The sequence below is a fragment of the Hemiscyllium ocellatum genome, chromosome 18 (genome assembly GCF_020745735.1).
Source record: "Hemiscyllium ocellatum isolate sHemOce1 chromosome 18, sHemOce1.pat.X.cur, whole genome shotgun sequence".
Taxonomy (NCBI): domain Eukaryota; kingdom Metazoa; phylum Chordata; class Chondrichthyes; order Orectolobiformes; family Hemiscylliidae; genus Hemiscyllium; species Hemiscyllium ocellatum.
The window spans coordinates 23,895,406-25,029,607 of NC_083418.1; the positions used below are offsets into that span (position 1 = coordinate 23,895,406).

Here is a 1,134,202-nt window from a genome sequence, read left to right on the forward strand (position 1 = left end):
ACCCTTCAGTTCTGGACTCCCCCACGCCAGGGAAAAGACTTTTTCTATTTATCCTATTCATGCCCCTCATAATTTTGCAAACCTCTATAAGGTCACCCTTCAGCCTCTGACGCTCCAGGGAAAACAGCCCCAGCCTGTTCATCCTCTCCCTATAGCTCAAATCCTCCAACCCTGGCAACATCCTTGTAAATCTTTTCAGAACCCGTTCAAGTTTCACAACATCTTTCCAATAGGAAGGATACCAGAATTGCATGCAATATTCCAACAGCGGTCTAACCAATGTCCTGTACAGCCGCAACATGACCTCCCAACTTCTGTACTCAATACTCTGACCAATAAAAGAAAGCATACCAATGCCTTCTTCACTATCCTATCTACTGGTGACTCCACTTTCAAGGAGCTATGAATCTGCACTCCAAAGTCTCTTTGTTCAGCAACACCCCCTAAGACCTTACCATTAAGTGTATAAGTCCTGCTAAGATTTGCTTTCCGAAAACGCAGTACCTCACATTTATCTAAATTAAACTCCATCTGCCACTTCTTAGCCCATTGGCCCATCTGATCAAGATCCTGTTGTAATCCGAGGTAACCCTCTTCGTTGTCCACTACACCTCCAATTTTGGTGTCATCTGCAAACTTACAAACTATACCTCTTATGCTCACATTCAAATCATTTATGCAAATGATGAAAAGTAATGGACCCAGCACCTATCCTTGTGGCACTCCACTGGTCACAGGCCACCAGTCTGAAAAACAACCCTCCACCACCACCCTCTGTCTTCTAACTTTGAACCAGTTCCGTATCCAAATGGCTACTTCCCCCTGTATTCAGTGAGATCTAATCTTGCTCACCAGTCTCCCATGGGGAATCTTGTCAAACGCGTTACTGAAGTCCATATAGATCACATCTACCGCTCTGTCCTCATCAATCCTCTTTGTTACTTCTTTAAAAAAAATCAATCAAGTTTGTGAGACATGATTTTCCCATGCACAAAGCCATGTTGACTATCCATAATCAGTCCTTACCTTTCCAAATACATGTACATTCTGTCCTTCAGGATTCTGTCCAACAACTTGCCCATCACCAATGTCAGGCTCACTGGTCTATAATTCCCTTGTCCTTACCACCCTTCTGAAACAGCGGCACCACGTTAGCCAACCTCCAGTCTTCAGGCACCTAACCTGTGACTATTGATGATACAAATATCTCAGCAAGAGGCCCAGTAAAAATTCTCTCTCTAGCTTCCCACAGAGTTCTATGGTACACCTGATCAGGTCCTGAGGATTTATCCACCTTTATGCATTTCAAGACATCCAGCAAAAAATGGAAATATGGACATTTTTCAAGATGCCGCCATCTATTTCCCTACATTCTATATCTTCCATATCCTTTTCCCCAGTAAGTACTGATGTAAAATACTCGTTTAGTATCTCTCCCATTTTCTGCAGCTCCACACAAAGGCTGCCTTGCTGATCTTTGACTGGCCCTATTCTCTCCATTGTTACCCTTTTATCCTTAATGTATTTGTAAAATCCCTTTGGATTCTCCTTAGTTCTAATTGCCAAAGCTATCTCATGTCCCTTTTTTGCCCTCCTGACTTCCGTCTTAAGTGTACTCCAACTGCCTTTATACTCTTCTAAGGATTCACTCGATCTGTCCTATGTATATATGACATATGCTTCCTTCTTTTTCTTAACCAAACCCTCAATTTCTTTAGTCATTCAGCATTCCCTATACCTACCAGCCTTTCCTTTCATCCTAACAGGAATATACTTTCGCTGGGCTCTCGTTATCTCATTTCTGAAGGCTTCCCATTTTCCAGCCATCCCTTTACCTGCAAACATTTGCCCCCAGTCAGCTTTTGAAAGTTCTTGCCTAATACTGTCGAAATTGGTCTTTCTCAAATTTAGAACTTCAACTTTTGAATCTGGTCTGTCCTTTTTCATCACTATTTTAAATCTAAAAGAATTATGGTCGCTGGCCCCCTATCTCACCACTTGGACTACAGTGGCCCAAGAAAGTTGCTCATTGCCTACTCTCATTGCCTTCTGAGATAGTAATGAATGCTTGCCGCGACACTTCCCATGAACAAATTAAAGTGGAACTTTTGATTAAATAAAAAAACTTTATTTGTTTTTTGAGCTGATGATAATGCAAGCATCAGAACAGTTTTTTAAAAGCGAACTAAGTTGGCGCTTAACAGATAAAATCAGGGCAACCACAGTTTCTTTATAAAAATACTGACATTTACAGAGAATAAAATTATTCACCCAATCATCTATGGTATTAGAATTGTTCACTTCTTGTCTTATCACCGTCTCTCATTTAGATGGTCATTTTCTGGCCATCTGGAAAATATGCACAATTGACAAATGTTTCTGCTAGTAATCTGCTTAGTCTATAGGAATCATATAACTTGTCACAATTACTACAGACCAAGCCCTGTTATACCACTCCCCAGCCTGATTGTAAACAATCCTAGGCTGAAGTGGGTACTGCAGATGCTGGAGATTAGAGTCAAGATTAGAATGGAAAAGGACAGCAGGTCAGGCAGCATCCGAGGAGCAGGAAAATCAACGTTTCGGGCAAAAGCCTTTCATCAAGAATTTGATGAAGGGCTTTTGCCCAAAATGTCGATTTTTCTGCTCCTTGGATGCTGGCTGACCTGCTGTGCCCTTCCAGCACCACTCTAATGTAAACACGCCTGCTGACTGTTCCAGTCCTCATTGTCTAACTCCACAGTCCGCACCAGTTTCCACTCACATCCATTTTCCTCCAGATCTGGTTTCACTCTACCAGGCCCTGGCCTACCTTTGCTACCTTGTGCTCAGTTGGTGTCTCGTCATTTCCCAGCCTCAGTGTTAGGTCCTGCTGTGCCTGACAGAAGATGTGGAACATCTGTCACTGGCAAAGCAGACTTGGGTTCTCCTGCAAGCCAATGACCTTTTTGGAAAGTTGCAAGTCACTTTGGGATTATGTATTTCAAGTTTTTGCTGCAGTTGTTAGACTACAAAAAACCTAGAAAGTTTTCCATGGACTTTCTGGAAGGCAGTGGGAGGGAGACATTATTACACAGATATACATTCCATGTACAGATTGTACATACTAAAATAAACAAACACTCTTTCAGAAGCTTATTTTTAATTGTTTGTGATTTACTATACTCAAAGTGATAATAAACAATTACATTTAAAATCCCATTCCCAGAATATTATATCTAAACATCATGTACATTGGAAAACCACCACCAAACCTTCTACAACATCCCAATTTTTTTGTTTCTCTGTTCCAATATGTGATCACACTATTTCAGACCCAAAGATTCTTTGTTCAGCAACTGCAAGGGGAATACTTTCAGTTCATAAGATCTGAAAAGTGTTCTGCTGCTCTCCTGTAATCTCCTAGTTAAAGACCAGTGTCAGAATTGATATAATTGAAATCCTGCCAATTTGCTCTGTTTTTTAAAAAAAACACTCATGGTCTGTGGGTGTTGCTGGTTGGACCAGGATTTATTACCCATCTTATCTAAATCAATTGTAAATTAATTCATACAGATTGCTCCAAGAATTTATCATTACCCTTTATTATGTTAACACATGAACCTGGTTAATATTGGCCTTTTAGGCATTTTAACATTGCTTCTTCTCATTAACCCTAGCTTGCTGACTCCATTAGGGCCCATTCCACATTACCTAATTTCTTAGATATATCATAAATCTATTTTTTAAACAAACAGGTGGGAGGAAGAGAGCACAGCAAAGAAATTTATCAACAGAAAACCCGCTGACTGCATAGTTGTATAATCAAATGTAGTTTATGTAGATTGGACACCTCGGAAGTTATAAGATTTTATATCTTTTAGGTATGCTCATTTCAATTCAGTTGCTAAACAATTTGGCCCACATCAATCAAGATCTTTTCAAATCGCACAGCTTATTGCAGTATCAGACTGCTAGGAGTTGAAACAGGAACTTGAGATTACAATTACAAAAATTTTAATATTTTATTACTTTGAAAAGTTAAAATCTGGATTGCTGCTACATTTTGAAGGACAGTATAGACACAAAAAAAAAATCTTTAGTATTATACAAACTTTTGGTAGCACATACAAGTTTCACAGAGTCATTGAACATCTACGCTCCTTGTGGTGATGGTCCGTCCTAACGTAGTTTTAGTAGATCCACACATAGGGAGGCAGGTCTCCATCAACCCGAGAGCAGTTTACAACAAATACAAAAGGAAAATGGAATAGATAGAGATTAAATTATCCTTCCTGGGGGAGGAGCATTCAGTAGGATCCAGCTGTCTGTAGTTTTGATTGTAGCGTGTAGGAGCAGATTTGACCTTAGTTGGACATAAAATCATCTTTATGGTAACCTCGCTGCAGAAAGAAAAAAGGAAATCATACTGAGTTCAGCAGATCTAAAATCTTCTGTGAATAAACTGTTTTGACTTTTAAAACAAAAAACAGTAAACCATCCAAGTACCTCTAAGAACATGCTATAAGGTCCTGTGAAGTGATATAATTGAGCTAAAATGGGACACCGAGCTAAAGTAGTCTCATTTTAAAGACAGCTTTAAAGGAGATGCAGCAGAGAGGTTATAAGAATTCCATTTCACATGGTAGGGTGTATATTGGCCAACAACAGTGGGTTGGAAGGGTGCATGTGTCTGTGTGCATGAGGAGTGCGAGAATAACAGGAGGATGCCAATGTTAAATGTGAAGGGAACACCAGGAAGAGAAGCTGTGATGGGTGAGGGCAACTTGCAACTCAATGGGATATAAACAGCAGGAGTTTGGGCATTAATGGAATGGGTATTAATTCAATATTAATTTTGGATGTTAATTTTGACAGTTAACTGGAAAACATAGGATTGGTGGGCTCAGTATTGATTCTATTCCACTTTACACAGATGGTAACCTCGATCTTCCAGAAAGAATTCACAAAATAAACAAGATAAAATACACACTGAATTGAAAGGTCATTCCAACATTTCACCAAAGCCAGGATTCCACAGGAGATTTCTATGCCTTTGACTATGATGAACTGTTCAATGCAATCTGTTCAGCTTTTAGTTTTGAATGGCATACTTCAGAGTACTGCCTCCCTACTGCATGTGTTAAGACGGTTAAATTGTCTTCAAATTTCAGATGACACGTTTTCACCTGCAGGCTTACAAATTTTCAGAGAATATCTATTCTCTTCCCAGTTCAAACCTTTTCATTTCTATTGGATAAGTGTCACTGTTTTGAAAAGAAAGTGCTCAGATCAAAAATCTGCCAAATTAAACAAACAGAGGAGGACTTGCTCGACAGAAATGCTAATTTTGTTGTCACGCAAGGAATCTGGTAAAAGTTCAGACTTGTTCAGCACAGAAACATATCCTCTCCACAGCGCTCTGGAAACCTGAATAAACATGTTTTCCAAGCTGTTGCGATTCCCTTGTTCTAACTGCAAGATGACAAAGTCCAAAAATGTTCTATTTTCCCAACTTGCAAATAGGAGTAAGAATAATATTCAAATGTTCAGAAGAACTAACAAAGAGCTCACCAGCTGGAAGTAAGTTGAGGTATTCTGTCAGGAGGACAACACAGGAGAAGAGGTTATATGAGATTAGAGTAGGCCGGATGGATTGGAGGTCAGACATATAGCAGGTAGAGTAAGTCCCTTGTTCAATGAGATTATGGGCCCCTGAAGCACTGCAAAAGTATTTAAGACCATTTTCTGACTGTTAATTATGTCATTCTTCCCCATTTTTGTGTGGGCTACCCTGCTTTCTGATCTACAATTTACACCGTCTCTTTGTGTCAAATCCTCTTTCCTCTTTTCTGACCATCTCGCCAAATCTTATTCTTCCTGCTGCTTCCTTCTCTTGGACCTATGTTCCTATTCAAGATCTGGATCTGACCAGATGCTGGAGCTCAAGCTTTGTGGAAGTTCCAATGGCTACAAAAGCAGGTCAAAAAACTGGCAATACTGCAGCATGCAACTCATCTTCAGACTCCCCACGCTTAGTCCAGCAATCTTAAAAAGGTACAAGTCAAGAGTGTGATTGAATACACTCCACTTGTCTAGATGTCTGAATCTCCAGCAGGCAGGAAACTCAACATCCTCTGCATGAAAGAAGCTTGTGTGACTGGTAACCCATCCACCATCTTCAACATCCACGGTGTCTACCAATGGTGCACTGTTAGCAATGTATACCATCTACAAAAGTTATCATAACAACAAAGTTTCTTCAACAACAAATTTCCAAACTTGTGACCTCTAGAGACATAGGGATGGGAACACTACCATCACCTGCAAGCTTCCCTCCAACTCATCCATCATTCGACCTTCACAATCATTGTGAAGGGAATTATGCATTTACCCAACACAGAGTTCATGTGTGAAAAGACCTGTGTCATGGAGACATCAGATCACATGGGACTGATACATCCACACAGGTGGTCCTTTCTTACCATCCTCTGCATATAATTATATTAAATAAAGCCGGTTGCTGTTTGCTCATAAGGGTGTAGATCTCACATCATGATGGTTGCTTGGTCAAAAAGCCTCTCTCCCAACAGCACTGTGGTCTTACCCACAATGCAGCAATTCAAGATAACAGATCATCACCATTTTCTCAAGGGCAATAAGGGATGGGTCATAAATGCTGGTTTAACTAGCAAGACCCATGTCCCAGTAATAAATAAAAGAAAATATGCAGATTGGAGATGTACGGAGCATACACTCACTGAACCACATTTATTCTCCAAAAGTTTCAGATTCCTAATACTTACAGATTTTACTTACAAATCCACATTCGAAGAAAAAGGTTGAACCAACAAAGATTCTCACCAATTATTTAAGGAACTAGTTAGCAAACAACAAATGTTTCGATAAGTTGATATAATGAAACAAATCTACAGCAGTATTAAAACAAACAAATAACTCTCAACTCGGTGATATTGCCACATGCCTTTCCAATTTCCCTCTCAATTAAAGCTTATGTTTTGTGGTACTCTCAGAATGATATATTAGGATTCTCCTTCTTGGGTGTGAACAGTAAACCAGTCCAGTCAAACATTCAACATTAATAGCTGAACGGTACAAGGTAAAAGGAGGTCTCATTGTTTGAGGTGGTGTTTTGTGGCTTTAAAAGCTTTAAAATGGTTTTAACCTGTAACATACAACCACTGACTGCTGCATAGATGGCAGGAAAAGTGAAGCCATTATTTCAGGTGCTACATATTTTTGCATTCTAATAGCTTACATGCTAATGAACATCAAGCTGTCCTCCTAATTCCCTGGATACTGTTCTTATTTAAACCCAAGCAATCTACTACCATATTATGAACTGACTGGCAACTGAATTCATGGACTTTAAAAACAGCGTTAAGAATTAAATGAAACATTTCAAAATCATCCGAGCAAAATGCTTGCTGAATCCATTGACAATGCTCTGGCACTTTCAGGAATTAGATTAGATTACTTACAGTGTGTAAACAGGCCCTTCGTCCCAACAAGTCCACACCAACCCGCTGAAGCGCAACCCACCCAGACCCATTCCCCCACATTTACCTAACAATACGGGCAATTTAGCATGGCCACTTCACCTAACCTGCATATTTTTGGACTGAGAGAGGAAACTGGAGCACCCGGAGGAAACCCACGCAGATACGGGCAGAATGTGCAAACTCCACACAGTCAGTCGCCTGAGGCGGGAATTGAACTCAGGTCTGTGGCGCTGTGAGGCAGCAGTGCTAACCACTGTGCCACCGACAAATTGAACATTTTATTTTACTAAGTCAGTTACAAAAGTGACATTACTTGCACCCTGAAGAGTCTCTCATGGCGTGTTGAAAGGTAAAGTAGTGCTGACCACCAATTTAGTCATTCTGCTATTCAGGCAGCAAGGCGCCTTTGAACAAATAAACTTCCTCACAACTTCTATACACACATACTAAAATACTGTCTGAGACATTCATTCTCGACAGGGTTCTTAATCTTTTAAACACCACATCCACCATACGAAGACAATTAATACGAGGAACTGTGGCATTGACAGCAATATCGTTGATGATCAGCATATAAAGCAACTGGAAGGAAAGACCACTTGAAAAATTCTTTAGTGGATTTATAGATCACTGGTTAAGAACCCCTGTTCCAGTGCCACCTAGATGAAGGGCTTTTGTCCGAAACATCGGTTTTCCTGCTACTCGGATGCTGCCTGACCTGTTGTGCTTTTCCAGCACCATTCTAATCTTGATTCTGGTCTCCAGCATCTGCAGTCCTCACTTTCGCCCAGCTCCGAGGAATGGAAGCCACTGCATCTCCCCATAGGGACGGAGAATAAAGGAAAACTATTGAAACTCGTTATGCTTCAAGGGACACAAACCGCTCCCAATTTACTTCGTACAATAATCGATGGGTTTTGATCAGAAAATATTTAACTATGTTTGTGGAGACGCTAATAATCCCATTTATGTCCCAAGGTGAATGTAGGACTTGTGGCGAGAGAGATAGGAATCAATTGCTAAATTGAAATTCGAATCCTTATATGAGCCTGTCACTCAGCCTCGAGAGGTTTACTGTAATTTCTGGGCTCCATTACATCAGGCTGCTAGAAATTTTGCCTCTGGTCAACATCACAGACGGATAAGGATCTAGTTTACTTGTTAACATTGAAATTGCCTGCAAGACCCTCGTAGGAAATCATTCTCCAGGCTGAGCTAGATCAAAACAGAAATTACTGGAGAAACTCAGCAGCTCTGGAGCATTTATGAAAGGCTAAGAGAAACAGAGTTAATGTTGAGACAGAGATTTTATTGGACTCAAACTGTTAATGGGTGGTTTTCTCTCCATTGATGCTGCCAGACCTGCTGAGTTTCTCCAGCACGTTGCTTCTTTTGATTTCAGATTGCCAGCATTTGCAGTATTTTGCATTTATCGAGATTGAGCTTCAAGTCAATACTGTTTCAAAGCCTAGTGCTCTAGAAGATCCTGTTATCACTATCATTTTGCTGCACACTCCACAACCCTGAGCAGCTGCATCATTGCTTGGATCAGGAATTGCACTGTCTCAGATCGTGAGGACAGCTAAGATGTCTCTCTGCCCTCCATAATAGACATCAACAGCACATGCTGCATCTGAAAGGCTAACAGCATTGTGGAAGACGCTACACACACCTCACTCAAACTTTTCTCCCTCCTGCCATCTGGCAGATAATACCAGAAAAATTGGTCTCTCTCAGCCAGACCGTGTGACCATTTCTTCCTCCAAGCCATCAGGCTCCTTAACACGGTATGATAGGACTCTTTTTCTACCCAAAATTCTTTGCATGACTTCGAATTGCTGCTACAGTGTCTATTAATTATGCACTTCTTACCACCCTTTGTATGATCATGTAGTTTGTGCTGTCCATGTAGCACCTTGGTCCTGGAGGAATGCTGTCTCATTTTTAACTGTATCAGTTGTATATGTTAGAAATGACAAATAAAATCTACTCTATCAAAAGGAATTGTGTAATTTCAGCCAATTACACCCACCTGAACCCAAGCTCCCACAGAAACAAGTGCCCTTCACTGGACACTCACTTTCTGCACTTAAGACACAAATCAAAGAATGTATCTTTGATGTACAAGTTAGTCTTAATATTAACCTCTTTCCTCTCCTTTTCTTTCGCATGTGAGAAATCGAGTGAGAGGGAGAGAGATTATAGTCATCCCTGGGTTCGAATGCACGAATAAACCAAAGTTCTGCCTTAAACCCCAAAGAGAGTTTGTTGAGTGTCATTTGAAAAAAAAACTCAAAAGTGACACAACACCAGGATATAGTCCAACAGGTTTAATTGCAAGCACACTAGCTTTCGGAGTACTGCTCCTTCATCGGGTGATAGTCACCTGATTAAGGAGCGGCATTCCGAAAGCTAGTGTGCTTGCAATTAAACCTGTTGGACTATAACCTGGTGTTGTGTCATTTTTAACTTTGTACACCCCAGTCCAACACCGGCATCTCCAAATCATGAAAAAAGATGGATTTCACAGAACAGTGTTTGGGGAAAGCAAGCCACACTATTTCAAAGGGAAGAGAAGGAAATTTGAAAATCATCTTTGCCTACAGACAAGAGGGCAGGAAAATGAAAGGAACTCAAATTGCCTCTCTCTCTACCGTTAGATAAATGACATTGCTATCAGGTAATCTTGAATAGGGAGGGAAATGGGAGGTGGAGGATTATGAATAGCCCATTTTTATTCCATTTACAGTAAAGAACCTCAGTACTGCCTCAAAACAAAAATAAAAATATTTTTGGGAGCTGCCCGTTGCACAAACTTGGGACATTTTGTGATTTATTGTTAAGCAAGTGCTGTGACACACAGCTCAAAGTTCTGTGCCATGGAGAAGTGCTCACGCTTGCCAATTAGCATTTGCAACCCACAGTCACTGCGTTGTGCCAAATCTCAAAGCCCCCAGGAGGCAGTACTGAGCACACGGCTGGGAGCTTGCTGGCAGGAAATTCCGAGCGAGCTTTCATTTAAATTTGTAAATCTCAACAACTGAGCAGAGGTTCACAGAAAATTAAGATGCTGAAGTTAATGGGAAAAAAAGGCTTAAAGTTTGGGGAATTAAAAAAGAAATCAACATATTGCAGCACGGAATTGCATTCAGAAGCTTCCAAATACCCCACTCTGTCGGATCAGCGTATAATAGGCCTTGCTGGGTGGATAGGTCAGCTCGACAGGCTGGAACTCCTCACTGCAACATATTGCAGAATGCCTCACGGATTTATCTTTCTAATTTTCCTCTATGCTCTTTGAGGTGCTGTCTGGAATCCACTCTGTGATTAGATTGTTCACCAGTCCATTGTGCTTCTTGCTACATTTCACAAACGCTGAGCAGCTTTATAGCTCCCCTGGTCACTGACGTTTTGGATAACTTGTGAGTTTATGCTCCAATAATGCCTTTGACAACTTCTGAATTGAACAAGTAAATGCCATTCCTTGTGTTTATTGTTGAAAATAAACAGTGTTAGGAATTACAAATAGTCTTATTTCTCCCGCCAATTTTCTCACCTTTAATTCCTCTCCTGACTTACACTGAAATATGCATGGTCACTCTGAAGCTCTGTCCATCTGTATGTTTGTCGCTGACTAGTGAGTATCATTATGCCATTTGATCAAGGGACCCAAAAATGTAAATATCATCTCACTTATTTTATTTTCCTTCATATTAAGGCAATCTACAGCATCCCTACATCTACTTGAATTCATCTTGACAGCAGAAGCCTAAGACCTGTGTAGACTGCATCATTCAGTACTACAGCATACCAAGAAGCAAGTACACCACACCGAGGGGAAGGACCTAAATCAATAGCAAAGTTGTGTGAGAGACCATGCTTCAACTTTTCTTCCCCACACCCCCCACTCAATGAGTTGATGAGCAAATCTCAAAAATGTTTAGCATTAATATGACTTTCAAAAAAAACACAATACATTGACAATTTGAAAAGGTGAGGAACTGATAAAAATGACCATTTAAACATGCCAAGCAGCAGAGCTAGGAGATCGTGAGGACTGCAGATGCTGAAAAGTCAGAGTCGATAAAGTGTGGAACTGGAAAAAAAAACACAGCAGGTCAAGCATCATCAGGAGAATTGACGTTTCAAGTCAGGACCTTTCATCAGGACGGGCGAAAGTTGTGTGTGTGGGGGGGGGGAACTGAGAAACAAATGGGGTGGTGGGACTGGAGGAAAGGGGGATGGGATGGTGCTACTTGGATGTAGGTAGGTGGTGATTGGGATTGGTCAGTGGGAAGGGTAGAGCGGAAAGGTGGGAAAGAAGATGGACAGGTTAGGTCAGGTCAATGGGGTGGGGTGGAGGGGGAGAGCTAGAATTGGGATGGGGTGAGGGGTGGTGAGGTTTGGAAGCTGGTGAATTCTATGTTGAGGCCGTATGGTTCCCAAGGCGAAGGTGTACTTCCTTCAGTTTGCATGTAGCCTTATTTTGATTGTGGTGGTGGCTCAGCGTGGACATGTCGTCAGGGGAGTTGAAAAAGTTGGCCAGGGGAAGATGGAGTTGATTGGAGCGTACAAACCAGATTTGTTCCCTGAAGCGGTCCCCAGTGTAGAATAGACCAAACTGGGAGCCACGTATGCAATAAGTCAGGTTACAGGAAATGCAGGTAAATCTCTGCTGGACCTGGAATGATTGTTTGGGGCCTTGGATGGAGGTGGAGGGGAGCTGAGAGGGCACGGTTTGCACCTCCTGCAGCCACAGGGAAAGGTGCCAGGTGTGGAGGAGAGGTTGGTGGGGAGTCTGGACCTAATGAGGGAGTCGCAGAGGGAACGGTCCCTGCGGAAAGTGGATAGGGGTGAGGAAGGAAATATCTTTTTGGAGTGGGGTCACACTGCAGCTGGTAGAAATTTAGTTATTATACTGTTCTTAGACAACAAAAACACTTATTGCAAGATAGCAATAAGTACAACTCCATTTGGCCAGATGTCATTACTGGAACCTTATGAGAGCTGGTACAAATCCATCTGCTCCCTCTGAAAGCAAGAGTAAAACTATTCTAAGCATTCTAATTTATTTGAGCAACTACAGTGAGACACCAGCAGAACAGGTTGAATTTTGTACAACACTGATCACCAGGCAGACAGGGACTGAGGAAAAGCTTAGATTTTGGGTTTAACTAACACCGAATTTCCCATTTGCCTCCAGTGGTTCATCTGCTGAGGTGGCCTCAGCAGAAACTACATGAAAATGGACTTTCAGCCCGAGCTGTTCTTGGGTTAGGTTGTGTATGTGCGTGCGTGTGCATGTGTGTCTGTGTGCGTGTCTCTCTCATACAGTCTCAGGATTACACGTAGCCTCCCAACTTTCCACATTGATGCACTCCTGCCCTACCTCACTGCTGGGGCTCGAGATCTGGACACTTTACCACCTTTGGGTTGGTGTGAAGGCACAAGGATGCATTGTGTACATAGTTCAACCCACAAGCTACCCATCCTGAGTGGGTATTACGAGTTGCCAGAGGAAGTGGTGGAGGCTGGTACAATTACAACATGCAAAAGGCCTCTAGATGAGTTTATGAATTAGAGGGATAAAGGGCCAAATGCTGGGAAATGGGACTAGATCAGATTTGCTTATCTGATTGGCATGAACGATTTGGACTGAAGAGTCTGTTTCCGTGCTGAACAACTCTATGACTCTACAAGTGTTTGCGGCCATTGCTCATCCCAGTAGCTTCCCTAGGTAGGCTGCCATCTCAGGGAGCTGTGCCTACACTGGATAAAAAGCATGACCCACGGTGGAAAGACTAAGGGCTCTACAGAAACTCACGAGAAGTCACGGATCTTCTCTGTTCGCTGCTCTTCCAACCACTTGGAGCAAATAAGCAGCTAATACAAGACAGAAATGGCCAGTGTTTGTGTGGGCAGCTGTTCAGCAAAATCTCCAATCCATTTGCCAGCTCTGTATGTGTGTCCTGGATGAGGCTTGGTGAGCCACGTTCTGACCCCTGGGCCACCATGGTCATCAGCCATGATCTAATAACCTCAACTGCACTCAGATTACTCTTTACTGGATCAAGAAGTGCAAGAGGCTGTGCACCAGGAGGACAGTTTCAAAATGCATTCGACCAGATGCAGTGTTCTTTCTGATGCTCAGAGCTACAAAATGGCAGACAGACATTTAAAATTATTGCACGCATTTGATTCGTCTTGCTCAGTGGATCGTTGTCGGTGGGCCATTAACGGGTCTGTGGATGCATTCACAAGGTTCGGCTCTTTAATTAGTGCTCCTCCGTCACCACAAAAACCTTCCTTTGTGCATTTTGAACTTCCAGTGAAACCAAAATAAATAATTCATTCCGGAAAAAATAAAGCAGCCAATAGGCTAAAAGTCTCTTGTTCAACACGGCTTTAAAGGAGACTCTCAGCATCTGTTGGCAACCTGCATTCATGGAGGAACACTAAAGCAGTAAAGTGCCGGAAGGTACATCACGGGGACGTAATCAAAACTGATGACACACAAAGGAGGAAAATATTAGAACAAATGACGATAAGCTTTGGCTACAAAGTTTTAGAGCGTAAGTAGGAAGCAGAAGAGAAGAGCATTAGCTGGATAATTAGAGATGTAAAAAGGTCAAATAGTAGAGTGAAGAAGTTGATGCACAAAAAGCCAGAATTAGTTTGAAAAAAAAAGCAAGGAGTTGTCAGAGGGTTGTACGACTTGGGGAGGGCCCAATTTGACAAAAATGAAGCCTGCAGCAGACTTGGAGTAGATTTATCATCTTTGATCTCAAGTGAATAGGGTCAGTAGCCCTTTTAAGACCAATTGGAAATCATTACACATGGGCACATGACACTGTTTCAAAACAAAGATCTACCATTAACTCACTGATTGTTGTTGTCAGCAAATACTTAGTGAAGTAACAGAGCTGGTCGAACTGGTCTGGGTGGAGTTGTTAGTTTTAATCGCATAAATACTTACCGACTTGTAGTCGCGATGCAAGGACTTGTAATACCACATATTTCCCAGAAGACTGGAGGCAGCTTTTACTGCTTTCTCAGCTTCACTGAAAACAAAAAGTGGGCAGACATGAACTGGGCTAGCCAAAATTCATATTTGTTTCTATTACTCTTATCATTGGGCACTTACACAAAATAAGTTTGCACAATGAAATAAATGCTGACCACAGAATACCCTCTCAATCAATGAGTCATCAAAGCATGGAAACAAAAGGATTTCAGTTTGCACTTGTCTTCAGGTTCCCCAATTACCTCAAGGAAGTTCTTGAGCCAGTAGCTATGTGTGGGGGCCGAACCCCTCTCGTCATCTTAATGAGTCACTCGAGACGTGATTTTCCATGCACAAAGCCACGTTGACTATCCCTTATCAGTCCTTGCCTACCCAAATACATGTACATCCTGTCCCTCAGGGTTCCCTCCAACAACTTGCCATCGATGTCAGGCTCACCCGTCAATAGCTCCCAGTCTTTTCCTTACCACCTTTCTTAAGTAGGGGTACCACGTTAGCCAACCTCCAGTCTTCTGGTACCTCACCTGTGACTATTGATGATACAAGTATCTCAGCAAGAGGCCCAGCAATCACTTCTCTAGCTTCCCACAGAGTTAGAGGGTACAAGGCTGAATAGGTTGGGGCTGTTTTCCCTGGAGCGTTAAAGGCTGAGGGGTGACCTTATAGAGGTTTATAAAATCATGAGGGGTGTGGATAGAGTAAATAGACAAGGTCTTTTCCCTGGAGTGGGGGAAAATCCAGAACTAGAGGGTATAGGTTGCGGGTGAGAGGTGAAAAATTTAAAAGGCACCTAAGGGGCAATTATTCCACACAGATGGCGATGTGTGTATGGAATGAGCTACCAGAGGCTGGTACAATTGCAACTTTTAAAAAGGCATCTGCATGGGTACATGAATAGGAAGGGTTAAGAGGGATATGGGAAAATGCTGGCAAATGGGACTAGATTAATTTAGGATATCTGGTCAGCATGGGCAATTTGGACCGAAGGGTCTGTTTCCGTGCTGTACAGCTCTATGTGCATGCAAAACTGTGCGCCCTGAAGAGATTAGATTAGATTAGATACAGTGTGGAAACAGGCCCTTCGGCCCAACAAGTCCACACCGACCCGCCAAAGCGCAATCCACCCATTCCCCTACATTTACCCCTTTACCTAACACTATGGGCAATTTAGCATGGCCAATTCACCTGACCCGCACATCTTTGGACTGTGGGAGGAAACCGGAGCACCCGGAGGAACCTCCACACAGTCAGTCGCTTGAGTCGGGAACTGAACCCGGGTCTCTGGCGCTGTGAGGCTGCAGTTCTAACCACTGTGCCACCGCACTGCCCATAAAAGTAGGACAATTGGGCTTGTTTAAAATGAGATTGAGAAATTTAATGTAATCTCACCTTTAATCTGCATATCTTTCAAACTGATGATTACTAACAGATCAGGAGGTTCTGATTTAAGGTTGATTCACTCATGGGAAAATTGAAGTATATGCACTGGTTGGTATTCTCAAAATAAAGAGGAACTCAACAAATAAAACTAAAACTAGAGTAGATTATTTGGTCCTTGCAGTCTGCTACACCCCCCTCTATCTCTTGGTATCCAAAAATCTGTTTTGTTTTGGTCTTAAACACACTCAACTGAGCATCCACAACTATGAGGGCAACAACTCCAAAAATCTTTGACTGAAGAAATTTCATATCTCGGTTCCAGTCAGCCAATACCTTTCAGAAGCTGAACATTCTAGATTCCCCAGCCTAGAGAAGCAACTTAAGAATAAAAGAACTCTGAACAGGAGTAGGCCATTTGGTTCCTCAAGCCCACTTTGCCATTCAGCAAGGTCATGGCTGATCCAACCCAAGCCTCAACTCCTCTTCTATGTTATCTCATAGATAAGCCATCAAGTTCCCAATATTTCCTCCTCTTTAAATATATTCAGTGATTGTGCCTCCATGACTTTATGGAGTAGACAATTTCAGATATTCATTACCTTCTGAGAAGAAATTCTTCTCATTTCAGTTTTAATGAAGTGTCCCCTTCTTCTGCCTCCTAGTTCCAGAGTTCCCCCACTAACAGATATATCTTCTCAACATCTGCCCGGCATGGTCTTTTGTCATATGTTTTTATGCCACACCATAAGTTTTCACTGATCCATCTTTGAATGTTGATCCATGTGCTTTCTGGGAATCTTCCAAACAGTCAAACTCTAGTGTGCCTTACAGAACATGATTGCCAGTATGTGCTAACCCTTCCCACATTTTGGTATTTATACCCAGCAATATGCAAGTCTGTGACATCATTGCAAAGTTAATATAGGGTCGTTGCACAATACCACCTCCTTAACAAATTGGTGTCTCATTTGTATCACCTCTTGTTCTTCTAAATTCAAGGGAATGTTGAAATTGAGGTCTATTCATTCAATTTGTCCCTGTAATACAGCCCTGTGTTAGAAAGCTGTCCTGAAAATGATTCATATTGGACGTGAAACATTAACTCGGTTTCTTTCTCCACAGAAGCTGCCAATCTGCTGAGTGTGAACCAGCACTTTGTTTTTTTTATTGCAGAGCTTCAACATCTGCAGTAATTTAGTTTTATTATGGGTAACTTTAGTTTATTGCATTCCATCCGCAGTGGTGCTCCCACAGCCTCAAAAGAGCTGTTTGTATCATCCTCAGTGCTTTGTATCATCCTCACTGTTTACTTTCCAAACTAACTTCATATCATCAGCAAACTCAGTTAAGGGGACTGAGTGCATATTGGTAATACAGCTTATAAAGTAATGAGGTCAAAGTACGTGATTCTTATCCCACTAGTTACATGCTGGCAACCCAAAAATGTCCCATTTGTTCCTACTCTGTGCTTCTTTGGCTCATTAGCCAAACTTTAATCCATGCAAATTTATTACTTCCAATCCCCAAACCTCCTAACTTTGTGTTGTCAACTCCTGCATGGGACTGAATCGAATGTTTTTTGGAAGTCCAGTTATGCTCAATCCCCTGGCTCACCCTCATCAGTAGCATCCTCAAAATATATTCATTATATCTTCAATTCATCAAAAATAATATCCCCCCATAAACCTGTGCTGACTCTGCTCAATCTTACCATGATTTTCTACATGCCTTATAATGAGATTAGGTTAACCGGCCTACCTGTCCCCAGGTTCCCCTCTCCCTACTTTGTTAAACAGCTGGATTATAGGTTTACTACCTTCCAATTCAGAATTCTCGAAGATGAAAACCAATAACACCCACTATCTCTACATGTCTCTCTTTTAAAACCCCAGGATGTCAGTCGTCAGGTTCATTGGATTTAGCGTCACTTCATCTCGATAATTTCTCCCATACTATTTTTTCCTTACACTAACATTTTCATTCTCACCAGACCCTTGACTCTCCATTATTTCATGATTGTCTGAGTTCACAGTTTAAGACAAAAGCAAAGTACCTTTCTAAAGGTCCCTGCTACTTTCTTATTCTCCATGTAAATTCTTCTGGCTTGGCCACTAATGGGCTCAGGTTCACTTTCACCAATCTCTTCTTGAGCATATACATATAGAAAGTACATTCATCTTATGTTCTTATGAAAGGTTGAGATTAGATTAGCTACATTTTGGAAATAGGCCCTTGGCCCAACCAGTCCACACCGACCCTCTGAAGAGTAACCCACCCAGACTCATTTCCCTCTGACTAATGCACCTAACACTATGGGCAATTTAGCACAGCTAATTCACCATAACCTACACATCTTTGGAGTGTGGGAGGAAACCCACACAGACACAGGGAGAATGTGCAAACTCCATACGGACAATCGCCTGAGGCTGGAATCAAACCTGGGACCCTGGTGCTGTGAGGCAGCAGTGCTAACCACTGAGCCACCATTTACGCTTGCATATTATCTTTCTTCTTGCCTTGCCAAAACAAGCTTCCTATCCTTGGACATACTATTCTTTTTGACAACATTATTAGCCTTTCTGTTTGATCTATACAATCTTTAACTCCTCTCATTAACATCAATTGACTTATGCTTACCATACAGTCTTTGCATCTTAAATGAATACATGTTCATAGCAAATTATTAACTCTTTAAATGCTAACCATTGCTTGCCTTTTCTTACATAGTTTTAATATAGTCTTAATATAGTTTCCCAATATATCAACTTGCATCTCGTTGAGTTAAATTTTTTTTGTTTGGAGCGAAGGCCCAAAGTTTGGATGTAAAAGTCATTGTAAAACGCAACAGTAAATTATTATATAAACTCTTCCATAGAATCCCTACGGAGCAGAAAGAGGCCATTTGGCCCACTGACTCTGCACTGGCCCTCCAAAGAACATCCCACCCAGACTCATCTCCCCCCACCCCATCTCGGTGACCCCTCATGGAGCTGTAATTGTGATCCACCCAACCTGCACACTTTTGGTCTGTGAGAGGAAACCCACACAGACACAAAATGGAAGTGCAAACGCCACACAGACAGTCGCCCAAGGCTGGAATTGAACCCAGGTGCCTGCACCACTGAGCCACCGTGCCACCCATAGCATCTTATACAACAAGAATGTAAATGAACTCTTAGTACATAATAATACATCCAAAATAGTTTGTTCACTAGTCAATTCAGGAGAGGCAATGACCTAGTGGTATGACTGCTGGGCTGTTAATCCAGAGACTCCGGCAACGTTACGGGAACCCGGGTTCGAATTCCGGTCAGATGGTGGAATTTGAATTCAGTGAAAAATACCAGAATTAAGAGCCTAATGATGACCAGTCAATTATTCGAAAAACCCATCTGGGGCACTAATACCCTTCAGGGAAGGGAACTACCATCCTTATACTTTGTCTGATCTACATGCGACTCCAGGCTCACAGCAATATGGTTGACTCTTAACTGCCCTCTGGCCAACTAGGGATGGACAATAAATGCTGGGCTAGCCAGCGATGTCCTCATCCCCTGAAGGAATGAAGAAAAATTCTTCATACTTACCAAGGGCTCCTTTGAAGCATCCCACAACCACTACTACCTTGAATGTGAAGGGCAGCAAATACTTGGAAACACCATAACCTGCAAGCTCCTCTTAGAGTCACAGAGATGTACAGCACAGAGAGAAACCCTTCGGTCCAACTTGTCCATGACGACCAGATATCACAACCCAATCTAGTCCCACCTGCCAGCACCCGGCCCATATCCCTCCAAACCCTTCCTATTCATATACCCATCCAAGTGCGTTTTAAATGGTGCAATTGTACTTGCCTCCACCACTTCCTCTAGCAGCTTATTCCATACACGTACAACCCTCTATGTGAAAACATTGCCCCTTAGGTCTGTTTTATATCTTTCTGCTCTCACCCTAAACTTACGCTGGATTCTCCCATCCCAGGGAAAATACCTTGTCTATTTATCATGCCCCTCATGATTTTATAAACCTCCATAATGTCACCCCTCAGCCTCCTACGCTCCAGGGCCTATTCAACCTCTCCCTAAAGCTCAGATCCTCCAACCCTGGCAACATCCTTGTAAATCTTTTGCAAGGAAGCAGATCAGAATTCACGCAATATTCCAAAAGTGGCCTAACCAATATCCGTACAGCTGCAACATGACCTCCTAGCCCCTGTACTCAATACACTGACCAATAATGGAAAGCATAGCAAATGCCTTCTTCACAATCCTTGAAAGTAGAGTTGCAGGTAGTTAGGAGCTATGAACCTACACTCCAAGGTCCCTTTGTTCAGCAACACTCCCTAGGGCCTTACCATTATGTGTACAAGTCCTGCTAAGATTTGCTTTCCCAAAATGCTGCAACTCACATTTATCTAAATTAAACTCCACCTGCCAATCCTCGGCCCATCTGATCAAGATTCAAGCCACTCATCACTTGAAAACATACCAACTTGACTGTCATTGGTCAAAACCTTGCAACTCCACCTCGAACAGCACTGTATCAACACCAAGTGGACTGCAGCAGTTCAAGAGAGCACGACTCTCTACAACCTTCATGGGTAATTAGAGATGGACAGTAAATGCTGGCTGAGCCAGTACCAGTACATTCCCGTATAAATAAATAAATATTAACTGATCTATAAAAATATCTTGCACGTGTTCCACAAACTCATTCTTCACGTTTTCACAGCAAGTGACCCACTTACATATCTCTTCTGTGCTTGATGTTCATGAGTTTCCTTAATCCATTATGGTTTACAATTTGTCTTGGAGCTTCAATGGTCTCTACCACCAGATTGTTAAATATTGTGCAAATGTTAGCTGCCACCTCGTTTGATGGTGAAGAGGGACTGCTTTCGTCTGGCAACTTTTGCAGGAGAGGTCCAATGATCTTGATTGCTATGGAGAGGAAAAGGCATAAAACTTGAAAGTTCTTTTTAAAATCAATTTATAATTGCAATGATCCATCATACAGAGTAATGGAAACTGAAGATGCATTTGAATTGCACTTGAGGCACAGATAGCCTACACATCTCATGGGGGTGGTCACTGGAAACTATGTTCTGCACACAGAGAGATATTATAAAACAATATAATGGGAGGGAGTGGGGTGGGTGAAAAGATTTGATCCCTTGCAACATTCTCAGATAAATCTTCCAAATGATAACCTACCATATTTCTAATCAGGAAAAGGTTCATATAGCTGACATAACTTGTCATGTTTGCCTCAGTCTGCCTTTCATTCATCTTGAGTAAGAGTAACATTTATCTTCCTTTCTCCTGCTGGCTCCAAACCACTTTCAGCAAACAGAAACCAATCTGCTGAAGCTCAGGCACAGTATCAAAATTGATAATTTGGGCCAATGCCTTGTTCATTGATATTGGAGCTATTGGATAGATTGTCAAATGCTCTTATTTATCCAAATGAACAATGATTTCCATTGGCGGTTATGTGGTTACTCACCAATATCTTCCTTGTTCCTTGCATGGACTGTAAGATTTCGAAGCAGACCAGTCAATGACTTTAGCACATTGTCATTGTTGCTCTTCAAATAACTCATGAGAGTGTACCATGTTCTGTCCTGATCCATTGCTATTCGACTGATCACAGAGGCCCACTGAATAAAAGATAGGGACACAATCATAATCACACTCTGGAGGCTGAAGGAGCCATGGTCTATTCAAATTAGGCAAAATAACTCTCCAAACTCAGAAAAGAATCTTTCATCTGTTTCTTTTCAAATCTTGTAACACACGATTAACAGTTCGGACAAAGGTACATTAACAGCTTAGGAAGAAGGAAGTAAAGAAAGCCATAAAAAAGAATGAAGTAGCAAAAGGCACATTAATGTTCAGCATCAAATTAACCTCTAAAATGATACATTTAGCCAGCATTGTTGGATGGAGCACAGGACAAGACAAGAAAACAGTTATGCATTTCAAGCACCTACAACAGAGAAGAAAAATGGCCTTTATAGATCATGAAAAATTTATGAGTGAGCATACTCAGATGTTCAAATCAATGTTCAGGCAATAAAGTCACTTCAAAATTAACTGGTGAAGTTCACATAGTCTCAGAGGACCATAGGGCTGCTCTCTCATTCGAGAGAAGATGAGAGGGGAGTTTACTCAGAAAGTCAACAGAACTCAGGTAAGGGGCAAGTTTGAGAAGGTTGAACCTTCATAGTAACCTCAGCCAGTGTGGGAATTGAACCAGTCAACTGAGCTAAAAGCCAACAGAAACATTGAGAAGGTCACATCTCAACTAGAGACTAGCATTTTGTAGAGAACTCGTATCATGCACATCAAATTGTGAACTGCTGGAAAGAATTACAAACTGTATCTGGGCGGAACAGTGGCACAGTGGTCAGCACTGCTGCCTCACAGTGCCAGAGATCCGGGTTCAATTCCCACCTCAGGCAACTGTCTGTGTGGAGTTTGCACGTTCTCCCAGTGTCTGCGTGGGTTTTCTCCGGGTGCTCAGGTTTCCTCCCACAGTCCAAAAATATGCAGGTTAGGTCAATTGGCTATGCTAACTTGCTCATAGTGTTAGATGTAGGGGAATGGGTCTGGGTGGGTTTCTCTTCAGAGAGTTGGTGTGGACTTGTTTCCACAGTAAGTAATCTAATCAAAAAGTATTCTTATGTTCTAAAGGAAAATCTACTATGCAATTGATAAATATGTACCTTTGTCTGACAGTGTATACTGGTACTCATGGGGACTATTAGCAGTTCAATAACTTTAGGGCCTAAGCACCCTCTTCCATGTCCTTCCCCCAACCTCACACACCAGGCAGTGTCATCACTTGGGCTGCTACCATAAACCACCCATTGTCAGCCACTAATGGTCTCCATTAGCAGCTGTTTATTTACCCAGGCTGACCTTTATGCATTCCTCTGTCTGCTCATCTGCTGTTCTCTCTCTCTCTCTCTCTCTCTCTTTGGGCTCCAGCACCACCTATTGTTTATCCCTTCCGCTTGCTCCCACCCAATCTTCAGCATATTCACCTACCTTTTCCCGGCTTCAATAAGCTCTGCTTTCTCCCCACTGATGCTGCCAGACTTGCTGAATTTCTTCAGCAACTCCTGTTTTTGTTCCACCAAATTATTGATGATTGACGTAATGCAAACTAATCTGTTTTACTAATACTCTTTGGAGAAGTAACTCTGCCATTTTGACCAGATTGAGCCTTAACTGCACTCTGACATGGTCTGGCAAGGTAATCAACTCAAGGGAAATTAGATAATTTATGATGAACAACAAATGCTGGCCTTGCCACGTAGACATCCAAGGAAGAATAAATATTTTCTTAAAAGATTAGAATGGTATATTTCCATTGGTCATGCTCCAATATACGCAACATTCAATTAACAGGAATGTGGTTACATGGGGGAAAGTGATGGACTGACCACAATATGACACACCAAATGAAAATAGTTACATGTTTCAATTTTTCTAAAAACAAACTGATGTCTGTGTCAGGAGCAGCGCCATTTTTTAAAATCTTGATATCTGTAGAATCAGATTTCAACTCCCCCAGTTATAGCGATGCAAGAGGTTTGGAAGACTGCCAATGCTGTACTATTTTAAAAAGGAGGAAGAACTCATCGGAGTAATCATAGGCCAGTGAGCTTAACTCTTGCTGTGAGCAAATGATTGGCATGAATGCCCAGGCATAGTACAAAACTTCACTTAGAAAGGCATAGATAAATCAAGGAAAGTCAACATGGATTTCTTAAAGGCAGAACATATCCGACTAACTTGATCTGTGTTTTCTGGAAATTTGGATTGGTGAGGGCAGGGACAGTGGATGTGATCTACGTAGATTTTAGTCAGGCCTTTGACAAGGTTCCATATGCTGGGAGAATGGATACTTGGATCTAAATTGGGCTCAGAGTTGGAATATAGCAGCAGGAATAGACCATTCAGCCCCTCAAGCTTCCTCTACCATCTTGGATCATGGCTAATCACCTAACTCAACTCTAATCCCACACTACCCCATATCCCTTAACATCACCAGCAACTAGAAATCTACTATCGCAGCTTTGAAACTGAATGAGTTTACACAGCCCTCTGCAGTAGAGAATTCTAATGATTCAACCCTTTCTCAGGGTTTAAGTTCCTCCTCATCTCTGTTGTAAATGTTTTAGAGACCACAGCCCCCGCTTCAAGGCCCCATGGGGAGAAGAAATGACCTTTGAGTATAATATCAACCATAATAAGAATTTTGTAGGTTTCTAGGAGGCTTTCTTCAAAACTCTAGAGAATACAGGCCTAGTCTCCTCAATCTCTCCTCATGGGACAGTCCCATCCTCTCAGGAATGTGTTTGTGAGCCTCTACAACGCTCCCTCTATGACAAGAATATTTTTTCTTTGGTAAGGTGGTCAGAACTGCACACAATACTCCAGGTGCAATCTCACCAATGGTCTATGCAATTAAAGCAAGACTTATTTGCATGTGTACTCAAATTCTCTTGCAATAAAGGCCATCATACAGCTTGGTTTCTGACTGACTTGCTGCAAACTTTACAAAGTAAACATTAATAGTTGACAGGTTGTTTTTTGCTGTTAACAATTGGCTCCATTGGGCTCAATATTCAGTTCCTTGTTTTGTGTGCAGTTTGTATCCCTGTCAGCCTCAGGCTTTTGTTGGAGTAGCCAATTTCCTGGGCCACAAGACAGCAGACAGTGTGTCCAATTCACCCATCTCCTGGTCTTCCGGTCTAGTCAGTGCCCTCACACTAAGACCGATGCCCAGTATGTGGCCTGATTTTCTGCTTTTTCTGGCCATATTAGACTTGGCTACTGACATTCCAATTGAGATGAGGTGTCAGTGCTGAAGACATGAAATTGAGGAAGTGTTTCAAAATACCACTACTATAGCTTGGAGAGTACAAAGATGACAGTCAGGACATTGACTGACAAACCTTGTTTGTAACCAGCAGTACGACCAGTTAGTGCTGTCTTTATAAATTGAATGTCAATATTGACTTGTAGACAGGGGGAATGCCTTAAACCTGAACTACCGTGGCTACCAGACCACAATGGCTGCTGGACTGCACACAGAATGCTGGATAAGAGAGGTAAATCTGTAGTTTATATTAATCATTTAGATGAAAATACAGGGCCACCTTGAAAAAAATGCGTGAATACAACACGGTTGACAGTGAAGAGGGCAGTTTTAGACTTCAAGATGGAAAAAGGCTTGATCAGGTCAGCAGAAGAATGAAAAATGGAGAAGTGAGAGGTAATGCATTTTGGATAGCACAAGGCCAGAAAATATAGGACAAATGGGAGTCATGTAGGGGAATAGAAGGTCCTTGGATTTTATGACTGCAGGTCCTTAAGGGTAAGACAGGTCAATAAATATATTTTTTTAAACTAAATCAGGTTTGATTGTTAAACCAAAGTTGTGGCACTGAAATGTATAAGGAAACAGTAAAAATGATTCATTTATTAGCTGAGGCACAGCATACAGGATGAGGGATGTTTGGCTAGAACCGCATACACCGGTTGTGCTTTTCCAGCACTACACTCTCGACTCTGATCTGCAGTCCTCACTTACTCCTGCATATAACAATAATTAAACCACAGCTCAAACACTACGTATATTCCTGGTCACTGGATTACAGGAAAGCCATGACTGCACTGGCGAGGGCGCACAGGAGATTTATGAGGCTGTTGCCTGACTGAAATTGCAAAAGATTTGATAAGATGGCTTTGTTTTCCTTGGACAAAGGAAATAGAGAAGTGTCTAAATTAGAGACTTAGGGATGTACAGCATGGGAACAGACACTTCGGTCCATGCCGTCCAGATATCCTACCCAATCTAGTCCCACCTGCCAGCACCCAGCCCGTATCCCTCCAAACCCTTCCTATTCATGTACCCATCCAAATGCCTCTTAAATGTTGCAATTAAAAAGTTGACATCCATAAAGTAATGAGGGTCCATAGATTGTTTTCTTATTTACTCTATTTACTTTAGCACAGGGGATGTAATTTGTAGAAGCATTAAAGGAGGAATGAGGAAATATTTTGTTAACCAGAACGTGGTAGCAATATAATGTTACTGCCTGAAAAAAAATGGTAGAGGCTGAAATTTGCACCATTTTTCAAAGGCACTTGAAAGTCCACTTGAAGGACTGTGACCTGTAGAACCACAGACTTAACATAGGAAGGCAACATTGGGCTGGGAAGATTTCACTTAACTGGCACAGATGTGACAGACTGAATGGCCTGCTACCATGCAGTAGATTTTCTAAAATTCTATGAGTACCAACCGAGGTTACGAAACAGGACCAAATGTATATTCAGCAGCATATTAGTAAGTCATAACAGAGCCAAGCAATCCTGCAAGCAAACACTCAGATCAAAGCTCTGCTGTCCTGTCATGTCTTGTTGGGAATGGTGGTGAACAATTAAAGGAGGAAGCAGTGGCTCCACAGAATCTTCATTCTCAGTCATGGGAACCCAACACATCACTGCACAAGGCAAGGTTGGAGCACTTGTACGTGTTTTTTCAGCCAACAGCACAGAGATGGAGATCTACTTCAGCCTCCTTCTGAATTCCCCTGCACCTCAAGTCCCAGCCTTGAGCCAAATTCGATTCACTCCACATGGTATCATGAAGGGGTTGAATGTCAATCAAATACATGACTACAAGACCAGATCAGAGGTAAATTCTGAAGTAAGGATCTCTCCTGCTGAGTCTTTGCAGCCTGTTCCACCATTTACAAAGTACTAGTCACCACTCTGTGGTGGAATACTATCCACTTTGGGTGAGTGCAGCTCCAAAACATTCAAGTAGCTCATGCAGGATAAATTCAACCTGCTTTATCAATCCATCCACCACCTTAAATGTTCACTACTTTCGCCAGTGCATAGCAACAAGAGTATCTACCATTTACAAAATGCATTGGAGCAACTCACTAATGGCTCCTTTGACAACACCTTCTGAACCACTGGCTTCTACCACTTACAATGGTAGAACAAAGCTAGAGAGGCGTGAGAACATCACTGGCTGCATGTTCTTCTCCAAGTCCTTCCTCGTTCTGACAGTGACAATGAAGGAGAGCCAATATGGTTCTAAGTCAGAAAACCAAAAGGCCCTACATTATAGCACGACATTACATGGACTGCAGCGGTTCAAGACGACCACACCATTAGCAACAGTCAAATAAATGATGGCCACACCAAAGAACAAATGGCTTGCTGCTAAATGGGAACGCCATGGATGTAACTTACCCTGAAGTCCCCTGCTGTAACATTTTGTAGTGCCCCCAAGGCAGCTTCAGCGGTTTGCTGATTGGCCTCACTCTTGTCCAGGAGCCCGCTGTAGACTCGGACAATAGCGGGATTCCATAGCCACTCAATTCCTTTGGGATCTTTTGTAACTTCTGAAAATATTGTTGAATCTGTATTGATCTAAGAAAACAAGATTACATCGTTTATGAGTAACTGGGGGCATGCTTCAGTTTAACATTTAGCTCGTTTTTTTTTGTTTTAAAAACCATAACAGTAAAACTTAGCAGAAGTTACTCTTGGTGTGGGTGGGGGAGCTCTCTGCTCACCATTATACAAATAAAAATATGGAGGCAACAAATATATGACATCCTCCTGCTAATATAGTCCAGATGAATCCAGGTTCCTCTTGTGTGCTAAGTGAAACAAAAATGGCTTTTGATAAACTTGTTAGTATTTTGTGTACTGTGCAGCAACTGAAAATAAAAGATTGTGAATAATACCCCTGCCCACTCCAACCTCTCTGCCACCACCAGGTCTTGTGGGAAGCAAATAGTTCTGAAGGAGAGAGTATTGAATTATATTTTAGTGAAAGACTGTGTACACCAGACAATGTCTGTTGACCTCTACGATATAGGAAATGCAATTCCCTCACCTCTTTAACCTTCCGACTCTGAGGAGTGAAGCATCCCACAACATCATCTTTCTTCACATTTCTGTCATTCCTGCCAGGGCCCTCCAATCGGTTCTGATAAAAGGATGGTATTTCTTCGTACAGTCGGTAGGACAAGTTGCGCAGGACGCAGGCTGAATTCTCTACACTCTGTTGAGATAGAGGAGGAACAGCAGAAATGTTAAGTCAAATGGGATTTATGTCTATATAGTGATACAGCTTTCAGATATTTGCTTAAATGACAAATGCAACTTACCATGAAGGGCTGGAAACAATGCTGCCTGTTGTATAGTTAACATCTGTTCTTTCTCAGCTCCTCAACTAGTTATCTATGTTTACAAACAGAGGGAAAGGTCTTTCATAATATTATTAGCTCCCTGTCTGAAGACAGTCACTGTCTTCCAGAGAGAACTGAAAAACCTCAGTTTGTAACCCCACCAGGTGCCTCTCTCAGAATGAGACAAGACCCTGGTCATCATCATGCTTACCGAGTGACAGCAAGAAATTCAGCCGAGAGATTTCACCCAGGGAAAGGATACTGACTACCACTAACGTCTTCAGACCCCCAACTACATACACACATCAAGCAGTTGGACTCCCAATCAAACTTAGTTTCTAATGAGTTGGATCATCAACAGATAAAATAGATTGAATCCAATCGTGTCTCTCTCCAAGCTAATCTAAAACTCAATCTGTATAAGATGACGTGCTGTATTCCTATTTCCCATCATGTGCATGGGCTAGTGTATAGGGTAAATGCTCATTTGTATAATCCTTCTCCAAAAGATGATATTGTCTTCCTAAAAACTCCTAATACATTCTATGACTTACAATATGGGTATCAGTGCAATTCAGGGCAATGTTAGCGAAGGAGGATGAGAGGTGACTTTACAGAGATGTACAAGATGGCGAGAGGCATAGATAGAGTGGATAGCCAGAGACCTTTCCCCAGGGCGGCAATGACTATCACGAGGGGACATAATTTTAAGCTGATTGGAGGAAGGTTTATGGGAGAGGTCAGAGGTCAGTTCTTTTACACAGAAAGTGGTGGATGTGGGGAATGCACTGCCAACGGTGATAGTAGAGTCAGAGACATTAGGGACAGTTAAACATCTCTTGGATAGAAACATGGATGATAGCAAAATGAAGAGTATGTAGGTTAGTTAGATCTTAGAGTAGGATAAACGGTCGGCACATCATCAAGGTCCCAAGGGCCTGTGCTGTGCTGTACTCTTGTGTGTTAAATACTAATGTTGCAATTTGAAGGAATGAAACTCGTATGCATGTTTTCAAAAACTAAAAATACCTCAGAGGCATGGATAAGGTAGAGAGTCAGAGACTCTTTTCCAGGGTGGAAATAGGGGTCACTGGTGAGAGGAGTAAAAGTCTAAAATGGGATATGAGCGGAAAGCTTTGTTTTTACAAAGCCGGTGGTAGATGCCTGGAATGCACTGCCAGGAGGATGTGGTAAAAGCAGAAATATGGGCAAAGTTTAAAGGCATTTGGACAGACGTGTAAACAGGCAGATAATTGAGGCATATTGATCAAGGGCAGGCAGATGGCAGCCCAGTCATGGAGGGGTCAGCTCCTATGCTGTACTGTTTTATTTAAGGCAAGATTTCCCAATCGTATTATTCCAGTTAATGTTTGACAGTGCTTCAGTACTTGACTGGGGAGAAACTAGTTTCAGTAGGAATCATGGGAAGCACAGCTTTCTCAGAAAAGCCTGTCGTTTTCAATTACGTGATCAACACAGCATTCATTATCCAAGGTCAAAGAATACAGTTTGTTTTTCAATAAATTGGAACTTTATAGGTGCACAATGTTTTACAGATGGCAATTTAATAAATTCATTAGTTTGGGAATTTTTAAAACAATCTTTTCTTGCTACAAATTCACACCCTAACAATCCACCAGTTTTGCAGCTGGGCTAGGAATTACAAGTTAAACAAAAACTACACTTCTTCAGTTCAGATTTGTAGATCTCTGTATTTCTGAAAAAAGTCATGCCTCTCAGTTTTTTAAACCTAGTTACTCATCAACAGGGATGTAGTTACTAATTAATACCGTAAACTGAGCAGTGGGATAATGTTCCAACCGGCTAATCACTCAAAGCAGGCAGCTCCTTCAGACCTGATTGCTATTATCACACAAAGCCCACTTGAACACTGAGTAGTCACACTGGAAAGAAGAAATACCACAAATAGCTCCAGCAAGTACAAAATGTACATCCAGCAAATATCTAACAACTACAATACACAGCAATTCCACAAAATACAGGGAAAGGTGGAATGGAAGTGCTGAAACAGAAAACCGGATACACGCAGTTTGTTCAATAGTAATGGCAGTAGCTGCACTTCACCCCCACCAAGAAGTATTAATTGGCTGGAGACTGGACTTAGAGGGCGGCACGGTGGCACAGTGGTTAGCACTGCTGCCTCACAGCGCCAGAGACCTGGGTTCAATTCCCAACTCAGGCGACTGACTGTGTGGAGTTTGCACGTTCTCCCCGTGTCTGCGTGGGTTTCCTCCGGGTGCTCCGGTTTCCTCCCACAGTCCAAAGATGTGCGGGTCAGGTGAATTGGCCACGTAAATTGCCCGTAGTGTTAGGTAAGGGGTAAATGTAGGGGTATGGGTGGGTTTCGCTTCGGCGGGTCGGTGTGGACTTGTTGGGCCAAAGGGCCTGTTTCCACACTGTAAGTAATCTAAACCTCACACATGGAAGCCCTGCCTCAGGAAACATTATCTGACTGGCCAGCGATAGGAATATTGGGGAACACTGGGACTAGTGGCCTGGATCAGCCAAGTGGGTTGGCAGGTAATGAGCCTCACAGTGGGTCTTGCTATTCAGGCGGTAAAGGTCCTGCAAGGGTCACACCTTTGGAGGTGTCTAAAGGGGGAAAAGTGACCTTTCTGAGAGGTGCCTCACCACCTCCTTGCCTGAGGCTCAAGAAGGACAATCTGCTCAGAAAGTGGGCAGAATCCAGTCATTAAGTGGCCGATTGGAGCGAGTGCAGACACCTCTCCCCAGGGCTCTCCCACTCCATGTAACTTGTGAGCAGGTTGGGATTGATGGCCAGCCTGGAAATTTGAGAAAGTCTTCATCCTTCCATTCTCTGGGAAACTCTCTCATGGGGATGGTTTCATTTATATTGTTACTCTCAATTTCTCAACCACAAACATGAAGAGTTGACAAGTACCTCAATTTACAACAGTGAAGCGGGTTTGAATTCACTAGAAAAGGGGACTTTCAAGTTTGGCCCCAATTAGATACATCCTAAAGATAGCTCCTGCTTCTGTTTATTGTATTCTTGCCTAACTGCAATCAAGAAGATCCTTACCTTGCTGGCTGCATTATGATCCAGAGATTGCTGGATGTAGTAGACCAGAGAGTCCACTAAACCTTTACATTCCCGCATTTTCTGACGTGTTTCTTCTTTTCCTGAGCTCAGATTTCTGTACAAAATAGGAGATGAACAATAAGAGCATCGTTCACATTAAAGTGAATAATGGGAGAGAAACAATATTGAAAAAAGTGCATCGGCTGAACTAGTCCTTGGGAAGGCCATTATTGCCACAGTATTCCTCCAGATACCACATCGTGTAATATTTTTCTTTAAAAAAAAACTCAGTAGCTCATTGTTCTTATTATAATACAGAAGTATTTTTTGCAAAATGGTAGCTTGGCAGTGAAGTTATCATTTTTATTTCTCCATAACTGTTCTCAATGGAATTCCCGTAATCATTTGTAGTACAGGACTGTTCACCTTAAGCTGTTTAATTCATCCATTGATTGTGTTGTAATGGTAAATCAATCCAAGTTCATTGAATTCTTATAATGTGGGAGCAGGCCATTCAGCCCATCAAGCCCATACCAATTCTCGACTTCACATCCCTGGACACTATGGGATTTAGCACAGCCAATCCACCTAACCTGCTTATCTTTCAACTGTGGGAGGAAACTGGAGCACCCGGAGGAAACCCACAGAGACATAGGCAGAATGTGCAAACTCTTCACAATCACCTGACAGTGGAATCAAACCAGGGTCCCTGGTACTGTGAGGCAACAGTGCTACCCATGGCATGTTGACCCCATCTTATCCATTACTAAAGGTACATGTCCTCCTGATCCATGCAACTTGGCTTCGGTTCTTCAACAAGTTGTCAGAAAGACTCTAACCTCAATAGCAGGAAGGACAGTGGGATTTAAATTCTGCATTGGCAATGCTTTTAACTCATTCAGTTTATTTTTCAAAGTGCTATAGAAACTCAGGTGGTCTGGCCGCATCTTTGGAGAGTCAAAGAGTTAACATTTCAAGTCTGGTAATGACTCCTCTTCTGAAACGTTAACTGTTTCTGACTTCACTTGCAGTGATGTAAAAGTGTTCAAATTTAAGTGATTGATTTACACATAAAAATGACTTATGCTAGCAGTGAAAGTTGTAACAAAATTACAGAAAATATTCAAGCAGAAATGCAAAAGATGAAGCAGTACCGAATGTAGCCAGTGGCATTGTAGAAGACCTCATCCTCTGAACCTAATGGCTTGACATTCACACTACTACTCCAGCCCGAGGATGGGGCAAGGATCTCTTCAGTGATTCTCTCTAGTGTATCGTGGGCAAGAGTGTTCTTCAGATTCTCATTGGAAGACAGATTCCACAGGATTCCTAAAGAGAGACGAAAGCAGAGTTCATTGCATTAGTCCTCACAAAGTGCCTCAGTTCATACTCCCTACATTGAGTTCCACTTCCACGTTTGACAATCCCCTGTGTGCTACCCTGAAGTCACAACTAGCCTCATCATTATCTACAATAATGCCAAGACTCATAACATCTGCTTAACTTGTGCCCAATCAAACAGCTTTCCAGTTTTCTGATCATTCTCCAAACATTCCAAATTGGCCTGACAGAATATGTTTGACATCCAGAGATTCTTTCTACAAAGGGTTTGGATGTCAGGTAAAGGAGGTAAACACACTGCATGGTTAGTTAACAATGGGATAGTCTAACAGGATACTGCAGAGATGGGTAAATTAAGGTAAGTGAAATAGCCTTCCTAAGGTAAGGATATGAATCAATAGCTACTAAGTACAGGAGTTACAATGGAAGACCTTTTTAAGAATTTGATGGGAAGGTTGTCCCGTGGTTAGCATTGTTGCCTAACACCACTACGGACCACCCCAGGGCTGTGTGGAGTCTGCACAATCTTCCAGTGTCTGCATGGGTTTCCTCTGGGTGCTCCAGTTTCCTCCCATAGTCTAAATCCTGCAGGGTATAGGCATAGGGTAGGGGGATGGGCCAGGTTGGGATGTTCTTCGGAAGGTCGGTGCAGACTTGATGAGCTGAATGGCCTGCTTCCACACTTGGGGATTCTATTTTTAATGAGCATTTTTGTTCTGAGTTTTAGAAGTGGAACTTCAGTTGCCCATTAGACAAGTCAGCTCATACCTTTGTTGCAAAAAACAAAGCGTTCTGTACGGGTCAGCACGAGTTAGATTAGATTCCCTACAGTGTAGAAACAGGCCCTTCGGCCCAACCAGTCCACACCGACCCTCCAAAGAGGAACCCACCCAGACCCATTTCTCTCTGACTAATGCACCTAGCACTATGGGCAATTTAGCATGGCCAATTCACCTGACCAGCACATCTTTGGACTGTGGGGAGGAAACCCAGGCAGACACTGGGAGAATGTGCAAACTCCACACAGAAAGTCACCCAAGGCTAGAACCGAACCTGGGACCCTGGTGCTGTGAGGCAGCAGTGTTAACCACTGAGTCACCGTACGAGTTGCTCAGGAATTTCAAACAATCACAGGAAATAAAAGAATTGCGGACTCAAATTTTACAAGCAGTCTCTGAACCTTGATTTGAGACTCCGATTAGAAGTCTGATGTTCTACAGAGTAAGCCACATGGGCTTCAAATCCTAGTCATAATTCTTTTGTCGTACCTGTAACAGGTTAAGCAGGCATTTTTGTATCTAGATTACAAAACAACCTGAAAGGTCAAAGGAATTGAATAAGTTGACATTGACAGGATTGTTAACGCATTCCAGTCCTCCCTGGTGTCCACTGGTTCCAGAAGGCCTCGACTGGACTGATAGACACCATCTGTCTCTCTGGGGATATCCCGGCACTGTTGTGGCAACTCAACTTATACCTCAACCCATCAAATGACCTGGGCTGATTTTTGTGGACTGAAGTACTATTCTACCCCCAGGTTGATCATTGTAACAAATGCAACAATATGTAAGCATTACACAAATGACAAAAGTGGACACACAGCATTGGTATCTGTTCCTGAATTGTGAATGATTAATGTTGACATTCATATCCGAAATCTATAAACACAATGTGACAGAGAAATGTTAAAAGAGGCATCAGATGACTAGTTCATATTGAAATTAATATCAAATGGTAGCTTGTGTTTAACCCAGCTCCCTTCAAAACAAACCACACTAATATAACTAGGTTTATTGACATAAGTTCCTTGTAAAGATTCTTGTGAAACACTGCACTAATAATGTAGTACCCCTTCCTGCTGGGATTCTATGAGTTGGTCCTATTCATGCTGTATAGTGGATCCTAGCAGCAATAACTCCACATTAAACTACATATTTAAAACAGCACAGGAGATATCGAGTCACACACACCCTTTGGTGCTTTGGAAACCATTATGTGAACCACACCTTGCTCATATTATGACATTGAGGTTACCTTTTTTTAAAAAAAATGACACAGTAATGCAGGAGCATTATAAAACAACACAGGATTTGTCCTGAACAACTCTGAGTTAGAGGTTTAAAGGCAAAATAGAATGCAACTGTGTCTAGTCAAGACCTGCCTCCTGCAAAGGTGTGTAATAAACATCTCTAAGCTGGTTGATTAGAAGATATGTATTATCTCTGTTCACTTCCTCATGAAACAATCAGAAGGAATGTACCATTTGAGCAACTGACTATAAAAAGGAAAACACTGCAGGTGCTGGGAGTCTGAAACAGAAATGTTAAAATGCTGAAAATACTCAGCAGATCAGTCAGTATTTGCAGAGAGGAACAGATTTAACATTTCGCTTCAAGATGACATCAGAGTCAGAAATGCAATCAATAAGACATAGGAGGAGAAAGTAGGCCATTCAACCTAACAAGTCTGCCCTACCATTCAATCAAGGATGATAAGGTTCTCAACCCCATTCTCTCACTCTCTCCCCTTAACCCTTTATTCTCTTTACAATCAAGAACCTATCTATCTATCTATCTCCATCTTAAATATACTCAATAATTGCAGTCTAATCTATGAGTCCTAGATGGTGCATTGAGAAAAGGTTACATTTTGAAGGTCACAGGAGGTAACCTCTTCATGTCAGTGCCAAAGGACATTTTTATATTTGAACTTATCCTAGCATCCGTACTTCCACCTCAAAATGTTTGCCTCTACCAACAGCTTTTCGAAATGGAAAATATAAAATGGGAGAACAAAATATCAAACCATGATTGAGTAGTCAATATGGGTATGTGCAAATTATGAATTATCTTCACGTTACAGTTTATGTTTTTAATTGGCACTAATCCTTTATTTCCAGTAGATTTCTCAGAAAAATCCAAACCTACTATGAACTGACAATTTCTGGCAACATATGGATTTAATTAAAACAATTAAAGCACACACTGGAGAGTAAGTGGGATACTGAGAAACACTTGTAATAAAACAGCTGCCTTGACAGTTAGAAAATATATTGAATCAAGCACTGCTGTTTCACAGCACCAGGGACCTGGGTTTGATTCCATCCTCGGGCGACTGACTGTGTGAAGTTTGTACATTCTCCCAGTGCCTCCATGGGTTTCGTCCCAGTGCTCTGGTTTCCTCCCACAGTCCAAAGATGTGCAGGACAGGGTGGATTGGCTATAGTCAAGGAGCGTGGTGCTGGAGGGGTGCAGCCAGTCGGGCAGCGTCCAGGTCGGTGGGGGGGTGCAGAAGGGTCGATGTTTCAAGCATGGGTTCTTCATCAGGAATGAGTTCATTCCTGACTGGTGGGGAGGAGGGGGGCTCATGCCCAGGGCGTTGACTCTCCTGCTACTTGGATGCTGCCTGACCGGCTGTGCTTTTCCAGCATCACACTCTTCGACTCTGATCTCCAGCATCTGCAGTCCTCACTTTCTCCTCCAGATTGACTGTAGTGTGCAGGGGTGTGCAGTTGAGGGTAGATTGGTTATGCCAAATTGCACATAGTGTTCAGGGATGTGAAGGTGAGATGTATTAGTCAGGAGATCAAAGTCGAAGAGTGTGGTGCTGGAAAAGCACAGCAGGTCAGACGGCATCTGAGCAGCAGGAGAGTTGATGTTAGCTTCTCCCAGCCTCTGGAACTGCCCGGACACAGCTGACTGCTGGAGCAGCCACATGGCTGGTGGTGTCCGGGTAGGTCCAGAGACCAGGAGAAGCTAACGTTGACTCTCCTGCTCTTCAGATGCTGTCTGACTGGCTGTGCTTTTCCAGCATCACACTCTTTGACCCGGTCCAAAGGTGTGCAGGTTAGGTGAACTGGCCATGCTAAATTGCCCGTAGTGTTTGAGGGATGTACAGGCTAGGTAGGTTAGCCATGGGAAATACAGGGCAAAGATTGGGTCAGAGTGAAATGCTCTTCAGAGGGTCGGTGTGGGCCAGTTGGCCTGTTTCCACACTGTTGGGATGCTATGATTTCTACGAAATAAAGCAGAGGATTTTCAGAACTTTAATGTGCCATTTGGAGGGAGGTTAAGATCAAGGGGAGTCGGAATAGGAGGGATTAAAGGTATGGAGGCAACTCCAGCAAAGGGTCAACTTTTGGGTGGGTATCTATTGTGATCGAATTTTCACAATCCATTCATAGAACCAAAGGAGAATGGCAGCTGAACTTGGCTCTTTAGCAGGATCGTCCCACCTCAAGTCTACCATCCAAGACAACAGACCTACCCCTGGCAAAAGTGGTTTCTTCTCCTAAGGAGATCCCACTTCCCAACAACCTTGTGATGGGCTGCTGAAGACTGGATGAGCCTACACTGCTTTAATCCCTACCTCTGACATGAAAATCTAGTCCTTAGTGGCCAACTGACAACAGATTAATTAATGAAGGTTGGGGGAGAGGAAAAATGGAGTAAGAACACTCCCTAACATAAATCCAATGCTATTCCATTTTGTTTGCTTTTTTATTAATTTGTGGGAATTAGGGCAGCATTTCCTGCTCATATTGTTAATTGCTTTGGGTTTGGAGTCACATATAGGCCAGACCAGATAAATGGCAGTTTCCTTCCCTAAAGGATATTAGTGAATCAAATGGGCTTTTCCTGACAATTGACAATTGACAATGGATTCACAGTCATCACTAGACTCCTAATTCCAGATACTCATTTGACTTCAAATTCCACCATCTGCCATAGTGGGATTTGAACTCAGCTTCCCAGAGTCTCTGGATTAACAGTCCAGTGATAATACCACTAAGCTGTCACCTCCCCCATTATACTGGACTGATAATGCAAATCCCTAATACCATTCATACAATTAGAGCAAGGTCCACAGGTTACTATGATGTCTCAGTAGGCAAGAAGCTTGCAGGGTGATACCAAATCCAGTAGATTGAAAGTGTTAAACTTGGATCCCTGATCTGTAGAATTAGCTGCTCAGCAGCAGAGGTGTTACTTGAAAGCTCGAGATAACATATGGTGGGAGGATAAAAAGAAGAGCTGATATAACTTAACCAGAGACAACCTGAGAAGGATGAGTTGATGCAGAATTGTGATGACAAAGCAGTAATGTAAATTCAGTTATAAAAACCAGAAGAGGGAAACTACAGCAGATTTTCTCTCCATCTTAAGCTTAGATGGAGCTCTTAAATCTCCAAACCTCAACGCTGACTCATTTTTCTGCTCAACCTGGTTTCTCCCTTCCAGTTTCAAAGCCTTATAAATTATGTCTTACAATGAGGCACGAACCATCCCCACAATCAGGCATTTCTCTCTTTCAGATGCAGCCTAAGATTATTGGTGACTCACCTGGCATTAAACCGATGAGGAGATTAAAATCAAATTCGCCTTTCTTTTTGACACCCCACCCAGGGACGAAGGAGATGAATGTAATTTCAGTGTTGTGTGTTCAAAGTCTACTAATATATCCTCAGTGAGCAATTTTACAGAAGGATTTGAGCTATAGGGAGAGGCTGAATAGGCTGGGGCAGTTTTCCCTGGAGCGTCGGAGGCTGAGGGGTGACCTTATAGAGGTTTACAAAATTATGAGGGGCGTGGATAGGATAAATAAACAAAGTCACTTCCCCGGGGTTGGGGGGGTTGGGGGGTGGAGTCCAGAACTAAAGGGCATAGGTTTAGGGTGAGAAGGGAAAGATTTAAAAGGGGCCTAAGGGGCAACTTTTTCACACATGTACATGTATGGAATGAGCTGCGAGAGGAAGTGGAGGAGGCTGGTACAATTACAACATTTAAAAGGCATCTGGATGGGTATATGAATAGGAAGGGTTTAGAGCAGAGCTGGGCATTTTATGGACCACGGGCCATATCTGGCCCTTTGGTCGTTCCTGTCCGGCCTGCATGAGGTCAATCTTAAATTACAATAAACAAATTCCTGTCCACGTTCAGTATTTCTGAACCTCACCGGTATAGATGGTTCCTGTCTGCTCTGAGCATGGTTTAATTCCAGTCTAGACATTTTATCAGATCTAGATTAATAACAACTAGATGATAGGTAACTCAGGTATTTCTGAGTCAGGATTTGGGATAGATAAAACTCTGCCTTTTTTTGTGTCAAAAAGGAGGGTCAACATGTCAAAAGTCTGACTTAGTCCTGCTGATGTCTGGCCTTGGTTGGGCACATTCAGAAATGCACAGGAAGCCCTAGTGAATCTGCAAGATCTCTAATTCAATTATTCTAAGATACAGTCAATTCAGACTTTAAACACAGCGTATGGGTTTCACAAACTGTGCGTAACATGCCAGGATTTGTGTGTGTGTGTGGGCGGGGGGGAACCATGAGAGCAGAGTGGGAAATCATTGCTCTATCAAAGTCAGGCTGGAAGGAGGTTAAAGACCAACTCTGCAATGTTCCTTGTACCTAGAATCCCTACTGTGTGGAAACAGGCCCTTCAGCCCAACAAAGCCACACTGACCCTCTGAAGAGTAATCCACCCAGACCCATTTCCCTACATTTCCCCTGACTAAGCGAACCTAACCGACACATCCATGGGCACTACGGGCAATTTAGCATGTCCAATTCACCTAACCTGCACATCTTTGGACTGTAGGGGGAAACAGGAGCAATCCCATGCAGACACAGGAAAAAAAGTGCAAACTCCATGCAGACACCTGTCCGAGGCTAGTATTGAACCTGGGTCCCTGGCACTGTGAGGTAGCAATGTTAACCACTGAGCCACCACTACCTAGGTGACAGGCTGTTACTCAGAGGACATGTTTGGAGCTTTCAATACTTTGGATGTTATGATTGTTACATTGGATATCACTAAGATTGATATGAACGTTCCAATTATCAGTCTCCATTTCATCATGGGAACTATGTAACACTCCCTTGAAGCTTTGGTGAGGACCAAGATATTCAGAAACATACCACTCCACACTGCAAAAAGGCTGGAAACAACTCCAACTCAAGGGGAGGGAGACACTGAACTGGAGGTCACAAAGCAAAATTGTTGGAGAAGCTCAGCAGGTTAGGCAGCAGAGAGAGAATCAGAGTCATCCTCCTCAGGAAGCTGAGGAAGTTTGGTATGTCCATAAGGACCCTCACCAACTTCTTCAGGTGCACCATAGAAAACACACTGCCTGGTGCATCCTGGCCTGGTATGGAAACTGCTCTGCCCAGGACTGTAAGAAACTACAGAAGGTGGTGTGCACAGCCCAGATCATCATGGAAGCCAATGTCCCGTCCATGCACTCCACTTACATGGCTTGCTACTGCAGAAAGGCTGCCATCATCATCATCAAAGGCCCATTGTTCTTCTATAACCTCTTCCATCAGGTAGAAGATAATGAAGCCTGAACGAACACACACACACAGAGTTCAGGAACAGCTTCTTCCAGCCATTATTAGACTGATGAATGGATTCTCTAGCCTCAAATAATGCTGACCTTGCTAATGTGGATCACATTGCGTGCACACCTGTATGCCTCAGTTTAAGATTTTTTGGTTTGCAAATCCTTGCTTACTATGGTCTGCCTGTACTGCTTGTAAACAAAGTTTTTCACTGTACTTTGATACACGTCACAATCGATCAATCAACCAATCAATCTTCAGAGTCAGGTTCTGAAGAGGTCATATCGAACTCAAAATGTTAACTCAGTATCTCTCTCCACATAACGCTGAGCTCTCCAGCATCTTCTATTTAATTTCAGATTGCCAGGATCAATTTATTGGGCTTTTATAATGGGGGGATGGGGGGGTGGTTGGGGGGGCGGGGGGGGGGAGTTGATAGGAATCAGCTTTCTCAAGATAATGGACGAGCAATGTGTCATGTCTGAGGCTTTCAGGGAAGATCAAGGGCAACGTTTGGGTTCTTTTAAAACTAGGTCTCTATCCTACTGCACTTAGAGGACACATCTTGCCATTGGCTGCCAAGATCGCAACAGTCGTGATTTTCATCTGAAGGGATTGATAGCTGTCAGATTTCAATCTGCTGTGCACAAGTGTCTCTCTAAGGTAACTGTTAATGTCAAGGCCGGGCAGAGCAGACAGGGCTTGGAATGGTTGAATTCCCATCAGGTTCAGAGTCATAGACTGAACACATGATAATCCAAGTGACTTTTGATCAACCAGCAGTCTTTGTCAAGACAAAAGAATCTCCTTCCATCTTCAGTTGGAATGTGACCACAGGAAGGATCTTTGCAACTCCTAGCAGAGTCAGTTTCTTAAAGTCAAGGGCTATTGTCCAACTACATGCCTCTTGACACCTGTAAGAAGCCGCATCACTAATGGAGAGCTACAATAAAACAGAATCCACATTGGTGCAAAGTGACTGAAGGTGTGATTCAGGGTCAGAGACGCCCATCACTCCATACAGCATAGGTCCCCAGAGGGTAGGGATCTCCTGAGAAGATTGGAAGTGCAGGATGGGAGGGCCTTTTAGCAGCATGCCCACTCCCATAGGCCCTTTCACCACCTTCCCTCTCAAGGCCTCACTGACAATCCCATGCCAGCGAGAAGCTGGACAGCATTTCAGTGAGCCACTGAACAGCCACAGAGAGGGTCGTCTCCACCCTGTGCAGGGTGGGTCAAAGCAAACGTGGCCTCTGTTTTCTGTCTGATCTGTGGTGGCTCACTCTTTCCATGGGAACTGAGCATCAGAGTATAGGCCCAAGGCTTCTCATGTTTGAGATGCAAATCTCCAATATCTTGCTCTCTCTCTCTCTCTTCAAAAGGCACACATCACCTCTGGAAGTAAGGGCAGAACCTTATGCTCCTTCTGTTGCCGCTCCAGATTGACCACCTTTCTGGAGGTCTCTGATGGCTCAGGATTAGCGACACGCTGAGCAGAGTTTGCCAAGCTCTGCACCCAGGTCTCTCCATTGCTGCTATGACCTCCTCAAAAGGTCTTCCCATCTCATGTGAGATGCAGTGGTCAAATGTAACACATTAAATTCAGGCCCAGCTGAAACCAGCTCTGACCAGACTCAGGTTGTCCGTTTAGTAGCGGCTCTGACAGAGAGTGTTGTTTGAAATTAGAGCACGGTGAGGGTGCTCAGATTCCGTCAGCTTGGTAAGTCTGCAAACTCTGGTATCAATAAGGAGGTTATTTTTTGGACTGTTCTTTCATTTGACATCATCGCTCAGACAGAAGCTTCCTCAAGTTACATATTTGGTTCTTTTAACATTCCACTTGAACGTTAAGCAATCCTGGATTCTTTTCATTTGCTCCAACCCCCAGCAATACATTCTCTCTGGTATTTTACACACCAGAACACTCCAAGGTATGACTGCATTAACTGGTCTGAAGCCAAATCCATCCAGCGTTTGGTCGGTTATCTTGCTAACACTCCACATGACCTTCAAAAAGCATTGCCGTGTTGTGACTGCAGCACGTTGTAGCAGGAATCTTAGCTGTGTCCATCTGTTTTCTTTGAACCTGCTTTCTCAGCCAGTCCAAAAGATCCCCCACAGAACAAATGGATAGGGTGAGGCTGCCACTTTTGCGCTAACATGCCTTCAAGCAGAAGCAGCAGTACTCCTCACCAGACTACAAGAACCCTCAATGAAGCAGTCAGGCATCAGGGCACTGCTTCAAGAAGCAATGCCAGTGAAAGTTCAGAGCTTATCCAGTACAACTCCAGCCCAAGGCATAATTGCTGAACTCAGGATATTTGTCATACACACAAAGCATTGTTGTTTTAGCTTTGAAGAAATTTAATCCATTGTTGGCAAAAGGTACACTTCTAACAGTATGATACTGAACACTGCTGTTACTATCACCACAATTAACAATTAAGGTGGTTACGGTCACATTACATAAAGAGAGAGACAGAGACAGGGAAAGAGAGAGAGACACACACACACACACACACACACACAGGGGGACAGAGAGACAGACACACAGAGACAGAAAGAGATACAGAGACACAGAGAGAGAGAGAGAGAGAGAGACTGAGACAAAGACAGACAGACAGACACATACACACACACACAAACACACACACAGGGATATATACAGAGAGACAAACACAGAGAGAGACAGGGACGGAGACGGAGACAGAGAGGGAGGGAGACAGAGAGAGAGAGAGACAAACACACACATGGATATATACAGAGACACAGAGAGAGAAACGCACACACAGTCACAGAGGGATATATAGAGAGAGAGACAGAAACACAGAGATACAGAGACACAGATAGAGATAGAGAGAGAGAGAGACACACACACACACACACAGAGGGAGAAAGGGAGAGAGAGAGAGAGAGAGAGAGAGACACTGGCAGATACTGAGACACAGACAAATACAGAGACAGACAGACACAGAGGGAGAGACCGGGAGGGAGAGAGAGGCAAAAGTGAGGAGTGTAGATGCTGGAGATCAGAGTCTAGATAAGAGCGGTGCTGGAAAAGCACAGTAGGTCAGGCAGCAACCCAGGAGCAGGAAAATCGACGTTTCAGGCAAAAGCCCTTCATCAGGAATGAAGGCAGGGAGCCTGCGGAGTGCAGAGATAAATGAGAGGGAGGGTGGGCTGGGGAGAAGGTAGCCAAGAGTATAATAGGTGGATCGAGGTGGGGATGAAGGTGATAGGTCAGAGAGAAGGATGGAACGGATAGGTGGGAAGGAAGATTGGCAGGTAGAGCAGATCATGAGGATGGTGCTGAGCTGGAAGATAAGGTGGGGGGGGGGGGGGGGGGGGGGGGAGAGGGAGAGGGGAAATGAGGAAACTGGGGAAGTCCACATTGATGCCCTGGGGTTGAAGTGTTCTGAGGAGGAAGATGAGGCGTTCTTCCTTCAGGCGTTAGGTGGTGAGGGAGTGGCAGTGGAGGAGGCCCAGGACCTGCATGTCTTCGGCGGAGTGGGAGGGGGAGTTGAAACGTTGGGCCATGGGGCAGTGGGGTTGATTGGTGGTCCAGAGATGTTCCCTAAAGCGCTCTGTGAGAAGGCGTCCAGTCTCCCCAATGTAGAGGAGACCGCATCGGGAGCAACGGATACAATAAATGATATTGGTGGATGTGCAGGTGAAACTTTGATGGCTGTTGAAGGCTCCTTTAGGGCCTTGGATGAAGATGAGGGGGAGGTGTGGGCGCAGGTTTTATGGTTCCTGCGGTGGCAGGGGAAGGTGCCAGAACGGGAAGGTGGGTTGTTGGAGGGCGTGGACCTGACCAGGTAGTCATGGAGGGAATGGTTTTTGTGGAAAGCGGAAAGGGGTGGGGAGGAAAATATATCCCTGGTGGTGGGTCCATTTGGAGGTGGTGGAAATGTCGGCGGATGATGCTGTTTATGCGAAGGTTGGTAGGGTGGAAGGTGAGGACTGGGGTCTCTGGAGGGGTGGGGTCTGAGAGCGGAGGTGCAGGATGTTGATGAGATGCGTTGGAGGGCATCTTCAACCACATGGGAAGGGAAATTGTGGTCCTTAAAGAAGGGGGCCATCTGGTGTGGAACTGGTCCTCCTGGGAGCAGATACGGTGGAGGCGGAGGAATTGGGAATACGGGATGGCATTTTTGCAGGAGATAGGGTGGGAAGAGGTGTAATCCAGGTAGCTGTGGGAGTCGGTGGGTTTGTAAAAAATGTCAGTGTCAAGTCGGTTGTCATTGATAGAGATGGAGAGGTCCAGAAAGGGGAGGGAGGTGTCAGAGATGGTCCAGGTGAATTTAAGGTCAGGGTTGAATGTACTGATGAAGTTGATGAACTGCTCACAAGGAGCATGGGTGGCACCGATGCAGTCATCAATGTAGCGGAGGAAGAGGTGGGGAGTGGTGCCAGTGTAACTCCGGAAGATGGACGTAGCCAACAAAGAGACAGGCATAGCTGGGGCCCATACAGGTGTCCATGACTACCCCTTTTGTCTGGAGGAAGTAGGAGGATTTGAAGGAGAAATTGTTAAGGGTGAGGACCAGTTCAGATAAACAAATGAGAGTGTCAGTGGAAGGGTACTGGTGGGGACGTCGGGAGGGGAAGAAAGAGAGGCCCTGGTCACGGCAGATGGAGGTGTAGAGGGATTGGATATCCATGGCGAAGATGAGGCATTGGGGTCCTGGACAATGGAAGTCTTGGAGGAGGTAGATGGCTTGGATGGTGTGTTGAACGTATGTGGGGAGTCCCTGGTCTGGGGGGGGGAGGTGGACAGGACAGTGTCAAGGCAGGTGGGGATGAGTTCAGTGGGGCAGGAGCAGGCTGAAACAATGGGTCGGCCAGGGAGAGTGTGTGAGAGAGAGAGAGAGAGAGCGCGAGTGAGAGAGACCGCCCGGGGAAAAGAGACAGTGAAAAGGGGAGGAGAGAGAGAGCGAGAGAGAGCGAGAGAGAGCGAGAGAGAGCGCGCGTGAATGAGGTGGGTGGGGAAGAGAGACAAGCGGGGTGGGGAAAGAGAGAGCGCAAGGGGGAGGGGAGGAGAGAGAGCGAGACGAGGGGGGAGAGAGAGAGCGAGACAGCGAGGGGGGGAAAGAGAGAGAGAGAGAAAACGAAAGAAAGAAAAAGAAAGAAAAGAAAGAAAGAAAAGAAAGACATGATGAAGGTTCGAAGGGGAAATAATGAAAGGAAAGTTACACATCACAGAGGTAAGTAGAGATTTAACTAGCTGTAAAGAAGGGGAGACTGTAAGAATACAAACTAGAGAGATGAGTATTTGGCAGAGATATAGTTACACTCAAGAGGACACTAATTGCGGTTTGGGTAAAAGGCTGGAGTAGATGGGCAATTGCAGTTACAAATAGATTAGATTAGATTACTTAAAGTGTGGAAACAGGCTCTTCGGCCCAACAAGTCCACACCGATCCGCCGAAGCGCAACCCACCCAGACCCATTGCCCTACATTTACCCCTTCACCTAACACTATGGGAAATTTAGCATGGCCAATTCGCCAAACCTGCACATTTTTGGACCGTGGGAGAGCAGAGGGATTGATGGTAAGTACTTACTGGCTGAGAGGGGGATTGGTTGGGGTGAAGTTATAGATACAAACAAGGGGGAGGATTGGAGTTACAGACTTGAGGGGCTATAGTTAGTGATGAGGGAAGAGATTGGGAGATGGAAAAGTGCATTTACATGTTAAGTAAGGAACACTGGTGCAGTACTGTTATAGTCTGGAATGTAGTTGTTGAATAAAAGCAAAGAACTGCAGGTGCTAGAAGTCTGAAACAAACAGAGGATGCTGGAGAAACTCAACAGGTCTGGCAGCTACAGTGGAGAAAGAAAATTAATATTTCAAGTCTGCATATGACTCTTCTTCAGAAGTAGTTGTTGAAGATGAAGTTACAGTTAATGTCAGTGGGGACAGCAACAGATTGGAGATGGTGGTGGTGCTGGAAGTTGGTTGGGGGGGGGGGAGAAGGAGTGTTTATTATGGTGTGGTCACACATTACAGACTAAGGGATGACGGGTTCTGACACGCAGAACTGTAAACTAAGTAAAGCGCACAATTTATCCACATAAAATACAAGGTTTAAAAGGAAAGCACTCAGAAGAGGTTATCTAGTCATTTTCAGCATTCCCAGTTTGTATTCCTGAAGTCAAAAAAAGGTACATAACACCATAAACTGTAATAAATTAGGCTGGTTTACAGGTTTGCAAATTGACACAGCAGGACCACGAGATAACATGCAAATTTAATTACTAGTTAATTAATGTGAATGCAATTTTGATTAATGGCTCTAGCATCACAGCCAGAGGAAAAAACACATGAAATAGGAGGGTTTTTTTTCATAAAGCTATTTTCAATCCTTGGATTGGTTCACAATTGCTATCTAATGACATCTGAAGATGGATAAAGAGTAAATACCCAAATAAATTTAATGTCCTTCCAAGTAGGTTTGTTCAGACCCGTGATGGGTTTAGATGGAAATACAAATTTGTACTTTGGTCTTTGTTGCAATGTACTCAACAAGTTACCATACCATCACTCACAGGCCCAAGGATTGAACTAATTTATAAAAGGGTGGAATTAAACTTACCGGTGATGTTGGCCTTCAGTTCTTCATCAATGCTTTTGACTGCCTGCATCATCTTGGGGATTCCATTCTGCTTGACCAGCTCCTGTTTGTTTGTGGTGTTGTTATAGATCAGGTTGCGCATTGCTGCTGTCGCACTCTGTTGCACTTCCAACGCATCATGATTGAAGAGGTTTGCAAGCTTCGAGATGGCCTTCAAATTATAAGCCTAATAAGGGAAAACTATCCAATGTTAGCACTTGTAATACCGGGCTTGGTCATTACAACCCTCTAACTCATCTTTACCAACTAAAGGGCTCGAGAAAAGTCTTATTGGACTCAAAATGTTAAGTCTGTTTCTCTCCCTGAAGATGCTGTCAGAGCTGCTGAGTTTCTCTCATTTTTATTTAAGCTTTGGTAACATTCTGCCATAGATCTATAACAATAAGCAATGTTCTAACCTGTCTGCTAATTCTTCTGGGCACTGAGGTCTTCTAGCCTGGCTCTGAATATCAGATGATTAAGACCAAAGGCAGTCAGTCAGGATCAGCAAAAATCATAACATAAAGTTGGGCTTTTTTTGACAAAAAAGGTTTAGCTAAGAACTCTGGCCAGACTCAGAAATTTAGGAGATGCTGAAGGAGATAAAGATTATTTTGTTTTGTAAAGCATGACTTATCGGCATGGAGGTGTGACGTTTTCATAATTATTATAGTATAGAAACAATGTAAAATAATGTTGTTCTGCAAGTTCACTTGTTACGAAACTTACACCAACTTATATCTGGACATGTCTTGCCAGGTACTTTCTCAACACACCTTTGAGGATAGTTGCAAATATCCTCTTGTTATTTGAACAGGCTATGTGAATGTTACACCGCTGAAAATGTGTTGCTGGAAAAGCGCAGCAGGTCAGGCAGCATCCAAAGAACAGGAAATTCGACGTATGCCCGAAACGTCGAATTTCCTGTTCCTTGGATGCTGCCTGACCTGCTGCGCTTTTCCAGCAACACATTTTCAGCTCTGATCTCCAGCATCTGCAGACCTCACTTTCTCCTATGTGAATGTTACACCCAACAATTCATTCCCATATACTGTCTCTAAAAAAGCAACATATCACAAGGGTTTTCACATAAGCGTTATCAAATATATCCTGATACTGAGCCTCACTGGAGATATGTGGGAAGATAGTTAAAAGCTTGATCAGAGAGGAAGATTTAAAAGGAATATCTTTAAGAAGCAAGGTGAATTGCAGAAGTTCAGGGACAAATTCCAGAGCTTAGGGCCTTGGCAGCTGATGACTTATGGTGGAGCAATTAAAAATCAAGGATGTGCAAGAGGCTAGAATAGCACTCACACTATGAAACTAAGTGACTTTATTTGTGACATATTGCTACATGTAACAGAATGTCTACAGCAATACTTCAATTTAAAAGAATTTCAGAATAAAGAGTGATAAGCGACAGGAACTTAAAGGAAAATACTCAAAGCATTTCACTGATTCGCCATAGTCACCAACTCTTACTTGCTCTTTCGCACCCGCATCATGGTAACATTCATGTTGGATATATCCAGCTCCAATCACTTGATTCTTAACGTCAGAAGAGCTCAGAAGGCTGACAGCAGTCGGCAGGTCCAAACTATCAGATCTAGAGAGAACGATATTGAGTTCAAGTTTCTCAACACATCTGCCAAAACATATTAGCGCCAAACAAGGAGTTACAGGCTAGATTTTGAAAGGTTGCACTTGAGTGGGCGGAATGAGATCCTGGGCATCAATGGTTGTAGAAAACTTTCAACTCATTAAAATAATGAGCGGATGGGAAAATTCCGTGAGGTGGATTGTCTACATTTCCAAGCTGGGGCGCTAGGCCGGGAGCAAGAGTGCAAAGTTCAACCATTCCATAAAACTTACAAAACTACTACAATAACTGAGGAAGCCGGACTGGAAAGGAACATCACTTATTGTAGAACATACAAAGGCTAGTCCCGGCCTGGGACAGATGGTTTTTTTGCACACTGGGTATTTTCCTAATCAACCTATTCAGCGATGTTATCTGGACACTTCTGGAGTAGGTGGGAATTGAACCCAAGTCTCCTGTCCCAGAGGCCTGGACTTTACCACTGCGGTACAAGAACAAATACAGTGTGTGGCAAGAATGGAAAGTGAAATGTGCCATGCATTCGCTGGGATTTGAACCTGCCCCTCCTGCGTGGTCTCCAGGTGCGAGTCCAAACGATGCAGGTTACAAAGCTATTTTTCGTGGAGAGGATCATAGCAAAGCTTGATTCTCTCCTCACAGAGCATTCACACAAGAGTGCTTTCTCCCAGAGAATGTCTACCAGTCATGGCCCTTTCATAGGCTATGGGCGATGTGGCTAATTGCAAAAAAAACGTTTGCTCAGCACAGCTCAATTAAAGCCAGGACTGACCAGCTTGCTATGTAACTGAGCAGTTAAATAAGTTGTTTTATTAATGACCATTCAGTTTTAGAGAGCCAAATGGCCTCTCTGTGTTGTGACTTTATTTGTGGGTGTGCTGTATAATGGCATCACTAACTCAAAAATGGCTTTAGGAGGTAGATGGCAACACAATACATTGGGATTCGGAAACACGTTGAAATTAAACACAATCCCTTTCTTCTCGGTGAATAACACTCTTGAAAATTCTGAACAATCTGAATGCATTCTCTCGCATCCTAAGTCTAACACCCTGTTCTTCTTACTGGTTTCACAGTAGATACATAGGTAGTACAGAACTATGTAATCTGTTCACGTTTCTTGTCCAACTTTATGAACACTTTGGAAAGAAGATTTCCAGATCCCTTTGTTCCTTCAAGGCTTTTTTTCCTGTTTTTTTCCAAAATAAATTACAAAGGTCTTAGTTCTAAGAAATGATTTATTGTGCTTCATTTTTAAAAAATATTTTTACTGAGGATTAGCATCTAGGCTTGTTAAAATGAAGGAATACTCTGACTGTATTAAGAAAAATTGAAACATTCAGTGATAAAGGTAACAGACAGTGACAATGATTGGACTGTGAAATCAATCAAATTAAAAAGCTTTGATAGGGCCACTTAAAAGAACTAAAATCCCCAAAATGCCATGCAAGCAACCTAAAAGCTTTAAAAGGTCTATTTATAGAATCTGGGAAATTCTAAATAATAGATTCCCCTTCCAATTTACGAATATTATAACTAATGGGCCAACTAGAAATTTGTTCTGATGAAACAATATCAATCTCTAAAATCAAGCCTTTCTCTCCCTCTCTCTAGAGATTCTATCCAGAGTTTTTCCGAGTTTCTTGCGAGTCAACAACAAAGATTAAAAATGCCCCACTCGAGCACAAAGTGAATTGAAAACCTTGCTAATACAGCTTCGCTTACAAGATCAATTGCAGACTTACTGCGTCAGCTGCGCCATTTGAAGTCCATCAAGCCTCGTCGCTTCTAATTCCTGCGCTTGGAGGTCTCCCAATTCCCGCATATTGCCCTCCAGTCTGCCCAAACTGCGAAGCGAGGGAGTGCGTGCCATTTGCACTGTTGAGTAGGAACCTGAAGCGGTTCTTCCTCGAGCGACTTTGCTACTTTGCTGGACTCTCTGCAAGGTGCGCTGAGCTGGGGGTCTGATTTGTCGACGGTCAGACATCTCCTCCACCCTTTCCACTGCGTAACCAGCCATGCCCATTGATCCACTTAAGGATCTGGGCAGGCTCAGGTTACCCACTTGCTTGACTGGAGATTTACTGGTCACGTAGCTCATATTGTAGGTGTTGGTGCTATAGTTATTGCGGCCACGTGAGGATGAATAGCCATTATCTACCTGATCTGACATCATGCTGGTCTCTCCATCGTCTACTCTTTGGTAAATGGCCTGTCCATTCATTTGTGCTCCAGACCAAGACTTCTTCCTCATGATCTCAGCATGTTTACCAGGCAGCTGCACTGAGTGTAGTGACAAGTTGTCAATGTCCTGCTGATCCATTAGTCCTTGCTTGACATATCTGTACGTTGCGGACTGATGGAAGGACTGCGGTCTTGAAGCCGTCTGATGAATCGAAATGGGTCTGTAGTGAGAGATCATCTCCTCCTTTTGCCTGACATATTGATCTCCTGTGGTTGCCCCTTTGAAGGAGTAATCCCCTATGGCTGAACGAGACGACCAGTTTCGACTCGTCCCCTGTTTGTACATTGATGGCTTGGCAGTCTGGGGAGAAAACCAACAACTCTGAAACCTATTAATCACAGCAGCACGAAAGGAAACTCGAAACAGTTCAATTATCAAGTCTAGATGTTTAATTCGTTCCTCAACTCCACTGACTTCAATTGCTCAACATAAGTACTGAATCATGTAGGGCTTTGGTTTTACAGTTGTTGGCAAATCTAAGAAGTTGGAAGCAATTTTTCAGCCAGTGAATGTTGGCAGCTACTTGACTGCAGTATGCATCACAGTACTGCCCTGTCCTATTCTCTGCCAGTGGTCCACCTGCACAATATCAGGACCACTGACTAGCAATTGTATCTCATTTGTTAAGCACAAAAACATGCTCTTTGATTCATCACATTTACACTAAGTAGTTCTCTAAAAAATAATCTCACTCATTCACTTGTCTGCCACATCCTTCAATATTTCCCTTTTCCAACAAGCAACTTAATTCCCTTTTTCTAAAAAAACACAATAGTTTGAGGCAGAGGATGTACATAGAGGATGGTTTAAATTTTAAAGAAACTTTTCAAATCTCCTGTCCAATTTTGAGATTATTTGTCACAAATTTGCCACCAACAGTAAGATCAATCTATCATGGGTCCTTACAATGACAACTAGTTTATTGTTTATCTTTCCCAGCCTCTGGGAAAAAAAAGTAGTTACTTTTCAGATTGTCCTCAGAACTGTCAACTTTAATCTCTGGCAAAAGCTCAATGGATTTGGGTTTATATTCTTCCCATATTTAGTGTTCAGAAATCACAAGCTTTAGTGCAGATCATCAAATTGCACCTTCAGTCAAGGGGCAATATTTCCAGAAAGACTTCTCATTGTCAAGCCATATATGAAAAAGTTAGTTACTCCAGCTTTTGATTTCCGAATCAGTGCACTCTGAGCATTGTTTCTTGCTGCAAGTGACTAATTAACGAACATAGGAACAGGACAAAGTTGCTTGAAATCATTCAACCATTCAACTAGATCATGGTTGATCTTCACTTCGTTTCAATACATTTCAAATTCATTTTCAACTTCTGAAGTGCAGAAAACTCCTACATCCATAATTGTTCTAACATTTTGGAATCCATAACATATTAGAATGCTGCAATGTTCTACAACGAACACTAACTCTACTCTTTATTAAGCTCAAATCTGAAAATACAAATTAAACTTCAAACATTTTTTGGAGCACAAAGTATTTCCTATTATGTAAACGTGTTGAATGCAAATAGAGTCGTATTCGAATAGCATGGAAACAGACCCTTTGGTCGAACTCATCCATGCCAACCAGATTTCCTAAACAAATCTAGTCCCATTTACCAACGTTTGGCCCATATCCCTCCAAACCCTTCCTATTCATATACCCATCCAGATACCTTTTAAATGTTGTAAGTGTACCAGCCTCCACCACTTCCTCTGGCAGCTCATTCCAGCCACACACCACCCTCCGCAAGAAAAAGTTGCCCCTTAAGTCCCTTATAAATGTTTCCCTTCTCACCTTAAACTTATGCCCTCTAGTTTCGGACTCCCACACCCTGGGAAAGGGACCTTGACTATTCACTCTAACAACGCCCCTCATTTATTATATAAATCTCCATAAGGTCAGCCCTCACCCTCTAACACTCCACAGAAAATAACCCCAGCCTATTCAGCCTCTCCCTACAGCTCAAACCTTCAAACCCTGGCAACATCCTTGTAAATTTGCATTATACAAAAGTGCTATGATACCTGAAGGGACTGCAGTGTCTGGTGTCCAAATGAGTGAAGGGCAGTGTTTAGAATTATGTATTCCAAGATCCTTGCTTTTATTGCCATGGATATGTTTTACTGCAGGAAATAAAACCCTACCCAAATGAGGAAGCAGAAACATGACTGCTACCTCCCCCCACAACCTCCGCGAAGGAACATTACACCCACATAATGGCTCAGTTGCGATCCTAGTCATGTTTGAGCTGTTTGTGAAACTATAACAGCAGAGATAAACTACAACACTGGGGGCCGTATACTCACAGAGTACTTTCTCTCAGTTACAAAGGCTTGAGACTTGGAGGCGAAGCTTGGCATAGTTGCCACTGGATATCTCACTCCAAAAGAATCTGTGGTAACACACAAAAAGGGAAAATTCTTAATTGCATTAAGAAAATATTCCTTCCCAATTTCTCATCCCTTGCTGGGTTATTGATATGATTATCGAGTGAAAGCGCCGGGTACTTGGCTGAAATAACCACTCTTCGACAAAAGCAATCAGACACTGAGGCCAATGGCTTGCACATTGATCCCAATCTCCTGCTGAAAAACTTCAGCAGGAATGATCTAAACAGCTGTTGCATAACATCTGTAAATTCCCGACAGGAGATCGGGACAGTGCATAGAAATTCAAGATATTATCTAATTTGCCTGTGCCGACATGTTATGACACAGGCTTGAAGCGGGTGGGATCTGGCTCAGAAATAGTGACACTACCACCATACCACAAGTATCTGAACATCTGTGGACCATTCTACAACAAGCAGCATCTCATTAGATGCTAAGACTGTCCTTGCCCATAATGACATACATTGCAACAACTAGAAGCACAATGCCTGAATCTTATGTTTTCTTTCCTCACCTTAGGGCAGGACAATCACCCAACATTCGCTAACTGCAAGACAGATCAGATTTCCAAACCATGGATCCCCTTGTCTATACGTCAATCCCTTCAACACCAATTTATGGAATTTCAAAGCCAATTACTGCTCACTCAGTATCTCTTCCATACCATGCTCCTCCAAAATTAAAGATTACAACAGAACACAAAAAGTAGTTACAATGAATATTTAACATTTACGAAATTTAGTTGCAGTCTATGTCAAACCAGCATAACTTTAATGGGTCCACATCCATGCTAAGTGCATAGTATTCATATACGGGAATGCAATTATGATTACCATTACAAAAAAGCTGTAGCAATCTTGTAAATGAATCAAAGCACAGCAGGGATCATTGTTCAGTTTGTGCCTTCCTAATCTGGCAGCCTCAAGACTGGGCCTTGCCAGAAACATTTCAGGGTCAACAATGGAGTTTTAAAAACAATCCCATTCTCTTATTCTGCTTCTCTTCACTGAACGGGCTGACTCAGACAACAGCATTCCCGTTAAGAGAGTTCCTGGGGACACTCAATGTACTTGGAGTTAGAGCAGTTGGACAGGCACTTCATACAACGGCTGAGGATCATCTGCCTGAACCAAACTTGCAACCTGGTGTTTGTCTTTCTTTAGCGAGTCTCCCTTGTGTCATATGCACAGATCTGACCTCTTTCTCAGAAAGAGATTTTCTTTGCTCCAATACATATCAGATCTGCGGCCAACTAAGTGCATTTATTGATGAAACTTTTGTACTGTAACTTTGGTTTTACCATGAATGTCTCTTCATTTTTATTTCACTGTGCAGTATCATTGGCACAAACTCTTCATCAGTTAGTTGATTCACAATTGGTGCATCTTTGTCAACACTTGTCCAGACCTACAAGCTTTCCTTTCTCAAGTCTTTAGTCACCTCAAGCACTGCAGGGGATCGACATACTTTTGGCATTATCTAGCAACTCAAGAATACATATGTTTGTCTTGAGCCTGTCTGAGGTCCATTTCCTGAGCTACATATGGACGGGTTGGACCAAAGGGTCTGTTTGCATGCTGCATATCTCTATGATTCTATGAAAGCTGGTCACAGACTGCGCTATATATTCTTCAGAGTGGACAGAGCTACTTTTTCCAGGAATGAGGTGGTAAACAAACCATTACTCGAAAGTTAAATTCTTTCCAAAATACTAATCAAGGACCTCTTGACAGTAATTGTCGATAACAAATGCCCAAAAATAGTTCAGCATCTAAATATCATCTTTGTTGCACTGCAAAATGCGTCTTCTTCAGAAATTTGGAATAATAATGGCGCAGATCACAGGGAGTGCTGGATTAGAAAAGTACACCTTGTACTGACCTGCAGACAAACTAAATCTTAGTTTCATTATTAGACTTGGAAATGATGCTCAAGCACAAACTAAAAGGAAAAAAATGTTGTCATAGAAGCAACAAGTGTGAAACTGTTGTTGCATTTCTATAGCTTGACCTCATCTACACCAATGAGACTTAGTACAGTTTGAACTAAACTCCAACCAACTGAGCTTAACATTATTATTTTTTAAAAGTACACTCTGTTGTGGCACTCCCATGCAAACTCAAACATCATAGTAGATTTTTTTTTAAAAAGATGATTAAGCAAATATTCGTGAAATGGTTCATCACCTGTCCAACTTATTAAACTGTGAACTGATGCATGGCTGGAAAAAGTGTCTTGCTTATTTGCTGCCTACTTTATCCCTCAAATTAAATTTAGTGCCACCATTGCGCAAATTCCCAGTGCTAAACTATGAGCTCTTTCCTTTCTTTTCCAAAGCAAGTACTGTAGATTGTTGGAGGAAGGGTAGCGAGAACAGTTTAGATTTGCCAGAGATACGTTAGAATTAGAATTAGAAAGCATTTAAATATAACAGGGATTGAGAGAGGAGAAATTGTATATAATCCACAGAATTACACCCGAAGGAGGAAAATATAGAGCAAAGATTGAATAAGAATGAAAGCTAAATTGAATACATGGATCATATATGAGATGGCAAGATTTCTATTGTACTTTTTGACTAGAAATTCAAGTGGGATAGGGAACAGTATTGATGTTCTTGATAAATCTGAGTTTTATAGTGACTTACAAGCTACTGAAATTAACAGTTATTTTTACTAGCTTCAGCACAAATAGCAAGAAAAGTCAATCTTATAAGATCAATAAAAAGTAATTTGTTTTACTCGTATGTGGAATATGGATATCACTGACAAGGACACCATTTGCAATCTATCCCAAGTTGCCTTTGAATCAATTGGCTTTCCAGGTTTTTAAGAGTTGCTCTGGGTCAGGAGTCACATATAGGCCAGATTGGATAATGACAACAGATTCCCTTCACCGAACGACGTTACTGAACTAGATGAATTTTCACGACAAACAGATGGTGGTTACATGGTCACCATTGGTTAACTAAACATTGACTTGTACTCACATGAAGAAACTGAACAGTGCAACTTCTAAATTGCAAAACGCATTTTAACATTAGAAAGTCCTGAAATTTCACAGGAATTCACACTGTGACCATGGACTTTGAACTTTTGAATCAATCAACCACTGTATCAAAACACTAAGCTATGGGAAACATTCTTCCATTGCTGTCACAGAAAGCATCTTTTGCTTCAAAGTTGCAGTTCGAACTCAGCTTGGAGAGAACTGTTCTCATATTTCCTTTTTGAAAGTCATGAATAATGCAGATATAAACCTTGTAATAAGAAAAGGACGTTAAGGTAATGAAGGCCATACAAAGCGCTGATGTATTTGAGACAGATCTTGAACTGCTAACTAAGGATCTGAGAACATTTGCAGTGAGTGAAGCCAAACTGGAGTCGCTACACAGCAAAAAAATCTGAATGAGGGAGCTAAACGTTCAGCAGGCATTGTTGGGTAGGGAACTAATTTAAAGCTATTAAGTGTGGAATGTTTCTTCAAGTATTAACACCTCAGATATTCAGGAACTGTCTTCTAATGAACTGTAATAAAATATTTTTCAAATAATGTGGAAGGAGTGGTAATGTGTGAGCTTACAGTTTAGCACTGGGAATTTGTGCAATGGGGGCACTAAATCTAATTTGATGGATAAAGTAGGCAGCAAGTAAGCAAGACACTTTTTCCAGCCATGCTTCAGATTGCAGTTAATAAATTGGACAAGTAACTGAACCATTTCATGAATATTTGTCACTTATTCAATCGAAATAAAATGGAGCTAGACATTTTATTCAGAAAGTGAGATTCTAAAACTTGAACTCTGAACTTGAACATAGGCCCATTGACATTAAGACTGCCGAAAAAGATGCCACAGTTTTTGGAAGTGACAGAAAATTTAGAGAACATCAGCAATATTACACCATTAGTAGAATAATCCCTGATAGAGATGTTAACACACTCTACTCTATGAGAGTGCTCTGTTTGAAAAGAAAAGCTCATCTCCACATACTTAAACCTAAAATACATAATCATAATGAAACCAAACTTTCTGATATTTTTTGAGTTCTCAAGTAATTTGTTTTTGTTTCAAAAAGTTATTTACTATATTCTTCTAAGTATCTCCAACAAATTTTAAAGGAAACTGGAGATGTGAGTATTGCATCACAACCAGAACAGCTCACCAGTCTTCACATGAAGAAAACAAATGGTTATATCATGAAAACTTTAGAGATTCTGACAGGAACTGAATAATGAGGTTACACAAACATTGCATGAAAAGCCATCTGTAATTATTGATTCCACATGAGTTTTGAGAAAAATCTTTTCCCATACTTTATACATAAATGCGTCAAAAACTTTAAAATTTTAGGAGCTTCAAATTACATCATAAAGTTACAGCAAATCTCAAGCGTATGGGATTCATCAGAATTCCAAAATGCTCTTTGACAAATGGCATGTTATACAATTTTCAACACTTAAATGGCTTACCGCAAGTTTAATTTTGCACGATTGAGATCGTAATAGGTATTTAAGGTCTTTAGCGCGAACTGGAGAGAATGAAAATTTCATGGCCAGGAGCATAACCTTGACATGGTAGCTATCGTTTGATCACATATTTAATTATTTTAATATTTGATGTCAGTTGTTGATCTAGACAATTCATAAGTTCCTCTCTGACTATAATGGAACAGCCCTCACTGTTCTCTTCCAGCTCTTCGTTTCTATTCATTCATAAGTTGAAACGTGCCTCACACCATAAATGCTCTGCATTTTACCAATTGTAATTTCAAATTGAGTTCACACTGTCAAGAAAAGGTCAAGGCATTTGCTCCCTTCGCAGAAGTGACAGAAAATTTACAGGGACCTATTGTTTTCATCATTATAAAAAGGAGATTAACAAAACTGATCAAAGAAAACTAGTCTATTGAATTAACAAATATAAAAATGTCTAAGGGGCCATTTCTGTTTGAGAGGGAACTGGTGAACAAGGTTAGACAAACATGACTGATCTATATAAATGAGGACTCAAGTTTAGCACCTCCTATTCAGTTCTGCAATGTTCTCCCACATATGTAAAGTAAATGGTGTCCATACAGTGGTTATCATGCAGAAGTCAGAAAGCAGTTCAGATCATATGAAAAGTAGAAAGAAAATTGAATGTAGTAACCATATGTATTTCAAACAGAGTATCTAGAACAAGTAGTTATGACTAAATGTTTGCCAACAAAAGGTTAAGTTGGACAACCTGCAAGTGACACCTCTGTGTACAAGATGAGATCTGCCCACAATCCTGAACTTTACACAGCCAGGCACACCCAAAATTTCCCTGCAGTCAGTATACAGATCATGCACGGTTTGAGGGGATTTACTGAGCTCGGTTTCAGATAAAAGAGAGCATTCCCTTGGGATATAGTGTGTTAATATATTTATTGAAAAAAAATTAAACCCAGAGATCCAAATATTCTCTACAACTCAGTACGTGTAAGCAAGGACGCACATTGCAAATGCAACACCATCGGAGCATCAAACTCTCTTTTTAAGACCATGACTGGAAAGAAACGGTTGTGGGACGAATACTTAAGTATCTAAGGGTGACAGCAGAGAAAGATGCCGATCACAAGTTTTATGTTTGCAAACAATTAAACAAGCACACAGATACTGAGAGTGTGTGTTTACCTCCACAGACTGAACCGGCCCGGCTACTGCTGCTACTCTTGAGCATAGTGCGGACCTGCTCCTGGACCCTCATGCTCTTCTGCTGGGAGCCGTCTCTGTGGTCGAGCTGGGTGTCCGAGGGCATGGCCAAGGTGGACACCGGGGCGTCCGTGGGCAAGGCCGACTTGAGAAAATAACTCTCCTGCGTCATGTTCATCTCCACAACTTACTCCTGCTCCTTCGTTAACTCTCAGAAGTGAGCCAGAGAGGTGTGCGTGTGTGTGTTAAATTAGTCCATGCGATCCGAAAGTAAGATTCTCCCTCACCTACACACACTCACCCACTCCCCCCACAGCGAGTCGCTCTCACTCTGTCACTCGGCAACTCTTCGTGGGGCGAGGCCAAGGTGACATCAGGAAAAGGGAAATAAAAAGGGCAGGAGCAAACCCGCCCTAACCCCACCTTCCTCAGGTGAGTCACTCTCAGCCTTGCGGGGGAAGGTACTCACAGTAGCCTCTTCACATTCAGTGCGTTAGGCTGTTTTTTTGCTTTTAATGTGTAATGTAATGGAATGCAAAGGTCAGGCTTTTATTGCCCATCCTGGGACCGGAGTGGTTTGCTTGTGAGGAGAGTCAGCACAGTTTGATGGGAGACTACGTAAGAATATCCTTCCCGACAGGAAGTTCATAAATCGATTTATAAACAATAAGCTGTCTAGTTTTCATGTCCATTTTTCTTTTTTTAAATATCGAATTTCCATTCCACCAGCTGCCTTGGTGAGATTTGAACTTACGTTTCCCACGGCATTAATTTGTTTCTTTGAAGGGCTAATCCAATGATATTACCACTCCACCGCCACCTCCTGAATTTATTGGCCTGAAAAGTTTTAATTCTGTTTCTCTTTTCCACAGCTGCTGTTAAACTTATTGATTTTAAATTTCAAATTTCCGAAAACTGCAGCATTTTGCTTTCTGTAGTGTTATTTCATCACCCTCTTTGGAGGACTGAAGGAAGAATTATCTGTTAGGTCCAAGGGTAATACAAGATCACAGCTCTTGGGCAGTATTTCAGGTGCTGTCATTAACCAGCTTTCATCCTTTCCAGAAGTGTTTAGCACTCGGTAGCTCTTATTCCAGATATCTCTTTCCAATTTTCTTAGTTTTTGCCTCAGTGAGCCTATATACTGTGAGCAACAAACTACATAACAATCGACACACGAATTGTCGAGTAACAGTTATTTGCACAGTAGTTCTCTTTCTAAGTGAAAGTGCAAATTTTATGTACCTAAAAAATTGCAAAATTGGTGCCACAATTCTCCCATTACAACCACAATAATTCCATTATACTCATGGTTTAAAAAGTAGGACGGATTGATTTCAAGCACCTTTTCTAAACCTTAGGAAGAATGATAACTACTTTGAAAGATTGATTTCAGTACGCTGTTCAATATTGTTCACAAAGAAAAATAGTAATGATTATCAAAAAGAAAATGTATAAGTAAAAGTTGAAATTGTAATGTACGTTACTGAAAGGGCCAGTTTTTAAAATTGGTATTGCTAACTTTTAACCTTTTCATGTCATTAACTTCAAACGTTCTGGTGAAAAAGGTTGCTGCAACTTAAAATGACAATATTGCATTAACAATTTATACTGTTAATTCTTAGCTTCCTGAAAAATGTGTCTAAATTATTATATCTGTATGTTTGTTGTACAATTTGTGTCTGAGTGTAATGAATGGTTAGCTGTATTTAAATCATGCACACTACAGTCTGGATATAGATCAATTCACTTGCAATTTTTTTGCAAAGCAACAGGGTAACTGCGGCCTTAACAAATGGCAGAATCAATGTCGGTCTCCTTACGAGATGTGGGATCTCTTGTGGGATGTGGCTATCAATAGCAGGACTAGCATTTGTTGTACATCTGTAATTGCCCTTTAACAATCTGGCTTACTAGGTCATTTCAGAGGGCAGTTAAGAGTAATTCACATTGCTGAGGGTCTGGAGTTACATATAGGGCAGACCAGAAAATGACGGCAGATATTCTTTCCTAAAGGGCATTATTAAACCATATGGGTCTTATGACAAATTATTTTACTTGTCTTGTTTGCCATAACTGAAATTAGCATTCAATTTCAGAATTATTAATTAAATAATAATTAATTACCCTGGTGGGGTTCAAACTTTGTTCTCAAACCAATGGTCTGGGTCATGAGTCCAGTAGCATTTGCCACTGTGCAATCACAGCAGAGAAGGTGAATTAGTTAGACCAGGGAATTAAACAGAACAAATCAGATCCAAAATGACAAATACTAAGGAAGCAAATATTTAATTAAGAAAGCAAGAAATAGACAGAGAGGGAAAGTAAGCAGAAAATGTGACATGTTTGAACTCTTTAGAAGAATTTACTTCATGCAGGAATAGAAACTAATGGGAAAATGTTAGTCTATTATAAAGGATGCAAGAGCAGAACATTTAGAAATGCATAATATGATGAAGCAGAAAAGAAAGGGAAATCATGTCTGATAATTTTACTAGAATATATCTGGAATATTTGGGGAAAAACTAGGTTTGCCCTGAGAGGAAGAAGTTAAGAGGAATTTGATCAAAGTGTTGGAAATTGTGCAGGCTGTAGAACAGAATAGCTGAGGAGAAACCGTTCTCATTGGTGGATGGTCAAGCTCCAGAGGATACCAATTTATGATTAGACTAGATTCCCTACAAGTATGGAAGCCTGACAAGTCCACACCGTCCCTCTAAAGAGCAACTCATCCAGACCCGTTCCCTTACCCTACATTTACCCCTGACTATTGCACCTGACCTAAACATCCCTGAACACTATGGGCTATTTAGCACAGCCAATTCACTTGATCTGCACATCTTTGAATTGTGGGAGGTAACCAGAGCACCTGGAGGAAACCCACACAGATATGGGGGAAATGTATCAACTCCGCACAGACAGTCACCCTAGGCAGGAATGGAACCAGGGTCCCTGGTATTGTGAGGCAGCAGTGCTAACCACTGAACCACCGTGCCACAAAGGGTTTGCGAATAGATCCAAGAGCAACATAGGAAAAACCTTTGTACATGGTGAATGGTTGGGATCTGGAATGCACGGACTGTAGATCTGTGAAGGTAGATATGATCATGGTTTGAATAAGGAATTGGGTAAGCTCCTGGAGAGAAAAAAAATGAGGGCTTCAAGGGAGCGATGGAGGAAGGGGACAAACTATTGCAGAGAGACTGCACAACCATAATGGGTTGGGTGGTCTCCTTCTGTGTTCAAATCATTCTATGACAGGAGGCAAACTGTAGATGTATAGTTCCAGATTGCTGAAAACAACTTAATGAGTTAACCAGGGCAGGAATGCTGAAGGCAGTAGCACATTCAACTATGTCCCACTGTAGTGCCCCTCATATTGTCGTCTCAAGCCCATTCCTATACAGCACTCATGGACTTGTACAGCATGGAAACAGACCCTTCAGTCCAACTCGTTCTTGCCGACCAGATATCCCAACTCAAACTAGTCCCACCTGCCAGCACCCAGCCCATATCCCTCCAAACCCTGCCTATTCATATACCCCTCCAGATGCGTTTTAAATGTTGCAACTGGACTAGCCTCCACCACTTCCTCTAGCAGCTCATTCCATACATGTACCACCCTCTGCATGAAAACATTGCCCCTTAGGTCTCTTTTATATCTCTCCTCTCTCGCCCTAAACCTATGCCCTCTAGTTCTAGACTCTTCCTCCATCCCGCACCACCCCACCCCCCCTCCCCCCAGGGGAAAAACTTTGTCTATCTATCCTATCCATTCCCTCATGATTTTCTAAACCTCTGTAAGGTCACCCCTTAGCTTCCGACGCTCCAGGGAAAACAGCCTAGCCTATTCAACCTCTCCCTATAGCTCAAATCCTCTAAACCCTGGCAACATCCTTGTAAATTATTTCTGAACCCTTTCAAGTTTCACAACATCTTTCTGATAGAAGGAGACCGGAATCGCATGCAATATTCCAACAGTGGCCTAATCAGTGTCCTGTACAGCTGCAACATGACCTCCCAACTCCTGTACTCAATACTCTGACCAATAACGGAAAACATACCAAATGCCTTCTTCACTATCCTATCTCCCTGTGACTCTACTTTCAAGGAGATATGAACCTGCACTCCAAAGTCACTTTGTTCAACAACACTCGTATAAGTCCTGTTAAGATTTGCTTTTCCAAAATGCAGCACCGCACATTTATCTAAAGAACTCCTCTCAAGTTCTTATTATGCAATTGCACCCATTTCTCTGTTTGAATTTCTTCACTTCCACATCAGCATATGAATCGCTAACATTTACCCTCATCCCAATGCAAAATCAGTCCTCTTCTTCATAGTCACCCTCAGCACTATCCATGCATCTGTTCAACACATTTCCTTCCTCTCACTCCGAGATCTCTCCTTTTCCTCTTTTCAGGAAAGACAGGAGTGTACCAGGAAGAGACATAGAACAGGAAGTACTCATAGAAATAAGAAATAAATTACAGCCTAGTACCTATTTCACCCATTCTCTGTCGAGAAACTCTAAACTGTAACAGCAGAGGAAGAAGCGCTGTAGCTCAAGAGAGTTCTGGTTTGCCTGACCACTTGTTGAAAGATTCAAATATCACGCAACCACATATATCTTTGGTCCCTCAAACCTGCTTTGCCATTCACTAAGATCGAGGCTTTCACCTGATATCTCATACTTCCCAAATGAACAAGAACAAATGAAGGAGAAAGGGACACTCCAATATCTTCTCAGTGAACCTTATTGACTATTGATGATATGGAAATTTCTGAAGCTTCAGCAAAGAATATTCAATGCACTGACAGGTTTTCCAGGTGCACTGTGCACTGTTGCAGAGAAAATCAAGGCGTAGGGTCAATCATCATGGTCAGATTGTAAGCTTTTGCAATAATGTCTTCTTCAGGTCTTTGAGCCCTGACAGTATCCCAGATGTACCTTTTCAGAATAAGTTGGTTCTCCTAGTCAACTGGCTACAGTACATCTGCAATATTGGCATCCACCCAATAATGTGGAAAATTGCCTAAGTTTGACGTCCCAACAAGGAGGGCAAATCCAATTTCTCCGATTCCTGCCCTATCAGCCTACACTGAATCATCACAAAGTGATGGAAGATTCTGTCAACAGTGCTATCAACCCACATTAATGAGGTAACAACCTGCTCGTTGATCCTCGATTTGAGTTCAAACAGAGCCACTTAGCTCCTGACCTCATTGCAGTCTTGATCTGTGGACAAGCAAACTGAACTTAAGGTAATAGGAAAGTAACTGCTTTCATTGTCAAGATAATATTTGACTGGTTGTGGAATCAAGGAGCTCCCCCAGAATTTAAGTCTCACTTAACTAGTTAAAACTATACCTAGTAGAAAAACAGTCGACCCGATATGTTTCCCATCTCTTGGAAATTTTTGCAGGAGATTGCTTAAACATTCAACACAATTCATGACTCTTTGGATATTGAAGAAGTCACTGTCCACAAATAGCATAACATGTCCAGACTTGGACTGGTAAGTGTCAAGTAACATTTGTACCAGACAATTGCCAGGTTATAACCGTCTCCAGTAAGCTGGGAAATGTATTGGGCAGACTGTACATCCTTGGGCATGTTGACCTGCAGTAGTATGTTACCAGAATGATGAGAGGTCCATTGTCATGCAGAAAGCCCAACCACTTGACATTCAATGGCATTGCCTCAGCAGCGACATGCTGAGAGTCACCATTGATTAGAAACAATGCAAATACTGTGGCTTCGAGAGCAGCTTGGATGGTGGGAATTCTGCAATGAGTAACTTGGCTCCCCAAAGCCTGATGACCATCCTCCAAGTACAAGTCAGGACCGTTATGGAAAACCTTCCAAATGCCTGGATGATTGGATCTCCAACAACATTCAAAAAGTTTGACACCATCCAGAACAAATAAGCTAGACTCCATGAAGGGCAGAGCAGCCTACTTCATCACTGCTGTATCCACCAGCTTCAACATTCACTCTGTTCAACTCTGACACACATTGACAGTCAGCCCCATCTGCAAGATTTAATGCAATGACTCACCAATGTTCTTTTGATAGCACCTTCTAAACCCATAATCTCTTCCACTTCAGCACAAGGGCATCAGATGCATGGAAATACCATGATCTCTTACAAGTTCCCCAATAGATCAAACACTATCCTGAATGGAATTCCTCATCATTCCTTCATTGTTGCTCGGTTAATAACCTGGAGCTTCTTTGAGAGCACCATGATGATGCAGTAGTTCATCATCACCTTCTCAAGGGTGGCCAGGGATGGCTATTGAAAGATAATTAAGATAACCATTGAGCCTGAATGTCTCTGTACATTTTTGATGAGGTACAGTCTCTACTCCTGCACCAATTACATGTAACCAGCTCACGCTCTGCAAAAATAAGGCAGGATTTTGCAGTCTCCCAAAGGCGCATAGAATTCACTACCTTCGATCCGCCTGAAAGAAAAAGGATGCGGCACAGACTAGAGCTGGGCAGCAAAAACACTAGGATTCAGTCATGATTTTGGACTTTTGTGCAATGACTTTTGGAATTGGAGAGTATGGGCTTGGTTTTACAGGACCCATATGATAACTACCTAGCCAGCTAGAGAGCTAAAGAAAGTTGACAACCTCTCCTCTCCTCCCCCCCCCCCCCCCCCCCCCCCCCCCCCCCCACACACACACACACACACACACACACAGTAAATGAATGCTGGGCGCAGTGTTGTTTGCTTTAAGGTGAGGCTGTCAAGAGGAAGGCCAGCCTTAAAGAGCAGGTAGCCGCAAGAATGGCAGGGAATTCTGTAATCCCAGCAGCGTCATTGTTCATGGTGGTCACGTCTGCCTCTACAGGCAGTGCCACCATGCTGACAACCTAAAGTACACCTGCAATTGGAGAGGAAACATCCAATAATCCTGGAGGCTGGAAAGGCATCTCCCAATTTTGCCTGACACCAGCACATGCAGCTAAAGTGGTTGGGCTTTCTGCATGACAATGGACCTCCCATCATTCTGGTAACATACTACTGCAGGTCAACATGCCCAAGGTGGAACAGTCAGCCCAATATATTTCCCACCTCCTGGAAACTTTTTCAGGCAAACCGAGAGCAGTGAGGTTAACGTGCCTTTGGGGGAGAGCAAAATCCTGCCTGCTTTTGGCCGGGCATGAGCAAGTTGAATAGAATGGATGCAGGGGAAGAATCAGTGCCTCATCAAAAATGTACACTGAGAAGCAGCCACAATGTCGCACCAGAGCAACCTTATAGTCCAAGGTGCACTGAACTTTCAAACTCAATGGGACATAACTCAAGAAAAAGTTGTCTAGAATTTTTTTTATGACGTTGCACCTTTGTCTCAGTATTACAGAAAGCAACTGTAGCAGCCTTAAAATTGCCAGAGCTCAGAAACAGTCAGTTTATCAGATAGGAAATGAAATGGCATTTTACAAAATGCACTAAGAAACTAAATCTGCCTAACAATATCATAAATGCTTTAGCCGCAAGGAAACATGCAGTGTAATTAAAATGGTCCTACTTCGATAAATAAATTGTCTTCAAACTCCCTCTACTGACAAGTGAAGTTCCAACAAATGTTACGTGCTTGGAAAACAGATCGCCTGCATTCTTTGCATGCCTCTGACATTTTTATGAGATGTTCTGCTATTGAAAGCACAATCCCTAACACTATGTTAGGCAGAAGCCTCATCAGTACTCGGTCAGAGCTCATCAGCTCATTGATCCTTCAATTTGTACATGGTTAGTTGATGCTTTTGACTGCTCCTTGAGAAAACATGTAAAGGGCACGCAGTGTTGATGTGACAAATGAAAAACATGTGATTGCGGTGAAGGGAAATAAAATAGGAATACAGCGGTGTGAAATCCTTAAATGGAGATTAACAAGACCATGAGGTGATACAATGGCAGGGGGAATGGAAAAAGAAACACAACATTCAATCACTTGCGTTCTCCTTGAACTGCCAATGAATTCATTGATTTGATTAGATTCCCTACAGTGTAGAAACAGGCCCTTCGGCCCAACAAGTCCGCACCGACCCCCCGAAGAGTAACCCACCCAGTCCCATCTCCCTTTGGCTAATACACCTAACACTATGGGCAATTTAGCATGGCCAATTCATCTGACCTGCACATATTTGGGAGGAAATCGGAGAACCCAGAGGAAACCCACGCAGACACGGGGAGAATGTGCAAACTCCACACAGACAGTTGCCTGAGGCTGGAATCAAACCTGGGACCCTGGTGCTGTGAGGCAGCAGTGCTAACTGCTGAGTCACCGTGCCACCCCAAGAATTTTGGGATCGTCTGTTGCAGCAGTAATGATAGCAGAATTCAGTGTTTTCTACCACAACTATTTGATATTGACAGCATCTTGTAGAGTCCACTCGCATCATGAACTGCAGTTCAAGAGGATCAGCTTTGCCTTTGAGGTAATCATCTGCCGAATCTTGACGTATTATCCAACTTTGGGGTATATTTCATCAACCTACATTATAGCTACATACCACCTGTTGATTAATTGAATGAAATACAACTCTATTTATAAATACCAACATGAATGGTTAAAGAATCCCACATAACCTTTTGGATTCCATTGATAATCATATTCACAAGGAAAAATCCCTTTGAAATTTCACAGCCTTGTCCTGCAGCTGAGAGCTTATAGTTTTCCATCAAAAATAGTCATGGTCATTAAAGAAAGATTATGCTTATACTGTGTATTTTATACAGGAATTTCCAGAAAATAAAATAATGTTCAATAATTTCTGTTGTACAGCAAGTGAATGCCGCACTGAAATTTCACAAATAACAATGAAATAACTGGGCAGTTAAAGTTTTTTGTTATTAAGTATGTTGGTTTGAAAATAAATTTGATACTTGGATCTTAATTACGGTGATGTAGTGCTTAAATTAATGGACTCCTAATCTTGGAATATAGTTGAAGTCAGGATATGTGGTTTGAAGGGGAAGTTGGAGGGAATTTGGTAATATCATAATGTTTCTGCTGCCCTTGTCAATGTAGGTGGTAGAGATTGCTGGTTTGGATGGTGCTACTGAAGAAATCTTGATGAAGTGGATGTTCTGGATAGTACACTATGCTGCTGCCATGGTGTTTCATTGGTGGAAGGAGTAAATGCTTAGGGTGGTAGATAAAGTTCCAATTAAGTGGCTACTTTGACCTGGAAGGTATCAAGCTTTTTGAGTGTTGTTGGAGGCAAGAGGAAAGTATTCCATCACTCTCCTAATTTGTGCCTTGCGGATAGTGGACAGGTTTTGGGAAGTTAGGAGGTGAGTTGCTTGCCACGCAATTCCTAGCTTCTGGCCTGTTCAGTTCAAAGACCACTATGAGAGTTTTAAGAAACAGGAGTGATTAAAATGACAAACTTTCAATAAGATCTAAAAATTCTGGAAATATCCAACAGATTGGGCAGCATCTAGGCTGTCTATCTATCTTTCTATTTTCATTCCCAATGACATCTCATAGGGAAGAAAACCTATCTATTTGACCGGCCTATATGTGGCACCAGTCCTGCATCATCCATCCTCTGAAATGGCCCATCCAGCCCCTCAGTTGTTCAAGGTATCTAGGAAATGGTGGTAAAAGCTGACCACACCAATGATACCCACATTTGCAAGAATGACTAGTCAATATAAAATTTAACTGAGATCGCAGACAGGGCCATCTGAGAGGTGGGAAGATAGGATTAACACGGCACTCCCTAAATTACATAAAGTAGATAATACCCTCAAGAATCTGAAGTAAGGCTTGAACAGGCATTTGAGTGTCAAGTGGAAGAATTACTTCAACCAAGTAAATTTATTGGAGGCAGTAAACTGCAAACTGGTTAATTTGATAGATGCCACTTGGGATCATTTGGAAAGGAGTCAGTAAAAAAAGTTAAAGATAGAAATTACTTATACCAAGACAACCAGAACCATCTTCAGCCTTGCACTGGTCAGTCTGCAGGCGATAGTAAAGTTGCAAGAGTTTTTCTGAATGAAGACAAGGGATAACCTCCTTGGATGTCTCCTAATATTTGTGGTGGTACCTGTTAACCTAATAACTTGGTGATCTAGACCAGGGACAATAGATTAACTGGCAGTAACCTGCCCCCTTGGTATTCTGTAGGGCTCCTCTGCATCCTGTAACAATTGGCAGAACTTAATACCTTCTTCCAAAGTAGATTTGGTGACAACAAGGCATTTAATCAAATAGGGGAATGGCAAATAGAGTCTCAATAAAAGGAGACCACTTCACCTTTCCATTTCTGCTCCAATTAAGTCGATGTGGAAAATTCATGACAGCCTATGACCCCTGTCGGCTACTTTAAATTCCATCCACCTAATAGATCATAATAAAAACAAAGATGGTATTGAATGATGAGAAGAGCAATGAGATATACACGTTTAAAATTAAAAATGAGATTTTTGAACAAATGAAACAATTGCAAAGGGTTTTAAACCCCTCATCTAGATGGATTGCACTTATGTTTTTCAAAAGGATCTAGGGAAGATACAGCAGATGCATTGCTACATATAATTCAATAGTAAAAGGTGCATATGCATATAAAATATGTTCAGGGAATTGTACACCTAGCATAGATAGTAGGATAGGAGAGACTAGAAGAACATCTGGAAACTACAAATATACGAATTAATAGTCAGCATATAATAATAAAGGAGAAAAAACCTCTTCAACCAACCTTATTGATTTTTCTTTTGAGGAGATAACAAAGAGCGTAGACTACGGTAATGCAATAGATGTAATTGATCTACATTTTTAAAAGGCCTTCATTAAGGTGCGCCCTGTTAGAACAAAGAATAGGATCAGAGAATGTTGAGCGAGGAGGTGTATGGATTAGTACCTGGCTTCAGGACAGAAAGCTGAGTGTGGAGTAAACAGCATCTGTTTGAGAGTGGTGTAAGACAGAAAGGTGATCTGCAGGTATTGATGCAGGGACCTCTGCTGCTCAATACTTACATTAAAGATTTGACTTTGGAATCAAAGACTCAAAATGTATCTATTTGAAAAAACACCAAATAGGAGATAACAACATTGAGGAGTTCTGCAACATTTATGTTTGCAAATTTGCAGAATGGGCCAATATTTGGTAAATGAAGTTCAACGCAAGTGTAAAGTTTGAGTATATTTTGTTTGGAAGAATAGGAAAGGGCTCTTATTATTAAATGATGCAAGTCTAGGTGAGGTGAGGGAACAAACCGAGTACAAATTCAACAGTAATTAAAAATTATCTCACAGATTAGCAAAGCAATAATTTAAACTTAGTCAAGAACTAGGCCTTGTTACCAAAAGATTAATGTTGGAAAATAGGAATCTTATCCTGAACTTGTAATAAAACTTGTTGAACCCCATTCAAAAGCACTGCATTTAGTTGATTTCTATACCACAAAGGGAATAAAGAGGAACTAGAGGGGATACAGCACACACTACAGTGTTAATATCCAAAATATCTGGGTACATGTATCAGGAAAGTATTGAAAGGCTAGTTTTTTAAAAAGAAAATGCTGAGGGGTAACCTCATAGGGATCTTTGAAAATGCAAATAAAACTCCAAGTAAGTGGATACAGGGAGATTATTTCTTACTGTGAAGAGCATAACTGGAGTCCATCAGTATGACATCAGTTCCCAAGGAATGTGATCCCCCACTCCCTCCACCACTGACATTCATTAGCAGCTATCAACAAGATGCACTATAGAAATTCACCAAGGAATATCAGACAGCACCTTTGAACACACAACCACTTCCATCTCGAAGAACAGGCACAGCAGATACATGAGCAACCACCACTTGTAAGTTGTCCTCCAAGCCACTCACTATCCTGACTTGGAAATATATCACTGCTCCTTCACTGTTGCTTGGTCAAAATCCTGGAATTCCCTCCTGAACAGGTCAACCCACAACAGGTGGACTGCAGCAGTCCAAGAAGGCAGTGCACCACCACCTTCTCAAAGGCAACTAATGACAGGCAACATATGTTGGCTGGTCAGTGATGGCCACATCCCATGAATGAATGAAAAAACAGGAAGTTGAGAAGACACTTATTCACCCAAAGACGGATGGGTATACTACTGGGAGTGATTAAAGCAAATAAAGGGAAGTTGTGAAGAGTTTAAAGCAGAATGGGATAGAGTTACAATGATAGACCCAGATGAAGAAGGATGGAAGGAGATTCATGAGGAATATAAACACAAGCATGGATTGTTTGGACCTTTTGGGCTGTTTTACACTGTGTTTCCTTTGTAATGCTATGTGCAAATATATTGCAAACAAATTCTCTCGAAAACTGAAAATAAATGTGAAATATTTTTGACAAGGCGAATTAAAGAAAAAAGCCATTTTAACCTCCAATCCTGAGCATGGTTAAAACCAAACAATTATTCGCATCTGCCAGTAATTGTTCACTGACTGCAAACCATATATAAAGCAACTTCAAAGTCTTTATGGGTGTACAAATTTGTATGCTTGTTCAATGTTTTACAGGCGCTATTTCTTTAGGGACCACTCTGTCTTATAACATGAATTTAGCAAACTTTTTAAACAAATGGTGAGACTTGAGACTGACACCAGAACGTTTATCTGCAACAGCACAATGCTGCCTGCACACAATGACATTGGGTAGAAACTTTTAGTTTCTTTCGGGCTAATTCTGGGTTGCGTCAAGATTTTTTGAGGGATTGCTGTCACGAGGCCCAACAAGTTTTCTGACCACATCCGACCAAACTTGTGTTATTAACTGTCTATCCCCCCCCTCCCCGCCATGGTGGGCTTCTATGACATTCTAATTCTGCATTCCCTCTGTGCTGTCTATTCAATCACTCGTGACACATCTCCAACAATAATACCAAGCAACCAATTTCCATCTCCTGTAATAGCTTTGTCTCTCTCATTCCATGAGGAAAGCAGTTTACCATAGACAGACTCCAGATGTATTGAGGAAAGAGTTCCTGACCATCCCAAACATCTAACTAACCATGTCCAAGACCTTGGACTGCTAACTGAGGCTGTCCTTGAGTTACTCTGGCAGGAACCACTGAGTAAAGTCAGGCCTATTGACAACTATGACAAGCTTTCTGGCTTTTATCAGCTCGAGGCAGCATGACAAGACAGCCTGGGTAGCTCTGGTTGAAGGGGCAAGAAAGGGGTTGTTCTGAGTAAGCGGTGAACTGAATCCACCAGGTACACCCTTTGGTTTCCTTGTTGAGTTTTCCCGATAGCTAGTGAGTTTGATGAGATGGGAAGCTGAACATTAGTGAAGTGATTTGTGACATTAACAAGGCATTTAGCAAGCGTTAATCCTAGTGAATTGGTGCCTCGCTGATCCTGAGCGAGAATCTTGCCACACTGCTTGTGAAAATTGTAAATGTTGGACTGAGATGAGCTGGGACTCACTGCACTTGTCACTGGATTCCAACCCATTCTGCTCAGATTCTCCTTATTGTGACAAAAGGTTGGATGTTCAGTCTCTGCACAGTGCATTATATTGTTGACCACTCTGCTTTCCAGCATCTGCAGTCATTGTTTTTACCTATGCCAACTCTATCCCTTGTCTCCCTCCAACGTTCTGCACCCAGCATTGCCTCTCCTTCTCTTATCTGCTTGGAGTCCCTCAGTGACATCCACTACAGTGTATTTTTAGCCCACTGACAATTGTAGCTTCCTTCACTTTCCTCAGCTGTATGATCACTAAGTGAATAAACATTTCCTCCAGTTGTGTAATGGGGAGATCAACATTATTATTTTTTTCAAGCCTAATCATAAAATCTAATCATGTTGAACCGCACCATGCAAAATATTGGCATTGCAAACTCCACATTCTAGACATAACATGAACACCAATGCTTACTTCTCACTGTGTCACTGAATGCATACTGATAATAAGATTGAACCCAATTGACATAATCCAACATGCTTGAATAGACTGCTCCCATTGTTGTCAAATGATACAGAATTCAGCATTGCCTTGCAATTAAGCCCACATAATTATACTACAGAACCCTTTCAGTAGTGGATTCTGTGGTTCTACCTCCATGCAATGAGAAGTCACCCTATTTATATTGTGGCAGCTGTCTTTACAGTAGCTGGTTCCAGGTAATGAATTTAGACTTTATTTTCAGTCTGACAGTTTGAATGGCAAGAACAATGCTACACTGCAATGAGTTTAAAACTGCTTTGTTGGTCTGTTTGAGCAGGTTCCCTTGCTCTGTTTACTTGCAAATGAAGGCATGGGAGTCGTGCACTCCAGTTTCTACTACCCCACCCTTGTGCTCACACATTGCCTGCTGGACACAAAAGTGCAACACTTTCTCAATGCACTGGGGAAGGGAACAGACTGTCCATTACCTGATTATATTTTCCTGACTGTCACCCTAACAGCCTTTTATTCCCAAGCATACTTGAGATAAATAAATATGTTAGTGCAAATGGAACAATTAGTTGCATCAATGATTTTTGACCTTGGATACTACAGTGGCCAGGAGATTTCTGTAGACTCCAGGCCAATCTAGCATGGATTGGGAACTCTAATGACAACACTGTTCCTGATACGTCCATTCAACTCTCACACCTCGATTCCAATGGTGTGAAGTTACTGCATGCAGCCACACCGTCTCAGTCACAGCAGGACTTTTTTTTTAATCCATTGGATCGTGGTTGCAGCTGGAGTTATTGTCCATCTATAATTCAGAGAAAAGTTGAGAATCAACCATGTTGGGGGTATGGGAATCACAAGTAGGCCAGACCAGGAAAGGATGGCAGATTTCCTTTCCTAAAGAGTATTTAGTGAACCAGATGTGTTGTTACAACAATCTGCATTGTTGTTATTGGGTGAATTTCTTTTATTCCAGATTTTTATGAAATTGAATTCCGATTTCACCATCTGCCAGGTAGGATTCAGCTCTCAAATCCTGTCATCTCAATTACTAATCCAGTGACTTTCTCATTATACCACTACTTCCCCTGCTCATGGAACAAAAAGTCCATTGGTTTTACTTCTGGGGTGGGGGGAGGTTGGAATATCATAAACCGAAAACGGCACTTGATCAAGTGTTCAGTGGAAAGCCCAGTGAAGAAATTCGGTATCTCAAGCCAGATACCAGTTCAGCTGCCCTCACCCAGCATCAGCATTTGTGGCCACCACATTGCAAGTGGAAATCACTGTCAGAGCTTTTGCAGCAAGGGTAATCTTCGGACTGTAATCCTCTATCAAGTGGAGGCATCAGCCTTGATCAAGCCCGAAGTCACAGTTCCTTACAGGCAGGGTGAGGCTAATCATTTCGCCAGTGACATAGCAGGGAAGGGCCCTTGTTAGGTGGTGTCATTGATATATCCCTTTTTCCTCTAAAATGGTGAGTCACGGACGCACCCTCTTGTTACAAATTTTATCCTTTCCAAAGAGAAATGTCACTTTTCAAAGCTTTAACTTATTGCTTTATAAAGATGGAGTTTCACTATCAAAGCTTTCGGTTTTTAAGCCATCAAATAGTTCAAAACATTAAACTGTAATCCTCTTTATCATGTGTTGGTTTAGCACTGTTCATTTCCAAACTCTTTCTCCCATCCCCAACCCCAACCATATTTCTTTCCTTTCCTGTTGCAGTATAATTACAAATGTGCTAGTTATCCTGCAGTATTCCAATCCCTGCTGCATCCCACATCCATTCATGTACAGTAAATCATGTCAGGGTCAGAGAGTAGGTTGATTCTTCCACACCTTCACTCATTGTGACACTCAAACAGCTGCACTTGGAGAGAACAGCTATGTCAACACATGCCAGCCCGCTATACGAAACCAACAGCATAAAGCAATCTGCCACTATGCATATTGACAGAACTGCACTGAGTCTGTGTGACTGGTCATGGTGGGTACGACACATTGAAGGTATAATGCACAAACTGGATTGTGCTATGCTCACTGAGGTACGGGATTGTTGCTGCCGGGAAGCAAACTCTGATGCAGACATTATGTGAGCAGTGCGCAAATCCTGTCCTCAATAACAAACCCCAAGGTAAATCTTAAAAGCAGAAAATGCTGGAAAAGCTCAGCTCCTGTGGAGAGAAATTAGAGTTAACGTTTTGGGGTCCAGTGACCTTTCCTCAGAATATTGTCATTTATAAATCTAGAGGGCACATCTGCTCTGCTACTGTAATAAAGAGAATTCATTTGTTTTGCATGTGGACTATGGTCATAAGAGTTTCCCATAGTCAAATAAGGCAGCATAGTATCAAAGTAACTATCTGGCATCACCTCACCCTAAAGTACCAGAAAACAGTTCACACTATGAACCATCTTTGAAATTCAGTGATGTATTTACATAAGGTTTTCCAGTCAAATCTCCATAACAACATTATCTTAAAAAATATCTGATTTACTTACTCATGGAGCTGTGGAAAGTCTGGTAGCTGTGACCTGCTTTTCCTTACGCTTTTAAAGTACAGAAAATTGTGTTGTTTGAGTTCATGTCTTTTATAGGTGTGTGCTGTTTCATTGGTATAATGGGCGTGTGATTTGTACAATTTGTCACCATGTATAACAGAGCCTTGCAACACTGCAACTTATTTATGTCATATATCGAGAACCAGCCCATAGAAACAGCTTGGATTAGTTCCAGTCCATAATGTGCAGAATCGGAAGGCAAAGGGTGGGATACAGGCGTGACAGGGAGTGGGATCATAGCTTGAGTTCTGGCGTGTGGATTGTTGCTGACAAAGCTAATGGAAATGATCAGCAAAACAAAAAATGTAGTGGTAAGTCTCTTAATGTCTTAAGTTACAGAAACATGGGGAGAAACAACAAGGTCATGAAACTTGACAGCTCCTCAAAACAGGGGTATGGGGTGGGGGAAAGGATCGCAATGTGAGATGGGCCTTGGTCCCTACATTGGTCTGCCTACAGTTTTAAGTGATTGTAGAGCTAAGTGCACAGTTTACTGCCTGTACCCTTGAGCTGGGCGCATGCAATGATGAAAGATTAACCATGAAGTGCTTCAACTGTCCAGCCCCTCTTGGAGGTGAGACACATTTTGGCTAGAGCAGCTGCTGGAAGAAATCCCCCAGAAGTGAGCTCCCAAGTTTCCCCGATGCTGCACCTGAAGGGAAGTGGCATCTATCCCATCTGCAGGATGCCAGACAGATTCCACGGTAAATCTAGTGAAAACAGTGGAATGAGAGCCATCAAGGCTGCAAACCTAGCCTGAATATTAAAAAAAAGTGGTCTCATGCAAGCCGTCACGTTCGGGGAGTTTTAAGCTTTAGCCAATCTCACTGTTGTAGTAGTGGCACAAAAACAGATGGTGTATCAGGTTGCAAGACATCAACCACGCAGACACATAAAGGCTCATAATTTCCTAATAATGCTGCCTTCGCCCTGCTCTGAGGATGCATTGGGAGCTGCACCAGCTACAGATTTCAGTGAAAGCAGAGAGAAGTAAAAGGGCCTGCCACACTGCTGCTAGCTGAGGTTTGGTGAAGAGAATTGCTTCCTTAACACCCTAAACATTTACCCCCTCAAACCTCCCACAGCTTGCTTGGTTCTGAGCCATCTCTGTTCATCCCTTGCCTGTGAGCAAGTGGTTGCCGTAGAAATCTTGAAGACAGATCCTTCAGCATATGACATCTCGCTCCTTTTTTGCAAATTCAAAGAGCCTGATGTTTTTTAACAAAAGGGATCTGAATTTCCCAGTGGCTGTCGCAAAGGATTTCACGAAGTTAAGTATTTTCAGAAATGCAAGATGAGTAGAGCACGAGGGAACCCAAACATGGTCAGCGATAGATACTCAGGGAGTTGTTATCCCAAACTTGCTTCCTTCACTCAGACACTTTCAATTCCTGCACCCCCCTCAACCCGCTCCAATAACTGCTGAAAATGTGTTGCTGGAAAGGCGCAGCAGGTCAGGCAGCATCCAAAGAGCAGAAGAATCGACATTTCGGGCATGAGCCCTTCTTCTCATGCCTGAAACGTCGATTCACCTGCTCTTTGGATGCTGCCTGACCTGCTGCGCTTTTCCAGCAACACATTTTCAGCTCTGATCTCCAGCATCTGCAGTCCTCACTTTCTCCTGTCCAATAACCCACAACCTCACCAACATTGTCAATGGACCAAATTGTTCGTCAACTCAATGACTGTTTGTTCATAAATGAGCAACAAATACTGGCTTCACCAGCCACATCCACCTCCAGCCATGAATAGTTTTTAAAAATCTCATTATGCCCCAGCTGCTTAACTGCATTAGCCTCTTCAATGTGGTGTTTTCATTTATTAAGGTCTGATGTCAAATTTGGGCTGAAAATGTGTTGCTGGTTAAAGCGCAGCAGGTCAGGCAGCATCCAAGGAACAGGAAATTCGATGTTTCGGGCAAAAGCCCTTCATCATTCCTGATACCACAGGGAATTGCTTTAGCTCAGTTGGCTGGATTGTTGGCTTGTAGAGAAGTTGATGCTAGCAGTGTGGGTTCAATTCCCATCACTAGTTTGAGGTTACAATGAAGGTCTCAACCTCTTCCCTTGCCTGAGGTCTGGTGGCCCTCAGGTAAAATCACCACCAGTTGCTTCTCACTAATAAGAGTACAGCCCCCTATGGTTGGGCAAGACAACAACAGTTGCCAAAATTGAGGCTGATACTCTGGTACGTTGCAGCAGCAGTGCTCTACTGTTGGATGCCAACTTTCACATCATGTATCAAACCAAGACCCCACCTGCCTGCTTCAGGGGAGAGAAGGGGCATTTTCTTGAAGGAGTGTATTAAAGTATCCCAGGTATCATGGCCATATACTTATCTCTCCCTGAACAGCACACAAACATTTGATCAGATCATAATCATATTGCTGTTAATGAGATTTTGTAGTGTGCATATTTAGTGCTGTGTCTCATACATAACAATGGTGCAGCCTCCCTCAAAAGCAAGCACACATCGGAGACAGGGAGGCAACCCTGAGCCAGCAGATATTTTGGATACTAAACAAAGTCCTCTTTGCCTCAAAAGATGAACAAAGAACACTTTTAAAAGTACTTCATTAATGTACACCACTTGGAGATACCTGGTGGTTGCAAAGATAGCTGGATAAATTCGAGGCTTTTTTTCTCGACAGCTGACTCCCAAAACCGAATGGCATATTCTTCCACCAACTGGGTGAATGCTACATTTGAGTTTGAGTGTGTGTGTGGCTGAAAATGTTCGCACTTCTGCCTGTTTGCTTCTCTCTCTCTCTTTGTTTTTTTTTGTAAGCTAAACTTTTATTTGTTATTGTATCTTCAACAATTGCTGTTTTCCATTATCTGATTGTGGTGAAATGATTTCTGTCAGATGTCAATCATGGATCAGTGGGATGGCACCTCTGTATTAGAGAGTTATGAATTTGAGCCCCACTCCAGGAGAGATTTGCATGGCTATCACGTTTGGTGTTCTATAATTATGAAGAACTACTGTATTGCAGGATGTGCCATGAGGCATTAAATTGACAGTTTCACAGATGAATGTGAAAAAAGCATGGAACTAATTTATAGAATGGCAGGGATATTGTGCAAAATGTCAATATTGACATCACTAAACCATATTCCTGCCTTACCTCGTTTCTAGATACATAAAGATGGATCATACATTTTCTGAATAAATCTGAATTATGCTGAGTTTTTTGGAGAGTTTTCTTTCGCTACAGGCTCCACTGAGTTTTCTTGCCATATCATACAAGATAGTCTCATTAATTGCCCGCAGCGCCCCCATCAGGCCTCTCATGTCCCATCTCAGCCTCGTCCTAGCATGCGACATTCCTAGACAACTCGCCACTCAGTGGCTACCGATCGAAATTCAGCATTCCTTCTGCCGGCGCCATCTTTAAAAGTCCATTGTGCATAAGTGCTATCAGTCGGGAGCTGCCCTCAATGCTTCCTGATATCTGCCTCAGACATAGCAGACAGAAGGAAATCATAGAGTCACTGAGATGTACAGCATGGAGGCAGACCCTTCGGTCCAACTTGTCCCACTCTCTGTAACTGGATCTTCAGTTTCCTGACCCACAGACCACAATCAGTGAAGGTTGGGGACAATATTTCATCCTCCCGAACACTCAAGATTTGAACCCCCAGGGGAACTTACTCAGCCCCCTACTATACTCACTGCATACCCATGACTGTGTCGCCAAATACCAGATTAATTCCATTTACAAGTTTGCTGACGACATCACCATAGTCGGTCGAATCTCAGGTGGCAGCAAAACAGACTATAGATGGGAGGTGGAAGACCTGGAAAAATGGTGCACTGAGAACAACCTAGCTCTCAATGCCGGCAAAACCAAGGAACTCATTATTGACTTTCAGCGGGATGTTACTTATGAACCCTACACATCAACAGCACAGAGGTGGAATGAGTGGAGAATGTCAAGCTTCTGGGGTGGTCATCCACAACAAGCTTTCTTGAACTCTTCATGTTGATGCACTGGTTACAAAGGCCTAACAACGTCTCTTCTTCCTCAGGCAGCTGAGGAAATTTGGCATGACGGCGAATACCCTTACCAACTTTTATAGGTGTGCAATCAAGAGCATTCTGTCTGGATGTATCACTACCTGGTATGGCAACTGTACCATTCAAGATCGGAGACGGTTACAGAGAGTGGTGAACTCTGGCCAGACAATCACAAAGGCCAACCTCCCATCTATAGAATCCATCTACCAGGCCCGCTGTTGAGGAAAGGCCATCAGCATTCTCAAAGATCCATCCCACCCTAGCAATGTTTTTCTACGACCTCTACCATCAGGGAGAAGGTACAGAAGCCTGAACACACACACCATTCGGTTTTGAAACAGTTTCTACCCTACTGTTGTTAGAATACTGAATGGACTCACAAACCCTTAGCATTTGCCTCTATCTGTGTTTTTGTTTTTGCTGCTGTTTACCTATTATTTACTTATCTATGCTACTGTGATCTGCCTGTATTGCTCGCAAGACAAAGCTTTGTACTGTGCCTCGATAAATGTGACAATAAATTCAATTCAATTCAATTCAATTTATGCCAACCAGATATCCTAAATAAATCTAGTCCCATTTGTCAGCATTTGGCCTATATCCCTCTAAATCCTTTTTATTCAAGTACCCATCCAGGTGCTTGTTAAATGTTGTAACCGTACCAGCATCCACCATTTCCTCAGGCAGCTCATTCCATCGGTGCCCTGTTGTGTGAGCAGGCGGTCCTGCTGGATGGGGTGGTGCTAATGTGGACTTCCTCCTCCCCCAGCAGTGGGGGCTGTGCCAGCCTTCTCCGAGATTGCCATCTGGGGTCAATGAGTCCCAGCCAGCTGGAGGAATACCTGACAAATGTAATGTCCTTCTCCACACCTCCAATGTAAGTGCCAACTTCTTGCCCCTGATTGCTCACTACCCCTCTATCTCTGCTCCTGTCCCCACCTCCTACCAAAACTCATGCTCATCTACTCTCACTTTTGCCTGCAATATGTTACCTCACGTGCTCACAGCCATCCCAAGGCCAGACTCTGTATTCCCTCTGCACTGCCCGCTCTCTTGCTCAAGACACATCCAGTGTAACTTGGGTAGGTTTTCATCAGACTACCCAAGCTATTCACTAGATTTGGATTTCCAGTTCTGATGTCCATTTTAATACCATACCATCATTTGACAGCTGTACACCAGTATGTTTATCACAGAATGTTTAAATAATAAGCTGGATAATCAAGAATTACAGTGAAGTCTCTGGGGAATATGTAGTTTCTTAATTATATAATGGGCTCAATGGTGGGGCTGGGGTTGGGTAGTTTGGGCAGTTATAGTGATCATCTTCAGCTCATGAGATGAAGCTAATGTAATGATACTGCTTTACTTTTACACCTGATGAAATTAATTGATCGCTTGTTTAAAAATTAATACAATATTCGTAATGCAACTCCCTTTGCAGTGAATTTGTCATTGAACATGCAGGATGTTATGTTGAATTGAATATAGTTAAAAATCACACAACACCAAGTTATAATCCAACAGGTTAATTTGGAAGCACTTACTTTCGAACTACTGCCCCTTCATCAGGTGATCCAAATCATGAATACGGTAGGTTTTCCTCTCCAGTTGTATTTTTTAAGATAACTGGGGACACTGCGCCCACTGCTGGTGAATTGGAAAATAGCAGGAAGGTGGCATTTTCTTGGGTTGCATGGTTCGGGGTAAGTGCCTGGAAAGTTGCAGTTTTAAGTACAGGCACTTGCATGGCTCATGATGGAGGCTCATTACAATGTGGAAGCGAGAGAGAGAGACCCATACCATACAGAAGAACTTGCTGCAATTTCATGGTATAGCTGGCTGATGAACAGGGAAGTTTCAACCCCCCCTCCAAAACAAATTGGTCTGAAACAATTGAAATAAGTAGTAATTGCATAATCATACATGTTTAGAATTTTTATAATCATTTTTAAAATCTTTAAAACTTGGACCTAAAGATCCTCAAACCAGACACCATCTAGTTTTAATAAGCAGAACGAATGGTAAACAACTCACTGCCATGAGGTGAATTACAGAAAATCAAAAGATCAAAAAAAAATAAAAAACCCTAAAGATATAAATAAGCCAGTCCAAAGATAACCCCAGAAACCATTGTCTGCTGTTGTAAACATAGACCTGGTTCAAGAATTCCCTTTACAGGGGAAGTCTGCCACTCTTATTTGGTCTGGCAGGCATTAACAGCAGACCCACACCAATGACGTTGACGACTAACTGTTCCTGAATTGGTCTCGCAAGCCAATAAGTTTAAAAGTGATTGGCAATAAGTGACTAATGCTGGCCCTGCTAACAATGTCCACAATCTATGGAAGAAAAAATCAATAAAGTACTAAGATTTGAAGGAGGCCCCATGTGGCAGATTTTGTCTATCTTCTGTGTTTACTGATCTGTTTCTGGGGTACCTGACAGCTAAAGGGAGATGAGGAATGTTGTATGGCAAGTGCTCTCCTAGCACTATGTGGGGGACAGGAGGAAAAAGGACTGCTTCCTCCCAGACTCCAAAGCTAACCTACTTCAGTCCCCTCGATTAGGCTCTCCTTTGCATTTGGACTTTCTGCCGCCCCCTGGTGTCCAGCTAAAGTTCACAGGTGGAGTGCAAAACAAAGCCCCACCTCCAGCAGGATCAGGGGAACTGGCTACTGTATCTGTTGTCTATCTGCAAGCTACAACTTGCCCGTTGTTCATTTTCCTTCAGGAACAAGCTATTATCTCTCCCACTGCATGTGCACCATCAACAGGGAGAATGGGAGGGAGAGCTGCTGAATGATGATTGGCAGTGAAGCCCATACTTCTTTGCCTCAGGGGTGATTACCACAATCCCAACCTAAGTTGAACTGAATACAGGGGCCAAATTCAGCACCTCTGGTACATTCTGGCTGAGACATTGGTGGACCTAACAAGCATGGCAATAACATGAAAGAAAAAACTTGCATTGATGTCTGAGAACAATTCAAGGCGCTTCAGAGCCAAGGAAGTACTTTTGCTATAGTCACTGCTGTAATCATAGGAAACATAGCAGCCATTTTGATTAGATTAGATTACTTACAATATGAAAACAGGCCCTGCGGCCCAACAAGTCCACACCGACCCGCCGAAGCGCAACCCACCCATACCCCTACATTTACCTCACATTATGGGCAATTTAGCATGGCCAATTCACCTGACCCGCACATCTTTGGACTATGGGAGGAAACCGGAGCACCCACAGGAAACCCAGGGACACAGTAAGTTCTTAAAAACAGCAATGTGATAATGTCCAGGCATTTTTGTATGTAGTTTTGGTAGGTGGATATGTTTGGGTTTGAATCCTGCCATGACAGATTGTGGAAACTGGATTCAAGTTAAAAAAAGCTGGAATTAAGAATCTACTGATAAGCATGAAATCATTGTCAATTGTTGGAAAAACCCATCTGGTTCACTAATGTCCTTCAGGGAAGAAGATCTGCCATCTTCACCTGATATGGTCTACAAGTGTTGGTGGTTGACTCCCAATTGCCCTCTGAAATTGCCTAGCAAGCCATTCAGTTGTACCACTCATTACAAACGCTCAAAGAAATGAAACTGGATGGATCACTGGTATCAAGCTAGGCACTGGAAAAGACAATGGCAGAAACAGCTCTGTCGACACTGCAAAGTCTTCCTCACTAACGCTTAGGGGGGCTAGTGCCCAGATTGGGAGAGCTGTCTCACAGGAGAAAGTGCTCATGCCCGAAACGTCAATTCTCCTGCTCCTTGGATGCTGCCTGACCTGCTGTGCTTTTCCAGCAACACATTTTCAGAGCTGTCTCACAGACTAGACAAAATGTGGACTGTAGATGCTGGAAAGCAGAGTCTGGATTACAGTGGTGCTGGAAAAGCACAGCAGGTCAGGCAGCATCCGAGGAGCAGGAAAATCGACGTTTCGGGTAAAAGCCCTTCACTGTCTCACAGACTAGTCAAGCAACAGCCTGATGATTGTCATACTCATGGAATTGTACCTTACAGCACACCATCATCGCCATCCGCGGATATGTCCTGTCCCACTGGCAAGACAGAACCAGCAGAGGTGGAGGCACAGTGGTATGCAGTCAGGATGGAGTTGCCCTGGTAATACTCAACATTCGCTCTGGACCCCTTGAAGCCTCATGGTTTCAGGTTAAACATGAGCAAGGAAACCTCATGCTCATCATCACACACTGTCCTCCCTCAGCTGATGAATCAGTACTCCTCCAAGTTGAACAACAATTGAAGGAAGCACTGAGGATGGAAAGGGCACAAACTGTACTCTGGATGGGGGATTTCAATGTCCACCACCAAGAGTGGCTCAGCAGCAACATTACTGATCGAGCTGTTAAGTCCTAAAGGGTATCTGTAGGGAGGTCAAGACTTCTTGCTAAACCAGTGAACAAATACATTGATGGCTAAAGTGGTGGAATGAAATTCCGAGCACATATCCAGAAGAGCCTGATTGTTTGCAGGACCTGAATCTCCATAGTGGAGCCTCTCTCAGACATTCCACTGCTTATCTATACATCTCTATCACCTCATTAAAGACCAAGTCCAGAAATTGCTCGTCTGTACTGGGATCAACAAGAACCTGTTCTCTACTGAGAGTCAGAGATTTTATCCCTGTCTTGTAGCACTATTTTTCAGTGCAGTTTCCTTTTAAGAGGCGTTGATTGGCTACAGAACATTATTTCTGAACAATGCTTGAGTGCAGAGTCCACAGACAATGCTATATCAAAGACAACAGGGTGGCGAGCTGACTCAGTGGTTAGCAATGCTGCCTCACAGTGGCAGAGAGTCAGGTTCAAATCATCCCTCAGGCATGAAGTTTGTACATTCTCCCCGTGTCTGCGTGGGTTTCCACCGGGTGTTCCAGTTTCCTCCCACAGTCCAAAGATGTGCAGGTCAGGTGGATTGGCCATGCTAAATTGCCCCATAGTGTTCAAGGGATGTGAGGCTAGGTGGATTAGCCATGGGCAATGTCAGGACACGGGCTTGGGTTTGGGTGAAACGCTCTCCAGAGGGTTAATGTGGATCTGTTTGGCGGAATGGTCAGTTTCCATATTGTTGGAATTCTATGGTAACAGAATGGAACCTAATTGGGATGAAGTTAGGATCAAGTTGGCAGAATAGCTGCACCGAAATCGTATGCTGTCCACCTCAACCTGAACAGGTATTGCCAGACCATGCGTAGAATATCGGCTTATTAGCAAACCCGAAGTCTGTGCAATTAAAGACGCATTGGCTGCTTAGCTATAAAACTGTCTAAGAGCAGAAAGCATCAGTGAATTGCTGCTTTTTAAACTAGCATGAAATGTAACATGGTGACCCTCAGGAGTCCATCTAGAGACCACTGCTCATTTTGATGTGTTTTAATGAACTGGGCATCACTATACAGGGCGTAATTTCAAATTTTCAAGATTTTGAAATATTTGGGATGCAATGAAGAGGATGGTAACAGTTCTAAGGGCAACATTGACAAACTGATAAATTGGCAGACACATACGAACATGAAGAGCAGGAGTAGGCCATCAGGCCCCTCGAGCCTGCTCCACCATTCAGAAAGATCATGGCTGATCTTTTCCTGGCCTCAGCTCCACTTATCCGCCCTCTCACCATAAACCTTAATTCCTTTACTGTTCAAAAAATTATCTATCTTAGCTTAAAAACATTTACTGAGAAAGCCTCAACTACTTCACTGGGCAGGGTATTCCACAGGTTCACAACCCTCTGGGTGAAGACATTCCTTCTCAATTCAGTCCTAAAACAGTTCCCCCTCATTTTGAGGCGATGCCCTATTGTCCTAGTTTCATCCGCCAGTGGAAACATCCTCTCTACTTCTATCTTATCTATTCCCTTCATAATTTTATATGTTTCTTGTAGATCCCCCCTCATTCTTGTAAATTCCAATGAATATAATCCCAGTCTAATTAAGACATATAAGATAATTGGAGGGTTAGATGGGGAGGACACTGAGAGCCTTTTTCCTTGGATGGCGATGGTGAGCATGAAGGGTCATAGCTTTAAAGTGAGGGGTGATAGATATAGGACAGATGTCAGAGGTAGTTTCTTTACTCAGAGAATAGTAGGGGTGTGGAATGCACTGCCTGCAACAGTACTGGACTCGCCAACTTTAAGGGCATTTAAATGGTCATTGAATAAATATATGGATGAAAATGGAACAGTGTAGGTTCAGTGGGCTTCAGATTGGTTCCATAGGTTGGCACAACACCAAGGGCCAAAGGGCCTGTGCTCCGCTGTAATGTTCTATGTTCTACATCAACCCCCTGAACTCTGGAATCAACCTGGTGAACCTCCTCTATACCCCCTTCTAGTGTCAGTACATCCTTTCTCAATAAGGAGACCAAAACTGCATGCAGTACTCCAGATGTGGCCTCACCAGGACCCTACATAGCTGCAACATAACCTCTACTTTGAAACTCAATCCCTTTAGAAATAAAGGACAAAATTTGATTTGCCTTCTTCATTACCTGTTGCACTTGCAGACCAACCTTCTGTGATTCATGTACAAGGACACCCAGGTCCCTCTGCATAGCAGCATGCTGCAATTTCTTACCATTCAAGTAATAATCCTTTTTACTGTTACTCCTACTGAAATGGATGACTTCCCATTTATTAACATTGTACTCCATCTGCCTGACTTTTGTTCCCTCACTTAAACTATCCATGTCCCTCTGCAAAGTTTCATAGTCCTCTTCACACTTTGCTCTGCTACTCATCTTAGTGTCATCCACAAACTTTAGACACACTACACGTGGTCCCCAACTCCAAACCATCCATGCAAATTGTGAATAATTGCGGACCTAACACTGATCCCTGAGGCACACCACTAGAAACTGATTGACAACCAGAATAGCACTCATTTATTCACACCCTATGCTTCCTATTTGTTAACCAATCCTGTATCCATGCTCATACATTGCCCATAATGCCTTGAATCTTTATCTTATGCAGCAGCGTCTTGTGCGGTACCTTGTTGAATGCCTTTTAGAAATCTAGATACACCACATCTACTGGGTCCCCATTGTCCATCGTGTTCATAATGTCTTCATAGAATTCCAGTAGATTAGTTAAACGTGACCTACCTTTCATGAACCCAGGCTGCATTTGCCCAATTTCTATCTAGATGCCTTGCTATTTCTTCTTTGATAGTAGACTCAAGCCTGACAGATGGCATTTAATGCAGACATGTGTGACATGAATAGATAAAAGCAGTATAAACTAAATAACACAACTCTAAAGGATGTGCAGGCACAGAGAGGCCACAGGATGCACCAACGCAAGTATTTAAAGGAACTGATCAAGTTGATAAGGGTATTAAAAGGCAGATATGATCCGTGGTTTTGTAAATATAGGCATAAAGTAAAGCGAGGTAGGTATGTCAAACTTTTATAAATGTCAGATATGTGGTACAGTCCATCTTCCGCAGCTACACTGACACCACCCCCCACCTTTTCCTCCGTTACATCGATGACTGTATTGGCGCTACCTTGTGCTCCCACAAGGAGGTTGAACATTTCATCCACTTTACTAACACCTTCCACCCTGACCTCAAATTTACCTGGACCATCTCAGACTCCTCCCTCCCCTTCCTAGACCTCTCCATTTTTATCTCGGGTGACCGACTCAACACGGACATTTACTATAAACCGACCGATTTCCACAGCTACCTAGATTACACCTCCTCCACCCTGCCCCCTGTAAAAACGCTATCCCATATTCCCAATTCCTTCTCCTCCATCGCATCTGCTCCCAGGAGGACCAATTTCAATACCGAACAACCCAGATGGCCTTCTTCTTCAAAGACCGCAATTTCCCCTCAGACGTGGTTGACGATGCTCTCCACCACATCTCCTCCACTTCCCGCTCCTCTGCCCTAGAACCCCGCCCCTCCAATCGCCACCAGGACAGAACCCCACTGGTCCTCACCTACCACCCCATCAACCTCCAGATACATCATATCATCCTTCGTCATTTCTGCCACCTTCAAACAGACCCCACCACCAAGGATATACTTCCCTCCCATCTCCTATCAGCGTTCCGGAAAGTCCACTCCTTCCATGACTCCCTCGTCAGGTCCACAACCCCCACCAACCCAACATCCACTCCCAGCACCTTCCCCTGCAATCGCAAGAAATGCAAAACTTGCGCCCACACCTCCCCCCTCATTTCCCTCCAAGGCCCCAAGGGATCCTTCCATATCCCATCACAAATTCACCTGCACCTCCACACACATCATTTACTGCATCCGCTGCACCCAATGTGGCCTCCTCTACATTGGGGAGACAGGCCACTTACTTGCGGAATATTTCAGAGAACAACTCTGGGCCGCCCGGACCAACCAACCCAACCCCCGTGGCTGAACACTTTAACTCCCTCTCCCACTCCGCCAAGGACATGCAGGTCCTTGGCCTTCTCCATCACCAGACCATGGCAACATGACGCCTGGAGGAAGAGCGCCTCATCTTCCGCCTAGGAACCCTTCAACCACAAGGGATGAATGCAGATTTCTCCAGCTTCCTCATTTCCCCTCCCCTCACCTTATCTCAGTCCCAACCCCTGCAATTAGCATCGCCCTCTTGACCTGCAATCTTCTTCCTGACCTCTCCGCCCCCACACCCTCTCCGGCCTATCACCCTCACTTAACCTCCTTCCACCTATCGTATTCCCAACGCCCCTCCCCCGAGTCCCTCCTCCCTACCTTTTATCTTAGATTGCTTGGCACACCTTCCTCATTCCTGAAGAAGGGCTTATGTCCGAAACATTGATTCTCCTGCTCCTTGGATGCTGCCTGACCTGCTGCACTTTTCCAGCGATACATTTTTCAGCTTTTATAAAACGCCGGTTAGGTGTCCATTCTGGCCAATAGTGAGAACACCCTTTCTTCACAGATTTATTTATTTTATTTGTTCATGAGTGGCTAGGCCAGCATTTACTCCCCATCCCTAATTGCTCAGAAGGCAGTTAACTGTCAACAACATTGCTGTAGGTTTGGTGTCACATGTACACCAGACCAGGTAATGATTGCAGATTTCCTTCCCTCGTGGGCAGTAGTGAATTAGATGGCCTTTTTATGACAAGCAGTTACATGGTGACCATTAGAATAGGTTTTTTTTTAAATTCCAGATTTTTAAAATTAAATTCTAAAGGTGAAGTTGCTAAGGAGATTTACTGGAATAGTACCGAGGATGAAGAACTTCTGTGAGACACTACAAAAACCAGGATTGCTCCTCTTAGACCAGAACTGTTTAACGTTTTCGTCAGGGACTGTGGTGGGTATAATGATAGAACTCTTCAAAATAATGTAGGATTTTGATGGGGTATGCAAGAAGAATTCAAATTTGCTTTAGTTTTATTATCAAGAAGTAGAATTAGCTTTTTTTTTATCTCATACGCTCAATGTGTACAGTGAAAGTTGATTTGTCACCAATGTCAGCACCATCTTAGGTACAAGGCACCTAGGCACAGCTTCCTTAGAAAATAGAGAAATAAAATGTGCAGCATTGCAGAAATGAAAGTCAGAACAGTAGTTTTCCAACCCCTACCAAGCTTGGTGCCTAGCCACCAGTCTGTCCTGGCTCTAGACCGCTCAGGGCTTCACCTCAAGGATCATGGGAGACTGCTGCAGATCGCCGCCCTGGGCTGAGAGGACGCCACACAGGGATGGTGCCGTGACAGATTGCTACACCAGGCTGGGAGGCCCCCACACCAGAAACCCCTTCTGTTGGAAGAATAGTTGGTTCCAGAGGATACATCTTTAAAGCTATTGGTAAAGCAAACAGAGACAGGAAGTTGTTTTTTTTCCCAATGGCATTGAATAGCCTGGAATGCAATGTCGAGAATTTTAAAGAAAGTAGTTGCAATGAAAAAGGATACACTACTAGTTGCCTTCCAAAAATCCATAGATTCTGGAAAAGTCCCAAAGGATTCAAAAATACCTGCTGGAACTGCCTTCTTCAAAAAGGGAGGGAGACAAATAAACTATAACTTCACACCTGTCATTGTGGAAAATGTAGGTGTTTATTATATAAAGGATTTAATAGCAGAGTATTTAAAAGCTTGTACTATAATTGTGCACTGTCAACATGGTTTATGTATGGAAAATCATGCCTTATAAAGTTATTACAAATCTTAGTGAGTTAACAAGCAAGCTTGATAAAGATGTATTGTTTCCAAAAGGTACTTGATAAAATATTACACATAAGGCTCTTTAATAAGATAGCAGCTCAAATTGTTGATCCAGCAGAGAGAGAGCATTTGCTAACTAAGAGTAGAACAGATAGTACAGATAAAGTACCATTTTAAGGGAGGCATCCTTTAACTAGTAGAGTGCCGTAGGGATCAGTGCTGAGATCACAATTAATACAATACATATTAATGACAGAAGTGAATGTTGTACTGCCATGTTTGCACTTAGATGGGAAGGCAAGAGTAAGGATGACCGAAGAAAGGATATAGGCAGATCAGGTGAGCAGTCAGAAATTTGGCAGGTGGCGTATAATGTCAGAACATGTGAAGCTATGCACCTCATAAAATAGAAGAGCTGAATATTACTGAAATGGGGAAAGACTGCAGAAAGCTGTAGCACAATGGGATTTGGGGGGTCGTCGTGCATGAATCACAAAAGTTCAATGGGTAATAGGGAAGGCAAATGGAAATTTAGCCTTTATTTTGAAAGAAGTTGAGTAGAAAATTTGGGAAGTCTTGCTAAAACTATACAAAACACTAGTCAGAGCACACCTGGAATAATGTGAAGTTTTAGTCCCCTTATCAAAGGAAACATATATTTACATCGGAGGCTTTCCAGAGAAGGTCCACAAGGTTGATCCTATGTTTGGAGGGATTTTCTTATGAGGGAAGGTCAAGTAGGCAGGCTTGTACTCATTGGAGAGAGACCTTATTGAAACATGTAAGATTCTTAGAGGACTTGATGAGGTTGATATGAAGAGGTTGTTTCCCCTTGACAAAGTGTCTAGGACCAGAGGGCATAAACACAACATAAGGGGCCACCCATTTAAGATTGAGATGAGAATTTTTTCTTCTCTCTGTGAATCTGTGGACTTTTTCTTTTAACCACAGAGGGCTGTCACGACTGGGTCATTCAGTATATACAAGACTGAGATAGAATTCTATTTTGTAAGGGATCAAAGGTATAGTTGACAAGGCAGGAAAATGGAGTTGATTTCATTGAATGGTGGAGCAGACACCTTGGGCTAAATGGCCTACTTCTGTCCTACATCTAATTGTCTTAAAGGGCATTGGAAGGGTATTCAATAATAACTTTCAAAGGGAATTGGATGGGTCATTTTAAGGACAAAGTTTTGTGGTCTGTGTAGAAAGAGTAGAGATGTGGGATTAATTGTGCTATTTCAAATCGACAAAACAAACCCCATGGTCCTATCATCGTCTTTTCTATGTTTCGATTACTGGAGTAAATTTAACTCGTTGATATTTCTCTGCCATGGGTTAAAGACATATCACCAGATGATGGCGCTGTGACATTGCATGGTCATCAAAAATGCTGCTTCGACTTGAGTTTTCTTAGTTGCCTTGAACTTGTTTTCAAAAAAATTGTGTAAGTTGGCAAAAAATGCGAGAAGGATTAAAAATTATTTTATCTTCATTGATCTATATTCCAAACTTTCTTGCTGCTTTCCTCATTAAAGCTGAAATGAAGGTTTTGGCACCGTTTAACTGAATCCACTACACCACCTTCTTCATTGCCTATGAAACTGTTCCAGAATTCTTGGAAGTGATTTTCCAGAGAGAGAGAGAGTAGAGTTTTATTGAGAATATACTGGAAATTATTACATGAACCATGATTTTCAGAAACATTGTTTTTGTGCATATCAAGAAATGCATGTTCCGTCAATCCTGCTATAGAAGCATTCTTGATTGAGGAAAGGTCATAGAATCATGGGTGTTGCAGGACTTTATAATCACTGATTCTAACGTAATTCTTTGTAAATTTTAAAAAACTTTTTTCATTAAGAAATTGCAGCCTCATATACAATGCACAATTGAATACTAACAAAAACAAAGGGGTGTGGCATCCTTGCCAGGGCAATTTTAATAGATTGTGATGAATCACACAATAGGACTTGGTGATTTGCCAAATGTTAAACCAAATTTTAGTGCTGGGCAAATAATTCACTCACATAGGATTGAGTCACTCTGCATTTACTTATCATTAAACCAATCAGTTTCACTGTGTGCTGTGGATATAATGCACACTGAATGAATTCCTTGTTTTTTTAGTTTTTCTAAAATATTCCAGTCAAGATATGGAATAATGAACACCCTAAGCAGGATACAGGCTGGGATGTAATTTGAATGATTCCAACAGAGCGTAAGGAATATACAAGGAGTGATTTACAGGTTGGAATCTAATCAAGGAGTTCAGATGGTTTGCACATAGAATAGCAATACCTGAGAGTGATTTGAATGCCAGAATGCATTGAAGGAGTTCAATGGAGGTTTATAAATGGAGGAGCAGATATCTCTGAGTGAAATACTGGCTGCAATTTAATTGAGACAGTCACTTATTTTAAATATAAATAATGGACTAAACAGTGAGTCGCAGACATGCATCAAATGGGGAAGTTCAAATATAATAAAAACTTGTATTTGCATAGTGGCTTTAACAAAAGAAAATTCTTAGGTTTTTCACAGAATCAAATAGAAATTAAAATTAGACAAAAATTAATGCTCAGCCAAAAGTAGACTTAAAATGGGATGAAGAAAAACTTGGTAAAAGAAACAGGAAGATTTGAAAGGAAGCTGGATGGATAAAGAGACATTTTGAAGAAATGCCTGACCTTTAACCTTTGACCCCAAGATGAGCTTCCAAACAGATATGCACACAACCATCAAGATTGCTGACTTTCACACCCGTAACTCTGCCCCCTGACTCCCCATGGACAGCTCAGGCTGTGGTGCTGACATTGCAGAGGCTTCACTGTTGGCGATGGAGGAGCCCAGAGCCAGGACCCTGGGTGACTGAAGACCAGCGGCAGCATCTGGAGGAGTGTTAGAAAGGGAAAGGGAGGCATGAGACCAGGCCCATGGCTCCAGCTCGGATCTGGTGGTTGAGGGAATGACGGTGTCAGTGGAGGCAGGGCCGGTAACAGAGACCTCGGAACCCATTACAGAGACCCTGGCCGATGTCAAGCTGTGAACGGAGGAGTAGCGGAGGGTAACAAGAAGAAGAGGGGAAGACAAGCTCTGTTGCAGTAAAATCTTACATCATATTCAGCATTTGAAAATGGCATTGGAGCATGGCAACAATTTGTGTTTTGCACACGACAAAACACTTCCTGCTATATTTTTATATACAGGTGCCAATAAATCTAAACCTAAAAATCTAATACCTGCACAATTAGGGATGCTGGCATCAAAAATGGAGCCAAAGGATGACTTTGATATAAGCATAGAGAGGCTCTGGCCATGAAGGGATTTGAACGCAAGAATGAAAATGTTGAGGCAATGTGGGGAGATTTCAGTGAGCACGGGATAATGCAAGTTGGGTCATCAGAGTTTTAGATGATCTGAGGTTCTTTTCTTGGAGAGTAACAGATTGGAGACTGCCCTGGAAAGCTTGAAACAGTCAGGTCTGGAGCTGGCCAAGGGTTTCAGCTCTCACAGTCAATATTTATTGGCCAAAGTGTTGGAGTTGACACATGGGGAAAGGTTGGACAATATATTGACTCTCAGCAAACCAGTTGCAAATGTGTTGCTGGTCAAAGCACAGCAGGCCAGGCAGCATCTGCAGATGCTGGAGATCACAGCTGCAACCAGCAACACATTTGCAGCTGTGATCTCCAGCATCTGCAGACCTCATTTTTTACTCTCAGCAAACCAGTGCCATCTTTATCAACTAAATGAAAAGAGGAATGCAAAGCTGTTCCTTCCTGGCAAAGTTCGTATTGATAAAAAGAGGTGAGTGCAATTTCAAACAGGGTTGCAAAGAACAATCGTGCCTGATATTCAGCAACAGTAATAACGCTCCCAAAGTGGTAGTCAGGTGCAGTTAAAGAGGCAGAGAGATGTTGCTGGATTTTCCTGAGAGGAAGCAAAGCAAAGAAACAAGTGGGAAAGAAAGAGAGAATGATAGCAATGTAATAAGGAGGTTCAGGACAGGAAGGGTGAGGAATTTCATAACAGATAAAGCTGCACTGGAAACAGATGATGTTGCAAAGATGGAAATCCTCAGATGCCCTCTCAGTGATTGCGATGGAAACTTAGCTCAGAGTCATAGTCATACCCTTCGGTCCAACCCGTCCACGCCAACCAGATATCCAACCCACTCTAGTCCCAACTGCCAGCACCTGGCCCATATCCCTCCAAACCCTTCCTATTCATAATCCCATCCAAATGCCTCTTAAATGTTGCAATTGTAATAGCCTCCACCACATTCTCTGGCAGCTCATTCCATACTTGTACCACCTTCTGCGTGAAAATGTTGTCCCTTAGGTCTCTTTTATATCTTTCCCCTCTCACCCTAACCTATGCCCTCTAGTTCTGGACTCCCCCACCCCAGGGAAAAGACTTTGTCTATTTATCCTATCCATGCCCCTCATGATTTTCTAAACCTCTGCAATGTCACCCCTCAGCCTCCAACACTCCAGTGAAAATATCCTAGCCTAATCAACCTCTCCCTATAGCTCAAATGCTCCAATCCTGACAACATCCTTGCAAATCTTTTCTGAACCCTTTCAAGTTTCACAACATCTTTCCAATTGGAAGGAGACCAGAATTACACGCAATATTCCAACAATAGCCTAACCAATTTCCTGTACAGCCACAACATGACCTCCCAACTCCTGTACTCAATGCTCTGACCAATAAAGGAGTCAATAAGATCAGAGGATCTAAATAGTCTAGCTCAGCCTAAAACCATATCAAGGGAAACAGTGGAATTTGCTGGAAATACTAAGGCTTCATTCCTCAATCAAGTGGAGGAAGTTGTCCTGTCAAGGGCTGTTGGAAAAGAGTCCGACTACATGGAGAATGAGGACTGTGTGCTGTTATTTTTGTTTGTGTGGAACCTCGCTTGTGTATTCATGGTCACTGTGTAGATGAGAAGACTAGGAGCAGGAGTAGGCCATTTGGCCCTTCAAGCCTGCTCCTTATTTCCATATGATCTTCCATCTCAATGTCATATTCCCTCTTTCTCTCCATACCCCATTCTGAAAATATCAACCTCTTTCTTGAAAAGATTCACTGAGTTGGCCTGCAAAGCCTTCTGTGGTAGCAAATTCCACAAGTTGACCATCCTCTGAGTGAAGAAGTGTTTCTTCATCTTCATGGCCTATCCTCTGTCCTGAGACTATGACTTCTGGTTCTAGACTCCATAACTAGGGGAAACATCCATCATGTATCTAGTCTGTTGAGCTCTGGTGAACACAGGCCCAATCAAATTCATCTCTCCTCATAAGACAGTCCTGCCATCCCTATATTAGGTTGTGTCCTTTTGCTGCACTCCCTGTATGGCAAGTGTATTTTGTCTTAGGTAGGGAGGTCAAAACTGTGCATAATACTCCAGGTGTGGTCTCACCAAGACCCAGAGTAATTGCAATAAGACATTCCTACTTCTGAACTCAAATCCTTCTAGCAGTAATGGCCAACATATCATTTTAGGGAGGGTTTCACTGCAGAACACTGAATGGATGGGAGTGAGTTGCAGGTGATTGGTTGTTTTACATGTATAACGTAGAATTGTTTTAGACTATGTCTCCCATCTCCATTGTATATCAGAAAATCTCATGCAGTACCATTTTGATTTTTCAAGCTGAAATGATAGTATGTTTTCCAATTACCCAGTAAATGTTCATAAATTCATAAAATTACTGCCACTTAGTGAAGAATTTTTGAATCAGTTACATATTGAAATTTAGTCAATGGGATCCAATAGGCTACACAGTGAACAATGGATGCATGGGAATGATTTGTAGGTCAAGACATAATAAAGTTATGCAAATAGGTTTATAAATATAGAACTCCCTGCTACAGGAATGAGGTTGTTAAACTTGAAAAGGTTCAGAAAAGATTTACAAGGATGTTGCCAGGGCTAGAGGGTTTGAGCTATGAGGAGAGGCTGAAAAGGCTGGGCCTATTTTCCCTGGAACGTCGGAGGCGTATCCTTATAGAGGTTTATAAAATCATGAGGGGCATGGATAGGGTGAATAGGCAAGGTCTTTTCCCTAGAGAAGGGGAGTCCAAAACTAGAGGCATCAGATTAAAGTGGGAGGAGAAAGATTGAAAAGGGGCAACTTTTTCATGCAGAGGGTGGTGTGTGTTTGGAATGAGCTGCCAGAGGAAGTGCTGGAGGCTGGTACAATTACAGCATTTAAAAGACATCTGGAGAGGTATGAATTGGAAGGGGTAAGAAGGATATGGGCCAAACATGGGCAAATGGGACTAGATTAATTTAGGATATCTGGTCAGCATGGACGAGTTGGAGCAAAGGGTCTGTTTCCTTGCTGTGCACCTCTATGACTCTAGAAGAAACACAGAGAATGCTGGAGAAACTCAGCATGTCTGGCAGTTCCTGATGAAAGATAAACAGGGTTAATGTTTTGACTCTGGTATGACTTCTTCAGAACCATCTTGAAGTGAGCCAAAGACTGTAATCTAATGAAATGTTTCCACCACTGCCATATTGTCAAAGGCAATAGAGATGTTAACCCAGACACAGGTCAGGGGGCAGGGCAGTGTTTAAATACTGAAATGCCCACACCTCATGAATGAATAAAAGTTTCTGTACAAAGCTTACAGGCTGACATTAGTTTGTCAAAAGAAAGACATATTTGGATGAAGGAAAGAAACCAAGAAAGGAGCAAAATGAAATGCAGGTTTTGCGTAATCCACATAATGTACTAATATATATTAGTTAAGACCTGCATATGAAATATATTTGGAGCTCCATTTCACCACTCTCTAGATGCAGAACTAATTGCCATTGTTGGTATATTTTGAACTGGACCAATAACCCTGTTGTTGATGCCACCTTTAAATAGATGCACTGTCAGTCCAGAGCCGCCCTACACAGTTTTATGATCTTTGCCCTGGGCATGACAGAGATGGGAACATTGGTGTCCGAATTTACAGGCAGGGACCCAGAGACTCTGGTGGATGGGGTGATACAGAGGCGGGACCTCCACTAACCCCAGGATCAGCAGTGGAGGTCATGACATCAGACCATGGTCCAAGGTTGCCACCCCATCTGGTGCAATCTCAGTCCTCGAGAGGAATGCACAGCAAAGGAGGAAGAGAGCCAATGACCTTCTCCACATAGTGGAACCATCTTCTCAGTGTTAATTCACAATCTCTCCATTTATGCTACTGAACCCATCTCCAACCAAGGCTTATGCTCTGCTGTTCTGACTATTATTTGTAACAATATTCCTCATCTTCTCTCACTGACCCCAATCCCAGGGTCTACTGACCCTTCATACCCTTTCTGATGCCTCCTCACTTGCCTGGGCCATCTCCCCTCCTGTGCCAAAAAATAGCAGCTGTGCAACCCACTTCCACATCCCTTAGTAGCTCCCTGTCTCTCATTCCAGGGGGAAATAACCCAAGTAGGACAGAATGAGTCCTCAACCTCTTGTGTAGTGAGAACACTGACTGCCGCTGAAGAGCTGACTGACTATATCCAAGCCTCTGAACTGTTACAGGAGGCTGTCCATTATTCTCTTTGTGGGGAATCCATGACTGAAGGCAATCTCCCTTGGTAGTCGGAGGATTGCGGACAACTAAGACAAGATTCCTGGCTTTACCTCTATTCTACACAGCAAGGCTGATAGATCAACCCTGAATCTTCTGACTGAGAGGTGAAAACGCTCCAGCACAGCTGACACCTTGGACAGCAGCCTTCACACTGTAATGCCCTCTCTCTCAATATTGGCACAATTTAGGTCATCCTCTCCTTTACATGCAATATAGTTTCCCCATTAAACACAAGAAGTCTCATAAGTCTGTGCTTTATAAAGCTGAGACTTCAGTCTAAAATTAATTTTAAATCTGTAATTTCTTCTGTTAGACCATTGTATGTCATTTATATCGACTCGCCCACCAACTAGATCTGGGCGACGCGAAACCTAAAATGCATATTTTCAGGCTGAGATGCTGTTATAATGGAAAGACTTGTTACCTATGAATGATGTTTCTGAATGTACTCCGTGTGCATTTTCGTAGCGTGGGGCAGACTCCGGTATTACAAAAACGACTGGAATGCGATGTGGTCTCTGGCATTTACATAACTATTATCAAACCTTTATCAAAGCATTCCCCATCAATCCATTCCTGTTGTCAAACAGCAGCCACTCTGGACAAATGCTGTACTTTGAGAAATGGTTTATTCCATATTCGGTATCTGAATTCTTGGAGCAAAGGTTGTCTTTTTAAGAAATAACTTGTAGCCTACACTGGTCGCCCCCACACTACATGAATAAAATATTTCCGCGTTTTTATTAATGAATGACTGAACACTTTTCTTTGTATTTGTATGATCACGTTTCATACCCATTTAAAACGTTTAAATTCCAGCCACAGCTTTAAACAGTGTATGAGTTTGTTAAACTCATGTATGAGGTAAAGACTTACACCCACACCTTTCTGTCTGGCTAGTTTAACCAGTGTGCCATTTTCACTGAACCCTGATCGTAGTAGTCATGAGAAACCAGACATGAGATTACCCTTTAGAAAATCTCAAGTCCAAACCTAAGGCAGAATTCAACTCACTGGCGATGACATAAAACTAGGAGGACCCATTTGAATTGGCGAGTGATCGTCTACCTTCCAGAAAAAGTAAATTATATTTTCAAAAGTACTCCAAAGGCGAGAGAAGGTAGCTTTTAATGTTGAAAGGAGTGTTTAATCCGCTTTCGCCTCCACCCACCTAGAACCGTTGTTATGTTCTACTTTCATGTTAGGAGTGATGTGTGAATCACGCTTTTGAAATCGGGAAAAAATATTTCCATGTCTGCGAGTGTATTTTCTTTGGAGAGGGGTTGGGGGGGAGGCAAGTCATGTTTATTAACAGGGAGTAGTCAGGTATTTTTCGAGCAATTACTATTAACGTTTGCAAGGGTTTGCTGAGTGACAACGTGAACTTTGTTACAAGAGCGCTGGAGATATTGCGGCTTTCAATGACACAATGATTAAGCAACGATTTCACTGCATTTGAGCCGAACCCTATGGACTAGTAATGAAGTCTAACCGTGCGAACGTGTGCGGTCTGTTTGTTTTTATGTGAATTAGATACTCTGGCTGGAGTTGCTGTTTCCAAACCCCAGTCGGTCAGACCTGTCACGAACAATATTCCACGTTATGTTTTTATCTTTCTAAATAATGAGTCGCCCGGTGATTGGGTGTGCTTTGTAAAATAACATATGCAAATTTCCAAACCCCTGTTCCTTTATTTCCGGATTCTGTGGAGTTGTTGGGAATATTGCATCAGACAATGTGGTTGTATTTGCGAACGAAGGTGGGGTTAGGTTCGGTGTCTTGCCTCCTGGATACAGGGCAGAGACTCGATTGTTACGGGATTGGGTTAGAGAAAGTTCTCTCCCTTTCTCTCGCCCAGAACGCTACATCACGAACGTCTGTATTTTTCAAGATTCTGTTTTGTGAGCGCAAGGGTCTTAAAACACACACACAATCAGTCGGCGTTTGGGTTTCTTTGTAGTCAGGACGACCCTGAAACCGTGATGCGAAACTGCATTCTCCACAGGGGGCAGACAAGCCGAGATGGCTAATCTGTCAAGCTTCCCCAGTCCGGCTGAAATGAACTTCTCCATGTTGAGGTGTTAGACCTCAGAAAGTCGCCAGTTCATGGGACTGAACGTTCCCCAGCGGGAAGGTGCGGTACGTTGTAAATAACTCTTGGAAGTTTGTTGACAAAATAAGCACACGACAGGATGAAGAAATCGACCCCAACAGCTGAATGTATGCAATCTGTGCGTGTGTGTTTTACAGTTAAAAATTACACAACAGCAGGTTATAGTCCAACAGGTTTAATTGGAAGCACTAGCTTTCGAAGCAACGCTCCTTCATCAGGTAGTTGTCCAACCTGATGTCCAACCAGCTGGGACAACCACCTGATGAAGGAGCAGCGCTCCGAAAGCTAGTGCTTCCAATTAAACCTGTTGGACTGTAACCTGGGTGTTGTGTGATTTTTAACTTTGTGCACCTCAGTCCAACACCGGCAGCTCCAAATCATGTTTTACAGTTGGAACATTAGAACAGAGGAACATGTTTTCCTAAATCTCTGTTTACTTTAGCTGAAGGTCCCATTTGCATAGCAAACAGACCCCACAAGAACATGTTTTGTCGGTCGAAACTAAAACTATAATTAAGCAGAACACTCTAAAATATGTTTTGAAGAGCAACGAATTTGGTAAACAGTCTTTAAAAGTCCGTGTGCACCTCTCTGCAGGCTCCACCCAACGCAGGCGATGTAAGGGTTAAAAACATTCCTGCGCGTTATAATACATTACCAAGTAACTTTTGGGAGACTACGTTAGATATGCACAGGATTCGAGTGCGGGGTGGATTTTCTGTGCATCTTTACTGCGAGATTTTAAAGGTAAAAAGAAAAAAAAACAACCTGCTTTTAATGGGTTTGCAGCTGCGGGGTTGTTATTATTGTGTGTGTGAGAGAGACAGAGGAGTTTAAAAGCCAGCTCGCTGTCTTGCCTCCTTCCTCTCTGTGCACACACTCAGCGGACTCTCTCTGCCATAGTGTTGTAGATCCCCGGGCGTAAACAAAGAAGGGGCGGGCGAGCTGCCAATCACTCTGAGCGACGGCCGGGCCGGTCCAATGGGGCTGCTGGGGGAGCGGGGACACCCCGCGCGTGAGCAATAGGGGCGCGGCCCGCCGGCGAGTGAATGAAGGCATTGGGCGAGGGCGAGCGGGGGGCGGGGTTATCGCTGGGCACGCTCGACGTGAATGGACCAGCCCACCCCCGGAGAGCTGCTTAAATAACATCGGGGAGGCGCCGGGCAAAAACATTGCAAACGCGGCGCTGTAGTAATTAGCTGCATCCGAGTAAAAGAGGAAGGGGGTGGGTTAAAAAAAAAGACAATCCTGCTCCAGAGCTTTGCTTTTCTTCATTGCCTACCTCTTCCCTACAGTTTGCAGAACTGCCTCCTCCACTCCCTACCTTTCCCTCCCACCCCTTTCTTGTTGCAATTGCTACTTTTTCCTCTCTCGCACAGAGAGAGAGAGAGAGGGTCATGTCTAGCGTGCAGCAACAGCAGCTCCCCGGCGGCTGCCTGGAGAGGATGGCGGCGAGGAGGACCTACCCCCTGCACGCCAGGACGGCGGTGTGCCGCAGCCTCTTCGGCCCCATCGACCACGACGAGCTGCGGCGGGAGACGAAGAGCAAGCTGCGGGAGATCAGCGAGCGGGACCGCAGGCGGTGGAACTTCAACTTCGCCGCCGACACCCCGCTGCTGGGGGGCGACTACGAGTGGGAGGAGGAAGGCGGCGAGGACGTGCCCGCTTTCTACCGCGAGAGCGTCCACCGGGGCAGGCTGCGGCTCCCGTGCCCCGTCCCGGAGTCCTGTCACTCGGGCTGTGGCGGCCCCAGCGATCCTGCCGCTGCCCTGGGCGGCGGTGCGGACTCACCCGGCCTGGCCCACCGCTTGTCGGGGCTGGAAGGCAGCGAGACCAACCAGGAGAACCGCTCGGATAACTTGCACTCAGGAATCAAAGCGGGCAGAGCGCCTTGTTCGCGCAAAAGGAGCTCCACGGCACGAATCACAGGTGAGGCAAGTGGCATACTGCCCCCTGCAACTGTTCTCTCATCAAAACTAAAACTCCTTTCTTTTAAAAAAAAGAAAAGCGTGGTGTTTTTTTTTGTTTGCAATGTCTTGCGATTGCAATCGTTCCTAGTGGTTGCTGTTGCATTGGTTTGTCGTGTAGTAGTGATCTCCCCCTCTCAGAAATGCTTGCACAGCAACTCTCCCCTTTTGGGACAAAACAATGCAATCCAGCAAGACCGACTAGAGAGACTTTTACCATCTCATGAAAAACTTTTACTGCTATTTATCCTCCCTTTTTATGAAGAGGTTATCCCTACTTTTGAAGTTGGTGCGCACGGGTTTCGTAACTTTAAAGACATTTTTTAATGTTTTTTTGATTTTGAAAGTATATTTTGTTTGGCTAGACTTTTTCGCCAAGCGAAAGAAGACAGTCGGATCGAAAGCTTCCAGTGAGAACGCGTGTCTCTCGGGGGTGCCCGGGGAACAGACTCCGCGGAAGAGAATAAGATAAAAGAAGGAAGGAGCAAAACCCAGAAGGACAAAACAAAGTGAGTTGAAATGCTGGAATTTGGGGGGGGGGGGGGGGGGGAAGACGAGGAGAGAGGACAGCGACCGTGTTGGGGCATGAGTAACGACTCATAGTAGATTTGAGTAGTAAACAACTCGCTCCGTGGTTTACGTCAGGGTTTTGGGGCGAGGTTAGAGCTGTCATTATCCCGTGACTAATATTTGGAGAACTGGAGCGAGCAGGCGGGGTCATCACCATTCCCCCCCCTTTTTTTTGTTCAACACTGACTTTTTTTGTGTTGTAAAACTACTGCAGAACTGTTTTTGAGGATTGGACTAAGCAACATGGAATGAGTTCGGAGCTTTTTTTTGATTTTTTAGCTTAGTTACCTGAATGCCCTCGGTCAATCACACTCGGGATTTTACCAACTTTTTGTTGAAAGCTGGTAATTTCTCCCCGGGACACGGTGACGTCAGTCTGCGGGGGGAGGGGGGCTAGACGTCACGCTGTGGTCAGATTTGAGCTGACTCACTGCTGGGAGGGTGGAGGATGGGGTTTGATGGCTTTGATTTACTTGTGTCATTAACAAATGCTATAGTTTGTTTCACAATCTGACTACTGACTGACCTTTTTTTCCTCCTCTCTCTCACATTTCACCCGCCCCAATCTTGTAGATATTTGCACTCTTTCTTATTTTAAACACACTTTTCAATGAAAGAAGCGGCTGACAACGACGATCACCATCGTGACTACTCCAACTGAGCAAAAAGCAAAGGACACTGATTCCGGAGAGCGAAGGGGACTCGCCGTCTTTTCGATTTTGTTTTTCTTAATATATGTATACGAAATGAATACACAGTACATGTAGCAACCCAACCTCCAGTGGCGCTCCCACTGCAGCAGAACACAGCGTGCAATTTCAATTTTTTTTTTGCATTGTGTGTCTTACACTTTCCAAAGTGTAATCGTTTCACAATGAGTATGTTACGGGCGAAAAAAGTTCTAAAGTAGTTCTGATATATTTCAGTACGACTCCAGATGTATATTTGTAAAATACAAAGGCTTATACTAACTTATATTTCCTATTTATGTTAAGAATGGTTTGGACCAGTTGTGACACCCAATTGTCCCCTAACAAAGGGAGCTAAAAGAGTAATCTTGACTCGCTTTATTTACAAAATATGTAAATATTTTTTATTTTTTTAGTGCGTGCCTTGCGTTCACATTTTTGTTTGTATCTAAAATATTTAGGTTACTTGAAGGTGAGCATAGATCCCATGTTTTGTTTTCTTTGGTTCTGAGCCGTTTAATGTACCACTGCCACGTTTGTGTTGGTAAAAGTTTTGGATTACAAAAAGTGCATTTCTTGTTTCCGCTGAATAAACGAATATCGTTTTAATTAATTCAGTTTTGAGTCTCCTTTTATCTTCTACCCTGATTCTGAATGGTGACAATAAGCCAAGGTTGTGCGTGGAAACTCTCTAACTGGTTTCCCAACAAATATTGACCCTCTGTCTACCTCATCTCTCTCTCTCCTCTTGAAGTGATAGTGTATACCACAACTTTTAGCACCTGCGCATTCTTGGTTAAGGTATTTGGCTGCCCTAGTGACCCAAATATGGCAAAGTAAACGCTAATTCGGATGCAAGTCGCATTTTTTTTCTAAATGTGACATGACTTGGTTCGAGGAGGGTGGGGTGGGGATGGAGTAAATTGAGTAAGGTAGGACAAGATGGTCAAACATCGTAATGAATCCTGCTGACCAAATACGGAATGAGGTGGAGGTTACTGACGCCTGGCCTGGCCATCACGCAGTCACCGTTACACTAAACATGCCTGGGGTTCTTCTAAACACCTGCTCCTCATCGATGCTATTCAAAAGCCAACCGAATTCCCGCCGCCTTCATTTCATTCTTTCAACAATAACACAAGGGGTGGTGGGGGTGCCTTTCGGATTGATGGCCTCTGTGTAACTTTCACTCCAACCAGAAAGGCAGTGCGTCCATTGTATCTCGATGGATTAGCTACGAAACGTGTGTCTTGGACGAGAATGCTCGCTAGTAAGTGATGCATTTCAATTTAATCCAGTCCATCAACGAAGGAAATAAGATTCAATGCCAATCTACGTGCTTTTTAAAAAAAAATGGGAGCAATATTCCTTTTTTAAAAAAAAAATTACAGCTGACCCTTATTCTTTCTGGGATGTGTTGAGAGGGGGATGGGTTGTTTTCTGTCCAGGCTCAGTTGCCAGTAATACAAAATAACAGATTGGCTTTCATCAGCCCAGTGTTCAGTACGACACAATTTAATTAATTGGAAGGATTGGGATTTGGAAAGTCGGTTTGGAGAAAGGGGACTCATGCAAATTATTTAAAGTCTCAGCTTCGAATCATTGGACTTGTAACCATCCTCCCATGAAATAGCGGGCATTGCAGCCCTGCCTTTCTTGATTTCTGGTCTCCGCCCGAGACGGGCAGTGTGGGGGTGGTGGGGTCTGGATGCATACAAACGATTGATTGATCCCGTTATCACGAACTGTATGGGTTCTGGTGAGACTCACTGCATCTGAGCGCTGTGATTTACAGATTGGAGGGTTTTCCCCGGTGCGCGCTGTGATCGATGCGTTTCGGTGAAACAGAAAGTGTAAATCCGAAAACATATGCCGTTTCTGTAAATCTCTCATCTCGGCGCAAATAACGACCACTGCCTCGAAAGCAAGCAGAACCAAAAACGCATATAGTCGGAAGCTGTAGTTCACACACAAAAAAAAACATGATGGTAAAACCAAAGTCAAAAACACTGCAGAGAGGCGCCCAGCTGAAATGAAAGCGGAAAATGTTGGGCAACAGACCAGCGGGTCAGGTAGCGTTAACATGGAAGTTCATATTCCAAAGAATAAACGGCTCGCCAATTTCAACACTGGTGACATTGAATGACAGAATAATGGCTTGTCAACTTATTGAGCATTTGAGAGACTGAAACCCGCACAATGCGACGTGCTATAGCAATATTTCCCGAGGAGGGGCGGGGGATGGGCTTTGTACTTCAGTGACCATGTTAAACAATAATAACAATGGCCCCAGGAAAGGCAGCTGTATGGAGGCCGATTTATAGGCTCACTCCTGCGAGAATGGAAGCAGGTGTCTTACGCACCATTGTGTAGCAGCCTGCAACTAAAATAGCCTGGTCGAAATCACAATGACTCGCTCATCGACTGCCCTGCCCAAAATCTAAATTCTATATGATTAACATATACATATTTTTATATATGTGTGCGCGACTGTGTAACATGAACTGATGTATCCCCTTGATTCGTCGTGGTCCAGGTTGTAGATGGTTGTTGCAGTTTTTTTTGTGTTTTGGCTACTTTTTTTTGCAGTAACAGTACAGGAGTCTTGTTCTCATTACAAACACAAAGCACACTGGGCCTCTATTATTCACGAGGTTTGTAGCCATATGGCAAATCCGTGTAGACATAGTCGAGATCCATTTATTCGGGGCGATAATGTCTTGCATCAAGGACAATTGGAACTTTGTTTGGCTGCTTTATATAGAAGCGAATAAGAGAGAGAGAGGGAGGGGAAATAATCTAACCAGGAGAGATACCCAGCTAATTATAAACCGAGCCCATATGTGCCTATAATTTTAGGGTAATTGAATGAAGTGCATGAGGTAAATAACGTCACACACCGCACCGAACAAAATACAAAGGTTTGATTAAGGTATTTTAAAACGTTACATGATCGATTGGACATAAGCCATATAAGTTCCAATCAATGCTCCAAAAACCCTGACCAACCCTCAATGGAGTCAAAGCTATGGAACATGACCAGGATGGCTTTCCCCGAATTAATTCGCTTCAAATATACTCGACTGAAACAGATTCTGCCATCGTCTGTCAGCACATCTCTGAAAATCCCAATTATCATTCCGTTATATCACGTACAAAGCACAGCCACGCATGTATATTTATAGTGTGTGTAAATAACTTAAAACCGATCAGTCTAAAGTATTATTTTTAAAAAATACTTTAGCAACATCTTTATTTTCCAGATACACTCGGTTGGGTATAGGGGAACTTCTACGATACTGTATTTGATTTTGAGGTTATAGTAATGGCTGATGTCAGCAGACTTGTGTACTAATCAGCCGCATGATGCAACTTGCTTTTGTAGACAGCTTTATAAACAGAATAGATAGCTTTATAGACGGAATGAACAGATTTATTAACAATATAGACAGCTTTATGAACAATATAGACAGCTTTATAGACAATGGGTCTGATTTTAAGGGGTTGTAAGTGAATCTTGCTACTTGACCAATGCATTTTAATCAGTACGAGAGGATTAAGAAAATCCACTGGGACTCTATCAACTGGGGGATTTACATAAAGTGCCCAAATATTGATTGTAACACGAGAACCTATGATTCTGGTGCATTTCATACACAAGGCAATGGATGAAGTTAAATCTATTGAGATGACGCCCTTTGATGGGTTGGGTGGGTGGTTTCAGAATCCATACATCAGACGGATCAAAAAACAACAACCACACCAGATACATTGGGTAAGCGACTGCCGAAGCAACAGAACTGTGTATCATGCATGTATCACTAGCCGATGCTTCCGTTTGCTTATTACTCATTGACCTGTGCTGTGTCACCCAGGCAAGTTCCGCGTGTGCATTTCGATTTAACGCGGAGGCAAAACTTGAGTCTGGGCATGTTGTTCGGCATGCCTGATCCTCAAAGAGAGGCCTTCGTATTGCTCATCAAACATATCAAGAGAAATCGCACCCATTTAATAAAGTGGCGGCAGTCTTTGTGTCTAGACCAACAGCCAGCATACTGGGCCGCTTTATCCAAGGCCGTGTGACTTAGCGGTTGCTAAAAAGTTGATATGTTTGTGTTCTACTTATTACCCACCAGGCGTACATCACCCTTAAGCTGCTTGGTTGGTATAAAGGCAAAATCTCGAAATAAATGTGTGGTCTGCGTAACCCAATCTGCTGCCATTGTGCGGGTAAAGGTTTCAGCTCTTCCATAAGAAGATTATCACCGCTGTTTTATAATACTTATTGCGGTTGCAGTTCTGAAATAAATCCCTTGCTGTAAAAGAAAATGTTGCTTCTTGCACCATTCATTCATACCGTTTTTTTTTCGGGAAAATGAACTGGAATCCGAAACTAAACCGACTCATTCGTGTTTTCGCGCGAAAACGGTATATTTCTGTAGTCGGTGTAATGTCAACATCTCTGGGCACCGTTAAATGAGAACTCGTTGGATCAACTAAAATCTGTGCCTTTTCCCTGAGAAGCAGCGTAAGAGGGGTAATCAACTGACTTAACCAATGTAGGGATATGTTTTGGTGTTGATTTTTGTTTTCACAGGGAGCTGGGTTACAGCTCATTTTTGGTATGTACAGAAACGAGATCTTCATTTTTTTCCCCCCTGATGCCAGCAAGCCTTCTTTTGAGAGAAAAAAATCCTGTTAATCTCACTGAGGAGCTGGACGGGTCTTGTTACAACGACGCATTGCCAGAAATGGAAAACCTAAAAAGCCCCCTGCACGTCTCTCTCACCATCCTCCCCCCACACACGCCCCTGTATGCTGTAGATATGAGTCAGATCCCTTTGAGATAAGGGGCAATTGTGAGGTACGCCGCGCCCTTCCATTGAATGTATTGTAAACAATGCCATTGCTATCCGGACTCGGGTCTCATTCAAAGTACTGAAAACGCTAAACCGTTAATTTGAATCTTGTCCCGTTTCACTTCATAATCCTGGTCCTGTTCAAAATCGTATCATCTTGGGCCATTCCATCTACTGCTCACAGCACGGGTCCATTGTAACGCGGATTATTGATGTCTGCCCAGAGAATTATTATTTTTCTAAAATGACACCTATACCCAGCAAACATCAGAGCCCAAATATCGTCTTTTGTGGTTTCACTAAAGATGACCCTTGCATGAACCTACAGACAATTTTTTTTCGATACCCATAACGCGACGAATATTACTACTGACTCAGCCGGGGTGGCGAAATCAGATCCACACTAATCATGACAAAAGTTGATTCATCATATTTAACACTGTGGACCTCGCCTCAGCTTAGAACGACACACACACACACGCTCCTCGTCCCATCTGCAAAGCAATACAATTTAATTCCAGAGAGGGAGAAAAAAACTAAGACAATTAGCATTTTTACAGGGCATCTGGTACCAGGGTTTGTTTCGAAGCAGGCGACGTTTGCGGGTGAATAACAAAAGGGAGCTTCATGGCGCGTTTAGACTGAGGAGTGGAGTGAGCGTGCCACACTATTGACCTGTAAATAAGCCATTGTCCCCGAATTAAAGCGCTACCGTCCCGGGGCTCGCAATCAGCCCGATCGGCCTCCATCTGAACGCGAGCACTAATGAGTGCCGTCTGCCTTCTCACATACTCCCATTATGTAGCCCAGGGTCCCGACAACCACACGAAGGAAGTTAGGAAGCAGTAGCCACGGCCGCTCAGCGCCTGCCTTGCGACGCATCCCCCTCACCCCGAACACAGTCGCAGCTGTTTCCTGAGGGACAGCGGGGAGGTGGGAGTCACGGTGTTAAATCACCTCTTTCAATAAATAATATCAGCCAAAACTCAACTCAGTCGCCGTGTCTTTACATCGTTATAGGTATCATTGCAATCATGCAATATTTGGGAGGGCGAGAAAATGCAACATTACCCCTCCCCCGCAACAGAATAAAAGCAGACTTGCAGATTCTCCCAATAGTCCCGTCAACTGCTGACTTGAATCAAACCATTAGCTGATTTCAAACATATCAGAGACCTTGGCGGTGGATTGAAACAGAGGTTTGTTCAAAGACCTGACGAATTGCCCGGACAGTCGGCACCAACCTGTGGACATTGTTTATTTTTCATTTCATGTTTTTTGTGTGTGTGGCAGATCCCACCTGCCTCTCTCATTTGGAAGGACTGGGAATTTGGTTAACGTTGACGGGCCACGCCTCAGCTTTGCGCGGGAAAACTCTCCCCCCCGCCCCCAACGCCTGTTCAGGTCTTCCAGTAGAGCGCGGAAGGTGGGACGGACAGTGTAGAAAGAGTTATAAACCCCCCAGCATCTCCTCACCACACAGGAGAAGCGCCGCGGGGTGGAGAGAAGTTGGGACACTAACCGGCACCACCGATCAATCAAATCCCTCCCCACCCCCAAGGCAAGGCAGAATCAAGCTCGCTCAACCAGGAAAGAATTTAATACATATTAACCAGCTCGCCGGTAAGCTGTACCTAACATCTTAGAAAACATTTTCCTCTCCATCTTTCCTTTTCAGTGAAAAATCACGCAACATCAGGTTGTAATCCAACAGGCTTATTTTGAAGCACTAGCTTTCGGAGCGCTGCCCCTTCGTCATGGAACTGAGAGGTGGTACTTCCAAGTAAACCTGTTGGACTATAACCTAGTGTTGTGTGATTTATTTTAAAAAAAACTTTGTCCACCTCAGTGCAACACTGGCACCAGCTAAATATATGGGCATATGAGCGAGAAATGCACAGACCTGTATATAACAATGATAATTCTGAGCTGTGTATGTAAATGTTGGTATATGTATGGCATGAACAAATGTACAGACAATCAAATTATTTTATGATGATTTTATGAATAAAGTGTATTTTTGAAATAAAAAAAAACACTGGCACCTACACATCACCTCCTTTTGGATACACTTTAAAAGATTATTCATCACAGACCCGAAATGTTAACTCTTGATTTTCTCTCTCCACAAATCTGCTGAGTTTCTCCAGCAATTTCTCCCTCTTTATTTCGGAACCACCTTGTTCCAATGCGCCCTTCTAACCAAATTTCCTCACATTTACGGCCGATGACCTTTGGAAGTTATGGTGAGGAACAGCTGCATTTCATTAATGGCGGAGCACCAATATTCTCTCGGCATAACTGCAGAGAAAAGCGAAGAAAGTCCTCTTGTGGGGAGAGAGGGAAGTTGAGTAATCAGTAAGGACAACACAAAGTCATGTTCTGCTACTAGTATATTCCACAGTTCTCCTCTATATTCACAGAATTGTGAAGAAGGGTCAATGGGCATGAAATGTTAACGCTTGATTTCTCTCCGCAGATGCTGTCAGACCTGCTGAGCTTTTCCAACAAATTCTGTTTTGTTTCACAGAACTGTTGCTGTGCAGGAGACCACTTGGTCCATCACGTCTGGCCTGCTTTCCAAATAAGCTCACCTTATGATATTCTTCCACCCCCAACCCTGCACACTGTTTCAACCATCAAACCTCTCCCGTCTTGAAAGTCCTGATTGAACCTGCCCTTACTATCCTTGAGAACTGCATTCCAAACCTTAACCATGTACAAATAAGTTTTTTCTGATGTCACTTTTGTTTATTTTGCCAATTACGTCAAATCCGTGTCCTTTTCCCCCAATTTACCGGACCTCTCCTGATTTTGAATACTTCAAACAGATCGGCTCTTAACCTTCTCAGGAAGAACAGTCTCAGCTTTTCCAGTCTGTCTTCACTGAAGTTCCTCATCATTTTAACCAATCTTGCAAACCTTATTTTGTATTCCTTGCGTGCTTCCTAGATCTAGCTGACATCTAATTAGCATGTTACACAAGTTCAACATCACCTCCTTGCGGTTGTATGGTATGGTATGAGTGCCAAATGCTTTACTGTTCTCTGCTAACCCATGTGCTCATATAAACCAGGCCTTTCTGTCACTGGAAATCTTTGGTTTCTACCGTTTGTTTCTAACCCTGTTTTCTTACCAAAATTTATCACCCCTCATTTCTTCAAATTGAACTTCACCTATCACCTATCTGACAACTTTAGAGTTTCTTTTTGAGGTTTTAATACTGTCCTCACAGCTTACAACAATTCCAGAATTTTGAGTATTCGACCAGAAATAAAACATTTGCCTACTTTGAAGTTTCGACTCCCTCCCTACCTAACCATTCGGCCTCCATTCCTCTCTGGACTTTCAAGATGCGCCTTCAATCTACATTTTTTTGAACGGATATTAGGTCACCTTTTACATATTTGTTAAGGAGCCGGGTGGTCCTGAGTCATTTTACACTTGCAAGGCACTATATAAATGCAAGTTGCTGTTGCAATGTTCTTGCTCTGGCCACACACTAGGACAAACCCTCAAAAGAGCCTTCGAGCCCTGGTGAGTACAATGTAAAGCGACAGTTTAGCCGCTGCTATCCTGAAAATGGTTGGGCTTGATTTTGTTTTGAATTGGTTAGTTGCTTCCAGATATAAGGAGTTTGTTGATTGTTCTCTGCAAGCGTTCCCAGCACCAACAGTGAAGGCCCATTCAGTCAAAGCGCCCAGGCAGAAGGCTGAGTGACAAGAAACACGTGGCTGCTTTCTTTCCCAACAGCCAACGAGGACCTGACTCGTGAAACCTTGATCCAAAGATTTTTTCAAACACACTCCCTTCCCTTTCCTCCCCATCCGGGGAGCCTTTCAACCTGAGCTCAATACTCGAGGAGAACATCAGTGAGAAGTGGCGAGGGAGACTTTGTTTTAGCAAATTAATACAATTTGCTTCGATAATCTGTTTCACTAATACTCGCTTTTCAGGTCATCTCTGTATGGCTTCTTGAAGCAATTAGTTCAAACTGAGAGCACCATCTCTTTCCAAGGAACCTGTGGAGGCTGAATTTTAAGGTTAGATCTATAACAGAAACTGAAACACCTGATCAGCGGATCCAGACACTCTATACAGTCAACGCAGGAATTCTTGGACATCATCAGAAATATACACATAGACAAGGAAGAAACTATGGTCTTATTCGACGTAACAGCACTGTTCACCTCTATCGACAAAACCCTAGCCAGAGAAACAATAGCCAACCTGCTGGACATACAGAACAGACAACAAGATGGGGAACCTATCAACAAAGACGGCATACTCAAACTACTGGACCTGTGCCTCACAACACACTTCACTTTCAAAAACCAAATATATGAACAAATCAACGGCACACCCATGGGCTCACCCATCTCTGGACTCATAGCAGAAGCTCTAATGCAAAGATTAGAACAAACAGTCTTACCGCAAATTCAACCCAAACTCTGAGTCAGATATGTGGATGACACCTTTGTAATCATTAAAAACACAGAAATAGAAAACACACACCGGATCATCAACTCCACACTCACAGGAATCAGATTCATTAGAGAGGAAGAAATGGACAACCAACTCCCATTCCTAGACATGATGGTACAGAGAACACCGCACGGAGAGTTCACCACAAAGGTATACAGGAAAGCCTCACATACAGACCAAGTCCTCAACTACAAAAGCAACCATCCCAACACACACAAAAGAAGTTGCATCAAGACACTGTTCAAAAGGGCCACAACACACTGCAGCACACCAGAACTGCAAAAAGAGGAAGAAGAACACCTCTACAATGTATTCGCCAAAAATGGATACCCCCGCAATTTCATCAACAGATGCCTAAGGGAAAGACAACAGAATGAGGACATGCCACAACCCAAAGGACTAGTCACGTAACCATACATCAAGAATATTTCTAAACTGACAGCCAGACTACTACAACCACTAGGACTCATAACAGCACACAAACCAACAGCCACTCTCAGACAACTCACCCGGAAAACGGACCCGATACCCTGCATGAGCAAAACCAACATAGTGTACAAAATCCCATGCAAGGACTGCACAAAACACTACATTGGACAAACAGGAAGACAGCTAACGATCCGTATCCATGAACACCAACTAGCCACGAAACGATATGACCAGCTATCCTTAGTAGCCACACACGCAGATGACAAGCAACATGAGTTCGACTGGGACAACACTACTATTATAGGACAAGCCAAATAGAGAACAGCCAGGGAATTCCTAGAGGCATGGCACTCATCCACAGATTCTATCAACAAACACATCGACCTGGACCCAATATACCGGCCACTGCAGCGGACAGCTGGAACTGACAAGAACTGACAACCGGAAGCGGCAGAGACAAACCACTATAAATGCTGGAGGAAACAACACAGAAGTGCTTCACAGGAGGCTCCCAAGCACTGAGGATGTCACCTAGAGGGGATGAAACGTCTGCAACACAAATTCCCAGTTCGGCGAACCAAAGCACAACAATGAGCACCTGAGCTACAAATCTTTTCACAAACTTAGATTGATTATCTATAGTATGGAAACAGGCCTTCCGCCCAACAAGTCGGCATTGACCCGCCGATGATTGACCCACCCAGACCCATTCCCCACATTTACCCCTGAATAATGCATCCCACATTAGCATGGCCAATTAATCTAACCTGCACATTTTTGGATTGTGGGAGGAAACCAGAGCAACCAGTGGAAATCCACACAGACACAGGGAGAATGTGCAAACTCCACACAGACAGTCGCCCAAGGCAGGAATTGAACCCATGTTCCTGGTGCTGTGAGGCAGCAGTGCTAACCACTGTGCCACCATGCCACCCCATAATGTGGCCCACAGAACAGCTCCCATGTAGAATTGCCAGGGAAGACTTTGTCAACCATATACATGGCTGAACGTCTGAGGATGTTCAGCTGCTGTGGCAAGTGTACATCTGGCATGTGGTTTTACCCTGCCTGCACATATAATTTCAGACGGGTAGTTGTTGGTACCAGGGTACAGCATGCACACCACTCAAAGCAGATACAGAAGCAGATACTTCTAAAATTGAAGTCAGCAGTAAAGTACTTGTAATTATTTCAATGGCACTATTTGCACGTTTTATGATTATGATGCTCATGAGGGGCAGATGGGAATAATAATACATTGGAGCAGAAGTAGGCCATTCAGCCCATCATGTTTACTGTGCCATTCAGTGAGATCATGGTTGATCTGATAATCCTTAACTGCACTTTCTTGCCCTTTCCCCATGATTCACTTACTGATTACAATTCTGTCAATCTCAGCTTGCAATGTACTCAATGTCCTCGCCTCAGCAGCCCTCTGCAGTAAAGAAATTTTCAGCTTCACTACTCTATGAGAGAAGAAATTCCTTCTGTGGTAGATGGATCAAGTCTTATTCTGTGATCATGCCATCTGGTCATATACTTTCCCACAAAGGAAAACAACCTTTCCACGTCATCCTGTCAAATCCCATAAGAATCTGGTATATTGCAATAAGTTTGTCTTTCATTTTTCTAAATTTTAATGATTGCAGGCCTGAACTACTCAACCTCTCATACCTGACTGAGGTTCCTTCATTCCAGCTCTCTCCATACCTGATATCAGTCTAGTGAACCCTCTCTTGACTGCCTCCAATATCAGTTTATCTATTCTAAGATAAGGGCCAAGAACTGTTCATAGTATTCTCGCTTGTTGCATAATCTATTCCCTTTGAATTAAAGGCCAACATTCCATTTGCCTTGCCTATTTCCCAATGAATTTGGATGCTCATGTTTTGTGATTCATGGACACAGATTCCCAAATCTCTCTGTTGGCTTTCTGCAGTCTTTCTCCATTTAAATAAAATTCAACTCCTCATGCTAAGGGTCACTGAAGTTGAAATGAGGGCTGAGGTTAAGAAGATAGCACATTCATCATGACCTCAACCAGTGTGGGAATTGACACTGCTCTGCATCACTAACCAATTGTGCAGCCAGCTGAGCTGAACAGCCCCCCCCAAGCATGCATTATACATTGGGTGAAGTGATTTATTTAAGGTGTGAAAGGTGACTCCAGCAGCCCACGATCTCCTCCCCCCCATAATAAAATGCTCCAAATTGCATCTACAATCAGTCCTCACTGAAAAGTGTTGATTACCTTAATGAGAATTGTAACTTTAAGTAAGAGGGCTGTTTCAATGAATCATCAGTCCTCATAAGAATCAATGGTAAAGGTGGGCTTAGGTGGCTTTTGACATGGAATCATAGAGATGTACAGCATGGAAACAAACCCTTTGGTCCAACTAGTACATGTTCACCAGCTATTCCAACCTAGTCTAGTCAGCACTTGGCCCATATCCCTCTAAATTCTTCCTATTCATATACCCATCCAGATGCCTCTTAAATGTTGTAATTGTACCAGCCTTCACCACTTTCTCTGGCAGCTCATTCCATACCACCCTCTGCTGAAAAGCTGCCCCTTACGTCCCTTTTAATTTTTTCCTCTCTCACCCTAAACCTGTGCACTCTAGTTCTGGACTCCCTCACCCCAGGGAAAAGACCTTGTCCTTATTCATGTCCCGCATGATCTATAAGTTCACCCCTCAGCCTCTGATACTCCAGAGAAAACAGCCCCATCCTATTCAGCTTCTCCCCATAGCTCAAACCTTCCAACCCTGGCAACAGGGAGAAAGTGAGAACTGCAGATGCTGGAGATCAGAGATGAGCATGCGTTGCTGGAAAAGCACAGCAGGTCAGGCAGCATCCGAGGAGCAGGAGAATTGATGTTTCAGGCATAAGCCCTTCATCAGAAAATTTGATTCTCCTTCTCCTCGGATGCTGCCTGACCTGCTGTGCTTTCCCAGCAACACACTCTCAATCATGGCAACATCCCTATGAATCTTTTCTGAACCATTTTGAGTTTCAACCATCCTTCCTACAGGAGGGAGACCATAATTGCACACAATATTTCAAGAGTGGCCTAACCAATGTCCTGTACTGCTGCAAAATGACCTCCCAACTCCCACACATAATGCTATAACCAAAAAAGAAAACACAATTACAAGTTGAAGTACTGCACCAAATATGCACTGTGCATTCCTGTCTGTAAGAATGAGCAAAATAATATAAATCATTCAATTTCTAAATAAATTCTGTACAAATTCAATTTCCATTATATTCTCTGGCAAAATTATGCTGTCCCAGAGGTCTAGGATGCCTTGCTTGCACTGCAATTCAATGGGTTCTCAGATGTGTGATAAATCCGACGTGTAGCCTCCAGACTATTATATATGGGCAGGTGTTGCTTGGGGAGGGAACGCCAGTTTGTTGAGTTGCTTGGAGGTTTTTGCAATTCTGAGTCAAAGAGTGTGGTCCTGGAAAAGCACAGCTGGTTAGGCTGCATCCAAAGAGCAGGAGAATCGAAGTTTTGGGCATAAGCCCTTCATCAGGTTTTTGCATTCTGCCTACCACTTTGATTGAGTATTTGTATGTTCCCAGCAAAGTCTGTGTTTGGTGTCTTCCTAAATCAAATTTCTCCCATTATGGTCAGGCGGTGGAAATATTTGACCACTGCAGAGATTCTTAAAGTCTTTCAGTTTCAATGGCTTTATGGCATCAACACCTGGTACCTTGGTTGAGATTCCACAGTCTTTCTTGCAATTGGATTTGGAGGATCTTTTGCTCCTTCTGCCTAACCTGCTGCAGGCTTCAGTGAGGGCTACGCTTGAGCTCCAGACTGAATCCAATGTTTATGGAAGGCCTTCAATGAGCAGGTCAGCCTTCAATGCTTTGCTTGCAGTCAACAAAACCCAGCCTTATTTTAATAACAACTTTGCTTCAGGCCTTTTTCACACACAAAAGAAAATTCCCTTGAATACTGCACAATGGAACTGATTGGATCGTAAGACCTAGAGAGTGGTGAGCCTTTGGAATTAACTACCACAAAAAGCAGTTGGTCAAACATTGTATGATTTCAAGAAGAAATTGGATGGAGATGGTGGTGTGGTGGCAGTGCCACTGCACTGGCAATTCAGAAGTCCAAGTTGATGCTGTGGATGCATGGGTTCATATACCGATGTAATGTGCTGGAATCTGAATATGATTTAAAAATCTGGAATATAAAGCCAAGTTCAGCAATGATGAACATGATGCCTTAATTCATTGTGGTAAAAGCTCATCTGATTCATCAATGGGGAAGGAAATTTGCCATCCTTACCCATTCTGACCAGATCCACATCAATGTATCTGACCTTCTAATGAATCACAAAAAAAGTTGGTTTGCAGGTACAGCAGAATGAAATATTGTCCTTCATTGCTAGAGGATGGAGTTCAAAAACAGGGAGGTTATCTTGCAGCTATATAGGACACTGGTGAGGCCACACCTGGAGTACTATGTACAGATTTAGTCTCCTTACTTGAGAAGGGATTTACTGGCACTGGAGGGGTTCACTAGGTTGATTCCAGAGTTGAGGGGGTTGGCTAATGAGGAGAGATTGAGTAGACTGGGACTATACTCATTGGGATTTGTAAGAATGAGGGGGGAATCTTATAGAAACATATAAAATTATGAAGGGAATAGATAAGATAGAAACAGAGAGGTTGTTTCCATTTGTGGGTGAAACTAAAAGTGGGGGCATAGCCTCAAAATAAGGGGGAGTAGGTTTAGGACTGAGGTAAGGAAAAAGCTCTTCACACAAAGGGTGGAAATCTGTGAAATTCCCTGTCTAGTGAAGCAGTTGAATGTTTTAAATGCAAAGATAGATAGATTTTTGAACAGTAGCAGAATTAAGGGTTATAGTGAGTGAGTGGGTAAGTGGAGCTGAATCCACAAAAAGATCAGCCATGACCTTTTGAATGGTGGAGCAAGCTAGAATGGCCAGATAGCCTACTCCACTTTGATGTCTTATGTTCTTGGGGTTAAAGGAATTAAAGGATAGGGGAGAAGCAGGAACCAGCTATTCAATTGGTTGATCAGCCATGCTTGTCATGTTTTGTGGAAAAGGCTCATCAAAAGACCAAATGACCTACTCCAGCTCCTATTTTCTACGTTTTGATGACCTGACATTCAATCAACTTTAAATAAGTTGCTGCACAGTGGAGTACAGAAAGCAGTATGATGCCAATGTGATGATTCTCAATGGTGTGAAAAGGGAAACGTAACTCAGCAAAACAGACCATAAAAAAAATGACTTTAAAACAAGACAACATTAAGCAGGCTGACTTAAAAGAAGGATATGTGTATTTTTTTATGAGATGTGTGTATTGCCAGCATTAATTGCTCATACTTAATTGTCCTTGGGAAGGTAGTGGTGAGCTGCTGTTTGAACTGCACCAGTTGGCGTGGTGTTGGTGCACTCACACTGTTGTCACAAAGGATGTTCTAGGGTTTTGACCTAGCACCAGTGAAGGGACAGCAATACAGCTTGGTGGGTGGCCTTGGAGGGGAACTTGCAGGCATGGTGTTCCCATGCATCTGCTGTTCTTGTCCTTCAAAGTGATAGAGGTCACAGTTTTGGATGTTTGTCAGTGTGTCTTACTTTGTTGTGTGGTTTTGGTCTCAGCTCTTGTTCAGTGGTAGTCCTCAGCAGTGAACCTGAGGCACTTTTTTAATGAAGAGCAGCAAATGTCTCAGAACGTCCTGGTCAATTGTTGACCTTTTACAAATATTTAAAAACAGATTGTCTGTTAATCCATGTTGTATGATTTGTGGGATCTTTCTGTGTAGAAAGTAGCAGGCTACACTATAATAAAAATATTTAATTGGCTGCAAAGTGCATCGGATGCCCTAAGGTTGTGAAAATGTCTTCTGAATGAGTGTTTCTTTCTTTTCACATGGTATAGTTGGAAATAATCCAAGACTTCGGCAGACAGCCTGCTTAATGTAGTCCAACATCTCCAATATTCAGTTTGAATCTTCCCACTGATATCTGTTGATAAAAGTCAGCATGGAATTAAATGTAAAAAAATTCCAAGCAGCAAGAGGTGTGTGCACTGGAAGGTGACATATTCACAATCTGAGCAATTTGGCAAATTAGTATGAGTTCTGATCATTGATATTGAGTGTTACTGAGAAAACTACTTTGTTTCAGTGCATGATGTAAAGCATAATTTATTTCCAATTACGACCACGAGTTTCTTTAGAGAACAGTACAGGCTTTTAGTAAGCTACAAAGTTGTTGTCTGAAGGAGCAGGATTGAGTTATGGGAAGGAACCAAAAGATGATCTTTTGATTTATCTAAATCTAGAAACTGCTCCATAATTATTCTGCCTCGACCATACTTTTGATTCCTTGCTTCTTGGTTTAATTTGTTACTGCTGCAATCAAACTGATTCAAGAAAGCAAAAGCTGCTTTGGGTGCATGAGATAAAAACGAAATAAATAAAGATGAGTGATATCAGAATTCATGTGACTAGTTGGGTAAGGATCACAAATTTCCTTCTCCAAAGAACACTAGATGTGTTTTCATGATAATTGATGATAGCAATAGTCATCATTGTCGAGACTAGCTTTCAATTCCAGATTTTTATTAACAGAATTTAAATGCCACCAGTTAAGATAGTTGAATTGGAACCCAAGTCTGAAGAAGAGCCACACTGGATTCGAAAATTAACTCTCTCTCTCTCTCCACAAATGCTGCCAGCCTGCCAAATTTTCCAGTTTTGTTTTGTATTTATCATCAGAGCATTTGCCTGGACCTCTGGATTACTCAATCTAATGACATTTCCACTGAGACACTTTATTAGCTTAAATGGAGTGGCAGATATCTTTCTTTGACATGTCAAGTGAACCTTGTCTTGTAGTTACACTCCATTCAAGTCTGGGACATATAGGCTCTGGAGTGAACTCGCTTTTGAACTTCAAAACCCACTTACACAACAATAGGTTTAACCCATTTTGTTCCCTGCAACTCCCCATCTCTGTTTCAGTAATTACGACAATGCCTTTGGATCTAGCATGACAATAGTAAGGAGACTATTTGTTCTTGGGAAGAGGTCATTACAGCTCAGGACCAGGCACTCTGTTGCACTCGCTGCTCCATCTCAGCCCTTTACTCTCGCCCACACCCTCCCAGACACCTTTGGTCTATTGCTACTTTCCATGACATGACTGAAATATTTGCATGGAGGTCAGACTTTAGAGCGGCTAGTTTGTAGATTAGGAAGCTGGCTGAGGTGACAGATGTGGCTATATGCTGAGGAGAAATGTCCTTAGTTACTTGATAGTCTGATTCTGTTTTAATTCTTACTGAAAAGCAGAGTTATACAGAGAGAAAGGAAATGTGAGAGACTTATGGGTAATAAATCGAAATACATAGAATTTGGAATACAAAATGGAAACCATGAGAGAAGGCTGACTTAAATCAACAGAATGAATGAGAAAAAAGGAGAGAGAGATACAGACATTGAGGTGCCAGCCAAACTGGGAGACTGAGTGGAACAGGACAAGTAGGAGACAAGTAGAAAAATAGGATAGAAAACCAAATGAAGTACTGTAATGAGAAATATTGAACAAGCAGGCCTAGGAAGACATTTTTAAAAATGTTCATGAGAAGCGTCACCAAAGATTCATAGCTGCACGAAAAGGTTTACTTATGATTTATGTTTTTTTTTCAACTAGCTAATACAGAAAGGAAGCTAGGTACAAATTAACTGAATACTTTTTTAAACCGTGCACCTCTCTTCAGTGAGAAAATAAACCTCAAAATGTAGAAAATCTATTGCACTAATGGTGAATTCAATCATAGATATTATAATTCAGAGTTTTGAAATGGTTTCACCTGATAATGGCAATAATATGCTCCTTACTAGCTATTCTTGTCTCCTCCTAATGCAAGTCTTTGCTGCATATCCCAGGATGTGCAATTACTTTAATTACAATAAAACTGCCAACTGAACAGTCATTAGCCTCCAGTCAGTACTAAAAGCGGAAATACTGCATGGAAGACAAGACTAATATGGGTTACAATTATAATATTTATTTACAAATTACAGAACATATTAAAATTTACTGCAGCCTATTGTACTAAGATAAGGCAAAATACTATACTAACACAAGGCAATGCTGTTGTGAATACAACATTTTAAGTTCATCAAAGCGTCAATCTATTTGGGTCACTCCCCTGTTGAAAACAGACATAACTTGTCAATTCAAAACCCAATTTGATTAAAAGAAGAACTGGTCAAGAAGCGAGTTGATTTTACAGATGGTCACCAAAGCTTTCTGCTCATGCATCAGTTCCAAAATACACTTCTTTGATCTCCAGTAGCATCAGACTAACAGGAGAAAATTCCTTTAATGAGGATGTGACATAGTGAGATAATGATACAAAGTGCAGGACATCCTTGGCAATAGATCAGTGCATGCTTCGGCTGTTGCAAGGAACTAACTGCTCTGAACTTCAAACAGTTAATGGAAGAACACTAACCTACAAATGTACCAGATGGTACTATTAAAATTCAGTGCAGAAGCTCAGACTCCACAACATCATCTGCAAGAATACACATAATGTTTCAACACAGATGTCAAACCAGCATGACTTTAGATAAATGAATGCACACATTTACATTTCAAACCAAGACAGAGGTCTATTCTCAGAACATCATGACATGTCTACATGTCAAATGCAGTTTTTGTTAAGTTCACTGAAGTACCTGGAAGTTATAATGTCTAGCACAATGATGCACTTCAGCAGAGATATTTAGGAACACCATTTAATCCAGACTAAATTTAAATTTCTAGCTCAGGAGAATATCTCCATTTCCTATAAAGCTCATGGCTATAAAGTAAAGGGATTTTGGAAGGGGATACACATTTGGAATTTTGATTTAAATCTGGTCCAAACTGAGAACGTGAATCACATTCCACATTGAGCCACTACAGAAACTTATTTGGCTACGCTGCATACTGAAACATTAATACAGAGTTCTTCGCAGTGTTCTGTACCTATTTATCCCTGAATCAATATTACTTAAAAACAAATTGGATGGTCCTATCCACCACTCTTTGTCAGAAATGGCCGAGCACAACTTGATTGCCAGTTTCCTATATTAACATAGTACTTCATCATTTGAAAAGCGTTTCAAAACATCCTGAGGTCATGAAAAGCATTATAAAAATGTGGAGAGCCCAAACAGACTGAGTGGTTGCTTTGCTGAACACTCTATTTAATCTGCAAGTATGATGCTCAACTTCTGATCATTTGCTAAATCAAGTCTCTGAGCCACTCTGACTTCTCTGTCCTTGGGCCTCTACATCTTGTAATGATGAAGCTCAATAGAAACTTGCATAACAGCAACTCAGCTTTCAATTTGTCATTTTGCAGTCTCTTGAGGTGTACAGACTCTCAACATCAAATTCAACAATTTCAGATCATAATCATTGCCCCTATTTTTACAAATAGCAGGTACAATCTTTGATTTATATCTCCACCAGATCCATTTAATTTCTTTGCTTGCAGTGTTGGTACAGATTGACTACCCTTCCAAGTTTGCTCTGTTCACTAACAGATTAAGCACCTCTCTGCTGCAGTTGTGAGTTGCAAATTGATCCCCATGGAAGATTGGCAGGATCCTAAAGCATGTAAGGTCAGAATAGTGATGCCATACAGCCACGAGCAGTGCTGTCCCTGTGACAATGATTGCCTGAACATTAAGTTCCAAGATATTACACCATTCTACTTTTTTTTTGATCAAATATATAATGGTAGCATGCCTCTGACTGAAATTCAGTGCTTGTGGTTACAATCAGCTGTCTGTAATCCATCTCAATTATCTGATGAGATTCCCTTCTTCCTCTACTGTTTTTGGAAATAACACAAAAACAATGGTTTTCCTGAGTGAACAACAATGAAGTAAAATTTGAGTGCGGCGATGTTTCAAGCAGAATTGTCACAAAATGCGCAAAAATAGTGACTGGATGGAAAAAAAAACAAAAAAAAACCATGAATCCCTTAATAATATTCATTTCCTTTTCAGTTTTGACTCCCTGCCAGCACCCGGCTAGGGATGAGTTTTGATGTTTGAAAGTACTATAATACTTAGCAAATTCCCAGGAAAACTCAAGAAATTGCTAACATGCTGATAAGCATATATTGTTAAATTGTTAAAATGATGCAATGGGGTGCTCACTCTCTAGTGCAGGGTGCATTACGGATAAGATGCCTGCAGTTGGGATCTACGCCTGATTTCTCAACGTATCCATAGGCAGGCTAACTCTATATTACTGTCACCAGCAATGATGATACACTCTAAATTAGGCTCTGACAGAAACTGCAAATTCACAAAATGTGCTTTGTTGCCGTATCAGCACCTTGTTCTCTTACATTGAGGCAGTAGGTTTTAGCAATTCAACTGTTCTATTAATTACTGATGAAATGAAAGTGTGTGAGTAGCCCTTTAATCATTATTACATGGCTATGATCATACCAAAGAAAAACAATTTACTAATTGCACAAAGATAAAGATGGAGGAGGAAAACATTCGCAGGTCATTAATAGAATTGATTAAAAGAAAGACAAAGAGCCAACGGATGCTCATTCTGAACCAACTTTGCAAAGAGCTTCAGAACATACAGTCTGCTGTCCCACCCCACATTTCTGAGGGGATTGGTCTGCGCTGTTTTGCCACTGCTTTCTGCAGGATAGCTGACCAGGGAATTCTCCTAATCTTGCCGTGAAGCATATTTGGAAGGATTTACAACAGTCAACTTGTTTAGCCATGCTATGAGAGCACATTTTAAAAATCTTCACTGTGTGCATTGCTGACTTGGGCCATCATTTATTGCCCATCGCTAGCAGTAATGAGAGAATGAGGCCCGCACAGTCTGGCCGATGCAGGGTGCCTTTTGGGGAAGATGACCTTCTTGGAGGGAAACCCCAACCCGAAGTTTCCGACTGTGCCACAAAACTCTCCTCTCACTGACAATGAATCAATGGAGAAGGAAAACCAGGACTGATATATAATGGGCGGCAGATTCTATACTGCCTATTTAACACTATCATCAGAACTTTAAACTTCCAGCACAGTCGAGGGATGATTTCATGCATCTGTATCAAATTCCTTTGCCTGCTAATTTGAGAGAAGCATTAACTCAATGAGTGCACTAACACCGCATGGCGTCATTTCAGAGTTAAAGTGTTTTAAGGACTTTTCTGTTCAATCATTACTTGGAGTTTATTTTCTTAGTTACTGCAGACATGCTGCTGGAACAGGTGTCTCCCCGAAATAAGGAGCCTGGGGACATTATTGTGACAGCCAAGTGCAGAAGAGGTCATTAATTTCTTTTAGTGAAGATACGCGGGCTTTCACCTGCTAAAACAGGCTACGTTTTCCTTTTGAAGCTTAAAGACCTCATGCAGACGGATAGATGAGGACTTGTAATTTGATCCTTAACTCACAACTCAAGGTCACGCTGAGGTCACTGTCCATACAAGCAAAGCCATTGAAAGCTTTGTTGCTGGTCAGGGCTGTTTAGTTAGGCAAAGATGCTGTTAGGACAAAGCATGACTGCATCTACCCAGGTGCATAAGGGAAAGCCAAACAGCAATAACAGGAGCTTATTATAACACAAAGAGGGAACAGAACTTGAGTTTAGACTGATTCGTTCTTTAGCGTGGGGAGCTACAAAAAAAATCAAACCAAACATTTCTAATTTACTTCAAATAGCCACTTTGCAGGTCTCTCTTGCTTCCTGGCGGCGGGAAAACTGTAAGTGATTAAGTTAGAAGCAGGAAGCTAACAAAAGGGGGAACTCACCCATTGTCAGTGGGCAGTTCATATGTTTAATTGCCCATCCGCATATAATTTAACTCGAATTCAATGAATTTAATCCCCAGCCACCGCCTACATGATCTGGGCAACATCATTCATTATTGGCATTAGTGCATGCAACTGCATTTTTTCTTATTTTCACAGAGACACATTGAATAGGAGTTCTCCTTATAACTTACATAATGTACAGCGTCAGAAAGTGCTGTCTGGTCTTTTTTCTTGCCCTTTGCATCCTCACATCAAGAGTAGAGGTGCAGGCAACATGTCTTCCCAAAGATTGCAAGTGGCACGGCAGCAAGGGTGGCAGTGCCTTTGAACCTGTGGCACACAGGGCAATGGAGCAGAGCTACGGAGAAGGTTAGCTCTGCACAGTATCCTCTGACAATTTGGAGCCCCACTGTTCCTTGCCTTGGCTTAGTCATGTGCCAATCCATTTGATACCCTTGCCATGTGATGCCATGTCACGGGTTGGGTTTTGTGGATTATTGCACAGTGGATAAGATGGCGGTCAGGCAAGTTGAATTATGTGGGAGGCTGCCAGTCAGACTTCCAACAGAGGGGAAACTAAGTGATGAAGTCGGAGAAGAGACGGTACCAAAGTGGTGATCTCACCCATTAGCATTGGGGGAGCACACATATTTAACTGTTCCTCCACTTGCATATAATTGCAATTCAGTGCAATTTAATTCTGTATCCCTGATTCATTGAAACTCACACATGTCCTTTGTGCTTTAATAACTCACCTCATGAATGCTGGTGACTTAACATGCCATTTTATTGAATCAGTGTGAGACACCTAATTTGCAGGAGTGACAGGGCACAGGATCAAACTTGGAACCATGCGCTCTGTGTAAAATCTGGCTGAGCTGACACTGCACAAGGCAGAGCATCAGGCTGGAAATTCAGAATCCAGAATTTAAAGGGGCAGTGACCAACTGAGCTGCAATGTGGTCTTGCAGATCTGGGTTTCCATTGGGAGAAGACTTAGGAACCCACAATGAAAGGGAGTGGGAGTAGTAGTATGGGAAATGTCCATCCTGTCATCCTATATTCTCAAGCACAGAGGGACTGGAATCTCAGACCTCAGCTTCCACTGATGTGTGATGGTAGAGGGATCTTCTCCATGGAGTTTGAAATGTCTTTTATTTTTGTGCAAGAGTGACAGAAACTCAAATGCTTTCTTAAAGAGGTCTGCAAGTTGACTTCCAACCTGAGCACAGGAATTGTTCTCCATTACATTTGGAGCCAGTTTCTGTCACGTCATTTGGGTATGCAGTCCTGTCACCCAGATTGCCAGTTCAGTTAACACCTTGGTTCTGTGCCAGATCCATGACAACCCCTAGGGCCTGGGGTGTGACCCCAAAATTCAGCCCCTCTTTGGAATCTTGGGCAAATTGACTATCCCTTAGCCTCAGCCCATTTGCAGTTCAGTCACGCCTGGTGACTCATCATCTGTACATCAAAAATCGGTGCAGTATGAGAATGGTGCAGCATGGTGGCTCAGTGGTTAGCACTACTCCCTCACAGCACTAGGGACCCACGTTCAATGCCAGACTCGGGTGACTGTCTGTGTGGAGTTTGCACATTCTCCCCATGTCTGCATGGATTTGCTCCAGTTTCCTCCCAAAATCCAAAGATGTGCAGGTCAGGTGAATTGACCATGCTAAATTGCCCACAGTGTTCAGGGATGTATCAGTTAGGGGTAAATGTAGAGGAATCGGTTTGGGTGGAATATTCTTTGGAGGGTTGGTGTGGACGTTTTGGGCTGAAGGGCCTGTTTCCACACTGTAGGGATTCTGCGATTCTAATTGGAGGTATCAACATGAATGGCAGATCAGGCAAGGGGCTTTCTGAAACACTGCCGTGTTATTGCTGTCTTCACTGCCTCTTTGAGTAGCTGTGGCCGGGCAGAAGGCAGGTTTTCCTTTGGTACCTGAAAGCAGGACTCTCGAAGATGAAGGTTTTTCTGCGGGATGTATATTGGGTTAAAAAGGAAGAAGTCGACAGCCACACATTTCAGCAGCTTGTCCCTCGCAGTAGAATGAAGGTGAGCTTGGATTCAACAAGAGGTCAATTGCAGAAACGTACAGCGAGCTCCAATTTTCTCACAATATTGAATGCTGCGGGCACTGTTAAAGTTGCCCACATGATGGTTGGAAACTGTTTCTGTTATCGGACATAGGTGATACAGATGTCCATGTTCCCTACAACTTTTTCATGTTGTATGCCCTGTTGTCCAGTACTTGTGCCTGGCCATGTTTAGGTGAATAGCAAAAGCTGAATAGCTGGATACAGAAAGAGGGAACACCAGCTGTTGTGGTCATTTTAAAATCTAGGATTTTAGAAACTGCTGAGACAATACCTCAGAGTGTTCACACTCAGTCCCTCCCTTACCTGTAATGACAGGCTGCATCTCCTTATAGGCTGCATCTCCTTCTATTGTCCCACCAGCTTTGAGACACCACCTGACATCCCTAATTGGACATGAGCATCTCTTCAGGCCACTAATTGTCCAATTCACTCCTCAGATACTGTAGCAGGCCATGTCCGAATGCAGCAAGCCATGGACAATATCCAAGTTTGGGTTGACAAGTGGCAAGTAACATTCACACCACACAAGTGCCAGGCAATAACTATCTCCAACAAGAGTGAATCCAAACATCGTTCCTTTACATCCAGTGGCATCACCAACACTGAATCTCCCACTAGCCATATCCTGGGGTTGCCACTGACCAGAAACTAGACTAGCCATATAAATACCGTGGCTACCAAACTGATCAGAAGCTAGGAATCTAGCACTAAGTAACTCATCTCCTGATTCCTAAAGGCCTGTTCACCATCTACAAGACACAACTCAGAGGTGCGATAGGACATTTCCCACTTGCCTGGCTGAGCGCAACCTCAACAACACTCAACAAACTTGACGACATTCTGAACACAGCAGCATGCTTGATTAGCACCACATCCATAAACATTCATGCCCTCCACTACCGACAAACAGTAGCAGCAGTGTGTACCATCTACAAAACGCACTGCAGAAATTCACCAGGGCTCCTTAGACACCACCTTCCAATTCTACAGCCACTACTATCAATGAGCACAAAGGCAGTACCAGCACTTGCAAGTTGTCCTCCAAGGCACTCCCCAACCTGATTTGAAAATATACCAACATTCCTTCAGTGGTCAAAATGCTGGATCTCACTCCCAAACAGCATTGTAGGAGAACCAAATGGACTGTAGTGGTTCAAGAAGACAACTCATCACCTTCTCTACAGTAACCAGGGATGGGGCAATAAATGCTGGCCTCGTCAGCAATGCCCACATCCCTCAAATGAATTACAAAATGGTGATTATTCCTGACACAATTTGAGGTAAGGGCCATCACAGGCTCTGACCCTGAGACTCCGAGTAGGCACCAAAAATCCCATCCCTGATGTCCAGCCGCACTGCTGACACCTCCGAGTGTGGATGCACAGGAATAATGTGCCACAACCATTGGGGTGAGGTTGGCTGATCAATTTTCCATTTTAGTGATCTACCCCTCGATGGGCACAAGCTTGTTATGAATCATCACCCCTGCAGCCGCAAAACAAATTTGATTTGTATCTTACAAGATTTCCCAGTTTTAATTTTACCCCAAATGTGGGGTGTAATTTGGGGCAATCTGACCAATTTCTATTCCATTCGATTAACATCAGACACGTTAACCTGGGAGTGGGTGGAGGATGGGCTCCTCCTTCAGTCACACCCATAATAAGCTGCCATTTCTCCTTCCCAGGATAAACTAGTAATTTTAATAATTGTGCTTCTCTTTGGCCTGCTGAATCTGTTAGAACTGACCTGGTACTATTGTGGGTCTAGTAAAGACTCTGAATATGCTGTATCTGAAGGCAAGCAAGGAATTTTAAAAGGAGGTCCCTGAGGGTAGTAATATCTGGATTACTCGCAGTGCTACAAGCTAGTGAGGGTCAGAATAGGAGGATAGAGCAGATGAATGCATGGCTGAGGAGCTGGTGCAGGGGAGAAGGGTTCACATTTTTGGATCATTGGAATTTGTTCTGGGTCGAAGTGAACTGTACAGGAAAGAGAGATTTCATCCAAATTAGAAGGGGACTAATATACTGGGAGCGAGATTTGCTTCAGCTGCTTGGGAGGATTGACTGAACTGGTCCTCACCCTGAATAACTTCTCTTTTCAATCCTCCCACTTCCTCCAAACTAAAGGAGTTGCCATGGGCACCCGCATGGGCCCCAGCTATGTCTGCCCCTTCGTAGGATATGTGGAACAGTCCATCTTCCGCAACTACACTGGCACCACCCCCCACCTTTTCCTCCGCTACATCGATGACTGTATCGGCGCTGCCTCGTGCTCCCACGAGGAGGTTGAACAGTTCATCAACTTTACTAACACTTTCCATCCCGACCTGAAATTCACCTGGACTGTCTCAGACTCCTCCCTCCCCTTCCTAGACCTTTCCATCTCTATCACGGGCGACCGACTCAACACAGACATCTACTATAAACCGACTGACTCCCACAGCTACCTGGACTACACCTCCTCCCACCCTGCCCCCTGCAAAAACTCCATCCCATATTCCCAATTCCTTCGTCTCCACCGCATCTGCTCCCAGGAGGACCAGTTCCAACACCGCACAGCCCAGATGGCCTCCTTCTTCAAGGACCGCAGATTCCCCCCAGACGTGATCGACGATGCCCTCCACCGCATCTCCTCCACTTCCCGCTCCTCCACCCTTGAGCCCCGCTCCTCCAACCGCCACCAAGACAGAAACCCACTGGTTCTCACCTACCACCCCACCAACCTCCGTATACAGCGTATCATCCGCCGTCATTTCCGCCACCTCCAAACGGACCCCACCACCAAGGATATATTTCCCTCCCCTCCTCTATCAGCGTTCCGCAAGGACCACTCCCTTCGTGACTCCCTCATCAGATCCACACCCCCCACCAACCCAACCTCCACCCCCGGCACCTTCCCCTGCAACCGCAGGAAATGTAAAACTTGCGCCCACACCTCCACACTCACTTCCCTCCAAGGCCCCAAGGGATCCTTCCATATCCGCCACAAGTTCACCTGTACCTCCACACACATCATCTATTGCATCCGCTGCACCCGATGTGGCCTCCTCTATATTGGGGAGACAGGCTGCTTACTTGCGGAACGCTTCAGAGAACACCTCTGGGCCGCCCGGACCAACCAACCCAACCACCCCGTGGCTCAACACTTTAACTCTCCCTCCCACTCCACCGAGGACATGCAGGTCCTTGGACTCCTCCACCGGCAGAACATAACAACACGACGGTTGGAGGAGGAGAGCCTCATCTTTCGCCTGGGAACCCTCCAACCACAAGGTATGAATTCAGATTTCTCCAGTTTCCTCATTTCCCCTCCCCCCACCTTGTCTTAGTCGGTTCCCTCAACTCAGCACCACCCTCCTAACCTGCAATCTCCTTACTGACCTCTCCGCCCCCACCCCACTCCGGCCTATCACCCTCACCTTGACCTCCTTCCACCTATCCCACCTCATCGCCCCTCCCCCAAGTCCCTCCTCCCTACCTTTTATCTTAGCCTGCTTGGCTACTCTCTCTCATTCCTGATGAAGGGCTTATGCTCGAAACGTTGAATTCCCTATTCCTGAGATGCTGCCTAACCTGCTGTGCTTTAACCAGCAACACATTTTCAGCAGGATTTAAATGAGTAAGGTGGGAGGGGCAGAGTGGGAGTCAGGGTGATAGTGAGGGAAGAGATCAGATTGAGACTGGTACAGTTGGGAAAAGAAGCAAGTGAAACAGTCAGGATAGGCAGGAACAAAGCAGAGAATGAAGTAAATTAAATGGCATTTATTTCAATGCATGAGGCCTAACAGGGAAGTCAGATGAACTCAGGGCATGGTTAGGAACATGGGACTGGGATATCATAGCAATTATAGAGACGTGGGATAGGACTGACACTTAATATTCCAGGATAAAAATGCTACAGGAAGGATGGAAAGGGGGCAAGAGAGTAGGGAAGTAGCATTTTGTTAAGGGATAACATTACATGGGGTGGCACAGTGGAACAGTGTTAGCGCTGCTGCCTCACAACGCCAGCGACCCAGGTTTGATTACAGCCTCGGGCGACTGTCTGTGTGGAGTTTGCGCATTCTCCCTATGTCTTCATGGGTTTCCTCCATGTGCTCCAGTTTTTTCCCACAATCCAAAGATGCGTAGGTTTGGGTGGATTGACCATGCTAAATTGTCCATAGTTTTCACTGATGTGTAGGTTGGGTGCATTAGTCAGGGGTAAATGTATAGTGTAGTGAAATAGGTCTGGGTGGGTTACTCTTTGGAGGGTCAGTGTGGACTTGGGTTGAAGGGCCTGTTTCCACACTGTAGGGATTCTATGATTCAATGATTATGGCTGTACTTAAGGAAATTATTTGGGTGGAACTGAGAAATAAGAAAGGGATGATCACCTTATTGGGATTGTATTATAGACTCCCCAAATTCAGTGAGAAATTGAGAAACAAATTTATAAGGAGATCTCTTTATAAGAATAATAGGGTGGAGATGGTAGGGGATTTTAACCTTCCAAACATAGACTGGGATTGCCATAGTGTTAATGGTTTAGATGGAGAGTAATTTATTAAGAGTGTACAAGAAAATTTTCTTATTCAGTTTGTGGATGTACCTACAAGAGAAGGTGCAAAACATGACCTACTCTTGGGAAATAAGGCAGGGCAAGCGACTGGGGGTGTCAATGGGGAAGTACTTTGGGACCAGTGACCATAATTCTATTAGTATCAAGATAGTGGAGGAAAAGGATAGTAAGGATCGAAAAGTTTAAGCTCTAAATTGGAGAAAGGCCAATTTTGATGTATTAGGCAAGAACTTTCAAAAATTGATTGGATGCGAATGTTCACAGGTTAAGGGATGACTGGAAAATGGGAAGTCTTCAAAAGTGAGATAACAAGAGTCCAGAGACAATATGTTCCTGTTAGGGTGGAAGGCAAGGCTGGTAGGTGTAGGGAATGCTGAATGACTAAAGAAATTGAGGTTTTGGTCAAGAAGAAGAAAGGATATGTTAGGTATAGACAACAGAGATCTAGTGAATCCTTAGAAGAGTATAAAGACAGTTGGAGTATTCTTAAGAGGGAAAACAGGAGGGTAAAAAAAGGGACATGAGATAGCTTGAGCAAATAAGGTTAAGGAGAAAACAAAAGAATTTTGTAATACATTACAGACAAAAGCGTAACTAGGGAGAGAATAGGACCCCTCAAAGATCATCAAGGCAGCCTATGTGTGGAACCGCAGGAGATGGGGAGATACTAAGTGAACATTTTGCATCATAATTTACTGTGAAGGAGGATATGGAAGGTACAGAATGTGGGGAAAAAGATGGTGACATCTTGATAAATGTCCATATTAGAGTGGAGAGGGTGCTGGATGTCTTGAAATGAATAAGAAGTGGATAAATCTCAGGGACCTGATCAGGTGTACCCGAGAACTCTGCAGGAAGCTAGGGAAGTGATTGCTGGGTCCCTTGCTGACATATTTGTATCATTGATAGCCAAAGGTGATGTGCCAGAAGGCTGGAGGTTGGCCAATGTAGTGCCACTATTTAAGAAAGATGATAAGGAAAATCCAGGGAACTATAGACAAGTGAGCCTGACATTGGTGATGGACAAATTATTGGAAAGAATACTGAGGGACAAGATTTACATATATTTGGTTAGTTAAGGACTGATTAGGGATAGTAACATGGCTTTGTGTGTGGGAAGTCATGTTTCACTAACTTGATTGAGTTTTTTGAAGAAGTAACAAACAGCAACGATGAGGTCAGAGTGGTAGACGTGATCTATATAGACTTCAGTAAGGTGTTCAACAAGGTTCCTCGTGGCAGACTGGTTACCAAGGTTAGATCTTATGGAATTCAGGTGAGAACTAGCCATTTGGATACAGAATCTGCTCTAAGGTAAAAACATAGGGGTGGTGGGGGAGGGTTGCTTTTCAGACTAGAGGCCTGTGATCAGCAATGGGGCACAAGGATGGGTGCTGGGTCCACTGCTTTTTTTTCATTTATGTAAATGATTTGGATGTGAACATAGAAGATATAGTTAGTAAGTTTGCAGATGACACCAAAAAAGGTGTAGTGAACAGTGAAGGAGGTTCAGAGGGGCCAATGGGCCAAGGAGTGGCAGATGGAGTTTAATTTAGATAAATGTGAGGTGCTACATTTTGGAAAGGCAAGTCAGGGTAGGACCTCTACACTTCATGGTAAGGATCTGTGGAGTGTTGCTGAACTAAGAGACCTTGGGTGCAGCTCCATAGTTACTTGAAAATAGAGTCTCAGGTTGATAGGATTGTGAAGAAGGCGGTTAGTATGCTTTCCATTATTGGTCAGAACACTGAGTACAGGAGTTGGAAGGTCATGTTGCAGCTGTACAGGACTTTGGTTAGACTACATTTGGAATATTGTGTGTAATTCTGGTTTCCCTCCTAGAGGAAGGATGTTGAGAAACTTGAAAGGGTTCAGAAGAGATTTACAAGGATGTTGCTAGGGTTAGATGGTTTAAGCTACAGAGAGAGGATGAATAGCCTGGGGCTGGTTTGCCTGGATTGTTGGAGGCTGAGGGGTGATGTTATAGAGGTTTATAAAATCATGAGTGACATGGATAGTGTGAACAGCCCAGGTTTTTTGCCCAGGGTTGGGTGAGTCCATAACTAGAGGGCATAGGCTAAGAGTGAGAGGGGAAAGACTTAAAAGGGACATAAGAGGTAACTTTTTAATGCAAAGAGTGGTGCGTGTATGGAATGAGCTGCCAGAGGAAATGGTGGAGGCTGGTACAATTACAACATTTAAATGGCATCTGGATGTGTACATGAATAGGAAGGATTTACAGGGATATAGGCTAAGTGCTGGCAAATAGGACTAGTTTAATTTAGGATATCTGGTCAACATGGACAAGTTGAACCAAAGGGTCTGCTTCTGTGTTGTACCACTCTATGACTCTAAGATTCAAGTCTTCAGTTTCTGACAATTTTGAAGAGAGGGTGTAAGTACATAGTTTTGAAGTTGGCATGATAAGTTGTAAAGTTGTTTGAAACCAAGAGCCTTACTTTTATAACTAGAGAGTACAAAAACAAATAAGTGATGCTGAACCTTTCTACAACTCTAGTTAGATCTAGATGGTATAATTCTGCACAATTCAGGGCATCTCCTTATCAAGATCAAGATGGTGCAGTAGAAATGTTGCTAGATCAATTGCACAAAGAGTCTAAAGAAGATGGGATTGTTCTCCCTACAGTGGGCCCAATTAAGAGGGAATTCATTCGTTTTTCAAAAAGATGAAGGGGTTTCATTGAGTAAGTGTATTATATTTTGTACCATTCTATGATCTTCTCTTTAAGTACCATGGCCTATGGCACATTGGAAACCAAAGACTTCCATTAGATGGGTCCATACTTAATGGTAAGCACTCTATTGGTTTGCTAGTGCCTTTTGCAGGATGACTAACAAGGACAATTCGTTTGCTCCTACAAATACCACAAGAGGTACTAGAAGGGTATTAGAAGGCTGATTGTTGAACTGTTTGGCCATGTTATGAAAGCATCCAGAGACCATAACATCAAGTCTTGACATGGGACTTGAACCCAGAGCTTCGGGCTCAGAGGTCTGCAACAAGACTCATTTAATGGCACTACGTATGCAAGTTTCACAAGTAAATTTCAGGTTGCCTTTATTTGAAGGGTCAGGTGACACTTCTCAAGTTATCTCTACAAATATTGATAACCCCTCCCCTCTCTGAACCCTCCGCCGCCCCCCCCCCACCTTCACTTCTCTGCTTCATGGGCACCTTCAGATCTGTGGGAAACATTCCCAGGGAGAAAGATAGCTCATTCCCATAAGGCTACTAGTGCAGCCTTGCGTGCTTAGTCAGAATGCTAGATCTTGACTTCTCCTATAGTTTTCTAAAATCTCCTTCATATTTTGGAAACGCAATCATTGACTCCCCCGAAACTCACTTCTTGAGTAAATGACATACCACAGCCATGCAGCCCTGGGAGCTCACAATTCCCCGGACAAAAAACAGAGGAAGAAAAGTGGGATGAATCTTGTTATCCTAGAATATCCATCTGAGGGATAACTGGGGCTATGGAATGACGAGGGACATATCAGTTCTAAGCAGGGTCTTCCAATGCTTCTGTTTTATGATAGATTGCCACAATTGGAGGAGTACTAGGTAGAAGTGGGCTCTGAACTGGCTACCCAGTGCCACCCAGAAGATATGAGCAGGATCAAGCTGCCCCTATTGGAGCCATGGGCACCTACTTATGAAGCTGAGGAGGAAGAGGGTCAGGGTTGGATGATGGGAGGTAGCTGCTTTCAGCCTGAAGGTACTGCTATTGGGGGCTTAAACAGACCCACATGGCCCACTATGAATTGTTTGATCCAAATGGGCCAGCAGGTGAGGTGCATCTGGCCTTTGTGTGAAAAGCTTGCAAATACAAATGGGTTTGGGTAATGTAGTGCAGAGGGCATGAGGTTGTGACATAGAGTCGTAGTCATACAGCCATACAACATGGAAACACCCCTTCGGTCCAACCAGTCCATGCTGAACATAATCCCAAACCAAACTAGTCCCACCTGCCTCCTCTTGGCCCATATCCCTCCAAACCTTTCCTATTAATGTACTTATCCAAATGTATTTTAAATGTTGTAATTTTGCATCACTTCCTTAGGAAGCTCATTCCAGACATGAACCACCCTTTATATAAACAAATTGCACCTTATGTCTTTTAAATCTCTCTCCTCTCACCTTAAAAATGTGCTCCTTAATCTCAAAATCATCCATCCTAGGGAAAGGACAACTACTACCAACTCTGTCTATACCCTTCATTATTTTATAACCTTCTATCAGGTCACCTCTGAACCTCCCATTCGCCAATGAAAAAGTTCCAGTCTGTCCAGCCTTACTTTATAACTCAAACCTTCCGCACTAGGAATATCCTGGTAAATCACTTCGGAACCCTGTCCAGAATAATAATATCCTTCCTATAACTGGGTGACCAGAAGTGGCACAGTATTCTAGTAGAGGCCTCACCAACGTCCTGTACAGCCTCAACATGACTTCCCGACTCCTATACTCAAAGGACTGAGCAATAAAAGGCACATGATAAACATCAGATGTAATTTCAGTGGGTGGAGAAGGGCAAAGGTGGGTGGAGTAGAAATCTGCCCAGATTATGTGCTCACATTCATTGTTGATCTATGAAAATGTATCACTCCTTTTGCATTTTCTTTAGATAAGTTAAGATTCCATGTTGTTGATAAAAATATATTTAGTTAAGCCAGGCACAGTTTGATGACTGAGAAAACATCAATAACCAAGTATAGCATGCTTGGCATACCACCAGTAAGTAGATTAAATACATAGTTCAGCTCAGAATTTACCCTAACTTGAGGTTATTTCTGGTTGTTTACTTTTTGCCCTCTTGGGTCAATAATGTCCCTCATCTGTATGCATCAGTACCATCACTTTCTGTAAAGCACTCAGACATACAGTTCCAATACAATGATTCACCTCTTCTGAAACAGCTGCAAAAATACTTGATTCAGGAACACACAAGGCTTAGTATCGGTGATCAGTGCAGAACTCAACCTCATGCTCGGACTAGGTTTTATAATAGGGTTGTAGAATTTTATTTGGTTTCCAGCAGTTTCAATTTCCCCTTTCCTCCAAGTGCTTGGGGAACATTTAATGTCAGTACATCTCATTTACTATTTATTAACTAGGTATCAGAACCACTTGGGAGGGAAACAAATGTTTGTTTTTATGACTTCGGAATACCTCGATGTGCATTAGAGCCACTTTTAAGTTACAGTCACTGGAAACATAGCCATTTCAGGCACAGCAAACTCCCACCAGCTGCAATGTGACAACGGTCAGACATTTTAGTGACCTTTGGTTACAGGGTAAATAATGACTGGGGCTCCACGTATGATTTGAATGACATCCACATGTATTGGCCCTTCTGACAGTGCAGCACTCCCTTAATGCTGTGCTGAAGTGTCAGCTGAGACTTTGTGCTCAGGTTTCCTGACCGAGCTGTAAACCCACAGCTTTCGACTCAGAAGTGGGAGTCTCAGCTCTGAAACACCGCTAACAGGAAGGAAAACGAAATGATAAATATTTTATGAAATTGAAAAAATTCCGAAATTTCTTTCACAGAATCCCCATATTTGTACCACTCCAGGTCTTGTATTTGACTGGTTTTGGGCAATTTTCTGAAAAGAAAACTGCATGCCTAGACTGGAACTATTTTGGCGTAAATTCCTCCTCAGACTGAGGTACATGTGAATCGGGAATGAAATAAATGCGTCAATTGACTGCTGTAGAATAGCCAAATGTGGAGTGTAGCTGCTGCAGAGCACTTTGATCGTAATCGTACAGCGCTCACGCTCCATAATCTCAGCCAGCAGATGGGCAGATACATTTGTTCCCTGAACGACAGCCTTCCAGCAGCCAAGAATAACAGAAGGAGCTTAAATGAAACTGGTTCATTAAAATGCAATTAATGCAATTCTAAAGAGCTATAAAGAAGTGTTCATGGTATGCAGAGGCTGTGTTGACATAAGTGTACAGTACATTAAGAGTAAGTGGAGTAAATTACCTGATCCTTAGGCTCATTTTAAGGTAAATGCTTCAGATAGTTTAGGCATTCAGGACTTCGATGAGAATGTTTAGCTAACCTGCAAAACTTTATCTTAATTTGCCAGTGACAGAGAGAGGAAATAACTGAAGATTTTAAAATACTGTGGTTCCTTTTGATGAACGTACAGAATTGTGTTCACCTGCTGTTTTTACTAAACCGGTGATATTTAACAGATTTGATCTGGTTAATTTTACAAGGTACACAGCAATCGTCTGAGGCACCAATTGCAAGTATATAATATTACCCAGAACGAGATTGTCGGATTACACTTGCTAATCGATTCCATCCCCAACCGGTACATCTGAGGCAAATTAGCTGGAACACTCTCAGCTTACTCTGTAGACTGAAGTTCTGAAGTGTGAATCACTATTGGAAGCACAGGTCCGCGTGCCAGCCTGCATTCTGTGCACTCACTTACTTTCTGGGTTAATTATTTCGACTTATTTCCTCAGTGCATTCTCCCTGGAATAGTCTCCCTTTGCCTCCAGGGGAGCATTAGGAGCTCAGGTTTTCTGGAGATATTTTCTTAGGTTCATCAGCTTCAACCATTCCTGGAAGCAGTCTGTGCATTCACTTTTTCTGGGAGCTGGAAAATGTTGCTCCATATTAATTTGGCATTTGGATCTGTAGTTGTAACATAAAGACCCATTGCGATTTGGTGTGTGTGTGTCCACAGTAAGGTAAGTGAACAGAGAGACATTGGTCAGATTCAGTAATTCAATCAATGTAACATTTCTCTATAAAAATAATAAGTGCACGGTGTTATACTTCAACAGACTGGCTTGTGTCCATCAAAGCCTTAGCAGCACAAAATACAAAATCAATGGAAACTAAAATTTGTTCGGTGTGTTACATTGTTGATCGATCTGATAGGACAAAAATTGCAATATCAGTCAATGTGACTTTATACTCCATGAACGTCTTCAGACCATTGTTTTTGGAAGCTATCTCTCACTAAGCCTTTCTGTCTCAGGAGCATCCAAAATATAACGGCAGGTATCATATTAGACATAGGAGCAGAATTAGATCATTCAGCCCATCAAGTCTGCTCCACCACTCGATCATGGCTGAGATGCTTCTCAACCTCATTCTCCTGCCTTCTCCCCATAGATCTTTGATCCTCTCACTAATCAAGAACCTATCTATCTCTGTCTTAAATACACTCAAGGACTTGGCCTCCACAACCATCGGTGGCGATAAATTCCACATATTCACCACCCTCTAGCTGAAGAAATTCCTCCTGCTGTCAGTATTCTCAGTGTTCACAAACAGAGCAGGATTTTTTAAAAACAAAACCTTACAATAAAGTGGGCCTGTTTATCAATTGACTTGATTTTAAACAATTTGCAAATCAGAGGTAACACTCTTACCTCAAAGTCCAAATATTGTGGATTCATGTTCCTTCGTTGGGAAATGTCCAATCTAAGCTGAAACTCTTTGCAGTACTGTGTGACTAAAGGTAAAGTCACCGTAGTCCCACTCTGTCATTAGAGAGAGAGGCAATTGGCAGTGGTTTAACCTGGGAGTCACCACATCATAGCTGAATGGAGAGTTTGAGAAGGAGAATGCTTCATGGTCATCTCAGCCCGTGCAGGAATTGAGTGTGTCCTGTTGTTGACACCAGACATTACAAACCAGCCAACCAAGCTAACCAACACATACTGTATGAGCACTACATTATCACCAACAATGTTTTCAAGATAAGATGTCAAACAAAAAACAAAGTGTCCTTTCAGAGATAAAGTTTCCCATGGCACTATTTTGAAGAACAGTGGGAAGGGTTGGTTCTCCAGGCTAACACATACAACTCAACCAGCTGCACTGCAAGAGACTTTCTAGTCAATATTACATTGTTCTTTTTGGGACCTTGCTGTATGCAAATTACCTGCAACAATTCCTTTGTTTATAATGACTTCAATTGAATTTTAATTTGAGAGTCTTTGGGACATTATAAGTTTTTTAAGTTACCAGATAAATGTCAGTACTTATTGATGAATTGCTTATTAGTGATGAATTACATATAACCTAAGGAAATTTTTAAAAATTATTGTTCATATCATAATTCTTTACTGTCTTCGATCTTCTTATTTTGTAGTCAAGTGATCATGGGCCTAAATTGGACATTCTAAATTGACCCACAACTGGAGAAATTGGACCTGACAGAAAAAAAGTGGCCAAACTAAGACAGCAGTCACCAGCTATTGGGGACAGAGAACAGTGGAAACCAAGATCATAGAGATCATAAGTGTTCAGAAGAGCCGGTTACAACTAGCCCTAGTGTCTTGTACTGTAGAAGTATCGATCAGACTTTCTGGCAACATTTCTTCAAGGTTGTGTCTGAGGCCGTGCACCTTACCCCTCCCCAGCATGGTAACAGTGAATGATGTTTGCCTGACCCCATTGGATACTTTGAACCCAGCTCATGACCTCATTGGCCAAAGACCATAGAGCATTCTGAAAAGTCTGGAGTAGGGAGGAGGGTGGGGGCGGACAAAAACCCACAGCTGGATATCAACCCCTTAGTGAAGGCTCACAGTAAAAGTCATGGCAGAAGACTGTGTGGCAAACAAGAAAACCCAGGAGGAGATCAGCCCTGATCTGAGACTCACCATCTTTGTGGAAGAGAGCCAGCCTTTGTCAGAGAGGAAGGAGATTCCAATGGCCCAGCTCAACGTGGATCATTGTGGGTAACATCCTTTCTCAGGTGGATAGAGCTACATAGAGAGTAAATAGTGTGGGAACTTGGGAAATGCTCACATGGTGCTTATAAAAAGGAATATCTAGTTAATAAAATGGAGTTGAACGACAATTTGAATTCTGCATCCCTTTGTCTGTCTGAGCTCAAAGTGCCCAAAACACAGACAACATTGGTGTCCCTGGGTGGGCTTTGATTAGGCTGTATGTATAACCTTCAAAGTTGAACCCCACCAACCTGGAACTCTTGGGCATCCAACCTGAGACTGACTTAAGAGGGCAGCTTCCCTATGTGACAGCCAGGATTCAAGTGGGTGAAAGAGGGTGAAGGTTTCTGGCCAGTGATTGGACCATAAACCAAATACTTGGAACATGAGGAGGAGAAAACAGCCAGCGTTAGTGCAGGTTAGACACCCACAGAAAAGGAACCCTAACAGAAACTAGTAGAGGGTCAGAGACCCACAGAAAACAGGAGCAAGGTACAGGATCTGAGCTCCCACGAGATAATGAGGTGCCAGGTATTGACTTTGGGGCCCCATAGTGATACAGGGTGCCAGATTAGAGTCGATGACCCATGAGGTAAGAGAGAATGAAAAGGTTCAGGGACCTAGGCTCTCAGAGAAGTGAAAAATCAGCTAACATTTGGTCAGTGACTCAACGAGAGAGAAAGAGAAAAGAGAGAGAATGAGAGAGCAGTAAATTGAAAAGAAATAATAGGAAAAATGGCACAGTATCAAGAGTAGGAGGAGAATGGTCAAGTTGGGTACAGTTACAACATTTAAAAGGCATATGGACGGGTACAATATAGGAAAGGTTTAACATGATATGGGCCAAATGCAGGCAAATGGGACTAGTTCAGTTTGAGAAACAAGCAGCATGGATGAGTTGGGCCAAAGGGTCTTTTCCATGCTGTACGTCCCTATGACTCTGAGTTATTGAGAAAGTACCTAAATAAGAAGTGGCCCACGTGGGTCGACCAGTGCAGTGAACAAAGCCAGGACTGACGAGACAGAAATGTTGTCAGGTGGTGTGGAAAGCTAAAGGGAAGTGTGCTTTAACACGCAGCAAGGCTATTGCCATAGACAACTGCATGGAGCAGCTGAGAGGTAGAGAATAGGAGATAGTGAAGCTCAGTAAGGAGTTGGAGGAAGTGAAGCAGGAACTGGAGAAAGAAAGAGTCAAAGCAGCAGATCAGGTGCAGAGGAAGCAGGTGAGCAAGGTACACTTGGGACAGTTTCAGACCCAGTGCGATAGAGCATACCAGAAAGTACAGTGCAAGGACAGTGAACGGTGCAAGCTTTGTGGACGAGCTGACTGAGAAATACAAAAACCTCCATGTTGTGTTCAGTGTCCTGCCCCAGTGGAAGAGAGAGCACACAACTGCATTTTGCCAGCCACCTGCAGACACAGTTCACAGGTGTCTTCAGTAGCCTAACTACACTAAAACTGCAAAATAAGGCAAAGAAAACAGAGCTCATGCTGTGAACCATTTAAAATGTTAACATGAAATTGGAAAATTAAAGTCCCAACTTTTTGTGCAAATGGGAACGATATGTACATATGGAGCAATCGAATCAGATAGGGACAATGATTATGGGATAGGCTGGGGAGAATGGAAGAATAATCCTGGAGATACACTGAGGGCAACAAGGACTGGGGACTTCCACCTTCCTCTCCAAAGGGAATAGATCTTTCCGTACCCCCAGGATCTTACCCTGCCCCAATGAGCCATTGACCACAACCCATCAGGAAGGCCAGTACAATAATCCAGTCATTTACACAACCCTGTCAACAGTGGCACAATTGATGGAAGTAACAAGACAGATTGTTGCATTTGAATGTACAGCTGACCCCTCATATGTTCCTCAACAGCACCCACCAACAGAGGATTTCCCAAGGTCTTGATGACATCGGGAAGGTAAAATTAATGTTAATGTGCTTGAGCCCTGCGATCCATTCTGCCTTCCCCAACCCTGTGAATGTAGAGGAGTGGAGCTGCAGGCCACGAAAACAGCAAACCTAGATGCTATAGGATACAGCAGGGTAGATCACATGGCGGGAATTAAATAAGCGTAGGCAGTGAAAGGGAGAGCACATAGACAGCATGTATATCCCCCACCAGCAGATATACACCCAAACAACATGTATGTTTGTAATGGTTTAACTGACTTCCTTAGCCACTATGGGAAGCTAAAAGGATTCATCTCCTCAGTCGGGCAACCATTACCCGTCTGCTCCCTGATCAAAATCTATTCACTAAACCATCTAAGACTGCAAGTATGGCATCATTAAGGTTAGATCCCACCACTAAACGACTCCAACTGTGAACAGAAGGACAGATGAATTAACTGGGTAGGATGGCGACAAGGACAATCATGGTGGCCCCCTCCCCCAATTCCAGAATAAAGAGATGCCATTACTGTGAACCAAAGAGGTCTGGCACAGGCTTAAAACAGTGGTGCTGAGTTAAAGCAAGTACAGGAGGGAACAAATCCTGCCTTGTATAGCAAAGTGGGAAGACAGGTTAAATACTAAGGACAAACTTATTATTGGTTCCTGGTATCAGTCCAGGACTGAAATCAAGTGATTTATCAATGTCATAATTTCCAGGGTCATCAAGGGACAGAAGCCATGACTGACAGATTAACATTGGGCGGCACGGTGGCACAGTGGTTAGCACTGCTGCCTCACAGCGCCTGAGGCCCAGGTTCAATTCCCGACTCAGGTGACTGACTGTGTGGAATTTGCACGTTCTCCCCGTGTCAGCGTGGGTTTCCTCCGGGTGCTCCGGTTTCCTCCCACAGTCCAAAGATGTGCGGGTCAGGTGAATTGGCCATGCTAAATTGCCCGTAGTGTTAGGTAAGGGGTAAATGTAGGGGTATGGGTGGGTTTCGCTTCGGCGGGTCGGTGTGGACTTGTTGGGCCGAAGGGCCTGTTTCCACACTAAGTCTAATCTAATCTAAAATTATTAAGTTAGCCTATCTGTCTGACTCAACATGTGCCTGCATGAGAGTCTCGTCCGAGCCTGTGATCTCATTTCCACAAGGGATCAACAAGGTCAAGTGACCACCATCCCAAAATTGGACATTTTAAATTAATTCACAACTGGAGAAATCAAGCCTTGCTGAAAATTGGCCAGACTAAATTAAGCAGCAAGACAGGACAGTGGAAACCAAGGTCAAAGATGTCATAAAGGTTGAGTGTTGGAGAAGTGTTGATCAGACTTCCTGGCACCTTGACATCCAGCAAGTGTCTGAGGCCATGCATTTTAAACCTCCCCACCATGGTAACTGTAAGGGATGTTGGCGCATCCCCATAGGATGTTTTGAACTCGACTCATGACCTTATTAGCTAAAGGCCACAGAACATTCTGGAACACACCTAGAAGCTACCCCTTCAGCAAAGACTCACAACAAGACTTGTGGCAGAAAACCATGTGGCAACCCAAGACGTTCCACTCTGATCTAAGAGTTTTCAATGTGCAGAACAGTCAAAGTGTCCAGAACACAGACAACATTTTTAGTTGCAACTATAAACTTTTTTTGAAGTTGTTCTGTTCAAAAATGAGATAGTACATTTCAGATAAGTGCTTCCATACTAAATCAGAGAACGTAGGCAAATTGTCAGTCGTCAAAAATATCAGAGAAAAGTCTGATTCTTCTTTCATCCAATGTACAGAACAAATTAATTTATGGGGTGGGGGAATTCTTGGATCACTGCCATGATTGTTGATGTTTTGGTCTCTCATCCAGGCTCCACTGAGACCAATTGTAATCCTTGTTGTTATCCTGGCTGACATTAATGAACTCAGTACAGATCATAATGTTCCAGAACCTTGTTTGAGGAAGTTGCTTGCTGAGGTGTCAGGAAAGAGCATGTCGTTTTACTTTACTAAAGAGCTAGTGCTGGAACATTGAGTCAAAATGCTCAGATGTAGAGGTATGTTTACAGCCTTTTAATCAGAATAGAAATCATCCAGAGTGACTGGGGAGTGAATTAAGGATGACCTCACTGGATCATTCTCATGGAGCAGAGGACTAACAGAAGGCAACGGATCATCGTTTTGGGTAAGGATGGAGGGCATGGGAGGTTAGTAGGGGATGTTATGAAGATGTAGGATTGACAGAAATAATAGAAAAACACTCTTAAAATTGCAAGCAAGTTATGAGGCTGGGTGTTCCCATTACCACTCTAATCTTTAAACATTGATACTTAGATTTACAGTTGGAATACCTATTTAAAATATGAACTTCTCCCATAGTGCATCCATTGAGTAAGGGCAGAGGTAGAGCTGTGAAATCCCGTGCCTACAAGTCATGATGCACTGGTTGTTAAGATGAGACATTTTGGTTCAGAAAACAATTTACCAGGGTATTGCTGGGAATGGAGGGTTTGAGATATAAAAATAGATTGGAGAGACTGAGACATTTTTCACTGGACTGCAGGAATTGTGGGGTGACCTTCTTGAGGTTTATAAAATCATGAGAGGCACAAATAAGGTGAATGACAAGGGTCTTCTCCCTATGGTAGGAAAGTTCAAAAGTTTAAAGGTGAGAGGAGAACGATTTAAAAAAGGACAGGAGGGGCCACGTTTTTACACACTTTCTCAGGCAGTTCATTCCACACATTTTCATGTGTGGCCAGGGAAAATGATGGATGTAAGTACAGATACAATATTTAAAAGGACATTTGAATAAGTTTGTGAATAGGAAAGGTTTGGAGGCATATGGGCCAAATGCAGGCAGGTGGGACTAGTCTGGTTCGGGTACATGGTTGATGTGGACTGGTGGACTGAAGGGTCTGTTTCAGTGCTGAGTGACGTTATGATTCAATGAGATGTCACAGTAATATTGTAAATGGGGTTCCCATTAGAAGGTAACTCGAGGTAGATGACTGCAATGGCTTACTTTGTAAACGACCCATCACATAATTAACTGACTAGTTGCAGAATCTGGGAAAAACATATTTCCCTGAAAATCATCTTGACACTTGAATAACACTCAGTTAACAGACTTGTAGGTTTGAAATGGGAAGATCTGTGTCTTGTTGACCTGCATTGGCACTTATGTAGCTCTGAACACTCTCAGCTGGCAGGACTAGCTTATCATCCCAGAACTGGATAGGTCTGCAGCCGAGGCTTCATGCCACTGATCACAGGGAGAACATAAATATAATGGGCTTCAACATACGGTTGCTACCCATTTATCTTACTGGAAAGCTCACCCCCTGCTGGATGAAGACATGTCCAGGTTTGGTTCTGATCCACCCTGTAGTCACACAACCTGGGAGCTGGCTCCGACTGACCAGGCTTCAATTGTTTGTGATGCAGGAGGAACTACACTCCAGCGACCTCCAAGGGAAGATGATGGGGGAAGAGCTGAAACGAAGGAAAGATTTTTCCCTCTGATTAGATTAGATTAGATTCCCTAAAGTATGGAGATAGGCCATTTGGCCCAACAAGACCACACCGACCCTCCGAAGTGTAACCCACCCATTCCCCTACCCTACATTTACCCCCGACTAATGCATTTAACACGATGGGCAATTTAGCATGGCCAGTTCACCTGAAGAAGGGCTCATGCCCGAAACGTCGATTCTCCTGCTCTTTGGATACTGCCTGACCTGCTGCGCTTTTCCAGCAACACATTTTCAACTCTGATCTCCAGCATCTGCAGTCCTCACTTTCTCCTCAGTTCACCTGACCTGCACATCTCTGGATTGTGGGAGGAAACTGGAGCACTCAGAGGACACCTACGCAGACACGGGGAGAACATGCAAACTCCACACAGACAGTCACCCTAGGCAGGGATCAAAACCAGGTCCCTGGCGCTGTGAGGCAGCAGTGCTAAACACCGAGCCACCATCCCACCCCGGGATATGCGACTTGCTGGAGTGAGTGGAAGGTCTTGAAGAAATCTGGCAAGAACAGTGGGAGCAGTAAATGCTTGGTAATTCTCAATTAAAATAGCTTGGAACAATGTGATTTTGACCATTCTCTCACTGATACCTGACTGTGAAGTGTTCGGCTGATGGATGCGGTTTGTTTGGTCAGCTCATTTGCTGTATGCCTTGTTTTGGGCCACCTCTAAAGTCCACAGCCCCCTCACTAATCCAGTTCACTTTCTCAGCAGACCTTTGATGCAGCATAAGGTTTGTGAGATGAAAGGGGGAAGAGAAAACATCAAGAGAAAGCGGGGAAGCTAAAGAGGAGCAGAGGGATTAAAGTCACGGAGTGAGTGTGTACGTTGCTGTCAGCAGTCTGGAGCCCTTGAAAAGTGCTGGGGCGGCAGGAAATTGAAAAACACATTCGAGTTCTCGTTACTGCAGAACTCTGAAGGAAGCCCAAAGCTGCAGGGTTTGGAAGGATCCTCCTTTCCGTACCATCAGCAAAACACCCTGAGTGATATTGTTTCTGCTTCTCCATTATTCGCAAAGCCTGGCCAAAAAAAAAAGGAGAACGGACCGAACCCTGACACAAACAGAGTCATTCAGCAGACTCACTGAAGCATGTCAATGAGCAAGAGTAGTCAAGGCCCAGGAGCTAAAGTGAACTTGCTGCGTCAAGCCAGAGCAGATGCTCCAGTCAGCCATTGGATATTGAAAGTACAAATAATGGAGTAAAGTTTGCAGACAATGGCAACTAGACCAAGGACAAAACCTTTGCGGATATTGTCAGCAGCTGAGTAGCCATGCAGCTAAGAACCTACCGACAACAATGGCAGAGGAAGAAAAGGGAAGAAGCGAGGAGGCTTGTGCCTGAATAAGGCCTGGAGCTGCACATGCTGCCGTCGCCATAGAGACTAACCTCTCCCCTGAGAAGGTTTGATGGAGTATTGTCTGGAAGACATAAGATGTGTCATACACCAGATGGTCGTGTGCTGTATAACTCAGTTATCTGTCAGCATCAAGTGATGGAATGTAGGTTGCAAATCGCTTCAGAAGACAGAACAGGACACCATCTGTTCCTTTAGACTGAAGGCACTCATAAAATATATGGGGAGGATTTACACGAACAATACCTGATCACGAACAAAATGGAAAGTGTGCAAGAGTTTGGCGGGAGTATGGGAGGTGGGGTGTTGGGCAGTGGAGAGAGAATATATGTTGTACAGGGAAAGACAATAAATATGATGTGGTGCATTGATGTATAAGTTAAATACTTATACTAATTAAAAATAAACACCTAATGTATTGTACTGTAATGAATGATGTACTTGATAAACAAAGGTCAATATTTCACTGTAAAGCATTAACATTAAACCATGCAGTGAATTCCAGCAGATTCCCACTGTGTGAAGACACAGGTTTAATGCTAAACTTCTTAAGATGAAGAAATTAATAATGTCCATAAATGTGTAGAGACTGCAACCGTGACAAAGTTTGTGAGTAACTTTGATGCAGTCTACAACATTAACTGCAACAATAATTTGACGGTAATTGTGATAAGGACTGTGACTGTGACATTACTGTTACAGAGACTACAATAGTACTGTCAGCGACTGCAATAGGGATGCCACAATGTTGAAGGTAACTGTAACTTAAATTGTAAAAATGATGACAGGGTTACAATAGTGACGGAGACAACGACTATAAAAACAACTATGAAAGACAGTGACTGCAAATGTGACCATTAATCCCCCTGTGACTAAGACAGAGATATGGCAATGATTGTAATAATGACCTCAAATATGATTGTGCTAACTGTGACTGTGACAAGGACTGTGACAGCAACTGTGACAGTTATGGCAAAACAACTGCAACAAAGACTGTGAAGGCGCATGCAACAATGTCAATGATTATACCAATGACAGTAACTGTGACAGTGATAGTGACTATGTCAGTGATTGTGACAGTGATTGTCAGAGTGAATGTCACAGTAATGGTGACAGTGACTCTGAAAATACATGGACCAGTGACTATGAAAAAGATGTGAAAGTGACTGTGACAGTGATGGCAGTGGCTACAACAGTGACTGTAACAATGAAAATGGCAAATATTTATAAGTAGTCAGGGGTAAGTGTAAAGGAATGGGTCTGGGTGTGGGTAGGTTACATTTTGGTGGGTCAGTGTGGGCATGTTGGGCTGAAGGGCCTGTTTCCAAACTGTAGGGATTCTATTCTAATATGCAATAGTGACTGATACAAAAATTACAATAGTGTAATGACCAAATCGTTTAATTTTTCTATATTTTTGATTGTGCATTGGAATGGGAAAAGAATTGTTTCAAACTGAAGAATAATTGAAGAATTACTTCACTTTCTAAAAGCAAGTTACCAGCCACCAACTGTAAGTGCTGTTTGCACAGCTGTTGGATCAATAGACAATAGGTGCAGGAGTAGACCATTCTGCCCTTCGAGCCTGCATCACCATTCAATATGATCATGGCTGATCATCCTTAATCAGTATCCTGTTCCTGTCTTATCTCCATAACCCTTGATTCCACTATCCTTGAGAGCTCTATCCAACTCTTTCTTAAATGAACCCAGAGACTGGGCCTCCACTGCCCTCTGGGGCAGAGCATTCCACACAGCCACCACTCTCTGGGTGAAGAAGTTTCTCCTCATCTCTGTCCTAAATGGTGTACCCTGTATTTTTAAGCTGTATCCTCTGGTTCAGCACTCCCCATCAGTGGAAACATGTTTCCTGCCTCCAGAGTGTCCAATCCTTTAATAATCTTATATGTCTCAGTCAAATCCCCTCTCGGTCTTCTAAACTCAAGGGTATACAAGCCCAGTCGCTCCAGTCTTTCAGCGTAAGGTAGTCTCGCCATTCCAGGAATTGACCTCGTGAACCTATGCTGCACTCCCTCAATAGCCAGAATGTCTTTCCTCAAATTTGGAGACCAGAACTGCACACTGTACTCCAGGTGTGGTCTCACCAGGGCCCTGTACAGCTGCAGAAGAACCTCTTTGCTTCTATACTCAATCCCTCTTGTTATGAAGGCCAGCATGCTATTAGCCTTCTTCACTACCTGCTGTACCTGCATGCTTACCTTCATTGACTGGTGTACCAGAACACCTAGAGCTCTTTATACTACCTCTTTACCGAAATTGATTCCATTGAGGTAGTAATCTGCCTTCCTGTTCTTGCCACCAAAGTGGATAACCATACATTTATCCACATTAAACTGCATTTGCCATGCATCTGACCACTCACCCAACCTGTCCAGGTCACCCTGTAATCTCCTAACATCCTCCTCACATTTCACCCTGCCACCCAGCTTAGTATCATCAGCAAATATGCTAATGTTATTACTAATACCATCTTCTATATCACTAATATATATTGTAAAAAGCTGTGGTCCCAGCACTGATCCCTGCGGTACCCCACTGGTCACTGCCTGCCATTCCGAAATGGAGCCGTTGATCACTACTCTTTGTTTCCTATCAGCCAACCAACTTTCAATCCAAGTTAGTACTTTGCCCCAATACCATGCGCCCTAAGTTTGCTCACTAACCTCCTATGTGGGACTTTATCAAAAGCTTTCTGAAAGTCCAGGTACATTACATCTACTGGATCTCCCTTGTCCATCTTCAGAGCTACATCCTCAAAAAATTCAAGAAGATTAGTCAAGCATGATTTCCCCTTCATAAATCCATGCTGATTCTGACCTATCCAGTTACCACTATCCAGATGTGTCGTAATTTCATCCTTTATAATAGACTCCAGCATCTTTCCCAACACTGAGGTCAGACTAACTGGTCTATAATTTCCTGCTTTCTCTCTCCCACCTTTCTTAAAAAGTGGTACAACATTAGTGACCCTCCAATCTGCAGGAACTGATCCCGAATCTATCGAACTCTGGAAAATAATCACCAACGCACCCATGATTTCTCAAGCCATCTCCTTCAGTACCTTGGGCTGTAGACCATCATGCCCTGGGGACTTATCAACATTCAGACCTAACAGTCTCTCCAACATTAATTCCTGGCAAATATAAATTCCCTTAAGTTCAGGTCCTTCAGCCACCATTACCTCAGGGAGATTGCCTGTGACTTCTCCAGTGAACACAGATCTGAAGTACCAATTCAATTTTTCTGCCATTTCTTTGTTCCCCATAATATATTCCACTGTTTCTGTCCTCAAGGGCCCAATTTTAGTCTTAACCATTTTTTTGCCTTTCACATACCTAAAAAGTAGCAGGGAAAGTCTGGTTAGCTGAAGTGAGGGGAGCTGAAGCCAGGGGGCTATGTAGAATGGAGATTGGGCTGGCAACAGTAGATGATTGACCTTTGAAATGGTAACTAGTACTTAATGACAAAGGTCTTCCATTCTGCAGTGAAAGGCTTCACAATCTTGAACGTTTATTTCTCCTCAACAGATGCTGCAAACCATGACTTTGAATGAAAAAGTCAGAGATTTTTACAAATATGAACCTGTCACCCTGCACCTCCTTCAATCAAGCAAAAGTATCTGGAAAAGGAAGATCAAGTAGCGGTGTTCTGATCAACAAAAGAATCATCTCAGTAAACCCTGTGAATAGGGACCACAGAATTGCCTTCCCAGTCTTTCCCCTGACCCATCACATCCATGTGTTTGTCTGTATGTGTTTTTGGGGGTGGGGGGGGGGGGAGGGAGTTCTATACCTGGGTTAGAGTTTTAACTAATAATTTTTTTTCGAAGTTGTTGATTTCGAATTATTATTATACAAATTTGGCTTGTGTTTCATATGGGTCTAAAAGACAGAGGACGTAGGTCTTTGACAAGGCCCCATATAGGAAAATGATGAAGAAGGTAAAAACACATGGAATCCAGGGTAACTTAGCAAAATGGATCCGAAACTGGCTTAGTGACAGAAGACAGAGGGTGGTGGTAGAAGGCTGATTGTGTGACTGGAGCCCCGGTGTGCAGTGGTGTACCACAGGGATGAGTGCTGGGTGCCTTATTGTTTGTAATATTGATGAATGATGTGGATGAGAATGTACGAAGGATGTTAAGTAAATTTGCGGATAACACAAAGATTGGCCTGGTGGTAGGCAGTGAGGAGAAAGTGTTAGGTTACAGGAGGATTTGAACTGCGTGGTCAGATAGAGTCATACAGCACAGAAAAAGACCCTCAGGTCTAACTTATCCAAGATGAATTTAACCCTGATAAATGTGAGGTGGTCACTTTGGAAGAAGGAACAAGGCAAGACAAAGAATGGCAGGATACTAGGAAGCATGGAGGAGGCTTGGGATGCTTGTCCCTGAAAATGGCAGGACAGCTTAATATGATAGTTAAGATGACAAATGGGTCACTTGATTAGATCAGATTAGACTACTTACAGTGTGGAAACAGGCCCTTCGGCCCAACAAGTCCACACCGACCCGCCACCCACCCATTCGCCTACATTTATCTAACACTACGGCCAATTTAGCATGGCCAATTCACCTGAACTGCACATCTTTGGACTGTGGGAGGAAACCGGAGCACGTACAGGAAACCCACGCAGACACGGGGAGAATGTGCAAACTCCACATAGACAGTCACCTGAGTCAGGAATTGAACCTGGGTCTCTGGCGCTGTGAGGCAGCAGTGCTAACCACTGTGCCACCGTACCACCCACTTACCATTATCAATCATGGGATAGATTATAAGAGTAGGGATGTCACATTAGAGCTGTACAGGACTTTGTTTAGGCCACAGCTGGAATACTGTCTGAAATTTTGGTCATCACACAACACTAAAGATGTGATTGTACTGGGCTGGTTGCAAAGGAGGTTCACCAGGATGTTGCCTGAGATGGAAGGTTTCAGCTATGAAGAGAGACTGGATAAGCTCAGGTCATTTTCCTTGAGCTGACCTGATAGAGTCTATAAGATTATGAGAGGCATGTTCAGGATGAATAGAAAACAACTGTCCCCTTTACTTGAAGGGTCAATAACAAAGGGGCATAATTTAAAGTGAAAGTCAGGAGATGTAGAGGGTATATGAGGAAAAACATCTTTTACCCAGAGGGTGGCAGAGGTTTGAAATGTGCTGCTAGTGAGGCAGGAAACCTCACAAACTTTAAAAATGTATTTGGATGAGCACTTGAAGTTCAAGTCAATCAAGGCTATAGGCCTGATATAGGAAAATGGGACTAGTTTAGGGAGTAGTATACTTTTGGTGGCACAGATTTGATGGGCTGATAAACCTAATCTTTACATACAATTCTATGATTCATAAGCCTATTGTGTGGTACTGTATCAAACTTCTTCTTGAAAGGCATGTACACCACATCAACAACAATACCCTCAGGAAGCCTTCCTGTTACCGCCTCTAAAAGCTCCAGTAAGTTGTGTAATGGAATAGACCAGACCCCTTAAAATATTTTAAGAATGTAGACCAAACCCTAACTTTCCTTATTTTAAAGGCAGATATGAAGTGGATATTCCAAGTGTGGTGCAACTGGTCAAACCATTCAGCTTTAAGCAAAACAGAATCTACTAATAAAAACCATGGTGCTTACACCGTGGGTGGCACAGTGGCTCAGTAGTTAGCACTCCTGCCTCATAGCACCAGAGATCCAGGTTCGATTCTAGCCTCAGGTAACTGTCTGTGTGGAGTTTGCACATTCTCCCCATGGTGCAGCTAGTCAAATTGCTGCAAGGGTTTCCTCCCACAGTCACAAAGATGTGCAGGTTAGGTGAATTGGACATGCTAAATTACCCATAGTGTTCAAGGACCTATAGGTTAGGTGAATTAGCCAGGGGTAAATATAGGGTAATGGGGAGAGGAATGGGGCTAGGTGGGCTATTCTTCAGAGGGTCGGTGTAACGGCCTATTTCCACACTGTAGGGATTCTACGATTCTATGACTACAGTTGAAACATGAACAAAAAGAAAACAGAACTTAGAATAACTTAAGTTTTCCAATAATGACCCACCATAGCAACTTAACTAAGGAGCTATTTCAATTCCCGTAACATCCCATAAACAAAACTCTTTGCAATAGGTAAATTCAAACACTGGTTCCTGCAGGCAGGAGAGATTTCAGAGACAAATGTCAGCTAGGAATCATCTGCTGAAGTTTGGAACCTTTCTCTATTGCAGCAGTTTCTGCTACAGCTAAACAAGCAGCTTCTCACTGTTGCAACTAAACCAAACTAGAGGAAACCTTAACTGGAAGAACTGGCCACTCCCCTGTCATTGTTAAAGTAGACATTTTGGTGCCTCTGCCCTTCCAACCTCTCTTGAAAAAACCCAAGGACAAAATTATCTTTTTAAAGTGACAACATCGTTTAGTCGATGAAACATGATTTCCTCTTTAGAAATCCATGATGCATCTTCCCTTGTTTCTAGGAGATTCTCCAAAGTTAAATGGAGTGGACTGTTGCTGGGATTAACCTTACTACCTTTCTTAAACAAGGCTGTAATATTTGCAATTCACCAGTCTTCCTACACCTGGATCTAGTGAAGATTGAAAGCTTATGGCCAGTGCCCTCCCAATTTCTACAAAATTCTCATGAATCTCATCTGATCCTAGTTTCTTGTCAACTTTTAGTGCCAATAATCCATCCAAGACTTCTTCCTTATTAATGTTGAGCACTTCTAGTGATGGAATTTCCTCCTTTGTCACCATGGGTTGGGCAGCATCCTCCAGTTTTGTTAAAACAAATGCAAACTGTTCATTTAAAATTTAGACTCAAAAGTTCCATTAAATTGAAAAATTACAAATTTAACTCTTTCATTCACAAAGGGAGGGAGTGCAAAGGCAGTAAATGTCAGGCCTTTATTTTATTTATTTGTGTCTTGTGAGCATTGTTAGCTGGACAGCATTTATTGCCCATCCCTAAGTATCTTAGTGATGGTGAGCTACCTTCTTGAACTGCTGTAGTTCATGTGATGTAGGTAGATCCATAATGCGCTTAGGGAAGGGAGTTCCAGGATTTTGACTCAGCAACACTGAAGGAACAGTGACATATTACCAAGTCAGGATGGTGAGTGGTTTGGATGGGATCTCGCAGGTGGTGGTATTCCCATGTATCTTCTGCACTTGTCCTCCTAGTTGGAAGTGGTTGCCTGTTTTGAAGGTGATAACTGAGCAGACTATGATAGTGAATATGACAGCAACTGTGACAATGTTAGGGATGGCAATTGCAGCAAATTGTGTCAGTAAATGTGACAGTGACTATGACTGTAAGTATGACAATGAAAATGACTATAACAATAATTGCAACAGCAATGTCAGTCGCTGTCAGACTGAACATATTGGTGTCTGCAATAGGTACTGTGACTACGATTGTAACGGTGTCTATGACATTGTCAGTGAAACTAACTACTACAGTGATGACAAATTTAACTGCGACATTGTTAGTCTCTGAAAATCAATGACAGTAAACATGACTATAACACTAACAATCTATAACAGTGACTACAACAGTGATTAAGATATTAACTTTGTCAGTGATGATAGTGACCGCTACATTGACAGCAGTGTGTGTGACTTTAGCAATACAATGACTCTTGTAAGTGACCAACTATGACTAAGAAAGAGATTACAACAAAGGCAGTGACATTGACAATGAATCTTACAGCACCTCTGACTATGGCAGCTGTGATTTGACAGTAATTAAAATATACACAGTGACTACAGTGACAGTGACAGTGGCTGCAATAGTACTTATGGCAGGGACTATGACAGAGACTGTCTCAGTTACTATGATAGGGATTGTAACACTGACTGTGAGTGTGTCTAAAGAGTCACTGAGCACTTACAATAACTGCTACAATGAGTAGGTCAGTGACTATAACCATGTCAGTGAGTAGGACAATTACCGTGTCTATGACAGTGACTGTCACTGTCTCTGCCATGGTCAATGACCTCCAAAAACAAACAAAAGCAGAAAATGCTGGAGAAACTCAGCTGGCCTGGTAGCATCTGTGGAGAGAGAAACAGAGTTAATATTTCAAGTTCAGTGACCATTCATCAGAACATAATTACTCCAACAATATCAATGATATGTCTATGAACGTGGTAAGGACTGCTACAGTAATTATGACAACTGTAGTGCCTGTGACTGCAACAGCGACAATGATAGGGATGGCAACAGTGCCTGTGACAATGATGGTAGCATGGTAAATGGGACTAGATCAGTTTAGGATGTCTGGTCAATGTGCACAAGTTGGACCAAAGGATCTGCTTTCTAATGTCTAATTCTATGGCCGTCATTGCGACTGTTACAATGTCTACAATGGTGACTTTGACAGTAACTATAACAGTGATAGTTAATGTGATAGCAACTGTGATTGTGGCAGTAATTGTAACATTTACTGGGTCTGCGACAGTGATGTAAGGATGACTGCGGTAATGCTGACAATGACTAAGATAATGAGTGTGTCTGTGACAATGACTGTGACAAAAAACAGGAGCTGAAGCACTGCTAATATCATATGTGAAACCACGAGGAAGAGCCTTCTTACCCTTAACTACAAGTGTAAGAGGGAGAGAGCGGAGGTTAGGAACAGGCAACTAATCTCACTGCTGAAAGTAGACGGCAAAACTTTGGCCAAGGTCATCACTCACTGGGTCATGTCTGTTCTGGGGCCAGCGATTCACTTCAGACCCGTGCTGTACTGAGCAGGAAGACCTCGGAGAGTCTCACACCACTCAGGATAATGGTGAGAATCCACAACTGGATCTGACTGCTCTATACAAACATCAGTAGTGCAGTCTCAACTGATGTTTGGGAATGAGAAAGCTTTGTCAATCAAACCTGGAGTCATACAGTCATAGAGATCCATAGCACAGAAAAAGATTGTCTGTTGCACAGAGTCTTTTGCTGACTCCACCTGGAAGGTTGTGAACTTGAGAAGCGTCACTATTTCTGGCAGTGGGGGCCTGCAAGTCAAAGCCTCCCTGGACATGGATGATGGCATTGCTTTTCAGCTTGGATCTACTGTCAGTGCACAGACTCACGAACATCTGTAACCAGTTCAAGCTGGCCGTGGGAGCTGAAGTAAATCGAGGCAAGACTAAGGCTCTCTCTTTGGGGACTGGGCTGACCTCTCTTTTATCCCCTTCACCATCAGGACAGATGACCTGAAGGCACCAGGCACATGGTTTAGAGGGGCAGGGGCATGCACTACAATGTGGGAGGAGCATCTTGTCGAGGTGACACAGAATCTGGGCATGTGGGAGCTCTGCCCCTACTCTAAAGTCCTGGTTGTCAGGTGCTCTTGGTGCCGCTACATGCAGCATTGGGCTCGCCCATTCCCTAAGCCTGTACCTCAGCGGGCACCCAAGGATCTGCCACTTCAAATGTCCACAGGGACACCATGTACAACTCTTCAGATAGAGAATGTACTCAACACTGCCCTCATCCAGATGGTCCACTTTGTATTCAGTAGCATTAGGCTCTGTGTAGACCCTTGATATGCAACTATCAAGTGTTATTACATCCTGACCTTGGTGATACAGAGGGTGAGCCTGGCCATGCTGCGTGTAAGACTCGATGGGGTTGGACTGTTTTGTACTATCCATCCCTTGTGGAAATGCTTTTCAAGTAAAAAAACATCTTTGACCATAAGTTCAGCAGCCAGTGGTGAGCGTCTTTTTTTGAAAAATCGCTTGTGGGATGTGAGCATCGCTGGCTAAGTCAGCATTTATTGTCCAGCGCTAGTTGCCTTTGAGAAGGTGGTGATGAGCTGTCTTCTTGAACTGCTACAGTCCATGTGTTGCTAGGTTGACCCACAATGCCCTGAGGGAGGAAATTCCAGGAATTTGACCCAACAATAGTGAAGGAATAGTGATGTAGTTCCAAGTCAGGATAGTGAGTGGCTTGTAGGGGAACCTGCAGGTGGTGGTGTTTCATATATCAGCTATCCTAGTCCTTCTAGATGTAAGTGGTTATGGGTTGGGAAGATGCTGTCAAAGGATCTTTGGTGAATTTCTCCATATTATGTATTTGAAGTCTTGGAGGAAACAGAGAAGGGTTATCCTGTTGCTTGGTTCCATGAGCAGACTGTAAAAATCATTTGGCAGAATGCCTCATGACCAGAACTTTCCAGTAAGCACCAAGGTGTGGCTTGGCTGGTGGTAAAAAGGCACTGCCTGTTAGATACTTCATGCAATTACTGCTCTTTCTATGTCACAGCATGCTGGCCTCAAAGCAGCTGATGGGTGGGTGAGGAGACGGTCACACAGCTCCTACTGGAACAAACATTTGCAAAGAATATCTTGAGAGAGATGCAGTGGTTTTGTTGAGATTCATCCTGAGCAGTTCCATGATTCTGGACCCTGTTCATTGGGACAAACGGAGACAAACATCAACTGATGAAAGATGTTCTTCGGCCTGCCCGAATCTTGCCAGTCTTCTAGTGTAAAGAGCTGTTATCCACTGAGTGTCACAGACTGGCACATTCCAAAACCAGGACCATGTGCTGAGGGACAGACTGAACCTTGGGGCAGCTACTACTAAGGCTCACTGGGGAAAGGCCAGCATCTAAATAATTTTGCCCATAACATACAGAGGGGCTGTTAACTTATAAAAACTCTCAGTTTTCATTGGAAAATAAATAATTTCTGATCGTATTTAGTAAACGTTCTGTTTTTGTGTTTGCACACTAACTGTGACTATGCGCAAATGAAAAATGTGACTTAAAAATTGTATTTTCTGTAATATCCAAATTGAACTGTGTTGAAATATACTAATAGATAATTTATGACTACAATATACTTTTGCAAATAAAGTGACAGTGGCAGTGATTATTACAGTAACTGTGATTATGAGTGATTTTGACAGAGGTTGTGAAAGTAACTTCAGGAGTTGTAACTATAATTCTGACAAATATTATTACTTTGATAGTAACTAAGTGTGGCAGTTACTTTGACAATGATTAGAACAGTGACTGTGACAGCAACAATAACAGTAATCTCAATAGAGCCTATGACAATAGCTATGATAGATGATTGAAATAATGACTAAGACAGTTTGCAACAATGATTGTGGCAGTGATTAGGAGAGTGAATATTTTTAGGATAATTACTGGAATTGTGACTCTGATAAGGACTAGGCCAATTACTGTGGTGGTGGCTGTGACTGCACCAGTGGTGGCTGCAGTGAGTGTGACAACAGTTGTTTTGTTTACTGTGGATTTCACATTGTCTATGATTGTGACTGTTACAGTAAATATAACAGTGACTACAACAATGGCAGTGATTGGAACATCAGTGTGACTGTGGCAGTGATGATACTGACTGTCATAGCAACTGTGATTAAAATGCTGTCTGGGATATTGAGAGGGACCATGACTTTGACAGTGACTGTAGTAGTGACCATAGGAATGAATATGACAGTAGCCATGAAGGTGACTGTGACAATGTCTAAGACAATGACTGTCAGGGACTGTGATAGTCACTGTGACTGGGACAGTGACTATGACAATGTCTGTGATAGTAACTGTTACAGGGACTGCAGTAGAGACATTGACTGCAACCCCTGAGTGCGACAGTGATTGTAGTTGCACGGACATGAATGCTAAGTGCCTCAGTGGGGAGCTCATGGCCAACCTACCGTCTGGTTGTAATGCTTTTTGAATGTGTAACTCAATAAAACAGAATTGATATTGTTAGCTATGCAAGAAGACTCAGACAGTACGGTCTGAATTTATTGCAAGCTACAGGATTGCAAAGCCAAGGTGATGAGTGGCTCTTGAGCCCCAACAAACTGATAGTGGGACCCAATCTGAGAAATAACTGCAATACATTCATTATCAGCTGTCTGAGGGTCACCAACCAATTAGGAAAAGTGGGCAGATTCCTGATGTTGGAGATGTGGGCACTGAGAGAGGTGGGCACTGCTGAGTTTGGTCCAAAAAAATCAGGGCACTTCGCTAGGGACTGGTATCGAGAAGTTAACATTTAGGAGGCTTTAGGCGGTGTGTTCTGTGGGCTGGGGGAGAAAACCACCTGCCATTGATAAAAATGCAAAATAGCATCTAATTGGGCACTTAATTGTGCAGGTTCCACCTCTCAACCCACATCCTGCCACTTGGGAACTTCCAGGCAGTGGGACAGTGCCTTGGAGATAATTTCAGCATAGCTCCCTGCTATTTTACTGGTCTCTCCTCCTCCATCCCTGTAGTATCAGGCCCAGTAATATATGGCTGACAGAACAAAAACAGAGCATTGAAACAAACAGGTCATTGTACCATTGTCAGGCTGTGATGAATGGGATATCATGAGAATTGATAATTGTGCCCCAGTTGCTCACAAAATATATCAATGATTGGATGTGGAATCTAATTTAATATTTCTAACTATATGAATGACACAAAACTGGATGGAAATATACTGTGTCAGGATAGAGTGGGTTCAAGAGGGGCAAGAACATGACAGAAAGAATATGTTATGATGGTGTAGAGGTATACTGTACCTTTAAAGAGAGTTGAAAAGCTAGCAAAGACTGAAAGCTCAGTGACCTGAACAAGGTAAAAATGTAACACCTGGCTGAAACAAATAGCAGCAGATGGGTTGCCATGAAACAAATACAAATTCAAGTTCGGCCAGGTTAAAATTATGCCCCAAGATACGAAAATCCAATTGTATTTTAATTTAGTATTTTGATAATATTAAAACCAAATGAAGTTTTGGGGGGTAAAACTGGACATTTTGAACAGCTGGTGGGAGAACTGCCAAAGACCAACAAATGTATTCTGCTAGCTGAAGAGGTCTCTGAAAGGTACAGGTCTGTGGGAAGTCTGCATAGCAGAACATTGAGGCCAACCTGGGGAGAATCTACAGAGGAAAATCTACAAAAGGAGAATCAGCAAAGTTGACTGGTTTTGAAACGTGTTTGTTTTGTAAATCTTGATTTAAAAAAAAATTGGACTAGTATTGTAGAGTGGGAGGTAAAAAATAGGTTTAAGAGAAAGGAGTTGTAAATAGCTGTTGGTTTTAATATTCTCTGTTGGACTTAAGAATGAAGTTATTTTTACATTACATAGTGACCTCTGAGATAGTTCCTTGCCTTTAAATTTTAACAGATTACAGTTTGAGGTGAATCTTTTCTATGTTGCTGGCTTAAATTAGCAGAGGGATTTATCCCATGTCTTAACAGGTCTAAAAATGAGAGTTAATCTATTTTGGTTGAAGAAAAAGATGCACAGAACATTTATTAAATGGTATGAGATTAGAAAGCATAGATATACAAAAAATATCCTTGATAAAACGTCACTGTATTCTCCCATGCAGATGCAGCAAGTGGGTAAGAAGACTAATGGGATGTGGTTCTTGGAAATGGTACATTGCTGCTGCTGAGTGTCCATGTTAGAATGACTGAATGTACATGGATGTGAGACAATTAAGCAACTGCTTTGTCCTGGATGATATCCAGCTTCTTCAGTGTTGTTGGAGCTTTACCCATCCAAGCAAATGTTTCATCAAATTCCTGACTTGCGCATTGTGCAGACTTTGGAGGACCAGAAAGGGAGTTATTCACTGCAACATTCCAAGTATCTCTCCTACTCGTGGAACCATAGTATTTATATGGTGAGTCAAGTTGAGTATCTGGTCAATGGCAAAGGGAGGCCACTCATTAATGGCAATTCTATTTAAATTCAAGGGATAATGGTTAAATTCTCTCTTGAAGGTGGTTATTGCCTTATGGGATGTATGTTTTGTCAGTCCATGTGTGGATGTTGTCCATTTCCGGCTGAATTTGGACATTGACTGCTGTGGGAGGAGTTGCGAATGATCCTGAACATTACACAACTATCAGTAAGCATCCCCATGACTGACCTAATGCTGGAGGTAAGACCATTGATAAGACAATTGTAAATGTCTCTGCCTAGGACACAACCCTTAAACACTAGAGGCCCTTATGATGCAATGGTAATGTTCCCATTTCTGGACCAGGAGTCTCTTGGTCAAATTCCAACTGCTCCAGGTACGCCATTGTGTTTATTGGGAAAATATCCACCCTTAGGAAACACCTGCAGAGACATCCTGGAGCCAAGATGAATGGCCTCACACAACCACAGCCATCTTCCTTTGTTCCAGTGGAGAAGTTTCACTCGATTCCCATTGACTCCGGTTCTGCTTGAGCACCATGTTGCTACACTTGCTCGAATGCAGCCTTGATGTCAAAGGTAATCACTCTCACCTCACCTCTGGAATTCAGCTCTTTTGTGCATGTTTGAGCCAAGGCTGTAATGAGGTCAGGAGCTGAGTGACCCTGGCGGAACCCAAACTGGGCATCACTGAGCCGATTGTCACTTGATAGCCTTGCTCATGACACCTTCCATCACATTACTGATGGTTGAAGTAGACTGATGGGGAGGCAATTAACTGAGTTGGATTTGTACTACCTTTTATATACAAATCATATACAGGCAAATTTCCACATTGTTGGGTTGATGCCAGTGTTGTGACTGTACTGGAACAGTTTGCAAAGTAGGTGTGGCAAGTTCCTCAGTACCATTGATGGAATATTTTTGTAGCCATGAACCTTTGCAGTATCCAGTGCTTTCAGTCATTTCTTCTTATGAGCTAGAACTGGTGTTAAAGAGAAGGCAGTGCATCACAGCACAATGGAGTTTTCTAGATTGATTTCCCATTCTGCATCATTGCACGAAGCATTGTGCTTTCGTCCAGTTAATTTGAGAATCATCTCTTCAAACAGAGTGAGGTCAGGAAGAGAAAAACTGCCCTTCTATCCAACCAGACTGCCAGATCCTGTCCTGAAAGCAGGGATTGAGGTTGTCTTCACTTTGAGATTGTCACTGTCAAGCTTTGCAGTTTGAGAGGTGGTTCCTGGCGGGAAGTGTCTGAAGTGATGTGCAGCTGAGCTTTAGACAGGGCACAAGGGAGGAGTAAACCAGTGGTGAGCACTTCCACCTCTCTGGCCACGCAATCACCCGAGAATTGTACCTCACATCTCAGTTACGGTGAAGAGGGATGATTGTGAGAGAGTTCATGGCTCCTGATGAACTGAATGCTGCAAAACTCACTCTCCAACTCATTGCAACATTGAAAAGTCAGTTGAAAGTGTTTGGACAGTGACTACAAGTCATGGTCGGAATTTTGTGGAGGATACAGCTTCCTGCTGGAATGATGGGTTTAGTTGTATGTTAAGAAGGCTCAGCTCCACCTGATCACTTTGCCTGAGCCAAGACATTAATATCCTATCTCCTGTCTCCCTGTGTTATCCAGGAGGATGGATGGGATGAAATGCCCACTCTATCAAAGGAATGGTTTTCAAGCTAAAAGGTCAATCTCAGGAGGGCATTAAAGGACGTGGCTGAAGAAGTGCATAGTAGGAATGTAGCCATTGCAGTCTGTGCACCAGGACTCCATGAGAGCAGGGTAGGTTACATTCAGTAACTGAGCCTATCAAACTGGCTTGCTGAGCATTCTGTAGGTGGTCCTCCTCAGAAGACCACACTTTATAATCTTCTCATTGCACTCTGCAAGCGTGGACTCCTATCCCCATCTGAACAGCCACACTCGCCATCAGCATATTGCCCTCCCATGCCTCACAGTGACAATTCATTAATAGTGTCCTGCTCCCTTCGTCACACAACCCATTGTGGATACATACTTTTCTAACTTCCTCTCTTTGGCTTCAAATCTTGTTCAAATTCTCCTCCCCACCTCGTGGTCTCCTATTCGTCCCTCTATTGACTGCAAACAAGCCTCCCTCCAGGTTTAACAATCTATCAGAACATTCTTTGAATCAAAAAGTCAGAAGAGAATCATCTGTCTTCAGTCTCCCAGTAACTCGTCCCTGCCTCATTTGGAGTGAGTGTTAATTATTTTTATGATTTTAGCGAGTTTTGAGAAGATTTGTAGCTCAGGTTGAGGTTTTGGATGTAGGTTTGCTCGCGGAGCTGGAAGGTTTGTTTCCAGACGTTTCGTTACCCTACTAGGTAGCATCGTCAGTGGGCCTCAAGGGAAGCAATGCTGAAAATTCCAGCTTTCTATTAATATGTTTGGGTTGGTAATGTCATTTCCTGTGGTGAAGTCACTTCCTGTTCCTTTTCTCAGGGGGTGTAGATGGGGTCTAATTCGATATGTTTGGTGATAGCATTCCAACCGGAACGCTATGCTTCTAGCAAGTCTCTGTTTGGCTTGTCCTAGGGTGGATGTGTTGTCCCAGTCAAAGTGGTGTCTTTCCTTATCTGTATGTAAGGAGGGTCATGTCTTTTTGATCCGTGCATCAAGTACTTTGTGTTTTAGCTGTTTCTGGTTTATGAATAAAATATTTCCCAAATGGGCAATGAAATTTTGGGTTGGAAACACATCTAATATTACACCATTTAAATGGTAAAAGCTGCTTTGATGCAGGACTATTTTGTACTAAGTAATAGTTTTCAAGAATGTAGCTACTCTTTAGAATGCGATTGTCCCTGTCCTTAACAGAGGCATAAACCCTGGGGAGAGGAGGAACAGGAATGACTCACTGTTAATACATGCCCACCTGGTGGACTATGGAGGAAGCTACAGCTGGGAGTCCAGTTGCTTTGACAGGTTTAGGAAGTCCTGTGAAGGTTTATGTGACTGAAGAGAAGCTGCTGCTTTTGATGGTGGTGTTCCTCTTGCCCCTTGGTCGAGATGCAAGGGGGTGCCTGTACAATTGGCCATGACTCCAGAGATGTAGCAGCAGATAAGTACAGCTGAAGGTGAGTGAAGTGGTGGTAATGTTGTAGTTTAAAAGAAATCTACCATATCTGCATTCATCAAAAACTACTATAACTATGTTAATCCCATTTTCCAGATTTCGCCCATAGCCCTGCATACCTTTACAGTCACAACAGCACAGCTAAATACTTATGAGCGTTTCTGCCTCTATTACCCTTATAAGTAAGTTCCAGCTTCCCACCGCTGTCTGGGTAAAGATGACTTTCCTCATATCTCCTCTAAACTTCCTGCCCCTTATCTTAACTCTATGACCCCCAGGTCATGGATACCGCCATCAGGGAAAAAGTCTCTTCTGCACACCTGATCTATGCCCCTCATAATTTTATACATATCCATCATGTTCTCCTTCAAATATCTTCTCATCCAGCCCAGGCAATATCCTGGTAAATCTGCTCTGCACCCTCTTCAGTGTTCCCACATTCCTACTACAATATGGATTGCAGAGCTACACACAATACTCTAGCTGTAGTTCAACCAACACTTTATAGAGTTCCAGATAACCTCCCTGCTCTTAGACTATGCCTCAGTTAACCATGGCAAGTATGGGAGATCCAAGATGGCGGCGACTCAGCAAGTCTGAGTTTACAGTGCTCTTCCCAAAACCTGGGTAAAGTGAGTTACTCACCCCCACCCCACTTACCAAACCACCCAAAAAAATTTTCTAACCTTAATTAGCTGCTTACTATTATATTTAAGCAGTTTAATATTAAGTGGATAATGAGTAAACCAAAGGGATCCCGCAGCTCTCAGAAAACAAAGACCCTCCCCCACCCTCCTCTCCTCCTCAGGCTGCAGCTGATGTAAAAACAGGCCTTGAAGAGATGATTGCCAGGCTGGAAACGACACTCGTCATTTCATCGCAGAATCCAGACAGAGATGGAATGCATTCGAAGAAAAGTTACAAAAGTACAGCCAGGCTCTCGAGGAACTGCAGGGCCGAGTGAAGGGGGCGGAGCTAAAGGCCACGACCTCCGAGGCTGCAGCACAAACAGCTGCAGAACAGGTGCCAGCTCTGGAGCAGAGAGTCCGGGCCTTTGAAATCTACATGGATGACCTGGATAATAGAAATCGGAGAAAGAATATCCGTCTTCTGGCCTCCCTGAACAAGAAGAGAAGGGACAGTTAGCAGTATTTCTGGAGCGATGGCTGCCCCAGCTTTTAAACCTGGGGGCTGAAACTGACCGGGTAAGGGTGGAGTGGGCCTACCGGGTCACTGTACGCGGATCTGGCCCAAACCAGCGCCCACGCCGGTCCTGTTCCGGCTGCAGAGTTATAGGGAGAGGCAGATACTCCTGGATGCCTCCAGAAATCTTGGAAAGGATCCTAAAGCTATGATTCATGAAGGATCCAAGATTATGTTATTTCAGGACTTCTCCCCGGCTTTGGCACGAAGGAGGAAGGCGTTTGATGAGGTGAAGAAATGTCTAAGGAACTTAAATATTCAATACACCTTACGCTACCAGCGACGTTATGCTTTACCACGAAGGATCCGAGTATAATTTTAGATCACCAGAAGAGGCTAAGGAACTTTTAGACTCGTTTAAATAAATCGTAAGAGACAATTTATGTTGGCTTGCCTCTTCCACACTCCGTGGGGAGAAATGGATACTTTACTCTACTTTACTTTTGCTTCTGGGAGCAGGGTTGTCTTCTCTTGCTATTTTATGTTATTATACTTAATTGTAATTTGTTGGAGTTGTAATTTTATAGTTATGTGTGTTTGTACGTGGCATTGATGCTATCAGATATACTCAGGTATGGGTGGGGAGGGGTGGGGGTGGGGCGCTCACTGTCAATTCTAGCTCGGTATTATATCTAAATCCTATTAAGGAGCGCCCAGGTCAAGGGTGGGACACTGTTTGGGAGAGGATATGGTGGACCTTTAGAAAGGAAGTAAGGCCCCCTGAGAACAAGGGGGAGGATCTCCATTCAAACATGTTTTATTTTTTTTGTTCTTATTGTTTGGAAATAGTTTCCTTTTTATTATACTGTTATGAGTGTATTAGAGAACATTTTCTCTTGTTTGAAGGACGTAAGTGACTCAACTATACACTCTGGATAATTGTGGATTAGATTAGTAGTTAACTGAGTTTCATTGTTTTTCTTTCTTCTTTAGTATCATTCCTTTGAATTTTGATGATTATATATTTAAGATCTATTTTTATATTAATGTTTGTGCTTGAAAGTTCTGTTTATTTTTGTAAATCTGTCAAAATATTAAATTTCTAATAAAAATATCTTTAAAAAAAAACCATGGCAAGTATATCCACCTACCTCGATAGCTTAAGGGTCCATGCATACCAGGGTCCCTCTGATGGCGCTGCGCTAACAAGTCCAGATTCCATTCTTGAGGGACAGAGGTTCAAATCCCACCATAGCAGCTGGGAGAGTTTAAATTCAATGAATAAGGTTTGTAATTGAAAATTAGTCTCATTAATGGTGACAATGAAACTACTGTGGATTATCATTAAAACCCATCTGGTTCAATTGTGTCTTTACAGAAAAAATTGGAAGTCCTTACCCACATCTAGCAATGTGGAGTTTTAATTGATCTACAAAATCACCCACAAACCCTTCAATTCAAAGGCAATTAGCAATAAGCAGCAAATGCTGCCCTCGCCAGCAATTCTCTCAATCTGTGGAAAAATAAATAAAAGATTTAGACAGTTCAAGTGCTTTCCAAGAAGTTGGAAATTATCTGTTGGCCAACGGTGACACTTCCTGAGAGCAAATACTTTGAACAGCAGTTTTTCAAACACTATGGTTCAAGCTCTTCATTTTCACTGATCAAAGTTTTCCCAGGTTGTTAGATTAGATTAGATTAGACTTACAGTGTGGAAACAGGCGCTTTGGCCCAACAAGTCCACACTGACCCACCGAAGCGCAACCCACCTATACCCCTACATTTACCCCCCACCCAACACTATGGGTAGTTTAGCATATTCAATTCACCTGACCCGCACATCTTTGGACTGTGGGAGGAAACCAGAGCACCTGGAGGAAACCCACGCAGACACGGGGAGAACGTGCAAACTCCACACAGTCTGTCGCCCCACTGAAAAATCTCTTCCCACTGTGAATTCACTTTGGTGACCCTGTTGAGTTTTTAACAGGTTGGGAAACAAGTGTACTGGCCACGATAGCCAGAATTAAAAGTTAAACAGTTGACTTTTAAAGTATCTTAAACACTTACCTCGCAGATCCAAAATGGCTTCCAGCTCACCTTCAGTCTTGCCACAGTGTAATCTGGAAGTGCATTGGATGACGTTGACACCCTGGTTCAACTTTAGCTTGCCTGCATCGTGTCCACATGCACTTCCCTGAGAAAATTCTCTCCATAGTGTCTGTACAGTTACACTGAGTAAATATTCTGTCTCTACTGTGATGTTGAGTGTTACATTTTGCTATTAATAATAAAAAACAGAGTTTTTTTTGAATAGATTAGATTAGATTAGACTTACAGTGTGGAAACAGGCCCTTCGGAACAAGTCCACACAGACCCGCCGAAGCGAAACCCACCCATACCCCTACATTACCCCTTACCTAACACTACGGGCAATTTAGCATGGCCAATTCACCTGACCCGCACATCTTTGGACTGTGGAGGAAACCGGAGCACCGAGGAAACCCACGCAGACACAGAACGTGCAAACTCCACACAGTCAGTCGCCTGAGTCGGGAATTGAACCCGGGTCTTCAGGCGCTGTGAGGCAGCAGTGCTAACCACTGTGCCACCGTGCCGCCCACTAATGAGTTTAATGAGTTGTTGAAAAAAATACATTTTGTTATAGTTGCTGTTTACCACTTATTAGATCTATTCTTGAGACATAGCGATGTAAAGAGAAAACAACATTTATGCTCTATTAGAAGAGCAATGATTGGTTGGTAGAAGGACTTTGAATAGTGGAAATGTTGCCATGGGTAATACACCAGTTACACAATGGCTGACAACTAACTGTCAAACTTGTTTAAATTTTAAACCAAGCAGGTTAACTCTGTTTGATTAAGATATTGTCCTGAGAAATGAGTCTTAAATAACTGTTCTCTGTGTCTTTGAGATGAACCAGGTGAAATATGTCTACATGTTCTTTCTGGTCTGCAAACAACAGGGTCTTGCTTACTAATATTCTTAATTTCTAGCACATGCAAGTACTCCACACTGTGACACATCTGACAATCCTAAATTGGTTGTTAGCATAATTCTCTCCACATTCAGGATTATGTAGCAAATGCTGTCCAATTTCAGAGTCACATTTATTGTTGAACATTCTAATATGACTTTTGCAAGTTTGGCTGATTGGCTATTGTAAATACCTTGCTTGTTGTGAACAGCCCAAGAGATGTGCTGTTTGATATGATCTGTCAGTCATTCACCTACATACCTGGCATCACACTGGCACTGAAATTCATATAACATGCTACTAACTTGTGTGATAGGCAGGTTGTATTTGATGGCAGCCTCTAATTAGCACTGAAAAGTGCTAATGAAGGAATACACGTCAAGGGCTTAATAACATAATATGCCATATGGGCATCGTCTTAGTACACGGTGAATGTGTTGAGGAACATGACCTGGAAGTTAGAGAGATTTTGAATCATTTTCAGGAAGAGAGCCTGACATTTAATGAGAAATGTGAATTCTTCAAAACGTCAGTTTGCTTCTTAGGCATAATATCAGACCCTTAAAAGACAAGGGCAATGAATTTCTAATTCGACCCCAAGATATTCAATGATTCCTCAGAATGGCTAACCATTCTGACATTGGTCTTTAAGGCAGCTCCTGAGGAAAGCTGAAGAATGGTGCTGGAATAAACATCAGAAATAGCCTTATCAAACCATCAAGGAAATGCTGATTTCACCAGATGTCTTAGAACATCATAATCCTTCATTACCACTGGCAGCATATGTCTCAACTATAGGCTCAGCAGGAATGCTTTTCAAGAACTGCCAGATGATTGGTTTATTATGGGTTGACTGCACCAGGACCACATTGTGCAGTCAAAGCAAAATGAGGCTGCCTCAGTAAAATGGGCTGATGGAAATCTCTCAGACTGGACCATTGGTCTGACATTGTCTACAGAGACAGACCACAAATGTTTAGATTTCCTTCCATAATGAGGAGGAAGTTGCCAAGAATACAGAAATGGTGGTGAAGGTTGATGAGATTTGCTTATGAGTGGTATATGTACAGGATAAGTTACAAACAGCAGCAGTTCCATTCTCAAGACTGGTGGCACAACACCATGCTAACTCATTTGAAACGATTGAGCTTTTCTCACAGTCTACTGCAGGACAACGTGCAGGTACAAGACTAGGAATGCATCTGATGTTTGACAACATTGTGGAGTTTGCACATTCTCCCAATGCCTGCGTGGGTTTCCTCCTACAGTCCAAAGATGTGCACATCAAATGAATTTGCTATGCTAAATTGCCCATAGTGTTAGGCACATTAGTCAGAGGGAAATGGGTGGGTTACTCTTAGGAGGGTCGTTGTGGACTTGTTGGGCCAAATGGCTTGTTTCCACACTGTCGGTAATCTAATCTAAACAAAACACTGCATAAATGTTTGGCCAGAATAATTTCTCAGTGGTTTAGTCATGAAAACTTCCTCCGAACATTGAATGACGTTACTATTATTGACAATATTATGCCAAAAAAGGGAATTACCCTTGTTTCTCTCCTAGTTTCATCTAGGCCACAAGAGGGTCACAAAATTCAGAGCAGATGCAGAATCATCCATGTAGTGGCCAGAAACTTCAAAGAACATTGAAAAAATGATTTCTAAATTGCAAAATATGTGGAGTACATTAACCACACAATTACATTTCCAACTAGACGACTGGGAGTTTAGGGGATGGATGTAGTTATCTTCAATGGTAACTCATATTTGATTGCGATCAGATACATTTCAAGAGGGATTGAAGTCATTCAGTTGTATATTCTGACTACAGAACCAATGACATAGGCATTGGTATTTTTTACAAATTGGCCTGATGAGTGCAAGACCATACGCTGTGATAAAATAGTCTTTTTGCCATTAAGTTCTCATGATGTTTCAGATGGGTTGGCTTTCCCAGCATTTATATTCGAGAATCTGTTTTTATATTTGTAAGCATATGAGTACTCATTAATATCCTAGTCCACTGGAATTATCTCCATGGATCAATCTTCTTATCTAAAAATGAGGAATTTGTATTCTCAAACTTAACTATTTACTGTATATAAGCTGTGTATCTGGTGGATAGGCCCCTTCTTTCAAGACTCAGTCAGTACAAACTTTTTCAGTGACTTGGATCCTTCATAACTAAGTTTTTCTTTGCACAAATATTTTACTTTGAAACCCATAATATTCACAATCTGTAATCATGACTGAGAAGAGGGAATTCAGTATCATCTCTCCAAGTTTGCAATTAACACTAAGTTGGGTGGGATGGTGAGCTGTGAGGAGGATGTAAGGAGATTTCAGTATGATTTCAACATTCTAAAATACAGATACATAGAAGATAGGAGCAGGAGAAGGTCATTCAGCCCTTTGAGCCTGCTCCATCGTCATCATGACAATGGCTAATCGTCCAACTCAAAAGCCTAATCCTGCTTTCTCCCCTAACTTATGATCCCATTTGCCCTGCATGCTATATCTTGCCATCAACTACTTCCTGTGGTCATGAATTCACAGGCTCACTGCTCTTTGGTGTCTCCTCATCTCCATCCTAAATGGTCTACCCTGAATCCTCAGACTGTGACTCTTGGTTCTGGATACAACCACTATCATGAACACCTTCCTGTGTCTACCCTGTGCAGTCCTGTTAGAATTTAATAAGTTTCTCTGAGAATTCCCCCCTCATTTGTCTGGATTTCAGCAAAAACAATCCTAACCTAGTCAATCTCTCCTCATATGAATCGGCCTGATAAACCTTTGCTGCAATCCCTTGAGAGCAACAGTATCCTTCCTCAGGAAAGGAGACCACATCTGCATGCAGAGGTATGGCCTCACCCAGGCTATGTATAACTGCAACAACACATCCCTGCTCCTGTTCAAATGCATGGTAGAAGTATATTGTGGATAAATGTGAGGTCATCCACTTGGTCAACAAAACAGGAATGGCTATAGATGGGGAGAGTGCTACAAGATCTGGTGTCCTTGTGCACCAATCGCTGAAAGAAAGCATGAAGCTGCAGCAGATGGTGAAGAAGGCAAATGGTATGTTAGCCTTCATAGCAAGAGGATTCGAATAGTGGAGCAGAAATATCTTGCTGTAATTGTACAGAGACTTGGTGAGACCACAGCTGGAGTATTGTGTGCAATTTTGGTCTCCTTGTCTTATGAAGGATGTTCTGGGGGGCTATGGACAGAGTACAACAAACCAAATTGATTCTTGGTATGGCAGGTTTAGTGTAGGAAGAGAGACTGGATGGGTTAGGTCACATGGAGTTTGAAAGAATAAGGGGAAATGTCATAAAAAGCTATCAAATTCAGGGTAAATTCAGATTTTCTCGAATACTACGGAGGCCAGAACCTGTGCTCATTGTGTATGGATATAGGGTAGACCATTTATAACTAAGTTGAGGAGAAATATCTTCACTCAGGGAGTAGTGAGCCTATGGAATTCTCTGCCTCAGAGATTGCTTCGAGACAAAACACTGAATGTTTTCAAGAGGAGTTAGATATAGTTCTTAAGGCTAATGGGATAAAGTGGTGTGGGAGTAAGTAGGAACAGGATTCTGAGCAGGATAATCATATTGAATGGCAGACCAGGCTCTAAAGCCAAATGGTCTATTCCTATGTTCTATGTCTCCATATTATTTTGGGGTAAAAATCTCTTTGTGTGTTGATTAGCTTATGCAAAGACTCAATCACATGCAGTCTGGCTTGTTGTTAAACATAGTGTTCATGCTGGGGCAAGCCTGCCCAAATGAGATAGCAACACCGAATGACACCAACAAACCTGACTGCAAGTGGGGTTCAACTCAACAGCTGCTCAACTCAAAAGGACAGCATTTGTGGCCTTGTGCTTATCCCATGAGAAATGTTGGTGAAATGCTGGATGTGCGCAGTTTCCTACTTATAATGAAAAGTCTATGTACTGACGGTATAAGAGTTGTTGGATGATGCAACTCCTGTGTGTGTTTAGCTCCTTTTATGTTTTAACTGCGGATGCTGACGGATATGTCAAAGGCAATACCACAGCAGCAACATTGGTAGTGTCAACAAAGTGCCAAGACATTGACTGCACACAAGGCATCTGTGGAGAATCCTAATACCCAACCTTCTGTGTGGCAGTCCTCTGGAAGGGCATCCTTAGCAGTTGACTCTGGTACACACCCTGGTATTCTCTTGCAGCATTGGAGCCAGATTTCCTTGAGTGCACATGGGCACTGATCTCTGCCACCACCCCTGCCTGGGTAGGTTGGACTGATCCCTTATTGCCATCCATTAGGAAAATAAATTCCTTTCTCTCATGGACAACTTTCAGGAGAAACTTGAGGGAGATTTGCCTGGTCTCTGACAGGCAGTGTGGGTGATGAGCAGAGACTGAGTGATGATCCTCACTTGCAGAAAGTTGGGGTATCTTTTATGTAAATAGCACAAAATTCTCATGGACTTCAGGACTTCCTGAAGAGCGAATAAGGCATTTTACGTAATGATCTGAGAAGGACATAATCACACAGGAAAGGCCAACCCACTCCTAAGCAGAACTATCTCCCAGTTTTATACTTACATTCACACTTAGTCTCAAAGAGGATGAAAATTCCACCCACTTCAATGACAAAAAGGACAGATGGGGTAAAGCGTAAGATTGATCAACTGAGTCAAACAATTAAGTGGGAGTTTTTTTTTATTTAAAGCAAACAAGCTTTAATTTGGGGATGACTGTGCTGAACAATATTTTGCAAATTAAGTATAAAAATAATTCTCTGCAGTTAATAATTTAGTGTGACATTGACAGAATGTAAGTCAAGTAAGTGGATGCTTTGTGACAGAGTGATTTCATGTGATCTATTGTGAAAAATCAGGCTACACATCTCTGAGATTTTTGGTTTTATTGAGGCATGATACCAAACTGGCATCTTCAAATTTACATAATATCTGAGTTAAAAAAGGTACCATTATAAAATTGACCTTATAAATCACAGCATGAGTCCCAGCTGATTTGTTTCATAGTTGTATTGGAATATTGCTGAGCAGCCCATTCGAACTGGATTGAAATGAAGAAAGCAAATAAAAAAATGTCTAACAAATCGCTGTTACAGTGCCCCATTACAAGACAGAAAAGTCACAAGAGATCCAAAGAAGAGTGAAGAGGAAAGGTGGGAATTGTAAAGCAAGGAGGTGAAAAGCGAGAGAGGCTAATGTGAAAAAGAGACAGGAAGGAGAAAAGAAAGCGAGGGGAAACAGAAAACTGCTACAAGGATGGAAAGAAAGAGGACAATGTAGAGAGGAGGGAATAATAGATAGAATGGGAAATGAGGATGGGAACAGAGGGGAAGATAAAAGGAGATAAAGAGCTGTGAGGGAGAAAGAAAATATTTACATGATTAGACAAAGGAGAGAGCGAGAAGGAGAAAGTTTGTTGAGGAGGAAATGATCTATCAACCCATTCTACATTATTACAGCAATGTTTTTAATTGAATCAACCTCATTTGAGAAGGAAAATTTATAAAATTTATATGAAACCCCAGGTTGTAAATATCAGTAGAAAATCTACTATATATAATCTATGTCTTTATATATACAGATAAAAGAATTCTTCATTTTGTTGATTGACATGTTGGTTTTCCTATTATCCAACTGTAAATAGATCTTTGTACATAGAATTGTACCCCTGGCAGGCACCAAGTGACTTCATTCTTAAAAAGAAAACTATTAGGTATAGTGCTTTGTGCAATTGTCATGGCATCGCTTACAATTTTGAGATGAACTGGACTTCACTGAAATTCCCTAGCATTTTACGATATCATTAGTTTCTTGGATGGCTGATCCTTTGAACAATATTAGTATTTGACATAGTGGCTTCAACTTGACTTGGCTCCTTTCCCATCCCTTAAAATGGGAGCAAACCTGGGCTGGCACTACAGAAGGTTTTCGTTGAGATCTGCCCTGTATTCGATCTCAACGCTAGTTTATTTGAATCTTTTTATTACCAAGTGGAGATTTCAAGTCTCTCCATTGCTGCCAGATTGGGAGGGGAAGGGTGAGCAAGTGATGAGGGGCAGTGGGTCAATGGCATGCATCCTTGTTTCAATGGCTACAGTACAATTAAAACTTTTGACTAGGTCTATCAACTGGCAAACAAAACCAATGAGTGTCAACACATCCGGCAAGTGTCAAACAAACATAACAATAAAGTGGCTATGTGCAAGGTCCCACGAGGAAAAGACGAAGGGAGAGCAGGAAGTTAGGATAGAATAAAATATGCATGGCTTCTTCTGAAAACGGAAGACAACAAAAATTCTGAGTAACAGAAGATCACAGTAATCCGTCCACTAGACTTTGTCCAAACTCCCTGCACTCACCACCTCCCGATCCAGCACTGCTGGGTGTGTTAAACTGGTAGAGTTCCGGTGATAAATGTGAACAAGTGTGGAGAGAGAGGGGTCAGATTTTCCACTTTTCTGGAATTCCGGTATTGCACAATGATGCTCGACCGATCAGGAATGTGGTGCTTGCTCGCCCGAGACGGGAGTGACTCGGCTGGGTGCAACCCAAAGCATGTTTTCCTCCAAACCTTAATCTTATTCACAAAGTGCCTCAAGTTTAAATTGTCAACTCCTTACCTGTTTCTTATAGAATGCATAGCATGTCCCAGAGCCTAATGTCATAAAGGCACAATTGGTGATAAGTGCATTGGATGACATGATGTCATGATGCATATAATTATCAAATGTCTGCCAATGTGGGTCAAGGTGTTATATATATATGACTGCTGCCCAAAGTGGCAAGGTCAACAGGTACCAGAGGAGTAGCTCCATACCACTGGGGTAAGCAGCAAACTTTGTCTTAACTCTTAACTGGGAATTGAGTGCATTGCAATTCAGATCAATCCTGATTTCACAGAGCCCTTCCCAGAACAGGTTAAACAATCACCATTGACTCTCCTCCCAAACCTCTTTCTAACTCTGGGGTTTGGAAGCAAGTGGTCACACTACCTCCTAACTGCTGGCCTCAGTTCAGGGTCAACGCAGACTGAGCACTGAGTTTTACAGCCAAAAAGAAAAAATAGAATTTGCTGGAAAAGCTCAGCTGGTCTGGCAGCACCTGTGGAGGGAAATCAGAGTTAATGCTTTAGGGTGAATGACCCTTCCTCGGAACTGATTTCTTTGCACAGATGCTGCCAGACCTGCTGAGTTTTTCCAGCAAATTCTATTTTTTTTACAGCATTAGGAGTGCCTTTGGGTTTTTATTGACCAAGTTTTATATCTTCCTGCGTTGTCTGATCCAGTACCATATGACCATTAGGATAAACTTCAGTGGGGAAGGAGGCACAAAATGGGTAGCAGCAAAGTGGTCACCCATTACACATCCTGCTCAATCTTTCTTGCCACGGACACAAAAGGGACAGAGAGTCGGTGTTTTGCTGGCAGAAAAGCTTTGTGTCTCTTTCTCTACCGATGGTGTCAGCTTTGCTGAGTATTTCTAGCATTTTCTGTTTTTATTTATTTCAAGTTTAGGATTTATAGCAGGTCATCTCCATTTCACATCTCACGCCTCTCCTCCTCCCATTGTCCCCACCACTTGAGATCCTGGCTGGAATGATTGGGGTCGGCACCCGACAGATTAGTGATTGCCTTTTGATGAATAAATCCGTGGGCCTTTGGCTTATCTCGGATGTTGGTCAGTGATACAAGTCACTCATTTGGACAGCCAGTAAACCGGGAAGGTGATTTGAAATTCCAACACATTGAGTGGAATTGATGCGTCGGAATTGCCAACTCCATCTATGTTGGAACTTTCTCACATCCCCTCCCCTGGCAGTGAGCTGGCAGAGATTATGGAGAATGCTTCTGCCTGCTTTTCACTTAAAAGTGAAGAAGGTGAAATCGATCCCTGAGGTTTGAAGCTCAGCTGGTCCTTGCCTCCATTCCATCGAATTGCGTAATGACTGACGCACATTAAAACCGCACGCGCTAGTTGTGGAAAAGAATGTTGACCGAAGGTTGGGAGGGACTGGGGAAATATAATCAGCTGATAAACCAATGAATCATTCCCAGTTGTTCACCCAAGAGCGCCGTAAAAAATTGGGATGTAAAATCCTACTCTCTTGCGGCTTCACACTATTGCCACAGTCAAAATTTCCCAAGCAATTTTCTTTTAAATCCTGCAAAGAGTCATCAGTTAAACCCCTAGCCGCACTTTGCTTCGTTTGTAGAGGGAAGTCAAACATTGTTTGCAGTAGTATGTTGGCCTGCCAACTCCTGAGAATCATTGGAAAGGGGAAGTTAGGGGAAAACAAACAAGTCAGTGGCTGCCCCGAGCTCACTTGTCAATCACCAAGTCATACTGACAGTGACAGGGGAAGTCATGGCCATCCCCATTGTTCCAGTTAAAAGGAGAAGTGTAGCTGAGGCTGTATCAGCCCCACTCGCCTGAAGGCATTCAAAAATAAAATGGGGAAGGAAAACCCAAGTGTAGTAATTTGAGTGAACCCAAGTGTGGAGGACTTCAGCTAATGAGGAAGTATGCACATTCCAGTCCTGAAGAAAACACTAATCCTGGAACAAACTGGGATAAAAGACTAGTTGGTGGACACTGACCCATTGTGCCGTGGGCAACTGACCCCAGATTGATTTTTCCTGGATGTCACCCTTATGCTTAGTATGCTGCCCAGATCAGATGTGAAAGAGAGACAGGAGAGGTCCCTTTGTTTATAATTAAATACATCTTAGGCTGCCACTGAGAAGGTGGGAGAAGAGTGCGTGCAATACACTGACTTTGAGCTTCAAATGGTTCTCAATCATACACCATAGTGAGTTTTGCAATTTAAAACATCACGTCTACTCTAAAAAGGATTACAATTGTGTGCTATTGGTCTTATCCTCTTATCTATCAGGTAGTCCAAGCACAATCGTCACATTTGCCTGAACGAAAACAACCAGAGGAGAGTTGAAATGTAATCAGGAGATTTCTGAAGCTTGGCAGAGTGGTATGACGTACTCTTCCTTTGCAAAACTGGTGAGATCCGCAAACCGGAATGGGAAGGGATGCCTGGGCTGCGAAAACATACACAGTCTAATGGTGGGTGCTTTCAAGTTTCACAGACTTCTTCAGTAAATGTTCAGCCCTTCCTGTGGTTTGTGCCAGTTGTGCATGCGACCTTGAGGGCTATCTTACAATATTGAACAGGTCTCTTCCAATCTCTTCAACGCTACTAAATTTCAGAAAGTAGAGGATCAGAGATCAGGCCACGTTGTCTTGGTCTTTCCTATGCACGGTCAACTGCTCGTAGCTGGGCAAGGAGATGTGAGTTGATGCAACAGCTTGTATCGTGGATCTCTCTGCCTGAGGGTCAGCCTGAGGGTGGGGCTGTTCCTGCTGGTTGGCAACCAAAAGCTGCAACATACCCGTAATGGTATTTAACTTCTGATCCATGTCCACGACCTGTTGGAGAGAGGAGACACAATCGATCAGTAGGAACTTTGCAAATTGAAACACAAAGTATGCTTTGGAAGTTAGCTGGCATTTTTAATATCAGTCAGTGTTGGCATATCTCAAAAAGAGCGAGATGTGCATTTACGCAGCACCTCTTCCAACCTCAGGATGTCACAATGCTCTTTAAACACAAGTGAACTATTTTTTTGAAGTGCCATGTTGTTGCGTAGGAAGCACAGCGGCCAATTTACACACAGTGAGCTCCCACAAATAGCCATGTGATCACCGCAGAGGACACATAGTGTATAGAAACTCGGAGGCCTTAAATTAAGGCCTGATAAATGTTGCAATGCTAATAGACTGACATTATGTGTTTCTGGTCTTCCTTTCTCTCATCTGACTAGTAGATGACCGAGAAAAGGTGGGATGGGTGGTCAGGGTGGCGGAGAAGATATTGGCTGTAGAAACCTGGGTCTTTAGGCTTTGGTCAGGATCCTTGGACCAGCCAAACCTGAATCTTATGATCAGAGGGTGGGAAATGCAGAATATCACTGTCACTCTCCAAAAGAAAACACTCTCCAGTCTCAGAAGTGAGCTTGGGACAGCACTGTGGTCTGTGGTCTTGCTTATTCACTCTTGGCTGAACTAGAGCTCAGTGCACCGAGAGTTCACTGATAGGTATGTTTTGTGCTCAGTGAGAGAGGGAGACCTGCCTTGTGTGGCCACTGCACCAAATCCCTTTGCAAAATCAGCTCAGGTTCCAGACCCAATTGTAACCTAGTCCACCTGGTTTGACTTCAGGAGTATGAAAGACTGTAAAAGGGGCGCCCCAACTGAACACTCTCTGCTTCAAACAGGCAGAGTAGGTTAAAGTTGAGGCTCCTCCTTCTTATTCAAGGCAGTCTGGGCTGTCATTCTACCAGAATCCCAATGATTCCTACTTGTGCACAATCCTCTCAAGAGCTATTTTGATTCATGACTGTTGGAAGTAAGGGTGAAATACTGCCTTTATTTTCACACGACCAAAAGATAAATCTGTTTGGGCACAGTCAGTTTAATATTGTACAGACACAACAATTTTACATTACCTGCACCAATTATTCAATGCACCACTGGGGGGTACAATGCTGGCAAATGCTATTTGGTTGAGATGTTATACTGAGGCTAATTCCCATAGGTTTAAAATTGGGGTGGCACAAGACTATTCAGACTTAATTCAAATAGTGTCACGGGATTGTTCATCCAACCACAATGACTGACTTTGACGAAGTTAAAAGTATTCTTCCAGTGTCCAAGTTAAGACATTGCCATCAATCAACATCTCTGAACCAATTTCCTGTGTTATTAACCCCATTGCAATTTTTTGGACATGCTGTACATAAATTGGCTGCCATGTTTGCCTACATTATGATAGCAGTTGATATAGCAGTGGGGCTGGAAAAGCACAACAGGTCAGGCAGCATCCGAGGAGCAGGAGAATCAATGTTTCGGGCATAAGCCCTTCACCAGGAATATGATGATATCACATTATGAAAGCAATCATACTTTAAAAGTACATAGATGGCTGGAAAGCACTTAGTTATGCTCCTGTGGATAGATCCTTTCTTCAATGGCTCTCAGTAGCTGCTTAAATATGTCTCATGCAGCGATGCACTGATATTGCCACAGAAGTGGGAGAAGTAGTAAGCAACATTCCAGAGTGATATCAAATCAGTGAAGCTCAGATAAGAATCCCCAATGAAAGGAAGTGTCTCAGCAGCTCTTCTGGCATTATGTACGGAGAGTTAAAAATAGCCAGAGTCAGATCCTCAAGATCGCACTGTTCAGGTGCAGGACGAGGCACACAGAAAGGGAAAATAAACCAAAAAGGCAGCTGCTATATGTTTGTTTAGATGCAGACACTGCAGGATGACAAGCAGTTAAAGATATTAGACCGAGGCAAAGAGTCAATTAATTACAGGCAGCATGTTATAACCGACACAAAACTCAAGGTACAGAGTGGGATAAGACGTTGAAATCAGCCATTTCGCACAGACATGTGAACGGCTCTTAGCTGGTTAGGTTTTAATTTCTCAAATTTCCTTGCCCTTTGTATCACTAACGAAACCCTCTTTCAATCCTATTTCTTTCTCTAAGCTTTTGGTCACCTCTTCTAATACCTCTTTATATAGCTGTGTTACAATCTGTTTACTAACACTGCTGTGAAACACCTTGAGATGTTTTACTGAGTGATAGTGGTGTATAAAAGGCCAGTTATTCTTCATACATTGAGCAGTGAAATAAACTTTCAATGGAAACATCGTTTTTTTACCCTTACTACGGCCAAACACTTTTCTGCTAAATCTTCCCTAGCTATGTACAGATTACATCTGGCAACACATTTTACCTCATGACCCAGTCTTTTCCCCCCTGTAACCTGCCCAGGTAATTTATTTCACTTTGAGAAAATAGGTTTCTATGCAATCAAGGGAGTCAATAGGCAGCTAATTTTGCAATGATGGAGGTGGGGGAAGTCAGCATTGTTTGGCCAGGTGTGCCCAGAGGATTAGCATTCTGCCTCTGCTACAGGCCGATGCTTGCAAGCAACTTTAATTACCAGCTAAACCGAGGCCTGGAACCAGGTGCAAATCCTTACTCCTGCTGCTTTCTTTTGAATAACAGGCTGTCATGTATGAACTGTCAACAGTTTAATGGTGATATTCTATGTCAACGTTGCAATGGGAATTGTGTGAAAATGGGACTTCTAACTTTACTGGACAGGAATTGTTGCTTCAATAAGTGACAATTTTATAGGGAATCTTGCTAACTGCGCAAATGAATAGGGCCGGAAGAGCCTACCTGCAGCTTTCAGGCTGTTCAATTCAATGGCCGAGTGTACCTGCAATTACCCAATAAGAGGTGTCGAACAGTATGGCTTATCACTGGAACTGCAGACTTGGAAAACTGAACCTATTTGGTAGGCAGCATTCCCGAAAGACTCTTATTCTTTCCTTCTTGGCAAGCCCGGCTCTGCAGCTGTCATTCATGGAATGATATGACTGACTTCAACAACTCTTGCATGGGGAAAAGGAAAAACTGTCCAAAGCCTTCTGGTCCTCATCGCTATCCGTCCAATGCACTGACAAATCAATGGCCGAGTGTACCTGCAATTATCCACAGGAGGTGTCGAAGGATGTTGTCCCATCAGAAGGATATTGTGAAACTTGAAAGGTTTCACAAAAGATTTACAAGGATGTTGCTAGGCTTGGAGGATTGCAGCTAGAGGGATAGGCTGAGTAGGCTGGGGCTGTTTTCCCTGAAGCGTTGGAGGCTGAGGGGTGACCTTATAGAGGTTTATAAAATCATGAGAGGCATGGATAGGATGAATAGCCAAAGTCTTTTCCCTGGGGTGGGTGAGTCCAAAACTAGATGGCATAAGTTTATGGTGAGAGGGGAAGGATATAAAACAGACCTTCAGGGCAACTTTTTCACACAGAGAGTCTGTGTGTTTGGAATGAGTTGCCAGAGGAAGTGGTGGAGGCTGGTACAAAAATACAGCATTTAAAAGGCATCTGGATGACTATATGAATAGGAAGGGTTTAGAGGGATATGGGCTAAGTGCTGGCAAATGTGACTAGATTAGGTTAGGATGTTTGGTTGACCTGGAGGGTCTGTTCCTGCACTGTATATCTCTATGACTCATGTGCCCGTCAGGTGAGGGCAATACTGGACAAGGCTTCAGTGCCTCCGTTGTCGAATTTATGGTTAACAATGTCAGGAACAGCTGATCATGGCATTTAGTGGCCAGTTGGTGTTCGTGGATGTGGATTGCTAGTTGTCTGCCTGTTTGTCCTATACAGTGTTGTGTGCAGTTTTTGCATGGAATCATGTAAATTACATTAGTGTTGCACATGATGGATACAGGGTCTTTTGTTCCGGTGAGTTTTTGTCTGAACGTGGCTGCTGGTTTATGGGCTGTGATTAATCCCAGTGGTTTAAGAAGTCTTTACACAAACCTTGAACTTGGCCTGTGCTCGCTGCACTCTGCCATGGGGCATGGTCCACCATCCTCTCGCTCCCCTCCTCGACTCCACTCTCCAGATAGGGGAGTGGGGGTGGGTGGGGGGATGGGGGGGGGAGGGAAGGGGAGGGCAAGGAAAAGAAAAGCTACAAAGAGGAGAATAAAAAGAAGGAAAAGGGAAAGACACTGGTGAGCAGAAGAGCTCTGACAGGAGTGTTCTACTCTGTCACCATTTTGGAGTGGTCAAGTGTTGAGCTAGACAGCGTGGTTGGGTCACGTAGGATTGATGTGGAATCAAGAATTGGTGGATAGTTGGGAGCTCAAGGAGGGAGTTGTTGGAGCGAGAGTGATTGGGAAGGAGGCAGTTAAACAGTTACCTGAGAGTTAAGCAAGGACTTTGTCTTACATTTCCTGGATTGTGTTCCAGTTAGGTAATTTGGAACTGTCCAATATTTCTGACTTCAATCCAATGATATTTTCAGAGGTCTGGGTAACAGGGGAATTGTCCACTGGTAGTTTACACTTGCCAGATAGTCACCACAATGGTCAGCACAGCAAGGCTTCAAATGTTGACAGGACACTGGCAAAATCCTCTAGGCTCTTCTTCAAACAGTTGATTCCCTGAGTAAGTGACTTTGTGACAGGCAGCATTGCTAACTTCCGGGCACACCTTTTACATCCACCTGACAGAATAGACTGATGCTCAGGTTGAACAATGCATATCAGAATTGTAGTTCTGATAATACGTCATCCCCTCAGTAAAGTCGCCATCGTCCTAGCAGACCAAAGGGCTGCTCTCTCATTACAGAGAGACAACTAATCATCGTTTACCCCTGTGGGGGTGGTAGAGAAGGAGAATCTTTCACGGTATCCTCAGCTGATGTAGGAATTGAACCAACTTGAATGCCACTCTAGATTCCATACTCAAATCTCTGGAGTGGGACCTAAGACCTTCTGACTCTGATGCAAGGATGCTTGCCCTCAGCGGTAGGTAACACCCAACAACCAAATAATAACCCACTGTGAAACAAGTAATATTATTTAGCAAAATGGTACTGCATTTGTAATGTTTCTACACTTTCCAAGGCCGTGGTTAGTTTTCAACAGTAGAAATGAAAAGTACACCAGATAAATGTTTAGGCATTGGATTTTTACCGAAACATTTCTGTTTGGAGTTTGGGAACTCTGTCTTTTCATTGAATGTTTTAAGTTTTTTTTTTCTCCTCCCAAACTGAGCAGAAGCTCCATTGTAGTCAATGATGGAGCTTGGATTTCAATCAGAGCAAGCCCTGAAAAGCAACATTCAGTCTGTGCCCACAAGTCTGACTCTGCACTTTCCCAAGTTTGTTCTCGTATTTCACTAGTCTATCCTATATGGCAGGTCACTGCACTGGAATGTTCGAACATTACAGATGCAGATTCTCCTGTTATTGAATTTTGTGCTCATTGGTAACCTCTTTGTCTACCCAGAGCAACTTCACGTGATACCTGCTTATCACACTCACCCGGGTATGTTATTCACATTAGACATACAATTACTCTAACATATTCATTCCAGATATGCTATCATGGGGCCAATATTCCTGCCCCTAATCTTAATTTGTGGGGTGTCACAGAAAGGAAAGCAGGACTGGGGTCAATTATGTCTCGAAACATTAACTCTGTCTCTCTCCACGGATGCTGCCAGACCTGCTGAGTTACTCCAGCACTTTCTGAATCTGTTTCTGATTTCCAGCATCCACAGTATTCTGCTTCCATAGAGCACATTAGTGATTGCTATTAAATCCTCCAGTTGTGCCCCCCCACTTTGTCGATTTGCTGCAGATAATCATTGTGTTTGACTGAGTCCACACCAAGATGCAAGTGGAGACAAACTAAACAATGCTGTTGAAAGAGTTGGAAGCTAGAGTGCAAAGTATTTTAAAGACATTTTAATTTAAATTTAGACATTTTAAAGCACTGTGAATTAAAAAATGCTACACACATAGGAACATATGTTCTTTCTGCATTCATTTGACATACAAAATACTCAACAGACTCAACACCTTCCTTGATACTTAGACAGCCAAATTGAGTTAAAAATCACACAACATCAGGTTAGAGTCCAACAGGTATATTTGGAAGCACTACTTCCAGAGCGCTGCTCCTTCATCAGGTGATTCATCAGGTGACAACCACCTGATGAAGGAGCGGCGGTCCAAAAGCTAAGGCTTCCAATTAAACCTATTGGATTATAACCTGGTGTTACGTGATTTTTAACTTTGTACACCCTGGCGTCTCCAAATCAGCAAAACTGAGAGCAGTATTATATTAGGAGTCTCACTGAGGAGACAGACAACTTTCAAATCACCTCCATGAACAGAATGGCATCACAAAAATGACTATACCTTCAATTTCAATAGGAGGTAGACAAGCAGGGGGCTGGAAGCCAGGGAGCATCACGAGGCGGAGAAGTCCACGTTTCGGGTGTAACCCTTCTTCCGAACTGGGTGTGGGTGTGGGGGTAGCTACAGATAAAGAGGAGTGGGGGGTGGGGGAAGGATTTGGGTGGGGAGAGAGGCGGAGTGGTGAGGTAGGGATCAGTGAACACGGGCAGAGGATATGCCCTGGTTGGTCGGTGGCAGGAATGAATCAGATTGGTAGCTGGGAGGATGGGTTGGTCAGAGAGAAGAACCCGCGATTTTCTGATCATTCTCTCAACTCTGCTGTCTTTTTTGGTGATCAAAATAATCAAAAAGTGGTAACTTAATAAAGTCACCAGTTTCCAGTCCTGAGGGAAATGAAAGACTTTCAGAATTCAGAGGAAGGCTTTTAGCAAAGCCTGGGTCTGCTTACTCTTTTGCTCCTCCAAGCAGAATGATCAATAAAAGACAAAACTGTATAGTTAAAGGCAATTTAAAAAACCCAGTAATTTCAGCTTTGTGGCTAGGGCTTTGGGCAGAGAGACTTAGCTAACAAGATGGATTTGGTGGCCTCGCTAAGACTACGTTTTGGGACAGAGGAGTGTGGAGTAATTTGCACCAAGTCAAGACAGAATAGATTTTGATTAGAAAATTGCAATTTTGTTCAGAACTCGTTGAGGTAGACATCTCATCAACCAATACTTGGTGATGGCTTGACTGGAATGTTCTTTCAATGCAAGGAACACCACCATCCAGGAAGACGTTGTAAGCTTCTGTCCTGTGGCTACTGCTGGACAGAACTTTGCAGAAATTGTGGTCAACTGGTATCATGTCATCAGCGGCATTCACGTTACCAGTTCAGAGAAGTGTTAATTTTGAAGGAAATTTAAGCAAGAGAATATAGCTCCAAACACAACTTAAGACCTCTCCTCACACCCTCTGAAGAGAGAACCCTGTCTATGGCAGGCAAAAATGGGACCAGTCCTGTGGAGATGCTGACATCCTCATATCCTGGCAACTGAGTAAGAAGCATTGACCATTGCTGCACTACTTTCCAACTACCACTACTGCGAATGTATTGTTAATATTTCCAAGCCTCTACCCCTCACTGACAAGTCCTTTTGACTCCTGTAGATATTAGTGGAATCAGTATGGTCAAGAGGTTACTCATGGGCACACAGCACTACCGCATCTCCATAGCTGGTCCAAGGGGAAATGCCTTAGGTCATTGGCATTCAGAGGAATACCAGAGATCAGGCACCTGCTCAGCCCCAGGCAGGAGAGGAGCCTTTGGTATCAGCAATTAACAACTTTGCACAAACAGACACAGGAGCAACAGGCAGATTTGGCAGCGGCACTGGCCCAATGAATACAAAGGTTACAGCAACATTGTTGGCGTCATACTGTCTCTGGCAATGTCACCATCTGTCTGACCTCACTGAGAGGTTGGCGGTGCCATGAAGAGTTGGCACATCCAGAGTCAGCCATGGAGGTGAACAGACCTGAAATCCATCCATCCCGTTGTCGGTGACAGGAGAAAGAGTGCCCAAGTGCCTCTTCCTTATGAGGAGGCAGGATGGTATGAGGGGGCACCCACTTTAGGAGGAACTACATACAGGCCCCTCTAAAATCTCCTCTTCGTAGGCTCCAGCAGCGGCCTGACCTTTCACCTGCATGTTGCCTATCACCCTCCGGCCTGTGGGAGTTCAATCTAAGGAGGGTGTAGACCTGCCTCTGGGCAGTACACATTCACAATGTCTGGGACCTCTGGATATAGATACCCTCAAGGTCACCAGACGATAACTTCAAGGTGAAAATACATCGCTTCTGCATTATAGCTATTACTGACATAGATTCCTGATGCTGCATGATGTGTTCAGGGGGAGTGTTTGGGACCAGGATTTATATTCCACAAAGTTGGTTAATGCCTAAGGTTCGCATACAGCATGTAGTGCCCACTGTTGTCTGTCACCAGAACTGTAAAGGTGTCTGTGCATGATGGTATTTTCTTTGTTGGGCTTCAGCTTGCTGGAGAGTGAGGATCCCTCCCTCACTTACCCTGCCCACTTCCCATGTGGTGGCAGCCATTTTCAGCTCCATTTGTGTGCTTGCTACTTGCAGCACATCGACTGGAAACTGTGGTCCTACTTTATTCTCAGTCGCAGGTTCAGCCTCTTTACTTGATGACTATCTCCCCTTCCATCTCTCTTCCAACGTACACATTCCCTTCATGGTAGCCTTCCTCATCAACTTCATCAGATACAAACTTCCTCATGATCTCACCCAACTCGTCTCTCTAAATTTTTATCTCCCTGCTTTGCCCTTCACCAATCCCCAGGCTTATGGAGTCACGATGCCAGATATACTAGTTCGTTGTCTCCACCTCCCCCATCCAATCATAATACTGATTGTCAATAAATCCCTGCCCCCATCCCCACATTACCCCTATCCCATCAATGCTTCACCAACTGCCCCCCCCCCCCCCCCCCACCCCCCCCATGGTCCCTCCCTTATTATCACTATACCTCCTGAATAATGTTATTCTAAGCTGTGCAGCCACTGATGGTCTCCGTGCACGTTGATTGTCATGCTGCTGCATAACTTTCACTTCTAAAAGCCCTGAACCAGCCTCAGAGCTCCACAGGTGGAAACATTAGAGGGAACATTGATCCCAGCGAGCAGCTTCTAAACCTCACAATCGAGTTCCCCGGCTTCTCTCCACAGCAGCAATAACCTTGATAACCCCAACCTAAAAGGACAAACCTCAGGAATGACCATGGCCCATCTCGTTGGCTCACTTAGATGGACATCCCTGATTGATAAGTGTCCAAACCTTCAACTGATCTCTGTTCAGTTCTCAGACTAACTTACCTTTGCTCCCCAGACAGGTCATCAGAATCTAGGGATGATTGTGGTTCATTCCTCTGACTGTATAAGTAAAGACACCTTGATTCTGATCACCTGTACTGCTAGATGGATCATGGCCAAGGCACTGAATTGATATTGGAGGCTGCCCTTGACTTACTGTGCTGGGACTCCCCCCACTAACAAAAGATTTTGGAGACTTGATTTATTGTAGTCACATGCACCTAAGTACAGTGACAAGCTTTGTTTTGCGAGCTGTACAGGTAAATCATAGCAAACAAGGACATACAGATCATAGGGTGCTTAGACAGTGTGAGGCATACGTTACACTGCACAGGAGGTAGGCAAAGCAAAACCAGCATTAACAAGATCAACATTATTTGAAGTTAGAGCGTCCATTCATCAGTCTAATAATGGCAGGGAAGAAACTGTTCTTAAACCTGTTGGTGCATGTGTTCAAGCATCTGTATCCTCTGCCTGACGGAAGAGGTTAGAAGAGGGTATTCCCAGGCTGGGAGGGGGATTTGATAGTGTGAGCTGTCTTTCTGCAGCAATGAGAAATGTAAATGGAGCCTATGGCTGGAAGGTTGACTTCCACGATGGTCTGGGCTGTGCACATCACCTTCTGTGGTTTCTTACAGTCCTGGGCAGAGCAGTTGTGTTAGAGACTGTTGTGCTTTCAGTGGTGCATCTGCAGAAGTGGGTGAAGGTCTGTCTCCCTTGACCTAACTATGAACTACTCCCCTTGAACTTCAAGGCATGGCTTTTTGGTTGAAGCACATGTAGTGTGTTTTCCATGGATGTGGTTGGCACATAGTGCAGGTGCAATATTGACATAGTACAGTGATGTACAACACCAGGTCCAAACCCTTGACCGACCATTGCAACCATGACAAGTTGCCACACTTTGTGACTGCACAAGATGGCAAGCCACAATATACATACTGTGGGTCTTTAAACTCAGGCTGAGGGGTCCAACTGCAAAAATGCACACTAAGGCATGCCATCCCTGAAGTGCAGCTCGGCCCAATCCAGGAAATGTGTACCTGTCCTTGTGTGCAAGGTATCCTGACAGCAGCATTTCAATGAAAGATATATGTGCTCCAAAGAACATCATTCACAGGTAGAAACTTACTGCAAATGGAATATAGTTGTGCCATGATGAAGTGAGTGAAGCAGGCACATATGGTCTGTGAACGAGGGATGCAATGGGTGACTGTCCATGAAGAGTGCCCAGGGATATTGGTGCCCAACCTCACACCCTCCCCCCCCCCCTGCCCCCAACCCCGTCTCCAAGATGGAGGCCAGGGGAGCAAGCAGCGAGCTGGTGTTGCTAGGCTTTCATGTTGGGAACTGTTGCCAGCAGACAGGAAAATGGGAAACTGCATGTCAATGTGGTGGAATCGACTAATAAAGAGATGTTAATGTATGCACTAGCAAGTTTACTCCGGCATTCAACCTTTGAGTGGAAAGTGGGACTTTCTGCTGATAGGTTCTGTGTTAGCCATCTCACACACATTTTCCAACTTTCTCACTGTGGTATACTTACTTCAGGGACTGGGAAGATTTCACCCTACATATTATTACTTATGCAGTTTGAGTGATCATCCCGATGAATATAATTACTGAACACAGTTTAAAAACACACACAGTGCAATTAAAATCTCTGTTCTGTGCTTACTTTGACCCATGTATTCTGACGTGAGATCAGGAAAGGTTTTTGATCCGTAGCTTGGAGGGGAGGAACTAGGTTACCTGGATATGTAACACATACAGATTGCCCTCATAAGTCTTTTCTAAGTCCAAAAGATTGTAATTAGAACTGAAACCTCATCTTGTGATTTTCGTACTCCTATAACCGCTGCACTTAATTTGGTGGGCCACTATAGTGTACTATGACTAACTTTGTTTCCTTTATCTTCCAGATAAGAAAAAAAGACATGTTTGGTAGGAACCCTTCCCAAGGAAATACATTTTCTTCCTTTCTTTTCTGAATCAAACACAGTCTTGTAGATTTGTCTGCTTGGCCTTCATAAGGCAGATTTTGCTTGCCTTTATAATATTAGATCTTTTTAAAAATCACTTCTAATTCATTCATAGAGTCATAGAGATGTACGGCATGGACAAGACTCTTCAGTCCAACCCGTCCATGCTGACCAGCTATCCCAACCAAATCTAGTCCCACCTGCCAGCACCCAGCCCATATCCCTCCAAACCCTTCCTAATTCAAATACCCATCCAGATGCCTCTTAAATGTTGCAATTGTACTAGCCTCCACCACTTTCTCTAGCAGCTCATTCAAAACACACACCACCCTCTGTGTGAAAATGTTGCCCTGTAGGTCTCTTTTATATTTTCCCCTCTCACCCTCAACCTATGCCCTCTAGTTCTGAACTCCTGTTTTCCCATTCATGTCAATACACATGATAGCATTCCTTGCTTTTTCTTACTTTATCACCCTGACTCCATTCTAATAATTGGTTCATTCTAGTATCTCTTCCACCTCTAGACTAAATCCAGCCTAAATTTTATATCAGAGTAGGCAAAGGCTGCTCTCATAGTAGGTTTGGATTCCTCAGAAGTAGTCAATTAGGACTCACTGTTACAAATGAAGTCACCACCTCCTACAGGACCATAGGGCTGCTCTTCAATTAGAGAGATATCTGGTGGTATTTTATTCTGAGGGTCACCATGCCTGAAGTGAGGGGAGAGGTTGAGAAGGAAGGTCCTTCATGGTAACATTGGCCGGTGTGGGAATTGAACCCATGCTGTTGGCATCACTCTGCATTGCGATCCAGCCTTCTGGCCAACCCTTCTGATAAATATATTTACCCACTGGATCTATCTTCCCTTTATGTATACAACATATGGCTTTGGCAATAAGTCCTGCGATTACCAATCTATTAGTCCTTCACTCTTTTGTTTAGCGTCTGAAGTCCATTTTAGGACCTTTGTTGCTCATTACCTACATCTGGCCCCAATACAAACGGAGTTCCTCCCTTACTGGTGTAGCATGTGTGTTAGGAGCATAAATAGGCCCTTTGGTCCCTTGAGACTGCTCCACCATTCAATTAGATGATGACTGGTTTGATTGTGGTCTCAACTCCACACTCCTATCTGGCCTTGATTTAACAATATTAAATGAGCACCACTGTCTGGAGAAGAGAGTGCCACTGATTCATGACATCTCTTCATTACTGTCTTAAAAGGGAGATCCTTTATTTTTAAACTGTGTCCTTTAGTTCTAGTCTATCCCACAAGGGAAAACCTCCTTTCAGGATCCATGTTATCAAGTCCCCTCAGCACCTTATATGTTTCATTAAAACTGCCTCTCATTCTTCTAAACTCTAATTGAGACAGCCCCAACATGTTCAGTTTTTCATCAGAAGATAAACCCCTCAATCCAGAAATGGTTTGAGTGAACCTTCGCTGAACTTTTCAAAAACAAATAGAATACATATGGCTCTGATATGAGCCAAAATCCTCTCGTGCATTTTATCCACCCAACAGACGAGTTCCAGAGCTTGGCACATGGGAAACAACGTACAAAGGGGGATTACCGATGGTCCTTGCAGTAAATTCTATCGTTCCCTCATAGTCTGGATAACTTCTCTGTTCTCCTTAATGCAAACACTTGCTGCCCTAAAACATTGTCTTGCTTATACTGCTCAATTCTTGCCTACTTCCAATGTGGAAAATCTGTCAGGAATTTTAGTTCCCTCTGTACCTACCTCCTCTTTTTATGAACTCTCAGGGCTTCCATGCCATACTGACTCCCATTGCTACACTACCAACACTATGCGTTTCACTCAGTTTGGCTCCTCACACATAGCTGATTTGACTGGTTCTTGAACCTGATCAGTATTTCAAAAAGGATCCAATTACAGTTCGTTCTGCTATAGCATGGTGGCTCCATTCTAGTGCAATCCCATTTTACAAGAAAACTGCCTAATGGCAGCACCATTAAAACTAATGGGGCAGAATCACGTTACCAATGCACACTTTAAAACTTCACGCTTTAGAAACAGTGTCCAAAGTGCATAACACAATTTGTCAATTGTGTTAGAGCGAATTCGTGTTAACAAAATGTGTGTTATAATTGGTACCTCATACAATATTTTTTTCACCCTCACCGTCAAAGATCTTGAGAACCCAGCATGGCTAGTTCATGCACTCTGGTGCACAATATGCTTCTCTTAAACTATCATTACAGTTGAGCTAATAACAATCAAAAGCTAACAGAATTCCCTATTTCAAAGTTTCAGGTTTGGCTAAGATTCTGCACTTACCAAACAGCATGGCTGAATGGCTTCAATTAAGGGACTTCTGAAGACCTAGTGAACAGCAAACAGCTCCTGTCATCAACTGGAACAACATAAGACATCCATTTGTTTTTCAATTAATATAACCACACAACGTCCTAACAAAACATCTGTGTTTACCATTTGTTCACACTGAACAAGAAAATTTATTTTTGACATACTTTGTTCACATGCAAAGTTCCAAGGGTTTTATTTGAGATGTTAACTGCTCTCTCAGAGAATACTGGAAACTGAAGGTTGTCTGCTGTTGCTGCATCATGGACTGTTTCAGCATAGAGGAAATTGCAATAGAACTGAATACTACAATCATCAGTGAATGTCCCCACTTCTGACTTTAAGTTGGAGGCCATTGATGATACAGCTAAAGGTTGTGCCTGGGACACTACATTAAGAACTCCTGCAGCATTGTACTGGCACTGAGATGATTGACTTCAAACAACCACATCTTCCTTTGTACTGGCTGTGATTCATGCAGTGGAGGGCTTTCCTCAACTCCCTTTGAGTTCAATTTCCACGAGCCCTTTAATGCCACACTCAGTCAAATGCTGTCTTGATGTTAAAGGCAAAGGCATTCACTCTTACCACACATTGGGACTTCAGTTCTTTTGTGCATGTTTGGATTAAGGTTTGAAATGAGGTTTGGATCCAGGCAGAACTCAAAGTAACAAAGGTATGGTAACATTACTGTCAATGACAATGTCCAACATTTTATTAATAATTCAGAGCAGATTAATGGGGTTGTAATAGTTCATAACAGACTTGTCCTACTTCTAATGGACTGCATAGAAAACAATTCAATGATATCAAACAACTATTAACACTTCAAGATTGAGGTTTCCATCACTTTCTTGGGGCAACTAAATGCCAAGCTGGCTCATAACACATTGCCAAAACATGTTTAATAAATAGACTGTGGGTCTTATCTAGACCCTGATCTAAAGCTGTTGAACTGGGTAACATCTGAAGATGAAAACGAGATATTCTTTCTTTGGAACTTAAGCTGATTTCATCAGCAAAACACTAAATACTAATTGCACTGATACTTTTGCGTTTAATATATGAAAACACACCATTTATTAAACTTACATGCACTTTTAAATAAACATAGTCATCAAGAGAACCACTTGAAAATAAAATTTATGTACAGAGAGTGACTTTATGACCTCAAGATGGCCAAGGGTTTTACAGCCAATTTTAAAGCGTAGTCACTGTTGTAAAGTGACAATATACAGTATGCCTTTGAGTTTTGTATGGATATAATATTAACAACATGATATACAGCATGTGACAGCTTTATTAAAACTAGCAAGAGTTTATGCTGAATTAAATTTTATGGTTATTATTAAACAGTGAACCTTAAAAATTAAGCTGAATTCATTGGCTAATAAACAGAGTAGCCTTCACCTTCACTGAATAGAGCATTCTTTCATTTGAAGAACATTGCATGTCCCTGCAGTTTTGTAAACAGACCATTTGTGATAAATTTGTATGTAAGCATACAGGGTGAAGCTGCATTGATCTTTACAGACTGTTTTTGGTTAGAGGATTCCTTCCAGCAAAAAGCATCTTCTAAATAATGATAAAAACTGCATTATACTGTTTGCAAAAACATGGCAATCATATGCTGTTTATGAGTGCAAAGAACCAGACTGAGCCGGTTTCTGTTGAATACAGTGGCAAAAGTTCAGACTTGCCATAATAACTGGTCTTTTTCTCCCACAATGCAGCGCCAAAGTTCTGAATTGGTAAACAGAGTTGCCTGCAGTAAATTTGATGCCCAAACTATTGGATGCTTCACATCCTACAAGTTTGTATTCTGGCTTTATTAGAGCCCCCCTTTAACACTAGATTAAATAAGTATGTACAGTATATATATATGCTGAAAATGTTTTGCTGGTTAAAGCGCAGCAGGTCAGGCAGCATCCAAGGAACAGGAGATTCGACGTTTCGGGCACAAGCCCTTCATCAGGAATTCCTGATGAAGGGCTTGTGCCCGAAACGTCAAATTTCCTGTTCCTTGGATGCTGCCTGACCTGCTGCGCTTTAACCAGCAACACATTTTCAGCTCTGATCTCCAGCATTTGCAGACCTCACTTTTTACCTATATATATATATATAAAATATGGTTTGTTCAACTTCTGGCTACATCCTGCAGTGTTAGTTTTGATTAATTTTCTATGGAAGAAAAATCTGTTGATGACTTAGTTGTTTAATTACCTTGCTGCTGTAATGCAGTTATATTCAACATGGTGTTGCTTTAAATTAGAAGAAATAAAAGCTTTGTTTTCCTGAGATCGATTAAAAATTAATTGCTGTCAGGTAAAGAACAAGTACATTCAACTATTTATATAGTGGGGTGGATTTTGAGTCCTTATGGATATGGAAATAGGTTCAGGACAAAATGTAGTGGTTTTCTTTTGGGAAATGTAAGTTCTTCCTGACCCTGCACCATTTCTATGCAGCTTTTTCATGGACTGTGATCCTCCACATTTGAACTTCTCTCGCCGCCCTGCTATTTTTGTATACTGGTATAATGTTTTGGAGTGGAGGTGCTGGCATTGGATTGGGGCGGACAAAGTCACCAGGTTCAAAGGAGCAGCACTTTGAAAGCTTGTGATTTCAATAAATCTGTTGGACTATAACCTGGTGTTGTGTGGCTTCTGATTAAAGTTTTGAAAGCCACAAAACCCCTGCCTCAGTTGAGGTTTGTGACCCCTAGGGAAAACCAATTGAAGAATTAAAAAGTGTCTTGCTGTTAAGTATTTTGATAATAGAAAATATCACTAATGGATGCTGTATTGTTATGCAGATGTGTTTTAACAGCAGTCACTAATGATAGTGCATCTTCCTGGGAAGGAAGTTCATAAATAAATTGACCAGTATTGAATGAATATTGAGGGGCACAGATTATATTTCATCCTAATGCACTCATGCATTTTAAATAGAAGAGAATGTAACTTGCGATCTCTAGTGTACTAATTTAAAATAATTTCCAAGAAACCTTTTAAATTGAAACAAAACATAATCAGCAGCTTTCATCTCGAAGGAAAAAGTCTTTGGAATGGTTGTCTGGTGTAACCGAAAATAAAAATCACTTCTTTGTCCCTACAGTTTCAGCATTTTTTAACAATCCTCATAGTTTGCTTTTGCAGCACAATCTATAATGAATGCTTGGCTGAGTCTCAAAATCTACATAATGACTTATTTCAGCAGGGGACTACATTCACATTTGCTTGTGAATTTTTAAGAAGCTATTAAAGAGTGACATGACTTTAACGTAATTACTGGCTGTTAGTTTAGTTTTACAACAGATTGATGACTTAAATGGCTTTGTGAAATTATTTTTTTTGAAGTGATCCTTTTCCTCCACAGTAGTATGTTTGAATGCCAACTTTATTAAACTCTTAGCAATTTTTATCTTTTTAATGTCCATTTCCAAGGTATTTTGAATTATGCTCATAACTGATAGTAACGAGGTATCTAAATGGGTTATGCAGGCACTGGTGGGGTGCATGAAGAGTCATAGAGAGTAAATCAGCTGGCATGGGGAGGGTATATGAGACTAGGGGAATGGGTGGGTGCGAACAGGATGAGCAGGGAGGAGTGGTATTCAGAGGATGTAGGAATTATGTTGTGGGCTACATTAATTATTCCATTCTATGTAGCATGTGCTTAGGCAGATATTGGAAAGACAATAATTAGTTTCAATAGTACTACTCGCAATCGCAGAAACTCTGAAAGCATTTTAATCAAATGATATACTCTTGAAAATGATCACTATTTTTGTAGGAGCAGTGTTGCACACAGCAAAGTTCGATAGACAGCCAATGGCCAGAGTCAGTTGACAAATATTTATTGTAAAGTGTAGCTATCATTCAATGTTCCGGATTATCAAATGGCCTGGTCAATACATAACTTTTCCTCTTGAATAATTGGTTGGAAATACTTGTAACAATCAAGCAGTCCACTGCAGGATAATGTTCTTTAGACTTCTTTCCAATTCATTCAAATCATTTAGGGCGGCACGGTGGCACAGTGGTTAGCACTGCTGCCTGACAGCGCCAGGGACCTGGGTTCGATTCCCGCCTCAGGCGACTGACTGTGTGGAGTTTGCACGTTCTCCCCGTGTCTGCGTGGGTTTCCTCCGGGTGCTCCGGTTTCCTCCCACAGTCCAAAGATGTGTGGGTCAGGTGAATTGGCCATGCTAAATTGCCCGTAGTGTTAGGTAAGGGGTATATGTAGGGGTATTGGGTGGGTTGCGCTTCGGCGGGTCAGTGTGGACTTGTTGGGCCGAAGGGCCTGTTTCCACACTGTAAGTAATCTAATTTGGAAAAGGGTTGCATGAAGCAAATATTTTGATGCTATATGAATAAAGTACTTCTGTGTTTCTTTCATGATTTATGTGGTGTTTGTCCTGCTCAGCTGGCTTCTGTTTTGCGAACTTTACAAACTGGGGTATTTCACACCACATGAATTGTCCTCTTCAAAAGCCTGGCCACAATTTACCCACGTTCACTTGACATCTTGACAGACAGGGGCACATGCAGCAGTGATAAAGGGATGTTGATAAACTTTGACGTGTGAATTCAGGGTTAGCCGGGTCCCATTTAATGTTTGGCTAATCTATTGGCACTGGGTAGCATTACTCATCAGTAATGCAACCAAATCCAGCTATGTAACAATAGTCAACAGTGCCTAGGTATGCATTCTTACAGAAAGGCCAATTCACCCATTCAACAATACAGGTTAGAATGGAACCTAATTTCTGCTGTTAAATTCATCCCTTGTTGAAATCTTTGTAGGTTTGTGGAAACCAAATTCTTAATAAAGACAAAACCTTCAGAGTGAGTTTGACAATCAGCAGGGCTTAGAGAATTTGAGTAGACAGAGGCTCTCTTCAACCTTCCTGTTGTCATAGAGAGGAGCTGATGTGCTGCATATTAGCTTGAGGATCAAATTTAAGACTTTCTTTGATACTGATTAATGTTTCTGACTGGGTCACTCCACAACGGACAAAAAAACAAAATTGAATAATGTCTAACCAAGAGGGTTTACCCTCACATATCAGAGAGTACAAGGGATGCTGTGGTTCATTCATTCCACCCCTTCTCCTCCACCAGCCCAACTAACCACCACCTCACAAGCTTTGACAAAGAAAAGATGGAGGGAAATGGTGAGGGAGATAAACAAATAGGGACAGTAAAGTGAAAAATGAAGAGAGGAAACAGATGAAGTTGCAGGGAGAAAGAGGACAGAGAAGAGAGGTAGACCTGTCCCTTGTATATCGTTTTGTGACTATTACATATTTACAAATGATTCAAACATAAAAAATAGGTTGGATTTGAACTTGGGCCTTCGATCAAGAAAGAACACAGTTTATGTTTTTAGTTTCTGATAACACTTCAGTACACCCACTTTCCTTTTAATTTTCACAGAGAAAAATATAACCTCACTCGAAGCCCATTTCTTTTCTTTTTGTCTTCTCAATTCCTTCTCTGTGCTTGAAAGTACACACACCAATCTTTCACCAACAGGATAAACAAGTGACCTGCTCTTGAGCCTGTTGCACACTCTTGCCTCTGCGGCATTAAACAGAGGCTAGAGTGTATAGGCAATTGGCCTATTTGGATTACTTAAAGTAGTACCTTAAAAAACATGGTTAAAATAACCGTGCGTTTTATTAGAGAGAGGCGCAGCTTTTCAGTGTTTTCCATGACCTTGCTGGTGTTTTAATTACTTGACATTGAGTAGAACACTTTAACTGTGTGTTAGTGAAATATAAGCTGGTGGTGTTAAGCTCCCCCCAATGCAAAAACACGCACTCTTCTATTCACACTGAGTCCATACACTTTAACAGCCAGAGTCAGTCCTTAGGATTTACTTTAGGAGGAATATCCCAAGTGTGTTGTTTTTTATCCCAACTGACAGAGCACCAGTGCCAGGCCTCCATAAATCAGTGTCCAACCTCTGCATGGAACAGTCTGTAATAGATCCCACTACTGAGTGAGGCAAGGAACAGATTCCCAACAGTATGGAGGGTGCCCAAGAGCTATCTTGCAATACTGATTTCAAACCAGTGCCTGGCACAACAGCTTGTCACATGCATCAAAATATATTATTGACTGCAATGTGAATTTAACTAATACCATTAACAGAGAAAAGGCTTGTATCATTCAGATGCCCAATCGATTCAATTGAGGAATAAAATTCAGGCTGAATGTCGACAAAGAGATTGATCTTAGACCCACGCACCCAGATCATAGACGGGCTGGGTTTACCATGCCAGCCTCACATCTGGGAAGAAATAAATAGTGCACGCTGACATTGGATCAGCAATCTGATGTCATTACACCAGATTCCTAAAATATAGAAGGCAACTAGCTGCTGAAATGGAAAGTCCACCCGACATTTTGGAAAAAGAAATAAAGATTCAATTGACTGCAATTTCTCATTGCTCATGCTATTTTTCAGTAATCACATGGGAAAAGTATTGGGATTGAGATATGGAGAAGGCTGGAGTGAAAGGATCAAACACTTCCATTCTGCTTCCCTTCCACCACTCTACCAGAATATGTAAAATCCAGCCTGTGCTGGGCAGTTTTAACGAACAGGTCCTTACATCTTGATGTCACACATTACTATCTCAACACTTTTGGAACAACTGATGTAGCTACCCACAGCAAGCGAATGTTTTGTGACTTTAAGCACTTGGGTTCATAATACATCAATAACTGCAATTAAATTGAGTCCTGAATGGCAAGAATAGAACAGAAGTAAGCTAATGAGCCACTTGTCTCTATTCTGCTACTTAATTAGATAACAGCTAATCTGTGTCTTAACTCCATTGACCTACCCTGGTTCCACATCCCTTAATGCCCTTAGTTAACAAATCAAAAGGTTAGTTTTGACATTTTCAATTGACTGAGCCTCATCAAATGATTTGGAAGAAGAGTAATTCGATTTATATTATTCTTTGTGTGGCGATGTATTTTCTGACATAAATATTGAAATGGCTGAGCTGTAATTATAAGAGTCACTTACAGCATGGAAGATTGACCATTTAGTCTATCGGGTTTGTGCCGGCTCTCCGTGGAGTGCTCATCTCATCGTCATAGCTCCACAAGTTAACTTATTTCAATTGTCCATCTAACGTCCTTTTAAAATCATTCATTGTTTCTGCTTTCATTACCTTTGGAAGCGCTGATTCCAAGTCATTATCAGCCACCACACAATATGATATCCTTGGATGGGTTTCTTGTTGGGTTCAAGTTGGACTATGCAGGGAAGAGGTTCTCAGAGTGAAATCTAGAAATTCCTTTTCTGGGCTCCAACAAAGCAGGAGATTTCCTCCAGGCTTCATGGGCAACGTCATGATCTTTCACTTGAACTGCTCTTCTTCCCTCTAACAAGACTGACACAAAACCTTAGCTTCTTACTTGCTGTCTGGTGGAAGCCCAACTTCTTTCTCTTATCCATCTGCAATTTTCCACCAGTTTTGTTGGCAATTAACTAGCAGCATGTAGCTATAGCAGAGTGATGGGTAACTCCAGGCCTTAAGTTTCAGCCAAGTACAATTGAATTCATATTTGTACTTCTTGGCCCTGCACATTTTACCAAAACCTCATGTTATAGAGAGATAGACAGATGATGGGAAAACGTATAACCATATATCACCACTAAGACAGTCAATTTTTATCTTGAATCATAGAATCCCTGCAGTGCAGAGGGTGTCCATTCAGTCCACTGAGTTTCCACTTAACCTCTGAAGACCAACCCACCCAGTACTTTCTCATCCCCATAACCCTACATTTATCATGGCTGATCCACTTAGCCTATACATCCCTGGACATTACAAGGCAATTTAGCATGCCCAGTCCACCTAACCTGCACATCTTTGAACTATAAGAAGGAACAGGAGCACCTGACGGAAACCCATGCAGACACAGGGAGAACACGCAAGTTCCACTTGGACAGTTACACAAGGCTGGGATCGAACCGGGGTCCCTAATGCTGTGAAGCAGCAATGCTAACCACTGAGCCACCGTGCTGCCCTTGCTGTATTCCCATTTCAGCTTATCTATTGCTGAAACAAGTACTCATATCCTTTTTATCCAATCTCTAGACTTGCCTATTCCAACATATCTTGGCAGACCAACCACATCTCAGTAAACTTGAGGTCATCCAAAACCCCAACACACCATAACTTGCACAAAGACCTGATCATCTATCACTTCTGTTTTGGCCAACCTATTCCCAACTCTCTCCACTGGCTTTGTCCACTCTGTCTCTGAAATCTCCTCCAGCCCCTTAATCAGTGCTCTTTAATCCTGGCTTTCATGAGCATTCCAAATTTTCTACCATTGCTGGCCATAACTTCAGTGGCTCTGAAATTCTCTCTCGACTCCTCTCTCCCTTTTTACCTTACTTTCCTCCTTTGAGAGGCTCTAAAAACCCCTCTCTTTGACTAAGCTGTGCGTCATCTGACTGAATATCTTGCGACTCAGCATCCCATTTTATTTCATTGTGCTCCTGTGAAGTGCAATGGAATATTTTATGATGTTGAAAGCGCTCTATTAATAAGTTATCGACAAAACCACAGACACTTTACTGTATCCTGCTTCCTTCGTATGATCTGAGGCTACATCTGGCATGCAAATGGGGTTGGAGTAAATTTGCATTAACCAATATTTATAGCACCTTTTATATTGCCTTTGTTGAACATGATGAGGTTAACATCTGGCATTAATGTTTACCTAACCTGTGCTCCTGATGAAGAATAATGATTTGAATAAATACGTTTCACTCTGATCTGTTTCCTATGCCATTGCACTATACATTTCCTTAACCTTTTTTCAATTCAAAAACATACTTTATGTATAAAATGTCTTTATATACACACATAGTCCCTAGTCCCCAGTAGCAAATGGAGAAACATTACATTTCCTTAACCATTGATCATCATGATTTCTCGACAGAAATATAAAGCTTGCACTTCTGTACAATCTACCAGAATGTCTCAAAGTTACTCCTCATACTTTTGATGTGTGGTTAATGATGCAATGCGGCAGCCAATTCGCATACCACAAGTTCTTACAAGCATCACTGAACTAATGACCATCTTTCTGTTTTTGTGATATTGCTTGAGGGATGATAATTGACCAGGATGCCACTTGAAAGTGCCACTTGAAAGGGATGAAAGTTTATAATTCTCAGAACTTCGACGAGTCTCCTGATGGTAAAAGGTGGAGAGCTCTTTTGCATGTGTTTGTATGTCACAGGTGCTCATTAAAATGCCGGCTTGCCAGAATCAGGATTCACTTATCAACTGTGTTCTCAAAGAGAGTAAAATATGGGCCTTCAGACACCCTTTGCCATTGAAGAGGCACAATGCAGGTGAGATGTTCGACTTGCTGGACTTTACAGTGAGTGGCCTCTTCAGGTAGTATTCACCTCGTGACACCCTGTGGTGGTGAGCCCTCCAGTCATGGAGGACAAGTGAGGGAAGGAGGCTGACATGTCACGAGAACAGGCCTCCCCTCACCCAGTTCATGACAGACTGTCACCATACGTTTCCTGTGCAGGTTCCTGTATAATCACACAAATTGTTATTTATGGCATGAGGGAGCCTGGCAGTAAAGCGAAAGAGAAGATTTGTTGAGCTGCCGAGATGGGTCGGTGTACTCCTCAAGTCTTGGCTGCTTCACTGGTGACATGCTCAGACCATATCCAGCTGTGTGGAAGTTAAAAGCATGCAATCGCTGTAACTGGTGGCTGGTCACACCCAGGCAATAGCTTCTGGTCCATGCACTGGATGGAGACTTTCACTCTTTGAAGTGGCATGTCAGACTTGTCTCAAAATCCTTTGCTGAATTGATCATCTTCACATCATGAGGTTTTAGAAAAGAACTGCTCTTTAGCTCCAGTGTCTCCTTAGCATCAAGAGTTGTTTCCAACTTGATAACTGACTGGATATGAAAAATGTTTATTTGCCAGAGGAGGGCTCTTTCTCCTCCCTGTGACTTCTTTCTGAGTGGCTCTGTTGAAAGCTGGTTGTTTTCCCACTCATTAGTAGCACTCCTGCCTTTGAGTTAGAAAGTTACAGGGGACATGACTGACTCTGACAACTTGAATCCAGGTACATGAATAGAGAAGGTTTCAAAAGGATCTAAGCCAAATGCTGAAAAATGGGACTAGTTTAGTTTGGTCAAGTTTGGAAACTTGGTCAGCATTGATACGTTGGACTTGAAGGGTCTATTTGTGTGCTGTACGACTCTATTACTTTATATTAATTGCGGTTGTTTGGGCTTGCCTTGTTTCTAACTGCTTGGCCTTTCCAAGGTATGCCTGCACAGAACCACAGATCCAATGCCACGGATCCACAGATCACTTAATGAAGCCAACTGAAAACCAATCTAATTCAAATTGTATAGCCTTGTTTTGAAGTGCACCATCATCTCTTTCAGAGTCAGTGGTATGAATCTAACCCACAATTTGATTCATTCAGTTTATTTAATGAATGAAACTGACCCGGCCTACATTTGTGTATTAAAGGTCTCTTCTGTTTCAGATAGCAATGTGAAATAGACCACATTCTCACTGGATGCATGCTCATTGCACAAGGCCTCATATAATGCAAGGCAAATTGGTATTCCCACTCAGAGATGCCAAAACAATGGCTGGAGTGGAACATGGAGAGACACACACACACACACACACACACACACACACACATACACACACAATGGTTCATTTGGACATGTTTTTCTCAAATTGCATCTAAGGCACATGGTTGACAATTGCATAGGAAAATATTAAGATTTTACTCCTCATGCAGAGGAGTGATTAATACAAATAAACTATACCCAAAGTGAAAAATAAAATCATGTTTGTGTATGTGGATCTCTCAATTTAGTAAGGTCAAAACTTTAGTCAAGGAGATTTCAATCATAAAGGGCAGACAAATAACAATATTTCTTTGAATACAAGTAGGTTATAAAGAAATATTGTCTTCTATTTATAAATTTCAAGCATGTGGTACTCTATCTGGATACGAACAGCTGAGGTAAAATGGAACCCAGAATTAACATGCATTGTAATACTTCCCTCCCTCCTTCAGTATATGAACAATGCTCAAGCTAATCCTGCACTGTTCAACATTTAGTTGTCCATTCACATGTTATCTCTTTATTGTTCCTCTGTACTGAAGAACTACACAAAGTGTAGGACTATGGGAATAAAGTGCAGACGAAACTGAACTTGCAACCTCTGCAATGTTAGAAGCCACTCGTCGGTAATTAGCAATTAGATTTAGACACATGGATATGGATGTTGAAAGACAACTTAACAGGAATGGTCAGGCTCTGTCACTTGACCCAGAACTGAGCACTGATCCTGCTGTCTGCAATTTGCTCTGACTTGGGGAAAATACTTTTCAGATGTTCAAAACTGTGCTCCAGCGTTGGAACTTGTCATTTGTCTCTTTATAGAATGGGGTAGAGGCTAGATGTTGAAGCCAGGGAGCATTCTAGCAATCGCACAGGATACTTACTAATCTGGGATTACTGTTACAAAGAAGGCTCAGGATTCATCAAATCTGAAATGTTTACAGACTCAGTGTAAAGTAGTGATGTAGATCAGATTGAGCCAAGTTTGAAATTTGGAAGTTAGTCCATTATAAAGGAAAAGCATGGCTGAGAAGCATAGAGGTGTTGTAAAGCAAAATATGCCATATGTCACACCCTTAGGACATATAAGGTGACATGCTTTTTTAATAAGTAATCTCACTGAGTGCCAGATTATATTGATGCTTTTGGCTTAATCCAATTTCTTTTTCCTATTCAAAAATTGACCTCATGTTTGTCCATACTGAAGACAACCTCTCTGTGGGTCCCATTTACACTTTCTCCAATCAACAAACTGGATTACAGCCAGTTTATCGGTGGGGCCATTTGTAGTTTCCCTCTCTTTTCTGTGAATAAATTAACAAAGTACCAGTCTACAATCTCTTTGAGTTCCAGTTCCAGTTTTCTCCCTTTACCTAATTGAATGAGGTAACATCAGGTCACGGTGGTCTCTGTTCTATTGTGGTAGTCTGAATAAAATGTATAAAAAGTGGACAAAAAGTAAAATATATAACAAAAATATTTGAATGAAAGATTTAAGAAGTTAATTAAGAAAAATAAACATACGGTAGGGACAGGGTGGCAGCACGGGTGCTGTGCTGCAGCTCCAACATGTGGGGGCTCCTGGATGCCTGAAAGATTCTGAGGAAACACGACTGTACTAAGTGTTTATTGCACAAATTGTTTCAGTTCAGAGCTAGTGAGCTGGATACTGCCAAGCAAAGGGAAGTGGAAGTTTCCCTGGATATTTTGTACCAGGGAGCCATCACATCACTTAAGATAAAGTCTTCTAGTTTGATCAGTGGTCAGAGGTGTGACTGCAAGTGGATCCAGAGAGCAGGATCCTTCGCCTTTGCAATTGTCCAGCAGATGTAAGGTACTTTCTGCTTGTTTGGATGAGAGTGAGGGTAGATGAGCTGATTTACCATAGCACTGTGATGCTGAAACTATTCAAGTGGGTGTGTGTGTGTGTGTGTGTGTGTGTGTGTAGAAAAAAGAATGTAGTGATTATAGGGGATAAAATAAGAAGTACACAGACATTCTTCCATCCAACCAAGTTTTTAACTCAAGAAGACGCGTGCCAGGATTCAGAAACAAAAACAGAAATTACTGGAGAAACTCAGGACACTCATCAGCAGATGTGGAGAGCAATCTGAATTAATGTTTCGAATCCAGTGACCTTTCTACAGAAGTGTCCTGAAACATCTGCTTTCTCTCCACAGATACTGTCAGAGTTTCTCCAGCAAGTTCTGGTTTTGTTTCAAATTTCCTGCATGTGCAGTTCTTTTTTTTAATCTAAGTGATCAAACGTCTGTTCGGGGGCTGGACCGGAGCTTAGAGTGGGAGGGCGAGGATCCAGTTGTGGTTCATGTTGACACATATAGCATCGAGATGGTACACAGACAGGCAACAGTGCTTATGTTCTGTTTCAGAAGAAAGCATTGTTGAATTGGATGTCTAAAAGGGACGTAGTCATTTAATTCAGCTTTCACAGGAGTCTCCACATGTTGGAGCTGTGACACAGCACCTGTCCTGCCACCCTGTCCCTGCCATATGTTATTTTTCTTAAAACAGCAGTTTCAATGGAATGAAACATCTCAAGGTGCTGCACGGCGGTATTATGAAACAAACTGACACAAATGTGGAGATATTCAGTGATCTGGCCAAAAAAGCTCGTTCAAGTCGATAGGTTTTAAGAAGCATCTTGAAGGAGCAAAGCATTCCTGAGGCAAGTGAAACTGAAACCGCAGCACCCAATGGTGGAGTTTCACAATTTGGGCCTGTACACATGGCCAGGATGAGACAAAAGCAGTTATCTCAGAGAGCTGGTGGAGTTGGAGGAAATTACAGCTCCATGAAGGCCTGAGAGTGGATGTGAAAAGGAGGACGAGAATTTTAAAATCAGTGGGTTGCTTCACCAGTAACCAATGTCAGCCATTGAGGATTGGGTGACAGGAGATTGTGACTTGCTGCAAGTTCAGACTTAGTCGATGAGGTTCCATGGAACATGAGATATTCCACAGTGATGTAATTAAGAGAAGACACAATGAATGTTAGATTTTTAAAAAAGTCGATGTACAGTCTTCGCCAAGAGCTGCCCAGTCCTGGTGTTGTCAGTATGGCATTGACACAGAGTGGAACCCATAAAAGAAAGCTGCCAGTGTCCTATGAAGCAGTTACAAATTGTGGGTAACTTTCCTTGGATAATAGAACACTGGTCATTTGGTCAATGGCACTGAGGCCCATTGGAAGACCATTTCAGGTGATTCAATCCAAGGTTTTCTGAAAGTGGATTAACACGACTTTCACGTTATCTGCCCTTGGAACACAACACAACTGCTCGTTGATGAAAGAATTCAAAATACACTGTGGGAAAAGTGCAGGGCAGTTCTGTAAGGATTACAATAGTGTGAAATGAAATGATCTGAGGAATAGCTGGTTCCTGAAATTTGACAGCAAGGAATATGACTAAAAGTACCTGACTATCAGTAAAGTGATTCAGGATATCCTGAGCTATTGAAAGAGCTATATGAACATAAGCCACCTTATTTCCTCTCACTGTTCAAGCTAACAATTCCAGTTATAAATCAGCAGAAAAATCTGAAGGGTAGTCATCCTGACTGTACTTTCCTAGATACATTGATATCTGCCTGGTATAGGACCTTGGTGGTCGATGATGGGGTTCGGGGTTAATTTTAAGGCTGAATTTAATTAGGCACTGCAGTTCATGCCCCAAAGCCCACGCTAAATAGTCAAGGGGGAGCCTGGCTCTCCTTCAGTTGCCTGCCCCCAACCATTTAACACATGATGGGCCATTGATTGGCTTGAAGCAGCATTGTCAATGAACACAGCTCTCCTGTTCTGACAGTGGAACCAGGAGCAGTGGCCAGGTTCCCAGGTTCTGGTTAGGGGTTTGGGAAGGTCGGGAGACCAGGGTAGAAAGACTGGAGTGGGAAGGGGGTCTGGAGATGGCTATGCCTTTGCAGAGCTCTCCATAGGGCTTGGGGACGGTGGTGGAGGGGAGAGATTCGTTGTGCAGACACTCCCCAAAAGTCCCCTCCACTTCCCATGAAGCTGCCAGGCTTGGTGTGGAGCCCTTCTGCAGTGCAACTTCAGCAGCAATGACATGAGGTTCTTAGTGCGCACCTAAGGGTCTCAATTGCCTCACAGGTGAATAAGCCACCTCACATCCATGCTCCCCTCCACCATCCCACACCCCTCCAATTGTGGGGTGGTGGAGGGGAGTGTGTATATTAGGTGGCTTATTCACCTGTAGAGTGCAGGTGCCTAGGATGTAGGCCAATGGACCTGTTGAGAGATAGTTAAGCCATCTCTGACAGGAAGACCATGTCTCTGGTCATTTGATCGACTAAGGATTTGGAGCTAGACCAACATGCAATCACTGCAATAACCTGCAAGTGGGTGTCTGCTGTTCTGGTTTGTGATGAGTGATCATGTTCAGTAATGCTCGTGACTCAGACACACCTTGCAAATGAGTGATGATTATATTACTTAATTGATCTCAAATGTAATGATGGAGACAGCAGCAAATCCATTCATGGGATGTTGGCGTTGCTGGCTAGGCCTGCAATTATTGCCCATCCCTAATTACGTGGAAGGCAATTAAGCATCAACCACATTGCTGTGGGTTTGGAGTCACATAGAGACCAGACAAGATTTAGACAGCAGTTTTCTTCGCTAAAGTAAATTAATGAACCAGATGGATTTTACCAGATAATTGATAACAGTTTCACGGTCATTATTAGACACTTTATTTTCGATGTTGTTGCTGAATTCAAATTCCACCGTCTGCCATTCGAACCCAGGTTCCCAGATCTCTGGATTAATAGTCCAGCAATAATACCATTAAGCCATCACCTTCCTTAAGCACCAATTATGGAAACCACTCAAATCTCATTTTCACATAAAAATATTCGACTTTGAAATATTACTCATTGTCATATTCTGCACTCTCACAACCAGACAGTGTTGCTGAGTCATCGAGCTGAAGAAGTTGCTGAGTCAAACCCTGGCCTCTGGGTGAGTCAGCCCAACTCAGCCAAGCCACTGTAAAAAAGTGGCACAATTGGCTGCAGCAGCAGGATTTTGTGGAAGGCAATAAGTTGGAATAAAAGCTGTGAAAGCATTTATTATTCCTATCACGTGTCCATGACTCCTGCTTATGTAGATGTCAGGCCCAGCTCTGCCAATCTGTAGTCAAGTCGTGCGTCAAAACTCAAATGATGGTAAGAAACAGAAGACCTTTCAGGACGGGTAGGGTGGGGAAAGGCGAGTGTGTGGTCCAGATCTTCCCATCCTGAGGACAGAGGCAGGACCTCAAAATTTAATGAGGCCTGTGCACTCACCGGCCAACTCCATTCCCCACTGTACTGAGGTTGGAGCAAGGCAATGAGTGGCAAAATGAAGTCATCTGCATGGCTACGTGGGTGTGTTGAGGTCACTGAGGAGCTCATGAACAGCTTGTGTTAGGACTTCCTGTCATTTTCATGGGAATGGGTGGTTATTGGGAGCTCTTTGAAGCTGACCAGCTCCAACTTGGCCCAGGGACAGGGGTGGCAGCAACAAAATAATTTCATTTGATGACCAAAGAAAAGCTCCTGCGCTGTCATGAAACTAACTCACTTCTAATCCAATCCCAGGACCTGGATCTCCAGTTGCTCTGTCAATCAAGATCAGCTCAGGTTTTTTTGAAGACCACACTCTGAAGTATTTTGTGAGCTCCAGAATGTGGTCACTTCGCTGGTGTCCTGTCTCCATTCTTACTCCCCCAAATGCCAACTCATTGGATGGGCAAGTCTATCTCCAGGTTAATTATGCCTGTTCCTGCCTAGATAGTGCAGGATTGTACTTCACAGCTGGCTGGACACAGAGACACTTTGAGGGATTGGTTGTGCCTTGCCTCTGATGAAAAGGTTCTGTCCTCGACATTTTCACAGCATCTTCCACAGCCTCAAACATCTCCATCGCGGTACAACCAATGATGCACTCTTGCAGCGTTGCCCTGTTACAAAGTAGGAAACACCAAAGCCAGCGAGTACATAGCAGGCTCCTAACCATGAGGTTGGAAGCTGATCCTCTGACGTTTGCTGTTGTCAGTTTTAACGTGAATGTAAATGAGCAGGGAGAAATTCCATTACTCTTTTTCAAATTTGTGGCTTGGGATCTACCAATATTGCAGCCTTCCCTCCGCTTGGTTGCAACCTGGGTTCATGAACCTCTCCAAATGTTTTATAAATGTTGTAACTGTCCCTGCATCTACCATCTCCTCAGGCAGTTCATTCCACATATGAACCAACCTCTGTGTGAAAACGCTGACCCTCAGGTCCCTTTTAAATCTTTCTGAAAATTATGCTCTCTGGAATCATAAAAATCCTACAGTGCATAAGCAGGCCATTCGGCCTATCATGTCCACACCCAACCTGACCTATCAGTCTACCCCTGTAGTCTTCCATGGCTAATCCATTTGGTCTGCCTGGACACTATGGACTGTGGGAAGAAACTCACACAGACATGGGAAGAATGTACAAAATCCACACAAACAGTAACTGGAATTGAACCTGGATCCTCAGTGCTGTAAAGCAGCAGTGTGAACCAATGAGCAACCACGGCACCTCTAATTTTTGAATTTTCCTACCCTGGGGAAGAGATCTTTGCTATTCACCTTATCTATGCCCCTCAATGATTTTATAAACCTCTATAAGGTCACCCTTCAACCTCCAGTGAAAAAAGCCCCAGCCTATCCAGCCTCTCCTTATAACACAAGCCTCCCCAGTCCTGGTAACATCCTTGTAAATCTTTTCTGCATCCTCTGCAATTTAATAATGTCCTTCCTATAACAGTGCTCCAAAAGTGGCTTCACCAACATCTCGTACAAACTCAACATGGCATCCCAAACAAGCCTGAAAGATGTGCAAAGTTAGAGATCACATAACACCAGGTTATAGTCCAACAGCTTTACGTGGAAGCACTGGCTTTCGGAGCGCTGCTCCTTCCTCAGGTGATTGACCACCAGCGCTCCGAAAGCCAGCGCTTCCAAATAAACCTGTTGGACTACAACCTGGTGAAGTGTGATTTTTAACTTTGTACACCCAGGTCCAACATCGGCATCTCCAAACCAAGACAGAAAGATGTCACCAGAAGTGCTGATGAGGTTACTGTGTGTGTGTTGTGCACATATGCACTTTAGAGGTGTCAGCAGACATTCTCGACTGGAAAGGAACCTTCTCTCCTATTGCCAATCCAGCAATTCCAGTTCAGTGATTATGGATCAGGAAGTTTTGATAGTCAGTGCCCTATGGGTTCATATCTTTCGAGAGTGTCATAAACAGTGTGTCGATGTAACATCACATTCTTACTTTATCAGAGAAAAGCAAACTGCCTCTGTGAGTCCATTGGAAGTCTCATTTCCTCTTTTCCCTTTCCATCGACTTTAAATGGATTGAATCTGATTTAGGCCTGGGGAACGCTTTGCAGATTCTGCAGATTTATGAAGTCTTTAAAACTTTTTGATGAGCTATAATTAGCACTTTCTCAGGCTTTCGTCCAGTATGTGTTAAATGGAGCTGTACTGCAGGCCAGTTTTGCATTCAGTTCGAAACTGCATTAAAAATGAAGCCTTGTTTATTTTTTGTTTTAAAGGCATTGTGCTAATCAAATGGAATTACAGGGAAATGTTCCCAAGTCAAACAATGTGTGTGGAATTATCCAGAAGCACCTGAAGTGGATGTGAGGTGTTTGACCACACTTTGAAAGCTGGCAGAGGTGTCAACAACAACTTGCACTTGCATAGCTCCTTTTAACACAGTAAAACATGCTTCAAAGATAATTGGACATCAAGCCACGCAAGATGATATACAATGACTGAATAGAACCTCGGTTAAGGGAATCGGTTCTGGTGAGCAACTTAAAGCAGAGAGAGTGTCAGAGACACGGTGAGATTTAGCAAGGCAATTATAGAATCTAGGGCACAAGCAGCTGAAGAGATGGACACAGCGGGAGCTTGTTTTAAAATTACTGTTGCTAACTGGGTTTCTCAGGGGAAAAAGGGAATCCAGAGCCTTTTCCAGCACCATTTGTGAGCCATGAGGAGCAGGAATACACTTCCCAAGTCCATCAAAGTAGCCTTTGCCATTGTGCATCCTAAATGTATCCCAATATGCATCAGGCTCTATGATACTGTTTGTTTTACAGGATTCTCAGAAAATCACTTTCAGCCTCCAATAAAGAAAGTTCTATTTATGTCGCACATTTTTAAAGACATAGTGTCAGAGTAAATCCTTTCTGCCTGGATTTTCACCACCATGGGGAGCTTAGTCATCATGGTAAAACTGGTGGAACAACTGGATATCTCCTACAGGTATGAAGCTGGAAAGGCACAGCAGGTCAGACAGTATCCAAGGAGCAGGAATGTTAACGTTTCGGCTCAAAGCATTGACTTTCCTGCTCCTTGGATGCTGTCTGACCTGTTGTGCTTTTCCAGCTTCACATCGATTGACTTTGGCTTCCAGCATCTGCAGTCCTTACTGTCTTTTGGGAAATCTCTGACATTCTGACCCCAGGCACAAGCACTTCCCATTTTCACGGAATGGTTCATGCATGCACAATCCATTGAGGCAGCTTGCCATTTAAATAATCAGCTGCCGCTAGTTAATTTAGAGTTCAGTAGTCCATGAGTGTGAAATTCAAAGCATGCAACTTATGAACTTTATGCATTGCTTTGGATAGTCAGCATGGGTATCATGCAGAGAGAGTGTCAGAGACACTGTGAGATTTAGCAAGGCAAATACAGAATCTAGGGCACAAGCAGTTGAAGAGATGCCATTTCAATGTTCGAAGAATCGTGTACGTTTTAATAATATATTCTTCCAAACTTCAATAAGTGTACGCCTAACCTACTCATCCTCCCCTCATAAGACAGTCCCTCCATAACTGGTATTTGTGCAGCAAACCCTCTGGACTGCCTCCAATGACTTTATATCTAATTTAGATAAGGGTCCCAACATTGTTTAAGGTGTGTTCGATGAGTACCTTGGATCGGTTTTGCAAAACCTCCCTACTTTTATACTCCATCCCCTTTAATATACAGGCCAACATTCCAGTCACCTTCTTGTTTACGGGCTGACCTTTAGCTACTAGAATTTTATAAGTCTTGGACAATGACTTCCAAGTCCCTCTACTCTGTAGCTTTAAGTGAAGGAGGAAAGATGAGGAGGCAGACAGGACAGCTTTGGCTTGAGGCGTGCGGCTGATGGAGGAGTGATGGTGACCGGAAATGCCCAGAAGGCCAGAATGATCCCTTACTTGAATAATTTGTACTGTGCATTCCCTGCTTTCCAGGTAATCATTACATCAGTAAAGTCTATGCCAGGTACCTTTTTGAAATTGGCTGTATTCTAGTTGGCTATCTCATCTTTGCTGTTTCTTTGTTTCTTCCTCAACCACTTCAAATTCAATTAGATTGTTTATAATTGGGGCCAGGTGGAGCTCATTGACTATGAGTTCCTGATTGGGGTTGTTATCCCAGGCCAATCAGGGAGCCCTGACTGACAGATATAAACAGGAGATTCAGAGTCTCCTCATTCTCGGGACTGGCTCTGGGCTCACTGGTCAGAGCCCATGTACTGTGCGCATGTAAATAAGGGTGACTTGGTGATGACCTTCGTGCAGTTATTTCAATTATAATCACTCGCATGGCCTCCATTTGTAACACACTCCAAGGGACCCCAGACTTCATTGCCTGGAACAAAATTTGGCTCAACTCCCCTTCTAATAAATACATTTAATAAGAGTGTTCTTCCATATGTGGTTTAGGAATTATTTACACTCCTGATTAACTTTATTTTCCCCAATCTATATCAGGGTAATTTACACTATTTGATGCTTCTATTATTTTTACATTTCTCATAGAATTGATTACATATTTGCTCCTCTACCCCACAATATTTGGGAGTCCACATTAAGCTGCCAGCAAAATAATGGCTCCTTTTCTACAACTTAACACAAACCAACCAGATTCATTCTTTGGACCCTCTAGCCTCTTGTTCTTCTGTAATGCTGTAATATTATCCTTGATCAATACCTTGCTTTTTTTTCTTCCTTATCCCTCCTGAATACATTGTAGCCAGGAATGTTTAGTTCCTATTCCTGAACATGTTTAAGCCAAGTCTTCATAATAACCTCTGCATTATAATGAAAGCATATCATATATCGGCTTGTGTCTGCAGCTCAGAAACCTTGGGCTGGAGTTTTAGCCCAATGAGTGGTCAAGAATGGAGGGATGGGGGTGGGGGCCGTAAAAACAGCAGACCTGGCCTGCAAGGTGTTTCCCTTGGCCTGACCTGTCCAAATTCCCAGAGGTGCCAGTGGTCAGTTTAGATGCCAACAGACATCTGCTGTTGACCAGAGCAAGGTGGGCAGGCTTCTCAGTTATCCCTGGGTACAGTGCCAGCTGTAGGCTGCCCTGTAAAGCTGTTGTAACCCTTCCAACTTCTCCACTGCAAATTCTACTGTGCTTATTGGATTATGCGGTGTATGCATGTAATGTAACTCTGCAAATAAATATAGTCGTGTGTAAGGATTGGCTCATATTTTATCCTTCATCTGGATGACAGTTTGCAACCTGGTTTTCCTTGGGTCTCAAATCTGACATGAACAGGTAGCCCCACAAAGTCTAGCATGGCGGGCACACTTTCAAGTCATTTTTAGTCAGAGTCCTTGCTGTGAATGAGCATGGGTTGGAGGAACTGAAGGGGTTTGTGTTTGATTTGGTGCATTCCTGATTTTCCCCACCCAAGGTTATGAATTTGGGAACATTGACTAACTCCACTGTGTTATGAGCAAGTGATAATAGCCACTTGCCACTGACATGGTCACCTACAACCCAGTCAATCTCCGTGGTGCCCTGCGAATTAGTTTGCAATGAGCCAGAGCATTGTTTTAAAAATGTGTGGCTCAGGCGTTCCTCTCATCAGCAAAACCTGAGAGCCAGCCTATTTTAGCTAAGTGGCAAACTTTTTTTTCAAAAAAGAAAACTCCTGCCCAATTGTTCTGTGTTGCAGTCCTGCCTCTGATGCCGAAACTGCACGTAAAGTTGAGACAGAGATGATTCAGGGTTTGAACGTTTATTTTACATCCTCTTGTTTACAGCTGCACAGGGCCAGCAGAAAGGAGTCTGGCCAGAGAAAAGATCACACAGCGTACTACAGTCTGGCAACATTGGGACAGTGTAATCCACCCTGCCCCCACCCTTGTCTTTGTATGTGGCAGACCACTGAGAGCAATCGACTGAGACAGCAGTTCCCAGTGTACAGACCACTCGACACTGTAGCCCAGAGGCTCCATTTATCATTTCCTGTAAGAGAGTTTCTTGGCTTTTCTCCTTTCAAAACAGAATTTTAACAACAACTCAGCATTCCAACAGACTCAGAATACCAAAATATATATTCTTCTCCTTGGCTTTTTGGCTGTTTTTCCTCGCCAAGCAATAAAACTCTCTGCTTTTGTGTTTAAAGTCAAAATGCCTCATTCCTTGTAGGCAAAGCTTGCAGTATGAGTTGTCACAACTGTAAACACAAAACTTTTTTTTTTATTTTAGCACCTTCATGCCTTTGGGAGTTTGTAGAGTTTCTCATACCCCACCCCCCAACCTCCTGTTTTCAGTCATCCCTGACTGTGACCCAATTAAGCAAAGGGCATTTCTTTGCACCGACCAATGCCTCTTTCTCTTGTAAAAGAAAAACAAAATGTATATTTAGAATTTTAAAAAAAATCAATCTTAGGATGTTTCTGTCACTGGCTGGGCCAGCTTTTATTGTCCATCCCTAGTTGCCCATGAGAAGGTGGCATTGAGCTGCCTACTTGAACTGCTGCAATCCATTAGCTATGTTATTATGGAGGGATGTCCACGATTTTGACTGAGTAACACTAATGGATGGTGAGTCTGGAGGGACATTTACAGGTGGCTGTATTCCCAATGTATTGGATCCCCTTGTCCTTCTCGATTGGAGGGTCCAGGTTTGGAAGGGGCCATGCAATCCATGCTAAAGGTGGCAAATACTGCTACCACTGAGCATCAGTGATGGAGGGAAAGGATGCTTGTGAATGTGGTGCCAATCAAATGAGTTGTTTTGTCCTGGATGGTGTCAAGCTTCTTGAGTGTTGTTGAAGTTGCACAAATCCAGACAAGTGGGGAATGTTCCATCCCACTCCAGTCTTGTGCCTTCTTGATAGTGGACAGGTTAGTCTAGTTCAGTTTCTAGTCAATGGTGACCTTCAGGTTGATGGAAGCTTCAGTGATGATAATGCAATTATATATCTGTGGTAATGGTTAGATCCTCTTGTGTTGGAGATGGTCATTGCCGGGCATTTGTGTGGCACAAATGTTATTTGCTACTTTTCAAACCTGAATACTTTCCAAGTCTTGCTGTGTTTGGAGAGAGACATTTCAGTATCCGAGAAGTCACAAGTATTGCTAAACATTGTGCAGTCATCAGTAAACATCTTCACTCCTAACCTTATGAAGGAAATGAAGGTCATTGCTGAAGCAGCTAAGATGGTTAGGTCGAGGACACTGTCTTGAGGATTCCCTGCACAGATGTTCTGAAGCTAAAATGACCAACTTCTAACAACTACTTTCATTTTCCTTTGTGCCAGGTATGATTCAAACTAGTGGAGAGTTGTCCCTTGATTTCCATTGACTCCAGGTTTTGCTGGAGCTCTTTGATGCTGCACTAAGTCAAATGTGGCTCCTGGGTTCTCACTTTCACTTCATTACTGGAATTTTGCTCCTTTGTCAAGCTTTGAACCAAGGTGTAGTCAAGTTAGGAGCTGAGTAGTCCTGGCAGGACCTAAACTATGTGTCAGTGAGCAGATTATTGATCAGGAAGTGTTACTTGATGGACATTTGCCATCACTGATGATTGAGAGTAGACTAATGAATAGTCATTAATTGGGCTAGATTTGTCTTTTTAATTTGTCTAAAGAAAATACCTGGGCAATTTTTCACATTGTCAGATAGATGTCAATGTTGTTGCTGTAGTGGAGCAGCTTGGTGAGGGATGTCGGCAGGTTCAGGAACACAAGTCTTCAGTGCTACCTCAGCAATATTGTCAGGGCCCACAGCCTTTGCAATATCCAGTGCCTTCAATCATTTCTTGCTATCAAATGGAATGACTTGAAATTGGCTGCAGTCTGCCGTCTGTGGCATTTAGGCTAGGGATCTTTGGAGATGGATGATCCACTTGGTGTTTCTGGCTGAAGATTGCTGTGAATGCTTCAACCTTGTCTTTTGCACTGTTGAGCTGGGGACTCCCTTCACTGAGATGGGGATATTTGTGGAGCCCCCTTCAGTTTGCTGTTTAATTGTCCACCACCATTCGAGACTGGATGTAGAAGTACTGCAGAGTTTAGATCTGATCTAATGTTTGTGTGACAGATAGCTCTGTCTGTCACTTGCTGCATATGCTGTTTGGCATGCAAGCAGTCTTGTTTGGTAGGTGCAACAGGCTGACACCTCATTTTTCCACATGCCTAGTGCAGCTCCTGGACTATTTATTGAATCACGGTTGATTCTCTGACCTGACAGTAATGGCAGATTGGGGGATTTGCTGGGCAACAAGGTTGCTGGTTGTGTTGGAGTGTGATTTGGCTGCTGCTACTGATGGCCCACAGCATCTCATGGATGCCCACTCTTGAGTTGCTGGACCTTTTCAGGGTTTATCCCGTGTAACAAGCTGACAGTGCCACACAACACAATGGAGGGTATTCTCAACTTGAAGACGGGACAGATGCAGCTGGCAGACTGGCAAGGATGAGATCAAGTATGTTTGCCTCTTGTTGCTTCCCTCACCAGCCGTTATGTCCTTGAGGACCTGGCCAACCCTGCCAGTCATGGCGCTGTTGAGCCACTCTTGGTGATGGACATTGAGGTTCTGCACCCTCAGTGCTTCCTCCAAGTACTATTCAACATGGAGGAGCACCGACTCATCACCCGAAATGGGGTGGAGAGAGCAACTGCTGATTGTGTGTGTGGTATTCAACTGATATCCTTGCCCACATTTGACCTAAACTCCTGAGACTTCCAGAATCAATGTTGAGGACTGCGAGGGTTGCTCTCTCCTGACAGTCTACCATTGTGCTGTCACCTCTGCTGTATCTTTACTGCTGGTGGAACAGGGCCTAAACAGGGATGTTGATGGAGTTGTCTTGGATGTCAAGTGTTGGGATGCATTCCATGAATTTGCGAATATAACTACATCAGGCTATTGCTCAACTGGACTGTGAAACAGCTCTCCAAATTCAAATGTTAGCAAAGAGAACTTTGCAGGATTGACATTGTCATTTCCTGTTGATGCCAAATGGTCTATCCAGTTTCAATCATTTTTTTCCCCCTTTCTAGTGATTTCCTGAGTTGCTTGCTGGGGACATTTCACGGGGCAGTTAATAGTCAACTACTCTTCTGTGAGTCTGCTGGTAGGCCAGACCAGGTAAAGATGAGTTTTTATGATGGGCTTTTATGACAATCATCATTAAATTTTCAATTCTAGATTTTTATTGGATTCAAATGCCACCGTCTGTAATGGTTGGATTCAAACCTGAGTCCCCAAGACATTAACTGAATTGCTTGTCTTGTGATGATACCACTAGCAATATCATTTCATAATGTCAGGATTTCTCAAAGTATTTTTCACTTCAAGGTCTTTTGGCACTCATTGTTGAAATGGGGTAAAAATACCAGCAACTATACATACAGCAAGCTCCCCCAGTAAAGGGATAATGACCAGCTAATTTGTTTTAAGTCTAACGGGTGGAGGGTAAATGTAAGTCAAGGACATCTAGGAGACACTGCCTACTCTTCTGTAAATAGCACCATGTTATCTTTCCATCCACTAGACGGAGGCTTGTTTTAATCTCTGATCTGAGGAATGACACCTTTGAGAGTGTAGCATACCCTCAGTGCTTCTTTGGGTTGTCAACTTAGTTCTGATGCTCAAGCGTAGGGGGTGAGGCCCAGGGTTTTTTAACTCATGGACCAGGGTGTTACTACTTGGCCAAGGGCCATTGGTCTAAATAGCTTCACTAACACTTGGGTTGTTAGGTGCCAAAGGTGTTAAGTGGGTCTAGAATATTCTTTCTGGCAAACTGATCGTCTCAGTTCAACACCTCCCTCAGATTATTCGGTCTAGAATCTTATTATGTTGAGGGCCCGTGGTGAATCTGCTCCTGAGAGATGTGCTCAAACCTCCCTTATGCCTTTCAGTTGATTCTTAATGCTTATTTCTCAGCTACTTGCATGGGTTCAGGTATGTTCTTCCAGCAGTGACCTTATCTCCCACCCACTCAACCAATAGCTTTTCTGGTGAGCTGAATGAGGTTCATGGTATCTATTTTTATTTGCTCTTGTGTGTTTTTGCACTTATCAAAGCAAAGGTTATCAGTCATAGGAATGGAACATTTCTCTTACTCACACCCACTCAAAACATAAAGCACTTTCAGTCCAAATTCTGCTTAGAACAGTTCCTATTCAATGCAGAATGATTTCTATCTTCTTTTAGCTCCTCATCTACATTTATTGTAATCCCATTCTTGGAAAAACATTTTTTTTCCCTCTCAGAAGGATCTCTCCTTGGGGATTTTCACAGATTGTGTCTGTTCAGTGCCAATTGCGCCATCTATCAGCCAGTTTTACACTGGTGCATTGGCAAAGGGCCATGTGTTTTATTCTGGGCGCCATACAAAGAAAATGAAGCCTTTGTCGGATTTCAAGGGTGAAAGGGCAGTGCTGTATAGTAGGTTGCACCGACCAGCTCCTCCATCAGAAGGCTGGGCTTCATTTCCTATGTTTGAGCTGGAATCAAAGCCATGGTCTGATGAAGAAAGGTCAGTGCTTGATCTCACAATACATCCAGTCCCAAGTTTTTCTTTCTCTAGACAAGTACAGGGGACACATTGTTGCGAGGGCATAATGGATTGTAATGAGGGTGTTGTACCATTTTCTCTTTTGATTGCTTTGGAAAGCAGCCCTGAGTTTGTCAAAGGGGTTCCACCTGCAGCTTTCTCTTGAATATAAGAATTGGTTATATTTTCATGAAATGTGAAATCTATGTTAACGTCCGCCAGTCCGCAGTCTACTGGGCACAGACTTTCTCATGAGAATTTGTGCAACAAACAAACAATGAAAGCAGCGATGGACATTAGTGTGCTCCACAACAGTCAACACTGAAGTAATTGGATAATTGATTTCTATAAACATGGCACGTCAATCAACAAGTTCAGACATCACATGGGACTTGGACAATATCCAAACGTTGTATGCCTGGGAAGGAGGTCTGTTCTCTTCCCAAAACGGGTGCGAGCCTAACAAAACACAACGTGTTCTGTCTCGAAAGTTGGATAGAAAGGGAAGTGAAATGTGGGTCAGCAAAATAATAGTAGAATCTGTGTTTACTGCCCACTGAGCCATAGGATAATACTCCCCTACGGGACTGGTGCGCAACCACAACTCTTGCCCAGGTTTCATGATTCATTTCTAACCCACAACCATCACAGTAACCCATTATTCCTTCAAATGCCTACCACATTTATATATAAAAAAGGAAAATCCACTGCCTAATTCATTCCCTTCAGTTTTTCTACCCTCTTTTTCGCTTTCTTCAGTCCCAGTTTTGGACAGCGTGAAGCTCATTCAAAACTCCACTGGCTCTACGGCATCTTAAACCGTGCAGTGCAACCTCTGCTCACACTGACCAACGCTGACTCTTTGTCTAGCAGCACCTCGGCTTAAAATTTCTCATTCGTGCGCTCAAAGCCCTCACAATTCCCATGGGCTCACATTATTTGTAATGGCTTGGGTGGTGCAGTACCACCCTTTTGAGCAGCTGCATTTCCGACACTGTTGCTCGGAAGAGACTTCCAGGGTCTTAACTCTGTGACAACATAAGGTCAGCAAGACCTTTCCAAGTCAGGCTGGAGTGTGGGGATCTTGCAGATAGTTCCCCTATATGGCCCAGCCTTGCACTTTGAATGGTAGAGCTTAGGAAGTTCTCGAAGGTAACTCAGCATGTTGGCTAGAGATGCACAAATTGGGGGTTTGTGTTATGCCTAGAACATTGTGGATTTCAAGGATGTTATTCCAGCAGGAACCTATTCAGAATGAGAGATTCACAGGCCTCTCTCGCATCATGGACTCGGTATTTGAGACAGAAGCCTTAATACCGATGCATTCCGGCTCATCTATATCTACCTCATCATTCTCAACCAATGAGAATTTTGCCTCCTCCATTTAGTAACTGACAGATCTACACTCCTCAGCTGCACAAAGTTGCAACTTACATAACAGATTGACAATCTCTGGTCCAGGCATGGCTACCTCATCATTAACACGCCTGCTCAATTGCTGTTCTTGTAGAGCCATGGCAAGCACTGTACTCCTCCTCAGCTTGGGATCACGGGTTCCAGACTGGACCAGACCAGGTGTCGGTGACCATAGTTTTGGGGGATAACCCCTATGGCCAGGATTCATCATGATTGTCATGCTCGGGCCTTGAATGTGGGAATAGTGAGAACTTCATGAGAAGCCTTTCTGTGGTCCAAAGTGAACAAAACATTGATGGGAATGGAACTGGTTGATGAATGTTGCAAGCTGATCCCAGGGAGCTCTAAGCATATAACCACTGATATGGGACAACCTGGGAGACAGCACATGTCCCCATTCAGGGCCTGGAGGGAGCCACTGCAATGGAGTTGAACTTCAGTCCATGGGATTGTATGTCGTCCTGAGGGACAGCACACAGTGTGAGGTGTTGCATTGTGGTAAGGCAAATGTGGGCAGTTAATGTTAGGTCCTTGGGGAATGTTGCTGGATGAAGAGACCTTGGAGTTCAGATGCATAGTTCCTTGAATGTGGAGTCGCAGGCAGACTGGGTTATGGAGAAGGTGTTTGTCTTTATTAGTCAGTGCATTGAGTATAGGAGTTGAGTGCGTGTGTGTGTGTGCATGTGCATGTGTGTGTATGTGTGAGAAAGGGAGAGGGAGAGAGATAGAGACAGACAGACAGACAGACACACAACCCAATAGGAGTTGGATGTTATTTTGTAGCTGCACAGGGCATTGGTGAGGCCACGTTTAGAGTACTGTGTACAGTTCTGGTCTCCTGCTGTAGAAACTATATTGTTAAACATGAAAGGGTTCAGAAAAGATGTTCCTGAAATTAGAAGATTTGAGTTATATAGAAGATCTGAATTGGCTGGGGCTCTTTTCCCTGGAGCATCAGAGGCTGAGGGGTGACCTTATAGAGGTTTATAAAATCATGAGGGGCATGGATAGGGTAAATAGACAAGGTCTTTTTCCCAGAATAGGGGAGTCTGGAACAAGAGGGCATAGGTTTAGAGTGGGACAGATTTAAAAGCGACCTAAAGGGCAAATATTTCACTCAGAGGGTGGTACATGCATAAACTATGCTGTGAGAGGAAGTGAAGGCTAGTACAATTACAGCATTTAAAAGTAATCTGGATGGGTACATGAATAGGAAGGGTTTAGAGGGATATGGGCCAAATGCTGGCAAATGGGACTAGATTAATTTAGGATGATTGGTCAGAGCAGATGAGTTGGACTGAAGGGTCTGTTCCCATGACTGCCTCTCTGATGCCTGTCCATCAGCTGCAGGTAGTAAATGTGCATATGGAGCCTTTATATTGTGCTACTACTCAAGTTAGAATCTGTAATAAATGATGCATTAACAGGACACTTAGTAAATAACAGGGAGATTGAGCAGAGCCAAAATGGAATCATGACAGGGAAATCATGGTTGATGAGTATATAGAAGGTTTCGAGGATGGAACTAGCAGAATAGATAAAGAGGAACTGCTGGGTGTGGTTAGTTAGATTTTCAGAAGGCTTTTCATAAAGGTCACACACGAAGGTGATAAACAAATTAGAGTACATGTGATGGTGGGGGAAATATACTGGAATGGAGAAAACTCGTTAGTGAAAAGAAATCGAGAATAAGAATGAAGGAGTTGTTTTCAGTTGTCAGGCAGCAGAGTACTTACTGTAAGGATCAGTGCGGGGTCCAACCTATTCAAAATCTATACCAACAACTTGGACATGGAGATTAAATGTAAAACTCCCAAGTTTGCAGAAGACAGGAAACTAGATGGAAATTGGAGCAGGCTGCAAAGATGACTCAAAGGAATTTGGGCAGGTTAGGTCAGGGGCAAACGTTTGTCAGGTAGAATAGTTGGAGAATAGGGTGAAGTTTATCCATGTTGGCATGTGAACTACAGAAGGACATCATGCTACTTATATGGTGAGATATTGGCCAGTGTTGGACTTCAAAGGGACTTGAATCATGTATCACTGCAAGTTAACATATAGGTACAGTAGCAATTAAAAAGACAACAGCTATTATTATAAGAGGATTCAAGTATAGGTGCAAAGATCCGATCTGCTCCACGGCTATAAACATTCCCATGACATTATTCAAAAAGCAGGGGAATTCACCCTGGTCTCTCAGCCAATATTCATCCTTTATTGGCTGGAAAGCACTTTGTGACATCCTGTGGCTTTGAAAGGCAGTATGTAAATACAAATGCAATATACAAATGTTGGAATCTGCGTCCTGATTAGTTTTCCAAAGGGTCCAAACATAAGCCACATCATTGAAAAACACCACAATTCAATAAGATGATTCCTTGCTATAGATCCACCTCCAAAACCTTCATATCTGCTGCTGTGACAGAAATTCAGATTACCCACCGAATCGGGGCCATCACAATCTGATTGATAAAAGCACTTGGTGAATATTGGAGGAAAGGTCTGAGTAGCAGAAAAACAAGAGCTCACTTAGCAAAGTCTACTGTCCGCTGATAAACTAAGCCCCAAGGATTAGGTGGTTTCAAAATATATCACAGCCTCTGCTGAGTCAGCTAGACACACTTGGAGAACAATTGGAACGTGACTGCGGATGCAGTGGCCTAGAGGTATTATCGCTGGACTGTTAAACTGGAGAACCAGGTAATATTCTGGGGACTTAGGTTCAAATCCCACCACAGCAGATTTCTCAATGAGAAATCTGGAATTAAGAGTTTAATGATGACCATGAATCCATTCCTGATTGTTGGGGAAGAACCCATCTGGTCCATTAATGCGTGCCTTTGGGGAAGGAAAGTGCCATCCTTACCTGGTCTGGCCTGCATGTGATACCAGACACACTGCAATGTGGTTGACTCTTAATTGCCCTCTGGGCAATAAATGCCAGTATAGTCAATGGCACCCTCATCCCATGAATGAATTAAAAAATATATAAATGACAATAAGAATGGTCCAAAATGATGACAATAGTATCTTGAGTTAAGGAATAGGGAGAAAAATTCAGTCGGATTAGGACCCTACTCATTATTCAATGATTCCTATACAAGTATGTATGCATTGGAACAAAGGGCAAATGGAGGATTGACCTTGACTGTGATGCTAAAACAACTTGATAAAGTCCCTCTCACACAGGAAGAATGGATGGTACATATAAACTGTAACTCATAACAAGGCAAAAGGAGGTGAAGTCTGCTAGAATGGATTGGAGAAGGTTTTCTGTAAAACACCTTCCTAATGAGCAATTGCAGCAGCACATGAGCTGAAAATGTGGAGTAGGTTACATACCCCTGGACAATCGTGCTGCAACTTAAGGGGATCTCGAGTTTCATTTTTTATTGCAGAAATATGTGAATTCAACAAGTTGCATATCCACTGCACCCAATCACCAATCAGTGCCTTCCTCTTTCTCTTGAGGCACTGCAACTTTAGTCAGCTTTCACTTGTCATTTTCTGCAGACACAACTTTCACATTCGTGCACGCCCACATTCACTTGGTACCAATTGTTACTGTAAAAACGAGGTCTAGCTTTGTTAAAGAGGTTATCTCAGGCTCATCCGTACTTGAGACCCAACACAGAAAGAAGTACCTTCCACTTCACTTGACCATCTAAACAGATTATAAATAACAGCACTGTTCCACAGAGAGATGGGCTAGCCTCACTTCAAATGAACTGCATTCTGACAGTCTCTTGGCACTGTGTGTTAAACACGAGAAATAGGCCAGTTCATCAGTCTCCACCTGGCCAGACCCTACTCTTGGAAAAGTTCCCATCACAATTGGCTGAAACTGTGCCAACATCGTACAGAAAATACTGGGAGTCAGCTCAGGGTGTAGATGGCAGTGATTCAATCTTCGAGTAAAAAATGAGGTCTGCAGATGCTGGAGATCACAGCTGCAAATGTGTTGCTGGTCAAAGCACAGCAGGCCAGGCAGCATCTCAGGAATAGAGAATTCGACGTTTCGAGCATAAGCCCTTCATCAGGAATATGAAGGGCTTATGCTCGAAACGTCGAATTCTCTATTCCTGAGATGCTGCCTGGCCTGCTGTGCTTTGACCAGCAACACATTTGCAGCGGCAGTGATTCAATGGCAGGAAGTTCATTTTGGGGGAAACCGGGAAAGCAGAATATAACGTGTGCAATAATGTGAGGCAATGTGAACAGATTATCATCTGAGGGGAAAGAAAGTATTCAGAATTAAGCCACTTCTCTCATGTCCTGGAATGGCACACAAGTTCCCAAACATTGATAGTCCAACCCCCTGCTGTTAATTCAGCAGAAGTCTTAACTAGTGCCTTATTCTGATTTTTGGCATGAATTAGAATAAGTGGCTAACATAGGTTAAACTCAAAATTTTAACTTTTAGGACATGGTTAGTTTTACTGTTGATAAAGAGAGGGAGATAAAGATATGTGTCAGAACCTATGCTTGCCATGGGGAGTTTAATTTTCCAAGGATTTTCGGATTTACTTCCCAAGCACTGAAAAATGTATATTCCAAATCAAAAACACACCATTAGGATAGTAAAGGTGTGTCAAAGTTGAGTCAAAATGCATGTTTACTTTCTTTAGTGAGGAACTGAGAGCCACTAGTCGAGATTTTCGTCTGCGGATTATAGCCAAATTGGCGGTGATGGACTTTAAAACTGTTCCAACAGAAATTTACTCACAATTTTCTGAGGTAAGTACATTTGACCAACTATTGAAGCAGCTTACAATAAGTGTGTGCATTCTCCAACAGCAGGAATGTAAAATTACACGCAGGCAAACTTTCACAACAAGGCAACAATTAAGCGAGATTATCAAAATCTGGGGAGGACGATGGGTGCAAAAGTAAGAAAAAAATTCTCAGTAGACATTTCAATCCATTGGTCAAAGTTCAATATTAATATTATATGTGCCTATGTTTCTCTGTGACCTCTATTTAAAAGCAGCTGATTGAGGTTAGTGTTGGGTCAGTGTTGGGACTACAACTTTTCAGTTTATATATTAACGATCTAGGTGAAGCAACTGAGAGGATTCTGGCTAAGTTTGCAAATGATACAAAGATAGATAGAGGGACTGATAGTATTAAGGAGGTGGGGAGGCTGTGGAAGGATTTGGACAGGTTAGGAGACTGGGCAAGGAAGTGACAACGGAGTACAATGTGGGAAAGTGTGAGGTCATGTACTTTAGTAATAAGAATAGAAGCATAGACTATTTTCTAGATGGGGAGAAAATTCAGAAGTCTGAAGTGCAAAGAGAGTTGGGAGTTCTAGTCCAGGATTCTCTCAAATTAAACTTGCAGGTTGAGTCAGTAGTTAGGAAGGGAAATGCAATGTTGACATTTATTTTGAGAGGACTTGAATATAAAAGCAGGGATGTGCTTCTGAGGCTCTACAAGACTCTGGTCAAGCCACATTTAGAGTACCATGTACAGTTTTGGGCCCCATATCTCAGGAAAGATGTACTGGTCCTGCAGTGGGTTCAGAGGAGGTTCACGGGAATGGTCCCAGGAATGAAAGGTTTAAAAATGAGGAACATTTGAGGACTCTGGGCTATACTTGATGGAGTTTAGAAGGATGAGGAGAGATCTGATTGAAACTCACAGGCCTGGATAGAGTTAATGTTGGGAAGATGGGAAGAAGACAAGCAAAGTGGACTTGATGGGCCGAATGGCCTTACTTTCACTCCTGTCATATGGTCTTATGTTTCCATTGGTAAGAGAGCCTAGGACCCAAGGGCATAGCCTTAGAGTAAAGGGGAAGATCTTTTAGAATGGAGATAAGGAGAAATGTCTTCAGCCAGAGAGTGGTGAACCTATGGAATTCATTGCCACAGACGGCTGTGGAGACCAAGTCATTGATTATATTTAAGAGTGAGATAGATAGGTTTTTGAGTACCAAGGCTTACAGGGAGAAAGCGGGAAAATAGGGTGAGAAACTTATCAGCCATGATTAAATGGCAGAGCAGACTCAATGGGCTGAATGGCCTAATTTTGGCTCCCATGTCTTATGGTGTTATGGATGAGGTATTTGCAAAAGGGGCTGGTTCTTCATCCTGTTCCATGGTTATAGGTTCTAGGTCTAGGATGGCTCCAATTGTTATCGATGATTGCCTCTGTATTGCTGAAACTGAAGGCACAGCACATTGAGCGGTCAGCTTCTATATCCTGTGCCATGTCTCATGGCCTATGGAGAAAGACATTGGCTGTGTGTTATCAATCACACCATATGCTTTCTTGGAAAAACCTCTGAAAGCATTGCACAGCCATGATTGGAACAAAGCTGAGGAACATGTCAGTTAATCAGCCGCCCACAAATCTGCACAACACCATCAGGGAAGAGGTGTCACCACAGGCACTGGACTGAACCACCTTTCCGCATTACCTTTGCAGAAACTATGTCATGACACACAGCATACAGATTTTCTGCTCACGCTGCCTGAGTATTTGGAGTGCATAAGTTATAGTTAGGCCATACAACTAGATAAAACCAAGAACTGCAGATGCTGGGAATCTGAAACAAAAACAGAAACAACTGGAGAAACTCGGCAGGTCTGTCAACATCTATGGAGAGAAAGCAGAGTTAACGTTAATGCTGTTTCTCTCTGCTCAGATGCTGCCAGATCTGTTGAGTTTCTCCAACAATTTCTGCTTTCATCAAGCAATTCAGAGTTGATGCCAGGAATTGGTTCTTCATTTAAAGAACAGTGATGAGTCTGATACATTCTCCTGATAACCTTTAGAGACAAAGTCAGTCCACCATTTCAACATTGTGAATGCTAGAATATTTTTAGGTAAAGGTTATCAAGCGATGTGAAATTGGAGTGGGGTGAATGGAGATGAAATGCATGATTAAGTGAATATAGGAAAAGGTTTGAAGAGTTGAATTTCCTACTGTTATAGAACATAGAACAGTACAGCACAGTACAGGTCCTTTGGCCCACAGTGTTGTGCCAAGGTTTAATCCTAATGTAAAAAATAATAACTTAACCTACGCACCCCTCAACTCACTGCTATTCATTTGCATGTCCAGCAGTCGCCTAAAGTTCCTAATGACTCTGCTTCCATCACACCGCTGGCAACGCATTTCATGCACTCACAACTCTTTGCATAAAGAACCTATCTCTGATGTCTCCTTTATACCTTTCCCCTAATATCTTAAAAGTATGACCCCTCGCAACCATCAATCCTGCCCTGGGGAAAAGTCTCTGGCTATTGACTCTACCTATTCCTCTCATTATTTTGTGTACCTGTTCAGGTCTCCTCTCTTCCTCCTTCTCTCTAGAGAGAAATGTCTGAGCTTAGTTAATCTCTCTTCATAAGTCAAGCCCTCCAGTCTAGGCAGCATCCTGGTAAACCTTCTTTGCACCCTCTCTAAAGACTCTGTATCTTTCCTACAGTAGGGCGACCAGAACTAGACACAATATTCCAAGTGTGGTCTCACCAGGGACTTGTAGAGCTGTAGCAAAGCCTCGCGGTTCTTAAACTCATTTCCCCCTGTTGTTTCTACAAACTTTGGCTCTGATAAGACAGTTGATTGGGAGCCAATAACATTTAAGTTCCCTAGAATCACTGGGATCCAATTAAATAAAAGAAGGAAAGAATTTATAGTTGCACTGAACATGCTTCTGGCCTAAAATCCCCACATTCTGTTTAGGTCAAGATACTTCAGGTTTAAACAGTGCCTGTGATTCATCATATCCCTACTGAAAGGAATTTTCTGGATGGTGAGTGAGGAGCCCTGAGATTGGAAAGTATCTCAGGGAATGTTGAACAGAGATGCACAGATTGTAAGGAAGATACTGGACAGAGGAAGCGATCCCAGAACAAAATGTTTCAGTTGGGCATAGGTCAAGGGATAAAAGATTTCAGGTTCAGGGGTTATAAAAGGCAACTTTGGAACAGGTGTCAGGAAACACTTCAATATTCAGAGTAGTCAGCAGCTCGATTGAGTTGTTAGGTAATGTATTCGAGACAAGGAGGCTGCATTTATTTCACCAGCAGCCGGATCCTAAAATGGAAAGGCAGTAAGGTGTTCACTGTGGAAGGATACCATCAAACGAATTGGAGGCTCAACCTGAATTTACCTTCTTACCCACATGAGGGAATGTGGTACCACACACAGTTATTTTAAAATAATCCCAGGTTGGAAAGCTCAACTCCAAGAGGGCACAGATCCGAGGTGAGAGGGGGAAAGTTTAAAGGAGAAGTGTGGAGAAAATGTTTCACACAGAGGGTGGTGAGTGCCTGGAACACACTGCCAGTACAAGTGGGGGAAGCAGCTATGCTAGCAACATTTAAGGCATATCTTGACAGACACACAAATGGGAGGTGAACAGAAGATTAGAAACCACTCATGGGCAATAAGTAGTTGGTCTAAATAAGGTTTAAAAGTTGGTGGGCTGAAGGGTCTATCCCTGTGCTGCATTGAATTGAATTGTACTGTAATCCTTCAATAATCCCCATTGTTGTGGATAATGATCGATTTACAACGGCAACTAGATAAAGTTTGACTTTTGTGTCGCATGTTATACTTCTGTTCCCTGTGATATGCCACACTTATAAGAAAATGCTGTAATTATTCTCTTGAAAGATCTGTCAAAAGACAGAACTCCAGTGACTTTTAAGCACTGGATCCAAGCTCCTCTCATGAAGTAGTCAGAGACGTATTGCCAGCAGTTTTCCAAGTCTCACTCCAAGCTTGGGAATCTGCATCCTTCATGTGGAACCCAGACAACAGCCATGGCTCAGTGACGTTCTAGCCTTTCAAACTGACTTGCATTCTTACGGCACTTTTCATTACCACTGGACATTTCAAAACATTTCACAACCAATGATGTCCTGCTGAAGTGTAGTCATTGTTGTAGCAGAGAAAGCCCACCATCACACAAAATAAATAACGCAGAGGATGGTGGGTACCTGGAATGCATTGCCAGTGGAGGTGGTCAAGACAGAGCATGATATTAAGCACTGGATCCAACCTTCTCTCATGAAGTAGCCAGGGACATATTGCCAGCAGTTTTCCAAGTCATTTAAGATGTATCTAGGCAGATAGGTGAATACATAGGGAGCAGAGGGATACAGACCCTTGAAAAATAGGTGACAGGTTTAGACAGAGGATCTAGATCAGCGCAGGCTTGGAGGGCCGAAAGACCTGTTCCTGTGCTGTAACTTTTTTTATCCTTTGTTCTGTGTTCAATGAGACAATAATGAAATAGCCCGCTTCTGTGATGTTGATTAAAGGATAAATATTGCCAAAAACAGGAGGGACAATCTCTTAGCTCTTCTTTAACATAAGGCTACAGTATTCTTTTACATCCACCTGAACAGACAGATGGACCATTAGCTTAACATCTCATCCAAAACACAGTATTTCCAACAGTGCAGCACTCACTCAGAACTTCAGTCTTTCAATCGGAATTAGACCTAGAGCCATGAGACTCAGAAGCAGAGAGCTGCCAACCGAGCCAAGCTTGACACACCAGCGCCTGGTGGATGTGAATTTGGGTCTTCCTGTTTGCCACAAATCTAGCAATGCAGTACTGAGGAAGTGCTGCTGTGTTGGAAGTGGAGTCTTTCAAATGGGATGTCAAACCTTGTTCCTATGTGCCATCTTAAGGAAAGGTAGAGAATGACACAGATTATTTTGAAAAGGAGGAGAGCTCTTTCTACTGTCCTTGTCAATATTTATTCCTTAACCAAAGTTACAGGAAAACAGCTAATCTGGTCATGACCATATCGCTTTTTCTGAAAGTTCGCTATGTGCACTTTGGCTACAATGATGACACGTCTAATGATTTGGAGGAACCAGTGTTGGGCTGGAGTGGACAAAGTTAAAAATCATATAACACCAGGTTATAGTCCAATAGATTTACTTGGAAGCACGAGCTTTCAAAGCTCTGCTCCTTCATCAGGTGGTTGTGAATCAATACCATAAGACACAGAATTTATAGCAAAAGATTACAGAGTCATGCAGCTGAAATGATATATTGAACAAACCTAGATTGCTGTTAAGTCTTTCATCTTTTTGAAAGGGTTTACTGGTTTTTGTTCTTTAATATGTACATCTCAGAATTTCTTTTAAGTCACATTCTCAAGATAACTTAAGGTTTTATAACAAAAGGTGACATCTCAGCTCAGACAATGCATTAAAGGTGTGAGGCTAGAGACAGACTCTGCATGACACTGTAATCTTTTACCATAAATTCTGTGTCTTATGGTCCTGCTTCACAACCACCTGGTGAAGGAGCAGTGCTCCGAAAGCTAGTGCTTCCAAATAAACCTGTTGGACTATAACCTGGTGTTGTGTGATTTTTAACTTTGGACACTTCGAATGTATTTCATTATCTATATAGTTATTTACAATATTATAAGAAGCATTTGTCCATAGGATCAAGAAGAAGTGATTGCTCATTCTCTGACATGCTCTTCCAGGTTAATCTCACGTATGGGAAAACAAGACCTGAGTCAACATTCACAGGCTGGGCAGTAATCACTCAGCAGATTACTGCTAATGGAGAAGGATAGGTTAGAGAAGAAGAGAAACCCCTCCTTAAACTTTTAAGAGACAGAGTAAGTAATTAACCTTTAAACAGTGTATAGCGGATGAGAACAATACCAAATAATGTTATATTAAATGAGCATTACAACTTTGTTTGCTCATAATGGATCCAAGAACTTTTACATGAATAGTCTTCCCTTGTTTCCCATGGCATGCAAGTTCTGTCACCTTCACACAGTACTCTTTGTGCTACTATGTTACATTGTAACTTTCTTCCATGTGACATTCTTCACTAGCCTCCCATTTGTACAAGCACAGCTATCTTCTCCCAGTATCCTTTATTATTCTGTCTCCTCTTATCACTGTTTGTATCTGGACCCTTTTTACAAAAATGATCCAGACAATAAGAGTCAAATTCCACTTGGGCAGGTTGAGAATTTGAATTCAGTTTTAAATATAATCTGAAACTTGACGTCCAAAGAAATTATGATGGAACTGTCAGGTTGCCATAAAAAACCCAACTGATTCCTTAAGGTGCTTGAGGCAAGGAAAGCTACTCAGAATGACTAAGCGAGACTGCAGGCCATGCTAATCTGATTGACTCTTAACTTCCCATGATTCAATTGCATCAAATATTGTACATAGCTGTATACAAGGAGAAAGTGAGGTCTGCAGATGCTGGAGATCAGAGCTGAAAATGTGTTGCTGGAAAAGCACAGCAGATCAGGCAGCATCCAAGGAACAGGAAATTCTACATTTCAGGCATAAGCCCTTCATCAGTGTTGCTGAACAAAAAGACCTTGGAATGCAGGTTCATAATCGTTGAAAATAGAGTCACAGGTAGATAGGAAAGCATTTGGTATGCTTTTCTTTATTGGTCAGAGTATTGAGTACAGGAGTTGGGAGGTCATGTTGCACTGTACAGCACATTGGTTCGGCCACTTTTGGAACATTGCGTACCTATCAGAAGGATGTTGTGAAACTTGAAAAAGTTCAGAAAGGATTTACAAGGATGTTGCCAGAGTTGGAGGATTTAAGCAATAGGAAGAGGCTGAAAATGACTGAGGCTATTTTCCAGGAGAAAGTGAGGTCTGCAGATGCTGGAGATCAGAGCTGAAAATTCAGATTTCTCCAGTTTCCTCATTTCCCCACCCCCCACCTTGTCTCAGTCAAATCCCTCGAACTCAGCACCGCCTTCCTAACCTGCAATCTTCTTCCTGACCTCTCCGCCCCCACCCCACTCCGGCCTATCACCCTCACCTTGACCTCCTTCCACCTATCATATCTCCATCGCCCCCTCCCCCAAGTCCCTCCTCCCTACCTTTTATCTTAGCCTTCTGGACACACTTTCCTCATTCCTGAAGAAGGGCTTATGCCCGAAACGTCGAATCTCCTGTTCCTTGGATGCTGCCTGACCTGCTGCGCTTTTCCAGCAACACATTTTCAGCTCTGAGGCTATTTTCCCCAGAGTGTCAGAGGTTGAGGGGTGACCTGATAGAGGTTTATAAAATCATGACAGGCATGGATAGGATAAATATACAAGGTCTTTTCCCTAGGGTGGGGGAGTCCAGAACTAGAGGGCCTGGGTTTAGGGTGAGAGGGGAAAAATATAAAAGGGACCGAAGGGGTAACTTTTTCACGCAGAGGGGTACGTGTATGGAATGAGCTGCCAGAGGAAGTGGTAGAGGCTAATACAATTGCAACATTTAAAAGGCATCTGGATGGTATATGAATAGGAAGGGTTTGGAGGGATATGGGCTGGGTGCTGGCATGTGGGACTAGATTAGGTTGGGATATCTGGTCAGCATGGAAGAGTTGGACCGAAGGGTCTGTTTCTGTGCTGTAAATCTCTGTGACTCTATGACAGTAATTGAAATTAGCAGCAGGATCATGATATTTATCACACCATTAGTTGGTTTAGAATTGAGGTAACGTTTGCTGTTGTTTCGCTGGTATCCTGCTTGAATAGATTCACAATGGATAGTATTTCTCATCTCAAATAGCTACATTAGAAACATTATGGAATACCAGAGGATAACCAACATGTGGAGGTGATTTAATCGCATTGGTACTATAATTAATACAGCAGGAAATTATAATTACTGATTGCAACTCATTTTTACATTATTTTGTTGTGCACCAAAAGCATGAAGAAACACACTGTTCTTCCATCCTTGGGTCAATTTGTACAAAATGCTTTCAGAAATTTAAGACTTTTTGTCCTATTATCAGAGAGGACTTCTACATGTGATTAAATATTATTCAAGGATACATGGTATACACATAAGAGCAAAAACAATTGAAAGCTTAAATTGTTATTTTGATAGGAGACCAGTCCATTTCTGTGGCACCTGGTACAGTTGTGTGGTTTGCAGTTTGGGAATTTACTTTTATAAAGAGCTGATGCTGCTTCGCTGTTCGATGTCACATGTGGCTCGAAACTGATTTGTTTGGCATCAGAATGTACCTGACCCATAAATAAGTGTGCTAGCCTGACTGTAATCTCTTTTCCTGGGTAAGTATTAGTAACACAGCACAGAATTTGCTCTTGCAGGCCCTTGTGTTTTCTTGAATCTTGGTCTCTCCAACTTTGAGTATTACATAGAAATTATTGAGGTAGTGAGCAGAGGTGTATTTAAGGGGAAGCTAGATAAGTATCTGTGGAGAAATGGTTATGTTCAGAAGGTGAGATGAAATAGGGTGAAGGAGCAGGCTGGAATATAAAAGCCAGTACAGACCAGATGATCCAAAAGTCATCTTTCTGTACTGTAATTTCTAAGGTTCATCACCATTTTAGGATCTTTAGGAACAGTATTACTTGCACCTAACAATACTTCAGAAATTCTGATCATCTTTAACTTTCCATTTTCAGTCCAGCTCCAGGGGTTCCATATTTGAAAAGTGTTAGTCCTGATAACCATCAAAGCTACTCTGCTACAGTACATGAGTCAGTCCTCCTGTTGGACAAGCTTATCCTTACATCAAGGAATTGCATCCTGCAACTTGATTAATGCAACTTCAGAAGCATTAGCTCACATTTCATAATGCTATTGCAATAGATGTGTATCGGAATTTCATGCTAACGAAAGAAACCCTTTGAAACGTTGAATGATTAGCTGAGATTATAGTGATAAAGTTAAGCAAAAGTGATTGAATAGTTTATGGAGTGTTGGAGATGCATTATCCAGTCAACAGTAAGGATTTTTTTTTAATCTTTGAATGTATCTGGTTTATCTTACCTCATCAGAAATATTTAAATTGGGTGAGATGGAAGCACTGATCATGCATTTGATGGGAATGGTCTACCTAGCTTTCTCCCATTTGAGGACTGCTAATAACCATTGAGTTTGTTCACAGGGCATAACCCCAATGTCTCAGACATTCTGATGATCAGAGAGTTACTGCGATAGAGAATTTTAAATTAAATAATCTAATTTCAATCACATTGAGGAACAACAGAAAGAAAAGTTAAAAGAGTCGGGAGGTATGATTACACATATTTGACCTGTTTATTCTAGAATTTTAAAGGTTAAGGGGTGATCTAATTGAAATCTTCAAGGTATTAACAAGAAAAGACGGGTATATAAATATAAACCATTTCCACTACTTGGGGATTCTAGAACTAGAGGGCATAGATTTAGGGTAAAAAGTGAGGTCTGCAGATGCTGGAGATCACAGTTGAAAATGTGTTGCTGGTTAAAGCACAGTAGGTCAGGCAGCATCCAAGGATGAAGCACAGTGCTCTGCAATCCCCAAAGCAAATAGAAACAAGTTTGGCAACCAATATTCCCCCTCCAAAACAGTGCCCCTTGTAAAGACAGGGTTGACATTTAAGTGACTGCTGACATGCACATGGATAGCAGTGAGTTGAGGGGTGCGTAGGTTAAGTTACTATATTTCACATTAGGATTAAACCTCGGCACAACATCGTGGGCCAAAGGGCCTGTTCTGTGCTGTACTTTTCTATGTTCTATGTTCTCAACTAATGGTGTTGGATGGGATTCTATGCTTGTGAGTGTGTGTGCACATGTGAGATTGTGTATGTGTGTATGTAATTCCATTTGTGTCTGTGATTGTATTTGAGATGATGCATGTGTGAGATTTTGTGTGTGTGGGTGCATATGACTGAAAGTGTGTGTAAGGGAGTCAGAGCGAGGGAGAGGGAGAGTGTGAGGGTGTGAGAAAGAATGGGAGAGTGTGTGTGAGAGAGTGGCAGTGTGTGTGTATGTGTGCCTGTGTGAGAGAGTGAGAGTGTGAGAGAGTGGGAAAATGTGTATGTGTGTGTGTGTGTGTGTGGGATAGTGTGTGAGAGTGGGACAGTGTGTGTTTGAGATAGAAAGAGTGGCAGCGTGTGAGAGTGGGAGAGTATGTGAGACTGTGTGTGTGGGTGGGTGTATGTGTGTGGGTGTGAGTGTGAGAGAAAGAGAGTAGCAGATTGTGAGAGAGTGGAAGAGTATGTGTGCATGAGAGAGAGTGGGAGAGTGTGTGAATGTGTGTGAGAGAGTGGCAGAGTGTGAGAGTGTGGGAGTGTGTGTGTGAGAGAGTGGGAGAGTGTGTGAGAGGGTGGGAGAGTGTGTATGTGTGTGAGAAAGTGGCAGAGTGGGAAAGTGTGTGTGAGAGTGGGAGAGTGTGCAAAAGTGGGGGAATGTGTGAGAGTGGCAGAGTATATGTGTGTCTGTGTGAGAGAGTGGGCGAGTGTGTGCTTGTGGGAGAGTGTGAGAGAATGTGAGTGTGTGTGAGTGTGGGAGAGTGTGTGAGAGTGGGAGAATGTGTGAGAGTGGCAGTGTGTATGTGCATCTGTGCGAGGGAGAGTGGGCGAGTGTGAGAGAGTGGGAGAGTGAGTGTGGGAAAGTGTGTGAGAGCGTCAGAATGTGACTGTGTGAGAGTGGGAGAGTGTGAGAGAATGGTAGAGTATGTGTGTGTGTGTGAGAGAAAGTTGCAGTGTGTGTGAGAGTGTGCGTGTGTGTGTGTATATGTGTGTGAGTGTGAGTGAGAGAGAGAGAGTAGCAGAACGTGAGAGAGTGGGAAAGTGTGTTTACGTGCGTGTGAGAGAGAGAGACAGTGGGAGAATGGGAGAGTGTGTGAATGTGTGTGAGAGAGTGGGAGTGTGTGTGTGAGAGAGAATGGGAGAGTATATGAGAATGGGTGAATGTGTGTGTGTGAGAAAGTGGGAGAGTGAGAGAGAGTGTGTGTGTGAGAGAGAGAGCAGGAGAGCGTATGAGAGTGGGTGAGTGTTTGTGTGTGTGTGAGAGTGGCAGAGTGGGAGAGTATGTGAGAATGGGAGAGTGGGAGAGTGTGTGAGAGTGTGGTGCTGGAAAAACACAATAGGCCAGGCAGCATCCAAGGAGCAGCAGAATCGACGTTTCGGGCATAAACCCTTCTTCAGGAATGAGGCTGGTGTGCCAAGCAGGCTGAGATAAAAGGTAGGGGGGAGGGAATTTGGGGGAGGGGCGCTGGGAATACTTTAACTCCCCCTCCCACTCCGCCAATGACATGCAGGTCCTTGGCCTCCTCCATCACCAGATGCTGGCCACACAACGCCTGGAGGAAGAGTGCTTCATCTTCCGCCTAGGAACCCTCCAACCACACAGGATGAATGTAGATTTCTCCAGCTTCCTCATTTCCCCTCCCCCCCACCTTATCTCAGTCCCAACCCTCGGATTCAGCACCACCCTCTTGACCTGCAATCTTCTTCCCGACCTCTCCGCCCCCACCCCCTCTCCGGCCTATTACCATTACCCTCACCTCCTTCCACCTATCGTATTCCCATCGTCCTTCCCCCAAATTCCCTCCCCCCTACCTTTTATGTCAGCTCGCTTGGCACACCAGCCTCATTCCTGAAGAAGGGCTTATGCCCGAAACGTCGATTCTCCTGCTCCTCGGATGCTGCCTGGCCTGTTGTGTTTTTCCAGCAACACATTTTTCAACTCTGGTACTCCAACATCTGCAGTCCTCACTTTCTCCTAGTGTGTGAGAGTGGCAGAGTGTTTGTGTGTGAAAGTGGGAGAGTGTGTGAGAGTGGGTTAGTGTGTGTGTGTGCGTGTGTGAGAGAGAGTGGCAAAGTGTGAGTATGTGAGAGTGGCAGAGTAGGTGAGAATGAGAGAGGGTTTGTGTGTGAGAGATTGTGGGTGTGAGAGACATTGTGTGTGTGTGAGACATGGTGTGCGTGTGCAGGATTGCGTGAGTATGGCATCGTGAGAGATTTTGTGTGTGTGTGTGTGTGTGTGTGTGTGTGTGTGTGTGTGTGTGTGTGTGTGTGTGTGTGTGTGTGTGTGTGTGTGTGTGTGTGTGTGTGTGTACACTGCATGATTGTGTACATGCTGTGAACTCTAATATTCCTGAGACTGAAGACTGCTTTTTGCTCTTTGCCACTCAATTGAAAATGCCCCACCTGAATATGATTCTCTTCAGTTCACTCACTCATGCTCTAAAGCCATGTAAACACAGGAAGCAGACGAGAGATGCCGTAGAGATGGAACATTATGTGCTCTGTGCAGCCCTGACAGTAACGGCATACAGGCCCTTTCACAGCGTCTGCACTGTCAGTCAGCCAGTATACAAACCATTTACTGCAAACAATACAAACCATTGCATCCAATGGGCAAATCTGAAAGACCAGAATAGTTTGAATGTAAACAGTAATCTGCTGACTATATATTTGTGAGGCTTTTAATAGTTTAATTACATGCCAGGAAAACACATTTCCAAAATGCCCAGTTCAGTTTGTCTGAGCTTTTACATACAGCTGGAATTATTATTGACATTGTAGTACAAAAACAGCAGCAGATCCTTGCGTTTCCCCCACCCAGTGACCAAGCCATTCAGACCAGAGTTTGCTTGTTCAGGTGAAGCTGGTACCCCGCTCTCTGGTGGGGGCACTGGAGAAGTCTTTAAAGGGCCATTGTCTTCATGGGAAAGGGCTTAGCAAACTTCTTTCTATGTTTGCAAACAAAACCATCTAATGAATTAATTTGCATAATTACAGTGTCATTATGGCATCATGTTACACCCTGCGCTCTCATGCATTGACATTATGCAAATTACACCAGATTGTTTGCAAATTCAGGGAAAAGACGAAACCCGCTAAAGCTTTTCTACAATGAACCATGTCCCTTTAATTAAAGATACAAGTTGATTAAAAGCGCACAGTTTTTGTTTTAGCATCTCAATGGGACATTTTGGAACATTTTTCAATGCACAAAGATCCACGTAAGTGCAAGATTTTATCGATTATTGAGCTTCTTGAACAAAAGCAGGCTAAACCAAGCCTTTCCAAATAAAAGAGGGCACAACTCAGAGCAGTTATCCTTTTTGCTTGTGTAAAAGTCCATTTTTCTCGGCTCAACTATTTTAGAAAATAGGGGGCTGACTTATACATATGTGTGTACAGTAAGTAATGAAATAACACACACAGTTAGGCATCCTTATATGAGCAGAGTGTGAAGGAGGAGGTTGAGGGAAGGTCACTGTCACACGACACAAAAAGAGGTTAACAAGTTTTACCCCTTTAACCCTCTCTAATCCGACAATACCAAAATCGTCTTTTCGATTCCCTACAAACTGGACGTGTGCTAATGAAGCACGAATCTGGCCAGTTCTGGATTTGCTGTGAATGGTGTTTTCCTCTTTCTAGCTTGTAGAGTTGGGAAATGGGATACAGTATTGTAGGAGGAATGAGAAGTGGAAGGACCCCCTGGAGTAACTAATATTTTGGTGTGGGGAGGGGTTGAAAGTCAAGCATATTCATGGGCGCAATGATGCACTGTAGGACTTCCATTTCACGACTGCTTTGCGTTGGAGTCAACAGAGCACAAGTGACCTGACTGGCACCACTTTGGAGCGTGGGGTGGTGCTGGAAATGCACAGCAGGTCAGGCAGCATCCGAGGAGCAGGAAAATCGATGTTTCGGGCAAAAGTCAATTTTCCTGCTCCTTAGATGCTGCCTGACCTGCTGCGCTTTTCCAGCACCACTCTAGTCTAGACTCTGGTTTCCAGCATCTGCAGTCCTTGTTTTTACCACTTTGGAGTGACCTACTCCACAATCAGAGCCTTGCTCCCATCTCCTGCTTCCACTCTCCACTCTCCCAACAGCAGCTCCTCTTACTGGCTTCTCCCTTCTCACTACCCCATGTCCTGGGCCACTGCTTACAGCAAAGGTTTTGTGGGTGAAGGCGGGGAGTGGGTGAGCAGTGAGCAGGTGCATCAGGACAAGGGAGGAGATCTGTCTCAGTCTGATCGAGGCTGGAGAGAGTTGGCTGGCTGACAGGAGTGGGAAGGAGAAAGACTGAGGATTTGTCTTGCACAAAGCGAGGAATCAATTTATCAACGAAATTGGCAAATATATATCAGATGTGGAGAAAACTCACTAGATGAAAGCTGTAACATGCCTATGAACAGTGCTGGAATGACTATACTTCAATGTCTAAGATGCTCCTTCACTTCCTCCCTCAACCACTTGGTATTTATTCACATACAAGATTGGTGGAGATGCATTTTGACTGGGTAGTGCATTTTGAGGATTTTACTTCTCTCTCTCTCTCTCTCTCTGTCCCTGGTATCCCGGAGTGTTATCAGACCCCAGCACAAACAAACCTTTCTTGTCTCTTTCAAATGCTTGGTTACGTGATCTAAGCGACGGGAGCTTATTTTTTCTCTCTCGCCGCAGTCACAACGAAAGAACATTGTGCAGCTTCCTGTTTGAAGGGGAGGACTGTGTGTTCTTGATCTGCTAAAACCACATCCTACTTTGCACATGTCCTGCGCATGCCAATACCATCACGCCAGCTGCTCACTGAATTCTGGCAAATTTCTTTGCAGAGAAATAAAATAAATATGGCTGGGCATTCTGATATGAGTAGAGTGTGATATAGGGGTTAAGGGAAGGTCACGGCCACATAACACAAGAAAGGGTTAACACGTTTTACCCCTTCAGCTCTCTCCAACCACACTGTGAAACAAATTGGCTATTAATCCCAAGGAGTGGCATGAACTAGGCAAGTGATAATGAAGCACTAAGTTGGCTGGCTATCTAGTGTCCCCTGTATTTAATGTGTAGAGTTGGGAGGTGGGATTCGGTAGGCAGAATGTGAGGCGGAAGGACAGACTTGTAACTACAGCAAGGAGGGATGGGATGAGGGGGACATCAGAATCAATTCTGATAAAAAATTCAGGCTAATGATACCTGGGAAAGCATCACGCCATTCCCCACTTTAACTGTTCCACTGTTGGAGTGACCCATCAGCCATCTGATGTGTCTCCCAACACCTCTCTATTCATTCTTGGTTCAGTGTTAAATTACTTCATAAAGCTCTTGGGAAATTCCTCAGGGCATTTTACTGCATCAGAAGGTGCTAAATAAATGCAGGTTTATATTGTGGTGCTGGTTTTCCCTCTCCAGCATGTGTCTACCTACGTGCGTGAAGAGTTTCTCTATAAAGACAAAAAGAAGGGGAAGGCTATCTGGATTCCTTCAACCTAATGGTTAGGGTTCCAGGTGATAACTGAATTCCTCCCAATGGACTAATGAAGAGTGCAGGAGGGCATGTCAGGAACAGCATGAGGTAGACCTAAAGATGAGGTGTCAACCTGGTGAAGCTACAACACAGACTTCGTGTATACTCAGCAGGTAGTGACAGACAGATCTAAGAAATCCCATTATCAATGGATCATGTCTGAGTGCTTCAGTCTTAGTTTTGTAGAGTCATAGAGATGTATAGCATGGATTCAGATCCTTCGGTCCAACCTGACTCACAAATATCTTCAGCCCCCAAGAATTTGCAATGCTCTTCAGCCAGAAGATTGACGTTGACGTTCCATTTCAGCCTCCTCCAGTGCTCCCCAGCATAAACAGATGCCAGTCTTCAGCCAATTCGATTCACTCCACATGATATGAAGAACTGATTGAAGGCGCTGGATACTGCGAAGAGTTTGGGCCCTCACAATATGCTTTTTGCAATACTGAAGACAAGATGTGTGTTCCAGAACTAGTCAAGCTGCTCTAGTGCAGCTACAACATTGGTATCTCCCCAATAACGTGGAAAATTATTCAGGTATTCCTCGCACACAAAAAGCCGTACAAATCCAACACACCCAATTATAATCCCATCAGTCTACTCCAACCAGCCAAGTGATGAAAGGTATTGTCAACACTCCAACGAGTGACTCTTGTTTAATAATAACTTGCTCACTTGTGCGCAGTTTGGGTTTTGCCAGGCTCACTTAGTTCCTGATCTTGTTAGAGTCCTGATCCAACTATGGACAAGAGAACTGAATTCAAGAGAGGAAACGAGAGCGGCTGCCCTTGACGTCAAAGCTGCATTTGATAGGCTGCAGCATTTGTGGAGCTCCAGCTAAACCAGAGTCAATGGGAATCAGTGGCAAAACCCTCTGCTGGTTGGAAATGATACTTAGCACAAAGAAAGATGGCTGTGGTTGTTGGAGGTCAAATGTCTCACAGTCGGACATCACTGCAAGAGTTCTTCAGTATACTATTTCAGACCCAACCATCTTCAGCTGCTTTATCAAGTAAACTGTGGGAAGTGGAGATGGTCACTGACTATTACATAATGTTCAGCATTGTTCGCACATAATGAGGCAGTTCATGTTCAAATGTGGCAAGACCTGAGCATCATATGGGCCTGTGCAGATAAGTGTCATGTAACATTTGTTCCACATAAATGGTATGATCATCCAACAGGTTGGACGAAATCCTGGTGTTGTCTGACTTTATCCATCCCGTTCCAACATCAGCACATCCACATCATCTCTGACAAGAGAGAGAATCTATCTGTAACCCCTTGACTTTCAATGGTGTGACCATTGCTGAAATCCCCCCACTATCAACATCCTGGAGGTTATCACTGCCTAGCAACCGAGCTGGCCCAGACACATACATACTGTGGCTGAGAATTCTGTGACTCACTTCCTGACTTCTCAAAGGAGTTACCAGGGGATAGGCAATAAATACTAACAGTGACCCTGCTTAAAGTGAGGTTTTACTATGTTTGTGAAATGTGAAATTATTGTTATGTACTGCCCTCCACAAGGGTGTAGTGAGCCACCTTCTTTACTTACTGATGTTGGCACATACACAATGCTTTTAAGAAGGGACTGAATTGAATTGATTAGATTAGATTCCCTACAGTGTGGAAACAGGCCCTTCGGCTCAACAAGTCCAGACCAACCCTCCGAAGAGTATCCCACCCAGACCCATTTCCCTCTGACTAATGTACCTGAAACTATGGGCAATTTAGCACGGCTAATTCACCTGACCTGCACATCTTTGGACAGTGGGAGGAAACCGGAGCACCCAGAGGAACCCATGCAGACATGGGGAGAACATGCACACTCCACACAGACAGTTGCCTGAGGCTGGAATTGAAACGTGGGACCCTGGTGCTGTGAGGCAGCAGTGCTAACCACTGAGCCACCGTGCCACTCCACGGTGAATTGACTTCCAAGATTTTGACTCAGACTCAGTGAAGAAAGAGTGATACAGTCCCTGTGTCAGGGTTGTATGTGATTTTGAGAGGAACTTGCAAACCTCCAACGCATTTGTTGCTCTTATCATTCATGGTGGTAGAATAATTCCTCATATAAATGTGCAGTGCAGGCTACTCTGTATCTCCCCAGCCGCCTGCCTCAGTCCTCTCCTATTTTATTCAGCTCTAATAGGCCTGCCACTGGAGACGATTTATGTAATCAACTAACCTGGCAACTTCCCTCTGATCATGGCAGACACATTTAAATCCACCCATCAAGCCTTTTGCAGACCCAAATATCCTACAGAATTGCCAGCCCTTCAGAACACTTATCAAATCTGTGCCAGTGTTAGTGCTGCACTCACTATGACTTGTCTCACTTTATTTCAGCTCACCCAATAGCCACCTCATGTACTGTCTAGCTTCCCTGTCAACACTACAATAACAAACCTTTCAAAACATTTTAATTCTTCGCAATTAGGTACAGGAAATAACTAATACCATCGGAGTTTGTACAAGGAAAAAGCATCGATAACATTTTGAGTATTATCCATGACCAGAATCATGCTATTCAATGTCAGGGTGACAAAGAATCTGAAACTGGCCTGTTAACCTGCTGTGCCTCCTTACATCTGCACTATATGTTCAGCATTTGCAATGCTTTGTTTTGTGAACATGTATGTGGTCTGCAGTCAGTGAAGCAGAATGTTAATTCTCAGCCATTCCAGATTACTTAGCTCACTTCACTTCCAAGGGCCAGGTAGAAGGTCAGATGTGCCGGTGAATCCTCAGAAACAGGACCAAACAACAGCTGGGCAGGGAGACAGAGCTTAAAGTAATTGGGCCAGGAAACCATATCCTGATACAGGAGGTAAATATAACAGGAGGTGGTTATGGAGCTGCCAGTTGTGTGGACTGGGAGGCTCAGACGATAGTAGTTCTGCTGGAAGATGAAACTGATGGCAGCTCAGCCAAGATGTTTTAGTCATTAGCTGTTGGGCAAAGAGGATACAGTAACAGGGTCAAGATGATAGCCAATCACAGCTGGGCCAAAAGCACTGAGACAATCGCAACTAGCCAAGGGCACTCAGCCAGTCGTAGCCGGCCAAAAACACTCAGCCAATCACAGCCAGGCCAAAAGCACTCAGCCAATTGCAGCTGGCCAAAGGCACTCAGCCAATCGTAGCCAGGCCATGAGCTCTCAGCCAATCTCGGCTGGATCAACATGGGAGGTAATCCTAGCTGGGCATGGCTATACAACTACAACTCCTGGTTCCAGAAAAATAGCTACACTTCCGTGTACACTTCCCGCTGCCTTGGGAGAGCAGCCAACATAACCACAGACCCCTCCCACCCCGGTTATACTCTTCCACCTGCTTCCATTGGGCAGAAGATACAAAAGTTTGAAAACACGTACCAACAGATTAAAGGACAGCTTCTTCCATGCTGTTAACAGACATTTGTACATTAGAGTTGATCTTTCTCTGCACCTTCTCTGGAGCTGGAACACCATATTCTGCATTCTGTTCTATTACCTTGATGTATTTATGTAAGGTATGATTTGTCTGGAAAGCACAACTTCACTGTATCTCAGTACAGGCGACAATAATAAATCAAATCAAAATGCTAGCCAAGTAAATTGGTTTTAAGTAATGTATTGAGAGGGGAAAGAGACGAAAAGGGTTAGGGAAGGAGTAGCAAAGCTCAGGGACTAGGCAGCTGAAGGCTTGGCATTATAGACAGCTGCTAGGACAGGCATGCAAGATTCTGCAAACATCTATAATAAATAAAGACCAGTCTCAGAGAAGGGTATACAGCACAAGAAGTGTGCAGGAAAATCAGCTTATGCTTGGTTTGCTTTATCCAGTGTGCAGTGCAACAGCCGAGTTCAGCATTTAAACTAAGAGCTACTGTCAATGTGACAGCTGTAACCACGTAGTGCAGTAACAGTGAGTGCCGTCTGTGTTTAGAATGTCTACTCTAGAAGCCAATATCAGGGAGTGTTGATAGGGCACGAGCAGACTTGTTGGCTCAGTGATGACTGATAGATTTTACTACCACGCAAGGTCCCCAAGTATGTCAGATTCCACTCTTTTACAACAGATTCACAATGCAGGAAAAGAGTGCTTACTCAGCATTCTCAATCCTGTCATACCAGGCAGATGATTAAAAGCAGTTCCATGTTTGGCAGAAAGAAATAACATCCAGTTCATTATTACAGAAAGAAAGGGAAGTGGGAAGGGGAGGAAAGGTAATTGCGAATCCTCTAAAATTGGCCTAAAATATCCAGGAATTGACGATTGATCACCAGATTAGCATTGGGAACAGCCAGGGGAAAAAATAATCACACAAGTAAAGAAATTGCGTGCGTTCTTAGGACGCTTCCATTTGTATGTATTTGCTGAAGTACACTGACTCCCAGTGAAACTGACTCTGCATTTAAACTCTTATCCTTCTTTTCCAATCCCTCTACGACTTTGCCAATTGTTGTTACCCCTTCCTATTTCTGAAATCTTCTCCTTTCCCACAACCACGGCCTCTTGAGCATTTCCAACTTGACCTGCTCGACATCAGTGGCCATGCTTTTAGCTGCTGAGGCACCAAGGGCTGGAATTATCTCCTACCGCTGCTCTATCTTGTTTTCTTGCAATAAAACACTCCTTAAAACACAGACCGAACATTTTATCATCTGGCTTAACATCGCTTTTTGTGACTTGGTGCCTTAATTTGTTTCATAATGTCCCTGTGAAGTGGTTTGGGGCGTTTCATTCGCTGTGGTATTACCCTGGTGAATTGGCATAAATTCTCCACAATGCCACTCAAAACAGTGATGTGGAGGAGCCGGCGTTGGATTGGGGTGGACAAGGTTAAAAGTCATACAACACCGAGTTATCGTTCAACAGGTTTATTTGGAACCACTAGCTTTTGGAGTGCTGCTCCTTCATCAGGTAGCTGTGGAATAGGATCATAAGACACAGAATTTATAGCAAAAGATTACAGAGTCATGCAGCTGAAATGATATATTGAACAAACATAGATTGCTGTTAAGTCTTTCATCTTTTAGAATGAGTTGCAGGTTTTGGTTCAAATGTTATGGACAAATCTTAACTCTTTAATCTGGTTAGTGGATCACAGAACTCAAATTTCGCTCAATCCAAATCATGTTTTGCAAGTGAGGGTCTTAACATGGCAAATCAATAGGCAAAATTGCATAGGCGCTTGGGCAGAGCAACAGAGCCAAATGACTGGGTTGATTAGTAAGTCTGTTACAGCATAATTTGATGGTCATTTTGAGGGCCCAGTCCATTGAACAAGACTATTGGACATACAGCTAGCTCCAATCTTTCTGTGGTGTTTGTGCAAGATTCAATATTGTTCTGCCTGATATGGTCAAAGTGAGCAACTCGATGAATAAACCATGGTGCCCACCATAATGGATCTTCTTCTGCCAGCTGTAGATGTATCCTTCGCTGCATATACTGTTGCCACTAAACAAGAAATCAGAGGGCCTTGTGCTGCACGCCAGGTCTCTTAAGCTTTTAATCATAAGGGCAAAGTATTGGAAATGTTCCTGAAAAATGTCATTGCCCTTTGGAACCCAAATCAGGGTTGAATGTGATATAGAAACATATTTTGAGAGCCAGTCTTTCCCTCTTTGATCTTTAGCTGGGTAACTACTAAAATTAATTAGTGTGTAACACACAGGAATATTTACATAACATGCCCAGAATCTATGCTAATCTCCATATCCACACCAGCCTCATAAAGCGCTGGATAGTGAGTTTACCACACAGATTTTCACACTTAAATATTGCTGAAAAGAAAGTCATTTCCTGAAACCTGTCACCTTGCCCTCATCAGGACAAATGCAAAAATTTTAAAACCATCACACCTTTTTAAGTAGATGAGAAAAAGATGCTGATTGGTTGGAAAGTCAACTCAACTGAGGTATTGCAATAAAAACAACAATGGTAAAACTGTAGGCTCCACAAGTTCCTAACTGAGGGAGAGGCTAAATAGGTTGAGGCTGTTTTCCCTGGATTGTCAGAGGCTGAGGGGTGACCTTATAGAGGTTATAAAATCATGAGGAGCATGGATAGGATAAATAGACAAGGTCATTTCCCAGGGTGGGGGAGTCTAGAACTAGAGAGCATAGGTTTAGGGTGAGAGGGGTAAAATTTAAAAAGGACCTAAGGGATAACTTTTTCATACAGAGAGTAGTGTGTGTATGGAATGAGCTGCCAGAGGAAGTGGTGGAGGCTGGTACAATTGCAACATTTAAAGGCATCTGGATGGGTATATGAATAGAAATGACTTAGAGGGATATGGGTCAAATGCTGTCAAATGGGACTTGATCAGGTTAGGATATCTGGTCGGCATGGATGAGTTGGACTGAAGGGTCTGTTTCTCTATTGTACATCCCTCAGACCCCATGACTCTAACTGAAAAAAGATGCAAGGCTTGAACATATTTTTGTTTCATTTGCAGAATGTTGCAGAGAATAGGTGCCAGTCAAACAAATGTATTTGACTGCTAACAATTATCAAAGAACTTCACTGTTTCTAACTGAGTAACTCAAACTGGTTCTTAAGGTAACTATAAAACATTAGCTATTAATGTCTTAGCAGCTCTGAGAGGAACTAAGAAATGTAGAGATAAAGATCACTAAAAATAGTTAGAAAGGATTTCAAAGGCAGTTTATAAAAAAAAGTAAAACAAACCTGGCATCCACTTTAAGTTGTGTAGAACTGAAAAGAAGTTATTTCATATTCCTAATTGATTTTAATTAGACTGTACTTGGAGTAGTGGGCTCTGTTCTGGTCTCTATGTTACAAAATGAGACATTGATTAGGGTAAAAGAAAATCATAAGAATGAGACAACAATTGAGAGGTATACTTATCAGGAAAATCTGAAAAAGATAAGCTGCTTTTCCTTCGATCACAAGGATGACATATGACAGGCTCTTAAGATAATAAGCAAATTTGTCAGTGTAGTTGCCAAGAAAATATTTCCAGTTCTGTAGAAGACCAAAGTTAAAGATTGTCCACACAACAGAATCATATCAATCCAATTAGGACATCAGAAGGATCTTTTCGCATTTAAATTAGTAAGAATGGTAAAGTCATCACCAGAAGGAGCAGTCGTGATGATTGGCATTTAAGGGAAAGCCAGTTAAACACATGAAGCAGAAAGCAATAGAAGAATGTGCTGCTGGCGGAGACGAAGTAAAATAGGAAGAGGTTTGTGTGAGGTGTACTTACTGTGGAATGGCCTGTTTTTGTCCATCTGGTGAGGGGAGAGATACAGACACAGAAGACATGAAAGGATTGACAGATAAATAGCTTTCAAAAGTGAGAGAGAAGTTAAAAGGCTGTGGGCAAAGAATGAGAATTAAAATGTGTATGAATGAGAAAAGCCTACCAGCAAAGCAGCCATTAGAAGTATAGTGACCAGCAACAGAGAAGAAAAGAACTGAGACATGCCAGGAAGAAAGGATTTCGATGAAGTCACGACTCTAAGAAGGCACCACAAGATTATAGAGAGGAGGCCCAAAAAATCACATCTGGGCTACTCCTGGCAAAGTATATGGCTAAGTGAAAGTGAGGACTGCAGATGCTGGAGATTAGAGTCAAGATTAAAGTGGTGCTGGAAAAGCACAGCAGATCAGGCAGTATTTGAGAAGCAGGAAAATTGACATTTCGGGCAAAAGCCCTTCATCAGGAAAGACTGTCATCCTTGATAAAGGACTCCTGCCCGAAACATCGATTTTCCTGCTCCTCGGATGTTACCTGACCTATTGTGCTTTTCCAGCACCACTCTAATCTTGAAAAGTATATGGCTAATCCTCTCCTTCAATCATCAGGAGTCTTTAAAGATCAGTACTGGGTGCACTGTTGTTTGTCGTTTATATGAACGATTTGGATGAGAATATAGGATGCATGGTTAGTGAGTTTATGGATGACACCAAAATTGGTGATGTAGTGGACAGTGAAGAAAGTTATATAAGATTACAAAAATTGGAAATGGCTTGAGGATTGGCAAATGGAGATTAATTTGGATAAATGCAAAATATTATATTTTGGTAAAACAAACAGGGACGGCCCTTATACAGTTAATGGTAATGCTCCCTGGATGGTGTTGTAGAACAGAGAGACCTAAGGATTCAGGTACATTATAGGTAGATAGGGTGGTTAGGAAGGCATTTAGCACACTTGCCTTTATTGCACAGACCTTTAAGTGCAGGAGTTGGGACATTAAGATGAAGTTGTATAGAATACTGATGAGATCTCTTCTGGTCTATTGTGTCCAGTTCTGGTCACCCTGTTGCAAGAAGGCTTATTTTAAATTGGAGAGGGTTCAGAAAAGATTTACCAGGTTATTTCCAGAAAAGGAGAGTTTGATTTATAAAAGTAGGATGGATAGACTGGGACTTTGTTCACCGGAGTGTAGAAAGTTGAGGGGTGGCCTTGTAGAGTTTTACAAAATCATGAGGGGCATAAATAAGGTGAGTAGCAAGGGTCTTTTCCCTGGGATGGGGAAGTTCAAGACTTGGGTGTATACTTTTAAGATGAGAGGAGAGAGATTTTAAAAAAGATACGAGGCCAACGTTTTGAGGATCATTCGCTTGTGGAATGAACTTCCTCAGGAAGTGGCGGATGTGAGCATCATTACAATGTTTGAAAGACACTTACATAAGTACATGAATAGGAAAGGTTTGGATGGATTCTGGGCCAGGAGAGGCCGATGGGACTAGTTTAGATTACGGGATTATGTTTGGCTTGGACTGATTGGACCAAAGGGTCTGTTTCTGTGCTTCATGACCCTATGACTATGACTCTAAGAAAGAGCATGGTGGTGAGACCTCTTTAAAATGTCTTGGTATTGGCATGATGAACTGACTGGCTTCTGGTCCTGTGCTAAAAATAAACTTGAAAGAACTGTGGATGCTGGAAATCTGAATCCAAAACAGAAATTGCTGGAAAACCTCAGCAGCTCTGGCAGCATCTGTGTAGAGAAAACAGAGTTAACGTTTCAGGTCCAGTGACCCTTCTTCAGAAGCTCTGTGCTGTTTGATTATATTAACCAGAATGTCAGTGTTGTGGCTCTGAATCTACACTGCAGCAACTTCCCTGTGTGAGATTGGTGCTGTACATAACCTTGCAACCCAGCATTCAAATTCAATTATCATTACATGGCCATGATTTAATATGATTTTTAACATTCCAATGAAACACTGACCTGCCTGGGCTGTAATACTGGCTGTGATACTGCTGTAACAATGATATTGAGGAAAGAGCTCTGGTCAGAATGTCACTGCCTGTACTGAACTCCCACTGCACAATCTCTGCGCATGAGTGGTAGGGTTGAAAATCAACCTTCAGGTTTCCTTGTGTCTTATTGCAAGACACTGACCTTACTCTCGGCCTCAAGAAATGGAGAGACACAAGAGAGGTCCCTGACAAAAGGGGAAGGGTAAATTAAGGAAGATCCATGGTTTAGACTCTTCAAAACTGTTCTCAAGCACACCTTTTGGTTTCTAGTTACAGAGTGGTATTTGCTTCCTCTTATTCACTTTTACAGCATTGTGAGCAAGTTTGGGCCCCAGGAAGGATGTACTGGCCCTGGAGCAGGTCCAGAGCAGGTTCACAAGGATTATCCCAGGAATGAAAGGCTGAACATATGAGGAACGTTTGAAGACTCTGGGACTATACTCGATGGAATTTAGAAGGTTGGGGTGGGGGGAATCTAATTGAAACTTACAGAATATTGAAAGGCCTGGATAGAGTGGATGTTGGATGATGTTTCCATTAGCAGGAGAGACTAGGACCTGAGGGCACAGCCTTAGAGTAGAGGGAAGACTCTTTGGAATGGAGGTAAGGAGAAACATCTTAAGCCAGAGGGTGGTGAACCTATGGAATTTGTTGTCACCGAAGGCTGTGGAGACCAGCTCATTGAGTATATTTAAGACTGAGATAGATGGGTTCTTGATTGTTAAATGGATCAAAGATTATGGAGAAACGGCAGGAGAATGGGGTTGAGAGAAGTATCAGCCATGATTGAATGGTAGAGCAGACTCAATGGGCCAAATGTCCTAATTCCTGCTCCTAAGTCTTATGGTCTTATGCATAGGGATGGTCTGAGGGATGGAATATCTGATTTGAATGGTGGTGTGGATGGAAGTGCAACCAAGATAAATTTGTTAGTTTGTAGGAATAGCTCATATTATGAACTGATGCTCTGTAGCCGTGATTCACAGAGGTGAATTAATTTACTACTGGATTTGCCATGTTGACAAAAGCTTTATTTAGTGTAAGTTCACTTGTGGTGTGCATATGACACAGATCCTGAAAACACAACATATCAGTTTTATCTTATGTCGCAATGAGAAAGTGCATATAGATGGACTTAATGCCATTGATTCTTTAGTATTTAATTAGTAATCAGTGTTTTCAAACAGCAAGATGAGATTATCTGTTCTTTACTATATTACTGCTTGTGGGATCTTGGCCTGCACAGATTAGCTGTAAATTACATATGGTCATAGTTTGACTATTTATAAATAAACAAACCCCTTTGCAACATGGTGCCCGATATGGTCAACTCCTTGCGAGCTCCTGCATGCAGATCTAGGTTTCCTATATCCTACAATCGTTCTACACTCTTTAAACTTAATAGAACATTCGCCTGTACTTGTGTTTTTGTTTTTGCTGCTGTTTACCTATTATTTACTTATCTATTTTATTTAACTCTGTGATCTGCCTGTGTTGCTTGCAAGACAAAGCTTATCACTGTGCCTCGGTATACGTGACAATAAATTCAATTCAATTCAACTATAGAAAAGTTAGTGTTAAAGGCACTTGCTGTAATTAAAGGGACATTGAGTCCATTTTATATGTAGCTGAGAAATAAAGTGGGGTGGGGGAAGGCGGCGATGGCCTACTGGTATTATCACTGGATGATTAATCCAGAGACCCAGGATATGTTCTGGGACCTGGATTCAAATCCCACCATAGCAGGTAATGGAATTTGAATTGAATAAAAGAAAAAAAGACATGGAATTACAAGTCTAATGATGACCACAAATCCATTGTCGATTGATGTGAAAACTCAGCCAGGGAAGGAAACTGTTATGGAGGAGAAAGTGAGGTCTGCAGATGTTGGAGATCAGAGCTGAAAATGTGTTGCTGGAAAAGCGCAGCACGTCAGGCAGCATCCAAGTAACAGGAGATTCGATGTTTCGGGCATAAGCCCTTCTTCAGGAAACTGTTATCCCTATCAGGTTGAACTGACACGTGTCTACAAACCCATGATAATGTGGTGGACTCTTAACTGCCCTCTGGACAGTAAATGCTGGTCCAGCCAGTGACATCCTCATCCTGTGAATGAATTGAAAAAGAGCGCACTGATTGTAAAGTACTTTGGGTATCCTAAAATCAGGAAAGGTGTCACAGAAATGCAAGCTCTTTCTTTCTTGCTTGCTTTCTATATAAACTGCTCATGGTGAACATTTATTTTTGAAAGGGTCCTGTTCTAATTCCACTGCATCAGTGTTGGAGACCACTCAGCTATGAAAGGGCATGGCTATAACACAGCCGATCACTGCAGTCTTGCAGAAGGTTTTCAGGCTGAGTTGGTGGATTGGAGATTGACGGCAGCCAAATCTCTGGTCCAGTGAAGCCTGCTTAGAATTCTTTCACTTTGCTCAGATTGAAATTCCTTGGCATGCCCCTACTCTAGGGCAAGCACACCAGCAGCCTGTGCGTCTAGTGAGCAATGGCACAGCTGCTGTAGGTCCCAAGGCCCTGTCTGAAGCCAAAATGCTTTCCGTCAAAACACTACATGAAACAAACATCCCCACAAATAACACCGTGCCTGATTTCCAGCTGGGAAACTTACCCCGCCAAAAATAGAGTGTGTTTCTCAGGAATATCACTCAAAAACAAAACACACAAATGTCTGCAGGAATTTAAAGCTGGGCACTCTTCAATTAGTCAAGCCACTGTTGAAACTGAAGTGGCCTTGAGTTCTTAAGAGCAGCCTTTCATGGACAAAGTCAACACCATTCAAGTCAGTGTGGAGTTCACTGAACTTATTCAATTGTTCCCTGTCAGTTTCATTTTTTTAATTAGCTCCTCGTGGGTCTGGAGTGAAACATGGAACACAAGTTCCAACATGTTTGTAAGACAAAATCTGCCGTGCTTATTGGTCCCTGTCACAATGTCGTGTAATATTCCTGGTTTTCTCTCACCTTTTTCCTAACACTGCCCCTTCTCTCCAGCCCCCTTCCTCACACAAACACAACTGGTAACAGTTGTCGATTTTTTTTAAACCTGCTGAGCTTCACTGTAGAAACCCATTACGTCAGAGAGGTCACTCAGTAACAGACCCTGATGAAAGCCTGTGCAACATTGCCTGTGTCTGAATGAACAGTCTACAGTACCAACTGTCAGACAGTAGGACTGGCCTCCTGCCACAGAGTCCTAGTAAAAGTAGCCTGCATAGACATCTAGAACAGGTCACTTGTGTAATGGCTCCTCACAAGTCAAGAGGAATGTCGTGAAAGAGAGAAGAGGAGGAATACTCAATCAGAAAACCTTTCCTACTCAATTATTCTGTTAGATGGATGAATGTGGTGTTAAGCAAGGTACAAGAGGTTACTGTGTGGAGTGGGATCACTTGTAGACTTTTTTATACTGACTGCACTCAGCCAAAGCTCCCCGGGTTGCATTGCTTTAACTCCTTCTATTTCTTTGAATCATTCCGTGGGATCATTTACATTCACCTGAGCAGTTAATGGGACCTCAATTTAGCATCCCTGAACATTTCTGTCACTCCATCAGTCTAGCATTACGAGTTCAAATCTCTGGAGAGGGGACTTTAACCGATAAACATCTGACTCAGATTTCCTGGCTGAGCAGATATTTTGAGCTAATTCTGATCATTCCTTCCTATTCCTTTTTATAAGGATGTCTTCTTTAACAGGAGGAGCTCTGTAGAAATTTGTTGTCTGCCTTTGCTGCTTCCTGAGCGCACATGCAGATTTCTCACTATTTTTTGGAACATAATTCTGAAATTCCAACGCCCCTGTCTCAATGGGGTTCACAACGCCTCACTTTGTTCAAAGGACTTATTTAAAACTGTTGTGCTACCTCACCACCTCTTAATCCTTCTGCATAACCGTTGTGACAAGTAATTATAATCAATATTTTGCCTTTGAGTTAATTTAACTAATAACGATGCTGGGCACATTCTTTTTAATGAACTTTATGGTTAATTTCAGTTTTTTAATGAGGTGTTGGGCCTGTCCCATTTTGTGGATCATTTGCAGAACAGGTTTAAAAAAGAGCACTGTTCGTACATGTTGCACTGACCACAAGCAGCCTGGGGAGTGATCTCAGTTAAGATCAAAATCTCCCATTCAGTCGCTTCCCTTCCCCCAGCACATGAAAACCCCTTTAGAGGAGGAGAGCACGTGCAAATTGGAACAAACCCCAGGCCCTTCTACAGCCAGTTCTGCAAGCACCAACTGTGCGCTGTCTCAAGCTCACTTGAAGCTACAACCACAGAGCCAAAAGAAGCCCCACTGCGACTGAACGCCGAGCTGCTTCCTTCTGTGTGGAAGATGTTTTTATCTGCACATTTTTGTATAAGTTAATATCGACAAAGGGCTTGAAGGATTTACTCCTGTTTAACAGGGTGTAGCTGAAAGGTTTGCAAGAAAAGTCAATTTATACAGCCCCTTTCATGACTGACGGGTAACCCACTGAACTTTACAGCAACAAAGTACTTTTGAATTGTAGTCACTTGTTGAAGTGTAGGAACCATGGCATCCAACTTGTACATAGCAGGTTTGCACTAATAGCTAGATAATGCGCTAAAAATGGCCTTGTCCCGGTTTCAAGTGTGCGGTTGTGATTCACAGTCTGCACGTTCTGGTTCTATTGAGGAGGGTGGGTGGCCCCCATGAACGTAATGTAGGGCAGAGCATTGCTGCACTGCTGGCTGCCTCTGAATGCTGTGAGCTCCACCTAGTCAGCAAGGCTCTGAACAACGTTCCACTGAGAGGTTGTGGTGTAGCTAACCTCCTGCACTTAAAGGCGGTCCACTCGTCTTCTTGAGGGTTAATGTTGCTGCAGTTTAAGACACAGAAAATGCGGAATTAGGACAGAGAGTCCATTCCCGAGTGAAAGGTAATACGCTGGAAGCATTAGTGGTGGAGGTAGTGAGGAGAAGAGATGAAATGGATTCATAAGCACCAGGAGTCTCTCAAAGCCCACTCTTTGAAAGGGGTGGATACAGGTGGCCAGTAAGTTTACTTTCTCGGGTCTCACCTCAACCATCTGAGTGTAGCCCGATGACATCATGTCAGTGGTCAAGATTAATGAATTTGTCTTCACATGATATCTTCGACTCAGCCTGCTCACCTTTCCCAATTCCCAGACCTCCATCATTCACTTGTCAGCAATCCCTGGCAATCAGTACACATGCCTAACATCCAGGTGGTTTCTCATTCACACACATAATGCTCCCAAGGTTGCTAGCCTCAGACTCACTATTCCCTACCTCCAGCTATTTATCCAGCAAATCCTTTAAACATTGTGCTACACAGTCACTGATGCTTGCCCTCTGGTCTTACAGAACAAGGTGGCACTCAATAGAAGCATACCAGGGGACTGAGGGGAGAGAGGTAACTTCTTGATTCTGAGTCAAGGTATGGCTTACTTCTACAGGGTAAGCCAGAGACTCTCTGTTGACAAGTGGACAAATTTATTAATCGGCAAAATGATCAGTGGGTGTTCGATAAAGAAGTGAACAGGTTTCAGAATCCAGAAACGGAAGAAGCGAAAACTCAACCTGCTAAAAAAGAAGACAGTCACAAACAACAAAGAAAATAAAGGTAACATAAAAACAAAAACATACAAACATGAAACAAAAACATAAAAAGCACAGTATCTGCAGAATGGTAAGATACAATGAACAATAATGGATGACTAAACAAGTACAAAGTGGGGAAATATGAAATGGAATTCGCAAGTGATAGCAAAATCTACATTAAAAATTGAGAAATAGTTAACAGACAGGAAACAAGGAGCAGGAATAATTCACAGCTCTGCAGGCTGTGATTAGTGGGGTACCACAAGGATTGGTGATTGGGCCTTGGCTATGCACAATCATTCAAAATTATTTGAATATGGGAATTACATGTTATATTTCCATATTTGCAGATAGCACACAGCTCAATGGGACTCAGTCGTGAGGAGTCTTCCAAAAGGCTTCAAGGGGATTTGGAAATTGTCACAAGAGTGGGAAAGAACATGGCAAAAGGAACACAGCTAGGAAAAGTATGAGGTTATCCATTTTGGTATGTAAAAAATAACAGAAAGACAGCATATTTCTTTGATGGTGAGCAGCTGGGAAGTGTTGAACGCCAGAAGGTTCAAAGCATTCTCGTGCACTTGGAGTCTCTGAAAGTTACCATGTAGTTAAGAGGACTGATAAGTTTGCAGATGACACCAGATTTGGACAAGTGGTGGAGAGCAAAGAAGGTTACCTCAATGTACAACGGGATCTTGATCAGATGGGCCAATGGGCTGAGGAGTTTAATTTAGATAAATGTAAAGTGCTGCATTTTGGAAAGGAAATCAGAGCAGGATTTATACACAAAATGGGGAGTGTTGCTGAACAAAGAGATCTTGGGGAGTGCAGGTTCATAGTTTCTTGAAAGTGGAGTCGCAGGTAGATAGGATGGTGAAGAAGGCATTTGGTACGCTTTCCTTTATTGGTCAGAGTATTGAGTACAGGAGTTGGGATGTCATGTTGCAGCTGTACAGGACATTGTTTAAGCCACTGTTAGAATATTGTGTGCAATTCTGGTCTCCTTCCTATCAGAAGGATGTTGTGAAACTCAGAAAAGACATACAAGGATGTTGCCAGGGTTGGAGGATTTGAGTGATAGGGAGAGGCTGAACAGGCTGAGGCTGTTTTTCCTGGAGCATTGGAGGCTGAGGTATGACCTTATAAAGGTTTATAAAATCATGAGGGGCATGGATAGGATAAATAGGCAAGTTTTTTTTACCCTGGGCTGGGGGAGTCAAAAACTAGAAGGCATAAGTTTAGGACGAGAGGGGAAAGATATAAAAGGGACCTAGGGGCAACTTTTCATGCAGAGGGTGGTGTGTGTATGGAATGAGTTGCCAGAGGAAGTGATGAAGGCTGGTACAAGTTCAGCATTTAAAAGGCATCTGGATGGGTATATGAATAGAAAGGGTTTAGAGGGATATGGGCCAAGTGCTAGCAAAAGGGATTGGAATAGGTTAGAATATCTAGTCAGGATTGACGAGTTGGACGGAACGGTGTGTTTCCGTGCTGTATATCTCTATGACTCTCGATGACTGTCTGATATTGTGTTGGCTTTACACGAGGGCTTGAATATGGAGGCAACCAAACTTGGCTATACTGTGTGCAATTTTGGTCTCCTTACTCCAGAGGAAAGGTATACTGCACTGGAAGGAATGCAAAAAAGGCTCACCTAGCCAATTTCTGGGCTGGAGGGATTGTCCTGTGTGGAAGGATAAAACAAACTGAGTGTATACTGTCTAGAGTATCACCAGGGTAGGTGCAGGAATGATCTAGTTGTGGGGTCAAGAACCAGGGGACACTGACCCAAATTAAGGGTCAAGCCATTTCAGACTGGAGGAGGAATTTCTTCACTTAAAGGGCATCAAACCTTTGAAATTCTCTGCCCCTGTGGAGGGCAGTTGTTGAGTATGTTCAAGATTGAGATCAATACATTTCCATATTTTATCAGCATCAAGGGACAGGAGGATATGCAGGAAAATGACATTCAAGAGATCTGCCATGATCTCGTGGAATGGTGGAGTGGGCTCAAGGTGTTAATGATTTAATCCTGCTCCTAGATATATCAACACTCCAAAATAACAATTATAACAGGAGAGTGGCCATATACAACGTGCATCCCTTGAAAACTCCATATGTTAATAATGAAAAGAAGGTGAGGAATTGACAATGGAGGAAGAGAACAATTTGCTGATGTGTCATGAAAATTATTACTGAAACAGGAATAAGGCCTCAGCAAATTTAACGGAAGCAAAATAATTAAGAAAATAATGCCAAAACTCCTGTGCCAGGTGGATTTTATCCCAGAAGGAAATTGTGGTTGATGTTGCAAATGCCCTACGACAATCTTCCAAGGTTCTCACAATTTGAAAACATCCATTTAGGTTAGAAAATTGCATACTCCATTTGCAATTTAAGAAAGGTGAGAAGGGGAGACCAGATAATTCGAAACCAGTTAGCTTCATATCTGATGTTGAGAAATTGCTGGGCCCCTTGGTCACTCAGGAACACGTGAATGATTCCCTGAAATTTCAGGACTTTTCTTGAATAATGATAAGTAACCTTTCACATCCACCTGAGCGAGAGCGAGAGGGCTGTCTACACAATGTCTCACCCGAAAGATAGTAATTCTAACAGAGGAGACTTGTGGGAAGGTTGGAGGGCAAGGCTGAGATTGATTTCCATTAAAATGTGCAGAACAGAAGGAACCACTTGGAGGAAGTTTCTCTGGATGCAGGTTAGGAGACAGGACTAGCAGCAAAATTGGAAGCTAGCATGTCGACTGAACGACCTGACGCATTCTTGTCTACCACCAAGCATGCCAAATACTGTGGTAAATACTTTGGAAGCTACCTGCCTGGCAACAATTGATAGTTCAAGATGCCCAGTGCTTGGCATCTCTCCCTCAGTTGGCCTATGTCAGGATCTTCCAAATGACATTCGAATTGTCTACTGTGACAAGGGGTGGTGAACTTGGAGGCAGGAAGGGCAATTTAAAGGCAAGGTGGTGTCATACCCAAAGGCCACTGCCTTCCTGAATCCATCAGAATTAAATTCTTGTGAAGTTCCTGATTGATGGACTGGATATTTTTTTTTAAATGAAAATGTTCAAAGGATGTGAGCATTGTTGGTGAGACCAGCATTTATTGCCCATCCCTAATTGCCTAGATAAGTGTTAAGAGTCAACCACATTGCTGTGGATCAGGAGTCATGTAGGCTAGACTAGGTCAGGATGGTAGTTGCCTTCATCATAGAATCCCTACAGTGTGGAAGCAGGCCTTTTGGCCCTTGGGGTCCACACCAACCTTCCCCACATAATCCTGAATTTATCATGGTTGATCCACCTAGCCTGCACTTGTTTGGACTGTTGGAGACAACCCACACAGACACAGGAAGAATGTGCAAAGTCCACACAGACAGTAACCCAAGGATGGAATTGAACCTGGGACCCTGACACCGTGACACAACAATGCCCCATGGCATCCTTAATAAGAAACAATCTAACCACCACCCCTTGATATTCAATCAAGTTACCATCACTGAATCCCTCACGAGATCGGCCTGGAGGTTACTATTAACCAGAAACTCAACATGACATACCACCAGACTACAGTGCTGTCTATCTCATCAGAGAAACGATTGGTGGTGATATATCCTGAGGGTCACTATGCCTCAGGCAAGGGGAGAGGTTGAGAAGAAGAGTCCTACATGGTAACCTCTGTCAGTGATGGGATTTGAACACACATTGTTGGCATCATGTTGCTTCACAAACCAACCATCTAGCCATCTAATCTAAACCAACCTCCCTGAAGGGCATTAGTGAACCAGATGGGGTTTTCCAAACAAAAAAAATGAATTCATAGCCATCATTAGACTCTTAGTTCCAGATTTTTATTGAATTGAAACTTCACCATCTGCTAGCATAGTGGGATTTATACGCAATTGCTCACAATATTACTTGGATCTTTAGATTAATAGCCTGGTGATATTACCACTAGGCTGGGAGCAATATCTTTGCCCACACTGCACCCCTCCAGTTCTCCTCTTGACATCTAACATGAGTAACCTCCCAACCCTTCCTCCACAAATCACTTCCTTCTTTTGTGCGTTCTCAGTGACTCTAGGGGCCCTTGGAGTGCTCTTCTGCCAGTAGCCACAACTTCCTCTGTGGCGCTGCTGAGCTTAACCTGCTGTCCTGTGGTCAGTCAGTAGCTCTTGACAGGTGAGGCCCCTGCTACCACACCCTTATCCCCCCGATAGGCTTGGAAAATGCCTCTTCAAATCCTTCTGTGGCTGCTGGAGAATTTGTGAACTGACTTTAAAGGAAAATCTGGAGTGGAAAGCAAAACTAATCTCCACTATTTTGCAACTGAACCAAATAAAAACAAAATCACAGCTAAACCGACATGATCCATCTGCCTCATGTATTGTCACTGAGCTCAGTTTTCACAGCTTCCACCACAACTATTATGGAATTAGAATTTGCCTCCATTGTTTCCAAAATCGTCATGAATAGGACCATCCATCACTTCCTTTACCATGTGATCAGAGGATCTGTTCTGTGCTGTACAGCTCTATGACTCAAAATACACCTCATCGGTTTTTTTAAGTGACTGGAGAATTTCCCCATCAATCAGACTTGGAGACTGCTCACTGGGATCGGTTTTCCAATCATAATTTGTACATAGCTGTTTTCCATTCAGTGCATTTTCATGGAGAATTCTGTCAGGAGGATTGGCTTTAGTTTCAGTCATGTTATTTACTGTTGCTTCTTGAAACTCTTTTTAAAAGGATCTGTTTTAAAGGGACTGTTTGTGACAAAATAGCTTTTTTATTTACTGCAAAACAGCCTGCTTGAAGTGAGACTTTCTGTAGTTTCCACTCCACCACAGTCACCAACACAATGGTGTCACTGGATACTTCAAGATAGCTGATGCTGATCACTTTCAGTGCATTATACTACTTCAGAATGATGAATAATCTACTTGATGACCAAGTCTGCCTCTCAGCGCCTGAGACCCGGGTTCATTTCCCGACTCAGGCGACTGACTGTGTGGAGTTTGCATGTTCTCCCCGTGTCTGCGTGGGTTTCCTCCGGGTGCTCCGGTTTCCTCCCACAGTCCAAAGATGTGCGGGTCAGGTGAATTGGCCATGCTAAATTGCCCGTAGTGTTAGGTAAGGGGTAAATGTAGGGGTATGGGTGGGTTGCGCTTCGGCGGGTCGGTGTGGACTTGTTGGACCGAAGGGCCTGTTTCCACACTGTAAGTATTCTAATCTAATCTATGTATGTTGTGCAAATTAGAAGACAGACATCATCAGATACATGCTCCTGGCAATACTAGATGTGAGGGCCATAAGCTGGGAAGTCAGATTATATGTTTAAAGCCTGGCTTCATGATGAAACTCGGTGAGATTGTTGGGCAACTCAGGAGCAAGGTTTTGCCTGTTGAAGAAATGGGCTTGCATTTATCTAGCTCCTTTCACTGCCTCAGGATTTGCAACATCACTTTGCAACCAACGTTTTGTTTCTTTTGGAGAGTAATCACTATTGTAACACAAACAAGACGGCAGTCATTGTTTGCACAGCAAGATCCCACAAACAGCAACAAAGTAAATGACCGTCCTTTGGCAAAGTTGGTTGAGGAATTAGTGTTGGCTAGGGTGCTAGAGAGAACACCCCTGCTCTTCTTTGAGTGGTACCAGGCGATCTTTTATATTCTCACCGACATCTACTGCCAACTTTTCATTAAGGGTGTCAGACATCTTTCTCCCAGTCACAGTAAAAGCCATGGACCAACGCCGCGTGGCATTTGTATGAGCGTAATAGGGTGGGGTTGAGGGTCCTCCTCTCCCAGCCTTGGTTTTGGTGGAATGTCATGGGTACAAGGGGGGTTAATAGATGTGAAGCTGGAAGAGCACAGCAAGTCAGATGGCATCCAAGGGGCAGGAAAGTCAACATTTCAGGCCAAAACCTTTCATCAGGCCAAAATTACTCTTTTCAGCCAGAAATGTTGACTTTCTTGTCCCTTGGATGCCGCCTGACTCGCTCTTCCAGCTTCACATCTATTGACTCTCAATTCTACTATCTGCAGTCCTTACTATCTCCTAACTACGGGTGCAATGTGTGCAGTCTTGTATTCAAGCCCAGTGTATACTTTATCCTGATGCAGTTAGTCTATACTCAGGTCACCATTGTATTTAAAGCCATTTTTTACACACTGCTGGTCACAATGGTCCCAGTAACAATGTTATTGCTATCTGTAAGCAGTTCTTCCCATACATGGTACACTGATTATTTACATGTCTGTACAGGCACAGCAGTATTTAACATGGAACAAGGTCTGTCACCAGCTAACTGGTGCATTCACTTCAGCAGGAGCATATATGACAGGGTAGAATGATCCTAGTCTATGCCACAATACTTGGAAGCAGTTTACTTGATTAGCTGTAAAGCATGTGGTGATGTCCCAAAGTTCTGAAAGGTGCTATAAAAATACCAAGAAGCTCCTTCTTTCCTTTAGTGTAAGTCAGGGAGAGTAACTGTACAAACCTGCCATCTGTCCGAACCAAACTATGCTTTCCTCACAGAATAGTAATGAAAGTGAAATGACTTTAAACATCGAAGATATTGTTTCAAATCACAGATGATGCTGGCTGCAGTGATAGACCACAAACCCTTTGGGGATGAGCTGGTGATAGGGGCTAGCATGGTGATGCAGGAAGCTGTCCATCCTTTCCCACTGCCTGGCCATTCACCTTTGATAGCCCACCCTGGACAGAACCCAACTGAGTCGCGTAAATGGCCACCTAAAGGCTACTTCCTATCTCTGTTGCAGAGTGTGAAAGTGCATTTGGGAGCATGTTTCTAGGTACTTATTGGCTCACGGAGGCCGTGCCACCCCGCTCCCAGTGCCAACGATCACCTCAGCACACTGGCAACACCAGCTGGCAATGATTACTACACCTTTTGCCAGGATCGGCCCCACTGCCCCAAAGATCCCATTTCAAAGAATTTGAGAGCATACACTCATCAATCTGCCAGGTGCAGTGCCAGCAATGGCTAGGGTTGGTGGTGGCGCTGCTGGCCATCAGATTGGGCCACAGCTGTTGGAGGAGAGACCACTCTCCTGACTAGGAAAAGCAGCCATTTAATTGCCTGCTGCTGGCAGGATGTTGCTGAGGTCCTGCTGCCCACAAGCACCTCCTCTTTCGGCCATGGCAGTGGGACCCCCAGCCTCCCACCCACCTCCCCCCCCTCCCCACCCCGCTCAGAATTCAGACTAAGTTTTGTGGTTTCATAGCATCTCAAAGATGTCACTGTATTGCAGCGCACGCCTATGTTTTACTCCACATGAAGCTCACACAGCAGTACGCTGGTTGAATGATTCATGAGATAGCTTGACATCAACTTAAAATGAGGAAATTGAAAGCTCCAATTGTTCCAAACTGTCAGAAAATCTCCATGCCCCCGAAACCCTCTGCTGCCAAGGGGGACTAGCTCCCCAAGAGCTCTGTCATACCCAGCAAAGCAAAAGGATCACTGCACAACAGTGCGCTGTTCATTTGAATGCGTACATTGCCAAAAGTAAATGGCAACAAATGAAAAACAGCCGCCTCTGCTGATTTCATCATATGTCTGTTTTAGAAAAGTTTAATTAATTCTTTAAATATCAAGAAAGCGTTGTCAGCATCCAACTGCCAGAGTGCATCACACGGCCTTGAGGTGAGGAAGCTAGAATTCTAGCTGTGTTTTATTCAAGTGTCAGGCTGGAGAAGGGATAATAGAAAATAAAGATAAATCTTGCTTCATGTGCACCTCAACATTCTGCCATATTTTCAGTCATCTTGAAGCCATGCTCTGAAAGTTCAGTGGTTAGCATTGCTGTCTCATAGTATCAAGGATCCGGCTTTGATCCCACTTCACACTATTTGTGTGAAGTCAGTGCATTCTCCCAGTGTCTGCGTTAGTTTTCTTTGGGCGCTCCTGCTTCTTCCAAAGCCGTGCGGGTTAGGTGCATTGACCATGCTAAATTGCCCTTAGTGTGCAGGGAGGTGTAGGCTGGGTTGGTTAGCCATGGGAAATGCAGGGATGGAGTGGGCCTGGGTGGAATGTTCATCAAAGGGTTAGTGTGGACTCACTGGGCTGAAGGGCCTACTTCCAGACTGTAGGGATTCTATCTCTTTCTTCCATTTTAAGACCTCTCTTAAAATCCACGGCTTTGGTCAAGCTTTCAGTAACCTTCCCCATCATTTCTTCTTTGGCTGTAGGTTTGTGTTTTGCTTGATTATGATCATTGGTCGCTTTTGCACGTTGTATAGAAACACAAGAAAGGCACGGTCTGTAATTGTATGAGGCGTAAGCTGCCAGTTGTCTGCAAATGACCTGGCAACAGTTGACAACACTGCACCTGACCACCTGTTGAAACTGTGGAGACTGCGCCCCATGTTTTTTTGCCAGGTTCGTGTGCCAAAGGCTGCAGATATAGTCCGCGGCAGTTTGCAAAGTGTGTGGGAGCCAAGTAAACTGTATTGATTGCTTCTGTCACGCATGGCCATTTGAAGTAATTGAACCCTTCAGCATTATCATGTTATGACATTTCTGATTCATTAGTTCTGCTGTCACTGGGGAACTGGACTGTTTTCCAAAAGGAAAGTCCTTGCACTGCTGTTGGGAGACGAGGAGCTGAGGATCCGGGCAATGGATGGAATGTGGGAGCACAACAAAGTTGTAGGAGGATGAAAAGAGGCAGAGGTGAAAAAGAAACTTATTAAAAATGAAGAGTGCAACAGTTTTAAGACCACTGAATAACCTTTCCACTTATATAATGGCTATTATCCCATGTATGAAAATTTGTCTTGAATTATGAACGATATGAAACAACATGAAAGACATATCTATCAAAATATAAGCAAGGTTTTTTCAGACAGGCATTCGTGCCACAGTTTGCTTGATCAAGTTGAATCAAAGTTCTGTCCATGCATCGGACAAACCAATGCACAAACGCTGTTTTACAAGGCTGGTTTTCGTGAAGAAATTAGGAAGGGTGTTCAGAAAATCAAAGCACCAGTCTCCACCTCAACCGTTTCAAATATGTATTGATGATCAACCCAGCTCACCATTGAAAGGAAAATGGAGTCATGTGAGAGGAAGTTGCTAAGGAAGTTTTGTTTTTTTTTGTAGATATTTTTATTGAAATTTAACATTTTTGCAAATTTACAAAAATAAACAAAACTCTCAAATACAAACATTGATGTACAATTAAATCATATATACAATAGTCATAATTTAACAAAGAAAAGAGAAAGAAAGAAAACAAAAAAAGAAAAAAAAAAGAAACGAGAAAAGACAGAAAAAAAAACTCAACTTTCTACTAATCTAACCTATAACTAACCAGAGTGTATACCTAAGTCTCTTACATGCTCGGAATGTATAAACATCAAATATAATAAAACCCGTATTCGCGCAGGATTCCTCTCCCAAGGGGCCCCGGAGCAGCCCGGTCTGAAATCTTCACTAAATAAAAGCCCTTGTTAGGATAGCCGAAATATCTGCATTTATATAATTCAAAAAGGGCTGCCATATTTTATAAAATAATTCAGTCTTTCGGTGCACCATATTTGTGAGGAAGTCAAGGGGGATATATTCCATAATTAATCTGTGCCAATTTGAAAGTCCAGGGGGGCCCTCAGCCACCCAGTTCACCAAAATATTTTTCCTTGCACAGAAAGAGAGAATAGAAAATAGTCTCTTCCCATGCATATCCAGAGATGAGAGGTTCGAAAAGCCCAAAAGGAGAGATACAGGGTCCACCCTAATTTCCGTTCCTAAAATTTCTGTCAGGGTATTTGCCACTTTAGTCCAGTATCTGCGGATTTTCTGACAAGTCCACAGACAATGTACAAGAGTACCCACCTCTATTTTGCATTTAGGACACATTGGAGATGCTCCTGCCTTAAATTTTGCCAGTCGAGCCGGAGCTATATGGGCCCTATGAAGTATCTTTAGTTGGATAGCCTGAGTTCTGTTACAGATAGCAATTCTTCTAGCATTTTCCCAAATGTCATTCCACATATCCTCAGAGATTTCTAGCCCCAAGTCCTGCTCCCATGTTTTAAGCAGGTCATCCATGTCTCCTGAGACTCCATCATGTAGCAAATGGTATATAGTACTAACGGAGGATGCCCCCGCTGGTCGTAAGACATTACGTTCTCTGTCTGATTTATAAAGACTATCTATTAATGTAGTCTTCCTCTGTATATAATCTCGAACTTGGAAGTATCGAAAGAGATCCCCATTAGGTATTCCGAATTTCAGACGCAGCTGCTCAAAGGACATCAGGATCCCATCTTTAAATAGGTCCCCTAAGCATGAGATGCCCCTGGATCTCCAGAGTTTAAAGGTGGCATCTGTAATCCCCGGTTGGAATCCCCATGCGCCTACTATTGGTGCATGGGGGGATGTTTTATGTGAGTTACCCTCATTTTGCCGCATTATATTCCAGGCCTTAATTGTGTTTAATATTATGGGATTTTTACAGTGGTCTGTAATGATTTTCCTCTTATCTGAAAATAAAAGGTTAATAAGTGGGTATTTTACTTGGGAGGCTTCGATATCCAGCCAAATTGATTGTGGATCAGATGAAACCCAATCAGCTATGTAACTTAGTAGGGAGCTTAACTGATATTTCCTAAAGTCTGGGAAGTCCAGTCCTCCCCTTGCCTGTGGAAGCTGTAGCTTCTTCAGCTTAATAAGGGGCCGTCTATGGTTCCAAATAAAGGAGCCCAACCAGCCATATAATTTACGTAGGGCTAGCCTTGGCAGCATCAGCGGGAGCATTCTCATAGGATATAAGAGACGGGGCAGAACATTCATTTTAATTAATGCTATTCTCCCTAGCCAGGAAATCGGAAGGTCTCTCCATCGCTGGAGGTCCTGCCTTATCCTTTCCATTAATTGTACAAAATTAGCCCTATACAGCTGATCAAATACTGGCGTGATAAAAATACCTAAATATAAGAAGCCCTCCAGGGACCAACGGAAGGGAAAAGGGGATCCGTCCATTAAGTGGGGTATCATAGCCAGACCACCCATTGGCATGGCTTCCGATTTTGAAAAATTAATTTTATAGCCTGAGAATGCACTAAATGTATTAATAACTTGAATTAGACGAGGCACTGACATTAAAGGATTACTGAGGAATAAGAGAATGTCATCTGCATAGAGGGTAATTTTGTGTTTACCTGTACCAATCCTCGGGGCCATTATATTAGGATCAGTCCGGATGGCTTCTGCTAGTGGTTCGATTATCAGTGTAAACAACAATGGTGAGAGAGGACATCCTTGACGGCAGCCCCTACCCACACTGAAGCCATCCGATCTTAACCCATTAGTAATAACAGCTGCTTTGGGGTCATTATACAATGTTGAAACCCATTTGGTAAACACCTGTCCAACGCCAAACCTTTCCAATGTGTAAAATAAATATGACCATTCAACCCTATCAAATGCCTTTTCCGCATCCAATGAAATTACTACTCCTGGTATCTTTCCCTGATGACAGGCTTGGATCATATTCAAGACCCTTCTGATATTATTGGATGATCTGCGGCCCTTAATAAATCCCGTCTGGTCCTCCTTTATAATATATGGCAGTACCCTTTCTAGTCTTAGTGCTAACATTTTTGAGAGAATTTTAAAGTCTACATTTAGTAAGGATATTGGTCTGTAAGATGCACAATCTTCTGGGTCTTTTCCTTTTTTGAGGATAAGAGAAATATTTGCTTCTTTCAGCGTGGGCGGGAGACAGACCTGACTATGCGCAAAATTATACATATCCATAAGTGGGTCAACCAATATTCCTGTAAATTCTTTATAGAATTCAGCTTGAAAACCATCCGGGCCCGGTGCTTTTCCGCTCTGAAGTTGCCTAATTGCCTCAAGTATTTCTTGGACTGTTAAAGGGGTATTTAGGGCCGACACCTGTTCCGGAGTCAGGCCCGGGAAGGTCAAATTTTTAAAAAATGACTGCATCCTCCTAATCCTATCTTCACAATCCTGCGATCTATATAGTTCAGAATAAAATTCTTTAAAGGTCGCATTGATCTTTTTATGATCATGAGTCAGGGTACCTGTACTTTCCTTGATGGTCGGAATAGTTTGAGGGGCTTTCTTTTTCTTTGCAAGAAATGCTAAGTATCTACCCGGTTTGTCGCCATATTCATATAATCTTTGTTTCGCAAATAATATTTCCCTTTTAGCCGTTTGAGTAAGCGCAGTGTTTAAAGCTGTCCTAAGAGCTGTAATCCTCTGCAATTTTGTGATAGAAGGTCTATCAGCGTATGCTGTTTCGGCTGCTTTTAGGCGAGCTTCGAGCAGACGTTGTTGCTCTCCCTTCATTTTCCTCTGGGTCGCTGAATAGGAGATGATCAAACCTCGTGCATAAGCTTTGATGGTCTCCCACATCATTGACGGATTGCTAGCCGTACCAGTATTAATTTCTAAAAAAGTTTTAAGTTCTTGGGAGAAGTACTTTAAAAATTTGCTATCTTTTATCAGGAAGGGGTCCATACGCCAATGCCGAGCAGATGTCCCATTGTTCTTTACCTTAGTTTCCATGTATACAGCGGCATGGTCAGAGATTGCTATAGTACCTATTTTACAGGTTGCTATAGAGTTTAGAAAAATCGATGGGGCAAAAAACATATCAATTCTTGTGTGACATTTATGTGGATTAGAGTAGAAAGAAAAATCTCTACCCTGTGGATGGAGACATCTCCATACATCTACCAATCCTAATTCTTTATTCAGGTCCGCCAGTTGTCTAGATCTGGGAGATACTCCAGCGGCACTCTTGGGAATCCTGTCTATTTCCGGATCCATAATACAATTAAAGTCTCCCCCTATAATTGTATGACGGGCACCAAAGGCCATCAGTTTTGAAAAAGCTTCCGTTATGAATTTAAAGGGGTGTGCCGGGGGGCAGTATACATTTAAGATCCCATATTCCTCTCCATTTATGAGGGCTTTAATCAAAATATATCGTCCAGATTCGTCTTTTATCTGATTTAGAATTTTCAAAGGGAAGTTCTTCCTGACAAGGATAACCACTCCCCTGCTTTTTGAATTAAAAGAGGAAAAAAAGGCCTGATCAAATCCGCCCTGTCGTAATTTTAAGTGTTCTTTATCCGACAGGTGTGTCTCCTGTAGGAGAGCTATATCAACTCTCTCCTTCTTAAGATTTGATAATATTTTCTTCCTTTTAACTGGCGAATTACTCCCCCTGACATTCCAGGTGCACCACTTAACCGACTGTTCAGCCATAATCATCTGGACAGATCCGAGACCCCTCGGGAGGGGAAACCCTATCTAGAACATCCCGAGCATGGAGCATACAAGATTTACAAAAGTAAAGATTCTCTGATACACTCAAAACAATATAACAAAAAACTCTTTCTAAGTATAAAAAATGTAAAACATTCCGAATTGGAGATTTTCTCCCTTGTTCCCAGGGAGCGTCACTTCCTCTCCCACAGTCCATCTTACCCTCTTCCAACCAGTGCCCCACCCTTGACCCAGGTGTTCCTCAATAAAATGAGGAGAATTCAAATATAATATAAAGCTAGAGTTAACAGTGAACACCCTACCCCCACCCACACCCACATCTAAATATATTTGGGAATATTAATACCATATATAACTATAAGATTACAATCTCAACACGTAATACTTAAATATAATACCACAGAATAACAGGGGAAAGAAAAACAACCCCGCTCCTAAAAACAGAAGTCAAATAGAATAAGGTAACCACCTCCCCCCATCAACATTAACCAAACGCCCCAACATATATATATATACATACACACATAGGGGGAAAGATAAGAAAAGATGAAGGGATGTAAACCAAAATAATGGGAAAGGCAGACCAGCGTCCACAATCTCTTACAGCTTATTTAAGAGAGTCCAAGAATTCCTTAGCCTTCTCCGGTGATCCGAAGTTATATATGGATCCTTCGTGGCTAAGGCGTAGCGTCGCTGGATATCGTAAGGAGTACTGGATATTTAAGTCCCTTAAACGCTTCTTCACCTCATCGAATGCCTTCCTCTTTCGGACCAAAGCTGGGGAGAAGTCCTGGAACAGCATGATCCTGGATCCTTTGTGGGTCATAGCTTGGGGATCTTTTCCCAGATTTCTTGAGGCTTCCAGGAGCATCTGCCTCTCCCTATAGCTCTGCAGCTGGAACAGGACCGGGCGTGGGCGCTGGGTTGAGCCGGGCCCACGTACTGTGACCCGGTAGGCCCATTCTACCCTTACCTGGCCTGATCCAGCCTGCAGATTTAAAAGTTGTGGCAGCCAATGCTCTAAGAATGCTGTCAGCTGGCCTCCCTCTTCCTGCTCGGGAAGGCCCAACAACCGAATATTTTTTCTACGACATCGATTTTCGAGGTCATCAATGTGGTTTTCTAGGTTCTGGACTCGATTCTCGAGAAAACGGATGTGGTCGGCTGTTGATTTTATCCCAGTCTCTGAGGCTGCGGCCTTCGACTCCACCTCTCTGACTCGGCACTCCAGTTCCTGAATGTCTCTGCCCTGCTTCTGCAGCTCGGCTGATAGTGCTTCTCTGCTCTGCCGAGACTCATCGATAAAAGCATCAATCTTCGCCTCCCACCTGGCAAACATCTCCCCAAAGCTCATCTTCATTGGTAAATCTCCTGAAGTAGCTGAAGACACCTTTGTTGCAGCTGAAGAGGGAGAGGGTGGGGGAGGGGTCCCTGCTTTCTTAGAGCCGCCTGTTCCCTTCCCTTTACTCATTTTCCAGCTAGTATTAGACTATTTAAATGTACTAATAGGTAACTATTTAAGGTTAACAACTATTATAAATGGTTTAGTGAGTGTGGTGGGGGTGGATAGCCCACTTTTCCCAAGTTTTGGGTAGAGCACTGTGGACTCAGTCTTGCTGGGTCGCCGCCATCTTGGATCCCCTCAAGGAAGTTTTGTTAAAGAAAGAACTTGTATAAATAGCACACCTATCCAGCTCTGACATCATCCCAAAACGCTTTGCAGCCACGGGTCAGTAATGATTTGGAGATGCCGGTGTTAGACTGGAGTGTACAAAGTTAAAAATCACACAACACCAGGTTATAGTCCAACCAGTTTATTTGGAAGCACTAGCTTTCAGAGCGCTGCTCCTTCATCAGGTAGTTGTCAACCACCTGATGAGGGAGCAGTGCTCTGAAAGCTAGTGCTTCCAAATAAACCTGTTGAACTGTAACCTGGTGTTGTGTGATTTTTAACAATGGGTCAGTAAAGCAGAGGCGACTTACTGCATCAGTTGTTTCTGGGAGTGCCAGTTGGATTTAATGGTGCATAAAGCAATTTGCTGCCTACTGTCAAGGTTCCTATCCCTTTAAGAGACAAGGAATGGAAATCTTGTGTTTAGAGGGGACCCACATCTCAATCATTGCAACCCAGGAGCATCTCTTAACTCATTCGTCCAACGCAGCACCTCACAAGTGCAGACGAGGCCAGGGGTCACAGCAGTGTCATAGGCTCACATCTGCAGGAGGAAGAAACAACCAAGGTCTCATAGACCCGGAATGCTGATGGACATCAGGCTTCTACTGAGGCCAGTACACTTGAGGAGTCTCTGTTCAGCTGTTAATGAGCTGATGGAGATGGAGAGGCAAGCAGGGGAACGTCTAGCAGCAGTGCCAGAGATCATGTGGAGAACACAGTCAAGGCAGAGGAGTCTGCCCAAGTTCTCTCTGATGTCCTGGCTCCAGCAGCAACAGGAGGCAGCCATCTTGGAAAGCTCGAATATCAGAACCTGCTGCTTTTGATATGGGCCCTTCACTCCATCACTGGACCAATGGATGGTAAGTGAGAAGGGACCCAAGGGGCTTTGGTCTCCCTCCCCTCAGGGGTGGGGAGTGGAGGGAGGTTGCCATTACTCACCAATAGGCAAGAAGAGGGTTTGTCATCCCTGACCTTATCCAGTAGGGACACAAACAACCCCATCAGGTTAGGCTGAGCAGGTTGCATTTGTGACTGTACAGGAGACCCTCGCTAGATTGATGCCTTTTATATGGTAGACCGTGCAAAGACATCGGAGGGGAGCTGGCAAGGCAGTCAGCAGGTCTCCTTAGGGTCAGTTGCAACAGCTATTAGCTTAGATTTGATTTATTGCTGTCACATGTACCGAGTTACAGTGAAAAGTGTTTTCAGGGAGATCATAATATGCACATTCATCTGGGTAACAGAGCAGAGTGCAGGATGGAGTGTTATCGCTGGTGAGAAGGTGCAGAGAGAGGTGCTGATGTGGGTCGACCAGGGTGGATTGTTGGTGATTGTCACTCCCAGAAACTTGACGCTGTCGACCATCTCGACCTCAGCACCAGTGATGCAGACAGGGACATGCGCTCCATTCTGCTTCCTCAAGTCAATGACCAGCTCCTTTGCTTTGCTACATTGATTGAGAGACTGTAGCCTTTACACCATGCGGTTCAGTACTCTATCTCCTTGCTATATTCTGTTTTGTTGTTGTTCGAGATCCGACTGACAACTGTGGCATTGTCAGTGAACTTGTAAGTGGAGGTGGGGTGGAATGTGGCCACACAGTTGTATGTGTATAAGGAATGTAGTGGGAGAGTGGGGGTGCTGACTCTGCAGCCTTGTGGGGCACTGGTGTTGAGGATTATCCTGGAGGAGGTGTGTTGCCTACTTTTACCAACTGACCCTCTTGAAATGCTCTGAGAGCTTAACATCAAATCTTTCATTTTTCATCTCGTATTTTTGTCCCCAGTTACTTAAGTTCCTTCTGAACACCCCAGGTCGGGCTCAGCAGTGCCACTGGGGTCAGTGGCCACTGTTGGGACTGCACCATGCCTGGAGAAACCCTTCTCTATGCCCTTGAGCTGAAATAAGCAAGATCACGGTCACTGGGGCCAGTCAGGTCCACTCCAGGGAGGAAATGGGGCAGTGGCTGGAGAGAGCAAAGCCTGTGTCAGGGGATGAGGGTTGCTCTTAGCACTTGGACTTCCTCATCCTTAGCTAAAGGTTGATTGCAATTCCTCCTTTCCTGAATCTGCATGGTTTCCCCTATGTGGCAGAGTGCCCCAGCCACCACTGTGTGCCAAAGCAATGCCACTTAAGGACCTCAGATGGTCTCTGGGTTGTTGAACCATCCACCGGTTTTCAGCATTGCTACTAAATTGCTAACGGTGATGGGAGAGCAACGCAAATGATAATAACTACCCACCCTCAACATCTCGCACAAACTTCCTTGGCCCTCCCTCAGCCTGGTTCATACATTACAGCCTCAGTCTTTGCCAATCTGCATGATAGATCTGGCGGGGGGGGGGGGGGGGGGCGCGGGGACTCACAGAACCATACATCACAGAAGGGGTTTGGCTCATCAGACTCTTTGAAAGTGCTACTTATTTAATCCCATTCCTCTCATTATTTCTCCGTTGTCCTGTAATTTATTTTCTGTTTGAATGTTGCTATTTTTGAATCTACAGTATACGCCAGATCCCAATAACAACAACTATAACAATTTATACTTATACCACACCTTTGCCATAGTTAAACTACACTTGAGAGCAGCTTTCAAAATTTGACACCAAAAGTCAAGTGATCAGCGCTTTATTGAAGTAGTTTTTCGGGAATCTTAGCAGACAAGAGAAGGGTGGGATTATGGAAAAGTTCAGGGATGGGATTCCTGCTTGGGTGGCCCAGAACCAAAAATTCTGAATGTGCAGCAGCCCAGAGTTGGCAGAGTGCAGATATCTGGGTGGGTTGCAGGACTGGTGGTTGGGAGAGTTCCCCTGCGGGGTTTGAAAATATTGATAGGAGCTTTAAAACCAGGGTTATTCACAAGCCAGTGTAGGGGTAATGTGTAAATGGGACTTGGTACCAGTTAGAACATGAGCATTAAAGTTTTAGATGACTTCAAAAACCAACATGTTACATATAAAGAGTTCTTCTCCAACCACCCCTGCTTCTTTTATTAATTTTCTGAAGGATTAACCTCACAAGTTGCTGACTCAGAGCAAAATTCTTACCACAAAGCCAAACTGATGCTATAGATAAAAAAAAGGCATTTGAATAATTGGCAAGCTGCATTGGGTTTTCAGAACTTACACATGCACAGACCCAGAGAGATATTAGAACATGTCACAGTCTGAAAATCGTCTGGGGGACACATTACTGAACATGGATTTGGAACACACCCAGATGGTGCTTTGCAGCTGACAAATATTAGCGTTAGAAAAAATTGCCCCAAATCAATAGTTGACCTTCACACTGAATTCCTATGAGACGAAGAGTGGAGCTTTATAGTTTAATCAGCAGGCAATGACAGGTAACATCCACTGTCAGAAGCTGATTGAGGTGGCACAGTGGCTCAGGGGTTAGCGCTGCTGCCTCACAGCGCCTGGGGCCCGGGTTTGATTCCAGCCTCAGGTGACTCTCTGTGTGGAGTTTGCACATTCTTCCCATGTCTGCATGGGTTTTCTCCAGGTGCTCTGGTTTCCTTCAATAGTCCAAAGATGTGCAGTTTAGGTGGTTTACCCATGGGAAATGGAGGGTTGTGGTCCTGCTCCTCCGATGCTGCCTGACCTGCTGTGTTTTTCCAGCACTGCTCTAATCTAGACTCTCGTTTCCAGCATCTGCAGCCCTTGTTTTTACCTTGTGGGGATAGGGTAGCGTGCCCATTAAGAGAGCTGGTCCAAATGTGATTGGCTAAATAGCCTCTCGCTGCATTGCAGGGAATTCTGCAAATTGGAGGTTTGTTTCAATGAATAGGCAAACTGTACATTTGCAATGGAAACCACATTTTGAATTTAAATGTTGCAGCCATCTATTGAATTCAAATTATTTCACTCCTTCCAAAGTATTTTGGAATGAAAGGTGCAGTGGAACTGCATCACTTCAAACTTTTTTTTAAAATAAGTGCACGTTTGTTATCATCCTGAAAGCAGCTTGAAGGGTCTCTAACCTATGATTTAAGGTGGGTTTTTTTCCCTCCTCTATCAATGGGATGAGGAAGGTAGGTTGGCACTTGGGATTTACCAGCCCCCTTCCTGCCACCTCAGGAATGACATTCTGGGAGGGCAAGCGACCTTTTCAACCCACGACCAAGTCATGGCCATTCACAATCACTTAAAAGCTTCATCCTACCCATCAGGCCGAATGAACCAATTTTGCGCAGACACACATACAAAATACAAATGCGTGCACTCATCCACAAATTGATTGTTTCTGACATTGAGTGGTATGGCATCTCTCAGAAGTGTCCCACATGCAATTAATGCCTTTGAAGTGTAGTTATGTCTCTTGTGTCAGTGATGCAGTCATTTCGAGCACAGCAAGAAGTAGCTTGTGGATACAAACAGTGACAAAATGAACAGCTGGTCAATCGGTTTTTGGTGTTGTCGAACGAATGAGGGAGCAATGTCACCCAGGTTACCAGAAGAAGTCTCTGCTGCCGGCTATATAGGATCATGGGACCTTTAATGTCCATGAATCCAGCGTAAACAGGTGGGTCAAACATTCGTTCCAATGGGTTTTCTCCTTTTTGGATGTGGTAGGGAAGGTAGGTTGGCCCCTCCCTACGAATAAAATGGAGTGGTTGAGATATGGTGTAAAGTGATCCGACGCCACAATATGGTGCCATTTTGTTGTCCAAGAGAGTGAAAAGAAAGTACTGAAACAGAGTTCATCCTCATTCGTTGGGCCCCAAAGATAGCTCTAGGAATTTGCAAGGTCCTCACTCCGGGCCTACCGCTGCTGGGAGTCCTCAATCCTTTGTCACTGCAGCTGGCACATTGTCGCCAATTCCAGGAGATCCATGCATTAGGCCTACAATGTCAGGAGAGCCCACCGACACCGTTCTAGCTTCGCGTGTCATCAGGAAGATGAAGAAGAAGTCACTCATCTTCCCTGGGCTGACAACCTCAAGCAGCCTAGGCCTCTGAGGTGATTGTGAGCCAACGTCTGACTGTGGTTGGTACCTTTGGGAGAGCGTTGGGAGGGGCGGATGGGGAAAGAATGACATTGCTACCCCCGGGAATGTGACTGATAAAACACAAAGGGGTTTCTCACTGGTGAGGTGAGGTTGTGTTGCTTTTAAAGCAGTTTGTTACCACACTTTAATTAAATAAAAAAGCTGGGGGGTGGAAGTAGGTGGTGTGGGGTGGCAGGGGCGGGAAGTGGGGGGGGGGGGGGGGGTGTGGTGGGGGGAGGGTGACAATTTGTAACAGGATGAATAGTGCATGGCAACTAAACAGACAACCTGGACTGGGATGCCATGCACATAGAGTGCTGACCTACCTTGGGGTTGTGGGAGTTTTGGTTGGGGGGAGTGGTTGATAGAATCCTCTCTTAAGTGAGAGAGGTTAAGACAAAAAGAAACGATGAAACTTTCTCTTCCTGTCCCTTCCCCCACTCCCTCTGCATTCTCTTGACAGTCAGCACATGTTGTTTTGGTCAGCTGAACTGCAGCTGACTATAAGGCTGTAACCCCAGCTCTGTGGTTTCACTTGTGGTGTGAGGGTTGGCTGTGTGTTTTTCTGTCTCTGAGAGCTTAGGCTGGAAAGAGCAGCTTGCACGCAGGGTCTGGATCACAGTGTTTAAGACGAGGCTGTCCACAACATTTTTTCCATTACAACACCAGTCTGCAGATAATTTCTCTCTCTCTCGTTTTTTTTCTCTCTCTTCTGTCTTTTTCCATTGCTCTTCGCCAGACTCATGGGTGGGGGGATGGGTGGAGGTACTCAACAGGTTTATTTTGTTATGTGTGCACTTGCATTTGCATTCTGCCAGTGCAGTGTCTGCAGCATTGAGGGCAACAACTTATGTCGAACTGTTTCAACAAACTTTACTCCAGCACCATCTATTTTTGTTCATCTCCACCCACACAAATCACATCTCAAATTCTTCCTTTCTTTCCTTCCAAGAATGGCTTACTTCCATTTGAGTTCAACGTCTTTTTTTTCAGAAAATTGGTTCAGTGCTCAATTGCTCAGTCAGACGTTGGAACGAGAGGGAGAGGGACACAAAAGTCCCAGGCATGGACAGGGGCAGGGAGGCTCAGAGTTTTTTTAAATTTATCTCGGGGATGTGAACATCACTGGCGAGGCCAGCAGTTATTGCCCATCCCTACATTTCCCCTCTATTTAAAACAGAGATAGACAAGTTCTTGATTGCCAAGGCGCGGGGAATCAAGGGTCACAGGGAGAAAGCTGGAGAATGGGTTTGAAAAACCTATCAGCCAAGATTGAATGGTGGAACAGACTCGATGGACCAAGTGGCCTAATTTCTGCTCCTATGTCTTATGGTCTAATTGCCCAGAGGATAATGAAGTGTAATTACATTTGCTGTGGGCCTGGAGTCACGCGTAGGCCAGACCGGGCAGGAATGGCAGTTTCCTTCCCTAAAGTACAGTAGCAAACCGGAAGGGTTTCTCCTGACAATTGAAAATGGATTCATGGTCATTGCTGATCTCTTCAACTCTAGATTTTGACTTGGGATTGACTGGGGATTGAGTGTTGCAGGAGCTCATCTGCCCATCGTGGGGCAGGAGCATTTTGAGGGGGGGGGTGGTGGAGGGGGATGTGGAAGCCCTGAGGATGACTACCTTAAGAACCATTAACTAATTGGGTCAACACCCCTGACTTAGGGTGACCTTTGAGACTGATGGCTAATTTCACTGGACTGAGTGAGGCAGTAATTTAAATGAAGGTCTGTCTGGGAACTAAGGCTGGAGAATGCGAGTGACGTTGATTAAATGCCATAATTTATTGCTACTTAGAGCGCAGAAGCAAAACAAAGTCTCCTTGAACATCCTCTAGCCCAATTAAAATTTAAATAAACAGCATTTCTCAGATTCTGTCTCACTCCCTCCTAATTTTCCCTGCACTATCCCAAACCACAATTATTTGGAGGTTTTCCAGTAAGTGGGCTCATTTTTCTTCCTCTACTAGTGAGTGCATATTCTTACTTTAGTGCAACAATCACTATTTATTAAGGCTTATCAGTTATGATTGATGTGATCAGGACAATCACTAACCAGTCTTGGCTCCACTACAAGGATCTCACAATGGGACAGTGAACCTTCAAAGCATTTTAAACAACAAATCAGTTTGCAAATATTAGGCCTTTAATACTCCCTGTAACTTCAATGTGTACAGATAATCTGGTCAAGCAGTGAAAGAGACTCTAATTCATGAACTATTAGAATGTGTACAGCTTATCTTGTAAATGAAACAGCATGAAAATAACACTCAGAAAGAGGGGGGGAGGAAAGAAAATCAAGATTGTACTTCAAAACAGTCTTATTCAGAAAAGCAAAGCACGCGATACAGTGATAACGTGGGTACATAATTGGTTGAGAAATAGGAGGCAGAGATTAGCGGAGAATGGATGTTTTCCTAACTGGAGTAAAAGATGCAGGTAGGTCACCCAGGGACATTTCTTTTTGTTGTACTAAAATAGCTTAGAATTTAGTTTTCCTGGGAAATAGGCATTCTGGCATGGCAGCATTTTTGTCCATTTCTAATCGCCGTTGAGGTGGGTGTCTTGCCAAGCCATTACAGAGAGCAGTTATGACTCAATCACATCGGTGTGGACCTGCAATCACATGTAGATTGTATTTTCTTCCCTGAAGAACATTAGTGAACTGGAGGGAATTTTTCCAAAGGGTGAAGGGTTTCAACAGAGGAACTATTTATTATGACAAGAGTGCATAGGAAACCAGAGATCAGAAATTTAAAATAATTAGCAAATGGACTAGAGGGGAAATGGAGGAGAAATTGCTTCACACCGTGGGATGTGAAGATCTGGAAGCCATTACTTGAAACAATGGGGACATTAAATTTCACAGGAACTCTTAAAAGGCAAATTTATGCTTCAAGAGATATGCAGTGGAATTGGGAAAAAGTGTGGAGTGTGGAATTAAATGGGACTGCTCTTTCAAAGACCTAGTAAAGTTGTGACCGACTGAACATTCTTCTGTGATGTAAGTATCTATGATTGTCAACGTCATTCTGCGAACATATAGCAACTTTAACAATGAGACAACGCAACCAACAAATGAGTTTTGAGTAGAGTCATTGAGTTGTACACCATGGAAACAGACCCTTTGATCCAACTCATCTATGCCAACCAGATATCCTAAATTCATCAAGTCCTATTTGTCAACATTTGGCTCATATCCCTCTAAACCTTTCCTATTCATGTACCCATCCAGATGCTTTTTAAATGTTGTAATTATACTAGCCTCCAACACTTCCTCTGGCAGCTCATTCCATACACACTCCATCCTCTGTATGAAAAACTTGCCCCTCAGATCCCTTTTATATCTGTTCCCTCTCACCTTAAACCTATGCCCTCTAGTCTTGGACTAGCTTCGCTATTCATTCTATCTATGCACCTCATGATTTATAAACCTCTATAAGGCCACCCCTCAGCTTCTGATGCTCCAGGGAAAACAGCCCCAGCCTATTCAGCCTCTCCTAGAGCTGAAACCCTTCAACCCTGGCAACATCCTTGTAAATCTTTTCTGCACCCTTTCAAGTTTCACAACATCTTTCCGATAGGAGGAAGACCAGAACTGAACGCAGTGTTCCAATAGTGGCTGAACCAATGTCCTGTACAGCCACAAAATGACCTCCCAACTCCTGTACTCCAGTAAAAGTAGAAAATATTAAAATTGGGTGGACCATTGTATTTAAAAGGTCTTAAAGAAGGGAGTGGTTCGATTTACAAAGAACATTTTGGAAATTAGCACCTCTATATGCAAGCTGAAGGCAGACTCACCATAGTTGGGATGAAGAGAGGAGAATGTAGAAGAGATCAATATTCGAGGATTGGAAAGATTGTCTGTCTTAGGAAAGGAGAATATGAAATGGGCATCAGAGTCTTGTTTATGTTGAAGGATACAGAGGAAACAGGATGACATGAGCTTACCCAGAAGAGCAGGAATCATTAACTTTGAAGACAACAAGGGTGTGGATGTCAAGACTATGAGAATCTTTACAAATGCTACATTTTTGTTCTTAAAAATAAAATGATGTCCTTGGAAGTGCAGCTTCTGATCTTTTAAATGGGCTTTAGAACTATGTTAAAGCCTGCAATTTTCATGGGAAGGAAAGGACAACACACATGCTATCAATTTCTGTGTGGGAAGGCAGAGACGACTGTTCATCTGAGCCTTCCTAAAATTACTAGTCAGTGCACACGAGAAGTTCAGACAAAGTGTGGTGTGCAGGTGAAATGGGATTAGACAGCAGGGGACAAATAGACCAAAACTGCAGCATAATGCAACATCCATTTAAAAAATTATATACTCTATTCTTATTTTGAGAAAATACTTAAATGGATGTTATTATAATTAAATTGCAAAATAATTTGGGATCCCGGAAAGTAGAGTTGATATATCAACTTTACAAACCTGATTCTCAAATTGCTGCATGTTTTGCTGTTTAATATATGTGTGTTGTAAACATAATATTATTTGCTGTAACATATGGGTATTCTCTTGGGACAGCCGCATAAAGTGATATAAAGATTCATGGCTCACTTACAGCTTGACACACTGTTGCATGAAAACTTATACCGTAACCAGAACTATTATTATAGAATCAACATGGTGATTTGTCCTGTAAGACAGGAGGGTTCAATACATTCTACACACCCCTGTAATTAGTGAGTGACTAACATCCGCAAGACACAAATATCTGCACTGCATAACTTCCTGGAATTAAGATCAGAAACCTCCACTCACTGGGACTGTCATGAGCGATATTTCAACCCTGACTTAGAATTGAGAATCTGGATTAGTGGTGCTGGAAGAGCACAGCAGTTCAGGCAGCATCCAAGGAACAGCGAAATCGACGTTTTGGGCAAAAGCCCTTTATTCCTGATGAAGGGCTTTTGCCCGAAACGTCGATTTCGCTGCTCCTTGGATGCTGCCTGAACTGCTGTGCTCTTCCAGCACCACTGATCCAGAATCTGATTTTCGAGCATCTGCAGTCATTGTTTTTACCTTTTAGAATTGAGAATGCCACCATTAAGAACTGGTGGAGCATTAGAGTAGGAAGAGTTGGAGGGACAAAAACAAACAAGGCACTACAGGACCACTAGTGGCAGGAATATGTAATTACAATCTGGCAAAAGTAATCATGATTTGGAGATGCCAGTGTTGGACTGGGGTGTACAAAGTTAAAAATCACACAACACCAGGTTATAGTCCAACAGGTTTAATTGGAAGCACACTAGCTTTTGGAGCGTCGCTCCGAAAGCTAGTGTGCTTCCAATTAAACCTGTTGGACTATAACCTGGTGTTGTGTGATTTTTAACTTGGCAAAAGTAAGATAGTTTTCATTCCAAACATGGAGGTATGCAATTATCACAAAAAGGAGTTGAAGGAAGTGCTCAGGGATGTAATACCAGTCAAATAAAAAAAAGATGGTCACTCAAAGTTTTGTAGTTTTTCCTACATTGAAATTCCAAAGTCTGGCTGAAAACTGGCTCAAAGATGCTAAATGTAGGATAGCTCCAACATGTATCACTGTTCAACCTACAGTCCAACCTCTCTGTTGGTAAAATAAGATATCTCCATTGCTCCTGGTGTTTACTCACACAAGGCTTACTCAGACCAGCAGAAAATCAAGGATTTATCAATCCCTATTTGAACTGACCAGTGGGACAAAATCTAGAGGAAGAGAAAGGGGTAAGGAGTATTCAAACCAGACTCACGGTACGTCAGTTATTGCAAGACTGTAATACTAGATCTATTCACTATAATAAATACTGAGGGGCAATTGGGATGTTGGAAAACGTTTAATCGTGCTGCAAGTAAATTTTTACAGATTCATTCCAACTTATTCCTGCAGTTCTCACGTTACCAGTCAGCTACCCTTCCCTGTGACCACACTGTCATTCACCTGTAGACAGGGCACCTCATGACCTTGGGTCTCTGAGAACCCATTGCCAGCAGATACCAACCTTCTTATGGTGGTGCTGATGGTAATGAGCGACTGCCAGTCTGTAATTTGCTGGCAGTTCTCAGAGACCAGAATTTCTGCCCCTAAAGTCCATTCCAGAGAAGATCTGCAGTTGGTCACTTAGGTGTTGGTTTGGCACTTAATATGGTGGGCATGGACACAAAGTAGGGCTTTTTTTTAATTCTTCAATTAATGGGTGAGGCCATGGCACCTACATTATGTTTGCTCCTCCTTCTTCTTCTGACTGACAGGAAGGCCAAGTGTAAACTACATTGTGAATAACACTGTTGCATTCTCAGCGTGCGGATTATCTAAGTGTGGTTGTGTGTCCCTTCCAGCACAGCCCTCAATATAATTGGTGCACTCTGCATAGTTTGGGATGGCCAAGAGTCTGAAAAGGTTATTGAAACAGATGCACATAATTTTCAACAGAGGAATTACATGTATACCTGTACACATTCAGCCCCTTGAGTCTGTTCCATTATTCCAAGAAAATCATGGCTGCTCTGACTGTCACCTCATTCCTGCCTATCCGGATGACCTTTCTCTGCTTTGGTCAGCAAGAATTAATGTACCTCTGCCTTTACATTCTTCAAGGACTCAGCTGCCACTATCACAAAGAGCATTCGAAAGACTCGCAACCTCTAAGAAAAAAAATATTTCACCTCAGCTCTTGCATAGCACATAGAACATAGAAAAGTACAGCACAGAACAGGTCCTTCGGCCCACAATGTTGTGCCGAGGATTAATCCTAATGTAAAATAAAATAACCTAACCTACACGCCCTCAATTCACTGCTGTCCATGTGCATGTCCTGCAGTTGCTTAAATGTCTCTCATGACTCTGCTTCCATCACCACCACTGGCAACACATTCCATGCGTTCACAACTCTCTGTGTAAAGAACCTTCCTCTGACGTCCCCTCTACCTTTCTCCTAATATCTTAAAACTATGATCCCTCATGCCAGTCAATCCTGCCCTGGGGAAAAGTCTCTGGTAATTGACTCTATCCATGCCTCTCAGTACCTTATATACCTCAATCAGGTCACCTCTCTTCCCCCTCTCCAGAGAGAAAAGTCTGAGCTTAGTCAACCTTTCTTCATAAGGCAAGCCCTCCAGTTCAGGCAGTATCCTGGTAAGCCTTCTTTGCATCCTCTCCAAAGCCTCTGTATCTTTCCTATAGTAGGACGACCAGAACTGGACAAAATATTCCAAGTGTGGTCTCACCAGGGACTTGTAGAGCTGTAGCAAAACCTCTTGGCTATAAGCAAAATTGATTCCCCTGTTAATGAAAGCAAAAACACCATATGCTTTCTGAACAACCCTATCCAGTTGGGTGGCAACTTTGCGAGGTCTACATACTTGAACACCAAGATTACTCTGTTCTTCCACACTGCCAAGAATTCTGTCTTTAATCTTATATTCAGGATTTGAGTTTGACCTTCCAAAATGCATCACTTCCCATTTATTCAGGTTGAACTCCATCTGCCATTTCTCAGCTCAGCTCTGCATCCTGTCTATGTCGCACTGCAGTCTGCAATAGTCCTCAATACTATCAACGGCACCTCCACCCTTTGAGTCCTCTGCAAACCCACCCCTCAACCTCCTCATCCAAGTCATTTATAAAAACTCCAAAGAGCAGAGGCCCAAGAACAGAGCCCTGCAGGACACCACTCACCACTCACCACTGACCTCCAGGTAGAATACTTTCCATCTACAACCACTCTCTGCCTTCTGTCAGCCAAACAATTCTGAATCCGTACAACCAAATCTCCCTGTATCCCATACTTCCTGACTTTATGAATGAGCCTACCATGAGGAACCTTATCAAATGCCTTGCTGAGGTCCATATATACCACATACATTGCTTGACCTTCGTCGACCTGTCTTGTCACCTCCTCAAAGAACTCAATAAGACTAGTGAGGCATGACCTGCCCCTCACCAAGCCATGCTGACGGCCTTTAATCACGCTATGCTTTTCCAATTAGTCAGAATTCTTCCCAAAAGTTTGCTGACCACAGACGTAAGACTGTCTGGTCTGTAATTGCCAGGGATTTCTATAATACCTTTCTTGAAAAGAGGAACAACATTCGCCTCCCTCCAATCCTCCTGTACGACTCCCGTGGAGAGTGAGGAGGCAAATATTCTCGCCAGTGGCTTAACAACCTCCTTTCTCGCTTCCTGGAGCAACCAAGGATAAGTCTGGTCTGGCCCTGGGGACTTATCAATCTTAATGTTTCCAAAATTTCCAGCACATCAACTTCATCAATCTTGGTCTGTTCAAGCCTGTTTCCCAGCTCCTCAAAGTTCTCATTCACAGCAAGGTCCCTTTCTTTAGTGAAAACCAAAGCAAAAAACTCATTTAGGGCTTCCCCTATCAGCTCAGACTCCCTGCACAAGCTCCCTTTGCTATCCCTGACCAGCTCAACCTTCTCCCTGATCATTCTCTTATTCCTCACGTATAAATAAAATGTCCTTGGGTTCTCCCTCATCCTTCTTGCCAAACCTTTTCTGTGCCCCCTCTTGGCTCTCCTCAGTGCATTTCTGAGTTCCTTTCTAGCAAGCGTGTAATCCTCCAAAGCTGTGCTGGCCCTTGCTTCCTCTACCTTACGTAACCTGCCTCTTTCCTTTTGATGAGAATCTCCTCTATTCTCATCATCCAATGCTCCTTAATCTTACCCCTTCTTACCTGTCTCAGAGGAACAAATCTGTGCATCACTTACAACAACAGCTCCTTAAACAGTCTCCGCATGTCTGCTGTGCCCTTTCTGTGGAACAATTGCTCCCAGTCTGTACTTCCCTGTCTGATAGCATCATAATTTCCTTTTCCCCAATTAAATATCTTCCCTTGGTAACTGCTCCTTTCTCTCTCCAAGGCTATGGTAAATGTGAGGCAGTTGTGGTCACTGTCACCAAAGTGTTCTCCCACCACGAGATCTCACACCTGTAACTGTCAGCTTAAACCAACTTAAAAAGACCCATGTAGGCCCACTCTCTGTCAGCCAGCTAATCTTCCATCTATGTCAATATGCTACCCTCTACTCAATGAAATTTTGGCATGCCACCTTATCAATCTGTAAAGAAAGCTTGCAGGGCAAAGGAATAAATCTCTCAAACAGCTGGCATTAACACCACAAAACAAATGATGCCCCTGTGTTGTATTAGTAGCCATTCTGCCTGGAGAAAGGTAGAGTTTGATGATGGAAAACATCAATTCTGTAATTGTTTCTTTTCACAGCCAATGCTAATAAATATGCACACATACATGCATTTTGTGACACATGTTTGGCTGGAAATAAGGAACAAAGGCATTTTCACATCCCTAGCCGAGCAAGAAAGTAAGTCACAGGATTCATCTACTGGTCCGCTTGTCTGACAATTGAATCTGGACTGTCTAATTTCCTAGCATTAAATCTTCTCTCCAGCAGTCCCTCAGGGTCAAGCATGACTTGCTTTCACTCTGCGGGCTAGGTTCTGTGGTGGTTGAGTAGTCCAATCCTGGGTCCACAGAATCCATTGCAGGCAGTATTAGACGAATGGGACACTCTGGATTCTGCGTGCCCTTTCTGCTGTTTGTGATTGGCCTCCGCCGGCTCCACATGTTTGAAGGTGGATGGGATGGGGGGAGGGGTTAATAGCAGGCACTTTCACAGATGATGCTTCTTCAACTTGTGTGTTCTAGTGTTAGCGATTCCCACGGATCAGTGGGGATCTTGCATGTGCCCTTGTCGAGTTTCCTCTGCCCTCCTAGCGATCGCTTACAATTGTGCAACTTGGAGTAGAGCACTTGTTTGGGGAATCTTGTGGCCAGCATGTGGATAATGTGATCCCCCTATCACAGCTGGTCATACGTGACCAGTGCCTCAATACTGGGGAATAGGACATCCACATTGGTACACCTACCCTGCCAGTGGATTTTCAGGATTTAGTGAAGATGGCACTGATGAAAACTCTCCAGCGATCTGAGCTGGCTGGTCCATGTTTCTGATGCATTCAGGAGGATTGGGACCATGAGTGCTTTGCAGACCATGTGCTTAGTGCTGGGGGATTTGAGATCTCAGGCTTCGAACACTCTGCTCCAAATGGTGTGCTGGACCACTGGATTTCATTGTCAATTGTATTCAATATTGCATTAGGCAGTGCTAAAGGAAACTTGAATCAGTTGCCTGTATATGGGGCATCCTTCTCTGCAGCAGCATAGAGCACACTTTGGGGATATGTATAAGGTGGCCATTGCACTCCATTTTATTTGTAACCTCCACAGGCAGTGACAAACCCTGTTAAGATTTTGCTGTTTCCTTCTGGCAACTCTGTCATTGGTATTTATGGACCTCATGTGGTAGAGTTCAACGAACATCTATAAATGCTTGTAAACAAAAAAAAATCATTACCTGGCATGCTGCAGTCTCTTGCAGGTTTATTTTTGGTACATTGAATGGTTAAGGAACTTGTAAAACTTGCTGGGATTGGGAGGGGGAGGGTTTGAGATATAACAATTGGCTGGAAATCCTGGACTTTTTTTCACCGGAGTGTAGGAGGTTGAGGGGTGACCTTATTGAGGTTTACAAAACCATGAAATAAGGTGAATAGAGTCATAGAGTCATAGAGCTATACAGCACAGAAACAGACCCTTCTGTCTAACCCATCCATGCCGACCAGATATCTCAACCCAATCTACTCCCACCTGCCAACACCCAGCCCATTTCCCTCCAAACCCTTCCTAATCATATACCCATCCAAATGCCTCTTAAATGTTGCAATTGTACCAGCCTCCACCACTTCCTCTGGCAGCTCATTTCATACATGTATCACCCTCTGCGTGAAAAAGTTGCCCCATAGGTCTCTTTCACATCTTCCCCATCTCATCCTAAACCTATGCCATCTAGTTCTGGGCTCCCCAACCCCAGGGAAAAGACTTTGCCTATTTATCCTATCCATGCCCCTCATAATTTTGTAAACCCCTCAGCCTCCGACGCTCCAGGGAAAACAGCCCCAGTCTATTCAGCCTCTCCCTATAGCTCAAATCCTCCAACCCTGGCAACATCTTTGTAAATCTTTTCTGAATCTTTTCAAGTTTCACAACAGCTTTCCAATAGGAAGGAGACCAGAACTGCACGCAATATTCCAACAGTGACCTAACCAATGTCCTGTACAGCCGCAACATGACCTCCCAACTCCAGTACTCAATACTCTGACCAATAAAGGAAAGCATACCAAACGCCTTCTTCACTATCCTATCTACCTGCGACTCCACTTTCAAGGAGCTATGAACCTGCACTTCAAGGTCCCTTTGTTCAGCAACACTCCCTAGGACCTTACCATTAAGTGTATAAGTCCTGCTAAGATTTGCTTTCCCAAAATGCAGCACCTTGCATTTATCTGAATGAAACTCCATCTGCCGCTTCTCAGTCCACTGGCCCATCTGATCCAGATCCTGTTATAATCTGAGGTAAATCCTCTTCGCTGTCCACTACACCTCCAATTTTGGTGTCATCTGCAAACTTACTAACTGTACCTCTTATGCTTGCATCCAAATCATGATGAGGATCCTTTCCCTAGGGGAGGGAGTTTAGACCTAGGGGACATATTTTTAAGATGAGAGGAGAAAGAATGAAAAGGGACCTGAGGTGCAACTCTTTTACACAGGGGGCAGTCTGTGCATGGAATGAACTTCCAGTGGATGCAGGTACCGTTACAACATTCAGATAAGTCCATGAAGAAGAAAGGTTTGGAGGGAAATGGGCCAACTGGGACTAGTTTAGTTTGGAATTCTGGTTGGTGTGCATGAGTTGGACTAAAGGGTCTGTTTTCTGCTGTAGGACTCTATGACTCGAAGAGCCATCTGGTATTGTGCACAATCCTCACTGGGTTTTTTTTCGCAAACATCGCTCGGGTTTTTACTAAGCAACCAAAACATTTGAAACAGATTTAATTCAATATCTTAAGAATAATGAGTGGCTCTGAGAGGTTAAATGGAATCAGGCTTTCATCCTGCCCCTTTCAAGACTCTCATCTTCTGGCCAACAGCAAGCAATTCCTGAACCATCTTAATCTGGTTTGATTAGATTCCCTACAGTGTGGAAATAGGCCCTTCGGCCCAACCAGTCCACACCGACCCTCTGAAGAGGAACCACCCAGACCCATTTCCCCTCTGACTAATGCACCTAACACTATGGGCAATTTAGCAGGACCAATACACCTAACCTGCACATCTTTGGACTGTGGGAGGAAACCAGAGCACCCAGAGAAAACCCACACAGACACGGGGAGAATGTGCAAACTCCACACAGTCAGTCACCTGAGGTGAGAATTGAACTGTGGTCTCTGGCGCTGGGAGGCTGCAGTGCTAACCACTGAGCCACCATGCCGTCCTAGCAGGCATAAATGCAAATGTATCTAGAATTTCTGTATCAATTAGAACAAATCTGCTTTGAAAAATACCATACCTTCGTGCTTGTAGAAAATACTTCACTCGGTGCGGCACACATGGGTGGCACGGTGGCACAGTGGTTAGCACTGCTGCCTCACAGCACCAGAGACACGGATTCAATTCCCACCTCAGGCGACTGACTGTGTGGAGTTTGTACATTCTCCCCATGTCTGTGTGGGTTTCCTCCGGGTGCTCCAGTTTCCTCCCACAGTCCAAAGATGTGCAGGTCAGGTGAATTGGCCAATGTTAAATTGCCTGTAGTGTTAGGTGTAGGGGTATGGGTGGGTTGTGCTTCGGCGGGTCGGTGTGGACTTGTTGGGCTGAAGGGCCTGTTTCCACACTGTGGGCAATCTAATCTGTAGGTAATCTAATCTAATCACCTCTAAATGTTGGACAACTATGCATGAAGGTTTGACCCTAACACAATGGAATAAATGCGAATTACATTCAATAGGGTAAAACCAGCAATAACAAGTTGCTGGTTTTTTATTTTATCTCTCTTCATGAGTTGTATTTCCAATGAAAATTTGGAAATTGAACCTTGTACTCAGAATGCAATTACTTTTATGTAAAAACGCTAACCAGTTCAATATATTTGTGTGAAATGCTTCCAAATATTTGCATTTTGTTTTACCCACTGCATCACAATTGAAGACCAAGCAAATCTTCAACACAGAGCCGTGGCTTTTTTGTTGAATATTCCAATCACTCAGCCAAGTTGTGAACTCACATAAGAAAAAAGATAAAATATAGCATTCCCTATGAATTGAAACTGGATGGGGCTCAGGATCCTGCAGAACATGTGAGGAATAGGAGTACAGATCAAAAGAGGTTGTCGTGTTGCTACTGGCACTGGTCAGACCCCAGTTGGAATGCTGTATGCAGTTTTGGCCAGTTAATCACAGTGAGAATATTATCCCCTTCAAAAAGATCCAGAGGCAAGTGCTGAAGATGCTTCCAGCTGGAAAGATTTCCCCTGCAGACTCGATGGAGTAAAATCAGAACCATATTTCTAAAAAGCCCCAGGTGCACCAAGGGTAAAAAAAAAGAGTTTGCAGCTGCTGGGTGAATTAAAAATGTTCAAGATAGGGTTGGCAGATTATTTTTATTAAGGGATATCAAGAGATTTGGTTCAAAGTGGGTAAATGGATTTGAGAGACAAATAAGCCATGACCTGAACAGGCTCAACGGGCTGAATGGATTGCACACTAAGAAGTGCTCATACCCGAACCGTTGATTCTCCTGCTCCTTGGATGCTGCCTGACCTGCTGCGCTTTTCCAGCAGCACATTTTCAGCCCTGGATTGCACATAAAGGCAGGCAGACACAAGGGCTTATAAAGAATGGCTGTTGTTCCTACAACCCTATAACTATGTCAATCAGACAGACCGATAACGTACCAAATAACAGAGGATTAAACCATTTCATTCCTGATAACTGTGTCCAAAATAACTTTGAGACATTGACAGAACAGATCACAGAAAGAACAATTTACAATAACAATGTCAATCAAGTATAGTCAACAATTCAGTGCTCAAACAGAAGCCCTTGCTAAGTTTATGTTTGTAAAATGAACCATTGAGTTGGCATTGGCAATATGAGTTGCTTTGGGAAGGAACTAGAGACATGTGTATAAGTTAGTATCAAGTTAGAATGAAGAGTATAAGGGGCGAAGGGATCAGTGGAGGTTATGAGTTTGCACTAAATCGGAATAAAGGGAGCATGAAGAATCATGGGGAACTGTAAAGAACATGTAGACTCACCTTTTAAAAGGTAGTTGTATCCAAACTATGGTTTATGACTCTCTGAGAAGTCATGAATTACAAGTCACGGGGAAATGGTCCAACACTGAAAATTGCAGGAGGGTGGGGTGAAGCAGCTATGAGATGCCTCGCAGTAATGCAAAGCTCAGGGGTGCAGGGTGCTCTTACCCTGGGACAGTGAAAATTGGCCAGGAATCTCAAATCATGCCCCATCAGTGTCTCCTCTCAGCCGAACCAATGGACATGGTAGATGCACTGATTTCCCAGCAAACTAGACACTGAGAATTTTCAACAGGGCAACAGAGTGGCCACCTGATGACTTCAGCTCACCACCTGGCCCAAAGGACCTGCACACTGAACACCAAACATCTGAGGGTACACTCCATGGGCACCAGCCCATGCAGCCTATGTCCACAGACATGGGCGCCAGGCATGACTCAAGAAAGAAAACTCATGACACCACTCCAATCAGTGTACAGTACACATCTACTCCACAACAATGCTACGGGTTGAGGAACAGCTTTCTCAATATGCCAGAGTATCATTGTCGCTGACATTTGGAGCACCCTGGAACAAGACTTATTTCCCACTGGACCATCAAGGTACCTATCAGTGGAGGGGCACTGACCCATCTATCTGCCAGCTCCCTGTCTTTTTCCCAAGTTGTATATTCACTTCTCCTATAAGGAGAAAAAGCAGAGATGTTTAAAAAGCATCAGTTGTGTGTAGAAGAGGGGAAGACAACATTTGTAGAAGGTGCAGATGTGAGGAGGAGAGAGTTGGCTATCCAGATGAGAATATAAGGAGGGGAGAATGAAATAAAAGCAGTGAGATATGAGAAGTGCTGTGTTGTAATGTGGGCTTGGCAGCTGAAAATATTCTGCTCTCAACTTTTCTTCTTCCCCCACTTCACACAGCCCACACTCAGCTCCTGCACCTTCCTGGCAAACTCTCTTCAGGTTGCACAGTCCCCTGGACTGTCTCGGCCATCTCCATCCATGCTCAGCTGGCCTTAGGAAGTTAGTCTCCTTTCCTTGAGGAATGATCCCTCGCCATATACCCCCAGAATGCACAATAGGACTTCTAAGCTATGAATAGGAGACCTCTGGAACTGCTATCCCAGGCATCCCATCCATCGCTGTGATCACTGAAGCCTCAGGAATCCATGTTTTACTGCTGATTGCATCTCACACAGAGCTCAGTGACATTGGAATCATGTGTATAGTTTAGCTTCCAAGACAAGTCATTTATTTTTAATGCAGAGGAGAGATGAAGAAAATTACTGGAATGTACTCTTGGTTTTCATGAAAATACCATAACAACTCACTGATCATTTTAGTCTCATTGGATGAAATAAAATAACAAGAGGTTAAGAAAACACAGTCCTGAGCCAGGTTACTGGAAGACAGAGTTTAACTGGAGGACAGCCAGTTCCACCAAAGTTCAGGGTCAAGGATAATTTATTTACCCACAGTGTAAGTGCAGTAAGTGAGCGATTGGAATGACCTGCCTCGAGTCTTGTTGCAAGGTATCAGCAGGTTGTTCTCTGCAAGTCGGGCTATGTACAATCATTCTTGGGAGCCTTTCCTGACTAAATATTCATGTCACTGCAGTTTGCCTGCAAACATCTGTACAATGCTACACCAAGTCTTCAAACCCACACCAAGGAGCCTGATGCTCAATTGGTTGATTTTAAACATTCATGAACAACTATGGAAATAACAAAAAAAAACATTTGAATTTGTGACCACTTGCAGTGATAAGAGTATTCTTACTGTAGTAAATGTTCCAAGACCATTCAGCAGGAACATTATTGAACAGAATTTGACACCAGGCCACATAAGCAGATGTTGGGATAGATGCCAAGAATTTGGTCCAAGAGAGGCTTTAAGAAACATCTTGAAGGAAGAGAGGCGGTTACAAAGGTTTGAGAGCTGAGGACGTCAGTAGATGCGACACCACACCATAGACTAACACAAATTCCAATTCATCCTTCATAGCATTATGGAGTCATCGATGTTTATACCATCAAACAGGCCCTTCAGCTCAATTTGCCCATGCTGCCCAGTTTCCACAATTAATCTTGTCCCATTTGCTTGCATTTGGTCCATATCCCTTCATACATATTTCATCCACGTTCCTATCTAAATGTTTCTTAAATGATGAAATTGTACTTACCTCTACCACTACCACTACCACTGGCAGCTCATTCCAAACACTTACCACCCTCTGTGTGAAAACATTGTCCCTCTGGACCCTTTTGTATCTCTCTCCTCTCACCTTAAACCTATGCCCTCTAGTTTTAGACTTCCTTACCATAGGGAAAAGCTGTTGGCTATCCACCTTAGCTATGCCTCTCATGATTTTATAAAGCTCTTTAGGATCATCTCTCAGTCTCCTATGCTCCAGGGAAAAAAGTCCCAGCCTTTCTAGTGTCTCAGAATACTCAAACCTTCTAGTCTAGGAAGCATCCTAGTAAATCATTTCTGTACTCTTTCTAGTTTAATAATATATTTTCTATAGTAGGGCAACCAATGCTGAATGCAGTATTCCAACTGTGACCTTATCAATGTCTTGTACAGCTACAACAGGATGACCCAATTCCTCATCAATAGGTTTTTGATGGACAATGTGATAGTTGGGAGCTAGTGGGCAGTGGAGTCGAGATCATAAACAGATCATCCGTGATCCTAATGAATAGTGGAGGAAGGTCATAAGAATTGTAGTGATTGTAATGAAGCCAGCCAGGTGGACCTCACAGAATATCAGTGCCCTGATTGGGGCTGTTAACCTGATCCAATCAGGGAGCCTTGGCTGACAGATGCAAACAGGAGTGTCAGAGGTTCTGCTCACTCTGAGAGCCGGCTGTGAGGAAGCTGGAACAGTGTCAAGGACTCTCCACATGTAAATAAGGGGTGACTTGGTGACAGGATACCAAACTCTGTGGAATGCACAGACTATTCCTAGTCCTAAGTCCTGCATATTTTTTAGTCAATCTGTTCAGATATGTTATTAAACACATTTGGAACAAGTGGGACTTGAATCCACTCCTTCTGGCCCAGAGGTCGGGACACTACCATTATGCCAGAGGAACTCCTTGCGCCTCAGTCCTTTTTAAAATATTTTCTAATCAACCTGTTCATTTACATTATGACGCACCTTTGGAGTAAATGGAACTTTAAACCAGGTTAATGTTAGGGTTCCTGGTCTGAAGGTGGGGATACTAGGATTGCTAGAAGAGTCCCCAAAAGTTTAATGTATACCTGTTAACACTCAAATAATCCTTTTCCACTTCTAGGTAGGTTCGATCAATCATTGTTCAGTCTGCTTTGTAGAGTAGCAAAAACAAAGTGTTATCATTGGTCATAGTTGAGGGGTTGAAGTGGGAAATCCAGCAATCAGTCTAGTTGACCTTTCTGCTGCTGGAGAAAATGCCCAGGCACTAAACCACTCCGCCTACAGACAATGAATTACACCGATAAATATCCCACCTTTCTACGTTCCTCTCAGTAGATGTGAGAAGAGGCAAATGATTCAACGTTTTCAGATGAGTCTTGGCTCAAAACTACACCTCTTTTTCTGATCTCATTCCTGCATTTTTTAAAGTTATTGTCAACCCAACTTCAAATACATGAAAGAGGAAATGGGAATTGGCTGCAGAACTCTGTCTAATTGCCAAATGGGGTATTACAATTGGACACAAAAGTCTTAGCTCAGGTAGTGTCAGAGCGCCTTGAACTAGGTGAGGATAGAACCAGACCTGACTTTAGCTAACGTTAATAGTTTAGCCTGACACATGATAATGGTCATTTGGGTTAAATGTTGGAAGGTGAATGTGAACAGTATCATAGCAAGAAGTGTACAGGGGAAACAGAAGAGAATAAGATTGCAAATTCATTATTGGTGCACACCCGTGTAACTGCCCACAAAGTGCTGTATGGATATATAACATTACTCAACAGCAAAAATAATTAGGTAAATTTGTTCACTTGTGTTTCATAGCTTCGTGATGAATGGGAATTGAACCCAAAGTCTCTAGCCTACAGACGTAAGGAATCTACCACTGTACCAGACAACCCCTGAAAATTATATTTTCTTTCCTCAATCTGTTCACAACACTGTGGCAAGTGGAACCTTCAGGACCAGAGGTTAGGATGCTACCAGTGTGTCACAAGAGCCCCCATTCTATTATTCACAAAAGATATTAGTTAAATATATCATCTGAAGTTCAGCACATACAGATGGAGATTTTAATAGCATGGCTACTGGATAGAGCACACATAAAGGCCCTTGTGGCACAATGATAATTGCCCTACGTCTAAGTCAGGAGGCCTGGGTTCAAATCCCACCTGCTCCAGAGGTGTATCATGGCAACTCTGAGTAGGTTGGCTGGAAAAAATCTGGGACACATGTGGGGAGGCACTCATTGATATGAAGTTGAGTTAAACTAGGAGTTATGTATCAGGGTTCTTGTGGTGCAGTGGTAATGCCCCTACCCTTGAGCCAGGAGGCCTGGGATCAAGTTGTTCTTGTGGTATGTCACAACGTCGCTGGACAGTGAGTTCAAAAATATCAGGAGTTATGTATCTCTAATGATTCAATCTATGACTAAATCTACATGAAGTAGAGAAAGAAACCCTGGTTTCTTTCTTCAATGACTATCAAGTGTAGAATATTTGTTAAGTGAGAAAAGTATTTAATTTGAAAAAAGTGTCTTCATAACATTTCAAATTATTTTTAGCTAACTTGTTCAGATATGTTATGATATACCTTTGGGGAAGATGGGACTTGAAGCTAGGCCTCTGGGTTCCCAGAATATTACCAAAACTGCAAGAATGTTTTGTTTGGAAAGTTGATAAACTGTTGAGTCCTGAAGAGGTCTAGGTGTATATGTATGAGCACGATATTCAGCTATGAAGGTTTACTCGCATGAAAGCATGAACCTGTGGGGAAAAGATGATGCTTGGAAATTGAAACTGTTCCATCAAATTAACTTTGACCAAAGCACTGCAAATGTGCAGTCGGACTCCAGCAAAGCATCTTGGTCAAATAATGCTAATCCTGTGGACAACATCCCTGTAAAATCAAATTGAAGAGATTGATCTCACAGAATTGAAAAAGCATCATTTGATATGTCATGAGTACAACAAGAAACCCCAAATACTAAACTGAATATTTTTCAAAGTCTAATTAACTTTCATGTAAAAGGTAAACAATAGCAGCCATACTGAAATGAACCAACTATTTGCCATTTACAATTCTGGTTAATCTTTACCACTTTGTGATTCCAACTCAAAGGGCACTCAATGACACATAACTACACCGCCACCCCCTTGACTAGTTTACGGTTGTATACTCGTCTGGTACCAGGAAGTCAGATACTGATCTCCAACTTGGGGAAAGCAAAATGTCACAATGCTTCCTACAAAAGGTGAGTATTAAGCACTCCCAGGGTGAACGTGGATTAGAAATAAAAACTTAATCTCTACTCTATCAGCACAATTTGTCCAGATCTGTCTTGGCCATCATTGTGGTCTACTTGAGTATTGCTATGATTTAGGTTAAAATTACCCAGATGGACTCATTTCATGGACTTGGGTTGAGTGAGGAAACTTTCAATCAGCAGTTAGAGTTGAATGTAAACTTAGGACCCAGCAGCGAAGAAGATCTGCATGTGGATTTGCAAGTGTAACACTAACATCACAGTTCCATCACCTTTTCCAGAAGCAGTCCAATCTTTATAAACAATATAAGGAAAGCTCCTGTGGTTCTGGAGTGGGTGGCCAGGTCACAATCCCAGGATCAGTCGGAGAGGTGCATTTAAAATCTAACCACATCGTCATGCAATCCTGTATTAAATGATCAGCAGATCCTCAGACTTGTATCCCGTCTATTGGCAGTACCTCGCTGAAGTATGATGAAATTTTTCAATATATGTGTAAATAGGGAGGGTGTTCGAATGTGCTTTCAATTCCAGGAAACCAGGGGAAACGCTAAATTTTCCAGCCATTAAGTCCTTATTAAGTCTGTTTGCAATCACATTCATCAAATGTTTGGACATAATAGACAAATGCTTCACAAGTTGGTGCAATCCCACTTTCTTGCCTCATGCAGTGTCTGGTGATGTCAGTACCAAAATATTAAACTAACAAGTGACACAATTCCACCAGGAAGTCACACCCAATTTAGGCTCCTCCACTTTTCCATCAGTAACGATGAGTGATGTGTAAGGAATAGGAATATTTTAATTTTAAACATTTGAGTGACGAGGAAAGTGGCATCTAACTGCAAATTATTTTTTTACATTTCACTTTAGTGGAATATCTGGCCCTAAATTTCCACAAAATAAGAGAACTGAACAAATTGATACTGTTTTACGTCTGTCTACTCTTGTGTCTTTATGTTTACTTATGACCAACGGAACATGGAGTCAGAATGATAATGCAGAGCAATGTAATGAGCTCAAATTAACTTGTTTCGGCTCAAACAATTCTTTAAAACAAATCAGTGATTGAAACTTACTTCAAATGCAAGTGCAGGCACAGATTTTCTACTTTCTATATGAGTGGTGCAGACCAATAACAACAACAGAAGTCACAAGCCTGATGTGTGACTCACACATCACACCAGGGCAAGCCCAGGCTTGTCTCCTGACATCTCCAGCTTGGTTTTCTGACCACGTTCTGGCACGCTCTGCGCAATTCATTGACTGAAACTTCTGTGGAGATATTTATTTTTAAAGAGGCATTCCATTCCCTTTCTAGGGAAATGGGGAAAGTGACCAAAAGCAGCCTGAAACACATTAGTTCGAAAATGTTTAGATGGAAATTGCACAAGGGTGCTTTCAGGCTTGCTATTGCCATGTGACCTGTGACATGAAACACTCATTGCAGGCAATCATCTTACAGAGAGTACACAGTATAGGCCAGACTGCAATCATCTTACAGAGAGTACACAGTATAGGCCAGACTGCAATCCTGTGAAATGGTGTCAGGGGGAATTGAGATTTTATGTTGTAGAAGAAATGTCTAGAAGCACAGCTACTAAAAGAAGACTGAAGGAATGCTCAACACTGCTTAAAGCTACAGAGAATAAAGAGGCAGTTCACGGTTGAAAGGTCACGACTCAAAACGTCAGCTCTTTTCTCTCCTTACAGATGCTGCCAGACCTGCTGAGATTTTCCAGCAATTTGTCCTTTGGTTTCAGATTCCAGCATCCGCAGTAATTTGCTTTTATCACGGTTGAAAGCATTGGGCAAGGTAATGTCTACAAATCTTCCTCTCCTGGCAACAGTCAAAATGAGAAGCTGATATAAAGCAGAAAAAAAGTAATTTTTCTATTTGCAATCACAAAATGACGTGATTATGACATACTTGATTAACATAATGTAGCTATGGGTAGCTACATCTTTACAGAACAACCTCGATTATCCAAACGACATGGACGGGGAGTATTTTGTATGGATAATTGAATGTTTGGATAATACAGTTTACCCAAGCATCAGAACCTTGAGATCTTGTTTGCATAATCTGAAATTCTGATAATCGATGTTTGGATAATCAAGGCTGCCCTGTCTTACTTTTGGAGAGACACTGGTACAAAATGTATTCCACCCTAAATCTTGCTGAAGAATGGCAAAAATAGTATGCCAAAATTTTGAAAGCTTGGAAACTAACATGCAAAACATGTCTGTTCACCATTAGAGGTAGACATGTGACTAGATTAACACAGCTCACAGAATCTTGTGCATTTGGGCACCTGAAGTATGATCAAATCCAATGCAGAATTCTCTTCGACATATCCAAGTGATCTCACAAACTCAGCCCGGTTCTCAGAGAATTTTACTCTGGAAGAAGTTACAAGCACGTGCAGGAGCTCTGAGTTTGTAAATCAACAGCTGAGAGACTGGACAGGTTTGTCCACAATGTGTGCAATTTGGTAAGAAGCTCAGGCCTGTCCGCCATGTGGGGAAAGCAGTCTAGAGCTTTTGAGTAAATGGATTTAGAGAAACACAACAAGTATCCATAGAAGAGCTAGAAAGATCAAGGCCGAAGGCAAACACTGTGGAGGCCATCACATGAAACAGAAGAAGGCACACCCGGCTTGAAGAATAAAAGTGTGCTTCATCTGCATGAAGCGGAACTGGTTTTCAAACATGTGTTTAGCTAGGCAGAAGACAACCAAACCTATAAAGCCCAGATAGAGATGATTAGTACTGAAATGGCAGAGGAAGATTTAGATAAATCAAGTGTGGGTAGCAGTTATAGAATCATAGAGTCATAGAGATGTATAGCATGGAAACAGACCCTTCGGTCCAACCCATCCATGCTGACCAGATATCCCAACCCAATCTAGTCCCACCTGCCAGCACCTGCCCCAAAGTATATGAACCCTTCCTATTCATATATCCATCCAAATGCCTCTTAAATGTTGCAATTGTACCAGCCTCCACCACATCCTCTGGCAGCTCATTCCAGAACCATACCACCCCCTGTGTGAAAATGTTGCCCCTTAGATCTCTTTTATATCTTTCCCCTCTCACCCTAAACCTATGCCCTCTAGTTCTGGACACCCCGACCCCAAGGAAAAAAAACTTTGCTGATTTATCCTATCCATGCTCCTCATAATTTTGTAAACCTCTATAAGGTAACCCCTCAGCCTCCGACGCTCCAGGGAAAACAGCCTCAGCCTGTTCAGCCTCTCCCTATAGTTCAAGTCCTCCAACCCTGGCAACATCCTTGTAAATCTTTTCTGAACCCTTTCAAGTTTCACAACATCTTTCCGACAGGAAGGAGACCAGAATTGCACGCAATATTCCAACAGTGGCCTAACCAATGTCCTGTACAGTTGCAGCATGACCTCCCAATTCCTGTACTCAATATTCTGACCAATAAAGGAAAGCATACCAAACGCCTTCTTCATTATCCTATCTACCTGCTGTCAGACAACAACTCAGATAATCCAGTCAACAACTTGGAGCAAGCTGAACGACGTCAAGTCTACAGGAGAAAAATGACTTGCAACTTTTGTAATAAAGATAGCAGGACAAGGACATTGAACAAATATAAAGTATCAACCAGTTTGTACAGCCCTGTCAGATGGGCTCAAGGCAATGACAAAACTGGGGATCTGGGACAGCAGATGGAAGACATGATGATGACGCCAATGATCTCAACAAAATCTCAAATGTAAGGACTAGCAATCTGAGATGGGCCAGAAGAGATTTACAGTAATTTGTAGGCCACAGAAGCTGACAAACTGAATGCGAGAGACAGAGAGGGACTCATTGCAGGGCCTAAAGAAAACACCATGCCAAAATAATAAAAAGAATAAAATTAAAAATACTTCCTTTCTGGATTCGGAGGTGCCGGTGTTAGACTGGGGTGTACAAAGTTAAAAAGCACACAACACCAGGTTGTAGTCCAACAGGTTTAATTGGAAGCACACTAGCTTTCGGAGCGTCGCTCCTTCATTAGCTGATAGTGATGAAGGAGCGACACTCCAAAAGCTAGTGTGCTTCCAATTAAACCTGTTGGACTATAACCTGGTGTTGTGTGATTTTTTTTTCCTTTCTGGACACAGCCAAAGTAATTAAAAGGAAAGAGGTGTCTACAGCAACAGCAGGTTGTGCCAAGATTGTTTTGAAAATGAGCAAATGCTAACAACACATGGGTTTCTGTGTCCCCATACATGTTAAAAGCCTGACAAAGGAGAGACTAACTAGGATTGTGAATAGGATTCCAATGCATTGGAGTAATTGGTGACATAGTCAGCAGCTTGGTAACTCAGTGTAAATGATAGTGTGTGGAAATTTATTCCTTTTGGCACAAAAAAGGGGGTGTTAGGATGAAAAATCTACCCTGTCATTCCTGGCTTGCTGTGTCATGTGACCTTCACCACAAGGCACTCACTGAAGGTGGCCACCTTGCAAGTAGTTCAGTAAGAACACAATACAAGGCAAACTGCTGTCCTCAGAGCTCACAACAGCAAAGTCTCATTCTCTCTGTTCACCAGATTGAACCCATGGGAAGATTACATTAAAGCGAATATGACACTGAAGCATCACAACTTATCGCAAAAGCGACCAAAAGATTCAGAAAAATCAGTAACCAAGACCATCCTGCAATAGTTGGCAATCAGAAGAATGAACCAGACAAAAAAAAATGGTTTTTGTGACTAACAGGGTACAACAGCAGCAGGATGTCAGTGGGAGACAGAAAAAGAACCACTGCAGGGGTACACAGTGGCTCAGTGGTTAGCACTGCTGCCTCACAGCACCAGGGACCCAGGTTTGATTCCAGCCTCAGGTGACTGTCTGTGTGGAGTTTGCACATTCTCCCCGTGTCTATGTGGGTTTCCTCCGGGCGCTCCGACTTCCTTCCACAATCTAAAGATGTGCAGGTTTGGTGAATTGGCCATTCTAAATTGCCCAAAGTGTTAGGTTCATTAGTCAGAGGGAAATGGGTCTGGGTGGGTTACTCTTTGGAGGGTCAGTGTGGACTTGTGGGGCCGAAGGGCCTGTTTCCACACTGTAGGGAATCTAATCTAATCAGAAACATTGATAAGAAATCAATCAAGGAGTAACTTCATGGAACCAACGTTTTCACTGTGCTGTGTAGCCATGCAGCCACTTGGAAGGATTAAATGCACATTGCTAATGCTTTGACTTCTGGTTTCGGCAGTGGCTGCTGTGAGACTTTGGAGGTCCACAATAGTTGGAGCAGCTAGACAGATCATCGCACAGATAGAGCAGATAGGAGAGTTCAAAGGTAAGTTACTCACGGAGTTTAGAGTGGTGCATCAGAATATTTCTCATTGCCTGGATGAGTGAGCTCCAACCACACTAAAGAAGCTTGACATCATCTAAGACAAAGCAGCCCACATTATTGGCACCATATCTACACTTCTCTACTACCAGCGTTCGGTAGAAGTGCTTTGTACCATCTACAAGATTCACTCCAGAAATTCACTCCTTAGGCAGCACCTTCCAGACCCATGATCACTACCACCTTGAAGGACAAGGGCAGCAGATACATGGCAACACCTCTATCTTTAAGTTCCCCTCCAGGCTAGGCAGAATTCTGTCGTGGAAATAAATCGCCGTTCCTTTCAAAATCTTTGAATTCTTTGCCTAATGATATGATGGGTCTACCCATAGGAAATGGACTGCAGTGGTACAAGCAACAGTTCACCATTACCATTTCAAAGGCAGCCAGGAGTGGGCAATAAATGTTGGCCCACCCAGCACATCCATGTGCAATGAGTAAATAAAACAAATGAGCAAACTAGAAAAATCTCTCAGTATGGTCAGCACAAGGTAAAGTACTGACTTGTGAGTAACTGGCGATACTTTGATAGAAGACTTTAATAATTCCTCACATTCATTAAGTTTAACTTGTCTTCTAAATAGAAGCATATCACGGTCAGTCAGTCCTGTGCAGTGCATATCCTGCTCAATGGTGGACCTCCAGGAAGCTTCCCCATGTGTGAACGTGCAGATCCTCAGGCTCCATACTTTCAGTATCTGTGCAGTACATCTGCCAGACTTTGAGCTACTTGATATAATCTTTCATGGGGTGTAGAACTTGCTAGCAATGCCAGTATTTGTTGCCATCCCTAACTGTCCTGCAGCTGAACAACTTGCTAAGACACTTTGGAGGCCTTTTAAGAGTCGACCACATTGCTGTGGGTCTGGAGTCACATATCTGTCTTGGTGGGATTTGGACTGGTGTCCCCAGCACATTAGCTTGGGCCTCTGCATGACTAAGCCAGTGAATGCAGGGACAGCAGGGATGGATGATGATCTGAGAGTCAAAGAGGAGTCAGTGCTGGACTCCCAATTCAGTTTGGGATACTGATGAGGGAGACAGTTTGGCTTGTTGAAAGGGGTGCGGGGATTGACACCATGGCTGGCTCAAGTGCGAGGAGCGAGGTCAGGAAAGCAGCAGTGAAAGGGGATTCTCCCATTTAGGACAACAAATAGGTAATTCTGCACCTGCAGATGTGAATCCAGGATTGTCTGTTGCCTCCCAGGTGCTAGGGTTAAGGGTGTTACTGAGTGCTGTGAGCAAAAAAAGGGGAACAGCTGAAGGTCATGGTGCCATTTCTGGACTGATAATAGGGAAAGAGATGAATTCCTGCGTTTAGATTAAGGGAGCTGGGAAATTTGACAAAGGTGAGAGAGTATGGGAAGGGGTTGGCAAGCAATATTAAATAAAGCCTTCTATCAGGATTAAGATATGAAGTGGATCAGGGATCAAAAGGGGTCCTCATGTTTTGAGGAAGAGAGCACAGCTGAAGTACTGAATGAATACCTTAATTTTTTTCCCACACCAGAGGAGATGACTCTGTTACAATTATTGTAAAAGAGGAGGTAATTGCGACACTGGACAGTTGCAAGATTTACTGTATGCCTGTGGTGATGAACTCAATGGGTTAAAGCACTTTGGTCACGTATGACAATAGTAACACTGGCCATGTCGAACAGAGAATAATGGGAATCCCCAACAGTCTGTATCCCCCAAAACCAGAAAGGCATTCAGAACAGAAACACAGAATTTAGGAGTTCACGTATAAAATTGTGATTCCAGAAAATTACATTCCCTGACACACTGAAACCTACACTTGATTTAATACTCTGGCAAAGAAATGGTTCCTTGCAGCAATACAGGCATGTTTCCGAATTCTACTTATCCCTTTTCACTGTTTCCCAAGGGGACTGGGGTTTAGTAGAGATTAATAATTCACATACTGTGCTATAACAGCAACTGGACTCCTTGCATGACTATGAGGCTGGAAAATCCTGAACTGCATCAATAAATGCTGACCTTGGGTTCAGCTTTTCAGTTCTCTTCAATGTAACCAGAGCACCACTGACATTTGTTTTCACCATGTTATGGTGTTCTGCAGATTTAACTTAAATGCTGTAACATAATTATTTTACATGATTGAATGGAATAAAAAGAAATTACTAACAGAGACTGAAAGTGGTATTGTATTATTCATATATCTGACTGGTTATACAAATCGCAGTTCAGATACAACAAGGGAAACAAGCATACTTAAAGCTCCCACAGTTCAGTCCTGTTTGTTTCTGCAAAACGGGACATTGAGAATCACCATCCAGTAAGGGCCCAGATTTGAACTTGTGGCTTATGCTGGCACAGCCAATCTCTGAGAGAGTAGCAGCTGAAGATGCAACAATTGAACATGTTGCCTAATGGTTGGTAACTGAAGACACCACCTCGACCCAAAGGTTGGGGATAAATCTTGGCCAAGATTTGACAAAGAATTCCCAGGCTCCTTTTTGATAGTGTTGGAGCATCTCTCATATCAACACAAGGTGGAGTATGCAAGCTCATTTAAATTTCTCATCTGGAAAATTTCACTTAGAAAGTCAGAAGTCACATGACACCAGATTGTAGTCCAACAGGTTTACTAGAAATCACAAGCTTTCAGAGCACTGCCCCTTCATCAGGTGAAGAGGCTGTGATGAAACCTTGTGATTTCCAATAAACCTGTTAGACCATAACCTAGTGTCATGTGACTATTAACTTTGTCCAAACTGGCACCTCTACATTATGGCACTTAACAAAGTGCAGCACACAACCTTGGTACTACACTGGCATATCAACCTATGTTATTTGCCAAAATGTGGAGCTAGAAGCTGAGACCTACCTCAAAGACAAGAGTGCACCCAGACACCCAGTTAGGTTAGTTGCTTATTCAAGAGGAAAGAAAGAGCTGCATTTACATAGCCTATATGGCATGGTGGTTCAATGATTAGCACTGCTGCCTCACAGCACCTGAGATCTGGTTCGATTCCAGCTTCGGGTGACCGTATGTATGGAGCTTCCATGCTCTTCCTGTGTCTGCGTGGGTTTCCTCTGGGTGCTCTGGTCCAAAGATATGCAGGTCAATTGGATTGGCCATGGTAAATTGCCCACAGTGTGCAGGCTAGGTTGATTAGCCATGGGAAATACAGGGTTATGGAAATAAGGTAGGGGACTAGGTTTGGGTACAATGCTCTTTGCAAGGTCGTTGCAAACTTGGTGGGTCAAATGGCCTCTTTTTATGCTATGGGGATTGTAGGATTCATGACCAAATTCTTGGCAAAGTTCCCCAATTTAATATGGTTTAAGACGGGGGTACCCCCCAAACTATCCCAAGTGAGGAAGTTAAAACTGGTTCCCCTTCTTTACTAAACCTGTTCCCTTGGTTGTTTGTAACATGGTTAATTCAAAATGATACCCTCTTTTTAGATGCCTTTCTAACTGATCAAATTAATTTCTCTTTTAAAGTTGCACCATTTAACCATGCTTTCTTGAGTTAACTGAAGAGTGAGTTTATTACTTACTAAACCCAAAAAGAGATACCAACATAGCACACAGTTTATACATTACAGGGTGAATCTAATAAAAGATCAAAGTTATAACATATACAGATCAGTCTATGCTTCATTTGTGAAGTGAAACATTGATAATTGAGCAGTCGGTTTGAGATTTTTAGCTATGCAGTTTAGCTGAAATTCTTTTAGTCTATTCCCTTCTGACTGGTTTGCTACCTTTCTTCCAGCAGAGAGTGAGAGAGCCCTTCTTTCTTTTCCCTTGGCTTGGAGACCAGCACTCGGAACAAGAGTGATCAAGTGGTGACGAGTGAATGCTTTTTTCCCTTGACTTCCATTGCATACTAGCACTCAGATCCAGGCTAATACATGGGAAAGTCAGCAGTCTGGCTCACTTTAATCCACTAGCACATATAAATCAGTGCCAAAACTGGCTTTTAACCCCTGTCCTTGTACATTCTTGCAATGGCAAAACGCAAATATTCCTTTTGCCCAGATTGCTCATCATGACATACTCATAGAAGATTAGTTTAGTTGTGCTTTTATTTTCTTTTGAAGCTTCCTTGATACCATCAGGTGTGACATTCCAGGGTTCTTCTCTCTCTCTCTCTCTCTCTCTCGCCAATTAATTTATTTCTGCGGTTACATTTTGGCTGGATCTCCCCTTCTTTTTAGAAAACAAGGTTCATGCATTGCTATTACAAGTTCAATATAGCTATCAGTGATTCAGGTCTATGATCCAAGGTCATGTGACCACCATATGCTCCAAAGCAGTTTACTGTCAATTAAGGCACAGCAGTTAATTTGTACATCACAATCGCCCACGGTCAACAATCTGATAAATGACCAGAAAATTTGTTTTTATGATATGTCTTGAAGCATAAACATTGGCCAAGACACTGGGGAAGACTTTCCTCATTCTTCTTAAAGTAGTTATCTGGCATCTTTTACATTTATTTAATAGGGCTGACATGGCCTAGTTTGAATGAGAGGTCACTCCAAAAGATGGAGCTGTCAAGCTGCCTCAGTATTGCATCAGAATCTTGGCATAGATCATTGTGCTGAAGTCGTAAAGTAGGACTTGAACCTTCAACCTTCTGACTGAGAGGATTGAATACTACTACCTCAAGCACAGTGAGTGGAACATTGGTATAACCTAGTATTGGTATAATATGAAACATTTTCATATTAAACTATTCATTTCAGAGTTTTAATCGGTTTATGCAGCCTTGTCAGTACTTCTGGACAATTTTGCTACATACTGATCTGTTCAATGTGTGAAAAAAATCAACTACATTAAAAAATAAAGGTCACAGAGCCCTTAACTCTGACTGCAGTGGATCAGAATGCTCTGTTCCATGACAAAGGGTGGATAGCAGAAGGTCACACCATTGATTCATGTGAAGCCTATGATATAGTGCACAAAGCCAAATATCTGGAGGTTGATTGCATCACATGCTTAGTGAGGCAAAAGCAAACCAAAGCATGACTATCACTCCAACATTACTTACTTTTGTATTAAAATAGGTTTACAAGTTGGATTAGATTTATTGCAAGGATGAAGGTGGCTTATGCTGCACATTTTATTTTCTGCATCTGGCCTTATACTTTCAAAAAGGCTTTTGCAATGTGGACAAACATCAGATGGAAGGCATTCAATGAGAGAATCACAGAATCCCTAAAGTGCGAAAGAAGCCATTCAGCCCATCGAGTCTGCAGCAACCCACCAAAACGCATTCCCCCCAGACCCCAGCCAATCTCTGTACTCTACATTTCCCATGTCTAATCTACCTAGCCTGGACATGATGGGGCAATTTAGGATGGCCAATGCACCTAACCTGCACATCTGTGGACTGTGAGAGGAAATCCATGTGGAATGTGCAAACTGTACACAGACAGTCACCCGAGGCTAGAATTGAGCCCAGACTCCTGGCTCAAAGATGAGGAAGCAGTGCTAACCGCTGAGCCACTGTGCCATCCACAAAGGAAGGACAGAACACTTGAAGAACAAGCGAACATCATTAAAAAGCATACCAGTTACTAAATTTTTGCAGCATTTCAGTCATTATTATAAACATAAAAGAAACAAGTTTGCTTCTTAAAGATGTATTCATACTTTAAGAACAGTTATAGAAGAAAATTAACCCACCCACCCGAAGCCTATTGGAGCACAAGTTAAATTTCTCAGTCGCCCAGACTGAGGTGAAAGGACAGTCTCCTAGCCATTCCAGATTTTTAAGATTTGGATTTTCTGTCTGAAAATCTGTCTCCACCTAAACTGCCCTCTTCCCCTAACCCCCCCAACCAATTTTCCATATGCAAACGTAAAATAGGTGTGGTGACAGTGGTTAGTAATATGATGTTATTGTGTCAGCCTCTGAGATTATGGCCTGGAGATTGGCCACCCATCTTGAAGTAAACAGCATAACCATTTGCAGCTTTCTCCCTCCACTCAGGATTTGGATGGGAGAAGGTTTGGGAGTGTTTTACGGCTGATGTAACCAGTTAGCACAAGGGAGGAAGGAAAGGGAATGTCACAAGGACCTGAAGGTTGCAGCATTTTCTGCTGATGATCTTGGCAGCACCTGTATGCATTTCTGAACTCATCCTTGAGTTTTGTTGAGCCTTTCAAAAATACATAATTCATTCAGATGGCATGGGCTGTTACACTTGTAACTATGATTAGCTTCCTTTCTAGGGTATACCACACTGCATGACATCCCCCATTAGCACCTAAGGACATTAGTGGTAAGGTTATATCATGAAATCGTCAGACATGGACACATCTATTCTCTTTATCGTGATGTAGTGACTTCACAGTGGTATGTGTGTGCATTGGCCAAAACGTCAGGTTGCAGGAAGGGTATCACAGTGAGATTGCTTTCTCACAAGTCAGTCAGTGATGAAAATGCAGATACTATGGTTCAGTGCATTATCTCCGCAGACCTACAAAGTGAAAGCTCAAATGCAAATCAGGCTGAAAAGATAAAGGTTTTGGGAGTTTAGTTGACATACAAAATTTAAATAGCGTTCTTTCAAATCATGAATTAAGCTAAAATCTAACCAAAAAGCAGGAGTATCCTCTCTCTGGTAGTTTTTAAAGGGCCTAGGATGTCATCTACTCCTTTGAGGAGCCAAGCAACAAATAGTCCATCACTAAATATTGCTTTAGTAGTCACCTTACAGTCATCTTAGTAGGTGCCAGCTGGTAATATCTTCTGAGATTGGGTTTCAAGACACATTTGACAGACAATGTTAGTCCAAAGGGAACATGACATCATTCCCAACGCTTGCGAGTAAGGTAGCCACTGAGGACACGCAGTCACATTTGAACACCTCACAACATCAGCCTTCAACTCACCGAAAGGCTTCACGTGTGGCAAGAGGTTGCAGAAAGCAAGCAGACATTACATTTCAGACTCAGACCATGTGTCATATTTGTTTACAGTGAGGGCTCACATCTTTCAGAGACACCATTCTGTTCACAGTGAGACTTGACAATTAGTCATGAACGATGAATTCTGAACGGCAATTCTAAATGCCAGTTTCCTGCGGATGCAGAGAGGATTACACTCATGGAACTGGGAACGCTTTGATTTTTGGTTGGGCATCACTGGTGGAGCCCCAGCAACCTGAATCACAGCAAGGTGTTAGAGTGCACTTCCCTGGAGCAATATGTGACAGTTCATTTTGTGAGTATGTATGAAACACAGCTGGAAGAATAACCTGGCAGTTATCTCAACTGCCGCATTTATTTGTTCCCAAACTGCTCTGTTGTTCCACTCCTTCCAAAGATATTTTTGCCTATTCAAATGTGATATTTCCTGCTCAGAAATATTGGCTGGAATTTTACACATCCTTTTACCACATCACATGGTGAATCTTCCTCGGGTGTCAAGTGGCACTTCCTTTTAAGCCAAGTGAGGCCCTGAAGTGGCCACTCCTCCTGGAGTCACTGGTCAAATCCTGGCTGCGGCCTAGGCACCCTATAGCTAATGAAGGCCCTCCCTCCTGCACATTCCCAGCCCCAATGTTGAATACAGCCCCAAAACTACACCCCCTTGCCTCCCCACCAGCCAAGATCCCAACCACGCAGACATCACCATCTGCAGGCCGCCACCTCTGGGAAAAATTCTGACCATCAGGTTTGAAGTGAAAGACTCTGGAGTGGAAATCGTAGCGCAATTTGGGCCACATCACGCCGCGCCTATTAACCACCATGTCCAGCATCAAGTTACAAGCATATGAGATAGGAATAGGCCACTCTGCCCCTCGAATCTGCCCCACAGTTCGATCATGGCTGATCTGCTCACTCCACTTTCCTGCCTATCCCCAATAACTTTTCACCCCCTTGCATATCATGACTCTTCAATGCCCATGGTCTTTTTATGAGCAGTCAATGGATACCATCCATTTTGTGTTATTGATGCCTTTTTTTGTCTCAAAATTGTCCTTACCTAATATTCCTTTTGTTAAGAAACAACTTGAAAATCAGAGGTTGATATCTCCAGGAATGAAGATATATGGAAACATAGCAACTGCTTGTCAGGGGGATAAAGTCCATTCTAGGCTCATTGAGTTATGGCTTCCAATGACTTCTGTTTAATCCATCACTGAGTCACTGGATTATAAAGTAACAACAACCAATGAACTGGGATTGCCAACTCACATAATCTCTCACTTCCAATTATCCTACCCATCCATATGGTTCTTTGCCCCATCACCAATATCTTTAAAACTAATTAATGTCAAGGTTAAAAAAAATCACTTTTTCTTATGGTTATCCTCCTGGGTGGTTCATTCTTGTAGGCTTCAGGACAGTTTGCAAGGATAGAGGCCACATTTCATCTTTATCTCCAGCAGGTGACATTTAAAGAGTTATGACATGCCTATTCTAACCTTATACCATGCAGCATCCAAGGAGCAGGAGAGTCGACGTTTCGGGCATGAGCCCTTCTTCAGGAAAGGAAATGGTAGGATTGGAAAGAGAAGTTGTTCAGGGTGAGGACCAGTCTAGTCAGTCGAAGGAGGGTGTCAGTGGAAGGGTACTGGTTGGTACGGCGGGAAAGGAAGAAGCGGAGGGCTTTGAGTTCTTTGTGATGGGGGATGGAGGTGTACAGGGACTGGATGTCCATCGTGAAGATAAGGCGTTGGGGACCGGGGAAGCGAAAATCATGGAGGAGGTGGAGGGCGTGGGTGGTGTCCCAAAAGTAGGTGGGGAGTTCTTGGACTAAGGGGGACAGGACTGTGTCAAGGTATGCAGAGATAAGTTCAGTGGGGCAGGAGCAGGCTGAGACAATGGGTCGGCTGGGGCAGTCAGGTTTGTGGATTTTGGGCAGGAGGTAGAAACGGGTGGTGCGGGGTTTGGGACTATGAGGTTGGAGGCGGCGGATGGGAGATCCCCTGAGGTGATGAGGTTATGGATGGTCTGGGAGATGATGGTTTGGTGGTGGGAGGTGGGGTCATGGTTAAGGGGGCAGTAGAAGGAGGTGTCCGCGAGCTGGCGTTTAATGTCAGCAGTGTAAAGGTTGGTGCGCCAAACTACTATCATGTCTCCCTTGTCTGTTGATTTGATCGTGGGGTTGGAACGGAGGGAAAGGAAGGCTGCACGTTCTGAGGGTGAGAGGTTGGAGTGGGTGAGAGGGGTGGAGAGGTTGAGGTGGTTAATGTCGCAGCGGCAGTTGGCAATGAAGAGATCGAGGGCAGGTAAGAGGCCAGCACCGGGTGTCCAGGTGGATGGGGTGTGTTGGAGGTGGGAGAAGGGGTCATCAGATGGTGGGCGAGAATCCTGGTTGAAGAAGTAGGCACCGAGGCGAAGGCGGCGGAAGAATTGTTCGATGTCTCGCCGCGTGTTGAACTTGTTAATCCGGGAGCATAGGGGATGAAGGTGAGGCCTCTGCTGAGGACTGATCTTTCATCCTCAGAGAGGGGGAGGTCTGGAGGGAGGGTGAAAATACGGCAGGGCTGAGAGCTAGGACCTGCTGTGAGGCTGGAGCAGGGAGTGGGGGCGGGGTTGGGCATGCGGGCGGAGATTGTCCTGGGAAGAAGGGCTCATACCCGAAATGTCAACTCTCCTGTTCCTTGGATGCTGCCAGACCTGCTGCGCTTTTCCAGCAACACATTTTCAGCTTTGATCTCCAGCATCTGCAGTCCTCACTTTAACCTTATACCATGCCTTCCTTATTGCACTTCGTTGAGGAACCTGCATATCAATTGAGGAATCCAGAGAACATTGGCCAATGTCTGTCCCTGGAACTCAAGAGGAACTGTGGCAGGTACAGATATCGGAAAATTGAAGATGAACGTTCTTTCTTCCTTGAAAGTCTTTCTTCCGTTCCTGAGACCTTTTTCACTGACTGCCTCAGCAAGAAGCTTAGAGCTGTACCTATATTTCCTCTTGTTTCTGTTGATACTGAATCCTGCTAAGGTCTGGCCATGACCAGGAGCGTCACTGGCCCCTGTGGTCCAAATTAGCGGTCTAGGTTAGGAAATCAAGGGTCTGTAATATAAGCAACGCATCTTGCATAATTGGAAAAGTGATTGGTTACTGGGAGGTAAGGAGCATGTACTTATAACAAACTAACTCCAAAGAAGGTTATCTATTCAACCCTACACCTGAACCCATTTGTACAACAGCCTGTGTTTTAAACGTTCAGATAAAGGAATGATAGCAGAAAGCAAAGAAAGCCTTGCTTGTGCATAGTTTATGATTTTAAAAATACAATTTTCATAGAATCCCTACAGTCTGGAAACAGGCCATTTGGCCTAACAAGTCCACACTGACCCTTTGAAGAGTATCCCACATAGACCCATTCCCCATGAATAAGACGCCCAACTTACACACCCTTGGAGACTATGTGCCACTTAATGTGGCCAATTCACCTAACCTGCACATTTTTGGATTGTGGGAGGAAACCAGATCACCCAGGGGAAACCCACACAGACACTGGGGTTAGTGCAAACTCCACCCAAACAGGTCGCCCAAGACAGTAATCGAATCCAGGCCCCTAGTACTGTGAGGCAGCAGTGCTAACCACTGAGCCACCGTATCGCCCAATGGAAGTAGAGTCATTTTTATATTGTAGGAAACACAAGCATTTTGAGCATATCGAGAGTTTACAAATGATATGATATGAGTGATCAAATAATTTGCTTGCTGAATTTCGGTTTGAAGTACACCAGGAAAAACTCGATTGCCTTTCTTCAAATTAGAGCCATGCCATCTTTTAAGTCCCTCTGAGGAGAGCAGATGACACCTCATTTTGATGGCCAATCAAAAGGTGGTATCCCCAACTGTGAGCATTCCCTCAGGATTACCACAGGAGTGTCAGCCTGAATGGCATGCTCAGGTCCGACAAGAAAGATATGAACCCCCGCCATCTCACTCCCACTGGAGCCACATCGATTGTCTACCTTTGGTATGTGGGATGGTGACTGTGGATTGGGGAGGAACGAGCTCCCAATCTCAACCCCACCAGTGCCATTGGGAAGCACAAAGGGAAAGCTGGGGCTTCCCCTCAAAGGAGGAGAGGCAAATCAAGGAGGAGAGACAAATTAAGAAGGAGGGCTATCCAAAATCTTCCTAGAAAGAATATTCTAAGTGATACTGGTGAAGACGCAGCAGCTACAGGTGAGCTTGACATGGCAAGACAATACAAATGGAAAAAATTTGTAACATCTTCCAAAGGATTCAATGGCTGCCTAAGCCTCTATAAATAACAAACAGTATACTAATTTTCTAATTTATGAAGAATTCCACTGTTTAAAATGAAATGATTGTCTGCGTTTTTGTACATTTTGTGCTAAGATAGGCAATTAGGACATTTTACTGGCGTCATGTGTAACAAGGGCAGTAAATTATTCCCAGATGTGGAAAAAAACTCTGGAAGATTTACGACGAGTTGCTTCAAACATGTTCTTCAAGGAAAGTCACGCAACCTCTGGAACAGGTCACAAACCTGGTCAATTTGAGGTCATGACCTGACACATGTACATTTTGGAGTCGACAAAGTATCTGTTTTGCCAGGCATTGCTTTACCCGGAGTCTCAGATCGAGACGCCTGGCCCTGCAGTCCTCCCCTCTCATTTAACGCTCCACTCATGAACTCTTACATCTTGCAAGGCTCTTGGGAAAAGGCAAAGCAGGTCTGACCGGGAATGTGTGGGGAGTGGGGGTGGGTGGGTGGGTGTGAGAAGTGGGGCAATGGGTGGTGGTGGTGGTGGTGGGGGAAAGGAGGTGGTGAGCACCTGAAAATAGGGTTGTCAGCTTAAGGCCTTGTGCTGTCTCTAGTTTAGATCAAGCTATTGTTGAATTAACTGGAGATAGCAACAGACCTCTGGACCGTGAGAACGCCATTGGATTATCAATGCTCCAGGATACATGTTCAAATCGTACCATTACAACTGGTGGCATTTAAGTAAGCCTGGGATATTAAGAGAGTCTCGGTAATGGTGAGCATGAACATGCTAAAAACCCAAACACCTTGAGGGAAGGAAATCTGACATCCTTGTCTGGTCTGGCCTGCACATGACTCCAGACTTGTAGCAATGTGGTTAACTTTTAACTGCCCTCTGAAATAGCCTAAGAAACCATTCACTTCAAAAGCAGTTAAGGATGGGTAACAAATGCTGCCTTTTATCGTAAAAATAAAAAAAAATTGACATTTTCTCATAAAGAAGTCTGTGACATAACTGGTTCGTTGTTGCCATCCAAGCAGCAGACCTAATTTCATGTGTCTGCTTTGTCCTGGTATCTCTTCAACTCCCTTCAATTCTCTTTAATCACAATCTAACATAGTGTTAACCTCTCCTGCTTGCATACTGAAACTTTGTACTGTACATTTAATCTTGTATCTTTGCCCAGTCGCTCCAAACCCCTCCAATCACTGGGAACAGTAAATGTTTACATCTATTCAGTCCCGTCCCTTCACAACTGTAAACACTTCTGTCGAATAAACCCTTTTAATCTCATTTGTTGTAAAAAGAAATAGCTATTCTTTCCAGTCAATCAGATTCTACGTCAATGAAAGGTCAAGTAGCAGTGGATCAGAGTCCACGATAGACTACAAGTGAGTGGATTGATTGAAGACCTCCAGAAATGATTTATACTTGAAACAACGCTGAGCTTTCTGTATCTCTGTCCTTTAATAAATAACAACGACGTGTGTTCAGGAGAGATTATTAATTCCCTTCCCCCTCCCTCCCCCACCAATGCTGAATTGTAGGCTATTCAAACAATGTCTGATACCATGTGATGTTATCACAACAACGTTCATTACACACACTGCATTTATCTTGATAAATTCTCTCCAGCGTTACACTATACCTTTTATTAACAACATGAACCTGAACTAATAAACCAACAGCAAAGAGCCAATCTCATTTCAGGCTTGACCCATTTTAAACACTCAGTGAAGAGTGGGGAGCGACTTGCCAAGTGTTCCAGTGGTAATGCACACTGGTTACCATCTCTCTAGTCTGGAATGTAGGGGAAGCCATCTGGTCTTAAAATGTGGAGAGTAGAATACATGAAAGTAACATTGCCTGCTATTCTCTAGGAGTTAAAGGTTAGAAGCAAATCTCTACAGTGTGGAAGCAAGCCATTCAGCCTATCATGTCCACACTGACTCTCTCAAGAACATCCCACCCAGAACCACCCTCCTGCCCTACAACTCTGCATTTCCCAAGGCTAATCAACTCGGTCTGGACACAGTGGGCAATTTGGCATGTCTTCGGACCAAACTCACAAAAATAGGGGGAGAATGTGCAAACTACACACAAGCAGTTGCCTGAGAGTGGAATCAAACCTGGGTCCCTGGCACTACAAGGCAGCAGCTCTAACTACTGAGCCACTGTTGCCACCCACTTTGGGAGTCATTTCCCAACGCTGCAATATGAACGCATGTTTAGGAATGACCAGCTCGAAAGTAAGTTTTGTCTGACAGTTAGAATGTCTGAGGCATGACAACCAGGCACTCTCTCTCCCCTTGCCAATCTCTTCCACATGTCACCTCCCTAACCAGCAGTCTTATAACCTCCTGCAGGAGGCAAAAACAACTGGAAAATAGAAGAGCAGGAGGGTGAAAAGATAATGAAAACACAGTTAAGCTCCCTATAATTTAGAAAATTAGAAATGAACATGAAACTGCATTTTCTTTTTGTAGCTTATTCACTCATGGTTTAATAGAAGCCATTGTCTGCTCCTTTGATGAAGAGATCTACTTCCTTTCCTGGGTTTTTATTGAGAGTTCAGTGTAGATCAGACCTTTCCTATCTTGAAGCAGAATTTCCACTGTCACTAATTGATCAATATCTTGCCCGATGAGCTGGAAATAGATATTAAATTGCACGCATTGCTGTTTGGAAATAGAGAACCAGCTGGACATGTGTCTTATACGCCATGAGTTTTGCTTGCATGAGGACTTCGCACTTACTGAAAGGGGTGTGAAAATCCAAAGTACCATTTGTGACATCCAGACGTAATGCCATAGCCCAAGCTAAACTTGACTTCCACTATGATCCTGATAACCTGAACTAATAAACCAACAGCAAAGAACCAATCTCATTTCAGGCTTGACCCATTTTAAACACTCAGGGAACAGTGGGGAGCGACTTGCCAAGTCTATCTTCTCATTAATATCTTTCAAAACCCCATCAAGATTTGCACTGCAGACAACTTGTTTCCACAATCTAGTAAGTGGTGTTAAATTGATATGTGGTTTCTGGGCAATGCTGTAGCCTTAACATTCAGACCAGAGTGTGCATTTCACACAATGCCTATGTAGATTTTTCAGTGACTTGATTCATATATGGAAACATGGTGGTTACTTTCTATGGCCTCTTCCTGTCTCCCTCACTGTTATAATGCTTTGCATTAGAAATGATTATTTATCTATTTGAGTCATGGAGTCATGCAGCACGGAAACAGACCCTTCAGTCCAACTTGTCCATGCCGACCACACTGAACTAGTCCCATTTGCCTCTGTTTTATTCACCTGAAACTTCTGATTGCCCTTTAAAACATCAAAAACAGCAGCATCTCTTAGAAATGACTTAAACATTTGCATTGCCACACTATTAAAGAATTCAAAATTATTAAAGATGGAGTCACAGGCGGTCTAGAAGAGACAATGACCTCAGAGGACTACAAATGATACCATGTCCTTACCCATTCACAAAACAGCCAGTCCACACTGGGTGTGGAAAAAGTCTTTGCACAATCACTCTGGACCCTGAGCAGCAATAATTTAACCTTATCTGAACAATGGACCTGGAATCAACTCATTATGTTAACATGTTTAGTAAACTGTTCAGTTGGTGAAGGGATATCATTTGATGGCCAACTAATTTCCCTTTGTGTTTGAAAAAGAACTACTCCTCCAAACCAGTAAGAGAACACACAGCCAGGATTTCTTCATGGGCACCGCCCCTCCCACTACCCGTCTGCAGGCTTGTGCCCTGCCTATTGTTTGATCAGCTACCCCACAGGCAGAATCTAAAAATCAACTCAGCAACTGCTGATTCAGGAAACCAAATAGAAACCATCTGTCCATATTTTTAAAATGTCCTGACACAAAGTTTAGATAGATTCTTAAGCACAGTCGAAAGCCATGCAAGGCATCAATCTATCAAAAGTTTCTTTTGACTTTTACAAACTATTTAATCTGTCTACTCACTTTGTAATTCACATATGTGTTCATATATGAATCGTTGAAAGCATGTGTGCGAGACTAGTAGCCTTTTATTTTAAATTTAGCAAAGGTGTTAAGTACAATAAATGCCATAGTCTTCTTTGAGCAAATGTACAAGGAAACCAGTCTGTGTCCTTCACAGTTGCAGCTAAATATTGAATGACTTGGCAAACATTTTTTTAAAATTAATAACCTATTACAGTCATAGCATCAAGGAGATGTACAGCATGGAAACAGACCCTATAGTCCAACTTGCCCATGCTGACCAGATATCCCAACCTAATCTAGTCCCATTTGCCAGCACTTGACCCATATCCCTCTAAACCCTTCCTATTCATATACCCATCCAGATGTTTTTTAAATGTTGTAATTGTACCAGCCTCCACCACTTCCTCTGGCAGCTCATTCCGTACATGCAGCACACTCTGCGTGAAAAAATTGACACTTTGATCCATTTTAAATCTTTCCTCTCAGCTTAATCCTAGACAGTTTAGTTTTGGAACCCCCCTACTCTGGGGAAAAGACCTTAACTATTCACCCTATCCAAGCCCCTCATAATTTAATAAATTTCTACAAGTTCACCCCTCATCCTCCGATGCTGCAGGGAAAATAGCCCTAGACTATTCAGCCTCTCGCTTTGGCTCAAACATCTCAACCTTGACAACATCCTTGTAAATCTTTTCTGAAGCCTTTCAAGTTTCAAAAAAGGAGCAGGAAAAGAAAGGAACCATTCTGTTCTTCGCCTAGTTATAACATGCTAGCATTTCCCATTAAAAAAAACAACAGCATTTGTACTGCATAAATAGACTTGATAACAATGACAGGTTTTATAACAGAACTGGTGTTTCTCAGTAATAAGCCAATACACCTTGAAAATGCTTATTAATAGGTTGGTAACCTGTTGCACAAGTTATGTCTACAACTAACTGCATGTTGTTCAATAGAAACTGCTGACATTGGCAGCATGTATACAAACTGCAGTAGAAAACAACTTACATACAACACTAGCAATTGTACTTCATGCAGTCTTTTACATAGAAAAAAATCATGGTAGCACTGATTTCTCAATTGTAACTGCTATTAAAAAGATGGTGGTGAGTTGCCCTCCAGAGCTGCTGCAGTTCACCTGGTTTAGGTATACCCACAGCGCTGCTGGGAAGAGAGCTCCAGAGTTTTGACGTTGTAACGATGAAGGGATAGCCAAGTTAGAATGATGTTTATGGCTTGGAGGGAAACTTGCACGCAGTGATATTTTCATGCCCTTGTACTTCTAAGTGGTACAGAACATTAATTTGGATGGTTATGTCAAAGGAAAACAGAATTGCAATACATAGTATAGCTCTGCTGTGTGCTAGTGATAGACAGAGTAAATGTTTAAGGTGCTCGATGGGTTAGTAATGAATTAGACATCTTTGTCCTGACTATTCAGCTTTATTGTTCTTGTTTGAACCACATTCATCTAGTCAAGTGGGGAGTATTCTATGACATTCTTGATGTGCACCTTGTTGACCGTGAACATTCTGTGGGGAGTCAGGTGGTGGGTAACTTGCTGCAAGATTCTGATCTGTTATTGTAGTCATTAGTATTTATATGGCTAGGAGAAAGTGAGGACTGCAGATGCTGGAGATCAGAGCTGAAAAATGTGTTGCTGGAAAAGCGCAGCAGGTCAGGCAGCATCTAAGGAGCAGGAGAATTGATGTTTCGGGCATAAGCCCTTCCTGAAGCCAGATGTTGATGGTGTGGGATTTATCAACTGCAATTCTGTCAGATGTCAAGAGGTGATGCTGAGATCCTCTCTTGCAGGAGATGGGTCACTGCTTGGCACTTGTGTGATGCAAGTATTACTGCCCCTTATCAGCCCAAATCTGATTGTTGTCCAAGTCTTGCTGCATATGGACAAATATAAACCTACAAACATCTGGATTAGGTCATTTAGTCCCTTGAGCCAGTCAAGAAGATCATGGCCGCTCTGTTCATAACCGCAAATCTACATTCATGCCTACCCGGATAACCTTTCTCCCCCTTACTTATCAAAAATCTAACAAACTGAGGAGTTGTGAATGATGCTGAATGTTGTGCAGTCCTCAGCAAACATCCCCAATTCTGTCATTATGACAGAAGGAATGCCATTGACGAAGCAGCTGAAGATGACTCTACTTATTCACTTCCTAACGGCCCTTGTAATGCAGTCGTAATATCTACGATTCTTGACTGGTAGCTTGGGGTTTCAGTCCTACCACTCCAGAGGTGGGTGACAACACGTTTGAGCAGGACGATCAGGAAACATCGACTAGCTCACTTCCTTCGTGAGCAAATACTTTGTGGTTCTAAGTATGCAGATCAAATGTATATCAAAGCTGTCTTATTAATCAGTGATCAGAAATGTAATTCGGTATAGCACAGTCTTCCAATTATCCACTCTGTTAATAATCTATTGTTCAGCATAAAAAATGAGGTCTGCAGATGCTGGAGATCACAGTTGAAAATGTGTTGCTGGTTAAAGCACAGCAGGTTAGGCAGCATCCAAGGAATAGGAAATTCGACGTTTTGGGCATAAGCCCTTCATCAGGAATGAGGAGAGTGTGCCAAGCAGGCTAAGATAAAAGGTAGGGAGGAGGGACTTGGGGGAGGGGCGATGGAGATGTGATAGGTGGAAGGAGGTCAAGGTGAGGGTGATAGGCCGGAGTGGGGTGGGGGCGGAGAGGTTCGGAAGAAGATTGAAGGTTAGGAGGGCGGTGCTGAGTTGAGGGAACCGACTGAGACAAAGTGGGGGGAGGGGAAATGAGGAAACTGGAGAAATCTGAGTTCATCCCTTGAGGTTGGAGGGTTCCCAGGCGGAAGATGAGGCTCTCCTCCTCCAGCCGTCGTGTTGTTATGTTCTGCCGGTGGAGGAGTCCAAGGACCTGCATGTCCTCGGTGGAGTGGGAAGGAGAGTTAAAGTGTTGAGCCACGGGGTGGTTGGGTTGGTTGGTCCGGGCGTCCCTGAGGTGTTCTCTGAAGCGTTCCGCAAGTAAGCGGCCCGTCTCCCCAATGTAGAGGAGGCCACATCGGGTGCAGCAGATGCAATAGATGATGTGTGTGGAGGTACAGGTGAACTTGTGGCGGATATGGAAGGATCCCTTGGGGCCTTGGAGGGAAGTGAGGGAGGAGGTGTGGGCGCAAGTTTTACATTTCCTGCGGTTGCAGGGGAAGGTGCCGGGAGTGGAGGTTGGGTTGGTGGGGGGTGTGGACCTGACGAGGGAGTCACAAAGGGAGTGGTCTTTGCGGAACGCTGATAGGGGAGGGGAAGGAAATATATCCCTGGTGGTGGGGTCCGTTTGGAGGTGGCAGAAATGACGGCGGATGATACGTTGTATACGGAGGTTGGTGGGGTGATAGGTGAGAACCAGTGGGGTTCTGTCTTGGTGGCGGTTGGAGGAGCGGGGCTCAAGGGCGGAGGAACGGGAAGTGGAGGAGATGTGGTGGAGGGCATCGTCGATCACGTTTGGGGGGAATCTGCGGTCCTTGAAGAAGGAGGCCATCTGGGCTGTGCGGTGTTGGAACTGGTCCTCCTGGGAGCAGATGCGGCGGAGACGAAGGAATTGGGAATATGGGATGGAGTTTTTACAGGGGGCAGGATGGGAGGAGGTGTAGTCCAGATAGCTGTGGGAGTCAGTCGGTTTATAGTAGATGTCTGTGTTGAGTCGGTGGCCTGAGATAGAAATGGAAAGGTCTAGGAAGGGGAGGGAGGAGTCTGAGACAGTCCAGGTGAATTTGAGCACGGGATGGAAGGTGTTAGTAAAGTTGATGAACTGTTCAACCTCCTCATGGTTAGTAAAGTTGATGAACCCACGAGGAGGTTGAACAGTTCATCAACTTTACTAACACCTTCCATCCCGACCTCAAATTCACCTGGACTGTCTCAGACTCTTCCCTCCCCTTCCTAGACCTTTCCATTTCTATCTCAGGCGACCGACTCAACACAGACATCTACTATAAACCGACTGACTCCCACAGCTATCTGGACTACACCTCCTCCCACCCTGCCCCCTGTAAAAACTCCATCCCATATTCCCAATTCCTTCGTCTCCGCCGCATCTGCTCCCAGGAGGACCAGTTCCAACACCGCACAGCCCAGATGGTCTCCTTCTTCAAGGACCGCAGAAACCCCCCAAACGTGATCGATGATGCCCTCCACCGCATCTCCTCCACTTCCCGCTCCTCCGCCCTTGAGCCCCGCTCCTCCAACCGCCACCAAGACAGAACCCCACTGGTTCTCACCTACCACCCCACCAACCTCCGTATACAACGTATCATCCGCTGTCATTTCCGCCACCTCCAAACGGACCCCACCACCAGGGATATATTTCCCTCCCCTCCCCTATCAGCGTTCCGCAAAGACCACTCCCTTCGTGACTCCCTCGTCAGGTCCACACCCCCCACCAACCCAACCCCGACTCCCAGCACCTTCCCCTGCAACCGCAGGAAATGTAAAGCTTGCGCCCACACCTCCTCCCTCACTTCCCTCCAAGGCCCCAAGGGATCCTTCCATATCCGCCACAAGTTCACCTGTACCTCCACACACATCATCTATTGCATCCGCTGCACCCGATGTGGCCTCCTCTATATTGGGGAGACGGGCCGCCTACTTGCGGAACGCTTCAGAGAACACCTCAGGGACGCCCGGACCAACCAACCCAACCACCCCGTGGCTCAACACTTTAACTCTCCTTCCCACTCCACCGAGGACATGCAGGTCTTTGGACTCCTCCACCGGCAGAACATAACAACACGACGGCTGGAGGAGGAGCGCCTCATCTTCCGCCTGGGAACCCTCCAACCACAAGGGATGAACTCAGATTTCTCCAGTTTCCTCATTTCCCCTCCCCCCACCTTGTCTCAGTCGGTTCCCTCAACTCAGCACCGCCCTCCTAACCTTCAATCTTCTTCCTAACCTCTCCGCCCCCACCCCACTCCGGCCTATCACCCTCACCTTGACCTCCTTCCACCTATCACATCTCCATCGCCCCTCCCCCAAGTCCCTCCTTCCTACCTTTTATCTTAGCCTGCTTGGCACACTCTCCTCATTCCTGATGAAGGGCTTATGCCCGAAACGTCGAATTTCCTATTCCTTGGATGCTGCCTAACCTGCTGTGCTTTAACCAGCAACACATTTTCAACTATTGTTCAGCATAACCAAAGTTGAGAAAATACTTGGCATTAAGTTCCCTGTTTACCAAGTTGTTAAAAAGCAATTGTCAGCTTTTATTAAAATCTCAAGTTGATTCTTGTGCTATTTTCAGATGATTAAGCAATGCATCACTTTGTAAGATATCATGGATGACTTCATTAAGCATGAGTTTGTTCAGGCACCTAAACTGAACTTTAAGTTTGAATCATTTTAAATATTTGCCACTGGAGTTTGCCATCTTTGTAAAATCCTGTAAGGTCACAGATAGAGGCCTCATGAATGCTACCCTTGCATCTATCTGCATTCACTTGTGTGACAAAAGTCCTGCAATATGCTTCACACATGAGTACACCCCTCTCTCGAAGTCAATTACCCAGCGACACTGGGCCAACAAACAATTCACAATCACGCAGAGTCCCATGTAATTACCCATTCACTTGCTGACAATTACAGATTAAAGGAGCAACCTAATCCCAGCCTGGGTTCTTACAAGGAATTGACAATAAATACAGTCAAACGTTTTTCCATTCTTCCCTACATTTCAGGGAGAGAAAGCAGTAACCTTTGCCCACTTTATAAAATTTCTCATCCTGTCTCCCAGCATTGACAATTTTTTCTCCTGTGATCAGATGCAAACACAGACAATGTCAAACTCTCTTAATGCCGTGCTGCGACAGGTAGAAGCCATGCACTAGAATTGCGATTTCTCCCTTCTTGGTAGTGGTGTACCAAGCACAATCGTATCACGGCATGCTCCCAATATTGGGCAAACAGGACTCAGAATCTTGCAGTTTGGAGAAATCAGCAGGAAAAGCTCCATTATATTAGGGCACTGCATCAGCTTTATAAGCAGGGGACTGAAAGTAGAATGAAAAACTTTCAGATCAAATGTCTGAAGAAAACAGACATTTGGAGAAAATCCGGAGAAGGTGCCAGGGTTGCAATCCTTAAGTATATTCAAAAAACTACCAAACTTCATCTTCCAATCTGCACTGTTCTGCTAGAATTCAGGCTGAAACGATGCCTAGTATCAGAAAAAAGCTGAATACAGCAAACCTTAAAGTAACATCCACCAAGAAAGGCATTAAAACCATCTGAACAGAGAGACTTTTCTCAGAGCCACCCAAGTATCTCGCAGAGGAGAGGTGGACTTGGACACCTGGATAGATTTGAGCTGTTCTCCTTTGGAAGGGAGAGACTGAGTGAAGACTTAATTGAGGTTTTGAAATGACGAGAGGCCTTTTGGAGGAGATAAGCAAAACGTGTCCCAATTGGCAAATGGGTGAAGAACCATAGAACCTCTATAGTGTGGAAGCAGGCCCTTCAGCCGTCACTGACCCTCCGGAGAGCATCCCACCCAGTCTCAGTCCCCCTACCCTGTCCCTGTAACCCTTTCCCATGGCTAACTTATCTAGCCTGCTAATCCATCTAGTGTCCACCCTGGACACTATGCGGTAATTTAACATGGCCAATCCATTTAACTTGCATATCTGTCGACTGTGGAATGAAACCTGGAGCACTTGGAGGAAATGCATGCAGATACAGGGAGATTGTGAGTGGATTTGAACCCGACTCCGTGGTGCTGTGAGGCAGCAGTGCTAACCACTGAGCCACCATGCTGGCCGGAGGACATTAACTGCATGTGATTGGCAGAGTGGTTAAAACTGACATGAAGAAATTTTCTTTTTTTTAAAGCAAACAGTTAGGACCTGAAGTACTTCAGCTAAGAGATTCAGTCATGGCTTTCAAAAAGGAATTAGATAAGAATCTGAAGGGGACAAACAAGTGTGGGGTGACCACGGAAGAGGACAGGCAATGGGACTAGCTAAATTGCTCTTGCACCATAGAGTTGAAAAACTGAAACCATTCAATGATTCTAAGATGTAAACTCATAGCAGAAGAATAGACCAATCAGCCCGACAGATCGATGCCTGTGTTTTTAAGAAAAAAGTTTAAATTCATGAGATGTGGCCTTTTGTCTGAGCCAGCATTCATTTCACATTGCTAATTGTCATGGAGAAGGTAGTGATGGTGAGCTGTTGCCTTAAAGTGCTGCTGTCCTTGAGATATAGATACACCCACAGTGCTTTTAGGGAGGGGATTCTGTAATTTTGACCCAGCGACAGTGAATGAACAGCGATATATTTCCAAGTCAGGATGATGCATTTGCTGCTCATTTCCTTCTGGGTGGATTCACGCAAGTCTCCTCCCATCATTGTCTGGTTAATATTTGTGCCTTAAGCAGGAATATTACTAAAAGAGATGATCCTTCCATTTTTTTTTTGGTGACCTTGCTTTGTTTAAATTAGCTGCTGTATCTTTTGAATGACAACAGTGATGACAATTCAAAAGGACTCCACTATCTCTCAAGGGCTTTGGAATGTCTCAATATCAGAAAATACATTGTACGAATGCAAGTTTTGTTTCTCTCCTTTAACCTCTCTCAGCTGAAAACACAATCTTCTACCCCTTTCTCTCTCCTTTCCCCTTAAATAGATTTTTAGAGAAACATAACCTGGGTAAGAGTAGGAGTAAAAAGTGAGGTCTGCAGATGCTGGAGATCAGAGCTGAAAATGTGTTGCTGGTTAAAGCGCAGCAGGTCAGGCAGCATCCAAGGAACAGGAAATTCGACGTTTCGGGCAAAAGCCCTTCATCAGGAATGAGGAAAGTGTGTCCAGCAGGCTAAGATAAAAGGTAGGGAGGAGGGACTTGGGGGAGGGGCAATGGAGATGTGATAGGTGGAAGGAGGTCAAGGTGAGGGTGATAGGTCGGAGTGGGGTGGGGGCGGAGAGGTCAGGAAGAAGATTGCAGGTTAGGAGGGTGGTGCTGAGTTCGAGGGAATCGACTGAGACAAGGTGGGGGGAGGGGAAATGAGAAACTGGAGAAATCTGAGTTCATCCCTTGTGATTGGAGGGTTCCCAGGCGGAAGATGAGGCGCTCTTCCTCCAACCGTCGTGTTGTTATGGTCTGGCGATGGAGGAGTCCAAGAACTTGCATGTCCTTGGTGGAGTGGGAGGGGGAGTTGAAGTGTTGAGCCACGGGGTGGTTGGGTTGGTTGGTCCGGGCGTCCCAGAGGTGGTTGGTTGGTCCAGGCGTCCCAGAGGTGGTTGGTTGGTCCGGGCGTCCCAGAGGTGGTTGGTTGGTCCGGGCGTCCCAGAGGTGGTTGGTTGGTCCAGGCTTCCCAGAGGTGGTTGGTTGGTCCGGGCGTCTCAGAGGTAAGAGTAGGAGTAGGTCATTCAGCCATTTGACAACTCTGCCACACAATATGATCATAGCTGGTTATCCAATTCAGAACCCTGTTCCTGCTTTCTCTCCATGTCTTTTGATCCCTTTAGCCCTAAGAAATATATCTAACTCCTTCTTGAAAACAATGTTTTGGCCTTGGCTGATTTCTGTGGCACAGAATTTCACAGGTGCACTACTCCTTAATGAAGACATTTGTCCTCAACACAGTCCCAAATGGCCTATTCTTAGACCGTGACCTCTGGTTTTGGAATCCTGGGTCATTAGAAATATCCTTTCCCCATTTACTCTGTCTAATCCTGTTAGGGTTTTACAGGTTTCTATCAGATCCTGAATCATTCTTATAATTGGCATAACTGATTCAGTCACTCTTTCTATGTCAACTTCCATCCCAGGATTCAGCCTGGTAAACCTTTGTTGTACTCTCTTCATAGCCAGAACATCTTTCCTCAGATATGGAGACCAAGGTTGCACACAATGCTCGAGGTGTGGTCGACCAATTGCAGAAAGATGGTCCCCATTCCTGTACTTGAATCCTCTCGCTATGAAGGTCAGGTACTATTTGCCTTCTTCACCATCTGCCACATCTGCACGCTTATTTTCATTGACTGGTCTACAAGGACAGCCAGACCTTGTTGCCCCTCCCCTTTTTCCAACTTATCCCCATTCAGATGATAATCTACCTTCCTGTTTTCACTACCAAAGTGGATAGCCTCACATTTATCCACATTATATTGCATCTGTCATTTAAGCTATTGTTTTCACTGTTTCCACATAAGATTCACTTCAACCCATTCCCTATTGTGGTGAGCTTCATACTTTCACTGGTCTCTATGTAGAGAAGGATTTCCTTTTTGTATTCATTAGTTACTCTAATGATAATGGTCACTTGCTTTGGGCTTCTCCACAGGTGGACTCACCTTCTGTACTCTATACCATCACTTTCAGAGATTGGGAATTCCCTATAGGGTTGCACTATCTCAGATGGTTCCTTTCAGTTTACAACTCAACTAGCTGCCCTGTCTGATGCAGTAGATGCAAAACAATCCCAGGCAATAGTACTGTTAGTCTCTCTTAGGTAACATTCATCTCTCAATGAACAAATAATTGATCATTTATCTTACTTCTTGCATGTGGGTCTTTGCTGGGCCTACTGGCTTTCTTGTTTTGATCCAGCAACTATATTTTAATCAATAATCATTGGCTGTGAGATCAGCCAAAAATCATTTGGATCCAGCAATATAGAAATGGAAGTTCTTTTCGTTCCAGATTTCAGGTGTCCACGAGTATCTGGACCATGAATAATTGGAAACTTACCTCAATAGGTCCTCCAGGATCCAGAAGAGAGAAAATGGGGTTATAGCATTTCAACTAATGACTGGTGTGATTTTAACAGAGGACTCATACTAAATATCAGCAGGAGCTAGCCACTAGTCGCATTGTTTTTAAATTTGTTTTCCCTAAAAATAAACTTGAAATGAGCTATTACAACTACATGTGATATGTATTGGAGGTTGCTTTTGACTTTTTGCAGGTATTCATCATGCAAAGTGGAATTTGGTGTCAGGCTTTTACTCAGTTGGTATAGCCCTCACTTGACAGTCCTGAAGATGTGGGTTCCAGCCCCACACTGGAGACTCAAAAACACAACCCAAACTCGTACTTCAATTTATTGCTGAGGAAGTGCTGTCTTCACTTTTGTTTACATGAGATATTAAACCAAGGCCGTATCTGTCCTCTCAGTCAGATATGAAAGATCCCATTGCAATATTGATGGATAAACATGGGAATTCAGTTTTCTAGGCAAAATATATCTTGCAGACAAAATTGATAATCTAGCTACTCACTTCATTCCTGTTTATAAGGTAGTGTTTGTGTGGTTTTACCGATGTATTCAATTACACAACAACATAGACTACATTTCAAAAGTACATTTTTGGAATATAATGAAATTTGCTGAATGTATACATTATTCCTGACTGCTGGACCTCGTTCATCTTTCTGTAAATCTTATGTGTGTTAAAAAAAATCTCTTTCTTTCCAATACCTTTTGGCATTTGACTCCCCTCCATTTTCTCCTCCCTCCGGACAGCTGGCTGATATTTGATGAACATGATTCCCACATAGTGGTGGAATACAACTACGCTTCATCAAGACCTCAGCTGATACATCAACACAATCACTCATCCAGTAGAGGTCACTGGGCAGTAGTCAGCAACAAGTCCCTTGTCTGCCTCTCCCGCTCTTGAGCCCTAAACACAGAAGCCAGACGTTGCAGTCTCTGTCGTTACCTAGTTGAGGCTATGTCTGTCAAGACAGGTAGAGGATTGACCCAAAACACAGGGCAAGACATTATTGTTGAATTTATGATCCCATATCAGTAAATCTCTACACCCTTACATGTTTGCCTTATCTGAAGTATCACATGTGCATTTGCATGCACGTATATAGGCATGTGTGCATATACATATGTTTGTGAATATGGATCTGAGTGAATGTATAGTTGTAGGTACATTCACTTGCATGCATGCACTTATGTCAGTATCTTTGCTGGTGTAAGTCATGTATCAGATTCTATATATCTGTGTGGGCGTTCATGTATCTCTTATGTGAGCACCTATGTACGTATCCTTATTTGTGCATTTGTACATGTGGATCTGTGGTCTGTGCAAGTCTGTCTCCATTTCAGTGTACCTATGTGTATATCCGTATGTGTATTCTATGTATTGTAATGCTCAGGTGTTCTTTATAACAATATCCTATTCCTTAAATTTTCTTAAATATTAACACTTTACTGGACTGACAACATTCTGGATCAGTGGTGCTGGAAGAGCACAGCAGTTCAGGCAGCATCCAACGAGCAGCGAAATCGATGTTTCGGGCAAAAGCCCTTCATCAGGAACGTCGATTTCGCTGCTCGTTGGATGCTGCCTGAACTGCTGTGCTCTTCCAGCACCACTGATCCAGAATCTGGTTTCCAGCATCTGCAGTCATTGTTTTTACCTCTGGACTGACAACATGAATACCTTTGATCACGTGATGCCAATTGACCACAATTTCTCAAAGTTCTACCCTGCAGACAACCAACCCTCACATAATGGTTCTGGAAAGTGATGTACATTGCATTGTATGAACATTATAGCCAAGCCAACTGAAAGGACCAATAAACAAGGTGTGTATATCAGCCAGTTCTGAAAAACTGTAAGCCACGATTGTTCGAATTTCTGCATAGTCATCTTCTACATATGACAGTTTGTGAATGAGGGAACATCAAAACTGCCTTGTTTGCTTCATGCCTGAAACTATTCATTTGTTTAAAATCACTTTTAATCAAACAGCTTTGACTTTTCATTCATCCGGATGTATCATAGTGAACATCTTCCAGGCTTAGCTAAATTTCGGGTGTAAGTTTGCTTGCTGAGCTGTAGGTTTGATATCTCGATGTTTCATTGCCTGGCTAGGTACGATCATCAGTGGTGACCTCCAAGTGAAGTGAAGCTGTTGTCTCCTGCTTTCTATTTATATCTTTCTCCTGGATGGGGTTCCTGGGGTTTGTGGTGATGTCATTTCCTGTTTGTTTTCTATGGGGTTGATAGATGTATCTAGATCTATGTGTTTGTTTATGGCGTTGTGGTTGGAGTGCCAGGCCTCTAGGAATTCTCTGGCATGTTTTTGCTTAGCCTGTCCCAGGATAGATGTGTTGTCCCAGTCGAAATGGTGTTTTTTTTCATCCGTGTGGAGGGCTACGAGGGAGAGAGGGTTATGTCTTTTTGTGGCTAGCTGGTGCTCATGTATCCTGGTGGCTAATTTTCTTCCTGTTTGTCCTACGTAGTGTTTGTGACAGTCCTTACATGGAATTTTGTAGACTACGTTGGTTTTGTCCATGGGTTGTACTGGGTCTTTTAAGTTTGTTAGTTTTTGTTTGAGAGTGTTGGTGGGTTTGTGTGCTACTAGGATTCCGAGGGGTCTTAGTTGTCTGTCTGTCATTTCTGAAACTTCTTTGATGTATGGTAAGGTGGTTAGGGTTTCTGGCTGTGTTTGGTCTGCTTGTTGTGGTTTGTTCTTGAATAATCTGCACACTGTATTTTTTGAGTATCCGTTCTCCTTGAATACATTGTATAGGTGGTTCTCCTCTGTTTTCGGAAGTTCGTCTGTGCTGCAGTGTGTGGTGGCTCGTTGGAATAGCTTAGCTAAATGTCTGGCTGTGATCACAGTACCTCACAAAAGTCTATTTTCTGGAAAGACACCTGTATGCTACCTGTGAAGTGAACCAATTTCCACTTTGCACATACTACATCTTCACCAACAATCAGGCTATGTGTGAGCTCCAGCGAGATTCCTGTGTACAGCCAGGCAAGAACCTCAACTGGGTATTGAGTTCCTGCACTTTTAACTGCCATCAACTAATTCTGATATCTTTTGATTTTTCAGTAATTTATTACCTCTTTTCCTTTCATTTTTTCTTCTCTCTTGGAGTGTGCCATGAACCAATTTCTGTAGTTTTGAATGTTGTAATAAAGCTGAAAATGTGTTGCTGGTCAAAGCACAGCAGGTCAGGCAGCATCCAAGGAACAGGAAATTCGACGTTTCGGGCCTGAGCCCTTCATCAGGAATGAGGAGAGTGTGCTAGGCAGGCTAAGATAAAAGGTAGGGAGGAGGGACTTGGGGGGGGCGGAAAACAATGGAGATGTGATAGGTGGAAGGAGGTCAAGGTGAGGGTGATAGGCCGGAGTGGGGTGGGGGCGGAGAGGTCAGGAAGAAGATTGCAGGTTAGGAGGGCGGTGCTGAGTTCGAGGGAATCGACTGAGACAAGGTGGGGGGAGGGGAAATGAGGAAACTGGAGAAATCTGAGTTCATCCCTTGTGGTTGGAGGGTTCCCAGGCGGAAAATGAGGCGCTCTTCCTCCAACCGTCGTGTTGTTATGTTCTGCTGATGGAGGAGTCCAAGAACTTGCATGTCCTTGGTGGAGTGGGAGGGAGAGTTAAAGTGTTGAGCCACGGGGTGGTTGGGTTGGTTGGTCCGGGCGTCCCAGAGGTGTTCCCTTGAAGCGTTCCGCAAGTAGGCGGCCCGTCTCCCCAATATAGAGGAGGCCACATCGGGTGCAGCGGATGCAATAGATGATGTGTGTGGAGGTGCAGGTGAATTTGTGGCGGATATGGAATGTTGTAATAAACTCTACTTTGTTTTAAGCCTAAAGAATTTGCTGTTGGGTATTTTAAATTGGACTTCTGAAACAGGGTTTGAGGGGTAAAAAACACTACCACCCATTTTTAAAAGGGGGAAAAACACAGGAAAAACACAAAAAAGGACAAGAAAAATAATTAAATTCACCTCTACCTCCAGGAAAACGTGCAAATGGCTCTTTGCCTTTCATATATGTCTATGTTTACTGTTGGGTGCAAAGTGTGTATGTCTGCATGTGCAAGTAAATGTGTGCATGCATTTGTGGGTGTATATATTTGTCAGGATGAGTGTGTGCATGCATTTTTCTTGTATGTGGATAACTGTATGTATAACTATATATCTTTCCATGTGTGTGAGTTTGTCCATGAGTCTATGTATCTATATGCCTTTGTGTTTGTGTGAATGCACTTTTATTTGTCTGCATCTGTCTATTTGTAAGTGTGTGAATATCCATATCTGAATGTATATCTGTCTATTTAATTCTCTGTATAATCTCTATGCATGTCTGTATTTGTGTATGCATGCCTATGTGCAAGTGCCTCAGAGTTTAAGTATGCATGAATGTTTTGTTGTTGAACGTTTGTGAAGGTTTAAACATCACTGCCCTTAACAAAATTTACCTCACATCTAGTAAGGTTGGAATAGCTGGTGCTGGGTCTGCATGTGTGTACGTACATAGCTTTGCCAATGGATTATTTCACAGATTAAGTTCGCTGGAATTTCTCCTCGCTTTCTGTTGTTCAGTAACCTGATCTTACCCAGGGGTGACAAACTCAGAAATGGCATCAGTCGTAAATCTCCTGAGCACAGACACCCGTGCTCGGCAAATCTTCCCTCTCTCTTTTCTCCCCATGTACTTCAATGGCAGATGGAAACTGCTGCAAGTTCAAAACCAACTGTTTTAGCAGAGATCTTGCGAGGCTTTGACTAGTCCTGACATGAATTGCATGTGGCATTGACCATCTGGTTTCCCAAAAGAGTCAGGCAGAGGCTGCCAGTGCTTTACAGTTAAGCTCCTCCTGCTTCCGTGACTAAATGTAATCACGAGAAAATGAACAGTGCAGGAATGAATCACTGCAAGTTACTTGTGTTTCCAGATAAAATAAATGGAAGCTGTCAACACAGTCAGAAACCTTTCTTAAAGGCATGTCATACCGTAGTGAAATAGGGTGCATTCAGAACTCATTCTTTATGTCACTAAGCTGTTAAAACTGTGGAGTAATTTTACTAAACTCCCCAGACTGACTTATTGTCTTCATGCAGACCACTAGACAGAATTTTGATAGCACCCTTGTCAAAATATATTTGACAACAGATTCCATACAGACTTCATCTTCGTGCTCAGATCCCAGAGATTCCAAATATTTTAACGTACAGATTCCTTACAGTCTCCATGTTTGAACATAACTTTACCGAATTGATACAAACATCAGCCCCTCGTGAATGCATGTGTGAGCTCCAGAGAATTTTCATGCCTGATGTAGACAATCAAGCCTTATATAGTTTTTCTTTATTCATTCATGGTATGAGGGCATTGCTGGCTAGGCAGCATTTATTGCCCATCACTAATTACCCAGAAGGCAGTTAAGAGTCAACTGCATTGCTGTGGGTCTGGAGTCACATGTAGGTCAGACCAACTAAAGATGGCAGCTTCCTTCCCTATAGGACATTGGTGAACCAGATGGGTTTTTCTAACAAGCGACAATGGATCTGTGGTCGTCATTAGACACTTAATTCCAGTTTTTTTTTATTGAATTCCAGTTACACTATCTGCCATGGTGGGATTTGAACCTTGGTCCCCAGAACATTATCTGAAACTCTGGATTAACAGTCCAGCCATAATAATAACCAGGCCATCGCCTTCCCAAATATATTGACTGCGGATAATTAAGGAGAGTGATCCCTAATGCAAGTCCCAGGATGCTCTGTACTGGACACAGTTGCAGGACCTCAGAAATAGCTGGAGCTTTCAGGGAACGAGATGAAGATGGTGAGAAAAAAATCTTGAGGAAAGAAAGAATAAGAGGAAACATTTCAGAAAAAGTAAAAAAAACTGACCAGGTTCTGAAATGGTTGAGGATTATTTAGCTTTATTTCGACCAACCTTTCTTTCTTAAACCATCCTTCTCCTTTCCTGTTAATTTGTTAACTACAGCAGGATGCTGACTCATTCTGGTTTAACATTTCACAGGTATCAATCACCATTAAGCAGCCCAGGCTGCAGCTCAGTCTTCATCTGCATGGCAGTGGGCTGTCAGACTGCACTGCAACATCAGTCTAGATTTTGTGCTTACGTCAGTGAAGTAGGATATAAACTCGGGCCTTTAGATCCCGAGACAATGTTCCCCCACGCTGAACTATGGCTGATGCCTTGCATGTTTAGCATTGCTGGGGATAAATTTACTGAGGCATCATAACAATATCTCTCTTGCTTCTGACATTTTGACAAAAAGTGGTTTTAACCTAATGTAGAGAAAATTTGATGCAGGTGATTTGAAGAAGCACCAGGGAACTGAGGAAAACCTTATTGATTTTTACACATGCATGTTTCAGATCTGCCTGAGCACATGGTGTGGACAGATTCAATTGATTTGGACGTGCTGGTGTTGGACTGGGGTGGACAAAGTTAAAAATCATACAACACTAGGTTACAGTCCAACAGGTTTATTTGGAAGCACTAGCCACCTGATGTAGAAGCAGCGCTTCGAAAGCTAGTGCTTCCAAATAAACCTATTGGACTATAACCTGGTGTTGTGTGATTTTTAACTCAATTCAGTTGAGACCTTCAATAGAAAATTGGACACTTGTCTAAAGTGAGGAACATCACAAGGCTACAAGGATGTGGTGGGGTAGTGGGACTAGTGGAGTTACTCTTCCAGAGAGTAGACATAGACACAATGGACTAAATGTCTTCCCTCAATGCTGTAATCATTCTATGATGCTGCCTAGTTTCCGGAAGATTGCCTTCCATTATTTGTTTTCCAGCATTTATCCTGTAAAATCTGGCACTTCTTGTACTTTCTTTCTCATTCACTCATGGGATGTGGCTGGCCAGCATTAATTGCCTACCCTTAGCTGCCCTTGAACTGAATGGCTTACCTAGACCATTTCATTGGGCAGTTGAGAGTCAATCACATTGCTGGAGACATAAGGAGGTAGGTGTGATTTGTCCTGAGTGATAAGCAAGAAAAGCCGGCAAGTGGAAAAGGACTGACAATTTGCGATAATGTCTGCTGTAGGCCAATTTCATTCTCATCCATTCTCCCTCTGCACTCTCGCAGAGTCTATCTGGCACAGGGGCAAAGAGTCTCATTTTCAACAATTCAAATGTTTAGAGCCAGCATGTGAACCAACGCATCACCCATATAAAAGTTGCTAAAAATGAACATCTCTTCAGAAGAAATAAGTTCAGACAGAATTCAAAGCTCCCAAAGCCGGTTTTAGATATCATGCAAGAGTCATTATTATCACATTTAATTTTCTGTTAAATCCCAGCGGAGATAAGCAAAAACAGAAAAAAAATGAGATTATGTGCTGGTCATCATTTAAAAGAACACACAATGGTTACATTGAGATTGTCAATCTTTCAACATAGCTGTCAACAACAGCACCAACTGTACTGGCCACCCATTCAGGAAGGAAGACGACTATGCACTGGACTGATCCAGATGTAATGTTACCCTCAGGTTAGGAACAAAGCACAGGAATCAGCAATCATCTCTTATAGTGAAGCCAATCACAGAAGCTTACTGCAAAGAAGGGGCCTACTCAGCTCATTAATCAAATGCTGTTTCTTCCTAACAATGGGCTCAGTAACATAGTGGGTATGTTATTGGATCAGCAAACTCCAGTGCCTGGATTAATGATCTCCGTACATGACTTTATGATCCTACTTTAGGAGCTGGGAGATTTGAATTCAATTGATTAATCAAATGAATTATTGCATAAAGAAGCCTCCAACGATAACATGACCATGAAAGATTATTTGATTTGTTCTTGTCACATGTACCTAGGTGCAATGAAAAGTTTGGTTTTGCATGTAGTATAGGCAGATCATACCATACAAAGTGCAAATAGAACAGAGTGAGGAGTACAGTGTTGCGGTGACAGAGAAGGTGAACAAAGGGTGAGGTCAACATTAAATTTGAAATTTGAGAGCTCCATTCAGAAGTCTAATAACAGCAGAGAAGAAGCTGTTCTTGAATTTGTTTGCACATGTGTTTAAGCTTTTGTATCTTCTGCCCGATGGAAGAGGTTGGAAGAGATTATAACCGGGGTGGGATGGGTCTTTGATGCTGTTGGCTGCCTTCCCGAGGCAGTGAGAAGTGTAGATGGAATCAATGGATGGAAGGATGGCTTGTGTGATGGACTGGATTGTGTTCACAATTCTCTGCAGATTGTCATGAAAACCCTTTAGTTCACTCACATCTAGTATTGAAAGAACTCTTTTCTCCTTTACTCGGCATGTCCCACATGTTATGCCAGACCTGCAGCAAAATGGCTGTTGTGACAGAGGATAGAGTGTAAAAACCTGATACAGGAGTCCCTTGGGTCTTCAACTATTCTCCTCTCTGGTTTTAATGGAGATAGAACAAGCAACTAATCTACTTGTAGTAAGCAGCACTGCTCATTTGAATTTTATAATGAGGCTAACTACTCATTCTGCAGCATATTTAGGTGTGGAGGAGGGGTGGTGCATTCAGCCATTTAGGAAGGGGATGAGATGCTGTTGGTGGGGATGTTGCATCAGGCTAGATAGACCATAGAAGTGTGCAATGAGCTGGGTCTGGGCCTCGAGGGTGGGGAAGCAAATGGGATGGTTGTATTGATTTGTATCCAGGGGTTGGAGAGTGCATTGAGTCATCTGGGCCTAGGTGATGAGATGAGGTGTGAATGAGCCGGGTCTGGGTCTGAAAAGTGCACTGAGGGGGGCGTACACTATAGAGGACACATCTGAGTCTCTGGGGGTCTCCTCTAACCAAGTCTGGTGGCTGCTGTTGGTGGTGGGGAACTGGAAAGAGGAGGCAGCAAAGGGTAGTTGTGAGGCATGAAAGGAAGAGGCTGCAAGATAAGGGGAGAAGAAAGAGGCTCTGAATGAGATAACACAGCTTTAAACCTGCCAACAAAGGAATACTCAACTTATTAGGGGCCAGGAAAAATTGAAATCACTGAGTTAAGGAGTTCCTTGAAACTTAATGTGGAATCTCTAGCTTAAGGTGATATAATTCTAAAAGTTACTTTATCAAGATAAAATATAGCAGATGGCAATTGTGCTGAACACTATCAATTGTCAAATGTAAACCTGCAATTATGACAGAGATGCAGTTGATAGAATAGCTACTGCCTACCAAAGATGTCTCTAATTTTGTGCATATATAATGAACACATTAACTGTGACCTTTTGCATCTGTGAAAGGTTTGTTTAGGATGATAGTGTACTGTGTGCAGAAGTGTTATTTGAAAAAAAAGCTTTTGTTGCTAATTTATGTCTGTTGTCTTGTGCCAGTTTAGGAAAGTCATGTTTTCCCTGAGTGCTGTGGCTTTAGTATGAAAGAGATTTAATCGTTCACGATATTGATGAATTCTTATTATCCTGCTTCTGTGGGAGTTCAAATATACCATTGGTCAACTCAAATACAAAAGTTCAGGCAGCATCCAACGAGCAGCGAAATCGATGTTTCGGGCAAAAGCCCTCCATCAGGAATAAAGGCTTTTGCCCAAAACGTCGATTTCGCTGCTCGTTGGATGCTGCCTGAACTGCTGTGCTCTTCCAGCACCATTGATCCAGAATCTGGTTTCCAGCATCTGCAGTCATTGTTTTTACCTCAAATACAAAAGGCATTGTTACGACATCATCACATCTCCTAATAAATGTTTGTTCCGTTATCTTATTCTCTCGGATCCAACACGAGCTGTTGAAGGTTAAAAGTGAGAGCAGGGTGGGTATAAGGAGCTGAGAAGGAGGAACACCATTACAGTCCGTGTTTCTCTCCCTGTCCCTGACTGTAGGGTTCTTCTGTTTGGCTACTTTACAACAAATGACCAAAATTCAATGTAAAAAATTTATCACTTAATTAAGCTGGAAGCCAATTCTATCATGCAAGACCCACTAAGTCAATTTTAAAGATACTTATGCTAACTTCTGTAGCAGGAGTAAATGAATGTTAGGTCAAAGAATTTGTACTGTTATTGCAATTCATCCCATCTCTTAGAGATGCCAAAGTGGCTCCATATAAAAGAATCATTTTGATATCCAGGTGCTGTTGCAATGTCGGTGAATGTCATAGCCATTTTGTACACTGCAAGAATCCATATATAGGACTGAGATACATCACTAGTTTTTAATTAGTTAATCTGTTTCGCCATGGACACAAAGGGAAAAGAAGTATAAAGTTATATAATACTCCTCGTCCAAGCACTTTGTTGTCTTGTTTCTCATTGCTTAAAATTTCCCGGAGGTGAATTTGAAGCTTTTTGACAATTTTATTTACAAAGTCTGAATGCTCAGGGGGACATGAACAAGATGACAAACAAAATTAGAAGTATGAAGGGGAAGGAAAAGGAAAATCAGAAAGAGGGAAAAGATGAGCAAAGTGAGGGGAGAACAGTAAGAAGAAATATGTACGTACAGTTAGAAAGTTTACATGAATTAGAGCAGTTTATTAAGAGGGAAGCTAGTGTTAAAAGCAAACATACAACTGTGGCTGTTCTCTGGTTGTCAGTGTCAAAGGTTGCAAATCAAACTCATTGCCTTGAATATTTAGTGCAGCCTTTTTGGAAGCACCGCTCCCGTGCACACTCCCACTAATTCTATGTGGCACTTTGCGCTGATCCAGCAATCCAGCTATTAAAGAACTCGTCATGGGTGAATAGGATTGGAAGAAAGTAGGGCCAGCTTACCAAGAGTTGCAGCGGCACAGAACGTGCATTGGCACAGCTCCAGCATCACCTCTAGCCTCTCCCCTACCATGACTGTATGACAGGACTGCTTTCTCTTACTATAATCGGGGGTTAGGTGAGAGGTCAAGTGGGTGGAGAACAGAACGGGGACTTTGCTTTAATATGCAACACTCAATTACCAGGACCGTAGAATAAATGGTTAATGATTCCTCCGATTAATTCCGTATCCTGGTGGTACTTAGCGAGCAACGTGTGTTATTGAAAACAAATTAATTCCTGGATTTAGAGATAGATTGAGAATAGAGAAAATTAACTGAAACTGAAAATTAACTCAAGTCTACTGAAAAGAAAAGATGCCAATGAGGATATAACTGAGCAAGTGGCATCAAAAATAAAATTCCATACCTGAACCTTACAAGAATGAGATTTCGCGGACTTAGGGACTAATTGTAGAATAAACTTCATTTATTTTGCTCCAATCTCTCTGACCCGTTAATATTTCTTGTTCTCCCACCCATTTCTAGCACTTCTACTTTGCCGGATAAATGGGTTAGACCAGGCTCCCCTTTCCTCCTCCACAGAATCTTCTGTCCCTGACAGCGCTACATCCCAACAGATAATAAGCAGAAGTTAAAACAGTAAATTTGTTTTTTACCGATAAAATCATTTCTGCCTCAGAGAGAACAAGGTAAAATAAGGGTATTTATAATGACCTAAATCTTGACAACCCTGATGCACAAGCTGATTGGAACCCTGCAGACATCCTGGCACATTGACTTCTGTGGGAATTGCCTGGGAAGTTTGACCTTCCAGTGGGCAAGTCTCCTGATTCCAGAGCTCCTCCACGAATATTCCAACTAAAGACTTCAGACAGCTCTGATTGGATAGTTACACAGGAAGTGTAAGATAGCTTGAAAGCTCTAGGTAGATACTAACATCTGACACTCCCATTCACTCTGAATGAACCTTGAAATGTCCCTCTCAATCACTCAGGTACCTCCTCCAATACCTAGAATACCTTCTAACTCCCTTCACACCCACACAACTACCTTCATTGATACATTTCAACACCCCCACTCCCTCCCTCCGATTATGCACCATCTCCTGAACTGACTACCCCACTGGGCCCAACAACTTTCCCCCCCCCCCAACCTGAATCCTCGACCCAGCCTGACCACCCTCAGCTACAGTCCACCCTGTCACATCTACAACCCTACTTGCATGCCATCTGACTCACCTGCCAACTTCACCCATCCATCACCTTTGCCTACCACACTCACTCATCCGTTCACCAAATCACTCACATTTACACTGGGTGTTGAATCTTACTGCAAAGCAAATAGTATGTTTGAAACAAAAAAGCAGCAAGTCCCAATTTCCCCTTAATGCTATGGCGCTGCAATGGCGTTCACCTTGGGATATGAGTTCTGGGGACAGCTGAATGAGGGAGACCCAGCAGGAGCAGTGTAGAGACAGGGTTTAGATTGAATACAGTGGCAGTCTGATGATGATTGTCAGTCTGTGTAAAACCCAGGCCAAAAAAAAAAGATGTAGGAGTCACAGCAAAATCGCACAATGGCAATGATCATAGGATCCACGTTTAATGATGTCTGCTGAAGGATCCTAATTGGTCAGGACGCTAAGGAGAAGCATAGAATTCCAACAGTGTGGAAACAGGCCGTTAGAGCCAACAAATCCACGCCTGAGTCTCACAGGCCATGAGACCCAACAAGTCCACACCGACCCTCCGAAGAGTAACCCAGCAAGACCCATTCCCCCAACTGTATTACTCTACATTTACCCCTGACTAATGCACCTAACCCCTACATCCCTGAACACTATGGGCAATTTAGCATGGCCAATTCACCTATACTGCACATCTTTGGACTGTCAGAGGAAACTGGAGCACCCGGTGGAAACCCACACAGACACAGGGAGAATGTGCAAACTCCACACAGACAGTTGCCTGAGGCTGGGATTGAACCTGGTGCTGTGAGGTAGCAGTGCTAACCACTGAGCCACCATGCCACCCTTTCATGCAGGTCTCTGAGTTAGTAATGGAGGATTTTTATGCCCGCCTAACTGGGGGGCCTGGTATAAATGTTGGCTTAACCTTTCACTCTGAAAGATAAAAGGCACACCCTCAACACCACACTGGGATGTCAGCATGTGGCTGAAGCTCTGGAGTGGGGACTTGAGAGGGGGTTGCAAGAGATCACAGAAATTCACCAGGGGTGGGAGAGAAAGAGGCCATTCAGCCCATCACGATGTGACCTGCTTGGAGGTTTTAGACATTGAAGCACAACTCCCTGGGTCTCACATTCCGAGCCACTCCGTGAAACCCGAGTGCTGAACCCAAATGCTCCCAGCAGCAAGCGAAGAGATTGAAAGCCCTTGTGTCGCGTTGTGGTACTCATTTATTTTTGTTTACAAAGAAGACAAAACATCAGTTTGAGAATGAAAGAATGCCTGAGCAATCCATCGATGAAAGCAGTCAGTGCCTGGCAGACAGGCCACACGGTTGCCTGCAAGGTCTAAGCTGGTTCGAGGACAGGGAAGTTTAGAATTCGGGAGGCCTGGTGCCGATAGTTTTACAGGTGCTGTTTAGTTTTTTGACTTCCGAGATGAACCATCCTCACGGTGGGAACCACACTTCGGGAGGGATCCTAACAAATCTCATAAGTCAGATGGATAAGAATCAAAGAACAATTAAATGTTGGGTGCCCAAGGAAATTATAGAGGCTGCATCTTCTTGGCTTGAGTTAGTGTTGTGCTCACAGTGCTGTTAGTTCGCTTTCGTTCCCCTGTTTGCCTTCCTTTGCTTTAGCTTTAATTCCTGGATGCCTCTGCAAGTGTTGGTGAAACTTGAAGCCATTCAGTGACTGGCCCGGTTCCAAACTTTAAACAAAAACAAAGTATTTGAGAAGCAGGCGCTGAACAAGCAGCCATGCCGGACATGGATTACTGCTCTCTGTTGCACGCACAATGCTGGGTTTTTACACTCAGTTGCTTCATGAGGGGATTTTGGAGAAAGCGTAGGATCTGACCAAGGGAGTAGCTTGACTCCCAATTAATAATAAAAAAAGACAGTGTATTATCAAAAAGGGAAACAGCCCTTATTTTGCAAAAAAAAAGACAATAGCAAAGAGGGAGAGAATATAAAAGAGTGAGAGAGTGCAATCTAAAGAAATGTCGCTGTTGCTAACATTAGCCCATCACTCACTTTACTGAGTCGCAATGTATGCCAACCATTTTCAGTTTTATTAGATGAACAGAAATTGCAAGGTAGAGACAGAGAAAATGCACACACACACACACACACACACACACACACTCTCTCTCTCTCTCTCTCCCCCTCTCTCTCTCTCTCTCTCTCTCAACAAAATCTCGCACGTATTGAGAGCCAGAGAGGGAGATATGGTGGGTGGAAACAAGGCAGTGAGAGACAGAAATCAGAAACAGTGCCAAACCAGGTTATACAACCAAGCAGTGCAAACCTCACACCACTCACCTTTGCCAAATAAACTGCATGGTCGGCCCCACGAGGATAGCATTGAACAGTATTTCATAATTCTACATTACTGAATAAACTATCATCTCGGAGAAACTTGGCATTTTCCCCACCAGCCACAGAATGCAATTCCCATCAACCTATACAACCTTTGTGTGTGTGCGTGTGTGTGTGTGTGTGTGTGTGTGTGTGTGTGGAGGTGGGGGGGTGGAGAGAGAATGGGGTGGTGGTGTGCTGGGGACTATTTTCCTCTGGTTTCTTCTGCGCAAGACATTTATAAATGGTGCCATCAAATTCAGTGTTGCAGTCACTGATCCTATTATTATCTGAAGGCTTCAAACAGTTTTATCCTGATCCTCCTGTATTATTGCACCAGCATTTGCAGGGATTTCTCTTGATGTTCTAATTATATACTGGTTAATCTTTGAAGTGGACCATAAAGCGATGGGGGTGCAGTAGATGGGGGGGGGGGGGGGGGGGGGGGGGGGAGCCGGAGGTGGATAGGGTCCCTCTGCTCAGTCCTTCAGCCTCTGTACATTCAGTGTTCAGACACTGCTAAAGGAAATCCCTTTCGAAAGTACAAAGTGGTTTGAATAGTCACAGAAAGGTCTTTATCTGCAAAATGGATGCCTAAGCAGCTCTTGCCTCCTGTGATGTATCCCTTGTTCATGAGTATAGGCTGTGTCACTTGAAGCCAGTTACATAACACTATTGTTTTCCTTTTAGCGGCTTACCCACGTGGATGAGTGGCTCTGATGGATGGTTCCAGAAGCCTCAGTGCTGGAGTCTCTCTCTCTCTCTCTCTCTCCCCCTTTCTCTGCCTGTCACCTGCGCATAGGCTCAACTGAGTCAGATTGCCCAGGCCCTTTGAATAGTCATTACAATGTGCGGCCCACTTATCGGGCTTGGAGAGTAGAGTGCACTGCATAATATTGCCTGTTGAGCTAGCCTTGAGTTGCAGCTGACTTTTTGAAGCATCAAATTTAAATTCTGTTGTCTATAGCTTTGTGAAAGAAGCATTCAGCAAATTTTCTTTTCTTTCCTTTCGCTTTGGATGGGTGGAAGAGTTACTACAGCTGCCTGTCACTTTCCCCACAGTGGATGGGCAATGATTTCATTCCTAGTGCTTTGCCTTGTGAACGATTTTTAAAAATAGTCCATGAATTAAAAAGCAAAATTCAATGGATGCTGTAAATCTGAAGTGAAACGGCAAAGGCTGGAAACACTGTCAGCAGGACACGTATCTGTAGAGGATCAATATTTCAAAGTCAATGATTGTGACATAAGGTCATCACCTAAAGAGCATTAATCTTCCCCTCTTCAGTTGTCCTTCTACATCCCATCAACAATTTGAAAGGTTAGCAGCCAGCATTCTATTTAACATTTTCTTTGACACGATATTAGCTCATGCCCCATCACTGTAACTGGAACTCGGTCAAACTTGCAGTAAAACTATAGTGGCAGAGAGACAGAGAGAGAGAGAGCTGTTCTCATGAAGTATATGAATATTATACCTTCAAGGTGTAGCCCTCTTGTTTCACAGTTAAGGAGTTCAAGCCTGAGACATTGAAGATAGAACATAGTACAGTGCAGGAATAACACCTCTCACCCACCATGTCTGTGTTTTCCATGATGGTGCTAGAATGTAAAGTCAAAGCCGTATCTGCTCCCTCACATGTGTGTAAATTATCAATGAAAAATGGAGCAGTTCTTCCAGTGTTCCAGCCAAGAAGTATCTCATGAACAGCATTTAAAAACATGAGCTGGCCTCACTGCTGTTTGGTGCAATGGACTGACACATTTTCCTGTTACAACATAGACTATTACTTCACCAATACTTCATTGGCTTGTAAACCTTTTTGGGCCATCCTGGGGTCTGTGACAGGTGCTATCAAAAGACACTCACTTTGAGTGCTTTTGTTTTCACCAGTCAAGCATCAAAAAGCATGTGTTTATTTCCACTTGTGGAAATCTGCGCTGCTGATTCATGTGTGATTGTCTGTGTGAGTGAGAGAGAGAGAGCAGAGACAGAGACAGAAACAGAGAACTGGAGAGCACCACGAGGAAAATTGAAACCATTTTAAATATGTCAGATGGAGAAAGTGTAATCTGCTGCCCCTGATTTTCTGTGAGAATCCACTCAATCAGAATAATACACAATTAGGAATTTCCACACATCTACACTGTCTGAAGCTTAAGCTTCCACCCCGTGAGATTAATGATTCCATTCAAAGCATTTCCAAGGGTTCACTGAGCTAAGATCTGTGGGGGGAAGTTATTCAATTTCTTTAATGCTTAATCACTGTATAACCTGATAAAATTGCATTTTTATGTTTGTACTTGGAAACGGTAACAACCATTTCCGCTCATATAACATAGACCTTGTCACAGCCACACTGTGCTGAGTGCTACTGCGAGACTGTTGGAAGGGTGCAGCCAGGTTTGTCCCAGTCACTCACATTGCTCTCAGCTCAGGGAATTGAAGAGGCCCTTTGTGTGTGGAAAAGGGTGCAGATGCACAAGTCTGAACATTGGTTTTCTTGCACATTAAAGGGCACTGACCATGACAAAGTGGTTTATGAAGCTTGCGGCTGTATTAATTTACAAACTCAGCATGTGCTGAGAAAAATTGCACTCAAAAAATATCATGGTAGCATGGTCTACTTGTTCTTTCTCCATGAACCCCCCCCCCCCCCCCCCCCCACCCCCCCCCCCACCCCCCCCCCCACCCCCACCTCCAATAGAAGTAAAATGATCAACTCTTCTTTCATTTAGATGAAAATAATTAAGTAGTCCTGGGAAATGAATGATGATTTCTAGATCCTCTTTTACACAGTTTGATTATTTCATAAACCCAGAGTCAAGCTACTCATATTAATTACATGAAAGAAATAGAGGCAGTGACAGCAGCTGATAAGAGGATGTCCAACTCTCTGCTCGGCGGACATGCTTGCAAATATTAAGGGATGGTTAAACATATCATTAGTCGCAGTAATTAATGGTGCAAATGCTCACCATTCCACCCTGTAAGCCACATCAAAAGAATGATTGAGTTATTCTGTGGGACCACAGTTCTGAAGGAACATCTGTTCTTAACGCCATGTTAATGAGACACAGTCAGTACCAGTAACAATTCAACATAAGATAATGCTCAGTCTATCCAGTTTGAAAAAAGAAAAGAAAACCATATTAATCTGCAGAGCCCTACCTCTGTACAAAGAAACCCCTGGTCCAGAGCTAGTCCCAGTGCCATTAGCAGATCCCTACAAACAAAAATCCCAAGCAACGCTTGTTCTAACCATGTAAATCAAAACAGCTAAGTCACATTTCAAACGTTACAGACCCTCTGGATCTGGCAAAGCTGTCAAAAAACGGAAGGGTACAAATGTTTGTTTGTGCAAGAGATCGGTTGAGGATTTTCAATGAACTTTCTAAAACAAAAATCAATGTGTGTATTTTTAAAGTAGTGTTATCGTCAAGAGGCATGACTTTACTTTGTGTCAGCACGGCTCCCGTGGTTAGTCCATGATAGATAGTAGGTGAGTTTATATGGAGGAGGGAGGGCAAGGGTGGTAGGTGGGGGTGCATAGGTTGGCATTTGGGGCAACTAAAAGCCCCTATGATGAACATGGGAGCATAAGTTAGCATTGGAGATATGAGGGAACTATCAGGGATGGGCAGAGAGGATAAGGGGGCCTCGCATCAATGCCGATGCTGGAACCCGGAATGAAAACAAATAATACTGGAGATCACAGTGGGTCAGGCAGCACCCTTGGAGAGAGAAAGCTAATGTTTCGGGTCTAGATGACTGTTCATCAGAGCTGACATGGAATCAGTAGTAGCCTTAGGCCAATGTAATGAACTACCCGGTCCAGAATCAGCTTCAGCACTGTGAAATGCCGTGTTGCAAGTGGGAACCATATCCAGCTGCAAATAAACACCCAGTTTAAATGTTGTGTCTGACAATATTAAATGACCAGTGTGGAGAATAAGTGACAGAGTGATCCGTGCTCGTGCCAGTGGCCTTGCTGTTTAAACAAAGGACCACCACCTTTGTTTAAAATAACTGCAAATTCACAACAACAATGTGCTGGTGGGAGCATGGGGGGAGGGTGGTGAAGGAGAGAAGTAACAACTCGACATGCTGTTTTAATTGAAATTATTTGTAAGGGTTGTAAAATTAAACCAATGAAATTGCACGCCGTATTGGTTTTATTAACATTATTAGTGGATTAGTGAGTTGAAGTTGTCAAAAGAAAACGCTAGGCAGTTCCAGAGCCTGACTGTAAAGACTGTTGACTATAAGTTTGACAGTACAGTGTATGTTTCAAAATGCTAACTAGATTATTACGTTTCAAAGATGGGAGGTGGGAATGGTGCGTACAATTCTGACCAGAAATGTGGCACCCACCATATCGGCCAAAATAGATGTGTCTTGCCCCACGAATGAGTTACAAACTCATGTCATTTATTCCAAGTAGGATTCTGACTTGCAGGGTCTGTGGCTGATTTTTCATTGCCTCAGGGATTCACTTGTCTTGGGTTGGGCTCCCAGGGTATGATGTTGCACTGACAGGTGGTAAAACTTTAGAGTTACCTGAGTGGGTGTGCTCATCATGTCCTTATGGAAAAGTGGACCTTCCCTTCATCTACCAACTGGTACCCTTGCTCCCCCTCTGCTCAACCCTCAACCAAAACTATATTGCTCATCCATTCCTTATTTATCTACACAAACAGCCTAATTTCTAAGGATGCTTTGTCAACAGCTCGGTGTGAATTGACCTCGGCCCAAAATTAAGAGGACCGAGGATCACACTGTTCAGGCACAGGGTAAACTTTCTGAGTCTGTTTGGAGGCAAACAATTTAGCACATAAGATGCTAGATTCATTCTAAACCTTAACCTAAAACTGGCATGAGGGTCTCTGAGTTTGGGAAATAAAACTCTAGTTCAATTCAGGAAAATGTTGTTGCAGCTTCACTTTGTGAACTCTCTGCCTGATGCGATCTGAGGTTCCATTGAATCGAGAGTCTGATTTCCATCCATGGAATTACAGCCCAGCGGAAGTCAATATCCTTGGAAGCAGATAGAAAGAGCAAGACAAGTGGAGCATTTTGAGGATGGCAACCTGTAAGTAGTGGAGATCCACAGTGATCAGGGCTGGGGCCACAATTATTTAAAATGTTTACGAATGACTTGGATGAGGGAAAAGAAGGTAGGGTCACCAAGTTTGTAGAGGGAACCAAAAAAAGGAGGGAAGCAATTGGTGAGGACAACACAACAAGTCTGCAGTGGGATATATGGATTGGGAATACACTTGTCAGATGGACTGCAATGTGAAAAATGCAGGAAAACCAGGAAAACGAGTTCAACAGGTAACTGGGAAGGCAAATGGAAGGTTAGCCTTTAACCCAAGGGGAATGGAATATGAAATAGTGAAGCCTTGCTAAAATTATACCAAGTGACTGGTTAGATCCAACCTGGAATACTGTGAACAGTTTTGGTCCCCATATCTAAGATATATAGACACTGGAGGCAGTCCAGAGAAGGTTCACTCCATTGACCCCGGGTATGGAGGAATTTTCTGATGAGAAGAGCCTGGTTAGGCTGGGCTTGTTCTCACTGGAGTTCAGAATGAGAGATAACTTGATGGAAACATACAAAATTCTTAGGAGCTGAGGCGGCTTGACAGGGTAGGGAGTGGAGAGGTGGTATTCCCATGTGGGAGAGGAGTAAGCAGTCATCCAGTTAGATTCTCATCTCGAAGTGTGGTGTTTCTGTGGAATTCTTTACCACAGGGGGCTGCTGAGGTTGGGTCTGTCCGTAAATGTAAGGCCAGGTCAACAGATTTTGTAAGGGAATCAAGTGATATGGGGATAAGGCAGGAAGGTGGAGTTGAGATTTTTCAGATCAACCACGATCTCATTGAAAGGTGGAGCACAGTTGCTGGGCCGAGTAGCCGAATTCAGCTCCCATGTCTTAGGGCCTTTTGAAAAGCATGAACAATGTCAAAGAAGCCATGGACAGGGTGAGGTCTAAACCATGCAGGTGAACTCAAGTCTTTCTGATCAGATATACTGCCTTTAGCTCAATCTAAATATGAGACATAGGTCCTTTCCTTAGAAGATGAGCAGATATGTTACACATGTTTTTGGTTTAAATGTTTTTCTTAAATTACTTCTGGAGTGATTAAATTGTGCTTGTGGACTCAGCCTAATGTGTTAACTGCAGCGAGAGACCATTAAGCACAGATGCAACACAACAACATGACCAATTAATTATTTAACAATGCAGCAGTTCATTGAAGAATTGCTCAGAAATTTTAACTCTTCTGGGTCCAGATAAAACGGACAGCTACTTTCCACTTCACGCACACTAATTTAAAACGGTATGCGACGGGACAGCAAGGCAATCCAAAATCAGCATTTGATTGCAACATCTAGTGTGCACACAGTCATTTTCATGTGGTTTTCATTTTTCCTGATTTTTATTCTCATTTTCCAACCTTGTATTTAATCCAGGGTGCACAGATTAGGAGAGGCAATCAGTTTTCAGTTACTTAGTATTCTATCTTAAAATTTAGCTCAAACCAAGATGGAGGGATCTTGATCAGATGAAAACATCAAAGATTAGAAGTTTATTCTCTTTGCGTTTATTGTAAAGGATAAATGGGAGTTCATGCCATTTCAGCAAAGCTATTAAAGTGAGGTCCCCATCTGCTCTATCAGATAGATATGAAGGATCTCATGGCACTATTCAAAGAAGATCAGGAGTGTTCACCCCAGCATCAAAACCAATATTTAACTCTCAACCAATATTATTAATGTAGATGAAATGGTCATTAACATGTAGTTGTACATGGGATCTTACTATGTATAGGATTGGAAGGTTTAAGCTTTAGAGAGAGGTTGAATAGACTGGCGCCATTTTCCTGGAGCATTGAAGGCTGAAGGGTGAACTCACAGAAGCTTGTAAAATCATGAGGGGCATGGATAGGGTGAATAGTCAGAGTCTTTTCCCTGGGGTAGGAGAGTTCAAAACAAGAAGGCATAGATTTAAGGTGAGAGGGGAAAGATTTAAAACGGACCTAAGGGGTAACTTTTTCACACAGAGAGTGGTGCATATATGGAATGAGCTGCCAGAGGAAGTGGTGGAGGCTGGTACAAATACAACATTTAAAGAGCATCTGGATGGGTGTATGAATAGGAAGAGTTTTGAGGGATGTGGGCTAAGTGCTGGCAAATGGGATTAGATTAGGTTAGGATACCTGGTCAACATGGACGAGTTGGATCAAAGAGTCTGTGCATCTGTATGACTGAATTTGGGTGCCATATTATTCAGAGTACAACATTCAGTTCAGTTTATTGTTTGTAAAGGACTCTCAGAAATCTGAAATTCTCGATATAAACACAAGGCCTTTCTTTCTACGAGCAGTACCTTTTGATGTCGCCATTGACTGGATGGCTGCTGGTAATTCAACAAAGGATCACAAGCTTCACCCTGTCCTCAGTCACTCAGCATTTACTTCCACTTCTAACAAAGATTACCAGATAGACATCTGGGCAAAAGCCTTTTTCCATAATCAGAGCTGTTGAAGCTAACCGGATATTCCGTGCAAACACCCCAAATAAAACCAACAGTTTCAGCAGAATCTGGAAATGGAACTTAGGGCTTTTGTGATCCAAACTGCTGAGTCGCTTACTGGGTACATTTCAGACTGCCACAATGCAGCATTGATGCTAGTGTTAATGCAAATGTTGAATAGCAGGAGATGTGACCAATTATGAACTCCTGTCACTTCATCTAATGTTTACCTCGTTCTCACACAGCATTGCAACCTCTCAATTTATGCTTTTATTACAGCTTCCTTACCTGCCACTTCACCTTACAACGTTCAAATCTACTGCAGATTCTCTTCGAGAACCGTCACAAAGCATCAACTTACATTCTGCTGGTGCCTTTAATATAGGAGAAATGTCTCCGGGCACTTCACTGAGACATGACGAAGTCAGCCACAGATTCAAGGAAGAAGAAATTGGATGGGGGTGATCAAACAAAAGATCAACTCTTCGATTAATTAATACAACAAGTTACCAGAATGCTAGCGGACCCTTTGATGGAAGGAAACAATTACAATGCACTTCAGGGGGTCTCTCTTACTCTCGTTGTTCTCCAAGTTTGGTATCATCTGCAAGTTTTTGAGATTTTACTCTGTATTCCAACACTTAAGCGATTGATTTTGTTTTATGTAAACTTGTCACAATGATGCTTTGAAAATTCAAAGGTGACAATTATTGGAATAATCGTGCCTGATTTGAACAGACAACACCATACAGTAAATGCTTCCACAAATACTTTTTCACCACAAGAAGAATATGCAGATCTTTATTTGCTACAGCTGAAGCATGAGATTGGTTGGCAAAATTATCTGCAGTGGCTCAGTGGTTGCAATCTTGCCTTGGTGTCAGAAGACTGGGATGTAAGACATATCCCAGTGACGCAAGCACAAACTCTGACTGGATTTTATAAGACCATGAGATATAGCAGTAAAAGTAAGTTACTCAGCCCATTAAATTCACTGCCATTCACTCAAATCATGGCTGATATAACAACTATCAACTCCACTTCCCTGCTTTTTCCTCATCAATATCGATTCCCTTACTAATTAAAAATATGTGTATCTCAGGCTTGAATATATGTAATGACCTGGCCTCACAGCCCTAAGGTAAATAATTCCACAGATTTGTTACCCTCAGAGAAGAAATTCCTCCTCATCCCTGTCTAAAATTTCTGACTCTCTATTCTGAGATTAAACTCTTGGGTCCGAGACTCATTGCGTCTATACTGTCAAGTCCCTACAAGTCTGTTTTTAATAAGGTTGACTTTCATTCGTGTATATTCCAATGAGTCTGGCCCAGTCTAATCAATATCTCCTCATGATGCAGTCCCTCCGTACCTGGTATTAGCTGAATGAACCTGCTCTGTCAGACATCTGATGACATTTTAAAGGAAAGACTCTTCTGCCCTCTGACCAGATTGAATGACACTATTTTGAGGAACAGCGGGGGAGTTTTATTTGGTGTCCTTGCATTAAAACAGATGACCTGTTCCCTTTTTATACATATTGCTGTTTTCAGAAGCTTGCTGTGTGCAGCAAACAGGTCCAGAGGACATGGGCTGATCGATGTCATAAGTCAGATGACACCAGGTTATAGCCTACAGGCTTATTTGAAATAACAAGCTTTTGGAGTGTTGTCTGTTTGTCAGATGAAAGGGGCAACGCTCTGATAGCTTGCGATTTCAAATAAACCTGTTGGATTATAACCTGGTGTTGTCTGACTTCTGACCTTGTCCACCCCAGTCCAACACCGGCACCTCCACATCCTGGGCTGCCTGGATAGCACAGACCACCAGAAAGAGCACGTGAGAGTCCAAGCCTGATTATTCATTCAAGAGTCATGACAATCATAGTCAGGTAAAACAGCTCTACTCAAAAGGATAAAAAATGCTTGATTGACAGTTCTGTTGATCTATTTTGTCAGTTTATTTCAACAACATAAACAGTTGTCAAGTGCCTGTAGTTTCTGCTATTGACAGATTAAGTATCTGGACAATTGATATGTCAGGAGGACCGTCATACTAATAGTTTTTTTTAAGAAACATTGTGAAAAGATGAATGACTTTAAAGGTTTTCCACACATGCCAATAAGGTTACTGGCTCCGTGTATATTGGATGAATGGGTGTGGCAGTATCCGAACAAAAAAAAACAAACAAACTGCAGATGCTGGAAATCAGAAACAAAAACAGAAATTGCTGGAGAAATGTTTTGGGGACAAGTGACCCTTCTTCGGTTGGGGGGTGGGGGGGTCTGTTTTGAAGGTGGGTCACTGCACCTGAAATGTTATCTCTGCTTTCTCTCTACAGCTGCTGCCAGACCTACTGAGTTTTTCCAGCAATTATCTTTTGTGGCAGTATCACAGGTTAGCATGGGGACATACTGTATGGGATCAGGTAGAAGGTTGACATGAGTGGGTATGACTAAGCCTGTTTGAACTTATCTTTCAAACATTTCCCTCATCCAGATTATGGTTCATAACATCTCTGTGAGACTGCAAACCACAAGGCTCTTAAAAGCTGCAAAACCCCAGGAAAATTATGGGGGAGCTGGGAGATGTCTGGTCAGGTTGGATGTGCAGGGTGTGGGCTCAGAAGGCATGACAGGCTGCATTTCCGAAAATTGAGGGCACTGAGAATGGAACAGAAAATCCTGGAAGTGGGTACCATTTTGACGGCCAATGGATTTTCCGTGACTGTGAAAATCCAGACTTCTTTCTCTGATTTTTACAGGGTTCTTCCAAACAGACCAGAGGAAGGGAGACCAAAATAATGAGGAAGGCTGTTGCCTGTTAAAGTAAATAGATCACTCAATTTTAGGACAGAAAACAAGTTGTGTTTTGTGCCTGACTCCCTGATCCAGAAATATTCACAGAATTGAGAACCACCTCATCTCTTCTTCTGAATATATAGATAAGAAACCCAGATTAGAAAAAGTCTGCATTCAATTCTTAGTTCACGTTGGGTTAGTTGAGTTGATCTCAGTAAGGACACTTTAGGTGGAGTTGTGTGCTAACAATTGATCCCAATGTTTCGTGAATGCCAGTCAAATTTGGAGGGGGAGGGGTGTGGATGTGAATTTGGAAAGATACAATGACAGTGAAACACATCTCCCTGATGAATAACCGTTGTCAACCAAAGATTCAAAGTTGACAGGGAGTGGGCGGGTGGGTAGGGAGCAAGTACAGGAAGCACCACAGGGATGCTGAACCAAATGACGGCAAGGGAACAAGAGTCAGGGCAGCAACGTTCCTCAATCCTGCAGCTCAGTCTGAGCTGAATGTTCCAGCCTGACCCTCTTTTCTAAAAGCCATACTTTCTGACAGGTCCTTACATGACAGAAACTACTTCAGGAGGCAGCCGTGAAAAGGAGACAGAAAAGTTGCTGCTGGGACAGTGCTCTTGAGATTATTAAGGCAGATGCTTAAAATTTGAGGCCTACCAGGATCAGGTGTATTATGTCCAACTCCATTGAGTAACAGGTAAGGAATGAAGGTTTAGAAGTCATTCAGTGCTGAGCCCACGCATCCACCAATCAGGAAACCTCTCTCTCTCAGCGTGTTGCCACATATAGCCTCCATTCTGGGGCCAGTCATGTCTGACTCTTCCTTTACAGAACTTGATTTGATTTGAGCTAAGCTTCCACCTTAATAATATCTGCAACCAAAGAACCAGGCCTAGAGAGCTTGGGGCCATGTGTGATTGACAGTGGACGTGCACTGAAAGGCTCGAGAAAACTTCGGGCTGTGCGTTCAGAATAGGAGGAAAGAAAAGTCAAAGGAATGGTTGGGGCTCTGTGTTAATCAGCTGTCAGACTCCTAAAGACAGAGAGAATGGGAGCAGGCCCCCTTATCATAACATACGATCAGAATAGTGTCTACATTACAGAGCATCATCCTGTGGCTGAAGCAGAACACAGAAAAGCTTTGACACATTTTCCATTTCATTATCTTGAATTACATTTATCTGAGCACTTTATCTATGGAGACCACGTGATACCAAATTGAACAATGGCAATCTAACAGCCAAAGTATGAAGCTCACTAGTTGCAGCTCACTGAGAACCACAAATGACAGCTCCAGTCAGCATTGTTACACCCAGATCCCAGAGGAGGCTTCCCAGTTTGTTAAGGATACCCAAAATTGTTAAGCCCTTGGGTGGAGGCAGGAGGAACTAGCTCCCTGATTTTATTTACCTATCCCTCGGCTGCTCATACCAGCCTTAAATTAAGAATGTCTGCTATCCCATGTGGATGCCTTCCTCCCAGACTCAAATGAATTAAAAGGAGCCAATTTAACCAGGCTTTTCTGAGTTAATAAAAAGCGAGTTCATTCATGACTAAATAGGGGAAGAATCAGTCACACAACATACATACTTTTTATTTCTAATCTGTGTGCAAGTCTAAAAAGGCAAACTTTTTAAAAAGAGATCGACAGATCAGTATCAAGATTGTTTGTGAACGACAAATAGTGGAACTCTGCAGATGTTGCTGTGAGGGTTACCAACAATGTTAAGGTCACAGTTGAACAGTTATTTTCAAAATGGAAGGGTCACTCAACCAGAAAGGTTAAGTCTGATTTCTTTCCACAGATGCTGCCAGACCTGCTGAGCTTTTCTGGCAATTCCTGTTTTTATTTCTGATGTACAGCATCCGCACTTCTTTCAGTTTTAAGTTTCAAGATTCTTTGTTTCACAAATTGGTTGAGACTCACTTGTTCAGATTGCTTTTGATTGTGACCGAATTCCAGCATTCCAGGATGAGAGAGAATCATTTTGTTGTTCAGACTGCGAAGTGATGCATTTTGGAAGGTCAAACTCGAATGCTGAATATAGGATTAAAGACAGGGTTCTTGGCAGTGTGGAGGAACAGAGGGATCTGGGTGTGCATACACATAGATCCCTCAAAGTTGCCACCCAAGTGGATAGGGTTGTTAAGAAAGTATATGGTGTTTTGGCTTTCATTAACAGGGGGGTCGAGTTTAAGAGCCGCGAGGTTTTGCTACAGCTCCATAAGTCCCTGGTGAGACCACACTTGGAATATTGTGTTCAGTTCTGATCGCCCCACTATCGGAAAGATACAGAGGCTTTGAAGAAGGTGCGAAGAAGGTTTACCAGGGTGCTGCCTGGACTGGAGGGCTTGCCTTATGAAGAGAGGTTGACTAAGCTTGGACTTTTCTCTCTGAAGAGAAGAAGGAAGAGAGGTGACCTGATTAAGATATACAAGATAATGAGAGGCATGGATAGAGTCAATAGCCAGAGACTTTTCCCTAGGGCAGGATTGACTGGCACGAGCGGTCATAGTTTTAAGATATTAGGAGAAAGGTAGAGGGGACGTCAGAGGAAAGTTCTTTACGCAGAGTTGTGAATGCATGGAATGCATTGCCAGTGGTGGTGGTGGAAGCAGAGTCATTAGGGACATTTAAGTGACTGCTGGACATGCACATGGACAGCAGTGAATTGAGGGGTGCGTAGGTTAAGTTAATTTATTTTGCATTAGGATAATCCATGGCACAACATCGTGGGCCAAAGGGCCTGTTCTGTGCTGTAGTTTTCTGTGTTCTATGTTCTATTTGGGGTTATGATCCATGGTCATGAAGCTATGTCCCCATGAGCAGAGCTCTCCTTTAGAAGCTTGGTATTGCTGAATATTACTCTTGCTTGATGGTTGTGAATGGTGCCAAAAAAAGCTGTGGATGCTGGAAAACAAAGTAGACAAGCATGGGGCTGAAGAACACAGCAAACCAGGCAGCGTCAGGAGGTGGACAAGTCAACATTTCGGGTATAACTCTTCTTCAGCTTTTCAAACTGAGAGTCCAAGATGATTAAATTTCTATTCAGTTTGCATTTAGTTTCTGTTCTTTTCTCCATTAGTTAACTTAGAATCTGCTTGTTTCTGCTGAATGTTACTTACAGATTCTACTAAGTATAAAGTTTGGATGGCACTGTTTTTGTCTAAGCACTTTTCAGGGAGTACTTCAATAACTGCAAGGGTCCCTTTCCCAAGTCTGAAAACACTCATTCAGACCTATAGTGAGTCACTTAATGGAGGCAGATTGACAGGGTTTTGTTTTCATTTGGCTTCTGGAGTGGGTGTCACTTATTGGCACAAACATTGCAGTGTAAAAGTAGTATTTACTTCAATGTCTGGCAAATGAACAAATTAATATGTAGAATCTGACAAAGCATTTCTGTTTCCACTATTTATCCACAGCTTTGAGAAACAGAGCATAAGGGAGCAGCGTGTGGCATGACAATGAGAGACTGAGTGTCCCATTGACAAAGAGGAAGGACGTGTTTGAGGTCATTTACAGAGCAAATCCTCATTTTTATTATCATGATTTGGAGGTGCCAGTGTTGGACTGGGGTGTGCGAAGTTAAAAATCACACAACACCAGGTTATACTCCAACAGGTTTATTTGGAAGCACCAGCTTTTGGAACACTGCTCCTTCATCAGGTTGTTGCCTAATAATTAAGGCTTCAAAATCTTAAGAAGTCAGTGATGTGAACTCAGTTAACTGTGGTGGCCTAGTGCTGGAGGCAATTGACCCCAACTGTGGGTGAAGAAAAGCAGGACTCCCATTTCAGCTCACTCGACACAAGTCCAGCTAACAAGTTAGATCCCTTCTCATGCACAGTTTTTTTTATTGCTTTAGAGGCAGGTTTCATGGCTGGCACCACTGCCTACAAACTGCAGTGTTGGTTAAAGAATGAAAGTTGGTCAGGATACTGGGAGAACGTCATTGTCCTTCTTTAAGCGGCACCATATGCACTTGAAAGGGTAGTTTCACTTCACATCTGAAAGACAGCACCTCAATTATGCAATGAAGAGTCAAGCCTTGATTCTATTTGCAAATCTCCGAAGTGAGGTTAGAGGCATAATTACCAGTCAGCACCTTACAACGTACAACTGTAGAGAATAGCAAACAAGGAATCAAAGGCACCTGAGGAAGAGGGCTGTTTAGGAAAAGGTTAAATAAAGGTAATTATAGGAAAGAGATATCTGTTTAACAGAAGGTAAAGCCTCAGTGGTTAAGGGGTGGGGATGGTCTCAAAATGAACTGAACAAAGGTGGAATACATGCAGAACATTGAAAGTATACATTGAATGGTGAAAATTTGAAAGATATTTAAAAATAAACAAAGGGGATATTTTAACTCAACTTGATAGATGGGTAGTGGGTGGGCATGACTCAATCTGTTGTTTTGCAAAGAAAATGAATTTACTTTGGATTGAAGTCAATGAGGAGTAATATTGTAAGGTCAATTTTACGTCCAGCCCAGTGAAAATCGCCCCTTGGATTGAACCTTTTTCATGGATGTACTATAGTGAAATGCACTCTCCAAAAGTCAAGGCTGTGCACCAATTTGGTAAAGGTGTTGTTTTATAAATCTTCATTATGTTGTTTTCACAAATTAATAAATATCTGGAGAATACCCATGATCCTTTAGTTCAGTTTAACTGGAGGCGTCTTTTGCTTTTGGGATTGGTGAGATAACAGATATTCTGTTACTGGGAGCTGTGTTTGTTGCTATTTAAAAATGAGTGAAATAGAATGATGTTATTTCACATACTGAGCTACAGAGACATATGTGGCTTTGTAGAAAACTACCTTGTTGGCTGACATTGAGATGTAAACTAGCTGAATCAGCACCTCACCAGCCAAGATCCCAGGAAAAAAAAACTGACAATACAAGTCCTGTTTATAAACCGATTACACAGCCTTGTAACTTAAGCTGTAGTTAGTTATGTGCGGCATTCCTTCATTTGTGCTGGATAAACAGAAATACAATCATGAAATTTTGCAGGAAGAAATGCAAAAATCAAAATATGATGGCATACCAATTCAGGATATGTTAGAAATTCTTACATTTAAATAATGGTTCTATATATACAAGATTCAACTTCACAGTTAATAAGCCTTAAATAGCTGTTAATAGTTGCTGATTGATTTTAGCTTTAACATCTAAGACCTGTTTGGACTTTTAACAAATCATCTTACTTCGCTAAGGCACTACACTTTGTCAAAGTCAAACCGTGCCATTTGTGACAGTACTAGAACTTAAAACAGAGTTAATCTGTGCTATTTCTGTTGGAGAAAGGTGGTTCCACAGTGGTGCGGGAATGTCTGCTGCAGAAGCAGTGGGCAAACTGCTTTGAGCTCCCTGAGTGAGTTTTTTAAAATTAGACAGGGGAAGCATGAATAGGCAGGGTCAGGCTCACACAGACCCAGGGTTTTAGTTTTGCTTTCAGTTAGTGAGAAAGCTTCTGCTGCTACTGAACAAGGTGATGGGTTCTCTCTCTCTCTCTGCTGCAAGGTTGTTTCTTTCATCGTTACTTTCTCCTGAACTGGTGGAGATAGCACATGAGAGAAATTTGTTTTGCCTTTTCCAAGGGTGTGTTTATGGGATGTTGCTATATTGGTACAGTTGAGGATTAGTTTTTAAATAATATATTATTTTGTTAAGTATTTTCAGAGAGATAAAGTTATGCCAATTCATTTTTTTTTGTTCGTATTTTAACTGTGTTGTAAGAATAAAGTGTATTTTGCTTAAAGCTTAGTGGTAGACCAATCAAATCACATTTGGAACAAAGTACACTTTGTCTTTAACTTAGATAAAAGCTGGGTCTAGGTTATTTCCTTGATATATTTTGATGAGGTTTGTTCTGGCCTTTAACATATTCCATCTCATTCTCCAATTGTAGGTTTATAATCGAGTCCATTCTTGAGGTATCAGTTTTTTGGTTGATCTGTTTCTCAAGGCCTTTGGTCAACATTGGCTGGCTTTCTAGATTGCCATGCTTGTTCCTACTGCCATGAGGATTCCTGCAGAGAAGGAAACCACTTCTGCCAGCAGAGGAGCACCGGCAGGTGAGAGCATGACAAAAATGAATCCTGATCCAGATTGCCAGGTTAGGGAAGCAGGCAGGCAATCTCGGCATGCTAAATGTCCACGTTAAATGTGGATTGTTAGTATAGAAAGGCCATCAGATCATCAACGACTCCAAGTGTGCGTTACAACATGTTAAAAACTCGTCTGTTGAAAAATTCAGTTCATTGATTTAAGAGGAAGACTCAAACTCAGAGCAATGCAAAATTGAGCCTCCATTTGACACAGGCAGAGTGTGCTGGAGAAAAAGGAAATAGTCTGGAATGCAGTGGGCCACAGTATTCACTTTGAACTGAGCTTGGAGTTAAGCTGAAAAATTAACTGCAGCAAACGTTGTTTTAACTGGCACCTTATGGACTGGCACTGTTGACAAACTAGCAAAAATTATATACCTCAAATACTGGACGTTTATGGCATTATTGTGAAGTCCACAAAGTCCAAGTAGTCAGCTGAGTGTGTAAGTGAGAAGGCTGTCTGGTGTTAAGTTATAATTTACATGATTTAGACTGTAAGTAAAGTATAACAGTGATGCATATACCCCCTTGCATTATGTTTGTATTACTTACTGTGTGTTTTGACATTGATTATGTGGACCTCTTGACCAACTGGAATAGTTGATCGATTGGCACACTCCTGGTCCCATAGATGTCGGTTAACAAAAAGTTTGCTGTACTTGGCTTTCAAAGAGGTTTTCACAGGTTTTCTTGGCTGATAGGTGTGTGACCTCCTACACAAATACCGCTTCCCATGTAAAATCAATGACCATACACATATCGTAATGCTGTTCGAAGATAGGCATTCATCCAGCCCTACACTGTGGTATTGCTTACAAATTAATCCATATCTTTGAACAGTGGTAATGATATGCTGCTCAACTAGGATTACCAATCATTTCAGATTGCTTTGCAGTCTTCAGGTATGATGGATTAAATCTTCAGGACAGTACTGTGAATGCATGTGGAGCAAAGTTATAGCAGTACTCCAAAATTTGTACGTGTCTTCAATTTTGTTTACTAGCTATAAAAGTACTTTGAGATGGAAGTTTTAAATAAAGATTTTCAAATTGTTATGTGATGCGATGGACAAATTGTTCACTTCAGCACACTGCTGGAGGATAGACTGCCCATTCTACATGGAATCATAAAGACATAGAGATGTACAGCATGGAAACAGACCCTTCAGTCTAACTTGTCCATGCTGGCCAGATATCCTAATCTAATTTAGTCCCATTTGTCAGTACTTGACCCAAATCCCTCTAAACCCTTTCTATTCATTTTTTCCATCCAGATGTCTTTTAAATGTTGTAATTGTACCAGCCTCCACCACTTCCTCATTCCATACATGCACCATCCTCTGCATGAAAAGGTTGCTCCTTAGGGTCCCTTTTAAATCCTTCCCCTATCATCCTAAACCTAGGCCCTCTATCTCCAGGGAAGAGACCTTGTCTATTTATCCTATTCAAGCCCCTCATGAATTTATAAACCTGAGAGTCACCCTTCAGCCGCCGACGCTCCAGGGAAAACAGCCCCAGCCTATTCAGCCTCTCCCGATAGCTCAAACCTTCCAATCCTGGCAACATCCTTGTAAATCTTTCCTGAACCCTTTCAAATTTTACAACTTCCTCCTGATGGTGTCAATCACACAAGGGTGCTGCTCACGTGAGCGTCAATGATAAGAGACTACGTGAGGCTGCTCCTCAAAAAAAAGGTCCTATGGATTTGCAACATGTCATTCATAACACACTGATCACCACATCATGTTACACTGCACAATCCTGACCATGAGCAACCATTGCATCATCTGTTCTTAAAATATCAGTTCTTCTATTACACAATGGAGATAGAGATCAACACAGCTTTATGCAGTAAGAATGCATTAGTGTTTGGTAAGTTAAGGGCTAGACAATAACAGTTTCACAGGAAAAAACAAAGGGGAGCCTATTAACCGAACAAGGAAACTCTCCAGACAAGTGACTTACAACTGACCAAATTTCTGAATAGGTTTCTCATGCAGAGTGTACAGGAAAAAGTGGAAAAAAATTGAAGTTTTTCTTCTAATATCTCACTGTACAAGGAAGTAGTTGCATGTAGTCAAGAATAAAGACAACAATTGTGTGTTTACTTGCACAGTCATAATCAGAAGATTTACAACGATGATTGAGGATCTAAATCAACAATGCACAGTAATGGAGGACTAGAATCCGAACAGAGATTCTCGCAAGAACAACTTCCCCAGGCTTCTCCATCACTTTGTGCTTTGCTTTATTTTTCATTTCAAATTGAAAACAAAATCTGCAATATTCCTAGAGCTGCTGGGCTGATGTCAAATCTCGGGCAGAACGAGCAGTGCACCTGCTGATATCTTTCGGAGAAAAGAGATCCCTCCTATGACATATCAGGAGGCCAGAGAAAAATAGAGAGGGCACGTGAATAGTCAGTGAGAGAGGTGGCATGGGGAGAAAGGAAAAGAGATATAGAGATAGAAGGACAGTAAACACGTCAGAACAATAAAAAAAAGCATAGTTGTGCTCAAAGGCAGAAAGCCATGTTTGTGCATTTCCTACACTCTACATATCGCAACTCTAATAGTACAGAACAAGTACTTCAAAGCAACTTGTCAATAAAAGATATTTCCTGATAAAACCAGATGGACAAGATCTCTGTTGTCTATCCAATTGTACCTTTCTACAGGTAACTGCTTCAAAAGAAAAATTACATGCTTTATTCAGAAACATTGAAAGGGGTTATGTGAAATGGTGCTCTTATATAGGTGACATCTCTCCAATAACATCTTCATATACATGACACTCCTTAAAACTTATGGTGCTTTCAAGAATCCAACAGTAAACAACTGCATAAGATTGTACAGAATATTATTACGTTCCTGGTGGAGCCCCATGCAACTAAGTTCCCTTTCTCATCTATGCATTGCATGTGATAAGTCTCTTCCACACACTGCAGCCTGTGACCTTGGTGGGACTTTCCTCATTAAAGGCTTCTTGTGTGATCTTTATGGGTGGCACTAAATGACACCAATACTTCTGCTATAACATGCGTTTTGTTAATGCAAATTCGCTACAACGCGATTGATGAATTGGGGGACACTGTTACTAAAGCGCAAACTTTTAAAACGTGTATTGGCTGTAATGCGATTGCATCGCAACACTTTAAGCACCATTTCTAAAGCATGATTTTTATATAACACTGGGTTGCACGACAATACAACCATTGCGTAATAGAAGAACTGACTGTATTGCAAGGGTAAGGGAGCTTCCATTTGACTTTCATTGGTATTGTTACTTTTCAAATAATTGCAAATGTGTGGGAAGTGAGTACAATTTTATTTTCATGTAACTGGGCACTATGGTGTGGAAGGCACTGCCTGAAATGGAGGAGATCTCCAAGAATGAATTGATTTAAAGGAAAGTTGGAGGGTTGATGGGGATACAGTAAACGAGTGGGACTAACTGGATTGCTTACTCAAGGGCATAAATCACAATGTGCCCCCTGTGTTTAAGATTTTAAAGGGTGGATCCTGGGAGCAGGAAGCAAGACAAATGAGGGAACTTAACCGCTTGAATGGGCAAATTCAGAATCCTGATGTTAGGATAACTTTTCTTTCGTAATTAACTTCTCCAAACATTAAAGATGGGTTGAGGCAGGGTAAGTGCATGTATTTATGTGTCATATATCTGCATTAGAAGGCCAGCTTACCAGAGTAAAGTTCCTGTTGTGCAAATAAGCAGTACTGGGCCTTCAGAACCATGCCTGGTAGTCATTGTCCAGGACTTTGGAGTGAGTGGTCACTGCATTGTGCTCTTTCTGCAGTGTCATCGATGTGATGTAATGACAGACAATCTAGTGGGCATGGAGGATGGAGTGTAAAAGGTGCAGGGGATAGAGGCTGACCAAGGGTAGAAAGGATAACCAGAATAGGGTTAAAAGGTTGTATCTGAATTTGAATGGTGCATCTACAGACAGGAAAGGTTTCAGAGACACTCAGCGAACACTGAGCCAGTGGAATTCATTAACCACAGAAAGCAGTTGAGGCCACAACATTGCACTCGGGGCAAAAGGGATCAAAGGACACAGAAGAAAAGCAGAACAGGTTGGATGATAGTAATGAATGCCGTAGTAGTCTCAAACAGCTATAAGACCTAGTCTCGCATCTACTTTCTATGTTTCTATGGAGCTCGATTATTGTTCTTAACCAGCAGGGTCAATAGTGTCAATGGTTGGGTCTGAAGGATTATACTGAGAGTGTTAGGGAATGGCTGTAATTCTATAATAGTGGCAAGACAGGCACAATGTGTGGGAGTTGCAGACTTAGACAGAGTACATGGATGGCCTCATTGGGAATTCCACAACAATAGGAGGCTTAGAGGTTCTCCGAGGACCATGTGACAATGAGTCTACTGCATGAGCACCATTCTCAGGTGTGTTTATCTCTCTATGGTGAAGCAAACAAGACAACAATGTTGCTTCATGACCCAGACCCCATAACATTGAGATCCCTGCAAGATCAGGAGCCACAGTGAAGATGATAATGAATGGCATCTGCAGTTGCCATGAGGCAGAGATTTTGAGTGGTGCAAGTGGGAGAGCTGCAAAGAAAGTGCAAAGCAGATCTCTCCTTGCCATTGGATCACAACTAGCACCTCGTGCATACAGGTGAACCCTGCACTTCTGTCTGCTGTTGGGCAACGCTTTATGAAAGGCCATCGCCTGTCATGTCTGTCATACCTTTGGATGTGGTGGTGGTGGGAGAGGGGCAAGGTTGGGTGAGGGAAGATAGTGGCAAACACAGGCAAATGTGATGCTTTTGGTTCGCTGTGAGTGAGCTGCTGTCTGGGCACCATTTAAATATGGCACTGGACCCACTGACTCCAAGAGTTAACTGTAGGGACCAGGACCTCCTGCCGACCCTCACCACAACTACTAGCGCATGGATACGTAATGAGCCGAGGATGACAATACACGAGTGAAGTCTCACAAACAAGTGGAAGCACCTTCCATACCTGACAAGGAATGTAGACTGCATGATGGAAGGTTCTGCCTTATTTCCAGATTTCAATGTTTTCTTGCATTAAGTATTTGTTTGGGAAAGTAGGCAAACTCGTATGGGGGACACTTAACACAGCCCGCACTCAGACACGCACACACAAATGTCAATAGGGACAGCAAAGGGTGAAAATATGAAAGCACAACAAACTGCAATTTAGACTCCGATGATGGTTGTTAGGTGCATATTCAGTGAGACTCAGTGCAGTCAAAATGAGGGGAAACTGGTTAATGAATACAGGGGCAGCATACTTGGGGGAATTTCCACTGACTTTGGAATTCACCCACAAACACAGTTTGGAACCACAAAGCTTTGAGATTCTGAGAAGTGGCAGGGAGAACAATAATTGTGATTTCTTTTTAGAACTGCGATTCTGTAGAGCTGGAAGTCCCCAAGTCTGTACTGAAAAGTTTTAGTCTTTGAAGTCACATCTGATAACAATAAAGCATGTAATCAAAGGACACTGACAGAAATGTATCGAAGTCTAAAGATTTTCAAACTGCAAAGCAAAATGATGTAACATGCAACTCTTTATTTTGCATTTCATGGAACATCACCACAATTTTAAACAAAAAGGAACGAAAACATGTAGTCTTGTTACACAGGCCAAGATCTGCATTGAATAACTGATGCTCTGCATTGATTGTTCTTAAGGTTGTAAACAACTCTCCTCGAACTGTTAACCCACTCTGACCGCACAATGACGGGCTGCTAACCATCCCAGTTCTCATTCTTTATGAGTAAGCCCTGATGATCGAGCCAAAACTTTGCAAAGCGTCCAAGCAGCATCTTGAATACAATGGGTGCTGCAATCGCACAATCAGGTCAGCGCTACCTGTCAATTTTCTTCAATTTTCCACTAATTTCCAATGGATGGAATCAAGAGGACTATTCCATTGAACAACCTGCTGTGCTGTCTGCTCTTCTTGAGACTTTGATAATGGCCCGTGATTCTGAAAAATTCCTCCACGTTAACAATAGGACTAATAGGAGAAAGTGAGGACTGCAGATACTGGAGATCAGAGTTGAAAGTGTGGTTCTGGAAACACACAGCCAGTCAGGCAGCATCCGAGGAGCAGGGGAGTCGACATTTCCGGTGTAAACCTTGCACCAGGAAAGAGCTTATGAAGGGCTTATACCTGAAATGTTGATTCTCCTGCTCCTCGGATGTTGCCTGACCTGCTGTGCTTTTCCAGTACCACACTCTCGAATATAGGACTAATAGTCCAGAGTACAAATCTACTTATTTTTGTTATCCTCTCTTTATTTTGATTGCTGAAGGTATATGTGCAAACATAGGTCAACAGCTAAATCAAATCCTTGTCTCGTATTTCTGGCTCAGTGTGTGGACAGGTGCTACACTTCCTGATCAGCTGCATCCCAAGCTAGGATTATAACCTTGCAATAAATTTGACATATCCGTCACTCATTATTCTATACTTCCTGCCCTCTTGTAAGCGTTGCTCAGTTGTGAGTCAGCGAACATTAGATGATTGACATATAAAACAGCCATACTGCACAGAGCTGCCAAAGTCTACAGGAGCAGGAGAAGACAGTCTAGAGCCCCAGCAAACACTGCCCATACTCACATCCAACATGCCATAATGTGGTGCAAACAATTCACGTTCCCCTGGTAAACTCATTACACCGGCACAGCCATTATAACAATCACCACACATTTCAAATTTCATTGTTTCAGATTGCTGAAGCCTATACACGGAAGGATTTTCAAGGCATCTTTTTGGAATCAACATGAGACGATCAAGTTCCTCGTTCAGGTGATGCGAGCAACTGTGGCTGAGAGAGTGGGGCATGCAATAATGATTCACTCACTTGGAAGGGCAAGGGATACAGCAATGGCTTGCTTTGTTTCTCTCCTTTCCTATGTCACCAGGCTGCAATTAGGCCCACAGGAGAGTTGAATGTGGATGCCGCACTGTCACAATAGTCCTTTTGCAAACTGCCATACCCCGTATAAACATTGAAGCAAACTGGATGTGCACCCTTGTCAAATTCATCAGAATGCCCATAAAACTGCAATTCCTGTTCAGCATCAAGATTTCACAAACTCAAGCTGCCAGACTTGTGTTTACAACCTCGTGCAGCGTGAACTGTAAAGCAGTCTTACCTTCTCCTCTACTCTATTAAGTCTTGCCCCGATTGTGTTCTTTCCCCTGTCCTGGCTTTTTTCTGAAACACACCATGAAAAGGAGGATTAACTCATTATTTGTGGCTGTATATTTAAAATGATTTTACAGAAAATGGCTATGATACACTTGTTTAAATATTTTTAGGACTGACAAAAATAAGCGGTATCAAAAGCACTGCAAAGCTCATTAAAGTATGAACTTCACATTTGAAGTGATCTTTCTTCCAGACCAAATGGCCCTTATTGCAAATGAGACTAGCTTTCAGGTTGCAATGGGTTGCTACACCTTTGGTTTGATAATTGATGCATGTTTCTAACCTCTTAATAAAGAAAGAACTGGGTAAGATGTAAAACTGTCTATTTACCCTCGAGAAATGAATTAAATCTGCATTTCGTTCTTGATAATGTCAGATAAGGTCAACCAAATACTGCCAAATTTTGAGCAAAACAAAGCATATCAGGAATAAAAACATACTTAAGTGGCTTGAGTGAATATCCTATCTGAGAATTTTTTCTGTCATATTCAGTGGAAAAAGGAATCAGTGCTGGGGATAATGTATTCTCCTTATTTTGCATGCAATGTCAAAATTGGGCTGAAGGGCCAAGTGCAGCACAGAGCTGACGCTAAAACAGTTTCTCTACATTTCTGCATCCTCATAACACACACTTTGAACTGTAATCATGGACCATTTTCAATGCATCTTTTCTGCAGCTTGTCTAAATGAAACTGTTAGGTCAGTGCTAGTAAGTCCTGCGTTCTGTCTACATCAGTACAAGTTCGAGGATCTTCAGCAGGTACAGCCCAAAGTCACATTTTTTGCTTAGTCAACCTCTACTAGATTCCACCCCAAATTTAAACCATGGATTGGAGGCTCCTTTCCATTCCTCTCCTTTCAATTACAGCTATTTTCACCTCTCTTCCCTTCCTGACAGCGTGGTCTATTGGCTGACATCTGATTCCACTTCTGATACACCGCCCAAACAACAATCATCATACAGAACTGAATGCTGACACGAGTTAATCTTGTATAGGACGACAGCCAAGCCTGGTCATAGCAACTTCCAGTCCCAACAGTGTTCCCTGCATCATCACCTACACTCCACACCTGCTAGCTCACCCTGTCCTGTTCTGAATTCTCGCCGGACCCAAGATTTCAAGCTTGAACAAAAAGCCCCTGCCAATTGCTTTCTCTTCTCTCTAATAGAGACCCCACTAAAAGGACTCTACAGCAAAGGAAGAAAATAATCCCCACCTCAGTTTCCAGCTCACTCTGGACCAGGGGAGGCATTTAGTATTTTGTTTACATCCAGCAGTCTCAAGAGACAGCAGCACAATTCTTCCTCAATGAATGAGAAAGCACCCCTATCTGGGGCGGCATGGTGGCTCAGGAGTTAGTACTGCCGCCTTTCAGTGCCAGGGACCTGGGTTCGATTCCAGCCTCAGGTGACTGTGTGGAGTTTGCACATTTTCCCCTTGTCGGTGTGGGTTTCTTCTCGGTGCTCTGGTTTCCTCCCACAATCCAAACATGTGCAGGTTAGGTGAATTGGCCATACTAAATTGCTCACTGTGTTCAGGGATGTGTAGGTTAGGGGTAAATATAGGAGAATGAGTCTGGGTGGGATACTCTTCAGAGGGTCAGTGTGGACTTGTTGGGCTGAAGGGCCTGTTTCCACACTGTAGGGATTCTACAGTGTCTTCGCTTATTGCGACCCAACTAAAACTTTGTTGTCTGTCCTCCATTCTGCACTACGTCATGCTTCCTTCCCACCATGGGTTCTTCACTCTCTGCATCTTCAGCTGCCTTGACTCTACTCTGTGGTAGTGCCTCTTCAAGCCCCTCCATTCCTAGCTATTTGAAATAACTGCACAGAGGCTGGTATCCTATCACCAAGTCACCTTTTATTTACATGTGCACTGTGCGTGGACTCTGACCAGCCAGCTCAGAGCCCGTCCCGAAAGCGAGGAGACACTCGGAGACTCCAGCTTTTAATCTGTCGGCCTGGGCTCCCTCATTGGTCCAAATCAACAATCCCAGTCAGGGATCTCATACTCAACAAGATCCACCTCGTCAACTTCGATCCAATCACTACACTATCCCACTTCCATTTCTCAAAAGCCTCCTTAAAACCTACCTTCTATTTAAAATCATGAGGGGCACGGATAGGATAAATGGACAAGGTATTTTCCCCAGGGAGGGGGAGTCCAGAACTAGAGGGCAAAGGTTAAGGGTGAAGGGGGAAAGATTTGAAAGGGACCTAAGGGGCAACTTTTTCATGTAGAGTGTTATGCGTGTTTGGAATGTGCTGCCAGAGGAAGTGGTGGAGGCTGGTACAATTACAGCATTTAAAAGGCATCTGGATGGGTATATGAAGAGGAAGGGTTTAGAGGGAAATGGGCCGAGTGCTGTCAAGTGGGACTAGCTTAGGTTGGGATATCTGGTCAGCATGGACAAGTTGGACTGAAGAGTCTGTTTCTGTGCTGTACATCTCTATGACTCTATGACTAGGACTTTCACCTTCTGCTTCTAATACTACTTCCACCATTGTTTGGTGCATTGTTATTTTCTTTCATCACTGTGAGACACTCTAAGACATTGTGTTATGTGAAGGGGGTTGGGGAGTCGTTAGCTCAGTTGGCTCGATGATTAACATGTGGTTCATATTAGCGCCAAGAGTAAATGGTTTGATTCTCATTCCAGCTGAGGTAGGCCTGGAGCCTGCCTCCTTGCCCTGCCCCTGAGAGTAGAAGGCGATTGGCAAACCATCACGAACAAGAAGTTGCCAAGAAAACTAACCCCAGATGAATCATCAGCAGACAAAAAGTCAAGGACCTGCCTTCGGGCAGAGCAGACACGAAGGATGTTAACAACATTCTGGAAATGTAAATTATTGCAGTCAGTATGTTGTGTCTTGGCTGTGATCAGCTAAACCAGCAGACTGTAATGCAGCTTGAGAGCTCTCTGCCCTGTATGCCTTATCTGGTCACTTATGTAACCCTGAGACATTGAATGAGGGTGAGGCATAAAACCTTTCCACACTGGAGATCAGTTTGAACCCATTTTTCAGATTGTATTAACTGGTTAGTAAAGTTACCTGAGACAGAGAGGAACATGGTTGGTTTTCCTAAGGACTGGTCTAGTCTAGGAAATAAGATAAAAATAGAATTAACAATTAATTCAGCAAACAAATAAGAGTTGCATACGTGTTATTTTACATGATTTTAAGTTAAGAGATACAATATTAATAAGAAACAGATACATTCGGACAGGATTTTCCATTTGGATTAGATTACCTATGGTGTGGAAACAGGCCCTTCGGCCCAACACGTCCACACCGACCCTCTGAAGAGTAACCAACCCAGACCCATTTCCCTCTGACTAATGCACCTAATACTGTGGGGCAATTTAGCATGGCCAATTCACCTGACCTGCACATCTTTGTGACCGTGGGAGAAAACCAAAGCACACCCACGCAGACACAGGGAGAATATGCAAACTCTACACAGGCAGTCGCCCAAGGCTGGAATCGAACCTGGGTCCGTGGTGCTGTGAGGCAGCAATGCTAGCCACTGAGCCGCCATGCCGCCCATTTTGGTAATGATCTGGATGCAACTCCAAATTTATGCTAGTTTTAAGGTGTTTTTGCCTCTCAGACATTTCCCCCCTTATAAACGATTTGCAAGACACTTAAAAATATAAGAAATTGAAACAGGATAAGGCGTTCACCCATCAAGCTATCGCTTATGTAATTATAGCCTTAACTCCATTTTGCTGGTCCATTCTCCCTCATATACCAAATACATTTTTCCAACTCAACCTTGAATATATTGAATGGTTCAACCTTTAGGGAGGAGAATTTCCAAGATCACCCTTCTGAAAGAACACTTTCCTCTTATCACCCTTTAAATGGAAGACCCCTTACTGTTTAGGCTGTGATCCCAGGATCCAGACCCTAGACCACACAAAGAAACATCCTGTGACTTCACAGGACAGATGATCTGCCATTATCCAGTGCAATCGGCAGTGTTTTAAGACATGATTTTTAAAAATGCCTCAGCATTATTGACATATTCCAGAGTGGCAACTTGTGCACAATTTGATTAATGGAACTAAAATACATTTATCACAAAGCAAAGTATTTCAAACTCTAGTCGACCTCTCATGAGTTAAATGAATTGAAATAAATGCAAATGGCTTTTAGGAAACCATGCAGAACCATTAGCTAATTATTTTGGGGTAGTGTTCAGTCAGAACAAAGAACAATACAGCACAGGAACAGGCCCTTCGGCCTTCCAAGCCTATGCTGATAAATTTTGCCCTTCTATACCAAAACTGTCTTCATTTCAACGATCCGTATCCTTCTATTGTTTAACAAATTATCAAACTATGATAGCCAAAAGCTTTTAAGTATGTGGGCCTAGATTTAACAGGAGCTCTGCTGTCACCTCACATGCATACCCACCCTTCCAGATGAAAAGTCAGAGGGGCTAACTTGCCTCCACAGGTACTTGACACTAAGCACCATGACATGACTGCAAGTATTCCTTTCTACCTATGGTGGAAGTCCCACTTCAGGGAGATGCCAGCCAATCGGACAGGACTTTATGCGACCCAACAAAAAGTTGTCCAGACTCAGACACCAAGCGGGCAATCCCTGGGAAGAGGTGAGGGGTTATGCTGTCAGAAGGCCTTTAACTGGAATGGTAGGGGGTTAGGGATCTGAGCAAGGGAGATGGAGGAAGGAGAAACAAGGATAGAAATAAATTCAGAAAGGTAAGAAGCTCACATGCAGAAAAATATACAAGAGATGTGAGAACAGAGCATTTTGAAAGCATTAATGTGATTGGCCCAAGTCATCTTGGATTTATGAAAGGGAAACCCTGGGTGAATAAACCTACTGGAGTTTTTTTGAGGATGTAACTAGTAGAATAGATAAGGGAGAACCAGTGGGTTTGATGTATTTGGATTTTCAGAAAGGTTTTGCTAAGGTCCCTCAATAAGAAGTTAGTGGGTAATGTTAAAGCACATGGGATAGGGGATAATGTAATGGCATGGATTGAAAATTGGTTTATAGACTGGAAGCAAATAGTAGGAATAAATGGATTGTTTCCTGACCAATAGGTCGTGACGAGTATGGTACCACAAGGATTAGTGCTTGGTGGTGCTTGGGCCATAGTTATTCATAATAAATATAAATGACTTGGATGAGGGAACCAAATGCAACATTTCCTAGTTTTCTGTTGACAAAAACTTGATGTGAGCTGTGATGATGGTGTAAGGAGGCTGCAAGGTGATTTAGACAAGTTGAGTGATTGGGCAAACACATGGCAAATGCAGTACACTGGCAAAAGGTGAAGTTATATGGTGTGAAAACCAAAAAGAATGAGTATTATTTAAATAGTGATATTTTGGTAAGTACGGATGTCCAGAGGGCTCTGGGTATCTTTATAAAAACCAGTCAAAGCAAGTAGACAGACCGGTGCAGCAAACAATTAGCAAGGCAAATGGCATATTGGCCTTCAATGGGAGCCTATTCCAGTTCAGAAATAAGGGAATCTTATGGCAGTTTACTGGGCTTTGGCAAGACTTCACCTGGGATTTTGTGTGCAACCTCAAAAAGAACATGCATGCCACAGAGGGAGGACAGTGGAGGTTCACTAGGTTGACCCCATGGATGGGAAGACGGTCATACAAACAGAAATTGGTTTGGCTGGGCTTTTTCTCACTAGAGTTTAAAAGGGTAGGAAGGTGCCTGATTGAAACATATAAGCTTCTACCAAGGCTGGACAGACTCAACTCAGGGAAGATGTTACCTGTGGTTGTGGAGTCTAGAACCAGGGACACAAAGTCATAGAGTTATATATAGCACAGAAACAGACCCTTTGGTCTAACTTGCCTTTTTCATTATTTATACAAATGATTTGGATGTGAATATAGGAGGGTTGGTTAATAAGTTTGCAGATGACACCAAAACTAGAGGTGTAGTGGACAGTGAAGATGGTTTCGCTCTTGATTAGATGAGCCAATGGGCCGAGGGGTGGCAGATGGAGTTTAATTTTGATAAATGTAAGGTATTGCATTTTGGTAAGGGTCTGGCAGGACTTATGCAGTTAATGGTAGGGCCCAGGGGAGTGTTGCTAAACAGAGGGACCTAGGGGTGCAGAAGCATAATTCCTTGAAAGTGGAGGTGAAGGCAGACTGGGTGGTGAAGAAGGCATTTGGCCTTTTGCCCTCATTCATCAGTGTCTTGAATATATGAATTGTTAGGTCATGTTATGGCTGTAGAGGACCCTGGTGAGGCCACTTTTGGAATACTGCAATCAATTCTGGTCTCCCTGCTATAGAAAGGATGGTGTTAAACTTGAAAGAGTTCGGAAAATATTTACAAGGAAGCTGTGGGCATTGGAGGGCTTGAGCTGTAGGGAGATGCTGAATAGGCGAGGGTGATTTTCCTTGGAGCATCGGAAGCTGAGGGATGACTTTGTAGAGATTTATAAAATCATAAGGGGCATGGATAGGGTGAATAGCCAAGGTCTTTTTCCTAGGGTAGAGGACATGGACGAGAGGAGACAGATATAAATGGGACCTCGGCCACTTCAGAGTTTCAACTGGTCCGAGGGCAGGCAGTCACCCAAAGCCTCTTTAACTCTTGTGTAATTTTAGCGGGATGGTGGGATGTTGGGAAGGGGATGGGGGGGTGGTGTTGGTGGTGGTAGGATCAGAAGAGTAGGTGCGGGGTGTTGTATGACTCTATGACATGCTGCATCTTCAGAATTACCAGCAATTCAGTCCCTTGTGTGCTCAGAAGAATTAACTGATATTAAGAGCTTTCTTCTAAGAGGCCATTCACCATTATTACTGCAAATCACCAATACTCAGAGCTTGGAGTTCAGAGTGGGGTGCGGAGCAGGGGCTGGCCAATTTTGCTGCGGGGATTGCTGCATGGTTTGTTTTCTCAAAAGTGCGCAAATTATTGGAGAAACTCAATTTACACTTGATATAATCTGTGCTTGAACTTTTCGCAATCATCTGCGTTGCTCTGTGAAATCTCACTGAAAACAAATCCAACAGAAGCTCAGATTTATGATCCAGAGGTCCTTTGGAAGTCTCAACACCCCTTTTCTAAAATGTAGCTCTCTGCACTGCTTCGCACATTGTCAGTTTACACAATCTCTTCCAAATCTAATTCATGTAGGAAGAATCCATTGATGTTCCATTCAGTTTCTCAGACCTGGCCAGACATACTCAAAAAGATATTGGATTTCCTAAGTGGTTTTGGAATATGTGGGGGGAGTAAACACCATTAGTATAGCATAAGGAGACAAGCACCAAAATTGGCCTAACCTCATCAGCACTGCTGTTAGGATGAATATGATCTGCAATACCAGCAATATTCTTTACAGTGAAACAGCTCCACTGCCTGGCTATAGAAAACACATGTGCAAAGACTGAGAGATTCAAATTTTTCAATGTCTTACTTGATGCTCTTGCTCTTTATTACTGCTCAATATTCTTCACAATCATCATTAGTCCTTCTTTAGCTAACATCACAGACTCAAAGCTGTGATGGACTAGTGTTCAACTGCCCTTCATCACCTCACCCTGCCAGGTACAAAGTGGCACTGGTGCCCATCTAGTAACAGCTCTCTAAGCAGTTCGCTCAGAATGGGCAAGGAAGTGGCAATGGGTGAGAAGTTTTACTTGTGTGTCCCCATCTTGTTTACTCATTGCTGATTCAGTCCCACGGTCCAGTGTCAAATTCTCTTCCAATGTATGGGTCCCCAACTACAGGAACATTAGACTTAAGTGTAGAAGTTTGGTTCCTAGTACAAGCACGTTTGCAGCAGATTTATGTGAAGATCCAACTTAATGTCAGCACTGGTGCTCAACATTCTAAAGTTACAGGGAAATCAGCTCTGGGGTGAAGATATTTCTGAGGGTTGAGTCAGCAGAAAGAGCAACCTTTGACAGAAAGCTTATTTCATTTCTTGCAATAACCCATCTCATCTGGGAGCTTCAAAAGCGATGGCACTCCCGGTTGGACCCTGCTTTTTTGGCACAGTCTGGTCTGCCACAGACACCATCTTTGGACAATCGTGACCTATCCTTGTGTCTGCAGTGTGTTTTCTGATTTGCTGGGTAAACTTCTGGATTCCCGTAAGAATGTGAGGGAACTGACCGGGATAATGAAAGAAACTGTTTGACTCTACTGCAGTAGGAGTCACCCTGCAGAATCAGAAAAGGTGGCAAGTGGCAAAAATACCCGAAAATACAACCGCAATTCATTTCTCAGATACAAGGGCTAAACAGTGAGGCAAGAATGATAGGAAATAATTGAAGCGTTTACCCTACCTTCTTCAATTCAAAGAATTTCCTGAAACTATTCCAGGTCTCATGCCATTTCAAACTATATCGCCTTGTAGGATTTCAGTCTTCAAGGTATAAAGGTGGAATATTGGAACTGCAGACCAATTTTCTGGCTTCTAGCACTTGTAGTGCCCACAGTGGTGTCGACAGAACAAAGGTTGAGGAGAGAGTGAGATGGAGATTGGGACAGTAGGCCTCATTTTCCTAGCATTTCCACAGAAGAAAGGTACTCTCTAGTTCTTCAAGTTTTCCTTACATATAATGTCTATGCTTCTGAAATCAACCTTCTTCATTGATGATTTATTTCCCTTTGGGGTTTATCCTTTCCTCCCGCTCTTTGTTTTTAACTCTTTTCAACTTTCCTGTGCTACCGAACAACCGATGAATTTCTCAATAAATAAAATCCAAGTTGAACGACAGGGCCAGGGCACACAATGTAGAATACGCCTAAAACTGAAATCGCTCAGCCACTTCAGCGTGCATAATGTGTATTTTGGGCACTGTCGTATGGTAAGGCATTCTTCTGCCCACTAAATCGCTGACTCTCTTAACGTTCTCTCCTGTGCATCCCATAATATCTGTCATGTGGCCCACTTAAGAGGAGTTTGCTCATTTACAGTTTGGATTCAAGCAGAGGAAAACCAGTGGCCTTCACACGTCACGAGCATTTTAATTGGTACTTAGCCGATATAAATGGTAAATGATGTCAATCACAAAGGAAGAGCTTTTAAAATAAAAGCCCTGGGTGCCACAGGAAACTGGATGTAACACTGTGCTAATGTGGTCTTTCAATACTGTAAACAGTAGGAGAATGGACAGGGAGGAAGTGAACGTGCTATTATCTGTTTCACTGCAGGATGCCTCTGTTTTCAGGAAGAAACAAAGTGTCAATAGCATGGAACTTGCTCTTCTTGAAGGTGGTTGTTCCATCAGAAAAGGCTGCAATTCTGAAATACAATGCTGCAATTTAAAGCATGGAAACTGAAACCATGCATCGCTGGAGGATTTGGTGGTAGAGCTGGTGAGATGTCATAGTCCATAGGGGTGCGTGATCGGAAACCATTGGGAACATGTCATCACACAGGTCACCGAGGACCTGGCAACAATGCTCAAGAAAGACTAATAACCCTGCTTGGGTGGTCATGAACAGTGAGTGCATCTTCTCATGACAATTCACCATGTCATCAGCTCTCACTGCTCAATGCACCACATGTCTACAAGCATGCCCTGGTACTCAGGCGTAACATCCAGATCCTCCATCTCACTTTCACATATCTGTTAATATGGGCAGCCTGAAAGCTACCTCTTGCTGTCTCCACATTCCTCTGGTTATTCAGATGTGTCTCATGTTATTACAATCACAGTGCCCAATAATCGCTGACATTCTTCCCTTATTCTTACAGGATTAAGCGATACCCAATAAGAGGGAGCAGAGCCGGTGAATCTATGACCCAATGGAGCAGGTTATGATAGAGCTGTGGCATCTGGCATCAGATATCAAGAGATGAAACCGCTTCATCAGGAGGATGGTGTCTCTATCCCTCTGGCCCTTGGGCTGCTGCAGCTTGGAAGGTTCGAAAGCAGAGTATCAGAAGAGGAAGGCTGATCCATGGGATGGGTTTGAAAGCAATAGGCCCATGATAACACCATCTGCAGCTTGCTCATGCCAGCAAGCAGGATGAGGGTGAACTGGGTATTGAGAATTGTTATAAAGTTAAGAACAAGCCATCACCCTCATGGCGCATATTTGGCACCCTTTAAACTCCTTTTGAAATGAAGTACATTTCTGTGAAATACTGTGGAACAGGGTGGAGGGTTGGTAGCTCACTTCCTGGGTTTCTCATTGTTCGTACTATTCCTGACCAGTCATTGTGATGAGCAGAAGCCCCACCCATTTCAATGATGTGTACACGTAATAGCAATAAATGTATTCATATTTCTTTTAGTCTTCTTTTCAGACAATTCCTCAGGATTGAGGATGATTTTCTTGCATTTGAGTATTGTGGGCGTTGGTGTGACCAAATAGTCCAATTCTGGATCCACACATCCTTCCCTGAAAGTAACATTTGAAGAAGTAGAAAGATGAGAGACATGAGTTTTGCATGTTCCTTCTGCTGTTAGCACATCATCCCACCTGGGCCTGTCAAGACTCTCAAAATGGCTGACACTTTCGCAGATGCTACTCCTCCACTTTGGAGTGAGAGAGGTTCCTGTGCTAGTGATTCCTGTGGGCTGGTAGGAATATTGTACTATTTTTTAATTGGTGCTTTGAGGATATCCTTTCCCTCCGTTGTCCTGGTAACCACTTCCTGAGACATTTTTCAGAATAGAGAGCTTGGTTTGGAAGATTTGGTCAGGAACGTGGATGATGTGGTCCATCCAGTGAAGCTGACTGACTGAAAATTGTGCTTTGATCTTGAAGATGTTAGCCTAAGAGAAGACACTGATATCTGAGCTCCTGTCCTGCCAGGGGATTAACAGGATTTTGAAAGAATCATCACAGCTGATATTTCGCTAAGAATTTGAGATTTCTGCTGTACATTGACCATTTCTCCTACACAAAGTCAGGTAACACTGCAGCCCCGTAGTCCATAAGTTTGGTCTTGTTATGACAAAGGATTCGAATCTCCAGTACCTTGCACAGAGTTAACTTTTAAATCAAAAGGTTTGTGTTTTAAAAGAAGTCAATAACTGGAAGCCATTGTCAAAAAAAATTCGATGTAGAGCCCATTTAATGTACTCGTATCATGACAGAGAAACTTTAGAGTCAAAAATGTAATAGGAAGAGATAATGATGAAGTGGACTATCTCCTCCCTCACAACAGAAAGCCCCCACTTACAGAACTTGTGTATTCCAGCCTTTCAGAAAGACACATTAAAAGGAGCTCAAAACGGAAGGCAGCAGCCTCAATGTCGTGGTGTGCAGACTACTGTGTTCTGAAAGTCACAGCTCTGAGAAACAGCCATTTAAACACCCCTCACCTGCAGATAACAGAATGGGGAAAAACCCACTCTCTCTCGGGATGCCATTGGTCAGGCAATTCCAAAAGGAATTAGGACAAAAGAATCTTAATCAATTACAAAGCCAAGATTCTTGATATCAAGAATTCAATTATCAACATCAACACTAAGAATATTTAATGTAATGGCAGCAATGTTCAGCTATCTGATGAGCGTGTGTGGGGCTACTATTTTTTTTCTCAGGTTTAGCATTTAATAAAGCAACTCTTTGTCAATTAAAGAAGGCCTAGTTAAATTGGCTTTCTTTAACCCACAAGTTCATCTAGGTCTGAAAGCAACACATCCACAAGAGAAGGGATCATTTTCAAATAGACTTTGTTACAGCTAACTGAGGGAGCTGGTGAATAACCAAGAGGAACTAGCTCACCCTTTCTCACCCACAAGATTAACGATTTGAGGCATTCTGTCTGGATCAGTAACAAATTGGAGAAATTTGCCTGGAGACATGGTCATAACATTGTTGACCTTGAGTTATTTTACAATCAAATCATTTGTGAGCTAGGTGCTGACTATGCTGGTAGTTCTACATTGCATGTAAATGTCAGGAATGAAATCCATTTTAGGTCCTGTCTTTTCCTGATCAATTCTACTAAATTTTGTTTTCCAATTAGTCTTTCTTCTTGCTGTGTCTGGTCGTCATTCATCTCATAAGATGATGGTTTCCAACTTGATGGTCAACTCTTGTGTTGAGCAATACTGGAGTGTTCTCTCCAAATCATAAGCCCGGGCAAAGTTCCCAGAGCCCCTTGTCCAAACATCAGGTTCCCATGTTGACCTCCCTGGTGGACTCCCAAAGGTTTGCTGAACACTACTTCTGGAACTGGCTTGGCTGCAGGAGATGCTGGAAAGACATTAGTCTGCCTTTGGGCTCCACTCCAGATCTTTGTTTGGTCAGGATCCGCATCCTAACAGTCAACTCTCTCAGGTATCCACAAGGCAAAACATGGCTGGAAATTTGGTTCAGGAGTGTCAGGGCGTGTCCACTACAATGTCGGACTACAATCTGGCGGCCAAACATCCTCCAGGCTGCTCTCAAAAGCTTTAACCTGAGGCGGTGAAGGACCTGGTTTCTGGGTGTTGCCAGATGGAAGCACAGCAGAGGACAGTCTGTGTACTGTTAGCTACTGGGGTCTTGCACACTTGGGCTCTCTTCTTTGCCTCACTGATTGCCAATGGTGCAGCTTGAAAAGAAGTACACCAGCTTGCAAAAAAACAAGAACCATGCCATCCTCTTCACCTGCACACTACTACAGATACAAATTCAAGATATATCAAGATATCTTTTGTTCAAGATTTAACAACCCTTAAAATACAATATTTTACTGGACTAGCCCTCTAATTCCATTCGGTCTCAATTAGCACTCAGCGCGAAAACTCCCCAGCACTTTCCAACAGTTTTACTTCCCTATTTCTTGATTCTACTTTGTTTCACTTATCTGTGGGAGCCATTCTAATAATGTAAAGCCTGGAGTGGCACCCATTGCAAAAACAGCATGCCAAGAACTTGTAGCACTGTTTTGTTTTTGGTCGGCTTTTCAATATCTATGTACAGTGAAATGAGAGGCACAAGTGAAACATATGTTACCAATTTGCTCGAGTTGCTAGTTGCATTTATCACTTCGGAAATCAGAAACAAATCCCAAACTATGACCAAATTTAAAACAACAGAGCTATGGGACCTCACATAGCTGGCCGTTCCTGCGAGATTGCTTCACCAGGAGTTACAGTATGAAACAGTGATTAGCCGACTGCAAGAAAATTCAGTTCGTACAGAGTTGTTCAATCACAATGGCATTTGGCGAGGCTTTTTGTCAATGTAAGGATTAACTTGCTAGTGGTCCTCCCACAACTCTCTGTCAGGCATGAAGAACAGGAAAAGAAAGACAGAACCTGCTTTTTTTTTCCCACACCCTCTGAACATTGCAAAGATCTTTGCAACCAATGAAATACTTGCTGTAGTCTAGTCGCTTTAGTACTCGAGGGAAATACAGCAGGTGGTTTGCATGTTCCAAACAATAAAATGACCAAATGATTTGTTGATTGAGGGACACATCTTGATCAAGGCAACAGGGAAGAGTTCACCAGATATTTTATGTTCAGCTTGGAGAAACTCAATTGAACATATCGTTCAAAACACACTGTGTATAACCTTCCTATCCCAGAGGCGATGAGCCAGGAAGAGGGAAGGTCGTTTTATTTTGACACAGTATTTGCACCTCCATTTGAAGCACATTCTGAGCAGGAGCAACCGGGTTTGACCTTCCTTCCCTGCTAAAAATTGGAAGTAAGTAATGACCTCCTTATCAATGGACAGTAATTATCCAAAGTGGCATGAGAAAGTCAATTTGCCTGACTCAAAGACTAGTGCAAGGGGGTTGACAGTTTTTCAAGGGTTGGAGGGGGGGTGGTGGTAGTTTGAGCCGCTTGATCTGCACTAATTTGGGCGGATGGGTGACTACTCAGAGTCAAGCCTCTGACTTGGGTTCCGAAATTCTGCCTCTCTCCCCCGCCAAACCAAGAGCACCCCCTCCCCAAAAAGCATACATCCAAGACCTTGGCACTCATGTCCTGACAGCTGGCATGGTCTTTGTGGTGGTGGGTGCTTTGTGCAAGAGTGCCAACCTTGGGTGGGAATTCTGCATCTGGGGAACCAATTGCAATTGCTCTGCCGCCCTTCGAAATGTCTGATCATGCAGCAAACCTCTCCCTCACCAAAAAAACCCAGCTCGAAGCCCTCCACAGCTTTTCAACAGAATACAAGACACCCGAGGATCTCATCTCCAGGAATACAACCCTCCCTCAGTGATGGTTAGCCGATGTGCTCAAGTCTCTGGGATTGTGCTTTATCCATGACCATCTGATTCCGATGGAGAGAGTGTTACCACTGACCCTGTGGGATTCCTACAAGTTCACATAGAGAACTGATCGGTCAAGCTTCATTTTTTTTCATTGAATAAGAACTCAAATGTGAGTTGCATCTATTGAAGCATTAAATTCAATGGGAATTACCCCATTCCCCTTTTCTTGTTGTGCAGGGATAGCACACTGGTTGAATTTGTCAGTTCTCATGACACCCTCCTTCTCCATAGAACTGCATCCATCAAGTGTATTGCTCCCTTTTATAAATGAATGTGGACACAGATCAGAGCTAGGGATACTGTCTTTCTATATGTGAACCAATATCTAGAAACGTTTACGTACTCTCTTCCTCCTAACATGTCCTCTGTACATCAAAGAACAGCAAACTGAGCGCGAGGGAAGAACTGAGAAGCAGCATCTTACAAACTTGGCATTTGACAAACGTTCAAGCTGATTTTAAAATCCTCGATGGGAACAGCCGGGGTCTGGGGAGGAAAAAGGAAATCGTATATTTCTGCGCCAAAAGATGTGATGCTGGAAGAACACAACAGGTCAGACAGCATCAGAGGGGCAGGAAAGTCAATGCTTTGGGCCAAAACCCTGCATTAGGAGGTGGAGGGAAAAACCCAGAGGTAATTCGAGGGAGGGGCTGGGGGACCTGGGGGGAAGAGTAGGTGGGATGGTGATAGGTCAATGCCGGATGGGGGCTGTTCTGCTTGGTCAGTGGGAAGGCTGGGGTGAATAGGTGAGTAGGAAGATGGATAGGTTAGGACAGGTCAGGGAAGTGAGGAGAATTGGGAAGGTTAGACAAGGGATAAGGCTGAGAGGAATTTGAAGCTGATGAAGTCAATACTGGGGCCATTGTGCCGTAAGTTTCCCAGACGAAATATAAGGTGTTGTCCCTCTAGTTTCCGTTTGGCCTCACTCTGACAGTGGAGGAGGCCAAGGATGGACATGTCACCGGGGGTGGGGGGGTGGGAAAGGGGGATTAAAATGGATGGCAACCAGAAGGTTAGGTTGGCTGATACATGCAGAGCACAGATACTCAGCAAACCGGTCCCCAGGTCTGTGTTTGGTCTCCCCAGTACAGAGGAGACCACATCGGGAACAACAAAAACAGTGGATCAGGTTGGATGAAGTACAGTTGGATCACCACCAGATCTGGAAGATTGTTTGGAGCCTTGGACAGAGGTGAGAGGGGAGGCAGGTGTTGCACCTCTTGTGGTAGCAAGGAAAGGTACCGGGTGTGGTGGAGAAGTTGGTGGGGGTTATAGAGTTGACGAGGGAATCACAGAGTTAACGGTCCCTGCAGAAAACGGACAGGCGTGGGAGAAGGAAATATCTTTTTGGTCACTGTAGCCTGGATGGAAAATCCTGTAAAATTACCACCCTTCCGGGGTTCCCCTACATCTGTTTGTACGCTCACCAGTATTAAATCATAAGATTTGTGCAGCATTGTCAAGGTCAGTATTCATTGCCCTTGGAGCAGTGGCCACCTTGTTGAACTACTGCAGTCATTGTAACATTTTTCAATATAATGAGGGGACAGTAACCCATTTCAGAAGCCAATCAATGATGTTGCTGGCGGTTGGAATTACACAGTGACCAGACCAAGCAAGAATAACAGATTCCCTTCCCTAATCCATAATTGCGAACCAATTGAGATCTTTACGATGAAAGGAAAGTTCAGTGGTTACTCATAGTATTTTATTCCAGATTTATTTCATTAACAAAATTTAAATTCTCCAACTGACGTGGTGGGGCTTGAACTGACAACTCCATACTTTTAATCCCAGCATCTGCAGCAATATAACAGCCATGCCAGCAATTAGCTGCCAATTGTGGGACAGAGCAACGTGAACATTTTTGCTAGAAATCAAATCTCGATGCCCGAGACATCTATCAAACAAATAATGGGTTTCTTTGAGACATTCTACAAAACTTTAAAAAGACTTAGATATGACACACAGATCTGATCTAGCAAATTTCTGTCTGCATCTGTGGACACACGTTTTTCAGGTCCGATAATTACAGTTGACTTTTAGATTAGATTAGATTACTTACAGGCCCTTCAGCCCAACAAGTCCACACCGACCCGCCGAAACATAACCCACCCATACCCCTACATTTACCCCTTACCTAACACTACGGGCAATTTAGCATGGCCAATTCACCTGACCCGCACATCTTTGGACTGTGGGAGGAAACCGGAGCACCCGGAGGAAACCCACGCAGACACGGGGAGAACGTGCAAACTCCACACAGTCAGTCGCCTGAGTCGGGAATTGAACCCGGGTCTCAGGCGCTGTGAGGCAGCAGTGCTAACCACTGTGCCACCGTGCCACCCTAAATTGAAAGTATGATTTCAATCAGATAGCCACCATACCTTTAAATATCTTAAATCAGACAATCTTGGCCAGAAATTGTCCTGGAGTGTTGGGAGGTAGAAATTAGGAGGATAATTTAGCCCAGTTGAGTAATGATAAGATGGAAGCTGCAAAATATTAATCTGAGTGCCTTCACAATTGTTCAGTTGCAAAAGAGAGAGGGTTTCTCTGAGGGAAGGATAGAGTATTAGGTGGATTCCAATGATCTCTGCACTAGACATAGCATTAAGCTGAGAAATAAGGCACTGGGAGCAGGTTACAATTGCTTCACTGCAAATACCATGGGAAAAATCAAATGCCAACTGGTAATTGCATCTGATCAGAGCAATAAAATGATTGAAGACCAAGTTTCCATAGAAAGGTGGACGGAAACTAAACTAGTAGAGGCATACTGGCTGGCTGTAAATCTTGCAGAGGTCCTTCATTTTGGTGCCTGCAGTATGAAGAAGCTTTTTAAAGGAGCATAGAAACAAGATTAGGCCATTTAGCCCCTTGAACCTGTTTCTTCATTGAATTAGACCAGAGTTGATCTGTACATGAGCTGAGGTACACAACAGTGAGTCACAAGTTAGTTCTCATGGCCTACTCCTGCTCCTATTTTCTATCCAACTGGTCCTTGACAGGACTATCCAGTGTTTTGGTGGAATAGAGGAGGCCTTGAAATGTGGTCTAGATCAAGGATCGTTACCAATATTGTTGCCCTGCAAAACTTCGCCATCCAGAACAGCCCAATCATTGATATAACCAAGGATGCAATAACCTTGAAGGCAGCATGGAGGAGAGTAGCTGAGAAAACATCCCTTCCAGCACGACTACCATTTCCACAAAAAACAATCCATGAAACAGGCATGTGTTTTCCTTTAATAGAACACCATAGTAACCATAAGCCAACCTAGTTTTTTCTAAACTTGTATCGTGGTAAGGTAAAGTCATCATAGTTTCAGAGGACCCCAGGATTGCTCTGTCAGACAGAGTTTAACCTTTGAGAAGGTGGAAGCGTCATGGTGACCTCAGCTGGTACTGGAATTGAACCTGCGCTGTTGGCATCACTCTGCAACATACACCAGTCAATCAGCCAATTGGCAACCCCAACTTCGTGAAACTCTGTAGCCCTTTCTTCACAGATGCCATCTGAACTGCTGAACATTTCCAGCATTTTGTTTTTCTCTTCCTGAGTGACCTATCCTTACACACAAATTGCTGGCACAAACTTGAGCCACTTTTGGCTTTTCAAAGACCACACTCACAATTTCTAAGCACCTCTGCAATCACCATAGAGGCCTTATCATGCAGGATTTGCACTAATGAACCACGAGTAGACTGCTAATTTAAATCTATTCAGTTTAGCAGAAAGCATTGTCAGTTGAGTAAGATCTTACGGGGTGCAAATCCAACATTAGTGAGTTGATGGTCAGGATTGCAGTGCCTCACTCTTATGTTTTGATATCATGAATGGTACTCTGCATTTTATATTCAATTCTCAGACGGCTCATTGTGAAGCAATTAGAGATAAATACCTTCTTTGCAATTCCTTGATTCGCACCATCAAGTTGAGATGACCCTGAGAATACTGCTCGATCACATCTCTAACATCGTAAGGCTTCCTGGCTTGCTGCAAACCAAAACAAATATTTTTAGAATAGTAAGGCAAAGCAACACGAGAGTCTGATGCATTTCTCCCAGTATGTATTGCAGACTGAGGTAACTGAATGCTGGTGTCAGGAAGTAACAAAAGAAAATGGGTACTGAAGTATAGTGTAAGTGTTTGTCCCTGCTCCATGCCAACATGCACTGAGGGGTGCAAGTGATCACGATAAACAAAATAAGTGATACTGAATTGGGATCCCCATTTCAGAACAGTGTTTTACTGAACTCAATAGGAGAGAAGCCCAGTGTAGCATAAAACAGTGCTGCCCCTTCACATGACAAACTGTGCAATCATCCTAAACTAATCTCACCCCTATTGAAATGACATGGCTGAATGCAAGTGTGGATTTCTGAAATCTCGTTTGAAATGGTCCACTTTTTCCAGCAGTTAATGGATGTATTTGTTATTACTATCAAACCATCCATTATCAACCAGTTGTGACTACTTAATAGAGTTCTGAGGAATTTCATGCATCACATGCAAGGAAAATGAACGTTTGTGCAGGTCCAGTAACTTTTCCCGAGTCAAAGCTGTTGCTGAGAACATAGGGGAGATGTCAATGCACCATGATCAATCCCCAAAACTCAAGCACTAACACAATATGTGTGTGTAAGTTTGACCTCAGCACCCTTATCAGCAGTGAGAAACCCTCAGCTCAACAGCTTAAGCGTTGCAAAAGTGTACCCTGTTGAACTGTGTCACAGTATGAGTGTTACAGGTAGCGATCTGCACATTTCTTAGTCTCTTTGATTGTCCGGAATGTTTGATTAGCTGCAGTCTGCAAGCAAACATCATTCTTCAGACCTGATGTCTTAAAAGTTCTGCTCCAGTGATGTGAGAAATGGGAATGATGTCATCAAAAGTTCCCAGGCTGTCTCTAATAGCCCATGTCAAATCATGATATAGGGGCAGCACAGATCACAAGAAATGTTCCTCCCCCACTCCCCGTCTCTTTCAATAGTATGCAGATATGGTTCATCACTGTATTTTGCTTTAAATTCATGCATGGTGACCTTAGCATAATTGGCAAAGCCAGCATTTATTGTCCATCACTAATTGCCTGAAGAAAGCAGTACTGAGTTGACTTCTTGAACTGCAATGGTCCGCGTGAGGTAAATACACCTGCAGTACTGTTAGAGAATTTAGTATCAGTGACAGTAAACAAACAGCAGTAAAGTTTCGAGTCAGGTTGCGACAAGAGCATAACATTTTGGAGAATAACTAGGCTATTCAACCCAGAGAGTCTGCTCTGCCATCCAATGAGATCATGGCTGATCTGAGAACCCTCAATTCCACTAATCTACCTTTTCCTCATAGCCCCTGATTCCTTTACTCATTGAGACTCTGTCTGCCTCAGCTTTGAATATACTTAATGTCCAAGCTCAACAGCCCTCTGTAATAATGAATTCCACAGATTCACTACGCTCTGACATAACTGTGCGATCCCTTATCCTAAGAGTATGCCTTCTGGTCCGAGACTGTCCCAGTAGGGGAAATTTAATAAGGTCACCTCTCACTCTCCGAAACTCCAATCAGCAGAGGCTCAACTGACTAACCTCTCCTCACAAGCCAATCTTTCCAAACCCGGTATCAGAGAGCGAGGTCTGCAGATGCTGGAGAGTGAGAGTTGAAAAGTGCGGTGCTGGAAAAGCACAGCAGGTCAGGTAGCATCGGAGGAGCAGGACAGTCAATGTTTCGGACATAAGCCCTTCATCAGGAATGTTTGGTGTGTGTGTGTGTGGTGGTGAGAGATAAATAGGAGGGATACCTAGTTTCACCTTAGTGAACCTTCTTTGCACCTCCTCCAATGCCAACATACCTTTGTTAGATAAGAGGCCCAAAACTGTTCATTGTTTTTGAGATATGGTTGAAATGGTACCTTGGATAGTTTTAGCAAGACCTCTCTATTTTTATACTCCATTCTCATGGTGCTAAGGTCAACATTACATGTGCCTCTCTTATTACCTGCTGAATTTGTAGGTTAAGTTTAATTGAGATGTACACATGAAGACCCACCAAATCCCTATGTGCTGTAACTTGTTTTTGTGGACTGGATGGGCTAAATGGCCTGCTCCCACACTGTACAATTCTATGATTCCTGTAGGCTTTCTCTAATGAACAAATATTCAGTTCTTCAGAGGGGTGGGGGGGGGGGGGGGGCGGGGAGAGGCAGCAAGGCTGGAGGAGAAAGTCTGCAGACATTGGACATGGGGAATAGTCAATGGGAGCTCAGAGGTTGTGAGGGCAGGGGAGAGTCTGTTGGGGGTGGGGACGAGATTCTGCAGGGTGGAAGGTTGCTGGGCTGGGGGTGGAGGGCGCGAAAGTCTGTGGAGTGAAGGGGAAAACTCATTGCTAATGGAAGTTCTGAAGAAGGGTTACTAGACTAACAACATTAACTCTGATTTCTCTCTACAGATGCTGCTAGACCTGCTGAATTTCTCCAGCAATTTCTGTTTCTGTTGCAAGTGGAAGATTGTACATTGTGGGGTGAGAGGCAGAGGCCCTGTGAGAGATAACTTTATCTAACCTCTCTTTCTGCCTGCATATCAGCCAGACTAGGGAAGGGAGGTAGATGTTCTTCCTTTAAGGACATGAAGGAGCCACATGGGTTTTTATGACAATAAGTTTCAAGGTCAGTATTGCTGAAGTTGCTTTCCATTCCAGAATTGTTATTCAAAACCATGTACCCACAGCATTAAGCTGGACTTCTGGATTCATCACTCAGCAACATTATCACTCTCCCATCAACTCACCCTTAAGATCAATTGGTTTTCTTTAATTAACCCAAGTGACTGTTCATTTTATCCTGAATCATTGTTTCTAAATACTTCCCATAAGTGAGCTTAAAGTGTCTGATCACCTTTACACATATTTCTTTCAACAATGGTACATGAATTGTAATTCTCTAGCCCCCAGCACCACCCTTCTATCTAAGGAGGATTGGAAAATTATGGCCAGTGACTCTGCAAATTCCACCCACACTCCCCTAACTATGCTTGGATTCATCTCATAAGGTGCTGGTACCTTATCACATTTAAATGCAGTCAACCTTTCCTACGTCGCTCCCATTTCAATTTTAAACCCTTCAACTGTCTGAACTGATAAATATTTCTCCATGACCTGAACAGCATTATCTACCTCAAAGTTTGTGAGAAGATTTGTAGCTCGGGTGCTCGTTGTTATAGTTCAGTTCGCCGAGCTGGGAATTTGTGTTGCAGACGTTTCGTCCCCTGTCTAGGTGACATCCTCAGTGCTTGGGAGCCTCCTGTGAAGCGCTTCTGTGATCTTTCCTCCGGCATTTGTAGTGGTTTGAATCTGCCGCTTCTGGTTTTCAGTTCCACCTGTCCATTGCAGTGATCGATATATTAGGTCCAGGTCGATGTGCTTATTGATTGAATCCGTGGATGAGTGCCATGCCTCCAGGGATTCCCTGGCTGTTCTCTGTTTGGCTTGTCCTATAATAGTAGTGTTGTCCTAGTCAAATTCATGTTGCTTGTCATCTGTGTGTGTGGCCACTAAGGATAGCTGGTCATGTCGTTTCGTGGCTAGTTGGTATTCGTGGATGCGGATCGTTAGCTGTCTTCCTGTTTGTCCTATGTAGTGTTTTGTGCAGTCCTTGCATGGGATTTTGTACACAAAAATTGGTTTTGCTCATGCTGGGTATCGGGTCCTTTGTTCTGGTGAGTTGTTGTCTGAGAGTGGCTGTTGGCTTGTGTGCTGTTATGAGTTCTAGTGGTCACAGTAGTCTGGCTGTCAGTTCGGAAATGCTCTTGATGTATTGTAGTGTGGCTAGTCCACTGAGGATGTTACCTAGACAGGGGACGAAACGTCTGCAGCACAAATTCCCAGCTCGGCGAACAGAACCACAACAATTATCTACCTCAGGTAATAGCTTGGAAAACCCTAGCTATGTTCCTTTCCCACACACATAAATCTCTTTCCCCGACCTTCTCCATCACAGTCATCCTTCTATCTCCCTTTGACTGTTTATATGCACTCAGAAGAATTTTGGATTCTCTGTTACATTAGCTGCCAGCCTTATCTCGTCCTCACTCTTTGTTTCTTTTATGTGTTTTTTGAATTTCTCTGTCAAGGTTTTATACTAAGACCTGGTCTCAATTGTATCCAACCGACATGTGTTGTGTACTTATTCTTCTGTTTCATCTTTCCCTGACTTTTCTAACTTGCTGGAAACTCTGGTTTTATTTGCCCGAGCTTCCCCCCTCCTGGGAACATAATTTGACAATACCCAAATAAATTCTTCTTTAAATAAACCCCATTGTTCATTACAGTTCAGCCTTGTCAACTTTTGCTTTTACTTTATTTAGGTTTCCTTGTTTTTACCTACTTTATTTAGGTTAGATCTATTCTCAGCAGAGATTGATTGATTTCAAATGCAAAATTAACAGATGACATAGCATCAATAGCTCTTTACAGTACACATCTACTAGCCTGTGTGTGCTTGACTGTTTCCTCATTTTTACTCCAGAAAGGTCTGGCTCTAATCTTTAGAGTATACCACATAGTCCCCAATGAGCAGAAATAATATCGAACTATTCCATCTGTTTCCCTTAATATCTTGAAAACTTTGATCAAATCACCTTTTAAATGTTAGGGAAGGCAACCCTAGTTTCTGTAATCTCTCATGGTAATATAACGCTGAGAGACCAGACAGTGCGGCAGGAAATCTACACTGCACTCCCTCCCTAGCCAATATATCCTTCCTAGGGTGGAATAGCTCACAGCACTGCATGTGTTGTGTAGTATCTGGTGTCACAGGGTGAGGATAGCGTTAAGCATCCTTGAGGCCTAAGGAACAGAGCAATCCATGTAACCATGTGGAAACACTGAGTAGCCATAGGGTGTGGGAGAGGGGCCAGCGTGGGAGGATGGGGGTACGGTGGTGTGAGGTGATGATGGATATCGAACAGAAAGTCTTCAAGAATCTCCCTTGTGCCGACATGTTCAGAGTTGGTTGGCTTATGAGAACATGGTGTTTCCTTTATCCTTCTTTCAGCCACAGAAAGAAGAAACAGAGCAGAGAAAATAATTTAATAAAGAGTGAAATGAACAAGACAAAAGGGTGCAATGCTTAATTCTGAAGGCTAATGGCATATTCAGCAATCGTTTCTGTTCTGTGTGCTTAAAAAAAGCATTAGTTAAAACACAGAGAGAAAAGAAAAGCTTAGACTGCTTTCTTATCCTGTAATCAAATCACTTCACACGAGGGATGGAAGCAACTCTAGTGTTGGTGAAAAGTTACTGGAATGTGTTAGTGGAAAGTGATATAGGTGCTGAAGTTGAAGAGTCAAGGTCATTGGCAGAAAGAGGAATAAATTACATTCAGCCGGGCCAAATTACAGCCTCAGTTCTTTGCAGTCTACCCTTCCTCAATGAGACGTCGACCTCATTGTGGAGCCCAGAGAATAGAGGGCGTAGCTTGCAGTCATCACAGAAGAGAACTACCCCTGCCAAAATATTATTAGGTGGTCTCAAAGAAACAAAGAGAAACTCCTTTTACTCTTTCCCCTTCTGCCATTGAGGACTCACCTGAAATTTCTTCTTTGCTACGAAATACTGCATCCTGCGAATTACCTTGATGGTAACCCTGTGGGACTCCCTCAACCTGCAAACAGAACAGGACTGTTTTAGAAGGAAACAGGAAAAAGTGAAGAAAAACAATGAACTTTCATTACTCTCCGAGCCTGACTCAAAAGATTTCTTTTGCTCCTTTTTAATCGATTAATACATTCCTTCTGTGGAGGACTGGCGACAGAGCGGCAGCAATTTGGACCAGAAGCTTCGGTTTGTGGTTCCAAACCGGGCCATGGACGGTGTGATCTTAATATGGTTAAACCGCTTAATGAACAGCCTGTAAATCCTTTCGATACTCTCGATGATAGTTGGGAAGAATTGGAGAGTTATCTTGGTCATCCTGGAGAAGGAAATGAAAAACCATAGCAGTGTTTTGCCCATAAACATGGACAACACAGCGGAATTTCATGGCCCAAACCTCAGAAACCAATAACCAGGTTAAAAGGCAGATGGTATATGTCTCATTTTGCACCTCTGTGCTGATTGAATAGTGTCATTGCTGTTGTCACGCTAACTTTATCTGTCTCGACCCCCTTCTCTCTCTTTACTTAAAACAGTGCTGATTTGTTGTTGGAATATTATATCACGGGCATCACTCACACCATGTCATTCAAGTGTCTAACCTTCACATTTTAGTCCGGATGTGTCTTAGATGGGCTTCCACAATCGGGACAATATTAATCTTGAACCTCACAAGCTAGCCCATGTCTGTCTTCTCTCCACATTCTTACATTATCCTGTAGGGATAATAATGAATAAGGGAGACTCTGGAAAGCTGAGGTATATGTAGCACTATAGTTCCAGACTGGGCGCCAAATCCAGGCTTTTCCTGATTTGGACTGTTTAGCCTTCTCGATCGAGACAGCAGTGAATCTTTATGGTTATCATTTCCCCAGGATTGCCATGGCTTAGAGTTACATAGAGTCATATAGGGTCATAGAGATGTACAGCACCGAAACAGACCCTTCGGTCCAACTTGTCCATCCATCCAGATGCCTCTTAAACGTTGCAACTGTACCAGCCTCCACCATTTCCTCTGGCAGCTTATTCCATACACGTACCACCCTCTGTGTGAAAAGGTTGCCTCTTAGGTCTCTTTTATATCTTTCCCCTTTCACCCTAAACCTATGCCCTCTAGTTCTGGACTCCCCCATTCCAGGAAAAAGACTTTGTCTATTTATCCTATCCATGCCCATACGATTTTATAAACCTCTATAAAGTCACCCCTTAGTCTCCGCCTTAGGAATTAAATATTAACTTCTTAAACTGCAGCTACCAGGAACACAGATACAAAAAATCAAACGGGAACTGTGTTTTTAAAAAATTTTCTTTCAGCATATTCAGTAATCAGTTACAAAACATTCAAAATTGGGGTTAAAATCTATTTGACTGGGCAAAGTGGTTGTAGATGAGATGTCCCATGAAGAAATCTTGAGGAAGAAGGCCAACTAAAGTTCACACTTACATGTTCTAAATCCAAAGTTAAGGAAATGGGGAAATTAGCTCAGATTGTCCAATTCACACCAACTGTTACAAGGTAGCTTGTTTTCAATCAACAAAACACGACAAAACTTTAATAATTGAATGGCTAAGCTCTGTATGTAAAGATAAATTTGTTTCTTTAACATTAGTTATTAATAAAAATATTGTACTGATTTTCTTCCTGCCGATAGAATATCCATTTTGGAATTAAGAACTAGAATTGGGGTGGTACGGTGGCTTTGTGGTTAGTATTGCTGCCTCACAGTGCAAGGGACCCGGATTTGATTCCAGCCTCGGGCAACTGTCTGTGTGGAGTTTGCACATTCTCCTTGTGTCTGCGTGGATTTCCTCCAGGTGCTCCAGTTTTCTTCCACAGTCCAAAGATGTACAGGTTAGGTGAATTGGCCATGCTAAATTGTCCATAGTGTTCAGGGATGTATAGTTTAAGTTCATTAGTCAGGTGTGAATATAGAATAGGGGAATGGGTCTGGGTGGGTTACTCTTCGGCAGGTCGGTGTGAACTTGTTGGGCTGAAGGGCCTGTTTCTGCACTGTAAGGATTCTATGATTCTAATTTCCAAGTTATCCCATTGCACAATTGTCATAATAGCCCAGAAAAAATGCAGACGTAAAGCAATGTGTTTTGACTCTTAACTGCCTTCTGGCCAATTAGGGATGGACAAGAAATGTTGGTCTAGCCAGTGTTGCCCACATCCCATGAACAATTTTAACATGTCTGCCATGCCACCCTCTCAACTACTGATTTGGTGCGAACCCCCTCACCGACCTTTCACCCTTTCCCCTCATCCATCTGCTGCTCTACTTACTTACCTGGCACTCTATTCCCCTGTCCACACTTGCTACCATAACCCTTACGATAGAAACATAGAAAATAGAAGCCATTTGGCCCTTAAGCCTGCTTCGTCATTTAGTATGATTATGGCTGATCATCCAACTCTGTATCGTACTCCCATTTTCTTTGACCCCTTTAGCCCCAAGACCCCTATGTCTAGCTCATTTTTGAAAACATTCAATGTTTTGTCCCCAACCACTTTCTGTGGCAAAGAATTCCACAGGCTCACCACTCTCTGGGTGAAGAAATTCTCCTCATCTCAGTCTTAAATGGCCTACCCAATATTGTAAGACTGTGTCCCCTGGCTCTGGACTCCCTGGTCATGGGGAACACTCATGTGGTCCCTCACACCCTTTTGATTTCCACCTTCCACCTTAACCTGTCAGACCACCCCTTTAACCATCTGCCTTCCTTAACCCATTGACTACCTGGCATCCTAATGCCTCACCCATTCACCTTCCACCTTTAGCCCCTAACCTTGTACACTACTCCCGAACTACCTGCCATCCTGCCTCCATACACACCTGGCACCCTCGCCCGATTGGCTCCCCAGCTAGCACCCATCTGTCATTCAGCTAGCACCTATTTGTCTCCCTACTCTCGACTCACTTGTCACCAACCCTGTCACCTTTCTGGCGCTCTCTCCCATTACCCACCTGGCACCCTATTCTGTCACTCACCTGCTATCCTAACCTGTCACCCATTTATCTTAAATGCCTCTTTCAACAGGTTTCAAAGTTGGGACCTTTAAACGTTTTACTTGCTGGGAATACAGCAGATATTGTAATAAAATAAAGGAATGAATCTTAGCCTCCGTCACGATCCTAGGCTGAGTGGATTCCTAACAATGTTGTCTGCAATGCAGGCATCTTGATATAGACGTCTGCAAAACAAACTCCCAGCTCGGCGAACAGAACCACAACAAGGAGCACCCGAGCTACAAATCTTCTCCCAAACTTTGAATCTTGATATAGAAATCACTAATGGGTAAATGGACAATCTTACATAGGATTACTGTCGATCAGATATGGATCTACATTGCGGTGGATTACTTCATCCAACAGATACATAAACCACAACGCCTTATTGAAGGAGCTAGAAACATCGATTCCACCGCTGAAATCTTAGCAATTCATTCAATTAAAAAGTTCTCTGGCCAAATCTATGTCCCAGCTCCTTTAACTAGTGGCAGTCAAAGCCAGAGAGTTTAAAAACAGACAGAATGTGAGCATATTGTGAAGTTTTGTTTTTGCAAATCGGTTTTTTTTCTTTTAACCTTCCCAAATTTACCGCACTATCTTTTCACTGACATTTCCATGAAACAAGTCAATCTGCCTTAAAGCCTCAAGGCAAAAAAAAACGCCGTGTGTTTGCAAAGCAAGCGATTGTATCTTCTGTGGAAAGGCGACTGCAGACTGAAACCGCGAACTTCGGACTTGTTTTGCAGTTCATGAACAACTCCTGACATGGGAAACTCGATAGTCCCTCGGAGTTCTCACTGCTCCTGAGACAGTTGGATTAATTACAGAAATATCCAAATGCTGGTAATAAATAGTCAAAGCCAAACACTGGGTAACTTAAAACGTTATTACACTGAAAACAACAGTGTTATGTCTGACACAACACTGGGACTAATTTCTTTTCTTTCTCTCCTGAGTTCGTGCTTTTAGTAACAGCGTTCGCTTGGCTAGAAATAGAACCGGGAAGGAAAGCATGAATGAGAGCGAGCACAAAGCAGGAATGCCGCGAAGGATGTGGAGAGACAGAGAGAAAAAAGGAAAAAAAATGGAGAATGACAGAAAAGTACCAAGCAGGCAGGCAAGTGAAATGGCCACAGAAACAGGAGATGATGATAAGAAGTGTACTGAAGCATAACAAAACGCATAGACAGAGAGGGTAAGAGGCAGAGCCAGACACAAAGACAAATAAGGAAAGTGACTTGGAAACATAGATATGCTGTGACAAGGAAACACATACAGAAAAACAGACAGAGACACACTGAGACCTGAAATCGACAGAAACAGAGAGACTGGGGGGGAAGCACAGAAACAGAACAAAAGAGGTAAAAGGGAACACAATCTTGAAGCAGGGTGGCAAGTCTGGAGAGCAAGTGGTGAAAGAGAGACCAAGGCAGATCAATCATAAGATACAGAGAAAGTGAAGCAGATTAAGCCACTAAATGTGAAGCAGAGGAAATGACACATGCAGAGGTAGAGAATAAAGAGGAAAGACACAAGAGCTGGACCGAAGCCAAATCCCTCTTCTGATCAAATTTGTTCTCATTCTTTTTTGCAGCCACCTTCTTTTTGAATTCAAACACGGTTTAATGTTATTTTTTCCAAAACTCAGTTTCCTCTGCCAGATTGCACATGACTCATCAGCCTCCCTGAACTTTCTAACTGCAGGCATCATTTAGACAGACTATAGCTTGATCTGCATTATGTCATCCCATAAGGCATTGTATGGCAGGACCCACTGACCGCAAAGCAGAAAACTAATATCATATTGTCAATAAAGGCTAACATGAACATGTAATCAGTGAACACAAAACTGCTCCATTTACAAATCTGGAGTCTTCAGTTTCTATTGAGGGCAAAACCAAAGTCATAAACACAATGCATATCAGTTTTCCCACTGAACAGCCCTTAATAGGGTAGATCTGTCCAGTCACACCAACCTTGTCTTAGTTTTTGAGTAACAGCACATGCTCCCTATAAAAGCCACACTACAGGCAATCGTATTGCAAAAGCCTAGTGAGCTCTTAATCCCAGTTACATGATTCCAGAAAGCCTTGGTAATCCATCATTTAAAGGGGTACCATCTTTCTGCCAAAACTTGCTGTGAGAGATGAAGTATTAGATTGTCCTTCATGCTGTGAAAATTGATGGTCACGCTGATAATTTTGATAATGATTAATATTGCAGCTTTTGCACAAAGAAAAACAGGGAAAAAAGTCTAGTCATTTCAATTGTCTTCCTATAAAATGAAGATAAAGAGCTGTATACAGTTTTGAACTTTACTATCTGGCTGATAATACCAGTAGCATAATTATCTATAATAATAATCTTCGAAATCCACAATTTTTGTGATGGCTCAGTGGTTAGCACTACTGCCTCCCAGCGCCAAGGTTTGATTCCCGCCTCAGGTGACTGTCTGTGTGGAGTTTGCACATTCTTCCCGTGTCTGTGTGGATTGCCCCCAGGTGCTCTTGTTTCCTCCCTCAGTCCAAAGATATGCAGGTTAGGTGGATTAGCCATGGGAAATGCAGGGTTTCAGGGATTGAATAGGGGTTGGTTCTCTGTGTGGGATGCTCTTTGGAGGGTTGGTGTGGACTTGATGGGCTGAATGACCTGCTTCCACACTGTAGGCATTCTTTGATTCCTATCTGGAAGGACACGGGCCAGTAGGGATGGGCAATAACTGCTGTCCCAGCAGGACATGTCCAAATATGAATGAATAACAATTTGAAAAGTGGCAGAACAGAATTGCAAAATTCTGATTTTTAGGGTCTTTGTTCTTTTGGATGCATTCATTAGTAAAAGAGCATACTGCTCTGTCATTGTACTGCCCAGGAGTTGAAATTCATTACTGTCAATTCCCAGCAATCAATACCCTCATTGTTATGCTTAGAAATAAGTGCAATTATCAATCTTTCCATGGATTGTTGGTCACAGAAAATACATAAATGCACTTCTCACATTGTGCCTGGCAATCCAATCATAATGGTAAACAGGTAAATGAGTCCACCAACTAAAGGTGGGCGGCACGGTGGCACAGTGGTTAGCATTGCTGCCTCACAGCGCCTGAGACCCGGGTTCAATTCTTGGCTCAGGCGACTGACTGTGTGGAGTTTGCACGTTCTCCCCGTGTCTGCGTGGGTTTCCTCCGGGTGCTCCGGTTTCCTCCCACAGTCCAAAGATGTGCGGGTCAGGTGAATTGGCCATGCTAAATTGCCCATAGTGTTAGGTAAGGGGTAAATGTAGGGGTATGGGTTAATTGCACTTCGGCGGGTCGGTGTGGACTTGCTGGGCCGAAGGGCCTGTTTCCACACTGTAAGTAATCTAATCTAATGTTCCATTTGGTGAGTTGGGGGACTCTTCCCGCCAATGTGTTATTTTAGGTAACAAGATGATCTTTTACCAAATCCAAATACAAAATTCAAGGATATGTCAATAAGCTAAATATTCTAAGGCTTCCTAACATGTTCAGTCAATATTTCTGACTGATTAAGAAACACATTTACTGACATGAAATTTCTGTTACATTCTTGAGTTTGGTTTTGGAGTTGTATCGATTCAAGGTTAATGAAGAACTGACCAGGGTTCCCTTGCCATTTGACTGGGACACTACAGTCCCAGTAAAATTAAAAGTTAATTCTGGGAATCTGAAAATAAAAGCCCCAAAGACAACCAAAAGACAAAATAAGTTCCAGGCACCAAAAAAAGTCAGATTGAAACGTTAATTCTGTTTTTCTCTCTCCACAGATGATGCCGGACTTGCTGAGTTTCTCTAGCCATTTATACTTTTATTTCAGAAATTCAGCATCCACTGTATTATGCTTTTATCAAAATACAAAATAGGCCAGTTAACCTCTGTACAGAGGAAAGACAATGGAGTGCACCAGCTGGAGATCGGTTCTGACAATTGGACTATGAAATGCTAGCCAGTCTTACAGATATTGACTGAATTGGGTATCTCTAAGTTTCAACTTGCTTTTCATGTCATTACAAAGAAGAAGGAAGGTCCAAGTCTGTGACTGATAGTAGCTGGTTATGTTATGGGGTGACGGGGATCGGACGGCACCACTGTTGATCTTGATGCTCACCGCAATGCTAAGGGTACAAATTGGTTAAGGTTGTCTGGCAGATTGTAATCCAGTTTAACATGTTGGAGACTGAGAGAACATTAGCTAAGGACATGGGACTAGTCTTAGCTGCAATATGCCTATAGTCACTGAGTGTGCTCATTATCTCCAATTGTCACATATTCGTGGCATCACTTGAATAAGGTGGGGAAGGAGAACATTCACAGAGTGCAGTCAGCACCTATGAGGCCCATTTAAAATACTGCCTTCAGGAGTGGGAACCAACCATTGGGATTAATGTGAGTTGTAGCTCATTTAGAAACAGTTCTCCATCTGACATATAATATCATTAAATACAATGCAGAAAGAGACTATTTGGCCCATTGAGTCCAGATCAATCCTCAGAGGGGGATCTCATCCATATCCAGCAGCCTACCCTCTCCCTGTAACCCTGCATTTCTCATAGTTACTCTGCCTAGCCTCAACATCCCTGGACATTATGGGGCAATTTGGCATGACCAATCCACCTAACCTGCATATCTTTGGAGTGTGGGAGGAAATCGGAGCACCAGGAGGAAAGTCACGCAGGCACAGGGAGAATGTGCAAACTCCACGCAGACAGTTGCCCAAGGGTGGAATCGAACCTGGGTCCCTGGTGCTGTGAGGCAGCAGTGCTAACCACTGACTATTTTTTTAGGTCTGCCTCAGATTTCTATAACAATTAATGATTCCCTATAATACAAACTGACTATATTTCAAAAAGTGAACCTTGACATTGTTACATATAAATGTTCACATCCAACATTTCTACTCAGAATGTTTCCTATGGTTAATTCAATGTTGAGATACAACTGCTAATCTGAAATGCAGACAGCAGAAAGCTGGCCAGGACTAGTGCGTGTATATACACAGAGATATAGTTGCCTTATAATGGATGTATTTCATAATACACCTCCACCTGAATGTAAAGCATAAAATTATCATTACAGTTGATGTGAAAACATATAAAGGAGGTCTATGTTAGTATTGATTTTTAACTGCAGTCCACACCCTAGTCACACTGGACTGCAATTGGATCCAGATTCATTGAACCATTTGGATTTTCAGCACATTTAGCCACCCTTCCTAATTTCTGTAACATTCTTGAGTTTGGTTTTGACATATTTGAAATATACTCTGTTCGAGATCCAGGCTTTGTTCACTTTCTTAATAAACAGGCTATTCCGTCTTCCCTCCAGGATAGAGAAGCTGTTTTAAAAGGTCAACCGTATATCGAAAGGTGGGGGGTGGGGGGGGGGGGGGTCTTCAGTTTACACCTGGAATCTCGGAGCTGCAGGGAAACACTTGAATCCAAATTTCCCTGAAGCCACTTATTGTGAACACTGCCACCTGTTGAAACTAAGCAGTCTGCAGGACAATGAATATTGTATTACGTTAAATACAAAAGAGCTTACTTCAAAGAGAGCACCACCACCTCCCCCCTGCCCCACCACCGCCACCACTTCCTCCCATGATCAAAGTAAATCATAAACTTAACCCCTTGCCACTTGCAGGAATAAAACATTTCTAAGAAAGCAATTTTGGTTTTTGATCGTACCCTTCTGAGTGGGGTGTGGATCAGAGAAAATGAATACTTTTTAAAAGTCGTCCAAGCATAGTTTTCTCCTTACCTAACTACAGTGGGAAAGTAGGTGTGTGAAGTAAGCATGGAAAGCTACTTTATAAAGATATTAACTTTAGGTATATGTTAGCTGTGCTGTATTAGCAGCACCTTCATATTAGACTCAAGTAGCTTTGGGTTAAATCCTACTTCTTACATTCGGCTGCCATGTATTGAAAGAAGGTGGCATGATTATAAATACTATATATTTGGATGAGACACAAAACTGAATAGATGACTACCTCTCAAGTGGATGCAACAGACTCTATGGTACTACTTTCAAGTATAGGGATGTGTCCTAGTCAATATCTAATCATAGAATCTCTACAGTGTGGAAATAGGCCATTTGGCCCAACAAGTCCATTCCAACCCTCTGAAGAGTAACCCATCCAGACCCTACCCTATTGCTCCACATTTATCCCTAACTAATCCACCTAACCTACACATCCCTCAACACTATGGGCAATTTAGCATGGCCAGTTCACCTAACCCGCACATCCCTCAACTAACATCTTCGCAACTGCATACAGGTAATTCTCCTATAATGCCGCAGTTGCTTTCCAGCGAGACCTTGCTTAATAGAAAAGCGCTTAATGTGGCCTATGGGAAAAGCGGGGTTAGGGGCAGACCAGTAAAAAATATCACTCGTGATCGCTCAAAAATCATCCAAAAGTCTACTACAAAGTACAGCACAGCCTGAATGAAAGTTGAAGTCATATTTATTAATGAAACAAAAGTAAAGTTAACACAGTGTATTTAAACAATGTAAGAAATCTGCTCTCTGTACAATACCTCTCACAGAATGCTGCTCTGTTGGCAGCTGACACCGATGCCTATGTGGAACAGCATGAAGACTGGCACTGTCATCATGCACACGCAGAACGGCGCAGAGACTCTGGCGCAGACATCAGTGCATGCATAGAACAAAGCAAGCGGTCCGATCCCCACTGGAATCATGCTATTGCGAACAGGAGTAGGTGTTCTCGAAAATAATGTTCCCTAATTCTTCAGCGATGTTATAGCCAAATCGCACTGCCAAAACGTGCATTATCCCAGAACTACCTGTACCTTGTCTTCATCACATTGCTCTTTGTGGGTCCTTGCTGCACACAAATTAGTTGTCCTGTTGTGTACATTATAATAGTGACTGCGAAGGTACACAGTTATGTGCAAAACACAATGGGATACTCATTAGTTACTATGCAAACCCAAACCCTTTTCTTTCAATAAATTAATTGTCAGAAAATATATTCTACCTCTTCTGGGAAAGAGATTCAAATAAGTACTGAAGATGTGGCTATGCATAACACTAATTGAAATTATGTAACAAATGGTACACAATTGGTCAAACTTATACGAGGAAAACTAACGACTTTTCTGAAGGAGCTGGACCCTCAAAATTGTAAAAGTGACTGATGTAGATATTATAATAAGCCACAGGCAGCACCATTAAAAGAACAGTAATTATAAACTTGCTGCAACATAAACTGACTTGACTATTTCCCTCTCTTCAAACCGCACCACCCCCAGTTCCCCTGCTAAAACTCGTCATAAAATTGGTCTGAGCGTCACTTTAACACAAATCCCAAACCACAAGCCATTTCTATGGACTGCTGAAACATGTAAGACTTCCATCTTTACCACTTCAAATGTCACCCTCTTAAGGGTTGGGGTATGGAGAGGTGGAAGCAAACAAAGGGAATGACATATACCCTATTCGTTCTTTGAGTGGAGCCCGGTTTGACATGATACTGTAACGCACGGCTCCCAACTGGCCAGCCAAGCAGACTAAAACACTCAAACCTCTGACCTCTCATTTACTTAACTCCAGTGTTGCCATGTCAACAGTAAGATCAGTGAAAGAAAACATTAAAACGAAAAGTGACGCATCTCGCATCCCATAAAGCTGACTGGCAGTGGTTAAAAATACCCCAGTCCAGATATTCCAGAGAAACAACATTCCTGCTTTTTAATGTCCCTTTCCAGGGAGGCCTTTGTACTCATTATTTTAACAATTTGTGACTTGGTTTTTAAAAATCAACTGCGAAATATAAATTGACAGGAGCGGATATAACAAAATAAACACAGTAATATTTTGTTTAGTCAGAGTAAGAACCTAAAGGTTACTTAAATAGCAAATTGGAAGAAAAACATTCAGACTTCATTTCCTTCACCTTTTATAAATTAAGTAGTCCAAAAGGGCTCACAGGAACAATGAATGACATTTGGAGACATACATTTAGCTTTAAAATGGTCCAGTTGAGAAGATTGCTTTCAGGACACTCACTGAGGTGAATTGTCAATGGGACATGCTTAGTTAATAGGTGTAACTTAGGTACTAATGGTTGACAGAGTAAGCAGTGGTCTATTTAGTCTGATCTCCCAGCACTTTGTGGCATATTCTGTTCAGACTTTCCACTGATGCCAAAACTACCCATCTGTACATCATGTACAGATCTGATAGCCAAGGGTATCCTTCAATGCTGTAAAATTTTCTATATTTCCTTATGTTGACTAAATTTAACAAATTTAAGCCCCGTGATGTCATTTAGATTTCCACACAATTTCCTGATGGTAGGACATAAATAACGTGGACTTCTAGGGTGTGCTGTTCATGGAAGAGCAATTAAAGTGGCCTACAGTAAGATTAATAAAAACACCTTGAGCTAATTCTGAAGCCGTTTTTGTTTCATTTTTGTTTCTATTAGGTGGTTGGGGAATAGTCATGCCAATGTTTTGACATTCCCACTTTTTCTACTTGTTAGGCCAACAGGTTTCCCATTGGAAACCACAATTACCTATTTTTGGTGGAAGAAGAGAAACTCCAGGATGTTAGGCTATGCCTAGGGAGATTTGGTCTGACTATTCCACTGGCCTCTACCCAACAACTTGGAAATTTGCCCAGGGATGTGTTGTCCATAAAAACAGGTCAAATCCATCACAGCAAATTACTGCCCTGTCAGTCTACTTTCAATCAGTAGCAGAGTGATGGGAGGGATCATTGAGCTTGTTCACCTTTATTTCAAAGGAAATAGCGTGTAAGACAGGGAGGTTGTGCACATCTAAAATACTGTGAACTGTTTTGGTTCCCTCACCCAGGATAGATTGGCCTTGCAGGCAGTCCAAAAAAGGTTCACTAAGTTGATCCCAGATATGAAGGGATTTTATTATGAGGGGAGCTCGAGTAGGTTGGGTCAGTCAGTACTCATTAAAGTTTAGTGGAATGTGGCGACCATTCAATAAGGTTCCCTGACATCTGTGGTGTTGAGAGCAGGAAGGCCAAGGTTTCCTGGAGAGTGGGCCAAAATGGAGGAGACTGAGCCCTTGTAGGGAGTGCACTTCAGAAAGACTGTTGAACTTTTACCTTTATTCCTGTATTTTTCCACTAGGAAGGACTGTGATGTTAATGCTTAACAGTATTTCTTTATTTTTTTAGAATCATAGAATCCCTACAGTACGGAAACAGGCCCTTTCACCCAACAAGTCCACACTGACCTTCTAAAGAGCAACCCACCCAGACCCATTCCACTATCCTGTTATCCTATATTTACCCCTGACTAATGCACCTACCCTCCTCATCCCTCAACATTATGGGTAATTTAGCATGGCCAATTCACCTGACTTGTACATCTTTAGCTGTGGGAGGAAACAAAAGCACCTGGAGGAAACCCACACAGACGCCGGGAGAATGTGCAAATGCCACACATATGGTCACCCGAGGCTGGAATCGAACCTGGTTCCTTGGTGCTGTGAGGTAGCAGTGCTAACCACTGAGCCACCATGTCGCCACCCCCCCCCCAACCCCGCCCAAACTTAGGTTCTACTTATACTAAGAACTACACTAATGCTTTACTTTTAACTTTGTTTCTCTATGTTACTACTTTTATCTAAATAGGTATTTTCATGCTGTGTATAGTGACATAGTACTCTTTTCACTGTACTCCTGTACCTCTGTACTTGAGTGCATGTGACAATAAAGCTTGAATCTTAAACTATGCAAGATTCTCAGGAGGCTTAACAGGGCATAGGTGCAGAAAGGTTGTTTCCCCTTTTGCGGGAGGCTAGGACCAAAGGGCATCACCTCAGAATAAGAGGTCCATATTTAAAATAGAGATTAGGAGGACTTTCTTCTCTTAGATGGCAATGAATCTTTGGAATTGTTTTCTGCAGAGAGTTGTTGAGATGGAGTCATTGTTTATATTTAAGTCTGAGATAGATTTTTAATCTGTAAAGGAATCAACGGCTAAGGGGTAAGGGGGAAGTGAGTTTAAGGACTATCAGATTAGCCATAATCTCATTGAACTAACTCAATGGACCAAATGACCAGCTTCCACTCCTATACCTAATGGTCAGTACTACCAAGTTGGACTTGCTCAGTAATAAGCTGTTCACTAATGCTCAGTTCAGGTTCTGTGAGGCCCACACAGTCTCTGACCTCATTATGGCTTTGATCCAAACAGTGGCAGAAGAGGTGAACTTCAGAGGTGGGGTGAAAGTGAGTGTCCTTGACATCAAGGCAGCTTTTGACTCATCATCGAGGAGCCCTAGTAAAACTGGAGACAGTGGAAATCAACAGAAATACTCTCCACAGGTTGAAGTCATAACCAGCACAAAAGATTGTTGCTTGTGGAAGTCAATCATCTCAGGCTCAGGAAATCACTACACAAATTCCTCACAATAGTGTCCTTAGCATAATCATCTTCAGCTGCTTCATCAAAGACTTTTGTCCATCATACAGCCAGAAGTGAAAATGCTCACTGATTATTTCAGAATGTTCAGCACCATTCAGGACTCCTCTGCTACCGAAGCAGCCTATGTCCATATGCAGCAAAACCTGGACACCAGGCATGGGCTGATAAGTAGCAATAAACATTCACAACACACAAGACCGTCTCCAACAAGAGGAAATGTAAGCAAAGCCCTTTGACATTCAATGGCATCATCCTTTCTGAACACCACAATCAAAATTCTGGAAGGTATCATTGACTGAAATTGAACTGGGCCAGCCATATAAATATTATGGCTACAAAGTCAACATGGAGGCCAACAGCGTCCAAAGCTAAAGTTGCCAGCTTCCTGCTCTGACTAACACACTTAGAATTCTCAATATATAGTTTGTTTGGCACAGTTGGTAAGATGGGAAGCGAGTTGCAGCATTGATAAGCCAAATCCCACTGAACTCACCGTTACCTAATCAGAAACTCACCACAATGCTTGGCAAATACATAAACCTTTCAGCAACAGGATCTCGATATTAAGATAGCCTCACGAAATGTCCAGTCTGAGTCTTTCACAAATCTTGTCATAGTCCACATTGCCCAGAATCCCATAAGACTGTGCCCTGTATCGCTCATGAAGAGCAAACTGTTGAATGTTATGGTCATTACAGGGGAGCTTACTGGCAGCTTTGACATTGTTCGGTGATTAGTCAGTTTCATGATCATGGATTTTGCAGATTGTTCTTATTCCTTGTGACCATGATTGCATTGCAGCATTCAGCGAATCTTTTGTTGACCTTTTTAACTGGGTCACAGAGTTTAATTGCACCTATTTGGCGACTACAGTGCAGACTTAAGTATGTAAGCCTCAAATGTAGTCTGATTAAGAATTGCACTATCTGATGGCAATCCATTTACATCTAAAATATGCCATACAAAGTGGCAGTAAAGATGACCTTCTGACATTTTGATCCATCCTCTTATCAGGCATTCTGCAGTGCTCTAGAGTGACCAGAAGAGCAATGCTACCTCTTCTGAACTAGGTCCACTTTGAGACCCAAACAAGGTTTGATTAATTTTGTTATTCCATCACGTGGCCACACACCGGGTTTACTTTCTTGTGCAAGTTACTAGGATTTGCCGGATATCTCTGTTACTCGAGTGTCCTTTGAAAAATGTTCCCAACAGTTTTATCTTTTTTATCTGGTGATTGGGTGACTGTTTGGAGTTTGCACATTCTCACCATGTCTGCGTGGGCTTTCTCTGGGTGTTCTGGTTTCCTCCCACTGTCCAAAGATGTACAGGTTAGTTGAAGTGGCCATACTAAATTGCCCATAGTGCCTAGGAATATGTAATTTAGGTGTATTAGTCAGGGGAATTGTAGTGTAATAGGGTAGGAGAATGGATCTGGGTAGGTTACTCTTCGGACAGTAGGTGTGGACTTGTTGGGCCAAATGGCCTGTTTCCACACTGTAGGGATTCTATGATATGAAGTCCCCATTGACCTTTTCAACAAACATCCTTGAGCCAATCTCCCAACTGCTAACAAAGAATGTCAATGCATAACTAGATACCTAGAAATAATTCTTCAAAATATAAATTTCAGGGCAACCTGCAATGTTACTATGTTGCAAATTTACTGTTGAAAACAAGATATTAAATACAATGCTTGTTTGCGACTCCAAGACAGTTAAGCTTGTCTCACAACATCAGAAATAAGAACCATGAATTGCCTTTGCCCTTGGTAAAAGATAACAACAACCCAAGAGGTTATTATCATTCACACCCAGAAAACTCAGCAGAAGCTATCGATAGGGATTTTGCCTTCATCCAGCATACGAAAACCGGGCTCATTTCCAACTTTCTATTGTGTGTGAAGTCAAAAGGTTGATGATAAACAAATGCATTTTGCTTGCAGGCACATATTTTTAAACATTCCAACTTGTTCATTGAACTGGTAGTGACAACTGGATTATTTTTCATTGGATATCTGCCCACAAACTTCATAAGGAACAGAGTGGTTTACTTTCTCCTCTCCATGTATTAGGAGAGTTTGTTGAGGATGCTGTGGGATTGTCTCTATTTTAAAGGAACCTTAAAGTAATGAATGCTTTTGCGAGATGTTCTTATGCTCATTTGCAGCCTCCTTTCCAGTTTCCTTTCCCCCAGTGGAGACAGGAATGAAAAGCTAATAGCAAATGGGAGAAATGTTTATTTGCATAGTATTACATCACACAGATTTCTGTTGATTCTGTCAGGCAGACAGTTCTGTGTGCATTTCAGTTAGAGACAGGCAGCACTGTCTACCCAGAACCAGGGAACTGACACAGTCTGCATAACAGGCACTAGACAAACAACTTTTTCCACTGATAATGTGTTACCACATCAATCTACATTGAATGTTCAGATACATAAAAGACCTACTTGGTTCAACAGGTCAACAGTGTTAATAGTTATTAATAATGTTTAATGAAATGCATGCATTGGACATTGACTGTGGATTCAATTGTGCATCTGTAAAGGGGTGCAGACTGAAACTGTGGTGGTTGGGATGGAAGTCGCACCGAGGTGATATGTAACTTGTAAATAAAAGCTTGTGAAAGATATGCAAAGATTGGGCCCATTTCTATCCCTCACCAAATGTGTATGTGACACATACTATTTATGCTCATTTAATGACTTACATTTATATGGCAGCTTTAATGTAATGAAATAGCCCAAGGTATTTCAGCACATCCAAACTATTTAAAATTAGACTGAAGAAACGCTTTAGTTTTTAGTTTCCTTTCACACACTTTAGAGGTTAAAGTTTCAAATCATTTCCTAGCATTTCTCAACCTAAAGTGTGGATGAGACACACATTAAAAAAAAGTATCGCAGTTCCATTTCCTCCGAATCTGAAGATGGGACAGCGTCATATTTTCCCTTTGAGTGTTCAATCAACCATCTCATTTCTGAGGGATGTTGGGGCATTAATAGGATAGTGCGACAGAAGCATTGTAGCCAGGGCTCAGGAAAGTTGTCAAACAAAAACATTGAGGCCAAAAGACTTCAACAACAAGGTCTCATTTTCATGGCTCCGGTCCCTGTCTCAAAGCTGAAAGACTCCAGTGGAAATAAAAACCGTGAGCATGGTATAATGGGCTATTGATTTGCTCTCAGCCATTTTTTGCATGATCATGAACAAAGGGAGGCATCTTCTGCTGTGGAAATTAAGTTTGGCATTGGGCATGAGAGTGACCTTCACTTCCACTTGAGGGCAGGTTGGCTTCTCTCACACAGTGACCTGACAGGAGTTTATAAAATTCTGAAAGGCATAAATAGGTGCGACAGTCAGAATATTTTTCCCAGAGTTGCAATACCAGAGGGCATGCATTTAAGGTAAGAGAGAGAAAGGTTAAAACTGCAAAATCTTGTTTTTTTACACAGAGTGGGGTAGAGATCTGGAATGCACTGACAGGGGTAATGGTGGAGGCAGACATGACAGGGGTGCTTAAGGGGCTTTTAGCTAAGCGCATGAATAAGCATGGAATGGAGGGACATGGACTATGGCAGCACAGAACATAGAACAGTACAGCACAATACAGGCCTTTTGGCCCTCGATGTTGTGCTGACCTATTATCCCTCTCTAAGGTCAAACTAACCTACATACCCTTCATTTTACTATCATCCATGTGTCTATCAAAGAGTCACTTAAATGTCCTTAGAAGGGCAGCAGAAGGGATTAGTTTAATCTGGTGTCATGCTCGGCACAACAACATGGACTGAAGGGCCAGTTCCTTCTGTACTGTTCTATGTCCTATGTCCTATGCTATGTGAGATTAACGCAGAGAGGCTTACACCAGCTAGGGGCTGCAGGCTCCTTGAACCTGCTGTTACTTTTTCAAGGTCCAAAGGTTCTGGTGCTGTAACTAAAAGGCACCCAAATAGCCACTCACTTGCTGCAAGCCTGGCATACGACGTCAGCCTTTGCTTGCCACTCTGGAGATGTTACAGGTGAGACAGAAAGTGACCCAATGGTTCAGTAACACTTTGGCACACCGTGCCCAATAGAAAGATAGTGTTCTCTTCTCACAGCCTCATGAAGAGCTGACAGATGTGATCACATGGCAGAGATCAATCTGTTCAGCCACCTCTTTGCATCTCTCCCTCTCCATCTCTGCCTCTGTAGATGCTCTTCAATGGAAACATTGATGCAGTTCATGGTTTTGAATAGTGTTGTGGGGCAACAATGTTGCTCTTTGTGCTTCACTGTGGAAAGGTTAACACGCCCAAGGACGGCTCTCATGCATTTGACTTATTGCTAAGTAGATTTGGCCATACTCAGTCCCAGGAGGATTAGAGCAACTGCTCCTATCCACAAAGGCCGTCTCCCCAATTTGACTGCTCACCATTAGTGAGGAACCATTTCTTAGCTGCAGCAAGGTATAACAATGCCATCACTTTGAGAATGAGTTCCACCACTGTCAGTCCTCCCTCTGTCACCCATCAATTTCTCCTCGTTATCTTTACCCATCTCCCTCCACTCTTTCTTCTGTAAATCACTGTGACACTACAGCCCCTTCGAAGAGAGATCCTCATTCCTGTACTCCTTCCTGAGTTAGCACCCATGACCATTCCCTTTCCCACTCTCTTAGCTCTTCCACTATTAAAGTCACTAGTTCCATCAGTTTTAGAGACCCCTCTCCAATGAAACCACGCACTTACCATCAATGTCTCTGACTCCACTGCTTACCACTCTATCATTATTACCATATCAGCCACATCCCAGTATAATTAATTCATTCTGGGAGCCCACGGTTGAGACCAATAACCCCATCCATTAGATACAATCCTCACTCACATTCACCAGCAAAAGTTTTTCCAGCTTAAACTGCACCACACACATACACATACAATTCCTTACTCCTTCCTTGGTAACCCATCTTTCATCTTGCGTCAAACAGAATTCCAACCCTCCTTGTGTTGTTCCTATTAAACTCCAGTCTCACTACCTCAGTCATCTGCCAAGTGCCATTGACATAATCTCAAGCCATTGTCCAAAGATGGCAAAACTGATGCTACCCACTCCAAAGTCCTGAAAGAGGGCTACCTTGCACCTTGCCTATTGCACACCTCCATTATTCAGCTGTGAATCTGCTCACTTGAGCAGAAATGAATTGGGAAGAGAGCTTAATTCTCGTGAGCTGACCTATTAATGAACATGCAAACGTGCTTCCCTTCATTTGCCATTGGTAACCCAGACTGTTTCGAGATCGTAATCAAAGAAGTTCATCCCATGATCAGGATTCTGCATTTTAACTGCCTGCTCTCAGGAGGACCGTAAGATCCTGCTCAAGATTAAAATAACCCTCAGGCACTCTGTGAAATCCTCATAAGGAAACTGAATATGGGACTGAAAGAAATCCTTTCATTTTGTGTGCTCATTAATTAAAAGGATATTCTAGTCAGAAATGTATTTTAGCCAAATACTAGACTGAAGTGTGTTATGTTATTCTCAATGGAACAGGGAGCAAGTTAACTTAGATTGATAAGCAGTGCATTTACTATTCTCTTACTTGTTACTTGGGCAACAAAATAATCTAGGTTTATCATGGGCTTCACCTTACTAGTGCACTGATCAGTTTGTATTCTGAAAGATGGGAGGAGTGAGAAGAACAAGAGGAAGATGACATCATCCATTTTATACAGCCAGGAGTTCTCTTTTTTTCCCTGACCCCAAGGTGGCACTATTATATGACTAGACTTTGGACAATAAAGGAAAACACCCAATTGTAAAGAAGGTGTGGTTCACTTACAGGACACGCTAGTGATGCTGAAACTGATGTGGGGAGTAGGTGAAATCTGTGAGCTGCTTTCAGCATTAACCCAGTCGAGAACAGAAAGTTACCACAGGAAGGATGTTGTGAAACTTGAAAGGGTTCAGTAAAGATTTACAAGGTTGTCGCCAGGGTTGGAGGGTTTGAGCTACAGGGAGAGGCTGAATCGGCTGGGCCATTTTCCCTGAAGCATCAGAGGCTGAAGGATGACCTTTTAGAGGTTTGCAAAATCATCAGGGTAATGGGTAGGATAAATAGACAAAGTCTTTTCCTTGGGGTGGGGGAGTCCAGAACTAGAGGGCATAGGTTTAGGGTGAGAGGGGAAAGATTTAAAAGGGACATAAGGGGCAACGTTTTCACACAGAGGGTGGTGCATGGAACGGTGCTGCCAGAGAAAGTGGTGGAGGCTGGTAAAATTACAACATTTAAATGGCATCTGGATGGGTATATGAATAGGAAGGGTTTAGAGGGATATGGGCCAAATGCGGGCAAATGGGACTAGATTATTTAGGATATCTGGTCAGCATGGAAAAATTGGACTGAAGGGTCTGTTTCCGTGATGTACATCTCTATGATTCTGTGACATCAGGAATCAGTGGAATAGATTTGGGATTGAGAAACAGTTTCAAGGCAGAGTGATATACCTAGCTGTTCAGATGTAAGTGATTTGTGTTTTCTTTCAAGAATGCTATGTTACAGAACATCAAACTCCTCGCCCAACCCACAGATACCAATCATTTCCATGTGCCGTTTGAGCAAATACTATATTGGTTTAAAATCTCTACTTTATCCAATTAAGGACTCCAAGGAAATAGAAATTATTTTGGATTTCTGTTGTCAAGGTGCATTTGTTATACCCTTAAAGGTAAAAGAGAATGCCTGAGGAGGCATTCCCTTAAGTGTCAGCTCAACCTGTTTCTGGCAGGAGTGGAGTTTAACTCATCTAAGAAGCAGAATAAAAGATTTGCATTTATATTGTACTTTTCATGACCACTGAATATAGTTGGCAAAGTGCTTTTTAAAGGACGTTAGTTTGGTTGGCCAAAGTGGGGTAGGAAACAATGTCAATAGCATGGTTCAATCTTCATACTGGCTATTGTAGTGCATTGAGGCCTTGTCCACACTTGCAGAGTGGTGCCCATAAAGTATATAACTAATTATCTCTTTGTAACAGAAAGAGGCACCTATGATTCTTCATGAATTACCAATATAGGAAATAGGACAGCAATTTACAGATACAAATACTCACAAAATGTAATGTGGTGAGAATTAACAATCTGCTTTTGTGATGTTGATGGTGGTCATCTATTGACCAGGACTGGGTAGAGAAATTAGGGGTCCTGCGACTTCTTTTATGTCCAGTTCACTTATCCCATCCCTCCTTTTAATCCTGGACAGCTTCTGTTGAGAGCCTTTACAATGCATTTTGGATCCTATAGAACAGAATGGTGTGACATGGACATAGATCGTTCAGCCCACTAATCTACATCTCTTCTTTCCAAGCAAAATGGAGTCAGTCCAACCACCTCCAAACACAGATTTTTCTCCAATTATTTATCCAGTTTCCTCTCGAACCTTAATTTGAATCTACCACAATATCAGGAAGGGAGTACATTCTAAATCCTAATCTCATTTCTTATGTAGTCTCAAATACCTGTGCCAATTAGTTTGTAAAATTAAACCTGGGCATTTTACTATTAATCCTTTAAAAAAACTGGAAATATTTCCTATTTGTTCTACCTAAACCTTTAATAATGTTATCCATCTCCATCAATTCCCTCAGGCTTATTTGTCCTGAGGAGAATAACCCAGCTTCATTAACCCTGGATCCCCTCTAGTATATATTGTTTCTAAAATTCCTACAAAGTCGTCACCTCCTCTTGGTGCTCAGAATTGGAAACTGTAGCTGCAGTAAAATCAATTCTTACAGATTCAGCAAAAACGTTTTTGCTTTTATATTATGTGCTTGCAATTTCTAACTATGACTTTGTCTGGCAAATGTGCACAACTTGGTTGTTCATATCAGGTAAATAGTTCCACTTCCCGTATCATGGCCCTTTGTCAAAATACTTTTTTGAGAAGGATCTTGACAGTTACTTTTTGATTTTCTGGGGTAATGTCTACATTTTCACTAACACATTTATTATGTGAAGCAGTCTCATAGGAATATTAGCTTCTGTATCTACCCTTCATTTAACTTCAAGTTCTGGTCTCCTTCCTATTGGAAGGATGTTGTGAAACTTGAAAGGGTTCAGAAAAGATTTACTAGGATGCTGCCAGTGTTGGAGGATTTGAGCTACAGGGAGAGGTGGAATAGGCTAGGGCTGTTTTCCTTGGAGCATTGGAGGCTGAGGGGTGACCTTATAGAGGCTTATAAAATCATGAGGGGCACAGATAGGATAAATATACAAGGTCTTTTCCCTGAGATGGGGGACTCCAGAACTAGACAACATAGGTTTAGAGTGAGTGGGGAAAGAAATAAAAGAAGCCTAAGGGACAACTTTTTCACGCAGAGGGTGGTGCATGGGTGGAATAGGCTGCCAGAGGAAGTGGTGGATGCTAGTACAATTGCAACATTTAAAAGGCATCTGTTTGGGTATATGAATAGGAAGAGTTTGGAGAGTTATGGGCCGGGTGCTGGCAGGTGGGACTAGATTGTGTTGGGATATCTGGTCGGCATGGACGGGTTGGACCCAAAGGTCTGTTTCCATGCTGTACATTTCTATGATTCTATAAATCATAACATACAATAATTGCTCAATTTACTAAACAAGACAGTTTTTAAAATGACACAAGACACTGTACATAAGTTTGGAAAAACATTTTTTCTCAAAATAACCAACAGACACTTCTATACAAAATAAAATCCTAAACACAACTTTTACAAACTAGTGAGATCACAGTTGATACATTTCCATTGTTTCTGCATAAAGCTGCAATATTTTAAATAGTTTAAATAGACAACTATTATGCTTTTTAGTACATCTCATATCTGGATTTCAGATTTAAAGTTAACCATTGTTATGTTGTTCATTATAATTGCATCCACTATATTTTCCCCATCTTGTAACTCACCGTTATTTACAGTCTTAAACCAGAACTACCACATTCATTGGCAAGGGATTCATTAGTGCAATCATTTCAAGTTTTCAAAGTTCTGAATTAGTTGTGTATTATTCTATTAACATATTTAAAACTGTTCTCTCTTCCTTGCAGCCTCCTTCCCTCCCTTTCTGACTCCTCCCTTTCACCCCCTCTTCATTCCCATGACCCCTTGTTGCAATTTCCCTACCAGTTCCACCTGTAGGTTCCTCCTTCCAAAACTCACTTGCAGTTTCATATTCTTTTCCAAGTCCTCCTTTCCAATCCCCTTGCAATCTCAACCTTCCACCTTCAACACCGCCACCCCCCCCCCCACCCCATCATTTCCTTTCAGCCTCTCCCTTCCCCACCACCTGCATCTCCCAGCAGCCCCTGAATCTAATCAACAGAAATCCTTAGACCTGGCTCCCAACAACATTGGTAAGGCCCAGGTCTCAGCACCAAGATCACTCAAGCTTAGTTCTCAGTTACAATTCCCCTAAGACCTGGCTAATGGTAGGCCCAGTGACTTGCCAGTGACTTGCGCAGACACTTATAATACCAGCTGCTCCTCCACTTACACGGTGGTGCTCTTCCATGTTTGCTGATAATAGGCTCGTTAGTGAACCTATCAGTAGCCAATACAGAATAGAAACAGTATGTGATTGGAGGAGCATGAGAAAACAGACTCTCTGACTGAAGGAGTAACTGCTCATAGATACTGTCCCTATCATGTATGAGCCAAACCTTGCTCTGATTGGTTGCAGAGCCATCAGTGCTGCCTGAGTCTGGGCCTTTCAGAAGGCACAAGCCTTGGTGGTTAGTATCATGAGCCATCCCCTTCTCCCAGGCTCTGCTGTTGTCTAATGCTAGGAATGTCTCCCTTGATCTTCTTCAAAGTAGTGCCATGGGATATGTTATGTCTTATCTTAACAGGCAGGCTAAAGTCTCAATTGAAAGACAGCACCCACAACAATGCAGCATCCCCTTGGTACTAGATTGTCAGCCTTGTGTTGAATGCAAACATAGAAGGAGGACTTGAATGTGTATCCTTATGACTTGGAGGCATGACTGCTACCAACTGGGCCATGGCTAGGGGTTGGTTGGCCTAGAATGCGCATCAAGTTCAAAGCCTGAGTTTTGATTGCCTAATGGGGTTTAGGGTAGAATTTTCAAGATATTCACCCCTCCCTAATGGCTCTTTCATCTGATTTATCATTCCTCCATGGAGATTGCATGGACTTTGGATGAGATGAGCATTATTCCAAGTCTATGGCCATGATTGGACAGACCAGGAGGTTTCTCTTATTCATCATTGTTTGTATGTTTGTATATTTGGAAATGCTTGCATTTCTGAAGTTCATTTAGAGACAGAATTATGGTGTTTTGTGGTCAGTTTCTAAAATGAGACTATGCTTCTTAAAAACTGAAGCAAAGTGAAAGCAATAAATGGTTTGAGGAATAATAGAACTGATGCTGAATCTCAATGTGAAAATTTAATTCCCCTTATTTACGCATTTCAAAAATATGAGTAACACCAGTCACGTCAAGAAATTCCTTGACAGACAGAACTATCAAAGAGATTCAATCTGACAGTCAATCACAGAAGGAAACAATGGCAGATATGCAAATAGCACAGCCTAAGATGATGCTGTAATGTACTCATTTGAGTACATGTGACAAAGTTAATTCAATTCAGGACAGGAAATCAAGATACAGTCTAAAGATCTTCTGGTATCATTTAACCACATCAGTGAGAGGAAGAATTGAGGAGCTGAATTCACAGAAACTGAAAGAAAGCAGCTGTTACTAAAGATTTGTGTGGATTTGAAATTGGAAAAGAGAACTCAGTGTTTCTTTCAATGGATGCAATATGGATGTTGTTGGAAACTATTCTTATTCATTTGGCGTCAAAGGAATGATTGCTCCATTCTGTCTCGAATTATTCATGGACCCCAAAATCTTCTGAAAATTCAACTAAACAAACTCTAACATTCTCACTGAAGCCAATTCTTCCATCATCACAGCTATGATTGTTGGTCCATCCATTTACCAACTAATCAATTGCCAAAGCAAATCCTTCTTTCACAACCTAAAGAAGGCAGAAGGGGATTTCAAGGAGGACAGATCAGTGTCTTAAAGACACTGAGAAGACCTATTTAAAAAGGAGACAAATTGCTTGGGAGGAACTTAACATTAACTCTCATGTGGTTGAACCTCATTCAACAAATCGCAACACTGTCAGAAACTGAGCTCTTAAACTCTGCTGTGGAATTGTGATGAAAGCAAGAGTGTAGAACCTTGCGGCATGAGAAACTCCTTCCCTGGGTAAGCGGTCTGCTTAAAGGTGGTTCCTTGCCTGAGTTATAAGGTAAAAGTAAAAAATGAGGTCTGCAGATGCTGGAGATCACAGCTGCAAATGTGTTGCTGGTCAAAGCACAGCAGGTTAGGCAGCATCTCAGGAATAGAGAATTCGACGTTTCGAGCATAAGCCCTTCATCAGGAATAAGTTATAAGTTATAAGGTACTTGTAAGGAGAACATGCATTAATGAGGTGAAAAATGCATTGAGGCTAATTATTAATGCCAGTAAAGTATTAATGCCACTCTAGCATTATAGTTTCTGAAAAAACATGCAAGAACATGAGTCTGGGCATTGGATAAAGGGTTCATTTCACATGATGAGTTATAGGATTGTATAGCATGGAAAAAGACCCTTCAGTCTAACTCGTCCATGCTGATCAGATATCCTAAATTAATCTAGTCCCATTTGCCAGCATTTGGCCCATATTCCTCTAAACCGTTCCTATTCATGTACCCATCCAGATCCCTTTTAAATGTTGCAATTGTTCCAGCCTCCACCATCTCCTCGTAGCCCATTCCATACCTTTACCACCTCTGCATGGAAAGTTGCCCGTTAGCTCCCTTTTAAATCTTTCCCCCCTCACTTTAAACCTAATTTTGGGCTCCCCTACCCTGTGAAAAAAGACCCTATCCATGCCCTTCATGATTTTATAAACCTCTTTAAAAGGTCACCCCCTCAGCCTCCGATGATCCAAATTGTACAACACAACTTTCAGTAGATCTTATGGCAGACCATCTCACATTCATTGACAGAAACATCTTAACATCCCAATGTTAACTCTGCACAAATGGCATGAGTTATACCTGAGGTTCATTTCAAAGTCTGAAATCAGTTCTACAATTCTCCCACTCTCTTAATACCATCACTATATGCGAACAGATCTTGTGATTGTACCTTGATTTCCTGCTTTTACAGGCACAGTTCGGAGTTCTTTATGACTGCCCATGTGAGAATCCTAAATGGTATTTATTTCCTGAGTTGTTTCTCTCTTCTTAGCTCCGTGACCATCAAGGTCACCATCTGTTCCTTGTCACTTGGCATTATGCCCACTCTATACTGTCTATTCAATTTCCTACCATTCAATAAAACGTACTTAATGTGAAAAAAACGCACACAGATCCAACTTGAAAGAATACACTTGTGCTGTGTTTAAAACACTAAGAGAAGGCTAGATGTGTAAAATGCCCAAAATGCTAAATTTAGGAGAAATATTTGACTTTTTTTAATATTCTTCCTGACAATACGTTTTCCAAAGGTATGGGATTTGTATTTGCCTATCATTTCAGAAGCAGTTGCACTCTCTGAGATCTTACTTTGTTGTCTATAATTTCCATGACTGGTATTACACATGTTGTCAAACTCCTTTTCGAAGTCAGATAGTTACACCAGAAACAAACCCTTGGTCCAACTCGTCCGTGCTGAGCAGATATCCTAAATTAATCAAGTCCCATTTGCCAGCACTTGACTCATATTCCTCTAAACCCTTCCTATTCATGTATCCATCCAGACGCCCTTTTAATGTTGTTAATCGTACCAGCTTCCACCACCTCCTTTTGCAGCTCATTCCAGACACACATCTGTGAACAAAACAGTTGCCCCTCAGGTCCCTTTTAAATCTTTCCCCCATCACCTTAAACCTATGCCCTCTAATTTGGAATTGCCCCACCCTGGGAAAAAGACCTTGGCTATTCACCTTATCCATGCCTCTCATGATTTTGTAAACCTCTCTCAAGTCACCCCTTCAGCCTCTGATGCTCCAGGAAAAAAAAGCCCAGCCTGGGCATATCACAGCATTGATGTTCCTATTGACCTACTTCCAGCAGATATAACAGGATTACAGTCAGGAGCAAGAACCCTGGTATAACATTCTTACCATCAACTGGCTGAAAGCAATTGAGTTTGTACTGGCTAATGAACGATGTTTGCTAGCCTTTAGCATTTGTTAAGTTTGTACGTTGGCTGAGCTATTTCGAAGAATTGGAAATCCTACTTTTTTTTGTGAATTGATTATTGAACCCTCTACTGTTTATGCTGGATACTACTATATATTTATAAGGTCTACAATTTCCCAGTTATTCATCAGTGTCTAGAATGGAAATACATACTTTGTGCTCTTCTTGAACTGTCACACCAGAGGTGCGTGTCAAGAAAGGGTGAGTGGCCAATTCAGAGAAGTCTCCAGACACTATGACCACAAGGTATTCAGGATCCCCTCTGCCTTTTGCCTCGTCTGTGACAAATCAAAAGCAGTAATTTTGACTTTGGCTGAAGGTATAGTAGATGATGAATCAGCCACCCGTTATGCACATTTCAGGACTTTCTTTACAGAAGAGAGATGCGCATTTATTCCAATATCACCCATTGTACACCATCTGCTAAAGTCAAAGATCTCTCCTTCCTGCTATCAGCCCAGCCTCTGTTTGACACATCCATACGGTCACATGGCAAAGAATGATAGTTCAGTTGTGGAATGCCCTGACACAAAGCCTTCACCCAATCAGTTAAGTAACCCCCCATCCTGTCCGCAAACCACCAGAGATTTCAATTCATGTTCGGCTTAACTGGAATCAAGAAGAAACAACAAATAACTCAATGGGGAGGTGTGTCATGCACTTGGCGCATTGAATCATCAAGAATTAAATGACTCCAGTTTGAAACCTTGGTTTGAATGGAGCAATGTTTGCTTGGGTGGCAGTTAGTGCATTATGCTGGCACGTGTTGCAGAGTCAGCGAAGCAGAGATTAAATGAGTGGAGGAAATATTTGCCTCTGCAATGCACTCTGAGTGTGTCTTTTAGATGAGGTGACTATTAAACTTAGCCAGCTTGCACCCAAAGCTGAATAGTCACTCTATCCATGTTCCATCATACTGAATGCCATTAAGCAAGACAGGGTAGGGTCAACACAATCAGACCCAGACCAATGCAAGAGAAGTAAACCTGCGCCATTAGGCATTGTGCATTTGTGCAGCAGCTGGCTAGTTTACTGTACCACTGCAGACGTACACAATACTCACAGAACGGAGCTGAACAGAAGGTTGTATGTCTCCTGTTGTCAGTACACGCTGCTGGTTTGTAATGTATTTGCCACTTGTTTAGTGAGAATTCTGATTTAGTGAAAATCAGAGAATTTTTACACTTCATTTAGTGTAAGACATGACAAACAGCCCTTGGTTCCAGTTTGGCAGGGGTTCAGAAGCAGGCAGTCACATTTTGGCTAAATGCACAGTCAGATACTTAGAGCAAAGGGCAAAGTGGCCCGTGCAGTGACCCAGCAATCACATTTGGGAAAAATAATGGACAGCAGGCAGATAGATCCTCTCCTCTTACAGCTGCTACCTCTAATTGGATGTATTTTATCATAGACCATCCTGCCTCCAATTGCCTGAATTTTTGAATAACCTGCTTCCCCTCCCTCCCTGACCCCCATTCTTTATTTGTCACCAGTAAAAGTGTTTTCACATTTTTTTTTAAAATGCAAATTTTTGATTGTTCTCTGTGGTTGCTTGCAGCAGTTTTTATAAAGTTGGTCTTTTGTTTTTGGAGGATCCAGGACAATCCAGGAGGGGTGGCACGGTGGCTCAGTGGTTAGTTTCACTGAGTTCAATTCCAGCCTTGGGCGACTGTCTGTGTGGAGTTTGCACATTCTCCCTGTGTCTGTGTGGGTTTCCTCCAGGTGCTCTGGTTTCCTCCCACAAATCCAAAAGATGTGCAGGTCAGGTGAATTGGCCGTGCTAAATTGCCCGTAGTGATAGGTGCATTAGTCAGGGTAAAATATAGGGGATGGGGAATAGGTCTGGGTGGGTTACTCTTCGGAGGGTCGGTGTGTGGACTTGTTGGGCCGAAGGGCCTGTTTCCATACTGTAGGGAAACTAATCTAATCTAATCAATCAACAGTCTTTCTGCAGCCCCTCCCCCACCCCCAAATGTTACATGCACCCCACCCAACAGATAAAATCTAACTACAGCTAAACAACGATGAACTCTCAACATATAACTCTGTAAGTTAAAACTCTAAACCCTCCCCAAAGTATTCCTACACACATATATAGAAATCATTGGGTGTTGTGGCGGGGCAGGTGAAGAATCTGAGGCAGCAGTTCACTCGGTCCAGTTCACCGGGTTCACTAAAATGACCCATTTGCTTGCCAGGATTTTCCATTCTTCAATCTCTTTTCTCAGGCTTCTTTTCACTTCTTCATAGGAGACACAGGCAATTGGTACACCTACTGCAAATTCCCTTAGTTACTGGTTAAAGACCACAGCTTATGGCAACTGATAAGGGAAAATAAACTGGTTTTCTATAGGTACATTACTGGAGAGAAACACACACTGTCCTTTGCAGCAGCCCAAAGGCTTCTGGCAGTATCATGCATACCCAAAAGCTGGTCATCTACCCAGAAGAGTAAAAAGTGAGGTCTGCAGATGCTGGAGATCAGAGCTGAAAATGTGTTGCTGGTTAAAGCACAGCAGGTCAGGCAGCATCCAAGGAACAGGAAATTCGACATTTCGGGCCAGAGCTCTTCATCAGGAATGAGGAGAGGGTGCTAGGCAGGCTAAGATAAAAGGTAGGGAGGAGGGACTTGGGAGAGGGGCGATGGAGATGTGATAGGTGGAAGGAGGTCAAGGTGAGGGTGATAGGCTGGAGTGGTGTGGGGGCGGAGAGGTCAGGAAGAAGATTGCAGGTTAGGAGGGCGGTGCTGAGTTCAAGGGAATCGACTGAGACAAGGTGGGGAGAGGGGAAATGAGGAAACTGGAGAAATCTGAGTTCATTCCTTGTGGTTGGAGGGTTCCCCAGGCGGAAGATGAGGCACTCTTCCTCCAACCGTCGTGTTGTTATGTTCTGGCGATGGAGGAGTCCAAGGACCTGCATGTCTTCGGTGGAGTGGGAGGGAGAGTTAAAGTGTTGAGCCACGGGGTGGTTGGGTTGGTTGGTCCGGGCGTCCCAGAGGTGTTCTCTGAAGTGTTCCGCAAGTAGGCGGCCCGTCTCCCCAATACAGAGGAGGCCACATTGGGTGCAGCGGATGCAATAGATGATGTGTGTGGAGGTGCAGGTGAATTTGTGGCGGATATGGAAGGATCCCTTGGGGCCTTGGAGAGAAGTAAGGGAGGAGGTGTGGGCACAAGTTTTGTGTTTCCTGTGGTTGCAGGGGAAGGTGCCGGGAGTGGAGGTTGGGTTGGTGGGGGGGTGTGGACCTGACGAGGGAGTCACGAAGGGAGTGGTCTTTACGGAACGCTGATAGGGGAGGGGAGGGAAATATATCCCTCGTGGTGGGGTCCGTTTGAAGTTGGCGGAAATGACAGCGGATGATACGTTGTATACGGAGGTTGGTGGGATGGTAGGTGAGAACCAGTGGGGTTCTGTCTTGGTGGCAGTTGGAGGAGCAGGGCTCAAGGGCGGAGGAGCGGGAAGTGGAGGAGATGCGGTGGAGGGCATCGTCGATCACGTCTGGGGGGAATCTGCGGTCTTTGAAGAAGGAGGCCATCTGGGCTGTACGGTATTGGAACTGGTCCTCCTGGGAGCAGATGCGGCGGAGACGAAGGAATTGGGAATATGGGATGGAGTTTTTACAGGGGGCAGGGTGGGAGGAGGTGTAGTCCACGTAGCTGTGGGAGTCAGTCAATTTATAGTAGATGTCTGTGTTGAGTCAGCCGCCCGAGATAGAAATGGAAAGGTCTAGGAAGGGGAGGGAGGAGTCTGAGACAGTCCAGGTGAATTTGAGGTCGGAATGGAAGGTGTTGGTAAAGTTGATGAACTGTTCAACCTCCTTGTGGGAGCACGAGGCAGCGCCGATACAGTCATCAATGTAGCGGAGGAAAAGGCGGGGGGTGGTGCCAGTGTAGCTGCGGAAGATGGACTGTTCCACATATCCTACAAAGAGACAGGCATAGCTGGGGCCCATGCGGGTGCCCATGGCAACTCCTTTAGTTTGGAGGAAGTGGGAGGATTGGAAAGAGAAGTTATTCAGGGTGAGGACCAGTTCAGTCAGTCGAAGGAGGGTGTCAGTGTCATCTACCCAGAAGCCAATCAGATAGTTCCCACTAGGCTGATGGGTTAGTGTGGTTGTTGCCCACACTGGTCACAACTCCACAAATCAATCAATAGCTTATTGCCTGTTAAATCTCACTTTAAACACACCCCTTGGTGCTGATCCATTCCAAAGAACAGTGTGAATAATGCTTACAATGAGTTTCAGTAACTTCCTTACTGAAAATGCAGCCATTGCTTCCATAATTTTTTGTTCAAAAACATTCCTTTTTCCATTTCAGTCCACAATCGAAAATACAGCAAAATAAAAAAGATACTGTCTTTACACTGGCCATGATTATCTGAAAAAAATGGGTCAGGAACCCGACTGAACTACTTCCCCTCCATTCATGCTCCCTAGAGATCTCCATTATTGGAACCAATATTTGCCGTGTGACTCCTAAAAAGCATTGATAACACTATTCTCCTTCACACCTCTATGATGTCACCAATACCCAGTATTGGGGCTAACCAACTGGAATGATGCAAACATCCAGGTGGAAATTTTACAAAGAAAAGGAAGGTCTCACAAGTTTCTCGGCCAGTTTAACTCCAGCAACTGAAAACACCAATTCCCTTTTCCAACTAGCAATACATTGAATCTTCAATGTATTCTGAAAACTGCATTTATCAAACAGTAATTCTGTATCCGGCCAAGTGTCCAAACTAAATTTCCGAGCCAAGGCTAGAGCAGACAAATTTACAGGCAATGCGTTTACTCTTTCACTTGTCCGAAATGTGACTCTTGGATTCAGATTTTGTTTTGTCTAGACGTCAGCAGGAGGAAGCAATTCCTTTAATTGGGGTGTGGTGGAGAGTTATTGATGGGGAGGGGATCTGGGAACATGATGGGGAAGCCAAGCTGGACTCTTACAAATCAGCAAAAAAGCAAGTGGTATGATTAGTTCATTTTAGTAGGGTCACAACAGACGGCAAGCGATGGACTTCACCCCCAGCAATGCAACCAGGAAAATGAATAGTGGCTTTAGTGGAAATCAAATTAATCTCTCTGCCTGAAGATAACAAGAGCTGAAGCCAAGGATATGCCAGCAACTCCTCCCTCCCCTCTCCTTCCCTGCAAGGTTCCTTGTTCCAGAGATTTAATCTCTTGTTTTTAATGGATTTAATAATCTGCAGAGTTTGCACTACATTCAATGCTTTTGTTAAAAAAAACTTGTTGGCACAGAATGAGTCGTGCCACTGCACCTCGCTGCTCTCATTTGAAAATCGGGCTTTTGATCATTCTGTAGAATATAGCTCCTGGTGACACTCCACCACTCTTGGGTGTGGGAGTTTAGTTCAGTGGCAGAATGGATCAGCAGGTCTCTGGTTCAAGTCCAAGGTACCCCCACACTGGTTTCAATAAAATAAATAAGGGGAAAGCATTCTCACTGTCAGGAAGATCAGTGAGGTTACTGATAACCTCACTGTTAAATCACAAATTTAATGTACTATAAGGGGTTTGAAGAAAAATTAACTCCACACAGTATGTTGTTACAATCAGTGAAGCTCTGTTCTGAAAGCTGGTGGCAGCAATGTTAACAGCAATCATCAGAGAATTAGGTGTACATTTGAAAAGAAAAGGAACATGAGGTCATGGAGGAAAAGCTGGTATAGATACAAGGGGCTGAATAGGCCTCCCATTCTGAAAGCTTCTATAGTTCTCTACACACCTTGCTGTTCATGGGCCACAGAATGCTGGCTGCCTGGAGGGCAATAGTTCATCTGAGTCTCGTCTTTCAAAGGGCAACTTCCTGAGGCAGCTTGAGGAATGCTCTATGCCTCACATGGCAATTCTCTGCTGTTTATATGACCTTTAAAAGAATATTTGATAAAGTACTTAATCGTCTTATTGGGAAAATTTAAGCCCATGGAATTAACAGGCCACTGGCAGAAAACATACAAAACTAGCAAAGAAACAGTAAGCAAAGGGAACAGCAAAAGAAAAGGCCACACAAATCTCGCAGTTGGACGAATGCCTGTGCAAATTGGTTAAGGCTGTTTCCACTGCTAAATTGGTATACTTTGTACCCATTTTATGTCTGGAAAATTTGAAAAACATACCAATTTGTGTCCAACTAGCTCTCTTCTCAGTACCAGCCACAGAACATTTTTTGATAATGGTTGATGGCATTGCCTACTTTGAGAGAGGAACACCATTGAATGCAATCAATATAAAAACATTAGGGTGTAGTTATTTACTGACACAATGCTCTTGAATAGTCTTCATTAACATATAACGGGTGGTCTCAGATGAGTTCAAGAGGCCCATGTGCTTTCTTTTAATCAGAAATCTCTTTGTTTTGCCACACGCTTGCATAAGTGCGATCTTCTGAAGCAAAGCAGGTCATTAAGGGTCAGTATGACACCCTGCCTCACAGTGTACACTTCAGCTATGCATTTTACAGCATTATAATCAGGCCAGCCACAACAAAGATCCCATTTCACTGATCTCTCATAAACGTTTATAATCTTCTAAAGCCTCAAGATCAAAGGTCATGTCACTCACAACAGAGAACGAGTTAGCTCTGTAAAATCACATGAAAGATGGATTTCTGGGAGCAGCTGAGATAGTAAATTTGGAAACTGCACCATCATGGAGCAGGACATGAGAATGAATTACGATGTGACATATCACCTCTTGGTGTCTCGTATATTATTTTTCAAACACTGTGATAGAGTTATAGAGTCATAGAGATGTACAGCACGGAAACAGACCCTTCGGTCCAACTTATCCATGCCAACCAGATATCCTAGCCTAATCTCATCCCATTTGCCAGTATTTGACCCATATCCCTCTAAACCCTTCCTATTTGAATACCCATCCAGATGCTTTTTAAATATTATAATTGTACCAGCCTCCACTACTTCCACTGGTAGCTCATTCCATACATACATCAACCTCTGTGTGAAAATGTTGCCCCTTAGGTCTCTTTTATATTTTTGCCCTCTCACCCTAAACCTATGCCCTCTAGTTCTGGACTCCCCCACCCCACAAAAACGACCTTGTCTATTTATCCTATCCATGCCCTTCATGATTTTGTAAACCTCAATAAGGTCACCCCCTCAGCCTCCGGCACTCCAGAGAAAACAGTCCCAGCCTATTCAACCTCTCCCTGTAGCTCAAATCCTCCAACCCAGGCAACAACCTTGTAAATCCTTTCTGAACCCTTTCAAGTTTCACAACATCTGTCTGATAGGACGGAGACCAGAATTGCACACAATATCCCAAAACTGGCCTAACCAATATCCTGTACAGCCGCAACATGACCTCCCAAACCCAATACTCATTGCTTTGACCAATACATGAAAACATACCAAACACCTTCTTCACTATCCTATCTACCTGTGACTCTACTTTCAAGGAACTATGAACCTGCACCCCAAGGTCCCTTTGTTCAGCAACACTCCCCACAACCTTACCATTAAGTGTATAAGTCCCGCTCTGATTTGCTTTTCCAAAATGCAGCACCTCATATCTATCTAAGTTAAACTCCATCTGCCACTCCTCAGCCCATTGGCCCATCTGATCAAGATCCTGTTGTACTTTGAGGTAACCTCTTCGCTGTCCACTACACCTCCAATTTTGGTGTCATCTGCAAACTTACTAACTATACCTCCTACATTTACATCCAAATCATTTATATAAATAACAAAAAGAAGTTTGGTTAGCAGAGTTAGATCTCATGGAATACAGGGAGAACAAGCCATTTGGATTCAGAAGATAGAAGACAGAGGGTGGTGGTGGAGGGTTGCTTTTCAGATTGGAGGTCTGTGATTAGTGGTGTGCCACAAGGATCAGTGTTGGGTCCATTGCTTTTTTTTTGATATGCCGTAGTTGTTAATATTTTCCTTAAATCTGTTCAGCTTGGTGAGCCTTCTCTTTGTGATAATTATAGCATTAATTAAAATGTGTTGTAAGCCAGAAATGAGAAAGATTTATAAGGCAGTGTTACACAATTGGAGCTGATCACTTTTCAGTTGGATATCAGCACCAATTACAGTCAACCTTACATCTAGACCAATAGCCTCAATCTTGAAGAGACTCCGGCATCAATTGACTTCCAATCAAGAACAACAAAAACAACTTTTATTTCGACAAGGATTTTATCACAGTAAAATGTCCACAGTACATCATGGTACAAGGTTGGATGAGCAAAGCTTTGTAATTGTGTTGAGTTGAGCTAAGGTTTAAGGATGGAATTCTAGAACTGAAGGCATGGCAATCAATGGGGGACTGAGTACTGTCAATGCAGCCAGCAAGAGGAGCAGAGACACCGTGGAGGGCTGTAGGATTGAAAGAGATTGTCGAGGTGGGGAGGGTACTGGCCCAGGAGGGATTTGAAAACAATTCTGAAATCAACATAAATGGCAGCAGCTAAAGTAGGTCAGCTAGCATATAAATGATAAATGAATGGAACATGGTGCAAGCTAAGGTACTGTCAACAAAGTTCTGGATGACCTGAGGTTTATGAAGTAGGGAAGTAGCAAGCCAGTCAGGAGTGTATTGGAATATATTATAATGGAATATAACTCCTGTCTGGGGATAGCAATGGTATGCAATCCAACAACTGAGAAACAGTGGAGGGGTTGGGAATGATGGTCATATGACATTATGCCACTGATAGCCTGAGGAATCCAAGACGGATTCTTTGGGATCATAGAGGGCGGTGCAGGGATGAGAAGAGATGTCCTCGATAGCAATCCTCAGTCTATAATTAGATGGATAAAATTGGAACAAGGTGAACAGATCCTCATCTTGCTGCACCACATTGGTGGGGCATTGTAAGAGGCTGACCTTGAGGGCTCTTGTGGCATAGTGGTAGTCTCCCTACCTCAGAGTCAGGAGGCCCAGTTTCAAGTTTGATCTACTCCTGAGATGTAACATATAACATATCTGAACAAATTAATTAGAAATATCAGAGAGGCTGGCATTCAAACACACAGAATGTCACAGGCACATTAAGAAAGACAATGGGGGGTAGCTTATCTTTGTCACAGGCATATAAGATATATATGACTTTGATAAGGGGTTCTTTTGGCTCTGTGCTTTCCAAAGATCAGACATGTGGTTCCAAATAAGATAGGTATGAATTTGGAAGGCAACATTCAAAGGCTTTGGAAGGGAAAACGAGCTTGGAGATGGGATGGTAGATTGACGGTGAGGGTATTACTTAGCAGAATGGTTATTGCCTTTAAGGTTTTCGTGAAGATCTGTAGCTTGGGTTGTGGGTGAGCTAGTTGGTTAGCTCATCACGCTGCTGGGTTATCGTGCAGATATTTTGTTGCCATGCTGGGTAACATCATCTTTGTGAGTTCCGTGAAGCGCTGTTGTTCTCTCCCGCTTGGTTTTCATGTGGGTCCAGTCTGTTGGGGTGATGTCACTTCCGGGTGTTCTCTGCAGCGGGTTTGTACATTGCGTCTAAAGCAATGTGTTTGTTGATGGTCTTTTTGGTTGAAAACCCGGCTTCCAAGAACCCTCTGGTGTGTCTCTGGTTAGCTTATCCTAGAATGGTTACTGCCTAATTGGTGAGGAATGGTAGGTTAAAAGTTAGACACTTAGCATTTTGACTGATTTAGGGAAAGCTTTCTTTCTGAGGCAGATACAAAACAAACTAGGATTTGGAGAGGAAGGTGGATGTTGGTCAAGAGTGATAGAGGTGGCACAGTGGTTAGCACTGCTTCCTCACAGTGCCCTGGATCCAGGTTTGATTCCTGCCTCTTCTGTGTGGAGTTTGCAAATTCTTCCCGTGTTTGTGCAGGTTTCCTCCAGGTGCTCTGGTTTCCTCCCACAGTCCAAAGATGCACAGTTTCGGTAGACTGGCCACGGTCATTTGTCCGGTAGTGACCAAGACTGTCTTGGCTAGATGGATTAGCCATGGAAAATGCGGGGTTACGGGGACTGGAGTGGGTCTGACTGGGATGCCCTTCAGAGGGTCAGTGCATACTGTAGGGATTTTATGAAATGAAGGAGTGATCAGAGATGACAGTGACTGCGATTGATGCCACTTGACATGTCAAGGAGGCAGCCATGATATAGATTAGTTTACCTGGAGGGAGAAATCGAGATAAGACATCAGTGAACTCAAAAGAGAAAGGGAGGGCATGATGATTTGAGATGGAGGCTGAAACTACCTCGGATTTTAAGTTGCATGGCGTAGAGGCTGGGAGAGGGAAGTAGTGAAGATTGCTTCCTGTGAAAAGTATTCTGTCGTTTGGCTGGGCAGGAGAGAATGAGGATTTTAAATCAGAGAAATGTAACGAGATAAAGGAGAGCTGAAGAATGCCAGAAGAGTAAGAGGTTAGATTACGGATTCCCCTGGACTGATTCCAGATAGGTGTCCATTTCAAACATTAAACTCACAGAAAGAGTGAGTTAAACTTCAATTCAGAAAAACTCCTGAATGGTTTGTTTCAGTTAGACTCAATGGCCCCCATTGCCCCACCCCCAACTCCAGTTTCAGCAGGTCACACATGGGGTGAAGAAAATTGTCAGACGTAACCACGTCACATCCTTCATCACTGAACTTTCACATCCCCTTTCCAATGACCTATATAGGACAAAATTTAAAGGAAATGCATTTCCAAGCAGTGAATGTCAACTGAGACAGACATTCATGCCCAGTCTCTCCACTTCGGGATCTTGTGATGTCTGTTGAGAGGCGTGTGTCCCACTGATTTCAGTGATATGGAGTTATCGGGATCACAGTTACTGCTCCAAGAGCTTTTGGCTCTTGGATGCAAACAAAAGAATGCTTACGTTATTTTCTCAAGTAATATAATTTACAATCACAAATATTTGCTTTGACTATTCTTGGAATAAGTCCATGTATTTATGAGGTGCTTTGGTTGGAAGCATCGTGTAAGAAAGAGAGAGAGAGGACATTGCCTTCTGGGCAGCTTTGATAAGAAAAGGCTGTAATAAACTCTCATTCACTCCTTTTAATTTCTGACTTAATGTCACTCACGTTTTGAAAAAATACATTTTCTCTGAAGCTATTTCAGAGCTTTTACAGTATCTGTTCCATAGATTACAAGGTCAGGTTTATTTAAACAACCTGAAAGAGGGTTTAAGATGTTGAGGGGGTATATGAGCTTAGTAAGTGTAAGAGAAGATTTAATTGGCAGCAGCCATCATCACTCAACAGGAATACAATCTTTGTGATGGAGTTATCATGAAACCTCATGTAGCTAAATACACAAGAGAAGAGGCTTTGTTTTTGCTTTTGGGGAGAATAATAGAACGGTTGCCTCAATCAGGGGACTTGGAGAAATCAGGAAACAGTTTGCTGTGAAGGACAGCTGGCGATCACTTCAGACTGCTTTTCCATTGTGCCTTGCGCAGATGGAAGTTCAGATACGAATGAAGATACTGACTGCAATAAACATTAATGCCGCCGTGAGCAAGAAAAATACATTGCCTTTCCTGTAATACAGCTTGAGGAAGGCCCATTTTCCTGTTACTTTTCTCCCTTCCCCCTCACTCTACCAAACAAATTAACTAGCTCCACGCTGGCTGGTCATGGCAGGAGCACCCAGTGCCCCACAGTACTCAAAAAGCACTTGGTCTATCAACATGTAAAGGTAATGGGTGTTGCTGTTGAAAGAGAAAAACATTGAGGCTTTCCTGCTTTCACTAAACACCTACCCATGTGTGCTACCCACCAGATTTTGTCCTTCTCTATCCAAGGGCACAGAAGCCAATTCTAGCTCACTTGCCAGCCTCAGTCTGACTTATTTCACGCGTTACAAATAGAATAGGATGCAAGTATTTAGGTCAGGCAGAATCCATGGAGAAAGACAAAATGATAGGTTTCGGGTTAGGCTACATTCACCACCCCACCACCCCTGGCACCAGCAGGTTTGAAGGGGGATCATTGGAAAATTCTACCTTCTTGCCCCTGCCCGACTACAATTTAACCAACTGTGGATGTGGCATCAATCTGCACATTCACCAGTGAGGAAGGCAGGCTTTTAAAGGGGACAATTAATTCTCACTTAAAGGCTTCATCCCACCACAGTCAAGACTTATCACTGGGAAAAGGGGAGGGGAACAATGACATCATGGTAGCAGCAAGGACTTAGTAATTCAGACGGCCAGGTTAATGCTTTTGGGGACATCAGTTCGAATCCCACCAAGAGAGCTGGTGAAGTTTGAATACAATTAATAATCCTTGAATTGAAAGCTAGCTATTGGTAATGCCAGCATTATTAATTATTGTAAAATCACATCCAGTTGACTAATACTGTTTAGGAAAAGAAATTTGCCAACCTTGCCTGGCTTCTGACATTGTGTCACTGTTGTCTTACAAGACCATAGGCTGCTCTCTCATTAGAGAGAGACGACTGGTGGTGGTTTAAACCTAAGTGTCACGCTGCTTCACAAACCAACTGTCCAGCCAACTGAGCTAAACATGTAGCAAAGTGATTGACTCATAGCTATCCTCTGAAATGACCTAACAAGCCATTCAGTTCTAGGACATTCAGGGAGCTGGCCTGGCTTTGCTGGTGATGTTCACTTCATCTCTCACAACAGGATAAAAGAAGTCCATGTTAAAGCTGGCAGTCCAGTAGGTTTCCCTGCATAGGAATGGTGCCAGGCAGCTGGGTGCCTCCTTTCCATGTCCCCACTCTTCCAAAGTGTGTTCGCCACCCCAGAGACCTCATACACCAAAAGAAAATGCATCGCTGTCCCAAATCACGGGAGGGTTTCCTGCTGTTGTTTTGTCACTCTCTTCGAGTCATAGAGTCATAGAGATGTACAGCACAGAAACAGACCCTTCGGTCCAACCCGTCCATGCCATCCAGATATCCCAACCCAATCTAGTTCCTCCTGCCAGCACCCAGCCCATATCCCTCCAAATCTTTCCTATACATATACCCATCCAAATGCCTTTTAAATCTTGTAATTGTACCAGCCTCCACCACTTCCTCTAGCAGCTCATTCCATACATATACCACTCTCTGCATGAAGAAGTTGCCTCTTAGGTCCCTTTTATATCTTTCCCCTCTCACCCTAAATCTATGCCCTCTAGTTCTGGACTTCCCCAACCCAGGGAAAAGACTTTGTCTATTTATCTTATCCATGCCCCCCATAATTTTGTAAACCCCTATAATGTCACCCATTAGCCTCCGATGCTCCAGGGAAAATGGCTCCAGCCTGTTCAGCCTCTCCCCATAGCTCAAATCCTCCAACCCTGGCAACATCCTTGTAAATCTTTTCTGAATCATTTCAAGTGTCACAACATCTTTCAAATAAGAAGGAGACCAGAATTGCACGCAATATTCCAACAGTGGCCTAACCAATGTCCTGTATAGCTGCAACATGACTCCCAATTCTTCATGATCTGGAGAGCAGTAGGCCCCACCAACAGTCTATTAATGACCAATTGACTATTAAATGGCTAAGGGGCAGCAAATGATCCCTTTAGCTGACTTCCCCCCTGGGGCAGGGATGGCATACAGCTAGGTGGAGCATGGAATCCAACACCCCGTATAATTCAGCCCCAAGTTTCAGATGTTTCATCAACTTGAGGAATGTTAGATAGATCAGAGGTTTTAAATTAAAGAGACACAGTCTATATCCAGAGGAGTTGAGAATGGCAGAACAGTAGCCACCTGAAAGAAAACAACATGAACGTAACTGAAACTGCAAAGAAAAGGGAAGCAAAATTGAGGTAGAGATTATGATCTGATGTTGTTGAACTCAATGTTGGCTCCTGAAGGAGGTAAAGAACTGAACTGAAAGATGAGTGGCTGAATGATTTTGCTGGAACTGGCAGCAGGGCAAGGACAGAAAGTCAGTGTAAGAGCAAGTAAGTTCCTGTCTCCATTGTAGTAAATCTTTGGGGTCCTGGAAGCTGGATGGGAGGAGGATAACAGTTTGGAAAAAGCTTCTCCGACAATTGCTTGTGAAGGTGACATTGGAAAGGAAGATAGTGGTTCAGATAATGGAAATGATGTCACAAAGAGAACTCCAACTTAGAATACTGAAAAGGGGGAGCAGAGGGGGTGGGGGTTAATGGTGGTTGCATTGTGCAGCAAGAGGATGAACTGCTGGAGGATGATCCATTGAACTTGGTAGGCCTGGTGTCATGGGAGGTCTGTTGGAATGTTGGGAGAGAATGAAACGATAAGAACAGATGTACATGGTGGAGTGGAGTACACAGTTGAGGATATGAAAGACACGTTGGAATATCTGGTCTGGGATAGGATAGGTATCAAGGAGATGGAAAAATGTGGACAATGGAGTGGAATCCTTTTCGTAGGAGATGTGGTAAAAGTAGCTATGGGAGTCAGCACTTGTCAGATTAACTCCACTCTCAGAGCCAGTGACATCCTTTCAGGTGAAGGATTGTTTTATTTATGACAACAGAAATGTACAGAAAAGAATATGACTATATCCTGAGTTGGTTTCCTACATAGGTCTATTCGATCCCCTGACACCACCTTCCTCTCCTCTGGTCCTACAAAAGTTTACTTTTTACATACCCCCATCAAGTTCACATTTGGAAGCTGTGTTCAAACTCTCCTTTCAGGCAACACCTCAGTCTGCAACATGCTGAGCTTCTTTTGGATTCCCTAAACTTTAATTAAAATCATAATTTCATCCATTTTTCTCACACTTAGGGAGACGGTGGCATCATGGTAATGCTACTGGACTAGTAACCCAAAACCCCAGGCTAATGGCAGAAAAAACTGCTCTCATTGAGAGGAGGCAGAGGGAGAAGGGAGAGGAGGAAGAGGAAGGAGGGAGAGGAGGGAGAATCTAGTCGGACCACATTTAGACTATTGTACACAGTTTTGGGCCTCATATCTCAGAAAGGATGCACTTGCCCTACAGTGGGTTCAAAGGAGGTTCACGAGAATGGTCCCAGGAATGAAAAGCTTAACACATGAGGAATATTTGAGGACTCTAGGACTATACTCAATGGAGTTTATATGGATGAGGGGGGATCTAATTGAAACTAACAGAATACTGAATGGCCTGGACAGAGTAGATGTTGGGAAGATGTTTCCATTGGTAGGAGAGACTAGGACCTGAGGGCACAGCCTTGGAGTAAAGGGAAGACCTTTTAGAACGGAGATAATGAGAAATGTCTTCAGCCTGAGAGTGGGGAATTTATGGAATTCACTGTCACAGAAGGCTGTGGGGGCCAGGTCATAGAGTATATTTAAGACAGAGATAGATAAGTTCTTGATTGTCAAGGGGATCAAGGGTTATGGGGAGAAGATGGGAGAAGGGGATTGAGAAACTTAGCCATGATTTAATGGTGGGGCAGACCCGATGGGCTAAATGGCTTAATTTCTGCTCCTATGTTTTATGGACCATGTAATCATTGTTAATTATTGTTAACTAAAAAGCAGTGAGTACTCTAATATCCTTTAGTGCAGGAAATTTGCCATCCTTACCTGGTTTGGCCTACATGTTTCTCCAGATTTAAATAATTGACTCTTGACTGAATTAGGGTTGGGCACTAAATATAAGTACAATCGACAATGCCCAAATCCCATGAATTAATAATAAAAACACATCCAAAAGTCATGCCGTCTGCCTCTCGTAAATCACTTGCAAGCATGATATTGTTTCTTTCTTCCTGGTTCCAACACAATGGTTTTCTCAAACATTATTTTATTTGCTCCTCAGGCATCTTAAGGCAGTTATATTCTTTACACCCATCCCTTCTGCCTACTCCCTGGAAGAAATTATGGACTGGAGGCTCTCTCGTTGGATTCAGTGGCAGCACGGATAATATAAGAATGCTTTCAATCTGATTTCTGCATTTTCGCCCCTGGAAAGCAGGAATTCAACTCTATCCATTCATTAAAAAGAAAGATTCACAACTACTCAGAACAGGAAGCCAGAACGCTTTCTGTAGGTCAGAGGTAAAGGGAGATGGAGGCTGTCACACTTTGCTTTTCTCCTGATACCCTTAACCTCTGACCTTCACAAACCAATCCAATTTCCTGTTATTTTGGACACTGGGTGAGACCGAATCATTTAAAACATTTCGATTACACGCAACAATAAACACTTCAAGCATGACATCTGAGCTGACTATCCTTCTAACTTTGTGGGATATATTTATTTTCTATGTTTGAACTATTCATTCTTTATTAGTCTACCTGCAGTAAACTTACAAGTGTGCATACAGCTATCATGTAAATTGTAGGAAGTGCAAACAACTATCACTCAAGTCAGTGCTTCAGTGAGACACTTTCTGAACACTGCAGACAGGAACACAGGGTGGGATGATGCATTCATCAGAATTTCAAGATAGAGCGTCACATTTCTGTTTCACTGCTATTAACTTACAAACTATCGATTGAAGACTCAGAAAATGAACGGAGTTATCCCCATTTATAAACGTCTTTATTGAAGACATTGCAATCATTCATCTCAACTAAAATGTAAATGTAAAGATGCGTATTGTGTTATTAGTGGCTGCTCTCTGTTATCCAAGGAGCCAACAAGTAAATGGTTGCCTCTGCAATATATAGGGCTGGTAATCAATCCATGATCACATTTGCCATTGGGTTTTTGCAATACTCAAACTTTAATCTTTAATCTACCATTAAACTCCAGCTGTCTCAGCCCCTATTCTACAATTCCTTGCCTTTCCACTTCTCTCTTCCTTAGGGGCATTCTTTAAATGGTCCAATTTGACCAAGCTAGGTCACCTGTTTTACTACCTTCTTCTATCCCAGGGTGCCACGATTTGGCAGATAACTCCTGTGAAGCAACGTGGTGCTTTTCACACTGTTAAAGTTTCAACTTAAATTCTAAATTGATGCGTCTGCATCTTCCATGGCAAATCTTTATCATTATCAAGATCCTTGTTTCCTTTTTCTCTTAAAAGTTTTAGTCATAGAGTCATACAGCATGGTCCAACCAGTCCATGCTGACCTTAATCTCAAACTAGACTAATCCCAGCTGCCTACATTTGTCCCTTATCTCTCTAATCTCTTCCTATTCATGCACTTATCTAACTATCTTTTAAACTTAGTAACTGTACCCACATCCATCACTTCCTCTGGAGGTTTGTTCTGCACATGAACCACTCTCTGTGTAAAAAGAAATTGCCCTTCATGTCTTTTTAAAATTTTTCTCCTCTCACTTTAAAAAAATGCCCCCAATCTTTAAATCCCCACCCTAGGGAAAAAAATACCAGGCATTCAACTTATCTATACCCTTCATTACTTTATAAACCTATACAAGGTCACTTCTCAACCTCCTACGCTCCAGTGAAAAATGTCCCAACTTATCTAGCCTCTCCTTATAAGTTAAATCCTCCATTGCCAGCAACATCCTGGTAAATCTCTTCTGAACCCTCTTCTGCTTAATAATATCCATCCTATAACAAGGTGACTGGAACCAGACACAATACTTCAGAAGAGGCTTCTTATCCCCTTTTGTTAAAGGAGTCTCTAGTATTATGGATCTGACAGGCAGTTCTGACCTCCTTTTCATGAGTTTAGCTACCATCAGTGAATATGATTTGGAGATGCCGGTGTTGGACTGGGGTGTACAAAGTTAAAAGTAACACAACACCAGGTTATAGTCCAACAGGTTTAATTGGAAGCACACTACCTTTCGGAGCGACGCTCCTTCGCTACCACCTGATGAAGGAGCGTCGCTCCGAAAGCTACTGCTTCCAATTAAATCTGTTGGGACTATAAATTGGTGTTGTGTGATTTTTAAATCAGTGTATATAGTTTTGAGGTGTTTCTGTACAATCTAATCTTGACTCCATTCTATGCTTGAGGTAGTTCAAATCACACTTCAGTGATGGAAACTACCTGACTAACCCAGAACGCCTAATTCAGCACAGATCAGAAAATAAATGGTGGCATCTTTCTTGTCTTACGGTTAAGCATCACACAACACAGGGTAATTACCAAATGAGATATATCTGTTCAAATTTTAATAACCAATAAGATAATTTTCATGCGTGAAACTTACGACATGAGGTTTTTTCAGCGAGGTTCACACCTTAACCTTTTTGCTAAGAAGCAGTCAATTTTGGAAAATTAGCCATTTAACATCATGGTCCCCAAGAGTGAGTAGCAAGGCTATAAAGCAAGAATCTCATCTGACCTTGTTCTGCAAGGTCACCCCTTGTCTGGCATCAGGTGAATTTTGCTGTTTAAAATGGTTGGACAGGAATCTTTGCAGAAAGAGTAATTTTGGTGGAATGACTCGATTTAACAGATCAGTGCCAAATCATTCTGTTGTTTTTGCAGTAGAGAGGAGAAATTCCTGGAATAGAGAGGGTGATGATCGTCAGGAGAGACAAAAGGAGATATTGTGTAGTGTAGCCGAGGCCAGGTGGTGAACTAATGCAGTCCAATTCCTGTCTGTCCCACTGCTGCTGACTATTACTGTCACTCTGCTGAAACTGAAAAGGAAGCTGAATATGTATGTATCAGGTTCAAATGTTCTGAATCATGCTATGGCACATCTTGACGTACCCTTGCTGTTCACAAAACTATCAATGATTACCATCAGGCCTGTCAATAAGATGACTGCCCAGTATTCAAGTTTAAATGAATTCATTGACTGTTATAGGAGATTGCTTATTTATTTTAAGTATTGGCGGTGTCTCAGTTGGTGGTTTCCTTTTTTATTTGTTTATTGGATTTGAGCTTTGCTGTCAAGTCCTGCATTTGTGTCTATCCCCAGCTGCCCTCAAGAAAGTGACTAGAACTAAAGTAAAGAAAAACTGACAACTTTCCTCCATTCCTTTGAAGCTTCTTTACATCCTCCTCATAGTTTACTTTCCCACTTCGCTTTGAATTATTAGGAAACTGAGATGCATTACACTCAGCCTGCTCATTTAAGGCATTGATATAAATTGTAATTAGTCCAGACCCAAGCAGTGATCTTTGTGGTGCCCTGTGAGTTGCAGGCCAACAATCTAAAAATGACCTACCTTCTAACCCTGTCCATTAATTTAAGTAGACAATTAGAGTAAACAGTGTATTGGTAATACCGAGAAATGTTCTCTGTGAACCAAGTGGCAAATTGAGAGTTCCCTTATAATCTACAAAAACACCTGGGTCCTTCACATGAGGGTGTGAATGCAAGACAAAAGAGCAATATATTTAAACAAATCACCTCAAAATACTGAAAGAATATGTTGCCATTAAGGGAATGCTGTACCAATGCAATTGCTATTGTTTGGATGAGACCTAACTACCTTCTCAAGCAGGAGAAAGTGAGAACTGCAGATGCTGGAGAGACAGAATTGAAAAGCGTGGCGCTGGACAGAGCACAGCAGATCAGGCAGCATCCGAGAAGCTGGAGAATCAATGTTTCGGGCATAAGTCCTTCACTCCTGATAATGGGCTATGCCCGAAATGTCACCTCTCCTACTCTTCGGATGCTGCCTAACCTGCTGAGCTTTTTCCAGCGGCACACATTTTGACTGCCCTCTCAAGTAGACGTACAAGATCCTTTGGAAGTTTACTTGGTTATTTATTTAATTGAAATTCTTTTCAGGAAGTTTCTCCGTAGCAATTGGCTGCCTTGTGGAGAGTGACTGTCTTGCTACTTGCACGGTGAAGGTTTGCAGTGTGTCGAGCAACTCTGTCAGGGCAGTTTTTGCCACATTTTCTGCTGCAGATGACAATGGGCTGAGAAAGTGAAGGATTGGCTGTCCTCGGTTTTCTCCAGGCCCTCACTGCAGCCAGCTGCAATGCTGCTCACCTCTCCCAAGCCGGATGCTTCCAGGGGTCACAGGTACCTGCGACTATCTCCCGGTCATGATAAGACCCGCCATCTTCATTATCTACTTGCAGGAGTCAGGATAGTGGAGACATGGATGCCCAGGAGGTTGTGACCCAACCATCATTCAGAAGGACTTCAAGTTCATGGGCCTTTCATCCATCTGCTGAGTGTAACTGAGTCGGTTAGCAATGAGTGTACGCTGATGGAATTAATTCCTCCAGCATCTCTGAATTGGTAATTTTTTTTCCCTGCCAGAAGATGTCAAGGATATATCGAAGGCAGTGAAGGTCAAAACTATTCAGATGTTTCTCCTGCCTTGCATGTGGTACTATACAGAGGAATGTACCGAAGATGCTGAATTGATTGACTTTCAGGTTGGCGTTGTCAGCTTGTTGTTGTTGTTGAACACTCTCTTACTCAGCTTGGGTAGAATAGTTGTACCTTTGGGATGCATTGATATCAGCATCCAGTTACAGAGAGCTGGAAATTGTGAAGTCCAGGCATGTGAACCTATCAACAACCTCCAGTGTCACGCTGACAAAACCGCCATCTATCAGCATTGACATCTCAGGCCACAACATTGGTCTTTCTGACATTGCTGGTCAAACTCTTTATAGGCATGAGATCGCCAGTCTGTTTGCTGCTGAAGGTGTTCCTCAGTATGAAATGGTAGTGTGACATCATCTATGTACGGTAAATTTCTGATGAGGACTTGGTGTTTTGTGTTGGATCTCAGGTGAGCAAGGCTGAAGGGCTTTCCATCAGTTCCTGCTTGCAACACACCCTCTTTAGATGACCTAAAGCCACATGATAGCAGCAAAGGAAAGAATTTGCCAAAGAGTGTTGGTGGTAAAACATTGTGTTATTTGATCTCACTTTGAATCTCAAAGGGTTCCAATGTTTATAGCCGACATTTATATTATGTTGCCATAGAATAGAGACAACATCCAAAGCAATCAATTGACTGTAAAGGGCTTTGGGACATCTTGAGGTTATGAATGGTGCAACAGAAGTATAAATTACTGCTTTTATTCCCAACTTTATCCAAGTTACAGTATCTGTTCACTATCATCAGTATCTTCCTCACGGTGTCCACATCTTTCACTGTACCATAGCATCCTACAGTGTGGAAAGAGGCCATTCAGCCCATTGAGTCTACACCGACCCTGCAAAGAGAATCCCACCAGACCCAGATCCCCACTCTCCATCCCTGCATCAGCTCATTTTACCATGGCTAACCCACCTAGCCTGCACATCCACAAACATTAAAGGGCAATTTAGCATGGCCAATCCACCAAACCTGTACACCTTTGGACTGTGTGAGGAAACCCACACAGACACAGGGAGAACATGTAAACTTCACACAGATAGTTACTCATATCCTCTGCAGTGACATGACCTCTCTCAGAATCCTTCTGTCTCCATTTTCCTTAACAGACGATCCTCCCAACTTTACCACAAATTTATTATTCACCACCTACGCATTCTTCTCCTGCCCCTTTTTCTGCTCACAATAGCCCCACTTTCTCTCTCTCTCTCTCACTGTCTTCCACTCCTCCCCACACCCACTCTCAGTATCAGGATAAATGGACAACAATAACTTGGCTTCAGGTTCGGCTCCTCAGTGACTCTCACTTTGGATCCAAACACACGCTGACTGCAAGACATAGTCTGGACACAGTCAGCCTGTCTTTGATCATTGGTACGCCAGCAATAATCCACAGAACGCATCTCTAATGACACAGCAGAGAGACAATTGCAACCATTCTCCTTAGGCTCTGGTTAGAATTTATTTAATCCTCTAAGCAGCGCTTTGATCTACATCAAGTGGGGTCCGACAGGCTCCATGTGCGAAATAATGGAGCACTGTTACTGACAGAATTCTCTCAATTCAAGAATGCTGACTCGATAAAAGTAATTAATAAAGTTCCTGCTTTTCATTTTAATAAATTTACTGACCTTTTCCAACTTTAGTCTAGAAACATGGCTGTGACAAAACATTTCTATTTAATTTCTTTGTGAATTCCTCTCCATGTAATTAGTGTGAAGCACTGGAAAACTGCCTTTCTATATAGTAAGAGAGGAAGGTTGGCCCAATCACAGCTTACAAAATAAATTAGGGATAATATTTTTCCAGAATGACACATGCAAAATAGTCAGAAAGAGCAGCAAACTCTGGGATTGGGAGCATTTTAGAATTCAGCATAAAAAGTCAAACAAGTTGACCAACAGGGGAAAATAAAGTATGGGAATAAAATTCTAGAGAACATAGAATCTGAGACGTGAGGAGAATGCAAAAAGGCTTCAAGCGACTTAGACAAGGCAAGTGAATGGGCAAAAACATGGCAAATGGAGTACAATGTAGCTAAAAGTCAAGTTATACACTTTGATGTGAAAAGCAGAGATGAAGATTATTATTCAAATGAAGATATGTTAGGAAGTGTGAACGTACAAAGGGATCTGGGTTTCATTGCTCTGTAGTCAATGAAAGTCAAAACAGGTACAGTGAGCAATTGCGAAGCTAAATGGTACATTGGCCTTCATGGCAAGAAGATTTGAGTTTAGAAGTAGGGATGTCTTACTGCAGTTATACTGGGCCTTGGTGAAACCACACCTGGAATACTGTGTGCTGTTTTAGTTTCCCTTCCAAATAAAGTACATCCTTGCCACAGAGGGAGTGCGGCATGTTTCAGTAGGCTGGTACCAGCTGTCCTTTAAGGATAGATTGGTTCAACTGGGCCTGTAGTCACTAAACGTAAAAAATTCTAACACGGCTGTACAGACTGGACACAGGAAGGATGTTTTCCCTGTTTGGGGGACTTTAGAACAAGGGCACACAGTCTTAGGATATGTGATTGACCATTTGGGACTGAGATGTGAAAAGATTTCTTCATCGAAGGGGAGTGAACCTATGGAATTCCCTGCCACAGAAGGCCAATGCACAGAGTATATTGAAGAAAGAGATTAATCAAGTTTTTGATTTGAAAACACCAAGTGAGAAAGCAGGATGATGGCATTGGGTTAGGCAATCAGCTATGATCACAATGAATGACAGAGCAGGCTCGAAGGGCTGAATGATCTACTTCTGCACCATGTTTCTATGTTTCTGAAATTACAGGGAAAAGCATTGTATGATGCTCCAATATGATGTGTCACACCTGGAGTTTCTCAATGAAAATGTCTGGTCCAGTGCATTTCTCAGCCACTTTGTGAAGAGGTCCTGAATAGTATTTTAGAATCAGAGAGTCATGAAAAGTGAGGCAGAATGATAGTAGGTGAAAAGTGAGGACTGTAGATGCTTGAGATCAGAGTCAAGACTGTGGTGCTGGAAAAGCACAGCAGGTCAGGCAGCAACTGAGGAACAGGAGAATCAATGTTTCGGGCATAAGCCCTTCATCATCAATTCCTGATGGACAGTTTATGCCCGAAATGTTGATTCTCCTGCTCCTCGGATGCTGCCTGACCTGCTGTGTTTTCCAGCACCACACTCAGAAAGATAGTAGAACAGAAAGAGAGTTAGAACTGGGATATCATAGCAATTACAGAAACATGGCTCAGGGATGGGCAGGACTGGCAGCTTAATGTTCCAGGATACAAATGCTACAGGAAGGATAGAAAGGGAGGCAAGAGAGGAGGGGGTGTGGCATTTTTGATAAGGAATAGCATTACAGCTGTGCTGAGGGAGGATGTTCCCGGAAATACATCCAGGGAAGTTATTTGGATGGAACTGAGAAATAAGAAAGAGATGATCACCTTATTGGGATTGTACTACAGACCCCCAAATAGTCAAAGGGAAATTGAGAAACAAACTTGTAAGGAGATCTCAGCTATCTGTAAGAATAATAGGGTACTTATGGTCGGGGATTTTAACTTTCCAAACATTGACTGGGACCGCCATAGTGTTAAAGGTTTAGATGAAGAGGAATTTGTTAAGTGTGTACAAGACAATTTTCTGATTCAGTATGTGGATGTACCTACTAGAGAAGGTGCAAAAGTTGACCTACTCTTGGGAAATAAGGCAGGGCAGGTGACTGTGGTGTCAGTGGGGGAGCGCTTTGGGGCCAGCGACCATAATTCTAATCGTTTTGAAGTCGTGATGGAAAAGGACAGACCAGATCTAAAAGTTGAAGTTCTAAATTGGAGAAAGGCCAATTTTGAGGGTATTAGGCAAGAACTTTCAAAAGCTGATTGGAGGCAGATGTTTGCAGGTAAAGAGACGGCTGGAAAATGGGAAGCCTTCAGAAATGAGATAACAAGAATCCAGAGAAAGTATATTCCTGTCAGGGTGAAAGGGAAGGCTGGTAGGTATATGGAATGCTGGATGACTAAAGAAATTGAGGGTTTGGTTAAGAAAAAGAAGGAAGCTTGTGTCAGGTATAGACAGGATAGATCAAGTGAATCCTTAGAAGAGTATAAAGGAAGTAGGAGTATACTTAAGAGGGAAATCAGTAGGGCAAAACGGGGACATGAGGTAGCGTTGGCAAATAGAATTAAGGAGAATCCAAATGGTCTTTACAAATATATTAAGGACAAAAGGGTAACTAGGGAGAGAATAGGGCCCCTCAAAGATCAGCAAGGCGGACTTTGTGTGGAGCCTCAGAAAATGGGGGAGATACTAAATGAATATTTTGCATCAGTATTTACTGTGGAAAAGGATATGGAAGTTATAGACTATAGGGAAATAAATGGTGACATCTTGCAAAATGTCCAGATTACAGAGGAGGAAGTGCTGGATGTCTTGAAACGGTTAAAGGTGGATAAATCCCCAGGACCTGATCAGGTGTACCCGAGAACTCTGTGGGAAGCTAAAGAAGTGATTACTGGGCCACTTGCTGAGATATTTGTATCATCGATAGTCACAGGTGAGGTGCCGGAAGACTGGAGATTGGTAAACGTGGTGCCACTGTTTAAGAAGGGCAGTAAAGACACGTCAGGGAACTACAGACCGGTGAGCCTGACCTCAGTGGTGGGCAAGTTGTTGGAGGGAATCCTGGGGGACAGGATGTACATGTATTTGGAAAGGCAAGGACTGATTAGGGATAGTCAACATGGCTTTATGCATGGGAAATCATGTCTCACAAACTTGATTGAGTTTTTTGAAGAAGTAACAAAGAAGGCAGAGCAGTAGATGTGATCCATATGGACTTCAGTAAGGCGTTCAACAAGGTTCCCCATGGGAGACTGATTAGCAAGGTTAGATCTCATGGAATAAAGGGAGAACTAGTCATTTGGATACAGAACTGGCTCAAAGGTAGAAGACAGAGGGTGGTGGTGGAGGGTTGTTTTTCAGACTGGAGGCTTGTGACCAGTGGAATGCCACAAGGATCGGTGCTTGGTCCTCTACTTTTTGTCATTTACATAAATGATTTGGATACGAGCATAAGAGGTACAGTTAGTAAGTTTGCAGATGACACCAAAATTGGAGGTGTAGTGGATAGCGAAGATGGTTACCTCAGATTACAACAGGATCTTGACCAGATGGGCCAATGGGCTGAGATGTGGCAGATGGAGTTTAATTCAGACAAATGTGAGGTGCTGCATTTTGGGAAAGCAAATCTTAGCAGGACTTATACACTTAATGGTAAGGTCCTAGGGAGTGTTGCTGAACAAAGAGACCTTGGAGTGCAGGTTCATAGCTCCTTGAAAGTGGAGTCACATGTAGATAGGATAGTGAAGAAGGCGTTTGGTATGCTTTCCTTCATTGGTCAGAGTATTGAGTACAGGAGTTGGGAGGTCATGTTGCGGCTGTACAGGACATTGGCTCGGCCACTGTTGGAATATTGCATGCAATTCTGGTCTCCTTCCTATTGAAAAGATGTTGTGAAACTTGAAAGGTTTCAGAAAAGATTTACAAGGATGTTGACAGGGTTGGAGGATTTGAGCTATAGGGAGAGACTGAACAGGCTGGAGCGTCAGAGGCTGAGGGGTGTTTTCTCTGGAGCGTCAGAGGCTGAGGGGTGACCTTATAGAGGTTTACAAAATTATGAGGGGCATGGATAGGATAAATAGACAAAGTCTTTTCCATTGGATTGGGGAGTCCAGAACTAGAGGGTATAGGTTTGGGTGAGAGGGGAAAGATATAAAAGAGACCTAAGGGGCAACTTTTTCACGCAGAGGGTGGTACTTGTATGGACTGAGTTGCCAGAGGAAGTGGTGAAGGCTGGTACAATTGCAACATTTAAGAGGCATTTGGATGGGTATATATGAATAGGAAGGGTTTGGAGGGATATGGGCCGGGTGCTGGCAGGTGGGACTAGATTGGGTTGGGATATCGGGTCGGCGTGGACAGATTGGACCGAAGGGTCTGTTTCCATGCTGTACATCTCTATGACTCTATGACTCTCAGACATAGACAGAAAGAAAAAGGCTGAAAGAAAAATAGAAATCATTGATCCACATATGTCTCACTGGATATAGTGGAACAAGGAAAGAAACTAACACTGAAACAAATTGGAAACATGAGCAGTGATAATAATAGACAGAATAAATGAGTGTGATAAAGAACTATTTGGCCACTCTGGTGAATGACTCAGATCCTGACTTCCCATTACCTTCCACAATTCAGGAGCGACATTTGTATAGATGAGCTCTATCCCAATTAGACTCAAGAAACATACTACTGAAACTAAGCCTCACTTAATTCGCACCCTTTCTGCCAACTTGAATACTCACCCCGTTCACCAGTCATGACTTCTACCACCAAGGAGGACAGAACATCAGATGCATGGAAACATCATTCCTTCCCAGTGTTCCTCCAAATCACATAATGTCTCAGTTTGGAAATATACCAATGTTCCTTTATCATCTTTCAGTCAAAACCATGCATGTCTCAACCAATCGCATTATGGTTTAACCTTCAACTCATGGTACAGCATTCAAGAATCCCTTTCTCAGGGATAATTAGGGAATGGGCAATTAATGATGATCTGGTTATCCACACCTCTGATCCATATTAGGTGAATGAAGGAATCCTCTTTTAAAAATAGAAGAAAAATGACAGAGGAATATTTGGAGGATGGGGAAAAAAATCATGGTGAACAAAATTATCAAGGAATTCGATCTGGTCGATTGGAGTAAACTCTTGAGGACGTTAATTTAAGATTATCATCATAAAAATGAAACAAGAGGTTGAAAGAATGCCTGTCCTACAAATTGAAATAGGAACAGAATTTGTAAAAGTTGCTGTGAAAAAAGTGGATTTAGGTTTGAAAAACCAATCTTTAAAAGAGTTTGGGGAGAGGGGCAGAAAATAGAACTTCAACATATTCAGATGAAGAACTCCTCCAGTAAATTTCAACTAATTGTTCAGGATTTTAGTGATAGTGCAGGTGAGCTCTGATCAGGAGCAGGCAATGCTTTGGAGATAATAGCTGGCAGCCGAAGTGATTTGGTTTGAAGTTGTTTGGATGCCCAGGAGATGTTGTAAGTGAAACAGCAAGAATGTGCATTGTCAACTGGAACCTCAGATTGCAACTGGAGGAGTGCGGGCAGCCGGAAAATCAAGCTTACGAGGTGAAGCTCTGAGCAAAAACTGAATAGCATGGCATCATTCCCCTCAAAGCTTAGATGCAGGAAGTTTAATCTTGTCCATGATGTCGACCAGGCAGTACAAAAGCCAATTTAGTACCTTTAAAATTTACGTTGATAATGTTAGCTGTGTTGGTACTGTTGCAGTGAAGAAAACATGACAACCACGAAAAGCAAGGTGACAATGACAAGGCAATCTGGTTTAGTGATGTCGGTTGATAACTTTGGCAGGATACCTTTAAATTCATTCATGGGTTATTTTATAGTCACCTGCAAGATTAGACAAAGTCTTACCTTAAAATCTAATTAAAAGTCAAGCTATCCAACGGATTGACATTGCCCTAATACTGCACCTCCGTTTTTAACTTCAAGTCTCCAGATTGGGACTTGAACTCACAGTCAAGAAGGCTACCAACTGAGCCAAAGCTGACACCACTGCCTTTAGCCTCCCAGTGTCAGCAGGAGTTACGTGAGAGATCAACCACTGAAAATAATTTATTCAAAATGTGGCTGATAGGCAATAAATGACAATGTATCTTTTTCTTTTAATCAGGTGAAAATGTTACTGCTAATTTGTAGCTGTTGCTTGGAAAATCCAATATTCAACAAAGAAATCCTCACATGGCACCGAATGAAAAAAACAATGTTTTCACAATGGGTTGAAGTCTAATAGACTCTAATAGAAACCATACAGCTGGGAATGGGATGGGAGTGTGTCCTGTTGACAATTTAAGCAAAAGGTATATTGGTCACTGTGGCTCAGTAGATTTCAGGATGAGCACATAAATCAAAGTCAATGCTACTGTGCAGTGCTGAGGGAGTGTGGTACAGTCCTGTGGAATGAGACATTAAATCAAATCCCATCTGCCCTCTCAGATGGACATGAATAAATTAGTACTTTGCAGTGCAAGAGTTAATGTGGCCATTATGTATTCCTTAAACACAGAAACAGATTAGCTGGTGATTATCATATCTCTGTTTGCTGCATGTAAAGTGTGTTTCTTTCTACATCAAAAAGTAGTTTGATAGCTGTAAAGTACTTTTGTGCATCTGCTAGTCATGAGTGGAATTGTATATATAAAAGTTTTCCATTCTTGTTAACATTAAAGATGACAGCACAAATAACTCTCCATGAAAATAAACTAGCTTAATTATGATCTGCTGATAATGTTAACAGTGAGTCTAAGCTGGCATTTTCTACTTTTGCCCCAGGACCAGAAGGGATTGTTACTTTGTGCCCCCGAATAGCATTTTCATAAAGACAATCCCTACATCATAAACACAGCAATAAACAAACAAAGCTTGAACCTTAAGTATCTCGACAGGCAATCTCCTTTGCCTATCGTATCACGCATACTATCTGCGATCTGCAGAAAAAACCATCATTGCCTCCTACCTACTCCAATCATGAATGTTTAATGGGTGAGAGAGTAAACAATGGAAAGAGCTAATTGTAGGACAGTGAGTTATTTCTGCTTGGCTAAGAAGATTTGGCTAATCCAGGCCAGCAAATCAACGGAAAGGGCGTAGGGTTCTTTGCAGAAACAAACAGTTTGACATATCTGTGCAAGCCATCACAAACAGCAGCTGCTGAGCAATTTATCAACACAGAACATAAAACAGGATGGTACAGGGGCTTTTCTTTCTGGCATTGATGGTGAGGAGGATAGTGGGAAGGCTGGTCATTCTAAGACCTGTTCACATCACAGTTGCAGAATTGTGCTAAGTTTCAGTATCGATGCTGCAGTTATGGTTAAAAACATAGCCAGAAAGTAGAGTTAGCCTGACAAAGCAGAAACGCAGGATTCTGGTAGGGCCGAGACTCACTCTACTCCAACTTGAACTCAATTAGGACCTAAATTCTGGGCTTATACAACATAAGTTTATGTCAGAGTGAAGCAGAAAACTGCCTGCACAGGTTCTAAAGAATAGGGAAAATTCAAACTTAAATCGTTATTTAGAAACAGATCACTAATGCAAGGTAGAAACGGAGCTGTTATTAACCCAAAATTCATGACTTTTCTGCACATCTTTGTTAACCAGGTGTATGTCCTGATGCCTATTCCCAAATCAAGCCCAATTAGATAGGATATTGTCCAGTACAGCTGATGCCAGCACAAGACTCTGTTCTGCGCCTGGAGCTTGGATCACGGCCAGTGCTCTAATTTGTTCCGCTTCCTATGTTTTGGTGTGCTGTACTCCCTAAAAATAAAGATTTTAGGATCTTATTTCAAAAGCAGTTTCTGTCATCAAAATTCTACTTGTCTTCCTCACAAGTTGTCCCACTGTCATTCAAGTCCTCTTACAATTTCCACCATTTCACATCTCCCTGATAAACAGCTCCCCCATTTCCACAGACACCAGTGTTTTGGCACAGAAATCAATCCTGACTAACTTCTGCAGAATAAAAATATGGCTAGTTTGTCCAACAGTAAAACTGATAGACACTTAGATTTCCTGCCAACAAACATGAAACAGGCAATATCAATTGTGCCAGGGCTCATTGTTATGTGTGGGGCTTTTACCTCAACCTTTATCCCATGGAGATGGCTTGACTTCTCATACATTAACCAAGATCTCCTGTGAACTGAAAGCTCCTTATTATTTCACTGCCATATTGGGTTAAAATAACTCATCCCTAATAATGAAGCACCATTGAATGAAGAACTGTATGTTGCAGAACATGACAATGTCACAGTGATTGTCACACTGGGTGAAGAAAAGTCTAACACCACCAGGACGAACCATGATTCTGAATTAATTTAAAGTGAAAATTCACTACAGCAGGAAAGGTAAGAGCAAATCGCCAAACAGTACAGGAGAATTGGCATCACTCCACACAAAGTTAAAATATCCTTTGCAGAAAGTTGCCTTTTTAAGTTTCTTGGAATGTACCAGTCACTTTGGACAAATCAACTAAATTTGCTGTTGCCATGGTTACACAGTCCACAGTCTCAAAGTGTATCTTTTGGGACAAGATGTTGTCCATATAATACGCAAACTTCCAAGACTCCAACTGTGACTTTGCCAGAAAGAAAGACTCGCAGCTAGAACTCGGATCTTTATCCGATGGAATTTTCTTTGACATGAAGTATTTTCTTTTGAAGCTGTGAAGCAAATAAAATGTTACAACCATTTTCAAAGCTTGGTATGTTACTGACTAATGGTTTGTTCACTGATGATTTCCACATCATATTAGTCTGTTTGTTTTAATACCTGACAATAATTTCACAGAGCATGAAGTAAGCATTGCATTTATGTATCATGCCTCAGGCATGTGCACATCTGCCATAACTTTCCCCACCCTCCTCCAAATCCATAACTGGCAAAAGGACATAGATTTAAGATCATTGGCAAAACTATCAAGGATATCTTTTTTTTCAATATGCAGCCAGTGGTTGTGAAATGGAAAGCACTGCCTGGAAGAGTGCTGGACACAGATTCAATAGCAAATTGGAAATCATCAAGGGGTGTGGTAAAAGCTCAGGGGAATGGCTGCTTCAAAGAACCAACTTCTAGACTGCCCAATGATATAACTGATTGGACGGTCCAATGAACATCCTATGCTGGTGACAACTACGGTTTCCCGCTCCAGAGACCACAATTTGACTGGTGGTATGACAATGCAATTTAAAATATGGCAGCAAAAACTAAGTTCTCAACTCTTCTCGAGGAAGCCCAAAGATGCTCAGAAACGCAGCCAAACATTCCTAAACAAGGAGGTTTAATAAAATCGCAGCATGCTATTTGGCCTCAATAAACCCTTGAAAAAATATGAACTGGAGATTTTATGTACTCAGGCCTCAGTCCATGATGGAAGCTTGCACCATTGTGCAATCAACCCTTAACATGCTGAAAATTCTTGGCAATAATACTCGAGAAAGAGCAGCCTTTAAATCTCCTCAGCAAACAGTCCTTCTTAACAGTAACTAATGTCAATTAAAATCCAAACCAGGCAGTGAAACAGACACTGTTCTTTGTGGAGGGAGTTTATTAATTAGCCAACCTCACAGTTTCTACAGATGCCAGTCCCACCTGTTCACTGTTCATATCAATCCATTCAACAATGTACCCCAATCACCTGCTTAACCATTTGTAATATCAGACTCCATTATTCCCCTTGAATGTATGAAAACATACAAACTTTGAACAAATAGGATGAAAATTAGGCATTGTAATGTTTTTCATAGAATATATCTTAACTTCTTATGCAACACATCACAATTTTTGTTTTCCATGTTTGATATGATTCAGTCAGCCTTCCATTCTCTCCCAAAATGGTTTTAGATTTAGTCACACTTATTCTGACACTTAGAACTCTGAAATTAGCATGCACCCCTCTCTGTGGATCCCCAATAATTTATTGGTTCAGGTACCATGTTTTGTGAAAACATCTGGTGACTTGTGTTAATTCACTTCATTTTGGAAATCTCTTTTCTTCCCAACATTTGCTTTATGTAAACATGGACAATCCTCATCCTTTTATCAGGGACACTTCATCAAATGTCCATTGTCCCAAAGAAGACGATTATTGACCTAACATTCTTTGGACAAACTTTTCTCAGACTGGATGTAGTATAGACCTCTTTTAGAACAGAGGCCTGCATTCAGCAGACAAGGAGAAGATGTTTTCACTAATGGGAGAAACTAGGATCTGACGGCACAGCCTCAGAGTGAAGGGTTGACCATTTGGAACTGAGATGAAGAGGAATTTCTTCAGCCAGAGGGTGAATACATTGTTTCCGCAGAACGCTCTAGAGGCCAAGTCATAATGTCTTCAAGACAGAGATAAATAGGTACGTGGTTGGGAAGGGGGTCAAAGATTATGGGGAGAAGGTTGAGAAACATATCAGCCAAGATTGAATGGTGGAGCATACTTGATGGGCTGAATGGCCTACTTCCACTCCAATATCATGTGGTCTTATGGTCTAAATACATCCATGTAACTTCAGAGATACAAGAGTCAATGTTTCACGCGTGACTATCTTTTTTACTTTCTTAGCTTTCCAGACCAATGGACAACATTTATTATTCTACTTCACCAAAAAATATGACGAAACCTGTCATTTTAGAATAACCATCTGGAAAGTTAGCATGTGATGTGTTGCTAAAGTGAACTAGCTTCATATCTTCTGGATCACCCAAGGTTAGGAACTTGTGCAGGCAATTTTTTAAAATGTGGTCTATTCAATGTTTCATTTTAAATCATGAATTCCTCAACAATACTATGTCTCATCACACACTTCCAACAAGTTATAACTGGCATTAGGTCAAGTCTGACTGCAGAACCAGTTTACTGTCAAACCAAATTCTAAACCATGGATGCATAATTGTCTTTCTGTGAGATCAGGTCTGACTTATCAGGTTGCAATCAACACTGTCCAAATAAGACTGCTGATTCAAAGGAACTTCTGATTTATTCTGCATAATGTCCAACCTATATGTTTAAAAGTTCCTGAAGCGCAAATTCAAATCTTAGATTCTTTTTCCATTTTATCTGTCATGCAGAGCTCAAGTTCAGTTCAAACTGCATCTCAACAGAAAATCTTCGCCATGCATAATAAAACTCAAATTAGAGCAAAATTCAGTACCTATTGAAAATCTGAAACAAAAGCAGGGAGTGCTGAAAAAAGCTCAGTAGGTCTGGCAACATCTATGGAGACAAAAAGACTTAATGTGTCGAGACTGATCCAGACTTTCTTCAGAACTGAAGGAGTTCCGAAGGGTAGTTGTACAAGACTCAAAATGTTAACTCCCTTTCTCTCTCCATAGATGTTGCCAGATCTGCTGAGTTTCTGTCACTTTTTCGTCTTTTAATGCCTCATGAATGTGCCTCGCAGTTTACATTTGTGATACTAGTGGAATGTTTCTGGACATGCTTTAAGGTTATTAAAACCAACTTTCTGCAAAACAGATCTAACTGCCACCTAAACCCTTGCTGCAACCCATAAATGAGCTTGTTTAACTTCCATAACTTCCCTTCTACATGAACCGCTTCCTTCAGTTGAAATTTTTACCTCTCCAAAGTGTGCAGCTTTCACATTGATTGACTTAGATTTACAGGAGTATGTTGTTAAAAGTGCCAAGAAGATTATCAGGATCATTTTTCCTGCAGCTGGGGAAATCTACTCACCATATTAATCACCAAGTTTGTCTTTGATATTACAAGCCACTAGTTTGGGTAAATCTATCTGTACAATAAGGCTGGCTGTCCCTATCTGATACCTCAGCACATAAACTAAATTGTTTCCAGGTCTGCAATGGTTTTTTTGGGTACCCTTTATTATTTATGTTTCAATTTGTTTGGAGGCACTAAAACCTCTCAATCATATGGGTTTCCAGTTCTCATGGTGTTCACCACCTGTTTCATGGTCCTTGTCAAACTACTTTTACTTGACTCTCTATCTCATTCTAAACTACTGCTCTAAAGTCTCCCTCTCTTACAATCAGTTTTCCGTCTGTGAGTTTGCAATTTTTCTCCAGAGCCATGTTCTCTTGTGTGCCCACTTTCAACACTCATACAGCATTGCCTGGTCTTCCACATTTTTACCTAATGTTGCCAATCCATGTATAGTGCCAATGTTTGTATTTCTCTCTATAATTGTGGCATCTCTTCTATAATTGCTCTCCCTATTATGGTGACATCTCCTCATCCAATGGTTTCTTCTGGCGTATATGTTGCTTCAGTACCAATTTCCAGTAGTTGTTCACTAGACCAAACAGCCTTGATCCTGCATCTCCTGCATTTGGCCTTCATCTGCTATAATCTGGTATGCACCATTGTCCAACAATTGTGTTTATAAAGTGCATGGTGCCTCATCACTTTCAATGACTTGTTCTGATTCTGTAAAGGTGGAATCAGTGCTAATTCAGAATGCACCCTGATTGTTTATTACCATGGTCTAAAATTTCTTTTTTTTCCCCCATCCTCGCTGCTTACTCAGACCTTTCTATGCTTTTTTTTGCCCTTCTCTTTTGTAACATGTCCCCATATGAAAATTTATTTCTGTTGACTTTATACAATCCATAGGTTTCCCTGAATTTTGTCTGAAACTGCAGTCTTGATTATTTCCTCTTCCTAATGCAGGACATTCAAGTGCTCAGATAAGTGCAACTAATTGTAGTCATTTTCAAGGCAAGGAATGATCACTCATCACCAAGGGAGTCTCTGGATTTCTCCCAAAATTGAAATGGCCTACAGTCTTCAACTATTTGCAGTGATTTCTTCCCATGTCCAGCTCACGTCAGGGTCAATGTTATTTTACAACTTGGTTGGTTTACAAAGATTTTATTCAGCACCTTATCCATTAGTTTGGGATTTCTTTCACTACCCCACTACTAATGGCATTTTCCACTGTTACGTTCATTGCCACAATGTTCATATTTTCACACATATCCCTAAATTTTTCATTAGCAAATTCATTCACTTCATCAGGTAAGAAATTAGCTTGTGCCCTCGATCTGGTTCCAACCAATTTCTCCCCTTTCATGCTTGTGAGTATGTTTACACAAACTTTACACAAACCTTAAATTTCTCCCTTAACTTGAGCATTATTATTTTCTTCGTTTTATTACGTTTTATAACAGACTGACTAAAGTTGCCATGTCTATAAAGTGTTAAATAGAAGTTTTTCCCTCCATGCATAACTTCAACTGAATTGCTAAAACGTTGTTAAAGTCTCTTCCTAATGGGAGACTCTCTATAGGCTATGGAGAGAAATCAGAGTTAACGTTAACTCTGATTTCTCTCCACAGATGATGCCAGACCTGCTCAGCTTTTCCAGCAATTTCTACTTTTACCTCTGATTTACAGCACCTGCAGTTCTTTGGGTTATTACTTGCTATAAGCTATGCTGGTGTCCTCCTATGTTATCCTATGTGATCTCTTCTATAAATGTGATATATTCACTGTCTCTTATTCCTGCCTGCTTTAGTAAGATTTTGACCACTTGAGATGATGAATGGCAGACTTTCGATGTATTTTGAAACTCCTTTAAAACTCCTATTCCCTGATTCCAAAAGGGTAAAGAAGACAAACTCACCATAGTCCTAGAGGACCACTTTCTCATTGTAGAAAGACAAGTGATGGCAGTTTAGCCTGAGGGTCATCACACCTTGTGTGAGGGGCAAGGTTGATAGGATGGAACACCTTCATACTAACCAGAGCTGGTGTAGGAACTGAATCTGCACTTTGGCATTGCCTCTTCATAGATCAACCTTCCAGCCAACTGAGCTAATTGAACACCCAATAATTACTTGGTTGAAATTTCTTTTAGCCAGTACACTTCCCTCTGCCTGAACAGAATCACTATCTTCTCCTTCCTACGTCGTGCATAATTTTGAAACCATTCTTCCATTTTAATTAACTCGTTGTATAATAGTATTCATAGTCGCATTGAAAACATGAGTTAACCATTCCCAGGCATTCCTAGAGTTCATTGTTTTGTTATAATTCCAAAATTCCTGTTGTTTGCTTGAATTGCCTGCAGTATCTCAGTCCTCACTCCTTTCGTACAGCCTATGGCCTGTATCAGGGCAATCTCACGTGGTGTTACCTTCGAAACCTCCATTCTGTGTTTCTGTTCAATGTCTCAACTGAGGCACAAAGGCCACTGGGAATGAATGTTTTACTAGGAAATCATTTTAAAGGTTTCTGACATCTGTTCCAAAAGGATGTTTTTTTTTCTGAATATTTAACTACAATTAACAACAAAGGTCTGATCAGCACTTTAGTTTGATCCAATTATTTAAAGGCAAGCCCTGAGTTAGGAATCTCTAAAATGAGATCTTTCAATCTTGAATATCATTTATTCCAGTTCCATTATATATTGTTTGATGGAACAGCAGTCTGGTTTTCTAAAGTTATCAAAGCATGGCCATATATTGCACATAACTAACAGATTATCATTCTTGTTCCTAAATACTGATAGATTATCCAAACCTTCTCAGTGCTCAATTCTTCAGACGTTAACCCCAAGAATATTTTATATCTGATTTCACTTCTAGCAACACTGCCAAAGCCAAAACTTTGTTTTACGGGTGTACAAAGTTACAAAATACAGGTAGACCATTTGGCCCCTTCAGCCTGCATTGCCAACATGGCTGACATGTTTGTGCTTCAAATCCACGTTCCCCATGTACCTCTTGTAACCCTTGATCTCCTTGCCTAACAAGAACCTCTTTAAAATATTCAATTCTCTTGCCTCCACCTCCTTCTGAGGCAATGTTCCAAAGTTGCACAACCTTCAGAGAAAGGAAATCTCACCTCTGTCCTGAAAGAGTGACCCTTTCATTTCAAAGAATGTCTCCTAGATCTGGACTGATGTACAAGAGGGAACATTCTTTCCACTTCATTCTGATCTCGACCTTTCAGCATCTTATACCCTTCAATCAGATTATTCACTCTTCTAAACTCCAGTGGAAACAAACTCTGTCCAATCCATCCTCATAAGACTTGGAGGCGCCGATGTTGGACAGGGGTGGACAAAGTTAAAAAAATCACACAACATTTGGAAGCACTAGCTTTCAAAGCACTGCTCCTTCATCAGGTGAAGGGTCAGGACTCCGAAAGCTAGTGCTTCCAATTAAACCTGTTGGACTATAACCTGGCGTTGTGTAATCTTTAACCTCAGAAGACAATCCACTCATTTCTGAAATTAATTTAGTAAATCTCCCCTGAATTGCTTTCAGTGCAGTTATTTACTTTATAGCTTTGATTAATGTAACCTATATCCATAGCTCCATTTCATTCTTCCATCTATCAACAGGTTCAATTTCAGAGAACATCCGTGGGCAATTGTCTCTCAATACTTTACACTTGATTTCATCCACGCTTAAAAGTAACTTAAATTACAATCTTTTGTCTGAAAAGAACTCTAACCTTACAATCTTCACTTTTAGGCAACCTTCCTCTGTTACTAATGTCAAACTTGAGTCCAAACCAACTGATGAAGCAAAAAAATGAGAGATTTTCCTTTGTGAATAAAGTTTATAAACTACTCAGTCATAAAGATTCCTCTATGTACCAGCCCCATCTTTGACCCTTTTATATTGAACCAGTCAAATAATTAATCAATTAACTGCATTTGCCTGCTTAGCCACTTGCTTTATTAGCAACCAGAAGTATTTTCCTTTGATAAATTGGATCAGTGGACTGGTGGAATTTATTTCCATACATTGGGTTGCCACTCTGCATCTACCCATTCCCTACTGATGATGGGAGACAAAAGAGAACCAATGGGAAAGCTATACTTTTTTTCTCCAGAAGCTACAAAGCAATGAGAAGTAGCAGGAACTCGCCTGTACAGCAGATCAGATTTACTCTGCATTTGGTCTGAATTTCAGCTCAGAGAGCTGTCGGCCATTCAGAAACCGGCCGCTCTTCATTACCAGCATTGCCAATGTATGCACAAGGATTGGGGATGGCCTTCAATGACATCGCCGCCTGCAATCCCTTCTTGATCCTCGATTGGAAACAGGGTGCTTCCCTTAATTGGTCAATGGCAATTCCTGACAGGCCCTAGTGAATCTTCTTCATTAATTTAGCCTATTTTTCCTGAACATCAACCTGTTCAGAGATGTTATCAGACACGTCTGGAGCAGGGGGAGATTTGAACCCAGGCCCCCCAGTCCAGGACAGAGACACTAACACTGCACCCCAAGAGGGCCCATGAATCCTCCTAAATCCCTGACCCACTAATAAATTCTAGCTGCCTCAAGGCTAACTTTAACTGGTTCATTAATGTACCTAATTGACATGTCACTGCCAGATCAGATTCCATGTTAGGCTTTTTCCATACACAGAAATAAATTGGTGAAACTTCTTGTGACAGGTGGAATAAGAACCATGTATTCTAGCCTAATTCTCTGGGTCTCCCCCACAACCATGCCTGCTTCAACCAACTTGCACAATGCAAAGGTTATAATCTTCATATAAAATGCTGTACTTGATCGGTCAATGACATCAAGGATCAGATTAGAATGCGGTCTTCTTCAGGCTCCCTTATCACTGGGTAAAAGGCTAGCCAGTCAAGGAGAAAAAAACCCAGGATGGAATAAAATGAAACTGGTCACCAACTGCAGAACTGGTGCAAGAATAGAGTAACAGGGAAAGAGTGTGTAATGGGTCTGGTCGGAGACCAAAAAAGACCACAATGGTCAGCTATTAACTCACAGGAGAAAGGGCTTCTGAAGTTGTGTGGCTGTGTGCATTTACACAGGGTCCCTGCTATTCTTTTCTGTGTTGTTCCAATTCTATTAAAAGGAGTTAAACAGAAACAAATCAGCCAATAAGCAAATTAACGCTAAACCAAGAAAATATTGGGATATTTGGGAGTATGGTCAGTGTGACTAGTTGGACTGAAGGGTCTGTTTCCATGCTGTATGACTCTATGACTCTAAAATATTGTCAAAAGCTTGGTCAAAGAGGTTGCCTTCTTTGGTGTTCATAAAGAATGAACAGGTTGTGGAGGGATGAAAGGCCTAGATGATCGAATGGTGTGGTAAAGGAAACCTGAAGGTTAAAGCATGATATACAAAGTCAGTGAAAGCAACAGAGGCATTTTTAACACTGAGAAAAGTTACAGAGAAAGGGAGGACCTAGTCCATAAAAGGGATTTTCAATAAGACTATGTAAATTTTAGAAATATGCTGTTACAGAATCATGTTGGAATCATGTGGAAAGGACAGACATGATGGGTGAATGGGACATTGCTAGATAGAATGCAGGCCTGTGAATAAGCTGAAATCTTTGGGATGAGGAAATGGGAGATGCTGAGGACAGTGTAGATGCCTGATGAAGGGCTCCTGCCCGAAACGTCAATTTTCCTGCACCTCAGATGCCGCCTGACCACTCTAATCTTAACTATTGATGGACCAGTCTGGAGGTGTTACTGGTATGGATTGGGGTTCAGTCACTAAAGTACTGTGAAGACTGTAGCTGCTTCATTTGTTTCAGCATCTTCCTACAACAGATGCATGGCAAGGTTCATGAATATCTGTACCCAATTTATTTCCCCGGCAGTTCTGAGCTTACGCCTATTACAATTGCAAAGTCTAATTCATCCTTTCAAAAAAAGGTCTTAGCAATTCAAGGGCAGTGGAATGGGGCTAAAGACCTGGCAGAGTGTAGAATAAATGAAATTATGTCTTTCTATCAGGATACTGAAACCATGGAATGACAAAGAAAACCCAAACTGGAGAAAGCATAGGAGAAGCTTTACCACAGAGTACCTGATAAGCAATGAAATGAACACTCAGAAAATACCTCGACAGCAACCTCAAGAGCACAAAGGAACAGGACAAGGTCTAAGATACAAAGGAATTCCGCCAGAGAGCATCCAAGCTAATCCATTGCAAAGATTCACAAGTGCAAAAACAGACACTGGGCTAAGGCTGTAAGGGCAGCACAAAAAGTTAAGCATGGATCACAGCAGTCTGAGGAAATCCCGGTTGTGTTGGACATAAAGGAAGTTGAACATCTTCGTCTGGAATACGGAAGGCCCACAGAAGAATTTCATTCCTCTGATGGCACAGACCCACAAGCCGAACACTGAAACATTCATTTCCCGATCACTTATTTTAAACTTCTATTTAAAATTAGATAGAGGGCGAGATGTACTCATTCTTCTGGACACCATGCAATGGTTGAAAAAGGGGATCCTCCATTAAATTTTGGGGCTCGAGATATGCAAGAATCAGAGTAAGAGCCCTGACACCTGCTAAACTATGCTACATAGAGAAAGAGATTACAGAGATCTTGAATGCGATTCCTAATCATTGCAGTTCTTTATTACATGGAGGTATACGAAGAACATATAGCTTCAGGCATTCTTTGTTGACAGACACAGAGGGCACTCCAATCTTAGCATTGCAATAGAGGGTCAGATCCTACTTGCTCTCAAAACAGAAAAGACACAAAGGAGGAGGTGACCAGACACCAGACGTCATTCTGAACAATAGTTTCCTCTTTCAGAATATAATTACTAAGAAGGAAACCAGCATAGATCTCATTCATTTCCTGGAAACTGACACTTCAGAATTTCCTGTGTCTTTACATTCAAGGGAACACTGTTTCTGAAAATCCAGCTCTCTCTTCGGAGGAGAACTGGATTTGTATTGAAGCATTTACAGATGGAGCAAAGTTGTCTACTTCTGCACAGATCCTAGGAGGAGATGCATCAACAACAACTGCAGTCACCGTTCAATGAGGAAGTTGCTTCCACAGTCAGAAGCCAGACCACAGCTGGGTCATACAAACTAACCTTACACTTTGTTCAATCACTGATCAAAGCAAGTTTCAAAACTTCTTGTCGTCATTAAATTGACCGCACAGAGCTATCCGAGTTATGGGGTTAGAAACAGACCTTTAATAATGCATGGAAGAGATCCTAGAGTCCCAAACCAGAATCCTCAATCAGAGTGCAAAGAACTACATCAGTACAGGTAGCAGATAACTGCACTTAACACACCGCCACCATTGCCCATACCAAACTTTAACATGAGGATGATATGTTTAGAAAAGGTGTTCCATTCTCTGCAAAGGCCCATTGAGAAGAGTTTGCAACAATTTCAAACAATTAATAAGCAAAGAAAAACTCTAACTCCAAAGGGAATTATGTTAACATTTAAAGTATTAATCTGTATAGATGATAACTGCAAGATCCTAGTGAAACCCATCAGCAAGCCATAGAGGGATTGTAGAATCCCTACAGTGTCTGATCAGCCCACACCGACCCCTCCCACACCGCATCCATCCCACCCACACCCACCCCCATATTTCATCTTGGCCAATCCACTTAGCTTACACATCCCTGGACACTATAAGCAATTTAGCATGGCCACTCCACCTAACCTGCGCATCTTTGGACTGTGGTGGGGGGGGGAGGTGGGCGGAGGAGCAGAGCATCTGGAGGAAACCCGCACAGACACGGAGAGAATGGGGGGTGGAATTGAACCCCCATTCCTGGTGCTGGTGAGGCAGCAGTGCTATGTATTGAATCACCATGCCCCCTCTAAAACTGGAGTGTTTTTTTCAGCCAAAGCCTACAGGAGCAGACAACTGAGCTCATGGAGTTACAGAATGCCTTGGCGCAGTTTAAAGTCGGACATCAGAACGAGCTTGATCAGCTAAGAATTGGCACGGTTGAACTCACTCAGTGAGACTACTGAACTGAAACTCCAGCTGTTAGCAGTCAAAGCAATCAAGCCTTGCAGGCTTAAAATGAGAAGCTTGCAGAAGATTTATAACAAATGTTCAGAACTCCCTGGTGAATGACGAACTGAAAAAAACCCTCTGTTACAGTTAATGTAGTTCAAGAGAATTTCTGGGCGGGAGGACAAGAAACTTTGTTCTTTATTAATGACAGAGAGCACCTGCAGAAAGAGGTTGCCCCTTATAGTAGGTCTTCAAATCCGAATACCACACAAGAATTTCCTATTGATTCTGCTTTGGCTATTTGCACAGTTGTATGCGATGGTACAGTGCTATAAAGCCTGGTACAGTGTCATGAAGCCTGCAGCTCAGCACCCTCACACTGCACTGCCTACAGAAAAAGAAATTCCTGCTCTACAAGTAATTGAGAGGTTTTCGCCTCCTTGCCTCCTGCAATGTCTTCAGGTCATCTTTTATTTTGGTCCATTGCATTCATCTCTAGATCAGACAACAAAGCAGACGGAGAAGGTGATCCTGGAGATTGGTACTACCATTAGACTAGGAATTCAGAAACTCAGTTAGGATTCCAGGGACCTGTGTTCAAATCCCAACTTGGCAGCAAGTTGAATTGGATTTCAATAAAGAACCTGGAGCTAAGAGTCTAATGATGACCATGCAACCATTGTTGGAAAGACCCTTCTTGTTCACTAATATCCTTTAGGGAAAGGAATCTGTCAGCTGTACCTGGTCTCACCTACATATGACTCCAGACCCACAGCAATGTGGCTGACTCCTGAGAGCTCACTGAGCCATTAGGGATGGGCAAAAATGCTGGCCTGGCTACAAATGCCCACTTCCCATGAGTAAATAATAGAAATAAAATCACTTGCAGGTCTTCCTTTTTAAGAGACTGTGATAATCTGAATCCTCCTTTGAATCAATTCTTTTTAGCCTTGATTTGTTTTAACTGCAGGTAGATTCAAACCTTTACAGATGTCACAGCCCAAAGACAAGCTATTGCGAGAAGCTATTGTTCAGCTCCACCAATGCACTAGTTCTCTATGAGAATGACAAATACATCCACCAACTTCTCCAAGACAATGGAGAATGCTGTTGGAGATTAGTCCCTGATGCAAAAGGGTATTGCGGGAGGTTTGGGTAATAAAAGTGCCAAATGATCTTGGAAAAACGGATGTGCTGTTAAAGAACTTGAGAAAGGGGGTGAGATGTAAAGTAAAGGGGAATTGCATCTTTGTTCTTTGTAAAGTTAGTCACCTTCTGTAACTGTTATGTTCAATTAACTTGTTGGTCCTCACTTCGAAGAATGTAAATATATATACCATCTCCCTCATTTACTTTTCAACAGCTTGAGTGTAATGCTGCTGTGAAGAGAATATTGGTTGTCATATATTTAAGCACGCTGCTTAATTCCAGCACTTGGGCTGGTGGGTCACCAGTGGTTTGGGGGTTGTTTCAAGACTAATGAAAACTGCCAAAATAAGAATTATTGAGATAACTTACAGCATATTATAGGGCAGTGATGGAGATCTACATTCAAAAGCCACAGGGGAAATGCAGCTGTTATCTTATTTTATCTTTTTTAAGCTATCCAAAATTTCAACTGTGGGGCCAAAGGTCAAAATCATTCTATCTCGGAAACAAAGGGAGCTTTATTGTCCCACTTCTCTCTCACCAAAAACCCAAGGTTTTCTTTGTACAAAGATGTTGTGGACATCTTGCAAATCGCTGTCGCTGATGTTTTAATACTACCACACAATGCTGCTGTTTTTCACTGCATTTAAAAGCTAAAAACATTTCCTCTCCCATAAAAATGGGCTTGAAAAAGTTTGACCAATCCATCTTGTCAAGCAGCTCATGGGGAATGGGATTCATAACAGGCCACTTTTTAAAAGAAGACAATACACATTGGATCCAGCAAAGCCAATCATTGAAAGCTTTTGTAAATGTGAAGTAGCTTGATATCTTTGTGATTGCAATAATAAAAAAGAAAAAAAAATGCATTAACACCTTTCATGACCTTGGGATGTCCCTGAGGCCATTTGAAGATTAGATTTGATTACTTACAGTGTGGAAACAGGCCCTTCGGCCCAACAAGTCCACACCGACCCTGCGAAGTGCAACCCACCCATACCCCTACATTTACCCCTTTACCTAACACTACTGGCAACTTAGCATGGTCAATTCACCTGACCTGCACATCTTTGTGACTGTGGGAGGAAACCGGAGCACCCGGAGGAAACCCACGCAGACACGGGGAGAATGTGCAAACTCCACACAGTCAGTTGCCTGAGTCGGGAATTGAACCCGCGTCTCTAGCGCTGTGAGGCAGCAGTGCTAACCACTGTGCCACCGTGCCACCCACAAAGGCTGGTCACTATGGGAAATATGGCAGCCAATTTGCATATAGCAAGGCCCTTCAAAGGGCAATGTGACATTAACCAGTTAATTAATTTTCTTGATAATGGTTGAAGGGAATATTGGCTAGAACGTCTCTGCTCATTTTGAATCAATGGACTACAACATCAACAGCGATGTTGTAGTCTCTCACAGGAGCATAATCAAACCAATCTTTCTCACTAGGCTATTAAGGGTCTATTAAGGCAGATGACCAAAAGCTTGGTAAATGAGGTAGGTACGAAGGTGTGACTTAAAGGAGGAAAGTGAGGTTCACCCAAGAGGGCAGACTTGGCCTCTGTTGAATCTCTCATCTGAAAGATGGTACATTCAAGACTGCAGCACTTCCTCAGTACTGCACTCAAAGTATCTGCATAGATTACAATGCCGAGTTTGGGATCATGTCCACTCAGTCTCTCTTGTTTGTCTACTGCTGTAGTGATGAGACCATTTTGAGGTTGGGACCACTAGGTTCTAATGGACAAGCTCTCCCAAGGCACCTGGATTTTTGAGGTGGCAGAAATTGTGTGAAAAGATGTGTGGGATCCTGCTGATATTTGTATTTGTAGATTTAGGTTGTAATGTGGAAGAATAACTTGTGGAAGAATACTTTTGGATTGTGTGCATTACAAAGGGAACAGCACTAATTTCATGTACAATTTCTGTGAGCAGTGACAGGTTATGTGGCAGCTTGTTTGCAGGCACTTAAATTAGGTCTTTGAAATGCCTGAAGTGAATAATTCTGTGCATGAGAAATAAGGATAGGAGAGAGAAAAGAATGGCCAGTTAGCTAGGAGCAAGGTGTCCAACGACAGACACAGAGAGACAGAAACATAAACAAGCTAATTTAGAAAGGCAGTCAGAAGCAGGTCATTCAGGGAGAAAAAGATCTGGAACTGCAGCAGTACAGTTCAGCAATTTTCCAAACAGTCATAGCAGAAGAAAAGATGTCCTGAATGGCATAGTGTTACTAAAAGAAAAGCAGCAGAAACAGATGGCTGTCTAATGAGTGAATTAGATGTTCATCCAAAATAAAGAGATTACAACAGTGCCTTCTGTAATTTAAAGTCAGCAGTTTACTCTGTGAAAGGACAGAAACCTACTCCTGAGTGTTCAGCTGTAGCGACTGGAAAAGTAAAGGAAGAGTCAGACGAAGATAAGGATGATGAGGACAAAGGTAGTAAAGAAAATATTCTTTTCTGCCCACTCCAAATTTGTATATTTTAGCTAATTTAACGATTGGATTAGTCAGGGCCTAGACTGAAGCCAGTATCTGTAGCTCGCTGATCCCAGCAGTGGCATGCTCAAATTTACCGCCTGATTTGAGGTAAGTCTATGCTGCTTCATTACTTCTCTATAACTGATCAGCACCCATCAATGGTTACTGGATATTGAACACTTTTAAGTAAAATGAATAGGAAGTGTTTGGAGGGATATGGGCCAAGAGCAGGCAGGTGGGACTAGTATAGTTTGGGATTACGTTTGGTATGGACTGGTTGGACTGAAGGCTGTTTTTGTGCTGTTTGGCTCCATGACTTTTGATTTTATACTTAAAATGATACAGGCACTCTGGAGAAGCTGCTGAAATACAACCTGTGGGTTTAAAAGACAAAGGCACACTCAAGAAAATGGCGCTTAAGTTACTTATTACAAAGGTGCAAATGGACAACAGATAAGTTGTGAATTTTAAATCTTCCGTTGATTAAATTTTGATGGCCAAAGGAGATGATAGGAGCAGATCAATAGCTTAAGAGGCATTTGTACATCCACATGCACAGGTAGGGATACAGGAATACAGACCATGTGCAGGTAACTTGGATTAGTTTAAAATGGCTTCATGGTCAGCAGAACTGAGCAAAGTCCCTAATCCTGAGCTGTACTGTTCTATGTTCATGGTCTGCAATTGTAACAAAAGGGCAGGTTATAAAAAGGTGATAATATTTCATATTTTTCTCTTAGTAATTGGTGGAAAAAATGAACTGGACACATAACAGAAATATATTGTATGAAACAGCTCGACAAAATATTGAGAGTTGTATTACACTTGTCATTTATCTCAAGAGAGTTGGAATATAAAAGCAGCAATGTGCTTCTGAGACTTTATAAAGCTCTAGTTAGGCCTCATTTTGAATGTTGTGTCTAATTTTGGGCCCCACACCTCAGGAAGGACATGCTGGCACTGGAGCATGTCCAACGGAGATTTACACCTGGAATGGTAGGCCTAACATATGATGATCGGCTGAGGATCCTGGGATTGCATTCATTAGAGTTTAGAAGGTTGAGGGGAGATCTAAGAGAAACTTACAAGATAATGCATGGCTAAGAAAGGGTGGATGCTGGGAAGTTGTTAGGTGGGGAGACTCGGACCCATGGACATAGCCTTAAAATTAGAGGGAGTCAATTTATAATGGAAATGAGGAGACATTTCTTCAGCCAGAGATTGGTGGGTGGGCTTGTGGAATTCATTGCCGTGGAGCGCAGTGGAGGCCCGGGCGTTGGGTGTCTTCAAGGCAGAAATTGATAAATTCTTGACCTCGTAAGGAATTAAGGGCTTCGGGGAAAGTGCGGGTAAGTGGAATTGAAACACCCATTAGCCATGATTAAATGGCGGAGTGGACTCGATGTGCCAAATGGCCTTGCTTCTACTCCTTTGCCTTATGGTCTTACACAAAGTAACTGGGGGCTAAAGGAAGTCAATCTGATCAGCAGCCCCTTTTCGTTTGGTTGTGATGTTGAACCTTTAGTTGTTCAGCTGCCCTTGTTAAAGGGCTGAGAAATTCTCCTGACATCTGTGCCAATATTCATCCCTCATTGATCACAGTTGTTTGGTGTTGAATGTTTTTGGTCTTTCTGAGGTACTCTGCTGTACTATTCCAGAAATCCTGATTATGTGAGTCAGAGGGTCCTGTGCATTTCTTGTAAAAATCTGGCAAATAGTGGCAGAGATTGCACACAAATTTCAGACATTAACTAGCTGGCTATATAATTGTTTATGTGTGACGTGACTGCTATGTTTGTCTAAAGCAACGGTGACTACATCTCGACAAGGAGGTAATCAGATATGAAAACTCTGAGATATCAAGTTAAGAAGGTTCTCTATGAATGTATTGTTTACCTTTCTTTTTCCTATCATAGAATCCATACAGTGTGGAAGGAGGCTGCACCAAACCTCCGAAGAGCATCCCACCCAGACCTAACACCCTACCATAACCCCCAAGTTCACAGTTCCGAGGGCTAATCCACCCAGCCTACATATCCCTGAACACTACAGACAAATTCAGTACAGCCAATCCACATGACGTGTGCATCTTTGGACTGTGGGAGGAAACCGGAGCACCCAGAGGAAACCCACTCAGACACAGGGAGAACATGCAAACTTCACACAGACAATCCCTGGAGGCTGGAATTGGGTCCGTAGTGCAGTGAGGCAGCAGTATTAACCACTTAGCCACCATGCTGCCCACGGTGCTGAGTGACTGTAACGTCAAGATTCATCATTCAAGCATTCAAGTGGGAAAACTCAACAACACACTGTTATTCAGATTAATTACTCCCTGGCTCCAATGCCATGTTTTGACTGAATAATCAGCACTGAAAATGGACAGCAGTCTTTGGAGATTTTACCCAAGCAGAGAATTAAGTAAAAACATGGTTAAATCTCAGCATTTCCACATGCTGGACAGATAACAGTTGAGCTTTCCACATCACAGTGACACTTAAGAATAGCAAAACCTTCGAAGGACGAATAAAGAGTTTACTCACTCCTTCATGGGTTTGAGAGACTATCAGAAACTACAAATACAAGCAGACAGAAATTAAACAGCAATGTTACAATTTAGCACCTTTCATAAATCGACAAGCGAGAGAAAGAAAATTGGTATTTACTCTTCAGCCAGTGATTAGCTGGCACCAGGACGTTACTCCAAATTACAGCGCCAAGTAGAGGATGTTCATCAAAGACCAAGCATTCCCATCAAGCAAAAGCAAAAGAGGAGATCAGCCCACAGAATTACTGAAACTGAAATCCTGCCCATGGGATAGGTAAGGTCTGAAGTATCAAATGTTCAAAATGTTTGCTCTTATCCTATATTGCAAATCATTGTAGGAATGGGAATAGTCATAAAGCTCTACATTATCACAGTGCTGTCTCTGGGAGATTGTTGTGTGAAAATTTGCTGATGCTCTTCCAACAGTACAGCAAGCAATTATGATACTCAATCTACAACATGTGGACAGCAGCGGTTCAAGAAGGCAGCTCACCATCACCTTCTTAAGGGCAACGAGGGACAGGCAATAAATTCTGGCCAGATAGTGACGCCCACATGCCACATATGAATTAAGACTATCCTGTAATTATCAGGTACGATGCAAATTAAAATGTATTACTCTTAGAGCTTGCTTCTCCATTCCCATTAAATCATTGCTGATATGCCCCTCAATTCCACTTACCTTGCATGGCTCCATATCTCTCAAGATCTTGACTGAAAACATCTCAGTTCAGGATTTTAAACTATCTATAAGTAAATATCAAGTCAAAGCAGCTAATTGCATTAAATATTGACTAGTTAAATATACTTAAACAAAGCAGTAGCACTTAAATGGAATGCGCAGTGTTGATAATCAATGTTTGGACATGAGTGTCACTAGTAAAACCAGCAGTGGTTATTCCTTCCTGACTGAGACCTTGACAAGGTAGTGGTGAGCCACAGTTATCAACAGCTGGTGTAGGCACACCAGCAATGTGTAAGACTCTTATGGTGCAGTGGTAGTGTCCTTACCAGGGGTCCTGGGATCAAGTCCCACCTAATCCAGTGGCATGCCCTAACATCTCTGAACCAGCTGACTAGAAAATATCCCACAATGCACAATCTAAATGTTAATATCCTGCCCAAAGAAAACATTACTTTTCCTTGTCAGAGTTGCTGGTTAAAGATAATTCTTGGCATGAGACCATTCTGTTGAAGCAGTAACATGCATCCAAGCAAATTAAAAGTGTAATTCATTTTTTATTACAGCTCAAGAAAATCTGTGTCTCTGAACTCCTCCAGGAAACTCCCATCAAACATACCTCCATCCCACCTCCCAAATTCCTTTGCTATCACTAGCTTCCACTTATCAACGATTTCACGTTGTGATGAGCTTGAATCCAATAAATAAGAAGAAATTGTTTTCACTGGTGGAGGGACTGATAAACAGAAGACAGAGATTTAAGTTTGTTGGCAAAGGAATTAGAAGGGAGTGGAGCAGATTTTAAACAAGTTGTTCTGATGTGGAATGCATTGCCTGAAAGCAGATTCTCCAGTAACTTGCAAAAAGGAATTGGATATATATTGGAAAAGGAAATATTTACAGGGCTGTGGGGACAGAACAGGCTTAGGGGAACAACTTGGAGTGCTCCTTCAAGGAGCTGACAAAGCATGATGATAGGATGGTCCAAAGAGTCCCTCTAAGGTCCTGTAAGAAATTCTGCCCATTACTGATTCTACTAAAGCCGTTGAGATCTTGAAAGGTTTTTCTCCCAATCACTTTGACAAGATTTTTAGTAAAAACACAAGTTCCACTAAAGTAAAGTAAAGACATACTATCGATCGAATAAAATGAAACAGAGATTTACACCTTCTTCCCAGTTTCTAAACTAAAGTGGCTTTCTGCTGCTAGTCCAGGCAAATATTTGTCTATTTCTCTCCCCATCCTTTCTTGGGATCTTCGGCCTGGCCAAAACTGGCTTGAAATCAGCTAAGGTGGGGTTGCATAAAAGCACAATTTCCTCTACTGCCTAGTTTTAACTCCTTTCCTCTGGATTTAAGATGGATGGTTTGTTAGAGGTCTATCATCTCAGCTCCAGGACTTTGCTACAGGAGTTCTCAGGTTAGTATCCTGAGCCCAATGTGCATTGATTGCTTCATCAATGAGCTTCCTGCATCACAAGATCAGGAATGTTCACTGATGATCGCACTGTTCTCAACTCCTCAGATACTGAAGTAGGCCATGTACAAATGCAGCAAGACCTGGACAATACTCAGGCCTGGGCTGATAGTTATCAAGTCACAGTCATGCCACACATTGCCAGGCAACAACCATTCCCAACACGATGGGAATTCAACCATTGCCTCTTGACAATCAATCACATTACTGTCACTGAATCTCCCATTAGCAACACCCTGGGGGTAACCATTGACTAGAAACTGAACTGGACTGGCTTTCTAAACACTGTGTCTTCAAAAATAGGTCAAAGGCTGAGAGTGGTGGTAGCTAAGTCTCCTCCTCACTCTCCAAAGCCTCAGAGTCAGAAAGTGTGGAACTGGAAAAGCATAACAGGTCAGGCAGCATGCGAGGAGCAGGAGAGTCGACAGTTCAGGCAGTAACACGTCATCAGGAATGCTGTGCTTTTCCAGCGCCACACTTTTTGACTCTGATCTCCAGCATCTGCAGTCCTCACTTTCTCCAAAGCCTGTCCACCATCTGGCTAGACAAAAGTGAGGGCTGCAGATGTTGGAAAATACAGTTTAGATCAGAGTGGTGCTGGAAAAGCACAGCAGGTCAGGCAGAATCCGAGGAGCAGGAAAATCGACGTTTTGAGCGAAAGCCCTTCATCAGGAATAAGTGGGTACAATGGGTACAATAAGTGACATTGGTGGATGTGCAGGTGAAACTTTGATGGATGTGGAAGGCTCCTTTCGGGCCTTGGTTGGTGGGGAGGGAGGAGGTGTGGGCACAGGGTTTTGCAATTCCTGCAGTGGCAGGGGAGGGTGCCAGGTCAGGAGGGTGGGCTGTAGAGGAGGGGTGGCGTGCCCTGACCAGGTAGTCACGGAGGGAATGGTTTTTGCGGAAGGCGGAAAGGGGTGGTGTGGGAAATATATCCCTGGTGGTGGGGTCTGTTTGCAGGTAGTGGAAATGTCGGCGGATGATGCGGTTTATGCAAAGGTTGGTAGGGTGGAAGGTGAGCTCTGGGGGGTTCTGTCCTTGTTATGGTTGGAGGGATGGGATTTGAGGGCAGAGGTGCGGGATGTGGATGAGATGCGTTGGAGGGCATCTTCAACCAAGTGGGAAGGGAAATTGCGGTCTCTGAAGGAGGAGGCCATCTGGTGTTTTCTGTGGTGGAACTGGTCTTCCTGGGAGCAGATACGGTGGAGGTGGAAGAATTGGGAATACAGGATGGCATTTTTGCAGGAGGTAGGGTGGGAAGAGATGTAATTGAGGTAGCTGTGGGAGTAGGTGGATTTGTAAAACATGTCAATGTCGAGTCGGTCGTCATTGATGGAGATGGAGAGGTCCAGGAAGGAGAGGGAGGTGTCAGAGATGGTCCAGGTGAATTTAAGGTCAGGGTGGAATGTGTTGGTGAAGTTGATGAACTGCTCAACCTCATCGTGGGAGCATGAGGTGGCGTCGATGCAGTCATCAATGTAGCGGAGGAAGAGGTGGGAAGTGGTGCCAGTGTAATTACAAAAGATGGACCGTTCTACATAGCCAACAAAGAAACAGGCATAGCTGGGGCCCATACGGGTGCCCATGGCTACCCCTTTCATCTGGAGGAAGTGGAAGGATTCGAAGGAGAAATTGTTAAGGGTGAGGACCAGTTCAGCCAAACGAATGAGAGTGTCAGTGGAAAGGTACTATTGGGAACATCAGGAGAAGAAGAAATGGAGGGCTTGGAAGCCCTGGTCATGATGGATGGAGGTGTAGAGGAATTGGATATCCATGGTGAAGATGAGGCGTTGGGGACCGGGGAAACAGAAGTCTTGGAGGAGGTGGAGGGCATGGGTAGTGTCTCGAATGTATGTGGGGAGTTCCTGGACTAGGGAGGATAGGACAGTGACGAGGTAGGAGGAGATGAGTTCAGTGGGGCAGGAGCAGGCTGAGACAATGGGTCGGCCAGGGTGGTCAGGCTTGTGCATCTTGGGAAGGAGGTAGAATTGGGTGGTGCGGGGTTCCCAGACTATGATGTTGGAAGCTGTGGGTGGGAGATCTCTTGAGGTGATGAGGTTCTGTATGATCTGGGAGATGTTGGTTTGGTGATGGGGGGTGGGGTCATGGTCAAGGGGGCGGTAGGAGGAGGTGTCTTTGAGTTGGAGTCTGGCTTCAGCGGTGTAGAGGTCAGTGCGCCAGACTACCACTGCACCCCCTTTATCTGCTGGTTTGATGGAGCAGAGCGAGTGGAGGGCTGTGCATTGTGAGGGTGAGAGGTTGGAGAGGGGGAGGGGGGCAGACAGTTTGAGGCGGTTAATGTCTCGGTGGTAATTGGAAGTGAAGAGGTCGATAGCGGTAGTAGGCCAGTACGGGGTGTCCAGGTGGGTGGAGTGTGTTGGAGGTGAGTGAAGGTCCTGGGCCTCCTCCACCACCTTTTCCTTACCACCCGCTGGCTGGAGGAAGAACACCTCATCTTCCTCCTCGGAACACTTCAACCCCAAGGCATCAATGTGGACTTGACCAGTTTCCTAATTTCCCCACCCCCACCTTACCCCAGTTCCAACCTTCCAGCTCAGCACTGTCCTCATGACCTGCCCTACTTGCCAATCTCCCTTCCCACCTCCACTCCACACTCCTCTCTGACCTATCACCTCCATCCCCACCCCCATTCTCCTATTGTACTCTTTGCTACCTTCTCCTCAGCACACAACACCCCGCCCCCCTCCCCTCCCCATTTATCTCTCTACCCTGGAGGCTTCCTGCCTCTATTCCTGATGAAGGGCTTTAGCCTGAAACATCGATTCTCCTGCTCCTCGGATGCTGCCTGACCTGCACCAGCACCACTCTGATCTAAACACTGTCTGCTAATCACAAGTTAGGAGTGTGAACGAATACTCTTCACTTCTCTGAATCTGAGACAATCTGAAACTTGTCTGAATGAAGCCCAAACAACATTCAAGAAGGTCAACACCACCCACGACAAAGCAGCCTACTTGACTGGCATTCTATCTAACACCATCAATACTCATTTCCTCCATCATTCATGCATAGTAGCAGGAGTGCCTATAATCCCCAAATCCATTACAACTACTCCCCAGATCTTCTTAGACTGCACTTTCAAACCTGCACCCCCTACCACCTAGAAGGACAAAAGTAGAAGATATATGGGAACACCATTGCCTGCAAGTTCTCCTCCAAGCAATGACTTGAAATTTAATTACATTTCCTTCAGTGTTGCTGGGTCCAAATCCTGGAATTGCCTTACTCCCAGAGCTAACTCCAGTGTATGGACGAGTGTGGTTCAAGAGGCAGCTTATCACCACCTTCTCAAGGACAATTAACAATGAACAACAAGTGCTGGCCCATCTCATGCAACAGCTCTGATAATATAGCACACATTCATAAAGCAGTGAGACGTCAGCTGAAATGACATGTTCGAATCTCTGGGGCAGAGCTTGAAACCACAATCTCCTCGCCTAGAGGTAAGAGTGCTACCAATGGATTTGGGGCTGACGCAAAGAAACAGGTGTTGCTTGCTAATGACCTAAAAGCACAAAATTCAATTCTGGAGAATACGACAAACAGTGAGAGTTCTGGGCCATGGCAGGGCGACGTTCTGGAATACTTTGGCCAGGTTGGCCAGTGAAAGAGAACAAAGGAAAAGATGCCTGTGTAATGACAAAGATGTCCATAAGCTAATCACTTATTGTTGGAGTTAAGATCAGAGGGGATACAGCAATGGAGTTTGCAGCACAGAACAGGGTCGGGGGTCGGGGGGGGGGGGGGGTGATCTTTGCATTTCAGCAGGTGAACCATTTCAACAGATGAGAGCAGAGCTTTATATAATGCAGCAGTCCTGGCATCAATTGAAATCAATTGTCTACCATCTTCTTTCAAGTCTCCATCCTTTGTGTATACAGGTTTATAAAATCATCAGGGGTATAGATAAGCCAAATGGCATATGTCATTTACCTAAGGTGGGAGGAATTTCAATACCAGGGAGCATATCTTCAAGGTGAGAGGAGAAAGATTTCAAAAAGACATGAAGGGTAACTTTTTTTACACAGAGAGTGGTTCGTGTGTGGAATGAACTTCCAGAGAAAGTGGTGGTTGCAGGTACAGTTGCAGCATTTAAAGACATTTGAATAAGTACATGAATAAGAAATATTTGGAGGGATTTGGACCAAATGCAAGAGGGTAGGATTAGTTTAGTTTGGGACTGGGTCGGCATGGACCAGTTGGGCTGAAGGGTCTGCTTCCGCACTGTATGACTCTATGACCAGAGATAAACACCATTCTGAAGTGAATGACCAAGGTGTGAGAGTGTGATGGTTCTATTGGAGACAGGAGAATCAAGACTGGAGGTGAGGATTCTGTTTTGTATCATAGCTGCAAAAATGTGAATAATGGACGGCCAAAGGCTAGACTGGTAGAATTTTGAAAGTGCTGCCATAGTTGACTTGGAAGTGGTTATTTTCCAAGGGGCAGATAAGGAAGGAAATAGGATTGCACAGGGAAGGGGGAGGTAGGTGCAAAATGATATAAGGAAGTGATCAGAGGTGGTTTTATCTGTGATTTATGTGATGGACACGCAAGAGTACGTGAGGTCACAAGTCAACAGGCAGGCTGTAAATATAGGTTGGGGAACTTACAGATAGGGAGAGATTTAGGGAGGATGAGATGGCGGTGAACTCAAAGGAGAGAGGATCTGGTGAGTTGAGATGAAGGTGGAAATCACCAAGCTGCAGACTGAAAGATGAAACTAATGAAGAATTTTCAGTGAGTACAGATTCAGAAGATCAGGAGAGAATGATGCTTTTTGATGAGAGAGGAGGTGGGAGGTGAGATGCTTAAAGAAGGAGAAAGCGTTAAATGAGTGAAAGGTTACAGCAAGGTGAGAGATTGATAAGTGCCAAGCTGTTACCACAAATTAATAGGGCAAATGGTGGAAGACATGGCCTGCTTAGGAGGCTTCACCAAAAGGATTTGTCATTAGGCCTTATCCATGGAAATTAGAGGAGAAATTTGGAACAAAAGCTCAATGTTTACAGGAGACGATAAGAAATGTCACCTTGTACAATCTTGCAAAGACACCTGTGAGCTGTCTTGGTGCCAAATACGAAAGCACAGGAAACCGATAAGAATCCGTTCTAGATCAGTGGCAAAGATAGAACTGCCTGATATCACAGATTTGATACCCCTTGCAAACAGTGGCTGCAGATGAGAGATGTGATTAAATTAGCTACATCTTGTTTTAAACAAAGAAAAAAAAACTTTCCATTCACAATTTGGTTGGAGCAAAAAGAGGCCCGCTTCCAACAAAAGATTCCTTAACTGATCCAATTTATTCAAAATTAAGGTTGGCCTTTTCAGTAAAATTTCCCAACTTCCTGGGAGTCATTAATCACAGCATTTCACTCTGTCCTGTGCTTCTGTGCTGTGTGTCAGAACTTGAAACGGCCATTAATTAAAATCTGGAGGGAAAAAAAGGCACAGGCAAGGAAACGCAAGCTTCACCGTACTTGTTCATTTGTCGTCCTTCAGAAGCGCTGAAGCATTAAATCAAAGTTTCTTTTCCTCCTTTTTAAACAAAAAGGCCTCGTTTGAACAGGTTTAGTAATAATCAAATCTATTGTGACCTGGGTAAACTAGAAACATAGTCACAATCCCAGCTTTGTGGCAGTCTGGCATTCACAGAATACATTAGATGTCTGCATGTCCCAGATTAGTAAACATTATGGTGCCCTGCAGAGAGCCACATGGATGGGTACAGTGGTGCCACTATGCAGACCAGCATTGATCCAAACACTAACAACAGATAAAAGATCAATTTTACTCCGACTTCACTTCAGCTCTTCAAAGCATGCTTTCATTGCACAAGAGAGTTTCCTTCATCACAGACGGTCTAATAATAACCAAATGGTTGCAACTTGGCTGGGATTTGCAAGGACGATGGGTGATCTAACGTAGAATCTGCAGATTCTATTTGCGGAGAGTGCCTCTGTGAAAAGAAAAGGGGCTCTTTTATTTGCCTTTCCAGCCCCAGGCTCTTACTGAGTCACAGCTTTTCTCGGGAGCTTGAGGCACAATATCAGCTGCTTCAAAGTGGCTTGTGGTTAACCCTTTCATGGGCTGATCACCCTGCTCGTGATTTCACCCTCACGATATTTGGCATGCCTGTAGTACAACGCATTGAAGTTACAGAGTCTATTCACTATCCACCCCTCCCTGGGGGTCACAGCAGCTGATGACTTTGAATGGTAGCCTGTGCCACTCAGAATCATAGAATCGCTACAGTGTGAAAGCAGGCCATTTGGCCTATCAAGTCCACGTGGCACTCCATCCCACTGCTACTCTATCCCTGTAACCCTGCATTTCCAGCCGTACATCCCTGAACATTATGAGCAATTTAGCATGTCCAATCCACCTAACCTGCACACCTTTGGGCTGTGGGAGGAAACCCACGCAGACATGGGGAGAATGTGCAAATTCCACAGAGACAGTCACCCGAGGCTGGAATCGAACCCACGTCCCTGGCGTTGTGAAGCTGCAGTGCACATGATATGACTCTCAGCTCTGAGGCAGGATGTGTGCTCAATTCACATTCCAGGGACTTGAAAACTAAGTCTAAGCTGTCACATCAGTGCCGTACTGAAAGAATGCTGCACTGTCAAAGATACTTTTTGTTTTGGCTGCAATGTTAAACTGAAATCACATCTGATGTCGGCTGAGTGCAAAATGACACTATTTCAAAGAGCAGGGGAGCTCCGGGAGATCACGCAATCGACATTTTTCTCAATTAATTAATCAATATTTCAAAAATAAAGATAAGCTGGTGATTGTCACATTGCTGCTAGTGGGAGCCGGCTTTGCGCATATTAAATGCTGTATTTCTTGCACTCCAGCTGGATCAGCCAGTTAAGTTTGAAGGCGGCCAGGAGTTCAAATTTGGGTCCTCATTTCGGAAACAGCTGCTATGTATGCTTCCAGCTTACCTTTGCTATCTCTCCACATCCAGAGAAAAGACTGGAGGACCCAATCTTCCTCAATGTTTCCTGTCAAGAAAGGGTGGATGGAAGTCTCCTGAGCCATCAGCTGTTATAGCCATGACATATAATGGAAGTCAAGGGTAGCAGGAACAATGATACTCACAGTGCCTCTACTGTAAAAACCAGCAACAAATGGTATCTGATCTACAATCGCTTATAGAGTCATACACTTGTCGAGACTTTCAGCACAGAAACAGACCTTTTGGTCCAACTCATCCATGCCGACCTGATATCCTAATTTAAGCTCGTCCCATTTGCCAGCATTTGGCACATATCCCTCCAAGTCCTTCCTATTCATTTACCCATCCGGATGCCTTTTAAATAATTGTAATTGTAATCTGGCAGCTCATTCCATGCACATACCACCCTTTGCATGAAAATGTTGTCCCTTAGGTCCATTTTAAATCTTTCCCCTCTGACTTTAAACCTACGCCCTCTAGTTCTAGACTCCCCTACTCCCGGGAAAAGACCTTGCCTGTTTACCCTATCTATGCCCTTCATGATTTTCTAAACTTCGATAAGCTCACCCCTCAGCCTCTGACAGTCCAGGAAAAATAGCCCCAGTCTATTCAGCCTCTCCTCACAGCTCAAACCCTCCAACCCTGGCAACATCCTTATAAGACTATCCTGAACTCTTTCAAGTTTTCACAACATCCTTCCTATAGCAGGGAGACCAGATGGCAATACTCCAATTGTGGCATAACCAATGTCTCTCTCAAGATGTGGAGGTGCCGGTGTTGACAAAGTCAAAAATCACACAAGGAGCAGCACTCCAAAAGCTTGAACTTCCAAATAAACCATTGGACTATAACGCAGTGTTGTGTAATATTTAACAATGTCTCTCCCAAGTAATACAAAAGCGTGGGAAATAGAAATGTAAAAGCTAGTGTACAAAGGAGTAACACCCTGGCAATGATTGGGTTAAGACACATACTTCAGGCAAAGTCGTTACTAATACTGAGGGGAAAATGAGAAATGGCTTCCTTTCCAGCAGTAATTCTTCATCATGGCATGTGCAAAAATGCATACTTGGCAAAAATGAAGAACTATGAAAATTTTGAAGTAAATAGTTTAGATTTTAAGCCATGGGAGCTATGATTCAGATCAAGAACAAGAACTTGGATTCATTTTTACTATTAATATTAAAAAAAAGATTCACAGTGGTGTGAGCATACCGAAACAGATGCCAACAAAATGGGGTATCACTAAGGGATTGTTTGACAAGTGGGTCTTAAGGAGCATCTTAAAGGAAGGTGATAAGGCAGAGGGGTTTGGGAACATTCAACCACAGGAACAGTCATAAACCATTTGGACCCTCTACAATACTCTTTAACCTAAATACCTTGAGAAGCCCATAAAACTTGATAATTTTCACAAAATCTCAGTCTTGAAAACACTTAATTCTCTAATATTCCAAAATTTTTAGGGAAGAGAGTTGCTGAATATAGGGGAGAAAAAAAAGCTTCTGGATTCCACACCTGAATGCGCCCAAGATGAAGTTTAAGGTCTACTCCATAGTGCTGGAATAACCTATCAGAGGAATTAGCTTCTTTGTATCTAATCAAATCTCTTTGTCATTTAAAATACCTTAACCGTCAAGAATAAAGCTCACACAAACCAGGTGTACGTAGTCTGTCTTCATAATTGAACCCTTCATATCCCATGGATATGGTGAGCCTGTGCTGAGTCCAAAACGTCAATAGTTCTTTCCTGATACGTGATGTTTGGAATGGAACTGAAAATAACATACGAGCTGGGATATGACCAAAACTTCACACAACTGAAGGATGACCTCTTCCATTTGAGAAAAAAGCCAAGATTTGATGAGCATTGTTGGGTACTTTTTATACTGATATACTGGTGTGTAGTGATGTGTGTACCCGGACACCTGCAATTCTTTGATCCTCTACAATTTCTTCACTTTTCCCCATTGAGAAAATGAAATAATTTGTCTTTCTTGAATCTGATATTGTGGTCATAAAAAGCTAGACCATCTGGTTATCTTAGGTCAACTCATAGTTGCAAGCCCTTCTTATTGGTATTATCCACATAACTAACGGCAAGTGAGAATGATGTCCATAGTCAGCAGAAGGGAGGCTTGTCATACAGTCATAGAGATGTACAGTACAGAAACAGACCCTTTGGCCCAACTCATCCATGCTGAGCAGATATTCTCTATTAATTTAGTCACATTTGCAAGCATTTTTGGCCCATATCCCTCTAAATCCTTCCTATTAATAAACCCGCAAGATGTCTTTTAAATGTTGCAATTGTACCTATCTCCACCACTTCCTCTGGCAGTTTATTCCATACATGCGCCACCTTTATGTATGGAAATTTTTTTGTGCGAAGGAAGTTGCTGCCAGTCCTTGGTCCATCAGCCCATCTGATCAAGATACCAACGTACTCTGAGGTAACTTTCTTGGCTGTTCACTACACCACCAATTTTGGTGTCATTGTGGTAGATGTTTATCACCTTGTACTTAATAGCTAGTTTCTTTACATTAGAGCCTCTTGTGAGGCCACAGGCTACACTGAAGAGCAAATGTACATTATTGTTTAGATAAAGAGAACTTAGCACAGTGTACAAGTGGAACTAGAGCTAGTTCCAAATCTCCCCAACAACGGTCCTTTAAATCCTGATGGGCAGAGCTTACCTCACGATGTCAGTTCGCCCTTTTAGGTACAAACTGTCTTATACTACAGAATCCAAAGTGGGTGACCATGCTCTCCTCAGTATTGAACTCCGTCTGCCACAGTTTCACCCACTCACTTTGCCTCTTTATAAGAATTTGTAACCTTGTGCTCGTATCTACAAAATTTACTCCATTTCCCAACTTTATAGCGTCAGCAAAGAAAACATGTTTCCATTAGCTGATGGTACAAGAACCAGGGGACATAGATTTATGCTGAAAACAAAAAATGCTGGAAATCACAGCAGGTCAGGCAGCATCTGTGGAAAGAGAGCAAGCTAATGTTTCAATTCTAGATGGCTCTTCATCAGAGCAGATTTATAGCCTTGAGAAAGAGTTATACTATGATGTGAGAATAATTTTTTTCATTCAGCAAGTGATAATGACCTGGAAAATGTTGCCTATTAGGTGGTGAAAGCTATGACCATCTATGATTATGGAGATAAATTTGATGGACATTTGAGGAAATGAAACTTCCAGGGTGAGAATAGGAGAATTGGACAAATTGGATGCTCTACAGAAAACTGGCATGAACTCCATTCTCCAAATGGTGTCCTTTTGTGCCTTAGTGACACAATAAGGCTATGGGCTGATGTAGGGCTACTGGTAGACAGGATTATAGAACTGGATGTGGATGAGAGGATCTGAAAATATGTTGCTGGAAAAGCGCAGCAGGTCAGGCAGCATCCAAGGAACAGGAAATTCGACGTCTCGGGCATAAGCCCTTCATCAGGATGAATGGCTTATGCCCGAAACGTCGAATTTCCTGTTCCTTGGATGCTGCCTGACCTGCTACGCTTTTCCAGCAACACATTTTCAGCTCTGATCTCCAGCATCTGCAGTCCTCACTTTCTCCTCGTGGATGAGAGGATGTATTGTATAAAGTTCAGCACAAGATGATTATGATGTCTGGTTATCCTAGGATTGTGGCAGAAAATTGATATTGATATTGAATGTGAAAGCAAAGGAGATAGCATCAACCTTTCCAATATTTGACTGCAAAAAAAAGTTATAAGTTATCTGAGTCTGGTATTCAGACAAGTAAGTAATAGCAGAGATACAATTAATAGGGAAAAAAAGAAAATGCTTGGTTTCATTTGCATATATATATAAAAGCAGAGAGATGTGTTTTGAACATGTTGATGAAGAAAAAGGACTACAAATAAAAAATTGAGGAACTTTGGCTGCAATAGTACAGGTAGGGGAATGGCAGCCATTGGATCTGTGTCAGAAGGCAAATACCTTTTCTTTCTAAGATATACAGTTTCTGAAGGCTACGTTTTGACTTTCAACGGCCACATTTTTAGGAGGTTTTGTTTTGATTATCAGAGGCCACTTTTTCATTCTCACTGTTAATTTACTCAGTGATGCTGTCATGTAGCAACGATGGACTCACTCTGGAACAGAATTAGAAAAAAAATCATCAATATCCTCAAAAATTCTCAACTCTCAGTTAAACTTAGAGTTTCAACATGCAAGGAAAGCCTCCCTTTTCTATTGACACCACAGGATTTAAATTGTTAGAAAATAACAGGCATACATGATGATTAGAGGGTTAGCTAGGATGGACAATGTGAGCCTTTTTCCTCGGGTGATGACGGCTAGCACAAGGGGACATAGTTTTACATTGAGGGGTGATGGATATAGGACAGTTGTTTTTTTCTTCTAAATAATCAGAACATAGAACATTACAGCGCAGTACAGACCCTTTGGCCCTCAATGTTGCACTGACTCTAAAGCCCATACAACCTACACTATTTCATTATCATCCATATGTTTATCTAATGACCATTTAAATGCCCTTAAGGTAGACGAGTCTACTACTGTTGCAAGCAGGGCATTCCGTGCCCCTACTACTCTCTGAGCAAAGAACCTACCTCTGACATCTGTCCTATATCTATCACTCTTCAATTTAAAACTATGTCCCATTGTGCTAGTCATCACCATCCGAGGAAAAAGCATCTCACAGTCCACCATATCTAAAGCTCTGATCATCATTTATGCTTCTACTAAGTTGCCTCTTAGCCTTCTTCCCTGTAACGAAAACAGCCTCAAGACCCTCAGCCTTTCCTCATAAGACTTTCCCTGCATACCAGGCAACATCCTAGTAAATCTCCTCTGAACTCTATCCAATGCTTTCACATCCTTCGTATAATGTGGTGACCAGAAGTGTATGCAATACTCAAAGTGCTCTGCACCAGAGTTTTGTACAGCTGCAACCAAAACTCCAAAACTCCGAAACTCAACCCCTTTACCAATAAAAGCTAGCACACTGTATGCCTTCTTAACAACCCTATCAGCCTGGGTGGCAACTTTCAGGGACCTATACATAAGGGCACTGAGATCTGACACAGACACAAAGTCATCATCCTAAACACACCTACCACAGACTGGAGAAGTGATAGCTAATGTGGTTCCATCACATGTGCACAAAGTAGGAACATTTTAACCAGTTAATTACCACCACTCCCATTTCAAATCTCAACCACAGACTTAAGTTAACTAATTGACAGTATTCATTAAAGTAGTAGCCAGTACAGTTTTTCCAAGCATGATTGCTCCTGAACGCAACCATAAGTTAGACATTCCACATTCGTTACCTCAGTGATTTGAGGTTTTCTAGGATCATAGTTAGTTGAATATTTGTCTGGTTGATAGATTTTTTAAAAACTCTCATGGCTCCCCTCCCCAACCCCCACTCACATCTTCTAGCTGTGATCTCCTGCCTCACAGCTCTTGCAGCCTCCTTCATCCCTCTCCATCCCCAACATAGCCTTTTTCCTATTCTCACTCCTCATGCAGCCGTTTCCCACCTATCTTTTCACTATGGCTGCAAGAGTGGGTCAGAGATTGGACATTTTGCTGCAAATACCTCACTTTCTGACTCCTCAAAGCCTGTTCACTATCTATAAATATAAGTCAGGAGTTTCATGGAAAATTCCCACTTGCCTGGATGACTGCAACTCCAACCACACTTAAGTTTGATACCATTCAGAACAATGCAGCCCACTTGATCGACACCCCTTCTGTGACCTTGATCATTCAGTTCCTCCTCCACCTGCACATAATTTGGAGCAATGCGTACCATCTTTCAGATGAGCAGCAGCAATTAGCCAATGCTCCTTTGAAATAACCTTCTAAATTTACAAACTCCATCAACTACTCAAACAAGGGCAACAGGTGCAGGCGAACAACACCACCTGCAAAACACACACAATCTTGTCCTTACAAATGTATCACTGTTTCTTCCTCGTTTCTGGGTCAAACTCCAGACTTCTCTCCCTTACCACACTGACAACAGCCTTTCAAGAAGGTGGTTCAACACTTCCTTCAGAAGGACTACTAGAGGAATGGGCAATAAATGCTGGACTCAGATGGGCTCACATCCCATGAACAAGTCATTTTAAACATCTTTGATAAATTTAGCAGTGATAACCTGGTCAATGTCATCAATACAGCAGAGGATTGTTAAAAAGCACCTTTCAGAGAGTCTTGTCCACCACCTGTAAGTTGTCTGATTTGGAAAATGTGAAAATGATTTATATAAAATAAAAAAGAATTTGCTAGTTTGCATGTATTGTAACAGTTTCCTTTAAAATATTTTGTTGGTTAAAGTAAATCATTTAAAGCATTTTAGTAGATGTCTATTTTTTATGCAGCTAAAAACAAGCTGGAATTTAAAAACTGTCCTTGAAGACCTATTGATGGGCGTAGGTGGCTGAAATGTGCAAGTAGGATAAATTATATTTTGTAGGAAGGGACAACTTTAGTATCATGACTATTAAACCAGTGCAAAAACTGAGGAAACTTGAGCTGCACTGAACATAACTTGAGTTTAAAATTCCACCATCTTTTGCACTGGCTTGACTGATTGCAAATTAATTTCCAGACCCAATGTTCTACCTTTGTGCACAGTGCTTTAACAAATGTGTGTACATTACAAAGCTGCTTCCACTGTGTTTGAGGATGGTAACAGTATCATGGGGTTACCATTGTAAGATGGTTCAATGATAAAAATGTTCAGAAATGTCAGGAAGCCAAGCATTATGGTTATGAATCTAAATAGAGTTAAGAAACATAATAATCTGGAGGTAGAAAAATGCAAATGGCTAAATGTTGCGACAGTTTCATAAAAAGTTAAAGAAATGCAAACCTCTAGGTCTTATTGAAAGAAGGGTAGAGTCGGAAAGTTGAAAGGTGATGCAAAGTTATGCAGGGAGGTGGTGGGTAGTGGTCATATCATTAATGCAGGAACACAAACCAATGTTCATAGGTACATGGGTTCAAATTCCACCAATGCAGACGACTCATTTTAATTTAGTTAAATCTGGAACTAAAGGCTAGTCGACTATATAGCCATTGTTAATTGTTCTAAGAATCCATCTGGTTCACTAATATCCTTCTTGGAAAGCATGTTGACATCCAAGTCTAGCCTACATGCAACTCCAGACACACACCGACGTGGTTGATTCTTAATCTAATAAAGGATGGACAATAAATATTGGCCTGGCCAGTGACACGGATATCATATTACTGAATTATAAAAAGACACATACCAAACCTAGGACAGAGCACAGTGGAAGTACTGTGTCCTGCTTTGATCACCACTATAAAAAAAGGGTATGCAGAGGGTATAAAGATGATTTGCCAGGATAACAACAGAACTGAGATGACACCTACCAGGAAAGGTAGGGTTCTCTTTACCCCTGAAAAGAGATCGCTGAAGGCAGTGAACTAATAGACACCTTTCAAATTCTGCAAAGTTTACTCGGACTAGAAACAGAAATGGTTTCAACCTATGGGGTAGAGCAACCTTAAAGGTCATCCAGATAAGATCACCATCACATAGCCGAACAGGAAATTCACACGAAATGTCTTCATCTAGTGAGAATGTTGGCAAGAGGGACTATTGAGTGAGTGAGTGGGAGGAAGTATTAGAAAGAGGGACTGTTGAGTGAATGAGAGATTGGGAAGGTGTATTAGAAAGAGGGACTGTTGAGTGAATGAGAGATTGGAAAGGTGTATTAGAAAGAGGGACTGTTGAGTGTCTGAGAGTGGGAAGGAGTATTTGAAAGATGGACTGTTGAGTGAGTGAGTAAATGAGTGAATGGGAGGAAGTATTAGAAAGAGGGACTGTTGAGTGAGTGAGTGGGTGAGTGGGAGGAAGTATTAGAAAGAGGGACTGTTGAGTGACTGACAGAGTGGGAGTGGGGTCAGGAGGAGGGGCTTCAAAAGCTTATGCTCCAACAAAAATTGATTGTGTCTCATTATTTCCTTTATTGGTCAGAGTATTGAGTACAGGAGTTGAGTAGTCATGCTGTGGCTGCACAGGACATTGGTTAGGCCACTGCTGGAATATTGCATGCAATTCTGGTCTCCTTCCTATCGGGAGGATGTTGTGAAACTTGAAAGGGTTCAGAAAAGATTTACAAGTATGTTGCCAGTGTTGGAGGACTTGAGCTATAGGGAGAGGCTGAACAGGCTGGGGCTGTCTTCCCTGGAGCTTTGGAGGCTGAGGGATGATCTTATAGAGGTTTATAAAATCATGGGGGGCATGGATAGGGTAAATAGACAAAGTCTCTGCCCTGGGGAGGGGGAGTCCAGAACTAGAGGGCATAGGTTTAGGGTGAGAGGGGAAAGGTATAAAAGAGACCTAAGGGGCAACGTTTTCACGCAGAGGGTGGTACGTGTATGGAATAAGCTGCCAGAGGAAGTGGTGAAGGCTAGTACAATTGCAACATTTAAAGGCATCTGGATGGGTATATGAATAGGAAGGGTTTGGAGGAATATGGGCCGGGTGCTGGCAGATGGGACTAGATTGGGTTCGGATATCTGGTCGGCACAGACTACTTGGACCAAAGGGCCTGTTTCTGTGCTGTACATCTCTATGACTCTATATCACATTAATGGGAAATTAAAAAATTCTAATTTCAGAGAGATTGCTACTCCTAATGTGTCATTAGAATTACTTACAAAACTTGAGGTCATGAGAGAGGTAAGATTGGCATGTATCATTATGCAAAAATTGTCAAGCTGAATACTGCAGAAGACCAAAACAAAGTGTGGGAATGACTGTGAGAGAGCTTGAAACTGTTCAGAGGTAAATGGGAAAGAAGGGAAAGGCTTTACTGGATCATAAATGCCAGGATAGGCTGGTTGGGTTGGACACCATTTTCTGGCCTGAATATTCCATGTAATTCTCTGGAATTGAGAAACAGTGGCTAACCATGGAAAACCAGAACTAAAAATAAAGTTTTGACACTTTTGGATAGGTTTACTGGCCCAGTGCACTTCTATTCACTCTGGGTAGGTCTCCGGTTGGAAAAAATGACGAAGCTGAATTCTGCTTCTGCTCTGTGGTGAAGGGTTTACCTTTACAGGAAACTCAAGCTGAAATTATCACAAATAAGCATCATGAGTTGCTCAGCCCCCATTGGTCACCCTTGCAAAAGGAAAAAAGGAGACAATGAGCAGATGTTGTCTCTAGTGAATGTTGCCATGGTAACCATCTCTCAGTCTTACTCTAAAATCTACCAAATATGTTAATGATATAGAAGATGGTTACAATATATGTTAATGATATAGAAGATGGTATCAGCAATAACATTAGCAAATTTGCTGATGATACAAAACTGGGTGGCAGGGTGAAATGTGATGAGGATGTTAGGAGATTACAGGGTGACCTGGACAAGTTAGGTGAGTGGGCAGATGCATGGCAAATGCAGTTTCATGTGGATAAATGTATGGTTATCCACTTTGGTGGCAAGAACCGGAAGGCAGATTACTACCTCAATGGAATTAATTTAGGTAAAGGGGCAGTACAGAGAGATCTGGATGTTCTTGTACACCAGTCAATGAAGCCAAGCATGCAGGTACAGCAGGTAGTGAAGAAGGCTAATAGCATGCTGGCCTTCATAACAAGAGGGATTGAGTATAGAAGCAAAGAGGTGCTTCTGCAGCTGTACAGGGCCCTGGTGAGACCACACCTGGAGTACTGTGTGCAGTTCTGGTTTCCAAATTTGAGGAAAGACATTCTGGCTATTGAGGGAGTGCAGCATAGGTTCACGAAGTCAGTTCCCGGAATGGAGGGATTACCTTACACTGAAAGACTGAAGCGACTGGGCTTGTATACCCTTGAGTTTAGAAGACTGAGAGGGGATCTGATTGAGACGTATAAGATTATGAAAGGATTGGACACTCTGGCAGCAGGAAACATGTTTCCGCTGATGGGTGAGTGCCGAACCAGAGGATACAGCTTAAAAATACGGGGCAGACCATTTAGGACAGAGATGAGGAGAAACTTCTTCACCCAGAGAGTGGTGGCTATGTGGAATGCTCTGCCCCAGAGGACAGTGGAGGCCCAGTCTCTGGATTCATTTAAGAAAGAGTTGGATAGAGCTCTCAAAGATAGTGGAATCAAGGGTTATGGAGATAAGGCAGGGAGTGGATACTGATTAGGAATGATCAGCCATGATCATATTGAATGGCGGTGCAGGCTCGAAGGGCTGAATGGCCTACTCCTGCACCTATTGTCTATTGTCTATTGTCTAAATGCCCCTTCTTTCTCAGGTTAAGAAAAAGGCTCTTTAATTTGCTGGTCCATTCAGCCCTACTCATCTGACTGACATATCCTGATGGAAGATGAAAAGGCTTCAGGCAACTTCAGCATACCCAGTGCTCAATTGTCAGATAGCTACAAAATGCTGCATTTACTTATTACTGCACAGAACATGCCAACACATGATAGAATATTGCTTGAGCCTGAACAGTGACACAGCTGGACTGGGGATGGTGGAGAATGAATACAAAAAGCATTTAAACCAAATGGATCCCTTGAGTTAAAACCTTCAATCGCCTGTTTCAAAGGCTTTCTCTACCTTGAATAACAGACTAACCCTCGATCTTGTTTGCTATCTCCTGCCTTACCCTGCATTACTTCCTAACTAACCCTTGATAAAGAGGTTAATCTAATTCATTCACTGGTTAGACCATTTTTGGAATACGCCATTCATTTCTGGTCTTCCTCCCATAGGAAAGATGATAAACTTGAAAGGGTTTGGAAAAGATCTCCAAGGACGTTGCCAGGGTTGGGGGGGTTTGAGCTATACAGAGAGGCTGACGAGGCTGGGGCTGTTTTCCCTGGAAGGTCGGAGGCTGAGGGGTGACCTTATAGAGGTTTATAAAATCATGAGGGGCGTGGATAGGGTGAAGAGCCAAGGTCTTTTTCTCAGGGGAGGCAAGCCCAAAACTAGAGGGCATAGGTTTAAAGTGAGAGGGGAAAGATTTCAAAGGGATACAAGGGGCAACTTCTTCATACAGAGGGAATATGGAATGAGCTACCAAAGGAAGTGGTGGAGGCGGGTACAATTACAACATTTAAAAGGCTGCATATAGGAATAGGAAGGGTTTGGAGGGCTATGGGCCAAATGCTGGCAAATGGGACTAGATTAATTTAGGATATCTGGTTGCCATGGACAAGTTGGACCAAAGGGTCCGTTTCTGTGCTGTACACCTCTATTATCTACACTAACGCACTAGAATTTATTTTCACTTTGTGAAACACAGTGTAAAGTTCTAGCTTCATGCTATGCATTTCTGCTGATTTTCATTTCCATAGAGTCATAACTATGCCTCATTTCATACGGTTGTCTAAAGGGACAATCTCACCAATGAGTGATAACCCTTAGAAGGGTCATGTTATGTTACACAGCTGAACACTTCAGTGAGTTTATTTTATGATTAAACATCAGCCTGGTGAAATTCTTGTCTGTCAAATGTTGTGGGTTCAGGTTCTACCACAGGGAGTCAAGCACCTCACTAAGCTGACTGCCCAGTGAAATTCTAAGGAAACACTATACTAATGCTGACCTCTTGGAAATGATCTTTCTCTGAGATCCCTGTCCGTTCTGTCACGACACAAATCCAAAAATGAATAGTGACAGTGTCACACTGTACCCCATACTCCCCTTCCATCTACCAGACACCCCTCACTGACCCCTGACCAACATTTATCCCAAAAAGGACTCCATAAAAACAAACAATTTGGACCATCATCATGTTACTGATTGAGATCTTACTGTGAACAATTTGACGGAGAGACAAATTATACACAGGCACCTCAGGAAACAACACACCAGTGAACGAGAAAGATTATTCCCGAAATAATAATAATTTAAATAGTTTTAGACAGTTTCAGAAATGTGACTCTCAGGGAAACATTAGAATTGATGATTATGATTAGTGAGAGTAACAGTGGCTGCAACCCAGCTCATTTTTAAACAGTGAGGTGACGTTTTTTAAAGCAATCTTAAAGAAGACAATTCTTTAAGCACAATGCTGTCAGACTGGTATCTCTCAGGCATCAGCGTGAGTGCTACTCTGGCTGCCTGTAGCTGAGTATTCCACAACTTCCTGTTCTCGTGAGGACAATTATTCAGGAATATCTTCCAGTCACTTGCCTAAAGCACAAAGTGCACATGACTCTGGATAGCAAATGCTAGTCTGCTATTCTACTAAAGGAATGAATCACAAGTGTGTCTGATCAGATTTGTATCCAGATTTTGTCCTTTTCCGTAAGGATCCTTATGTAAACACTACCAGTGAATAACGTGAGACTTTGTGGGCGGCACGGTGGCACAGTGGTTAGCACTGCTGCCTCACAGCGCCTGAGACCTGGGTTCAATTCCCGACTCAGGCGACTGACTGTGTGGAGTTTGCACATTCTCCCCGTGTCTGCGTGGGTTTCCTCCGGGTGCTCCGGTTTCCTCCCACAGTCCAAAGACATGCGGGTCAGGTGAATTAGCCATGCTAAATTGCCCATAGTGTTAGGTAAGGGGTAAAGGTAGGGGTATGGGTGGGTTACGCTTCGGCGGGTCGGTGTGGACTTGTTGGGCCGAAGGGCCTGTTTCCACACTGTAATGTAATCTAATCTAATCCAGTCCCTAACCCAGAAACACCTCTTCTGTTCCCCAGGGCTGAGTTCTGGCTAACTCAGAGATTGGACCTGAGATTTTTCTTCATTCATCAGCTGAACCACTAATGGAGCTAAAGAATGGTCCCTGTGAGGTTCAGTTCAGGATGGACTGAGAGAGTGCATTTACGATATCCTGGGGATAAGAGGAAAACACCAGCACAAAAATACTTGCACAAGTTGCAAGGGGTCAGCCTCCAATTCAAGACTGGAGACAAAAACATAGACTGGTAGAATGGAAGCAAATAGTTATCAAGTATAAAAGCCTGCATTTTCTAGTGGTGGGGATGGGACCTCTGCCAGTCCAAAATACACCTATCTCCTGATTCTAATCAGTCCAGAGTCATTGCATGCTTTGTAAGAGGGCAAGAGTGGTCGTTGTGCATTAAGGGGAGACCAAGGCATCAACTAGGACCAGTTACCCTACATTGGGAATTTTCTGGCAAGCCCCAGCAGCATCAGCCTCCTCCTTGCTGGTGCAAGTGCTCCTTTTGCAACTACTGCTGTTTAACGACCAGAGATCCATTCCCTGTCTTTTGAACTCTGTGTGCCAAGACCCTTTTGGGCAACACACACCATCAGTCAAGGTGATTGACAGCGTCCTGGCACGCCCACTCAATAATACTAGTAAGTTGCAATCCTCCAATACATAAGTAGGTGTTATGATTTCAATGGGATCTGTAATTTGTCCTCAGCGACCAATCCTCCTGCTCAGTAAGACAGCCTCAGGTAATACCAAGATGACTAAAACTGCTATCAAACGATAATCAAACACACTGAGTGCCAAACATGACATCAGCTCCCTTCCTGTTTCTGTGTTGCGCCCACTTGTTACAGCGTATGAGGCAGTGTCTGAGAGATCTTGATGATATCATCGGGTCAACGCCCATACAAAAGACTTTGGTGCCTTTTTCTCCTATTCAGGTCATCTCCGAAGATTCTCACATGACTCACCACACGTTGTACGCATGTACCAGAAATAGAGCAGGGTGTCAAAACCCCACAGTGACACATCCTGACTTTATGGGAAAGAGTGACATCATTCCCATCAATCCCATTGTCAAAGTGTTTCCTTTTATCTCCTTTTCACAGCCTAGCTTTTCCTAACATGTACAATGACATCAGTGAAATGGATGTTAAATGCAGAGGCTGTGCATGAGGCTTTCAGCTGTCAAAAGTCATGAAGAACTCTCTTCCACAATGTACATGAACTGACACCAGAAAAGCCACAGTTCAAGAACAAGGAGACAGTGTCGATGGAGGCAAAAAAGGAGAAAAACCCTTAGGTAACTGGTAAAACGGGGAAACAAAATATTTATAACAAGGCTTGAATAAGGGGGTTGAGGTCTGACCCAGTGTGTCAATAATAGCAGGTGTGTAGGAGTCCAGAATTGGACATGTGTGAATATCTCAGAGGACTGGAGGAAGGCAATGATATGGGGAAACCAATGACATGAAGGGACTTGAAAACACTGAGTTCCAGTCTCAACAATCAAGAGTCCAGAACAGAATTAAGTTAGATGCCTATTCATGTAAGATTGAACATCGATCTTTTTGCACAGTAAATACAAGAGCTTTAATTGATCAGACACCAGGAATAGAGCCATTCGCATGATGTCATGTGTTATCTGTTACAAGGAGGGGATCCTTGGGTTCAAATGGCAACTAATACCACTTCTTTCTATTTGCTGTAGTTACATTCCCCACAAAAGAGAAATTGAGGAGTGGAGGGTGCTTCAGCATTAAATTACAGCAATAGAAAGTAGGTATCTCAGGAAACAACAACAACCTGCACTTATATAGTGTAACAAAATCTTACAAGGCACCTCTGATGCATGATAAAGTAAAATCAGGGTCTCCAAGCCATGTTACAAGATATTGGGTCAGATCACTAAAAACTTGGTTGAACAGATTAATTTTGAAGAAGGCAAAAGAGACAGAGAGATGGGGGAAGCAGAAGGCATGCTCACCAATGGTGGGGAGGGGGGTGTTTATTAAAATTAGAGATGTCGAAGACACCAGAATTAGAGGAGGTAGAGAACTTGGGAAAGCTTTGGGCCTAAAGATGACCAGGCAGTGGGAAACGAAAGGGTAGACTTGAGGAACAGCAAGGGGTCTGATAAGAATTACCTACAAATCTCCTGATAACAATGATGTAGGTGGGAGAAAGATAAATGCAGGGCGCTACAAAGAAATAAGGCAGGCACAATGGGTGTCATTTTTGAAGCTTTTGAATGACATGTGCAATGTTAAAGAATATAACAAGAGTAAAGAAAATAAGTTCTCCACACCAAGCAATAGAGTTCAATTTTCCCCTTAAAATCTAGATGAGAATCCTGTTGGTAAGTCACGAGAGAATTTTTGTATGCATCTGATCATTACCAAATCCTGCCTCATTTAGATGCAGGTTTCTAATCTCTCCCAATGAGGCACTAGACAGTGCTGGTCCCAACTTGAAAACAGAGCAGTGCAACATTAAGGGCAGTGCCTAGCCTACAAAGTTTGAAATGGTGCAACACTAGGGTTTAAAAATGGTAATACTAAGCTCATGGCACCAGAGAGCACTTCCACCATGAATGAGTACAGTTCAGTATAAAATCGGCACTGTAAGAGGCAGAATGTGTATGGAATGAGGTAAATTGTCAGAAGTTAGAATTGAGAGAAAAGTCACCAGGACCCTTGGAAGGAAATCCTCTCTGAAACTGCCTGAATTTGATACTTTGCCAAAACACAGGAAAATACTGCCCAGTGTGTTTGTAATGAGAGATTTTAATTTTCATATAGAGTCAGAAAAGCATTTGGTAAAGTCAGTGATTTTTTTTTAGAATGGATTTGTTTCTGTTTTTGCGAACAATGCTGTAATCAGATCACAGAGTCATACAGGAGAAAGTGAGGTCTACAGATGCTGGAGATCAGAGCTGAAAATGTGTTGCTGGAAAAGCGCAGCAGGTCAGGCAGCATCCAAGGAGCAGAAGAATCGACGTTTCGGGCATAAGCGAAACGTCGATTCTCCTGCTCCTTCCTGAAGAAGGGCTTAGGCCCGAAACGTCGATTCTCCTGCTCCTTGGATGCTGCCTGACCTGCTGCACTTTTCCAGCAACACATTTTCAGCACAGAGTCATACAGAATGGCAACAGACCCTTCGATCCAGCCAGTCCAACCAAAACACAATCCCAAACTAAATTAGAAATTGCTGGAAAAGCTCAGCAAGTCTGCGTACATCTGTGAAGAGAAACTGGAGTTAACATTCTGGGTCCAGTGACCCTCCCTCAGAATCAGACCTGAAGCATTAATTCGGATTCCCTTCACAGATGCTGCCAGCCCTGCTGAGCTTTTCCAGCAAATTCTGAATGACAGCATCCATAGTTCTTTTGGTTTTCACTTCATCCCAAACTAAACTAGTCCCACCTGCCTACTCATGGCCCATATCCCTCCAAACCTTTCCTACTCATGTATTTACCCAAATGTCTTTTAAACATTGTAACTGTAGCCACATCCACCACTCCCTTAGGAAGTTGATTCTACATGCAAACCACCCTCTGTGTAAAAAGAAATGCCCTTCATGTCTTTTTTAATCTCTCTCCTTTCACCTTAAAATATGCCCCCTGGTTTTGAAATTCCCCTTCCCAGGCAAAAAGCCCCCACCATTAACTCTATCCATACCCTTCACATAAAGCTCTATAAGATCGCCTCTCAACTACCTACACACAAGGAAAATCTGTAAAAGATTAGCCAAAGGAAGAATAAGGTTGATTACATCACAAAAAGGTGATAATCTTACAGAGGTAGATAGCATGACTACAGTATTAAATGTATATTTTGCATCTGTCTTCATTAAAAAAGGAGGCTGCTACCAAAGACAAAGGAGGAGGCAGTAAAAAAAAGGCATAGAATAAAAATGACTTAATAAATGGCAATGAAAAGTCTGTCGCCACACAAAGTAGAAACGTCACACAGTCTGGACAGGATGCAGCCTAAGTTTCTGAGGGAAGTAAAGCTAGAAATTTCTGAGGTTTTTGCTATAATAACCTGATTGTCCTTATGGGATCGTGCCAGCAGATTGCAGGATTGCAAATGTTACAGTCATGCTTAAAAAGGAAGAGACAGTTAGAACTGGCAATTATGGACAGACACCCTAACATTATTGGTGGGTGATCTTTTATAGGCATTACTCTGAGACAAAATAATTTGGAAGAATATGGGATAATGAATGAATGTAACACAGATCTTTTTAAAGGCAAATTGTGTTCAACTAATTAGCATTTCTGACATGGGGGAATGACAGGAACACAACAGAGTGAATGATCAGCTTCTGTACCTTCCCTGACCAGAATATTGTGATGGCAAAGAGGGTCTCTCCTCCTATGGGGAAGGCCCACCACAAGCCAATCAGCAACTGAAGAGGTCTCTGGCAGGCATTTCCTGGGGAGGGAAACATAAAAGCTTAGAAAATGGAAGCAGGAGTAGGCCATTCGGCACTTTGAGTCTGATCCGCCATTCAATACAATCATCCAACTCAGTATCCTGTTCCTGCTTTCTTCCTGTACCCTTTGAACCCTTTAGACCTCAGAATGATATCAATTTGCTTCTTAAAAACATTCAATGCTTTGGCCTCAACTGCTTTCTGTGACAAAGAAATCCACGGCTCACCAATCTTGGGGGGAAGAAATTTCTCCTCATCTCAGCCCTAAATAGCCGACCCAGTATTCTTAAATGGTGACCCCCAGTTCTCCAGGGAAGTGCAACTTGTAGCATTATGTTATTGAAGCTGTAGGTGGCCAGGCGCACTGTCCTAAAAGGTTGAGGGCAGCAAAGTGGAAGAACCTAGAAGCTCGGAGACCGGCCCAGTGCCAGAATGATCTAGCAACAAAGAGAGAAGCTTATTTTCCCACCGGTGTGTCAGCCTCTATCCGCAGCATTGGAGATGACGCACTTCTTTAAAACAGATCTCATAAGCAAGCATTAAAGACGCTTTTGGATGCCAACAGTGAGGCAGATCATAAAAGTTTCTCCCTTCTTTCCTCAAATTCGACACCTCGTTGCTTTCTTTTAAGGTGGCAGGTTTTATCTGGACAACACAACACAGGAGACCGTGTAAGGAATAATGACAAATCGTGGAAAGAGCAAGGGGAGAGAATTAAATCAGAACACAGTAGTATTATATTGGAGAATGAGTGGGCCAACTATTGATTCAGCTCAACCTTTATCAAGCTATTGTGAAAGGAACAGCAAGGTATATTCAGCTGGTTGGGAGAAGGGCCACATAAATCTCTTCTGATGTGTGAAGTCCCCCCTACAGAGGCAGTCACCATCTGTATTGACATGAAAACACTGTGCATTGCCCAGAAACAGCGCAAAATTCATAGCGAGGGTAGAAAACCTCGAAACTAAACAGCGACCTGCAAAATTGCAGACATAAATGAAAAATAAGTCTATGGAAGCTGCCAGGAATTGCGATTAGGTCTGTCACCTTATTTCTGGCCACTTCAAAAGGAGGTGATTTCCCTACACACTAAGCCTTTAGAAGATGCAGAGGTTTTGACTGGAAATGGATAGGCAGGGAAGTCCCAGGGTTTCAGTCCATGAATCTGACTCAGAGTGTGAGTTGGCCTAGACCTGGCAACCGGTTAATTATTATTTCCACACTCAAGTTAAATTCCATGGTATAAGGAGGATAAAAGGAGGAAAAGAAGGGTGAGGCATAGACAAAGAACTTATTCGAATTTGAAGCTACAGTTTTCTCACTTTATTGCAAGTCACATTCATTGCTTAAGATGATTTTGACTAGACTCATATGGGATTTTTAATTAGAAATAATTCAACAAGAATATGGTTGAGGATTTATCAAGAAACAATCCTTAACCAAGCATTATTGTGAACCTGAATTTATTTTGTAGCAGCGCAGCTTGATTAGAACTGGGATTGAAGGAACTTTACTGTAGCACAATTCCAATGTCGAAGCTTACATTGTCAATCAGAATGAGGTTTAATTCATAATTACTCAAAAACATACGTTTAGAGTTTGATTTGATTTAATATATTTATTGCAACGTGTATCGTGTTAAAAAAAACAGTAGCAAGTGTTGTATAGTGTCACCACTCTTAAAATACAGAAAAAATAAACCAAAACATAGGATACAAAGTCAGGAAAATGAAGGATTAAAGAAAATGTCCACTTTTATAAAGTCCTTCTTGCTAAGTGCTGTCATGGGCTATGGGCTGCATGGCCAGCTATGAGTCCCCTTTGCCACACCACTAGAATGAAACTTTCCACCCTTCGGTGCCATCACGCCTTCATCAATGGCCTCATCCGCACTGTCCTACTCGAGTCCACACCGCCAGGCCTACTCGAATACATACTGCCAGGCCTACCCGGCTCCACAGTGCTGGGGCCTAGTCGACTCCACACTGCCAGGTCTACACAACTCCACAGGCCGATTCGAGTCCACACTGCTGGGCCTACGCGTTTCCACACTGCTGGACCCACTCGCCACTGACGATGCTGTTGCCGTGACTGAGTTCTTCAACAAGAGGTAAGTAAAATAAAATAGAAGAGAAATAAAAGAGAGTAGAGAGAGAAAAAAAGAAAAGAAATGTGGACAGAGTGGACAAGCCCCAGGCTCAGCAGTCCTACTCCACTGCCATCTTACCAGGATCTTGGTTGATAGCTTGAAGGTGGAAATCAGGTCAACACTGCAAGAATTGAACAATGCAACAAATCTGCAAAGCTTCCTCAAATCAATACAACATCCCCAGGTTGTTCACAAGAGCATAATCAGCCAAACAATGCGACTGAGTTACTTAATGAGTGATACGGTCAGGTACAAGACACAGCTAAACAGGTAGGTTTAGGGCTTAAGCTATTAAAGACATGGGCAATAATACGGGAACATTAAAAATCAGCATGCTTAGAAGACCAGAATTTAAAAAACACAGATACTTTAGAGAGTTGTAGTTCTGGAGGGATAGGAAGAGGTGGAATTTGAAAATAAGAATGAGTATTTTTAAATTAGGGTGTTGCTTTATCAGGAATCAATGGGAAACCAGTGGGCTGACCCCTGGTGAGCATAAAGGAGAGAATCTCTCAGTTCAATGCATTTTAAAGATATTTTGTAATCAAGCTGTTTAGAGTTGTTACTACACATCTCTAGACCTGGCCTCCTGGCTCAGAAGTAGCAACACTATCACTGTGTCACAAGAGCCCATGCTTTCACAATAGATTGGTGACTATGTCACTTTCTGGACCTCTAGTTATGGCCTATGTTTCATAGTCCTCAAGACAGGCATGTTGTGATTATGGCCGACTCTTAATCAAAGTGCATAAAGATGGTTTGCCATAATCCTCCTTCGAGTAGGGCCTACATTCCAAAATGCCTATTGTTGGGAGACAGCAAAACAAAATTGCCACGAATTTCCTACTCCATTTGCAAACTAATAGGACTTTCAGTACACTTCAAACGTAGGGAGCTCTGAGGATGTTTCTAGTCTTTGGATGTAGCCTAAAAAGAAAGCAAAATACTGCAGATACTGGAATATTGACATGAAAAGAAGTTTGGAAACACTCAGCAAGTCAAGTCAAAGGATAATTGTTTTCTCAGAAATAGGTCAGCATTGGAAAGTGTTACAAATGAACAAAGCATAAAAAAAGGAACAGAACAAAGGGGAAGGGAGGAGGAGGAAAAAAATGTCCAATGCCTGAAATAACTGCACAGAGACTGGTATCCTGTCACCAAGTCACCCTTTATTTACATGTGCCAGCTTGGAATCAGTCCCTGAAATGAGGAGACTCTGAATGTCATGTTTATATCTGTCAGTCAGGGCTCCCTGATTGACCCAGGTTGACAACCCCAGTTAATGATCTCGTAGTCAACAACATCCACCTAGGTCCAATCACTACAATGTCCAAACACTGATGTGCCTAGAACGAACAAAGAAAAGGAGATGGTTACATGGCAGAGACATCTATCCCTCATTCAGAGTCATCGAGTCATACAGCAAGGAAATAGACCGCTCGGTCCAACCAGTCTATGCCGAACATAATCCCAAACTAAACTACTCCCTACCTGCTCCTGACCCATATCCCTCCAAAACCTTTCCTATTCATGTATCCATCCAAATGTCCTTCAAACGTTGTAAATGTGCCTGAATTGACTACTTCCTCAGAAAGTTCATTCCACAATCAAACCACCCTCTATGTAAAAAATATGCAGTAATCTAAAAAACTGTAGACCAATAGTTGGAATATGGAAATGGACTAGCTCAGTCTTCAGATGTAACCAGCACGGTAAGCCAAATGGCTTAATTCTTTGTCTTAAATTTCTATTCTTTGTGATGTCCTGAGCTTGTGAACTATAATAGAAGGTCAAAAACAGAATGAGTAGAGAGGCATGGAGAACTGAGCTGACAATTACCAAAGTGTTTAGGGTCAGACACAAAAGGAGGAGGTGCTAATGGTAGAAGATGATTTGTTAATCCAAAAGTGTGGTGGGTACAAGAGGACTCTCTCACCTCAGGGAGGGTCAGAGGAAAGAAAAGGCGAGGGGCGGAAGCATAGAAATTAGGATGGGATCAAGTCTTCAAAGGAAGCAGGAAATATCAGAGAGATATCAGTGATCATGGTCAATTTCAAACTGTTGAAGTTTAAGCTGGAACCTGCAGAAGAAACATTAAGTACCAAACAAATTCTCAATGAGTGCTGAATGAGGGGGAGTTGAATTTCAATGTTGTAAATGTATTATTACACATTGTAACTGTTTCATCCCTTAACCTGAGAATCATTGGTCATCCATTGTCCTGTCACCTCCATCTGTTGTCCCAAACAAACTCTCTTTCTCTCTCAATTTGACTCCTTGACTTCCGCCAACAAGCTAATTGTGGTTGTGTGTGTGTGTGTGTTTGTGTGTGTGTGTGTGTGGTTTCTTAAACAAGTCCTCATTGTGCTTCTCAGTCTGACCTCTGATGCCTGCAAGGAACCTGTGCGCCAGTTATGATGGATTATCCTGTAACACTTGTTCCACAGCAATCGGCAAAATGTTCATGACGGCAACAAAGGATAATTGATTGCAACTTGCTCGCACTGTTCGGGCATCCGAAATGATTATACAGCCAGGGTCAGGGCTCTCAGTCAGGAACACAGTGTGTAAAGAGACCAGGAGTTGCATCAGTTGAACAGGAGAAATTATTGTGTTTGCACAGACAGAAAGACGGACTCACTCAGCTTCATGTTCACTAGAGAAGGTAGATGGCTTTATAACTCACTCTCACATCCTTAAATATGATAGCAATGAAAGCAATTCCACTTATTTTTGAAGTATTTTATGGATTATACTTCTTCCTTGTTTTCTGGAAGGTTTACTATGTCCTTACTTATTCTGATACAATTTTTAAAAAGACCCAAATCTCTTCCTTTAATCCACATTGTCATTTGTTCAAACACCACTGGAAATTGTTGCTGCTTCAGAACTTCTCAACTCGAATACTTCTATCTGACCTCTGTACTGAAGAGGGTGCTCCAATATCTCTCATCTCACATCATGACTGAGGCTCTCAGCAACTGCATTGTGTCTGTGAATATCTCCATCACTTTCCTTGTGACTTTAATCTTCCTTGAAGCAAGCTGCCATAAACCAGATATATCATGGTTCGAACAGTCCCTGGGCAGCTATTTTGACAATTATGTTGGAATATTTTCTCAAAAAATCTTCAATATAGGCTCTGCTTGCAAACAAAGGATCAGTGAGATGACTACTCACTTAGCCTAAACGCCACCATTACACAAAAGGTGACCATTCAGCTCATCATAGAGCAATGGAATCAGTCCCTTTCCCCTTCTTTATCATCATAGCCCTACAAGTATGATTCTCTCATGTGTTCAATAAAATCCTTAAGATATCTCTGAACAAGTTCACTTCCGTCACCTTCATAGGCAGTAAGTTCCATTTCTTTATTAAAAAAAAACTCTTCCTCACATTCCTTTATATCTTTTGTGCAACACAGATGCTAAATCTAGTCCTTGTATCATCAACTAATGGCAATAGCTATTCCTTGTGTACCTCATTTGTACGTGTCTTAACTTGTCCAAAATCTGTCAGAGCTTCCATCGACCTTCTTTGCACCGAAAGGAAGAATCCCCGCCTCTCGAAACCTAACCCCGTAACTAAATTCTCTTAGTTCTTGGATCCAATGTAGTAAGTCACTGCACTCTCTCTAAGAGCTTCAGATGACCTTCCGAAGCTGAATGAGATACTCTAAACAGATCTTTACAAAAGCTTCACTTTGGGCAATGGGCCAGGCCAGTTAAATTGGGAGCCACTTAAAAATAGTGACAGGGGCCCAGTTCTGGAACTCCTAACCCACCCCTTTGTGAGCTTTGCAATTTTCAGCAATTTTGTTTGAAATGTGCAGGTTCAGGCTGTGAACACACATCTGACAGCACAGACGCAGTCACCTCCAATGCAGAAACAGGCATGGCCAACTCCTTTGCAGTGGTCAACAAGTTAAATTAGGTGATTAAAGGATTGTGCTTCATGCCACATCTGAGATGTTGTGAACCTTATTCTACCTAAGAGAACCTTTTGAAAGGTAATTTGAACTGCCTCCCAAGGTATGCTCTCCAGTCCAAGAAAAACCCTCCCAAGCGGCCTCCTGACCTCTTCATGCTCGCCACGCTAAGGTATGCCCTTTCCATGTCCATTCACCCACTGTACACTGTACTGAAGTAAAGGACTCTGTAGTAGCAGTTGTATGGAGTAGAAAATCGCTTCAGAAAAGTGGTTTTTCAGAAATTTTCATTGTCTTTTTCTGGAGAACAATGAAAGTGCCATCATGCAGTCTCTTTAAAGTTTTAAAATAGACAGTTTTTTCCCTGGGATGGGGGAATCCAGAACTAGATGGCATAGGTTTAGGGTGAGAGGGGAAAGATATGAAAGAGACCTATGGGGCAACCTTTTCACTCAGAGGGTGGTACGTGTATGGATTGAGCTGCCAGAGGAAGTGGAGGCTGGTATAATTGCAACATTTAAAAGGCATCTGGATGGGTATATGAATAGGAAGGGTTTGGAGGGATATGGGCCAGCTGCTGGCAGGTGGGACTAGATTGGGTTGGGATATCTGGTTGGCATGGACGGTTGGACTGAAGGGTCTGTTTCCGTGATGTACATCTCTATGACTCTAAGGCATTTGAAATCACTTAACCCTCCTTAAATTGTGGTGTTGTTGGAGGTTAGATAAGCTAAGCTGTCAATGAAGCTTTTCCAAACAAACTAGTTACTATTAATAAAAGATGTCATCTCACAATTGCCTGGGCTCTCAGCCAGGAATACAAAATGGGGCTTTAGGGCTTTAATGGTTAGTGGTGGTGTCCCTACCTTTGAACCAAGTTCAAGTCCCACCTGCTCCAGAAGTGTGTCATAACAATCCTGAACAGAGAAATTAGAAGATATCTACATAATGGGGCTGGATGAAGAGATGGAGACTGAGATTCAGTTGGAATGAGACTGGGACGGAGGTGAGAAGACTGGGGGATTAGGAACAGGACAACATTCTCTACAAAGCTAGGAGCAGCAGCAGCAATATGGTGAGTAGGAACGGAACAAAGAGGGAGGATAGTTATGTGTCAACTCAAACCTGGTTAACTTACTGTGAAGTAATAATAAATCAGTGGTGATTCCCTTGGAGGTGAAGAAGGGCATGGTAAATAAGAAAAGATACAGAGCAGGGGTCAATCCAATATATAGGTTGTGGAAATGCCTGTGTTGGACTGGGTGGACAAAGTTGTTTTTACCTCATTGATTTTAACTTTACTGTGAATCCTCTTGCAAGGATGCCTGCCTTGAAGAAGTTTTCCTCCTCTCTCTAGAAGAATCTCAGGGATTCCCTTCCCACTGCAACTCCCAGGTCATTTCCTCTGCCCTGAAACTCTTCAACCGACCTGCCTAGCTCCTTTTCCACCTATCCACTCCACCCTCTCCTCCCTGACCTATCACCTTCATCCCCTCCCCCAGTCACCCATTGTACCCTATGCTACTCTCTCCCCACCCCCACCTCCACGCTTCAGGCTCACTGCCCTTATTCCTGATGAAGGGCTTTTGCCTGAAACGTCGATTTCGCTGCTCGTTGGATGCTGCCTGAACTGCTGTGCTCTTCCAGCACCACTGATGCAGAAGTTAAAAATCACACAGCACCAGGTTATAGACCAACAGGTTTATCTGGAAGTACTAGCTTTCGGAGCGCTGCTCCACCATTAGCTAACTAGTCGAGCATGATCATAAGACGCAACATTTATAGCAAAAGATCACATTGTCATGCAACTGATATGATATACTGATATAATAATATCCAACTGTTCTATCATTATTGCCAGAAGTGAAAATTATATCCAATTTTTGTTTTAAAAAGCAGATCACAATAATGATCAATAAATTGAAGAATTTCCAAACACATGCATTAATACAGAGCTTCATGCAAGATGAGTGAATATTAGGAATTTAGGATCTGTCCTGCACCAATTTTCATCCATTAGCAATATTTGCTCTCATATCCGCCTATCACTTCTCCCTCCAGAAACACATCCCTTCGTCAATAAACCAAGAAGCAAGAAAATTGTGTAGACCCTTTGCAATTCAGCTTCAGTATTGCAAGCTGTTCTGGGCACCTCACTTTAAAGAGCTTCATGGTACAGAAGTGGTGTCACCTGGCACCTGGAAACTGTGGTTAGTCAAATATTAAAAGGAAATTTTTACAGAGGTGGTCAGATTGAGGCAGCATTTGAAAGAACAAATGAGGAGAAACTGGAAGGAGGACCAGTAACTGGAGGGCAGAGAGTTAGCATAACTGGCAAAGAAATTGAAATTTGAACCCTTCACTGAAACATTTGTCTGGATAAATATTGCAAATTCACTTCAAAAGAAGCTCGAACATTTCAGTTAATTCAAGAGAGCAAAACCAGAGAGGTTCATTCAGAACATCCTCTCCCTAAAAAGCAATCAACTGTGTGGCAAAAAAAAATGTTGGATAAATGCCACTTCGGTTTACTGAGCCAAAATTGAAAAGCCTCTGTCATTTCCCTCTGCACTCTCTAAGCATCCCCTCCTTCAACCCGAACTGTTTTTTCCTTGAAATTCCAGTTAATTTGTCTGCTGTTATTCAAATTACATACTTCGCCAAGCTTATAGCCCTCATTGTTATTTCAATTTTGTTCAACTGTTGCAAGTGTATACTAGTTTCATTTTTCAGAAAAATAGTTCAATAACGATTAAAAACACAAGGAATTGTGCAATGAACCATCTTTATTGATATTTTGTAATTGTGAATTCCTGACTCTGGACTAACATTGTGAGACAGACAGACAGATAGACAGAGACACAGAATTGGCTGACCAGTGTACAATTAATGAAAGAACACAGGAGACAGAAGCAAGTACTGTTTGCATTCCTTTCCTGTTTATGTAGGAGATCAAACACAACATGTATTAATAGTCGTTCTTTGGACAAATCCCAATCTCTAATTATTTTACTTCTTAAAAAGTCTGTTTTGGTGTTTCTGCAAAAGACCTTCTCCCAACTAATAATAGGAGGCATCAAATTATATCTAAATGTGCGGGCACAACAGAGAACACAAGATGATCGGTGAAGATAGATAGTAAAATATTGTGAAAAAGAAAAGGCCAATTCAAATGCCGATGTGATTAAATTATTGCATTCACTGCTCAAAACCCTGCAGCTGAATTGCTGTAAAAGTTATTCTGATATTCCAGCATGACTTTGATGTAATTTTGGCACATAGCCCAATGAAACAGCACATCTGACATGAGATGTGGGAATTGGAAAGATACTACATTGCCAAGCTGGTAAGGGAATTCCACACCTCTGCTGTAACACCATCAGCCAATTGAGTCCATTCTGCCATTCAACAGGATCACAGCTGATCAACTCCACTTTCTAGCCTTAACCATATTAACCCTCAATTCCCACTCTGATGAAAACTCTGTCCAATTCAGCCTTGAATATCTTCAATGATTCAGCCTCAACAGTATTCTGTGATAAAGAATTGCTCAGATTTACCACTAAAAGAGAATAAATTCCTCCTTAATTCCATTTTAAAGGAGGGACTGTTTAATCTGAGATTAAGTGCTGTGATCCTAGACTCACCCACAAGAGGAAACAATTTCTCTGTATCTAACCTGTCAAATCCCTCAAAATCTTATATGCTTCATTCAGATCTCCTCTCATTCTTGTAAACTCAAAAGAGTGCAAACCCAACCTACTCAATGTCTCCTCACAATGGGATCTCTCCGTACCTGGGATCAGCAGTATTTTCTCTGGACTGCCTTCAATGCCAGTGTATCTTTCTTTAGATAAAGGGGCCAAAACTGTACAGAATTCCAACTGTGGACTGACTAATGCTTTAGATAGTTGTAACAAAGATGTTCATGCTTTTATATGCCATTCCTATTGAAATAGGAATTTCCCTTCCCTATTTCTGAGGCGACAATGGCCTGGTGGTATATTAATCCAGTAATTCAGTTCATGTTTTGGGGGGCCTGGGCTTGAATCCTGCCACGGCACGTGGTGGAACTTGAAATCAATTTTTTAAAAAGTCTTTAATTAAGAATCTACTGATGACCATGAATCCATTGCTGATTGTCAGGAAAAAGAAAAATCTCTCTCCTTAATGTCCTGTAGGGAAAGAAATCAGTCGTCTTCACTGGGTCCAGCCTAATGTGACTCCAGACTCACAGCAATGTGGCTGACTCTTAACTGCCCGCTGAGATAGCCTAGCAAGCTATTCAGTTCAAGGGCAGCTATGGATGGGCAATAAGTGCTGGCGGGTCAGTGATGCCCATGTCCCATGGGTGAATTAAAAAAAACATTACCCACTGAACTTGGAAGTTGGCTTTTTATGATTCAGTGTGAGGACTATGGCTCAGTGGTTAGTACTGCTGCCTCACAGCGCCAGGGACCCGGGTTTGATTCCAGCTTCAAGCAACTGTCTGTGTGGAGTTTGCGTCTCCCAGTGTCTGTGTGGATTTCCTCCGGGTGCTCCAGTTTCCTCCCACAGTTCAAAGACATGCAGGTTAGGTGAACTGACCATGCTAAATTGCTGATAGTGTTCAGGGATGTGTAGGTTAGGTGCATTAGTCAGGGGAAATGTGGAGCAACAGGATAGGGGAATGGGTCTGGGTGGGTTACTCTTCAGAGGGTCGATGTGAACGTGTTGGACCAAATGGCCTGTTTCCACACTGTAGAGACCCCCAAATCCTCCATGCCACAGCTGTCTCCAGTCTTCCCCCTTCTTAGTAATACTCAAGCTATTTTATTCTTCCGGCAAAAGTGTATAATGTCCCATTTTTTTCTTTACAGCATCAATACACTTGGGAAAATGGTCATTTCCCCATTCCCTTCCTGCAGTTAGCTGCACTCCTATTGGGTATGGGCACAGGATTGACCCATACAGTAAAAAGGAAACATCATAAGGGTGGGAGAGAAGGAATCATTTCTGACCTCAACTTAGAGTGGCACAACAAAGAGGATGGCTCTCATCACCTCAAGTTTGTGACAAAATGGAGAACATCCATTTTGCGAAGTAGACTTAGGAGTTGGATCTTTATAGGATATTGCATGAAAACTACTGCCTCGAGTTGCCATATGATCAATAAGAAGCCTGCAGCCAGGCCCTAGCATTCTGTGGATGGGCTAAATTTGGAGCGAGTGGGACTTCTGTCCCTCAGTGGGGCTGCTGAGCCAGCAGGAAGGGACATAAAGTAGGCCCAATGGATTGTCAAGTTGAGTAGGTCAAAGGCATTGGGCCTGGATGGCAGTGGAAGGAGGGAACAGGTCAACCTAGGGAATGGGCTGGGTGGGGAGAGAGTCAGTTTTAGAGAATGGGTGTGTATGAAGATGGAAGAGAGTTCTTGGGGCTACAATATTGTGGCCATAACAGAGACGAGGGTTTCACAGGGGGCAGGAATGGGTGCTTGATGTTCCAGTGTTTAGAAAGTTTAAAAAGAACAGGGAGGGTGGAAAAAGTGGAGGGGGTGTAGCATTGCTAATCAGAGAGTGCGTCACAGCTACAGAAACGAAAGTTGCTGAGGAAGGTTTGTCTACTGAATCAGTATGGGTGGAAGTTAGGAACAGCAAGGAACAGCCACCACATTGGGGGTTTTCTACAGACCACCCAATAGCAGCAGAGAGAATGAAGATCTCAAAGGCGGGCAGATTCTGGAGAAATGCAAAAGTAGCAGGGTTGTTGTTATGGGTGATTTCAACTTTCCCAATATCGATTGGAACATCCTAAGTGCAGATGGTTTGGATGGAGCCGTTTTTGTCAGGTGTGTTCAGGAGGGTTTCCTTACTCAGTATGTAGACAGACCGAAGAGGGGAGAGGCCATTTTGGATTTGGTGCTCGGCAACGAGCCAGGACAGGTGTTAGATCTCACAGTGGGAGAGCACTTTGATGAAAGTGATCACAGCTGCCTTACATTTAGCATAGCCTTGGAAAGTGAAAGGAGCAGTTACCGAGGGAAGATATTTAATTGGGGAAAAGGAAATTATGACGCTGTCAGACAGGAGTTGGGAAGTACAGACTGGGAGCAATTGTTCCACAGAAAGGGCACAGCAGACATGTGAAGACTGTTTAACGAGCAGTTGTTGCGAGTGATACACAAATTTGTTCCTCTGAGACAGGTAAGGAGGGGTAAGATTAAGGAACCTTGGATGACGAGAACAGAGGAACGTCTTGTCAAAAGAAAGAAGGTAGCTGATATAAGGTGGAGGAAGAAGGATCTAGCACAGCTTTAGAGGATTACAGGCTTGTTAGAAAGGAGCTCAGAAATGGACTGAGGAGAGCCAGGAGGGGGCACGAAAAAGGCTTGGCAAGGATTAGGGAGAACCTAAAGGCATTTTACTCATATGTGAGGAATAAGAGAATGATCAGGGAGAAGGTAGGGCCGATCAGGAATAGCAGAGGAAAATTGTGCACGGAGTCTAAGCAGATAGGGGAAGCCCTTCACCAAGGAAAGGGAACTTGTTGTAAATGAAACCTTAGAGGAGCTGAAATACAGTCTTGACCAAATCAAGATTGATGAAGTTGATGTGCTAGAAATTTTGGAAAACATTAAGATTGATAAGTCCCCAGGGCCAGACGAGATTTATCCTAAGCTGCTCCGGGAAGCAAGAAAGGAGGTTGCTAAGCTACTGGCGAGGATATTTGCCTCCTCCCTCTCCATAGGAGTTGTACCGGAGGATTGGAAGGAGGCGAATGTTGTTCCTCTTTTCAAGAAGGGTAGTAGGGAAATTCTTGGCAATTACAAACCAGTCAGTCTTACATCTGTGGTCAGCAAAGTTTTGGAAAAAATTCTGAGGGATAGGATTTATGACTATTTGGCAAAGCATTGTGTGATTAAAGGCAATCAGCATAGCTTTGTGAAGGGCAGGTCATGCCTCACAAATCTTATTGACTTCTTTGAGGAGGTGTCAAGACAGGTCGGTGATGGTCGAGCAGTGGATGTGGTGTGTATGGACTTCAGCAAGGCACTTGATGAGGTTACCCATGGTAGGCTCATTCATAAAGTCAGGAAGTACTAGATACAGGGGGATTTGGCTATCTGGATTCAGAATTGACTGGCTGACAGAAGGCAGAGAGTGGTTGTGGATGGAAAGTATTCTGCCTGGAGGACAGTATTGAGTGGGGTCCCGTAGGGGTCTGTTCTTGTGCCTCTGCTCTTTGTAGCTTTTATAATGACTTGGATGAGGAGGTTGAGGGGTGTGTTAGTAAATTTGCAGATGACACAAAGGTTGGAGGGGTTGTTGACAGTATAGAGGGCTACTGCAGGCTGCAGCGTGACATAGACAGGGTACAGAGCTGGGCTGAGAAATGGCAGATGGAGTTCAACCTGAATACATGGGAAGTGATGCATTTTGGAAGGCCAAACTTGAATGCTGAATATAGGATTAAAGACAGGATTCTTGGCAGTGTGGATGAACAGAGGGATCTGGGTGTGCAAGTACATAGATCCCTCAAAGTTGCCACCCAAGTGGATAGGGTTATTAAGAAAGCATATGGTGTTTTGGCTTTCATTAACAGGGGGATCGAGTTTAAGAGCCGTGAGGTTATGCTGCAGCTCTACAAGTCCCTGGTGAGACCACACTTGAAATATTGTGTCCAGTTCTGGTCGCCCACTATAGGAAAGATACAGAGGCTTTGGAGAGGGTGCAAAAAAGGTTTACCAGGATGCTGCCTGGACTGGAGGGCTTGACTTATGAAGAAAGGTTGAATAAGCTTGGACTTTTCTCTCTGGAGAAAAGGAGGAAGACAAAAGACCTGATCGAGGTATTCAAGATAATGAGAGGAATTGATAGAGTCAATAGCCAGAGATGTTTCCCCAGGGCAGGATTGACTGGGACAAGAAGTCATAGTTTGAAGATATTAGGAGGAAAGTATAAAGGAAACATCAGAGGCAGGTTCTTTACACAGAGAGTTGTGAATGCATGGAATGCGTTGCCAGCTGTGGTGGTGAAAGCAAAGTCATTGGGGACATTTAAGCAACTGTTGGACATGCACATGGACTGCAGTGTGCTGAGGGGTGCGTAGGTTAAGTTACTATGTTTTACATTAGGATTAAATCTCGGCACAACATCGTGGGCCAAAGGGCCTATTCTGTGCTGTACTTTTCTCTGTTCTATGTTCTATCATCAGTAGGGGATGAGCACAGCAGGGTGTGATGCTGCCCCTGGTGTACCTCTTCGGAGACAGTACCCCTTTATTTTCCACCCTTATAACATTAAACTTTAAAGACAAGTATAAAGCTGCCCATGACAACTACATTACAGCAAAGGCAGTACATCATCATGCTAAATTGGCTTGGCAGCAAGCTAAGTGACCCTTAACCATTTATTTAACTTTAACATGTGGGCTGCCAATTATGGTTCCCACTTACCTTGTGGGGACTAGCTTAGGATGGGTGAGCAAGGTATTGGACAGAGCACACACCCTATTTCACTTTGGGGTCACTTAGTGGTTAGCACTGCTGCCTCTCAGTGCCAGGGACCAGGTTCCACCCACCCTCTGGTGACTGGCTGTGTGAAGTTTGCACACTGTCCCTGTGTCTGTATGGGTTTCCTCCGACAATCCAAAAGATGTGCAGGTTAGATGGATTGGATGTGCTAAATTGCCCATAGTGTTGGGGGTGTGCATCTGAGGTAGGGGAGCCATGGGAGATGTAGGGTTACAGGGAAGGAGGGTGGATCTGAATAGGGTATTCTCTGGACGGTCACTGTGAACTCGATGGCCTGTTTCCATACTGTATGGATTCTATATTTAAAGAACAAGTTAAAATGTTGTGGCTAGTAGAGAATTGAAAAAAAACAGCAGCTTGTCTGGTAGTCTCAGTGGAGTCATATCAGACTCAAAACATCAGTGCTGCTTTTCTCTGTAAAGACATGCTGAGTTTTTTCAGCACATCCAGTTTTTAATGCCCTATTTACTTGACTCCACACTTAACTCCCTGGAGACGGGGAAGTTTTTTAGGTGGCATAAATTCCCCTCAGGGTGTGAGCTCGGTCTTGGACACCTGTCTGCCTAATTGACTTGTCAACTGGAAAAGAAACAGGCTGGGCTGCAAAATGGGCAGTCAATTCGCTATGCGTACTTTGTGTTAGCATCCAAGGCAAATAACAGCCTGGGGTACCTTAGATATTATAACCCGCAAATCCAACATCACTCAACAACGCTCAAATCTGAGGACTTTTATTTTGGGAGGTGGGAGTGAAGCGACCATTGGGAAATGTCCACCATTTGCTGAAATCAAGTACTGAATATTCCTTTGAAAAAGCAAATCAGTTAATCAGCTCCTCCATCTGAGCTTCATCCTAGTATCCCAGGCAAAATGAAATTTGAGAACAATCCAGGTAATCGAGCGGTTGGTAATGCAGATTTTTGTTTTGTTCATTCACAGGATGTGAGTGTCACTGGCCGGGCCAGAATTTAATACCCGTCCCCAGGCGTTAAGAGTCAATCAAATTGTTGTTGGTCTGGAGTCACGTGTAGGCCAGACCAGGTAAGGACGGCAATTTCAATCCCGAAAAGACATTAGTGAAGCAGATGGGTTTTTCCTGACAATCAACAATGGATTCATGGATCCAATCTTCAGAGGAAGGGTCACATTAACTCTGATTTCTCTCCACAGACATCGTCAGACCTGCTGAGCTTTTCCAGCAACTTCTGTTTTTGTTTCTGATTGACAGCATCCCCAGCTCTTTCGGTTTTTAATGGATCTGTGGACATCACTGGGCTCTGAATTCCAAAATTTCTTCCTAATTAAATCCAAACTTCACATCTTCCGTGACAATATGGGTCCCCAGGACATTATTGGGATCTCTGGTGATAATAGTACTAGGCCATCGCCTACGGAGAATCCTCAGCAAACAATCCTGACGGAAGATTGAGACTTTCACAAATGCCCTGAAATCTCTCAACACACTGGCAAATGCCACCCTGACTACTCAGATTGAGGTCAGCATGTGCACGGGAACCAGATGGTGTGACTATAAATATACATTTTAAAGGAAGGCTGGGCAAGGGTAAATTTTTGGAAGCTTGATACAAACCAATAAGAACTGGTTTGAATTGTGGTACAAGTTTGGTCTGCTTGAATTAGTTTTCTCTAATTTAGTTACTGCTCTGTAAAAGCTGGGCCAGAATGTATAAAAATAGAGAGAGAGAGAGAGAGAGAGAGAAAGAGCACAGTGCAACTTATTGATCCTCTCCCAACTGAATTGCAACTTTAAACAAACACATAGTTCCACAACAATGTCTACCACACGTAAATATTTGTACCTGTACCTCTCAATTATGTAACAGCCAGTTAATTCAATACTACATATACATTAAAGAAATAAATTGCATTGCTTTAGGATCGCCCAAAGCACTTTGCAGTCAATTAAGTGCTTTTGAAGTTAGTTCCTACTGTAATGATATAGCTTTAAATGCGTACCATCTGAACCCTTTGGATAAATATCAATTCAGTTACAGTAATCTATGATAGTCCACTGACACTCCACAAATACCTTTCTGGGTATAACAGCAAAATATTGTGGATGCTGGACATCTGCAATCAAAACAGAAAGTGCTTAAAATACTCAGCAGATCTGGCAGCAACTGTGGAAACAGAAACAGAAGCAACACCTCAAGTCAAATATCGGCAACCAAAAATAGGTATAAAAATAAATTGTAGAGAACTCAGGAAAGATGTAAGACTGTTGAAACTATTCCCACGTTGGAGGGGTTTTAATGTATTTATCCATTAAACAAAGGGTGAGGGAAACTTTGATCTATTTCAAAATAATGGGTGGAGGATAGAATTTGGAACAAAAACTTGAATGGCAGTTAAGTGACTGTCTTTTGGCATTTCTTGGATGATTGAAGGGTGAGAAATTATGTAAATAGTAATAAATACATGGGTCCAAAAAATGAAACTGGTAAATTTAGCCTTAATCGGTGGTATAAATGTGAAATGGGATGCTGATTCATTATCACCCATTTTGCTTCCTCAGGCTAAACAAATTTCACCTCACAGTGTTTCAGTTAAGAGACCAAGGCAAAAAGAAATCTCTGGAAAGACAATAATGTGTTTTCAAAGAAAAAGGGAAGTCTGCACACATGTTTTATAACGATGGTCCCAACAGTTTGTTCAATACATCCCACACTTTTTACTGAACAGTCAATTAACCTCCCACTGTCTCTAGTTTACTCCCTGCCCCAAACACTCCTGAGAGTAATGGAAACTGGTTCTGCTCTAACGACCATCGAGGCAATGATGTTCCTGGTTTGTGATGCAGACTAATGCCAGCAGCAGGGTTTCAGACCTTGTACTGGCTGAGGTCACTATGAAGATTCTGCCTTTGTGCACCTTAGTGAGGTGTGGTGACCCCTTATGGTGAACTCAACATCGGCCACCTCTCTCAAATGAGAGAGCAGCCTCTGGTCCTCTGACATAATAGTGATTTACTTTCTTCTTTTGATCCAACTTTGTTACAGTCAACACATCACTTAAGCCAACCTTAAAGAGTGACTGGTCTCATTGCTGACTATAGGTTTCCCTTTTCATAACACGTTTTCTATCTGATTCTCTGCACAAGTTTAGATTCTGACCTCATTTAGCTTAGTAATAGCAGTGCATTGCAGCCTTGACTTCTTGCTGCAATGCTGGACATCTTATTTCTCTATTTTCTAAGATCTTGTAACTGAAGGAGGTGTACCTAGGTACCTTTGTACCTAAGATGATGGTGCAAGTGGTGACTTATACACATTTCACCATACACATTTGAGAACACATGACAATAAAGCTAATCCTAATTCCTTGAATATACTGTCCCCAACCACTTCCAATTCACTAAACAATGAGGGTAAAAGTGCTCTTCCCTCCATAGCTCAGCCCCTTATTTTTTTACGATATATTTTTAACGATAATGACTCAGGCAAATGCTCTGATATGTCAAACATCAGTGCAGTCAATGTTGCCTTCATATACATTCATATCAATGAAAGGCGGACTTCTCCCTCAGCCTGAAGCTCAAAGACCTTTTTCCTTCAAACTGAATCATTCTCAGTGAGAGATTTTCACCAGTATCCAAGGCAGCAATGTTTCTGCAGTTAAACCATCTCAAATGACATTTTCTCTTCATTTTTGTGTTTGTGTATTTTTGTCTTGAATGAATGAGAAATGTTGCAACGCTGGTGAACAAAACATTATTTGCACTTTGATTTCCTCTCAGTATCAGCACCAAATGTGTCAAGAGCAGCTTTAATGTAACAGCAAACATAAACAAAACATCTTCAGTGTGGTAAAAACTATCAAACTATCAAATAAGCTTGGTAAAAACAATGACTGCAGATGCTGAAAACTCGAGTCTAGATTAGAGTGGTGCTGGAAAAGCACAGCAGTTCAGGCAGCATCCGAGGAGCAGTAAATTGACGTTTCGGGCAAAAGACCTTCATGAGGAATACTGTATTCCTGATGAAGGGCATTTGCACGAAACGTCGATTTTACAGCTCCTAGGATGCTATCAAATAAGCTTGGTGACGTTAGGACTGAGGCCCATAAACTTGGTCAGTGGTAGGTTTTAAGGAGTGTCTTCAAGGACAAAAGGGTGATAGAAAAGTACTGAAGTTTAAGCAGGAATTTTAAGATCCCAGGCAATACAATCACCAGTGATAGGAGTTGGAAGAGTCCAAAACAGAGTAGACCTTGTATGTTGATCTGATCACTGTGTTCTATTGTGTTTTTTTAATTCATTCACAAGTTAAGGGTGTCACCGGCAAGACAAGCAATATTTGCCCACCCCTAATGACTCAGAGGGTAGTTAAGAGTCAACCACATTGCTGTTGGTCTGGAGTTGCATGTAGGACAGACCAGGTAAGGATGGCAGTTTCGTTTCCTAAAGGACATTAGTAAACCAGAAACATTACTGGGGTCTCTGGATTAATAGTTCAGTGGCAATACCATTAAGCTATTGTTTCCCACTCTGGAGGAACAAGAGTCGAACTTGGCTGGTTATGTTTGTATCCTGCAGATGTGAAACGCTTGAAAAGTTTCTGATCATGACCTTCCAACATTATGTGGGTGATTTGGATGTTCATTGACCAGAACCAGGGGCAGTGACAGGGACTGGGGGCCCGGGAGCTGCTTCTGACTCAGCTTCCCAGCCCTGCACCAGAGCACAGCAGGCCCCCAGTACTGTGGCTATCAAGCCCTGAGGTACTCCCCGTTCCCTGTGCCCTGCCCACAATGCACGTAGGTTTAACAGGTATCAGTAAGGGACTTTGTGTGAACCTGTGTATAGTGTACAGAGCACCAGAATCCTTGAAATGTGTTGGAAGTGATGAGTGCTTTTGTGGAGCACTTCCTACTTCCTGGATGTGTATCGAAAGTTGTCTATCCATCTTCTTTGTTGAAAGGTGGTGCATGAAAGAGGTAAGCCATAGCCCTTGCCACCAGTCAACTTCAGAGGGTGCAAATTGGATCAATAGACCAGCTCAGGAGAGATTACAAGCACTGAATCTGGGCAGGAATGGTAAGGTCTGGAAACAAAAAAAAGCTGCATCCAATTTTGTTAAAACTCAAACTTTCAACTTTTGGATTTAGAAAACTTTTATTTTTGGAACTGCATCATGTCTTCTACTATGACAACTTTACTAGGCACAGTTCTGATAAGAAAATGAAAACTGTTTCGCGAGCTCTGATTACACCACACATTTTTCAAACAAAGGTTTCATTGAAAATTACTGTCAAAGTCACTACACACCCGTATACAACTGTCAATCAACCCATGCCATTGTGCTACCATCTTGGTCAACAAATGCCTTTTGTTTTTCTGCTAAGAATAGTCACTGTTCAAACTGAGGTCTGCTCAATTAACATTCTGATACTCCACGACCAACATGTCAATCAGATTTTGTCACAGCATCTGCAGGATTAACAGTGAAGTAGGCGTGAAAGAGTTAATATTGGTGGAATTAAAATTAAAGTATATGATAGTCTCGAAAGAAGAGCTGTATTTATGCTTCAATTCTTCCAGACATGACAAGATATTTGGCCAAAGACATTTTTGGGAATGTTTATTCACCCATCATAAAATAATGAACTGTGCGAGCATAATATTCATTGCCACATGGAGCAAGGAGATAAGGGAAATTGAAGGCCAGAGAGAATGATGTGTTTCAAAATGGAAATTAGCGGTCACAAGGCTGAGAGTTGAGATAATAGGGACCTGCACGAAGTTGAGAACTATAAATATGTGTTGTAAATTCAGTACTATTGAAATCAGATCATAGAATCCCTACAGTGTGGAAGCAGGCCATTCGGTCCATCAAGTCTACACTGACCTCTGAAGAACATCCTATTCAGACTCACACCCCTACTCTATCCTTGCAGTCCTGCACTTCCCATGGTGAACCCATCTACCGTGTCGATCCCTGAACACCATGGGGCAACTTAGCATGGCCAATTCACTGACCTGCACATCTTTGGGCTGTGGGAGGAAACCAGAGCACCTGGAGGAAACCCACGCAGACATGGGGAGAATATGCAAACTCCAAGCAGACAGTTGCCTGAAAGTGGAATCAAATTCTGGATCCCTGGTGCTGTGAGGCAGCAATGCTGACCACTGAGCCACCGTGCCTAAATGTCCTAGCGTAACTGGAAACTTCTCCTTTGCAAATACACAGATATGGTCTTAACTTCCTTGAATCACACAGACTTGAGAGTGGTCCAGTTTCACCACAATATCAGGAATGCTTTTTCACTCTATGCTTTCAGCGTAAGGTGGATTCAGACAATGACTTGTATTTCAGTATTGATTTGTGTTTCAGTGTGGGAAGAGGGAATAAATGCAATCTCAAACTTCCCAATGTTTGCATAGGGTTGTGTATATTCTGCCCAAACCTGGCACATCCCTGGTCACCCAACTAATGCCTCACCCTCTTACACAGCAACGGTCAAAATGCCCATGCTCATGAGTGAACATGTCAGCAGCAAGAGCAGAAGGGAAATAGCCAGAGAACATGTGAGCAAGCTCATGGGGAAGTGGGCTGCTGGGTAAGCCCAGGAATTGGACAGGAATTGCCAGTCTGTCAGGCATTGCCAGTAGAAGCTAGGATTTGCTGAATGATGTCAGATGTGGGTGGCTAGAAACAATGAGGCATCAGTGGGGGCTGGTGATAAATGACTGGCTGACATGAGGATTTGGGGCTGTGATGATGCTGTCACTCTAAAAAGGTTATTTTGTCCTGGATTTTTTTTTTGAAGAGAGTTGTAAAGGCAGAGGGGGTGAAGTGGCTACCAGAGACAGTCTAAATCAATAGTTTAGGAGGCTGTTAGGGTTTTCTTTTAAAAACAGTTGTAACAATGGAAGGGAAGTGGTCAGTTCTCATAGATCAGGCTTTCTAGTTTGTTTTAGCTGTAGCAGTCAGAAGCTGTTTAGTCCCAAAGGGGTTGAAGAGTCAGGAAAGGATTCCTAGCTGTTACTTTCTCTGAAAGTTGTTTCCCCCTGGATTGGGGAGCTGCACGTGAAAATCTGTGTCTGAATTCAGCTTTTTGCCAAGTGGTGTGTTTATGGGATGTGGCTATGTTTGAGCAGTTAATTAGTAATAGGTACTGTATGCATTATTCAGTTAAATTTTCCAACAGTTAGGTTATTCTAAGTTTCTCATTCTTTTGTTTGTATTTTAACTACACTGTTTAAATAAATTGTGTTTTGTTTAACATGGAGCAATTAGAACAGTTGCATCACATCTGGACATGTACCTCACATCTATCGTTAAAATAAGGAAAAAATAGGGTCTAGGCTACCTTCTTAAAACATTTTGAGTAGAGCTGGTCTGGTCCATAACAGGGGCAAGCTGTGAAAGGAAGGCTTGGCTAATTGCAATTGTGAAACTTGAAGCTAAAAGCAATGAATTCCTTTCAAACTGTTGAATTCTTTATGAAGTGTATATCAGTATTAAAAAATAAGTTCTCTTGCATATATATGACTGGGAAATACTGTGATGTCTGGGAAGTTTAAGCCTCCTTAGATGTTGTGGTTAAAAATTAATGGCAGGTTGATATCTATTGAGGATATCGATGAATTCTTCTAATTTTGCTTTTGCTTCCATATGTCATCACAAACACAGAAGGCAATCTTAATAAATGACTGCAGCTTACCTTATGAAGGAGTTAATGAGAATGAAAATGTAGCCCTGAAAATCAAAAAGTAACCTTTGAGAAATCTCGAGAGTCCAAGGAAAAGTATTCGGTTGACTCCTGGTACACAGTCGCATGCACTCTGCCCAATTCCGAGTTCTCACTAACATGTTAAAACTGTACAGACCCAGTCCAGCATGACTCCTCATTGTTGTAAAGAAACAATATACCTCATCCAGTCTCAGTTTTCTGCCAGTGTACAGTAACTTGCCTGTCAGCATAAGGTCACATGCAGTTGCCTGCACCCAGTCAAACATTCCCTGCTAATCCAAACTCCACAGAGTCACATACAGCCTGATAACATGTGACTGTTCACAAGCAGTGAGTAGTCAATGTAGACAATTCAATCCCAACTCCTCATTGCTTATATACACTGCTCTGCACTCTGCTCAATCTCAAATTTTGACTTACAGTGTGTAATCACACAATTAGTCTGTGTACCACTGACTGTACTCTACCAATCCTATCTCTTCATTGCATATCTCACCTCCTCACGGCCAGTGTACAGTCACAAGTGCCTTTCCCATAATCTTATCCTCACTGCCCCTGTACTGTCATATACAGAAGAACCTCAATTTTCCGAAGGACAAAGGCGGGGAGTATTTTGTTCAGCTAATCGAATGCCAGATGATCGGTACTAGATAACATTGTTAGCCACACACTGGGACTTTGTGATCTTGTTCGGATCATCTGAAATTTGGTTCATCGAATGCCGGATATTTGAGGTTCCTTTGTATACTGTACTCAATCAAGACACTCGCTACCAGACAAAAGTTATATCTTCCAAAGCCTGGCTCTATGTTGCCAGTGGGCAGTACAAATCCTGACAAAAAAACAAAGGATTGGAGATGCTGCAAACTGAATAGCAATTACTGGAGAACCTCAACTGGTCTGGCAGCATCTGTGGCGAGAAAGCAGAGTCAACATTTTGGGTCTAGTGACCCTTCTTTAGAATTGATTGTAGCTCAGAAATGGTGGTATTTATACTGAAGTACAATTCCAAATACCAGTTTCGAGTTGTGTGTATCCTGCACAATCCCAACTGCTCACTGGCCTTGTCTAGTCACATGTCCTCTGCCCAATACTCATGCCTTGCTACCAATATGTAACAGCCCACCCAGTCCTTAATCTCTGTTGTAGGTTTTTGCTTTCCATTGTCTGAAGAGGGCCAGTTGCACAGCCTATAATCATTTTAAAAAGGCTTGTTGTAAATTGGTGTTTCTTCTAACTCCAGAAACAATAAACAATTTACAAAAGCTGATAGACAAAGTGTTTAAAGACCTTTGAATGTTGTATCCTACTGGGCACAACAACCCTGCATTACACACAACCAAAATGTTAATAACTGTCGTCACCAGTTCCAGGACAGAAGCCAGGAATATTTTGCTTGAAGCAATTCAATAATCACTTGTGCTAATCAGCAAACATAATAGTTGTAGGCCGCAGTATGAAATGATTTACATCCCCAACAATCTGACGTTTATACTCATAGTCTGAATACGCAAATATAATGCAAGCAGCAGCCAAATCACCCACGTTCTGCTTTAGTGCACACAATACTAAATTAGGATTTACGTTTTGAACAAAGTTTTATGCATTTAATCTAAAATATGTTATTATGAGGAACACAGGAGGCAATTCAAGCTTGGATTAATTTACAATGGTGCTAAGCATGTTGACTAACAAAGGGTCACTTGTGTAGTTTAAAGCAGTCCATACAATCCCTTTTCAGCAGGCTCATTATCTTTACAAATTGCCTTAAGTACTTAACAGCCCCTAGTCGTGCAGCTGTTACATACAGTAAGATCACTTCTTAAAAGAAAATCTTTTTGAGATACAATTCAATTCTTATTATCACTCCGACCCCCCCCCCGCAAACAACCTGTGGCCTCTAGCTTTTCTTAATGTGCTGATTTGGACTGTCAAAATAGTTTCATCAGCACCACCTCTCTGTTAGCTTGCCTGAAGTAACTATATTTTACATAGACATCTGGAATGATATTTGACTTCAAACTGCATCAGATTCTGCTGTCACCTTTCTGTTAATTTTCAGCAGTTTTAACTAATACCAATCAGAAAAAAGACCTTGGTGAATGTATTGGCCAACTCTAGCTGAGGGGCCACTGAGAGTTGCAGTATCCTGGTAGATACTTTAGCCCAGCTCTTTTAACACAGAATCCCGTAGCCAAAATTCCCAATAAGTTCTGCATGTGTGGAAATGTGCGGCAATCTTAAAGGGACCGCAAAGGACTTATTCCCTGTTAAATATCACCAAAGCACAGTGATGCGAAAAGATTTGAAGGGGCTACATAACGAAAATAAAACTGAAATGCATGTCAGCAACACTTTAAAGGGTTGGAGTCTGCTGTATTAGTAAAATACAAATAAACATGATGATGATGGTATGCTACTTGATGCAAAATATCTTTCAACGTTTAGATAAAGTGTGGCAGAGGTGTTGAGCATAAATGGAAGTTGGTCACAACTCACAGGAGACTGGGTGCGGTGGAGGGGGAGGATAGTGCCAAAATATGTGCTCAATGTGAGTGACAGCTCAATCTGAACAGCTGCTTGGGATCCTCCCTGCTTCAGTCCCTGAGAAATCCCCATGTGCAGCCTGAGCAAACTCAATCCCTGCATAACCATCTCCTTACATGGATATGTTTCTCCGCAGGGAAAACTAAACAAAACCCTCCAGTCTTCCCCATACTTACTGCCCTGAGCAAAATGTTCGCCTTCTTCATAAAAATGCTCCTTCGACGCTTATGCCAATTGTACCCACACAAAATTAATTTCTATTGCATCCCAATCTATCCAGCATATTCAGAAAGAGAGTATTGTGCAATAAAACATGTAGGTTCGTGACCAACTATTAAAACACACATGATTGGGAGTAGCTGGTGTTGGACTTGGGTGGACAAAGTTAAAAATCACACAACACCAGGTTATAGTCCAATAGGTTTGTTTGAAAGCATTAACTTGCAGAGTGCTGCTTCTTAACCACCTGATGAAGGAGCAGCGCTCCGAAAGCTAGTGCTTCCAATTAAACCTGTTGGACGATAACCTGGTATTGCGTGAATTTTAACTTAAACCAGACATGTGTAAGTTGCTGGATCTGAATGCTTTCTACCAACTTGTCAAACATTTTTCCCAGCTCAGTTTTCTTAATTTAAAAGTTCCGCAGTCCGACTCTAGGAAATTTAGCAGTCAGGGAGGAGACATGATCTTTACTTTCAGATGGTCTGTGTGTTGAAAAGAATGGAAAAGCAGATCCATGATGATGGCAGGGGATGCTGTGGGGGTGTGAGGACAGGGGGAGTGTTGAGAGAGGGAGGGGATTGATTGCTTTTTCTTGGTTTCAGAGTCAACAGAGTGGGTTCAGAGGTCACTGGTCAAATAAAAAAAACGCACACAAAGGCAGTGGGTGGAGAAAGAAATGCTGCAGAATTGGCGGTAAGCTTTTCACACACACACACAAAGTAATTAGCAAGTCTATGTGTCACCAGCCAACAATCAATGGGGGGAGGAAAAGAAAAGGCAACTGCCTCAGTTAAGGGTATTCTTGTCCACAACACAATCAGTACCAACTGCAGGCTAAATGGTTGAGAAATAATCCGCACCTGTAAAAACACTGCGCTGGGAAACCTGACAACAGGAAGGGGGACTGAAACACCAGACTGAAGGCCAAGTCCTTTGAGTCCAACTGTCTGATACAACAGGTGTAGGCAGCATTATTTGTATTCGATCTCTCGCATTCTCATTACACGATCATCCTTTGCTCCCTCTGCCAACGGCTGCCATCATCATTTTACTATTTTAAATTATCCAGGATTTATGCCAACTGCCATCTAAATTCAGGCCATATGGTAGGCAATAACTTAATACCTTGATGTATTTACGACAAAAGTAAAATGGAGGCTTAAAACAGCTGTTAGCTAAAAAGCATTCTGGGGCATCCTCCATCCCTCGGGGTCAGGGGGAGGGGGGGGGTGGGGGGGGGGAGATCTCAGACCCAACAATTTTCAGCTGCTTCAGTGACCTTCCCTCCATTGTAAGGTCAAAAATGGGAATGATCACTGAAGATGGCACACTGTTCAGCATCACTTGCAACCCCTCAGACACTAAAAGCAGCATGTTTTCCTCTGCAGCAAGACCAGGCCAACAGCTCAGGCTGATAAATGACAAGGAACATTTACGCCACACAAGTGCCAGGGAATAGCTTTCTCTAAACGAAACAGAATCTAACCATTGCTCCTTGATATTCAGTGGAACTATCTTTGCTAAATCCTCCATTATCAACATCTCGGGTTGACCTTTGATCAGACGATGACTGGACCAGCCGTATAATAAGCCAAGTAGGTAAAAACAATGACTGCAGATGCTGGAAACCAGATTCTGAATCAGTGGTGCTGGAAGAGCACAGCAGTTCAGGCAGCATCCGAGGAGCAGTAAAATCGACGTTTTGGGCAAAAGCCCTTCATCAGGAATACAGGCAGAGAGCCTGAAGGGTGGAGAGATAAGTGAGAGGAGGGTGGGGGTGGGGAGAAAGTAGCATAGAGAACAAAAGGTAAGTGGGGGAGGGGATGAAGGTGATAGGTCAGGGAGGAGGGTGGAGTGGATAGGTGGAAAAGAAGATAGGCAGGTAGGACAAGTCATGAGGACAGTGCTGAGCTGGAAGTTGGGAACTGCAGTGAGGTGGGGGAAGGGGAAATGAGGAAACTGTTGAAGTTCACATTGATGCCCTGGGGTTGAAGTGTTCTGAGGTGGACAATGAGGCATTCTTCCTCCAGGCGTCTGGTGGTGAGGGAGTGGCGGTGAAGGAGGCCCAGGACCTCCATGTCCTCAGCAGAGTTGAAATGTTGGGCCACAGGGTGGTGTGGTTGATTGGTGCGGATATCCCGGAGATGTTCCCTAAAGCACTCTGCTAGGAGGCGTCCAGTCTCCCCAATGTAGAGGAGACCACATTGGGAGCAAAGACCGTTCCCTCTGTGACGACCTGGTCAGGCCCACGCCCCCCCTTCAACCTACCCTCCCATCCTGGCACCTTCCCCTGCCACGGCAGGAATTGCAAAACCTGTGCCCACGCCTCCTCCCTCACCTCAATCCAAGGCCCTAAAGGAGCCTTCCACATCCATCAAAGTTTTACCTGCGCATCCACCAAGATCATTTATTGCATCCGTTGCTCCCAATGCGGTCTTCTCTACACTGGGGAGACTGGACGCCTCCTAGCAGAGCGCTTTAGGGAATATCTCCGGGACACCTTCAGGCTCTCTGCCTGTATTCCTGATGAAGGGCTTTTGCCCGAAACGTCGATTTTACTGCTCCTCGGATGCTGCCTGAACTGCTGTGCTCTTCCAGCACCACTAATCCAAAATATAATAAACCAAGATTACAAGAGCAGGTCAGAGGTTGGGAATTGGATAACTCACCTTATGATTGCTCATGTCCTATTCTCAATGCACAAGACATGAGCGTGATGGAATACTCCCCATTTGCTCGGATGGGTGCATTTGCAACAACACACTGAATTTGGTACCAAAGAAGTCCAAAGCAACCCACTTGACTGACAACTCATCCACCATCTTCAACGTTCATTCCTTGTCATCAATAATACAATGGTAGCAGTGCATATCAAATTTCATTGCAGAATTCACCAACAGCACCTTCCAAACACCCAACCAAAACCATCTTGAAGAACAACAGCAACAGAATCACAGGAACACCACCAGCTGCAAGTTCCCCTTCAAGCCCACACCATCTTGATATGGAAGTGCATCAGTGTTCCTTCAGTTTCACTGGGTCAAAACCCTGGAACTCCCTCTTTAACAGCATTGAAGATGTCTCTACACCCCAAGGACTACAGGAATTCAGGAAGGCCACTCACCATCACCTTCTCAAGGACAATGAAGGATTATCAACAAATGCTGGCCTAGAAAATAATGTTCATTCATTTCATTCACAATGAATTAGAAACAAATCCTGTTGTTGGGGAAACTGCTATAGAAGCACAAACCATTCTTCTTTCAATGGCCCCTGCACGATTTAAGTTTATAACAGTTTAACATTTCAGCATCGTACTGAGGGTGTGTGCTGCATTTTCAGGATGACTGTCTTTTAGATATGGTATTAAACCAAGGTTCTTTCTGTCCCCTCAGTTGGGTGTAACAAAGCCATATTATTGTTCAAAGAACAGTACATGAGCTCTCCCAGTGTCATGGACAAAATGCAACTCTCAACAAATGTACATTGCCTTGAATGCAATAAAACCACCCAAACAGCTTCATCAGCATTGTAGGATACAAACCTGACAGCGATCCGTAAGAGATTTTCAAAGGGTGAATAAATGTTTGGCTTAAGAGAATGCTTTGAGGAAGTCTTAAAGGAGCAAAAGTAGAGAGGCAAAGGGGCATAGAAATTCTTCTTTATAAATGGACATGTGTACCCATTCATTTGTACAGCTGACATGTTAAGTTGCACATTGTGATATGAGTATTGGGTGCCACAATAATGTAACTTTGGCGTTTTTATAGAAAGCACTTGATTGATCGCAAGGGAGGTCATATGGATTTGAGAAGAAACATAACCCATTATTGAAACCATGCTCAGGTAAATCACAGTGGTCCTCTTTGTCAAATAATACATCCCAAAATGTCCAGAAATCTTAAGCCCCCACTTGGATATCGTTCATGTTAAATACTTCATGAAAGTCACTGCAAGCACTCTGCTCCCAAACCTCATGATCTCTTCTTATTGCAAATAATACATTTCCACTTAACAATTCCTGACTGAACCAGTGTCAACACCTCAAACACACTCCAAGACTGGATTCAATAAACCGCTGAGCGTCTTTTATTCATCACGTCTTTCCTGCCTTTGTTATGAAGGTTGAGGTAATATTTTTTGAGCATTTGAGTTCTAAAGGATTGTACAAAGAAATGAATTTATGCCATGTTCTGTAAAGATACCAGGTTGTTAAAAGTATTTCTGAAATGTCCCTTTGGACACTGGAACACTTTCTTTAATGGGGCGTTTGTTTTTAAGAAATCACAATTCAATCTAATTTCTCAGAGTCACTTCTAAGAAAACATTGAGTTTTTTGGCAGAGGGAATTAGTTTTGCTTCGAGATAATTTGGCTTTTCAGTTATGGAAAAGCTCTGCTGAGGGAAAGCCTGCACAACTCACCTCATTGCCTTTCCAAAAAATCCTTATTATGAAGCGGGAAACCAGTGTGAAGCCAGGTTGGCCTCCTAGAAACTTCTCAATACCATCTTTTCGGAGCAAACTGCATCTGCCAGATCGCCAGGGACAACTGCACATATCTCGTGACCTATGCATGACAGAATGCCAGCTTGACCATCATCTGAGCATTACATACCTTACTCTTTTGTTCATAGGAAGGGTTTAAAGGGATATGGGTGAGAAAGCGTGGTGCTGGAAAAGCACAGTAGGTTAAGCAGCATCTGAGGAGCAGGAGAATCGACATTTTGGGGATAAGCCCTTCATCAGGAATGTTTGGGGGGGGTTGTGGTGGTGAAGGGAGCTGAGAGATAAATAAGAGGGTGGGGGTGGGGCTGGGAGGAAGGGAGCTAGGTGGGCGATAAGATATATGTGGGGGTGAGGGTGACAGGTCTGAAGGGAGAGTGGATAGGTGGGAAGGAAGATGGACAGGGAGGACACTTCAAGAGGGCAGTGCCAAGTTGGAGAGTTGGATCTGGGATGAGATGGTGGAGGGAGATGAGGAAACTGGTGAAGTCGATGTTGATGCCATGTGGTTGGAGAGTCCCAAGGCAGAAGATGAGGTGCTCTTTCTTCAGGCATCAGGTGACTAGGATTTGGCGGTGGAGAACGCTCGGGACTTGCATGTTCTTAGTGAAGTGGAAGGGGAAGTTGAACTGGTCAGTCACAGGGTGGTGGGGTTCTTTGGTGAGTTTGACCAGAGATGTTCCCTGAAATGCTCCGTAAATTGGCACTCTGTCTCCCCAAAACAGAGGAGACCACATCGGGTGCAACAGACACAGTAGATGAGGTGTTTGGATGTGCAGGAAAATTTCTGCCAAATGTGGAAGGATCTTTTAGGGCCTTGGATGGAGGTGAGGGGGGTGATGTGGGAACAGGTTTACACCTCTTGTGGTGACGAGGGAAGGTGCCGGGTGTGGAGGATGGGTTGGTGGGTGGTGTGGACCTAACGAGGGAGTCATGGAGGGAATGCTCTCTGTGCAATGCAGATAGAGGTGGGGAGGGAAATATATCTCTGATGGTGGGGTCTGACTGTAGGTGATGGAAAGGGCAGAGGATAATGCGCTGTATTCGGAGATTAATGGGGTAAAAGGCGAGGACCAGCGGGGTTCTATCCTTGTTGCAGTTTCTGGGGTGGGGTTCAAGGGGGGAGGTGTGGAAAGTGGACGAGATACACTGGAGGCATTGTTAATCATATGAGAGAGGGAATTGTGGTCGTTGAAATAGGAGGCCATCTGGAATGTCCTGGAGTGGAATTGGTCCTCCTGGGAGCTGATGCGACAGAGGCCGAGGAATTGGGAGTAAGGGATAGTGTTATTACAGGAAGGGGGATGGAAGTAGGTGTAGTCCAGGTTGCTGTGGGAGTTGATGGGTTTGAAGTAGATGTAGACTTGTTGGGCCAAATGGCCTGTTTCCACACTGTAGGGATTCTATGATCTCTGATCTGTTCTATGATCTATGAGTCTTAAGTCAACCAAAAGTGGGAAATTCCAAAGTAACCTTTATTGGCAAAAAAAGAGTGATTTTCCACCAAAATGAATCACTGGAGAGAGAATATTTTTTTCTTTCACTTTAATGTTATTAATAGGGATAAACATTTATATTTCAAAGTTAAAAACTACGTGCTGCTGAGTTTTGCATCTTGTTTTATAATAAATCAATTATTTTATATTTATTAAATGAAACCTAGTTGTTGGTTTTATTCTGAGTCGAATAGAAGGGAAGAGTTTGATGCCTCATACGGGGTACTGGATAAACCAACTCAACAGATATTGTGATCTATGAAGTCGAGAAGCCACAGAATAAAAGTGCACTCCTCCTATCCTGGTCATAATGCCTTCCTATTGAATCAACGGCTGTGTCAACTTTCTTTTTCCTTTTTGAAATCCTAATATAACAACATATTTTGTCTCTGCGTGCATTTTTCCTGTGCTTAAAAAAAAAGCCTCATTGCATGCCGCCTTCCATAACTAATTGATGCTTCGGATCTCCATAGTTTGGAATTTCCCACTTTTGACTGACTTTAAGATGAAAAGCACAGAAACAAACCCTTCAGCCCAAATCATTTGTGCTGACCAGATACCCAAAATTAATCGAATCCGATTTCCCAGCATTTGGCCCATATCTCTCTAAGCCCATCCTATTCATATGCCCATCCCAGTGTCTTTTAAATGTTATAATTGTACCAGCCTCCACCACTTCCTCTGGTAGCTCATTCCAGACATGCACCTCACTCTGGGTGAAAAAGTCGCCATTTAGGAATCTTTTAAATCTTTCCTCTCTCACCTTAAACCTCTGTCCTCTAGCTTAGGACTCCCCTACCCTGGGAAAAAAAAGGCCTTGGCTATTCACCCTATCCAAACCCTCATGATGTCATAAACCTCCATAAGGTCACCCCTCATTCTGCAAACTTTCTTTATCTGCATGAGATGGTCCCTCTGATTTTCTGAACTTGTATAAGTACTGTTGGCATAAGAGCATGCACAAAAGCAATCAACTAATACAACAACATGAATATTATGCAGCATGTCTCATGGGAGGTCTTGGGTTTAGTATCACGTGACCCAAGTCGTGTGGAGATAAATTTATGTGATTAAACCACCAGCAAAATATTAAATATGAGTTAGAAACCCTGATCATGACATTCGCAAGCAGATTAATAACATTAGAAGCTATTTCTTTGTGTTGGATCGAATTTTGCCACGCATGAATTGGCCACCATACTTGCCTCCACCATGATTGCATTATAAAATTAATTGATCAAATGCAGTGTGTTTTGGGACTCCCAGAGGTCACAAATGATACTTAATGAACACAAGTTCTTCCTTTGAGAAAATCACAATCTGCTTCATTGTCCAGATTCAAACTGAAGGTCAAAGGAATGTTTCAAACCAAACAACTATCTCCAGCAGGAATAATCATTACAGCGTCTTCATACAGCTGTTTTATGTGATTTAGGGTCATTTCAAATTTGCCCTTTGATTTGTCTGCAGCTGTGGGATTACCCAACTTATATCAGTCACCACAGAAATGACCATTTACTGAAAAAGCAATGCACCATCCATCCCTGGAATGAAAGTAAGAAAAACAATCAGGGAGAGAAACAGCAAGAACAAAATTGAGAAGAGAGTGAAACAAAAAGAGAGGGATATTTCATAGGACTAAGCATAACAGGCACATCAAGAGAGATTATGAAGCATTATATGGCGCATAGACCAGGGGGCAAGCTTTTCATCCTGGGAGTTCGGAAATGGGAGTTAGGTCGCTGGATGTTGCAATCCTTGCCTTCCTACCCTACCTTCATGGTGGGCTACAGGAAATGGGCTGGGGTCAGAGCTGTCACTGCTGGAAGCAGACCTGAGCTGAAGGTAGAGCGTGGAGGTGAAACATGAGCAATGCCATCCTCGCCCCTTTCTTTATGGAAAGCAAATTAATCGATTTTTGTTTTGTCTGATCTGCACGACTTCTTCCTAAAAGCATCTTTACTGAGGGGTGATCTCATGGTACTCAGGGTGCCCAGGAAACGGACACGCCCACTCATGAAATTACATGAATTACTGTCTAAGATGAAGATTACTGTCATCAACCCCTAAGTGCAGGAAATTACAGGGCCTGCTTGATCCAATGTGGCAGAGGAAAACTACTCCTTGGTTTAACTATAATATTCTCAATAGTTAACGGGATATAGTTATGAACTAGTTACAGATTACATTGATATTATAGAGATTGTTACAGAGACTTTCATGAGGTCTAGATGCAAGATCTGACTCATTCAAAATTCTAAGCTGTTCAGTGAATAGTGTACATGACATCTCCACAGTCCACCCTGTTCATGGCACTGCCTTTTGATCCTATCAGATATACATACAGTCTGATCTGATCGATAGTTCCGTTCCCAAGTGATTCTGCATCATAAGAAATTCGCATCATAGCAACATCATTTAAACCAATGGGATCGAAATTGCATTATAGCCAATACAGGTAAGGAAAGTTCACATTCTACAAATAGTGGTCTAAATTCCTCAGTCGCGTTAGAGCCAATTCACGTTGAAGAAATGCATGTTACAGCAGAACTGACTGCTATAACGTGTGGTTCATCAGCGTGAATCGGCCAAAACATGATTGGCGAATTGTAGACGTTGTTTCAATAGCGTAAACTTTCTACTGAACGGGTTTAGTGATTTTCTAATAGCGATTTACTACAGCGTGATTTCCGATAGTGATTTTTCATAGCTTAATTTTCTGTAACGTGAGGTTACAGAGGAACATAACTGCCACGTTATAGCAGAACAATCTGTACAATAAAGTGCACTCACCAAATTTGAATTTGGCACTGCAGAATTACTGACCTGCAGGGTTTACGAGGGGTCTAGAGCAATTGAACATTATCTTAAAATTAGAGATGGCTATTCAAGAATGGTAGCAGAAAGCACATCTACATAAAAAAAGGTAGTGCAAATCTGAAACTCCCTCCCTCAAAATCTATTGCAGTTATGTCAGTTGACTGAGGTTGGGAAGTATTTTCAGTCACATTGTATTACACGAAACAATAGATGGAGTTAAGATACAGACCACTCACCTAATTGAATGGCAGGAGCTGACTGATGGGGAGAAATGGTCTTCTTTTGTTTCGATGCTCCAGGCATCAAGGATGTGGGCCAGATCAGGGAGACCAGCTCTCCTTTCTCTGCCCAGCATTTTTCAATGCTGTTACTTTCCTTCTCCCCACTCAGCTACAAGTGTTGACTGCCACACCAAAGCTAAATGCAACTCAAATCCACAAGCATTGAACACTCCAAGCTGCCTTCATAAACGTCCCAGTGATGGGCAATTGAAAAAAATGGGAAAGATGAGAGAAACTGGCCCATTTTTGCCTTCAACAGAGGTAATGAGGAAGGACTTCTCAAAAGTAGAAGTTGCAGGGTCAAGCTAACTTCTTGTATACACTACAACTGCAGTTATCCGCACATCGATTATTCGAAGTTCAGGTGATCCAAACAAGATCGCAAGGTCCCAACGTTTAGGTAAACTGAGTTTTCCGAACGTTCAATTGTCCACACATTCGATTTCCAAACAAAATACTCCCCACCTGTGTAGTTCGGATAATCAAGTTGCTCTGTTTCCTGGTACTTTATCGCACCATTACTGGCAACTGTTCCTTCAGTCACCTGGGTCTGAATCCCCTCTCTAAATCTCTCCCTACTTCTACCTTTTCCTTCAAGATTCTCTTTAAAATCCTTTTCTAACCAAGCTTTTGTCCTAATATCTCTTTTTCAGTGTCAAATTTTGTTTTATAACACCATTGTGAAATCTTTTGGATACTTTACTATGTTAAAGGCTGTGAACGAACGTTAGTTGGGGCCATTGCTCATTTTAGAATCCAGTTGAGTGCTCCTGCTCCAGTAGTACCCTGTTAAGTATCATGGATAATCCTTCGCACTCAAAATATTTACAGAAAAGATTTACAAGGATGTTGCCAGGGTTGGAGGATTTGAGCTATAGGGAGAGACTGAACAGGCTGGGGCTGTTTTCCCTGGAGCGTCAGAGGCTGAGGGGTGACCTTATAGAGGTTTACAAAATTATGAGGGGCATGGATAGGATAAATAGACAAAGTCTTTTCCATGGGATTGGGGAGTCCAGAACTAGAGGGCATAGGTTTAGGGTGAGAGGGGAAAGATATAAAAGAGACCTAAGGGGCAACTTTTTCGCGCAGAGGGTGGTACGTGTATGGAATGAGCTGCCAGAGGAAGTGGTGGCTGGTTGCAACATTTAAGAGGCATTTGGATGGGTATATGAATAGGAAGGGTTTGGAGGGATGTGGGCCAGGTGCTGGCAGGTGAGACTAGATTGGGTTGGGATATCTGGGTGGTGTGGACGGGTTGGACCGAAGGGTCTGTTTCCATGCTGTACATCTCTATGACTCTATGACTCTAAGTACAGGATGACCCTCCGTCATTTTCCTTTCATCAGTCTGTGGACACGTTTTACAAGCCAATTTATGAAGGGGCAGATTCTTGGCACCAATTCAGGGTCCAGCACCTTACACAGGAGTGTACTGATACAAGTAATGCAACTAGCTAGTTTAATGGATTTGTCATCGAAAATGCCAAAGGCCTTTGTTTAAAAAAAAATCAAAGTTTAAGGAGGGTTCCAAAATTTTCACATCAAAGATAGCCTCTAACGAGCTGTAAATGTTTTATTCTGTAGCTAATTTAAAGGCGTATCAGCTTCTTCAAAGTAGTGGGTAGATTTTTAAATGCTTCAAATCAGGGTGTGATGTTAATTTGTATTAGAATTGCTGCATTCTAGTGATTAACCAGGTTGGCCTCACCAAGTTACAATACCATGGCATGAAACTGTTCTCTTCACCCTCTTTGTAATGAGACAGGTCTTTCATACACCAAGGAAGTCATTTATTAAAACGGTTGTGATGTAGTATTTCCTACACCCCCACACAAGGAACAAATCTAATGCTGGAAACAATCAGGCTAGTAGGTGGCATTCAAACATTTTATGCAGGGCTAAATGTGATGTTTCAAAACCAAGTTAATCAATCCTATTCGCTGAAATTTAGGTCTCGAGTCTTTGCTCTTATTCCAGACTAATTTCCCCTCTGATTTTCTGACTGCCAGTTCAGGAAGTTTATATAGGTGTCAGGAATCCTCAAATATCTCAATCCAATGGTAGCCTTCATGTTTGACTGTAGGTAGTAAATGTCAATCAACTATTTGACTCAATGTGCTGTGCTGATCCTATTGTCATTATAGACTCAGACACAGAACTCTTACAGTCATAGTGTCATAGAGATGTGTGGCATGGAAACAGACCCTTTGGTCCAATTTGTCCATGCCGACCAGATATCCCACTCCAATCTAGTCCCTCCTGCCAACACTCGGTCCATATCCCTCCAAACCCTTCCTATTCATATGCCTATCCAGATGACTTTTATATGTTGCTAGCCTCCAACACTTCCTCTGGCAGCCCATTCCACACAGGCACCACCCTCTGTATGAAAAAGTTGCCCCTTTCCCCTTAAACCTATGCCCTCTAGATTAGATTACATTACAGTGTGGAAACAGGCCCTTTGGCCCAACAAGTCCACACCGACCCGCTGAAGCGCAACCCACCCATACCCCTACATATTATCCCTCACCTAACACTATGGGCAATTTAGAATGGCCAATTCACCTGACCCGCACATCTTTGTGACTGTGGGAGGAAACCGGAGCACCCGGAGGAAACCCACGCAGACACAGGGAGAACGTGCAAACTCCACACAGTTGCCTGAGGTGAGAATTGAACCCAGGTCTCTGGCGCTGAGAGGCAGCAGTGCTAACCACTGTGCCATCGTGCCGCCCAATTTAGTTCTAGTTCTGGACTCCCCCACCCCAGGGAAAAGACCTTGTCTATTTACTCTATCCATGTCTGTCATTATTTTATAAACCTTGTTGTAGGATCTCTGTCTCTGAGCCAGAGACCCATGTTCTGCTTGCTCACAAGGTGTGTCATACATTTCTGAACTGGTTGATCAAAAATATCTAGAGTTAGACACCTGACGTCCAAAGATGGGTATGTTCCTGGACAGCAATCATTGATTTCCTCTCTAACCTGCACTTTGAGGCCAATTAAGAACTCCCATCAAACCTGCAAAGGAGCGCTCGCTACCTCCCATCATGCTGTGCACAAGGGGGAGAAAAATGGCTACAGCCCCACTCAGAGTGGGAGGGCTAAGTGTCCTGACTAGTGGGGAGGGGCTGAAGTGACCACTGATGGCAGGGATTTTAAATGGAGAAAAAAATGTTCCTCATAGCTGCATGTGCTGTACAGTCTACCCCTGGCCATCTTGCAGCATTGACCCTCTCTGACACAGCCACTGACATACAACTCACTGACAGCTACACCTTTGTGCACAGAGGTGAACAGGGACAACTAAAATTGTCAGCGTGACCCAATGCTATGATTACATGTTGCTTCTCGGTGGTGCAATAGGCTCCTAGCACAGACCCCAATCCATTGACCCTTGTTTGTAGCCATGAAGTGATGCTGGATTGGACAACAATGTGTTTCCGGCCTGCACGCTGTTAGAACATGAACCTTTGTACGTGGGGAAAGTCACATACAAATCATTGTCCCCAAAGTGCCCACAATAGGATCTTCTACTTCCTCCCGGTACTTAGCCTTAGTTGATTCCCTTGTTCTGCAGCTGAGATTGAGGGAGCCTGCTCAGCAGTGGTCTCCATTGCCCGTGGACATTTGGTGGATGACCTTGGGGCGGGAGGTTGTGTCCACACAGGTCAGACATGCTGAGGATCTTCTCACCAGAAGTAAGTTGACACTGCTGACTCTGAATTTCCAAGGGCTAGGGAGGACTGGGGGGAGTGGGGGGGGGGGGGGGGGGGAAGGGGGGAAGGAGGACTGTGTGTGTGTGTGTGTGTGTGTCTGCATGTGTATGTGTATGTCTGTGTGTGTGTATGTGTATGTTAGTGTATGTCTGCGTGTGCATGCGTGTGACTGTGTGTTTGTGTGTGTGGTTCTTTCTCCAGCCAGGTGCCTCCTGTCACTGTCCTGCCTCCTTGTCGTCAGGGGTAAGGATTCTCCAGGGCTATGGCTTCAGTCCTGAGGAACAATGGCTGAGGCAATGGAGTGCAGGTTTGTGCGTACACATCTTCAGCCACTGAGGGCTCTGGGCATGGCTGTCCGATGGCAGACTCCCAATCTACCCAAGGAGACAGCAAGACAATTCATTAGGACTGCTAGAGTTCCTTGGCCATGGGGGCAATTGCGTCCCATCTGCCACTACTGCTCTGCCCTCTCCCACTCCGGGCTGAGCAGGGGCATGGCCTCCAGCAGTCTTCCTAGTGGCCTGGCTGTTTCCTCCTTGACAAGCCTGGGCAATGAGGGCTTGCCCTCAGTGGTCAGGGAGGTGGCTTCTGCAGAATCCGGGTATTTCTCCAGAGACATTGTGGCAAGCTGGCAGTACCTGCAAGACCCAAGAGAGTGACAGCACTGCGAGTCACTGGTTCAAAGTGGTGTGCAATGAATGAGGCTGATGGCTGGGGTTAATGGCACCAGCCACATGACCTTGCTCTGTCCTGTTATGGGCTGCCTTATCATGTATTCGGGGGTGGGGGTTGGGCGTTGTTGTGTGAGATGCTAGTGTGTGCCATGACTTTGCACATGGGGCAAAGGTATACAGAGGGACAGAGGAGGTAGCACTGAGGGCAGGCAGGTGTGTAGTGGTGTGGGAGGTCGGTGGGGAAAGGGACGGGTGGGGAGAATAGAATGGCTGAGGGAAGGTTTTGCAATCATCATCCTTGGTGGAAGGGAAATGGGTGCATTTGCAAAGATACAGTGAATGAGAGTGAGCAAAGATCAGAGCAGAGTGGAGCACTTAGCCTGGCAGAGTGAAGAATGCCATTGACCTCTTGTGGCACTGTGGGTTCTTCCACTGCAACCTGGAGGTGGCACTGACCCGGGGGGTACCTTGGGTCAAATTGGTAGGAGCTAACAGTGTGGTCACCTCCCCTGATGCTCTGGGATGAGTACATCTCCCCTTGGTACCAACCTGTCCCTCTCGGCCCCCTGTTGATGGCAATCATTGTGCCCTCTTTCCTTTCTTCATCATGATCTGACTCTATCCTTTGATCAGTAGGGCTAGCTTTGGAATGTTCATCCAGGAGTCTACAGCCTTTCAGAGAAGACAGAGACAAAAGGGGTGCCAGTCTGGATAGCCACTGAGTGGCAAGCTGGTCTGGCATAGGCATGTGGGATGAGGGCAGGAAATTAGACACCACTCATGCTGTAGGGGTGTGGTAGTGCATTAACAGAGCAAGTATCATCAGATTTGGTGACGAGTAACCTTCCAAATAATTCAATCAAAATTCAGTCTTGGCTGCAAAAGTCCTAATATTCAACCCTCTTTCTTCTTTCTCCCTCATGTATTTATCTAACTGTCCCAAGCTTTTCATTTTAACTACTCCAGCTAATACTCTTGAATAGGAGAGATGGAGATTATGAACAAGAATCCATAACCTGTGTTACATAGTAATGATGAGGAGGAGCCGGTGCTGAACTGGTGCGTACAGAGACAGAAGTCATATAACACCAGGTTATAATCCAACAGGTTTATTTGAAACCGTAAGCTTTCAGACCGCTGCTCCTTCATCAGATGAAGTCTTTATCTGATGAAGGAGCAGTGCTATGAAAGCTTGTGATTTCAAATAAGCCTGTTGGACTGTAATCTGGTGTTGTGTGACTTCTGCTTATATTATTAGTACTTACTTAAAGAAAACCGTTGGCCCCAAAAATCATAGTAAAGCAAAACCACTGTCTTTGCTGGTTCGGGAGATTTCAATATGTAAAAAATCTGTTATACAGCTATGTAGGATTCCTTAAAATTAAAGAAAAAATTAGCAGATTCTTAGCCACCTAAATATACTCACCAACCCCCGACGCAAATAAATACTTAATCTTTCACCTGCTTTCCATCTTTTATTTATTAATGTTGCTTCTATCCAATCCTTAAAAAAAATCTTCCCTGTAGGTATCCTTCATCTCTTTTTAGTTGTGTTTACATACGTGGGTAACAAGCCCAGGGTATTCAACATAGCTTTTATTTTTTTATTTACATACATGGGTGCATTAACAAAACTCTAATTTCAACACAGCCTTAATATTCAGGCAGTTCACTAGACCATGGAATGTCTGCTATCTTTAGAAATCCCATTTGCTGTTGTTACCCAGTCTATAATTTAAATCAATCTTGAGGCTTAAAAGGTGAAATATGAGACGCACATTTTCAGCTTGGTGAACAAAGGGCAAAGAGTTTAGCATAAAGAGTTGGGTGGTCCCAACTCAGATCAGCCACTGCACACTTCTGCTTTATTCTGGCTGTAGCCCTGGGTGTCCATTCCAGCTGACTTCAATAACTCATCTTTTTTTTTGTTTTCTTCAAGAAGCAGAAGAAATAGTAATTAAAGATCACGCAAGGTTTAAACACACACAACCTTATAATCGCAGAATGAGTAGAATCTCGTTCTTGACAACAAAAGCAGGATTTCATACCCACTCCCAATCCACTGCGTTCCCAGTACGAATCTGTACTTTCCCCATTGCTGATCTGTCGCACCTTCAACAAAAGTATTGAGCACATAGTTCTATTCCATTAAGCACTCATATACAAACAGCGATGATCAAACTCAATAACAATTTCCAATTTTACATGCAGGATCTCACAGAAAAGATAGATCATGCACTTTCTCCTAAGCTATCCAGTTAGCAATTGCAGATGATACCAATTCAACTTGATCGACTGAAACAACCTAACAGTTCAAAACTGGGCTTCTAGTTACAAATGGCAATGTTGAATCAAGGAGGTATTCCTATGCAATCCATAAACAATTTTACTGAATACAAAAGTACAACTTCTTCCGAAATCTAAGCTCACACAATATGTAAGTAGCAACTGCATTATCTTTAGAATGGTGCTTTATGAAACAGTTTTGAGTACAGTTTCCCTGGGGCCAAACTTGATTTAACTTTAGAAAGGTGACTAACTTCAACCTAGATTATGAGGTCGGAGTTTTGCAAGGGTGCTTAGTCCTTTGAGGACAAGAGTTGGGACATCATGTTTGGCTGTACAGAACATTGGTGAAGCTTCTTCTGGAGTATGGTGTGCTGTTCTGGTCGTCCTGTTATAGGAAGGGTATTATTAAGCTGGAGAGAGTCCAGAAATGATTTACCAGGATGTTGCTGGGTGTGGAAGGTTTGAATTGTAAAGAAATGTTGGATAGGCTGGGACATATTTGCACTAGAACATAAGAAGTTGAGAGGTGACCTTATAGAAGTTTATAAAATCATGAGGGGTATAGATAAGTAGATGTCTTTTCCTTAGGGATGGAAGATTTCAAGACAAGTTGACAAATTTTTAAGGTGAGGGGAGACAGTTTTTAAAAAAAACATGAGGGGAAATTTTTTTACACAGAGGGTGGTTCTCATGTGGAATGAACTTCCTGGGGAAGTGATGGATGTGGGCACAGTTACAATTTTTAAAAGACATTTGGATGTCTTTTAGTACATGAATAGGAAAGATTTGGAGGGATATAGGCCAGGAGCAGGCAGGTGAGACTATTTTAGTTTGGCATTATGTTCAGCATGGACTGGTTGGACCGAAGGGTCTGTTTCCATGCTGCATTACTCTTGACTTTGAACAGTGAGGTTTAGAAGGTGGTGACTTCAGCTGGGTACAGGACTTGATTCTGAGCTGTTGGCATCACACAGCTGTTGGCATCACACGGTGTCATAATCCAGCTGGTTGAACTAACCAAACCCTGGAGCCTTTTACAGGGGCATCGTCGTCGGTGAACCGAATGGTCTCCTTTGCTGCGTGACACAACAATTCTGTTAGCAATCTCGGGTTTAGTACTCTCCCTGTCTCTCTACAGTGCACAAGAGCATTTTTGTTTTGCAGTTTCACACTCCTGCTATCCCCACCTCTAACCCCTCCACAACAAACCTGTCCTGTAACCCTGAGCCTGCTCTGCGGAGTGTGCTGAGAATCCTAGAGGCTGAAAAAGGATGCAACTGCAATCAGTTTTTTAAAATAATGAAATGAGGCGTGAAATGGCTCTATTGTGTGGCCCAGTGTCGCTGCCATTTTCATCTGAAAGCAAGCCTTTCAAACCTGGGTGGTAATGGGCAGTCTGGGAGGGAGACGCAAGACAAAGGTTGGGATTCTGTTTGCATAAAATTCCACTACTTTTGCCCTTTCCATAAAGGGGGATCGAACAATGTTAATTTTAAGAGCTTGTACCTCTTCTTGAGAAAATAAAGGGAATCCAAACATATTTCACAGACTGCCTTCCCCATTCTCTACTTTAGTCAAATCAAACACTCTGAGGGCTTCACACGTTAAAAAGGCAAACTCAGCACCACCCGCTGTTGACTGAGATACACATGTTGTGAGGCTAAGCCTGACTTGCTGGCACTGCACAGGAGTCCCAGATTACACCAAATTAGAAAGGTGCTAAGCAAACAGCCTTCCACATAACCTGGTCATTTAGGCACATAGTTGCTGTGCCGTGTCGGTGCCTGTTACATTTTTTATATCGTAGTACCCCCTTCTCAATCTGAGGGGTTCACTACATCAGGTGGCCTCACACCAATCCAAAGAGGTTGCCCTGCTTTTAAGGCTTCTCCAATGGCATCAGGGCTACAGGTGGCAAATGCCAAACAGTGACCATCCATCATTTAAACATTCACTTCCTCCACTACCAACACACTAGAATGTACAATTCCCACCATGGCACCATCCAAACCTTTGCTCTCACTCACCTCAGAGGAACAGGGCAGCAGACGGATGGCAATGCCATCAACAGCAACTTTCCATTCAAGTCCAGCTTGACTCTATCCATTCACGGGATGTGGGCACCACTGGTTATATTTATTGACCATCCCTAATCACCCAGAGGCCAGTTAAGAGTTAACCACATTGCTGCAGCTCTGTGTGTAGGCCAGGCCAGGTAAGGACGGCAGATTTCCTTTGCTGAAAATTTCGTGAACCAGATGGATTTTCACAACAATCGACAGTGGTTACATGGTCACTATTAGACTAGTTTGTTTTCCAATTCTCGATCTTTCCTTCCAATTAAATTCAAGTTTCACCAACTGCTTTGGGGGATTCAAACCCATGAGCTTCAGAACACTATCCCGGAGTTCTGAATAACCACTTCTTCACCACCTCCCCTGACAGGGAATTATATCTCCACTCTTTCACTGTCACTCAGTTGGATTCCAAGATTTCCTTGAGTTACAGCACTGTGAGGGTAGTTAGTAACAGGGACCTTCTCAAGGCAATTAGAGATGGGCACTGAATGTGGGCCTTTCAGGTAGTTTTTACGTTCCAAGAATCAAAGAAAGTATTAATATATGTGCGAACAAATGTGCTAACATAGACTTGTTTCTGCATACATCATGTCACATATGTAAAAGTTCAGAGTTGAAGGATGCTAGTGGGGTAAGAGATGAAGTTACATAGAAGAGTATATGGGGAGGCAAGCTCATTCGAGGCATTCACGAGAGCATTGGATGGTTACTTGGATAAGAAAAACAATGTGAAAGGGTATGTGGAAAAAGCAGAAGAATGGTACTAGGTAATGACACTCATTTAACAAGCCAGTGCAGACATGGTGGGCCAAATGGCCTTCTTCTATACCAAGGTTCTGTAATGTTCTTGGTGTCCAAGATCCCCCAAAATGTATAAAACAGCTTTGGTCAATGGAAAACTACTTAGAAGGAATGATCAACTGATACAAAGTTATTAGGATTGAGAGGGACTGTTAATTATACTAGAATCTGACTAGCATAACAGCTTCCACAGTAGACTATAAACCTAAGTAATTTTTTTTTCTTTGGAACATGCTGCCTCAACTCTTTAAAAATGTAGAGCAGAAGCATGGTACAAACCACCCAGGTTTATGCTGGCATAAATAGCAAACATATGGAGCTGCTGCAAATCATCTTTCAATAACAGTTTGTTTTAGTGTCAATATGTTATAATAAAAAAAATCACCACGGGAAGACCAGGGCTTGTTTTCCACACTTAATGGTAAGGAATATTTGAGCAAATGAGTCCCAGGTTTTCGGCACGCTGGCATCTAATTGGTGCACAAACATAATCTGTGATTAGGCATCCTTGCCAATTTCAGCTTTACTCAATTTCAGCACTTGCACTATGTCTTTGAAAGGAAGTCATGACATCAGATCATTGGGTATGAGGGGCATTGGCATCTCCGTTGCCACATTAGTCTAGAGTGTGGCATCAAAGAAAATTCATTAGGTGAAACGCATTAATAAACACTCAAAATATTCAGCCTGGAAAATGTGGCATCAATTAGAAGGTCTAATTAGTCACATTTCGACAGGCTTCCAATTAGAACAACTTGTTTGAACACCCAGAAGAACTATTAATATCTTTCCCACTTTCAAAACAGTAGCTTGAGTATTGGTGAAAAAGAACAAACAACATCTAAGTGTAGTTTATGCACAGCTATCGAACGCAGTGTCCAGAATCGTGCCCACCACACATGTTCTCATGATAACAAACATCTGATCTTTTTTTTTGTTCTTTTCAAAAGCACCCTCAGTTTTTCCATGCAGACTTCCAGCAGGTCATGCCTGACTGAAAATCATTAAAGTAGCAGTGCACGATTACCAGGACAAACCATTTCTACTTAGCCAGCTGTATAAATACGCAGACCTCTCTACACACGTCAAATAGAAAACATACAAGTTTGCAGGGTAACCACCTAAAACCACCTTCATCTCGACTTCCCCTGAGATAGGGTATCAGGCAGCAAGTGGAGTTTGATCTATCATACAGCAATGCCGTTTGTTTCCAACCGTGTGTGATTTTCCATTAAATGATTGAAGACTCCAGGGATTTTGTCCTGTTGTGAAACAAAATTCTGCTGCCATCAACTTTTATATATTTCTTGATGCAATTTTCTGTGGTGCTGGGGCTCACATCTAGCCCTTTCAGGCTTGGCTTGATGGGTTTCCTATTCGGAATTTTCCATTATCTTTGCCGCTTAGGGGAGTAGGACCAGGTTGGTGAAGGTGTTCTGCAGATTGTCAGCAACCTTATGCCAATAATGTCCCAATTGGAGTAAACAGACAGAAATGCTCATACCTGTATACAACTGAGAAACAGTGCTAATGGAGGCTTTGCTTTACAGAAAGTGTGCCACAGAGTTGTGCTGAAAACAGATTCATAGCCTCTGCCACTATGCGTGTTGTCCTGCCAGCGGCTGTTAATGTCATCAGTGCATTTAACATTTAATCCATGGGGTTATTCTGTCAAGAGCCGTCACTGAGGGCAGCTTGAAACATAAGCTGAGCAAATGTGCTCAGATGCATCAAGCCAGCTAAGAATTTCATCTCTTGACAAATGACAGAAAACTGCAAACTCACCCCCAAGGTGCAGGGATTCTTGCATTGCAACCACAACATCAGCAGGAAAGGACTCCACTTGCTCAACATGCAGCTTACTCATGATCATCAGTGCACCATCAGACAAGTTAAATCTAATTTCTTTGGAGGCTTCATTTATTTTTAAAATACCCTTCCTTCCCACTGTGTTTGATCTCAGAATTGCAGGTTGCTGAGTGGCACTTTGGAGATGAAGTCCACCCTCTTCAGCATTAATATGTTTCCTCAAGACTCCACTGGAGTACCTGTGCTTGTGAAAGTGACAACAGGGACCAAATGGAGCCAGTGAATGGAGCATTATTGATCCTTACACTTGTCACCTTCACCAATAACATCAGATAGTTGCAGTGCCATCATCCTCCTTTTAGATTGGGATTTAAAGGACCTGACTAGCATAAAATGGTGGAGAAAAATCACCCTGCAATCCAACCTGAAGGGGATCTTGTCATTTAAATTATTTCCATGACCTTTAATTTTGCTGCTCCTTGTGGTGTCTCCTGTAATGGAAACAATGTTCACTCCAAACAATAAAACTCTGCCTACTTCTAACTTTCTCGGCTTATTTTCCCTTTGCCCATGAGGAACTTTTTTTACTTTACTCACAGGATCTCTGATGCTTTCCAGCTGAATATAGATTCAGGATCACTCCTACAGATCATCCATTGTGACCTGAAACCAACATAGAGTGAGAAGTGTTCCAGTTCTTAGCTCCTTGTCTGACATGCCCGGGTTGGAGGGTTTGACATATAGAGAGAAGCTGAATAAACCGAAGCTGTTTTCCCTGAAGTGTCGGAGACTGAGGGGTGACTATACAGCACTTTATATAATCATGAGGAGCATGAGTAGGGTAAATAGACAAGGTCTTTCTCTTAGGGTGAGGGAGTCCAGAACTGGAGGGCTTAGGTTTGGGGCGAGAGGGGAAAAATTTAAAAGGGACCTAAGGGGCAACTTTTTCACGTAGAGGGTGTTGCATGTATGGAATGAGCTGCCAGAGGTAGTGGTGGAGGCTGGTACATTTAAGAGGCATCTGGATGGATATATGGATAGGAAAGTTTTAGAGGGATATGGACCAAGAGAGATCATCAACAACTTGCATTTATTGTAGTAAAAATACACAAGCTGCTTTGTGGGAACATTATCCAACAAAATTTGACATTAAACCATCGCTAAAGGAATATTAGATCAGATGAACACAGAAGCTTGGGCAATGAGGTAAGCTTTAAACATACTTTAAGAAGGAGAGAGAGAGGTTGAGAAGTAGAGAAGTTTACAGCGGGACTTTCACAGCTTTTGGCCCAGACAGGGAAAACCATGGCCATGAATGGTGGAGTCGAGAGTACAATGCTGGAAAAGCACAGCAGGTCAAGCAGCAACCAAGGAGCAGGAGAATCAGCGTTTCGGGGATACGCCTTCATCAGGAATCTAGGTGGAGCGCTAATGGTGGAGCAATGAAAACCAAGCCTGCCCAAACCACAGAAGTTTCTATTTCCAATTTTGTGTTCAAGGTGTCAATATCAGTAACCTGCATATCCATTAAAAAGGAAAGGCTACTCTTAAAGTTTATCAATCCTGCAGATTTATACTGCAACAAGTGTAACAGGTTAGCACTATCTCCAGTTACCATGTGAAGCAGTGAAAGACTGGGAGTAAAAAGACTTCAGCAGGGTGACTGTGCAGCTTGAGATTAAGGCTATAGATCAACAATGACATTCCAGCTTTTACAGCCTCAGGATTTGAAAACCTTCATAAATGAGGGTAAAGGCATAATTGACACTGCATAATGTCCAGTATTAGTTGTTTAAAATCATACATAAATATAACGGATAATCATTATTAGGTATTTAGAAAGCATGATTAACTCCTCTCACTATTCATGACTTGATAAGATCATTAAACACCTATTTTCCTTCTTAAAGGTAGTGGAATCAAGGGTTATGGGGATAAGGCAGGAACAGGGTACTGATTGTGGATGATCGGCCATGATCATAATGAATGGTGGTGCAGGCTCGAAGGGCTGAATGGCCTACTCCAGCACCTATTGTCTATCCTGATGAAGGGCTTATGCTCGAAACGTCGAATTCTCTATTCCTGAGATGCTGCCTAACCTGCTGTGCTTTGACCAGCAACACATTTGCAGCTGTGATCTCCAGCATCTGCAGACCTCATTTTTTACTATTGTATATTGTGGACTTGTCTTATCCTTCTATTCCTTCTATTGTTGGAACTTCCATAAGCCACAGACCCTTCTGTCCTTATCCATTTTCCCATTGGCACAGTACCACATTTTCAGCGGGTAATTTGGGGAAATGTGGAGGGGTGACTCTGACACTCTGTGGTATGACTTTGTCTGTTCTGCAGGCTACCTTTGTGATCAATAACTAGAATCCTGTGAGGATGGCTGCTCCTTGAGTCTGTTCAGCGTTCACACTGGTGGATTTTCTCCCAACTCTGAATGGACAAGCTTTTCAGGTATCTAACAATACCACAAAAAAGGAGAGTGGTGGCCTAATGTTATTATCACGAGATTATTAATCTAGAGACCCAGGTAAAGTCCTGGGGACCCAATTCAAATCTCACTGTGGCAGATTAGTGGAATTTGAATTCAATACAAATCTGGGATTAAGAGTCAAATGGTGACCATAAGTCCTTTGTTGCTTGTCAGAAAACCCTATCATGACTTACTGGTGTTCTTTGGGAAATGAAATCTGCCATCCTGACTCCAGACCCACAGCCATGTGGTTGACTTTCAACCACCCTCTGGGTAGTTAGGCTAGGTGATAAACACTTGCCTGGCCAACGACACCCACATGTTGTGAATGAATTTTTAAAGAAGAGGTTTTTTTGGACCATCATGCCATTCAATGAGTCTAAACCGCAATTCTTCCCTTTTCCATTGCATATCCAATATCCTGGATCTGGATATAAAATGACATTTTTATTGCTTTTAAAATGAGCAAGAGCAATCTTCGACAAACTGGCGGATGTATAATTTGAAATCATAATTAAATTAAGTTAAAATCATAATCAAAATCAGTCATCCTGATCAGCGTGCACACATATCTAAGCCTGTTTACCATAATCTCGATGCAAATCTACATTATTTACAATTCCTGGGCCAATCTCAACATTATCTCCCTTCAGGGTTTCATTTGTAAATGCTGGAAGTTTGAAAATTCCTGGCGATTCAGTTCATTTAGGGGTAATAACAGTGGATGGACATTGCATTTGGAGCTTTTCTGCTGATATACAAATTCCTACACATTGGCCCCTATCCCAAAACAATCTTTGCCAGCTGTGTGCTTCAAAATGAATGCTTCACTGCACACAATCTTTCTAACTGTGCGTCTGTGCTCCCTTCACAGTTAGTAATATGGTTAATTCTCAGCTATTACATCTTGCCCCCGAGAACTAACTTTCTCGTCCTCCCTGCTTCCCAATGTTTCTTGCCACTTGTAAAATCCTCTTTTAAGTAAGTCTCTTCCAGCATCTTTCCAGTCTCTTCCATCATCCTCAGTTTACACACTCTCTAGATGTCCTCTTGCTTCTTCCTCAGCTGAGGTCTGGTGACCCTCAGATTAAACCAGCACCAGTCAAATGAGAGGGTCACCCCACGGTGACTTTATTTTGATGTACACGTGTCTGCTGTATGTTCCAATCACTTGGCTGACTCAAAGTCACTCTTGGTGTTTTATTTATGGAAAGGTTGCCAATTATACATCAAGTTATCAACGCTCTACTCCTACAAGTTTTGATAAAAAAAAACACCAACAGTTTAGTCCATTTTCAAACTATAATAGGAAAAGAGAGGGAGTAACAAATAGTTTGCAGAGAGGAAAAAGGGACAGTCATAACCTCATCTTGAAACAGAACAGTGTGTATGGCAGCAGACAAACGAGTGGCTATGAAATCAGTTGAGAGATAGAGCTGTTAGCCACTTGACTTATGTATTTTAAAATGTCGAACGCACGCAAACAGGTTCAGAAACCTCGGCCGGCTGCAAGGCATTGTGTGCACAATAAAACCCTGGCGTCCACGACCTGCAGCTGCTGCTACTCCTTTGGAGACTTTTCAGAAACAGCCACCTGTGGAGGTGACACCCTCAAGTAAGGACAGGGCCACCTTCATGGCCAGGAACCACAAAACACACAACATATTGCCTTGTCACTCAAAAGCAATAGTGGTGGGATTTTGTTTTGGGGGTGGGGTGCAGAATGGTGGAGGCAGTTGTTTTTGTTAAAGTTGCTCAGTGCACTTTTGCTCCCACTTTCTAGGATTTCTAATCAGACATTCTCTTTCGCCATGTCGGGCAACTTGTTACATTCTGTTTTTCTTCATCATAAATCCCTTCTCTCTGGCTCTATGACTTGTTCTCTGCTTCTTTTTGGGTTTACAGAGTTCTGCTATGCCCCCTTCAGCTGCATAGTCCTATATTCAAATCAGTTTTTTGCACTTTTAATTATTCACAATGTACACAATTATTCTTCCAGAGGAGCAATGCTATTAAGGTTTCTTAAAATCTTCTCATTTCGAACAACATTGATCAGCTTTTGCTTTACCTACCTCTGTCTCTCCCCCATTCTAACTGAAAGTTTAGATTGCAAGTCACTCTGTTTCCCCACGCTGTGGTATTCCAATCTTTTGAAAATTGCAGAGGCAAAATTGAGTCCAATATCCCAAAGCTGACAGTGGATCAATTTAATGGATATCCCCATGCAGCAATAAATGTTTGCTGAATGAATACACATCTCTCTGTTTTAGCACTGTGGAGCTTTCGCCTCTCCCAGGATGAAGATCAAACTAGGTAAGTGAATGGCAGTGTGTATGGCAGCAGACAAACGAGTGGCTATGAAATCAGTTGAGAATAGAGCTGTTAGCCACTTGACGACTTATGTATTTTAAAATGTCGAACGCATGCAAACAGGTTCAGAAACCTCTGCCGGCTGCAAGGCATCGTGTGCACAATAAAACCCTGGCACCCACGACCTGCAGCTTCATCCCTACTTTAAAAAATTTCCACAGAAAATTACATTGAAGCTGTGGCTCAGAAATAGACCACTTGGTCTAACTGGTCTATAGTTGGCATTTACAATCCTCCGTCCTACTTTGCAGAACCTTATCAATAGACACCCTTGGTCCTTTCTCTGTTATACATTAACCTGGCTTCCATAGGTGTATCTGTACAACTCTTCAAAACTGTTAAGAGTTTTAAATTGTTTTTCAAACAGGACAACAGTGTTTGCCTTCAGCTCAATAAGGTCCAGCTTTGTTGCTCCCTCAGTCACATCCAAGTGCATCCACATCATTAGTTAACTGATTTGCGAAAAGCGAAAGCCATACAAGGTGCTTTGAGATTTGGATTCTGCCTTAGAAAAGTTGTACTGAATCAGATGATCTGTGCCTGACAGTTCAACACAACACTCTCACTACTCTCTGAATAAAGGCGCTTCCCATGATTTCCTAATTTTAAGATTTGTTGTGATATTTTATATGCATTAAAGTACAGGATTTCAACACATGCAAAATCCCTCTCTCAACTTTTGTTACATCCTGAGTCAAGCAGCAGTTTTTCTTATGAGACAAAAGTTGCTCATCTCTCCCATGGAATGTGCTTTAGTCTCAAATTCAGAGCAACAAGCTTCTCCACGCCATTTCCTTTATCGACATCAGCCATTTTATGACTTCTTGAGTAAAACTGTAGCATGAGGAGAAATCTTAATAATTTCCAAGGAAGCATTTCTCAACTGCCTTTTGTAACTTTATGTTGTTTTTCTGGGGCTTATGCCAATGTTCCACTGAAGTGAGGATTGGGGAACTCCAGGAGAAATTCTAACCCACACTGCTTTTGTTTCAGGCAGACAAAGCAGTAATAGTGAATTTACAGCCTGATTCTTGAATAAGAGCCCATCTGACAATGAGGTGAAAGGAATTGAAGGTCCCTTAGTCAACAATTTAGAATGGTACTACAATGTGGTCCTTTGCAGTTTAACTTAGTCAGTCAGCCATTATACATTGTACCCAATTTGCCTATCCACTGATGTCAATAAGGGGAAAACCAAAGGGAGTGCATAACATGCAATCAATTTTATCTTCTCCATTTTACAGCACTGGTGAGTTTAAATTGTTCCTAAGGTGCTTAACTTCATTGCGAAGTCAAAAGCATTCAATAATGCGTGACCAACAATACAATTTTATCAAATTATTTTTGTGATGAGAATGACAATGCCAATATGCTTGCATTTACTGAGAAGATGCTGCTTCTTGAACTACTGCAGTCTTTGTTGTGGAGGTGCTGTTAGAATTCTGTGTGGCTACTTTAGAGAACAGTCAGCATCTCACGTGTTGTTGAGAGTTAAGGCATGAATAGACCAACTGGATAAGGACAGAATTTTCCTTCCTTAACATCCATTAGTGAACCATTTGGTTTCCACACTCATTCAAAAGCTTCATTGCAACTTAAGTAAGTGCTTCCAAAATAACAATCTGCACTGAACCAGATGCAAATATATGTGGAACGCATTCGTTCATAAGGAGCTGGAGTAAGAGGTGATTTTCCACAGATATTTTAGAAGCTAAAGAGTCTCTGAGGTGACCAGATGGATCTTAAGCTTCAGCAACACTTTAGCACATGAAAGCTAAAATCACGGTAGAGGAACTGAAGCTTACACCAGGAGCTTGAAGAGGATCATGAAGATGAGCAGTTGAGGACTTCGCCTCTGTACTCAATGGACATTATAAGGATGAGGGATGATCTTATAGAAACTTACACAATACTGAGAGGCTGAGATAGGCTTGACATGGAGAAGATGTTTCCACTGGTAGGAAAGTCTAAAACACAGCTTTGGTTTGAATGGACAACCATTTAGAACTGAGATGAAGATAAAACATTTCAGCAAGAGGGCGGCTGTAGAGAACAAGTGCTTGAGTTTATTAAAACAGAGATAGATAAGTTCTTGATTGGTCATGGGATCAAAGGTTGTGGAGAGATGAAAGGAGAATAGAGTAGAGAAATGTATCAGCTGTCAAAAGGCAGCTCAAACGCAACTGGCAAAATGGTCTAACTCTGCTCCAACATCACATGGTCTTAAGAAGTTAATTACCACTTAAGTGGCCAGATAGTACACAATATCAGTGAGGGGAGGTGTTAGTGTAATGGTATTGTTGCTGGACTAGCAATTCAGAGACTGAAATTTTGGTTTTGTTTCTCAGGTTCAAATCCCACCACAATATTTGAATTCAACAAAATCTGGAATTATAAATCTAATGATGATCATGAAACAGTTGTTGTAAAAACCTATCTGTTTCACTAAAGCACTTTAAAGAAGGAAAACTATCGTCCTTACTTCATCTGGCCTACATGCCACAGTAATATGGTTGACTCCTAAACACGAGTCCAACATGTAAGTCCTTCAATTATACCTAAAAGCCTCAAGAAAAGGAATGAAACCAGATGGACCACCTGGCATCGACTGTGGCAATGGAATGACACTAGAAAAGTTAGGCCTGTTGACCGTACAAAATCCTCCTTGCCAATTGGGACCAATTACTGAAATTGGAAGAGCTGTCTCAGACCTGTCTAGCAAAAATCTAACATAGTCACATTCACAGATAATGTACCACAATCACCACGCCTTGGTACGTTCTGTGTTGACAAGTCCAGTAGAGGTGGCAGGGAGGGAGTTGCCTTGGGAGTCCTCAACATGGACCCCCATGTTGACTGAGCTGGTTCCATTTGAAAGACACAGTTATGAGACTCGGTCTATGATAGATGCTGAGGGAACCAACAAGAGGGGAATACACTTGGCCTCATCATCACTAATCTGCCTACAACAGATGTTCCCAACCATGACAGCATCAGTAAGAGTGACCACTTCAAAGTCCTGGTGGAGACAAAATCTCATTTTCAAATTGAGGGTACCCTACGTTGTGTTGTGTGGCACTATCACTATGCTAAATGGGACAGATTTGCAATCTAGTAGCTCAAGACTGGACATCCATGAGGTGTTGTGGGCCATGAACAACAGCAGGATTGTACTCCAATTTAATGTGCAACTTTGAGGCCTACTATATCCCTATCTCTACCATTCAAGCCAGGGGATCAACCCTGGTTCAGTGAAGAGGGCAGGACGGCATACCAAGAGTAGCATCTGGGCCTATTTAAAAATGAGCTGAAGCTACAAAACAGGACTATTTGGATGTCAAACAGCAGAGGCAACAAGTGAGAGACAGGGTCAAGACATTTTACAATCAATGGATAAGACCTCCAATCATGAAAGATGATGGACAATCAAACAATTCACTGGAGGATGAGACCCCACAAATATCCTCAGCCTCAATGCTGGAGGGTCCCAAACTCTGTTGTAAGAAATAAGATGGTTAGTTTCGCAATAATCTTCAGGCAGAAATGTTAGCTGGAATATATGAACATGGAAACAGGAGTAGGCCATTCAGCCTATTAATCCTGCTCCACCATTTAATATGATTATAACTGCTTGAACACTTCAGTGCATTTTACCTATATTATTCCCACAAACCTTTATATCATGGCAAAACTTTGATAGCCTCTATCTTAAATACACTCAAGGATTGAGTTTCCACAACCCTCTGGGGTAGAGAATTCTACAAATTCATCACCCGTCCATACATGTCCCCTCATCTCAGTCCTCAATAGCATACCCCTTAGTTTTAAATTGTGGCCCTCCTTGTTCTTAACTCTCCAGCCAGAGGAAACACTTCACCCCCATCTACCCTGTATTTTGCAGGTTTAAATGTGATCAATTCTTCGAAACTCTGCAGATACAGGCCCCGTTTGCCCAATCTCTCCTCGTAGAATAACACTCTCTGGTAATCATACTTTTCCCGAGATACGGAGACCAAAACTGTACTCAGTGAACCGGGTGCAGTCTATCCAAACCTGATGTTGTGTGTGATTTTTAACGTCTTCTAAACTGAAGCAAGACGTCACTACTCATGCACTTAAATCCTCTTGCAGCAAAGTTGAACCCCGCAGATGCCTTCTGACTAGCTAGCTGCACCTGCATGTCAACCTGCACTGAATTATTGACAATGACACCCAACTCACATCGACACTTTCCTACCTCTCACTGTTTAAGAAATGCTTCTTTTTGTTCTTTTCTTTCCTCTGCTAAAGTAGAAAACCAAAGACTTGAATCTCGATGTACTACACCAGGAAATCTACATTTCATCAGCACTTGAATGCCAAACGTGCAGATGTGTGTTTTAGCACCTTCATGAAATTTCGAATGATGATAATTAACCATTAAGACTCATGGTGCATGCAAAAAGCAGACTTTCAAAGAACAGGCATTATCAGCGTAGCACACTTTAGTGCCTGCTTTCATCTTTTAATCAAAATAGCCCTTGAGGAATGTATGAACTTAATACATATTTAAACCTAAGCAAAAGGAGACTTAACTCCTGGAACAAGTGTGCTAATCCATTGGAGAAGGCCAACTGCATTCTTTTAGCAGCAGACCTCGTTTAATTCAAAAGGTGAGATTTATTTTACAATGTTTGGTGTGAGCTTGGGCACTCATTATCTGTCGACTTATAAATTCGAGAAATAAAAACAAACACAGGAATGACAACTGACAACAATCTGCACGCAAAAACCACTGCTTCAATTTAAATGACTGAGGGTCTTTCACAAGTAAGGAACGCTGAGCCAGAACTGAAGCCAGAAATTAAGGCAGGATGTCCCAGGCCAAAAATATCGAAATTGCAAAGCATCCAAAAATTATTTTGGTGGTGGGTGAGGGGGTGGGGGATCGGTGGGGGGGTGGTGGGATGGTGGGGGGGGTGTCTCCTCCCACCATCCTCCAAACCAATTCAAAACTGATAGCCTCCAAACTCACCTCTCAGAAGGAAATTTAAGTCCATCCGACATCTTAAATCTTAAAATAATTTGGTGGCTTATCATCTTCTTAATTTGATTTTAAAAAACGATGAGGAACTAAGTATATGGTCTTGCCATTTCGTGTATGTCGATTTTAAAAATTGTCTTTGTAAACTAAATTTTTAAAAAGTTCTGGAAGGCAGGAACTTCCAAATCCTGTTCTGATTCTGAAAGGTCAGCTGAGAGCTGGCACGAAGACCGTTGAAGTGAATGCTCCAACATCGCAATGATTAAAGCCTGTGTGCCCCAGCTGCTGACAGTTTAGCTTACGGAACGCTAACTGGCTCAACGTCAAGTATTATGTTTCTGGTGGGAAATAGAGTGTGGTGCAGGAAGTTGTCAAGGTTGGGGTGGAGGGAGGGAGGTGGCATGGAGAACGTTTGGTTGGAATATGCTGTCGTTGCAGGGTGTCAGCTTAACCCTGTCACACAACGTGCAGCCAACAAGCCAGAACCAACTGGTGCCAAGTGCTGGCTTCACACTCGATCCAAAAGTTACAATGCAATGCAAGTCTGCCCCTGCGATGTTGGCATTCATTTTGGATTTCAATTCTTGCTCAGCCATCTGAAGCAGACAGGCCAGAGCTTGTGTAACATGCAGATGCCATCGGTGAGACTAGCCTGTTGAGACAAAGATTGCGGTGGAATCTGATTCATGTGCCCATTTCTGCCTTGCACTCACGGGGGGGGGGCATGCACCAATATCACTCACCACCACTGGGGACATGCTGAACCAAAGACTCAATAGCAGAGAGAGAGAGAGAGAGAGAGGAGAAAACGTCCTGGTTTTATGTGAATATTCTTTCAAAAGCTGTAGTGACTGAAGAAAGGGGATGGGGAGTGCAGACTCACATTCACACTACTCAGACATCATTTTTGACGTACCAAAATATTCCACAATGCATTTCACCGAGGCAAAGCTATCAAATACTCAGCAAGCAGAAGTTATACCAGAGGTAATGCAACAACAACTTGCATTTAAGTAATGCTTTTAAGCGCAGCAAAACATTCCAACAGGCTTCATAGGAATGCAATCAAACAGGATTTGATGCCAAAATACATTAGGGATCGCAAAAGGGCACGTAACTATAACCTTCATCAACAAGCTGGACTTTAAGGAGCATCTTTAAAAAAATGTCAAGAGAGGGGTTTAGGGAAAGAAGTCCAGGCACTGGACCCCTTCTGGGAGCATTTCTAGTGCCAGCTGACCGCCTTCCCTTACACTTAATGGGCTCGGGCCGGTTTGCATCAGATGGCTGAGTCAGAACTGAAGTCCAAAATGGATGCCAACATCATGGGTTGCATTGTGATATTTAGATGAAGCATGAAGTAAGCACTTGGTTCTGACTTGTTGGCTGCATGTTGTGTGACAGGGTTAAGCTGCTACCCTGCAACAGACAACATATTCCAATTAAACATCCAATCAATGGCCACTTAAGGACCTCAATCTCTATCTATTTAAATAGTATACTCGGGCCCGAAAGGCAGGCAGGATGAGAAAGGCCATTTTTTTTCCACCAGAGATGGTGGAAAGACAGCAAAGATGTGGAAGACAGCCTTAGAGAGGTGCCCTGAGTATATTGGGGCCACCCACTCCCTACAAACATACTCTTTTTTGTCAATCCCAACTTGGCCTGCACAATCAAATTCTCCCATCCCTTCCACCTAATTCCCACCCCCATCCAAAAAAGCCTGGCACTTACATCAGTCTGATCACCAATGATCATCTGATTGACGAGCTGCAGTACCAGCAGTGCCCAGTTACTAATGGGCTTCGTTCCTGAGTACATTCGCAAGTCGATTTGTACGCATGTCAGAACGTAAGATAACGGTGAAATCACCACAGCCTTACCAAACCATAGTGCTGCTCTCTCACTGGAGTCAAACCACTGGTGGTGGTTTATCATGAGGGTCACCATACACTTTATGAGAGGGGAGAGATTGAGAAAGAGAGTCCTCCACGGTAATCTCAGCTGGTGTGGCTACACGGTTGTCATTACTTTGCTTCGCAAACTGGGGTCATTCAGCCAACAGTTACACTACTACAATATAAAGTCTCCATTCATAAGTGCAGTGAACATTCACATGCCAGATGCTTAAAATTAATAGTATGATGGGATCTTGATCGTATGCGTTCTGGAGCTCCTAGAACCACTCAGCTTTCGGTCAAGTAAATTGGTCAACAGCTCCTGTGGATTGAAGTAATTTCCGATGAGGGGTGAAGGTTGCACTCCCTGCTTATTCAAGCCACATTAAAGAAACAGCCTTTTTAATGTTGGTTGATTTGCAACCAACTCTTCTAATGTCTGCCTTGTCAAATTCAGCTGCAAACGTCACTGGCTAGCTAATAACATGGATGCTAATAATAGTGATACAAACCAGAATGTTTGAAATAGTAACTTTGGGGAAGATTGGATATCTTGTTGGGTTATGGGACTGCTGAAGGTTACAAAAAAACAGCAAGGGATGAGATCTTGGAGAGAGATTTGAAACAAGGGTGAGAATTTAAAATTTAAGCACTGTCAGACCACCAGTTAAAGGAGCTCAGTAAGCTGAAATTTGATGGGTGAATGGGATTGTTGTGATTTAGCTTATGAGCGGCAAAGCTTTAGGTGAACTCAAACAAGAAGGTACATGTTAAGAATCTGGTTTCAGAAAGCTCTAGAATAGTCTTTTGAACAGTTTCAAAGTATGAAGGTTTCTGTGGGTGAGATGAGGCAGTAGTAGAGAGGGTGATATTACAGAGATGGAAGTTAGAGGTCTTGAAGTAGCTACGTCTTCAGAGGCTCATTTCAATGTTAAGTATGACACTAAGTTTGCAAATGGTCAAGTTCGCCCTCAGACCAGGCCAAGGAGAGTTGTGGCGGCATGGACCCTAATTAAAGACGCAAGATAATGTCTTCTGCTTTCTGTCTTCTCAAAAATACTACTCATTCACTGCTGATATCAGGCAAGCATCTAATCAATCAGAGACAGTGCAGTGTTCAAAATGTGATGAGGTAGACTTGGAGGTTATCACGAGACACATGAAACCAAATGTAGTGTCGTTGTATGATGATGCTCAGAGGAAGCATATAGATAATAAATATGAGAGAACAAGGGAGAGATCCGGGGGGACACCAGATGTAATGGTGAGGAAAAGAAGCAATTACAAGTCCTTCTCCGGCTTGGTGTCACTGTCACATAACCAGGTAAATAAGAATGGATGTAGGCAAGGCCAGCCTGATCCAAATGGATGATGTTGGAGAGATACCGAAGGAGCAAGGTGCAGTCAATTGCATCAATGTCTACAGACAGTTCAAGAAGGATGAAGAGGTGTAAGTTAGAAGCATTTCCTTGGTGGGCTAGGATGATGAAAGTAAATGGAAGAGGCAGTTTTACAGCAATGTCAGTAGCAAAGAGGCTCCATGAGCTTCTTATGTTTGTTGAAAGTTCGGGTGGAAAACGAAAGGGAGCAGTGTTTCAGAAGACAATATGTGATAGTAAAGAGAAACCAAACCCAAACAGAAGAATTCTGGGAAAGGTTTTGTCAAAAGGGAAGCAAACAACAAAGGATTTAGGGAGGAGGTTCAGTGTGGAACAGGGATCGCTAAAGGAGCTGTTGATGGTGGAGTGGACATAAGTAGGAGTCATGTGAAGGTATGGATAGAGATTGTGGGTGCAGAGAAATGACCCCTTTGTCTTCAATTTTTTTCTCTCAAAGTGGTACTATAAAAAGGTTCTTACCATCTCTGTTGCAACAGTATAATGAAAACCTATTGTGGAAATTCCCCCAGCTACCCCACTTCTCCAAGTTAATAATTATAGTACCATTCTCACACATTTCCTGCTTTATAGCCATTTGTTCTGAATGCAAAAGCACTAACCCATATTTTCACCTGTGATCAGATATGTATTGCAAAACTAATCTGAAAAATGCACTGATTGAAACTCCACCAACTTTTTGTCCTTTCAATTTTGCAATCAGGAATTCAATGTCTCCAGGAAGCACCTGCCAACCTACAACAGATGCTTGCCAATAGCATCATAACAGGAACCATACCATGTTGTAGTACTTCATTTACGAATGAATAATAAGGTCAGGCATTATGTGCTCAATAGTACAATTTTAGACGGGATTCAGGAAAGGAGAGATTTGGAGGTGTACGCTCACATATCTTTTAAGGCAACCAGAGACATTAAGAGGATTGTTTAAAAAGGCATAAAGTACAAAAGTGGCAAAGCTACGACAAACTTTAAGAAAAAATTAATGCAGTTCTCGCTAAAACTTTGCAGCTAGTTCAGGGCACCACACTTCAGAAAGGGTTTGGTGACATATGAATCAAGTCAGATATGTGGAACAGTCCATCTTCCATGCCTGCCTGTTTGTTGGATATGTGGAACAGTCCATCTTCCGCAGTTGCACCAGCATCAACCCCAACCTGTTCCTCTGCTAAAATGCTGACTGCATCGACGCCGCCTCATGCTCAACTTTACCAACACCTTCTACCCCAACCTCAAATTCACCTGGATCATCTCGGAAAGCTCCCTCCCCTTCCTGGATCTCTCTATTACTGTCTCTGGCAACCAACTAATCACAGACATATACTATTAGTCCACCGACTCCGACAGCGACCTAGACTACACCTCCTGCCACCCTACCTCCAGTGAAAAAGCCATCCCTTATTCCCAAATCCTCCCACTACACCACATCTGTTCCCAGCATGACCAATTCCACCTCAGAAAATCCCAGATGGCCTCTTTCTTCCATGATCACAATCCAGCGCATTTCCTCCACTTCATGCACCACCACCAACAATGAACACCACCCCTCCCAACACAACAAAGGCAGAACCCCCCCTCCTGGTCTTCACCTTCCACCCCACCAACCTCCGCAAACAATGCATCATCCTCTGCCACTTCTGCCACCTCCAAACGGACCCGACCACCAAAGATATATTCCCCATCCCCACCCCTATCAGCATTCTGGAAAGATCATTCCATCTGCGACTCCTTTGTCAGCTCCATAACCCCCATCAGCCCACACTCCACTCCTGGCACCTTTGCCTGACACCACAGGAAATACAAAACCTGAGCCAACACCACTCCAACACTCCCCTCATTTCCATCCATGGCCCCAACAGATCCTTGCACATCCATCAGAGATTCACCTGTACCTCTTCCAATGTCATTTTACTGCATCCATTGTATCTGGTGTGGTCTCTGGCAGATCATTTCAGAGAACAACTCTGGGACACCAACCTCACCAACCCCACCGTCCCGTGGCTGAACACTTCAACTCCCCCTCCCACTCCATCAAGGACATGCAGATCCTGAGCCACCTCCACCGCCAAACCATTTCCACCTGACACCTGGAGGAGGAATGCTTCGTGTTCTGCCTGGGGACCCTGCAACCACACGGTATAAATGTGGATTTCAAGAGCTTCCTCATTTCCCCTCCCCCTACATTATCCCAGTCCCAAGCCTCCAACTCAGCATCATCCTCCGAAACCGTCCATCACTCCCCCCTCTGATCTATCTCCTTCTCCCTCACCATCATTCACCTATCTCTTTCCCAGGTATCTTCATCTGAACCCCACCTCCCTCCCATTTATCTCTCAGCCCTAACCCACAAGCCTCATTCCCGATGAAGGGCTTATGCCCAAAATGTCAATTCATCTGCTCCTTGGATGCTGGCTGACCTGCTGTGCTTTTCCAGCACCACACTCTCGACTCAGCTCCAGCATCTGTAGTCCTCAGTTTCTCCTTAAGGTGAATATCTCAGTTACAGGAATTTGGGGTTATTTACTTCAGAGCTTAAAGGCTAGGACCTTGAATATTAGTTTTAAAAAAACGTCATGATGGGTTTTGTTCTAGCAATGAAGGAATAACTGTTTCCATTGGACAAAGAAGAACCAAAGATGATACAAATGAAACAGTTTGTCATTGTTGGCTGTCCTCCATTTTATGATGACATCTCTCAGGGTTGCAAGTTTCTGTCACGGGGCCTCTGTGTGACTGAGCACGCTGATTCTCAGCTGGAATATCTTTGAGTACACGGGGCAGGATGAGGTAGCAGGATTGAGTGCAGGGTTGGTTTCCTTGACTTTCCTTCCCTGCAACATTCAGTAAGATATCTTCTCTCACCCTATGAACAGCTTTTTCAAGACAGAAGAAAAAGGGCAAAGCAGCAAAAAAAAACTGCCTGTCTTTTTCAAACCAACCCCAAAGAAACAGTCAGAAGACAATCAATCACAGCCAACCACTCTGCAAACACAACTGCACCTGAATGTGGTGATGATGATGATCCTCTATCCTTGCATTACCAATATTTTTTCAATGAAATGTGTTAAAAACTTACTTTTGTTTCATTAATAAATATGATTTAAACCTTCATTCAGGCTGTGCTACTCTTTGCGTTAGGCTTTTGGGTGATTTTTGAGTGATTGTGAGTGATATGTTTTCCTAGTCTGTCCCGAACCCTACTTTTCCCATAGGCCCGATTATTTCTGTTAAGTGATTTTTGATGAAGCAAAGTTTAATTGAGTTGCAGCTACAACATTACAGGAGAACTACCTATACAAAGAAAACAAAAATAATCAGAACAAATGGGGCAAATTCATTTGATTCAGATTCAGGCAGTAGAATAGGTTTGCTGCCTTTATCAATCCTAAACAAAATCCCACAGGATTATACATAGCACACAGGGTTATGTCAGTGGTAAAGTGTTTAATAAAATTTCTCATGCAGCTGCTAAAAATTTACAGTAAGTAAGATTGAACTTGCCTTTGACATCTATTGACTGACACTGAGAGTATTATGCCGTATTTTTTTATCCCAACTGCACTAATACTACACACACTTGTTTAATAACCTGGAAACATTAGTTCCAATCCCAGAATGGCACCTGGGAAGGGTGTTTCTTGGGAATGAAAATATTTCCTTCCTTATCTAGCAAGTTGAGATTACTTTCTTAACTATCTGAATTTTCTCCTGTTTTTCATGGCTACAGATTTCAGTGACTGTGCCCTGATGCAGGAAAAGCATCCCAGAACACTTCACATAGATGCTGCAAAAGCCAATCCAAAACTAAAGGAGGAAATTAATGAATACACAGCAGCTTTCCTGTGGAAATACAATGAAAGTGTTCTGCACTGAGATGTTAGTGTCACCCATTGCCAGGTAACTGGTATTTTGACAAGTTTGACTTTTTTTTGGCATTTCTTCTTGATAGTTGGATAGCAGCATCTCGCTTAAAGTCTACTTCCCTGTAGTGCTTCACTAAATTAGAATGTGGAGATTACAGGGTAAACTTGGAAGGAATTCTGCCAAGTGTGGTGAGGTAATACTTAATGTTATCAGATAACCTGCTTTTACTGCACCGTTCTGGAATCCTGGAGTCAACTCACCATTAGACCCTTTCACAAGTGTCTGCGAAAACCGATAGCATTGCCTGAGAGTGTTGTTTTAATCTCAAGTTTACACAGATAGAGGCAGCATTGCCAGCACATTACTCCATAATGTCTCAGTCAGGCGTATTTTCCATTACTGGGTTGCAGTTATAAATTAGCTACCTGGAAAGTGTGCCAGATTAAAAATTCATTAAAGCTACTCATTAGCTACTGTGATGATTTCAGCTCTTAACTGTTCACTAGATGCCAAGTGAAGATAAAGTAGGACGTGACAGTTATGCCCCCTGCAGTCAAATAGATAGGGAATGGTCACATGCTGGGCATGTCTAGTAAAAATGGGTGTTTGACTGTGGTGCCTACAAGCAGTGAACAATATAGCAAAGGAGAGAAAGTTAGAAAGTAACAATATTCAAAAATTGGTAAATATATTCTGACTGACATTTTGTCTACTGCCATGTGAAAGCTTTCTGTATTCCATATCACAACACGGTAATAATACTGCATTTGTTCTAAAGAAACTTGGGATGTTGAGGTCATAAAATGCATTTCTTTCCTCTTTTTTTCCCTTGTCAGTCTGCCTTTTGCATAAGCTCACTCTGGTGCTACTTCTCCTGTTTTATATCTTCTATTTATTCCTTATAATTTGCCTGTTGGCAGATTGAATCAGGCTGGCAATTTAATCTTGGTTTCATTGAGGTTACTGGGATTTGTTTTAAAACATGAAAGTGCGTCAGTGTTACGCAGAAATCCTCTAAGTTCCAGTTTTGTTTTCTAACCACCAATTTTGATTTGAAGTTGATTGTGGGTATCTGCAGTGCACCAGGAAACCAGACAGTGGCTCAGACAGCAGGAAGTGGAACACCAATAAGCCATGCTGGACTTTGTAAACAAGACCGCAAGACCTGTGATACCACAACTTCATAATTAGCACATAATTGGTAACAGAAAAAGGTGATGAGCTTCAGTCACGATGACATGGTAACTGTGTAACGTACTTAACCAAGTAACTTTGTGAACACGGTATACCTTCACAAACAGCCCGAGTTATTTTATAATGTTAGTGACTGACTAGTAAAAGAACATGGCAACATTAGGAATAGGAGTAAGTGTTTCAGTCCCTCAATACTGTCTGTCATTTGAATAAATTATGGCTGATGGCAATTCAATTGAAATGTTTTTTGCGTCATATCCTTTAATACAGTTAACAAAAATTTAGCAATCTCATTTTTGAACCCTACAAATATCCCAACATACACAGGTTTTGATTTGGAGCTGCCGGTGTTGGACTGGGGTGTACAAAGTTAAAAATCACACAACACCAGGTTATAGTTCAACAGGTTTAATTGGAAGCACTAGCTTTAGGAGTGCTGTTCCTTCATCACCATGGTGACTTTGTTGGACGTCAGGTTGGACAATCACCTGATGAAGGAGAGCGCTCCGAAAGCTAGTGCTTCCAAATAAACCCGTTGGACTATAACCTGGGGTTGTGTGATTTTTAACTTTACACAGGTTTTGAACAAGTGCTGTTATTTGTCTTGGGTTCAAAGTGGATGACATCATGGTCAACTGCAATGAACTCCATATAGCTCCAACAACCATCATTAGCGCCATCATCTTGGCATTCAAGTTCTTTTTAAAAGAAAATTGCATATTAAATCACAGGTACTGCCCTAGTCCTATATCTGTGAGCTTGCTCTTCTGAAACTATAAGTGAGTAAATTATGTCTTTCACCGATAAAGAACTTAAAATGCGGTCATTCCCCTCAAGAACAAGTATACCGTTTTGGATACTTGTGGGGGGGATGACTTACCAGGGGTAAGCAACGAGTTTCAGGCCTCTGGCACGGAGCCTGTCCCCGTTGCTCAGAAGGGAAGGGTAGAGAAAGGTAGAGCGATAGTTATTGGGGACTCAATAGTGAGGGGCACAGATAGGCGGTTTTGCGGGGGCTACAGAGACTCATGATTGGTATGTTGCCTCCCAGGTGCAAGGGTGTGTGATGTCTCTGATCATGTTTTCCGGGTCCTTAAGGGGGAGGGGGCGCAGCCCCAGGTCGTGGTCCACGTTGGCACCAACGACATAGGTAGGAAGAGGGGTGAGGATGTTAGGCAGACTTTCAGGGAGCTAGGTTGGAAGCTCAGAGCTAGAACGAACAGAGTTGTTGTCTCTGGTTTGTTACCCGTGCCATGTGATAGAGAGTCGAGGAATAGGGAGAGAGAACAGTTAAATGCGTGGCTACAGGGATAGTGCAGGAGGGAGGGATTCCGGTTTCTGGACAACTGGGGTTCTTTCTGGGGAAGGTGGGACCTCTATAATCAGGATGGTCTACACCTGAACCTGAAGGGCACCAGTATCCTTGGGGGGAGGTTTGCTAGTGCTCTTTGGGAGGGTTTAAACTAACTCTGCAGGGGCATGGGAACCTGGACTGTAGCTTTAGGGTACAGGACCTTGAGTGTAGGGAGGTTAGGAACAAGGTATCGATCTCGAAGGAGGGTGCCTGTAAACAGGAAGGTGGCTTGAAGTGTGTATACTTCAATGCCAGAAGTATAAGAAATAAGGTAGGTGAACTTGCAGCGTGAGTTGGTACCTGGGACTTCGATGTTGTGGCCATTACAGAGACGTGGGTAGAACAGGGGCAGGAATGGCTGTTGCAGGTTCCAGGGTTTAAATGTTTCAGCAGGGTCAGAGATGGGGGTAAAAGAGGGGGAGGTGTGGCATTGCTTGTCAAGGATAGTATTACAGCGGTGGAAAGGACGATGGAGGAAGACTTGCCATCTGAGGTAGTTTGGGCTGAGGTAAGAAATAAGAAAGGTGAGGTCACCCTGTTAGGAGTTTTCTACAGGCCTCCTAATAGTCCGAGAGAAGTAGAGGAAAGTATTGCGAGGATGATTCAGGAGAAGAGTGAAAGTTGCAGGGTAGTTGTTATGGGGGACTTTAACTTCTCAGATATTGACTGGGAAAGCTATAGCTCGAGTTCATTAGGTGGGTCGGTGTTTGTCCAATGTGTGCAGGAGGGTTTCCTGACCCAATATGTAGACAGGCCAACAAGGGGTGAGGCTATACTGGATTTGGTTCTAGGTAATGAACCAGGCCAGGTGTTAGACTTGGAGGTAGGTGAGCACTTCAGGGACAGTGACCACAACTTGGTGACTTTTACTCTAGTGATGGAGAGGGATAAGTGTGCACTGCAGGGCAAGAGTTATAGCTGGAGGCAGGGAAATTATGATGCGGTGAGGCATGACTTAGGATGCGTGGATTGGAAAAATAGGATTCAAGGGAAGAACACAAATGATATGTGGAGATTGTTCAAGGAACAGCTATTGGGTGTCCTTGATAAGTATGTACCAGTCAGGCAGGGACTAAAGGGTCTTGCGAGGGAGCCGTGGTTTAATAAGGAATTGGAATTCCTTGTGAAAGGGAAGAGGGCGGCCTATGTAAAGATGAGGTGTGAAGGTTCAGTTGGGGCGATTGAGAGTTATAAGGTAGCCAGGAAGGATCTAAAGAGAGAGCTAAGAGCAGCGAGAAGGGGACATGAAAAGTCCTTGGTTGGTACGATTAGGGAAAACCCAAAGGCTTTCTATAGGTATGTCAGGAATAAAAGGATGACTAGGGTAGGTATTGGTCCAGTCAAGTATAGTAGTGGGAAGTTGTGCGTGGAGGCGGAGGAGATTGGAGAGACACTAAATGAATACTTTTCATCAGTATTCACTCAGGAACAGGACACTGTTGCTGATGTGAATATTGAGGCACAAGTGATAGGAATGGATGACCTTGAGGTATGTAGGGAAGTGGTCTGGGGAATACTGGAAAGGATGATAATAGATAAGTCCCCTGGGCCTGATGGCATTTATCCTAGGATCCTCTGGGAAGCTAGGGAGGAGATAGCGGAGCCATTGGCCTTGATTTTTATGTCGTCATTGTCTACAGGAATAGTGCCAGAAGACTGGAGGATAGCGAATGTGGTCCCCTTGTTCAAGAAGGGGAGTAGGGATAGCCCGAGTAACTATAGGCCAGTGAGTCTCACTTCTGTTGTGGGCAAAGTCTTAGAGAAAATTGTAAGGGATAGGATTTATGAACATCTGGATAGAAATAATGTGATCAAGGATAGTCAGCATGCTTTTGTGAAGGGCAGGTCGTGCCTCACAAACCTTATTGAGTTCTTTGAGAAGGTGACCAAGGAAGTGGACGAGGGTAAAGCAGTAGATGTGGTGTATGTGGATTTTAGCAAGGTGTTCGATAAGGTACCCCATGGTAGGCTAATGCAAAAACTACGGAGGTATGGCATTGAGGGTGCATTAGAGATTTGGATTAGGAATTGGCTGGCTGGAAGGAGACAGAGGGTAGTAGTTGATGGCATAGGTTCATCTTGGAGTGCAGTTACTAGCGGTGTTCCACAAGGATCTGTTTTGGGACCATTGCTGTTTGTCATTTTTATAAATGACCTAGAGGAGGGGCTTGAAAGCTGGGTGAGCAAGTTTGCGGATGATACGAAAGTCGGTGGAGTTGTGGACAGTGAAGAAGGATGTGGCAGGTTACAGCGGGATATAGATAAGTTGCAGAGCTGGGCAGAAAGGTGGAAAATGGAGTTCAATGTAGCTAAGTGTGAAGTCATTCACTTTGGTAGGAGTAACAAGAAGATGGATTACTGGGCTAATGGTAGGCTACTTGGTAGTGTGGATGAGCAGAGGGATCTTGGAGTCCATGTACACAGATCTCTGAAAGTTGCCACCCAGATAAATAGTGCTGTGAAGAAGGCATATGGCGTACTGGGCTTTATTGGTAAAGGAATTGAGTTCCGGAGTCCTGAGGTCATGTTACAGTTGTATAAGACTCTGGTGCAGCCTCATCTGGAGTATTGTGTGCAGTTTTGGTCGCCATACTATAGGAAGAACGTGGAGGCATTGGAACGAGTGCAGAGGTGGTTTACCAGGATGTTGCCTGGCATGGTAGGAAGATCGTATGAGGAAAGGCTGAGGCACTTGGGGCTGTTCTCATTGGAGAAAAGAAGATTTAGGGGAGATTTGATAGAGGTGTACAAGATGATTAGGGGTTTAGATAGGGTTGACAGTGAGAACCTTTTTCCGCTAATGGAGTCAGCTGTTACTAGGGGACACAGCTTTAAATTAAGGGGTGGTAGGTACAGGACAGATGTTAGGGGTAGATTCTTTACTCAGCGGGTTGTGAGTTCATGGAATGCCCTGCCAGTAGCAGTGGTGGACTCTCCCTCTTTATGGTCATTTAAGCCAGACATTGGATAAGCATATGGAGGTTATTGGGCTAGTGTAGGTTAGGTAGGCTTTGGTTGGCGCAACATCGAGGGCCGAAGGGCCTGTACTGCGCTGTATTTTTCTATTTTCTATGTTCTATGTAAAATACAACGATGTAGACTCATTCATGTCAAATGAAAATGCAAGTTCAAGTGGCACTGACCCCAAATTTAATGCTAACCACAATGCAAAATTTTTGTGCAAATTCAAGCATGAATGAAAAGCATCTGTGTTTTAATAGAAGAAACAAAAAGAACTTGAATTGAGATTGTCCTTACATGATCTCCATTTGTTGCAAAATGCTTTAAAGCCTGTGAAACTTTTTTTAACATATAAAGTGAAGTAGGTAATTTATGTATAGTTTGGTCCTATAGTGAGGATAATGACCTGATATCCTCATTTGTGTCATTGGCCGAGGGATAAATATTTGCTAGGCTAAACTATACAAGTCTGAACACTGTAAATGGGATAATTCACATATGTGCATTAGTTATGGCTGGAATCACTGATGCAGTTGTAACCAAAACGTGCAGAAGGAAATACATTGAAGGATTAGATCAAGTGTCTGTTGTTTTTACAATCACATGAGAGACATTGTTGTCAATACACCTGCACTCTCTGAACTCAAGAAATGGAGTTATAGCCAGTGTAGACCGAACCCGAGTCGACATAACAGGATGTCTTAAAACCTGATTTATATTAACAGTCAAAACAGCGGATGATATGTCATCATAGCACAATATGTGGAAAGGAAAGGGTGAATTTATCATGACACAGAAGATTAATTCTCATCTGTCCTTGAGTGTTACACAAATGTCTGTGCTTCTAAGTGAGAATCATTGCTGTTTGAGCAGTTTGGACATTATTTGACTGGAGCATTGACCAACTAATATGAAAGATACTTGAGTTCACAATTTGGATACAAATTTGAGTGTGCAGCCAACCAGGTTAATACCTCAAAATATTTTGCACCAATTGGAATGATTATAGAACTGAGTGCATACAAACGACAAGCTGAACTTCTGAAGTGGATTACTTCCCAAACCAAACTTTGATTATGATGTACTGAAAGATATTCAAAAGCACATCAGGAAAATGAAATTCTAACTCATGGCATAATTTTTACTGTTTTAGTTAAATTACTTATATCAACAAGAATTTTAGTGTTCCTTTATCTTCCTTTTTGTCAGTTGAAACATGAACAGCAATTGACTGGTAAAGTCCAATGCAGAATTTAAAAAAAACAACTCTCAGTTTACAGGTTTAAGATCAGTACAATGTCAGTCTTTGTCATTTGATTATTGTTTCTCAGTTTCATTGGCTAGTAAACAAAGAAAGTGTACTCTCAGACAAATGACAGTCAAGGAATCCTAAATCTCCAAAGCTTTGAGTCATAGTGATACTTATGCAGCCCACGCTTATCAGCCTACTCAGCACATACCATAGCTATCGAACCTGTGACTTTATTAGTCTGCATTGCTCAGCTACCAGTGATGTCTCATTGCTATTTCTGCTGCTTTCTTCACATAATTAACGATAGAACATTATATTTAGAAAGTGGATGCAGATAACTGTCGACTAATACTCCCACAAACGATCCTCAACCCCCCCCACCTCCCAACATTCAATTTTCAACTTTCTCCCTTCTTTTCATGAAATTCCTGACTTTTTGTTCCAGTAGCTATTAGAGTAGAATCAGTATTATGACTGATACAGTATGTGCACATTGCAATGGTATTAGTTACATCATGACAAGCGCAAGACATTGGGCTGGCACGTTTCATCCTGACTCAGAAATACTGAAGCCATCTGCACAACTTATGCTACGATCAGGGATTGAAATTAGGACCTTTCCACATTTGTATGGCTCAGTACCAAACCCCAACAAATTATAGTTTCAGAAGAGTCACCAGATACAACAAATTGCAACTAACAGCCCTACACAGTGAATTGGCATCAGCCTCTGTGCAAACAACTTCACACCTTTTGTTAATGTCACAAAAACTTCCTCTGGAAACCTTCAGCAGACAAAAAAAAGACAGAAAACCATTTGCAAAGTTATTTGAGTTAAAGTTAAAAAGTAAAAGTAAAACTGTTAGACCGAAAGGTTGATCTAAGATTTAGACCTTAAGGCACATTTAAAAGCAAGACAGACAGTACAAGGGGGTTATAATAATGTCAACTCCGAAGCATATAGATTTCAAACAGTATTATAATCTAGCGAGTTTTGAGAAGATTTGTAGTTTAGGTTGAGTTTCTGGATGTAGATTTGCTCGCTGAGCTGCAAGGTTCGTTTTCAGACGTTTTGTCACCATACTAGGTATCATCTTCAGTGGGCCTCCGAATGAACACCAGTGGTATAGCCTGCTTTCTATTTATATGTTTGAGTTTTCTTGAGTTGGTGATGACATTTCCTGTGGTGACATCATTTCCTATGGTGATGTCATTTTCTGTTCTTTTTCTCAGGGTGTGGTAACTGGGATCTAAGTCAACGTGTTTGTTGATAGCGTTCTGGTTGGAATGCCATGCTTCTAGTGTGTGTCTCTGTTTGGCCTGTCCTAGGATGGATGTGTTGTCCCAGTCAAAGTGGTGTCCTTCTGTATTTAAGGATTCTAGTGAGAGTGGGTCATGGCGTTTTGTGGCTAGTTGATGTTCATGTATCTTAGTGGCTAGTTTTCTACCTGTTTGTCCAATGTAGTGTTTGTTACAGTTCTTGCATGATATTTTGTAAATGACATTAGTTTTGCTCCTTGTCTGTATAGTCTTTCAAGTTCATTAGCTGCTGTCTTAGTGTGTTGGTGGGTTTGTGGCCAAAGAGTCTGAGTCATCTGGCAGCCCATTTCTGAGATGTCTTTGACATAGGGGAGAGTGGCTAGGGTTTCTGGACATGCCTAGTATGGTGATGAAACATTTGAAAATGAACCTTCCAGCTCAGTGAGCAAACCTACATCTAGTATTATAATCTTTTGGCAAAAAGATGCAAGAACCTGTTATAAATTTTCCCTAGAGTTAATGAGCAGTTTGGATTTAGTGTATTCTGCTGCATGCTTATGCACTCTGAACATTATACTTTTCTAGGAGTTAGTTACCACCTCCCTGAACATTGAGTCATGGAATGATAAAGCATAGAAACAGACCCTTCCGTCCAGCTCATCCATGCTAACCAAGTTTCTCAAACTAGAGCTGGTCCCATTTGCCTGTGTTTGGCCTATATGCCTCTAAACCTTACCTAACTACCTGTGGGTCAGCAAAACCCGGGGTGTGCAATGGTAGTACTCTCTTGTAAGTTAACCAGATATTCAGACATTTCGCATTTATGCTTCTTTAATAGCTCTGGGTGAATGGATTACAAAGGCAGACTATGCAAATACACAGAGAGAAGAAACCACCTACAACCTGACAAACTGCTTTATTTCAGATTCAGGTTGACATTCCAGAAAAAACTGATAGGATTGGATCCAGTTAACTTATTGAATATAACTTCACTTTCTGTTCTAATACAAAATAAAGAATGTACCTCACATTTCCACCTTAATAGCTGTCTAATTTGACTTCATTAAGTTAACTTCTCTCTCTCCTTCTGCAATTGCAACGTCTTGCTCTGAGTCATTGCTGTTGTTTTCAATTTCAAAACTTTGACTACAAGCATCACTGCCTCTGTATTTCCTCTCCCTCCATTCACAGCCAAAGAGGACTGAAATATTTTACCATCTGTTTATTTGATATCATCTGATAGTCAAGACAGGTGAGCGAACTATTCATTGTTTACACTTTAAGAAACAATATCAAAAGTAGCTCATTCATGTATTAACTTCAAATCATTAAGCCTTTCTAAGCTTGCTTTGTTTCTTACAAAATACTTTTTTTGGTTCAATGCCTTTTTGTGGAAAAATTGATCCATTGGATACCCAAGTCTGGCACGTGTTATCAATTATTGAGGAGTCAAACCTGTTTTTAAAAATCTGAGGTGACAAGGTGATGATAAGTCATCAAGTTTAAAATAAGTGAAATGCGGATTTGAGATGATTGTACTGAACATTGACTAATCATCTTATAATTGAAGCCAGCACTGATTGATGAGCTGAAACTCTCTCACTCTCTATTGTGCCATTATCTATGGGCAATAAAAGTGAAAAATGATATTAACTTGTGGATAAATGCATGGTTTGACTCAGTGGTGGGAGAATTGATTACTGACTTCTGAGTTTATTTCGTGGTTTTAATGGAACAAGCTACCTTGGTTTCAAATTCTTTTATCCAGAAATAAAACAGAGAATTTTGTCAACTCTGACAGAAACACTACCATTACCCATGGAACTGCTACCAGTTACAACAAAGTCACCATGACGATGAAGGAGCAGCGCTCCGAAAGCTAGTGCTTCCAAATAAACCTGTTGGACTATAACCTGGTGTTAAGTGATTTTTAACTTAGCATACCCCAGTCCAAATCATGTCGACTATCCAAAGTTCTGCCACCAGTAGCAGCACTGATACCTCCATGGAAATTGCCATCACCAGCAGAACAGCTATAATGAGCCAAAACACCAGTGTTACAACTGTCACAAACAGAGCTGCACATCAGCAGCTGAATCACAAACGGTCAGATAAAGCCATCTTAATGAAAGGCAACTAATCCTTGCTGTACTCAACTTGCTATTCAGACATGGGGCAAAAAAGGACAAACTAAATGCTCAGCTTAAAGACTACCAAGAGACGAAAGCTAGCAATGTAAGTGAGACAATCAAATCTTCTAATATCCAGTCCTCTAATGGCTAAAATGCTGGCCAATATGAGAGAGACACGAGAGAGAGAGAGAGAGAGAGAGAGATACATAGAACACAACCAGTTTAACTCCACCCTCCTGCTGGTTTCATCTCACTGGGCATTCACTGTCTGTTGAGAAACATGCCTGCTGTATAGGTGCCAGGTACCTTCTGGTGGTTCCTCTATGTTGCTATCCTCTAACTGAAAGTCCAGTTAGCTTCAGCAGACCATTCACCTTTTGGAGCTACATTGCAGTTCTTACTGTACAGGGCAAAAAGAGCAGTGGAATGCTGTACCCGCACAGTGACTTTGAAGTAAAATGTCAGCTTTAATCAGGAATCTTCAATGAGATTAATATTACTGAAGCTGCAGGACGAATGATTCAACAGCCTGAATTGCAAAGACTGGGAAATAAATTGCTTCCATCCAATGTTTACAGCAGGTCCCAATCCACTCACAACACTTGATCAGCAGGAGCAATTCTTAGCAAGCTGTTGCTGCATTTCTCAGGGTCCTGTTTTATTACAAATCACACTGTGATGTTTTCGGGGCTGTATCAAGTGTGGCACACCTGTCTTGCTCAGCAAGGCCAGTCAACAGATTACTTGAGGGACTCCATTAATGAATTGATCAAACCAAAAAAGATGATCAAATAAGCACAGGTGATAAAGATGAAACACCAGTTTGTCTTTAAGTATGCATGATTTAAATCAAAAAGCATCTGAACAAGTTGTGTTTATGATGGAGTAGTATGTTATATATTCTGCTGACGAATAGAATCAGAGTCATAGAGATGTACAGCATGGAAACAGATCTTTTGGTCCAAATCATCCACGCCGATCAGATCTTCTAAATTAATCTAGTCCCATTTGCTAGCATTTGGCCCATACCCCTCTAAACCCTTCCTATTCATATACTCATCCAGATACATTTTAAATGTTGTAATTGTATCAGCCTCCACCACTTCCTCTGACAATTCATTCCATACACACACCACCTTCTGCATGAAAAAGTTGCCCCTTCGACCCCATTGAAATCTTTCCCCTCTCACCTTAAACCCTCTAGTTTTGGATTCGCCTACCCCAGGGAAAAGTCCTTGACTATTCACCCTATCCAAGCCTTTCGTGATTTTATAAACTTCTACAAGGTAACCCCTCAGCCTCCAATGCTCCAGAGTCTATTCAGCCTCTCCCTGCAGCTCAAATCCTCAAACCCTGACAACATCCTTGTAAATATTTTCTGAACTCTTTCAAGTTTCACAACATGCTTCCTATAGCATGGAGACCAGAAGTGAATGCAGTATTCCAATAGTGACCTAACCGATATCCTGTACAGCCACAACATGACCTTCCAACTCCTATACTGAATGCTCTGTCCAATAAAGGCAAATGTACCAATTGTCTTTTTCATGACCCTGTCAACCTTTCGATCTGCTTTCAAGCAACAATGAACCTGCACTCCAAGGTTTCTTTGCTCGGCAACACTCCTCAAGACTTTATTGGCAGGAAATCCAACACCATTCACAAATTTTAGAACTAACCAAGGGAGGTTTAGATCAAAAGTAGATCCAGGACTGCTCGAGTGCATTTTAGATAGCAGACCTAGATTAGCATAGACAAATTCTTATGGACAGGCAATCTTTTATGTTTACAGTACAGAACAAAGCTCTTCAGAATATTGGCAAAATTGTGTTAGCCACGTGGTTCTGGATGCCCTCTTACAAGGAAACAGTTGGGCCTGGTTAAGTTCAGGAGGAGAAGAAGGACCTGACTCTGCACAAAGGAGCCCTGAGACCCAGGAGGCTCCAGGTCTGTCAGGAAATTTGAGTCACAATGCTACGATTACTCGCCTAGGATCTTGCTCTCGGCAGGTATTATCCAAAGAAGAAATCAGACCTTCTTCCACGCTTGGCATCGTAGACTGCATCCTTCTAGCAATTGTCCTACACAACTTAAAAAAAAGAAACTAATTTTTGAACACAGTAGGAAGGGAATGGAGTCAGAACAGAGAAGTTATTCTGGTTTTCTAACTACCCCAGTTTGGTTTCCACCAGCATTTCATTCCGCACTGGACACCAAACATTTGAACTAAATCCGAGCATTATGTTCTTTTGGATTTATGTCAGACCTTGATTTAGATTGCAGACTTTTCTACTGATATCTAGGAAGTTGGTAGTATGAGTCAAAGATTGTAACAGAGGAATCTGATCGCAAAGACAAACCACTGATGATTCCGTTCTATTCCATTCCGAAAGCTTTCTGCTTGTGCACTCGCACTCGATTTCTACTCTAAGCTAGCAAATTTTTTCATTGACATGAGACAGGTGAGCAAACAGTGAATCACATATTTCTCAACTCTCCCAATAAAAAAATAAAAATGGCAGGGCATTGGCACAGGAGAGAAGGGAGGATGAATGCATGACAGTTATAGACCTGTCATGTCGAACACTTCCACCACACACAGTGAGTCATCGAGGCAAAATTTTATCTAAATTCTCCCTGCTTCTTCAAAAGGTAAATACCTTCATGTTTCTCAATTTAACACTTGCCTGTTATCCTCTTAACCACATTTTCCTGTCTTGCATAAGACATCATGTGACACCGCCACTATACTCAGGGGATTACTTAATAAAAGAGTAGTGAGATTAATTTTCCTCTTAAAAATGAGCAATTTTGAAAATAAAGTGCATCATTCTTTCTGCCAGTCTCATAAAGTCCATTATTTCATTTAGAATCAATAAGCAAGCCACTTAATTATGGGTAAACACCAGCGGTTATTCTTTGAGATAACAACGGAGGAATCATAAATAATTTTAAACAGATTGTGCTTCTGCCAAAATAGCAGACAGATGAATGTCATACGACTACATTAAATATTTAACCACTAGCATGAGCAACAGACATTTCTAGGTGTGTATCCTAATGTAAACCATTTCCCATTAGTCAATAAACCAGACCCCTAAATTGCCAGCAGACTTCTAACCAGACAGCAGCTGAGTGGCATATGGCATTACTGCTTCATTGCAAGCTATGTTCTATTTGCTTTTCTGTAACTCACTCAGTGAGGCAGTTTTGTGTTTATATCTTGTGCCTCCAGACCACTTTAATTTCACTGGAAAAATGGGAAAAATGCTGAGCATTTGCAACCAGAGTTACAAAATTGGTAGGGGTTTATCAGATGTCACCCTACACAAATGTTACAGTGAGTGCACTTTCTGATCTACTGACCCTGTCTGAACTCCAGAATTTTTTCTATCTCAGTTTCCAAAGTTCAACGTCAGCAGGAATGGTGCCAAGGGTCATTATGGAGCAATTTCACCCTTCCCTATCCAAGTTTAATGGACAGCGTGTAGCATTTTAACCCTTGCTAATCTCAACTTCAGTCCTAGTCACTTTCAGTATTACCTTGTGCAGCCTCAAGGATTTTCCCTGAAGGGGACTTTCTCAATTCAAGTCTGGGTTACTGTGGCTAACCCTTCACAAACCACATCTCAGGAATATGCTCTCAAGTGCTATTGTGCTCAAAAATGGTGAATCTTAGGTAAGTGCCAGCAATGATTTAGCCATCATCAATCATGGATAATCTTTCCCCAACTGAATAGAATGAAAATAGCATCACTACTGAAATCAAAAATGCAAAGAAAGACTTGCTTTTAGAGTAGATCTTTTCTCAACCATATTGCGTGAAGTATGTTAAATCAAGGTATTTTTAAGAGTAGTCACTGTCAAAACGTCAGAAAGGTGGCGGCCAAAACAGGGAAGGCAGATGAACTCAGGGCATGGTTAGGAACATGGGACTGGGATATCATAGCAATTACAGAAACATGGCTCAGGGATGGGCAGGACAGGCAGCTTAATGTTCCAGGATACAAATGCTACAGGAAGGATAGAAAGCGAGGCAAGAGTAGAGGGGTGGTGGCATTTTTGCTAAGGGATAGCATTACAGCTGTGCTGAGGGAGGATATTCCCAGAAATACATCCAGGGAAGTCATTTGGGTGAAACTGAGAAATAAGAAAAGGATGATTGCCTTATTGGGATTGTATTATAGACTCCCTAATAGCCAGAGGGAAATTGAGAAACAAACTTGTAAGGAGATCTCAGCTATCTATAAGAAAAATAGGGTGGTTATGGTAGGGGATTTTAACTTTCCAAACATAGAATGGGACTGCCATAGTGTTAAAGGTTTAGATGGAGAGGAATTTCTTAAGTGTGAACAAGATAATTTTCTGATGCAATATGTGGATGTACCTACTAGAGAAGGTGCAAAACCTGACTTACTCTTGGGAAATAAGGCAGGGCAGGTGACTGAGGTGTCAGTGGGGGAGCACTTTGGGGCCAGCGACTATATTCTATTAAATTTAAAATAACGATGGAAAAGGATAGATCAGATCTAAAAGATGAAGTTCTAAATTGGAGAAAGGCCAATTTTGATGGTATTAGGCAAGAACTTTCAAAAGCTGATTGGTGGCAGATATTTGCAGGTAAAGGAACGGCTGGAAAATGGGAAGCCTTCAGAAATGAGATAACGAGAATCCAGAGAAAGTATATTCCTGTTAGGGTGAAAGGAAAGGCTGGTAGGTATAGGGAATGCTGGATGACTAAAGAAATTGAGGGTTTGGTTAAGAAAAAGAAGGAAGCATATGTTAGGAATAGACAGAATAGATTGAGTGAATCCTTAGAAGAGTATAAAGGAAGTAGGAGCATACTGAAGAGGGAAATCAGGAGGGCAACAAGAGGACATGAGATAGCTTTGGCAAATAGAATTAAGGAGAATCCAAAGAGTTTTTACAAATATATTAAGGACAAAAGGGTAACTAGGGAGAGAATAGGGCCCCTCAAAGATCAGCAAGGCAGCCTTTTGTGGAACCGCAGAAAATGGGGGTGATAATAAATGAGTATTTTGCATCAGTGTTTACTATGGAAAAGGATATGGAAGATATAGACCATAGGGAAATAGATGGTGACATGTTGCAAAATGCCCATATTATATGGGAGGAAGTGCTGGATGTCTTGAAACGGTTAAAAGTGGATAAATCCCCAGGACCTGATCAGATGTACTGTAGAACTCTGTGGGAAGCTAGAGAAGTGATTGCTGGCCCTCTTGCTGAGATATTTGAATCATCGATAGTCAAAGATGAAGTGCCGGAAGACTGGAGGTTGGCAAACGTGGTGCCACTGTTTAAGAAGGGTGGTAAGGACAAGCCAGGGAATTAAACACCAGTAAGCCTGACGTCAGGTGGGCAAGTTGTTGGAGGGAATCCTGAGGGACAGGATGTACATATATTTGGAAAAGCAAGGACTGATTAGGGATAGTCAATATGGTTTTGTGCATGGGAAATCATGTCTCACAAACTTGATTGAGTTTTTTGAAGAAGTAACAAAGAGAATTGATGAGGGCAGAGCAGTAGACGTGATCTATATGGACTTCAGTAAGGCATTCGACAAGGGTCCACATGGAAGACTGATTAGCAAGGTTAGATCTCAAGGAATACAAGGAGAACTAGCCATCTGAGTACAGAATTGGCTCAAAGGTAGAAGACAGAGGGTGGTGGTGGGGGTTGTTTATCAGACTGGAGTCCTGTGACCAGTGGAGTGCCACAAGGATCGATGCTGGGTCCTCCACTTTTTGTCATTTACATAAATGATTTGGATGTGAGCATAAGAGGTACAGTTAGTAAGTTTGCAGATGACACCAAAATTGGAGGTGTAGTGGACAGTGAAGAAGGTTACCTCCGATTACAACAGGATCTTGACCAGATGGGCCAATGGGCTGAGAAGTGGCAGATGGAGTTTAATTCAGATAAATGCGAGGTGCTGCATTTTGGGAAAGCAAATCTTAGCAGGACTTATACACTTAATGGTAAGGTCCTAGGGAGTGTTGCTGAACAAAGAGACCTTGGAGTGCAGGTTCATAGCTCCTTGAAAGTGAAGTCGCAGGTAGATAGGATAGTGAAGAAGGCATTGGTATGCTTTCCTTTATTGGTCAGAGTACTAAGTACAGGAGTTGGGAGGTCATGTTGTGGCTGTATAGGACATTGGTTAGGCCACTGTTGGAATATTGCATGCAATTCTGGTCTCCTTCCTATCGGAAAGATGTTGTGAAACTTGAAAGGGTTCCGAAAAGATTTACAAGGATGTTGCCAGTGTTGGAGGATTTGAGCTATAGGGAGAGGCTGAACAGGCTGGGGCTGTTTTCCCTGGAGTGTTGGAGGCTGAAGGGTGACCTTATAGAGGTTTACAAAATTATGAGGGGCATGGATAGGGACCCCTTTGCCTGGGGTCGGGGAGTCCAGAACTAGAGGGCATAGGTTTAAGGTGAGGGGGGAAAGATATAAAAGAGACCTAAGGGGCAACTTTTTCACATAGAAGGTGGTACGTGTATGGGATGAGCTGCCAGAGAAAGTGGTGGAGGCTGCTTCAATTGCAACATTTAAGAGATATTTGGATGGGTATACAAATAAGAAGGGTTTGGAGGGGTATGGGCCGGGTGCTGGCAGGTGGGACTAGATTGGGTTGGGATATCTGGTCGGTATGGACAGTTTGGACCGAAAGGTCTGTTTCCATGCTGTACATTTCTATGACTCTGAAAGGCAATGTAACAAATGATCAGATAATCCTTTCTCTTTGCAATGTTTACTGGGGCAAAAGTATTGGCAGGGATACCTGGAGGAAACAAGTCAGATTTCTAGTCAACAATTTCATTTGGGTCTTCTGGATACAATTTACCTTCGACTTGAAGAAAGGAACACTTAACTTTATATCGCAACCTCCACAACCTCAGAACATGTCCAAGTCCTTGACACCTAATGAAGTATACTTTAAAATGTAGTAGGTCATGCTGTAGTGAACATGCAAGTCAATCTGCATAGAGCAAGAGCCTCCTCTCTCCCCCTACAAACAGCAATAAATTAATTGACTCAGCACTTGTTTTAGACGTTGGCTTAAGGATTAGTGGAGGTCAGGACAGCAGGAGAATTCTCCTGCTCCTCTTTAAGAGTATTATGGGATTTGATTTTTACATCCATTGGCAGTGAAAAATAGTCTAGGATTCCAGCTAAAGAGCTACCAAGCAAATTTCCTCAATAGTGTACTGCAATGTCTGTCTGAGGATTACATGCTGATGTTGTTCGATTGGGACTGAAACCCAGGAGCTACTAATGCTGAGGCAGTTATTAAGAACCACTCAGTCAAGACTGACACCTTGAACAGCTGTGGACAACAGGGCAAGGTATTGGAAGAGCATATCACAATTTTTTCGCTGTTGTCTGTGTACATTGTGACAGGATCCGATGTTACAGAATCCACTGCATACATTTAAATTTAAACCATTCCACGCAGAAAAAAGAATCACAATAAAATTCTTATCATGTCTGTACAATTATGTGGGCCAAATAGCATTATTACTGATTAATGAACTATATTGAGCCAAAAGTGCAGCCAACACTGTACATAATGTAATACGTTTCAACAGTGGTGTACTGCTCCACCTATAGGAGATGAAGAAATTAATTTAATTAAAGGATCTTATACAGAAGAAACCAATTGGCCCATGTACCCTTTTCTGGAGTAAAGCAAAGCTAATCCTCCCACCCTGTTGTCTTCTCATACCCTTTCATTTTCATCTATTTGAAACAGTTCTCCACATTTCCCTTCAAAGTGTAATAGTCTCTGCGTCGACCACTCCCTGTGGAAAAGCCTTTTTTTTGAGACTGGCACACATCCAGAATGGCTCTAGGCTATAGAAAGACTTCACTGATTGAGCAGTACGGGTAACCAGCCATTCATCGTCTCCGTTAATGGCAAACCATGGGCTGGAATTTTCAAGGAGTGGCAGTCTCGCAAATTGCTATTCTGACATTTCTTTCAATATCAGAAAGAGGGAGCTCCATGTTTCTGAGAGGAGATTATTCCAATCAGGTCTCCCTCAGAAATGCAGAGCCGCATTTCCAATCTGACAGAAAGTGCAGAACTATGAGGGCAAACCAGGCACCACCTTCCCATCGCAGTCAGGCGACTGTATTCCATTGGTCTTCATTGCCACTTTGATAGATGCTGGAAGGTAATTGTAATGTGTAGGGTGGTGGCAAGGTAGGGTGCCAGATGGGTGGCGAGTGGAGGGGAGGAATATACTTTCAGGTTAATAGGTTGTTAACTGGGGAGGGGAAGAAGTATCAGATTAGAAGGGTGCCAACTAGGTAGAGGGAGTAAGGAGCCAAGTTAGTAGGGTACCAACTGGGTAGGGGGAATAAGGTACCAAGTTAGAAGGGTGCCAACTGGGTAGGGGGAATAAGGAACCAGGTAAGTTAGGGTGCTAATTGGGTGAGAGGGATCAGGTGTAAGGTCAGTAGAGTACCAACTGGGTAGCATGCTAAGGTGTCGACTGGAGAAGGATTGGCCACAAATTGCAGAATGCCAGAAGCTTGGGGCCAGGTGAATGGAATACCAGGCTTCCGGTTAAACAGCAAGCCAAATGAATAGGGGGTAAGCCACCAAGTGAAAAAGAGGCAGATTACCATGTGGGTACGATGCAAGGTGGCATGTTAAAGATGCAGTGTTTAGGATAGATCAGGGTGAGTGGGGGATCTCTGGTGGTGGTCAGTGAGGGTGAGTGTCAGGTCTGGGAGTGGGGTAAGTTTGGGTCAGGCAGTCGTGAAAGGATGGGGGATTGGAGGGGGAGGAAGGGATGATGTCAGGTCAGGTTAGATCTTGGGGAGGTGTTAGTTTGGGTCCGGCAGGGCTGTTGAGTCCAGTGGAGCTATGTGGAAAGGGTGATGGGGTCAGTTGAGAGATGATGCTACATGTCATGGGGGGAGGGCATCCAGGTGAGTAGTGGGAAAAGTTTTGTCCCAGTGGGATGGCAGGTCAACTCCAGCCACTGGAGCTTTTGAGTTGGGTCATCTTCGGAGTCATACAGGTTGAGGTGGGTGTGGTCAGATTTTCAGTGTGGTTGTGACAAGATGTATATTTTTGGGTGTGAGAGCTATGTATGGAGTTCCTCAAATAATTTACACAGGAGGTTAGACCACATGTTTAATAGCCTAACTTGGTTGAGTAACTATTTTGCTTAATTTAGTTGGAATAGTCATTCAAATGGGATTCTAGCGTATGGGAACTGCCCAGAGGAAAATGTAATTCCCCAGGAAATTCTTGGAGTGTGTGCTACAAGGGGGATTCTGCAGGGTCCCCATGCATGATGCCCATCAACGCTGCAATAATAACTGTCTGACCAATAGAAAGTCACCCATGTCTTTTAACTTCTAGCTGTACAGGATGAGGGGGATGGATGAGGTGTACAATTTCAGCTCAGAGCCTAACACAAAGCCAAGGCTGCCCGTTGTCAAGTCTGACCTGTATGAACAGTCAGTGAGGGAGTCAGCAATGGGGACAGAGGTATGAAGGCTTCTTGCTGGAGTTGAATATGATGGTTTCAGTCTCCACAATAAATCTGAAGACAAAGGTAGCTCAATGGAGGTGCTAGAGGGACACTTGAAAGCATGCATGAAACCAACCAAATGGATGAATAAACGAGATAAGGCTCTAGGCCTCATTCCTGATGAAGGGCTTATGCCTGAAACGTTGATTCTCCTGCTCCTGAGATGCTGCCTGACCTGCTGCGCTTTTCCAGCACCATGCTCTCAACTCTGATCTCCATTATCTGCAGTCCTCACGTTTTCCTAAGGCTATAGCCCCCTCAACGAATCCTTGTGCCTCCTCCGCCCCAATATCTCATCAAGAGAATATCGCAGTTTGTCCTTCTCACTGTTGTAACAAACCATCCACTTCCTGTTTTCATTTCTCTGCGACGTTTGTCAGGGACTTCACCATGTGGAGAACAATCAGAACAAAACCATTTACAAAGAGGAACGTTGTGCTGAGCTGGTTAGTGGCTGTAAAAGCAAACCAGAAGGAGAGTGAGAAATGGGATGTGGACGAGTGAGGAGCCGGAGAGAATTCTGTTGGAGGAAGCAAAATGAGGCCATGTGGCTGCCTCAGAAGGATAAGGACTTTGAGACATTCAAGCATTGAAGTGGACATATTGGGAATTTTTTTTATAAAAGGTTGCAATTCTGCTTTCAGCCTAAATTGCCTGGCATGAAACTCACCCTATAGGCGAATCTAACTAAACGTGGCATGTATAATTGCACCCACATTGTTGAACAGAGGTCTACTTTCAGTCAGCGCTGCTGCAGTATGTGTTCCAAGCACCTGTATAAACAGATACTGCAACTACAGAAAGAACCTGGCTTGGCCCAGATTAAATGGGCTTTTTTACTTTGGCTTGTGGGCGCGCGCCTTTGAGAGGTAGGGATATTTTCGAATCTGGTTTGAAGTACAGGTCCTGTTTCATTGTTTTTACAGTACACCAGGGAGTAGTGAGGCCAACCACATTCTGACTGAAGTTGTACTTGAATGGAGCAGCTTGGAACATGCCCATCTTAGGCATCCTGCCACTGAACAGTGAACTCCATTCCCCTCCCTGCTTCCTCCCCACTCCCTACCTGAGCAATAGAGTCAATATCTGGAATATCTGGGAGGAGGGAATTGGTGTAACATGATGCAGTGGGCCTTCATATGAAACAGCTACAGCTGGTGTGAAACAGGCAGCCTCAGAAGAGCAGAGCAAACTGATGAATCAAGTCAAAGTAAAATAGGAAAGGAAAAGCAAATGTTTTGCTCGTTAAAGAGCTCAGATATGATGGTTTGATAATTCCTGAGTAATCAGCAGGCACACTTTTAATTTGATTTTACAGGAACAGCAGGCATTTCAGCCTGATGATTAACAACCGTTCGAAAGTGAAATATATCAAGGGCTGCCTGCTCAAAGCCATGCCAAAACTATTACTTCTACCACCTGACCTTTCCAGGATTGCAGGCAAGTTCTTCTGAGAAACACGTCCTTAGGTTTTCCAACGAATGCTCTCTCTGGATCGAGATTTTCAGTATTGCTATTTTTTTGAAAAAAAACGCACCTCCCTTCCCCACCTCCCCTGCAACCGAGCAAATCTCAGCACATTCGATCGTTCATTCAGCAACTTCACCTAAACAAGAACATGCCAAAATACAAACATGCCACACACAGCTGACTGGCTGGAACAAGCAGCATGCTGCCTCTGTGCGTTAGACTGATCATTTGAAACAGTGAGCTGGGGAGTACATTAGCAGGGAGTTTATTTTTGCCAGATTTACATCTGTACAACTGACAGGCATCTCATAGTAGCTTGGGGGATTGGGACTTGGGAGCTTAAAAAGCTGCCCAATGAAAGAAAATAATTGAGGTTCATCTATTTTCCCTTCTCGTAGTCACTTAGTGCAACAACAAATGGAGTTGTTGACTGATTAAAGCAATCAATCTCTGTCCAACAATATAAACAAGAGTAGACTTGGATATGAGGCAAAGAGGGTCCCACTGATGGGAAAAGCAGGCTAATCTCCTACCCCTCTCATTCTACTCCCGAGTTAAGCTTAGGTTTGTCATTTATTTACCTCATGTGTCCTAATCCACCTGTTGTTTTTTCTGCAGATTTGTCTCAAATTTACTGCACTCATTCCTGCATTAGGGTGGCGACCTTGAGCTCTGGTTCCTCAAACAGACCACTTCAAGCATTAATGTACGCACCCATCAGAGTCAGGAGCAGTCAGAGTTGCTGACTGCAGGCATCTCATCCCAGTGTTTCCGATCCAGTGTCATCCCGGGAAATCACTTGCAGAGTAGGGCGCACCCAGTTAATATGATGAAGAGCAAACAAATACATTTGGGCAGGTACATGAATTGGAAAGGTTTTCAGGGATATGTGCCAAACACAGGCAAATAGGACTAATTTAGTTTGGGAAACTTAGTTGGCATGGAAGCGAAGAGTCACACAGCATTTGAAACACCCTATGGCTTTACAATTGGGAACGCACCACAAACTTCCCTCTAGACATACTTCAATAATTCAATAAGTGCAAGGTTCTCAGAGATGCCTTTGTCTCTAAGATTGAAATCATCCATTCAGCTGCCTCTACACCTCTCTCTCAGTCCAACTGTTCAAGCTTCCTCGAGTGTCCCACTTAACCAAGAGTTGTATTTTCTCTCGTTCCTCCTATGTCTGCACAAGGCCTCTCAGAGCTCATATTTTCCATACAACCCACCCTTGTTCCATTAAACTGCTGACCAACCAACCTTCCTTCTTGTTCACCATGTTACTGAATATTCTTAACAACCCTCTCTGCTCAAACACTGCCCCATTTTTCATCATGTCTGTTGTTATCAACCATCTCCTTAAAAGAAACCCTAACCCCTCCATTATAATAAATGTTATATCTCTAGTCTCACTTTCCTTTGCAAAGTTCTTGAACAAGAGGTCATCTCTCAAACCTGCGCCCATCTTTCCCAAACTCCGTGCGTGAGTCACTCCAGGCTTCACCAATGCCAGCGTACAGAAACAGTTCCTATCAAAGCCACAATCTTACCCGGTTGTGACATTGATAAACTTCTTGTTTTGTTCTTGTTGACCAGTCTGCAGCTTTTAACAGGGTTAACCAGACCAGCTTCCTGCAGCAGCTCTACACTATTCTTCAGCTGTGTGAAAGAACCTGCTTGGTTCAACTCTCATCCATCCAGAGAACAACTTGCAACGTCTTCATTTTTGTTTTATGTCTGATATCCCCAAGAATCTGTCCTCCACAAGCTCCTGGCCAAAATATATACTTTGTGAATCATAGAGTCATTCAGCATAGAAACAGACCCTTCGGTCCAACTCATCCATGGAGACCAAGTTTTCCAAATTAAACTAGCCCGACTTGCCTGCATTTGGTCCATATCCCTCTAAAGCCTTCCTATTCATGGATCCACCCAAATGTTTTTTAGATGTTGCAACTGTATCTGCATCTATCACTTCCTCTGGCAGTTCATTCCACATATGTTGCCCCTCAGGTTCCTTGTAAGGCTTTCTCCTCTCAGCTTAAAAATATGCCCCCTACCTTTGATCTCACCCACCCCAGGGGGAAAAGTCATTTGCTATTCGCCTTATCTATGCCGCTCATGAATTTTGTAAATCTCAATAAGGTCACTCCTCAACCTCCGACATTTCAGGGAAAAAAGTCCCAACTTATTTAGCCTTCCCTCATAGCTCAAACCTTCCAATCCTGGTAAATCTTTTCTGCACCCTCTCCAATTTAATAATACTCTTCCAAAAGCAATGATTCCCCTCTGTGATCTTGGCATGTAGCACAATGCCATAGTTCATGATTTCTGCTGCAAGTACCCAGCCCACACTTTTGGATATTTCCAGTGGTTCCCAGACATCCAGCCACTCATTGGATCTCCAAAACTGGATGAGCAGAAATTTCCTCAACCTAATTATTGAGACAAAGAAGACATTTTCTACAGTCCCTGCTGAATTCTCTCTTCCCTTGAATTCATCCTTCCCCCCAACAACAACTTGAGGTTGATTATGGTTGAAACCTTTATCAATCACAAGATGGCCATGTATGAGTGCTGTCAGGAAGACCAACTATCTCAGCCTCTGTAACATTACCCTAATTCACGTGTGTCTCAGCTCATCTGCTGCTGAAAGCCTCGTCCAAGCCTTTGTTACCACCAGACCTGACTACTGCAATGAACTCATACCATCATCGATAATAGATTATCTTGAGGTGACCCACAATTGCATTTTGTCTTCTAACTCATCACAAGTTCTTGTCACCTGTGTGATGATGCTACTTCTTTAATAAGGTTATGCTGTCCTTGGCTTCTATTTTTCTAGACGTCATAAAAAAACACAGCTTCTGAAAAGTCTGGGTTTGGATGGGTTTTAGGACCAATTTGATTCTAGCTAACAGATACTGCCTTAGTAAAAAAAACTTTCATGTTTGAAAAAAACACTTGCACAATGAAAGGGGTGCAGCCAGTTCTCCATGGTTTGATTTGGTTTTTGGCAGTCTGGCTATTCACTGAAAGCAGTAATTGAGTCAGAGGTGTGCAGCATGGAAACAGACCCTTCGGTCCAACTTGTCCATGCCGACCGGATATCCCATCCCAATCTAGTCCCACCTGCCAGCACCCGGCCCATATCCCTCCAAACCCTTCCTATTCATATACCCATCCAGATGCCTTTTAAATATTGTAATTTCCTCTGGCAGCTCATTCCATACTGTACCACCCTCAGCATGAAAACGTTGCCCCTTAGGTCTCTTTTATATCTTTCCCCACTCACCCTAAACCTATGCCCTCTAGTTCTGGACTCCCCCACCCTGGGAAGAGACTTTGTCTATTTATCTATCCATGCCCCTAAAGACCTCCATAAGGTCACCTCTCAGCCAGTTGTAAAAGCTGCTGGACCCTACAAAGCAGGTCCAGACTGATCCTCCCTTTTCCTGACTTCTTTCCTGGAAGACCCTGTGTTTGATTTTACCTTTTGTGCCAAGGCATGCTTTTGGGGATTGTTGCACGTACTTGGAACAGCATCATTACGTTGGAATAATCTGTTGGGTTTTCGGATAGGCTAAGTTATTCATTATTCTGTTCTCTTCTGTTTGTGCTTCATTTGATAATTTTGTGAATAAACTCTGTTTTGTTTAAAACTATGCTGTTTGACCAGTTAAATCACTCCTGAAATATCTGCATTACACCAGATTCAAACAACTTGTAACGTTAGGGTCGAAGCTACTTTTGTGAAATGCTTTATGGGGGTCTAGCCTGGTCCATAACATTTGCCACTCTTACACTGGCACTTGCTTAAGCAATACCTCTTGGTTAGAATGCTCATCCTTGCCTTCAAACTCTTCTAGGCCCAACTTCTGCCATCTCCTATATTCCCACAATTATTTGAGGTGTCTGCACTCCTCTAAACTAGGACACAAGCCATCCCTGACTTTAATTGCTCTATTTCTGACAGACTTGTCTTCACTCTAGAATTCCCTCCACAAACTGCTCTACCTCTCTTTGCTCCTTTTAAGCACTCTTTAAAAGGTCAGCTCTTTGACCAAACATTTACTCACTTGTTCTAATGTCCTTGTTATGTGACAGGGTCAGGTTTTGTTCAATAACTCTCCTGTAAAGTGCCTTTGGACATTTTTGCTACGTAAACGTTTCAGTATAAATAAAGCTGCTGGAGTTCTGTGGTGAGTAAATGGCTGGTAGATAGAATAAAAACTAGGAAGGGCAGAGAATTTAACTGCCACTTATTGATTATCTCTGCAAACTTCTCAAAAATTGCAATTAGTCTAAGTCATCTACATCCTTCGATAGCTATTACACTCTAGTAACTGAACGTATGACATGAGATGGCACTTCTGACTGCAAAGACCATAGTCAACCTTTAAAATCAAGCTCTCTCCCTTCACACTGGTAGTCCACAACTGTAAAGGTCAGGTCAGTACTTCATTCGAGTGTCTAACAGCAATTCTTTCAGAATTTTGGGGTGGTGGAGAGGGTGTGTGTGTGTATATGTGTGGGTGTGTGTGTGAGTGAGAGTGAGTAAGTGAGTAAATGAGTGAGTGAGTGAGTGGGAGACGTTAGGGATTGGTTTGCGAGTTCAAGAAGTCAGCAGTGAGTTTGTGAACAGTAGCACAAATGTTTGAAGGAAGGTTTGTTATCTCTGCACCATTACAGCTTCCCTGCTGTCTCACTAGACTCACTTGTTTGGTCACACTTTACTAACAGAGGGAAAGATGACAATCATACTAGTTCTTCTAAGTGCAGCCTTACTTACACACAAATATAGACACACACTGAAATGTTAATAATCACAACATGTTTCAGATCGTGAGTCACTCCAATCAAAAAGATAATGATTTAGGGCCATGATAGACATGTGATCAAAAATGTATATTCAGTGCCCTCTGCTGGTAAGTCACAGGTTTGTTTCAGTTGCTTCAGTGAGAGGTGATTAGTGATACTATCACTGGGCTATTAATCCAGAGACACAGGTCATGTTCCGAGAACCCGGGTTCAAATCCCACCAGGGCAGATGGTGGAATTTGAATTCAATAAATGTCTGGAATTAAGAGTCTAAAAATAACCATGAAATCATTGTCAATTGTCAGGAAGAACCTACCTGGTTCACTCATGTCCTTCAGGGAGTTCAAAGTTAAAAGTTGTCCACTGGGCAACAAATGCTGTCTTGGACAGTAATGCTCACATCCCATGAATCAATAAAAAGAAAAGGCATGTAGATGGTGGGATGAGCTGTTAAATGCTTGATTAGTCCTCAATGAAATTTCAGTGCAGAAGGAGGCTATTTATCTTCTGGAGCTGATATGTGTCACAGCTCAACTCTGGAGCTATCTACTTCAATGTTTTCTTCACTCAAGCCACAAACCACATTCAGGTAATATCACCAGAGGACTATTGGGCTGCTCTCTCATGAGAGAGAGAGAGAGATGACTGGTGATGGTTTACTGGGGAGAGATTGAGAAGGATTTTCATGGTGACCCCAGCAGGCATGATTATTGAAGTGGCATTGTTGGTGTCACTCTGCATCAGAAAATAGTTGTTCAGCTAACTGAGCTAACCATGAAGGACTGTCCTCCTCAACCTCTTCCCTGCCAGAGTTAGCTTCTTCGAAGGAGAAGAGGTGAGAAGTTGCATTTATAAACTGCTGGAGAGCTCACTAACCAGAGATGTATGACTAAATTGTCCACAACACCAGAAGCAAATCAGTAGCATGTAGCAGGGTTAAAACCACAACATATGAAGGAAAGCATGTCTATAATAGCTACTAACGCCTAACAATATGAGGCTTTATCCTGAGGATGTAACAGAGTTGGTTGGTGACGGGAATGTGGAACTAGAGGTGCTTGACTTCTGAAAAGTATTTGATAATGTTTCTTACCTGAAAAGCGTTGTCTCCCAGCCTCCCTCACAAGGTCTCAAATTTCAAATTGTCAAAGTGTTTGAATCCCTCTCTACTTCTGAAACATTCCTCTCCTTAGGTCTCCTATTTCTTTAACTAAGACTTTTGTAGGACTGCTTCTGAAACATCTTACATCTTTATTTAAATCAAAGACACTGCATATAAATGTCAGTGTGATTGTTAACGTTGAAGCAGGACTGATGAATGTTAAGATGAAGTTGTAAATTATATTTAAGTGAAAAACAGATGACCGATGATATCAATTGTGAATTGTAAATCTGTGGTTACAAATAATCTGATTCAGTCTTTTTCCATTCAATATTCAGTCCACCTAATTCAGGAGAAATCAAAGATCAGCTGTGGAATTTTAATAGTGTTTGTGGCTCAGTACAGACTAAGGGCGTAATTCTTACTGTGCACAAAACGGGTGTCATCAATTCAGCCTCCCATTATGCATCTTTTGCAATTTTCATTCCTATTGACTTCCAGACATAGCTCAATGGTAGGCTGTCTTCTCCAACCTTTGTAATCCCTGTGGTAATGGTACTCCCACAACTGTGTTTGATAAGAATTCCAAGATATTGAGCCAGTAGGGACATCACAGAGACATCAAGCTTCAAAGAGAGGGGAGTGTGGTTGAAAATCAAGGTGATGGTATTGCCAAAACATTACTGCTGTTGGCCTTTACAATGAAGTGACCAAGGAGCTGCTGCTGAAGTAATGAGGAATTAACTTTTTGCTGCGTATGGTTCTGTGGGAGGAATTTCTCTACAATGCATCATTCCCTCTTCCCACACATATTTGGCAATGTAGCCCAAAGTTATCAAAACAGAGTTTGATCTCATCATTTGATGCTTTGGAGTTCAGGGTCATAATCGTTGCTAAAATTCCATTTCTCATCAGTACAACATTGAAATCAAATGTCGTAGCTGGTGAGATAGGCACTGATCTGAGGTTGAACCTTTATGTGTGTGGCGCCTAAAGGTGGAGGGGACCTTTATTCAATTTTATCAACTGTACAGTAAAAGAGAGGCTTCTTTCTAAATGCTGTCATGCTGCTATGTGTAGGTAACTGTACTGTTTCCCATTGTCCACAGGAGCCTAGAGGCTGCCTTGAAACTTCTGACTGATCTCCTCCAGTTGATCAGAAGAGTCCATTGATACGCTGAATCTGCCAACTGTTGCTTGTGGAAGGATAGCCCTGTCACCTACCCAACCCTGATCCTGCGTTCCGGATTCAGGATTGCTAAGGGGACCCTGCATGAAAATCGGGTGCACAGAATTTTGTGCCCGTCCATTTTGATCTACCAGCGGGTTTGATAATCCAGCCCTTGGTTTTTTTTCCCCAATTACAATGAAGATCGTAACTTTAGAATGCTTACAGGTTAACCTTGACACACAGAAGAACAGACAAACCTAGCAGTACAGCTATAATTGGTTGGACACTGAGTGTTCCAGATACTAGTCACAAATAGGGCCATTAAACAGAGGCCTGTTCCTCAAAAGCCTGTGAACTCACCAAGTAAGCAATCCAAAGGGAACCACTGCATTTGATTAAAGCACCACAACCCATGTCTGAAAATAGGCACTAGCTTCTTGAGTGGGGCCCTTTGTTGGTTTCATGTTTTGCAGACACTTTATTTCAAAGGACACAACCTCTGGGTAAGTGTCATGTCCTGTCCCTTCTTCTTCCATCAGATCAACTGCATCCAGGACAACTATCAAGTTTCACCTTCACTTCCCGCACCTATGGTCAGCCCTTTACCTGAAAGGATCTCAGGCCCATTTAGAGAGAAGATTCCCTGGACAGCAGGGAATTAAATGGAAAGATCTGCGGTGCAGCGTAGTGAAACTATCCAAACAAGCAACCCGACCATCAGATCAATGTGTCAGTTTTAACTGTTGCAGCCAGTCAGGGATTTGGGAAAGAATTATGTCTGGAGATCATGGTGACTAGGCCAATTAACAGCAGGAGAGACTGTATATAACTCTATCACTAGTAAGAAAGCCTTTTGCGGGAACTGGGAAGGGACCTATAGAAAGCCTCACCTGCTTTGTGTGATGGTATCAGCCAGTTGACACTCGAGCCCACCAGAGGTTAATGGGAGGTCAGGGGTCACACACAGTTGATATTGCTTTCCCATGCCACCCAATAATATTGGCTTACTTTGGGGGAGGGATCCTTGTCATCAGGTACTCAGTGCCTAATTGAGGAACCCAACGTTGGGTGAAGGAATAACCACTTCATGGCACCCTCGTCTCTCGCCTCTGATCATCGTACACTCTCTTCACAGCTCTCAGCCCAACGTCCTAGTCACTTGGTCCATGCTGAGGTTTCCAGAGCACTGCTGCAGTGGGCCCCATGGTACTGGCAGCATTGGAGAGCCACCAGATCTCTGTTTGACCAGTAGGTTTTCCACACTCCGGGTCTCAAATATCAGGAAGGCCCCAACACTGGCCACTGGCAGACACTTAATTTTGTCTGAGCTGAAAATGTGTTGCTGGAAAAGCGCAGCAGGTCAGGCAGCATCCAAGGAACAGGAAATTCGATGATTCGGGCATAAGCCCTTCATCAGGAATGAGGAAAGTGTGTCCAGCAGGCTAAGATAAAAGGTAGGGAGGAGGGACTTGGGGGAAGGGCGATGGAGATGTGATAAGTGGAAGGAGGTCAAGGTGAGGGTGATAGGCCGGAGTGGGGTGGGGGCGGAGAGGTCAGGAAGAAGATTGCAGGTTAGGAGGGCGGTGCTGAGTTCGAGGGAATCGACTGAGGGGTGGGGGGGGGAGGGGAAATGTGGAAACTGGAGAAATCTGAGTTCATCCCTTGTGGTTGGAGGGTTCCCAGGCGGAAGATGAGGTGCTCTTCCTCCAACCGTCGTGTTGTTCTGTTCTGGCGATGGAGGAGTCCAAGGACCTGCATGTCCTTGGTGGAGTGGGAGGGAGAGTTAAAGTGTTGAGCCACGGGTTGGTTGGGTTGGTTGGTTCGGGTGTCCCAGAGGTGTTCTCTGAAGCGTTCCGCAATTAGGCGGCCTGTCTCCCCAATATAGAGGAGGCCACACTGGGTGCAGCGTGTGCAACAGATGATGTGTGTGTGGAGGTGCAGGTGAATTTGTGGCGGATATGAAAGGATCCCTTGGGGCCTTGGAGAGAAGTAAGGGAGGAGGTGTGGGCGCAAGTTTTACATTTCCTGCGGTTGCAGGTGAAGGTGCCGGGAGTGGAGGTTGGGTTGGTGGGGGGTGTGGACCTGACGAGGGAGTCACGGACGGAGTGGTCTTTACGGAACGCTGATAGGGGAGGGGAGGGAAATATATCCCTGGTGGTGGGGTCCGTTTGGAGGTATTGGTCTGGCCTCCCTCTTAGATACAACTCTGGTTTCCAAAGGGAAAAACCTGCATCAGTTACATTACATTCCATCCAATGTACCAGCTGCCTGTTTGACCAGTTTTGCTTTCCCGTTGTAAGGGACAGTAAAATTCAAACTCTCCACCCATGTTCCCCTGCCCAACAGCCCAGTACCCCCACCCCAAAACTTAAGATCAGCAGAGAAAGACTTGGACTTAACTCCTTCCAAGCGGAATTGAGGAGACAGTTCCAAGTAATAAATCTACAACAGACAGGACGTCAGGTTTTGCAACTAATCCTAGTCACCAGAAAAGTCCCAGATTGGTTAAATGTAACATATAGTCATAGAGACGTACAGCACGGAAACAGACCCTTCGGTCCAACTCGTCCATACTGACCAGATATCCTGAACTAATCTAGTCCCATTTGCCCGCATTTGGCCCCTATCCCTCAAACCCCTTCCTATTCATATACCCACCCAGATGCCTTTTAAATGCTGTAATTGTCCTAGCCTTCGTCTTCCAACATCTCAAGAAACTAACCAGTCGCCAACCCCAACTCCCCACTGTTTCTTCATTACTCCACCGGTTTCATAATGTCAATGCAAACTAATTCCCTCTGTTCAAAGGTTCCCTCCAGTGAACATCACAAGGGTTAGGATAGCGCAGTCTGCAGAGAGTCACACAAGTTTACGTCCAACGCAAGCTGGCAATTGTGGATCCTCCAGCACCGGCTTTGCGTGACATCCAAAAAAATAAACAATAACAGGAGAATGTTCTTCAGAGGCAGGATCCTCATTATCAGATCAAAGGATCAAAGTAGCACAGACTGAATCTGCATCACAAATCAAGCACTTTAATTACTGACATCAATCATGTCCTGGGCCAAATCACAGCTGGAGCGCAATCTCGCGAGGGAGCTGGCAGGAGCGGGTACTCACAAAACAAAAATAAATTTAAAAAACTACAGTAATAGAGAAATGTAACATCAAGCAGTTTCTTTTTTGTTCACTTTTGAAATCGTCGTGTTACAAAGTAAGCATGTTATTTATAGAAGAGTTGGTTAGCAGGTCAAGCAGCGTTGTCTTTACCATTGATTGTGCCTGCTAATGCTCATGAAAGCTGCCTTTATATTAGATTAGATTACTTACAGTGTGGAAACAGGCCCTTCGGCCCAACAAGTCCACACCGACCCGCCGAAGCGCAATCCACCCATACCCCTACATATACCCCTTACCTAACACTACGGGCAATTTAGCATGGCCAATTCGCCTGGCCCGCACATCTTTGGACTGTGGGAGGAAACCGGAGCACTCGGAGGAAACCCACGCAGACACGGGGAGGACGTGCAAACTCCACACAGTCAGTCGCCTGAGGCGGGAATTGAACCCAGGTCCCTGGCGCTGTGAGGCAGCAGTGCTAACCACTGTGCCACCGTGCTACCCCATGTTTTGTCTTGTCTGCCACACCTCCTCTTCCACTCCACTGGCTACTATAGTGCATGTCCCACATAGCAGGACACTCACATCTACATAATGGCACTGGAGAGCAGTGGACGGGATGTTGCAAGTTCACATTCTCCACTAAATGCCGCTCTCAGTCACACTAGGTTACACATAAACATACAAAACAGGAGCAGAAATAAACCTTTCGGCCTTTCATTCTGATACTCAATAAAATCATAGTTGATATGTTTGTGTTTCAAATTCCATATTCCTATCCACAGTTATTGAAGTAAAATTCTGCCTCAGGGTCTGAGTAAGGGTCACTCAGCTCAAAACATTAACTCTGATTTCTCTCATTCAGATGCTGGCAGACCTACTGGGCTTTTCCAGCAATTTCTGTTTTTGCTTCTGATTTACAGCATCCACAGTTTTTCGGTTTTTATTGAGCCAAGATTCTTGTTGGGCAGTGGAATCAATCCACCTCTGTCTTCAGCATGTTCACTGACCCTGCTTCCACCACCATCAGGCAGAGAGTTCCACAATTGTACAATCCTCAGAGAAACAAAAAAAAAGTCTCCTCAGCTCTCTCCAAAAAGGGCAATCCCTGGATTTAAAACAATGTTCCCTAGATCTGGACTGACCCATGTTAGAAAATGTACTGAACACATCCACTTTGGCAAGATCATTCAGAACCTTATACACCTCAACTGTATAAGGTCTTCTCAATTCTGTCAGAAACATGCCTAGCCTGCCCTTGTAGTACAAGCTATCCATCTCTGATATCAATCTAGTAAATCACTGCTGCATTACCTCTGATAAATTTAAATCCTGATTGAAATAAGGGGACTAAAATTTTACACAGTATGTGAGATGTGGTCTTAACAATACTCTGGATATGTGCTCCATAAACAAAAAGCTGAACAAATCCAATTCAGCCAAGTAATGCACTATCAGTCCACTCTATATCATCAGTAAAGTGATGGAAGATGTCATCAACTGTACTATCAGGCAGCACTTGCTTAGCTCACTTACATTCAGTTAGGGTTCCACCAGTTCCTGACATCATTACGGACTTTGTTTAAACGTGGAATAAAGAGCTGATTTCCAGAGGTGAGATGAGAATGATTGCTTTTGACTTTAAGGCCGCATGTCATAGAGTGTAGCATTAGAGAGCCCGAGCAAAGGTGGAGTCAATGGAAATTGGAGGAAAACTCTCCCTTGGTTGGAGTCATACCTTGTGCAAAGGAAGAGGTTGTTGGACGTCAGTCATCTCAGGTGCAGGACATCAGTGCAGGAATTCCTCAGGGTCGTGCCCTTGGTACAACCATTTTTGACTGATTCATCAAAGATCTTCCCTCCAACATAAAGGCAGAAGTGGGGAGGTTTGCTGGTGACCCCCCGATGTTCAGCACCACTCATGATTCCTCAGATACTGAAGCAGTCCATATGCTAATGCAGCAAGACCTTGATAATATCCAGCTTTGAGCTGGCAAACAACATTAGCTCCACACAAGTGCCAGGCAAATCACCATCTCCAACTAGAGCGAATCTAACCATTATCACTAGATATTTAATGGGCTTGCTACAATTGAATCCCCCGACTACTAAAATCCTGGGAATCACCATTGAAGAGAAACTGAACCGGACAAAGCTAGATAAATACTGAGACTCCAAGAGCAGGTCAGAGGCTAAGAATCCTGCAGCGTACACCTCACCTCCTGACTCTCCAAAGCCTGTCCAACATCTATAAAGAGGAAGTGAGGACTGCAGATGCTGGAAATCAGCCCTTCATCAGGAAAGGGCTTTCGCCCAAAACATTGATTCTCCTGCTCCTCGGATGCTGCCTGACCAGCTGTACTTTTCCAGCACCAAACTCTCGACAACAACATCTATTTGGCACGTCAGGAGTGTGATAGAATACTCCCCACTTGCTTGGATGGATGCAGCTCTGACAACACTTGAAGTTTAACACCATCCAGGGCAAAACATTCTGCTGGATTGGCACCATATCCACAAGCATTTACTCTCTCCAGTACCAACACTCAGTAGCAATACTGTGTATCATCTACAAGATAATTTACTTTATTTTATCTTCATTTATTTTACGTAATAAACTTCTGTATTTTTGCAGAATTATGTGTTTGTGTTTCAATTAAAAAAAACGACCGCATTAAAACCAAAAGAAAACCAAATCATCTCTTAGATCAGATTTCGGCCTGGGATCGGACTTGCCTACTAATAACACCGGCTGGGATCATAACAAACTGAGTCAGCATCATGTTTTGTTGCATAACACCTCATGTAAATGTTTTGAGATGTTTTATCATGTTAACAGTGGTAAATAAATGTTATTGTTGATGTATGTCCTCAACCTGCACACTTGTATTATTTTTCTTCCAAAGCTATTGGACGATAATTAGCTTGATCATTACACCTTCTAATTCCAATCTTCCCAACCTTCAGGGTATCCACCTTCCTACACAGTTCCCTTGCTCAGGCAGTGAGGGTATTTTTCCAAGCTTCCATCTTCTCTATCGATGCAAAAAATTGGAGATGACAAGAACGTGACTCATTAGCACTCGTTACCTATCACCTACTTGTTAACTACACCCTGAATAGGAAGTGAAGATCCCAATTGCAACATAAAAACTGAAGCCAGCTGCGAAATGTATTTGTTCATTTACACCACAAGTCTGAGGTCTGGAGAGATGTCTGGGCACCTGCGTAGTTCAGAATCTTTCATCTCATTACCAGACCACGCCTGAAGACTTGGCTGTGTACTTTCATCTTCCAGACACTATTACAGCAGATAGTTGCAGATCCATCTGTTTCACGTTTGAAGAGGTTGCACTTCTTACTAAGTACCTTGACCCAACGTCCCATGAGATCTGGCTGGAGCATTACAGAGGAAAAGCCTTCTGTGGGGAAGTGCTTACAATTTGAAGGGAGTGGAGGAAATTATCAGAAAACGTGGAAACAATCTCTATCTTAGGAATCATGATTTGCACCACAGTGCTGTCAGTACCCAAGGGGCATACATTGTGCGTATCTAAACAGAGCATAAAATAGAAACAGAGGTGATTTCAATAGGTTTTCATTCAGCAGAAATAATAGGACAAAAGGAACTGTGATCCCCAACCTTTTGGCCACATCCCAAAATACTCAATATATTCCTAATTGATGTAATCATTGTATCCCTATCGAGATGCAAGGTAAATTATACTGTTTTGGATGTTTTTTCCTTTATCAGGTTAAGGGCTACAATCACCTTAGTAAAGGTAAGAAATAGCAAAACAAGAGTTAGGATGGAATGTCTGCAGTCAGAGAAAGGGAGCCAAGGGGCTAAGTGATCTGCAAAATGCTTAATAAAAATTAGGTGCTTAAAAAGATAATTGAGATAATACACACATATCCAGTGAGGAAATGAATATAGCAATAGAGTGAAGGCAGGGCAAAAGTACAGTCATTGTCAAAGAAAAATGAGAGAAATTAGCAAAATAAAAAAAATTAACAGTTGCAGATGCAACAGTAATAATATTGAAACATAAAATGAAATTAAAATGGGGACCAACACCATACAGGGAATAAAAGGAATCACTGACACTGCCACACAGGGAATAAAAGGGAAACAGCTGACATTAAGGGCCAGAATCTTGTTAGTCCCGCTTTCTGAAAAGTAGAGCTCAATTTTCCAAATGCTTTGGAGGGTTAGCACTGGGGCTGGTGCATTTTGAAGAATGTGTTCCCAGATGGTGTCTGGGTCCTGATGTCTCCAAAACATGCTCCAAGTTTCAAAGCAGGATCAGAGGGGGAAGCTAATCCGGAACCCACTCACCTCCAATTATCAGTCTGCTCAGCTCATAGAGAGGATTTACTAACAGGCCAGGGAGGGGCGAAGGAGAGGGTTGTATAAAGTGGGGAGTGGGAGCTGAAAGCAATCTGGTGCACGTTGGCTGAAACGTATTAGACATTGAGTCATTTTCCACCTCACAGGTAAAAAAAAGTAACACCTGCGAGTAACACTTAGAGGCCTGACTCATCTTGTATATCTCAAAACAGAGCTGCAATAAGACCAGAACATTCATTTCCAAGTATTGCTGGCTTTTATTTTGCTGGCCTTCCCCTCTGGTACATCTAAGTGAGTGAAAAATAGCATGATTGAAACATAGCGCTTTGCTTCCCTTCCTGGTGAAGGTTTGGCCAATTTTATGCACCTTAGCTGTGATGGAGCAATGATTTAGTCCCTGCACCACTCAGCAAGGCAATGATTAGTCATGTAATGACTTCCATTTACCTTGCATTATTTCAGCCTGCACTCACTTCCTGCATGTGTGCCACATTTGGCAGCTTGTTTGCATCTTGCTCAGCCTCATTCTAATTGATTGACATTTGCAGAATGCATTGTGTTGTATTGCTGATGCTGATGTGCAGCACGATTGGTACGTGGACATTACCTAGACATTGGGTTCCCAATTCCAAGGTGAAATCCAGGTTGTGGTCTCTGATGAATGATTAAAGCTGTTCCTCTGTAGCTGATGCTTTCAGACCCAGTGTGTATTCCGAGATTCTTTAGTCCTACACAAGGTTGAGCTGTATTCCCTGCATCTTTGCTCCTGCTGTTAGTTGAACCATGCCTTGAAAATGCACTGACTTAACTTGTGAAGGTTGCAACTTGACCAAAGATATGCATGCAGATACGGTTGATTCTGCTGTAATGCATGTTTCTTCAACGCGAATTGGCTATAATGAGGTTGAATAATTTAGACGATATTTGTGAAATGCAAATTTTCTTTACCTGTATTGGCTACAATGTGATTCTGATCCCATTGGGTTAACTGGTGCTACGACTCTGTTATAATGCAGGATTGCACAGGAACTGAACTATCGCGTTATATCAGAACAGACTGTATGTACACATTATTAAGCACCCAAGTGAAACTGATTGACACATGAGGGAAAATGGCACATCTCCCGTGCTGTGGATTCACTGGGTGACTGACAGGGCAGAGTTAATGTTAATTTAAGATTGTAGGGCTCTTCCCAATTCATAAAATATTAAATTCAAGTGCCCATTCTCTTCCCATCTTTTTTGTTCCCTTCACACTATGTGATTCTTTAAATTACTGACATGAACTTTTCATTAGATTTTTGTACGATATCAAGAATTAGAGGAGGTTTTATTTATAATCTGATCCCTACGATCATAATTGGAGGGGAGAGGTTCAGGGAAGAATTTACATAATGTCTTGATATGCACAAAGACAGAAGAGTAAGAATAAGTGTGCAATTTAAAATCAGATTGAACCATGTCCACTGCGCAATAAACAGGCAGAGAAGATGAAACAGTAAGAAATGTAGATGCTAGAATTCAGAAACAAAAGCAGAAATTGCTGGAAAAACTCAGCAGGTTTGATGGCATTTCTGGAGAGGAAGCAGAATTAATATTCAGGCAGAAAAGATGCCTTTGGTTTCAAATGTAGTTAGTTAATGCTTTAGTTTGGGTGTGATTGTATTCTTTAGGTTATTCTGACAACACTCTAAGTCATTTCCAGTGGTTTTGTCAACCTAGTGCATTTAATAATCCTTAGTTTAAGTAATTTGAATAGACGAATTCCATTGGTCAGATTCAACCATAGGGAGGAATAAAACATGCCACTCTATAGTTATTAGAAACAGCCATAACTCAATAGCTAGGTTACATTGCAATTATTCATCTTACAATTACGAAAAATGAATTTATTTCCAAATTATTTGATCTTGAAATAAGTGTTACATGAGGAAAGCAGTGATTATTGTGCGTTTCTGGTCACTTTAAGGTTATTAAGCAACCATATACTCTGGAACTCTAGTCACATGAGATCAGGCCAGTCGAAAGTGTGAAGGTTCAGTTTTCTGATGAGATTTGGGGTGTAGTTGGATTCTTACAATAATCCAACTGCTTTCATGGCTACCTCTCACTGCTAGCCCATAATCTGCCCAGCAGAATTTGACTTTGTGACCTCCAGTCTGTTAATCCCTTACCATAGCCGTGCCCTTTCTGTTTTCCAACATTTAAAGGGCACTAAGGAAAGGATTAAAAAAGAGCCAGGATTCCTCCAGTGTTTAAAAGCCTCAAATTTGAGAAGATGCTTTAAGGAACTGCACTGGTTCTCACAGGTGAGGGAAAAATAAGTTGATATAGCAACATCCATTAAATAAAACAATACAGAAGTTCAACATAAATTTTGACTGTGGCACCAGAATATTTGACTATACAATTTAAAAAGGCAACATCCATATTCAAAGTATGTCATCAAAGGTGCTTTATGTATCGAATGGATTCCCACTGTAAGTGTCACCCTAAAACTAATTTAGGTAAGCTGTTTATTTCTGAGTTCAAAGTTTCAAGATCTTTCTTATGCTGATGCACTTCAGATGAGTACTTACGCTCTACAAAGTAACCAAACAAGTCCATCAAATGAAGTGGAAGTCACCTCTCTCTCAAGAATCATTACATTTTCTTGGTTACAGTATAATAAACCCTGATAAAAGAAACAATGTATACCAACTTCTCTTCACATTTATGTAGCCTCAGCATTCTGACCTGTCACTCCTTTGTTGCCTGGGACATTTTTCATGGCCTTCGATATGGCTATTATCACAATAATTTTCCTACATCTTTCCAAAGCTTTACTAGGAAATATTTTCTCCCCTGGAGAAGTGGGGAATTGGTGGAAAATAATGTGGGGCACGCAGTTAGGGTTACCAACCCTGGTTCATCATATAATATTCTCCTTCCAGCAATCACATTTCTGCTAAAAAATTGCTAAAGCTCCTACCTTTACTTCGCCATTGTCCCCCTCCAGTTGCAAGGCGAAGAGATATCTAGTGACAGACAAATAGATGCTTCATCATCCAAGTAAACAGTTTTGGACAGCAATATTCCTGTGAAGCTGTGTAATTGCAAGGTGCTGCTTACATCTCATTCCTCGCTAATGAAGCATACCTACATCTTAAAAGAGAATGTTGCTCAACCATCTGCCATTTATCACATTCGAAAATGCCTGCAATCCTTTCGCTTAATACTGCTATTAGTTTCCTCATGTGTTGGTTGCAGCAATGTTCAATAGAATGTTTACGAAACTGAAGGAGGCTACTTAACTCACTGCATCTCACCTATACCTCACCCTCACTACAGGCCTGAAAATTGCTTTCTCTTCAAGTGCTTATCCAAGTCCCTTTTGATAGCCACAGTTGAATTTGCATCCGCGACACTCTCAGGCATTACAACCCGGCTCCTGATCACTCACTGTTTAAAACTTGGCTCCCTCTTGTTACATCACAAAATCATTACAGCATAGAAGCAGGCCATTCAACCTATTGAGTCCACACCGACCCATCTCACTCCCCTTTCCCTGTAACTCGGCCCAAAGATTAACTCACCGTGCCTATACATCTCTGGACACTGTGGGCAATTTAGCAGAGCCAATCCACCTATCCTGCACACCTTTGGACTGTGCAGGGAAACCGGAACACCTACAGGAAACCCACTGAGACACAAAGCGAATGTACAAACCACACAGCCAGTCGCCCCAGGCTGAGATTGAACCTGGGACCCTAGCACTGTGAGGCAGCAGTGCTAACCACTGAGCTGCTGTGCCTCCCATTAGTTTGCTTGTTAGTCATCTTAAATTAATGTCTTTCCAAAGGGTCCACTCCATCTAGACCCTTTATAGTCTTGATTACCTTTATCAAACATACTTTTTAACCTTAATTTTTAAGGAAACAACTTTGGTTTCACTAATGCAGACACATAACTGAAATTCCTAAGCCCCAGAAACATTTATGGGAAACTGATGGACTAGACGTGTTGCAGGGCTAGTAATCCAGCAGACTCAGGATGTGGGATCCCAGGTTCAAAGCCTGCTATGGCAGATGGTGGGAAAAAATTGAATTAAGAGTCTAAAAATAACCATGAAATAGTTGGAAAAACCCCTCGAATGCACTTTTGGTAAGGAATTTGCTGTCCTTACCTGGTCAGGCCTACATTGCAACTCCGGACCCAAAGCAATGTAGTTGACTCTTAATCTGCCCTCTGAGCAATTAGGGATGGGCAAATAAAACAAAATTGTAAATATATTTTAAAATCTCTCTCAAGCCTTCCTATCCTATCCAAAGTGTAGTGCCCAGAATTGGACTCAATTCCTTGCTGAAGCCAAATTAACATTTTATGATGGTTAATAATAAGCTTTCCTACATTTTGTAATTCATACATCTCATTTAGAAATGTAAAGATGCAGTGCATACATGACTAACCGCTTACCTCAAACTGTCCTGCCACTTTCAATGATTTATGCATGCATAACCGCAGACCTTTCAGTTCCCACCCCCTCTTTAGACTGGTTTTAGACTTACATTATTGCTGCTCATTCCTTCTTCCAAATTGATCCCATTATAATATCCCCTATTAAATCTCAATCTTGTATCTACTCATTCTACCTGCCTGGCCAACTGTTCTTGACATCTATCATTATTTTTGCCTCAGTTCCCAGCAATTCCAAGCTGTGTTACCTTCAAATGTGAAATTCTTCCTGTACTTCAGTTTAGGTCATAAAAACATAACAAGAAAATAATGGTCTTTATACCAACTCCAGAGATCTCCACTGCACACCTTCCTCTGATACAAAAACCAAGGATCCACCACACCCCTTTATTTGCACCCACTCATCTAACTTCACATCCATGTTGCTCATGACCTTAATATTGCAAGCACTTCAACTCTGCTGCTGTGTTTATGAAATGATCTTTATCAAATGCCTTTTGAAAGTCCATGTACATCACAGAAATTGCATTACTCTAATCAACCATTGCTGTCACCTGAACAAAAAGCTCAAGTAAAGTGCTTGAGTTAATTATTATTCTCTCTCCCAGGCCTCAAAGGAAATGGATTAGCCTTACTATAAAGTCAACTCCAATAATATAAGGATGAGGTTCAGAAATGCTGTATTTAAATATAGTGGAATGGGATATTCAATTAAAGACTGGAGTTTTGTAAACCCTATAATTCATCTATAAAGTTTTCAAGTGACTATTTTTGGTATCAAGCCCAACTAACCATCTACTTTGACAGTGGAATCAAATTTTGTTCAAAAAACTCAAATAGCAAGAACTGTTCAAACATAGCATTAAAGCTGAACAATCTAAAACTCAACCTAACAGAAGAATGGCTATGTTATGCTGTTACCAAACTTAACCCAATATTTTTTCAGGGCATGGTTAAAAACATAGCCATTCACTAACTATAATAACACCCTGAACTGTAAGTACATTTAATGATTTAAATTCAAGAAATCAAACTATGTAGAGCTTTTCATTGTCTCCATTGTGCATTGAACCAGAAAACAAGCATCAGATTTTTTTAAAGAAACCAAACTAGACATTACAGAAAACCTTAGAAAGGGTACCGGCAGAATTAAAGTTTGACTGCAAACTGCTGTATCAACATCACACATCAATTGGTTTTATTGCTATGTAAGCTTAGTTAAAACGCATATGCGTTCTTAGCACCCACTTGTCAACTGGAATTGAACACAATGTCATGGAGATGATGTCATCAGCTTTCATTATCAATAAATTGCATGCAACTGTTCAAAATTAAACATCTTTTAAGCGAACCCTTTGAAGACTCTTTGAAGCCAAAATAGATGAACATGCTTCTTTCCCCCTCTCGAGCAAGGGGTGCAGATTTCCTGATGAGGAATGTCAACTTACTGAGTGAAGAATTCTTTTGTTCACTGGTAAGTTGACTGATTGCATGCCAAGTACATTTGTCTCCAATGAAAAGCTTTAAATACCATTAAAATAAAAAGTTTAACACTTTTGCTTCACCCTTCGGAATTTTCATCTTGTACAAGAGCATGCATTTTACATATACCTAAGATGTGTGTGTCTGATGTGTGCATGCATGTGCCTCTCATTGCAGAACTGTCATGCAAATATTGTCAAAACCAACTTCATTCTTTTAGGAACAGAGAATACTCAACATGCTACTTTAACATCCCACCACATTAGTCTCCAAACATGGAAAATATCACGAAACATAATTACCAGTTAAAAGTCACATTCAAACTGCTTCTACATCATAGTTTATTTTTATTTTGAATGCGTCAGTTTGAAGTTATAAATACTGACTTAATCCCTTTGGGAAATGTTACTTTTCTCTAATCTTTTTCTTCTCATGTTTTGGGTTTTCTTTTAAAGTAGGGATGTGTCCCTGTTTTTTCCCATTGATTCGTTTTACTGGGCGGGTGCAGGATGGATTTAGATACGCATCAAAGACATTTAAATTGGGTGGGACAGCACTGTTACTGAGCAAGTTTCCTTTCCCACGGGGGGCAGTGCCCTGCTGCCATCCACTTCCCTGCCTCCAAACAGAGCACAGAAATGTAGTGGCAAAGTTACTGGACTTTATAAAGATTGAACCTCATAAAAGATGCAGTCCCCTGTAGTTAAGTGTTCATGGTTTCACATCAGCAGCTGCTATGTACAAAACACTAAGAACTGAGCAGGTAAGGAGCATGGACTGAAGATAACAAAGAGATAGATCAAGGGTGGGGAATCCAATGGTAGGGGAGTAATTTGCAAAGGGAAGCCAAAAGACGCAGGAACTTTGCATCCAGAGTAGCCACGGTAATGGTAATTCCAGATAATTGTGCTCCAACTTGCAACTCAAAGTGGCAACCCACAGATTTCCTTCATAAATGACAATGATAATTGAATCTATTGAACAATTAGTCAGTTATGCTGCTCCTGTCTACACATTCACTGTGAGACCATAACCAGAGTCTCCCTGCACTATGTGGTGAGGCTTGCTCCATGTTTATGTCATTTTTAACAGACTCAATTTCTTCCACTAACTCCTTTGGTTCCATGGTAAATGTGAACAGACAACCTCAGTCAGAGCCGATCATAATTCTATTGAGCTCACCTAAAGAGCTGATCTTTCCTTGAACTATACGGAGTAAAACCCAGATGAACCAACATGAATCAAGCTGAGAGACTTCACCCAGGATAGTGGGCTGAGTGTCTGGACCATTTCTCAGAGGGCACAATCTTTGACGCTCAGCTCAGCATCAACATTTCCAAGCCTCTCTCTGAACTTAGACTTGATGAAGGAAAGCTTTCACAGAATTCTAGAAATCACGGCAAAGGGGACAGCCAGTTGGCTGAAACGATGATATTTTCTCCCATGACTGCACCATGAGGACATGATGGGAGAGTAAAGTAGGATCTAATGAAAGACAAAGCTAAGGCTAAGTTCTCCAGACATAGTCTTGCAGTAATAAACAGCCTACCCTACAACCTGTACATTATTGCAGAGTTGGAATAAACTACATCTCATTTACAAGACTCTTCTCATTTGAGTGGAAAGTGGTTATCCTCATACAAACCAGATCGCCTAATCCCCTAAAGGATCTACATAGTTAGAAAATACAGATCACAGCATGCAATTTTGAATCTGAGGAGGTTGTTCTGAAGCTACCAATAGTTCTAGCTTACCAGGAATCTCTCCTCTTCGCATCTGCCATAGGTGTATTGGAAAACTTTATAGATTAATAATAAAGTTGCTTTATCCCCGTAATGACATACTTTCCATGGTTATCATGTCCAGAAGTGGTATTTGCACCCAGAGCCTCTGACTTAAAGCTAGAGATGCTTTCCAATGTGCATAAAGACCTCTTCATTGTCTTAATTTTCTCCAGCCTTCACTTTTACTTCTTCCCACATGAATCCTTTCTGTTTGTTCCCAGGTTTTCACCAACAGAATCTGTTTTCCCACTGTAAGGCCTCCAGACTTCACTTACCACTTTACTGGTTTCTCCTTTCTTAACACAATTCACACTTACCCCCTTGTTGCTCCTGTTCTTGGCTCCGTTTTATGTCAGGTGGCCCCCATCTTCTCTGGTTCTGGGACTCAGTCTTTCGGGCAGTTGTCATTGTTGTTCCATAGTAGAAGGCATGTCTTCACAGAAGGTTGAACTGGGAGATATCAGCTGTCTCCCACCCAAAAATGGAATTATAATTCACAAAGTAAAAAAGGTTCCAATAACGCTTACATGAATATTTTGCTCTTCTCAGTTTGAGGCCACAACGGTGGCACATCCTCTGATGTTCAATGAAATGACCATCAAAAAGCTAAAATGCTACATTGGCTTGTGGTACTCAAAATAACAGAATTTTGTATTCAATGCATCACTCAAGGTCTCTTGTGACCTTATTCTGTTGTCTTAAAACAGTTAATTAAGTACTTTGTTTGAATGCCCTAACCTTCTTTCCAATTCACTAGATAAGGTTACAGGTTACAGGAGACTCTTTATCCCTTGTTTGAAGTCTGTGCTGGTGCATTAGCAAAATAATCCAATTTGTATATGATACAGCTAAACAAAGTTCCATGTTACTTGGAACATTCTGTTACATTTTAATACAAAGGCAGAATGTTTGGGAACTCAATACATGAGCAAATCTCTTGTTCCTGGAATTGATTAATTTCTTTCTGAATTTGAAATTCAGGGAGAAAGTTCAGCCACATCCTAATTTTTCCCCTTGAGAAAGCACTCACTGTGGACTAGCTGATTCAATGAAAACAAATCTGTCAGACTAAAGGCCCAAATTACCTGGAGAAAAGGCCACGACAAAGACAGAGAACCAGAGCTGCCAACAAGGAACAGCTCAGTAATAGTTTCCTACTTGTTTGAAAATTCTTGATCTGAATGAAACACTCGTTCTCAAGATTACAATGAGTAGAAAGCTATAACAGTTGGTTATAATCCACATATAGTCGTGTTGTTACTAAGAACTAGAATGAAGGAGAAGCGATGGTATCTCACCAGTCACAACGTTTTCAATTGAACTTCTCCAAGCCACTACAATATCTGATTGAGACCCAAGCAATCCATAAGGGATTGTTTTAATGTGCAAACATTACATTGCTTTCAAACAAACAATAAAAGTTCAAGTTCTTCTATAATACACTCATAGGCACAAACTTATGTTCCAGCCCACCACTGACTGAGCTTTCCATCTGCACTGACAGCTTCAACTTCGTGGTTAATTGAGCAGCTCACACCCAGTGTGATACTTGGGGATTTAAATCCACAGAAACCACAAACAGCTCAACAAGAATTGCAAAGGTTATTAATAATTAACAAACAAAAAAAAAATAAAGCAACAAGATAGCATTACGTCTGATCAAGCTTGATAACACTCTGAAGGGGAGTAATTTTAATCTGGCTATGGGGCCGAGAATTTGACCGGGTCACATCAGATGCCTGTTTTACATTCTGCTCGGTATTACTTTTCATCAAAGTCAATGAAATGTAAAATCAGCTGCAATATGAAAGGGGCATCTGATCCAATCTAGTCAACTCCCTGCTGGGTGGGTTAAGGTTAAAATGACTCCCTATGTGTCTGAACTGACGAGTAAGAACTTTGATATGTGAAGGGGTAGATTTTCCTGGTCCTGTGCCCACATGCACTGATTTGCCTAACAGTAGCCAGTAAAAGGAAATTGGGTAGGGAGAGGCACACTGCCATGAGCAAATGCACTGGACTTTCAAACCAAGGAGGAAAGAAACTTGGAAAATCTCCCTTAAGGGCTTGTGCACCTCCCCATCCAATTTTCTTTCAGTAATTATATTTCGGCAAGTCATATGTGGGAGGGCGTATGGTAGGGCCAGGATCAGGAAGAATCCACCTTGAGCTTTATTATGAAATGTTCCCATTATGTTCTTGCTGATCCAATAATGTACATCCATCCCTTGCATTTCAGAATATTTTACTTGCAAGTGTTTCTCTTTGGTTACCGTTGTTTCACAAGGTCCAATTTGATTCCAAGCCAGCGTTTTTTGTGATGGTTAAAAGGTTGTTGGGGAAATTGAATCCACCCATAATTTGCAAAAATAAAGTTATTAACAATCTCAACAATGCATTTAATAGTAAACTGTCTGGAACACCCTACCTGAAAGTTTCAGGGGCTTTTATGATGTAAAACAGACCCATTGCCTTGGATGCACCATTCAAAACATTCTGGGTCTATGTCTGCAATTTGGAACAGACTCCACACCAGTTATTAAAGCAGGTCCCGAAAGCATTCCCAAAACTCACAGCAGAATCCATTCAATGCAACCAAGCACTGCCACTTACTGAGAAACGTGTGTGACGGGAGCCAGGACTGGCTCTCCCTCGATAAGGTCAAGATCATCTGCATAGCTGTTTGCTCTCGACAAGGCTCCACTGTTCACATCAAGCATTCCCAGGGATTTCTTCACTGTGAGAAATAAATGTTGAGAAAACAAGCATCAGTCTGATAAAGCACTTCAGAATACAACAACAGTTGCTATTTGCACCCAACAACACTTCCCTTCTCCTCACCTAATTGGTTCACATTGATGTACATTTTTGTGGCAAAATCCTGCAGATATACCCCTTTTGTTTGCACTGAGCAAGTTAGCAGCTGTGTGACTGGGGACATTTCGGGGTACAGAACACACGAAAGGCTTGCAACATTTGGCTGATCCAAAATCAGTTGCATGCAATGTAGACATTGGGGCAGAACAAATTGTGAGGTTTCCAACAGGTTACAAAGGATGGTTCATGGGTCACTAAGGAGCATTCTGGGTCACAGTAAGTTGGAAATGGAAAGGCAAGACAAAACCTCGATGGTAGGCAGAGCTGCTATTAACAGTGTTGCTGAAACTATCCTGGCTTTGCATAGTGAAGACTCTAGGAAGCCCTACAGCCATTGAACAGTTCTGGATAATGAATGCTCAAGGAAGTTACACAATATGCCCTATGGGTTATTCAATCACAATGAATAATCACATGTTAATTCTGAGTGCTAGGAATAACTTTTAAACATATTGTGGATTGTATGCCTGTTCTGACATGCATAGTAAAGTCCTCATGTTTATTCAAAATTGTGGAAACGTGTGGCTTTATTCTTCTGGTAAGTCCATTGGACCTCACCTTTTGTCTAGTTAAAAAAAATAAAAGTTATTGGTCCTGAACCAGATCATATAAAGTTGGTGGTTTGGTCAGAGTTTGTAACATGTGCTGGCAACCCTCTAGCATCTTCATCGTAATTTGACATTCACAAATGAGCTTTGACAGTGAGAGAGAGAGCAGCTTATTTGGTGACAAATCCAATCCTGTTCTCCAAACATACACATATAACCTTACAACTACCAGTCTCACCTCCCCAAACTAACCCTTAATCATTGTTAATTAAACATATCCTCTCAGTAGTAGCCATAGAAGGAACTGAGCATAGGAACTGTAGCCAGGCTCAGTTAACTAAGGAGGTGCTGCTTTTGCCCATTAGAGCATCAAGCTACCTACTGCAAACATCGACACAGCTGGGAGTGACAATCACCAGCAAATTACCACATCCACTTCTATTCCTTTCTATCCCAGATAGTCCTCCACAATTAGAAATTGATAGAATGCCTAGAGTGTGGAAACAGGCCCTTCAGCCCAACAAGTCCACACTGACCCTCCGAAGAGTACCCCACCCAGACTCATTCCCCTACCTTATTACCCCTAACTAATGCACCTAACCTACACATCCCTGAACACTATGGGGGCAATTTAGTATGGCCAATCCACCCTTACCCGCACATCTTTGGACTGTGGGAAGAAACTGGAGCATCCGGAGGAAACCCACACAGACACAGGGAGAATGTGTAAACTCCACACAGATAGTCGCCCGAGGCTGGAATCGAACCTGGGTCTCTGGTGCAATGAGGCAGCAGTGCTAACCACTGAGCCACTGTGTTGCCCCAGGACATGTAATGTTGACAAATGCAGCAACTAGCTAAAATCAAAGTTCTTCCTTGTAACATTGGATCATCAGGGTAAGGCAAAGCACAGGCAAGTGGTCATTCAGGAAGTGAAAATCTTTGGGACAGTCAAACTGCTTTTCAGTGACTTAGTGAATGAATCTGGTTGATGTAAGGGGATAGGGTGGCTGAGATGTGAACATGCTGGCAGCTACATGAAGGGATAGGTGGGCCGGAGCGAGTTTTGGTCAGGCCAGGAGACGGAGTTTAGTTGAACTGGAGTGGGGGGAGGGGTTGTTCTGACAGAGGGCGTCTGGTCAGGTGGGATTATGGGGTTACCTGTGAAGTGAGAAGGATTGGTCGAAAGGTCAAATGAGGGAGTCGAGACTGTGTGGGAGAATTGGTGGCATTTACCCAGGAGTTCGATATAGCTTTAATCTGGTAGATATCTCCTGTGTTACTATTCTGTAAGTCAGAACTCTCTGAGGTCTCTGACTCTATCCCAGAGTCAAAGACTTCTACAGAGTGCACTGAGGCGCAGGCGAATTGCCCGTCAGAATTTTAAAAGTCAATTCCAACAAAGTCAGAGTTTCAGCACACCTACGGGGTCCCCAAGCACATTTTGCATCATATATCCAGTCTCCCAATTATCCAGAACCGGAAAAGTTGGGGGCTTGGTTTCTACACATTGCTTGCTTGCATATAGTAGACACAGACTGATAATTGGATATTGTGCACACATTTTTAAGATACATTCCCAGAAATGAAGGTGTTGAAGTTCCTGAAGTTGGTGACCCCGACCATCAGCTAATTCCAACAATAAAGCAGCACTCACCTTTGATGAACCTTTGTGGCTAGTGTGGGCGAGGAGATAAATCTGAAATGTCACCATTAGCTAAAGGAAACATAACGGCCCCAACACACAACACTGAAAAGGGAAACCTAATGTATCCACAGGGCAGTTTATTTAATACTTCACCGTCCACCCAAGCACAACCACCCCATCCCAAAGTGTTCCCCATCAGACTGGAACATAGTGGATGTCCTTGACTGATTGAAATGAGGTTTGATGGAGTGCATACAAAATGAAATATGCATTTTTCATTTTACAAAGCAAAGCAAAGCTTCTCCAAAGAGTTATACAGACTTGGTAAACAAACAGTTCAAACCCTTGTCTTTGCTCCGTTAACAAATATTAGGGGAAATGGTAATCTTTATACCCTCAGATTAAAGGGATGAAACGCAATTAAGACTTCCACTCCCAACCTCCAGTGATCACAGCTGGAAAAGGTGAGGTAGATTGTTAGGTTCAGGATGGTGACAAATGGACCAACTATGATATATTTCCACTGCCCATTTTGTCATTGCGGGAAAAGAAAGTTAACCCCAAATGAGTGTGAAAATCAGGTTGAGACAAGAACAGAAGTGCTTGTTATGTTCCTACTCACAGGGTCAACATTAGGCTGAAAACTAAAAGAGAGTTGATTAGGGGATGGGCAGAGAGGAGTACTCTTGGCATTAACAGAGGATGGTAGGTGTGAAGGAGCATTACTCAGTTTGAGTCAATGTCTGTGGAGAGAAAACTGCTTCACAAAATGATTTAGTGGCTTTGTTATACAGCTGGCAGGCTCGAGCCAGGCACACAATAGAGGGAAATCTCGTTCAAACATATTCACACCCAAAGGAAGGCTCAATATTGCATCCCATTTCTAACTCACAGGAAACATGCGGTGAAATAAGAATGGGAAAAGACGAAAAATGTGCCATCAATTCACTAATATACAAACTCAAAATCTACCTTGATCAACGTTAGAACAGTACATTTACATCCCTTGTTCTGCAGTTTGGTAACCCTCTACTCTGCCATTCAAACTCATACCTAAAGAAAACATGCTGCCACAATTTTTTGATTGAAGTTGATTGCGGAAGAGGAGAATATATTTCCACAATTATATAACACTGCTGTCCTACCCAGACCGTAGAACTTATTCAAATGCTCTGCACTTAGGATTTGCTATTCAGACACAGAACATGCACGTCACATTGTTCTTCCCACCTTCTGAAGAAACTTCAAAAAAATACCAAGCTACAGTGTTCCGGCGACAGACTGTTTCTTATTTGATTTAATATACTGACCATATTTACAGAAACAAAAATCACAGAAATTCAGAACTATTTATGCCAACTTCACAGACAGAGCACTCACCTGACCGGACCTTCCCATTAATTTTAATCACATACAGAGTACTCCTTATGACCTCAATATGAGCCAACTACTTCCACCTTCATAAATTCCTTTCAACAAGGTCAGGGTCAGTCTCATTGTGCAGGCTTACCAATTCCAGCAGCAACTTTATTCATGGCGCAACTTTGTTCAATTTTCAAAGCCACAGGATTCTGATCATCTCTGTCTTATTTCAGAGATTACATAGAACATAGAACATTACAGCTCAGTACAGGCCCTTTGGCCCTCGATGTTGCATTGCCCTGTCATACTAATCTGAAGCCCATCCCACCTATACTATTCCATGTAAGTCCATATGCCTGTCTAATGACGATTTAAATGCACTTAAACTTGGCGAATCTACTACCGTTGCAGGCAAAGCATTCCATACCCTTTTTTACTCTCTGAGTAAAAAAGCTACCTCTGACATCTGTCTTATACTTATCTCCCCTCACTTTAAAGTTGTGTACCCTTGTGTTTGCCGTCCCCATACTTGGAAAAAGGCTCTCCCTGTCCATCCTATCTAACTCTCTGATTATCTTGTATGTCTCTATTAAGTCACCTCTCAACCTTCTTCTCTTTAACGAGAACAGCCTCAAGGCCCTCAGCCTTTCCTAGTAAGACATTCCTTCCATACCAGGCAACATCATAGTAAATCTCCTCTGCACCCTTTCCAAAGCTTTCACATCCTTCTTATAATGCCGTGACCAGAACTGTACTCCCAAGTGTGGCCGTACCAGAGCTTTGTACAGCTGCAGCATAACCTCCTGGTTCCGGAACTCAATCCCTCTAGTAATAAAGGCCAAGACACTGTATGCCTTCCTAACAACCCTGTCAATCTGGGTGGCAACTTTCAGGGATCTATGTACATGGACACCGAGATCTCTCTGCTCATCTGCACTCCCAAGAATCTTATCAATAGCCCAGTACTTTGCGTTCTGATTACTCCATCCAAAGTGTATCACCTCATACTTGCCCACATTAAATTCCAATTGCCACCTCTCAGCCCAGCTCTGCATCCTACCTATGTCTCTCTGCAACCTATTACATCCTTCATCACTATCCACAACTCCACCAACCTTAGTGTCGTCCACAAATTTACTAACCCACCCTTCTAAGCCCTCATCCAGGTCATTTATGAAAAAGATGAACAATAGTGGACCCAACACCAACCCTTACAGTACGCCGCTAGTAACTGGACATCAAGGTGAACATGTTCCATCAACTACAACCCTCTGTTTTCTTTCAGCAAGCCAATTTTTGTTCCAAATTACTATGTCTCCCACAATCCCATTCCTCCGCATTTTGTATAATAGTCTACTGTGGGGAACCTTATCGAATGCCTTGCTGAAATCCATATACACCACATCAACCGGTTTACTCTCATCTACCTGTTTGGTCACTTTGTCAAGAAACTCAATAAGATTCGTTAGGCATGACCTACCCTTCACAAAACCGTGCTGACTGTCCCTGATCAGATTATTCTTTTCTAGATGGTTATAAATCCTACCTCTTAGAACCTTTTCCAACACTTTACCAACAACTGAAGTGAGACTCACTGGTCTGTAATTACTAGGGTTGTCTCTACTACCCTTTTTGAACAAGGGAACCACATTTGCTATCCTCCAGTCCTCAGGCACTATTCCTGTAGACAATGATGATTGAAGATCAATGCCAAAGGCTCGGCAATCTCTTCCCTTGCTTCCCAGAGGATCCTCGGATAGATCCCACTCGGCCCAGGGGAATTGTCTATTTTCACACTCTGGAGTATTTCTAATACCTCTTCCTTGTGAACCTCAATCTCTTCTAGTCTAGATGCAAGTATCTCTGTATCTTCCTCACCAACATTTTCATTTTCTATCGTGAACACTGTCGAAAAATATTTATTTTGTGCTTCCCCTATCTCCTCTGACTCCACACACAACTTCCCACTATTATCCTTGATTGGCCCTAATTTAACTCTCGTCATTCTTTTATTCCTGACATACCTATGGAAAGCCTTAGGGTTAACCCTGATCCTATCCGCCAACAACTTCTCATGTCTCCTCCTGGCTCTTCTGAGCTCTCTTTTTAGGTCTTGCCTGATTTCCTTGTAACCTTCAAGCGCCTTAACTGAGTTTTCATATTTTGTCCTAACATAAACCTTCTTCTTCTTCTTGACCAGGGATTCCACTTCCTTAGTAAACCACGGCTCATGCGTTCTATATCTTCCTCCCTGCCTGATAGGTACATACTTATCTAGGACACACAGGAGCTTTTCCTTGAATAAGCTCCTCATTTTTAATGTGCTCATCCCCTGCAGTTTCTTTCCCCATTCTACACTTCCTAAATCTTTCCTAATTGCATCATGATTTCCCTTCCCCTAGCTGTAACTCTTACTCGGTGGAGTACATCTATCCCTTTCCATCACGAAAGTAAACCTGACAGAATTGTGATCACTGTCTCCAAAGTGCTCACTTACTTCCAAATCTAACACCTGGCCAGGCTCATTACCCAGTACTAAATCTAAAGAGGCTTCACCCCTTGTAGGCCTGTCTACATACTGTGTCAGGAATCCCTCCTGCACACACTGGATAAAAACTGACCCATCTATAGTACTCGTACTGTAGTGTTCCCAGGCAATATTTGGATAGTTGAAGTCCCCCATGACAACTACCCTGCCTCTCTCACTCCTATCGAGAGTCATCTTTGCTATCCTTTCCTCTACATCTCTGGGACTATTTGGAGGCCTATAGAAAACTCCCAGCATGGTGATTTCTCCTTTCCTGTTTCTAACCTCAGCCCATACTACCTCAGTTAACGAGTCCCCAAACATCCTTTCTACAACTGTAATATTGTCCCTGATCAACAATGCCACACCTTCCCCTCTTTTACCATCTTCTCTGTTCTTACTGAAACATCTGAATCCTGGAACCTGCAACAGCCATTCCTGTCCCTGCTCTATCCACGTCTCTGTAATGGCCACAACATCGAAGTCCCAGGTACCAACACATGCTGCCAGTTCACCCACTTTATTTAGGATGCTCCTCGCGTTGAAGTACACACACTTCAAACCAGGTTCTCACTTGCTAGTGTGAGACACTTGATTTTGGAACTCCCTACTCTTCTGTACCTGTCCTACAATTTTGATTCCCATCCCCCACCTTAATGGCTTTAGCGAATTTCCCACCAGGATATTGTTTAGATGAAGACCATCCTGCTTGTAGGGGTCCCACCTATCCCAGAAAGAGCTCCAATTAACCAAACTCCCGAAATCCTCCCTCCTGCATCATCCCTGCAGCCACGTGTTCAACTGCTTTCTCTCCCTATTCCTCACCTCACTAGCACGTGGCACGGGCAGCAAACCAGAGAAAACAACTCTGTTTGTCCTTGCTCTAAGCTTCCATCCTAGCTCCCTTAATTTCTGCCTCAAGTCCCCATCTCTCTTCCGGCCTATGTCATTGGTGCCAATGTCGACTTAAGGCTGCTCCCCCTCCCCCTAAGGATCCCCAAAACATGATCAGAGATTATTTCCACAATAAAATGAAAACAGTGTTGTAATGTTTATCTGGCTCACTATGCTATTCTGTTAGATAACAAAATGCAGCTACAAAGTAAGTGCTTTCAAGTGACAGTCGGAAATAATGGATACTTGCCAAATTTAATGGCAGGACCTCAATGTCATTTCGCTATCCTGTTTCCCATCTGACAACCAACCAGGTTTGCCAATCTAGCCTGTTAAAACTCAAGCACTCTGTGGTACAAAACCACAGCCAACAACCATTTGAACTGATGTCCAAGCATCTGGAAATATCTCAGGTTGCTAAGGGACACAGTGGGGAGGCGGTTTTGGTGGACCAGAGAATGAGGAAGAAAGAAAACCTGAAGAGATCAGAGTTGGCCGAGTTGGCTTATTGTAGGTGAGGATTTATTTGAGGTGCTAGGAGAGGAGAACTCCTCCAGCTGTACTGTAAAAAGATACTTACGGAGTTTAAGTGTGCAAAATCAACGGGATTGACAATAACACACTTGCATGGACTAAGAGTTGAAGAGCCGAAAGGAAACAGAAAGTAGGAATAATTGGGCCATTTTCAGAGTGAAAGGCAATGGCATGTGGGGCACGTGTTTGGATCTCTGCTATTTATAATATATATCAACCATTAGGGTGGAGGAATCAAAATTAATATTTCTACGTTTGCCAATGATACAAAATTATGTTGGCTTGTGAGTGATCAGGAGGTTGTAAGGTGTCTTCAGGACAATGTAGACAAGTTGAGTTGACAATATGGACAAGTTGAGTTGATTCATGGCAGATCCAGCATAATGTGGATTTGTGTGCAGTTGTCTCCATTGTTATGCAAAGCACAATGGTATTGGTGATGGTTTGGGAATCATTGATGTGCAAAGGGACCTGGGTATCCTTGTGGTCTACGTTCTGCATTCTTTGGGGTAGGAGGAGGGGTAGGTAAGGAGAAAGGTTCCAAAAATATACATTGATTTCTCCTCGCTCTTTCATTCCAGTGAACGCAAATGAGATTCCTGGGAAATGTCAGCATTAAGTAACCAACAGCATGAACAATGTAGATTTTAGCATAACTTTTCAACTATGTCACTGAAAAAGTTCTTGTTAACTTTTTTGTTACTTAGTCTCTTCGTCAATCTCTTAGTCAGTTGCAAAATTTCATTCTAGTATGTTACTATATATGAGAGATGCTACGATGTGAATGAGGTCGACCACTGATCCAGGCAGACACAAATAAATCAACGTTGCTTCATGAAAAAGAGTAGGAAATTCTGCCAATGGTCAGACTAGCCTTCCCACCTTAGACAACGCAATAGAGAGACATTGAATAACCCTCCATAATGTTTGCTTGTGGTGAACAATAGTCAAATATACATAGAAAGCATTACTACTTCACTATCTGAAAACTTTGGGTGGCTTCCAAATCTGGTATAATGCTTTATCATTTTTTAAAATTTTGCAGCAGCAGTTACAAGCTAATCTTTCAGGAAATGGGAACATTGCATTGACCACATTCAGTGAAGGTTAAGGTTTGTATTGGAAACAAATCAAATCAAATTATTTCACCCAACTCAGTCATTACCTTGAGGAGAAGGAAAGCTGAAGGAATAGGTTGGAGTAAAGGAAGCCCAAGAATGCTGGCGAACTTGACCACCAGCCAGAGACGGAATCAGAGGATAGGAAATGAGAAGAGAAAAAAAAGACAGCATCACTTTTAAGATGAAAGAATAAAAAGAGTTTCTTCATACCTGCCCAGAAGGAAATGCTTTTTTTGCACCTCAATCCATTCGACTCTTATCATTATAGAATTTGAAATGAGACAGCATAAAGGAAAGAGGCAAATCAAGAAACAAGTATCAATACATGGGAGCTTTTCCTTGTGGTTGAACAGGTTGAACCCATTTTTCACACAGATACAGTATACAATGCTTCAAGCTTTCAATAATCATATACATATTGCCCTTGGAATAAATCTTTGCATGCGAATGACTGAGCAAAGGTCAACTGCAGTAAGTAATCTCAGGTAAGTGTCACAAAACAATGGCACAGTTTTCAGAATGATGTCAGTTTGGTAAAAGAGGGGGGAAAATCACAAATCATTTCATAAACCAAGATCAGCAAGGAGAGAGAAGAACCAGTCTTCCAAGTGCTCCTGATTGGTGAGAGAAGCTTTTGCAAAGTGATTGATGGGGCAAAGATGATGTGATGCTGGCTCATCACCGTCCATCTCTTGTGAGCAGTTTTAGCAGGGAGGAGTAAAGAATTATGGTTGGAAACTCTTTTAAAGAGAGTCATTTTAAAATCACAATCAGTTCACGACGGCCTCTATCAAATTTTGGTATTTCCTGGTTTCACCCAAAGAACTTGGGTGGCACGATGGCTTAGATGGGTAGCCCGGTGGTTCAAATAGGTGGCTCAGGGGTTAGCAACGCTGCCTCACAGCGCAAGGGACCCAGGGTTGATTCCCGCCTCGGGCGACTGTCTGTGTGGAGTTTGCACATTCTCCCTGTTGTCTGTGTGGGTTTCCTCCGGGATATCCGGTTTCCTCCCACAATCTAAAGATGTGCAGATTAAGTGAATTGGCCACGCTAAATTGCCCATAATGTTAGGTGCATTATAATAATATAGGGTAAATATAGGGTAGGGGAATGGGTGTGGGTGGGTTAGTCTTCAGTTGGTCGGTGTGGACTGAAGGGCCTGTTTCCATACTGTACGGAATCTAATCTCTGACTAATGTAATGATATTTGAGGTATCAAGTTTAATACCCAGCCATCTAGAAAGGTAGCCATGAAAAGAGAACAAGAATGTTGTTCTTCCATGTCATCAGAATTCTATATCCAATTTGGATGACTCTATGGCTTAAGAGAAGGTTGGGCTATCCGAATGTGTCATCGCCAAACTGAATAGCATATCGGGGAAGTGAATTATTTCCTCATTCTAAAGGAAAATAAACAAACAGTACAATATTGCAAATACTGACATCAGTTTTGGGTGGTGCATTTTAACTAAGTAATGCCTTTTCCAACTTTGAGCGGAATACACATTCAGTTCTATATCATCCACTCTGCCAAATATATTAGCTCCTTATTGTAGCCCTTTACTGCAGTCAATATTTGTACTCAACAACAAAACACAGAAATCACACCACAAATTAATTTACAAACCAAAGCATGCTTCATGTGCCTCACTCACAGTTTGGTGACTAAATTGTGCTGGTTTCTAGTGTTCTACTCTAAGCTAATCACCAAGACTACTGTTACAAGAAATATCACTCACAGTATTAACTACATCACTGAAAAGTTCAAGTTTAAAAACAACACAAGCATATCTACAACCACAGTGCACACTAGCTAATAACTTACCAGTTGTTTTCAACATCCTTGTTTTTCCTGTATACTTGCAGAAGTGGGAGAGAGGTTACAGACGAAGGTGTCAAATAGACAGAGAAAGATAGAAAGAGTCAGAGAAAATAGTATAAAGTTTCATACTCTCAAAATATTATAACATATCTGCAGTTTCACAGTCACTTGAGGTATTCCAACTTCAACAATAATAGCTATTGTTGTGAGTTCCTCAGTTCTTTTTAATGAAGAAGACAACAAAGGTTCCGCCCAATGTTTGGAATAGACAAAAAAAAGACAAATATAATGTGGTGAATGCTAACCATAGTTTAAATTGTATTGATAAAATATCTTCAATATGGTTAAATTTGATGAGATTGAAAATCATTTTGCTCCTTCTGTAATCTCTACTACCTTGCTGATTTCCCTCATTCATACTTGTTTGTAGTTAATTTGTTCAATTCCTGTCACAGTCTCTCTCTTATCCCTTGCTTTATCTATTCTCCTCAATAGCCACTCATTCACCCACCCCACTGTGTCTACTCTCTTATTTAATCTATTGTGGCAACATAGGCCACATTTTCCTCCTCTTCCTTTTCCATTCTCTTTTCTTCGATCTTAGCTGTTATCATATGATTCAAACCAATCAACTCTCACTTGACTTCAATTTAAATTCAACTCCACTGCACTTAGCTTTTCTTGACTGGACGATTAGTTAAATATCAGATGTCAGTTTCCACATATTTATCACAAAGTGAGATACCACCAGCCCCAAGACACAAATTATTTCCACGTAAACAAAACCTCTCACATTCTACACTTGGCTGAACCTTTTCACATCAAAACTAGTAAAGTACATATTGATATTGTGCGAATACTCCAAATAAAGCCACCTAGGGTTTTGTTCTGTGATCTTCACTCATATAGTAACTGAATTAGATACACAATCATAGGATTAAACTAACTGCATTCCAGATTTGTAACACAAAATGATCTGTCTGAATTCTACATTTTAATGAAACTGTACTTAGTAAGGGTCATTTTCATAATCTTTCCACAAACCAACATTACCATTACCTGTTTACTTTAGTTTTCTTGGCCATCTTACAGCACAGTATTTTCCTAATTCAATTCTGTATCACTAACATTTCAGAAATGTTGTTCCAACATCAATTGGAAATGAATTGGGTTGAGAAATTTGTTCTGGTGGCTTCTCGTACCAAGCACCATATCCATAGAAATTAGCAGATAAGTACAGTCAGTCTCCTTGCTCCAAAATAACTAAAAACTTGGATGCTTAGTATTACGGGTTTCAATATATATATATAAAACGCTATTTTCCTCTTGTCATTGCTAAAAAAACTGAAAAAAATTATCAAATGTTGACAGTCATAATGAATGTGCATGCAAATCAGATTACAAAGTGAAAAATGCTTTTGCAAGAATATTGTAAATAAATGCAGCATTAACAAGCCTCAAGGGGACAAAGGTGAGGACATGTGGGATTGTTCTTGCGGAGGATTCCTTTGGAATACCTTGCAGAATTCTCCATGATAACGAAAACATAGCCCAGAAATGAAGGGCATGAAGTGAGATTATTCATATTCTTAATGCATTAGATTGTTCACTATTTTTGCAGGAAACAGGAGTGTTTTATCTAATACTATGAAGCTTCAAGGGAATGCATTACCATGTTTCGATGGTAGTATCACATAATATAACTTCCAGAGTCATGAAAAAGAAATACATTTACTTGTTTCCATTAAACAAATAAAGAGGAGTCACTTTCATTTTGTGGAGCTGTCCTAGATAATAAAAACAACTTCCTTGATTTTGGAATATTTGTTTCTCAAAAACATGCCAAACAGCCTGCTCCTCTGCATTGTCCTTTAATTCCCAGCATCCCTTTGCTTCATGATATTAATTTAAGGTGAAACAATTGTAGGACATATATATTCAGGTCAATTTTCAACTTCTTGCCCATGCATAGCATCAGTGCTAAGGACCAAGTGACCATTGCAGAAACATGGAGTGGAAATCAGATTATGCCAATAGTGAATGGCCCATTCCTTGGTGCCATCTTTACCTGCCAACCTGCCGGGTTGTCAATCTATTCCATTCTCTTAGACTTGCTAAACCCAATGGAAAGTACCGGTGTAATCGTATTTCTTCTCAACTCCATCTATTTACCCTACATTTATTTAATGACTATCAAGGTTAATTAAAAAAAAATTGACAAGTTGTGTTTATAACATGCCATATGTTGCTTTGTTTGCAGAGTTATCAATTCCTTTTGATACATTTTCCAGATACGGTTATTACTCAGATGTTCAAAGGATTTTGTATTGGTCAAATGCTACACTGTTCTTTTTAATTAAAAAACAGGTTCTCATGTTACATGTGATTGTAATATTTTAAGAAAATTTTGGAACACTTTTTATTTCAAAAGTGTTCTCGGGCACTGCTGTACCTTCTTTATAATAGTAAAGAACTTAAGGTTGCAATGTTATAACATAATTTGTTAGGACAACAAATATTCAGAGACATTGCAAAACGACAGCAGCAATCCTAGCTTTCAGACCATTTTTGAGACCTCACTGTACTTTAGCAACCTGGTCATTTGATTACAGAAATTGTTCTCTTGTATCTTACCTTTTAAATTATTACAATGCTTCAAATTTTCATGGTCATTGAGCTGATTCAGGATAGTTCTAACTTACCTGCACTGAGAGGCATAGATCAAACAGTTTTTTCAAAAAGGTCGCACAAGTTTGTGAGTTTAAACAAAATGCTAGCAACATTTTTTTCTGAATCAAATTATTTACACAGCAACACTAGGGACTTGGATGGACTAATTAGATCTTTGAGCCTGTTGCAACATTCGACCAGAAAACGGCTCATCTCAACCAAAACCTCAATTTCTACCCTTCGCTCTATATTTGTGCAGACCATTATCCAACAAGAGATTTTCAACCATGTTGTAGGAAACTCTAATCTAAAGGGTCCACTAACATTTCCTTTTGAAATAACTTCCTTCAGTGCAACTGGGTAAGTGGCAGCAGACTGTCTTCCTATTGTACACAAGAAACGGTTAGTTCGACCAGCCAATGGGCCAGGTGTTGTTGAATGTCATTCATTTCTCTCTCCTACCTGATGAATCACATCCATCGATGTTTGAGTTTTCAGATTTTCGGTCATCCTTGTCAGCGACATGATCATATGTGATGTTAGGCACATTTAGTGCCTTCTCAGAGTTCAGTCCATTATCTTTATCAATTTTGGGCTTCTTTTTCTTGCCCTGAAAGTGCAAGCAGTTAGTTACTTATGTAAAACGCTAACGCCCGGTTGGCAAGAGGGATGTCAACGTTCGAACAACATGATTGGTGAACACCTAGGGTCAAGGTTCACATTCACATGAGACCGTCAGAGGTCAAAATGAAGACTGATTTTGTCAAAACCACAGCTAGCTGCCTACTAATGTGTTGGAATTTCAAGAAAAATTGGTACATATTCAAAAAAGAGATAAAAGCATTAAAGAAGTGGAGATAACTTGATGAAAAGAGAGAGGTAGGGAAACAGTGTAATTACCGGTAATTTCTTTGCCTTTGGACTTGGAGACGGAGCATGAGCTTTGACTGGCTGTCGGACATACATTTTCCAAGTTGCAGATTCATAGTTTTCTGCTGCATGGCATCTCCATGATGTCTGAAAGGAATGAAACTATGAAGTTGTTTCGATTGTCTTTTTGGAAGAGCTTAAATATTTCTAGTGAATTAATCATTGAGCAAACACCCTGCAGTACACCTACTTATGACAAGAACTGATTTTCAAGCGCTTAATTGACTTGACACAATTTGTTGAAAGTTTCAGAATGTTCAAATCGCTATCGCGTGGCTTAAAGCTTGCTTAAAGAAGAAATAAGTTTGCATAGTTGAGCACCAACTCTTTGTTTTACAAGTTCACCAACTCCACTAAATTAGTGAATAATCCCAAAAGGTTCAAAGTCATTGGGAAATGTCAAGAGTCAAAAATAAATTCAACATGTAACTAAGCTTGTGATTTTGCCAAACAAAACAAAACATCAAATAAAAGTACACATATTTCTGACTTAATGCCAACTCATTTATAGATTTAGATCAGGAAAAGTCACTCAGCCCATTTCAATTCCTCAACTCTGATGAATCTGATGTTCCCCTTTTGAAGCATCTAATCCATCCATAAGTGCTTTCAGGATTTTCACCTCAATTATTCTTTTCAGTACTCCACACTGTGTATTGATCCAGTCTTTGAGGGAAGCATTTCCTGATATCAACCATAACTTTACACATTCCAAAGAATTGAGTTGAAATACCTAACATCAAGTTGAAAGAGACCAAGGAAGTCTACTGAATCCCATAGGTAATACCTACATCCAGTGTAAACCGACAAATTCAATACAACAGAAGCAAAAGAGTTGAAAAGGCACCATTTTGAACCTGTGAATTCTTATTAGATGCTTACAATATATTTTAAGCAACTGCTTGGATTTACCCTTTCCTTCTCAAGTTCTACCATTTAAAGCTCAGAAACCGAGATTCTGAGATATTCCTTTTTTCGATAGCTCGAACAAAGGAATCTGATTTGTGGGCCCTTTTGCAGTGTCTCCAACTTATGCTTTTTGCCCTTTGTACCTCAGTGCTCACAAATGGATCTTTTACTTGAGAACACTGCATGGCTTGACCTTAAATTTCTCTTCCTCGTATTTAATTTTACAATCAGCAGTTGACCAATTTGTTGATATCAAGGCTCAGAGTTGATAAATATGCTCAGTATGAAGTCTTAAATGAATTTTAAATTTCTTTTAACTTTATCTTTGGCTGTTTCAAGCAGATTCTATTTCTCCTTGTATGGGATCCACTTTGGTCTGATCTGTAACCAATTTCAATGACTCATTGCTCTATCCACATACATATTTTGTCACTTTACTACTGAGTTTTTTCTTCATTCCACAGTCTTTTTCTATTTAATAATGTATACAAATTTGGGTTACATTGGATTTCTGAGTTGGATTGAGGCTGTTGAAGTGGGTAGTATGATAATTTCACATGCACAAGACCTACCTTAGTTAAAAAAAAACAAATTAACAAGTTTTTGCTCGGGCGTGGATGGGGTAGGAGGTATGAGGTAAGGTTGACCACAGTCAAACCTGGAAGTAAATCATAGAATCCCTACAGTGTGGAAGCAGGCTGTTTGGCCCATTGAGTCAATACTGACCATCTGAAGAGTAGGCCCTATCCTATCTCTATAATCCTGCATTTACCATGGCAAATCCACTAACCTTTACATCCCTGGACAAAATGAGTAATTTACCATGGCCAATCCGCCTAACCTGCACACCTTTCAACTGTGGGAGGAAACTAGAGTACCCAGAGGAAACTCACGCAGACTCGGGGAGAATGTGCAAACTCCACACTGACAGTGGCCCAAGACTGACATTGTGAGGCAGCAGTGCTAACCACTGAGCCACTGTGATGCCCTAGATCCCAGGAGGACATCAGATCACACAAATAAGAAGGCAGGCTGGAGAAAGAAGGCCCATCTGAGTTTTCTGGGCCTTTGTCCTTGTTGCTCTAACTCTCACCACTCGCCCACTAAATTCATGCCCCCACCTAAACCATCTCAGTGCCAATTTGCACACTATCCACCATAGGCAGACTTCAGGAACCATGTGGGGAAAAAATAAGATAACCTTCTAAATACCTCATACAGCTCTCGCTATGCAAACCTTCTTAAAGTGTGAAACCTTTGTAATTTAAAATGCTTATTCTCGTTTAAAAGCAAATACACAGTCTGTTCATGCTTCCAGTCTTTTAATGGTTTTCTAATTTGATAATCAGGCTGTGAACTCAGAATCCTGTTACTCAGATAATTGAAGCTTGTGAAACTCAGGTGAGCATTCATAACAAATAGCCCTTAGAAAAAAATGTTGAACAACTGACATGTAGCACAATGATCGTGCCCCTAACTCTGAGCCAGAACGTCTGGGTTCAAGTAACATCTGCCCGAGAAGTTGCCAAAACGTGCCTACACAGGGTGATTAAAAATAATTTTGGGGTTTTGCAGTGCCACTATATCTGGACCACAAGATCCATTTTCAGGGAGACACGGTGGCTCAGTGGTTAGCACTGCTGCCTCACAACGCCAGCAACCCGGGTTCAATTCCCGCCTCAGGCGACTCTCTGTGTGGAGTTTGCACATTCTCCCTGTATCTGCGTGGGTTTCTTCCGGGTGCTCCGGTTTCCTCCCACAATCCAAAAATGTGCAGGTTAGGTGAATTGGCCATGCTAAATTGCCCGTAGTGTTAGGTGAAGGGGTAAATGTAGAGGAATGGGTCTGGTGGGTGGCGGGTCAGTGTGGACTTGTTGGGGCGAAGGGCCTGTTTCCACACTGTAAGTAATCTAAACTACACTCAGGGTGAAATGGCTACAGAGATGTGTTATAATGTGTCCAAACACTTTGAATTCAAAATACCTTTATTGAACCTGTTCAAACAAATGTTATCAAAGTGTGATCTACCAATCAAGGCTGGCAGAGTTTTTTTAAAATCGATCTCACCAAATTTTTTTTTCACAGTTTATTGAGTGGCATAGGGGCTTAAAGAACATCAGATGATGAGCACCAAATAGACATTATCTATCTTTCTAGAATGTCTACAGCTGCTTCATAAGTTTATGACTCTCATACTATGAATAGTAAGGGTTTAGAGGGATGTGGGCTAAGTATTGGCAAATGGGCCCAGATTAATTTGGGATATCTGGTTGGCATGGACAAGTTGGACTGAAGGGTCTGTTTCTGCGCTGAACATCTCTATGACTGCAGGTTAGGGTCTTTACAACAGTCAACATGGTCTGTCTGAGCTAAGCACTAAAATGAAATCATTTTATTGAATACCTTCTTCTTCAGTATAGTCATATTATCCACCCAAAATGAAACATAATTCTTCAGAAAAAATTTTTGGTATTCTATCAGAAGATTTCTTATCAACTCCTAATATTTACTCTTGACCTCCAAAGTTTTGAGCTTAACTAAAAGACTTCCATGCAGATTGGTTTTAAATTAATTCTAAAATGCTAGGTACAAGGTGTTGTAATGGTTTCTGTAGACCATAGAGATATCACCTCCATTGTCAAAAAAGGTTGTTTGGCAAAAATTTGTGTCTGTTTTGATTGTTGTTTACTGTTTTATTCTGGTACAGAAAATCTTTACGTCTGCATTTAATTATTCATTGAGTCCTTTTGTGCTTGTTTCTGTTTTATATAAGCTTTAAATAAGGCTCCCCTGTCTCAAATGATGTCATCACTGCCTTATAAATCTCTTCCCTAGACCCCTTTAGCACTCTAGGATAACTACGCTCCAATCCCATGGGGATCTGTCTTGACAGTCCACAAGGGCTCTCCCAGACTCTCATCACAACTTTGGCATAAGGCCAATGAAATAAATTGCATTGGAAACCTGCTGGTTTTTTTTGGACAGTGGGCAGGAATCTATTAGTCCTTAATAAATAATAATACTGTATTATACAATCTTAATTGTATCTCCTAAATTTCTTGTTTCTTTGATCAACTTCTTACAGTGAAAGAATTAAAATATTTGTTAGCTGTTACATTTCACGTCTGTACCTATGCTTTTCCTCTTGGTCATTTCTTTCCCCTCTGATCCCTCCTTTAATAAATTAATATGCTCTTGTATTCATGCCAATGAATACCATCTCCTTATCATTCTCTTTACCTGCAGCTCTGACTGTATGTGAATTTCCCTGAAGTACATTCCACAGAACATTCTGAATAATCATACGTTTGTACATGAACATGTCTCGAGGAAATTTCTGAATTGTACTACAAGTACTGAGCCACTACTTCTAATAGCACAAATATTTCTTTACTTTCCTCCACACCAATCCTTCCCTATATTTGTGTGCAGCAGTCAGGAAATGGGGACAGTCTGTCATGGGAGTATTTAAAAAGAAAGACATCTGAGATGCATTAAGGAGGTACATCTGGCAAGCTTCATGCATCTTGAAATTTATTATCTTGCAAAATGACTTTGGTTTTATGTACTGCTGTTGATTACAACATGCTCATATATTGTTTGTGCTCTGCATTATAACAATAGAGTAGCTCTTGAAATATTAAATTGAATCGCCTTGACCTTTCTTCAACATCATGTGAGTTGTAATTTTCATATTAGATATGGTTGTAACAACTTACTTTAAGAAAGAAAATTACAATTTCTAAAGTTTCTGGAAAGAAATTGGATCTGCTGATGGAAAAATAATCCCACTAGTAAACATTCAAATGCATTGTTAATTGAAGAGGCTAAATTCAATGCCAGTGTAGATTTTTGACTGTAAAATTCCATTCACAATTGGCTCCCTGACTGTTGCAATATGTCACTCTGTTCAGTTTGCAACTTAGTCAATAAACCACAACCTACCTGAATGAGAGAAGCAGCTGCTGGAATCTGACGATTAAAATGCTTCTGGCGTTGTTTCTGTTGAACCTTGAGAGCAAACCCTGAACCCAAAATCCCCTGAAACAACACAAGAGATATCGAATTAAAACATATCAGTTGTGTTGGCTTCTCTCGTAGAGTTCAAAGGGAGGTACAATACAAACAGGTCTAAAACTGAAACTGATAGAGAAACTCAGCATATCTGGAAACATCTGTGGAGAGAAAGCAGAGCGAACGTTTTGACCCTTCATCAGAAACAGGCCATTCAACACAGCTCGTCAATCCTTCACTTCATCAAATGCCTATAGTGTGGAAGCAGGCCATTCCTTCATCAAATCCACACCGATCCTCCGAAGACCATCCCACTCCAATCCCTGTAACCTTGCAGTTCTGATCGCTAATTCTCCTGAACTACGCATCCCTGGATACTATGAGTAATTTAGCATGGCTAATCCACCTAACCTGCACATCTTTGGACTGTGGGAAAAAACCAGAGCACTCGGAGGAAACCCACGCAGATGCGGGGAGAATGTGCCAACTCCATTTAGACAGTTGCCTGTGGGCAGAATCGAACCCGAGACCCTGGCACTGTGAGACAACAGTGCTAACCATGAAATCACTGTGCTGCTCCAGATGATATAGATAATACAGATGCTTGTGTTCCCCAGTAGCTCCTCCTATTGCTCTTTATCTTAACCTACCTGTTGAGCCATCTATTTCCTTCCGTCCAATTTATTATCTGACTTCTCTTTAAATGATTTTATGGTATTTGCGTTAACTATACTGGATAAATAACTTTCTCCTGAATGCCCCATTCTAGTTTGGTAACAGAGTTGGATTTATAAAGTTCTAGCATGTTTTCTTTGCCTCAACAATCTGTTCCTTATTTATAAACTCAAGGAACCCATATGATTCATTTTTAAAGATCTTACAAATTGACCCTTCCACTTTCAAGTACACAGACGCTGAGAACTTCCTGCACTTTTCAAAATGGTGTAATTTGTTGTATAAATTCTCCCAAAGGTTGTCACTTTACACTACTCATAGAGTCATAGAGATGTACAGCATGGAAGCAGACTCAGCTGTAGTATTAGGCTTCAATGTGAATATGTAAATAAGGTAACGTTCTTTGAAAATTGATGTAAAATCACGTGATACTAGAGATCATTCTCTCTAGTGGACTCGTGGCACAGATGAAGTCTTGGCCTATATATAGTTAGTATTTACCACATCTAAATAAAAGATAATGTCTGACCTGATCTCTGAAAACTGCAATATTTGACAATCTCTTTCTGGACTCACTACATCAACCTATGTGACCCAATACAGTTAGACTTGCTATTATTCTGCATCACCCCTCTGGAAGTCTGAAGGACTATCCATTGCGGCTTCATCCTTACTGTTCCAAATACCCCAATGTTTTCTACATCTTGATTGACTTTCATTGGTCTTTCACTTTCTAGTAATTGCAAAGCAAGGTCAGTCATCAGATTTCCAAAGTAAAAAAGATGATAATTAGATGGCAAAGATTTGTTTTAAAGTCACATGTAATGAAATGATTTACCTATAAACTAAAATGAATGAATTCTAATCAGATTTATTTGACTGTCTTAGTCAGGTATATATTTCGCTACATATCTTCCTCATCAAGATTCTATTCAGCCTGTACCAACATATTACCCAGGTATCTGTTGACTATATAATTCCTTTTTATCCTCAATGAATGCTAAAGGGGAGTATCAACATGGCATGCTAGTGATCAGTTCTATGTTTCCAGTGACTCGGCTTCTCAATTGGAATAATGATGATTATTGGAGTGTCTTTATGAACCTAGGTAGGTTAATCATTGAACACTTGCTCACAATAACAAGCTTTCCAACTAAATGCATTCCCTTATGAAAGAATTACTACATAGAATGAGACGATACATATGGTAACTCTTATTCTGGTTGACCTAAGCAATAAGTCAAGATTTCAATCAATTCCTATGCCACAAAATTAGATTTCAAAAAAACACTTACAGCTGGAAGTGCAAAAAACGAAATTGCAAAGACGGAGAAACATGAAGCAATTGTCCTGCCGATCCAGGTCTGGGGAACCTTGTCTCCATATCCGATTGTTGTGACTGTCACCTGTGTAGGAAAAGACCAGCTTGTGAATTTTAAGATTGCTTTCAAGGGAAGTGCTACTGTGTCAAAGCGTTGAAATCTTGGTAGTGGAATTAACTTAACTGAGTTTAAATCACTTTCCCCATCTTTGCCAAATCAATCATCACATGACGCAGCAAAAATCAGCACCATTGAACTCAAAGTGGCTGAATATTGCATAGGGTGTATAACAGACAGCCAAGTTTCTGATCCTATGTGATAATAATATCATCAGAGGAGAGCTGCATGGTGTTGCCACTACAAGGGCAAAGTATTGCAGATGCTTAAAAACTGAAATAAACATGAAGAAATACTGCAAATGGGCATGACTGAGATAGATTGGCATTGGGGTTCCCTTCTTTTTTAAGCATTTTCACTTCTCACCAAACCCAAACTCAAACTGCTTCAGGGGAGTTAGGATATTCTCCATAAATACATTGAAGAGCATGGTACAGAAGGAGACCAGTGCATCCAACAGTTCTTGGAAGGGCCATCCAATTATTCTTAAACCCCTCCCAACTCTTTCTTTTCATCTTTGCAATTTTATCCAAGTATACATCCAAATCCCTTCTGAAAGGTGTTACTGAATCCAATTACCACCGTCCTTCAAAGTATAGCATCTTGCTATGTCAAATCTTGCCTGTTTTGTGATCATTATCTTAAATCTCTGGCCATCTGTTTCTAACCCCTCTGAGTTTCGCCTCATTTACTCAATCCAAACTTCTCATAAATTTGCGTAATCCTGCCAAATCTACTATTAGCTTTTCAATCTCTGCATAACCACATTCTATTATCATTTTACTACACGTCCTCTCTACCTTGTCTCAGGCTTTCACATCCATCACAAAGGTGGGGTGTCCAGAACCAGACACAATACTCCAGACTGAGGCCTACTCAGTGAACTGTGCAGCTTTAATTATAAAGTGGCGGGGCACACTTGGGGGGAGCGAGTGTGATGGGCTTATGGTATTGCCAATAGACTATTTAATCCAGACACCCAGGTTATTCTTCGATCTTGGGTTCAAATCCATAGCCGATGGTAGAATTTGAAAGCAATAAAAGTCTGGAATTAAGGGCCCAATGATAACCATCACTGACTGTTAGAACAACCCGTCTAGTTTATTAACATCCTTTAGGAAAGGAAACTGCCATCCTTACCTGGTCTGGCCAAAATGTGCTCCCGACCCACAGCATTGTGGTTGACTCTTAATGGCCTTCTGGACAATTAGGTACTAGCTATAAATCTAGCCAGCTATGCCCATATTCTGTGAATGAATAAAACTAACCTTCTTAACTTCTCTGTTTTTATGCTCTTCACCATTTTGCTAAAGACAAGATTCCACGTGCTGTTTTGAACAGCAATTTGGCTTGCCATCTTCAAAATCTATGTGCGTGAACACGTGAGCCAATGTTCTTGAAAGCTATTCCAAAATGTTGCTGTTGAGAAGAAGTGAAATCATGCATATTCCCAGCTGCACTGGAATAACTAAGCTCAGCCTGCATCGTTCGTTGGTTACTGGTGATTGCTGTTTATTCTTTAAAAGTCAGCTTTTGAAATAAAAAGTTCAATATCCGAGTAGTCTATGGGAGCTTTACTTTTTAGGAGTTAATTGCAAAGTAAAACACAAAGGGAAGGGGTCACAACCATAAAGGTATGGAGACAGAGTGAAACAATATCCGAGGTATACAGCTCTCATTCCAAGCAGAGAAAAAGATATTCTTTTGTTTGAAATCAGACACTTAACAAGTTCACACAAGTAAAAGCCTTGTTAGAGATACTTTTTTTTCCTTCCCTTTCTTTTCTTAATTCAGTGAATGATTAGAGGAACAATGTAATGGAGCACAGCTGGGGAGCATGTGCCTGAACAAAAATAGAAAGGATTAGAAATGTGAAGTCACACGACAGCATGATACTGATCTGAAGGAAAAGCTTCAGCTTTCAGTCCTGGAGGCAGAGCCACTGACTGATACCAGTGCACAGATGTCCTTTCTTCAAAGATAACACAGTTTTATCAATAATTCACCAACATACACCCCTGGTTTCCATTTGAAGTGCAAACAGGTGTCCTGTTACAGAACTGCACTGATTCTTTCATTGGAAGGAAAAGGACACATTACAGTTGGGGGCCTTATCACTAAATCAAGCCTTTCACTGCGATGCAGACTTTAACAGACTATTCTATTACGGATTCTGTGGAAGAAATAGGAAGCACGTTAGACACTCAAGTAGTGAAAGCGAGAGAGCGGGCAGTAATTTGCATTCTAATCCATCTGAAAAGGAAGCCGCAAGCAACTACGCTGCCTCTCAGCAAAATAAAACCCAAAATAGGAACTCCACATCTGCATTTACCAACCACAACTGAGAGAATGCCCACATTTGAAGTGGTTTTTACCAATGGTAGGTGAGAAAGTGGCATGAAGTTGCAGTCTAACGTTTTGAATTAGTACAACCTATGGAATACACTCTGTTGTAGATTGATACCTCAGGATCACTGCACAGAGCTTATAGTAGCCCTTTGACAGAACATGTTACATATCTGTGCTGACACAGGACGACTCTTTGTGAGCTCTCTACAGCAAACCTTATTCTTGCGTTTCTTAGAATCATTCTGCACTTTTAAACATCAATTCCAAGTCTGTAAAATTGACACTGTAACTTTGTATTCCTCACCCTCTTCAATCACCCTATGATTTTTGTGTCTTTGTATGTTGTGATTTGCTCTACTACACGCAAAACAAAATTTTTCACTGTACTTAGGTGTATGTGAAAATAATAAATCAAATCAAATAAATAACAATAGATTGGGTATATTGGAGGCATTTTTAAAAAATACAAAATTGATTTACTATGGTAAGGAAAGAACTAATTTTGCTGAAGTAGTGGGCAGACACTGTAGTGGTTTGGTGGCCAAAGTTGTAAAAATGGTCTCCATTTCAAAATAGTTGAAGAGAAGAAGTATATTATTTTCAGAAACTTATTAAATATATAACAAAGCACATAAACCCCACGCTGGAAATATTAAGATTAGCAGAGCTTTTGTTTTGTTCACAAAGAATACAGTACAATAAGTAAATGAATACGTAAATTAATCACAGCATTCAGGGGGAATTAGATAAACACTTGAAGAAGGAAAGCATTAAAGGTGACAAGGTGAAGAGCAGAGCACATAATTTCAGTATTCAGCCTGTTCTGACACAGATACAGTGGCTGTATAGTCTCCTTCTGTGCTGGTGTTGTTATGATCCTAGGCACATAGTTTATAACTCTCTGTCTAAAACAGGTCATAGACCTAACTCAAATTAATGGTGTGAGAAGGAACAGTTGGCTTTGGTCAGCAGTTAGGGGAGTTCTGGGTATGTGCTGACGAACAGTAAAACAGTTTTATTTATAAAGGTGCTATCAATTGGAAATGTAATGGCACACATTGCTAACACCTCAATGTGTGCTTAAACCAAAGTTTTACTGGCATTGCTGTTTTCCTCAAAATGACTGAATTACAAAAAGTGAAAATCTGCTCAGATTGTCCTGAGAATCTCTCATGGTTGTGCAAGGAAGATTAACCCCTTCTAACATCAACAAAAGAAAGTTCAATATCATTTCAATAAAACTGTCTGCTCCTGTGAACATTGGCACTGTTTAAACTGCATAATGCCTGACGTTTGCTCCCGGCATTGGTGCTTTAAAGCACTTGAGCTTTAAAAATCGCCAGCCGTACTTCCAGTATCCGGTGGGACTTGGAGGGTGCAAGTTGGGATTATTGCAGGGTGAGGAGGTAGCTGGGAGTGAGGCCAGACAACACGGATGGAGGTGGCTGGTTCCTGAAGATAGCCAAGCCTCACTCATGCCAATGTGTGACCCGGTACCCACCTGTCCCTCTTCCATGGTAACTTCCTTGCCTACATGACACTTCATACTCACTATCCCATTCTATGACCATCCTGCATGGTCGTTCATACGCTTCTCCATTCAACCCTGTCCCTTTTGCCCATCGCCCACAGCCCTTCAAATCCCTTATACCCTCAATCATCCTCATGGCCTTTATGATAACGTAAAGGCAACTTGTGTCAACTCACACCCACTACCCACTCTTTGCCCTTCAGCCTCCATGCCTGACTTCTCTTGACAAAAAGACCACCTTAGCTATCTTACTGAGAACAGAACTGATCTTAGCTGATCTAAATTCCAAACTCTGGGTCCCCCAAGCCAGGGATTCAAACTCCAATTTAAAGGAAGGCAGCTGATCATGGAAACAAGGCCCCTGATTAAGGGCTTATGTCCGAAACATCGATTTTCCTGCTCCTCCGATGCTGCCTGATCTGCTGTGCTTTTCCAGCATGGCACTCTCAACTCTGATCTCCAGCATCTGCAGTCCTCACTTTCCCCTAGCTACCTCCAGTAACCAGGCACACTCAAACTGTGAGTTATCTCCATGTAAGTGAGAGACGACAGCTCAGAGCTGGGACTTGTGATTTCCAATTACTTTGCTGTGGACACACGCTCCATTATAGCAAAACAAAACTGGGCTATAATCACTTGTGTGTGGTTGTAATGATGTTAGTGTGCCTTCTTCAGTGGTGACACAATGAATCCAAACATGCATTTAAGATCTAGAAACACTCTCATTGCAGTGAGGAAGCTTTGAACCTTTTCTCCTGCCAGTGATCTGTGAAGATTGTCTAAGCAGGCAGTTTTGATCTATTTACTTATTTGATTTGATTTATTCAGCGTCATGTGTATCTTGATACAAAATACAGTGAAAAATGTTGTATAGTGTCACCACTCACTGGCACCATCGGAAAAAAATAAACCAAAACATAGAATACAAAGGCAGAGAAGTGGAGAAATAAAGAATTTGCTTTGGAATATTAAGTTGACATTACTTTTTCTCTCTGAATATTATTTCCCCCTCCCTCTCGTACATATATTTTAAGTGGAAATTTAGCACTGTAAAATTTCTGAACAATTGCAGCGAGCTTATAAAGTAAAGTATTGCAAGCTTTTGGGCAGTTCTTCAGGACAGAAGAAATATATACATCACCAGTTTGCTTCAAAGCAGGGGTAGCTTGGAATCATCACTAAAGTCTAAAAATCTAAAGCTAATTAACAATAGCGTCGATGAGGCTCATACTTTTTGGTATCTTTCAAACAAACAATTAAATACATTAGTCACATTGGCTTTGTGTAAGACAAGGTTAGCGTTCAAAATTTGAGGCTTCCAGCTGTAGTAGCCTCAAAATTAAGATTAATTGAAAAAAATGATTAGACGCAGCTACCGGCTGGAATGACCTAACATGAAAGCAAAATTTAGGTCAAATAAAATAACAAATGTAAAAGCACTGTTCAGTGGACATATGACCAGTCAAGCATGATGGGGAAACTCAACTATGAAGGATTGAGCAGAAGAGATGCTTGTCATAGGCATGAGGAGAGATCGTAAATTGTTTTAAGTGCTATGCTTGTTTAATTTTGAAAAAGGACTTAGCCAAACTAAAAAAAAGGCAGGGCTGCTTTTAATCACATGATATAACTCCTGCAAAAGTCGAACTACCAGTTGCCAGGACAGATCTCAGACATCGTACCCCTGGAATGTCACACCCTAGTTTAGACCTTCTGGTCTCCAAACAGAAGAGACCAGCAGACAATGTGTCTCCCCAGTCAGGTCTGAACACAGGATGAACTACTAAAACTCATTATGCCTGAATTGACACTAATGGCTTGCAATTTATCACATATAAAGGAATTATGGATCTTCACTGGGTCACTGAAGCTTAAAGACATTATGCCTGTTGTGGTGTTAATAGTCACATTTATCTCCTCAGGTGAGCACTGGACCCCTGGCTAGAAGGACGAGGACCATTTATTGCCGAATCAGATACAGGACAAAAATCACCCCAGCCTTTTGTTGAAACTAACTGTAATCTTGAGACACCGTTGGCTCACTGTGATAAGAACAAAATGTTAGCATCAAATTTAGAAGCAAGAAAATCAAAGATTCCATGTCAAACTAAATTTTCCTCAAGTCTCAACCTGCTCGAAAACTTGGATTCGAAATTTCTCCTCCCTGGTGTCACACGAGCAATGGCATGAGGTTGGGAAAATACAGAGGATGAAAATATCAGAATCTTGACGTCAAGAAAATGTTTTGGGATATTCCTCTCAAGCCACAAATACTTATGACTCTTGGTATTGACTGGCAGCTTCCTGATTTTCATATATTTAGATCTTATTAATAGTCAAAATTGCATTTTTTTAAAGTGTTCAGTATTTCAGTGTTCCAGTTCTCCTCTCTTTCCCTGAGAAACTAAATGCTGCATATTCTGGACCCTCCAGTCAGAATGGAAATGTGGTGGCCACACCTCAAGATTGCTTGTCCATGCCATCATCCAATGTACCTTCAGCATCTTGTCACTGCATCTCTGTGGACATCATTCTCTTTGACCCTTCACCCATGAAGGTTGGCATTGACAAACCACCAAGCCTCACTACATAATCACGCCCACATTCAGACCAACTCCCACACTTCAGAACTTTGCCATTGTACTTTGGAGTTTAACGCATGACTTTTACACCCCTGCCAAATGGCATTTGGACAAGATGCACCTTCTGGCCTTTAGTTGGCTTTCTTAGCACTCATTCACCTTGAGTTTACATAGAGGCTGCCAGTCTGTCTATTCACATTGCTTTCTTGGTGCACAGGCTCTTCCCTGCTCAGTTACAGACTGTTCAGTCTCTCTGGCTTGCATGGCTTTTGAGTACAGAGGCTCAGGCAGGGAGCTGGTCATAGTGGGGACATGAAACATCAAGGGGGGGAGACAAGTCATTATGTGGCATCATGCTGCACTAATGTTACCGCTGCAGCATGTACCAGCAGATTATGTGGAAAACACACTACACATGCTTCAAGGAAAAGGCCACGTGTAAAAGTCAAAGTGGCATAGTCCTTAGTGGTGTCGAGTCAGGTATGGTCAGTCAGGAGGCACTATCACCGTCAATCAAGGGGACCATCCAATTTTACTCAGGGGAGTTGGCCTGTCAGGTCCCCTCAGGCAGGGGCTAAACATCTCTTGATTGTTCAGAGAAGGTGGTTCTGAGGCTCCTGTCTGTAACCCCATCTCTTGCTTTGGGTGCCTGAATTCTGGAGGAGAAGGGAAATCTGGAGTGAGGTTGAGGTCCTTTCAGGTCATCCCCATTAGGCACTTGTGGCTACAGCGATCGAGTTCAGGTTTGTGCACAGATCTGATAGACACTGGGTATGCTGGACCATTGCAGAGACTATTTTCCCATGGAGACAGCCAGTCACATGCAAGTCAGAGCCAGCACAGTACTGCTAATATTGATGGACTCCTTCATCCTTTGATCCAGTTGATCAACCACTTCTAATGAATGTGCTTGCTGCTCCTTTGCCTGCCTGACCATTTTTATTGAGTTACCAATGGCCAGGACGATTTTCTACATGGAGCTGAGCAGGTGCAGGTGTCTAGAGTCAGAAACTAGGGACGTTACTTTTTCGGCCAGATGTGCCAGTGATATGTTCACTAAACTGTGCTCTAATTTAGGAAGAGAAGGGGTCTGAGTGTGTGGAGAGGAAGGTCTTGCTGGTGAGGGTCCATGACTTCCTCCTCAAGTTGGAGATGGAGCTGACGGTCTCCAGTGCTGGCCGCTTCTTTGTGGAAGCTCATTGGGTGCATAAGCAAAGGAAGAATACTAGTTGTCTAAAAGCTTGTGCACATTAAGAATGAATTTGCACTGGTGGTAATGGGAGAGCAGCACAGCTCAATGGAGCTAATGGGGCTAGCTTCCCATTGAGGTCTCCCTATACCCACATAAGCAATTTGTTCTTCTTTATATAATTCTAGAATTAACTCCTCACAGGGAGCAAGCAGCTTAATGTCTGCCACCAATTCACAGGTTCATGTCCCCTCAGATTTGTTATGGGCCTTTTTTCCTGTAATGAAAGAAAGAGCGGAACTGTACAGTATTGAATGAAATGTGAAAGAGCAGTTGATGGTGATGCATGAGCAGGAGAGGGGTGGAGGTGGTGAGGTGTCCCCTGTGAGTAGGAAGATCCCAGAGGTCAGAAAGGGTTGGCAGCTTGGGAGACCAAGTTGAATGAGAGCCAGTGCGTGAATGTAATTGATCCAACATTGAGAGATGAGGTCCGTGAGGCTTGGTGAGATGCATGTACAGTGGCAGAGTTAGAGTGAGTAGTGGCTCTGAGAATGTGTGGTAGCAGAGAGAAGGTGTTAGCATTACCCTTGTGGGGTAACCCAGTGAGATCCTCCCCTTTAAGTGCTCATGCCTCAACGATAGAGTTCAGGTTTGTGCACATATCTGGCAGACATTGAAGATCACTGACCTCCTTCCTGTACTGATGGGCACTCTGCTTCACCCTGAGACACAACACTGACCTTGGCTGCTTTCTGGGTCAACACTGGCTTACTCTGGTACCATTGCTAACCATGACATTTAGCATTCACTTTCCGTCCTCCAACCTCCACCTCAGCAACACTATGTCCCTATCCAAGAAGTGGGGTGCCAGTATTCCTTTCTGTATCTTCATGGTCCAGCATCAGTGTGTGAGGGGCAGCTCCTGGTTTGCAGTCTCTGAAGTGGTGTTTGGTTGATCCTTCCATGTCATTCTAATGTGAACACCACCAATGAGCCCAGTTGCACAATGAAATGAGTTGAAGAGCGGAGGATGCAGCAAAGCAACTGACTCTGAGCCGGCGTTCTCTCTGAGCCACGTGGCCACACACTGGAAGTCACTGCCATGCACAAAACTTGAAGGTCCATGCCGCAGGAAAGAAACGGTTTAGAAGGAGCCTAGCTCTGAACCATGGCAGACCAGGCAATCAGCAAAACCACAACTGAAAAGATCTGCCCTTGGTTTCTGGAAGAAATCTTACATTTGCCTAAAAGGTTGACGAACATCATCATGTTGTACTTTTGTCAACTTCAAAAATAATTCTGAAACCATTACCATGAACATGAGTTCCTATGAATAATAGTTTCTCCAGACATTGAATTCATGCCCATACCTCTCAAGTTACCTTTCCTTGTTTGTGTGTGTGTGTGTGTGTGTGTGTGTGTGTGTGTGTTGATCATTATTCCCTAGGTTCAACTGCATGAATAAACCATTCGTCTGTTTTAACTCCTAAAGAGAATCTGACTTGATTTCCTCTAGGACTTCACAAAAAGAGGGGAATGCATCGCAGCCTTTCAAAAGAGACAAACAAAAGGGAGAAAAATCAAAACACCATTACTTACACACAGAAGTTGAGAAAAGTCAAAGAATTCAATTTACACTTCTCCCTCATCATTAACATAGGCATTTAGCTTCAATTTTTACAAATTATAAGTATAGGTGTAAATATTTAGGACAGGAAATGAAACAATTGGGTTAAGGTAAGGAATGGATTGTAACAACATAAACAGTATTTAAGTTTGATATATCAGTCAGCATACACCATTACTGAATGAATTTGAAAGGAGAATTCTCAATTTTTTAGATAAGCAAATTGTGATATGGAACTCAATATTAACGAAAGAAAAGACACAGAAAACCAAGTAGAGCTTCACATTGTTTTGAAAACCGATCACCTTGTACAAGAGTGAAGGCATGACAACAACTTCATACAGAGATCACTGTTGAAGAACGGCCTGCAATTATAGATACTTCATCACAGGAAGAACTCAGGTGATGGGCCGCACATGGCAGAGATTTACAGATGATGCCAGCATCTGTCTGTTTCCTATGTTCACCCACACACTTTGGGATATAGTGGTCAAATGTTGGTATGGTCTGCCTGGTGATTAGAGTCATAGAGTCATAGAGATGTATAGCATGGAAACAGACCCTTTGGTCCAACCCGTCCATGCCGACCAGATATCCCAATCCAATCTAGTCCCACCTGCCAGCACCCGGCCCATATCCCTCCAAACCCTTCCTATTCATATAACCATCCAAATGCCTCTTAAATGTTGCAATTGTACCAGCTCCACCAGTTCCTCTGGCAGTTCATTCCATACACGTACCACCCTCTGTGTGAAAAAGTTGCCCCTTAGGGTCTCTTTTATATCTTTCCCCTCTCACCCTAAACCTATGCCCTTTAGTTCTGGACTCCCCAACCCCAGGGAAATGACTTTGCCTATTTATCCTATCCATGCCCCTCATAAGTTTGTAAACCTCTATAAGGTCACCCCTCAGCTGCCGACGCTCAGAGAAAACAGCCTCAGCCTGTTCAGCCTCTCCCTATAGCTCAAATCCTCCAACCCTGGCAACATCCTTGTAAATCTTTTCTGAATCCTTTCAAGTTTCACAACATCTTTCCAATAGGAAGGAGATCAGAATTGCATGCAATATTCCAACAATGACCTAACCAATGTCCTGTACAGCCGCAACATGACCTCCCAACTCCTGTACTCAATACTCTGACCAATAAAGGAAAGTATACTAAACACCTTCTTCATTATCCTATCTACCTGCGACTCCACTTTCAAGGAGCTATCAACCTGCACTCCAAGGTCTCTTTGTTCAGCAACACTCCCTAGGACCTTACCATTAAGTGTATAAGTCCTGCTAAGATTTGCTTTCCAAAATGCAGCACCTTGCATTTATCTGAATTAAACTCCATCTGCCACTTCTCAGCCCATTGGCCCATCTGGTCAAGATCCTGTTGTAATCTGAGGTAACCTTCTTCACTGTCCACTACACCTCCAATTTTGGTGTCATCTGCAAACTTACTAACTGTACCTCTTATGCTCACATCCAAATCATTCATGTAAATTACAAAAAGTAGATAAACCACGGCGTGTACATCTCAACTATGGCAAACACGTCTGAGTACTTCAAAGGCAGGATTGCTACAGACTGAGTCCCAGAATATCCTAAATCAAGAAATTAGAAACCCTTATTCTAAGGAAAGACTTCAGATACTTGTGAGCATTTGAAATGTAAAACAAAATGCTCATGGGAAATTTTATAGACGAGTCTTAATTTAAAGTGCTATCATTGGATTAGGAAAATGTTATTTCCCCTGATTGAGCAGTCATAGTCATTGCTCAACAATTTAGCTATGTGAATAAGGAGAAAGGTTCGGAGAATTCTTTTTTAACTCAGAGTTGGCACATTGAATAGTTTACCACAGTGAGTGATTAGCGGAGATAATTGTGTATGTTGCAGGAGAATTGGATAAATATTTTAAGCAGAGGAAGATAAAGGCTTTCAGGAGACAGCACAATAGTGGGTTTACTATTACATTGCTTCAGGAAAAAATCAGCACAAACATGATGAGCCAAATGGCATCAATTTATGTTGTAAATTGCTATGGTTCCAAGAAGCATTACTTCTCCAGAGCAGTCAGTTTAATGAGTTTTCCTTAAAAAAATATAGTTTTTATTTAGAAGCATCCAGTACACAGAAAAGGAACTTGGCAGGGATTTAGGTAACATTCGTTTAGTGCTTTGCAGTGTCAGACAGCCCTGGGCCAGATCTCATTCACTCCAGTGCCAATTCAGTTGGTCATAGGGAAGAGAAAGAATCCCACCTTTCAGCCACTGTAAGTCAGGGAGCAACATTGCTTTCAGAGCCACGATACACCAAGCAGACCTCTGGGTTCCCTATAAGGTCTTGTTGGAACAGACAGCACAAGTTTCTCATTAACCTACCCAGATATCAATCAGAAAATTGTAACAGGAGAAGACAGGAGTTGTAGCTCAGCAGAAAATTACAGGAGTGTTTCAAACTGGAAACAGCAGATACTAATTATCCCTGGCCCCTATTACAGTCTTTTACAACCCATTTCCTTATCGCGTCAGATTGCTAAAGTAATCCCTAGTTCCCAAACGACTCAGTTCAGCGGACAGCTTAAAGATACTTACCACACCCCACCATAGGGCGTCTGCATAACTACCAAACTGTTGGGAGCCACTGTCATCCACAGCATCTTTTTCAGCCAGATACACAAAGTAGGAAGAAAAGATCAGGCCCAGGAACCCGATGTAAAGGGTTGTAATCAGCTCCTATCAAAGATAAAGAAAATTTAAAGGCAGACATTTACTACTCAATGTTGTTTTCAAATCATTACTATTACTGGTGAAGGATGCTGTGAGCATGACACTATCACAAAAGCAATTCAACCCCTAGAGTCTGCTCCATCATTTATCGAGATCTTTGCTGATCTGCATTGCAACCCCATTTAGTTGCCTGAGCTCCATGTCATAGACACATTAAAGATGTTCAGCACAGAAACAGACTCGTCAGTCTAACTTGTCCATGCCAACCAGATATCCAAAATTAATCCAGTTCCATTGACCAGCACTTGACCCATATCCCTCTGAACCTTTCCTATTCATGTACCCATCCAATCGCCAATGCTTGGTGAAAGTGAGGACTGCAGATGCTGGAGATCATAGTTAAGATTATCGAGGTGCTGGAAAAGCACAACAAGTCAGGCAGCATCCAAGGAGCAGGAAAATCAAGTCCTGATGAAGGGCTTTTGCCCGAAACGTCGATTTTCTTGCTCCTCGGATGCTGCCTGACTGGTTGTGCTTTTCCAGCACCACACTAATCTTGACTCCAATTGCCAATGCTGTAATTGTACCCACCTCTACCACTTCCTCTGGCAGCTCAATCCATTCATGCACCACCCTCTGCGTGAAAAAGTTTCCCCTCAAGTTCCTTTTATATCTTTCTCTTCTCACCTTAAACCAATGTGCTGTAGTTTTCGATTCCTCCACCCTAGGGAAAAGACCTTGTCTATTTATCCTATCCATAGGCCTCATGATTTTGTAAATCTCCGTAAGGTCATCCCTCAGCCTCCGGCATTCCAGGGAAAATAGCCCCAGCCAATTCAGCCTCTCCTTACAGCTCAAACTCTCCAACCCTGGCAACATCCTTGTAAATCTTTTCTATGCCCTTCCAAATTTATTAACATCTTTCCTATAGCAGGATGATGAGAACTGAACACAGTATTCCAAAAGTGACCTAACCAACATCCTGCACAGCCACAACATGACCTCCTAACTCCTGTACTGAATGCACTGACCAATTTGTACCAAATGCCTCTTCACCATTCCATCAACCTGTGATTCTACCTTCAGAAAACTATGAATCTGCACCATACATTCTCTTTATTAGGCAACATTCCCCAAGAAGTGCACAAAATTGCCCTGATTTGCCTTACCAAAATACCTAATATCTAAATTAATATCTAAATTAAGCCCCATCTGCCACGCCTTAGCCCATCAGATCAAGGTGCCATTGTACTCTGAGATAACTTTCCTCACTGTCCACTACACCACCTGTTTTGATGTCATCTACAAATGTACTAACCATTCTTCCTATATTCACATCCAAATCATATATATAAATGACAAAATGCCTTTTAGCTCTCTTCCTGAACATAAATCTACTCTTGAAAACTTTCCCAATATATCAAACCATCATCCATGACTTTATGAGGAAAGAAAATTCAAGATTTTACTGCTCCTTATATAAAAAAACATTTCCTTCGTTGCCCTCCTAATCAGCTTTAATCTTTTTTTTAATTTCCACACTAGTGGAAATAACATCTCTGCATCCATGACTTGGAGATGCCAGTGTTGGACTGGGATGTACAAAGTTAAAAATCACACAACATCAGGTTATAGTCCAACAGGTTTAATTGGAAGCACTAGCTTTCGGAGAGACGTTCCTTCACTATCACCTGATGAAGGAGCATCGCTCCGAAAGCTAGTGTGCTTCCAATTAAACCTGTTGGACTATAACTTGGTGTTGTGTGATTTTTAACTCTCTGCATCTAGTTAGTCAAATATTTTTTAAATACTTAAAATCTCTCAATCCATTCATTGTGCTTTGATATAAAAAGGAATAAAAGCCAAATGTAATAGGAAGTATTTTCTACCTTTTATTTGAAGCTAGATTCAGAAACAATTTCCTTCAGTTCAGATATAAAGTATTGCTACTTCTAGATTGGCCCAATAGCCTGTATCATCACCAATCTCAGAACAGTACTCCTACTACAACAGATTAACATCTTCACCCACTAAATCACCTCTTCACTTCACATCTATGGAAGAGAACTGACAATTACAACTTAGTTGCAAAGAGTGTTACAAATTTATCCTTACCAGGAATTGACCTAAGAATGTGCTAAGTCATAACAATAAGAGGCTTTAATCTTATCAGTCTTAGTCAGAGTTTAAATTAAATTGTTTAAAAATTGTGCAAATGCTTTAAAAGGCAAATATCTCCAAAATACACATTGTTATGATCAATGATTAAATAATAAACTTGTCTGTTTCTTCCACAGACTGCACTATGTCATACCATATTATGTCTGCTCATTTTTAATTTATTTATTTTTGGTTTGTCTGATTGTTTCAGTCTTATGATAACTTTTCTTTCCCCCATGCATGAACATACCCCAGGCAGTGGAAGGTCAAATATAAAATTTGTTCTCTTTATTGAACTTAACGTGATTTTCACCAAAACAGTTAAGATAGGTACAAGGGTAGCATTATAAAATAGCTAAAGCACTGCAGGCCAGTATTAAACTGAGGGAGTACTATGCTGTTGGGAGTTTTTCCACGAGAGACTTTGTACTGAATTGCAAATCACAAATTGATTGATATGTATCACTCTGCTATAGTTTTGTCTAAACAATATCACATTCTTCACTTCACCATATAATTCAAGGAGTTGCTAGGTTTGGATGAAAATGGCACAGCAAGTTAAGTCTAGTAATTAATTGCATTAGTACCATTTGGACAATATGAAACTATTATAGTGTGTTAACCACCTCGCTGCTTCAGAAAGTGAACAATTAAGAATGTGACAGCTCATCCCTTCAGTTTGTGAATTGTTGGAGAAGTGCCAAGTCTGAACTTTTTTTTTCTTACTTGCCACTTCAGTCTAATTTACACTTTCTCTTAATTCAACCTCTCTTAGTTTCTTTTTCTGCATCTGATTTGACATTAAATTTAGCCCCTCAAATTGACCCTCCTTCTCAGCTCCTCCTGTTTACTTCTCAATATATTCCTTTGTTACAATTGGGATTACATTTTAAAAGCCTTGCATTGATTGTAAAGAAAACACTTTGAGAAGTCAAGTGGTTTGTCAAGGCTCAATTTAATTGCAAAATTTTGGTTTTAAAATCTCATTGGGTAATGAGATTGGTTATTCATTTAACAGATCCCAGATATCCCATTACCGACTTGAACTTCCAATTTTTAGGGCAAATTATTATCCCTTAAAGGAGCTGAAAGAGCTCGTAAGATAAATGTAGTTCTTAGGGCTAAAAGGATCAAAGGGTATGTGCCAAAATTGGGAATAGGGTACTGATTAGGATGCTCAACTCTGATTATATTGAATAATGCATAGGCCTGAAGGGCCATTTTACCTCATTTTGTTCTGATTTTCTATGAAAATGTCTAACTATCCACAGACTTGATATGCAATGCCTCACCTCAGTGAATTCTGGCTCATTAACATTTCCTCACTGCAAAACATTAATCAACCTCAACGGTAAAGCACAACTTGCGGATTGAAATTATTGCATTTGGCAGTGAATGTAACAGCTACCAACTATAGGTACAATAAATAAGTCTTGAGAACTGAATCAAACAAAAAGGATGGATGTTAAAGAAAGTTCTTGTCACACTAGGGTTAAACTAGATGAAGGTTTTGATGGGAGCCACCTGTCTTTATGACTCAGCACTTAAGTTGACCCACAGAATGTGGAGTCAGATCACCCCACCTGTCGATGGATAAAGACAACCGATCCCAAAAGTCTCCAGGTGCCTCCCTGTCGATCGACATGTAGCATTCGAAGGATTTGCAGGAAACGAATGCCCCTGGAACAAAAGGGGAAACAATGCTCCATTAAATGCATCAGCGGGTGCTCGTGCCTGTGGTTTAGGCTACTGGCAATGAAACTCCGAGCTGACATGTAAAGGGGAGACAATCAAAACGGAAAAAATAATGTTTTGGCTACAGCCCTGGAGTTTTTCAGTTTGTTGATATCGGGATAATAGCATCACTGCCATTTATGTCTTGTTGTTGGTGACAGACCTTATTGAACCTTTCCAGTCAGTATGGTGAAGGTGTCCCACAAACAACTGAATGGCTCGCTAGCCTATTTCAGAAGGCTATTAATACTCAATCGCATTGACAGGGTAGTGGAATCATGCTTAGGTTTCCTGCGCTAAAAGCTATTAATGTACCAGCTAGGCATTTTGTGACAACCTGACAGCTTCATGGACCTTCACTAACAGATTGCAAGCTCTTCAGTCCAGATTACTTGGGACAAAGTCATTTCCAGATTTTGGAGTTTTCTGGAACGCAAGAACGGTGGCACTGTTGGGTTGTCCGGTAGATTCCACTCCACCCAAACCTCTCAAAAAGAAGGAAAACATGGAGCCTCTGACTTACAGATACATCTAGGGTTTCACTGGAGCCTTGCTGCAATGACCCCCAATGTTGTAACCCTGCTTGCCAATCCAAGAGGGGCATAGAATTCTGGCCCAAAGTCTGAAACCCAGGTACAAGCTGAAGATCCAAAAAGATGCTTCATGTTTGCATTTGTGTTGGAGATCCTGATCATAGCCACACCATCTTATCGAGACCAGATACTTACAATAGGAAGGGTGCAAGTGAAGATACAAGAGGACTTTAGACAGTGACTCACTCTGTGCTAGACTCCTTTATACCATAAAGACAGACTATCCTCACTGGTACTAGGTCACTCTCTGGTTTCTTTCACTCGTCATGGTGTATGACTGAGAAAACTCCATAGTCTAGTACAGGGAGGTATCAAAGAAACCTTCCAAAGAGTGACCCCAAAATGGGAGAAGTGGCTTTTCGCAGGGCAATGTTTTGATCTCACAGATGCTGGTGGGTCACCTGACCCAAATGTCACAAAATAATTTGCTAAATAGGTGGAAATTCATACGCTATGTACGTAGGAGGTGAGGGGAAACAAATCCTATTTACAAGTTTGCTGAAACCACTATTAACGGCAACAGCGTTCCATGCCTGAACCCAGTTGGTAGAGAGATCCATGCTTACTCTGCTTACCTGATGGCTGATGTTGCAAAGACTTGTCCATTTGATCCCACACAGAGGACTATAACTGAAGCTACCACTACTATGAGATCTGCCAGGAAGAAGCACAAAATCAGGGAGATTATGAAAACTCAGGATTCACATTACGTATTATTTGTTAAAATGCAACAAGTACTTGTGCAGTGGCACTTCATGCTGGCTCATCAGTCTACTAGCCATCATCAATTATTCGTTCTTCTGTGGTAAACATTCACAATAGACTGAATCGATGTCTTATTTTGGGACTCCTCCTAACTACAAGATTTTGCCTCTTCTTTTTGTCAAGGTTTTCAGTACCACTTACTATCCTCATCTGAAATATCTTAGAGTTCGCTCCAGATGTCCTATTGTTATCACACTGAAGGTAAATGCGAGAGATGCACAGACACAGGTTAAAGTGGGTTGCCCTTCTTGAATGGAAATAACTGCTCTCTGCACCCTCAGAAAGGAACTTCGAACCAGACTTACAAAAGTACACCGTGGATATGTAAAGGAGAAAGAGCGGGGTTGGGTGGGGGGAATAAAGGAACTGGAGAGCTTTTTTAAAGTACCAGCACAGGTGTGATGGGCTGAGTTGTCTCCTCCATTCTGTATGACCAGAATCATGTAATGAACAGCTCAGAATGAGGCCATGTGGCCCATCACCTCTTTTCTAAAGAGCTATTTAGTTAGCCTCCTTCCCTGCATCTGAGCAAAGTTCCTGTGTATTTATTCAATTCACGTCTGAAAGTTAGTGTTGAATCTACTCTTTCATTCTAAATCCTAACAGTTCAGTGCATAAAAAAATGACTTCCTCATCTCACTCTCCTTTTGCAAATTATCTTGAATATATGTTGTTTTTTTCTTCTTTATTCATTCATGGGATGAGGGAGTCACTGGCTAGGCCAGCATTTATTGCCCATCCCAATTTGCAGTTAAGAGTCAACCACATTGCTGTTGGTCTGCAGTCACATGTAGGCCAGACCAGGTAAGGATGGCAGCTTCCCTCCCGAAAGGACATTAATGAACCAGATGGGTTTTTCCAACAATCGACAATCCATTGTCAAACTCTTAATTCCAGATTTTTGTTGAATTCAAATTCCGCCAACTGCTGTGACAGGAATCGAACCTGGGTCCTTGGAACATGACCTGGGTCTGTGGATTAACAGTCCAGCGATTAACAGTCCACAAGGCCATTGTCTCCTCTGGTTACAGACCTTTCTGCCACTGCAAAACCTTTCTGCTTAGTTGCTCTATCAAAATTTTTCACAATTAAATTTCTCCTTGGCCTTCTCTGCCTCAATACCAACTTAAATAGTCCTTCAACATAACTGAAGTCACTTAACCTCTGTACCATTCAATAAGTCTTCCTGGCACCCACTCTAGGATCCTCAGAAATGCTTTATAAAATAAGCTTCCTGAAATGCCTACTGAATACACTACTTCAGTGGTCTAACTAGCAATTTAATATATTGGGGCACCAGTCATTCGATGCCCCAGTGTAGTGCTCCCCAACATCTTTCTTTCTCCAAAAGGCTAATCAGTCGCTGAACAGATCATTGTCATTGAAAGGTGCTGGGGGCTGACCCCTGAGTGTATAGTTTGTGTAAAAGCTGTCACTGTAACGTGACTCACCGATGATCGAGATTGGTTTCCTGGCAAAGCGCAGCCTTCCCCAAAATCCAACGTATTTGCTGCGACAGCCTGCTGACCACAGTCGGACAATGTATTCCGTTCCAAAAAATACCACTAATACAATCTCCTGTTGGAACAAAGAAAGAGAGAAGTTGATGGATAGAGCCATTCCAAAATGGTACAACATCTGTGCTGAAACAGAGACTCCAAACCCTTTGTTTGTATGAATACGATCCTATGTACACCTAAACACTTACCTACAGCAGTGAAGGAAATGCTGTAGTGATGCTGTGCTATACAATCAGCACTTTATAATGAAGGAGCTCATGGTTTGGAGGTGGACAGGGGATGTTAAATGAGTTGACTAGAAAAGTAAAGTTGAATGATTGACACAAGGACTATGTGATAGCCAGGTGGTCTGCTTAATGATCTTTAGAGATCAGAGAATGTTTAGTCAGAATCTTCCCTCAGTAATTAGGGATGAGAAGAAGCCCAGAATGGGTAAAGTGCAGATGATCTATAGATATAAAAAGTAGATTTGTTAGATTGAATTGCTGTTTTCCAATCCATTCTATTTTCAATGCTTACTTCCTTGTTATCTTTAATACAATATAAAATAAGCCTGTCTACCTCCCTCAAGTTTGTCAGTTCCCCTTTAAGAAGTATGACAGTTGAATGGAGAGTGTGATTTATATTCTTGCACAAGAGACCATAAGACATAGCATCAGTATTGGCCATTCAGCCTATTAATTCTGCTCAGCCATTTGATCATGGCTGATATGTTTCTCAATCCCATTCTCCTGCCTTCTCCCTGTAACCCTTGATCCCTTACTAAACAAGAACCTATCTATCTCTGTCTTGGCCTCGGCAGCCCTCTGCAATAATGAGTTCCACAGATTAACCACTCTCTGGCTGAAGAAACTCCTCCTCTTCTCAGTTCTAAAGGGACGTCCTTTCACTCTAAGACTGTGGTTTCTCCTACAAGCGGAAACATCTTTTCCATATCCACTCCATTCAGGCCTCTCAATATTCTGTAAGTTTCAATTGGATCTCCCCTTATCCTTTGAAACTCCATCGAGTACAGCTCCAGAGTCCTCAACCACCTGTCATATGACAAGCCCTTCATCCCTAGGATCATTCTGGTGAAACCTCCACTGGGTCCCCTCAAAGGCCAGCACATCCTTCCTTCGATACGGGGCCCAGAACCGCTCACAATATTCTAGATGCAGTCACACCAGAGCTCATACAACCTCAGCAGTTTCTTCCTGCTCTAATGTTCTCCTGAAATTAATGCTGATATTGCATTTGGCTTCTGAACTGCCAACTGCACCTGCATGTTAAGGGAGGTTGGTTTAGCTCAGTTAGCTGGCTGGCTGATTTGTGATGCTGAGTGACACCAACAATGCGGTTCAATTCCTGCACCTGTTGGGATTACCATAAAGGACACTTCTCCTCAAGCTCTTTCCTCTCCTGAGTTGTGGTGACTCTCAGGTTAAACCAATTCCAGTTGCCTCTCTCTAATGAGAGAGCAGCCCAATGGTGTCGTAAGACATTAATGTTCTCTGTGGCAGGGAATGAGAATCCCGAAAGCTGTATTGCCTGTCCTAGTGTCCAGGTTCAGGATATCTCATGTGGGCTGCAGAGGAACTTGGAGTGGGAGGGGAAAGATCCATTTGTCATAGTTCATCTAAATGACATAAGTAGAAAGAAGAAAGAGATTCTGCTGAGGGAATCGGAGCAGCTAGGGGCTAAATTAACAAGCAGAATGAAGAAAGGTAACAATCTCCAGATTGCTACTTGAGTCACAAGTAAATTCAAGAGGTGAAAGTGTGGCTCAAAGATTGATGTGGAAGAAATGGGTTCAGATTCATGGGACATTGCCACTAATTTTGGGGAAGGTGGGAGATGTTCCAATGGGATGGCCTCCACCTGAGTCATACTGGGACCAGAGTCCTGGTGAAGTGCATAACTAGGCCTGTGGATAGAGGCTTTAAATTAAAGTGTGTGTGTGTGTGTGTGTGTGTGTGTGTGTGTGTGTTGGGTGGGGAGGTTCAATTGCATGCAAAATAATGAGAGCAGCAATGGCAGGAGTTTCAGGGGGTAATTGAGGAGGCACAGCAGAAATTCATCCCATGGAAGAAGAAACAGATAAGGGGAGGACGAGGCAACCATGACTGACAAGCGAAGTCAGGGACAACAAAAAAAAAGCAAAAAAAACATATAATGTGGTGAAGTTGAGTATGAAGCCAGAGGATTGGGAATCCTTTACAAACCAGCAGAGCTCAACTAAAATAGCATTAAGGGGGAGAAGATGAAATATGAAAGTAAGCTAACTAGCAATATGAAAGAAAACTGCAACAGCTTATTTTGGATGTATACAAGGTAAGAGAGAAGCAAGAGTGGACATTGGACTGCTAGAAAGCGAGGCTGAAGAATGGGGAATAAAGAAATGACAAAGGGACTGCATAGACTGTGGAGTACTTGGAAATGCATGGTAAAATAGGGTTGAGTCAGCACGTCTTTGTCAAGGGGAGGTCATGTCTGAAAAATCTCTTCGAATTCTTTGAGAAGGCAATGAATAAGTCAGAATAGACATGATCTATTTGGATTTCTAGAAGGCTTTTGACAAAGTGCTGCACAGCAGGCTGCGAAATAATATAACAGCCCATGACGTTCGAGTCAAGATACTGGCACACATAGATGATTGGCTGATTGGCACAAGACAGAGAGTAGGGATAATGAGATCTTTTTCGGGATGGCAACCAGTGACTAGAGAAGTTCTGCAGGGGTCCTTGTTAGGACCACAACTATACACATTGTACGTTAATGATCTAGATGCGAGAATTGACAGCGTTGTTGATAAGCTTGCAGATGGCACAAAATAGATAGACAGGCAGGTAGTGGTGAAGAAACATAGACAGTCTCGGACAAGCTAGGAGAATAGGCGCAGAAGTGGTAGCTAGAATACAAAATGGGCAAGTGTGAGGTTGTGCACTTTCATTGTAAAAATAGAAGCACAGACTAGTTTCTAAATGGGGAAAGGCTTTGGACATCTCAAGTATTTGGGACTAATTGTGCACTTATTTTAAAGACCATATTAGAAAGCCTTTGGGTTGGTCACTTGCTTTTCATTCTTGACTTACACCATTGTTCCACCTTTAGAACTTTCCTCAGATGCAGTCAAAATAAAAACAATCAGGCAGTCAGGAACTCCATCGACTAACCGGTCACACAATGCCACACAACTATGTGAAACTACAGTTGAATCTGACAGCACAGCTGAGATCCAACCAAGGTTTCCTGTATGGAGTCAAGTTAACCATGCTTTTTCCCCATCTGAACACCACTCCTCTGGTGTCCTTGGAATAGTTTCACTCTTTGCGAAAATTGTGTTACCCACTGGGACAGTTTGTCATTGAGAAATACAAATGGCATCAGGTTGTTAAAATAGTGAATTGAAATGAAGTGAAATGGTTCTCTGCCCATGAGTCAGAACTACTTTAAATTCTTATGCCCACTCATCACAATGGGCATGACTTTGCTTTGACAAGATTTTTTTGAAGAAACAGAAATGGAATGATGGACCCTGAAATAGAAGAGGCCTTTTAGCCCATGTCCAGAAGCAACAGAGAGATTCTGGTGGTTAGGAGGAATAGGGTTAGACTTTTAACCCTCCTGCTAGGGTTGTTGATGCTAAAAATATCACTCTTCCTCGACCCAGAGTCATCTCAATCCAGGCCAGCTATTAAGAGTTATAAACAGCCAATTAAAGGAGACCTGATTCCTGCAGGAGCTCAGGTAGGGTTTAGCTTCAACAACAGATTGAGAAGGGGGTAGGGCCAACACCAAGCTGTTCACAGTGGTGGCCTGGCTGGAAATGTCACTATTTTCTCAGTTCAAATTTAACCAAGTTGGAGAGAGGATGATTCAAGCACCCGCTTCCCTTGCTTAACCCTTCCTGCTAACCACTTTCATGCTGGAAGTGTTTTGATTGGCCTTCCAGCTTTGGAAATTTGCCCATAATCCCTAATTGACCCTGAAATTGGCAATCCCAGGGAAAACCAGCATGCACGGCCATTCTCCATGAGCACCACAGCTGACCAGCATTACAGCTCGATGGGGGGGGAAGATGCTGACCACAGAATGCCACCAGAGAATTGGGTCAATGGAAATGACAGAAAGATCACAAGGCCACCATGTTGGTGGAAATCACAGGAGAGCCACCAGGGTACTTGTAACTGGGAATATCAGTTGAAGAGTCCCCATAGCATTGATGGCTAGGAACACCGTTAAGATCGCAAGGCTAGTAAATCTTATTCTTTTTCATTGTGCTTCTCAATGTCAGCAAAAAAAACTCATCTATTTCAGTTGTCCATCATTTTGCTTCGGTTTCTGTTTCTTCATTAAAGTGTTGACAAAGCGACATAATGTCCAGTGGGCACAAGAGTTTTGAAGTAGATCTGACTCACGGATGAGAAAAAAGTTGCTAACTTCACTGCATCAGGTGCACGTACAGCTAGCACATGTAAGTGTTCAGCTTTGAAAATGCTTTTTCAGCGCATAATATTCAGGCTGACGAAATCCATCATGAAGTTGGTATAAAAGCCTAGTTTACATGTTTCTTATTTCATTGACAAGTTAACTAGCATTCATGGGCAGATGGAAGTCTCCTCATTAGTTAATAAAGAAACCCTTTAACTGGAACGGACCACCTTTCACACTAGAATTCACTGGGGACTCTTCCCATTCAAGCCTCCTTTGTATTATGTATTTCTTTCTGTCTGGCAGATTATAGGTTAACCTTTCTTTGTAAAATAATAATTCAGGTTTTGAACAAGCTTTGTCACACTATAAAACTTCATCAGTTGCCAGAATGTCTCAAAAGATCTTAATGAATAGTGGTAGAAAGAACAGCACTTTCAGTTTTATTTATTGTGTATGTACAGCTCATAAACTAAAGCATTGTCAAATATGTAAATGTGCACTGTCAGCAAGACAAAGCACAAGACAAGCGGCAATAGTTACTGTCTTTGAATTCCTTACTGTACATCCAGACAAGCTGAGTGTGTATCCATCAATCCTGCTGGAGATTAGAATGACTTAAAGGAGCGGACTAGTTGGCTGAGTGCCAGGCGCCATTATTCATGTCTGATGTTTAAATAGAGGACCACTGACCCCGACGAGACCTTAGATATTCACAACAGGTCAGAGGTGAAAGTGCACAAGCTGTTCTCCATAGCTGTACAAAACTGATCCAGGTATCCGTTAGCAACAAGAACATGCCCCCAGTTTCTGCCTGATATCGGAAAATGTTTCTACATCTGTCCTTACATGAGCCCAAGCAGTTCTGCAGTTTGATGAATACACTGTCATTGCAGCCCAGAAAGCTTGCCAAGATTGACCCAGAGCAGATCACGTTACTGAGGTAAGGGAAATAAAGCTGGTTTTAAAAAGCTCAGATCTTTCCAAAGCTGCAAGTTATATTAATTGATCACATATGAAAAGGAAAATAAATTTGAGGGAATAAAAACTATAAAAGAGGAATCAATAATTGTCTGCAGACATTTAAAACCAATGGCTGCAACACGACACATGCAGCATGGCAAAACCAAAAGGAGGGAACCGACCATTTTCTCATAAATAAAGTGCTGTCATTTCAAGAGTAGATCACTGAACATTATTGCTAGCACTAAGTCTTTAGGGAGCAGGGAGGGGCAGAAAGTCAAGCTAAGGAAAAGACCTGTTTTGAACACTAATAGAAAAACAACTCCAAAGCCTTTTAGCCTCTTGAGGAGAGAGATTTTATCTTTGCATGAGAAGGCTAGATTGCCATGTGCTGCCAAGATTCCTTATCTGGGATCTCTGGCGACGGCTCATATGAGTTAAATAAGCTAAAGTATGGATTTTTTTTTCTCCATAATGAATGCAATAATTCAGCTCTAGACAACAACTAGTGCAACGTTAATGAAAATGAAAACAAAAGAAAACCAAGGTTCCAGAATGTTATTAATTGGACTTAAATCTCTTCGTAATGGGAACATTACTCCATAGGCAAGTAAAACTCACAAATCAGATCAGAGCTGAGTGTCCTAATTAGAGTCAATGATTCTTTTTCTCCTTCTAGTAATCCATTTCATTCCTCTATTCCACAGAACAGTCAACTACAATGCAAGTTTAAAACAAAGAGGGGGAAGATGGTGGCACAGTGGCAGTGTCACAGGGCTAATAATCGATCAGACTAAGCTAATTCTCCAGGGACATGGATTAAAATCCAACAGCAGCTGGTGAAGAACTTAAAGCTAAACCCCATTACCGTCTGGTTCACTAATGCCCTTCCAGTAACGAAATGTGCTTCCCTTAACCTGCTCTGGCCTCCACGTGAGTCTGGATTCAATAATGTAGCTGACTCTTCACACTGTCCTTTGGAAATATGTCGCAAGTCATTCACTTCAAGGGTAATTGGGGATGGGCAAAAAATGCTGGCCTTGCCCACGATGCCCACATCCTGCATAAAAGTAAAAATACATACAAAACAACATTTCACTCACTAAAACAAATCAGTTCTCTCTTCTAATAATGGTAACTACAGGAAAGGTGGTTTGACAGAGGGAGAGAGAAGGACTACTTTGGTTACTGTATGAAACAACATCATAAGAACAAGTGTAGGCCATTCAGGTCTCAAACTCAGCTCTTCTACAGTTCATAACCAACCAAAACTTAAATTCCATTTACTGACTTTTCTTCCATATTCCTCGATCGACTTACATAATAATTCGACACTCTCAATCCTTATAAATTCTTGGCCTTTTGAGAGATGAGAGTCCCAGATTTCCATTACCTGTTGCGTGATAATGAGGGTGCAAAATTGGACAGGGCCCTAAACAGGCCCATGTCCATTTGTTCTGATGTGAGCAGCATGCAGACGTTGTGTTGTCTGCAAATTTTAACAATTGCACTGTACAGCAAGTGTCAATCATGCTGTCTAGAGGCTGCATGTCTCAACGGGAGCTGAAAACCATAATAAGTGAGCGCAAGTTAAACCGATTTAAGGGACCATAAATATGGCCGATGGAGGTTCTGGAAGTCATTCACAAAGTGATTCTGAGGGGGCCTCAAGACAAAGGGTGTGGGAATACAATGCGGTAGGTGAATGCTCAGGGAGACAAGAGGGATCAGAAACCTGCCTTGGGGGAGAAGCTAATTAAAGTTCACACTTTCCCAGTGTTGAATTCTTAACTAATATGGAGCAGGGTCTTCTGTCCACTTAGAATCAGTTGGGGTGAGGACAGAGGCAGATTAGCTGAAGTGTGGAACTTATTTAGACAACCCAATGCAGTCATGACTGAGGTGGCTGGTTCTCCAGAGAAGAGATGCGCACAGTTTGTCTTAAAGCTCTCCTCTGCACCAGGGGGGAATGAGATAGCATAAAAGTGCTGGAGGTCTGGGCCATAGGGCACAGCTACCCCTCACTTTATTGATGTCAGTCTGTATCTAATGTTAGATAGTTAGAGGAGGGAGGCTGTCTTCCCAGAGGATAGAAAGAAGGAGACATCTGATTGTACGGATATGGCTCACTTCTGTGTCATGGTCATCTCCTTTTCTCCCTCGACTCTTTCCTCCCTCTCTTAATGAACGGACTCCTTCCTGTGCCAAAGTCACCACCATATCCCTTTCACTTGAAAATCTCTGTTAATCACAATTTATATCTTATATAGCTTCCCTTGCACTTGCATGTATTAACACTGTCTCCCACCCACATCTCACAGCCAGTGTACACTGCCAGCTGTTTAATCATCTTAACTGCATCATCCAGCCTTATTGCACTGCACTCATAGTCACACTTGCCCTTATCTTGCAAAACAAGGCGAGGTGTATAATTGGAAGGAGCAGCAGAACAAGTGAGGACAAGCATGGTTGCATTTCATTACAACTGTGGGAAAGAGGTCAGTTCATCATTGGCATGTCCATGATCAAAGGCATTGCTGGCAGTAGGACAGAAACAAGCACACTTCTACATATTTCCCCATTCCATCTCCATTATATCCTGACCCTGATGCCTTTCTCCGTTCCCTACTCAAGAACTGTGACTTCAACAGACAATTTTCGGATGGCAACTTCTTGAAGAGCAGGACAGAAATTTGAAGAAAATTCACACTGAACACAAAACTGTGGCACTTTTGTTTTCTCTGTAGTTGCTTCCAGATCTGCTGAGTTTCTCCAGCACCTTCTAGTTTTTGTTTGATGTGGCTGATGTTAATAATTAACACCTGAATATTGGTGAACTTTCAGAATAATAGCAAGCTCGGGGAAAAACAGGGGCCGGAGATCTGCTAAGGTGATGTGATATTAATCTGTATGGATTCAGCAAAGCATTTGACAAGGTTCTGCATGGTACACTGGTAAGCTCGCTTAGATCACATGGGATACGGGGAGAGCTAGCCAACTGGATATAAAATTGACTTGATGGTAGGAGACAGAGGGTGGTGGTGGAGAGTTGCTTTTTCAGACTGGAGGCCCACAGCCAACAGTGTGCCACAAGGATTAGTACTGGGTCCACTGTTTTTCAAGTGATTTGGATGTGAATATAGGAAGAATAGTTAGTAAGTTTGCAGATGGTACCAAAATAGATGGCAGACAGTGAAGATGATTATCTCAGAGTACAACGGGATCTTGATCAGAAGGGGCAGTTGGCTGAGGAATGGCAGATGAAGTTTAATTTATATAAATGTGAGGTATTGCATTTTGGCAAGGCAAATCAGGGCAGGACTTATACACTTAATGATAGGGCCATGGAAACTGTTGCCAAACAAAGAGACTTAGGGGTACAAGTGCTTGGTTCCTTGAAAGTAGAGTCACAGATAGATAGGATGTGAGGAAGGCATTTGGCACACTTGCCTTCATTGGTCAGAGCATTGAGTACAGAAGTTGGGATGTCACGTTGCAGCTGCACAGAACATTAGTGAGGCCATTTTTGGAGTACTGCATACCATTCTGATCAGCCTTCTATAGGAAGGAGGTTGTTAAACTTGAAAAGGTGCAGAAAGGATTTGCAAGGATGTTCCTGCAACTGGAGGGCTTGTGTTATAAGGTGAGGCTGAATAGGCTGGGGCTTTTCTCTCTGAAGCATCAGAGGCTGAGGGGTCACTTTAGAGAGGTTTATAAAACCATATGGGGCATCAATAGGGTAAATAGACAAGGTCTTTTTCCCAAGGTAGGGGAGTCCAAATCTAGAAGGCATAGGTTTTAGCTAATTTAATAAGGACCTGAGGGGTACCTTTTTCACACAGAGTGGTGCGTGTATAGAACGAGCTGCTGAAGGAAGTGGTGGAGGCTGGTACAATTACAACATTTAAATTAAACACCTGAATTGGTAAATGAATAGGAAGGGTTTAGAGGGATATGGGCCAAATGCTGGTAAATGAGACTAAGTCAGAATGATATGCCTGGTGTGCACAGGTCAAGTTGGATAAATGGTCTGTTTCCCTGCAGTATGACTCCTTATTTAAAGATAGATATAATTATTTTAGAGGCAGTTCACAGATTCACTTGACTCATTCCTGAGGTGGATGGCTTATCTTGTGAAAAAAGGTTGAAGGTTTTTATCCATCAGAACTTCGAAGAATGAGAGGTGATCTTATCAATATATCCTGGGGAATTGGTAGAATGGATAGCAAGAAGATGTTTCCTCTTGTGGAGGAAGAGGACACTCTCAGAATAGGATGTCTTCTGGTTAGACAGAGTTGAAGAGGAATGTCTTCCCTTGCGTGGTCAAGAAACTGGAAATCCTCTTCCAAAAGAAGGAATGACGGCTGGGTCATTGAACAGATTCAAACCCAAGAGAGGAAAGGGTAATGGAGAGCATGCAGGAAAAATGGAGTTAAAGCCACTATTTGATCTATGATGATCTTATTGCATGGTGGAAGAGGCTTGAGGGACTTTAGATTTGCTCTTGCGCCTATTTCTTATGACCTTATGAGCTTGCTGGAGTCGAATATGTTAATCATAGACAGCCTAGTCAGGAAAGGCAGCTTCCCTTTCTGCTCCTCATCCTTAACTGGTCACTCTATCACTGGTGGCAAGATTTATGTGCTTTTGATGTCAACTTCAGCAACATTCAACACGTCTACAGGAATCTTGATGTGTGCTCTGTCAAATGCAGCAGGGTTCCTCCACAGCTTTACAGGCACTGGAAGCATTTTTAAGCTGATTGTCTGCTACATCACATTGTGCTGCTATCTGTGTATTGTCCATGTGTACTTCGGTTGCATGCCTGACATGCGTCACGTTGTCTAAGGATAGCCGTTTCCATCAGGAAGCCACTCTCATGCTAATCATCGTGTCTCAAATGTGGAGGGTAGAGTGGATTGGCAGAGAATAAGGGCATCATGGCTGCACCCAGGATACAGAGATTTTCCCTGCATGTTATGTAGTCAATGGGTGCATATCGACAGGACATAAAGGAAATACACTACCTTTTAGTTGTCATACACTTCAGAGTTGAAATCAGTGCCTGCAAAATGCATGCCTGTTCTGCCAATGACATGGTGCACCATGGTGAACCCTGCAATCTTGTGAAACCTTCCACTCACTTTTTCAGCCTTCTCTCCAACCAGAGAGAATTAAACCTATTCAGCTCTCAGGAAATGCAGAGCCTCAGACATCTCTCATGGGTAAGAGTGATCTGGCAAACTGGCAAATGTTGCAAATAATGTAGAATCCAATCCGAAAGGAGCCAGAGAAATAAACATTCATAGTCACGGTCACGCTTATAGCTGTTGGCAAGGCCACCCTCACCCTGCTCTCAGACTGATGTTGCAGTCATAGCAGGTGACAGGTTTCATGAAGAATAACCTTAGTGAATTGGAAATTTCTGATACTTTGCTCTGTGCTAAGGCTAAGGTAGGCTATCTGAACTTTCTGGGTTGTTATGGTTTCCTCAGCCGAAAGCATTCCTCAACCAACCCACATCCTTATCCTCTGCCTCTGCAGTTTTTTAGGCTCCGTGCAACCTCTGCTTATTCTCTGCATTATTCTGGATTGCAAGGTTGGGGGGGGAGGGTGAATTCTGCTGGATCCTTTCCCTGTTGAACACATATGAAGTTAAAGAGAGGGCGTTGGAGTTGGAAGACTGAAATTCATAATGGGAGTGCTGCCACCAATTCATTGCTTGACATCACTGTTGACCTACCCTGCACACCTCCAGTTGTCATCCCCTGTGTGTGCATTAGTACCCTTATCAAAATGACATCCCATGCAGCTCACACTAGAACTGAGTATGCTTGCCACAGGTGCCACTTTGGAGGTGAAGCAGCGCTGGTAACATAAATAAACTGGGAGCTAATGAGTCAAATCATACAGATACACTTTCTATTTTTACTGCTCAAAAGTCTACTTTTCATTTCAACATCATGCACCATGTGAAAAATTCCTCAACTAGAGGAAACAGTTTTATCTGTATTTACTTTATTTAATCATTCATTACTTTAAAGATTTTGGCAAAAACAATCCTCATCTTTCTAAACTCGTTAAGGCGTGCACACATGTAGCCTAGTGAAATTGTACGAATTTCCAGGTAAAGTTGAACCCCAAGCAACAGCAATCTTCACAAAGATATTAACAATGTCATATCACAGTGAACAGAGAAACCTGCCCAAGGGCATAGCTCACTTCATTAAAACTGGACTGAATGCATCAGATAAAGAAAAGCCAAATTGAGTGTTTGTTCTGCATGATGAAGTGCACAACAGGAATGAGGTTCTTCTGTTTTCCTTGCTTTATGAGATGCTGTGCCACTGCAATTATTTTTATTGGTAAACTTATGGAACATGTCAAATCATGCTTCCCATCACATTAGCTTCTCCAAAACCAGCACAACTATGACAACAGAGCGCCTGTGGTTAAAACGGTATGTACTCTATACTCCTGAAAGTCCAATGCTGTTTATTGCACTACAAAACATAAAGACGATTTAATTATTTGGATGGCTCAATGGTTTGAATCAAACAATATCAATAAACAACACAAGTACCAGTTTGATTCTGAAAACAAACTTATGAAAAGGTTAGTTCAATAACACTCGACTCAGGTGACTGACTGTGTGGAGTTTGCACGTTCTCCCCGTGTCTGCGTGGGTTTCCTCCGGGTGCTCCGGTTTCCTCCCACAGTCCAAAGATGTGCAGGTCAGGTGAATTGGCCATGCTAAATTGCCCGTAGTGTTAGGTAAGGGGTAAATGTAGGGGTATGGGTGGGTTTCGCTTCGGCGGGTCGGTGTGGACTTGTTGGGCCGAAGGGCCTGTTTCCACACTGTAAGTCTAATCTAAAAACAACACAACTTTGAATTGACTGCTATATGCAACACTTATATTGAATGACATCGAAACCTGTGGTCATAACAATATAGGTACATACAACATTATTGAAATTGTAAAGAAGGCTAATCTGCCTTTAATGGACAAAACATCTATAAGGTCACTACCAGGTATCCTCCATTACCTAGGATAATGCGTTGACCGTGAGTGTAATGTAAGCCTTTCCTCTGGACTATGTCTTGAAAGTTGAGGCTTGAAGACCACAGTATGAGGGGCTTACTGTGTCTGAAGTGGTAATGCAGACAGGTCTTAGATATGGCACGAGTGCCCAAAGGAACCTGGGAGCAGCAAGCACTTCCATCTCTCTGGGTGCGTGACTCCCAGGAAGGGCAACCACGAGCTTGGTTGCATAACTAAGGAGATGAAGAGTGGAAGACTCCATGAAAAACGGCACTCTGAAAGTCTGACAGACAAGGCACCCTATATCTCACTTGACAAGACGCTGACTGAAAGAGGGAAATTTCTGTCCCATGCTTACCCAATTTAATAGAATTCTTTGAAGAAGTAACCTGCTGTGGACAAAGGGGCGCCAGTGAAAGCACTGTACTTTGATTTTCAGAGGCATTTGGAAAATCAATAGGTTATGGTGCACAGGGATGAAAGAATAACATGGCTAGAAGTTTGGCTATCTAATGAAAAACAGAGAAAAGATAAATGGGATGGCTTCTAGTGACAAGGTGTCCTGAGTGTTGTGCCATAGGAACTTCCACACTTGACAATTATATAAATGACTTGGATGAAGGGACTGAAGATAATTATATGTGTGTGTCTGCATATATACTTTTTCCTGAAGACACAAAATGAGGAGAAAGATTAATTGTGTGCAGGTTACAAGGAGGTAAGGAAAAATATACAGACAGGTTAAATAAGTGGTTAAAGAAATGGCAAATGGAGGATAATGTGAGAAAATGTGAAATTATCCGTTTTGGCAGGAAAATGTATATTGTTTAAACGGTGAGAGTTTGCAGAGCTCAGAGATACAGAGGAATCTGGGTGTCCTAATTCATGAATCACACAATATTAGCATGCAGGTACAGCACGTCATAAGAAAAGCTAACAGAATGTCAGCATTATTTGCAAGGGGAATTGGATGCATAAACATGGAGGTTACATTTCAATTATACTACAGATTACTGATACCTCATCTCAAGTACTGAGTGTACACTATCAGTCTTAGTTAGGTAAGGATGGAACTGCATTGACAAGAATTCAGAGAAGATACTCTAGATGAATACCTGGACTGGATTGGATTGTCTTCTGAGGAATGTTGTATCCATTAAATTCAGCTAGAAGGTCATGATCAGCCTGAGGGATCCTGACAGGGTGAATGTTTCCTCATATGGATGAATCTTGAACTAGGGATCACTGTCTAAAAATAAGCTGTCAGCCATTTAAGAGAGAGATGGGAATGTTTTTATTCTCACAAAGGGTCACAAGCCTTCTTTTCCATAAAACGTGGTGGAAGTAGAGCCTTTGAATATTTTTAAAGCTGAGGTAAATAGATTATTGGTAAACAAACAGGTGAAAGTCATCAGGGTTAGGTAGGAGTATAAAGTAATCAGATAAGGAATGATCTTCTTGCATGGTACAGCAGGATGGAGGGGCAGAGTGGCTTACTCCTGCTCCTAATTCATATATGATGGAAAGTTGAGAATTAAACAAAATTTCTCATTGCTGAGACTAAAATTTTATGTTTAAAGCTTATCTTCCAACCCTTGGTTATATGACAAACTTCTAATAAGCTCATTGTTTTATTGTAGATTTTGTCATCAATAGATCCTGTTAAACAGCACTGAGGTAAAAAATCAGTTCCTTTCCTTTTCACGATTGGAGTTGAAGCACAAGTGTTTACCAGGATAGTGAGATGATATATTCAAAGACATAAAAGCCCTGCAGTTTCATCTCTTAAACAAATCACAGGCACTGCTTCATTATTGTGGTAAAAGTTCCATTTCAATTTGTCTGGGCCTTGATATATAATTTTTCATCTTGTTTTCAAATCCCTGCTTGGGGGTTTCACCCCCTCCTTATCTCTGATATCTCCGTCAGTCCAATAGCCTGTCGAGAGCTTAGCATTCTTCCAATTCTGGTTTCTTAGCAGCTATGTAGGCCTTTAAGCTCCCGAAATGTCTGTCTCTTTACCTCTCCCTCAACATTTTAAAAAATCCCTCAAAATGCTTTAATCAAACTTTTCATCACCTAGCCAATATTTCCTTAAGTGAGTGGATGTCAAATTTTGTTTAATAACTGATGAAGGGAGGTACCTTGGCATATTTAGCTACATTGAAGATGGTATATAAATGCAAGCTGTTATTGTAAGATAACACACTCAAATCTTAATGTGAGGTTTTAAGCCTGAAATGCCCTTATGGTTTAGAGGTGAGAGTGCTGCCAACTGAGTCAAGAGTAACACCACATTAAAAGGTTAAATGTCAGGTAGAAACTACATTTTAATACAGCACATGAGAATACGATAACAGCAGACCTGCCAGCTGTGACCACTGAGGCATGGATTAAAGGCCAAGGCCTCAAGAAAGGGTGTGCTGCTGCCTGAGAAACCATGCAAACATTTGCAGTGTAACAAAGCCTGACCAAGTGGCCGAGATCAAAACTTGACCTAAGTCCCTAAAGTATATATGGGTTTATTTGACAAACTGCACCGTTGTGACAAATGCAACGGTGACCATTGAAGTGATGTTACAGATGACATGAAAAAATGTCCACAGAAAAGAGAGAGAAGTACAAGAAACACATTTTGAAATAAATGTTCTTTGAGTAATCGTCTTTGACTTTCTAAAGTAAATATAGCATTGCCCCAAAGTCTCGTAAGTTTTTGAAATTTTATTTTGAATATGAAGAGCACAAGAAGTCAGTCATTTCTCACACTGATGAGAGCAAGCCATTTCTTTTTCTGCTCTACAATTCAAAGTTTTTGCTTTGTGAAGCTAGAAGATCAGGCATTAAGTTGAATAAGAGTCAAGAAATCTCCCTGGGCTCCTCATCTACAATGGTGTGCGTTAAAAGCGAGATGACCAGAATGATTCATATAGCATACTCTCCTTAATTCAATCCAATCCTACAGCCTTATTGTATCCAGGTGGATATGGGAGAATCCACAGCACTAATTTGAACATAAGTGGGGTTCTTCCTGATGACTTGGCCAATTTGTATCTCACAATCAATATCAAAAACAAATTTTCTGGTCACAAAAACAGAAGATATTGGAAAAGCTTAGCAGGTCTGGCAGCATCTGTGAAGAGTAATCAAAGTTAACTTTCCAGTGACCCTTCCTCAGAACTGATGGTAGCTAGGAAAATGTTGGTTTATATGCAGAAGGTACTGTCGGGTGACAAGGTAAGGAGTAAACGATAGGTAGCCTTAGAGCTCAAAGAGACAGAGCAATAGTTAGACAAAGGATTTGATAATCTGGCTGGGAGAGTGAATGACTATTAATGCAGAAGGTTAGTGGATGACAATAGGTAGTGTGTATTGGCAGATGACAGGATAACAAGGCCTGATGTGTGTGTGATAGAAGGCTAGGGGAGTGCAGGCCCTAAAGTTATTGAACTCAATATTGAGTCTGGAGGATTTCAGGGTCCCCAAGTGGAAAATGAGGTGCTCTTCTTCCAGCTTGCTCTGAACTTCACTGAGACAGAGATGTTGGCCAGGAAACAGGGTAGTATCTTAAAGTGCTCCTCAGATGCTGCCTGACCTACTGTGCTTTTCCAGCACCACTCTAATCTTGACTCTAATCTCCAGCATCTGCAGTACCTACTTCTGCCTAGCATGTTAGAGTCACAGGCAATTAGAAACTGAAACAAACAAAAACAAAGTGCAAGAGAAACTCAGCAAGTCTGGCAGCGTCTGTGGAGAGAAAACTCAATTACCTTTTCGAGTCCAGTGACCCTCTTTACAACTGGGCTCAACCGGTCACTGGACTCGAAACAATAACTGTGTTTTCTCTCCAGAGGTGCCACCAGGCCATTTGAGTTACCTCATTTCTAGTTGCTTTTCCCTAACTATTTAGGTTGATTTTAGTTCCCATTTGGAATTGTGTTTTCATTATTTTTTTTCTTTAATGCTTCTCTTGTTTGTTATTTTGCCAAAATCTTTTGTCTTTTCGATTCCATGTTTTTTGATCAAATTTGTTCAGATGTTTGATTCAGTGGCAGCGCTCGTGTTTTGGAACAGGATTTCAACCCATCTCTGAAGACTTGAGCACATAGGCTAGGTTCAGGGTAGTGGTCAGGGATTAACTTCATTATCAGAGATAATGCTGTCTTTGTTGGTTGAGGCATTAACAGTCAGGCTTGCACCTACAAGAACCAACAAGGAGCAGTTCTCCTGGTTTCTTGACAAATACAATAAATACTGCAAAAGGAAAACAGATTATCCAGTCATTTAGAAGAATTAGAAGATTTATTATCACATGTACTCAAGTTACAAGAGAACAGGAGTATGGTGAAAAGTCACCAACACACGTGCCATTATAGGTACAAACTACCTACATACAATCTTAGGTACAAAAAATAAAGAAAAAAAGAATTACACTACATTATAGATATACTCAGTATAAGTATAAGCTTGGAAAATAAGAACTAAAGCCAAAAAGACAGACACTATACTCTTTCTATAAGGGCTTCCACATGATTTGACTATGTTCCACTGGTTTCCAAACAGCAGCCATCTTTGCTCCAGGCCGTTGGCCACCACCTCTTTGCTGCAGAGGGAGATCATTGTGAGCAAATTTGTTGCCACTCCCATTATAATTACAGTGACTACACTCAAAAGCCGACTCTGAAGCATTTGGAGATGTCCCCTTAACAATGAGAAAGTCACACTTTTCTGTTCTCTCGGTATCTCGTCACTGCTTTCCCTCCTCATTCTCATTCCCATACTCCTTTTCCTCTTTCCCTCTCTTCCTTCCATGACAGAATGAGCAAAGGCAGCAGCTGTCTATCAAAAGCCGGGATCGCTTGGACACGCTGATTGTGGATCCAAAGGGCATGGCACCTTGTGAAACACTTTTTAGAAAAGGAATTGCAAACTACAAGTCTGAGTTCTCATTCGTGGCGGGGGCGGGGGAGGCTTTCGGACACCCGTTTTACACATTTCAGTAACCATCGACACATCGTGAAACCTCCTGACTCTTAATGCAACATTAATTCCGCCAGGACATTTCAGGTGTCGACACAGGGGTAAAAGCCAAAATGCAACTCTTTAGGACATGACCCACCAGAAGAGGTTCATCACAAGAGATAGCAATTAGTTCTTATGCTCTCCCCTAATGTGGAACCCTGGAAAGTGATCAACAGATACTATCAATGTGATAGGAACTTTGCTCAACTGTTAGAAAGATACAAGGGACAGTCAGATTATGCAAGGTTACTGTCTGAGCCGTGTCCTGGCAGCAAAACTGCTTTAATCAGTCTGATATTTTCTGCTCAAGAGGATCCAGCTGGTTCATGAATAAAATCTGTGCTACTGTGGCTGACATCAAAAGGAGCCAGGCTGTACTTAGAACTGGAATAGATTTTTCTCCTTTTTACATTGCAAGTGAAAGATCACGTGCTGATTTATGGATGGAGATCCACCCTACCAACCTTTGCATAAACCAAATCATCCACCGACATTTCCACCACCTCCAAACAGACCCCACCGCCAGGGATATATTTCCCTTCCCACCCCTTTCTGCCTTCTGCAAAGACCGTTCCCTCCGTGACTACCTGGTCAGGTCCATGCCCCCCTACAACCCACCCTCCCATCCTTGTACCTTCCCCTGCCACTGCAGGAACTGCAAAACCTGCACCCACACCTCCTCGCTCACCTCCATCCAAGGCCCTAAAGGAGCCTTCCACATCCATCAAAGTTTTACCTGCACATCCACTAATATCATTTATTGCATCAGTTGCTTCCAATGCAGTCTCCTCTACACTGGGGAGACTGGATGCCTCCTAGCAGAGCGCTTTAGGGAACATCTCTGGGACACCCACACCAATCAACCACACCGCCCTGTGGCCCAATATTTCAACTCCCCCTCCCACTCTGCCGAGGATATGGAGGTCCTGGTCCCCCTTCACCACTGCTCCCTCATCACCAGACGCCTGGGGGAAGATAATGAAGAATGAAAGAAAAAGTGTTTGACCAATAGGTTTATCAGTTCAACATCTCAGGCAATGTGGACTGCGGCCCTGTTCTAGCTTCTTGTTCATGTGGGAAGTCTCTGCTTCAGCAAAGTGAAAAAAGTGCCCGGAATGGCTGATTCCAGTAACATTGAATACAGATGGTTGCTCCAACTGGAAGTCATGACGAAATCATTGGGAATCCAATTAATGTTAGCACAATGAACTTTAGATACCTCAGAAATGGATAGGTAAGAGTCCTTGCTGATAATGCTATCTCCAGGACCTGTACATGTACAATTTTGGGCATTTTGACCTCTATTTTATAAGAACATAAGAAATAGGAGCTTGAGTGGGCTATCTGCCCTGTTGGGGCTGCTCTGCCATTCTATAAGATCATGGCTCATCTTTTCATGGACTTAGCTGCACATACCCGCCCTCCCAGCATAACCCTTAATTCCTTTACTGTTGAAAATCTATCTTTGCCTTAAAAACATTCAATGAGGTAATCTCAACTGCTTCACTGGCAGGTTGGTAGATATGAGATCATCCATTTTAGTAGGAATAAAAACAAAATGGACCACTATTTAAATGGTGAAAAGTTGCAGCATGCTGCTGTACAGAGGGACCTGGGTGTCCTTGTGCATGAATCACAGAAGGTTAGTATGCAGTGCAACTGAAATATTTTTTCATTGAATTTCAGAGAATCTCTACAGTGTGGAAACAGGCCCTTAGGCCCAACAAGTCCACATCGACCCTCCAAAGAATAACCCACCCAGATCCATTCACAACACCCCCCCATACATTTACCCCTGACTAATGCACCTAACCCGGAGAAAGTGAGGAATGCAGATACTGGAGATCAGAGTCGTGAGTGTGGTGCTGCAAAAGCACAACAGGTCAGGCAGCATCCGAGGAGCAGGAGAATCAATGTTTCGGGCATAAGCCCTTCATCAGGAATGAGGCTTGTGGGCTGGGGTGCTGAGAGATAAATGAGATGGGGGGTGGGGTTAGAGGGAAGGTAGCTGAGAAAACAATAGGTGGATGAAGGTGATAGGTTAGAAGGGGCGCAATGGGCAGGTCAGGAGGGCGGTGCCAAGTTGGAGGCTTGGGATTGGGATAATGTGGGGGGAGGGGAAATGAGGCAGCTGTTGAAATCCACATTGATCCCATGGTGTTGCTGGGTCCCAAGACAGAATATGAAGTGTTCTTCCTCCAGGTGTTGGGTGGCAACAGATTGGCAGTGGAAGAGGCCCAAGACATTTCCCTGACAAAGATAATGCACCTACCTACTACGGGCAATTTAGCATGGCCAATTCACTTAACCTGTAAATCTTTGGATTGTGGGAGGAAACTAGAGCGCCTGGAGGAAACTCATGCAGACAGGGGGAGAATGTGCAAACTCCACACCCAAGCCTGGAATTGAACTTGGATCCCTGGTACTGTGAAGCAGTACTGCTGACCACTGAGCCACCATGCTGCCATGTCCTTCATTGCTAGAGGGATGGAATTTAAAGCAGGGAGGCTTATACTGCAGCTGTATAGGGTACTGGTGAGGCCACCAATGGATACTGTGTACAGTTTTGGTCTCCTTACTTGAGAAAGGATTTACAGGCACTGGAGGGGGAGCAGAGGAGGTTCACTAGGTTGATTCCAGAGTTGAGAGGATTGGCTTATCAGGAGAGACTGAGTAGATTTGGACTATACTCATTGGAATTTATAAGTATGAGGGGGGATCACATAGAAACATAAATTTGTGAAAAGAATAGATAAGATAGAAGCAGAGAGGTTGTATCCACTGGCAGGTAAAACTAGAACTGAGGCATAGCCTCAAAATAAAGGGGAGCAGATTTAGGACTGAGTTGAAGAAGAACTTCTTCTCCCAGTCCCTTGACACATAAGGCAATGCCTTAAATCAGGTCCTCCAATTCAAATTATCAATCTCAACTTCACTAAACAAGACCACATTCATCTGGTCATTTCTCACACCTAGCAGGGGATGTCTCCAACCATGGGTACAATTTCTGTATCTTAGCTGGTTGCTGGTTCTGTTTCTTTATACAAGGCATCGGGTAGTTAGCCTGTGAGAGACAGCAAGAAAATATATGAGAGAAAGCAAGAGAGAGAGTCAGTGTGCGTGTGAGACAGCATGACTGAGAGAGAGTGAGAGATTGGGCACAAGCGAGTGAGGAAGAGTACATGAGAGAGACCAAAGGAGAATGTGATCAAGAGAGAGTATGCATGAGAGAGAACAAGGGAGAGTGTGCATTAGAGAGAGCAAAGAAGAGTGTGCATGAGAAAGAGAGTGCGGGAGAGAGTACATGAGAATGAAGGAGACTGTGCATTAGTGAGCATTAGCATGAGAGACAGCAAGAAAGACAATGCCTGAGAGCGTACATGAGAAAGAGCGTGACAGTGAGAGAGTGCATATGAGACAGAGTGAGAATGAGTACACCTGTTTCAATTCCAAATTTTCCCTGTTTTTGGCTGGAATTATTTTTCATTGAATCTCTCTACCTATGTAGCTTCATCTTGCTACCATCCAGTTTGAGCTCTTGACATTGGTCTACCTCACTACTGCTTACATTTCAACAGAGAAAGCAAAGTAAGCTCTTACATTACAGCATGACAGAAATACACAAAATATCAAAATGTATCACAGAGTTCACCTGATAAACAACAGCATACAATGTTTGGTTTTGGGGAGTTTGAATCTGGTGGCCTATACTCAATTTTGCAGCATTCTTTTCCCAATTGGATGGAATGAACAAAATAAGCCGCCAACTCCTTTATACCCGGCTTGCGTTGGTGCCAAAATTCAATAATTTATCCTCAAGTCCCTCATTAGAATCCTGCGCTGAAGGGTCAGACTAAATCGCACACTCGAGTGGGATGGGACTTGAACCTAATACTGAGTCACGGCCATCAATGTGGCCAAACGCTCCGAGCGAACACTTGAATGGGCTTATTGCGTAATATTGGCAAAAGTGAGGACTTCAGATGCTGGAAACCAGAGTTTAGATCAGAGTGGTGCTGGAAAAGCACAGCAGGTCAGGCAGCATCTGAGGAGCAGGAAAATTGACGTTTCGGGCAAAAGCCCTTCATCAGGAATAGAGGTAATGTAACCGATAGGGTTGCTCTGAGGGTGAAGAAGAGAAGGCTGGTCTTGTTCAGTACCCCTAAAGAGGTAAACAGTACTGGTCTGGAATAACTCCATGAAGGCTGGTATCCTGCCACCAAGTCACCCTTTATTTACACATGCATATTACATATTATATAGTAATAAAATCAAAACCAGAGTAACGGGGAAATTCTTGGGACAGTGAGATTAAAAAAATCTGCAGAAGCTGGAATCCCAAGTAGACAAACGGGAGGCTGGAAGAACCCAGGGTTTGTAGGTTACTGGTGTCAGTGAAAGCACATACACGCACGCAGAAAATAAGCAATCACGTCCAACTGTATCTCAGAATTGCTTTAAAAAAAACATTATTTCAATCCGTCTGGCCCACAGGCATTTTCAAATCTTGCTCACGTCTTGAAAGGTTTCAAACAGGATTGATCTGATGGTAGCAACTGCAGTCCATGAAGGCTTTGGGACAATTACATGCAAACAAATCTGTCGCCATGTTTGCTTAAGCTGCAGTTATGAAAACAACTGCCTGCCTGGACACTCAAACCCCCCCATGTCAGTAAACGTTACAAGTTTTTCCATCTTCGGCTGGCTCTGGGGAGTTCCGGGCATGCTCCAGCGCACAGCTGCAACAACACTGAGTGAAACCGAGCCTTTCAGTTCCAGCACTTAACAGTTCTCAGCAGAGCAGGCGGTTCAAGTTGGCGAAAAATGTCAACGTCAGCGCGTGATTAGTGCTCACACTCAGCGTGCCCTCTAGCCCTGCCATACTGTGGCTGAAGTTGTGGATTCTTTACTGACACAGACAGGAAGCCACCACCACCAGGGAAAAGGCAGGATCACTTAGTCAGCCATTCTGCGCTGGATCCTTAGTCCCAGTCGAGGATTTAAGAGAAAAGTTAATGCAGTTTTAATCGGCAAGACGTTTACAGAAAGTAAATGACTTCTCTTGAAACATTAGAAGGGTCTGCTTGGTGTATGGACAACCCTGCAGCACTTTCTGAATTGTGCACCACTGATGCAAGATGTTGTTCGCATACATTCTATGAACTTTACATGGTTTTTACTTGGTGAAGATTTTTCTCCATTGCCTATGCTGACGGAGTTGATTTCTTGCTCCTTGAGTACAGGGTGCTCAGATTTCATTTAACTTATGATCAGTCAACACTACGTATTAACTGAGCCGAATGGCCTGCTCCTGTACTATTTTGTGATGGGGTGAAAGTGGACATTAGTTGATCACACAGAGCATGAGAATGTAAGGAACAGGGAATAGGTCATTCAGCCCCTCAAGCCCGTTCGGCCATTCGGTAGTGGCCAATCCATTATTGCCTTTTCTCCAGACCTCTTGGTGTCCTTACACAAAAAAAAAATCAACCAGGCTCAGTCTTGGGAGCTTTAACTGTTGTAGCGCCTCCGTCTTTTGTTTTTGTCGGGGGAAAGGGGTGGTCAAGGAAGAGCAGTTGCAACTTCTGCTATCCTCGATGTGAAAAGGTTGCTTTTTCTCTCATGAATGATTGAATTCTAACTTTATGGTTTTATTTATGATTTACCCAACATAGGAAATAGTTCCTCTGTACTGAATCATTATGAACTGCTCAAAACATTCCAGAGAATGCAAGAAGCAAGAGTAGCCCTTATAACCCCTCAAACCTGTTCCCCCATTCAGTAAGATCATGCACCAACCTCAATTCTGCTTTCTTACCTTGCCCTAGATCCCCTTGGTGTCTTGAAGTGCTCTGCAATTCATTTCTCTCACTCGTAAACATGCTCAATAGCTGAACATCACAGATTTCTGTGGTGGGCAATTCTGAAGGTTCATAACCATTTAAGAAGTTTCTCCTCAGCTCAATCCTAAATAGCTGACCCCTTTCTTCTAAGGCTAATGATTCCAAGTTCTAAACTTTCCAACCTGGAAGTGCAGAATTGAATCACCCTTCATATTTTACTCACAAGGGAATGCAATCAAAACTTTTTTTGTTGAGTCCTGCTTGGTTCAATTGGTAGCCCTCTCACCTCAGAGTCACTAGCTTCATGTCCAACCCAGAGCTTCATCACAACAATCAAGGTTTCCATTCCTGTGCAACATCAAGAGTGTACTACACTGTTAGAGAAACTGTCTTTTAAATGCAATGGTAGACCAAGGCCTTATCCATCTCCTTGCGTGGGTGCAAATGGGACCTGTAGCACTATCATGACAAATACCAAGAGATTATCCCTTGTGTCACTCCTGACCAACATTTATCCCTCAACCCAACATCCAAACAAACAGATCGTATGGTTATTATCAACATGCTGCTGCGAGAGCTCTCTTAACATGTACTGACTACCGTATCCGCCTTTGTTATAACAGCAACTATACCTCATAAAGTACTTAATTCACTGGGAAATGCTTTGGGATGTTGAATAGTCATGATAAACAAAAGTCATAAACGCAAGACTTTATGCAATCTGTCCTCAGTACATCTTCCTCTAAACTCCAAAACAGGTGTCTTAGCCAATTTGACCCTCATCTGCTGTCTCCAAGGCCCTGCCTGAACTTTCCCCTCCTTAACATGAGGTAAAACACATTCATGCAAATTGATTGAGAGAGCACTGACCAATGACTTGGGGAAGGGCCAGATGGAGGACTGTGCCAAATGCCCTTCTTAGAAGCTCTTCCAATGGAGTGTTGGTTGGGAAACAGATTTGAGCAGTCACCCCTCCTCATGCCTCACCTCTCCAGTCGCAAGAACACATCATTGACCCCTAGGTGACCTCCCCACAAGGAAGGAAAAGATGAATACAGACTGAGCAAAAATTCATCTTTGGGCTAGCCATACCTGAGTCTTGGTACTTATAGTGATCACTGTCATCGGTTTAAGCATGAGACCTACAAGGTATTATATACCAGTGGAGGAAAATAAAAAAGCAAATGCCATTCCGTAGCCACACAATATAGGACTTTTCGAAAGGCTGAGAATCATGTGCCTTCAGCATCATTTATACCTGACACAAGGTAAAACAGTGCAATTAGGAATGGCTGAAATAAAGAAGGTACACTGAGACTAGTATGCTGACAAATAGGATAACTAGACCTGCAAAGAGAACTTTACACTAAACAGTGGGGGAAGGCGAGTTCAGGTGAGGAAAAAAGTTCAAAAGTTTAAGACAAAGTACAAAAAGCAATAATGTAGACTATCAATATGGAAAAGAATAAACAGAATGTGACAGGAATATTGAGCAGCTTGGGAATACATTCATCGGAGTGTAAAAGAACATGAAGTGATTTAATGCAACAAAAAGATATTGAGGGGCCTTGACAGGGTAGATACTGCGATAATGTTTCCCCTTATGGGGGAATTGGCGCACCTTTATGCTAAAGGTCTCCCATTAAAAATGGAGAAACATCTTTGCTCAATAAGCTGATAATCTTTAGAATTCGCTGCATCAGAGAGCTGTGGAAGCTAAGTCATTGAAAATATTCAAGGCTAAATTGGAAAGATTTTAGATCTTTAAGGGAGTCAAGCGTCATGGGGAACTGGCAGGAAAATGGCATGAAGACCTCAATCGGATCACCCCCGATCATATTAAATAAAGAAACAGGTTCAAAAGGGCAGAATACTCCTATTGCTGATATTCTTAAAGGCACATTATGTTCCTGTACATGGAGTTTGTATAATCAGGCCTATTGGATGCTACTGAATGGCTGATTCAATAAAATTTTGTCAATTAATCAGACGACAAATCTCTCTTTCTCAATTAAATAGAAATGAATATTGGATTTTGTAGCCTCTGTTCAGGCACCCATGTGGATTGGATGTCAACTATTGTTATGTGCACTGTCAAACCAGGTAACAAGTCACTCATGTTTGACACGAACCATACACAGTCAGAAAAACCAGGTCACAGAATAGGACGAAGGTTACACATTGTCAATCATGCATCCTTAAGACAGAACAAGGAGATTTAACCCTTTGATGAGACCAGCTTGGGTTCTCACCGCACCGTAACATCCAACATCTGCTCAATTTGACCCATTCAATCCAACAGCATTGTTACGCAGAGCATATGTGCGTTAGCATTTCTGTCAGAGGAATTATAATTAAAATCAAGTGCTCACTGTCAATCAATGCACGTAACAAATAGGCACCCCGTGGAAGGCCGGTGACTCAGAGCTCATCGGAATAAGAAACAGTAATCACAAATTGAGGAAAAGTGAGTGGAAAAAGGACAAAATCAAAGATTAAAAGTGAAATAGAGCGAAGAGTAAAACAACAGCCTGGAGATAAAGAGCTGTCGTGGAACCTCAGATATTGGGGAATACGAGATAGATGTATAATTAAAATGACACAAAGCCATCAGTCCCAGTGGTGCAATTTGTCAGAAAAACAAGAAGGCATCAAGGTAATGACAGGACACCAATACACCCTCTGATTCCATATGTGTTCCATCTCTGATGTGAGACAGGCTGTCAGGCATGTCTGAGCCAGAGTGTTTCCACAGTTGGGGAACAAGCCTCAACAGCTCTCTGACGCCTTCTAGTGAAAGGTCACAGCAGCAGCATGATCAAGGGCTCTCAGCAGGTCAGTCTGCACTCTCAGGTGTGAACTACCAAGCGACAAGCCTACAGACTGGAGATCAGCACACTTCTCCTCACAAACTGCTGCCTTCATTGATGCCGCAATGCAGATTCACTCACAAACACACTCTAGCAAGGTAAATCCTGGAAAAGGTAAAATTCTGAATCTTGAAAGAATTCAGAAAAGATTTACATGGATGTTGCCAGAGTTGGAGGGTTTGAGGTATAGGGAGAGACTGAATAGGCTGGGGCTGTTCCCTGGAGCATTGGAGGCTGAAGGATAACCTCATAGAGGTTTACAAAATCATGAGGGGTGTGGATAGGATAAATAGACCAAGTTATTTTTTTCCCTGGAGTGTGGGAGTCCAGTACTAGAGGGTATAGGTTTAGGGTGAGAGGAGAAAGATATAAAAGGGACCTAAGGGGCAACTTCTTCACACAGAGGGTGGTATGTGTATGGAATGAGTTGCCAGAAGTGGAGGCTGGTACATTACAATAGTTATAAGGCATCTGGATGAGTACATGAATAGGAGGGGTTTAGTGGGATATGGGCCAAGTGCTGGCAAATGGGACTAGATCGGGTTGGGATATCTGGTCAGCATGGACGAGTTGAACTGAAGGGTCTGTTTCCATGCCGTACATCTCTATGACTCTCTGACTCTAAGAAGATAAAGATTGACACGGTGTAAGCTGCACAATCATCAGCTTTGACTGCACCCTCATTGAATCAGGAACTGCAATCTAAATGACTAATAATAAAGGATAATAAAAATAAATTGCATCTAAGCTGTATCTAAATACCACTGCAATAATCAGAAAAGCTGCTAAAAGTCAAAGTGAAGAATGATCTTATCAAACATACGAAATCCAAAGAGGACTTGACAAGGCAAATGCTGTGCGGATATTTAACCTTGTGAGAGAGACTAAAAGTAGGGGACACAGTTGAAGAATTTGGGGTTACCCACTTAAGACAGAGATGAGCAGCATGAGGAAAGAAAGTGGAAAACACGTCTTGGGACTGCAGTGGAGGTGAGCTCATATGAAACACATGAGTAGACAGATTCTTCTCTAGTTAGGAATCTAAGTGTAAGGGGGTAACCATGATCTAATTGAATGGTATAGCAAGCTTAAGGGGCCAAATGACCTACTCTTGCCCTAACTTAGATTTGGACTGAAAACCCCACAGGTTGTCAATGATAGAAGTTAGACTGGCCAAGACAGTAGAGCCTTCCCCTCCTTCAGGAATCTCCCACATAGCTCTAGAAAGGTTAATTCCAATAAAATCTAGTTTCAGGTCAACAGTGAGAAAGGAAGAACTTGTTTTTATCTAGCATCTAGATAATGAAGTGGAGTCATTATTGTAATGTAGAAAATCCAGTAGCCAATCAGTACATAGCCCTGTCCCACAAACAACAATAATAATGACTGGATTTCTAATTTAATAATTTGGTGAAAGGGTTAATATTGGCTAGAACACCAGGAAAAATTCCTTCATTTATAAATCTGGGGGTGATGGTAGAGTTGTGGTAATGGCGTGCAGCGGTCCAGGCTTATGCTTTGCAATCCGAATAGGCCATCTGGTAGAGTTTAAATTCAATTAATAAATCTGGAATATATAAATACTTGTCTTTGTAACGGTGACCACTGCAAAGATCAGAGATTGCTGTAACCCATCTTGTTCATTGATGTCCTCCAGGGAAAGGAATGAACCATCCTTTCTTAGTAAAGCCTGGATTTGACTCCAAATCTACAGCAATGTGGCTGATTCTCAACTGCCCTTTGAAAAGTCACTTAGTTCAAAGCCAATTAGAAATGGGCAAAAAATGCTTGTCTTGCCATTGAGACATCAAGAAAGGATATTTTTAAAAGTCATGAGACTTTTACAGTATTATTTATTATATTTTATATTTAGTACAACTTTCATGCATTCAAGTTTTAATTAATGCTGGAATGGTTTTTGAAACTTGTTCCTTCTAGCACTTTTTTCAACCAATCTCTTGCTCTCTCTTTATCTCTTTGTTTTCATACAATTTGACATTGAATTCACTGCCCTAAGTTACTTCTTTATTCAGTTATTAATTCTATAATTTGTTAAGATTAAGGAGATACAGTTCCTCCTCCAGTTCACTCTGACCCCACATACCATAAAGAGGGCAACTCCCTGTTTCCAACTCACACATGCAAAAATATCTCTGGCAAAATTTTGTCAATTCTGAAACAATCAAGCAGGAACATAGTTATCCATGGATAGTGCTTATTGACCAGCCCAACATCTCATTTAGCTCAACGATTCAATGTATTATCATGGACTGAGCCATCATGAAAAAGATCTCTTCACTGAATTTTTAAATTAAGTTAATAGAAATTGCAAGAATCCACAGCATCCCAGAGGGACAGTGAGTGCAGAATAAAATAATTAACAGCCACAATTCCTGGTAATGACACCTTCTGAGTGAACATTATACAAGATGCACTGTGATGTGGTCACACAGCCAAACAGTTTAATACTTGCAATCTAGACTCACATACGGGGATGCCAATGAGCTGACCTTCATCTATATACAGTAGTTAGAACATCAAGGAAGGAGGAGGGACCCATATTAAACTGTAGCCATTCTTACCTCTAGCAACAGCAAATGGGTGTGAGGTACGCATTGTGGAAATGCAATTTACAACATGTACTTGCACAGACAAAAAGAAAACAAATAAAATGTAAAACATTACGGTGCAAAAGATTGTGTATCAAAAGAGTGAATGTCAGCAAGGTCTGCATAAGACAAATAAAGGAAAATTGCAACTACAGTAGCTAACTAGAGACGGGCAAGCTACTGATTCCTGCCCCTAAACCATCCAAGTTAATGACATGTTTGGAAGGATCTGTCTCCTAGGAGGCAATGAGATGAATAGGGCACATTCTGGGCTCATAAATCTCTTGGTCGAGGAGCAGACTGGAACATGGGCACCTGTTGCTCTGACCAGAAAAACAAATTAGCAGCACCATGGCTTTACATAAACCCATTGCTCCTGGCGCCTTCTTTTTTTTTAAATCTGCTCTGCAGCGCTGGGTGCAGTGAAGGTACAAGCAGGAGAACAGCAGGGAGATTAATGCTGCTTAAGGGGTGGGGGGGTGGGGGGTGGTGAGACACCATTGTTACCCTTGTCTGCTGGAGGGATCAGAGATTTCCTTTTATTTTTTTCTTTTGGACTCCGAAGTAAACTGAAATCTGTGACTCGGCTGGCATCTGATCCTGAAAACTGAAGCTTTATGATTTGGCCGTAACATTTCCTCAGTAAACTCTTAATTGAACGATAATCTGATTAGTTTAATTCTCGGCCAATAACGTGGAAGTGGGTTAAGATACAGGACATCTAATTTCCTTCGCTACTCCCATGCAAAACAGTACTAAAGTCACAATTGCCATCCTATGTGACGGTGAGAAATGTAAACTATCCTTCCTTATCCTTCCCGAACTGACTGTCATCTTTGGCACAGTTGACCAAACCACCTTCTCCCCGCCAACAACTTTTCACGTGCCATTCACTTGGATGGAATAATACTCATCTAGGCTCATTCCCACTCACCCAGATTGAGCCAGAGGAACATCTGCAATAGCTTTTCTTACCATTATCACATCATGACTTCCAGTGACCCCCCACAAGAGACTATCTTTGGCAGTATTCCATTTCTCATTTGCACCCTGTCCTGTTCTGGCTCCATTCAAAGGCACAGCATCATTGCTGAGGTTGCCCAGTTTTACTTCACTGAGACCTCTCTTGACCCCTCCATCGTCTCTAAACACTCAGACTAGCTCGCCACTGGCAGTACTAAGTGATCAGATGTTTCCTCCAACTGAAGATTGAGAAGACCAAAGTCTTTGCTTTTAGTACCTGGCAAACTCTGTTCCCTGACTGCCAACCATAACCCACTGCATGGAACTGACTGAGACTCATTCAGGCTGTTTCCTACTTTAATGTTGTATTTGATCCTGTAACAAACTTCAGCCCACCTGTCCCCTCCATCAGTAGGACCACCTAAATCTCCTCCCTAACTCTGTCCGTCTCCATGCCTGACTGAGCTCATCTGCTGGTGATAATCTCATCCATGCCTTTTCTAACTTTGACCTTCTCTGTTGGACAGCCTCCAGTTTTGTACCGTCCACTAATGCTCACAACACCAGGCCTATTTATTGAATTGTCTTTCTCCTCACTGACTTATATTTGCTGCTGGCCAAGAGATGTTAAAACTACTACCCTTGCTTTCAAATCTTACTCATTTCTGTAATGTCAAACCCTGCAGCTCTTCAAACTGTTTGTTGTCAACAATTCTGGCGATGCCCACACCATTAGTCTTAAGCAACCAAGGCCTTCAGCCATGGAATTCCCTCCATGAACCACTTGCCCCTATCAAAATGCTCCTTAAACGCTACCTCTTTGAACACGCTTTTGGTCATCTGCCTTAATATCTCCTTATATAGCTTGGTACAATTTAAGAATGCTCTTGTGAAGGGCCTCAGCATATTTAATGTGCTTAATGCACCATAAGAAAGTGCTGTTTCCAGATGACAGCAGCTAGAAGAGAAGAGTAATTAGGTGCACAGACAAGGGGATGCACGGTGTCTCAGTGGTTAGCACTGCTGCCTCACTGACCCAGGGACCACGTTCGACTCCAGCCTCAGGCAAGTGTGTCGAGTTTGCACACTTTCCCCGTGTCTGTGTGGGTTTCCTCCCACAATCCAAAGATGTGCAGGTTAGGTGAATTGGCCATCCTAAATTGCCCATAGTGCTCAGGGTTTTTAGGTTAACCACATTAAGTGCACTTTCTGCGCAGGCTGAGGAAAATCCACCTCCCACCCGCCCCATCCTCATCACATTCTACAAAGGGCTCATTGAGAGTACCCTGAGCTGCTTTATCCCTGCCTGGTTTGGGAGTTACACTGTCTCTGATCGTAAGACCCTACAACGGATAGTGAGGACAGCTGAAAAGGTCATTGGGGTCTCTCTTCCCTCCATTACAGACATTGACACCACATGCTGCATCCAAAGGGCTAAGAGCATTGTGGAAGACCCCGCATTCCCCTCACTCAAACTCTTGTACCTCCTGCCATCTGGCAGAAATTACCAGAACATTCAGTCTCTCACAGCCAGACTGCACAACAGTTTCTTCCCCCAAGCTACCAGGCTCCTTAACATGGTATGATCAGATGATCCCACCTGAAAGTCTTTGCAAGACTTAGAATTGCTGCTAGAAAAATATCTCTTATTTATCATTTTTCTGTTATACTGCAACTTGCGTGTTTTGCACTTCTTGTGCACTTTTTGCCATGCATGATAGTGTAGTTTGTGCTGTCCATGTAGCACCCTCAGTCCTGAAGGAACGCTGCCTCGTTTTTATTGTATCAGTTGTATATGAAAGAAATGAAAAATTCTACTCTACTCTTAGTCAGGGGTGTATGTAGGGGGATGGCGGGGTGGGTTACACTTCAGAAGGTTTGTGTGGACTTCTATGATTCTATGAAACCCAGGAAAGATTTCCCTTTAACTCCATCAGTGATAGATTTTTTTCATCTGTCCTGGGGTGAGGAAACAACATGGTCTCGTTCAATGGCTCCCTAACAGTTCAGCAACTCAGATGAGGAGTGCAAGTTCAATGGAACCTAACTTGCAGCCTATTTCTCCAGAATTCACGATGTTGGACGAACAACATAATGTGTCACATCACTGCGATGCACTTCAACACCACGGTGTTACAACCCAATTGAGACGGTATGTGGATTAGAGAGCCCACTTCCCCTGGGGTTTCCACAATAGTGAACGATTTGGTCAAAGCACGCAAAAGTCCCCAGTTTGCTTTGATTTCTTTACTGTCAGGTGTATCCTATCCTACAAAAACACAGTAAAAAGGCTTGTGTGGTGTCCCCACTCTTTGGCGCCATCTTAAACAAAAGAAAACTAAACCAAAACATAGAATGATAAAGGCAGAAAAACAAAGAAATAGAGAAAATATGTCCACCTTTACAGTCTTTGTTAAGCCATGGGCCTAGAGGCCAGACATGAATCCCCTTCACCATGCCACCACTGCTGGATCTAAGTTGCCACTCTTCAGCGCCATCTTGTCTCCACCACCACCCTCGTAAATGTAATTTTACATTCATGATGGCATTAGGTACATAGAAAAGACTGACCCTATTCCTGAACTTCGCATGAACAATTGTTTATTACACAAAAATGCATTCTGGCTGCGGGTAAATAAAACAATGAACTGACGACATAAACCTACTGGTTGAAAGTCAACCCCTTTTTTAAAATCCCTGCACACATACGGAACAGATGCAGAAAAATCAAAATTTATTTTTAAAATGTTGGTATTATAGGCAGAGGAAAAAAATTGGAGAAATAGCTCAAATGCAGGAGTTGATGAGATTTGGGGGTGGCACAGTGGCTCGGTGGTTAGCACAGCTGTCTCACAGCGCCAGGCCCAGATTCAATTCCAGCCTTGGGTGACTGTCTGTGTGGAGTTTGTACGTTCTCCCTGCGTCTGTGTGGGTTTCTTCTAGCTTCCTCCCACAGTCTAAAGATGTGTAGGTTCGGGGAATTGGCTATGCAAATTGCTCCATAATGTCTAGAGATGTGTGGGCTGGGAAGATTAGCCATGGGAAATAGGGTAGAGGGTCTGGGTGAATTTTTATTGCAGGGTCGGTGCAGACCTGATGGATCGAATGGCCCTTTTCTGCACAGTCGGGATTCTACGATTATATGATCAGAAAGATGGAGAAAACCAGATTTTTTTAAAAAAAAACAGTATTTAATGGGTACAATGGAGGTCTCCCTTGTCGACTCTTTCCATGTCAAATACACTGGGAAAGGCCTATTACATTACATGCCAGTAACTTGGAAGACGCAGGCCTCTCTATGAATCAAGGACCCTGAGATGATGCTCTGCCAGCTGTAAGGTGCAGGCCATTCAGAAGTGTAAGGTGGGACAAAAGTGCCTATCAGCTTATGGACATACCCTGGACCAAAACCCTCTGAACTTTGGACATAAGTTTCCAAGCCCATGTCCGACTCCAGGGGTGAGTCCCAGATCATCGGAACCCTCTGTCCCATCTTGGTTAGGATAAGGGGGCATGGGCTTTGGGGCTGATGGTGCAGAGCATCCCTCGGGAAGGGAAGCAGAGTAGGAGTCTGGGATTAGCGAGTTTCTCTCTCTCTCTCTCTGTCTCACTCTCTCTTTTCTCTGTCACCCATCAGTTAGCAATTACTCACTGTGATTTTAAATCTGGGCTGCAAGGGTTGACTGGGGTTCAAGTTAACAGACAAAGTCTCAGGCATCTGATTTTGACCTATAATAATCAGGCTTTGAAACATGATTTTTTTTCCATTTCTGTACATATATTCAGTTTACTTGCTATCGTTTTCCTCTGAAGCATCTGCCTCCTGTGTTTTCCACCACACCACATTCCACTCGAAAAACCCAGCGTCAGAACCTGGGAGCTGGTGAGCAATAGACCAGGCAGCACTTCCACAGAGGCAACGTCTCTTTGTGGATTGGCAGGGCCAACGTAGAGTCTATAAAGGCCTAAAATTGAGTTGAAGCCAACAATGACATGCAAGGATCATTGAGGGGGGGCTTTAGGGAAGGGATCTGGCACCATGAACAGAGAGGCTACAACTAGACCGTCGCTTTTCAAGGCAGACTCTCTCAAAAAGCCATGGATGCCTCTGATAGAGATTTCCTCATTCACAAAAGCAAATACACCAAACTTGGTTCTCTGATTTGCCCACATGCTGAACCCTCTGTTGTATATAGTAACAGATATGAAAGGGTTCATCCATGAGCTAAGCAGGATCATTCTGTTATATTGCACTCGCTGCATAATAAGGCAGTTTGAGCAAACAGTCAGATACAATCTCCTGCTGGAAATGCACATCTTATCTGCTGATTGTTAATAATAACTGTTAAAAGTTAATATAACCTGTATATAGATGCTGAGATGTAATAAACTATATTCTAAGATCCTGTTCTGTTGAGTCTTATTTTTGGTTCATCCTCTATCACAGACTATTGAAGAGTCCTTAGAACAGCATAGGGAGGACAACTAGTGGCAACTACTATAAGCACCAATGTTGTTATCATGTCATGTTATAACATGATTGCAGAGATGCAGACCTGACCCTCAACATGAGGAGAGAGAATCCAAAAGAATTTGAAGAAAAAATGAGAACATTTCAGCAGAACAGTGAATTGCTAATTTAAATATTGCCCTTTTAAGAAAGAAACACTTAGTCAATCAGCTTCTGAAACTGTTTCAACAGAAAACAGCTGGAAGAAATAGCTGAATCGGAGCTGGAAGGAAAAGGTCAAATCAGGGAAGAGCCAGCATGGCCACATTTGGTTGGAAGGGGTAAAGCTGAGTTGGGAATTGATGAGAAGTGAGTGACCAAACTTCAGATTTAAACAATCCAGGATCGGAGAGACTGTAAAAGCAGTACCGCAGTCACTAAAATCTGTAACAATAGCCAGAAGGAAAAATGTTCAAATGGGGTCATAAGTTAAATCCAATGGCAGAAGTTTGTAAGTGTATTTAAAAAACAGAAGAAAACCAGAACAAACAATTTAGAGGCAATAAAGTCTTATTAAAACGTCAATGTGTCTTTAAGAGCATGTGGGGTGCATTGGTTGGGATTATATCCTCAAACATTCACTTTCTCTGCCACTGACGCTCAGTACACACTATTACTACTATCTACAAGATGCACTGCAAGATTCACCAAGCCTGCTCATACACCACTTCCAAAATGATGCCCGTACCATCCAGAAGGACAAGGCAACAGATACATGGAGGCATCACTACCTTCAAGCTTCTCTCCAAGCCACTCACCTTCCTGACTTAGAATAATATCACTGTTACTTCACTTTTGCTGCTTCAAGATTCTGCAACTTCCTCCCTAAGTACATTTAGAGTCGACCTACACCAAAAGCATTGCAGTAGTTGAAGAAGGTAGCTTCCTACCACCTTCTCAAGTGTACTTCAGGATGGGCATCAAATTCTGGCCCGGTCAGAGATACTCACCTTCCCTGAATGAATGAAAAGAGCTACAGCCTATGAATCCAGAGATATGCAGTGTAGGGAGTGACATCTAATATTAAAGGAGTGTTACAAATGTCACAACAATGTAAAGAACACCAGATGTTCAAAAACATCTATGTCATTTAGAATCATCAATGCTCATTCTTGAGTAGAGATATGTATTTTGCCAGAACATTCTCCAATTCTCCGATGAAATTTCAAAAGAAAACTACTATCAACTAAGCTGGGAAAATATAATCAATGAGTGAGTTTATAGACCTTCCAAGATTAATGACTAAGCCTAAGACGAAGGAAAAATCACAGATACCCAATGGCTCTATCGCCTTGACAGAGATCAGTCGTATGTCCATCTTCTACTAAGATGGCAGTGGAAGAGGGCGTCTGAGCCCAGGGCTGGTCTGCTCTGTCTGGATTTTTTTGCTTCCTTTCTTTTCCTCCCTATTTTCTCATTTTCTTTTTCTTTCGTATTTTTCTTTTTTGCTTTACTTGCTTCTTCTTGAAGAGCTCGGTCGTGGTAACGGTGTCGATGGCAGTGAGTGGGCCCAGCGTGGACACAAGGCGGCAGCTCCTGAGGTCAGTTTGGGTTCCCCAGCTATTTCTGCATCCATGAGGCAGTTCCTAGTACTCACCCATGGCTGCCGTGGCAGAGAGGAGTTTGGGTTCCCGACGGGCTCTGCGTCCGGCATAGATTCTTGGTGGCGAGAATGTGTTTGGACCTGGTGGGAGATCCCGTGGCAGTGGCCGCATCAGTCAGGTGGGTCCAAAGCAGACTTACGGTGGGGGGTGAAGTCGGGTTGTGGTGCCCAGTGGCATTGGTGCCCTCTGTATTGGCGAGGACTCCTAGAGGCAGGGGCATTCCTGGAGGCCAGCTGGCATCTAAGACAGGCAACTTTCATTCGGTGGAAATGGCATGACGAAAGGAACTTGGTGCTTTCAGATGGCACCAGAGAGTGGCAGCAATATGCAACACCTTTCACTGTTTTGTTGGAGTGCTCTCCCCATCCTCCGTCATATGGCAGTCTAAGGGCCCTTTTACTAGTCTATGGCGAAGATTGAACATGAATAATATTCAATAGAAGGGACTCTTATCTTAGATTATAGCTAACAATAATGATAGTTTCTTGCGTCTCATTAATTGTATACAAGTTAAATGAGCTCTTTAGTGTAGTAATTATTATTAACAAAAAGTAGAAAAGGCACATGCATTTCCAACAGGAACTGTGTCCAACAAATATGAAATAACTCCAATGAAGGTGGATATCCCATCACCAAGTCACCCTTTATTTACACATGTATAATACATGACACTGACCCAACTAGCTCAAAGCTAGCTCCCAGAGTAAGCAGAGCCCCTTACATTCCTGTTTATATCTGTTAGTCAGAACTCCTTGATGGGATCAAGTTAACAGCCCCAATCAGGGAACTCCTATTCAATGAGATCCATCTGGCTGACCTCTTTCCAATCACTTCAAGACCATTCAGTCTGTTCAAACTGCCTCATGTTTTGGCTAGTAACTGTGTTATATATTAGAATGGGTAGACATTGAGCCCAGGACTTGTATTAACCATTTCAAATTCATAACCAATATCTTCCACTCCCAAGTTTCTTTCCCCTCAGTTAACCCTTTACAGAGTGGTATAAATAACAATGTCAGGATTATCACCATCCTCCCCACATCCTCTCCAACTGAGCCTCTCACAAATTTAAGCAAACTGGTGGTTTGAAAGCTCTGCCAGAAGTTCATTTCAGTCTAGGAAGATTGGTAATCATTTGATTGAAGATCACTGACCTTGATGTTGGTTGATTGTTTGTTTATTTTTCCTCCGGGACAGCCTTTATCTTAGAGTACAGCATGGAACATACCCTTCGGTCCAATCCATCCATGCCAACCAGATATCCCAACCCAATCTAGTCCCACCTGCCAGCACCTGACCCATATCCCTCCAAACCCTTCCTATTCATATACCCATCCAAATGCCTCTTAAATGTTGCAATTGTACCAGCCTCCACCACTTCCTCTGGCAGTTCATTCCATACATATACCACCCACTGTGTGAAAAAGTTGCCCCTTAGGTCTCTTTTATATCTTTCCCCTCTCACCCTAAACCTATGCCCTCTAGTTCTGGTCTCCCCGACCCCAGGGAAAAGACTTTGCCTATTTATCCTATCCATGCCCCTCATAATTTTGTAAACCTCTATAAGGTCGCCCCTCAGCCTCTGATGCTCCAGGGAAAACAGCCCCAGCCTGTTCAACCTCTCCCTGTAGCTCAAATCCTCCAACCCTGGCAACATCCTTGTAAATCTTTTCTGAACCCTTTCAAGTTTCGCAACATCTTTCAAAAATCCTTTGCTGATTGACTGTTGATATTATTGTTGTCGTTGCTCCATTACCCTAGCTGAAACATATGGATTTCATCAGTGCTGCTAAGGGAAAGAAGTGATTTAGTCCTCTGGATAATGTACTGATTTGAATTGATTTATTATCACGTGTACTTTGTTACAAAATACAGTGAAAGGTGTTGCATATTGCTGCCACTCTCTGGCGCCATCTAAAAGCACCGAGTTCCTTTCGTCATGCCACTTCCATCGAACGCAAGTTGCCAGTCTTAGATGCCAGCTGGCCTCCAGGAACGCCCTTGCCTCTAGGAGTCCTCGCCAATACAGAGGGCACCACAACCCGACTTCAACCCCCACCGTAAGTCTACTTTGGACCCACCTGACCGATGCAGCCCCTGCCACGGGATCTCCTACCGGGTCCAAAGACATTCTCGCCACCATGAATCTGTGCCTGACACAGACCCCGTCACGAACCCAAACTCATCTCTGCCATGGCAGCCATGGGTCAGCGGTAGGAACTCCAACAATACTAGCGGGTGGGACTTGAGCATATTATAATATTCCCTACTCACATCTGTGTGAATACTAAAGATGGTGGAATAAAACCTGTAATTGGGAATCAATTACCTTGCTGCCGCAGACTGAAATTGAAGCAATGGAAGGAGTTTACCCAGTTTCCACCATCACAACTGATTTAATGCCCCCGACTCCAAACGCACCACTGGGACAGCATTAAATTTCACCCAAAGTTTTTATATCTTCAGAACTGACATTCTGTTTTAAACTAAGACAGGGAGAGCGTTGTATTAAAATAAAATCAGCAGAACTAAGGATTCTCAGGAGCCTGGACATCAAAAATAATTAGCAATTTCCCATTATTCCCCCACCACCCCCAACTCAATTCACTAAAACCCAAATGTGTATTCAAATGCATTAATACAAAGATCATGGAATAATTATGTGAACCGAGTAAATCCTATTATAAAATATTTAAAAGAAACTGCTTAGTTTTGTCAGCGCTGCAAAATGATAGCATCCAGACCAACAGACTGTAAATTTTCATTTTGGCCACACTCTGTAATATTGCAATTATCCATCAAATTAGAAGGCATAAAATACAAGCCTAAATCATTTGTTTTTTTTTTAAATATAGTGTTTTCTCAGACAAATAATTCTAGGAGCACCTCCCATGCACATTATCTCTTCAAAACGATAGAATTCACTTGTCCAAAAGAGTGTTTTTTTTTGGAAGGGATGAAAGATGATATTTAATGTGGAGTAGATATTTAATGACATTGGGAGCTCTCAGTTGAATGGTGGTCACAAAGACTGTCATTCAGGAGGTCGCCTATCAGAAGACTGTGCCGTTGGATGTGTTGCAAGCAAATGCAGAGTTGGGATCCAGAAATGGTCCTACGGTGCAATTATTCTTAAAAGGTATAGAGGTTCTACCTGGTGTGCTGTCTGCCTTTGGGTGCTTTCTACCTGATTGTAGTAAACCTCCCTTCATGCTTCTGACTGGCTTTTAATATATTTAAAAATTATACAATTTTGATTGTTGAAATGATTTCTCTTATATAAAATGCTAATGAATTGCTAATCTGAAGCTCACAGGTTTGGGTGCCACTCTAAAGAGAGTCCTCAACAGAGAGCTCAAAGGAAATCAGATCGAGGTGTTTAAAATTGGTGAAGGTTTAGCGAGCATAAATAAAAGAGAAACTGCTTCCATTGTCTGAATGACCACAGGGAAGGGATGTAAGGCAGTTTGCAAAAGAAGTAAAGGCATTTAGAAATATATCTTTGTAAAATATGTAATTTTCATTTTAAATGTTAAATTAAATTGCATGGTGAATACCGATTCATTGGCAGCTCCCAAAGGGGAGATAGATAGACACTTGAAGGATAAGATACAAGGAAAGAGTGGGGAAATGAAACCAAGTGATTTGTTGCTAGAAACAGCCAGCACAGAATCAAACTCCTATACAGTATTTTTGTGTGTATACACTAAAATACTGCTACTGTAATTTTAAATAATGTTATTTAGTCATATCAAGCGTCACTAATCTTACACAATACTGAGTGAAAGATGCAAAAATATTCAGCAAAATAACATAACTAAAAATATTTAGAACTATTGAGTATTATCTGCATACATATATATATATATATCCAGTTGAAAACACTAAAAAGCCAGTAATAAATTGCTCAAAAACCAATTGTCTTTCTATGTGGCAAAGACTGAAGGCCCCATTGTGAACTGATCAAATCAATTTTGCAACAAGATCCAACAAGGTTGACCTGAGGGGAATGACACAAGTAGAGAAATCATGCAACGTAGGAGCTAAAGTCTCAACAGGCAAAGGGATCTGAGAGTGTGGCTGAAACAAGTGATCCTGCCCCATTTGAATGATGAGAAAATGTGCCTCATCCCCACTGTCAAGGAAGATTGCAGTATCTTGTTAATGTCATGAGTTTTACAAGTTCAGAGAACGTAGTAAATGCTAAAAGTAAAACAGAATACATACCATTACACTTCATTGTCTTTGCACTGCTAGCTTGTAAACTGTGGAGATTTATTTAAAGTATGTGGTTTTTGAAAGGAATTTTTGTTTTTAATGGAGTCCAATTAAAATCTTTACATCTCTAGTGTTTTTAAAATAAATAGATCCCAATCTTCCAATCCCTTCTGCTCTTCTGGAGGTGCTGTTTGATGCAAGTCTAATGTTACTTGGAGGAGCACCAAAATCATTTGACAAGGACTGGCAACATCATTTGGAAACAGCCTCATTTCCAGTTACACACTGACGACACCCAGCTTTAAATCAGCCCAACATCTCAATTCATCTGAGGTCTTTCGATGACCAAACTGCTGGACCAGAAAATTCTGACAATTAAGCATTGGGAAGATCTTGTCTTCAGTCCTCATCTATTCCTGAGCCACCAACTCCTTCCCTGTCTCTGTCAAGTGTCTTCAGCTGAGTCATATTACTCCCTGAAACAAAGGTCTTACCCCAACTGAAGATCAGCTTTCAATCACAAATCCACATCATCAATAAGGTTGCCTATTTGCCTAGGTTAAATGACTTCACTCCTGCCTCAGCTCATTTGCTGCTCTCAGACTCCTCCACACATTTGAGACCTGTGGAGTTAATTATTCCAACTTATCACTAGCTGATGTCTCACTTGCTACCCTTTGTACACAAGCTCAGACTAAAGAGGAAAACGAACTATTGCTGCTTGAGTTCTAACTCACAACAAGACCCATAATTCCTATAGCTGTGTTCACTGACCTACACTGGCTTCTAATTAGTCACTAGAACTGGCCTGGAGTCTCCACAAGCCGAATTTCCAGGACACTGCTATGTGCAATTCCAGAGAAACTTCCTAAAGACATTTAAAAAAATCTTGATTTTATTGTTGTTTCCCTTGAACATTTCTCCTTACCAAATATAAATTTATTGAAATCAGAGGGGGGAATAGCCTGTTTGACAGATAATCAAACATCATTGAATCGGACAATGAGTCTTTTTGCTTTACAGTTAACATAGGAAGGCAACACACCATGAAGGAGGTGTTGGCCAACTCATAGCTAGAATGTGGGGTTAACTCCTGAAGAAAGCTCCATGGATGCATTTGGTCATACTTGGGACCCTAAACAACCTCTTAAGTCTTGCTATGTGCACACCTTATGCAGTAATACCTGTATGCCCCGCTCTATCTAAGCACTCTATGATCTGTATGTCCTTGTTTGCTATCGTCTGCCTGTTCTGCTCATAAGACAAAGCTTTTCATTGTACTTCGGTAAATGTGACCATGACAAATCAAATCAAATCCATGTTCTTGTTTTTAAATCTTTCCATGTCCTCTCCTTCCTATCGGAAAGATTTTGTGAAACTTGAAAGGGTTCAGAAAAGATTTACAAAGATGTTGCCAGGGTTGGAGGATTAGAGCTAAAGGGAGAATCAGCTGGGACTGTTTTCCCTGGAGCGTTGGAGGCTGAGGGGTGACCTTATAGAGATTTATAAAATCATGAGGGGCATGGATAGGATAAATAGACAAAGTCTCTTCCCTGGGATGGGGGAGTCCGGAACTAGTGGGCATAGGTTTAGAGTGAGAGAGGAAAATATTAAAAAGACTTAAGGGGCAACGTTTTCATGCAGAGGATGGTTCGTGTATGGAATGACATGCCAGAGGATGTGGTGGAGACTGGTACAGCTGCACCATTTAAAAGGCATCTGGATGCGTATATGAATAGGAAGGATTTGGAGGGATATGGGCCGGGTGCTGCAGGTGGGACTAGATTGGATTGGGATATCTGGTCGGCATGGACAAGTTGGACCGTAGGGTTTGTTTCTGTGTTGTACATCTCTATGTTCTCCCAGTCTAATCTTCTGCACCCCCTCCAGCCTTTCAGTCCTCTGAGCTAGCTGTCCTCCCCTAACTCTGGTATTTTCAGCACTGCCGATTTCTCTTGTTCCAACATGCCTCCAGCTGTCAGGCTCTGAGTTCTGAAACTCTTTCCCCAAGTCTCTTTATCATTCCATCTCTCGTTCCATGTCCAAAAAATCCTTTACCACTTCCGTGCTTGACCAAGCTTGTGGTCATTTGACCTGGCAATAATCTACACTTGTGGCTCAGTATCAAATTGGATTTATAATATTCCCGCGTAATGCCTTGAGACATTTTATTACATCAAAGACACTATGGGAGTGCATGTTGCTCTAAAGGCTGGTTGCAGGTACAGTTATATTTAAAAGAGACTTGGGCAGGTACATGCTTGCACGCTCACCCCGTGTCTGCGGGTGCTCCAGTTTCCTCCCACACTCCAAAGATGTGCAAGTTAGGTGGACTGGCAATGCTAAATTGCCCCATAGGGTCCTGGGATGAGTAGGCTAGGTGGGTTAGCCATAGGAAATGCAGCATTACAGAGACAGGATAGGGGGGTGGGTTGGGTGAGATGTTGTTCAGAGGGTTAGTGTGGTCTCCATGGACTGAATAGCCTGCATCCTCACAGTGGGTTCTGTGATTCCATGAAATGTTTAAAAGGATACCAACTTCATGTAGGCAAATGGGATTAGTTTAAGTTTGGGAAATGTGGTCAGCATACACGAGTTGGACCAAAGGGTCTGTTTCCGTGTTGGATGACTCTCTGACACAATACCTTGTGTAATTCATCCTGAAGGACCCATGAACATTTCAAACCCTTGCTTTCCCATTCCTTTCACATGGGGCTTTAAAATTAACAGTGCAGAGAGATTTTATTTGATCCAACAAATCTCTTTTCAAATCCAACACATAATCAGAAATTCCTAGAGACTGTGGCCTGGGTGACAGCAAAAATAAACGCAGGCCACAGAGTGTGTCAAATTTTATTCTAGGGGGAAAAATAAATGAAAAGCATCAGGATTTCTTTTTGTCTAAATATGTCACCCTTAAATTTTAGAATTATAATGAAGTCTTCAGGGAGAACCACTTTCTAAAATCTGGATTTTAAGTAAATGTTTGCTATTTGAATTTTAGCACTTCAAGCACAATTCTGAGGCACAGTCTGACAGCAGGGTCTTTACCTGTTAACAACAGATTTTTCTGCCTCACATTGGACCTTCTTCCCAAACAGTGGGTAACTAGTTTCTTTTCACGAAATCACTGATAACCCCTGACCTTTGAAACCACTGAAGCTGCCATCTTCGCCCTCTCCTATTCATCATCACGCAGTTATAGCTCAGTGAAGAGATTCCATGGCCAGCCTTGGGTGAAATTAAGTGATTCCTTTGGGAAATGGCTGCACTGACCAGATGTCTTCAGCCAGGGTCTAGGGAGAGACATGAGGCTTGTGAGGGGAGGGGGTTTGGGGTGGGGGAAGCAGCTGTAATGCCTTTCTGGTTGCTGTGGAGACCAGCTTTCCCATCCACCCTGCAGCAGTGAAGAGGGGAGTAGTTACCAGCTGTTGTCTCATAATAAAAGAAGTGGGAGGCTTGAGTTTTGCCTGCTCCCAGCCAAAAAAAAAGCAAAGAGGGTTTTAAACTATCTGCAAGCCCCCCTGCGACACAAAATCTCGGTGGCGCCAATTCAAATTGCCCAATTTCTGCCGTTTGAGATGCTGCTTACTAGCAGAAATCCTTCTGCAGGTTCGCTTTAACTGAAATGCTCCCTTGAGCTCTTTGTACAGTCACCCTCCCGGTTTGAGCAAACAAAAATCCTCTACTTGTTTGGGACTGAGTTTCTAGCTCCAGTCTGATTCCAGCACCGTTTCAACTAAAACCAAAAAAAAGGGCTGAGATTAATTAAACCCTCCTGAACATTTAACCGGAAACATCAGAGTTAACCCCTGCAATAAAGTTAATCTCCTGCCTGTCAGCCCGCTGTTAATGGGAGCGACCTTCAACAGCACATTGTCTCTGGAGAAGACACCTACCGCCCCCCACCCCCTCCCCCTTCTCTTTGCTCCGAGCAAAAAATGACGAATAATGCCTTTGTGAAATTGCTGATCGATTTATCAGAAAGAAACCACTGAGGTCACAACACACCAAAAATAAAGTGTGAGGGGTGATTTTTAATATTTTAAATTCACGGGGAAGGGGCTGCTGATTGAAAATGGGAAGAAGATGGTTTGAGTTTTACTTTCTCTAGCAACTTAGTAGAGACTTGGCGTTTGAAAATAATATAAGTCGGTTTCTTGAAAAGTTGCGGGATGTCACACTGCTGTTCAGTGGCGCTTCCCTTTAATAAACTACATCAGACAGGCCACTGATATCACAGTGTATTATCCCCATGACTCCCCGAGCCATGTATCATTAAAAAGTTTAAAATCCACATCCTATTGTGCCTTTGCTACGCCCATTTTTTCCCCTTCTTTATAAGCCAGATAATTACTACCATATCCAACCTGTCACCACACTGAGAAGTTTATAAGTATGATTGACTCCCCTTCCCCCCACCCTTTGTTTCCTCCCTCCCTTTGAAACCTGTTTCAACCAGTTTACACCTTCAATAGGATATGAAAAGTTATAATAGTTCAAACGTCTTTCGTTTCCTCCCCCTTCATTTTGTCATTATAAACACACGCCCAGCCATCTGAACTCCTCCAGCTTGTCTCCGTGGATGGCCTCAGCAAGATTTTTCAAAAGGAACCTTCTTCCTTTCAGTGAGACACACAGTCTGTTAATGAAGGATACTGTAATTACCAACCTCACCAGAAAGTCAGAACACGGTTTCAATGAGGCTTGAATGCTAAAACAGTGCCAGAGAGCTACCCTCCCATACTAACTGAATACTGCACCCCAGAAACATCACTTGCACGCTTAACATTTTTTTTAGTGTCCGTGGTAACCTTGACATGGAAGTGCCCATGGACAAAGTCAGAAGTCACACGACACCAGGTTATAGTCCAACCGGTTTATTTGAGATCACAAGCTTCCGGAGCTCTGAGCATGAAAACAGACCCTTCGGTCCAACTCGTCCGTGCCGACCAGATATCCGAACCTAATCTAATCCTATTTGCCAGCACTTAGCCCATATCCCTCTAAACCGTTCCTATTCACATACCCGCCCAGATGTCTTTTAAATGCTGTAATTGTACCAGCCTCCACCACTTCCTCTGGCAGCTCATTCCATACACTCACTACCTTCTCCAGGAAAAAGTTGCCCCTTAGGTCCCTTTTATACATTTCTCCTCTCACCCTAAACCTATGCCCCCCCCCCCCCCCCCCCCCCCCCCCGGTTCTGCCCCACTCTGAAAACTTGTGATTTCAAATAAAACTGTTGGATGATAACCTGGTGTTGTGTGAAGTATCACAGTTTTAACAAAACGTGATACCATAGGCTGGGAGGAAGTCTTGTGATGACGTCGGAACTGTCACTGCCTCTGAGCCAAAACTTCCATTCCATATTAAAGTTGAGATGTGATTGCACAGGAGAGGATGCACAGGAGATTTTTTTTAGATTAGATTCCCAACAATGCGGAAACAGGCACTCCGGCCCAACAAGTCCACATTAACCATCCGCAGAGTAACCCACCCCCCTCTTACTAATGCACCTAACACTATGGACAATTTAGCATGGCCAATTCACCTGACCTGCACATAGAGTCATAAAGATGTACAACATGGAAACAGACCCTTTGGTCTAACCTGTCCATGTCGACCAGATATCCCAACCCAATCTAGTCCCACCTGCCAGCACCCGGCCCATATCCCTACAAACCCTTCCTGTTCATATACCCATCCAGATGCCTTTTAAATATTGCAATTGTACCAGCCTCCACCACCTCCTCTGACAGCTCATTCCATACACGTACCACCCTCTGTGTGAAAAAGTTGCTTTTTAGTTCTCTTTTATATCTTTCCCCTCTCATCCTAAACCTATGCCCTCTGGTTCTGGACTCCCCAGTCCATCTTTGGGTTGTGGGTGGAAACTGCAGCACTCAGAGGAAACCCGCACAGACACAGGGAGAATGTGCAAACTCCACACAGACAGTTAGCTGAGGCTGGAATTGAACCTGGGACGCAGGTGCTATGAGGCAGCAGTGCTAACCACTGAGCCACTATGCTGCCCCACTAGGATGCTCCCTGGACTGGAGAGTTTCAGTCATGAACAGAGATTGGAAAGACTGCAGTTGTTTTCCTTAGAGCAGAGGAGACTGAGGGGAGACATGATTGAGGTGTATAAAATGAGAGGCATGGACAGGGTACATGCAAAGGAACTTTTCCCCTGGGTGGAGTGGAGTGATCAATGTTGAAAAGTGTGGTAGTGAAAAGCACAGCATGTCAGGCAGCATCGAGGAGCAGGAGAGTCGATGTTTCGGTCATAAGCCCTTCATCAAGAATGACAGGGCAAGGGGGTTGAGAGGTAAATAGGAAGATGAGAGTGGGGGCTGTGGGGAAGGTAGCTGGGAAGGCGACAGGTAGATGGAGGTGAGGGTGATGGTGATAGGACGGAGGGGACGGTGAAGTGGATAGGTGGGAAGGAGGATGGACAATTCGAGAGGGCGGTGCCGAGTTGGAGGTTTGGAACTGCGATAAAGTGGGGGGGAGGGGAGATGAGGAAACTGGTGAAATCAACATTGATGCCATGTGGTTGGAGCGTTCCAAGGCAGGATATGAGGCGTTCTTCCTCCAGTCATCAGGTGGCTAGGATTTGGTGGTGGAGAAGGCCTAGGACTTGCATGCCTTTGGTAAAATGGGAGGGTGAGTTGAAGTGGTCGGCCACAGGGCGGTGGGACTGTTTGGCGCTTGTGTCCCAGAGATGTTCCCTGAAACGTTCCGTGACTTGGCATCCTGTCTCCCCAATGTAGAGGAGACCACATCGAGAGCAATGGACACAGAAGTTGTGGTGTTTGGATGTGCAGGAAAATCTCTGCCCGATGTGGAAGGATCCTCGGGGGCGCTGAATGGAGGTGAGGGGGGAGATGTAGACACAGGTTTTACACCTCTTGCAGTGGCAAGGTGCCAGCAGTGGGTTGATTGGAGGGGTGTTAACCTAACGAGGAAGTCACGGAGGGAAGGGTCTCTGTGGAACACAGATAAGGGTGGAGAGGGAAATATATCTCTGGTGTTGAGGTCTGACTGTCGGTGGTGGAAATGGTGGAGGATGATGCGCTGTATCCGGAGATTGGTGGGGTGGAAGGTGAGGACCAGATGGGTTCTATCCTTGTTGTGGTTGGAGGGATGGGATTCAGGGACAGAGGTGGGGGAAGTGGAAGAGATGCACTGGAGGGCATTGTTGACCAGATGGGTGGGGAAATTATAGTCCTTAAAGTAGGAGGCCATCTGAGATGTTCTGGAGTGAAATTGCTCCTCCTAGAAACGGATACAGTGGAGGCAGAGGAATTGGGAGTAAGGGATAGTGTTTTTACAGGAGGCAGGGTGGGAGTCTAGGTAGCTGTGCAAATTGATGGGTTTGAAGTAGATGTCCATGTTGAGTCAGTTGCCGGAAATGGAGGCAGAGAGATCCAAGAAATGGAGAAAGGTGTCAGAGATGGTCCAGGTGAATTTGAGGTCAAGGGGGAAGGTGTTCATGAAGTTAATGGTTCAACCTCCTCGTGGGAACACAAGGTGGCGTCAACACAGTCGACAATGTAACAGAGGAAAAGGTGGGGAATGGTGATCAGTGACCAGGAAATTGGTAGATTTCAGGTAAGGGCAGGAAGTTCAGAGGGAATGTGAGGAATATCTTTCCCCTCACTTAGAGGGCAATGGGAATGTGGAACACAGGGTAGTGGAGGCAGAAATACTGATAATATTTTAGTGGTATTTAGATGTGCAGTTGCAATGCCAATGCATACAAGGTTATGAACCAAGTATTGGAAAATGGGATGACAATAGTTAGGTGCTTGCTTTTGATCAGTGCACGCAAAATATTGAAGGGCTGTTTGCTGGGCTGTTGACCTCTGAGAACAGTATGACCCCTGGATGTAATGGACAAGGAAAGTGTGGTCATAATACAGGCAGAGTATCAAATTTGAATCCTTCCAAAATACACCAGTGGTAGATGGTAAGAGCTAGAAACATTGATGCAAACATATGAATTAGGACCAGGAGTAGACCAATCAGTCCACCAAGACTGCTCCATCAACTCAGTAAGATCATGGCCGATCTATTTATGGTTTGAACTCCACATTTTCACTTACTTCTGAAGCTGTTTGATTGCCAAATCTAACAAGAAAGACCAACCCCTCATTTACAAATATTAATCGACCCCAACTTCCATCACCCTTTAAGGCAGAGGGCATACAACTCAGAAAGGAATTCTCTTCAACACTGTCCTTAAAGGGTGACCACCTTATTTTAAAGCAGAGCCTCTAATTCAGGACTCATCCACTCTAATCTTGACCCTTTCTGTGTCACCTAGTCAGAACCATTTTAATACTTCCTCAAGACACCCCTCATGTTTCTGAACTCCAGTGAAAACAAGCTCAAAATGTCCAACCTTTTCTCATTAGACAACCTGATCATTCTAGGTTTCAATCTAGTAAACCTGCCCTGAACAGCTTACAATCCAATTACATCCTTCCTTAAATATGGAGACCAGAAGTATTCAAGGTGTGGTCACTCGATAGCTTGAAACATGACATATTTATTTTTATGTTCAATTCTGCAGGGCAGCATGGTGGCTCAGTGGTTAACACTGCTGCCTCACAGCACCAGGGACCCAGGCTTGATTCTAGCCTCAGGTGACTGAGTGGAGTTTGTACATTCTCCCGTGTCTGCGTGAGTTTCCTCCAGGTGCTCTGGTTTCCTCCTACAATCCAAAGACATACAAGTTAGGTGAATTGGCCATGCTAAATTGCTCATAGTATTCAGGGATGTGTAGGTTGGGTGCTATAGTCAGGTGATTCCTGAAGAAGGGCTCATGCCCAAAACGTCGATTCTCCTGCTCTTTGGATGCTGCCTGACCTGCTGCACTTTTCCAGCAACACATTTTCTGCTATAGTCAGGAGTAAATGTAGAGCAATAGGGTCTGGGTGGGGTACTCTTTGGACGGTTGATGTGGACTTGTTGGGTTTGTAATAAAGAACAGCATTCCCTTAGCCTTCTTAAGTACTTGCTGCACTTGCATGCTGACATTTTGTGACTCACACTTAAGAACACCAAGATCCCTCTGTACCTCAGAGTTCTGCAGTTATTCTCCACTTTTTCTTCCTGCTAAGGTGGAAAATATCACCATTTTCTACGTTTTATTCTAATTGCCAAATTTTTGCACACTTATTTGCCCATATCTAAATCTGTGTGAAACCTGGTTAGTTTAGTTGGCAGCACAGTCAGAGAGATCAGATTAGTGCTAATGACACAGAGTTCAAGTCCCACTCCAGATGGGATGGATTGCTGATATGCTTCCCTCAGGCCTTCCTGTGAGGGAGATTGCAATACTGTGGCTGGACTTCCCTTTAGGTAGAGATCAGAAGGTAGGGTGTGGGATAAAGATGGCTGATTTCAAGATTTTGATGGGTTAGAATGATTATCCAGTGGAACGTTCTAAAACCCAACCTTGACACATGAGCAATAAAGTCTAACAAAACCTATCGTTAGTGTCTTTGTGAGTCAGTCTTTTCTGGGTACTGAAATTCATCTAAAACTCCTCCTGATTTGATGTTGGTCAAGGAGTTTCAAGATTTTGATCCAGCTGCATTGACAGAATTATACATATATCTCCCCAAATTGGGATGTGTACGAATGGGAGAAAATGGAGATGGTGCTCACCTGGGTTAAATGGTTGTAACACTCCAGTGTTACAGTATTGTCTGTGTGGAGTTTGCACATTCTCTCCGTGTCTGCATGGGTTTTCTCCCGGTGCTCCGGTTTCTTCCCACAATCTAAAGATGTGCAGGTTAGTGGACTGGCCATGCTAAATTACCCATAGTGTCCAGGGGTGTGCAGGTTAGGTGAGTTAGCCATGTGAAATGCAGGGTTACAGGGAAAGAGTAGAGGGGGTGAGTCTGGCTGGGATGTTCTTAGGAGGGTCGGTGTGGACTCAATGGCCTCCTTCCACACTGTAGGAATTCCATTCTGTTCTATTTTGGTCAGTTTACTATCATTGCAACTCCTGTAATTGGATTCCCTCCCACCAAAACATAACCCCCCATTCACTGCACTCTTAGGTGTCAAGTTATGGACTGTTCATCCATGCTTTTTCATTGAATTGTTCTGTATAGCAAAAACATCACTGCTTTCAGTTTGCAGATGCCATTGGTTCAATCAAAGATTACCTCCTCCACCTTGTGATGCTACTTCCTCGATTGAAAGGACTACTCCCCATCTCTGGGCACTCATTTCCTCCATACTACCAACACCCCTCTCTTCTCCATCCTCCTCCCTTCCCCTTGGCACAATGGCAGCAGCTTTACCATAATCCAGGACTTAAAATTCAATATGCTTGCTGTCAAGTACTTGATGTGCTTTTTGTGGGTGAATTTAATCAGTATTGAACAATTTCAAGCACACTCATAATTCATAGGTAAAAACATGGAGTAGAGAAATATTGCAAAAAAAGCATTACAAATTCAGCTGCTAATGCAGCCCACGGGTTAGTCTATGTGTTTTTGTTATATATCACTGTTGTACTACTTGAAATGATTTTAATCTTTGCTACCAGCATATTAATCACTTAAACTTAGTGTTACATTCCTGAGTCATGAGTTTAAATTAAAAACTTTATTTGAAGCATAGGAAACAATGTTTAACCTAGGGTTAGGTTTCAGAAGGTCAACCTTAGCAGAGAAAAAATAAATAAAACATTGTACTTGTACCCTCAGTATCATAAAAAAACTTAAATGGCTAAATTCTGACATCAGTAAATGAAATAACCTCTAATAAGTTTAAAAATAGAAAAGCCAATTCTAACATTCTGCTGGTGGTACTTGCTGTAGTGGATTCTAAGAGTGCATTCTCAAGGAGGAATCCCAGGGGGATCATTGCCGGTCTGCACCAGAGGATCTTTAGCTGCTGGGTTCCAGTCCACATGCCAAGGCTAGCGCTTATTCCTGCCCACATAATGGTCACTGCTCAGTAGTGTCTTACATCCCACGCACCACTTGGAGAAAGATACTAGGCCGACAGCCTGCAGCTTGGGAAATGCTGCCAGGCTTGGCTATGGCCTGCAGATGGGTGGAAGGGTGGGTGTGTCAGGACAAGGATGGCTCCTGTAGGCAGAACATCTTCATGGCCTCTTGAAGAGGCGTGTTTACACTGCGACTGTGTCATGGGCAGAAAGCATGCAGCAGTTCAGGCTGGCTGTCTGGTGCACTATGGGTCGGTTTAGTTGTGTTGGCTTGATGATAGGTATGCAGAGTGGTGTGATGCCAACAGCGTAGGTCCAATCCCCACACCAGCTTGTTTACCATGAAGGACTCTCCTTCTTAACCTCTCCCCTGAGGTATGATGACCCTCAGGTTAAACCACCACCAGTCGTATCTCTCTAATGTCAGATCAGCCCTATGGGCTGGTAAGACAATGGCGACTTGATCTTTGGTCTGGGTGGGTGATGGATGCCTGGTGAAAGATCTAGGACAGTGATGTGGACTTTCTGTACACATTGGAAGGTGGGAGTTACCTGAGAAAGGGAAACTTTGTTCTAAAGTGTTGCTAACCATGTCAGGCGAATCACTGAACAACTTTAATGCCAATCTCTCAATGAGGTTTCTTTTCCTAACAATTTAGGAACTTTCAAGTGAATTTGTGCTAAAAGGGGTGCTGTTTGGTGCAGACTCCCTGCACACCAATACATCCTTCCTGCAAATCTCTCCTCATAATACCCTCAGTTAAAACATCATTATTCATCTAGTCTTCATTAAACCGCTATTTAAATTTCCAGCTCCCACACCTCCCCAAATGTGTTCAAATTAGTAATGGGTGTATATCAAATGAGCAGCTGCAGATTGGTAGAACTTCTTACCATGAAGGGACAGTTAGTGAACACAAATTTCAGTGTTGCACTTGGCAGCATAGTAAATAGTGCATCTAGTTAACACACAGCCACTATACAGCAACGACTTCTAAATGGCCTACAATTTTAAATGCGCAATAACACACAAATCAGTTGTATTTCTGTACTGACCACATTACACACAGGCAATTCAATCATAGCCTGCAGTACTATCTGATCGACTTCCGTCCTCCGTATCCAAATGATAAGAGTAATTGGGAAGGAAACAGAAGGGCTGTGATTAGCTTTAGATTAGGCTGATACAATTCATTAGCCAGATCACGAAACATTTTGGGAAGGATAGGTTAGTGCGTACTACATCTTTAGCTTGGCAACAATTCCACCTTTGACATGAGATACAATTCAGAAGTGCCTTTCCAATGTGACCATATTCACTGCAGTTAAAAAGAATGAAGGAGATCTCACATAAACCTACTAAATTCCAACAGGACTAGAGAGGGTGAACACAGGAAGGATCTTCCCAATGACCAGCGAATCTGGAACCAGAGGTCATAGTTGAAGGATAAGGGGTAAGCCACTTAGGACTGTGAGGAAGAGAAATTTCTTCACCCAGAGCCTGTGGAAGTCTCTGTCACAGAAAATGGATTGGGACAAAATAATTGAATGCTTTTAAGAAGGAGTTAGATATAGTTCTTAGGGCTAAAGGGGTCAAAGGGTGTGGGAAGAAAATGGAAACAGGGGACTTTGCTGGATCATCAGCCACGATCATGTTGAATGGCGGAGTACACTCAAAGGGCCGAATGGCCTACTCCTGCTCCCACTTTCTATGTATCAATGACCGTGCTATGAAATAATATCGTACATAAGAAGGCCATTTGACCCATTGTGCCCATATTGGTTTCTTGAAAGAACTATCCAATTAGTCTCTCTTTCCCCATCGCAGTACAACCTGTCCTTTCCAAAGGGGTTTTGAAAATTATAATTGAAGCTGCTTCCACCGTTCTTTCAGGCTGCTTTGTAGAAACAAAGACACCTTCATTTGGATTCTTGTGTTTTCTTGATATTTATCTTAAATCCATGTCCTTTTGTGTTATTGATCCTTTTACCAATAGCAACAGTTTCCCCTTGGAAACCACCTCCCCCAGAAGTCTTGTTGGGACGTGACTTGTGAGGATGATTGCCATAGAGGTTATTCCTAAAGTAGGGACATTTCCTCCTCACCCTCAACCCCAATCCCACCATCCCTCACTGCAACTGCACATAGCCAGTTTACTTAAAGGGCCAGGAAGGAAAGCCAAATTATGGTGATTCAATGAATGATTTAGGAGGTCACTAAAGGTGTGAGATCAAAGTGCAAAGTCAACTCTTCCATTGGCAAAAGAATTTTGAAAACAAAATGAATGGATCCACTCCAAACCATATATATCAGATTCAGCACAGTTAAAGTTTTGTTTTAAAGTCATGATCTCTTCAGCAGATGCACAATATTAAAACAGAGAGAGTGAATCATACATCTGAGGAATAATCAGGAATCAGACTGGGACACCTTTCTTTGTCCCCAATAGGGTGATAATGAGTCAGCAACAGAACATTACCACTTTCACAGGATGAAGTGTCCACATTTGCCCAATAATCTACTAACTTCCTGTCACGCTGCACCTCCCCCCCCCAGCCTTTGCCTTACGGAATGCTAATTTCTTTTCATTCCCTTTGATTGTTGTGCTACTCTATAAAACAAGAATCTTAAACATGTACATAGAGTCATACAGTCATACAGCACAGAAACGGACCCTTCGGTCCAACCAGTCTAAACTGAACATAATCCCAAAACAAATCCACCTGCCTGCTCCTGGCCCATAGCTCTCCAAACCTTTCCTATTCATGTACTTATCCAAATATCTTTTAAACATTGAAATTATATCCACATCCACCATTTCCTCAAGAAGTTCATTCCACTTGCAAACCACCCTCTGCTTTAAAAAAATTGCCCCCACATCTTTTTTAAATCTCTCGCCTCTCACCTTAAAAATGTGCCCTCTGGTCTTGAAATCCCCATCTTAGGGAAAAGACAACGACCATTGACCCGATCCAAACCCCTTATTATTTTATAAACTTCGAGCAGGTCATCTCTCAGCCTCCTACACCCCAGTGAAAAAAGCCTATCCAGTCTTTCTTTGTTACTCAAACCTTCCGTATCCAGCCAGATCCTGGTAAATCTCTTCTGAACCCTCTCCAGCTTAATAATATCCTTCCTATCATGAAGCCCCTCACATCATCCACACAAAATAGTACACCTCAGTGGAACAATTCTATCCAAATCCCTCTGCAACACTGACTCTGTAACCTTGGAAATCATTCAGATGGCTCTTTAATGGACCTTACATTGCTTCTTAATACAGATTTCCACCTCTGTAGAGACACCAACTGTAGGACTATCAAGAAGATAACATTGGATATAAAATTGCTGGAAAAACAGCATCTGAGTTTTGAAGAAGGGTCACTGCACCCAAAACATTATCTCTGATTTCTCTCCACAGATGCTGCCTAACCTGCTGAGCTTTTCCAGCAATTTCTGATCTTGCTTCTGATTTCTAGCATCCGCAGTTCTTGGGGTCGTTTTTTTTGCTGAGAAAACATTTGATCCCTGGAGGAAGTCTGTGGTATCCGTTCTCAGTAAAATAATGAGGTTTGAACTGTGTAGTGAGTCTCAGTCTTCTGCCAGCAATGGCTTAATGGTAGATCTCATCCCTCTGAGTCAAGAGGCTGTGTTCAAGTGGCACTCCAAACAGTGAAGACATGCTGCCAATGCAGTGCAATACAGAGCGCATGTTGCACTGATGGAGGTGCCTGATTTAGGATGAGATGTTAAGCCATTTGCCTCTTCTTGCAGTTGTAAAAGAACTCACTGCACTATCTTAAAGAGGAGTAAGGGACCTTTCCACTGTGCACTGCCAATCTTTATCTTTCACATTACAACCAGATTATCACACTGCTGCTTATGCTGCGCTAAAATTGCCTGCCACTTACAATCATAGAGTCATAGAGATGTACAGCATGGTAAAAGACCCTTCGATCCAACTTGTCCATGCCGACCAGGTATCCTCACCTAATCTAGATCTCATTTGCTAGCATTTGGCCCATATCCCTCTAAACTCTTCCTTTTCAAATTCCCATCCAGATGCCCCTTAACTATTGTAATTGTACCAGCCTCCACCACCTCTTCTCACAGCTCATTACTTCAAAAGTACACAATTGCTGTAAAATACTTTGGAACATCCTGTGATCACAAAAGGTGCTACATAAAGGCAAGACGCTCATCTTTAAATTCGGATGTGAAGAACAGGCACTTAATTCAGGCAGCTACTGGTGTACATTTAGAGGAAAATGGGAAATCGTATAAAGGTTGCAATAACTGCGGATTGCAGATTTCACAGACTTTTCTTCCCAGTACCAAATGTGACAGAGTTTGCAGAGAAAACTGTGAAACCGTGAAATCAAAATCTCTGGGGTTTAGCTGAGCTCCATGTCCGGATTCCTCAAGTGCACTCCCAACTCTCAAAGCTCTCCACTGGGAGTGTGAATTCCCCAAATTATTCCTTGGAGCTCTTTAAAATGTGTTCTAATCTTTAATGAACATGGCACATAAAGGCAGAGGGGGTTGGAGACCAAAGAAAAAAATCTTGCTTATGCTGCAAATTCATTTTTGCTCTGCCGAGTCTAGTTTTCCCCAAACAAGTTTTATAAAAAAAAAAGTTTCTCTGCTAGGAATAAGCAACTCGAAAACACTGAAGAATAACAGGGAGTGAAAGTTGAAGTTGGATTTTGATATTTTAGCATCTAGAAACTCACATCCTCAGATTTCACTTTTTTTTTGCACAATTTGAAAGCCAGCAGACAAGTTGCAATTTAGATTTTACTCTATAATAATGCACCAAGATTACGCTAAACATTGCTCGTCCGGTTGCAGCCACTGTGCTGGTGACAGACCCCCCCTCCCCAACCCCTGAGGCAGAGGGAACCTAGACAGACACAGATGGGGAATGGCTGGGAAGAGACAGAGGTGGCTCGAAACTCGAGATGTGGCAACTCCTTCACCTGCACAAGACAAAAGACTCAGTTCATGCAAGAGATTTTCTGCAATGTGCTCTTTTCTCAAAAGTTGTCCTGTAAACCTAGAGTCTGCTTTACGTATCCACCAAGTTTTGCCATTCTTCCAGATAGCTCTTAAACTGAGGCCCTTATCTGTTCTGTCAAGGGGACCCGTAGGACCTTGTGGCACTAATATGAAGGAAGGTCAGGGGTGTTCCCAAAGTCTACACAGCAATCAACCTCAATCCCAATCTGCTCTTTGCTGCTTGTGAGAGCTTTTTATGTGAAAAATCTGTCTGTATGTTTTCTACATTACAGAAGTGACTACACTTCAAAAGTATTTGATTGGGTCTGACGCCTTTTAGGGCATCCTAAGGACATTAAAAGCATGGTACAAAATCTTCTTTATTTGCAAAGATGAACTTCTGACTCACTATCTCCTATTCAATGCTATCTTACCAAGTCTAAATACATCTATGACAGCATCTTCTGAACCCAAGTTGTCTATCTCAATGAACTGGCAAAATAGCACCCAACCCAATAATTTGCAATGAAACAGCATCGAAATGTGAGGTTGCATACTGAGATAGTGAAGCAATAACAGCAAATATCTTTATGCAAGGCATTAACCTAATCACAGATTCCTCATTAATATATAGACTTGCTCATGTATAGTGTACAGAGAACGTTTTCTGGCTTAGCATGAAAATTTGCAATAGAATGGTGAAAACATTTAGACCATGTACAAAAGAAGCAACTCAAATATATATTTATGTCGTGTGTCACAAAATAAACCTTTTGACATTTACAAATTACTGTTTAACTATAAATGTTTTGCCCTCGGAGACCACCTTGCTACATAGCCATCTTCAAGTCTTTCATTACTATCTCTACAAAGCAATATGGAAGAAATTATCATGCTATTTTTCTTAATTATAAACCATCCACAACTCATAAGTAACTGGTTTAATGCAATGGACTCTGCCATGTTGCTGGGGATTTGGTGTTGGAAAGATAGTACGAGTAAATTAGGATCAAGCCATTTCCAATATTGATGTTTTATTACAACTCCTGCAGCTGTGTGGCTTCACTGGCACCTCATCCAGGTACATGTCTTATGAGTGTGAGGTTAGCTGCAGAGGGTAAGAAATGGGGCTTGCAACAAGATATTTTACCATTGACACCATTACAGTCAGATGTCTTCACATGATATCCACATGTGCACATATCCCGGGTGTTAAGAGAGAGGTGACCAAAAGAGCATCCTCAGCCAACCCCAGGTACTTTACCAGGTACACTTGCACCACATTAGCATCCTTAGTAACACAACCAGTTTAAGTACATGTTTCTCAGCACAGAGAATGACCTGAACCAATGACCTTCTGTGTTTAATGGTGACAGCTTAATGTCTTCACCTCATGTCAACAGTTAAGGAAACCCAGGGTTCCAATTTATTACTGCCTGCTTCTAATCATCGCAACATTTGCTAATCTCATGTGTGTATATGACAAAAACCTTGGATCCCTGTAGCCTTTTTTAAAAAAAAGTTACTTTTATGTCATTCTTGTCCATTTCTTGCCATTTCTGATTTCCTGGAGTGCATTTCTTCAGGATCGGTAATCTGCCACAATGTAAACATTGGCAAGATAAGCAACCGATGAAGTTTGTCATAAATGAGCCTGATTGTACCCTAACTCAATCTCCATTCACGCATCATTGCCAGCATGAGTTGATAATCATAGAGTCACACACCACGGAAACGGATCCAACCAATCCATGCCAAACATATTTCCAAACTAAGCTTGTCCCATCTGCCTGCTCCTGGCCCATATCCCTCCAAACCTTTCCTTAAAAAACACTTATATAAATGTGTCTCTTAAACATTGTAACTGTGCCAGCATCCACCACTTCCTCAGGAAGGTCTTTTCACACATGAACCACCCTCTGTATAAAAATTTGCTCCTTATGTCTTTTTTTTTAAATCTCTCTCCTTTTGCCCTAGTCTAAGGATTACCCTTCTAACACAGAAGGAAAATATATAGATGCTTCAAATCAGAAAGAAAAATACAAAATATTTCAAGCAATTTTATTTTTAGGCCCCTCACAGCAAGATCCACCTGTATCCTGACTTTACTTTGGAATATAGCCTGCATATGTTACATAGAGCATAGAACAGTACAGCACAGCACAGGCCCTTCAGCCCTCGATGTTGTGCCAATCTCTTTTCCTATTCTAAGATCAAACTCACCTACATACCTGGTGAAATAGTGGATAGCTGCTCCTCCAAGATTGACATTAAAGCATGCCATTGAGAATTTCATGCCATTGAAATTCAGGACTATGACTTTGCACTTAATTCATCCTGAAATGATAGAATCGCAGAAACAAAATATGGAAAATCTTCCAACTGATCCACTTTGATGAGTTTATAATTTTCCTCTCTATTGATACCCATTGACTGAACATTCAGTCATTGGTTAGAGATTTCATTATTAATCATGTTGGCTGTGATTGGAAGATAGAGAGATTAGATCAGTTGCAGTGAAGCCCCATTCAACCAAACACAACATAATGAATATTCTTAAGTATGCAAAGAGTGTACATGTTCCTATTCTAGATAAAATTTACGAAATCGCAGTTCTATCAGTGACCCGTCTCCTCACTTCTATAACACAAAGGCAACTTCAGTTTATATTTATTTCACATTTGTAATATTGTACAAAACCCTTATGCTACAGGAGCTCAGCAAATGTAATTTGACACTGAACCACACAAGCAGATATTAATGCAAGGCATAATCAAAGTGACAAGTTTTAAGCTAGAGAACATTTTAAGCTAGAGACAGACGGAGAGGCTTGGAGCTCTAAAGAGGAATTCCAGAACGTAAGGTAAAGGCAGCTCATTCACAATGAAAAAGACGACAGGAGAAGATCCTGAGGGGCCTTCACATGTTGGTGTGGAAAGGATGTCTTCACTTGTGGGAGAATCAAGAAATAGGGGTCAGCTTAAAAAGTAGAGGTTGCCCATTTATAACAGAAATGAGAATAAAATGTATTTCTCACAAAGATCATGTGTCTCTGAAACACTCGTCCTCCACAGATGGAGAAGGCAGAGTCCAGGAATATTTTTAAGGCAAAGACAGCTAGAATTTTGAGACAAAACGGCAAGAGGTTAATTGGGAGTAAGCTGGAAGAAGTGGTGTCGCCCCATCAGCCATGATCTTTTACAGCAGGCTCAAGGGCTGAATGGCCTACGCCTGGTCTTAATTCATGTGCAGAATGTAAGCAACATAGAGTTCTTGAAGGATTGTAGAACTGCAAGGTATGAACACAGACAGAGAGGGTAAAGGCCATGGAGGATTTGATGACAAGAAAGAGGAGTGAATTTGTGAATGTGAATTGGTGAGAATTAGCACAAGGGCAGCAGTGTTCCAGATGAGTTCAAGGGTATGGAAGATAGGAGGTTGGCTGGAAATATATTCAAACAATCTAATGTAGGAAAAATAGAGGCGTGGACGATGGTTTAATCTGTAGAAGAGGTGAGGCTCAAATGACTTGCAAACTAGACTGATGTTACAGAGCTGGAATTAGGTAATCTTTGTAATAACTTGGATATGTAGTCAAAAGCTCCCTTCAGGGGCTGGGACCAAGTTCAGCACTGAAGTTGCAGCCAGTCCAACCTTAGGGAGTTGACAATGAGTAAGATGGTTGGAAATGCAGTTTGTGGCAGGGACTGAAGACAATGACTTTGGTCTTTCCAATGTTTCTCATCCTGTCCTGCATGTTGGACCAGCAATGTGATAAATCTGAAATAATGGAGGGGCTGAGAGAGATGGTGTTGGGTATTGATAAAATTTATAGGAGCTCTCTCAGTGACACATACCCTAATCTCTGTAATATGCACAATCAGGAACTCTATTAATCTTCATATCTACATGTTTACTGTATTTTTTACTGTATCTTCGGGACAGGCAGCAGAGGAAAGTGGCCGAGCAGAGGCTGATAGCTAAGTTCGGTACCCATAGGGAAGGCCTCAACCGGGACCTTGGGTTCATGTCACATTACAGGTGATCACCATTGCACTACACACACACACACAGATATTCCTACACACACACACACACACACACACACACTCTCACATACACACGGACACAGGTACACACAGACGTGCACACAGACACCCACACACATCCTTATAGACACACACACACTCCCACACTCACACATGCACCCCCTCACAGACTTAAGACACTCTGTATTCACTCTACACACACACACACACACACACACACACACACACACACACACACACACACACACACACACACACACACACACCCTCAGACTCCCAATCCCCACCCCAGACAGACACATACACAGACAGACAAAGACCCACATGCACACATATATTGTGTGGGGTGAATTTGTACTTGCAGAGTTACATTGCACTTTGCTCAAAGACTGCATACATTCATGTAGAACTCTGAGCTCAAAAAATTTATGTAAAACTCTGTTGTCTCACTTTTTAGATTAGAATCAATCTAAACATCAGGTCATAGACAGAGAACACAGGGGGCTAACACCTTCAACATATTGTCTAGCTATCGCCATTGTTAATAGCTAACCCGAGAATGCAACTTTAAAAAAAGGGTTTTGTGATTTACACATGAAAGAAGTGAAATTATCACTGTATTCTAACAGATGAAAGGCTTAACAGACGATCAATTTTTTGATGTATAATTTCAGTTACATCACACTGCAAATTTTTGCTATAAATTCTGTGTTACGATCGAGCCCTCCACTATCACCTGATGAAGGAGCAGCGCTCTGAAAGCTAGTGTGCTTCCAATTAAACCAGTTGGACTATAACCTGGTGTTGTGTGATTTTTAACTTTGTACACCCCAGTCCAACACCGGCATCTCCAAATCATGTATTTTTTTATTCACTCATGGGACATGGGCCTTGTTGGCTGGGCCAGCATTTATTACCCACCCCTAGATGCTCTTTAGAAGATAATGGCCTGCTTTCTTGAATCACATCCTGTAGAAAGATCCACAATGCCCTTACTGAGGCATTTCCAGGATTTTGACCCAGATATGCAATGTGATGTGACCAGATTTCTGTTGGTGCTGACAATCTTTCTTAAATCGAAATCTCAGTGAAATCAACTCACTGAAACTTTGCAAGCTGATGATTATACAGTAATGGAAAAGTCACGTGAACAATATATGCACTGATCTACCATTGCTCTATCAAAGGTCCCCTCAGCTAACTTTGTGCAAAGTTGCTTTTCCTGTTACTCTAATAAGTATTGAGGATATGTATGAAACTCCCCAGATTCCCATGGATTGTACTGTTCATATGTAATTCAATTGATCTGCAATACCTCAGTGCACATACAAACCGTAATGCTGCACCTGCAAGGCAAACATCTTGTCACAGTCTGAGTGCCAAGACTCCAGAGAGAGACAGTCCGTTAGATGTTGTAGCAATTTCTGCCCTAATATTCAGATTTCAGCCATGACCAAACGTGATAGAGAGAGCTTTGGAGCTCAATTTATTGAGGCAAACCTTCGCTTTTATTCTCAACACAAGGCTAATCATTATGGGTCACAGCCTGTGAATAGGAAGAGACGAACTAGAGGACAAGTACAGTATCAATGTGCTGCTGGATTAAAATCCCTGGCGTTTACCGAACTGGAATAGAAATGGTGCCACCTAGAGATTGTGCAGCTGAAAGAAGGACAATTTCTTTGACAGTTTTCCCACATCTTCAGAACCGAGAGGAAATTATCTAATCTTAAACCACTGTGTTTTATTATCACCAACCTTTACTTTTTCAACTTATCCTCATAAATAGCTTGAAGTATATTTTTGAGACTGTGCTATTCTTTACATTGTTTAGTACTTTAAATACTTCTAGAACGTTCTCAGTCGCCTCCTTTCAAGCGTTCAAGTTGGTCCAGTCTTTCCTCGTAATTCATCTCACAGGCTCTTGGGATCTGCTTTGTGGTGCCTCTCTGAAGGGCCTCCAAGTTCTGAATGCTGTCTCTCCCTGTATCCTCGCCAATACTGCTCCCTCAGCCAACAGAAACGAACTGCTCATTCATCTCCTTGCTGTGCTGGAAATTGGCTTGCTGTATTTGCATACGTTACATCAGTGTATGCACTTCATAAACAAACCCCTGGGACTGAGAGGCATGTCGGCCTGTCCTGGGGATTGGAAAACATGCATCTCCTTTCCTCCTCCTCTCCAAACCAGCCCATTTCTCTTCCTTTGCTCATAAAGGCGACGCCTGCCTTGCAAATCTTCCTTCTTGTGTTAAAGTAGGATCGATAGCATGTCATGGATACCATGGTGTTTTGGTATATTTAAGTTAGATTACTTACAGTGTGGAAACAGGCCCTTTGGCCCAACAAGTCCACACCGACCTGCCGAAGCGCAACCCACCCAGACCTATTTCCCTACATTTACCCCTTCACCTAACACTACAGGCAATTTAGCATGGCCAATTCACATAACCTGCACATTTTTGGACTGTGGGAGGAAACTGGAGCACTCGGAAGAAACCCATGCAGACACAGGGAGAACGTGCAAACTCCACACAGTCAGTTGCCTGAGGTTGGAAAAATTGGCCATGCTAAATTGCCCGTGGTGTTAGGTAAAGGGGTAAATGTAGGGGTATGGGTGGGTTGCGCTTCGACCGGTCGGTGTGGACTTGTTGGGCCGAAGGGCCTGTTTCCACACTGTAAGTAATCTAATCTAATGGGTTCAAATTCCATTCATTAATCTGAAAATGAACTCTAGTCTCAGTGATGGTAATCATGACGACTATCATTGGTTGCTGTAAAAAATGGGTCTGGCTCAATAACTTTACACAGGCCAGGAAATTTGCCAACCTTATCTGGTCAGGCCATGATGCGACTCTATGTCAACAACAATGTAGTTGACTCATAAATAGCCCAGCAAGCCGCTCAGCTCAGGGCAATTAGGAATGAACAGCAGATGCTGGTATTGTCAGCAGCATCTAGATCCTGACAAGGAATAGAATTTTTTTTAAAAAGACCAGTTTGGGCCAAGTATCCTCATTCCTTTATCCTTTCTGTAACTCCATTCTTATTGTCTCATGTGACTACCAGGTCGGTAGAAGATACTCTTAGATCATGTATCGTCACACAATGCCAGCATTCTGAGAGTCTATGTTATTCTTGATTCTATGATTGCATGTATTGTACAGGCTTCTTCAAAACACGCCAACACTGCATTGTCACAACAACTTTGAGAGAAAAGAGGACACTGTAGTCATATTTATATTACTGCACAGACCCATGGCAACAAGGAGCTTTGAGGCAAAATGGCTCTATCACATTCACAATTTTTGAAGTCCTCAGTTTTATTTTGGAAGGCCAAATTTTTAGATTAGATTACTTACAGTGTGGAAACAGGCCCTTCGGCCCAACAAGTCCACACCGACCCGCTGAAGCGCAACCCACCCATACCCCTACATTTACCCCTTTACCTAACACTACGGGCAATTTAGCATGGCCAATTCACATAACTTGCACATCTTTGGACTGTGGGAGGAAACCGGAGCACCCGGAGGAAGCCCACGCAGACACAGGGCGAATGTGCAAACTCCACACAGTCAGTCGCCTGAGTCGGGAATTGAACCCGGGTCTCTGGCGCTGTGAGGCAGCAGTGCTAACCACTGTGCCACCGTGCAGCCCATTTTCCAGTGACCACATTTTACTTCACTGACATTCTTTTCACAACTTGTCAGGTAAGAGCTAGAGTCCTCACCAAAACTTCCCCAACTCTAATTACGCCATTTCCCAGGCAAGGCAGAAAGCTGAACTAGCAACTCAGCCCTCGGCCTACATTGCTCTCGACTGAACTGACTTAGACCTGAAGGAGATTTTAACCTTCCATCTATCAACTGGCCTTTGTAGCCTCTGATATTGTGAATGCAATCAGGAAATTGCTGTATTGGTACAAACCAAGTTCTTTTTATACTGTCTTACAGCACTTTATCAAAGCCAGATGTATACTTAATTCCAGTGAGGACTTGCACACTAATTTTTGACTGAGCTGAGAAATGTAAGTTTTAGACTGTATTCTGTTCTGAGAGCTTCTCCAGGACTCCATATCCATCTGCAAGGTCCGCTTCTTCCACACTGAGCTGCTCACTGTTTCAATCACAAAACCCCTTTCTCTCCCATCCACCACCGTATACTTCTCTCCCTCAGCTTTTGACAACAGGGAGAGGCATTGGCCTTGTGGGTATTAATCACTGGACTGTTAATCTAGAGATCCAAGTAATGTTCTATGGACCTGGGGTTCAAATCCTACCTTAGCAGATGGTGGAATTTGAATTCAGTAAAGATCTAGAACTAATGATGACCATGAATTGATTGTGAGAAAACCCTGTCTAGTTCACTAATGCCCTTGAGGGAAGGAACCTGCCATCCTTACCTAGTCTGACTGATATGTGATTCCAGACCCACAGCAATGTGGTTAACTCTTAACTGCTCTCTTGGTAATTAGGGATAGGCAATAAATACAGGCCTAGCTAGTGGCACTCATATCCAATCATTTAAATATATTGCTTTATTAAGCACCAAAATGTATCCCAAACCAATTAATTCAATGGATACTTGATATTTTACTTTAATAAGTAGATATTAGTAGATATCTGAGACATAAGTTAACCTGTAAAGATGCGTATCAAATACCCTGAGGCCCTAATAAAAAGCACATTAACAATTGATGCTACCTTTGAGTTCATAATGATTCCAAAACTGTCATGGGGTCATCATTTATGGATGAGTGAATGATATGAAATCAGCAGCAATATCATAAATGACCCGAAGGTGGCGATCTTAAACTGGTTCTGTACACTAACTCAGCATCGCCACCAGGAATCACACAACAGTATTATTCGCAAGTTGGTTCGACTCATGCAATTGCTTGAAGTACAATTGTTTAAAAGTCATGCTTGGTTTTAGTAAAACCCAGAAGTATTTTCATTTTTTCCTGCGTATTTGTTTTCTTTCCCCTATTGGTTATTGGATTCGAAACATTAACTCAGCTTTCTCTCCATAGATGTTGCCAAACCTGTTGAGTTTCTCCAGCAATTTCTGTTCGTGTTTCATATCTCCCACCTCCACAGTTCCTTTTTTTTAAACAAGGTCCTGATCCAGCCATAACAAGAGTATGCTATCCAGTTCAGTCTCCTTACACGGTGGGGAATAATGAAACAATGTTCAGTTTAAGGAGGTCTTACTGATTAGGATGGCCTTGAGCTTGTTTAATAATTGGAAAGGGACAAACTTATAGGTGACATGGCTGAGATATTTGAAATAATTAATGATTTAGCTTCTGCTCACATGGATAATTAACTTGAGCTAAATTTATAGGGGAGTGGTGGGCACACTTATAGAGTCAGGACATCAGGAAATACATCAATCCACGGTGCAATAGCAATCTTGCGATGACATGGCTGTTTCTGAGGTGACTCGGCATTTACTACGAAAGGAAACTGGACTAGTTCCTCTAAGTGGAGGATGTTTTGATAGGTTACACAACAGTTTTCTGACGAACGTTACTTGTTACTCAGAATATGAATCTTTTGCTTCCCAACTCCCCAACCAAAATCTAACCTATCTTGCACGGATACACATAGACCTATGCATTGATTGTCCAGTTAATAATCTCTCATGCAAAACCATATCAAATACTTTTGGAACTCCTGACAGGCATTGCTCAGAGACATTCCTGTCTCCACTCTCCTCTCACACCTCAGTTAGATTGGCACAGTGAGGCACTGCAGCCTCATAGTGCCAGGGATCCAGGTTCGATTCCAGCCTCAGGCATCTGTCTGTGTGGAGTTTGCACATTCTCCCCAAATCTGCATGAGAATAGTTAGAGATGACTCATTCAGCACAAAACTCTGTTGACTAGCTGATCAACTTTGCTCATCACTCCATGTCTGATGGCAAACCTTCCCTACAGCTCATGTTAAAATGAATACTCTGTAGTTAGGGTTCATGTCTTTCTCTTTTACATAACATAAGAACTAGGAGCAGGAGTAGGCCATCTCACCCTTCGAGTCTGCTCCGTCATTCAATAAGATTATGGCTGATCTTATCATGGCCTGAGCTCCACTTATCTGCCCCCGCACCGTAACCCTTACTACCTTTACTGTTCAAAAAATTAGCTATCTTAGCTTTAAAACATTCAATAATGTAACCTCATTGGCTTCACTGGGCAGGAAATTCCATAGATTCTCAACCCTCTGGGTGAAGAAGTTCCTTCTCAATTCAGTCCTAAATCTGATCCCCTTAATTTTGAGGCTATGCCCTCTTGACCTTGTTTCACCTGCCAGTGGAAACATCCTCTCTACTTCCCTCTTTTCTATTCCCTTCATAAGTTATACGTTTCTACAAAATCCCTCCTCATTCTTTTAAATTCCAATGAATCCCAGTCTACTCAGTCTCTCCTCATAAGCCAAACCCCTCAACTCCAGATTCAACTCAGTGAACCTCTTCTGCACCCCCTCAAATGCCAGTACATCCTTTCTTAAGTAAGGAGACCAAAACTGCACGCAGTACCCCAGGTGTGGCCTCACCAACCCCCTATACAGCTGCAACATACCCTCTCTGCTTTTAAACTTAATCCCTTGAGCAATGAAGGACACAATTCCCTTTGACTTCTTCATTACCTGTTGCACCTGGAGACCAACCTTCTGTGATTCATGCACAAGGTCACCCAGGTCCCTCTGCATAGCAACATGCTGCAATTTCTTACAATTCAAGTAATACTCCTTTTTACTGTTACTCCTACCAAAATGGATGACTTCATCTTTATTAACATTGTACTCCATCTGCCAGACCTTTGATCACTGACTTAAACTATTTATGTCCCTCTGCAAAGAGCACAGTGGTTGTTGTCATTTTTAAATCCAATGTCACAATTCTTGAATCAGGAGAGCTTTGAAAAAGTTTGAGGGTCATATTTGTAACTTTCTCAATTGCTCCCATTAACGCACTGGAATATTAGCTTTGCTATCCCTGTGCTAGATTTTTTTCATGTCCCTTTTCACCTCATTTACTTTCTTTGTATCGGTAATATTTTTAATAATCTTCCAGTCTGCCAGATTTCCTTGCACTCTGCAAGGCTTTTTTCTTTCAGCTCAATATTGGTTCTTTCTTTACTTATTGACCAATAAGTATACTGGCACAGCATTTTGCCTTTAGGGGAATATACTGGTTTTGTGTCATACCAAATACTAGGGGCTGCACAGTGGCTCAGCGATTAGCCCTGCTGCCTCACAGCGCCAGGGATGCCGGTTTGATGCCGGTCTCAGGCGACTGTCTGTGTGGAGTTTGCACATTCTCCCTGAGTCTGTGTGGATTTCCTCACGCAGTCCAAATGATGTGCAGGTCAGGTGAATCAACCATGCTAAATTGCCTATTGTGTTAGGTATATTAGTCAGGGGAATGGGTCTGGGTAGGTTACTCTTTGGAAGGTCGGTATGGACTTGTTGGGCTGAAAAGCCAGTTTCCAGACTGTAGGGAATCTAATCTAATACTTCTTTGAATAATTTCCACTGTTTGTGTGTTGACACATCTGTCCAGTTTCCTGTGGTAAATGTATTTCTTGTCACTGTGCAATTTTCACCACCAAGAATCATAGAGTTGTACAGCATGGAAACAGACCCTTTGGTCCAACTCACCTATGCCGACCAGATATCCTAAACTAAACGATTAATGGTCATAGTTTGCAAGGTTGCTGACTGATTCTGACGAATTAAATCCAGTATTGCCCAATGCTGCATCAGTTAACTGTAGCAAACTGTCCTGAATACATTCCAGAAATTCATGGCTTTTGGTAGTGTTCTACTTTGCCCAAAATGCACCTCTCGTTAAAGAGGTCTGGGTTCAAGTCTCACCTGCTCCAGAGATGTGTCTGAACAAGTTGATTAAAAATAACTATAGTCAAATTAAGATTTCTCATTACATCTCTCCATGAGGTAGAATTTATTTAAACATCCCTTTCCCTCCACAATTACATCAACATCAACTCTGTAGAAACCATTGGAATAATCATCAGTGTGTTGTTCTTCCACTCTACCTACTCTCACCAAACTCATTTTGCTTTTGCACAGCTGTTAATATTATTCCTACTTATTGAACTCCAAAATGGCGGCAAATTAGAACTCTTCAACTGGAGCTCATCCACTTCGTCCATTTCTTTTCTTTCCTCTTTTATGCTTTGTCTCTTCTTCTTTGTTCTTGATGATGTCATGGACTCCTTGCCTCAGCGTGGACACAGCATGACTGTCTCTCAGCCTGTCATGATGGTCTCTCAGTGGTCTGGTGGGCGGTCTCTTGGCCGGGTGTGGTGGTCGTTTGGCCTGACGTATCCTCAGCACAGACCTCAGGCCTCGAGGTGATTGAAGACCAACCATGAGAGCCCTTGAGGGGAGGCCTGGTGCAGCCTGGACATTAGGTGCTGGCGTGGACAGGATTGGAAGGACTGTTAATCTGAACTTCTTATTTCTTCATTTTTCTAATTTATTCCTATTATCTGCAATGATATACTTCTTAATTTCTTTATTTTTCTAATTTGTTTTCCCTATGAACTTGCACTTAAGAATTTGTACCAAAGTACCATTGTCACTAAAATGGCGCCGTAAGTGGTGACATGTAAACTTTTCACTGCACCCATTCGAGTACATGTGAAAATAAAAATTTTTAAATTAGAGGGGGTCAATTTTTGAATCAGAGGGGGTCAATTTAGAACAGAAGTGAGGAGACATTTCTTCAGCCAGAGAGTGGTGGGTTGGTGGAATACATTGCCGCAGAGTGCAGTGGAGGCCAGGACTTTAAATGTCTTCAAGGCAGAGATTGATAAATTCTTGATCTCACAAGGAATTAAAAGCTTCGGGAGAGTGCGGGTAAGTGGAGTTGAAATGCCCATCAGCCATGATTGAATGGCGGAGTGCACTAGATGGGCCGAATGGCCTTACTTCCACTCCTATGTCTTATGGTCTTAAGGTCTAAAGCTAGTTCTAATTCTAATTCCACTCCTCCTTTCCCAATTTCCCTGTCAATACATTTCTAAAGATCCCACATAATTAGCTGGCACTGTATATCCTGGTCTCTGCTAGCGTAGCCAGTGCAATAAAAAATCCAAAAGAACTCTAAATCAGAAAAAGGAACAGAAATTTCTGGCAAAGCTCAGCAGAGCTGGCAGGATCTGGGGACAGCAAGCAGAGTTAACGTATCGTGTCGAGTTCTGAGGAAGGGTCACTGGACCCGAAATGTTAACGCTGCTTACTCTCCACAGCTGCTGCCAGACCTGCTGAGCTTTTCCAGCAATTTCTGTTTTTGAAGCCAGTGCAACAATGTATGGGTTGACAAAACCTTGCAAGTTACAGATCAGCGCACATGAAAAAAATTATTGAACGCTAACGGGGAAAAGGTAAACTACAGAAAAAAAATGACATTGGCAACTCAAATTTTATAGTTAACCTTTGTGAATTTCACCTTATCTTGCCTGAAGTCACTGTCCAGTAAAATATATTCTACTTATTATTATACTTAGCACATTTTATATTAACTATTAAAATGTTTTGATAGTTCTTTTATGTCAGGAAGGAAGGATGGAATGTCAGGAAGGAAGGATAGAATTGTAAAAATTAACAAAATAAAAATTAAGCCAACAAGCTGAAACTAGATGGTAAGCTATCGCTTGGGGTCAACTCTATTGTTGCATTCACCTCAGTTCCATGTCCCACACAACAGATTCCAGTTTTATCCATCGTCTCTTGAGATGGAGAGCAAGTGAGAGAAACAGAAAGACAAAAGACACCAACCCAGTGGTTACCAGACAGACCAGCTATTTTGCATTCAGCAGATTAAGTTGTAGTTAACCACTTCACTGCTTGGCCTGAGAACTTATTCCAGAAGTCTCTTATTAAAACTGTGGCAAAAGAGTACCCTTTCTGAGACTAATGTTCCAATATCTGGGCCCCTTGCTGTAAATCCCATCCCAGCAACCTAGTCAATCATCACCTTTCAGCGTACTCAGGAGGCAATGTTGCACTATCTGCTAAACTGAAATTCTGTTGTACAAGACAGGGCGCTACTTTCAGGAAGAGCACGGGAGTTTGGCCAGCACTCCTACTAAATGGGGAGGCGATGGCCTGGTGGATTATCGCTGGACTGTGAATCCAGAGAGCCAGCTAATGTTCTGGAATCCCAGGTTCGAACCCAGCCATGGCAGATGGTGGAATTTGAATTCAATAACAAAGAAAATCTGAAATTATGAGTCAAATGATTGTTGGGGAAAAACCCATCTTGGTTCACTACTGCCCTTTAGGGAAGGAAACTGCCATCCTTACCTGGTCTGGCATATGTGTGGCTTCAGATCCCACAGCAATGTGGTTGACTCTTAATTTTTTTCTGGGATGGATGATAAATGCTAGTCTAGCCAGCAACAGCCCCCCGCCCCCCCCCCCATTCTGTGACTGAATAAGAAAAAAGATTCACCTCATTCCAGGTTACAAAAAGAAATGAGATCAGCTGGTCATTATGACACTGCTGCATTTGGGAGGTTGCTGGGTGAAACTTTGCTGCACTTAGAGTCATAGAGTCATAGAGATAGACAGACCCTTCAGTCCAACTCATCCATGCTGACCAGATAACAGATATCCCAACCTAATCTAGTCCCACCTGTCAGCACCCGGCTCATATCCCTCCAAACCCTTCCTATCCATATACTCACCCAGATGCCTTTTAAATGTAATTTGAACAGGTATTTTGGACTGGTCTTCACAGTTAATGACCAGAGAAATAATGCAATACATCCACCACACATACAGATATGGTCAATGACATTAGTCAAAGAGTAATAGAACTGCACAGGAGTGAAACAGAATCTTCGGTCCAACTCGCCCATGCCGACCAGATATCCTAACCTAATCTAGTTCTATTTTCCAACACTTGGCCTATATCCCTTTAAATCCTTCCTATTCATATACATATCCTGATGCCTTTTAAATGTTGTAATTGTACCAGCCTCCACCACTTCCTCTGGCAGCTCATTCCATACACGTACCACCCTCCGTGTGAAAAAGTTGCCCCTTAGGCCCCTTTGATATCTTTCCCCTCTCACCATAAACCTATGCCCTCTCGTTCTGGACTCCCCTACTCCAGGGAAGAGACCTTGTATACTTACACTATCCATGCTCCTCAAGATTTTATAAACCTCTATAAGGTCACCCCTCAGCTTCCTACGCTCCAGGGAAAACAGCCCCAGTCTGTTCAGCCTCACCCTATAGCTAAGATCCTCCAACCCTGGCAACATCCTTGTAAACCTTTTGTGAACCATTTCAAGTTTCACATCACCCTTCTGATAGGAAGGAGACCAGAATTGCACACAATATCCAAAAGTAGCCTATCCAATGTCCTGTACAGCCGCAACTTGACCTCCCAACTCCTGTACACAATACTCTGACCAATCAAGGGAAGCATACCAAATGCCTTCTTCATTATCCTATCCACTGCAATTCTACTTTCATGGAGCTATGAACCTGCACTCTAAGGTCTTCTTACAACGTTCACTACACATTGCTGGTAAAGCACACTGGGATGATGTGAAGGGTGCTATGTAAATGCAATGCTTGCTTCCCCTTCTGCCTGGTAACGGTTGCAACAGTTGAAGGGAGTCTGCCTCCTCAGCAAGGCGAGTCGAAGAGCACAGATTACGGTGACATCACAATCCACTAAGACGCGCTACCGGCCCCAGTGGTTACTGCAGCCAACCCACATGTAGCCTCTGGCTTCCCAGAAGCAACCTGTGGGCTGGTCACTATCGGCAACAGCTGGCAGGGCCATCTCAAGCGCCAATTCAAATCAAAGAGCATCGCTTCAGCTGCGATCAATTGGCAACTTTCTCAGAAGGATAGACTCATGCCGTTATTGTTTGTCCTGGGAACCAAAGCTGCTGCGCCCATCTCAGCTGATTTAGTTTTGTAACATCAGATGCACCATTGCACTTAAAACAATGGAACTCCAGCTGGCTAAGGTCAGACGTAAAATCAGGCATGATACAAAAGACAACAGGCCTCGGAGTTCTATGGAGTGCATTGATTTGCAGAAAGCATTGCTTAATGGTGGACTTGTGTGTGTGTATATGTGAGACAGTGAATGTGTGTGTGTGTGTGTGTGTGTATATGTCTGTGTGTATGTGAGAGAGTGAATGTGTTTGTATGCGTGAGTGTGTGAGAGAATGAATGTGAGTGTGTGTCTGTGCGTGTGTGAGAGAGTGTGTGTATGTGTGTGAGAGTGTGTGTGGGAGACTGAATGTGTATGTGTGAATGAGTGAGTGAGTGAGTGCATGTGTGAGTTTGTGCGTGTGAGAGAGAGAGAGAGAGGGAGAGTGAGGGGCCAAAGGAACACCTGTCACTTGCATTAAGGCCTCCAATGAGGTGGTTCAGTACTGACTGAAACTAAATAAGCACTCCACAATTGCAAAGAAAGGGGTGGGATTTTGACTTCTGCACAGTTTGCTGCAGAAAGTTGATGCTGTGGGCTTTCCTTCGAAATTAAATTAATAAACAAAAAGAGAACGCTGTGAAACTCATTTAAGTGAGAAAGGGTTTACCTCTGGGCAGTACGGATGTTCATCCAGGAGTAATTATGTCCACTCACTGCCGAGGGCTCTGTGTTGGCAGCCATGCCAATTGCCACACTTTGATCACAATTCAGTCAGGAAACCAGACAAGAAAAGCTGCTGTACAGATAGAAGCAGCTTCTTCCTCCTTTCTCAGAGGTTAGATCGGCATGAATCTTTGAAGACCAGAAGGACCTACTGTCTGGTACACTCAGTGACTTGAGAGGATGTTACTACACTGAAACTGGTCATGTCCAAAGTTCAGTGTGAATCAGAGCCAAAAGAGAGACTGTGTGGGAGGAAATATGGCTCTTAATTACACCAGGGCAACATGGTTGGATGGGAGTAGTCATATGTCCAGAGTTTGCTGGGACAAAGGGAGTGCAGTTCAGTTGCTGGTCTGTATTAGGCAGGGCTGTGTTCATTATCAATGCTCCCCCGCTGTGTAGTCCAGTCACTGCCAAGTGATACATAGCAGCTGCCAGGAATAAATGTGGGTGCGTGTGGTGAAATGACAGTAGTTCCGGCATTGTTTCCCTGTGGAACACCACTCGGAATATCCTGTTAGGGGAGCGGCAGACAGAGTGTGAAGCCTCTTCTCATGCTTTGTTTCCAGTTTGCCATCCACAAGGTGACCCTTTATGCCAAACAGGGGAGGCGGGGGCACCCAAAACATATTTTCTCTGAGTTTAGCAGCCGACACACTACTGGAGCTGCCCCATCCAGCCACTCATGCTGCCCAGCTAAAAAACTGACCGACCATGGGTTTGACAAACAACTAACTGCTTATCGCCAGCATCCATATTGCGTATTCTCCTAGGCAATGCCTCAGGTCACAGCTCTCCACACCACCGGCACTATCTTCATTCATTTCATTTGTGAAGTGACACACAGAAGAAATGTGCAAACTGCAGACCGAGAACATTCACCTCCAGCACTGTCCCTCATGCCTAAATAAAAACAAAGCCTTAACTTTATGCAAGGTGGCATGGTGGCCCAGTGGTTGGCACTGCTGCCTCACAGCACTAGGGACTTGGGTTCAATTCCAGCCTTGACTGACTGTCTGTGTGGAGTTTGTACATTCTCCCCTTGTCTGCGTGGGTTTCCTCCAGGTGCTCTACTTTCCTCCCACAGTCACAAAGATGTGCAGGTTAGATGAATTGGCCATGTTGAATTGCCAACGTGGTCAGGGATGTGTAGGTTAGGTGCATTAGTCAGGGTTAAATATAAAGTAATAGGGTAGGGGAATAGGTCTGGTTGGGATATTCTTCTGAGGGCCGATGTGAACTTGTTGGGTATAATGGCCTGTTCCAACACTATAGGAATTCTATGATTCTAAAGATATAGCCCCTTTCATGACCTCCAAAAGTCTCAAAATGCATTACAGCCAAACCAAATGCTTTTAAAGCACTGTAATACAGGAAACATCAATGTTTAAACCCAAATGATTGACACAGCTTTAACTATCTGCTACTGAACCAATTGTAGACTCACAAGGATATTCGGTCTATCAGGCATGCACCGACCCTCTGAACAGCATCCGAATCAGATGCCATCCTCCATCCTATCCCCATCACCCCATATTTCCCATGGGTAATTCATCTGGCCTGCACATCCCTGGACACTACGGGCAATTTAGCATGGCCAATCTACCTAATCTGCACATCATTGGGCTGTGGGAAGAAAGTCATGCAGACATGGGGTGAACATGCAAACTCCACACAGACAGTCGCCCGAGGTTGGAATCGAACCTGGGTCCCAGGTGCTGTTGTCACTGCTGCCTCACCATTGAGCCACTGTTTCATCTGGCCTTGTTTCCTGCTAATTACTGATTGATGATTGATAATAAAGCAGACTAAGATCATGCACATTGAAGCAATGAGATTGGAATTTTGTAGTGCAATGGTAGTATTCCTATCTCTGAACCAGGAGGGCTGGGTTCAAATCCCACCTGCTCCAGAAGTGTGTCATAACATCTCTGAACAGGTTAATGAGAACATAACTGGACTAAATGGGTGAAGATATTTCCAATAAAGAATTTGACTCTGGGTATAAGTTAGGGGCTCTAATGGCAGTCCCCATGTCTGGAGCGGCAAGTCTTACCTGCTCCTGAGATATACTGTAACACATCTCAACAGGTTGATTAAAATCATGAAAAGTGAAGGACTTTTGTTTTGTAAATGAGTGGAGTCCTGTTGCTCCCATTTCCTAGAATGGTGGGTCTGGTCATTCAGCAGCTACTGTGGCTTGATATCACTGATAGAGGTTTCAGCTCAGTATGGCCATCCTACTGCATGGCACCCTCCTAACTGGCTTTCCTTGACCAGGAAAAGGAAGTCCCTTTAGAAAGAGTGTACAGTATGGGCCACCGTACTTATAGAAGGTTGCTAGTGTGGTGGAAACAGAGAGGGTTTAGTAGACTAATACCTGGAATAAGTGGATTACCTTCTCTGAATAGGCTAGTCTGTGTCCTGTAGAGTTTAGAAGAATCAGAGGTAACTTAATTAAAACCTATCATAATCCTGAGGTAAACTGACTGGCTGGCTTTGGGGAGGATGTTTCTTTTGTAAGAGAATCTACAAAGAGTTTGCAAATTGTGTGTCATCCATTTATGATAGAGGTAACATTTTGTTTCTCTCAGAGAACTGAGTCTTTTCCTCAAGTGGATGCAGAATCTTAAAAAGATATTTTTCAGGTAGAGGTAGATGGATTCTTGATCACCAAACGGGTAAAGGATTACTAGGCATATGCAGGAACATTGAGTTGACATTAAAAGTGGTAGCACTGCTGCCTCACAGCACCAGGGACCTGGGTTCGATTCCCACTTCAGGTAACCATCTGTCTGGATGGAGTTTTCACATTGTCCCCGCGTCTGCATGGGTTTCCTCCCGCAATCCAAAGATGTGCAGGTTAGGTGATTTGCCCATAATGTTAGGGTGCATTAATCAGGAGTAAATATAGTCAGGAGTAAACACAGGGTAGGGGAATGGGTGGGTTACTCTTCGGAGGGATGGTATGGACTTGGTGGGCCGAAGGGCCTGTTTCCATAATGCAGGAGATCTAATCTAAAACCAGGTCCTGTCGAATGATGGAACAGGTTCAAAGGACTGAGTGACTTACTCATGTTTGTAAGTTGGACAGGGACCTGAAAAGCAAAAGAACCTGTGTTTTAGATCCACACTAAATACAGCAGTCACTGATAAGACAGTACTGAAAAGATTAATCCTGACATGAATTGAAATTAAAATTTGAAAGCAGGACAAGGAATCATAGTGATTAAAAGGGACACTATCATGCATTGTCAGGATTTCCAGCTTGTTTTAATATACGATGGCCTGACATAAGCGACGAGCTAGACATTAAAGAGGAATCTGAGTGAGGATCCTGTCTGAACTTCCCCTCATTAAACCCAGCAGAATGTGGACAGTGAAGAAGGCGTTTGGTTTGCTTTCCTTTATTGGTCAGAGTATTGAGTACAGGAGTTGGGAGGTCATGTTGCAGCTGTACAGGACATTGGTTAGGCCACTATTGGAATATTGCGAGCAATTCTGGTCTCCTTCCTAAAAGGAGGATGTTGTGAAACTTGAAAGGGTTCAGAAAAATTTACAAGGATGTCACCGGGATTGGTGGGTTTGAACTATCGGGAGCAGCTGAATAGACTAGGGCTGTTTTCCCTGGAGCCTCGGAGGCTGATGGGTCACCTTATAGAAGTTTACAAAATTATGAGGGGCATGGATAGGATAAATAGACATGGTCTTTTCCAGGGGTAGGTAAATCCAGAACTAGAGGGTGTAGGTTTAGGGTGAGAGGGGAAAAATATAAAAGGGACCTATGGGGCAACTTTTTCACGTAGTGGGTGGTACGTGTATGGAATGAGCTGCCAGAGGAAGTGATGGAGGCTGGTACAGTTACAACATTTAAAAGGCACCTGGATGGTTATAAGAATAGGAAGGGTTGAGAGGGATATAGGCCAAATGCTGGCAAATGGGACTAGATTAATTTGGGACATCTGGTTGGCATGGACGAGTTGGACCAAAGGATCTGTTTCCATAGTGTATATCTCTATGAATCTAACATAACATGGAACCTAAACCCCAATCTGAATTGTGTAGTTTTGTCTGATACTTCCATACCAGCTTCCCATTAATCGTTGCACGTGTTGTAGTTCTTATTAACAGGCTCGCTTAGCCAAGCTTTTAACTCTGAGACAGAAGGTTGTATGTTCAACCCTCACCATGGAATTAATTTACCACTTTGCTGCTGTACTGCTGGAGTGAACACTGTCAAAAAGGCCATCATTGGCAGAGACAATAAGACAAAGTCCCCGTTTGGATATAAAAGATCCAACAACACAGTCAATAAGAAGAACAAAGCACTAGTGTTATTCTGGCCAAGCATCACGTTCCAACAAGCATTAATAAATAAAAAAAACAGTCCTTCATCTCATTGCTGCCTGGATTAAAGGGTCTGAGAGCTTTTATTACTGAGGACCACAGCTGGCAGGATGCTGACAAGTTTCATGAGGGGAGCTAAATACACGAGGCTTTCCTGAGGTTAAAAATGGCCATGTATAGAGGCTGGTGCTGTTGCTTTGATTTCCCTCGAGACTGCAGTGCCTCTCGATAGGTGCAGACTACACTTCGACACACCTTTAGCAAGAGCTGACTCAGGAGGAGCCTTGCGAAGGAGACAGCTCCCACCATCGCTCTGGCCCACCAACATCAATCCAGTCACAAGCACAATGCTGTCCCAGATTCTCTGGCACGAGCCTTTCTTCTGAGGTGAGGGATATGGGTGATGTACCACGATGGTAGAAACGAACCTCCACAGTGTCTCAGAATTTCAGCACAGATCCCATCTGCCCCAGGGTTCAACAACAAAAATGAGGGTGTGTGTGTGTGTGTGTGTGTGTGTGGCAGAGTGTTAAACGGGTCAATTATAGCAAAATAGGGGGTAGGGAGTTAAGGAGGGGCAAACAGAACGTTGTGAGGCAGACTGTTAAGGAGGGAAAATAGAGCATTATGGCACAGAGAGTTAAGGAGGGGAAAGAGAGCATTATGAGAGTTAATGAGAGGCAATTAGGGGCAGAGAGTTAAATAGTGCAATTAGTGCCTGATAGGGGACATAGTTTAACAATTAAAGGTATGATCTACTTCATTCTGGACCAGGGTGACACCAAGACCAAGCTGGACGAGGTGTTGAGAAAATGGAGTTATGGATGTTTGTCTCAGAGGCAGGTCATGGAGGTTCACTCCCAAATCTGCAAAGACTGGGGCTCAAACAGGATCTGTGTCATTCTACAACTTTCTTTGCTAATTTTCTCACTGTAGTCCTGGATCTTACCTCCAGCAAATTACCCACAGGCAAGGAGCTCTTCAACCTACTCCACTGTCAATCCAAAACCACTTTGACTTCAGTATGTGGATGACAATTACACACGTGCAGACTCAGACACTGAGCTCCAAGCCATTGTTAACTCCTTTGCTAAAATATAGGAGTAAATGGGCCCTTCACTAAGCACACTGAAAACCAAAGTCCTCACCAACCAGCTCCCAAAGCAAAACCCTTTCTTCCCCTAGCTCACCCCATTTTAAGGCATATAGTAGGTTCCTGGAAAACGTGCACTGTTTTCCTTATGGAGTCATAGTGATATACAGCACAGAAACAGACCCTCCAGTCCAACTCATTCATGCTGAGCTAAATTAATCTAGTCCCACCTGCCAGCAATTGGCCCATATCTCTCCAAACCCTTCCTATTCATGCACCCATCCAGATGCCTTTCATATGTTGTAATTGTAACAGCTTGCACCATCACTTCCTCTGGCAGTTCATTCCATACACGCACCACCCTCTGCTTGAAAAAGTAGCTCCTTAGATCCCTTTTAAATCTTTCCCTTCTGACTTTAAGCCTATGCCCTCCACTTTTGGACTCCCCGGGAAAAATGCCTTGTCTATTTATCCGATCCATACCTGTCATGATTTTATAAATCTCTATAAGGTCACCCCTCAGCCTCCGATGCTCCAGGGAAAACAGCTCCAGCTTATTCAGCTGCTACCGATAGCTCAAACCCACCAACCCTGGCAAAATCCTTGTAAATCTTTTCTGAACCCTTTCAAGGTTCACAACATCTTTCCAATAGGAGGAAGATCAGAATTGAACACAGTATTCCAAAAGTGGCCTAACCAATGTCTGTACAGCCACAAAATGACCACCCAACTCCTAGACTCAATGCACTGACCCTCTCAGTGAAACTAGACATAGCTGATAAAATTCATCATCACCTCTTGTGTGTCAGCTCAGTATTTGAGAATCAGGATTTCAAGACCAGAGACTAAAATTATTGTTTTCCAGGCGGCTGGGATCCTTGAGCATCCATAAAGTTCGGATAAAAGATGAGAAAATATAGGCAACGCCGCCATCTATTGGAGTCTGGGTATATTACAGATGGAACAGAAACTTGTATTTTCTTGAATTACCAACTGGAATGACTGAACAAAACATAACCAGATGCTGAGAGACAGAATTTTTAAACGCAAAGTGTTATCAAACTTTATTTGTAGCTTCTTTGCATTGTTCTGGAAGATTATATCAGAAGGAGCTTTTAAAACTAAAAAGAGTGTGCCTCAAGCAGGATTCTATCTGCTAATGACATTGCCACAGTCAGCAGTGATTTCAAGGTCTTATTATAGTCATGAAAATACTGCATGGGAGAAGACACTTAAAGGACATGAAGCAGCCTCTGCTCCTTCAACATCACTTGACAAGTTATCAGGGATCCTTGTCATCTCACGCTCTGCACTGGCTGAAGGCACAGAGACACATCAATGAAAACTGCGTCAAGAATTTACCAGCGCCGTTACCCCAGTGTTCCCCCATGCATGTAACAGCCAGTGCAGTTTGCCTCTGCAATTCCTACAGGGCCATGTGAATAGCATGGCATAGAATGGGAACACGGTACTAGCAACAGCCCCGTATCATTACAAACGACACAAGTCTGACGAGAAAGCCATCTCATGATGCCACTGGAACCGAACCAGGATTTAATTAAAGAAAAATGTGACGTTGAAAAACCTGAATCGCGGAGATAGCCGGGAGCGAGAGGTGTTGGCTTGGGAAAGTAGGTTGGGAAATGTCTCCCCCAAAAGAAATGACATTGCGCGTCAGCAAAAGAGTCCAACACTTGGCAGCCGACCACACTCCCAACTGCAGTTTGCGACCCGCAAGTGGTTTTAACCCGAACCTCATCTCACCGGACCTCAATTAATGTCAAGATTTCTACTCCGTCACCACTGCAGCCTCGGTTATCTCAGTACAGATAGCTGAAAGCTCTGATGTACTGAGCCGTGACCACACATAGGCCTGGGGCTCCTACGTCACACACCATTTAACATTTTTCCCCACATTTTGGAAACCTCCCAGCAGAAAGGATTAACACGGACTGGTTTGACACAGGAGGACGAGATTAGCGCAGCGTTTTTAAGTGAGCGTGATTAGCCAACACTTTCAGGTTTCTCTCCCTCGCCACTTCTACTGTCCAAATTTACTTCAACCAGAGCACAGTGCAAGACAAAAAGTGTGGCAGCTCGTCGGTGAGAGGACATGTTTCAATGTTGCACTGATTCAAAAAAATTCCTTCATCATCCGTCCAATCCTTCTTTTTGTCCTCTTCCCGCAAGGTATTCACCCAACTGGTTGAGTAAGTTGGACGGAAATCTTTGAAACGTAAACTGAGTGCGCAAAGCAGAACTTCAGGTTCTTTGAAAAAAAACCCTGCAGCCAGTTTTTTCAATCTTCAATTTGAATTTTTCTGATATTTAGCACAACTTAGCTGCCCAATGGCTCATGGTGAGTGCTGAGTTAAGGGAAATCTTCTTCCTTCTTTTAAATATTTATTTCCCCCAGTCCCCATCTGCTTCTGCATGGCCTAATGTGGGAGAGTGACACTAGATGAAAACAGCAAGGCCTGAATACTCGTCGTCTATTCTGAAACTCCTCCAGTTGTATAACCCAGATTTCCTGAGTCCCTACCACTAACATTACTGATCTTGAAAAGCAAACTTCAAACTACAATCTCATCCCTTTCCCTCCAGACTGTATTTCATCATTACCAGATCTCAGATTTCATATGAGTAATCTCACAGACACTTAAATTCAGAATCGATTGACAAGACATAAAATTAAAAAGTGTGGGATACTCAGGGTTCAGTTTTCAAGCAACTTTGGAATGTTCTCCCATTTAACTTCCTGCTCAAATGTCTGCTTTTATAAAAATTCATTCATGGGATGCCAATGTCAGGGGTTAGGCCAGCATTTATTGCCCATTCCTAACTATTCAGAGAGCATTTACAAGTCAGCCACATTACCTTGGGTGTGAAGGCACACATAGGCCAGACCAGATAAGGTTGACAGATTTCCTTCCCTAAAGGATATCATTGAACCAGATGGGTTTTTATGACAATCGAGAATGGCTAAAGGCATCCAATGTCCTTCTGGGAATGTGGATGACTCTTGAATGCTTTCTGGGCAATTGGAAATGGGTCTTCAATTCCAGCCTGCCCAGGGACATGGTGGCTCAGTGGTTAGCACTGCTGCCTCACAACGCCAGAGACCCGGGTTCAATTCCCGCCTCAGGTGACTGACTGTGTGGAGTTTGCACATCCTCCCCGTGTCTGTGTAAGTTCCCTCCGGGTGCTCCGGTTTCCTCCCACAGTCCGAAGATGTGCAGGTCAGGTGAATTGCCCATGCTGAATTGCCCATGATGTGCAGGCTAGGTGGTGCAGGGTTATAGGATGGGGGTTGTGACTGGGTGGCATTCCCTTCGGAGGGTCGGTGTGGACACGATGGGCCAAGTGGGCTGCTTCCACACTGTAGGGATTCTACGTCCCATGAACGAATCAAAAAAAGAAAGCAGTCAATTAAGCAAGGTATTAAATCAGAGAACTATCAGACCCATTCAATGATCACTTGAGATGACTGGCCAAAATGAAAAGAAATGTAAAGATCAATTAATTGGCCTGGATTGGATTTTACAAAGTCTTCAGAACTGCACTAGAAACAGATGCACAACAGGTCATTGGAGGAACAGCAGGGAAGTTGGTTCTTTAAGTTCAACACCTGGAATGGACGGTTTTCATCATAATTCAAATCTTAGATCAACTTAAATCATTCAGGTTAAAGACTCTAAGATTTCCATGTACGTACAGACCAATCAATGGCAATGCCACACAATCCAGAAAACATGCTGAAAAGTTCCACAGTACACACAGAGAGATAACAATGTTTTCAAGGGTTAAGACCATTTGTTTACATACCATCCAAACAAGAGCTCTATTGGCAAAGTAATGGTACTGCTCAATGGTCGACATGACGCTGAAGATGAGACAAACCAGAACGATAAGAAATCTGGAAAATGAAAGCAAACAATTAGCTGTGTTGCAAAATAAAAACACATAACTTTAGATTCATCACATAGAATACTATTGGCTTTGGACACCACACAACCCCTAATCTTTGAGAAGGAGAAAAAGTACATTATTCTTCCCCCTATTAATCATATGGTCATAACATAATGAGGAAATAAAGTACAATTGCACTGTTTTTACTACCTGGAAAAATATAATTGCACCCTCTTTCCAATTTGCTAATCTAAAAGTAAACTAAAGTTGTAATAGATCCTCAATCTTTTAATGCAGTGATACCAACATTGAGGGGAAGTCAAATTGTTGACAATATTACAAAGAAAATAGGGGCTTTAGGTGTTAGCTCACAGTGTGACATATCACTCCTTAGAATTCATTCTTTCTCTGAATTGTTTCACTTCTATTCAAAATACAACTTCTTAAGAAAAAGATATCCCTTTCCTTCTCCCCCCTCCTTTCCTAGCACAGTCAACAGCAGTTAAGTTTCCCTGCATGCAGAGAGATTTATTTGCACGTAGATATGATTAAATAAAAATGAAACCTTCCTAAATTCCAGCTAACTTGAAAAGATGTCAAACTTCCAGGAAGCCTAGACACACTCAACCTACCAAGAGCCTCATGAATTGTACATTACTGATGAACTTCACCTCCACCACCCCACACCCACAAAAAAGGTGCTCTTGCTATTCATCCAGCTATTTGATGGAATTGTCAGGAGATTCCTTGGATATAACACAATAGCAGAAAAATTGTCAGTCCTCCTGTCTTTCAGAACAAGGAGTTGGCCCTGGCCGAATGTTGCAGACTGGTACATTCCAAGGTCTACATGCATGGGCCAGCTGCTGCCAAGGCGCTGTGAGGAAAGACCACTATCTGAGGTCTTTTGGATGAAGATAAATGGGTGCTTGTGCAGTTACCAGGCCCCCCCAAATGCCTCAAATGTATTTACATACAGTCCGGTTCAACTAAGAGACGCCTTTGGTTGTTTGGATGGAGTCAAACTCCAATGTTTGTTTGTTTCCTTGGTATGCAACTGTACAGAACTGAACTGTAAAGATATTTTTTATGAATAAAGTGTATTTTTGAGATGAAAGAAACATCAATCCTCCTGCGGTCAGTATAAACTTTGTCAAAGCAGTATGGCTTTAAAAGAGAAGTATAGATGCAAGCATTTCGAGAGGGAATTCCAGAGTTTAGTGTTGAGATAGTTTAGAGCAGAGATGTGGGGAAACCCTCTATAAGATCAGCCCTCCACCTCCAATGCTCCATGGATAAAAGCCTGATCTGTACTGTCACTTCACATAGTGGCCTTCGGTCTCCAGCTCTTAAGCTTTTCTAAAAACAATCTATGCCAGGTCTGAAATTTTCACTTGACCATCAGCTCCTTTGTGGGTTTGGTGCTGGGTGGGACACTATTCCTTAGTAATTAACTGAAGCTTATTAAGGGTGGCAGGAGAGGTGATGCGTCAAGACAGCGGCACATCAAAGCTCCTGGATACCATTAGATTGTAGGGCAAGCACATCTGCATTTTTACTGCTTGAAATGCTTGAACTCAATGTCATTGAGCTAAAGGCTGCGCTACAGGCACTGTGACAGGGCAGGGAAGGGATGTTTGGACGAGGAGGCAGGCACACCTATTATAGTACAGCTTCTGATTTGGTCAGCAGTCAGGGGTAGGAGGGGCAAGTGGGAGTGAGGCAAGTAAGGGGCGATGGCGCATACAATTGGTCAGTCAATTTGGAGCTGTCTCAGCTTGTTTACATGAGATGGCAGAGTGGATGAGCAAAGTGACCATGAAGAAGCCATTCGAGTTGGACAAATCGTAATAGTTGGGGACTGAATAAAGATGGGGATTGGCACCATTCTTTGCAGCAAGAAGTGCAAGTCCAGGCGGTTATTTGCTTGCCCAGTGCCAGGCTTTGGGACACCGGCTTAGGGCTGGAGAGGAGTCTGAAGTATAACGGGTAGGATCCCCATTGTCACGGTTAATCCAGGTACCAGTGACATTGGTGGAACCAGGAAAATGTGTTTCTGCATTAATTGTATGAGAATATAATTACAAAAGAGTATAAAACTCAAAGATTAATCTCCCGACTATTACCGAGAAGCATGCAAATTGGCATAGGGTGCTGAACATTCGAGAAATGAATACATGACTCAGAAGTTGAATGCTGAATACAAGGTTAAAGACAGGATTCTTGGCAGTGTGAAACAGTGGGATCTTGGGGCTCCACATACATAGATCCATCAAAGTTGCCACTCAAGTTGAAAGGGTTGTTAAGAAGGCATATGGTGTTTTGGCTTTTATTAACAGGGGGTTGAGTTTAAGGTTTTGCGGCAGCTGTATTAAACCCTGGTTAGACCACACGTGGAATATTGTCTCCAGTTCTGGTCGCCTCATTATAAGAAGGATGTAAATGCTTTAGAGAAGGTGCAGAGGAGATTTACCAGGATGCTGCCTAGATTGGAGGACGTGTCTTATGAAGAGAGGTTGAGGGAGCTAGGGCTTTTCACACTGGGGAGAAGAAGGAAGAGAGGTGACTTGAGAGAGGTGTACAGGCTAATGAGAGGCATAGATAGAGTGGATAGCCAGAGACTTTTCCCCAGGGCAGAAATGGCTGTCACAAGGAGTCATAATTTTAAGGTTATTGGAGGAAGATATAAGGAAGATGTCAAAGGTAGGTTCTTTATGCAGAGAGTGGTGGGTGTGTGGAATACTCTGCCAGCAGTGGTAGTAGAATCAGAGACTTTAGGGACATTTAAGCAACTGCTGGACAAGCAACTGGATGGCAGTAATTGAAGGGTATGTAGGTTAGGTTGATCTTAGATTAAGATGAATGCTTGGCACAACATCATGGGCTGAAGGGCCTGTACTGTGCTGTATTGTTCTACGTTCTATGTTCTATAAGTATGTGTTCCTATCCTTTGGTGTGATCTAATTAGTGCTGAAAATATGTTGCTGAAAAAGCGCAGCCGGTCAGGCAGCATCCAAAGAGCAGGAGAATTGATGTTTCGGGCATGAGTCCTTCTTCAGGAAGGGCTTTGGTCCCTGGTAAGTATTCAAGGGAAAATGGGAGTGATACCAATGAGAGTGTTGTGGCCAATTTTCTTGAAAATTACATACTCATCAAGTAAAGAAGACTTAAACTGAATAGAGGGGTGAGGGATCAAATGAGGAAAGATGTGATGTACAGTACTGAAAAGTAGAGATGAGATAAGAGAGGAAAGCAGTAATGCGGGAAACGAGGGTCAGAGAGTGGCAGGGAGGAACACAGAGAAAGAAAAAAGTTGAAGAATACACTGACCATCAAGACCAAGATTAAGAAAAGGACAAAATTCAAGGCTCTGTGTATAAATACACACAGCATTTGTAACAAAGTAAACAAACTGATAGCTGAAATAAAAGCAGCTAAGTGACATAAGAAACTCTGGTCTGGCAACAGAGGCAGAGCAAACAAATCAAGTCTGATACTACTCTTCTTTGAAAACTTATAACATTAACTCTGCGTTTTCCTCTTCATAGGTGCTGTCCAGTCTGCTGAGTTTCAGATTTCCAGCATCCATAGCAGATTAGAGTCCCTACAGTGTGGAAACAGGCCCTTTGGCCCAACAAATCCACACTGACCCTCCAAAGAATAACCCACCCAGACCCATTTCCATACACTTATCCCATGACTAATGTAACTAATGCTATGGGTGATTTAGCATGGCCAATCCACCTGAGCTGCACACCTTTGGACTGTGGGAGGAAACCGGAGCACCTGGAGGAAACCCACACAGACACATCGAGAATGTGCAAAGTCACCCGGGAATCAAACCCTGGCACTGTGAGGCAGCAGTGCTAACCACTGAGCCACCCTGACATATTGATAGCTCATGTTAAAGTTAATGAAAATCATCTTATAGCTGTTACAAAGACAAGGAAGGTGCATGATGATAAGGAGTGGATCCCAAAACTTGAGAGGCAGATGACATTCAAGAAGAATAGGAAACCTTGCTAAGGTGGAGAGATAGCACTGTTAATCAAACTTGTGCAATAACTAGAAATGACCTTGTTTCAAAACATTAGGATGTAAAAGCAATTTGGAGATGAAGCATAGTTGAGAAAGAAATAATGAGTGGATGTGGTTTACAAATCCACCCAATAGTAACAATACTGAGGACACAAGAATACATGTGATGCATGTGATAAGGGAACAGCAATGATCAGCGGTGACATTAATCTACAATAAAAGTTCCCTATTTTTAAACTCCAGCACTTAGCAATAAAGGTCAAAATTCTATTTGCCTTCTTAATTACTTGAAGCAACTGCAAGTTTTCAGATTTTATACACAAGAAAACCCAGCACCCTCAGTGTTAGACTTTTTTTTTGGAGTCTCTGCCCATATAAACATTAGTCTGACTTTAGATTCTTCCTACCGAAGCGCAACGCCTCACACTTTCCGGAATTAAACTCCATCAGCCGAGATGTTATCCGTTTACCCAACCTATCCATAGTCACTTCCAGAATCTTTGTGTGCTCATCATAATGTGCCCTCCCACATATTAGTATATCATCAGCAAATTTGCCTGCCTTCCACTCTGCTCTTCCCCCAAGTTATTAATGTAGATGGTAAACAATTGAAGTCGTAGGACTGATCCTTGCGGTGTTCCACTAGTTACATCCTTCTAACCTGAAAAAGACCATTTCATCTTGACTCTGTCTTCTGTGTGTTAACAATCCTCAATCCATGCTAATAAATTATTCCCAATATGAGAGTTCCTATCTTGCACAATAACGTATACTTAAGAGGGAAATCAGGAGGGCAAAAAGGGGACATGAAATAGCTTTGGCAAAGAAGGTTAAGGAGAACCCTAAAGGGTTTTTACAAATACATTAAGGACAAAAGGGTAACTGGGCAGAGAACAGGGCCCCTCAAAGATCAGCAAGGCGGCCTTTGTGTGATCCTGCAGGAGATGGGGGAGATACCACACAAGTATTTTGCATCAGTATTCACTGGGTAAAAGGACATGGAATATATAAAATGTAGGGAAATAGATGGTGACATCTTGGAAAATGTCCACACTACAGAGGAGAAAATGCTGAATGTTTTGAAATGCATAAAAGTGAATAAATCCCCAGGACCTGTACCCGTGTGCCCGAGAGCTCTGTGGGAAGCTAGGGAAATGATTGCTGGGCCTCTTACTGAAATACTTGTATCATTGATAGTCACATGTGAGGTGCCAGAGACTGGAGGTTGGCTAATGTGGTGCCACTGTTTAAGAAAGGTGGTAAGGACAAGCCAGGGAACTATAGACCAGTGAGCCATACATTGGTGGTGGGCAAGTTGATGGAAGGAATCCTGAGGGACAGGCTGTACATGCATTTGGAAAGGCAAGGACTGATAAGGGATAGTCAACATGGCTTTGCGCATAGGAAATCATGACTCACAAACTTGATTAAGCTTTCTGGAGAAGTAACAAACAGAATTGATGAGGGCAGAGCAGTAGATGTGATCTATATGGACCTTAGTAAGGCTTTTGACAAGGTTCCCCATGGGGGATTGGTTAGCAAGGTTAGATCTCACGGAATACAGGGAGAATTAGCCATTTGGATACAGAACTAGCTCAAAGGTAGAAGACAGAGGGTGGTGATGGAGGGTTGTTTTTCAGACTGGGGCCTGTGGCCAGTGGAGTGCCACAAGGATTGGTGCTGGGTCCACTGCTTTTCATCATTGATATATAAGATATATGAGCATAAGAGATATAGTAAGTAAGTTTGCAGATGACACCAAAATTGGAGCTATAGTGGACAGTGAAGGAAGTTACCTCAGATTATAATGGGATCTTGATGAGATGTAGTAATGGGCTGAGAAGTGGTAGATGAGTTTAATTCAGATAAATGTGAGGTGCTGCATTTTGGGAAAGCAAAACTTAGCAGGACTTATACACTTAATGGTAAGGCCCAAGGGAGTGTTGCTGAACAAAGAGGCCTTGGAGTGCAGGTTCATAGCTCCTTGAAAGTGGAGTTTCAGGTAGATCGGATAGTGAAGAAGGCGTTTGATATGCTTTCCTTTATTGGTCAGTGTACTCAATACTCAGTGGAGTTGGGAGATCATTTTATGGCTGTACAGGACATTGGTTAGGCTACTGTTGGAATATTGCGTGCAATTCTGGTCTCCTTCCTAGCAGAAAGATGTTGTGAAACTTGAAAGAGTTCAGAAAAGATTTACAAGCATGTTGCCAGGGTATGAGGATTTGAGCTCATAGAGAGAGGCTGAACAGGCTGGGGCTGTTTCCCCTGGAGCGTCGGAGGATGAGGGATGACCTTATAGAGGTTTACAAAATCATGAGGGGCATGGATAGGATAAATAGACAAAGTCTTTTCCCTGGGGTGGGGGTGTCCAGAACTAGAGGGCATAGGCTTAGGGTGAGAGGGGAAAGATATAAAAGAGACCTAAGCGTCAACTTTTTCACGCAGAGGATGGTATGTGTATGGAATGAGCTGCCAGAGGAAGTGGTGGAGGTTGGGAGAATTGCAGCCATTTAAGAGGCATTTGGATGGGTATATGAATGGGAAGGTTTGGAGGGATATGGGTCAGGTGCTGGCAGGTGGGACTAGATTGGGTTGGGATATCTGGTCGGTATGGACGAGTTGGACCGAAAGGTCTGTTTCCATGTTATACATCTCTATGACTCTATGACTCTAATTGTCAAAACATTTGTCAAATTTGTTTTCACTTTCCAAAACAATGTTGACTCTGTTTGATTGCATTATGCTATATGTTTGTATATGTTTTGTTATTTCTTCCTTCATAACAGACTCTAGCATTTTCACATCAAATGTTAGGCAAACAGATCTATCATTTTCTGCTCTCTGTCTCCTTTTCTTTTTGAGCAGAGGCATCGTATTAATGATTTTCCAATCTACTGGAATCCTCCCACAACACTTCCTTCCAAACCCTTAGATACAAACCCTCAAACCTGACAATTTATCTGCTTTCAGCCCTAATATAGTTTGTCAACTAGTGGATCCTTAACTATAAGATCTCAGCTTACCCCTCCCTCATTATACATTATTAGATCGAAAACAGCCTATTTCTGGGCAGCTTCTGCAACATGCTGCTCTAAGAAACAAGTCTTTCAAGTTTATCCATGTCTATCTGATTTGTCCAGTCAATACGCAGATTAAAATCACTCATGAAAATTGCAGTGCCCTTTATCAATGCCTCTATCATTTTCTGACGTATACTTTGTGTGACTTTTTGAGAGCCTATAGAGACTTCCATCCATAAGTTCTTTTCCTTGCTATTTCTTAGTTCCACCCAACCTGATTCCACATTACAACCTAAAAAAAACTAGCTTGTCTCAGTGATGTTGGTTGAGGGATAAACATTGGATTGGACACCAGGAAGACGTTCTTCTATAAAATTGTGTTGTGGAATTTTAGACGTTCAATATGATGACAGGTGGGACACTGTTTGAATATCTCATTTGAAAAGCAGCACCTCCAACAGTCAGGGCTTCCTCAATTTAGATTGTGCGTTCAAATCTCTTGACTTGAACTCATACCTACTGACTCAGAGGCAACAGTGCTATCACTAATCAATAGAGATAACATAATGTCTTCCTGGTAACATTTCTGCTGCGCTCATATTTTCAACTTGCCAAGGGAAAGTAATGTGATCTGCACGACACTTTATCGACATCAAAGACTTTATGATTGCTCTTTGCAGCTATTTTCGGATAACTTGCCGCCCAGACCCACTTTCTTGAACTCCTCATATTTCCCTGTGTTACCCATTTTCACTATTTTCTAGTGATTTCATTAATCTTTCTGAATGCTTTGTTTACTGTGATCAAAACAAGGTGTGGTGCCAAATAGCACAGTACATCAGTATAAAATTGCTGAACCCGCCAACATTGATAATGCCATCTTATTTTACAACACAGAAACAATTCTGCACTGCACAACTTATGCTTCAGATGAACCTAGTCAATCTCTGCTGCAAACATATGTGCATCATGCCCCGCTAAATATTATTTATCCCAACTAGTCCACTTGATAGCAATGTCCATATTTTCACCACTCTCTGGGTAACAGCAGTTTCTCTTGAAATCTTTGATGGATTTAATTGATGCAGCTATCCCACTTCTTTCAGTTAGCGGGCGACACAGTGGCACAGTGGTTAGCATTGCTGCCTCACAGCGCCAGAGACCCGGGTTCAATTCCTGCTTCAGGTGATTGACTGTGTGGAGTTTGCACGTTCTCCCCGTGTCTGCATGGGTTTCCTCCGGTTTCCTCCCACAGTCCAAAGATGTGCGGGTCAGGTGAATTGGCCATGCTAAATTGCCCGTAGTGTTAGGTAAGGGGTAAATGTAGAAATATGGGTAGGTTGCGCTTCGGCGGGTCGGTGTGGACTTGTTGGGCTGAAGGGCCTGTTTCCACACTTAGAAAAAAGGGAAAACATTAGGGCAATAAGCAATTTCAGGAGGGCATAGGCAAGTTGGTAGATATAGCCAATATCCGTCATGTGATATTTAATGCAATTGAACACAAAGTGATATATCTTGTGAGAAAGGCTAAGATGCAACACTAAATGATAAGGTTTAGAGCAAACAAACTGGAAGACTCAGAATCAAAATCCATGATACTTTTAAAAATAAATGAATAAATACCTGAAACAATAAAAAATGTAATGGCATAGGGAATAGTTTCTATGGGAGCAGCTGTTTAGTGAGATAATACAAGCATGATTGATTAAGTGGCCTCCTTTTACAGAATAGAATTATGTCAATAGAGAAGGATTCCCCTGGGAATAACAAATTTAATGCTGATTAGCCTTTACGCCCTAGTTCAGTCCACATCTCTCTTTTAAAAAATAGAAGGGTTTAAGTAATCAGGCAGCTTCCAATTTACACTGAATGTTGTAACAAGAGGCTTTAGGCTGGAAAAGGACCTTGCACACAGGACCATGTTGGATTCATTCAAGAATCAATGGCCTTCAAGCACTGTGCTTATCTTATTTAATGAAATAACTTATTTTTCAATGGTTCTTATCAATGTCTCAGCACATGTGGAAAAAAGAGATGACAAGGTTGAGTGGAAGTTTTGTTGAGTACATCTGGGATTGCTCTAGTTTTGTGAAAATGGATATAAATGGTCTTCATTGCCACAGCCTCCAAGGCAGGGAATAAGTCCCTCACATATTCTTTCAGAACAGGGTGTTGTACCAAACAAGGAGTGTCTTCTGTCACTATTGTTCACGCTGGACTTCGGATCTTTGCTCATTGCCATCGGCAGAAGGAGGAAATCAAGGATTGATGACCTTCCAGTGAAGCTGAAGATTAGCCTACATTCAAACAATGTATCGCTATTGCTCAGGATCTCCAGGTGGCTGTCCAAAGGACATTTGAAACTATATATGCTATGAAAAAACAGTTATGGACAATGCCAACGAACTATGAATGGCATTTTCCATACCATGCAACTGGTGGATTTATAGCATTATGATGGGTGCTCAAATATCTAGATTTGCCTAAAGATTGTAAGATAACACATCAAGGTTGGTATCAATTTAACCACCCCTGACCAAACAACACCTAGGATTTCATCAGAAAAAGGAAACTTCTCACTTTACTATCAAAAGACAGTGACAATCAAAGTAAGTACATTTTCTTTCCAATAGGGCACCTCGCAAAAATCCTGGTGAATTCTTTAAAGCCCTCAGATGTTACTTGATACATTACTTTGAATTGGGAAATGGGCCAAAATAAACTATTATCAAATTATATGGAAGTAAACACCACAGAGGCATAGATCTCTCAATCACTGTTACAGAAATTTTCTAGCAAGTACACAGTTATGTAGGTCACGTTAAATAGAATGAAACCCAATAGAACATGACGCGTGGTCAACAAATCTCTGATTTATCTTTCTTCTGTTAGGCAATTAAAACTTGAGCCACAAAAAACTGTTTCTGCTATAATGTTGCAATCCATTGAAAGTGACATGGAAACAATGGAAGAGAGATCTAGAATTAAGATTGCTCAGATATCATTCTAGTCACAAATAGAACAGCAGCATTGAACAAAGAGAGCACATGACTCCAATTAAGCAGCTGAAACTAATAGAGAAATAATATATAATGTCTTGAATCCTCCTGATGAAGGAGCGGCGCTCCGAAAGCTAATGCTTCCAAATAAACCTGTTGGACTATAACCTGGTGCTGTGTGATTTTTAATTTTGTACACCCCTGTCCAGCACCGGCAGCTCCAAATCTTGAATCCTATTCATATTAAATGCCCAAACAGCTCAAGTTCCATTTGATAGCATTACTTATTTCTAGGTCAGAAGGAGATCAGTGTTAAATGGAGCTCTTCCCTTTGCTTCACAGTTGGCGACAGAACCACAAGTTGATTCAGCTCTCCTCTTTAAGTTTTCTTCCTCAATCTCGCGAATTTTGTTCTTCTCATTCTAATTAGAACCTTATACAAAACATAAATGGCAGTCTGGTGTGAAAATGTGACTTTTTTCAAGGTGCCTCAGCACGGAAAAGGATGCAGTCGGAGGGATAGGTTTTAATGATAGATGCAGCAATGATGATCTGGGGGAAATCCGTGTGAATTTCTTCACCCTGATGGAAAGGTTTTCCATGGCTGGGTAGTTTGACAAAGACAACTTCATGGGACAGCTGAAGGACATAGTTTAGAATTCTTCCTGAGTCTGATCAGAAAGCCTGATTAATATTTCTATACACTATTTCATTCTTGGTTCGTTGCACATAGCCCTATTTCACTAGCAACAGAACAATGAAAATTGTTCATTTGACAACGTAACATGCAGTGAGGAAGTTTTTAATATTCTCTTTATAAAGGCTGCTTTATATGTTTTTATTAAGGAATTGAAGCTTCCATTCTAAATCCATTGAATTATTGGACTTATCTATTTGGCAAGGCTTCCTCTCCCCCCTGCCACAGAAAAGTTAACTTCATGGGTAATTTGGATAACTAAGTAGATTAGATTAGATTCCCTTCGGCCCAACAAGTCCACACCGTTCCTCTGAAGAGCAACCCACCCCACTACATTTACCCCTGACTAACACACCTAACACTACGGGCAACTTAGCATGGCCAATTCACCAAACCTTCACATCTTTGGACTGTGGGAGGAAACTGGAGCACCCGGAGGAAACCCACATAGATACGGAGAGAATGTGCAAACTCCACACAGACGGTTGCCCAAGGCAGGAACTGAACCTGGGTCCCTGGCGCTGTGAGGCACAGTGTTACCGACTGAGCCACCGTGTTAAGATGCCATTCCACACCATGCAATCAAACAAACTTAATTTGTTTTTGTTGGTAAAATACATTTTAAAATACTCCTGAAAGCATAGATCATGCAAGGAAAACACAATTCTATAACATTATGGTCAAAATTTCCAAATTCCTCACGAGAAATGTATTAGTTTGTTGGTCCACAATAATAGAAAATGCATGGGCCACATCTCGTCTAATTTGACAGCTGCTAGTTCGATAACCCCACAACCCTATCACTAAATTGCCCATTCTGTGGCCTTATTTCTCACTGCTGCCAAGATGTCATTATTTTTCCTCAGCTTGGCAGTCTTTTCACTCTCATTATTTGCTGACCCTTATTCCCTTGGTACTGCTGGCACTGTTGATGTCTGTTGGCTCCTCTTTACCCACTGGCTGGTCTTTTTAACATCTAAATTCAATACCTGACAATGCTGCCTTTGGATTGACTCCAAAACTGCTCAAGTTGGTTCCAAAAACAATCGCTATGAGACAAGCACTCCCAGTCAAACGTTCATTTGCGTGCTCTCTCAACTACCAGCCGGCAATGTCAATTTAACCTTGGCAAAATACACTGAAATTTCTGTCACGTAAATTTGTGGAGTTTTAATTTGCTCTATTCAGTTATCACATTGAGGGCAGTGGTGACCTAGAGCTCCCTGTACCAAAGGCAAGGTCAATGGAAAATTTCAAAATATAGATTGGTACGTCTTTGTTATGTTAGGGTATGAAGTGATGTGGAAGCAAGGTGAGCAAATGGAGATAAAGGAGGGCAAATTCAATCAGGCTCATTTGCAGAAGTAGGTTCATGATCTGATTATCGCTGTTGCCGTTGAGGCAGACAGCATGTGAACTATATGTGGCCTCCGCATTTCTACAACTTCTGCATGCAGCCTGCATGACTCAAAGCAGCCTGTTTGATTCACAAACATCTCCCTCCACCACCAACACTCAGTAACAGCAGTGTGTACCAACTACAAGATACACTCAAAGATTCACCAAGACTCCCAAGACAGCACTTCCCAAACCCACGACCACTACCAAGTGGAGGAACACAGGCAGCAGATACATGGCAACACCACCACCTGCTAGATCCCCCTCAGCTGCACGCTATGCTGAGTATATCACCATTCCTTTAGTGCCATTGGGTCTAAAGGAGTTCCCTCCCTGACAGCATCAGGAGTCTACCTACAGCAAACGGATTGTAGAATTTCAAGAAGGCAGTTCACCACCACCTTCTCAAGGGCAACTAGGGATGAGATAAAAATGCTAGCGCAGCCAGCAGTGTTCATGTCCTATGAGGGAATTAAAGAATAATTTAAAAACAAATCCATCCCACATCCTGAAGAAATTTACACACAATCAAACATGGCGAGAGTTACATGAGGCTATGACGAAAGCATACATCATAGTATTAGCACTCCTTGCAGTCAGTAAACGTTGTTCAGATTTATCATGAGCTCCATTCTACTTCTCAGAATAACGTCATGTAGCATTTTGAAGGCCTTGTCTTTTCATTTGGGGAGTTCAGCACAATGATAGTTAGAATCTCATCTGAATCTCATCAATTAACTCTTCCTTTGATATTCTTGGGATCCAATTTTTTCTTCTGCTGTAAAAGCCAAATCCTATAAAGGGGACAGGCGGGAGGCTAGAAGAACACATTGAGCCAGACAGCATCAGGAGGTGCAGAAGTCAACGTTTTGGATGAAACCCTTCCTCAGGACTGAATCTTAGAAAGGAGTTTTTACCTTCACTCCAACTGCCTTTAACCCTTCCACTATATCAATGTCTGCACCCAACATATTTCAAAATGTGGAAATCTTTTAATCTTCAATCCTTTTTAACACCTTAACATATCTCTTTTTTTCATGAAGACTGGAGAATTTGACTGTTTCACCAAGTGTTTGCTCCAAGGTAGAACACCAATTATAAACAGTTGCTGTTTGTGGAGACACCTTCGCACAGTCCAATAATTTGAAACCAAGTAATGGTCCACAGTTCCCAAATTCAAGTTTGTCAACGTTTTATATAAATCTGTGTAAATCTTCCGTCTGTTTTCCAAAATTCATCAAATTTGGATCATTCCTTATAAACATTCAACAGATCATGCTTCTTATAGCTTTAATTCAAGAACTCTGAAGAAAGTCCAAACCTGTATCCTTTTCCAACTCCTGAACTACATCTGATTTTACTTCCTATGAGAAGCAACACTTCAAATCCACAGGTAGTTTCCATTTGGAAGGGCTGTAAATGTTGTCCAAATACCCTCTTCATTCCCCCACTTGTTATATTGTTCAGCCTCCAAAAAATCATAACCATAGCCCCAAGATGTACAATAATTTCTCTACATTGACCTCAACGACTATAGTTTTCTGTCTGATTTGTTTTCGAAGTAACCCACTTTCACCTTTAGTCAACCACCATCTGCTACTGTGTTTTACACCAGCACAAAGAAGAAACACAGGTGGAGATAGTCTGAATTGGACCCACTGTTTATGAGTTGTTGTCAACTTCTCTTAAAGAAGTACAGGGGGATGGGGGGTGGGGAGAGGCCAGCACAGTGGCTCAGTGGTTAGCACTGCTGTCTCACAGTGCCAGGGACCCAGCTTCATTTCCCACCTCAAGCGACTATCTGTGTGGAGTTTACACATTTTCCCTGTGTCTGCGTGGATTTCCTCTGGGTGCTCTGGCTTCCTCCCACAATCCAAAGATGATTGTCAAGTGATTTGGCCACGCTAAATTGCCAATAGTGTTAGATGCATTAGTCAGGGGTAAATATAGGGTAGGGGAATTGGTCTGGGTGGGTTATTCTTCGGAGGGTTGGTGTGGACTTGTTGGGCCGAAGGGCCTGTTTCCATACTGTAGGGAATCTAATCTACATCTTACAAACATACATGAATAGGAAGGGTTTACAGGGATGTTGGCCAAGTGCCAGCAAATGGAACTAGATTAGTTTAGGATATTTAGTCAGCATGGATAAGTTGGACCGAAGGGACTGTTTCTTGCTGTACATCTCTGACTCTACGCATCTCGCAATCCAACAACAACTTCATATATGATAGTCAACCTGTTCAGGGATGTTATGACAAACCACTAGAGTGGGTGAGAGTTGAACTGTGTCTTCCAACTCAGAAGAAGGGACACTTCCACTGTGCAACAACACCTCTGCTAATAATTTCGGATATTTTCTAACTAACTTGCTCAGAGATGTTATTATATGCCTCTAAAGCAGGTTGGACCTGAATGTGGGACTCTTGGTCCAGGATTAGGGAAATTACCAGTGCACTATTATAGCCCTCATCGTTCATCTCACTGGGAGTGTCAATGAAGGTTCAAAGTTTCTGTTCACTTCAGTTCAGCCAGGCTCCCGCTAACACTTTGAAATCATTACCTTCCTATGAAATCTCACAGAGTAAGATCACACAGACCTCACAGATAAAGAGTAAGTTTGCCTAGGAATCTCATCAATCCCACTCAATCTTACTGTTTATCCAACTGTGAATAAGGTGTAAAGCTTTTCAATTGATTGGCATTTGACAGGTCTTTAAACAACCCTAACATGTAAATAAGTCTTTCTATTTGGCAAGTTAAAATGTATGTTAAATTGAACATAAAATGAGCAGACTGAATAATTAAATGCATTAGCACCTTCTAGCCAGATCACCTTTTCACTTATATTATTATTTTTGTCCACAGAAATAAATCACAGCCCATGTGTTTAACTTAAGAAAGCCATTGTTACAATGTGGGCAGCACAGTAGCACGGTGGTTGCCACCATCTCACAGCGCCAGGGACCCAGGTTCGATTCCAGCCTCAGATGACTATCTGTGAGGAGTTTGCATATTCTCTCTGTGCCTGCATGGGTCCCCTCTGGGTGTTCAGGTTTCCTCCCACAATCACAAAGATATGCAGGTTAGGTGAATTGGCCATGCTAAATTGCCCATAGTGTTCAGGGATTTGTAAGGTTAGGTGCAGCAGTCAGGGGTAAGCATAGAGCAATAGGTTCGGGGAATGGGTCTGGGTGGGATACTCTTCAGAGGGTTGGTGCGGACTTGTTGGATCAAATGGCTTGTTTTCTGTAGGGTTTCTATGAATTCCATGGAGGATTCCTCGCTTCATGTGCACCTGTACCCACAGCCACCACTGCAGAGATCAGATCGCCCTTCTTGAGAGTGAACCCACTGAAAGTGACTGTCCCTGATGGAGACCTCAGTCGTTCATTCAGATCCTGTGTGGACCAGCTGGTGGGAGTAATTGCAGACTCCTTTAAACTTTCCTTATTCCAATCTGAGGTTCCTACCTGTTTCAAGAAGACTACTATCATCTTGGAATGCTTCAGGGAACACCTCTGGGATGCCCGGACCAACCAACCCAACCACCCCGTGGCTCAACACTTTAACTCTCCCTCCCACTCCACCAAGGACATGCAGGTCCTTGGACTCCTCCACCGCCAGAACATAACAACACGACGGTTGGAGGAAGAGCACCTCATCTTCCACTTGGGAACCCTCCAATCACAAGGGATGAACTCAGATTTCTCCAGTTTCCTCATTTCCCCTCCCCCCACCTTGTCTCAGTCGATTCCCTCGAACTCAGCACCACCCTCCTAACCTGCAATTTTCTTCCTGACCTCTCCGCCCCCACCCCACTCTGGCCTATCACCCTCACCTTGACCTCCTTCCACCTATCACATCTCCATTGCCCCTCCCCCAAGTCCCTCCTCCCTACCTTTTATCTTAGCCTGCTGGACACACTTTCCTCATTCCTGATGAAGGGCTTGTGCCCGAAACGTCGAATTTCCTGTTCCTTGGATGCTGCCTGACCTGCTGCGCTTTAACCAGCAACACATTTTCAGCTACTATCATCTTGTCCCAAAGAAACGTCAGGCAAAATGCCTTAATGACTACCATCCAGTAGCTCCGACATCCATCGCTATACAATGCTTTAAGAGGTTATCAATGACATACACCAACTCCAGCCTCCCAGATTGACTTAACCCACTACAACTCACCTATTGTCACAACAGATCCATAGCAAATGCTATCTTCCTGACCCTACATGCATCCCTGGAACATCTGAACCACAAGGACACCTATGAGAAAGTGAGGACTGCAGATGCTGGAGATCAGAGCTGAAAAATGTGCTGCTGGAAAAGCGCAGCAGGTCAGGCAGCATCCAAGGAGCAGGAGAATCGATGTTTTGGGCATAAGCCGTTCTATGTCAGATTCTGATTTATTGAAGTTTGCTCCACCTTCAATGTCATTATTCCAATCAAACCCATCTCCAAACTCAGAGGCCCAGGACTCTGCTCCCACGTCTGCACTAGATCGATGACTTCCTGACCCACAGACTGCAATCAGTAAGGACAGGAGTCAACATCCCCTCAACAATTATCCTCAACACTGCTGCCCTGCAAGGCTGTCTACTCAGCCCCTTACTATACTCCTTATACATTCATGATTGTGTGGCCAAATTCAGCTCTAACTCCATTTACAAATTTGCTGATGACACCATCATATTGGGTCAGATCCCAAACAATGACGAGACAGAGTACAGGAAAGAGATAGCCTGCTTTGTGGAATGGTGTCAAGACAACAATCTCTCCCCCAATATCAGCAAAACAAAGGAGCCGCTCATCGAGTTCAGGAAGCAGAGTGGAGGATATGCACCTGTCTGTTTATCAATGATGCTGAGGTGGAGGTGGGCGAGAGCTTCATGTTACTGGGAGTAAATATCATGAACGAGCTATCTTGGTCCATCCACGTCAATGTTACAGTCAAGAAAGCGCACCAATATCTCTGAGAAAGCTAAGGAAATTCAGCATGCCCACAAAGACTCTGACCATTTTTTAAAGATGCACCATTGAAACCATCCTATTTGGATGCATCACAGTTTGATACGGCAACTGCATTGCAAGACATCACAGAGAATTGTGAACGCAGCCCAATCCATCATGCCAACCAGCCTTCCATTCATTGACTCTGTTTACACTTCTTGCTACCTTGGGTAAGTAGCCAATATAATCAAAGACCCCTCCTCTCCTCCACTCTCTTCCACCGGGCAGAAGATACAAAACTTTGAAAACTTGTACAAACAGATTTAAGAGCAGTTTCTTCCCCGCTGTAATCAGACTTAAAAACTGACCTTTCATATATCAGAGTTGATCTTTCTCAGCACCATCTCTGCAGCTGAAACACTATCTTCTGCATTCTGTTCTATTACCCTGATGTAAGGTATAATTTGTCTGCTTAGCATAGAAAACAATACTTTTCACTATATCTCAGCACATGTGACAATAATAAACTAAATCAAAACTAAAGCCAAATGGAAAACCATTTTGTCTTGTCAGAGAATTGAAAACCTAACAAGAAAGTCATTTACCTTTCATTGTTAGCATACAGCAATCAAAACAGAAGCTCAGAGTTTAAACCAAGACAAATTGAATTGGGTGGATGTCAAAACCAATTTTCAGTCCCTTTTTTAAATTCAGCAATGGATAGCTTAGACAACTGGGTCCTAGAGATAAGCATTCCTAAAGAGTGTCATGGCATGTAAATTGAATTGGTGGTGAACCCATCTACCACTGGAGATGCAGTGCAGATAAATGAGTTGTTTCAGCAAGTCAACCTGGGGTGCAGTTTTATTCAATTCAAGTTTGGTACCTACTTTGCATATAAGCATTCTAAATAGAAACACAACAAAACAAAAACAGAAAAAAAAAAATTCCTGGAAGAACATCCAGCAATCCAAGGACAAATCTCAGCTAAAACCAAAACATCAATTGTTGGAAAAAACTCAGCGGGTGTAGCAGCAACTGTGGAGGGAAAACAATGTAGACGTTTCAGATCCAGTGGTCCTTTTACAGAACTAATCTCATCTGTGTAGGCTAACTGCACCAACAATAAATCTCTTCCTTGTCAGGAGTGTGGTACAGACTCTTACAAGTGGTTGCTGTACATTCATACTAATTTTACTGGCTTGCATCAGTTGTAACATAATATTGGAATATAGTATAAAGCCTAAGCTCTGTGTTGCCAGCTGCCCTGTTGACATTTCGGACCTCATTTTACAAACAAAATCACCTTAGCAGTGAGACAATTTAGATAAATGATCACCTGCACAAAGTGAGAATTTCTCTTCTATGGTTTATTCCACATTCCTTAGATTAGTTCTTAGCAATCTGTGCTGGCTGGCAGTTATACTCCGGAGTATCTGACAAGTCAATGCAATTTAAGTTTTAGCTCAATGCCCACATTTACCTGAGCTCAGTTACTTTGCATCTTGGCAGACAAACTTACATGGCTTATTGAGAACAAGCCCTGTTAAACTGGTCCTTGGCTGCTTGATAAATACTCACTGATTGACAGGAGTAAAGTACTTGGTGTACATTGCGAAGAGCATCAAAGCGGAATGATGAGCAGCATTTTTAACAAATGCTCATTTTGGGATTGTGAAGCTAGATCAGACAAAAAAGAAACCTTGTGAAATTCTGTAGAATTGATGGTGTTGTGCTGTTTAATCTGTGTGGTGTAATTCAAATCATAACATTACCCTTTCAGTGCATAGCTGGAGAATGCCTGTGTTTCCCCACAAGGTATTTCCCAATTAATAATTCATGCTTGAAACTTTTTAATCCCAAAACCCGGTCTTCTAACATTTTAATTGGTGGATTATCAGTTACAGAGAAAATGTTGCCATTCTCCTTTTTTTCTCGATAATTGAGATCTTTCACTCCTTTTACAATTAATTGGGCGATAGTTGGATTTTGAAAACCAAGCAAGACACTTTATACTTTGGAGATCTTGAAATCGCTGGAAGTTGGGAAAACTGTCCCGATACAGTAATATTTAGAGTCACTTTATGAAAACAGTAGTCACCAAATCAGAAAACAGTATTTACATCAGTCCACTTAAAAAATGCAGAAGAAATTTCCTGAAAATGATTCTGCTAACTTTGACAATAAAAAAAGAGTATGTGTAATAAAATTATAGGAACATTAGAAATGGAAGAAGGCCTATCAGCCCTCTGACTTGCTCTTGCATTCAATTTTTTTTAAACACGTTTTATTCGTCACAGGATGTAGGTGTCACTGACTAGGTCAATATTTATTACGCATCCCTAAAAGCCCAGTGACCTAGTCAATCACATTGCTAAAGATTTGCAATCACATCTAGGCCAGACCAATTAAGGATAACAGATCTCCTTCCCTAAAAGACATTGCATTTTTTTATAGCAATGCCTAGCTTTTTATTACAGGCTTTCATTTTGAATTGAATTCAAATTCCACCATGTACCCTGGTCAAGATTTGAATCCATGCCCCTAGAACATTAATCTTGAATTACTGGTCATGTGATATTACAATGATACCACAACCTCCCTTTCCATGGCTGATCACAAACCTCAACTCAACATTCAACCAGTTAACCAATAACAGCAATAGTAATAAAAGTTAATCACAGGAGCTTCAAATAAACAAGACTGGGAACCACCGAACGACATGACTGAAGTTCAACTACATGAACACACACTGGAGGAGGATGCCACATGTAAATGAAAATCTTTAATGTGATCTGGTACAGTGTCAGTGGGAAGAAAAGGATACTAAACACAAAGTAATATTCAGAAAAGAATTTTTAAAGACCTATTTACTTCAATCTATGTTTCACTTCAATAATTCAGAAACATTAGCTCAAAGGTACCATAAAGTCTGCTATTGAGCCACACAGGCCAACAAAGCCTAAATTTAATTTCTGGTCTTGCTTAGCATCTAATTTCACATACGGAAATTGGATATGTATCTAGGATATCTGAGACACTACCAATGCACAAATCACGCTTTCAGAAGAGAGAGACCAGGGAATAGTTTGCAATTGCACAGTCTAATTAGCCTTCAGTTTCTTATAATATTGTACAATTATCAAGCACCTTCCAGAGTTGTTATGGTGGCTCAGTGGTTAGCATTGCTACCTCACAGCACCAGGGATCTGGGTTCAATTCCACCCTTGGGTGACTGCCTGTGTGGAGTTTGCACATTGTCTGCATGGGTGTGGACCTGATTGGCCTACTTACGCACTTTAGGAATTCTGATTCTGCACATAGTTGCAATTTAAAGGATCAAGTTAACCTGAAGGATGACACCTCTGGAGATCCTTGTCAGTAGATATATGGCAAAAGCAATTGACTTTAATCCATTTAGTGTCATTCTGCCTCAGCCTTTTTAACTGCCTCAATAAAGCACATGAACCCTGGGCTTTTCCAACATCTTTTCATTTCTACAGTGTGATCATTTTCATTTCAGCCTCCAATTCTATGTGCAAGAAAATCTCATCAATATGCCAATTATTTCTGAATTGAAATTGATGAGACATACAAGTGAAGAAAGAGATCCTATGTTATTTAGGTCCTTAGCAAGATGTCACAAAGTGCTTCATGAACAGTGAATTGCTTTTGATATGCAATCAGTTTTACTAACGGACACAGGAAGTTGAGTTTCCATTGAGCTTTTGATGAGCTCAAGACATCTCAAAACAATTTACAGACAATTAACTACTTTTAAACTTAGTCACTGATGTGGTGTATGAAATTCAGCAGCCATTTTGCAGACAGCAAGATTCTTATTGATATCAATGAGACAAGTAACACGATAATCCATGTTAATGATGTATGAAATATTAGCTTGGACACAAGGAAAACTTATGCTGCCCACATAGGAAATAGTGTCATGGGATCTTATTTGTCCACCTGGGATAGCAGATGAAGCAAATGTTTTTAATATTCTGTCTGGAATACAGTACCTTCTACACACTTTCAGTATTGTCCTGTTAGTGCATGCTTTGATTACCCACTCAGGTTCTTGAATTATGGATGTAGCTGAGAGAGCAACAAGAGAGTTACAAACTGAGCCAAGGCTAACAACTGGGAGATCACATTATAGGAGGTAACTTTGGCACAAATATTAAATAGATTTTACTGCGTTAATTGTTGGAGTGGCTGGAAATTTTCCAAGTTCTGTTGGGAAGGCTACATTGTGTTGTATCTTGAAGTCACTTAGGGTAGCCCAAGACTAGTTGCACATGATGTAATGAAGAAATGGATTTCTTTCCATTTTTGACATTCATTGTCAGCATCAGGATACCTCAACTTACGTGTAGTTCTCCTATTCTGCTGAAACAAACTGTCTGAATCCAAGGAGTACTTACCACTGTGGCATTATTTATTACTGACAGAATGGGAAAGGGACTACCTTGAACCAAGGATTTTAGAAGGCGTTGTTACAGTTTTAAAGATAACTTACTGGAACTCATTGCAAGTTGCGTTTATACTGTTCCTTTGTTCAACCAGTGGAGGAAGATGTTTGAGAACCATTGATACTTGGGGGTGCTTACAGGGCAAGCTTTGCCTGGAGACAGACTGCTGATTGGGCTTTCAATTAGGACCAGTTGTTTGGGACAGGAGTCATCAGCATGACAACAGCTCTCTGATTGGCTCCCAGGCAGGTGGACGTGTGTGTGAACAATACAAAGACAGACAATCTCCAAGAGACATCATTCTTTTCCTCTCTTTGTATTGAAGTAACCAAAATCTGAAAGAGCCAGCCAATCTCTCTACTTTCTTTAGATTGGCAATTCTGAAAATATCTCTTATTGTTCAAATTAATATTAAAATATGTCACTTTGAAGGTGCAAAAAGCAATGAGCAATGATAATGGGATTTGCATTGATGTGGCGGCTTTTAAAATCTCTCAGGAACACCTTAAAGTAATTAAAATATCCAAAACTTCTGTGCTGTTGTGTGGATGAATAGAACAGCTAATTCTGACCTTCCATCAGCAGACACTGAAGAGGTAGCAATTCAGCGAATCCACTGCAATTGGTTGAAGAGTTAATGTTAGGAAGATGACGGTTAATTTCCCCATTCTGATTTAGGCAGGTCTGTTTTATTTTACTATTTATCTGGACAAGAAGTGAAGACCTCAGTTTAATACTGTACCTAAAGCATAGCACCTCCGGCAATGCAGCACTGCCTCAGTGTCAGCCTAGGCTTAATATCCAAGTTCTGGAGGGGAACCTCATTGCAAACTTTCGCCCAAGATCTGCAGCTTTTCCTCTTTGGTGAAATACAGCCCCTTTCATTAAATAAACTACAGAAGCATCATATCACACAAAGAACATGAAAAGAATGAGTAATAAATATGATGCTCTTTGACCTAATTTCCAATAGTCACAGCAAACCTTCAGCCTTGCTGAAACAAGGAAATAATGTTGGCTTTACTCCAGGGGGAGAAAGAAACTGTGGAGGAAAGAAGAAAAACCACTCCCTCTACTTCTGCCAACAATATGGACATTTATATCTTTCATCTGCATATACCTATTGTCAGTACACACCCACACTTTCACTTAGCTCTGCAATGTTTTGCTCTGTCATGTGGTACAATTAGAACAGAACAATCATTCAGGAACGTCGTCTCAGGACGCTAACAGCTGGAGCTATGCAGATGCCAGCTTTAACTCCCAACATTAATTGCAACCATTCGGAAACAACCACGTTACCTATTCAATCTCAAAGTGCTTTTTTGCGAGGGGATTGCAGAACCCAGTGGTTTCGCATACCACACTTTCAATCTAGAGACCTGTCTTCAAATCAGATTGTCTTCCAACCACGAGGACCTTTTGTTTCAATTCAGTCATGGGTCTGCAAGGTCAGCATTTATTACCTGTTCAAAACTCATGTGGAATGAGAGTGAGTTAGCTCAGCATAGTATGTTTGGGACCCTGAGTCAAAAATTTCCCAAACACAATGCTGATCCATCAATCATAACTGTGAATATAGAATTCTCTATAAGCATCAGAAGTGTAGCATGTGAAAAAAAGAAAGGGAATGTCCATTTATATTCTGAATTCCACACCTTCAGGATGTTCCAAAGTACTTTGCTGCCTATGAGCTATCATTATTTATCTAAATATCCAAAACATTGGGACCAACATTGCAAGCTTCCACATACAACACAATGATAATGATGAGGTGATTAGTCGTCACAATTAAGGAATCCATATTGACCTGCTGTAGATACTCCCCAGTCTTCTTCAAAATAGTGCAATACAGGTAACTGCTTATCTGAATCCTTTTCCCTAATTGAAGGGTTAGACAGGCCTTTGTTTAACATTTCATCCAAAACACAGTACCCCCATCAGTATCGCACTCAAGAGCTGCAATGAGGTGTCAGCCTCAATAGTCCCTCAGTGGTCTGGAGTCAGTCTTAAACCCACTGCATTCTAACTCAAAGATCCAAATACTATCAACTGAGTTTCAGTGGAATGGCATAAACAAATGCTGGCTTGCTCAGTGACAGCATTTGGAACAGGTAAGTGGGCTACCTGGAGTGAGCTCCAATAGCATCGTCAGCAATGGAAGCATTTGGGGGTGAGGACAACATTCCCCCACGACACCTCCACCACCAACCCTCATATTCCCCATACCCCTTCACACCCACACATAGTTACCATGCTCCTTCCACAGATTTCCATACACCTTTCAACACCCACACTTTCCATTATGTTCAGAACAAATGAAGCATTAGCAAGTCTTGGAGGTGTTCCTGAAATTGACATAGTGAGCAAAAAGGGCATTGTGAATCTTTGAAAAGACCCTGGTCATTTTACAATCTCTTGGAAGTGTTAATCACACACTGATTTTAAGGATATCAATGCCAAAAACTTTAATCCACTTCACATCTTTAAACGTGTACGATTATACACAGGTATGGAAAAATCTTTTCAGGGAAAGACTAGGTATCAATCTCACAAAGCTAACACTCCATCTCCAGTATCTACAGACCTCACTTTCTCCTTGAAGATTTTAACCTACTGCGAATCCTCTTGCAAGGATGCCTTCCTTGAAGAAGCTCTCTTCCTCCCTCTACAAGGATTTCAGTGAGTCCCTCTCTCACTGCACCCCCCAGGTCATCTCCTCTGCCACCTATCACATCTCCATCACCCATCCCCCCAGTCCCTCCTCCCTACCTTTTATCTTAGTCTGCTGGACACACTTTCCTCATTCCTGATGAAGGGCTTATGCCCGAAATGTCGAATTTCCTGTTCCTTGGATGCTGCCTGACCTGCTGCACTTTTCCAGCAACACATTTTCAACTCCCCATTTCAACTGAGTAAAAGTTCCCCAACTGAACCAAGTTCTGTTAGCAATTCTTAAAACTCACCAAGCTTTATTTCTTAAAATGAGGGAATCTGGCAACAGTATTAGCAGAAGCAATTTTAACTGATGGCTCAGCATCTATCTTTCAAAACAAATGCTTTGCTGAAAATTGTCTACAGGACTGAATCCATTAGCTTTGTTGAGAGAACTTGTAGGGGAGTGCTAGTTTTGTTTATTAAAAGCTTTATTAACTTGACCTTCCTTTGAAGAATATTTTTTCCAATACTTACATATGTCTTTGTACATGTTTAAGAGATACAAAGTGAAATGGAGCTTTTGGCATTGATAAGCTGAATGCATGTGATTGAGTGACAGCTTCATAAGGCAATATGTTACAAAGGGAATGTGGAATGACTTTTCGTTTGGTGCTGTTCTTGAAAGTAGAGTTTCCTATGGCTGATGACTCCACCAAGATGGCATTCACAGCCAAAATGGGCATTGTTCCATCAAAAGGGTTCAACTACTATGAAGCAGTCAACAGGGTAGCACTAGAGTGACAGGCGAGCTATCCATACACTTACCTAAAGCTCACAAAAGCTGTCAAAAATGGAAACAGAGTCAAGAATCAGATCCAGCAGTGATTTTTAAAAGTCCTTCCAATAAAGCCCCAATCCAAAAAAAATCCTGCCCATGACGTTTAAAAATTCCAGTACCAAGATTAACATTAGGATTGAATATTCTTATTCATTTCACAATCATAAGGAAGTCAAGAACATTCTGGTTTCTGGGCTTATTGCAATTAAAATTGTTTCTTCTGAACAGCACTGGTACAGGAATTTATTAAATTCTCCACAATTGCACTCACGTAGACTGAAAGCTTGACTTACACGTATTGTTTGCTGTTGAAGAGCCTTAGTCTTTTTTTTTAACAATAAATGGGATAAACAAACAAACCATGCATGATTTAGGATGCACAATCACGTGTTACTTAACAGACTTGACCTGCCCTCTTTCTATTACTAACCATGTTGTACCACCTGATGTTTCAGCATCATGACTTTGGGAGATGTGGTAAAATGGATTGTCAAAGGCACAGAAGTGGCACTGTTTAGATTCCTTCTTTATATACAATTCTAGAAAACTTATGGCACCAAAATATTTCACTTTGAATAGGACACACAATCAATGTGTGCAAATACGACTTCAGTGGCTTAGAACAAAAATTGGTGTTTAACATTTTGTTTCCAAAATTACTGTGTTGATGTGTTGCTTCTTGCTCTTAGCAGAACATATAGTTGAACAGCTTTGGGTTTTTTGCGATTGTGAAAATTAGGTGCTGCTGATTATTACACCTCTCCCAAATTTTATATCTATTGAAAATGCTGGGCTGTTAATTCACCATCATCTGCACAAAGGGAAGATCTATCCTCAACCTGGATCAACCCAGTCACTCTTAGAAGTAAATTAGCTGTAACATTTCTGAAAGTAAGGGAAAATAAGGGACATTTCTGAAAATGGGGTGGCATGGTGGCTCAGTGGTTAGCACTGCTATCTGGCACTGCTAGGAATGTGGGTTCAATCCCAGCTTCAGGCGACTGTCTGTATGGAGTTTGCACATTCTCCCTGTGTCTACATGGGTTTCCTCCCACAATCCACAGATGTGCAGGTTAGTTGAATTGGCCATGCTAAATTACCCATTGTCTTCAGGGATGTGTAGGTTCGGTGCATTAGTCAGGGGTACCTATAGGATAGTATGGCAGAGGAATGGGTCTCGGTGATTTACTCTTTCAAAGGTTGGTGTGGATTTGTTGGGCTGAAGGGCCTGTTTCCACACTGTTTGCATTCTACTAAATACTCCAAGTATAATGGCTGGGTTAATGAGCATCAGCAATAATTTGCATTTAAATATCAACATTGCAGCATAAAATGCTCTGAAGTCATTTAATGGGAGAAAACACTCAGCCATGGGAAAATCTTAAAGGAGTGAGGGGAGATTTACATAAAATGGACAGTTTTAAAATGGACAGTTTTGAAATGAAGCCCTAGGAAGCTAAAGAGAAAAGATTTTGTTTATACAACACCAATTTGTGTGTAGCAAGGCATCACAAATAGCAATGTGATAATGTCAATACAATCTGTTTTAATGATGTTTGTTGAAGGATAAATATTGGTTTTGACACTGGTACAACTCCTCAGATGAAAGACAGCCACAATATCTGATATAGGCAAAAGTGAGGACTGCAGGTGCTGGAGATCAGAGTCAAGATTAGAATGATACTGGGAAAGCATGGCAGGTCAGGCAGCATCCGAGGAGCAGGAAAATTGATGATTTCTGATGAATGGCTCCTGCTCTAAACGTTGATTTTCCTGCTCCTCAGATGCTGCCTGACCTGCTGTGCTTTTACAGCACCACTCTAATCTTGACAATATCTAATATTCCCACACAAGATGGCAGGCAGTTTCCCGGTTTATTTCTGATCCGAAATCAGCATTACAGACAGTGCTGCTCTCCTTCAATGCACCATTGGCATTTTATCTTAGGTGAGTGAATCATGGGAGTAGGTTAAAGAACAAACTCCTGGCTTGGTCATCAAAATGCTACTACAGAGCTAAGGCTGACACATAAACTAACTTAAAACAAACTGGATCTCAGAATTTCCCGATCTATGTGACTCATACCATTTATCCATTGCTCAATTAAGAAAACTTGCTCTCTTTGACCCAAAAAATTGCATTTAGGCTGAACCACTTCCAAGCACGTGGCCTGTTGGCAAACAATGGGGCAGTAGATCAAAATCATTAAAACAGTTTGCCACCGGGTGCCTGATCTTAAGTTACTAACACAAGAAGATAATGGTTACAGATACAGTCATAACGCAGTTTCTTCACAGTCCCCACCCTCCACCTTCAGAATCGGCAAAGGATTAAAGACAATGAAAAAAAAAGATCATTTCACTGTAGTTTGATATTCAGGAACTGAGCAAAATTGCAACACCACAAATTATGGAGAACAAAGCTTGAATTCAGGAATATTTCCATGCAGTGACATTTAGATCATTGTCATTGTGTAAAACATGGTTTTAAATGCCAAATACCAATTAAGTATTGCCACACTCCTCCCACCCACATCAAGGAAACTAAAAAAATTACATCTGATTCCTTGTATGAGTGGCGTATCTAATGGGAACATTAAGGTGCATGTGATTGCCAGGTCAATACTAAATGCTACAGCTTCAGACCAGTTAGAACTCAATGAACTAACAAACAAAATATACCACCATCACCCATATGACATCCTGCCATTCCCCTAACCCAATGGTGCTCCAACACTTATATCCCTGGGATTTTGTTTAGGTGGAATTTAGTCAAGTGTACAATAAACTTTTACCTCAATAAGATGATTGAAATTCCAAATGACAGTCCAGATAAAAACCAACAATTTAGTTGTAGATATCACACTGTTCCTTCCACATAGGCACAATTATTACTGTAATTTTCTGGCATCAGCTTCCAAGCATATGTGGCAGTTATTTATTATGGAATTGAAACATTTAGGCACTAAGAACTGACCACAGTCTCTTGTAAATCTGGAGACTGAATGGATTCAGGTCCAGAACTACTGAATAACAGTGGACAAAACTAATGCTTTTCAGTGCCTTGTACAATAACAAACTGTTTACTAAGTTAATAGATTCTTGTGGCAGGAAGGAGGTGATAGAGAGAAGGACTTGTGTTCATTCAGAAGCTGGAGTCATGTGATTTCTAAATTAAAAATGCCTGAACCAAAAAGTTGGGTTAGGATATCTGTCATCATACATGCACATGATAATGGCCTATCACACAACCCTAGATGCTTTGAAGAAAAATGAATAAGCATGAATAAGGGTGGCATGGTAGCTCAGTTGTTAGCACTGCTGCCTCATAGTGCCAGGGACTTGGATTTGAATCCAGCCTAGGGCGACTGTCAGTGTAGTGTTTGCACATTCTCCCCATGTCTGCATGGGTTTCCTCCCACGGTCTAAACTTGTATAGGTGAGGTGAATTGGCCATGCTAAATTGCCCATAGTGTTCAGGGATGTGTAGGTTAGGTGCATTAATCAGGAGTAAATGTAGGGTAGGGGAATGGGTCTGGGTGGGATACTCTTCAGAGGTTCAGTGTGGACTTGTTGGGTCAAATGGCCTGTTTCCACATTGCATCTGCTGACCTTCATTACTATATTTTGGCATTTGAAATTATTGGCTTTCAAAAGTCTAGAATCAGACATGGAAGTGATTTTAATTATTAATGAGTACACCCTGGACATATTGGTTGCACAATGACTCTGAGAAAAAACCTGTCCATTTTGAGCGAGAGGTCACATTTCATGTCAGCAGCAAAGTGTAGGTACCCACACCAGTGCAGCTCTCCATTTCCGGAATGGCAAATATAAAGTGTTTCAAAGGCTGATCAAAACAGCAAGAATTAATGGCCAGGATCCTGAGGTTATCGTAGAGAAAGGGAAGCCAAAGCCGCAACTAGGCACATTGGCATGGTGATGCCCACTAAAATTGGTCTGTCGGTCTCCATTTAATTCTGATACCACACCATTTTCTCGAGAAAGAGAGTGTTATAATCTAGCCTTTTGTGTAGACATTTAGTGTCAAAGCCATAACTGGGGAGTGTTGCACACTGTGTGCCAGTCCATTTAATGTCGCAAGGGGAAATTTCCCACTCAAAGGCAATATTTGCTCCAGTCCTGTGTAAAATTCTGAATCGTGCTAATATAAATAACTGAGCTATCAGATTGCAACAGATTGGGCCTGACATGGCCTCACAGTGGACTGACAGCCCCAAGGTGATTCAAGGCCTGATGTGGAATGGAGGTAAGGTGCCAGTGTGCACTGTCATTCAGAACCTTTTTATTTCTCTATTTTTCTAATTTATAAGAGGAAGACTTTTGATGAGATAAAGAAGAGGCTGAGGGGTTCAATATAATATAAGGTACCCGGCAGTACTGCATTTTAGCCACAGAGGGTTGGTACATGTCTTTGATTCATCAGAGAAAGCAAAGACCTTTTTGACACTTTAGAATAGACTGACTGGCTCAAGCAATATGAACAATAATGGTTCTCCTTTGTTGTTGTTTCTTTCGCTTTGTTTTGTCCCTTTAATTTCTTTTTTCTTTCTTTTCGCTTTCTTGGTGGGAAGCATTGTTGGAATGTTTAGCTTGTTTTTTCCAGCAATAATGGAAATCGATTTATGGGTGCGATGTGTGAAATGCCCATTTTTAATTCCTGTGTTTATAAGGTTTATGTATTTTTTTATTCTTGTTTCGCCTGAGTTTGGGGTGCAGCTTCATCTAGAAGGAGCCACTGAGATATGTGTGGGTAGTGTGAGTGCCCCCTATGGGCAAGGGGGAGAGTCTCCTAGTATCTGTTCTTTGTATTGGTTTACTGTAGTTATAACTTTGAAAAGTTTTGCTTTGGTAGTTTTAATAGATACGTTCAGGCTCTATGAGTCTTTAGCTGTTTCCATTCAGTGCATCGTGAATAGGGTTCTTCCTCTTGGAAGAACTATCTAAAATAGGCTGTTTTAGATGACTATGGCTAGTTGTGGTGCACCTGGAATATCAAGGGGAGTCACTCACTGATTAAGAAAAAGAAAGTACTTTCAAGTCTTAGGAAACAGAGGGTGGATACCATTCTGTTACAAGAAACCCATCTTGATGACAAGGAGCATCTAAAGTTGCAGTGGAGGGGGTGGGGTTTCATATGGTGCTTCTTTTCATCTTTTAACACTAAAAGCAGGGGAGTGACTATACTCATTCAGAAGACTCTCCCATTCCAGTTGTTCAATCAAATTGAGGATGAATATGGGTGGTTTGTGATTCTCAAAGCTCTAATTCCAGGTGAGGAGTATGGTATTTTGAATGTTTACTGTGCCCCAGCACACCCCCTTAAATTTCAGACAGATGCGCTTTCTAGGTTGATTGCCCTTGAGACACACCATACTACTACAGGGGGACACTTTAATCACCTCATGGATCCCACAGTAGTTGGGATGTCCAGGGGTCTCTCGGGCATCTCCCCACAATCTAAACAATTGGTGGACTTATAGGTGGAGTTGGAATTGGTGGATGTATGGAGATGTCTTCACCCGACGGGTCAGGACTTTATCTTTTTCTCTAATCCACACAAATGTTATACGAGGATTGATCTGTTTCTTGCTCCATCATTTGCTTTTGGATTAAGTGCTGTACTGTAGAGTTGGGAACACAGTTGGGATCATGCTGCAGTGTATTTGGAGGTTAAGACCAGGGCTAATGGGGTAGGTTTGTGGCATTGGCGCATGGATCCTTTTCTCCTTAAGGTTAGTAAGACTATCGAGTCATTCCCGGGGGAGTTTAAGGTGTTCTTGGATATCGATTCAGGCACAGCCAGCAATCCATCTGTGCTTGAAAGACTGCCAAGGCCTACACAAGGGGTAGATCATCTCTTATTCAGCTAGTCAAAAACGACAAAGGGGGGAGCAGCAAAGTCTGCTTGAGGCCCGGCTGAAGGCAGCCGAGACCGTGTACTTTGACAGGCTATCCATGATTATGTTACAGCCAATCACAGCTCTCCAGGTTGCTCTGAATTCAGTGTTTACTCAAACAACGAAGAGAAAGATCTCCTTCACAAAACAAAGGTTATTTGAGTATGGGGTAGGCTAGGCAAATACCTGGCTTATTTGGCTAGGAAAGAGGGCGCCCCCACCCAAATCTATTACAAGTATCAGAGAGGGCACTGGAATTCTTACTTGTGACTCCAAAAAAATTAATATGGCTTTTAGGAAATTTTACTATATTAGTCAGAGGGCTGTGAGGACTGGTTGGCAAAAGTGGAGTCCTTCTTTAAGAGGCTGGACCTTCCAGGTGTGACTCTGGGGCAGGCGTCCCTTTGGAATGCTCTCTTGACAGTGCAAAAGATACAGGAGCCAGTAAGACAGCTCCAAAGTCGTAAGGTACTTAGCCCAGATGGCTTTCCAAGTGAGTTTTATAAAGAATTTATGAATATGTTGACCAGGCCAATGCTGGACATGTGCAATTATTCATACAGTCAGGACTGCCTCTTGCCCTCTCTGAGAGAAGCTAATATTTCTCTCATCCTCAAGAGAGGGAAGGACCCGGAGGACTGTGCTTATTATAGGCCCATTTCACCGCTAAACTTGGATTTTTAAATTTTATCTAAGACGCTCGGGTTGAGATTGGAGAATGTATTGCCCTTTATTGTAAAGGTGGATCAGTCAGGTTTTGTTAAGGGTCGTGGCTCCTCTAATAACATTAGAAGCATACTGAACATGGTCCAGATGTACCAGCAGAGGTCAATTGTGGGCTTGGTAGTCTCCCTTGGTGTGGAGAAGGCATTTGACCAGGTGGAGTGGCCATATCTTTTTTAAAGTTCTGGAGCGGTTTGGTCTCAGTGGGGTCTTTGCCAGATGGGTGGAAGTGTGCTATATAGTGATCCTATGGCAGTGGTCCTTATGGCAGTTCTAATAGTCTTGGTAGAGGCAGTGGACAAGTATGCCCCCTTTCACTGCTGTTGTTAATGCTGGTGATTGAGGCATTGGTGGAGGCCATCCAGAGGAACCCAAAGAGGAACTCCAGCGATGGGTTCAGGGTTACATAAGATCCCACTCTATGCAGATGATGTTCTTCTTTTCCTATCAAACCTGACAGGGCCTGTACCTCGTTTAATACAATGTATCAAGTTATTTTTTTCTTTCTCTCAGGATATAAGATTAATTTTATGATGTCAGAGGCCATGCCCGCGGGAGGTCTTAGGGGAATACCCAATCTTGAAGATGAAATCTGATTCGCTTTCAGGTGGTCACAGGGAGATTTCCTGTACCTAGACATTTTCATTACTCCCACCTTTGACCAGTTATATAAGGCTAACGTGCACTTGCTCGATAAAGTAAGGCAGGATCTTCAGCTTTGGGAGGTTCTCCTAATATCTTGGTTAGGCCGAAAAGCTCTTATTAAAATGAATGTTCTTCCTCGCTTATATCCCATGCGAATGCTCCCTCTGATGATGCCGAGTCAAACGTTATGGAGACTCAACATTGGCTCAGTTCTTTTACTTGACACCACAAGTGGCCTCTCATTAAGCTTGTCAAATTGCAGCTTTCCCAGGGAATGAGGGGGCTGGTGTGGGGGTGTGGTAGACTTTCTAAATATTAAGAGGTATCAAATAGGCTCCTTGCTACCCTTTGTGAATGATTTGGCTTGTGAGGACACGAGGTCAATTTGGCTGGATATTGAGGGCTCCCAGGCAAAGTGCCCCCTTATTAATCTGTTATTCATGGATAAGATGAGGACTGTCACGGAATATTGTCAGAACCCAATTGTCATCAATATAGTTAATGCAAAAAGTGAGAAGTGATGTGACAAAACAAAGGTTGTTTATCTAAAACCTCCTTTCTCACTCTCAGAACAGGAATGCCAGGATTTCGGCAGGGGTTGACGGACTCCGGTTTTAAGTTATGGGTGTCCAGGGGAGTCTGTTGTCTGGGAGATTTATTTGAGGAGGGGGTCATGATATCCTTCGATCAGATGAGTCACAAGTATAATTAGGCAAAAGTGAGGACTACAGATGCTGGAAACCAGAGTTTAGATCAAAGTAGTGCTGGAAAAGCACAGCAGGTCAGGCAGCATCCGAGGAGCCTGAGCAGCATTCCTCGATTCCTATTGAAGGGCTTTTGCCCGAAACATCGATTTTCCTGCTCCTCAGATGCTGCCTGACCTGCTGTGCTTTTCCAGCAACACTCTAATCTAAACACAAGTAATAATTGCCCAGCAGGGACCTCTTTCGTTACTTTCAGGTCAGGGACTTTAACCAGAAAAAAGGCCACACTCCTGATTGATCCTTATAGGTTTGACATAGAAAGGAGAGTACTTCAGGCTACAGGTACTTTCCTGGTTAGCACCCATTTCCATTTACTGGGAGGTGGCAGCTCAAAAGACATCGAACAGCTCTGTGGAGTCTGGGAACAAGAGTTGGGATTGGAGATTTCATCAGAGATATGGGAGGATGTGAAAAGGATCTCGATCTACAACAGAACACATGCTATGCATCTGAGGGTCCTTCAAAGAGCGCATCTGGCCCCAGAGTGGCTTGTGAAATTCAAAAAGGGAGCATCTCCATTATGCCCCAAATGCAAAGTAGGTATTGTCACTCCTACCCATTTGTGGTCATGCCATGAGTTTTGCAAATATTGGGGCACTATAGGGAGTGTCATGGGATGTGTCCTGGGGACTGAGGTCAAGGTGGATCTGGTGTCTCTTCTCCTGAGCCTGACAAGTTTGCCTTCCTTAGTTGAGCATAGGAAAAAGCTGATAATATTCTTAGATACTGTGCGAGGAAGAACATTTTGATGAGTTGGGCCTTGGAAAGTCCTCTGGGCCTGCTGGGAAGACGTAGATTAGTTATGGATCACATCCTCCTGGATCTCCTTACAACTATGGTGTACCAGAAACAGAACCTTTCCGCAAGACATGCTGGACCTTTCTGAACCACCTAGAAGCAGGTTTGTCACCATGTTAAGCCTCATGCCCTCTGAGGAAGAATTCCAAAAAGATACAGCTAAGCTAACTAATGCTCCCAATGATGGAGAGCTCTGGGGGGCGGGGTGGTTGCACTGAGTGGTGTAATTGGATTTAATTGAATTTATTACATTCAATTATTTGTGGAATTGTAGTAGGGGTTATTTGTTCTGTAGAGTAGTAGTTAGCTTATTGTCATTGCCGTTTCCTCTCAGAATGTTATACTTTCTGTAATTTCATAATTTTGTAAAGAAGAAAAATCTTTTTCAATTAAAGAAACACACAAAAAAGAAAGGAGTCTTCTGTAGAAGACAATGATGAAAAGGAAGTTCTTCTCTCAGAAGATTGCTAGTCTTTGGGATTCTCTTCCAGACGGAACAATGGTCGGTTGGATCATTGAACACATTCAAGGTAGAGTTGGACAGATTTTGATCAGATGCAAATCAAAGGTTACGGTGAACAGGTAGGGAAGTGGAGTTAATGGCATGATTTTATTGAATAGTGGGAGAGGTTCAAAGGACCAAATGGCTTACCCCTGCCCCTATTTCTTGTTATGTTATGTCACAGAAGCTATAAACAACAAAGTATATCCTGAACTGTCATAACTGCTGCGAACTGGGTTTGTTAAAAAGTAAATTCCTGCCCTCCCAAAGGAATTTAAATATCACATTTCATTGATTCCAGTTTTGAAAATATCTCAAGGCTCAGAAGAAATGATTTGTATAAATGACTTTCCGGATTCAAGGTGACAAGAACATTTCACACCCTCAATATTCATTGGTTTGAACCATCATTCCAGCAGACCACAGGGAGAATGCACTGCCCTTGGAAAATCATATTGTGTTGGACATAATGGACAGGTGTATGATTTTGTCATGGAAACTGATATTTCTCTTATACAGTCGGTTCTGCTATAATGTGTATTTCTTCAACCCTCATTGGCTATAATGCTTTTGAAGAATTTAGGTCGTTATTTGTAGAACATGAACTTTCCTTATCTGTACTGACTACATGATTCCGGTCCCATTGGTTTAAAGGGTGCTGCTATTATGCAATTTTCTTATAATGCGGGTTTGCGCAGCAATAAAATTATCGGGTTATATCAGAACAGACCGTACTTGATGAAATTGCATCAAAATGCGACATGACCACTAAGCTAACAAAGACCTACAGGTGCATTTCAGAGTCTTCTCATGCAGTAAGATACATCATATAAACTAGCCCTTTTCACAACCTCAAGTTATTCGAAGCATGGTCTTGCAAAGATAGACTGGAAAGATCAGGTTTATTTCCACCAGACTTCAAAAGAGTGGTTGAAGTGTGTCAAACTTTGAATCATCATGTTAAGATTGAGTGCAGAAAGGATGTATGCTCTTGTGGTCGGTCCAGAACTGGAGGGGAGGGCAGTGTATTAAAATTGGAAGTTGCTCCTTCAGGACAGAGATGAGAGAATATTTTCCTCTCAGAAAGTTGTGGCGCCTTTGGAACTCTCTGCCTCAGAAGGGATGAAGGCAGGGTCTTTGAATAACTTTAAGATAGAGGAAGGTGAATCAAGGATTTAAATCACTGGTAGATAGAAGTGTGAAATGCAACATACAAACAGGTCATCCATGATCTTATTGAATGGCAGAATTGTCTTGAGGTGCTCAATGGTTTTTTCTGCTCCTCTTTCATATTTTCAAATATATATTAATAACAAATACTGAATCGTAGCTGATACCGCCTAATGTATTTTTATGCACTAGGGGAAGGCTTCTGGATGTCTTTTGGATTATCAGCATGTTCTTATTGCATGAATATTAAGTATTCCTTAACACTATTGTAACTCCACTTTAAGCTTACTCACTGTCCCAGCATCCGTCGCACTTTGGGATTGCGAATTCCACAGATTTACAATCCTTTGGGAGAATGGAATCAGCTGCCAAAGAAATTGGTGGAGGACAATTGCAACATTTAAAATCCATCTGGATGGATATATGAATCGAAAAGGAGTGTGGTGCTGGAAAAGCACAGCAGGTTAAGCAGCATCCAAGGAACAGGAGACATTTTGGGCAAAAGCCCTTCATCAGGAATACTGTCCTATGCCCCCTGGTCCAGGAACTCCCCACATACATTTGGGATACCACCCATGCCCTCCACCTTCTCGAAGACTTTTGTTTACCTGGTCCCTAACACCTCACCTTCACCATGGACATCCAGGCCTTATACACCCCATCTGCCATGACCAGGGCCTCCAAGTCCTCCATTTCTTCCTCTCCTGACATCCCAAACACTACGCTTCCACAGACACTCTCATTCATTTGGCTGAACTGGTCCTAAGTAATCTCCAGCATCTGCAGTCCTCACTTTCACCTAGATGAAGAGCAACGGTTTAGGGGGATATTGGCAAAATTAGTTTAGAATATCTGGTCAGCATGGAAGAGTTGGACCACAGGGTCCATTTCCATGCTGTATATCTCTATGACTCTTTGACTATTTTAAGAAAGAGCACCCCTGCCTTCTGGAAAATGCTCCTTCCCTCCGATAACCTGATCAATGCACTAACATTCATCTCAGTGCTGTTTGTCCATTTGTGCTAAGTGATAAGTAAGTCTATGCCTGTGACACTGCACAGGGATTCATTAAGGTGAAGTTCTTTTCATAATGTTTTCAAAAGGTGCCACATAAATGCAAACTCTATCTTTTTGTCTCTTCCTAGAAGGTCTCCGCGTTCTGTGAATTCGAACCAAATTAAAATGGGATGGTAGTGCAACTCAAAAGATCTAAACATTCTGTGTATTTGGCATCTCATACATGTTGAATCATCAGGAGACTCATTGTTATGAACTCATTTCACTGGAGACTGACAACCCTTTTCCCTTCACGACTGGTTGCAGCTATTCTCGAGAGATAGCTAGCTGTGCCTTCTGGGATTCACATTAAAGGGATGCTGCCTTCATGATAAAGTGTCTGGCAAACCTTTTGTGCCTGGACTGGGTAAAGTGCCTTTGCAGAACGTCCAGCAGAGTGCTATGAATGAGTGACACAATACTCCATTTGAACGGACATCTTTCCCTTCTGTGTTTGTAAATAAACAAAGGCATTGGCAAAACATTTCTCATAGGCGCAATATCCCTTTAAACAACACACCAAATTGTTTACTCTCTATAGGTAAAGCCCAAGAGAAATACCGAAAGTGTTTGGATCTCACCACAATCCCAGCCAGTCTATATTGGGGAGATTTTTTTTCTTGGAATTAATAATCGCTGTACACAGAGAAAAGCCAGTTAATAGATATCCTTCACTAAAGTACATGTTTTCTGGAGTGCAAGTTTATTCCCTGTGTGTTCTGTAAAGCTTTTATAATAGGTTCAACCTAAATAAAAAGACCCAAAGGAAATGTTTAGCTCAACACAAGGGGCTGCACTTGTCAAGGCTTCCACTGCTCAAATTCTTATTCCCCAAAGCATCTAGTATAGACTTGACTCTGTTATAAACACAAATAAAATGCAGCTTAATAACCGCCTCCCAGTACAAATGGAATTGAAGTCTTCCATTCTGTTGAAAATGGGTCTGAAGCTCACCACACCTTTAAGAGCGTCCATTGATGAGCTACTCAATAACAAGGGGCAATAAAGCACACTGTGCTGATAATGGGGCAGAGTACAACACACACCCCTTCCACCTTGATAATAGGGTTATTTAAAGACACAGCACAATATCACAAGTATTAATGGTTTCTGTGCAATAATCTTTCAATAACTCCAATAGGTTTCCAGTCCAGATCAAAACTATCTGTGAGAATGCAATGTAACTGTCAACTTAAACTTGTTATGGACTTTGTACCTTTGAATGTTGTGTACATTAGACCATTATTTTGTTGATGTAACATGTGTAGGTTCTTCTATCAGCATGGTGTGATCCATACAAATGTGATTCATTTTTCTCCAGTTAACACCAATACCACAATGAAAACAAAAGGCAAGCAATAATGTTAGTGGCTGAAGTGAGAGATGCCCTTTTCAATGCTGGGCATATAGTGAAGTGTGCTGCAAATGTGTTGCTGGTCAAAGCACAGCAGGCCAGGCAGCATCTCAGGATTGGAGAATTCGACGTTTCGAGCATAAGCCCTTCATCAGGAATAAGAGAGAGAGCCAAGCAGGTTAAGATAAAAGGTAGGGAGGAGGGACTAGGGGGAGGGGCGATGGAGGTGGGATAGGTGGAAGGAGGTCAAGGTGAGGGTGATAGGCCGGAGTGGGGTGGGGGCGGAGAGGTCAGGAAGAGGATTGCAGGTTAGGAGGGCGGTGCTGAGTTGAGGGAACCGACTGAGACAAGGTGGGGGGGAGGGGAAATGAGGAAACTGGAGAAATCTGAATTCATACCTTGTGGTTGGAGGGTTCCCAGGCGGAAGATGAGGTGCTCCTCCTCCAGCCGTCGTGTTGTTGTGTTCTGCCGGTGGAGGAGTCCAAGGACCTGCATGTCCTCGGTGGAGTGGGAGGGAGAGTTAAAGTGTTGAGCCACGGGGTGGTTGGGTTGGTTGGTTCGGGTGGCCCGGAGGTGTTCTCTGAAGCGTTCCGCAAGTAAGCGGCCTGTCTCACCAATATAGAGGAAGCCACATCGGGTGCAGCGGATGCAATAGATGATGTGTGTGGAGGTACAGGTGAACTTGTGGCGGATATGGAAGGATCCCTTGGGGCCTTGGAGGGAAGTGTGTGTGGAGGTGTGGGTGCAAGTTTTACATTTCCTGCGGTTGCAGGGGAAGGTGCCGGGGGTGGAGGTTGGGTAGGTGGGGGGTGTGGATCTGACGAGGGAGTCACGAAGGGAGTGGTCCTTGCGGAACGCTGATAGGGGAGGGGAGGGAAATATATCCTTGGTGGTGGGGTCCGTTTGGAGGTGGCGGAAATGGCGGCGGATGATACGTTGTATGCGGAGGTTGGTGGGGTGGTAGGTGAGAAGCAGTGGGGTTCTGTCTTGGTGGCGGTTGGAGGAGCGGGGCTCAAGGGCGGAGGAGCGGGAAGTGGAGGAGATGCGGTGGAGGGCATCGTCGATCACGTCTGGGGGGAATCTGCGGTCCTTGAAGAAGGAGGCCATCTGGGCTGTGCGGTGTTGGAATTGGTCCTCCTGGGAGCAGATGCGGTGGAGACGAAGGAATTGGGAATATGGGATGGCGTTTTTACAGGGGGCAGGGTGGGAGGAGGTGTAGTCCAGGTAGCTGTGGGAGTCAGTCGGTTTATAATAGATGTCTGTGTTGAGTCGGTCGCCCGAGATAGAAATGGAAAGGTCTAAGAAGGGGAGGGAGGAGTCTGAGACAGTCCAGGTGAATTCTAAGAAGGGGAGGGAGGAGTCTGAGACAGTCCAGGTGTATTGCCTGCCCATGAGGGTCCTTGTCCCAATTTCATCCCATTCAAATGATCAGGGATGAACAAAACATACTCCGGGCTTTTCTGTACTCCTGAGGTAACTTTGATGGGACCTCCAGCTACACACACAAGATTCTGCCTGAACCTTGGTGTGGGATCAGAACAAGCTCAATGGTATTAATTGCCACTATCTGAGAATAGATGATTTATCTACTTATCGTTGCCATTAACCAGGCAGTAACTTACGATACAACCCCACCTTTTGGCAGACAATCTCAATTTCGCCATCTAACAAAGACACTTGTCCTCATGCAAGGTTGTAAAGGATAACCAGAAAAGATGTCTGCCTTTTGACAAATACTTTGCAAGATTGCAGCTAAATATTGCTAGCTGTTAACACATCACAATCAATGAAAAGAATAACTGACTGATAAACACCAGTGCATTGATAATCATGGTGAAAGGTTGTGGGAATAGCTATGATTCTACATCTCTGGATCATATATCACAAAGAAAGAAATCTAGAAAAATTGAGAGATGTTGTATCCACTGCTGAAAAGAGAAAATCACACAACACTAGGTTATAGTCCAACAGATTTAATTGGAAGCACTAGCTATCGGAGCGTTGCTCCTTCATCATGTGGTTGTGGAGTACACAATTGTAAGACACAGAATGTAAAGCCCAAATGTGATGTAACTGAAATTATACATTGAAAAATACTCTAATCGTTTGTTAAGTTTCTTATCTGTTAGAATGACCACGTTAGTTTCACTTCTTTCATATGTAAATCACAAACGGTTTTTTAAAAGTTACATTCTCAGATTAACTTTAACAACTGGTGTCAGCCCAGATAATTTGCTGAAGATGTTCACCCACTGTGTGCTGCTGTCTGTGCCATAATGTTTAGATTGATTCTTATCTAAAAAATGAGTTAACTGAATCTTACATGGATTCATGCAGTTTTGAGCATATACAATGTAACTCTGTAAGTACAAATTCACCCCTCAAACATATATATGTACATGTGTGTGAGTGTCTGGGATGGGGGGTTGTGAGTGTCTGTGAGAGAGTGTGTGTGTGTGTGAGTGTAAAGGGGTCTAAGTCGTGAGAGGGTGCATGTGTGAGTGTGGGAGTGTGTGTGTCTGTGGGAGTGTGTGTGAGTGTCTGTGTGTATGTGCATGAGTGTAGGAGTGTCTGTATGTGTGTGTAGTGCAATGGTGGTCACCTGTAGTGTGACGTGAACCCAAGGTTCTGGTTGAGGCCCTCCCTCTGGGTGCTGAACTTAATCCATGTAAGACTCTGTTCATTCATTTTTTAGATTAGAATCAGTCTAAACATTATGGCACAGACAACGGCACACAGGGGGCTAACACCTTCAACACATTATTTGAGCTGACACCGGTTGCTAAAGTTCCTGAGAATGTAACTTTTTAAAAAAGTTTTGTGATTTACATGTAAAAGAAGTGAAACTATCATGGTCATTCTAACAGATGAGAAACTTAACAAACAATCAAGGTATTTTTCAATGTATAATTTCAGTTACATCACACTGTAAACTTTTGCTATAAATTCTGTGTCTTACAATTGTGTCCTCCACAACCACCTGATGAAGGAACAGCGCTCCGAAAGCTAGTGCTTCCTATTAAATCTGTTGGACTAAAACCTGGTGTTGTGTGATTTTTAACCTTGTACACCCCAGTCCAACACCAGCATCTCCAAATGCTGAAAAGAGAAGAGACTATCAGAAATATCGAGATGTACTTGTGTTTCAAACAAGGTGAAGAGGGGGTTGGAAATCAACTCCCGACTTTAGCTCAGTAAATCAAAACAGGGTGGATGCTGGAGAAACTCAGCCAGGTATAGCAGCATCTATGGAGAGGGAAACAGAGTTAGTGTTTTGAGTCCGGTGACCCTTCTTCAGCACCGTTCATCACGGGATGATGGTTTGATTCTTTTTTGTTGGAAATGGTCATTGCCTGGCACATGTGTGGTACAAATATAACTTGTCACTTCTAGTCCCAGTCCGATTGTTATCTCGGATGAAGGTAGATGGCTTCTGAATCTGAGGTGTTGAGAAAAGTACTGAATGTTGCACCATCATTTCAGTTGGCTGAGGGTCTGGGAGATGTTCCCTGCTCTTCTCCAAAGAGATTCATATGATCTTTCGCATCGGCTCATGAGGCTAAATTTGGATCCCATCTAATGTCTTCTTTGAAAGATCACACTGACAATGTGGCATGTTGGCTCAGTGGTTAGCACTGCAACCTCACAGTGCCAGGAGCCTAGGTTCAATACCAGCCTTGGGTGATTGCTTTGAGTTTGTATGTTCTCCATGTTTGTAGGGGTTTCCTTCCACAGTCCTAAGATTTTTGGGTTAGGTGGATTGGCTATGCCAAATCGCCCATAGTGTGCAGGCTAGATGGATTAACCATGGAAAATGCAGGGTTATAGGGATAGGGTAGAGAGGTGGATGTGGGTTGGATGCTCTTTGGAGGGTTGATGTGGGCTGAATGGCCTGCTTCTACATTGTAGGGATTCTATGCTAATGCATAAAATCTTTGTGCAGCACTGGAGTGCTTGCCTAGATTTTGTGCTAAATTGTTTGAAATAGGATTTAAAACCAAAGACCTTCTGACTTTGAGGCAAGGGTGTTATCAGTGAACATTGTTTGACACTTGTATGTTCCAAACACAGTTATTATCATAGATGATCACAGTAGCCACAGAAAACCTGATTGTAATGGTATTTAACATAAACGTAACCACTCACTATCAGCTTTTGCACAATGTAGGAACCATTCTAATAACAAGGGCATTAATTCAATGAACTATCAGAACCAAAGCATTCCATAACAGCTGAAGAGTATGAATTGAATAGTTTGTGTTTTAAGGTAGTCTTCGCTTGATTAATAACTTAGCTGCACATTTGAAAAGAAAACACCTTTTCAGCATTGAATTGTGCTGTTCACAAAAACCTGGAAAAAGAATGAATTTAGAAACTGTTCCAGCTCTCGAAGGGAGTACACTGGAAATCAAACCCCACTATGCCCAGTGTCGTCACAAAATGTTATAAAGTATGCAATATTCCCCAATTTACTTGTCCTTTAGCCTCAGGTTGTCATCAAATACAGGCCAAATTTATCAAAAACTGTTTATCTCAAATAAATAGGTTCTAGCTACAGATAAACAATTGTAAACTTTAGACGAATAACTCTGCTAACCCTCTTATTACCTCCTCTTCACACACATATAGACACGAAAGAACAGAGTATGATGGGCAAAGGAAAGATTGAGAAGACAATTCAATTATTCCTGTTCACAGAATTTGCTGAGATAGCCTTTTTGGCTTGTCAGAATGTATTACTTGAGGATTCTGCTTCTCCAGAGAGCTTCACTTGTTTCCAGATGATGTAGGGTGCCTGGTTCACATTTATAATACCTCCAACTTGCTGTTTGAGATCCACAGTTTACCACAGCTGCTGAGAGAAAAATAACCAGGCTTCCTTCAGACTTCTTTCTTTGCAGAGATCTGACGGCTTTACCCAAACATTTCCACACTCAAGCCGTTCAGCTGCTGGAAAACCAATCACGTAATTGTTGGAAGGCTTTTATTTTTGAGAGCTGTTCATTAATCCACAGACCAGTCCGTTACACTTACTGGTTGATGGTTACTCCATTCATGCAGAGGTCCCAGTTTCAAATTGTCTATATTTAGCTTCCTCTATTGCTTGAATGAGCAGCTGTGTAAACAGTACTTACAATGAGTGCCTTGTTTTTAAAAAGTGCAGCAATCCTTGAAACAATCTTTGGATTTTTTTTTACTATTTCAGTCCACAATTACAACTGCACAAAAAAAGAAAGGTCTGGTCTTTACTGGATGTTATAGCAGAGCAAAACGTGAGTGCAGCAACTTGATTTTGTCCCGCTGAAAGCTGGTGAAAGAAAGCTTAGACCATTCCACATTACAAGTGGAAGAAAATGCTCTCACCATCATGTGTAATTTCCTTGAAAGGTATTTTAGTTGATTTCCAGTGCACTCCCTTTGTGAAGTGGAATAGTTTCTAAATACATGCTTTTTTTAATCTTTGTGACATCTGTCCAAACCATTGCCCATTCCAACAACACAGCAAACAGAGTTTAACAAGGTGAGTTTGGAGGTATACACGGGGCAATTAATTGGATGAGAGTTTTTACATGAAACACAGTGCATTGTGAGAGCATCTGTAACTGAAGTTGTGACTTTAGGGAGGATTTTAGTCTCTATGCGAGGGTTGGATGAAGGCAAAGGGGGCCTCCCATTGATCCTGCAGCACCAAGAGCTCACCCACCTTCCTTAATTCACTGTTGGCTCACAGTTGCCAACAGACAGCAGATTCAGGACCTGTCTTTGACACTGGTGTCAGGGTCACTATCAAACAAGCAAAATCCCATCTCAATCTTTACAGTGCCAGTTGGGTGGGCCTATAACAATCTTGGATTTAATTCACTTCAAGTGGAACTTGTAGCTTGTTGGAAGGAATGTGCAGTTGACTTCTCTCAGTCTGATTACATCAATGGAAGATCTCACTGTGTGACAAAGGAGCCTACTGCTGTCCCTGCTGTGTGTTAAATGGGTGATTTGGTGAAGGTGAACATTGTCAGTTGGCTAATTTTCAGGTTACTTTGTGTTGTATACCTCTGCAAAGATAAGCCTTTTGCACTGACCAGCCGGAAGTGTAGATTTTCTTTAGAAACAGGCATCCAGTCAATGCAGGCTTAAAATGTTGATAGCATTGCAATTTAGTGAAAATGTTTGCCTCAATTTTAGAATCTAACTTAATGTGGCAGAATAAGCCTAAAAGGTTGCAGGATTTGTGAAGAATAATAAATAGAGTAAGTTCACTTGATGTGAATCACTGGACTATTTTGACCTTGGAGTGACTGTTTCTTTGCTTTTCATAGACCCTGTTGAGGAATTAACAACCATCTAATCACCACCTTTTAATCATCTCAATATCAGCTAATTGGCAAAGTTTCAGAGTATTTCAGATCGACCGTCAAAGCTGCATCTGCAAACATTTCAAACCTAATTTTTAAAAGGACAGCAAAACAATTTGCAAATTCTAAGTCATTCATCATGAATTTTTTATCTACCTTTTGAATGCATTGTAAAAGCAAAACTTATTTTGGATGCATACAAAATTATAGGGAGAAAAGGTTATCAAAGTATTACTTTATAAATGGTCCAGTTATCGCCATGTCATTTCAGTCAAGGGGACTTTGCTATGTGCAAGTTGGCTGTTGTACATCCCACAATATGGATGGAACGTTCTCCCCTTGTTAGTGGTGAGGTTAGTGGCATGAAGGGCATTTAATGACATAGTGTGGCATTTTACCCAAACACCACAGCCCTCTCATGTCAGGCAGCATTTAGTTCTGGTATGGAAAGCACATGGTCAAATTCTCTCCTTGACATCAGTTGAAAACCTTAAGTAACTGTTGAGGGCCTTATCCCACAGCCATTGGAATTAACACAGTTCCAATGGGTCTGGCGCAATGCGTCATGTCAACTGGCCAAACTATGCAAGATTTTTGTCAACTCAAAAGTCCCTTGTTCTAAAGACAACCAATCAGTATCTGATCAAGGGACTGCACATCAGGAAGGGTAGAGGCGGTTTGTTTTCAGATCTATTTTACTCTATTAATTTAAGAAGGTTACAGAGGTAAGGAGGGGCAAGGACATGAAGCGATTTGAAAATCATAGAATCCGTACAGTGCCAAATGAGATCATTCAGCCCATTTAGTCTGCACTAACCCTCCAAAGAGCATCCCACACAACCTATGTCTACAATTATGATGGCCAATCCACCTAACCTGCACATCTTTGGACTCTGGGCGGAAACCTACAAAGACAAAGGGAGAACATGCAAATTCCACACACAGTCACCCAAGGCTGGAATCAAATCCAGGCTCCTGGGGCTATGTCCCGTATTTACTTTCTCTCCCTTTTGGATTAAGTAACCACAATTTATTAATAATGATAGAAAGATTCGTTCTTCTCTAACTAGGATTAAAACATGTTCAAAGTTGCCACAATATCAAGTATTTAAACAAATTTTACCTTCTTCTATATGTACGGTCAAACTGAAGAATGACAATGTCAATGAATGTTTGTTATGTTCAGTTCTGTAGTCAGCTGAGTAAAGGGAATGGCATTGAGATGATCTCAGCACGTATCCTTCATTAGTGTAGGCATTTTCTCAAAGACCACACATATCTTCATAGCCCAAGTTTTGCAATAGTAAATGTATAAACCAAGTTAACTTTTATATTACTGTACGTTACAAAAATAATTCATTTCAGCCAAATTCAATGGAGATATTTTCATTATTTTGCAAAATATTAATCAAGCATTTGTGAAAATTAGAAAATTCAGCATAATGCATCATCCCTATGCTGCCCCCAGCCAAACTGAAAGATCAAAGAAGCAAAGAAAATTGCCAAAAGAATAAACTGTTATAAAATAAACTAGCATGGACATGCACAAGACAAACTTAAAAAAAGGGGAAAAAACCTATTGAAGACATAGAAAGTCATTACCTCCTGTTACTCATGTCATGCCACATCCAGACCACTCTTCCAATAGCTAACTAATCTTTCTAAGTCAGAAATCATAATAGAAGTCAGTGACAAGATCAAAATGAAAGGAGAGAAAGGAGCAGTCAAATTGCTGCAAGAACTGAAATTTGGAGACCCAATGAGAGTGCAAACATTCAACACACTCAATATGGCAGCATGGTTGAGTAGAGACATTGTCACCTCAGTAAAGGTGCACAACAAGATCTAACAACACAACCGCAGACACTTACATGCAATCAGAGATTTTCTTTTATAGCATACAGTTGATGAAGTAGATCTGATTTTTCCACTGAGCAAGGAACTGAATGACAATCAGTGCCAAAGCTCAAGCATTCCCCAACAAATTCATTAAATTAGCAGCAACAATGGCCATGGTGATAACATTCTTCAAAGAAACAAAATCACCCTAGGAACCAACAGACACTAAATAACCAGCCAGTGAAAATTCATGCGCTATTCAAAAAAATGGCTTAAAGACTATTGGAGAATTTTGACAGTGATCAGGAATGCTCCACTGCCTTTTAACATTTGAAGGAAGTTAATTGACAAGAAGTGGTCTTTCCACCCCTCACTCAGGCAGAAGTCTTGCCTTAGAAAGGTGGTCATAATCTGATTGGCTAGCAGCTCTCTCAAGTTCCAGGACCATCAATGGGTCCAGGGGACATCAAGCAGTCCCTTGATCAAAAGCTCATGAGTTCAGGGGAGTCTGGGGTCATGTGGTGAGGATGGGAGTGATGGGTGGTTGGGGATGAAAGAAAGGCCTGGGGAACTGGAGGTGAAGTGTGTCCATATTTAACTAGTGACCGAGTAGCTTCAGTTGGGGTGGATGGTCCAGTTGCGTTCAGTCTTAGCAATTTCCCAGAAATTGTGATCAGATCTGACCCAGCCACTGGCGAGATAGACTATTGGGGAATCTTGCAAGCTCTCATATCAGCAAATCTATCAGCAGGATTAATAGTCCGGCGATAATACCACAAGGCCATTACCTACCCAATTGGTGGTTAGCTCTGTTGGCTGGAGAGCTGGTTGTGATGCACTGACACCAACAGTGTAGGTTCAATTCCCATAGAAATTGAGGTTACCACAAAGGACTTTCCTTCTTAACCTGTCCCCTCACCTGAGGTGTGGTGACCCACCCCAGGTTAAACCACCACTAGGTGGCTGTCTCTAATGACAGAGCAGCCCAATGGTCTGGTAAAACTGTGGCAACTTTACCTTTTCACAGAAAAACAATACAAATGGATCAATCAGTTCAACTCACAGAATAAGTCAGACAAGACAAAGGTTGACAGCATTAGGCCCCAGCAGAAGCAGTGAGCACAAAGGTTAATGGGAATATAGGATGGAGCAATTAGAATTGTTGCATGTAATAAGCAAGTGCCACCTGTTCAATAAGCCCATCAGAGGATATGAACGCATGTAGGGAAGCAGTGAGCCTATCTAACAGGGAATCAAGCCCAGGACAGTGGCAAAGAAGCAGGTTTCTGGTGTATTGAGGCACTGGATCAGGAATTGGGAGGGTAAAGTTCATGAGAATAAAGAAGTGAAAGCAAGCACCACAACTGAACAGAATTAAGAAGAGTAAAGATAAATAAATTTTAAAAAACAACAGCAGAACAGAAGTTAGAATGAGCAGGTGAATGGCTCCAAAATTCACTCCACAAAGCCAGCTGATGGGTTCAGGTCTGCAACCACATTGTAACAGTTGGCCTAGCAGTTTGCATTGTAAACTTTGACACAAACCAACAAAGTGAAGACTAGAAAAGATAGGTTTATGGAGAGGGTCAACGTGAAAATCTTTTAGGTAGCTGACTGACACAATAAGGAACAAATATTTATTTCTCAGTTTGCCGTTCTCCTGGCTAGACCTCAGTGATAGTGTTCACTTCAAGGTGGCTTGCTTTAGGAAGGGGATCAATGCACTGGAAAGGGAACAGTAGAGATTTATGAGAATTAAAGGAGAAATTTGACACTTCAGTTATGTGAAGAGATTACAGAAACTGAGGCTGTTCGTTGCAAAGCAGAGAAGGTTAGCGGGAGGCTAATATCAACTTGTGAATTGTTTTGACAGTGTATATGAAAAGAAACTGTCCCCACTAGCGCGAGTGGCCATAGTGAAAGGATGCATATTTAACATAATTGGCAATAAAACAAGGACACATTATGTGACATTGTTTTAAACAAATTTAATGATTTGGAATGCACTACCTGAAAAGGTGGTGGAAGTAGATTCAGTAGTAACACTCAAAAGGACCTGGAAAACTACTCAAAGTAAAATTTGGAAGGTTGACCGAAAAGGGCAGGAATAAGAGACTAATCACTCGTCTTTCAAAAATAGAACGGGCGCAAAGGAGTGGATGGTCAACTACTGTTGGGCGGCACGGTGGCACAGTGGTTAGCACTGCTGCCTCACAGCGCCTGAAGACCCGGGTTCAATTCCCGACTCAGGCGACTGACTGTGTGGAGTTTGCACGTTCTCCCCATGTCTGCGTGGGTTTCCTCCGGGTGCTCCGGTTTCCTCCCACACTCCAAAGATGTGCGGGTCAGGTGAATTGGCCATGCTAAATTGCCTGTAGTGTTAGGTAAGGGGTAATGTAGGGGTATGGGTGGGTTGCGCTTTGGCGGGTCGGTGTGGACTTGTTGGGCCGAAGGGCCTGTTTCCACACTGTAAGTCTAATCTAATCTACTGTTGTTTCATCCAATGATTCAGTTTAAACACTGAAATGCTTGAAGACATTGGAAATTTCAGACCAACAAAAATCAATTTATGTTTCTTTTTCTTCATCTTAAAACAGCTCTTTCAGATCATTACTAACAAAGCAGAGTTTGAATTCCTTTGTCACACTGTTAGCGTATCCTTCAGTGTGGAGAAAGCATATAACCACAACTGCATTCACAAGACAGCATTCGATGGAATGCAAAATCTTCCAAGAATGTCCCTTTACTGCAGGGTCAAGAGTGTGCTTGAAGTAATGTTTCTCATGAGTTTGCCTGTTTGTTTCATCATTAGTTATCTAACAGCCGAAGCCGGGGGACCCGATCCTTCGGATAGCTGTAACAACTTCCTTTGAACTTAAATTGAATGCAATCCTTTGGAAAGTTATAATGTCTATTCACAGGGCAAAACATGGTGAACATTGTCACTGTCTCTCTATTTTGGATGCTTGATTAGGCAACAGCAACCTTTATTTTTAAAAGCCCAATTTTAAGCAAATAAAACTCTCAGTGTCTGATGTATGTTAATTATATTTTACCTTTGAAAAATAAAACAAAGAGAACAGCTTGAGATATATTAAACAACACTCCTGTAGGCTAGAGACAGAAATGTTGACCAGGGATTGCAATGATCTCACCTACTTATGGTTTCCATTATCAGCTTTTCTTTCTGCCTGGTTTACCACTAGCCATCCCTTAGTTTCACTTTCACTGTCTCTGGGCTCCATCTCTACCAATTCACTTACTCCTTTACCCCCTGCTCTCCTCCCAACACTCACCATCAGCAACCTTTTCCTAGCTGTAATCACTTCTAAAGAAGATTCACTGGATGTGAAACATTAACTCTGCTTTTTGTCCACAGATGCTGCCAGACCTGCTGAGTTTCTGTTTTCGTTTCAGGTTTCCAGCATCTGCAGTTCTTAGTTTTATTTTTGAAGAACAGACGCCATTTTAAAAAAAGAGGATGCTGATTGGTTGGGTCATAATTGGCAATGGAGATGCAGCAGCAACAACAGTTAACTGTCAATCTGAATTCTCAGACAAGGCTTGTAGATTCTGATTGGTCAGGGCATTGCTAAGGTGATTCAGAAACGTTTAGTTGTCTCCACAATTTGTTTTTACAAAAAAGGTGCAATGCATGTATGATTTCCTTTTATCTTCATAACACAGACTCTTGAGGATGAGTATGTAGTTTTTCACAGGCTCGAATGAATCAATTTTCTTTTTTTTAGCTAATGTAGAGTTCAGAGAAGGTGTAAGAATGTTCCAGAAAGATTTCACCACAAGGGGATGGTCACTGCTACATGAACATCCGCTGCCCCATTACAATTGAGTTCCTCCCTGACATCCACCTTTTTCACATTTTGAACTGGTCCCCTAACCCCTGACCTCAGAGCCTCTTGGCCTGGCTGCACCGTGAGCCAAGACATCACTAACAACTGACCCTTCTTCACTGAGACTGAATGGAGTTCCAACCGTGGCCACAGCTCTGCTGGAACCCAGAGCACTGACAGACAGACTGAGCATTAAGTAGCTGTGGGTCAGTGAGGGGCGATTTCCTTGCTGACCTTTTCATTAACAGGGTGGGAAACCTCTCCAGCAATTAAATTCTTCCTCTGGCCTTTATGGCCAGAATGTTAGCAGTTTTTCTTGTTAGCTACCTTTGGGGGCAAGGGTCAAATCGACAGAGCTGCACATTTAGACTCTCAGAAGCTTCATTCACACCACAGTGAGCAAAAATACTGTTGGATTTTATCTTGCAAGCTAGAGGTCCATCCAATCTGGTTTCAACAGGGGTGACCACTGCCTTACAATTCAACCAAAACTGAGGGGTCTTGTGGTTTAGTGGAAGAGTCCCAAGCTCTGGGCCTGGAGGCCTGGGTTCATGTCCTGCCAACTTCATGATATGGAGGTGCCGGTGTTGGACTGGGGTGTACAAAGTTAAAAATCACACAACACCAGTTTATAGTTCAACTATAGTCCCGGTTTAATTGGAAGCACTAGCTTTTAGAGTGCTGCTCCTTCATCAGGTGGTTGTTCACCAGTGCGCGCGCGTATACACACACGACATAACCAAAAACTAATTCGATGCTTGGGGAGAATATAGTTCAATTTCTTTAAAATAATGTAGAGTAGTTAAATACATAGTAACATAAAACTAAAATTGGAGCTGCTGATACTTAAGAAACGCACTGAGATAGGATACATATGCAAGTTTTCTCAAGGAGAGGGAAGCGAGGACTGGTGATATTGGAGATCAGAGTTGAGAGTGTGATGCTGGAAAAGCACAGCTGGTCAGGCAACATCCGAAGAGCAGGAGAATGGACGTTTCGGGCAGAAGCCCTTCATCAGGAAAGATGAAGGGCTTTGCCCGAAACGTCTATTCTCCTGCAACTGGGATGCTGGCTGACCTGCTATGCTCTTACAGCATCACACTCTCCACATTGGTTTTCAAGCTTATTCCTCCATACAATGTATGGAACTATTATTCTGGCATCGGGAACCCAACATAGTTGGGAAAGCTCACCCTTTGAGTCACGTCAACATCAAATGCTCAATGCGATTTCTGCAGGGATGACCAATCAGTATTCTAATTACAGAAAGGTAGGCAAATTCCTAATAATGGAGGTTCTCCTATCAGGAGAACAGGTCTTGGCCTCAGTCAAGGAATGCACAAGACAATTGAAAAATTCCAGTCGAATTCTGCTGAATGACTTAAACAGTGTCATCACACCATTCTGTTCACTCTCCATCCCAGAATAAAAATGACCCTGAGGAACTAACACATTATTACCTTGGCATGCTACAATCTTGATGCCAATATTTGTGCCTTTTCACTTTTGGTCCTGACCCTATCACACATCAAAAAATCTGATGGCCTCTCAACTCCATTTTCCCATTTCTCCACATACGTGTGGAACTTCAAATAGACTTGGTGGTGACTTGACTAAATTCAAGGACAATCTTGTTTGTGAGAGTTAACATGCAGGTTTGGCAAGAAATTAAAGCAGCAAATGGTGCTTATTAGAATAGGATTAAGGAGAGAAGTAAAGATGTCAATCTGCAATTATCTAGAGGTTTGGTGAGAACAAACTGAAAGGATTGCATGCAGTTTTGGCCTCCTCACCCCAAGGAAAGGTATACTTGTGATAGAGGGACTGCAATGATGGTTCACCTAACTAATTCTTAGGAGGGAAGGATTTTCCTATGAGTCTACATCGTTGGAGTTTAGAAGTAAGAGAGGTGAGCTCATTCAGACCTGTAAAATTTTTACGGGAATAACAGTTAATGTGGAAAGGATGTTTCTCTGGCTGTGGTGGTTAGGAGATAACCAGAGAAATCACTTTCAGAATAAGGAGCAGACAATTAAGGGTCAAGATAAGGAGTAATCTCTTCTCAGGTATTCTCAATCCCATAGGAATGCGGAAGTTCAGGACCATGAACATAGTGAAGCAGGCTTGAAGGGCTGAATGACCTATTCCTGCTCATATTTCATAGAATAGAATCCCTACAGTGCAGAAACAGGCCATTTGGCCCAACAGGTCCACACTGACCCTTCGAAGAGCATCCCTCTCAGACCCATTCCCCAAACCTATTACTTTACATTTCACTTGACTAATGCACCTAGCCAGCATATCCCTGAACACTACCGGCTACTTAGCAAGGCCAACTCACCTAACTTACACATCTTTGGACTGTGGGAGGCAACCCACACAGACAAGGACAATGTGCAAACTCCGCACAGACAGTCACCTAAGGCTAGAATTGAACCAGGATCCCTAGTACTGTAAGTCAGCAACACTAACCACTGGGCTACTATGCTGCCTTTTGGTACTTTATTTCTTGAGTGTCCTTATCAATTTCCATCCGTGAGTATACTGAATAATTGAGTCCCCACAGCTGTTTTGGAGTTACTATTCCAAAGATTCATAACCTTCTAGAGAAAGAAGTTACTCCTCAATTCAATTCCAATTCATTGGCCTCATATCCTAAGACTACACCTCTTTATCAATACTCTGTAATGGTGAAAAGCACCTCAGCATTTGTCCTCTCAATTAAGCTTTTTGCCTTTCAATGAAGTGACCTCCAGACAGAGACTTGAGGCCTTTCTATTCAAACTCTTTTCAGGCAAAAACTCTCTCACTAGGAGTTAATTGAGCGAATCTTTGATATGCTTCCTTAGAAAGGAACATATATCTATCCATCTTAAAGATAAAAAAATTTGCACAGTATTTCAGGTATGAACTCAAAGTCCTGTTAGATTAAGACTTCTGAATTATATCAAGATGATTTGTTACAGTGTGTTGGTAGAATGTTAGGAGAGATAGATTCAGGAAAATGATCATTAATGCCGTCAGTCTGAAGATAAACCTGGCAGAGTGAGTGTGGAACTCACTAAAAACTGAAGGATATTAATTGAAACAAAACAGTAATTCAGTGCCCCAAGCACGAACAATGTTTGCTGATCCTGCACTGTTGCCTATTTGTGAAAGAACATGAGGTGATTGTGGGAAAAACATGCGGTTTGTGGGAATTATTTAAAGGTTCCAAAAACAGTGCAAGATTATGAATAAATAAAAGTTACTGGAACTGAGTCAATCAAAGCTAATCAAAGAATCCAGTTGGTCAGTGGTTAGCACTGCCATCTCACAAAGCCAGGGACTGAAGTTTGGTTTCAGACTCAGGCGACTGTCAGTGTGGAGTTTGCACCTACTCCCCGTGTCTGGGTGGGTTTCCTCCGGATGCTCTGGTTTCCTCCCACAGTCCAAAGATGTGCAGGTTAGGTGAATTGGCCATGCTAAATTGCTCATAGTGTTCAGGGACGTATAGTTTAGGTGCATGTAGGGGAATAGGTAGGTTACTCTTCAGAGGGTTGGTGTGGACTTGTTGAGCCGAAGGGCCTGTTTCCACACTCTAGGGATTCTATGAAACAAAACATTGTTTGAGCCCTTACTGCAGGGCCCAAGTGTCAGTCTTAGGGGCGGCACTTTGCCGCTGTCTGGTTGAAGTCCTATGCCAGCGCCCACAAGACACAATCCAGGTTAACAGTACAGTACCATACAGCAGGAGTACTACATGGTTAGAAACTGAAAATCCTCAACAGTGAAAACACCTCAAAAAGCACTTAATTGGTTGGAAAATGCTTTGGGGTGTTCTGTGATGGTGGAAGTTGCCTTCTGAAAACAAGTCTATTTTTCTCCTCTCAGAGAATTCTTAACTTTGAATATTATATTTGAGCTTCATTCTGAGTTGTCACTACTTTAAGGAACTTTCTGTCTGAAATGTGTGTGCACGTGTGTGACTGTAGGCGAGGTTCTTCTCCCCTGGTCTTGACTTTGGTCACACAAGATAACACCATTTCGACCATGGTTACTGCCTTGTAGCTACAATAAGCCAAGGAACAAGACTGTACAGTAGTCACATTGAAATAAATGATTTTAGTTCATGCAGACAAGTGGATGGTTAGGAATGCTCCTCAGGGGCGGAACGGTGGCTCAGTGGTTAGCACTGCAGCCTCACAGCACCAGGGAACCGGGCTCAATTCTAGCCTCGGGCAATTTCTGCGTGGGTTTCCTCCGGGTGCCCCGGTTTCCTCCCACAGTCCAAAGATGTGTAGGTCAGGTGAATTGGCCATGCTAAAGTGCCCATAGTGTTAGGTGCATTAGTCAGAGGGAAATGGGTCTGGGTGGGTTACTCTTCGGAGGGTCAGTGTGGACTTGTTGGGCTGAAGGGCCTGTTTCCACACTGTAGGGAATCTAACCTAACCTAAATTACTGAATCAAATATATCCATGAAGAAAATTCTGTTGTGATAGAATGATAAAAGATCATAACAAAAAATAACTGGAGGATGAGTGCTCTTGAAGAAAATAAACATTTGTAATTCAAGTCACCGGTACTTCAACTATTTATTGACTAGGCCTTGTGTGAATATACTGCTGTTCTCTGTTTATGCTTCATTAAATTGTTTGAACAGTGAAAATGATGCTGATACGTTTTCTTTCAGGACAGCTATTTATATCATGGCACAAATCACACCACAGTAACCCTGTATTTAACACAGTTATTTATAGCATTCAGAACTAGGATGTTCTGCTGGAGAAAGTTACCAATAGGTGTTCCAGGAACTACTTTAATCCAGCCTCTAGGCATAAAGTGAATGCAATGCACATCCTGTTGAAGGTTACACCAAATATCCAGCAAAATGAATGTGCTCACCCTCATATAATTCAGAAAAGATTGGGCAAAGTGATTTTTAATATTTTGACAAGGAGCAACAGAGGAAGCTGATGGCCTAGTGGTATTACTGCTGGACTCTTAATCCAGGGATCAGATAGTGTGCTGGGGATGTAGGTTCAGTCCCCACCACTGGTAGGAATTCAATTATGAATAAGACAGCTTGCTAAAAGTGGATTTCTTTGGAAATGGAGTACGTGCATTCTGCAGCTCTATTTACTGTTGCTGATGAAAATAAAAATCAACTTTTAAAAGACTAGAGGATAAAAATCTCACCAACAGTCACACACGTGCACACATACTTCAGACAGAAAGTTCCTTGAAGTAGTGACAACTCAGAATGATGTTTGAACATAATATTTGAAAATAAAAAGTCTCTGAAAGGAGAAAAATAAACTTGTATTCAAAAGGCAACTTGCACTGTCACAGAGCATCCCAAAGCACTTTGCAGAATTCTCAGAATTCATTTTTTTAAAAGATCTGGAATTAAGAGCCCTTGTCCAATGAATAAAAGATTGAAACAAATGAGAAGGAAACAAGATGAGAAAAGAAGTAAAAGGTCAATTGTTACAAATTATCAAGAAGTTCTATTTCGCATGGCTGACATGATATTATAAAACAGATAATATACCAGTCTTTAATAATAGAAATTAAAAAATAGTCAGGAGAGATGTATGAGTGAGAGCTGAAATAATATTGACCAATTTATATCATTGACCAATGTCCAAATGATCAACAGAGAATCGGCACCATCTGGAATGGACCTATGGGTGGAGTAGTGAAACTCTGAACACTTTAAAGTGCAACAGTGGGGAGAGGCAGCCTAGGGTTGGCATCTATGATAACAGTAAAGAATGACTGGTATATATCATAAAAAGATTACAGCACATAACACCAATGCCATTCAGAGTTAGACTTTCTGTTTTTTAGCTGGGGCACCATCAGCTCGAGATATAGCTGACCTTACAGTCAATTATTCCATTACATAGCACAGCTGGCCTTCATCTGTAGCAACCACAATTCACTTCCCGAACAAAAAATTCCTTTGAAAAAATTCAGTAACAGGAGATCAATTCCTCACAGCCTTCAGGCAGTTGAAAAAGAGTTATATTTATATAGTGCCTTTCACAACCACAGGAAGTTGTATTTATTACTTTATAGTAATCTTGAGGAGTAGTCTTTGTTGTCATAATGCAAGATACATGGTAGTCAATTTATACAAAGCAAGCTTCCATAAAAAGTATTGTGTCAATGAGCACATAATCTGTTTTAGTTATGTTAGTGAAAGACAAATACCAGACAGGAGATGGGTCAAACTACTGTCCTTTAAAGAAAAGCACAAGCAGTACAATAGAATCTTTTACTTTTACACTTGAGATAACTGACAGGGCCATGGCTGAACCAAAACATCATATCTCTGACCATGCAGCATTTTTCGGTTCTGCAATAGTGTCAGGCTAGATGTTTCCAGGGGAGAAAGTTATACACGTGCACACATAATTCAGTCAGAAAACTCCTTGAAGTAGTGACAACTCAGAATGATGTTTGAACATAATATTTGAAAATAAAAAGTCTCTGAAAGGAGAAAAATAAACTTGTATTCAAAAGGCAACTTGCACTGTCACAGAACGTCCCAAAGCACTTTGCAGAATTCCCAGAATTCAATTTTTTTTAAAAAAAACCTGGAATTAAGAACCCTCGTCCAATGAATAAAAAATTGAAACAAATGGGAAGGAAACAAGACGAGAAAAGAAGTAAAAGCTCAATTGTGACAAAGTATCAAGAAGTTCTGCTTCACACGGCTGTCATGATACTATAAAACAGTGCAGCAATTCTTGGTTCTGCAATAAAGTGTCAGGCTAGATGTTTCATTCAAGATAAACATTCAAACTTCTGACCCAGTAGTGTGAGTAGGTATTGGGTTAAAAAATATTATCCATTTCTACTGAGCTACCTTATACAGAAATCAGAAAACAATACAAAGAGCATTTTCGAAGGAAAGAGAAAATATTCAAAGTCATTGAGTCATACAGCATGGAAATAGCCCTTGGCTCCAACTCATCCAAGCTGACCAGGTTTCCCAAACTTAACTCGTCGCATTTGCCTGCGTTTGGTGATATCCCTCTAAACCTTTCCTGTTCATGTACTTGTCCAAACATCTTTTAAATGTTGTAACTGTACCTGTAACTACCACTTCCTCCGGCTTTCATTCCCCAAAGACATCACCCTCTGTGTGAAGACATTGCCCCTCAGATCCTTTTTAAATCTTTCCCATCCTTGAGGAAAGGTCTTTGCTTTTCACTTTATCAAAGCCCCTCATGATTTTGTAAACCTCTAAAAGGTGACCCCTTGACCTCCTATACTCCAAGGAGAAAAGTCCCAGCCTATCAAGTTTCTCATTATGACTCAAACTCTCCAGATCTGGTAACATCCTTGCAAGTCTTTTCTGCACTCTTTCCAATTTATTAATACCCTTCCTATAGCAGGGCAACCGGAACTGCACGCAGTACTCCAAAGGCGGCCTCACCAATGTTCTGTACAGCCGCAATATGACGTCCCAACTCCTATTCTCAATGTTCTCACAAGAAAGCTGTTCACTTCACTTGGAAGCATCATCACTAATTCAGGGACAAGGGCAGCCTTAAATTCTCCATCATCCTATTTTCTACAGTGATGGAAAAAGCACCAGATCTGAATCATTATAAACATGTGGATCATTATCCCTTTGGATAGAAAAGATTTTGCCAGTGACACATTTTTTTCCATCCACTTAATTTTTTGACAATAGAGAACAAGTGCATCTGTCAATTTGCTAGCGACTGCTCCATGATAACCAGGTTGAGTCACTAGAGTGTCTCTGTAAATGGGATAATTACACAAGATTTTATCTTTTATATTTCTTTCGGAAGTCAAGATGGACAGTTACATGCATGTGTTCCCAACATCTGAATTCAAGACATCACAATTAAACATGTTAAATCCCCTGTATTATTCTTGTCATATCAGACATCCATTTGGCTTCATTACGCCACTACTAGAAGCATTCTGAGACCTATCTGAGTTTATAATACACACAATGCACTAGTCATTTCCCATGTGGCCTGCACGGTATTAATGAAATGAATTGGTACATATAGGCCCATCCACACCTAAAGTCAACTAAAGTGCCATATGGAGTCATACAGCACAGAAACAGACCCTTCGGTCCAACTAGTCCATATGACCATGATCCCAAATTAAACTAGTCCCCATCTGCACTTGGCCCATATCCCTCCAAACCTTCCCTACCCATGTACTTATTCAAATGTCTTTTAAATGTAACTGTACCCGCATCCACCACTTCCTGCAGCAGTTCATTACACACACAAACCACTCCCTGTGTAAAAAGGTGGCCTTTCGTGTCCTTTTTAAAAACATCTCCTCTCACCTTAGAAATATGTCCCCTAGTTTCAAACAGCCCCCATTCTGGAGAAAAGCTCCTTGCTATTCAGTTTGTGTAATATTTTCTACTGAGCGTGGTGATTGCCTACGGAACAAATAACGAGAACGAACGTGAGCCACAGCCAGCGAAAGCCACTGAAACTCTCGCGAAAATTCAAGAAGTGGCTATTCTGACTCCGCTGTCCTGTGGAGGAGATTCCTGAAAATGAGATCTTATTGGTTCTCTTATGAGAAACCTGTTTGCACAATTTCTTATCTCTTGGTACTTTCTTTTATCAGTCATCAATTTATAAGGATTAAAATCCAACTGGTCAAAGGGCAGCTGATAGGTCTAGTTTTACAAAGTGATTCTTATCTGAACCATAATTTGATTATCTCCTCTCCCTCAACCTCAGGTCACATGCTGTATGAACATGTTTTGATGAGCTTAACATCAATTTTGTACAGGCTCTGCATTTCTTTTGCTTAACCAGTTTCACACATTAGATTTAAATTTTGCCTGGTTTCAAAATGATTCTACACACCCTACTTCTGTGTTTCAGCAGAATACAGGTTGCTAGTCTGTCTTTCTCTAGGCATAAGAATGTAAGAAGATCATTTTGCTTCCCCATAACTTGGGTATGACACTTCAATATCATTTTTAAGACCAGAAAGCATTGAAATTCCATTCTACTCTTAACAGAGGTGTCAGCCTGTTGAAAATGACTTGCATAGTAACATCCACACCACATAAATGTTGGACAGTGACCATCTTCTCAAAACAGAATCTAAGCATTGCCATTACCATCATTAAATTCTTCCACAATCACCATCCTGTGTGTTACTATTGACCAGAAATGATAATGGGCCAACCATATAAATATTGTGGTCACAAGACCAGGTCAGAGGCTGGGAATTCTCCTTCAAGTAACTCACTTTCTGACTTTACAAAGCTTGTCCACTATTTAAAAAGCAGCCCCTGCTAGTTATGTGGATAGTAATTGTACGGACCTGTGTATATGAATGATTACTCTGTCTCTGTAAGCCAAGAAATGGAATGTTTACGTATGTATGGCATGACCAATTGTACAGATTATCAAAATATTTTATGAATAAAGTATATTTTTGAAATAAAAAACAATTTAAAAAGCACGAGCTTGGCTGGTGGTGAGAAGGGCTCTGCCTGTGAAATCCTTTATGCATGCCCGGACTCTCTGCCCCACCTCACACTGCCCTCGAAGCGGCTGTGGAGGGGATGAGAGTGTCACACACCTCCTTCTGGAATGTGCCTATGCAAAGGAAGTCTGGCGAGGAATGCAGTGGTGTTTGTCGAGGTTCATCCTGAGCAGCTCCATGACACGGGACTCCGTGCTCTACGGTATGCTCCCTAGGATGCACGCTGAGATGAACATCAACTGTGCCTGGAGGATCATCAACTCGGTCAAAGACGCTCTTTGGTCTGTCCGAAACCTTGATCTTCCAGCTGAAGGAGTTGACCCCGACTAAGTGTTGCAGAGTGGCACATTCCAAGATCCAAGACTACATGTTGAGGGACACGCTGAAGTTTGAGGCAGCTGCCACCAAGGCAAGGTGGGGAAAGACTACCGTGTAAGGTCTGCCTGCCAAAAAAGAATTGGGTGCCCACTCAGAGTGATAGCCTCGTGGTATTATCACTGGGCTGCTAATGTCCCAGGGACCTGGGTTCAAATCCCATCATAGCCAAAGGTGGAATTTGAATTCAATAAATATCTGGAATTAGGACTACTATAAAAAAAAAATCCATTGCCAATTGTTGGGAAAGTTCCATCTGGTTCACTAATGGAAGGAAACTGCTCTCCTTACATGTGACTCCAGACCCACAACAAAGTGGTTGACTCTCAACTGCCCTCTGGGCAATAAATGCTGCCTAGCCAATGATGCCCACATCCTGTTAAAGAATAAAGGGGGAAAAAATGCTACCAATTACCTCTCCAAGCCATTCACCATCCAGATTTGGAAATATAGTGCCATTCCTTCAGTGTTGCTGGGTGAAAATCCTGGAATTCCCTCCCTAAAGTCATTGTGGGCCTACCTACTGCTGTAGTTCAAGAAGGCTGCTTCTCAAGGGAAATTAGGAGTGAGCAGTAAATACTAGCCCAGGTAGCAAACCCCACATCTCACAAATGAGGGGATAGAGTCATAGCGATGTACAGAATGGAAATAGACCCTTCGGTCCAACTTGTCTATGCTGACCAGATATCCCAACCCAATCCAGTCCCACCTACCAGCACCCGGGTCATATTCCTCCAAACCCTTCCTGATGCCTCTTAAATACTGCAATTGTACCAGCCTCCACCACTTCCTCTGGCAGCTCATTACATACATGTACCACCCTCTGCGTGAAAAAAGGTGCCCCTTAGGTCTCTTTTATGTCTTTCCCCTCTCACTCTAAACCCATGCCCTCTAGCTCTGCACTCCCCAACCCCAAGGAAAAGACTTTGTCTATTTATCCTATCCATGCCCCTCATGATTTTATAAGCCTCTATAAGGCCACCCCTCAGCCTCTGACTGTTGGCTTTAGAATGGCCCGAATTGTTAAAACCCAAAGAGTTGAATGAAAGTGAACTTATAATTTTGATTCATTTACACTCCGCTGCTAACACTCTCAGCACTCCCATGTTTCAAAGCTACACATCCCAGCTTGTAACAGCGGTTTGTCGACAGAAGTAGATTGTCACCAGGTTTCACTGAGAGGCTTCAGGCCCTGGCAGGGAACAACAAGAAAACTGAATAATCTTAATGACCCAACTAAAAACAGAATTGATGATACTAATCACAATTTATAGTACATACCAATATTATCGTTGCTGTTCAACCCTGAGAAGTTATATTCCACAAGTCTCATTGCCAAAGCTCCAACAGGGCAGAGGCGTAATTGAGTATAGGTTTATTTACATTTGTACTTACTCACATTACTTATTCCCAATACAAGCTGGTACTTATCAGTGTTTTTATTGCATATTAAGATATTCAGCAGGGCACGCAAATAGATATATTGGAGATCAAGCCATAAATCACTCCAAAGCCAGTCAAAATGTGAACTTGGCTTTGGAAAATGGTTTTGTGATTATCACAGATTCCACTACTCTTTGTATAGAGAGCCTTTGTTGGAACCTCTTGATAAAAGCAAACAAAAAGAAATCAGCATTAAATTAAATTTGCACTTGTCTTCTTTGAATTTGACATTTATGACCACGTATTTCCATTGTTAATTTTATTAGATTAAAAGGATCCTAAACAGAGATGTATGGCATTAAAGTTGGCATGATTCACGATCGTTTATTGAACAATGACCATGTGTCATGCTTTAGCAGTTACAAATCCTGCCTGTTTGTTGAAGTTTTACTCTTGTTTAAGCACTGATGACAGAGTTTGTGTTCTGCAGCATGTTACATAATGAAAAATAAACGTGTCTTGTGGGAGGAACCCATTGGGGTGTTTGTTTTGGAAATCCTATTTCAGCTGGGGGAGGTCAACCTTTTTAGGACTAGAGTTTTGGCTTAGTTCCCTGCTGTGTGTGTGGGAAAGTCATATGTTCAGTCTCCACTCCAGAGATTAAATACAAAATACTTACACTTTAAAGCACTCTGGGAATACTGCATCATTGAAGGTGCCATCTTTTCAGTGGAGGAAAATCCTAACCCAATCCTACCTCATGGCAATATTCAAAAGACCAGCAGGAATATTATCCCTGGAGTTCTCACCAGTATTCAATCAATATCACTAAAACCTTGTATTAGATCATTATCTTACCATTTCCATGATTATTTTGCCGGGTGCAACTAGTCTCCATAATTTCCGACATTACAAATGAAACTGTAATTCAGAAGTAGTTAGTTGATCGTAAAGGGATGTCTGAGATCAGGAAAGGAACTTTTATTCAAGTTCCTCCCGGGATACAGGAGTTGCTGAGGATGCCAGCATTTATTGCTAATTAACCTTCTTAGGCCAACTGTATTGAAACTGGTGCAAGGGCACCCATAGAACTGTTTGAAAGGTAGTTGCTGGATTCAGCTGCAGTAATTGTACATACTTCAGCTGAGTTTTTAAATCACAACAGGGATGGAGGAGGCTTGGCGGAAGGAGGCTGCAGGTGTGTAAATTCATACCGTGCCAGTTGCCTGGGTCTCTGGTGCTTCTGCACCATTCCTCTAGGGACAGGATAAAAGGGCAACAGGTCTATTCACCATGAGCAGAACTTTTCCATCAGCACCCAGGTCTCCAGAGGTTTAAGGGAAGAGTGTACCTGCCTGCAGGTGACCTCCTGGTGGCGGACAAGGGACCCAACACTCCAGGGAGACTTGAGGCCTTCTATTCCGGCCTGGCTTTAACAACAACCACAGTTCACTCTGTGGAGGGATTTACTCCCATCATAATGGTGGCTGGCCGCTCTCAGAAAATAGAGATGGGACCCTTCCGTCTTCCTCACTTGTTTACAAATGACTCCACAGCTGCTTCCGAACTGGAGAGCCTCCTTTCAATTCTCCAGCTGGGAGAGCTCACCCGACATCCTTAATGGGACCATCTGGTCATTAAATTGACCAATTCAATTTAATCACGGAAAATAACTGATCTCTAGACAACCTGGTCTTCTGATTCCCTCACCTTGGGATTCTGATTCACGTGGAGAAAATTCCGCTCTTTAAACCATGTTATTCACGCTTCTCAGGGAAAGAATGGCAGAGAGCGAGACAGAAAGAAAGAAAGAGATAGCAAACTTCTGTGCCATAACTTTGTATGCAACAGAATTTCCCAAAACGAATGATAGCTCATGATGGGTTCTTTCAGAGAACCCGTTGGTCTATAGAACCATGTCAAGCAGTTGCCACAACGGTCCAGAGATAGAATGAAAAGGGTCAGAAAATATATTGGAGTAAAAGGTATCTCAGTACAAAGCATCTGATTCTTCTATTCATGTCCCAGTCAGCCATCATCAATTATTTCTGACACTCTGTAGAAAGGTCAACAATGAACCCCATTCCTTTCAGGACATTCTAACCTCTGTGGAGGTCACTTCTTTTAATAGTAATTTCAGAGAATTTTGAGCAAATATGTAATTCAACAACTCACACAATTATAGATTTAAGTGCTGTTCGGATACTGACAATTAGCAGAACCACATTGGCCAGACATCTTAAGTAGGCAACCGTCCAGTCCAGATATAAAAAAAATTAAATCTTTCAAAGTACATAGTATTTTTCATCTAAACAACAGTACTGCTGAATGTTAACCGCGGTCAATAAATCTGACTCGGGGAAGGCGAAATGACTCACAGGAGTGAGAATGCAATACATTTGAGGGTAAGCAGCATCCAGCAGAAGAAAGAGAACTCTAAATTTATGTGCACCTAATATATCTACAGTCGGACCATGCTATTAGTGTTGCACAGTTACTCATGAAAGTCACTCACATGACAGAAGCAGAAAGTGATAAAAAGATGAATGAGGCATATTAGAGAGGGAGTAAAGAAGAATTCAGAGTTCTTGCAGATGTGAAGCGAGTCACTAAAATTGAAATGCCGACAGACGTCATCCCATAATGCCATAAGATAACCTTCTTTCATTGTGGAACTTTGGATCACATTTATCTTCAGTGGCGGAATGAAATCATATTTGTAGCCCAGACCTGTAATGTCCTCTGCCCACTATTTCATTAAGGGCAATAACCTTTTTATTTCAAGTGAATGTTGAAAGAGCAGACAGACAGATCTCATAGCAATGCAAGGACTTTGATGCAAATTTGTTGCTGATGCCTTTTCGTACTTGGTCTGACCTGAAAACAAAAAATGCTGGAAATTGTAGGGGGTCAGGCAGCATCCATGGTGAGAGCATGCTAACATTTTGAGTCTAGATGACTCTTCACCACAGCGATTGGTTTGACCTATCCCTTTCTGATGCACTAAATCCAATATTGTTCCCTAGTCCATGTTTTACCTTTTTCCTCAACATTACTTGTTGAGGTACATAATGAGCAACAAAAGCTCCTACTCTGAGTGATCAATAATGGTGCATGGCCAATATTATGAACTGAATGGGGTAATTTAAGGCTTGTCAGAACTGAATTGCTTTGATAGGTGATGGCTATTTGTACTTTATGAACTATTAATATAATCGGCAACAAAACAAAATTTAAACATTTACTGTTGATATGCAGCGTAGTTTAGCACAATCTGCAGGACAAGCCTGCAACTCCTCATGCTCTGCTTCTTTCTAAAATCAAAGAACTACCTGGTGTAATACAAACTGTGAGTCATAGCCACCATACTCTCCACTCCTCTCAAACCCCAGCAATATACTCACCCACAACACCATGGGAGAGAGCAAGAGAATGAAAAACAGCAAGAGAAAATGAAACAAGAATCAAAAAGAAAGAAATACAAAAGAGAAAAGTAAAGATGTGTTATGAGTATGTTTAGAGGAATAAGCATTTACACTTCTATATTCCTGACTGTATATGTTAATCAATGTATCACTTTACTTGAGTAAGTTTTGCTTTGATTAAGAATCCAATAATAGTTTGAGACCTGGTTGATAGATCTTGTTATGTAAGACCTGTTATTGATAAGATTGAGTTGGTCATGGTGGTAACTGGGAAAATGATTTTTAACTTATGTCGTACCGATAGACTAATGGGGTTAGAGTGACAACGTGATCCTCCAACCTCAGTCATAACAGGATGTTGGCGGGGTTGCAGTATACTGACGTAACATGAGACCATATTTGGAGTGTGTGAGTTGGGGGCTGATATGAGGGCTGAAAGGATGTTTCATGTTTTAACCTTTAAACACTCAATTGGCCAATCCCAAAGGGGTTTCCAACTCCTCAGGTCTTCCAGGGTTATCCATTCTGACTTGTAATCCAGCTCATATCTCTGGACCAAATATCCAATGCACAGGCAGCCACTTTCAAAGGTCAGGATCATGGAGCTCAAAATTCTCTCATTCCCTGGTGAGCAAACATCTGAGTCCTTCATGTTTTCTACCAATAGCACACTCTCTCTCTTGTTCTCTACCTTTGAGCTATGGAAAAGAGGAAAACATGACCTTTTATGAATTAGCAATACTAAAAGGGGAAGAACATATCCGAGGGAATACTTTGAAAGACTGTACTAAGGTGCAAGGTTACAAGCTCATCACTGTGCTGGTATATGTACCTGAGATGTAAGTGCAGACATTGGGTTGATCAACATTCAACCTTAATCAAATGAATTTAAGAAAATAAAGGGCATTATCTGATAAGAATGATGCATTATGTGACCCCTGACTTCAGCTAATTCTATGCTTAACTGTGTCAAATGATTGAACAATAAAGATTCGTCATGATGACAAATCAGAATCCGAAAGTACCACGGATATTCAATTATTTTTCAAAACACAATCTGGAATTATAAATTAATGTCTACTGCAGCTAAAACACAGTGACTTCAGTTGTAAGTCCAGTCATTGTCTGTGTGGTGTCAGGGAAACTTCAAAGAGAAATGTAACAGGAAAAGATAACAAAGAGATTGACTAGCTCCCTCGTCTCAGCAGAAAGCTATCTCTTCCACAAATATTGAAAAAAAGGTCAACAACCTCCACACTACTCAGTGCATGTTAGTAAATTAATGTACTGGTTCAGCTGTTCAAATGCCCCTGTCCTCCAAGTAAACAAAATAACTTCTGCTCTCTCTTTCTTTCACTTCCTCCCAGTAAGCGACTGTCAAAAGGAATCAGACAAGGAGTTTCAATTCTACTGTGTCTGTTGTTCCCGGTGTGGTTTCTTCTACACTGGGGAAACAGAACGTCAATTTGCAGAACGTTTCAAAGAACCTCCAGGACACACGCACCACACCTTGTGACCGAACATTTCAACTCCCCCTCCCACTCCACCAAGGATATACAAAGTTCTGGGCCTCCTCCACGGCCAAATTCTAGCCACCCAATGCCTGGAGGAAGAACGCCTCATCTTCCGCCTTCGGACTCTTCAACTACAAGGGATCAATGTCAATTTCAACAGTTTCCTGAGCTCCCCTCCCCCCACTTTATCCAAGATCCAACCCTCAAACTCAGCACCGCCCTCTTGAACTGTCCTACCTATCCATCTTCCTTCCAACCTATCGGCTCCACCCTCCTCTCTGACTTATCACCATCACCCCCCACCCCCCCGACCTTCATCTACCCATCGCGTTCCCAGTGATATTCTCCCTTATGTCTCAGCCCCTTTGCCCCCACCCCAATTCCTGATGAAAAGCTTATGCTCGAAATGTCGACTTCCCTGCTCCTCAGATGACCTGCTGTACTTTTCCAACATCACACTCTTTGACTCGGATCTCCAGCATCTGCAGTCCTCACTCTCTCTAAGGAGTTTGAATTGACCTACAAGCCAGGATTCTCAAAACTGGGAGTCCAGCTAGCTATGTCAATACTGCTTGTAATCTTCGTGCAATGACCACAACATTGAGGTATATGATATTCACAAACTATCCAGATACATATCCATTCCTTCAAAATATTTTATCTTGCTAGACTGAGCTTTTATGTCTGTTGTTCTTCTTCCTACATTTAGAAATCTATATTCTCACTTTTTGTAGTTGAGAAAAGCATGATTAAAAGCATGATTTATAACTTAAGTTAATTTAGGTCAGGGAGGAAGGTATCATTTTAAAACTAACCTTATTGTGACCAGCCAAAGATGAAGGTGAATAGCCCAGGAGAGACAATTCGCTCCTCCTCAGCTGGGAGCTCACAGACTAAGACCATAAAAGCACATGACAAAAATAGGCCATTCAGTCTATTGTGTCTGCTCTGCCATTCATAGAGTCATGGTCAGAGAGATGTGCAGCTCAGAAACAGACTCTTCAGTTCAACTTGTCCATGCCAACTAGATATCCCAACCTGATCTAGTCCCACTTGCCAGCACCCAGCCCATTTTCCTCTAAACTCTTCCTATTCATATACCCATCCAGGTGCCTTTCAAATGATGAAATTGTACCAGTCTCCAGCACTTCCTCTGGCAACTCATTCCACACACCTTCCATCCTGTGCATGAAGAAGTTGCCCCTTAGGTCTCTTTTATATCTTTCCCCTCTCACCTTAAACCTATGCCCTGTAGTTCTGGACTGCCCTACCCCAGGGAAAAGACTTTGTCTATTTACCCAATCTATGGTCTTCATAATTTTATAAACTTCTAAAAGGTCACCCCGTCAGCCTCCGCCGCTCCAGGGAAAGCAGTCCCAGCCTAATGAGATCATAGTTGATCATCTTCAATTCAACTTTCTTGCCTCTTTGATCCCCTTACTGATTAAAAATATATTTCACCTTTGAATATACAGAATGAACCAGTTTCTGCGGTAGCTCTCTGCTGTAAACCATATCCATAGATTCACAATCATCAGAAAAAATCCTTCTCATCTCTAACCTTGAATCTGTAACCAGTTACTGCAGGATTATGCCCTCTGGTCCTCTAGTCTTCCACAAGGGGAAACAACCTCTGCACATCTATCCTGACAAGTCCACTAAGAATCTTTTTATGTTTGAACAAGACTGCAACCCATTCTTCTGTATTCCAACAAGTACAGACCCATTCTATTCAAACTAAAAAAGCTGAAAGAACTGTGGATGCTGGTATTCAGAAACAAAATCAGAAATTGCTGTAAAATCTCAGCAGATTAGATTAGGTTACTTCTATTGGATTACTTAGATGGCAGCATCTGTAGACAGAAATCAGAGTTAACATTTCATGTCCAGTGACCCTTTTTCAAATCTCACAGTCTATTCAATTTCTCTTCATAAGACAGTCTCTTTGTGCCTGGTATCAACCTAGTCAATATTCTGTGGACAACCTCTAATGCACATGCATCTTTCTATAGATAAGGGGCTCAGAACTGTTCACAGTAATCCAAATGCAGCCTGACTAGTGCCTTGATTGACTTTAGCAATGTCTGCCTATCATTTTATATTTCATCCCCTTTGAAAGAAAGGTCAACACGTCATTCGGTTTTCCTATTACACACTGAACGTGAATGCTAGGTTTTTTTGTGATTCATGTGTGGACTCCTCAGCACCTCTGTTCTATTGCTCTCTGCAATTTCTTTCTCCAATTAATAATATTCAGCTCCTCTATCCTTCCTGTCAAGCTGTGTAACCTCACATTTGCCATCTGCCAAGTTTTTGCCGACTCACTTTACCCGTCTAGATTCCGCCAGACACTCTGTGTGTTAATCCTTGTCACTTGCCTTTCCATCTGTTTTGTGTCATATTGAGGAATCCCTTCTAGAATGTTAAACTTGACTGGTCATAGTTCATAAACATTGGAACACTGGAACTCTGCGATACAATGGCTGGATTTTTCACTGTGTAATGCGATCAAGAGTCAAACAAACAATTGACCTCTTTATAAAAAAGCCCAATCTAGAAATATTAACTTTCCTCTCTTCTCCAACACTCTTAGCCCTCATTCTGCTGCCAAAGGAGCAGATGAACATTGATAAACATAATGCCGCAATGCCATTCAAAATGCAATTAAGAGGTCATTAGAATGGCATATAATATGTAGTAAATGGATTCAAGTTAACAAGTACATAGTGCCATCATGCAAATTGTTTTCCTCAGTATCTACTTATTACAATTACATGTGGATTCACAATTGAAAAAGGACTTAAACAAGGACAATATTCAGTCACACTTAGTTTGCACAAAAGACAAATGCAACCTGATCCCTTGTCTAGTGGAGGTCACTTATGAATTAATATCCATACTACTTTTAATGCCTATATCCCATTAGTCGATACGGAATTGAGCATCCAAGATTGCAATCTTTCTGACACGATTTCTTACAGAACTGTGAGTGTACTTGCCTCACAGGAGTTGCAGCAGTTTGAGCAGTCAGCTCACCATCATCTTCAAGGGCAATTAGACACAGGTAATCAATGCTGGCCTTGTCAGTGATACCCACATCTCAAGGATGAATTGCAAAAAAAATTTCCACTCCATATCCAAAGTTCTCATCACTTTTTCCTTTAAATAAGGTGATAGCTCACTTGCTTTTCTATTTCCAGCTGCTTTGCCAGTTCCTCACCAATCTGAGAGGAAACAATGGACAGTCATGCTGTGTTTTTAGATAGCACAGTCACATGTTGCTATTTTACCAAGCCTTTACTTACAGGGATCTGTGTGGTAGGGAGATATCTACAATGACTCGCCTCCTGTGGTGTACTTTATCAAAAGCCTTCTGCAAATCTATGTATAGTAACATCCATCGGTTGCTCTTTGTCAATTTTATTTGTAATATCTTCAAAGCATGCTAAGAAATTCAAACTGATTATTCCCAATCAAACCATTAGCAATCAACTGTCTATTTATCGCAGCCTTCATTTTACATTCTAGTGATTTCCCAAGCTACTGATGTCAGGCTAACAGGTTTTTAGTTCTCAGTTTTCTCTCACTTGCTTATAGTCACCTCCTTCAAACAACAACTTTCACTCCCATTACTTTCTCCAGTACAATCTTCCTAATGGTAATATCCTTCAACTTCTTATTCTCCCCAGCAACCTGAAATTCTAGCTCCAAGTACCAATGTTATTTTTTTCAAGATATTTATTGTCCTATATTCCAAGCCAATCTGGCTGTAATCTTCTATTCATGTTGTATTTGCTAAAGCCAATAGTTACATCAATCGGCAATAAGACTAACCACTACCCCATACGATTTACAGGCCACAGGCAAACAAACAATGCAAATTTCCAAACAAATAAAGAAGTCTCTGAATTTTCACACTTGGCATGATCTTTTTTCTCTTTAAACTATATTTATAAATCAAATCTAACAGTTAATCAATATCTTCTGGATCTGACCTGCTGGGAACTTTAACGCAGTGCTTAAATGGGCTGAGGGAATGGGGATGGGGGTAATCTTTTGAAGGCCTCACCCAGCTTCATTTCTGATCATTTTCCTATTGTGACTACAGAGGATTCCAATTTGCAGTGTGTCTGAGGTACCAAGCAAGCTCCAGCTGAAGGAACTGAATGGGAATTATTGACCTCATTCGGAAATGGGTTAGGTGGCAGAAGGCAGAGAGGATGTATAATGGCTACGCACTTAAATAGGAAGCAGTGTTGAATGATCTTGCAGTAGGAACTGTGCTGGGCCTTGGCTATCTCAATATTGATCGATTACTTATTGATAACTCATAGACCCCCGTGTGATCAGGATGTTCTCATTCTTGAGCTACTCAAAGTTAGCATGCAGGTGCTGTAAACAATTAGGAAAACAAATGCATGTTGCCATTCATTTTAATGAGATTGCTGAACAAAAGTAAAGAATGGGACTAGATTGGGTTGAGATATCTGGTCGGCATGGACGGGTTGGACCGAAGACTCTGTTTCTATGCTGTGCATCTCAATGACTCAATGTCCAGCTGCAGCTGTGCACAGACTTGATGAGACCACACCTGGAACACTGCATGTTTTTACCCTCCTTATTTAAAAGAGAGAGAGATATTTTTAATCATCCTATGATACACCTTCCTATCATGTGGCCTTCCAGCTCAGAGGTAAGGACACATCACTACATCACAAGTGTCCCTGTGGGGACATATATACTTGTCATAGAGGGAGTTCAATAGACCTTCAACAGATTTAGCAAAAATCAAAAGGACTGCATATGCTGGAAATCAGACAAAAAACAGAAATTGCTGGAAAAACTCAGCAGGTTAGGCATCAACTGTGGAGAAGTGGCTGAATTAACATTTCAGAACCAGTGGCCAGGGTCACTGGATCCTGAAAGATCAACTCTGCTTTCTGTCTGTAGATGCTGCCTGACCTGCTCAGTTTTTCCAGCAATTTCTGTTGAACATGATCAATGACTGAGCCTTCTGGGTGAGAGAATTCCAATGCTTCACAATGCTCTGAAATGATGAAATTCCCTTTTAAATGGACTGCCCCATAACCTGACTGCCTTGGTTTGTGAGTCACCAGCCAGTGGAAATATCCTATCTCTATATACCCTGTCACGCCTGTGTGCATATTGTCATGTACAGAAATTTCTGGAAAAACTCAGCAGGTTAGGCATCAACTGTGGAGAAGTGGCTGAATTAACATTTCAGAACCAGTGGCCAGGGTCACTGGATCCCGAAAGATCAACTGGGCTTTCTGCCTGTAGATGCTGCCTGACCTGCTCAGTTTTTCCAGAAATTTCTATTTTTGTTTTAGTAGATTAATGCCTGGAAAGGCACAATTGTCTTGTGATGAGAGGAAACCAGGGCTGTATTCCTTAGAGTATCAAAGAATGAGAGGTGACTCACTGAAACTGACAACATGCACACAGGCGTGACAGGGTATATAGAGATAGGATATTTCCACTGGCTGGTGACTCACAAACCAAGGCTCTCAGGTTATGGGGCAGGCCATTTAAAAGGGAATTTCATCATTTCAGAGCATTGTGAAGCATTGGAATTCTCTCACCCAGAAGGCTTAATCATCGATCATGTTCAACCGAAATTGGTCGGGATTGCTGGAGACTAATGGCATTAAGGAAAAAAGCATATGAAAGCCATATTGAGGAGAAGATTTTGGATGTAGGTTTGCTCACTGAGCTGAAAAGTTCATTTCCAGACTTTCGTTACGTTACTAGGTAACATCCTCAGTGGGCCTCAGGCGAAGCAATGCTGAAAATTCCTGTTTTCTATGTTTGGGTTTCTTTGGCTTGCTGATGTCATTCCCTGTGCTATAACATCATCACAGGAAATGACATCAGCAACCCAAAGAAACCCAAACACATAACTGGAAAGCAGGAATTTTCAGCATTGCTTCACATGAGGCCCACTGAAGATGTTACCTAGTAAGGTAACGTAACATCTGGAAATGAACTTTTCAGCTCAGTGAGCAAACCTACATCCAAAGCCTCAACCTGAGCTCCAATTCTTCTTAAAACTCGCTGAGGAGAAGATCACCACAATCTAATGAATAACTAGATAAGAGCAGGCTCAATTGGCTGAATGGCCTGTGTCTATTCCTATGTTTAGCAATGGCATAGTGAGTATGTCATTGGAGGCATGGTAGGATGGAGGCAGAGTAAATAATGTGGATGGGAGCATAATCTATCCCCATCTCTGTAATTTTTAGTTGATGGATAGATTCCAGCGTAGGTATACGTGAAGTAATCCCTTTTGAACCAAAAAAGTACAGCTTGCAGTTTTTTTGTAAATTGTGAAAAGCTAGAGGTCTAAAGAGATTTAAGAGTCTGCGTGTACAGACTCCCAAAATATTGTAGAAAAGTAAAATACTGAGATGCTGGAAATCAGAGATAAAAATAGAACATTCTGGAAATACTCAATGGCTCTGCCAGTATCTGTGGAGAAGGATATTAAGAGATATGGAGCCACACTGGTCAAATGGAGCATAAATGGCAGGTAACGTTCCAATTACTGGCACCCTGAGGTTTTCTTTCTTATGATAATGGTGTATATTAACACAAGCTATTCCTTGAATGAAGTCAAAATACAGCATAATAATTGACATCTCTCCTCAAATGTAAATAGTATCAAGTTCCACATGTAGGCTATCGATTTCCTATTTTAGTTCTTCATGTTCACTGTCGATTTGATCACTCTCTCCAACAGCCCTCAAACATGAAGTCCTGAATAAGTTATAACCTCTTCCTTCTTTATCTTACAAAGCCATTGTTCAATTCCCACTTCAGGCCTGGCTCCCTTCCACCTCACGGTTAGATTATTTGTACCTAGGTTAATCTTTCTCAGAATATCGCGTCCAAATGTCTCCTATTTTCCACTTCCAAAACAAACTTCCCTCCTATCTTTTTTCTGAAACTCATGGAGAATACCATTCATGTAATTCCTGCAGACGTAGCAGTGTGATCGCAGCTACCAGTTAAAGGATCACAAAGACACGGGAGTTGGGACATATCCTGTTTCATAATTAGATTAAAGGCCACATTCAGAATTGGTGCAATCTGATTAAATTTGCAGGCAGTGACCAAATTAGCAATCCAATGTGAAAAGAGAGTCAAAGACTAAACAACAACAAAGGGCACTAGAGCTCTGTATTAGTTTTGTGACTTTCACACAATAAAATGTCCCAAAGTGTCTTTCTTAGACCAGAGAAAAACTGTTTTTTTTTGTCTGGAGCTTTGTCAGGAAAGTAACCCTTTCACACCTTTGCTATAAGGTCTTCCAATATCCACTTGGTACATCGATCTTTGCTTTACTACGTGTTTGAGGCTCAGAGTGAGAATGGAAGTTGATGAACAATGGCTGGTTCGAGATAGTGAGATAGCCGAATCTTCCAATAATTGGTGATAAGAGTAAAGGGTGAACTGGCACTGAAGCAATAAAAACAGTGGCGATATACAGCAGCTAATTTGCACACAGTAAAATCTCACCAAGAGCAGTGTGATGCCAACAGTGTGGGTTCAATCCCCATCACCAGTTTAAGGTTACCATGAAGGACTCTCCTCCTCAACTTCTTTCCTCACCTGAGGTCTGGTGGCCCTCAGGTTAAATCACCACCAGTCGCTTCTCTTTAATGCAAGAGCATCCCCTGTGGTCTGGTAAAACTATGACGACACAACAAAATCTCACCAAAAGCAATTAGATAATGATTAGGACACATGTTTTAGCAAAGTTGCTTGAGGGCTAAATATTGATCAGGTCATCACAAAGTACTCACTATTTTTCTTCAAGATTTCATTTAACATCTCAGTCAAGACAATATAGAAATCTCACAGGACTGCACTGACCTACATTTATTGGTGAAATTTCTACAACAGATGTCAAACACTTTCTATGAATTAAAGACGAAGATGCTACCATTAAGTTATAGCTGACATGAAATTCGACTGGCTCATTGTCATATTGAGAGCTGAAGGATCCGTACAGTCAACTAGTGAGATTCCCAGCTGCTCAGAATGTCTGGAGTCAAGAAAATCAAACTCCATAAATTATTACTTTGAAACAAATATGCATGCAGCTCTGATATATAATGTACTGCTAATCTCCATTGTAACAATACAGAGTCTGAAATCACCAACACTTTGAAAATATGGCTTTCTTTCTTTTAAAAAAAGATGATTTGAAATCTAGTTCAAAGATTATTCAGTAAATCTCTGAAGATCTAAAACCTGTCATCACTCATCATTCTATTTGCCTTGGATGATTAAGAAAATGAAAATGTTATTGTATCGGTTGCACATCAAGCATACCCAGTAACATTTTCATTTTCTTAATCATCCAAGGATTCCCCTCCATCATGGTTGACAAGGCACTCAACCATGTCCACCCCATTATCACTTTTCTGCCCTTGCCTGCCCCTCCCAGAACCATGATAGGAAGTCTGCTCCCATTTTATCTGATGGCATTTGATAGTAATCAGTACTATCTTCCAGTTAACGCTCTTATAGACTCATCTTTTGCTTCTTTATATGTCTGATTAGCATCTCCCTTCGATTTACACACTATCATGCAATCTCTCTCAATTTCCACTAAACACAGACCTTTCTTTTTTTTAAATTCCCTCTCCCTCTCTGCATATTTGCTTAAAATCTGTTACATCTCTAACCCTTCCAGCTTGAATGCAAGATCATTGGCCTAAAATTTCTCTCTCTGCAGATGCTTTCCGATCTGCAGACTATTCCAGCACTTACTGTCTTTCATTACACATTTCCAGTCCATGCCAGACTTTGTGTTACACCTGCAGCTAAACCATTCCACTATTTATTTTCACATAACCATGCCATAGTGATTATAACAAAGTCAGCCAGGTGGACCTCATGAAGTGTGAGTTCCTTGTCAATCTAGTCCAATCAGGGAGCCCTGGCTAACAAATATTAACAGGAATGCCAGAGGTTCTGTTCAGTCTGAGTGCTACCTTTGAGGAAGCCAGACATTGTCAAGTATTCTGAACGTGTAAAGAAAGAGTGCCTTGATAACAGGATACTGGCCTCTGTGGGGCTATTTCATATGCGCCAACTCTTTTCCATAAATGTTCAAGCTTCATCCTCTTGGAATTGAGAGTTATGGCAACGATGAATCAGCGAGGCTTTCCAGCAATAAACATGTCCCAAATAAGTGAAAATAAATGTCCTTTCAGCCCATTAACTTGAACTGAAGAGTTCACAACAATCTGCTTTCCAGGATTTGGTTTCTTAGCTCGTTACTCTACCCTTCCACCATAAGACAAATTTATTCATTAACAGGGGATGGAATCTCATGAAGGCAACTAAGATCTTGATTGCTAACTGGACAGCTGCCCAAAACTCATCTTCTTTCCTCTGGAAAGTTCATGTCCCACAAACAGGCACGTAACAGACTAGCCATAAGCCTTCACCACAGGATCAAAGACCATAGAGGTTAAAGTTTCACCCCCTGAGAGCTGCTGGCCAGTTTGATAGTTCTATTGCACTGCAGTGCCAAAGGGGAAGTGGTGGTTGCCAATGTTATGACATCTCCTTGAGGCCTGGGGTCATTGCTGAATTGTAGGCCATGAATGATTGATGATGTTGCCACATTTGCTTTGACTATCTGCCCTCACATCTCTGCCTCTTAAAACTAACTGTAGAATGCTCACTATAAAAGCTACATCTTGCATTGAGTGCCTGACCTCTTAACTCCCATTACATTATGTGCAAGTCAGGGGTGTCATGGAGTACTTTCTGTTTGCCCGGATGGGTGCTGTGCCAACAACACTTAAGAGGTTCAACATCATGCAGGATGAAGCAGCCCACCTGATAGAAACTTCATCCACCATCTTAAGAATTTATTGCCTGGACTACTTATACACCATCACTAAAGTGAATATTATCTGCAAGGTACACTTGGAAATTTGGCAAGACTTCTTTGACAGCATCTTCCAATCTCTTGATATCTGCCAACTAAGAACAAAGGTGAAAAACATTTTGCTCTTAGGGATTTGTCTAGATACGGAAATTGTAAGATGTATCCATAGCTTTGATAATATATAATGTTTGAATATGTGTAGGGGAGGGGAGGATGTTCAGAATGCAACTTGCCAGCTACATTGTCCATGTCTTCTTTTATAAAGGCACTTTTTGTAATGCCAACAGGTTGGAACTCTGCAATACTCCGGTCACGTTCAGCCCTTAAATCTAAAATATGTTCTTTTCTTAAGAAAGGGTTGCTCCAGAGATTGTAGGTTTAAATTCAGTGGTTGGCAGGCGGTAAAAGTTCTGTGTGGGGCCAATGAAATGGTAACAGGTTAAAGATAGGAAAGCAACCTCAAACTGAAAGAGGCCACATTGAGATCATGAGAGGGCTGACTGTTAAGCAGCACACACTCCCACTCTCCTGAAGTCCCATCTCTGCACCACCTCATCCAGTCCACACAGCAGGATGACAATTCCCTCCTGGCTGCCACGTCTGGGGCAAATGTTAGCGACCAGGCATGGCATCTCCAGGCTTGCCTAGGTGCAGGACAAAGTTTTTCATGTGGCACGGGTGTAGGTATGCGGTGAATTTGAGGATGTCACTGAGTAGTGACCTGTTCTGGGAACAGTGCCTGGTAAACAGGCAGGACGTTGATAGTTAACGCAGAGGGATCAGTAAGATAGTGAGAAAACTCATCAGGCCTCGCAGAGAAAATCCCTCCAAACAAAAAACTGACACATTTTCTTTTTGCCAAGTCCAAGTTTCAAGATTCAGCACACCCTTTCTTTGTTGAAAACCTGGTTCCTCACAGTCCACACTCTCTTTTATTATTTTTAAAGGGATTGAACACTTAAGTAAATTGCTAAGTTACAATGCAGCTCCAGGAACAGGCAAAGAAGGGCCAACTCTTGCCCTGGAGCAGGTGGTTTTCTGAACTAGAGGGCTAAGGCAGCAACTCTCAAAATACACAGGGATAGCAGGAAAATCCAACTCCGCATTCTCCAAACAGCCTGGGAATGTTCGCTCCATGAAACTGATCAATCAGAGAAAATTTGAAAGTCAGGAAATGTGGGGAACATGGAGCAGGAGCCCCTCAAGCCTGCTGCACCATTCAAGAAGATGGTGGCTAATCTGCCCCAAGGGCTTTCCTGCCAGCGCCTCATAACCCTCAACTTCCCAAACTTTCAAAACTCTATCTACCTCCCCCACTCACGGGCTGGCTCTCTATTGAAGTTATCAGCAGCAATCGTGGGAGACAAGTAATCTGCAAATGGAGGAGCAGTGAGCAGATAGTGCTGGGAGTGAGGGAGTCATCAGGGAAGCTGTAGAGAGGACGGGGAGAAGGAGGGGGAAGAAGAAAGGGTGAAGCAGTTTTTGCTGAGGCGAGGTTCAGGTGCACTTATAGCCTGGACTGAGATCAGGAGCATCCTTTGTTTGAGGTTAGGAGAGGTGCCTTTTGCCAGATCTCTGCTTGCATCTATCTGGGAAGTGAAAGGTTGGAGACTGGCTAGAATTGTGGGAGGGTGGAGAAAGGGGGGGGGGCGGGGTAGTGGGCTGCAAGGGGCCTGAGAGGAAGTGCATAGACAGGATGCTGCAATGGAAAGTGGGGAGACAAGAAGATTGCAAGGGAAGTTGAGGGAGGTCGAGGCTGCAAGAGGGAAGGAGAGCAAAGACATTGCAAAGGGAGGAGAGAGAGGCTGTAAATGAGAGATCTGTTTCAAACCTGTGAATAACTGAATGCTCAGCCAGTTGGGATTCAAAAAAACTTTAAATAAAGCATTGTATTTCTTACAAATGAATGGAGAATTCTAATTTAATTCTGCATATGTTCAGGAATTACGAAACAGGGAAAAAAAGTGTAGTGAATCCTACTGTAATGAAAGATGTGTCAATTGAGTTTTGTTGAAAAAAATGACAATTTTTGCAGATTTTAAATCAGTTCTCTCCTCTTTACGAATATCAATGTTATTTCCCCTTTAGTTTGATACTTCTTATGAGTTAGCCTAATGAGTGCAAGATCAAAACTTCAGTAAATGTGTCCTTTTCAGCAACACACAAATTCTGTACTAATGAATGACTAGCTGTGTCAATTGTAAAACATAAATCTGAGCTTGCGACCTGACATGCAGTAAACAGGGTTGTAACTGCCTGTTAAAAAATGTTCCAGCTTTGTGTCTGTATGATAAAGTTCACCAACTATGATCTCAGCAGTCTGCAGAAGGTATGTTTCAGATGATGGCTTTTCATGTGTGGAAATGTGTGTCAGTTATTTGTAGTAAAACAAAATTGTGTTGTTGAGTTCTGGCTTAATCCTATGTCAAATTCAAATCTGTGGTATCCAAGAAATTAATCTTTTCCCTGTGTGTTGTGGCTTTATGCTTAACGGAGAGTTTGTAAAAATTAATATATCAACAAGTTTTTCCAATCCAGCTCCTGTGTATATCCAAATATCTCATACATCAACACAAATACAGAAGGTATTGTTATCATGTAATTTCACTGTATAATAGATTAGTTACTGACAACGTAAAAGTAGCCCCTGCAAACTGAAAAGTTGACCCAAAACTCAAAAAGTAGGCATTGAGAAAATCTTAAGAAGATTTTGTCACTTGTAATTTCCCCTTCAAGTCACAAAATACATAAGCTCAGAGCTATCTCACCATTTCTTCAGTGTAGTTGTGTCAAAGTCTTGGAATCTGTTTCCAAAGGTGCATCTGCACCACATGGACTACAATTCAAGAAGGCACCATCTCTTGGACACAGAGGGATGAGCAAAAAATATTGTGGATGTTAGTAATGGTTATGGTATATAATTGAATTAAAAATGCACGCATATCCAAATCAAAGCTAAATTGTTTTTATTTTTGGCAAAACAATTCCCATGTCAGTGCAAATTTAGTTTTATCACTGTGTGATCAAAATGGTTGTTAATAAAAACTCAAACTCAGCCCAGAGATGTTCACAAAACAAAACCAACATGTACTTCCTCTTAATATCATCAGAGTTTCATTTGGATTTTTGTCACTCCATACAATATTTATCAGTGTTGAGAGAACAATGGCTGGTATCTTACATAACATTCTGTTGAGAACAAAGGCGAGTCAAACATTCAGGGCAAAGCAGAGAACAAGGTAGGACTGATAAAGTAAACTGCATTTATTTCAATGCAAGAGGCCTAACAGGGAAGGTAGATGAACTCAGGGCATGGTTAGGAACATGGGACTGCAATATCATAGCAATTACAGAAACAAGGCACTGGGATGGACAGGACTGGCAGCATAATGTTCCAGGATACAAATGCCACAGGAAGGATAAGACGTGAGGCAAGGGAGGAGGGAGAGGGGCATTTTTGATAATGGAGAGCATTACAGCTGTACTTAGAGTGGGTATTCCTGGAAATACATCCAGGGAAGCTATTTGAGTGGATTTAAAAAATAAGAAAAGGATGATCACCTTATTGGGACGGCATTATAGACCCTCTTTCCCCGCTCCCCCCTCCCCCCACCCCAATAGTCAATGGGAAATTGGGGAACAAATTTGTAAGGAGAAGTCTACCTCAGAGTGCAACGGGATCTTGATCAGATGGGCCAATGGGCTGAGGAGTGGCAGATGGAGTTTAATTTAGATAAATTTGAGGTGCTGCATTTTGGAAAGACAAATCTGAGCAGGGCTTATACACTTAATGGTAAGGTCCTAGGGAGTGTTGCTGAACAAAGAGACCTTGGAGTGCAGGTTCATAGCTCCTTGAAAGTGGAGTCGCAGGTAGAAAGGGTAGTGAAAGAGGCGTTTAGTATGTTTTACTTTATTATCAGAAATTGAGTGTTGGAATTTGGAGGTCATGTTGTGGCTGTACAGGACATTGGTTAAACCAGTTTGGAATAGTGTGTGCAATTTTGGTCTCCTTCCTATTGGAAGAATGTTGTGAAACTTGAAAGGGTGCAAAAAACATTTACAAGGATGTTGCCAGGGCTGGAGGATTTGAGCTATAGAGAGAGGTTGAATAGGCTGGGGCTGTTTTCTCTGGAGTGTCAGAGGTTGAGGGGTGACATTCTAGAGGTTTATAAATTCATAAGGGGCATGGATAGGGTAAACATACAAGGTCTTTTCCCTGGGGTGGGAAAGTCCAGAACTAGAGGGCATAGGTTTAGGGTGAGAGGGAAAAGAGACCTAAAAAGCAACTTTTTCACACAGAGGGTGGTACGTGTATGGAATGAGCTGCTAGAGGAAGTGGTGGAGGCTGGTACAATTACAACATTTAAAAGGCATCAGGATATGTATATGAACAGGAAGGGTTTGGAGGGATATGGGCCAAGTGCTGGCAAATAGAACTAGATTAGGTTAGGATATCTGGTCGGCATGGGCGAGTTGGACTGAAGATTCTGTTTCACTCCTGTACAGTTCTATTACTCTTTGACTAATGTCATTGACCATATCTGTATGTGTGGTGGATATATTTCATTATCTCTCTGGTTATCAACTGTGGAGACCAGTCCAAAATACCTGTTCAAATTACATTACTATCTCGTTTTCTCTTAATCATTCACAGAGTCATTTTCTATAGGTACAATCCTGAGTTTGTTAACTCTTGTTTTCAAACTGTGAATGGAAACTGTTCATATCTGTTTTCATATTTCTAGCTAGTTTTCTCTTAGACTATATTTTTACTTCTTTATGAATCATTTAATGACTATTTGCAGTTTTTATATTCCATCTGACTTTTTGATCTGTCACTCACCTTTGTGCAATTGTATGTTTTGTCGCTCAGTTTGATGCTATCTTTAATTCCTATGGATGGTGCATCTTTCATTTTGTAACTTTTCATTCTCATTGGAATATAAATAAATTTGCTGGTTTTTACACTATCTGTTGAAGCTTTTCCAACTCTCACAAAAACAAAAGGAGAAAGTGTAAATAATGAGATTTTGAAACAAAATCTGAAAATCTACTAGGTAAAAACAATGACTGCAGATGCTGGAAACCAGATTCTGGATCAGTGGTGCTGGAAGAGCACAGCAATTCAGGCAGCATCCAAGGAGTAGCGAAATCGACGTTTCAGGCAAAAGCCCTTCATCAGGAATAAAGGCAGAGAGCCTGAAGCGTGGAGAGATAAGCTTGAGGAGGGTGAGGGTGGGGAGAAAGTAGCATAGAGTACAATAGGTGAGTGGGGGAGGGGATGAAGGTGATAGGTCAGGGGGGTAGGGGGGTGTGGATAGGTGGAAAAGGAGATAGGCAGGTAAGACAGGTCCGGACAAGTCATGGGGTCAGTGCTGAGCTGGAAGTTTGGAACTAGGGTGAGGTGGGGGAAAGGGAAATGAGGAAACTGTTGAAGTCCACATTGATGCCCTGGGGTTGAAGTGTTCCGAGGTGGAAGATGGGGCATTCTTCCTCCAGGCGTCTGGTGGTGAGGGAGTGGTGGTGATGGAGGCCCAGGACCTCCATGTCCTCAGCAGAGTGGGAGGGGGAGTTGAAATGTTGGGCCACGGAGCGGTGTGGTCGATTGGTGTGGGTGTCCTGGAGATGTTCCCTAAAGTGCACTACTAGGAGGCGCCCAGTCTCCCCAATGTAGAGGAGACTGCATTGGGAGCAACGGATACAATAAATGATATTAGTGGATGTGCAGGTAAAACTTTGATGGATGTGGAAAGCTCCTTTAGGGCCTTGGATAGAGGTGAGGGAGGAAGTGTGGGTGCAGGTTTTACAGTTCCTGCGGTGGCAGGGGAAGGTGCCAGGATGGGAGGGTGGGGGGGGGGTTGCGTGGACCTGACTAGGTAATCACAGAGGGAACAGTCTTTGCGGAAGGCCGAAAGGGGTGGGGAGAGAAATATATCCCTGGTGATGGGGTCCTTTTGGAGGTGGTGGAAATGTCAGTGGATGATTTGGTTTATGCGAAGCTTGGTAGGGTGGAAGGTGAGCACCAGGGGCGTTCTGTCCTTGTTACGGTTGGGGTCTGAGGGCGGAGGTGCGAGATGTGAATGAGATGCATTGGAGGGCATCTTTAACCATGTGGGAAGGGAAATTGCGGTCTCTAAAGAAGGAGGCCCTCTAGTGTGTTCTGTGGTGGAACTGGTCCTCCTGGGAGCAGATACTGCCGAGATGGAGGAATTGGGAATACTTGATGAGGCATTGGGGGCTGGGGAAATGGAAATCTTGGAGGAGGTGGAGAGTGTGGATGGTGTCTCGAACATATGTGGGGAGTTCCTGGACTAGGGGGGATAGGACAGTGTCGAAGTAGGTAGGGATGAGTTCAGTTGATGAGGCCACTCCCTCACCACCAGAGGCCTGGAGGAAGAACACCTCATCTTCCGCCTCAGAACACTTCAACCCCAGGGCATCAATGTGGACTTCAACAATTTCCTCATTTCCCTTTCCCCCACCTCACCCTCGTTCCAAACTTCCAGCTCAGCACTTGTCCGGACTTGTCCTACCTGCCTATCTCCTTTTCCACCTATCCACTCCACACTCCTCCCTGACCTATTACCTTCATCCCCTCCCCCACTCACCTATTGTACTCTATGCTACTTTCTCCCCACCCTCCTCTAGCTTATCTCTCCACACTTCAGGCTCTCTGCCTTTATTCCTGATGAAGGGCTTTTGCCCGAAACGTTGATTTCACTGCTCCTTGAATGCTGCCTGAACTGCTGTGCTCTTCTAGCACCACTAATCCAGAATCTGAAAATCTACCGTTGATTGGAAACAGATACACAAATTTGTCTTTCTCTTTCAAACACTGTACAACCTGGTGTCTATTTACAAAATGTGTTGTCATTACTCCATTCAATTATGTCTGATTTGGTGGGAACAAAATGCTTTACTGTCACACATAGCAAAATGTCAAAAGCCGTACAGAGGACAACAATATACTTAAGACTATAGTGGCATTCTTCCTCCTTCCTTCCCCTCTGATTCTTCTTATTTTAAAATATTTCATCATTATTACATTTTTATTTTATTTTTCCCCAACCTGTACGCTCACTCTGTCTTTCAGCCAAATTAATAGTTCCTTTCAGAAAGAAATGTAAAACATATCTTACTATAATGGATTAGTTTGTTTAAAGATTTGTTGAACTAAACCGGGAGATCTAATTCACAACATGACGAATGGTCATCATAACAATTGATACCTGACTTATTGCTTATTTTAAGTTACTTTCCTTTGAGCCCATTCACCAGTTTCAGCAGGAGGAATATTTCCCACGGAGTATTAGGTGTCAGCTATGGTTTAGTTGACAACACTCTTGTCACTCTGAGCCTGACAATTGTGGATTCAAATCCACCTCCAGAGACTTGAAGGTCTGATCTAATTTGACACTTGTGTACAGTGTGGAGGAGACGTTACACTGTCGATGTACCATTTTCTTTTCAGATGAGGTGTCTATTAACTCAGTCTTGCTGCTTTGTGTGGAAGGAATACAGATCAAAATCTACTTAATATCGCTTACATGACAATCAGTGAAAGTCACACAAAGAAAGGTTTAAACTGCAGGCTGGTTTGTGTCATGATCCTGTCAGCTTGTTGTTTGACATGTGTCCACTATAAACAGAACTGCCGGTCTTTATCTTAACAAAATAATAGTTCAGCTGAGGTTGCGTCTTTCAGCAACAATTGTTTGGATCAGGCATTTACAACTCGCAGCTGCCATTGGTGACAGGCTTCTATTGTGGTGCTTCCACAAGGTGTGAACCACAATAAAAGAAAGCACTGAACATTCTCTCCTCACTCTCCCCTCCTAGCAGTGATATACTCTTGGGGCAAATACTGGCAAGTTGCATCATTTAACAGGCCCTTCCCCATGGGGTGTTCAGTGACAAGAGGGCATCTAATCAGGAGTACAGGTTGGAGGTGGGGCTCACTCCACAGCCCTTCTCCACCCCAATTAAGTCATTGGCCCAGATATGGCGCTGTATTTATTACCTAATCCTGCCATGATTTGAGGCCCTGAAATCAGTACCCAGTCAAAGGTCACATTGCACCGGCCCACTGGTATCAGCCGAGTGAAGTGTAAAGGGCTCAATGTTTGGGAAGCATGTCAAACAAAACCTTGGTGCCCATGGGGACTGACAGGCAGGTCCCTCATTCTTGATTGAGAGACTGACCAATGGGACCAAACAATGTCCTCTGCCTTTGCTGTCTGGTCCATGCTCCTCCTGCTGCCATCACTCAAATGCCTGGATCCCTCCTCGGCCTGAAGCCTCAGTCCAATGTAATACCCACAGCAGCCACAGCCACTCTGGTGGCACTGCTGAGCTGGCAGCCGATGATTGGGAAGCAGCTCTCAGCGGGAAGTACTTTCACTCTCAGACCTTAAACCCAGCGGAAATCCTGATGCTGACCCGTCAAGTGCCTAAGGGGCTCATGACACAGCGAGCCCTTCCAGGAAAGAAGGGGCATGGGCCTCTCCAATCTGTGCTTGGGGACCCCGTTGCCTCCACAAGATTCCATCCAATTTTTTAGGTCAATAATCTTTCCTCCAAGCTGTTAAAGACAAATGGAAACATTACTTCTATTTGTTTCCTGTCTAGCCTGTTAAGCATTTCTAAATTTTTGTTGATTTTTAATTTGGGATTTCTGGCATTCACCATATTTGACTTTTGCAACATATTCTAGGTCATAGTTACATGAGTAGAAATCACCTCCAAATTATAAGCTATTATTTGGTTCTGAGTATGGACTCTGGTCACCACAGAAGTGTCTATTGTAATTTCTAGCAGGAATCAGCTAGCAACTGTTGTGAACCTCAGTTGACGTATCCCATTCCCTCAATCCTTCAACACTGAAAGCAACTTTTGGTTCATTACCATTTCCCTATAAAGGATCCATCCCATTCTTGAATTTTATTCCCCTTTCCACAGAATCATTAACTTTTCCAGAATAGCTGCTACTGCATTTTCCTTCAAGTACATCATATATTGTAATGAAACAGTTTGGAAGAACAGAACTAAGTGTCATAAGTACAACAATCATCAATAAATCCAACTGGGAATTCAGGATCAACTACTTCACACAGAGTTTTAAGAATGTGGAACTTTCCAGTGTATGGAATATTTAAGGGGACAAGCATAGATGCAGTTCAAGAGGAAGCTAGACATGCACATGGAATGGAAGGTAAGGTGAGGTGAAGATCACCAAAGATCTTGAGACAGCACCATCCAAACCCATGACCACATCCATCTAGAAGGATGTCAGCACCTCCAACTTCCCCTTCAGGCTGCTTACCATCCTGACTTGGAAATATATCACTGTTACCTCATTGTCACTAAGTCAAAATCCTGGAATTCCTCCCTAAGGACATTGTGGGTTAACCTACAACAGATGGACTGTAGCTGTTCAAGAGGTCAGCTCACAACCACTTTCTTAAGGGCAACTAGGGATGGGCAATAAATACTGGCCCAGCTATTAAAACCTGCATCCCACGAGTGAATAAGAAAATGGGTCAGAGGAGATTCAATAGAGCTTGAACATCAAGGGACAAGTTGAGCTGAATGGTCTGTTTTTTTTTGTATCAGTTGTTTCCCAGACACTTAGTGTTCCCTCATGGCACGGTTTGAAGGTGAGGGGGAGCTCAGTAAAAGCAGTGTGAAAGACAGTCACCCACCACCATAACTTTATCCATGTCTGCAGCAGGCCCAAACCTGGGGAGAGCCCAACAGCTTTCAGCTGACGTCAGCCAATAGAAACCTCCCAATGTTCATAGCCAACATTATCCATTTTCAATCCCTTAAAGTGAGAGGGGAAAGACTTAAAAGGGACTTGAGGGACATTTTTTTTCACACAGAGGGTGATGTGTGTAAGGATTGAGCTGACAGAAAAAATGGTGGAGGCTGATTCAATTAATACATCTGGATGGATTTATGAATAGGAAGTGTTTAGAGGGATATGGGCGAAATGCTGGCAATGGGACTAGATTACATTAGGATATCAGGTCAGCATGGACAAATTGGATGGAATGGTCTGTTTCTGTGCTATACATCCCTTTGATCGAAACTCCAGCAGTCTCTCAAATCCAATCCTACATCCCACATACTGAGTCACTGGGTCCAACACCCCCAGCTTCAAAAACCTCTGCTTCTTCACAAACTGCCTAAAATCCAAAAAGTGGTCACCACGGGAACCTGGAACTGCTGGGGCTGTGGAATAGGTTGGCTGGTAGCCCTCCAGCTCAGGACTCCCTCCCAAGTAAAAGGCAGAGGAGTTTTAAATGGCTGAAGGGCAGGTGTGTTGGCCAGTACGTGTTCACCATTGGCGACCCTGCCTGATCCCCATTCCCCATCTCACCTTGTGAGTACTGCATAGGTTCATTTGATTAAGATATAGCTCCTGAGTCCCAGTGATTGACTGCCAAGACAACAACATCATGCATTTACAGAATACTTTTAATGTTTTAAAATGTTCCAAGTTGCTTCATAGGAGCACTAACAATAGGTTGATACTGTCAGTTCTTCTATAACGCGACAGTTGCATTCTTGTACAAGCCCATGTTATACAAAAATCTTGCTTTTGAAAAAGCGCTTAAAGTGTTGACAATGTAATCAAGTTACAGCCAACACGCATTTTAAAAGTTTGGGCTGTAGAAACAGTGTCCACAATTCGTCAATCGCGTTACAATGAATTCGTGTTGACTAAATGAGTGTTATAGCAGAACGACCTGCTACATTAGAAAACATTGGCAAAGAAATGGGCTTTTACAAAGCATGCAGAGGGCAAGAAAGTGACGTACAGGTGAAAAGATTTTGGTGTCAGAATTCCAAAGCAGAGGCTCCACTCAGCTGAAAGCATAGTCTCCAGCATTGGAGCAATTAAAATTAATGGTGATCAAAAGACTAAAATTGAAACAGTTCACATATCACTGAGTGGGTGTTGTGGAAGATTAACAGAAATTGGGAGGGACAAGGCCACAAAATCATTTGAAAACTAGGACAAATGTTATAGGATTATTAAACTGAGGTCAATCCAAACAGAGAAGCAATGTAGATCAGTGAAGAGTGAACATAATTTGGTGTAAGTTAGGATATGGACAGCAGACTTTTAGATCAGCTCAAGTATTTATGACAGCACTGGAATAGCTAAGTCCAGAGGTTACAGTAACAAGGATGAGGAGATCAGCAGATGATGGGGCCGAGCAATATTATGGAGGTGGGAGATCAGTATTGATGATGCACCAAATATATGGGTAAAATACAATACCGAGGCTGAAAGCTGGTTCAGTCTTAGAGCAGAGACAGGGCAAGTGTTTTGTTATTATTAAATTCCCTACAGTGTGAAAACAAGCCATTCGGCCTGATAAGTCCACACCGACCCTCTGAAGAGTAACTCACCCAGACCCATTTCCCTCTGACTAACACACCTAACACTAAGGGTAATTTATCATGGCCAATTCAGCTAACCTGCACATCTTTGGACTGTGGGAGGAAACAGAAGCACCTGGAGGAAACCCACGCAGACATGGGGAGAGTGTGCAAACTCCACACAGTCAGGCCCCCGAGGTCAGAATCGTAACCAGGTCTCCGGCGCTGTGAGGCAGCAGTGCTAACTACTGAACCATCATGCTGGCCAGGTCCAAATCATGTTACATGACATTTTTGCTCGCTCTTTGTACACCAGATTTAAGATGAGAAGGAGAAAGTTTAAGGGATATGTGCATGGCAAGTTGTTTTTTACATAGAGGGTGGTGGGTGCCTGGAACCTGCTGCCAAAGGAGGTGGTAGAAGCAGACACAACAGCACTGTTTAAGATATATTGAAACAGCCACGTGGACGTACAGTAGTAAAACAGACCACGTACAGACAGATGGGATTCATCTAGAAGGGCATCATTGTCGACACAGACATGTTGGGCCAAAGGGCCTATCCCTATGCTGTTCTATGTTCAATAGGATGTGTGCTGACGAGAGTACTCCTCCCATCAATCCCACATATGCTCTCATCTTCAATCTCTAGTTTTCTAGTTTCCTGTTCTTTCAAACCCTTTGTACAATCTTCTAATTAATTTATTTCCTTTATTTCCCCCAGCATGGTCTCATTACAAATTCCAGTCATCATCTGTTACAATCCCACTCCACAAATCAAAGTCAGCCACTGCATTTTTGACAGGAGGTCTGCTGGATTTACAAATATGAATGCAGATAGTGGCAAACCTCTTACCATTGACAAAGAAGAAAAATTTTCATTAATATTGTGCCTTTCAAGACCTCAGCAAATCCTAAAGAGCTTTGCAGCCAATAAAGTTCATTTCAGCCGTTGCCACTACTGTATCATTGGAAGTACAGCAGCCAACATATATAGAAAAAAGCTTCCAAAAAGCTATTTCATTGATGTTAAGATTGAAAGTGAGGGGGTGGTGGGGAGTAGACTTGAATAGTGGATTATTGAACTGCCTTTCTGCTCATAAGGAAGACATGAAATGGAAAGGTCTGTCAAATGAGCCAGTGGAATAAGAGGCTTTGGGAGGTGATTAAAAGTGTCCAGTGTGGGCCATTTTGTTTCTATGTAGTTTACAATTTATTAAGTATTATTATTGTCCTTAAGAAGCAGACAGCATTTGGGCTCTCCTGATGGTTTCATTATTAATTAGTCCCTTTGTGACTCAGAGCCATTAGTGAAATAATGGAGCTCCCTAGGAGGACTGCAGGCTGTTGTGTAATCAGCCTCTTCTGTTGCCATCTGCTCCTTGTATTGCCAGTTGCTGACACTTTCTTGTGTTCATCACAGGTTTATACCTTAGGCAAACACAGATTGAGTTCCCTCATACTCAAAGGCACACTCTTCACATTCCCAAAACCTCCAGAGCACTGTGCCTCAACCTCTCCCTATCCCATTAAAAATCTTGCATTGGAAATTCCTCTGAGTTCTGGGCTTTGAGGAGTCTTCTAAGTACAGCATTAACCCTGTACCCAACACAAACATGTTTACAACATGATCAAAATGCCTTGTTGAATAATTCAGCTGCAACCCTTTTGTTTTCTTTTGTGCTTCCAATTATGTCAATGACATCATGTGCACAATGTATTTGATTACATCCAAGGCTCTAATCTGTAAAGAAAATAAGAAAGCCATATGACTTGGCTGGATACTAACCATGCAAATCAATGTAGGCTATAGGGCTTCACTGAAAGTTACAACAGCTCCCAATTCACCCCTTCTTTGAAAAGATACTCTAATAAACATTTCATTAGCCATTGGCCTGGCATTTCATGCATGTAACACTCACTCAGAGTGATTGAATTTTTAGCATACATAGAAAAGCAAAATACAACAGATGCAGAAATGCTAGTCATTCTTAGCAGGTCTGTGGAGAGAGAGGCCTTAGCTTGAAGACCTTACATTTTAACTGAGAAAACCTGGAGAAGCTTTAGGATTTAAGCAAGTAAAAAATGGAGGAGGGTGAGAATAAGAATAAAAGGGCAGTCTGTGCCAAGGTAGCAGCAAAAACGGATTAAAAAACAAATGTGCCCATGCATTCCAGAGGGAATGGTAATGGAACCTGTAGAATAGACAGGAGACCTGAATGGCAGAATGATGAACATCTATGGCCTGAAACCGGAAAGAAGTGAATGACAGAGAAAACAAGAAAGAGTGTCAAAATAAGCAAAGGTACAGGAAACAAAACGGGGGTAGAGATTAAAGCCAAAGTTTGTTGAGTTCAGAAGGTTGTAAATTGCTCAGTTCGAAGATGAGAGTAAAGGGGTTACCCAGTTGAAGAAATATATTGGAAGCAATAATCTGAAAAGTTGCATCACCAAAACACGTGATAGGATGAAGAAGAATGAGGAAGAATGGGATGGAAGCCTAACAGGAAATGGAGTGTGAAGAAACCCAGTGCTGTTGGAACCAGTGGACTTACTGTGAATATTGGTTGAAAGTCTATCCCTAGACATACAGGCAGAATACTCAATGAAGGAAAGGGTAAACTCAGAGATGCAGTAGGTGGGGGGGAGATGAGTGGAAATTGGAAGCTTATTACTCAACTCAATCAAGGACATTTATTCTAAATCCTCTCAGGACCTTACTCTCAAAATCCCCCTCGCCAACCTCTGTACTCAACTAACTTCCCTGCCATTTGAACCACCTGATACCATTGGCAAACGCATCTTTCCCTCACTTCCAAATTCAAAATTCCTAAGGGAGAATACCTTTCCCGGTTCTCTCCACGGTCACCACAATAGCCCCTACCTTTCCCATGTATGAGTGCAAGAGACATAACATCAGTCCTTACACCTGCACCATTCTCACTATCCAAAACCTCAGATATAGTTTCCAGATGGAACAGCAATTTAAACAGTACCCCTTTCAAATCAGTAAACCACACACTTGCTTCTCACAATGTAGTCTTCTCTATACTGGGATGGCCAAATGGAGATCAGGTGACTGCTTTGCAAACTCTGGCATTCAAGCAAATGTTATGATGCTTCACTTCAGACTGTTTGTCATTCTGATTCATTACTCTTCTCTCACTCTCCTACAATATTTCAATAAAGCTCAAAGAACAGTACTTCTTCTTTCAAGTGCGAATTTTACAGCCACTTGGATTTAATATTCAATTTAACAATTTTAGATTCTAACCTCCGTCTGATTTTGTTTACATTTCTGTTGACAGGAGCTGTTGATTATACTGCTCTGCACACTTCTTTGAGAGGAATATTTTATTTCTGTACTTGTTCAATTGCCACCCCAATTGCAACTCCCTTGCGACACTAATGTTTTCCATGTAATCCCTTCTGTCATAGAACCATACAGCACGGAAACAGACCCTTTGGTCCAAATAGTCCATACCCACCATAATTCCAAACTAAACTAGTCCAACCTGCCTGCTCCTGGCCCATATCCCTCCAAACCTTTCCTATTCATTTACTTATCTAAGTGTCTTTTTGTAATTGTACCCACATCCACCACTTCCTCAGGAAGTTCATTCCACATGCAAACGACCCTCAAACATTTGCCCTTCATGACTTTTTAAAATCTTTCTCCTCACACCTTAAAATTGTGCCTCCTCATCTTGAAATCTTCCATCCTAGGGAAAAGACCCCTACCATTAACTCTATGTATACTCCTCATTATCTTATAAACTTCTATAAGATTGCCTCTTAACCTCCTATGCTCCAGTGAAAAGAGTCCCAGTCTATCCAGCCTTTCTTTATATCCTTCCATACCCAGCATATTCCTGGTAAATCTCTTCTAAACCCTCTCCAGCTTACTAATATCCTTCCAATAACTGGGTGACCAGAACTTGACACATTACTCCAGAAGAGGCCTCATGAATGTTCTATATAGCCTCAACTTGATTCCCATTTCCTATACTAAAGGACTGAGCATTAAAGGCAAGCATGCCAAATTCTTTTTTAACCACTCTGTCCATATGTGATGCAAACTTTAAAGAATTATGTACTGAACCCTGAGATCTCTCTGTTCTACAACACTACTCCTGGCCCTACCATTAATTGTATAAGTTTGTTGTACCAAAATACATTACATTACATTAATCCTGACTGAACTCCATGCGCCTTCTATCCAGTCACAGATCTTTCCTTATTTGCTTTTCCATCTTCTCTCTTTCACTTGCTTAAAGTCACAGCTCTGATATATCATTGATCTGGTCGCAGGTCATTGACCAGAAAAGCTACCATTGTCTCTCTCACTATCAGTGCCGCCTGAATCAAGTATATCCAGCATTTTCTGTTGTTATTTCAGATGGTTTGGCTATGTTCTACTGAGATCTGTCCGTGGTCTTTTTTAAGAATTCATTGCACTGCATCAGAAAATTGACCCAAACATAATTGCAATTTCAACAGAGAAAGTTACCCAAGCCATAAAATAAGCAACACGTCATCAGCAGCAAGGCGCTCAGTGGCCAATGGTGATCACAACATGGTGGCACAATACTGCATTTTCACAGTGCTCCTAAGCCACCACACCATGTAATTTCACAATGATTCCTGGCAGCAGTTAACCAATCCCAACCAGCAGGAGACAAAGGGCCCAGTCTTGTTGTAAATGCCCATCAGCAGGGAAGGAAAAGAAACAATAATTTCAAAGTCAGTGTTCAGCAACTCCCGACAACTGCTAACTTGGGTTACCAGTTAACAGGCCTGGGATCTGCAAGTGCATTGTAAGGATGGATTTAGAGGCCAAGTAATGGCTGGAGTGTGGGACAAAGCCAGGTGAATGAAACACAGCAGAATATATTTAATCTTAGTTGGTAACTCTACTGTTTTCACGGCAACTTTGACAGAAAGTTGACCTCAAACAGAAAGGAAAATGCCCAGCACAGGACTAAGTGACAGGCAGACCAACGGCTGATGTTATCTGGTGCATATGTGACAGCCAATACAGCTTCCCACACTGTGAAGTTCACCAAGGCAAGACTCAGTATCAAATACTTTAGGGGGCGAGAGGCAGGAGATGGTTTAAAACCAATGCATTTACTGATGAATAATGTACTGTTGTTAACAATATTGGATAGTTCCAATACTCATGCATTTAGTTTCCAATCAATGCCTGAAGATTTGATTTGACATCCATGGCTTCGAGACACAAGATAAAGCACACATGAAAGAAATGACGGAAGCTGAAGATAGAACTACAATTCTATCACTTGATCAACAACTACTTGAAAATTCCACACTACCTAAATGCAGTACAAGGTAACCCAGTTATTAATTACACTGACACTTGCTAGCTGGATAAAATATGGGCAGCACAGTGGCTCAGTGGGTAGCACTGCTGCCTCACAGCACCAGGTACCTGGGTTTGATTCCAGCCTCAGGCAATTGTCAGTGTGGAGTTTGCACATTCTTCCTGTACCTGCGTGGGTTTCCTCCAGGTGCTGCAGTTCCCTCCCACGGTCAAAAGATGTGCAGGTCAGGTGAATTGGCCATGCTAAATTGCCCATAGTGTTAGGTGCATTAGTCAGGGGTAAATGAAGGACAAAAGGGTAGGAGAATGGCTCTGGGTGGATTACTCTTTGGAGGGTCAGTGTGGGCCTGTTGGGCCAAACGGCCTGTTTTCACACTGTAGGGATTCTAATCAAAATATCTGTCCTTGATGGAATTATGCAGAAAGTGAATCCAAAGTTTCAGCTATGGGAAAATTACAAACAACGAAAGTAGGCACCTAATAGACTTGGTAATAGATGATAACACTGTTAAAAGAATCCATTAAAAACAGAAGAGGCTTTTTCTGCTAATGAATGATAAAGTTTATCCATTAGATTGTGTCCTGAACTTGTGATTGGCTGAATAAGAAGTGATCCAATCAACCTGTTCAGAGATGTTAATAAATACCTGAACAGGTGGGACTTGAATCTGAGCCTCTTGGCCGAGAGGAAGGAATACTACTGTGTACCAAAAGAGCTTTAAACTAAGAAATGTTTATACATTTTTAACCAATCAATTCAGAAACATTATCATACAGCTTTGAAAAAGTGGAACACACACCTACCCCCTCTGGGTCAGAGGCAGAAGCGCTACCACCATGCCACAAGACCCATCCTTCTAGTACATTCTCTTAATAATCTTTTAAGGTTCTTTTTTGATATATCAGAGTATATAATTTAATTGATTGTAGTGAGGAAAAGTTGGTATATTTGCTGAAGATGGGGGTAGGGGGAGGGGGAAGCAGTAAACGATAGGTGAAGATGGAGCCCAGAGAGAGAGAACAGTTGGGCAGACAAAGGTCAGGGTAATGGTCAGCCTGGGAGAATGCATAGCTGCCAATGGGGACCATTAATGACTGACAATGGGTGGTGTGTGGTAGCAGCTCCATGTGATGACAAGGCCTGGGTACGGGGATTGGGGTCAGGACATAGAAAGTGCTCAGCTCCTGAATTATTGAATTTGATATTGAGTCCAAAAGGCTGTAGAGTTCCCAAGCGAATTTGAGAATCACCTGTCGTGTGGAAACAGGCCCTTCGGCCCAACAAATCCATTCTGACCCTCCGAAGAGTCTCCTACTTAAATCCATTACTCTATATTTACTTCTGACTAATGCACCTAACCTATACATCCCTGGACACTATGGGGCAATTTAGCATGGCCAATTCACCAAGCCTGCACATCTTGGACTGTGGGAGGAAACCGGAGCACCCAGAGGAAACCCACACAGACACGGGGAGAATGTGCAAACTCCACACAGACAGTCACCCGAGGCTGGGATCGGACCCGGGTCTCTGGCGCTGTGAGGCAGCAGTGCTAACCTCGGAACCATCATGCTACTCTTGGAAAATGAGATTCTGTTCTTACAGCTTGCACTGAACTTCACTGGAGCACTGCAGCAAGCCCAAGACAGAGGTGTTGGCCAAGGAACAGGGTGATGTGTTTAAATGGCCATGAGGAGATACCTGTGCTGGACTGGGCTATTAATATCTCTGAACAGGTTGTGTGAAAAATTGCACAACCCCAGGTTACAGTCCAACAGGTTTATTTGGAAGCACTATCTTTCGGAGATACTTATCTGACAAAGGAGCAATGCTCAAAAGCTAGCAGTTCCAAATAAACCTGTTGGACTATAACCTAGTTTTATGCGATTTTTAATTTTGTTTAAATGGCAGGCAACTGGAAGCCCTGGATTACTTTCTTGGATAGGACTTGAGTGTTTTGCAAAGCAGTCACCCAGTCTGCAATTTATCATTGCAATGTAAAGGAGAGCACATTGTGAGCAGTGAATATAATAGACTAGACTGAGTGAAATGCAGGTAAAGCCCTGCTTCACCTGGAAACTCTGTGTGGGACCTTGGATACTGAGGAGGGAGAAAGTAAACTGACAGATTGCAAAGGAAGGCTGTGGAGGAGAAAACAGTCCTTGCGGAAGGCTGACAAGGGAAGAGATGGGATATGTGTCCAATGGTTGCATCCTGCAGGAGGTGGTGGAAGTGGCAACTAATAATGCTCTGCATGTGGATGCTGGTAGGATGGAAGGTAAGGACAAGAGAGACCCTATTGCTGTTGTGGGAGGGAAGAGAGGGGATAAGGGCTGAGGTGCAGGAGATGGGTTGGACATGGCTGAGGGCCCTGTCAAGCGCGGTTGAGAAGGAAGCTGGACAAGCTGGCCTAGGGCTTGCTGCAGTGCTCCAATGAAGCTCAGCGCAAGCTCGAAGAACAGCACCTCATTTTCTGCTTGGGAACCCTTCGGCCTTCTGGATTTAATATCGAGTTCAATCCTTTTAATGCCTGAGCACCTTCTCCTATATCCTTATCCCAAACCCCACATACCAGACCTTGCTATCACAAACAATCCATTGTCAGCCACTAATGGCCCTCGTTAGTAGCTCCCTGGCTGATTTTGACCCATTCCCTTATCTGTCCAACTGTTGTTAACTCTCTCTCTCTCTCTCTCTCTGGGCTCCAGCTCCACTTTTTGTTTACCACTTCCCATCCCACCCCACCCCACCCCCCTAACCAACACCTCCCCCCACCCCATCCTCAACATGTATACCAACCTTTTCTCAACTCCACTCAGTTCCGAGGAAGGTTCACTGGGCCTGAAATATTCACTCTGTTTTCACTCCACAGATGCTGCCAGACCTGCCAAGTTTTTCCAGCAATTTCCGTTTGCGTTTCTGGTTTCCAGCAGCCTCAGTTCTTTGGGGTTTTTCTTTCACATAATTTAATTGACCACTAGAGGGACCTGAGATGCGTGTAGGCAAATTGTAATAATTACACCCCAGAGTCTCCACTTATGGCGAAAGAATATATCCAAATGGAATGTTCCAGAGAACCTACAATAAAATCTGCCAATACACAACTACACGTTTCACTGTGTTAGCTATGATTCAGAAGGCTGTGTATTGAAGAGGTGACCTGGAGATTTGAGATTCAAATCCAGGGTGATACTCCACTGCAGAATCGAAATGAACTGCACGGGCCATCCAGCCTTGACTGAGGCACGGGAGATGGCACCAGCAAAAACTGGCCATACCTAAAAATAAGGTGTCATTCTATTGAAGCTATAAAAAAGGCCACTTGCATGCCAAACAGCATAAAGAGTAAGTGATAGACGGAGCTGATTGATTCCACCACCAATAGATCAGATCTACACTCTGCAGTTCTGCCACATCCAGTCGTGAATGTCGGACGGTTAAGCAACTCACTGGGCGAGGAGGCTCCACAAATATCCCCATTCTCGATGATGGTGGAGCCCAGCACATCAGTGGAAAAGATTAGGGTGAAGCATTCACAACATTCTTCAGTCAGAAGTGTTGAGTGGATGATTCATCTTGGCCTCCTCCAGAAGTCCCCAACAATACAGATGCCAGTCTTCAGCTAATTCGATTCACTCCACGTGATATCAAGGTATGTATTGGATAGTGCAAAGGCTTTGGGCCCTGACAACATTTCAGCAATAGTAGAAAAGACTTGTGCTTCAGAACTGGCTGGTCCAATAGCCAAACTGTTACAACACTGGCTTTGATCCGACAATGTGGAAAATTGCCCAGGTATACAAAAAGCAGGACAAACCCAACCGTCAGTCCACTCTCAATCATCAATAAACTGATGGAAGGCGCCATCAACAGTGCTATCAAGCAACACCTACTCAGCAATAACCTGTTTAGTTCTGCCAGAGGCCACACAGCTACTGACTTCATTATAGCCTAATTTCAGAAGCATACACTAAAGAGCTGAATTCCAGAGGTGAGGTGAGAGTGTCAGCCCTTCACATCAAGGCTGCAGTTGGTCAAGTGTGTCATCAGGGAGTTCTAGCAAAAATGGAGCTCATGGGAATCAGCAGTGAAATTCTCCACTGGTTGAAGTCATACCTGGAACAAAGAAAGATGGTTGTGGTTGTTGGAGGTCAGTCAGCTCAGCTCCAAGATATCATTGCGGGAGTTTCTTAGGGTCGTGTCCTAGGTCCAACCATCTTCAGCCGCTTCTCCTGATCAAAAGCTCAGAAATGGGGTTGCTTGCTGATGATTGCACAATGTTAAGCATCATTCACGACTCCTCAGATAGTGAATAATTCCAACTTCAAGTGCAATAAAGCCAAGGTAATATCCTGTCTTGGGTTAAAAGGTGGCGAATAACATCCGTGACACACAAATGCCAGCCAATGACCACCTCCAGTAAAAGACAAGTTAACCTGCATTGCTTGACCTTTACTAACATTATTATCAATGAATCCCCCATTACTCCACACTCAGGTGAGTTAAATGGACCAGAAATTCAACTGGACTCAACATATAAATAAAGCGGCTACAAAAGCAGGTCAGAGGCTAAAAATGCTTAAGCGAATAACTTACCTCTGGACATTCCCAAGCCTGCCCATCTGCAACAAGGCACAAGTCAAGAGTGTGATACAGTACTCCCCACTTGCCTGGATGTGCAGCTCCAACAACACTCAAGAAGCTTGACACCATTAGGAAAAAGCAGCTCACTTGATTGGCACCCCATCCACAAATATTCAATCATTCCAACATTGACACTCACTGCAATAATGCATACTGTCTACAAGCTACATTGCAGAAATTTCCCAAAGATCCTTAGAAGCACCTTCCAAACCCACAACTACTCCCATCTGGAAGGACAAAGGCAGCAGATACATAAGAACACTATCACCTGTAAGTTCCCCTCCAAATCACTTGTCAACATGACTTCAAAATATACTGTTGTTTCTTCTGTGTGACTGGGCCAAAATCCTGGAATTTCCTCCCTAATGGAATTGTGGGTCTACCTACACCATATGGCCTGCAGTGGTTGAAGAAGCCAGCTCCCTGTCACTTCTCAAGGGCAACTAGGGACAGGCAGTAAACATTCCCTCTTCAGCACCGTCCCCTCTGTGGAAGAGCAGCGGAACCCCAATTACAAGCATAATAGCGATGTCCAGCAAAGTTATTTCCCCCCCCAACGGCAGTAACAGCACATTCCAGGAAATGCCTGGTTCATGCCAACATTCAAGAATAGGTTCAAGAAATGGTGAATGAAAAAAGGAATAAAGGGACACAGGAACAAAGCTGACATAAGATTATGACTACTGCTTGCATGGGCGATTAATACCAGCACACGTAGGTTATACTGAATAGTCTGTTCCTACATTGTTGTTTTGACATAAGTTCTCTGACATGCAGCTAGACCAGCAGAGGCAGGGTTGGCCAAATGCCATCTTCCTACATTGAAATTTCTGCAGACTTTTCCTTTGCTCATGTATTATGGAATGCCTGACAGAGGCTCTATTTAAATGCAAGTTGATTTTGTTATAAATACGATTCCAGGCATGAAGTGATGCAATTACGTTTGTCAAGCAGTGGCACATTTTAACCCCTTACCCGGCAAAGACGAGGTAACTTGCCTTCACCCAATGTGTCTTTTTCAGAGTGCGACGGGTAAACTCGTCCGAAACATATCATTTCAAAAACAGCCACAGACAAGTTTATACGTCAATTCTCAGCATTTCTGGGTCCTTCTCAGCTAGAAATGAGTATACTCGGTGACTCATACGTCTGGTAGCTGTGTCTCTTCCGCCTCAGGTATTGCAAGAAGCATCGACGCACGCACTGTCATTCAGTTTTTTCTGTTTTTTTTCACAAATTATGCCCAGATGTCGAGCTCAGAAGATGACAATGTGTATGAACCTTCTATTAGAAGCTTGGATACATCAGATGAGAGTGTAAGCTCCTCTGATAATGGCTATTCTCTTTCAAGTGAGGAGGAGGAGGAGGAGGACGACGAATTTGGTGTCGACATGTGATGTTGGAAGAATGCATGCTTCCTCCACCACCACACTTCCCATTCACTGGAAATCCTGGAATATCAATTGATCAAGACACAGCTGATATGACTCCTTTGGATTTTTTTAGTCTTTTATGTGACAACAGAATTATTGATCAAGTTGTGAATGAAACTACTCGCTTTGCTGGACAAACTGGAGAAAGAGATTGTATGTGGCGCCCTGTAACAAAGGCAGAAATTTGTGTGTTTTTGGCCTTGAAAATGCTTGGGGGTATTGTGAAAATGCCAGACCAAGAAATGAACTGGTCGAAAGATGAACTACTTGAAAGACCAATTTTTCTTTGCCGAAAATGGTATCTTCAAAATAAAATTTCAAGTAAAATATTGGAAATAGATAAAAACAAAAGTTATTTCCATAATCAGCATTAGAAATACTATAAAAAAAGCAATAAAAAGATTCGTCTGAAAATGAAACGTTTTCTCCAAAAAATGTCGCCGGGGAAGGGGTTAAAATTGTTAAAAGATAAACCTCCTTTCTTTTATGCTTTATGAACATGTGACTAACAAGCCCTCACACTATCTGTAAAACACCACACAGAGAATAAATGCTGATGGAATGCTGGTGTTGAGTTAGACTTTGAGTTTATTTTATAACATTTTTAACAGTTAGCTAAATAAACAGAGATAAGACAAGATGATAGATGATCACATATTCTACTAAGTACTGTATTTCCAGTGCATCTGGGACCATGGGAATATCATTTGTGGAATGCAACCGGTTTGGATTTTAATGTTGCTTGTTATGCTGGAGCTTTGCTTTTTGTCTTTAGATGTCAGAGAGCAATTGCACAGATGTGCTAATTCCAAGGTTTTTTTTTCATCAGTAGGCATCGGTGAGTCATCCTTACTTGCCACAAATTGCTGGCAGACTTTCTGCAGTCTAAATATGGAAAGGGAAGTCAAAATATATATTCTCATTGACAACTATTTCATTTGAATAATCAGATCATTATGATATCGAGCAGGACGTATGTCCTCCCAAGTCAAATAAATATTCATCATTCACATAAAATGAGTTTGCACAGTGCCTCATCATATCCCTGGGATATCCTCGAGCACTTTACAAAGCTATCAAATACATTATAAAGTGCACTCACTGTTGCGAAAGAGAATAAGCAGGCCAATTTGCGCAAAGCAAGATCTCATAAACACCAAATGAAGAAAGGATCAATTAATCAGATTTTCATGATGTTGTTTGAGGGATGAATGCTGGGCTAAGAAACTATTAAAATCCTTTTGTTCCTCTATGAATTGTGTTATGAGATCGGAGTTTAGAAATGGACTTTAGTTTAATACCTCCTCTGACATTACACTATTCCCTCAGAACTATACTGAAGTGCAGTGCATCTGGGAGCTGGCTCCTGATTTATATGCCCAAATCTTTCTCGACACAAGCTGCACCCATTAATTGATTACTTTCATAATTAGTTCCACTGTAAGGGCTGATGTTAGAGGAAACTTTTTTTGTAATGTCCTTACAAAATTCATTTCACCAGTCAGCTGTTTGTTGGGTGTACATACTTCTCAGATGTTCAATAGTTCTATTTATCCCAGTAAATGGAATAAAGGCTTACAACTGGAGCTAGTTGAATCTGAGGTATGACCGCTTCATAATTATTGCAACAGATCGATTTCAAATGTTTGATGGAAATGTTACTTTTTCCTTCAGTAGTCACTGTTTGACTTCAAAGACCTGTCATAGAAAACTCCTACACTAAACAAGAGGCATAGGAGCGGTTTTATGAATGTGCAACTATTGACTGAAGCTAAAGGAAAGATTAAAAAAAAACTTTCAGCATGCCCGAGAATCTTCTACTTCCCTAATTCGAACAAAGTTAATTATATTCTGCAACTGATCATTGGAAAGGCAGTGGAAACTCCATATATGTCCTTTTACTTTGTTCTGATGCAGTGCTATCCCTGGTTGTAATGAGAGGTGGATGACTGTTGCACAGCCAATGAAGGTACATGAAGTGGTCATCACAGAAAACCTAATAGCATTCGGATGAGGATGCAAAGCTACAAGCTGCCATGCGGACCAGCTCGTTCTCTCGCACTGATAAGTACATGGATTAAGGCAGCAGTGGGAAGATTGTGCAGAGGTTATGATATCATTTCAAGAGAGGGCACTGGGTGCCTTTCCCATTATGTCACTATCACTTGACTGAGACATTCTTCAGCACTTCAGCTTCTTTATAAAAGAACAAAGTATTGGAGTGATGCAAGGGTTTCCGAGACCTGACCCAAGCCTTCCTTCAATGCTCAACTCACTGCAAGGGATGATGAAAGCAAAAGTATTAAAGATGGTGATCTCTTTGCTTCCATCAAAGACATCAAAATGGAACCTGAGAACCCCATGACTAAGAGCTGGCTGAATTGTGCATTGAGATGACCAAAATCAATTTTTTGGCACCAAATGTGTGGAATTCATACAGGTTGGAGATGTACTCTCAAACTGTTTAACATGATTTATCCGGCAATCCAATGCGTAGTGTAAATGGCTGCTGTATGGCTTTAGATCACCTTTAATACAATGGTTTTGAGCTGTCTTCATCTCTACCCAGGAATAGGGGATGGGCTTGGCCTGGAGAGCTGGTTCCTGAAATGTTCTTTACCCCTGCCTTTGCTCCTCTGTTCCATAATGATTATCCCATTTCAGAACTTGCAAACACATGGTTTGCCAGTTTCTGGTGCTTGCAAGGGTAGTTGCGAATGACAATGTATCTTCGAAAGGAATGACCTCTTCTTTAGCTGAGGCTGCTCTAGAGAGCAAGCAAGTGCATATGGAACTAGGGCAGAGGGCACAAAGGCCATGGCTTTATCATTCGCAGTTGACTGCAGTTTGATACATCTCCAAATTGCCAAGCAGACTGCACAAGGGAGAGAGTTTAATGGAAAAAGGGAAGTTTGATGATCAAACACCCTGTGGGCTGCTTCACTGTGGACTTAACACCTGGTATGCTTCAGGCTAATGCTTCAGCTGTCATATCCATGGTGACCTCTTCCATTCTCATGAGTTCTTGGGTTAATGATAGCCCTCCTCCCCTAATGTGCCTCTGTATCATCACCATTCTTATTTGCACAAAGAAAGAGTGTGTTAGTATTTTCCATGCCAAAGGATTGTGGAGATGTATGTATTAGGAATGTAAGAGAAGGGCCAGATGTGGGAAAGTGAGGCAGCAGCAAACACAGAGGATGCAGATAGCAGCAGAGAGCATAGCATGCAACTGTAATTGAAGGAGGATTGAGGGGAAGTGTGAAGGGAATGGGGCCGTTTTTAGTGCAAGGTTATGCAGAGAATTAAAGAAGGCATGTAAAGTTTTACTTTATCAGCTCTGGTCAGATGAGCAAATCTTTTCTGGTTCAGTTTGATAGTTCTCAGTTCAAAATGATGTACCTCTACAAACCCGGATCTCCTCTGCTATTGTTGCCAGGCCATTTACCGCGATTTGATTCTCCCAGCAACCAGTAAAAGGATCTTCGTCAGCCTGCTGGGCACCACCATAGGATCTCCACCTTGCTGTTTGCAAACCTTGGAGTCACTTCAATACTGTTTCTGACTGTGCTTCTTCGAATGCATAGACAGACGCATGCACCATAGGCAAACTGAACATCCTCTTTAAGAACAGAAAATTGCCTTCAAATTGAGCCACGCTCACCCAAAACTCTGTCCCTCCATGCCACAAATGTGTGAATTACTGGTACATAGGGGTGGGCAGCAATGATAGTTTCCCCATCATAAAGACAGGAGAGAAAGCCTGCGTGCACACAATGCCTTTCACATGTCTCATCATAACTATTCACTTTTTGAAATATAGACAATCTGTTTGTGTAAACAAAAGTTGCAGCTGATTTGTACAAACAGCGGAGTCCCTCAGACTGCAGTGAAGCAAGTTTTAGTGGCGACAGCAGAAAAAGAAATAAACAGGATATTAGCCGATTTCATCTGCGACTAGCAATTAAACCGGAACAACAGCAAAGGATTGCTAAGCCTGCAGCAACACTCCGATTTTAAACAGTCTGAGTGGGAGGCGTCAAGAGTCGGCTTGGGGATTAAAACAAACTGCCGGGCAGCTTTTGCCACAAGCAAGCCTTCTTTTTGACAATAGGCAGAACTGAATACTGGGACTGTCAGTCAAGGCCAGGAAACAAGCAACTTAATCAAATAGATCAGCTTTGAAATCAAAGCACCCTGGGATTGCTCAGTCTGCACACACCAACCGCTTCAGTCATCATCAGAAGGTCCACCTGGCTTCATTTCCCAGCAGATCATGCATAATCCATTATGTCGAAGACAGGTGCACCATTGTACTCTGAAAAGGCAACATTTTCTTCTCTGAAGGACATGTTAGCGTTAATAACTCTGAATGAAAGTGCTTACCGCTTTCTATTGACAAAAATAATCAACTCTGCCACTAACTCGTGTTTGTATAGGCACCACGTGCATCAGCACCTGACAATCTCAAAGTCACGACTGAATAATTAACGGTCAGCATTTGGATTTGGGAAAAGTTAAAGCATTTAGGCTAAGGCCCTCAGCTGCAGACAACAAAGAGACTGAACATTGACAGGGGAAAGTCAGTCTGATGCAGATTCCATGCACAAAAGCAAATACCAGAAAGGCTGACAGCATACTCTCGATGTGCAGATACATACCTGACAGAAGCTCAGTGGTGGTGGTGGGGGTGGGGGTTGGGGAGGAGGGATGGGGGAAGTGAATGTGAATCTCTGAGAGGCAGGTCGTCATACCTAACAAGTTTATTGGAATTTGTCTGGAGAGTGGAACCAAATTGGATGGACAATGTAGGCCGGCCTGCTTTTAAAATAGAGGCTGTTGGCCGCACTGTGCCAATTTAGAAACTTTGGACTCTCCATGGTAATGATGCAGCAATGGATGAAGAAGACCATTTGGCCCACCTAAGTACATTCACCTGAGAAAGATCTTAACACTCCACTCCCATTCCTGTTTCATTAGACATTCGATTTTCATCTCCATGACTATGTTTGGACATTTACTCCTTACGCTGATCATTCAGAGCTTGAGAATGAGTATCACTCATGAATTGGTTTCTTACTGTCCTGAAACACTGAGTTTTAAACTAGTGAAAGACAGCAATGTCCACTTGTTTAATCAACTCTTATTGAGGCAACTCCAATCTAAGGGACGTGCAGGCGAAGTGGATTAGCCATGGTTACTGCTACAGGGGATGGGGTCGGGGGCTGGGTTCAGCTGTGATGCTGTTCTGAGGGTCAGTGCAGACTCGATGGGCTGAATGGCCTCTTTCTGCACCGGACCGGGTCTATGATTCTTTTCTGTTCTACGGACCCCAAGGCTAGAAATTTACCCAAGACTGTCCCCATGCGGTGAGTGTTAACTGCAGAAGAAATCGCCACTCTGTATATATAGAACATAGAAGGATACAGCGCAGTACAGGCCCTTCGGCCCTCGATGTTGCGCCGACCGAATCCTACCTAGCCTATACTAGCCCAATAACTTCCAAATGCCTATCCAATGCCCGCTTAAATGACCATAAAGAAGGAGAGTTCACCACTGATACGGGCAGGGCATTCCATGAACTCACAACCCGCTGTGTGAAGAATCTACCCCTAACATCTGTCCTATACCTACCACCCCTTAATTTAAAGCTATGTCCCCTAGTAACACCTGACCCCATTAGTGGTAAAAGGTTCTTAGTATCTACCCTATCTAAACCCCTAATCATCTTATACACTTCTATCAGATCTCCCCTAAACCTTCTCTTCTCCAATGAGAACAGCCCCAAGTGCCTCAGCCTTTCCTCATAAGATTTTCCTACCATTCCAGGCAACATCCTGGTAAACCTCCTCTGCACTCGTTCTAAAGCTTCCACATCCTTCCTATAGTATGGTGACCAAAACTGCACACAATACTCCAGATGAGGCCGCACCAGAGTCTTATACAACTGCAACATGACCTCAGGACTCCGGAACTCAATTCCTCTGCCAATAAAGCCCAGTACACCATATGCCTTCCTCACAGCACTATTTACCTGGGTGGCAACTTTCAGAGATCTGTGTACATGGACACCAAGATCCCTCTGCTCATCCACACTACCAAGTAGCCTACCATTAGCCCAGTAATCCATCATCTTGTTATTCCTACCAAAGTGAACGACTTCGCACTTAGCTACATTGAATTCCATTTGCCACATTTCCGCCCAGCTCTGCAACTTATCTATATCCCGCTGTAACTTACCACTTCCTTCCTCACTATCCACAACTCCACCGACTTTTGTGTCATCCGCAAACTTGCTTACCCAGCTTTCAAGTCCTTCCTCTAGATCATTTATAAAGATAACAAAAAGCAATGGTCCCAAAACAGATCCTTGTGGTACACCGCTAGTAACTGCGCTCCAAGATGAACATAATCCATCAACTACTACCCTCTGTCTCCTTCCAGCCAGCCAATTCCTAATCCAAACCTCTAATGTATCCTCAATGCCATACCTCCGAAGTTTTAGCATTAGCCTACCATGGGGAACCTTATCGAACGCCTTACTAAAATCCATATACACAACATCTACTGCTTTACCCTCATCCACTTCCTTGGTCACCTTCTCAAAGAACTCAATAAGGTTTGTGAGGCACGACCTGCCCTTCACAAAACCATGCTGGCTATCCCTGATCACGTTATTCCTACCCAGATGTTCATAAATCTTATCCCTTACCATTCTCTCTAAGACTTTGCCCACCACTGAAGTCAGACTCACTGGCTTATAGTTGCTAGGGCTATCCCTACTCCCTTTCTTGAACAATGGGACCACATTCGCTATCCTCCAGTCCTCTGGTACTATTCCTGTTGACAACGACGACATAAAAATCCAGGCCAATGGCTCTGCTATCTCCTCCCTAGCTTCCCATAGGATCCTGGGGTAAATGCCATCAGGCCCAGGAGACTTATCTATATTCATCCTTTCCAATATTCCCAAAACCTCTTCCCTGCATATTTCCAGGGCATCCATTCTAATTATTTGTGATTCCATATTCACATCAGCAACAGTGTCCTGTTCCTGAGTGAATACTGATGAAAAGTACTGATTTAATGTCTCTCCAATCTCCTCCGCCTCCACACACAACTTCCCACTACTATCCTTGACTGGACCGATACCTACCCTAGTCATCCTTTTATTCTTGACATACCTATAGAAAGCCTTTGGGTTTTCCCTAATCCTACCAGCTAAAGACTTTTCATGTCCCCTTCTCGCTTCTCTTAGCTCCCTCTTTAGCTCCTTCCTGGCTACCTTATAACTCTCAATCGCCCCTACTGAACCTTCACGCCTCATCTTTACATATGCCGCCTTCTTCCCTTTCACAAGGGACTCCAATTCCTTACTAAACCACGGCTGCCTCACAAGGCCCTTTACACCATGCCTGACTGGTACATACCTATCGAGGACACGCAGTAGCTGCTCCTTGAACACTCCCCACATCTCATTAGTGTTCTTCTCTTGAAGCCTGTTTTTCCAATCCACACATCCTAAGTCATGCCTCACTGCATCATAATTTCCCTGCCCCCAGCTATAGCTCTTGCCCTGCGGCACACGATTATCCCTCTCCATCACTAAAGTAAAAGTCACCGAGTTGTGGTCACTGTCCCCGAAGTGCTCACCTACCTCCAAGTCTAACACCTGGCCTGGTTCATTACCTAGAACCAAATCCAATATAGCCTCCCCTCTTGTTGGCCTGTCGACATATTGTGTCAGGAAACCCTCCTGCACACATTGTACAAACACCGACCCATCTAATGAACTCGAGCTATAGCTCTCCCAGTCAATATCTGGGAAGTTAAAGTTCCCCATAACAACCACCCTGCTACCTTCACTCTTTTCCTGAATCATCCTCGCAATATTATCCTCTACTTCTCTAGGACTATTAGGAGGCCTGTAGAAAACACCTAACAGGGTGACCTCACCTTTCCTATTTCTAACCTCAGCCCAAACTACCTCAGATGGCAAGTCCTCTTCCATCGTCCATTCCACTGCTGTGATACTGTCTTTGACAAGTAATGCCACGCCTCCCCCTTTTTTACCCCCATGTCTGATCCTACTAAAACATTTGAACCCTGGAATGTGCAACAGCCATTCTTGTCCCTGTTCTACCCACGTCTCTGTAATGGCCACAACATCGAAGTCCCAGGTACCAACCCACGCTGCAAGTTCACCTACCTTATTCCTTATACTTCTGGCATTGAAGTATACACACTTCAATCCACCTTTCTGGTTACATAAAGAGCTTTTAGTGCAAATTAGTTGGTGTTGTAGTAGCTGCAAGGGAGCAGTGTCAAGGAAATCCCTGGCCCTACTTTGTCTCATTTGTGACATACTTTCACAGCTTTATTTACTCAGACACATTTACTCAGCGAGAAGCACATTATTTACCCTGATCGCAGACAACCACATAAAACACTCTCATTTTCTTTCTTCTTCCGAATGACCCAAGTTTAATGTTTTTTTTGCATCTGGCAGCCATCCACAGAGCATAAAAATTTAAGGTGAGGCAAACTCTGCAAGGCAGAAAATCCTGATTGGCTCAAATGTCCGATTGGCAAATAAAATGAACCAAAAGCTAAGTGCTGTCCAATCTGCTGATTGTTTTTTTTCATTAGTCCAAGGGGGAATTTGGCCCAGTTTAAAAAGAACATCATCTGTGGGAATTATACTAAATGTAATTTTTTTTTAATATGATACTTTTTTCTTGTAAAAGCTACACAAGTGACAACTGGCACAACACCGATCTTTCAACAAGATTGAAAAAAAATTCCTTCCAGCTTTTCATTCAGCAATATAGCTATCATTTTTTTACAACCAAAATAAACCTGCTCCATTTATGCAGAACCAACTTTGCAAGGCTTCGGTGATTTTCCATCATCTTTCTGTATTTCTTTATCGCAAAAATATACTTTCCATATCAAAATAAACCTGCAGGTGCATGTACAGTTAATGAAGTCATTGAGGTCTATATTCTCTTTACTTAGAGAACAAATTAAGCCTTGACATTCACCCTTCTCAATATTTACAGTCAACCTCTTGACATTTAGCTGAGGCATTAGCAGCACCCAATAACTGAATGGACCCCTATTATGCTATGACAGAATGATCTTACATGACCAAAATCTTTCTGTAAGTCTAGCTAAAGAAAAATCAAAAGTTGAACACAAGTTGAAATGTTCAATGCTTTGCTGATTGACCATGCTGTAGGCCCACATTCAGGATTGGGTGTTGTCTTCCAATAGAGACATGTTTAGTATAAATTAATATTCTTTGAGTTTAGGTACTGATATAAGTCAGTCTACTTAAATTTTCATGGTTCTGGATATAGGTTTGCTCACTGTGCTGGAAGGTTCATTTTCAGACATTTCATCACCATCCCATTTACCACCCCTGAGAAAAAAACAGGAAATTACATCACCACAGGAGATGATGTCACCAACCCAAGGAAACCCAAACATATAAATAGAAAGTGGGCTACACCACCAGTGCTTCATTTGGAGGCTCACTGAAGATATTACCCAAAATGATGACGAAACATCTGAAAACAAACCTTCCAGCTCAGCCAGCAAACCTACATCCAGAACCTCAACCTGAGCTACAAATCTTTTCAAAACTCGTTAATTTTCATGGTTTTACACAGAAAACTCAGAGTTCTATTGTAAAAACAATGTTCACTTATCTTTTAATATGTAAATTCTTTCATATTCATTCTATTGTGGTTAAGCACACACTTTGGTCCCTCTGAAGTGAGGCTTTCTTACGCTTCCCATGAGTTTCTGGGCTCAGGGTGCTGACAACAATAAGGCCAATGTTAGCAGGAGAGGAACTAGATAAATTCTATTAAGTCATTGGCTTCCCTTCTGCTCCTTGGTCACTTACAAGAGAGAGACACTGAAATGTATTAACGATTTTCTTCATGTTTGTGTGGACAAGTATTTTGTGACAAATTTATGAAGCATGTCACATGAGTGACAATGGAAATGCATAAATTTGCAAAGTTAAGTGTAGTTGTTACCTGATCTCAAGTGACAGAACTTTCCACTTGCATGCTTTTCAAACCAGCTAGAGTTTGAGCAAAATCTTAAGTTCAAGGTGGTTCAATTGATACGTTTTATCATGTTATTCTGAATTAGGTCACCTTTTAAGTCTATATTATGGTACAAATCTTTCTTGCAACTTGGAAACTTCAGTTATAGAAAATATTAGCTGAAAGCAATTCACTGGTTCAGTGAAATAAAACAAAGAACCGCAGATGCTGAATATTATGGAATCATAGAATCCCTACAGTGTGGAAACAGGCCATTTGGCCCAACAAGTCCACACCAACCCTCCGAAGAGTAATCCACCCAGACCCATTCCCCGATCTTATTACTCTACATTTACCTCTGACAAATGCACGTAACCTACACATCCCTGAACATTATGGGAAATTTAGCATGGCCAATTCACCTAACCTGTACATCTTTGGATTGTGGGAGGAAGCCAGAGCACCCAGAGGAAACTCATGCAGACAACATTCAGACTCCACACAGACAGTTGCCCGAGGCTGGAATCGAATCCAGATCTTTGATGCTGTGAGACAGCAGTGCCAACCACTGAGCCAACGTGCCAAAATATTGCATGTAAAGTATGTTGACAATGAGTGTTAAATGTGCCATATATACATGCCTAACACATCCCGAGTGCATTGCACATAGTAAGTGACGATTTGCTGTTTGATAAAGAATAAGTATGATACCCATGTGACGTGTTATGACGCTAATACAGCTGCTCGCTTAAAAATGACAAAACAAAACATACTTATTAATCATAGCCAATTTAGAATACAATAAATTTGGTGAAAGAACTTTGAAAATAGAAACACAGAAGCTCATGTCATTAAAAGCTGAATTACTTCTGCATGAAAACATTGGGGAGTATGCAGGCTCCAATATAGAAGTATCCTGTATACTGCATTTTGCTGTTGACCTTGCATTGGTTACAGAGATAAAAATTGCATCTTCTTTACACAATCTCAGGACTTCTCAAAGTGCTTTACAGTTAATTAAGTATTTATGTCATAAATGTGGCCTCTACAGTAATGTATTAAAGTTGAAAGCCAATTCACACACGGTTAACTACCATGTAATAATGGCCAGACAATCAGTTCCTTGCAAACAATGATTGAAAGTAAATATTGACAGAGGCATGGGACAGGACTCCACTGCTCTTCTTGCCTAATGGTGTCATATGATCTTTTATATCAGGCTTGTCCAACTGGTGCCCCCCAGGGACCACAGTGTGGCCAAACAAGGGTCCCTATTGGCCTGCATCAACCAATCCAAATACAGAACATGGAATTGAAGATCTTGCAGGGGAATACTTCTCCAATCAGAGGCAACCTTTCTCTCTCAACTTGCTGTTGATAGGTTGGCTAGCAGCAAATATGGAAAGGGGAATGACCTCTGACTGAAAGAGCAGCAAGCTATGTTCGTAGCTTCATTGAGCCTGAGGTGTGTGTATCAGGAAGAGCACCCTGTTAGCTGGGAGTGGGGTGGGGGAGAAAAGAGGAGTTGGGGAAGGTGTTAGGGAAGACAAAGTTTCACCTTACCACACAGTACCCACATCCTGAAGGGGACAGTCAAGATGGCAGGTGCCTGGGTCTATGATGGGGCTTTGAATGTGTAAGTGAGGAAGGGAGGGAGAGTGAGTATACACAAGGAAAGTATGGAAAGTGCGTGAGTAAGTGAATAAATGAGAGAGACTGTGAGTGAATGGGAGCGAGCAGCACAAGTGAATAAGAACACAAGTATGCGAGTGAGAGAGAGAGCGAGTGGGAATGAATGTGAGAGAATGAGATGATAAGTTCATAAGACATTGGATCAGAAGCAGGCCTTTCAGCCCATTGTGTCTGCTCCATTATTCAATAAGATCAATCTGATAATCCTTAATTTCACTTTTGTGTTTTTTCCCTATAATCTTAGATTCCCTTACTGTTTAAAGATCTCAGCCTTGCATGCACATAATGAGCCTCCCTGGACAGGCATCTGTGGTAAAGAATTCTGTGGATTCATAACCCTTTGAGAGAAGGAATTGTTCCTCATCTCTGCCTTAAATGTGCAACCCCTTAGTCTGAGATCCAACCGCTCATTCTGGTCCTGTGAGTGTGTGGAGTGAACGAGGGACAGATGGAGGACGAGTATGTGTCTCAATGGGGGGGGGGGAGGGGATGGAGAGTGTGACAGTGGGTGAGAGTGTGCACGCAGGTGAAAGAGAAAGTGAGCATGTGAGAACTCCGATGCTGAGTGTGCAGTGAACACAATCCCGCTCTTCACCTTCTTCTTCCCCGAGAGGTCGATCCACAGAGTGGGCTTGCAATAGGAGACAACCCAAGCTGAAAAGCACCTTGCTTACAACAAGCACTCAGGAAAAAACCTTGCCAAGGCTAGCTTGGAGCGTACACCAGCAGAGGTGAAAGCAAGATCAGTGTTAGTTAAACTCAATTCAAAGCATAGAATCCCTAAAGTGTGGAAACAGGCCTTTCAGCCCAACAATTCCATACCGACCCTCTGAAGGGAAACCCATTCCCCTACATTTATCCCTGACTAATGTACTTAACCGAACATCCCCGAACACTATGGGCAATTTAGCAAGGCTGATTCACTTAACCTGCACGTCTTTGGGCTGTGGTAGGAAACCCACGCAGACATGGGGAGAATGTGCAAACTCCAAACACAGTCGCCTGAGGATGCAATCGAACCTGGGTCCTTGGCGCTGTGAGGTAGCAGTGCTAACCACTGAGCCACTGTGCTGCTTGACCTGTTCCCTAGCTCTCATCCTTCTGAACTCTCAGTAACATAGGCCCATTCCACCGCACATCTACTCAGTGAGAAACCCTTTCATTCCAATGAAGGACAGACGTCAGATGGAGTGAAACAATTTTTGCCTGCATACAGATTAGTTGTGTTTTGGTACTACTGCATTGTTAAAGAATTTATATTCTTTCTTTGGATATAATTCAATGAAAAGTAACTTTGCCAGTGTAGCAGCTTTTTAACAGGTGATTTGGGGATGCAAATGGTACCTGTGATAACTCACATTGTGGGGTCTATCTTCAGGACAATCTAAGGAAGCTTGTTATAGCTGGATAATGGCCTGGCATAAAATAGACTTTGCCAACTACAGCTCGTGTAACACTTGGTTTATCAGGACAATAGCAGTGTACGTTTACTGTTGGGCAGAGACTGACAACACGCAGGATAGTAGATTCAGATTTAGATTTTATTGTCATATGTAAGTTTAAACATTTAAGCATTACCTTAATAGAATTAGTAGAAAAATAATGAAATAAGGTAATAATTAACATTAATAGTTAATATTAGTATAGACATGGGAATAAAGCCCAATAAAGTCCATGGCATATTCACAAGGGTCCCATCAAAATACCACCAAGAGCTTGGAAATCACTGTCCAAATTCATCTATTATGATGTAGGAAATAGGTTGAGTCTAGCGTTTGTGCTTGTTGGCCTTTATTGGTTCCCATTTCAGCATGACTTTTATTTTCTAATTCTTGTCTTTCTGTCCAAATCTCTTTATGTATATCTCTATGCTCCCACAATACAACCCTCTGAGAGATCAGACCTCCTCTAATTCAGTTTCTCGTGCAACTCCTGTACCATTGACAGCTCTGCCTTTAGTTACCTGGATCCCAGGCCCTCCCTTAAACTCTCCACCTCCCTCCCAAAAGAATTGGTCCTTTCAGTCTGTTTCACGAATCAATGAGTGCATGGCTAACCTGAAATCCACTCAAAGTACCTACTTATGTCTTCTTAACATCTATGGAAATCAAAAATGTATCAATGCCAGACTGAAAATTTAAAATTGGCTTAGCATTAATTGCTAGAACTAGAACTTGGAATTAGGCTTTTATTGTTAGGTGTACTCAAAGTACAGAGAAAAATATACAATGTCACCTCTGAAAGTACTTACTTTCAGAAGATACACTCAAACCTTTCCTACTCATTGTGCTCAGAAACCTTACTTCATTTTACTCCTCAGAACTCCAGCTCTGACAGTGAGGACTGCAGATGATGAAGAGTCAGAGCCGAAAATAGTGGGGCTGGAAAAGCTCAGCCAGTCAGACAGCATCCGAGGAGCAGGAGAGTCGATGGTTCGGGCATAAGTGCTCCATCAGGAATGACTCTCCTGCTCCACGGATGCTGTACTTTTCCAACACCAACTTTATTGACTCTAACTTTTAGACTACATCCCTAGTCCTGCCCATCAGAAATAGTTTCTCTCGATCTACCCTACCTGTTCCCAATTGCACCATAAAGCTTTTTGATGAAGTTTTTTATTACCTTTAATGCATTTCCTTTTATGAGGCTTTCAGTAACTCATTTCTAAACTTGTGTCATTGTTTTTCCTAAAGAATTTCTGTGAAGAACCTTGAACTGTTTCACTATGTTAAGGGTGTTATATAAATACAAGTTACTGTTCCCCCCTCACCACCCTCCCAATTCAGCTTGGCAAGCCAAAAATGGCTACCGATAGGCTGAAGGGAGCAAATACAACAAGGTGTCCCTGAATGTTGCAACAATTTATATTTACATAGTGCCCCAATACAAAAAAAAATTCCAAAGCACTTCATATGAACATTATTCAAACAGAATGTGACACCAAACCATGTAAGGAGGTATTAGGTCAATTTTCTAAAAGTTTCCACCAAGGAGAAAGGTGAGGTAGTGCGGTGAGGAAATTCCAGAATTTGGACTCTCCCTAGCAGAAAGCAGAGGCACCAGAGGTTGTTAGCATTAAGCCTTAGGCTCGAATACATTCCAAAGGATTCAGTGAGTAAACGGTTAGAAGCATTTGACATATATATTAAAGGGCTAAAAGAGTACATGATACTGGCACCTGTGACCCCTATGTAGGCATTATTTTATTTGAAAGTGAGCTACCTATGACTTAATGTAAAGCTAAGGTTTCCGCCCATACATATTAAATATCGTGCACACAATTAATCGCCTTCAGCAGTTCAAACACAAATCACATCTCGAAACACAAATAGGAAATGTTTGTCTGGTGACCTGCAAGTATCAATGCCGCTTTCAAAAGTGGATAAAGGATTTCTTTACCGTGACACAGAAAATGATTCCTTTAATTTGCTCTTCAAAACTTCCCGCTTTGACCAAGGATTTGTGATAATATCTTCCTTGCAAATTGGTGCCAAATGTTCTGTTACCTCTCTGTGAAGTCCTCCTGGAAGGTTTTCTCATATTCTATGCACTATTTATGTAAAAATTGTTCCAGTGGTATTTGTAAGAATCGGTGATTAAACCAACAGAAATTGTCAACACAGTTATTAGAATTTAAGTAGTATCTTTCTACTTGATGCCTATGGTGTCAAATGCTTATTGTTATCTGGCTGACATAAGCAGGTGGATGGTCTAAGTGGTGGCCATTGTACTATGTTGCTACCTGGGCTCTATAAATCTATCTTCACTTTTCTGAGGCTGCAATCTATTAGAGCCAGAACTGACTTGAAATAAATAGGATGTCACCTGAAGCAGCAGGCCTTTGAAAGAGTACCAAGTAACTGACTGTTTAAAACATACTTTACAACAGGGACACTCCACTCAGAATTATTGGAGTTGTTCTTTCCCCTCTGTACGTTTTTCTATTACATAAAATTGGCAGCTCAATGGGTTTTATTTTGCAAAAACTAACTCAAGATTTGAGTTTAAAATCAGTATACACACCCTCTCCACATTTGTGACACTACACGACCAATTGGTGGATGGCATTTTTGCCTTTTCCCCCAGTGAATATGCCAATTGATTTTATACCTCTGACTTCCAGCCGTATGGAGGAGTGTTTAGAGTTAAATCCAGCGACCATGATTCTATTAGTTTTAAAACAGTGATTGGAAAAGGATAGACCGGATCTAAAAGTTGAAGTTCAAAATGGGAGGTAGCCAATTTTGATGGTATTAGGCAAGTGCTTGGAAAAGTTGACTGGGTGCGGATGTTCGCAAATAACAGGCCGGCTGGAAAATAGGAAACCTTCAAAAATGAGATTATGGCAGTCCACAGACATTATTGTTCCTGTTAGGGTGAAGGGCAAGGCTGGTAGGTATAGGGAATGCTGGATGACTAGAGGAATTAAGGTTTTGGTCAAGAATAAGAAGGAAACAAATGGCAGGAATAGACAGCAGAGATCAAATGAATCCTTAGAAGAGTACAAGGGCAGTAGGAATATACTTAAGAGGGAAATCAGGTGGGGGAAAAAGGGACATGAGATTGCTTTGGCAAATAGGGCTAAGGAGAATCCAAAGGGATTCTATGAATACATTAAGGACCTACAGTTAACTAGGGAGAGAATAGGGCCCCTTAAAGATCAGCGAGGCACCCTATGTGTGGAACCACAGGAGAAGGAGATACTAAATAAGTATTTTGCATCAGTGTTTACTGCAGACAAGGTAATGGAAGGTAGAGGATGGAGGAAAATAAATTGCGACATTTTTAAAATCACCATATTACAGAGGAGGAGGTGCTGAACATCTTGAAGTGCATAATGGTGCATAAATACCCAGAACCTGATCAGATGTACCTTAGAACGTTGTGGGGCGCTAGGGAAGTGATTGCCGGGTCCCTTGCTGAGATATTTGGTCAGCGATAGTCACAGGCTGTAAGACTGGAGGTTGGCTAATGTGGTACCACTATTTATGAAATAATGGTAAGAAAAACTATAGACCGATGAGCCTGACATTAGTGGTGGGCAAATTGTTGGAGGGAATCCTAAGGGACAGGATTTACATGTATTTGGAAAGTCAAGGACTCATTAGAGACAGTCAATATTGCGTTGTGCATGGGAAATCATGTCTCCCATGAGATTGAGATTTTGAAGAAATAATGAAGTGGATTGATGAGGGCAGAGCGGTGGACATGTTCTACACAGACTTCAATAAAATGTTCGACTAGGTTCCTCATCGTACAGAAAAGTTTAGAAAGGTTATATCATGCTAAGTACAAGAAAAACTAGCTATCTGGAGACAGAAGTGGTTTGAAGGTAGAAGACAGAGGATGGTGATGAAAGGTTGCTTTTCAGACTGGAGGCCTGTGACCACTGACCACAAGGATTGATGCTGGGTCCACTACTTTTTGTCATTTATATAAATGATTTGGATGTGAACATACAAGGTACGGTTTATATGTTTGTGGATGACACCAAAATTGGAGTGTAGTGGACAGTGAAGAGGGTTACCTCAGAGTATAATAGGATCTTGATCAAATGGGTCAATGGGCTGAGGAGTGGCAAATGAAGTTTAATTTAGATAAATGTGAGGTGCTGTATTTTGGAAGGGCAAATCAGGTCAAGACTTATACACTTAATGGTAATGTCCTGGGGAGTGTGGCTGAATAAAGAGACCTTGGAGTGCAGGTTCATAGCTCCTTGAAAGTGGAGTCGCAGGCAGATAGGATAGTGAAGAAGGCATTTGGTGTTCTTTCCTTTATTGGTCAGAACATTGAGTATCAGAGTTGGGAGGTCATGTTGTGGTTGTACAGGACATTGGTTAGGCCACTATTGGAATACTGAATGCAATTTTGATCTCCCTCCTATAGGAAGGATTTTGTGGAACTTGAATGTGTTCAGAAAAGATTTGCAATGATGTTGCCAGGAGGGGCTGAATAGAACTGATACTATTTTCCCTGGAGTGTTGGAGGCTGGAGGGTAACCTTGTAAAGGTCTATAAAATCAAGAGAGGCATCGTTCAGGTAAATAGGCAATGCCTTTTCCCAGAGGTAGGGAGTCCAAAACTAGAGGGCATAGGTTTAAGGTGAGAGGGGAAAGATTTAAAAGTGATCTAAGGGGCAACCTTTTCACACAGAGTGGGTGCATGTATGGAATGAGTTGCCAGAGGAAGTAGTGGAGGCTAGTACAATTACAACATTTAAAAGGTATCTGATGGGTACATGAATAGGAAGGGTTTAGAGGGATATGAGGCAAATGCTGTCAAATGGAACTAGATTAATTTAGATATCTGGTCAGGATGGTCAATTTGGACCAAAAGGCATGTTTCCATGCTGGAAATCTCTACGATTCTATCATTCTAAACACAGATCAGTACAGAGTTTGCTGTATGTGCATTTGTGCACAGAAACGATCAATCTAAAGCTGGGGGAAACAAAAGGCAACCTCTTACAACCAAAGCTGATGTTTATTCAGTAATCCAACAGAGTATCACAAAATGTACTCTCCGTTCTCTTATCAGAAATGCTTTGAACAAATGTTTGTCTTTACCTGTGAAATGCATTGGTGATGGAAGCTTTTGCAAGGACACTCATTGGGCACAGTTGCAAGGTACGTTTACATTCACATGCTAGATCACAGATATCTTTAAGAGGTTGGTCAGTCAACATCAAGAGCCTGTCTGTTCATATAGCAAGAATTTAGGATTGCTGTATCTACATTTGTGCAAGATGACATTCAATCTTATAAATAGACAGCTTTTAACATTGCAGCTGGCATAGAAGGCAGATGCCATATATGTTTGTGTGGCGGAGAAGAGGCGATATTGGACTGAGTTAATCTGGACTAATCATTCTTTGTTTTTCCATAATCATGTGCAGCTCAGAGTGACTTAAGTGGAGATCAAAAACAAAGATCCTACTTCATCAGAGAGTTGGAGATTTACATCCCAATGGAAACAGGGGGATCTTCCTGAAATATGGTGTGCAAAAGACACAGATCAAATAAGGTTTATGATTTAACAAAATGCTTCTCTGAAACTGCTACTATAAGGGAAAGAGAAAAAACTACTAACACACACAATATTAAGGTGGTGGATTAACAGGAGAGGGAAAACACAACCTATTGAGATACTGGGGATTAATTTGCCAGTCTTCAACCACAGAATTTTCCCTGTGTTTCCGTAAAGTGAAGCATGTTGTCACAGTCATGCAACATCTTGGGTTATTTGTGTTGGGGCAGGCTTTGCAGAAGTTGTAATTCTCAGTTCAACTCAAAGCAATATAGTTTGTTGCATTATATCATGCAATTGATCCCTGGAAGAGATGAAAGCCTTGGAATGTTGGGTATACACATACAAGCTGACTTGAAGTGGGCTGGCCAAGTGGACAGTATACTACAAAAGCAAATAAACAAATATCATGTTTATTATCTGATCTCTCAGTCCTTTCAGACTTCTCTTCATCAGCCTTTATTGATGCGCACAGGCTACATCCGTCGCTCACTCAAATCCTCACTGTCTGTGTGGCACCTTAGCCTCACACATGAAAAACATTCAACTTGAAAGCATGCATTGACTTGCGCTCAGATTAACCTTCAATCGTCAGTAACTAATCATACGACAACATTCTCCATGTCACAAAGCAATCCTACAAATATAAAGAGTTAATATTTGTACGACGTTTGGAAAATTTCTTCTGCAATTGGCTCCATTTCAGACCTGCTTCTGTCATTACCAAACCCAAAGTAGTCAAAGCAACTCAGGGGTCCAGCTAAATTTATTTATATAAGATGCAGGATGGAAAGGTCCCAATGTAGCCCTATTCTTTACTTCAGTGCTTTATATCTAAGAATTGCAATTGTATTAGTAATGGTATTGCTTTGTAATTGCTTTGTAAATTAAATTCAATATTGATTCTTGAAGTGTCATGTCTACCAATTCCCTGTTACCTTCTGAATTTGTTTGCATATTTTTATTGTCATGGGATTGTTGCACATTTCCATGTTTTCAACTTGATGTCTGATTAATTTCTTACTTTTGGTGGTAGGTTACACAGCAATTCAATCTTTGGGCCCCAAACATGCTGCTTGAAAAAAAAAGCCCCATAATCAATGAATGAATTGATTGATTAATTAAATCCTGCAACTTAAGCTAGTAAACTAACCCAGTATAAGTGTATTTTAACCAGAGGCTCTGCTATTTTATACTGAGATTGTTCTCATTTTACTGAAATCAGTATCATGATTACAAACCATGTTCCATTAGAATTAACTGATCAGGTTCACATTAATGCACAGGCAGCTCTAAGATCCTTAAAGCACTAGACCCGTTTACCTGATTCCAGGTATAACTTACTGTGTATAACTTACTGTGTATTTGAGAATGAAAAAAAGGTGGAGTTCCTCTCAGACACAGATCGCTGAGTTTACTTGCTGGTTTTAGCCCATTTGGATGCAACTGGCCTGTGCTGCTTCTTGCTGGAAGAGCACACATCTGACTTGAATTTGCCTGAAAGTGGTACAGTTTTACCAGTTTGACAGATCAAAGAGCAATTGGCGTTCATATTTCTGAGATTTGAGAGCACATACCAAAGCACAAAATGTTTTTTTTCTTAAAACACTTTGATCTCTTTGCAAAACCATTGACGATGGGAAGAAAGATTGCTTGACTGGTTGGAGAAGACAATCATGTGCTAACATAGAGTCATAGAGATGTACAACACGGAAACAGACTCTTCCACCTAACTCATCCATGCTGACCAGATATCCTAAATTAATCTAGTCCCACTGGCCAGCATTTGGCCCTTTGCCCTCTCAACCCATCCTATTCATATACCCATCCATATGCCTTTTAAATGTTATGATTTGGAGATGCCGGTGTTGGACTAGGGTGTACAAGGTTAAAAACCACACAACACCAGGTTATACTCCAACAGGTTTAATTGGAAGCACACTAGCTCCTTCATCAGGTGGTAATGTAGTAATTGTACCACCTTCCACCATTTCCTCTGGCAGTTCATTCTATACAATCACCATCCTCTGCATGAAAATGTTGCCCCTTAGGTCTCTTTTAAATCTATCTCCTTTCATTTTAAACTCATGCCCTCTAGGTTTGGATTCCCCTACCCTGGGGAAATGTCCGTCCCATTCATGCCCCTCATAATTTATAGACATCTCAGCTTATGACACTCCAGAGAAAATAGCCCCACCTCCAGGAATATGTCCAATCATAACTCGATTCCTAGTGATTCATTCAAATGTCATTTTCATTTAATGAGGCTGCTGGACTTCCAATGGTGTTTCATTTTAAAATTAGGATAGGCAGGGGTGTTTGGGGAACAATGACACATTTCAGTTTGTTAGAACATACAAACCTGAAGAGAAGTCACAGATAGCAGCGGATATGTGGTCACAGCAAGCTTAACAGTGCCATCAATGCAATATAGTGAAGAGTTCTTGATTAACTGGTTGGGCAATATTGCATCTCAGTGTCAAATTACGCTGTAAGGCTGGTTAACACACTACACTTCAACACTCTAATTTACCCTGGCCATACCATTGCACAGTCTCACCCCGCTGTACTCCCATCGACATTGACAACTGAACATACAAACAAGGTGGAAGAGTAGGCCACTCAGCCCTTCGAGCCTGCTCCACCATTCATTAAGATCATGGCTGATCTGACTCATACCTTAACTCGAGGGGCTATAGATAAGGTGAATGGCAGATGTCTTTTCCCTATGGTGGGAAGTTTCAAGACCAGGGGACACATTTTTAAGATAAGAGGAGAAAGATTTAAAAAGACATGAGGGGCAACTTTTATTTGCAGAGTGTGGTTCTTTCAGGGAGTGAACTTCAAGAGGAAATGATGGTTTTGGTACAGTTACAATATTTAAAAGACATTTGGATAAGTACATGAAACAGAAAGGTTTGGAAGGATGTGGACCAAGTGCAGGCAGGTTTAGTTTGGGATTATGGTCAGCATGGACTCATTGGACTGAAGGGTCTGTTTCTGTGCTGTATGACTCTTTGACTTTACATTCCTGCATATCCTCGATAATGTTTCATCCATTTGGTAATCAAGAATCTATCTACCTCTACCTTAAAAATACTTGAAGATTCTGTATCCAGAGAAAGGACATTCCAAAGATTTGCACCTCTCTGAGAGAAAGAAGTGCTTCCTCATTATATTTTAAGTGGGCAATCTGCTATTTTTTAAACTAGGATCCTTGGTTTGAGACTCTCCTACTAGAGGAAACATCCTCTCAACATGCACCCGGTCAGACCTCCTCAGGATCTTATTCAGTCATCTCTGACTCGTTTAAACAATACAGAGTACAGGCCTAACCTGTCTAGTCTTTCCTCATAAGGCAATACACTCATTCCAGGTATTAGTCTAGTAAACCCTCTCTGAAGTGCTTCCAACACATTAACATCCTTCCAAAGGTATGGTGAACAGTCATGAACAAAGTGCTCCATATGCAGTCTTCGCAATATCCTGTAGAAGTAAAGCATAACCTCCCTACTCTTCCATAAATCTCAGCAAAATAATATTCAATTAGCTTTTCTGCCTTTTTGACCCAATGGGAATTTTTTAATGAGACCATTTGTTTCCTGAAGTAAAAAGTGAGGTCTGCAGATGCTGGAGATCAGAGCTGAAAATGTGTTGCTGGTTAAAGCACAGCAGGTTAGGCAGCATCCAAGGAACAGGAAATTCGACGTTTTGGGCCAGAGCCCTTCATCAGGAATGAGGAGAGTGTGCCAGGCAGGTTAAGATAAAAGGTAGGGAGGAGGGACTAGGGGGAGGGGCGATGGAGATGTGATAGGTAAAAGGAGGTCAAGGTGAGGGTGATAGGCCGGAGTGGGGTGGGGGCGGAGAGGTCAGGAAGAAGATTGCAGGTTAGGAGGGCGGTGCTGAGTTGAGGGAACCGACTGAGACAAGGTGGGGGGAGGGGAAATGAGGAAACTGGAGAAATCTGAGTTCATTCCTTGTGGATGGAGGGTTCCCAGGCGGAAGATGAGGCGCTCTTCCTCCAACCGTCGTGTTGTTATGTTCTGCCGATGGAGGAGTCCAAGGACCTGCATGTCTTCGGTGGAGTGGGAGGGAGAGTTAAAGTGTTGAGCCATGGGTTGATTGGTCCGGGCGTCCCAGAGGTGTTCCCTGAAGCGTTCCGCAAGTAGGCGGCCCGTCTCCCCAATATAGAGGAGGCCACATCGGGTGCAGCGGATGCAATAGATGATGTGTGTGGAGGTGCAGGTGAATTTGTGGCGGATATGGAAGGATCCCTTGGGGCCTTGGAGAGAAGTAAGGGAGGAGGTGTGGGCGCAAGTTTTACATTTCCTGTGGTTGCAGAGGGAGGTGCCAGGAGTGGAGGTTGGGGTGGTGGGGGGTTTGAAGCTGATGAGGGAGTCACGAAGGGAGTGGTCTTTACGGAACGCTGATAGGGGAGGGGATGGAAATATATCCCTGGTGGCGGGGTCCGTTTGGAGGTGGCGGAAATGACGGCGGATGATACGCTGTATACGGAGGTTGGTGGGATGGTAGGTGAGAACCAGTGGGGTTCTGTCTTGGTGGCGGTTGGAGGAGCGGGGCTCAAGGGCGGAGGAGCGGGAAGTGGAGGAGATGCGGTGGAGGGCATCATCAATCACGTCTGGGGGGAATCTGCGGTCCTTGTAGAAGGAGGCCATCTGGGCTGTACGGTATTGGAACTGGTCCTCCTGGGAGCAGATGCGGTGGAGACGAAGGAATTGGGAATATGGGATGGCGTTTTTACAGGGGGCAGGGTGGGAGGAGGTGTAGTCTAGGTAGCTGTGGGAGTCAGTCGGTTTATAGTAGATGTCTGTGTTGAGTCGGTTGCCCGAGATAGAAATGGAAAGGTCTAGGAAGGTCTACTGACTGAACTGGTCCTCACTCTGAATAACTTCTCTTTTCGATCCTCCCACTTCCTCCAAACTAAAGGAGTTGCCATGGGCACCCGCATGGGCCCCGGCTATGCCTGTCTCTTCGTAGGATATGTGGAACAGTCCATCTTCCGCAACTACACTGGCACCACCCCCCACCTCTTCCTCCGCTACATCGATGACTGTATCGGCGCTGCCTCGTGCTCCCACGAGGAGGTTGAACAGTTCATCAACTTTACTAACACCTTCCATCCCGACCTCAAATTCACCTGGACTGTCTCAGACTCCTCCCTTCCCTTCCTAGACCTTTCCATTTCTATCTCGGGCGACCGAGATACACAGACATCTACTATAAACCGACTGACTCCCACAGCTACCTAGACTACACCTCCTCCCACCCTGCCCCCTGTAAAAACGCCATCCCATATTCCCAATTCCTTCGTCTCCGCCGCATCTGCTCCCAGGAGGACCAGTTCCAATACCGTACAGCCCAGATGGCCTCCTTCTACAAGGACCGCAGATTCCCCCCAGACGTGATCGATGATGCCCTCCACCGCATCTCCTCCACTTCCCGCTCCTCCGCCCTTGAGCCCCGCTCCTCCAACTGCCACCAAGACAGAACCCCACTGGTTCTCACCTACCATCCCACCAACCTCCGTATACAGCGTATCATCCGCCGTCATTTCCGCCACCTCCAAACGGACCCCACCACCAGGGATATATTTCCATCCCCTCCCCTATCAGCGTTCCGCAAAGACCACTCCCTTCGTGACTCCCTCGTCAGGTCCACACCCCCCACCACCCCAACCTCCACTCCTGGCACCTTCCCCTGCAACCGCAGGAAATGTAAAACTTGCGCCCACACCTCCTCCCTCACTTCTCTCCAAGGCCCCAAGGGATCCTTCCCTATCCACCACAGGTTCACCTGCACCTCCACACACATCATCTATTGCATCCGCTGCACCCGATGTGGCTTCCTCTATATTGGGAAGACGGGCCGCCTACTTGCGGAACGCTTCAGGGAACACCTCTGGGACGCCCGGACCAACCAACCCAACCACCCCGTGGCTCAACACTTTAACTCTCCTTCCCACTCCACCGAGGACATGCAGGTCCTTGGACTCCTCCATCAGCAGAACATAACAACACGACGGTTGGAGGAGGAGCGCCTCATCTTCCGCCTGGGAACCCTCCAACCACAAGGAATGAACTCAGATTTCTCCAGTTTCCTCATTTCCCCTCCCCCCACCTTGTCTCAGTCGGTTCCCTCAACTCAGCACCGCCCTCCTAACCTGCAATCTTCTTCCTGACCTCTCCGCCCCCACCCCACTCCGGCCTATCACCCTCACCTTGACCTCCTTCCACCTATCACATCTCCATCGCCCCTCCCCCTAGTCCCTCCTCCCTACCTTTTATCTTAGCCTGCCTGGCACACTCTCCTCATTCTTGATGAAGGGCTCTGGCCCGAAACGTCGAATTTCCTGTTCCTTGGATGCTGCCTAACCTGCTGTGCTTTAACCAGCAACACGTTTTCAGCATTTGTTTCCTGAACCCCATATTGATTTGATTAAACAAAGATTGGCCTGTGGTAGTTGCAGCACTGGGGAGTGTTGATATTTTAGTCAATATGAGCTGCAGAACAGAACAATATATAAATGAACTAGGGTTCTTGGCCCTACAAATGGGTGGACAATCTAGTCCTTTCAAAGTTGAGTCTAAATAGTATTGTCAGTTCCTGCTCTAGAACCGCCCCATTCCTATTAAGAGGAAAACAGTGGATAACATAGAAACAGACAGACAGGCTTCAGGATTCTGATAAATGGAAGTGACTGTCAGCTAAACACCTTAAAAAGTATAATTGAGAGAGAGAGAGAGAGAAATGAAGGGAGATGTGGATATGAGCAGTTTCCAAATGTAAGAATGAATATGCTCTGGAAGGCAGCAAGGCATCTGGACAGCTGGCTTTTGTAAAATTGATATTATAGATAAAAGCAAAAGGTTGGAGATCTGAAAGTGCCTGAGAGATTCAGCAGGTCAGGCAGCGCATGTGGAGGGAGGAGTCAAGTTAACGTTTCAGATCCAATATGACTCTTCTTCCATACCCAACTTCCAAAGAAGTGTCAAAAACATTAACTCTTTGGATGGTTCATTTTGCTTGATTTGTTTTTCGGAAGGAAGAGATATTTTGAAGGTTTTTTTCTCTTGCCTTCCTAACTTGTTGCTGGAGAATTACAGTCTTATGACAGCATTCACCTAAATTGTCCTTAATAGTAAGTATTAGGTGGGTATTCAACTACTGAGAGAATCACAGCAAAGCTAGATACTACAATACTGAGTTCCAGTAGGAGTGAAGTCTGTGGAAGGAAACCAGAGCACCCGGAGGAAACCATACAGACATGAGGAGAATGTGCAAACTCCACACAGAGAGACGCCTGAGGGTGGAATTAAAACAGGGTCCCTGGCCTTGTGAGGCAGCAGTGCTGCCCGTGCCATGGTCTGGGAAGTAGTTACTGACAATAGCAGCTCAACCTGTGGTAAAGCACATGTTGATTATATCTACACATTTTATAAACGTACTCAATCATTTGCATGTAGATACTGCCTTTATACTAGCAAATGGCACTGTAGAGTACATCCCAATGATTATTTCACTTTTGAATACATGCCAGGAGCCTCTGATCATTTGTTTAGACAGCAGGCCAAGCAGATTTAACATCAAATTATCAAGTATTCTGGTCTAGAATATAAAGGGCATCAAGAAAGAAATTTGGATCTGAATGCATGGCAGCAATTGCTCAGTTCCAAGCACATTTGCTGTAGAGTCACAAAATTATAGGCTCAAGTCTCTTTCCGAATCCTAAGTACAAAAATCATGACCAGTAGTTTTAGAGTTGCCACCTTTTGGATAAACGTTAAACTGAAGTCTGTCTTGGGCTGGGTGAAATGATTCCATGGCACTAGGGCAGGAGGGGTTAACCCCAGTACCCTGGCCAATATATGTTCCTCCATCGATACCAGTAAAACTGACTACTTTTGGGTGATTGCTGTGTACAAATTGGTTGCTGCATCAGGCTAGTGAGTGCATGTCAGAAGCTATTTTTTTAACACAGCATGGTTCATGTGTGGAATGAACTTCCAGAGGAAGTGGTGGATGCAGGTAATAGACAATAGACAATAGGTGCAGGAGTAGGCCATTCAGCCCTTCAAGCCTGCACCGCCGTTCAATATGATCATGGCTGATCATTCCTAATTAGTATCCCCTTCCTGCCTTATCTCCATAACCCTTGATTCCACTATATTTGAGAGCTCTATCCAACTCTTTCTTAAATGAATCCAGAGATTGGGCCTCCACTGCCCTCTGGGGCAGAGCATTCCACACAGCCACCACTCTCTGGGTGAAGAAGTTTCTCCTCATCTCTGTCCTAAATGGTGTACCCCGTATTTTTAAGCTGTGTCCTCTAGTTCGGCACTCACCCATCAGCGGAAACATGTTTCCTGCTGCCAGAGTGTCCAATCCTTTCATAACTTATATGTCTCAATCAGATCCCCTCTCAGGTACAATTACAATGTTTAAAAGACATTTGGATAAGTGCATGAATAAGAAAGGACTGGAGGGATATGGGCCAAGTACAGCAGGTGGAAATAGTTTAGTTTGGGATTATGGTCGGCAAAGGTCTGTTTCTGTGCTGTATGACTCAATGGCTTTGTGACTTTGAAAGTATTGCATTGACAGTAAAGTGTGTTGAGATGTCTGGTTGTTATTGTTTGGCTGTCTAATCTAGGCTTGTAATTATTTGGTCTTCCAAACGTATTCGGCTTGAGACAGTGGCTTTTTTTTAACACAAACTCTTCACTTACAGCTAGATCTTATATGTTCCTTTTCAAATCTCTCCACCTGTGTCATTATTGCCTTATCATTGGGTATGTTTCTGATGTTAACCCCACTACAGTTGTGAAAGATGCTAAGTAAAAGCTAGATTTATTTTCACAGAAGAAAATGCGGGTGTAATTAAGCCTGGGAAGTGTCATTAAATGGAAGGCAGTGAATCGTTGAAACATTGAACCAACCAATTTGCTTTCTCAATAGATAGGCCATCATCTGTTGGACATCACTGATTTTATCAACAACTGATTTGGAATAGTTTCAGAGAGGCCTGACCTCATCATCACAGAATGGTTACAGCATAGACAGAGGCCACTCGGCCCATCAGTGTCTGCATCAATTCTTCGATGGAACAATTTATCTGGTGTCATTCTAGTGCCATCTCCCTGTCACTCTGCACATTCTTACTTTACAGATAACTATCTGGTTTCCTATTGAATGCTTCGAGTGTCACCACACTCTCAGACAGTACATCCCGGATCCTAACCATTCACCACATTTAAAAAGGTTTTAACTTCAATTGCACCTCATTTATACCTTTTTCTTAAAAAAAAAGTAGTGATGTTCTTCTATTTATTCAGGCAGACGGGTCAACTTAGATATCTGGTCACTTCAGTCCACGACACTAGTAATGAGGTTAAATAGACTTCAGGCTCAATTGCAAGCAAATGATGCAGTGAAGAAACGAGCAGTTTTTAAAATTTCGAGCTGACAAACAAAAGAGTGTCTTGGGTGGGTTGAGGCTGTGGTTTAAAGTTACCTGAGAACAATAACACACTCTTTAGAGGTGTTCAGACTCTCAGTCTCCATTGATTATGCCCAGATCATATGACATTCTTTTGGACATGTGGTTTTCCTCTTTGTGTAAACAGGATGCAAGTTCCTGAGCAAAAACATCTCCAAAGTGACAGATTTGCATTGTGAGTCAAGGCAGAGGTAGGAATGCTGAAAGTGATTGAGGACACAGATACCAGAATTAATTTATGCGAGATGTCTCAAGAGACCATCATTCTATTTGTTTTAAAATAATGATGGAAAAGGATAGACTGGATCTAAAAGTTGAAGTTCTAAATTGGAGAAAGGCTAATTAGGCAAATACTTTGAAAAGATGTTCGCATGTACAGGGACGGCCAGTAAATGAGAAGCTTTTAAAAACAAAATAATGTGAGTCCAGAGAAAGTACATTCCTGTTAGAGTGCAAAGTAAGGCTGGTAGATCTAGGGAATGCTGGATTACTAGAGAAATTTGGTTAAAGAGAAAGAAGGAAACGTATGTCAGGTATAGACAGCAGAGATGGAGTGAGTCCTTAGAAGAGTATAAAGGCAGTAGGAGTATATGTAAGAGGGAAATCAGGAGGGAAGAAAAGAGAACATGAGAAAGCCAAATAGGATTAAGCAGAATCCAAAGGGATTTTATAAATACATTAAGGACAAGAGAATAACTAGGGAGAGAATAGGGCTCCTCAAAGATCAACATCACAGCCTGTGTGTGGAGCTGCAGGAGATGGGGGAGATGCTAAACAAATATTTTGCTTCAATGTTTACTGTGGAGAAAGACATGGAAGGTATAGAATATGGGGAAATAGATGGTGACATCTTGAAAAATATCCATTTTACAGAGGAGAAAGTGCTGGATGTCTTGAAATGCATATAAGTGGAAAAATCCCCAGGACCTGATCAGGTGTAACCAAAACTCTGTGGAAAGCTAGGGGATGATTGCTGGGCTCTTTGCTGAGATATTTGGATCATCAATAGTCACAGGTGAAGTGTCAGAAGATTGGAGTTGGCTAACGTCATGCCATTATTTAAGAAAGATGGTAAGGAAAAGCCAGGGAACTATAGACCGGTGAGTCTGATGTCGGTGTTGGAACTCTGACGAAGAGCTTATGTCCAAAACGTCAACTCTCCTGCTCCTCGGATACTGCCTGATCTGCTGTGCTTTTGCAGCACCACACATAGTATGACTCAATGACTCAATTGACTGCACCACTGCTATGAGTTGATGCCTGATGCCTCATTTTTACATTGTCCACCACTGTCCCCTCGGTACTACTGGCTGGTGCCACATAGTCACTTCCCAGTTAGCCGCTTAGATGGAATTGTACCAGAAGCCAGTCAGAATGGCAGATTCAGAGTAGAACATAGGAGGGGGTCTAAAGGGCTCCAGTCATCCACTACCAAACATTTTATGTATTCAAGATTAATACAATGTACCTGAGAGAAAGTGAGGACTGCAGATGCTGAACAGTCAGAATTGAAAAGTGTGGCACTGGAAAAGCACAGCAGGTCAGGCAGCATCCGAGTAGCAGGAGAGTCGACGTTTCGTGCATAGGCCCTTCATTCCTGATTAACTAAGACGAGCATAAGCTCAACTTCAAAAAGCCATTATTGGACTAACCTTATTTATACCTCCCCAACAGAGGGGCAGCAGAGAAGGCAATATAATAAAACTCGCAGGTTTTGCAATATACACAACCACAGTAACTGGACAGTCAATAAAGAGTGAAAGAAGGGACTTGAAATGGAGTCTGAAAACTGAACATCAATCATTGTGATTGATTACTTTCTCCAATATTTATAGGGAAATGTAAGAAATATGCAATCTCCAACTACTGCAAGTAGCCTTTGTTTGTACCTTTGTCCTTGTCAAATGTGGTACTGCCTGCCTAATTCCTTAATAGTAAAATCACAACACCTTTCCACAACCCTTGTGGCAAATTGAATGTCCATCTCAAAGGACAAAGTTAAAAATCACATACCAGGCTATAAGTCTCCGAAAGCTAGTGCTTCCAAATAAACCTGTTGGACTATGACCTGGTGTTGTGTGATTTTTAAATTTGTCCACCCCAGTCCAACACCAGCACCTCCACATCATATCTCAAAGGAGATAGCCAACTGTTGGACGGAAAGCAGAGAAAATCTGCAAAGTTAATTCCTGATTTCAGAAATGTCAGAGCTGTGAGGAAGGACTAAGTAAACCCTCGCTTGTAGGTTTGTTGCTAATTTACTTGTGGCTTTAACTCCACTGCACATTATAGGCAGGGAATCCTCATCACCAAAAACTTTCTCAAGGTCAGGACTTCCAGCCAGTATCCTTCGACCTTTTCAGCATGGCATAATGTTTGTTTAAAATTTAGTTTGGGCAGATAAGCTACGTTTATATTGCCTGGCTTACCGTCACCAGCTCTGGATCTTTCAAGGTGCCCCAGAGTTTGTTCTGATAAAGGGTTTCTGGACTCGTAATGTTAACTCTGTACTCTCTTCACAATTGCTGCTGGTCATCCTGTTGAGTTTTTCCAGTAATTTCTAATTTTGTTCTAGAGTTTGTTTCCTGTTCTTTGGTGTAAGCCAAAAGCAGAGGTGAAAGACAGAGTCAGGAACAATAAACTTTTTTGCTAATTTATTCATTCATGAGGTAAGCGAATGGGTTCATTATAACATTGTCATCAGATTAGCATAAATCCTCTGCAATTTTTCTCTCCAAAGTGCAGAAATCAGATGCAAATGGTTTCTATTTACATAAAGGATGGATTGCTTTGTTTGTATGCTGTAAGGTGAGGTGTCTCTCACCTCCAGTCTCCGGTTTCTAACGGACCATGCTTGTTTTTACAGCATTAAAATTCACACAACACCAGGTTATAGTCCAACAGGTTTAATTGGAAGCACTAGCTTTTGGAGCATCGCTCCTTCATCACACAACCACCTGATGAAGGAGCGTCACTCCAAAAGCTAGTGCTTCCAATTAAACCTGTTGGACTATAACCTGGTGTTGTGTGAATTTTAATTTTGTACACCCCAGTCCAACACTGGCATCTCCAAATTATGTTTTTCCAGCCTAAGTGTGACCATACTCTGTGACCTCTGACCTTTCCTCTCTCCATCTTTCTAAACTTCATGCGCACTATCACATGCACTTTTTCTCATCTTTAAACTCAAGACTGTCTTTTAAATCAAGACACATTGCCCATTCTCGTTTTTCAACACGTTCTTTTTCCGTGAAGTCAGCAATCAGGCACTGCTTGCCTCCCACACATTTTCCCTTTCCCTATCTCCTCCAAGCTTTCAAAAGGAAAAACAAAGCTCAGCAACACCTGATTTGCCTCACCTCCTCTCTGACTCTTTTTCAACCTTGGCTCCTCTTGCGCTCAATTTCTTCCTGAAAACATTTCCACGTGAAAACGACTATCCAAAGTCCAGTGCAGAAAGGTGGCAAAGCAAAAGTCTGCATGTCATTCAATCCCACCCAGCACTTCAAACAACACTTGGCACAGCAATCAACTACCTCAGCTACTGCTCAGCACCTTTGACTGCCGCGATCTCAAGGCCAAATCATGGCCCAAAACACTTGCTGCATCGTACAAGTGACCTTGCTAGCCATGCACTTCACTGCCGAACGTAGGCCAGCTCTGGAACTGGTTTTCAGGCATACACCAACTTGGCTTAACGTGCAATAAACAGTTTGCAAGAAACACAGAGAGAGAGCATTCAGTATCACTCACAAGTGAAGAAAAGCCAGGGCTATTTTTAGTTGATCAGCCTGACTGTTCAGTTATAGCTGCAAGGTCATAGCCAGGCAACCAGTGGACAAGCAGTTTTGTTCATTTATTCCTTCATAGGGTAAGGGAATGGGTTCAGCATAGCATCGTCATTACATTATATGCCATCAAACACAACATCATCTATTTTGGTGTGTAGGTTGAGAACCAATATCCAGTAGTTTGAGCTTCTGCTTTACAATATAACCTCTCTCATTTATCTTTTGACCTGGGTGGCACAGTGACTCAGTGGTTAGCACTATTGCCTCATGGGCCCAGGTTCGATTCCTGCCTCGAATGACTTTCTGGGTGGAGGTTGCACTTTCTCCCCGTGTCTGTGTGGATTTCTTACCACAATCCAAAGGTGTGCAGATTAGGTGGATTGGCCATGTTAAATTGCCCATAGTGTTCAGGGATGTGTAGGTTAGTTGCATTAGTCTGAGGTAAATATAGGGGAATGGGTCTGGGTGAGGTGCCCTTCAAAGGGTCGGAGTGGACTTGTTGGGCTGAAGGGCCTGTTTCCACACAGTAGGGATTCTAGTCAATGAAAAGCTAGATAATGAGTAAAGGATTTCTTAGCTTTGTACGGAGTGTTAAAAGTCTTTGTAACGTTATTCAGATCGTTATTTAAAGGAAGGGGAAAGATGAGGAGCAAGGAAATGTAACTTAATGGATAGAGTGCAGCACTCATTAACAAACATGGTCCATTCTTCTCAATCCACAAATGGCTACATATGCCAAGACAGATTACAGAATAATTAACTGCACTGCTGTAAATGCAGTGTCACAGAAATAACCATTCTGCTGATATAAACACTTCATCACCTTTGGGATTCCTTTCAGCTCCCTGCTGTAGCCTAATCAGCATCAGATCACTGCCAGTGCATATGTTTCATAATTGAACACTGAGTTAATTTGATAAGGTTTCCCGGACCCCTTGCTAAGCAATGCTGTACCTCAAACTCTACTGATCGGTGGATGAATTCCAAAAAAAAGACACCAGTAAAACACTGGTCGGGGATATCCACCTTTTGTTACCATGTGCCAACTCTGCACAGAATCCTGTTCTGTAATTAAAAGAAATAGCCTGCATAAACTGACAGCAAGTTGAGACATTAGCTAAGAGGCCAAATTGTTTCACTTGTTCAGCAGTGCTGGTGACACAAAACATAAACCTGCTTAAAGACACATGGAAGACAAACACATATAACCTCCCTCCCAGTAAAGTGAGCACAAATGTATTATAGGTCCTTAGTTCCTTCCTTTCAGCAGTACATTTACACCTAGAACGATGCAACTGGAAAATACCTTGATCTCAAGTTGAAATCTAGTCTTAGGTAGAGAAATTGGAGGGTTTTAGAGGTTGCTTTATTGAAAGGGAATTTACTTACAAAATAAAAGCACAGGAGATATCCAGGTCCCATCTGTCCTTTCAGTTGGATGCAAGAGATCTCCATAAAGTGATTAGGAAGGGAATTCTTTGGAGGTGCATTTACATTCTTTCAGCAGAGAACTCAAGTGATTATGATGAAGTAAAGAACACCACGCTTATGAGTTAGTTCCAGAGGCCTACAGTTTAGAAATGAGATATTTGACAAAGAGAAGAGTGTAGAGTTTTCCAGAGGAAAGGAAATGGTGTTGGTCAACAGAAGTGGAAGAGAACTTCCTTAACCTTGGTGAGATTAATGTTGGCGAAGGAATTCAAAAAATCATCCCTTTTTCAGGTTAGGGTCTCACATGGACGACTGCAAAGTTCATAAATAAGGGAAGCCTCCAAGTAGCAGATGATTCTGAGTTGACGCATAATGTGATAAATAGCAGGCCATACTGTGGAACCTTCCAAAACAAACCTGGAAGGTGAAACTGAAGTCGACGATAAGAAGAGAGCAGGCTCTACTGTGAAAAATGGAAAAGGGAAAGATCATTCTAAGGTGAGTATAAGTGAAAGACAGGTTTAGTTCAAGGAGGTTGACATTGAACCTCAGTGTTACTGGCTGGTTGAATGAAAAGGGACTGTGTCCCAAGAAAGATAAGTTTACTTGAGGGTAAAGTGTCACCATGTTCATCGAGTAAGCAATCAAAGTGATCTTTAGCGGTGCAAGATCAAACAGTCACTGATGTTGATTACATGAAACTCTCTCCAAAAGGTTTGCTGGATAAAGAGTTATTTATTAAGGAAATGGTAGAAATTGTTTGCCAATTCCATTGTTTAACATTAATTTAAAATTTTCATTTAATTTTAAAACTTGCCAGCTCTCGTTCAAAATAGTGGCCTGAGATATTTTCCATTCACTTAACAGGATAGAAGAGCTTGGTTAATGTCTCATCTGAAAGATGATGTTTCCTTCACTAATGACAATGAAGTGGCAGCTTAGTCTATCTGCACAGTCTTGAAGGGAGACATGAACTAACGACAACTTGATTCAAATGTTAAAGTCCTGTTGGTTGCCACTTTTGTAATAGATTCTGATACTTCCAAAATAAAACCAGTAATAATGGCCTACACTTTCCCAGTCTTTGGATAATTGAAGACCAGACATACCCCCAAAAAATGCTTGTCAGGACCCCTTAGAAGTCCTAACACACTGACTGTGTGGGGATTACCTGTAAACTTTCAACTTCCAAATGGCAATTATCCAGTACTGGGAACCCTACGAAAAGGGTTCTGAGTTAGAGCTGAGAATTTTGAGCGTTCTGACTCATTCACCTTGACAGTTATCCAGGAAATGTTATAGGCATAAAACTTTAACTTCTAGGTGACTATGCAACTGACCTTCCGCCTACCACATCCCACTCACCACCAAATGCCCAGACGTTCCCTGCCCCCACCAAATAAATTCTCCCAATAACCAACTACCTGCACAACTCGAGTATACCCCAAACTCAAATTGAATACATCCCAAACCAGCCTAACCTCTCATCAAATAATCTGCTATCCCATTCCTTCAGCCACCCACCTATCACCCTAAACCCTCACCACATATCTTACACATCTTTCTCCTCTCCATAGCTTTTCAAACATCCTTTGGGATATATAAACCATGTATTTAACAGGACGCAGCTACTAAAGAGGGAACAAGGGGGAGTGAAGTTTGTACTCCCTGAAAATTCAGAAAACAGGTATACTCTACATTTCTAAAGAGATCTTGCTCATAAGTCCGGGTGAAAAATATAGAGCTTTGTTCAGAGTTTTAAAAAAAGGAGCCAAGTTGATTTGTTTGGAATTGTGTCTGCACCGAGAAATTCAATTTAGTGTAAATCTCCTGCCTTTTATCCCCTGTAATGCTGCCCATTGTTTCCATTTAAACAAAATCCAATGCCCTCTTGAACACCTCATTTGACATACACCTAAACAAATTCTTGTCAGGACCCTTTGGAAGTCCCAACACACTGACTATGTGGGAAATACCTGTGAACTTTTAACTTCCAACCGGCAATTATCCAGCACAGGGAGCTTTTTGAAAAGGGTTCTAAGTTAGCCCCTTCCAGAGCCTATTCCATGTCTTTTTCCACCTCTTATTTACTTCTTTCACAAAAGCATGTAAAAACTGGTATTCAATCTATTCATAAGTATGAATGGTTTCTCCCTTCCCACATTGCCCTGACTCTCATGATTTTGAAAACTAATGTCTCTCCTCTTAGCCTTCTCCTCTTCAAAGATAACAGGCCCAACTTCTTCAACCTTTGTCCAAACTGAACAACCTCAGCCCAGGGACCTAGCTAATCAATCTTAAGCCGTTGCTTAGAAATAACACACAGCCACCTTCTACCGATAGCAATTTGTCTCTATCCACATGCTGTTATAAAAGAGAATACAAAGCACAAAACCATCCAGCAGCAAATGTCTGGTTGGCAGTGATTCAATCTTGTGACTATGTTGATAACACAAACCTACTTAGGCATCTGTCTCATGATCTGTGAAATTAGAAGCAGCTACATAACTCAGTGTACACAGTTAAGCTCAGTCGAGATACCAACATGCTCTTGTCTAACTTTCCTCACACCCAACTTTTCAGAATGCTTAACAAAGTGGGGGGGAGGGCGGGGGGGGGGGGGGGGGGGGGGGTGGGAGAGAGAAGTGTTAACAACAGAAAGAAGACTTCGGAACTAAGATTCAGTTGAGGAGCAAATGAGTGAATTTCCAAGTCAGGTTTTTGAGCTCCTGCTGTAAATTTGGTGGAAGAGTGGTTGAGCACTCCACCCTGCCAGGAGAAATGGTATCATCAAGCATTTGGCAGGCCCACTCATACAGATTTTCGCAAGACATCAAGAAAAACCCAGCAGACATCCTGGGGAGGAAACTGCTTTGGCTGACTGGAGTTTCTACAAAACATCTTGGAAATTCTTTTCCTTGTTAAAAGGGAATGAGAATATGTGTCATTGTTGTTTGAAAATAAGGTGAATGGGACAAAAGTAGAATATTGCTGCACTGTCAATTTTTTGTCCAGAAAATTGAGTGACATTCAATATTTTGGCAAAAGCAAGTTATTTTTATTGATTCAATCTCAGGTAATATTTTCACTGCCAATTTAAAGAGAAATATGATTTCTCACCACATTTCTTGGTTTCTCACCACATTGGCTTCACACCAATGCTAAACTCTTGCCAAGAATTAATTTTGCTGCAAACCCCTTTCTTCAGGAAGACCTACCCTGCCTCCAGATTCAAGATTCAGGTTAGGCCTGAGACTGGATTCAGCATAGGTATAAAATAAAACCACTTTACACGGACCGACATTAATTGTGCCTCACAGCTCAAATACAATTCCCCACAATTAAACTGGGTAGCTAATTCTAACCATTTGCCTCCATAAATACTGAGAATTACATTGATATAATTAACAGTCTATTGAATTTAAACAGCTATGTAGGGAAATAGCAGGTGTCTAGTGAGCAGTTTGTATCTGGAGAAAGTACAATTACCGTTTTTACTTAAGCCTATTTAAATGTTTCCGGCTACAAATTAAAACCTTTGTAGTGTTCCATTTATAAGTGAGTGAGGATTTGCCTGATACCTAATACACAAGTACTTCCACCAATTTTTCCCAACCATGGTATCAAGTCAGGAACATGAGTTCAAGCACACCACTACAGGGTTTAACTGCAAATTGATTTGAATCATTTTGTGGCAGTAAATTGATCCAAACACTCCAACCTAATCAAAAATATATTTGGTCCGAATGACCAAAAGCTTTACAAAGGTACAAGTTTGCGTGATGTCACTGAGCAGTATGTATAGCAATCGAATCACTTTAGTTCCAAAGGACCACTGTAAGCAATGGGGATGTGCACTTTAAAACTAAAATGTTCTCATACTATGGACATTGTTATTCCATACCCTTTATTAATGATATTATCCAACTTTGAAAAGTACAAGCCCCTTTAGGATGCTGCAGGAAGTTAACCTATTCTTTCTAATCAATCGGTTCAGAGATGTTATTACAAACATTTGGAACAGGTGGGACTTGAACCTGGGCCTCACAGTTGAGGGTAGGGACACTACCACTGTGCCACTAGAAGTCAATTTCCCAATCATGCTCACCATAATTCCCAAACCATGTGGGAAATACGTCCACAACGTAAGGCTGTTATGCAATTTATTTCCAATGTCTCCTTTCAACATCAATGCAAATTAAGCTAAAATCTCAAGTGTGAGATAATCTTCATTGAGTGAATGACACAACAGCAGTCTTACACCACTCTGGAAATGGAGTTGGTATGGGATGTATTAATGTAGGGCTTTTTTGATTGGACATTAAGCCAGAGCTAAAGCTGGGTGGGCTACAAATGGCACTACCTTGAGCCTAGAGGCACTGACCATCTGCATTAATACCATAGACCAATTCCAGGAAGCAAATTCATCAACTCCTAATTTGTACATCAGGCCTGTGGAAATGACAGGTATTGCCAGTGGAGTTTTTGCAACCTCATTTTAACCTCATTTACATAAAACAACAGTCAGAACTGATTGCTCCTTTTCAACGTTACTGTGTGCATTGCAGAATCTCACATTCAAAGCAGATCTCCAAGTAATTGTCATGCCAGTGATGCCCACCTCGCAACAGGGTATAACCAATCGCCCTATTACAACTACAATTAGCCATGGTTCACAAGGGACCAAGGGCATTTCTCTCTATTAGAGATGAAACAAAAGGTGTGCAGACCATAAGATCATAAAAGTGTAGGAACAGTAAGAGACTATTCAGCCCACTGAGCCTGCTCCTTCATTCAATGAAATCATGGCAAATCCGATAACCACAAATCTATTTTCTGACTTTTTGCTATAATTCTTGATTCTTACTGAATAAAAATGTCTCTCTCAACTTGTGGCGTCCCGATAACTAGTGTAAACTTTACAATGTACCTGGCAGTCACAATTTAACCTTTTAAATGTTAGAGTAAGTTCTGTCTCATTGTCTAGAGAGCACTATGGAATGAGCTATATATTTGGCAGGAAGCGTCCCATGTCACTGTAGGGTCTCAAACTGTTACTTAAGGTATAAATGCTCTTCCTGCTTACTATTCCACTGGCAAGTTGCTCCTGATTTTGCATTTCATCAGTGCATTTGTTGAGACAAGATCGTCAAGAAGAACTGCTAAAATATTAAAGAGGTTTGGAAAAGAACTGGAGCAAACAATAACAGAGGATTGTTCCACTGTGGAGTGGAAACACATTTGTGTGATAGCACAAATGGACTCCTCTTCTGATCAATTATCTTTGATTGTACATAATCTCTCCTGGATGCAGCTTTTTATAATAATCCATTAACAAAGCATAAGCATTCCAACTTGCGACACATAGGATGCATCAAACAAAGCCAATTATGCAGTACACCATAAACTTGAAAGAACCAATGAAATAGTTACCAAAGAAATGTCTTTGAATTGCCTTAAGCTGTAGCAAGCAAAGACAACTGTATGAGAATCAGTTCATGTGAAAATATAGTGTAGAATCCCAATAAGTTGTCACTGTAATATGCTTCACCAGTGATTTTAAACTCATCTCTATTTTTGAACTCCCAGTCCTGACAAAACCATTACATTATCTCATCATGGCTGATCCCCTGGTATGACCTCTCTCTCTCTCTCTTTCTCTCTCTCTCTCTCCCTCTCTCTCTCCCTCTCTCTCTCTCTCTTTGCTCCCTTTAGTCCAAAGAATTCAGATTTGAAAGGACACAGTGGCCAACTGCTGTCACTAAAACCAAACTAACTGCTGCTGCTATGTCCCCAACTTCCAACAGGTCTTCCTGGCTAAACCTCCTCAAACATTTTCCTCTTCCCTGCCCTTGATATAGACTCATAGAGTCATACCCAGCACAGAACCAGAACCTTTGGTCCAAGTCATCAATGTCGACCAGGTTTCCCAAACTAAGCCAATCCCATTTGCCTGCATTTGGCCAAAACCCTCAAAACCTTTCCTATTCCTGTACCTGTCCAAATGTCTTTTAAATGTTTTAATTGTACCTCGCTCTACTACTTCCTCTGACAGCTTGTTTGAGCAGTGAGTATAGGAGTTGGAGTGTCATGGTAATAAGACCATAAAACCTAGAAGTAGAAAAAAGGCCATTCAGCTCATCAAATTCTGATCCACCATTCAATCATGGCTGATACGTTTCTCAACCCCATTCTACTGCTTTCTCCCTGTAGCTCTTGATCCCCTTGACAATCAAGAAACTATCTATCTGTGTCTTAAATATACTCAATTAACCAGACCTCCACAGCCTTGTGGCAATGAATTCCATAGATTCACCACTCTCTGGTTGAAGAAGTTTCTCCTCATCTCCCTAAAGGAGCTCCCTTTTTCCATAAGGGTATACCCTCTCCTGCCAATGGAAACATCTTCCCAATGTCCACTTGTCCAGGTCATTCAATATTTTGTAAGTTTGAATTCGATTCCCCAACTTCCATTGAGTATAGATCCAGAGTCCTCAAACACTCCTCTGATTTTAAGCCTTTCATTCCTGAGATCATCCTCGTGAACGTCCTCTGGACCCACACCAGGGCCAGTACATCCTTCCTGAGGTATGAGGCCTAAAATTGCTCACAAAACACTAAATGTGGTCTAACCAGAGCCTGATAAAGCCTCAGAAGTGCATCCCTGCTTTTATATTCAAGTTCTCTTAAAATAAATGCCAACATTGTATTTGTCTTTCTAACTACTGACTTAACCTACAAGTTTATCGAACTTCAGATTTCTGAATTTTCTCCCCATCTAGAAAATAGTCTGTGCCTCTATTGTTCTTAACAAAATGCATGATTTTCCCAAAGAGCCAAACAAAACACAAGAGCTCCAAAGGAGAGTAGAAATCAGATGATCGACATAAGATTCAGAAGATCTTGGAGCTTTGTGCAAGTGGAGTATTCCATCTGCCTCTTTTTTGCCCACTGTCTTAACCTGTCTAAATCCTTCTGCAACCTAACTGCCTCCTTAATACTTCCTGTGCCTCCATCTGTCTTTGTATCATCTGCAAAATTAGCCAGAATGCCTTCAGTTCCTTCATCCAGATCATTAATATCTAAGATGAAAAGTTGTGATTCCAACACTGACTCTTGTGGAACACTATTAATCACCGCTGCCATCCTGAGAAAATGCCTTTTATCCCCACTCTGCTTTCTGCCAGACAGCCAATCCTCTATCCATGTTAGTACCTTTCATCTCACACACAGGCCCTTATCTTATTCAGCAGCTTCCTTGTTGCAGCTGTACAAGATATTGGTGAGGCTGCTTTGAGGATACTTCATGTGATTCTGGTTTCCATGCTATCGGAAGGATGTTGTTAGACTAGAAAGGGTACAGAAAAAGTTTACAAGGATGTTGCTGGGACTGGAGGGTTTGAGTTATAAGGAGAGGCTGAATAGGCTGGGACGTCTTTCCCTGGAGTGGCAGAGGCTCAGGGGTATTATCTCTTTCCCTAGTTTCTCACTTCTACCTCCATTCCATCTCCTAGTTCATCTTGTCCATGATACCAACATCCTGTTCCCTTGATAATATTCCCATTCTAACCAGAGCGTCTGTTATCCAACACAAAACTGTGTCAATACATACTTATTCGTGCCATTAAATGAATAAGTAAAGACATCTAACGGCTTAGTGTAATATATCAATAATTACTGATGAGTTTAATATGCACAGACATGGATGGATAAATTGTCCAGCAATTTGGTGTGATGAGGTGATACCTCATGAATTGGAAATACCACAAGTTTCTAAATATTAATTTTACAAAACTGCAAGTTGCCCTTAATTTCCTTTAAGTTTCATTATGTTGCATATTCATTGTCTATTAACTCACCAGTGAAAGTTGAGTATGTGAAAATATGTGTCCTTTTAAAGACCTGATCATAACTAATGATTGCTCATCAACTTCTCTGACCTAGATAGGGTGCAGTTTGAATTGAATTACCAATAGAGAGTGAACTGGTGTTGGAGATCTGAAAATGATAAGTTCTTAATTTTTATTTGTTTCTTACCTTTCCTTTAACATACTTACTCTTCAGTTCTTTTTTGAAATTTGCTTCCTACACCTGATTCAGCATTGAATTCACCCACTCAACTTCACTCTCATTCTCAGTATTCCACTGTTTTTCTTTCAACCCTTGCATATCAGTAGGCAAAAGAGATAGTCTGTTCATCCCAATGTTTGCTCAGGTCCCAGATAACCTTTCACACTAACGGAGCCCTCATATACTTGCATATACAATGACTCACAATACAAAACATTCTTAAGATACATGACAGGGGAGAGATTCAAACTAACAAGACATGCCAACAGATATCCCTTACCCTTCCCCCCCCACCAACCTACCGACTGTAATCCCACACTAACCCCAGCAAGTTTTCGACCCATGAGAAATGAACCAGAGTACTGTTAGATCCTTAGTATTCCCTTGAAGAATCCTTCAGGTCAAATGATCTGGGTTTCGCAGTCTATATATTGTTTTATCTGCAAAGTAAAATTAAATTTACTGAATAATTAAAGGAGTATGAATGTATAATGAGACAGACAAGATACTACTAAGGTATCAATCATTCAAATTTGCATTCATTATCACACATGAGTATAATGCTACAAAGCACTTTGAATATAACCAAGTAGTTTTAAAGTTCCATGACTTTTGTTATGTAGATAATGGTGCAGTATTTTACATTTCTGGCATTCTGCAAACAACAATGAAATGAATCATTAGTTAAAAGAAACTAAATGTGAGGACTGCAGATGCTGGAGATCAGAGTCGAGAGTGTGGTGCTGGAAAAGCACAGCAGGTCAGGCAGCATCCAAGGAGCAGGAGAATCAACATTTCAAGCAAAAACCCTTCATCAGGAAGCTTTTGCCCAAAATGTTGATTCTCCTGCTTCACGGATGCTGCCTGACCAGCTGTGCTTTTCCAGCACCACACTCTTGACCCTGAATCATCAGTTAGCTTGGGTTATGGCATGAAAGAGTATTGTGATCCAGGGGACCGAAGGGATTTTGTATTTTCTTTTAATTTATTTGATTCTATTTGTAAGAATGGTTATTACCCCCCAAAGAGCCTGCATTTGTACAGCACACTTCATGAGCCTTCAATGATCATTAAAACAGTATCATCATATAACGTGGGGAAAGGTGACTGCCATTTCGTGCTAAGTGAAGTCATACAATCTGCAATAAAGGACCAGGTGGTCTGGTTTAACGGTGTTGGTTAAGGGATAAAGTTTGGCCATGATAACTGACTTTTTAAGTAGTGCCTCGAGAAGGTAGAAAAGAGCATTGACAGTATACCTGGAAGAACTCCTCCAATTCCAAAGGAGTGAAGCAGTCATAGGATCACAGAGATATACAGCATGGAAACAGATCCTTCAGACCAACTCATCGATGATAGCCAGATATCCTAAATTAATCTAGTCCCATTCGCCTGCACTTAGCCCATATCCGGCACGGTGGGTCAGTGGTTAGCACTGCTGTCTCACAGCATCAGGGTCCCAACTTCGATTCCAGCCTTGGGTGACTCTCTGTGTGGAGTTTGCACATTCTCCCTGTGTCTGCGTGAGTTTCCTCCAGGTACTCCAGTTTCCTCCCACAGCCCAAAGGTTGGTTAAATTGGCCATGTTAAATTGCCCATAGTGTTAGGTGCATTAGTCAAACGGGAATGGATCTGGGTGCACTACTCTTCAGTGGGTCGGTGTGAACTGGTTGGGCCGAAGGGCCTGTTTCCACACTGTAGGGAATCTAATCTAAACTATCCTACTCATATGCCTTTTAAATGCTGTAATTGCACCAGCCTCCACCACTTCCTCTGGCAATTCATTCCATACACGCACCACTTATTGTGTGTAGAGGTTGCCCTTCAGGTCCCTTTTAAATCTTTCCCCTCACATTTTAAACCTACGTCCTCCAGTTTTGGACTCCCCCATCCCCAGTGGAATTACCTTGACTATTCGTTCTTTCCATGCCCCATATGATTTTATAAACTTCTATAAGCTCAGCTTCCAACACTCCAAGGAAAATTTTCCCAGCTATTCACTTTCTTACTCTAGCTCAAACCCTCCACCTTTTGATTTAGAATATTAATCATCAGATTTAGAAGTGTAACCTAAACCCTTGACTGTCTAACGCAGAACCTTGAGTGCTACAAATGAATGAATGCTGACAGCCAACAATTAATATGTATATTTTTAATGTCTTAGTTATTGTGAAATTATGGTTAATTTAATTTAGAAATGAATTTAGAACTGTGACAACCTTTGATCTGGAAGCAGTGCAAGAGAAAAACTTTAAAATAACTGTGGAATTTCTTATTGCCGTTAAGAATATTTGAAAAGGGATTTAAAGGGTTTACATCAATTGTAAAGGGATTAATTACAAAGTGATAAATGGTCGATGTGACCTATGAGCTAGAAGTAGCACCAAGGAAGTTTAAAAAGAGCTGAACAAATAGGAAACACCAAATGAGAGCTGAAATCAGAAGATGATTCAAAAGATCTTGGAGCTTCGTGCAAGTGGAGTATAAAGGTCAAAACTTGAAGGCAGTGAAAATAACTCAGACACTAAAGAACTTGATGCTTTAATGGAAGTGGTCAAACTGCAGACCAGGGTCTTATTGGTTGGTTTAACTGAAAGGAAGATGACCCTTGACAGATCTTTTGGTTTCACCTCGGTGCAACAATTCATAAATCATTCACCCAGTTAAAAGTCAAACCGTTACTCGGCTGAGGGCTAATAAATAGTTCCCATTTCTGATTGCTAACTTGAGACTCCTTTCTGAACTATGTATGTGTGGCCCTACAAGAACAAGCTAGTACACACTGTCAGCTATAGTTCACTTGCCTTCGAGTCAGGAGGTAGTGAGGTCAAATCTCAGTCTAGGATTTCCATACCCATCATGGCTAGCACTCCTGTGTGGCGTTGAGGGGTTGCTGCTTTTTAGTTGAAACCTTCAACTTGAGTACCTGTCTGCCCTTCCAGATGTACATAAAAGATCCCTGCAATTATTTTACAGAAGAACTGAGGAACTACTTCTTGCATTCTCTATCAAAATCACAAAAACAGGTTATTAGACTATTGTCTTTTTTGGCTTGTGGGAGCATGCTTTGCACAAATTAACTGCTATGCTTCCTGCAATACAACAATGAATATAGTTCTAAAATACCTTGATGGCTGTGCACCCTTTTAGGGTGGTTGGTGGACATGAAGAGTGCTATATAAATGTAAGCATTTCTATCATAGTGAAGACTCCAGTGGTCAATTAGCCTGCTCACCTTTGGTATCTTGTTCCAAAGATAAAGGTCGGCTAACTCACGTCACCCATCTACTGTTAAAAACTTCATTGCTACTTTTGTTAGTTCCATATTCAACTATTCCAACATGGGTATGAATAAGGATAAGTTAGGACCTTGTGGGAAGATCCTAAATTGGGGGAGGGCAAATTATGTCAGAATTAGGCAGGAACTAGGGAGTGTTAAATGGGAGAAGCTGTTATCAGGCAAGTCCACATTTGACATGAGGGAATTGTTTAAATGGGGAGAGTTCAAGACCGGCATGCTTCAGTAACGAGGAAGGACACGAATGGCAAGGGACTCTGAGATAATGAAGGAGTTTGTGAATTTAGTCAAAAGGAGAAAAGAAGCTATGTAAGTTTAGGAAGCTAAAGTCAGACAGGGCCCGTGAGGAATATTAGGAAAGCAGGGAAGTGCTCCAGCAAGAAGGGGCCATGAAATAACCTTGGCAAGTAGGGTTAAAGAGAATCCCAAGGCATTCTATAGATACAGTAAAAACAAGAGGATAACTAGTGGAGAAGGTAGGACCACTCAAGGATAAAGGAGGGAAGTTGTGGTTGGAGGCAGAGGCTGTGGATGAGATCCTAAATGTTGTAACTGCAGCCACATCCACCACTTACACTGGAAGTTCATTTTACACACAAACTACACTCTGTGTAAAAAAAAATTGCCACTAATGTCTTCTTGAAGTATTTTTTGTCTCACCTTAAAAAACATGCCCCTTCATCTTGTAATCTCTGACCCGAGGCAAAAGACACCTGCTGGTCACCTTATGATGACACCTTATCCAGCCCCCTCACTATTTTATAAACCTTTATAAGGTAATCTGTCCAACCACCTTTGCTCCAGTGATAAAAGTCCCAGCCTGTCCAACCTCTCCTTATAAGTCAAACCCTCCATACCCAGCACCATGCTGATAAAGCTCTCCTGAACCCTTTCCAGCTTAATAATATCCTTCCTATAACAAGGCAACCTCATCAACGTTCTGTACAACCTCAACAAAACGTCAAAACTCCTATATTCAAAGGTCTGAGCAATGAAAGCAAGCATGCTAAATGCTTTCTTATCCACCTGTCTATATAGAATCATAGAATCCCTTACAGTGTAGAAACAGACCCTTCAGCCTAACAAGTCCACACCGACCTTCCGAAGAGTAACCCACCCAGACACAATTCCCTACCCTATTATTCTATATTTATTCCTGACTAATGCACCTAACCTACACACCCCTGAACACTATGGACAACTTAGCATATCCAATTTACATATATGATGCAAACTTCAAGAAATTATGTACCTGAACCCCTAGGACTCCTGTGTTACAACAGTGCCCAAAACCCTACATTTAACTGTATTAGGCTTGTCTTTATTTGTTTTACATTAGTCCATCGCCATATCCAAATTAATATTCTTTTCATTACACCAATATCACCATCATGTTGACTTCACTATCTCTCACCCAGTTCGTCGACACACTGAGCAATCTGAACTTTCCATCTCTGGCCTGTTGTGCTTTGTCAGCTCCCTTCACACCCCATTGGCTGCTGTGCCATCATCTGTTTAGGCCCAATACCTTCTCATCCTTTTTAACCCATGACCTAGCTGGTGTTGAGCATGAAGGTGGGAAGGGCATTAACTGAGGGAGATGATGGCCTACTGTTACTTTCAGCAGACCATTAAACCAGAGGCCCAGCTAATGCATTGGTGACCCAGGTTTGAATCCTGCCACAACAACTGGTGGAACCTGAGTTCAATTGAAATCTGAAATCTGCACATGGATAGCAATGAGTTGAAGGGCGTGTAGATTAAGTTATTATATTTTATAATTAGGATTAAACCTTGGCACAATATTGTAGGCCTAAGGGCCTGTTCTGTGCTGTACTTTTCTGTGTTCTAAATCAAGAGCCATACAAACCCATCTGATTCTCTCATGCACTTTAGTGAAGGAAATAGCCATCTTTACCCATTTTGGTCTACATGTGACTCTAGACTCACAGCAATGTGGTTGACCTATAATTTCTCTCTGGTCAATTAGGAGCCAACAACACCCACATCCCAAGAATGATTATAAAAAGTACAGGCAGATAGTGAGGTACCGAATCACCTCTGCTTCTACCCTCCATACATGTAGAATCCCTACAGCACAGAAATAGGCAATTTAGCCCAAGTCCATACTGACCCTCCAAAGAGCCACACCACACCCAAACCCACACCATTACCCTATCCCTACATTTCCCATGGCTGATACACATCCCTGGATACTATGGGCAATTTAACATGGCCAATCCACCTAACTTGCACACCTTTGGACTATGGGAGGAAACCTGCACAGACACAGGGAGACGATGCAAAATCCACATAAACAGTCACCTAAGGACGGAATCGAACCCAGGTCACTGGCACTGAAGGCAGCAGCATTAACCACTGAGCTACTGTGCTGCCATAAAGGCTTGGGCAATAGGATGACTCTTTTGAGAGTCATGCCTTACCACCAGCTGAGGCTTTTTGTCATGATCACCTCAGAGCCACATCTTGCCCACGTTTGTGGGAAATGCTCCATGCCATTTTATCATACCTCCAGAATTACAAATCCAGTGATCCAAAAATGGTGCCCGAGAGCCAGACATCTTCTTTATTAAAGCTGCTGTGAAGTATTATTTAGTGAAATAATTTATAAGCTTGTTGGGATAGGTGTTGGCACAGTGGAGCACCAAGCAGTTATTGGCTTGACCTGCCTGTCTGTTTCTGGGGTCCAATAGCCCAAGCCAACCTTGGCCAAAGCAACCCAACCAGAACAATCTGATGTCTGAACTTTACCATGGGCTTGGTCCTGAAGTTGCCGGGTTTGAAAGGTTGTGGTTGCTCTCTGGTGCATTACAATGACAATGAGTTTGGCCTGAAGCTACAGAACTAAATGGGATCTGCACCCAATGGTGAAGACTCCCAGGGCAGCTCCTTCCTGACAGTATGTTACTATGTCACCATGTCTGCTGGGCCTGTCCTGCTGGTGGGACAGGACAAACCAAGAACGGTAATGGTGTTGGCTGCCCAAAATTGTGTAACTGCACCAGTAACATTCTGTGCCATCAGACAAAGGGGGAACCATATAACTTATAGCAAAAGTACAGGCCTTTCTGCTCATATGCTGCTTTTTTCAAATGCGCTTGATCCATTTATTAGTCACTATCTTATAGTTAAGACAGGTTAGTGAGATGTTATTTTTGCACCCTCCAGACATTTTGTGGGCTGGAGTGTTTGGGTAAGAACTGAGACACTGACAAGACAAATAGAAACTGTACTACTGTACAGAAGACTACAGTCTGTGCATGCACGAGAGCAATTAGCCTATGGTTTGAATGCAAGACTGGGCAAGAATTTCAATTCTGCAGTTCTTGGCATGTGCACTATTCATAGTGCATAACACATGGGTAAGAGTGAAAGCCTCTGATGTCTATTCTCGGCAAATTGATCACTTAAGTCAAGAACACCCCATCCCCTTCTAGAAAGTGTTGCACGTCCATTAATGTGCATTATTTTCTGAATTCCTGCTCACTCGGCAGCAGCTCCAGCACTTGGGGCTGTTTTCATGAGATCTTCCCTGAATCCTACTTGGCTTTGACTCCATGATCTGATCTTATGAGACTTCAACAATTCAGAACATGGTGAAGCATAAAGAATTTAGATAATGGAGGGATATGAGAGGTGAAAGGATAAATACGTTTAATTATTTCCTGTGAAATGAATAGCTATCGCTGCCAGTATTGTTACTCATCCCAAACTGCCTTTGAAAAGGTGGCAATAAGCTGCTGGTATCAATTGCTGCAATCCATCTTGCATCAGTACTCACACAGTTAGGAAGGGAGTTATTAGATTTTAACTTGAAAACAATGAAGAAACAGTGATATTCTCCAAAGTAAGGATAGTGGATCGGCTTGGGAGAGAACAGGCTCGTGGTGGTATTCCCATGCATCGACAGCTCTTTTCATTCCTGGTGACAAGGGTCAGAAGTTTGGAAAATGCTGTCCAAACTGTCTTAGTGACTTGCTGCAGGCACACTTTGCATACACCAGTGCTGAATAAGTGTGCTGCTTTGTCCTGGGTGGTGTTGAACTTCTTGAGATGGAACTGCACCTATTGTAGCAAGTCGTAAATATTCCATCACCCTACTGACTTGCGTTTTGCAGATGGTGGACAGGGTGTGGGGATTGGGGAGATGAGTTACGCATCACAGAAATCCCAGCCTCTGACCTGCTTTTATAACCAATGTTGGCCCAGTTAAGTTTGTTAGGAGAAAGTGAGGACTGCAGATGCTGGAGACCAGAGCTGAAAATGTGTTGCTGGAAAAGCGCAGCAGGTCAGGCAGCATCCAAGGAGCAGGAATGCATTCCTGAAGAAGGGCTCATGCCCGAAACATCGATTCTCCTGCTCCTTGGATGCTGCCTGACCTGCTGCGGTTTTCCAGCAACACATTTTCACCCCAGTTAAGTTTATTGTCAATGATTTTACCCAGGAGGTGACAACATAGTTGGATGGATCGCGACAGTGTAGATACTGGACTGTTAATCCAGAGAAAAAACAATGTTCTGGGGACCCAGGTCCGAATCCCATCACAATACAATAAAATCTGGAATTAAAATTCTATTGCTAACTGTGAAGCAGTTACTATTAAAAAATCCATCTAATTTATTAATATCCTTTGGAGAAGGAAACCTGCTGTTTTGGCTTACATTGGACTCCAGTTCCACAGTAATGTGGTTGACTCTTTACTAAACTTTGAAATGCCGTAGCAAGCCATTCAGTTGTATCACTCACTAAAAAAATTTTAAAAAGGAATTAAATCAGATAGACCTCCTGGCCTCGACCTAGACACTGGAAATGGTGAAGGTAAACACAGCCCTATCAACTCGGCAAAATTCTCCGTACTCATATCTGGGAGCCAGTGCCAAAATTGAAAGAGCTATCTCACAGACTAGTCAAGCAATAGCCTGACACAGTCATGCTCATGGGATCATACCATTCAATGTCCCAGATTCCACCAACACTGTTCCTGGTTTGTCCTGTCCCTACTGGCAGCAGGAGAGCTGGTAGCACAGTGGTATACAGTAAGGAAGGAGCTGTGCTGGGAGTCATCAACATTGACTCCAGTTCCCATAAAGTTTCATGGCATTAGGTCAAGCACGGGCAAGGAAACCTTCTGCACATTACCCTGTACAACCTTTCCTCAGCTGATTAGTCATTTCTTCCCATGTTAGGCATCACTTGGAGGAAGCACTGAGGTAGCAAGGAGGGAAAATGCATTGTGGATGGGGTACTTCAATGTCCATCACGAAGAGAGGCTTGATAGCAGCAGTACTGATCAAGTTGGCCAACAAAAGGACATTGTTACTAGACAGGGTCTGCGGTAGGTGGTGAGGGAACCAACAAGTGGGAGCAGGGTATTTGGCCACATCCTCACCAATCTGCCTTCTGCAGATGCATCAGTCCATGCATGATCAGTAAGAATGACTACTATACAGTCCTAGGGGTGATGAAGTTCTGCCTTCACATGGAGAATACCATGCAACACTTGTGTGGTACTATCACTATCACTATCACTATCACTTGGGATAAGACTGGGCATTCACGAGATACTGTGGACCATCATCAACAGCAGAATTGTACTCCCAACATAACCTGTAACCTCATGGCTCAACATATCCACTCATCAGCCATTACCTTCAAGCTAGTGGATCACCACTGAATCAATGGAGAATGCAGGAGGGCATCCCAGGAGCACCACTAGGCATACCTGATAATGAAGTCAACCTGGTGAATCTGCAAAACAGGGTTATTTGTACGCCAAACAGCAAGCGATGGACAGGGCTCAATGACCCCATAATGAACAGATGAGATCTAAGCCCTGCAATCCATCACATCCAGTCATGACTTGTAATGGACAATTAAACAACTCAATGCAAGAAGAGGCTCCACAAATCTCCCCATCCTCCAGAACTTGCCGTGCCCCTATTCAAGCTATTCCAGTACAGCTACAACACTGGCATCCACCGAGCAATGCTGCTCACAACAAGGATAAATCCAGCCCAGACAAAACGTGCCCCTTCAGTCTACTCTCAATCAGAAATAAAGTGATAAAATGTGAAGCAGTTGAAGATGGTTGGGCCTAAGACACTATCCTGAGGAACTCTTGCAGAGATGTTCTGAGACTGAGATGACTGACTTCAAACCACAATCACTTGCCTCTGTGACAGGTATGACTCCAGTCAGCAGGTTTCCCCCGACTCCCACTGACTCTAGTTTTGCTTGGTCTCCTTGATATCACCCTCGTTCAAATGCAGCCTTGGTGTCAAGGGCAGTCAACCTCACTCTATTTCTGCAATTCAACATTTTTGTTCACCTTTGGACCGAGACTGTAACAAAATCTGAAGCCACATGATTCTGATGGAACCCAGACTGAGCATCGCAAAAGCAAGTTATGGGGTCAACCTGATTCATCACTGCACTGCCATTGACTCGTACCATCACATTGCTGGTGATAACAAGTCAACTGACAGCAGTAATTATCCAGATTGGATTTTCCTTATTTTGGGGATCAGACATGGTTAGACGGGCAACTTTTCACATGGTTGAGCAAAAACCATGCATTGCAGCTGCACAGGAACAGTTTCACTGGGAGTGCAGCTATTTCTGGAGTGCAAGCTCTCGCTAGTGCCTCGCTAGTAGCGCAACACATCACGATGGACATTTCTTCATTGTGAAGATGTGACTTTGCCTCCACAAGGCCTGTGCAGGTGGTTACTGCTATCCAATGTTCTCATGGCCTGATACATCTGTGATGTGGAGCTTACTGGGAGCAAGTGGATTTGTCCCTCATGTTGGTTGTCTCATCCCTTACCAGTCTGGCAGATATGCCCTTTAGCACAAAGCTGGTAGTGACATTCACTGAGTCTGGCAATAGGGGCACTGATGTTCTCCACCCAGAGTACATTATATGCCCTTTCTACCTTCATTGTTCCTTCCAAGTAGTGTACAACATGGAGGAGTACTGATCACACTGCCTCTGGCTCTATCCTTTGTTTCTACACTTGGCTCTTTATTAACTCCTTTTACCTTGCATTTTTGTTTGCTTTATTTTGGCATTTGGATGCGTCTGCTCTATACTCTGTCAGCCTTTTACCTATCAGCAGCCAAAACAATGTTGCTATAAAGCACAAACTCCACCAAAAAAAGAAGCCAGCTCTACTCTCGTTTTCCCTCCATCTTCCCCATGCCGCACGCACACCAGCCGCAGTCCACTCCCAGAGTGTTTCTCGATCAATCGACTTGGAATCGAACCTGGGATGGACACACGACAAGGTACCTGATCAGTTCTGTCAGAGGCTGAGAGACACATTTCCTTGTTTTCTGTTGTTTCGCGTTCCAGTTGCTCCAGCTTGCAGTCATTTCTCTTATTTAGCAGATCGCATGCTCTGGGTACGAGGGCTGCCATTCCCCAACGGCTGCTCTTCAACATTGAACTGGTGAAGCCCATTCGAGTCAATCAATGAGATTGGTCAACTCTTTTGTTTTGTTCCCCCTTGAGGCAGAGCTCACCACCTTGACCTGACACAGTAACCCTCACCACCCAACCCCACCCCCGTGCTCCCTTACCCCCGCCCCAGCAAAACTACAAAGTCAGCACCTGGCATACCTGGGATTACACACAGCCACTAACAGCAGATTAAAGACACAAATCAAACTTTACAGGGATGATTTAACTGCCTCTTGGCTTCTAGTTAGGACACATTAGCAAGGTATACTCCTCAGAGAAAGTGGTGGAGGCTGGTACAATTACAACATTTAAAAGGCATCTGGATGGGAACATGAATAGGAAGGGTTGAGAGGGATATGGACCAAATGCTGGCAAATGGGACAAGATTGGATTAGGATATCTGGTCGGCATGGACGAGTTGGAACAAAGGGTGTGTTTCCATGTTGTACTTCTGTATGATTCTAATCTCCGGTATCCTTTGAGTGGGCAGAGAGATGTTGCTGACGATGTAAAAAGACTTGCAATAAAAACAGAAAGTGCTGGGAAACTTAGCAGGTCTGGCCAGATCTGTGGAGGGAGAATCAACATTAACATTTGATATCCAATGTATTTCATATCTTCCTTTTTTGGAGTGATTGAGTGCTCCTGCTGTATTGTATGAAAAACAGCACAGCAAGCTCCCACCAGCAGTGATGTGCTAATCATTGGATAATATTTTTCATGATGCTGGATTGGTTGTGACACCTGGTTTATTCCCCTGTTCCTCTTCCAGTCAGTGTCTTGGGAGCTTTCAGGTTCATCTGAGAGAGCAAACGGAACAGGTTTCACATCCCCATGGCATCACCCAACTCAGTACTGTGCTGGAGTGTCAGACAAGATTATTGTGCTCCAGAAGTTAAAGAGAGAGAGTTAAATGCTCAGCTGTCAGGCTCAGTGTTATAGACTGAGCCAACTGAAAGCAATCTGTGTTGGTGACAATTGGATTGCGTTGAGTGTGACAGCTCTTACAGCCAAACACCAAGTCAAAATGCACCAGAAAGACAAAGAAGTACTCAATGAATGACAGGACATGAGGAAGCTCAGAGGAACGGAGGGATCTTGGGGTGCCTGTCCACAGATCCCTGAAAGTGATAGGACAGGTCAAGAAGGTATGTAGGATGCTTACTCTTAACAGTTGAAGTCAGAAGTCACACAACACCAGTGACTTCACCTGATGAAGGCACAGGGCCCTGAAAGCTTATGATTTCGAACAAACCTGTTGGACTATCACCTGGTGTCACGTGACTTCTGACTTTGTCTGCACCAGTCCAACACCAGCACCTCCATACTATGGCTTTATCAGTTGAGACATAGATAAAGTCATAGAGATGTGCAGCATGGAAACAGGCCCTTCGGTCCAACCCATCCATGCCAACCAGATATCCCAACCCAATCTAGTCCCACCTGCCAGCACCCGGCCCATACCCCTCCAAACCCTTCCTATTCATATACCCATCAAATGCCTCTTGAATGTTGGCATTGTACCAGCCTCCACCACTTCCTCTGGTAGCTCATTCCATACACATACCACACTCTGTGTGAAAAAGTTGCCACGTAGGTCTCTTTTATATCTTTCCCCTCTCACCCTAAACCTATTCCCTCTAGTTCTGGACTCCCCGACCCCAGGGAAAGGCTTTGCCTATTTACCCTCTCCATGCCCCTCATTATTTTGTAAACCTCTATAAGGTCACCCTTCAGCCTCCAATACTCCAGGGCAAACAGCCTCAGCCTGTTAAACCTCTCCCCATAGCTCAAATCCCCCAACCCTGACAACATATTTATAAATTTTTTTTGAACCCTTTCAAGTTTCACAACAACTTTCCGATAGGAAGAACACCAGAATTGCATGCATATTCCAACAGTGGCCTAACCAATGTCCTGTACAGCCACAACATGACCTCCCAACTCCTGTACTCAATACTCTGACCAATAAAGGAAAGCATACCAAACGCCTTCTTCACTATCCTATCTATCTGCGACTCCACTGTCAAGGAGCTATGAATCTGCACTCCAAGGTCTCTTTGTTCAGCAATACTCCCAAAGACCTTACCTTTAAGTGTATAAGTCCTGCTATGATTTGCTTTCCCAAAATGCAGCACATCGCATTTATCTGAATTAAACTCCATCTGCCACTTCTCAGCCCATTGGCCCATCTGGTCAAGATCCTATTGTAGTCTGAGGTAACCCTCTTCACTGACCACTACACCTCCAATTTTGGTGTCATCTGCAAACTTACTAACTGTACCTCTTATGCTCACATCTAAATCATTTATGTAAATGACAAAAAGTAGAGGACCCAGCATCGATCCTTGTGGCACTCCACTGGTCGCAAGGCTCCAGTCTGAAAAACAACCCTCCACCATCACCCTCTGTCTTCTACCTTTGAGCCAGTACTGTATCCAAATGGCTAGTTCTCCCTGTATTCCGTGAGATCTAACCTTGCTAATCAGTCTCCCATGGGGAAACTTGTCGAACGCCTTACTGAAGTCCATATAGATCACATCTACTGCTCTGCCCTCATCAATCCTCTTTGTTACTTACTCAAAAAACTCAATCAAGTTTGTGAGACATGATTTCCCATGTACAAAGCCATGTTGACTATCCCTAATTAGTCCTTGCCTTTCCAAATACATATACATCCTGTCCCTCAGGATTCCCTCCAACAACTTGCCCACGACCGACGTCAGGCTTGCTGGTCTATAATTCCCAGGCTTGTCCTTACCGCCCTTCTTAAACAGTGGCACCATGTTAGCCAACCTCCAGTCTTCTGGCACCTCACCTGTGACTATTGATGATACAAATATCTCAGCAAGAGGCCCAGCAATCACTTCTCTAGCTTCCCACAGATTTCTAGGGTACACCTGATCAGGTCCTGGGGATTTATCTACCTTTACCCATTTCAAGACATCCAGCACTTCCTCCTCTGTAATATGGACATTTTGCAAGATGTCACCATCTATTTTCCTATAGTTTGTATCTTCCAAATCCTTTTCCACAGTAAATACTGATGCAAAATGCTCATTTAGTATCTCCCCTATTTTCTGAAGCCCCACATAAAGGCTGCCTTGCTGATCTTTGAGGGGCCCTATTCTCTCCCTAGTTACCCTTTTGTTATAGAGTGATAGAGTCATAGGGATGTACAGCATGGAAACAGACCCTTTGTCCTGAATGTATTTGTAAAAACTCTTTGGATTCTCCTTAATTCTATTTGCCAAAGCTACCTCATGTCCCCTTTTTGCCCTCCTGATTTCCCTCTTAAATATACTCCTACTTCCTTTATACTTTTCTTAGGATTCACTCGATCTATCCTGTCTATATCTGACAAATGCTTCCTTCTTTTTCTGAACCAAACCCTCAATTTTTTTAGTTACCCAGCATTTCCTATACCTACCGGCCTTTCCTTTCACCCTAACAGGAATATACTTTCTCTGGATTCTCGTTATCTCATTTCTGAAGGCTTCCCATTTTCTAGCCATCCCTTTACCTGCAAATATCTGCCCTCAATCAGCTTTTGAAAGTTCTTGCCTAATACCGTCAAAATTGGCCTTTCTCCAATTTAGAACTTCAACTTTTAGATCTGGTCTATCCTTTTCCACATTATTTTAAATCTAATAGGATTATGGTCGCTGGCCCCAAAGTGCTCCCCCACTGACACCTCACCTGCCCTGCCTTATTTCCCAAGAGTAAGTCAGGTTTTGCACCTTCTCTAGTAGGTACATTCGCATATTGCATCAGAAAATTGTCTTGTACACACTTAACAAATTCCTCTCCATCTAAACCTTTAACACTATGGCAGTCCTAGTCTATGTCTGGAAAATTAAAATCCCCTACCATGACCACTCTATTTTTCTTACAGATAGCTGAGATCTCCTTACATTTTTGTTTCTCAATTTCCCTCTGACTATTAGGGGGTCTATAATACAATCCTAATAAAGTGGTCATCCCTTTCTTATTCCTCAGTTCCATCCAAATAACTTCCCTGAATGTATTTCTGGAAATATCCTCCCTCAGCACAGCTGTAATGCTATCCCTTATCAAAAATGCTGCTCCCCCTCCTCTCTTGCCTCCCTTTCTATCCTTCCTGTAGCATTTGTATCCTGGAACATTAAGCTGTCTGTCCTGCTCATCCCTGAGCCATGTTTCTGTAATTGCTATAATATCCCAGTCCCGTGTTTCTAACCATGCCCTGAGTTCATCTGCCTTCACTGTTTGGCCCCTTGCATTGAAATAAAGCAGTTTAATTTATTAGTCCTACCTTGTCCCTGCCTGCCCTGACTGTTTGACTCGCTTCTATTCTCAACTGTACCAGTCTCAGATTGATCTCTTTCCTCACTATTTCCCAGGGTCCCACCCCCACTCCCCCACCATCACCACCTTACTAATTTAAATCCTCCTAAGCAGCTCTAGCAAATTTCCCTGCCAGTATATTAGTCCCCTTCCAATTTAGGTGCAATCTGTCCTTCTTGTACAGGTCACTTCTACCCCAAAGGAGATTCCAATGATCCAAAAATGTGAATCCTTCTCCCATACACCAGCTCCTCAGCCATGCACTCATCTGCTCTATCCTCCTATTCCTGCCCTCACTAGCTCGTAGCACTGGGAGTAATCCAGATATTACTGGAGGACCTCCTTTTTAAATTTCTGCCTAACTCTCTGTAATCTCCCTTCAGAATCTCAACTTTTTCCCTTCCAGTGTCGTTGGTTCCAATGTGGACAATGACCTCTTGTTGGCCCCTCTCCCCCGTGAGAACATTCTGCACCCTCTCTGAGACATCCTTGATCCTGGCACCAGGGAAACAACACACCATTCTGCTTTTTCTCTGCTGGCCACAGAAACGTCTGTCTGTACCTCTGACTACAGAATCCCCTAACACAATTGATCTCTTGGAAGCCGACGTCCTCCTCGTTGCATTAGAGCCAGAATCTGTAGCAAAAACTTGGCTGTTGGTGCTACGTTCCCCTGAGAATCCATCACCCCCTACATTTTCCAAAACAGCATACCTGTTTGAAATGGGTATATCCACAAAAGACTCCTGCACTAACTGCCTACCTCTCCTCCTTTCCTGGAGTTAACCCATCCATGTGGCTGTATCTGAGACTTCCCCCCTTCCTATAACTGCCATCCATCACATACTGTTGTTGTTGCAAATTCCTCGTCACCTCTATCTGTCTCTCCAACCAATTCATTTGACCTGATAAGATTCACACCATCAGCATTTATGGCAGATATAATCTGCAGATGATAAAAGCCGGGGGATTAGGTGGAACTATACAGAACTTTGATTGGCAATAGCAGTGCAGTTCTGATTTCCACACGATAGGAAGGTTTTATCTGCACTAGTGAAGAGATTTACCAGGATGTTGCCTGGGTGAAGCATTTCAGCTATGAAGAGAGGCTGAATATGCTCAGAGCAGAGAAAGTTGAGGGGGGTCCTGATACAGGTGTATATGTTTATGATAGGAAACAGCTATTCCCCTTAGTTGAATGGTCAAGAAGATAGGGATTACGTTTCTAAAGTGAAAGTCAGGAGGTTTTGAGGAGAGTTGAGAAAATTGTTTTGCAACCAAATGATGGTGGGTATCCAGAACGCGCTGCCTGGAATGGTAGTTGAGTTGGAAACCTAACCCTATCACAACCTTTAAAAAGGACTTGAAGTGTCATAACATTCAAGATTCTGAGCCGAGTGTGGGAAAATGGGACGAATGTAGCTAGCAGTGTACTTTTTGTGCTGCAAACTTGATGGGCTGCAGGGCCTCTTCTGTACTGTATGATTCTATGACTTTATAAAGTCTCACAATGCTTTGGCTGATGGACATAGAATTTGGAGGTTTATTCAAGAATCTGGAATCACTACCATCAGTGACAAAGAAATTCTGTGTTTGCCAGCATATTCCAGGTTTGACCTTGATCAAAATACTTAATCCCAGCCAATTGCTCAAATATATATTTCTAATCAAAGGCATAATGATATATTGAAAGTACTGATTGGCACATTGTCATATTCATAAAGGCTGTCTGTCGTGGGTTTCTTTGAAATAGGTTTTGTTTTTAAAAATAGCACCACACAATGCACCCTGTTTGTGATAGTACTGGAACCTGAAAGGGGAAAGATTTCCTTTGTACACTTTGAGACAATAAATTTGTTTTTAACTATCAAAGGTGTGATGCCAACAGATAAAGTGAGATGTTACTGTTTGAAGGATGGCATAGAGAATATAGCTTAGCTCTCGCTTTCTTCGCAACTTTCTGCTGGTATGGGGGGTCTCTTACATAACAGGTACACATGCATCAGAGGCATTTGTGTTGTTGGCAGGTGTTACCCTGGGCAGTGACAAGTAATGAGAAAGACTGAGCTGTCTCCAATAATTTAAATTGAAGATGGAATTGTAGCACAATATCACACTAATACTGGATTTCAGTTTATTGCATGATATGAGGAGTAATGGAGACTGAATCATATTTCTGAGTTTGTGGGCATGGTATGCATACACACATATAAAACACAATTGCTTTGAAGTTTTCAAAGTCAAGGCTTTTATAATGCAGAGTTGTTAAAGAGTTAATGGGCAGATTGGAATGGCACTAATGGATCAGACTGAGTGCACAATATTGAATAGATTTACAGCACAGATTGAGCACATTCAGTCTAACAGGTATATACTGGCATTTATGTTCCATAAGAGCTCCAGTCAAACTAATTAATTCAATTAAATTAGGAAGAAATCACACTCCTTTTCCCCTCATAACCAACTCTAACTTCCCCTTACACATTATCCAAGCAAGCATCTCTATGTCTAGAAAGGTGCATACTATTCTGGGTAACACAGAGGTCCTGGTTCCTTGAACAAGCTGTCAAAATCATTTTGCAGACTGTAGCATCACTAATACTTTGAATAGGTATCAAAGCGTAGTTTGATTGTTGGTTTAAAGGGCAGATCCACACTCCACAATCAGAATCTCTTCACATTGGTCTCATGGTGGCTGTGATGGGGTGGGGGTGGGGGGAAAGGTGATAAACTGCCACCAACCACCTCTTGGAGTGTCTTTGCAAACCAGATCTGGAAAGAATTGCAAGGCTGGATCTTGTCATATTTTGGCAAAGTGTCAAGTTTCGTCAAGTTTTCGTGGATGCTTTCTCTCTCCATTACACTTGACATGTTTTATCGTGCCATTTTAGTAAACTTGCCTCATTATCCATCTACCATGCCCCTTTGGTGCTAATTTTCATTTGATACCAACCTGACTCCATCACTATTGTTATCTTAGGAGAGCCTAGATATCCAGGGATATCCTGGGCTCCATGATGCTGGTGCCTTCTTTAAAAAGCCATTGTGCACCCAGACAAGCACTGCCAGTCTGGAACTGTGAACGGTTCTTGGCATTTATTTCAGGCATGAAGAGAAGGGGGAAGTGGTGCCCATTGTGAGGGCAGGGACCTGTTGGATGGAATCCTGCACAGGAGGGAAGTTCGGATATTGTCGGCTATCTTTGCCGATAGCTGAAGGCTGCCTCCATGATTTGACTGAGGACCATTGACAGCTTTCTGGCTTGTGTCAGAACTAAAGAACAAGGAAATATAGAAATCCTGTCATGCTGGCTGGGGGCATGAAGCGCAAAGGGGCACAGTGAGGCAAGTCAGGGATGCTGTGGACATCCAGATAAGGCTCATAGTGAGTGGGCACTGACAGAGCAAGTGAGCAGCCCTGAGATGCCAGTCTATGGGCTGGGTACCTGTCTCTACATAAAATGTCCTTCCTGCAATATTTTAATGAGAGGTGCCAGGCCATGGTGAGGTGCAGCACTGTAAATGCATCTGTAATGTACCATGATAATGTGGGGTGGCAGGCACAGATCAGATGCCAGTGTCCATAGATGAGGGGTGTGTGTGGCTGATGGGCATGGAGAGAGCCTGGAAAAGCTGTTGCCAAGAGTCCAGGAGGAGGTCCTGGAGGAACAAGCACATCCGACTTTCATGTCAGTAATTGTCCACATGCCATTTCCACGGAGTTGCACATTCATAAGGGGAGATTTGCAGCTCATGAAGCCGAGCAATAAAGCGCCTTCGTAGACAACTCGCCGCCTACCAGTGAGAACCTCATCTCCATGCATGGAAATTCCGGCATTGAGACAGTACTGACATGGCCCATTGAGACAGTACGGACATGGCCCGATGTCTCACGCGTATTCTCTCAGATTTCTCACCACAGCCCACATCATTCAGGCCCCTCTCGGATTCCGTCTTTTTGTCAAGTTTCATCTCCAGAATCTCTGTAAGGCAGGGTTCTGGATCCTGCCCAGGAGCGCACAGGAGCTGGAATCAATGCAAGACCCTTAAGCTGCGTATCTCTCAGAATATGTCCAAATAACCATGTAATTATAGATGTCAGGAACGATAAATTAACTAAATTGCTGACTCCTTATACGCTTGACCCGAAATGTACCTTCACAAATGTTATGAATAAAGCATATTTTCAGAAAGTTTTGCTTGAACTGTTCCCTGGATGAGCTGGTGACTGTCTTGTATATGTGCCGCCTAATTTTGCATTCTCCATGAATTGGGGAAAAGAAAGTTCTCCCACGCCGACTCAGAATGCGACAGACCCTTACAGACCTCCCGGATGGTAATCCTTTCTTGATATTACCTTTCTAACACAAAAAAAACGGTGCTATATACATCTTAACATGCAACGCAAGAAATGAAACTTCAAACATATAGTCCATGTCTCAGTATTGAGTCTGCTTTGACAATATCTTTCCGACAAAGGGTGTCGCTTTTCTCAGTACCAGAACCGATGCTCCGGAATTGATGAGATGTGGAGTGACCCTGAACAAAGTACGCTCCCTACAACATGAGTGGTCAACTTGAAACCACATTAACTCGCACAGACAGGTGCACCGTTATTTCTGTCAATCGCCGGCTATACTTAGGCAATTTGAGCAAACTTCTGCTCAACATTTTCAATTTGCCACATAACCACCCGCCCCTCCACTCCTCCCCGTGTCCCTTTCGACTCTGCCCATCAAGATGAAATCACCTAGAAAAATAATAAAATCACCCAGATTAAAACTATGGGAAACAGAAAAAGAATTCTGTCCATAACAACCTCGCTACGAATTGAAATGATCCGAGAGAGCAGATCCATTATGGATTTTCAGAAAGGGGGGTGATTGATATTGGACTGAAAACAATTGGATGGTTCTGTTTAGGGGGAAGCAGTTCAGCAGGAATCTGAAACGAGCCGTTTTCTGGAAGCGGACACCGTCACGTCTGTAAACTTATTGGAGTGGATTTCAATTTAATAAACGGATTCCCCGCTAAAATCATCATGAAAGTACAGCCCGTGTTTCTAAGGTGCTCTGTACCATTGAACATATCTTAGCATATATTTCAGAACACAAAATAAAACTAACGAATTCTGCTTATTCTGTAAAGCTGAGCCGATTCAAGCCAGTTCATAAACGGTTTGCTCCTGGCACCACCATTCCCAGGACAACACATCGACTCCTGACCCCATCCCAAACCAATTCTGGGATACGCGCCTCTCGCTATTTAAAGGTTCACTTGAGTCTGCCAATAAATCATGGTTCAATTTCTCAACCTCTCCCGGCTTTAACCTCAAATCATGTTCGGAAATTTCTGAGAGAGCCAATTTCAAACAGTGCTACCTCAACACGGCCCAGAAAACAGACCGACCGCTTGTTGTGTTGTTTTGCTTCAGAAAGTGTTCGAGCGCAAACAAGATTTAAACAATCCTCCTTTCTACCACCCACAACTCCAAAACAGATGTCACAACAAAGCCAAATAAAAACTCGCCGCTCTAAACATAGACCGGGTCCAAATCGAATGCTGGGAGAGTCCCATACCGATATTTTACAGCAGAGGGGTCTTAAAAGCAGAGCAGAGAAACATTATATGGCATTTCTGAAAGACAATGGGAAACTGTACTTACACTGTGAAGTGGTAGATAAAACATTTCCAGCCGGTTGGACGTTCTAAGAAGTTGTAAGTTCTCCCCTGAATGTTGACTTTGGAAAAGAGGGGCTTGCGGCCGCTGTAAGAGGACATGTGGGCAGGCAAGGACACAGCTTTCGGGGGAATGTCAGGGTTAATGATCACCTCCGGCTGGCTGTCGGCGGCTTGGATCGGCGGGTTATTGTGGGTAGCCCCCTCGGGACTGTTGCTTCTCTGCAAGGGCAGCGGGACCGGCTCATACTGCGCGCTGGCCGCGTTCTCAGACATCTCCAGCATGGTCGATATGCGGGCCGAACTGCTCTTCAGGGAACCAGAGCCACTCCATCGCGACTTGACTTCCGAGGACATGGGTGTGCGGAGGGAAACGCAAGCAGGCAGCGTTGGGGCTTCTGGTGTTCAGACCGAGCACAACTGAGAGAGGGAGAGAGAAAGGGAGAGGGACAATGAGGAGAGGGGGGACATGGGTCCAGGCAGTTTCACGGTTACCGACAAGTGAACAGTCAGGACCTCTGAAGGCTCACATCAGGGATAGAGAGAGACCAAAATGACCGCGGAGACGGAAAGGCATCAGCTCTGAGATCTCTGATCCTGTACGGAGCCTGGAGGCTAATAACACCGAGAAGGCAATGATCGGGAAGAATTAAGACGTGGACGTGATTAAAAAGAATTAAGGCAATTTTGAGAAACTGCAGATCGAGCGAGCAGGGCAGGAAGGAGCTTCTGAAGCGACAGCACAGGCACAGGTGTTTCTCAGCGATGTTGTGGGTTAGTACTGCTGCTGGGAATAAGGTGGAGTCAGCCCTGGGAGAGCACTCGTAGACTGTGGCCAAGGAAGAGATTTCAGATCAAGTGCAACACAGACACACATAACTCAAACACACACGTGGAGAGAAACGCATGCAGTCACAGACACAGAGATGTACACACAGGGAGATAAACACCGTCTCACACACAGAGAGACCCACACGGCGAGAAATGTACAGCTACATACACAGAAGGGAACACAGACGCACACAGAGAAACAGACGTAGAAACAGACACACACACATGCACACACGCTACCAAACACACACGCAGACAATGGGATTTGATCGGAGGTGTGCACTTTTCAGATCTGAATCTCACACCTCTCGGGAAGCAGCAAATTATTAGCAAAACGAAACTTAAATCTCACATTGTGTACGATTTCTGGTACCCTGCAATGGATAGGGAGGGCCATTTAGATATTTGGGCTTTTTTGGGGTTCGGGGGGCTAGGGAGGAGGGAACATTTTGAATGATGGTGAATTAAGTAACTTCGATGCACACGGGAGTGTCGTTCCTGCCACCTGAATGGCTGGGAGAGGAGCTGCTGTCGCTGTCTCAGACTGACGGTGACAGGAGTGAAAACCGTGGACAGTCTCCTCGTCAGCCTGGGACTGGGAGGGTGGAAGTGGTCAGGATGGGTCGAGAGAATCCTCTGGCCCTTTCCCTAAACCCTCCTCTCCGCGCGTGTGAAAGTTTCAGCTCCCATTTCCTCTCTCTCTCTCTCTCACTCACACACACAGTCCTCGCTGTCACACCTCCCTAAGGTTGAGGAACCCAGACAGAGAGAGAACGTCAAGAATTTTCAAACCACAAGTGAACACTTACCAAAGCAACCGCAGCCTGACTGGGTGCTGGCGATGGGGGCCGGATCAATTCCCCTCACCAACACCCCCAGTAGTCACCTCCTCCTCAACCTTCACCTCCCCTCCAAAACAAAAATAACAAGCCCTCTACTCTGTCTCAAAGCAACACGAACCCGGCGGAACCTCGTGGCTTTGCTTCATGTCTCCGATTATAATGGTACCCGGGGGAAGGCTTGAGAAACTAGAGACAGCCGTCAAAAGGAAGGGGGGAGGGGGTGTGGGGAGAGGGGAAGGACAGACACACTAGAAGGGAACCGGAGCCCGGCCAGGTAGCCCGGAGGTTCCGCAGTAAAATCCCTAGCGCGAACCAGAGCCAGGAAACCACTGTCTCTTTAAAAAGAGACCTGTCAAGAGTCTCGGAGGGCGTGCTCGCTAACACTTTACGCTCCGAGTGTGCCTTGCCCCCTTTCTCGTTCACCTGAAACAAAAACCAAAAGGGAGGCGACTTGGAAAATTCTTGCCGGTGTTATCGGAGCATCGTAAGCAGGAGGAATTCAAAACATTGTGACAAAAGGTCCATCTTGAAGCAGAGATATGCAAATGACAGCTCCTCGACAGACGGAGCTTTGTTGTGGTGTCTCTGGTGATAGATAACGTTCAGAATGCGTTTGCCAGGTCCAACACCCACCCACCCATCAGCCTACACAGGCTCCCCGGTATCTTCACTCCAGCTATCCCTCCCCTCTCCACTCTCCCTCTCGGTCCTGAAATTAGTGTGACACCACTTCCTTCTCTCAATGGGATTGTTTGCGTTTTCCCTGTCATTAACAGTGGGATTCGTGTCCCTGAAAAAGTCCAGTTGCGGAAAATCCCGTTTCCTCGGAGGCTCATTTATTACACAGAACAGGAGGAGTTCAGCTGAATCGCCGCTCCCCTCGTCTCCTTTTACCTTAAAAGCGGAATTTCAGCCAAGTACCAGCCAGCCTCATCTCCACATAGGAATGACTGCAGCTCCCTATGGATTGGGATCAGACTGTAGCTCCCATTTTAACCGGATTTCATTTAAAGCGCACAATTTTAACCTAATTCCGATTGCACTTGTCTTTTTAGACTAAACCCTTTGTAACTTCAGTGAGGCATTCAGAGTGTTGAGGACTTCAAGATTGCTGTCTGGGTCCACATCAAGTGTTAGCGGGCAGGATGGCTCACTCGCTGATCTCTCATTCATTGTGGGGGATCTTACCTTCATTGACACGAAAATAATTTAAAGAGCGCTTTTCATAAGGCTATCCGGAAGCGCTTTACAGGTAATCATTTAGTGTTGAAATGTAATTACTCTTGTTATACAGGTACGACGGAGTAGACAGCAAACCTGCTAATGACCAGGTTTTCATTGCTGGTTCAAAGATGGAAAATGGCATGGGGTGGCCGCACTGTCATTTTCAAAAATAGTTCATTTAAATCTGTTACCTGAGAGACCAGTTAGGGGCATTCATTTAATGTCTTATCTGAGAGTCAATGCGGTGCTTTGTCAGGACTGCACGGAAGTTGTGTTCCACCTTTGCAGAATGGAATGCACACAAGTCTGACTCAAAGGCCACAACTGCCAACTGGGCCAGAGCGGGCATAAACAGTGACTGTTACAGGTGGAGAACCTCTTCAGGAACGGTGGAGAATGTCACGTTTGGAAAGATTTGTCCCCAGGGTGCGGGTAACACGATAAAGCTGTCTTCACAGAGAGTATGTGGGGAGGGGGAGGGGTGGGGGGTGTAGCCCCTTCCTCAGATTACGACAATCCTTGCTAGGATGACTTCAAGGAACAGTACTGCTCAAATGTCCAATCAAAACAGGGAATGTTGGAATGTCCTGCTGAGAAAGAGACAAGAGTTAATGTTTCAGGTCAACAGTATTTGCATCAGAACTGGGAAAAGTTCGAGGTTTGACAGATTTTAAACAAGGTCAGAAGTCACACCAGAACAGGTTATAGTCCGCACAGGTTTATTTGAAATCACAAACTTTAAGCAAGTGCAGAACAGAAGGGGATGAGTGAGGTGGTGAACAAAAGGGAAGGTAAAGGGTAACAGGAAACACTGGTGAAAAGCAGATAAAAATGGTACCGCCTTGAGTGGAAAAACACATGATGAGTCTTCACCTCTTCCAGGCCTCCACTTGCTGACAATGTCCAGCACTTTCCAATTTGATTTCAGATTTCCAGCATCTGAGTATTTAAAGATCAAATATGATCTGCTGGAATGGCGCAGGCTGGAGGGGCTGAATGTTGTACTCCTGCTCCTTATATTTTCCCTTTGTTTACCCATCAAGTTTAACCTGCCTTCTGCAGTTATTTATTTTCATCTTATTTTGTCGGAATTTAAAAAGGTTGACGAAGTAACAAAGAAAATTGTGGCTCATGTCAATGTCAGGGTGATGCGAGGGGGAGCTAATTGTGATTCCATGCATTGCTGTTCTTGTCCTCAGTGGTAGACATCTGAAGATAGGCCTAATTCATGATGAAGGGCTTATGCCTAAAACGTCGATTCTCCTGCTCCCCGGATGCTGCCTGACCTGCTGTGCTTTTTTCCAGCACCACACTCTTGACTCTGATCTCCAGCATCTGCAGTCCTCACTTTCTCCGACGTCTGAAGATAGGCAATGCTGTCAAATCCGTCCCAGTGAATTGCTCATAATGAAGTAGTGGGTTTGTCACTGGGCTGGTGATCCAGAGGCCTAGGCAAATGTTTTGAAGCTCAAATCCGATGGAAGTATCTTTTAACTAATTTCAATGAAGTAAAATGCTCCTGGTGTGGTAGGCGTGAAGTGATTGTTGATAAAACCCAATCTGGGTCAATATGAGAATCAGCCTGTTCTGTTTTGAGCTGAGAATCAGCTCAGCTCTGTTTTGATTCTGAGGGAGGAACACTACCACTGCAGCAGATGAGCCAAGTTAGTTCACTAACATCCTCTAGGGAAGGAAATCTGCCAATCTTGTGGTGTGATTCCAAATCCACAGTAACATCAGACAGTTAACTGCCCTTTGAACGCACCTTGCAACCCAATAAATTCAAGGGTAATTAGAAATGGGACAGTAAATACCGACCTTGCCAATGATGCCTCTATCCTATGGGGAAAGAAGATAACAACCAAATTATTTTTCTCCTGGATGGCATTGAGAGTCTTCTGTGTTGTCTCACAACATCCCCCTCCCCCAACATACCCCCTAAAGAGCAAACATGCTCTTGGTTTGATAAGAAAAGCTGCAGGGATCAGGTGAGGCATTTCCCAGAATCTGTCGACTCCTTTAGATGTCAAGTTGATCTGCCAATTGTGACCACCTCTCTCCTCCGCACCAAGGTGTTGAAGATGTGACCTCAGTAACGGTGGTACTGTGGAGGCTGACTGCACAGCCTGGGGCCATCCCTTGTGCAAGATGGTTATTGCCTCGTCCTTATGTGATGCTGATTTCAGCTGTTCCTTTGTCTACTGAAGCATCAGCGTTGTCTAGCTCCTGTTGAGGTGGGAGCCTGCATTATCAGCAGCGTTGCGAATGGGACATAAATCCTGAGTAATTCTCGGTGAGCAGACTGGCCCCCCCCCCCACAACCCACCCTCCCATCCTGGCACTTTCCCCTGCCACCGCAGGAACTGTAAAACCTGCACCCGCACCTCTTCCCTAACCTCTATCCAAGGCCCTAAAAGAGCCTTCCACATCCATCAAAGTTTTACCTGCACATCCACTAATATCATTTATTGTATCCGTTGCTCCCGATGCGGTCTCCTCTACATTGGGGAGACTGGGCGCCTCCTAGCAGAGCGCTCTAGGGAACATCTCCAGGACACCTGCACCAATCAACCACACCGCCCCGTGACCCAACATTTCAACTCCCCCTCCCACTCTGCTGAGGACATGGAGGTCCTGGGCCTCCTTCACCGTCAGACACCTGGAGGAAGAATGTCTCATCTTTCGCCTCGGAACACTTCAACCCCAGGGCATCAATGTGGACTTCAACAGTTTCCTCATTTCCCCTTCCCCCACCTCACCCTAGTTCCAAACTTCCAGCTCAGCACTGTCCCCATGACTTGTCCAGACTTGTCTTACCTGCCTATCTCCTTTTCCACCTATCCACTCCACCCTCTCCTCCCTGACCCATCACCTTCATCCCCTTCCCCACTCACCCATTGTACTCAATGCTACTTTCTCCCCACCCTCCTCTAGCTTATCTCTCCATGCTTCAGGCTCTCTGCCTTTATTCCTGATGAGGGCCTTTTGCCTGAAACGTCGATTTCGCTGCTCTTTGGATGCTGCCTGAACTGCTGTGCTCTTCCAGCACCACTAATCCAGAATCCAGTTAAAAAAAAAGGCAGTGCTGAGGAAGCATCCTTCAGGGACTCCTGCAGTGTTACCATGACTGGCCAGCCACATTTGTTGACTGTATGAGTCCACACGATGAAAAGACATGGGGGGGTAGAGGTGGACCATCAAAAATAAATGAACCACCCTTTTCCTTTAATTCACTCGGAAATTTATTTAAAGTTGTAAAACACACTGGACAATATTTATGGGAAATGTAATTTACAAATTATCTCCAACATCTGCCAGTCTGTTTCAATGAGATAGAAAAAAATGCAGCAAAGACGAAAATGTGGGGAGTATCATATGCACAGAGTGTGGGGCTCACCAAAACATAAATGCGCTGAGTCACCTGATGAAGGAGCAGCGCTCTGAAAGCTAGTGCTTCCAAATAAACCTGTTGGACTATAACCTGGTGTTGTGTATTTTTTTTTCGTTTTAAATAAAAGCAAGCCACCCCCTGGGTCCACTGTTTTTCAAGGTGGTCTTACCGTTTTACTTTTCCAAATTCCCTTTACAAACTGTAATGTAAATCTAAAAGTGTCAAGATGCAGCGGGTAACGGGGTTTGCCGGAAACCCTGTGCTGACACATTTTTGAAAGGTGCTGGGGTAGGATCCAATGTAATTGGAAAGGGCGCCTCTGGATAGCACTTGAGGCTGACTGCTCCAAGCGGCACTATCTCTGGCTCTGCACGATCACGGAACACTCGTCTAGCTTGCAAAAGCCTTGCCACTGAGCAAATGACCTGAAATCGTGACAGAGCAATTAGTTCGCATTTTATCTCCATCACTGCAAACGAAAAAAAAGGGGGTTAAGAAGGAGACTCCGGTCAGTTGTGAATTTTATGAAGACACGCTCCAGCTTCAGTGTGTCGGTGTTTTGGTACTTAATGGTTCAGACCCCCCAGATGTCCCCCCACGGAACAAGCAGGTGGCATCACTGAATGGGAGGGCACAAGAGGTATTGAAGGATCCTGAAAATAGTAGTTATATGAAATAAATCTCATTGATATTGACAAACTACTAACTGTAGCCAGCTTGCAAAGGGAGTAATGGATCGTTCTGCAAGAGAAATAACCAGGATTCGAGACACAGAGTTATACAGCATGGAAACAGACCCATGGGTCCGACTCATTGACACCCACCGGATATCTTAAGTTTATCTAGTCCCAGTTGCCAGCACTTGGCCCATATCCCTCTAAACCCTTCCTATTCATGTACCCATCCAGACGCCGTTTAAATGTTGTAATTGTACCAGCCTCCACCACTTCCTCTGGCAGCTGGTTCCATTCATGCACCACCCTCTGCATGAAAAAGGGTGCCCCTCAGGTCCTTTTTAAATCTTCCCTCTCTCACTTTAAAACTATGCCATCTAGTATTGGACTCCCCCACCCTGGGGAAAAAAAAGACCTCCGCTGTTCATCCTATCTATGCCCTTTGTGATTTTATAAACGTCTATAAAGTCACCCCTCAGCCTCCAATGCTCCTGGAAAATAGCCCCATTCTATTCAGTCTCTCCTTATAACTCAAACCCTCTAGTCCCTGCAACATCTTTGTTTAATTTTTCTGCATCCTCTCACATTTAGCAACTTCTTTCCTATAGAGGAGCAACCAGAACTGTACACATGATTTGGAGGTGCCGGTGTTAGACTGGGGTGTACAAAGTTAAAAATCACAACACCAGCTTATATTCCAATAGGTTTATTCGGAAGCACTAATTTTCAGAATGCTGCTCTTTCATCAGGTCATGGTCAACCACCTGATGAAGGAGCAGCGCCTCAAAAGCTAGTGCTTCCAAATAAATCTTTTGAACTATAACCTGGTGTTGTGTGATTTTTAGAATTGCACACAGTACTCTAAAAGTGGCTGTATATCGTGTCCTCACCCCAAGTCCGCACATGTTCCTGCCAGCAAATTCCCTGGTTGTGGGGAAGGAGTGCCTTTTTCAAACCCAAAGATACTGAGAACATGCGTATTGCCTCTCTGGCTAAGGTGAGAAGAAGCAGAATTTCAAACTGAGGACATTCCTTTTCTAAAAGCTTTAGTTTGTACCCCATTTAACTGTAGAATCAAGAAATAGGCCACTCAGACCAACATACCTGTTCCAGATCTTTGAACAAGCTATCACATTTGTCATTGTCAGTCCAATGGCTTTTCTCTTCACCTGCTTGTACAAATTCCATTTTGAAAGTTACATAGAACTTGCTTTCACCATGATTTCCAACAATACACTGCATAGTCTAAAAGTTCAGTGTGTTAGATAAGTTTTCCAATTACCCCCAGTATGTTTCACAATAATCATCAGGCATTAGATTTATCCATTAATACTTCATGGCAATCATATAAAACAAAGAACTGTAGATGCTGGAAATCTGAAACAAAAACAGGCATTTCTTGAGAAACCCAGCAGGTCTGACAGCATCTATGGAGAGAAACAGACCTTTCATCAGAACAGAATTCATCATGACAGCTTTATTTATTTGTTTTCAATTCTTGGATGAAATGTCAGATATATTTAAGATACCACGAGCACAAATTCATCCTTGTGAGTGGTGTGAATTTGAAGTCCAATCAAGATGTTGTGTATCTAGTGAATGAGCAGTGATATATTTGGGCAGAAAGACTCCGAAAAAAAACATGGAAAGGGAAATGCAGATTTTATTTGAAAAATAAAAGCATACATTCATGGATCAAAAATGGTTTCATCTTTCACTACAGTACTTATGGAGATAATGCAGTTAGAGGAATGATCAAAACAAATGCAGCTTGGAAAAATGAAAATAAAAGGACAATGGTGGGTAAATGTCTCGCACATTGAAATCTTTACCAAATAGAGTGGAATATCTCTTGAAATACTGAAGTACTTGATGTTTCCATCCTATGACTTCCAGTTAAGAGACTGATTCTTTAGGTGTGTCTGGTGAATCACTAAAATGGATGTGCAACTTCCTCCAAAGCATGTTTTCTGTCTTATTGCTAAATCTATGCACATGTTCCCCAGGGTCTTGATTTTTTTTTAATCAACAACTTACTTGAAGGAGATGTTTTTGTTGACACCACCGCCTTCTACAGAATGGCTGTCCCTTCATATGAAGAACAAACAGATCTCAAATCATGATCAGCAGACCTTATATTTGGACAGCAGGGTAAGTGAATTGTTTTCATTGCTGAGCCCCTGAAGACAGGGCCACTGTTATAAAGACTTCACCATTTTATTTAGGATAAACATCAACATGGCCTGGCTGGACTGAATGCATGTTCTTGTGCTGTAATTTCTATGTAACTTCTCACAGAATCAAATTGACTTCAGGTACAAAAGAATCAATTTTGCATGAGTAGCCTTATTGTTAATGGATGAAAACAAAGGGAAACGGTTCATTGAAAAGATGGCCAAAGACCATCGGCTCTTTAGAAACTTGTCTACACTCATTACGAGTGACTGTGTCATCATTACCAATCTTAGATAGAACTTGCTTTTGTTCCTACTTTCAATGAGTTCTGAACAGTTTGGTAAGAGCAATGTGTAATCTGTGGAGTTTGCCAAATTTGTTTCCCCGGGGTGGGGGAGCCCAGAACTAGAGGGCATAGGTTTAGGGTGAGAGGGGAAAGATAGAAAAGAGACCTAAGGGGCAACGTTTTCACGCAGAGCGTGGTACATATACGGAATGAACTGCCAGAGGATGTGGTGGAGGCTGGTACAATTGCAACATTTAAGAGGCATCTGGATGGGTATATGAATAGAAAGTGTTTGGAGGGATATGAGCCGGGCGCTGGCAGGTGAGACTTGATTGGGTTGGGATATCTGGTTGGCATGAATGGGTTGGACCGAAGGGTCTGTTTCCGTGCTGTACGTCTCTATGACTCTATGACTCTATTAATAAATGCGGGTCTGAAGAAGCTTGAAAGTTTATGTGCTTTCCCTAATGCTGTGTCTTTGCCTCTCAGTTCTCCTGATGGTATATCTTAGTGACTGAATGCCTTAGATGAAAGTTTCAGCACTTTCTTGAATGATGTTTCTTCATTTTGTCACTTACAAGCCATGAACTCCCTTGAGTGGGTAGTGATTATGATCTCTCTGGGGATGTTTTGAGGAAATCCCTAAAGCTTTTCTGCTGTCCTTCTAAGATTATCCTCTGCAACTGAATTCGGAGTAGAACAGTTACCATGGAGGCATGCTGTTTGAAGGTTGTAAACTTCATTGAAACATCCATCCTTTGTTCTTAATGCCCATGCATTCCATTGCCAAACGAAAAAGCACTACATGAAATTGCCACCGCATCCTCTGCAAGACTTTCAACCTTTGCCTGGTCTGGTAGTCCTTCACAGTACCTAACTGCATTACGATGTTGATAATGTTTAAGTTGACCTTCTTGTGTATTGGGTATCAAGGTCCTACTGCTGTCAAATCAATGGATGCTCTCTTCTCATTGTGGATTTGAGCCATGATCTGGATTAGCATTTCACAGTAGTACCATATAAATGTTCTTAAGCAAAAGGATTTTAATATTAGATCATCCTTGTCTTCTTAAGCGGATGTAAAAGTTCCCATGACACTGCGTGAAGAAGTTTTCTCAATGTTTACACCAAAAGCAGCAGAAGATAGATCATCTGATTGCATTTGATTATATGTATGCAAATTTGAGGATTGTGCAAAAACTTATAGAAGTGTGTTCAATGGTGCTTAACGTTATGAGCCAGCAAAATGAGATGAAGTAACCCCATGGGAAGCTTGGACTGACTGTGGATTGTTTACTACTGTGGCGGTCATTCTGTAAAGTGTATATGTGGCATGTAGTTAATGTTCATGTTAAGGCTTTCATGAGTGCTAGGCTGTGTCTCCTGACCTCTCGAAAAATTCACATTGTGCACACCAGAGGATCTGCACAGGCACTTTTTGTGAAATGACTTTGCCAGTAAAAAAACATAGTGGCACCCAAATAAGCACAGTAAATACGACAATGGAATGATATCACAGGCAGTACTGAGAAGCATATGGTGAATGCACATTTTGCATATGTATTCTGAGAGTATTTTGGAGGTGTTAAGCAGACATTCTCTCAATGCTATAATTTCTGTCCTTAAGCTTATCAAGTGCTGAATAGATAATGATTAGTCAATTTGAGTAAAGCTGTTTGTTAAGTAAAAGGTTTAAAACATGAAATTCTGTTGTGCAATTCCTTTATGCTGGTCACCGTGCATTCAAACATCTTTTTAAAAAGTTATTAGTCTGCATCCGGATCATAACAAAAAAGCAAGAACTTGAAGATAAACTTGGAGTGATTGTAATGATGTCAACAGAATATGAGTTCCCTAATTGGGGCTGTTAATCTGGTCCAATCGGGGAGCTTCTGCTGACTGATAAAAAAGGGACAAGTCAGAGGTACTCACACTCTGTTAACTGACTCTGAGTGAGGCAGTACTAAAGTTAAGAACTGTTCATATGTAAATAAAGGGTAATCTGGTGATGGATATCGGTCTTTGTGAAGTTACTTCAAAACTGTGACATCATCTTCCTTTACTGTTTACATACTCTTCATTGCAATAATGGCCTACTGCAGAAGAATCAGTGGATTGCATTTTCAGAGCCTTTCTCTAGTCTGGGTTTATTTCCAGAGGAGTAAGTATTTTTCAGATATTGTGTCAAAGAAGTACCTACTCAGTCATAAACATCTTCTCAGGCTATGACCCACTTTGGGTGTCAGTAAATGTCATGCGTCATGCACCAGATTACACTTGATCCATGAAGATCTTGGAAAATGTTAGTGTGGCATGGTCTCAATTATAACTTTGTGTTTAAATGCGTATATTCCCCGTGTAGCTGTAATGGCATGTAGAAAGCACACGCATTTCATATCAGTTCCAACACCAAGTGGACACGGCTGTCATCCCCTTCAGGCAAGGTGCAGTGCTATCTTATGAAGAGGTCATGTCAGCATAGACTGAAAACTTCTCTCACTTAGAGAGTGGAGACCCTTAGGTTAAACACCATCAATCAATGTGAAACACTTCTTAGCACAAACCATTTGTCCAGCCAACTGAGCTAACTGACTCCAGCCACACCCTGTGGCACGGCACGGGACGGGGCAGCACGGTGGCACAGTGGTTAGCACTGCTGCCTCACAGTACCTGAGACCCGGGTTCAATTCCCGCCTCAGGTGACTGACTGTGTGGAGTTTGCACGTTCTCCCCATGTCTGCGTGGGTTTCCCCCGGGTGCTCCGGTTTCCTCCCACAGTCCAAAGATGTGCAGGTCAGGTAAATTGGCCACGATAAATTGCCCGTAGTGTTAGGTAGGGGTAAATATAAGGGTATGGGTGGGTTGCGCTTCGGCGGGTCGGTGTGGACTTGTTGGGCCGAAGGGCCTGTTTCCACACTGTAATCTAATCTAATCTAATCTGTACCATTCATCTCACTGCAACATATGGCCACTTATGTTTAAACATGATAGTTTCACACGAAATATCCTCTCTTGTGCATCAGTTCTGTTCTTGGATCAATATGCACCTCGTTTGCTTTCAACTGTGGTGATAAACTGTTCTGAAAAGACTGCTTTGGTTTACTGAGTGTACAGGCTGAGCACAATTCAATTTATTGTTACTAGGAATAGCAAGTCCTGTGTAATAGTTTATCTTGCAGAGAGATAGAAACTTATCTCTGTGTATTCTGGGAATGTAGACGTCACTGGCAAGGTTGGTATTTATTGCCCATCCCCAGTTGCCCTGGAGACAACTGAGTGTGTAAAGGCCTTTAGTATAACAACATACAGAAATAAACTACATCAAATAATAAAAAATGTAGAATGTTTAAAAATGCAGCTGCTAAACCTCAATCACAAATGGTAGTAAATAAGATATTCTAAAAAAGACTCTGTAGTGTGACTTGTGAATCAAGGAACCAATGTTCATTTAAAATGTATTATGAAAGGTTTGTTCAAAATCTTCACTATGAATGAGGAGTTAACACTGAAGCATTCATGCTCACAAAAGGGATTTTAGAAAAGCTGCTTTGTATTGTGAAAAAGTCTTTGAACTCAGCTAATGTATTTAAAGACATTTAAACGGTGGAACAAAACCATATAGGGTGGGGTTATCAGTGAGCTCCTGACAATAAGCAGGTCACATATTGTCTCGGGCAATTAGTGTCTCTCAGACTCCACACAACAATAAAAGGGTTTGGTATCTGAAGGAGAAGTGTATATACAGTAGATCTCTTTGCAGGAATATAAGCCAGCTACTCAAATTCTCCCACAAGTCCAAATACAGATTGTATTTGGAGAAGAGGATTCAAGATGAATCCCTATAAATATAATTGTGATAAACTTCTGCAGGTATTCAAATAGAGCTCAAAATTCTTGGGCTTGATTGGTTCTTCACCACTCATGGGGAGCAACGAAACGAGAGACCATCCACACAATATAATCAAATAAAATCAAACAGAGAAGTGAAAAGAAACTTTTTTTAAATCCAGAGAGTGAGTGAATGAGGAGGTAGGCACGTAGACAGATAGATAGCCACACAGACAAATAGATAGATATATGTTAGATAGATAGATAGGTAGGTAGGTAGGTCAATAGATAGATAGATGAATAGATAGATATTAGTTTATCAAAAAATCCTTATGAAGACAGTTGCTGAATGGTCACAACAATATAAACAAAACAAATGATTGCCATTAATAACATTGTAACAACAACCTTTTTTAAAAAAAACTGTAAAATAATAAAGAAACTGCATAATTATAGCTATTTCAGTATTTGAATAATTATGACACACTACAAATTGCAGATCCCCTTAAGTTATGTTACAGAAATGGATTTGATAGAAGTTTTCAAAATATTGAGAGGGGGGCCAGACAGAGCAGATAACAAGAAGCTGATTTCACTTGTAAAAGAAAGAAAATGAGGGCATAGATTTAAAGTGACATGCAAATGAAACAGAGATCATGTGAGAAAATGTTTATTCACACAGCAACTGGTTAGTGTGTAGAATGCACTGCCTGGAAATGTGGTGGAGGTCCATTCCATTGAGCTAGTCAAGCAGACATTGGGTGAATATTTGGTTTGAAATAGTGTGCAGGATTATGGAGGAAAGGTAGGAGATTAGTGCCTGATAATCGAACTGGAGGCTGAATGACCTCTTGTTGCACTTTAACAATTCTGTGAAATAAAAGATAGATCAGATTAGATTACCTACAGTGTAGAAACAGGCCCCTCGGCCCAACAAGTCTACACTAACCCTCCGAAGACCAACCCACCAGACCCATTCCCCCATACTTACCCCTTCACCTAACACTACGGGCAATTTAACATGATCAATTCACCTAACCTGCACATTTTTGGACTTTGGGAAGATACCGGAGAATCTGGAGGAAAACCACACAGACAATGGGAGAATGTGCAAACTTCAAGATCTATTGCTCTTTACATCTATGTTTAAGTTTATGGTTCATATGTTGATTTGATTGAATTTCCAGTCATTTATATATAATATATAAGTTTGATAAAATAGAGTTTGAATGATCTTGTAATCCATTCATATTGTATCTTGTTTGTCGAATGATGTCTTTTCTTCTTAATTCCATTGTTCATTTACTTTCAAGTAGTTGGGGTCAGCAATAATGGCAATGGGAGGTGGGAATCAATAGTTTTCTACTGAAGTCCAGATGGACCTTTACATTTTGCTTTCACCAAGGGAATGCATAGAGTCATAGAGTCATACAACACAGAAACAGAGCCTTTGGTCCAACTCGTCTATGCCGACCAGATATCCTAAATTTATCTAGTCCGATTAGCCAGCATTTGGCCTGTATCCCTCTAAACCCTTCCTATTCATGCACCCATCCAGATGCCTTTAAAATATTGCAATGATATCAAACTCCATCACTTCTTCTGGCAGCTTATTCCAAACATACAATGCACTCTGCCTGATAAAGTTACCACTCAGGTCCTTTTAAAATCTTCCTTCTCTCACCTTAAAAGTATGTCCTCTAGTTTTGGACTCCCCTACCTGAGGAAAAATACCTTGTCTACTTCTCTTATCTGTGCCCATCGTGATTTCATAAACCTCAATAAGGTCATCCCTCGGCCTCTTACTCTCTGGGAAAAAAAAACACCAGCCTATTCAGCCTCTTTCTATACCTTCAGTTCCAACAACATCTTTATAAGTCTTTTCTGCATACTCAGACAACATCCTTCCTATAGAAGTATGCAGTATTCTAAAAGTTGCCTCCCCAAATAGTTGTTTGATTGTATTGGAACAACTCTGGCACGTCCCTTTCAGTGCTTATTTCTGAATGGTTTCCAGATTCTTCATATGCTCCTTGATAAGGACAGAATTCCAAACATTGCCACAAATTCAAAAGTGGATCCTACATAACCGTTAAATATATTCAATAGTCTTGTTTGAGACACATCGGTATGCTTAAGAAGACATAGTTAGTGATGTTTCTCTCTTAGTCATTTCACAATTCTTGTTAAACAAATCAATAGCAGAAGGTTTGTTTTTAATTTAACCTATTTTTCTAATCAGCCTGTACAGAGATGTTGTCACACAACTCTGGAGCAGGTGGCACTTGAACCAAGACCTTCTAGGTCAGGGGTAGGGTCAATACCAGTGTGTCACAAGAGGGGTGAAAAAAAAGCAGAATTTATACTCTTGAACTTGCACGCTGTCGAACATAGAACGTGGAACATTACAGCGCAATACAGGCCCTTCAGCCCTCGATGTTGCACCGACCTGTGAAATTAATCTGATACCCAACTAACCGACACCATTCCATTATTATTCATATGTATGTCCAATGCCCATTTAAATACCCTTAACTTCGGCGAGTCTACTACTGTTGCAGGCAATGCATTCCACATCCCTGCTACTCCCTGTGTCAAGAAACTACTCCTAATATCTGTCCTAAATCTATCACCCCCTCAATTTAAAGCTATGTCCCCTTGTGTTAGCTTTCTCCATCCAAGGAAAAAGGCTCTCACTGTCCACCCTATCTAACCCTCTGATTATCTTATACATCTCAATTGACTCACATCTCAATCTCCTTCTCTCCAATGAAAACAGTCTCAGTTTCCTCAGCCTTTCCTCATAAGACCTTCCTTTCACACCAGGCATTGTCCTAGTAAATCTCCTCTGAATACTATCCAAAGCTTCCACATCCTTCTTATAACATGGTGGCTAGAACTGCATGCAATACTCCAGGTGTGGCCTTCCCAGTGTCTTGTACAGCTGAAGCATGACCTCATGGCTCTCAATCTCCCATCAATAAACACCACACACTATATGACTCCTTAACAATCCTATCAACCTGGGTGGCAACTTTCAGGGATTTATGCACCTGGACACCAAGATGGGTGGGTTGCGCTTCGGCGGGTCGGTGTGGACTTGCTGGGCCGAAGGGCCTGTTTCCACACTGTAAGTAATCTAATCTAATCTAATCTCTCTGTTCATCTACACTGCCAAAAATTTTACCATGAGCCCAATACTCTGCAACCTTGTTATTTCTTCTGAAGTGAACTACCTCACACTTTTCCTCATTAAACTCCATTTGCCACTTCTCAGCCCAGGTCTGCATTTTATCTATGTCCCTCTGAAATCCACAACATCTTTTGGCACTATCTACAACTCTGCCTACCTTAGTGTCATCCACAAATTATGGCTGATCAATATTATAACACCCATTACCCGATAATCTTCATGCCAGACTTTATGCTTATCCATGTATGCTCCCCTCTTAGATGATCACCCAGCCTATTCAACACTGCAAATATGGTGAGCATATTCTGGCCCTACATCAGGACATTCTTCATGCTCACTTCCAGATGCCAATCATTTGCTTAACTCTTGTCTTGACTACAATCCCACATAGAAATTAATTACAAGTTGTGCTAAAAATAAAGGTGGGATAGGCTGGGACTTTTTCCACTAGAGCTTGGAAGGTTAAGAGGCAACCTGATAGATGTTTATAAAACAGGGACGGTTATAGTTAGAATTAATAGTAGTTTTCCCTAGGATGGGGGATTTCAAGACTGGGGCACATATTTAAGGTGAGAGGAAATAGATTTAAAAAAGGCATGAGGGACAAATCTTTTATACAGAGGGTGTCTCTCATGTGTAATGAACATCCTGAGGAAGTGATGGATGTGGCTACAATTACAATGTTTAAAAGACATTTGGATAAGTATATGAATAGCAAAGGTTCACAGCTATATGGCCAGGAGTAGGCAGGTGGGACCGGTTTAGTTTGGGATAATGTTTGACATGGACTAGTTGGACCAAAGGATTTGTTTCCATGCTGTATGCAAATGACTCTGCGTGTTAGCCAGATGTAAAAGGATCCTTTCATGTCGACCTTATACATTAATTTAGATTTAAACCTTTTTAAAACTGATGAAGGGCTTTTGCCCAAAACATTGATTTCCCTGCTCCTCGGATGCTGCCTGATCTGCTGTGTTTTTCCAGCACCACACTAATCTTGACCCTGTTTAAAACTGGCCAAGTCTCTTTCTCCTTGTAAAATGGCCTCAAGGGATGACCAAAGAGAAACCATTGACATTATGATAGAGTGGATGAAGAGAGAATGTTTCCTGTGTGAAAAGGTGTATATACCAATATACGAAAGCTCAGCTAACAGGGATACAGATGAAAATAATAAAAAGGTACAGGTGCCTTTGTCCCAGAGGAGTGTAGGGCTGCTCTCTCATTACAGAGAAATATTTGATAATCTATAAACCTGAGGGCTGAAGTTGAGAAGGAGAATCCTTCGTGGAAACCTCAGCTAAGGTGGAAATTGAGTCCTGCTGTTAGCATCACTCTGCATTGCAAAACAGCCGTTCAGTCAACTGAATATGGATCTTCCTACTAGTAATTGAAGCGAATTGTAGAAATCTACTTAAGGGGGAGCTGGACAGCATTTAGTGGAGAAAGGAAAAGCTGTTTACAGTGAAAATTTACACGATTAAGAAATGTGAGGAAACTCAAGTGGAACATAAACATGTTTAGCCTGAGCTGAATAGTCAGTTCCTGTATTGAATGTCCCATATAATCCTTTGAGTTTTGGGGCAGAATGTTCATGCTATTATTAGGTTTCCCTCCATCACTGTTGCAAAACATAGAATCACTACAGCGCAGATAGAGGCCATTTGGCCTATTGAGTCTACACTGACTCTCCAGGAAGCATCCTCCCCAGATCCACATTCCTGTTTACCATTGTTAATTAACCTAGTCTACACATCTCTGGACACCAAAGGCAATTTAGCATGGCCAATCCACCTAACCTGCATATCTTTGGACTGTGGGTGGAAACCAGAGTACTCAGCAGACATTCACTCAGATGCAGGGAGAATGTTTAATCTCCACACAGTCACCCAAGATTGGAATCAAACACGGGTCCCGGATGCTGTGAGGCAGCAGTGCTAACCATTGTGTCACTGTGCTGAATATGCTCAGCAGAAGTCCAGCAATATTATTGATTCTTTAGCAGGCCCCAGGGCAAGTGTCTATGGACACCCTGTGGTCTGTGAATTTTTTAAAATGGGATCTCATCATGTTCAAATTGGCTGCTGTATTTCCTCCATCATAAGACTAATTGTGTTATACCACACTTCATGAGTTGCAAAGAGCATTCCAAATCCTGAGGCCATTTAACATATTATATAAATCCAACTTCTTTCTTTCGTTCTTTCCTTCCTTCTTTCTTTCTTTCTTTCTTTCTTTCTTATCTTTCTTTCTTTCTGCCTCTCTTTCCGTCTCTCTGTATCTCTATTTCTGTATCTCTGTATCACTCTCTGTTTTTCTCTCTTTTTCTGTGTTTTCTCTCTTTTCTTTTCTATTTCTGTTTTATTTTATTTCTCTATTTCTGTTTTCTCTCTCTCGTTTTGTTTCTCTCTCTTACATAAATCAGCATGAAATAAGTGATAAAGCCAAAATTCCCAAAGTTCCTTGTCCAGCATGTGTCTATGTCACCAGCATGACATGGGCAGAGTCCAAGCTCCAAAATAAACAGGGGAATGCTTGTCCCACAATGTCAGAGGGAGTTGACTTCATTCTAATCAGTGCTTCTGTGCTTTTATCAGATTGAATTCTGTTCCATAGGGAAAAATAACCCATTGCTATTTCTTCAAACACATAACCTGATTAAATAACACAAGTGAAGAGAGTGCAAGGTCTCTATCTGGAGTGACAACACGTCGCAATTGTGGCTGATGGTTCTTCACTGTCAACATACCAGTATCACACTTATTCTTTCTTCTAAGACTGATGCACAGTTGATCTATCAGCAAGTGTTCCACAGTAAAAGAAATGTCAACAGGATCTTATTTTGAAGTCCTGCTATAAGTGAGTCTATTTTCCCCCATTGAATTTAATTCTGTAATAACCATGGTCTGGTGAGATTTGTACAGGTAAAATTTCATTTGGTGTGCCACTGATATTTCAGTGTCAGTGAATCGCAAAATGTATTACTGAAATTGAAGGACTCAGTTTAGTCAGTGTTCTTCAATAACCTGAGGGACAAAAAACAAAGGTTGGCAATGTTTCTACAATTTCGAACCATATCAGCTTCATATGCTGACAGGTTATTTGTCTTTAGCTGTGATGTGGAGGTGCCATGTTGGACTGGGGTGGACAAAATTAAAAATCACACAATCAGCTACCTGATGAAGGAGCAACGCTCCGAAAGCTTGTACTTCCAAATAAACCTATTGAACTAGATCCTGGTGTTGTGTGATTTTTAATGTTGTCTTAGCTGTGAATCTCGTATTCTGAATCTTGCATCATAGTAATCCTGTCCAGATGTTAGCCGATTGATTTGTTTCATGATATAGGAACGAAGTTATAAATTTTCATTGTTTCCAATGTTTTTTTCATATTGTTTCATGAGATAAGAGTGTCATTTTTTTTAAACACACTTCTCATTGTCTCTCATAAACTGAGTGCCTTGCTAGGTCATGTCAAGATCAGTTGGTCATCAACCACATTACTATGGGTTTGGAGTCACACACAGCGACAAAAAAACCTGCAGATGTTGGAATCCAAAGGAGACAAACAGGAATCTGGAAGAACACAGCAAGCTGGGCAACATCAGGAGGTGGAGAAGTCAACTTTTTGGATATAGTCTTTCTTCAGTACCTAAAGAAAGGTTATGCCTGAAACGTTGACTTCGGCACCTCTTAATGCTGTCTAGCCTGCTGTGTTATTCCAGCCTCCTATTGTCTACTCTGGAGTCACACATAAGCCAGGTAAAGACAATATTTTTCCTTCCCAAAAGTGCATTAGAGAGCTGGATAGATTTTTGTGGGAATTGATGGCTGTTTTTGTGGTCACCATCACTAAGACAAGGTTTCAGTTCCAGAATTTGCAACTGAGTCTCAATTTCACTGGTTGTATGTCTCCAGAACATTAATCTGGGCCTCGGCATGATTTGTCCAATAATATTACAACTATATCACTATCTTACCATGGATAGGGATAGGAGTGCCTTTAGTCTCTGAAGTTTATTTCGTCATTTAATTTGACAGTAGCTGATCTGTACCTCGCTCCATTTAGCTGCATTTGCTTCATGTCCCTTGATGCACTTCACTTGTAGAAATCTATCTTCAAATCTCCCAAAGTTCCACAACCACAGAATCGGTAACAGAGTTTGAGATTTTTACCACAATATGTTTGAAACAGTGGGTGCCCATTTTGAGATTGCCCCACTTTCCTTCATATTGCAGGACTTGTGCTGTGCACTTGCATCTTCTTGCCCATCTAGTTGCAAACAGACTGAGAAAAAGACCGTGAATACTGCATATGTACTTGTGCCGTCTGTTATTTTGGATTATTTAAAACCCAAGCTTTCTTTTTCCAAGATACTGTTTTCTTTCACAGTTTCACATTGCAGCTTCGGTGCTGTGGCATTTTCTCCTTGCTACTGTGTCTCTCAGTTTGCATTTTAAAAAAACCGAGAAACACGTTTTACATTGACCATTAAATCATACTTAATATTGCTTTGAAGTTTGTGTACCTGGACTTTATCCAAAGATTTCACTTTTTTTTTCTCCTGACTCTCCAGGTCATCCTGATAAGTTTGGTAATGGAATAACTTAAGATGAAACTGACCTGTTGAATTTCAATTAAAGTTGACATTGCCAGTGCAGTTTCGGGTAGGTATAAAATCGGACCTTTATGGTTGAATTGCACACACTTTAGTCTGCAATCACTAAAGTGGTTGTGGAAGCTCCATGTAGGTGAAGAAGAGCTTACTCTATTGTATCATTTGTGAACTCAGAATGTTCTGCGTAGCCAAAATACCATTTTTGAAGTATAATTACTGTTGTTAGGTAGGGAAAATAGATGATTTGCACCCAGCAGTATTTCACAAACAAGTGTCAACTGAGGGGTGAAAGTTGACTCAAAAATATTTATGCTATGCAATCTTTCACATCTATCAGAACAGGTGGCCAGATTAAACGTTCAACCATGAGACACTGTCTCCACCAATTCGACGCCAGCAATGCACTAATTATATAAAAACAAACTGTACAATATGTACAAGCCTCTTGAACCCACAACATTTTGACATTGAGACAAGAGTATTAAAGCTGGTTTGGGAGAATACTTACACACAAGTCACTTCAGGGTACAACAGGATCTTGATCAGATGGGCCAATGGGCTGAGGAGTGGCAGATGGAGTTTGATTTAGAGGTGCTGAGGTGCTGCATTTTGGAAAGGCAAATCAGAGCAGGATTTATATACTTAATGATAAGATCTTGGGGAATGTTGCTGAACAAAGACACCTTGAAGTGCAGGTTCATAGCTCCTTGAAAGTGGAGTGGCAGTTTGATAAGATTGTGAAGAAGTGGTTTGGTATGCTTGCCTTTATTGGTCAGTGCATTGAGTGCAAGAGTTGAGAGATCATGTTGCAGTTGTACAGGACATTGGTTAGGCTACTATTGGAATACTGTGTGCAATTCTGGTCTCCCTGCTATAGAGAGAATGTTGTGAAACTTGAAAATGTTCAGAAAAGATTGACAAGAATATTGCCAGGGTCAGAAGATTTGAGCCACAGGGAGAGGCTGAATAGGCTAGGGCTGTTTTCCCTGTACCGTCAGAGGCTGAGGGGTGATCTTATAGAGGTTTATAAACTCATGAGGAACATGGATAGGATAAATAGACAAAGTCCTTTCCCTGGGATGGACGAGTCCAAAACTAGAGGGCAGACATTTAAGTGAGAGGGGAAAGATTTAAAAGGGATGTGAGGGGCAACATTTTCATGCGGAGGGTGATGTGTGTATTGAACAAGCTGTCAGAGAAAGTGGTGGAGGCTGGTTATGATGACAACATTTAAAAGACATCTGGATAGGTATTTAAATTGGAAGGGTTTAGAGGAATATGGGCCAAATGTTGGTAAATGGGACTAGATTAATTTAGAATACCTGGTCAGCATGGACGAGTTGGACTGAAGGGTCTGTTTCTGTGCTGTATATTATTATGACTCTATACTGACATTCAGAATTTTGAAATATAAAATGGACTGAAGGTGGTACCAAGTTAACATACATTTGACAATTATGTAACATCTGAAGAAACTGCATTTTTAAAGAACTCCAAAATCATTTTTAACATTTGCTGTTGCTCATCCTTTGTCAAATGAGGGCAGAGTCAATCAAATTGTTGCGAGATGAAAATATCTATGGGGTAGGTCAGATATGCAATGAGATTTCCTCCTCTAAAGGACTTTCATGGCCCAGTCAGCTTTTATGATGAGCTGAAAATTACATTGACACTTTTAATGTATTTCCATGATTTATTTTAACAACTGCCACATTGGGACTTAAACACTATTCTCTACATTATCAGTAAAGTAGTTAGACATTACATGATTGGGCAACATAACAATGAGGATATTATTCCTTCAGCGCTGAATGCAGCAAGATGTTCATTCCTTCAGTGATGGGTATGGAGGATATCTAAATGTAATGATCTATTTGCTGAAAACAACAGTTCTGGACACTGAGAGAATGCAAACTAAATGGAACTGAAAGAGGTCAAAGCACAATGAAGTTGTGACATTCCGAAATATGTAGTTAGGTTGCTTAGTATTCCATTCTTTTACCTAGCAGAGTGGGTTAAGTGAAGAATAGAAACTTACTATTGCCTTACCAAGTCAATAACTTCAACAAGAAGGAATCAATTAATTAATAAAACCAAAGAGTGTCAAGCAAATTTAAAAAGCTGAAGCCATTAAATATAGTACACAGTGTCAATAGGATTGGCAGAACAAACGGTGTGTTATAACTAGAGGATTAGATTAGACTTACAGTGTGGAAACAGGCCCTCCGGCCCAACAAGTCCACACCGACCCGCCGAAGCGCAACCCACCCATACCCCTACATTTACCCCTTACCTAACACTACGGGCAATTTAGCATGGCCAATTCACCTGACCCGCACATCTTTGGACTGTGGGAGGAAACCGGAGCACCCGGAGGAAACCCACGCAGACACGGGGAGAACGTGCAAACTCCACACAGTCAGTCGCCTGAGTCGGGAATTGAACCCGGGTCTACAGGCGCTGTGAGGCAGCAGTGCTAACCACTGTGCCACCGTGCCGTCCACGGTGAACATTGCTGGAACCTAGTTAGAGTCTGAGCAACCACATCTACAGTAAACACCTGCAACTCAAAGGACTGCAGCCAGAGTTGTTGAGCTGGAATATGAGCAGCAGACACCATGGGACATCAGGAGAGGGAGAGTTACTTTGACCAGATACTTTGGCCGCAATGTATCACATCTTGTAGGTTGGGTGATAGTTTCGATTTTATCAGTGGTTAAGGACAGGAGGAAGAGACTCTAAAGCAAACCCAGCTACAGGGACCAAGGATGTAGAGATAGAAGGCTTTAAACTGGTCTGACAAGTACTTTTTGTATGAAATTTTAGTTTGTGACTTACAGAATGTAGCCATCACTGTCTAGGCCAATACTTACCTAGTTACCTTGGAGAAGGTGATGGTGAGCTGCTTTCTTGTGTTACTCTATGTGCAGTGTACTTCAGAGAGGATGGGTAATGTGACCACAGAATCATGGTAAAGATGGCAGTCGAAAAGAATGCATTATTGGCGGGTGATCACTGGGGGACAGAACTTATTCTCTGCCTCTGTGATTGGGAATCCAGAAAGATAAGTTGGGTGCTCATGCAAGGGCTAAGGATATCTCTGAACAAGTGGAAAATAACTGAAAAGGTGAGGGAAGATGCAAACTTCATTACATAGGAACCAGCAACATTGGGAGAACTAAGAATGCTGAGAAACTACAATCCAAATCAACGAGCAGAACCTTAAAGATCATCACTACTGGGCTGTTATCTAAACTACAACCAAACTGAGATAGGATCCAATAGATCAGAGTATTGATTGAAAAAGACAGTGTTAGAGTTTAATAGCACACTGACACAGTCTGGATAAAGAAGGAGCCTGCTGCTGGAATAGCTCCACTTAAATTGGACTGGGACTAATGTATGAAGAATTGAGTAACCTGAACTATTTGTATGACTTCAAACAGAAAGGGCAGAGACAAGCAAGAGAAAATTTATAAATCTAAAGAGGCAATTAAGTACTATAGAGCAGTGTAGCAACTTAAGTGGAAATAAGCCAGAAGAGTTATAGAATTTAGTGGATATAGTGTATCAGCAAATAAGATCAAAGAAAAAAATTGGAAGAAGTTTGAATTAAAGGTGCGTACGTTTTAAAGATTAAAATGCTCGCACCAAGGTAAATATCAGAGGCACAAATACGGACAAGTAGGTTTGATCTAATTGAGATGTGGTCACATGGTGGTCAATATTCCAGGGTACTTGAACTTTCAGAAAGACTGACAAATTAAAAAGGAGGCGGAGTGGTGAGATGTGGGGCTAGGTTAGGTTGACAATGATAGATTAGAAAATTAGATTCAAAGCTTGACTGTAGAGAAGCAAAGGTGAACATTTAAAGAAACATATAATAATTCTCAACATGTACAGTTCAAATAGAAATAAAGACTCTGTGGGAGCAGTTATCCATCTGTTGCGAGTTAAAAACATTAAGGATCGAGTTTGAAACAAACCTTACAATGTTGCCAAAAAGAGTGAGTCTCAGGATTGGGAAAGTATTAGAATCGAAGGAAGATTGATTTAAAAAATTGATAAAGAAGGAGGATATGGAATATGAAACTAAACTAGCAAACAATAGTGAACAAAATGATTGTCAAGCTTCCAACGTATTTGGAAAAGGAGGATAATTTATGTAAATGTAAGTATCTTTGACGGAGAGAAATGAGGAATTATAATGGTGAATACAGGAATGGCAGAGACATTAATACCAAAATGTAACCGAAATAATAGGGAACCCCGAGTTTAATCACAGTGAAAAAATTGAATTAATTAACATTAGTAAAGAAACAGTAAGGAAGAAACTAATAGTCAACCAATCTCCCAAGCTGATGGCCAACATTTTAGAGTTTTAAAAAGAAGCAGCAGCAGAGATAGTAGATCTATTCATTGTGATTGTTCAAAAATCTCTATAGTCTACAGTCCTGTTGGACCTGAAGGTAGCTAACATGACACCTCTATTGAAGAAAGGAGGGAGGACTCTGCAGAAGTCCTATTACACACACCTGTAATGGGCTGGGAAATGTAAGCCTAAGGTGCCCTGATCCACTTTACCAGGGACAAGTGTTTTACATTGATTTCACTGCTGGAGATTTGGGCTAGCTGGATAGCATTTAACTAAATGCTTGCTATGGAAAATTACACAGTTTAATCTCTGGTGCAAGTCAGATATTACCTCAAGAACTGACCTGATCACCATAACCTTAATGATGCATCCTCCGCTCTGACCCAATTCATTCACTAACTCAATAATTCATTCTCCCACTCACTCACCTACTCACCTGCTCACTTGCCCACTCACTCAGTCACTCACTTCCTGAAATACTTGAGATCTTATGATAACCCTTGCAAGACCCTTAAAGAATCATTGATTAATTTCTCTGTGGACCTCACTGAGCATGATTTCTCTTGGTAACAGACAATAACCGACCTGGCTGGAACTCATCATCTGAGCTCTTTATACAGCAGACCCCAAGGTAGGTCTGCAGAACTCTACATCCAAAACTGGTACTTTGTATGCCATGAGGAGAGGCTCTATAAACAATGTTCCTTTCCTCTTATAGAGTCATACAACCTAGAAACAGACCCTTTGGTCCAACTTGTCCATGCTGGCCAAGATTCCCAAACTAAGCTGGTCCCACTTGCCTGCATTTGGCCCATATCCCTCCAAATCTTTCCTATTCATGTACCTGTCTAAATGTCTTTTAAATGCTGTAACTGCACCTGTATCCACGACATCCTCTGGAAGTTCATTCCACACACGAACCACCATCTGTGTGAAAAAACTACCCCTCAGGACCCTTGTAAATGTTTCTTCTCTCGCCTCAAAAATATGTGCTCCAGTTTTGAACTCCTCCACTTTAGGGGGAAGACTTTGCTATTCACCCTATCTGTGCCTCTCATAATTTTATAAACCTTTATAATATCATCCCTCAACCTCCTGGACTCCAGTGAAAAAAGTCCCAGCCTATCCAGCCTTTCGCTATAACTCAAATTCTCTAGTCCCAGTAACATCCTTGCAAATCTTTTCTGAATCCTCTCCGATTTAATAATATCCTTCCTATAGCAGGCCGACCCCAGAGCTGGACACAGTACTCCAGAACTGGACTCAAAAGTGTCCTGGACAATGTCAAGAGGCCGTGCCAACTCTGATAGTCAATGGTCTGAGCAATGAAGGCAAGCGTGCTAATCACTTTCTTAACTACCCAGTCTACCTGTGATGAAAATTTCAAAGAATTATGTGCCTGAACCCCTAGGTCTCCCTTTTCAACAACATTACCACTAACTGCCCTGGTTTGTTTTAACAAAATGCAATATCTCACATTTATCCAAATTAAATTCCTTGGCCCAATTACAAGATCCATTTGTAATCTTAGATAAACCACAAGGATTGGTGCTGGGTCCACTATTTTTTGTCATTTATATAAATGATTTCGATGTGAACATAAGAGGTATAGTTAATAAGTTTGAAAATGACAACAAAATTGGAGGTGTAGTGGACAGCGAAGAAGGTTACCTCAGATTACAACTGGATCTTGATCAGATGGGCCAATGGACTGAGGAGTGGGAGATGTCGAGTCACAGGTAGATAGGATAGTGAAGAAGGCATTTGGTATGGTTTCCTGTCATGGTGGAGGCTAATACAATTGCAACATTTAAAAGGCATCTGGATGCGTCAATGAATAGGAAGGGTTTGGAGGGTTTGGGCCAGGTGCTGACAAGTGGGACTGGATTTGGGTTGGGATATCTGGTCAGCATGGAAGAGTTGGACTGAAGGGTCTGTTTCTGTGCTGTACAAGTCTATGAGTCTATGACTCTATAACTTCTTCATTGTCCTTCCTGAGTTATGCCATACCTCTAAAAATCTTCCTAAATATGGTACATTCTTGTTGTGAAAAGTGGATGTTTCCCTCTCTATGTCCATGTTCACCAGCTTTACCCTGGAAAGGCTGCACAGGTTCACTTCTGTAACTAGGATTGGAAGCCCTGGCTGAAATGCCTGCCATGGACAGAGTGCAGAAAATGACTGCTGACTGGAAAATCAAGACCATTAAATAATAGGATACTGAGAATTGTAGAGGAACAGAGAGACTTTCGAGTGTGTGGCAACAGATTCCTGAAGGTGACAAGACAGGTAGGTATGTTGAAGAAAGGCATACAAGATCTTTTCCTTTATTAACCAAATAATAGGATTGAAGATCAGGAAGGTTATACTAGAATTGGATCGAACACCACTTTGACTAAAGCTAGAGAGTACTGAATACAGATTGAGTAAGCACTTCCAGCAAGGATATGTATGCAGTAAAGAGGAGATTTGCAGGGATGTGCCTGAAAGGAAGGCTTTCAGCTTTGAGGAAGATTCCAAATTCCAAAGTAATTTCCTTTGCAACAGCAAAGGGTGAGGAGAGATTGAACTAAGATGTCTGAGATTACAAAAGACCTTGTTAAAATGGATAGGAAGGACTTATTTCCAAAAATAGTGGGGTCGATAGATTTCAAGCAATTGGATGAGAGAGAAATTAAGGAGAAGTGGAAACTCATGATATGTTTAAAAGTGCATGGACATGGTCTCAAAGTACATAGCCTAATGAGAGAGTCACAAAGTTATCCTACAGCATGGAGACAGGTCCTTTGGCCTGACTGGTGAATGTCAATCAACTTCACAAAAACAGATTACCTGATCACTTTCACATTGCTCTTTATGGAAATCTGTTCTTTCTTATCTTGCAACAGTAATTAAATTTTAAAACAACTTAACTGGCTGTTAGAAAAGCTTAAACACATGTACTAACAGGTTCAAGACCAGCTTCTTCCCCGCTGTTATTAAACTTCTGAATGGACCTGTCAAATTTCAAATTTAATGTTGATCTTGCTTTTTGTGCACCTTCTTTGCAGCAATAACTTAGTATTCCTCATTCTGTTCTATTACCCTATGTTCTTTGTATGTTATGACCTGCCTGTACCACAGCAAAACAAAACTTTTCACTCCTCTTAGGTACAAGTGTCAATTGTAAATCAAATCAAAATGTAAAGTGCTTTGTGATGCCCTCTGCTCATGGAAAATGCAATAGAAATGTGCATTTCTTCTTAAAACTATAAGCCAAAGACTGGACAGTGGGATTTGAGCAGAATAACTGTTATTTAGCCAACAAGGACATGGTGGGCCAACATAGCCTCATTCAATGCCATATTTTTCAATGTCTCTCTGACTCTTCGATGCATGACTACCATGAAATATTGGGGTAGGTAGAAGTGCCAAAGAATGCTTCTCTTGTGCACCATGATTGTTGCTAGTGCTTTGGGAATTTGATACAGTTTCCTCCTGAGTCAAGCAGTTTTGTTTTCAGAACAAAGCTGGGACAGTGCTCACGTACTTGATACTGACAATTACTCCAACAGCAATCCTATAGGTGCCTATTGTAATGAAAATGAGTGCAACATTCACCTTAATGTCTCCATTACTGCAGTGCATGGGAGTGTTTCACCCCAAACCTTCCTCATATGCAAGCCATGGAGTTTTTACTTCTGGAACGTAAACAGCGCATGCCAGACCTGTCTGGGGACTCTGTATACCCCATGGGACATATTGTTCCACAGCTTCAAAGCAATGATATCACTGATACACATGTATGTAAAATCCTGTTCCTTGTTATTTCTGAGGCCCGATTTGCCATCCATCAATGTCAAATAATATTTTACATTGCTGCAGGCAATTAGTGCAGTACTATAGAACAAGTTGCATCTCATAATTTTCCATATGATTGCAGCTTCCTGTGTTCTGTCCCCTGATGAATTTACTCTTTAGTGTAATGCATGACTTCAAAAAATGCAGGCTGCTCCACAGCACGGCTATAGAAGGTCATTTTAATCTAACCCACCTGCCCCCAAGATCAGATGCGACACTATTTTTACAATGTGCCCAATATTAATCTCCATCAAAATCAGTGGCAAATCTTTATTTGGGACTATTAAGATCCCAGTATTCCTTCGTTCTCCTGCCAGTGAATCTCCATGGAACTTGGTGCTTTATACAAGTGCTCTCATGATCCCAGAGGTAGCCACAAAATGCAAATCACAGCCTTGCACAAGGAAAGAGAATTTGGTAATCTTTGATTTTCTTATTAATACTTGAATTGGCTTTATCTTCCGATCATACATTGTCACTTTGAAAAACTAAAATTTGACATCTGTAGCAGAAGACAAATCCCTACAGATAAACCCAGCCCTGGGATTATGCTCAACAGCAAACCAGGCTGGAGAAAAGCATTCAGGAAAAGACTGAAACTACTGTGTGAATTGCAATGATTTGTTTTGTATGTTAATAATGGTGTTAACCCAGAAAAAATGAATTGTTTGGTTAAAAACAGTGTATGGAAGAATGCCTTAAGACCAAGTGAGGTTTTGTCCATGATGAAACAATGAGCTTGCATTTAGATACCCTCTTTCATAACCTCTAGCTGTCCCCAAGTGCTAGTTATGAAGCGCGGGCATTGTTGTTTTGTAGATAACCTTCTGATGTGGTTGGGTCCACAAAAGCAATGTTGTTGGTTGAGAGGATGATTGTTGACAAGGACTTTAAGAAAATTTCCTTCTCCTTTTTGCTAGATCAAAGAACTACTTTTGATTCTCAAGAACAGAGAGGCCCAACCTTAGTGTAACATGTGTTTTAAAGAATGACATCTTGTGCATATTTCTTAGGACCACACAGGTTTGAATCCGTTATTCTGTGGCACAGCCACAAATTGAGTACTTGCTATGTCATAAACATTCATTCCCAATCAAATATGTGGCTTAGTGGTTAGCACTACTGCCTCATAGCGCCAAGTAACTGGGTTCAATTCTAGCCTTGGTCAACTGTCTATGTGGAGTTTGCATATTCTCCCTGTATCTATGTGGGACTCCTCTGGGTTATCTAGTTTCCTCCGACAGTCCAAAGATGTGCAGGTTGTGTGAATTGTCCATGCTTAATTACCCATGATGTGCAGGCTAGGTGGATTAGCTGTGGAAAATCCATGGGTCTGGATGGGCTGCTGTCTAGAGGGACTTGATGGGCTGAATGGCATGTTTCCATATTGCATGGATTCTATGATTCTTATTGTAACCCAGTCCTGGGTACAGCTGAAAACTAATTTTGGTCATATAATTGAATTATTTTGACCTGTCCTAGACTTTAAAGGAACGGAAATGTTAATGTTGTCATTACGTTTTTGGACTCGTATGCTTGAAGTTTTAGAGATTAAAAAAAAATCTGAAAATATAAAGTGTATAACTGTAAGTGTAAATATAAAAGTGATCATGAAGCTATAATATATAACTCAGATGGTTTGTTAAAGCTTCTCTAACATTCTTTATCGGAAGCAAGTTTGCGGTTGTGAACTAGGCTAGACTATATACGAACAGTGATCAACTCATAATAGCCCTCTGAAGCAGCCTAGCAAGTTGTTCTGTTGTATTAGGAATACTGCCAGCCACGCCCAAACTCGGAGAATGAATTTTACTTTTTAAAAATGAAATGCAGGGATTCACACTTGTCATAGATGACTGGGAGAACATTATTGGTCAGGGGACCAGGATTTCTGATGGCTGTATAAATTACCTTAGCTTAGCCCTTTACTGTTTACAAGATCAGAAAGCCTTGATTGTGTTACAGCTAATTAAAATGTTCCCAGGCATCTGCTATTTCATTGCTAAGATCTGCAGTGCAAAGGCACAAGCCACAAATTACAGAGTGCTGCGCTCATATAAAACACTCGTTCTATTGCTGCAGGCTCACACTATAATGAGTGAAGAAACTATCAGATGTAAAAACTTTTCTAATGTCCAAGGAAAACATACCCAGCCCTCACTCTGTGTTTAAACCTTAGAAACCAACATAAAGCACATGACAATGGTTTAAAACAGATGATATGGTTGCCATCATACACATTTCCCCATCCAAAAGTGCATATATGACATCAAGTTAAAAGGACACCCTTACTGTTGCTATCAGGTTTATCACAGTGTCCAGTAGTTTTCCAAATTGAAATAACCGACAATTTTGCTTTACATTTTGAACTTTGCTGATTTGTAACTCCTAATGAATGGTGTCAGCTATCTATAAGTGCCTCACATCAATCCAGGTGAGTACATGGGCTGGGAGTCTGATTGTTGACATGACTACTTTGCAACAGGGCAGCTCACAACCTAGCTCATTCCTCCCATTCAAACCCCTATGTTTGTGTTCTGGCTGGCCAGTGTTAACTTGACTCCACGAGGCATTGTATATAATTTTCAACTTGTGGCCAGTTAACTCAAGAATTAAACCTGGGAAATTGTGGTCTTTGTGCTAGTTTCTGCCATGGTTCACTCAAACGTTGATTTAATTATTTTGTCCAGAGATGTACTTATCTAAGAGTTAGGGTCTGCAGTCCCCAAACAAATACAACGGGGGACACTGTTGCATTCGGAACAATCTATTGAGCTCCATGACTGCATAGGTACGTTTGGTTTGCACATGATGTTGAAAGAAATAGAAAGATATGTTTTTGATATTAGATGAAATGGAGTGGGACGAAATTCACGAGGAGCAAGAATGATTGTTTAGCCTTATTGAGCCAAATTACCTGTTTGTGTGCTGTAAAGTGCATGAATATAAATTTGTTGCTAAGGTAACTAGTTTCTGTTCAGTCATTTCAACAATATTAACAATTACAAACCTAGAGTTTGTGTGGGTGGAATCTGAGCAACGTGGACTATGTCAAAATTGGCAGCAGAATCAGCTATAAGTCTGACGATGCCTATCTCAATGTTGGGAAAATCTCGCGCATCCTTTATGCATTTGAGGCCAGGAGAAAGTGAGGACTGCAGATGCTGGAGATAGAGAGTTGAAAAGTGTGGCGTTGGAAAAAGCACAACAGGTCAGACAGCATCTGAGGAGCAGGAGAGTCAACTCTTCAGGCTCAAACGCTTCATCAGGAATGTGAAGGAGAAGGGGGCTGGAAGATAAATGGTGTGGGGGTGAGGTCCAAGACCCTAAAGGATTATTTCAGATTTGGCAGAGATTTTTCTGCACATCCCCCCACCTCATTTACTGCATCCGTTGCTCTCAGTGTGGTCTCCTCTACGTTGGGGATGCAGGATGCCAACTTGGGAGCGTTTCAGGGAACATCTCTGGGACACAGGTATCAAACACCCCATCATCCTGTCACCAAACACTTCAACTCCCCTCGCACTCCCCAAGGGATATGCAAATCCTGGGCCTCCGCCCCCACCAACTGGAGGAAGAATCTTGGGATCTTCCACCGTTGGACCCTCCAACCACACAGCATCAACATCGACTTCACCAGTTTCCAAATCTCCCCTCCCTCCTCCTCATCCCAGATCCAACCCTCCAACTCAGCACCATCCTCTTGACCTGTCCTACCTGTCCATCTTCCTTTCCACCTATCTGCTCAACCCTCGCCACCTCCTCCGTGCATCAACCTACTGTCATCCTACCCCCCTTCCTCAATAGCCCCACCCACACTCCCCCTTTTAATTCCCAGCTCTACTCCCCATCCACATTCCTGATGAAGGATTTATGCCCAAAACATTGCCTCTCCTGCTCCTTGGATGATGTCTGACCTGCCAAGTTTCTCACAAGGCAACTGCGAGTTGCTAATTAAGCTTTGTTATCTCTGCAGCTCGCCTCAACTTCCTCTCTTACCAAAAGCACTGGACATTGAGAATTCTTGATTTGGAAGTCAAAGCGGGGACCTCCAGCATTCACCACTAGCCACCAAGGATGTCCATGTTGCTCAGCGCCAAGCATCATCTCAGGGCAGGAGGAACATGCATAGATCATCTCTGCCTTGCTTTGCTGTGCTATGTCTATGCATGCCAAATAACACAGTCAAACATTGAGACAATTTGCCCTGCTTGCCAGTCAAAGGAAGCCATCCACCTTACTGTAGGCACTGTGCTGTCTCAATCTCACACCTGCACTGTCAGCAGCTTATGCAGCAAACCCACTGTTATGCAGCAAGCAAGTCGCAGTGACTCCAAGACTGAAGGCAGTAGTTCTCACTAGAGTCCATGGAGGTACCTGTCAGTCAGGGAGTCCCAGCACAGTAAGTCAGAGGCAGCCTCTGATACCAGTCTAGGGGATTGACCACGGTCAGGCAACTGGATAAGGTGCAACAGGAAGGATAATCTGGATTGAGGACTACTTGGGAAAATGAGAGGTGAAGGTGGAGATAATAGTATTTGTGAAGACGAGATACAGGAAAGTGTGGATGGGAATGAAGCCATGATGGAAGGGGTTCATCTACAATGGGAGCACCCTGATTTCAAGAGTGTAAGACTGCAATGATACTATGGCATTAAGAGATGCAGTTTGTCCTGTTTTCTTTTATGAAGAGACATTGAGACAGATGTGCCCTGCAGTCTGCTCAAAGCTAACAGAGTAAACAGCTTGTGAGGCCTTGGATTTTTTTTAATTGGAATAATAAAAGCAGCTTGAAGGGGTGGGGATAAGCTCCCACAGAATTAGGGTTTTTAGTTTTAGCTTTCTGCAGTTGATGGGCTCTTGAAGCTGGATGTGGAAGCTTTTATTTCTCTCTCTGTTACAGCTAAAGGCTGGGGTTCTCCTCTCACAGCTAGAATTATATGTGAGACAATCTATTTTACTGAATTTGCCTTTGCCAAGGGTGTGTTCATGGAGTATCACTATATTGTAACAGTTACTTAATAGTAGTTAATACATTTTATTTTGTTAAGCATTTCAATAGAGTTACAGTTAAGCCAGTACTTTTATTTTTTATCTTGTCAGCATTTTACCTGCATATAAAAAGTAAAGCGTGTTTTTAAAGTTTGACCAATCGAATTGTATCTGGAACATAACATTTAATGCTTACCTTTAAAATAAGAAAAAAATTGGGTCAAAGCTATCTTCTTAATATATTTGGAGGTGGTTTGGTCTGGTCCAGAACAGTAATCGCACTGGGCACAGTCACATTGTGTGCCAGGGTTGAGGGACAAAGCTGGGCTGGTGCAGGCTCATGGGGATGGGGACCTGCATAGATGGGAAACCAATGGGGTTCATGGAAAGGGCCATCAGTAAGGGGATCTGGATGTTCAGGGCCTCACCAACACATAGAGGTGGAGGTTGGAATCCACTGTCCCAAGGTCGCTCAGTGTATGCTGGAAAAGCAATGGGGAAAAAAAAACTGCATCCACACTCTGAGTGGGTGGGTAAGTGCTTCAATCTATGGTGTGAGGCCTCTTGAGAGGGAAACAAGACCAGAGAACTGCACAACATATGGATCTGTGGGTCCCTAATCATTGGGGATCCTAATGCATTGGCTTAATGTGTGCTGTAGAGCTGCCTGGCTCTGGATATCACTACCCAGTCAATCACACCAACTCTTTTGGATACAGAGGCCAAGGAAATAAAGGGATGATGTCTGCAGGGTCCTCTTGCTTTGAGAAGCTGCAGCAGTCTCTCAACACAGACATCAATCCCCTGCCATTTCCTGTGTGGACAGCAAGTTAGGTTTGCTGGCAGTTGCATTCAGAGTTACACAGAAACACGAACAAACAGATACAGAGGCAAAAAAATAAAATTTATACAAATGTGAGAAATCGTATACAGTTTATTGTCACTGCATCCCCAAAGTGAATAGGCTTTCTATTTCTCACCCTCCTGTGATATCTTAGTGTAATCCCTGGTTCTGTGGCTGGGGTGTGAGGGGACCCTGTTTGGCAGTGGACCCCATTGGTCCCAGAGATTAGTCCAGGCTTACTTGAGTGGCATTTGAGTCTGGTCAGCCCAGACATGCTGAGGGTCTTCTAGCCAGAGGCTAGTGAGCCATTGGCCCAAGCTTCCAAAAGTCAGAGGAGGGGGCAGGGATGTGAGGGGGGGGGGGGGGGGAGGTCAGCTGCCACTGCATTTTGCTGGGTGTGGGGAGGTGTGTGTCTCCTCCTTCACATTGTCTCTTTGTGAGGCACCCAGAGTGGGTAAGGATCCCCATCCCATTTTGGCATCCCCTTAATCTGGGCACCAATGGCTGGCGTGATGGAGGATGTGCACAGATGCTACAGATCTTGAGAGTGCTGGACCCCTGACTCTCCACAGCAGCTACCAACATGTCCATGGAGGCAGCCACTTGGTTGAATGAGCTGTGGCACAGGTGTTAGAATTGGAGGTAGGTGAGCACTTTGGGGACAGTGACCACAATTTGGTGACTTTTATTCTCTTGATGGAGAGGGATAAGTGTGCACTACAGGGTAAGAGTTATAGCTGGGGGCAGGGAAATTATGATGTGGTGAGCCATGACTTAGGATGCGTGGCTTGGAAAAGTAGGCTTCAAGGGAAGAACACAAATGATATGTGGAGATTGTTCAAGGAGCAACTATTGAATGTGCTTGATAAGTATCGACCTGTCAGGCAGGGAAGAAAGGGTCGTGTGAGGGAGCCGTGGTTTAATAAGGAATTAGAATCCCTTGTGAAAGGGAAGAGGGCGGCCTATGTAAAGATGAGGCGTGAAGGTTCCATTGGGGCGATTGAGAGTTATAAGGTAGCCAGGAAGGATCTAAAGAGAGAGCTAAGAGCAGCAAGGAGGGGACATGAAAAGTCCTTGGTTGGTAGGATTAGGGAAAACCCAAAGGCTTTCTATAGGTATGTAGAAGTATGACTAGGGTAGAATAGGTCCAGTCAAGGATAGTAGTGGGAAGTTGCGTGTGGAGGCTGAAGAAATTGGGGAGACACTGAATGAATACTTTTCGTCAGTATTCACTCAGGAACAGGACATTGTTGCCAATGTGAATATTGAGTCACAATTAATTAGAATGGATGGCTTTGAGGTTTGTGGGGAAGATGGTGTTGGAAATTCTGGAAAGGGTGAAAATAGATAAGTCCCCTGGGCCTGATGGCATTTATCCTAGGATTCTCTGGGAAGCAAGGGAGGAGATAGCGGAGCCATTGGCCTTGATTTTTATGTCCTCGTTGTCTACAGGAATAGTGCCAGAAGACTGGAGAATAGCAAATGTGGTTCCCTTGTTCAAGAAGGGGAGTAGGGATAACCCTAGTAACTATAGGCCGGTGAGTCTCACTTCCGTTGTGGGCAAAGTTTTAGAGAGAATTGTGAAGGGTAGGATTTATGAACATCTGGATAGGAATAATGTGATCAAGGATAGTCAGCATGGTTTTGTGAAGGGCAGGTCGTGCCTCACAAACCTTATTGAATTCTTTGAGAAGGTGACCAAGGAGGTGGACGAGGGTAAAGCGGTTGATGTGGTGTATATGGATTTTAGTAAGGCGTTTGATAAGGTTCCCCGTGGTAGGCTACTGCAAAAGATACGGAGGTATGGCATTGAGGGTGAGTTGGAGGTTTGGATTAGGAATTGGCTGGCTGGAAGAAGACAGAGGGTTATAGTTGATGGTAAAGGTTCATCTTGGAGTGCAGTTACCAGCTGTGTTCCACAAGGATCTGTTTTGGGACCATTGCTGTTTGTCATTTTTATAAATGACCTGGAGGAGGGGCTAGAAGGTTGGGTGAGCAAGTTTGCGGATGATACGAAAGTCGGTGGAGTTGCTGACAGTGAGGAAGGATGTGGAAGATTACAGCAGGATATAGATAAGCTGCAGAGCTGGGCAGAAAGGTGGCAAAATGGAGTTCAATGTAGCTAAGTGTGAAGTGATTCACTTTGATAAGAGTAACAAGAAGATGGGGTACTGGGCTAATGGTCGGATACCTGGTAGTGTGGATGAGCAGAGGGATCTTGGTATCCATGTACACAGATCTCTGAAAGTTGCCACCCAGGTAAATAGTGCTGTGAAGAAGGCATATGGCGTACTGGCTTTTATTGGTAGAGGAATTGAGTTCCGGAGTCCTGAGGTCATGTTGCAGTTGTATAAGACTCTGATGCGGCTGCATCTGGAGTATTGTGTGCAGTTTTGGTCGCCATACTATCGGAAGGATGTGGAGGCACTGGAACGGGTTCAGAGGAGGTTTACCAGGATGTTGCCTGGTATGGTAGGAAGATCATATGAGGAAAGGCTGAGGCACTTGGACTGTTTTCATTGGAGAAAAGAAGGTTTAGGGGTGACTTGATAGAGGTGTATAAGATGATTAGGGGTTTAGATAGGGTTGACCATGAGAACCTTTTTCCACGTATGGAGTCAGCTGTTATGAGAGGGCATAGCTTTAAATTAAGGGGTGGTAGGTATAGCACAGATGTTAGGGGTAGATTCTTTACTCAGCGAGTCGTGAGTTCATGGAATGCCCTGCCAGTAGCAGTGATGGGCTCTCCCTCTTTATGGGCACTTAAACAGGCATTGGATAGACATATGGAGGATAGTGGGCTAGTGTAGGTTAAGTGGGCTTGGATCGGCGCAACATCGAGGGCCAAAGGGCCTGTACTCCGCCGTATTTTTCTATGTTCTATGTTCTATATACAGTTTCTAGGCTCCCAGGGTTGGTGGACAAAGTCCCTGATTGCTGACAGCACAGATTCCTCTCTCCTGTCAGGGGTCAGTTAGATGCCTGGTCTCTGGTGCCTGATTGCATCATTATCTCTCGAAGATGTACTGCTGCAACCCCCTCAACACCATAGAGTCATAGAATCATAGAGATGCACAACATGGAAACAGACCCTTCGATCCAACCTGTTCATGCCGACCAGATATCCCAATCTAGTCCCATCTGCCAGCACCCGCCCCATATCCCTCCAAACCCTTTCTATTCTTATATCCATACAAATGCCTTTTAAATGTTGCAATTGTACCAGCCTCCACCACTTTCTCTGGCAGCTCATTGCATAGCTGTATCACCCTCTGTGTGAAAAAGTAGCCTCTCAAATCTCTTTTATATCTTTCCCCTCTCACCCTAAACCTATGCCCTCTAATTCTGGAGTCTTCCACCCCAGGGAAAAGACATTGTTTATTTATCGCTATTCACGCCCCTCATGATTTTGTAAACCCCTATAAGGTCACCCCTCAAACCTCCGATACTCCAGGGAAAACAGCCCCAGCCTGTTCAGCCTCTCTCTATAGCTCAAATTCTCCAATCCTGGCAACATTCTTGTACATCTTTTCTGGATTCTTTCAAGTTTCACAACATCTTTCCAATAGGAAGGAGACCAGAACTGCACACAATATTCCAACAACGGTCTAATCAATGTCCTGTACATTGTCATGTCCGCAACATGACCTCTCAACTCCTGTACTCAAACCAATTGCTTCTTTTTGTTTTAAACTAAACACCTTTCTTCATAAACAACTGGCAAAGTATCATGTGCTTAAAGTATTATGGTGGCACTGTTCGACAGCAACAAAATGTTTAAGGTATATGCCAACTCTCGGAATTAAACACATTTTTGATTCTGCAAATATGAGGATCAAGCGTTCGTAGCTTAGATTAAGGTCTCTTTAGAGTGTCCAGTTATGTTTTTTACACTTAATATCATTGTCCATAATTTGAATTGCACTTAGGCTAAATTGAGAACTACAGTATGCTGTGTGTGATATCTGCCAATTTTATCAATGATAGGAGAGCTGTGGAGCAGTTTGATTTTGCCTTGAGTTAAATGGCGCCTCCTGAGAAGTAGAGGAGGAGCAGATGATCAGATTGGTTGGGAAAGGGAAGATACCATCTGTATTCCTACTGAAACAGAAGGTAGGCTCAGGGTGAGAGGCTCAATCTCAACTTATCAACATCGATGCTAGTTAAAACCCTTAAGTAGTCAATTAATGACCATTTAAGGGCCTCTTCATGCCACCCTTGTAGCTAACTCTATTCCTAGCAAACTCTGCATTATGGCTATATCACCAGGTATGCTTGACTCTGATAGGAGGCTGTCAGGCAGACCTGTCAATGTCCCAGATATCTGAGTGTATATCACTATCTGTGTCTTCCTTTATACTGCCTCATTGAGGATCTCATCGAAATCCCATCTTGTACTGTTCATCTGCAATTGCATCCTGCAGGAAGCCAGCACAAGAATTATGGTTTGGCCAATGGCACCTAATATATCATTTAAGATCATAGAATCGCAGGAATGTTACGGCGCAGAAGGAAGCAGCCTAGAGCAGCTTATTACATGAGCATCATTAACTCTTGCCAATCTCCCCATACCCTAATAATCATCCAATGCTTCATTTGAACAAAGCAGCTCACTTCTGAGATCCTTGCAGCTGAGCTGGTGACTTGAAGTGTAAGGCATGTCCTGATCATTGGAAGCAGATACTGTGAAAGTCATTATTAACGTAACTGGGATGCTGGAGGCGTTAAAAATTGATAAAGAGGAGGTATTAGACAGGCTGGCTCTATTTAAAGTCGGTAAGCCACTGGGACGGGAGGAGAAGAATCAGAAGATGCTGAGAGAGACAATGTGGAAACTGAAGAGCTACTGGCGATAGTCTTCCAATCCTCCTTAGGTACAAATGTGGTGCAGGGTGCTTTGAGATGGCTGTACTTATGGGCAACATTACCCCTGGGTAAATGTGTACACACAGAAACAGTTCATTGCAATACCATTCACTGCTAGGGAGGTGAGTGGCAGCTACCTGTATTAAGGGAAGTTCTACTAATATATTGAGTGGAAGAAGAAAACTCTGGATAACTCCAGCAAACATTCGAGTAGGGACACTGTTTAGTTAGGAGCATGTTCCTCTGTGTTATTGCAGATTGGAGAACTACCTTTGTATTTTACAGAACCCTTTTTCTCATTTACCTGCTTTAGGCAGAGAACAAGGCACTGAGGATCAATGAATGGCCTTGAGTTCTAAGTTGAAACTGAAACCTGTTACGTGCTCTTGTGCATAATATTTGTACAGTGAGATTTCTTTTTTGTTTGTTAATGATATACAATGGGATAACACACAACTTTTGTAAATAATTAAGGAAGAGGTGACTTAGAAGGTAATTTCATAATGTTGCAATTACAACCGAGAGTGGTGGTTAGAAGGTCAAGGTGACAATGTTAGACATGTCAGGGCACCAGAACTTCATTGCATTTCTTTAAGCAAGTGGTTGATTTATAAAAACAATACACTTTGTTGTCAGTGGATAGAACAGAATTTGGCAATTTAAGCCTGACTCACCATTCTATACAATCACAACCCCACAAACACGTTCTTGCCCTCTTTCTATTTCTTTCTGCTTCTGAAGAGTAATATTTCTTCCCTGTAGTGAATGGAACCAGGTGGATCTTATTGACTGTGAGATCCTTGATTGGGGTTGTTAATCTAGGCCAATCAGGGATCCCAGTGCGCTGTGCCCATGTAAATAAAGGGCGGCTTGGGGCCAGGATAGCAGCCTCTGTGAAGTTGTTTCATTTCCAAAGTGCTGTTCCATAGACACTAGCCTTGCTGGAGGAATAAGTATAGGTTGAGTAAGAATTATGATGCTTGTGAGTTGGAGGTGTAGATCTGAGGACAATAAGTTGTAGAGTCAATGAAGGGGTGAGGCTGCTGTTATTAAGAACACATCACTGTCTGTGATTTGTTAATGTTGGCATGTGTGTGTTACATTGATTTTTACAGCATTCAGTTGCACACCCTCAAAATAAATTTGACATCACATTCTCTGCAAATAGATGCCTAAGTAGTTAGTATAACTATGTTCTGTTTAAATGGAACCAGTAAATACTATTGCTAAAAAAATACCCTTGGTGGCAGGAGGATCAACAAGAGAATTATTCTGATATCTGCTGGTTGTATTACTGGACGAGTTAGATTGCCGAATTAAATTTAGCTTGATAGATCATAATTGATTTTTAAAAAATGTATATTTCATGAGAAAATAAACTCATAATGCTCCCATATTTAGGTTTAAAAATAACACTGAAGTTTATTATTCAAAATAAATGAAGATAGTATAGAATAAGGAGAAAGTGAGGACTGCAGATGCTGGAGATCAGAGCTGAAAATGTGTTGCTGGAAAAGCACAGCAGGTCAGGCAGCATCCAAGGAACAGGAGAATCGACGTTTCGGGCATGAGCCCTTGTTCAGGAATCCAGCTCCATGGATCTAGAAAGTGAAATATTAAAATCCTTCAGATATGCTTAAAATTGGTTCAAAATTTAAAATTCAAAAATGCGAACACAAATGTAAATGACATTAAAATGCAAATAAATCAAATGCTTTATATTAGAAAGCAAAACAAAACTAGCCGAGGCATTATGCAAACACCACAGGTTTTCACTTTGCTGTATTTTTGATAGTGGCTGAAATGAGAACAGAACTGTTTTCAGAACAAAGAAACTAAGGATTGATGAAGGATTGCTGCACTTTTTAAAAGCGCATAACTTGTCATCTATTGTATTGTTTACACAGCTGCTTGTTTAAGCAGCAGTGCAAGTCTGGTTACAATTGAGCTGGAGCCAAAGGGTGTGTATCAATCCAGCTTTGGCCAGTAACAAGTAGCTGATTGTTCCGTGGACCAGTAACCACTTACCGATGACAAAGGCCTTCTGTCTGCCAAAAACCTTGTGACTGGCTGCGAGGTAACTGAACAATTCAGCAGTGTCAATGTTTGAGGAGGAGACCTTCAGATCTCCAGAAGAGCAGGAGCTGTTTCTTCCCTCTACAGTAAAATCCACGTTAATCCTGACAAAGCCCAATTATTATCTTTCTGTCAGCTGCTTGTGTGGGCTGTGACTCTTACCTAGTAAGCCAGTAACTTCATCAATCTGAACCAGCCACCCCACACCTGTAAGCAAGTGAAAATATCTGGAGGAGAATGAATGAGTAGCAAGTCCTGACAAGCCAAAAAGGACTCACAGTGAACCCCGAGAACAGAAACCGTTAAACTGCCTTCTGAGTCGTTTCCTCTGCCCATCGCACTCACATTTCATATTCCTGTCCGTGGCCATCTGTCTGTGTGTTTATAAGGGGGGGGGGGTTAGATTTTTAACTAGTGGAATTTACATGTTGACATTTCATAATTGTTTATATGTAGCTAGAGTCTATCTATTTTTAATAAAGGGACATTCTTTCTGTCAACCTGGGTCTGGCAGCTGAAATGGGGAATTCTGGTAATTTTCAAAATCTTTAACTTTTATGATGACTCCAGGAAGAAGGGCAGTTATGATTTCAAGCACATTCTCCCAGTGAGGGATAATTACAATTTGAAGTACCTTATAAACATTATCTGGAAAGTGCCATTGCCGGATGAAGAAGACACAGTAACATACCATTGTGATAGGCCAGCCTTGGATTTATGAACAGGATACTGCCTGGTATGGAAGGTTTGAGTTGTAAGGAAAGATTGGATATGCTGGGACTTTTTTCACTAGAGCGCAGGAGGTTGAGAGACGACGTTAAAGAAATTTATAAAACAATGAGGGGTATAGATAGTGTCGATGATAGTTGCCTTTTCTCTATTGAGACAAGGGGGCATATTCATAAGGTGAGAGGAGATCGGTTAAAAAAAGACATGAGGGGCAAATGTTTTAGTCAGAAGGTGGTTTGTATGTGGAATGAACTTGCTGAGAAAGTGGTGGTTGTAGGCACAATTACAAGGTTTAATAGATCTTTGAATAAGTACATGATTAGGGAAGCTTTGGAGGGATATGGGGCAGGAGCAGGCAGGTGGGACTAGTTTAGTTTGAGATTATGTTCGACCTGGATGAATTGGACCAAAGGGTTTGTTTCCATGCTGTATAACTCTATTACATAGAGTATGTAGAAATGTTGTGTTGTCTGTTTTGTATTTGTTCTTTACCTTCTTTGCAGGCAGTTGCATTTACCACAGAGGTGAACAGTGGTAGGAAATACCACAAGGTGAAAGTTTCTTTCCAAATTATTATCTTCTGACTTTGAACTTTATCACTGCTCCTTCATGGTCAAATGAATGCATTCCTGGAATTCACTCCCTAACAGCAATTTTGGCACATTTGGAGCATTTTGACTGCAAACATTAAAAATAAGTGGCTCACCACCATTTTCTTAAGGCCAATTAGGGATGGGCAATAAATGTTAGCCCTGTCAGGGACACACACATCTCAAGAAGATGTTGAGAAATCAGATTCAGCCCTAGTTAGTGACTTTTGTATTCTTAACTCTTCATTTGCACCTAAAACAAGCACTATGCAACCAAAGTATTGTGTACTTAGCTAAAGTGTCAACTTGTCACTTCATTGCCGCCAGTTTCAATCGTTCCTTATTTTAAATTCTGGCAAACATCTGTTTACATATTAGTCAGCGAGTCAGATGGCCCTCAGCACCATTTCTGCCTCTGACAGCTAGATTTCCTCCAGTTTTTGCTTCTGCCCACTGGACATGAGCAGTAGACTTTCTGAGGGGTTGGAAGAAGGGCAGTTATGTTGGTTTTCTCCTGAGACGATCCTCAGCCACAGTCAAGTAAAGGCAGAAGCTGCTTTAATACACTTTCAAATCCATTTGTATTTCAAAGCTCAAAGGCTGTTACATTCACTAATCTTGACTTCTTGCCTCCCAAAGCTTGTCAAATATTTATGAAGCACAGGCCAGGAGTCTGATTCACTTGCTTGCTGGAGCTGTCCAACAAGACTCAATAAGCTTGACACCATCCAGGGCAAAGCAATCCACTTGGGTGGCCACCAATCCATGTCCTTCAACATTCATTCTCTTCACTATGGATGCACAGTAGCAACAGTGCATACAAGGTAGATGTAGTAACTCATCAAGCTTCCTCTAATACCACTTACAAGACTGTCACTTATACCACCAAGAAAGATAAGGGCAGCAAATACCTGGAAACACCACGCTCCGTGAGTTCTCATCTAAGGCACGCACCACCCTAATTGCTCTTCCTTCATAGCTGATGGATCAAGATCCTGGATGTCCCTTCTGAACAGCATTGTGGGTCCCCTTACACTCTGGTGATGGCAGCAGTTCAGGAGATATTTCATCACCACGTCCTCTAATTATGGATTAGCCTAGGCAGTGTCACCCACATGCAATGAGCAAAATTAAATTTATAATTAAGTGCCGGTGAACATTACTACTTAAACTCTGTTTCACTCCCAATGTTTTACAGCTCAGTCGTGTAAATTTAAACCCCCTTCCCCCCGTCCAGATTTTCTTACCCGCGTTGGTAAGTACCTATGGGTAGTATGTTTCATCTTGGCAGCTCCCTGAATGAGTGTAAGTGGAGCCTAACTATAAAATGGCACCGGTCTCCTAACTGTTCCTTCAGGCAAGTATAATGCACGTCCTTCTCATTGGCCGCTGTGAATGCTCTCAAACCAACTATCGCCTCCAGTGAATCTGTAGATGGCATGAAAACAGCTAAGTATTAAACCTGAGATAGGTAATACCGCAAGTCATCTCCACCTTGTTCTACTACTGTGCAATATGAGCTTATTAATGACACCACATCTGAAAACTAAATGCATTCCATCTGTGGCACCATTTTAATGTTATAAAAAAAATTCAAGATAGAAGAAGCTCGTGTATTACAATCACGATAAAAATAAGATGTACCAGCTATTTGGCTAAGATGGAAATAGATTAACAAAACCATATCTTTGAGAAACAGTGATCTTGAACTAAGAACTATAGACTAATAGAATAGTTACAGCCTGGAGCAAGGTTATTCAACTTATTGAAAGAGATTTTTTTTAGTACATTCACAGGATGCGAGAGACTCTAGCTAAGTCAACATTTTGTGGCCATTCCTTGTTGCCAGACAGCAGTTAAGAGTCAACCATTTTGCTGTGGGACTGGAGTCACATGTAGGCCAGATCAGGTGTGGATGCAGATTTCCTTCCTTGTGGACATTAGTGAACCTGATAGGGTTTTATGACAACATGCAGTGCTTACATGGTAACCATTACACCTGCTCTTTATTTAAATTTTACCAGCAGCCATGGTGAGATTCAAACGCTTGACCCCAGAACATTGGTCTGGGGTGTTTGGATTGCTACTCTAGTGACATTACCATTCACTCCTATCATTTACTGGTTCTTTTACTCACAGCCTTGAAAATTCAGAGCCTCCTGGTGCTTATCTGGACTCCTTTTGGAAATACAATTGACTCCATCTCTCTCAGGCAGTCCACTCCAGATCCTAACTACTCGTTGCATTAAAGCAACTCCTGGTGGTAGTTAATAGTTGAAAAGAAACACCACAGGTGATTGAGAGATGAGGAAAAAAAAGGTTAAGCTGTGTGAAAGAATATTTCTGGATATAAAAGAAAAATATATTCCTAATGTTGCTATTACTTCTCTTATTACTCACTTTAAATCTATGATTGCTAAATGCTGTTCCTTCTGCTAAGGGGAACTGTTTCTCTGTGTTTCCTCAGTCCTGGACTCCTCATGCTTTTAAACAGCTCTATCAAATCTCTCAACTTTTTCATGTCCAGTGAAAACGAACCCAGCTCCTTTGATCCATCCAAAGAACTGAAATATGCCAGAAGCATTTTGCACCATCACAGTGTGAGACTGGGGTGGACAAAGTCACATGACACCAGGTTATAGTCCAACAGGTTTATTTAAAGCTTTTGAAGCCATGCTCCTTTGTCAGGTGAAGTCTCCTTGGTGACTTGACCTGACGAAGGAGCAGTGCTCCGAAAGCGTGTGATTTTAACAAGACAGCTGGACTATAACCCATGCTCTGGTGTCATGTGTCTTATGACTTTGTTTAATTCTTCCTGAAGTGTGGTGCCCAGAATTGCTTACAACGGTCCAGCTGAGGACCAGCCATTGCTTTATAAAGGTTCATTGTGAAATCATTTGTATTGAATGCCTTTGTTTATACAGCCCAACATTCCCTATGCTATCTCGACCATTTCTCAACATTCACTGTTTCCTTCAAAGATTTGTATTCATGTACACCCAGATGTCTCTGCACCCACTTTTCAATTGCATCCTTTAGTTTATGTTGCCACTCCTCATTCTCTCTGGCAAAATATATCACTGTTCACTGATGATTGTACAATGCTCAGTACCATTTGTGACTCCTCAGATACTGAAGCAGTCCATGCCTAAATGCAGCAAGACCTGGGCAATATCCAGCTTTAAGCAGGTAAGTGACAAGTGCTAGGCAATGGCTATCTCCAGTAAGAGACAATCCAACCATCCCCTCTTGGCATTGAATTGAATTTCTGTTGCTGAGTTCCTTCCCAACGCCACCATCCTGGACGTTACCATTCACCCGAAGCTGAAATGGATTAGCTATATAAGTATTGTGACTATAAGAGCAAGTCAGATACTAGTCATCTTGCAGTGAGTAATCACCTCCTGACTTCCCAAAGCCGGTCAACTACCTATAAGGTGCAAGTCAGGAGCATGATGGTGCGTGGATTGGTGCAACTCCAAAAATTGCAATTCTAGAAACTTTGTGGTATCCAGACAAAGCAGTTTTTTGATTTTCAACCCATTCATCATACTTGAACTTTTATTCTCTTCACCACAGCAGTAGCAGTGTGTATCATTTATAAGATCCCACAGTCAAAAGATATGCAGGTTAGGTGGATTGGCCGAGCTAAATTGCCCATCCATAGTGTCCAGAGATTTGCAGGCAGGGTGGATTAACCATGGGAAATGCAGGGTTGTAAGGATAGGTAGGGGAGGGGATTTGGGTGGGATGCTCTTGGGAGGGTCAGTGTGGTCTCCATGGGCTGAATAGCCTGCTTCCACATTTAGGGATTCTATGGTTTTATACAGGAACTCTCAAAATCTACTTAGACAGTGCCTTCCAAATGTACAATCTCAAACACCATGAAAGACAAGAATAGTAGGTACTTGGAAACACTGGAAGTCCCCCTCCATCACACACCATCCCAACTTGGAACTATATCATGTTTTGTTATTGTCACTGGGTCAAAATCTAGGAATTTATTGCCTAATATCATTATGGGTCTACCTACACCACTGGGGACTGTGGTGATTCAAGACTGTGACTCAACAGCAATTAGTAAGGAGCAATAAGTCCTCGTCTAACCAGGAAGCCATGTAAAACAATTTTTAAAAAGCAATTGTGCGTACAACCTACATAGTGCCAAAGACACAGTCAGCTTTCAAGTGCCAATAGTTGTTCATATATGAGCCTGATAACTATATGCCCACCATAGCTGATGTTCAGCATTTTAAAGTCATTGCTAAAACATTAACGAGTGCTTTAGGCTACATGAAATAATATCATTCTTTAGCCATCAGATTTAAGACTCTACCTTGGTAAAGACTAACTTACAAGCACAAACCAATGAAATTGTATGAATCTCAATGACCACTATGATACCTGAGGCTGAATTTTCCCCTTACTTTGGCAGAGTAATGTTTTCAGGGAGATTCGTGGTCAATGGTCTGCTTTGAGTGATATCGACTTTTCTTAAGCAGTCACTTGCTCTTCAGCCCACTAATTATACAGCCTGCCAATTCAACGCTGGGCTCATGCAATTATATGGCAGTTGTTGTGCTGCTGGCTGGGCCATCCCGAATTGTTCTTGAGAAAGTGGTGGGGCTGCGAACTGTCTTCTTGAGTTACAGTCTGTGTTTGTATCACTGCAACCACAAATGCCATTAAGAAAGTAACTCCTGGATGTTGACTGAGCAGCAGTGAAGGAATGATGATATAGTAACAAGTTAGCATTGAGAGTGGTTCATGGAATCCCTACTGTGTGGGAGCAGGCCATTCAGTCCATTGAGCCCACATCAACCCTCCAAAGAGTGTTGCTCCTAATAACCTAGCATTTTCCACCTAGCCTGCACATCTTTGGACTGAGGGAGGAAACAAGAGCACCCAAAAGAAACCCACACAGATATAGGGAGAATGTGTAAATTCCAAAGACAGTCTCCCGAGGGTGAAATCGAACCCTGGTCTGTGGCACTGTGAGGCAACAGTGCTAACCACTGAGCCACCATCCATGTCAGGATAGAAGAGCTCTTTGAGGTGGTGGTGTTCTCATGCATTTGTCCTCTTCATGGTAAAAATTATGGATTTGGAAGTCTAACACGCATGCCAATGGTGACATATTTAAAGCCCAGCTTCCCAATTCCACAGATGCTGCCAGACAGGAAACAACCACGGCATTACTGCACCCCACATTTTGCACAGGGATCTGGAGGTACTGGTGGATGGTGTTGTGGGGAGTCCTGCAGACCAGGAAATGAAGCCACCTCACCAGACCCAGCTAGGCTGGACCAAGATAGCAGGTTAGTGACATTTCTCAAACAAATCAAAACATCCAGAAAAGCAGGAATCACATCACTGTACTTCTGCACCTGTCACAGGTCAGTGCCACCATCGCCTCTCTGCTACCTCACAGCCACTCGACACTTGCCACTGCAGGGTAAGATCACAAAGACTAATAGTCTACCCTCTCCCACTATTCCTTACTCAAAAGCTCTCAACTATTTCATCTGTCCAAATTACTAACCATTCCTGCTCTCTGCATGTCTTACTGGAAACATCTCATCACCTCTCTTGCTCTTGCCTTGCCATCAACTTCCTTACTTTCAACTTTCATGTCTTCTATCTTTCTCAATCCCTCCTTTTGTCTCTTTGGAGGAGAAACCGTCAAACATCTGATCTGAATAAAGATGGGTGGGAGCAGGAGGATAACATATTGCTTCTCACCCTGAAGAAGATCTATGAAATGACTGGAGTGGACCAATACCATTCGTTTGAGGACACTGAAAGTTCCATGTCTAACCAAAGCAGTAAGCTTGGTCATGCTGCGCTGTGCTGTTTTCTCAGTGACACCACTGTTAACTGCTTCTTCAGATGTTCAAGTGACCACCCCTATTGCAGAACTAATAGCATGTCTTGTGACTGACCATTGCTCAATCTCCAGACAGCAAGGATTATGATCTCCAGACAGTGAGATAACCAATCAATAGATTGACCATGGCCAAAGCATTCACTGTAACTGGACATGACTCTAGACAATGGCAGAACCCCTGACTGAACACAGTCCTGTTTGATCTCAATAAGGACTGGCCCTTTTTGACTTTCAAACCAGTCATTGGATTGAAACACATGCAATGCACAGGAAAGGTGGTCATTGTTCATTAGCAAGGTTCAGAACTCGCCACTTAAACCTCAAGGGGGAAATTGAAACTTTTTCTTTCAACAATGGGAGTCTGCACACATGACTCTAAGCTTGGAAAAATTATGCCTCTTAAGTTGGTCTCTCTAATAATGCAATGAAGCGTGATAAAGAAAAGCTACAGCAGCAATCCCAATCTCCCAATCTCAATTCGCAATTGAAGGAACTGCCACACATTTCTGTTCTTGGGTTGTCAGCAATGGGTTTGAATCATAAGTCATGGAGTCAAAAGATAAGAATAGCCATTAAATATACCAAGGTATCTGTTCTTAACATCCATCAATCTTTCTATCACCAGTGCACTATAACTGCATTGTATGTTAGTTACAGTTTGCAATGTACTTACATGCCAAGACTTCCAATTGCATGTTCAAAATCTGAAACCCCAACCACATGAAGCACAAGGAGGCAGAAAAATAGGGCCACCATCAACTCCAGGGTTTTTGATCTTCAAGTCAGTTGGTTTATATCACTGGGAGAAAGTGAGGACTGTAGATGCTTGAGATCAGAGTCGAGGAGTGTGGTGCACAGCTGGTCAGGCAGCATCTGAGGAGCAGAAGAATCAATGCTTTGAGCATTTTGAGTTTATGTAACTGCTTCTTCACTGTTGCTGTGTCAAAATACTTAGCTAACAAACTTGGGGTGAGCAACAAAAGCTGGCCTTGTTTGTGACATGCATATCTCAAGAATGAATCACTTCTTTACAAATTACAATGAAGTAAAACTTCCTTCTCCTTTGAGGGTAAAACCTGCTCATTACAAATCAGCATTGCTGTTACAAAGAACTTCCTTCTTCCACCATTGACTGAAAGTAAGAGCTAATTCAGCCCTGTGGTTTTACTCTGAGAGTATCCTTTAAATTGAATATAGGAACGTAAGGCAAATGCTAAACACATACATCAAGTCGGCACCAGATTAACCCGATTACTCCAGATTCTCCGCTTTATAAAGACAACCTTGTCTGCTCTTTGGTATTTTTAAAATCCCACCCTGCCGTGATCAACAGTTCATGTTTATTTTTCAGCCAATGAGGCCCAGTGATTGAAATTAAGCAGAATATGAATTGCACAGCAAGTCAATCAGGTGGCTGAAGCAGGATGTGCATGATGAGTGTCACACCCAAAACAGTCGTGGAGAATTCAGATGCAAACTGACCTGCTGCATATTTCAATTGCTCCGCATGTTTTCTGTTTGCTTCAGGTGCTTAACATTTCTATTTTTTACTTTGTTTATTAAGCAGACCACAGAGGCCTTCAGCTATTCAGTTGTAGACATTAATATTCCTTCCTTAAATGTCTCTGCTTTTGCACTTTAGGTTACTCCTTAAATCTTATGGCTTTAACCAAGTTTCTGGTCACTTTAACCAACTTCTTTGGCTCAACATTCAATTTGTGTTGTTTGATTACATAGCTGTGAAGTGTCTAAGTATGTTTTGTGATGTTAAAATCCCAAGATAAATGTGAATTGTTGTGGGGTGAGTTATTTTCTCTCTGTGTGCACTTGCTGGCATCTTCAGTGTGCTGTGGGTAGGAAACCTGATCATTCACTCTGTCTGAATTTGAGCTCAATTGGTCAAAAGGCAGGCAATTTCTTAATAAACTATGTTTCATGCAAGTAGCCATGCTGACCATAAAATTACACAGTGTGGAAGATAGCTAAATTATGCTTGTGTTGGCTCTTTGTAAAGTGATATCCAACTGTATTTTTTCTTATTTTTAATTATAGATTCAAACCCAGTGGGAAAGTCACACGCAAATCTGTTTCCACCATCCTTTCATGCAATGCATTCCAGGGATGGCGGGACTGACACATGAGGAACGATTGACTAGTTAGGATTGTTTTCGCTGGAGTTCAGATGAATGAGTGAGGTTCTCCATAGAGACTTAAAAATTCTAACAGGGTAGATTAGGGAGGATGTTCCCGATGGTGGGTGTGTCCAGAATCAGGGGTCACAATCTGAGGATTCGGGTGGACCATTTCTCCACCCAAAGAGTGATGAGCTTGTGGAATTCATTACCACAGGAAGTAGTTGATGCCAAAACATTGAATATATTCATTAAGCAGCTAGATATAGCCCCTGGGGCAAATGGGGTGAAAGGTTATGGGGACAAAGCAGGCTGTTGAGTTGGACAATTGGCCATGATTGTGATGAATGGTAGAGCAGGCGCGAAGGGCCGAAGGGCCGAAGGGCCTCCTCCTGCTCCTATCTTCCAAGTTTCTATGTTTCTATTCACTATTTAACAGCGAAAACCTTGAACTCTTGAGTGTCCTTCTTCGCTGTCATCTTCTGCCTCCTTCTGCCTTGGCCCTCTATCTTCCCATACCATCCTCCCATCACCCAATGGCCCATCTGAGCCTACATAGAGTGCGACCGCTTGCTCTTTAACGGTACATGGCATACCACTTTCGATCTTCTATTCAAAGCTAACACCTGAGATCGCTTGGTAGACATTAGAACCAGGAGCCTGAGCTGATGTTTTTTTAACCTTTCCAAAGCTGATAGCATCAAGGCAAGTTGGAGTATTCACAAAACTGCCTTGAATGTGGTTCAGTAAGTCGGTGAGAAATGAAATACCGCAGATGCAGGAAATCTGTGACTAAGCATAAAGAAAATCTGGCAACCAGCTAGGCAGCATTCTGAGATGATCAGAAATCAATGTTTCAGCTCTAACCTCAGGGAGTTTCTCAGCCTCAAAGATCAACTTCTGTTTCTAGCACAGACCCCAGAAAGTGAATCTGCAGCACAAGTCAAGAGGCATTGCAAATTCCCTTAGACCCTTAAACCATCGGCTGCATCTTACCTTTCCTTGGTTCAGTGGAGGTTGTGTTGATTTATCAAATGGAATTTTCCCGTCAGGGCCAGTGAGATTTCTCACCGTATCTTACCAAGGGCGAGTCATTAGCCCGTCCCATGCCATCCCTCGTGTCTGATCCTAGCTTCATCTTGTAACGCGCTGCTCCCTGAAAAAATTCTCCCCCTCAGCAGATTTCTGTCAAAAGATCAGTGTCCCTGGCATCTGTGTCATACTTACATGGCCATCCCCCCAAGATGAATCCTGGTGTGCTGAAGCTGCCATGCTCATTAATGGATGGGGAGTGGAATCTGAGCATGCCAGGGATGGGAACAGTGGCACTGCATTTTTCCTCACCCAAGACCTGGTGGATGGGGTGAGGCAAAGGAGAGTATATAGGCAGCACGGTGGCTCAGTGGTTAGTACTGCTGCCTCACAGTGCTCGGGACCCAGGCTCGATTCCAGCCTCAGGCAACATTCTCCCTGTGTCTGCATGGGTTTCCTCTGGGTGCTCTAGTTTCCTCCTACAATCCAAAGATGTGCAGGTGAGGTGGACTGGCCATGCTAAATTGCCTATAGAGTTCAAGGATGTGTAGGATAGATGCATTAATCAGGGTAAATATAAGACAACAGGATAGAGGAATGGGTCTGGGTGGATTACTCTTTGGAAGCTCAGTGTGTACTTTTTGAGCCGAAGGGCCTGTTTCCACACTGTGGGGATTCCATGGATTCATTCACTTCCCGGAAGCCTGACATAGGCGGTCACGCCATTGGATACTAGCAGACTGATCTTTGGTCCACACAGAGGCCCTAAGAAAGTCAATGACTTACTCCATTCGGCCAGGATAGGTGCCAGACCTGTCTCTCTGTTATTTCCCAGTCCCCCTCTCTCCCTCTCTGTCTCCCTCTCTGCTATTGCCTGTAACATCTTCCCGCACTCACTCACACCCATTCCCTATCTTCCCACACCACTAAACTTTCATGGCCTCTGTTCTGCCTCCTCATTCACCCGAGACGCATCCACCATTTTATGAAAGGGAGATAGGGCGGTGCCAGGAGGAGGGACCATGCATAGGGCTGTCAGAGGTCTCTCCTTAGGACACTCCAGGGATAGCTGGGGCTCCTCCACCCCTATCCTACCTGCACCCCTCCTACCTATGGAACTTTGAGCCAAGGAGGGTCCACCTGAAGACCCTCAGATTGTCTAAGCAATTGAAACATAAGCGCTCCACTGAAGCCACTCAACCAAATCTCCACAACCAACGGGTTCCATTACCATGCAAGCTCTGCCCAACCTAACCAACTAACCAGGGACTGCACTGAGAGATAGTTGGAGGAAGAGAGAAAGAAATAAACACTATCACAGACAATTTGGTAGGAGGTATGACAGTCTCAAGTCTCAAGTTTCTATATATTTGATTGTTTGACACCATATCTGTTTGGTTCAAACCTCTGTGTAGCCTTGATTACCACTGTACCAGCACAATGCCTAACTTCCTGTCCACATAGGATATGCCATGGATCAATGCAGCATCAACAGCAAGATGGTGTAGAGAGGGCCGTGATGACACTATTGCCCCTGGTCCTATAACATTCCTGGACTTGGCCTGGCCTCTGTGTTGGTGTGAATGAGTTGGACAGTGATACTTAAGGCAGTGTCAAGTGCAGCACATTTAGATGACCAGGAGGTTAGGAATCCCTCAGGTCCATGTCATTTACACAGCATGGATTTATGTAAAATGTCATTTCCCTGTAGTGGGCCTTATGTCAGGGCTCCTGGAGTCCCCTCCTTCACAGGTTGGAGCACTTCCCCAGCCCACTCCTAGTTTGGTTACTGCCATTTTCTTTCCCATTGTGTACTTTTGATTTCCAGGGGGGCTGACTCTGACCGCTATACAGGCAGTCACTTCCAGGCTCCACCTCTACCTGTCGATGAGGTCTTGACCATCCAGATCCACTTCCTGGTTGCCATTTCCATCTCCCCAGGTCCCCACCCAATCCATCTACATGAGTCTGCACTGACCGACCCTGAAATATAAGGTGACCATGCTACATGTAGTCATATACCAAGTTTATTGAAGCCAGGGTGCTTCTGACTATGTGTATCTCCCTCCTAAATCCCTCTATCCCCCATCTTCACAATTGCCAGCCTCCTTTCATCCAAAGCCTACATCCTCCTGATCATGACTAATAGGTTCTCAACACTTCTTCCTGCAATATCGACCCTCTTGTCTTTAGTTTCCATGGATAGACCTTGGCTGACCAATTGAGCAATCTAGCTGGACAGTTCTGGTTGAGAAATGCCCAGACCCCTGACTGATGGCTGCACATATCTCTAACTGTGCTAGTTCTATCTCCGGACTGACCACTACTAAGCCACAGGACTAACTGTGATGCACTCCCTCAACTGCAGGGGCATGGACTCCCCCAACTGAAAACACCATAACTGCACACTTGAGCGCAGCAAATCCCCTGAACTGGTCTCAGAGGCTGCCCTTTGACTTGCTGTTCTGGGACCCCTGATTGACTGGTGAAACCATGGAGTTTGGAAAGGACGACTCCCCTCACATTTCAATTCACAGCTTGCTGCATGTGCAGTGGAATTATTGTGTAAGCCGCTGTCTCATGGATGAGAGATTAGCGTGGCACATTGCCATATGCCGCCTTGATTGAGGACTGCTGACCAGCAAGGTAAGCTGCCTGGTCGTGTGACTCCACCAATTAGCACCATTGGGCACAGAAAGCCACAGTGATGCGGAGATGTATCTGGGTGAGCAATCGATAGGAAAGCAAGTGAGCGGCCCTGAAATTCAGTCCGATCCAGTCCGTGAGCTAGGTTTCTCGTTCCTTGTAGCAGTCTTTCAATGTTGGGTAACAGTACACCCTGCAAGTGCTGGACTCTCTTTCCTGAAGAGGCCTGCAAGTACCTCTGAGAAGTGCTAGGAGGATCACGAGGCACTGGCAAATGCCGCATGACAAAATCTGTGAACAAGGGGCAGGTACAACTGGTAGCCTTGCATCATCCCCTGAACAACATGGAACTGAATCACCATAGCCAGGTACCCGCATTGACTTCCATGTCGAGAAATCTCCACATCTAGCTTTCTCGGCACATGCGGTAAGATAGGAAGTTGAAAATGAATGAGACAATTTGCGATGGTAATAAGCTTTTTAAGAAGCTTTAGTGTCCCTTCATTGTCAACTTGCTTCTCCCTAGTGGTGCTGCAAATGTGTTGCTGGTCAAAGCACAGCAGGTTAGGCAGCATCTCTTCCTTCCTCTCCCTAGTGGTGAGAAACTTGCCTCGCTTGTTGGCCAATGCATAGAAGATGCAGTGAGTTGTTCCTGAAGCCCAGCTAGGCCTTATCGTGCTTCTTGCTATCGCCCACATTGCTCAGGCCTCTGTAATTTTGCAGCCCATGTCTTTGGCAATGGAGTCAGAGCTAAGCAGGAAAATGCAAAACTGAATTGATAAGACCACTGACAAGTCAGAATTCAACAAAGCTTCTGGGGTAAAGGAAGAATTTATGCCAGGGAGCTATACCTCGCACTAATTTTAAGCCAATATTTAACTGGGTGCCCCGTGGAAAAAATATACATACAAATTCACACAAAGAAATGCGTGGCTGCACATATCCATACACACTCTCAAACCGATATATTTAACTGTCATCTTTAACTGGTCTGGCCTACATGTGATTGCAGACCCACAGCAATATGGTTGACTGTTAACTGCCCTCTGGGAGATTAGGGATGGGCAATAAATGCTGCCTAGCTAGCGATGCCCTTATGCCATGAATGTATACATCACAGCTTTTAGTAAAGGCAATAAGTAGAGGAGACTGTTTGGTAAAATTAATGGATGGCAGCTTTTCAGCTTCATTTTTATTTTCCACTCTCACAGTATTTCCTCTCTCCATCATATTCCCACCCTTGTCCTGCTACCTGCTGTCTCAGGCTTTCTCTCCCACATCTCTCTCCGACCAAATCTTCCTTCCAGTCTTTTTCCATTCATTCTGTCTACACTTCCCTTTGTCTTGGGAAGGCAAACAACATAATCAAAGACTGTTCCACCCTGATTATAGTCACTTGCACCTTCTTCCATCAGGCAGAAGCTACAAATGTTTGAAAACACATATCCACAGATTTAAGAACTTTATCTTCCCCACTGTTCTCAGACCTATAAATAGACCTTTCATATGTTACAACTGATCTTTCTCCACACCTTCTCTGTAACTGTAACACTATACTCCTCATTCTGGGCAGCACGGTGGCTCAGTGATTAGCACTGCTGTGTCACAGCACTAGGACCTGGGTTCGATTCTACCCTTGGACGATTGTCTGTGTAGAGTTTCCATGTTCGCCCTGGGTCTGTGTGGGTTTCCTCCCACAGTCCAAAAATGTGCAGGTCAGGTGAATTAGCCATGCCATTCAGAAATGTATAGGTTTGGCGCATTAGTCAGAGGAAATGTAGATTGGTAGGGAAATGGGTCTGGGTGAGGAATTCTTTGGAGGGTAGGTGTGAACATTTTTTTATTAATAAAGGAACAAAAACTTCAAATTAAACTCCTCCTCAATGGGAAGACACCAACAGAATCAATCTCCTTCCTCTTTAATATAGGGAAAAAAGACAGAGGCCTTCACTCACACTGATCCAGCTCCCACAGAGTCAGCTCTCAGAGTGAACAGGATGCCTGACACTGCTGTTTACTTTTTTTTCCTTTTGTTGTGTGTGCGTGTAGGTGTCGAACACAATGAAGAACAACAAGTGTGTAAATCTTTATTTATATTAGGTGTGGACTTGTTGGACTGAATGGCCTGTTTCCACACTGTAGGGATTCTATGTTCTATTATCTTATGTAAGGAATCTTTTGTCTGGTTAACATGCAGAATAGTGCTTTCACTGTACATCATACATGTGACAATAATCAATCAAATCAAATCAAATTAACCTCCTCCACCCACTTTCCAGCATTCCCTTCTGCGCAACTTTCAATTCCATCTCTGCTGTCCCCTCTCTTAAGCTTTACCTCCCACTATCTCATTGACTTCTACATTTGTATTTTATAACCAGTTGCCACAGAAAGGATCTGATGATTAACCTGAATACATCTTGAAACACCACGACTAATGAACTTGATTTTCTGATATTGGATTTACTCACCAAGTTGGAAGCCGTGAGTTGCTGATACTTGACTAGATATAGAGTTTGTCCTCAGCAAACTGACGCCAGTCCCAAAGACTGCACTCAATGGAGACCAAAGGCCATGTTAGGTACTAAATGAGAGTTTGAAGGATGCACAAGATACAGAAGGAGGGTTTGCGGGCTGCAATGGATACAGACCAAATGCTTGCGCACTGCACTGGATACAGGCTGAGGGCTCGAGGGTTTCATTGGTGCAGAGGAAGGGCTCAAAGACTACACTGGGAATCCAGTGAGGGCTCATGGATTGACCTGAATACAAAGTGAATGCTCGTGGGCTGCATGAGGTACCCAGCGACAGTTCGAATGCTCTACTGGATACAGAGCAAAGTCTTGAAGACTGCAGCGGATATAGTGTGGAATGAATGAATGCACTGACACAGAGCGCTCGATGGTTGGACAGGTTACATAATGTGGACGTCAGTGCCACATCATCAGAGATGCAATTGAAGTTCCCAACTCGTTAAGATACTCTGCTTTTAGTGATTAATAGGCGGCTATGAGTGAGTGATTAATGGCTAAACAACAGGTCGAAGGCTAACCTGTATCAGTGAAAGCTTGGACTTTTAAAAAAATAATCATTTGGATGGGAAAACACAAACTTGCTGTCACCAGCAATTCAGTCCCATATCAAAGTAATGGCAAAGGCCACATACGGAATGTTCCAATGTTCCATGTCTGAAGTGCATTTGACTTACTGGAAACAATGCTGATAAATGCTCAAATACTCTCCTTCATTACTCTTGCCTATTGTAGTAAGAACTATCAGCCCTTATCAGGCATGAACAGATGGAAAATGTCACTGCAGTCAGACTAATTACAATCACAGTGCTTATTAAAAGGATGATTCAGTGATGAGAAGAGCTATTGCTTGTGATGGTTATTTGTGGTACTCTTAAAGGGTGCGAAGTATTTTAGGAATTTCCCATGTGGAAGCACAGTTAGACACGCTGATATTCACGACATTAACTTGGCACTGGCTCATATTGAGTGAGTGACCTTTATAGAGAACAGCCAGCCAGATTTATCTTCTTGGCTTTTTTCACTTCTGGCACCCTCTGGCATCTACAGCCACCTTTCACAATGTTCTACTAAGCGGTTTTGGCTACTCAAAGTCAATTTAATGGGAAAGGAAGCTCAGTTGTCAAGAGATAGGATTTAGGCCACTCCTCCATTGCGTTGGGATGGCTCTTCATCTGGTTTTCCGAAGAAGGAATCCTAAGAGCACACCTCGTATTTTCACGGGTATCTGGGCAAAGACAATAAAGACAGAAGAAAGTTTTTGTATTTCACAAGTTCAGAACTCTCACACTATGGCCAATGAAGTATATTTTAAGCCACATATGGGGAAGTTGAGTGGTATTATCGCTGAACTGTTAATCCAGCGACCTTGGTAATGCTCTGGAGACCTGGGTTCAAATCCCAACCTGGCAGATGGAAGAAACTGCCATTATTACCTGGTCTGGATGGCATGTGACTGCAGACACACTGCAATGTAGTCAACACAATAGTTAGGAATGGGCATTAATGCTGGCCTAGCAATGACACCCTCATCCTGTGAATGAATAAAAGAAAAACAAGGATGGCATGGTAGCTCAGTGGTTAACACTGCTGCCTCGCAGTAGGTTTGATGCCACCATCTGTGTGGAGTTTGCACATTCTCTCCATGTCTGTGAGAGTTACCGCTGGGTGCTCCAGTTGCCTCCCACAGGCTGAAGATGTGCAGGCTATGTGGGTTAGCCATGCTAAATTGACTAGTGTCCAAGGATGTGTAGGCTAATGGGTTAGCCATGCTAAATTGACCAGTATGCAAGGATGTGCAGGTTGATGGATTAGCCATGGAAAATATAAAGTTGGGTGGGATGGTCTGGATTGGATGCTTTTTGTGAACTTGATGGGCTGAATGGCCTGCTTCCACGTGGTAGGGATTCTTAATATTGGAATATTCTGCTAGGATTTCCCATGATGAACCATCTGCCAGTGCTATTGTCTACAGGATGTTTGCAAAACCACCCCTTTATATTACACTTTGGACCTTATTAACCTGGAACTTCAGTGCTCGAGTGCGAATAACAGGGGAACACCACGATTGGGTCAGCTGTGTTATCCCCATTGGTTGAATAGCTTTCCCACAATTAACTGTTTGAATGGCCACTTGGGTGAGGGCTGTTGACAGCATTAAAACTAAATTCAACACCTTTAGGAGAGCAGATGAAAGGAATAAAAAGAAAATTAGTTTAAAAGGTTAAAAAAGATTAAAGTACCTCTGTTTGCTTTTCAATAATGTCAGGATAGATTGAATTCCACTCCACAATTTCTTTAAGAATGTTAATCCTGTTAAAATATAATAGACTAAATTGTGGAAAGAGGTGTTTGAATGGAGGGTATTCAGTGCTCATACACTAACACCACTCACAGTTATTTTGGAACTGCAGCTTTATTTGCACAGATGCAATTGAAAATTAGATTTTATTGCACCAATTACCCAATGCCAAGCCACCATGTCCCATGTAACAGCCACACTAATATTTATAATTAGATTGGACTGTAAATATACACAGGGGTCCTCAGGTTTACAACCAGACTGGGTGTCTGAGCATGGGCTGACTGCATTGTTTTTGGCATATCCGTCTTTATCTTGCCTGAATTTATTGGTATAGTGTTAACATATTGTTAGACAACCCCATGTAGAGAAAGGAGATGGTATTATTCTCCAATGAATTGATCTGAATATAGTGGAACCCACCATGAGGTGGATACGATGGCTCAGTGGTCAGCACTGTTGCCTCACAGCACCAGTGGGGTTTGATCACTTTCTTGGGTGACTGTCTGTTTGGAGTTTAAATGTTATCCCTGTGTCTGTGTGGGTTTCTCTGTGTGCTCCAGTTTCTTCCCACAGCCCAAAGATATGCAAGGTAGGTGGGCTGGCCATGATATAGTGCCCGCTGGATGACATGTGGGGCTAGGCTGGGTCTGGGTGGAGTCAGTGTGGGCTGAATGACCTTTTTCCACACATGGATCAAAACTGTACACATTGGTTAAGAAAATCAACAGCATTCCTCAAATGGATTGCTAGACAATATTGTGGTGTTCAATTTAGAATGTATTCACAACATCATTGATAATATTTTACACTGTAATTCTTGGTTTCGGGGAGGAGAGAACTTGTGTTTATATTACTTTTTATTACAGTGTTCCAACACCATGCCTCAAACATTTCACAGCCATTAATGTTCCTTTCTATTGATAACAGTTATAAGGTAGGGAAACTTGCTTTGATCTACTGTTTGCTGTTTCATTATTCATGATTGCTTGTTGCAGTATCTGGTTGTCACATCATGAAATAAGCCTCTAAGTGCTTCAAGTGCCTTTCCTTGGTATGAAACAGTATATTTTACTTTAAGGAGTAGATTTGGACTCTGTACAAAAAGTGGTGATAATTGATTGGACAGCCTGAGTTTTATTCCCACTAATCTCTGCAAATTGTAAAGGAGGCTGAGATCTTATGTGATCACACAAAGTGCACATCTAACCCTCAGGGCTGAATCATACCAGGAATCAGCTGAGTGCCGTTTCAGTTGAATCTTCTGGAGGGATTTTCTGTCTGTTGGAGTGTTCATGTGTTATGATCTCAAACTTACCTCATTAACTATGTACCGTATCGCCATGCTCCCTGTGCATCAGATGCTGGCCCAGAACTTCCACTCACCGTCGATGGAATACTGCTGCTGCTGGGATATGCTATGATTTTTGGCATGGGTGGTATTTTTAAAAGATCACTGTGTCCCCAGCTGGCATTCCAGAGCTACCCTGCACGGGTTTGTATCATTTGACCCGGACACGGCATTTAAGGGGAAGGTGGCACCCAGCTCTGCAGGCACCTGGAGGTCCTGGTGATGGGGGGGGTGCGCTGGATGCAGAGAAGGGGTTGCCTTTTCCCCTAGGACTGGCAGTGGAGGGGGGGCACCACAACACCAGACTCTGTCACCCATGTCAGTGCAGTCTCACCCATCTGCAAGAATACCCAGCAAGCCTAATGACCTTCTCTGATGGGTAGGTGCCACACTTTCCTCTCACCTCATACACACTCTATCACTTACACTACACCCGTCTCTCCTTGAGGCTCATGCTCTAACATGCTCACTGTCAGATGGAGCATCTTCACTCCCTCACTCTCCCCCATCCCATTCCCCGAGAATATTAACCCAGCATCGATTCTGTACCTCGTACATCACTCATGGTCAGCCACCTCGCCACCTTTCCCCCAAATTATTTCAACATTAACATTTGTGTCAGCTACTTTCAGTCCTTCCTTTTATCTCATTTCCGGAGAAAATGACCTACCCGTGTAGCGTGTGATGAAACGTTGCCACTGGGTGTCCGTGACCGATTTCCTGAGGAGTAAGCAGTGAGCTGGAGCTCTAACTTTCATGTTGGGAATTCTTGGCGTTTAGTTTCTGTCAGCTGGGTGAGAGATTAGGAAAACACATTGTGAGGAAGTAATAATGAGGCTAAAGTGAAAATCCTTGAAAATGGGCCTCTCCCCATTGAGAATGACATTTCAGTACTTAGTTGGAAAACAAGACTTTTTGCTCGCGATGTTGAGAAAGTTATCACTGAAGATCTCACTCGATTTTCCCATGTCATGGCATACCTTCAGTCTATTCCCTTTTCAGCAATTATCACAAAAGTCCTTTTATAAAGCCAAACATTCTGGAGAATATTGAACACAAAACTCGCCATTGGTGTCTTGAATATTTGTTTAGACAGTGAGTTCCCTTGATGCAGTTGGGTAGTGGAATGGTTTCTGAACCCAACCCTGCGTTAATGCTTAATTATTCCCAGTGTAATGCCCACTTTGCAAGTAAGATTCATTTTTAGGCCCAACAGCTCATTTAAGATAATTGAAGACCATAAAGGAAAAATGATTTGGAGATGCTGGTGTTGGATGGGGTGTGCTAAGTTAAAAATCACACAACATCAAATTATAATCCAATAGATTTATTTGAAAGCACTAGCTTTCAGAGCACTGCTCCTTCATCTGGAACGAATTGGGATAATTAGATTAAATGGATGTCTGTAGATGCAATGGGCTTGATTTTCAAATCAGGTTTGGGAACAGTTTCTGGAACAAGTCAGCATCAGTAATGCAAAACTATGTTCAAATCTAAAAACACCAAGGATGAGTTAATTGACCTGCCAACACTGTCCTGAGTGGCCTGAAGGTTAGACTTGATCCCTGAGGCCCAGAATTTTCATCCAGTGAAGCATGGCTGTGTCTGCCCTCTGTCATCCTGAATATTCAAGACACTGATTACAATGGCCAGATAAAAGGATGTCAAGAATATTTGATTTTATAAAAGGATTTTTCTGGATAATTCTTAAAAAAATGGAATAGACTGAAGGGGGGCCATGACGTACGCCATGGTGATCAACTTGGGCATATCGAGTGAGATGTTCAGTGAAGACCTTCTCAACATTGAAAGCAAGAAGTCTAATTTTCCAAGGGCTGCTCACAAATGGCTCTGCTTACTCTCCTCCTTTGCTGATGAAACTAGGATCCTGCTGTTCATCCAACTCCAAACCTCTTGGCATTGCCTTGTCATGCAGATGCAGATGCAAACGCCAACCACAATACAAGGCACCCTACCTGCTTTGTACCAGAGAGCACTACCTGACTGGTCAACATAACAGCAGTGTATCTTCAAGATGTTAATGGTCTGCTCATTGCAGGTTCATACTTGTAGATGTCTCTGGCTATAAAACCTCTCTCTGTCTGACTCTAGGTAATGGACAAGTATCAGTAGCTACCTCCTCAGAGGATGACTCCATCATATAGCAACTAATCACAGAGCCTGGATGTTGTTCTGAAGAAATGCAGTCCCTACGAATCTATGAAGCTACTATGACAGCTGCCCATAAACTGAGCCCAGGCCCACATGTTCTATGTTCTGTGGGAGACATTCATTAAGTTGAAGCTTTTCATGTTTAGGAATCTAGATGTCTGGTTTGTTGGTATTGTGATGGCCATGTCCCCTTGAGTCTAAGGAAATATGTCAATGATGACAAACCACAATTGTTCTGCTGGCTTATCAATCACAGAATGAATGTAATTCCCCTAATTTCCAAAATAGGATATCAATGACCAGCCTGGTGAGCTGCTGACTATGGGATAGCACCTAGAACTAAGTATAATCCCTGGAGGGAATCAGAAATGTAAGAATTCAGTCCAATGATGACCCATATGGCTGCAGATTGGAGCTGGCATGGTTGTGGACCAGAGCACAGGTACCTGAGATCATTTGCCGAGAGTGGCATAGCATCCCCTTGCACTGTCTTTTACAGGAAGCTTATTCATGAATGATACACAGTGGCTTTTTCCCTCTGCAGCCACTCTCTGTGTTCTTCTGCACCCTACCCCATCCCCAATAACAGCTGGGTGTCTCTGTTGTAGCCTGTTTTCTCTACTAGCACCCCAACCTCAGCATTATCTGCACCCACTCCCTCAGCTGATAACCATCTGTTCACCAAAAGTTCCTCTACCAACCACTGATGCCCAAGAGATGCCAGCAGCCTTATGCAACTCTCAAGACTCCTACCTCTCACTGTTGAGAAATACAAGCCTCTCAACACCAATAAATGCAACTACAGAGCAGCCTAGTCGCATTTTCCCACCCTCATATAAGTTGAACACCGCAATCATTAGCTTTCATGGCTCCTTACTGCATGCATGCCAGGTACATGTGATGTGCCTCAGTGACAACACCTCCTCACAACAATTCCTAAAACTAGTGCCCTGCAAGTCTGTGTACTCAGCCCCTTACTATACTCCTTTTTTAATTCAAGATTGTGTGGCTAAATTCAGCTCTAACTCCATTTACAGATTTGTTGATGACATCACTGTAGTAGGTCGGATCTCAAACATCGTCAAGACAGGTTACAGGAAAGAGGTAGACCACTTTGTGGCATGGTGTAAAGGTAATAATCTCTCCCTCAATGTCAGCAAAATGAAGGAGCTAGCCATCAACTTCAGGGAGTGGAGTGGAGGACATGCCCTTGTCTGTATCAATGGTGCTGAGGTAAAGGTTGTTGAGACTTTTAAGTTCCTAGGAGTAAAGATCACCAAAAAATTGTTGTAAAACTTGAAAGGGTTCAGAAAAGATTTACAGGGATGTTGCTAGGCTTGGGGAATATGAGCTCTATGGAGAGACTGAATAGGCTGGGGCTGTTTTCCCTGGAGCATTGGAGGCTGAGGGGTGACCTCACAGAGGTTTATAAAATAACGAGGGGCATGGATAGGGTGAATAGCCAAGGTCTTTTTCCCTGGAGTGGGGGTGTCTAGAACTAGAAGGCATAGGTTTAGGGTGAGACGAGAAAGGCATAAAAGAGAGTGAAGGGGCAATTTCTTCACACAGAGGATGGTACATGTATGGAATGGCTGCCAGAGGAAGTGGTGGAGGCCAGTACAAATGCAACATTTAAAAGGCATCTGGATGGGCATATGAATAGGAAGGGTTTGGGCGTATGAATAGGAATAGGATGGGCCGGGTGCTGGTAAGTGGGACTAGATTAGCATGTGATATCTGGCATGGATGAGTTGGACCGAAGGGTCTGTTTCTGAGCTGCACATCTCTATGACTCTATGATCTTATCTGCCCTGGTCCATCAATGTCAACGCTAAAGTCAAGAAATCACGCCAATGCTCTATATTCTCAGAAGGCTAAGGAAATTCAGTATGTCCACAATGACTTTAACCAATTTTTAATGATGTACTATAGAAAGCTTCCTATCTGGATGCATCACAACTTGGTATAGCAACTGCCCTACCCAGGACCACAAGAAATTACAGAGTAGTGAACGCAACCCAGTCCCTACACAAAAACATCTTTCCACTGAATCTGTCTACATTTCCCATTCCCTCGGAAAAGCAGCCAATTTAATTAAATACCCCTCCCATCCCAGTTATAACTCCCTTCCACCCCCTTCCAATTGGCATAAGATACAAAACTCTGATAATGCACATTAACAGATTTAAGTACCATGTCTTCAATGCTGTTATCAGACTGATGAAAAGACCCCTCTTTTTTTAAGAGTTGATCTTTATCTGCACCTTCTGTGTAACTCTAACACTATATTCTGCTTTCTGTTCTACTATCCTGATATACTTTTGTAAGGTATGATTTGTCTGATTACTATGCAAAGCAATATTTTTCACTGTATCTCGGTACTTGTGACAATAATAAATCAAATCACATCAAATAATTTGGTGATTCTCATGTCTGACAGTGAGACATTCCAAACTGTTTCTATCATGTCTGTTAATGAGTTCATCAATGAGACCAACAAATACCTAATTAAAGGCTAGTGGATTTCAGAGTTTCTCATTGCTACCCTCCCTATGAAAGGTGAATTGCACTTCAGAAAAAATGGGATCTAATGCTGGCCTCTGAGACAGTGATTTTCAAATCACGCCTGCATTCACTCACACTGCCTCTGGCATTTGAAAAATGCAGCTCAATAATTCATCATAGCACCATGAGAGATTTTCAAATTTCCTTGCTGGTATATCCCAGAGCCATGTTCTACACTATCTAGAAGAACAAGGACAGTGCAGTGGGGTGGCACAGTGGCTTGGTGGTTAGTGCTGCTGCCTTACAGCACCAGGGACCCAGGTTCAATTCCAACCTTGAGTGACTGACTATGTGGAATGTGCACATTCTCCCCATGTCTGCATGGCTTTCCTCCCAGTGCTCTGGTTTCCTCTCACAATTCAAACATGTGCAGGTCAGGTGAATTTGCCATGCTAAATTGCCCATGGTGTTTGGGGATGTGTAGATTATGTGTATCAGTCAGGTGTAAATACAGGGTAAGGGGATGGGTTAATGTGGACTTGTTGGGCTGAAGAGCCTGTTTCCACACTGTAGGGATTCTAATCTAAAAGCAGATGTATGGAAACACCAGAATCTATAAGTTCCTCTTAAAGCCACTGACTATCCAGTTATGTAATTACCATTTTTACACAGAAAGTGGTTAGAAACTGCCAGTGAAAGTCATGGATGCAAATACAGCTGCAATGTTTAAAAGATATGTAGGTAAGTACCTGAATAGGAAAGTTTTGAGTGGATATGGGCCAAGCACAGGCAAGTGGGATTAGATAAATTTAGGAACATGGTCGGTGTGGACTGGTTAGGTTGGAGGGTCTGTTCCATGCTGTATGACTCCATAACTCTACAACTACTTCCATGTTATTACTGATCATGAAATAAATAAATCAGATAGTTTATAGAGTAGCAAATTAGTGCAATGTCAACTTGAAGTTGAAGACACAAATGACCAGATTGAATGACCAATGTGGAAGGGAATTTTGTTGGGGGTTGCTCTTTGAGCTTGACATGCATTATCAATTAATTCATTTTAGCAAAATTATGGAGTCATGAATAAAAATCACTGCTTTGTACATGCTGACCTTTTCACAATGATCAGCAAATGGAACAAATAAATATCTCATTACAAACAAAGAACAAGATCAGGCCACTCTGCCCTTCGACTCTGCTCTGCCATCAATAACATCATGGCTGAACTGATTTTAACCTCAACATTACATTCCTGCATAACTCTGATAATCTTTCATCTCCTTGGTAATCAAGAATCTATCTGCCTCAAAAATATTTAAAGATTCTGTTTCCACTGCATTTCGAGAAAGGGAATTCTAAATACTCAAATCCCTCTGAGAGAATTACTTTTCTTCATCTTTGTCTTAAATGGGCAACCCATTGTTGTTAAATCATGACCCTTAGTTTTAGATTCTCCCACAAGAAGAAACATATCAATATGTTACCCCACGATCAGCTTTCATTTTCTGCAATAACATTTGATGTGGCACCTATCGAACGTCTTCTGGAAATCTAAGTACAAAACATCTCATGTTTCCCCTTTATTAACAGCACAAGGTACTTCTTCAAAGAACTCCAATAAATTAGTTAAATGTGATTTCCCATTGACAAAACTGTTTGCCTGCAAAACCTATCAGCTGGAACTTATTCATGCACCCTGTTATAATGTCGAATTATAGTTTCTAACATTTTCCCCATGACAGATATTAAGCTGACTGGCCTGTAATTTCCTGCTATCTAACTTCCTTCCTTTTCAAAGAAAGGAGATACATCAGTTGTTTTCCAATCTAAAGGTTCTTCCCCAGAATTAAATGAGTTTAGTTAAATTAAAACCAACATATCCACTATCGTGCTAGTTACTTCTGTTAAGACCCTGGGATGAAATCTATCAGGATCTTGGAATATGTCAACTCGCAATTCCAACAATTTGCTCAGAACTACTTCTTTGATAAGTCTAATTTTCTGAATACCTTTCTCTCTTTCAATTCTGGATTTACAGATATTTCAGGGATATTACTTATATCCTGTCTGGTGATCACTGATGCAAAATATCTGTGTGCCATCCCTTCATCCTCCATTAATAATACCCCAAACTCATTTCTCAATATAGCCAATATTAGATTTGTTAGCTCTTTCCATTTTTTAAAATATCTCGATGAAACTTTTCCCATCTTTTTTATATTTTTGGCTAACTTTTTCTCATACGCTATTTTTTCCCTTCTGAATAATCTTTTGTAATTCTTTGCTTTTTAAAAAATATTCTGTCAAAAATACTTACCTGCCAGCTATCTTTGCACAATCAAAGATATGTTCTTTGAAATTGATGCTATCTTGATTTTTTTTGTTAATAGAAGATGGTGACGCTTTACCTTCGAACTTTTCTTATTTGCTGGAATTTTTTTTTCTGCACTTCCTGAAATATCCCAGTAAACATTTGATACGGCATCTCAATCGAGATATCCCTTAACCCTAACTATTACTCTCCCTACTTTCCTGCCCTCATAACTGCCTTTGTTTCAATTCAAAATAATTTTCGGCTTTATATTTGATCTAAACTGCGTCTGACACTGGCAGTGGAGGATTCAAAAGGTGCAGCGTTCTATGTATAACATTCTCCATCTTAATAAGTGTTGAATCCAATACATGCTTTAAGAATATTCTGAGATTACTATATCAAGTACGTCGATATGCTACTAACTGATCAGTTGAACTCAAAATAGGCAATCAGTACAAAAATGATTAAACAAGCTGTGCAGGGGAATGCTGAACAGAATGGAATAAAAACATTCAATTTCAATTCAGTTTTACTTTCTTATTAATGCATCTGTGAGAAATACACATTCATGGAGAAACTATACTGATTAAAGCTATTCACCACAAACATAAAGCATGTTGGTTCATGTTGTAATATTTTTGTTTCTGAGTCAGAAGGTTGTGAATTCCAGGCCCATTGCAGTACTGAGACAGTGCTGATAAAAAGTTAAAGTTGCCATAGTCTTACCATGATCCTTGGGGCTGCTCTCTCATTACAGAGAGGTGACTGGTGGTGAGAGCTTAAGAAGGAGAGTCCTTCATGGAAACTTCTGTGGTGTGGGAATTGAACACACACTGTTGTCTTATGAGGCACTAGCTGGAGGCTTTGTCTAACTTCTCAGCTGGAAATAGAAGCTGGAAATAGAAGATTTGAACACTTCTATTAACACAAGCCTGAGGAGCATTTCATGGTGTCCTGTTCAATATTTACGACTCATCCAATCCGGAAAGAGGATACAGGTGACATTGTCAGAATCCCATTGATGTTATTAGATTAGACTTACAGTGTGGAAACAGGCCCTTCGGCCCAACAAGTCCACACCGACCCGCCGAAGCGAAACCCACCCATACCCCTACATTTAGCCCTTACCTAACACTACGGGCAATTTAGCATGGCCAATTCACCTGACCCGCACATCTTTGGACTGTGGGAGGAAACCGGAGCACCCGGAGGAAACCCATGCAGACACGGGGAGAACGTGCAAACTCCACACAGTCAGTCACCTGAGTCGGGAATTGAACCCGGGTCTCAGGTGCTGTGAGGCAGCAGTGCTAACCACTGTGCCACCGTGCCGCCCACAAAGTGTGTAAGTTGGTTGGCTTGTTTCTGAAATGCTGTGACAACATTTCAAATGCATTTTATCTATTGAGTAGGGGGTATGGAGCAACCCTAGATTCTGAAAGGACCTACAAAAGTAAAAATGATTTCTTATAAGTAACCTGCATTTGGGTCATTGGTTATTCAGCTTGCATTCTTTTGTATGACATTGTTTGCCTATAGAAGCACATGGGTAAATACATTAGAATACAGATAATGTCCAAAATAGAAACCACATAAACAGTTTTCCATGCAACCTATCGGTAATATGACTCGCCTTTCCCCATTTGTGTTATCAACGTTTGTGTTGATAATTCAAGGTGCCTCGTTTGAAGTTTTGAATCCCATTCACTTCTGATAATCTCCAAATGGAACACAACAAAACTACATTTTTTTCCAAAAGTGCTCAGCTTTTAAATGCAAGGGCCACTTAGATCCAAACAAAAGCAGGAATTGCTGGAGAAACCCAGCAGGTCTGGCAGAGAAAAAAAGAGTAAATTTTTCAAGTCCAGTAACCCTCCTTCAGAACTGGACTCAATTCGCTGATTCTCAGTAACAAAATATTTTTTTGTTTTAAATGGGAACCCCAAAACATCTCTGCTCCGAAATAAAACTAAAGTCTTTTATTCCAGCCATATGTCAGGTACAGCAGCTGGGATCAAATGAATCACCAGAGGAGTATAGGGGCAGTAGGAGGGAGTCAGGAGGGCATCAAGAGGACATGAGATAGGTCTGGCCAATAGAGCTAAGGAGAATCCGAAGAAATCCCATTAGTACATTAAGAGTAACCAGGGAGAGAAAAAGGCTGCTTAAAGATGACCGTCTATGTGTGAAATCCCAGGAGATGGGTGAGGTACTAAATGAATATTTTGTGTCAGCGTTTACTGTGGAGAAGGATGTGGAAGTTAAGGAACTTGAAGAAATAAATAATGATGTGTTGAAAAGAATGTATATGACAGAAGTGGAGGTGCTGGAGGTCCTGAAATGCATAAAGTTTGCTAAAACACTGGGACTTGATCAAGTGTTTTCTAGAACTTTGTGGGAAACTAGGGAAGGGATTACTGAACTCCTTGCTGAGATATTTATATCATTGACAGTCAAAGGTGAGGTGGCAGAAGACTGGAGGTTGGCTATTATGGTGCCACTATTTAAAACACGAAATTATTAACTGGTGAGCCTTATGTCAGTGAAGGGTAAGTTGTTGGAGGGAACTCTGAGGGACAGGATTTGCTTGCATTTAGAAAAGCAAGGACTGATTAGGGATTGCCAGCATAGCTTTCTGAGTGGGAACTGTGTCTCACTAACTTGATTGAGGTTTTTGAAAAGGTGACAATGAAGATTGATGAAGGCAGAGTAGTAGACTTTGTCTATATGGACTTCAGCAAAGTGGTTGGCAAGGTTTTGCATGGTAGCCTAGTTAATAAAGTTAGATCACATGGGATCCAGGGAGAGCTAGCCAAATGGATACAAAATTGGCTTGAAGGTAGGAGACAGAGGTCGGTGATAGAGGGTTGCTTTTTAGACTGGAGGCCTGTGACCAGCAGTTTACCACAAGGATCGGTGTTGGGTCCACTGCTTTTGTGTCATTTATACAATTGATTTGGATGTGAATTTGGGAAATATGGTTATTATGTTTATAGCAGATGACATCATAACAGGTAGTGTGGTGGACAATGAAGAAGGTTATCTCAGAGATCTTTAATCAAATGGGCCAATGAGTAGCAGGAGTTTAATTTAGATAAATGTGAGGTGTTACATTTTGGTATTCCTGAGATGCTGCCTAACCTGCTGTGCTTTGACCAGCAACACATTTGCAGCTGTGATCTCCAGCATCTGCAGACCTCATTTTTTACTTTTGGTAAGGCAAACCAGGGCAGGACTTATACACTTAATGCTAGGGTCATGGACAGTGTTGCCAAGGAGACCTAGGAGTGCAGGTGCTTGTTTCCATGAAAAATGGAGTTGCAAGTAGACAGAGTGGTAAAGAAGGCATTTGGCACACATGCCTTCATTGGTGACAACACTGAGTATAGGAGTTGGATTGTCATGTTGTGACTGTACAGGACATTATTGAGGCCACTTTTAGAAAATTGCATGCAATTTTGGTCACCCTTCTATAGGAAGGATGTTGTTAAATTTAAGTGGGTGCAGAAAAGGATGTTGTTGGGACAGGATGATTTGAGTTTTAGGGAGAGGCTAAATAGACTGAGGCTTTTTTCCCTGGAGCATCAGATACAAAGGAGTGACCTTATAGTGGATTATAAAATCTCGAGGGGCTTGATAGGGTAAATAGACAAGGTATTTTTTCCCAGGGTAGGGGAGTCTAAAATTAGACCGCATAGGTTTAAGGTGAGAGGGGAAAGATATAAAAGGGACCTAAGGGGCAACTTTTTCACACAGAGGGTGATGAGTGTTTGGAATGAGCTGCCGAGGAAGTAGGCAAAATTTAAAAGCTGCCTGGATGGTACATGAATAGGAAGAGTTTAAAGGGATAGGGGTCAATTTCTAACAAATGGGATTAGGTCAGATTGGGATGTCTGGTCAGCAGGGATGAGTTGGATTGAAGGGACTGTTTTCACGCTGTATGACTCTATGAGGTAACTAATGCAATGGACATTGTTTACAATAATTCCAAGGGGTTACACATTCAATAGGTAGAACCTTGCATTGTTCCCTGGTGCAGGGATCAAGGAGAGGAGGGAACTTAATTGCAAGGGAGACCAAAACTCAGGTTCCTGACAGCAAGATGAAAGACTTCAATTAAATTCTCAGAAACCTACAGCCGAGTCTAGTCTCCTGACAGCCTTTGTCAGGAAGCCCTTTTGCAAGTATTTGCATCTCCTGAATGCTGCTTTAAAGGTCATGAACATGATGTATCCAAATTATGTTTTCTGCAAGCAAACAGTCTGTGTTATCAGATTCCTGACTGCCCATAGATGTGTGCAGCTGGTCCTTAGAGGCAGTGAGCTCTGCTTTGTCCTTTTTGGGAAGTGTGTGTCTTTGTCAAGCCATAACCGACATTAGGTGGTGGTAATCTAAGTTTTGTTTTATTCATTCTCAGGATGAGGGTATTGCTGGCCAGACCAACATTTACTGTCTGTCCCCAAAGGGCCAAACACATTGCTGTGGGTCTGAAGTTACATGTAGTCCAGACCAGGTAAGGACATTAGTGAACCAGGTGGGTCGTTCCCCCAAGAATTGACAATGGATTCATGGTCATCATCAGATTCTTAATTCCAGATTTTTATTGAATGCAAAGTTCACCATCAGCCATGACAGGAGTTAAAACCAGAACATGACTAATGGTCCAACAAAAATACCAATGGGCCATCACCTCCCCTAAGTTTCACAAGGTGCAGAGGGAAGGGAAGTTGGAATGTAATGTGCACAGGTCAAGGGTGGACATTTGTCTGGTTAAGGGTGGCAAGTTGACCAGGGGAGGGCCAGAAGGTTTAATTGCAGTCCTCCACACCAGTAACCCGAGTGATGCCCTCAGCTAGAAGAGAACAAATGTCCATTTGGGAGTCCTTAAGTATGACATCAGTGCCTTTTACCCTTTATGTTAATGGTGAGGTGGGCTGCAAAATTCACTATGTTATTTGCTCATGCATGTGAAATAAACTGAGAATGGCAAAATGGCATGAGGAAAAAAGGTTTTAGGACAAGGGGTAACAGATTTAAAACAGAAATGGGGAGAAATTGCCGCTTTTGAAGGGGTTGTGAATCTGTGGATTTCACTATTAGGACACAGAGTAAATTTAAAGAGGAGACAAACATATTTTTAATGAGTAACAGGTTGAGGAGTTATGGGGAGGGGGCAGGAAAATGGAGTTGAAGCCAAGATGAGATCAACCATGATTGTATTGATTGGCTGAGCAGGCTCGAGGGGCTGAATAGTTTACTCTTGTTCCTGGTTCTAAACGTCAACCTGCACTTGACCAGAGATGATGGTCACTTCTACGTCAGCTGGTTAACGTAGACTGCATAATAGAAGACCCACCTTTCTGAGTCTCTGTCCTCAGCTGTGACAGTTTACCTGCTTTCTCACCCAGTAAAAAGTGAATAAAGCGGAATTGGGAAAAGTTGGGAAAAATGTCCTCCATAAAAAAAATTAGCTTGGTCATTGATTGACAAAGGCAAAGGGAAATCAAACAAGGGTACAAAATGCATGATCTTTACCCTTTTAAATAACATCTCGCTGAAGCAGAATTAATTCTAAATAAGCAGAAACTTTGTATGGAAGTGCATCCCACAGGAGCCCCGAAGTTCTGAACAAGTCATACCAGAATTGAAATGTTAACACTGTTTTTCTCTCTTTGCTGATGCTGTCAGAGCTGCTGAGTTTCTTTAGTACATTTTTTGTGTTTATTCCCACAGGAGCCATGGTGTTTTTTTATTTATTCATGGGCCTTGAGTGTCTGTGTTAAGGGCAGCATTTGTGGTCCATCAAAAACTGCTTGTAAGAAGGTGATGATGAACTGCTTGTGTGTTGCACATACTCCAAGTACAGTGCTGATGGATATGACAGTGCAGAATCTTAACCCAATAAAAATGAAGTATCAGTAATGATTCCGCATCAGGACAGTGTGTGTCTTGAGGAGGAACCTGCATCTCATCAAGTTGCATTCGCTTGCGGTTCTTGTGTTCCAAATTTGTGGAAGGCAACAAAGCAGATTGTGAAATTTGAATTCAATAACATAATTCTAGAATTAAGGGTCTAATGGTTACCATAAATCTATTGTTGATTGTTGGAAAATTCCATCTGGTTCATTAATGTCCTTTAGGGAAGGAAACTGCCATCCTGATCTGGTTTGGCCTCCATGTGACTCCAAACGCAGAGCAATGCAATTGACTCTTAACTGCCCTCTGAGCAATTAGGGATGAGCAATAAAGGCTTTTGTTCAGTCATTGGCTAGTTTTCCTATGATTCCCACAAATTTCTCCTCGATGCCACACTTGGCCAATAACTTTGCAACTTGCAAACAACGTTGCTGCCAAGGGCTGTCAATTTCCGCTCACCTCTGGAATGCAGCTATTTGGTTGATATTTAGATCAGAACAGTAGTGAGGACTGAAATGAATAAAATTAAACAAAGTTGCCGGAGAAACTCAGCAGGGAACAGTCCCTGCGGAATGTGGACAGGGGAGAGAAGGGGAATAAGTGGTGGTAGCATCCTGCTGGAGTTGGTCTGGATACATCTGAACGGTCCTGGCAGAACACAAACTGTGCATTAGGAGAAAGTGAGGACTGCAGATGCTGGAGGTCAGCGTCAAAAACTGTGACACTGAAAAAGCACAGCAGGTCAGGCGGCATCCGAGGAGCAGGAGAGTTGATGTTTTGGGCATAAGCCCTTCATTCAGAAATGTGGGAGTGCCCATGGCGGCTAAGAGATGGGGAGAGGGGGTGGGGCTTGGGGGGAAGGTAGCTGGGAATGTGATAAATGGATGAAGGTGATAGGTCAGAGTGGAGGGTGGAGCGGATAGGTGGGAAGGAAGATGAACAGGTAGGACAGTTCAAGAAGCAGTCCCGAGTTGGAGGATTGGATCTGGGATAAGGTGGGGGGAGGAGAGATAAGGAAACTGATGAAATCCATATTTATCCCGTTTGTTTGGAGGGTCCCAAGGTGGAAGAGGAGGCGTTCCTGCTCTAGGTGTTGGGTGGCTTAGATTTGGCAATGAAAGAGGTCCTTGGCAGAGTGGGCATTGTTAAGCAATCATTGGAAACCACTTGACAGCACTGATAACATCATCCATCAATTTGCTGGCAGTTGAGAGGAAGCTGATGGGGTGTGGATGGGAGAATGGGGGAGAGCATAGATTTGTCCTGTTTTCCTGGGAAAGTGCATAATGGAATAATTCTCCACGTTGCTGAGTACATGCCAGTGTTTCGGTTGTATTGGAAGCTAGAGGACAGTCAAATCTCGAGCACAAATCATAAGCACTGCAGCCAGGATATTGTTGGGTGTCTGTGTTTTAAGGCATCCAGTGCACTCAGCTCGGTTGTTGTATTATGTGGATTAATTTACACCAGCTAAGCACAGGCTTCTCTAATGATGAGGACTTTGAAGAGAAGGCGGAGGTGGATTTGTTGTTGTGATGAACAAAATGGATGAGGTTGACAGCCCCCGACCAGCCTTTTTTTGTTTAATGATGAATTCTAATCTCAGTCCTGCTCTGACAGGTAAGTATAATGATAGAAAATATTCTTGTGTCCTCTAACTAGGGTCAATTTTTTTCATGCAGAGGGTAGTGCGTGTGTGGAATGAGCTGCCAGAGGAAGTAGTTGAGGCTGGTAAAATTACAACACTTACAAGGCATCTGGATTGGATAGAGGAATAGACCAAATGAGACTAGATTTATTTAGGATATCTGGCCGGCATGGATGAGTTGGACCAAAGGGTTTATTTTCGTGTTTTACTTCTCCATGACTTTATGGAACAGATTATAAGTAACAGTGATCTGGCAATATGTCTCAATTCCAGTCATTGAATGGCAAGCAGAAAGGAGACAACAAATGGTTGAATCTACAATGGGGAAGGGGAAGAAAACAAAATTAATGCCTTCATGAATTAAGAAGCATTTAGTATTTGTATTGCAGGAAGGAACAGTTGCAATGTTATGCAAGTTTACTGCTTTGTGCTCTGTTGCTATTCTTAAATAATACATTGTGTAATACTGAATAGATTTTTGAATCCTCTGACACACATATTAGGCTTCTCAGGTTACAGGAACTAATTTAAATCACACTCTATCAGTTCTGTAACCCTTAAGGAAAATTCCTAGCATGATTGCACTTTATAATTACTGGGTGAATGAGATAGTTCAATCAAAAAGGTCATATGGCAAAACTGGTGTAACTGGTAAAATACCATCCTGTACATTTCAATCTTAAATATGTATTGCATACTTTATTGTGACAATTCAAATATTCTTGTCCTAATCCTTCAATTTGTATGAAGTATGTGAACACATCACGTCCACCCATGTTACTCATTATTCCTTGAATCATCCAAAAGGGATGACTGCCTTCCTGTAATTTACCAATAAATAAAGTCAACAGGTCGGATTCTTGTCAATAAGTGTCAACAACTGAGGGGCCTCATATTTGGGCAGGATCCTGTAAACTAGTGGTCACCTATGATCTACACATTGAGCCGGAATAAGCCTTTCAGCCCCTCCATTTTGTCCCCCAGTTCAAAATAGGTGGCTATTGTAAACCTCTGTTTTTGCTCCATATCCCTGGATACCCTTTACCTGACAAAAACCTACCAATCTCTTGGTCCTGATGAGTAGTTTTGGGAGCCTTTGCATATGTGAGGTGGCAGTACTAATAAGCAACTGTGGGAAGACACAAAAAGGATTGTCGTTTTCTCCCTTAGCTCTGTTGTGGCATTTACTGCACATTAGAAGGAGCCTAGTCTTCTAAGATGCTGTATCTTTATCAGATTATCAAATTCATTTCAGCTTGTAGTTGGATAGCAAACGATAAAACAGTGTAAGCCCAACCCAAATGACATCAATAGATCCAAAGATCTATTTCCTGGTTCATCAATTGAATTTTCTGTGAAGCTTATATCTTCAGGGCAACTGTACAACTGTAGTTCCAACAACATGCAAGAAGTTGGACACCATCCTGACAAAGCCAACCAACTGATTATACCCCTACCTGCCAGCTTAAACACTAACTCCATCCAAAACCTGCACTGTGCCATCTAAATGCTGCATGGAAGCAACTCACCATGACTTCTAAGCCAGCATCTTCTAAAACACATGACCTGTGCCACCTAGAAGGCCATTGGAACACCACCATCTGTAAGCTGTCCTCCAAGTCATACAATATCCTGATTTAGAACTATATTACTGTTCCCGCACTGCACTCGGATCAAAATCCTGGAAGTCTCTCCGTAATAGCATTGTGGGTCTACCTTACTTTCGCAAGGGCAGTTAAGGATGTACAATAAATGTTGGCTGAGCCAATGACACTCACAACCCATGAATAAATTAAAAGAAAACTTCAGAATGAAGAAAAAAAAACAAAATTAATTCAATATTAAGCTTTGTGAAGTGGACCAAATACTTCCTATGTGTGGAAAAAACACTCAAGACCATTTCATTTCAGTTGGTTAATTGGTGTCACTAGATAATTAAAACTGAAGATGGACATTCAACTTGTCACTGTCATTATTTGTGCTCTAAGTCAGCATTTCATAGTTCCAAAGTCCACTTCAAAATCAAGGCCTACCCTCCAATGCAGTACAGAAGGAGCAAGGATCACCTTTAGGATGAGACATTAAATCAAGACCCCATTTGGTCTTTCAAGTGGATGGAGAATATCGCACAACATAATTCAAAGTTAAATATCACATAACACCAGGTTATAATCTAATAGGTTTATTTGGAAGCATGAGCTTTTGGAGCACTGCTCCTTCATCTGCTGGTTGTGAAAGAATGTCTTCCCAATGTATGGGCTGGACACTTATCTGTTAACCAGTATAACCAAATAAATTAACTGCTTAGTCGTAATAATGCTGCTGTCAGTGGTTTTTTGCTGTTGTACTTTCCCACATTACCTGAGCAACTACACTTCAATAGCACTTAATAAGTTTTGTAGCACTACAACACATGAGTTTGAGAAATATATGTTCTAGATTAGATTACTTACAGTGTAGAAACAGGCCCTTCGGCCCAACAAGTCCACACCGACCCGCCGAAGCGCAACCCACCCATACCCCTACACTTACCCCTTCACCTAACACTACGGGCAATTTAGCACAGCCAATTCACCTAACCTGCACATCTTTGGACTGTGGGAGGAAACCGGAGCACCCAGAGGAAACCCACGCAGACACGGGGAGAATGTGCAAACTCCACACAGTCAGTTGCCTGAGGTGGGAATTGAACCCGGGTCTCTGGAGCTGTGAGGCAGCAGTGCTAACCACTGTGCCACCGTGCCGCCCGTGATATAAATGCCAATCTCCTTTTTTCCCTCTTTTCTTAATATGAGCAATGCCAACAAAGCTATGTTAATTGCCCATCCCTAGATAAGGTGAAATGATCTTCATGGCTCCTGCCTTTTCTATCCTTACGCTGATTGTTGGTCCCCACAATGATATTAGGGAAGGAGTTGCACCAGAAGTTAACAGAAACATATTTCAAAGAATAAAACACAGGATAAGTATATACTTATAACTTATTAACACAAAAGTGAAAAATACAGAATTAATATGATAATCTCTGAGATGAATTTATTGAGTAGCATTTTAAAATTATGATCATAAAAGATAAAAAAAATTGTAAACATTGTTTGTCCTATTATAGAATGCCAGTCAGAATAAGAGTTGAGAATCGTGAAAACGTAAAGTGCACTTGAAACCGAGGATGACCACCAATCAGTAAATAATCCGATGACAACCTCCTGTAAGTTTTCATAAGGAAACATGTGAGTAACATGCTCTCTTCAAAGGTTAGCAGAGCAAAATCAATAAGCAATAGAAGTGAGATACAAGTCAGACAGGTTTAAAAAGCTCAAAACAAGTATAGCTAGAAATGTCTAATGTCAGATCTCTCAAAAAGGCTAAGGGGAAGTATTGTGAGCTATTAGAAGTCATCTTGAGAATTAGTAGACATTGAGCATAACTAAATTGGAGTTATGCTAATGTCGGACCAATATTCAAAAAGGTTGACAAATGGAACCAAGTAACTACAGACTCAATAGTCTTATGGCTCCATTTCATGTGAGTACTAGGCCGCATGAACAGAAGTAACCTTGAGGGTTACTACAAGCCTTGTAAATACAGCAGTCAATACAAATTCAGAAAAGGCAAGCTCTGCAAGTTATTTGGAAAAATGATAAGCCAAGAGATTGTGGAAACCCATGTGACATGATGAGTTTAGAGTTCCAAAGGACCTTTGACCTAAATCCACACAAAAGATATTAATTACACTCAAAAAAGAGACTCAGGATAAATCTTGGAAATGAATACAAAATTGGACAGTAGGAAACAATGAGTACTTGTTACAGGAATCAGTTTGAAGTCATGGGCAAGGACAAAATGAGGACCCTGGGGACAATGACAAATTTACTGTTGTTTCTAAGTTAGAGCATGTTTTAGCTTCAAGAACGCAATACAACGGTCCTGAAATTGTTTGAGTTGATCAAGAGAAATAATCAATGGAAATGAAATCAGACAAGTGCAAAAGTACTCCACTTTCGAAGGAGAATGAGAATCCTCCTTGAGTAACACTGAAATAGCTAAGGGTCACATCGAAAGAGATGTTGTGGTCTCATTTGATTCAGTGCCCAATATTTCTAATGAGTGCAAAGCACCAATGAATAATTCAAAATGAATGCTAAACTACATAGTTAGAACATTAAATTATGGAGAAAGAAGGTTATAAGTAATTGTATAGTGATGTGGTCAGGACATATCACAAGTCTTATGTGGAGCTCTGATTCCCATTGGACAAAGGACGTGCGAAAAACACTAGAAGCATTTCAGGAAACAGCTATAATGCTAGTGAATTAAGTGTCTGAGCTCTACAAAAACAGACTGAATAAATTTGAGCACTTCAGCTTGGGCAGAAGGCACTGGAGAGTGGAATTATACAGATAAAATCATCGAATGTTAGGTTATTAAGAGAAATGAAAGCTAAAACTAGAATTATCTTTTAAATTAAATAAAGACATAATGCAACATATTCAAACAAATCAAATGTAATACTGACAACAGAAAGATTGATTAATACTTGGAACAGAACCCCAGGGAAAGAAGGAAACAAAGTATATGAAATTATTTAAGAAAAAATTAAAATGCTGCGAAGCGAGTACCTATTAGGGTCTCTCCAGATAAATCAATTAAGCATGGCCTTTCTCATTTTAAAAATCTTTTTCCATTCAATTGTGGGATGTGGGCATCGTTGACTATTCGACATTTATTACCCATCCCTGGTTGCCCTTGAGAAGATGCTGGTGATCTATCTACTTGATCACTACTTTGTGATTTTGCACTTCCTTGTGTATGAACTGTTGCATATGTTGAGTTTTAGCAAAATAATACTCATTATTTATGGCAATTTGATCTGACATCCATGACAATCATAGAATCCTTACATTGTGGAAAGAGGCCATTCAACCCATACCGACTCTCTGAACAGTTTTCCAGCCAGATCCCTACAATCCTATATTTATCAACCCGGTCTACACATTACTGAGCACTATAGGCAATTTAGCATGGCTAACCCTCCTAATTGCACATCTTTGGACTGTGGGAGGAAACTCATGCAGACATGGGGAGAACCTACAAACACCACACAGTTAATTGCCTAAGTTTGGAATTGAACCTGGGTCACCAGTGCTGTGACACAGCAGTGCTAACCACTGAGCCATCATGCCGCTCTAAATAACCTCAACGCTATTACATACTTAACTTGCAATCAGGTACCAGCTCATTTTAGTTCCTTCCTAAATGGGCAAGGTGTTGGGAAATAAGCTTGGAGTGGATAGCAACAGCAGAAGAGCTAATACAACTAAAGTACCCCGGCCTGAGTTTTTTTTCCCATCAGCTGTTATTCCTAGATAAACATTCTCTACACAGTCTGATGCTTTTAAAAAAAATCACTAATTATTAAATAAGAAAATTAAAATTAAGAATGTTAATGAAAATTAAGAATAAAATTAAAATTCAGAAAATACTACCTCATTATTAGAATGTTTGTGGTGTATATAGTTTCTGGTTTACCCAATGTGGATAGGCAAACAAAATACATTACCCTGCTCCTGCTGTGAATGGAAGGAAGATTATGCCTAATGTCATACCTCAGGTTAGAAGTTTATTAAAATGAAAGTCTTGTACAGATTATGAAAGAACATTTGAAGGTCAATATAAAATACTTAACATTGAAATAACTAAACAATAATTGGATATCCTTATTCGTGAAATTATATTTCATTTTGGATAGATCACTCTCACTGATCAGAAAGTCAACTCTTTCATCCTTAATTAACTCTCACCCCGGGACACATCAAGCTACATTTATTCTCACCCCAGAAATCATCTAGGAGAAAGTGAGGACTACAGATGCTGGAGATCAGAGTCGAGACTGTGGTGCTGCCTTTGCTTTGAAAATTCTGATTCTGATTCTGAAGATATTGCTTTGATATCTTCACATTCTTCTAATTCTAACTTATTCTGCTATTGTCGACCTCCTTTGCCCCAAAGAGTAACTATGCTTTCAGCTGCCTTGACCCTAGCTCTGGAATTTCTTCCTTAGCATGGGGGAGAGACCGAGGGCAGCACAGGGGAGGAATTGAGACCAACATGGGGGAGAAATCGAGCTCTTGTGGGGAAAGCCCAGTGTGGAGTGAATGCGGGCCGATAACTTGGAACTTTTAACTTTATTTCTTACTTACTATTTTATACTGAGAAGAACTGTAATGTTGAACTTTTAACTTATTTCTTTATTTTCTATGTTTTACTTAAGATTTTGTACCTAGGTACCTTACACCTAAGATGGTGCTGTGAATGGCTCCATTATAAACTTGTCACTGTCCTCCTGTAACCCAGAACTTCAGTACACGATAAAATCTCAATCTAATTCTAAATTTCTCTGCTTCTCGACCTAAATTTCTCTCCTCCTTTAAGTTGACCAAGTCTTCTTTTCACCTCCCTAATTTCATTTTATGTAACTCAGCGTCAAGTTTTGAAAGTGCTCAGTGAGGCAACTTGAAATATTTAGAGGCACTACATAAATCTAGGTTGTTGCTAAATGTTATTGAGGGAAATGTTACAATATTACAGGAGTGTAGCCTTAGACCAATTCGCCACACAAGATGGTGGGAATAGTTGACCTGTTTCATGGATTTGGTGAACCAAGAGATTTGATTATCTATGCCTCTGTAATAACTCCTGAAGTCAGATTTATGTCTGAGCTTTCTGAATATTACATCTTTGTACTGCAATGAAAATCCACATAGAATTATCACCAATAACACAATCCTATCACTTAACTTATAAAAGTTGACATGATTTTGCCTGTCATTTGGAAGCTTCTCCCCGCTTTGCTTTTTGTCATTTAAGGTGGTAGCAACGCCTAGTTATAAACCCAAGCTCAGAACTAGCTCAGATCTCACCATTATTATTTATGATTTGGAGATGCCGGTGTTGGACTGAGGTGTACAAAGTTAAAAATCACACAACACCAGGTTATAGTCCAACAGGTTTAATTGGAAGCACACTAGCTTTCGGAGCGACGCTCCTTCACCAGGTGATAGTGGAGGGCTCGATCGTAACACAGAATTTATAGCAAAAATTTGCAGTGTGATGTAACTGAAATTATACATTGAAAAATTAATTGTCTGTTAAGCCTTTCATCTGTTAGAATACAGTGATAGTTTCACTTCTTTCATGTGTAAATCATAAAACCTTTTTTTTAAAATTGCATTCTCGGGTTAGCTGTTAACAATGGTGATAGCTTGACAATATGTTGAAGGTGTTAGCCCCCTGTGTTCTCTATCTATGCCATGATGCTTAGATTGATTCGAATCTAAAAAGTGAGATAACAGAGTTTTACATAAATTCATGCAGTTTTTGAGCTCAGTTACATCACACATTTTAAATTTTGCTATAAATTCTGTGTTACGATCAAACCCTCCACTATCAGCTGATGAAAGAGCATCGCTCTGAAAGCTAGTGTGCTTCCAATTAAACCTGTTAGACTATAACCTGGTGTTGTGTGATTTTTAACTTTATTATTTATGGTTCTCTTGTGCCCCTCTCAGGATTCAAGTGGGGTTGCAGTCAACCACAATTACACTCATCCAAAAGACGTAAAAACGAGATGTATACAATATATTTTCCCATTGTATTCATAAGTATAACCTTAAAAGAATAAGAGCCTTGGGAAAGTGCATGAATATATGTTAAGCAGAGATGGTGACGTACAGTGGTAATGTCATCCAAAGGTCTGAGCTAATGCTCCAAGGTCTAAATCTCACCACAGCAATGGGTGGGTTTTAAATTCAATTAAGAACACCTGGAGTTAAAGTGTTAGTCTCTGTACCTTCAGCAATTCCTGTAAAACCCACTTACTTCACTGATGTCCTTCATGGAGTGGGAATCTGCTATCCCCATTGAGGTATGACTCCAAATTCAGCGCAATGTGGCTGACTCTTGAGCGAGCCGAGCAAGCCATTCAAGGTAGTTAAGGACAGGTAACAAAATGCCGACAAAAGAGTAAATAAAAGAAGTCACATAGCAACAATACATTTTTAAACCCAACACATCATTTGTTTCTTATGAGAGCTGTGCAAAACTTTCCAAGATAAAGATATCACTGTTTCTATCCTGTAAACAGTCTTGTTTTAGAATGAAATGATTCATGTGACCAACTATAAATAGCACTGCAGATGTGGATTCGAACCCTCACAGCTATTGAAAACTCCCTGAAGAATGGGTGCAAGTGTACGGGGGAGTCCTTTGCTTACAGGGAGCTCCCCGTGGTTTGAACTCAGCCCTTGACTGCCTTGTCCCCACTGATTCTGTAAATCCCTCATGTCTGCCTTGCCATCAGCAAAAGGTGGAAATAATTTGCTTGATCAGGGGAAAGCAGCTTGAAAAGCAGGATCATGAAATACTTCAGAATGATAATTACACAGGTTGACATTTAGGACTGTAACACCAGGTCTTGGAAGTTGACATTCATCGGGGTTAAAAGCAGATCCAAAACCCACACTTACCGGTAATTCTAATGACCCCCACCATACCCCCAAACGACCACTACCATTTCCCAAATGGGCATCTGGCCAGACCTGAGAAAGTGAGGATTGCAGATGCTGGAGATCAGAGTCGAGGGTGTGGTGCTGGAAAAGCACAGCAGATCAGGCAGCATCCAAGGAGCAGGAAAAGCGATGTTTTGGGCAAGAGCCCTTCATCAGGAATGAGGCTTAAGGGCCAAGGGGATAAATGGGAAGGGGGGGGAGTGGTGGGGTTGGGGGAGGGGAAGGTATAGGTAGAGAAAGCGATAGGTAGATGAAGGTGAGGGAGAAGGTGGTAGGTTGGATGGGGGTTGGAGTGGATGGATGGGAAAGGTGATACACAGTTCAGGAGGGCGGTGCTGAGTTGGAAACTTGGGACTGGGATTTTGTTGGGGTGAGGGGAAATGAAGAAACTGGTGAAATCCACTTTGATCCCATGTGGTTGCAGGGTTCCAAGGCAGAATATGAGGCGTTCCTCCTTCAGGTGTCGAGTAGTATCGATTTGGCGATGGAGGAGGCCCAAGACCTGCATATCCTTGGCAGAGTGGGAGGGGGAGTTGAAGTGTTCAACCACAGGGTGGTGGGGTTGGTGGGTGCGGAGACATTCTCTGAAATGATCTGCAAGAAGGCATCTTGTCTCCCCAATGTAGAGGAAACCTCATTGGGTGCGACGGATACAGTAGATGACATTGGTAGAGGTACAGGTAAATTTCTGTCGAATGTGGAAGGATCCTTTGGGGCCTTAGACAGAGGTGAGGGGAGTGGGGTGGGCACAGGTTTTGCAATTCTTGCGTTGGCAGGGGAAGGTGCCAGGAGTGGGCTGTGGGCTGGTGGTGGGCATGGATCTGTTGAGGGAGTCGCAGAGGGAATGGTCTCTCTGGAACTCTGATAGGAGTGGGGAGGGAAATATATCTCTGGTGGTGGGGTTCAGTTGAGTTGGTGGAAGTGGCAGAGGATGATGCAATGTATGCAGAAGTTAGTGGGGTGGAAGGTGAGGACCAGGGGTTTCTGTCCTTGTTGCATTGGGAGGGGTGGGGTTCAAGGGCGGTGGTGCATGGAGGAGATACGCTGGAAGGCATCATCGACCACGCGGGAGGGGAAATTGCAATTTTGGAAGAAGGAGGCCATCTGGGATTTTCTAAGGTGGAATTGGACATGTTGGGAATTGATGCGGCGGAGGTGGAGGAATTGGGAATAAATCATCCTGGGCACAGATGCAGCGGAGGCGGAGGAATTGGGAATAAGTCATGTTGGGAACAGATGCAGCAGAACTGGAGGAATTGGGAATAAGATCAAGCCTGAGTGTTGACACCTCAGAAGCCTCATCTGTGTTCATTGGGAGAGCTTGGCATTGCTGAGATTGGCAGGACACCTTGAGTCTCTGCCAGGTAAGTGAAGAAAAGCAATTATTTCAGGCACCAAGGATCCAATGGGATGCACCTCCAAGGAGGTTATTGCAGTCACTGGAGACACTTTTCCATCTGTTGGCCCTGTCTGTACATTGTGCAGTCTCTGGCTGGATTAGCCCTTGGGCAGTTGCAAGGAGGGCTCCTGTATTATGGTGACAATCAGATGCCCTCATTCTCAGCAAAATGTTGGTGGGCCCATAAAATGGCCCCTAATAAGGCCTTTAAGTATTTAAACCCAGCTCCTGCTTCTTTAGAGTCGGGGGCAGATGCTGCATACCCATTTCCATTGCAGGAAAACAGTGTTCACAGCAGGGGCCTATTCTGTGGCGTCCCCATTGTTTTACCAGCCTCTCCAAGTCTAAATCTGTCAGCCCTTTCAACATCAGGCAACTGCTAGTGGATATAAGTCTGTATTTAATGAATGTCACATAAAAAAACTACTAAACATCCATTGAAATTATCTTTAATTTTTTTTGCTGTAACGATATCTTTGGTGTAAATCATTGTCGTATAAAGCTTTTAAAGATCAGCCTTTACTGAGTATTTACTTATCTTAACTCTGAACTAGGATTTGCATCCCATTCCAAAGACTTGAATGTATAATTAAAAGTTCGACCTTAAGGAAGCCTTGACAATCACACCATTTCCTTGGATGAATCTGTTTGATATCTCAGACAGATGTAAACAGCTGAAGGAAGGTTCTTGCACTATCTTGTTCAGTGTTTGCATGCCTGAACCAACATCTAAAAACAAATCACCTTGTCATTCAATTCACAACTGTTTGTGAGACCTTCTTGTATTCAAAATGGTTATTGTTGTTTCTTACATGTTAATGGTGTTTAAAAACATTCAAAACATGATTATTGGCTGCTTTGGGGCATCCTGAAATGAAGATATTTTGCTTTGAGCAATGGAAACTTTAACTTTGAGGAAAGAGTGAATAGGCTGGTTTGGCTTCTTGGGAACAGCAGAGGATGAAGGAAGCTTTAATTGAGGTATATAAGATTAGGAGGGGTCTACACTGAGTGGATAAGAGGATAGTTGGAGACAAAGATGTAAAGAAATCAGTAGATGGATTAGAGAGAAGTGGCAGAGACTGAAATCCTCATCATATACACACATTAATTGAATATGAAGCACCATAACCTATAGAATTGTAGAGCAGGAGCTAAAAGGTGGCATTAGACTGCTGGGCTCCTTTCCAACCAGCACAGAGATGGTGGCCCAATGGCTATGTTCAACGCTACCAATTTTCTATGTTTCTGTTTCTGAGTGCAAGATATTTTAATTGATGTTTATCCAGTGTGGTTGCATGGTGCTATAGAGTCATAGAGTTGTAAACAGATGGAAACAGAACCTTTGGTCCAACCACCCATCCATGCCAACCAGCTTGCCTCAGTTGAACTAGTCCCATTTGCCAGTGTTTGGCCCATATCCTTCAAAACCTGTCCTATCCATGTACCTGTCCAAATGCCTTTTAAATGCACTAATTGTACCAGCCTCTACCACTTCCTCTGGCAGCTCATTCCATCTACATACCACCTCTGTGTGAAAAAGTTGCCCCTCAGGCCCTTTTTAAATCTTTCCTCTCTCATCTTAAATCTGTACCCCCTAGTTTTGGACTCCTCTACCCTAGGGAAAAGACCTTGGCTATTCACCCTATTCTTAATGTTATAAACCTCCTCCTATGCTCAGGGTCTCAGATGTAACATTTTCAGTTTTAGTTAGTTCTCTTTATAATTTGTCACTTAAATAATATTTAGGAATGTATATGTATTTTTACCTAGCTAAGCATCAGACAGTTAAACATTGTTTCTAAGAATATAGGGAGACATGTGGCCATAGGTCTTCAGCTCATAAGACATTAAGCTGTTTTACCCGTTCCCCCCAAGTCTTTATGGCATCATTAAATTAGATGGAACTTAATGTAGTCTCCAACATTAACCCTTTCAGAACCATCAGCTTATAAACCAATACTCTTCTCATCATCTTGTATCATCAAGCACTTTGCAATATACACAGTTTCACTCTGTCATGGTTGTTACAATATTCTGATTGAGATTAACCTGTGGAGCATTAAGTCAGGGGCGACATCTGTGTAAAGAGAACTCCCTGTTATTAAAAGAAGTATCTTCCGTCCCCAACTCAAACGCAAATTGCATCTTCATTAGGATTCCATGAACCTTCATTGCATCCACAATTTCAGTGCAGAAACTTTGCAGAACAGCAATAAACTTGTTTGTTATAGTTTGACCTTTCTGAACAATGTTTTCTTGATTCTAGCTTAATCTTTTCCACTCAGCAGACAGCCTTAACATGTTTTCTTTATTAAAAAGCTCCGGTATTTTTGCCAGTGTAGATGCCTTGCTGAATTCCTGTGATAATACTTCTGGATGTTTTTAATGATTGGAGCCACATCTTCCAGTCTCCTGTTATCAACGCACACCCAACAAACCATTGGAAAATGTTAATCACTGAACCATCTACTTCACCTGTGGAATAGCTTTTCCCAGAGAGCAGTGGAGGAAAGATCATTGAATATTTTTAAGGCTGAGTTGAATGAATTCTTGATTGACAGGAGAGACAAAGGGTATGGGAGTAGACAGAAAAGTAGAGGTTATGTTCAGTTCAGCCATGATCCCCATCAAATGGTGGAGCAAGCTTGAGCTACTGAATTGCATACATTCTATCAATGATGTTTATGGATTCCACCTTTGGCCTTGATGTTTTTATGAATCATTCATTATGACAAAGGGTTTTTTCATAAAATTCAGAGGTTTAGTGTGGACTCGATGGGCCAAATAACCTGCCTCTGTGCTGTAGGGATTCCAACATTTACTTTCTGATTTGCTCAAAATATATATGTCTTGCGGCAACTTAGCTAATCTCCTTTACTCCTGTAAGATAGAGAAACAAATTCATTGCAGTTTTCAATATCTGGCAACAGTGCTGTACTGAAGACTTGTGCTCCAGAACTATCTATCCTGCCAATCAAGCTGTTCCAGCACAACACTGGTATCTGGCAATGATTAAAATTATCCAGGTAGATCGTGCCCATTAAAACCAGGGCAATCTAATCCAGCCAATTACTGCCCCATCATTTTACTCTCAATCATTAGCAAAATGATAGAACAAGTGGAAGACAGTAATACTTAACAATAAGGTGCTCTCTGTTTGTTTGTTCAGCTCCTGGCCACATTACAGCCTGGTGCAGACATGGACAAGCGAGCTGAACTCTAAAGGAGCAGTGAAGGTGACTTTACTTGACACCACCGCACTATTTGAGTCTATGCGGCATCATGGTAGCCCAAGCAAAGCTGCAAATGTTGGGGATACTTTCTGTTGGTTAGAGGCATACCTAGCGCAAAGGAAGATTATTGTGGCTGCTACAGTTCAATTATTTCTCTCATAGAACAGTAGCTCCTCAGGGTAGGTATTTTTAGTCAACCTGTTCATGGATGTTATGACATACCACTGAACCACGTGAGACTTGAAACCAGGCCTCTAGGCTCGGAGGGTCAAGACCATCACAACACAAGAGCCCTAGTTCCTCAGATAAGACATTTTCTATTCAATGTCTTCAGAGATATTACTAATCACCTCTGGAGCAGTTGGGACTTGAGCCTGGGTCCCCAGGTTCAGCGGGAGGAACATTGCCCTGTACCAAAAGAGCCCTAGCTCCTCAGGGTATATTTTTCCTGAGAAGAAAGTGCTCATTAAGAGATAGATATTTTCCAAACAACCTGTTCAGACCTGTTGTCCAATTGTAGAATCTACATCTAATGGACACTGCTGCAGGTTGTGCAAGTACAGAGTGATTGGGTACATCTGTACATTGGCTGTTGTGAACAAATGAAGGATATACCTTGATAATAACAAGACAAAGAGATTTGACAAAATGTAGCTTATTTCAGTAATATCTAATGAACTGGCCCCAACAGCTTCCTGTGGGAGAGAATTCCACAGGTTCACAACTGTGAGTGAAGAAATTCTTCCTCATCTCAGGAGGAAATAAAAAATCTTAATCTTACTTGATCAATTTTCTTTTTTAAATGATTAGTTGATTAAAAAGCTCTCGGGAAATATTCGAGTGGGGGGTGAAGGGGAGAGTGAAAGATAACCTCATCTTACAGAATCATAGTGTTATATGGTACAACCGTATCATTCAGCCTGAGTCTACTTTGACTCTTGAAGATTTAGTCCCACATTCCACCTACCCCAGATTTTCTTTTCCAAATATTTATCCAATTCCCTATTGATGATTGCAATTGAATTTCTATTTTCCACCCTTTTGGGTAGTGTGTTTCAATCCTGACAACTTGTGTAATCTATACATACATACATAGATTTTCAATTTGATTAATTTCATAAGCCTAATGCTTTTCTCCCTTTTCACTTATAAGGTCAGAAATAATGAAATGGCTGTTTTTGTTCATTCCCAGAATTCCTCAGGGCATTGATGACATCCGATAGGAAAAACCTTTGTCAGCATGTTCAGTTCTCTTGTTCACAAGGAATGATGAAAAAGACTCAGTTGTCTCTAGATATTGAGTGGAGTTTATATCACTAACAAACAAGACAATGATCAACAGACTTGAAAACTGTTAAGGGATGACTGTGTTTGAACTGAGCCTTCAGAAGGTCTACCATTTTACTTGATAACTTATCAGAGACACAAGAACAAAGGAATACATGAATGTGTTCTCTATCTAAAGGGGGAAATATAATTTTTTTTCTTTGTATAAATACTAATTGAGTCATTGACTTTGTCAAAACATTCTAACAAAAGAAATCTTAGTCTATATTTGGCAACCAGACAATGGAACTTCACTTGTCACCTATGCACAGTTCCAAAGCCCGTATTAAAGGTACAGCTCACATAACATAAATCATTTAGATTAGATTACTTACAGTGTGGAAACAGGCCCTTCGGCCCAACAAGTCCACACCGACCCGCCGAAGCGAAACCCACCCATACCCCTACATTTACCCCTTACCTAACGCTACGGGCAATTTAGCATGGCCAATTCACCTGACCCGCACATCTTTGGACTGTGGGAGGAAATCGGAGCACCCGGAGGAAACCCACGCAGACACAGGGAGAACGTGCAAACTCCACACAGTCAGTCGCCTGAGTCGGGAATTGAACCCGGGTCTCAGGCGCTGTGAGACAGCAGTGCTAACCACTGTGCCACCGTGCCGCCCTGTGCTGAATTTCTGATTATACTCTTTTCCCATCCATCTTACATTTACAATGCTCAATCTTCACTGACTTATATTTCACCATAACATAGCATACTATGGTTACACTTTTCACTTCATCATTACAAACTTAGAATCAAGATATTCATTTCACATTAGTTTTCCTCCTCAATTTCTTGTCAGAAATGTTACTTAGGTGGGCTTTATTCTGCTTTTTAATAGCGCATACTGTAAAATTTGTGGTCGTGTAATTAATTGGCACCTGACAATTGATCAAATCTGGCAACTCAAGGGTTACTTTCTAACCACAGCAGTTTCAAGCACCAAGATAAGTGTGGTAAACCCGGCCTCCATTCAGCACCCACCTGATCGGGAAAACTGTTCATGTATGGGCGGACACAATGCGAGTATACACCTTTGATAACAACTGGGGATTGCTATGAATGAATTTAAGGCAATGGATTCAAACTGCTTAAGAGGCAAGAAATGTTTTCAAAAGACTTGGCATCCAATAAGATATCTGTGATGGGTTGGTTCCCTCAGTGCCGAGTTTATATTGCAAGCGATGCAGAGGGTCACATCTGCCTGTCACTTCGGAATTAATCGAGGAGTCAGTCTCATTGGGACTATTTTGAAAGCAGCAACACGGTGACACCGGTGTTTGCCCAGCTCCTCCAACTGAAAATACTTCGACAAGTGCCCAGGAAGTCACATCATAATTATAATGTCCCAGCAACAAATAAAAAGGTGTTAAATTAGAATTTATTTCTCATTCTCAATAACACAAGCAGTGTGGAGAAAGTGAGGTCTGCAGATGCTGGAGATCAGAGCTGAAAATGTGTTGCTGGAAAAGCGCAGCAGGTCAGGCAGCATCCAAGGGCTCATCCTGAAGAAGGGCTTATGCCCGAAACGTCGAATCTCCTGTTACCTTGGATGCTGCCTGACCTGCTGCGCTTTTCCAGCAACACATTTTCAACACAAGCAGTGTGCTTTGATGAACAAGAGAAGTTAGGCAGGCTTGCGAAAGACCTTGAAATGGTGATCCTGCCAGTAGGTTGTACGCTCCTGGGATTGTTAAAGGTTGGACAGGTTCAGCGACAGGCAGGATCCGTTCCTCTACAAAGGCAATGTGAACATCATGATCTGGATTGATTTGGGAAGTTTGACCACTTGCTGCACATGCAAAAAGTGTTCTCTGCCAAGTCAGACTTGCAAAATCCTCATGTTCATATGCAACAAGACCTGAACAGTATTCAGCCTGTAACTGATACATAAAAAGTCAGCTCCCATGCCACAGAAATGCAGACAATGAACATCTTCCACGAGAGAGAATCTAACCTTGATCCTTTGACTTTCAGCTGATGGCATGCTGGCCTTCATAGCAAGAGGATTTGAGTATCGGAGTAAGGATATCTTGGTGCATTTATGTAGGGCCCTGATGAGGCCATGCCTTGAGTATGGTGTGCAGTTCTGGCTTCCTGGTCTGAGGAAGAACATTCTTGCTATTGAGGGAGTCCAGCGAAAGTTTACCAGACTGATTCCTGGGATGGCAGGACTAACATATGAACAAAGACTGGATCAACTGGCCTTGCACTCTCTGGAATCGAGAAGAATGAGGGGCTTTCTCATAGAAACATATAAAATCCTGACTATATGCTGGAAGAACGTTCCCGATTTTGGGGAAGTCCAGAACTAGGTGTCACAATCTTGTCTGAATGAATACAGCTTTGAAAAACGCTCAAAAACTTGATAAGTCCAGTACAAAGCAGTTCATTTGATTGTCATCTCAGCGTATGCCATGTTCAAATTGCAGAGCAGCAACTTGCCCAGGCATCTTCGACAGCACTTACCAAACATCGAGAAGGACCAGGTCAGCGGGTTCATGGGACCACCCCAAGTCCACACTATCCCTGACGTAGAATTATATCACCATCGCGTTATAGTGGCTGAGACAAAATCCTTGAACTCCCTCCCTAACAAAACATAGACTGCAGTCCAAGAAGGCAACTCTCAATCACTCCAAGGCAATTACTGATAGGATATAAATGCAGACAACTTTCTTCACCTCCCTTCCTAAGCACCTGAATACAGGTAAAGCAAGCTGGAGCTAGAACCATTCCTGCCAACTTCGAACGATGGAAAATGCAGGTGGCTAAAGAAAACCTCCAAAGCTCAGTCCTAATAGGCACTCGAAGGTCCAATTTAGATACCAGGACTCAAACTGGACCTTTTAAGAATCCTATCCTTTCTTAACCCTATTCAAAAACATGTCATCCTCAGAGCTCACCTTGAGATGCTGGACTAACCTTGCTGCTTTCTACAACTAGCAGTTTAATTGCAATAATTATTGGTGGCAATCAATTCTAATTTAACACCATCCAGCAAAGTTAGGTATTGAGCTATCATGTTAATGGTCCCTTGCTGCTGGGGACCTGTAGAATGTATTTTTGGCCAGATGCACTTGGTAAACCCCAGTGCCACGTAGCTGCATGGTGCTTTCAAAATAGTCCCAGTGAGACTCGATCCCTTATTAATCCTGAAGTCACAGCCAGATGTGACTCTTCCCACATAGGTCAGGCCCTGAGGGAGGCAGACAACACAGATACTTAAGTGAACACCAAGTCTTTTGAAAACAAACTTTAACAACATTCCCTTCAGCATTTTGTGGGCACTATGAGTCAGAAATTTCCCCCAGTTTTCTTCACTGAATTCCTTCAAACGCTTTAGAACCTTATACATTCATCTGAAAGTAAAGACAGGACTTTGATTTAAAGACCGCACATCTGACAGTGCAGCACTCCTTCAATACTGCAGTGAGCAACTTGAATTATGGACTGATGTTAGTTGGCTCTCTCCACACCAAAACTAATGGAAGTGGGTCATTGATTTCTCCAAGCAATCTGTGTGACAAATGGTCAAACATGAATACTGCCACATCTCAGTAATAACTTTATTCCTTCAATATTAAACTCATCTCAAATAATTGCTACATGCGGTTGCAGTTAGTATCACATATTTGTTATATTAGTGGGTCTTTATCCCTATTCAGGATAATTTAGATGAACGGTAAGAGAGTGCTTAGATGTTGTTTGTTAAAGTGAGGCGATATTTTATGGCACCTACCTCCTCCAGCTTCTTGAAAAACAGGAATCCAAGTAGGTCAGGCATGTAAGGAACAATGCTGCCCTCCTCAGGATCCAGGGAGTGCTGCAGCATGTTCAATAAGTTTCTCAAATGCAAATCACAAATACAAGTGCCTCTTCACACACACACACACATAATCAATTGTCTCTTGCTGATTTTTATTAGGCAAAGATATCAAGTGATTTGGAGCTCTGGAGTTGGTGTGTAGCTTAGCCATGATTGAATTAAGTAGTGGAGCAGATGAATCGCCAAATTCTGCTCCTATGTTCTGAATTTTGGTGAATCCAGTCATGTGGCCACAGCACAGCATCATTTTTGCTGTTGTGAATAGCAATGAATACTTTCATATATTCTAAAGTACTGAATGCTAGGTTTCATTTTGACAGCGTTAGTTGAAGAATTGTTGCTGTTTTTGGTACAAGAAGACCTTCTTTTAATTATCAAATGTGGAGATGAGATCTTTAATAACGTCTTGACTTCAAAAACGAGGCCTCAGTTTAACACACCTTATTCACTTGACAGCGTTTCTAACAATGCAGCACTGCCACAGTGACACACTGAAATGCGAGCTAAGACCATGTGCTCAAGTTTCAGATGGTAACCCACTACCAACTCAATCAAAACTCAAAACTAAACAGTAACAACATGAAAGATATTATGAAAACAATAATTAGACTTTGTTGTGAAGCTAGTGTATTGCTTAGATTAAAAGCAGACACACAGCGGAGGAGATGGCCTATGATATTATCACTAAACTATACATTCAGAGGCTAAAAATACCAAATGCTGGTGATTATACCGGGTCTGATAGCATCCATGGAGAGCGAACAAGCTAACGTTTTGAGTCCAGATATCTAGCTCAGCTCTGATGAAGGGTCATCTAGCCTTGAAATATTAACTTGCTCTTCCTCCATGGACGCTGCCTGACCTGTTGTGATTTCCAGCATTTGTTGTTTTCAGTACAGATTCCAGCATCTGCAGTAATTTTCTCCCATACTAATCCAGAATGTCTTGCATTTGAATCACACCACAGTAGATGGTGGAATTTTAATTCAATCGAAACATTGTAAGAAAAAGTTCTATGTAACAATTGTTGTACTGAACCATATGGGTTTCTAATGCCCTTCAGGGAAGGAAATCTGCATTCCTGACTTGATCTGGCCTACATGTGACTCAACCTTGTAGTTGATTCTTAATCTGCCTTCTGGGCAATTAGGGGTGGGCAATAACTGCTGGCCTAGAACAAATTTAAAAAATACTCTTTGTGATGGCGCAAAAATTTTAAAGGATAAAGAATTTCCTTCTCCCATCCTTTAGTAATTCATGAGTCCCATCATGGATAGCATTGCAGTAAATATAAATATTTGCCACCATTGGAATTGTCCATCTTTGTTTGTGTGAGGTAGTCCTGGTCTGTTGTACTAAATAACCTGGAATGAGGCTCACCTTAGAGGCATTTTTGTGCTTCCATTAACAACAAGCCCTGCCTTGCCATATTTTGTGTGCCCCTTTACATTCAGTCTGAACTTGTTCATGGAAAACCACAATGGGGACAGAACGAGATGGCAGTACATCGAGCTGAGAAGAGCTTATTTGAGAAAGGAGACAGCTCATAGAGGTATTAATGAAGACTGCATTGATTTGATGACTGCACTGATTTGACTTGTTAACCTGAAAGAACTTTATTTCTTTAAGAATGCATGCAATGAGGCCGATGAAGAAGATTAAATCCTCTACACATGACTAATTTTCAGCACTAGTGCAGAAGGTGCAGTAAGGAAGGTAGTCTATTTTGGAGTCAAATGCAATTTAATTCCATTATTGAATCTGAGCTGAGTTCTTTCCAACCCCTGTTGGATCTGATGGCAGTGATAGAAGAGGTTCACAGCATCAGGGCTGTCTATGTTACCCATTCCTATACTCCTTTATGTCTGAATTTTCACTTGTGGGTGAGCTCAGTAAATATAAAATAGTTACTAATAAATCTAACAAGGAAATAAGGAAAAGATTCTTTCCTTGGAATGTGACAAAATATGGAACCTACTACTATAAGAAGCAGCCGAAACAAGTTTTTTTTATTATTAAACAGTACAAAATACAGTTAACAATAAACAGGAAGCAGCAGTTCACAAAAAAAAACACTATATACGGGGGAAACGGCAGAAAAGACGAACCCCAAACCCCACCATTCAGTTTTCAGGGAGATGAAGACAAACCTTAAATCCCACTCCCATTCATCACAAAGATAACAATAACAAACACAGACAAGACAGTGCAATCAAATGGCAACAGTACATGGAACACAGACCCAATATAGCTATAAAAGGACACCTGACACCTGACCGCACCACATACTGATCAGACCTTCCTCGGCTAGCCTTCCTGCAGGACAGTCATTGGCCTTCTGGTCTCCGGCCTCCCTTCACATTGATCGATCCTCCCCAGGCCTGCTTTCCTCCAGGCTGGTTGTCGACCACCCAGCTCCCAGTCGCCCTGCATATGACCGGTCTACTCCAGGCCGTTTTCCTACGAGCTGGTTGTTGGCCTTCCAGTCTCCGGCCACCCTGCGTACTGACTGACCCTCCACAGCTCTCTTTCCTCCTGTACAGACAACGACCACTGGCTCCCGGTCACCCCGTGTACAAACCAAACCACCTCCCAACCTGCTTTCCTTACAGTCGGGTGGCAGCTGAAGCAAGTAACACAGATGTAATGTAGTGGATGCTTGATAAATGCATGAAGAAGCAAGGAATTAAAGGTTATGCTGATGGGTGAGATCAAGAAGGATAAGAGTAGGACTATTTGGAGTTTAACCATTGAGACAGATCATTTGGGCTGAATATAATGGTTCTGTGGTATATGTTCTATACAATTTTCTGAAACCATAAAGATCATGGCACAAGACCAAACAAAAGCAGAAGATACTGGAAATAAGGTCTGACAGCATGTCCGTGGTGGGAGAAACAGCAGGATGGATTTTGTATGGAGATGCACTCCCTGCCTTCCATTGGGAAAGTCCGTCCTAATTCTGCTGGCGGCGTGCAGCTCTGGTACTCTGGGGTAGCATTCAGCGGATCCGAGTGGAGTTTTTGCCTGTGGTCCCTGCAGTGCTGCTAAAACCACAGGCATTCTATAAGAAGAGTGAGGGTTAGTCAGGTATCACAGAACGGGATTCACTGGAATCTGCCAGAAAAGGGTGTGAGCAGGACGTAAAGTCCAGTTAGAGGCAGGGGTCTGGGGTGTAGGACAGTTAAATGTAGGCGGCTTCGATGGTGGAGAGGGGGTGTGGGTGTGAGTCCTGATCAGTTATATCAGGGACAAGTCTTGGAGTTCTGGGGAAAGCTGCAGGTCGATAAGATGATTGAAGACTAGGGAGGAGAAAGACCACAGAGAAATTGTCACTAGTCTCACCACACTGCTCAGCCCTCACCCCCTCACCACTCCCCTCACCCCTCACCCCTCACTCCTCACCACTCCCCTCACCACACCCCTCACCACACCCCTCACCCCGCACCCCTCACCACTCCCCTCACACCTCACCCCTCACCCCTCATCACTCCCCTCACCCCTCACCCTGCACCCCTCACCACTACCCTCATCCCTCACCCCTCACCATTCCCCTCACCCCTCACCCCCCACCCCTCACCACTCCCCTCACCCTTCACCACTCCCCTCACCTCTCACCATTCCCTCTCCACTCCCCTCAATACACCCCTCTGCCATCCTTTTGCCATCCCTTCACCCACCCCTACATCCCTCCCCTCACCATTTCCTTCTCCACCACCCTCACCACTCTCTTCACCTCTCCACTCTCCATTCCCCTCAGCACTACACTCACCACTCCACTCTCCACTCCCCTCACTACTCCCCTCTCCACACCCCTCTCTACTCCCCTCTCCACCTCTCTCCACCCCTCTCCACTCCCCTCACCACTCCCCTCACTACTCCCCTCTCCACTCCCCTCACTCCTCCCTTCTCCACTCCCCTCACTACTCCCCTCTCCACTCCCCTCACTACTCCCCTCTCTACTCTCCTCTCTACTCTCCTCTCCACTCCCCTCATGCCTCCCCTCACTACTCCCCTCTCCACTCCCCTCATTCCTCTCCTCTCCACACCCCTCACTACTCCCCTCTCAACTCCCCTCACTCCTCCCCTCTCCACTCCCCTCACTACTCCCCTCTCCACTCCCCTCATTCCTCTCCTCTCCACACCCCTCACTACTCCCCTCTCAACTCCCCTCACTCCTCCCCTCTCCACTCCCCACACTCCTCCCCTCTCCACTCCCCTCTCCACTCCCCTCTCCAGTCCCCTCACTACTCCCTTCTCCACTCCCCTCCCTACACCCCTCACCCCTCACCATTCCCCTCACCACTCCCCTCACCCCTCACCACTCCCCTCACCTCTCACCATTCCCTCTCCACTCCTCTCACTACTCCCCTCTCCACTCCCCTCACTACTCCCCTCTCCACACCCCTCACTACTCACAACTCCACTCCCCTCTCTACTCTCCTCTCCACTCCCTTCACTCCTCCCCTCACTACTCCCCTCACTACTCCCCTCACTCCTCCCCTCTCCACACCCCTCACTACTCCCCTCTCCACTCCCCTCACTACTCCCCTCTCTACTCCCCTCTCCACACCCCTCACTACTCCCCACTCCACTCCCCTCTCTACTCTCCTCTCCACTCCCTTCACTCCACCCCTCACTACTCCCCTCACTACTCCCCTCTCCACTCCCCTCACTCCTCCCCTCTCCACACCCCTCACTACTCCCCTCACTACTCCCCTCTCCACTCCCCTCACTACTCCCCTCTCCACTCCCCTCTCCACACCCCTCACTACTCCCCTCTCCACTCCCCTCACTACTCCCCTCATTATTCCCCTCTCCATTCCCCTCTCCACTCCCCTCTCCACTCCCCTCTCTACTCCCCTCTCTACTCTCCTCTCCACTCCCTTCACTCCTCCCCTCACTACTCCCCTCTCCACTCCCCTCACTTCTCCCCTCTCCACACCCCTCACTACGCCCCTCACTACTGCCCTCTCAACTCCCCTCACTACTCCCCTCTCCACACCCCTCACTACTCCCCTCTCCACACCCCTCACTACTCCCCTCTCCGCTCCCCTCACTACTCCTCTCTCCACTCCCCTCACTACTCCCCTCACTACTCCCCTCACTACTCCCCTCACTACTCCCCTCTCCACTCCCCTCTCCACTCCCCTCTCCACACCACTCACTACTCCCCTCACTACTCCCCTCTCCACACCCCTCACTACTACCCTCTCCACACCCCTCACTACTCCCCTCTCCACTCCCCTCTCCACTCCCCTCTCCGCTCCCCTCACTACTCCTCTCTCCACTCCCCTCACTACTCCCCTCACTACTCCCCTCACTACTCCTCTCTCCACTCCCCTCACTACTCCCCTCACTACTCCCCTCTCCACTCCCCTCTCCGCTCCCCTCACTACTCCTCTCTCCACTCCCCTCACTACTCCCCTCACTACTCCCCTCTCCACTCCCCTCTCCACACCTCTCACTACTCCCCTCTCCACTCCCCTCTCTACTCCCCTCTGTACTCTCCTCTCCACTCCCCTCACTCCTCCCCTCACTACTCCCCTCTCCACACCCCTCACTACTCCCCTCTCCACTCCCCTTTCCACTGCCCTCTCCACTCCCCTCTCCGCTCCCCTCACTACTCCTCTCTCCACTCCCCTCACTACTCCCCTCACTCCTCCCCTGACTCCTCCCCTCTCCACACCCCTCACTACTCCCCTCTCCACACCCCTCACTACTCCCCTCACTACTCCCCTCTCCACTCCCCTCACTACTCCCCTCTCCACTCCCCTCACTACTCCCCTTTCTACACCCCTCACTACTCCCCTCTCCACACCCCTCACTACTCCCCTCTCCACTCCCCTCTCCACTCCCCTCTCCGCTCCCCTCACTACTCCTCTCTCCACTCCCCTCACTACTCCCCTCACTACTCCCCTCTCCACTCCCCTCTCCACACCCCTCACTACTCCCCTCACTACTCCCCTCTCCACACCCCTCACTACTCCTCTCTCCACTCCCCTCACTACGCCCCTCACTACTCCCCTCTCCACTCCCCTCTCCACACCCCTCACTACTCCCATCACTCCTCCCCTCTCCACACCTCTCACTACTCCCCTTTCCACTGCCCTCTCCACTCCCCTCTCCACACCCCTCACTCCTCCCCTGACTCCTCCCCTCTCCACACCCCTCACTACTCCCCTCTCCACACCCCTCACTACTCCCCTCACTACTCCCCTTTCCACTCCCCTCACTACTCCCCTCTCCACTCCCCTCACTACTCCCCTTTCTACACCCCTCTCCACTCCCCTCTCCTCTCCCCTCACTGCTCCCCTCTCCACTCCCCTCACTCCTCCCCTCTCCACACCCCTCACCCCCTCACCCCCTCACCCCTCACCCCTCATTCCTCACCACTCCCCTCACCACACCCCTCACCACATCCCTCACCCCGCACCCCTCACCACTCCTCTCACACCTCACCCCTCTCCACTCCCATCACTCCTCCCCTCTCCACACCTCTCACTACTCCCCTCTCCACTTCCCTCTCTACTCCCCTCTGTACTCTCCTCTCCACTCCCCTCACTCCTCCCCTCGCTACTCCCCTCTCCACACCCCTCACTACTCCCCTCTCCACTCCCCTCACTACTCCCCTCACTACTCCCCTCTCCACTCCCCTCACTACTCCCCTCTCCACTCCCCACACCGCTCCCCTCTCCACTCCCCTCACTACTCCCCTCACTACTCCCCTCTCCAATCTCCTCACTCCTCCCCTCTCCACTCCCCTCACTCCTCCCCCTCCACTCCACTCCCCACTCCCCTCTCCACTGCCCTCTCCACTCCCCTCTCTACTCCCCTCTCCACTCCCCTCCCCACTCCCCTCTCCACTCCCCTCTCACTACTCTCACTACTCCCCTCTCCACTCCCCTCTCCACTCTCCTCTCTACTCTCCTCTCCACTCCCTTCACTCCTCCCCTCACTACTCCCCTCTCCACTCCCCTCACTACTCATCTCTCCACTCCCCTCACTTCTCACCTCACTACTCCCTTCTCCACACTCCCTTCTCCACTCCCCTCACTACTCCCCTCCCCACTCCCCTCACCACTCCCCTCTCCACTCCCCTCTGTAATCCCCTCTCTACTTCCCTCTCCACTCCCCACACTACTCCTCTCATTACTCAGTGCGCTACGTGCTTGATGTGAGAGGTCAACGACTCTGGTGTGTCTGGCTCGTGTATGTGTGGAAAGTGTGTGTACATTCAGATGTTGACCGAACATATTGCAGCGCTGATGAAAGAACTCGAGGACCTTAGGCTCATCCGAGAGAACGAGATCTTTCTGGACAAGACCTTCAGCGAGGTTATTACACCAATCATGCCAGAAGAGAGCAGAAGAGAGCGGACGATGAGGAAGGCAGAGAGGAGACAGGTACAAGAGACCCCGGGGGAAGTACCTGTCAGGAACAAGTTGAAGCTTTTGGAAACTGTAGAGACAGATGACACTGCCAGTTCGCAAGGCGGCCAGGTCTGTCAATCAAAAGTTGGCGCAGAGGCAGAGCGAAAGAGTCGGACATCGCACAGAGTGTGGTAATAGGGGACTCCACCGTGAGAGGAACTGACCAGGGTTTTTGGGCAGCAGACGGGATTTAAGGATGGTGTGTTGCCTTCCTGGTGCCAGGGTGAAAGACATCGCGGACAGAGCGCGGGAAATCCTCAAGGACGAGGGTGAAGAGCCAGAGGTGGTGGTACACGTCGGCACAAATAATGTCGGGAAAAAGTGGAGGAACATACTACAGCGGGACTTCGGAGAACTAGGAAGAAGGCTGAAAAGCAGGACGTCCAAGGTGGTTATCTCCGGTTTGCTTCCAGTTCCTCGGGCTGGTGTGGCCAGAAACAGGGAGATAATGGACTTGAACGTGTGGTTGGGGAACTGGTGCAGGAAGCAAGGATTTAAGTCCTTGGATCTTAAATTTCCCCTCTCTACTCCACTCTCCACTCCCCTCTCCACTCCCCTCTCCACTCCCCTCACTACCCTCCTCTCCACTCCCCTTACTACTCCCTGCACTACTCCACTCACTACTCCCGTCTCCGCTTCCCCCCCCCACTCCCCTCACTACTCCCATTTCCGCTCCCCCTCCACTCCCCTCGCTACTCCCCTCACAACACCACTTACCACTCCCCCCACTACTCTCTTCTCCAGTCCCATCACCACTCCCCTCTGTACTCCCCCTCCTCAACCCTAACTACTCCCCTCACCACTACCCCTGCACTACCCTCACTACACACCTCATCCCTCCCCACACCACTTCCCTGTATCACTCCCCTTATCACTTCACTTGCTGCATGCCTTGCTACTTTGCTCAGGGAGTGGACAATGAATGAAGCATCAGGTCAGACAGTGAGGCCTCTATCTTTGAGCTCCTCTGAGTCAGCGGTTTTGCAGGTTATCAGTTCAGGACATCAGGCATTGGACAAAAGAAACCTCAATGTAATGAGTGAAGCTATGACTCCAGCCCTGCAGTGCTGCTGACTGGGTCTTACAGGCACTGCCATTGCACAGACTGCATGTCACTCCCTGTTGTTGTAGCAGCTAATGTGAATAATTAATACCAACTATTCATCAGGCCCATGAGAAGACTTTTAGCCAGTAAAAAAATGTTCGATGCTCTTTAGAGCTAACATCTTCTTCACAAGTTTTCTACAGTGCTCTCAGTCACTTGCTGTATCTAGCAATTAATCCAGCTGGTATCTAGCTGCAACAGCAGTTCAGAGACTAGGGATTCTGCAGCAAGTACTTCATCTCCTGACATGCCAACGTCTCTCCACCATCTACATGGCACAAATCAGGAGTGCAATGGAGTACTCCCCACTGGCCTAGACATGTGCAGCTCCAACAACACTCAAGAAGCTTGACACCATCCAGGACAAAGCAACCTGCTTGATTGACACCATATCTGCAACATTCAATCCCTCCACCGCCGGCGCTCAGTAGCAGCAGTATGTACTATCTACAAGACGCACTGCAGAAATTCACCAAAGCTCCTTCAACAGCTCCTTCCAAACCCATGGCCACTTCCGTCTGGAAGGACAAGGGCAGCAGGTACTTGGAAACACCACCTCCTTCAAGTTCCCCTTCAAGCTACTCACCATCCTGACCTGGAAACAGACTCCATTCCTTCACGGTCATTTTGTCAAAATCCTGGAATTGTGGGTCAACCCACAGCAAATGGACAGCAGCGATTCAAGAAGGCAGCTCACCATCACCAACTAAGGATGGACTACCAATGCTGGCCAGCCAGTGACACCCCAGTCCCACAAAGGAATTTTTTAAAAATTTAAAAATAAGCTGCGGACTTCAATGTCAGGGAAATGTTCTCTGCACTGAAAGACATTGCATTTATAAAGTGTCTTTCACATCCTCATGACCAAAGGTCTTTACGATAACCGTAAGTAAGCTTTTGTAAATGTGCAGCTAACAGTAGCATCCATTTTGCACTTAATCAGCAATGGGGTAAACAATAATTTAATCTGCTTCTGGTAGTATTTGTTAAGGGATAAATGCTGGTTGCTTTTCTCTTTGAAGGACAGCACTTCTGGCAAAGCTGCACTTGGTCAGTCTTGAAAATATAGTCAAACATTTCAGTGCAGCACGGAATCATCACTTTCAGACTCAGATGCAAGATTTGTTCCATTGACTGATGACTGGCACTCAATCAGTCACTTCTTCAGGGGATTGAATAGTCTGTATACAGCATTGTCACACACAGACTGTGGACTGTGCAGCAGAATCACGCTGCTATTTAACAATCTCAATACATACAGCCCGTAACTATTGAATTAAAGCTCACAGCCATTTCTATAAACATTGATTGTGTAGCTGTCAATATTTTTTCTTTCCACGAGTGGGAGACAATCTGCCTTGAAACATTGATTGCTCTTTAACTGTAACAAAAGAGCTAATCTTGACATAATTATAAATGAAAAACATGCATCAATATAAAATAAACAATTGGTGAGTCATAGTGGCTTTGACAGGCATGTGACTCCATAAAGTGATGGCAGTGAGTGAAGAACAATGGCTGTTATAACATAGGGAACATGACAGTCAATGTTCTCCCAGGAATCTCTCACATAAATCAATAAGGTTGTGCACATAAAGTCTAATGTTGCTTGAGGGAATAAAATTGACATCAGGACCAATTCAACAGCCTTGTTTTGATTAGTTCTGTCTGAATGCTAGCATGCATGGGCAATGCCTTGCCTGTGCACCACTTGTGCTGGAATAAGCCTTCAGTATGGCTCCATCACAAACTTAGCAGATCTCTTGCTCCCGTTTCCATGCAACAAGGCCCTGCACTGAAATATGGAGATGAACAGAAGAGCAGGTCTGCTTGCCATCTTTGATATTTTCACGTGACTGTTGGAGAACAACAACTGAAAGGATCTTAAGCCTCCAAACTGGCCTGGACTCTCAAAACAAGAAGACTTCTGCTCTTGGTTCAGCCTTACAATTGTGGACAGATATTACAAAATGATGGGAGACATAAGGCACTGCCTCAGTGCCAGCATCACATGACATTCCTGCCATTGGGAACCTCCAACACAGGAAGCTGAGGTGGATGAGCCAGAACTCTCCCCTTTGGCCTCATTTGTGTAGATTCATTGGGATTACCTAGATTGTAATTGAAGCCTTGGGAAAAAAAACAAGTGCAGCTTTGTGAAGTGCACTTAATGTAATAAAACATCCCAAAGCTCTTCCCTGGAGTGTTATTGTGTAAAACAAGATGTGACCCTGAGCCACACAAGGAAATATTAAATCATGACTAAAGGCTTGATTAAAGAGAGAAATTTTAAGAAGTGTAGAAGTGAGAAGTGTAGGGAAGGGAATCCAGAGCTTAGAGACTTGAATAACATAAAATTAGATGGAGGTCTAGTGTAGCAAACACAAGGCCTGGACAAATATCAGGAGAATCATGATGCTGTACTGATATGCCATTGTTGTTCAGCATATGGTTTGTTTTGTGGGTTACTTCTCTACAATGACAGGAATTGTGAGCTTCTAAACAGCATTGTCTCAGCATTAGCCCTACACTTTCCATCATGAATTTCTCCTTGTTTCAGTGCAGAGTGTAATTGTTTGTGTGGGAACGTGTGGCTGGGGAACTGGTGCAGGAAGCAAAGATTTAAATTCTTGGATCACTGGGGTATGTTTTGTGGTAAGCATAAAACATACAAGAGAGACAGTTTGCATCTTAATAGGTTAGGGACCAGCATTCTGGCAGATAGGTTTGCTACTGCAACACAGCTACGTTTAAACTAAGTAGCGGGGGAGGGGAGGGGACAAACTGGATGTTTAAGAAGGAGATTGAAGGTAAAGTTAGATCAAGGAAAGTCAAGAAAGACAACTGTATCAATGAAGCAGAAAACTCAAAAAGGGATCATGCTGTAAGGTTGAGTGCAATAGGAGTTGATGGGAAGGGTAAGGGCAGTAACAAATTAAAAATACTATACACGAATGCATGAAGTATTAGAAATAAGATGGATGAGCTTGAGGCTTTTTTGGAAATTGGCAGATACGATATTGTGGGGATAACTGAGACGTGGCTTCAAGTGGACAGGGCCTGGGAAATGAATATTCAAGGCTACACGTGCTATCGTAAGGACAGACTGACGGGCAGAGGGGAGTGGGGTGGCCATGTTGGTAAGGGACGATATTCAGTCCCTTGTGCAGGGGGACCTAGAATCAGGAGATAGAGAGACAATATGGATAGAGCTGAGAAATTCTAAGGGTAAAAAACCCTCTTGGGAGTTATCTACAGGCCCCCAAACAGTAGTCTGGATGTCGGATGTAAGTTGAATCAGGAGCTGAAATTGGCCTGTCGCAAAGATGTTACTACAGTTGTTATGGGGGATTTCAACATGCAGGTAGACAGGGAGAATCAGGATGGTATTGGACCTCGAGAAAGAGACTTTGTGGAGTGCCTCCGAGATGGATTCTTAGAACAGCTGGTGCTGGAGCCTACCAGGGAGAAGGCAGTCCTGGGTCTGGTATTGTGCAACGAACCAGAATTGATCAGGGACCTCAAAGTGAAGGAGCCATTGGGAAGTAGTGACCATAATACAATAAGCTTCAATCTGCAATTTGAGAGGGAAAGGGTACACTCGGAAGTGATAATAATTCTGTTGAATAAAGGGAACTATGGAGCTATTAGGGAGGAGCTGGCCAAAGTTCAATGGTGCAATATCTTAGCAGGGATGACAATGGAGGAACAATGACGGATATTTCTGTGTATACTGCAGAAGATGCAGGATCAGTTCATTCCAAAAAGGAAAAAAGATCCTAGGAGGAGGCATGGGTGGCCGTGGCTGACAAGGGAAGTTAACAAACATATAAAGTTAAAAGAGAAAAAGTATAACATAGCAAAGATAAGTGGGAAAACGGAAAACTGGGAAGCTTTTAAAGAACAACAGAGGATTATTAAGAAGGAAATACGCAGAGAAAAAATGAGGTACAAAGGTAAACTGGCCAAAAATATAAAGGAAGATAATAGAAGTTTTTTTTAGGTATGTGAAAGGCAAAAAAATGGTTCAGACTAAAATTGGGCCCTTGAAGACAGAAACAGGGGAATATATTATGGGGAAACAAAGAAATGGCAGAAGAATTAAATGAGTACTTCAGATCTGTGTTCACTGGGGAAGAGACAAGCAATCTCCCTGAAGTAACAGTGGCTGAAGGACCTGAACTTAAGGGCATTTATATTTGCCAGGAATTGGTGTTGGAGAGACTGTTCGGTCTGAAGGTTGATAAGTCCCCAGGGCCTGATGGTCTGCATCCCAGGGTATTGAAGGAGGTGGCTCGAGAAATCATGGATGCATTGATGATTATTTTCCAGAGTTCGATAGATTCGGGATCAGTTCCTACAGATTGGAGGGTGGCTAATGTTGTACCACTTTTTAAGAAAGGTGGGAGAGAGAAAGCAGGAAATTATAGACCAGTTAGTCTGACCTCAGTGGTGGGAAAGATGCTGGAGTCTATTATAAAAGATGAAATTATGACACATCTGGACAGTAGTAACAGGTTAGGTCAGAGTCAGCATGGATTTATGAAGGGGAAATCATGCTTGACTAATCTTCTGGAATTTTTTGAGGATGTAACTCTGAAGATGGACGAGGGAGATCCAGTAGATGTAATGTACCTGGACTTTCAGAAAACTTTTGATAAAGTCCCACATAGGAGGTTAGTGAGCAAAATTAGGGCGCATGGTATTGGGGCAAAGCACTAACTTGGATTGAAAGTTGCTTGGCTGATAGGAAACAAAGAGTAGTGATAAATAGCTCCATTTCGGAATGGCAGGCAGTGACCAGTGGGGTACTGCAGGGATCAGTGCTGGGATTGCAGCTTTTTACGTTATATATTAATGATATAGAATATGGTATTAGTAATAACATTAGCAAATTTGCTGATGATACTAAACTGGGTGGCAGGGTGAAATGTGATGAGGATGTTAGGAGATTACAGGGTGACCTGGACAGGTTAGGTGAGTGGTCAGATGCATGGCAGATGCAGTTTAATGTGGATAAATGTATGGTTATCCACTTTGGTGGCAATAACAGGAAGGCAGATTACTACCTAAGTGGAATAAATTTATGTAAAGGGACAGTACAAAGACGTCTGGGTGTTCTTGCAATGAAGGTAAGTATGCAGGTACAGCAGGTAGTGAAGAAGGCTAATAGCATGCTGGCCTTCATAACAAAAGGGATTGAGTATGGAAGCAAAAAGGTTCTTCTGCAGTTGTACAGGGCCCAGGTGAGACCACATCTGGAGTGCAGATCTGGTCTCCAAATTTGAGGAAAAACATTCTGTCTATTGAGGGAGTGCAGCATAGGTTCACGAGGTCAATCCTGGAATGGCGGGACTACCCTACGCTGAAAGACAGGAGCGACTGGATTTGTATACCCTTGAGTTTAGAAGACCGAGAGGGGATCTGATTGAGACATATAAGATTATTAAAGGATTGGACACTCTGGAGGCAGGAAACATGTTTCTGCTGATTGGTGAGTGCAGAACCAGAGGAAACACCTTAAAAATACGGTGTTGACCATTTAAGGACAGAGATGAGGAGAAACTTCTTCACCCAGAGAGTAGTGGTTGTGTGGAATGCTCTGCCCCAGAGGGCAGTGAAGGCCCAGTCTCTGGATTCATTTAAGAAAGAGTTGGATAGAGCTCTCAAGGATTGTGGAATCAAGGGTTATGGAGATCAGGCAGGAACAGGATACTGACTAAGGATGATCAGCCATGATCATATTGAATGGTGGTGCAGGCTCGAAGGGCAGAATGGCCTACTCCTGCACTTATTGTCTATTGTCTATTGCCTAACTCCATCTGGCATAGTCCTGCCCATTAAAAATATGTTTCTGGTTGCTTTGATAGCTCGTCGGATTCTTCGTTAGATCTGGATGTGCCTCCTTCAGACACACCTCTCAATCTGGCTAACATGCGTTGTATTTCTGAACTCGGAATCTGACTCGGAATGGTCACTTACATACGTTCAAAACAGAACAGGCCTTAACACCAACTACCGAGCTCTCCATTGGTCAAATGCTAATATCTACAGCCTCCTTCCTCTCAGTCAATTCCTTGACTTTGCAAAGGATACCTGCTGTTGGTGTTTGTGAACAGCCTTTTATTTAAATTTTTCAGGAACACCAGAGCATACATACAACATATATTGGAACTATATATTTGTAAAATCATCAAGAAGGTCTGGAAATGCAGAATCTATCCGTTCTGAAGTTATATTGCCTCCTTTTACATTTATTTTCTAATTTGTATTCCTCAGGTTTCTGCCTAGTGAATAACCCCATTACTTTATCAGTCATTAAGAGTGAACAAATTAATCCGTAATTCCTAGCTTTGGCTCCCTTGCCTGCAGCTTTTCTCCTTTACAATTTGTTGCTCATTCTATTTGTTGACCCCCTTTATGATGACTCCTTCAGTTGGGCCACATTGGATGGAATTCCTGTACAAATGACTACATTATATATTGGGAGTTGAAAAATAGAGAAATGAACAGTGTTGGGCTGTTGCTGGAAGAATCAGCACGGTGGCACAGTGGTTAGCACTGCTGTCTCACAGCACCTGAGACCCAGGTTCAATTCCCGCCTCAGGCGACTGACTGTGTGGAATTTGCACAGTCGGTGTGGACTTGTTGGGCCGAAGGGCCTGTTTCCACACTGTAAGTAATCTAATCAAGATTAGAGTGGTGCTGGAAAAGCGCAGCATCTGAGGAGCAGGAAAAAAAATCGATGTTTTGGGCGAATGTTGACATGGCAACCTTAACAATTCTAGATTTTGTCCGCCGTCTCCCTTCACATTTTTGTCCCTGCTGTCTTGTTGGTTTTTTATCCCTTTCAGCCAGTGGAGGAAATATGAATAGATATTATTTCACAGCATGTAAACATTGCTGGCTTTGCTATTTCATGCCCATCACAAGATGCCCTTGAGAAGGTGCAGCTGAGTTGTGTTTTTGACCCTTTTTTCAAAATTCACTTGTAGAACATGGGCATCACTAACTGCCCGGTCCCTAGTGCCTGTTGAGAAGGCCATGAGTAGACCCACAATGGTATTGGGGATTGAGTTCCAGGATTTTGACCAAGTGACAGTGAAGGAATGGCAATATATTTCCTTCTAGATTGAAGTGGTCGTAGGTTTGGAGACTGCTGCAGACTGTATAGTGAAGGTAAACCCACCGTAGTGTTTGGGAAGAACTTGCAGAATTTTGACCTAGTGACACTAAAAGGCCAGTCATTCCAAGTAAGGTCCATACTGTTACCATTGTCATGGTGAAGGAAATAGATGGGGGTGCCAGTTAATAGGAGAGTTTTATCTAGAATGGTATTGACTTTCTTGTGTGTTAGTGGAGCTGTAGGTTACTGGAGAGTATTGCGCTATTCACCAGACTTGAGACTTGTTGATGCTGGACAGGTATTTGGAAGCCAGGAGGTGAGTTACTTGCTACAGAATGTCACTGTATTTTTCTGACTGCCCCAGGTAGATTTCTTCTTCATCCCAGGATGGTGATGGTGAGGGATTCAGTGATGGTTACTATGATTTGGAGATGCTGGTATTGCACTGGGGTGTACAAAGTTAAAAATCACACAACAGCAGGTGATAATCCAACAGGTTTATTTGGAAGCACTAGTTTTCAGAGCGCTGCTCCTTCATCTGGTGGTTGTGGAGTATAAGATCTTAAGACACAGAATTTATAGCAAATGTGTACAGTGTGATTAACTGAAATTATATATTAAAAAGACCTGAATGGTTTATGTCTCTCATCATTTAGAATGACCATGTTGGTTTCAGTTCTTTCATATGTAAATACCAGAACTTTCTTAAAATTACATTCTCAAGTGAACTTTAACAGCAGGTGCCATGTTGGCCCAGATAATGCATTGAAGGTGTGAGGTGCCCCGTGTGAGGCTGTCTGTGCCCCAATGTTCAGACTAATTTTAATCTAAAAAGGGATTTACAGAATCTAACATGGATTTATGCAGTTTATGAGCAAAATAACATGTAATTCTGCAAGTACAAATTCACAACTGAAACCAAATTATGTGTTGTGTGTGTTTACGTGTGTGTGTCTGTATGTGTGTGTGTGTGTGTGTGTGTGTGTATGTGTGTGTGGAGGGTATGAGTGTCTGTGAGAGAGTGTGTATATGTATCTGTAGGAATGTGTGTGTGTGTGTGTCTGTGTGTGTGTGTGTCTGTGTGTGTGTGTGTGTAGTGCACTGGGATCACCTGTAGTGTAACATGAATCCAAGGTCCTGGTTAAGGCTATTAACCTCTGTTTGGCCACTTTTCGCTGCTGCCTGTTCCGAAGTCTGCCTTGGAGGATGGTCAACCGAAGGTCTGAGGTCGAATGTTTGGACCTCTGAAGTGTTCTCTGACTGGCAGGGAATACTCCTGTCTGGTGATTGTTGTGCGGTGTCCATTCATCCATTGCCATGGCCTCTGCTCGGTCTCACCAATGTACCATGCCTCAGGGAATTGTTGCCTGCAGCGTATGAAATAGACAAAGTTGGCTGAGTCGCATAAATATCTGCCATGTAACTGGTGGGAGATGTCTCCACATATAATGGTGGTATCTTTGTTGACATTGTGACACATGTTGCAGCGTCCACCATGACAAGGTTGTGTGGTGCTGTCCTGAGAGCCGGGCAGTTTGCTACAGACAATGATCTGTTTGAGGTTTGATGGTTGTTTAAAGGTAAGGAGTGGAGGTGTGGAGAAGATCTTGGTGAGGTTCTCATCCTCATTGATAATGTGTTGCAGGCTGCGAAGAACATGGCGTAGCTTTTTGGCTCCTGGGAAGGGCACCCTGTTGGTTTCAGCTCGTGTCCGCCTCCTGAGAAGGTCATTAAGCTTTCTTGCTGTGGCATGTTGGAACTGGCAGTCGATGAGTTGAGCATTGTACCCTGTTTGAATGAGGGCATCCCTGAGTACTCCCAAGTGCCCATCATGTTCTTCCTCATCTGGACAGATCCTGTGTATGCATAGGGCTTGTCTGTAGGGAATGTATGTTTTAATGTGTTTCAGGTGGAAGCTAGAGAAGTGTAGCATCATGATGTTATCCGTGGGTTTGCGGCTGAGTGAGGTGCTAAGGTGCCCATCCTTCATGCAGCTGTATGTGTCCAAGAATGATACAAATACTGGAGAGCAGTATATAGTGAGTTTGATGGTGGGATGAAACTTGTGGATATCACTGTGCACTTGTTTCAGTGACTTCTCACCATGGATCCAGAGGATGAAAATGTCGTCAATCTACCTGATGTATAGTGTTGGTTGGAGGTTCTGCGTAGAAAAGAAGTCTTGTTCGAACTTATGCATGAAAATGTTGGCATATTGGGGTGCAATTTTGGTCCCCATGGCTGTTCCATGTGTCTGGATGAAGAACTGGTTGTTAAAGGTGAAAATGTGGTCAAGGATGAAGCAGATGAGTTGTAGGGTGGTGCTTGGAGATTCACAGTTGTTGGTGTTGAGTACTGAGGCTGTTGCTGCAATGTCGGCATTGTGGGAGTTGCTGGTGTAGAGTGCTGACACGTCCATTGTGACGAGGAATGTTCCCGGCTCGACTGGTCACACTCAGACACACACAGACATTCAGCCACACACACACACATACACGCACACTCCTGTAGACACAGACACTCACGCATATGCTCTTTCATACACAAGCTCCCTCTCATGCGCTCACACATACACTCCCAAGCACACACGCACCCTCTCACAGACTTATACCCCTTTACACTCACGCTCACACACAGATAGATACACACATTCTCTCACAGACACTGATACACCCGCACAAACCCACACCTGCATACACACACACACACACACACACACACACACACACACACACACACACACACACACACACACACACCAGTTTGTGGGGTGAATTTGTACTTGCAAAATTACATTCATTTTGCTCAAAAACTACATGTAAGATTCTGTAAATCCCTTTTTTAGATGAGAATCAGTCTAAATATTGGGGCACAGACAGCCTCACATGGGGCACCTCACACTTTCAATGCATTACCTGGGCTAACATGGCATCTGCTGTTAAAGTTCACTTGAGAATGAAATTTTAAGAAAGTTCTGGTATTTACATATGAAAGAACTGAAACCAACATGGTCATTCTAAAAGATGAGAGACTTAAACAATCCAGGTCTTTTTCAATATATAATTTCAGTTACATCACACTGTGAACATTTGCTATAAATTCAGTGTCCAATGATCTTATATTCCATAAACACCTAATGAAGAAGCCGCGTTCTGAAAAACTAGTGCTTCTAAATGAACCTGTTGGTGTTGTGTGATTTTCAACAGTGATCGTTAAGTCATTGAATGTCAACAGGGGGTGGTTGGCTTCTGTAACTTACTCCTTTTTGCAGGTATTTACCCATCCGCATTCTCAGCAATACATAGTTAAAGCCATTGCACTTATAGTCACCTGATGTTGTCTTAAGAATCTCTCCCAATTCTATTAATTAATATTCTTCCTCAATATCTAATTCAATATTATTTTCTGTGCTTGCCAACAAACACGAGAGATGTCAAGGATTCAAGGGTTTGTATCACTGTGCTTCTGGAATTATGTTGGCTCTGCACCAATCCCCAAAAATACAATTGTTCAGCCTTATGAGTTGTGCAAGGGCTTCACAATGCACTGAACAATGGACCTAATATAACATTCATATTTATTGTTTTGAACAAAGTGGGCCACTGCCAGTTAAATTGCTTCAACATGAAGATAAGTACAATGTTTGACAAACGGTAAAGATAATGTGTACTGTCTTTTTTGATATCTGGTACAAATTCTGGTGTGAACATTAGATTATTGCCACACTGCTACCTTTTCAATAGCTATTAGGTGGAGGTAAAAAATGCTGATGTTGTCAGGATGCTCATATCCTATGACCAAAAAGAAACCACAGTCTGAGTTATTGACAGCTAAAAGCCAGTGCAAGATATTTGCTTGAACAATAACATATTTTGCCTTTTTCTTTAGTTTGTAGGCATCAGGAACAGCTTGGTGTTTTAGAACACAACATTATGATTATATATCACGCAGGGTGGGCATTTCTTTTCTTTGAATGCCAGCAATTCCTTACCTTGGAGTCCGCATCCTCCAAAATCAGAGCACAATGCTAATGATAGAAAAGAGGGTAATATAAAACATTGAATTCTCCCACTGTTTGCACCACTACATCTGTGTTAGAAATGCTGTATGCAAGTGCCCAATGAGGATAAAATAGGGTCTTATTCTGTACCCTCTGCCTTGCTTTCTTTGACTGACACCAAGCCTAGAGAAGTGGCTGGCATAGTTTTACATGCTGCAGATAAAAGGAGAAGATTGTCTTTCTGAGGAAGGGTCACTCAACAAGAAAGGTCAACTCTGATTTCTCTCCACAGATGCTGATAGACTTGCTGAGCTTTTCCAGTAATTTCTGTTCTTATTGTCTTCCTGTGGTGGGACGTGAGTATCGCTGGTAAGACAACACACTTGTTACCTGTCCTACATTGATCTTGAAATGAATTGCAGTTGTTATGAAGTTGAAAGAGTGTACTGTACCTTAAAGAGAGCGAGAAGGCTGTTCTGAACTGAGAGCTTACAAGCACCTGTATATATGACTAGGTGGCATCCCAGAGTGTACTGGAAAATTGAAAATCATAGAATCATGGAATCTCTACAGTATGGAAACAGGCCCTTCAGCTTAATAAGTCCACACCCATCCTCCGAAGAGTATCCCATCCAGATTCATTCTGCTACCCTATTACTCTAAATTTCCCCTGACAAATGCACCCAACTTACACATCTCTGAACACTATGGGGCAATTTAGCATGGCCAGTTCACCTAACCTGCATGTCTTTGGACTGTGGGAAGAAACTGGAGCATCCAGAGGAAACCCACGCAGACATGGGGAGAAAGTGCAAACTCCACACAGACAGTCACCCAAGGCTGGAATCAAACCCGGTTTGCTGGCACTAACCACTGAGCAACCGTACTGAAAATATGTAACATTTGGCTGTGAAATGGATACCTGAGGTTTTGTTGCTGTTTTGGCAATAATTTGAATTTAACCAATCAGCTTAAATTATGTCCCAGGATACTAAAACCTAATCGAGTTTGAATTGATTATTTTGCCAACATCGAACCAAAGAGATGATCTGATGTTGGGGTATAAGAATATGGACATTTTGAAAACTGATAAGAAAGCAACTGCTGTAGTGAGAAGTAATACTGAAGAGCTAATTGCCTGTCTAACAACTTGCTCTCAAAGAAATTAGAAAACACTCTCTATCAAATGTACCTTTTTCATGTGAAATGTACTCGCAGTAAAAATAAAGAAGACAACCCAGGGAGATCATCAGCTGTAAGAGTCATGATACAGAAGAAGACAGAGACTGCGTGGTTTTGAAACTAAATTGATGTAATTTTAATAAGTGTCATATTGGAACAACATGTTGTTACGGAGCTGGTGGCAGATAGTAAGCAGTTAAGAGAAAAGGGGTTTAGATTTGTGAATGATTTTTGTTTAATGTCCACTTTTAGAGTTAGAAAATAAATTGATGTTATTTTCTATAAATACTGGAATTTGGGAGTTCTCTGTTACTTGCATTTTAACAAATTATGAGGCGAGGTGAGCTTTTCTGGGTGTTTGGTTTTATAAATACAGGGATTCGACCATCCGCTTCAGAGCACATTTGAGGGTCAGCCACATTGCTGGAGTCACATGTAACAGATGTTTCTTTTCCTTTTGGGTTTTTACACCAATTGATTGTACCGATTACTGAAACTAACCTTTGGGGTTCCAGCTTTATTAGTCAATTTTAAATGCTACCAGCTAACAAGGCGATGGTTTAAGCCCAAGTTCCCAGCAGATTTGGCTGCCCTTTAGGTTATAAGACCTGCAAGATTACCACTATGTCAGCATCTCTCCCAGGTTAAAGGACTCCATGTCAGCCCAGATAACATTCTCCTGAAGGGCTCATGGATAAGTGGGTTATTTTTTTTGTATTGGGATTTTTTGTCATCTGACTCCACTATGTTGTCTGACCTCCTATGGTGCCACTATGATGGCCTCATTGGACTTTTATTCAAAAGCTGCAGGTCATCTCAGAAAAAAAAATGATTATCTATTTGATGTTTTGCATATATGGAAAGGTAGCATGCACACTATCTGATATGGAAGAATCAAAGTGAGATTTCCAAAGCAAGCTGAGAAATCGGAACAATTGAAAACAGAGTGAAGAGGTTCTTTTCTATGGTGCTTGCACTAATAGTTTTGCATACATGTAAATATTTCGTGGTTTGTAGGTTTCTTAGTATGATCAGCAATGAGGAATTAGATAATGCGATAGAAACTCAGAGAATTAAAAAGTGAAAGAGAAAGATCTCAACAGAGAAAGAAGGCATTTTTCTATTGTGCTGGTGGTAGCAAGTTTGTTCACCCAGATATGGATCGCCAAACGCACACTCCAGGGACATGTCAGACTAGTAATGCATAAAGCCCACTGTAAATACTAGGCATGTAGGCAGGTCCTTGAGCACTACATGAGAAAACACAGAACTAGCATGGCCATACAAGCATCTAAAGATAATGGAAATTAAGGGTGGATAGCAGGAGACAGATTCACAGTTAATTGAGTGGCATATACACCAACTCCATTTTGCTATCTATTGTGTTATCCACTTTTCTGTTTTCAAGTACAGAGGAGCCTCAATTATCTGAAAGACATGGGTGGGGAGTATTTTGTTTGGATAATTGAATGTTTGGATAATCAAATGCCAGATAACACAGTTTAGCCAAACATGGGGATCTTGTGATCTCGTCCTAATAATCCAAAGTTTGGATAATCAAATGCCGGATAATGAACGTTCCCTGGTATATACTTATCTGCAGTTTACATAAGTTGTCAGGGACTGAACATGAATCAGAGACACAAAGCCCTTAAACACAGTACGTTATGTTTAGCCATTTTTAAAAAGACTATTACTGAAAACATTGGAGGTAAGCTCTCAAAAAAGCAATCAGATCTAAAGTGAAAAATTGACAGGATAAGAAATGAAAAGTCTTGCAATTTGATAGCATTCTTCAGAATGCCCCTAAGTGTTTTATGGACAACAAAGTATTGAAAACACGGCTGCTAATTTGCACACAGGAAGTCCTCACAAACAGCAGTAAGATAGTAACCAAGGGCGAATCCTATTGGAAATGAGCTAAGTGCTATTTTTGGTGAGTTTCTGGAGGCTTTCTCTCCATGAGACCAAGTGAGTTTTCTCCAACTATCTTTTTGAACTTGCTTCACTGTCCACACATCACTTTCTTATGGTGCTCTACTTGTTATATTCCACCATTGCCATAGGAAGTATTGACCACTGCCAGCAGTTCTCAACAGTTTCAGTGTTGGCACTATTTTTAATGGCTAGCCCTGCACTGGCTCAATTGCTGTCAGTTCATAGCAGCACTACACGGTTTCTGTCAATTGTCCAAGAACCATTAGACCAGAAAGAATTTGACAGCCAGCTTTGCTGATGGATGTCCCTGTGGATAGGGGATGTGTGTGGTCACCACCCGTGGAGCGTGCTCTGAGACGTTGGTGATTTTGTCTCAGTGCAGATGGAAACAGACCACAGCATGGACAAGAGAGCAAAGATGGGTGGCAGGATAGTACATCTTCTGACCCTGTATGAGGTGAAAATCTAGGAGAGAACAATGATTGCTCATGTGGGGATGCTGTGATCTCCAAGTCCATGGTAACCAAGGAGCATTCATTATGCTGTGCTGCTCCCCTATTTCCACCCATTAAGATGCTTAAGCATACACTACTATTGTGCAACCATGCCCTCTCATGTCTTCTTTGGGCATGAATGGCATCCACACAGCCAGACACTCCATCTACTCAGAGATCCCTCAGAGGATGTAATGGTAAAGTTGGTTCCTGCACCCTCTATCAGCCCAGATACTGACACCTCGGAGGATACTTTAATCAGGTTAGAACTGGGAGCACATGCTGGTGAGAACTTCATTGGCATGTCTCTGCAGCGAGCTGAAGATGTAATGCCCAGATTACTGACATCCAGAGGACAGTCAGAGTCCAGGCATCTGCTCAGCCTCAGGCAGATGAGGGCTTCATAGAGTCAGCTGCAAATAACTTGGTGCAAATGTGCAAACAGACACAGGAGCAGCAGGCAGCTTTGCCAGAGACTCTCGGAGACTGGATCAAAGGTTCTTGAAATCAACTAGCATTATCAACATCATGATAGCATTGGCATGTACGTGTCTGGCAGGTTGGCTGGTGCCATGGAGAGCCAGGTCCAGCAGTATGCTCAGTGGCTGCAAGAGAGCCACAGATATCTGCAGTCCATTGCTTTAGTCATTGCCGCTGATGCTGATCATCAAAGCAACAGGGAGACCAGGGACCTCAAATTCACTCTCAGTGACATTTCTTCTGAAGTTCCACATTCAGGACTCCCAAGAGTCTCTGTAGTAATTGCAACAAGGTCAGCCGAGTGGACCTCATAGAATATGAGTCCCCAGATTGGTGCTGTAAACCTGGGAACCCTAGCTGACGGATATTAACAGGAGTGTCAGAAGTTTTGTTCATTCTGAAAGCTGACTTTCCAGTGTCAAGAACAATGCATGTTAAAATAAAAGATGACTTGGTGATGGGATACCGGCCTCTGTGGAGATACTTCAGTGGCAACAAGAGGAAAATAATCCATTGAAGACATTTGCTTGCAACAGTCATCTTTGAGTTGGGGTAAGCATTTCTGGCTTCAACCCCCATTTGAGAAGCTTGACTCGTCCGATCCTACTGTCGAAGACTGGACCTAACATGTGGGAAGAATGTGTTATCTGTTCTGGGCAAATGACATTGGGGCCTGTGAAAAGCATTGAGTAATTCTCCTGATAGCTTGTGGACCTGTAATTTATTTGGTTACTAGGACCGTAAATTTCTCTGAGGCACCAGAAATTAAAATCTTTCAAGAATTAGTTAAGGAATATTTCAACCGCAGTTGCAGGGTATTGCGATGGAAGTGGATACCTTCGCCAATCTGACTGAGCTTGGGGAATACCACTTGAGTAAAGGCAATTGAATAGCCTCACTCATAATGTATCCTGAACAGAGGGACTCTAGGTCAGCCCACAGTAAAAATCCCACAACAAAGCAAAGCCTTGGCCAAAGTGTTAACATTTTCTTCAGGATCCAACTGACAAGCAATTGTAGTTGCTGCTGGCATGCAGACTTGAGATAGCCACTGGACCTAATGGAGTAAGAGAACTCATCAGCCAGTATCCAGGAAAGTGCACATCATGGAAAGTCTACCTACATCTAGTTTGGAACAGTTAAATGCTTAACAATGTCAAAATCAAAACCAATCAAAATTAATATCTGGTTGAATGGTCACCTGATTAAAATAAAGGTCACTACCAGTGTAGCCATTTCAGTGATCACAGAACCAGCCTTTGAGAAAAGTCGCTCTGGATTCTAACCCTTAAGTTGGAGCAAGTTCTTAACTAGACTGAGAACCTATACCAGGAAACCAATGTCAAGTGAAGTCCTAATTAAATGCCCAGAAATGTTTCAGGAAGGTGCAGGGACTATCAAAGGAGCCAAAGCCACCTTGCAAGTTAACCAGGAAGCAATTCGATGATTCTGCTATTCCCGTCCAGTGCCATTAGGGACAGATAAAACCAGAAGGTTGGAAACTGAAGATATCATCAAACTAGTCCAGTGTGTGGAGTATGCAGCACCGGGCATACTGACTGTGAAGCCTGATGGATTTGTTCACCCTTGTGGGGATTTTAAACAAACGGTAAACCGCTGGATAAATACCCAATTCCATACGTAGAGGATTTATACACAAAGCTGGCAAGTGGGGCTGTCTGTCACGAAGTTGGACATGAGCCATGTGTTCTCATATTTGTTCTTAGACGAGGATTGCCAGAAGTATGCTACAATTAATACCCATAGTAGCCACACATGCAGATGACAAGCAACATGAATTCGACTGGGACAACACTACTATTATAGGACAAGCCAAACAGAGAACAGCCAGGGAATTCCTAGAGGCATGGCACTCATCCACAGATGCAATCAATAAGCACATTGACCTGGACCCAATATACCGGCCACTGCAACGGACAGCTGGAACTGACAACCGGAAGCGGCAGATTCAAACCACTACAAATGCCGGAGGAAAGATCACAGAAGCGCTTCACAGGAGGCTCCCAAGCATTGAGGATGTCACCTAAACAGGGGACGAAACGTCTGCAGCACAAATTCCCAGCTCGGCGAACAGAGCCACAACAATGAGCACCCGAGCTACAAATCTTCTCCCAAACTTTGAACTCATAAGGATTGTACCAACGCGTGAGACTGCCATTTGGGATATTGTCTGCTTGTGCAATTTTTCAGTGGATGATGGAGGACACTTTACAAGGCCTACACCAGGTCATCACTTACCTAGCTGATGTTCCAACAACAGAGAAGACCAATAAGGAGCACTTAGAAAACTTGGACATAGTCCTTGTACATTTCTCCACGGATGTACACCTCAGAAGGTAAAAATGTGTGTTCCAGGTGTCCCAAGTGACCAACTTGGGTTTTAGAGTCGAGATAACTGGGTAACACCCATTAGATGATAGAGTGAAGGCGATCAAAGGTGCCCTGGCTCCCACACCTGTATAGAGCCTAGGTCTTTCCTTGGGCTGATGAGTTATTACGGGAAATTCATACATAATCTGGCCTCCATCCTGGAACCTTTAAATCAGCTCTTAAAAAGGGTCAGCCTTAGAAATGGTCATGCAGCCAAGCAATAGCTTTCAGGGAAATGAAGAAACAGCTATCATTCTTGAAGGTGTTGGCACACTATAGTCTAAAGTGAGATCTGGTATTGACATGCGATACCTCCCCATATGTCATTGGGATAGTATTACTCATATATGGCCCAATAGAGAGGGTTGCCCAATAGAGAGGGTTGCCCAATAGCATATGCATCCAGGACTTGGGCTAATGCATAGCGTAAACACCCCCAGATAGTGAAGGAAAATTTGGTGGTCATATTTGGAGTCAGGATGTTCCACCAATACCTTTACAGATGTAAATTTGTAATACTAATGGACCACAAACTCCTACTAGGCCTATCTAAAGAAGACATGGCATTGCCCCTGGAAGAGTTTTTCTGGACACACTTCCAGTGACAGCAGGCAGTATCAACCTTTTGAAAAGAGGAAAATCTGTTCCTGGCAAGACTGAAACAGCTGTTGGTGATGGAATAAATCAAAGGGCTGTTACAAACAGAATTGAAACCTTTTTGGACCTGGAGAGACCAGATCATAGTGGAGGACGGTATATTATTATGGGGAGCTGGAGTGATTGTCGCGAAGAAACATTGCTGCCAGATACTGGCTGAACCCCACCAGCATCATCCTATGGTTCCCAGAATGAAGATGTTGGTGAGAGCTTATGTCTGGTAGCCAGGGTTGGATGCAGACATAGCTGTGTTGGTGGGGCAGTGCCCAGAGTGCCATTAAGAACAATAATTATTGCCAGCAGCTCCACCTCATTCGTAGGAACAACTGGGTAAATCCCGGACTCGGTTAAATGTCGATTGTGCAGGTCCATTCATGGGCTCAATGTTTTTTAGTCATTGTGAATGCCCACTTAATGTGGCTGGACATGCATACAGTTCATTCATCCAACACAGGGACAAGAATGGAAATACTGTGGGCATATTTTGCAATGCATGGACTCCTGGAAGTATTGGTCACAAATAATGGGCCAAAACCTTCCATCAGGGAATTTGAGCATTTCCTAAAGTCAAATGGTATTGTCATAGAAGGACAGCTCCATACCATTCATCATCCAGTGGCCTAGCTGAAAGAGCAGTCCAAACTTTGAAGGCAGGCTTAAAAAAAACAGCCTACAACTAAATACTGAACAGTCCCAGTTCTTATTTGATGGAACAACTACCCCTCATGCAAGGCTGATTAGCAAGATTAGATCTCATGGAATACAGGGAGAACTAGCCATCTGGATACAGAACTGGCTCAAAAGTAGAAGACAGAGGTTGGAGGGTTGTTTTTCAGACTGGAGGCCTGTGACCAGTAGAGTGCCACAAGGATCGGTGCTAGGTCCTCTACTTTTTGTCATTTACAGAAATGATTTGGATGTGAGCATAAGAGGTATAGTTAGTAAGTTTGCAGATGACACCAAAATTGGAGGTGTAGTGGACAGCGAAGATTACAACAGGATCTGGACTAGATGGACCAATGGGCTGAGAAGTGACAGATGGAGTTTAATTCAGATAAATGCGAGGTGCTGCATTTTGGGAAAGCAAATCTTAGCAGGACTTGTACACTTAATGGTAAGGTCCTAGGGAGTGTTGCTGAACAAAAAGACCTTGGAGTGGAGGTTCATAGCTCCTTGAAAGTGGAGTCACAGGTAGATAGGATAGTGAAGAAGGTGTTTGGTATGCTTTCCTTTATTGGTCAGAGTATTGAGTACAAGAGTTGGGAGGTCATGTTGCAGCTGTAGAGGACATTGGTTAGGCCACTGTTGGAATATTGCGTGCAATTCTGATCTCCTTCCTATTGGAACGATGTTGTGAAACTTGAAAGGGTTCAGAAAAGATTTACAAGGATGTTGCCAGGTTGGAGGATTTGAGCTATAGGGAGAGGCTGAACAGGCTGGGGCTTTTTTCCCTGGAGGGTGGTATGAGTATGGAATGAGCTGCCAGAAGAAGTAATGGAGGTTGGTACAATTGCAACATTTAAGAGGCATTTGGATGGGTATATGAATAGGAAGAGTTTGTAGGCAGGTGGGACTAGATCGGGTTGGGATATCTGTTCGGCATGGATGCGTTGGACTGAAGGGTTTGTTTCCATGTTGTACATCTCTATGATTCTATGAACTATAGGGATAGCTCCAACAGAGTTGTTATTGGGGAGAAGACTCTGCACCCGGTTAAATCTGACCTTCCTGGACCTGGGGAGGTGGGGGAGGTGGAGGGTGAAATGGCATCAGGAAGGGCAATGCTGGACATAAGACTCTGCTAACCAAGACCGATAGTCTATTTCAGGCACAAAGTTTGGAGCAAGATCCACAGAAATGGCGCTGTATGGGTAAGAGGCATGGTCAACTTGAGGTCAGGTCCAGTGATGTATAAAGTTTGGATCGGCGCGATCATCCTGAACAAGCACATGGATCAGATGAAAGCTGCAAACTTGCAAATAGTGCAGCAGTAAATCATGCCCAGCCCCTCAACAGCCTTTCTGACTATTCTGGAACCTGTGGGTTTTCCGTCTCCATCAAGCATTGTAGACACCTCAGAATCTGAGATGACAAGTTGGATGTCCCCACCTTAATGCCTTTGCTGCCTGAAGAGGAAAGTGAATTTCTTCCAAGATGCTCTGGATGCAAGAGGCAAGCAACTCCCGACTCAGGCGACTGACTGTGTGGAGTTTGCACGTTCTCCCCGTGTCTGCGTGGGTTTCCTCCGGGTGCTCCGGTTTCCTCCCACAGTCACAAAGATGTGCGGGTCAGGTGAATTGGCCAAGCTAAATTGCCCGTAGTGTTAGGTAAGGGGTAAATGTAGGGGTATGGGTGGGTTGCGCTTCGGCGGGTCGGTGTGGACTTGTTGGGCCGAAGGGCCTGTTTCCACACTGTAAGTCTAATCTAATCTAATAATAACTGCGTGTTACACACTGTCTGTATCAGAAGGAAAGATGGAGAAACCAGACCCAGTGCTAACAAGCCTCAAGAGCAGCTACTCAATCAGAATCTGGACTATGTCCTCAGACTCAGAGGGTGAGGGATGTATTGAATGTAATGACGTCAGCAAGGTGGACCTCATGGAATATGAGTTCCCTGATTGGGGCTGTTGGTCTGGTCCAGTCAGGCAGCCCTGGCTGACAGATATTAACAGCAGTGCCAGAGGTTCTGTTCACTCTGACAGCGGGCTCTGAGGGAGCTGGATCCTCCAAGTGTAAATGAAGAGTGACTTAGTAATGGGATACTGGCCTCTGTGGAGCAATTTCCTTCTCATTTCAGTACACTCTAAAAGATGTCTGGCTCCTCCACCTGCACCCTCCCAGAAAACCCTAACCTCATGAAATTTCACCCTGACGAGGGTAGATCTGGGCCAGTCATAGCCAGCACATCTGGGCTTTATAAATACAAGTGTGCCAGTGGTCACCCACACAAACCTTCAAGTCCAATAGGCTCCCCACAGGGCAGGCTCTCCTTCTCAGCAGTGAACCTGAGAACTACAACTTAGACATAGTATTGGAGAAAAGATAAAGAAATCCTGCTTAGAGTCGATAAGTGGCACAGATAACACTTCATTCTACATAGAATGTCACATTTCTCAATATAGTGGCACTCTGAATTACCTCTCATCATCGACTGTCATATTAGCTGCTGTTACAAGAATGAAAATACAGAAGCTATTCTTCCTGAGTACAATGTAACATTACAACCCAGTCTGAACAAGTTCGACACTTCCCTTCGTGCCCATTGTAATATGTTGCCATTGATTAATGCAGGAGCATCAGATGTTGCGAAGCCTTCCGATTGTTGTTCACTTCTATTCATCAAAATTAATAAATATTATGGTGAAGAAAGAACAAAGAAAGAAAGAAAAGAGTCTGTCATATCCCCTCTTTGTCTGTTCCACTTGTCAGAACACAGCACGATACAATGATGCAACACACTCTGTCTGAAATGTACTGCAAACATCACCCCCATCCCAGGAGACTGAACCAAGTGTCTGAACCTCATCTTGAGGAGGTCCATTTTCTGCTCCATGACAGTCCCTGGTTGAAGAATGGACTGCACTGTATCTGAGTTCAGCCTAATTCTGGGAGTTGCATAATAGAGACATTAGCGGGGTTAGAGAGGGATGTCTGTAACTCACTGCCATATCATACCACTTCTGCAATTATATCTTCATATAGAGGCTGTTTGGCAGATGCTAGAAGTTGCTGCTGGTCCTGAGTTTGCTGATGCTTTCATTCTTCCTCAACTTTTGTGAGTCGTTGTGGATACAGACAGGTTAACAATTGCTATGGCTGAACTCACTGGGGATAAGACCCAATATTAGAAACAAATCAACGCATAGTAAAGTGAGCTCCCAGCACAGGAACAGATAAGTGAATAGTTTTAAGAGTAGCCTTGCTGTAAATCTACAATAGTGACTGGAGTGGGCTTTTTATTGATTATATGTTTTATGAACATCTGTCACTTGATTAAAGTTTTAAAAATATAAGCCATAATTATTAAGTTAGCCTGGAGCAGATTTTTAGAGTAATAAGACGACACAATTTTCTGGGTCTGTAGATTGTGAAAGAGCAAAGATGGCCTTGAGTAGGTGATATGCTCATCTTGTCTGATGTGGGAGTTTAGGGAGAGTTTACATTTTACTGATGATTATGTCTGCTGGAAACGTCTTTGGTTGTGAATCCTTTCAGATCGAATGGATTGGTTGGAGCGACAGTTAGAGGCAATAAAAAATTTACAAGAGCAAGAGGGTGTGATGGTTGGTAATTGTAGGAAGGGAAAAAAGTTGCATACACAGTCACATAGATGGGTTAACTCCAGGAAAGGTAGGAGAGGTAGGCAGGTAGTGCAGGAGTCTCCTGGGTCTATCCCCATCTCAAACAAGTATGCTGTTTTGGAAAACATAGGGGGTGATGGACTCTCAGGGGAATGTCGCACAAACAGCCAAAATTCTGGTATCAAGATAGCCTTTTATGTAATGACTGGCACGTTGGGTTCCAAGCGATCGATTGTGTTAGGGTACTCTCAAGTCAGGGGCACAGACAGATGTTTCTGTGGCCAACAGCAAAAAAAAAATTGGTGTGTTGCCAGGATCAAGGATAACTCAGACAGGGTGCAGAATATTTTCACAGGGGAGAGGGAGCAGCAGGAGGTCATTGTACACATTGGAACCAATGACATAGGAAGGGAAAAGGATGAGATTCTGAAGAGAGAATAGAGAAAGTTAGGCAGGAATTTAAAAAGGAGGTCCTCGAGAGTAATAATATCTGGAATACTCCTGGTGCTATGAACTAGTGACTAGGAGGATGGAGCAGACGAATGCATGGCTGAGGAACTGGTGCAGGGGAGAAGGGCTCACATTTTTACATCATTGGAATCTCTTCTGGGGTAGAAGTAACCTGTACAAGAAGGATGGATTGCACCTGAATTGGAAGGGGACTAATGGCAGGGAGATTTGCACGAGCTGCTTGGGAGGATTTAAACTGGTAAGGTTTGGGGGTGGGGGGTGGTGGCAGCAGTGGTGGGACCCAGGGAGATAGTGAGGAAAGAGATCAACCTGAGACTGGTACACTTGGGAAAAGGAGCGAGTCAAACAGTTAAGGCAGGAAGGAACAAAGCAGACAACAAGGTAGGACTGATAAACTGAATTTATTTCAATGCAAGAGGTCTAACAGGGAATGCAGATGAACTCAGGTCATGGTTAGGAACATGGGACTAGGATATCATAGCAATTACAGAAACATGGCTCAGGGATGAATAGGACTGATAGCTTAATGTTCCAGGATATAAATGCTATAGGAAGGATAGAAAGGGGGGGGCAAGAGAGGAGGGGGAGTGGTGTTTTTGATAAGGGATAGCATTACAGCTGTACTTAGGGAGGATATTCCAGGGAATACAGCCAGGGAAGTTATTTGGGTGGAACTGAGAAATAAGAAAGGAATGATCACCTTATTGGGATTGAATTATTGACCCCCCAATAGATAGCAGGACATTGAGAAACAAACTTGTAAGGAGCTCTCAGTTATCTGTAAGAATAATAGGGTGGTTATGTTGGGGGATTTTAACTTTCCAAACATAGACTGGGATTGCCACAGTGTTAAGGGTTTAAATGGAGAGGAATTTATTAAAATGTGTAAAAAAAAAAATTCTGATTCAGTATCTGGATGTACCTATTAGAGAAGATGCAAAATTTGACCTACTTTTAGGAAATAAGACAGGGCAAGTGACTGAGGTGTCGGTGGGGGAGCACTTTGGGACCAGCGACCATGATTCTATTTGTTTTAAAATAGTTATGGAAAAAGATAGACCAGATCTAAAAGCTGAAGTTCTGAATTGGAGGAAGGCTAGTTTTGACGGTATTAGGCAAGAACTTTCAAAAGCTGATTGAGGGCAGATGTTCACTGATAAAGAGACAGCTGGAAAATGGGAAACCTTCAAAAATGAGATAACGAGAATCCAGAGACAGTATATTCCTGTTAGGGTGAAACAAATGGCTGGTAGGTGTAGGAAATGCTGGATGACTAGAGAAATTGAGGTTCTGGTTAAGAAAAGAACGAAGCATATGTCAAGTGTACACAGCAGAGATCGAGTGAATCCTTAGAAGTGTATGGCTAGAAAATGGGAAGCTAGAAATGAGATAACGAGAATCCAGAGAAAGTATATTCCTGTTAGAGTGAAAGGAAAGGCTGGTAGGTATAGGGAATGCTGAATGACTAAAAAAATTGAGGGTTTGGTTAAGAAAAAGAAGGAAGCATATGTCAGGTATAGACAGGATAGATCGAGTGAATCCTAAGAAAAGTATAAAGGAAGTAGGAGTATACTTAAGAGGGAAATCAGGAGGGCAAAAAGGGGACATGAGAAAGCTTTGGCAAATAGAGTTAAGGAGAATCCAAAGGGTTTTTACAAATATATTAAGGACCAAAGGGTAACCAGGGAGAGAATAGGGCCCCTCAAAGATCGGCAAGGCAGCCTTTGTGTAGAGCCACAGGAGATGGGTGAGATACTAATGAGTATTTTACATCAGTGTTTACTGTGGAGAAGGACATGGAAGATATAAAACGTAGGGAAATAGATGGTGACATCTTGAAAAATGTCCATATTACAGAGGATAAGGTGCTGGCTGTCTTGAAATGCATAAAAGTAGATAAATCCCCAGGACTTCATCAGATGTATCTTAGAACTCTGTGGGAAGCGAGGGAAGTCATTGCAGGGCCCCTTGCTGTGATATTTGTATCATCGATAGTCACAGGGAAGGTGACTGGACTTGGCTAACTTGGTACCACTCTTTAAGAGCTTTGGTAAGGACAAGCCATGGAACTACAGACCGGTGAGCCTAATGTCAGTGCTGGGCAAGTTGTTGGAGAGACTTCCGAAGGACAGGATTTACATGTTTTGGATGTAAGTTTGCTCACTGAGCTGGAAGGCTTGTTTTCAGATGTTTCGTCACCATACTAGGTTGGAGTTCTGGTTGGAATGCCATGCTTCTAGGAATTCTCGTGCATGTCTCTGTTTGGCTTGTCCTCGGATGGATGGGTTATCCCAGTCGAAGTGTGTCTTTTCTCATTTGTAAGTAAAGATAGTAGTGAGAGTGGGTCATGTGTCACCTGCTGTGCTTTTCCAGCACCACTTTAATCTAGAGCAAACTTTCATCCAGAACCTCAACCTGAGCGAAAAATTTTCTCAAAACTCACTAGGATTTAAATTTATTTGAAAAGGCAAGGACTGGTTAGGGATAGTCAGCACAGCTTTGTGCATGGGAAATCATGTCTCATGAACCTGATTGAGTTTTTTGAAGAAGAAACAAAGGCGATTGATGAGGCAGAGCAGTAGAAGTGATCTATATGGACTTCAGTAAGGCGTTCGACAAGGTTCCCCATGGGAGACTGGTTAGCAAGGTTAGATCTCATGGAATACAGGGAGAATTAACCATTTGGAAACAGAACTGGCTCAAATATAGAAGACAGAAAGTGGTGGTGGAGGGTTGCTTTTCAGACTGGAGGCCTGTGACCAATAGAGTGCCACAAGGATTAGTACTGGGTTCACAACTTTTTGTCATTTATATAAATGATTTGGATGTGAACATAGGAGGTACAGTTAGTAGGTTTGCAGCTGACATCAAAATTGGAGGTGTAGTGGACAGCAAAGAAGGTTACCTCAGATTACAATGGGATCTTGTTCAGATGGGCCAATGAGCTGAGGAGTGGCAGATGGAGTTTAATTTAAATAAATGCAAGGTGCTGCATTTTGGGAAAGCAAATCAGAGGAGGACATATACATTTAATGGTAAGGTCCGAGGGGGTATTGCTGAACAAAGAGACCTTGGAATGCAGGTTCACAGTGTCTTGAAAGTAGAGTCGCAGGTAGATAGGATAGTGAAGAAGGCATTTGGAATGTTTGCCTTTATGAGTCAGAGTATTGAGTACAGGAGTTGGGAGGTCATGATGCAGCTGTACAGGACATTGGTTAGGTAAAAACAATGACTGCAGATGCTGGAAACCAGATTCTGGATTAGTGGTGCTGGAAGAGCACAGCAGTTCAGGCAGCATCCAAGGAGCAGCGAAATCCTCATACCTTAAGCTGTCAGTATGTCAGAACATGCTCTAGTATGAGATGCTGGATGATGTGCTGTGTTATGATGGATAAGGTGGGCAAAGGTTTCTGTAGTGCTACCGCTAGCTTACAATCTCCACTATGTTTGTGTGTCACAGTCTGAGGTGCATATGTCTGAATAAGGTCTAATGTGTCAAAAGACTGCAAACAGTGCATCCCACTGTCCCCCTTGTTGGAGGGCCTCCATGTCTAATTCGAACAAGGTAAACTCTCATTGTATCTGCTTCCACTGCTGACTAGTCATAGAGTCATAGAGATGTACAGCATGGAAACAGACCATTCGGTCCAATGTTCCTTGGACCTTGGATGCTGCCTGAATTGCTGTGCTCTTCCAGCACCACTAATCCAGGACATTGGTTAGGCCATTGTTGGAATATTGCATGCAATTCTGGTCTCCTTCCTATTGTCAGGGTGTTGTGAAACCTGAAAGGGTTCAGAAAAGATTTACAAGGCTGCTGCCAGGGTTGGAGGATTTGAGTTATAGGGTGAGACTGAATAGGCTGGGGCCATTTTCCCTGGAGCATCGAACGCTGAAGGGTGACATTATAGAGGTTCATAAAATCATGAGGGATATGGATAGGATAAATAGGCAAAGTCTCTTCCCTGGGTTGGGTAGTCCAGAACTGGAGGGCATAGATTTATGGCAAGAGGGGAAAGATATAAAAGAGACCTAAGGGGCAACTTTTCATGCAGAGGGTGGTATGTGTACAGAATGTGCTGCCAGAGGAAATTGTGGAGGCAAATTCAGCATTTAAAAGGCATCTGGATGGATATGTGGATAGAAAGGTTTAGAGGGATATGATCCAAATGCTGGCAAATAAGACTAGATTAGGTTAGGATATCTGGTCAAGATGGACTTGCCTGGATGGGTGCAGCTCCAACAACACTCAAGAAGCTTAACACCATCCAGGACGAAACAGCCCACTTGATTGACACCACATTCACAAACATTTATTTCCTCCACTACCGACATTTAGGAGCAGCAGTCTGTACTATCTACAAGATGTGCTGTAGAAATTCACCAAAGATCCTGAGACAGCAACTTCCAAACCTGCTACCACTACCATCTAGAAGGTCAAGAGCAGCAGATATGTGGGAACACCACAACCTGCAAGTTCGCCTCCAAGCCACTCACCATCCTGACCTGGAAATGTATAGCTGTTCCTTTCGCGTTGCCATTTCAAAGTCCTGAAATTCCCTCCATATTTGGGTCAACCTACAGCACATGGACTGCAGTGGTTCAAGAAGGCAGCTCACCCCTACCTTCTCAAGGACAACTTGGGTCTGGCAATAAATGCTGGTCAGCCAGTGATGCCCACAGCCATTAAATAAATAATGTTTACTCCACATTTTCCCCCTTGCCTTTCAAAGTTTTATCCTTTTTCTATGATATTTGAGCTTTGGTGGCAATACTTCTGTACCTGAGTCAGAGTTTTTGTGGTCTACATGCTCACAAAATCTGGACTATGTGAAATCCTGTTTTTCTGAATAAACCCAAGGCCTTGACATGTGGGAGAGAAAAATCCCATGGTACTATCTCTGAAAGGCGCAGGGAGTGCTCCCCTGATGTCATGGGCAATATTGATCACTCCATCAACAATATGAAAATTCCCTGGTCATTACCACAGTGTTACGTGTAGAAGTTGAATGTGTTTCATATTGTAGATCACGCCCAGCTTTATCACTCGGCTTCCCTCTCCCACCCTCTTTTATTTGAAGCTGCTGTTCCCTAATGAGCCGGAGGCGATGAACTTTCCCCCGAAAAACATCGAGACAGGAAGGTGTATGAAATATTTCCACAGGTAGAGACACTTATAGTTAGGCAGGTCCTTCGCGCAGCTTCTTGCTGTAGGAGAGGGCTCCTGAAAACCATTGCAAAGGTATCTGTCCGCGGACCAATTCAAAACACACCGGCATGGACAAATTAGGGAGAGAATTGACTGAAAGTCCGGAAATGACCAACAGTGAGGAACAGCAGCAGGTGAGAAACACATTATATTTCTTTAAAAGGGTTTCAGAATGAGAAAGACAGGAAAAGTGCAGACTGTTAACTGGATTAATTATTATTATAGGAGATGACAGTTACATCCAAATGTCGACAACTCATTGGCAGAGCAAAGAAAAAAATAGGTTTGAAAGGTTCTCTCCTTGTTGCTGACTCCCTCTAATGATTTTTTTTTGCACTGAGAGAACTGTTACCGATTGGAAAGGAGTTTTGTAAACTGCCAAGACAGCAGGAGACTTTGTAGATAGTTTTATATATTTTTTTAACCATCAACCCGTTTAGAGATGGAACAGGTGGGACTTGAGGTTGCACCACCTGGCTCAGAGGTAGGGACACTACCACTGTATCACAAAAAAAAGCCCTCCTGCTGATAACTATTGATAAATGATAAAACTAATGAGCAAATCCAATATGGAGAGATACTGGTACTTATCCTGGGCATTTTATTCCCTCTTTCTGGTTAATGTGTGCATCTTTTAATACACCAGTGCATATATTTCAGATATGTGTATATAGAATATACAGCAATTTATGAAAGGGTATTCTAAAATTTCATGGTACAGTGTTCAAACAAAATCTCTTTTTTTTGATTTATGGAGAATTTATCATATTTCAGTTTCTAAAAGAAAGATTTTCCATAAAGAATGAGCTCCTTTGACATTTCTTAAACAACCGTTTAATTCCAACTGGTCCCCTGATGAGGATCCCCAATTGGTCACTGTTCCATTTGGGATACCCCCAAATAATTAAACTCATGAGTGAGGGAGGATGACCCGGCTCCCATTCATTCAACTCATCTCTTGTTTGGCAGCCAAAAAAAAGTGAATTTAAGCAAATAATCCCTTCACCTCGCTCCCCCCCCCCCCCATGAGACTTTTTTCCCCAATCTGAATATGTTACTGCTTTAAAAAGAACCAAGTTAACCAGTGCTTCTTGAGTTAAAGAAGAAGTGAGCTTATTAGCAACCAAAGATATGTAAAATATGACATGCACACAGATTCAAAACGTGAATGGAGTGAAAAAGATGTGTGACTCGGGCTCTGACAGAGTGGATGGTTGTCCTCAAGCTGTGATCTTAATAGTACCTTAGCCCAAAGTTGACAATTAGCCCATGAATACACACAGAGCAGGGGTTGCAGGTTTTTTCTTAACCTTTTTTGTATATTGTTTGATGGGTAAAACACAAGCATGTCTGCAGTTTGGGACATAATCCACATGATATGACTTTTCACTGAGGAGTAGTCAGCCAGTCATCTTTCTAGCCACAGGGGATCATATTCCAGTTAGTTTGGAATTGCATCTCTGCCTTTGAAGGATTGCTGTTTGGCACCTTTGGATTGTGACATTTAATGTTTCCTTGTGGGGACTTGCCAATCACTGAATTTACATCCACAGTCATCTTTCGGCTACATGTCCACTTATTAAGAAGTCTCATGTTGCAATTAGAAGTTCATTATGTCCTGAAGTAATTCAGGGTTATGACGCATTGTCATGACAATGGGGTGGCATGGTGGCACAGTGACTAGCACTGCAGCCTCAGCGACTTGGGTTTGATTCCAGCCTTGGGCATCTGTCTGTGTGGAGTTGGCACATTCCTTTCATGTTTGCATGGTTTTCCTCTGGGTGCTCTGGTTTCCTCCCAACTTCTAAAGATGTGCAGATTAGGTGAATTAGCCCATGCTAAATTGCCCATAGTCTCTAGGGATGTGCAAGCTGAATGGATCAGCCACGGGAAATGCTGGGTTACAGGGGAATGATGGGGAGGATGGGATGCTCTTCAGAGCATTGGTGTGGACTTGATGGGCTGAATAGCCTGCTTCTACACTGTAGGAATACTTTGAGATTTCAACAGAATTCATAGAGGGCAAAATTCTCCTGTCCATATTTAATGCTATCTTGTATTTCCAATGAAACTATCAACAGATGCTATTTCATCTGTATATATCATAGTGGCCACAGATTGCCATTGTTTTTATTCTGCCAGTCCATTGAAGGGAGGAAAATACTTGTCTCAGAATAGACACAATGGCAAGACCTGTGTGTTTAGTCTTTAATGTCGGCAGCACATTCCACTGCAGCTATCACGTGGCTCTGGCCAGGAAATTCTCTCAATCTTACAACGTACAGTAAGGCAGCAGGGATATCAGAAAGATTAACAACTTGTTTGGATGTATCATGAATGTACCATCGAGTCTTGGAGTAAGACTTCAAGCTGGACTGTCTGGCTCAGAGATGGGTGCTCGACACTGTGTCATGAGGTCTCTGAATTCCATTAACATTAATGAGTCAACACCAACCCCACACCACAGCAATTTCTGCTGAGTAATCCTACTCACATCATTCACAATTGCTCCAAGACAAAGTAAGCAAAAACTCATGGGGTAACACAAAACCATTTTTGCGCCTGACGGAGTGGGGATGTGAGGGAGGGGCACAAGGATATGCACTTGAGCCATGACAGAGGTGTATGATCAGAGACTGGGAAGGAGAGGAAGGATCAAAGGCTTCGAGCAGGGGCTTGGAGTTCCGGGAATAGAAAACGGGATTCGAGGCTCGACTGGGTGGATGAGAGAGGATGAAATCGGAAGTTGCGGGTTTGGAGAGCAGGAGAAGGGACTGTTGGATGATGTCAGTTGGGCAGATGGGCGTCAAAAATGGTGATGGATTTTCTATAAATGTGCACCCCCATTCCTCATGCCTTCGCTTTCAGCTTTGTTTTTGGGAACGGGAAGTCTTAAGAGTGGAGACGCTGCTGGCAGCATTTGCTTTCCTGTCTCGTAATAGAAAGGTCAAACATTAAGAAAATGCGGCAATCTAATTCAGGCATGTGTTGTGGGCACCTGTACTTTCCTTCACCATCAGAAGGTGCAGGACTGGGTTACACAGTCCACAAGCCAACCCTTGCCATCACCATGATTATAGGTGATGTGCCCAAGCTACAACCCCTCTTTCATACCAACTCCTCAACTTCAAAAATCTATCTACCTGCTCTTTTAAATACTATCAGTGATTAGATTAGATTAGACTTACAGTGTGGAAACAGGCCCTTCGGCCCAACAAGTCCACACCGACCCGCCGAAGCGCAACCCACCCATACCCCTACATTTACCCCTTACCTAACACTACGGGCAATTTAGCTTGGCCAATTCACCTGACCCGCACATCTTTGGACTGTGGGAGGAAACCGGAGCACCCGGAGGAAACCCACGCAGACACGGGGAGAACGTGCAAACTCCACACAGTCAGTCGCCTGAGTCGGGAATTGAACCCGGGTCTACAGGCGCTGTGAGGCAGCAGTGCTAACCACTGTGCCACCGTGCCGCCCTAGCCCCATAACGCTGTGGGAGAGAATTCCACACATTCACATCCACTTAAGGACAAAATTCTTTCACATCTCAGTTACAAATGAGTTGCCCTTTATTCTGTAACTGTGCCCTCTTGTTTGTGATTCCTCATGATTGGGAGCATCTTCTCATCATTTACCCTGGTAACTTCCTTTAGAATCTTATATGTTTCCATAAGGTCACCCCTCATTCTTCGAAACTCTAATGAATGGAGAACTAGCCTATAACCATTCTTGATAAGTCAACTCTTTCCTCCTGGAAGGTAGCCTAACAAACCTCTTTTGAAGTGCCTCTGATGTGAATATATTCTTTCTAGAATATAAGGACCAAAGCTCTATGCAGTACTCCAAGTATGGCATCACCCACACCGTGTACAGTTGGAACAAGTACTCTTTATTTTTAAGCCCAAGCCCTAGCTATAATGGCCAAAATTCTAAAATGAAACAAAGAAGGTCTGGTGATCTGAAGAAGGGTCACTGGACTCAGTGTTAGGACTGTTTTCTCTTCACAGATGCTGCCTGACTTGCTGAGTTTCTCTGGCAATTTCTGTTGTTGTTCTGGGCCAAGCTTCCATTTGCCTTCTTAATTACTGTTGCACCTGCATGCTGGCCTTCATGCACAAGAATGTCCAGATCCTCTATGCTTTCTGGAGTCTCTCTCCATTCATAACAAGCTGCCTTTTGATGCTTCCCAACAAAGTGCAGGAATGCTCACTTTCCTACGTGTAACTCCATCTGACACATTTTTGACCCTTCGCACAACCTTTATATATACACATTTCTCATGTCCTCATCATGCCATGTTACCCATCTAATTTTGTATCATCTGAAAATCTGGATACATTACAGGGTGCCCTCTCCTCCAAGTTATTAACATAAATGGTAAGGCCTTAAGCCTTATCCTTGTGATGCACCACTAGTTACGTCTTTCCAACCCATTGTGGACCCATTATTGCTGACTCCTGAAGGACTCAACCTTGAGTTCTCCAATTCCAAATAACCACCCTTTCCATCCCCTACCCCTCCCTTCCAGTCCACCCAACCACCTACCAGATTCATCCCTTCCAGTGACCAACCAGGTCATACCCTCTGCCCGTCTTCACCTATCTCCACTTCACCACCCTGTTCCCGCCACCCCATTTATCTGCAGCTCTCCCCACACCCACCCCTAGTCCTGAAGAAAGGTTACAGCTGAAACGTTGACTTCTCCACCTCCTGATGCTGCCTGGCTTGCTGTGTCCTTCCAGCCTCCTGCCTGGTGACTGTCTTCTGGGTGTGAACCAATCCTCAATCCGTGTCAGTATACTGATGATCTCTTATTTTGTGCAACCTAGCACTTCATCAAATCCCTTTAGCTTCCTGCTTTTTAACTCCCTTTTTTCTGGAACAAGGGTGACATATCAGTGCTTTTCCGATTTGCTGGAACCCTTTGAGAATCCAGTGAGTTCTAGAATATTTCAACTATCTCCACTCTCTCTGCAGCCACTTCCTTTAATACACTAGGATGCAGGCCTTCAACCTATTAGTTTGTCAAATGCTTTGTCCCTCGTGATAGAGATTGTTACGAGATCTTTCCTCCCTTTAATATCTTGCTTGTGTGTTATCTTTGCGATATCTGCATTGCCCAACGTCACAAAGCCTGATGCAAAATATTGGTTTAAGTTATCTGCCATTTCCCTGTTCCACATTATCAGTTCACCTATTGCATCCTGTAATGGTCTGACATTCACTTCAGTTACTCTTTTTATAGGCCAGTAGAAGCTCATGCTGTTTATTTTTATATTTCTTGCCAATTTACTTTCATAATCAATTTTCTCTGTTTTTAGTCATCTACTGCCAGTTCCTAAAAACAAATTTTCAATCTCTTGACATACCACTGTTTTTCTTTCTCCTTTGCATACCTCAGTTTTTGATTGGAAGTTCTCTTTGACTGCTGTTGTTAACTAGGAGAAAGTGAGGTCTGCAGATGCTGGAGATCAGAGCTGAAAAATGTGTTGCTGGAAAAGCGCAGCAGGTCAGGCAGCATCCAAGGAGCAGGAGAATCGACATTTCGGGCATAAGCCCTGACGTTCCTGAAGAAGGGCTTATGCCTGAAATGTCGATTCTCCTGCTCCTTGGATGCTGCCTGACCTGCTGCGCTTTTCCAGCAACACATTTTTCAGCTGCTATTGTTAACTATGGGGTTCCTTTCATTGAAGCCTTCTTTTTGACTTGAATAAGTTTTTTGTTGAGTGTTGTGTAATGTCTGCATGAATGTCTGCTACTGCCCATCGACTGACCTTGCTCTTTGTCTATATCCTCAGCTTGCTTTCAGCAACTGTCTTTCCTCATCGCTCTGTAACTGCTCTTATCAAAGTAGAGGATCCTGGCTTGAAACCCAAGTTACTCTCCTGCAATATGAATTCTTAACTCTGCTTCATTGTGATTGCTATCCTGTAAAGGATCCTTAAATATGAGATCCTCTATTAATCCTAACTCATTACTAGATCTAAAATAGCCTGTTGCTGGGTAGGTTCTGCAGTGTTTTAACAAACAATCCCTGATGCACTCTCCAAACTTCTCTTCCATTTTACCCTTACCTGTCTGATTTGCCCAGTCAGTAAGTAGATTAAAACCACCTTGGACAACTTCTAGTGCCTCCATTATTTCCTAATTTATTCATTGTCCTACAGTGAGACAATTCTTCAGGGGCTTCTAGGAACTTTCCCTTGCTATTTCTTCATTCCACCCAACCTGCCTATTACATCTGTATCACTGCCATATCGATACCTTCCTTTATGGTCAAAAATATCCCGTTACCTTTTCTATTTTTTTTGTTTTCCTGTAATCGTCTTGAATATTGAGATCCCAGTCTTGGTCACCGTGCAACCGTGTCTCTGTAATACAAGAGTGGAACTTGATTGCTATTTGTGCTATCCACTCACCTGTCTTGTCATGAGCATTCCAATAAAAAGCCTTAGGATATAGCCTCCGATATTACCTGTTCACTCTGTTTCACTCTTCTGTTTGTTTTGTTCCCCTTCCTGTCGCAATTTGATTATTTTTCACCTCTTTGCTACCCTCCACCCCGCTCTACTTTTTTTTTGTAAATGATCCCTTCAATTGCCACACCCTAGTTAGTCCGCAAGGTAACAGGGACACCCTGGAAATGTGTGGGAACTTCCTGCCCACCAAGTTAGGAGTGTCCACATTGTGCTAGAAGAGTGGGCCTTCAGCTGCCATAGTCATAGTCAAATGAGTTTGCCTTCTCTTTCTCAGCTCAGAGCAAGTGCTAGAGGTTTACAATACGGAAACAGGCCCTTCGGTCCAATTCATCCATGCCGTCCAGTTTTCACAATTAAACTGGTCCCTATCCTTCTGTTCCTATCCCATTTGTGTTCCTGTCCAAATGTTTCTTAAGTGATGAAATTGTACTCATTCTATCACTACCTCTGGAACCCCATTCCAGACACTCCCCACCCTTTGTGTGAAATAATTGCTTCACTGGACCCTTTTGTGATCTCTTTTCCTGTTCCAACTAGTTTTAGACTAGCCTACTATGGGGAAAAGCTCTTGTCTATCTACTTTCTGTGCCCCTCATGATTTTATAGACCTCCATAAGGTCATTCCTCAGTCACTGCCTCTGCTCAGAACTCAAACTTTCCAGGCAGCATCCTAGTAAATCTTTTCTGCACTCTTTCTGAACTAATAATACCCTTTCTACAGTAAGGCGACCAGAACTGCGTACTACTCCAAATGTGGCCATGCTAATGTCTTTTGCAGGAGGATATATTGCAAGTCTTTTATTGCCATGAACTAATTCTTACTGATTACAGAAAAAAAAGGCTGTTGATTTTTGCTGAGCTGAATCTGCCCTTCATCTCTTGAAATGAGCTTTCTCCTTACAGAAAGATAAATAGGGGTTAAAACCCAACCCTTGCTGAAGCGCATTTGTGCAATCTCCCTTTTCAGATTTCATTATTGAGAGGGATGGTCTCCAAGCTTCACAATCTCATTCAAATACAAACATTGTAGTCCATTTGGCATAGCTATAATGGGATGGGCTAACGTACCACCTTAGTGTAAAGGCTTAATTTAAGAAGTAGATTGTCTTGTACTTTATTACGAACAGGGGTGGCTATGGCTATTTAGATTGTGTTGTCATACCAGAAAAATATAACCAGAATTTATTATCATTGAGATTCTGAAAACACTTCAATGATCAGGTAAGTGGGGAGTGGAATGCTTTTTATAGGAAAGCAGCATAGACACAGTCTATTTGTGCTCTGATTTTACTGAAGTTGGAACTTAATAGGGAAAGCTTTGGAATAGTTCATTGTGGAGGTGCAGTAGCATGGTTGAATTTTTCACAGTGGACCAGTGGTGCGGGGTGTGCTGGGGTGGAGACAAATTGTGCTGTGGAGGTAGAAGAACAACATTTATGCAATTAGACAGGATGTGGATCTGATGCTCACTAGACACAAGCCCATGAGGTTCTGAACAGTCTCATTGAGCTTGCAGGTGATGCCAGGGAGGGTGTGGAGTTGATTATGCCTATTGTTGGGACAGTTTCTCCTTAGAGACGAGGAAGCTGAGGGGAGACTTGTTCAAAGTTTTCAAAATCATGATAAGTCTGGACAGAGTGGATAGGGAGAAAGTCTTCCTACCCAAATAGATTGAGAACCTGAGGAGTCAGTTTTAAAGAAGAAAATGCACAGTGAGAAGAAAACGACTTCATAACGAGTAGTTACAGCCTGGAATGTGGTGACTGGACATGTATGGAGGCGGGTTCAGTTAATGCATTGAAGAGGGCTTTGGATGATTATTTATATAGGACCTACGTGTAGGGCTAAAGGCCAGAGTTTGGCACCAAGTTGAAATGCTTCAAGAGCTAGTACATATGGGTGAGATGACCTCCTAATGCATATCTCTGATTCTATGAAATGGGGAACTGTGAAGCCATCAGAAGCTGGGAACAACAATAGACTGTTTGCTATAAGGACTATGATTTCAAGGTTAAAAATCACACAACACCAGGTTATAGTCCAACAGGTTTATTTGGAAGCACTAGCTTATGGAGGGCTGCTCCTTCATCAGGTGGTTGTGGAGTATAAGATCATAAGACAGAGAATGTCGAGCCAAGGTTTACAGTGTGATGTAACTGAAATTTATATATTGAAAACGACCTGGATTGTTTGTTAAGTCTTCCATCTTTTAGAATGACTATGTTAGTTTCCCATTTCTTTCATATGTAAATCACAAAACTTCTTCAAAAGTTACATTCTCAAGTGAACTTTAACAATTGGTGCCATGTTGGCCCAGATAATGCATTGAAGGTGTGAGCTTCCCTGTGTGAGACCCTCTATGCCACAATGTTCAGGCTGATTCTAATCTAAAAAACGGATTTACAGAATCTTTAATGGATTAATGCAGTTTTTGAGCCAAGTAAAATGTAATTCTGCAAGTACACAAACTTGTGTGCATATGGATCTGTGTGTGTGTATGGGTTGGGGGGGGGGGGGGTGGTAGAGGGCAGGGTTTGAGTGTCTGTGAGAGAGTGTGTGTGAATGTAAAGCGGTACAGGTCTGTGAGAGGGTGTGTGTACGAGTGTGGGAGTGTATGTGTGAGCTTGTGTGTGTGTGTGTGTGTGTGTGTGTGTGTGTGTGTGTGTGTGTGTGTGTGTAAGTAATGCAATGGGGTCACCTGTAGTGTGACATAAACCCAAGGTCCCAGTTGAAGCCATCCCATGGGTACTGAACTTAGCTATCAGCCTCTGCTCAGCCACTTTTCATGTTGCCTATCCCAAAGTCCACCTTGGAGGATGGTCACCCGAAGGTCCAAGGTCGAATGTCTTGGACTGCTGAATTGTTCTCCAACTGGGAGGGAACACTTCTGTCTGGTGATTGCTGTGTGGTGTCCATTCAACAGACAGGAGTGTTCCCTCCCAGTCGGAGAACACTTCAGCGGTCTGGGACATTCGACCTCGGAACTTCAGGTGACCGTCCTTCAAGGTGGACTTTGGGACAGGCAGCAATGCAAAGTTGCTGAGCCAAGGTTGGTACTCATAGGGATGGCCTCAACCAGGGCCTTGGGTTCATGTTACACTACAGGTGACCCCATTGCACACACAGACACGCACACACACACTCTCCTACAACCCATACGTGCATGCAGACCCTCTCTCATATGCTCACACATACACTTACACATGCACGCTCTCACAGACCTATATCCCTTTACACTCACACTCTCACACACGCTCTCACAGACACTCATAATACCCCCACCCTCTTCCCTTCACACACCCAATGCACACATACACATATAGGTTTGTGGGGTGAATTTGTACTTGCAGAATTACATTTTACTTTGTTCAAGAACTGCATGAATTCATGTAAGATTCTGTAAATCCATTTTTTAGGTTAGAATCAGTCTGAACAGTGGGGCACAGACAGTCTCACACAGGGAAGCTCACACCTTCAATGCATTATCTGGCCAACATGACACCAAATGCTAAAGTTCACTTGAGAATGTAACTTTTGAAAACTTGTTGGACTATAACCTGGGGTTGTGCGATTTTTAACTTTGTCCACCGGCATCTCCAAATTCTGACTTCAAGGACACATTCCTTTCTGTAGTTTCACACATGAGCTGGCCACAAAATGAAAATAGGGTTTCATTAATAGGATTTTTTTGGGTCTTTTTTTTGGGTCAGGTTTTATAATGTAAAATTTTGTCATGCTTTCAACTATTAACTTGAATTTCAAATATTTTTAGAAGTTATTGTTCTGTATGGACATTGTAACATGAATACTCAGTACAGGACATTGGTTAGGCCGCTGTTGGAATATTGCATGCAATTCTGGTCTCCTTCCTATCGGAAAGATGTGAAACTTGAAAGAGTTCAGAGAAGATTTACAAGGATGTTGCCAGGGTTGGAGGATTTGAGCTATAGGGAGAAGCTGAACAGACTGGGGCTGTTTTCCCTGGAGCGTCGGAGGCCGAGGGGTGACCTTATAGAGGTTTGCAAATTTATGAGGGGCCTGGATAGGATAAATAGGCAAAGGTCAGGGAAACTAGAGGGCATAGGTTTAGGGTGAGAGGGGAAAAATATAAAAGAGATCTACGGGGCAACTTTTTCACACAGAGGATCGTATGTGTATGGAATGAGCTGGCAGATGAAGTGGTGGAGGCTGGTACAATTGCAACATTTAAGAGGCATTTGGATGGGTTTATAAATAGGAAGGGTTTGGAGGGATATGGGCCAGGTGCAGGCAGGTGGGACTAGATTGGTTTGGGATATCTGGTCAGCATGGACGGGTTGGACAGAAGGGTCTGTTTCCATGCTGTACATCTCTATGACTCGAAAGAGACTTTCTTTCGAAACTGTGTCCCATTAGTCAGATCAAAACTCGGTGGAAATTATTACTTGTAACATCTGAACTCGCTCTGGAGACTTCTGGGGTATGTTGGACTCTGGTTTAGTTTTGCTGTCTTGTTTGCAGGATTTTTGATTTATGCAGACAGGGTGTTAAATATAAGACTACTCGCAGAAATTGGTGAAAAGGCATTGGGTAAAACCTTACCTGATTAGTGAAGCAAGAGTCTGTTCATATCATTGAATGCAAATTCAGTTCGTTATTTGCTTAGACCAGAATTGTCATGAATGTAAACATTTAAACAGACAGAACACTGTCAATGTCAAGAAAGAATTAGCATTATTCAAATATTGGAACATTGATCATTTACATTGGGGAAGAAAAATAGTCCCAGTGTAGACTCTTAATAGAGTCAGGCAGACCTGGTGAATTTTGGAAGGTGCATATATGCTCGTGTATGAATAAATAAATATAGGAAACACAGAAAATATATAGTGATGTTGTGACATGGACACCCAGTAATCCTTTATTTTAAGTCAATGACTCCAGTAACCTTAATTTTAATTTAATTTATTTTCAGTGTTTTTACTTTTTGTTGGAACCCCAGATCTTTCAATCGGAAGACATGGAACAAATGTAATTGTCCCTATTCCTGAGGATTTCATCACACGGCCTCCAAATTCCAGCCTATCTGCCAGGCCAAGCCATCTTTATCCCCCTTGCTGTTGTCACTATGTTTATGTGTAGATGGTGGCATAGTGGTAACGCTATTGGATAATAATCCCAATGCTCTGGCGACCTGAATTTTACATCCTACTAGAAAAATTGCTGGAATTTAAATTAAATTAATAACTTTGGAATTAAAGGCAGATGTATCTCAGTAATTATAGAACCCCTACAGCGTGGAAGCAAGCAATTTGGTCCATCCAATCCACAGTGATCCTCTGAAAAGCATTCCACCCAGACTGGCTCCCAAACCCTATACCCATAACTCTGGATTTCCCACAGCCAATCCACCTAACATATACATCTTTGGACTATGGGAAGAAATAGAGCAACCGGAGGAAATTCATGCAGGCGTGGAGAGAATGTGCAAACTCCATACAGGCAGTTGCCCGAGGCTGGAATCGAGCCCAGGTCCCGAGCACTGTGAGGCAGCAGCGCTAACCACTGAGCCATCGTGCCACCAGGATGGCCAGGAACCACTCGTCAATTGTCATAAAAACCCTCGTAGTTCACTAATGCTGAAATCTACCACCCTTTCTCCAATGCTATTGATTTGCAATTGCCCTCTGAAATGGATAAAAACAAACCACTCGGATTAAGGGTCACCTAGAGATGGGAAGTAAATGCTGTCCTCATCAGTGACACCAGAGCTCATTCAAGAATAAAGCAAATAAAAAGTCTTAAATTCCTAAACACTGCAGGGTAATCTTGAAGGTTTGGCAATATGTGTTGATACCTATGTACTTATCACTTCACCGCCACTGTCCACAGTCACTTTAACTTTCATATTTCTCCAATAGGGAAGAACTGTTTGTGTACATGCTGCAGCTTAGGATACTACATCCACTGCTCCTGGTGTCCTTGCCTGTAAGGTGGGAGACTATTCAGTGCATAGCCTCAAAGCTGAGCTCCCTGTCATATGCCACTTCAATTCTCCTCCAATTCCTGAGCTGAATCCTCCGCCTTTAGTAATGTTGCAACAAAGTTCAATTCTAGCAGGAAATACAGCCCTTTTGTCCTTCTCTGAGGCAGCCCTTCCAGCCTGGATATTAACCTTAGCAGATTTAGACCATATTTGTATATTTTTATTTTCTGTCTGGAGTAAAATGCTGGCGATGTTGAATGGTGGGTCCAACTTTTAATAGAGTTGACGACTGAGTTATTATCCCATCTGAAAGCATGCTGGGCGGGGCCATGTATACCTGCGGCTTTTATTTCCTCCTTTCAGGTTCAAGGGTATCTGAAGCCTGCCCATATCCCTGATATTTTTTCACCTCCATTCCTATCTGGCCTGACCCCACCTCATCCCAACATGACTTTTAGCAAATCCCAAGGGCCCTCTGTTTTGTGAATGCTTATAACTTACTCCTCTTATCATGTCTCTGCCATCTAGTAACATTACTTCAGGCTTTTTATTTTTGACTCAAGGGCCCTACAGGTCATAGGACTACAGGAACAAAAGTGTACCAGAAACCCCTCAAGCCTGATCCACTGTTCAATGAGATCATGAATGATATGTGGCCTTACTCCATATACCAAGCTTTGACCCATATACCCTTAATACCTTTGCTAAACACAAATGTATGTATCTTGGATTTAAAATAACATCCTGCAACCACTGCTGTTTGTGGAAGAGAATTCCAAATATCTATTATCCTTTGTGTGTAGATGTTTGCTTTCTAATATCACTTCTGAAGAATCTGACCCTAATTCTCCGACTGTGCTCCCTAGTTTCAGAATCCCCAATGAGGGGAAATAGTTTATCTTTATCTACCTTGTCTTTTCCTGCTCATATCTTAAAGACTTCAATCAGAATACTCCTTATCCTTCACAGTTCTAGAGAAAACAGACATAATTTGTGTTATCTGTCCTGATAATGTAGCTAATGAAGTCTGGGTATTGCTCTTGTAAGCTGAAAATGTGTTGCTGGAAAAGCGCAGCAGGTCAGGCAGCATCCAAGGAGCAGGAAAATCGATGTTTCGGGCACGAGCCCTTCTTCTCCAGCATCTACAGTCCTCACTTTATCCTATTGTTCTTGTAAACCTATATTGTACTCTCTCCAAGCCCAATATATCCTTTTGTAAAGTGTGGTGCTCAGATCTGCTCACAGGACTCCTAGTGGGGTGTAAACAGGGTTTTGTATAAATGTAGCATAAGTTCTGCATTCTTGTACTCTAGTCCTCTTGATAAAAAGACCAGCATTCCATTAGCTTTCCTGATTACTTTCCCCACCTGTTCGTGCCATTTTAAAAATATATGTACCTGAAACCCCAAGTTTCTTAGGACATTCACTATATTTAACTTCAAACTATCTAGAAAGTAGCCTGGTCTATCTTTTTCCAGTCCAAAGTAGAGAGCCTCAAACTTGCTTACATTGGTCTCCATCTGCCACAGTTTTGCCCATTCACTTAGTCTAACAATATCCCTTTCCTGTTATCTACAATGCCTCCTAAACTAATGTGCATAACTAAAGTTCTCATACAGATCCTTGTAGGAACCATTGGTCACATGCTGCCAATTTTAATACTTTCCCATCATCCATACCTTCTGTAGCCAGCCATTCAACCAATTTCCCAGTAACATGCCCTCAATGTCATGAGCTTTGACCTTCGTTAACTGTTTGTTACATGGGACTTCATCGAATGCTTTCTGAAAGTCCACATAAACAGCATCCACAGACATTTCACTGTTCCTAACTTAGTCACCTCTTCAAATTCAACGATGTTTGTCCGGCATGACCCATCTCTCCTAAATGGATGCTGGTTCTCCCTGATTAACTAACTAAAGCTTTTCAAGGCATTCAGTTAATCCATCCTTATTATATTCTCCACAGACGTTTGGCTAAATAGTCTATAATTATCCTGGTTTTCATCTTTTGCCCTTCCTAAAAAGCGGAGTGATGTGTCATTTTCCAATCCAGAGGGATGACCCCTGTATCAGGTGAACTCTGAAAGATTATAGCGTGTTTACAGTGTGCTCTCCTATATCCTTTAATTGCCCTCAGATCCTGGTCCTGGGGGGAGGGGGGTTGTAACTCTTCAATTCCATTAATTTCCAAATTACTGGTGTTTTACTTGTGTTCATTTTATTCAGTCCCTGCCCCCAATCTATCATTCCTCCTGACTTCCAGCAAGCACTTCTTTTCTCATATAAATACTGAGGCAAAGTAAATATTCAATATGCCTAATTTGTCCCCCAAAGCCACTGACAGTTTCCTTATTTTTACTCTACAGTGAGCCAACATTGCTCCTGAGCATTTGCTTTGCTTTCTAACTTGTCTTGCATCTTGGTGCATGTTTGTGTATTTATTTCTGTGTGGGTGTCTGTGAATGAATCCAGACAGGGTGTGAATTCACTTGTAGGTGAGTGCATGAATGTTCAGTGTTTCTATAGTTGTGTGGATTTGATTTCCCTTCTTGTGCCTCTCTAGCTTTTAAAATTTTTGTTTGAAATTTCTTACAGTTAAATAGTGGCCTGGAATTTGCTGGTAAAATAACAGCACCTTTATTGCATCTGCCATTATCGATGTCTTTCTGATTCATTTATCTAATCATAGATAGAGAATTAGCTGCAATGATTTATCTCCTTGATCCTGCACTGTGTCTTTGGGCATCCACAAGATTAAATTGAGATTTACATTTACCCCAGCTGAAGAAAATCTGGCTGCTTTTGAATGTGTTAATTGGTGGAACAAATGGAAATTGGAAAGACGCTTAGAACATGCCTCAGAGATTTTGGCATGGAACACGTACTGTATCTACCAATCTGTCTCTTTGAAAACAGCAGTGCAATTCCCTGAAACTGAAACTCTGAAAGAAAAACAAAAACTGCTGGAAAATACTTAGATTAGACAGTATCTGTAGAGTGGAAAAAGTTTTTTGTTTTGGCCAATAACCATTTATTATTAGGACTTGAAGATACTTGGAGATTATGGGTAGGACATGAGCAATGGTAGGATTTGTGGAAGAATCAGACAAGAATCTCAATGTTGGGAGTGTCTCATTGCATCTTTTATGCTTTTGAGTATTGGCAAGATAAGTCTCTTGCTAGGTGTTGGTGAATTACTAAATTAGGGAGAGTATATATGGTTATTAATGCACAACTTGTCTTGTTAATATTTGACATCCTATTTTACCAAATGTAACAATCAAACTAGACATTGAGGATTCTCCATTTGGAAGCTAGTGTATGTACTGATGATTTTCACTCACCGCTGGTTGCAAACTGCCTTGACGTTGCTCAGGACCAAACAGCGTCTCAGGGCACAACCCACTGGCATCAGCTGCAGACACACCATATCCATGGATGTTGGCATCTGACATCTAACCCTTTATGAACCACCATGGTATCTCTCTGATCCACTTGACAGCCTCTTAGGAAGCACAGAAATTCATTGCTGGTTGCTGGCTCATCCTGCATTGAAAGGCTAGGGCAAGGACACTTTACACAAAGGAACATTCACTCAGATCATGGGCTGCTCACTTGCTATTTCTGTGCCCACTCATTTTACGCCAATTTGCGAGCTCTCAGTAACCATACCTTGTCATGCCATGCTAATTAGTACACTGGACACTTCCATGCTGTTCTGAGGAAGGGTCACTGGACCTGAAACGTTAACTCTGCTCTCTCCCCTAGAGACTGCCAAGCCCGTTGAGTTTTCCCAGCAATTTCTGGTTTTGTTTCTGAATTTACAGCTTCTGTAGTTCTTTGGTTTCTTGTTTGGCAACTTGCCTTGCCAGACAAGAGGATGTATATCATGCTGTGGGCATCCACATGGCAAATACATTGTATGTGCAGGACACACAACCCTTTATCTGCCTTGGTTTTCTTACTCCCAGACGCTGCAGCAGCATCTCAACACATACACCCCATAGTACATATTTTGATGGTATTAGGCAAGAATTTTCAAAAGCTGACTGGGGACAGACGTTTGCAGGCAAAGGGATGGCTGGAAAATGGGAAGCCTTCAGAAATGAGATAATGAGAGTCCAGAGACAGTATATTCCTGTCAGGGTGAAAGGAAAGATGGTAAGTGTAGGGAAAGCTGGATGACTAGAGAAATTAAGGTTTTGGTTAAGAAAATGAAGGAAGCATATGTCAGGTATAGACAGGATAGATCGAATGAATCCTTAGAGTTTAAAGACAGTAGGAGTATGCTTAGGAGGGAAAGCAAGCGGGCAAAAAGGGGACTTGAAATAGATTTGGTAAATAGGATTAAGGAGAATCCGGAAGGCTTTTATAAATACAATTATGGGCATAAAGGTAACTAGGGAGAGAATAGGGCCCGTCAAAGATCAGCAAGGCAGCCCATGTGTGGAGCTGCAGGAGATGGGAAATATTGAACAATTGCACAAACTAAGGAGTTTGGGATTGAAGGTGATTTAGCGGTTTGGTTGAAATTGGTGAGCTGAAAGAAGACAGGTGGTGGTTGATGGGAAATATTCATCCTGAAGCTGAGTGTGTGCCGCAAAGATCTGTTTTGGGCCCACTGCTGTTCATCATTTTTATAAATGACCTGGGTGTGGGCGTAGAAGGATGGGTTAGTAAATTTGAAGATGACACTAAGGTAGGCAGAATTATGTGTAGTGCTGAAGGATGTGCGTTACAGAAGGACATAGGTAAGATGCAAAGCTGGGCTGAGAAACGGCAAATGGAGTTTAATGCGGAAAAGTGTGAGATAGTTCACTTCGGAAGAAATAACAGGAATGCAGAGTACGGGGCTAATGGTAAAATTCTTGGTAGTGTAGAGAAACAGACAGATCTTGGTGTCCATGTACATAAATCCCTGAAAGTTGCCACCCAGGTTGATAGGGTTTTTAAGAAGGCATATGGTGCGTTGGCATTTATTGGTAGGGGGATTGAGTTTCAGACCCATGAGGTTGTGCTTCAGCTGTACAAGATACCAATAAGGCCGCACCTGGAGTATTGTGTGCTGTTCCGGTCATCACATTATAGGAAGGATGAGGAAGCTTTGGAAAGGGTTCGGAGGAGATTTATTAGGATGTTACCTAGTGTGGAAGGTAATTCTTATGAGGAAAGGCTGAGGGAATTGAGGCTGTTTTCGTTGGAGAGAAGAAGGTTGAGAGGTGACTTAATTGAGACATATAAGATAATCAGAGGTTTAGATAGGGTGAACAGGGAGGGCCTTTTTCTTTAGATGGTGAAGGCTAACACGAGGGGGCATAGCTTTAAATTGAGGGGTGATAGATTGAGCACTGATATTAGGGATAGTTTCTTTACTCAGAGTTGGGGATATAGAATGGCCTGCCTGCAACTATAGTAGACTAGCTGATGTTAAGGGCATTTAAATGGACATTGGACATACATATGGATAATAATGGAACAGTGTAGGTTAGATGGGCATCAGATTAATTTTGTAGGTCGGCGCAACATCGAGGGCTGAAGGGCCTGTACTGTGCTATAATGTTCTATAGAGAGATACTAAAATAGTATTTTGCATCAGTCTTTTACAGTAGAGAAGGACGTGGAAGTTATAAATGTGGGGAAATAAATGGTGACATCTTGAAAAATGTCCATATTACAGAGGAGGAATTGCTGGATGTCTTGAAACGCATAAAAGTTGATAAATCCCCATGATCTGATCAAGTGTACCTTAGAAATCTGTGGGAACGTAGGGAAGTGATTGCTTGCCCCTTGCTGAGATATTTGTATCATCTATAGTCCCAGGTGAGGTGCCGGAAGACTGGAGGTTGGCTAGCATGGTGCCACTATTTAAGAAAGGTGATAAGGAACAGTCAGGGAACTATAGACTGGTGAGCTTGCCATCGGTGCTGGGCAAGCTTTTGGAGGGAATCCTGAGAGACAGGATTTGTGTGTATTTGGAAAGGCAAGGACTGATTAGGGATCGTCAGCATGGCTTTGTGCATGGGAAATCATGCCTCTCAAACTTGATTGACTTTTTTGAGAAAGTAACAAAGAGGATTGATGAGGGGAGAGCAGTACATGTGATCTATATAGGCTTCAGTAAGGCATTCGACAAAATTCCTCATTGGAAACTGGTTAGCAAGGTTAGATCTTAGGGAATACAGGGAGAACTAGCTGTTTGGATGAAGAATTAACTCAAAGGTAGAAGACAGAAGGGTTGTGGGGGTGGAGAGTTGTTTTTGAGACTGGAATGCCACAAGGATCAGTGCTGGGTCTTCAGTTTTTGGTCATTTATATAAATGATTTGGATGGGAACATAGTAAGTAAGATTACAGATGACACCAAAATTGGAGATGTATTGGACAGCAAAGGAGGTTACCACAGAATACAATGGAATCTTGATCAGATGGGCCAATTGGCTGAGGAGTAGCAGATGGAGTTGAATTTAGATAAAGGAGAGGTGGTGTGTTTTGATAAAATCAGAGCAGAACTTATACACTTAATGGTAATGTCCTAGGGAGTGTTGCTAAACAAAGAGACCTTGGAGTGCAGGTTCATAGTTACTTGAAAGTGGGGTCGCAGTAGATAGGGTAGTGAAGAAGGCGTTTGGTATGCTTGCCTTTATTAGTCAGAGTATTGAGTACAGGAGTTGGGAGGTTATGTTGCGGCTGTACAGGACATTGGTTAGACCACTGTTGGAATATTGTGTGCAATTCTGGTCTCTTTCCTATTGGAAAGATGTTGTGAAACTTGAAAGGGTTTAGAAAAGATTTACAAGGATGTTGCCAGGGTTGGAGGATTTGAGCTATAGGGAGAGGCTGTACAGGCTGGGGCTGTTTTCCCTAGAGTGCCAGAGGCTGAGGGGGGACCTTTGTAGGGTTTATAAAATCATGAGGGGCTTGGAAAGGATAAAGAGACCAGGTCTTTTCCCTGAGGTCGGGAAGTTCAGAACTAGAGGGTGTAAGTTTAGGGTAAGAGGGGAAATATATAAAATGACTAAAAGGACAATGTTTTCACAAGGAGAGTGGTGCGTGAATGGAATGAGCTGCCAGAGGAAATGGTGGAGGCTGTTACAATTACTGCATTTAAAAAGCATCTGGATGATTATATGAATAAGAAGAGTTTAGAGGGATATAGGATTAGATTAATTTAGGATATCTGGTCAGCATAGACGAGTTGGACCAAAGGCTCTGTTTCCATGCTGTACATCTCTATGACTCTATGAAAGGAAGATTAGGTGGCACAGATACTAGATCAGTCAAGCAAAATGGTGAAATTTCTACAAATATGAAAATATACGCTTGTCACCTGTACCACCAAAGTACCCTAAAAGGATTTTCTTCCTCCCCCCTCACTCCTATCATGTCTTAGTTCAGCCCCTGGTTTCCTGCTGGGATGTAAGGAACTTGCTCAGCAGTGGAGGCCCAGCGGAGGAATTGGATTGGATGAATAGTGGTAGTTACTCGTTTGGAGGGACATGGATATCTCTGAATTTCCACAGGAGGGACCCTGGTCTTCCCATATGCAGGGCCAGGAATCTCTCCTTGTGGGAGCTAAAGAATCTAATGTTGGGCACCCCTCCACCTTTTTTTGCCTTCTTGTGGAGTGCCTTCTCCATGAAGTTGGAAGAGAGAAAAGGAGGGAATGAGTGAGATAAAAGCCGGTGAGATGGTGCTTAGTGCAAGTGGAGGAAAGCTGGTGAAATGCCCGGGCGAGTAAGGAGGCAGCACAGAGGCCATTCCAGGAGTGTAGGAGTGTTGAGGATGGACAGGGTGGAAATGAGAACAACTGAGGGAAGATGTTGCTGTCAATAATGGGAGTGGTTGAGCGTGTGCCTTGATGGGTGTAACAGTAGGGACAGAATGAGTATGAGAAGATAGGCTAGATGCGGGAAGAATGTTCCCAATATTGGGAACAACCAGAACTCAGGAGTCACAGCCTAAGAACAAGGGGTCAGCCATTTAGGACCGAGATGAGGAAGAATTTCTTCCCACAGTATTGTGAACCTGTGGAGTTCTCTCCCATAGGAAGCTGTTGGGGCTAGTTTGTTAGATATATTCAAGAGGGAGCTGAACATGGCCTTTACAGCTAAAGGGAACCTGGGGTATGGAGAGAAAGCAGGAATAGGCTACTGAGATTGCATGATCAGCCATGATCATATTGAATGATGGCGCAGGCTTGAAGGACCTACGCCTGCACCTTTTTTTCATCTTTATAAGAGTGTGCCACTTCCTCTCGAGGAGCAGAGAAGGCGATTGAGCTACCTACGGCACTCTGGCTGTTCCTCCACTCTGTTAAGGTGGCACTGACCCCTAGGTGGTGACCTCAGACCAGGCTCTGGTGGTGTGGCATCCTTTACCAATCCTCTGGGCAATAGCTACCCCCTAGTTTGCATCACCCCCCTCAACCAGGAGCTCTGTGTCCCTATTGGAGAATCATCCTCTCCTTCTCCAACATGGTCAGCTTCCTTCCCTGACTGAATAGGGTGTATTGGAAGGCCTGCGCTCATCCAGGTACACACCAGCTTTTTAAAGATGGCATAGGTACCAAGGTCTTTTGGCTACTGCTTCTTGTGATAAGAAAGTTCAAGAAGCTAAGCAATCTTCTTGGATAACCTCCAGCACTTTTAAGACATCAATGGCAAAATACAACAATGGAAGTAAAGGTCACCTATTGCCTTGATGATTTTGTGCAGTGAGTGGTGAGCTGTTCCAGGAATGGTGTTTGGTAAGGTGGGGATGGAATCAGATGTGAAGGACATTATAGGGGCAGGATCCTTAGTTAATGAGGTGTGTTTGCTCAGATAAAGTGAGAAAAATGTCACTCTGCCTTGCAGCAAGATACCCTTCAAAAAACTTGATGTAACTGGCACCTAACCAAAAAAAAGAATCAGTCCAAAGGGTTTCTGAGCAAGAAGAAAACCATGGAAAAGGAGGAGCCGGGATGTCACAGAAATGAAAGGTTAAGATCGGGCAAAAGTGAATAAATGACAAACAATGATCCAACACACCAGTAAAACTGAATTGTGCACTTAATAGGAATATCACCGCATATAATAGAAATTGCTGACTAGCCACAGGAAAGCTTCCTTTCTTCTCTGTGAATTCTAAGAATGTGGGGCCTCAAATTTAATATTGCATCTTTGAACCTTACTGTTGATGTTGTAGAATCCCTACAGTGCAGAAAAATGCTACTTGGCCCATAAAGTCTGCACTGACCCTGCAAAGAACTTACCACCCTCACCCCAATATAAACCCACCTAACTTGCACATCCCTGGACACTTCAGGGCAATTTTTAGCATGGCTAATCTACCTAACCTGCACATTAGTGGGAGGAAACCAGAGGAAACCCTTGTTGACATGGGGAGAATGTGCAAACTCCACGCAGACAGTTACTCAAAGCTGGGATCGAATCTGGATTCTGGATGCTGTGAAGCTACAGTGCTAAATACAGCACCTCTGATGATACAGTACTCGAGTACCACAGTGATAGCTCCAACTAAGTTACTTGCTCGTGTCTCTGGAGTGGGGAAAGAAGCAGCTTCTGATTCAGAGCTGAAGGCACTATATCCTGGTGGCACGGAATCAGGAGCATTGCGAGATCCAGTTATGAAAGTGATTGGGGGTTGGTTAACTCAGTTGGCTGGCCAGCTAGTTTGCAATGGAGAGTGATGTCAGCAACATGGGTTCAAAATCCACACTGGCTGAGGTTTCCATGAAGGACTCCCCTTCTCACTCTCTCCCTTCACCCGAGAAGTGGTGACCTCAGACTAAACCATCACCAGTCATCTCTCTGTAATGAGAGAACAGCCCTGCAGCCTGGTAGGACAATGGTGACTTTGCCCTTTTTATGAAAATAATTCAACTGGAAAAAAATTAAAAGCAATGATTTTCATTTTCACTGGTTCAGCGACTGTTTAATATCCTTACTGTTTATTTACTCAAACAACATTTAATGAGCTCAGCTGGAAAATAAATATATACAAAACATAGTCAAAGAGAGGAATCATCAATGGAAGAATAAATAAAATCATCACAGTCACACAGTAGAGAAGTACTGAAGAAATAAAAAGATTGGTTTCCTTAGCTATTTACTTACCTTTTGGAAAGAAACAAAGTCTGAGAGATAGCCAAGTAAACGAAAACCTGGGAAAATTACAAAATGATCAATGAGCACCTAAAAATCGGAAAGCTTGAAAGCATTCATCAGATCAGGCTGCACTGAACTAGAGGAGTTCATGGCCCACAATTGGAGCAAATTTATTAGATTTCGCATCCACCTTTTGGCTTGAATGGTGTCTAATGTCACAACTATTGTTGGGGCATTAGGGCCTCGTGGGGAAAAAAGTAAAATTATCAACATCAACATACACTTGCATAGTTCCTTTAACATGTAAAGAAAATGTCTCAAAGCAATTTGATGGAACATTATAAACCAAAGAGTAACAGTGACCCACATGAGGAGATATTAGGTCAGATGACCAAAGGCTTCACTGAAGAGAATCTCCTTTTTTAACCAATGAAATTTATGGATGAAACAAAAAAAAAGAGGACTGACAGAGAAGGAAAGTGAAATTTGGTTCAGAAATAAAAATAAAGTGAATTTTAACACTTCCCCCTCCCTGAACCCAACCCCGACCCCAACCTTGCCCCCCCCCCCCCCCACCACCACCACACACAACAAATGGTTCATTTGGGGTCAGGTGGCATATTGAAACAAACATTTCAACCCCAACTGCCCACCTGAAACTATGTATTTTTAACCTGCTAAAATATTTCATTAAATATGCATGTCTGAGATATTTTGTCCTCATGAAGCTTTAAATTGGCTGCACCCTGTCTCCTGGGTCAGGGGTCCCAGCACCTGAAGGGCGTCCAGTCCTCCTGGAGCCAGCACTAACATCCTACTCCAGCACAAGCCCCATCTGTCAGCCAAAGGAACACCCCAAAGGGAACCAACCCTCTCCTTCTCTGACTGGATGAGCTCACCACAGTATTTGCTCAGCCACTCACTGAGCTCTGAACCCTGCACATTCTCATGAAACCCCCCCTTTTCTTTACATTGCCCGACACAGCCTCTGATCACCTCCCAATTTCTGATTTCCTGTGGGCTCCTCCACCCCAGCTTTTCTCACAATCCAGTCTTTTATTTCCTTGGATAATCAAAGAATCCCTACAGTGTGGAAACAAGCCATTTGGCCCATCAAGTTTACACCGACCCTCCAATGAACATCCCACCCAGACCCATCCCCTACTCTATCCCTGCTTTCTTGCATTTCCTATGGTCAATTCACCTAACTAGCATATCCCTGGACATTATGGGTAATTTGGCGTAGCTAATCCACCTAACCGTCACATCTCTAGGAATCTGGGAGGAAACCAGGGCACCCAGAGGAAACCCAAGCAGAATATGTAAACTTCACAGAGACAGTGTGAAGTTTCTCTGAGGATGAAATCGAACCTGGGTCCCTGGCTCTGTGAGGCAGCAGTGCTAACCACTGAGCCACCATGATGGTCTCTATTATCCAATCTCCCCCAACACTGGCATCTGATTGCCCACCCCAGTCTTGTTAATTTTTCACAATCTTCTCCCATGCCCCAATGTCAATGCATCCCAGTCTCTGATCTTCCCCAATACAAATGTACCCCATGACTTTTCTAATTCCACATTCATTCACTCACTTCTCTCATCTGCTTGGCAGTGGACCTTGTGGCAAAGGCTCAGTTACCTGAAAGTCATCCAGTCTTTCAATCTGGTTGAGTATGACCAGAAAAGCAAACAGAACATGGCAATCAAGTTCTGCTGTAAAATGTAGTAGCGCCTTCAACTTTACTCATGATATGGTTATCTGGAGAAACAGATATCTCACTCTTTCTCTTTAAATAGTTCATTCTGGATGCTTGGCTGAGCTCTAATACCAACTAATGGTAAACTCCACAGGGTTCTGTTCACACACGCGGAGGTATTTGCTAAGATTGACACTCATATGAGGCTACAAATAGTTATTTTCTCTTTGAATTGTTTTTTTTCAATGTCTATACACTTTTTTGGTCAAGGTTAAGAGGTGAGGAGTGAGCTACATTCTGTTAGTGATGGCACTGTATAGTTGGCACCTTTACTGGGTTTTAAGAACATATGTTTAAAAGTATTTTCTTAAACTTAGTTTTTTAAAAGTTCATTTCAAATATGCTCTTGTTATCAACTCATTCGTCAGTTCCATAGTGCGTACTGGGTGAGGGGGCATAGGGTGCATGGTGTTGGCATGAGTAAGATCTTATATTTTTGAAGAGGTCCAACCCCAGACTACGGTTCACAACTTCTCTGAGGGGCTTGAACCATGTGTCTTTGATAAGTCGGCCCATTCCATTGACCTTTTGAGGAGAGGAGGCAATATCAGCAGCGGCACCGGGAAAACTGTGATTACAGGTCTGGGATCTTCTCTGCCTTTATCCCATATGAAAAAGTTGCCAGTGTGAGCAAATCAGCTGGGAATCTCAGGTTTGGGTTCCGCTTACCATTCTTCAAGGACTCAGCCCAACTCTGTGAACATTTGGCCCTGAGTTTCATTAGAAGGTATTCAGGCAGCTGGTCAAATGCTTGTACCTCCAAGCTAATAGCAAAGCTCTGCTTTTGAAGCAGAAATTATTCAAACAGGTTAATGCAGCCTCTCTATTCTACTCCAGTCCACTCCAAAGATTTAAATTCACCCTATATTCTTTTAAAAAATTTGGATTGCTATGTGTGAGACAAAATATGTTTAATTAGGCCAGATTTTGATGAACATTGTACTGTCTGGTGTAATTGAGGGTCTAATTTCTAATCAGACTTATTTCAAATACAGCTTAAGTTGTAATTTATGTTAGTTACTATAATTTTCAAAAAATTACAATTAGAAAACATATATAATAGTGCATTGTATTCTGGATTCAAGTCTATCACCAAAGAATGGAATGAAAATCACATTTTCTATGGTTCTCAAGATGCTAACTCAAGTGGCTACAGCTTATATTAATCGAGGACCCAATTTTAACAGTAGTCACCTGAGCGTCTAATGGAGGTCAAATTATGAGACTTCGCATATGGTACTTTGTCCTGACTTTTTAAAACAAAAATTTGTTCATGAGATATGGTATCACTGGCATTGACGATCCACCCCTAATTGTCCTTGAGAACCCACCTTCTTGAACAGCAGCAGTCCGTGTGGCATAATTACTTTAACAATGCCCATAGAAAGGGAGCTCTAGGATTTTGACCCATTGGCGATGGATAGGTGAATTGGTTCCTGAGAAGGATAATGTGTGCGTTGAGGGAAACCTGCAGATGGTGTTCCCATGGATCCGCTGCACCTATGTGATACATGTACTAGATTTGGAAGATGATTTTGAAGGAACAAATGGCTATCTTGGACTGTGAAGATATGACGTACTGTTGCTGCTTGATATGGTGGTGCAGGGAGTGGAGAGGTGCCAGTCCAGTGGGGCTGCTTTGTCCTAGATGATGGCAAGTGTTTTTGGAGCTGCACTCATCCCTGGCAAGTAGAGAACCTTCCATTACGGATGGTCCCTTGGCTTTGGGGTGAGTTACTCACTCCTGAGTAACTGTTGTTAACCTCTTTAGCCATTGTGTTTGTATGGCAGGTCCAGTTCAGTGGTAACTCCTGGGATGGTGATGGTGTAATGATGGATCAGAAATGGTAGTGCAATTAAATGTCAAGGGAAGATGGTTATTGTTCTGTTCTGTTGGAGATGTCATAGGCTACAAATGCTAGGCAATCAGCAGAAACCTAGATGTTACCCACTCTTGCTGCCTATGGACACCAATTATTTCAACAATTAAAGAAACCAAAAGAAAGTGGAGAGTTGGTAACCTCATGAACACTGTGCAGTTAATGAACATCCACACTTCTGACCATTGGATGGAACGAAGATCATTAACGAAACAGCTGAAGTTGATAGGGCCTTGGCTGGAATTGCAGATTTCTTGCAGCAATGTCCTGGACTGAAACATTTCACCTCCAACCACTCTACCCACTTTCTCTGTGTCAAATACAATTTGAACCAGTGGAGAGAATCCCCTCGAATTCCCATTGAACTCAGTTTTTGTGAGGGCTCACACTTTGAATCACACCTTGATGCCGAGAGCAGTCACACTCATGGGCAGGTATTGGATTTGTCCTGCTTTTCCTCCAACAGGACATGCCCTCATACAATTACTTACATTATTGGGCCCGCACTATCATTGCAGGTGTACTGAAAGGCTAGGCAAACTTGGCCTGGAGGAGTTGGAATGTGTATTCCTGTCGATTTTATTTCATGCTGTGACCACTGTCACTTGCCAGCCATCCAAGGCGATGTTGCATGCAGAGCTCTTGTCCAGACAAAAATGGAATAAATTGACATGGGGAGGGGGTGGGGGAGGCTAGGTCATGGATAAATGGCTTATGTAGTCCTCTGGCTGTGGAAATGGAAGGATTAAATGCAAATTGAAGAAGGTGGGTAGATATAAATGTCAAGTTTTATTGCAATGGAAGTGGAAAGGCTTAGATTTAAATGGAGGTTCCACTAGCTTCCTGCATATTGGAGACCAATGGGCTACTATGGAATATCAACCTCAGAAGACTTCATTGTGTAAGCCCCTGTTAACTAAACTGGAAGCAGGAATAGCTGTAAATGCTTGTGGTGTTATTGTGAAGCTAACATACCTGAAATAACTCGTGTATTTTAGGGTCCTTACCTTTCCGGCCAGCTAAGCATACATCATCTACACATCTGCCATTAGTGTTTATGCATTTTACTTATAATGTAAGACACCTGCACGGACAGTTTATAAATCCACAAGGCTGCCAGGTATGTGTCTTAGATGTACTTTGAGAAACAAACCCCAGGTCAGATTCTGGTACTTGTATGTGATTGGGATGTTTCTGGGAATGCTCCCAATAAAAGGATTAGACCTCTGAGAATCCAACAACACTTCAAAGTATGCAAACCATGACTGCAAACAAGATCTGATATCTGGAAATGCACCCAGTCTTGAAATAATTGAAACTGTGCTCATGTTTCCAAAGAATTTTGATTATATCTAAATGTAAAGTAGACTAAAAATGACAAATAAAATTGGGGCCACAGGCAAGCACTAAATTCTCATCATACTGTAGTTTTTAAGTACATAAGGTAAAATTCATCACATTCATGTGCATCAGATATGGCAAAAATGGATACTAACACCATTCAAAGAAGCAGAAACCACCGTGCAGATCTTAGCAAGGACAGATAGTTAAAGCTGCAGTAAAAGCCCAAAAAATTGACTTACATTCTGCTCACAAGTTGAAGAGAAGCTCTGAACAAACTGAATTATGGGAAGCTTATGTGCGTGAGGCTGTGTAACTCCGTATGCAGAGGCTAGACATGCTAATGGATAGACGGGCAATTGGACAAAGGCATCAATAGACCATTACTAAAGACTTGGACACATTGATTTGCATGTGTGAAAAAAATAAATATTTGCTATGTTGAGTACTTTTCAGTGTCTAGAAAACAGGAGAAAAAATATTGAAACATTAAAGATGTAGCAATCAACATAATACTGGATCTAGCAAATCTCCATGTTGTTTTGTGTCAATTCATCAAAGCTGGAAGCTAGCACAACCAGGTTAGGTGACTAGTAGAATTGCTTGGTATTAGTTTCTTTTCTAACAGTTAGCAAGAATAATTTTCTGTTCTTGTTAGTAAACCATTCAGTGTGACTGTTTGCTGGGACGAGGCTGTTGCTATGCATAATTTTTCTTTCTCTCAACAGACCACCCATTTTATTAAAGAAGAGTGTGTTACCTGTGGAGAAAGCCGAGGATCACAAATAAACATAAGGTAAGGACAGGACCGCATTTTATTTCAGTATTGTGGTCGGCCTGTGTAAAAAGGTATGGAAATTATGCAAAAAATATTCCACTCCTATGCCTGTTGCCTAGCTGCCACTATTGTTTCTTAACAAAATGTAGCTGTTGAGAAATGGTGCTTCGAGTGCAGGTTTGAAGAAGGATGGCATAATGTAAGGTGCCTGAACTATTTTGAATGAATGCAATAACTTTGCATAGGGTCATGGGAACTCATAAACTCTACCTGTGGTGTGAGCTATTATTGCACAAAACATTAAAATCACACCAAACAATCATGTTCTGTTTGCATTGTGATGTAGCACATCCTTTTATTCTCTTTGCCAGTTAGTAAGACCATAGAAGCAGAATTTAGACTCAACCCGCAAGTTTGCCTTAAGGGAATCCTGGAAAAGAACTCCCAAATCCCTTTGCATTCCAACATTACCTCAAGTGATGATTAAAGTGGCCAAAGTCATCAAAATGTACAAAGCTACCAGATTTTGCCATCAAATGTGATTTTCACTGGGCATTCAATCATGGTTGATGGGTTTTTCTACCCCACCTTCCCACGTTTTCCCTGCAACCTTTGATCCCTTTGGCCATCAAGAACTAATCTATCTCTGTTTTAAATATACTGAATGACCTGGCCACCACGGCCTTCTGTGGCAGTAAATTCCATAGATTCCCCACTCTCTGGCTAAAGAAGTTTCTCCCTATCTCCTTTTTAAAAGGTCTGCTCTTTACTCTCAAGCTGTGCCCTCAGGTCTTAGTCTCTCTGGCCAATGGAAACACCTCTTCAATGTCCGCTTTGTCCAGGCTGTTCACAATTCTGTAAGTTTCATTCAGATTTCCCCCTTATCCTTCTAAACTCCATCTAGTCCCAGAGTTCTCAAACATTCCTTGTATGTTAAGCCTTTCATTCCTGGGATCATTCTCGTGAACCTCTTCTGGATCCGCTCCGTGGCCAATACATGCTTCCTGAGATTTGGGACCATGGGGCCCAAAATTGTTCAAAAAACTCTAAATGTGGTCTGAGCAGAACCTTATAAAGTCTCAGAAGTACATCCTTGTTTTTATATTCTAGTCCTCTCGAAATGAATGGCAACATTGTATTTGCCTTCCTACTACCAACTCAACCTGTACGTTTATCTTAAGAGAATTCTGGAGAAGGACTCCCAAGTTCCTTTGAACTTCCAACATTACTTCAGATGAGATTCTCATGATTTAAGAGGCCAAAGTCATCAAAGTTTACCAAACAACCAGATCTTGTGGTCAAATATGATTTTCACAGCATCGGGAAATAGTTTGAAATTGAAGCAGTTAATAGTCACACATTTAAGATGTGCCTTTGTCCAAGTTTGAAACACTTTTAAAATATGTGGGCACAGCCTTAGAATTAGAGGGGGTAAATTCAGAACAGAAATGCGGAGACATTTCTTCAGCCAGAGCGTGGTGGGCCTGTGGAATTCATTGCCGTGGAGTGCAGTGGAGGCCGGGACGCTAAATGGCTTCAAGGCCGAGATTGATAAATTCTTGATGTCACAAGGAATTAAGGAATTAAGGACTACGGGGAGAATGCTGGTAAGTGGAGTTGAAATGCCCATCAGCATGATTAAATGTGGAGTGGACTCGATGGGCCGAATGGCCTTACTTCCACTCCTATGTCTTATGGTCTTATGTTTCTCCTGTCAATATATATCCTTTCTCTGAAATTTACAATTTTTTTTCTTTTAAAACCCATTACTCTTCGGTTGAAACTCAAGCAGGTATTTGAACATTAATCTTTCAATTCACTGACTAAACAGTTAGGTTTGGCACTCTAATGTTTTTAACCAAAAGCTCTAGTAGGAGTCAATAAGTGTGAACTATGTATGTCTGTAGCGGTTACAGGCAGAACTATGCTTAGCAGTACTTTGTAAGAACCAGCCAATCCTTTACAAACTTTCAGAACAAGGAGTCTTAAGAACATCCAAAGTATCAATAATAACAACTTGGGGAAAACCCGTAATTTTCTGGAATTCCCTCATGGTTCATTGGTCACGTATTGAGCAATGGAGAATTCCAGATCTACTTGTCATAATTAAAACATACAGAGTGAAACAGATCAATCAATTATTTAAGGCAACTGCTGAATAAGTGTCAAAATCTGTTCTTCCCAAAAGCTGGAAAATACAGGAAATGAGGGCCAACAGATGTTAGACCTAATCTATAGGCAGAAGCCAGTTTTAACATTAAATCTGCAAAGAAGACCGGGAACATTTAAAAATTCCCAAATGTTGGGCCAGTACTCTATTGCTGATGGCATTCTTCATGTAGGATAATTAATCTATCTTTGAGTCAGTGTGTATCTTAGCACAGATAGGGTGGTGTATGTTTGAGGTGCATTATTCACACTGATTACAACCAATGTGAAAAGTAAATAATGTGTAACTTAAATGGATGCAGTATTTCTTGGGTGATGGGTGGAGTTCTGTGCATTTTGACACTTCACAGTGAAATTAATATAAAATTAATACAAATTTTTTGCTGTGTCATTGGATGTTGTGTCACTAATACACATAGCGTGTGTTGTGACCTTGATGTGAATGGCTTCCTTAATCACTGTAAAGGACACACTATTTATGGACAACCTTTATTGAATGAGTTAGATTTTTATGATAATTTAACTGTTTGAATCATAGCCGTAGAATATATAATGAGTTTTAGGTATGTTGTGTGAGGAGTTGATTCTTAGTGTGATCTCTCAACGAGACAATATATGACATAGGAAGTGATGCTGTATCATATGATATTGCCCTCTCATGAAGGCCAGTACGATTTTTAAAAAATAAAGTTAATGTTTTCCTTGCCTCAGCCTCTGTAAATATATTTTTAGTAGCACAACAAAACCAAGAAAATTTTAAGCTGAGGGCTTAAACATCCAGGAGTGTATCAATATAGCTGTGCTCCAGAAGAAACATTACTTAATGAGAGCCCTGGCTCTCTCATTCATTATATCAACTTCATGGAGTTTCATTACACAAGATAGTGGTTTCAAGCATTTTCAGCTATTAACATTATGAATATTCTGTGTGATTTAGTACTTTTACTGCTCTGTTATGAATATAATTTCCTTGAATAGAAGACTGTTTTTTCTCAAGCTTTTTGTCTCTTATAACTACAGGGTTGATTGGTTCTACACACCGTGCATAATGGTGAAATGGGTATTGAGTGTACAACTAGCCATGTGTGGTGGATAGAAAGGCATTGTCTAGAATGGGACAAATGAGCAAGATGTTTTGAAATTGCCTTCCAAAGCATTCTTAGCCTCATTGTAGTTCATGAGACCTCTGACACAGTAAACCAGAAGTCATTTGAAAATTGGTCAACTCCAACTGGAAGCTTGAATATGCCAATCCCTGCAATGGAACCAAACATTGAAGGAGTAAAGGTGACGAGCTTGTGATCTGAACCAGCCTTCACCTTTAAATGGTGCTGGTGAAAATTGGAACCCCAGGAATGGGTCAGGAATCTTAGAAGTGGGTCTGGGCTGCATCTCCACAATGTCTTTCTAACTCCATGAAAATCTAGCTCCTATTTTTCTGGTTTACTGATCTAGTAATGCATCACTGTGGAACCATAGAATCTCATCAACCTCCCAATTTAACTAAAATCATTGTCTTTTGCCAGTCCATTTTTTAAAATTGGCATCCATTTTCCATCAGTTCATGTGGGCACATTTTATCTGCAGTTTTTCTCCTCCACCTCCCCCTTCCCCTTTAGACATACTCTTGCTCATGAAGTGCTGTTTCTAGCTTCTACCTAAGAACATAAGAATTATGAGCATGAGTAGACTATGCAACTTCTTAACTGTACTGTCATTGAATACAGTCATAGCCTCCATTCTATTTTGCTGCCCACTCTCTGAGATTAAAAACCAAAATGTATGAATTAGGAGCTTGAGCAGATAACTCAGTCCCTTCAAGTCTATGCTGTCATTTTAAAGAGATCAGAGTTGTTCTGATTACTCTGCATGCTCCTCAATCTCATTAACCTCTGCTCTCTTGCTTATCAAGAAAATATTTACCTTGGGCTTAAAAACATTCAAAGGCCCTGCATTCATGCCTTTTGATGAAGGCAGTTCTAAAGACTTATGACGCAGAAAAAAATTGTCCTTATTTATTCCTTCATTGGGTGACCCCTCATTTTTAAACTGTTACCCCTAGTTTCAGGTTCTCCCAGAAGTGGAAAGATCCTTTCCACATCCATCATCTCTACACATCTCAGGATTTTACATCTTTCAACCAACTACTTTTCTAAACTCAAGCAAGAAATAGCTTTGCCTGTTTAACCCTTCCTTTATATGATAACAAGATATAAACCTTCTCCAAGCTGCTTTCAAAACATGCACATTGTTTCTTAAATAAGGAGATAAATACTGCTTACAGTACTCTAAATTTAGTCTCACAAGTGGTTTGTATGAATTAAGCACAGCCTCCCTACTTTTGCATTCAATTCCTCTTATAATAAACAATTACTTCTTTTAGCTTTCTCAATGACTTGCACTACATCCACTGCCCTACCCTCATCCACATGCTTGGTCACCTCCTCAAAGATTTCAATAAGAGTTGTAAGACAAGACCTACCCCTCACAAATCCGTGCTGGCTGTCCCTAATCAAGTAGTGTCTTTCCAGATATTCATAAATCCTATCCCTCAGTACCCTTTCCTTTACTTTTCCTACCACCAAAGTAAGACTAACTGGCCTGTAATTCCCAGGGTTATCCTTATTCCCTTTTTTGAACAGGGGCACAACATTCGCCACTCTTCAGTCCCCTGGTACCACCCCCATTGACGGTGAAGACGAAAAGATCATTGCCAACGGCTCTGCAATTTCCTCTCTTGCTTCCCACATAATTCCACGATACATCCTGTCAGGCCCGGGGGACTTGTCTATCCTCAGGTTTTTCAAAATGCCCAACACATCTTCCTTCCTAACAAATATCTCCTCTAGCTTACCAGTCCGTTTCATATTCTCCTCTTCAACAATACGGTGCCTCTCATTTGTAAATATTGAAGAAAAGTACTCCTTCAAGACCTCTCCTATCTCTTCCGACTCAATACACAGTCTCCCACTACGGTCCTTGATCGGACCTACCCTCGTTCTTGTCATTCTCATCTTTCTCACATACGCGTAAGAGGCCTTGGAGTTATCCTTGATCCTACCTACCAAAGATTTTTCATGCCCTCTCTTAGCTCTCCTAATCCCTTTCTTCAGCTCCCTCCTGGCTATCCTGTATCCCTCCAACGCTCTGACTGAACCTTGTTTCCTCAACCTTATGTAAGCCTCCTCCTTCCTCTTTACTAGACATTCAACCTCCCTCATCAACCAAGGTTCCCTCACACGACCATCTCTTTCCTGCCTGACAGGTACATACATATCAAGGACACGTCGTATCTGTTCCTTGAAAAAGTTCCATATTTCAATGACATAGTTTCCTGACAGCCTGTGCTCCCAACTTATGCTCCTCAGATCCTATCTTGCAGCATCGTACTTATCCTTCCCCCAGTTGTAAAACCTACCCTGTTGCACGCTCCTATCTCTCTCCATAACCAAGGTGAAAGTCACAGAATTGTGGTCACCATCACTAACAAGCCCATCACTTGTCCCGGTTCATTATCGAGTACCAAATTCAGTATGGCCTCCCCTGTAGTCAGACAATCTACACACTGAGTTAGAAAAGCTTCCTGGACACACTGCACAAACACCGTCCCGTTCGATCTACTTGATCTAAAGAGCTTCCAATCAATATTTGGGAAGTTGAAGTCGCCCATGACTACTACCCTGTGGCTTCTACACCTTTCTAAAATCTGTTTCCCAATCTGTTTCTCCACATCTCTGCTGCTATTGGGGGGCCTATAGTAAACACCCAACAAGGTGACTGCTCCTTTCCTATTTCTGACTTCAGCCCATACTACCTCCAAAGGCAGATCCCCCTCAAACTGCATTTTTGCAGCTATTATACCATTTCTAATTAGCAATGCCACATCCCCTCCTTTTTTTACCACCCTCCCTAATCTTACTGAAACATCTGTAACCAGGAACCTCCAACAACCATTCCTGTCCCTCTTCTATCCACGTTTCCGTGATGGCCACAACATCGTAGTCCCAAGTACCAATCCACACCTTAAGTTCACCCACCTTATTTCTGATGCTCCTTGCATTGAAGTATACACACTTGAACCCATCTCTGTGTCTGCAAGTATTCCCTGTCAGTGCTGCCTTCTCCACAGCCTCCCTACATTCTTGGACATCCTGAAAAACAGCTAACCTACTTGGTGAACTACAAGTCCGGATCCCATCCCCCTGCCAAATTAGTTTAAACCCCACCCCCCCGAAGAGTACTAGCAAACCTACCCCCCAGGATATTGGTGCCCTTCTGGTTCAGATGCAACCCATCCTGCCTGTACAGGTCCCACCTTCCCCAGAATGCAGTTCAATTGTCCAAATACCTGAAGCCTTCCCTCCTACACCATCCTTGCAGCCACGTGTTCAACTGCACTCTCTCCCTATTCCTTGCCTCACTGTCACGTGGCACCAGCAACAACCCAGAGATGATGACTGTCTGTCCTAGCTTTTAGCTTCCAGCCTAACTCCCTGAGCTCCTGAATGACCTCCCCACCCCTCTTCCTACCTATGTCATTGGTGCCAATGTGCACCATGACTTCTGGCTGCACACCCTCCCCTTTAAGGATTCTGAAGGCAAGGTCCGAGACATCTCGGACCCTGGCACCCAGGAGGCAACAAACCATCTGAGAGTCTCGCCCATGTCCCCGGAACCGCCTGTCTGTCTCTCCAACTATAGAGTCTCCTATAACTCGTGCTCTCCTCCTCTCCCCCTTTCCCTTCTGGGCCTCAGAGCCAGACCTCGTGCCAGAGACCCGGTCACTGCAGCTTACCCCTGCTAGGCCGTTCCCCCCCCCCAACAGTATCCAAAACGGTATACTTGTTGTTGAGGGGAACGACCGCAGGGGATCCCTGCACAGCCTGCTTCCTCCCCTTCCCACCTCTAACTGTTACCCAGCTACCTCTGTTCTCTGGCGTAACTATGTCCCTGTAGCTTCTATCTATCACCCTCTCAGCCTCTCGAATAATTCTCAGTTCATCCAACTCCAGCTTCAGTTCCCTAACACAGTCTGTGAGGAGCTGGAGCTGGCTGCACTTCCTGCAGGTGAAGTCGGCAGGAGCATCGGTGGTTACTCCTACCTCAAACATCCTGCAGGAGGAACATTCCACTGCCTGCGCTGCCATAACTCTACACTTCGTCTCCAAAACAAGAACACTAAGCAGCTTTTTTTTTAAGGTTAGAGGAGGAGGGGAGGGTGGGAGACACTACACGTGTAGTGTCTCGGGTTCCTTCTCCACTCAAATAACAAATCACTTACCTTCCCAACCGGCTTTGCGCTCCGACTTCACTTCCGCCCAGCTCCCGCCGCTCTCTGCTGCGAAACTATCTTTCCTGTTAGCTAGCCAGTCTCCTATCCATGCTAGTATTGTTAATCCCTACATCATGATTTTTTTTATTTTCCACTGTAGCCTTTGATGTACCTTAGCAAATGCCTTCCGGAAATTTTAATAATCGCACATCCACTGGTTCCTCACTACCACAAAGAAATGCAATAAATGGGTTAGATATGATTTTCACAAAACTATATTGACTCTGCCTGATACCTTTATATTATTCTAAGTGTCCTATTTTACTTAATCATCTTGGCCGTTTCTCCCTATTTAGTTTAACAGAAACATTGGTATTTTGAATGCTTTTCTCAAATCTTTTGTTCTAGTATAAATTGTCACCACCACATTCCTTTTATCCAATTCCCTTCTGTAACAACTCAAACTTCTAATTTCTTTAACAGGGCAACCTAAATATTCTAATTACAGTCAATGTGTTCTAAGTTTGGTTTACACCTATGCTTTGGTAATATGATCCAACATTAAGGTCTTGAGTTCTTTATACCAAATGGATTTACATTTTAAAATCACTTAATCCAACAGAACTAAAAGATGATGATGTTTACTGTCACGACATGATGGAAAGTAAATGATGGAGGTCAGACTAGAATGCAAATTTATTTCCTCTGGCAAGGCTGCACCTGCCTGATTTGCAGACCTGTGCACCACTGTGCAAATCCTATGGTGATGACTTTGCATCTTATTTATAGTTTCATTTTCTATATTGTTATTTTGCATTGGGGTATTGTTACTGATATTTGACTGATGATAGGTTGGTGTATTTAATGTACTTACCAGCACTTAGTTCATATCCCTCTAAACCCTTCCTATTCATGTACCCATCCAGATGTTGTAATGGTACCCTCCCCGCCAGTACTTGTTTTGGCAGCTCATTTTTTACATGCAAAGTTGCCCCTTTTACATCTTTCCCTCTCTCCTTAAATCTATGCCCTCTAGTTTTAGACTTCCCAACCGTGGGAAAAAGACCTTGGCTATTCACCCTATATATGCTTCTCTTTATTTTATAAACCTCTTTAAGTTCACCTCTCAGCCTCCAATGCTCCAGAGAAAAAAGCCCCACCCTTTTCAACCTCTCCCTTTGCTTAAACTCTTCAATCCTGGCAAGGTCCTTGTAAATCTTTTCTGCACCCTCTCAAGTCTGACAATATCTTTCCTGTAGCAGCGAGGCCAGAATTGAATGCAAAATTCCAGAAAGGATATCTGGTCGGCATGGATGAGTTGGACCAAAGGGGTCCCAGTCATGACTCAAAAAAACACGAGTCAAGAGTGTGGTGCTGGAAAAGCACAGCTAGTCAGGCAGCATCTGAGGAGCAGGAGAATTGGCATTTTGGGCAGAAGTCCTTCTTCAGGAATTCTCACTTTCTCCAAAAATACATGAACCACTCTCTTTAGTATCATTACATACAGATGAGGAAGGACACCACTTTGGGAGAACACATCCATCCTAGGACAAGTCAAACAGAGACACGTATGAGAATTGCTAGAAGCATGGCATTCCAACTGGAACTCTATCAGCACATCGAGTTGGATCCTATTTACCACCCTCTGAGAAAAAGAACAGGAAATTACATCGTCAACCCAAGGAAACCGAAACACAAATAGAAAGCTGGCCACAACACCAGCGCTTCACTGGAGACTCACTGATGATGTTACCTAGTCTGAAAACGAACCTTCCAGCTCAGTGAGCAAACTTTCATCCAGAACCTCAACCTGTGCGATAAATCTTCTCAAAACTCACTCTGATAGCATGTTCCAAATTCTCAATTCCTACCAAACAGAAGGACAAGGAGAGCAGATATATTTCCTGCCAAGTCATTCACTATTCTGTCTTGCAAGCAAGTCAGTTGTTGGGTCAAAGTCCTGGAATTCCCTCCCTTGCAGCATTGTGGGGCTACCTACAGCAAATGGACTGTATCAGTTCAAGAAGGCAACTCACTATCATCTTCTTAAAGGCAATTAGAAATGGATAAAAACTGCTGACCCAGCCAGTGACACACATCCTATGAAAGAATTGCAAAAGGTCTGTGGATGATGCTGTGCAACAGTTTGGAGTAAATGAATTTCTTAGAGACTGGTATGCAGTCCTTAAGTGTACTTTACCACAACAACAGACCATTCCACTCAAGGGGAGGACAATATAGCATTAATACCAATTTTGGAGCATGCTAGCTATGGAATTCTCAAAGTATTTTGAGAAAAAGCTGAGATGAAATAGGACAGAGTGCCAGCACAGGTCCAGGGGAATCTTTTTTGTAATGTTCATGATTCTATTTGGCTTTTGAGCACTGATAGACTGTCAGATCTAACTTTCTGTTTCTGAGAAGAGGCAGGAAAGCCAGTGAAATCATGTGAGTTGGCATTTGATGGTACCTGCCCCCTTCCTGCCAACTCGGAAATTTACATTCTGGGCTAGAAGGCCCAATGTCGACCCTTCTACTCCACCACCAGTTAAGTCCGTTCACTGGTCAATTAGCAACAACTTAAGTGCCTTATCCCAACTGGGCTGTAAATATCAGGGTCTAAGTGGGACAGGTAGCACATTGCGTTACCAGTGAGTTCAGCCAATGTAGGCAAGTTGTCAGTATGTGGGAGGACAAAGTGAATTAATTTGTGCGAAGGCTGAGAGACTGGACTAGGACAGGGGTGTTGTCTCTGAGAGATACATCCAAGTCCTAGCTTCCAGCCCACCACCTCACTCTACTCAAGGTTCCCAAATCCTGAAATCTGTCCCCAAACATACCTTTCCATCTGGGGTACGGGAGTCGGCTTCCTGGTCCAGCTCAGTGTAGGTGGAGCTTCCTGCTCCAGGCTTGGAATTCTGAGAGAAAGCCCACGAGCTGCCAATCAGCCAATCTGATGGAAGATCTGACAGGGCTTCTTGACCAACACAATCTGGACAAAGTGCTCCCGCTTTCATCTGAAATAGCTACAACCCTGCCCATAGATTCATAGCTAAAGTTTTAACTCCAGCACAAAGCAATTCCTCAGAAAGCTGAACTGAGTAAATCTGCTGAATTGCAAGGTAGAGTCCATGAACGATTCCACATCTATAGAGGCAGACAGTTTATTGGACACTGATTCTTTCCATGTGGCTCCAGATAAACCTCTTAAGACATTGTCCTACATGGTAGTCACTTCTTGGCTGAACCAACTGGAAAGGCTTTTGTTTTGGACATTCATAAACATGGTGCTGATAGGTCTCTGTGTATCAGATAATCAAAGCCAAAAGCATTCATGGTTCCAGGCTTAAAAATATACAAGCCCTTGTCAAAATCTGTTTCTCAAATCAGGGATGGGATGGATTATATTCTCCGCTTTAAATTGGAGTATGGTGACTTGGCCGCGTGGATTCAGAATTGGCTTGCTCACACAAGACAGTGGGTAGTGGTGCAAAGATGTTTTTCAGGCTGGAGGTCCTTGAGTAGTGGTGTTCCATAGGGATCCATACTGGGACCTCTGCTGTTAGTGATATTTATAAATGACTTTGATGAAAATGTAGCTGGGGAAAATTAGTAAGGTTGCATATGATACAAAAATTGGTGGAGTTGTGGATAGTGTAGAAGGTTGTCAAAGGATACAGCAGGATATAGATCCGTTGCAGATATGAGCGGAGAAATGATAGATGGAATTTGATATCCTAAGTGAGGACTTTGGGAGATCAAATGTTAAGGAAAAGTATATGGTTAATTGGAGGACTCTGAACAGCATTGATGCAGAGATCTTGGGGTTCAAGTCTGTAGCTCCCTGAAAGTTGCCATTCAAGTAGATAAGGTGATAAAGAAGATGTATGGCATGCTTGCCTTTGTTGCTTGGGAAATTGAGTACATAAGTCAGGATGTCCCGTTGTAGCTTTACAAGACTTTGGTTAGGTCACACATAGAGTATTGCTTTCAATTCTGGTCGTCATGTTACAGGAAGGATATGGAGGCTTTGGAGAAAGTGCAGAAGAGGTTCACCAAGATGCTGCCTGGATTAGAGGGTATGAACTATAAGGAGAGACTAGGACAAGAATGGGTTGTCTTCTCTGGAGTGGTGGAGACTGAGACAAAAGTCTATAAAATTATGAAATGTACAGACAGGGTTGATGGTAAGAATCTTTTACCCCAAAGTTGAAACGTCTGATGCTAGAGGGCACACATTTAAGTCGAAACGTGGGTGTGTGTGGGGGTGGCGGTGGGGGGGGGGGGGGGGGGGGTTCAAAAGAGACGTGAGGGGCAAGTTTATTTTCTTAGTGTGTTGTAGGAGTCTAAAATGCGCTGCCAGGGGTGATGGTGGAGGCAGATACAACAGGGATATTTAAAGGACTTGTAGATAAGCACATAAGAATTTGCAAGAAATGGAGGGATATGGATCAGGGAAAGTTGAAGGGACTAGTTTAATTTGGTGTCACGTTTGGCACAACCTCATGGGCCCAAGGGCCTGTTCCTGTGCTGTACAGTTCCATGTTCTGAGTAAACTAAAGGATAGATTTGGCAGTGTTCTGAAAAATTCAGCAATCTATATTATGTTCTGTCTTTTAGTGGAAAGAGAACTTGCCGGTGTGTACAATCGAGAGAGGAACAAACAGAGGTGACAGGAGAGGAACTGACGAGGGAGCAAAAATACAACGGTCGCAATGTTAAAGAACCCATTTACAATGTTGGAGAGGTTGAGTTTTTCGGATTTGGCAAGAAACATGGCAAGGTACAAATATTTTGATTGGGGGTGATCAACCTGAAATGTTAACTCTGTTTCTCTCTTCAGGTGGGGTCAGACTTTGAGTATTTCCTACATTCCTATTTCCTGCACTTTGTGTTGTATTTTACATTTCTAGCACCTGCAGTACTATGCTTTGCATACAAATCTTCTGCTTTATTTCGAGAAAAATTTGCAATGAAGAATGTTGTGCATAAATTCTTGCTTCACTGTTGCATAGGATCTGAGGCATTAAAATGAGGTAATACAAGGAGAGGTGTAGAAAGCACTGTGGCCATATTCTGATTGATGATGAAGTCAGAGCTTAACTGTCTCAGGAGAATGACACTGTTAGTCATAACTGGCCTCATATTATAGATGCTGATTAATTTTATTAATATATGAAAATGTTATCATACCAACATGATTTAGTGACCTCTGATCTCTCATTATCTTTCAAATTAAGAACTGATATCTCTATTATTCCAATTCGGATCTCTTGTACATCCCCAGCTTCATTGTTTCACACTTTGATGGTTGTGCCTTCTCATAAGCTTTGGAAATTTCTCCATAAATCCCTCCTCTTCAAAGTCAATCCCGAAAGCCTAATCTTTGGTCACATTTTCCAATATTGGTTGAGGTGGAAACCTGCTGACAAAAGTGGGGCAGTGGTCTGGTGGATGGACCTCTATATTGCAGAGGCTGAACGCCAGCTCTCCGACACCACATCCTACCTTCCCCTTGCCCATAACACATCAGGCCCATATCTAAGAACACCATTAGTGCCCTCATTGCCTCTAGTGATCTCCCCTCCACTGCCTCACAACTCATAGCCCCGTACTGCCAGGTTCTACCTGCTCCCCACGATCCACAAGCCCAACTACTCTGGCCAACTCATCATCCCCACACGCTCCTGTCCCACTGAACTCATCTCGTCCTCCTTGAGTCCATTCTCTCCCCCTTAGTTCAGGCACTTCCCACCTATGTCCATGACACCAACCATGCCTTCCATATATTCAACAACTTCCAGTTCCTCTGCCCTCACCACTTTAACTTCACTATGGATGTGCAGTCCTTATACACGTCCATACCCCACAAGGATGGCCTTCAGGCCCTCTGCTGCTTCCTCTCCAATAGACAATCCAGTCCCCGTCCACCAATACTCTCCTCTGCCTTGCTGAACTGGTCCTCACCCTCAATAACTTTCTTTTAACTCCTCCCATTTCCTCCAAGCAAAGGGGATGGCCACAGGTATCTGGATGGGTCCCAGCTACCCAGATGGGCCTCAAGTACACCTGCCTCTTTGTTGGTTATATCGAACAGTCGCTCTTTAGTACCTGCACAGGCACTGTGCCCCAAGTCTTCTGCTGTTACATTGATGACTGCATCGGTGCAACATCCTGCACCCGGGCTGAAATGGAGCAGTTCATTGACTTAGTTCACAACTTCCACCCTGCCCTTAAATTCACTTGGTCCATCTCGGACACCTACCTCCCCTTTGCTTGATCTCACCATTTCCATCTCCAACGATATTCTCCAGACGGAATTCTACTACAACATACAGACCCCCATAGCTACCTGGATTACACCTCCTCACACCCAGTCTGCTGTAAGAACTCCATCCATCCTCCCAATTCCTCCACCTCTGCCGCATCTGCTCGGACGAGGAGACATTCCACTCGCGAGCATCCCAGATATCCACCTATTTTGAACAGCGCTCCTTTCCACCCTCCATCATCCAGACAGTCATCCACCGCATCACCTCTATTCCCCATTCCACCACTCTAAACCCTCGCCTTCCAAAGTAATAGAGACAGGGTCCCCCTTGTCCTCAACAACTACCCCACCAGTCTCCATATCCAACCCATCATCCTCAAACACTTCTGCCAATTCCAAATAGACCCCACCATCAAGAACATCTTCCCCTCCCCACCCCTCTCTGTCTTCCACAAAGACTGTTTCCTCTGACAGTCCTTGGTTCGTGCCAACCCCACATCAAATCCATAGGTACCTTCCCCTGCAACCAGAAAAGATGCAAAACCTGCTGGTACACCACCCACCTCATCTCCATCTAGGGCCCCAAACACTCCATCCAGGTGAGACAGGGGTTCATCTCCCTCTCTTCCAACTGAGTTTACTGCATCAGGTGCTCCCAATGTGGTCCTCTCTACATCGGGGAGACCCAACGTAAGCTCAGGGCATCTCAGCTGGGCCGGCAGGGGCTGACCGGACCTCCCAGTCACTGCCCATTTCAATACACCCAACCACTCCCTTTCTGACATGACCATCCTTGGCCTCCTCCATTGCCAAAACAAACTGCAGTGCCTATTGGAAGAATAACACCTCATCTTCTACCTGGGTAGCCTACAGCCAAGAGAACTCAACATTGAGTTCTCCTATTTCAAATAAACTCCCTCCCCATCTCCTAATTCCTTCCCAGCCCCTCCCCCTCCCTGCCACCAACTGGATTCAGACCTCCCATTGACCAACCAGGTCATACCCTCTGCCTGTAATCACCTCTCCCTACTTCACTACCCTGCCCCCATCTCCCCCTTTTATCCAAAGTTCCCCGTACACCCACTTCCAGTCCTGAAGAAAGATTACAGCCGAAATGTCGACTTCTCCACCTCCTGATGCTGCCCGACTTGCTGTGTCTTTCCAGCCTCCTTTCTGTCTACTTTGGATTCCAGGATCTGCAGTTTTTTTAATATCTTAGGTGGGTCAATGTCTCAACGTCCCAGATGAGCACAGTGTTAGCGAAGCAATATCCATGCAAGTTGATTTTGCTGATTTGTTTTCAATTTGCTTTGCTTACGTCTGCTGTTGTAGTTCGTACAAGTGTCCTGTAACACTCACCCAGCTGCTATCTTTGAGTTGCTGACTGGAGACTGGAATTTGCCGGCCCCAAACCTAGTTGTCTCAATTGTTGGAGGAGAGGAAAATGTCCTGATGAAACCATGGCTTCGGGATACCATTCGGAAAGGCCTTGTGAAAGCAGCTCAAAGCACAGGTAAATATACTCCCACATTCCTAAAAAAATGTGCCAAGAACTTCCTTATTTAATATATCAAAGGCAACAAGGCAGATCTGGTTCTGGGAAATAAAGTAGGACAAATGGAGTATGTCATATAGAAGGATATCTAGTAAATAGTGATCATAATGTAAATAGATTTAAAGTATTTATGGAGTGGGTCAAAGGTGAAAACACTGACTGGAAGACAGACTGTTTCAATGATTTAAGAACTACTGGCGAAATAAAAAGTGGCTAAGAAAATAATAAAGGAGCAGGTGTTTTTGAGACCAAAGTTGTAGGTGGTGTTCATTGGGGATTTTAAGTGAATTGGAGGCAGGGAGCATGGAGAAGCAGAGGTGTCAGAGCCCATTGAGTTACACCACGTGAAGAGGGCTAATAGTGGCAGGGAAGATGGAGGATGCCCCACCTACCCAGAGGTCATTTAAGGTCCTTGAGTAACTGACAGTGGTCTCTGCCACCTTTTTTTACCAGGTGGGGGAGCCATCGAGTGAAATCTGGTGGCCTCCTTGCCTTCTCAGTGAAAGGGAAAGAGCCTGCAGAGGGGCTCCCAGATGGCAGAGGGTGCCCATGAGAACCCCACCCCCCACTCATCAATAACTGCCTGACTAGCAAGGTGAGTGGGTTGGGGTTGCCAGGGCCAATGCTGCCTCACTAGCCTGGATGCAGTGCCAGCAATGGCCACAGCTTCTGGTGGCACTGTTGGGACTGAAGAGCTGCTGGCCCTCCCTATTGTCTGGCAGCCCTTGATGGCAAAATCGCATCCCTTTCAAGGTGTGGGAACCCCAACGCCAGGCAATGAATTACCTGATAGCCACAGAATCCGATCAAGGTTCCTTGAAATGACTGAGGTGGTGGTTCCATCAGCTCGGCTCCCTCCCTTTCACTGGTGAAAAAACCCTCTTGCAAACTGGCAAAATGTCATAAATGGTGAAAGAGACCACTGTTAGTTACATCAGGACCTTAAATGACCTCTGGGCAGGTAGGACATCCTCCATCTTCCCTGCCACCATTAGCCTCCTTGAATGGCTAATCTGATGATAATTAGCCTAATTTGGCCACAAACTAACCGTTTTTCAAAAAGAGAAAAAAGATACATCCAATCTCAGGCTACCTTAGATTACAAAGGCACTGCAGGTTAAAAATTAACCATAAAATGAAGGCTTGTGACAAATGTCAGTCATCAATTTTTTTTAAAAAATGAAGGAAATGAGAGGCAGGGTGGTGGGTAAAGCAGCAAATTGTATATCTTTTGTTTTACAAGGCAACAGAAGAATGAGAGAGAGGATTTGTAGCTAATGTAAAGTGGGAGCCAAATATGCTAACATTAAAAAGGGATAGAGAGGTCATAAAGTGCATATTCACAAATCTTTGAAGGTGAGCAGGCAAAATGAGAAGGCTGTTAAGAAACTGTAAAGAATACATGGACTTGAACGTAGGAACATTGAGTTCAAAACCAATGGAGCCATGCAAAAACATGATCCATTCTCAGCTACAATGTCTTTACATTGATGGGCATCACTCTCTTGAGGAAGGAAGTCTTGAGCCAGGAGAGAATTCAAAGGAGTTCACCAGGATGAGGTAGTTGAGCCAGTTTGAAGAAGCTGTCTGTTTGCTTTAGACCAGTGAAGGAATAGGGGGAAAGTATTCAAATTTATGAGAGCTTTGTTAAAGTGCAAAGAAAGACTTCCTCTGGCAAAAAGGGCCAACGACCAGAGATCACAGATTTAAAATCATTGGAGAGAAAATCCAGAGGGAAGGTGTAAGGATTTTTTTTTAACTCAAAGGTGGTTGATAATATGTGAAGTATGATGGAATCAGACAGGATCATAACTTCAAAAAATCCTTTGAGGCTGTACTTGATGAAGCTTCAATTGCAAGCTTATGAAGGAAGGACTAAATTCGATAGCATTAGAAATAACTGGAGACAGGCACAATGCACCAAACAGCCTTTTCTTTGGCTTTGAATGTGAGATTTTATGCTTTTATCATCACTTGCTGGGAACCAAATAGTCAAAAGTGGAAAAGAGCATCAATTTTTTTTCATAACTTCAAGCTGCGAGCCAAAAGATTAAGACTCTGATTTTCCAATCTCTTGATAGTCAAAGGCTGAAGATATTCTGACAGATGTGGGATCCCAAGCATATCCTGATACAGACTCTGCAATAATTGCCCAGGACATTTGAATTTCAGAGGGCACCCACCTGACATTTGGTATTACCTAAAAATGTTGCCAACTCTAAATTAGAATTTGAGAAGTCAGAACTGTGGCACTTAAATACCTTTTAATAGTTATGCACGGAAGGTTCAAGGAACTAATACCTACTCTAACTCTGAGGTGGCCGCACAATTCATTTCCACAATTGTGCACGTTATTGTCCCATATCAAAACCAACTGTCAAACAAGCTACCCTACCCTACCCTCTGTCGCCCATGTGGCTGTCACCAACAGGTCTTCACCCACCTGCCACCCTTCCCCCTCACCTCTTTACTGGCTCCCTAGCTTCTCACACACCTGGGATCCTCGTCTCTCACTCATCTGCCACCCTCCCCTAATTTTATGAGGTAATTGTTTTGAAAGGAAAAATGTTGGAAACTTAATGACAGTCCATCCAGTCTAATGGTATCATATTGGTATGGGTAGGGAAAAAAGGAGTTTAATTTCAGATCCTGATGGGGACAGATGGGGGATCGGAACCAAAATTATATTTTAAGTATACGGGCTGTTGAGAGTAGTGAAGTCAGAACTAATACTTCAAGATTGCAAGAGAGCACCGGCAAGCAAGACGTTGGTTTGAAGTGTGTCGACTTTAATGCCAGGAGCATCCAGAATAAGGTGAGTGAACTTATAGTTGGTACCTAGGATCTCAATGTTGTGGCCATTTCAGACACATGGATAGAACAGGGACAGGAATGGTTGTTGCAGGTTCCAGGATTTAAATGTTTCAGTAAGAACAGAGAAAATGGTAAAAGGGGTGGTGGTGTGGCACTGTTAGTCAAGGACAATATTATGGTTGCAGATTGGACATCTTATAACTTGTCTACTGAGATGGTATGGGCTGAGATTAGAAACAGGAAAGGAGAAGTTACCCCGTTGGGAGTTTTCCATCAGCCTCTGAATAGTTCCAGAGATGTGGAAGATCGGATAGCAAAGATGATCCTCGATAGGAGTGAGAGTGACAGCGTAGTTGTTGTGGGGGATTCTAACTTTCCAAATATTAACTGGGAATACTATAGTTCAAGTACTTTAGATGGGTCAGTTTTTGTCTAATGTGTGCAGGAGGATTTCCTGACACAGTATGTAGACAGGCCAACAAGAAACAAGGCCATTTTAGATTTGGTACTGCGTAATGAACCCAACCAGGTGTTAAATTTGGAGGTAGGTGAACACTTTGGAGTTAGTGGCCACAATTCAGATATGTTTAATTTAGTGATGGAAAGGGATAGGTATGCACCACAGGGCAAGAGTTATAGCTGGAGGGGGGGCGGGGAGGAAATGATGTGATTACGCAAGATTTAGGATACATAGGATGGGGAAAGAAACTGCAGGGGATGGGCACAATTGGAATGTGGAGTTTATTTAAGGACAGCTACTGCGGGTCCATGATAAGTATGGACCGGTCAGGCATGGAGGTTGTTGAACACGGGAGCTGTGATTTACTAAATAAGTTGAGTCTCTTGTCAAGAGGAAGAAGAAGGCTTATGTTAGGTTGCGATGTGATGGCTCAGTTAGGGCGTTTGGGAGTTACAAGTTGGCTAAGAAAGACCTTAGAGAGAGTTAAAAGCCAGGAGGGGACATGAGAAGTCGTTGGTGGATAGGATCAAGGCATACCCTAAGGGTAAAGCGGTTGATGTGGTGTATATGGAGTTCAATAAGGCATTTGATAAGGTTCCCTATGGTAGGCTATTGCACAAAATACGGAGGCATGGGTTTCAGGATGATTTAGAGGTTTGGATCAGAGATTGGCTAGCTGAAAGAAGACAGAGCATGGTGGTTGATGGGAAATGTTCATCCTGGAGTTCTGTTACTAGTGGGGTGCCGCAAGGATCTGTTTTGAGTCCACTGTTGTTTGTCATTTTTATAAAGTACCTGGATGAGGGCAAAGAAGGATGGGTTAGTAAATTTGCGGATGACACTAGGGTCGGTGGAGTTGTGTATAGTGACGAAGGATGTTGTAGGTTACAGAGAGACATAGATAAGCTGCAGGCTGGACTGTGAGGTGGAAAATGGAGTTTAATGCTGAAAAGTGTGAGGTGATTCACTTTGGAAGGAGTAACAGGAATGCAGAGTACTGGGTTAATGGTAAGATTCTTGGTACTCGGTGTCCAGGTACATAGGTCCTTGAAAATGGTCACCCAGGTTGATAGGGTTGTCAAGAAGGCAAACGATGTGTTAGCTTTTATTGGTAGAGGGATTGAGTTTCAGGACTATGAGATAATGCTCTAGCTGTACAAAATTCTGGTGTGGCCACATTTGGAGTATTGCGTACAGCTCTGGTGACCATATTATAGGAAGGATGTGGAAGCTTTGGAAAGAGTTCAGAGGTGATTTCCTAGGATGTTGCCTGGTATGGAAGGAAGGTCTTATGAGGAAAGGCTGAGGGAACTGCGGCTGCTTTCATTAGAGAGCAGGTTGAGAGGTGACTTAATAAGATCATCAGTGGGTTAGAAAGGGTGGACAGTGAGAGTCTTTTTCCTCAGATGGCGATGGCTAGCACGTGAGGACATAACTTTAAATTGAGGAGTGATAGTTGTAGGACAGAGGACAAAGGTAGCTTCTTTACTCAGAGAGTAGTAGGGGTATGGAACACACAAGACTACTACTGTTGCAGGCAAAGTTTATGGGCATTTAAATGATCATTAGATAGGTATATGGACAAGAATGGAATGGTGTAGGTTAGATGGGTTTCAGATTGGTTCCGCAGGTCGGTGCAACATAGAGAGCTGAAGGGCCTGTACTGTGCTGTAATATTCTATATGCTGTCACTATCTCCTGATTTATCCAGTTGGGACACTAACTTATTTTGTGTGACTTGTACCCATAGTGCTTGTTCAGTCAAGCACTTCCTGTGGTTAAAATTTATTAATGGTTTGTTCTCGAACCACTGTTTAACTTTGATAAGTCCCTGCTTCTGTTCTATAAGGTTTCATTGACCGTTTGATCTGGATTTGTGTTACAGCATCCCATTGCGGACTGTCCAACCTGATTAAAGTTTTCTTTTAAGAGTCAAAACAAAGACCAGTGGCAACATGCTCTACCAACCATTAGCTGGTCAATTGTCAGTTCTGCAGCACATATAATATTCCCAACTGACAGTCACCTGAACCACTCAAGCTCGGCACCATAAACCCTCACCCTCTAACCTTACACACTCATCTTTTCTCTGTAGCTTGTCAGAGATTTTCCCTTTTCCTCACCTGACGGTCACCCAGCTATCTTTGTCCTGTAGATCAGTATGATTACCTCCTTATAACTCCCTTCTATCACCACTTCAGCCTCCTGAATGATCTGAGGTTCATCCAACTCCAGTTCCCTAATGCGGACTGTAGGAGATGGAGTTGGGTGCATTTCTCACAGGAGAGATAAGCAGTGGTGACCCTTACCTCTCACATCCTGTAAAAGGAGCATGAAACTGCACTGGAATATGGCAGCAATGCTGTTAAAAAGGGGCATCTCCTCGTGGTTTACTTTTATGTTGTCTGTGTGGTTTGCTTTGCTGTTTAGTCTTGGAGAATTTGGGCTCAAAAGGGTCTTACGAAGTTAAGAAAGTATCGTCTTATCAGGAAGTAGGGATTACAACCTAGATCAGAAGATTTGTGACAAGAAAAGTAACACATCAGATATAATGTTCAATATGAAAGTGTTTTTTTTTGTTTAAATAAAAAAAAATCACGCTTTGTCCAAACTTCTACACAGGAGCTTGGATTATTACAAGTGGTTTGCGAGCTGGAATCACCAAACACATCGGGGAGGCAGTCCGTGATCATGCCATGGCCAACACGTGCTCTAAAATCAAAGTCTTTGCAATAGGAATATCGCCATGGAGAATAATTTCTGACCGTGAAGCCTTAGCCAATGTTAAGGTAAACTATTCAACTAATTTATAGCACCCTTCCTCACACCTCTCCTGCTTTAAGGATCTTGTTCTGAGTAACTTGTGATGAATTTTCATTGGCCCTGAGTCGGTGGAGTGGAGGGTGGGGAGAAGATGTGCCAAAATGCCTGATAAATAGTTTGGGGACTTCACATGCTGGCTCACAATTCGCACTGGAATCCAAGGCTATTTTGGTTTGATTTGTGAGGAAGTGGCGGAAACGCAGTCCACTACAAATTGAGCACTCCCCAGCAGAGGGGGTACCAATCAGAGGGAGGTTGTTCCCAAGCTCTGTTTACCGCAGTGAGGACTGGGGGCTGCTGGGAAGGTCAATTCCCCTCTTAAAGACTTACCTCGTGAATAGGTGGCATGTAGGGCTCAACAGGAGGGGATGCAGACATTGGGATGGCTGGGCACGTGAACTGATTTATTCGGGCTGTGATTAAACCCAAGTCACTGCATGTGTAGTGTCGCCCATCCATCCTCCTCCTCTAACGAAAAAAAAAGACAGTGTGTCAAGAGTTGGTAAGGTCAGGTTTTTTTTTGTTCTCATTTATTCAATCTATCTTGGTAATGTAGAGCTGAGGGGATAGAGGCTCGGGCAGTTTCATGCTCCTTTTACAGGATGTGACTGGTGTCCTTGTTGACTTCTCCTGTGAGAAGTGCACCCAACTCCATCTCCGACAGACCGCGTTAGGGAACTGGAGCTGGATGAACCTCAGATCATTCAGGAGGCTGAGGTGGTGATAGAGGGGAGTTATAAAGAGGTAATCATACTAAGCTACAGGACTAAGATAGCTGGGTGACCGTCAGGTGAGGGAAAGGGAATGGGCAGACAGTGCTGGGAGCCCCTGTGGCTGTTCCCCTCAATAATAAGTATACTGTTTTCGGTACTGTTGGGGGGAGCGACCAACCAGGGGTAAACCACAGTGGTTTCTGGCACTGAACCTAGCTCTGTGGCTCAGAAGAGAAGCAGGTAGAATAAGAGAGCGATAGTGATAGCAGATTCAATTGTGAGAGGAACTGACAAGAGATTCTGGTCGCGAGTGAGACTCCTGGATGGTATGTTGCCTCCTGGGTGCTAGGGTCAGGAATGTCTCTGATCGAGTCTACAGGATTCTTAAGGGGGAGGTAGAGCAGTCGGAAGTCATGGTATACATCGGTACCAATGACTAAGGTAGGGAAAGGAGGGAGGACCTGAAAAGTGAATATTAGGAGTTAGGTTGGAAGCTAGAAGGCAGGACAAGCAGAGTAGTAATTTCAGGATTGCTACCAATGCCACATGCTAGAGAGGATAGGAATAGAGAGCGGGGGCAGATAAACACATGGCTGCTGGATAGGCACTTGATATGGCAAAGGTACAGTCAATGTGATAGGTTAGTGTGTCTATTTTAATGCAAGAAGTATCAGGAATAAGGGTGATGAACTCAAGAGCATGGATCAGTACTTGGATCTATGATGTTGTGGCCATTACTGAGAGTTGGATATCACAGGGGCAGGAATGATTGTTGGATGTTCCAGCGTTTAAATGTTTCAAAAGTGGGGGAGGTAAAAGAGGTGGAGGAGTGGAATTGCTAATCAGGGAGAGTATCACAACTGCAGAAAGGAAGGTCATCAAAAGGGTTTGTCCTCAGAGTCAGTATGGGTGGAAGTCAGAAACAGGAAAGGAGCAGTCACTTTATTGAGAGTTTTCTACAGGCCTCCCAGTAGCAGCAGAGACACAGAGGAGCGGATTGGAAGGCAGATTGTGGCAAAGTGCAGAAGTAACAGTGTTGTTGTCATGGGTGACTTTAACTTTCCTAATATTGATTGGAACCTACTTAGTTCAAAAGTTTGGATGGAGCAGTTCTTATCAGATGTGTCCAGGAAGGATTCCTGACACAATATGTAGATATGCCGATGAGAGGGGATGCCATACTGGATTTGGTGCTTGGCAACAAACCAGGCCAGGTAGCTTGGTGGGAGAGCATTTCAGCGATAGTGATCAAAACTCCCTGACGTTTACTACACTCATGGAGGGGGATAGGAGCAGATGGTATAGGAAAGTATTTAAATGGGGGAGGGGGAATTACAATGTTATTAGGCAGGAACTGGGGTGCCTAAATTGGGAACAGATGTTCTCAGGGAAATGCATGACAGAATTGTGGAAGTTATTTAGAAAGCAATTGCTGATAGTGCTGAATAGGTTTGTCTCACTGAGGCAAGGAAGGGATGGTAGGTTGAAAGAACCTTGGGTGACAAGGGATGTGGAACATCTAGTCAAGAGGTAGAAGGAAGCTTGCTTGCTTAAAGTTGAGGAGGCAAGGATCAGACAGGGCTTTAGAGGGTTACAAGGTAGCCAGGAAGCAACTGAAGAATGGCCTGAGGAGAGCTAGAAGGGGGTTTAGTGGCTAGGAATAAGGAAAACCCTAAGGCATTCTACACTTATGTGAGGAACAAGAGGATGGCCAATGTGTGAGGGTAGGGCCGATCAGGGATAGTGGACGGAACTTGAGCCTGGAGTTGGAGGAAGTAGGGGAGGTCCTTAATAAATATTTTGCTTCAATATTCACTACTGAGAGGCACCTTGACATTTCTGAGGACAGCGTGAAACAGACTGATATGCTAGAACAGGTTGATATTAGGAAGGAGGATGTGCTGAAAATTTTGAAATACATAAGGATAGATAAATCCCTGAGTCAGACAGGATATATCCTAGGTAACTACTTGAAGTGAAGGAAGAGATACTGCATATTTGGCGATGATCTTTGTGTCCTCATTGTCCAATGGAATAGCACCAGATGATTGGAGGGTTATTCCCTTGTTCAAGAAAGGAAATAGGGATAATGCTGGGAATTACAGACCAGTCTTACGTCAGTGGTGGGTAAAGTATTAGAGAGGATTCTGAGACAGGATTTATGAGTACTTGGAAGACCATAGTTTGATTAGAGATAGTCAGGATGGATTTGTGAGGGGCAGGTCATGCCTCGCAAACCTTACTGAATTCTTTGAGAATTTGACAAAAGACATTGTTGAAGGTAGAGCAGTGGATCTGGTGTACATGGATTTTAGAAAGGTGTTTGATAAGGTTCCCCATGGTGGGCTCATCCAGAAAGTAAAGATGCATGGGATACAGGAAATCTGGCTGTCTGGAAACAGAATTGGCTGGCCCATAGAAGACAGAGGGTGGTGATAGATGGAAAGTATTCAGCCTGGAGCTCAGTGACCAGTGGTGTTCTGCAGGGATCAGCTCTGGAACCTCTGCTGTTTGGCATTTTTATAAATGACTTGGATGAGGAAGTGGAAGGGTGGGTTGGTAAGTTTGCTGATGACACAAAAAGTTAGTGGAGTTGTGGATAGTGTGGAGGGCTGTTGTAAGTTGCAACACGACATTGATGGGATGCTGAACTGGGCTGATAATTGGCAGATGGAGTTCAGCCTGGAAAACTGAAGTGATTCACTTTGGAAGGTTGAATTTGCAAACAGAATACAGGGTTAAAGGCAGGATTCTTGGCAATGTGGAAGAACAGAGGGATCTTGGGGTCCATGTTCATAGATCCCTCTAAGTTGCCATCCAAGTTGATGGAGTTGTTAAGAAGGTATATGGTGTGTTGGCTTTCATTAGCAGGGTGATCGAGTTTAAGAGTCGTGATGTTATGCTACAACTCGATAAAGCTCTGGTTAGACCACACTTGGAATATTGTGTTCAGTTCTGGTCGCTTCATTATAGGAAGGATATGGAAGCTTTAGAGAGGTTGCAGAGAAGATTTACCAGGATGCTGCCTGGACTGGAGGGCTTGTCTTAGGAAGAAAGGTTGAGTGAGCTAGGACTTTCCTCATTGGAGCGAAAAAGGATGAGAGGTGACATGATAGAGGTGTACAAAATGTTGAGAGGCATAGATAGAGTGGATAGCCAGAGACTTTTTCCCATGGTGGAAATGTCGATCACAAGGGGGTATAATTTTAAGGTAATTGGAGGAAGGTTGAGGGAGATGTCAGAGATAGCTGCTTCTTCTTCTGGCCAATAGTTCTCTGAGGCTGGACATCTGCCTGATTGAGGGGTGTAAATTCAGCTTCCAGACAGTTAACTCTCTGTGAAATGGCAAGTGGCAACTGGGATAGTGGGGATGTGCATTCCCACTGACCCTTCAGATGATGGAGTTGGAAACTCTACCATCTGAAAGCTCTTGGAATCTTTTAATATCTTCATGCGAGGGCAGATGTTTCAACTGAAAGATGGCTCCTTTGTGACAGTGCTGGACTTCCTTAATACTGCACTCAACTGTTTAACCCCAATGAACTCCAGCTACTGGGAGTTTGCTTTGAACTCACAATATCCTAACTTGGATTTAAGTACTACTACCCACTGGCAGCAAGTCTGCAACAAGTAAGGTTTGTGAAAATGTCCATCTGATTTTCAGTTCTTTTTTCCAAATCTTTAATTAGAAACATTGTCCAGCAATATACCAGGTTGAGGAGACAACTGAAGGTCCTCTTTACTCCTTGGATAACAACCATTCCCATTTCATCCTGGTGGATGATGCCACTCCCAATGGGACTACCACATTGTGGCTCAAACTGCTGAAACATATTTCTGAACAGCGGACTGGCTATGCAGGTAAGTGCAAGAAAGATTCTGCTCAGAGTGGGAATCTCCATTGTCACATCGGTGGGGGTGGGGGTGTTGGGGTCAGGGGGTGAATATGAACCTCTGCTGTCACTAGCCTCCATCTACCACCAGTCTCTTCTCCCTGCATGTGCTTACTGATATGTGGAACATCATCTCCTTTTACCTCAGAATGTGGAAGTGCCGGTGTTGGACTGGAGTGGACAAAGTTTAAAAATCACACAACACCAGGAAGTACTAACTATCGGAAAACTAACTATCTGAAAGCTAGTACTTCCAAATAAACCTGTTGGACTATAATCTGGTCTTGTGTGATTTTTAACTTTGTCCTTTTAACTCCACTCACTTCCTTCAGGCAGGAGATGCTGTTAATTGTACCTGTGTATGTCCTAGCTGTGCATGTCTTTTGTTGTTTCATCATTGTTTCAGTATTAATCAGGCCCGTCCCAGCCTCTTTCTCTGGTACATTGATATCATTGGTATCATCTCCTCTCACCCTGAATTGGAAAATTCCATCGTTGCTACCAGTTTTCACTCTTTATATAGTCCATCTCCAACTTCTTTTTTCCCCTCAGATCTTTCCTGATTTCGTCTTGCCAGTTTTAGGAACAGCTTTTCAACTATCGTGCATTAAAAACCCCACATTGACTCCCATAGCTGTCTTGACAGTGCTTACTCATATGCGGCCTTCTATAAGGATTCTATTCCATTCTCTCAGCTTTCCATTTACCATCAATTCAGTTCACATTATGCAACCTTCAATAGTAGAACTTTCAATACATCTTCAAAAGGAAATGTGAAATACCACCATCTTTTGAGCGTACCAATGCCCACATCCTGCAAAAGCAGAGATATATTTTTAAAAGCTTCTTTTTAAAGTTCTGTGCAACAAAACGCCAATCTTATTCTCGCATCCAGATACATTTTTGGTTTACTATCCAGTGAAAGAACTGTTGTGACAGGTCTCTCATGTATTATAGAAATTATTAAATTTTCATTTGTCCTTCAGTGTCAGATGTGACTCAGTCTGTTGTGTAAATCCAAACATTTATGGATTCAATTCAACTCAAGAGAATTGAGAATATAACAAGGCTTGAGATATGCTGCACTATCAGAGTTGCAGCCTTTTTTGATGAGATGTTATATCCGTGGCCCTGTCTTCTCTTTCAAGTGGATGTAAACGTTTTCAAGGCAGTGCTGTAAGAGAACTTTATCCCGACTGCTCTCATCAGTAGTTTTCCCTAATTAACATCACTCTAAACTATTATTTGTCACATTGCTGTTTGTGGGATCTCCCTGTGCTCAAAGTGGCTTAGGCTTTTCTGACATTACAACTGTGACAAAAAACTCAAGCATTGCAATGGCTGCAAGCATTTTCAGAACACCTTGAGATCCTGCAAAATGTTATTCAAATGAATGTCTTTCTTTAGTTTTAATTTCAGTAGAAGTGATGGATAGTCATTTCCCATTATGGGTTTCAGTGCTCAGGTGGAAAGTTGAATATCTAGCCTCTGACATCAAAAGATGTTCATTCTCGCACAAAGTTTAGATCTAAGTATAAATGTATTTCTATCCACACCGTTGGCCATCTTGTGGCAATTTACCAGCAAGTTAGGACAACCTCTGGACAGTTGGAGCTAATCCAAATCACTCCAAAACTCCTTTTAAACATAACAGTAAACATAGCAAAGAGGAGACTTTAATCTGAGTGCTGTGTGACAGTATTCATATCCGGCCATCATGCCAGTACACATTGCAATACAAAAGACACCCCTGAATCATTGTATTATTTAATTGCTGTGACACGGCAGATGTTGGAGACCACAGAAGTGGATATTGCACCATCATTCCCCACCTACCCCGTAGTATTGAATGAAAGAGAGTACTTATTACTACTATAAAAAAATCCTTTCAGAGGTATTTGGTCAGTCTTTTACAAATTATTTCTGTCTTAATGAAAGCACTGAGTGCATTAAACTCTGCTTCTGCCTTTTGCAGGAACTGGCAGTATTGAAATTCCTGTGCTCTGCGTTCTTGTCCATGGTCATCCAGAACTATTGCAGGTAACACACCTTTTGCTTCACTGGCTGATTATTAGAAAAAGAACACACATTTCAACCATAATACTGAAAGCACAACTTTCCTTAAATTCTACACCCCAATCAATTTAAGCCACCAATTTTGCCATGACATAATTTAGATATGGTACCATAAGTTCACAATTCTTTCCACTCTGCATTGCCATGCTGCTGGTCTTTGTGACAAGAATTCATTATTAACCTTCAGATGGTTTGTTAAGAAGGTGTCTTTGATTATCTAAATTGCCAGATAAGGCACATGATCCAGAACAGATAAGAATGGTTTCCTGAACCCAGATTGGGCAAACTAATTGAGGAACAGGGATTCTGTTCTTTATGATGGTGGCTGTCTCCTCAATTTGGTTGATTTTACAAACTGATGAACGAAGCTGATCTCTTATAGCTGAATAAGTAAATTACTGAATCGTCTTGAGTTCCTTTATACTAATCAAGCTATTGAGCCAGAGTCAGGACAATAATATATAATGTAAAGAAATGGGATCAGGAGTAGACCATTCAGACCTATGCAGCCCATTCTGCTTCACCATTTAATGAGATCATGTTTGATCTTCTACTGAAGAAGAGTCTTATTGGACTTGCAATGTTAACTCTACAAATGTTTCCTGACCTGCTGAGTTTCTTAAAACTTTCAGTGTTTGTGTCAGATTTCCAGCATCTGCAGTGTTTTGCCTTCATTCAGGTTGTCCCTAGTGACCTAGTCAACATTTATAACTCAAATCTATACCCTCAGACAGCATATCCGCGAATTATTACCTTGCTGTGTGGGGGAACTTACTATGTACAGATTGACAGTTGTGATTCCTACATTGCAAGTCACAACATTTCAAAAAGTACTTTATTGGCTGTAGAGCTGGTTGAGACATTTGGTGGTTGTGAAGCGTGTCACATAAATGCATGTCTGTCTTTAATACCTTTTATTGGTGTTAGCATATTAAATAGAAATCAACTATTAAAGGCGTCTGCACGTAACCATCACGGTGCAAACCTCAACTCCTTTACCATGATGGCGATTTGCAACAAATATGGGTGAACAGATACTGCTGACATCATCATGGTGCATCTGCATCATGCTGCACATTGGTGCTGATGTCATGTTGTGTACCCATTGCTGCCTCTCCTTCATTGTTCTGCACATTAAATCCCCCGCTCACCAACTCCTTGTCCAGGGTGTGAGGTGGCAGGTGAGGGTCAAGAAGGGTTTTATCTGAGAGCTCTTCTGAGTCACCAGTTTTGCAATCTATTTTCGGTGATACCTCTGTCAGTTGTGCTATATAAATCCTGGGTTTGTGTGAAGGAAGTTATCTCAGCTGGGACATTGAGTGCCCCTGTGCTTGTCATGGAAATTTCACGATGTCTACCTGTTCCTGATTACTAACTAGTGAGTCATTATCATTGGAGGTTATTTGGCCCATTATAGAATGTCCTTTTGCGACCTTACATTTATCTTTAGAGTAAACAGTCCAATTTTTCTCTCTCTCCACACTGAGACTCCAACCCCACCAGACGCTCTCAAACACATGGTCTAATTATTCTTGAACAATTTAAAGCGCGTACCTCAATTCCATTACCCATTCTCCAAAGACTATGTTGTAAGACATGAGTCAGGAAGGTAATGGAATATTCTCCCCTTCTCTGGATGGGTGCAGCTCTGACATCACCCAAAATATTCAACGCCAGTCAGAACAAAGCACCCTGCTTGTTGATTGGCACCTTATACACTGCCTTAAAAAGTAACTCACTCCAGTGTCAGCAGCGTGCACCATCTACAACTGTGCTACCCAAACAATTTCCCATTGTGACAATGTTTTTGTGCTTGACAATTGCCATTAGCCCAGACTTGGGAGACTGAGGATGGGTGTGATGGTGGACCTGGTGAGAGATTTTTGTGGGAGTGGGGACGGAGGTTGTTTTATTGGCATCACTTGCAGGATTTAAACTTCAAGGAGTATATCTATCAACACACCATCCAGACCTCAGGTTAAGGCCACACCACTTTAACTAAAATCTCAACTTGAAAGAGGCCATGTAATGTTTGGCTATTGGTCAGACCGCAACTGGAATACTGTGGGCAGTTTTAGGCCTCTTGGGAAAGATAATACTGCCATTGGAGAAAGTCCAGAGAAGGTTTACGTGGCTGATACCAATTTTAATGATAGTTATATAATTATAATTGCCCTTGCCCCATCGATAACTCTTGATCTGTGGCATATACCTATCCCTTTCCATCGCTAAACTAAAAGTAACTGAATTATGGTCACTCTCTCCAAAGTGCTCACCTACAACTAAATCAGACACCTGGTCCTGTACTCATTGGCATTTAGAAGAATGAGGGGCTACCTTACTGAAGCATGAAAGATTTTCAGGGGAATTGAAGGGTAGATATGGAAAAGTTTCTCCATTTGGGAGAATCTCAGTCCAGAGGGCATTATCTTCGAATGAGGTGTCACATGTATAAGACAGGTGAGGAGGCATTTCTTCTGAGGTTTGTGAATCTTTACCGCAGAAAGCTATTGAGGCTAGGTCATTTGAGTATATTTAAGGTTGAGATGGACAGATTTTTAATCACTAAGGGGATCGAGGATAATGGAAGGAAAATAGAGTTCAGGATTATTGCATAAGCCATGATCTTATTGCATAGTGGAGCAGACTTGATGGATATATGTCCTACTTCTGTTGTTGCATCTTTGACTTTTATGATCAGTTGTCTGCAGCAACCATCTCCATCTCTGAGATTGCAACCCCAGAACTGCCCACGTTTTAGGAAGCCCTGTTTGACACTGCAGCCATTTACCAAAGCTGTTTCAACAGCATTTCCCACATGTGTAGTCTGTACAGAGAAGGCCAGGAGGGAAATAGAAATGCCACCATCTGGGAGTTCCCTTCCAAATTGCTCACCATCCCTGATTTATAATATAACAACATGACTTCATTATCGCTAGGTCAAAATCCTCTAATGTACATCTAACAGCACCATGAGATTGCTTTCACTGCACAGACCACAGCAGTTAAAGAAGAAGAATGACTGATGCCTTCTTAATGGTGATTACAGTAAATGTCTACACCCTGGTGGCAAGTAGATGAGGTACTGCAAGGAATATTCTAGTGAGCAGACAAACCCTTCCCTTTCAGACAAGTAGGTTTGGTGCAAGAGAATTGAAGAAAATGAATTTTAAAAACTGGCAATCGAGAATAATCTTCCTCCAGGACTGAGCCTGCATCTCAATGCAGCAGTATATTCTGTTGTGTTTCATCTATATGGCTTAGGAAGTGGGGAATTGGTGCTTTTCTGCACCTGTGGAATAGTAGTTTCAAATGAATATTCTGATTGCTGTTTCTACAAGATACAAAATCTTGATAAGTGAGCTTCAATTTGCTTCATAGAAAGTGTACCAAGGGATGGAAAACTCTGTTCCGTGGCTAGTCCTGGCGGGATCTGGAGGCATTGCTGATGTTATTGCCTCGTTGATGCATAGACCTTTGGTTCCAGAGACTGTACAAGAACAACTTCAGGAAAAATTCCCAAGAGAAACCTTTTCCAGGGAGAATATTCTCAAATGGACCAAACTGGTAAGATTAGCGTTGTCACTAGTGCATTGAACAAATACTGAAAGGCTTGATACCTTGTTTCAATCAAATGCAAAAAGAATGCTGGAGAAACTGAACAGCTCTGGCAGCATCTGTGTTGTTTCAAATCCAGTATGAAGAGTAGTCGCATCAGACTCAAAATGATAACTCTGAATCTCTCTCTGCAGATGCTGCCAGATGTGCTGAGTTTCTTCATTCTATGTTTTAGATTTCCAGTGTCTACAGCTGATTTTATTGGCATTTTGTTTGCCTGCTTTATGACTGTTCTGTTTAATTTGTTTTGGACCAGACCAAGTCCCCTCAAAATATTTTAAGGCAGCCTAGACCCTAAAATAAGAAAAAGGACCATGTTCCAGATGCGATATGACTGATCAAACCACTCTGTTAAGCAAAGCAGGATTTATTTAAACAATATAGTTCAAATACAACCAAAGAAAGAAGAATTTAGAATAACTTAATTTACATTGGAAAACTTAACAGAAAATAGATAGAATAGCTATTATTAATTAACTGTTCCACGATAGAAATATCCATAAATACACTCTTCGGCAAAAATTCAAAATAATATTTATCTTACAATTAGTTCAGCAGCCTAGGAAGAGAACCCCAAGCTTAAACAAGAGAGGGAAAAATAGCTTCCATGTCTTTTTTGCCCACAATAGCAACTGCTTAAAGCTAAACCTAAAAACTAAAACAATAAGCCTAGAAATCCTGGTCAGTGACAGCTGGTCACACCCAGCTAGGCTGCTTCTATTGATTCCTGATGAAGGGCTCTGACCCGAAACATCGAATTTCCTGTTCCTTGGATGCTACCTGACCTGCTGTGCTTTAACCAGCAACACATTTTCAGCTCTGCTTCTATTGTTCCAACCATATAAAAAAAAACAAGTCTTCACAAGCTGATTACTTTACTGGTTTGCTAAGTAGACAGCTCAGTACCTCTGTCTTACAACCTCTCTTCAAAACAAAACCAGGATAGATAACCTTATAAAGCGATAGCATTGTCACAAAGTATGCTGAGCAAGAGGAGTAGGACATTTTGTCCCTCAAACCTGCTCTGCTGAAATATTGACTTCTCCACCTCCTGATGCTGCCTGGCTTGCTGTGTTCTTCCAGCTTTCTGCATGCTTACCTTGGATTTCAGCATCTGCAGTTTTTTTTTGGCCATGATTTAAGTGATCAGAGACAATGTGTAACTTAACTCTCTATTTGAACTTTCTTACTCCGTATCATTTGATATTCTCCCCTTACAATAGACTATCTATTAATTTTGGAAGTTTTGGCAATGTAAGTGTTTTTTTGGGGGTGGGGGGCGGGGATGAGAAAATTGCAGACTTCCATGACTTTGTAGAAAATTGTTCCTCTTGATTTCTGCACTGAATGACCTAGTTCTAACTTCAGGACTAGCATTGGGTTAGGAGCATAGCACACTGAAGCTCTTAGAGGGGAGATAATTATTCACTTGAGCCCCAGTTGGCAACAGGGATTGGGATAGATTGCAGAGAGTGGCATATGATTATGCCCAACAAGACCAGAAATGTCACCAGTGCTCCAGGTGTCATTTAACCATGATTCTATATAAGTTTAACGTAAGTTCTCTGCTTTCCAAATTTTCCCACTAGACTTGAATCCTAATACAGGAAATCTTTGTACTCTTTTATGCTCTTATTAAGATGCATCACCAATTTTCTTGTTTGTTTTACCTGATTTAGACACTTATTCATCACACAGTTGTTAGGGTTCATAATCTTCCTGCTAAACTGTACTATCTAATTCTTATTTACACTGGAACTAATTTGCTTTTGCTTGCTTGTTCTGCTAGTTACTAATGGTTTTGAATGTACATTATTAGCACAAACCTCTTCCTCTGGCTCAGTGTCAAATTTTACTTTTAATACTCAACTGGAAACATTTTGTTATTTGAGAGAAATTATTTAACACAAGTTGTTGTATTAACTAAATTGTTCCATATGCCAATTTCCACACATTGAACCATGCAGCAAAATACTCTGAGCTTTGAAACTGTTCTATTGTAAATAACTAACTTTATCTAAACACCAGTGCCCACCTTTCTCTGTCCACTTGGCAAGCTCTGTCTTTAAATTCAAAGCCCTGTCTTTAAATTCAAAGCCCATTGAGCATCCCTTGTTCTCAATAAACTCTGTTAGTTTGAGTCTTAAAGGGACATGCATTTCTAACTCTGACATACATGCTCCTGATTAAATGTAATCTTCAAACTTTGAGATTCTATTTCTGTTTCCCAAATCCAAATTGTAGACCTGAGTGGTAAACAACAGTGATTGTTGCATCAATCTTTGTGGGACATCCCTGCCCACCTCTTCTCATGTCTTTATCTTAAATGTTGGCTTTTCAGTTCTAGTTTTATCCACCATGATGTCCCATTACAGGCTAGTTTTCTCGTGCTTTTGAATGAGAGAAATTTGCCTGTGCTTAATTCATCGTTGTTTTATATGCTTCCCACTGCCATTTTGTTTTACATTTGTCAGCACATTTTTTCCTGTTTGCTTTTCTAACTTCCACTGTTGTCTCCTTTAAAGTCAACCTTTTGTTTAATTGTTGGTTTAGTCTTGTGTTTTTCTCACTTATTATTTTCATGTTCTGATTGCCATTGTTCCCCTAGATTTATTACTCTAATCTGGTTCATTTCAGAATTTAAGACTCCTCCTTCATTGAGTTTTCCATTACCTAATGTTTTCTTCTTTGACTTGGACAATATGGTGGCTCCATGGTTAGCACTGTTGCCTCACAGCACCAGAGACCCGGGTTCAATTCCACCCTTGGGCAACTGTGTGAATTTGCACATTCTCCATGTGTCTACATGGGTTTTCTCCAGGCACTCCAGTTCTTCCACTTGAGTGGATTTGCCATAGTATTTAGGGATGTGCAGACTAGGTGGATTAGCCATGGGAAATGCAAGGTTTCAGGGATAGGTTTTGGGTGGGGGGGGGGGGGGGTGGTTTGTGTGGGATGCTCTTCAGAGGGTTGGTGTGGACCTGATGGCAAGAATGGCCTGCTGAAGGGATTCTGTGATTTGTTTTACTGCATTCTATGTTGTTAAAAGCATTTCAAATGGCTGTACATAAATGCAAATGTGCTGTTGGTTATTGTAATCCTTTGTAGATGTGAAGGGAGTCACTGGATAAACAAAGTAGTTAATTGGATGAATGAGTAGCTTCAACTTATTGAGAGTAGGCGATTGTTTGTTCTGTGAAGTAGAAGGACTATGATTCTTGTTGGACAATGCTTCAACTCCTTTACAATAAACTAACAATAAATAACCAAAAAAAAGGATATGAAAGGTATTATAACCCAGGGATAACAAGCCAAACTGAATCAGCCTTACTATCTGTGGCTTTGCACCTTAGTGAAATTAAAATTGTCAGTGACCCTCCAAGTTGTGCAATTGTTCCTAACCAGATTTTATGAACAGATCTTGGACACCAAGTTAATAACTTAACAATTTATTAATAAGCTGCAACTTTAGCAGGTTAAGGCTAAACAAAAAGGTAAATTAACATGTATGATTCAAACCTAATCTTTTTCGAGTATAACCCCCGCTGTCTCTCAGACAGACACAACAATTAAGGGATAAATTAAATGAATTGTAATTTGCCAGTTCAATTAAACAGTTTCAAATGATAGATTCTAGCCTTCAGGCAATGAGTTGTTCACAGCCATGCCTGTCTAATTTCAAAGTCAATGGTGAATACAAATAGACTCGGTGCACTTCTCAAAGAATTTAGGTTTTGCTTATAGTTGGGATATTTTTCTCAGAACATCCAACAATTTTTTTTAACTGGATAGAAAACTACAGAGTCAAAATACAGCAGCCAATGCTGAATCTCCTAAAACCAGTCAACACTGGGTTTCTCTTTCTGTTTTCAGTGATATTCTCTGTGGTTACCTGGTTAGTATTGGTCTTCCCTTGATTAACTAACTCATTATCCAACCGCCTGCCAGCACTAGATATGGAACGCTCAGTGCCAACTTGTCGACAGTGTTCTTTAGATCAATAATTTAAGTTAAATTATCTTCCAGGCCAGTCACCAATAGCAAACATCTGCATCCTTTTTCTTTTAAAACATACCGTTATTCAGAAATCAACCAATCGTAATTCCACCAAAAATATGAGGAGAATTTTCTTTACAACATTGTGAGGTTGTCGACACAGTTTAGTGGTTATGTTACTGGATTAGTGATCTAATGTCTTAACGCGAGTAACAAATGCTGGCCTTGCTGGTAATGGACTCATCCCACGAAGACAGTAATAAAAGCAAATCTAAATTATGAATCACCACTTTCATTTCGGAGGAACCTTACTGTCCTTACCTTGACTGGTCCATATACAATTTTAGATGAACAATAAGAGGTGATTTTTAACTTCCTTCTGAAATTGCCTATCAGACTGCTTTGTTCAACTCGGCAGTTCGTCACCACTCTCACAAGAGTAATTAGGGATGGGTAATAAATGCTGGCTTTGCCTGTGACACCCCCATCCATGAGAAAATATATGATTCTCTCAGGGCAGTTTCAAAAGGACTGAAATGTATTTATTCATCTGCAAAGCTTTCTGCTTTACATTGCCTCTGATGTGTGTTTAACCCTCTTTGAATTGTTTAATTCAGTAATAAGACAAATTGCGGAACGTTCATAAATATCAACCATCTTTAATGTCAGATGATTAAAATTTAACTTGCATGATTTAAAAATCTTGGGTAGTTTAATCTAAAATATTGTCCTGAAGAAGCAAACATGTAAACTTCTGGATTCTTTTAAGATTCAAAACATTATGGCCAAAGACCATATTTTAACAGTACACAACTCAGAACAGGAGAGTTCTGAGGACTTGGACACGATTATGCTGAAAGCCCTGGTCAAAGGTAGGGAGACTGCCATTTTTTTACAGCAATCATATTCTAGCATCAATTGAAAAGTAATGCGAAATGTCGGGTTCAATGTAGATATTTACAATGAATGTTTGACCCTCCTCTCTAGCATGTAAGAGTCAGACTCAGAAAGCCCAGGAGTATCTGGATGAACTAAAACTTGCTGTAGCCTGGAACAGGGTGGATATTGCCAAGAATGAGATTTTCAATGGTGATGTGGAGTGGAAGGTAAGACATATAATTTATTTTGACAATGTGAAAGAGCCAAGTATGAGCCATTTGAGGTTTTCCTGCCTGTGTTACTAAAAGGATAGGTCTGTGGAACTGCCATCTTGGGTGGGCTAATAGCAAATTTACATCAATTACAATTTCTATTTGGATGGGAACCAATGGCAGTGAATCAGAAGTTTCATTCAAAGAAGGAAAAGATAAGCTGAACCTATAAAAATGAAAGCAACATGCTAGAATTATCTGAATGGCAGAAACAGTGTGAGATCTTAGTGACATGTTGGAACAATGAAACAAATTCTTCCTTTTAAATTTGCTTTGGTCAAGTACTGAATAAAGAAAGGAAAAAAAACTTGTACTACAATACCGTCGTTCGCAATCTCAGGACGTCCCAAAACAATTTTATAGCCAGAAAAGTACTTTTTGAAGTATTGTCACAGCTAAGATACATTCTACATCCCAGACTTAATAGGCTGAATGGCCTGCTTCCACACGATAGGGATTATAAGATTTTACAAACTAGGAAAAATGGATTGTGTTATCAGTTATTCACCTATTGTTGAAGGTGTTCACTGCTCCAATCAGGAACAGATCCAGCCATATTGAAAGAATACAATTCATTTGCATATCTGCTGATAAGCTGCTCTGCCAGTCCACAATAACCTGGGAAAATCAAACTATTCAAGCTAATTCCAGGGGGCTCATGTGATACAGTGGTAGTGTCTCTACATCTGAACCAGGAGGCCAGGATGCAAGTCCCACCTGCGCTAGATCTGCATAATAACTTCTAATCAACTTGTCCAAAGATGTTATCTATTCCTGCTCAATTCAGCTCAATTCGAAGCTAATTCGCCCCTCCATAACTTGGAAGTGTTACTTAGAATTTTTAGCCTTCCTTAACCTAGGCAGTTGCGATAATTGATGCACACGTACAAAGTCTCATTGCTTCATTGTTTTTTAAATCACGATCCAATTCTGATCTGTAACTTTGAGCATATTTGAGTTTTTAAAGTCAGAGAGATGTACAGCACAGAAAAAGACCCTTCCATCCAACTCATCCATGCCAATCAGATATCCTAAATTAATCTAGGCCCATTTCCTAGCATTTGGCCCATATCGCTCTAAACCTGTCCTATTCATATGTCCATCCAAATGCCTTTTAAATGTCACCATTGTAACAACAACCACCACTTCCTCTGGTAGTTCATTCCATACATGTACCACCCTCTGCATGGAAATGTTGCCCCTTAGATCCCTTTTTAATCTTTCCCCTCTCACCTTAAACCTATACCGTCCAACTTTGGACAACCCAGGGAAAAAACCTTGGCTATTTACTCTCTCCATGCCCCTTGTGATTTTATAAACCTCTATAAGGTCACCCCTCGGCCTCTAAAGCTCCAGGGAAAATAGCTTGAGCCTATTCAACCTCTCTTTAGCTCAAACCATCAAACCTTGGCAACATCCTTGTAAATCTCTCCTGAACTTATTCAAGTTTCACAGCATCTTTTCAATAGCATGGAGACCAGAATTGCATGCAGTACTCCAAAAAAAAGCCTAATTAATGTGTTCAAAACTGGGAATTATTTTTGACTGCAATCAGTATGAAGGTCTCCCATGTTCCCCAATGTGGAAGAAGACCAAAGCTCATTCAGCTCATCTCAAGACACTTCAGTACAAATCCTATGTGCACGTTGCAGTGTGTTACTGAGGCAGAGCTGCATGGCCAGAAATGTGCCCTTCAGATGGGACATTGAACGTCAGCACAAAATCAAAATACTGCAAAAACTGGAAACCAGAAACACACACAAAATGCTGGAAATACTCAACAGGCCAAGCAGATAGAGAAACTGTTAATCTTTCAGGTGCAGAAACATTTCTACAGAGGATGCCTGACCTGTTCAATATTACCAGCATTTTCTGTTTTTAATTGACACATTTGATATCTACCTGATTCATGGCATTAATTAAGAAAACTAGAGGATTATGGAACAAGAATAGGTTCAAGCTACAGTCATGGTTGACATCACCAAACTTCATATATCAGCTCCTTGGTATATTTTGTTAGCAAAAGTCTTATAACCTTAGATAGAAGATGTATAGTTGATCTAGTATCAACTGTCATTTGGAAAAGAGAGTTACAAATACCTTACCATCCTTTCGGTAGATAATACAGAGAGTGCAGGAAGTCCTATGTAAAATGTCACAGAGAGGCTTCCCAGCCAAAGAGGCATCCATTTAATGGTCAATTGGCCATTAACAGATGAAGTGTGATTTCAGAAGCCAGCAGCTCTCCAATTACAGTGACTCACTGGGATTGTGGCCAGTGCTGGTATTACACTTCAGGCTTGAGGAGGTAGAATCTCTACAGTGTGGAAGCAGGCCATTCAGCCTATCGAATCCACATGACCTTCAAAGAACAACCCAGCCAGACCCACCCTATCCTTGTAACCTTGCATATCCCATGGCTAACCTACCTAGCCTACACATCCCTGGACATTATGAGCAATTTAGCATAGCTAGTCCACCTAACATGCACATCTTTAGACTGCAGGTGGAAACCCACACAGACATGGGACAATATGCAAACTTCACAAAGACTCAATCGCCCGAGGGTGGATTGGGGTAGTTTCTTCACTCCAAGAGTAGTAGGAGTGTCGAATGACCTGCTTGCAACAGTAGACTTGATGATGTTAACGGCATTTAAATGGGCATTGGACATACTTATGGATAGTAATGGAACGGTGTAGGGTATCAGATTAATTTCATAGGTCAGTGCAACATTGAGGGCCGAAAGGCCTCTACTGCACTGTGATGTCCTATGTCCTATGTTAATAAACACTGTCCTTGCAACACTTATCCCCACCAAGTCTCTTTGCATTGTTTCTAGTTTTTGATCATTTAGGAAGTACTCTGCCATATCATTTACAAGGCCAAAGCAAATTATTTCCCATTCACCTACATTAGTCAATGTTTACTCCTTGACCAACATTACTCAAACAGAACTCATCACCAGACAATACTTTGTTGGAGAATCTTGTATGGTGCAGCAATCATATCAACATGTTCTAATCAAAGTCCTGTACAAGAACAATATGTGTACTTTTGTTTTGTAGTCTTGTGACCTGGAAGAAGTAATGATGGATGCCTTGGTGAATGACAAACCAGAGTTTGTCCGGCTGTTCATTGACAATGGGATGAATATGTATGACTTCCTCACCTATGGCCGGCTCCAGGAACTCTACCGTTCCATCTCGCAGAAGAGCCTCCTGTATGAGCTCTTACTGAAGAAACACGAGGAGCAGAGACTAACTATAAGTGGCAGGAACTCCACTTCACACCGTGACTCACCAGAGAAGAGGCCCAAGTTTACCCTGTATGAAGTATCTAAAGTGCTAAAGGATTTCCTACACGATGCATGCAAGGGTATTTTCCAGGAGTCCACCCCTTCTCGCAAGCATTTGGGTGTTAAGAAATCAATAACAGTAAGTGCAAGACTCAGCAGTCAGCAGTCTGTTTGCCACTCACATTGCTTGGTAGAATCAATCCCTTAGCAATGTTCCACATGAGCTTTCCTAGCATAACCTTCAACTCCTTTACCAAGATGGCATCTTGTGCTTAATGTCAGCTTGAAGCCACATTGAAGGCTCTTTACTGCCGGAAGGAACTGTCAAGCCCCCATTCTTGCTGATACATTTTGAGGTACTGATTTATCCATGCACTGATCTCTTCAATAATTAGCAGCTACAACTGCTGAAAGGTGATGAAGTATAGCCTGTAAAATTCCTGAAATTAAAACTCAACAAATTGGGAACTTGTGTCCCCTCCCATCTGAAACATTTTGCTAAACTCTTCTTACCTTCAAGACAAATTTCCATCCCTGCTATTTAGGCACTTTGTCAAAAAGACTTAGAATAGAGGCCCACCACACTGACAATTCCCTCTGTTCTCAGCAAGTTTCCAGCCACCTGCTCTGGTACACTTATTCCCAACCAAGTTATTTCTGCCTAATGTCTCACTAAGATAATATCCCTCACCCAACAGAATGTACCACACAACAAAAAGAAAAAGGATTGCAATTTACTGTAGAGTAGATGTTACTCACTACCCTCCTCTACTCTGCCAAGAATCTTACCATTAGCCTAGTACAGAGGAACCTTGATTATCCGAATGAGATGGATGGGCACTATTTCGTTTGGTTAATTGATTCAATGCCTCTCCTCTGGGGCTTGGAGTTTTCTGAAGTTTCCTTTGTCCTCGCTTTGCCTGTCTTGCTCCTTCTCTCTGTCTCAGGGTTTGTTTCTGAGCAGAGACATACTTGTGTGAAAGGGATCTGCAGCATTGATGAAGCCCCGCACTAGTCTTCCACCCCCTTCCCACACACCCCCTCCTCCAAATCAGTTCAATGGGATTGACACAGCGAGCACTTCATAAAGTCCATTCCCTGTTCAGGAGACAAGGTTGCACTTGAGACCCTGCCCCCATGCGCTCCTGTCCACCCCCACCCTGCCCCCTGTCTGCTCCTGCCCCCCCATCCGTCCCCACCCTGCTCCCCTAGTCTGCACAATCCCAATAAGTTGATCATCTCTTTCTTATTTCTCAGCTCCACACAAATACCTTCCCTGGATGTATTTCTGGGAATATCCTCCCTCAGTACAGCTGTAATGCTATCCCTTATCAAAAACACCACTCTCCCCCCCCCTCTCTTGCCTCCCAATCCTGTCCATCCCTGAGCCATGTTTCTGTAATTGCTATGATCTCGCAGTCCCATGTTCCTAACCATGCCCTGAGCTCATCTACCTTCCCTGTTCAGCCTCTTGCATCGATAAAATGCAGTTTAATTTATCAGTACAGCCTTGTTCTCTGCTTTGTCCCTGCCTGACCTGACTGTTTGACTCGCTTCTTTTCTCAGCTGTACCAGTCTCAGATTGATCTCTTTCCTCGCTATCTCCTTGGGTCCTAAGCCCCACCTTACTAGTTTAAATCCTCCCAAGTAGCTCTAGAAAATCATTAGTCCCTTGCAATTTAGGTGCAATCCATCCTTCTTATATAGTTGTCTTCTACCCAGAAGAGATTCAAATGATCTAAAAATGTGAATCCTTCTCCTATACACCAGCTCTTCAGCCATGCATTCATCTGCTCTGTCCTCCTGTTCCTACCCTCACTAGCTCGTAGAGTAATCCAGATATTACTACTCTCGAGGACCTCCTTTTTAAATTTCTGCCTAACTCTCTATAATCTCCCTTCAGAATCTCAACATTTTCCCTTCCTCTGTCGTTGGTTCCAATGTGTACAATGACCTCCTGCTGGCCCCTCTTCCCCCCTTGAAAACATTCTGCACCCTCTCTGAGACATTCTTGATCCTGGCACCAGGGAGGCAACACACCATTCTGATTTTTTTGCTGCTGGCCACAGAAATGTCTGTCTGTACCTCAGACTAGAGAGTCATAGAGATGTCCAGCATGGCAACAGACTCTTCGGTCCAACCCGTCCATGCCGACCAGATATCCCAACCCAATCTAGTCCCACCTCCCAGCACCCGGCCCATATCCCTCCAAACCCTTCCTATTCACATACCCATCCAAATGCCTCTTAAATGTTGCAACTGTACTAGCCTCCACCACTTCCTCTGGCAGCTCATTCCATACACGTACCACCCTCTGCGTGAAAAGGTTGCCCTTAGGTCCCTTTTTATATCTTTTTCCTCTCACCTTAAACCTGTGCCCTCTAATTCTGGACTCTGTGACCCCAGGGAAAAGACTTTGCCTATTTACCCTATCTATGCCCCTCATAACTTTATAAACCTCTATAAGGTCACCCCTCAGCCTCCCACGCTCCAGGGAAAAAAGCCCCAGCCTGCTCGGCCTCTCTCTAAACCTCAAATCCTCTAACCCTGGCAACATTCTTGTAAATCTTTTCTGAACCCTTTCAAGTTTCACAACATCTTTCCGATAGGAAGGAGACCAGAATTGCATGCAATATTCCAACAGTGACCTAACCAATGTCCTGTACAGCCGTAACATGGCCTCCCAGCTCCTGTACTCAATACGCTGACCAATAAAGGAAAGCATACCAAATGCCGCCTTCATTATCCTATCTACCTGTGATTCCACTTTCAAGGAGCTATGTACCTGAACTGCAAGGTCTCTTTGTTCAGCAACGCTCCCAAGGCCTTTATCATTAAGTGTATAAGTTCTGCTAAGATTTGCTTTCCCAAAGTGCAGCACTTCGCATTTATCTGAATTAAACTCCATCTGCCACTTCTCAGCATATTGGCCCATCTGGTCAAGATCCTATTTTAGTCTGAGGTAACCCTCTTCGCTGTCCACCTCCAATTTTGGTGTCATCTGCAAACTTACTAACTATACCTCTTATGCTCGCATCCAAATCATTTATGGAAATGACAAAAAGTAGAGGGCCCAGCACCGATCCTTGTGGCACTCCACTGGTCACAGGCCTCCAGTCTGAAAAACAACCCTCCACCACCACCCTCTCTTCTACCTTCAAGCCAGTTCTGTACCCAAATGGTTAGTTCTCCCTGTATTCCGTGAAATCTAACCTTGCTAACCAGTCTCCCATGGGGAACCTTGTTGAATGCCTTACTGAAGTACATATAGATCACATCTACTGCTCTGCCCTCATCAATCCTCTTTGTTACTTCCTCAAAAAACTCAATCAAGTTTGTGAGACATGATTTCCCATGCACAAAGCCATGTTGACCAACCCTAATCAGTCCTTGCCTTTCCAAATATATGTACATCCTGTCCCTCAGGATTCCCACCACTGACATCAGGTTCACTGCTCTCTAGTTCCCCAGCTTGTCCTTATCACACTTAAACAATGGCACCACGTTAGCCAACCTCCAATCTTCCCCCAACAACAATTGATTGATTGTAACCCGATGTAACCCTCATTACATTTGGGCTAGTCTTGACACCAAAAACTTGGTTATTTGTGCTACATTCCCCTGAAAGTCCATCACCCCCATAACTTTGCAAAACAGCATACTTGTTTGAAATGGGGATAGCCACAAATGTCTACGGCACTACCTGCCTACCTCTCCTACCTTTCCTGGAGTTAACCCATCTATCTGACTATATCTACAGCTTTTCTCCCTTCCTATAACTGCCCTCCATCACACCCCGTTGCTCTTGTAAATTCCTCATTGCCTCTGACTATAGCTCCAACCGATCCATTTGATCTGACAGAATTTGCAACAAACAACATTTATTGCATCTATAATCCTCCATAACCCTTAAACTTTCCTGAAACTCCCACATTTGAGAAGAAAAGCATATCATTCTACTAAAGGCCATTTTGCTCCTTCCAATCTATAGACCCAGAAAATAGCATCATCTTATTCCTCTGCAAAACACTGCTCCAGGCGAACTTAATACTTATGGCTTATATCTTTAAAATTTAATCAAGAGCCCATCTCAATAAAAACATATAGTCAAGAAAGAACCCACTATATTACTATTGTAGATTTATAGGAAGGCTATACTTAAAACTATTCACTTACCTGTTTCTGTGCTATGACCTCTCCCAAACAGGTTCCTCCAATTTCAGTTGTGAATTTCGCTCTTTAAGTTTTCCCAGACACACACCGATATCCAGCGATACATGAATTCAACACCAAAGGCAGTAACAGCACAGGTTCACTGCTGTGTCAGTTAGCAGTGTGGGTTTCTTTCTCTCTCTCCTTTATAGACCATGTGCTTGCTGCCTTTGTCTGTCTTTCTCCCTGTTAAAAGTGCTGTTGTTTTGATTTTTTTTCCAAAGTTCCAAAACAATTGTGACAGCATATAAAACATTAATTGCTGCTCCCGGAATTCAAGGAAATCACCTCCAACACCTAAAATACCTCAAAAAAGGAGCAGCCTGTTACAGCCAGAAATTTTTCCCGTCTTCCATCTTGGATTACCCAGGAAAAACCAGGCTTAGCTTTGAAGGAGCAGATTTTAATTTAAACATCTGAACACAACATCTATGTACTTTTTTACAGGAATTGAACAGCAAATTACGCGGTCAGAGGTTGTTTGTGATGCCTGATTTAAGCCAGAAGCTGGAAAACCCTTGGAGGGACCTCTTTTTGTGGGCCATCCTACAGAACCGACAAGAAATGGCTAACTACTTCTGGGAAATGGTAAGTAATTTTTCAGAGAAACCAGACCTTGCTGTCTTTCAAGCCACCAGCATGACTGAGGGCCCAGCTCTGGATAGTGGGAGACCAGAGAGATGCTCCCCATAAGGTGTGTCTCACGACCATGCAGAATCCCAACAGACTGTGGAATTTGCCTAGCGCCCAGAACCCTCAGATAAAGTCACCAAGAATTGATTCATTCAGAGGATCCCGACAGACTTGACCGAATAGTTAGCCAGGAAATGGAAAATTTGGAGAAATTACAACCTACTCTAACTCCTGGCTGTTGATCAATGTGACCTCCCAAATCATTCCCATTGATACTTGACCCTGACCAGCAGCCCCACTGCTCCCAGCCCCTCCAATCTGCTCCAGACTGGATTGGACCCAATCCAACCTGAGCCCACTCACCCACCTTGGCATCTGTACCCCTCACCCACTTCACCTGATACCTGGAATGAGCAGACTGCCCTCTGAGGAAGGGCGAGACAGGCTAGGCTGTATCCTGGAAGAGTCTGAAGTCACTGACTTGAAACATAAGATCGTGGGGGGTCTTGACCAGGTGGATGTTGAAAGGATGTTTTCTCTTGTGGGAGAATCTAGAACCAGGGGGTCATAATTTAAAAATAAGGGAACATACATTTAAAACAGATGTGGAGACATTTTGTTTTTGTCTACAGGTTGAGAGTTTTTGGAATTCCCTTTGTTTAAAAGCAGTGGATGCAAAATCTTTACATATTTTACGATGGAGACTCAACACAAGTGTCAGTTGTTGGTAATTAGTCTGTATTTACCAAGCTGTTATTCTGGTTTAATGGATCCATAGGTTTAGCTTTGAATTTACAAGGGTTAACTTCCCCTTGACACGTGCAAATAACTGATTGATTGTGTGAGTTTCTCTCTGTCTCTGTCTGTCTGTCTCTCTCCTATAGGGTCCAGAAGCAGTGCCTGCAGCACTGGCCGCATGCAAGATTTTGAAAGAAATGGCTCACTTGGAATCGGACACTGAGACATCTCAGAGCATGAAGAAGGCCAAATATGATCAACTGGCACTAGGTACATTTAAAAAAAAACCCAAACAGCAACATCTCTTACAACACCATTGGTGCATAGACCATGGACCAGATTAGGAAATACTTTGTAAAGGAGTCAGGGCAATCAATCTGTTTTCGTTTATCAATCTAATAAAGCTCTAAGACGTGCAATTTCCAATTGCTTCTGAAATTAGCTGTTCCCTCTGATTCTCTAGTTGGGAGTCCTGTCTATGTGTTGATCCCTCTCAGTGTGAAGAAGAACTTCCTGTCAGTCCTAATGTTGCCTTTATTAGTTTGAACCTGTGCCTTTTTCTTCCCTGCCCCATCCTATCTTGCCAAATATCCAAACTTGGCATTTAAATAACTTTGGTCAGATGATCTATTTTGTTCACTATGGTATAATTCTGTAGAATCTCCACTTAGAGGTCCACTTTCAAAACTTTAAAGATCTATTAAAACTATTACACGTAAAGACCATTTCTTTGCATTTTTCTGTATTTTGATTGTGAACTGAAATGGGAATAAAAGATCTTTATAAAGTAAGGATTGTGGAGATGTCACTGTACTATTTAAAGCAAGTTGCTCATTGTGAGTGTTGTTTACACTGCTGTTTGTTCAAGCAGTGATGAGGGTAGAAGGGTGGGTGCATTGGAGCCAAGGACTGTGTAAGAAGATAGATTTGGCTAGCAAGAAGTAGCTAATCTGTCTCTGGAATGGATAACCAGGTGTCATTGACAAAATCCTCTCGCCCTGCCAACAACTATGCTATCACCTCACAGGCAGCTGAACAGCTTGTGGGTGTGAATGTTTGGGTCAGAAGCCACATGGACCTCCTTGAAAGAAAATGTTATCCTTTTCTCCACAGCCTTGAGCCTGAAAACGGGCAATCTATATTTTTCCACCACAGTTTTGGTAAGCAGTCGCTCTTTACCAATAAGTCAGAAATTTTATTGCTCGTCACCCTCTACCTCCTCCAAGTGAAATCCCTGGAGAAAGAAGCTCAAAGAGCAATAAGTTCTAGCAAGCTAAAAGGATCATCTCAGTGGATTCTGTGGACAGAGATATTGAAGTGCTCTCCCAGTCTTTCCCTCCACCCATTACATCCTGTTTTTTGTGTGTCTGTCTTCCTGTACACATGTGCAGAAATTGTTTTATAAGGGGTTAGAGTTTCAACAGTAGAATTTTAAGTTGTGGGCTCATCATTCTTTATTTACAGCTACATTCTATTTATTTGTGACAGATAGTAATTCTTGTTATGCACAGAAACCTGGTATGGGCTTTCTCTCCACCTGAGACTGAAAGGCAGATTAATTGGGTAACTTTGCATACATTTATAACACCTTTAACGTTTGTGACAACTCCAGGAATAATGGTCACAAAAACAGAAATTGCTGGAAAGGCTCAGCAGGTCTGGCAGCATCTGTGAAGAGAATTCAGAATTAACATTTCGGATCCAGTGACCCTTCCTTAGACCAGGACCTGAAACATTAGCTCTGATTTCGCTCCACAGATGCTGCCAGACCTGCTGAGCTTTTCCAGCAACTTCAGTTTTTGTTTCTGGTTTACAGCATACACAGTTCTTTCGGTTTTAACCAGGAATAATGGTACTTGGTTTCCAGTATGTTACCCCAGTGGGATGCCATACCGATAAGACAAGATTGCATGGATTTGCGAGGAATATACGAGCATGAATAGAGGACTGGTTAACCAATAGAAAGCAGAGAGTTAAAATAAATGGATGTTTCTCTGGTTGGAGATCAGTGCTGAGTAGTGTGCCGCAGGGCTCAGTGTTGGGCTGGCAACTGTTCATGATATATATAAATGATTTTGAAAAGGAGACCGAGTGAAACATATCCAAGTTTGTTGATGGCACTAAATTGAGTGGAAAGGCAACTGTGCAGAGGATGTGGAGGGTCTGCAGAGAGATGTAGATAAGTCAGTGAGTGGGCGAGGGTCTGGCAGATGGAGTACAATGTTGGTTAATGTGAGGTTATCCATTTTGGAAGTAAATATAGTAGGTCAGAGTATAATTTAAATGGTGAAAGATTACAGCATGTTGTTATGCAAAGGAGTGCTCATACAGGAATCGCTAAAATTTGATTTGCAGGTGTAACAAGTAATCAGGAAGGTAAATGGAATATTGACTTTCATTGCTATAGGGATTAAATTTAAGAGCAGGAAGGTTCTGCTGCAATTGTATAAGGTGCTGGTGAGGCTACACCTGGAGTATTGTGCGCAGTTATGGTCTCCTTACTTGTGGAAGGACATACTGGCTTTGGAGGTGGTGCAGAGGCGATTCACCAGGTTGATTCTGGAGATGAGAGGATTACCCTATGAGGAGAGGTTGAGTCACCCGGGACTGTACTCACTAGAATTTAGAAGATTGAGAGGGAAACTAAAGAAACATACAAATTATGAAAGGGATAAATAAGGTAGAGGTAGGCAAGTTGTTTCCGTTGGTGTGTGAGACTAGGACTAGGGAATGTGGCCTCAAGATTAGGGGGAGTAGATCTAGGACTGGGATGGAAAGGAATTGCTTTTCCCAGAGGGTAGTAAATTCCCTGCCCAAGGAAGCAGTAGAGGCAGCTTCATTAAATATGTTCACGACACAGTTGGATGGGTTTTTGCGTGGTAGGGGAATTGAGGGTTATGGGGATAATGCAGGTAGAAGGAGCTGAGATAATGGATAGATCAACCATGATCTTAATGAATGACAGAGTAGGCTCGATGGACCAAATGGTCTACTCCTGCTTCTATTACCATGAAACTATGATGTGAAGCCTGTCTGTTTATTATTCAGTAACGTCCTGTAATAATTGGAAGTGATTCTTTTTTCTCCCCTCTGGCTGCAGACCTGTTTGGCCAGTGTTACACTAACAGTGAGGACAGAGCTTTCTACTTGCTGATTCGCAAGACCAAGTACTGGAGCAAGACCACTTGCCTGCAGTTAGCGACAGAAGCAGATGCTAAATCCTTCTTTGCACATGACGGTGTTCAGGTACAGATGTGGTGTCTCAACTTTACCATCTCCATCTACAAGTTTGACAATATAATTGCCTTTTTTGTAAAGCAACTGGCTGCCGTTAGATGGTTTTCTTATTTCTCACAATAAGTATTTGAAACGTTTTTGTTCCATGGAGGTGTAGAATGTGAGTCACACTGACTTAATGACACATCTCTATCGCTTTTGATGTGATGGACCACACCATCCTTCTCCATTAAAGTCCTTTGGTCTGGCTCACTCCCCCAATTTGAGGTGATCTCCTCTTAGTGATATTATTTGTTAAAAATCACACAACACCAGGTTATTGTCCAACAGGTTTATTTAGAAGTACAAGCTTTCAGAGCGCTGCTCCTTCATCAGGTAGCATTACTTGTTGGCACAAAATTGGTTTGAGTATGTGCATTATTGGTATCCATGCTGATCTCCAACACTTTAATCAACTTCACTACATTCTCAGGGTTGTCAGACTGCTTAATATGTAAGCTCAATATATAAATCATAAATAACTTGAAAGATATAAAGCTTTTTCAAAGGCGTAGACTTTAACTTGCCTCACGAGCGACATTAACTCTCCGTTCAGAAACTGTAACAAAACTAAAAATTGCTGGAGAAACTCAGCAGTCTGGCAGCATCTGTGGAGAGAAAACAGAGTTAATGTTTCTGGTCTAGTGACCCTTCTTCTGAACTGATTATAGCCACGAGAGGAATGATATATATGCTGAAAATGGAGGGAGGAGCAAATGATGGGTGGAGATAGAGGCCAGAAACCGAGAAACGCCATTGTGCAGACAAAGGAAAGAGAATGACTAGCTGCTAATGGGGAACATTAGTAACTGGCAATTGGTTGTGTAGGGTAGAAGCCTATGTGATGATAAGGCCTGGTGTGTGGGGTTTGGGTAAGGCCAAGGGCATAGGTGTTCAGGCCCTAAAATTGTTGAACTCGATATTGAGTCCTGAAGGCTGCAGGGTTCCGGGCGGAGAATGAGATACTGTTTTCCAGCTTGTGCTGAGCTTCGCTGGAGCACCGCAGCAAGCCTGAGACACAGATGTTGGCCAGGGAACACAGTGGTGTGTTCAAGTCCTCACTGCAGATCTGCAATCCTCACTTTCTCCTGGTGTGTTGTAGTGCCAGGCAACTGGAAGCGCGGGGTCATTTTTGCAGGTAGAACAAAGGTATTCTGCAAAGCAGTTCCCCAATCTGCATTCTGTCTCCCCAGGACCTAATTTTCCACTTGGGTGCCCTGTGACCTTCAGCATTCAGTATTGAGTTCAATAATTTTTGGGCCTGGGCTGCTTCTCCCTTGTCCTTGCCCTAATCTCCGCACACCAGGTCTCGTCATCACATGGTCTGCTACCACACACAACCAATTGGCAGCCACTAATGGTCCCCGTTAGCAGCTAGTCATTCTCCCAGACTGACCTTTACCTAATCCTTTTTCTCGCCAACTGTTTTTCTCTCTCTTTGAACTGTCTCTTGTTTACTCTTCCCCCTCCCACCACCAGTATAAATGCTAACCTTTTATTTCAAGCTACCATAGGCACTAATGACATAGGTAAGAAAAGGGATGGCGATTTATGGAAGGGTGGCCTCCTGGCACCAGGGACCTGGGTTCGATTCCAGCTTCAGGCAACTGTCTGTGTGGAGTTCACACATTCTCCCTGTGTCTGTGTGGGTTTTCTTTGGGTGCTCTGGTTTCCTCCCACAATCCAAAGATGTGCAGATTAGGTGAATTGACTATGCTAAATTGTCCATATGTTAAGTGCATTAGTCAGGGGTAAATATAGGGTCGGGGAATGGGTCTAGGTGAGTTACTCTTCGTAGGGTCAGTGTGGACTTGTTGGGCCGAAGGGCCTGCTTCCAACTGTAGTGAATTTAAACTAATTTATTTAATCTTTAAGGCAGAAATTCAGTGAGCTAGGGAGGAAGCTTAGAGCTAGAACAAACAGAGTTTTTATCTAGAACAAACACTTTGTTACCCGTGCCATGTGCGAGTGAGACGAGGAATAGGGAGAGAGAGGAGTGGAACACGTGGCTACAGGGATGGTTCAGGAGGGAGGGTTTTGGATAATTGGGGCTCATTCTGCGGTAGATGGGACCTCTAGAAACAGGATGGTCTGCACCTGAACCAGAGGGGTTACAATATTCTACAGGGGAAATTTGGTAATGGTCTTCAGGAGGATTTAAGCTAACTCAGCAGGGGGATGGAACCTAAATTGTGGTTCCAGTGTCCAGGAGATTGAGAGTAGTGAGGTCAGAAATAGGGTTTCGAGGTCAGAAATAGAGTTTCAAGGTCACAAGAGTGCACCGGCAAGCAGGAAGGTGGTTTGAAGTGTGCCTACACAATGCCAGGAGCATCCGGAATAAGGTGGGTGAACTTGCAGCATGGGTTGGTACCTGGGATCTCGATGTTGTGGCCATTTCAGGGACATGGAGAGAGGAGGGACAGGAATGGTTGTTGCAGGTACTGGGATTTAGATGTTTCGGTAAGAACAGAGAAGTTGGTAAAAGAGGGGGAGGTGTAGCCTTGTTAATCAAGGACACATTACAGTAGCAGAAAGGACGTTTGAGGACACATCTACTGAGGTAGTATGGGCTGGGGTTAGAAACAGGAAAGGAGAGGTCACCCTGTTGGGAGTTCTCTGCAGGGCTCAGAATAGTTCCAGAGATGTAGAGGAAAGGATAGCAAAGATAATTCTAGATAGGAGCAAGAGTGACAGGGTAGTTGTTATGTGGTCTTTAACTTTCCAAATATTGACTGGAAATACTATAGTTCGAGTACCTTAGATGTCAGTTTTTGTCCATTGTGTGCAGGAGGGTTTCCTGACACAGTATGTAGACAGGCCAGCAAGGGATGGGGCCACATTGGATTGGGTACTGGGTAATGAACCTGGCCAAGTGTTAGATTTGGAGGTAGGGGAGCTCTTTGGTGATAATGACCACAATTCGGTTATGTTTACTTTGGCAATGGAAAGGGATAGGTATATACCACAGGACAAGAATTACAGATGGGGAAAAGACAAAGGCTATTAGGCAAAATTTAGGATGCATAGGTTGGAGAAGGAAACTGCAGGGGATGGGCGCAATTAAAATGTGGAGCTAGTTCAAGGAATAGCTACTGCGGGTACTTGATAAATGTGTACCGGTCAGGCAGGAAAGAGATTGTTGAGTGCGGGAGCCGTGGTTTACTAAAGAAGTTGAACCTCTTGACAAGAGGAAGAAGAAGGCTTATGTTAGGATGAGACATGAAGGCTCAGTTAGGGTGCTTGAGAGTTCCAAGTTAGCCAAGAAAGACCTAAAGAGAGAGCTAAGGAGAGCCAGGAAGGGACATGAGAAATCATTGGCAGATAGGATCCAGGAAAACCCTAAAGCTTTCCATAAGTATATCAAGAATAAAAGAATGACTAGAGTAAGAGTAGGGCTAATCAAGGACAGTAGTGGGAAGTTGTGCGTGGAGTCTGAGGAGGTAGGGGAAGTGCCTAAATGAATATTTTTCATCATCATTCACACTGGAAAAAGACAATGTTGTCGAGGAGAATACTGAGATACAGGCTACTAGATTAGATGGGATTGTGGTTCACGAGAAGTTGTTAGCAATTCTAGAAAATGTGAAAATTGATAAGGCCCCTGGTCTGGACGGGATTTATCCTAGGGTTCTCTGGGTTAGTAAATTTGCAGATGACACTAAAGTCGGTAGAGTTGTGGACAGTGCCAAAGGATGTTGCAGGTTACAGAGGGACAGAGATAAGCTGTAGATTTGGGATGAGAGGTGACAAATGGAGTTTAATGTGGATAAGTGTGAGGTGATTCACTTTGGAAGGAGCAACAGGAGTAAAGAGTACTGGGCTAATAGTGAGATCCTTGGTAGTGTCGATGAGCAGAGGGATCTCGGTGTCCATGTACATAGATCCCTGAAAGTTGCCACCCAAGTTGATAGGGTGGTTAAGAAGGCATATGGTGTGTTTGCTTTTATTGGTAGAGGGATTGAGTTTTGGAGTCATGAGGTCATGCTGCAGCTGTACAAAACTCTGCTGCAGCTGCACTTGGAGTATTGCGTACAGTTCTGGTCACTACAGTAAAGGAAGGATGTGGAAGCATTGGAAAGTGTTCAGAGGAGATTTATTAGGATGTTACCTGATATGGAGGGAAAGTCTTATGAGGAAAGGCGAGGGACTTGAGATTGTTTTCATTTGAGAGAAGAAGGTTGAGAGGTGACTTAATTGAAACATAAGATAAGAGGGTTAAACAGGGTGGACAGTAAGTGCCATTTTTCTTAGATAGTGATGAATAGCATGAGGGGACATATCTTTAAATTGAAGGGTGATAGATATAGGACAGATGTCAGAGGTAATTTCATTACTCAGAGAGCAGTAGTGGTATGGAATGCCGTGCCTGCAACAGTAGTAGACTTGCCAATTTTAAGGGCATTTAAATGGTCATATGGATGAAAATGGAATAGTGTATGTTAGATGGGCTTCAGATTGGTTTCACAGGTCGGCGCAACATCGAGGGCCAAAGGGCCTGTACTGTGCTGTAATGTTCTATGTTCTATGCTCTACCATCAGTTCTGAAGAAGGGTCACTGGACCTGAGACGTGACCTCTGCTTCTCTCCACAGATGCTGCCAAACCTGATGAGTTTTTCAAGCAATTTTTTGTATCTGATTTCCAGTATCCCTAGTTCTTTGGGTTTTTCTTCATTAAGAAGCTGTGATTTTTATTTTCATTAATTTCAGGTCTAAAGGATTATTTGAATCTTCATGAAGCTCTGATAGAATTTTGTTTGGGTTCTTTGATTGTTGAATGACATTTCCCATGCAACTGGAACCTTGGTCTGTCTGAACACCGGGAGGCGGAGGTGGGTCTGCACAGATAGTGCTGTTGCATTAACCCTTCCCAACAAATTGTTCCCTTCCCTGGCATTTTCCCCTACTGCTGGGAACATAAAGTGACAAATCACTTGCTATCGGTTTGTAATAGGTACTTGTATTGTGAAGGGGGTGGGGTCTGTTTACAGTGACCATTGTAGAGCTGTTGTTGCATTCACTCTGTTAGATACAGCAGTGATTTACTGAGTTGTAAGATTGTGGAATACCTTAGGGTGTAGCCCTGACCTTTGCTGATTTGATATCTGATCTGGGTTGTGACACAGACACTAAGTTCACCATGGAACCTCACGGTAAAGGGGAACACAGTAACTCTCATCTATACTGCAAGTTGAACGTAGTGACATCATAAAGAACATAGAAGAGTACAGCACAGTACAGGCCCTTCAGCCCTCGATGTTGTGCCAACCTTTTATCCTACTCTAAGATCAAACTAACCTACATACCTTTCATTGTACTATCATCCATGTGCCTATCCAAGAGCAGCTGAAACATCCCTAATGTATCTGAATCTGCTGGCAGTGCATTCCACACACCCACCACTCTTTGTGTAAAGAACCTACCTCTGACATCAAGAAAGGAAGTGCAGACAGATTCCTGCTTGCTATCTTGTCAAAAAATATTCATCCGTACCTTGGCATACCGGACCATTAAATAGGGGTCTGGGAGTTGTCTGGATATAAAGAGCTTAAGGTGGAAGGACTGAGCAGGACCTGAGCACCCATAATCTAAGGGACTGGTGCGATATTCATCTAATCTACTGTTTTGTTTGGGGGTTACTGTGTGGTCGTTTGTTAGAAATTGCTTGTTAATTGTATTGATTATTTACATGCAGTTATGTTGATTTTTAGAATTCTCACATGGGATGGAAACATGACTGACAAGGTCTGTATTTGTTGCTCATCTGCAAGACTGATTGGCTTTCTAGGTCATTTCAGAAGTCAGTTGAGTTAACCACGTCTGGAGTCACATAGATTTCCTTCCCTGAAGGGCATTCGTAAAGCAGAATGCTTTTTTTAAAAAAAAACTATTGGCAGTGGTTACATAGTCTAGATTAGAGTGGTGCTGGAAAAGCACAGCAGGTCAGGCAGCATCTGAGGAGCAGGACAATTGATGTTTCGGGCAAAGGCCCGTCATCAGGAACTTTTGCCCGAAACGTCGATTTTTCTGCTCCTCGGATGCTGCCTGACCTGCTGTGCTTTTCCAGCACTGCTCTAATCTAGACTCTGATTTCCAGCATCTGCAGTACTCACTTTTGCCTAGTTACAATGATGTTTGCTTCTCGTTCCAGATTTTTATTGAAACATCTGCCATTAAAAAACAAACAGAAACTGCTGGCAAAACTCAGCCCAGTGTCTGTGGGGAGAGAGTAGAGTTAACGTTTCGGGTTTGGTGACTCTGAAGAGTTTGGCCAGCAATTTCTGTTTTTGTCCCCAGAATATTAGCCTGGCTCTCTGGCTAGTTCAGTGGCAATACCACAGCTGCCTCTATGATCGATGCCTGCTCATATCTTCGGTCACGTTCACGGGTAAGAACTTCCCAGCTGGAAGCTCTAACAGTGCTGGATTTTTTTTGCCCCTTGCCCTGTGCCTTTTCCCAGGAAATAGGAATGAATCCCTGGATTCAGCCCAATTCATCGCACATTGTGAATTAAACCTGTGACTTTGCTAGTTGGTGTGGCTCTGTATCATCCATGTACAAGAAAGGTATTTTTAAAATTAGAATGAAAAGCTTGCATTTGCTTTTTTTAATAATGACCAGTGGACATATCTACAACATCATAGAATGCATGATAGAATGATTGCAAAAAAAAGGCCATTTGGCCTGCTTTATCAATGCTAGCTCTCATTTTTGATAATCATGATCGTTTCTGAATTTTAGGCACTGTTGACAAAAATCTGGTGGGGCGATATGTCAACGGATACTCCAATCTGGAAGTTGTTGTGTGGATTCTGGTGTCCTCCTCTGATATTCACCAACCTTATCACCTTCAGGTAATGACATAATGAGAGAACTTACCAACACGTAATACATGCAGTTGTACCTCAACAAATCAGGATGTTTCAACTCTTGAAGTTCAGTGGCTGTAAAATGGGTAATCATTTCACTGTGGTAATTTAGCAAAGGTAAGAATAATGCCTGGTTAATTTACAATCAGGTGGGATTGGTTGAGAGTGGCATGTTTGTCCTCCTCACCAGAGGAGCTCTCTTCATAATGTCACAGGGACTTTAGTAGCTACCTCAGTCATTAAAACAAATGAGGCATTTCACTGTCATCCTTCCTAGAGGACAGTACTTTAAAGTGCCATGCTTCCTTCATCCCCACAGTGTTAGCCTTGTGTATCCAGGCAGAAACACACACACAATGCTGGAAACACTCAACAGGCCAGGCAGCAAGCGAAGCAGTATTAATGTTTCAGGTGCAGAGACTACCTGACCTGTTCAGTATTTCTAGTATTTTCTGTTTTTAATTGACACATTGACGTCTACCTGAAAGAACAGGTTTAATGATTTACGGCATTTATTTTTAAGAAAACTATAGGATTGTGGGAACAAGAATAGATTCAAGCTACAGTTATATATAGCCTTCTTGCTATATTTTGTTAACAAATGTTTTATCATCTTAGATATAACAATGTCCAGTTCATCTAGCATCATTTGCAGAAGAGAGTTTCAAACACTTACGATCCTTTAGGGAGTTAATACAGAGAGTGCAGGAAGTCCTATGTAGGCCTTACCAGCCAAAGAGGCATCCATTTAATGGTTAATTGGTCATTAACAGATGAGGATTTTAGAAACCTGCAGCTCAGTAACAGTAGCTCAGTGGTTAGCACTGCTGCCTCACAACACCAGGTTCAATTCCACCCTCAGGCGACTGTCTGTGTGGGTTTCCTCCCACAGTCCAAAGATGGGAAGGCTAGGTGAGTGAGCCATGGGGAATGCAAAGTTACAGGGATAGGTGGGTCTAGGTGGGAAGCTCTTTGGAGGGTTGGTAATAACTCGATGGGCTGAATGGCCTGCTTCCATACTGTAGGGATTCTATCAGGTCCAATCCTGGGCCATTGACCCAAGTGCTCCGCCAGCTGAGTTTTGTAGCTGTCACAGCAGCTTGATAGTGATCAAGGCCAATGCCATGATCTTGGTGAAGTAGCAAAGCCCATATTGTGTGATAAGAAATATTTGGTGTGTTACTCAAATACACAGTCTTTCCATTCTGGAGGTTGAGAGAATATGGGGTTCCAGTTTTGAGATTCTAATGAAAAAGAGACTAAAATAACACACTATATGATGAGTCCCAGCCTATACACTGTATGCAAATGGAGAAAAATCAATAGGATGGTATACTTTGAGCTTATTGAGCAGACAACAGAAGGTTCTACAGGAATAAGGATCAAGGTAACTTTGAGAAAATATAAGGTTGATCAATGCGAGGTGTAGGCTGGTGAAGAGTCAGAGTCATGCAACACAAAAACAGACCCTTCGGTCTAACCAGTCCCAATAATCACAAACTAAACTAGTCCCACCTGCCTGCACTTTGTCCATATTCCTCCAAACATTTCTTATTCATATACTTATCTAAATGTCTTTTAAACATTACAACTGTGCCCCGGATCCACCACTTCAACTGGAAGTTCATTCCACACATGAATCGTTCTATCTACTTTAAAAAAAAAGGTTGCCCCATGTCTTTTTTAAATCTTTCTCCCCTCATACTAAAAAAAAGCCCCATTCTTGAAATCCCCCACCCTAGAGAAACTATACCTGCTATTCAACTTATCAAAACCTCTCATGATTTAGTATTTAGAGAAAGATGGCACCAACAGCGGACTTTTTCATATATCCTTCCAGGAACATAAAAAAAACTCAGATAAATAAGCAATATTGCTGTTTTGCAAATAGTGGAGCCATCAACAAAACCCTTATCTGTGTACATCATGCTCCACCCACATTGATAGTGAACAGAATAAAACAGTGACTCCATGTGGCTAGTACGGTTACTGTTAATTTTGATTGATTTGTTTACATTGGAGTTTATTTTCATGTCCACAGATTAAGAGATTGTGAAAGGTAGATTTAGTACCAGATTTGTGGAAGTGTACTTCTTTACACAAGGTAGACAACAGGAGCGAGTGAACTAAGTCAGTCGTTCAGAAACAATGTAGCCCTAAGAGCTCTATGCATCATACACAGCAGGAATTCAGAGCATAAGAATGTTCAGTATTAATTTATTTTGGGATAACAACTATTGAAAACTAAAATAAACAGCAATTTCAAGAGAATTTAAAGAGTACCTTGAACTGTGGGGTAGAAATAATGCTTATGTTATTACCTTATTCATAACTGTCCAGTACCATCTTTGAATTTGATCATTATCAAATAAGCGTGAAGTAGAATATTTTGGTTGGCGAAACAGGTTGGTAATATAAATTGGAAGACAAGGCAGCTGAACAAAAAAATCGCAAAGTCCTAGAATCACAGAGATGTACAGCACGGAAACAGAGACCGTTCAGTCCAACACGTCCATGCCAAACAGGTATCCTAGCCTAATCTAATCCCATTTGCCAGCACTTGGCCCATATTCCTCAAACCCATCCTATTTATATACTCATCCGGATGTCTTGTAAAATGCTATAATTGTACCAGTGTCCACCACTTCCTCTGGCAGCTCATTCCATTCACGTGAATGTGAAAAGGTTGCCCCTTAGTTTCACTTTTAAATCTTACCTCTCTCACACTAAACCTATGGCTTCTAGTCTCCCTGACCATGTGTGTGTGCGCGCGCGCACACACACACACCCGTATCCACGCTCCTCATGATTTTATAAACCTTAGTAAGATCACCCCTCAGCCTCCGACACTCCGGGGAAAACAGCTCCAAACTATTCAGCCTCTGCCTGTAATTCAAACCCTCCAATCCTGACAACATCATTGTAAATCTTTTCTGAACACTTTCAAGTTTCACAATATCCTTCCAATAGGAGGGAGACCAGAATTGCATGCAATATTCCAAAAGTGGCCTAACCAATGTCCTCTACAGCCGCAACATGACCTCCCAACTCCTGTACTCAAGCACTCACCAATAAAGGAAAGCATACCAAATGCCGCCTTCACTATCCTATCCTGCGACTTGACTTTTGAGGAACTATGAACCTGCATTCCAAGATCTCTTTGTTCAGCAACACCCCCAAGACCTTGCCATTAAGTGTATAAGTCCTGTTCTAATTTGCCTTTCCAAAGTGCAGCACCTCAAATTTATGTAAATTAAACTCCACCTCAGCCCATTGCCCTATTTGATCAAGATCCCATTGCACTCTGAGGTAACCTCCTTTGCTATCCACTACACCTCTGATTTTGGTGTCATCTGCAAATTTACTAACTATACCTCCTATGTTCACATCCAATTTATTTAAATAAATTATAAAAAAAAACTGTGGACCCAGCACCGATCCTTGTGGCACACCACAGGTCACAGACCTCCAGCCTGAAAGGCAACCCTCCACTACCATCCTCTGTCTTCTACCTTTGAGCCAGTTCTGTATCCAAATGGCTAGTTCTCCATGTATTCCATGAGATCTTACCTTGCTTACCAGTCTATCATGAGGAAACTTGTTAAAAGCCTTACTGAAGTCCATAAAGATCACGCCTACTGCTCCGCCCTCATTGATCCTCTTCGTTACTTCTTCAAAAAAATTCAATCCACGTATATTAATCATTAAGGGTTGCACAACATGGATTAGTGAAGATGACAATATATTTATAGTGCAACCCTAAATGTCCTGGAGAATGCAATGGTCAGCTACTTTCTTCACTGCAAAGTGGCATATGCACATCCAATACGCCATTAGGAAACAAGTTCCTAAAATTTAACTAGTAACACTGAAGGGACATTGAGATATTTCCAAATCAAGATGTGAGTGGTTTGGAGAGGAACTTGCAGGTGGTGGTGTTCCCATGTAACTGAGGTGGTACAGGTCATGGATTTGAAAGCTGTTGCTGTTGAGAGTCTTGATAAATTGCTATAGTGCATCGTGTAGGTAGTACACACTGCTGCCACTGTGTGTCAGTGATGGAAGTGTTGAATGTTGAAGGTGGATGGGATGCCAATCAAACAGGCCAGCATCGGACTTGGGAACAGGAAATTGGCCCTTGGCATTTGTACAATTCAATAAGATAATGGTTGATCTACTTGTGGTCTCGGCTGCATTTTTCTAAATGTCTGCACACCACCTTCACTTTGACAATCCTCGACTCCCTTGTTTGTCAAAAAATGAATTTAGCTCAGAATAAAGTGAAAGTCAAGCCTCCACTACCTTCTGGGGAAGGGAATTCCACAAGCTCTCAATCTTTTGAGAGAAAGAAGATTCTCCTCATTTATTTTGCGCTATGTCCAGGGGTTCTACTTTTCCCTGTGAGTGAATTCTCCCCCAGTTACCAAACCTCTCTGGTCTCCTCAAGATTTCACCTATTTTGATAAAATCATTTTTCATTCTTCTAAATTCCTGTGAGTGTAGGCCTAACCTGTTCACTTTTTTTTCATAATATAAATCTTTTATCCCAGGAATGAATCATTTGAACCTTTCCTGAACTGCTTTTAAAGCAATTATCCATACGCTTCAAATAGGGCGGCACGGTGGCACAGTGGTTAGCACTGCTGCCTCACAGCGCCAGGGACCTGGGTTCAATTCCCGCCTCAGGCGACTGACTGTGTGGAGTTTGCACGTTCTCCCCGTGTCTGCGTGGGTTTCCTCCGGGTGCTCCGGTTTCCTCCCACAGTCACAAAGATGTGCTGGTCAGGTGAATTGGCCATGCTAAATTGCCCATAGTGTTAGGTAAGGGGTATATGTAGGGGTATGGGTGGGTTGCGCTTCGGCGGGTCGGTGTGGACTTGTTGGGCCGAAGGGCCTGTTTCCACACTGTAAGTAATCTAATCTAATCTAATCTAAAAAGGAGACCAAATATAGTTGCACTTACATCCTTTACAACTAAACGACAACTTTCATGCTTTTATATTCCATTCTGCTTGCAGTAAATGACAACTTTACATTTACCTGCCTAATAATGTGCTGTACCTATATTTGAACTTAGTGATTCATTTACCAGGACCCCCAGATGCACCTGTACCACCAGGTCCTGCAGTCTCTTTCCATTTAAATGGTGAAATGCTTTTGTATTCTTCCTCCAAAAGGGACAAGTTCACATTAGTAAAACAACAATCGCGAGAGAAACTCCACAGGTCTGGCAGCAGCTTCAGAGAGAAAGCAAAGTTAATGTTTTAAGGCCCGTAACCCTTCTTCAGAACTGGTTCTGCTTTCTCTCCACAAGTGCTACCAGACCTGCTAAATTTCTTCAGCAATTTCTATTTTTGTGTCCGTTCTTCAGAGTACAGGTTTTTTTTGTTTATGTTCATTTTGTACACAATCCGCCAAATTTTTGTTCACTCATATAACCTGTCAACAGTCCTTTGTAATCTCACTGTTTTTTTTCTTGACAGTTTACTATTCTACAGATTTTGGTGTTTTCAGCAAATCTAGCCATCATACATTCTATCTCCTGTGCTATATCATTGATATTGACAGTAAATAATTGAGACCACATCAGTGATCCTTGTGACACTTCAGTTACAACTTGCCAACCCAAAAAAGATTCATTTATCCTTACTATTTCTTCCTGTTGGCTAATAAATCCTTAATCTGTGCAAATACATTACTCACTACATCATGTACTCTTGCCTTGTGCAACAGCCTTTGATTTGGCACTCTGTCATATGCCTTTTGAAAATCTAAGTATACACATCTTCTGCTTCCCTTCTGTCCACCCTTGATCCAGTAAAAAATACTTCAACATGTGAAAGAGAAATCATGTTTGCTCTGTCTAATCAGGTTATGATTTTTGAAGCATTCCACTAAAACTTCCTAAATAATGGACTCTGCTGCTTTCCGTATCAGGCTAACCATAGTTTCCCATTTTCTGTCTCTCATCTTTCATAGAATCCCCACAGTGTGGAAGCAGGCCATTAGACCCACACCAACCCTCCAAAGAGCATCCAACCCCTACCCTCTAACCCTGCATTTCCCATGGCTAACCTATCTAGTCTACACATCCCTGAACACTATGAGCAATTTAGCATGACCAATCCACCTAGCCTGTACATCTTTGGACTGTGGGAGGAAACCAGAGCACCGGGAGGAAATCCACACAGACACTGGGCAGAATGTACAAACTCCACACAAGCAGTTGCCCCAAGGGTGGAATGAAACCTGGTTCCCTGGCGCTGTGAGACAGCAGTGCTAACCATTGAGCCACTGTGCTGCTTGCTTAAAGATGTCACGTGCTATTTTTTAATCTCACAATAGCTTTCTAGTATTTAAGGAATTTCACAGGACCTTAGTGAAGTATTTGCGCCTCTGCTTCTTTTAAGATAAGAGGATGGAGACCGTCGGTCCTGGGACTTGTCAGTCTTTAGGTTCAATCATTTTTCTACCTTTTGTTGGAGACTATTTGTTTGAAGTTCATCTCTCCCTATCACCTCTCGATCTTCAGTTACCATTGGGAAATTTTCTAAGTATTCAGTCATGAAAACAAACATAATCATTGGTTCAAAGCCTTTACCATTTTTATATATTCCATCATCTATTTCCCAGCTCACTCTCTCGATGATCAATACTAGCTTCAGCTACTCGCCCCCTCTTCACCTTCTTCTAAATACTTGCATCTTGTCCTGAATGCTGTCAAGCTTCTTGAGTGTGGTTGGAACTGCAGCAGTGAAGTGTTCCATTACACTCCTGACTTGTGCCTTATAGATGGTAAACAGGTTTTGTGAAGGGCTGCAATGTTTTTCCAGCTGCTGACCTGCTTCTGTGTCATGCATACAAAGTCATCTTTTGTAAAGCTTCCATTTTATGTAGCACCCTCTAGGACTGTAGAATGTTCCAAAGAGATATGCTTCTAAAGGAGAACCTTCTGAAATGAGCACACAGTGGTGACATAGGGAATACAGCAAAGAATTTTCAAAGCAACCTCCTGCTTTATCCGTATGCTCCTCTGATTGTTGCTTTCTTGTTTCCTTTTAGTGCACATTTCCCTTCCGTAGGTAAATCTGAACAGTTGAAAGAACTGGACAGCTTGGACACTGAGAAGGCTTTTCTGCTCCATGATGAGGCAAACAGGTTAGTCTGTTCAAACCTTTTGCTGGAAAAAAGGTTTAATAATAGGGCAGAGCAAGAAGAGCTGAAATTGTATAAACGATTCCACTAATGGACCCATAAGTTCTAAAATTTATTGTGCAAACAATAAATCTCCTCCAGGGAAGGAGATTAGTCTCCGAATAAAAGCGATCAGTTCAATAGAAGTATTGGCATTGGATAGTGCTTCATCACATTCTTAGGATACGCCATAGTGATTTGAGACCAATCAGTCACCACAAAACATGTCAACCCCCTAGAATGAATGGGTTCAGGGCATGGCTAGGGAGGGAAACATTTCCAAATTGCTTTTAGTCATTCATGGAAATGTGGAACTTGCTGGATCCTTAACTGCTGCTGTGAACCGCTGTGGTCCACTTCACTGAGGGACACGCACAATGCTGTTAGGGATGGAATTCCAGTATTTTGACCCAGCAACATTGAAGGGGCAGTGACTGATTTCCAAATCAAGATGGTAAGTGGCTTGGAAGGGGAATTTGCAGGGGAGATGCTTCATGTAGTTGCTGCCCTAGATGGTAATGGTTCTGCATTTGTAAGGTGGTGCCTAAAGAGTCTGGGTGAATTTATCAAACCTGACACTAATCGCCAATGGACCCCCTTCTAACAAATCTAACAAAGTTATATTAGGTTGCATGTGAACCAGAAATGGTTTTATGAGCCCCCAAGTCCCATCCTACCAATATGGAAATCCATCCCTCTCCACCTTCCACAAGCTTGCCCAAAGGACGGGGATCAGACCCAACCCTAGCTGGTCCTGCACCTTGCTTTAGAATATATCCACATGACTGACTGCAAGCCAGTCAGCTGATATGCTCACTAATGATATCTGGAGACCTTTTCATGTTAACTGCCAGTCTCTTCTCATACTCTCTCCTTGCTTCTGTTTTTTTTTTATTCCTTTCATATTCCATCTGAACTTTCTGCATTTGGCTTGATATCAAGTTGAAATAAATGAAACTGTGCCAATCTGGACAACTACTGCTCCAACAATGGCTAAACTTGGCCAGAAAAAATGTGAATCAGTTTGTGTAGATATTCAACTTGATTTCACCAGTTGGTATTCTTGTGTTGTAATGATTAGAATGTCAGATAGATGCTGAAAGGCAACTATTAGTTTCTACCAATACTTTAAACACAGTCAACCAGTGCACCAAAAAGAAGTTGCTAATGATGAACCTATTAGTATATGAGACAATCTCTTTTACAATTCCATACTGCAATTATCATCAATTAATGGACTCATGACACATTTCATCAGGAAATTTAAGAGAGATGGGATTTTAATATTCTGAGATGTAACATTTTTCGGGACCAAGATTTTTTTTTTTCCCTTGTTTCACTCATGTTATGAATTTTAACAAGCTCTTGTTATTATCATCTGACAGCGATCATGACGCAAAGGATAAAAAAAGGCTTTGTGGAGGGAACCAACGGAGAGGATTCATTTTAAGAAGATGGAAGAAATTCTGGGGTGCTCCAGTCACTGTATTCCTGGGGAATGTGATCCTGTATTTTGCATTCCTGTCTCTTTTCGCATACATTTTGCTAGTGGATTTCAAGCCCCCTCCCCCTATTGGTCCTTCTATGGCAGAGGTAACGCTGTACTTCTGGGTTTTCACCCTGGCGCTGGAGGAGCTGAGACAGGTGAGGACACCAGTATTGTGTTTTCATGCTCAAAGTTTTAATGCTGGACCTTTGGAAAGCAGCAAGGGGAGTGAAAATGTCTGTAAATCACCTGACTAGTGCAGAAGGAGAAAATTAACATGATGACTTATGTACACAGATGCAGGACTATGGATGTCAAAAGGGGTAGTAGCTTTAGGAAATTATTTACCTATAAGAGTAGGGGGAAAAAACGCCACAATTTTGTCTGTACAAAATTAAAAAGCATTGTGAGCAAGAGATGCAGTATTAAATGATTTGAGGTGAAGACCTTTGTACGGTGGTTGTGTTTGGTCCAGACTAACTCCAGTTGGTGAGTGTAGTGGCCCTCTATAATAGTTTTTTTCAAGAATAGACAGAAAACTTCTGAAGTGCCACTGATTTGACATTCTCACCCAAATTTAGGGGAATAAAACACCGATTTGGCAAATGGGAAAATGTTTCACAGGTGCAGATGGACTTCCTGTTCTGGGGTTAGGATTGAAGCACATATTGCAAGGTAGAGTGGAAGGGTCATTATTCTATCAGTAATTACCAGCATGTAAACTGACACCCAGTACACACACAATTCTTAACTTTGTACCTGTTCCACACCATGTCAATACAGCCTTACTAATACATTTGTTGTGTTAATACAATTACAATCCATCTCTGATCAATAAATGCATACCATTTTATCCATTGGCTGAATAGATAGAACCAACATCAGTGTAAAATATGGTAAAAGATCAAGTATTATTGTATGATTTAATTGATTTGGAAATAAATGTAATTGTAATGCATAACTTTCTGCAGATTATTAACTTGGGAACTGAACTGTGGTGAACTGAAACCAGAGTACACCAAGCCTGTAAAGTATACTGCATGCTGATTTGCACGTTGATATTGCAACTGTTCATGTTGATTATAACAGTGTATTAATGATTTGCATCAAAGCACTGGTTGCACTCAACTGCCATGAAAGGTCCAATTCTGGATAACAGAATTTAGGAAGGGTGCATGGTCACTTGTGAGGGTGCAGACAACAATTAGCAGACCTGTTCCAGGAATTAGGGACTTCCACCACATGAAGACTTTGGGCAAACTGGAGTTGTTAGCAAACAGATGATTTGGGGAGGGTATGTTTTGATAAAGGTGTTCAAAGTCATGATAGTCTGAGACAGAATAAGTGCGGAGGAACTGTTGACAATCCATTGAAAGAAGGTTTGAGAACCACACGGTGTCATGAGCAAAAAGGCTGTTATTACTCAGAACAGTTAGGATCTGGAGTGCACTCCCACAGAACACTCTAAGCAGATTCAGTTGTGGCTTTCAAAGGGAATTAGATCATTTGAATGGAAAAGATTTTCAAGGCTAAGGAGAAAGCTGGGTAAGTGGGACCAGATGAGTTGCTCTTGCACGATAGGCACGATAGACTGAATGGTTTTGTTTGTGTTAACTGCATTATGATTCTCAGATCCTCAAAAAGGTGCACCTGCTATACCAACAGCAACCAAATGATGGAGCCTGGCACTCATTTTTGAAATTAATTTTAAAACATTTTCACTTGTCGATGTTGTGCTCACTGCACAGTTCATAAAAAGTGTATCCATCTCAGGCCTGTAAATCAACAAAATGTTCAAAATCACTCCATAAGACATTTTCTCACACACGATTGCGACCTAATGAATATCCTGTAATTTTCTCAAGGGTTTGCCATAAAGAATCCAGCAGAAACTGCTTTCAGTGACCTGTATATGTGCACCACCTGCTGAGCATGTTTGGGAGTGCTACAACACAAAATAACCTGGTCACAATATATTCCAAATGCTTCATTCTTTACGAATTTTCTTCCCCCTATAGAGTTTTTTCACCGAGGGAAATACGAACATAGTGAAGAAATTTAAACTGTATGTAGAGGACTCCTGGAACAAGTGCGACATGGTGGCCTTGGTGCTGTTCATAGTAGGAGTGACGTGCAGGTCAGTATCAGGGTCTCTGATACAACCTCTCTTCCAACAATAATTTACCCATCCCAAGGTAATAACCAAAACATCTTGCAGTGTTCTGCTATGCAGAAATGCAGAATTCACACGAGTTGCAACAGAAATATGGAAATAAAACTGGAAAGAGAGAACCAATATAAAGGGGATGTAGGGAAGGAAATCAATTAGACTGAAGCAGAACTGACGTGAATGCTGTAACATTCAATTTGAAACTGTTCGCACTCAGTGCATTGCTTATGATTTAATATTATAAGGCCTAATTAACTTGTATTTTACTAATTAATCCGACATCTCCTGTCTAGGGAATGATTTGAAAAACATTTTGTTTTATGTCAGGATTTGTTTACATAGGAGATATGCAGCTGGTTTTAATGGACTCTGTCCGAATGCCTAATGGGATCGACAGGCCCGCGTTATTGTAGTGATATAGAATATCCCATTCCTGCTGGTGGGCCAACAGTCCCCAGTGGGAATGCATTGACAGAATAGCCTGCTACCCATGCAGTCTCATAAACAAGCCATTTAAATGTTATAATCTCTGACAGCATGGGAATTGGGGTGCTCTTGTGGTACACTGCCACTTTGCCAATCCCTGAGCCGGGTGGCCCAGTTTGTGTTTCGGGGTGTGTGATAACATCCCTGAACAGGTAGACGAGAAAATGTGGATAATTCTGGGATGTAGTGGAGTCTCCCTCACTGGCATTGCAGTGTCTCCTCGAAGGCAGCTCAGAAAATCCTACTGGGTTTCCCAGTCGTCTCTCTCAGGAATGCCCCTCTTTCGAAAGGATTCCGTGACCAATCGAGGGGAAATCACTCAGATGGATGCCTGCTAGCAGCCACTTCCCTGATCTCTCACCCAATTCCCCTCTCCTTGTCACCCCCACCACCAATGCCAGCAAGCCACTCCTGCACGGATTACACCCATTCTGCCCTCCCTCACCAATGATCTGTGTTGATCCTATAGAAGATACATTACCACTGTGGCACTGACCGGAAACACACAGCTGCTAACCTCCGTTCAGTAGCTCTTGTGAGGTGGGTTAGGAGAGGGGTGGGTATTTGAGGTATTTTCCTACTGGGGTCCTAATTATCGGACACGCACTTCAGTTGTACCTCACCCACCAAGACAATACTGGTCTGCAACCAGTAGGACCCACACTGGGAACACACAATCTCCCAGATTTTTAATGAGCACTTCTGTGATCTAAAGAAGTCTCTGACTCAGTTCTAGAAAACTTTAATCTTCTTCACTTTGGTTACTAGGCTGTGTCTCTTCCTGTTACTTTGTAGATGAGAATAACGTTAGATTCATCCCTCAGAACTTTTGGATGGATTTGCTAGACTCTTCATGTTCTACTTGTAATTCATTGTCCCTGTTCCTTTTGACTGCCCCCCACCACCCCAGACTTCAATTATTGCCTCACTCTTTATGATGTGTTGAATGATAACTTACATATCCTCATTATTTCCCTAACTTGGCTAAATGTGCTCATTGTTCAAAATCTGCTGACATTTTTGTAACTGTCATCTTCTTGCTGAGCTGTGGCTACTTGGCCAGTGCTGTGATAAATGAGCATTTGGCTCTTGTGAAAGTAGTCCCCCTCAGTTTACTGCCTGCCACTGCATGGGTGTTTGATTGACTGAATTATTTGTCATGTGTACCGAAGTACAATGAAAAGCTTTGTTTACAAGCAATACAGGCAGATCATAGTAAAAATGGTGAATGGACTAACTAGCCTCAAATAATGTGATCTTCTTAATATTGATCTCTTTGAGCGCGTGCTTCTGCAATGTAACCTGTATGCCTCTGTCAAAGTATTTTTGATTGTACATCCTTGTTTACTATGATCTGCATGTGCTGCTCGTAAACTAAGTTTTTTACTGTACTTCGGCACAAATTACAAATCAATCAACAAATATCCACCCAGCATCAGGCAAGAAAACGAGGGGGACCACATTCACAAGGTCTGAAAGCTCATTTATCACAGTGTTGGCAAGTAGCTAGAGCTCAGCAGAAAGATGGCAATCACAAAAATGTCAGCAGATTTTGAACAAAGAGCACAAACAGCCGAGTTTGAGAAAGAACAAGGTTTAAGGTGAGTTGTATTAATGGATGTTTGACCGATATAATGTCTTCATTTCCAGTGTTTAAAATAATACTTCATTATACTGTGGAAAATCAATTTTCTTTGATCACTTTCAATGAACTAAAATACATTACAAAAGAAATTTGACACCATACACCAATTGCATAACAGACTGATTTATTATCAATGTTAGATACAATTGGGATGTCTATCATATACATTAGTTCTCTGACTGAACGTGACTAATATTATGATCGGTTGGAACCTTTTGGGTATGAAATATGAATTGAATTTATTAAGAATAAATGGAAGGAAGGGATTTTATTATTACAGTGAGAATTAATTTTTCACTTTTTAACCCCATTTAAAAGATAATAAACAGCTTTGCACTTTGATAATGTTATTAAGTTGGAATATATGTTGATGAGGAAAAGCTCTAAGCAACATTGGTTGGACCATCTCGCTCCATTAGCACCATATGAATCAGTTATCGAGCGAAGCAGCTGTTCAGTGTTTTACAGGCACCATTCTTCATCACTCTCAAGTTTTATCTCACTCAAACATACTGACAGAAGAAATAGATATAGTTCAAAGTGGGTAAGGGACTTCCAAGAGTAGAAGACTTATTAATCAAGCTAGGTTTCACAGGAAACATTCAAGCATAGCCAAAAACAAAACTACACATGCTGGAAATCAAAAGTGCAAACAGAAATTGCTGGAAAATCTCCAGTCTGGCAGCATCTGTGGAGAGAAAGTAGACTTATTGGTTCGGGTCCGTTGACTCCTCTTCAGAATAGATGTTGCCAGACCTGCTGAGTTTTTCCAGCAACTTCTGTTTTCGTAACATTCGAGCTTATTAGTTAATAATCACTCATCATTCACCATTCAAAGAGATGGCTACCTTCAAACAGAATAGGGGAGAAGACAGGAGAGATTAATGGAAAAAGAAATATTACAGGGAAAAAGGAGATGGTAACGGGACAAGTAAGTACATTAAAAAGAGGTGTAAATGGCGATAGCAGAAACACTACTTCCTTTGCAGTCATTCATTCACTTTTACTTTACATTTTTCATTGAGTCATAGAGATGCATAACACGGAAATAGACCCTTCGATCCAATCATCCATGCTGACCGGATATCCAAAATTAATCTAGTCCCGTTTCCCAGCATTTGGCCCATTTTTCTCTAAACCCTTCCACTCCCTAAGTCCTTCCAGATGTCTTTTAAATGTTGTAATTGTACCAGCCTCCACCACTTCCTCTGGCAGCTCATTCCATACATACACCAGCCTCTTTGTGAAAAAGTTGCCCTTTTAAATTTTTCCCCTCTCACCTTAAACCTAGTTTTGGACTCCCCTGGGGAAAAGACCTTGGCTATTCATCCTATCCATGCCCCTCATGATTTTATAAACTATAAGGTCATCCCTCAGCCTCCGATGCTGCAGGGAAAACCACCCAGCCTATTCAGTCTCTCTCTATAGCTCAAACCCTCCAACCAAAGCAACATATTTGAAAATCTTTCCTGCACTCTTGCAAGTTTAACAACAACTTTCCTTTAGCTTGGAGACCAGAATTGAACACAGCATTCCAAAAGTGACTTAACCAATGTCCTATACAGCTGCAACATGACATCCCAACTCCTATAGTCAATGCACTGGCTAATAAAGGTAAATGTCTCCTTCACTACCCTGTCTACCTCTAGTTCAACTTTCAAAGAATAATGAACCTGCACCCCAAGGTCTCTTTGCTCAGCAACTCTCCCCAGGACCTTACCATTAAGTGTATAAGTCCTGCCTTGATGTGCCTTACCAAAATGCAACACCTCACACTTTCTTAAAAACCTGTTGTATCATTACTTTTCTTCAGTTCTGATGAATTGTTGCCCCTCTTTTTCTCCATCGATGCTCCTTGATCTTCCGCATTTTCCAACTGACCCTCTCACACCTGGATCTTGTTTTGATTTTTGAAGTGTTTCTTTAATTCTGGAAATGGCGCTAAGGAAGACCTATCTGCCCTATTTCTCTGCCAGTTATAAGTAACATGAAATTGTCTCTTATACTTTAGCAGTTATTACGATTCTCAAAAGTACACTGACAGCAGTGAAATGGAAAACTAGGGGGATAATGAATGTCCCAATTACCTATCTCCATTTTGTGCAAATGCCCAAGACCATTTCAATGTACTAAATTTCTCCACAACCTTTTAAATATGGACAGTTATCTCACCATTTGCAATTGCACTGACAATTACATAGCTTTGCATTTTTACAAAGGCAAAAAAGTGTGAAAAGAGTACACATCTCCTGTATCTATCGGATGTTGCCCTGTTTCTCCCATGTCTTTTCTCTCTAGTTCTCTTTTTGGAGTGGGGGGGGATGGAATATCAATGAATATGATTTCACTTCATTTGCCATCTCTTTGACCATGCTTGGCCTCCACTTATACTTGAATATTTTTGACAGTTAATATAATTGATCTGGTTCACAGGTCAATCGTGTATCTCCAGTTAATGTAAAGTGTAATATTAATTCTTCACTTTGTACCACGATTACACACAGTCACAAATAAGTTACTCCCATACTGTGGCATTGCTGTAAAAAGAAAGTATGAGAAAAGAGGAGTAGGCAATTCAGCCCTTGGGGCCTGCTCCACTATTCAGTACAATTATGGTTGGTCTCAGCTTGGCCTCAACTCCATTTTCCTGCCTTCCACCTACAACCCTTTTAACCTGCTCCTAATTAAGTATCTCTTCTATTCAGTGTCCTGGAGTCCACCACACTTTTGGGGTTATGAATTCCACAGATTCATGACCCTTCTGAGCAATTTCTCCTTGTCTCAGTTTTAAATTTGCCTCCCGTTATCCTGAAACGACGATTGTGCGTTTGAATGCCACACAAGGGGAAAACATCTTTTCCTTGTCTACTTTGTAAATCCCCTTTAGCGACTTATGTAACTCAATTAGATATGTTCAACAAACAACGCAAACTGCAGCAAAACCATGTTTGGGGAGCTGGTCTTCCTGAATTCTCAGGTTATGTTGAAACAAATCCAGAACAAAGGCATACCCCATATTCAGTTTATTTTCCAATGTGTCGCTAATCATTCTCGGAAGTTAAAAGGACATAAAATATCAATGGTTTCCAGTCCAATCAAATTTATCAGGATATTTAAACTGATTCCTTCTCTAGTAAACTCAAAACAAATTTAAATCTTAAATGGATCTGGTGGGTTACTTTTCGGAGGGTTAGTGTGCACTTATTGGGCTGAAGGGCCTGTTTCCACACTGTAGAGAATCTAATCTAATCTAAAAAAAAACTTATTTTATCCACCTTCAGCTTTAAGAAAACAAATTTGATTGGTGAAACAATGCAGATGGGAGCCATTTATCCATACTTCGCGTAAGGTATCTTTTGTTAACCTTGCGCTTGTTTCTCTAAGTGATGGTATGTTCCTTTTCTCTTACAGAATGCTAACCGTCTCCTATAATGCGGGCCGCACGACTCTGTGCCTGGATTTCATGGTGTTTGCTCTGAGGCTGATCCACATCTTTGCCATCAATAAACAGTTGGGTCCGAAGATCATCATTGTGGAACGGATGGTAGGTGTCTGTAAGCATGGCTGCAGCTTCAAGAAGGATTAGAATCTCATGGCTAAAGTGTTTTCTTTATCCTTTCATTGACATTTATTTTGATAGTACTTTGTGATATTCCTGGTGCTCAGGCTGAACTCCAATAATGTCACAGTGTATAATATGTGCCACAATGCCTCGGAGAGCAGATTGACGCTTGTTCAGCACTCTGCTAAACGATCACAGCTACAGGGAAAGTGATGGCCTAGTGGTATTATTGCTGGACTGTTAATCCAGAGACCCAAGAAAACTTCTGTGACCCCAGGTTTGAATCCTGCCACGGCAAATGGTGGAATTTGAATTCAATAAAAATCTGGGATTAAGAGTCTAATGATGACCATGAATTTATTTTTAATTCTCGTGAAAAATCCATCTGGTTCACGAACGCCCTTTTGGGAAGGAAACTGCCATCTTTACATGGTCTGGTCTACATGTGACTCCAGACCCACAGCAATGTGGTTGACTGTTAACTGCCCTCTGAGCAATAAATGCTGGTCTAGCCAGTGCTGCCCACAAAACATGAATGAATTTTTTAAAATGCCAATCCAGGAAATGGCCCCTAAGTTCCTGATTCTGCAAAGGGGAAGATTTGCCCTGGTGACCTCTGCTGAAAAGTACATGTGTGACAGGTGAATGACCAAAGGAATGAGTCTGATTCCAGGATTAAGCACGAGGGCAGACCATTTGCAAATGTGCCCGGAATAGGAATCTGTAACTTTCAAGAGCAAGTAAGTAGGCAAATATTCAATGATGCAACCAACAATTTTTTTTCTTTGAAGTGAATTGAGCGAAGTCTTTTGAAATGCTTGAACTTTGTCTGATTTTAGATTAGATTAGATTACTTACAGTGTGGAAACAGGCCCTTCGGCCCAACAAGTCCACACCGACCCGCCGAAGCGCAACCCACCCATACCCCTACATTTACCCCTTACCTAACACTACGGGCAATTTAACATGGCCAATTCACCTGACCCGCACATCTTTTGGACTGTGGGAGGAAACCGGAGCACCCGGAGGAAACCCACGCAGACACGGGGAGAACGTGAAACTCCACACAGTCAGTCGCCTGAGGTGGGAATTGAACCCGGGTCTCTGGTGCTGTGAGGCCAGTTTGAAGAATGTGTATTTAATCATGATCAAAATGTGGCATAAACTGCCATGGGTAGGCAATGCTACCTGATCTTGTTTATGGCACCAACTATTGTTCTTAGGAACTCAAATCTGACCTGGTTCCATAGCTGTCACCTCAGGAGATGTGCTCCAAGGATGTGTGAAGCTGTAAAATGACACACACTCTCAGTACAAATAATGCACAGAGCACAACGTCAAAGTAGCTACAATAAGTTTTTAATTCGTATTGTGCCTTCAACGTAGCAGCAAAGTCCCAAGGTATTCCACAGGAGCATTTAACAGAATAACACTTAAGACCAACGCACATAAGGAGTGACCAAAGGAGATTGTCAGATGTTTACAGAGATTGGTTATATATCTTTAAAGGAAATTTAGACAGAGAATTCCATAGTTAGCATCCTTAGCAGCTGAAAGCATGATTGTGAATGGTGGAGTGAAATGGGGTTGGGAAAGTTTGCCATGGAGAGATTTGAAAAATCAAGGTGTTGCTTAATCAGGAATTATTTGTTGGCTAGTGAATGCAAGAACAATAGATGAACCCGAACAGTACATTAGGAAACAGGCAGCATAGTTTTGGATGGCACATTTATGGAAGGGAAGGAGGTGCACAGAAACAGCAGAGTCTATATGTAACAAAAGCATGAATGATGGCTTCACCGAATGTGTTGAGGAGTGATAACAATGTGATAAAGGTTGAAGCAGGGAATCATTGTGACGGTTTGGATGTGTGGGCGAAAGCTCATTTTGAGCTCACATGCAGCATCAAGGCTGTGAATAGAATGGGAAGCAGCTTCAGCTTGTTTCCAAAGAGTAGTCTGTTTTTGAAATTCATAAAGGGGACTTATGACAACAATGACAACTCCAGACTTCCCAACATTTAGCTGAAAGAAATTTCTGCTCTGCCACTCCTGAATATTGATCAAGCTGACAGATAGATAGTACAGAGACTAGTATTAACATTGGCGATGACTGGTAATTAAAGATAAAGTCTAATGGACTTTTCCTTTTTGATCAGGCTCTTGCTGAGATGCAGACTGGTTACATTTATAATTGTGTATAAAGTTAGATAGAGGATTGTATTCTGTAAAACCAGTAAGAACTGCATTAGTTGACAAAGATAAATGACCTTGCTGAGTGTTATTAAGCTGTTGAAGCATGTGAATCACCACAACTGAGCTTAATCGTATTCTTATGCAATGTTCACATAAATTTCCCTGCAGCAACAACTGCATAGTGATAAAAAGCTGAGGCTATGTTGGAATGGTTTTCTTTAACCAAGATGCTCTTGTCAATTTTAGCACTCAGCTCATCACCTTCACTGAAATTGTTTAATTCAGCAATGATTGATGAAGGGATGGGGAATGTCAGCATGTGTAACAAAGCCAAATAGACAATAACACTGAGTTACACAAATCACTGGGGAGCTTGCAGATAAACTTGTTCACGTGACTCACTATCTTCACTTGTGGCCGTACAATTACCCATACTTACAAACTGACCTGACCAAACGTGCTGAAGATAGAGCAGATCTGAGCTAATGTTTTGGCTCTTTCACTTGTGTTAATTCCTCCAACAGATGAAAGATGTCTTCTTCTTCTTATTCTTTCTGAGTGTTTGGCTCATTGCTTATGGCGTGGCCACTCAGGCTCTGCTCCACCCCAATGAGACTCGTGTGGACTGGATCTTCAGGAATGTCCTCTACAGGCCTTATCTTCAGATATTTGGCCAGATTCCCCTGGATGAAATAGACGGTATGTGATTTAAGTCGTAACCATATGGCTCTGTGAGATCCACACATCAAAATGTGCTGTCTGAGAGGAAGACAGAAGTAGATAATTAGATACAAGCTCAAAAAAGGAAAGATTTGGACGTGGTTTTGGGAATAGTGCAGGGGATTGGAACTAAATGAATAGCCCTTCCAAAGAGTGGGTATGTGTATGATGAGCCAATTGCCTTCCTTGAAGACGTACGATTCTCAAGTTCAGTATGAGCTGTTTGGGACGTTACTGGGCAGTAATACATTTTTTTAAAAATAGAGAAACTCTGTGCTTTACTGTTATTTCTTTAACTTCATGTTGTCACATTCTAGAGGTTCGGATGGTCAACCGATCCTGCTTCAGTAACCAAGCCAACATGACAAATGAAGATAATTTACCCTATTGCATTAATCGTTATGCAAATTGGCTGGTCATCATGCTTCTAGTTGTCTTCCTGCTAGTCACTAACGTGCTGCTGTTGAATCTTCTAATTGCAATGTTCAGGTGATGTATGAGACATCCTACACGTGGAATTTTGTGAGGCTTTTTCCGAGTCCGGTTCTGTAAATTTGGTTGAAAGTTGACAAAATTCTCAGAGGAAGTCTAAACCATCTGAATTTCTTGACAAAATTATGTCAAGAAATAGGGTGAACCCCATGTGAAATTGTCCCCCATAGGGTACTGATTTCCACAGCTCATGTCAGGGTATCAGGAGAAAGCATGAATATAATATTGAGATAGAGTATCAGCCATAATCACATTGAATGGTGAAGTGGACTCAAAGGGCTGAATGGCCTACTCCTGTTTTTAGTTTCTATCAGTTTGCCAGAATAATAGTTAAGAATATCCAGTGCTAGTTGGAATGTTTGGACCATATCATTGACATTTCCTTCAGATATAGGGTTGTATCTGAAAATGTGTTGGCCTGGATTAACTCTGTTGACATTCTATTCTGCAATTTTGAATTACACTGCCCAATACCAGAGGGAAATGATGCAATTGGATTAACCAAGATGAGCTTGTGTGCCTGTGTCCAAAATTGTGACAGACCACATTACAATCAACAGAGCTCGCAACAGCAGTGAGTGAGTGATGTTTTCCTGAAAGGTTTGCAAAATTTTAAAAAGCATTTTCCAATTACATCAGCTCCAAATGCAAGTTTGCCAACATTTTTCTAACATGCTACTGGTTATTAAGCTGCTTTGAGAAAAACAAAAACAGATTTGAAGCATATTTCTCAGCAAATAAACCTTCAACTCCTAAATGCCATATTGGCTTACATTTTCTGGGTAGCATTTTGTGCACTGTTTTAATACCAGGTGTAACCCACTGATTTTAAATGGGTTGCCACTGTCATTGTAATAAAGCTACTGGGGGAACAAAAGGGAGACCATGCCTCCTCATTCATCTCAACCTGTCTGCACTCTTTGACCACACAAACCTCCTTCAATTCTCTTCTCTCTTCCATCGTCCTTGCTTGATTTTATTGATATCAACCTAATCTTAACACTTGCAATGGCTTCAATTCTCCTGCACCCATCCCTTGCTCCCCAGTAATTTTATTCTTGAATCCTCTGACTCATCTACTTGCTGTCCCTTGGTGACGCCATATAAAAACATAACACCAGGTTCCACCTGGACATCGCAGTTATCCCACTATTCTGTACTGCTAAACTCTTACACTACTTGTCTGACATGTAGTATTGAGTACACAGTTTCTATTACTAAACAGGGAGTAGAACAAAACCATGGCTTGTGTAGGGGTCCAAAGCAATTGTTTCATCCTAATCCTTGTTAATTCTATGAAGCCCAGCCAGACTGTTTGGAACATTAGTGTTGTTTGACCTAGAGATGGGCTTGTGATGCTGTAGTAATGTCCCTATCTCTGGACCAGGAGGCCAGGATTCAAATCCCACCTGTATAACATCTTTGAACACTAAAACACAGAACTGATGGAGATCTGAAACAAAAACAAATTGCTGGTGAAATTCAATAGGTCTGTGGGAAGAAAGCAGAGTTAATGTTTTAAGTCCAGTGACTTTTCGTTAGAACAACTTCAACCCTGCCTGAACTCATCTGCTGCTGAAACTCTCCTTCATATGTAATGGCTAGAAGGAACCAAAAGAAAGCATCACTTTTATTTTTATAAAACTCTCAGATGCAATTTTTCCAGCACCTAAATAACATGAGCATTGGTGAGTCAGTTGGGAAAATGGGATTCCTGACATTGACAGAAGAAAAAACACACAATTTTGCAACCAAAATCAGAAAGTGGGAGTCAAGAATCTCTGTAGTGAATTGCAAGTGGTCTATTTGCATGCTGTTCATGCCTAATTCATTGGTATATATTTTCCTATTCTCCCATGTGCTGGATAGAAATTAGATAGCAGCAATCCTAAGCGTGAAAGGAAATTCAACCCCAACTTGCCATTTGCCCCTGGGGCCCTCCATCTTGGCCAGTCACCAACATATCAGGGCACGCTACAAGTCAGTGACTGTCCATACGGTCATCCATAGTGGTTTGAAGTTTTAGACTTTCTGCATCCTCACAACACATCACTGACCCAGTTACAGCACAGTCCTGCACTTTAGAACTGCACATTGGATCTCAACAGTACCTTTCATTGTAAGACATAAGACATTGGAGTGGAAGTAAGGCCATTCAGCCCATCGAGTCCACTCCACCATTCAAATATGGCTGATGGACCTTTCAACGCCACTTACCCGCACTCTCCCCGTATCCCTTAATTTCTTGAGAGATTAAGAATTTTTCAATCTCTGCTTTGAAGACAGTCAATGTCCCAGCTTCCACTGTGCTCCGTGGCAATGAATTCTACAGGCCCACCACTCTCTGGCAGAAGAAATGTCTCCTCATTTCCATTTTAAAATGACTCCCTCTAATTCTAAGGCTGTGCCCATGGGCCCTAGTGTCCCTGCCAGATGGAAACAAATTCCCAGTGTCCACCCTCTCTTAGCCACGCATTATCTTGTAATGCTGCTGCCAGGACACTTGCACAGGCACCTATCTGATTGATTTGACCAGAATCCATCTCCGGGCTTCTCACTTCCTCTCTTACCGCTCAATCACTTTGTGCCTCTTTGGATACTCACATAATTTCTGCTTTGTCTTGCTTTTTGGCCCGTCAATCAGAACCTAAAGGCTCAGGAGTACTTCAGTCTTTCCTTGCCTTTTGCTGCAGCTGAGGCCTTTGGTAGCATTACCTTCTGATTTGGGAAGTCACTGTCACACATGGATCTCAAAGATCCACAGGGACAAAAATAAAATGAGCTGGAACACTGGCCAGTGGCTTACCTGGCAAACTAACTGCATCTACTTCAACCAAATGGCCATATCTCATATTCTACAGGGAGTTGTCCTCAGTCAGCCTCATGCCTTGCTAATTAATCGTGCCTTTGTGTTCATCTTAAAGAACTTTGCTGTGGTTACTTTTAACCAACAGGTTGGGGGAACATTCATTTGGGCCTATAATGGTAAGGGAACAAAGGAAATTCAAACTATACCTCACTGTCTCAGGCTTATGAGCGTACAATTCAATCATAATTTAATTTCACCCTTTCTCTGGGACACATGCCTTTGGTAAATTTAGATTTAAAATTTCCAATTCACTTGATGTCAGCTTCACATCATCTAACTTGTATTAAATTGAGTTAATCCAAAATTCTGCTCATATTTTAACTCACTGTTTGCTCACCCTCCTGCGATTGCTGATCTACACTGGCTATTAGTTGGAGAATTCCTCAATTTTAAAATCATCATCCTTGTTTTCAAGTTTACCCTTGCCATCGTCTGTTCCAACCTCTAATCTACTCCAGCCCTGCACTTGTTAAATCTCTGAGCATCTCTAATTCTGGCATTTTGGTTAACCCCGATCTAATCTCTCCACCTTTTTGGCAGTTGTGCCTTGAGCTGCCTGAGCCCTAATAACTGGAAATCCCTCTCTAGGTATTCCAGCATCTATCTCTCCTTGTTTCAGATACTCCTTGAAACATCTCCTTACCCAAGCTTTTGGACAACTGACCTAATTAGCTCTTCTACTTGCATGTCAAAGTTTTTAATCGGTCATGCTCATTTAAGAGGTGTTAGAGGTGCTAAAGAAATTCAAGCCTTTATTGTATGTTTTGTTACCCCATACAAGGCACAAGATAGACCAAAAATTCGTAAGGAGTTCCTTGCCTGATCCATAGAAAGGCACCCAGTAGTACAGTGATTATCCAGTGAGGAGAGTGTATCAACAAGTACATAAATACAGCCACCTCTGAGTGGGGTCCAGTCGTAGCAAGTGATTATATCCTAGAGATAAAATAACTTGTTGTTCCATACGTAATGTATCATTGGAGCAGTACCAATGTTCAACAATTCCCCTTCCTCCTGCCCAAGGGAATATCCAATATCCCCTTGGTATGGAGGCTGGAGGATGCCAGATATGTATCTGATAAAATTCTTGTGATAGTATTTGCTGTAGTGGGTGTGAACCTGTAGCAACCATGAGGATTGCCATTCAATCAAATTCACAGTTCCTGTACTGTGTGCAGTGTGTCTGTGGATGTTGAATGTAGCATTGTAGATCATTTTTAAATGTCTTTCTTTCCACGGCAGCTATACCTTCCAGCTTGTCCAGGGAAACACTGACATATTCTGGAAATTCCAGCGCTACAACCTAATTGTTGAGTATCACAGCAGGCCAGCTCTGGCTCCACCCTTCATCATCATCAGCCACTTAAACCTTTTCATTCGAAAGATTATTAAAGAACCACAGCACAAGCAGGAGCATTTTGGTAAGTGACCTTCTCATGGAAGTGTGGATTGCAAGCCGTAGAGAGAAAACCCATGTACAAGAGATCCATTGAATTTGCGCCAGTGTCACATTATACCATGGGAATGTTATTGAGTCACAGCCTTTTGGTCCAACTCATCGATGCCAAACGGATTTCCCAAACTAAACTGGTCCCATTTGCCTGTGTTTGGTCCATATCCCTCTAAATCTATCCCATTCATGTTCCTGTCCAAACGTCTTTTAAATGTTGTAACCTCTATCCTTCTGGTAGTTTATTCTATATATGCATCATTCTCCATGTGCAAAAAAAAAGATCCCTTGCGTCCCCTTTTTAAATCTTTCCCCTCTCACCTTAAACCTGTGCCCTCTAGTTTTGAACGACCCCTATCCTGGGAAAAAGACCTTTGCTCTTCACCTTATCTATGCCTCTCACTCTTTTATAAACATCGATGAGGTTACCCCTCAACCTCCTACTTAATCTTGAAAATGTTGTGATTCCTACAAAGGCCAATTTTCATAAAACAACTAAGCTTACCATAAGACATAGGAGTGGAAGTAAGGCCATTCAGCCCATCGAGTCCACTCCGCCAAATGAATCAAACAGAACAAATTATTTGGAAAAATTTCACTTTTTTGCATAACTTTAATAATTAAGCTAGAATTAACATAAATACAAATTATTAGAATTGTAGACAACATACACATTTTTTTTCTCCTCCCATTTCCCACCCACCCAACCTCACCACCAAACCTCGCAAATAGCAACTGTCCTCACAATAAGGAGTGGAAGACGTGGAGTTTAAATAAAGATACTATTTCTTCAATGTGTACCTGGATAGGTGGTTGGAGAAGACTGCTTAAGATTCTGAATAGTATGTCAGCTGATTGTAATGTTTGTGAAAATATACAAGGTAATTAGTTCATTCAAGTATACACTAAGTAGCTAATTAAATCATTAAGGATGGCCAGGCAGGCGATGTGTCACAGCTGCGATATATGAGAGCCCCTGGATGCTACTGTGATCCAGGAAAAACACATCTGCAGGAAGTGTTCAAAGTTGAAGCTGTTTTGTCTGAGGTTATGAACTGGAGGTTGAACGACAATCACTGTGGCATATCAGGGAGAATGTGCTGTAACCTTTTGAAACAGGACACAATCATGCCCCCTTAGAATATGGTGTTCTGATCTGGTCAATATTCACAGGGGTAAGGGAAGTGTGATTTTTAACGTGAGGTAGATAAAGAGACCAGAGTCTCATCCTTTGCAATTGTCTAACAGATTTGAGGTTCTTTCTCATCCAAATAAACTGAATGGGATTGCAGGATGAATGAATCCCCTGAATGTGGTACTGTTATACCAGAAGCCATGCAAGGGGGAGAGTAGATAGAAATATAGCTGTATTAGGGGCAGTCTAGTGAGGTGGATCGACACCATCCTCAGTAGTGATCACCATGAGTCTAGAAGGCTCCACTGCCTGTCCTGGTGCTGTTTCATTTTGTTCAGGGTGGGGGGAAAAACTTGCAGTGAGTAGGGGAGGATCCTGTTGTCATGGTCCATGTGGTTACTAATAGCATTGTTCAGAACATTTTATTTTTGCGATGACAGTCAGTATGAGGAGCTAAGCACCATATAAAGCAAAACCTCAAAGGGTAATCATCTCTGGATTACAACCCGAGCCAAATACAAATTTGCATGGGGTACATCAGCATACATAGCTCAAAGACTGGTGTGAGAGGAGTGAGTTCTGATTCATGGGGTGCATTGGATCTCACCAGCACACAGATAATCATGACATGTTACCTACATATAGACTGGAAATCAGAAAGGCAAAGAAAGCCTTAGATAGGGAGTTTATATAAATAAAAACAAAGTGCTGGAGAAACTCAGCAGGTCTGGCAGCATCTGTGGAAAGAGAAACTAAATTTATATTTTGAGTTTCTTATAACTTCTTCAGAACTATATTTGAAACAATATTCCAAAGACAAGTCATACAATACTTGAAACATTATCTTTTATTTCTCTTTCCTCAGATGCTACCAGATCCATCAAGTTTCTACAGCCCTTTCTGTTTTAGCTCCAGATCTCCAGTTCTGAAGCTTTTTATATTACTGAGTTTATAGAATGAATTCCAGATTTCTTGGGACAGTATGTTCTGGAACTGATCAAAGTGCAGGCTATCCTAGAGCTGGTATTGTGCAATAAGAATAGGATTAATGATTAATAGTTAAAGTACTCCTAGGTAACAGTAACCATAATATGTTTGCATTTTTGCATTCAGTTTGTGGCAGACATATCTAGGTGTCCAATGCATGAATCACAAAAGGCTAGAATAGAGGTATAGCAAGTAAGTAGGATTGCAGTAGAATGTTGTTAGTTATTACAAGGGGAATTGAGTAGAAAAGTTGGATTATGCTTCAGTTATACTGGTTGTGGTGAGACCACGTCTGAACTATTGTGGACAATATTGGTGTCCTTATCTAAGAAAGGATGAAAATGCATTGAAAGCAATTCAGATAAGGTATAGCAGGCTAGAACAGATGGGTTGGTTTACAATGAAAGTTTGTTCAGATTAGCCTTTATCCACGGGAGTTCAGAGGAGAGGCGACTTGATTGAAATTCAAGGTCCCAAGGGATGTTGACAGGATGCCTTCCCTTTTAGGAGAATCTGGATGTGGGGTCACTGTTTAAAAGTAAGGGGTCACTCATTTTTTGGAAAAGTAAAGGCCATTAGGTAATTTTTAAAATTCCCTCTGAGAACTGAGAAGCTATGGAATCCTTTTCCTAAAAATAGGGTGGAAGTAATGTCTTCAAATGTTTTGAAAGCTGAAGTGGATACATTCTTGGTAAGGAAGGGGGTGAAACCTGATCATGGACAAGAGACAGGAGTGAGATGTGGCGATTTAGCCCTCAAACACTTCTACCTATTCTATACATTCGTGGGTGATCTTCCCCAGACCTCAACTCCTCTCTTATGCCATTTCCTAATAATCCTCAATGTTTCAAAAACCTACTTCCCTCCTCTTTAAATACTTGCAGTTATCCTGCCTCCACAACTCCCTCTCCGGTACAGAATTTCAGACACTTACTACCCATTAGGAGAAAAAAAAATCTCTTCTCAATTTTAAATGTGTATTCTCTTATTCTGTAACTATGTTCCCTAGTTTTAGATTCCCTCAGTAGTGGAGACATTTTAACATCTATCTTGACAAGCCCCTCACAATCTTAAGTTTTAAGTAAGGTCTCACACTCATACTTCTAATGGATAAAGGTCTGCCTTATCAAGAAGGTAATCCCTTCATCCCAGGAATCAGCCTATTGAATCTCTTTGAAACTGCCTTCACCACCTTTACTCCAGAGGCCACCTCACCAACTATGTTACAAATGTAACAGAACTGTCCTAGTTTTAAACTCCACCTCTGGACAATGAATCCAAAATTCCATCTGCCTTCCTAATTACTTGCTGCCTAGATTAGAATGTGGTGCTGGAGAAGTACAGCAGGTCGGACAGCATCCGAGGAGCGGGAAAATCGATGTTTCAGACAAAAGCCCTTCATCAGGGATTTAGGTTTTTGCCCGAAACATCAATTTTCCTGCTCCTCGGATGATGCATGACCTGCTGTGCTTTTCCAGCATTACTCTAATCTTGACTCTAATCTCCAGCATCTGCCAAGGTTCGCCTAATTACTTAGTGCATGCAACACAAAGTTGGCGCAACAAGACACCCAGATTCTTCTTGTTTTCTTTGATTATCTCTCCATTCAAACAGTAGCCTGTCTTTTGATTCTTCCTACTGTAGTGAATTACCTCCCACACTCTTACATAAAACTTCATCTGCTAAATGTTGCTTACTGATTTAACCTATCTGTATCCCCTTGCAGATCCTTTCTCTTCTTCACAACATGCCCTTCCACATTTTTCTTTTAATATTGTCAGCAAATTTGGATACATGACAGTCTGACCCTCCCATGTCATGAATATAGATGGAACATAATTAAGAAAATAAAAACTAAGACTGATCCTCGTGCCATTCCACTAGTTACATCCTTCAAACTAGAAAAAAGACCTATTAATTCCTACTCTGTCTGTTAACCACAAATAAATGGTAAACAGGAGTGGGGGTCTATGGTAACAATTAAATCGGCTATAACCCTATTAAATGGTTGAGCTGACTCAAATGGCTTACTGCTACTCCTTGTTAATAGTCTGTATTTGGGAGAGGGGGTGAACATAGCATAATTAATTGTCATTAGGCAAGATTCCGATTAGTTTGGTCAGGGCAGCTTTATGTTCCTTTTAAGATATGGTAGAAAAAGCCTTTTTGAAAGGAAATGTGTGTCATAAATATGATCTGGCAGCATATTGTGCAAGTGGAAAGATCTATGCTTGCACACTTTGTGAAACTCTGTCAGTTTAAAAAAACCATGGCAGCTCTCAAATAAGCTCAGTAGATCTGGGCAAACAGGCTGGAATGTTATCACAGGTGGGTGTACTGCACATACACGTTTTGCTCAGATATACTGAGAACTGTCTTGGAGTGTCGGCAGCCGTTTACTTTTCCTCAATGCTCTGGAAATCAGTGATCCATGCTGAAGCACGGTGCTGTGCTTGTCAGTGTCTGAGACACTCGAGATTGGCAAAAGGCATCATGGCCGAATCCCTGTTCTGTGCCCGCAAATGTTGCTATCAACAAATGCACGACTTGGGTAACCATTAGAAATTGTGTGCTCCAATCCTTTCTTAATTTAAAGTTGTCATAAATTCCGACTCACTAGGCTCTTGAAGTCAAAAAGATGGAGTTGAATTTGTAACCTTCAGCTCTGTATGGCTCAGTAGTGACTTAAACTGTAATTTCAGACACTACTCGCTAGTATCACAATGCTGTTTGTTTTTTGGAAGGTTACTGCATCCTTGAGTTTTTTGTCAGAGAAGTTCTAACAACCCAAAGTTCTATCATATCTGAAGTTTGAATGGTTCATTGGGGCCTTTTTGTTTACCCTAATAGATAGTGCTTCAGGCCAAAAGCTTTCAAGTCTTTTTTGAAATAAAAACTGGTTTAATCAAGGGAGCACAGCCAGCTCTCTCGCTGTGCAGTTCTATTCAGTTCGGGGGTTAATTGAATCAGGGTCACAGTTGAAACTGGAAGCTGTCTCTCTTTCCTTCCACCCTTCTGACTTCAAAAGCTATTTGGGTCTTTTTACTCTTTGTGCTAAGGGATGTTTTGATTGGGACTGTTGCAAGTATTTTCAGAACAGCATCATTAAGTCGGATTAAGATAGGATAAGTTAGCCAGTTTTCTATTTTGTTTTTTTTTGTTTCATTCTGTAATTTTGTAAATAAATTGTTTGTTTAAAACTTGGCAGTTGAACCAGCTAATTCAGTTGGGAATATCCACTATACACTTAGCTAAAACAAATAGCAAAGTTATGGTCTGGGCTACCTTCTTAAAGGTGTTTTGAGGGGTTAGGCCTGGCCCATAATTCTAGTGCCTATTTAATTCAGGCATTATTTATCTTTAATTTCCAATTAGATGTTTTATAAATGAAATTATATGATTTTTATATGATAGCAAATGAAGAAAGACTTGCATTCATATAGTGCTGTTCACAACCACTGGATGTCTCAAAATGCGCTACTTTCAATGATATTGCTGAAATAGATGTTGAGGTATCATGGTTACTTGGAGCCCTTTCAAAGTAAGGAAAGAAGCTAAATTAAAGCTCTAAAACTATATTAGAAAAGCACTTGTATAGATTGCCCAACACAAAGGGATGCCATGTCTTTATCAATCATTTCAAGCATGGGGTTGTTTGTTTTATGTTGGTATAATGATGCAAACCAGATCAACAATTGCATATTTGTCACACTGGGACTTGTAATTATTTCAAGTGCCTAGCCTGAAGGACAAGGTTTCTCCTCCCAATAATGATCTAGTAACCTTACTCCAAGCACGTGAAGATCTGTCCAGGATAAATTTGGAATATTTAGCATGGTCACAGTCTGCCAAACACACAAGACAATTTCATGCTTGAAGATTATTCACTTGAGTGTGGCATCTCATATCAGATATTCCAAAAGTTCTGTTGGTGACCAGATAGTGGAGCAGAGAAATATAACTGAAAATAGATCAGAGAAAAAAATGAGTTTGGTTTTACTTTTAGCAGAGAAATGACTGTAGAACTCACCATCACAAGGATTTGTTTCTTGTTTGCATTTCATTTAGAAAAGCACTTGCCAGAGACCTTGGACCAGAAGCTCAGAATCTGGGAGTCTGTGCAAAAAGAGAATTATTTAGCCAGTTTGGAAAAGGAAAAAAAAGAAAGCAGCACTGAAAGATTGAAGAAGACATCAACCAAGTAAGTGGAGTTAGAATGAGAAATGGTCCTGACAGTATTAATTGTGGCCAATATCTTGGCTTGGAAGGTCAATACTTTGGAATTCCTCACCTAACACCACCAAGGAATCATCTACAGTTCATAGGATAGGCACTGCATACAGCATTATCAGAATTGTCCTCACCTTTTGAACAAACTTAAAACCAAATCCAAAAATGAAAGTGCTGGATGAACTACTCTGAAGGAACATGGTTAAAAAATAAATTTTGGCATCATTATTGGGAGGTTCTTGCATCCATGACACCCAGTATGATTCCTACACCTTCTCAACTTGAATAATTTAAATGAAAATTGTTTACTTTCATATTTAATATTCTTTAAGTCTCATTTCTTTCAGTGGTTTCTTTGGCAGGATTACTAGTGAGGAAAATATAAGATTTGCAAGAAAAATGAGGAAGGCCGCTCACCTCAGCTTGGTTATTCTGTCTTGTCCTCATGTGACATCATTCAGCAGGCTCTTAATTTACTCAGGTTTGTGTAAAACTTAGTAAAGGCACCAGGGAAAATGCTACTGCTCTTCATAATAGCAGCAAGTAATTGTTCATAAACACCGAGAATAGTTGGGAGCCTCATTTTAATGTCTCATTTGATAGATGGCACTTCCTCAGTACTGCATGGGATTGAACTGTGCTTTTTGTCCACCCTCCCAATATTGCCCTTATTTCTAAGTATCTATTTAATGTCATTCCTGCTTAGTTTTGTCATCAGCCAATTTTTCCAAATTCTCTTCCCGACCTTAAAAGATGCACTTTCCCCACATTTCACTACTTTGCTGATTGCCTTATTTTTATTCTTCTCAATTTGTTCAAAAATTTTAAGTCCAAATCTGAGAATTGGATTCACTGAAAAGCCAAGTCTCCCAGTGCTTCCCCATAACTCTGTTATTCAGATGTTGATGAATTGTCAGCATCAACCTGGTACAGTTCAATATTATATTGCCTAAATAAAAGGTTGCCTGTGTTTGTTCTTCTGCGTCATTCATCTTGCTCCTCTGGAATTTTCTGTTGCTGTATTTTTATAGATCTGGATTCTGTAGTCAGCATCATAGACAATGGTGATGACACACCATGCTCACATGTGCCCGGAGATTTGTAGTGGACCTTTGTGTGGCAACTTCTGTAGTAATTAAAGAACCATTACATTGTTGTTTACAGAAGTACGGACACCTGAGAGAGTAGGGCAAGAGAATGCCTCTTCCACCAAATCAAAAAGAACTTACTGAAATGCGTAGTGGTAGAAATTAAACTTCAGTGGTAACGCAGAAAAGATAGTAAGCTGTTCTTTAAACTTCATTCCACTGACAGCAATGAAGGTGAATTTAAGATGCTGCACATAAACTTTGGATGTTCCTACATCATCTGTTTTGCATCAGTGGACAAGGTGAAATTTGTACCCAATCAAATCTAATCCAGCAAACATCAGTATGTAAAATCATGTACAGAGAAGTAAAGACAAATGGAATTGAGAGAGACTCAACAAAGAGACAAAGTAAAACAAGTTACTCCAATATTTAAATTTTCAAAAATCTCTGACAATAAAAATCTGATGGAATGAATTATCAGTAAATTTCCAATATCAAAGATTGTTTTTAAATTAATTCATGGGACGTGGACTTCACTGGTAGGTGAGGTAGATAGGCCAGCATTGATTTCCCATCCTGAATTGCCCTCATGATGATGATGAAGAAGAAGAAGAACAGCCTTCCCATTGCAGCCCCTGTGGTATAGGTACACTCTCAGTGCTCCCTTAGGAAAGTAGTTCCAAGATTTTGACTTAATCACAGTGAAAGAAAGGTAATACATTTCCAGATAAGTAGAATGTCACTTGGAGGGGAATGTACAATTGGCAGTGTTCCCAAGCATCTCCGTCTGTGTGAGTTTTATAATTATGAAGACTTAAACCATTAAGAAGTCATTTCCACTTAAAATGGTTAAAGCCTGATTTTTTTTTCCTGACATATTTAATGGATAACCAGTGCGTACTGTAACTTCATATCCCTTAATGCTGACTCTGTCCGAGAGCTCTAGGCTTATGGAGAGCAGCAACTTTAGTAACAACTTCCTAACATCTGCATTCAAGGTTCACAAACGAAAACAAACTTTTAGGAGCTAGGTGACAAGGATGGCATCTTCATTTGTTCATGGGATCTATTAAAACAATTCTGCATTTGGGCACAGGGGACTGGACATAGCATAATAGATCCTTACAGTATAGAAACAGGCCATTCAGCTCAGAGTCCATACAAACTATCCAAAGTGCAACCCACCCTATCACTTAAACATAGGTTTCTCATGGCCAAAGCAACTAAATGGCATATCTTTGGATTGTGGGAGGAAACCAAGTTACCTGGAGAAAACCCATGCAGACATGGGGGAGAATGTGCAAACTACACACAATCAGTCACTCCAAGGATGTAAGTACACCTGAGTGCCTGGAGCTGTGAGGCAGTAGCGCAAACCAATGAGCTGCTGTGCATGTAAACCCTGTTCCATGACTGCACTGCAAGTGTAACCAGTATTCTGTAGGTCTGCTGCTTTCTGTTCCTTGATTTAAAATGGACTTGGAACACCAATGATTTCATTTTGATAGCCATATTTATTTTTAAATGAAACTTGAATAAGGAAGATGCATTCCCAACTTCAGTTGATGTTGTCTTTACATTTATCCTCAACTCAAATGAATCACAGCACAGGTCAAATTCAACAGTATAATGACACTGTCAGAGGCCTGTGTTCAAGTCTCACCTGCTCTAGAGGTGTGTCTTAACATGTCTGAACTGGATGATTAAAAATATCTTCAATAACACTAGTGATTCCTTTTTAGGGTAGATTCATTATTGAAATCAATCAGTGGTCTTCAAGAACAAGAGAAACGTCTCGTAACACTCGAAACAAGGGTAGGTCAAACATTGTTCTGAACTTGTGGCATGTCATTCCAATGCTTTATGACTTCAAACACTAATATTTCCTTTGTAAACTCAACCGCAAAGGTAATGATCAAACTGGCAAGGAATGGGAGTTACGGTTGCATTTCTGACTTGTGATGTACAGCAAAAAATGTTGAAGAACACTGGTCCACATTACTGTCTTCAAGGAAACACATTTAGTTAATAGTTCCTGTGACAGACAGGCAAAATACTAACTTCTGAATTCCTTGCCCAAAGGCTTCATTGTGTTTTTTTAAAGCGAAATAATCAGCCACCTAGCTAACTGAACATATGAAACAACTCGAGCACATAAGCATGTTTTGAAAGTGCGGAAATAATTTTGTGGAACGATTACCTAGAAAAGTGTAAGTACTAAATTAATAGGAGGTCTAACATTACAGTTCACTGAATCTGTATTGTACTAGATTGTGTCACAAAAGATAATATATTCAAACCCTTTGGATTGGTGCTAGTCTTAAAATATCACTCAACACTCAGCTACAGGAACATACCAGCTCCAACTTTGGTTACTGTTAATGTGGGGTTACCTATGTGACATCAGTTAAGTTGACAAGATATGTCTGCTGCTTGCTGCATTCTGTTCCTTGATTAAACTTGACTTGAAACGCCAATGATTTCATTTTGATAGCCACATTTATTTTTAATGAAACTCAAATAAGGAAGATACATTCCCAACTTCAATTGATGTTGTCTTTACAGATGAAATACTGCAGTGATGTTCTATCCTGGATGATTGAATCCTTTACTCAACACAATATGCATTGCAGCAGACCACCTCCAACATATACAGGTATTCTTATTTTACATCAATTAAGCTTGCAGGTACTGTAAGATGGTGGTTATGTCACTGGATAATTAAGTGAGGGGCCTGGACTAAATCTGAAGCCTCATGTTCAAATTCCAAAACAGCAGCTGTGAAATTTAGACTGTTTATTAAATAAACATGGAATAAAATACCAATATCTAATAATCACTGAATTGCTGAAACCACTTGGATAACCACAATTCAAATAGGAAATGTTTAAATATGAGAGAAGACAGAATGACCAACGTCTGCAAACTTACTGTTTATTAATCCAACATTTTTGGTCTCATCTTCATATCTCCTCCATTAGTTGCCATTAGGAAACTCCGTTTACTTTTTGTTTTTGGAAACACCATTTCCACTTCAACTTTGTTATCTCTTCTGTTTTCATCTGGGAGTTGCTCAGTGACCCCCAATATTGCTTGCAGCTGGAGCAGCTTTTAATATCCATTTCAATAGGATACAAAAAAAACTCTAATCTAATAATCAGCCAACTGTAGTCTCTACTGTCTCTTGGCTGTAGTCTCCTTGCTCTCTTGTTGGTGCTACCATTGTTAGCATCTCCCTTAAACATGCCTGTCTGCATATCCTCACAGCAATTTCCAACATTCTATGTGGGAATGCAAAACATACTTGCACTCTTTGTTCAATGTCTGAACCACCAATCCGTGTAGCTGTAACCTCAACTAAGTCTGGATTTTGCTTTCAGAACCTAAATTTGGTGACCCATAACAATGAACTTCCTGATTTAATAGATTTAAGGAAGCTTGTAATATAGAAGCAAGTAAACAGGTTAAATAAGGTTCAAATCAAAGGCAACTCGTGTTCTTTGATTAGTGCCACTGCATCTTTGATTGTCCAGTTCAGCTTCAGATATTGATTTGATTCAGTGCGGACAAAATCAATTAAACACAGATTGCATCACAGCTGTTTTGCATTTTGTAGCAGTTGACTGTATTGACGAGAGGTTGGTATCATAACTAGTACATATACACGTATAATCTGCATTTAAAACAAGATAGGGAGCTGTTGCAGTCCAGTTTCCAACAAGATTCCGGATGTGCTGAAGCAGTTTGCATACCATGTTACCATGACCTTCATGATCATCTTTGGCTGTAGCTTCATAAGTTGCCTTGTTGTTCTGTTGACTCAAAATAATTTAAAAATCCTGTGTTCTCTCCTCCACAAATACCCTTGTACCTGAATCATTATCTGGCTCAGTCTCTTTTAACAATCAAGCTCTTGTACATACCCTCATCACTGGATTCACTGTACTGATAATCCTTTCAACCACCCTCCATTGTGTGGAAGCTTCTGCCACGGACCAAATAACACTTAAACATCATCCTACATTATAATGACTAAACTTTAGAAGTACCTCATTTAGGTCATCCAGAAATGTACTATACAATTGGGCCTGTCTTCCAGCCTTTTTTTGGCTTCCTTCTCATCAGTTGTTACTTAAAATGCATGACTTTCAATTCTTTGTTACTATCATCCTGTCCTATTCCCAAATCTTGTCTTTTTCCCTAATCCACTCCCCCAACAAATAATCTTTTTTGTACCTGTAAAGCAAGTCTACGTTTAGTACAGCTGATTCACCACACGTAGAAACTAGAAGGAGTAGGGCATTGGCCCTTTGAGCCCGGTCTGCCATTTAATATGATCATGTTGGATTATAAGACCATAAGAAATAGGAACAGAAGGCAGCTGTTCAGCCCTTCAAGCCAGCTCTGCCATCCAATAGGATCATGGCTGATCCCACATTCCTCATATCCACTTTCCTACATTTTCGCCGTAACCCTTGATTCCTCTACTGATCAAGAATCTGTTTAATTCTGATTCTTGATCTCAATATCATACTCCCATTTTCTCTTACTCCTTGATGCCTTTAATATTGCATTATCAGCTTCTTTGCTCGGTGACTCAGCCTCCACCTCCTTTTATGGTAGTGAACTCTACAAGTTGATCACCCTCTTAGTTAAGTCATTTTTCCTCATCATAGTTATAAATGATATATATGCTGAGACTATTATATATGCTTTATCCCCAGTTACTATGATAGCACTGAGATTGTAATATGGGGCATGAACCACATCCAGGCCATAGATAAGGGAACAGATCTGGGAACCATCCTTAAGGGCATTAATTCACTAATTGTTGTTTTAAAAAGAGAAACTGGCAGCTTTCATGGGTATTTTCCTGATTCGAGCACACTTGATTGCAAACTGTAAAAAAGAATTCCACAAGCTGCTACGAGCTAACAATGATCACTTTTGTTAAAGTTAATTCCACACAAGTCACAGCTGACATAGTTCACATGACTGCAATTCCCTGCAAATCAGAAATTAAGACTGCCTGAAATCCAAAGAGGAGAAGCTGGAACAGAATTGTTAGTTTCCAAACTTTACTTACCATCAGTATTGCTACACATTGACCAAGTTCACCTGGCATGTAACTACCTCGTCAGTGCGCAGGATTCAGGGAGACGTGTCAGAAATCTAAATACAACAATATTCAGATTATGGACTAATGGTTCTGCTAGGGGCGCTGTAAACAAGGCATTTTCATGTTTGCATGAGCCCTATTTATAGTTGGTACAAAGAGATCATGCAGCATTTTTCCCAGCTGGAACCAGTCTCAGTAAATCACATGGGTTCTGATAAACATTTTTATCTTTACCAAAACCATGCAGCAACACATTGTCACTACATAATTATGTTACCTGCAGAGGAAAACCTGAAAGCAAAACATAGGAGTTGCTAGTCAAAAAGAGGGCAAGGGCCTCACCTTTTTTTCTCGGATTAGATGTGCAGAGACGTGAGAAATTGCAGCTCCACAAACCTGGCCTTTTGGCTTTTGTGAAAAATGGGGCCAATCCCAACTCCAACTTTCAGTCTCTAGGGTGAAAGGGCAGGATGGATTGGGAGATGGATCTGGTAACCTGGGCAGGTGCTGCCAATTCCTAAGGTTGACTGTGTAGAAAGCCTGTCTCGGGGTTCCAGCACTAACATCAAACTTTAAAACAAAATTAAACCATGGAAATCTCACCTGCTCACTCCCTCTCACCCACTCCCCATGCCTCTCTACTCAATCATCATGCCATCTTATGCATATTTACCCAATCCCATGGCCTTAATCAACTCCAGCGTACCTTATAATCCTGATGCTAATTTATAATCCCTATCATTTGATCTTCCCTTTCCAAGTCAGTTCATCTGGTGTCCATCATGGACAAATCTCAGGAGGCACAGTGTGTTGATATAGTATTACTATCTTGTTTTATCCATGAATTTGTTTTTCTAAAATCAATACATTGAAATTCTTTCAACTAATCACTCCTGATCAGAAACATTTATTGTTTATCCCTTATGTAAGTAATTTTGAATCCATAAGCAGTTGGAGCTGTCCATCAAAATGCTCACTTGATAGGTACCCCATTGTGAAAATTAGAGTTTGGGAAATCAGCAATGCAGCTAAAATTCTATAATGGCTTATATAAATAGGCACCCCAACATATTTTAAAAACAAAACTGCAGATATGGGAAATCTGAAACACAAACAGAAATTGCTGGAGCAACTCAGCTGGTCTGATAGCATCTGCACAAAGAGAGCAGAATCAACATTCCATGTCCAGTGACCTTTCATTTCTGAAGGATTGCTGGATTCTGAACGTTAACTCTGCTTTCTTTGCACAGATGCTGCCAGCATAAGACTGTCTAGGAATCTTCTCTCAGCAGAGGTTGAAACAGGGATATTATATACTTTTTGAAAAACGTCATAACATTTTGTGAATTTACTTTGAAGTCAATTTAAAATGCTTGAGTTTCCTCAAAAATTGATTCTTAATCAAGTCTCCTTCCAAACTATTACAGCTGAACAAATACCCAGGTTCTTTAACCAGAGATTGGTGGTGGCATGGAATGTGCTGCCTGTGGGAGTGGCAAAGTCAGAATCATTGGTGACCTTTAAGCGGCAATTGGATAGATACATGGATAGGTGCTTAAGCTAGGCCAAATGTTCGGCACAACATCGTGGGGCAAAGGGCCTGTTCTGTGCTGTATTGTTCTATGTTCTAAATAGATCTTGAGGGGTCCAGCTGTGTAGAATTAGATATGACACTAAACTGCTCATTCTTTTTAAACACTATTTGTTGGCTCAATATAATGTATTTTAAATGGTGATGGAGTTTACTTTGCCTGGTTGACATGAAATCCAGTAAGATAAATCCACTGCACTATTCAAAGTTGCTTTGTTTTATCCACAGCAAATACTATGTTGATGTGTTGACAAATCAGTCATGAGTATCAGGTATTAATAGCCATTTAAAACTAGTCCTTCCTTTAGCAAGTTGTATTATGTATCAGTGGATGAAGGGAAGAGATAACCTTTTCCAAATAAAGTACGTCGATATATTTTCCAACCACTCTAGATTCTCCAACTCCAGCCTGCAAAAAACAGCCACTCCATGCACCATCAGATGACTGTCCAGCAGACAGGACTCCAACAGCCATGCAATACATTGATGATGAACTCCAAAAAGATGGATCACATTATATTCCAGTGCAGAACAATATTTAAGAATCATTTCATCAAACATGCATCTTTCTATCCTCTGTGCCAACATCAGATGGAAGTTTGATAGCCATGTTCAAGAACTTGTAGTTTAATTCTAGTAGAAAATGTTTGTAGCAATTTGTTTAAATGGGGGTGGGAAAAGAGTGATATACAGTCTTAGTAAATTAGACACCAAAAAAACTTTCACTGATTCAGTGAGATTTAAAGGTTGTATTTCTTTTAAAACACATTTAAATTTCTAATTATGTAAGTCTTCAATAATGTAAATACAAAGCTAACCTTAAAATAAATTTTATCTTCAAACAGTAGCTGAAGTGCTTTTGGCAACATTTTAAGCATATACTCAACAGTGATGTATTAATTGCCGTAAGTCTCAACTCAGTACAGCAAGCTTGCTCCATGATGGGATTTTAACATTCCACTGTAACATTGAAGATGAAATATTTAACTTCACTTCGTCAGAGATCCCAGGTGGTTCTTCTGGTATCTCCTAACATGCTTTCTTCTCAAGGGTTATTTGTGGAATTTTCTTGTGCATGATTATACACATATTTGTGTAGACAAATAAAGTTCTGCACCTCAATTATTTTGTGAAGTCCACTGAAAAGTCCATTGCTGGCCTTTTGAAAATGAATAAAGATCATGCTATCTGGAGCAGCAGTAATGGTCAAAACCTACATCATCCTGCCAAAAAAATAATGTTTAATCTTGGCAAATAAATCTGAGCTTTGTATTTTAAAACATGCTTTGATACCATAGCATGTATTCAGTGTTGTTTTAATGATTCATTTATATTAACTAAAGATCAAAATTACAATACAAATCTTAACTCAGTCGCAGTTTGTGCAATGATACATACTATATGAACTGCACAGAAATATATTTTAATCAAGTCAGTTTCGCTGGAACAAGGCAAGGCCATTATCTTTAATGTAACTTCATCCAATCCTATGTCTTTACTATTCAGATATCAATTAATGGATTATGCATTGATTTTCCATTGCAGTTAATGGATTTATGTTTGAGGGGGGAAAAGTACAATGGTATTCTTCCATTATCTGTATCAAACTCACCAGACATACAGCCAATAAATCAAATATATGTTTGACACTGCTAAGAAAAGAAATCTCAAACTGAAGGCAAAACAATGTAATTGTTTTTGAATTACAGTTTAAAAAGTGTTCTCAACTAGCTACCATAAAGACATCTTATACATTATGTAGAACGGCAAATTCCACTCATGTTATTGGTAGGGGGAAATAAAGCAATTTTTTGAAGCTGAATTTGAAGAAATATAGGTCATGAAATAACAATGAAATTCTAACCTAACTTTAAAGATTGTTTTCCTTATATTGTTCCAAGGAGATTCTGAGTACATAATAGTTCTGTTGCAAGGCAGCAATGTACTTCTGTGAACTTAACTCCACTGCTGAAATGTCTATCTGGTATGTCAACCCACCTTTGTGACTCACAATATCCAAACTGTTTACCGTTTTTATATCTTTTGTTCACGGTCCAATTAGACAACGTTTGGGAACAGAAAAGCAGATACATTAAGTTTTATCTAAAAGTTCCAGACTACAAGGGGAGCTTCTGTGAAAAAATTTCAATCCTAGGAAAAATTATAAATTGATCTGGGCTTGTGGAATATTCCATAAAGCAACAAAAATATTGTTTAATAATGAACGAGCGCAAGATAAAGAAGGCAGAAGTACGTCTGCCTTCTTTCATGATCCAATGGACGTTTTTGTATATTTGGAAAAATGCCATTGGTAATTACCTTTCAATGTATCACATGATGTGCTGCATAGTCACTTATGTCTTTAATTCACATAAAAGCTATAAGGACAGATTTTCCAAGGAGTGGCAATCACATTCAGGTTGCCATGTCACTCCTACTTTGTTTACATTGACAAACAGCTCCATGTTTCTGACAGTCGATTCTGATTAGGGCTCCTTCAGAAATGCAGAATGCACTTTAAATCTGACAGAGCGGTTGGAGTGCAGGATAGAAGAGGGAAGGCAAGCTACACACCTAATAATCATGTAATTACTTGCTGTATTCTATGATGTAAATGTCCAGCATCTAAGTCACTTTGACAGCTCCAGTGAAAGGGTAAGTGTAGGGAAAGGAGCAGTGATATGGGGTATGTTGGATCTTGCTGGGGAGTGGGGGAGAGAGGGGCTGTCAGGTCTCAGTGGACAGTGGCAGACTGGGGAGGAAGAGGAAATGTTGGGTGCCCAGGGGTTGGGCGAGGTATAGTATGCTGTAGTATATTGGGATCCTGCTTAATAGTTACCCTGGAGTTACACTACATTTTAATTACATTTCCTGGCTAATTATTTACTTAGCTATAGTGGAACCCTCCAAATTTTCTGATTTAAATGTTAAGTAGTTTTGGAGAGTTCCAGGTATTGCGAAAATTTTCATTGGAATCTTCAATCTGCCAGGCAATTCCATGACATTTATGACACACTGAGTTCCAGTGTCCCAATATGCAACTCCCATCTATGCCACAAATATCAGGGCCATAATTTCCTCAAAAGCATAAGACTTAAGTTCAGATTAATCAGGTTATCAATTCAGAAGTCTCCGTGGTGAGAGAAAATTTCTGTAGAAGTTTTAAAGTGAGAACTAGAAAGCCGTCTCTAGACCATCAAACCTGTAAAGTGTCAGT

The 1,134,202-nt window shown here is 42.5% G+C and overlaps 4 protein-coding genes across 6 annotated transcripts; 2 read left to right on the forward strand and 2 right to left on the reverse strand.

Annotated features, from left to right (window-relative positions):
* Positions 1-2,106: 2,106 nt before the first annotated feature.
* LOC132824366 (plakophilin-3-like) lies at positions 2,107-74,897 on the reverse strand. 2 transcript variants are annotated; one of them, XM_060838759.1, is made up of 13 exons: positions 74,856-74,897; positions 52,672-52,757; positions 49,868-50,667; positions 47,987-48,110; positions 46,487-46,691; positions 32,357-32,531; positions 31,203-31,317; positions 27,844-28,011; positions 27,192-27,371; positions 21,412-21,565; positions 20,654-20,846; positions 14,479-14,563; positions 2,107-4,382 (listed from the first exon to the last, which is right to left on the reverse strand). In XM_060838759.1, the coding sequence occupies exons 1-13, from the start codon at positions 74,857-74,859 to the stop codon at positions 4,347-4,349; spliced, it is 2,325 nt and encodes a 774-aa protein (XP_060694742.1). In that variant the 5' UTR covers positions 74,860-74,897; the 3' UTR covers positions 2,107-4,346. The 2 variants fall into 2 exon arrangements, with proteins under 2 accessions (XP_060694742.1, XP_060694741.1); XM_060838758.1 differs by lacking the exon at positions 74,856-74,897 and adding an exon at positions 58,414-58,794.
* A 25,079-nt stretch (positions 74,898-99,976) lies between these two features.
* cdkn1cb (cyclin dependent kinase inhibitor 1Cb) lies at positions 99,977-102,662 on the forward strand. The gene is made up of 3 exons (XM_060838760.1): positions 99,977-100,752; positions 101,156-101,299; positions 101,934-102,662. The coding sequence occupies exons 1-2, from the start codon at positions 100,221-100,223 to the stop codon at positions 101,260-101,262; spliced, it is 639 nt and encodes a 212-aa protein (XP_060694743.1). The 5' UTR covers positions 99,977-100,220; the 3' UTR covers positions 101,263-101,299; positions 101,934-102,662.
* Positions 102,663-171,738: 69,076 nt separating this feature from the next.
* LOC132824369 (potassium voltage-gated channel subfamily KQT member 1) lies at positions 171,739-879,422 on the reverse strand. Of its 2 annotated transcripts, none has more exons than XM_060838761.1 (17): positions 879,087-879,422; positions 877,433-877,866; positions 716,009-716,099; positions 633,937-634,063; positions 632,296-632,374; positions 630,977-631,073; positions 627,099-627,239; positions 615,092-615,202; positions 613,053-613,148; positions 608,169-608,285; positions 607,731-607,878; positions 593,879-594,002; positions 384,490-384,565; positions 378,809-378,903; positions 363,752-363,798; positions 360,638-360,699; positions 171,739-176,291 (listed from the first exon to the last, which is right to left on the reverse strand). In XM_060838761.1, exons 2-17 carry the CDS (start codon positions 877,801-877,803, stop codon positions 176,091-176,093), a joined length of 1,983 nt encoding a protein of 660 aa, XP_060694744.1. In that variant the 5' UTR covers positions 877,804-877,866; positions 879,087-879,422; the 3' UTR covers positions 171,739-176,090. The 2 variants fall into 2 exon arrangements, with proteins under 2 accessions (XP_060694744.1, XP_060694745.1); XM_060838762.1 differs by lacking the exon at positions 879,087-879,422 and adding an exon at positions 878,630-878,682.
* Positions 879,423-1,008,358: 128,936 nt separating this feature from the next.
* trpm5 (transient receptor potential cation channel, subfamily M, member 5) lies at positions 1,008,359-1,131,779 on the forward strand. Its single transcript, XM_060838763.1, has 26 exons — positions 1,008,359-1,008,546; positions 1,036,679-1,036,746; positions 1,048,790-1,048,952; positions 1,051,773-1,051,953; positions 1,057,892-1,058,058; positions 1,062,495-1,062,666; positions 1,064,674-1,064,738; positions 1,068,156-1,068,341; positions 1,073,158-1,073,260; positions 1,073,376-1,073,494; positions 1,076,608-1,076,976; positions 1,081,497-1,081,637; positions 1,082,567-1,082,690; positions 1,085,521-1,085,666; positions 1,092,436-1,092,548; positions 1,099,626-1,099,721; positions 1,101,143-1,101,401; positions 1,103,262-1,103,380; positions 1,108,956-1,109,088; positions 1,111,826-1,112,000; positions 1,112,339-1,112,510; positions 1,116,625-1,116,803; positions 1,123,023-1,123,155; positions 1,126,018-1,126,090; positions 1,126,841-1,126,931; positions 1,131,379-1,131,779. The coding sequence occupies exons 1-26, from the start codon at positions 1,008,481-1,008,483 to the stop codon at positions 1,131,525-1,131,527; spliced, it is 3,762 nt and encodes a 1,253-aa protein (XP_060694746.1). The 5' UTR covers positions 1,008,359-1,008,480; the 3' UTR covers positions 1,131,528-1,131,779.
* Positions 1,131,780-1,134,202: the final 2,423 nt, after the last annotated feature.

What these genes read in the sequence shown, in the direction of transcription:
- LOC132824366 (XM_060838758.1), bottom strand. Translation starts at nt 58,609, where the DNA reads ATGAACATGACGCAGGAGAGTTATTTTCTCAAGTCGGCCTTGCCCACG. An exon ending in AATGCCACTGGCTACATTCG is followed by an intron (nt 31,318 to 32,356) that starts GTACTGCTTCAT and finishes TATTTTGTACAG; the next exon opens with AAATCTGAGCTCAGGAAAAG. An exon ending in AAGGAACAAGGAAGATATTG is followed by an intron (nt 20,847 to 21,411) that starts GTGAGTAACCAC and finishes TCCTCTCCATAG; the next exon opens with CAATCAAGATCATTGGACCT.
- cdkn1cb (XM_060838760.1), top strand. Translation starts at nt 100,221, where the DNA reads ATGTCTAGCGTGCAGCAACAGCAGCTCCCCGGCGGCTGCCTGGAGAGG. An exon ending in CTCCACGGCACGAATCACAG is followed by an intron (nt 100,753 to 101,155) that starts GTGAGGCAAGTG and finishes TTGTTTGGCTAG; the next exon opens with ACTTTTTCGCCAAGCGAAAG.
- LOC132824369 (XM_060838761.1), bottom strand. Translation starts at nt 877,803, where the DNA reads ATGTCCTCGGAAGTCAAGTCGCGATGGAGTGGCTCTGGTTCCCTGAAG. An exon ending in ATAGAGCTCTTGTTTGGATG is followed by an intron (nt 634,064 to 716,008) that starts GTATGTAAACAA and finishes TTGTTCCAACAG; the next exon opens with GAGATTGTATTAGTGGTATT. An exon ending in CGATGGATGTGATTCATCAG is followed by an intron (nt 594,003 to 607,730) that starts GTAGGAGAGAGA and finishes TATTTCTCACAG; the next exon opens with TGAAGAAATCCCTGGGAATG.
- trpm5 (XM_060838763.1), top strand. Translation starts at nt 1,008,481, where the DNA reads ATGGACAAATTAGGGAGAGAATTGACTGAAAGTCCGGAAATGACCAAC. An exon ending in ACCAACCTTATCACCTTCAG is followed by an intron (nt 1,092,549 to 1,099,625) that starts GTAATGACATAA and finishes GTTTCCTTTTAG; the next exon opens with TGCACATTTCCCTTCCGTAG. An exon ending in TCCCCTGGATGAAATAGACG is followed by an intron (nt 1,112,001 to 1,112,338) that starts GTATGTGATTTA and finishes GTCACATTCTAG; the next exon opens with AGGTTCGGATGGTCAACCGA.